Here is a 1,153,433-nt window from a genome sequence, read left to right as displayed (position 1 = left end):
GCCGCCATTTGCATTCATGTTTTTGGCCGTGATAGTCTATGTAAATATTTACGTAGCCTATCACGGTAAAAGAACAGGAACACAAATGGCGGCAGTTACAGCAGCCGCCATTTGTGTTCCCTTTTTTGCCATGATAGGCCATGTAAATATTTACGTAGCCTATCACGGCCTCCGCAGGGACGCAAAGGGCGTCCCTGCGTTAGCCGTGATAGGCTACGTAAGTAGTTATGTAGCCTACTACGGCCTAAATGGCCAAGTGAATGGCAGCTGCAGACGCCATTCACAACGCAGTGCAAACGGCACCAAGTAAGTGCTCCGTTTCACACGCCTTTCGTGTGGTGGGGGGCTTCGTTCCTCCACGGATTTCGGGGGCCCGAATGCACTGGCATTCAGCCTCACTGAGATCCATGGCAGAATTCTCTGACATCCCTAGTATATTTATGTGGAGTGGGACCTCACAGGGTGAGATCTGGTATTGACAATTTTGGTTTGCCTAGTGGTGGTTAATATCAGGAGCCCCAAAAAGCTCAGTATAGTGGTTGAAAGAACAAGCTGTGAAATTCCTGGTTTAGTTCTCACTTCAGCACAAACTCACTTGGTAAACCAGGGTCATTGAGCCCTCAGACCTGGTGGCCAAGTCCAGCCCCCTGGCTCTCCAGAGCCCCCCCGAATGGCCACACCCACTTTCCCTGGCCAAACCCCTTTCCCCCCAACTGCCAATTGTTTGGTGGCTTCCCAGCTTCCCCTATTCCAAAAGGTCAAAATACCTCTCTTAAGGCAAATTTACTGGCAGAAGAGCTTTCAGCTAAAACAAAGATGGTATTTTGGTCCCACCCCTTTCACTTTGGGCCCTGCCCCTTTTTCTTTGGCCCCTCTCACCACTGGCATGTGGCTCCCAGGAGCTTAGAACATAAGAACATCAATCAGAAGAGACATGTTGGATCACACCAAGGGTCCATCTAATCCAGCATTCTGTTCACACGGTGTCCAATCAGCTGTCAACCAGGAACCAACAAGCAGGACATGAGCGCAACAGCACCTTCCCACCCCTGTTCCCCAGCAACTGATGTACACAGGCTCACTGCCTCTGGTACTGGAGGTAGCACATAGTGTATTTGACCTCAACAGCCTTGGAGTAAACGTAGGCAAGCTGCTTTCTTTCAACCCCCCATATTGGCCTACTTGGGTGTTTGTAAGATAATGTAGGTGACGTACTTTGAACACTTAGGAAGAGTGCTACCTAATCAGAATCCTCAGTGCATATATTCCAGCCCATGCAAGCAATCCACCCCTTTTTGTCCATGTGTTGGGATATATACCCATAAACATCAAATCAAACAGCACATTCTGTGTTCAGTGAGTGTGTGGGGCGGGGAGGGACATGCAAACCTGAGATTGTTCCAATGTCCCACTGTATATACAATCTATACACCAGGCCAGTGTGAGAACCAACGAGTCTTGGGAATGCTCAGGTTAAGGTTATGATAAACCTCGAGATGGAGGGAGTTCCAAACCCTGGGGAAAGACCTGAAGGGTATCTCTGTTTGTGCATCATCCTGTTTCCTTTTTGTAGCATAGAGGGTGCTTCCAAGAGTCTGTACTTGGCTGACTGCAGGACGCATTGATATAGCGTGTGTGACAAGCCCATCCGAGGCAAGGGGCAGAGAACAATTATAACTCAATGTAGATCTGTTGTGGTTTATAGTGAACAGATAAGTGAGGGGGAGAAAAAAAAAAGACAGCGACGGGATGAAAGATAATTATTGCTTTCAATCCTGACTGTGGTGACTTCTTAATTGCTTCTGTAAAGCAAATTACCCCACCGAAAAACTTATTATAACAATCCATACATCTGTCTCTCCTCCTTGCTGTTTTTTCCCAGTAAGTTTGTTCACAGCAGCACCCGCTGGAGGCAACAATCAGTGACCGAATCTCAGCACTTTCCCATGGAGCTCTGCACAATACTAGCTGATGCGCTAAGCCACACCAATCCCAGTGTGGGTGTTTGTATCATGTAGCAGCCTTTCTCTTCTTCTTTTCTGCCATCCTGAAGTATCACCCAAGAGTATTTAAAACAAAACACCCAAACCCAGTCAAATTTAAGGTAAAAGGTTTTTTTCCCTCTACTTTTAAATGCTTGGGGTACAATCCAGGAAGAAGTTCTCCTGCATAAGTTCTGTTCAAAGAAATGAGAGGTGCACAAAAGTAGTAGTAGTGGATTGTATGGTTTGGGTGGGTTGTTAGTCCTTGCTTCTAAAAAACACCTGGATCTCCATCTCCTCCTCCTCCTCCTCCAACTACATCAATATACTTCACCAAGTTTCATGCACCAAAAACCTCCCACAAACCCCAGGAACTTACAGTGGAGATTTTAATAGGGGTGCATGAAAGCCACTTACCTGGTCTCGCAGCTTGCTTCGCGGTGGGGGGGAGGCGCTTCGCTGCTCCCCCCAAAGTTCAGGCCGGGGGGGGAGGCTTTCCTCCTCGCCCAGCTGAAATTCAGGCCGGGGGAGAGGCTTCCCGCCTCGCCTGGCCGAAATTCAGGCCGGGGAGGAGGCGCCTCGCCTCGCCCGGCCGCGAAATAAAAAGTTTTTTTTAAAAAAACGCCCCCGTGATAGGCTACGTGACGATTAACGTAGCTTATCACGGCTAGATCTGCAAAGTCAGCCGTGATAGGCTACGTTAATCGCCACGTAGCCTATCACGGGTGACTTAAAAAAAAAAAAAGCGCGTACGCAAATGGCGGCCCCCATAGGGAGCCGCCATTCGCGTTCCTTATTTGGTCGCTGTAGTCTACGTAAATCTTTACGTAGACTACGGCGAAAATAAGGGCAACGCAAATAGCCCCAGCGCTCAGTGTGGGTCATAGATAGGCTGAAACCTAAATAGGGTAGCCACTTATGAATTTCTCCACAAGAGGAAATGCAGTCACCAAAAAAAGAGGACAAAAGAGGATGCCAATTTGCATAACATGTGCATATGCTAATTTATAGGTATAGATGCAAATTTAGAAGTAATTGCTGTAATTTAGAAAGAAATACAGGACATTTTGTGGGAGACTGTGACCAGTGACCTATGTGCCTGCCTGTTCAGGCTGCTGTCGAGGTGCTGTTAACTGCTGATAAACAGTTTTTATGGCCCTTCATCTTTCAACTGGAATTGAACAGGACAGCCCTTCAAATAGAGGACATCTTGAAATAGAGGATGGTCCCCTGTAAACAAGGACACATGACCGGCCTAAACCTAAAGAAAGGCAACCTTAGTGACTAGGGATGGATGAACCCACCCCGTCCAGTATTGGCAGGCACCTGCTGCAGTGGTACCCCCACTCAAGGCCCCCCCCAGACCCGTGCTTGAGCCCCCATGAGCCCTCCAAGCCACCTGCACTCACCCTGGATCCCATCTGCAAGCCTGCCATTTTGGTGAGCTTATTTTTACCAAAAAAGAGAGGCCATTAAAATTCACATATTTAAATATGCATAAATTCAGGCTGGGAAAGCTCGATATACACAATATTAGAGGCATAAATGGCCCACTTACAATATTGCATATAGCAAGTTTTCCAAGCACGCATTTGCGCATATTTAAATACGTGCGTTTTTAATGACCTCCTTTCCCCCCCATAAAAATAAGTTTGACAAAATGGTGGGCACTTGCGGACAGGTCCGGGTGAGTGTGGGGAACATCTGGGAGGGCATGACTGGAGGCGAGCAAGGCCAGAGGCTCAGTGGGCCTGGTCCAGGGGTGCAGGTGGTGGGGGGAGCCCGACGGACTCCTGAACCCAGTTCGGCATACACGCCATCCCTATTAGCAATTCACAGTCAGAAAATGTTAAGAAGATGTTTCCAAAGGCAAAAAGAGGGATTGTAATTTACCAGAGACTCGAGCATATGCAACTCAAGGAGCTCACAAGCCCAGGTCTCAGTCTTGTTTCCTGTACCACCGTTGCTCGGTCTGTCAGTGTCATCGCTTATGTAGCCAAAATGGCCCCATCCATGCACAAAAATGAGGCATTGGCAGGGTGGAGGGAACCCCAAGTATGGCAGAAGTTCAAGAAATCTTTAGTGGGGGAACCCCCAAAACAGCCCAATGAGGATTCAGTGTGCTCAGTGGCAATGGAGTACTGACTGATTGTTGGGGATCAGGAAGAAAGTCAAGGATGGTGGAGTCGGGGAAGGAATGCAGTGCCTGGGACCCTAAGCAAAATCACTCCACAATAGTGGAGACTGTGGCTGCAGTTTCAGTGGGGCTGTGAATCCATTCTGGGTTTTTGTCAGAATCAGACAGAACTCTAAAGGAGCTATCCAAAATGCAGAACCCATTTGGGGGACCGGGTCCAGCACCTTGGATCGCTTCTTTAGAGTTCTGGCTGGTTCTGGCTAAACACCAGAATGGATTTACAGTCCCACTGGACCTGCAGTCACTAGCCGCACTGCTCCATGCTGCAACATTTTGAATGTGTTGTCAGTTTCCCTGTTTCGAGGCCCGGAGTTCCTTCAAAATCCGGGTGTTTGTGTGGGCAGTGAGACATGATGCTCACTTGTACACAGAAATGTTCAGTTTTGTTTATTTCTTGTTCCTGTCTCATTATGTTTTGTTTTGCTTGTTTTTTGGTGGGCTCATGAAGTGTTGAGTAGGAAAAAGGTACACAAATGCCATTTTAAGGCCATTTTGGCTGCTTAAAAACAAAACAAACCCAAACCAAATCACCACCCAAACCCCGTGACTGTGGGCTGTAAGAATTCTATCTCCATGGGGCTTCCCTGTGAGCAAGGCTATGATGAGCATCGGACTGGGAAGACTAACCAGCTGAACGTGGAAGTCTTGTGTGTTGTGTTGCTATGTGAGATTGGGGTATAATTTTGCCAGCTGACAGGAGTGAGGCATCTCCTCAATATCTGTATTTGGCAGAAGAGATGAATGCATACATCAGGAAACAATGTTTAAGTGTTCTATTTCTTTATGCCAGCCTGACAACCTGTCAGCGTAGTTAATGGCCACCAAGAGAGAGGGAGTGATGAGCGGGTGGGAAAAGAAGCAGAGGGAATCAAAGGTACAGATTTCTTTCTTTTTTGAAAAGGCAGGAGTGGGAAGAAAATATTTGTGGGGTGCTGAAACTTAATGGAGACTTAGGCTGCAATCCTGTTCTTAGGTGACGAACTTGGCAGGGTGGGTGGGTGCTGTTTTGATTATTTTCCAAGGGAGTGTGGGGGAGGGAACCAGTGCCTGCTCCATGTTTTTGAGGGCCCTTGGGTAAGACGTCAATGGGCCCCCCACCCTCAGCACGTCTTCCTTCTCACCGCCGTTATCACCAGCTGCTATTGCTCCTCGTCCTCTGTATCATACCACTTGCATGCTTGACAGGCAAAGAGCCAGTGAGAATGCCGTGGCATCTTCTGCACCTCTATTTTCTGGGCCAGAGCGAGAGGGAGGTGAACAAGCAGGATGAAATGGTGCATTGCACTTTAGGCTATGCAGTCCCTAAAGTAGCACACTGTTTTATTGTTTTAGGCTTTTAATTGGTATTAGCCTGCTTAGTGGTTTAATATGTTCTTAGGTGTTTCCATTATTTATTGTTTTATACTGCTTAAATTGATTTTATCTGTATGCTGCCCTGAGATCTTAATGATATAGGGCAGGATGCAAATGTTTTAAATAAATAAATGAAAATAAGTGGTGAAGAGGAGGAACAAGTCGAGGGAGCTCTCATAAGTGGGCCCCTGCTGGAGTGTAGGCCCTCAGCAGGTGCCCAGCCATACCTACCCTGCATATACCCACTACCTGGGAATAAGCCTCATTGCATTCAATGTATAGGATTGCAGTGTTAGGAAACTAGCAAGCTGTCTTACAGTGACTCAGACTATTGGTCCATCTAGCTCAGTATTAGGGGTGTATGAATTCCACTCACCTGGGTCCGCTGGGGGTCTGTGGGGGGGGAGGCAATCTGTTCCTCCCCCCGGAATCTTCCCCAGCCAGCTCCATTCTGTGGCAAGTCTGCGGAGCCGCTGGCTGGGTCCGTCCCCTGCTGGACTTCCGTCTGCTGCCGGTCTGCGGATGCAAATGGCGTCTGGCATGGCGGATGCCATTTGCATCCCTGCTCTTTGCCATGATAGGCTACCTAAAGATTTCCGTAGCCTATCACGGCAAAGAGCAGGGGCGCAAATGGTGTCCACCACGCTGGATGCCATTTTCGTCCACAGACCGGCAGCGGACCGACCCGGACCTAGCCAGCAGCAGGTAGGATCCGGCCGGCACGAACTTTGCAGAGTGGCGGGGGTGAGTGGTCCGTTCCACCTCATTGGAGTCCATGGCGGAATTCTCCACCATCCCTACTCAGTATTGTCTACACTGACTGGCAGTTGCTGGGGTGGGGAGGGGAATCTGTCAAGCTGTATCTCACTCAGGTTCTAAGTTTTCCACCACATTTGTGTGTGCGCATTTTTCAAATGGCTGCATTTTTGTATGTGTCTACTCATTGACTAAAGTAGGTTTGTGCACATCATAGAAAGGAATGCATTTTCCAAATGTGTGCCTCTTTTCAAATGCATTTTTGTTTTGTTTTGTGAAATACATCATGAACTCAGAGATGTATGGATTTCTGACCACAAATTCCAGTCTATGTTTGGTTCTGGGACATGCAAATTTAGTAATCTCGCATTAATGTTGAACCCAGTGAATTTCTTACCCAGCCCTTTTGGCAGCATCCCTTCCGGGTTTCAGGCAAGAGTCTTTCCCAGACCTACTTGGAGGCATTGGAGATTGAACCTGGGATCTTCTGTGTGCAAAGCATATGGACAATGAGTGTTTGTACGCCTTTATTGTGACTTGTGGGGGAGGGTGAGAGAAGTCCACCAAAGGCTCCAACCTCAGCCTTGTGTGCCTTCCTCCTCGCATGAAGAGGACACTTGAACTGGGTCATGGCATGTTTTCCTGTACATAGCATCTCCCTGATCCCACAACCTGTTTCCCCCCATTTCATTTTGTGGAATCAGGGAAGTGCTATGTACAGGAAAACATCCCACAGCCTCATTCAAGTGTCCACTTCATGGGAGGAGGAAGGCAACACACAAGGCTGAGATTGGGGCCTTTTGTTGACTTCTCTCAACAAAAGACCCCAAAGTCACAACAAAGGAGTATTTCATTTCCTTTTGGGGACAGATTGTGGAGCCTGGGTGGATCCCATGTACAGATATGCAGCTTAACTCAGGTCAAACAATATTTTGTAGACAAGATGGTTGAGAGCACCATCTCTACTTCACCTGGAGATTTTAACTGTAATGGAAGAATTGGGATATAGTCACCATCCAATGGTCTAATTAGACCATTTACACCTGCAATTTTCCATAAATCATGCTATTACGGCTGCCATTTTGCACAAAATGGTGATTTCCATGAATTCGTTGCTGGTGATTTTGCACAAAATGGCAGTTTGTGGGCAAGTGTGACACCACCAGCTCTTGCTGGGCACCCACAGAGCATCTGGCAGCTTGTCCTACACACCTGCCAGGGTCAGTCCAGTGGTGGAAGTCCAGCAAGTGGCACATGAGGTGGGCATAGGGCCCATCCCTAAAATCCGTTAAAAATCAACCCTGAGGCAATTTTCTCATCCATCCCTAGGGAGAAGCCACAGGGAGATGTGAAATGGGTTGAGTCCAACAACCAGGAACTGTTGTGTGCATAATTGGCCACACACCACAAGCATGAGCTCAGCTTGAAAATTATGCTGCTGATGTTGGCTGAAAACATTCCTGCTTTACTCAGTCAAAAGAACTGGCTAAGCTAGGTGGTTTTTTGTTGTTGTTGTTTACCCCCTGGTTGGTAGGCAACCCTATCTGATTTTACCAGCTGTGATAAGAATGTTAAAGTAAAAAAATGTAAAAGGTATGATGGCAAATGATTAGCACAGAATTCCTTCCCAATATATGAGCACCTTCTGAAGGTGGCATTTCAAAGAACTGTATGTAGAGAAGAATTGTCATAATTGTTAGGATTATATCTACCACTGAGAGTTCAATAAGATTGGTCCAGAGTAAGACTTTCTCACAGAAGTCTTGCCAAGAAATTTCACGGACACAGAACAGTAAGGACATCTTTTAAAAACACACACATGCATCAAAGGACATTTGGTTATAGAACAAATCAGGGAGGATAATATGTACTATTGTTTTTCTTATCAAAGACATTGTGTTTCCAGTCCTTTATTAAACACCTTGGCTGGGAAGGTAGTGTTATTAAAAGTTCTTTCTTGGATGGTGGATGTTGTCTGGGCACATTTGCACAAATAAATTTGTTCAGCAAAGATAGGGAGGCCAGATAACACCACTCCAGGACTGGATGTATGTCCAAGAGCAAAGCTCCTGAAATGTGAACTCTCTTCTCTCAAAGAAGGCAACCTTACCTCACATAATCATAAGTCAGATAGTACCTTGGAAATTTTCTAGTCCAACTAGGGATGTCAGAGAATTCTGCCACGGATTCCAGTGAGGCCGGATTCATTAGAATCTGGCCCCCCGGAATCCATGGCAGAACGGCCTCCCACCCCCCCTGTGAAATCCCCCTGCGACGGAACTTACCTGGGGTGGATGAGGCAGTGGGGGCAGCTGGTCTCCCAGCCAGCTGCAGCCGGGCTGCTGCAGCTGCCATTTGCATCCTTGCAGCCGTGATAGGCTACATATTTACGTACTTATGCAAAGGTAGCCATTCAAATGGCGGCCACTATGTCAGCCACCATTTGCGGCTGCAGCAGCCCGAATGCGGCCAGAACTCCGGCTGAGAACGGCCCTGGCCGGCAGCTCTGCGGAGCTGCCACAGAGCGGAGCCTGCCAGGGAGGATTCCAGGGGGAGGGACGGAGCACCTCCCCCCCACCACGGATGCCCCTGTGCGGAGCCAGGTAAGGGATTCGTACATCCCTAAGTCCAACCCCCCTGCTCAATGCATGATCTGCAGTGTAGTATGTAACTACAGCATCCCTGACAGATGACTGTCTTCTTAAATACTTCCAGAGGAGTCCAAAGGCAGAGACTGGATTCACACATTTATTTTTCTCCAACAAGCCACCTTGAGAACCCATGGTTTGTTGTTGGGTTGTTCAGGATGGTTAACAAGCCACCCTGCAGAAAATGTCCTGAGTGCTAACCCATACCTCAACGAGCAAGCCACGGTTCATCAACAACCCACACTCCAACCACTGAGTGTGGGTTAGTGTGTTGTGTGAACAGCCCCTAGTTCTATTGTCAAATAGCTCTCAGCATTAGGAAGTTTCTCTTGATGTTTAGCTGAAATCTGCTTCCCTGCAATTTCCACCCATCTGTTCTATTCGCCCCCTCTGGAGCAACAGTCTGCTCCGTCTTCTGCATGACAGCCCATCAGATATTTGAAGAACATACACTCAGGCTAAACCCAATTCAACCTCTACACCCCACTGGTTCTCAAATACAATTAGATGTCCCTTTCCAAGTGGTGTTTGAGGAGGAGGAAAACCCTGTCCCAGGTGATCAGCTCATGAAACTGGCGTAGCTCTTTTTGTCTCCACTGAGTTGACCTTAGAAGAACAGTTGTTCCCTAGAATAAAACAGCAATAGCCACTAAGACACTATCTTCGAGGGCAGCTCTTTTTATCTAAAATTCCCGAACATACTCAGTTTGTCAATATGAGCCAAAAAAAAAGAAGGGGAATATGAGGGGTAAAAGAGAAATCTCAATGGCCTGCAGTTTAGTTGAACCATCAATGAGCAGCCAGCCATTCCCAAAGGCTTTCTCTCATCTCCGAATCTCCAGCAGCTGCTCTTATGGACACATTTCTGTGCAATTGGACAACTGAGGAGGTTGGAAAGTGAGGCAGTGAACTCTTCATTTCTAATGCAATACAAGATTCACCTGCTCCACGTCAGATCAAACCAAGTGCCATTAATTCTTAAAAACCTGTTGGCTGTGGCAATAAGACATCCAAATATTGAAACATCCTCAAACGTTAAGGACAGAGTTTTGAGAAGAAACATTGTTATTTTAATTTCAAAGCCCGCTGCAAGATAAATAAATCAACCCTCAACACCTGTATATTAATATCTGAGAAAAGGAGTTTGAGCTAGGCCTGTCAGCCTGTTAAAAACACTGAGGGTGCAATCCTACGTGGCTTGCTGGCAGCCTCCAAAGTCAGAGGGTGTCCAGTATCCAGTGCAGGGTGGGAGGGAGCCCCAGCTGCCCTGCGTTTCTGCTAGATGTGCAATTTTGCCCTTCTAGCAGTGGCGCCTCAGAGAGGGAGGGACAGAGGCTGGGGCAGCCATAGGATAGGTTATGGCGCATCTGCCCCAGTCTCCTCCCCTCCCTGCCCCCATGAACACCCCCTTTCTCCTGTCTCTGTGATCCATTTTCCAAGCACAGAGAGGTAGTTGGCGCAGTTCTCTCTGCACTGGCTAGTGGGGGGCAGGGACAGGGAGCATAGTTTCCCAGCTCCCAGGTTGGAGCCGTGTCTCCAGTCTCGGAGCCAGGAAACTGAACTATCCTATGGCATTGGATTGGTCCCTCTGTTAATAAACCATCTGCCATTTTCCAGGATCCATCTGAGCTTAGAGCCCAAATGAGATGAGAACTCCTTTTTCAGAGGAAGAGGAAAAGTCAGCCTCTGCACTGAGCAGGGGGTTGGACTTGATGGGTTTATAGGCCCCTTCCAACCATACTATTCTATGATTCAAGCCCAGGGGTAGGGAACTTGTGACTCACCAGATATCCTGGTTAGGGCTGATGGGAGTTGTAGGCCAGAACATTTTGCAGACCACAACTTTCCCGTCCTGGTTAGCCCCAGCACAGACTGGACCAAGAAGCATTGAGTGACACCTCAAGGCTGCTTCCTGGAAGAATCCCAATCAAGTGAGGCTGAAGAACTGGAAGAGACAGTTTCCCTCTGAATGAACAAATGCCAACGCTTCAGATATGCTATCACCACCATCCTGATGAGGATGATTGTGGGGCGAGCCCAAGCTTAAGCCCAGATCCAAAGACACAATGTAAATCTGGTGGTATGGGTCCTCCTATCTCTCAGCCCTACTCTGAAGGAGGCAAGAAGTAGAACTAATGCATGCACTGGATTAGGGCTCTGCTGATGCTTCCATAAGAGGTAGGGCAGCAGGGCTGACTATCAAATGGTTCAATTGCTGCTGGTGCAACATCTTGTGATACCCACCTCCTTCACTGGATTCCTTGGCTGGACAGCTTCCCTGCTGATCCAGGCTTCCTTGCCTCGGACCTGCTTTTTCTGTGAGATAACGGGAATCATTGGATCCAGTCCCCTTTATATATACTTTTTAAAAAGAAAGAAACCCAAACAAACTAGATTTTATATAGAACAAGCCAAGAAAAGAGCATTGCTTAAGAGCAGGTGCGTGCGCGCATGCATGCATGTGCGTGCGTGCATGTGTTAATTTTCTTATATAGGAGTTCAGAACAAAAGGTGATGAGGAAAGTCCTCAGATTCTTGAGGCTGTCTTTGCATAACTGGAGTGCTACATAGTAAATCAGAATATTAAATAGCCTTTGTTTTGAACATTCAAGGTGGTTGCGTCAATTTGAGGTGACTTGAGTTATTATCCCAAATAACGTCTTGAAAGGCTCTTGGTAAATAGATGTGCCAATGAAACCATCTGCACGGGCACAGATCCTGGGAGTGATGAAGGGGTTAAGCAATTTCTATCATCTGGTTCACCCACATAGAACAGCAGAATGGCTTCTCTAGAAGGAAGCACATGGAGGTAGAAAAATATCGGATGGAGTATATGCTCTCTGCGGATAATAAAAAATTGCCCACTTTCTCACAGATGTCAATTCTGGCAATTTTCCACTGAAAATTTTGGACCGCATATCAACTATCCAAATTATTTTAGTGTCTGTTCAAGAGTGTGCTTGGCTGGGTTTCCAGCAGGAAAAATAGGAAGTGGATTTGAAAACATTAATACCGTTTTAATACAACTGCTAATGATGATCGTCCCTTGGAAGTACTGCTGGAGAACACGTTCTATCAAGCACGGCTTTAAGAAAACCCCAGTTGGAGGAAGTTTATATGGCAGAGGAGATGAGCTCCAAGAAGGAAGGAATCTTTTTTAAGAAGTAGGATCCCCCCCACTATTATTGGCCTTTCCCCCCTTTCCCTTTTGACTTTATATGATATTTATTCTAAATTCACATCTATGCATATAAATTAGATTATTATTATTATTATTATTATTATTAACATTTTTATACCACCCCATAGCCGAAGCTCTCTGGGCAGTTTATGAAGATTGAGCATATGCATTTTTTGTTTTGTTTTGCAAATTGATATTCTATTTTGTCCTCTTTGGGGTGATACATGTCACCTTTGGGAGCAATTCACAAGTGGCCACCATACTGATGAATGGGCACAATCCTCGCTAGGCAGTTTTTTTTTAAAAAACACAAAGCTGAAATTCTCCAAATGCAGAGTTTTAATACAAAATTGGCAATTTGCACTGTAGTGTTGAACCGACAAATGCCCAGATATCCATGGTTCTGCTGTGGACAGGAGAAGATTATGCAACTCAGTGACAATGCATTTGGCGCAGACGGTCCCAAGCGGATTTGTGCTATGAAAGTACAACACAGAGAATGTTTTTGCAACAATTCAGTACACCGATTACAGGAGGTGTCAGCTTGCTAAAACACCAGCTTAAACTGTTTGAGCATGTAACTAGATGAGTAATTTAGGTCAGGGGAAAGGGCACTTTTTATAGTCTCTAAGTGAGACCTGCAAGGAAGTGTTGCAGAGTTTCCTGTTCCCGCCATCTAGCCACTCAGCCATCCATGCCGTTTTGCACATGACTCTATTCCATTTCCTGTCTCACCTTAAGAAACACAACTCACAGCCTGAACACTGGAAATTGAGTGAATTATGCTCATCTCTCAAACCTGTTTTTTTTTTTTTTTGTAAAACACCATCAACTTAGATTGCATTGTTCTTGTTGTGTAAATCTCCCTCTTTCTCTCTCTCCATCCAAGAGAAAGGTGGGAAGAAAACACATTGTGCTTCCAGACCATATTCTCCAGCGATGCCACAAACTATACTCTGACTTAGCTTTAGCTGGCTTATAATCAGGATGCCTGTGTTTGGGAAACATAGGGAGGGGCCATAGCATGGTGGTAGAGCACCCGCTTTGCATGGAGAAGATCCTAAAATCAATCCCAGGCATCTCCAGGCAGGACTGGAAAAATTCCTGCCAGAAACCCCGGAGAGCTGCTGCCAGTCAGTGTCAACAATATCAGGTGGGATAGACCAATCCCAGGCATCTCCAGGCAGGACTGGAAAAATTCCTGCCAGAAACCCCGGAGAGCTGCTGCCAGTCAGTGTCAACAATATCAGGTGGGATGGACCAATCCCAGGCATCTCCAGGCAGGACTGGAAAAATTCCTGCCAGAAACCCCGGAGAGCTGCTGCCAGTCAGTGTCAACAATATCAGGTGGGATGGACCAATGGTTTGACTCAGTATGAGGCAACTTCCCAAATCCTATGTAAATTTTCAGCCCCTACCTTGTGCTTTTATATCTCATAGCTATGGTGACCCATAGCAATCAACTGTTCGTTGATAAGGCACAGAGCCTTGTATTCTGGTGACACTGAAAGACAAGATGGACCATACCTCCATCTGGAAATGAAGCAGCAACGCCTATTTTCTATTGGGCTGAAAAACACATTGCAGATTTATTGTGTGGACCTCTTGCTAACATAAACCCACCATCCTTCCAAACACTGCTGGAGGTGAAGTCTAGGCCATGGAGTCCCTTGCATTCTGGGGGAAGGAGACATAGGACTAGTTCTTAGTGACGTTGTAAAGCTGCACCTGAGCTGTGCCACATGGCATCATATTCCTTCACTGTTAAAATTCCCTTCATGAATAGAGAGAAGGGCTAGGTTGAAATCCTTCTTCCTGACATCTAGCGCAGTGGGAGAGCACCCACTTTGCATTTGGAAGGACCCAGGTTTGAGACCTGGCTTCTCTAGGTAGGGCTGGAAAAACTCCTGCATGAAACCCTTGGGAGTCCCTGCCAGTCAGTGTTGACAGTACTAGGCTAGATGGACCAAGGGTCCAACTCAGTACAAGGTGCCTTCTTCTATGGTTTATATGTAGAGGGTTCCCCACCCTCATTTTTTTAAAAAAATATTTTTGTATGGAGGATCTAGCCCAGACACTGGTTGACCAGCTCACTCAGAATTAGGCTGTGCCAGGGGCAAGTTTGGTTTTGCATTCCAAAACAACTGAATTTGCCTTTGGACACCAAACTAGAATGATCTGTAGTATCTCTATTGATACTGCAGTTTTATGTGGGCACTAGTTCTTGTTTTGAGGGGGAGCATTTGGGGTGGGAAGGCTCCTGCCATTCCCCCTCCCATTCTCCTCCTACCACCAACCCACTTCTTTTAGTTCAGTCCATCTTCCTCTCTCCTTCAGTATTACCATTCTCCAATTTCTCCATCCCTACTCTCCCTGTAGTGCATGACTTTCTTCCCCCTCCCAAAGAAATGAATGGCAGAAATACATTATTTCCCTTTCCACTCCACCTCCCAAAGTTAGGTCCCAGATCAAGGGGAGACTATTAGTTTCTTTTAACATCCTCTGTATGACCAAAGAAACTGTGTGTGTGCGCGCAAGCACATAATTTATATAGATATGTATTGTTTACTCTTCTAGATATTATAAGAAAAGTGGTACACAAATACATTTCTATTATTTCTTTTAGCCATAACTTCCTCATCAGCACGCACACAAACATTGACAATAAGAACTGCATGGCATCCAGAAATGTAACCAGTGGGCCTCATAACAAGTTCTAGCCTGTGGAAGGAAGTCTGTAAAAAGGAAAACTATTCTTCAGAGGGAAAATAGAGTGGGTTCCTGCTTCTTTTGACACTTTTAGTAGGCATCCAGCATTCCACTTGTGTTTTAACCTGCTCTCTAGAGCTCTTCTTTCTGAAGAGTGAATTTCGATCGCTAGACATCCATCAAATATGGACAAGCTTTGAGATACCAAATTAAGGATCCTGTCCTGATTTGGAAGTGGAATTGCTCATTTGAAGGTATCTGTTTTTTGACTCCCAGTTAGTAAAGCATGGCTAGGAATGAACAAAAGTAGTGGAGTCTTTCTTCCCATGTGGGTGACCACTTTCCTAAGTGGATACATAAGAATGATATGCATTTAAACACTTTGGTAAGGCTCTCATATGTAATAGTCACCAAGCGCAGAGAAGAACTTTACCAGCTTGTTTGCAATTGGTCCAAAAATGGATCTTCTCTAGAAATCACTCAGTTTGAAGACATTAATACTTGATCCCAGTTGCCAGGCATGGATGGCTGCACATTTTCTCACACTTCTACATCTTACCATCACATGCTGGATGATTTAGGGCACAGTCCTATGCATGTTTAGATGGGAAAGAAGTTCTACAACTGCCAGCACTCAACTGGGAGTTGTAGGACTTTTTTCTGTTTAAACTGGCATAGGCTTGCACCCTTAGAGCCCTCCCTGACCATTTTACCTCCAACCATGCCTAAGTTGTATTTAAATACAAAATGAAATGTTTTTATCATTCATTGGGATGATACTGAGAACTATCTGGAGCAGTTCGGTCATGTGTTTGGGCTTATCAGGAACCACAAGGTGTGCTGGTTTCATGAACATTGTGAGAAGTGTTTGTCTGTATCCACCCAATGACTGAAGGTAGTCAGGGTTTAACTTAGAGCACAATCCCATGCATGTTTAGACAGAAAAATGTCTTACAGCTCTTAGCATTTCCCAGCCTGAGAAAACAATAAAACCCAATAAAAACCCTAAAAGCAAAAGAAAGAAACAGCAGAAAATAAACCAGTAATAATGTCATTTGAAATTAATGAAGAAGGTTTCAATCAAGCCACTAAAAACTAAAGTTGTTCCTAAAAAGGAAGACTTTTGTGAAGGAACACCATTAGGGAAAGGGTAAGGTGCCACTCTCTGCATAGACTGGGTGCTGCCACCAAAAAGGCTATCTCTCCCTCAGCCTAGTCAGCCTTGATTATGAGACACAAAAGAGAGTATCTATTGATGATCTTAATATTCAGGTAGCTCATCTAGGGGAAGACAGTCGTGTGGGTAACCAGGTCCCAAACCATTATAGGACCTTGAACATGATATGCAATATTTTGACTGTGACCTGGAAACAGATTTTGTTTCCAAATCTGTCCCATGCAGTGGGCCCTTTTCAACAGGATTTTTTTCTTCCTGCCATGAACGTACGGATTAAAATATGAATACAGATGACCCTTGACCTCATGGATAAGGTATTTGTCCAGTTGTGGCTGGGTCAGCCACAGTGCTAGGGCAAGTCAAGGGGAAAATCCAATGGCAAGTCAATTAGGTGGGGAAATAGTCAAGCACAAAAATATCGGTCCAGCATGGAATCGGTTTAAGGCAGGAGTAGTCAGATACAGGCAGTGGACAAAGTGCTGTATTACCAAGCAAGTAGGTGGTTTCCAGAAGAAAGGCCTGCGGCAGAGCCAAGGTCCAAACATGAGAAAACAGTCAAACGGAAATGTAGTCCAAAAAGCGAAGTCAAGCAACATGGGGCCTCGATCCCAATGAAAGGCCAGGCAAACAGGAAACGAGGCACTAGGAGCTGAGGTGAGGTGTTTTTCCAACAGCTAGTTGGCACCAGCTGAGAGCTTATATGCTGGACCCCCTAGAGCCATACCCAGGACTCAGATGTATCACATCAGAGGCTTGTATAACAAACCCTCATCATAAGGAGCCCCTTACTCATTTATTTATTTATTTATTTATTTATTTATTTTATTACATTTATATCCCACCTTTTTTCTTCTTTGAGGAACCCAAGGCGGTGTACATAATCCTCCTCCTCTCCATTTTAGCCTCACAACAACAACCCTGTGAGGTGGGTTGGGCTGAGAGTCTGTGACTGGCCCAGAGTCACCCAGTGAGCTTCCATGGCCGAGTGGGGACTAGAACCCGGATCTCCCAACTCCTAGTCCAACACTCTCGCCACTACACCACACTGGCCCTTCCCAGCAAGCAGGCACTCCTTGGCCTGTCCACTGTCCTAGCCTGAATCTCAAGGCGCTGGCATTCTAGGTGATTGCTTGGCATCCCCTTCAGCATCAGAAGCTGAGCTCTCTTCCTCTCAAGGGGGCAGATCTGACAGCATCACCCCTGAGGGCCCAGGACCACCTTGTGTAGTGCCAGGGTCCTCTGAGGTGACCTGTTCTGCCGGGCATGTAGAACATACGGCTGACTAAATTATTTATGTATTTATTTATTTACTTGAAATATTTTTAACATGCCTTTCAGGGTGTACTGTCTTCACAAGGCACCTCATAATATCATAAAAAAAATGAATGTACAAGTTGCAGTTACAGAGGGAAGGAGAGAGAAAGAGAGAGAGAGTGCACAGCAGCAGCTGCTGCTGCTAATTTTTAAGCACCAAGTGCAGACTTGAATAAATGTGTTTTCAGGCTGTTGTTTTTTCAAAAAAGCCAGCCGTGATGAGGCAATATGTATCTCACAGGGGAGGGAGTTCCAATGGTGTGGGATAGAATTTTATATAGCCATTGGCCATGCTGGCTGAGTGTGTTGTAGTCCAACACATCTGGAGGGCACCAGGACAGAGAGGCTGTTGTATACACACTATTTTGTGTACTTGCTTTCCCATTATAATGCACACTCACACCCCAACTGAAAAAGTTACAGCCAGAACATACCTACAGAAACTTAAGTTTCATTTTGATCTTACAGTTTCCTCCCTTTGTTGTTGTATTTAGCAAATCATTTTTTACTGGTTAATCTAAATCTTTACTGGAAATAACTCAATTATTGTATCTAGAGCAACACTCTTTAATGAGAGTAATTTCTACTAGCTTTGACAAGTTAGAGCAGATTTTTTTCCCCTAAGAGGACAAGTGAACAATGAACCCAAAATTAGAAATAATGTACTTTTAGTAAACTATCAGAGGATCTCTCTCTCTCTCTCTCTCTCTCTCAGTGTGTGTGTGTGTGTGTGTGTGTGAGAGAGAGAGAGAGAGAGAGAGAGAGAGAATTTTGTTCATGCACAAGTGGAATTAGTCTTAACCTGCCAAGTAAAAGGAAAAAAAAATACAACACCTTTCAAAGATGCAAATTGACAATTAACAAAACAATGGAATCCTTCAGCCTTCCTTTACAGAGGTGCAAATTGATAATCAGGCAGCAATGAAAAACTGGTTAAATTTGAGATGAAGATTCCTAAAGAAAGAAGTCAGGGAAAGAAAGAAAGAAAGAAAGAGAATAATAATCATCTCTAAGAGAGATGATTCTTTCATGAATAAATCTCAGTGTTCTGTGGCTAGCAGCTTGATCCAGAGTTCATGGACCTCAGCACATGGGTAGGCTGACCAATTCCCTTCAATAAAGAGGTCAGTGCTTTGTGAACATTATTCTATGCATCTGCAGCTTCTCCTCGGTTTAAATTAGGGATGGGGGAGAATTTCTCCCCGAAACTTCGGGGGGCCGAGTGCCAACGCATTCGGTCCTCCGAAGGTTATTCGGAGAGAAATTATCCGCCCCCCCGCCCCCCCGGGATGGGACTTATCTTTCACGAATGTCCCTCCTGGTGGCGGGTCCTGGCGGCGGTTCGGCAGGTCTTCGTCAGGGGCGGGGGCGGCAGCCGGTCTTTTGACCGGCTGCCGCCGCCATTACAAGAAAAGTAAAAAAAACCACAACGCCCCTGTGATAGGCTACGTAACGATTAACGTAGCCTATCATGGCTAGATTTGCAAAGTCAACCGTGATAGGCTACATTAATCATCACGTAGCCTATCACGGGTGACTTAAAAAAAAAAAAGCGTGTACGGCTAATGGCGGCCCCCATAGGGAGCCGCCATTCGCGTTCCTTATTTGGTCCCTGTAGTCTACGTAAAGATTTACGTAGACTACGGCGAAAATAATTTTTTTATTTCTTATTTCTTATTTTTGCTGTAGTCTACGTAAATCTTTATGTAGACTACAGGGACAAAATAAGGAACGTGAATGGCGGCTCCCTATGGGGGCCGCCATTTGCGTACACGCTTTTTTTTTTTTCAAAGTCACCCGTGATAGGCTACGTGACGATTAACGTAGCCTATCACGGCTGACTTTGCAGATCTAGCTGTGATAGGCTACGTAAATCGTTACGTAGCCTATCACGGGGCTTTTTTTTTTTTTTTTACTTTTCTTTTGAAGTTCACGGCCGGGGAGACGGGGCACTTCTCCCCGGCCTGAATTTCGGCCGGGCGAGGTGGGAAGCCTCCCCCCCCCAGGCCTGAACTTCAGGGGGAGAAGCGAAGCGCCTCCCCCCCACCGTGAAGCAAGCTGCGAGACCAAGTAAGTGACTTTCGTACATCCCTAGTTTAAATGAATTGAAAAGTCCTTGGATGAGATCTTGCTGCCTTCTCCCCATTTTGGGAATTGTCTGACTGAAATGGGGAGGAAAAAAACAAAACATAAGAGCAGGGGTAGTCTGAGTCTCTTCCAGAAGTTTTGGACTACAGCTCCCATTAGCCCCAGCCAGCATGGGCAATGGTCCGGGTTTGATGGAGTTGTAAGTCCAAAACATCTGACGGGGGTGGGGGGCAGGTACCAGAAACCACATAAGCCAAGACTAGAATTTGGCCTGGTGAGCCTCCTAATTAGGGCAGGGAAGAAATTCATTCTGTTTGCACTTTAATGCAAACTTACATAATTTCACACTTTTGAACCAAAGTGTGAACCGAAACTCAGTTTTCCTTTGAAATGTGCACTTTTCTGAATTTTGCAATGGAGTTCGTAGAATCATAGAATCATAGAGTAGTAGGGTTGGAAGGGGCTTACAAGGCCATTGGGTCCGACCCTCAAATCGAGTTCTCCAAACAAAAACAATGTTTAGATCAGGGGAAATGTGTTGACAAAACTGCATATATTTTTGAAAACAACATTCATATGTGCTTGCAAAAAAGAAGTGCATATTAGGCAAAAATACATGTATTAGGAGAAATGCACACAAAAATGCATATGAATATTCATGCAAACTTAGAAAAAAATCTCAAAGCTTGAAACAAACCAAACTTAAGTCTGGAAAAATGAGAAATGGAGAGAAAACAAAATCGACAAATTCTGCCATTCCTTCATCCGAGGTCTGGGTGCTCAAACCTCAAACTCTCTTCAGTCATTGAAGGGGTGTGCAGTATCAACACCTACAATTGGCAAGCTCTATGAAGTCTTTGGAATAGCTAGGCCTGGTGTAAATGCTAGACACCTTGTCCTCTATCCTTCTCTGTTCACCCAAGCCTTATCTTCTACCTAGGGATGGGTGAGAAATTCTAGGGATAAGAATTTAATTTCAGTTCATAAATCATTCAAAAATAACTCATTTCCAACCCCAAATGTGAACACGAATGGGAGGGCATTTTCTCCAAAAGTATTTGCAAATTCCCAAACTTGCATTCATGTTCACAAAATGTGTACTTGAAAAATGCACAGTTTTCTCAAGATGCACAACTTTTGAAAAATGCACAGCTTCTAAATCATCCACATTTTAGTCTATGGGAAAAATTTGCACAAATTTGGGATTTTTTTGCACAGCTTTCATGTTACATAGCTTTTCATTTTGCATAAGTTTCCAGCTGGTGCAAAACAAACAGTAAAAACAAACATGAGCACGTATTGAGGAGAGATGAGCAATGAATTGATGCTCAGTTAATGGTGACCAGCTTGAACATTGCTCATTCACCTGTCCCTAAAAAAATCCATTCAGTTTTCATTTAAATACGAACCTAACCAGATTCACACTTCCCAATTTAAACCCAAATCAGAACATTCTTAGACATCGAAATCTATTAGGGATGTCAGAGAATTCCGCCATGGATCTCAGTGAGGCCAAATGCCAGTGCATTCGGCCCCCCGAAATCTGTGGCGGAACAAAGCCCTCTGCCCCCCCCCCATGAAATGGGCCCGGAACAGAGCACCTACCTGCTGCCGTCTGCGCTGCATTGCGAATGGTGGCCGCATCTACGGCCGCCATTCGCTTCTTACATATAGCCATGATAGGCTATGTAAATACTTACATAGCCTATCACAGCTAATGCAGGGATGCCATTTGCATCCCTGCAGAAGCCGTGATAGGCTACGTAAGTACTTACGTAGCCTATCATGGCAAAACTAAGGGAACGCAAATGGCGGTGGCTATGGTGGCCGCCATTTGCGTTCCCTTTTTTTTGCCGTGTGATAGGCGACGTAAATATTTACATAGCCTATTACGACAAAAAAGAGGGGCACAAATGGCGTAGTGGCCGCCATTTGCGTTCCTTTTTTTTTGCCGTAATAGGCTACACAAATATTTACATAGCCTATCACAGCAAAAAAAAAAGGGAATGCAAATGGCGGATACTGTAGCTGCCGCCATTTGTGTTCGCTGTTTTGTTTTGTTTTTTGCCATGATAGGCTATGTAAATATTTACATAGCCTATCATGGCAAAATTCAAGGATGCAAATAGCGGCGGCTACGGCAGCCACCATTTGCATCCCTGTGCAGGCTGCCCAGCAGCCGGATGTCCGGCTGCGGGCGGCCCTGGCTGGCGGCTCCGCAGAATCTCTGCGGAGCGGAGCCGGCTGGAGAGAATTTCGGGGGGAGGGACGGAGCGCCTCCCCCCCCACTGCGAATGTCACCCTTCGAAAAGGTAAGTTACTTTTGTACATCCCTAAAATCTATAGTTTTCCAAAATGTACAATGCAGTTTGCACCCAAAAATGCTAACCAAAAATGCACACTTCGGAAAAAGTGTGCTGAAAAATGCATATATTTGAAAAACAACAACAAAAACAGATACAAAAATGTGTATATTTTGAAACAAATGTACATAGTTTGATGTACACATTGGCATGCAGATTAAAAAAAATCACAATCTGATGCAGAAATAGGATGTAACAAACTTAGTAATTGAAAAATGAAAACCTGAGTGAAATTGAGTTTGACATATTCACCCCTCCCCAGTTCTACCTGGTCTAGGGGTGTCTTAAGAAGTCAAAGCAGAGGTGCCTGAATTCTTATGAGCATATTTGGGGTGAGCTGAGCCCTGAGAGTGCTGTCTTCCCTCATCCTTTCCCAAGGTGAAATAAAAAAATAAAATAAATAAAAACTTTCCTTAGGGAAGTGGTAGTTGTGTGAAGCACTCCATAAAGGCACAGAGTGTCTCTTCCCAAAGGGGACTCAGATTTGTTATTGCTGGCAGGAAGTGATGTTCCACACATCTATGGGACTACACACTAGGGATGTATGAGAAGTTTTGCTCACAAAACATGTGAATATGCTCCTTTCAAAGCCCTGAATGCAAATTCAAGGACGTGTCCAATGAAAATATTTGCAGACTGTCAAACCCATGCTCACATTCCTCTTGTTCCCAGTTTGATTTGTGCCATATTCCTAATTTGTGCAAATTTCCTCTATCGACAGAATCAGACCGCCTTGAGCCTATGGAAGAAATTTGTGCAAATTAGTACGTTGGTGCAAATTTGGGGAGATTTGTGCAAATCTCTCATTTGATCGCTGCTCAATTTGTGTAAGGTTCCCATTCACCCAGAGTGAACAGTGATCACAATCTAGGGATGTACGAAAGTCACTTACCTTTTCATGGAATCTTTCACGGTGGGGGGAAGGCGCTCTGTCCCTCCCCGCGGAATCCTCGACGGGGGGGAGGCGATCCGGTCCTCCCCCCTGTAATCCTCGACAGCTGGCTCCACTCCGCAGCCAGGCTGCGGCTGTCCGCAGCTGTCTGCGGCTGTCTGCAGCCGGATTTCTGGCCATGGATGGGTTGCTGCAGACACAAATGGCGGCCGCTGCAGCGTCCACCATTTGCATCCAGCCAGGCAGCTGTGATAGGCTACGTAAGAATTTGCATAGCCTATCACGGCTAGCCTCCCCCAAAAATAATAACCCCCCCTATCATGGCTAACCCCCCCCCCAGCATACGCAAATGGAGGTGACTATGGCGGCCACCATTTGCGTTCTCTATTTTTCGCCGTTCTAGCCTATGTGAATATTTACGTAGGCAATTATGGCGAAAAAAAGGGAACCTCAAATAGCGCCCACTACGCTATTTGTGGTTCCCTTCTTTTTTCACCGTAATTGCTTACGTAAATATTTACGTAGGCTAGAACAGTGAAAAATAGAGAACGCAAATGGCGGCTGCCATAGCCGCTGCCATTTGCATATGCTGGTATTGCTTTGGGGGAGGGTTAGCCATGATAGGCTATGTAAATAGTTAAGTAGCCTATCACAGCTCGAAGGACAGCAATGGCGGCTGCAGCAGCCTGGCCACGGCCAGCCAGGAGACCAGCCGCCGCCGCATCCACCACCGGTGGAACCACCCCAGGTAAGTGCCATCCTAGGGGATTCCACGGGGGGGCGCGGGGGGGCAGGAGGCTGTTCCGCCACGAATTCCGAGGGGCCGGATTCTGCAGAATCCGGCCTCACTGGAATCCGTGGCGGAATTCTGTGCCATCCCTATCACAATCAGCGATTGGGCACAAGACGAGTGGTGAGACAATGTCCGGAGAGTCCTGGCGATCTCAAACATCGCTCATGCGCCCGTCCCTTGTGCTCATTGCTGCTGCATCTACTGTCACCTCCTGCTTCTCCACTAAAGGAAGCTTGGTTGACTCAAATATCTAAAAAGCTCCAAGTGCTCTTGCGGTAAGCAGAAAAGTAATCACTCATCTCTAGTCCATGTTTTCTGCGGCCAGCTCAAACCCACAGCTTTAGTTACAGAAAGCAGAAACTCTGGGCTGTAGGACATGTGGGGGGGATTCAGATCAGGGGAGGCGGGTAGATCCGATTTCAGGAGGGCGGAGATTCCATTCTGGGGATCCTTTCCCCAAAATAGGTCGAGCACCTTGGACAGCTCCTTTAGACTTCTGTCTGGTTGTAACTAAAACCCAGAATGGAATATCCACCCACCGAAATCAGATCTACCAACTTCCCCTTGTTCAGCTGAACCCCCTCAGTTGTTTAAAGCATGCACAAGGGGGTTGTATGCCTCCTTTGGTTAGCCTCTGCCCCCACCATTAATGCTCCTGCTGACCATATCTCCCAATCAGAATGCCCCTCCTCTGGCAGAGCTCTATGTGCATACCTCAGTATACATATGGGATCCCTTCCCAGCATCACAAAAAACATGGCTGGGAGGGGGTGCAGCTGGCAGCTTTGCCGCAGAGGTAGGGCTAACCTGCATAGGGGTGGGCTAGCCCAACTGCAACTACCCTTGTGTGTATTTTAAACACAGGAGAGGGTTCATCTGATACCCCTTTTCCATACCACATGGCCCTGGGCTGACGCTGAAAAATACACCCAACACCTGAAAAATCAGATTGGGCATTCTTTGCCAACAGCTTGGAGTTTGCAAATACATATTTTCTTTGTCAAGTCATCTGAGCCAGATTTTTCTTTTTAATGCTTTTGCTGGTACGTTGCTCATTTCCCTGCATTCATTCATTCATTCATTCATTTCCTCCCTCTGTTTTCCAACACATCTCAGAGCACCCTCCAATCAAATTTTCCCCAATCCATCAGTAATCATGTCTCCCCCCTCCCTGTGGAATATACAGTCAGGGCCAGAAATATTGGAACAAGGATAACTGTTTTAGCAGTTGGCCTCTGTACACCACCACATTGAAGTTGAAAGGAAACACACCCAGATGGGAGAGAAGTCAGGACTTTCAGCTGTAATTCAAGGGGTGTGACAAAAGTGGGGCACTAACCCTTCAGGAAGTACAGCCAGTGGCATACGCACACACCCATCGTTGGTGGCTCATAAGTAATAGAATGAATGGCTGACAAGCAGCTGCATGGCCAGGTGTGGCCTGTTTCCTGGGTACCCCATGACCAATCAAGCAGATAAAAGGCCTGGAGGTAGTTCTGAGTGTTACATTTTCATTTGGTAGCTGTTCACTGGAACCCCCAACATGAGGTCCAAAGAGGTGTCCATGCGAGTGAAGGAGGCCATCATTAGGCTGAAGAAACAAAATAAACCCATCAGGAAGATCGCAAAAACAGTGGGAGTGGCCAATAAAACAATTTGGAACATCCTGAAAAAGAAGGAATTAACTGGCAAGCTCAGCAACAGCAAAAGGCCTGGCAGACCACGGAAGACAAAGTGGACGACCGCAGAATTCCGCTCATGGTGAAGAGGAACCTTTTCACAACATCTAGCTAGGTCAAGAACGCTCTTGCAGAGTCAGGTATGTCATTGTCAACATCTATAGTCAAGAGACGGCTTTATGAATGTAAATACAGAGGCATCACAACAAGGTGCAAACCACTGGTAACGCTCAAGAACAGACAGGCCAGATTAGCCTTTGCCAGCAAATACTCCTAAAAAAGCCTTCCCAGTTCTGAAATAAGATTCTTTGGACTGATGAAACCAAGATTAACTTGTACCAGAATGATGGGAAGAGAAAAGTATGGAGAAGGAAAAGAACAGCTCATGATTAGGGGTGGCGAAGAATTCCGCCATGGATTTCAGTGAGGCCGAATGCACTGGTATTCGGCCCCCTGAAATCCATGGCGGAATGGCCTGCCCCCCTGCCCCCCCATGGATCTCCCCAGGACGAGATTTACCTGGGGCGGATGTTCCAGACGGTGGCAGCTCCAGCGGTGGCTTTGGTGGCAGCGGCGGCTGGTCTTTCGACTGGCTGCCACGGCCGCCATTTGCAGACTGGTCTTTTTTTGTTTTTTTTACCCAGCACCAGCCAGTCTGCAGCCAGAAATCCGGCTGCGGACGGCCCTGGCCTGGCTGGCTGCTCCGCGGAGCCGCCACGGAGCAGAGCCGGCCATCGAGGATTCCAGGGGGGGGAGGACCAGATCATCTCCCCCCCTGTTGAGGATTCCGGGGGGAGGGACGGAGCGCCTCCCCTCCTCCAGCGGACGCTGCCACCTGAACAAGGTAAGGGATTCGTACATCCCTACTCGTGATCCAAAGCATACCACATCATCTGTCAAACATAGTGGAGGCAGTGTTATGGTGTGGACATGTATGGCTGCCAATAGAACCAGGTCACTGGTGTTTATTGGTGACCTGGCTGCTGTTAAAAGCAGCAGGACGAATTCTGAAGTGTATAGGGCTATACTTTCTGCTCAGATTCATAGGGATGTACGAAAGTGACTTACCTTTTTGTGGATTCTGTTCATGGTGAGGGGGAGGCGTTCTGTTCCTCCCCCCGGAATCCTCGACAGGGGGGAGGCAATCCATTCCTCCCCCCCGGAATCCTCGACAGCCGGCTGTGCTCCGCGACGGCTCTGCAGAGCAGCCGGCCAGGCCCAGGCCAGGGCTGTCCGCAGCCAGATTTCTGGCTGCGGAGGTCTGTGGGTAACAACAACAACAACAAAACACGTACGCAAATGGCAGTGGCTATGGCTGCCGCCATTCGTGTTCCTTATTTTTCGCCATCTTAGTCTACATCAATATTTACGTAGACTAAGACGAAGAAAAGAAAGGGGAATGCAAATAGCACCCGCTATGCTATTTGCATTCCCCTTTCTTTTCTTCATCTTAGTCTACATAAATATTGACGTAGACTAAGACGGCGAAAAATAAGGAATGCAAATGGCGGCGGCCATAGCCTCTGCCATTTGCATACGTGTTTTTTTTTTTAAACCCAGACATGATAGGCTACGCAAGTCTTTACATAGCCTATCACGTCTATGGGGGGGGAAGAGACACAGACTGCAAATGGCGGTGGCGGCAGCCGTTCGGAAGACCAGCCGCTGCCCCCGCCACTGCTGAAGCTGCCACCGTCTGGAACATCCGCCCCAGGTAAGCCTCGTCCTGGAGGGGATCTGCGGGGGGCGGGGGTGGCAGGCCATTCTGCGATGGATTTTGGGGGACTGAATACACTGGCATTTGGCCTCACCAAGATCCATCGCGGAATTCTCTGACATTCCTACAGATTCAGCCGAATGCTGCCAAACTGATAGGACGCCGCTTCATACTGCAGATGGATAATGACCCAAAACATACAGCAAAAGCTACCCAAGAGTTTCTGAAGGCAAAGAAGTAGGATGTTCTTCAATGGCCAAGTCAGTCACCTGATCTCAACCCAATAGAGCATGCTTCTCACTTACTGAAGACAAGACTGAAGGCAGAAAGACCCACAGACAAGCAGCAGCTGAAGGCAGCTGCAGTAAAGGCCTGGCAAAGCATCTCGAGGGAGGAAACTCAGCATTTGGTCATGTCCATGGGTTCCAGATTTCAGGCAGTCATTGACTGCAAAGGATTTTCATCCAGGTATTAAAGGTGATCCTTTAGTTTGAAATGATGTTGATCTGTTCCATTGCTTATGAGCCACCAACGATGGGTGTGTGTGTATGCCACTGGCTGTCCTTCCTGAATGGTTAGTGCCCCACTTTTGTCGAACCCCTTGAATTACAGCTGAAAGTCCTGACTTTGCTCCCTTCTGGGTGTTTCCTTTCAACTTCAATGTGGTATGGAGGCCAACTGCCAAAACAGTTATCCTTGTTTCAATCAGCATTTTTATTCCTCCCCTCTGAGCAGTTGCTACCCCGGGTATTTTGACATATAATGGCTTTAGATATGTCCTATCATAGAATGTTGACTCCTATATCTTGTTTATTGTTAATTTCTAGAGACAGGTTTCAGGGTTCAGCTAATTCTTTCCTTCAGGGTTCCAAGTTAAATATCCACTGGAAACTATCTTTTTATGCCTTGAATATTAAATAAGCCTTCCAGCATTGCTGGGGAAACTATGGTATTCTGGCATGGATACGTTATAATTAGAATGGAAGCAATTTGGGTGGATATAAAACTAAAATTTGAAACTTAGTTTATTACATTTATGCTTTTGGTAGCAATGGAATTTTTAAGTTTCAAGTGTCTGCAGCTTTAGCATTTTCTTCTTACATTTTTTTAAACAAGTCATTTCTCAAGGACAGGCAATGCCACACCACGCAATTAGTGACACCCCCAGCCCCACTCAAATCTCTTGAAACATCACAGATGATATCAAGGCATGACAGCTTCATGTGACCTGTGTGTTCCACTTAGGGACATCCAGCATGGGGAAATCCAGCCCACTTGGGACTCAACAGATTTCCCCAGAACCCCCGGCTTGGCTCCCTTCCCAGTGAGGTGAGAGTGGCACCCCCCTTGATATGTTCCACAGGCAGGCAAAAACTCTTTTGTTCTGGCAGACCTTTGGGAATAGATAATCTGGACCTGTGAGAATATGATGGATTGGTACGATTGTTTATATTGTTGTTGTCATTTTAAATTTTGATATTTTATACAATTTTTAGCATTACTGATGATTTAATTATATTTTTAACTTTTGTATATTTTTATTTATATGTTTTAACTGTGCACGTTTTTAAGGCTGTAAAGCTGCTTTGAGTCTCAGTATTGGGGAAAAGGCAGGATACAAATATAATAATAATAATAATAATAATACTCCTTGCCCAGACTCGCGGACTCTCTGGTTGTTGTGCGCAAATCTCCCTTCTCCCTGCTGGGGTACCAGCAGGGAAGGGGAGACTTGCACACAACGGCCTCTGGTGGGCAATTCCAGCACCAGTCATTGCACACAAAAGTCTTCCTTCTTCCTGCTGGGGCTACAGCAGGGAGAAGGGAGACTTGTGCATAACAACAGGTGGCAGCCAGTTCCAGTGCTGGTTGTTGTGCGCAGAAGTTTCCCTTCTCCATGCAGGGTGCCAGCGGAGAGAAGAGAGACTTCTGCACATGATGGCCGGCACTGCAGTTGTCTGCCATTGCCGCTGCTGCCATCACCCACTGGCCACTCTGCGCAACTCTCTTGAGCAAAGGAGTTGTGCAGGGTGGCCAGCAATGGCTAGGGATGTACAAAAGGGACTCACCTGGTCCCAGAGCTTGCTTCGCAGTGGGGGGGAGGCGCTTCGTTTCTCCCCCCAAAATTCAGGCCGGGGGGGGAGGCGCCCCACCTCGCCCGGCCAAAATTCAGGCCGGAGAGAAGCGCCCCGTCTCCCCGGCCACGAAAGAAAAAGTGTAAAAAAACAAACAAAACCGTGATAGGCTACATAATGATTAACGTAGCCTATCACGGCTAGATTTCCAAAGTCAGCCGTGATAGGCTATGTAAATCGTCATGTAGCCTATCACGGGTGACTTTGGAAAAAAAAAGCACGTACGCAAATGGCGGTGCCCATGGGGCGCCGCCATTAGCGTACGCGCTTTTTTTTCCCCCCAAAGTCACCCGTGATAGGCTACGTGATGATTTACGTAGCCTATCACGGGTGACTTTGGAAATCTAGCCATGATAGGCTACGTAAATCGTCACGTAGCCTTATCACGGGTGTGTGTTGTTGTTTTTTTACTTTTGTATTTTGTAATGGTGGCGGCAGCCAGTCGGGAGACCGGCTGCCACCCCCACCCTCTCTGAAACGCTGCCAAACCGCCGCCGGGACCCGTCACCAGGAGGGACATTCGCCGAAGGTAAGTCCCATCCCAGGGGGGGGCGGGGGGCCGGAGGAGAATTTCCCCAACACTTTCAGGGGGCCGAATGCGTCGGCACTCAGCCTCCCGAAAATTCAGGGAGAAATTCTCTGCCATCCCTACAGGTAGGCAAAAACCTGCAATCTTATGTATATGGCGATTTATGACCCCATTTTGCGAATAGGCAAATATGCATATTTTCACAATCGCCATTTTATTTTTCAAAAAGTGGCGATTGCAGAGCTCAATGAGCTCACCCAGGTGAGTGTGGACAGCTTGACAAGCAGCAGGGAGCTTGAGTACTGGTCCGGGTGCATGCGAGCGGGAGCAGGGGCTGGGCAGGCAACTGGAGAACCTGGACCGGGGGGCACCCACCCATCCCTAGTCCAACACTCTAACTACTAAACCATAATGGCTCTTGACCAATGCTGAATGAAATGTTCCCCAACCTTTGTTTTTGGCTCAAAAAAGGTTTTTTCATGGACAGTGGGGGGGATCCTTCCCCTGAAAAAGCAGTTAAACCTCCCCCTAGCAGCCTTTGTTTCATTCTTTCTCAAGTGATGCCGGGCAATTAGGGATCACATAATGGATGTGATGACATCATGATTAGGGATGTACGAAAGTCACTTACCGTTTCGCGAATCTGCTTCGCAGTAGGGGCGGGAGGCGCTCTGTCCCTCCCCCAGAATCCTGCCCGGCTGGTTCTGCTCCATGGGGATTCCGCGGAGCCACCAGCTGGCTCCACCTGCAGCTGGACATCCGGCCGCTGGGCAGCAGGGACACAAATGGCGGCAGCTGTAGTCGCCGCCGTTTGCATCCCTATACTTAACCGTGATAGGCTATGTAAATATTTACGTAGCCTATCACGGCAAAGTTAAAAAAAACGCGTATGCAAATGGCAGCGGCTATGGCGGCCACCATTTGCGTTTGATATTTTTTGGCGTTCAAGCCTACGTAAATATTTACGTAGGCTAGAGCGGCTAAAAATAGCAAACACAAATGGAAGCCGCCGTAGCCGCTGCCATTTGCGTAAGCTGCACTCAGCCAGGACACCAGCCGCCCCCACCGCTGCCGCAACTGCCGCCCCTGCTGCCGCTCCCTTCCGCCGCACCTGCTGCCCCCACCGCTGCACCTTCTGCCGCACCCACCGCCGCACCTGCTGCCCCCGCCACCACATCCACTGCCACTGCATCTACCGCAGCCGTGCTGCCGCCGCTGCCACACCTTCTGCCACTGCACCTTCCGCCACCCTCGCACCTTCCACTGCTGAAGTCACTGCCACATCTGCCGAATACGCCCCAGGTAAGTGCCGTCCTGGGGGGGTCCGCGGGGCGGGTGGGGCGCAGGAGGCTGTTCTGCCATGGATTCTGGGGGGCCGAATGCCACTGCATTAGGCCTCACTGGAATCCGTGGCGGAATTCTCCACCATCCCTAATCATGATGCTGCATATAGGGATGGAGGAGAATTTCTCCCCGAAACTTCGGGGGGCCGAGCGCCAACGTGTTCGGCCCCCCGAACAAGTTTCGGGGAGAAATCCTCCGCCCCCCCCACCCCCCGCCCCCCCCGGGACGGGACTTACCTTCCCTGAATGTCCCTCCCGGCGGCGGGTCCGGCTGGCGGTTCGTCCGGTGTTCGAGCGGGGCGGGAGCGGCAGCCGGTCTTTCGACCGGCTGCCGCCCCCGCCATTGCAATGAAAGAAAAAAAAAAACACGTCCCCTGATAGGCTACGTGAGGATTCACGTAGCCTATCACGGCAAGATTTGCAAAGTCAGCCGTGATAGGCTACGTGAATCGTCACGTAGCCTATCACGGGTGACTTAAAAAAAAAAAAAAAAAGTATGTACGGATAATGTACGCTATTTGCGTTGCCCTTATTTTCGCCGTAGTCTACGTAAACATTTACGTAGACTACAGCAACTAAATAAGGAACGCGAATGGCGGCTCCCTATGGGGGCTGCCATTCGCGTACGCGCTTTTTTTTTTTTTTAAGTTACCCGTGATAGGCTACGTGACGATTCACGTAGCGTATCATGGCTGACTTTCCAGATCTAGCCATGATAGGCTACGTGAATCGTCACGTAGCCTATCAGGGGACTTTTTTTTTTTTTTACTTTCGTGTTCGCGGCCAGGCGAGGCGGGAAGCCTCCTCCCCGGCCTGAATTTCGGCCGGGCGAGGCGGGAAGCCTCCCCCCCCGGCCTGAATTTCGGCCGGGCGAGGTGGGAAGCCTCCCTCCCCGGCCTGAACTTCGCGGGGGGAGCAGCGAAGCGCTCCCCCCCACCGCGAACAAGCTGCGAGAAAAGGTAAGTGACTTTCGTCCACCCCTAGCTGCATAGCTTATCAGTTTTAGCTCTAGGCTGATTCCACTACTAATAAATGAAACACATTAGAATGAGGACACAATGATCACTCTAGCAACTGAAGTTTCTCAGCCTGATCTCAATGTTCCCCCCTAAAAATGTCTGAAAAACCTTTTTGATTCCCAAGGAAGTTGGCCCTTTCGATTTTTATGAAGCTTTTCATGCAATGGGCATCCCATTTCAGCTCAGTCCTAGTTGTGATCAACTAAAGCCTATCAGTGTTACCACCATACCAGTATAAAGTACTGATCATGATTTAATACCTTTGGAATGACTCTGTACATTTAATGGAGTAGTTTAGCCTCATGCAGTCACATAAATAAAGTAAATGAACATAATAATGTAACGGTATACATGGCAGGGTATGATAAAACATATTTGCTACCTTGCTTTCTCATTTATAATCTAGGATGCTTGTTTACAGCTTGGGGTGTTCAGTAAATCCAATTGTAATCCATGGAGATTCATCGGCACTTTAGCAGACTAAGCCAAAAAAATAGTGCTTAATTGTAATAAGAATAGGCCCACGTTATGAAAAGAGGACATTAAATCCTGATTTGTCTCAAGTCTTTATTGAGTTACAAACTGAAAAACAATATCACACTATTCTAGTGAATAGTTAGTTGAAACTTTCTTTTTCTAGCACTGTCTAGTAGACATCTCTTTCCATGTATTTTAATGGGGTGGGGGGAGAGTGGCACAATGCATACATCAACTTAGACACACACACACACATGCATGCAGACGCGCACACACACACACACATATAAGCAAATGGAACTCGCTTTCCATGGGTTGGAAAGAGCCCTTAGTTTGATAAAAAGAAGTCTTACACACCTGTCAGAATTGGAGACATTGTTCCTGCCCCATCTGAGTGAAGCTATGCAGCTGCGGCGGCGGCGGGGTGGTGGCGGGTGCGGCAGCGTCGGGGTGGTGGCGGGTGCTGCAGATGCGGTGGTGGCAGGTGCGGTGGGTGCAGCAGCAGGTGCAAAGGCGGGGCAGCGGGTGCAGCGGGGTGGTGGCGGGGGTGGCGAGTGCGGCGGCTGCAGGTGTGGGGGCAGTGGGGGCAGCAGCTGGTCTTCTGGCCAGCCACGGCCGGGTGCAGCATACGCAAATGGCAGCAGCTACGGCGGCCACCATTTGCATTTGCTATTTTTTGCTGTTCCAGCCTATGTAAATATTTACGTAGGCTAGAACGGCGAAAAATAGCGAATGCAAATGGCGGCCGCCGTAGCCGCTGCCATTTGCGTACTCGTTTTTTTTTACTTTGCCATGATAGGCTACATAAATATTTATGTAGCCTATCACAGTTAAGTACAGGGACGCAAATGGCGGCAGCTATGGCCGCCGCCATTTGCGTCCCTGCTGCCCAGCGTCTGGATGTCTGGCTGCGGGCTTAGCCGGCCGGCGGCTCCGCAGAATCCCCATGGAGCGGAGCCGGCTGGGCAGGACTCCGGGGAGAGGGATGGAGCACCTCCCCCCCATCGAGGTTTCCGGGGGAGGGACGGGGCACCTCCCCCTCCACTGCGAAGCAGATCCGTGAAACGGCAAGTGACTTTCGTACATCCCTAGTTTTGTGGAATAAGCCCCACATGCTGGCTACTTGGTCTGTGCTACCAAAAAAGAAGAAAGCAGCTCTAAAAAGGTTACTGGTGGCACCAGTTGAGAGAGTGGTGAAGCATCACAATACACCAACATAGGGTTGTGGGTGAGAGCCTAAAGGTGGCAGTGTGAGGAGAGACACTGACCAAAGCACCTGACCTGGTGACTAGGAAAGGCAGACCCCGTGGCAAGGAGTTCTGTAGTCATCCAGGGGTGTGTGGAAAAGAGGGATTTGGGGGAGAAACTTGCCAGTGCAAGAGCATAGGTACTGGTTGGAAGAAGGGAGGGAGAGGGAACCCTCCCCACCTCAGTTAAAGGGAACCCCACAAGTGGTGACTAGAAGTGGGGTTGTGAGATAGTCAAAAAGGGCCTCAGGATCTTACACTGCCCACCCCACCCCCTGCATCTTTGGAAGCCAAAATATTATCATAGAATCATAGAATAGTAGGGTTGGAAGGGGCCTACAAGGCCATCGAGTCCAACCCCCTGCTCAATGCAGGAATCCAAGTCAGAGCATCCCTGACAGATGGCTGCCCAGCCTTGTCTTGAACGCTTCCAGTGTGGGAGAGCCCACCACCTCCCTAAGGAACTGGTTCCGTTGTCGTATTGCTCTAACATTCAGGACGTTTTTCCTGATGTTCAGCCGGAATCTGGCTTCCTGTAACTTGAGCCCATTATTCCGTGTCCTGCACTCTGGGATGATCAAGTAGAGATCCTGGCCTTCTTCTCTGTATGATCATCCATCATAAAACATGCCCATTTTTGTTTTTTTTAACTAAGCACTGTATCAGCACAGAGGGTCTGATAAAAAACAACAAAGCAATTGGGCATGGCTGTCCACTCTGTGAAGGAACAGAAGTCCCCTCCGCAACACCCAAGGGAGTTCCCTAGAAGAAAAGGAGGGTCCCAGTTGTATCCTCAGGGTGGCATGGCCAACGAGGTGCCCCCAGCCCGTAGACCCAGCCCTCTGAGGACAATGGAAGCAGCTGCTCTTGAGGGAGCTTCTCACTCAAAAGGACATAAACTGCATAGGGGGAGGAGGGCTGCATGCAGTGCCCCACTAGGGATGTACGAAAGTCCCTTACCTGAACCCAAAGCTTGATTCGCGGTGGGGGGAGGCACCCCATCCCTCCCCCCAAAATTCTGGCTGGGGGGGAGGTGCCCCGTCCCTCCCCCCGAAATTCTGGCTGGGGGGGGAGGTGCCCTGTCCCTCCTGCCCAAAATTCTGGCCAGGGGGGAGGCGCCCCGTTCCTCCGGCCGCGAATCCTCCTGTCATGCTGGGACGCAAATGGCGGCGGCCGTAGCCATTTGCGTCCCTGCAGTCAGCCGTGATAGGCTACGTAAATGTTTACGTAGCCTATCACGGCTGAGTGGAAAAAAAAAACCCCGCACGTACACAAATGGAGGCGCCCATGGCTGCCGCCATTTGCGTAAGCACGGTTTCCCCCCCGACACTCAGCCGTGATAGTCTACGTAAACATTTACGTAGCCTGTCACGGTGTTTTTTAAAAATCTAGCCATGATAGGCTACGTAAATCTTTACGTAGCCTATCACGTTTGTTTGTTTGTTTTTTAACTTGGAAATGGCAGTGGCAGCCGGTCGGAAGACCGGCCGCCGCAGCTGCCACCGCCAAACCGCCGCTGGAGCCGCCGCTGCCAGGGACATTCGCACAAGGTAAGCCCCGTCCCGGGGTGGTGGTGGGAGGGCAGACCGTTTCTCCACCAATTTCGGGGGGCCGAATGCACTGGCATTCGGCCTCCCCGAGATTCATGGAGAAATTCTCTGACATCCCTAGCCCCCACCCTAGTGTTCTCCTTAGGGATGCTGGAGAAATTCGAGATGGTTATTGACCATCTCAAATGAGCTTGAATTTCTAAGAATCCAACCTGCAGAATCTACCGCAGAGCGACCCCCTCAGGCTGCGTGGAGTCTCTGGACTTTTGGATGATTTTTTTTTTAACTTCCCCGAAATTTGCACACATGAATTCGTAGAAAAATATGCATGTTTCTGCTGAGGAAATATTGAATGGAATGAGGGACAATATCCTAAATATACTGAGGTAAATTATGTAAATACCTATGTGCTGCTGCCTTCTCAGCTGCTGCGCTGCTACTGCCACCTCTGCTTCTGTGCCACCGCTGCACCACCACCGTCTCTGCTGCCTCTACCACTGCGCCGTCACGTTCTGGTGCCCAAACATGCAGCGACTGGTCTACTTCCAGGGAGTCGCCATTTTTAAAATGGCAACTCCCTGCACGAAGAGTCGCTGCACATCCAGGCCTCAGAAGATGGTGGTGGGTGGAGGCAGGCGCCTGTGGGCTGCTTCTGCTTTCGTCTCTGCTGCCGCCACCAGCACTGCCATCTCCTGAGGCCTGGACGCACATCAACTGTTCTTGAAGGGAGTTGCCATTTTTAAAATGGCAACCTCCTGGAACTTACCAGAGGCTGCCATTTTAAAGATGGTGACTCCCTGCAAGAAGAATCGTGAAGTGGCTTCAAAGTTGGATCGGGGGGTCCCTGCACAGTCCTACTTAGAATCCCCCTCCAGGGGATTCCTTTGCAGCCAATACACAAAGTTCTCCAGCTGAGAGGGGGACACTTGGGACAGAGCTTGCAAGTGTGATCCTGTTGCCAAATTCAGGTGTTTGACTTGAACACATGAAGAGGGCTTCTGCAATGGCCCTTCCCCATGTAGTAACATTGTGTGCATGCAGTTCCAGATTCAGATTTTGGAGGGCCATTGGTCAAGACTCCCTTGGTGAGTCTACCTTCCTACCAGTATTGATGCTAGCTGCTGGTCCTTCTCCTCCTCTTCCTCATCCTTCCTACCACCTGCTTGCTTGCCAGGTGGAGAGCCAGTGAGCAAATAGGCAGTGACATCTACTGCTCCTCCTTCCTTCACATCATCACTATTGGCTGGGCCAGAGTGACAGGAGGGTGAACAAGCAGCTCCAGAGGGCTCTTGTCAGTGGGCCCTTTGCTGAGGTGTGGGCCATAACAGTTGCTCACCCATGCTGACTATTAAGGCTGGCACTGTGTGCATGGACCAAACAAAAGGAAATGTATCCCAGCCATGAACTAAGTGATAAACCAGCTGAGATGGGCTAAATGGTGATGATAGAAAATGCACAAAAATATCTGGTAATATTATTTTATTTATGCAGGATAAAACATACATTATGCTTTTTTAGCCTGTGTAGATAAAACAATATTATGACATATTTTTGTATATTTTCTATAATCACCAGTTAGTCCATCCCTGTGTGCATGGGACCAGTTGGCATGCTGGTAGCTGGGTGGTGAGGAGACTGAGGATCATGCTGCCACACATCTGCACCAGTTGTGTGGTAAATCCCTCTTTACTAACTGGCAAGATGATGCAAAGGACTGAGGTACTCCAAGGTGAAAGAGCTCACCCCAGGATAGGTGGCTCACCTGTATGGGCTCACTTTAATATGCTGTCCATTGCAAAGTATAATTTAACCACATGTCTTCACTCACACAGCAAACCAGGAACACGGGGAAAGTGATGAATCCTCCACACCATCTGTCTGGATAATACAGACCTGAGGTAGTGTTATATAGTGGTTAGAGCTGCCTTTACCACCCTGATGCCCTCCAGATGTGTTGGACTACAATTCCCATCCTTCCCAGGCAGCATGGTCATTGGTAGGGAAGGATGGGAGTTGTGGTCTAACACATCTGGGAGGGACGCCGAGTTGGGGAAGCCTGAGTTACACGATTGGACTAAGACCTGATTCAAATCCCTACTCTGCCATGAAGCTCATTGGGTAGGGATTTGCAAATTCACCCCCATCTGGGGTTCTCCAGTCACCCGCCGAACCCCTGCCCATGCTTGCCAGTCCCTGGACTGTGCTCGAGCCCCCCCCCCCCCCCAGCAAGCAGACTGCACTCACTCCGGCAGCCTTGTCAAGCTCCAAGGTTGCCATTTTTTGAAAAATAAAATGGTGATCATGAAAATGCATATATTTGCATGAGCACAAAAATGCACATTGTGCTAATCTCACATTTGTGTATGTGCAGAAATGTGCATTTTCGCAAATGTGCATATTTTCCTACGTGTGAATATGTGCATTTGCAAAAATGTGAATTTTTGTGCACATTGAAAAATGTGCATTTTTGTGATCCCCACTCTATTTTTCCAAAAAATGGAAACCGCGGAGCTCGGCGGGTCCACCAAGGTGAGTGTGGGCTGCTCACCAAGCGTGGGCAGGGGGCAAGTGAGGGCAGGGGCTCAGCGAGTGGGGCTTAGGGGTGCGGGCAGGGGGGTTCCATCAGATTCTCAGATGGGGTCAGGCACCCATGCCATCCCTATCATTGGGTGACTGTGGGACAGTCACTATCTCTCAGTATAATCCACTTCAAAGGCTTTCTTACATCGGTTGTGGAAATGCTTTAAAAAACACTGGCTTGTGTTTTCTCGCCTCGTTTCCCTTCTTCTTTGACAAAACGTTCCCTCTCATTGAAGGGGCAATTTTCAACAGGAACATAAATCCAACCCTACCCTTCTGCTGACCTACTCAAAGCCCCCAGAACCAGTGTGCAAACGCACGCAGCAATGTGATGACATTAACCTCACTCTCACCCTGTGAGAAGGATCAGCCAAGAAAATAAAAGGACAAAACGTAACAACCGATTCCGGGGTGTGTTAGGCGTTGCTAAGTTTAGCAGTTGGATGCTCAGTCAGACCCTGTTGCATGCTGATATTATGGGCCATATTTCAGAAATGGAATTTGCTTCTATGCTTGTTTGGATTGAGGCTGGGGAGTTAATTTGAACCTGGACACTTTCATCAACAGCGGCTTGGAGGTGTTCAGATTTCCTTATGAAATAGTCCTGGATTGGCTAAGCTAAGGAGATGGAAATGAGGCATTTAAAAGCTTTCACTGGGGGAGGGGGGGGCTCTCCCTGTTTCCCAGTTTCCCAGTTTCCCAGCTCAGAATATAACAGTTGATATTAATGTTAAGGACTCAGGCAAAAGTCATCAGGGGGACATGGAAGAGACAGAAATGTAGCACTAGTAATTTTCTTAGGTTCTTACCTCAGGATGCTATTTTGAGGGTTTTACAATGAAGGGGGAGGGGATAATGCGTCTTCCTGATGAAACGAGGTTCAGCAATGCAAGCATACATATTGTTGATGCATGCAAACGGGTGGATACGTTTCGCAGGGCTTTACTTGAGCCACGTATCCCCAGACCACCTGCAAATTCCCATTGAGGGTTTGCTTCTCTGGAGTCCAGCCTTTAACAATTATCCTCCCCAAGGGTGGCTGTAGAAACCCTGTCCAAGTGTCTGGAGTCGGTGAGTGGCTGGATGGGAAGGAATCAGCTGAAACCGAGCTCTGACAAAACTGAAGAACATTTGGTGGGAGACAAGGAGAGGTTGGGGGATGCTGACTTGGTGTTCAGTGCGGTGCGGCTGCCCCTGAAGGACCAGATCCACAGTCTGGGGGTCATTTCAGGCTCCCAGCTGTCCATGGAGGCTCAGGTGTCGGCCATGAGCTGGGTGGCACTGTACCAACTCCATCTGATACGGCAGCTGCACCCCTACCTCCCTAACCATCTGCTCCCAATAGTAGTTCATGCCCTGGTCTCCTCTCGCCTAGACTACTGTAATGCGCTCTATATGGGGTTACCCTTGAAGATGGTTCGGAAGTTGCAGCTAGGGGTGTGCGAAACACTTATCCCGTTCCGGCTGGCAGTCTGCGGTGGGAGGGGAAGGGATGCGTCCCTCCCCCCGGAATCCCCTCCAGCCGGCTCCACACTGCGGCAAGGCCGCCATTTGCATCCCTGCCTTTTGCCGTGGTAGGCTACATAGATGCTTACGTAGCCTATCACGGCTTGGCAGGGATGCAAATGGCAGCCAGTGTAGCAGCTGCCATTTGTGGCCGCAGCCCGGCAAAGCCAGAAGATGACCCAGAGATGCCGCCGCAGCCGGAGCCACCGCTGCAGGAGCCGCTGCTAGAGCTGCCGCCGCCAGGTAAATCCATTCTGGGGGGGATTTCAGGGGGTGGCAGGGGGGTAGTCCGTTCCACCATGGACTCCCAGGGGCCAGATTCTAAAGAATCCAGCCTCACTGGAGTCCATGGCGGAATTCTCCAACATCCCTAGTTGCAGCTGGTGCAGAACATGGCGGCCTGCCTGAGTAAAGGCAGCCATTGGCGAGATCACATCACTCCAGTGCTGAAGGAGTTGTACTGGTTACCAGTTCTTTTCCAGGCCCAATTCAAGGTGTCAGTGTTGACCTTTAAAACGCTGTATGATTCTGGTCCAGTCTATCTTAAGGAGTGCCTCCAGCAACACCAGGGACGCTGCTCAATGAGATTGGCCTTGGAAGGCCTTCTGTCTGTCCCATCAGTCAGGACAGCTAGGCTGGTAAGAACGAGGGAGAGAGCCTTTTCTGTAGTGACCCCCATTTTGTGGCATTCCCTCTCTAGTAACCTCTGCCATGCCCCATCTTTGATGAGCTTCCACCGGGCTTTCAAAACCTGGCTGTTCAGGTGGGCATTTGGGATGGGTTTGGATTTGTTTAGAGCAATGTTGCTTTGTTGATTATGTTGCAGTTTGTGTTATTTGTACTGTATATAGGGATGTCAGAGAAATCCACCACGGACCCCAATGAGGCCAGATAGGCTAGCCTATCAAGGGAAAAACCGCATGTGCAAATGGCGTAGCGCATGCGATTTGAGGCCATAAAGACCTTAGTTTAAGCTAAATGCAGCCATTTACAGCTGCATTTAGTTTAATTTAAGAGCTTTACGGCCACAAATGGTGTAGTGGACTCCATTTGCATCTCGAATAATCTCTCAGCCTAGGGATGTATGGAACACCTACCTGGTTCCGCACTGGGGCATCCATGGGGGGGGGGAGGCACTCCATCCCTCCCCCCGGAATCCTCCCCGGCTGGCTCTGCTCTGTGGCAGGTCCGTGGAGCCGCCGGCCAGGGCCAGCTGCAGCTGGAGTTCCAGACGCAGCTAGGCTGCTGCAGCCGCAAATGGCGGCCATCATAGCAGCCACCATTTGCATCCTTCCAGGCTGCCATGATAGGCTGCGTAAGTATTTACGTAGCCTATCATGGCAAAGAGCAGGGACTCAAACAGCAGCTGCTATGCCATTTGGACCCCTGCTCTTTGCCATGATAGGCTACATAAATACTTACATAGCCTATCACAGCAGCTTGGAAGGACATAAATGGTGGCCGCTGGGACAGCTGCCATTTGTGGCTGCAGCAGCTGGCTGAGAGACCAGCCGGAGCCACCGCTGCCTCCGCCGCCTCCACCCCAGGTAAGCTTCATCCCAGGGGGATTCCGTGGGGTGGCGGGGGGTGGGATGTCATTCTGCCACGGGTTTCAGGGGGCCGAATGCCAGTGCATTCGGCCTCACTGAAATCCGTGGCGGAATTCTCCGCCATCCCTACCTCAGCCAGCTATATGGCATGGCAATGGCGGCTGTATCGCTGGCGCTACAGAGCCAGCCGGCGGCTCTGCGGAATCACCACAGAGCGAAGCCAGCCGAAGAGGATTCTGGGGGGAGGACCAGATTGCCTCCCTGATTGGGCGGATTCCCCCCAGAGCAGCAGGTAGGGAATCCGCCAATCCCTAATTGTACTCCACCTAGAGTGGCCGGGTAGCTGGCCAGATGGGCAGCTAATAAATCAAATAAACAAACAAACCAAATAAGCAAGGCTACAGACCTGTGCATAGTTACTTGGGAGTAGGGATGCTGGAGAAATTCGAGATGGACTAAAATGAGTTCAAATTTCTAAGAATCCACCCTGCAGAATCCACTGCAGAGCGACCCGCTCAGGCTGCATGGAGTCCGTAGACTTTTAGGTAGTTTCTTTTTTTACTTTCCCCAAATTTATGCATATATATTCATAGGAAAATACACAAGTGTCTGCTGAGGAAAAGTTGAATGGAATGGGGGACAATACACTAAATGTACTGAGGTAAATTATGTAAATACTAAATGTTACCTACTAAAGTAAATTATGTAAATGGTTATGAAACCTCTTCTGTGGTGAGCCACTGTGGTGTAGTGGCTAGAGTGTTGGACTGAGAGCCAGGAGATCTGGGTTCTAGTCCCCACTCGGCCATGGAAGCTCACTGGGTGACTTTGGTCCAGTCACAGACTCTCAGCCCAACCCACCTCACAGGGTTGTTGTTGTGAGGATAAAATGGAGAGGAGGAGGATTATGTACGCCACCTTGGGTTTCTTACAGAGGAAAAATGGTGGGCTATAAATGTAATAAATAAATAAAATAATTATTTATTTGTTCATTTTTCCACATGATGAAAAATATTCGCATCCATCTGTGAACGGACGACAGAACAAAAGGTGCTTGATGATCTGCAAAGCACAGACGGGGCAGATTTTACACAGGCCGTATATCCCTATTTGGAAGCAAGCCTTATCGCACATAGCTGAAAACAATTCTAATTCAAAGATTCAATAGCAGAGCTGTTCAAGACAGCTGACATAAGTGCTCCATCATATGCAATTAAATGCCTGGGCATAGAGGGAACTCTTAACCTGGCGACAAAAAGATGGTAGTATTAGTGCCAGGTGGGCCTCAGTGGGGAGCTCATTCCATAATTTAGAATTAATTATTATAATTGAAATAGCAATGCAGTAAATCCCACCATAGTGCAGAACACTGTGACCAGGTGACTTGTGTGTATGGATGGTGGAGAATTCTGCCACGGATTTCAGTGAGGCCAAATGCACTCGCATTCAGCCCCCCACCCCGAAACCCGTAGCGGAATGGCCTCCCACCCCCCGCCACCCTGCGGAATCCCCCCAGGACGAAGCTTACTTGGGGTGGTGGTGGCTCCTGCGGCAGCGGCGGCTCCGGCGGTTGCTCCGGCGGCAGTGGCAGCAGCTGGTCTCTCAGCCGGCTGCTGTGGCTGCAAATGGCGGCCATCGTAGCAGCTGCCATTTGCATCCTGCCAGGCTGCCATGATAGGCTACATAAGTAATTATGTAGCCTATCACAGCAAAGAGCAGGGACGCAAACGGCGGCCGCTACGCCGTTTGCGCCGCTGCTGTTTCCATGATAGGCTACATAAGTATTTACATAGCCTATCACGGTAAAGGCAGACATGCAAATATGGCGGCCACTACGCCACTTGTGTGGCTGCCTTTACCATGATAGGCTACGTAAATACTTATGTAGCCTATCACAGAAACAGCAGCGGCGCAAATGGCGTAGAGGCCGCCGTTTGCGTTACTGCTCTTTGCTGTGATAGGCTACATAAATACTTATGTAGCCTATCACAGCAGCCTGGCAGGATGCAAATGGCGGCCGCTATGATGGCCGCCATTTGTGGCCGCAGCAGCCCGGCCGCAGCCGGAACTCCAGCTGCGGATGGCCCTGGCCGGCGGCTCCACGGAGCTGCTGTGGAACGGAGCCAGCCAGAGAGGATTCCGGGGGGAGGGACGGAGCGCCTACTCCCCACCGTGGATCCCCCACTGCAGAGCCAGGTAATGGATTCATACATCCCTATTTGTGTGCCTCCCTGCTCAGTCTGCTATCCAGGTAGGGATTTACGGACTGTGTAAAATCTGCTCCGTCTGTGTTTTGCGGATTGTCAGATGGATGCGAATATTTTTTTTCATCATGTAGAAAAATATGGAAATACTTATGTAAATATTTATGTAAGTACTTACAAAATTTACCTCAGTACGTAAAATTTAGCGTATTGTCCCCCCATTCCATTCAACATTTCCTCAGGTGAAACTTATGTATTTTCCTATGAATTTATATGTGTACATTTCAGGAAGGTGAAAAAATCATCCGAAAGTTCACAGACTCCGCATGGCCTGAGAGTGTCACTCCACAGTGGATTCCACAGGTCAGATTCTTAGAAACCGGAGCTAATTTTAATCCGTCACAAATTTCTCCAGCATCCCTAAATCCAGGTGCAAACTGTTGATGGGCAGCAGTTCTTATGGCTCTGTCTTTAAACTGGAATTGGACTGGGGCAGTCCTCCAAATAGGGGACAGCCCTCTTGCAGCTCTTCAAGTGGTGGACTATCCTTTGTAAGGGAGACACATGGCCACCCTATAATAGGGACAACTGAAGCATATGTCCCACCTCCTTGCACTCAGAACTGAGCTGTGTGGTTCTTTACACTGCTTTCTGTGTCAGGTTTGGCACCAGGACAAGCCACAGGTGGGGACAAGCCTGACTCTGTCAAAAGCAGCCAAGGGTGAAAGGGCCAGAGACAGAAGTCAGGGTCAAAGTCAGAATGGGCCAGAGAGGCACAAACGTAGTCAAAGAGAACAAGGCCACTCTTAGAAATAAAGTTGTTCAGACCAACAAGCTGGCTTGGCCACAAGGGTTTTACAGGGCCTGCTATGCCCTGCTTGGTTTGCGGAGTCGGCTGACAGTGTGAAGAGTGGGACGTGTGTGTCAGATGACACCTTTGGGTCTGGAACTGCAGTCCTGGATCTATAAGGCTTAGTCTGCCTGGTTTTCTGAGGCACCTGAGTGCTGATGGCAAGGTGCCAGAGACTAGCTGCTGGAGGCCTTGCTTTGAGACACAACCTGCTACCTCCCAATTACAGCCTGCTGAGAACAAAACAGATAAACGGCCTTAAAGCACCATTTGGGCAGAAAAAGTGGAAAAGTGGGGTATCAATCAATCAAAAAAAAAAAATAAATTTAAGCTACAAACTGAAACTCCGCCTTTCCCTTCTAAGGGCACGCCCTTCCTTTCCTCATAGCATTAGTTGTTCCTTCCAGCGTACATCTTCTTAGCCCTTACAGTAACGAGTAGGCTTGGTATCTTAGCGAAGCCTCCATCTTTAATAATGTCCATTAGCTGATTGCTATGTTACTGGAGAGGTGTGGTTACTGTTCCCATATGATCACCATTCCAAGCAAAACATGGTTATTCTTCACAATGCTTCTGAACTTCCCAGGGGCATCCAATTGGCCATTGTTGATGACAGAGTGTGGACTAGATGGACCTTGGTCTGATCTTGCATGGGTAGTTCTTATCTTCTTACATGCTTAGCTGTGGACTCATTGAGAGAACGTGTTGTTCCTTTCTGCCTGTTGTGCTGTGATTTAATCTCCTGGCACAACACGAAACACCTTCACATAGGACACACATTCTGATCTGTCAACTGATTCTTAAAACTGGCACAGGAACTTAGCTGGTGCTAGCATAGATGCTGTAATTCCCCCTGCCCCATGCCATTGTTTCGTCTATGATTGTGTAGGCATGTGCGAACTCACCCCTGTCTGGGTTCTCCAGACTCCTGCCCAGCCCCTGCCCCCACTTGCCTGTCCCCGGACTGCTCCCGAGTCTCTCCTACTCTCGGCGAGCTGCCCACGCTCACCCTTGTCGAGCTCCGCAGTCATCATTTCTAAAAAATAAAATAAAAATGGTGATCTCAAAAATGCGCATGTTTTTGTATGCGCAAAATGTGCATTTTTGTGAATGCACATATTCTCATGTGTGAAATGTGCATTTTTGCGAAGGCACACATTAGTGTGTGCCATTTGCTGAGTGCAGACAGGGGGCGAGCAGGGGCAGGGGCTCGGTGAGCAGGGCTTGGGGGTGCTGGCAGGAGCAGGTCGTCTGGATTTCTGGACTGAATCGGGCGCCTGTGCCATCCCTATGGTTGTGTCAGCTTGTATCAAGCAGAAGTGCCCAAAGTGGTTCTCAGAGGTTCACCAAGGGGTTTTGATATGTGAATAACATTGACGAAATGGGGAATCATATATCCATTTGTTTCAGCTCTGAGAGTTAAACTTTGTTGCAACATGGCACAGCCATCGTGTTGTGGAAGCCAACCAGGAAAGATTCAATTGTCTTGGAAGTCAATCATGCAAATGTGCCAGCATCTGCATTATCAATTATTTGTCAGAGGTTTTTCTCCCCCTCCCCTTGTGTGTGGCATATAAAACTACCTAAACACTGTATTTAGACTCTCTATCAGTGACAGCTCTGTCAGTCTGCTGTAGGATTACTGCTTCAAATGATAATCGCTCTGAAGGCTGGAATCAGGGAAGAAATAAGATACTTTTATCTGGAAGTCTTAACTCTTAAGATGGCTTTGTGTGTGTGGTTGTTTTAAAAGAAAAAAAAGTGGGGGTGGGAAACTCCAACACACACTGACATTTAAAAACATGCTGGAATGAAATGTAGGGTTGTTCAGCAACTTCTAAAAACAGGTTTCTTTTGAACTATTACCCACAAATATGGTATGGCATTGAAATTGGAGGCTAGGAGAAAAGATAACAATATGGAGCATTGTGTTCCTATCTTGCCTCCTGAATTACATTCAGTTTTGCCCCCAAACTGCTTCTGTACAAGTTTTCAGTGTCAAAAAAGAAACAAAACATCCTCTGTACACCTTTTTCTCTTCAGGTTTTAGCTTGAAGGCAAAATCTTGACTGTTTGCATGGGTAACATAACAAAAGACATTCCCTGGTAAGATCAAATTGCTTGCTGGCTAGGGAATGCTGGCAGTAGGGATGGATGGGTGCCCTCCCCACATCCAGGTGTTCTGGGTGCCCACCCAGCCCCTGCCCCACTCATGTGTCCCTGGACCCATGCTTGAGCCCCACGCCTGCCTCCGAGCTGCCCTCACTTACCTGGCCCCATCCGTCTCCACCGCGATCACTGTGTTTTGAAAAAAATATGGCAATCACAATATTGTGCACATAGATGTATATGCAAAATGGTGCTGTGAATCGCCTGTATATGCAAGATTCACTGTGCCATTTTGCATATATGTCTATATGCATCATATGGAGATAACCATGTTTTTTCAAAACATGGAGATCAAGGCAGAGGCAGACGGGGCCCGGGTAAGTTGTGGGCAGCTCGGCAAGCATGGGAGGGGGTCGAGTGGGGGCAGGGGCTCATCAGGAGTGGCTCAGGGGGTACAGGTGCAGGCAGTCCTCCAGAATCCTGGACCAAGATGGGTGCCCACCGCATCCCTATCTGGGAGTTGTAGGACTTTTCCCCCCATCTAAGCATGCATAGGATTGTAACTTTAATTTCTGCATGTGCAAATGGCGTTTTGAATTTCTCCATCTTATTTGTGGCCAGAGAAATTGGCCAGAACATTTTGATGAATTTCTGCAGGAGGAGAGAATTTCTCCAGCAGTTTCTCAGGGGTGGGGCTCACCATTGGCAGTGGCAGTAGCACAGGTTCTTCCTTCTTCTTTTCTTAAGGGTATGTTGTTGTTTATTCTTTCATTTTTGGCTACAGCTTCAAATGCCAGTGGCAATGACTGCGTTGGCAGCCTCGACCCCATTTTGCCTTGCCACAATGGCCCAGATCTAGCATTGTTCCTGGGTATGGTGTGGAGTGGGGGAATACTTGGAGAAAGTTCTGTCAACTGGGTGAGGAAAAAAAAGAAAAAACCTCAAGACATTTTCAAAAAAAAAAAAAAAAGTCTTCTGGAGAAATGTTGACTCAGATCTAGTTTTAACACTTTCTAATGCTGGTGTGATTCATTCCAAAGTTGGGTGCAAACAAGATAAGCATTAGCCAATCAATTTGCATCTCTTCATTTCAATGCAGTACCAATGTTGCTTACCGTGAACTCATAATTCCCCTCCTGTTACAGGGATTCTAACTGTGCTAAATGAAGTTAGAGCAGCTGCAGGAACATCCGTGAGAGTTGTGACATTCAGACAATTTGCACACTGTCTCTTTAGCATAGTAGTCCATTCTGGTTTTTTTTTTGTTCTGATTGACCTTGGGAGACCTTTGTATTTTTTGATCAAATATATATTTTAACAAAACACTGTATTAAACCTGAAAGCTGCATTAACCCTCTGGAATGTTTCAGAGGCATGCCACCATAAGAAATGGGCAATAGCTTTATCCAGTTTATACTCGGGTAATCCAATCTTACTATCCTCAAGCTTCTTCTTTAAAAACCGAAAGATATAGAAACAGAGCTTTGCTTTAGACTCAGTATTTGGCTGTGTGTGATTTCTAATTATGATTTATTTCTTTATCTAGCACCTTCACAGTGTGTGGCACTTACATAGTAGACTGAGCAAAAAAATGAGTTTATGCCCTAAGGACTAACAACGTGTTACAGCACAATCCTCTGGCCGTTAGTCAGTGGCTAGGCATCCATAGGATAGGTCGGTTCCTGGGAACCAACCTTGGAGCCCATGCTCCAAGGTCGCTTCCCTGAGAACTGACCTCCAGCCCCTCCCACACTGCCCCATAGGCAGTGTGGATCAGCCCCGCTCTCTATGCTCATAAGAGGAGTGCAGAGCCAGGAAAATGGGGCATTCCTGGGGGTGGGGCGGGGAGGGCGGACATGTCATTCCAACACTTCCTATGTGTCGTCCAGCATCTGACCCCCCCCCCCACCGTTCTGACTTCCCTGGGCTAGACAGCTGAAATTGACTGTCTAGCCACGAATGCAGGATGGCTGAAGCATGGAGGGGAAGATCCCCTCTGTGCTGCTCCTGCCCTGCATTGGATAGGCGGTTGCCCCCGAGTTCATAGGTGGCCTACTATCCCGATAGGATTGTGCCCTTAGCTATTTTTATTTGAGTGGAATAGAAAGATTTTCTGAAAAAAAAACAACCTGATTTGGCAAGTCATTTTACCTCATCCCATGTCACTGTTTTGCTGTCTGTTGTTACACCTTTTCCCCACAATGTTGCTGTCACTTTGTTTTGCTGAATTAGATGCAGGGCTGATGCCAGCCAGTCAGGGATCAAGTAGTGGACAGAAGAATGTTGTGTTCTTACATAGCCAATCAGGGACCATGCAGTGAATGGGATGATGTCAAAATGTTCTGTACTCAATCAAATGGGGCTATGCGATGATACCTCTGAGAGCTAATTAAGGAAATTGAGAGAGTAAATGAGGGAAATGTAAATAAGTAGGCAAATATTTTGTAAGACGTACCATTCCCCCCCCCAAGAAGTAGTGTTTTTCAACACTGTTGAAAATTGTGGGAAAATGGTGAGTACTTCTAACTCATCCCATTTACTCCTATCTTGATCTGTGTAGGGATTGAGCTTTAGTTTACCGAAGTTCTCCAAATTCAAGCCCAATGTTTGTTCTGACTTGACTCGGTTTCAAATTGCAAGCTTTGGAGGGTTTTTTTCTTCTTCTTTTCACATGAAAATCCATGCATATTTTCATGTGTATTTTTTTCAGATGCATGCATCAGCTATGCGCATCTTGAATTGTATGGATTCTCCTCCCATTGATTAAAGCATATTTGCGTGCATGTTTCAAAATCATGCATTTTTTCATGCAAAGTTTTCAAATGTATGCATGCTGTCAAAACACTTTTTTGTGTGTGTCTGTGAATCACATTGCAAAGTCAGTAATGTACAGGCTTTGACCACAGATGGTGTACGAGCAGGGTCCAGGAGGGCGGTCTAGAGGGAGTCTATTGAACTCCACACACACCCCTCATGGAATCTCATGACATCCCTATCAGGGTCTATGGATACTTTGGGAGTCTATGTTGTCCAAAAGGCAGAATATTGGACTTGGAGATTTAAGAGAAGGAGGGAGCAATCCTATGGCCGCTAGACAGCAGCTAGACGGCCATAGGATATGGTGTTATCTGGGAACTGACCTCACAAGAGGAGTGCAGAGCAGCCAAAAGGGGGCGTTCTGGGGTGGGGAGTGTGGAACTGCCTGTACAACAAATCCAGTATGTCATATAGCAGCGTCCTTTCCTGCTCAGCCCTCCTCCCCTTAACATTCCTAGTGCTTGGATATATTATCTTAATTAATAAAGACATTTATTAGGTTTCATTTAAGGAAGATCTGACCAGAAGAGAAGTAAATAGAGGAGGCAATGTCTTGGTGTGTGAAAGGGAAGGAATCAGCCTTCAAATCTTGGGCCGGCTAGCAACATCTTCTACTCAAAGATGCAGAAGAGCAGGATTAAAATACAGTGTATTGAGAAAGCTTTCTCAGTGTTACTTTTTAATACACTGAATCTTGATTAATGTTAGTGATAAGTGAAATCAGAAAGAGAAACCCAGCCTTCTGATTGTTGTGGGTGGCTTTCTGGAGAATTTCCTATCTTGATTCTGGCCAGATTATTTTATACTGAATAAGATATATTGTGGCAGAAATATTTATGAGGTGTAATCTACAAAACATATCTTGCAGGAAGCCCATAGGTGTTAAGCTGCCACAGCACTCCTTGGCCATTTTGCAGTAAGAGACTAATGTGGCTAACTTTTCAGAATCCAGAAAGTTCTCGCAGCACCTGGGTGCTTGGTTAGACCCCTCTGCAAATTCCTCAGTGATGTAGGATTCTCTGAAACCAACCAGGTGGAAACCATGGTGGATTTTAGGGATGGCGGAGAATTTCTCCCCGAAACTTCGGGGGGCCGAGCGCCAATGTGTTCGGCCCCCTGAAGAAGTTTCGGGGAGAAATTCTCCACCCCCCCCGCACTCCGCACCCCCCCGGGACGGGACTTACCTTTCCCAAATGTCGCTCCCAGCGGCGGGTCCCGGCGGCGGTTTGTCGGGTCTTCGTCAGGGGTGGGGGCGGCAGCCTGTCTTTCGACCGGCTGCCGCCGCCGCCATTCCAATAAAAGTAAAAAAAAAAAACAACGCCCCCGTGATAGGCTACGTGACGATTAACGTAGCCTATCACGGCTAGATTTGCAAAGTCAGCTGTGATAGGCTACGTCAATCGTCACATAGCCTATCACGGGTGACTTTAAAAAAAAAAAGCGCGTACGGCTAATGGCGGCCCCCATAGGGAGCCGCCATTCACGTTCCTTATTTGGTCGCTGTAGTCTACGTAAAGATTACGTAGACTACGGCGAAAATAAGGGCAACGCTATTTGCGTTGCCCTTATTTTCGCCGTAGTCTACGTAAAGATTTATGTAGACTACAGCGACTAAATAAGGAACGCGAATGGCGGCTCCCTATGGGGGCCACCATTTGCGTACATTTTTTTTTTAATTCTTTACTTTAATTCTTTACAAGGCAAAAGTAAACAGGCAAGGCGCCTCCTCCCTGGCCTGAATTTCGGCTGGGCGAGGCAGGAAGCCTCCCCCCCGGCCTGAATTTCGGCCGGGCGAGGCGGGAAGCCTCCCCCCCCGGCCTGAACTTTGGGGGGAGAGCAGCGAAGCACTTTCCCCCCACCGCGAAAAGCTACGAGACCAGGTAAGTGGCTTTCGTGCACTCCTAGTGGATTTCAATAATTCTGTGGCAGGTTCTCTGTAAAATAATAATTTTTTAAAAATGGCCTTGGGTGAATTTTTCTTGCAACACTGACCTGTAAAACCTTATTCCACAATAAATCTATTAGTCTCTAAGGTGCCACAAGACACCTTTCTCAGTCTTCTAAAGTAAAGAATTAATTTAACTGGATTTTCTGTCTGGGGTCCCTGCTTATGCCATTGCCTTTTGCTGCTACAAGAGAGTCTGTCTTGCCAGAGTCATAAAATCTGATAGTTCTTTAAAGAGAATCTAAACAGGAGTACGATAAAATTGGACTGTGTGTGCAGAATATATTGGCAATGTTGCATGATCCAAAATAATGTTGTTGTCAGGGATGAGTTCAAGCACCTTGAGATGTCTGACAGCTCTGATTCTGAGTTAGAGTTGGAGCACCTAGATCAGGGGCTGGGAGAGGGACCCCTCCTAGCGAGCCAAGATGCTGGGAGGGATTCCTCCGAGGGCCTTGACAAACAAATGGCCGAGGCTCAGTCCCTGCCTCCTCCCTCCACCATGAGAACACAAGTTTCTGAGAAGGAGGAGGAAGAGGGGGGTGACTTGAGAGATGCTAGGATGCATCACAAAGCAAAGCAGAAAAAGTTAGTGACAGGGCTCAGATGCTCCTCCAGAATAGCCACTCTTGGAAGCCAACATACGAGGGAGCCACCCTAAGGGAGGGGCATCACTGTGAAGCAAGTCTGGCTGTGAGGTTCATGCTCAAACTGTCACTGCCCTCCTGGTCGTCTCCTCTAATTAGAGATTACAGATTAGTTGTTTAGGGGTCTGAGGCAGCCTGAGAGCTTCCTGGAATCTGCATTTGTACAGAGGCTAGTCTCTAGCAAAGTAAAGTGGCATTAGCCTGAAGCTTTCTCTCCTTGTGGTGTTGATTGCAAATGGGACGGGCTGTCCATTTCTGACAGTATGTACCGTCTGATTCAAATAATGTAGTTGCAAGATCATGTGGTATAAATTAAATAATTTTGAATACCATGGCTTTCAAGTTTCAACTAAACTGATGCATCACTCATTACCTATAACTTGAGTTGGTTTACCTGGGTATAAGACTGCTATATAAGCCCTGTGCGGGCAACAAGGGAGAGAGCCTTCTCAGTGGTGGACCCCAAATTATGGAATGATCTCCCCAGTGAGGCCCACCTGGTGCCAACATTGTTATCTTTTCGGTGCCAGGTTAAGACCTTTCTCTTCTCCCAGGCATTTGGCAGCATATGATATGTTTGTGCAATTTGTGCACATTTTGAAGCAGTTTGTGCAAATTATGAAAAAGTGTGTGCAAATTCAGCCATAATTTCCACAAATTGCTCCAGAATTTGCACAAACTGCAGAACCTACAGGAAAAATGCCAAAGAAGTTCCTGGAATTCCAGGGAAAGCCCACAGCTCAGCTCACAAATCCAAATTGTGTTGTACATGCTGCAGAACTCTGTTGAGTAAAAAAAAAATTGGATTTCCTGGCAATTGACATCCTACTCTGAGCCCCAACCACAACATTCCTGGATGCCAGTTAGACCTTTTCTCATTGAGTTTGAAGGTCTGAAAAGGGTACTGTTAGTTCATTCAGTTGAATGTGCTTACCGAGCTCCCACAGTCGGAAACCCTGATAAGGTGTAAAGGTCTAACTGGCAACCAGGCATGTGGGGATGTTTCATAGTGCTTTAGAGTAAATCAATGTTATGAAGTTCAGTACTTTTCCAGACTGTGACTTTCTTATACTGAGGTATGTTTAGGGATTGTGCGGGCACCCGATTGGGTTCGGGAGTCTGTCAGGCTCCCACCTGCCCATGCCCCTGGGCTGCACCTGCCGAACCTCTGGCCTCGCTTGCCCCCATTCACCCCCACTCACCCCCTCCCGGACATTCCCTGCACTCACCCGGACCCATCCATGAGCACCCACCATTTTCCCAAGCTTGTTTTTTATGGGAAAAAGCTGGTCTTGAAAATGTGTATCTTTAAATATGTGCAAATTCTGGGTGGTAAAGGCTGATCTGTATATTAGAGGCATGAATTGCCAATTTATTTATGTATTTATTTTTTATTACATCTATATCCCACCTTTCTTCCATCATGGAACTCAAGGTGGCTACATGTGGTTCCCAGGTGATCTCCCCTCTAAGCACTGACCAGACCCAGACCTGCTTAGCTTCTGCACGGTGGCTGCCTCATGTACCTTCAGACTATGCCCTGGATTTATGCTTCTAATATTACATATATCAACCCAGCCCACATTTGTGCATATGTAAATATGCACATTTTTAAAGACCCCCTTTTTTCCATAAAGACAAGTTCAGGGAAATGGTGGGGGCTTGCGGATGGGATCCAGGGTGAGTGCGGGTGGTTTGGCAAGCTTGTGGGGGCTCGAGCGCAGATCGGGGGGGGGAGTGGGGGCAGTGTTTCAGTGGGTGCCTGCCAAAACCAGACAATGGTGGGACCATCCATCCTTTAGTATGTTTAAAAATAAAACACAGAAGGTCGAATGGATCTGTAAAAAACTCCCCAAGTAAAGAAACAGGAGAAAACTGTGAATTACCTTCAAAATTCTGAATATGTCTCTACCCTTTTCTTCACCTGCCTCTTCCGTGTGCGTGTGTGTGTGCTCTTTGGTGCTTTGCTTACCTAGCTTGTGTGTATTTTCTACTTTCTCCATTTGATGTCTGTTTTAACACCAGCCTGTCTGTTACCATTTCAAGAGTATTTTAGCCATTTTGGTATTTCTTTTTCTCCTGAAATAGGTATAAAATGTGGAGGATGCATATGCAATATTTTCCCCTTTAATTTTTCTTTTCACTTTTTTGTTTCTTTCCCCCCTTTCAAACAAGTTTCTTGCCATTTACCTTTGCATTAGCATTTCTATTGATTACCATTTCAGAAAAAAAAATCTGTTTATTGTGCTCTTTTGTTTGGCTGCTCAAGAGCTAAAACAAAAGCCACCGAGCCCTACGAGGGATACATTTGCATGCGGTGAGCGTTGCCCAAGGAAAAAGTAATTGCTAATGCATATTTATGTGGCACAAATTTGCCATTTGTTTATGCATAAAATTATCAATAGTGCAGGGCAGCCCAGCCGTAGAAAATGGTGACCTTTTTAGCTTAATAAATAGAAATCAGCTGTTATTGTGAAGAGATCAGCCATTTATACTGTGTTGTGGGATGCTGCTGGAAAAAAATGTAGATTGTTGCTGGCAATATCATTAAATGGAAGGCCACTGACCCTTTTGGTAGAGTCTATTATACTTTTATCTAATAGGGGATAAATGACTCAGGTTGGAAAAATAGATTGCAGTCTCCCCACACACATTGGACAGAGAAGAAACCTATTGCTAAACATTTTGGCAATCCAGTGGATGGTCTCTATTTATACTTCTAACTTTTACTTTTATGTATGAAATGTATTATGGCATGATGCAGTCCCCTGCAGGTGCACTATCTGAACATGGAACATTTTCTTTTAGGGTGCAATAAAGAGCTGTCTCTTCCCTAGGCATATGCACAAGATGCACACCAGACTTCTACATGGATCAGGAAGTCTGGATGTACCCCTGTAACCCCTGCCAAGCTGTCCCTTTCTATGGGATTGACATCAACTGAGCTCTGAGCTTGAGTACCTTGTATACTATAAAGGGGGAAGGTTGGTTTGGGATATGGGGAACTGCTGTTCCATTTAATGCCCAGATAGGTGAGGGAGGAAAACAAAGCTCTGTTCAGCCCTGTGGCTGTTCAGCCCTCCATGCACTGACACTATACCCACAAGGAAATGAATTGTGCCCATAATAAATAATCTGCAACATTTCCCCTATGAGCCAAAAAGTGGTTATAATTTAAAATTCACACAATGAAAATGCAGAAGTAAAAAAATAAAACATCAAAATCTTTTTTTTAAAGATTGTTCAGGACTATCTATAGTAATAAAAGATATTTGTCTGAATGTCCATTATTGCTATAGTGCCAAGATGGTGAAATCTAGACCCCTGAAACTTGGTATGCACAATAAAGGTACCCTTGGGATGTGCCCCTCTGTGTTTCTTTTTTTGTTTTGTTTTGTTTTAAAAACACATTAATTCATTAATCATCCATGTGGTTGAAGACTGCAGTAACATGTTCAGCCACTAGTGGTAGACTTCCCTAACCAGCACATAGCTTTGAAGTCCACATGGTTTGAAGCCAGGGGAGATTGGTAGGCTGAGGGACAGTATTATATACTTCCCCCTCCCGCTGCTGTGTGGCATCCCCCCTTCAGGGCAATGGAGTTGACAGACCACTCCCTCGGGAGGCTGTTGGAGTACACTGTGGCCCAGGGAGGTGAGGAAGGAAAACAGCCTAGGGGTGGCAGCCTAGGGGTGGCAGCAGGCATGGCTTCACCAGGGGTGTTGAACATCAGGTAGCAGATTCTGCAGGTTGCATTTTTAGAAATCCAAACTCATTTTAGTCCATCTCAGACCTCTCCAGTGTCCCTAGTGGTGGACACCATTTGCTGCTTTGCCTCAGGCAGCAAAATGTCTTGGTCCACCACCACCCCACCCCGCAAATGGTCTTAATCATTTCATAACCTCACCCTGTTTAGAGGTTCATTTGAAATGCCTCCCCCCCCCAATACAAGTAAAGCCTGAAACAGGGTCAAAGGAGGCCGGCTCTTAGATGTATACAGAACACAAATCTTTATTAAAAACTGCAAATGGGTGGCCTAGCACCATCTGAAGAGGAAGATGCCTCCTTCTCTCAGGACAAAATGCCTCTGCAAGATGATGCCTTCTACATCGCATGAAGACCCTATCTAAAACAAAGGGGTTTTGTTTTGCTTTTTGCTTCCAAACAAACCATTGCTTTTACTCCAATGCAAATTGATTGTATTAATTGATTAAACTCAGCAAACTCTCTTTAACTGGATGGCAGCCCTAGGATGCCATAGATGGTATATGTCAACTGGTAACAGTTGTTTTGGCTTTATTTTTTTAGCTCTTTCCTTGCTGATGACAGCATTCCTGTCCCTCTGCTTTCAGATCCTGGAGAGAGACAACAGCCACCGCCCAGCATTTTTGGGAAGGACAAACACAAACATACCCATTGCACGTACAGTGGAGGGTGAGCATCACGGAGGTGTCGGGATGTGAAAATGCAAAAGAGAAAAATAGAAAAGGTGATCCTGTTTGAGCAATGCAGATATAACAAGATACAACAATAGACTGTGTTTTCCACTCTACTTAGGGATGGACGGACTCACCACAGCCCACCTCGCACACCACTCACCAGTCCCTTGCCAAGCCGCCATTTTACGCAAAATGGCTGCTCGGCCTTTTTCATAGAGGGCCATTTTATGCAAATGGTGGCTCTAAAGTGGCCCATTTATACAAGATTACAGGTGTAAATAATCTATTTAGACCATTTATGCCTGTACTTTTGCATAAAATGGCCCTTTATGAAAGAGGCCCCAAATGTACTTTACTGTGCAAAATTTACACAGAAGTAGACCTTCAACATAGTCCTCCCATGACGTTGTTTTCTGTCACCAGCATAAACTTACTGTTTTCTTTCTGGAAACAAGCACACACGAGGCATAAGATATCCCCAGAATCTATAGATTTTGCCATTGTGGTGTCTTTTATGTTCCCCAAACCACACAACATATTGGGGTATAAAATGTTCTATGAGTTTTTCCAAAGGCAAGTGCTCTAGGGAAGCAGGCTTAAGAAATCCACAAGCCCCACCCTGATCCCCCTCCCAGTTTTAGACAAATCACCCCCACCCCCACACCCCCCATAGCCTTCTAAAAACAGAAGCTAAAGGGAGAGGCCTTGTCCCCTCTTGCCCCTTGTAAATTGAGAAGCCAGACTGGGTAACAGTGATACAATTATATAATTATATATAATAATAATTATATAATAACTAAAGCAACCTTGATCCCATTGCAACCCTCCAAAAAGAGAATATTCTACCACTGAGGAGCAAGAATGAAGAACACCTTTCTGTGCATGGTTTGTGTTGCTCATTTGATGGTTAGATGGCAAGCTTGGTTGATCTAAGAGTTCACAAAGGAACAATGGAGTGGAGGAAAGGGCTGGAATATAAGGCATGAGCTAATGGGGCTTCAGCCCAGAGCCCAATGTCTTTGGGACTCATCAACACCTCCCAAATGTTGTGTATGCATCAGTCCTCACTGCATAATACTTTGTTTTTGCAATGAGCCTTCCCCCTCTCCTCTCTTCATTTACTGCTCATGTGCACAAAGACACATGACACAAAGAGAGAGGTGGTCCACAATTTCCATTCGGAGAGCTCACAGCCAGAGATGGGCTGGGTAACCTTCCAGATCCTTTTAAATAAACAATCCATTTTTTAAATAAAAGCTCTGTCTTTGGTTAATAAAAAATAGTGTGTGTGGGGTGCTTATATGTCGGCTTCCCCTTTGCAGACAGAAGAACCAAATGCCTATGTAGCCCACCATCCATTTTACTTGGGCGAGAATTTTTTTAAAATATACCCCCCACACATGCAACCTGAAGTGGTTAAGACCATTCTACCACCTCAGGACTCTACCACTTCATGATGCATTGCAGATCGAGCCTTATGCATTGCACTTAAAAGAGAAGACCAATTTTGCTATTACATAATCCAAAGTGTTTGGCTTGTGCTCTGAAGGACACTGCCCCCCCCACACACACACACTTTGCTGACAATCACAGAGCGGCCTTTTACATCAGTATATATTTGAACGTGCCATTGTATATAAATGGTTTCTTTTTATGTCCAGCAGCTCTCTGAGTCACCTTTGACCCCTAACTGCAATTAATCAGCCTTCACTTCTAAGTGAGTTTATCAAACAAGAAATCACTTTTAGCCATCAGTGGGGTCACGAATCTAGACAGCAAGATGTCTACTTTATAGGGAGGATAAAATATTTTCTGCAAGTGCCTGAACTCTTTCTGAATAATTAAGGGTCACAGAAAAATGACTGACTTCTAGTTTGACGTTAAGGCCTTTGGTGTGACAAGAGGTTACGAGCCTTTGAGAACAAACCATTTCGTGTTTGTTTTTTGATGTACTGACTGTCTAAACTGAACGTTGTTAATTAGAGCTGATGCCTTGATTTCTATGGATGAGCGGTGATACCAGCCAAGAATACTTAGGGATGTCAGAGAATTCCGCCACGAATCCGTGGCGGAACAAAGCCCCCCACCCCCCCACACACAAAAGGCATGCGAAACGGAGCACTTACCTGCTGCCGTCTGCGCTGACTTGCGAATGGCGGCCGCATGTGCAGCCGCCATTCGCTTTCTCATTATAGCTGTGATAGGCTACGTAAATAATTACGTAGCCTATCACGGCTAATGCAGGGATGCCATTTGCATCCCTGCGGAGGCCGTGGTAGGCTACGTAAGTATTTACATAGCCTATCACGGCAAAAACAACAACAACAGCAGACGCAAATGGCGGTATGCTACTACACCACTATGCCAGTTGCATTCTCTTCCCCCCCCCCCGCCGTAATAGCCTACGTAAATATTTATGTAGGCTAAAACAGCAAAAAAAAGGGAACGTAAATGGCGGCCACTACGCCATATGCGTTCCCTTTTTTTTCCCGCCGTAATAGCCTATGTAAATATTTACATAGGCTAAAACGGCAAAAAAAAGGGAACGCAAATGGCGGCCGCCATAGCTGCCACCATTTGCGTCCGCTGGTTTTTTTTGCTGTGATAGGCTACGTAAATATTTACGTAGCCTATCATGGCAAAATACAGGGATGCAAATGGCGGCGGCTATGGCTGACCCCGATTTGCGTCCCTGCAGGCTGCCCAGGGGCCGGATGTCTGGCTGTGGGCAGCCCCGGCCAGCGGCTCTGCAGAATCTCCATGGAGCGGAGCTGGCCGGAGAGAATTTTGAGGGGAGGGATGGAGTGCCTCTCCCCCACCGCGAATGTCACCCTTCAAAAAGGTAAGTGCCTTTTGTACATCCCTAGAATATATGTGTGAGTGCTAGCCTTCAGCCTTGAAAATGATTGTGTAGAAACAATAATGTTTACTTTCAGGTGGCAAATCTTTTTAAATTGTCATATATCACACACACAGAGAGACACAAACACATGCAGACATAGTACACAGATGTAACTCAGACACACATAATGAAGTAAGTTGGGGAATACTGTCATTTAGTGGTCACACACACACACACACACACACACTGCATCATTAGGGCCAAAAGAGATGTGGTGACCACCACAGGTGAACTTTCCATGTGAGCCCTGTGATTTAAGAATGAATTTTCCACATGCATCAACTCAGTTGCATCCAGAGTTAGCACATGAGTGATCAGTGGCCTGGACAGGGGCACTGCTGGCATCCTAACTACATCTGTGAATTGGCCCGGCCATGTGGAAAGTGCCTTTCTATGTGATGGTGCACACATGACATGCTTAAACTACCAGGTGCTTTATGAATGGCTTCTATCACATCTGTTTTGGCCCTTAGTCCATTTTCCAGCTACAGGTAGGGATGTCAGAGAATTTCGCCACGAATCACGGGGAGGCCGAATGCCAGTGCATTTGCCCCCCCGAAATTGGTGGCGAAATGGTCTGCCACCGCCCCACCCTCCCCAGGACAGGACTTACCTTGGGCAAATCTCCCTGGCGGCGGCGGTTTGGTGGCAGTTTGGCGGCGGCGGCGGCCGGTCTTCCGACTGGCTGCTGCCGCTGCCATTTCCAGTTAAAAAACCCCAATGTGATAGGCTACGTAAAGATTTACGTAGCCTATCATGGCTAGATTGTTAAAAAATACCGTGATAGGCTACGTAAATGTTTACGTAGCCTATCATGGCTGAGTAAAACAACAACAACAACAACAACCCGCGCATATGCAAATGGCGGCGCCCATGGGTGCCTCCATTTGCGTTCCTTATTTTGGCGTGCCTGGTCTATGTAAACATTTACGTAGACTACGGCGAAAATAAGGGGAATGCAAATAGCGTAGCGTCTACGCTATTTGCGCCCTCCGTATTTTCGCCGTAGTCTACGTAAATGTTTACGTAGACTAGGCGTGCCAAAATAAGGAACGCAAATGGCAGCGCCCATGGGCGCCGCCATTTGCATACGCGCAGTTTTTTGTTTTTGTTTTACTCAGCCGTGATAGGCTACGTAAGCATTTACGTAGCCTATCATGGCTGACTGCAGGGACGCAAATGGCGGTGGCTACGGCCGCCGCCATTTGCAGGCCCGGCTGGCCAGGATTCGTGGTGGGACAGATGGGGCGCCTCCCCCCCCGGCCAGAATTTCGGAGGGGAGGGACGGGATGCCCCCCCGGCCAGAATTTCGGGGGAGGGATGGGGAGGATTATGTATGCCACCTTGGGTTCCTCAAAGAGGAAAAAAGGCAGGATATAAATATAATAAATAATAATAAATAATAATAATAAAGAAGACTAAGGCTGAGAGCAGTGGAGCCTGGTAGCTCCGATTCTAGTAGGACTGTAAATCCATTCTGGGTTTCAGCCAGAACCAGCCAGAACTCCAAAGGAGATATCCAGGGTGCTGAACCTATTTTGAAAATGTAGGTCAGCACCTTGGATAGCTCCTTTAGAATTCTCACTGGTTGTGACTGAAATGCAGAATAGATTCACAGCCCCATTGAAATCAGAGCCACAAGCCTCCACTGGCCGAGAGATATGCATGGAAACCTGTGAATCTCATTTTTCACCTTTCAGACCCTGGAAAGACACCACAAGCCACAATAGCCGATTCCACATTAGATGGCCCAGTAGCCTGAAACACTATAAGGGAGCTGCATATGTAAGTCCAATACTCTACAGAAATCTTCTCTAGCCTGGAGCCCTCCAGATGTGTTGGACTACACCTCCTATCATATCCAGCCATGCTGCCTGGGGATGATGGGAGTTGTGGTCTGACACCATCCAGAAAGCTGCTGTACAAAATATGTAGAATTTTTTAAAAAAATCTGCACAACTGTACCCAGAGCAACTTAATGTGCTTGCGAGGGTGAATCATGGGGAACAAAACAGATTTTAGCTTCAGGGTTTCCATAGAGTTATTTGTAGATAGGATGGGGGTTGGGGTTGGGGAAGGAAGCAAAAAAAAAAAGGTCATTGGAAAAATTATGAAAAATACTTTGATGGTCCTTTAAAGTCAGTCGGTTGAGACTGAGTACCAAACTGCAAGACATGGAAAGCATGGGAGGTTAAATCCCACTGCTGTTTGTAGGAAGGTATCTGTTTTGTTTTTTACCCAAAGCAGAGGAACAGTACAAAGATACAGAAAATGGGATGGCATGGAACACCAAGGGAGTGAGGAAGCAGCTATTTTAGCTAATCTGATGTAATGTAATAGAAGACCCAAACTGTCACAGCAGAACTTGCTGCATAATTAGATTGTAAATCTTATCAGCTGAGGAACTTTTGCCTGGGGTCAAGTTGTCCAAGTAATAATCCATTCTACATAAATTAGAAGATTTGAATTGCTTAGCTGCATTGTTACAATTCCCTTTGTTTTCTTTCTCCATAAAAATTTATCTTCTATCTGTGATGGAAGAGATCCATGTTGCAATCCGCAAATTTGGGAATACCCATTTAAATGTGAATGTTCTGGGATTTCTTCCCATTTAAATCCTTCAGAGAAGCTCAAGATGGCATAAATGAGTCTCTTCCCCCTTTATTTTGAATTTGAGATTTTGGATCTCCTTGTGGTAGCTTTTGGTAGGTGGCAGCAGGATTTGTCCAATGCAAGAGATACTCCACCTATGGCATAGGAGAAGTATATAGAATTGGTCTAAGATGTTTTAAGAGGATTTTGAATATACTGAAGCCCCCTTCACACTTTAATTGCACAAAGGGATTGGCATGTGATCATGGGGTAGTGGGAGTGGCCCACCCCCAATGTCTATGCACTGAGGATGCACATCTGGAAGAGGGAAGCCTACATGTGTATGTGTAGAGGTCTACCCACATAGGCTTCCCTCTTGCAGATGCCCATGCTCAGGACATGGCTCTCAGCAATGGAAGCAGGGAAGCCTGTATGGGGTGGAGTTTGTAGTGCTGCTATGATCGCATAGAGACCCCTTCATATGATTAGCACATGAAGTGGGATTTAGGAAGTCAAGCATCCTTGGCAGCAGAGAAGAACAGTGTGAGGAAGGCAGGGGAGTGGCGGTCAGGGTGGACAAATCCAAATAAAATTGGGAGCTTCTTTTTCCCAATTCAAACAACCTGCTCTTATTCCCACTTTTGTAACTTTAATAACCATCTCTCTATTCAGCATTGAGGTTCCTTTCACCTTTAAACTGTTCTGCATTATTACTCAACAGCAAGGAATGTTGCCTTTTGTGTAAGAACTCGAAAAATAAAAAAGAAATCAGACCTCAAGACTACTTGTGAGGCAGAAATAATCCAACCATTATTTCTGGTGTAAAAGGTTTGTGACTAGCATCATTTGCCTGGAAGCTGTTTTCCAACCTAATAACTCCCTGGAATAATGACCTAAAATGGTTCTTGAGAAAGAATTTTGTCCCACATTTGGAGGGAGAGGAAAACCCTCTGTTGTTCTGATTGGTTGTTGGGTTAAGATGTATCAGCTTTCTTAGTGGAATCAAAACTGTTCTTATTCTTATCAGTCAATAAAGTAAAGTATCAAAGTAAACCTCTAGAGGGTGAGTGACTGAGGGAGCAATCCTGTCAAGATTGACGGTTGCCTCCAACTAGGGATGGCGGAGAATTCCACCACGGATTCCAGTGAGGCCGAATGCACTGGCATTCCCCCCCCCCGGAATCTGTGGCGGAATGGCCTCCTGCCCCCCGCCTGCCCTGCAGAACCCCCCAGGAGGGCACTTACCTGGGGCGGGTGCGGCGGCGGCACAGCAGCAGCGGTGGAAGGTGCGGGGGCGGCAGAAGGTGCGGTGGCGACGGAAGTTGCGGCGGTGGTGGCGGGGGCGGCAGCGGGGGCGGTGGCAGGGGTGGCAGGGGTGGCAGGTACGGCAGCGGAAGGTGCGGTGGCGGCGGAAGGTGTGGCGGTAGCGGGTGCGGCAGCGGGGGCAGCGGGAGTGGTGGTGGCAGAGGCAGAAGGTGCGGCGGGGCAGGAGCGGCAGGGTGGCAGGTGCAGCAGCAGTGTGGTGGCGGCGGTGGCGGCAGGGGCGGCAGCGGGGGTGGCTGCGTCTGGTCTCCTGGCCGGCCACAGCTGGGGGCAGCGTACGCAAATGGCAGCGGCTACGGCGGCTGCCATTTGCATTCACTATTTTTCGCCGTTCTACCCTACGTAAATATTTACGTAGGCTAGAACGGCGAAAAATAGCGAATGCAAATGGCAGCCGCTGTAGCCGCCGCCATTTGCGTAGGCGTTTTTTTTTTTACTTTGCCGTGATAGGCTACGTAAATATTTACGTAGTCTATCATGGTTAAGTACAGGGACGCAAACAGTGGTGGCTACGGCCGCCACCATTTGCATCCCTGCTGCCCAGTGGCTGGATGTCCGGCTGCCAGCGGAGCCGGCCGGCGGCTCCGCAGAATCCCCATGGAGCGGAGCCGGCTGGGCAGGATTCTGGGGGGAGGGATGGAGCACCTCCCCCCTGTCAAGGATTCCGGGGGGAGGGACGGAGTGCCTCCCCCCCCACTGTGAAGCAGATCCGCGAAATGGTAAGTGACTTTCGTACATCCCTACTTCCAACTCCAGGGGCAACCACCTATCCAGTGCAGGGCAGGGGTAGTGGTGAGGAGCGGATCTCCTCCTCACCCCCCCCAGCCCTTCTTTCGTAGCTAGACAGACGATTTCATCTGTCTAGCTGCAGGAGCTTGGAGTGTGGGAAGTGGTGGCCAGACGACACATAGGATGTGCCATACTAGATTTCTGACTTCCCTGCCCCTGGGAGTGTCCCGTTTTCACCACCTCACACTGCTCTTGCGAGAGCAGAGCACAGGGCTGATCTGTGCTGCCTATGAGGTGGTATGGGAGGGTGTGGTGGTCGGTTCTTCGGGAGCCAACCTCGGAGTGCGGGCTGCAAGGTTGGTTCCCAGGAACCGACCTATCCTATGGCTGTCTAGCCGCTGACTAGTGGCCATAGGATTGTGCCCTGAGTTAATTTTTATTTTATTTATTTTTTACTTCTTGCTATGACGACCTCCACAATGGTCATTTATCTAGCTTTTCAGTACCTTTGGGGAAAGATTTCTTTCTTTTTAACAATCCTTTTCTTAATCTGTCTTGGAAAGAATTCATCCATACAAAACTAGAAAAACAAAAGTAGCAGAACATTTAAACATCAGTTATGCTTGAGTAGCCTTCATTGCAGAGAGTAGGAAAAAGGGCAGCATTGTTCTTGCTGCTCTTGTTGTGATGATGATGTTAAGTCTGTCAGAGATAACAGTAAAATGTCAGGATTCTCTTTAAAAAAAAAAACTCAACGTCTTGATCCTGAACATGTTTATTGAGAGAGAAGTTCTACTGAATGACATCTAGCTAAGTATGTTTAGGAGTTCACTTTATTTCCCATCGATTGACAAGGCTGAGATAAGTATAAAAGGCCAGCTAAAGTTTCACATCTAGAGTGGCCACTCACATGTTGCCAAGAAAGAAGGAATACATTTCCAAAGAAGAGAAAACAGCAGCATAGAAAGTGTAAATGCAAATGTAGAAAGAATTGCTAACACTGAAATAGAAATACTACCCATCTCACCATAGTGGGGAAGACTCAGCCTGTTGTCCTCACTGTGGATGGGCAACTTCAAGGCCCTGATTGCTCTCTCTTCTTCTGGACCTCCATCTTTAAACTGGACTTGGACTGGACAGTCCTCCAAATAGAGGACACCGTCATCAGACTCTTCTGACAGCCCTTTGAATAGAGATCTCTGTAAACTAGGGCACATGGACACCATATTCACATTATAAAAAGAATGTAAGCAATGTTTTGCTCAATTATATCAGACTCAATTATAGTTAGGGGTGTACAGATTCCTGGGGATGTCCAAGAATTCTGCCACGGATTCCATTGAGGATGGATTCTTTTGAATCTGGCCTCTGGAGTCCATGGCAGAATGGGTCCACCTACCTCCTCCTCCTGCTGGACCCGCGTGGAGCTGGATCCTCCTCGCTGGCCGGCTCTGTACAGCGAGCAATACAGCCGCCATTGCTGTGCCATATCGCTGAGCACTCACTGCAGGAAGGGATCCGGATGCAAATGGCATCCACTACGCCATTTGCAGCCATAAAGGTCTTAGATTAAGCTAAATGCAGCCATAAATGGCTGCATTTAGGTCAATCTAACAGCTTTACACTGTGTCCACTACGCCATTTGCATCCCTGTTTTTTCACACGATAGGCTACACAAATATCTATGTAAATACAAATGCATAGCCTATTGTGTGAAAAAACAGGGATGCAAGTGGCGTAGCAGATGACATTTGCATCCGGATCCCTTCCTGCAGTGAGTGCAATACGGCACAGCAATGGAGGCTATATTGCTTGCTGTACGGAGCCGGCCAGTGGCTCTGTGGAGTTCCTGCAGAGTGGAGTCAGCTGTTGAGGATTCTGGGGGGAGGAACGGATCGCCTTCCCGCCCACAGACCCCCCCCCCCGGACTGTCAGGTAGGGGATTCGTACATCCCTAATGGATTCCCTACCATCTGTTCCGCTGGGGAATCTGGGGAGGGGGCTATCCGTTCCTCCCCCCCCCTGGAATACTCCAGAGCAGCTCCACTCCATGAGGATTCCATGGAACCGCACCAGCTATAGGGCCACTTACCTCACTGGCCAGAGCCACTCACCTCCTCCGTGCCGATCGCCATTTCTTTAAAAAGAAAACAAAATGGTGATCGGCAGGATGTGCCCATAGACTTATATGCAAATAAGCTCTTATTATCAGCTTAGGCTGGTGTACCAACTACGTCCTTATCTGGACAGAGATAGCCTAGCTACAGTTATCTATGCTCTGACAACTTCTCATCTGGATTACTGTAATGTGTTATATGTGGGGCTGCCTTTGAAAATGGTCCGGAAACTTTAGCTGGTCCAAAACAGGGCAGCAAGATTAACAGGGACTGACCAATGAGCTCATATTATGCCAGTACTTTTCCAGCTGCACTGGCTGCCAGTCCATTTACGGGCCTGATTCAAAGTGCTGGTATTCAAAGCCCTTAACGGCTTGGGGCCAGGTTATCTGAAGGATCGCCTCGTCCCATATGTGCCTGCCCAGACCTTAAGATCATCCTCAGAGGCCCTTGTCCATGAGCCCCTGCCAAAGGAAGTGAGGCAGGTGGCTACTAGGAGGATGGCTTTTTCTGCTGTGCCACCCGGGCTGTGGAATGAGCTCCCTAGTGAGGTTCGCCTGGCACCTACATTGTATTCTTTCAGAAAAACTTTCTATTTTCCTAGGCATTTTAGCATTTAGCTTTCTAGACATTTAGCTTTGCTGTTTTAAATCTGTATTTTAAATTACTGCACCGCTGCTAGGTTTTATTCTGGTTTTAGTCTGGTTGTATTGTTATACTGTGGTTTTAATGTTTTATATATTTTATATTGTTTTATTGTGCACTCCTTGGTTTTAATTTTTGTGAACCGCCTAGAAACCTTTGTCTATTGGGCGGTAGAGGAAATAAATAAATAAATAAATAAATAAAGCAAGCTGTGAATCTTGCATATAAGTCTATGTGTCCATAGGCTTGTACGCAAGATTCACAGCTCTATTTTGCATATAAGTGTATGGGTACATCCTGCTGATCACCATTTTTTGACAATCACAGTTTGCAAAAATGGCACCCACAGGCTGTTGGAGATCCTGGGGAAATGGTGGTTTGGGGGAGGGGGGGAACAATTGCATTCCCACATTTCAAGAAATAGCCCATGGCTCAGCTCTAAAATGCAAGCTGAGCCAGGGGCTCTGTTGAAATCTGATGAGCCCCAAAAGGGCCAGATTTCCCCACGACAGTCATCCCTAAGTATTCCATGTCATGTACATATGAAGGTTGCATTGCAAGTTGCTATGGCAAGGGAGGACTGATAGGCCTTCATTTTATGAATTGATTAGCATCATTTTCAAACCATTTTTTCTGTGAGGTCCATTAATGGAAGGAAAGCAGCTGGATATTCAGACTGTATGCTTCCAAGCAATTCTAAGCAAAAGAGGGACAAGCTAGAAGACTGGCCAGAAGACCAGTCACACCTTCAGGGAAGCCTTTTGTCAACAATAGTGCAGAGTGAGTCAGATGACACCTGCTGATTCCTATAGAGCAGGGGTGGGCCACTTGTAGCCCTCCAGATGTTTTGGACTACAGCTCCCACCAACCCTGGTCAGCATAGCCAATGATGAGGTATAATGGGAGTTGTGGGCCATCTTAAGTTTTGGTCTTGCTGTTCCTTGTGCTGGCAACAAACAAGAATTGCCCCTACTTGACAACAGCAGAGTCTTGAACTATGCCAGGGGCCATCACATTTTCCTGCTATCTATACTGGAAGATCATTGCATGTTCAGTATTCTTTAAATTTATGCTGAGCCACTCAAGAAAGATCCAAGACATTTCCAATAATCAGCCTGTGTGCAGAATCCCATATAGACTAAACAATACTGAGATGTGGTTTTAATTCTAGGGATGTACGACTGTGTAAAATCCACTCCGTCTGTGTTTCGTGGATTGTCAGGCACCTTTCGTTTCATCATCCACCCACAGATGGATGCATTTTTTTTCCGTCATGTGGAAAAATACACAAATAATTACATAAACATTTACATAAGTATTTACATAATTTACCTCAGTACGTAACATTTAGTGTATTGTCCCCCATTCCATTCAACGTTTCTTTGGCAGAAACTTATGTATTTTTCTACGGATTTATATGCATAAATTTTGGGAAAGTAAAAAAAAAAAATCATCTGAAATTCCATGGACTCCATGTGGCCTGAGGGGGGCGCTCCTCAGCAGATTCCGCAGGTCAGATTCTTAGAAATACGATCTCATTTTAATCCGTCTCAAATTTCTCCAGCATCCCTATTTAATTCTCAAACAGAAGGTGGTGGTGGTGGGGTTCCTCTCTTTGAATTGTATAGTTATGAATGCAAGCTATTTACGTGCCCACCCTCATGTGCTGTAGAGCATGTCCTCAGATACACCAGTTGCACTGTGACACTTGCAATGTAGCCCCGACATTAGTGTAAATCAGGGGTGGGCAACTTGTAGCCCTCCAGATGTTATTGGACCACAACTCCCATAATCCATCACTATTGGCTGTGCTGCCTAGGGCTGATGGGAGTTGATGTCCAGCAACTACTGAAGGGACAGAAGTTGCCTATCCCTGGTGTAAATGCCCTAGTACTCGGAGATATGCAGCAAACAGCTTGTGTGGAGGGAGTGTGAGGAAGTACAGAGGAAGAGTTGTCTTGTGAATCCTTCAGCTATTTTTTTTTCTTTATAATAATAATGATTTCAAAGTGCAAGGAACTTTGGAGGGGACAGTGTCAAAATCCCATCACTTGGCTGGAACTCTTTAGCCTTCTTGTTGTTATGCTTCCTGAAAGATCAGCTTTGCATCAGGTGTACCAAATTTTCAGCTGATGGGCTGCTGAGGGAGGCCTCCAAGACATTCTTAATGTGTGACTCTCCATTCCTGCTCTTATTAAAGTTGCCAAGTGACCAGACAAATTAACTGACCTTCTCCTAGGCCTTAAACAAGTAGCAAAGAAATCTAGTACAACCTAACATCTGCAGATCTTGGTACTGTTGAAGACCCAGAAGCAGGTCTTGATAACACAGTTGGCAACTCTACCGGGGATGCCTTCATGAAACCCTGACTGACCAACCTGGAGAACTGGAATTTTTGCCTGGAGTTCTTTTCTGTGGAGTGCTGGAGTTTCTATGATATTATCCTGCAAAAATGATCAGAATGACCAGGAACTCTAGGGGATGCTGTCTTGCTTTCAGCTTCATTCCCAGGACTGGCTGCATCCCGTGGCTCTGGCAGAGAGTGCTGGGCAGAAAAGCAGAGATGGAATCTCATCAGTGCACCACAATAAAAGTGTAATGGCCCAACACTTTTTCAAAATATCTTCCTCAAGGGCACTTAAATGCACATCAGTAGCCCTATTCAGGCATTCAAAACCCCCATGCAATGAGGGAGAGTGGAGAGAAGTGTGCTAGCTCCGCCCTCTGTTGCCCCCCATGAGTTGGAGGAGGACTTCTCAACAGCAGAGAGCTTGCTGTACTTATGCAGGCTGTCCACTTGATTTAGAACCTTAATGGGTCTCTAAATCACACAGGGCTACCACATGAGTAGAGGGTGAGGAGGATGGAGGCATCCCTCATCCCGCTGTCCCTCACAGAACTCTAATCAGAGTAGAGCTACTGTGGCTCAGCCATGCTCCATGACAAAGTGTAGATGTGCATTTTTAGGACTCATCTCTCTTTTTCTCCCTTCCATTATTGGTCCCGTCTGCAATTCTTTCTTGCATTTGATTGGCTGCCCTGCCAGCATGCTCCTGACAGGGACAGAAGCCTAGTCTCCACAGGCAGCAGGAGGCAGCGGTAAAGTTTGGGTGTAGAAGAATGGACTGCATCACTTTAAACCATAGTGGCGGGGGAGGATTTAAAACAAAACTTACCTCAGCAAGGAAGGTGGATACCCAGACCATTCCTCACTGTGCTAGTCTTCTATTTGCTATTCATTGGGGGGGGCAGTCAACTATCCCCTCTGCATCTCGAAATGGCACAGTCCATTTTTTTCCCCACTGCAGGCTTCCAGAACCCCTTTCCAGCCACATGCTGGTGCAGGTGTCAACTAGATCTTAATCCAGTATTGGATTTTCAGAAATCCTTTTGTCCCCTTGGTGGACAGAGTCCTCCACTGGGGACTATAAAGTATAGGGAGAAGAAGCCCCTGGCTCCTTGATTTGGTGGAACACGCTGAATGGCCCCTTTCCTGAGGAGTGATTCCATCTCAAGAAAGGTGGATACCCAGACCATTCCGCACTGTGCTAGTCTTCTATTTGCTATTCATTGGGGGGTGGGGGGAGTCAACTATCCCCTCTGCATCTCAAAATGGCACAGTCCATTTTTCCCCTCACTGCAGGCTTCTAGAACCTCTTTCCCACCACATGTTGGTGCAGGTGTCAACTAGATCTTACTCCAGTACTGTGTTTTCAGAAATCCTTTTGTCCCCTTGGTGGACAGAATCCTCCATTGGGGACTATAAAGTATAGGGAGAAGAAGCCCCTGGCTCCTTGATTTGGTGGAACACGCTGAATGGCCCCTTTCCTGAGGAGTGAATGATTCCATCTCTAGGTGTAATGGCTCTGAAGCGGAAGTCACTTGAACAGTACCCACCCATCTTTGCACTGCTCTTTTGAGAAGAGTCAGACAGGGGTTGGTCCTTTGGGGCCTTCCAAATGCTTTGGACTACAACTCTCATCAACCAGCATAGGCAGTGATGAGGCATGATGGGAGTTGTAGGGTGAAACATCTGGAGGGACACAAGTGGCTTGCCCCTGCAGTCAGGACTCAATCACTTGCCCAAAGGACCGGCCCCAAAGGGAACCGCAACGCAGCGGGCATATCCCTTCCTTGCTTCTCTTCACAAGGGCTAAGTCTAAGGTATCTCTGTTGTGTTAGTGACAGTTGTCTCTCATAACAAAGCCTACTGGGCTCCTTCCAGGGGCCTCTTCAAACAATAAGTGCGGCGAGGCTGTTCTGTCTAATTACTCCAAGACAGGGATGCTAAAGAGGAATTAATGACAGTTGACAAGTGCAATTAATAATTATAGCAGAGCTGGGAGTCATTCAGCAGGCAGATCACAATAATAGAGTAACCGTACATGTCAGCTCTTATCCATTCTTCAACTGCCTCTTCTTCCCCCACTCTGTTTTCCTCCTCTTGTGTGTTTTACATGAGCTGAGGCCCACATGAAATGCTGACAGCAGGGTGTCATAGGATGGAATTGTATCTGACCCCTGAAACCCGCAAACTCCTTCCTTCCTGGAGATGACGACCAACATCACAAGCACCAGAAAGTTACTCTGTGCCACGTTCTCGCTAGCTCTTCCTATCAAGTGTTCGCAAGACTGCTTAACATTCATCTGGAAAGGGAGGAAGGGAAAGAGGACAGCCATGGCAGCAGCCACAGACCCAGAGTTGAAGTGGTATTTCCATATCAAAGGCCAGGCAGTTGGCGCGGAATGGTAATTAAAGTACCCAGATTTCATCTCCTTGGTCAGCTCATGAAAGAAGAGATGGGGAGGAGGGGAGGGGGAGAGAAATTAAAGAGAAGGATTTTTTCCCCCATCTCCTTTAGTCTCCAATATAGCAAGCAGAGAATTAAATGCAAGCTGGCCTAAAAGGTAACTCAGCATTTCAATTTTTGAAGTCTAATAGAATCTATGATTCCACCCCCCCGCCACCTAAAAGGAATGCATTTATTGATATGTTAATTCCACATGAAGGAATACACAGATATTGTATTTGTTTGGGTCGACCAGGCACACATCCCCTGTGTCTCAAAGTGATGACTGAGATCAGGCAAGGAAGACTTTCTTGGTGAGGCTCTTCATGTGCCACAGGCTCATGAGCTGGGGAAGGGTTCACACACAGTACAGAAAGGGGAAATGGACTGAGCTTTTGCTCAGCCGGTTTTGGGTGGCTGCCTCAAGCATCGTTCTTTGGGACTAGCTCCAGGAGCACACAGCTCCCCTGTTGTCTTGGTGTGGCCATTTCCATGAGCATGTCCCAGTGGGCTAACTTAGAGATTGCCCAGCTCCCAGGTAGGGTTGGCGGAGAATTTCTCCACGAATCTTCGGGAGGCCGAGCGCCGACGCATTCGGCCCCCCGAAAGTGTTGGGGAAATTCTCTGCTGGCCCCCCGCCCCCCCCAGGATGGGACTTACCTTCGGCGAATGTCCCTCTTGGTGGCGGGTCCTGGTGGCGGTTCGGCGGCATTTCGTCGGGGGCGGGGGCAGCGGCTGGTCTCCCGACCGGCTGCTGCCGCCGCCATTGCAAAAAAAAAAGTAAAGTAAAAAAAACAAACACACACCCGTGATAGGCTACGTAACGATGTACGTAGCCTATCACGGCTAGATTTCCAAAGTCAGCCGTGATAGGCTACGTAAATCGTCACGTAGCCTATCACGGGTGACTTTGAAAAAAAAAAGTGCGTACGCAAACGCTATTTGCGTTGCCCTTATTTTCGCCGTAGTCTATGTAAATCTTTATGTAGACTAGATGTGCCAAAATAAGGAACGCAAATGGCAGTCCCCATGGGAGCCGCCATTTGCATACGCGCTTTTTTTTTTTCCAAAGTCACCCGTGATAGGCTACGTGACGATTTACATAGCCTATCACGGCTGACTTTGGAAATCTAGCCGTGATAGGCTACATAAATCGTTACGTAGCCTATCACGGGTGTGTGTGTGTGTGTGTGTTTTACTTTTTTTTCGCGGCCGGGTAGACGGGGCGCTCCTACCCGGCCTGAATTTTGCTGGTGAGGGATGGGGTGCCTCCCCCCCCTCGCCTGAACTTTGGGGGGAGAACCGAAGCGCCTCCCCCCCACCGTGAAGCAAGCTGCGGGACAAGGTAAGTCCCTTTCGTCCATCCCTACTCCCAGGAGCCTTAACAAATTAAACAAATTCAGCTGTGCTAGTCCATAAGAAGAATCCTAAAATCCACAATTGGGCAACACTTTTAATAGGATGAACCAAATACGGGCAAAAGCTTTCAAGATCTCCAGATCTCTTCATCAGGCAAAAGCAGGTTGTGGGCAGGAATGGGAGAGAGGATTTCAACATCGCCAGCCTCCCCCTCCCCCTACGCCTCTGAAGTTCTTGAAAGCTTGCCCACAATTTTGTGCAAATTTGGTTGTTCCTGATAGAGGTATTTCCTATCCATGAATTTCAGGATTGAAACATTATAAAGCATGGCCTTCAGGGACTGCCTACACGACCCCCTGTGAATACTGTGTTGTCTCCAGGATCTGGGTGACAAATAGAGAAACAGTTTCAATTCGTGTGAGATTTGCATACCTGCTCTCTGGGGGAGTGGGGGAAATCTCTTGCCAAATATGCAAATTTTGGCATGAAAGTCGAAACTGATGACAATTCAGCCCAGTTCTATTTTAGATGAGGACCTCTCCCCTCCAGATTGTTGATTCTAAGTATTTTGAAAGGACCCAAGCCAGATTTTACTTTACATACCCTTGACATAAGGCATATGCATCTTGTTTCCTTCAAAATATCAGCCTAAGAGCCAGTATTAGCAATGGGATTTCATGTAGCAAAACTTTTGCCTAAATAGAACTGAATGCTCAACCCAAGTTGAACCACTACGCCCCTTTTCAAGGCAGCCAGAAGTATGTAAATATATGATGGTTCAATTGAGGGCTGAGATACTGGAATTAGTGATGGGTGAACTCCTCGGATAATAACAAACTCAACCATGTAAGCTCAGATGAGAGTTCTCCCTTAAAATAAACTCTCGTTCTGTATAAACAAGCTTCTGTGCATGTGCAATACAAAAATGTATCTTGGGAGCTATAGTTTGGAAATGTGTAGCATGTCATGACATTATGTGCCCTTGATTGGTTGATTTCATGTGGCCTCTCACAGAAACACTCTACTCACCAGCAATAGTAAGTAAAGTACATGTTTACTTACCAAACAAAATAAAAGAAAGTATTGTACAAACAACAAGCCAAATCTACTCCAATGAGAGAGAGGGAGGGAGGGAGGGAGTTGAGTCTGACCACCAGAACAGAAAACCCAGCCACATGTGAGAATGAAATGGAGAAAAGGGGTGTGTATAGACTTACCTGGCTGTTTCTTAGAACCTGATTGGCTGTGGGGTAAAGTAACATTATCACAATTTACTGTAAGAAAAGGGTTATTCTAACCATCTGAACACATGCACTGGGGGGGTGCACAGGAAAGGGGGAGGCCAGAAACTCCATTCCATTCCATGAATTATGTCATATTAGGGGATAGTCCTATCTGGGTGCCCCTCCCCCTCCAAGTTTGGAGATGGAGGGGCATCCTATGCAGAGCAGGAGTGTGGAGGCAATCTTCACCTTTGCGCTTCTCCCACTCTGCATTTTTGCTAGACAGGCATTTTTGCCCATCTAGCTAGGACCTGCTCCCCCAGTCCCCTCCCTCCCCACCCACAAAACTGCCCCCTTTCCTTCCTGTCCAAGGTTGCCTTTGCAACCTCAAAGAGCCAGTGTGATTCTCTCCTCGCCAACTGTGAGGGTGGGTGGGGGGAGCTCAGTCTCCTGAGTCCATGGTTGGAGACAGGAATCCGAACTATATTATAGCTCCCCAAATGCTGTCTAGGGACCATAGGATTGCTCTCTATGCCAATTTTTTCATGAAAGGAATCGCTTAGCCCTATGAGGAGAGACTGAAAGAACTGGGCATGTTTAGCCTTGAGAAGAGAAGACTGAGGGGAGATAGGCTAGCGCTCTTCAAGTACTTGAAAGGCTGTCATGGAGAGGAAGGCCAGGATCTCTTCTCGATCATCCCAGAATGCAGGACACAGATGAATGGGCTCAAGTTACAGGAATCCAAATTCCGGCTGAACATCAGGAAAAATGTGCTGACTGTGAGAGCAATACGACAATGGAACCAATGACCTAGGGAGGTGGTGGGCTCTCCAACACTGGAGGCATTCAAGGTGAGGCTGGACAGCCACTTGTCAGGGATGCTTTGACTTGGATACCTGCATTGAGCTGGAAGTTGGACTCGATGGTCTTATAGGCTCCTTATATTGGGTTAACAAAATACTGGGATGAATATGTCTCTAGAACCTTTAACATGTGTCTTGATAAGACCTGCATATAAAAGATGATGTAAAGTACTATCTTGTGTAACAACACCTGCCAGGGAAAGAGAAATACATTCTACTGATAAATGGGAACACAAATTACAGGAATACTCAGCCATGCCTAAACTTACATAAGCTGAAAGAACAAAAGGAAGGGAAGAAAACATTTTAAAATTCAAAATTCCAACTGTTCATTAAGTACAGGAACAAGGAAGTGCATACTTAGATGAATATTAATCATTTATTCATCCTATTTTAACATATTAGCAGTACTCTCTGTAGCCACCAGGGATGTAAAAGGAATCCATTTGTGGGGTGGAGGTCAACAGGTTTTCATCAGTTCAGCTCCCACAGATTTCAGTTCGTTTTTCACTAACTGGCCCAACTCGGTCTGCAGCAAGTCAGGGCCAGTTAGCATATTTTCTGTGTTGTTGTTTTTTAAAAAAATGCACAAATCACGACTGAAGTTTGCACAGTTTTGCACAATTTGTGCAAATCATGCAAAGCACAGCTGCAATTTTCTGCAAATTGCACAAATTTCAGCCACAATTTGTGCAAATCTCTATTGGTGCAAATTGTGGCTGACACAGAAAACAAATATGCAAAAAGTCCCTGGACTTTTTGTCTCACTCTAGAACACATTGATTAAGGACTCACAAACTCATGCCTCCTTTGCAGCAGTCCCAATGAAGTTGGAAACCAAAGGCTCAAGTTGGTTGTGCCTAAGATGGACTTGGAAGAAGAATGTATATTTGAAATCCATTGGGGTCAAGAGAGATATTTCTGCCCTGCTGGCGTCTTCCTTTCTTCTTTTTCCTGTATTCAGCACCTTCCTGTTTGTTTGTTTTTTTGGTGGGGATTGTAGAACAGGTTTTTTCCTTTCTTCCTAAGGGGTTTTCTTTTTGTAGACTGCTCTGCTTCTGTAGGTGGCAACAGTGTTGAAGCTTCATCTTTCTTGAGGCAGAATTTTGAAGTTCTTTTGGCTTTTGAGCTTGGCTAATCACTCTGAGGTGGCTGAGGGTGCAGTGTGTGTTGTCTCTCTGTATTACCCATCTTTCCATTGGTCTGCAGCCTCCCAGGCCACCTGCAGTTCTTGAACCCCATGGGAGGAATTGCCTCATGAAGGCTTCCTCAAGATGGCTCTCACTGAAGTGTGGGAAGCCGAGGAGGCCACAGGCTTCCACAGAGATTTTTGTACAACGGCAGACAGGACACTCATGCACACTCCTCAGCCACCTCATAAGTAAAGGAAGCACAAGAACCCCAATCCCAACCCATGAACATTTCTCTGAAATTTCTCCTCCTTTGCATTTCTTTTTAAAAGCAATTTCTTTTCTATCAAAATGAATGAGAATGGTCAAAAAAATGAGGGAGAAATTTTCAGCACAGCATTACTCTACAGTGAAAATTGAGGCAAGATTGCAAGTTCATGCAAAACATCTGGAGGCTGTTTGAGGGAAACCAAAATAAATTAAGTAACATTGGTGAAATTTCTCACATTAGGAGAGCATTCTGAGCCTGGTGTCAGCATTCGGCATGGTGGGGCAGATACCTAGGCCTCAGAGGGCCCATTGGGGCTGACACCATCGTTAGCTTTGGGGGATTATTTGTGTTGTTGTAAAACTTTGTGTTGTTTTGGCCCAGGGCCCAGCAAATAAGTGCAAGGTAAAGTGCCTGCAGCCACCATCTTTAATACCCCAGAATGGGCTCCAGAGACATTCTGGGGGAATGAAGATGGTGGTGGCTACAGCCACTTCACCTAGAACTTTTCTTCTCAGCTCTGGGTGGAGAACCAGGGCCCATCCCCACGGTTGCAGCCTTTACCCCCACCTTCATTTCCTTGGTCACTGCCACAGGGCTGGGGGGGATAGAAGGGCCCCCTGCTCAAGGTCCCCTCAAGCCAGAGCCAGGCCCTGGCCCTGGCCCTGGAGTAGTGGTTCCACAACTCTAGAGTCAGCTTTGAATTCTGCTGAAAGCAAATCCTTGGTGACATTTAGAGAGTCCTGGTCTGGTGAAACCTCTATAGGAATGCTGAAGGTACAGAAGAATTTATAACTGCACCAACCATTAGGCAGGGCTAATTGGCCTGCCCCAGGCAACAGATACTTCAGTGCCATTGCAGGGTAGCAAATTGTCAGTTATTTGGCTTATTAGAATATTTTCCCCACCACTGGGGCTACCATCAAATGTTCTGCCTCAGGTATGAAATATCTGTGTCTGTCTCGGTAATAAGATTAGCAAAAATTCTCAGGGCCTGGGAAGGAGGGTGGTTGCTCATCTCTACCTTACTTTTGTTGTTGTTTATTTGTTCAGTCACTTCTGACTCTTTGTGACTTCATGGACCAGCCCACGCCAGAGCTTCCTGTCAGCCGTCGCCACCCCCAACTCCTCCAAGGTCGAGTCCGTCACCTCCAGAATATCATCCATCCATCTTGCCCTTGGTCAGCCCCTCTTCCTTTTGCCTTCCACTTTCCCTAGCATCAGCATCTTCTCCAGGGTATCCTGTCTTCTCATTATGTGGCCAAAGTACTTCAGTTTTTCCTTTAATATCATTCCCTCAAGTGAGCAGTCTGGCTTGATTTCCTGGAATATGGACTGGTTGGATCTTCTTGCAGTCCAAGGCACTCTCAGAATTTTCCTCCAGCACCACAGTTCAAAAGCATCTATCTTCCTTCCCTCAGCCTTCCTTATGGTCCAGCTCTTGCAGCCATAGGTTACTATGGGGAATACCATTTTTTTAGCTATGCAGACCTTTGTTGTCAGTGTGATGTCTCTGCTCTTCACTATTTTATCAAGATTTGTCATTGCTCTCCTCCCAAGTTTACTTACCCACCCCTTTAGTGGTGTTCCACACCTCAGTGGTGGTAGAAATCGTGTCCTATTTGAGAAATACTTCCATGATGCATGTGGAATGTGCAGGGCATTTGCATTTTGATTCCTCCCATGCATCTCAGCTGCCTTGGAGGTCTGTAGCTCAAGTGGATTTACGGCTGGCCATAGTTCTCTGGGTCAAACTCCATGTTACTTTGCAGTCACGGGCTGCAACTATATCTTATTTTTAAGCTTCTTATACTGAGAGGGTGTCCAATCTGTATTAAGAACCCCCCAAAACACACTCATACACATACACACACACACACACACACACACAGGAGAGGTTTAGTCCTTGCCTCCCCAGCTGCAATTTTACTGATAATCACCCCTTGTATGTGCATGGGCCTTCAAAAAAAGAGTTCCCATTGGGCAGAGAAAGCCTTCCCCATAATTGGCTACCTGATCCTTTTAACTGGAGATGCCAGGCATTGAACCTGGGACATTCTGTATGCACCAAGCTCTACCACAAAACAATGGACCCTCCCTGAAGCCCAAGACCCTAACATTTGGAGGGTTTATTAAAAACAACTACGCAAATCTGGTTAGGGATGTCTGTCACTGGGAAATTCAGTGCTTTTTTTGACACAGCGGAGTTCTGCGGCATGTATGACTTAATTTTCTTGGTGAGCCAAGTTGCAGGCTTTTCCTTAAGCTCCAGGAACAACTTCTTTTTTTGCCACATTTCTTTTGCAGGTTCTGCATTTTGTGCAAATGTCTGAGCAATTCATACAAATTTCTGAACAATTTGTGCAAATGTCTGAGCAATTTGTGCAAATTATGGCTGACTTTGCACAAAAGCAACCATAATTTGCACAAATTGCAGAACCTGCACAGAAAAAAACATATGCAAAATGTCCAGAACATCCATGAACTGGCCCGACCCACTTCAGGTAGGGTCAGGCACCACAGCAGGAACCAGAACAAAGTCCGGGCAGCCAAACTTAGGAAAACCCGTCAAACTCCACCCCCAAACAGATTTCTCTGACACCCCTAAATCTGATCAAACATCTTTCTTTGGCAAGCCAACAGCTTTGCTGGATAAAGGAAATGCTACAGATGTCCTGTATCTTTATTTCAGTAATACGCTTACCATAGTTCTAGAGAAATGTAAGGATGGACGAAAGTCCATTACCTGGTCCCGCAGTTTGCTTCGTGGTGGGGGGGAGGCGCTTCGGTTCTCCCCCCAAAGTTCTTGGCCGGGGGGGAGGCGCCCCATCCCTCGCCGCTGAAATTCAGGCCGGGGGGGAACGCCCCGTCTCCCCGGCCGCGAAATAAAAAAAGTATTTTTTTTTTAAAAAAAACACGTGATAGGCTACGTAACGATTTACGTAGCCTATTACGGCTAGATTTTCAAAGTCAGCCGTGATAGGCTACGTAAATCTTTATGTAGCCTATCACTGGTGACTTGAAAGAAAGAAAGAAAGAAAGAAAGAAAGAGCACGTACGCAAATGGCAGCACCCATGGGCGCCACCATTTGCATTCCTTGTTTGGGCAGGGGTAGTCTACGTAAAGATTTACGTAGACTACGGCGAAAATAATGGCAACGCAGCGTTGCCCTTATTTTCGCCGTAGTCTACATAAATCTTTACGTAGACTACCCATGCCAAATAAGGAATGCAAATGGCGGCGCCCATGGGTGCCGCCATTTGCGTACGCGCTTTCTCCCCCCCAAAATCACCTGTGATAGGCTATGTAAAGATTTACGTAGCCTATCACGGCTGACTTTGAAAATCCAGCCATGATAGGCTACGTAAATCATTACGTAGCCTATCACATGTTTGTTTGTTTTTTTTACTTTACTTTGAAATGGCGGTGGCGGCGGCAGCCAGTCAGAAGACCAGCCGCCGCCCCCACCGAAACGCCGCCGAAACGCCGCTGGGACCCGCCGCCGAGAGGAACATTCGAAGGAGGTAAGTCCCATCCCGGGGGGGTGGGGGGGCGGAGAATTTCACCACCAATTTCGGGGGGCCGAATGCGTTGGCATTCGGCCTCCTGGAGATTCGTGGAGAAATTCTCCGCCATCCCTAGAGAAATGTTAAAGTCAGATGATAACATCATCAGACACACATCAAATTGATTGGACATTTCTTATGTAGGGATGATTGAGCTTGTCTTGGCTCACTTCATCATTTGCTTGGAAAAAAATGGCCCTTCTTGGAGAAATCTTGGGGAAAGCTGTGCATTTTTGTTTGTTTGTTTTTTCTCCTCTTCTTGGACAGAAAGAAGATTTTTTCTCTAATAATACTAGTTGCATTGGATCACCTAACAGAGTTGAATGGTGGGAGATTCAGGACAATGGGAAGAGGTACCTCTGCACACACCACCTGGTTCAGGGACAGGGAGCCTATAGCCTTCAAGATGTGGTTGGACTCCAGCTCCTATGAGCATCAGCCAGCATGGCCAATGTCAGAGATGATGGGAGTTGTAATCAAAGAACATCTGCAGGGCAACAGATTCCCCTCCCCTGGCCTATTTAAACCATGAAATTCACTACGACAGGATACAGCGATGTTTGCCAACTTGGCAAACACCAGTGCCACCACCAGTGGAGGCTGGTGGAGCTACGAATCCAATCTCAGTTTCAGTCAGAACCAGCCAGAACTCTAAAGAAGCTATCCAAGGTGTGGAACCCCATCCCCCAAATAGGTTCAGCATCTTGAATTGCTCCATTAGAGTTCTGGCTGGTTCTGACTAAAACCCAGAATGGATTCGCAGCCCCACTGAAATCAGAGCCATGAGCCTCCACTGGTGACTTCAGAAGTGGGTTAGACAACCTCACAGAGGATAAGGCTATCAATAGCTACCAGTCATGATAGCTATATATTACCTCCAGTATTAGAGGACGCATGACTGTTAATACCATTTGCTGGCAAACATGGGCGGGAGGGTGCTACTGCACTCATGTCCTACTTCTGGGATTCCCACAGGCATCTGGTTGGCCGCTGTATGAACAGAATGCTAGACTAGATGGACCCTTGGCCTGATCCACCATGGCTCTTCTGATGTTCTTATGGGGCCTTTTATGTTATGTTATTAATTTGGACATGTTCTCAAGAAAGAGATGTGTGACTAAATCCAATGAGAAAATCTGTGAAATTCAATATATTTCTGGAGTATATTTAACTGTCTGACTTGCTATGAATAATGTTCAATATGTTATTTTTTAAAGTGCTCCTTACATATCCAACTTTATGGACCCCCCCAGTTTAATTTTGCATTTAATTTGCAGATTACTTTAAATCAATATCAGTGATTAACCTCCACACTCTGCCCAAATATAATAAGATATGCAGCATTAGCTGGATTTGAGATCTCTTTCCTTTTCATATCCCAGCCTTCTGTCCTTTCTTTTGTCTTGTGCTTCTCTCTCTGTCTTTTGTAAGCTCAAGTGCATCATTCTCTGCCTCTGTGTGTGCATGTATGTGTGCGTCGTCTTCTTTTTAAATACACTGCTGCAGGGGCTCTGAAATGAATAAAAAATGTAATCCTCAATGTGACCATTGTGTTCCTCTCATTTGTTTTTGCGGTATCGATTTATCAGCGGAGAGAAATTACTCCCTGGAAGAGAGGATGGCAGTTGGAATGACATTTACTTCATCGTGCAGGGAGGCGCTCCACCGTGTTTCCATGTAACCCAGATATTGGAGCTGTAAAAGGCCTTGTAACAAGGTTTAGTGCTCTGATTTGATCGTGTGGAGCACCTTTGCTTTCATAATAACAGCCACTCGGCTGGAACCAAGGGCCTCGGGTTATGGTCAACTCTCTCTCCCCGCCCCGACCTTTTCTTCTTCTACACAGGCACAGAATTCAGCTCGTTTACATGCTCTCTTTTTGCTCTTCCCCACCATGCTCCAAAGTATTTTTGGAACAAAAGCAGAATCACAGAAGCCTAGAAAATCATATTCTGATTTTTAAAAATACAGATGGGCTTTCATGTCATCAAATTGTATTTTATTTTTTAGAAAAAGAGGCAGATGCACACTTATTTATCTTCTGAGTGTCATTGCGTGTTCTTTTTCTAGTGAAATCACTCCTATGTTGTTGTTGTTTTTAATTCACCAAAGCAAATCTACTCCACCACTGACTGTAAGTTACATTTGCCTAAGGCTACAATTACCTGCAAAGTGAAACATATTCTTTTTTCCCCCTTAATGGCATGGGGTTAATATTTTTATACATGCCACACATTAAAATGTAGTTGTTCAGACAGTGTGAAGCTTGTAGACACTTCTGGCTGATGTCTTTAAATGGCTGTCAGGTGTGTAGATGTCACTGCGGATTAGGTCTATGGACCTAGTCCTAACCTGAAGGTTTCCTTCAGATCATGACCATGCAAGTTGCTTTGGAAGAGTAAGAATACGAGGCAGGATTATTTTGTATGGCTTTGATCCAATTGAATCCACTGATCAAGGATTAGTTGATTAGTTACCTATCTTTTAACCCAGGGTTCTCCTACAGGTGCCATGGTGTCCACAAAGCTCTCCAAGCCCTGCCTTCTTCAAACAAACAAATAAATAAATACAAAAATCTTGGGAAACGTTACAGTGATTTTCTTTCTCTCCCTTTGTAGCCTCTAGCCTTGCCCTTTCTCTACCATTTTCCCCTTCTGTTTCCCCCTCCCTCCCAGCCTCTAGCTTCACTATTTCTCTTCCCCCACCTCTTTCCCTTGATGTTTCTTCCCCTCCCAGCCTCTAGCCTTGCTGTCCCCACTTCTCTTTAGCACACTTTTGACTAGCTAGGCCTTCACAGCAGCCATTATGTGACTAGCCACATCCTCCATAGGGGCCATTTTGTGGTGGTGCCCACAGAAGTTTCTCAAATTCCCAAATGTGTCCACGGGTCCTAAAAAGTTGGGGACCCCTGTTTTAACCAATTACATGATTACATGAGCCAGTGTGGTGTAGTGATTAGAGTGCTGGACTGGGACTCAGGGGATCTGGGTTCTAGTCCCCATTCATCCATGAAGCTCACTGGGTGACTTTAGGTCAATCATTGACTCTCAGCCTAACCTACTTCACAGGTTGTTGTGAGGATAAATGGAAAGAAGTATCATGCATGCCACTTTGGGTTCCTTAGAGGAAAAGACAGGACAGAAATATAACTTGAATGAATGAATGAATGAATGTCAATGTATGTGCCTTTGGAACAACCATAAAGGGAAGTGTGAGGATGTTATGCTGCCTGGGGGATTCTGGGAGCTGTAGTCCATGTTGGCAATACTGAGCTATTTGGTCCAGTGGTCTGACTCTGTATAAGGCAGATTCTTATGTTCCTAAAAGCATAGAAGACATTATTTCTATAGTGCCCTTGGTGTTGCTGGCACTTTGGAACATACCATCAGCAAACTACTGCTCCCACAGAGCTTACATGTCAAATTTAAGACAGTGGGGCAGAGGAAGAGGGAGGAGAGGAAGGGCTAAGTGAAGAGGAACAAATTGCAAATGTGTCTACATGTATATCATCCTCAGCATTAAGTTCCCTTCACTGAAAAGTTTAAAAACTTTCCTTAGATATTGATGTTGACTAATGGATGAGCGTTGTCTGGAACAAAACAAACACATTTGAAAAACAAGAAGTACAGATGCTTACAAAGTCCCCCCTCCCCTGCATCTGAATTTCTGCCATTGTGCATGACCTGCTCTTGGTTGTGGAGTGCAACCAATACATTAGTAATCTGTTATCCTTCCTCCTTTGATTTCCAGACTATGTACAGGCCACTGTGCAGGAACAGTTTGCCACACTTTCCTCTTTTATTCATTCATGCATCCCTCTCACCGATGCACACCACAGCCTGTGCAAAAGACAGTGCAAAAGGGCATCTTAATCCCATCGTGAGTAGAATCACATAGGGAAGCTGGATAAATTTGAGATGGACTAAATTGAGCTCGGATTTCTAAGAATCAGACCTATGGAATCTGCTGCAGAGTAGCCCCCCTCAGGCCATGTGGAGTCCATGGACTTTGGGTATGTGTGTGCGTTTAAACTTTCCAGAAATGTGCACATATTTATTTGTAGGAAAATACGCAGGTTTCTGCTGAAGAAAAGTTGAATGGAATGAGGGACAATATGCGGAGGGAGCAATCCTATCTGGATCGACAGTTGCCTCCAACCCCGGGGGTGACCACCTATCCAGTGCAGGGTGGGAGGAGTGGTGAGGAGCAGATCTCCTCCCCGCTCCCACTGCCCTGCTTTCACAGCTAGTCAGCCAATTTTGGCTGTCTAGACACAGGACCTCGGAGCGCAAGAAGCGGTGGCCAGACGACACATAGGATGTGTCATACCAGTATTTCCAACCTCCCCGGCCCTCCCCCAGGAATGCCCCATTTTCCCTGCTCTGCACTGCTCTTAGGAGCAAGGAGCACGGGGCCAATCCACGCTGCCTATGAGCTGGCATGGGAGGGGATGGAGGTTGGTTACTGGGACCTGACCAATCCTTTGGCCATCTAGCCACTGACTAGTGGCCATAGGATTGTTCCCTAAATGTTACATACTGAGCTAAATTATGTAAATTGTTATGAAACTTCTTACGTAATTATTTGCACATTTTTCCTCACGATGGAAAAAAAGATCACTTCCGTCTGTGAGCGGACGACAGAACAAAAGGCGCCTGACAATCTATGAAACACAGACGGAGCAGATTGTACAAAGTCTGTACATCCCTAGAATCACATCATGCTTCCTTTCTGTTCTGTTCTGTGTTTCATCAATGCACACAGATATTTATGGTCATCAGTACGTTAGAGCGGGAGACATGAATGGGAGGAAGGGACTGCAAAGTGCAGCAAAACTGTGCATATGTCAATTGTGGGACTGATTCTAAAAGCTCTCCATGCTGAATTGGACAGAAGGTTCAGTTCGAATGTCCAGTGTGCCGGGAAAGCCCTCTGTGCAGTGGGCAGTGGTCCTTTGCATTGGGAAGGCGCACTCTTGCAACCATGCGAATGATGTTGAATACAAGACAGACATCCACATATGGCTTGTAGAATCATAGAGTAGAATCATAGAGGAGTAGGGCTGGAAGGGGCCTATAAGACTATTGAGTCCAACCCCCTGCTCAGTGCAGGAATCCAAGTCAGAATATCCCTGACAGATTGCTGTCCAGCCTCATCTTGAATGCCTCCAGTGTGGGAGAGCCCACCACCTCCCTAGGTCATTGGTTCCATTGTCATATTGCTCTCACAGTCAAGATGTTTTTCCTGATGTTCAGCCAGAATCTGGCTTCCTGTAACTTGAGCCCATTATTCCATGTCCTACATTCTGGGATGATGGAGAAGAGATCCTGGTCTTCCTTTCTGTGACAACCTTTCAAGCACTTCTCAAGGCTAAACATGCCCAGTTCTTTCAGTCTCTCTTCATAGGGCTTTGTTTCCAGTCCCCTGCTCATCCTTGCTGCCCTCCTCTGAACCCTCTCCAGCTTGTCTGCATCCTTCTTAAAGTGTGGTGCCCAGAACTGAACACAGTACTCCAGATGAGGTCTAACCAGTATCCATGATCCTTCCCGTTCCAAGGGTTTAGGAGCCAGAGCATGGTTGCCTAACTGTCAGGGTTGTAGCTGAGCCCACAGAGTCCCAAAGCAGCTCTGATTCTGAGGAGATAGAATTTGTGGGGGAGGAACTCTCTCAGACTTCAGAGGCACAGCTGGAGGGGGAGCCCCCCCCGCTCACATCCCAGGGAGCGACAGTGAACCAGGAGTGGAAAGGGAGGTACAACCTGAGCTTATAGATGCGAGGCACAGACACAGGCACAAGCGAGAGATTGCAGGGGCCGAGCTTTGGTGCTCAGCCCAATTGGCTTGACGTCAACAGCTGCGCCCAGAAGCATCATGGGAGAGGGGGAGATCTTCCCCTCCCACCCCTTAAGTTCAGAGAGTTGCCGCGTTTTTCCTAAACAGAGATCAACTGACATCATATACCCTTAGAAACCCCTAGATGGCTGTTCCTTTGTAGTTCCTCTGAGTCTCAAGCAATTAGCATCTGTATGCCTCATTAGGATAAATGGAATTAAAGCCTTGGAAAGCAGCCCTTTTGTCTGAGTGTTGATTCTGGCTATTAGAGAAGTCAGGGGGCAAGAGGGGCACCCTGACACTAGCTCCATCATAACTGCATTGGCACAGCGGAGATTGCATGTGATCCCAAGGTTCGGGCTAGGGATATAAGAACTCACCCTAGTTTGGTTTTTCGTGCACTCGCCGAAGCAGCATCCCTACTCGCTTCCCCCCCGAACCTGTGCTTGAGCCACCCATACATTCGGTGAATTCCCCAGCACTCACCGTGAACCCGTTCGGTGAGCGCCACCATTTTCACGCCTTTGCTTTCTAGGAAAAACAGGAAGTTAAAAAAAATGTGCATATTCAAATATGCACACTTTGGAGCTGGGAAAGCTAAATAAGTGCAATATTAGAGGTATAATCCTTCTATTGGAGCTGGGAAAGCTAAATAAGTGCCATATTAGAGCGATTATACCTCTAATATTGCACTTATTTAGCTTTCCCAGCTCCAAACTGCGCATATTTGAATATGCACATTTTTAAAGAACTTCCTGTTTTTCCTAGAAAGCAAAGGCACGAAAATGGCAGCGTTCACCAAACTGGTTCGCAGTGAGTACTTTGGAGTGGGAGGTGGCACGAGCGGGGGTGAATAAGGACAGTATCTAGGCAGGTGCAGTTCAGGAGTCACAGGCGGGGGTTGCTCGATGAATTCCCAAACCCCAAACTGCACTCACAACATCCCTAGTTCGGGCCCACCTTCTACCTTGCAAAGCACTTTCTTGGTGCACCAGGACTGAGACTTGACTCCATCCACTACTGGAGTAATATATTCAATCTCTCCATATCTCTGGATCTCCCGATAATATTTGACTTATGGATCACCTGGATCACATGAGTAATACTTAAGGCAGCATCCCCCCTAATCTGGGCCTGTGTTACTGGCATGGGTATTACCTATGTGATTCCAGTGGCCCCAAGTTATTCCATCATCCAAATACTATCAAAGTGGTGTGGGATCCCTTCATGGGAAGCAGCAACTAAACTTCTATAGTAACTTATGAATGGGGCCTCACCATAGGGCAAGAACCAATAGAAAAAGAATGGCAATGTGTTATCAAACTCTACCTGTTAATGATAATTTGTTTTTTTCCAAGTGCAGAATTGGCTTCATGACATTTTTGCCAAGTCTTTAGGGATGTCAGAGAAATCCACTGCGGATTCAAATGAGGCCGGATTCTTTGGAATCCAGCTGCAGGAATCTGCAGCGGATGGGGACCACTTACCTCTGCTCCAGGAGGACTGGAGAAAGAACCTCACTCGGCTGCTTCTTCCATCCAGAGCAGTTCGCCTCCTCCCTGTCCCTGCTAATTGCCTTTAAAAAAACGGTCTTTTTTTTTTTAAGGTGATCGGGAGGGGGGGGGATGTGCCCATAGACTTATATGCAAACAGAGTCATGAATCTTGCGTATAAGTCTATGTCTCCATAAGCTTATATGCAAGATTCACGGCTCTATTTTGTGTATAAGTCTATGGGCACATGCGATCAGCAGGATGTGCCCATGGACTTATATGCAAATAAAGTCATGAATCTTGCATATAAGCCTATGGACACATAGATTTATATGCAAGATTCATGACTCTATTTGCGTATAAGTCTATGGGCACATCCCCCCCAATCACCTTTTTTTAAACAAGACTTTTTAAAAGGCAATCGGCAGGGACAGGGAGGAGGCGAACGGGTCTGGCTGGCAGGAGGGAAGGTAAGCGCCCCGAAGCCAGTTTGCCCACCCCCCGGAATCCTAGCAGAGCGGAACCGCTCTGGAGGATTCCGATGGGGAGGAACGGATCACCTCCCCCCCACGGATTCCCCACCAGAACAGACGGTGGGGAATCTGTACACTCCTACAAGTCTTCATGGCACATTTACATATACTCTTTATTAGTTATCATAATCTATTATTATTATTATTATTATTATTATTATTATTTCAGATAAGAGAAGGGGTCAGATATGGATAACTACTTGGGAATTTGTATGTTGTGATAATTTCTCCTTTTGTCTGTCCCTAAATGTTGCTCTAACTTTCATGTGAGAACTGGCAGATTATTCCTTGAAAGCCTCTTTTGCAGGTGATTTCGGTTTAATGCTACCAGATAATTGTGGCTCTGGGGCTTGACTAGGTTATACAAACTGGTAATCCAGACAATATTATCCGACCATAAGATGTATTTATACTAGAGACTTCTGCTTTAATGGTCTCTCAGATGTGTTTCCCTGGTTTGGTTGCCCTATTAAACAACAGTTGTACAATTTACAACTGTAATTCCTGTTTGGGATGAAATTCTGTGCCGAAATCAAAGACTGGCTTCCAAACTCAGGGTTGAAGCACCCGTTGCCATGTCCCTGTCAAAACCATCACAGCCTTCAGCTAGATTGTAGACTGGAACTTCCACTGGGAGAGAGGAAGAGGATATGTTGCTCCTGGCTGACTTGGAGACAGCCTGGATTACCTGGTGCAGATCAGGGCTGGGAGAGTCATCTGCTAGGACACACTGAGTAAATGGCCCATTTGTGATTACAGAGACTTAACCCATGTTGCTGCATTTTCATTTGATTTTTGTAAGAAATGTAGGAAAGTACTTGGCTGCACTGTGGGGCAGATATGGATTTTGGTTTGGTTAGTGGCCATATGCTACTGTCAGTTACCCCTCAACCATGCCAACTTTGGGCCTGTGAATCCTCCCCACTTACTCTGTGGGGAGTCTTGGCTCTTAGGTCTCGTTGCCACTGCTCTTTTCTCCATCTTGCCACCACTGAAAGAGGCGTCTCATTCAGGGAGGCAGCAGGGGGCAGCAGCTGGCAATGGCAAGAAGGGGGTGGAATCACAATAAGCCCTAATTTATGCTTATTTGGCTTAGACTCAACCCTTCATGAATGTCATAGCACCGTCATAGCGTTGCTCCTTTCTTGGAGCCAGGCAAAACCCACGACAACTGGCTGAGGTGAAACTGAAGCTTTAATGCCAGACACTGGAGCATGGGTCTGAGATCACTTTGGATGGGACTAGAGATGTACACGTTGTGTAAAATCCATCCTGTCTGTGTTTCATGGATTGTGAGGTGGCTTTTGTACCATCGTCCTCCCATCAACAGAACTGGATTTTTTTCTTTCCAAAGTTGAGCAAATTCACACATGCAAAAATGTGCAAATTCCCCCCAAATGCACATTTTCACACTTTAGCCTATAGGGGAAAAGCACATTTTTGTCCGGGGGTGGGGGGTTGTCCATTTTTAATGATGTAATTTGTACAAATTTGGGGAAAGTTAGAAAAAACAGTCAGTGAGTCCACAGAATCTGCCTGACATGGGGAAAGCTGGCCGGCTGAGGAATCTGTGGGAATCTGAGAGATCACTTTGGGTGGGACTGGAGATGTACGGGTTGTGTAAAATCCATCCTGTCTGTGTTTCATGGATTGTCAGGTGTCTTTTGTACCATCGTCCTCCCATCAACGGAATTGGATTTTTTTCTTTCCAAATTTGAGCAAATTCACACATGCAAAAATGTGCAAATTCCCCCCAAATGCACATTTTCACACTTTAGCCTATGGGGGGCAAGCACATTTTTGTCTGGGGGTGGGGTTGCACATTTTTACTGACAAAATTTGCACAAATTTTGGGAAAGTTAGAAAAAACAGTCGGCAAGTCCACAGAGTCTGCCCGACATGGGGAAAGCCGGCCCGCTGAGGAACCCGTGGGTTGGATTCATGAAAATCCAAACTCATTTGGTTCCATTTCAGATGTCTGTGACATCCCTAGGTGGAACACTCTAGGACCAGTGTCAGCATCCATCCTGCTCAGGCAGCTGCTGAGGTCCATGTGCCCCTGAAGCCCCCACCCTGAGGAATGATGCTTAACCTGCATGCCTTCCCGCTGCCATCAAGTCCCCATACAGCAGCAACCACCAACCTGGTCTCCCCTCCCAGATCCCCCTCCCAGCTCAGGAGGGGAATCCCCAGAACCCCCTCCCAAGCTGGGAGTTGTAGCCCAACACATCTGGGGGGAACCAGTTTGGGGAAGGTTACCATACAGCATTGCCTACTCACCACCAACACTTGCCTCTCCCCCAGCAACACTGCAGCTGCCAGCCAGTCCCCCATGCCCCCCAAATGTGCTCACCCAGTGACAACTTTTGGATGGGAGATAAGCACCAAGGCTCTGGATGCCACCAACGTATACCTCCCAGTGATGATGTCTGCCACTCAACTCCCAATCAAAAGCACTGCTTCCAGGTGGGCAGGTCTGGGGCAGGGATGGGGAGGGTTGCAGTGAGTGACTGGCAGTTGAAGTGCTGCTGGGCAGGGAGAAATGTCCACTGACCCAAATGCTCTGGCCAGACAGTTGACTGGGGCTGGTTACAGAGAGAGTATGACTCTCTTGTTACAGCAGCTTCACTGGCTACTGGTTTGTTTCCAGGCAGAATTCAGAGTGCTGGTTATGGCCTATAAAGCCCTATGCAGCTTGGGACCAGGCTACCAGAAAGACTGCCATACAAGCCTGCCTGGTCCTTCAGATCTTCTGGAGAGGGCCTTCTTTCGAGAAGGCGACTATATCAGAGGCACATTTGGTGGTGACATTAGAAAGGGCCCCTTGTCTTCTTTTACGGATGACAGACCTCTATCTGAAGATAAAGTTGCAGCAAAGATCCATTCTCCCCATCCATTGAGTTGAGTTGGAACTTCTGCTGTTGGCACTGGATTGGTGCTGGCACAGATGACCCCAATAAGAATAATATGCATAATATGCATGTGTTAATAATGTGCATAATATGCATGTGTTCATTATTGTCTGGAGAGGCTCCTGTGGATGCCATTTTATGAGATCTAGAGTAGCCAGGTGTTCTACTTTCCAGAGAACAGTCCTCGGTTTGAAGGTGCCTGCAATCTGAAGGGCTGTCCAGTCCAAATTCAGTTTAAAGATAAAGAACCATAAGATCAGCCTCGGAGGGCCTTCTCTCTGTCCCATCAGCCAGGACAGCTAGGCTGGTGAGGATGAGGGACAGGGCCTTCTCTGTGGTGGCCCCCACTTTGTGGAACTCCCTGCCTACGGAACTCCGCTATGTCCCCTCTTTAATGAGCTTCCACCACGCATTGAAAAACGTGGTTGTTCAGGCAGGCATTTGGGGTGGGTTAGGGTGTTTTTAGAACTACGATGTTTTAATGTGTAATTTTACAGTTTTAAACTGTTTGTACTGTAGTGCATCTCCCAGAGTGGCTGGATGGCCGTCCAGATGAGCGATTAAGGAATTTAATAAATAAGTAAGTAAGTAAGTAAGAAGGGAGAGCAATCAGAGCCTTGAAGTTACCCATCCACAGTGAGCACCTTGACAGAAGACTGAACAGCCACACAGATCACCTAATTAGTCTTCTCCACTATGGTGGGATGTCTTGTATTTCTATTTAAATTATACTCCTTATTTCTAAATTTTCATCCATACATACAAATTAGCACATGCAAATGTGATGCAAAGTGCTGTCCTCTTTTGTCCTCTTTTCTTGGCGATGCATTTCCTCTTTGGGGGCAATGTGGAAGTGGCCGCCCTAAGGAGACCCCAGCGGCTTATTTTAGCAACAACTGCCCAGGATGAGGGAGCATAGTAGATCCTGGAACTTTCTAGTAGATAAGTGGTCTGGCATTGGCCCCCACAGATCATCTGATTTCCAAGAAGAGGAGGATTCGAGTATCAGTGTCTTGGCTTGACCCGTCTGCAGTTCCTTCCCCCAATCAGCAGCCCCAGAAGAACAGGAACAAAGAAATTCTGTATCTGATGTGCAAGACCCCCAGTGCCTGACAGACTTCTGTAAATGTTTGCACATTTGTGCTCTTCCTCAGTTCTCATAGAACAAGTACTGTGAAGTAGGACCTATGTAACCATAGTGGCCACCATGAGTAGGCCTCAGTTGTGTAACGTGTGCACATGAAAAATAAGCAGGTATGATTGCTTGGGTCAGGGGATTGCTACCACACCCCACCTCATGTATGGTTTCCCTGACAGGGGGCTATGAAGCAGACCTCTGAGCTGATTCACTTGACCCAAAACTGGCTATGTATCACAGGCTGGGGAACTGATTTTCAGTCCACAATGAAATGAGTCATGTTTTCCTCACCCCACATGTCATCGTGGCTTCAAGCCAATCTGGACATGCTGTGGAACAAATGGGCAGCTGCTTGTTGAGGTGCACATTTCACTCCAAAACGTGACCAGGGCCTGTGTGAAATGGCCCCATTTTCATGGGGAAAGAAAGCTGACTGAAGTCGCAGAAATTGTAATCTACAGCTGCAACGATGTGGGGCGCTTTGCCTAACATGTCTTCTTACGTCTGAAAACCTGTTTCCTTGCCAGGGGGGTTGTGGGTGTGGGTGGGGGATGCATGTTTCCAAAGAGGAATGGGTCTCTAAGAGGGAAAGATCACTGTGACCTTTGGGTCTTTTCCTTCCATTCCTTTCCCAAAGAAAACATCTCTCCCTCCTCAGCTACTGATCTCCTTCCCTCCCCCGCCCTTGCCGGCTTTGTTATTCTGCCTAGGACGAAACAGTAGATGTGGCATTAACACTGCACTTCCAACACAATGCATTTTGAAAATGCTTGGTGCGCAGGTCCCTGGCAGCCATAAATTAATTAAAAGTAGACAGGAACCATCGGAGGAGCAAGCTTCTTTTTCCCCTCCCTCCCTGCCAATCCTTGTCCCGGCTTCTCTTTCATTCTCTGTGGGTAAATAGCTAATTCTTTTGTTCCCTTGCTGCACCATTTCATTTCTGCCATCATTGTCCTTATTGTTCTTGGGAACAGGAGGGGTCTGGGCCAGGAGCAGCCAAGGTCTTGGCTAATGACGGGAAGTCTTTAAAGTTTGCGCTGCATTTCATCTTCTCTGTGGGAGTTTTAGGACGCATCCAGTGTTTGATCCCCACCGTGCAACTTTGCTTCTAGTTAATTAACAGATCCCCATTACACTCTCTCATCTGCAAGCACATGGGAGGCCTATCAGGAGGTAATTCAAGGCCAGTCTGAGTGATGGCAGGAATTAGAGAAATCACTTGTTTCGGGGGTTAATGTACGGGAAGAAAGCCTTCCCCTTTGCTGAGGTCTAATTGAAATGTTGTATTCTGCTGAAGCCCATTTTGGTTCTATTCTTTTTCTCCTTCCACCCTCGGTTTCTTGCTTCCCATTGTGACAACTGGAAAAGGGGGTGGGAGTGTGCTGAGAGGACAGTGAGATATTTAGATATATATGTTTTTATTTACATACTGATTTTTAGCGAGGACGCGGCCTAACCAGTGATGAGTCTGGTGTGACATTAGCGGCTAGGTTAGAAATGGATGTTGAGGATGAAAAATATCATGTGACAGATGCGGCTCCCCTAATACTTATGACATAATATCGCAACAGTTTACTAATATGTCTCAAAAGTAAAATTCTAAAAGCAGTACTATGGCCCACAGATTGTTTCACTCATCTCCATGCTTCCATATCCCTTTAGCTTTTCTCTAAAAGTGTATTTTCCCCCTCTCCTCCCCTGCTTTAACTTGTGTGTATTTACATCAGTGTGCTTCTTTTTGTTTTGTTAATATTCTTTATTGTGTAGTTGTTTGCTGTGGAGATTCTGAACTTTGAGAAGGTCAGTTAGTGTAGCGGGGGTCAAAATCCACACACACACACACACACACACACACTTTATAAAATAAAAACAGTGGATCCAGACCTAGTCATACTTAGAGTTGTTGTTGTTATTGTTGTTTATTCGGTCAGTCGCTTCCAACTCTTCCTGACTTCATGCACCAGCCCACACCAGAGCTTCCTGTCGGCCGTCGCCATCCCCAGCTCCCCCAAGGTCGAGTCCATCACCTCCAGAATATCATCCATCCATCTTGCCTTTGGTCGGCCCCTCTTCCTTTTGCCTTCCACTTTCCCTAGCATCAGCATCTTCTCCAGGGTATCCTGTCTTCTCATTATGTGGCCAAAGTACTTCAGTTTTTCCTTTAATATCATTCCCTCAAGTGAGCAGTCTGGCTTTATTTCCTGGAGTATGGACTGGTTTGATCTTCTTGTAGTCCAAGGCACTCTCAGGATTTTCCTCCAGCACCACAGTTCAAAAGCATCTATCTATCTTCCTTCGCTCAGCCTTCCTTATGGTCCAGCTCTCGATTGAAATCATTGGGTTTTAGGTTCATCATGACTGAGTCAAGTCTTACTTAGAGTAGACCCATTGAAATCATTGGGTTTTAAGTTCATCATGAGTAACTCAAGTCCTACTGATTTCAGTGGGTCCACTCTAAGTATGATTAAGGCTGGAACTAACCCATTAAGTAAAAACATGGTGCATATTCGAAACAGACTTTAATATCCCCTCCTTCCCACCTAGTCTCTTATCTGGGCTGCAGATCAGCTGGCATCAGTGTGTGGAAAATACATTGCCTCTTTCCCACCTGTGGAGGGGCATGGCTAAATACAGCATACCAAAGGAGCCCAACCTTGTTCTGACTTTGAGTTTCTCTGAGTTTCCTGCTATTTCCCCCCTTCTCCCCCCCACCCCATGAGCAATGACCCCCTTTAACTAATGAATTAGGAACCGCTCCTGCAATTGCAATTCTCAGTTCGACACTTGGCATTGAGAAGCAAACTGGGGCTACTTAGCTCAGCGTTAAATGGTCTGCCACATTAACCCCCTGGCACGCTAAGCTATTAGGTTGTTTTACTGTTGTTAAAGTTACATTTGTTAGGTGGAGCCGCTTCCCTTCTTAGTGATGTGGGAGAGCTGTGTGCCGCCGTGTATATGTATACTGTAGGATGTGTAGGTGAACTGCCGTGTGTGTTTCTGCTTGCAAGCATATAGAAACCTCATTGTCCAACTTCCCAGTTTTGTTGTCACCAACTTGATCAAGAGTAGGGATGTTTGAATCCTCTTACTTTGAGTCTGCAAGGGGGATCCGCAGGGTGGGGAGGCGATCTGTTCCTCCCCCCCTCGGAATCCAGGCTAGCTGGCTCCGCTCCACCGTGAGTCTGTGGAGCCGCCGGCTGGCTCCATTCCGCAAGCGATACAGCCACCATTGCCATGCCGTATCACTGCTGAGCAGAAACAGGAAGCTATTTACGTCCCTGTTTCTTCTCGCGATAGGCCACGCGTCTGTATTTACATAGATATTTACGTAGCCTATTGCAAGGAAAACTGGGACACAAACGGCATAGCAGACGCCATTTGCGTCTGGATCACTTCCTGTTTCTGCTCAGCAGTAATACGGACAGCAATGGCAGCCATATCGCTTGCAGAATGGAGCCGCCGGTGAGGAGGATTCAGCTCCATGATGGTCCAGCAGGAGGTGGAGGTGAGTGGGATTGCTCCGCCACGGACTCCAGAGGCCGAATTCCAGGGAAGTCATTGGAGTCCGTGGCGGAATTCTCGGACATCCCTAATCAAGAGGGCAATTATGATGTGACAGGAATGGATGAACTCACCTGGATCTGCCGTGTGCACCGCTTGACGGGCCCCCACTGGCTGCCCGACCCTGTTTGCCATGCCGCGCTACCTGCAGGCTGGTCTGTACGTGCCTGTCAAATGGTGCATGGCTGCCCATACCCTTGCTGAGACATCATTTCATGCAAAATGGCATCTCGTTCTATTTAGGTAAAGGGGCTTTTTACACAAATCATGGCTGTAAAGGGGGCATTTATGCAAAATTACCGGCATAAATGACCATTTCCACCTGTAAGTTTGCATAAATGGCTCCTTTATGGCCACCATTTGTGTAAAAAGCCCCTTTACATAAAAAGAATGAGATGCTGTTTTGCACAAAATGGTGGCTTGTTGAGGGAGTCAACTGCTGCGCTTGTCTGACTCTGTGAGCACTGAGTTGGGCAAGTGCAGTGTCTGGGAGGCCGAATGGGGGGAAGTCTGCTGGGCTCCACCCCCCTCTCGGCATCCCGTGAGATCCCTAGTGTTGTTGTTGTTCAGTCGTTCAGTCATGTCCGACTCTTCGTGACCCCATGGACCACAGCACGCCAGGCCTTCCTGTCCTGCACTCTCTCCCGGAGCGTGCTCAAGTCTATATTCATTGCATCGGTGATGCTATCTAGCCATCTCATCCTCTGCCGTCCCCTTCTCCTTTTGCCTTCAGTCTTTCCCAGCATCAGGGTCTTTTCCAGAGAGTTTTTTCTTCGCATTAGGTGGCCAAAATATTGGAGCTTCAGCTTCAGTATCTGTCCTTCCAATGAGCACTCAGGGTTGATTTCCTTTAGGATGGACTGATTGGACCTCCTTGCAGTCCAGGGGACTCATAAGAGTCTTCTCCAGCACCACAGTTCGAAAGCATCGATTCTTCGGCACTCAGCCTTCCTTATAGTCCAGCGCTCACACCCATATGTTACTACTGGGAAAACTATAGCTTTGATTAGATGGACCTTTGTCGGCAAGGTGATGTCTCTGCTTCTGACTATGCTGTCTATGTTTGCCATAGCTTTCCTCCCAAGGAGCAAGCATCTTTTAATTTCATGGCTACAGTCACCGTCTAATCCCTAGTATGATGTGCGCTAATCCAGGGATGAACAAGATGAAGCCCAGAGTTTGCGTGTGACTCCCCCGCAGGCCACTTTTGCATTGTCTGCACACTCCTGAGCTGACAAAATCCTCTGGACCATCTGAGCATTCATTCTGCCTCCCAAAAAATTCATCTGTAGACTTCATGCACTGTTGGTTCCAGGTTTGGGGCAGCCCTCTCAAGGGGGCTTCCTCCCTGGGTGGGATCATCTCCTTGTCCTTCCTGCTGCCCCATTGCCCATTCACTTTCCTCTCCCTCTTGGAACAATTGGCACCATCTCCCAGAGAGGGGGGTGGGGACAAGGCAATGCTGTCAGTCTGCCAGCAGAAGAGAAACCATTGGTGGAATGGATTTCCCCTTCCCCCTGTAGCCACCTCCTACCCTCTGGAGCAGATTTGGGGGGCACATGGGGACTTCAGAGGGGAGGAGAGCAAGGGGAAGTCCTGTTGCATGAGTGGAAGTCTGTTCGCAAAATGTTGAATTGAATCCACACTGGAGGCATTCAAGATGAAGCTGGACAGCCACCTGTCAGGGATGCTCTGACTTGGATGCCTGCATTGAGCAGGGGGTTGGACTCGATGGTCTTGCAGGCCCCTTCCAACCCTCCTGTTCTATGATTCTATGAGTCTATGAACCCAAGGTGTGCAGAGGTTACTGCTCCTTTTCCTACTGCTCATCAAGAAAGGGCAGGCGAATAGGCAACAGCAGCAAGGAGCAACAGCGATAGGGGACTCCAAGAACTGGGCCCCCAAGTGCTGTATGGGCCTTGGCAGATTTCCAACAATGCTGGCCCTTGATGCCAGACCTGACTTCATGGTTGTACAGGTGAATTTGAAGATCTGTGTGGGAGAGAGGGTGGGGGAAGAGAAAGACTGGGAGGGAGAAGTGAAAACAGGCCAAAATTGAGTGGTTTGCAGACATTTAAAATTTTAGAGTCTGTTTTGTCAAGTGAGTCAACACATTATTTTCTCACATTTAGATATTCACCTTTACTGCCTTTCAACAAAGGCTAGAAACATCCTTAAAAAAATGACAGCAGAAATTCTTCAAATGCAGACTTCTATACCAAATTCTAAGTTTCTGTGCATGTTTTGCCCTTGTGTGGAACTGCAAAATACCCTACTCATTTTTTGGGTGCTTTTTTCAGAAACTGCAAGACAAGACACATGTAACGTTACTGTGACATCTATATGGAATGCACATTATTTAAATTTCTGTCCTAGCATGAGCAGAGTTATGAAACACATATTTTACTTTTTTATGAAGGCCCTCCCAACTATTGCCCTAAGGGCAGTTTTTAAATGTCAGCATATTGGCCTTTTGAAATTTCCTGCTCATTAATAACTGAAAGCTATTTGCATGCACACAGCATTATGGACTGATAGCCGCTTGGTCAATTTTGCAGAGTTTTTTTACAGGTGATGGCAGAGGGAAAAGAGAATGCAATTTAGTTGCAACTTCAAAGTAGGGATGTCAGAGAATTCCGCCACGGATCTAGGGATGGCGGAGAATTTCTCCACGAATCTTCGGGAGGCTGAGCGCAGAGGCATTCGGCCCCCCGAAAGTGTTGGGGAAATTCTCCGCCGGCCCCCCACCCCCCCCGGGATGGGACTTACCTTCAGCAAATGTCCCTCTCGGCGGCGGGTCCCGGCGGCAGGTCCCGGCGGCGGTTCGGCGGCAGTTCAGCGGGGGCGGGGGTGGCGGCCGGTCTCCTGACCAGCTGACGCCGCCGCCATTACAAAATAAAAAAGTAAAAACAAACAAACACATACCCGTGATAGGCTACATGATGATTTACGTAGCCTATCATGGCTAGATTTCCAAAGTCAGCCGTGATAGGCTACGCAAATCGTCACGTAGCCTATCACGGGTAACTTTGGGGGAAAAAAAAGCGCGTACGCAAATGGCGGCGGCCCATGGGCGCCGCCATTTGCGTTCCTTATTTTGGCACGTCTAGTCTACGTAAAGATTTACGTAGACTACAGCAAAAATAAGGGCAACGCAAATAGCGTTTCCTTATTTTCGCCGTAGTCTACGTAAATCTTTACGTAGACTAGACGTGCCAAAATAAGGAACACAAATGGCGGCTCCCATGGGCCGCCGCCATTTGCGTACATGCTTTTTTTTTTTTCCAAAGTCACCCGTGATAGGCTATATGACGATTAACGTAGCCTATCACGGCTGACTTTGGAAATCTAGCGTTACGTAGCCTATCACGGGATTTTTTTTTTTTTTTACTTTTTCTTTTGCGGCCGGGGAGATGGGGCACTTCTCCCTGGCCTGAATTTCGGCCAGGTGAGGCGGGGCGCCTCCCCCCCTGGCCTGAATTTCGGCCAGGCGAGGCGGGACGCCTCCCCCCCCTCGCCTGAACTTCAGGGGGAGAAGCAAAGCACCTCCCCCCCACCGCGAAAAAAGCTGTGGGACAAGGTAAGTCCCTTTCGTACATCCCTACACGGATCTCGGTGAGGCCGAATGCCAGTGCATTCGGCCCCCTGAACTCCGTGGCGGAACGGCCTGCCACCCACCCGTGGATCCCCCCCAGGATGAGACTTACCTGGGGCGGATCTTCCAAGCGGCGGCGGTGGCGGTGGCGGCAGCGGCGGTGGTGGCTAATCTTCCAGCCGGCTGCCACCACCGCCATTTCCAGGCTTGTAAAAAAAAAAAAGAAGACATGATAGGCTACGTAAAGATTTACGTAGCCTATCATGGCTAGGTTTAAAAAAAAAAAAAACACGACGTGATAGGCTACATAAATCTTTACGTAGCCTATCATGGTTGGGTGGTTTTTTTTAAAAAAAACAAACCGCATACGCAAATGGCGGCGGCTATGGCCGCCGCCATTTGCGTTCCGTATTTTTGCCGTCTTAATCTGCGTAAATATTTACGTAGACTATGACGGCGAAAATAAAGGGGAATTTATTTCTGGGGGGAGGGACGGAACTCCTCCCCTTCCCACCATCAACATAATCCACGAAAGGTAAGTGACTTTCGTACATTCCTACTTCAAAGCCATCTTTTGTTATCCTTCAAGCCAGGACTTTTTTGTATGCTTCCACCCTAGTGTGGCTTTTAAAGTGGATGCGAACTGTTTGTTCATTTGTGCATGCTCTGTCATCTGGCAAGGGTGCCCTGGATAATACGGTGGTAAGCATTTTCCATTATTTTTGCCGTGATCTCACAGAATGCCTGGAAGCTTATCAGGGGCCATCAATGGTCCCCTAACTACAGCTTTAAGCAGCCTTCTCCCATCTTGTGCCCTGTAAGGATGGGAGAACATCCAACATTTGAGCTCATTGAAGTTCTCTGAATTCAACCACAAAGCTTGACCTGCCTTGCTCTCATTCCTGATGCAACGGTCTTTTTTCAGCTGGGAAAAACATTTTAGATTGGGAAACATTTGCGTTTTTAAAAGTGTGAACCCAAAATGCACACTTTCCCCCCATTTGTTGAAGTGTGGAAATGTGTCTGTTGTGAAAAACACACATTTTTAAATGCACATTTTTTAACAGACTTGCAATTTTGGAAACATGCAAACATCCCCCCCCCCCAATGTGTCCATGTTCACTTTTGTACTCTGAGTTGCGAATGGGGGCTTTTTATTTGAATGTTTTGCAAACAGAAACAAAATTCATGTACATCCCTAGTGCCCTCCAGATATGTTGGACTAAAACTAGCAGCATCCCCCAGCCAGCCCCTTTTATGAGCATGTAAAAAGAACAACCCACACATAAGATCAGCCCCCAATGAAAGGACAATCCCCATAGAGATTGTTGAATCTCACCCTTCAGGCTTTTCATTGTGAAAAAGTCAGGCAGGAATTTTTCATGCCTTAGGGCAGTATGTTGAATGACAGAATTGGCCCCTAACCTAGACCCAAAGTCCATCTTTAGCCCCAACTTGTACTTTGACTATACCTATCTAGAACTAAATATATATGTCTTCTCCATCTCTCTCATACTGTTTTCTCCTCTTCTTTCCCTCTCTTGTTTTTCATCTTCCTTTTGTCTTCTCTTTCTGGAAGATGTTCATGGCTTTGCTAGTACAACCCACCTTTCCATAGGGCAAGTCATGACCTTGTTGTGGGTCATGACCCACCAGGCACCAGCTGAAGATCCATGGCCTAGAGGATCCAGTATTTGATGTTTTGCAACTCTACAAATGCCCACATATATCAGTTCTCTGTAAAGAAATTATATTTAAAAGGGGGGAAGTGGCAGTGCAGGGAGAAAGATGTGTTTTGGCTTCCGAATCCTTCTAAATGAAGGCTTAGCTCTGAGTAATCAAAATTGCTTTGGTTATGCATGGAAGCATTAAAAGCCTTGTCCACTAATTGAGAGGAGCAGTTCCAGCAATGCTGCTTTGCCCTCTCGTTATGCAATCTTGCAAGTTCTATTTGTCATCATCGCTTGCCGGCCTTAATCTAAGTTTACTGCTGGTGCAAATTAATGGTAATTTGTTATGACACACTGTGTCCTTCGAGTGGAACAACAATATGGAACTAATACTGTTCTTCACATAGCCCCTCGCTGGCTTCCTCCTTTTCCCCCTCCCAGATCTTGTCCAGCATCGAAGACATCCTGGCTCAACCTTGGAGCTGCTCTCTGCTAAAAGGGGTGTCAGGATCTGTTATAGCTTGACTGACAGAACCTATCCAGTGCACATCCATGGACACATTCTAAAGGGATGTGTGTCTAACTATAGGGCTAGTCTTTTCCAGTGTCTTGATGCTTTACTGATGAAAAAGTATATGTTCATTTATGAACAGCTTTCTTTCTTTTGTTTCTTTTTCTGCTTAAAGGAAGCTATTTTGCTGCCCTTGCATTGGGCTTTCAGAACTCACCTAATATTGGCAGATCATTGTAGGGATGTGCAAACTCACCCCCGTCTGGGTTCTTCGGACTCCTGCCTAGCCACTGCCCCTGCTTGCCAGTCCCCAGACTGCACTTGGGCCCCTCCCACTCTTGGCAAGCAGCCTGCACTTACCCCAGTGGCTTCATTGAGCTCCGCAGTCGCCATTTCAAAAAAAGAAAAGGCAACCGCAAAAATGCACGTTTTGTATGCACAAAAATGCACATTTTTGCAAAGGCACACATTAGTGTGTATACGAAAATGTGCATTTTTAATAAAATATGCACTTTTGCGCATATGCAAATATGCACATTCGCAAAATGCACATTTTCCCATGTGCACAAATTTGCACATTTTTGTGATCACCATTTTATTTCTCAGAAAATGGTGACCATGAAGCTCGACGAGGCTGCAGGGGTGAGTGCAAGCCATTTGCTGAGTGTGGGCCTGGGGTGAGCAGGGGCTTGGCAAGCGGGGCTCGGGGGTATGGGCAGGAGCAGGTTCTCCAGATTCCCAGACTGAATTGGGTGCCTGCACCTTCCCTAGATCATTGGCTATTGTTTGAAATAGTAGTTAATAAGCACTAGGCAGGTATGAGTATTTCATGTTTGCTGGCAAAACATGCAAGCCTGCGCTCTTCAAAGACTTGGATGCAAGCACGAGGATGAGCACATGTCTGCCAAAAATGTTTGCAGATTGCCAGACACATGCTCACATTCGATTTGCACAACTATCCCAGTTTTAATTCCCTAATTTGCATAAGTTTCCTCCTGCAGACTGAAAGCCCCACATTAATCTATGGAGGAAAGCTGAACAAATTAGGAAAATTGTGCAAATTTAATGTTCAGTCGGTGCTCAATTTGCACAATTTTCCCATTTGTTCAGTGCAAGCATCGATTGCAAATGCTAAGAGGAATGGGGCACGCAATGAGTGGCAAGGTGACATTTAGAGAACCCTGGTGACCTCAGACATTGCTTGTTTGCCCATCCCTAATAAGCACATTGGGTGCTCATGGAATTTTCTGGAGAGAATGCCATAAATGTGAAGGAAGCTGGGATAAAGGTGTTGTTCCAGCAGCCAGCAAGTCTCAACTGAGAGCTTATGAGCTGGAGCTTCCAGACACCCATCCAGGACCAAGCTGCAGTACACCAGAGGCTTCTGGAAGAAGTCCTACCTGTGAGGAGGTCTCTACTCAAAAGGAGCCTATTACTCCTAAGTAGCCTAGTTTCTGTGGTTCTTGAGGTGCATGCTTTGCCTCTCAGTGCTGGCCTCTGCCTCCACCTTCTGGGGCCATCACGGTCTCGAGCTGAGTAGATGCTCAGCCTCCTCTTCTAACTGCACAGGTGAGGTATGGTCCTCAGGGGTACTATCTGGGGGTTCTTCATGATCCACCACTGTTTAAGGGCCCAGTGTAGCTTCCCCAATGATGCCAGAGGTGCCTGGAATATCATAAGGGTCAGGGGGTCCCACAAGATCTTCAGGGTCTGTAATGTCAGGGTTTTCATCTGAAGAGCCACCCTGGCCTGGGCCAGGATTAGACATGACAAGAACTATCCTTCTGGAATAGATTGTACATAATTGGGAAATTGTGTTCTTAATTTCCATGCTTGGATGGATCTCTCTAACTCTGTATTTCCAGTCTGTGTTACTTTTGCATGTGTTCATCCACGAGTACCTGTTTCCATACACACAGAGAGAGGGAGAGGGGGAGAGAGAGGGAGAGAGTTCCAGAATCTGATGGATAGCTATGTTCTGGTCTGCACATTAATCTGGGAGCTGGTGATTAACAGGTCAGTTGGAGAATTTGCAATGGTCGAATTCTCACACATGCATACTTGGTGGTTCAAATGTCTGCTTCTTGGGTCCTGAAAAAATACTTTTGTTTTTTAGCCGGGATAATCTATAAATAATAATACTTAACCAGTGGAGGCTGGTGGCTCTGATATCAGTGGGGCTGTGAATCTGCTCTGGGTTTTAATCGGAACCAGCCAGACCTCTAAAGAAGCTGTCCAAGGTGCTGCACCCATTTTGGGGATAGGGTTCAGCATCTTGGATAGCCCCTTTAGAGTTCTGACTGGTTCTGACAAAACCCCAGAGCAAATTCACAGCCCCACTGACATTGGAGTCAGCAGCTGTCAGGGTTGGAACTGAGCCCATAGAGCCCCAAAGCAGCTCTGATTCTGAGGAAGAGCTACAACCCATGGGAGAGGAGCCCGCTCATCTCTCAGAGGCACAGCTGCAGGGAGAGGCCCCTGCAGTTCACATTCTTGAGAGAGTTAGTGACCCTGGCAGCAAAAGAGCGGGAGAGTGGTTGTTGCTAGATGCTAGGTGCCAGTGCAGAGAGAGGTGCGAGGTGGAGGGTGCCAAGAGGAGGTGCTCAACCCACTTGGTGCTACAGGAACAGTTGTGTCCCAATGCCCCATGGGTATGGGGGGGAGCCTCCTAGGGTTGGCAGAGAATTTCTCCCCGAACAAGTTTCGGGGAGAAATTCTCCGCACCCCGCACCCCCCTGGGACGGGACTTACCTTTGGCGAATGTCCCTCCCGGCGGCGGGTCCGGCCGGCGGTTCGTCAAGTCTTCGTCCGGGGCGGGAGCGGCAGCCGGTCTTTCGACCGGCTGCCGCCGCCACCATTCCAATCAAAGAAAAAAAAACGCCCCCGTGATAGGCTACGTGATGATTAACGTAGCCTATCACGGCTAGATTTGCAAAGTCAGCCGTGATAGGCTACGTTAATCGTCACGTAGCCTATCACGGGTGACTTAAAAAAAAAAAAAGTGCGTACAAATAATGGCGGCCCCCATAGGGAGCCGCCATTCGCGTTCCTTATTTGGTCGCTGTAGTCTACGTAAAGATTTACGTAGACGACGGCGAAAATAAGGGCAACGCTATTTGCGTTACCCTTATTTTCGCCGTAGTCTACATAAAGATTTACGTAGACTACAGCGACCAAATAAGGAACGCGAATGGCGGCTCCCTATGGGGGCCGCCATTTGCGTACACGCCTTTTTTTTTTTTAAGTCACCCGTGATAGGCTACGTGACGATTAACGTAGCCTATCACGGCTGACTTTGCAGATTTAGCCATGATAGGCTATATTAATCATCACGTAGCCTATCACGGGGGCGTTTTTTTTTTTTTTTTAACTTTTTAGTTCGCGGCCGGGTGAGGCAAGGCACCTCCTCCCCGGCCTGAATTTCGGCCGGGCGAGGCGGGAAGCCTCCCCCCCGGCCTGAACTTCGCGGGGGGAGCAGCGAAGCGCCTCTCCCCCACCGCGAAAAGCTTCGAGGACAGGTAAGTGACTTTCGTCCATCCCTAGAGCCTCCCCTCCTAGCCCATAGGTTTCAGAGCTTTTCTTGCCCTTCTCCAAACGGGGACCAACTGCGTACATGGAGCTTAGGTTACTCTGCTAAGATATCCATTGCAGTTCCTCGCTTAGTCGCTGGCAATTAGTATCTGAAAGAGTCATTAGGTTGTAAAGGAATAAAGCCTTGGAAAGAATCCCTTTTGTCTGCATCTTGTTTTGGCAACTGGAGGGGACTTTAAGAGGCAGCTAGGGCGCTTCTGACAGCAGCCTCCACTGTATTTAACGTTCATACAGCAGCTTCAAGTGTTCACAGTGCTTCACATGCCTTAATCATCATGACAGCACTGTAAGGAAGGTCACTATTACCAGGGCCAGCATCAAGGGGCAACATGGTTGGGGACCCGGTGACGGCCCCCACCCCAGCAGGGTACCTACTTCAAGAGCCCCCTGGACATTCTCTTCCTCTTCACCATTGCAACCTACTTATTCACCATCCTCTTGCTATGGCCCATCCAAATATGTTGGTGTGGAGCAAGGAGGAGCAGTAAATGCCACTGCCTATTTGCTCATTGGCTGTCTGCTTGTCAAGCACACGTGTGGCAACACCAGCGAGGAGGAGGTCAGAAGGTAGACTTGCTGAGGAGGAGGAGCTGGTGACAATGCTGGTCAGAAAGTAGACTTGCTGGGGAGGAGGGTCACTGGAAGGTCTGTCCAAGGACCTTCCAAAACCTTTAACTGGCACTGAGTACTACTCCCACCCGCTGCCCCCCATATCCGATGAAGAGACAGAGTCTGGGAGATAGTGCCTTGCCTACGTCCATCTAGTGAATGTATGGCAGGGGCAAAATTATGGATATTGGAGAAGTCCATTTGGGGCCTGGTGTTTGATGAGTTTTCCTAGGCTCAGACCCCCGCCCCCCCGGGCTTCATTTTGGTTCCCGCTGTGGTGCCTGAGTTGATCTGCAGCATGTTGGGCTAGTCTGTGGATTTTCTGGGAATTTTGCACATTTGTGAAGGTTCTGAAATATCTGCAAATGTCTGAACAATTCACGCAAATTACAGCTGGACATGTGCACATTACGGCTGATTTTGCACAAATTGCGCAGAAAAATTGCGGGACCTTCCAAAAATGCATAAAATGTTCCTGGAGGTCAGGGAACAGCCGGCAGCTTGGCTTGCAGATGCAAAGCGAGTCATCTACACTGCTGAACTCTGTCAAGCCATAAAAGAAATGGATTTCCCAGCAGCGGACATCCTTAGGCAAAAGTTGAGCCAGGATCTTCCTAATTTGTAGCTTGGTCTCTTCGCCGCTATGCTACGTCAGTTGATTTTATCTATGTGAACAACTGCTTCCCTGTTAATCCTGTTTTTGATCTGCATTAGATCCCTGTGCTCCATCATTTAGCCTTTGAGATTGTTTCACATTCTTGCTTTGTGTGGACTTCCTTTGACTTGGTTGTTGGCCTCTGCTCCTATCACATGCTTCACTTTATACTGAAGCACATGATAGGAGCTCCCTTTATACTGAGACAGCCTGATTGATGGAGGTATCAAAAGCCTCTCCCGACACCTCAGTGATTATTCCAAAGCACCTGAACTTTGTTGAACTTGGGTAAACACATCTTTAATTTATATTGCATGCAATTATTTTTTTTTATTACAGCTGGAGTGCTAAGTGTAATCAGGTGGCTATTGTATAATTTAAACTCCAGGTGATTTTTATTTAATAATAATAGCTTGCGTTCCTATAGTGCCTCACATCCCCAAAGGGATCTCCACAGCACTTTGCCAACGTAACAATCAAAGACGCAGAAAGTAAAACACTGATTATAATTAACACAATTGAAGTAAGCCAGGGCCTGTTGCTGCTGCTGCTAATATTCAAAGGGACTCCATTGAACTGAATGGAGGATTGGGCCTCTCCTCATCTGGGGGCTGTTGAAAAGGAATGGAGAAGAGTTGCAGAGTTGCCAGGGGAGTTGCAGTTGCAGAGGAGACAAAGGAGACAAAGGCAAAGAGGTAAGGGGGCTGGAGGAAGCCCAGAGGGCTGTCCTTTTCCTGCTGAGGGGCTGTGAGCTCACCAGATGCTCCTGAGAGCTCCAACTGATTTGGGTGTGTGTGGCCTGAGTACTCCCAGCAGCTGTGTGGGCAGGAAGGTTCAGTCTGTTTCCCACCTCCCAGCTAAGCAGAGCAGAACAGAGGAAGCTGCTCCACCTGGTCCAGGGAATACAGAAGCAAGCAAGCTCCCAGAGAGTGAGCAATCAGAGTGAGCAGACAGTGGGAGCAAACAGGAGTTGGCCAGGGGAGTTCATCAGGGGAGGTCAAGAGGGAGGCCCCTAACATTTCTTTAAAATTTCTTTTATTTTATTTTAACATTTTTTTGCTTTTTTAAAAATATTTGTCTTGTTACACACACTTCCATACCAGTGGGACTCTGTTTTTAACCTGCAGTGAGTAGAGGACCAGGCACAGGCTACTCTAGAACAACCAGAAAGCTAGACACAAAAAGGGAAAAGAGGCGATGGAAGGACAAGACTCTCCAGTGGTGGTGACCTGCAAGGTGTGTGCCATGTTTGTTTTCTTGCCTGAAAATAGCATGGCTGTCAGGGTGGAAACTGAGCCAATAGAGCCCCAGAGAAGTTCTGATTCTGAGGTGGAACAGCAATCTGTGGGAGAGGAGCTCGCTCATCTCTCACAAGCACAGCAGCTGGCAGAGATTACTCCTGCCAGCATTCCTGGGATAGATAGTGACCCTGGCAGTGAGAGAGCACTGGAGGGGGGCTTGCTGGATGCTTGGCATAGATGCAGGGAGCAGCAACAGAAGGAGGGCGCGGAAAGGAGGCGTAGCGCTCATTTGGCGCGCAAACAACGGTTGCGTACCGAGGGCCCAAGGGAAAGAGGGAGGATCTCTCCCTAGCCCATAAGTTCAGGGTCTTCCCGTGATTCTCCTTCAAACGGGGACCAACTGCCTTACCTGGAGCTTAGGCTACTCAGCTATCTTTCCCCAGTGCTGTTCCTTGCTTTGGCGCTAGCAACTAGTATTCTGAAAGAGTCATAATGGAATAAAGGAATATAGTCTCGGAAAGAATTCCTCGTCGTCTGTGTCCTGAGTTGGCTATTGGTGGGGACTGCAAGAGGCAACTAGGGCACTGCTGACAATGGCCTACACATGCAACAAGTGCAAGTTGATCACACTGCTGGAAGAAAAAGTAAGAGGACTGGAGCAGCGAGTGTCGACCCTCCAGGGAATAAGAGAACATGAAGAGTTCTTGGACAGAACAGTCGAACTACAGCAGCAAAGTGAAGTACAGGATTTAGAAGAGCAGCAGAAAGCTGAGGCAGAAGAGGGAAATGCTGAGGTGAGGAAAAATGAAGTAGAAGATACTCCTTGGAAAAGGGTGACAGTTAGGAGCAGAAGAACTGGAAGCCATTCTGCACCAGTGGAGGCAGTGGAACTAGGGAACCATTTCCAGGTACTTGAGGATGAGACTGGAGGACAGCCTGCAGAGGAAAAATTACAGGGGAACCTGCATGAGAGCAAGCAAGAGGATGAAGGTCAGCCAAGCAGAGGTGCTGAAAGCAAGGCCTACAACAACAAGAAGAGAAGAGTAGTAGTAGTGGGATCAACCTTGCTGCATGGGATCAAAACCCAAGTATGTCATGAAGACCTGTGGACTCACCAGGTATGCTGTCTCCTGGGAGGATGGATTAGAGATGTGACTGAAGGGTTGCCTGCACTCATAAAGCCCACTGACAGATATCCCTTTCTTCTCATCCATGTGGGAACAAATGATACCACCAAGAAGTATCTTTCCCCCCCCCTTTTTTTCCTTTAAAAAAGGAAATTCTCAAGGCGCAATTACAAACAATTTCAACAAGAAAAAAAGGTGGAAGACAACAGAAGAAGCCAATATGGCTTCACAAAAAGTGTAGAGATGACATGAAAACAAAAAAGGACACATACAGGGAGTGTAAGGAATAGGGATGTACGAAAGTCACTTACCTGGTATCGCATCTATTAAATTTAAATCTATTAAATTTAATAGGGACAAATGCCAAGTTCTGCACCTAGGAAAAAGAAACGAAGTGCACAGTTACAAGATGGGGGATATGTGGCTTAACAATACTACAAGCGAGAAGGATCTTGGAATTGTTGTCGATCACAAGCTCAATATGAGCCAACAATATGATGTGGCTGCAAAAAAGGCAAATGCTGTTTTGCGCTGCATTAATAGAAGCATAGCTTCCAAATCCCGGAAAGTTCAGCACTGGTTAAGCCTCATCTGGGGTATTGTGTCCAGTTCTGGGCACCTCAATTTAAGGGTTCAGAGAAGGGCAACAAAGATTATCAGGGGACTGGTAGGGGTGTACGAAACCCCGCTTACCTGGCTCTGCCGGGTTCCGCTGGGGGGGGAGGCACTCTGTCCCTCCCCCGGAATCCTCGCCGGCTGGCTCTGCTCCGCGGGGATTCCGCAGAGCCACTGGCTGGCTCCGCCAGCAGCCGGACATCCGGCTGCTGGCTAGCAGGGACTCAAATGGCGGCAGCTGTAGCCGCCGCCGTTTGTGTCCCTGAATTCAGCCGTGATAGGCTACGTAAAGACTTACGTAGCCTATCACGTCTGGGTTAAAAAAAAAAGTGTACACAAATGGCGTTCCTTATTTTTGTGTTCCCTATTTTTTGCCGTCTTAGTCTACGTAGATATTTATGTAGACTAAGACGAAGACAAGTAAGGGGAACGCAAATAGCGTAGCGGAGGCTATTTGCGTTCACCTTTATTTTCACCGTCTTACTCTACGTAAATATTTACGTAGGCTAAGACGGTGAAAATAAGGGGGAACACAAATAGCATCCGCTACGCTATTTGCGTTCCCCTTTCTTGTCTTCGTCTTAGTCTACGTAAATATTTAGGTAGACTAAGACGGCCAAAAATAAGGAACGCAAATGGCGGTGGCTGTAGCCGCCATTTGCGTACGTGATAGGCTATGTAAGTCTTTACGTAGCCTATCACGAATGGGGGGGGGGAACAGACTGTAAATGGCGGCGGCAGCCAGTCGGAAGACCAGCCGCTGCCGCTGCCGCCAAAAACCGCCACTGGAGCCGCTGCCATCCGGAACATCCACCCCAGGTAAGTCTCATCCCGGGGGGGATCCGCAGGGGGGCGGGGGGGGTGGCAGGCCATTCTGCCACGGAGTTCGGGGAGCCAAATGCACTGGCATTCGGCCTGACCAAGATCCGTGGCGGAATTCTCTGACATCCCTAGGGACTGGAAACAAAGCCCTATGAGGAGACACGGAAAGCATGTTTAGCCTTGAGAAGAGAAGACTGAGGGGAGATATGAAAGCATTCTTCAAGTGTGTTAAGGGCTCCTTGGTGGCCTCTTTCAGTCCAATCCAGTAGCCAAGTCCAGACACAGACAAAGGGATTCTTTTCAAAGCTTTATTCCTTTTTTACAACTTAACAACTCTACTATCAGCGACCAGCTTTGAGCAGCAGAGTACCTATGCCCTAAGTTGGAACAGTTGGTCCCCATTTGAAGGAGAATCACTGGCAGACCCTGAACTTATGGGCTAGGGAGAGTCCCTCCCCTTTTCCCTTGGATACTCTGGGCGCAACCGTTGTTTGCACGCCAACCGGGCACTACGCCTTCCATTTGGCGCCGCTCCCTGCGTCGGCGTTGCGTGTCCAGCAAGTCTTCTTCCTGCGCTTTCTCACTTCCAGAACCGCTATCTATGTCAGGAATGCCGGTGGGAGGAATCTCTGCCAGCTGTTGGCCCTGGAAAGGATGAGTGTGCTCCTCTCCCAGGAGTGGCTGCTCCACCTCAGAATCAGAACTACTCTGGGATTCTATGGGCTCAGTTTCCACCCTGACAAAGTGCTTGAAAGGTTGTCACAGAAAGGAAGTCCAGGATCTTTTCTCGATCATCCCAAAATGCAGGACACGGAATCATGAGCTCAAGTTACAGGAATCCAGATTCCGGCTGAACATCAGGAGAAATGTCCTGACTGTGAGAGCAATACGACAATGGAACCATTTACCAAGGGAGGTAATGGGCTCTCCCACACTAGAGGCATTCAAGATGATGCGGGACAGCCATCTGTCGGGAATGCTCTGATTCCTCATTGAGCAGGGGGCTGGATACGATGGTCTTGTAGGCGCCTTCCAACTATACTATTCTATGATTCTAAGAATCCCAACACCCTGCCAAGAAACTTCACTAGTTCCATTGGGATTTTTGTTGTCATTGTTGCTTCCCTCTGAACGCCTTATATGTTTCTTCTCAGATGGAACCTCCAAAATCACCTCCAAATGATGTAGATGAAATGAGGTGGTAACTCAAGTCATATCAGCATGACCAAATCTGTAGAACAGCCTTCCCCAACTGAGGCAGCCTTGACTGAGTGCCCAAATGTTTTGGACTACCAACCCCATCATCCTTGACAATTTGCCATGCTGGCAGGGCCTGGTAGGAGTTGTGGTCCAAAACATCTGGAGAGCACCAGGTTGGAAAAGGCTGACACAGAGAGTTTTTTACCAGCTCCCAGTTCCTAACAGAACACCGAGTGCAGGGGGTGAGGTGCAGATGGTATATGCAGAATAACTTAACTATCGACCTGCATCGTTGTATTCCATGGGTCCAGTACTGACTAGGGATGCTGGAGAAATCCGAGGTGGACTAAAATGAGCTCAGATTGCTAAGAATATGACCTGCAGAATCTGTTGTGGAGCATCCCCCTCAGGCCACATGGAGTCTGTGGACTTTCAGAACTTTTTTTTTAAAAAAAACTTTCCCGAAATGTACATGTATTTATTCGTAGGAGAATATGCAAGTTTCAGCAGAGGAATGGTTGAATAGAATGGGGGACAATATGTTAAAGGTTATGTACTAAAGTAAATTATGTAAATTGTTACAACAAAACCTCTGACATAATGTTTTGTGTATTTTTCCATATGATAAAAAATAAATAAATCACATCTCTGAACAGTCGATGGAACAAAAGGTGCCTGACAATCCACGAAACACGAAACAGACGGAGCAGATTTTACATCCTTAGTGCTGACCCAAAACATCTTGCTACCTGAGGCATAGGGATGTATCAGAAATACATTTCAGCTCCTTTTTTAAATCAGGATTTACCCATTTCAAGTATGGGATTGCCCTGTTAACCTGGGAATAAGTCATATGGAACTCAGTGGGACTTATTTCTGAGTAACATGCATATAGGGATGTACGAAAGTCACTTACCATTTTGTGGATCTGCTTCGTGGTGGTGGGGGAGGCGCTCCGTCCCTTCCCCTGGAATCCTGCCCTGCTGGATCCGCTCTGCGGAGATTTTGCGGAGCTGCTGGCCGGCTCCGCTGGCAGCCGGACATCCGGCTGCTGGGCAGCACGGACGCAAATGGCAGCGGCTGTAGCCACCGCCTTTTGCATCCCTGTACTTAACTGTGATAGGCTACGTAAATATTTACATAGCCTATCACGGCAAAGTAAAAAGAAACTGCCGAAATGCTGCCGAAACGCTGCCGGGACCTGCTGCCGAGAGGGACATTCGCATGAGGTAAGTCCCATCCCGGGGGGGGGGGGGGGTGGCGGAGAATTTCACCGCCAATTTAGGGGGGCCAAATGCGTTGGCATTCGGTCTCCCCGAGATTCGTGGAGAAATTCTCCGCCATCCCTAAGTGAGTCCTGAATCATTTCACTAGGGGAGGGAGGAGAAGTACCATCACCAAGCTGAGATGGAGGGTAAAGTAACAGATTGTGTTGTGGGGACTTCTGACCTTCTACCTGGGAGCCGCTTAGAGCAACTGTCTCATAGAGTTAAGGCCTGCGTATTCAAACTACCGCACAATTGCGCTCATTTCACATGCCAGCAAGGTGATGCTCAAAATCCTACAAGCTAGGCTTCAGCAGTATGCAAACCGAGAACTACCGGAAGTACAAGCTGAGTTTCGAAGAGGCAGAGGAACTAGAGATCAAATCGCCAACATCGCTACATCATGGAGAAAGCAAGAGAATTCCATAAAAACGTCTATTTCTGCTTCATTGACTATGCTAAAGCCTTTGATTGTGTGGATCACAACAAACTGTGGCAAATTCTTAAAGTGATTGGAGTACCAGACCACTTTACCTGTCTCCTGAGAAACCTGTACGAGGGTCAAGAAGCAACAGTAAGAACCGGACATGGAACAACTGAGTGGTGCAAAATTGGGAAAGGAGTACGACAAGGCTGCATATTGTCACCCTGCTTATTTAACTTATATGCAGAGTACATCATGAGAAACGCCGGGTTGGATGAATCAGAGGTCGGAATTAAGATTGCTGGGAGAATTATCAACAACCTCCGATATGCAGACGATACCACCCTAATGGCAGAAAGCGAAGAGGATCTAAAGAGCCTCTTGTTGAGGGTGAAAGAGGAGAGTGCAAAAGCTGGTTTGAAACTCAACATTAAAAAAATGAAGATCATGGCATCTGGCCCTATCACTTCCTGGCATATAGAAGGGGAAGAAATGGAAGCTGTAACAGATTTTACTTTCTTGGGCTCCAAGATCACCGCAGACGGTGACTGTAGCCATGAAATTAAAAGACGCTTGCTCCTTGGGAGGAAAGCTATGGCAAACCTAGACAGCATAGTAAGAAGCAGAGACATCACCTTGCCAACAAAGGTCTGTCTAATCAAAGCTATGGTTTTCCCAGTAGTAATGTGTGGCTGTGAGAGCTGGACTATAAGGAAAGCTGAGCGCCAAAGAATTGATGCTTTCGAACTGTGGTGCTGGAGAAGACTCTTACGAGTCCCCTGGACTGCAAGGAGGTCCAATCAGTCAATCCTAAAGGAAATCAACCCTGAGTGCTCATTGGAAGGACAGATACTGAAGCTGAAGCTCCGATATTTTGGCCACCTAATGCGAAGAGAAAACTCTCTGGAAAAGACCCTGATGCTGGGAAAGACTGAAGGCAAAAGGAGAAGGGGACGGCAGAGGATGAGATGGCTAGATAGCATCACCGATGCAATGAATATGAACTTGAGCACGCTCCGGGAGAGTGCGCAGGACAGGAAGGCCTGGCGTGCTATGGTCCATGGGGTCACGAAGAGTCGGACATGACTGAACAACTGAACAACAACAAAATAAAATGGCAAGTTGGGGCTTACTTCTGATTTCAAACATACTCCCTGTTTACTAGTAAATTCAGAGAAGTGAGGTCCACCACAAAATATTGCACTGTACACCGTTTAGTGTTGATCACTGAAAGGAATGATTCTGTTCAGGATTCCTTCCACTCATTCCATCCAAGCAGGGCATTCCATTCCTCTTCATCCCTCTGCTCCCCCCCCCCATCATCTTTCTTTTTTAACTGTGACTCTACATTCCATGGCTACTGAGCATGCTCATTAACTACTGAGCATCCTCAGTCCTCAGTGGAAAGAGGGGTTTTTTGTTTGTTTTTTGGTCCTGTTAGTGTGTGTGTGTGTGTGTTTATAACCTCAACATTCTCCCAAGAATACTGTTACCACTGTCTTGTTCTTTCATGGCCCCATTCTGGCTACAGTCAGATAGTACTCACCACGTAAGTTCAGTATTAGGAGTTACAGTGGGGCCTGCAAGAAAATGTTGCAGTTTGGAGTGGACCTGTTCTTGCTTTCAGCCAGCTGGCCACAATCTTTTACAGTCTATTCCATTCCATTTCTCTCCCCTCCTGTTCCCCCTCTTCTTTTTTTCGGGTCCCTCCCTCCCTCAATAGTCGGTCACCATTCTGCATCCAAGCCCTTAGTTTTGGTTTTGGTTTTTTTTTAAAAAAAAATACTTCACAAACCTTGGGGCATAGGGATGGATGAAAGTCCCTTACCCTATCCCGCAGCTTGCTTTGCGGTGGGGGGAGGCGCTCCGTCCCTTCCCCCGAAATTCTGGGTGGGGGGGAGGTGCCCCATCCCTCCCCGCTGAAATTCTGGCCGGGGGGGAGGTGCCCCGTCCGGCTGGCCAAAATTCTGGCCGGGCGGGAGGCACCCCATCCGGCCGGCCGTGAATCTTCTAGTCCTGCCAGGACGCAAATGGCGGCGGCTGTAGCCACCGCTGTTTGCGTCCCTGCAGTCAGCCGTGATAGGCTATGTAAATCCTTACGTAGCCTATCATGGCTGACTTTGGGGGGGAAAAAAAGTGTGTATTCCTTATTTGGGCACGTGTAGTCTACGTAAACATTTACCTAGACTATGGCAAAAATAAGGGCGCCGCCATTTGCGTACGCGCTTTTTCTTTTTTTCTCCCAAAGTCAGCCGTGATAGGCTACGTAAGGATTTACGTAGCCTATCACGGTGTTTTTCGAAAATCTAGCCATGATAGGCTACATAAATCTTTATGCAGCCTATCATGTTGGTTTTTTTTTTTTACTGGGAAATGGTGGTGGCAGCCGGTCGGAAGACCGGCCACCGCCGCCACCGCCGCAACGCCGCCGAACCGCCACCGGGAGCCGCCAGGGACATTTGCCAAAGGTAAGTCCCATCCCGGGGGTTGGCGGGGGGGGGGGTGGCGGACCGTTTCTCCACCAATTTTGGGGGGCCGAATGCGTTGGCATTCGGCCTCCCGGAGATTCGTGGAGAAATTCCCTGACATCCCTATTGGGGCTCTTCCCAGGCCTCCTGATATATCTGTCTCTTGTATGTAGATACTGCTGTTATGGCTACATAAGATCGGCCCTCAAATAATGATTTCTGTATTAGTATACATGAGCAGGGGTTCCACAACAAAATGGTGCAGTGAACTCCTGGCCTGTGTGTTTGCTGCAGCTGTGACTGAGATGGTTGAAAAAAGAAAAGGTAGCATGAGAGACAGGAGACCCACTCTAACTTAGATTTTACTTCATGTATCCATCTTGCTTTTTGAACATGTGTGCAAAATCCTATTCACTCTAATAATATGTGGAAAGTGCTACTGTGTTCGTTTTTTTTTTTTTTAAATGCATTTTCTTTTAGAAAGTCAAGGAAAATACATGATATCCAATGACAGTAATGATGACAATGCATTAGAAAAAAAACTCCTTAAGAAAATAAAAGAGGATTTATCTCCTCTTTGTTTATTAAAGTGTGGAACTTTTATAAAGAAACTGCTAGTTTCACACTGTCATCCACAAAACTCATAATGTGCCTACAAGCATAGCGTAAAGAAAGTCTCAATTGTTCAACCATGAAAAAATAATAGTACATGGTCTATAGTATAAAGGGTGCTGATTTAACTCTTTAGTGTTTTTGTTCTCATCTTTGAAAGTCCTAGAGGAGGAAGAGGGAATTAAAAATCTCCCACTACTGAGAATATATTGAGATGGGATATCAGTTCTGTTTGTCTGTCTGTCTATCTGTTATTGCTCCCCTGCCTCATTTCACCTTCCCATAAAATGTTCAAGGCCATTTACTGTTATCCTGGAATATCAACCACTGCACATTCAAGGGGTGGACACGAAGTTGTTGTTTTTCAAAATCTCCCATCTTTCATCTTTGCTTCTTCTCAACCTCTCTTGGATGATCTGAGAGAGCCATTTTCTTCCATCGTTGACCAGATTATCAGCTTGGAAGCCTGGATGAAGGGCGTCAACATTCCTGAATGTTGTTCAGAATTATCGGGGGCTGGGGAAGAGAGAGAAATATCAATTGTTGCCTCCTTCTGCACCCTTCCCCTTTCTCTCACAGCATTACTATAGTAGTGTGTGGGTGTGTGTCAGGGGGTGTCCCATATTTTAGAACACAAGGGGCATGTGTAATTTACCTTCCTGAACCACTTCTAGGATCTTTCTCCTCAGCTGGACTCTGACATCAGGACTGAGTTTGCCTGGATGAAAAGCATTTGTTGGGAGGGGGTAAGCCATGGGCTCAGAGAGGCACCAACTATTCTTTGCTCTAAAATCCAGATTTCCTGCCATTTTATTTGTGATTGGGCCATACCCACATTCAAACAAAAAGGTTTGCTACCATGAAAGATAATTCTGAGCCTCCATTCCAGAATTATCAGCTGTCCCTTACACCTCACAAAGGGAGTGTAGGGTTCTCCTGTACCTCTACCAGATCCTTGGTCCACATCCTACCACTAGTGGAAGTGCAGTTGGTGGGTATGCAGGACAGGATCTTCTCAGTCGTCACACCCAGGCTCTGGAACTCCTTGTCCCAAGAGGCCTGGCTCTCCCTTTCCTTGCTGGTGTTCCACAACGTGTTTCCTCATGTTTGTTGTCCAGCCAAGACAATTGAATGTTCTTTACTTCCTGCTGTCATTTCATCACCTTTTCACTGTGCTGCTCCATTATTTTTTCGGCATAGTTCTGTTGTATTGCTCACAGTTTACATGTAGGACTTTTATTGCTGTTGTATCAATGAGAGCCATTTTGAAGGATCCTCAGAATGGAAACTGCATGTGTGGGAGGTCGGATGTAGCTGTGGCTCACATCCAGTCTGGGCCTCAGCTGCCCCAACCAGATAAATTAAAGGTCAGAACAGAAGTGGCTTGGGGGGGGGGTGGCATGGTGTTCCCACACCCTCCTCACTGTGTCAAAAGGTGCAGTGACAGTTGAAGAGAGGAGGTGGAGGTCAGAGGGAGAGACATGGGAGCAGATGTGGATGAAAACAAAAGGAGAATCAGAGCTACATCCCAAACCCAAACCCCGGCACTGAGATGAAACCAGGTCTTGATAGGCCTCCTTCTTCTGAACCAATATAGCCCAGTGGTGAGCCAAAATCCATTTGAGAAGTGATGTAATGTGTGCTGGAGAGTGAACATTATGGAAAGCAAAGCAGCTACATTCATCCCTGGTCTGAAGAAGAGAAGACAGTCCAGCGGCTGCAGCTTCGGCCAACAATTCAACCTGCAGCAAGACCACTGCCCTAGTAAAAATGTTTTGAAAAAGGAAAAGGGACATGGTATGTGGGGGGAGCACAAGGGAGGCCCTGTCTATGTTCTCCTCAAACTAGGTAATGACCCTATTTTACATCATGGGGAAGCATTCAAATATGCAACTTGCCACCTGCTGACTGAAGTGGTACAGTCCAAAGCCTGGACATTGTACTAGTGCTGTGCCAAAAATTTCTTCCACATTTTTTTGGCTATTCACATTCAATTTGATAGAAGAGAAATTGCTTCTGAAAAGAAATTTGATGGTGAAGAAATTTCAGAGAAATTCTTATGGCTTGGGTTTGGGTTTCTTGGGCTTACCTTACTTAGGAAGTGTCTGAGGACTGGGTGCAAATAATGTCCTGTTTTTCATTGTACAGTTATCTCTCTGGCAGCCCGTAGCCTCCTCAGCTTCCTACACTTCAAATAAAGCCTAGTTTAAGGCACCATGAGGTAATTCTTCCCATAGGGCTTTTTTCAGATCAAGATGTGCAGGCAGCCTGGGACAGTAGCTGTTATTAGGCAAGCTCAAAAGCACCACAAAAATAAATTATAAAACATCCTGAATGAGGCAGAACAATGGAAGCCTCTTTCATGAAGGGAGAAAACTTTCAGGAACTTGGAGGACAAGTTTTGGCTGAGCGCCAACTCCACTGCTGGAAATTTCTCCTCCCCCTGGAGAAATTCAGTGAAATTGTCTCCCTGATTTCTTTGCCCATAAGTAAGGTGGAGAATTTCAAGAGGCCATTTTTGCACTGCTCTGGATTGTACACATTGGCTTGCAACTTGCATTCTCTGATTGCCTCAAAAAAGAAAAGGAAAAAGAAAAAGAAAAAAGACAGTAGTATGGATTAGATAAGCCCAAGGAAGAAATGAACCCTTGATGGTATTTGTCAACTAATAAGGAAAGCATAAAACTAGAGCTGAGCCACATTGTGACCAGTTGCCACGTTTATGTTGAAATTTGCATGTTCTGTGAGAGTAAACCTTTCTCAGCAAATAGGACAAAAACCAGAACTGTTTTCTTTGCTTTTTGACCAAGCTCTAGACAATAATCCCATGTCACACAGAGCTGTGCAAAAGTCCCTAAAGGCTGTTTTTTACGCCTCTGGGGAATGGTGCAGCCCCAGTGCAGGGCACAGATTATAAACCAGAGCCTTAAAAACTAACCTAGAGTGTTAAAGAACAACCTCATAAGATTTCCCACACTTTTTTTTTAATGATATAGTTAATGTCTATAACTTCTCATAACCAGAACTTTGAGGGGGCAATTGGAAATAAACACCAAACAGGTGCTTTTGGACATTAACAAAAGCAAAAATGAAACTAAAGGCAACGTTTCAGGAAAACCTAACAAGCAATAAGTTTCATGAGGTGATAGTGAGACCGACGCCTCCTATTAGTGGTAATTGTATGTGCTGAAGAGGCGTGACCGGACTTCTTTCCTCAATGCTGCATAGTGAGCCGTGCAGGGTAATTAGGCTGCAAAGAATTGAGCTCTGTTGCGAAGTCCAGATTAGACAGCCAATGGGAGTGCTCCAGGACTGGCCCTACCATTAGGCAGAGTGATCTGGGGTGTCATGAAAAGGCAAGCCATTTGTTATTTGTACTACTGGTGGCAGTTATAGTGATTGTATTTTTACTGCCAGGAAGAGACACTTGTGGGATTTTCTGCCTCAGGTGACAAAATAATTTGGTCAGCCTTGGGTAACACTGGAGAGAGCACCATTTGTTGTTCTGCCTCAGGCAGGCAAATGTCTTGGGCTAGCCCTGGCTTGCTCCATGGTGTATGTTGACTTGGCCGTATTAACTTACATCTCAGTGTGTGTGGATGTCTTTGGTAGAAGAGGAGAAGTGTCTCTTACGGGTTAGAGGTACCTGGAGCCTTATTTTCTGTGAGGAGGTCTTTAATCCAACTCTGATGATCATGTGATGGAAACTTCTGGTCTTCTAAAGCCAGATATGCAGGGGGCTTGGAAGATATATTGAGCCTAGATAAAGGCTGCCCTGCAGATTTCCTCACTGAACTTGAGTGTAGGGTGGCCATCAGTGCATGATCAATAAAGAGGAAATGCATCTCCGAAAAAGAGGATATTCATGTGCATAACGTTTGAATATATGTAAAGATGCAAATTTTGAAAGAATTGCTCTAATTTTAAGCCAGACCTAGACGGAGCATCTGTTGAAATAGAGGATGCCTTCATAAAGAGGACTGTCCTCTATAAAGTTGGAGACATGGGCCCCTACGAGATGGCCTTTGAGAAGAGGAAAAGTATCCATTCACTCTCTTTTGTGACCTTGAACAATGATGGGAGCATGTGTGTGCGTGCAACCACCATAGGGTTAGGCTGGGTGGGGGAGCAGTGTCTCCTGGCTATCCTAAAAGTATGCCTTGGCTTGAAATGCAGGAACAAGCAGCAGAAGCAGTGCCACTGCAGTGAGGTGAAGAGGCCATCGGATTGTGAAGCTAGTGTGCATATGCACTGGCAGATGAGTCTTGGATAAAATATTCTGCCTCTCCATTCTTTCCATCTCTCTGTAGATGAGCTGACCTTAACGAGGTCCTTTCTTGCGTTCGTAAGATATTGCGAGAGATCATTTGATTTGCTTTCATAGACAAGTGGCCATTCAGCTCTAACATGGTTCCTTTCTGTGTTTTTGTTTTGTTTTGTTTTTTTCCCTCAGTGTCAGACGCAAAGGAGGATATAAAAGACAGGAGTGGTGGAGTTATTAAGAGAGAGTGGTTAAGCTGGGAAACTCAACAGGTAAGTCTCTTACACAATGAACAATCCACTGTGTTCTGAGATGTGTTTCCAACTCGAAGAGGGCTTGGGCCTAGTAGGAACATCTAAATAAGGGCACCCTCTCTCAAAGGAGAGGAAACTCTGCCATTTTAAATCCCATGTTCACATTGAAACAAATGGGAAACTGTCGATTGCCTAGCAATGAAGATGAGGAAAAATGCAAACAGTCAAGGTAACAAGAAAACTAATGATGCCAATTTAAAATGGCCGAATGACAGAAATATTGACAAAAATGAATGGAGCAAGGATGAATGAATCACAGATCTCGAGTATGGCTTCATTGTGCAGGTTTTGAATATAATGCTGTTTTTTATCACAAAGAGAAATCACAAATGCTTGGGCATATTGGTGGTGAATTTTGTTGAGATATTGTTGTCTGGGATGATTGTGTCATTCATAGGAACTTTTCTTGATGTTACACATTTTCTCTGAAATTCTTTTAAACAGATGAGGCATGATGGCTTTTGCAGGGCAGAAAATTATGTTTAACTCTATTGACTTACATTTCAACACATTGGCTTAACTTCCCATCTGTTGTCTATGCTCGTGTGCCTCCTTAAAACATTAACTGGATGTAATTGTAGTGTGCTACCAGGTGTGTGGTGGTAGTTTGATGACCTGATACCGAAAGAGCATGCTGCACAAAGTAACCAGTTTGGTGTGTGTATTAAGTATAATGGAAACTCAATCGACTACTGTATGGGAGAAATATGGCCTTATAAAGCAATAGAATAAAATATGTGGTATATTTTTTATTTACTTATTCAATTGTTCCATTGAATGCCTCATAAAATAAAAAATGTCTATGTGCTTTACACTTTAAATAACAATAATCATACAAATAAAATCCCAATAAAAACAATTAGCGATATAAAACTAATAAATATGCCAAATGCAGCATAAAATAGAATATCAGGGATAAGAGGAAAAATGACATTGCAGGGACTAAAATAATAAAGTACTAAAATGCTAAAATACTTTAAAAATACTTTAAAGGCCTTTAAAGGCCTGGGAGAACAGGAAAGTCTTAGCCTGGTGCCAAAAAGATAGTAGCTTGGGTGCTTCCCTTGGGAGAGCATTCCAGAGCTGGATTGCCACCACCAAAAAAGTCCTCTCTGTTGCTGCCCTCTGAGAATCAGAACACAGGAGCATGTGAAGAAGGGCTTTTCTGGATGACCTTAGAGTATGGGCAAGGGCAGGCATTACCTTATTCAGATCTCTGTGTACCAGTGTTCATTAATAGTTATGAGCACACCAGTACACATACAAGATTCTGTTTTGCTCATGGTACCCTTGATAAGCATATTTATCAAATCTGGTCCTTAATTGCAGTCAGCAAGAACCAGCATCAGCATCTGGGATACTGGGGGATTTTCTATACCTGATGGGACCACTGATGTAGACACCTTAGCTGGCTTCAGCCCCAGTGCTCATCACCTCTTGGGCCCTCTGGTGGTGTGTTCCTGCAGTCACGAGTTTCTCCTTCACTTGCTTGTGAGTAGGCTTACCTGAGGGCAGCCCATGACAGAGCTACTGCTTGGTAAGCCTGCTCTTGAGCATGAGGCTGGTGGATCATCCATCTCTACATCTAGCATTTATGAATGGACTACCTGGTGGCACTGTAACAGGCTACCGCTGTTGCCAGGTAAGCCCACCCATGGGTCCATCAGGGGGAGGCTGATGGCTGCAGCAGTGACACCTCTGGGGGGTGGGGCTGGATGCTGGGGGCAGCACTAGGTGCTGGGGGCCCACCAAGGACAGCCTGCCACCCCCCACCCCCTGTGTGCAGACTTGTTAATTAGGATCATAGAATCACAGAATCATAGAACCATAGAATCATAGAATAGTAGGGTTGGAAGGGGCCTACAAGACCATTGAGTCCAACCCCCTGCTCAATGCAGGAATCCAAGTCAAAGCATCCCTGACAGATGGCTGTCCAGCCTCGTCTTGGATGCCTCCAGTGTAGGAGGGCCCACCACCTCCCTAGGTAATTGGTTCCATTGTCGTATTGCTCTAACAGTCAGGAAGTTTTTCCTGATGTTCAACCGGAATCTGGTTTCCTGTAACTTGAGCCTGTTCTTCCGTGTCCTGCACTCTGGGATGATCGAGAAGAGATCCTGTCCTTCCACTCTGTGATTACATTTAATAATGATTGCACTAACTGGAAGGTTATGTCTTTTTTTTAAGAGTAAGGAGATATGTTGCTGCTGGATCTGTCTTGTTCACATCATTCAGTACGTGTAATGAAATCACCCCTGAAACACCTAGTCTATTGCAACAACAACAACAAAGAAAAAAATAAACTTGTGGCATTTAAAAGATGAATGACTTTAATATGCAGATGCTTTCATGGACTAGAGTTCACTTGGTGGACTCCAGTCCATGAAAGCTTACGCCACAGGAATCTAGTTGATGACAGCTTATGCCATAATAAATGTATTAGAGCTTTTCTACACAAGGCGTTTATTGTGCACTTGTCATTCTCTACTCACAGTTGTTTATGGGTTATTTAGGTGATGAAGTGACTCTCCAGTTTCACTTCTATTTTTAAAGAGCACTTTCCACAAGGTTTTTCTAGAACAGGGAAAATACAGTATTACTTGTGAAAGCAAAAGAAAACACTTTTTTCAGTTTGTGTATTTATTATTCTACTATACCGCAATGCCACCTGGAGGTTATGAATCAGGAAATCAGGGGAAAATGATCTTTGTATAGTGCTTGGATCTCTCCAATGAAACTGAAAAGCGGATACACCGGATTAACAGCCTTGTGTAGAAAAGGGGCGATAGGACTCTGCTGTTTTTCCAGTGACTCTTACTGCAGAGAATAGGTTATTCTATGTGACTGGTGGCATATTGAAAGGCAGATTGTTGACAATCCACTCTAGCAGCACCAGCAGACCTTTTCAAAACGAGTTGTACAAAATTTAAAATTTCCATGAAGGCTATTTTCCAATGACAGCTGAAATCATAGCAGTTACCCATCCATTCTGCAATCTGCATGCAGCACTAACTCTGTGTGTGTGTGTGTGTGTGTGTGCGCGCGTGTGTGCACGACGCAAACTGTGGAGAATACTCTCAAATGTATATAAATTCCATATAATCCTGTATAACTGCAATTTAGCTTCTTCTTCTTTTTGTAGTATTAAACAGAAACAGTGGTTTATTTTTTTAATGACATAAAAAAAAAAAAAGGTTTTCTCTCCAGGGGTTTTTGACCCATGTGGCAGAAAGAGCTTGTGTTTCTTTTTCATCAACAAGACAAAGACTGAATTCTTTCTTTAAAAAAACAAAACAAAAACAAATGGACGTGATTAAAGAGGAGAGTGATTTCCCCCAGATAAGGTACTCTCTTTGGTTTTCCCTCTTTCTTTTTCTTCTTTTTCTCATCTGTATGTCATTGCCCATTGCCCCCACCCCCCGCATTTGGGCTCCATTTTAGGATGCTTGCTCTGCTTTTAAATATATGAGTGATGTATCCAATTCATGCACAGAACATGTAGAATGGTCAAAAATTAGTAGTAATTTTAGCTTATTTGCCATGCAGAGTCACAGGAACTCAAAAAGAGAATGAATTCTGAGATGTACACAGGATGTGAACAGGGATTTACCTATTGGGCTTTTATTGTTCAATCACCATGCTTCATTCACAAAATTTGAGGGGTGGTGGTCAGACAATGCATTCTATTCTGCCTCTGTTGTGGTGAGGGCTTAACATCGTTGAGTTCCACAGTTCCACTCTGGACTGGGTTTTACCAGAGTTTGTGGCAAGTTACATTTTCCAGGAAGGTAGGATTGGGAATGGGACAACAACATGGAGAGCTCCGAGTGATGCCAGACAAGCACTCCAATATGTCACTCCAACAAGCAGCAGATTGTGACTGAGCCTTAAGTAGAGGTCCAGCTTCCTTTAGGCTTGTTATCCACACCTTCACACCGACTAAGACCTTTTCTCTTAAAGCAGCCAGGTCTCTTTTAGGAACCTGCAGTGACATGGGGATGGCTGTGGCATGCTGGTGTATTCATGATTGTCCTCAGATAGGGATAGCACGGGTGCCTGATTCTGTCCAGGAATTGAGTGGAACTGGCCCTGCCTGCACCCCCCGAGCCTTGCTTGCTGAGCCCCTGCATCTGCTTGCCTGCTGCCTGTGCTTGGTGAACGGCTTGCACTCACCCTGGCGGTTTCATTGAGCTTTGTGGTCACCATCATTTGAGAAGTAAAATAGCAATTGCAACAATATGCATATTTGCGTATGTGAAAATGTGGATTTTTGCTCAGTGAGCGTGGGAGGGGCTCGAGCATGGTCCAGGGACTGGCGAGTGGGGGCAGGGGCTGGGTGGGAACCCAGAGAACCCAGACGGGCATGGGTTCGCACATCCCTATCCTTGGAGACCGAGGATGGCAATGCAACCTCCTCTGGATAGAATCATAGAATAGTAGGGTTGGAAGGGGCCTATAAGGATGAAGGTGCCTGGGGTCTTCCTGGAGAACTGGGTCCTGAAGAGATGAAAGCCTTTCTATAATTGAGTCCTCTCCCTGAAGAGTTAACTCGGGAGTCGCCTCTTCTGAGGATGAGAGGTTGGGGTCCTGGTCCATGACACAACTTCATCTTCCATTGCTAGCCTTCCCATATTTTCCCACTGTGTCTTCAATCTCGTTTCTTGTGACTCAGACTGAGGCCCTGCTCTTGGCTGAACTATTCAGTGTCATAGAAGACAGGAGAACAACCACTGTCATGGAAGGGCCTAAAACCAACTCACTCCTTTTCAATGGCTATAAAACCATCATGGGACACTATACAGAACAGGGGGCACACCAGTATTGTGAAAAGTCACTTGACCCAGGCCAGAGCTGTTTTTGGAGCTCAGAGAGGCAGTAGGCAGGCACTGCAGAGAAGGAAAGGGCCTTGGGTAGACAGCTTCTTCTTCCTTCAAGGCTGAAGCTTAACAGGGCCTGGGGCTTCAATTGTTGTGGGGAGAAGGAGCTGTTTTTGCGAGTTCCAGGACACACACAGAATGCCCACTCTGCAAAGGGGAAGATTCTTTTCAGATCACTGGACAAGGGATCAGAATAGGATGACACACACAAAAGAAACATGGTCATAAACAATCAGCTGCACACGGATGCCCTGCTTAGGTGTTCTCACTGTGTGTATACTTTGCATGCAAGGAGGGGGAGTGAGGGGGAGCTTCCTTGTTCTGCCCCTCCCTAGAAATTGTCATTGCCCTGTCTGTCTGTCTGTCTGTCTGTCTGTCTGTCTAGCTATCTAGCTATCTATACACACACACACTATATGTGTGTGTGTGTGTGTATTTCAAAGTTGGAAGTTAGTTGGTCATCCCTTTTTGATTGCCTTCCCATTGACCAATTCTCATGAAAGTAGGGATGGCATGGGCATCCATTTGGGGTTCAAAGCCCAGTGATTTCTTGCCAGCTTGGCCCCCCAAATGCCAGTTTGCAGCTGCCCACACTTGCCCGATTCAGCTCATGCCCAGTCAGGCAAGCGGTTGGCCACCCACTTCCTCCCAGAGCTTCTTGTCCCTGCTGCAGCTGCAGTAATGGGGAGAGGAGGAGGAGAGAGAAAACACCTTTCCTTTCCTCTCCTCCATCCCTGCTACTGCATGTAAATTTAGTCATCAAACAGCGAACCACGAGTTGGGATGTCTGAAACCGCCATAGACTGTGCCTGCCCTGTGCTTTGCCCACCAAACCAACTTTGCCCATCATTTTAATCCATCTCGAATTTCTCCAGCATCCCTACCTCTACCCATGGAGGGTGACTATCTGACAGGGGAGCTTCTTCTATCCATTCCTTGGAGGTTCTCCCCGAGATTTTAGAATCTTGATTTTCCAGGGTTCTAAAATCTTGAGGAGAGCCTCCCTGGATATAGGAAGGTCTCCTCTGAAGACAATCATGCATAGAGGGAGATTAGCGTGGTGTGAGAGAGGGAGAGAATCATGTCCTAGTCCCCACTTTTCCTCCTCATGTGTACAGCTTACATGGGAGAAGAATACCTGAATGGGGCTAGCAAGATACATGAAATAGAAGCTGAAAATGACAATTGCTCCAATAGCAAACACCTTTTATTGCCCAAACAGCACCAAGTCTGATCAGATGCTAGGCTGCCCCTCCACTGCACGTTTTTAGACCAGCAGATAATATAAAACATTTGTCCCAATCTCTTGCCTTCCAGTTGTGTTGGACTGCAACTTCCATCATTCGCGGCCAGCATGGCCATTGGGAATTGTAGTCCACTGCATTGTCACTATCTCTTAAGATCCAGGGACCTGATAATCAGCAAGATCACAACACTCATATGCATTGTTTGTTAGAGGAAGTGATGCTGTTTCTGTGCAACGTTTACTTGGTGTACTTTTCTGAATTTCGTGGGCCCTGCTATGCATCAGTGATTAAAAAAAATGCACTGGCTTCTGTACTAGAAATATGTAGTAGAACCATATCAAAAGTAGAGGATTACCTCAGCTGAACACTCTGTGTCAAGATGCTGTTGTGAGGATCAGAAGCAGCTGGTTCTTAGCGGATGATAGTTTTATCCATAGCTACTTTAAGCCTTACCCAAGGGTTTACCATATGGCTGAGCCTATGCTATAGCAAACTTTGCATAATGGTTAATCCACCCACTTTTTCTTTTACAACAAGAAATACTTTGCTCATTTATTTCTGCTGGTAGACCAGTCTATCATGTTTTTCCTCCTCTTCTCTGACTCTAGGGTTTTAATTCTGCTTCTCCTTCCTGATTTTGGAAGGAAGGGAAAACCCTCCTTCTCTTGTATTGTCCAAGAAGCAGGAACTCATGGGCCCTGCTCATATACTCTACCCCCCTGCCCCGGAAATGCACACAAACACACTACACACAACATATATGCTCACATTTTAATACAAACCAACCTAATTTGCACTTCCAGAACTAATGCGTGAACGCAGAATGCAATTTTTCTTCAGTTTCCACACTTCTCCAGAAATTGCCACACTTCTCCAAATTTGGTGATGCTGTTCTCCAATGTATGCAAAATTTCCGTGTGGATTTTTTGTACCAAAATATTTGCAAACTCATGGGGAAACGAGATGGAATCAACTTGTGCTTCAAAAGAAGCTGTATGCTGTAGACATCATATACCACAACTTCAGCAAAGCTTTCGACAAAGTGCCCCATGATAACCTGATGAGCAAACTAGTTCAAAGTGGGCTAGATGAAACAACGATCCGGTGGATCCACAGTTGGCTACAGAATCGGACTCAAAGAGTGCTTATCAATGGGACCTTCTCAAACTGGGGAGAGGTAACGAGTGGGGTACCGCAGGGCTTAGTCCTAGGCCCAGTGCTCTTCAACATTTCTATTAATGACTTGGAGGAGGAGGTGCAGGGAATGCTGATCAAATTTGCAGATGACACAAAATTGGGCGGGATAGCTAATACTTTGGAAGACAGAAACAAAATTCAAAGTGATCTGGATAGACTGGCGCGCTGGGCCGGAAACAACAGAATGACATTTAATAGGGATAAATGCCAAGTTCTGCATGTAGGAAAAAGAAACCAAATGCACAGGTACAAGATGGGGGATACATGGCTCAACCACACTACAAGCGAGAAAGATCTTGGAATTGTTGTCGATCACAAGCTGAATATGAGCCAACAATGTGATGTGGCTGCAAAAAAGGCAAATGCTATTTTGGGCTGCATTAATAGAAGCATAGCTTCCAAATCCTGGGAAGTACTAGTTCCCCTCTACTCAGCACTGGTTAGGCCTCATCTGGAGTACTGTGTCCAGTTCTGGGCACCACACTTTAAGAAAGATGCAGACAAACTGGAGAGGGTTCAGAGGAGGGCAACAAAGATGATCAGAGGACTGGAAACAAAGCCCTATGAAGAGAGACTGAAAGAACTGGGCATGTTTAGCCTTGAGAAGAGAAGACTGAGGGGAGATATGATAGCACTCTTCAAGTACTTGAAAGGTTGTCACAGAGAAGAAGGACAGGATCTCTTCTTAATCATCCCAGAATGCAGGACATGGAATAATGGGCTCAAGTTACAGGAAGCCAGATTCCAGCTGAACATCAGGAAAAACTTCCTGACTGTTAGAGCAATACGACAATGGAACCAATTTCCTAGGGAGGTGGTGGGCTCTCCCACACTGGAGACCTTCAAGACGAGACTGGACAGCCATCTGTCAGGGATGCTCTGACTTGGATTCCTACATTGAGCAGGGGGTTGGACTCGATGGCCTTGTAGGCCCCTTCCAACCCTACTATTCTATGATTCTATGAACCAATCAACCTAAGCTTCTTCAGCCCCAGTGGTTGAGGCATAGACTTGAATTACTATGATGCTGAATGGTTTGCCTTGGATTTGTACTGAGATCATTCTATCGTTTTTGAGATTGTACCCCAGTATTGCTTTTCCCACGCTTTTATTGACTATGAATGCTACTCCATTTCTTCTAAGGGATTCTTGCCCACAGTAGTAGATATGTTGGTCACCTGAAGTAGTAGATATGATGGTCACATTAAATTCGCCCATGCTTATCCCTTTTAGTTCGCTGATTCCCAAGATGTCGATGTTCAATCTTGCCATCTCATGTTTGACCACCTCCAGCTTACCTTGATTCATTGATCTTACATTCCAGGTTCCTAAACAATATTGTTCTTTACAGCATCGGACTTTCTTTTCAGCACCAGACACATCCACAGCTGAGTGTCCTTTTGGCTTTGGCCCAGCCGCTTCACTCTTTCTGGTGCTACTTGGAAATTCCCTCTGCTCTTCCCCAGTAGTATTGGACACGTTCCGACCTGAGGGGCTCATCTTCCGGCGTCATCTCTTTTAGCCTTGTGATACGTTCCATGGGGTTTTCTTGGCAAGAATACTGGAGTGGGTTGCCATTTCCTTCTCCAGTGGACCACATTTTGTCAGAACTCTCTGCCATGACCTGTCCGTCTTGGATGGCCCTGCATGGCATAGCTTATGGCTTCACTGAGTTACGCAAGCCCCTTTGCCACAACAAGAAAGTGATCCATGAAGGGGCCATATGGCCATGGAGACATGTTATCTTCACATTTTTTTTGTGTGCATATGGGGATTTTTTGGCATATGGCACATCAGACCACAGAATATTCCTTTTCCTTTTGGGTGGTCAGGAGAAAGTATAAATATTAGGGGCTTTGATATCTCCAAAGGGCAAAATATTGAGGTTCTGGTAAGATGCAAATGCATTTGCATTTTATAATTAACTAATTATAAACTATTATTAACTAATCCTGCCAACCTAGCAGTTCGAAAGCAAGAAATTGCAAGTAGATAAATAGGTACCGCTTCAGCGGGAAAGGTAACAGCGTTCCGTGCACCTTGGTGTTCAGTCATGCCGGCCACATGACCACGGAAGCGTCTTCGGACAGCGCTGGCTCTTCGGCTTAGAAATGGAGATGAGCACCACACCCTAGAGTCAGATACGACTGGTTGGGGACACCTTTACCTTACCTTAATTATAAAACATAAATACATTTGCATCTTACCAAAGCCTCAATATTTTGCCCTTTTGAGATACTGAAGGTATCTCAGAATTCAGTTCAAATAAAAGCAGCCACTCATTTTCAGAAGGAATGGCCATTTTTAATATCTCTCCCATTTCTCTTTACAATAGCAGGGCCAGGGAGGAGAAATTGGCCAAACCTACTGGTGGGGGCAGCATTCCCTGCAGTCCCAGCAGTTGATGGCCACCATTTTTTTTAATCCATCAGTCCCTTAGAGCATGGGTGGGCAGCCCCCAGCCCATGGGCCACACACAGTCCCCAGAGGGTTTCCCCAGTGGCTTGCAGGTGCCCTAGCTGCCCCCCCCCATGCTAAATTCCTCTGCCAGCCCCTCTCCTACTGTACCTTCTTCCATTTGGGGCCTAAAACTTATTTTTTCCTACTCTAGCCAACCAAACTTTATGGTTTTTCTTGGAAGACTAATGATTATTGAGAGGGAAACCAGAGTGTATGGAGTGCTAGAGCATCATTTGCCCTAGGACTGGCATGGTCATTTTAAAAGGTTTTTTCTTTCCTTAAAACAGAGTTGCTTTAAACAAATAGTTTATTGCTTAGGCACACCAAGACAGCCTTCTTTTGGGAAGCCCCTAGGAAGAGGAAGTGTTTTGGCTGAAAGTAAATGGAGACGGAGGATTTCAATTTAAAAAGAACACCCACAAACAAGGTGGTGAGCACAATTCATGTTTTTTATATATTATCAGAATATACTACACTGCGTTTTTATTTATGAAAATTTTGTGACTCTTTGTAGACGACGAAAAAAAAGCCACATGACTGCTGGCTCCACAGGACTTCATGGTGCCGTTCTGCAGAGGATTCCATGGCATGGACTGAAGGGAATTCGATCCCATTTCAGTCCGTGGTGGAATTCTCTGACATCCCTAGCTGCAAATTCTGGGGACTCTTGTCAGTGAGGTGTGGGCCCTTGGCAGATACGTGACCATGCCTTCACTTGACACCAGCCCTGCATGGGGCCATATAAGTTGCCCACGCCTGCCTTAGAGGAAAGGCAGGAAACAGTGCCATCACTCTTATTAACTTCATAATGATGATACGTGATGACACCATTGTTCTGTAACTAATTGGAATGAAGGCCATGCTTCCTGCCCTTACTCCAAAGCAGGGGTAGGTAACCTGGTGCCCTCCAGATGTTTTCAACTGCAATCACATTTCTCCTTTTCATCTTCTTCAGCTGAGGCCATGGATGTGCTAAATTGCTGCGACAATGGACCGGATGAGGGCTAATAAACTGAAACTCAGTCCAGACAAGACTGAGATGCTGTTAGTGGGTGGTTTTCCTGATCAGATGGAGAGTGCTCATCCTGTTCTGGATGGGGTTGCACTCCCCCTGAAAGAGCAGGTTCGTAGCCTGGGGGGTCTTCCTGGAGTCATATTTGTCACTTGAGGCTCGAGTAGCCTCAGTAGCATGGAGTGCCTTCTACTGACTCCAGTTGATAACCTGGCTTCAGTTGTCTATGCTCTGGTAACCTCCAAGTTAGATTACCTCAATGCGCTCTGTGTGGGACTGACTTTGAAGATGGTTCAGAAGCTGCAGCTCCTGCAAAATTCAGCAGCCAGACTGATAATGGGGACCAGAAGGTCCAAACATATAATTCTGGCCTGCTTGCACTGGCTGCCTATATGCTTCTGAGCCCAGTACAAAGTGCTGTTTTTGACCTATAAAGCCTTACAGGGGTCAGGACCACAGTACCTGATAGAATGCCTCTCCTGGCATAAACCAACCCATACGCTACGCTCTGCATCTAAGGCCCTCTTTTGGGAGCCTCCTCCAAGGGAGGATCAGAGGGTGGCAACAAGGAAGAGGGCCTTTTCGGTGGTGGCTCCCCATTTATGGAATAATCTCCCTGACGAGACCTGCCTGGTGCCAACATGGTCATCTTTTCAGTGCCAGGTTAAAACTGCTCTCTCCTCTCAGGCATTTTACAGCATATAATGAGTCTGTTTGATTGTCTCTGGCTGATGGTTTTAAATTGTTTTATATCTATGTTGTTGTTGTTGTTGTGTGTGCTATTTGTTCTATGTCATTACATGAATGGTTTTATACTTTATATAATGGATTTTAATAGGATTTTTTTTTTTTTACTGTGAACCGCCCAGAAAATTTCGGCGATGGGGCAGTCTAGAACTATAATAAATGAAATGCAAATGAAACCCACATCACCCATTGCCTGCATATCCAATGGCGAGGGACTGTGGGAGGTGTAGTCCAAACCATCTGTAGAGGATTGGTTTACATGTGCCTGCTCTAGAAGAGCACCCACTGCCACCATCAGGACCATAAAACAGGTGGCAGCAACATAAGATAAACTGGAGGGTGGTTTAGGGGAAGTGTAGTGAATCTTCTCTGGGTTTCAATCAGAATAAGTCAGAACTCTAAAGGAGCTATCCGCAGTGCTGAACCCAATCCCTCAAATAGGTTCAGCAGTTTGAAACTCAGAGCGGATTTACATCTCCACTGACATCAGAGCCACAAGCCTCCACTGGGGAAATGTTAAAACCTCCCTCCATAAGCCAAAATGTCTATAAAGAGAACATTTAGCTCAGACATGCTCTATGCAGACTTTCCCTGTGGCCGTAGTCTGCTCAGCCACAAGGAGAAGCTGCACATCCCATCCTATCAGAAGCATAGACAGTAGGATGGAATGTTATCGCACAGACCTCCCCATTTTTGAAAGAAACTTGGAATAACGTTCTCCTTCAGTTGAATATTATAGCCCCATTGGTGATAATCTCACTTTCCATTCAAATAACGAGAGAGCAAAATTTCTATAAGTTATATTTTTCCTTTGAAGTTAAGGTCAAGCTGTTCCTGTCCTTTTTCCCTCTGGCAAATTTTTGCCTGCTTAGAGGATGATCCTTCATATTATTAATAACTTCTGATAGATCTCTGTGTGTGTGTGTGTGTGTGTGTGTGTGTGTCAACTTGAGAGATCAGCTTACTCTTTGGCCATAGGGGGTGGGGAATCCTCCACTATTTCTTATTCCACTCCCCATCCCAATATGGGTATCCCCAATGTTAGAAGGACCATTCCTCCCCTCCCCCCACTGCCCCATCTGAAATCCAGATCATGAAATTTATGCATTACATGTTTTGCTTTGTAAGTTATTTTTTTAGAAGTTGGTTGGGGCTTAAATTTATCCAGAGTGCATCAGAGCTTGTATAGCTCAAGGTCATTGCCAAGTTTCTTGGACAAGTTTGTGTGACTATTTCCACATTGGATCCTTGCTCTTCATGGCTTATTAAATCTGGAAGGAAGGGGACAGCTGGCTTGACCAGGGAGGTGATCAATGCCTGGTGAGGGAGTGGTCGAGGCAACCCAAAAGGGAACTTGGAGGATCCTAGCAACTTTAGGCTAGTGACAAATGTTCCTTTTCTGGGGAAGGTCTTTGAGCAGGTAGTTGCTGACCAGCTCCAGATGCCCTTGGATGAGACAGATTATCGGGATCCACTTCATTTGGGAACTTGTTGGGGGACTTCAACGTACATTTGGAGGCCATCCTCACAGGAGCACCTCGGGACTTCATGGAGACCATGGCCTCCTGGGAGCTGCACCATATTCTAACTGGGCCCACCCATGTAGCCGGTCATGCACTAGACCTTGTGTTTGTTTCTGGAGAAGCGGGGAGTGATCTGGAAGTCGGGGGTATATCCACCACCCCCTTGTCATGGTCAGATCACTATCTGGTGATGTTGGACTTCTCGGTTCCACAACCCCTCCGCAGGGGTGGAGGACCCATTAAAATGGTCCGCCCCAGGCGTCTTATGGATCCAAATGGATTCCTGAACGCGCTTGGGGATTCTCTGGGGCATGCCAACGGCCACTCGGTCGAGACCCTGGTGGGTGGCTGGAATGCCGCAATCACTGGGGCATTAGATCAGGTGGCTCCGAAACGCCCTCTCCCCCTGAACAGGGCTCGGACTGCACCATGGTTCAATCCGCGGTTACGAGCTCTGAAACAGGAGGTGAGACGGCTAGAGCGCCGGTGGCGGAAGTCTCGCTCCAAAGACGATCAGACACGGGCTAGAGCTATATCTTCAGCCTATCACGTGGCGGTGAAGGCAGCAAAAAAGGAATATTATGCTGCCTCCATCGCGTCTGCAGAGTGCTGCCCCAGGAGGCTGTTCCAAGTGGTCCGGAGCCTGGTCGGTCCTGTGGCTCTGGAACCACTGGAGCATTCTAAGGCCTCCTGTGAGGCTTTGGCAAGGCACTTTGCAGATAAAATTGATCAGATTAGGTGTGTTACTCTGCACACTGTGGATACAGTTAGTGAGCAAGAGGCGGCCTGTGGCAAACCGGTTTTGTGGGATCGGTTCCAGCTTCTTCCTCCTGATGAAGTGGACAAGGTGCTTTCATCTGTAAGGCCAACCACCTGCTTACTTGATCCTTGCCCATCTTGGTTCATTATGAGCTGCAGAGACAGACTGGGTGAGGGGATCAAGGCGGTGGTGAACGCCTCCCTTGAGGAGGGAGTGATGCCATCAGCCCTCAAGGAGGCAGTGATAAGACCGCTCTTAAAGAAGCCCTCCTTGGATCCTCAAGTTCTGAACAACTTTCGCCCAGTCTCAAATCTGCCATTTTTGGGCAAGGTGATTGAGCGGGTGGTGGCGGTGCAGTTGAAGGCACACTTGGAAGAAACTGATTATCTAGACCCATTTCAATCGGGCTTCAGGCCTGGGCATGGGACAGAAACGGCCTTGGTCGCCTTGGTGGATGATATGAGGAGGGCTCTGGATAGGGGTGAATGCTCCTTCCTTGTTCTCCTCGACCTCTCAGCGGCTTTTGATACCGTTGACCACGGTATCCTCCTGGACCGTCTGGAGGGGTTGGGCATTGGAAACACTGTATTGCGGTGGTTCCAGTCCTTCCTCTCTGGCAGGTACCAGAGGGTAGCACTGGGAGAGGAGGTTTCGGACCTGTGGCCACTTACTTGTGGGGTGCCACAGGGTTCCATCCTCTCCCCGATGCTATTTAACATCTATGTGAAGCCACTGGGGGCTATCATCAGGAGGTTTGGGGTGCAGTGTCATCAATATGCGGATGACACTCAGCTCTACCTCTCATTCAAATCTTCACCAAGGTTGGCCGTAGAATCCCTGTCCAAATGTCTGGAGACGGTGAGTGGCTGGATGGGGAGGAATAAGCTGAAGCTGAACCCTGACAAGACCGAGGTACTTTTGGTGGGAGACAAGAGGAGGCTGGGGGATGTTGACCTGGTGTTGAATGGGGTACAGCTACCCTTGAAAGACCAGGTCCGCAGCCTGGGGTTCATTTTGGACTCCCAGCTGTCCATGGAGGCTCAGGTGTCAGCTGTGAGCCGGACAGCGCTGTATCAACTCCATCTGATACGGCGGCTGCACCCCTACCTTCCCGACCATCTGCTCCCATTGGTAGTACATGCCCTGGTCTCCTCTCGTTTAGACTACTGTAATGCGCTCTACGTGGGGTTACCCTTGAAGACGGTTCGGAAACTGCAGCTGGTACAGAACGCGGCGGCTCGCCTGATTAAAGGCAGCCGCCGGCGAGATCACATCACTCCAGTGCTGAAGGAGTTGCACTGGTTACCAGTTGTTTTCCGGGCCAAATTCAAGGTGTTGGTTTTGACCTTTAAAACCCTATATGGTTCCGGCCCAGCCTATCTTAAGGAGCGCCTCCAGCAACACCAGACAGGCCGCTTAACAAGATCAGCCTCGGATGGCCTTCTCTCTGTCCCATCAGCCAGGACAGCTAGACTGGTGGGGACGAGGGAGAGGGCCTTCTCTGTGGTGGCCCCCACTCTGTGGAACTCCCTCCCTAGGGAACTCCGTCATGCCCCCTCTTTAATGAGCTTCCGTCGTGCATTAAAAACGTGGTTGTTCAGGCAGGCATTTGGGGTGGGTTAGGGTATTTTTTTAAAAAAAAAATTATGGTGAAATTTTATTGTTTTAAATTGTTTATGGTGGGTTGTACATCGCCCAGAGTGGCTGGGTGACCAGTCAGATGGGCGATTAATAAATTTAATAAATAAATAAATAAATTTGGGGTATAGGTTGAATTTTAGTACAGAAACTAGGGATGGACTGAATCACCCAAGTTTGCCTTGCGTGCCGCTTGCTGGACCCAATGGGTTGGACTTGATGGTCTTATAGGTCCCTTTCAATCCTACTATTCTATGATTCTATGACCCCTGCTGCCTGCCTGCCCCTTCTTGCTGCATGTGGTAAGCTCCTGGGTGGTCCATGGGTGCCTGGTTAGTGGTGCGCAGCCCTTGATCCCTCAGTGAGCTGCCATTTTGCATAAAAATGGTGGCTCATCCTTTTCCATAAAGGGTTTTCTATGTAAATGCTGGGTGTAAAGCGGCCATTTACTCAAGATTACAGGTGTATATGGTCCATTTATGCCTGTAATCTTGCATAAATGGCTGTTTTACGGCTGCCATTTGTGTAAAAGGCCCTTTACATTAAAGAATGAGCCACTGTTTTTATGCAAAATGGCAGCTTGGTGCACACCAAGTTGGGTAAGCATGGCAATCTGCAGACTGGAATCTGGGAGGCTGAGCGGGGGGGAGTCCATTGGACTCCACCCCCCTCTCGGACTCCTGCAACATCCCAAATGGAAACAGCCTTGGTTACCCTGTATAATGACCTGTGTCAGGAGAAAGACAGGGGGAGTGTGACCTTGTTGATTGTCCTTGATCTCTTGGTGGTTTTCAGTACCGTTAACCATGTCTGAGCTGGGAGTGGCATGTACTGCATTACAGTGTCATTGTTTTTATCTTATTTGATGGCCGGCTCTGGAAAGTGGTGCTTGGGAGATATGGCTTGGCCCCATGGATTCTCTAGCATAAGTTCTGCAGGGGTCAGCTCTATTCCTGGTGCTATATAATAACTATAGGGAACCATTGAGTGTGGTCATCTGGAGAGATATTGTGTTGCCCTGGCCGTGGGCGGCTGGGCGCTGAACTCTTAGGTTAAAGGTGCCAAGATAGTGAGAAATCAGACTGAAAGGTTTGCTTACAAGGAGACTTTATTGAGTAACTTACAGCACACAGGCATACCCAATGGTTGGATCAGACAGCTTCGCTGAACCCCGAGCCACTGGGTACAATGGGTCTTATATTCTACAGGTTAGCAATAAGCAGCGTTTCAGCAGCAGAAGTAAGCTCTAATGTATACAATAGAGGCCTAAGATGCATCTTTAGACAGAAAAAATGTCCTACATCTCCCAGCATTCCCCATGCAGCCATACAGGCTGGAGAATTTTGGGAATTGTAAGACTTTTTTTCTGGCTAAACATGCATTGGATTGAACTCTTCATCCTTAGGATTGAAGCCCTACTGTGCACTCTGATGCATGCTTACTCATTGGGGAGTGGTGACAAAGTGTTGGCCCTACCCTCGATTGCATCTTCATCACCTTCCATGCATTGGGAAAGGAATTTCTGCTGCAGGGAGCTTTCTTTAGTTGTGTAGGCTTCCCACACGATTTAGAATGCTGGAAGATCAGAGCTCTAAATCTCGTGGGGCACCTACACAATAGAGGAAGGTCCCCACTGCAAATGTATATCCTTCCCAATGCATGGAGGGTGACAAAAATAACAATGTGAAAGAGGGGGTGGGGCCAGGGATCACACCCATGCTCTCCCCACTCAAGCGATTGGTCTCACATGAGCAGGGAATGCCTGAACAGGGCTAGAGTCTTGACATAGTAAGAGTTGAACAGTGCACAGTTCCATCCTTCTATGTCAGGCATGCACAAACTTTTTGACCCAAAGGTGATGCTCAGGGGATCACGTGCATGCATGCACACATATGCAGAGTAGGGATGTACGGATTTTATAAAATCTGTTCCATCTGCATTTCACGCATTGTCAAGTGCCTTTCATTTCATTGTCCGCTCATTGAGAGAATTGGATTTTTTTTCCAGTTTCCCAGATTTGCACAAATTCCCATTTCCACAAATTTGTTTATGCAAAAATGCACGAATTGTGCTTTAGCCTATGGGAGAAATGTGCATTTTTGGCTGGAGTTGTTTTATTTTTTCTACACTTAAATTTGCATAGAATACCAGAAAGAAAGAAAGAGCGAGAGAGAGAGAGAGAGAGAGAGAGAGAAACAGTCTTTAAATCCATAGAATCCATGTGACTTGGGAAAAGCTAGTCCGCTGAGAAATCCAAATTTATTTCATTCTGTTACAAATGCATTTCATTCTGTTGTGGATTTCTCCAACATCCCTAAGACACAGACACACATCCCAGCATTTTGGATACAGATAGTTCTTTCCTCACTGTTAGCAATGGCAGGAAAAGAAGGATCTATGTGACAATCTCTGATATAGGGAGAAATCGGAGTGTAGGGGGTGGGGGTGGGGCATTGCTTCCATGGGTGGCCCATAGTTAAGGCCTTGGGGGGGCGTGCATGCAGTCCCTGGGTTGAGTACCCCTGTCCTCTGATTATTACACCACTGTTCCTTGCTAACTTAGTGTGTGGCACCAATTCATTCCAGGCCACAGGGGAGGGAGGGAAAGAGGGTGTTCATACTGAACTGGAGCTGGCAGTATAATTCTCAAGTCATAAGGCTTAGTGTGAACAGAAGAGATTTCAGTATTTTTTTTAAAAAAGAAAGCATCTATTGTGAACACAATTATAAGCTTTCCTGCTTAAATCTGACCCATCAGAAAGAAAGGCTGCCACCAGTATTATTAGCAAGTAAAGTGTTGATAACACCAGTCAAATGCACAGCAGACTCCTGGCTCTTAAGTGTCTGGACTAGCTCCCAATATTAGGAATAGGAGTCAAACTGCCATCACTTCCCCTGTTCTAACATACGCCCTGCCATTAGCAGTCTGAAGGCAATTTTAATAAAATACATAGCCCTGGCAAGCCAGGCTCGGAAGATAAATAAGCAATGCTGGAAGAGAAGCTTTTGTTTAAAAGTAATTATTTAAACTATGTATTACAGGTAATTTCCCTCTACCAGTAAAGCAAAATGCTATCAGAATTTCAATAATGGTTTTGTGTTGCTTATCTAGATAACATGATATTGTCATTTCGAGGAGCTTAAAATGGCTGTTTTATTTTCATTTATGTCAAATGTAAGGCTAAATAGGAGCTGAATACACATTTAAACATCGTTTGGGTGTTAAATTCTGGTGAGGACCTTTCTGTTTCCTGATCTTTTTATGGTAATATAATGACGCTTGTTTCATAAACCTTAGCGTTGATTTATGAGGCCAGGGGGAAAGTGTTGGCCAAAGAGCATCTTTTTATTTTTCATGTTGTGCAAACATAACACCTTTCAGCTTTAATAAAAATAACATTAAATAATTTTATTTTCTAGTAAAGTCCAGTCAGGGGAGAACTTTAAAGGGTGAGTTTATACATTGGGAGGCCAACGAGACAATAATGTATCTGGATTGTGTTCCTCTTCCCTTCCCCCCCCCCGCCCCCCAAGCCAAAATAATACTTGGCCTTATGTCCCCCTTTCTGGTTTCTATCTATGTTCTGTCCATGATCCCAATCCCTCCCTGCACCTCCTGCTCTGGATGCTATGATAAGGTCAAAATTACACATTATATTAGTCACACTTCTTACAAGGTTGGACTTAAATTGGTCACTTTTATTTTGAAGGAAAAAATAGCCATGAAGAGCCCCAATCCAGAACATGCTTGACTATATGCTACCTTCAGTATCAAGGGCAGTATGCCTAGGTACACCAGTGGCAGGAAACATGGGTTGGAGAGTGCCATTGTGCTCATACCCTGCTTGTGGGTTTCCTGCAGGCAACTGGTTGGCCACTGTGTGAACAGAATGCTGGACGAGATGGACCTTGATCTCATCCAGCAGGGCTCTTCTTATTGTCTCATGTTTCCAGTCCCAGCTGGGGCCTATGCTAGTTTTCTATTCCCCACCCCCAAGGCCATATTTTCCCCTGAAGGTACTGTAAAATCATTTCACACAGGGGAACGCAAGAAACGGATGTGGTTGGTTGATTTAGAACAGCCTCCCCCAACCTGGCACCCTCCAGATGTGCTGGATTGCAACTCCCATCATTCCCAGCCAGCATGCTGGCTGGGAATGATGGGAGTTGCCATCCAGAACATCTGGAGGGCGCCAGGTTGGGGGAGGCTGTTTTAGAGTTACACCGAGTTACAACTACTGCTGAGCTGAACAGTCTCACTTGAAAACATTTGTTTCAAAATTCAGGGTAGATGGGAATTCAGAGGGATGAAATTGGAGTCCATTTCAGCTCTGCACTACACTTTGATTACCAAATGAAAAGTAGATCAGTTGTATCGTTCAGAAGCTAGAGGCTTCAGGCTTCAGCTCAAAGGCTCAGTGCTCTAGGACAATGGTAGGCAATCTGTGGTCCTCCAGATGTTGTTGTACTACAGCACCCACCATCCCTGACCATACCATAGCAATATGGTTCTCACTCTGGGTGGAAGGGTTCACTTTCCAGATAATTGTATGCCATGCCATCAGGAAAGAGGGACTATACCTTTGGGATGAGGCCACAGCTCAGTGGCTGAACATGTTCTTTGCCTGCAGGAGGACCCAAGCTCATTCCTAGGAATCTGCCATTAAAGGATCTCAGACGGCAGTGCAGGACAGTCCTCTGCCTGTGTTACATTTCCAGAGGCAAAGCCTAACAGTTGCAGGTCCAAGGATCCAAGAGTTCCAAGATGGTCAGCACAAACATGGATCAGGCAAAAGGCAAGATCACAACAGTCCAGGCCATAGGCAAACAAGTTCCAACTTCCAAGCAACACAGCAAACAAGGAGCGGGCAGAAGGATAGTCAGAGTTCAGAAGTACTCATACCAGGAATATCAGTCAAGGGAAGGGAGGCTGGGATTCAGGAAAGTTTGGTCAACATGGTTTCCAGCCACTCTCTTAACCTTACCCTGCTGTTTTTATGCAGAAGCTGTCAGAGCCAAACACAAGCTTCAGCTTTAGGGATGTCGCAGGAGTCCAGTTTGGACTCAAGCTCGACAACTGCTTGCCAGCCTGGCCACCTGGACGCAGATCCCCATGCTTTCCTGATGTGGGGATCCCTGCTTGTCCATGAACCACCATTTTGCATAAAATGGAAGCTCAGCTATTTACAGAAATTGCCATTTGCATAAAATGGTGGACATTACAGGCGTAAAGTTTTTGCATAAATGGAGCTATTTCATGCAAAATGGAAGCTTGTGGGATGGGGGGTGCCACACGCCAGTCACCAGGCACCCACGGAGTGGCAGGTGAGGTGTGCTCTGGTGAGTTTGCCCATCCCTAGCTGTTAGTGACTGCAGCTGAAAAGATCCTCCTTGTTAGCAAGCCTCCTACATGTGAGTAGACCTTTTCTCACAAGGAGGCCATGGGCTCAGTCTAGCACTCCTTCTGAGCTCCTTTCTTTTCAGGTGGCATCCCTCCCAAGGGCTTGGCAGTTTCCCTTCCTTCACCTCTGAGGCCACCTTGTTCTTCACAGGAGGTATCTTCATGGTAGTCACCATTGAGGACGTGGGCTCCTCCTGGTCTACCGGCAGATCCTGAACATTGCTGGTGGTGGGTGGTTCCTGGTCCTCCAGCTCATTCTCCAAGGAGGAGTCTTCCAATGAGGGCATATGAGCCTGGGACACTGGAGAGATGCTCCCTGCCATGGTGGACTAGACAGAGCAGTGCTCTGCATTATGTGTACAAGGCGGAAAGGTTTAGAGTCCAATGCAGAGGGAAGAGGGTCAACTTGCTTAGCTTTATCTTTGATTGTCTCTCTCATTGCAACTCATTTCCCCTAATGGTTGGGACAGGGGACTAAAGAGTAAGTCCTTAATGCAAAACATACATTGATTATGCTGTATAAATATCAACATAAACAGCATAAAACACCCAGGAATACAGAATCTCCTAAATAAAAATGTAGATTTGGGGCTATTTTCTTGAGTTATTTTATCCGATGTGCATGTAGGGATGGATTCAGCAGAGTTTGTGCTCGGCGGGCGCTCAAGCAGCTGCTGCTGCCGCTCACCCACACGAGCCCCTGAAGGGCTTGGAGAGCTAGGGATGTGCAAACTCATCCACATTCAGGTTCTCCGGATGCCTGCCCAGCTCCTGCCCCTGCTTGCCAGTCCCTGGACCACACTCAAGCTCCTCCCATGCTCAGCGAGCAGCCAGCACTCACCCCAGCAGCCTCTTCAAGTTCCACGGCCACCATTTTCTTTGGAAAATGAAATGGCTGTTGGAAAAACATGCATGTCTTGGAATGCGTGAAAATGTGCATTCTGCAAATGCACATATTCTCATGTGTGAAATGAGCATTTTTGTGAAGGTGCACATTTGCGTGTGTGCAAAAATGCATATTTTTTAAAATGCTCATTTTTGCGCATACGCTAATATGCACATTCACAAATGTGCATTTTTGCATATGCAAATATGCACATTCACAAGAATGTGCATTTTTGCACTTGTGCAAATATGCACATTTTTGCAATTGCCATTCTGTTTCTCAAAAAATGGTGACCACGATGCTCAACGAGGCCACCAGGGTGAGTGCAGGCCATTCGTCGAGCACAGGCAAGGAGCTAGCAGGGGCAGGGGCTCGACAAGCAGGGCTTGGTGGTGCGGGGCAGGGGTGGTTCCGTCAGATTCCCAGATTGAATCAGGCGTCCATGCCATCCCTACAGAGAGCTGCCTGGGAGTGTGCTGAAGCTGCCCACTCCTCCTTGCGAGCTGCCATATTTTATGCAAGATGGGGCCCCTGTCATGTTCCTTTGTCCTCTCCCTTAGCAGTCAACGCACTCTGAGCTACCAGGCTTCAAGCTCACTACTTTATCAGTTAACGATCAGGTTCTTGAAAAATGCAAATCCTAGGAGACTCCCAGGCTACGCAGGAAACAGCTACTTCACACAATTACGAATACCAATAGAGGAGCCAAAATGGAAGTTAGAGAAGTTGCCATCAGTTTGAATAAGAATTTCCCAGGCAGATTAGCTTAGGGGGGATTCCCCCCCCCTTACAAGTGTGCCCTCCTACGTAGGCTATCGCACATAACCAACCGGGTGGAGTGCCTAAGCTCCGCCTCTAAGTTTTCCTGCTTGCCCTGTGCCGGACCCTAGCATCCCTCAAGTCATGCCCCTCACTCTCCTCCTCCCCCAAGAACTGAGTTCTCATGGAGGAGGAGGAAGGTGGGCTCCAGGTCGAGCCACCTGTGTGCCAAGGTCTTGAGAAGAATGCCTTTCCGTATCTGAGCTCACTAGGGAGGGAGCCTCCCCCTGTTCTGGCTGTTCCCATTCTGAGTCAGAGCTGCTAACTATCTCCACATGCTCAGATTCATTCTTGACAGCTCTATAGTTTCGCCTATTTACTGTTACGCACAACGGTGGCTGTACAGGGCCATTTCCACAACAGCAGAGGCCTCTAACGTTGTGGAAATGGCCCTTTACGGCTGCCATGGTGCGAAGCAGGAAATAGATGAAAATATTGAGCCCCATCTTGTGTAAAAGTTGAAAATATTGAGCCCCATCTCGTGTAAAAGATGAAAATATTGAGCTCCATCTTATGTACAAGATGGCTGCTTGAAAGGAGGATGGGCAGCTGCTGGGTGGGAGTGGACAGGTTCAGTAAGTCCCGGAAACTCACGCAGCTCAGCAGGCCAGGGCGGCAACTTGTCAAGCTGGGGGGGGGGAGTAGAGGGGCTGATGGCCCCAACCCATTGGAATGTTGTCCCCTCAGGCTGAAAGCTGTTCCCTACCTCTCTCATAGTGCACCTTCCTTATTTATTTATTTTCCCTGTATAAGCAAATTGTCCTTTAAAAAAAAATGCTTTACTTGGGGATAAGATTGTGGTAGGGACAAAACTCACCACCATCTCTTTAATGTAGAAACACCCCCCCCCCCGCCGTTCACTCACACACAGAGACAGACAGACACACGCAGAGAGAGACACACACCCCAGCCCTAATGATGGGCATTTTGCTAGTAAATAATGATACACTCACCAGCTCAACGGTTGTTTGTGTACTGATGGAGGAGGACTTTGCCTGGAGCCCTCGACATGTAACTTATTTTACATAATTTTTATTGTTCTTGTAACAAGGCCAATGAATACAAATTTGACGTCTCCTCTTTTTTTTACAATGACAGTGCTGAACACTCAATTACATATCACATATATACCCCGCTTAGAAACCTCTTTGCGACTAATAACCTAGTTTCCCTGTGGGAGATATTGCCAATGCGCATTGTATTAAATTTAATACAATCCTGCAGCACACATTACAGTTTACACTGTTACTTAAATTTAATTTGTATTAGAATGATTCATGGTTGCAACAATGCGGAGGAAGAATACAAATGGGAAGTTTAGTACAGTTTAGCACCGAGCGCTACTTAGAGAATAAATAAAGTGTCGCTTTTTGGACAAATTCCCTGGGTGTAATCAGGGACCAAAAGGAGTGTGACCTGGAACAGACAATCTGAAAAGGCTGGTGTTTATCATCTCTCTCAAAGGTCATGTTTTCCCATCTCTACTACAGTCCATATTAGCTTCAAGCACGTGCTTTGATGACGGATAAGCTCCTGGCATGGAGGGGGGGGGCGGTTCTTATTTGCAACTCTGAATATGTTTAGCCGCATGAGGCCGTCAATCAGCGATTGTGCCTGTAAGTGGCCAATTTCAACTCAGCCCCCACCTCTCCTCCACCCCAATCAAGGGCAGCTGAAAGGTCATGATTAAAACAGTGATTTGCCTTCAGTTGAACGTACCGGTTAGTCACTGTTTTATGCCAAGATGTCAAAACTCTATATTTTTGTGTGTGCATGAAAAAGGGAGGAAAATTATAAGTTCTTGAAAAATGTTGGCAATCTTCCCAATGGCAGTGTTGAAATTTATTTTAATTATTGTACTTGTCTCAGTTCATAAGGAGGAGGGGAAAGGAGGGTGGGGAGAATGCTTTGGTACAGTATTATGTAGCTAAGGATTAAACAATTAATGGTGAGACCCTGTGTCCTATTAATACATTTGGATTAATTATTTCAACCGTTCGCTTCATAAGACAGAGACAGGGGATTGCAGCCATTCTCGTGAAAACAAAAACGACGACACTGCTGGTATATCACAGATGTCGGAAATATAGAGGTGGGCGAGTGCCAGGGGGCCCTCAGGTCCGAGCCCCTGAAACGGGAGTGCCCAACCTTTTCAGCAAATGCTCCATAAAGTTGTCCAGAGCTTTCTTCTTTACATTTTGATTCCACCTTTCCTCCAAGTCAGTCAGGTTCTCCCTCTCTCACATTTTATCCTCAAAATAAGCTTGCACATGAGCTTAGGTTGGGGTCAGCCTGGAAACAGTGAGCTACATGGCTTATCCAGTAGAGGCTAGTAGCTCCGATGTCAGTGGTGTGGTGAATCCGCTCTGGGTTTCAGACATCACTTTAGCATTCTGACTGGTTCCGATTGAAACCTGGAGCAGATTCACCAGCCTCCACTGACATTGGAACCACCAGCCTCCAGTGGCTAGTCCAAGACCATTGCTTAGTACTAGAGCTTTGCATACTTCGCGTGCTTTGCATACAGAAGAATCCTAGGTTCAATCCCTGGCAATTCTAGTTCTTGGTGTGTGTGTGTGTGTGTTGTGTGTGTGTTTAAAGGGTCAAGTAGCAGGTGATAGGAAAGACCTCTGCCTGTGACCCTAAAGAGCCAGTGCCAGTCCGAATAGAAAATATGGGGCTAAATGACCAAAGAGCCTGGCCTGGTAAAAGACAGCTTCCTTTGTGATGCTGTAACCCAGGGGCGGCCAACTTGTGGCCCTCCAGACATCCCCCATCATCTCTCTCCATTGGCTAGGCTGGCTAGGGCTGATGGAAGTTGTAGGCCAAAAACCTGGACAGACACAAATTGTCCACCCCTGTTCAATAGTATGAAATAACACCAGACTAGTATCCACTGCACTATATGTGCAGCTGCCATGATTCTTGGGATGGTTCTATTAGGGATGGCGGAGAATTCCGCCATGGACCTCAGTGAGGCCAGATTCTTTAGAATCCAGCCCCCCAGAGTCCATGGCAGAATGGAACAATCCCCCCCCCCGTGAAACCTCCCTGGGATGGAACCTACCTTTTGTCGGCCGTCCACAGGTGCGAATGGTGGCCCCAGTCTGCTGTCGCCATTTCCCTTGCTCCGTTAGCCATGATAGGCTATGTAAGTATTTACGTAGCCTATCACAGCAAAGAGCAGGGATGCAAATAGCATCCGCTACGCCATTTGCGTCCCTGCTGTTTTCATGATAGGCTACGTATATATATACATAGCCTATCATGGCTAATGCAGGGCCGCAAATGGCGGCCACTATGCCATTTACATCCCTGCTCTTTGCCATGATAGGCTACGTAAATATATACGTAACCTATCATGGCAACACAGGGGTGTAAATGGCGGCTGTTACAGCAGCCGCCATTTGCGGCCACAGCCCAGCAGCAGATGGAGGTCCAGCTGTGGGCGGCCACAGCTGGTGGCTCCGCGGACTCGCCGTGGAGCGGAGCTGGCTGGGAAGGATTCCAGGGGGAGGGACAGATCGCCTCTCCCCCACCGTGGATCCCCAGAACGGAGCCAGGTAGGTGATCCACCCGCCCCTAGGTTATGACCGCAGTCATAATCAAAACCAGGGGCAGTCAACCAAATTTCTGGCAAATGTACCTCAAGTTCAGACCAGTGCCGGCACAAGGTTTTTGAGGGCCCTCGGGGAAGACACACTCAATGGGCCTCCTCCCTCAATCAGTCGACCTCCTCACTACTAGTACTGCTGCCGAATTTCATAATCTGTGCCCACATAGACTTATATGCAAAAGGTGCTGTGGATCACCCATATACCCTAGTTTTACAGCACTATTTTGCATATTAGTCTATGGGCAAGCGCTGCCCATCACCATGTTTTTTTTTCCAAAAAAAACATGGCTATCGGGACAGAGATGAATAGGCCAGGGTAAGTTGCAGGCTGCTTACCGAGCATGGAGGGGGGGCTTGACTGCAGCCCCCCCTCCCCCCATGGGTGCCAGCAGTCTGAAAGATTTGCAGACCGAAACGGGTGCCTGCACCATCCCTAATCCCACGTACTGCTAGCAAACTCATGATCAAAGGATAGATCATTACGTAGCCACTCACACACAAGAGGGATGTAGCAGCAGGATCCACACTTTGGATCCCCAAAGTGTGCAGAAGTATGTGTCTGTCTGTCTGTCTGTCTGTCTGTCTATCCACACTTTAGAAAACACGAAACAACAGGACGAAAGAGCCCCCAAAGCCTAATGAGGACTGAGCATGCTCAGTGAACACAGAATCCTGGCTGACCATTGGAAAGGAGAGTGGGGAGGGAATGGAGTATCCTGAAAGGGAGCATACTTGGCTGGCTGGAATCCAGGACAGGAGCATTGTATACTGCAACATTTTGTTGCAGGTTCCAATGGTTCTGCCCAAATCAGATTTTTTTTTTCCCCTTCATAGAAGCACCATTCAAGAAAGAGAAACCATTCAGCACTAGGCCAGCAAATGCTTCTGAGTTCTTCGATCTTTGCTATAATTCTCTGAAAGCAAGCTAATAAAAGTTCCTATTGACTTGCACTTGTGTGTACTTTAAGCATTTATTTATAGTCTACCATCAGCAGATTAAAAATCAATTAAGACCCACAGAAACAGTCCAACTTACATATTTCTTCTTTCTTTCTTTTTTTGTTTTTCTTGTAAAGATTTTTTTTACCCCCTCAAAGATTTTACATTAAATCTTGTGGCTAAGCATTATTGAGGATAATGAGGCAAATGCACTCAAACTCTATGTGTCTCTAATGCCACAGAAGCCCATTAACGTATTGAATAGGGATACTTTCTTCAGTGGAGTCCCTAATGGTATCAACAGTCCCACTGAGTGGAGTTGCTCATAGGGGGAGGAAATGAGTGCATCCATCTGAAGGACTACTGGAAGCTTCATTTTCAGTGATTCGCTTTGCAAGTTTCCCAACCATTAGATATTTTACCTGTACATTATATTTAGCCAGGATGGTTTTGTCCCAGAATTGCTATCAGGTATTTGTAGATGGCTTCCGATAAGTTCATGGGGAATGGTGGCTATTAGCTAAATGAAAACTGCATGTATAGAAGCAGTATATCTTTGAATACAAGTCCCCTTTGTGTCCTTCTAGAACCATCTGATTGGCCACTGTGGAAAAGAAGATAGTAGACTAGATGAACTTTTGATCTTCTCATATGTTCTTTGTTGAACATTTATTTATTTTATTTATTTAAAGAATTTTAATCGCATTCCTCAGCCAAAAAGGCTCTCAGAGTCAGGCTTACTGTGATAGATTTGTCCTTCTCTTGGAATATTATGATATGGGATTTGGGTGTTCAGATGATCTTGGATCAGCAGCTAACCATCTTATGTCATATTCCAGGTACAAAGGTGTCACCTAGGAATTGTTAAGTTTACAATATTCCTGGTATTCAGAGAGATTTTAGAAATAAAGGACTCAGATCAGGCATGTCATTGTATCTTTTACTGTAAAACTTCAAGCAGTTTTTAAATTTCATGATACAAGAGCATTGACATATGACAAAAAAACAAAGTGGTTGCAAGCAAAACACTATTTTAAACAGTTCAACTTTAGTTCTTGTCTTCCTGTGGACAGACGTAGCATCCCATGAGAACCTGTGTTTGGTTCTGTGAGTACAGGTGGAATATCCTGTAGTTCCTATATTTTCTTGTCATATTTAGGGATGTACAAAAATCACTTACCTTTCGGGGATTATGCTGATGGTGCGGGGGGAGGCGTTCCGTCCCTCCCCCTGGAATCCTCACCGGGGGGGGAGGCGCTCCGTTCCTCCCCCCCCCGGAAACCTGGCTGGCCAGCTGTGCTCCACAGCGATTCTGCGGAGCTGCCAGCCGGCTCCACCAGCAGCCGGACATCCGGCCGCTGGCTAGCAGGGATGCAAATGGCGGCGGCTGTAGCCGCCGCTGACTGCGTCCCTGTAGTCAGCCGTGATAGGCTACATAAAAGTTTACGTAGCCTATCACAGCTGATTAAAAAAACAAAAACAAAATGCGCGTATGCAAATGGCGGCGCCCATGGGCGCCGCCATTTGCGTTCCTTATTTTGGCACGTCTTAGTCTACGTAAACATTTACGTAGACTAAGACAGCGAAAATAAGGGGAACGCAAATAGCGTAGCGTCTATGCTATTTGCGTTCCCCTTATTTTCGCCGTCTTAGTCTACGTAAATGTTTACATAGACTAAGATGTGCCAAAATAAGGAACACAAATGGCGGCGCCCATGGGCACCGCCATTTGCGTACGCACGTTTTGTTTTTTTAAATCAGCCGTGATAGGCTATGTAAACATTTACGTAGCCTATCATGGTGTTTTTTTTTAATCTAGCCGTGATAGGCTACGTAAATCTTTACGTAGCCTATCATGTTTTTTTGTTTTTGTTTTTTTTTACCTGGCAATGGCGGCGGTGGCAGCCGGTCGGAAGACCACTGCCAAACCGCCGCCGCTGGAGCCGCCGTGGCCAGGAAGATCCGCCTAAGGAAAGTCCCATCCTGGGAGGGGCGGGGGGTGGGGGGCTGTTCCGCTACTGATTTTGGGGGGCCGAATGCACTGGCATTTGGCCTCCCCGAGATCCGTGGCGGAACTTTCGTACATCCCACAATGTCATATTTAAATGATTTCTCAGGAAGTCCTGACATATTTATCCCACAAAACAGGAATTTCTTTCACAATTAGTTACTACTTTTTTTTCTAAGTTCTCAGCTATGGTTTGGGGAAGTAATATATTTACTTCATTACTTGTCAGCTTTTCTGAATGACATTTCCTTAAGTTTCTTAAACAGGATGCTACCTGCTTCTCTTTCATAAGTCCCATTTTCTTAAAATCATGACTCTACTTCTGTTTACTTCCCACGATCTTTTATGTGCACTTATTTGCATCATAACCTGAACATATATGAAAAAATAGTCCACTAGCTTTCTGATCTGAAGCACATTTTGTTTTTTCCTGAGTTTAGCTGGGAAAATCTCGTCTTTCTCATAGCAGGTTCCTAGGTCAGTAAAAAGTCTCAGCATGCCAGCACAAATGCTTCTCTTAGAATGCTTCTGTTAGAATCAAACTGATTCAGCCTTCATATGATAATGCATTTTAATGTAACATTTGTTTCTGTATGATAATTATAAACCTATGAGAGAAGTGCAGTAATGAAAAGTATGTGGAAGACCAAATAACTCTAATTTGGATAAACATTTGAGAGATACCCTATAATGCAGGTTGGTACAGGGGTTGCAGGGGTGGTGGTGGCTTAGTGGTTAAGACGCTGAACTGCAGACTGGAAGGTCGGCAGGTCAGCAGTTTGAGACCCGAGTGCTGCGTGACGGAGTGAGCTCCTGTCTTCAGTCCCAGCTTCTGCCAACCTAGCAGTTCGAAAGCAAGAAATTGCAAGTAGATAAATAGGTACCGCCTCAGCGGGAAAGGTAACAGCGTCCCGTGCACCTCGGTGTTCAGTCATGCCGGCCACATGACCACGGAAGCGTCTTCGGACAGCACTGGCTCTTCAGCTTAGAAACGGGGATGAGCACCGCACCCTAGAGTAGGACACGACTGGTTGGGGACACCTTTACCTTTTACAGGGGTTGCGCACAATGCTTCTGGGGCAATTATTTGTCACATTATGTATAATCAGTAAAACAAGACAGTCTCTGTCCACAGGTGTACAATGTAAAAAGACACATCACGCAAGGAAAAAGGAATGGAGAGGGAAGAGGAAATAATTATGTAGTCTTTCAACAGGACTGGTGGAATGTTGTTGCTTTCCTTCTCATCTCCTTCTATATAGTGTGCTGGAATGGCTGCTGTGGGTGGGAGCTGAGGGTGGAGAAGCCTTCATGGGGGAGGGTGGTCTTTCAGCAGGGTCAATCAAGTATTTGGAACTGCTGTGTGTGTTATTATTTTTTCTATTGACTCTACACTGGGTCCAACTAGGCTCTCCCTACCGATATACCAGTATCTGGGCTAGTCACCTGCAACTCCAGAAACTTATGAGGCTCCACCTACAGACTAGTTAAAAGCTGCCCATGACTCCATTGGTAATTTTGACATGTTAGGTTGGGAACCCAGTTATCATATCCTTTGTTCAGAGCTTAGGTTTTCTAACAATCCCAATTTTTCAAGCTCTGCAGACAGGATTGAAAGCAGCCGAAGAGCCATAGGGTCCTGGAGCATCTCTGACAGCATGGAAGTCCATATTTTGGTGGCAGGGATGGAATTCAGTTTCTGTGAAGTTTCTTCACAGTTTCTGTGAAGACAAAATTCACAGCAGAGTTGAAGACCTGTCCTTGGATATATTCAAAATTGCATTAAAAAAACAGTATGTTAAAAGCATTTATAATTATTATTTGTTTTAAAAAATAACTTATACTAACTATAGCAGTGTTATCAACATTATGGGTTTTAATCAAACATTCCCTCCCCCACACAAACCATCCCACAATCAGTGAGTGTGTGTGTGTGTGTGTGTGTGAACAGTGCCAAAAATATTCACAGAATAGTTTATTCCCTGTCATCCATCAGAATAAGGGCTCTGACATCTCCCGCTCACTCTAAATTGGCTCCATGTCATCACTGTTTAGCTAAATCATACTGGTTATGTGGTAGCATCACAAAGTCAACTCAGACTGAAGGCAGGAATCATTAGCCTCACTCTGAATGGGCTATCTGACATCAGCTCTTACTGGGTTCAGGATGTCATTTTGGCTTCATGATCTCATTATAGGATTAATGATGAGGTCTTTTGATTGGCTGTGTGATGACAGCCAAGAGTGTAAATGGTGCAACATTATCACACTGTCTATGGGATCCCTGACTGGCTGGAGTCATATAGACAACAATAAGAGTTTGTCTGGGGAAAAAAAGAAAAACAAAGACTTTGAATCAGCAATTGATCAGGGCTGCAAAGAGAAGGAGGAAGGGGAAGGATCGGGAAACATTAGTCTCACAGTTGACGGGCGACTCCTGCCCTCGTGCCTATCAAATCTGCACAGTCTCCTTCCATGCAAGGAAGGAGGCTGTGCAGGCTTGACAGGTGGCCAATGCCTTACACCAATCACCTGTTCTTCCCTCCTTGCAAAAAGGGCAGAACAGGCAATTGGTGGGCTGTGACAGGCTCACTAGTGAAGGCAGGGGGCCACACAGCTTTGTGGGGCATTTGCCGAGTTGTCGAGAAGATCATATGGTGCTGCAAGCAGGGGTGGATGGTGGTAGCAGCTCGGTGAGCACCTAAGGAAGCTGGACATGGGTGCATTTGTCCATCCCTACTTCTGCCGATAAATCCTGTAGACCCCACCTACCCAGGCCTCTCTTTATCCCAGCACACCGCCCTTGGTGCAAGCTCTGCAAACATTCCATACCAGTTTCAGAATACAATGTACAAAAGGAGCAGTTACGTACATAATTTTATAGATTTGCATCATCGCCATCAAATATTCAACTGATCTTGGGAAAGTTAGAAGCTTGAAATTATAAGAAGACTGGGATTATCAGCATCCTAACAAGACTTTGCAGGCAGATCAAAAAAGCTTTGCTCCCATTGCAAATCGCAGGCACAGGTAAGGCCCGATTCCAATTAGGGATGTATGGACTGTGTAAGATCAGCTCCGTCTGTGTTTCGCAGATAGTCAGTTGCCTTTTGCTCCATCATCTGCCCACAGACTAGGGATGGGGGAGAATTTCTCCCCGAAACTTCGGGGGGCCGGGTGCCAACGTATTCGGCCCCCTGAAGTAGTTTCGGGGAGAAATTCTCCGCCCCCCGCCCCCCGCCCCCCCCCCCGGGATGGGACTTACCTTTCCCGAATGTCCCTCCCGGCGGCGGGTCCCGGCGGCGGTTCGGCAGGTCTTCGTCAGGGGTGGGGGCGGCAGCTGGTCTTTTGCCCTGCTGCCACCGCTGCCATTCCAAGAAAAGTTAAAAAAAAAAAAAACACCCCCGTGATAGGCTACATGACGATTAACGTAGCCTATCACGGCTAGATTTGCAAAGTCTGCCATGGTAGGCTATGTAAATCGTCACATAGCCTATCATGGGTGACTTAAAAAAAAAAAAAAAAAGCGCGTACGGCTAATGGCGGCCCCCATAGGGAGCCGCCATTCCCGTTCCTTATTTGGTTGCTGTAGTCTACGTAAAGATTTGTGTTGCCCTTATTTTCGCCGTAGTCTACGTAAATCTTTATGTAGACTACAGCGACCAAATAAGGAACGCGAATAGCGGCTCCCTATGGGGGCCGCCATTTGCGTACGTGCTTTTTTTTTTTTTTCCAAAGTCACCCGTGATAGGCTACGTGACGATTAACGTAGCCTATCACGGCTGACTTTGCAGATCTAGCCGTGATAGGCTACGTAAATCGTCACGTAGCCTATCACGAAGGCGTGTTTTTTTAAAAAAAAACTTCTTATTTCGCGGCCGGTCGAGGCGAGGCACCTCCTCCCCGGCCTGAATTTCGGCCGGGGTGAGGCGGGAAGCCTCCCCCCCGGCCTGAATTTTGGCCGGGCGAGGAGGGAAGCCTCCCCCCCCGGCCTGAACTTCGCGGGGGGAGCAGCGAAGCGCCTCCCCCCCACCGCGAAGCAAGCTGCGAGACCAGGTAAGTGACTTTCGTGCACCCCTACCACAGACAGATGCAAACATTTTCTTTTTGTCATGCGCCGCCATTTGCATCCCTGCTAGCCAGCGGCCAGATGTCCGGCTGCTGGTGGAGTCGGCTGGCGGCTCTGCAGAATCGCTGTGGAGCACAGCCGGCCAGCCAGGATTCCGGGGGGGGGAGGGATGGAACGCCTACCCCCGCACCATCAGCATAATCCCCGAAAGGTAAGTACCTTTCATACATCCCTACCTCCATGAGGGCTAGAAACTTACTTTGAAAAACAGTGAAAGGAAGCTGGATTCTATGGCATATTTTGCCCCCATTTCTACACCTCTCCCCCCCGCCAAGCGTGGTGTGGCAATCTGACAGTTTATCATATCCTCTTCTCTATGTACATTTTCTATGCTTCTCTTTTAGTACGACAGCCCTGAAAGCAGGGAGCACAGGAAGTTCTTCTAAAGAGACGTGGTTTGTCTTTGGCCATTTCCTCCCCGGTTTTAATTTTGGTAATTCAAATTCATGGGACTCTACATCTGTTTCCTTTAATATTCAAGATAAATCATAATTATGGAGAAACCAACTTGTGAAATGAAGAAAAAAAAAGTTTCCATTTTCTTTTCTTTTGGCTACAGCCACCCAAAGAAATCATCATTTGGGCAACTAATATGCCTAAGTATCCTCTGAAAGGACCTGTGATATATTGGAGCTGTTCAAACGTCTTCACAAATCATTTTGCTTTACAGCTTTGATCCTGAAATATGTGAAATGATGTCTGATTTATGCTGCTGATCCTTCTTTTAGATAGTTAAGTGTTCTTGCTTAATGTTATTAAATAAGTTCAAAGCTTCAAATAGGCCATCCCGATCTGAGGCCATTTGAAAAATGGTCTTCCCGGCAAGCTGTACTCGGTGTACATGTTTTAGCCAGTCCTGCTGCTTTGTCTTGAGAATTACAGAATTCTTTCCCCCCGTGCCATTTCTTTCTATGGTTTTCTCTTGGCCTTGATGTGCTTTCTCTTTAAAGTTGTCCTTTCATAGGTCAGCTTTGAGAAATCTTCTGCAGATCTCCAGTATTCTCAAAGTGGATACGGAAGCAGTATTTGAGGTGGGCTGTCAGGACTGTGAGTGGGGTGCTTTCAATCCCAGCCTCCCTCATGGCCATTTGTCAGGAGCTGCTGGGATCTCTGGTCTGCTGCCATGTACAAGTGAGTCAATGAACTGCAGGTGGCAGCTTCACCATGAAGCACCTACAGGTCATGGACTGACTACACCCTTTTCTGGACTCTGGGGATGGGGAATGTGTGGCCCTCCAGATGTTGTTGGACTGCAGCTTCCATCATCCCTCACCATTGGCTGTGCTGCCTGGGGCTGGTGGGAGCTGCAGTCCACCAATGGCTGGAGAGCTGAAGGCATGGTCTCAAGTGCCCCCAGGCCTTTGTAGTTTACTAAGCGAGGTCCCAGTTAGGGATGGTCAAATCAATCTATTTCCAGTCTGTGTCACTTTTGCAGGCGTTTATTATTTTATTATTTTATTTACAATATTTATCTACTGCTCCACATCAAAAGATTTCAGAGCATCGAACAACAAAGATGTGTTGTTCACCCGTGAGTCTGTTCCATATTTGTGTGTGGATTATTTTGTTACAGAATCCACTCAAATTTAAATGCAGATTTAGTGCATGAGTTCCAGCATAAGGATGCCCTGTTCATAATGAAAATGAGTATTATCAATGGCAAAAATTCATATGATCAGCCCATTCATTTCAAGCTTCATTGTCATCACCAGTAGTAGATAATTTAGACCAGTGTTTCTGAACCGGGTGCCCTTCAGTTACATTGGACTGTAACTCCATCAGAAGAAAAGAAGATAAGAACATAAGAAAAGCCATGCTGGATCAGACCAAGGGTCCAGTCCAGCATTCTGTTCACACAATGGCCACAGCAAACTCACAAGCAGGACATGAGTGCAACAGCACCCTCCTGCCCATGTTCCCTGGAATCTGGTGTACATAGGCATACTGCTTCAGATACTGGGGTTAGCATATAGCCAATTTTTTTAGCCATCAGGACTAGAAGCCATTGATAGCCTTCTCCTCCAGGAATTTATCTAACCACCTTTTAAAGTCATCGAAATTGGTGGCCATCACTATAGCTTGTGGTAGGGAATTCCATAGTTTGACTATGCACTGTGTGAAGAAGGACTGCCTTTTATCTGTCCCGAATCTCCCACCAATAAGCTTCATGGGATGACCCTGGGTTCTAGTATTTTGAGAGAAGGAGAAAAAATGTCTCCCTATCCACATTCTCCACACCCTGCATTATTTTGTACACCTCTGTCATGTCTCCTAGTCCTCTTACTTGCCTTTTCCCCAGGCTAAACAATTACAGCTGTTGTAACCTTCGCTCATAGGGGAGATGCTCCAGCCCCTTGATCATTTTAGTTGCCCTTTTCTGCACTTTTTCCAGCTCTACAATATCTTTTTTTAGCTGTGGTGACCAGAGCTGTGCACAGTATTTTATGTTTGGTCACACCATAGATTTATTTAAGTGCAGTCTGATATTGGCAGTTTTATTCTCAATTCCTTTCCTAATTATGCCTGCTATGAAGTCTGCCTTTTGTTTTACAGCAGCTCCACACTAGGGTGACATTGTCATCAAGCTGTCCACCACAACCCCAAAATATCTTCCTTGGTTAGTCACTGTAGGGATGTACAAATCCCTTTACCTGCTGTCCGCGGGGGGTCCGCTGGGGGGTCGGTGATCTGTTCCTCCCCCAGGAATCCTCAACAGGGCAGGGGAGGTGATCCATTCCTCCCCCCTGGAACCCATCCAGGCCGGCTCCGCACCAAACCTGCAGAGCCAGCTGCCAGCTCCACAGGGCTGGAGAAAGTTGATACGGCTGGCAGGCATTGCCGTGCCGTATCTCTGTCTAAGTCAGTCCCCTGGATGCAAATGGCGTAGTGGGCGCCATTTGCAGCTGTAAAGCTGGTCAATTAGACTAAACGCAGCCATTTATGGATGCATTTAGGCTAATCAACCAGCTTTACGGCTGCAAATGGCGTCCACTACGCCATTTGCATCCCTGTTTTTGGCCGTGATAGGCTACACAAATATTTGCGTAGGCTATCACGGCTGCATTTAGGCATCATTTAGACAATGCATTTAGACCCTGCATTTAGACAATGGCATATTTGCGTTCCTGTTCACACGATAGGCTATGCAAATATTTGCGTTACCTATCACATCAACAGGGACGGAAATGGCGTATTTGCATCCCTGTTCATGTGATAGGCTACACAGATATTTGCGTAGCCTATCACGGCTGCATTTAGACACTGCATTAGGGATGGCGGAGAATTTCTCCACGAATCTTCGGGAGGCCGAGCGCCGAGGCATTCGGCCCCCCGAAAGTGTTGGGGAAATTCTCCGCCGGCCCCCTGCCTCCCCGGGATGGGACTTAATGTGGCCGAATGTCCCTCCCGGTGGCGGGTCCTGGAGGTGGTTCAGCGGCGTTTCGTCGGGGGCGGGGGTGGCGGCCGGTCTCCCAACCGGCTGCCGCTGCTGCCATTACAAAATAAAAAAGTAAAAAAAACACACACACACACACCCATGATAGGCTACGTGATGATTTACGTAGCCTATCACGGCTAGATTTCCAAAGTCAGCCGTGATAGACTACGTAAATCGTCACGTAGCCTATCACGGGTGACTTTGGGAAAAAAAAAAAGCGCGTACGCAAATGGCAGCGGCCCATGGGCACCGCCATTTGCGTTCCTTATTTTGGCATGTCTAGTCTACGTAAAGATTTACGTAGACTACGGCGAAAATAAGGGCAACGCAAATAGTGTTCCCTTATTTTCGCCGTAGTCTACGTAAATCTTTACGTAGACTAGACGTGCCAAAATAAGGAACGCAAATGTTGGGGCCTATGGGCAGCCGCCATTTGCGTACGTGGTTTTTTTTTTTTTTTCCAAAGTCACCGTGATAGGCTACGTGACGATTAACGTAGCCTATCACGGCTGACGTTGGAAATCTAGCCCTGATAGGCTACGTTAATCGTAACGTAGCCTATCACGGTTTTTTTTCCCCCACTTTTTCTTTCGCGGCCGGGGAGATGGGGCACTTCTCCCCAGCCTGAATTTCGGCCGGGCGAGGCAGGGCGCCTCCCCCCCCCGGCCTGAATTTTGGCCAGGTGAGGCGGGGCGCCTCCCCCCCGTCGCCTGAACTTTGGGGGGAGAAGCGAGATGCCTCCCCCCCACCGCGAAGCAAGCTGCGGGACAAGGTAAGTCCCTTTCGTACATCCCTAGCATTTAGACAATGGCGTATTTGTGTCCCCGTTCACGCGATAGGCTACGCAAATATTTGTGTAGCCTATCAAGGCCAAAAACAGGGACGCAAATGGCGTAGCAGATGTCATTTGCGGCTTTAAAGCTGGTCGATTAGCCTAAATGCAGCCGTAAATGGCTGTATTTAGACTAATTGACCAGCTTTACAGCCGCAAATGGCACCCACTATGCCATTTGCGTCCAGGGGACTGACTTAGACAGAGATACAGCACAGCAATGGCTGCTGGCCGTATCGACTTTCTCCAGCCCTGCGGAGCTGGCGGCCAGCTCCGCACGTTCAACATGGACAGGGATCCGACCCGGACAGATCCTGCGAGGAGGCGGAGGTGAGTGGTCTGTGAATCTGGCCTCATTCGAGTCCGTGGCAGAATTCTCCACCATCACTAAGTCACTACTAGCTCAGATCCCATCAGGTTGTACTTGAAGTTGGGATTTTTTGCCCCCACATTGCTGACATGCATCACTTTACACTTGCTTACATTGAACCACATTGGCCATTTAGATGGCCATTCTCTTAGTCTGAACAGATCCTTTTGGAGCTCCTCACAATCCCTTTTTTTTGTTTGTTTTAACCACCCTAAATAATTTGGTGTCATCGGCATGGCCAGGGATGCTGGGAGTTGTAGTCCAACACATCTGGAGGGTGCCAGATGGGGGAAGGCTCTGTTAGACATTAATGCAGTGTCTTGGGATGGATCTATGGAAAAGCAGTTGCCATACCAAAGTCTGAGGGGTGCCACATGCAAACTGATGGCAGGCACTTCCCATACAATTAGATAATGAAGGGTCAGGCTGCCTCTGTGATAAATCCCAGTTGCACGATGAACAACTGCTGCTATACAATGCCCTTTTATTGATGTCCAAAGTCAATCGGTAGTTTTTTTTCTGAAGCTTTGCGGCAGATCTCCTTGCAATCCTTTGCTACCCGAACAGCCCCTTTAAATGCACTCTTTAAACTATAAAAGACAGCAGCAACTGTACCAAATGTGGATTGTGAAGGCCATTGCTTTTTTTTTTGTCATTTGATTTCTATGGGAGCACTCTCACTTAAAACACACCCACACACCCACATTGTTCCATCGTTGACTACCCAGCTGAACACCTGGTTTTAGCAGTGGAGAACCTTCTCTGGGGAGATGGGAGGTGTTAAGATGACAGATTTTGTTGCTCCCCTACCTCAGTGTGAAGACAGCCTTGAAGACATAGCTAAAGTAAGCACTAGAGGGGAGTGAAAGTTTGCCTCAGCGTGTCCTAAAAGGCATATTTTTGAAATCAAAACAGCCTCCAAGGATGGAGTGCATGGAGCAGACCATAACATTCAAGGATGTGCTTTTCAGAGTGGATTTTCAATCCCGCCCCATTATTTTTAATAAAACTTTACAAGAGTTACATCCAATGACTAATTCGGTGTACATTATCTTGGGTCTTTCAGTACGTTGATATTGCATCTTGTTATTACAGCTTGTAACAGCTTTGCAAATAATTGCAGAAGCATTACAAGCCCTCCTGTTTGTACAACACTTATGTGACAGCGCGGTCTTATGCATGTCTTCTCAGAAGTAAGCCTCGCTGAGTTTGCGCACACACAAACAGAGAGACAGAGACAGTCACACACACACACACACAGATGTCTGTTTAAAGGCAAGACATTTGACCCTTGTTTGGTAGAGTAACCTGATTATAAGAGGGTGGGGTGACTTGAGAGACTGAGAGGAAAGGGGAAAAAAAGAGTCCTGTGACTAAGTCTATTCTGGAGCGGCCACATTAATCTAGCTAGTTAAGTGACTGGAGGGGAGAAGCATTGGCTGGAAACTGGTCCCTGATTTGTTCAAGGTCAGCAGCAATAGTTTCAAGACATCCTCTTTGTGGACACCTCTTTCAGGGTGTTAGTTGACTGACTTTGTAAGATTTATAGCCTAAAGCTTGTGCATGTGAGAATGAAGTAGTAGTGGGGCTGGTTCAGTGGGTACTAATGGGGTATGTGTGTGTATGTGGCGGGGAGAGCGAGGCATACTGAAAAAGAGAGAGAAAAAGATTACTTCTAGTTGTGATCAAGCTTTTAAATCCTGCCCTAATCAGCTCTTTTTTAGGTGGGGGGGGGGATACCATGCTTACGGGACAAATATGAGCAGTACATGAACAAAACATGTGAAAATGGTTGACTATTTTGGAGAATGAAGCAGAAGAGAATGGAAGTTACACAATTTAGGTCAACATGCATACACACACACACATGCATGCACGCGCACACACATTGCTAGAGTTTAATGCAGATGGAAAATAGTTGTTCATCGAACTTCTCTTCAAAATCATGCACTGTAATTTTTTTGATGATATAGACACTACCTTTTTTTCAACAACATCTATTTATTTAAGAGTTTTCTTATCCACACTTCATTATAAAATAATCTCAGTGTGGGGTTCAAGCAATAAAATACTGTAAAATGAAACAACATTGATAAAAACAAGCATAAGCAACATATATATATATATATATATATATATATATGTATGTATGTATGTATGTATGTGTGTGTGTGTGTGTATAGAGAGAGAAAGAGAGAGAGAGGTTCCCATATAGTCTCCCATCCAGGTATCAAACCAACCACATCCAGAGTTTTGCTCAGCAAGGGTGGTATACCTTCATACCATAGCTGTAGCCCTTGCCAGATATTCTCTGTATAGCCAAATATTTGCTGAACATTTCACATTAGCATTTGAATCCCAGTTCTATTTGTTATTCAATGTGCATGCAATGACCTTCTGTATGAGACAGTGTTTGATCATTGACATGCAATGATATTTAGTATCTGACAATATTTGAAACTGGCAAGCAATAGTTTGGGGCTTGATGACATACCATGGCCTTTGGTACTGATAATATTTAAACGTTGGCAGCTTCTAAGATTTCATAGTTGTCAAAATCAAAACAATCAAAAGATGTGAACAAGTTTAAAGCACTCTAATTCCAATAAAATTTCATTTTCAAACTTTGGTAAAATTAGAATTTTTGTGAGATTTCATTTCCTGTTCAAAGGGTCTAGAGGCCCTTCCATGGACTATCGGATTGCAGCCTAATAGGGTTATCTTCTTCCAAAAGAACATTATAAATGAGAAATCAGTGTTGCTGGTTTGCATGATGAGATTGTTAACCCCAGTGGAAGATAAAGCCAATTTAGAACACAGTTAAGCCACTAGGGTAAAATTTACTTCTGGGATCCAATGGACCCTTGCAGTGCTTTCTAGGTTATTTATTTTAGTTTTTTGTACACACAGGAATGTAGACGGGGTGGGGGGGTGGGGATTGTTGTTGTTCAGTCGTTAAGTCATGTCCGACTCTTCGTGACCCCATAGACCATAGCACGCCAGGCCTTCCTGCCCTCCGCTGTCTCCCGGAGCGTGCTCAAGTCCATATTCATTGCATCGGTGATGCTGTCTAGCCATCTCATTCTCTGCTGTCCCCTTCTCCTTTTGCCTTCAATCTTTCCCAACATCAGGGTCTTTTCCAGTGACTTTTCTCTTTGCATTAAGTGGCCAAAATATTTGAGCTTCAGCTTCAGTATCTGTCCTTCCAATGAGCACTCAGGGTTGATTTCCTTTAGGATTGACTGATTGGACCTCCTTGCAGTCCAGGGGACTCGTAAGAGTCTTCTCCAGCATCACTGTTCGAAAGCATCAATTCTTCGGCGCTCACCCTTCCTTATAGTCCAGCTCTCACAGCCATACGTTGCTACTGGGAAAACCATAGCTTTGATTAGACGCACGTTTGTCGGCAAGGTGATGTCTCTGCTCCTTACTATGCTGTCTAGGTTTGCCATAGCTTTCCTCCCAAGGAGCAAGCGTCTTTTAATTTCATGGCTACAGTCACCGTCTGCAGTGATCTTGGAGCCCAAGAAAATAAAATCTGTCACTACTTCCATTTCTACCCCTTCTATATGCCAGGAAGTGATGGGGCCAGATGCCATGATCTTACTTTTTTAATGTTGAGTTTCAAACCAGCTTTTGCACTCTCCTCTTTCACTCTCAACAAGAGGCTCTTTAGATCCTCTTCACTTTCTGCCATAAGGGTGGTATCGTCTGTGTATCTGAGGTTGTTGATAATTCTCCCGGCAATCTTAATTCCGACCTGTGATTCATCCAACTTGACGTTTCTCATGATGTACTCTGCATATAAATTAAATAAGCAGGGTGACAATATATAGCCTTGTCGTACTTTCCCAATTTTGAACCAATCAGTTGTTCCATGTCCGGTTCTTACTGTTGCTTCTTGACCCTCGTACAGGTTTCTCAGGAGACAGGTAAGGTGGTCTGGTACTCCCATCTCTTTAAGAATTTGCCAGAGTTTGTTGTGATCCACACAATCAAAGGCTTTAGTGTAGTCAATGAAGCAGAAATAGATGTTTTTCTGGAATTCTCTTGCTTTCTCCATGATGCAGCGAATGTTGGCGATTTGATCTCTAGTTCTTCTGCCTCTTTGAAACCCAGCTTGTACTTCCGGTAGTTCTCAGTTCACATACTGCTGAAGCCTAGCTTGTAGGAGTTTGAGCATAACCTTGCTGGCATGTGAAATGAGGGCAATTGTACGGTAGTTTGAACACTCTTTGGCATTGCCCTTCTTTGGAATTGGAATGTAAACTGACCTTTTCCAGTCTTGTGGCCAGTGTTGAGTGTTCCAAATTCGTTGGCATATTGAGTGCAGCACTTTAACAGCATCATGACCTTTTAGGATCTTAAATAGCCCAGCTGGAATACTGTCATCTCGCTAGCTTTGTTGTTAGTAATGCTTCCTAAGGCCCACTTGACTTCACTCTCGAGGATGTCCGGCTCAAGTTCAGTGACCGCACTATCATGGCTATCAGGGACATTAAGATCTTTCCTGTATAGTTCTTCTGTGTATTCTTTCCACCTTTACTTAATCTCATCTGCTTCTGAAGTTCTGTTACATCCCTGCCTTCTTTGTCCTTTATCATGCCCATCTTTGCACAAAACATTCCCTTGAGATCTCCGATTTTCTTGAAGAGATCTCTAGTCTTTCCCATTCTATTGTTTTCCTCCATTTCTTTGCATTGTTCATTTAAGAAGGCCTTCTTGTCTCTCCTTGCTATTCTCTGGAAATCCACATTCAGTTGGATATATCTTTCCCTTTCTCCCTTGCTTTTCGCTTCCCTTCTTTCCTCAGCTATTTGTAAAGCCTCATCAAACAGCCACTGTGCTTTCTTGCATTTCTTTTTCTTTGGGATGGACTTAGTTGCTGCCTCCTGAACAATATTACGGACTTCTGTCCATAGTTCCTCAGGCACTCTATCAGGTCTAATCCCTTAAATCTATTCATCACCTCTACTGTATATTCATAAGGGATATGATTTAGGTCATACCTGAATGGTTTAGTGGTTTTCCCTCCGTTCTTCAATTTAAGCCAAAATTTTGCAACAATCAGCTCATGATCTGAGCCACAGTCAGCTCCAGGTCTTGTTTTTACTGACTGTATGGAGCTTCTCCATCTTTGGCTGCAAAGGACATAATCAATCTGATTTCGATATTGACCATCTGGTGATGTCCATGTGTAGAGTCGCCTCTTGTGCTGTTGGAAAAGAGTGTTTGCTATGATCAGCATGTTCTCTTGGCAAAACTCTATTAGCCTTTGTCCTGCTTCATTTTGTACACCAAGGCCATGCTTGCCTGTTATCCTGGTGATTTCTTGACTTCCTACTTTAGCATTCCAATCCCCTATGATGAAGAGGACTTCTTTTTTTGGTGTTAGTTCTAGAAGGTGTTGTAGGTTTTCATAGAACCGATCAACCTCAGTTTCTTCGGCCTCAGTGGTTGGGGCATAGACATGAATTACTGTGATGTTGAATGGTTTGCCTTGGATTCATATTGAGATCATTCTGTCATTTTTGAGATTGTACCCCAGTACTGCTTTTCCCATCCTTTTGTTGAATATGAGTGCGACTCCATTTCTTCTAAGGGATTCTTGCCCACAATAGTAGATATGATGATCACCTGAATTAAATTCGCCCATGCCTGTCCATTTTAGTTCACTGATTCCCAAGATGTCGATGTTCAGTCTTTCCATCTCATGTTTGACCATCTCCAGCTTACCTTGATTCATGGATCTTACATTCCAGGTTCCTAAACAATATTGTTCTTTACAGCATCGGATTTTCTTTTCACCACCAGACACATCCACAGCTGAGTGTCCTTTCAGCTTTGGCCCAGCCGCTACTTGGAAATTCCCTCTGCTCTTCCCCAGTAGTATATTGGACACCTTCCGACCTGAGGGGCTCATCTTCCAGCATCATCTCTTTTAGCCTTGTGATATGTTCCATGGGGTTTTCTTGGCAGGAATACTGGAGTGGGTTGCCATTTCCTTCTCCAGTGGACCACATTTTGTCAGAACTCTCTGCCATGACCTGTCCGTCTTGGGTGGCTCTGCATGGCATAGCTTATGGCTTCACTGAGTCACGCAAGCCCCTTTGCCACAACAAGGCAGTGATCCATGAAGGGGGTGGGGATTACCAAAGCTGAAAGAATTCTACCCGTGTGCTCTTGAAATGGTATAACCACAAAAGCAGAAAGTATGATACTGGCAAAATGCTAAGCTATTTTCTCTAACATATTTTGAGAAGTTGGTAGAGATAGAATGCATTCCCATTAGCATAGGCATTTACTAATTATACTTCCTCATTCATTTCTAGGGATGCACGAGAATTTTGTTTTTGCTCACAAAACATATGAGCATGTCCTGTTCGCAACTCCAAATGCAATTCATGAGCATGTATCCACCAAAAATTTTCGTAAATTGCCATATGTGTGCTCATTCAATTTGCACAACTTTCCCTGTTCTATTTGTGCAAAGTTCCAAATTTATTCAAATTTCCCCCCTTAGACAGAATCAGCCCAGCTTTAGCCTATGGAGGAAATTTGCACAAATTTTAAGTTCAATCACTGCTTGATTTGCACAATTTTCCTGTTCAGGTGGAGTGAGCAGTAATCATAGGTGTGAACAAGAATTGGGCATAAGCAGAGTGGAGACTTGATGTTCAGAGAATCCTGGGGATCTTAAATATTGCTCATTCGTCCATCCCAATTTATTTCTGTAGGAGTTCATCTGATAACTTAGTAACTGGAGGGAGCAATCCTATGGCTGCTAGTCAGCAGCTAGATGGCCATAAGACATGTCGGTTTCTGGGAACTGACCTCGGAGCCCATGCTCCAAGGTCCGTTCCTAGAGAACCGACTTTCCCCTGCTACTGCGCTGCCTTGCAGGCAGCTCAGAATGGCCCTGCACTCCGTGCTTGGAAGAGGAATGCAGAGTGGCAAAAACGGGGTGCTCCGGGGGAAGTTCCGGGGCATGGAAGACGGAAATGCTGATATGACACATCCTATGCATCATCCAGCAGCCGCCTCTCCCACTCCGCCTTCCAGCTGCTAGACAGCCAAAATCAGCTGTCTAGACAGAAATGCAGGGTAGGAGAAGCACAGAGGGTATGATCCCCTCCATGCTTCTCCTGCCCTGCATTGGATAGGCGGCTGCCTATTCCACCCTAAACTATTTATTAAAAAAATAATCAAAAAGGGATGGATGAGATGAAAAACCATGGGGCAAATGACACCCATAATCATTGAGGAGTACATGGAGTATGAAGTGCTTCTAATTTGCCTAAAAAAAAAGAAGAAAAAAAAGTTTGCAGATAGTTCAAAAGACTTCTGGGATCCACAGCAAACCCACTGGCTTAGGAGGGTTAAATGTTTGGGAAGGATGCAAACTTGATGTTTTGTTTTCGTTTAAACCTCTTAACCTTTCAGCATGGATCCTTGCAGCTGGGATGGGGATAAATAATGATGTTTGTTTAACAGTGATAAATATTTTAAAGAGAATAGTACTTCCGGATGCCATGGATCCAGAATGGGAAATGTTCACTCAGGGAGTACTTTTCCTGCTCAGTTTGGGCAACTTTTGAAAGCCATCTTGTTTGCTGAAATGGCTGATGGGCCTTAGTTTCTTTCACCTCCGTTTGAATTGTCCTTATAGCTTTTTGCATTTTTCCAACCCACACTTAGGTGAAATTAAGAACCTTGAATGTTGGCTATTACCTCCTTAGACCCGCGGAAATAGCTCTTCCTGCTTGCATCCTTATGGTCTCATTAAGGGAATGTTCACAGCATGCCTGACACTGGTGAATATTTTCAGAGCTCATTTGCTTACATTAAAAAGGTGGGAGGGAACCCTGAAAAATACTCCTTTAGCTGTAGGAGGTCGAGGGTGGTGATTCCCATTATCTGGGTTAGTCAGTCCTTGGAGAGGTAAGCGACCAGTCTCACCATTTTGGAAGAAGCAAATCTTTATGGTGTACACAGTGATCAAAGCACCCTCATATTGAAGAAAAAAACAAGTTCAGTGGAGGGTTTCTTGTGGACAAGTTGTTGGAAAGCTGGAAGGCAGTGAAACAACAAAAATGAGTTTTTAGGGCATAGTCCTATGCATGTATAGACAGAAAAATGTCCTACAACTCCCAGAATTCCCCAGCCAGCCAGGCAGATGATTGCCCCAAACAAACCTCACAGCTGCATTTTTTCTCTGATCTGCTTAGTTCCTCAATTCAAATATTACTGAAGCAGTGTGGGAATGGACCAAAGGGAAGCTGCTTCCATGCCAGTCTAGTAACATGTTAGATATTACATTTCTTGGGTGTGACAGATACCTTTAGTGTTAATCTGAAGATGAGTGGTTTGCATCACATGCCTACAAGTATGATTACCAGGTCTCCATAGGGATGGCGGAGAATTTCTCCCCGAAACTTCGGGGGGCCGAGCGCCAACGTGTTTGGCCCCCCGAACAAGTTTTGGGGAGAAATCCTCCGCACCCCCCCACCCCCCGCACCTCCCCTGGGACGGGACTTACCTTCGCCGAATGTCCCTCCCGGCGGCGGGTCCGGCCGGCGGTTCGGCGGGTGTTCGAGTGGGGCGGGAGCGGCAGCCGGTCTTTTGACCGGCTGCCGCCGCCGCCATTGCAATGAAAGAAAAAAAAATGCCCCCTGATAGGCTACGTGATGGTTCACGTAGCCTATCACGGCTAGATTTGCAAAGTCAGCCGTGATAGGCTACGTCAATCGTCACGTAGCCTATCACGGGTGACTTTTTTTTTAAAAAAAAGCGCGTACGGCTAATGGCGGCCCCCATAGGGAGCCGCCATTCGCGTTCCTTATTTGGTCGCTGTAGTCTGCGTAAACATTTACGTAGGCTACAGCGACTAAATAAGGAACGCGAATGGCGGCTCCCTATGGGGGCCGCCATTAGCGTACGCGCTTTTTTTCTTTTTTTAAGTCACCCGTGATAGGCTACGTGACGATTGACGTAGCCTGTCACGGCTGACTTTGCAGATCTAGCCGTGATAGGCTATGTGAATCGTCACGTAGCCTATCAGGGGGAGTTTTTTTTTTTTTTAAACTTTCGCGTTCGTGGCCGGGCGAAGCGGGAAGCCTCCTCCCCGGCCTGAATTTCGGCCGGGCGAGGCAGGAAGCCTCCCCCCCAGCCTGAATTTCGGCCGGGCCGAGGCAGGAAGCCTCCCCCCCCGGCCTGAACTTCGCGGGGGGACCAGCGAAGCGCCTCCCCCCCACCATGAACATCCTTCGAGGACAGGTAAGTGACTTTCGTCCACCCCTAGGTCTCCAGCACCCCAAACCCTAAGACACATGGAAAGGGGCATAGCGGTGACCCATCTTTTTCCGAACGATGGGTGAAATCTGTTTAATGTAGTGTTTTAAAATAATATTGTTATTGTTATAAACCATTATGCTGCTGCAAAACTCCTAGACCCAAGATTCAAAGGTAGTAATTTGAGACTAGCTATCAGCCCTTCGATTCAAACATGCTGCCCTGGATGGATCCCCCAAACCTGTCATCTCTGAAATCATGAGAATGGACCCCCAAACCTGAGTCTCCGGCCAAAGCCTGAAGGGACATGTCAAGGCTGGTGCATACTTTACATGCACCATGGAAGTTCATCACAGCTCCAAGAGAGGCGGATGCATGCCCCAGACATAACTTGATCCCCCTGGTTCCTCAGTTCAAATATTACTGAAGTGGTGTGGGACTGGACCAAAGGGAAGCATGCCACTCTACTAACATGTTAGAGGTTACGTTTCTCGGGTATGACAGGTCACACCAGAAACAGGAAAGCAAGGGAGAATACCACAGATATGGTAGCCACCTTAGCAGGTGGAATGGGGCAATACATTCATCAGGGCCAATAAAAATTCCACAAAAATGTGCAACCTTTTGAGTTTTCCAGAATTTTTAATCAGACTAGGTCAGAGTTGGAGAACCTCTTTCAGCCCAAGGGGTGGAGCAAAAATGCAAAGGCTACAAATATGTCAACATGTTGTAGAATAAAGCTCTTCCTTAACTAAGCCTCAGGAAACATTTCAACCTCCGAAGGTTCAGGACCTCCGGCTTGTATAGAATGCGGCCACCCAAGTATTGGTGGGGGCGAGGCGATTCGATCATATACCACCTATACTGCACCAGCTGCACTGGTTACCGGCGTGTTTCTGAGCCCAATTCAAAGTGCTGGTTTTGACCTCTAAAGCCTTAAACAGTTTGGGACCAAGTTACTTGAAGGACCACCTTCACCCATATCAGCCTGCCCACACTTTAAGATCAGAAAGGGAGGCCCTTCTCATTTGCCCACCCATGAGAGCAGTCAGGTGGGTGACCACACGTGAGAGGGCCTTCTCTGCAGTGGCCCCACACTTTTGGAGCAAGCTGCCATTGGAGGTCCACCATGCTCCATCATTGCAGGCTTTTAAGAAGGCCTTGAAAACATATTATTTTACCCTGGCCTGATATGACTGCTATTGATATGACTGCTTGATATGACTGCTATTGTCACTGTTGTTGCTGTTAATATCATGGTTGCTTTCATTGTTTTTATTTTATATTATCACTTTTAATATTTTAATGGTTTTGTGTATTTTATTTTTGTCAGCTGCTTTGGTAGGGCTTCTGCCCTGAAAGGAGGTCAAGAAATATTTTAAATTAAATAAACAAACAAACAAACCTTTTAAGATGGGGGGGAGGAAACTGCACAAAAGCTGGGAAACCATGAAATGGCCAATGATCAGGGGGGCCAGAAAGGAGGTGGGGCCTTCTGGAGAACCCCCAGAGAGCTAGATTGGGACCCCAGGCCTGAAGTTTGCTACCTCAGGGCTAGGTGGCACAAAAGCCAGGGGATGGGGGAAGAAACAGCCAAGTCCAAAAATCGGGCCAGATGTTGTAGCCATGAGGTCTGCAGTTAGAAAGACCCAGTCTCAAAGTGAGTCTTTCTAAAGATTTGCAGTCTTAATGACTCACTCATGGGTGAGTAGACATGCACAGATTCTGTAAAATCTGTTCCGTCTGCATTTCCCCGATTGTCAGGTGCCTTCCATTTGATTGTCCGCTCATTGATGGAATCGGATTTTTCTGAATTTGGGCAAATTCACATTTGCGCAAATTTACACTTGCAAAGATGTGCAAATCCCCCCCCCAAATGTGCACATCTCTTCCCCCCCAATGCACACATTTCCCCAAAGTTTGTGTTTCCATGCTTTAGTCTATAGGGGAAATGCACATTTTGGCTGTTTTTGTTTTGTTTTGTTTAAAATTTTACATATTTTTCTATGACTAAATGTGCATAAAATTCTGGAAAGTAAAACAAAAAACAAAAACTGGTCCTCAAGTCCACAGAATCTGTGCAACTGGGACAAGCCAGTCCACTGTGGAATCTGTGGGTCAGATTAATAGAAATCCAAAATCGTTTGATCCCATTGTGGATTTCTTCAACATCCCTAGTGGCAGGTGTTGCAAGTATTGGATTACACCTAGCAATGCATTTAGGGACAGAGAAGCAATGGCTGTTTCCCATGGATAAAGCAGAAATGGCTAAGTGCAGATACAAGCTGCAAGGTTAAAAATGAACAGATATCTGCTCCCCATTCCCTCCCCATTCATACCCGAAGTCTAGCTTGGGCCAGAGGATTCCCCAGATGGTATTGCAATTGTTCTGCATTGCTTGTGGATTTCTCCCCTCCCATGTGACAGTTTCTTACATTAACCAACCAAGGGAGGAACTGAGCTGACCAGTTCCTTTTCATGTTGTATCCCTGATGCCCAGTCCAAGCCAACACGAACAGGTGTTTGAATGATGATGTTGGAACATGCCATGAGCTGCCCACCGGGGGATTCTAATTGGTTTGCAAAAGGTGCATTTTGCTGTCTTCCCCATTTTCTTTCTCAGTAGAAATGTGACTTCTGCAATATGCCCAGTCAAGCAATTTCCAAGACATTTAAAAACAAAATAAAAGGTTATTTCAAACATTAAATAAAATCCTAGGTAATTTATGTCAACATTCATAACCAGAGGTCAACACATTTCAGTTCTTCATAAGGGGAGACAATTTGCAAGAATATCTCATGTAAATTCACATGGTCTCCTGTGAAAATATGTTTAAGAATCTGAAACAGGAAATCAAATACAGCCCATCAGCCTTGTATTGTAGGTTGACTGGATCTGGCCAGCTCCAGGAATGAGGGCTCTCTTAGTAATGTGCCATATGGTGGGCCCCTTCTGATTCTCCTGGCAGAGCAGCAGTGCTCTGATCAGCATTGGGCAGCTAGGACTGAGAACTGCCATTTTTATTTCCCACAATGCTCCTGACATAGCATCACTCCAAGGCACTGTGGGAAATTTAAATGGTGGTTTCTGGGCCTAGTGGCTTTTTAAAAGGGGTGTCTTGGGCTGACATCAGTTGTAGGCTGTGCACTATGCTGCCCAAGGAGATTGGGTGCTGATGGGGGGCATGCAACAGGAGCATAGGGGTACCCCTCATGTTTTTCTCCAGTTCCAAAGAGGCAGCAAAATAGAAGGCTTATTGAGACTTTGGTGGGCCACCATAGATGGGTGCTGGGCTGTGTTCAGCTTGGCACACTGTCAATTGTGCAGGTCAACCATTGGAGCAGTGGGCTGGGAGTTCCTCAGTTCAAAGTTTTCTGCCATGTACTCATGAGGTGTCCCTTGCTAAGTTCATCTACAATATGGGTATAATAATCCCTAGTCTACCTAACAGGGTAGTTATAGGAATTATTGTGATAATGCATGTGAAGTGTTTTATATGCTATAAAGTACTGTCAAAACACTACATATTATTGTTGGGCTCCATTTACATATCACCATTCACACCAATGAATTATAATTGACTTTATGAGTCCAAACGAAATATACACTAATCACGTGTGTCCAGTTTTGTAGATGTCACAGTAAATGTCCATGATGTTAATCACCTATTATTGTTGGCATTCATTGATATATCTATCTCAAAAGAGGGTAAATATATCTATACAAGCAAGAACTGCCCCTCTTCCAGAATACTCTGTTCCATTCCACTCTCACCCAGTTTTCTTCCCCCATTCTGGGCAACTGCCAGTTAGTATTTCATAGCCACTGATAGGGATGTGCAGAGAAGCAAAACCTGAGTTTGTTAAAGTTCTCCAAATTGCAACTGAAATTCTGTTGAAGCTCGTTCTGTCTCATGCCTGTATCATATTGCATTTTTTTTGCATGAAAATCCTGCATGCTTCCAAATGTATGCATCCATTGTGCACATCTTTGAAATATACACATTCTTTTCTCATTGATTAAACCATATTTGTGCACTCCGGGGACTGGTGAGCAGGGCAGAGGGAGAGCTCAGCGGGTGCAGCTCAGGGGGCGCAGGCACCGGCGGTCCAACTAGGGATGGGGGAGAATTTCTCCCTGAAACTTCGGGGGGCTGAGTGCCAACGTGTTCGGCCCCCCGAAGTAGTTTCGGGGAGAAATTCTCCGCACCCCCCCGCACCACGCATCCCCCCCAGGACGGGACTTACCTTTCCGGAATGTCCCTCCCAGCGGCGGGTCCCGGCGGCAGTTCGTCAGGTCTTCGACAGGGGCAGAAGCGGCAGCCGGTCTTTCGACCGGCTGCCGCCGCCGCCATTCCAATAAAAGTAAAAAAAAACAACACACCCCCGTGATAGGCTACGTGACGATTAACGTAGCCTATCACGGCTAGATTTGCAAAGTCAGCCATGATAGGCTACGTAAATCGTCACGTAGCCTATCACGGGTGACTTTTTTTTTAAAAAAAAGCGCGTACGGCTAATGGCGGCCCCCATAGGGAGCCGCCATTCGCGTTCCTTATTTGGTCACTGTAGTCTACGTAAAGGTTACGTAGACTACGGCGAAAATAAGGGCAATGTTATTTGCGTTGCCCTTATTTTCGCCGTAGTCTACGTAAAGATTTATGTAGACTACAGGGACCAAATAAGGAACGCGAATGGCAGCTCCCTATGGGGGCCGCCATTTGTGTACGCGCTTTTTTTTTTTAAGTCAACCGTGATAGGCTACGTAACGATTAATGTAGCCCATCACGGCTGACTTTGCAGATCTAGCTGTGATAGGCTACATTAATCGTCATGTAGCCTATCACGGGGGTGTTTTTTTTTTTTACTTTTTATTTCGCGGCCGGGCGAGGCGAGGTGCCTCCTCCCCGGCCTGAATTTCGGCTGGGCGAGGCGGGAAGCCACCCCCCCGGCCTGAATTTCGGCCGGGCGAGGAGGGAAGCCTCCCCCCCTGGCCTGAACTTCGGGGGGAGCAGCAAAGTGTCCCCCCCCACCGTGAAGCAAGCTGCGAGACCAGGTAAGTGGCTTTCGTGCACCCCTAGGTCCAACAGATGTGCAGATGGAAATGGGCTCCTGCGCCATCCCTATTCACACATCCCTACTGAGTAGATCTTTCTTTGTAAGTAAACTTCAGGGGAAAGGGTCTTCTGGTGGCCAGGCAGGTGCTCCAACGATGATTCTGAGTCTTCCAGCAGGCCTGCCACCTGTGCTCCAAAGGGAGAGGGTCACCCTAGCTCCAAGCAGTGAAGGCAGGGACAAACAATTATGAGCATGGGCTGCCGCCACCCCTGATGTCCACCTCAGCCTGAGCCAAGGGACTCTCAGGCCTGACAGGACAACCCTAAGGCTTAAAAATATAGGGGCTCAAGCCAGCCCCTGTATTTCAAGCCGCAGGCCTGACACTTTAAACAGTAGCAATTAATCAATCAGAAGACTGCATTTAGTAGCAAGGCTGACTTGGAAGAAAGCACATACAGCACTTGAAATAGGTGTTAAGTTTATTTACAGTGGGCAAGATGGGGAGGTAACAGAAGGCACACATGGACCAGAATACATTTGGAAACAATACCTCAGGCCAAAAAAATAACAAAGGTTATCTCCACAGAGCCACAGATAAAGGAGGAGAGTTGGGAAGCCAAGTAGGGCTTGGAATGGGGTTGAAGGGGGTCCGTTGGGACCCCACCAGGTGAGGCATCCCTGTGGTGGGATTCCTCAGGCTACCCCACATCTTCTGTGGGAGGGGGGTATGCTGTGGCATCCCAGTCCTTCTCCTCTGAAGAGGTTTACCCTGAGTTCCGATCTGCCAGGGAACTTACAGTCCCTGCAGAGCAGCAGACCAAGCTGGCACATAGGTTGCCTGGTCACAGCCTTCACCACTGTGGTGAGATGCAGTGGAGTTGCAAGCACCTTGGAGAGCTCCGTTAGAGTTCTGACTGGTTCTGACTGAAACCAGGAGCGGATTCACCGCCCCACTGACATCAGAGCCACCAGCCTCCACTGGTGAGATGTGCTTTATTCCTATTTAAATCAGAGTGATTATTTCTAAATTGGCGTGCATACATCTCAATTAGCATAAATTATGCAATTTTTATGCAGATCTGTGTCCTCTTCCATCCTCGTTTTTGGGGGTGATGCATTTCTTCTTCTTTTTGCTGAGGCATAATTGGGCCACCCTAGATACGTAACACATTTTCTTCTTCCCCCCTCCCCTCAAATGCAGATGAATCCTGGTGTGTGGATCCCTAGTGGATCAAAGCCTTTTGCTCTGTTTTGAAATGATTTCATTGCTTGATTGTCTTAGTCGCCAGAGAGAGCATTCACAGCCTCCATATGTGACAATTTTTGAATGACCTCCATATTAATTAGTTTAAGCAAAAAACCTTTAAAACTGTCCAGCTATCCAAATGTTGTGTGCTTTGTTTTTCATCATCATCACCATCATCATCTTGACCTGTGGTAGAAATGCTCTTTTTTTAAAATCCCAACTCTCCTTTTCACCTTTAACACCACATACATGCCAATTTGGTCATAAATGATGGTGACTTTTCAGAAAGAAAATCTTGGGGTCAATGAATACATCAACAACTTTCACTGTGGTGTTGAAAGAGAGAGAGAGAGAGAGAGAGAAATTTGATGATGGGAAAGGGATTGAAAACGAAATGCAAGCATCATTATGCCATTAAAAATTCTTTGCTTGCAGCTACATGTTGGGTGCTGTGTACAGTGTTGGTTGCCCTATCACAAAATGGATGTCTAAGAGCTGGAAAAAATACCCCCCCCCAAAAGAGAGGTTGGAGCACCCTCCCTATGAGTAAAGGCTAAAGGTACATTGTGCCTCTATAGTTAGATAAAAAGAAAACTAAGGGAACAATCCTATAGAGATGGGCAAACAAGAGATGTTCAAGTTCGCTAGGATTCTCCGAACATCGTTTTGCTGCTTGTCTCATCCCTGATTCCTGTTTGGGTTTGTGATCGCTGCTCACTCTGTGTGAATGGGGAAATTGCACCAAGCAAGCAGTGATCAAATGTGAAATTTGCACAACTTTCCCCCATAAACTAAAGTGGGGCTTTCAGTATGCAGGGGGAAGTGGGTGTCAATTAGGAAATTTGTGCAAAATCAAACTGGGGAAGTTGCACAAATCAAATGCGAGCACATGCGAGGCGATTTGTGAACATTTTAGACAGATGTGCTTGCAAACACATTGGTGAACATTTTAGATGGACATGTGGTGGCAATCGCGATTGCATTTAGGGCTTCAAACAGGGCATGCTCATGTGGTTTGTGAGCAAAAACAAAGTTCTCATACATTCCTACAATCCTATGCATTTTTAGAAAGAAAACAAGTCCTACAACTCTCAGCATTTCTGTCTAAACATTTATAGGATTGCACCCTATGGGGGACATCTAGGTGGCTCCTTATGTATCACCCACAATGAGGAAATGTACCAATAAAACATAGGTCAAAGAAGGACACAGGTGTGCATAAAACTTGCATATGCTAATTGATATGTATACATCCAGATTTAGACGTTATTACTATAATTTAAAGCTAATACAATACATCTCACCATAGTGAGGAAGGCCTCTGTGCCCACTCAGTGTGCTGCCAAGGTGCTGTTGATGAGCAACTTCAAGGGAGTGTGTCTCTAAAACATTTGACCTCTAATACATATGAAATAATAATAATAATAATAATAATAATAATAATAATAATAATAATAATACATGGATTAAAGCTGAATAAACATGGGCCCATATTTTGGTAGCAAGCCAAAATGTGTAGTCACCACTGACCCTGACCCTCCTTGGCAGGGGGAAGGGTCTTGCATGATGTCATCATGAGCACTGGGGATCCTCAGAAGCAGGAAGTGGTCACTGCTTCTGGACATTGGCTCCGGGTGGCTGTTGTGGGGAAATCTGCCCTTTTTAGTAGGGATGTATGAATTCCTTACCTGGTTCTAGGGATGTCAGAGAATTCTGCCAACGATCTCGGGGAGGCTGAATGCCAGCGCATTCGGCCCCCTGAAATCGGTGGCAGAAAGGTCTGCCCCCCCCCCGGGATGAGACTTACCTGGGGTGGATCTTCCTGGCGGCAGCAGCTCCGGCGACGGCTCCAGCGGCGGTGCAGCAGTGGCAGCAGCTGGTCTTCCGACTGGCTGCTGCCGCCGCCATTTCCAGTTAAAAAAAAAAAGATGTGATAGGCTACGTAAAGATTTACGTAGCCTATCACGGCTAGGTTTAAAAAAAAATGTGATAGGCTACGTAAATGTTTACATAGCCTATCACGGCTGACTTAAAAAAACAACAACAACACGCGTACGCAAATGGGGGCGGCCACAGCTGCCGCCATTAGCGTTCCTTATTTTGGCACGTCTTAGTCTACGTCAAGATTTACGTAGACTAAGACGGCGAAAATAAGGGGAACGCAAATAGCGTAGCGTCTGCTACGTAAATCTTGATGTAGACTAAGACGTGCCAAAATAAGGAATGCAAATGGAGGCGGCCGTGGCTGCTGCCATTTGCATACGCGCATTGTTTTTTTTTTTTTTTTAAGTCAGCCGTGATAGGCTACGTAAACATTTATGTAGCCTATCACAGCTGACTGCAGGGATGCAAACGGCGGCGGCTACGGCTGCCGCCATTTGTGTCCCTGCTAGCCAGCGGCTGGATGTCCGGCTGCTGGCGGAGCCGGCCGGCGGCTCCGCAGAATCCCTGTGGAGCACAGCCGGCCAGCCAGGATTCCGGAGGGGGGGAGGAACGGAGTGCCTCCCCCCCATCCAGGATTCTGGGGGGAGGGATGGAGCGCTTTCCCCCCCCATCAACATAATCCACGAAAGGTGAGTGACTTTCATACATTCCTACCTGGTTCCGTTCGGGGCATCCACTGTGGGGGGGAGGCTCTCCGTCCCTCCCCCTGGAATCCTCGATGGGGGGGAGGTGATCCGGTCCTCCCCCCTGGAATCCTGCCCGGCTGGCTCTGCACCGCGGCAGCTCCATGGAGCAGCCGGCCAGGGCCGGCCACAGCCAGACTTCTGGCCGCCGATGGGCTGCTACGGACGCAAATTGAGGCCGCCATAGTGGCCGCCATTTGCGTTCTTCCAGGCTGCCATGATAGGCTACGTAAGTATTTATGTAGCCTATCACGGCATGCCCCCCCCCAAAAAAACAAAAACCGGCGTACGCAAATGGCGATGGCTACGGTGGCCGCCATTTGCGTTCCCTATTTTTCGCTGTTCTAGCCTACATAAATATTTATGTAGGCAATTACGGCAGAAAAAAAAGGGAACCGTAAATAGCGTAGTGGAACACTATTTGCATTCTTCCCCCCCCCCCACTGCTTTATCCTACGTAAATATTTATGTATGCTTTTACAGCGAAAAAAAAAGAAACGCAAGTAGCGCCCACTACACTATTTGCGGTTCCCTTTTCCCCCCCGCCATAATTGCCTATGTAAATAATTACGTAGGCTAGAACGGCAAAAAATGGGAACGCAAATGGCGGCTGCCATAGCCGCCGCCATTTGCGTATGCTCAGGTTTTTTGGGGGGGTAGCCATGATAGGCTACGTAAATTCTTACGTAGCCTATCACAGCTACAAGGACGGCAATGGCGGCTGCAGCAGCCCGGCCACAGCTGGCCAGGAGACCAGCCGCCGCCGCTGCCACCGCTGGAGCCGCCACTGAAACTGCCGCATCTGCCCCAGGTAAGTTCCATCCTGGGGGATTCCACAGGGGGGGTGGGGGGCAGGAGGCCGTTCTGCCATGGATTCCAGGGGGCCGGATTCTAAAGTGCCTAAAGAATCCGGCCTCACTGGAATCCGTGGCTGAATTCTCTGCCATCACTACTTGGCTCACCAGATTTCTGTGGAGCCCCCAGTTCACCTTGCATTTGCAAGTCATGCCGTGGGCTTTTTCCTGAACTCTGGGAACTCTTCTTCGGTCCCCCCCCTTAAATTGACATTTATGCAAATCATGGCTGCAATTTGCATAACTTGCACAAATTTTGTCCATGATGTGCTTTATTTGTGCAAACTGCACCTGCAATTTGCACAAATTAAGCAAATTACAGCCGCAATTTATACAAATTACACAAATTATGACCCAAATTTGCACAGTTTATGCAAATTACAGCTGCAATTTGTGTATATGTCAATTTAAAGGGTGGGAGGGAAACTAAATCCACAAGCTGTCCTGACTCCAACTGTAAGTAAGAGAGCCAAAGTCAAGGGGGGCGAGCTGACAAAAGCTTGGCAAACGTCACCCCCCCCCCCAGACAGATTCCTTTGACATCTCTAACCTCAGCAGAACTGCAAATGTGAAGTTTGGAGGCGATTCCAGTTCACCTCCCCCATCCCCACTCTAAAAATGTTACATCTGCCTTCATAGACAGAGGAGTACACAACTGCCTTGAGAAATTTGACTAGCCAAATTTCCAGGGCATCGTCTGAAGGCACATGAGGCAGCCACCTTGCTGAAGCTAAGCAGGTCTGGATCTGGTCAGTGCTTGGAGGGGAGACCACTTGGGAACCTCAGGTAGCCACCATGAGTTCCACGATGGAAGAAAGGTGGGATATAAATGTAATAAACAAATAGATAAATAATAGATGCATTTAAATTCTTTTGGGCTCTCCCAACATTCGTGCAGAGATTTTGCCTCAGCAGGGACTTCCAAAGCTGTCAGTTTAGGTTGGCAAAATTTGCCATTAGCTTGGATGGGCAGACCTCACTGCCACCACTGTGAGAAATTCTGCCAATCATATCAGAAATTCTTTTAATGCTGCCAGAAGTTCCTGCAGTTGTCTCAGCTGATCAGGTCCTCCCAAACTCACATCAGATACTGCTTGGGGAGGGGGGGGAATAGGCAGAATGTTTCATTTTGATGAGGTTTGGGTAGGGATGGGAGAATCAATGAGACTTAAGCTTGTCGAGGTTCTGAAAGTCCATCTCGAAGCTCGGTGTGCCTCGTTCTCATTCCTGAATGTGAGCTTTTGTTGTTGTGTTTCCAATGGAAAATATGCCTATTTGGGTGCACTTCTTCTCCTTTCTTTTTTTAAAGCATGCAGTCAAATGTGTCCTTTTGACTCAGCATGTTTTTTTTCAAAAGGCACATTTTAAAGTGCACATTTCCCCCCAATGAAGGCATTTTGCAGTTGTGAACACAAGCTCGGGAACATGCAAGCTTTGCCTGTAAAATGCACTTGAGTTTGCAATTAGGGGATGAGAACGGGACAAGATCTGGTCAAAAATGAAACAAACATGAATTCTTGGACTTCTCTAGACCTGGGCTAGGTCTTCTCAGTTCGTGACTGAGGGGTCAGGCCCTGCAACAGTTTACCCAGCTTTCTGTGTGTGTGTGTGGGGGGGGGGATACCATAGTAGCATCTTTCTTCATCCCCCGCTCTTTTTTCAATCTTTTAAAAGCTGTGAAAGTGGTAAGGATGGTGAGGGCAACCTCCCTCTGCCCTGCATTTAACATGAAAACTGTGAGTTGTCCCACATCCACGTACTCCTAGAATCAGTTTTCAATGGGGAGGGGGAGAGGGAGCTTGCCATTCCTACAGTAAGTACTCCAGCCAAAGGAAGGGGTTTGGTCCCCTTCAGGGCTAGGATGAATGGTAGGCATGGTCAGGCACCTTCTGAGGGCCTACACCCCATCATGGGTCTACTCACTGACAAGAACCCCCTGGAGTTGCTCCTCCTCTTCACTACTGCAGCCTCCTTGTTCATCTGCCTCTCACTCTGGCCCAGACAACAGTGGTGGTGAGAAGGAGATGCAGGAGATGCCACGGCCAACTTGCTCCCTGGCTCTCTGCCTGTCAAGCAAGCAAGTGGTAGCAATGAGGAGAAAAACGACAAGAAGCAATAGCAGCTGGTGATAGTGGTGGTGAGAAAGTAGACTCACTTAGGGGCAAGGTCCATTGAGTCTGTCTTGCCCTAGAACCCTCCAAAACCTGGTGAAGGTTCTGCTCCCCCCTCACTCCTTCTGAAAATAATCAAAATATCCCTCCTCCCCTTCAGAACAGGATGGCAAATTTGGGGAGCTGTTTCATCTCACCCACAATATACATGCCACTGTTGTGGTCCACAGTTGGATGGAAGCAGGAGAACAGCCGGTACTGGAGAAAAGAAACACTGACATACTGAAAATGTGTGAAAAGAGCCATGGAATAAATCAACTCTCCCCACCCCCACCCCCACGCGTACAAACTTCTAGATATTTTAACACCTTGACCTTTCTTTTAAAAAATGAACATATTCTCCAAAGCTTAGAATACGTTTAGTCAGCAGCAGGAGACGGGGGGGGGGGAGCAGATTGTGATGTAATCTTCAAGAAAACCGTATTTGTAATAAGGTTAATTAAATTGTGCTGCAAGCTTCTGACAAGCTGGCTGTATGTTTGCCAGTAAATCTGGTCTCTTATTTTATCAAACTGAAGGGCAAAAAAAAAAAGGAATAATAAAAACAAAAAGTGGGGGGGAGGAGAGATACAAACCACCCCCCTCCTCCCAAACCAGTAATGTGCCTTGCCAGAGGACATGCGGCCTGGCAACAATAGCTAATATGTTATGAGAGGTTGAGCAAGTTTAAATGAGATTTGTCTCTGAACTCAGAGGCATATTGTAGGGAACTTCTTTTGTCTCCTTATGATGCTGTTAAATTGAAAGCCCGATGGGAGGCTTCGATGGAAGCAACAAAGGTTGAAACGCCGGCCTGCTGTTTTGCAGCGAACATCATGGATTGGCTGATAGACCCGGGCATCTGGTAAGATGCCCACTCCTGACAGCCACTCCTTGTCAGGTTTTCGCCCACACACTGGGTGCCTGAGAACTTTACACCGCTTAACGTATCCCGAATCCTTGCGCATACTGTGCTCTGTGTCAAAAATGTTTATGTAATAAAACACAGCTAATTAAAGATTTCAAAGGGAAACATTATTTTAACTCTAATTAGATATGATTACAGTTCTCCTTCCTTATGCCTGTGTGAAATTGCACAGGACAAAAAAAAGAAGAAGAGCCTCTTGATTGGTTTCTCAGCTGAAATTGTTTCAAAGTGTTTTTGCCTTCTCTGTGTTAATAATAGGTCCTCTTCATTTTTCTTCTCTCTCTCTCTCTCTCTCTCTGTGTGTGTGTGTGTGTGTAAATAAACTGAAGGTTGGGGGTAGGGTGGGGTGGGGGCAGGGAGATCCTTAATCAAATATCAAATGTATTAGAATCCCCGATAGTCAGTATTTCCCTTTTGGGGGGAAAAAGCAGAAGCCCTATCACTTGGGTAAAGCCACATGAAAGGAAATTGGATAAGTAACAAGTGTGGATGCTGGATTCTCAGACTTTATCATTGGGATTCCCCAACTGGGTACTGATTGAATCCAGAAGGGTGTACCCAGGTGGAACTGAAGTGTTCCACAAAAAAGTCAATCATTGGATTCATCCATCAGAATGTGCCCTTTGGAGCATATAGATCATGTGCAACATTGATCACCCCATTTTTCTGCCAATATTGGATTGATTGATTGATTGATTACATTTATATCCCACCTTTTCTTCCTGCAGGAACCCAAGGTGTGGTGCGTAATCCTCCTCCTTTCTACTTTATCCTCACAACAACCATGTGAGGTGGGCTGGGCTGAGAGTCTGTGACTGACCCAGAGTCACCCAGTGAGCTTCCATGGCCGAGTGGGGACTAGAACCCAGATCTTCCCACTCCCAGTCCAACACTCTAACCACTCCACAACACTGGCATAGTGGGCCCTAACATCCTCTCAATGGTGGGAGGATGCACTAGGTTCCTTTGATGTAGCGTACAAAAAAGTCGAGTGGAATAGCGTCAATCTAGATGCATCACTGTCACCGAGAAAGCACAGTGCCATCCCTGACTGACCTGGGAAAAAGGGGAGGCTGGAGTAGTGGCCAGCAATTCTAACTAAGTGACCCTGGAATTGCAAGGAAGATCCCTGCCCAATGTTTGGAGAGCTGTTTAAGAAAATCCATATTTACTGGATGTATCCTTCTGCCTGTGCCACTTGGTGAATATAGATCAGCCTTCCCCACCCTGGTCCCCTCCAGGTGTTTGAGACTACATCTCCCAGAATTCCTGAACATTGCCCCTGCTGGCTGGAGTTGATGGAAGGTTGGCATAATCTAATAACTAGTCCAGTTGTGACTGGTGGGTAGGGTGGAAGGGATATTAAAATCCCAAGAAAGCTCTCTTTCTGACTGGTTATTTGCAGTTCTAATTTAAGAAGCCTTCAATGAGAAGCTCCAGCTCAAGCTGAAGGGCATTGTTTTAGCTGGAGAGCAAGTTATGTTCATTTTGTTGTTTGAGCGGCTTGTTGAAGAAGCTGTCTTTTAAAATGACTACTCAGATGCCTCGGGAGTTTGCTGTCACATCAAAGCTCCTCTGTTCTACATGCTGTCTGCATTATACATGCTGCAAAATGATCAGGCAGCTAAAACCATGTCTAGCTTTTCCATATCCCCAAAATGTATTGCATCAGAAGTGCTTTGCGGGTGTGGATTAGTCCATAAGTGCACACACATACAATTTCTGGCCATTTCTCTAGTCAGAAATGGGCACTTGGTAGCTTTGGGGCCAGATCTGGCTCCAAAAGACATGTTATACGGCCCCAAGATTAGGAATGGACAAACAAGCAATGTTCAAGATTGGCAAGATTCTCCAAACATTGGCTTGCCACTGGTCCTGATTCCTGCTTGCATTTGCAATTGCTGCTCACTCTGTGCAAACGGTAAAATTGTGCAAGCGACTGAATGTGAATTTTTTGCAGTTTTCCCGTTTGATTTGTGCACATTTCCTAACTGTGCACAAATTTCCTAAATTTACCCAATTTCCTAAATTTCCTCTATGGATGAAATCATGGCTGATTCAGTGTGCCCAGGAAATTTGCGTAAATTTGGGAAGTTTGCACAAACTGAATGCTAGCATGTTTTCAGCAATTTACAAACGTTTTGGATGGACATGTGCTCGTGTCCAAGGTTGTGAACAGAGCATGCTCACATATTTTGTGAGCAAAACTGAAATTCTCATACATCCCTATCCAAGTTCCTATGAGATTTTAATCAAGGTGTGATAAAATGTCTGCCCACAATTACACTTGTAAGGAAAAGGGAACTCCCCCCCCCCAGTGTTGGCCATCTTAGGAACAGATTGAAGGGTGGGGTATCAATCCATCACTGCTGGGGGAGGGCTATTATCTACATGTGCTTCGTCTCAGAAACATCCGGTCAGCTATTTTTGAAATAGGATGTGAGATGAGCTGGGCCTTTGTTTTGATCCAGCAGGGCTATTCTGATATTCATATTGTTCCCAGGGAATGAAAAGAAAATATACTCTCTTCCTTATTTTGTGTCTTGTATAAGGTAGGGATGTGTGATCCATAGGATTTCCACCTCACTGAAAAGTGAACATTTATATTTGGGATATGGATGCTCAAGAAATTCAATCTTTGTAATTTGAATATGAAATGATGTTATTTGCACCTCTTAGACCAGGGGTCCCCAACCTTTTCACATCAATAGGCATATTTGTGAGTGTTGTGAGCGCTCTCACTAAATGGCTGTCATAGGGTGTCTAGCCCATGTATACAATGGCTGCCACGGTAGGCATGGCCAGTAACAAAACACTCATTTCCAAGAAGGCAAAGTGGTGAGACTGGGAGACATGCTTCTTGTCCAATAACCTAATTCAAGATTAGGGAAAGCCAATTTTAATACATTCAGAACAATGGTCAGTAAGGTCCCATGGCAAGCAACTCTAATGAGAAAAGGAGTCCAGGATGGATGGGAGTTTTTTAAAAAGGAAATTCTAAAGGCCCAATTACAAGCAATTCCAATAAGAAAAAAAGGCTCAAGACAACAGAAGACAACAATATGGCTTCACAAAAAGCTTAGAGATGGCCTGAAAACAACATAAAAAGGACACATATAGAAAGTAGAAGGAAGGCCAAGCTACAAAGGAAGAGTACAGGCAGGCAGCACAGAATTGCAGGGATGGCGTCAGGAAGGCTAAAGCTGAGAATGAGCTGAGGTTAGAGAGGGATGCTAAAAGCCACAAACAGACTTTCTTCAGATACATGCATAGTAAAAGACAGAGGGAAAAATGGTGGTTCAAGTACTAAATCAGGATGGCAAAATGATAACAGATGACAAAGAAAAGTCAGAAGTGCTCAATTCCTTCTTCGGCTCAGTCTTCTCGTGAAAGAGGGTCTAAGACCCCTCTGGCAAAGGCGAAGTACAGGCTGAAGGGTCAGATTGCAACTTGAGATCGATAGGCATATGGTCAAGGAACACCTAATTACTTTGAATGAGTTCAGATCTCCAGGGCCAGATGAACTGCATCTGAGAGTAATAAAGGAACTGGCAGAAGATCCCTAAGAACCACTGTCTATTCTCTTTGAGAAATCATGGAGGATGGGGGAAGTGCCAGATGAATGGAGTAGGACTAATGTTGTCCCTATCTTCAAAAAGGGCAAAAAGGAGGAACCTGGGAACTACAGACCAATCAGTCTGACATCAATCCCTGGGAAAATTCTGGAGCAGATTATAAAGCAATCCATCTGTAAGCACCTTGAAAACAATGCAGTGATTACTCGAAGCCGACAAGGATTTGTCAAGAACAACTTCTGCCACACGAATCTGATCTCATTTTTTGATCAAGTAACCTCCCTTGTGGACTGTGGGAATGCTGTAGACATAATATACCTCGACTTCAGCAAAGCTTTCAACAAAGTGCCCCATGATATCCTGATGAGCAAACTAGCTCAAAATGGGCTAGATGAAACAACTATCAGGTGGTTCCACAGTTGGCTACAGAATCAAACTCAAAGAGTGCTTCTCAATGGGATTTTCTCAAACTGGGGAGAGGTAATGAGAGGGGTACTGCAGGGCTCAGTCCTGGGCCCAGTGCTCTTCAATATTTTTATTAATGACTTGGATGAGGAGGTGCAGCGAATGCTGATAAATTTCGCAGATGACACAAAATTCGGTGGGATAGCTAATACCCTGGAAGACAGAAACAAAATTCAAAGTGTTCTTGATAGGCTGGAGTGCTGGGCTGAAAACAACAGATTGAAATTTAATAGGTATACATGCCAAGTTCTTCACCTAGGAAAAACAAACCAAAGGCACAGTTACAAGATGGAGGATGTGGCTCAACAATACTACAAGCGAGAAGGATCTTGGAATTGTTGTAGATCACAAGCTGAATATGAGCCAGCAATGTGATGTGGCTGCAAAAAAGGCAAATGTTATTTTGGGCTGCATTCATAGAAGGATAGCTAGCTTCCAAATCCCAGGAAGTACTAGTTCCCCTCTACTCAGCACTGGTTAGGCCTCATCTGGAGTACTGTGTCCAGTTCTGGGTACTGCACTTTAAGAAGGATGCAGACAAGCTGGAGATGGTTCAGAGGAGGGCAACGAAGATGAGCAGGGGACTAGAAACAAAGCCCTATGAGGATTAGGGATGGCAGAGAATTCTGCCACGGACTCCAATGAGGCTGGATTCTAAAGAATCCGGCCCCATGGAGTCCTTGGTGGAACGGACCACTTACCTCCGCCACCTCGCAAAGTTCGCGCCGGCTGGATCCTACCTGCTGCCGGCCAGGTCCAGGTCCATCCGCTCACTCCGCTGCCGTCCACTGCTGGTCTGCGGATGCAAATGGCGTCCGGCATAGCAGATGCCATTTGCGTCCCTGCTCTTTGCCGTGATAGGCTACGTAAAGATTTATGTAGCTTATCACAGCAAAGAGCAGGGACACAAATGGCGTCCGCTATGCTGGATGCCATTTGCGTCCACAGATCAGCAGTGGATGGAAGTCTGGCAGCGGATGGACCTTGCCGGTGGCTCTGTGGATACGCCGCAGACCGGAGCCAGCCTGGGAGGATTCCAGGGGGAGAAACGTATTGCCTCCCCCCCCATGGACCCCCCAGTGGACTTGGTGAGTGGGGTTCATACACCCCTAATGAGGAGAGACTGAAAGAACTGGGCATGTTTAGTCTTGAGAAGAGAAGACTGAGGGGAGATAGGATAGAGCTCTTCAAGTACTTAGAAGGTTGTCACAGAGAGGAAGGCTAGGATTTCTTCTCTATCATCCCACAATGGAGGACATGGAATAATGGGCTCACGTTACAGGAAGGCAGATTCCAGCTGAACATCAGGAAAAAATTCCTGACCGTTAGAGCAATATGACAATGGAACCAATTACCTAGGGAGGTGGTGGGCTCTCCCACACTGGAGGCATTCAAGACGAGGCTGGACAGCCATCTGTCAGGGAATCTCTGACTTGGATACCTGCATTGAGCAGGGGGTTGGACTCGTTGGTCTTGCAGGCCCCTTCCAACCCTACTATTCTATGATTCTATGAACCCACCCCTGTTGCTTCTCCGGTCATCTGCCCAGCCATGACCCCACTGACTCACAGGGCTCCAGAACATGCTCAAGCCACTCCCATACTCGGCGAATAGCTCGCACTCACCCCAGCAGCCTCGTCGAGCTCCACAGTCACCATTTTTTGAAAAACAAAATGATGATAGCAAAAAACATATACCAATAAAGATGGCACTGAAGGCTGGCCCTTTGCTTTGCAGCATGCCATCATCCCACGTTTTAAAAAGTGTAGTTAAAAAAAAATCTGAAGAAATAAAATAAAACTCGGATGGGCCATGAAGGCAGCCCGGCAGACACCTAGAGCGGTGCCTGAGAGCACATTGCTGCCCACGGGGATGATGTTGGTGACCCCAGAACTAGGCCTTAGGAGAGGCAACCTTTTGGAATGAGGAAATAACTGCATGAAAGCTGGGAAGCCAGCAAACAATTGTGGTGAAAGGGGGTGGGGCCAGGGGAAAGGGGGAGGGGCTGGGGAGGGGCCATCTGGGGATCCAGATTGGCCCCCGTGCCTGAGGTTCTGTGCCTCTGCTCTACAGCAAGCCACCACTATTTATTTTTTCCCCAACCCCCATAGATGTGCAACAACTGTTCAGAATGTGTTGCTTTATGAATGGGGACACTTCTCTGTATCCGCAAGTAAGCAATTTTCTTTTCACAAACAGAAAGAAAAGAGATGAGTTATGGAGATGAGTTTCTGCTTTCCTGCTTTGAAGGCCCAGCGCTTCCTCTGTGGTCATGGGTAAAAGTATATACACGAGGGAACTGAGGAGGATCAGCTCTTTGTCTCCTGCCAAACCCCCTCCCCCTTTTAAAGAGCTTCTATCACATTCTAGAGCAAAAGAGTTTGGATCACAGCAACAGCACTGCAGCAAACCCAAAGCTGATGAAGTTGTCATTTTATGCCTCAAAGGACAACTCTTCTTGGAATCCTTTGTAAGCTTTCTTCTGTGGCTCGCTGACATATTTAAAAAACTACTGCCACACTTTGGCAAAGGATGCAAACTTCAGCCCGACTCCTGTGAATTCATTGCATTAGAAGCCGTTCCTAGCATTTTTCATCCGGGGCTTTGTTGTATATTGAGATTATGCAATTATATGCCTAAAGTGGCAGCGGGCAAACAGAAAGTGGTAATTCGTAGTTCACAAAGCAGGAACTATGGTTGTGAATGGCAGTTCTAATCTCCCAGGCCTTCTTCTGTCAGAGTTCCAAGACAGAGTGGTGTTCCTAAAGCCGATGGTGACTGGATGTTGCCAGGTTATTGTACAAAGGGCTGTCGTGCTGAACCATAGTAGGGCTCCCTGTACCTTTTTGTCCCGATTGCGACACGCTGTTCTTTATTCTAAAGCCGCCTTATACTATTGGTCTGTCTAGCTCAGTCTTGTCTATGCCAGGGGTCCCCAAACATTTTGGATCAGTGGAAGCATTTGGAATCTTGAGAGAGTGTTGTGGGTGCTCTCGCAAAATGGCTGTCATGGAGATTGCTTGTCCATTCATAACAAATGTCCAAAATGGGCATGGCAACTGGTGAGACTAAAACAAAACAAAACAAAACAAGACACCTCACCCAAGAACCTAATTACAGGGCAGAGGTGGAATTTAAGCACATTGCTGTGCAGGGTAGGGAGGGATGGACAAACCCACCCCCATCCAGTATCAGCAGGCGCCCACTGAAGCGTTGGCCCCACTCAAGCCCCCTCCCCCAGACCTGTGCTCTAGCTCCCACAAGCTCACTGAGACACCTGCACTCACCCTGGATCCCATCTGCGAGCACCCACCATTTTGCTGAGCTTATTTTTATGGAAAAAAGGTCAGTAAAAATGTGCATATTTCGATATGCACAAATTCTGTTTTATTTTTTGCTTGCTGTTAGATGTAGGGATGTACAAAAGTCTTGCCTGGCTCCGTGCCGGGCAATCCGCAGTGGGGGGGCGGCGCTCCATCCTCCCAAGCCGGCTCCTCTCCACGGTGGCTCCACAGAGCCGCCAGCTGGGACTGGCCGCAGCCAGAGTTCCAGCCGCAGCCAGGCTGCTGTGGCCGCAAATGGCAGCCATCGTAGCGGCCACCATTTGCATCCTTGCAGTCAGCCATGATAGGCTACGTAAGCATTTACATAGCCTATCATGGCAAAGAGCAGTGATGCAAATGGTGGCTGGTACGCCATTTGTGCTGCTGCTCTTTCCATGATAGGCTACGTAAGTATTTATGTAGACTATCATGGTAAAGGCAGTTATGCAAATGGCGGCCACTACACTATTTGCATGGCTGCCTTTACCGTGATAGGCTATGTAAATACTTACGTAGCCTATCACAGCAAAGAGCAGGGGTGCAAATGGTGTAGTGGCTGCCATTTGCGTCCCTGCTCTTTGCTGTGATAGGCTACGTAAATACTTATGTAGCCTATCACGGCTGACTGCAAGGACGCAAATGGTGGCCGCTATGATGGCCACCATTTGCAGCCACAGCAGCCCGGCAGCAGCCAGGCAGGAGACCAGCTGGAGTCGCCACTGCCGATGCATCTGCTGCCGGAGCTGCCGCCATCGCCGCCGCTTCCACCACCAGGTAAGCTCCGTCCCGGGGGGATTCCGCGGGGTGGCGTGGGGGGAGGCTGTTCCGCCACAGATTCCAGGAGTCCGTGACGGAATTCTCTGACATCCCTAGTTAGATATCAGGAATGTAGTTGTAAAGCGCAGAATGCCCATGGTGGTGAGAAATGTTAGTTGTGTACTTCATAACTGAAGTAATGTTCATGGCCTTCTAAATGGGGTCCCCACAAGACCAGTAAGTCCAGGACCTAAAATTACTCAGCTGCACCGCACTGGTTGCCCTTTGGTAAACATCCCCTCCTCCCCACAACAATGTTTTGGGACCTAATCGTGCCCTTCTGAAAGTTAACAAAATGGCCACCCCAAGCTGTCACCTGCATAGTGAATTAGGGAAGGCATTTGGATTTGGCCCTAATCTCTCGTCTTCTAGCTCCCCTCTCTCCTAACCTCCCATTGCATGGACAATTGTTGTGGCTCCATCTCCTCCAAATGCCTTCTGGTTGGGCCAGACCCTCACATAAGGCCTGTGACTCTTCTTCTCCACCAGTCAACGCAAGGCCAAGCTTTTCACTTGCCTCTATGCCTTCAGCATCAAAACCTCCTACGTCCAACACCTTGTACAGTGTCATGAGTGTGTGCTAACCAGAGAAGCAGGTTCTAAATACGTTAAAATATTTTATCCCATTATTTGTTTTGACCAATTGACCACAATATTAAAAATTCAATCATGGAGCAGCTGACAAGTGCGGTTGCCTAATTTTATTTAAGAGTCCCCCCCCCCCCCCGCACCCAACCCTGGTTTTCCCATTTTTCCATCCTGTTAACGCGGCTGCCTTTGCCCAGGCAGTAATGGGCCGCTCGTATGCCTACGACTGTTATGATCATGTAAATTTATTGGTGCTTAGAAGAAGCGAGCTATTAAAACATTACAACAGCCATTACAGCCGGGCGCGTGTTGGCTTTCGCTCCCAATGAACATATGCTTCCGAGTGAATGCCTAAACTCTTATTTATGGATTTAATTTAATATGCGGAAAGAATTCAAAATTAAATTTTGTGTCTGCCTCCAGAGAGTGTCAGTGTATAATAACATGGTAATTTTTACACATCTTTATGAGAAATGGGAAAATTAATTCTTTCTGACAAGTTGTAATTATTCGACTTGGAGCAGTTGCAGCTGAGCAGTTCACACGCCTGTTGTCTCATTGCTTGCGTGGTGTGAAGGGAGAGAGGAGGAAGCGTGGAAGGACTGCTGAGATGGACATATATTGTGTGGCTGAGAGTTCCTAATAGCTTCTGACATTTTAGCCTTGTGTATTATCAGGGTGTTCTTTAAGGGAATGGGGAGCATAATCTCTTCTATGCCATGGAAACTGTGATGTACTGTAGACAGGGGCTTCATGACGGAAGAGGATTATATTTCCATGCATTTGAAGCTAGAGAGGAGATTGCCTGGAACCTTTTGGAAATTAATAAATTTACGTCACGCTTTTGTGGTAGGCTTTGCACCTAGTGCTACTAACTGTCAAACACACATATACAAGTGGGGTGGCAATCTGGAAGCAAAGTGTCTGGAGCTGTCTGGACTTGAACTCAGAACCTTTGCATGTGTGTGTGGCTGCCCTGTGTGGGTTGCAGTGACTGTCTAGGCAGTAAAGAACCCTCAGGCCCTGAAGTCATTCCACCAGGGCCAGCCCTACCATTAGTCAGAGTGATGCAGATGCTTCAGGTGGCAGATGCTGGGAGGTGTCAGGCTCAGGAAAGTGTCAGAGGAGAGAGGTGTGGGTCACATGTCTTGCCCTGCACCCCCTAAGCTAACCAGCCTTCAGATCCAGTGGAGGAAGATGTTCCATCCCCAGTATCGAAGTAATATTCATCTGCTAGTCAAGCTGGCCTTTGTACATGGACTGGGAGTGGGTGTCATCTTGTTCTTCATCTCAGCAGCAAAATTTAATTAATTAATTTATTTAAAACATTTGTATCCCGCCCTATATCATTAAGATCTCAGGGCAGCATACAGATAAAATAAATTTAAACAATATAAAACAATAAATAATTTAAACACTTAAAAACATATTAAACTATTAAACAAGCTAAAACCAGTTAAAATCTAAAATGATAAAATAATTAAAACAATGTGCTAGGGATAATTTCATTGTTATCCATAGAGATAACAATGTGCTAATTCATTTAGCCCTCAAAGGCTTTGGTAAAAAGCCATGTTTTTACTTGATGCTGAAACAGGACCAATGTCTGCGCCAATTGGACCTCCAAGGGGAGGGCATTCCACAACCGGGGTGCCACAGCATAGAAGGCCCTGTCTTGGCCCAGCCCTGAGTTCTGTCCATGCAAGGTACCCATTGGAACTTCCCAGACAGGAAGGAGTACAAGAGGGCTTTCTGTTTGAATTTGACCTTGCATGAACAACATGGACAATTGTACATCCTGGTGTGTTCTTTGGCCCTTTGGACCTGACTACCTGCTTGCCCTTGGCTTCCTCGTTTATTCCCAGCTCCTGGCTCATCCTGGATATTTGCATATCGCTCCACCCTGACACAAAGTAAGTGCGGAGCAGGAAAGCAGGTATGAAGAGCCTGGAAGTGGATTGGTTTTCACTTCAACAAGGAGCCAGGCAAGAGTCTGAGGGTTCACTGGGCCAAGTAGAAACCTATTGGTAGGGATGGCACGAACGTTGGGGCTCAAAGCCTGGCAAGAAGTTGCTGGTTCGGCCCCCCCGGACACCAGCTCACAGACCTGAGCTCTTGCCCAACTTGCAGTGTGCTGAGTCGGGCAAGAGCTCGGGCGCCCGCTCCCTCAGCAAGGAGAGGGGAAGAAGGCAGCGCCTCTCCTCCTTCCCCCATCCTTGCTACAGCAGCAGTGGCATGGGAGAGGCTAGTCATTTCCCATAAGTTTTCCTGGCCTTGCGGAAAATGACCAGCTTGTCCCTTGCTGCCGCTGATGTAGCAGGTGGGGACAGAGGGAATAAGGAGGCACCTATCCTCTTTTCCCCTGCCCCCGCAGCTGGAGGCCAGGGCCCAGGCCTTTTTTTCCCTGAGCCAGCCCTTGACAGGAAGAGGGGTGACAGCAGCACCCCAGTGCTCTTGCCCTGGTCTCTTCTAGAGAAGGCCAGGGCAAGAGGCCGGGGGGCTGGTCGCTGAGGCCCTCCTTCCCCACATTGGCCCTAGACAGCCAGTGTGAACAAGAGGAGTGATGGCAGGGCGAGAGAGGATGCTCTCGCCCTGGCCTCCTCTAGAGAAGGTTGGGGCAAGAGGCTGGAGGCTGGCTGCCCAGGCCCTTTTTCCCGCACTGGGCACTGGCCCTTGACAGCCAGTGTGAGGAAGAGGGGCGACAGCGGCACCCCAGTGCTTTTGCCCTGGCCTCCATTAGAAAAGGCCAGAGCGAGAGGCTGGGGTCTGGCCGCTGTCGCCCTCCTTCCCTGCGCCAGCCCTTGACAGCTGGTGCAAGGAAGAGGGGTGGCTTGTGCAGCTCGCAGGCAGGTGGGGCGAGCAAGGAAGCTCGCCAAGCAGGCTTGGGCTGTGCAAGCTGCGGGGGGCTGCTTGTCGAGCTTCTCCCACCCCAAACAGAGATGGGCTTGTCCATCCCTACCTATTGGTCCCATTGTGCCATCTGATCATGGCTAGGGATGTTAGAGAAATCCGCCGTGGATTGAAATGAGGCCAGATTCTTTGGAATCCAGCCTCCGGAATGTGCAGCGGGATGGCCCCACTTACCTCTGCTCCAGGAGGATTCCCCGCAGTACAGCTCTGGGCTGCTTGCTTAGCCGGAGCCATTCTCCTCCACGCTGATTGCCATTAAAAAAAAAAAAAAAAGGCGATCGTCAGGATGTAGACTTATACGCAAAATAGAGCTGTGAATCTTGCATATAGGTCTATGTGTCCATAGACTTATGTGTCCATAGACTTATACGCAAAATTTAGATGTATGTGTCCATAGACTTAAACACAAGATTCTTTCATCTATTTTGTGTATAAGTCTATGGGCACATCCTGCTGATCGCCATTTTTTTAAGCAACGTGGTGATCGGCACGGAGGTGAATGGGTCAGGTAAGCGGCCCTCAAGCCAGGCAGCTCCGCGGAATCCTCGTGGAGTGGATCCACTCCAGAGGATTCCGGGGGGGGGAGGAACAGATCACCTGCCCCCTGGGTAGATTCCCCACCAGAATGAATGGTGAGGAATCCATACATCCCTAAACCATGGCTGGATTACAAACCTCCAGTACCTCCCACTAGCTGCTGATAGTGCTGGCACCAAAGTACAATGGAGGGTAGGACAGAAGCTTCTTCTGGAAAACTACAGTGGTGCTAAAGAGGATAAGTTAGAGAATAAAGTGCGTCCAGCAGCACCAGGCAGGCCGCTTAACAAGATCAGCCTCGGATGGCCTTCTCTCTGTCCCATCAGCCAGAACAGCTAGACTGGTGGGGACGAGGGAGAGGGCCTTCTATGTGGTGGCCCCTACTCTGTGGAACTCCCTCCCTAGGGAACTCCGCCATGCCCCCTCTTTAATGAGCTTCCGTCGTGCATTAAAAACGTGGTTGTTCAGGCAGGCATTTGGGGTGGGTTAGGGTATTTTAGAAAATGTTTTTACTGTAGAATTTTATTGTTTTAAACTGTTTTATTGTACGCTGTACATCGCCCAGAGTGGCTGGGTGTCCAGCCAGATGAGCGATTAATAAATTTAATAATTAATAAATAAATAAAAATAGAGTGTCAGTGCCTTCCAGGGGATTCATCGGACATTCTGGTCTGAATTCTATAGGACCAAATGTGTGAATTCAGGAGCAGGTGACATACCTGACTTATTTACTGCCTCCATCTGAGGCCAGAAGAGAGCCTCCAGCTTAGCCATGCTTGTTACACATGCGTGCTTCATCACTTGATTACCTTACATTTGATGGTGAATTTGTGGAATGCCTCCATTGGAAAGTATTGTGTTTCAGTTAGGGATGGCGGAGAATTCCACCATGGACTCCAATGAGTCTGTGGCAGAACGGACCACTCACCTCCGCCTCCCCGCGGAATCCGTCTGGGTCGGACCCCTCTTGACGTTGATCCTGCGGAGCCGGCCTCCTCCTCCGCATCACTGGCAAAAGTTGATACGGCCAGCAGCCATTGCCATGCCATATCTCTGGCTGCAATTGGGCTAATCTACCAGCTTTATGGCCGCAAATGGTGCCCACTACACCATTTGCGTCCGGAGACTTACTCATACAGAGATACGGCATGGCAGTGGCTGCCGGCCGCCCATATCGATGAGATTCGCCAGCGATGCAGAGCTGGTGACTGGCTCCACAGGATTGACATGGAGCGGACCCAGCCTGGACAGATTCTGGGGGGAGGGACAAATCGCCTCCCCCCGCAGGCGGATTCCCCTGTGGAATGACATGTAGGGAATCTACCCATCCCTAGTTTCAGTGAACGGTGGGTTCCATAAACATTCTGTTTGGAGTAACTAACCCACGATGGCTGAATCACACACATGTTATCACTGGTATGACAGCTAAGGAGTGATGCAATATGCATGAAGGAACAGGCCCAGAGCTCTTTGGTATCAATTGACTTCTGCCAGCCAATTGTACCATTTCAGGCCATGCATTCAGATGATGATATGTGATATAGCCTGGGTTGCAGGGTTCTGCTATGGTCCAGTCTTTAGCAGGGATCAGGTTAGGTTCCTCACGGAAGGAAGTCAGGAAGGGATCAGCACCATGGAAAGCTTCAAGTTGTGCTGGGGCTGGAAGCCAGACAGAGTTGTCTGTATGTTGCTCCAACAAGGACTAAATCAAGCTTGATCCTTAAGTAAGTAGTTGTCTACAGTTATGTTGCTTGGCTCTGCCTTTACATCAGGAGTGCAGAACTTCAGGCCCAGGGATGAAATCCAGCTGTCCTGGAATTTGAGGCCAGCCCTGTGGAGTTCCCTATATGGCCACACCCTCTTTCCCTGGCCCCACCTCATTTAACCACTGATTATTGGGTGGGTCTATGGGTTTTTTGTAGTTATTTTTTCCCATTCCAAAAGGTTGAATTCCCTCTCCTAAGGCTTAGTTACTAGCAGTAAGAGTGTTACTCTAAAATATGCTGGTATATTTGAGTGTGTGTGTGTGTGTGTGTGTGTGGCCCCACCCCCTTTGCTTCCAACCTCACCCACCCCTGGAATGTGCCCCCCCCCCAGATCTTCCATGAAATGGAATTCGGACCTCAGGTTGGAAGAGTTCTGCATCCCTGCTCTACATTGACTGAGGCTTTGTCTCTTGAAGGGGGCTGGCCTGTTTTAGCAGCCTCATGGTTTGACAGTGTGAGAGTGATTGTGGCATGCAAGTCTCCTCATGGCCAAAGTCCATGAGCAAATCCTCTTCTTGAGCTCTTAACACTGGAACCCCCTCAGAGCACCAGGGTTCGAGACCCTGTGAGGATGAGGGTTCAGTGTCCTGGTCCATGATACCAATTGTTCCACAGCGCAATGTGTATCCCTTCCTCTTCCTCACTGTCTTCTTGACTTGCTGGTTTATCAGAGTGTTCCCTTGGCCTTCCTCCCTATTCTAGATCCTTGTTTTTAAAGACCTGATCATTGAACAGCGCTACTTCTGTTTACTGTACCCTATAATTCAGTACAGGTCATGCTGTACAGCAAGGGTGGGCAGCTTGGGGTCCTCCAGATGTTTTGGCCTACAACTCCCATCATCCCTCAGCATTGCCTTTGCAGGCTAGGGCTGATAGGAGTTGCAGGCCAAACGATCTATAGGGCCACAGGTTGCCAACCCATGCTGTTATTTTGTAAAGAGATTAAGGAACATAGGAAACTGCCTTGCATTGAGTCAGAACATGAGTTCATTTTGCCCAGTATCATTGACTGGCAGGGGCTTTTCCTGCACTAACTGGGGATGCTGGGGATCAAACCTGGGACCTTCTGCATGCAAAGGATGTGCTTCTACCACTGAGCTATGGCCCCTCCCCAACAAAGATATGGGAGCAGGTGTGAGTAGATGTAAGGGTGTGTGGCTGCCCTTCCTGAAACAGAGAACTCAACTAGATAGTCCTGTTCTTTTCTAAAAGAGGGACTCTCGTCATATTCCAATTTGGGTGGAAGTAAGTTCTTCTTTGGGCCAAACACATAGTTTGCATAAGAACATAAGAAGAGCCATGCTGGATCAGACCAAAGGCCTATCTTGAACAGCATCCTGTTTTCACAGAGGTCAAACAGATGCCCATAGAAAGCCCACAAGGAAGAGATGAGTGCAATAGCACCCCTCACTCATGCTCCTGAGGAACTGGTATTCAGAGGCCTCATTGGAGTCCGTGGCAGAATTCTCCGCCATCCCTAATGGCCAGTGATAGCCTTATCCGCCATGAATTTGTCTAAGCCTCTTTTGAAGCCAACCAATTGGTGGCCATCACACTACCTCTTGTGTTAGGAAATTCTGTAGTATAACTCTGCACTGCAGAAGATCCCATGAGAAGTCCTTGACATCTCTAATCAAAAGGACTTCATCAATGGGAATGTCCTCTTCCTGCAACATTGGACATACTTCTGCCAGTCTGTGCTGGGGTAGATGGACCAACGGTCTGACTCGGTATGAGGCAATGTCATGTTTTGGTCCCACTCTTGTCATTTTCAAATGGATCCTAAAAACCATTTAAAACAAAAAACAAAAAAACCTCCATCAAGATCTTCATTGTTTAATCTGATACAATTTTATGGATTTGTTTTCAGAATTATTGTATCATAATGCATTAATCCCATTATTTTTATTATTTTGTAGGATTCCTTGTGAGGGCATGGCCCTAATATGTAAGATAAAAGTAGCTTAATAATAAATGTTTTCATGTATTTTCTTCTATCTGCTTTGCCCTTTCCTGTTGTTGTTGTTCAGTCGTTCAGTCGTGTCCGACTCTTCGTGACCCCATGGACCATAGCACGCCAGGCCTTCCTGTCCTGCGCTCTCTCCCGGAGCGTGCTCAAGTTCATATTCATTGCATCGGTGATGCTATCTAGCCATCTCATCCTCTGCCGTCCCCTTCTCCTTTTGCCTTCAGTCTTTCCCAGCATCAGGGTCTTTTCCAGAGAGTTTTCTCGTCGCATTAGGTGGCCAAAATATTGGAGCTTCAGCTTCAGTATCTGTCCTTCCAATGAGCACTCAGGGTTGATTTCCTTTAGGATGGACTGATTTGACCTCCTTGCAGTCCAGGGCACTCGTAACAGTCTTCTCCAGCACCACAGTTCGAAGGCATCAATTCTTCGGCGCTCAGCCTTCCTTATAGTCCAGCTCTCACAGCCATACATTACTACTGGGAAAACCATAGCTTTGATTAGACGGACCTTTGTCGGCAAGGTGATGTCTCTGCTTCTTACTATGCTGTCTAGGTTGGCCATAGCTTTCCTCCCAAGGAGCAAGCGTCTTTTAATTTCATGGCTACAGTCACCGTCTGCGGTGATCTTGGAGCCCAAGAAAGTAAAATCTGTCACTGCTTCCATTTCTTCCCCTTCTATATGCCAGGAAGTGATGGGGTCAGATGCCATGATCTTAGTTTTTTTAATGTTGAGTTTCAAACCAGCTTTTGCACTCTCCTCTTTCACCCTCAACAAGAGGCTCTTTAGATCCTCTTCGCTTTCTGCCATTAGGGTGGTATCGTCTGCATATCGGAGGTTGTTGATAGCCCTTTCCTGAGTCAACCCTAAAAAGGGATCACACTTCTGAGCGCCCACCAAAAAGCAGGGATGCATGAATCAGCAGAATTTGAGCTTGCTGAAGTTCTCTAAATACCATCTCAAAGCTTGTTCCAACTTGAACCCGTATCAGATTGCAAGCTTTGTTTTATTATTTTCCCATGAATATCCATGCGTATTTTCATGCATATTTTTCCAAATGTACAGTATGTGCCGGTTGTGCGCATCTTTGAAATGTACACATTCTTCTCTCATTGATTAACGTGTGCTTGTGCACATTCACCAAAAGTATAGATTTTTTCATGTACATTTTTCAAATGTATGCATGCTGTTGAATGCATTTCTTTTGGTCCATGAATCACATTGCAAGTTCAGAAATGTACAGACTTTGGTCCCAGATTGTGTTCACATCCGTATTTGGTTTGGAAAGTGCAAACTGGGTAAATCCTAATCCAAAATGAACTGAAATGAATTTCTCATATATCCCTACTAAAAAGTCAACAACAAATACATGGGTGGAATGAGTCTGAGGCACTTATAAACCCAAAGATGGTTCTAAGCTGAGTTGGTAAGGCCTCACATGCACTAAACCACATCCACTTCACACATCACTCTCTTTTAGGGATTTCGGAGGAATCCAGTTGTGGGGTGGAGCTCAACGAGCTTCCATTGTCTCGGCCCCCAGGACTCCGGTCTGTCTTCCACCAGCTGGCCTGTCTTGGTCTGCAGCAAATCGGGCCAGCTGGTGGATTTGGGGGGTCCTTTTTTTTACCATTATGGGTGGAAATAAACATTTGTGCACTTTGCAGCCACAATTTGTGTAATTTGCGCAAATTTTGGGTGCAATTTGAATAATTCACACAATTTGCAGCTGCAATTTGTGCAAATTATACAAATTGTGGCTGTGATATGTGCAAATGTCTGTTTCCACAAATAATAATGTTAATAATAATAATTTTAAAAGTCCCTGGAATTCAGGGAAAATGTGTGTCTTGGCTCGCAAATGCAAGCCAAGCCGGGTGTGCCACTGAAGTCTGGCAAGCCCAAAAAAGGCTGGATTTCCCAGCAACGGACATCCCTACCCTCTTTACAGAATTATTTTACACTACACCATACCATGACCTGCACTTTTGTTGCTAGTTTCTAAATCATTTATAAAGGGCCTAAAATTGTCTAAGCCTTGTACAGAGATTAAAAGATAAAACAGCCCTGCCGACAGACTCACACTCTAAATGGGGGAAACAAAAGGAATGGGGAAGGAAGAGGAAAAGAAGAAAACTGAGTTGCCATTTCTTGAAGTTACATAATCTCAACAGATGCTGCAAGACTTCAAGTGTGTATGTGTGTAGGGTGGGTGAGTGGGACTGAGATGCAAACTTCCCTGCTCAGAAAAAACTGGATGGGATGGGCTCATGTTGGATTGGGTACAGACCCATTCATGTTGTGACAAACTTAAAATAGGGTATATCATTTTATTTATTTATTTTGAAAATGGATACCCCACCGCTTGATCACAAGATACTCAAGGAAACTTACAAGAATCACCCCCCAGACCTATAAACACACAACCCAGCAATCCTTAATCCCATGGCCAATGGTCCAGCCCGTGCTTCCTTTGGTTCTTCAGTTCCAGGGCTCGGTGGTTGGAGCCAACTTGGTGGTTGGAGGCGAGTGTTATTTTGGCCGGTGTGAGTGGGAAAAGCAAAGCTCCCTTTAGCTGCTCGTTCTGTTGGTCCTGCTCTGTTGATCACAGGGACTAGTTCCCTGCAACAGTGATGCTCAGTTGTTTGGTCTGTAGAATCACTGCCTATACTTAAGGGTGTTGAAGACCCCAACATACCCAGTGGCTTCAGAGTCCTTTGGTTAAGCAAATAAGCCTACTGAACTGGACACACCTCTGAAGTGTGACCCAGAACTGGGACCAGATAAATGAAGAGTGGGTAGCCAAGAGACTTGCCAAACATCCCACATCTTTCTTGAACACCTGTGGGATTTGGGCACTTGTGTGGAGAGTGGATGCTGTACCCATTGCTATCCCTAGCTAAGTTCATATAAAAGAAATGCAGCTCACTTGAATGACCCAGTCACAACAACATTCTGATTTTTTTTGCAAACTCCACAAGTGACTTTGCTATGGCCATTTACCAAAAGACAAAGGGCTGTGATCCAGATCCCTGCCTGAACGTGAGTCAGTCTCTGACTGCCAGTACAGCAGATGGAGTTCGTTGAGCGCATGCTTCTCTTTCCTTTTCCATAGCTGGCAGGGGCTGCGTCCCAGGTTGCCTGCATAGGGATGCCTTGCTGGATCATGGCCACAGTTTAAAATTAGAAAACAGAAAGGAAGAAAAATCCTGACTGCTATTTTGATTAAAGTTCTGTTTCCATTCCATCTCCCTCTCAAAGGTGACATTGCACCATATATGGGTTTTAGTAATGACTGGTCAAAATGCATAGCTGCGCCGAACCATGATTTGTGTTCCAGTCTCCATGATTGGAGTGTGCATGTTTGTTTGCTTCTATATGGCCCAACAGCCAAAGTTCTCTGGGTGGTTCACAAAAATGTTTATTTGACCAAGCAGTCCTCTCCGGACTGTACCATTTGACACTGTGGTTGGGGAGTCCCATGCTCCCCAGAAAAAGGACACGATGTACATGGAAAGCTACCTAATTGTTGCAATCTAGCATTCTCCCTGAAGCTTTTTATTAGGGCTGGGCATCGCTTCGGCCCAAGGCCTGACCCCAAGTTGAAATGGGACACTTCAGGCCATTTGGGGCCCCTTCTGAGGCAGAGGGGGCACGAAGCGACCCAAAGCGGATTGGGGGCTCTCTGAAGCACTCAGTGCGCTTCAGAGCTTCAGCACCCTGGCCCATCCACGCCGGCGCCTCCAGCGCCTTGTCTGAGGTGACTCACAGGAGTCACCACTGCCACTGTCACCACCATTGCCGCCATTGCTGCCTGCCGCTGCGAGTTCCTGAGCCCTGGACATGCGCCGGCTGTTCTTGGCAGGAGCCGCCATTTTAAAAAGTGGCATGAAAATGACAAAATGGCTTCCAAGTCAGATTGGGGGGTCCCTGCACAGCCCTACTTTTTATCAGACTTGGGAACCAAGGGCCCCCCTAGGGGATGTTGAGCTATCCTTGACTAGAGTTGTGCCTCTCAAAATTCTCCACCCTGCTTATCGGGGAAGATGTTGGGGAGACCATTTCACCAAGTTTCTCCAGAGAGAGGAGAAATTCCATTACAGGTTCTCAGGTGGCGGTCGGGGTGGGGGTGCACCAGAAGCACTGAGAGCAGCACCGCTTATTTCTTTTTTTCCTAAGAGGGTTTGCTGTTGGCGGCCTGCCCACTACTTTTCCATCCTCCATGATACCCAGGACTGGTGAGATGGCAGCCACCGCAGACATACACATGCATGGTGAAGAATATTCAGAGACATTTCGGCCAAGTGGATTTCTTTTTCTAAGAGGGCAAGAAGAAAAAAAATACTGGACATTTTCTCAGAAAGGCAGGGGGAAGTCTCCTTAAAAATTTTGGCTCAGTGGTATACGTTGGCCATGCTGGTTGTGGAAGATGGGAGATGGAGTCCAACAACATCTGTTCTAGAGTATATACTTGGTTCATGCAGAGCCCTGGCCTGGCTGGACCACTATTTTTTTACATCAAAGTTGGCCAGCATAGACAGACCCATCCAGCATAGCAGCATATCGAAAACCAATGCTCACTAAGCCCTTATCTGTAACTTGCCCTCTGTTTTCTTTATAATGAAGTTATCAAACGGTTTGTTACCACCACGTGGTCCTCTTTTTTTGTCGTTATTATTTTTGTCCCAGTGGGTCCAAGCTGTTTGTTCTCCCTAAGGCCAGAGGAGGGGGCTAGGTTGCCTTTCTTTATTTACTGCAGGGTGAAGGTCAGAAATAAAAAGCCCCCCCTTCTGTTCTTCTTCTGCTGCTTTCTTTTGTGACCTATCTTGCATTGTTTGCCCCCCCCTCCCACCTCCTCCCTTGCGCTTTGAAGTGCCTCACTCCAGGTGTTCCTGTTCTGAATTACACATGAAAGGAGCACATCCCCGGACTAATTAACTAGTAAACTGCACTCGCCTCCCTTGGGTTTAATTGATGCTGTTCTTTAAAAGTGGGGAGGAAACCAGTTCCTGATTCCTCCTGATTTGACACCATCGTGGCTGCCTCCTTCCACGTCGCAGGGGTGGGGGATGGAAACAATCTTGAACCAGTAGCTAGAGGGTCGTCCACCAGATAATGTTTCTTTGAGCCCCCCCCATTGTGCAATTAATAAAACAATTGTTCTTTATTAAAATAAGATATAGGGGGGGGGAACAACCACCACCTGCCCTTCCTTCCCAACCGCATACTTAGGTCGCAAGGTTTCCTTTTCTTTCCTTCTTCCCGCACCCCAAACCCCATTTTATTTGATAGTTTTAGATTCTCCCTAGGGAGCTGAGCGGAGAGAGTGATCCGTTTCCTCGGAGCGGCAAGGCCCAGCGCCAGAGTGCTAATTACTTCACACAATTGTCCTGACCCAACAAAAGCATCTGCGTAGCTGAGTGTGTTCCCTGGCGCTCCGTTCCTTTTCCTAGAGCAACACGTCCTGTGGTTGCAACGAGATGAAAGTTCCAGTTTGTTCCCTATTCTTTAGGCTGTTTTTAGATAAGGACGGCTGCATGGGATTTTGCCATGGGTGCTGCCTCCCTGAATTGGGGGGGGGCAGGGGGAGAGGAAGGGAGAAATGCTTTGAGTTTTCTAAACTGAAAATGATACAAATGTGGATACGCTTATTTTATTATACATCCATTTTTTAAGTAAATACATACATACATACATAGGAGGTGGAAGTAAGTTCATTCTTCTTTCTTTTCTAAAAGGTTTCCAGAGAAAGATCAGGTCCCAATGGGGCTATTGATGTGCATGGGATTTATTGTGCAAAAGTGCCATGGCTGTTACATTTCCAAAACCTGGGGTAGTATCATGGTCCTGTGTAGAGTAGGGTGATGGAAATGAATGAGAGTTAGTCACAACTAACTTAGGCTCCATTCATTGCAGTCAATCTCTACTCTACGCAGGACTAACATTGGATACTAGCCAGGAGACACACACCCAGAGCCATAGCACAACCTGCTATGGTCAAGGGCAGCTTGGGTGTTTTTTGTAGCAATGGGGAGATTTGGGGACTGTGGAAGGTCAGTGTCAGCAGCTATTCGGGCTAGAGTTAGAAACCCACATTTCTGCATGCTGCTCCCTCTTATGCTTGGGACAGGCCTGGTGCCAGCAGGCAAACGGGAAGCCCGCTGCTGCTGCTGCTGTGCTACAGGAATGCCACCACAGTTGATGCAGCTTGCCCTCATGACAGTGGCGCCCAGGGGACCTCTGGGATTGCACGGCGCATGTGTATTGTAGGGATGGATAACTCTGTCAATTTCCGTTTCCCATTCTTACAATCTTGGGTCCAGTTCTTCTTGAACACTGAGGATTTGTTTTTCAAAGTTTGCATGGCAGTTCATAGGCATTTCTGTGCACGTTTCTCCTAACACATGCATTTTTGTACACATTTTTGCCTAAAATGCACATTTTTTTGCAGGCAATTTTCCTAAAATGTGCGTGCTTTTACTGTTATTTCCCCTCATATGTGCATTGCAAAATTTGGAGAAGTGTGAATTTTGAAGAATAATTGAGTTTGGTTCACGTAGTGGTTCAAAAATGTGAAACTGTGTACGTTCACATTAAAACGCAAACCAAATTTATTTCTCTCCCATCCCTAGCGTACTGACTGGCCTGTGCTTCCATGCTTATGGAACAAGACCCAAAATATGAGGCCAGTATCATTAATATGGTGGCAGTGGCAAGTACATGTATATGTGTCAGGAGCTCTGCAACCTCTCCTCCAACTAGTAAGTGGCAGGTTCTCTGCAGTTGGGCTTGGTGTAGGACCTCCTTTTCCTGTGTATACTCTGTTCAATTTCTGAAATCTTCTCTGTGTACCTCCTCCAGCTGTATTGAGTATGAAATATTTCCTGCTTTGCAAAGTTTGTGCTAATTATATTCTTCTGATTTGACAACTTCTTCCCCACCCCCTTCTGTCTCTGCTGATGTGTGATCTCAATTTTGATTGTTTCATTAAAAAAAGAGAGAGAGAAAATATGTTGTGATCTTGTGAACCAATGACCTAGGGAGGTGGTGGGTTCTCCCACACTGGAGGCATTCAAGATGAGGCTGGACACCATCTGTCAGGGATGCTCTGACTTGGATTCCTGCATTGAGCAGGGGGTTGGACTCTATGGTCTTGTGGGCCCCTTCCAACCCTACTCTTCTATGATGCTATGATCCTGTTATTCATCTATTCTTCTCCCACGCACAACTGCACACATTGTAGTGCTTAAAGCACCTTGCTGGTCCTGCTTGCAATTTACTATATTTTGAAGATAAAAGTGCTTTTGAAACCTGATTTTGCTTATTTATGTTTCCCCCCAGAATACTTTATAGCAATTTTTTTCTCTCTCTTTTGAGCACACACACACACTATATATATATATGTGTGTGTGTGTGTGTGTGTGTGTATGTGTGTGTGTGTGTGTATATATATATATATATATATATATATATATTACAATAATAAATTTTATTGCCTAAAAATACTGCTATAGTTCAGAAACTCAACTGACTAAATTATCTGTGAGTGTCCCATCAAAAGTACAGCATGTAATTTTGTTACTGCGTGTGTAGCTTTGGAGAACAGTTCTTTGCATCCGTACCCAGAACTAAAGAGGCAACACAGAGACATTGGGTAAACAAGGGTCACAACTTAATTTGTGTTGACACAAAGATCTACAAGAGTGGGGCACGGTGTGAACTAAAGTTATTAGTTCAATTAAACAAAAATGATGACAAATTGCAAAATCATCTTGGTTTTTTAGCTGAGTTTGGACTTTCTTTCAGCAGCAAACCAGCTTTTTTTTGGACACCATCATGCTGTCAAATTTGATAATGGTGGCAGGAGTGCATCCTGCGTGTGTATAGAGTGTACGAGGACTGGAAATGAGCTCCTGGATCACCTGAAGTTGCCCATCCCTGTCTTAAAAGCAATGCTTCTTAATTTTCCTACATCAGTGCTTGGTGCAGCAATGGACTGGATCAAGGCCAATAAACTGAAACTCAGTCTAGACAAGATGGAGGTCCAATTGGTGGATAGTTATCTGCCCAGGTTAGTGGTGTTCACTCTGACCCAGGTCTCATGAAATGGCAATCAGGGGTTAATTAACTCAGAAATGGCTGAAATCTAATGTGAGTGAATGAGCATGCTCTCTCTGGAGTGATTGCTGCTTCTGCTTTCAGTTCACAACCCATGACTGCCCTGCTTGTTGGTTGTTAGAGTTACATCTGAACCCAGACACTGTTTAGGCATTACACATCCATAGAATCATAGAACAGTAGGGTTGGAAGGAGCCTACAAGACCATCGAGTCCAACACCGAGCTCAATGCAGGAATCCAGGTCAAAGCATCCCTGACAGATGGCTGTCCAGCTTCATCTTGAATGCCTCCAGTGTGGGAGAGCCCACCACCTCCCAAGGTAATTGGTTTCATTGCCGTATTGCTCTAACAGTCAGGAAGTTTTTCCTGATGTTCAGCTGGAATCTGGCTTCCTGTAACTTGAGCCCATTCTTCTGTGTTCTGCATTCTGGGATGACCGAGATCCTGGCCTTCCTTTCTGTGACAGCCTTTCAAGTACTTGTAGTAGAGCGCTATCCTGTCTCCCCTCAGTCTTCTCTTCTCAAGGCTAAACATGCCCAGTTCTTTCAGTCTCTCCTCATAGGGCTTTGTTTCCAGTCCCCTGATCATCTTAGTTGACCTCCTGTGAAACCTCTCCAGTTTGTCTGCATCCTTCTTAAAGTGTGGTATCCGGAACTGGAGATAGTACTCAAGATGAGGCCTAACCAGTGCTGAGTAGAGGGGAACTAGTACTTCATGTGATTTGGAAGCTATAGTTATATTAATGCAGCCCAAAATAAGCATTTGCCTATTTTGCAGCCACATCACATTGTTGGCTCATATTCAGCTTTCAAATGTTAGCTAGTTTGTTAATCAGGGAATCATGAGGCACTTTGTCAAAGCTTTGCTGAAGTCGAGGCGTATTATATCCACAGCATTCCCACAGTCCACAAGGGAAGTTACCTGATCAAAAAATGAGATCAGATTAGTCTGGCAGGATTTGTTCTTGACAAATCCATGTTGGCTTCGAATAATCACTGCATTGTTTTCGAGGTGCTTACGACTGATTGCTTTATAATCCATTTCAGGATTTTCCCAGGGACTGATGTCAGACTGACTGCTCTACAGTTCCCAGATTCCTCCTTTTCACCCTTTTTGAAGATAGGGACAACATTAGCCCTCCTCCAGTCATCTGGCACTTCATCCATCCTCCATGATTTCTCAAAGATAATAGACAGTGGTTCTGAGTAGGGATGGTGGACAATTTCTCCCCGAAACTTCGGGGGGCCGAGCGCCAACATGTTCGGCCCCCCGAACAAGTTTCGGGGAGAAATTCTCTGCACCCCCCCGCACCCCGCACCCCCCTCCCGGGATGGGACTTACCTTTGGCAAAGGTCCCTCCCGGCGGCAGGTCTGGCCGGCGGTTCGTCGGGTCTTCGTCCGGGGCGGGAGCGGCAGCCGGTCTTTTGACCGGCTGCCGCCGCCGCCATTCCAATAAAAGAAAAAAAAAATCACCCCCGTGATAGGCTACGTGACGATTAACGTAGCCTATCACGGCTAGATTTGCAAAGTCAGCCGTGATAGGCTACGTAAATCGTCATGTAGCCTATCACGGGTGACTTTAAAAAAAAAAAAAAGCGCGTACGGATAATGGCAGCCCCCATAGGGAGCCGCCATTCCCGTTCCTTATTTGGTCGCTGTAGTCTACGTAAAGATTACGTAGACTATGGCAAAAATAAGGGCAACGCTATTTGCGTTGCCCTTATTTTCGCCGTAGTCTACGTAAATCTTTACGTAAACTACCGGGACCAAATAAGGAACGCGAATGGCAGCGCCCATGGGCGCCGCCATTTGCGTATGTGCTTTTTTTTTTTTTTCAAAGTCACCCGTGATAGGCTACGTAACGATTTACGTAGCTTATCACAGCTGACTTTGGAAATCTAGCCGTGATAGGGTACGTAAATCGTTACGTAGCCTATCACGGGTGTTTTGTTTTGTTTTTACTTTATTTTGTAATGGTGGCGGTGGCAGCCGGTCGGAAGACCGGCCGCCGCCCCCACCCCCGACGAACCGGCACCAAATTCCCGCCGGGACCCGCTGCCAAGAGGGACATTCAAGGGAGGTAAGTCCCATCCCAGAGGGGGGGCAGGGGGGGCGGAGAATTTCACCAAGAATTTTGGGGGGCTGAATGCATTGGAATTCGGCCTCCCGGAGATTCGTGGAGAAATTCTCTGCCATCCCTAGGAATTTCTTGGATGGGCCATGCTTTGCCAAATTTGTATCCCAACAAATATTGGGAAAATTGAAGTCCCCCATTACTACTACATCATGCTTCCTTGAAACATTGGCTATTTGCTTTTCAGAAGTTCCATCCTCATCTTCTCCTTGATTGGGCAGACGGTAGTAGACCAACCACCATGTTCCCATTATTCTTTGCTCTTATTTATTTTAACCCAGATGCTCTCGATGGGGCTACCAAGCTCATCCTCCTGTATTTCTGTGCAGAGATATGTATTTTTCACATATAGTGCAACCCCACCTCCCTTTCTGTTCCTCCTATTCTTTTTGAAGAAGTTGTATGCTTCAATTGCTGTATTCCAGTCATGAGAGTTATCTCACCAAATTTCAGTTAAACTTATCAAGTCTTACTTTCCCTCCTGTATTAAGAATTCAAGTTTGTTCCATTTGTTTCCCGTACTCTGGGCATTAGTATATAGAGATCGAAGACCATGTGCTTCATGGTCTGGTTTTCTTCCCACATGTTGGTGAAGACTATTGTGGGGTGCTATTAGAGCTGTTCTCTTCATTGCGTGTGCATGAGCCTTCGTCCATTGTTACCCCCAACTTTATGTCTCCCTCCCCAATAGGATTCAGTTTAAAGCCCTCCTGATAAAGTTCTTCATGCTGTGGCCAAACACATTCTTCCCAGCCCTTGTGAGGTGCAGCCCATCCCTTACCAGCATTCCATCTTCCAGGAAGTATAGCCCATGGCCCCAGAATCCAAATCTCTCACATCAGCACCACCTTCATAGCAGTCATTAACCCAGAGTATTTCCCTTTCCCTTTCTATCCCTCTTCTAACTACCGGAAGGGTTGATGAGAAAACGATCTGAGCCCCAAAGTTCTTGAGTTTCATTCCCAAAGCTTCAAAGTCTGACGTGATTCCTTCGTAGCTCCGTTTGGTGGTATCATTTGTTCCCACATGGATGAGAAGAAGGCATTAGCCCAGACTTAACCCAACAACAATCCATGGGTTGTGTGGGTTATTTAACTCCAAAGCAACTCAGGGTGTTCACGTTCAGATTTCACTCTAAAATATTATTAACTGAAAGCAGAAGTGATGACCACACTGGAGTGCACTGCTCACTCCCACTAGATATCAGCAGTTCATGGGTTAATTAACCCTTGATTCCCATTATGTATAAACTGGGTCTCTGTGTCAGGTGTAGGGATGGATGGACCCATTTCTGTCTGGGGAGGGGGAGCTCGATGAGCAGCCCCCCCAGCTTATGTAGCTTGGACCCCTCAGCGAGCCTCCCTGCTCACCTTGCCCACCAGCCGAAATGCACAAGCTGCCCATCCTCTCTGCTCCAAGGACTCCATCAAGCCCTTGTGCTTTCTGTGACAAAAAGCTTGGCTGCCAAGTCCTTGGCGTGGCCAGCTGTATTGCCCCTGCAGTAGGCCTCTTAATTTAGAGATGCCAAGATAGTGATAAATCAGATCCATAGGTTTACTTACAAGGAGTACTTTACTGAGTAACTTACAGCACACAGGCATACCTAGTGGTTGGATCAGACAGCTTCTCTGGACCCAGAGCCATGGGGTACAATGGGTTTTATACCATACATGTCAGCAGTGAGGCAGCATGACAGCAGCAAGTGTTAATTAGCATTCAGTCCCAGCATAGACTAACAGTGCTTGTTCAGAAGGAAAACAATCAGAACTTTCCCAGCACAGCCACCTGTAGCTCGGCATAAACATAGCTTCACTTCTCAGGCACATCCTAGGCCCTGATAAGATACTAGCCTTTGTTAGCATGGAATGTGCTGATTCCAAACTATCGACCTTTGACTCATCTCACATGCTCAGGGGCCCAGTAGCAAGGGAATTGCACCAATAATGAACCTAAGCAAAGCATTATGGATCTCTAGGCCCCTCTAAATCTACAGGTGACTTGGTTACAGGCCTGGGGCCAATACACCAGCCCTCAGGGTAAGATTGCTGAGGTGCCACCAAGGCCCTTCGTCCTCACTATGGCCATCAAGGGCTTCCCTAACAGCCAGCATGGGGAGGATGGATCCCAATGTATCCAGCCCCCAGCACTCTCACCCCAGCCTCTCCCAAATAGGACAGGGTGAGAATGCTACAGTGCCAGGGCACTCAGCAGTCAGGACCATCAGCACCTCAGGGCTAGGCAAGCAGGGTCCTGGAGGCTGGATGGGGGCAGGGGAGTCTGTTGGACTCCACCACGTTTTCGGACTCCTGCACCATCCCTAGTCAGACGGGTTTCAACCTCTCTTGAAGGAACAAGTTTATAATGTCAGGGTGTTTACTGATCCATCTTTGTCACTGGAAGTGGCAGTTTCATCCATGGCATGGAGTGCCTTCCACCAGCTTTAGGGATGGTGCAGGTGCCTGGTTGGGGCTCAAAGTTCAGTGATTTCTTGCTGGATCAGCCTCCTGGACACTAATTCACAGATCCCCGCAGTTGCCCAACTCAGCACGCACCAAGCCAGGCAAGCATGCAGCCGCCCGTTCCCTCACTGAGCCGCCATTTTGTGGAAAAATGGCGGCTCAGCCTTTTTGGTAAAAGGCCATTTATGCAACTGGCAGCCATCAAGCAACCATTTAGGCAACAGTATGGGCTGTCTAGCTGCTAGATATGGATTTAATGTAATGTCTGTTTTGGCCTCAAGCTGGGTCTTCAAGCAATTACATCTTTCTTTGCCTGCCCTAGCAGCTGCCGCCTCACATCCTAAGCATGCATTTTTTAGGATATGGGTTCAATCCTATATGCTAATATCATACTCATTGTAGAATGTGGATCCTACATAGCTAAAACAGCACCACCCAGGCATGAGAGGAAGGAATCAACTGGCCTAGGGGAATCCCAAGTCTTGCAGAAGCACAACAAAATCTTAGGGCAAAAATGAACAGGGAGGGGATGCAAAAAACCGTCCAATGCAGTAGAGGCTGGCGGCTCTGACTGTGGTTGTGCTGTGAATCCATTCTGGGTTTCAGTCAGAACCAGCCAGAACTCTAAAGGAGCTATGCAAGGTGCCGAACCCTATCCCCAAAATGGGTTCAGCACCTCAGATAGCTCCTTTAGAGTTCTGGCTGGTTCTGACTATAACCCACAATGGATTCACAGCTCCACTGAAATCAGAACCACCTGCCTCCACTAGTCCAATGAGGACTGAATATGCTCAGTGTCCATAGAATGAGGGCTGACTGCTGGGAGGAGAGAAAATAAAATGACAGGAAAACTGGGTTGTGAGAGAGGAAATGGAATGGAGTAACCTGGAGAAGGGCATGGCTGAGTGTCTAGAACCCTGAACTCCACACTGCAACATTCTATTACAGGTCTCCCTTGACTTTATTTGTTGTTGTTGTTCAGTTGTTCAGTCGTGTCTGACTCTTCGTGACCCCATGGACCATAGCACGCCAGGCCTTCCTGCCCTGCGCTCTCTCCTGGAGCGTGCTCAAGTCCATATTCATTGCATCGGTGATGCTATCTAGCCATCTCATCATCTGTCGTCCCCTTCTCCTTTTGCCTTCAGTCTTTCCCAGCATCAGGGTCTTTTCCAGAGAGTTTTCTCTTCACATTAGGTGGCCAAAATATTTGAGCTTCAGCTTCAGTATCTGTCCTTCCAGTGAGCACTCAGGGTTGATTTCCTTTAGGATTGACTGATTTGACCTCTTTGCAGTCCAGGGGACTCGTAAGAGTCTTCTCCAGCACCACAGTTCAAAAGCATCAATTCATCAGTGCTCAGCCTTCCTTATAGTCCAGCTCTCACAGCCATACATTACTACTGGGAATACCATAGCTTTGATTAGACGGACCTTTGTCAGCAAGGTGATGTCTCTACTTCTTACTATGTTCTATAAAGTGAAGTGTTTAAACTGGAAGGTAGAAGGCCTTGCTTCCTTTTGGAGCCCCCCCCCCCCCCGCAATTCCATGTGATTGCCAGTGCAACACACATAATTCTCTGTTCCCGCTGGAAATGAAAAGACCTTAATTGATGATTTAATTGATCTTTAAGAGAAAACCTAAATTAAATATTATCTTAATCAGCAATAAAATGTACTCTCTCAATTACGTTGTGTTTTTTTTTTCCCCGAGTCTTATTAAAATAAGTAAATAGTTGCAGTGAGTATTGTTGTAATTGTTTCCTCCTTTGATTTTTCATTTCCTTTCTTGTCATCATCTCCCGGCAGCGGCAGCAGCTGTAAAACAGATCTTTCAACAGCCTCGTTAATTGCGTGGAAATTAATCTGATTTTTAAAAACCTCCTTGATATACAGAAACTCCCATGCTTTAATGCGTAGAGGCGTATGCTTGCTCTTTGCCTGGAGAGACTTCATTGTGCCTGACCTTCCATCAGCGTGATGCGGTGGGAGAGGTCAGGACCACCTGAGAAGTCTCCAGAGGGTCAGATCTTGCTCCTGTCTTCCCACTGAGCATGTCTCACTTCTCAAAGGAAATGGAAGAATGTGCTGTGGGCCTCGTCTGTGCTAACTGCTGTCTGTCCACCAGTGCACATTTCCATAGCTGACTGCTTCTGACCGCCCCCCCCCCCAGTTAATCTCTTCCCCCTAATGTTAATGACTTTACCTTCTTTCTCACTATAGCTTGGATACATATAAGAAATTGGTTTCAGTTCATTTTTTATCAGCGTTTTACCAAATTTGCACCTTCCAGACTGAATACGGACTCTGATGCAATCTGCAGTTGAAGTCCATGCATTTCTGAGCTTGCAATGTGATTCACGGACCAAAAAATAAAACATAAAAATGTGCTTGACAGCATGCATACATTTCAAAAATGTGTACATTTCAAAATGAGTAGATTTCAAAAATGTGCACAAGTGATGTGTACATTTGGAAAAATATGCATGGAAATATACACAGATTTTCATAGGTAAGGGGAAAAGACAAAGCTTGCAATCTGATACAGACTCAAGTTGGAACAAACTTTGAGATGGAATTTGGAGAACTTTGGCAAGCTCCAGTTTTGCTAATTTGCACATTAAGTACTATACCTTTGTCCTAGATGGGAGGAAAGAGAAGACATATTTTAAACTAGCCTTCCTGAACCTGAAACCCTGATGGTCTGTTGGACTACATCTCCCATCATGCCCAGCCAGCCTGCCCATTGGAGGGAGCACACTTGGAGGGCACCAGGTTCGGGTACAGCTGTTCTATGCTGTTTTCTTAGTATCTTACTCCGACTTGGGAGGAAGCCCCATTGGACTCTGGGATTTACATCTCATTAAGCATGCATAGGAATGCCCTGCACATTACACATCTTCAGATGAGAATTTGTTCACATCATTGTGTGGTTTATCATAGAACTTTTTAAGGCGGTCAAAGAGCTTTGCACCCACTGGACATGATCTAACCAAAGTGACTAGCTCTGAACCTGAATTCAGGGTGAATGGAGGTTCCAGTAACTTTGGCTGGATCATGTCATGGGGCTCTGTGGCTACCGACATCCAGTTGCTGTGTGTCTGTGTGTGTGTGCGCGTGGTCATTAGCACAAGGATCAACAGTCTGGGTGAGTGAGAGCCCCATAGCGTGTCTGGCTGGCTGGCAGCCAAGTGACCTTACTTGGAGGAGGTGGTGGTAGCCTAGAGGGCAGCAGGCACAGTGCTTAATGCCCAGGAATTGGGGGAGGCTGGGCCGAAAACCCTTTCCATCATTTTGAGGGTGGTCTGGCTCAATATGCCCTCCTGAGGATTTAAGGAAGGACAATAGCTCAGTGATAGAGCACCTGCTTTGCATGCAGAAGGTTGCCTGGTGTCTCCAGATAGTGCAAGGAAAAATGTCCTGCCTGAAACTCTGGAGAGCTCCTGCCAGTCAGTGCTGACAATATTGGGCTAAGATGGACTGACTAAGGATAAGACAGCTTCCTATCCTATCCTGTCCTATCCTATCCTAAAGAGGGACGGAGAGTGCATGTGTGAAGAGCAGGGGAAACAGAAATGGTCACAGAGGAGACTGTGCCTGTGACATGCAAGCACAATAGTACCTATTTCCCAGTTTTAGATAGATAGATAGATAGATAGATAGATAGATAGATAGATAGATAGATAAGATGTGATATAGATATAGTTATAGATGTATCACCTTTGCTCGACTAATTCAGAAGATCATGCACTTCAGTGTACTTCGGGGTGCCCCAAAGTAGGCCGCATCTCTGTTATGACTGCAAGTGGCCCCATTCTGCCTCCAAAGCAATCAGCACAGGGCCACCCAAGTTCGCTGTTAGCAGGAATGATGCAAGCTACTGTGGCAGGGATGGTGGCAGGGAAGCAAGAGTGAGGGAGGGCTGAAATACTTTCCAGAAGTATTTCTTAAATGGATGTCCTGTTTTCTTCCATCATTAAACTCAAAGCTGGGTCTGTGGGAAGACTGAGGTGGTCTCCCATCCAGACTCTAGCCAAGTGCACCCCTCCTTAGCTTTAGGCCTAGAGGCCCAGGACCTATTGGTTTGGCCACTATGGGAAACAGGATGCTGGACTAGATAGGCCTTTGCTCAGATCCAGCACAGATCTTCTTAGTGGCAAAGCACACATTACTTCAGAGCTCAGGGACCTGACAGGGTGAGTATGGGGAACATCCTGGAGGGCATCAGCAGGGTCGAGCTAGGCCAGAGGCTCTGCAGGAGTGGTCTGGAGGTGCAGGCAGGGGAGGAACCTGATGATCTCCCGGACCCAGTTGGGCATCCATGCCATCCCTAAGTGTAAACACAGGGGGCTGGATATGGATCAGGACCTTAGTGTGAGACCCCTCTCGGGATTAAATTTCAGTCCTGATCAAGATCAGGGTCTCCACGATGGCTATTGCCAAACTGTGACCCTTTTGCTTTAATAGATCAGTATTTGGCAATATAAATTACAGGCATGGGGGACAAGGGATGCGGATCAGGTTCACCATGGGGGAAAGAGTTAAAGGCCTCCTACATCCTTCTAGGGTCCTGAACTGGATCAGGATCCCTGTGCTTAACTCTAGAGTAAAACAAAAAAGCCATAACTGCTGGCTACATCTTTGAAGTAACATGGGCTTTGGGTCTAATTTTATATGTTTTAAGCCTCGTATATGGAAGATTTCAGATAGGGATGTCCGGATTGTGTAAAATCTGCTCCGTCTCTGTTTCATGGATTGTCAGGCGCCTTTTGTTCCATCATCTGCCCATAGACAGATGCAAATATTTTTTTTTTTCTGTCATGCAGAAAAATTCGCAAATAATTACATAAGTATTTATGGAAGTATTTCAATAATTTACCTCAGTACATAAAATCTAGCGTATTGTCCCCCATTCCATTCAACGTTACCTCAGCAGAAACTTATGTATTTTCCTGATATGTGTAAATTGGGGTGGGGGGAATCATCTGAAAGTCCACAGAATCCATGCTGCCTGAGGGGGTCGCTCTGCAGCAGATTCCACAGGTTGGAGTCTTAGAAATCTGAGCTCATTTTAGTCCATCTCAAATTTCTCCAGCATACCTAATTTCAGAGTGTTTAACTCTCCTGTTAAAGTTAATGGGAGTGAGAAGCACCTAACACTGGTGGGATCATGAACATTTATCTCAGCAATCTTTATAGCAACAACATCAAGAGGAGACCACAATAATAAGGAGGCAGAGTGGGTGTAGTTTTTCCTCAACAGCATTTCCCTTCTGGTTGCTTCCACCACCCCTGCAGCCTCTGAGGGTAGATTATCTGGGCACATGAGGAAAAGCATTCATGGGGAGGGTTCACCTGGGTGTGTGTACACATAAGGAGAAATGCACTGGGCAGGTGGGCTGTTCCTCAGCTTGATCCCTGCAGCATTGTTTTGTATGCTTGTTGACTCCCAGTTATACTTAACTCCGCACCAGAGGCTCAGGATAAATATGATGGGTTATGAATATGAAGCCAGTAAGCCATATAGCTAGCAGAAAACTAGAGCTGAGCCGAAAGTACTCTAGTCGTTAGTTCTGCTACTTCTGTTTCTACATCTTTTTTTCTTTTTTTGGAAAAAAAAAAAAAAGGTGTGCACTGATGTTCAAGTTTCTATTAACTTTTTAAATGTATTCCCTCACCCTCTCTCTGAGTACACACACACACACACACACACACACACACTGAAATTTAATTAATTAATTGCTGCTATAGATTTGTGGCTGATTGTGTGTTCTTAAAACCCTGATCCCTGTCTTAGAGAGAGAGAGAGAGAGAGAGAGAGAGAGAGAATATTAATATATGTGCTTTGATCGTGCCTTGTTGCAGGTTGCCTCTCAGCCTGCCTTTGATAAGATTATGGAAGTGCCCAGGAGGAATTCGCCATATCTCGTTCATCCATATCCCTTTTGGAGAGTTCACATTAAATTGTCTCCATCTAGTGGTCCAATTTCCATGGGAAGTATGACATGAGATGAAGCATTGCCATAAGGATATTTATGGTGCAGTATATAAGTATCTGTTGCAATCCCGGAATGAGATCCAGAGCAAGCAGGGGGTGTGCTGGGGAAATACGGGAATCCTTTCCTGCATCTACAAGGCCAAAGGGAAGAGAGACTGGGAGTAGCTGGGCAGATGGATGAGGCATCTTCCCTCTTTTCCTCTTCTCCAGTGGGTATGGCCAGTGGGAAAGATTACACACTGGCAGCATTGAATGTTAGCTCTTTCGAAGCTGAAAAGAATGGGAATTAGGACTAATCTTACTATGATGCAACAAGAGAAGCCGCTGGGATGCAGGAAGATGCTTTATACTGAATTAGACCATTGATCCGTTGAGCTCAATATAGGGATATGCAAATGTGCAAAACTTGAGCTCACCAAAAAATTTCTGGATACCATCTTGAAGGTCGTCCCAACTTGAGTCTATGTCAGATTGACAACTTTGTTGCTGTTTTCTTCTTTCACAAACATCTGTGCATATTGTAACGTGTATTTTTCTAAATGTACACCTCAGTTTTGCACATCTTTGAAATGTATGCATTCTTCTCCCATGGATTAAAGCTTCATTGGGCACATTTTTCAAAAGGACACATTTTATTTTACACATCTTTTAAGTGGATGCATGCTGTCAAATGCTTTTTCTCTGCGTCCACAAATCACATTTTGGGCTCAGAAATGTAAAACACTTTGACCACAGATTGGGTCTGAGTCTGTGTTCAGTCCAGAAGGTGCAAAGTGGGTAAATTCCTATAAAAAATGAAGTCAAAGGCATTTCTCATACATCTCTAAGTCAGTATTTCCTACACTGCCTGGGAGAAGCTTCCCAGGATTTCAGACAGGACTTTTCCCCCCGCCCTATCTGGAGGTGCCGGGGTTTGAAGTGGGGGCTTTTGCATGCAAAACATATTGTCTGCTACTGAGCTGCAGCCCTTCCTTTGCCAGGGGAGGAAAACAGTGTTGAAACACCTTTTTGTGTGTGGGAGACATGGAATGGGCTTCCATTTCCTTCAGAACTGCTTTGGCATACATTGATGGTCCAAAGGCACATGAGGCAGCCACCTTGCGGAAGCTAAGCAGCTCTGGGTCTGGTCAGCACTTGGAGGGGAAACCACCTGGGAACCACATGTAGCCCCCTTCAGTTCCACAGTGGAAGAAAGGTGGGATATAAATGTAATAGATAGATAGATAGATGATAGATAGATGATAGATAGATAGATAGATAGATAGATAGATAGATAGATAGATAGATAGATAGATAGATTTAGGGGTGGGCAACTTGTCGCTCACCACATGTTTTGGCCTACCATTCCCATCATCCCTCACCATTGTCTATGTGGGCCAGGACTGGTGAGAGTTGTAGATCAAAACATCTGGAGGGCCACTTGAACAGAAGAAGGCAGAGGAAGGATGGACAACCTGAAACACATGAGTTCATTTTCAGGAGCTGCCTACAGTGTCTGGAAGCTTGGCAGAGCTGTGTTCATTGAGGAAGGAATCCAGGAAGCCTTGATGGGGCAAAGCAAGCAAAGTGGGGAAGAGTTGCTTCTCCCTTTCTCTGCACTCAGCAAGGAGAAGTTCTTATCTTCATCTGCTGCTGATCAGAGATAAGAGCTCTTCCTTGGGGGAGGGTACGGGGCTGTGGAGGAAGCTGCTGAGTGATTCAGTCCTATTTCCTGCTGCAGCTTGCCCTGAGTAGGTCTGAAAAGACATGCAGAGGCTTGGTATTTGGGATGCTATTTCAAAGTGCTACTCCACGATTCAGTCCTGCTATCATCTGAGTAGATATGCAGAGGATTGCCTGGGGATGCTGGAGAAAGTCGAGATGGACTAAAATGAGCTCAGCTTTCTAAGAACCTGTCCTGCAGATAGGGATGGCGGAGAATTTCTCCCCAAAACTTTGGGGGGCTGAGCTCCAACGTGTTCGGCCCCCCGAACAAGTTTCAGGGAGAAATCCTCCGCACCCCCCCCTGCACCCCGCACCCCCCCGGGACGGGACTCACCTTCGCCAAATGTCCCTCCCGGTGGCGGGTCCGGCCGACGGTTCGTTGGGTGTTCGTGCGGGGCAGGAGCGGCAGCCGGTCATTCGACCGGCTGCCGCTGCCGCCATTCCAATAAAAGAAAAAAACGAACAAACGCCCCCTGATAGGCTACATGATGATTAACGTAGCCTATCACGGCTAGATTTGCAAAGTCAGCCATGATAGGCTACGTCAATCGTCACGTAGCCTATCACGGGTGACTTTAAAAAAAAAAAAAAGCGCGTACGGATAATGGCAGCCCCCATAGGGAGCCGCCATTCCCATTCCTTATTTGGTCGCTGTAGACTACGTAAAGGTTTACGGCGAAAATAAGGGCAACGCAAATAGTGGTGCCCTTATTTTCGCCATAGTCTATGTAAATCTTTACGTAGACTACAGCGACCAAATAAGGAACGCGAATGGCGGCTCCCTATGGGGGCCGCCATTAGCTTACGCGCTTTTTTTTTTTTTTTAAGTCACCTGTGATAGGCTACGTGACGATTTACGTAGCCTATCACGGCTGACTTTGCAGATCTAGCCGTGATAGGCTACGTTAATCGTCACGTAGCCTATCAGGGGGCGTTTTTTTTTTTTTTAACTTTCGAGTTCGCGGCCGGGCGAGGCGGGGAGCCTCCCCCCTGGCCTGAATTTCAGCCAGGGTGAGGCGGGAAGCCTCCCCCCCCGGCCTGAACTTCACGGGGGGAGCAGCGAAGTGCCTCCCCCCCACCGCGAACAACCTTCGAGGACAGGTAAGGGACTTTCGTCCACCCCTACCTGCAGACTGACCTCCTCAGGCCACATGGAGTCTGTGGACTTTCAGATTTTTTTTTTTTTAACTTTCCTGAAATTCACACGTATTTATTCATAGGAAAATATGAACATTTCTGCTGAGGAAAAGTTGGATGGAATGAGGGACAATACACTAACGTTTATGTACTAAGGTAAATTATATGGCTGTACACTCCCTCAGTATGAAGCCTGAATAAAGAGGTGAAGCGGGCTGATTCGGAGGTGCCTCATCATGATACAAAGCAGATCAGACCAGCATCGAGACACCCCAAAGCGAAGCGGCTCTTCCACAAAGTGCCTCGTCTGCCTTGTATATTCAGAGCTCTTCTTACGCCTTCTGAGCAGCCTAGACAAGCCGTCTCCAAAAATTATCAACTTCTAAAAGATCACATGGATGGGCAGGAGCGGGAGGAGGGGGAGTAGAAGGTGAGAGGATGCGGAGGCACCCGATATATCAATTTGAGAGAGATCGGACCACTGGGAGAGGTGGGGGAAGGGGAGGGGAGAGGAGAAGGAGGAGGAAGAGGAAGAGGAGTGAGTGAGTGAGCTTTGCCATGAGTCAGCCTCCGTTTGCTCATTGTGAGAGAGGCGGTGTTACTGGAGATGAGAGGAGTATCTGAATGTTATTTGGCTAGAGCAGTGGTCTCCAAAGTGGGGTACATGCACCCCGGGGCAGTGCAAGATGGTCCATTGGGGTGCACGAGCCGCCTGATAATTGAGCAGCCTCCCGCTGCCCTGACAAGCAGCCGTTGTGTGCAATGGTGGTGGTGGCAACAGCAGCGTTTCTCTCTCTGCTGTTGTCTTAGCCCCTGGGAGCAACTGCCCCAGTCTCTGCCAGGCATGACAGAGGAAGCCTTAACCCTCTCCTTTGGCAGAACAAAGCTGAGAAGAAAGTGTGTGCTATGGGGACTTCTCCCTTACTAATCTGCCCATCTCTGAGGTCATCAGAAGGCATGCTCCTGGTGGTTCCACATGGGCCTATAGAGTCCACCCAGAGAAGAGCCTTGTGGTGGCTCCCATCCTATGGAACTCCCTGACTCTGGAGGTCTGGCAGGCACCAACATTGGGTTGTTTTGGCACCTCTTGAAAACAGCTCTTTTCCAGGAAACCCTGCTTGATTGACCAGCCTCAGTTTTATTGGCACTCTGTTTTTGTTTTGTTTTGTTTTTTAAAGAATAATCTTAATATCGTGTTTCTACTTTTTATCTTTTGTTCATTTTATCTCTTGTTGTTCATCACTCCAGAATCTGTTCAGATGTGTAAGTAAATAAACAATCTCATGATCTCAGAGAGTCATAGTATGTATGTGGATACTGGATCAACATGGGGGAGGACAGTCAGGTGTATCTTTCCCATCGGTTCATCTCTCTTTCTTTTGGGAGGGGAGGGTATCAATTAGTTGTGAATGACCCATGTGGTTATCTTCACCTATACATCTACACCTGTGAGGCCTAGTAGGATTGAAAAACGCAGATCCTGTGAGGGGTCTCAAGCTGATGGTAAAAACAGTCACTATGGAGGAAGGAACATCTATCCTAGGATCAGGAAACACAGATTGGTTCCTGAACTTGGGTAGTTCTGCATGGACCTTCATGGACCTTCTGTTTGGTGAAGACTACAAAATGGCCAGTCATCTTTTTGGCCATGGGGATCAATTTATTTGTTTGTTTGTTTACAATATTTATATACCACTCCACATCAAAGATTTTGGAGTGGTGAACGACAAGATAAAAGAATAAATCCCCATAATTAAAACAAGTAAAACATTTTAAAAGAACAGATTAGAGGCCCCTCCTTTCCACACACCGGCGATTGTCTCAATCAGTGTAGCGGTGGCCACCATCTGTTTGGAGGGGGTGCAAGCAGTGATGTCCTTGCATGCAGTGCACAGCTACGTACAGGGTCTTCCACGTCGGCACTGGAGAAAGGATAGCTTTTATTTGAAACACACAAACAAATTACCTCTAAGGCAATAAACCATCACCTGTCAAGCAGAAGACTAGCATAATCTTTGATAAAGATAAGGAAGCCAAAATACGTAGGCAAATTATTTGCTGCTTCTGCATTAAATGCAACCCCCCCCCCATTACAAATACTTTATTCAGGACAGGACTTACCAAGAGCAGCTGAAGTCGATATAATCTTGTGCCCTGCATATAGCACCTGTCAAGGGCTCCTTGGAGGCCTCTCTCAGTCTAATCCAGTAGCCAAGTCCAGACACAGACAAATGGATTCTTTTCAAAGCTTTATTCCTCTTTTACAACTTAGCAACTCTACAGTTAGCATCTAGATATGAGCAGCAGAGTACCTATGCCCTACGTTGGAACTGTTTGCCCCCGTTTGAAAGGGAATTACTGGCAGACCCCTGAACTTAAGGACTAGGGAGAGTCCCTCCCCTTTTCCCTTGGATGCTCTGGGCGCAGCTGTTGTTTGCGCACCAACCGGGCACTACACCTCCTTTCTGCGCCCTCCATTTAGCGCCGCTCTCTGCGTCAGCGTCGCACGTCCATCAAGTCTGCTTCCCACGCTCTGTCACTCCCAGGACTGCCATCTAAGCTAGGAATGCTGGTGGGAGGAATCTCCGTCAGCTGTTGGCCCTGGGAAAGAGGAGCGCGCTCTTCTCCCAGGAGCGACTCCTCTTCCTCAGAATCAGAAGTACTCTGGGATTCTATGGGCTCAGTGTCCACCCTGACAGCACCTTAGTGATCGTGAAAAATGCTCAAGAACTAAAGAATAACCTTCAGGGACAACAAGGCTGCCAAATTATATAAAATGAGTCAGAGATTCCTTTTTCTAATAGGCATGCTGGAGAACCGTTGTTCCAGGGCTCCCCTTCATCCTCTGGTCTCCATTGGAGACTAATGGAATACTTTGGACTAAAAAGCGTTCAAAAGTCGCCACCATGCCTCTCATAAAGTAAAAGGGGTTACAGTGCTACTGTTCTAATTCTGTCACTGAATACAGTAAAAGTGAAGAATACATTCTCTTCTAAATGGGTGTGGCTTTCTGATTTTCTGTGTGAAATGCTTGAGGAACGTCATGAGTTGTGACATTGATATCCTTTGCACAGTGTGTTGGGTTGGGGGTGGGTTAAAATTCAGATTCCCACCTCTTGAAAAGATGTACTCCATTTCAACTCAACTCCAGACCCCTTTTAGTCTGACTAGAAATGGGGTAAGCACCCTCCATTTGCCAGCAAAAATCCCAAGGGGCATTGGGTAATCAATATCAGAAAGGACTTGAGAACTGCCTTCCCTGCTGGGACCATGTATGGTTTGCAAGTTGTCCCCTTCTGGATTCTCTTCAGCCATCTGGGGGTTTTCTGTTCATCTTTTTGAATGCTTGAGGGTTGGAACACAATCAAATCCTTCCAGGACTAGGGTCTCCCACATGGTAACAATGTGCCTTCAGAAACCTCTCCAGCTGCCTGCCAGGCTCCCTACCTCTCCTGATTTTTATTTTAAGGGTGAGTGTTTTTTAATTGGGTGGCTGGCATAGGGATGGTGTAGGGGCCTGCTTCCATCCAGGAATCCAGGGGAAACACCCCAGCCCGCACCCCCAAGCCCCACTTCCCGAGCCTCTGCCCCTGCTCGCCCCCTGCCCATGCCTGGTGAGCAGCCCACACTCACCCTTATGGCCTCATTGAGCTCCATGGTTGCCATTTTTGTAAAAATAAATTGGCAGTTGCAAAAATGTGCATATTTGCGCATATGCGAAATGCTCATTTTTGCAAAAGTATGCATTTTTGCACATGCATAGATTTGTGCATTTGCAAAAATGCACATTTTCATGCATATGCAAATATGTGCATTCATAAAAAGATTCTTTCTCATGCATACATACGCAGATGTTCACACTTTGAGATCATAGTTTTATTTTTCAAAAAATGGAGACCACAGAGCTTGAGAAGGCTGCTGGGACAAGTGCAGGCTGCTCACCAAGCATGGGAGGGGCTCGAGCACAGTCCAGGGACTGGCGAGCAGGGGCAGGGACTGGACAGGAACCCGGAGAACCCACACATCCCTAGGCTGGCAGTCTGAAAAGCTAAGTGCCACCATCCAGTGCCATCTTTATCTGAGTTCAAAAGAGTGTTTTAGTGTTGTGGAGCTCAGTCCCCCCTCTGCCTAGTATTATGTCCTTGGGCAAGTTACATTTCTCTTAGTCTCACCAGCTTACTTTCTGAGGAATGAGTATTTTGTGACTGACCATGCCCACAATGGTAGCCATTTTATGAATGAGCAAGCCACCCAATGGCAGCCATTTTGTGAGAGTGCCCACAGCACTCTTTCAAAATTCCAAATGAGCCCACTGACAGAAACAGGTTGGGAACCCCTCTTAGGTGAAAGCAGCAGAAAACAAAGGACTTTTTAGGGCTCTTATAAAGGTTTGTGGTGAAGAGGACAGACATTCCCCTATTGACAGAGCATTTCACAAACATGGGGCCACTACCAAAATGCCCTCTCCTCTCCCTCATGCCCACCAGCCTAGTTGTACCTTAGAGACAGTTGCCTCTTCTAACCCTATATGTAACCCACTTGATGTGTTGCTCACAATTTCACATCAATATCAGGCTGGATTTTACACTCCCACTTAAACTGGCAGAAGACAGCATGGACTTCGGGATCATTTTCATAACTAGTAAATTAAACAATCAAAGTTCAATAAAATCCACCCATTCTCTCCTCTGCTCCGGCTACTTGACCACTTGCCAGACCACCACACCAGTTCAGTCAGCTGTCTGACTGACGGTCCCAACTCCTATTCCAGGATCCCATGCTCACATTCCCCTCTCCCACTCAAAAACAATGTTCATAGGCAGGGCTTACATTAAAGGAGCATGAGCTGCCCCTATGCATTTATTTTATTTATTATTTATTTATTACATTTCTATGCCGCCCAATAGCCAAAGCTGTCTGGGCAGTGCACAACAATTTAGTTCATAAAATACAACATGACGAAATACAGAATGCAAGTTTCAGAGTTTAAAACAACAACAACCAAGGAGAAGCTAGCAGCAGTGCAAATATTTAAAATGCATACCAGATTTAAAACAGGAACTGAAATACTAAAATGCCTGGGAAAATAAAAAGGTCTTCGCTGGCACTGAAAAGAGCATAATGTAGGGTCCAGGCAATCCTCTTTGGGAAGCTCATTCCACAACTGGGGTGCCACAGCAGAAAAAGGCCCTCTTATTAGTAGTCACCTACCCCACTTCCTTTGGTGGGGGCTCAAGGAGAAGCACCACTGAAGATGATCTTAGGGTCCAGGCAGGTATATATGGGAAGAGACAATCCTTCAGGTAAAATGCATCTATGAAGATGGTCCCATAAGGGAACATTGAAGGAACTGGATTTGTTTAGCCTGAAGAAGAGAAGAGTGAAGGAGGACATGATAGCACTCTTCAGATGCCCAAAGGGCCATCACACAGAAGAGGGAAAAGACTTCTTCTCTGCTGTCCCAGAGGGCAGGACTAGATGGAATGGGCTTAAGTGAGAGGAGGGTAGATTTCAGCTGAGCAATAGGAGAAATGTCTTGATGGCATGAGCAGTTTGACAATGGAACCAATTACCTGGGTGGGCTCTCCCTCACTGGAGACATTCAAGCAGAGGTTGGACAGCCATCTACTGGGGAGCTTCTAGCACTGGTTTCCTGCATCAAGCAGAGAGTTGGACTAGATTGTCCACAAGATCCCCTCCTACAGTCCTTTGACATGCACACATTTATGATGTATATGTATTCCCTTCTACACTTATGGTGTATATGTATTCCCTTCTACATTTGTCAGCATATGTTTGGGAAATTCAACTGTATTATCTGGAATTAGAGGCACAAATCCTATTGGATTTCAGCAGGAATTAGATTTCAGCAGGAATTAATAAGCTTGCCTTATTAATGGGAGAGGTGCTATTTTATCACCCAGTCCTTATCGTTCATGTAAGTGATCAGGGCTTCAACCGTGATCATTTTTCAGGGTGTAAGAAAACATGTTTACTGAAGTTTTATTCAATGCTATGTTGCAACAGGCATCCCCTTTGAGGGCAAGGGAGCCTCAAACACAATATGGCATATGCAGCTTGCAAGATAAAAGGTTTATTCCAATGCTTGGAAGTGTTACAATTCCAGCAGCTGAGAAATGTGAACTAATCGGCGGATTAGATGAAAGAGGTTGCAGGGATGAATGGGCAGGAGGAGACCAAAAGGAGTTTTAAGCAAGGAGAGGTCAGGTACAAGTTTAAAGTCAATCATTAAAACGTGGATATGAATAGGACATGTTAGTGCTTGCCTGAACATCTCAATTTTCCTTTGGACCTCAAAGTGAAATGGCACATGAACCATTGAATCCATAGAAAAGGGTTCCCTTCCATGAGGTCAGAGAAGTACATGTTCTCTGGCATATGGAACTTGTCTGCTAATATTAATGCAAATTGTGCTAATCTTATGGGAGCACAAATTATCTGTAGTCCTCTACAAAAGGGAGTGCATGCCCATGTAGAAGAAGCCCAGCCAAAGCAACTGATCACAGATCATACAGGATCAAACAGGTCAATTGGTTGCTGAAATTTATGTTTTAAAATCATGCAGACTGGATGATTTTAAATCATCTCTCTGTACCTACGTTACAGACAAGGTGTATCCACAATCACTCCTCAGAAATTTCATTTGGAAGATCCTGGGGAAGGTGCTGAACCCTAAAGAATGGCAACTAGAGTTGAGCCAAAATTTCTCAGAAGATAGTTTTCTCAGAAATGGTCTGTGATTTTTTTCTATTCTTACCCCACTAGAAATAAAAGGCCATTTTTTCAGCTTTTCCCCTACTTTTCTTCCTCATTTTGGGGGTGGGTTTCACCTCCGCTCTCCTCCACACCCAATACCCTGGGACAATAGGTGTAGGGTATTGTGGAAGATCCAAAATGAGGGCCAGGCTGCCAGCACAGTTGCTGCTGTTGCCACTTACAGTGGCAGTGCACACACACCCCTTACAAAAGAAGAAACAAGCTGTGCTACAACCCTTGCCAATATTGAGCCCTACCTGAGAGAAATAGTTGGAGAATTTCTTCTTCCACTGGAGAAATTCAGTGAAATTGTCTCCCTGATTTCTCTCCCCACAAACAGTGTGGAGAATTTAAAGAGGTTATTTGTGCACAGCTGTAGTTCAGGATCAAGGGTCACAATGGAACTCTGCAAGCTTTAAGTGAAAGCTGCTAGGGTCTGGTGTTCACTGGTTGTTTCAGAACACGGTACTGGTTAGTCACCTGAAAAAGCAGACTTATCGGTTGGACCACTAGGATACCGGCATGTTAGCAACTCTCTCACAAGCTCCGAGCATCATAACAGTAGCAGTGGGCAGTCAGCAAAAAGACCGGTGATGGGGGGGGGGGTCATCCAGGAATGCATTGGAAGGCATGTGGTGTACCACTATGGAACATCATTCACTGTTGCAAATTGCACTGTTGGACGATAAAGATGTCAAGTTTATTATCCAGGATAATTTAGCAAGATCAGTTCTTTGGACAACTTACACCATTTGAGCTTATAACAGACTGTTTGGACTGTGAGTGTGCTGTTATCATTGTTGATATATTTCCATATGGCCTTTTAATACTTTATGAAAGGTAATTCTTTTTTTGTGGGGGGAGGGATGACTCCTTTTTGGTGTCTTGGTAGCACGGTCATGATAGCTGGATGGAGCATCCACGTTCATCTACTTCTGATTACTAAAGGCTGGAGATGGTCAATGAATAAACAGCTGTCAATTTCATGAACTTCATGTGGCATCCAGGGAAGACCCAAGGATCTGGATACATATTTGCTTTAGCCCTGCACCTAATTCTCCTAGAATGTTAAACTTGTGTCTCAACTGTACCACTTCAGATTGTGGAGAGGTGGTGGTGGTCTTGTATGAACAAATACTCCTCCATTAAAACAAAATAAATTAATTAAAATTTCTTGCACATAGAAACCTAGATGTCAGAGAGAGAAGTTCTACCCTAGCATCCTCCCTGGAATGCTACTTTTCTACATGTAGGGAGCTTTTTTCTTTCTTTTTGGAGGAGTATTTCACCATGTGAGGTCTTCCTGCAGCTTAAAATTACACAGCTGAGAATCAGGTTTACCACCTTATCTGCTGCTTGTGAGATCTTAAACTATAATTTTGACTTTTGCTTAATGGATAATGCTGATTGTGGCATCCATCATCCACCAAGCAGACAGGTTCACCTGCCAGGGCATAATTTAGTGGTAATTATGTATATTTCCATTTGTACTCCCTTGCTGATGTCCACAGCATGGGGCATTCTGGGACATATAAGCCACCATCTATGTGGGAGCAGGCAGTATTGTGAATGAATCACATTCGCATATTGAGCGCATTGCAACTACAAATGGAAAACACACACCAAAAACCCATGATGAATAAATAATTACCAAGGGACAAGGGGGTGGAGGAAGAAAAAGAAACAACAAAAGACCTACCTCTTCCTATGGGTAGAATCCCCATGATGATAATGCTGACAACGCAAAAAAAATAATAAAAAAGTAATTTGAGAGGAAGCAGGAAGCAGAGGAAGACAGGGGCAGGGAAAGCTGCAATTAACTCGGAGAATAAATAGCATGGCTTATTATTAGAATGAGTGGGAAATGAATTAGTGGGGGGGGGCACTGATATATATATATATATATATATATATATATATATATATATATATATATATATATATTGAATAGCATCTCAAGACATCACTTGTAGGCACAGCTCCCAGATTTCTGATGATCAAAGGAAGTTGGCACCCAAGGAAAGCAAGCACTGTGGAAATCTATCAGAAACATGGTTTAATTTAATCTCTTGTCTCCTTGTTCCATCTTCATCCTGACATGACACCTCTCTGATTCTAATTCCTGGAATTTTCCTCTTAAAACACACACACTATGGGGTAAGTGTTCTATATGTTAGGGCACAGAATAGGACACAAGGACGCCATTTGCATCAGCAGCTCTGTCTTAGGGATGCTCAAGCATTTTGTTCAGTCTTTTTAAGTGAACTGACCTGATTCGCACTTCAAACTGTGAGCTTCTCCATATTTTGCAATACAGTCCTTGGCTAAAAAAGGTACCAAAATGCTTACAAAAACGTGTACTTTTAAAGGAAAAAAATGGTAGTTTTCCGTACAATCCATACATAAACATATTTCGGGATAAGATGCATGCAAAGATGCATATTTAAATATGTATTTAAATCTATGCATTTTTTTTTTTCATTAAAGAAATCACAGATTGATGTGGAAATGGTATGAGATGGATTTAGGAATGAGCGTCTGTGAAAATGATACAGACCAGAGGTAGAGTGATCCAGCCATTCTCACTCTCTGTTGGGTATAGCTCCATTCATTGTGATTGGCACAAGATTATCTGATGAGCTTTGTGCCTGAGTAGGAATCTGAATCCAATTTAAGTACAACATTCTAACCACTACACCACACTGTTGAGGAACACTAAAGATGATTTGCTTTCTTCTAGTTGTAGTTTATAAAGGAAGGAACACCTTTATGTCATACTTTCCTTAATGTTTGATGAGCTTTGGCAAACCTCTTTTGAATGTTTGCCAATTTTTGCGGCACTGTCAATCTCCAGTGGTACTGAAAGGGCAGCTAGTCTGGGTTGCACAATATGTAAATGTTGCCATAGTGATGAGTAGTGGACACAGCTTCTCTCCCCCCTGCTCTTTAAATTAAAGAACAGATGCTGAAAAGGTTGATCTTGCTGTGACCTCCTTTAAGCTGACATCAACGTACTAATTGTTTTCCATTCTTTTCTTGACTCACCAGCCTTTGCTTTGCACTTCTATCCTATCTTGGCCCATTTTAGATTAATTAAAGAGGCAGCAACTCCTTTCAATGCTTCCCTTTGTGATTTGCAAGATGAGGCTACTTCTCAGAACACTCTCAATTCCTTCCTCCCATTTAGTTAAATAAATAAATACAGATAGCATGAACTGAAAAGGAGCCACAAAACATGGTGAAACAACATATAAAATATGGATATTTCAAAAACTACAAGTGGGACATCTCAGTGGACAGGGCCAGAGATGGAGAAGATGGACATTTGTTTTGAGTACATACAGCCTTGATTCATGCCTTCCTGATAATTAAGATCAGCTAAGAGCACCTCTGCCGAATGGGTTTCAAGTTAGAAATACTTGAGGACATGTGAAACTTTTCCTATTATTTCCATGGCTATTTTGACCCTGCTGAAAATATAACTTCTATGCTCCGGACATTTATCTGCAAAAGCAGATCTATAATTTTCACAAGGATAGAGTTGTTTTTCCAACAATTTTTAGTTCACATGCCAACAGAACTGTGAATTGTTCTTTTTTCAAAGCATTGACTAGCTTCTATTGTATTTGATGTCAGGCTGTTGCTTAGCTTTGTTCCATCTAAATTCCCATCAGCTTACTATTGCTTGTCCTTGTTCCCCATCCAAGTTCTGTCTTGCTTGCTCAAAGTGCTCAGGCCTTGCTGTTGCACAGGGCTCCAGTCTTCTGCTCGGAAGACAGACTATTGCAAATCATTTTTCATGCTATGCACTTAGCTTAATACCACAACCTCTTGCACAGTGTTGCAGCTTCTGCACGCATGCATGCATGCGTGCGCACACACACACACATCGAGAGTGCCATGATAACTATTTGGGATACTTGAACCTATGAGTATGAAACTGTCATTTCAGAAACTGAAAACCACACTGACTTGTTGCTTCCCTCCTAATTCTCTTCTTCCAGAGTAATTCACAACCTTTTAAAAGACACTATTCAGGACCAGCTAAAGATTTGAGATGTTCCTCAGCAAAGTGCTCTCTGTGGATGAGTCCTGGTGTGCTTACCTGGTGGTGGGGGTGTTCGGCAACCAGGAGCAGCAGTGCTCTGATCAATGTGGTGCAAGTGGGAGCCACCATCTTAATTTTCCAGAACACCCCAAGTAGCTTCATTCCTGGGCATTCAACAGACTGATGACTTCTACACCCAACAGCCTAGTACTGATCAGAGCACAGGAGAAAAACATTTTTAAAGGTTGACCAAAGGCAATGGCCAATATCACGGGCACTGTTGCTATGTACACCAGTTCCCACCAGAACATGGGTGGGAGGGTGCTGTTGCCCTTGTGTCCTGCTTGTGGGTTTCCCATGGGCAGCTGGTTGGCCACTGTGTGAACAGAATGCTGGACTAGATGCACCCTTGGTATGATCCAGCAGGGCTCTTCTTATGATCTTATAGTCTCATGTCAGCTGTAGGCTCTATGATGCCTCACCCTGAGGAAGTGAGAGGTTTAACCTGGTATTACCAGCCGGTTGCCATTACTTGTGTTATTTTTATGCCATTATTCTGTACTCTCAAGAATACCAGGAGAACTATGTTGCTGCTGTATAAACTGCCAGTTCATGTGGGTATTGACCTCCACTTAAGCCACACTGGATAAATAACGATGCTTTTATGTTCTAATTAACTAATAGTAACAGTTCACATTCTCCAAAGCCAAGTAAAATAATAAAATCACCACACATAAAGATGTCTAATTCCTTCCTCTCTCTCAGTCCCCAGCTTCCAACTCCACTCCCTTAACTGCTCTTGGAACCTCTCAGAACCCCAATTCAGCAAAGAAACCCAGTCACCAAGATGTCATCTCAGCATTACTGCTAATCATAGCAATAAATATGATCTGCTGAATGATAATAAAAACAACAGCTCCCTGTTTCACCACAGGCTCTACCAGGGTGCTGGGACAGGACCCCAGCAACTCCCTCAGGATGCCACATGCTGACATGGGGCCTGCTGCTGTGGGTGTCATGAGGTTTGGGATGTATAGCTGCTCACTCAAAATGAGACAAAAATTAAACAAGTGGGGATGGGAAAAATGTCAGGGCAGCTGAACATATGGGAGGGGGTCCTTGAGGCAGGGAATATGCTTGCATACAGAGGACTCCCAGCTCAAGCACTGGCACAGTGCTGGCATCAAGGGTAGGCATGGATGGGCAGCTGCTGAGGTGCCCCATCCCAGCAGGGGGGCCCGTTGACAAGAGCCCCCTGGACTTGCTTCTCCTCTTCACCACTGCAACCCACTTCTTCACCTCCCTCTCATTGTGGCCCAGGCAATAATGGTGGTGAGAAGGAAGAGTGGTAGTTGCCACTGGCACTGCCTACTTGCTCCATGGCACTCTTGCCTGTCAACCAAGGCAGTGATAGTAAGAGGCAAAGGAATAATAGCAGCTGGTGACAATGGCAGTGAGAAGATGGATTCACTGAGAGAGCAGCCACCATAGTGTCAATCAGAGAGTGAGGTGTGTGGCACCCCCAACTCTCCCCCCCAAAACAGGTAAACAACAGAGGAGCATCTCACCTGGATTATTTGGATGCAGAGTAACACCACTCACTGGCTGCTGGACCGTTGCTGCACTGCCACTGTGGGATCAGGAAAGAACTTCTGGTCCAGGTCCACATCAGTTTGGCTACCGTGCATATGAACTCTGTCAGACATGTGCTGAATCTTTCCCCTGCATGCAGAAAGGCTTTCTGGAGGATGCACTCTCCCTCCCTCCTTCCAGCCATTTTTTAAAAATACAAATGAGTCCTCTTCAAAGGTTACCAACAGAGCAACTAACAACCCCTTGTTTCTCAAGGGAAGAAGTTGTGTTGGGTGCAGGAAGGGTCCCAGCTCGGGTTCTCTGGGCGCCCACAGAAGAGCGGCCCCTGCTCGCCCCCCCCCACGTGTGCTCAGGAGGCCCACAAGCTCAGCGAGTTGCCCGGATTCACTGCGATCCCATTCGGTGAGCACCTGCCATTTTCCCGCCTTTGTTGGGTGCTCAAAAAGGAAGTTTTAAAAATGTGCATATTTAATATATGCAAAGTCCTGTGGCTAGACAGCTGAAATTGGCTGTCCAGCCACAAAAGCTGGGCAGGGGCAGTGAGGAGGAGATCCGCTTCTCACCACTCCTCCCACCCAGCACTGGATAGGTGGTCATCCCCAGGCTCAGAGGCGACCATCAATCCAGATAGGATTGCTCCCTAAGTAGTTGAAGTCCAAGACATGGTTTGCCACTTACACTGTATAAACAGGCCTTTGGTTACTGTGGAGTAGGTTTGCTTCCTTACCAATTTGATACATGTTTACTCAGAAGTAAATCTTATGGATTCAGTGGGGCTTACTCCCAGTCCCAGATAAGAAAGGACTGCAGCCTTGCTTGCTTAATTTTTTTTTTTTAAGCAGCAGGTGTGTCTTCTTATGCTACACATACGTAATACTCCTGAGGCTTACTACCAAATTAGTTTATTTAGGATTATAGCCTCAAAATATTGTAACAAATGAATTGGGGTAAATTAATTGAACACTACTGTTTTGTATTGTAAGCTGCCTTGGGAAGACAACACCCTTGAAAGTTGGCTAAGAAATATATTAAATAAATAAAAGAGAAATTGATGAAGGGTGATCTAAGGGGTGGGGTGCAAATTAATTGAAGAATGTTTTTGTTTGTTTTTTAAAGGGATGATTTTGATGGGAAATTGTCTTGCCTTCTCTAAAATTTAAATTATAGCAATTTCTAAATGGGCATATCCTCCTCTCTTTCTTTCTTTCCTTCCTTTTTATTTATTGCTTTTTTTGTCAGTGCATAAGTGGCCACTCCAAATCCTCCCCCAAATGCTCCCCATCCAGGCAAAATCAATGCAATTCTGTCTGCTTTGAAAGTTATCTGAGAGGGGGATTCTAGAGGGGGGGGGGTGTTTGTGTGTGTGTGTGTGTGTGTTTGTTTGAGATGGGGATATCTTTGTCTGTGGGTTACAGCACAATGATATGTCTTAGAAAAATAAACTCCTATGCTGGATGGATGCCCGACTTTTAAAGACATGAACTGTAGATGATCAGAACTTGCTGGCCATGGTTATTCCTAAATAATCCAGTCCTTCTTGCTTAAGAGAAGAATTTTATAAGATGGATTTTTGTACTGTGCTGTTTCTTTTTGCTATTACTTCTGAGGAGTTTGGGAAAACTTGCCAACAGTGCTTATAAGCATTTGGGATGGTTTTCTGGTGTTGTTTTTACCTCTCTTTTGGCAATGGGCTGCTCCTGGGTTCCAAGGACCACTTTTCTGTGTGCCTCTGAGGATGATGTCTTCTCCTTCTCCTCCTCGCATGACTGTGTGTATTCTCCCCCACTGTTTTGCACTCATGATATTAGTCACTTGATTATCTGTGCAATGGGAGTTGTTGCTGGAATAGGAGAATGTGGGTCCAAATAAGTACTTTTGTGTGGCTATGTGAATTCTCCCTTGTGTCACCCCAGCCATGGGCGTTGAACTCTTAGGTTAGAGGTGCCAAGATAGTGATAGATCAGACTCAAAGGTTTACTTACAAGTAGTACTTTATTGGGTAACTTACAGAACACAGGAATACCCAATGGTTGGATCAGACAGTTTCTCTGAACCATGAGCCATTGGGTCAAATGGGTTTTATACAATACATGTTAGCCATGACCATGAGGCAGCACGACACTAGCAAGCACCTCTAGTGTTCATTCTCAGCATAGGCTTAGAAGTGTTTGGTTCTCAAGCACAGCCACCTGTAAAGAGACTTTGCTTCCCAGGCACATCAGAGATAAAGACTCTCCTCATTATCAAGGAATGCACCGAGAAGGCTGTTATCGGCCTTTTGACTCATCTGCACATGCCCAGAGGCTTACTAGCATGGGAATCACACCAATAATGAACTTAAGCAAGCGTTATGGATCTCGAGGCCCTTCTAACACTATAAATGACTTGGTTATGCTCCTTGGGCCAATACATCCCCCTCCCCCCCAGCCATTTTGTAGTCATGATCTTAAAGTGGTGGGGATGCTTGTGTAGAAAGGTGGATTTTGGATGCTGTGGAGCAGGATAACTTGGACTCAAGGAATGTTTTTGGTATTAGTCTATGGGTCAGAGACACACACACACACCCTAGCCCTTACACTCCTGGGGTTAAAGTTAACTTGCCTGCCGTGGTTTCTGATTCCTGTGGGATGTGTTGCTGTTGTACCAGACAAATGTGAGAGAAAAGGAGTGCTTTAGTGTGTTATTGGAATCAGACCCAAATTCTCCCTTGTTGCCTTCATGATCTCCACTAGAATGTTTTGCAAACCTATGCATTTTGCTCAGCACTAAGTCCAACTGTGTTCAAACAATGAGAATTACTGAGATGTGAATGTGCATAGGATTGCAATGTTGCAGAAGAGTGTGGGTAAACTCTTCATTTTCTCCTTTCCCCTTTTCCACAGCTGAAAGTTCTGGGGCCAGACTCCTTGTTCCAGGAGTAGTGTGCCTATCTGGAGGATTGGATTGGCTGAAAGGGGTGGTGAAGGCCACACCCCTTTCTCCCTAGTACAGAATCAAGTGTGATGGCACCCAGCCTTACTGAACCAAGATAAAATATGATGTTTCTGTTCAGTTAAGTGTACTTCATAGCTTAAGGGTACTTAGGAGTACCCTTAGAAGTGTAAGGGAGGAGGCTGGATAACAAACTAGATATGGATGGCTCTGTCTCTTCTGACCCCTTGGCTGTGTCTCTCATGACCCCTTTGCTCCACCTCTCAAGTCCCACCTTTTGCCCTACCACCTGCCAATGCAGAGGGAGTCCATTGAGAGTAGGGATGTCTGGCACGGGGAAATCCAGCCCACTTGAGGCTTGACAGATTTCCCCGGAGCCCCCGGCTTGGCTTGTGTTCATGAGCCGAGCCACAGGCTTCCTCCTCGAACTCATGAACTTCCATCCGCAGCAGTATCTGTGTGCAAGTTAGGGATGTTGGAGAATTCTGCCACCGACTCCAGTGAGGCTGGATTCTTTAGAATCCATGAATCCATGGTGGAACAGCCTCGCCCCCTCCACTCCCCCCGCAATCCCCCCCGGAACAGACCTACCTGGTGGCGGATGCGGCGGCAGTGGCAGCAGCGGCTCTGGCAGTGGCTCCGGGTCATCTTCTGGGCTGCTGCAGCCGCAAATGGTGGCCGTCGTGGCAGCTGCCATTTGTGTCCCTGCTGTTGCCATGATAGGCTACATAAGTATCTATGCAGCCTATCATGGCAAAAGACAGGAACACAAATGACATAGTGGCTGCATTTGCATCCCCGCTTTAGCCGTGATAGGCTACGTAAATATTTACGTAGCCTATCACGGCTACAGCAGGGACGCAAATGGCGTAGGGGACACCATTTGCATCCCTGCTTTAGCCATGATAGGCTACGTAAATATATATGTAGCCTATCATGGCCTAGCGTAGGGACGCAAATGGTGTCCCCTACGCAGGATGCCATTTGCGTCTGCAGCTGCCCGGCAGCAGATGGGGCCGCCGCTGTGGATTGGCCTGGCCGGCAGCTCCGGAGACTGGCCGTGGAGCGGAGCTGGCTGGGCAGGATTCTGTGGGGAGGACCGGATCGCCTCCCCCCCTCAAGGATTCTGGGGGGAGGACCGGATCACCTCCCCCCCCCCGCGGAACCCAGCGGAGCCAGGTAAGTGTGGTTTCGTACACCCCTAGTGCAAGTATCTCCTTCCCCCTGATGGGCCTTGGCAGGGAGAAGGAGAGACTTGCACACAATGGCTGGTGGCAGCAAGAAGGGCAGCGCCACAGCTCCCTCTCTCCCTGCCGCTGCCATTATCTCCTGCTGGCCACTCTGTACAACTCCCTCAAGTGGGAGAGTTGTGCAGAGTGGCAGGCAATGGCAATGGTGGTGGTGGAAGTCCACAAGCTGGCCCAACTGGACACAGGTCAAGTCAGGCCTGCTTGTGGACAAGTGAGCCAGAGTCTGGGGGGCTGAGCTGCTAGAAGCTCAGTGGACTTGACGCCCCAGACAGATTCCTCCAACATCCCTAATTGAGGGTGAGTTGCCCAAGGGCAAACCCAGAGCTGGTACTTTTTTGGCATCTCCATGTAAAAGGATCTCAGGTAGCAGGGCAATGAAAGACCTCTACCTTGAAGTGTCACCACCAGACAAAGTAATAGGAAAGATGGATTATTGTTATTGTTATTATTATTATTATTGTTATTGTTAATTACATTTCTATACCACCCCATAGTTGAAGCTCTCCGGGGTTTAAAAAGTTAAAACATTAAATACAATATATACATTTTAAAAGCCATTTACATAAAAAGCACACAGACGATATACACAAACATCATATAACTAAAAACAACTTTGAACTGTTAATCATAACTAAAGACACAACCAGGACCGATTCAAGCTCATCATGGGCTGCCAAATGCCAGGGAAAAAAGATAGGTCTTAACCTGGCACTGAAAAGATAATAATGTTAGCCCCAGGCTGACCTCATTGAGGAGCTTGTTCCACAGATTGGGGGCCACCACTGAGAAGGCCCTCTCCCTCATTGCTGCCTTCCAAGCTTCCCTTGGAGGAGGCACACGGAGGAGGACCTTAGATGCTGAACATAGTGTAAGGGTAGGTTCATTTTGGGAGATGCATGCTGTCAGATATTGCAGTCCCAAGCCATGTAGGGCTTTATAGGTTAAAACCAGCACCTTGAATTGAGCTTGGAAGCATATAGGCAGCCAATGCAAGTGGGCCGGAGTCGGTCTTATATGTTTGGGCCTTCTGGTCCCTGTTATCTATCTGGCTGCTGCATTTTGCACAAGCTGCAGCTTCCAAACTATCTTCAGAGGCAGCCCCACATAGAGTGCATTGCAGTAATCTAACTTGGATGTTACCAGAGCATAGACAACTGAAGCCAGGTAATCCCTGTCCAAATAGGGGCATAGCTAGGCCTCCAAGCAAAGTTGGTAGAAGGCATTCCATGCCACTGAGGCCACCTAAGCCTCAAGTGACAAAGATGGTTCCAGGAGGACCCCCAAGCTATGGACCTGCTACTTCAGGGGGAGCACAACCCCATCCAGAACGCATTGAACACTCTCCATCCAGTCAGCAGAACCACCCACCAACAGCATCAGGCTGACTTGCTATTTGTTGTAGTGTCTATGACAACATTCACTCCTAGAAATGTCTCTTGTTACTTGGCCCATTATGTGTTCACAGTTGGAATAGGCCAATCAGCAAAAGGCTGGCTCAAAGGGGCAGTTTCATTGGCTGAGTGATTTCTCCTTATTGATAACTGAATGCTTGTGACTGAGAGTGTGAATGGACTCCACTGAGCAGCCTTCTGTTCTGATGTGCTGTGGAAGTTCTGTCTGTGGCTCTTGGCCTGTGGTGGCCTATTTCACCCGTACATGCTGCAGTCATCAAGTGATTAGCAGTGCAGATGTGAAATTGCCTGATGTGGACTGGCACAACCTCGAGTGTTGGAATGCCTTTGGCCATTTTTCATTTCAGTCCTGCAAACACGTTTTCATAGGCCCAACTTCAAGCGCCAAGTAGATGACAAATGAAATAGGGATGGACTAGGGATGTACGAAAGTTCCACCACGGATCTTGGGGAGGCCGAAGGCCAGCACATTCGGCCCCCCGAAATCGGTGGTGGAACGGTCTGCCACCCCCCCCAGGACGGGACTTACCTGGGGCGGATCTTCCTGGTGGTGGTGGTGGCGGCGGCGGCGGCAGCCGGTCTTCTGACCGCCTGCCGCCGCCGCCATTTCCAGGTTTAAAAACAACAACAACAACAACAATGTGATAGGCTACGTAAAGATTTACATAGCCTATCACGGCTAGATTTAAAAAAAACACCGTGATAGGCTACGTAAATCTTTACGTAGCCTATCACGGCTGACTTTTTTTTTAAAAAAAAAAAAGCATGTACGCATCTACGCTATTTGCGTTCCCCTTATTTTCACCGTCTTAGTCTACGTAAATGTTTACGTAGACTAAGACATGCCAAAATAAGGAACGCAAATGGCGGCGGCCATGGCCCCCTCCATTTGCGTACGCGCGTTGTTGTTGTTGTTTTTAATCAGCCGTGATAGGCTATGTAAAGTTTTACGTAGCCTATCACAGCTGACTGCAGGGACACAAACGGCAGCGGCTATGGCCGCCACCCTTTGCGTCCCTGCTAGCCAGCGGCCGGATGTCTGGCTGCTGGCGGAGCCGGCCGGCGGCTCCACAAAATCGCTGCAGAGCACAGCCGGCCGGCGAGGATTCCAGGGGGGGGGGAGGAACGGAGCGCCTCCCCCTCCGGCGAGGATTCCAGGGGGAGGGACGGAACGCCTCCCCCCGCACCTTCAGCATAATCCCCGAAAGGTAAGTACCTTTCGTACATCCCTAGAACGGACACCACAATAAAACATTTATCTGCCAATGGTAGGCAAGTTTTGATATTCCTTTGACAACAGGTTGTGAATTGCAGTTCAGGTCTCTCAGCTTTTAAATTGCAGATAATCAGAGAGCAAAGGGTTTTGAGTTTTTTCTCTTTATAAAAATCTGTTTTTCTCTCTAACAATTATAATAATATAGTCAAGCTCTAATGGGATTAAATACGTTAAAACAATGCCATGTGTGACTTAATTTATGGCATGAACAAGCTCCCATGCAGAAACGCTGTGTGTTGTATTAAAATGAGGAATGTGAGACCCAACTGCTGGGTTGGGACTCGATACTCAAGATGGGCCTGCATGCACTGACTTAATCTGAGCTCATCCAGGCTAAGCCTCTTTAGAGGATGCGCATCTCAAAGGCCATGGCTTCCCTGCACCATGGCCAGCAGTCTCTTCCCCAGCTGTTAGCTAGGATTTTTTATTCCCCCATGGAAAATAATTTGATCCAGGATGTTTTACATCATGGTGTTCTGGGAATTTGATGAGAAGCGGGAGTGAGGCTGAACCCAGAAGGCAAAGCCATCTAGTCCGTAAACTGTCTCTTTTAGTTCTTCGGTAGCTGAACGTAGTGTACAGAACGTAGACATACCCAGCTGCGAGCACAACGGCCCTGACATGTCATGCCTGTAAAATGAATAGTGATTTTTCTTTTAGTCTGTATGGGCAGCTCCTTGGGGCTGGGGTGGGATTCCAAGAGCTCCAAGCTAAATGGGAAAATCCTAGGGGAACCCCCTCCCCCCTAGACCTTTGGAACAGCATGGTCTTGGGGTGTGGGGCCACTTGCGCCCCTGTCCCATTCTCCCAGTTGTCCCTCCCCCCTTACATTATTCCATACAGCTGAAACTTACCTTTCAGAAAATAGTCAGAGGGCTAGAACACCCTCCCCCAACCAGGTGCCCACCGGATGTGTTGGAGCAGAACTCCCAGCTGCCCAGCCAGCATGGCCAGTGCTACCTTTATTGTCCTCTTCTGGGTCTTCCTTTCTTTCACTGAATGACCAGTTTGGCATTCCTAGGGCAGCTTATGCAGGATTTTTTTAAAAAATAAAGATGTTACAAAACAAGTAAAACAAGAGAACAGTACAGAATAACAACTCACAACCACATAAAAGAATTGAAAAAAACCCTTAAAACCAGCAATGTTCAATAGTGTGGGAACATAAAAAAACCTTCTGCCTGGTGCTGTAATGATAGCAAAGTAGGCATCGGACAAGCCTCAGTGGAGACCACCTCTGATGAGTCTCTCTCCCTGGTTGCCCCCTGCCTTACTTTTAGGTAGGGATGGTGTGGGTGCCCAATTTCATCTGGGAATAAGCAGAACCCACCCCACCTGCACCCCAGAGCCCTGCTCCCTGAGCCCCTGCCCATGCTCACCTCCGCCCATGCTTGGCAAGTGGCCCACACTCACCCCAGTGGCCTCGGTGAGCTCTGCGGTCACCATTTTTTGAAAAATAAAATGGTGATCGCAAAAATGTGTGTATTTGCGTATGTGTGAAAATTTGCATATTTGCAAATGCACACATTTGTGAATGTCCATATTTGCATATGCGTGAAAATGTGTGCTTTGCTAATGCACATATTTGCATCTGCGCAAAATGCACATTTTGTGAAATGCACATTTTCACACATACACAAATGTGCATATTAGCAAAATGCACATTTTTACATGTGCAAATATGCAAATTCATAAAATGCGCATTTTCACGCATACATAAATATGCACATTTTTGTGATCACCATTTTATTTTTCAAAAAATGGCGACCACAGAGCACGACGAGGCTGCTGGGGTACGTTTGGGATGCTCACCGAGCACAGGAGGGCCTAAGCACAGTCCAGGGAGTGGCGAGTGGGGGCAGGGGCAGGGGCTGGGTGGGTGCCTGGAGAACCCAGACAGAGGTGGGTTTGCACATTGCTACTTATGAGAAATTTCTTTCAGGTTTTTTTTTTAAAATCAGGGTTTACCTAATTCACACCTTCCAGACTGAACACTTACTTGGATGCAATCTGTAGTCAAGGTTTACACATTTCCAAGCATGCAATGTGGTTTGTGGACCAAAATAATACATTCAACCGCAAGTGTATATTTGAAAAAAAACGAGGAAAAAATGTACTTTTGAAAAATACACACAAGTATGCTTCAATATATGGGAGGAGAATGTGTACATTTTAAAGATGCACACAGTTGATCTGTACATTTGGGAAAATAATACACACAAAAATATTCATGGATTTTCATGCAAAAAGAAAAAGAAAAGCTTACAGTCTTGATATGGACTCAAGTCTGATTGAGGTTCAAGATGGAGTTGAAGAACTTTGGCAAGCTCACATTTTGCTGATTCGCACACCCCTACTTACTTTAAATGGCATGAACACACCCAGAGAAAAGCCTCAGATGTCCAACTCAGTGTATGGGCAGATTGATATAGGACCAGTCCAGCAGATACCTGGGCCCTCAGCCATGCAGGACTTTAGAGATAACCACCAGCACTTTAAATTGAGCCAAGATGTGAACAGGGAGCCAATGAAGATGTTTTGAAATGGATGTGATGTGATGATCCCACCTTCTGGTCCCGGATAGCAATCTGAGGGCATAACCACACATTGCATTATTCGGATGATGCCTGTGTGTGAAACATGGCTATCTTCCATCATCGCACAATTGGTTGTCAAGGATCCTTGCCTGTTATCATGTGACCTTACAAAGAGACCTCCTGGATTGTGCCAAAGGTCTGTCTAGTTCAATATTCTGTTTTGGAACAGTAGCCAGTCTAGATGTTACAAGTTGGGCATGAAGGTAACAGGCAATTACTCAACAATGGGGGTGATAAGTCCACCACGAGACGGCCATCAGCTACCACATTATGGATATGGTTTAATCAGAATGTGTGAATTCACCCATGGAACCAATAAACAAGGCCCTTCAAAGACCTTCTGAATACAGCTAGCATTAGCTCAAGCAAGTGGCTTGCTCTTATCACCCAACCTATGTTTTCTGGGCACATTTGTCAGATACTTCATTTCATTACATCACAATCTATCCAGACAACCTTGTCATTGCAATTTCCACGCCCATGCAATTCCTTTGTTCTCTTTGATGCTGAAATCTTATCTCAGTAGTCACCCGGCTTAGGTTAATAGCCTGGAACAAACCTCATTTAAGATCCTTTGCATAATGAAAAGGAAGGAGAGAAGCAGAGGAAAAGAAGAGTTGGTGGCAATGGTCCCAGGTATGGGATCACACAGATTCACATGATCTCTGCAGCACTAGATGAGAGAAGGGTTCATGGTACTTTCACAAGCAGAGTGTCAACTTGCCAACATTTGTGCAGAGAATGACAGCTAGAAGTGGACAAACTCAGACAACAGGGCATGTGTGTGTGATTGTAGTTCATAAAGTTGCAGGGTACACTTGGTGCCATCAATTTTAATTGAATTTGTTTCATCCATCTACCTCCACCCCCCACCCCCAAATACCATCACACTGATCTCATCATGGTCCTGATAGATAAAACATGGCTTAAGGAAGGGGATTGATTACCAGGGGGGAGAATGCAATTCCCCCACCCCACCCCCAGTGTTTAAATTTCAGTTAAAAGTGAACAGGCCCAGCAAAGTCTGTACCTTTTTGTCAAATTCAGCTGAATGGAAGGATCCAAATGAAGAGGCAAGTCCACTCTGCTTTTGTGAGTTTTGTAAGATACATCTTCCTGGGAATAGAGGCCTGATAAACTGAGTAACTGTATATAAGTCACACGATGGGATTTTGTTGTTGTTCAGTCGTTAAGTCGTGTCCGACTCTTCATGACCCCATGGACCATAGCACGCCAGGCCTTCCTGTCCTCTGCTCTCTCCCGGGGTGTGCTCAAATTCATATTCAGTGCATCGATGATGCTATCTAGCCATCTCATCCTCTGCCATCCCCTTCTCCTTTTGCCTTCAACCATTCCCAGCATCAGGGTCTTTTCCAGTGAGTATGATGGGATTTACCAGAGTACAGTCTCAGAGCTTTGATGTTGTCGTGGTCATGAGGCAAAATCGTATTCAGTCACAACCAAGGAGGGGCAAGCGTGGCACCACTTAAGACAATTAGAATGCAGAAACAGGTTTCAAGGAAGTCCTTGAAGAATTTGAAACCATCCATTTCCTTTACCAGTGACTACAGTTGCCAGAAGGAAAGGTTGGATGTGATGCACCTTGTCAATTTGTGAAAAGGAGGGAATTTCAGCTGATGCAACTGTTCTTGCCTTTGGGAGTGGACAGTGTGTTGAACTTGGACCTGGGAGATTTGGATTAAAAAACCCAGTTGTCCATGAACGCATGAAGTTGCCTTGCATTGGGGGATCGTGTAGGATCTTGACATGGAACATACACAACACATGGCTCAGTGGCAGAGTTTATGGTCCACATACCCAGTGAGTGGTTTGCATACAAGGGGTTCGATTCAGATTTATGCTGGATTAACTGTGCTGATGAAAGTGGACTTCCCTGCCAAGAACCTTAACCTTCAAAGCCAGTTCACACATGCTGTGCATCACTTGATTTCTCTTTACGCAGCACTTGATGACTTGAGAATATTCTATCTGTGATGTTTTGTCTATGATGGCATATTCACACATGGAAGTCACCACTTGATACTGCAGCAATCAAGTGAAGAACTAGATTTTCTTGGACTCACTTCACTGCTTCGTATCAGTAGATGTTATATTTCTGGTCAGCTCTTAAGGTTTCGATTCTTGATTTCCTAACATTGTGTAATTTATTCTCTTTCTAAGTGTCAGTTTCCTAACTTCTCATGATTTGCTATCAGATGTGATGCCTGAAGCAAAAATATCAGCTGTTCTGAAAGCATGTGACACTTTTTCTTTCTCCCTCTCTCTTTTTCTTTAATTCCCTTTCCATATCGCATGAACTCATTGTGGCTGTAAAAAAAAAAAAAAAAGGATCAGAGGGAGAGAAAACCAAAAAGCTTCTCATAAAATCCCAAAATATAGCAAATGCATATGAGTATTTTTATATTTATGTCCCATTTGCATTCATAAATGCACTACTTCTTGAATTTTCTCCAGGGGGGAATCACATAAATTTATTTTGTTTTTTTCTTCAAAAGTGAAACCCTGGAGACATAATTCTTGGAAATGTAAAAAGTTCTCCAGAAATTCCTTGGCTGACACTAAAAGATGAAGATAAGTAAAACTAAATTGCAATGGGGAGGTTGTTGGTCTGTATTTCTGTATGTTGTTCTCTCCTGGGGCAACCGTGAGATTTGTGGATCCCTGTTGCTGAAGCAGCCCTACCAGTTTTGAAGCCTCATGCTTATGTGTGGAGCACCCAGGTGAGGGCAGGCAGATGAATAATACTAGGTAGCATGCTTGGAGCCCCTACTGACCAGTTGGTGTCAATTACAGGGCAGGAATGGACGAATTTGCCGATTTCAGTTTCTCCCGGTGTCTCATTTTTTCCTCCAATCTTAAATGCATTTGGTCCAGTGCTTGGAGAATATTTCCAACTATATGTTTGGTTCATCTTGAACTGAACTCTCTCTCTCTCTCTCTGTATGATTTCACATGAACATTCGTATGCATTTTTGTGGACATTTTTAATGCATGCTGTTTTGTATATAATATTGCCTAATATACATAGGGATGGCAGAGAATTCCGCCACAGACTCCAATGAGTCAATGATTCTAAAGAATCTGCCCCCCCCCCCAGAGTCCATGGCGGAATGGAAGATTTACCCTACGTAAATATTTACGTAGGCCAGAACGGCGAAAAATAAAGGAACGCAAATAGCGTCCACTACGCTATTTGCTTCCCCCTTTTTTTCACCGTTTTATCTTACGTAAATATTTACGTAAGATAAGTCAGCGAAAAATAGGCCACGCAAATGGCAGCCGCCGTAGCCGCTGCCATTTGTGTATGCTGCGTTTTGTTTTGTTTTTTACGTTAGCCATGATAGGCTACGTAAATTCTTACGTAGCCTATCACGGTGCAAGGATGACAATGGCGGTGGCAGCAGCCCTGCCACGGCCGGCCAGGAGACCAGCTGCCACCGCCGAATCCGCCACCGCTGCTGCTGAATCCGCCCCAGGTAAGTGCCATCCCGGGGGGATTCTGCGGGGGGGGGGGCGGGGGGGCAGGAGGCCGTGAATCTGGCCTCACTGGAATCCGTGGCAGAATTCTCTGCCATCCCTACTCCGGATTGCCAGCAGTACAGCCGCCATGCCGTATCGCTGGTTGAAGGGGAATGACTACAGATGCAAATGGCATCTGGGATGTCATTTGCGGCCATAAAGGCCTTAGTTTAAGGTAAATGCAGCCATTTATCACTGGTGGCCATATCGCTGGCACTTTGGAGCTGGCCGGTGGCTCCACAGAATCACCGCAGAGCAGAGCCGGCTGAAGAGGATTCTGGGGGGAGGAACAGATCGCCTCCCCCTGCGCAGACCCTCCCCCCCAGACTGGCAGGCAGGGGATTTGTACATCCCTAAATATACACCTTTTTTTTTGCAAGCAGTGTTCCTAATATAATGGGATTTTTGAATGTTACTTTCACCAATATACATACTTCTATGCACATTTTTGGATTGGAGAACTCCACTGCAAAATTTGGAAAAGGGTTAATTTTGAAGGATAACTAAGTTTTGGTCCATATATTGGTTTGAAAGTGAGGGATTAGGTAAGTTCACATTAACAGGCAAACTGAACAAATTTCTCCCTCAGATGCTGCAGGGTCAAGTGGGAATGTCAGGGTTCCTTATGACGTGGAGCGCCTGAGCAAGTTCTTAAGGATCTCTTGCCTCCATAAGAGTCCCACCTTCCTTCTTTTCCCTTTCCCTTTCCAATAACATGGGGTTTAGGCTGTTGGTGTGGACACTCTAGATTGACACTCTAGACACAGGATTTAACCACACCAGTTTACGGGTAAATTAAGGCAAACAAATTACAGTGAAAGGGATTTACACAATAGAACTGAGTGATACAAAAGGCATTAATAGAAAACAAAACTTGCAAAACGCAAGTTCCTTTACCCTAGCAGTACTTAGACTTCTCCAGGCTGCTTCTTCCTGCTTCCTCTTCATGCTCTGGTCTTCTGAATTTGCTCTTACTAGCTCTCTCACTCCCTTTATAATACCCTCTTCCCTCAAAACCAGAAGTACTGCTTCAAACCTGAAGAAATAAAACTTAACTGGGGAAATGAAACTGAAACTGAACCAGGGAAAAGAAACCACTCCTCTCAGGGATACTCCCTCCCAGCAAAACCCCAGGCATCTAGGCCTGACCTTTTCCCTTTCCTTGCCTGTGTAGGCCTGAAACCTTCAGAGGGTAACATCGCTGGGATGTGACCAGCAGCTAGGGATGTACAGAAGTCACTTACCATTTCACGGATCTGCTTCACGGTGGGGGGGGAGGTGCTCCGTCCCTCCCCCCAGAATCCTCGATGGGGGGAGGCGCTCTGTACCTCCCCCTGGAGTCCTGCCCAGCCGACTCCACTCCGCGGGGATTCTGTGGAGCTGCCGGCCGGCTTCTCCTGCAGCTGGACATCCGGCCGCTGGGCAGCAGGGACACAAATGGCGGCAGATGTAGCCGCCGCTGTTTGCGTCCTGGAATTGAACTGTGATAGGCTACGTAAATATTTATCACGGCAAAGCAAAAAGAAAAAAAACGCATATGCAAATGGCGGCGGCTATGGCGGCCGCCATTTGCATTCGCTATTTTTCGCCGTTCTAGCCTACATAAATATTTAAGTAGGCTAGAACAGCAGCCGCCGTAGCCGCCGCCATTTGTGTATGCTGCGCCCGGCCATGGCCGGCCAGGAGACCAACCATCGCCGCACCCGCCACACTGCCGCCGCACCCGCTGCTGCCACACCCGCCGCCACTGCACCTGCTGCGCCACCGCCGCACCCGCCGCCACCGCACCCTCCACCGCCGCTGCACCAGCTGCCGCTGCACCCACTGCTGCCGCACCTGCCGCCGCCCCCGCCGCCCCCGCCACCACAGCTGCCGGAGCCGCTGCCACCGCTGCATCCACCGCAGGTAAGTGCCATCCCGGGGGATTCCGCGGGGGGGCGGGGGCAGGAGGCCATTCCACCATTGATTCCAGGGGAATCAATGATTCTCACTGGATCATTGATTCATTGATTCTCACTGGAATCCGTGGTGGAATTCTCCACCATCCCTACCAGCAGCTCCTTACAGAACGCTAAATTTGGCTACAGATGTATTTCCAGGCTGAATTCAAAGTGCTAATCACTTTAAAGACCTGAAGAATTTACGGCAGGATATGTAAAGGACCTTCTCTTACCATGTGATCCTACACACCCCTTTTTGTCAATGGGGGGAGGGTGTCTTTTACACCACCCACATTTATGCATTAATGTTACATCAATTACATTAGGGATGGGGGAGAATTTCTCCCCGAAACTTCGGGGGGCCGAGTGCCAACACATTCGGTCCTCTGAAGGTTGTTCGGGGAGAAATTCTCCGCCCCCCTGCCCCCCGCCCCCCCCCGGGATGGGACTTACCTTTCACGAATGTCCCTCCCAGTGGCGGGTCCCGGCGGCGGTTCGGCAGGTCTTCGTCAGGGGCGGGGGCGGCAGCCGGTCTTTCGACAGGCTGCCGCCGCCGCCATTACAAGAAAAGTAAAAAAAAAAAACAACGCCCCTGTGATAGGCTACGTAACGATTAATGTAGCCTATCACGGCTAGATTTGCAAAGTCAGCCATGATAGGCTACGTTAATCGTTACATAGCCTATCACAGGGGTGTTTTTTTTTCTTTTTTTTCTTTTGAAGTTCGCGGCCGGGGAGACGGGGTGCTTCTCCCCATCCTGAATTTCGGCTGGGCAAGGTGGGAAGCCTCCCCCCCCAGCCTGAATTTCGGCCAGGCGAGGAGGGAAGCCTCCCCCCCAGCCTGTACTTTGGGGGGAACAGTGAAGCGCCTCCCCCCCACCGCGAATCAAGCTGCGAGACCAGGTAAGTGACTTTCGTGCATCCCTAAATTACATGGATGATGCTCATATATGTAAGAACATCTCTTGCTGACTCAGTCTGACTGATTGACTGACTCACTCATTAAGGACACAGTCCTGTGGGTTGCACCCTGGGTACTCATATGTCTGCAAATGTGGAGGCTTGAGAGTATCCTATGGAGGGTGGGAGGCTCTTCATCCCTCCCTCTCTGCATTTTAGCTAGATGGGCCATTTTGCCCATCTAGTGGAGGCTTCAGGAAGGGGGAGGGAAGGAGACTGGGACAGCAATAGGAGAAGGAGTAAGCCAGCCCCCAGGAACACCCCCTTTCCCACATCTCTGCACTCCATTTACCAAGTGCAGAGTGGCAGCCAGCGCAGTTTCCACACTAGCTGGAGCGGGGGGAGGTGCAGTTTCCTGGCTCTGAGCCCTGGCTTTGAGCTTGGATCCAGGGAACCAAAAAACCCTGTGTCCCACAGAAGCTGTCCAAGTGGCATAGGATAGCTCCCTAAATGGTCAAACTTTTCACATGACAAAAAGTCTTAAGATTTAGGACACAGTATGGATGTTGGAGAAATCTGCCACTGAACCAAATGAGTGTAGATTTTGATAAATTTGACCAGTGGATTCTGCAGTGGACCAGCTTTCCCCCTGTCAGGCAGATTCCACTGATTTGTACATCATTTTTCCAACTGTCCTGATTTTTCACAAATGTCACCATCAAAAAATACACAAATATTTTTTTAAAAAACCCAGCCAAAATGAGCATCTCCCCTTAGGTTAAAGAGTGAAAATGCACATTTGGGGGGATTTTGTATATTTTGGAGAAATGTGCATTTTCACACATGCACATTTGCACAAATGCACATTTGCGCAAGTTCAGGAACAAAAAAAAATCTGATTCCATCAGTGGGTGGACTGCAGAACGAAAGGTGCCTGACAATCTGTGAAACACAGATGGGATGGATTTTATACAATCCAGACATCCCTAGTACACACATATGCAAAGATGTTCTCATTACTACAACATCCTGAAACGTGAGACAAAACGATGGATTCAGGTATACCACCGGAAGGTTAAGGTTCTTCCACACTTGCTAGAGAGAAGAAATTATGTACATGAAGAAACAGAAAAGTCTGAAGATGTGATATGTGTACATGTCTCTTTTTCTCTCAAGGAATGGTGCTAGTGTAGCCTATGATTCAGGTTTGTGTCTCAAATCCTGGAATGGGTGACCAGGGTGTAGAACTACTTTATTGTCATGCTCCATTTCTCTGGGCCAAGCAATAAAACTCATCATGATGCTTGTAAAAGCCTCAGTGGGAATTTGTAAGAAGCTCTGCCCTCTTTCCACAATGAATTGTCATGCAGTGCAAAGGACAGAGTGTCCCACTGAAATGGTTTGGGTCTCAGTACTGTTGCAATGACCACAGAACCAGGAATCTCCACAGGCCACAGTCACCATAACTGTGGGGAACATCTTTGGGTTGAAAGGCCATTATGTGATACCTGGGTTATACACCAGCCAGCCATAGTATGGATCTCTGCTCTTTTATTAACAGTTGTGATTATTAAAATTTCGGCTCTCTGTGTATTAGGGTGTGTTAGTCATTGCCATCTTCATTATCCCAAAATGCCTCTGAGCCCCAGCTTAGTGTACATTGGGGCCAAGAGGTAATCTGAAGTAGGGATGCCAGAGAAATCCACAATGGAACTAAATGAGTTCAAATTTTTATGAATCTGGCACATGGATTCCACAGTGGAGCAGCTGTTGGGCGGATTCTGCAGACTTGCAGACTATTTTTCTAAACTTTCAGAATTTCACACAAATTTTGTCATAGAAAAATACATTAACCCCCCCCCCCAATGAGTGTTGCCCCTATAGGCTAAAGTGTGGAAATGCATATTTGGAGGCAAATTGCGCATTTTTGCATGTGCAACTTACTTTGCGCAAATTTGGAAACTAAAAAGAAAAAAAATCCACTTCCGTCAATGGGTGGACAATGGAGCAAAGGGCACCTGACACTCCACAAAACACAGATGGAACAGACTGTATGCAATCCATACATCCCTGCTCTAGAGCAAGGAAGATGGTGGCAGTGGCGGGAACCACTGTTGGAGGGACACCAGGGTGGCACTGGTAGGGGGACAGAGGGGACCTTGCTCAGGACCCCCTTAAGGCTGGCATCGGACCTCCTTTCAACATGTGGCACCCCACATGTGGGATAGCTCAGAGACCATGAAGAAGGGCTGATTTTTTTCTTCTTCCAGAAGCTCTGGGAGGGAATCTGACGTCATGCACTTGATACATACAGACCCATGCAAGTGGCAACACATCTCCATTCATTTTCCAAGGCACGATTATCTAGTGCCTTTTATTGGTTAGCTAAGAGCCCTGCTGGATGAAAACAAGGGTCCATCTAGTCCAGCATTCTGTTCACACAGTGGCCAGTGAGCTGCCCACAGGAAACCCACAACCCAGACATGAGTGCAACAGCACCCTCCTGCCCATGTTCCCCAGCAACTAGTGTACATAGGCATACTGCTTCTGATACTGGAGGTAGCATAGAGGCATCGGGACTAGAAGCCATTGACAGACTTCTCCTGCAGGATCTGTTTTGTATTAAACAAAGCACAGTTCACCCTGGTCTGTGACACCATGGTCCTCCCTCCTCTTCTCGCTCTTGTCTCCATCTGTGGGGGGAGGGTATAGATAATACTACTTTTGTAAGGCCAGCGCCAAATGTGTACTAAATTGATTTTCCTTTTCATTGGTAGCTGACACTGCTAATAGCTTCCAAGCAACCCCAAAGCTCGCATCATGGCAAGGACTTCCATGCATTATTGTTTGGGGAAACAATAAATTTTATAACATTGTTAACAGCAGATGAGGGATAACAGCCCCCGTTTTACTATTTGTCTCGATATCATTCTTACGTTGTATGGTCAGTCATGCATATGTCGCTTGTAATATGGCATATATAGCCTTGTGTTCCGTACGTTTTTCTAGCTTTTTAGGTAACTAATCGCAGGAAGTACGTGCTCAAAGAGCACTTTGTTGAAGCCCAAGCAACATTTCAATAACTGTAGTGGTGGGAAAATCTATCCAGGGTTCATTCTTCTTCCCCCCTCCCGTTTTTTTTTAAAAATAAAATAAAATGGAGAATTGGCAAACCAGAAAGAATAGTCTTTGTCATGTGCAAATATGGTGCCCATAAATGGTGCTGGAGGCTTTTTTCCATTGTCCGATGACTTTGCCACAGGAGAAAAGCGAGAAGGGGAAAAGAAAGGCGCACTTGATAGAGTCGTGAAGAATGTTTGAATGGCTATTGGGTGTTGGGCATTGTCTTGGAGTGACCTCAATTCGGTACAGTACAGACCCTTGAAAGCACTGTCTGAAGTCACAATACCACTATTCTCTTCCATTTAGCAAAAGGGATTAGTTAAAAGGGTGACGTTTCGTGCAGAGAGTTCCAAGTATTCCGTGAAACAAAAGGACCCTGAAATGTTTTTGAAGTTATTTTTAATTGAGTTGAACTAATTTAATAAAGGGCCTAAGAAAGGGGGGAGGGGGAATAAAGGAATGTGATTGTTTTATGATTCCTCACAGATGGAATGGACGTTTATAGCACACTTCTTTGGTCTCCGAGAGAACAGTAGCCCCATTTACAGCTACTGTTAGCAATTTAAGACTGCTCCAAAATGAAGTCTTTTCAAGAAGCTGACAGCTTATAAATAAATCTGTCTGATAAAATTGAGCATAAACTGCATCTGCGGTTAGTTTGCCAAAATTAATTCGACATTTAATTAGAAATAGCAGTCAAACATATTTAATAAAAGAAAAACAGCCCCGGAAAGTAAATCAAATGAAGTCAGGTTTTTAGCAGACGTATGGCTTTTTTTTTTTTCCAACAGGGAGAAGTGATGCTCTGGCCTAACCTCTATGATCCTCAAATCTATGGGGGCTGAGGCTGAAAGAGTTCAGGGGAAGCTGATGAGATTATTGGAGAGAAGTGGTTAATTAATTGGCTCAGAGTTCCCGGTGGAAACTATTGTGCAGTAATTTTTTGTTGTTTCTGTAATTAGGATTTTCAGTGGTGCAGCCGAAAATTTGTTGTAAACACTGACATGAATCAATATGGTCTTTATTAGCAGAGCTGCAGAGTTCAGATCCTGAACTGCATTTCTAGCACCTTAGTAGTTTTAGATACGTTAAGGTTGTAAATGAAAAAGAAAGAAAGAAAGAAAGAAAGAAAGAAAGAGATGTCCACCCACTGCTGTGATGATTTCAATAGCATGGAAGGCTTACATCTCCAGAATGTTGAGGGAGAATCACAGTTGCCCAGCCCAGCCTCCAGAGGCAGAATGTGATAGTCCCCTATTAGCTGAAAATGGCATCAGACAGAAATGCCTGTGGAAGAGGTCTGTCTGCAGTGTTCGTGTTCAGTCCTAAAAGTGTGAACTGAGTTGTTCCTGATTTTATAAAAAAAAACCAAAGCCGAAAATTTCTCCCACTTTTTTTCCGACCATTCTCATTCCATTTGATAGAAAAGAAATTGCTTTTGAAAAGCAATTCGAAGGAGGAGAAATTTTGGAGAAACTCTCATGGGCTGGGTTTGGGGTTCTTGTGCTTACTTTCCTCGCGAGGTGGCTGAGGAGTGTGCATGAGTGGCCTGTCTGTCATCGTACAATGATCTCTGTGACAGCCTGCAGCCTCCTCGGCTTCCCTCACTTCAGTTAAAGCCATCATGAGCAAGAAAGACATAGGCAATTGCTCCCATGGGGCTTAAGAAGCGCAGGTGGCCTGGGAGGCTGCAGAGCAGTGGAGAGATGCTCCAAGAGCACTTTGTTGAAGTCCAAGCAACATTTCAACAACTGTAGTGGTGGGAACTACAGCACCCTCGGCCACTTCACAGTGATTAGGTTACCTCGAAAGGACCACCAAAATAAATTCACGTTTCTGCCTCAGAAGAGCAGAAGCCTCAACACTACAGAAGCAGTGCAGTAAACCAAAAACCCTGAGGAAAAAAAAGAAGAAGCTGTGCTACTACAACCCCTGCCAATAGTGAGCCCTATCTGTGAGAAACTGTGGGAGAATTTCTCCTCCCCTAGGAGAAATGCGATGAAATTGTCCCCCCAATTTCTCTGTCCACAAATAGGCTGGAGAATTCTGAGAGGCCCATTGTGCACAGCTCTTAAAAAACAAACTGAAACAAATTTCATATGCATCCCTCATTTGAACGGAGCATTCTGGACAAGGACAAACCTTCTGACCGGTTCTGTCAAAAGCATTTTGACAGCTGCTCCAGAGCCCCGTTCAGGTGTTATCTCTGAACAGAAATAATCAGCTTGTATTAGATGAGATGTGGGGCTGCTGGCGCTGCTCCCAACATGCCTGTGTGTCCTCCCCCAAGGCCCCCAACCTTCAGGCTTGAGCTGGAAGAACAGCAGGGAGGTGCTATGCATGTTCGCTTGAATGCAATAAAAGCCTCTGTGCTGTCAGGAGGCCTGATAAAGCCAAGTTTTTGATCATGTGGAGGGTTCTATGTGTTCAAGCCAAGGAGTAGGGTGGCCAGATTTCCTACTTTACAGAGGACAGTCCTCTATTTTGCAGAGCTCACAGGGAACGGTTCTCTGTTTGAAAGTGACCTCCATCTGATGGGCTCTCCAGTCTGGTTTGAAGTCAGAGAACCATAAGGAGGCTGAGCTGGGGCATTTAAGTTGCCCGTCAACAGTTAGAACTAGACTGAGCAGGCACACAGGTCATCCATGACCGTGGTGAGATGTATTGCATCTCTGTTAAATTGACAGTCATTATTTCTAAATTTGCACCTCAACATATACATTTGCATATACAAATGTTATGCAAACTAGCACCCTCATTTGTGCTCCTTCTTGGCAATGTGTAAGTTGCCACCCTAAAGGGCACACAGAACTCCCCTGGAGACCTTCCAGAAAAGGGCACACAGAACCCCCCTGGAAACCTTCCAGATCAACGTGGGAAGGTTGGAGGGGGGTTGGGGGTGAGTTTTGTTGTTACACATGCCGGTGTTTCCTGTTCAGGCACAAGGCCTGAACAGGTCTAAGTCTGGTTAAGCAATCAATGGGTCGGATAAAGCTAGTGACCTGTGTGAACAGAACAGCTTCACCCATGTGCCTGGGAGACAAAGTAGACATTGCACCATACACACAATTAGCTACTGCAAGAATGGTTTTTCAAACATCATTTGCAGGTGCAGTGAAGGAATCCAGATTGGAAACCTTGTGGGTAGGGTAAGAGGCTTTAATCTTCCCCCCCCCTCCCATGTGGTCCTGATCCAATTCAGGCCCCATGCCAGTTATTTGCATCAAGAACAAAGCTCCCATTGGCACCAATGAGAACTTTCCTCCTGATGCAAATGCTAGGTGTGTGGTGATCTACAAGTGGACAATAGTATGGGAGGGGGCAGAGTGTTAAAGCCCCCTACCTACTACCAGGGTCACAACTGAGATGGGGCCTATCTCTGCACTTCACACTTAAAAAAAATCTATTCACACAATTGCTAATAGCACAAATGGTAACGTGTCCATTTTGAATCTCATATTGACACTTCTCCTTGTTGACAAAATAGAAGTATATCCTTTTAAAATGGAAGCTGGTCATGTCAGGCAGGCCAGACTTTAGAAATCTTGGCAAATACAAGGCAGGTTCCTCATGCTTAGAGTCTTGTTTAGGGTTGCCAGGGCTCCTGAGCTTTGGAAGCAGAGACGAAGGTGGTGAGAGCCGGGAACTCCTAACACCTATTGACCCATGGTTCCACAACCAGCAGCATTTGATGGTTATTAAAGAGATCACAAGCACCTGCTGATCTCCAGTGCAGCATTAATATCACTGCCGCCTGCATCTATGCCCACGTATTGGCCACTCTCTCCCACAGAAAGGGCCACTAAAACCTCAAGAACATGCTGAAAAGGGTATGGCTTAAACTTGAGAATGGGGGACGAATGCTGGGATGACCATCTGTAGAAAGTAGCTATCCCCGTTGTTTCTGGCTCTGTTCCCTGCAATTTAACCCCTTCCCCTGGAGACCTCTAGAAGGAAACGAAAACCCTGAAACTTTGGGTAGGATCATAAGACCTGGCAACCCTCTCTTCCCAGCTCCACACGAGGGTACATAGGGTCTTCCACCACGCCACTTAGGCACTCTTTCATGGAGGTAGCCCATTTCTCCAACCTAGCAATTTGAAAATTGCTGTGTGACAAGGCCAAAACAATGTGCTGTATTGTCATGTGGCAGGGAAGCAAAACTACGAATGAAAGCAGATGGTATTATCACTGTGTACAGAGCCCTGTTTGGATTTTGTGATAATTATCTGATTGATTTTTTTTAGAAATGATTAGGAGGATAGCTAATACCAAGTGTGAATATGAGAGCATTCTGCATGTGCCAGAATTATTGTGATTTTCTTTTTTAAAAAAATGCACTGCGCTTGCAACAGCTTGGAGATAGCAGGGAGATCAAGGCTACCTGTAGGGTTTTGGTTAACAACTTGTCACAGTTTGCCTTTACTGTCTTAGACCAAGTGGCGCCTGAATGATAGTTTTGTTTGTTTGTTTGTTTTTTAAGTGTCCATAAAATGGGTTCATAGGCCCAACGCTTATTCACATGTTACGTTGATGTAGCCAGACTTATATCTGTTAGGCAGAGTGTAGAAGACTACAAGTAGGGATGGACAGACTCGCTTCCATCCGGGGATGCCAGTAGCTCACCAATCTGCTGACACTGCCCACACCTGCTTGATGCAAGGCCCTAGACAGCTCTGCGAGAAACCAGCGAGTGCTGTGGGGCCGCCCACTTCTTCCCCGAGCCACTCTTATACAAAATAGTGTCTCGGGTCTTTCCGGAGAACTAATGTTGCATAGATTGGAAAACTAATGTTGCATATGCCTGTAATGTTGGGTAGATGGCCCCTTTATGGGTGCAATCTATGCAACATTGCATAACAATGGCAGCTCAGGGAAGAACTGGGCAGCCAACCCCCATTCGCAGACCACATGACAAACTGGTCTGGTAAGTGATGATCAGGGGACTGAAAGAACTGGGCATGTTTAGCCTTGAGAAGAGAAGACTGACAGGAGATAGAATAGCGCTCTTCAAGTACTTAAAAGGCTGTCACAGAAAGGAAGGTCAGGATCTCTTCTCGATCATCTCAGAATGCAGGACACGGAAGAATGGGCTCAAGTGACAGGAAGCCAGATTCCAGCTGAACATCAGGAAAAACTTCCTGACTGTCAGAGCAACATGACAATGGAACCCATTCCCTAGGGAGGTGGTGGGCTCTCCCACACTGGAGGCATTCAATATGAAGCTGGACAGCCATCTGTCAGCGATGCTTTGACTTGGATTCCTGCATTGAGCAGGGGGTCGGACTCGATGGTCTTATTCTAAGATTCTATGATTCTAAGTGCTGTGCAGTCCATGAATAGGAGTCCAGGGGGCCAAGCGGGAGGGGGGGAGTCCATCAGAATCCATCCCTGTATCGGGCGCTCATCCCATCCCTAACTACAAGCTCGCTATAGGGAGATATCTGCAATTGATTCAAGTCACTTCATATTTTCGTGAATTTGACCCACAGATTCTGCAGTGAACTGCCTTTTTCCAAGTTGTGTGGATTCCACGGCCTTGCGGACCATATTCTTTTTAAACTTTCTGGAATTATACAGAGGTTTAGTCATGCTCAGCCCTGCTATAAAGCTCAGAGTTGGGCCTGGCCCCTTGGGCTGAGCAGTTTGTTGCTTGAGTCAACTCTGAGCTGCTTTCAGATTCTGCTTTCTAACCCACCCAACTGTGGCTGCTAAGATGCACATCGGACAGTTCAAGTGAATGGTGTTTTAGACTGAGTGCAAAAATGTAATGGAAATGGTAAATGTTATGGAGGGTGAAATGTTAGCCATAAACACACACTCCTAACATCAAGTTGTCTAATGTACTACTTCAGGGGAGGGCAGACTTGGTCTGTTTTGTTTTTTACTGGAAACTTGTGGTCCACTACCTGGAGTGGAACCAGATGCAAAATGATGGCTCAGGAGTAGAGTCAATTACCTACTGAACTCCATGGGCCACACACTGGTAAGACCTGCATACACAAGTACAAATCTACATTTCCGTTAGTACAGATCAAGGGACAGTCTAATAGAGACCGAAAAATGGATACTGTTGGCCAATTGGGAGTTGGACACCCTTGCTGATCTACTGCAATGCATCCAGAGTTTGACCAGTCGATTGTAGACTACCTTATGCTTACCCCCGTCCTACTTACCTGAGTTTTGTCCCCTCCTTTTGCTCTCAGAATATCCCTGCCAAGCCTGTTAGGATTTTCAAATAAGCATCAATATAGTGACAGGAGGAAGAATGTGGTCATTTAAATTAAGACCTATTTAGTCCCCAGGAAAGTGTTGCTCACTCTACCAGAGATGAAAGATGACCTCTTTCCCTCTGTTTGTCCTCAAGAGGAATTTTCCTGACATAATGACGTGAAAACTTGGCAGGCTTCATGTGTTAAATGGCATTGTAAATTGATGAAGAACATTTCCAGTAGGGATGTGCTTTGGATTCGGCTAAAACCTGAGCTGAATTGGGCCCCCTCAGACCATTTCAGATACTTCCTGGGGTGAATTGGGCTTACCTCTATAGGGCAGAACTGAAGCTGGAACCTACATGAGGCTTTGTTTACAATTCAGCTAGGGATGTACGAAAGTGACTTACCTTTTCGCGCATTCTGTTCATGGTGGGGGGGGAGGCATTCCGTCCCTCCCCCCGGAATCCTCGACGGGGGGGGAAGCGATCCGGTCCTCCCCGCCGGAATCCTCAACAGCCGGCTGTGCTCCGCAGCGGCTCCACGGAGCAGCCGGCCAGGCCCAGGCCAGGGCCGTCCGCAGCCGGATTTCCGGCCGCGGAGGGCTCTGGGTAACCAAAAAAAAAAAAAAAGCATATGCAAATGGCGGCGGCTATGGCCGCCACCATTTGCATTCCTTATTTTTCGCCATTCAATATTTACGTAGACTAAGACGAAGAAAAGAAAGGGGAATGCAAATAGCGTAGTGGGTGCCGAAGCCGCTGCTGGAGCCGCCGCCGCCCGGAACATCCGCCCCAGGTAAGTCTCATCCTGGGGGGGATCCACGGGGGCGGGGGGGTGGCAGGCCATTGGGGGCTGGCCCACTGGGGGCTGGCCATGCTGAGGACTCACACTCAAGGGCTTGACTGCCGGAGTCCTTGACACCAGAGTCCTTGGCATCCTGGGGGGGATCCACTTTTTTAAAGTGCATTTTTTTCTGATTGAACATGCACATTTCCCCCAATAGGCTAAAGTGTGAAAATGCAGATATGGGGAGGGCCTTGATCTGACCCCACTTCTCTCACCCAGGCCTCCTCCCGAGGAGGTCAGGGTGAGAGCACTGGGGGCTGGCCATGCTGAGGACTCACACACAAGGGTTTGACTGCCGGAGTCCTTGGCACTGATAGGGGGGCAGCTCGCATGGCTCAGCAGGTGGGTGGGGCGAGCAGGGAGGCTTGTCGAGTGGGTCTGGGCTGCATGAGCCGGGGAGGCAGCTCATCGAGCTCCCCCCACCCTGGACGGGGTGGGAGGAGCGATAATAACTTCAACATCTACAAAACAAGAATTAATGTTGACATCCATGGCACATTTTGGTTCTTAGTTCTCTTCTTCGGGAAAGCAGGTTTTAAAGTTTTTGTGGGCTGTGGTCTTGGTATCATGGCTTCGCCATTATTCTCAGCAAGCATTTGTCTATGACATGCTTTCATTTTAACATCCATTTGCAACAATATGGACTTTTCGTAGGGAGCACCTGCTAGAAAGCAAACAGAGAGAGATGTTGTTTTCCGCACCTCCCCCCGATGTATCCTAACTGGGGTACTTATAATGAAGGGCAGTGGAGCCCTGGGTTCAACATATGTGGTGGCCAATGTATCTGAAGGGGGAGCAAGATCAGGGGGCTTTCCCTTCCATTCTTTTAGTAGGCATGTTTGGGCATTCACCATGGCACAGGAAAGGTTTTAGCGCTCACTCACAGGAATCATTGTCTGCTTCCCTGTTGGGCCGCCAACTTCTGTTTTTTTAGGGATGTACGAAAGTGACTTACCTTCCGTAGATTATGTTGATGGTGGGGGGGGAGGCGTTCCGTCCCTCCCCCCAGAATTCTGGCCAGGGGGGGAGGCGCTCCGTTCCTCCCACTGGAATCCTCGAATGGCTGGCTGTGCTCTGCGGCAGCTCCACTGGGCCAGGCCCAGACCAGAGCCGTCCGCAGCCAGATTTCCGGCCATGGAGGGCTCTGGGTAAAAAAAACAACAACAACCGCGTACGCAAATGGCGGCGACTACGGCTGCCACCATTTTCATTCCTTCTTTTTACCGTCTTAATCTACGTAAATATTTACGTAGACTATGACGGCGAAAATCAAGGGGAACGCAAATAGCGTAGCGGGCGCTATTTGCGTCCCTTTTGATTCCCCATTTTAGCCTACGTACATCTTTATGTAGGCTAAAACGGCGAATCAATAGGGGACGCAAATAGCACCTGCTACGCTATTTGGTCCCCCTTGATTTTCGCCGTCATAGTCTACGTAAATATTTATGTAGATTAAGACGGTAAAAAGAAGGAATGCAAATGGCGGCGGCTGTAGCCACCGCCATTTGCGTAAGCATTTTTTTTTAAACGCACCCCCAACCATGATAGGCTACATAAAGATTTACATAGCCTATCACGTCTTTTTTTCTTTTGTTTTAAACCTAGCCATGATAGGCTACGTAAATCTTTACGTAGCCTATCACGTCTTTTTTTTTTTTTCACAAGCCTGGAAATGGCAGTGGTGGCAACCAGTCAGAAGACCGGCCGCCACCGCCGCCGGAGCCGCCGCTGGCCGGATGATCCACCCCAGGTAAGTCTCATCCCAGGGGGGATCCGCGGGGGGGCGGGGGGCAGGCCGTTCCACCACAGATTTCAGGGGGGCGAATGCACTGGCATTCAGCCTCACCGAGATCCGTGGCGGAATTCTCTGACATCCCTATGTTTTTTTCTTCTTGTTTCTCTTGGTGCTTTGACTGGTGTACCACGTGGCCGTGGCCCTCTTGTGCTCTACCAAAGGCTAGCCAGTGTCTGTAGCTATTGGGAGCTACTGCCGTGCAAACTTTTTTAAAAAATTCTGAATCTGGGGACTGCATGTAGGATTCTTTGCCAGCTGCTGCTTGCACTTGAACTCTTGGATCTTCTTCCTGTAATGTATGGGAATTTGAACTTGGGACTCCAAATACAGCATTAGAAGGAAAAGAAGTTGTTAATTCAATTGACTGTTGCTTTTTCTTGCTCTGGATTTTCGTTACTGTGTATTTGAAATAAAGGAATGTTAATAGCGTGGGTACTTAGTAATTCAATAACACTTTTACTGCCTGTTCTGCAGTGGCAGGGAGTTCCATGGGTGAGCATTCTGTTTGTGAACAGATTGCTCTGGATTCTTTTTCAGCTGTGCTGTTGGGAGACAAAAACATTAGTGTTTGTACACCTATGTCATGGGCGCACTTTAGTTTAGCACTTTGCTGATTGGTCCTGGCATCTAAAAGGAAAAGTTCAGAGTTGGCAACATTTGGGTTCACACAGACAGATTGTGCAGGACTGGGCTTCCAGATCTTTGTCTACTCTCTTGTGAATGTCATCTGAGACTACTTGCTGGTTTAGGGAGAAAACACTGTTATTTTTCAAACTTAATTCTGGTTTCATGAAACCACTTCTTGCAGCTGGAGGCTCTACATCTGGAATTTTTCTTGTATTAAAAAAACAGTCTGTTAGCAAGCAAAAGAAACTGTTCATTGGCAGTTTGGAGAACTTGCTTGTTACATAATAGGCACAAGTGAGACAATAAAGTTACTATTTTCTTTTCTTGGATTCAGAGGTGTAGATTTTAAAATCACACAGAGTTTTTGATCTTTGTTTCTAGTAGAGTCTTCTACATGCAATGACATTATTTGGCTATTAGACACAGAACTTGCTTCTGTATTTGCACATGCAGGTTCTTGTTTACTCACTGAGTTTTTACTCTGAACTTGAAAGGCAAGTTCATTCTTAGGCTCAACATTGAGATCACAAACTAACTGTCTAAGGAAGGTTTTCTTTTTGTTGTTTCTATCTGTGAATGCGAGTTTTGTACGAGGGACATTTGTATTGGGCTGGCTCGGTTTCTCTTCCAAAACCCAATTTGAACTTAAACTCTTGATCAGTGCATTTGTTTCTTTGGTTAATTGGGCTAGGTTCTCCAGATCTCCCACTTTAGCCCTCAAAGTGGATCTTCCCAAAATACCATGGTTAGGAACCCTTAGGAAAGATCCAAAGGAAACCTGGCATCCCTAACTAGGCTGTTCATCATGTTCTTGCTCTGAAGAAGGATTCCTAACTGCCATCACAGGAACTGGAGCCTCAGGGCACAATCCTAACTAGATAGGCGGCCTCCTCTGACCTCGGAGGCGGCCACCTGTCCAAAGCTAGGCAGGAGAGGCACAGGGGAGATCATTCCCTCCGCGCCTCTCCTGCCTTCCTATTTTTTGCTAGACAGCCATTTTCGGCTGTCTAGCGGCGGCGGCGGGGGGGGGGGGGACTGGGAGAGGAATCTGCTGTGTGACACATAGGATATGCCATTCACGCAGTTTCACTCTCCCAGCCCCAGAACCCCCCACTCCGGAATGCCCCTTTTCCGAGCATGGAGGATGGGGCTTCACTACTCTGCCTCAGAGGCAGCATGGACAAGGGGGGAGGTCAGTTTTCCCGGAACTGTCCTCGGAGCATGGGCTCTGAGGTCGGTTCCTGGAAATGAGCATATCTTATGGCCCCCTAGACAGTGTCTAGTGGCCATAGGATTGCTTCCTTAAGGGCTTGTCTTCTCTGTCATTTTGCTAGTGCACTCATGTGTTGGCTGTAAATAGTATTTATCCATGTTTTCCTCCACATTATGTAGTTCCTGCCAAACATGATTCCTTAAGGGATCCACACTGGGTCTGCTAGAGGGCTCGGGTGCAGAATTTTGTGCAGGGTTGGGGTGGCTGATGTTTCTTATCCCATTTCTATTGTTTCCCTGGTGACCTTGGCAGTTTCTGTTAGGCAGGGGGTGTTGGTGGTTATTGCAGGCATCATATCTAGGCAAAAGTTTTGGATGGGGGCCATTGTTTGTGTAAGTAATGGCTTGTACTGGCTCTAGCTGGGAATGCTTGGGAGTGGGTTTCTTTAAAGCTCCAGGCTCCCTAAATAAATCAGCTGTTTGGCGTACAGCAATGAAAAGATCTTGCGAAGTCATCCCTTGAAGATCAATGTGTCCCATAGCCAATCTAGCTTGTGCATTAAGTCCTGCATAAATTGCGTTCATGAAATTCTGGTGGTTAAAATTTCCTCAATTGTTCACCAGAGGAACAGTATCAGACAATATTCCCAGGAATGTTTTTCCTAATTAAATACACTCCAGAGTTTTCTGAAGAATTTTGATTTTCTGAAAAGAACAATCTTTGCAAACTTTGTCCAGGATGAAAAAGTTTCACTATGTTTTTCATCCATTCTTTTGCATTAACAGTCTGCAAATTCATCATACTTATTCCTGACTCTTAAGTGTGCAGAGTCAGAAGGTGAAGTTGCTGCAGGGGCTAGCTGAGTTAAATCTATGGCATCTGCAGAAGGGTGTGATTGGTGGACTCTTGCCAGCCAAGAAATTACAGTACCTTTGTTCAGGGGTCCCATCTGATCTGCTATTAACTTGCCTGAGCAGGGGTCCATCTTATGGTCTCTCTAATGTCTCCCCTTTCAGTTCCTGCTTCATCTCCTGGCCTTCTATTAACTGTTCTTTCCAGTACTGGAGCTACAGTGTTGACTTCCTGTGTTAGTGGGTCTCACCACTCTGGGTTAAATGGAGTCTGGGGGATGGCGTCTATGGGCATATGGTATTCACTGTGGGATTGGGGAAAGGCTGGAGGTTCAGTTAAGTCCTCCATCCTTACTGCTGCTATGATTTCTCTGTGGAGGCTGAGCTGTTTCTGTAGCTCTTGAATGGTGGCCTGACATTTCTCATGGCTTGTGGAAACTTTTGTAAGGTGGTTTTGATCTGCTAAAAACCTTGCTGCCATTTGGGCTTCCTCTAAACATTTTTTAACCATAGTCCATATGGTTAACCATATTCACTCTCTGCTAGGATGGCCTCCCGTTTAGCCAGTTCTCTTTCTGCTTGCATGTCACTCACCCAAGAAGCCCACTTGCATTTCTCAGAGGTAAAATCAAGTCTATCCCTCTCCCATTCAGTCCCCTTTTTCTTCCATGCATCTACCTCTGCTTCTAATGCACACACTCTTTCTTTACAGACTTGCAACTCAATCTTACATTCCTCTTCACATTCTTTAAGTCTCTTTTCATATTGTTCCCTGCATTCTTGCAACTCATGTTCATGCTCATATAGTATCTTTGGTATCTACCAAGGCACATGAAATTGTCCTCATTGCTCCATTTAATGTTCTAGATTTTTTAGGCCTGAATTTTCCACAATTTTTTTTTACAGAATTGTACATAATGTCCTTTTGCAGCAGCTACTGGATCTCGAGTCTTAAATGATCCAGCTACCCAAGGACATTCTCCATGTTTTCTTACAAATTTGTCTAGCTTAGAAAGTCCATTTTTTTGGTTTTAAAGCAGCTTCAATTGAAACAAATGTAGAAGCCATTCTTTTCTTTTCTTTGTGAGGGAACCTGTTCACTTGAACTTAATACTTCTCCCCAGCCACTATTAGGGGGCGAGAACTAGGACTAACTTAGCTACTAAAGCCAAAGGATGGGGAAGGGGGATGCAGGAAAAAGGGACTTTTTAAAATGAGATTTGTCTGTGTTTTGCTAGAAAAGGGGTGGTGATGAGGGTCAACTAGACAAATCATTTCATGAGGCAAATCAACCTTAAATGCAATAATGCAAAGTATAAGACACTTACACAACCAAGGTTTCAGAACACTGGAATGCCTTCAAGAGAACTAACCACAACATCAACATGAAGCCGGGGAATTCAAAATTAATTTAGTCTCTTGGTGTTGCTCTGCTCTGCAACACTGAAATACCATTTAATGCCCTGTTAGCTCACTTTAAACCAACTATTCAAGCACAAATTCCAATGCTAGAATGCTCAAAACACACAGTAACCAAAGATGCCATGTTGGTTCGCCTTCAGCAAAAACCAACCAAGCATAGATTCCAAAACAATGGAGAAAAGGGGGGTGCAAAACTCAGGAGGCCCACTCTACCACCTGGGCATTAAAACCTAAATGCAGCCACAAATTCCCATCCCAGAACAGACTCCTTTCCTTCAGAACTGCCCAGTATGGTTGGCACTGAAGCCAGAACTTTGGAAGCCACAAATGGGGACAGGGAAGAATTAAAGGAGACCCCTCACTACCTATTCCACACGAAGGTCCTGGGGTGCAAAACCCAACTGCTATGCCAGACCTCACCCCAGAATAACTTCTAATGCTATCCAGTGCAGTTTTATTTAGGTCTCAGAGTAACGGAGGGTGAGGAATTAGCAAAGCACCAAAAGGGAATGGCCTACACATTTTTCTTCAAGCAAGTAACAAGTTATTGAGCATTCCCTGTCACCACACAATTCAAACCATCCCCAAAATGACTTGTCATCATAACCAAAGATAACCAAGCAGTAGCCCCAATTTTCAGCAATCTTTTAAACATTTCAACAGTTCCCAACCACAGCTATTTCCTATACACAAAACACCTAGACACCAGACACGAGACAAAGAGCAACATAAAACATACAAACCTGTAACATGTAAAGAACAGAGGAAGAATTTGGGGTTTTGATTTTTCCAGAGCTACCCAGGTTTAATGCCTCAATATTTTCTTCAAGCCATGCCTGCCCACATCATTCTCCACCAGTCTGTTACGAGATATGCTTTAATTTACATGGGCATGCATACATGTAAACCAAAGACATACCTGAGGGATCTTTTGGCGTTGAATTCTGGGCACTTAGGAAAACCTGATACTCCCTAAAGTTGAGAGAGTAAGAGACCACAACAAGGCCTTTGAAAGCAATTCTTTGATTTGTTAAAGAAGAATTTAAAATGAATTAAAACCAAGGAAATTAGAACTATACATACATTTGGGGAATTAGAATCATATATTAACACTCAGAAGGTTAAAGATAAGTATTTAAAGTCAATAGTGAAGTACAATGGAATGCATAGAAAAGTGTGTGTGTGTGTGTGTGTGTGTGTTTGTATGTGTAGCTGATCGTGGAGGAAGAGAAAGTGTGGGGGGGACTTTCAGCTTGATATTTTTGAATGGGAAAGTAACAAGACTGTTTTGGGGGATTATGATAGCATTTTAGAACAAATGTGGGAGTTTGGAAAAAAAAGGTGGATGGAGAGGAATAAAGAGCAATAGGGAGCTTTAAAACCAAGGGGTTTTGGAATTTGGTATGCGGTGGAATATTAGGAAAAGGGAGGCAAAGAGAGAAGGAAATAGAAGATGATGTAAAATTTTACCTCTCCTTATCTGCTGACTTATGAAGTGATGGGAAGCTCTGTTGAATTCCTTCTCTGGGAAAGAAGGGGAAAAAGAAGGGAGGAAGGAGGGGATTGCTCTTCTGAGCAGCAAGGATGGAAGGAATCCTCCTTCCTTCTCTCCCTCAGTGCATGTTCTGTGAATTTTGGGTTGCTGTTTTTTATAGTAATCAGCTTCCAAGATTACTCAGGAATGTTGGAAAATGGATTTTTAGCTGTCAGACATTAAGGGAAAAAATAAGACAATGGGATTCTCTCTCTTTCTTGATGTGTGGAAAAGATGGGAGTTGATGGGTGCATATTTCTGTGCAGTGCAGTGCCTGACTGTGTCCATGTGGCAGATAAAAGGAACAAACCACAGGCACCAACTTAAATGGGTTATTAAATTGGCCACAACTTTATTGATTTGAATAGGATTGGCATAGGTGTAGGACATGGATCCCCTGTCAGGCAGCCCACCTGCTGCCTGATTTTCCTTCCTGGCCCACCTGCCAGCAGCGTTGGTGAGAAGTGGAAGGGTCAGAGGCCCACCACGGTGCAGACCTCAAACGTGAACCCTTTCCCTCCACCCTCGATGTGGCATGCTTGAAGCCACCACACTGGCCTGGTCTTGGTGCCACACCCACCCAGATCCCATAAAGGGGTCCCACCACAGGGAAGCGGGAGCCCACTCCCGCTCTCCCTTCCAAGCTGATCCAGCCCAATGCCTATCACACAAATTGATCCAGCCCAATGCCTATCATGCCCCACAAAGCTGTGACATAAACAATTAGGGATGTATGAAAATTCCGCCACGATTCTCGGGGAGGCTGAATGCCAGTGCATTCAGCCCCCCGAAATCGGTAGCAGAATGGCCTTCCACCCCCCCGCCCCCCCCGGGACAAGACTTACCTTGGGCGGATCTTCCTGGCGGCGGCGGCTGTGGCAGCGGCTCCGGCGGCGATTCGGCAGCGGTGGCTGCGGCGGCCAGTCTTCTGACCAGCTGCCACCGCCGCCATTTCCAGTAAAAAAAAAAAATGTTATTGGCTACGTAAAGATTTACGTAGCCTATCACGGCTAGATTTAAAAAAAAATGTGATAGGTTACGTAAATGTTTACGTAGCCTATCACGGCTGACTTAAAAACAACAACAACAACAACGCGCATACGCAAATGGCGGCAGCCATGGCTACCACCATTTGCGTTCCTTATTTTGGCACGTCTTAGTCTACGTAAACATTTATGTAGACTAAGGCGGCGAAAATAAGGGGAACGCAAATAGTGTAGTGTACGCTACGCTATTTACGTTCCCCTTATTTTCGCCATCTTAGTCTACGTAAATGTTTGCGTAGACTAAGATGTTCCAAAATAAGGAACGGAAATGGCGGCGGCCATGGCCGCCGCCATTTGCATATACGTGTTGTTTTTTTTTTAAGTCAGCCGTGATAGGCCACGTAAACATTTACATAGCCTATCACGGCTGACTGCAGGGACGCAAACGGCGGCGGCTATGGCCACTGCCATTTGCATCCCTGCTAGCCAGCGGCCGGATGTCCGGCTGCTGGCGGAGCCGGCCGGCAGCTCCGCAGAATCCCTGCAGAGCACAGCCAGCCAGCCAGGATTCCGGGGGGGAGGAATGGAGTGCCTCCCCCCCGGCGAGGATTCCAGGGGGAGGGACGGAACGCCTCCCCCCCAACCATAAACATAATCCACGAAAGGTGCCTTTCGTACATCCCTATAAACAATACAATTCTACCAAGAGGGCACGCAAATAGTTCTGCTTATTTAAACACAGACTACTCTTGCAATGAGGAAGATGAAAACCCTGCCCCCCACTTTCTTGCCATGTAGAAGGCAGGTAAAATTCCTTCCCAGCCCCATTACTGGCGACTGACTTCTGTCCATTGTGAGATCTACTATTATTACCAGGTAGAGGTGGGTGGGGAAGCCGGCAACAGCAAAGGTGCCAGCCAACATACAAGTTCTCGCTCTTTAATGAGTCCCAGGCGGATGAGAGAGGGAACTGCCTGCCCCTGTTCTTGCCAGTGGAGACAACCAGCCTTTTGATTGGCTCGGTGCTCATGCCGCGGGGAGCTGCCCCCGCCACTGCTGCCCAAGCTCTTGCCAGATCCCTTCCTTTCCCACCACAGGACCTGTGCGCGCTTACAGTGGCGGCTCCCCAGTAAGCGGGGAACTGGATTTTTCACAGGTCCAGGTGAGCAAGATAGCCAGGGGTATTTTGGTGATGGTCTTAAGCAAAGGTGACAAAAGAGTCATGTAGGCATGCTTGCTTACACAATATTGGGTTTTCTGGGCTTTACAGCTTTAAAAGACATTGAACTCTTAAACAGGAAGGCTAGAAATCAGCATAAAATATTTTCATGGTGGGGGCTTCTGTAGTTGTTGTCCTGAGCAAGATCTGAAATTTGCGAGTGTTAACTCAGAGGAATTAAGGCAATCAGAGCACAGTGGCTGGCCAGAAAGCATATGCAAGAAGTCTGCATCTCCTCTTGGGTTGTGCAAGGCCTTAACATCCTATGGGACCTGCTTTTCTGCCCTTCTCCAAGACCAAAAAACACTAGTCCCCGTCCAGATACAGGCCACATTTTCCCAGATCAGCAGAATTTTCGAGTACTTTGTAACAGTGTCATTTTAGACTGTAAGCCTGAGGACAGGGGGCTTTTGTTTAACTGATTGTATGTAAGGCACACTCCTTTTTGGCTGAGGAATGGGACTAAAACACTGTTACATACATACATACAACCTCTGAACTCAGAGAAGGATTATAGCCATCATGGCTAATGGCCACTGATAGACCTATCCACCAAGGATTTGTCTAATCTCCCTTTAAAGCCATCTAAACTAGTAGCCGTCAAATTACGTGCTCTGTGAAGAAGTATGCTCTTTTGTCTGTCCTGAATCAAGATCCAAACATAGGGAGCCTTGATTCATCGTGTCTTGGCGATTATGCTACACCAGCTGTTGTGGCAGGGGTAGACAACCTGGTGCCCTCCAATTGTTTTAAAATACAAGTCCCATAGACCCTGGGCAGACCCTGGGACTTGTAGCCCTAAAGATCTGAAGGATGCCATGTTTCCTACTGCTGTGTTATGGCTTTGTGGCTCATATTTGTTAGTTATTTTTAAGTGTAGAGTCCCATCCAATGGATCCCAGCCTTTCTCTTTCCAGTGCCTAGAAGGCCTTTCCAGCAGTTCTGAATTCTGTGCCTGTGCTTGCATTATGAAATTGTGACATGGGGAGAGGGGGAGGGAAAGTGGGGGGTCAGGATAGACGTGTGCGAGAGATGTTAGTTCTGTCAAAGCATTAGGATGCTTACCTCCTCCTTAATCACCAAGGAATTGTCAAGGAGTTTCAGTTTGCTGAATTAACACGTAACATGACGGGCAAGCCCCTGCCGGGCTGTCTAAATCAGGGCTTTTCCCTCCGCGCACACCTTAATCTGCAACAGGATACTCACCACTATCTCCGCTCAGCAACGTTCCTTTCTATGCCAAGTCACAGCTTGCAATGTTAACGGAATACTTTCTTCAGTAATTTGCACTTTGATGGAATTGTAATGGCACTTGTGGGGGAGGGAGGGGTGGGTGAAGGGGGGCTGGAGTAGCAGATCTTTACAACTATCCTGGTACTGAACATGCGAAGTGGACATGTTGTCAGTACAGGAAATAAGCATTTATCTTTGTCATATCAACATTTCTGTTCTAATGATGCAATTGTTATTTAACATCACACCGACTTGGAATTGCTAGAAAGAAGGTATCGGCAAATACCCTGAATATAATTTGGGACTGTGTTGACAGAGTTTCGCTTAACTAAAAGCAGTGCTAAACATAACATCTCTTAATTATTTGTGGGAGGTAGAGATTTCAGATTTTAGGACCAAAAAAGCAGCTTCCTTTAGCAGAAAAATGAAGACTTTATTTCATTCTGTATCTTCAGGTCTCACTAGATGTGCTCACCAGCACATTTGGTAATAATGCAGTACTTTTTTTCGGTCAGCAAAGAATCATCCTCTCTGACAATGTTGGTCAGAATGTGATCTAGGGCTGAGCAAAAATGGCTTTCCCTCCACACACACATTCCTGGTCCCATTCTCAAAATGGGGGATTCCAGCTATTGGGGGGGATGGGGTCAAATGTTAATGGCAGGGTACTCCTTTGGGTTCATTGCTGCTCTCAATCTCTGTTTTGGTTTCCTCACAAGGCCCAGGGAGGGATCATAGGTGGGAGGGGCCATGGCACCTGCTTTCCATTCAGGAAGTCCCCAGATTGATCTCTGGCATCTCTAGGCAGAGCTGGAAAAATTCCTGCCTGAAGCCCTGGAGAGCAACTGCTGTCAGTGTGGACAATACTGGGCTAGATAGACCCATGGTCTGACTCAGTATAAGGCAGCTTCCTATGTTACTCTGCATTGTCATGAACATTTCTCCAAATGTATGCCTTTTTGTACACAATGTTGCCTAATCTGCACATTTTTTACAAGTAATTGGCCCAAATAGAATGCATTTGCATAGGTTACTTTCACCAACATTCGCCATCATGCACATTAAACTGTTAGCTCACCAGACAAAAAGGAGCATTCAGTATCATGCTCTTAAGCTAAAGTATTAGGTAACTTTGACAAAAGAGGGATCTGGGGTCTCTGGACTGTCCGGAACTACATTGGGAAGGACTGTTGCTCAGTGGTAAAGCACCTGCTTTGCATTCAGAAAGTCCCCAGTTCAATCCCTGGTATTTCCAGGTAGGGCTGGAAAAACTCCTGCCTGAAACCCTGGAGAGGCACTGCCAGCCAGTGTTGACAATATTGGGCTAGATGTACCAACAGTCTGACTCAGTATAAGTCAGTTTCCTATGCTCCTAAAGGCAGTGGAACTCAATTTCAAACCTTGCCACACAACACGACAGGTCGGGGACTGAGGGGGTGGAGGCTACCATACACAGGGATATAGAGGATGGATCCTGCATGCACAGCCCTCAGACCCTTCACATTTTGATCTCTCATTTGAGATTGCCTACACAGGGCTTACATGTGCATGTTGATGGGTGCAGAGAGTGATCCAACAGGGCCTTAATACCTTCAGTGTGATAGCAGGAACATACTATGTCTCTACTTGCCCAAGGCTAGAGATGTGAGATTGCTCCTTGGGAGGAAAGCTGTGGCAAACCTAGACAGCATACTAAGAAGCAGAGACATCACCTTGCCGACAAAGGTCCGCATAATCAAAGCTATGGTTTTCCCAGTAGCAACGTATGGCTGTGAGAGCTGGAGTATAAGGAAGGCTGAGCGCCGAAGAATCGATGCTTTTGAACTGTGGTGCTGGAGAAGACTCTTACGAGTCCCCTGGACTGCAAGGAGGTCAAATCTAGGGATGTACGAAAGTCACTTACCTTTTCGAAGGGTGACATTCATGGTGGGGGGGGGAGGTTCTCTGTCCCTCCCCCTGAAATTCTCTCCAGCCGGCTCTGCTCCGTGGAGATTCCTCAGAGACGCCGGCCAGGGACGCCTGCAGCCAAACATCTGGCCGCTGGGCAGCCTGCAGGGATGCAAATGATGGTGGCTGTAGCCACCACCATTTGTGTCCCTGTATTTTGCTGTGATAGGCTATGTAAATATTTACGTAGCCTATCACGGCAAAAAAAAAAAAAAGCAGCGGATGCAAATGGTGGCGGCTATGGCAGCTGCCATTTGCATTCCCTTTTCTTTGCTGTTTTAGCCTATGTAAATATTTCTATAGGCTATTACAGCGAAAAAAAGGGAACGCAAATGGCGGCCACCACGCCATTTGCGTTCCCCTTTTTTTTCCACTGTAATAGCCTACGTAAATATTTACGTAGACTAAAACGGCAAAAAAAGGGAATGCAAATGGTGGCCGCCATAGCCGCCGCCATTTGCGTCCACTGTTTCATTTTGTTTTTGCCGTGATAGCATCCCTGCATTAGCCATGATAGGCTACATAATTATTTATGTAGCCTATCACAGCTATAATGAGAAAGGAAATGGCGGCCGCAGACGCAGCTGCCATTTGCAAGTCAGTGCGGATGGCAGCAGGTAAGTGCTCCATTTCGCGTTCCTTTCATGGGGTGGGGGGGCGGGGGGCTTCATTCCTCCATGGATTTCAGGGGGCCGAATGCACTGGCATTCGGCCTCACCGAGAGCCGTGGTGGAATTCTCTGACATCCCTAGTCAAATCAGTCAATCCTAAAGGAAACCAACCCTGACTGCTCGTTGGAAGGACAGATACTGAAGCTGAAGCTCAAATATTTTGGCCACCTAATGCGAAGAGAAAACTCTCTGGAAAAGACCCTGATGCTGGGAAAGACTGAAGGCAAAAGGAGAAGGGGATGGCAGAGGATGAGATGGCTAGATAGCATCACCAATGCGATGAATATGGACTTGAGCACACTCCGGGAGAGAGCGGAGGACAGGAAGGCCTGGCGTGCTATGGTCCATGGGGTCACGAAGAGTCGGACACGACTGAACAACTGAACAACAACAACAAGAGATGTGGGAGACAGCAAATCCTGAGCTGGCCAAAGTTCTCCAAATTCCATCTCAAAGCTTGTTCTAACTCAAGTCTGTCTCATATTGAAAGCTTTGGTTTTGTCCCTTTTCACATGAAGATCCGTGCGGATTTCCATGCGGATTTTCCAAAGTGGACACATCAGTTGTGCACATCTTCGAAATGTACACATTCTTCTCCCATTGATTAAAGCATATTTCTGTGCATTTTTCAGAAGTACAGTTTTTCATGCAGATTTGGCAAATGTATTCACGCTGTTGAATGCATCTTGGGGGGGTCCGTGAATTACACTGTAAGCTCAGAACTGTGCAGACTTCAACTGCTGATCGCATCTGAGTCCACATTCGGTCCAGAAGATAAATCCCGGATAAATCCTGATCAGAAACGAACTGAAACAAATTTCTCATACATCTCTAGCCAGGGCCAGATTTGTGAATACAAGCCCCCATGCATATATGTGGTAGATTTTTATTTTATTTTTTTACTATCTTCGTGCCTCCATTTCCCATCTATAAGTTAGGGATAATAAACAATGTCCTATGAAGATAAACAAAGTAAGGTTCTTTAACAGCTGTGTACATTTAGCCTTGTGTAGAAGGCAGTGGTTAGCAAGTAGAGACCCATAGGGCATATGCAGTCCATACAAATTCACAAAGTGGCATAATACTGAGACAGCTCATTAGTCTACTCTGAGGATGGCTGTCCAAGTCGTTAGGTAGGAGCTTTTCCCAGCCAAGCTATCTGCATTCTTGAACACACACACACGCCATTTTTGCAGTCTGAGGCAAATAGCAAATATGGGAGGTTAACCAAGCTGTTTGTGGCTAGGGATGTACGAAAGTGACTTACCTTTCACGGATTATGTTGATGGTGGGGGGGGAGGCACTCCATCCCTCACCCCGGAATCCTGGCTGGCCAGCTGTGCTCTGCAGGGATTCTGCAGAGCCACCGGCCAGCTCTGCCAGCAGCCGGACATCCGGCCGCTGGCTAGCAGGGACGCAAATGGCAGCGGCTGTAGCCGCCGCCGTTTGCGTCCCTGTAGTCAGCCGTGATAGGCTACGTAAAACTTTATGTAGCCTATCACATCTGACTTAAAAAAAAAAAAACAGGCGCGTATGCAAATGGCAGTGGCTACGGCCGCCACCATTTGCATTCTTTATTTTGGCCCATCTTAGTCTACGTAAAGATTTACGTAGACTAAGATGGCAAAAATAAGCAGAACGCAAATAGCGTAGCGGATGCAATTTGCGTTCCCCTTATTTTCACCGTCTTAGTCTACATAAATATTTACGTAGACTAAGACGGGCCAAAATAACGAACTCAAATGGCGGCAGCCGTAGCCGCCGCCATTTGCATACGCGCGTGTGTGTTTTTTAAAGTCAGACGTGATAGGCTACGTAAAGATTTACGTAGCCTATCATGTTTTTTTTTTTTTAACCTAGCCATGATAGGCTACGTAAATCTTTACGTAGCCTATCACGTCTTGTTTTTGTTTTTGTTTTTTGCTTTTACACGGGAAATGGCGGCGGCGGCAGCCGGTCGGAAGACCGGCCGCCGCTGCCGGAGCCGCCACCGGAGGCGCCGCCACCCGGAAGATCTGCCCCAGGTAAGTCTCGTCCCGGGGGGATCCGCGGGGGTGGTGGGGGGTGGCATGCCATTCCGCCACAGATTTCGGGGGGGCGAATGCGCTGGCATTTGGCCTCCCCAAGATCCGTGGCGGAATTCTCTGACATCCCTGTTTGTTGCTGCCATAACCAGCAGGGTGGGATATGTTCACCTAAATTATACAGGCCTGATTTAGGGATGTACGAAAGTCACTTACCTTGTCCCGCAGCATTTTCGTGGTGGGGGGGAGGCACTTCGCTTCTCCCCCCGAAGTTCATGTGAGGGGGGGGTGTCTTCCTGCCTCACCTGGCCGAAATTCAGGCCGGGGGAGAGGCTTCCTGCCTCACCCGGCCGAAATTCAGGCTGGGGAGAAGCACCCCGTCTCCCCGGCCGCGAACTTCAAAAGAAAAGTAAAAAAAAAAAAAAAAAGCCCCGTGATAGGCTACATAACGATTTACGTAGCCTATCACGGCTAGATCTGCAAAGTCAGCCGTGATAGGCTACGTTAATCGTCACATAGCCTATCACAGGTGACTTTAAAAAAAAAAGCGCGTACGCTAATGGCGGCCCCCATAGGGAGCCACCATTCACGTTCCTTATTTGGTCCCTGTAGTCTACGTAAAGATTTACGTAGACTATGGCGAAAATAAGGGAACGCTATTTGCATTGCCCTTATTTTCGCCGTAGTCTATGTAAATCTTTTTCTATCGTGTTTTTTCTATCGTGTTTGTTTGTTTTTACTTTTCTTGTAATGGCGGCAGCGGCAGCCGGTCAAAAGACCGGCTGCCGCCCCCGCCCCTGACGAAGACCTGCCGAACCGCCGCTGGGACCCGCCACCAGGAGCAACATTCGTAAGAGGTAAGTCCCATCCCAGGGGGGGTGGGGGGGCGGGGGAGAATTTGTCCCCGAATCTTTGGAGGACCGAATGTGTTAGTACTCGCCCCCCGAAGTTTCGGGGAGAAATTCTCCCCCATCCCTAGCCTGGTTTAGCACTAGTGATGGGTAAAGTTACCTTGAGCAAATTTGTTACTTACTCAGAAAGTAACATAGTATCTATGTGAGCTCTGACCAGAGTTCTCCTTTAACACGAAATCTCATTCCACATATATGAGGTTTTGGCACGCACAGTATCAAGGTGCAGCTTGGGAGCTGTAGTTTGGAATCACATAGTGCAACATGGCATAATACATTGCCATGTCATGTGGCCCCTTTCTGATTGCCTGTTTTCATGTGGTGTGCCTGCATGACAATGTCATGTGATGTTTACTTTGCATCTCTGCTATGATGATGGACCTGCAGAGTCTCCGCCTCCTCAGAGACAGAGTTGTGGTGGCAATTACAATGAGGGAACCAGCTAATGTGACTGCTTCAAGCCAGCTTGGGGGGGGGGGGGGTTAAGTGAAAGGAAGATGAAAATTCAGGGAGGGGGGAATCTGTGTACGAAGGTGAGCATTATGAAAGGACAAGTTTCGACCAAGAAGGCAACTAATTACGAATTTCAGCAGCAGCAGTATTTATGTCAAGAGATGTTCACCCAGTTTTTTCATTTGTGAATGAGCATTTATTTTCATTATATTTCCCTCGATATCTCATGTGTGTACATGCATGCGCACACGTGTACATACACACGCACGCGCACACACACACACACACACACAGAGCTTTCTCTCTCTCTTTTTAACCTGTTGTTGATGGTGAATCTGTTCATCTCAGTTCCTCTAGGGGTCACTAATGTTTACAGGTCCCTTTAAAAAGGCATCATATCTTCTCCTAGATTCCTTGTAGCAGTTTAGTCACCTGGGCAGGTACTATTTATAGATGCCTGTGTGACATGGCTGTGATTCCCTGCACTTCAGTATGGCAACAAAGATGATCTGAACTGAGATAACTGTATACTTAAGAGGTGACCCCTTTCCTCTAAGACAAATAGTTACAAGTGTTATAATACTATAGTAACAAAACTAGTTCAGGGTGGAAAAAGTTAGTTAGGCTTTTTGTTTGTGCTTGTTGTTGTTACTCAGTTAGGTGGGATTGTAGTGAGGATAGTAGGGTTTTTTTGCTTTTCGCTAGATTTGCACTACAATTCTAATTGCACTAAATTAGCAATTCTAATTTAAGGCAGTTTAATGGCAAAATCTTCTCCCAAAAGGAGCACTGCAATTTGTAGTTGTGGGAGAATATTCTAACAGCTAGAACTCTTCTACACATCACAGAGGACAAGGTGGGTTGAATTTTGGACTTGAGCACTTCAGACTTTGGATGGTGTTTCCTGCCATCACTTTGAATGCTCTGCCACTCTCCCACTGTATGAGACAATTGTGAATCTTTCTCCCTGATGTGCTAGGTAGTTTTTTTAAGTGTGTGTGTGTGTGTGTGTGTGTGTGAGATTTTCCTTGAGATCGCAGAATGCAGGGTTACCTCCCCCACCCTTGGTCCCAACAAAATTGCATCCCACCCCCTTGCTGCTATTATTGCTGGAAGGGAAGCTCTGTATGTTATTTCCTCCGATATATGCATTTTGTGCCTGCTTTCCCCCCCTAATATGTGCATTTTTGTATACATTTTTTGTTTGGAGAATTCATAAAATACTGAGAAATGCGAGTACTGATGGATAACTATGTTCTGGTTTGCATGTTGAATTGGTAAGTGCGAATTTGGTAAGTTCATATCAAAATGTAAAATTCTCCCCCTATCCCAAGTTGGGGTAACTGTGTTTTGGGGGCAATTGTATGGCTGTGTTAAATGGGACACCACATGATAGTGTGTTATCACCATATGATAGTGTTATCCCACGAGGGATAACTTAAAATGCCTTCCCAATGGCAGATGTAGCATGTACACCAGGGGTAGAAAATGTGGCAGTCATCAGCACCCGGGTGCCCTTTCTTGGTGCCTGCTGATGCCATAACCCTCCTTCTTTTTCCTTCTTTTTTAAATAACAAAATTTCATATTGGCAGCTGGGATTGCTTCAAAGCAAAGTGAGGGCCTCTAATTGCTGCCCTTTTCTTATTCCATGAATGCCTCTGGGCCACACTTGGGGCTCAGAGACATTCTTAGGAAATGAAGGTGGTAGATGGCTGCAGACTGATATGCAATGCAACCATTTTGTGGTGGTGCCCCACACATTTTCTTATATTGCCAGATATGCCCACAGGCCCCAAAAGGTAGCCTATCCCTGATATAGGCCAACTTTTGTAACCCTCTCAAAACTATATTTCCAAGTGCAAAAACAGGAGAGCGGGGGGGGGGGAGGAAATTTATTCAGTTTTTTGTGCTTTCGGGCCAATACATGAACCAAAATTCATTTAGCACTGGAATTGTGCACGTCTCCAAATCTTGCAGTAGAGTTCTAAAACCAAATGCATAGCAAAATATGTATTTTAAGGGAATGTGCACACACAAATGTGTGTATTAGTGAAAATAACGTTAAAATCTATTAAATTAGGCAAAATTGCATAGAAGAATGTAGTTATTAGGAGATACGTGCACAAAAATGCACAAAAATTTTCATGCAAACTTAAAATCCAAAAACTCAAAAGTTTGTGATGAACCAAATCTAAGATTCGGGGGGGGAAGAGAAATGGAGAGAAACTTAAATTGATGGATTTGTCCAACCCTTGGAAACAGAAGGTTTTTGTTTGCTGGTTTGACTAATTGTGTTTAGATCTTTGTTCTGCCCTTTCTCCATGGAGCATGGAGTGGTATACATACTTCTCCCCCTTGTTATCCCCCTTGTGCTTCACCTTATCCCCAAAATGCATTAAGCACCTCGGATAGCACCTTTAGGGCTTTGGCTGGTTGTAACGAAAACCCAGAATGGAATCACAGCCCCTCTGGAACTGGAGTCACCAGCCACTACTGGTCCAACCACTAAAGCACATTGGCTCTGATTAAAGCAAGAGCAGCCGGGCTAAATAATCCAGGTCAACAATCCTGGATTTTTTCCTGGTTTCAACACAACTCCCAATATTGCCCTGAGAATCAATGTACATTCTGTACAGTACTCTAAAATTGATCATAGTAGGAGCCAGGCCTTCGTAGTATATCACATTTTTTAATTCCCTGTGAATGGGAGCATTCTCAAAAGGTCTTTAAAAAAATACAGAAATACAGATCAACATTGTGCACATTGCTTTAAAACAAATTGACGCCTGGGAGCACGTGTGTTCACTGTGCCCAGCGTGTCACAGAGCAGCTCTGTTTGCCCATGCAAATAAGCACAAAGGCAGGGATATTGTCAGCCTGCTGCAAAATTAAGAGGTAGGTCAGATTTAATGGAAACATCTGTCATTAACCCTTTTGCGGAGGCTGCCTGAGGGGAATCCTGGTGGATAAAAGCTGCACTATGCTGTATCTTACCTTTACTGTGGCAGAGTTGCAAAGCAGCATAATGCACTTCTCCTGTATGGCAGCATTTACTCTGGAGCACTGAGGGCTGCATGGATCAAGGAGAAACAAAAACAAAAACATAACACACGGCTGTTCCACTTCTTTCCCCTTCATGGTTTGTCTGCCTTTAGGGATGTACAAAAGTCACTTACCTTTTCGACGGGGTGATTCTAGGGATGTCAGAGAATTCCGCGACAGATCTCAGTGAGGCTGAATGCCACTGCATTCGGCCCCCCGAAATCCATCACAGAACGAAGCCCTCACCCCCCCAACCCACGAAAGGCACGCGGGACGAAGTCCCCGCCGCCCCCAACCCACAAAAGGCATGCAAAACGGAGCACATACCTGCTCCCGTCCGCGCTGCTTTGCGAATGGTGGCCATCCTGTGGCCGCCATTCACTTCGTCTTCATAGCCGTGATAGGCTACATAAATATTTATGTAGCCTATCACAGCTAATACAGGGACACCATTTGCATCCCTGCGGAGGCCGTGATAGGCTACATAAGTATTTACGTAACCTATCACGGCAGGAGGGGAAAAAACCCAGCTTACGCAAATGGCGGCTACCGCCATTTGTGTACACTGGTTTTTTTTCCCCCTGCCGTGATAGGCTACATAAGTATTTACATAGCCTATCACAGCAGGGGGGGAAAACCCAGCGTACGCAAATGGTGGCGGCTACTGCCATTTCCCCCCCCCGCCGGTTTTTCCCCCTGCCGTGATAGGCTACATAAATATTTACGTAACCTATCACAGCTCAATACAGGGACGCAAATGGCAGCGACTATGACAGTCACCATTTGCGTCCCTGCAGGGCTGCCCAGCGGCCGGATGTCCGGCAAATAGCCCACTATGCTATTTGCATTCCCCTTTTTTCGCCGTAATAGCTTACGTAAATATTTATGTGGGCTAAAACAATGAAAAATAGGGAACGCAAATGGTGGCCGCCGTAGCTACCGCCATTTGCTTACGCTGTTTTTTGTTGTTGTTTTGTTTTTTTGCTTGCCATGATAGGCTATGTAAGTATTTACATAGCCTATCACGGCAAAGGCCGTTACACAAATGGCGTGGTGGCTGCCATTTGAGTCCATAGCAGCCGGCCGAGAGACCAGCTGCCACTGCCGCCACCAGAGCCATCGCCGGTGCTGCCACCACCGGAACATCCGCCCCAGGTAAGCTTTTGTCCCGGGGGGATTCCGTGGGGGGGCGGGGGGTTGGAGGCTGTTCCGCCACGGGTTTCGGGGGGCTGAATGCCAGTGCACTTGGCCTCACTGAAATCCATGGCGGAATTCTCTGCCATCCCTATCTGCCTTTGCAAAAGCAATCCTGAGCATGCGGATGACCCAGAGGCTGTTTCTTACAGCTTTTCATGCTATCCTCTCTAGCCCTGCCAATGACTTAGAATTGTACTTGGGTGTGCCCGTGTGGGGGAGAGAAAGATGCACACACATGCGCGTGCGCGCACACATGCACACACACACACACACACACACAGACCGAGAGAGAGCTAGTGGAAATCCCAGGACTGTTTCCCCCCACCCCATTTTCCAAGGCCTCCCCGGAATGTACGAGATGAGATGAGATGGGTTTGGCTGCCCGTACCACACAGCAGTCTACGTGGGAAGGGTGGGGCATTTGCATCACTTACTCCATTGCACTTGTGAAATTTTCCTAATCTGGAAAGACCACAGCTAATTTTTCTTTTCTTTCTTTTTTTTGACCTAGAAGAATTTGGAATAAGCCAGAAAATGTTTAAAACATGAGTTGAAGTGCTTATAAGAAATATTGATCATGGCCATTGTTCACTGATCAAAAAATCTGGTGTACCTTTGAAGATACATTTTTTTAAGCAAAAGATATTCCAAGTCTAATGAAGGGTTAGCAGACTACATACACTTTCCTAGCCTTTCAGTAGAACTCTAGGTAGGTTACGGTGGCTTAAAAGAGAAACAAAACACAATAATGAGTGTGAATATTAAAAAATACAGCCAAGATTTTGAATCACTATGTGATATTCAGCTATCTTTCTGTCTCTGCATCTTTTCCAGCCTATAACATGAATCCTTCCTATCCTTAGATCTTGTGTGATATTTTCTCTATCTCCCTTTTCTGTACCTCACCCTTCCAAGTAGGGATGGGCAGATTCCCTACCTGTCGTTCCGCAGGGGAATCCGCCCGCAAAGGGAGGTGATCCGTCCCTCCCCCCATAATCCATCCAGGCTGGCACCTCTCCACGTCGATCCTGCGGAGCCAGCTGCCAGCTGTATTATGACCCTCTACATTTCCCTTGAATTGGAAAAGAAATTCTGAGGCAAGGATGACAAATACTTTCCAAGAAGCTCAGATTCAGGGTGTGTTTCTTGTTGTCGGCTTTCACATTTCTCCCAATTTGGCTATGTGATGGAATTCCTGTGATGACCTACCAAAGTTCACGACACTTCCAGCGAATCTGGGGCACAAAGAGCTATGTAGGCCATCAGCCACTGCCAGTTTTGGGATTGTGTGTGTGTGTGGGGGGGCTTGGGCAGAGCTCCTTCAGTGACTCCTGCCCCCCCCCCATTACCTGGAAGCACAGGAAGGCACACATTGCAAGTTATCTCTGCCTCTGAAATACTTATTTATTCATTTTATTACATTTATTCATTGCATGTCTTTTGCTGAAGGTGGAACCTAAGCAAATGCCCAACCTTGCCAGCTCCTGGAGCCACCTGAACTCTCAACCTTGGGCAACCACGACTGTAAAGTCTCTAAACTTGCCCCCAGCTCAGAGCCCATATGTTGGAGTTGGAAGTCTCTGATTAGACCAACTTGATGGATGGTGCTGTGTCCTTAAGAACTTCCTCAGAAATCCATTCCTGGTGGTGGTGGTTTTTCTGGGCTGGGGGCTGCTACCTTTTAATAGACAAAGGCTTGTGTCAGCATAGCCAGCAAAAATCAGCAGGTGATGTTTTCCCTCTCAAAATCCACCAGCTGGAGCTTTTTCTCATCACTTTATTTCCGCTTCGAGGAAAAAATGCCACGTGTTTATTTCTGCCTGTTATGCAGTTGTTAATGTCACAGAGCATCCATTGATCCAACAGGTGGAAAACATACTGTAAGAACAGACAGTGCAAAAAGGATTAAAGTGCAATATAAATTGTTGTTGTTGTTGTTAGTAGTAGTAGTATTCATTTGGGATGTATAAGAAATTTATTTTTGTTTTTGATCAGGGTTTACCCAGTTCACACTTTCTGGATCAAGCATGGACTCGAACATAATCTGCAACCGAAGTCTGCACATTGCTTGTCTTGCAATGTGATTCACAGACAAAAATAAAAAATAAATGAGTACATTTGAAAAATGTGCACAAGGCGTTTTAATCAATGGGAGAAGAATGTGTATGTTTCAAAGACGTGCACAATGGATATGTACATTTGGAAAAATTATGCACGAAAATTAGGAATGTACGGATTCCCCACCGTCTGTTCCAGTGGGGAATCTGGGGGGGGAGGTGATCTGTTCCTCCGCCCCACCCCCGGAATCCTCCAGAGCAGCTTCGCTCTGTAAGGATTCCGCGGAGCCGCCCTGCTTGAGGGCCGCTTTCCTGGAGCTGTTCTCCTCCGTTGGAGATTCACAGCTCTATTTTGCGTATTAGTCTATGGGCACATCCTGCCGATCACCATTAAAAAAAAAAAGTGATGGCTCCGGTTAAGGAAGCAGCCAAACGCTATTCCCCAGACAATCCTCTGGATGCGGAGGTGAGTGCAGCCATTCTGCTGCAGATTCCGTGGTGGATTTCTCTAACATCACTAACAAAAATACGCCTGGATTTTCCTGTGAAAAAGCAAAAAAAAAAAAAAGAGTTCCCAATTTGATACAGACTCAAGTCAGAATGAGCTTTGAGGTGGGATTTGGAGAAGTTCAGCAAGCTCGAGTTTTGCTGATTTGCACATCCCTAGTATTAGTAATAGTATTATTCCAAGGATCTGTTCCTGAAACATGTAAACAAATCCACTGTCAAAGTGATGTAAGGTGTGCTTTTATCATTTCAGCAGGTCACAAATTCATTACATACCTCTTAAGTATTTTCTATTATCAAACTGTGTTGTTGCCATCTCATATGACTCATTGTGGATGAAGCTTTCTCTCTCTCTCTCTCTCTCTCTGTGATATTTCCGAGTGACATTTAACAGTGTGGGAGCTTACATTTGGATCCTTCTCTCTTGGCTCAGTGCTCATCCTTCCACTCACATTTTTCCAAGAGTAATTTCATATTTTCTTCTGCATGGCTCTGGTTGCCAATATGGAGGAGAGCCATTGTTGGAAGTGGGGAAGTAGCCGACCTGGCATCGAATGAAGTATTGGCAGAGGGAAGGGAAACCCTTCTGTGTCAAGAGGGCCTGGGCATGGCAAGGTTTTGCAGCCTCTTCCACTTTCCAGCTCCTGCCAACATTTTCTGTTTGCCCTTATGCCAAGGCTTATTGGGGGAGGGGGGCTGTGTGGCGTGTGTCATCTTCATGGCTGTTTAATTAATAACCCAGCTGACAGTTTTCATAATAATTACCTTACCTAAAGTGAAGGGGGGAAAAACAGAACAAAATCCCTGTGTGTGTGTATTTAAATGAGATATGTTAACAGCACTCGGCCCTTCCCCCAGCCACCCCAGTCATAATCATATGCTCATTTTCAATAGCAATCAGAACTACAAGTGCCTTTTTTTTCGGCCAGGAGGGGGGTGTATTTTTTTTGCTTGCAGAACTGACACAGCAGTTTTCTTCCAAATGAGTGTAGCCTCGGCCTTTTTGCAATAAAACTCTGGTCTACGGAGGATGGCTGGAAAGAAATGGGACACGGGAAACGAAGCAATAAAGTCACGTTCACCGTTCACCATTCAGGTTCCCTTTGGGCAGACTTCATACGTGTAAGAATGCCAATTCCATAAGGGTTTTTTTTAATGGTAAAGGCTGTACATCCAATGGAACAGGAATGTTCTGAAAAACTAAGAAGGACACATTTCCTCAGGGCTGGATTAATAACAAAATCCAGGCTCAAAAACTCCTGCTCAGTGGAAGTTCCATCTAAATCCTTCCCTATAGAGTTTATTTCCTTAGACTAATAGAACCTTTAAACTGCCTATATATATTTATATTCTTATGCTATAGCACTTAATGTGGGGAGGGGCATTTTTAGTGAGCAGTATATGTTTGGTCTCCCAGAGAGCAAATTTAATGTTACTGATAAAATATTGAACTTAGACTGAGAGGAGCTGGGTTCAAATCCCTGCTCAACCATGAAGCTCACTGGGTGATTTGTCTCTCAGTCTAACTAACCTTACAAGCTTGTTTTGAAGCTAAAACAAGGAAAACCTCATATATGCTACTAGAGGTGTGTGAACTCACCCCCATCTGGGTTCTCTGGGTGCCCGCCCAGCCCCTGCCCGCCAGTCCCCAGACCGTGCTTGAGCTCCTCCCATGCTTGGGGAGCAGCCCACGCTCACCCCAGTGGCTCCATCAAGCTCCATGGTCACCATTTTTTGAGAAATAAAATGGCTATCACAAAAAATGCATGTTTTCATATGCATGAAAATGTGCATTTTTGTGAATGTGCATCTTCACATGTGTGAAAGTGTACATTTTTTGCAAATGCACATATTTGTGTACATGCAAAATGCTTTTTTTGCAAAATGTGCATTTTCGCACATATGTGAATATGCACATTTGCAAAAATGTGCATTGCGTGCATGTGCAAATATGCACATTTTTGCGATCACCATTTTATTTCTTCAAAAATGGCAACTGCAAAGCTCAATGAGGCCACCAGGGTGAATCCAGGCCATTCGCTGAGTGCGGGCAGCAGGTGAGCATGGGCAAGGGATCGGGGAGTGGGGCTCAGGGGTGTGGGCAGAGGAGGTTCCACTGGATTCTTGGACTGAATTGGGCACCCGCGCCATCCCTATATGTTACCCTGAACTCTTAGAGGAAAGGTTGGGATAAAAATGCAATGGTGGTGATTTTCTAACATGCCGTGACATTTTTATCAACTGTGCACTGCTAGAAATCCTAGATGCTAGATTGTACATAAAAGTATAAGAACATAAGAAGAGTTGTGCTAGATAAGGATGGCCGGATGCCCCCCCCATCTGGGTCCTCTGGGCACCTGCCAATCTGCTACCCCTGCCCTTGCCAAGTCTCCCTCACCTACCCTGAGCCATCCTTCAGTACACGTCGTCTACTCACTTTTATTTAAAACATTTCTTGGCTGTCTTTCAGGGCAGAAGCCCTCCCAAGGCAGCTTACTGCAATCAAATAAATTAAAACAGTTTCAATATTAAAAGTGATAAAAATATAAAAACAATAGAAACAACAATAAAAGCCAACAATAAAACCAGCAACAATAAAACCAGCAACAATTTTAACAGCAGTAATGGCAACAACAGCGGTCATATCAAGAGAAGGCCAAGGTAAAAGAATATGTCCTCAAGGCCTTCTTAAAAGTCTGCAGTGACGGAGCATGGCAGACCTCCGATGGCAGCTTGTTCCAAAGGTGTGGGGCCACTGCAGAGAAGGCCCTCTCATGTGTGATCACCCACCTGATTGCTCTCATGGGTGGGCAAATGAGAAAGGCCTCCATTTCTGGTCTTAAAGTGCAAGCAGGCTACTTTGGGTGAAGGCGGTCCTTCAAGTAACTTGGTCCCAAACCGTTTAAGGCTTCAAAGGTCAAAATTAGCACTTTGGATTGGACTCGGAAGCACCCCAGTAACCAGTGCAGCTGGCGCAATATAGGCATTATGTGATCAAATTGCCTCGCCCCCACCAATACATAAATGGCCCATTTATGCCTGTAATATTGCATAGATAGGGACTTTAGGGCTGCTACGTGCGCGATTTACGGAAGTTCCCGAGGTGTCACTTCTTTGCAAAATGGCAATGTGGGAATGACAGGAGCTCGAGAGGGGCTCAGGGTAAGTGAGGGCGGCTTGGCAAGCACAGGGGGGTGAGCAGGGGCAGCAGCTCAGAGGCGTGATCAGGGGAGAGTCTGTCGGACTCCCAGACTGAGTCGGGCACCTGCGCCATTCCTAGTGCTGGTCAGACCAAAGTCCTATCTAGTCCCGCTTTCTGTTCCCACAGTGGCCCACGATGTGCCCCGATGAGAAGTTCACAAGGAGAGCATGAGTGCAATAGCTCCCTACTGCTCATGTTCCCCAGCAACTGTTATTCAGAGGCATACTGCTTGTGTCACTGGAGGTAATATGTAGCCATCATGACTAGTCATCATCACTGATAGCCTTATCCTTCTTGAATTTGTCTAACCTCCTTTAAACCCATCCAAGTTGTAGGCCATCCTTACATCTTCTCATAGTAAATTCAAGATGCCAGGGACAAACAAAGAACAGACTGCCTTTGGAGGTGATGGATTCATATTTGTTATAGGTTGTGTTGTGTTGGTTTGTTTTTGTTGTTGTTCAGTCGTGTCCAACTCTTCGTGACCCCATGGACCATAGCACTCCAGGCCTTCCTGTCCTGCGCTCTCTCCCGGAGCATGCTCAAGTTCATATTCATTGCATCGGTGATGCTATCTAGCCATCTCATCCTCTGCCGTCCCCTTCTCCTTTTGCCTTCAGTCTTTCCCAGCATCAGGGTCTTTTCCAGAGAGTTTTCTCTTTGCATTAGGTGGCCAAAATATTTGAGCTTCAGCTTCAGTATCTGTCCTTCCAATGAGCACTCAGGGTTGATTTCCTTTAGGATTGACTGATTTGACCTCCTTGCAGTCCAGGGGACTCGTAAGAGTCTTCTCCAGCACCACAGTTCGAAAGCATCAATTCTTCGGCGCTCAGCCTTCCTTATAGTCCAGCTCTCACAGCCATACATTACTACTGGGAAAACCATAGCTTTGATTAGACGGACCTTTGTTGGCAAGGTGATGTCTCTGCTTCTTACTATGCTGTCTAGGTTTGCCATAGCTTTCCTCCCAAGGAGCAAGCGTCTTTTAATTTCATGGCTACAGTCACTGTCTGCGGTGATCTTGGAGCCCAAGAAAATAAAATCTGTCACTGCTTCCATTTCTTCCCCTTCTATATGCCAGGAAGTGATAGGGCCAGATGCCATGATCTTATGGTCACCTATCAGGAATGGTCTAGAAGTGGATTTCCTGGACTGGCAGTGTGTTGGACTAGATGATCTTTGAGATCCCTTCCAACTCTATGCTTCTGAGGGATGGTGACTGCCATTATTTTTGATGATGCTTTTTGAGTTCCCCAGAGGCACCTGGGTGTGGTCTAGGGATGTACGAAACCCCTACCTGGCTCCGCGCAGGGGCATCCGTGGTGGGGGGGGAGGTGCTCCATCCCTCCCCCCAGAATCCTCGAAGGGGAGGAGGCACTCCGTCCTTCCCCCCGGAATCCTGCCCAGCCGGCTCCGCTCCACGGCCAAGCCGCGGAGCCGCCGGCCAGCTCCGGCCGCCTGCAGCCAGACATCCGGCCACTGGGCAGCCCTGCAGGGACGCAAATGGCGGCTGTCATAGCCGCCGCCATTTGCATCCCTGTAGTGAGCCATGATAGGCTACGTAAATATTTACGTAGCCTATCACGGCAGGGGGAAAAACCCCAGCGTACGCAAATGGTGGTAGCTGCTGCCATTTGCGTACACTGGGATTTTTTCCCCCCACCGTGACAGGCTACATTAAGTACTTACGTAGCCTATCATGGCCTCCGCAGGGACGCAAATGGTGTCCCTGCGTTAGCCGTGATAGGCTACGTAAGTATTTACGTAGCCTATCACAGCTATTGAGACAAGGAAGCGAATGGCAGCTGCAGGACGGTCGCCATTCGCAAAGCAGCACAGACGGGAGCAGGTAAGTGCTCCGTTTTGCGTGCCCCTCATGGGGTGGTGGTGGTGGGGACTTCGTCCTGCACGCCTTTTGTTGGTTGGAGGGTGGGCTTCATTCCACGATGGATTTCAGGGGGCTGAATGCACTGGCATTCGGCCTCACCAAGATCTGTCGCAGAATTCTCTGACATCCCTAGTGTGGTCGCTGGAAACAAGACAGGCCTTTAGTCTGATCCAGTCAATCTGTTCTTATGTACCTATAGAATGTAGCCAGACTTGAGAGACTTTCACTGCTTGCTGGGTTCCTGAGGCTCAAACGAAACATTCTTCTACTCATGCATAGTGAAGTGATGCATGATAGGTTTGTTTACTACAGTGTAAGCATGCGTGGTCCAATTTAGATCAGGACCATGGCATTCCAGGAAGGGGGGGGGGGTTAAATCTTCCCCACTATTTTTTGTCCCAAAATTCCAGTCCCACCTCCTGGGGGGGGGGGGATAAAAAGAACTAAAGTCTCCATTGGGGTCAATGGAGGCTCCCCCCCACTTTTTTAACCCTCACCCTCACAAGGGGTGTTGGAATTCTGAGATGAAAATGGTGGGGGAGATTTAACACCCCAGTCTCAGAGCACTATGGTCTCAATCCAAATTGGGGCTGCACACGCTTACACTGGTGTAAACGGACCTCTAATGCGTAGCTTCACTGTGTGTGATTAGAAGAACATTTAGCTTGACCCTCAGTGATCTTTGTAGCCTTTAGACAAGACATTGTTGGAAATCTGGAAGAAAAGGAAGAAATGGTGAGGGACAGTGAGAGAAATGGCAAAGAAGATAAGGGAAAGCTTTAAGAAGCAACTTCTATCCAGGGTGTTTTAGGAAACACAAGAAGCTGCCTTATACTAAGTCAGATCATTGGTCCATCAAGCCCAGTTATCAACACTGATTGGCAGCAACAGCTCTCCAGTGTTTCAAGCAGGTCTTTTTTTCCAGCCCTGCCTGGAGATGCTGAGACTTGGGAACTTCTGCATGCAAAGCAGATGCTCTGCCACTGAGCTACGGCCCTTCAGGCTATTCTGAGCTCAGCAGGAACAAGGACAAAGACTTATCACCTACCAACAGGTGGCATGGTAAGGCACTAGGGGTTCCTTATCAGAGACCTTGGCAGAAGGACCCACTTCTTTGCACCTCCGTGCAGGGAGCTGCTGATCTGCTCTCTGCTTCACTTGAGCACCACCACTAGGGAGAAGTGGACATTGCAGCTTCACTATTTGACTGGCAATGACAAGGACCACTAGGAGCTAGGGTGGCCATGTGTCCTCTTTTCAGAGAGCAGTCCTCTGTTTCAAGGGCTGCACACTCCAAGTCCAATTTAACGATAAATAACCATTAGAAGGAAGAGCTGAGCCTTGAAGTTGCCCATCAACAGTGCCTGGTCAGCCGACTGAGCAAGGCACACAGGTCACCTAGTCACAATCTTCCACATTATGGTGAGATGTCCTGAATATCTATTTAAATCATAATAAGACTATATTCATTTGCATCTATGCACACACATGATCATAAGCTGACTTTATGTAAATCACTGTCCTATTATGTCATTTCTTTTTGGCAATGCATTTCCTCTTTTTTGGTGGTCGCCCTAGCAGGAACTCTACTCGTTCCTATCAAGTAGGGGTGGGGAACATGTGGCCCTCCAGATATTGGTGGACTGCAGCTCCCATCAGCCTTAGCTAGAAGAGCCAAACGGGAGGAATGATGGGCGTTGTAGACCAACAACATCTGGAGGACCACGTGTTCCCCATCCCTGCTATGAAGTTAGTGTCACACTAACTAACCTCCTTAGTTTTACCTCTTGTTCCTCACATACAAACTGCCCTGCTCTCAAACTAGGGATAGATAAGTGTCTCTATTTTCAGTCCATGCCATTTTTGCATATCTTCAGTCATATGTTTGTTCTATCCTGTTTCTGCATTTTTTTAAAAAAAATACGCACAAAAATTAACATTAATGCATATTTAAATACATATTTCTGAACATGGTTTATGTCAATATACACATTTCAAAGCATATTTTGTATGGATTTTGAGCTAAGAACTGTGTTGCAAGTGTGACATCCAATGGATAGCTTCTTTCCCGTCAGCACATTAGTCCGGGAGGTACAGATCAGCTCAGTTTGCACTGGAATCCTCTAAATTCAGATACCTTAAGCCTCCTTGTCTTGAACTTCCTCTTGCCATTTCTTTGCCTCCCTGTCCCAGAGTGCCTGCCCAGTTTAATGAGCAGTCCTGTCCACAAACCTGAGCCAGATGTGGATGCATTTGCTTGAACTGCTTAAATATGTGATGGCCGTAGTTCTACACCACAGAATAATATCTGTCAGCTGGCTACCTTGAATTTTATAATCCTGTTTTAAACACCTGTGGTCTACTCTGGGTTTCTTCTTCCCATGTCCTATTCTCCAACCCACATTCCTTGTCTCTAGATAAACAGCATGCAAATGCACTGACATAAAAATATGAATCTTAAACTGTAAACATACCTGACTACCATCTGGCAACGATCCTAGCAGCCTAGTGATCCCTTTGGCTGTCCAGTGTGTTTTTAACGAGGGGGGGGGAGAGAAAGAAAGAAAGAAAAACAAGGGTCCTATGCAAATTTGCATGTTGCCAGATGGCTCTTAGTAAAACATGGGCAAATTGCACTGGCACGGCTTCCATCATGACAAACCACAACAGACAGTCTGGGATGCTGCAGTCTAGCTGTTTTTCCTCCCTATGCTCAGAAAACGCAGAGAATGATGTTTGGCAATTGCGGAGTAAATAAACACGGGGTGGACATTTGAATCTCAAAAGGTTGGTGGCTAAATTAGGAAGTGCACTATTAGGGTTCAGATGAAGGAATGTTACAGGAAGGCCTAGGGAACCGTGTCATATTTTGCAGATAGGGGAAGCAAGATTCTCAAACAGATTTAAAGATCTACTCTTGGGTATATTCAAAGTTGTGTTGCATTTTTTTTTTTTTTAAGTTCAGTGTATTTTAAGTAAGACTGTGTGGAATATGGTTGGTTCAAATATGGAGGCACTGGTGGCAAACAGTGGTATAATTTCAGAGGAGCAGCATGCGGAGGGGGGTCAATATTTGGTTCAGCAGCAGCTTTTCTTCTCTTCCTTTTAACTGTATTTCCACCAGTGTGTGTGGGGGCAGAGCTCCAGGAGGTGGCTCCCCAGTAACATAGCATAGACACTGGGGGTGCAAGGAGGAGATAATGGCAGCCACTGGCTGGCATCCACCATCAGAAGGTTCAAAAACCACGGCAATCGATGGTAAGTTCCCCCAGACGCTGTAGAAAATTTTCACTCCCTCTTGAAAAATCACCAAAATCCCCCCAACACACACACACACACACACACACACACTTTTTTTACTTCCTGCAAATGTTGCAGTGAAAGTGTTTCATGTTTAGTGGGGACATGAGAGAGGACTTTCTTGGTGGCTGAATGTGCCCAATCTCATCTGATCTCGGAAGCCAAACAGGTTCAGCCCTGGTTAGTACTAGGATGGGAGACCGCCTAGGAATCAGGCTTCCTGCATTGGACTCGATGGTCTTGTAGGCCCCTTCCAACCCTATGATTCTATGATTTTAAATGGGATCAAATTCTGACAAATCTGGTCTGTGGAATCCTCCTCGGAACAGGGCGGCCCGGTCAACCCGGACCTGAGCTCACAAGGACCCTTTTTTTTTTTTGTCCGCCAAATGGCAGATTTTAAAAAATAATCACGAAAATAAATCCATAAATCAGAAATGGAAGAAGAACGCGTAAAAAGGGCTTTACCCTTTTTACGATAGGCATTTTCCCTGTGACCCGAGGCTTACGGAGACTGACGGCGGGCACGCGAAAAGGATTTTTCGGCGGTACTTATGGAATAATTTACATAAGTTTGGGGAGCCAAGAAAAAAAATGGGGGAATCTGGGGCATGAGGATGGCAGAACAGGGCGGCCCTTGGCTCTGCGGAATCCGAGCGGAGCGGAGCCGCTCCGCAAGGATCCTGGGGGAAGGAACGAATTGCCTCCCCCCCCACACGGATTCCCCACTGGAATGGATGGTGGGGAATCTGTACATCCTTGCTAGTCCCAGACTCTGGACCTCTCTGCTCAGAGAAGTTAGACCAGGCCCTTCTATGTTGTCATTCCACCAGCAGGCAAAGACATTTTTATTCAGGCAGGCCTTTGGCATAAAAGTTAGTCTGTTGCTGAAGGTTTTTTTAAAAAATTGGTTGGTGCTACTTATTTCTTTGTGGCTGTTGTGTTTTTAATTGTTTTTAATGTATTTTTTATGCTATGTTTAATTCAAGCTTGGTTTTAATTTAGATTTTACTTTTAGCTGCCTTGAGCACTTTTTTTTTTTTTTTTTTTAGCAGAAAGGTAGGATATAAACTCTAGAAGAAGAAAAATAAGGAGCATCTTCCCCAAACAAAAAGCAAGCAAGAAAACCAACAAACCCAAAACATGCAGAGGGGAAGGGATCTTAACAAGTATTAGGAAACCGTGTATTGAAATTAGTCCAACAGTGCAGCTACAGGGATCAGATGTCCTACTTTACAGAGAACAGTCCTCTATTTTTGGAGAGCTGGCAGAGGACAATCCTTTATTTGAAGGTATCTTCTATTTGATGGGGCCTCAAAGTTGCCCATCTATATGTAACACCTGGAGAGCAGACTGAACAGGCACATAGGTCACCTGCTAAGGTGAGATCTCTTGTATTTCTATTAAAATTGTAGTTATTATTTCTAAATGTGCATCTATTAGGGATGTCAGAGAATTTCGCCACGGATCTCGGGGAGGCCGAATGCCAGTGCATTCGGCCCCCCGAAATCAGTGGCGGAATGGCCTGCCCCCCCGCCCCCCCCAGGATGAGACTTACCTGGGGCGGATCTTCCGGGCGTCAGCAGCTCCAGCAGCGGTTCAGTGGCGGGTCTTCCGACCGGCTGCCGCCACCGCCATTTCCAGTTAAAAAGAAAAAAAAGATGTGATAGGCTACGTAAAGATTTACATAGCCTATCATGGCTAGGTTTAAAAAAAACACACATGATAAGCTACGTAAATGTTTACGTAGCCTATCACATCTGACTTTTTTTTAAAAAAAACACCATGCGTATGCAAATGGCGGCGGCTATGGCCGCCGCCATTTGCATTCCTTATTTTGGCACATCTTAGTCTACGTCACGATTTACATAGACTAAGACAGCGAAAATAGGGGGAACGCAAATAGCGTAGCGTCCGTGGACGCTGCCATTTGCGTATGCGCGTTGTTGTTTTTTAAGTCAAACGTGATAGGCTATGTAAACATTTACCTAGCCTATCACGGCTGACTGCAGGGACGCAAACGGTGGCGGCTACGGCCGCCGCCATTTGCGTCCCTGCTAGCCAGCGGCCGGATGTCCAGCTGCTGGCAGAGCCGGCTGGCAGCTCCACAGAATCCCTGAGGAGCGGAGCTGGCCAGCAAGGATTCCGGGGGGAGGGACAGAATGCCTCCCCCCCACCATCAACATAATCCACGAACAGGTAAGTGACTTTCGTACATCCCTAGCATCTATACATATAAAATAGCATACAAAAATGCTATGCAAATTGCTGTTCACTTTGTTCCTCTTTTTTTGGTGATGCATTTCCTCTTCTTGGGTGATGTGTAAGTGGCCACCCTATTTACTAGTTAGAGCACAGGTGAGCAACCTGAGGCCTGCAGTCTAGGGATGTACGGGAGAATTTCTCCCCGTAAAATCTGCTCTGTCTGTGTTTCTCAGATAGTCAGGTACCTTTTGTTCCATCATCCATCTACAGAGGGATGTGAATATTATCTTTTTGTCATACAGAAAAATACGCAAATAATTACGTAAATATTTATGTAAGTATTACCTTAATACGTAACATTTAGTATATTGTCTCCCATTCCGTTCAGTGTTTCCACAGCAGAAACGTATGTATTTTCCTATAGATTTATATGTGTAAATTTTGGGAAAGTAAAAAAAAAAAAAATCATCTTGAAGTCCATGGACTCTGCGCGGCCTGAAGGGGTCACTCCACAATGGATTCCGCAGGTCAGATTCTTAGAAATCTGAGCTCATTTTAGTCCATCTTGAATTTCTCCAGCATCCCTACTGCAGGCCACATGGGGTCTTTGGCAGCTCTCTGTGTGATCCAAAGAGCCCTGCCCACTTTCCCCCCACTTCCCAGATGATTAGCATTCAGCTGGGTGGCAGGAAAAAAAGTGGCTCTGGAGCTGCTATTAGCAGCCACTGGGACAGCAGTCTTCATTGGGATCGCTAGTGGGAGGCTTTAAACCTGCCCCCCCAATGACCCTGATGCAATTGAGATTACCCTTTCCTCACTGCTTGTGTATGTTTCTGTGTGCGTGAATGAGTGTCTGTTTGAGGTGTGGAGAGGAAAGGGATGCGTGTTCACTTGTGCACGATGTCAGGGTGGAAACTGAGAGCAGGTCTGATTCTGAGGAGGAACAGCAATCTGTGGGAGAGGAGCTCACTCATCTCTCACAAGCACAGCAGCTGGCAGAGATTCCTCCTGCCAGCATTCCTGGGATAGATAGTGACCCTGGCAGTGAGAGAGCGCTGGAGGGGGGCTTGCTGGATGCTCGGCGCAGACACAGGGAGCTGTCAAGGGCTCCTTGGAGGCCTCTCTCAGTCTAATCCAGTAGCCAAGTCCAGACACAGACAAAGGGATTCTTTTCAAAGCTTTATTCCTCTTTTACAACTTAACAGCTCTACTGTTAGCAACTAGATATGAGCAGCAGAGTACCTATGCCCTATGTTGGAACAGTTGGTCCCCGTTTGAAAGGGAATTACTGGCAGACCCCTGAACTTAAGGACTAGGGAGAGTCCCTCCCCTTTTCCCTTGGATCCTCTGGGCGCAGCCATTGTTTGCGCACCAACTGGGCACTACGCCTCCTTTCTGCGCCCTCCATTTGACGCCACTCTCTGCGTCAGCGTCGCGCGTCCACCAAGTCTGCTATCCGCGCTCTGTCACTCCCTGGACTGCTATCTAAGTTAGGAATGCTGGTGGGAGGAATCTCCGTCAGCTGTTGGCCCTAGGAAAGAGGAGTGCGCTCCTCTCCCAGGAGCGACTGCTCTTCCTCAGAATCAGAACTACTCTGGGATTCTATGGGCTCAGTGTCCACCCTGACAGGAGCGACGACAGATGGAGGGCACGGAAAGGAGGCGTCACTCTCACTTGGCGCACAAACAACGGTTGCGTCCGGAGGACCCAAGGGAAAAAGGGGGGATCTCTCTCTAGCCCATAAGTTCAGGGTCTTCCCATGATTCTCCTTCAAACGGGGACCAACTGCCTTACCTTGAGCTTAGGCTACTCTGCTGTCTTTCCCCAGTGCAGTTCCTTGCTTAGTCGCTAGTGATTAGTATCTGAAAAAGTCATAAAGGAATAAAGGAATAAAGCCTTGGAAAGAATCCTCATCGTCTGTGTCCTGAGTTGGCTATTGGAGGGGGATGCAAGAGGCAGCTAGGGTGCTCCTGACACACATGTATGTGCATGTTTGTGTGTAGCCCTGATCCCCTGCCCATCACCACATGCTGCTGTCAAGGGGGGGGGATTGTTGCCTTCCCCTGGGTAAGAGTGTTCAACTGGAGAGCCCCAGATTCAAATCCCCACTCAGGCATGCAGCTGAGTGTGGGACACTGGGCCAGTCAGATTGTCTCTTGGGCTAACCTACATGCCAGGGTTGTTGTGAGAATAAAGTGGGAGAGGGCAAAGTATTCCTCTTTGAGCAACTTGGTGGAGTAGCGGAAGGTCCCAGGGCATGGTTTGAAGGCATGTGCAGCAGTCATCTTGCTGAAACTAATCAGGGCTGGGTCTATTGAGTGCTCAAAGGGGAGAGGCTTAGGGATGGCGGAGAAATTCTCCCCGAAAAAAGCGTGTACGCTAATGGCGGCCCCCATAGGGAGCCGCCATTCGCGTTCCTTATTTGGTCGCTGTAGTCTACGTAAAGATTTACGTAGACTACGGCGAAAATCAGGGCAACGCTATTTGCGTTGCCCTTATTTTCGCCGTAGTCTACGTAAAGATTTACGTAGACTACAGCGACCAAATAAGGAACGCGAATGGCAGCTCCCTATGGGGGCCGCCATTAGCATACGTGCTTTTTTTTTTTTTTAAGTCACCCGTGATAGGCTACGTGATGATTGACGTAGCCTATCACGGCTGACTTTGCAGATCTAGCCGTGATAGGCTACGTTAATCGTCACGTAGCCTATCGGGGGCGTTTAAAAAAAAAAAACTTTCGCGTTCGCGGCCGGGCGAGGCGGGAAGCCTCCTCCCCGGCCTGAACTTCGTGGGGGGAGCAGCGAATCGCCTCCCCCCCACCGCGAACATCCTTCGAGGACAGGTAAGGGACTTTCGTCCACCCCTAGAGAGGCTGCCACAGCACCGCATGCAGCCTTGAGTTCCACATTGGAAGGAAGGTGGGATATAAGTGTAATAAATAAAGGCGGCGGGGGGGATAAAGATAGATAAGTGACAATTTCTCAACTCGCCATTATATACTTTAAAAACAAAATAGTGCTTCCTGACTTTTTCCCCCGGGGCAAAAAAAAAGGATCAGAGTTTGGATAGTTGTTCCTGAATACAGTTGATATACCCAAACCATGCTGGGTTCATTTCAAAAGCTGTTTTGTAGCACCTGTTGAGGCTTCATCCTCCCTCTCCCCTACCCTCTTTGGGTCAAACGGCACCTTATATTAATTATGTAGCATGCAACTCCCTTTCTTTCCCCTTTCCCCTTTATTTTAAAGTGAGCGTGCAGGGCCCTGGTCTGGATCAGGACCACCATGTGCTGGGGCGGGGGGAGAGTTTTCATCCTTCCCTCCCCAGTCACTTCCCTGCCAAAATTCACCCCGCCACACACACACACACACACACACACGGTAGGTAAAGAAAGGGGGAACCCTCCATCAGCATGCATGGCCTTTTTTGTCTTTAAATCCTGCATGGGGTGGGGGTGAATTCTGGCAGGGAAGTAGCTGGGGATGGAAGGATTAAACCTCCCTCTTCTTAGGCATGGTGATCCCAGTCTGGATCAGTTCATTTTTTATCAGGATTTACCCAGTTCACACCTTGCTGGGGTCTGCGGGGGGTGGGGGGAGGCGATCCGGTCCTGGCTGGCCGGCTCCGCTCCACAGTGGGGCCTCCATCCACTGCCGGGCTGTTGCGGATGCAAATGGCATCCTGCGTAGGGGACGCCATTTGCGTCCCTACGCTGGGCCATGATAGGCTATGTATATATTTACGTAGCCTATCACGGCTAAAGTAGGGACGCAAATGGCCATTTGCGCCCGCAGCAGCCTGGAAAACAACCCTGACCTGCCACCAGAGCCGCCGGAGCCACCGCCAGGTAGGTCCATTCCGGGGATTTCGGGGGGTGGCAGGGGGTAGTCTGTTTCACCACGGACTCCGGGGGGGGGGCAGATTCTAAAGAATCCGGCCTCACTGGAGTCTGTGGTGGAATTCTCCAACATCCCTTGCATGCACGCATTTAAAAAATGTGCATGAAAAAATGTGTACTTTCGAAAAATGCACACAAGTACGCTCTAATCAATGAGAGAAGAAGGAGTACATTTCAAAGGTGCACACACCTGAAGCTTGCAATTGGAAAAGTACGCATGAAAATATGCACCGATTTTCATACAAAAAGAAAAAAAAAAGAAAACTCACAATGTGATACAGCCCAGGCTTGAGCTGAAATGAGCTTCAAGATAGAATTTGGAGAACTCTGAATTTTGCACATCCCTGGGGGGAAAAACAACAACAAGAAAGAGAGTGTTCTGCCTAATTGACACAATGTGTAGAGAGACTCCCCCTCTCTTTTTTTAAACCTAGCATTCTGCAGTCCCATACACAATTAATTTGGAGTGTTCCCCTAGTAAACATGTCTAGGATCGAACTGTCAAAACTACTAAGTCATATTTTTTCTGGCCACGGCAACTTTCTGTCAGCAAGAGAAGGTTCTTTAATCACATCTTCGCTACTCTCCGCCTCTCCTTCCTCCGTGCTCCCATTGCTTTCTCTTCTCTTAGCCCCCACTGCTCTTAAATACGCCTATTACCCTCAGGCTTTGACCTTAGGCGGGCCATGAGCACCAAGTCATGTTATCCAGAGTGAAGTAACACCAGTAGTCAGGAAGGAACAATGTAGTTCAGGCCAGATAAAATAAATCTCGCATTTCCTGTTAGGAGACTGGGCCAAAAGCAATGATGAGATGCAGGGAATGCGCCACGGCAGTCGAAAAAACAGAGAGACACATGGGATAGACATGACCACAACCCATGCTTGAAAACACAAAATGAAAACAAACCTACTGTAGTGACAGGGAAGAAGTCAGGAGGAGAAACCAAAAATTCATAACACAAGGAGCGTTGCCAGGCTGGAAACTCAGAGCATGACACGTGCCGGGTAATTTTTTTCTGGCTTTCCTCCCGTTGAAGAACATTGCTGTTTGTAAGCTTGTCTACAAAAATAAGGTAGAGTGGAAAGGCTTGTATTTTTGCGTGAATGCTACCACGGTGTTAAAGATTGTCTTTTTGACTGTAAGGCAGAGATGGACAACTGGTAGCCTGCAAGCCAGATGTGACCCCCCCAAAGCAATTTTATTTGGCTCCTGGGTGGCAATGCCGAATTTTAGTGAAAGTGCACAATTTCACTGGGAATGAAAAGGGGAGGAGGTGGTGGAGGAGGAATATTCCATTGTTTAAAGATATATCTCTCTTTCTTGATTTTGTATGCATGTTGTAAATCTATATATTTCCATGTAATGCTCTGCCTGAACGCCTCTTTCATGATTTGGAAACCTTCACTACTATTGTCTTTTATTTATTTCAGGAATAGAATTATAGCCTGCCTCTACAAAGAAATGTTCAAAGCAAATTACAGAAACTTCAAAATGTAAAATACATATTGAAATAAAATCAAACAGGAACTGAAACATCATAGCAGCAGATAAAAGTCAGATTAGAAGTCCAATTAGGGCTAAATTCAGAGCAGCACTGAAGATGCGATACACTATGCTCAAATACTACCATATTGCAACAACAGTAGGCCTTGGGAGAAATACATCTTCCTTGGGCCTCTGGGCCTTATATCCCAGCATGCTGCAATGCTGTGCATCAGGGTGACTGAGAGTGGGGAAGGGATAGACTTCCTCCCTGTCTTCTTCCCATAACCCACCACTGTTGCTCCTGCCACCAACATTCGAGTAAGTAAAGGGAAGGAAAATGGTGTTTTGGGTCATTGTTAGTGGGGGTGGGCAATTTGGGGGTGGAGAGAGGGGAACTGGGGGTTCTTCTCCAGTTTGGATTTTGACCTGGCCTAGAGAAGGATCTGGGGATTCATAGAGCTTGCCTTTTGTTTGAGGTGGGTTTTTACGTGCCCCCATCCCCAAAGTTCTTTTCTGTGTCTGCCATTGGGAGAATTTCACGGCTATCTCCCCCTGTATATGTTTAGGTTAGCCACTAGGATCACCCAGAAAAGTTGTACATGTGTCCATTTCACAGTGAAAATGTCCATGCTATCAACTAGGGATGGCACGGGTGGCCGATTCTGTCCAGGTATCCAGCAGAACCACCCATGGCCCGCAACCCCGAGCCCCGCTCGCCGAGCCCCTGCCCCTCCTTGCCCCTTACCCATGCTTAGTGAATGGTCTGGACTCACCCTGGTGGCCTCGTCAAGCTTTGCAGTTGCCATTTTTGAGAAATAAAATGCCGGCAATCGCAAAAATGCACATATTTGTGCACACGTGAAAATGCGCATTTTGCCAATGCACATATTCGCGTATGTAAAAATGCACATTAAAAAAAAATACTCATTTTTGAACACACACACAAATATGCACCTTCACAAAAATGTCCATTTCACACATGAGAATATGCATATTGGGAAAATGCACATTTTTGCGCATACAAAAACGCACATTTTTGCGATTGGCGTTTTATTTTATTTTTTAAAATGGTGACTGCAAATCTTGATGAGACCACTGGGGTGAGTGTGGGATGCTCACCGAGCATGGGAAGAATTTGAGTGTGGTCCGGGAACCGGCGAGCAGGGGCGGGGGCTAGGCAGGCGTCGCCGTCCGGAGAACCCGGACAGGGGTGAGTTTGCACATCCCTACTATCAACTGCAAAGAAGGCACTCCTGTAACTCTAAGCTTCCTCACCTTTGATTTCTTTTCTCCTCTTTGTTTTGTTTGTTTGTTTTAACAGCACCAATGACTAGAAAAATAGTGGGCAACGCTTTTGTCATGGAGATAAGTGGGTAGATGGGGACAGGGGAGACTTTACCTGCTCAACTTCTAATAATCAAGGTTGGTGTTAAAGTCGCAAGAGTAGCGCTAGCAAAAAACAAAACAAAAATAACAACAAAAAAGGTTTCATTCCAATATATGACATTTTAAAAAAGAAAAAAATAATACAGTCTAGAACAGGTTTCAGAGTATAGTCCTAAATGCATTTATTAAGGACTCAGTCCTATGATATCCTGCAAAAAAGTCCTACATGCTGGCTACGAATGCTGGAACTGTAGGGCTTCTTTCTGTCTAAACATGCATAGGACTGCCCCCTTAGGTCTTCTTAAACTCAGTGGGACTTACTCCCAAGTAACCATGGCTAGGATTGGGCTGCTAGTGGGACTGATCTGAGCAGAACTAAAGTTCCAAGCTTCGTAAAGCATTCAAAAAAATATTTTGTTGTTGCTGTTGATGTCAAAATGCTCACCCTTTTGCCTGAAATTCCAGCAAAATAGAATCATGTGCTAGAGAGTGCTCACAAGAAGTGGGTCGAAAGGTATCACACTTGGAAAAGTGTAAAATCTTTCCGATTTAGACGGGGAATGGCAACTGAAGTCCCAGGGGCTTAATCCAGAATCTGTGGAGACTTTCCACCTGCCCAGATTGAAAGGAGACCTCCCTATTGTTAGCTACGTTCTCCCACGCAGGCCAAGTCATGAGCAAAGGGCTCATAAGCCTCTCCTCCAGAGTCTGAAGAGCAGCAGCAAGAGCCCTCTGCCACCATTCATCCCTTCATGTCCTTCTTCTTAGGGTGCTCATGTGTCCTGAGGCCAGTCCTCTATTTGAAGGGCAATCAGATCTTCTGTTTGAAGGCATCCTCTGTTTGAAGGACTGTCTGGTTTAAAGATAAAGAACCCTGTGATGGAAGAGCAGGCTGTGGCCTTGAAATTGCCCACCAAGTTAAATAAACTAGTGCTGTGCTGAACATTTCTCCCACATTTTTTTTGACCATTCTCATTCAATTTGATAGAAAAGAAGTTGCTTTCAAAAAGAAATTCAAATTTTGGAGAAATTCTCATGGGTTGGGTTTGGGGTTCTTGTGCTTACCTTCCTTGTGAGGTGGCTGGGGAGTGTGCATGAGTGTCCTGTTTGTCATTGTAGTGTAATCTCTGTGGCAGCCTGTAGCCGCCTCAGCTTCTTGCACTTCAGTTAAGGCCATCATGGGGAAGACATCATGAGGCAATTCCTCCCATGGGGCTTTTTCACTTCAAGAATGGCAGGTGGTCTGGGAGGCTGCAGAGCGATGGAAAGGTGTGTAATAGAGAGAACACACAGCAGCTTTGGCCACCTTGCTGTGATTAGGTAAGCTCGAAAATACCACTCAAAGAAATTCAAAATACTGCCTCGGAAAAGCGGAAGCCTCAACACACTTGATGCTGTTGCTACTTACAGGAGCAGTGCAAAAAAACAAAAACCCTGAGGGAAAACAGAAAGAAGCTGTGCTACAAGCCCTGCCAGCAGTGAGCCCTACCTGTGAGAAACGGTTGGAGAATTTCTCCTCCCCTGGGAGAAATGCAGTGAAATTGTCCCCCAATTTCTCTGCCCACAAATTGGCTGGAGAATTTTGAGAGGCCGATTTCTGCAAAGCTCTAAAATAAACACCGAGAGAGCAAACTGAGCAACAAGGTCACAGTCCTTCTTTGCCACCATGGTGAGACGTATTATATATTGAGTGAGTGATTGACTATACATTTAAACCGCCTCATAACCCAAGTACTTTGGGCAGTGTACAATACATTAAAAACATATAAAGCAAACACTAAAACCATGAATTTCTATTTGCATTAGATTAAATATTTATATTTAAATCATAACGATGATTTCTAATGTGCGTATATATAGGGAAAAATGGCATATGCCAATTTTATGCCAAAAGACACCCTCTTTTGTTCTCAGTTCTGCTGTTGTATTTCATCTTTTAGGGGGAAGGAGCCACCCTAGAGATTCTGTTATTTCTCTTTTGCATCAGGTGGGAGTTACATCCCTCTACCTGTGCCTTGAAATGAGTATCTGATCTACATTTTCCTCTCTACTCAGCACTGGTTAGGCCTCATCTGGAGTACTGTGTCCAATTCTGGGCACTGCACTTTAAGAAGGATGCAAACAAGCTGGAGAGAGAGAGTTCAGAGGAGGGCAACAAAAATGATCAGGGGACTGGAAACAAAGCCCTATGAAGAGAGACTGAAAGAACTGGGCATGTTTAGCCTTGAGAAGGGAAGACTGAGGGGAGGTAGGATAGCGCTCTACAAGTACTTGAAAGGTTGTCACAGAAAGGAGGGAAGGATCTCTTCTCAATCATCCCAGAGTGCAGGACATGGAAGAATGGGCTCAAGTTACAGGAAGCCAGATTCCAGCTGAACATCAGGAAAAACTTCCTGAGTGTCAGAGCAAAACAACAATGGAACCAATTACCTAGGGAGGTGGTGGGCTCTCCCACACTGGATACATCCAAGATGAGGCTGGACAGCCATCTGTCAGCGATGCTCTGACTTGGATTCCTGCATTGAGCAGGGGGTTGGACTCGATGGCCTTGTAGGCCCCTCCCAACCCTACTATTCTGTGATTCTATGATGAGGGGAGGGGGCCACCAAAGCTTCTGCTGATATTCAATGTGGAGAGGTGGAGGTGAGAGAGCCCATTCCCTTTGTCTCAGTTCTCATGGGAGTGATACAGTTGGCAAAGCCAGTGCTGATTCTTCAACAGTGCAGCAAGGATTGGACCCAGGGCTGAAGTCCAGGGCCTTGCAGCTCAGGGGGAGGGGCAGGCAAATGGTCAGCCAGTGAGTGACAAGTCATGGGGACATGACTTCAGCACCTGGGCATGCCATGGCCCACTGTATCTGACACTGTTTTCCACAGCATCCTTTCTTTCTTATTTTAAGAAACATTTTATTGTTATATGTTAGAGGGTAGCTAGATGGGCATGTACATGGATACAGATCCTCATTTTGTTTTGTTCTTTACATTAAATATATATTATCTAGGGGTTTACAGATTCCCCACTGTCTGTTCCAGTGGCGAATCCATGGAGGGGGGTGATCTGTTCCTCCCCCCACCCTGGAATCCTCCAGAGTGGCTCCACTCCGCTCGGTTTCTGGCGGGGGGAACTGGCTTGGGGGCTGCTTACCTTCCCTCCTGCCAGCTAGAGCCATTTGCCTCCTCCCTGTCCCTGCCGATTGCCATGTCTTTAAAAAAGAAAAAGAAAAATGGCGATCGGGAGGATGTGCCCATAGACTTAGATGCACATAGAGTCATGAAACTTGCATCTAAGTCTATGTGTCCATAGGCTTATATGCAAGGTTCATGGCTCTATTTGCATCTAAGTCTATGGGCACATCCTGCCGATCGCCTTTTCTTTTTCTTTTTTTAAGAGCATGGTGATTGGCAGGGACAGGGAGGAGGCGAAAGGCTCTGGCTGGCAAGAAGCAGCCGAGTGCCATTCTGCCTCCAGTCCTCCTGGAGCGGAGGTAAGTGGTCCCGATCCGCTGCAGATTCCTGAGGCTGGGTTCCAAAGAATCCGGCTTCATTTGAATCCACAGTGGATTTCTCTGACATCCCTAATTATTATCCTTTGCTGCAGCAAAATCGTGCTTACTCCCAAGTAAGTGTGTTTAGCATCAGGGCAACAGAAACAATGCTGCTTGTATTTCTCCAGTCATGAGAGCGCTGTGGTTGGAGTGAGTTTAAAATGTGAAACAGCACATGCGCAGAGCCTTCTGTTTTAATCAGGATTGGCGCACAGTTTTCATTTCATTTCATGTCAGGAATGTAGAAGCAGTTGCAAAGCGTGGAACGGTACTTGGTGGGTAGTGAGAGGGGAAATGTTAGTTGTGTGCTTCGCAGTTGAAATAATACAGGCGGCTGTCCAAAGGGGGTGTAAAACATTAAGGAGAAATCCTGTGGTCCCTAGGCATTGTCTGAGGGGCCACAGGATACTGGTGATTCCCCCTGTGGTCAGAGAGAGCACCCCCACCTTGGAATGGGGAGTCAGAGAACTGACCCCATTCTCCCTCCCCCACACACACAGCTGACATGTAAAGAACCCTGCCAGCTGCCCTCCAAGGTTGGAAAATGGACCTCGGAGAGGGGGAGAAGGGGGGCATTCCGGTGAGCAGGGAGGGGAGGAGACTGGAGAGGCCAGGATATGAATTATCCTTAGGGAGATGCGAACCCACCCCCATCCAGGTTCTCCAAGCACCCGCCCAGCCCCTGCCCCCTCTCACTGGTCCCCAGACCACTCTTGAGCCCCTCCCATGCTCGGTGAGCAGCCCGCACTCACCCCAGCAGCCTTGTCGAGCTCTGTGGTCACCATTTTTTTGAAAAATAAAACGGTGATTGCAAAAATGTGCACATTTGTGTGTGTACGAAAATGTGCATTTTGCAAATGTTCATATTTGTGTACATGTGAAAATACGCATTTTCGCAAAAACACACATTTTTGCATGTATGCAAATATGCGCATTCGCAAAGTGCACATTTTCACATATGCAAATATGTGCATTTTTGCAGTCGCCATTTTATTTTTCAAAAAATGGTGACCATGGAGCTTGACAAGGTTGCTGGGGTGAGTGTGGGCTGCTCAGCGAGTGAGGGCAGGGGGCAAGCAGGGGCAGGGGCTCGGCGAGTAGGGCTCGTTGGTGCAGGCGGGGGCGTTCTGCCAGATTCCCAAACAGAATTGGGCACACGTACCATCCCTAGTTATGCTGAACCTCTACCAGCCTCCTTCCCTTCCCCTCTGAAGTGCTGTTGCTTGATGCTCTAAAAAGCCCAACAAGCAAAATATGCAGGGCAGGAGGACGAGCAAGTGAAAATGCCTCCGTTCCTCCTCCCACCCTCCATTGGATGATCAGAAGCCTCCAAGTTCAAGGGCTTCTGATCCTCAAGGGTGCAATCCTATGCATGTTTAGACAGAAAAAACATCCTACAACTCCCAGCTTTCCCCAGCCAGCCAGGGCCTAGAATTACCTACTTGTACCACAGGTCTTCAATATGGCCCCTGTTAAAAATGAGTTGTGAACCAGATTTTGGGGCGAGAAGCGATGCTTGCTTATTTGCACACTGGCATACCCAAGTGGCTTCCTGACAATGTAGAGGTAGTAACTGGGATTCCCTGTGCTGCTGGCTCCTGCTGTTGGATCATGTTCAGTTTTCTAAGAAGCCAATTGAAGATGACGCTCCAGGCATCACAATAATAATACTCAAACACAGTAGCGCGTTTCATCTTCAAAGCACTGTACAAACACCAACTAATTAGAATTGTTGTTTTTGTTGTTTTGTTTTTCTTCTTCTTCTTAGAAAGACATAGCAAAATAGTGTGGGGGGGATGCAGATTAGTGCTGGCTGTGATTTATTTAGATGTCGAAAATGCTTTGTGTTAAGTCCTTTTGCAGGAGGTTGTTTAGGAAACCTGGTAACCCCAGAGCGGGAGGCAGAGTCTTGTTGTGATTTGAAAACTGGCCAAGGGACGACAATAGAAATGAGAAAATGCAGAGGCAGCCAACTCGAGTGCAAGATGAGTTGCCAGGTAGATTATGGGGGGAGGCTCCAGTCCTTAAGTACACACATTTGATAACGAGGAGCAATTCATAGAGTGAGTCAGTAGAATCAAGGAGTGAAACTCTTGCTAGACTGGATAAACGCTGAGCCCAGATCCGCCTGCACACCTGTGTTTCATTGACCCAGTTGCAGGAGGCATTTAGGTGATTTTCAGCTGGGCCAAATGGGAACAAAGAGCTGGCTGAACTTGCCACCAGTGGCATTTCCCACAGCCTGGACAGCGTGTTTATTTATTTAAAACATTTGTATCCCGCCCTATATCATTAAAATCTCAGGGCGGCATACAGATAAAATCAATTTCAACTGTATAAACCAATAAGTAGTTTAAACAGCTAAACACATTAAACCATTAAACCAATTAAAATCTAAAACAACAACACCATTAAAACAATGTTCTACTTTAGGGAATGCATTCAGCCCACAAGAACTTTGGTAAACACCATGTTTTTACTTGGTGAAGAAATGAAATCAATGTCTGTGCCAATCGGGCCTCCAAGAGGAGGGCATTCCACAACCGGGGTGCCACAGCAGAGAAGGCCCTCTCCCACGTCCCACCATAGTGTATGTCTCACACTGGTGAGACGCAGAGGAGGGCCCCTCCAACAGATCTCAGTCCTCGGGCAGGCATATAATGGCAGCTTGTGACTGCCATTTCTTTTCTTTTTTTTTACCAAGTGGTTTCCCAGGTAATTGAGAAATCACCCCCTGAGCTGCTAGGCCAAGGCTGCTGTAACCACTGAAATGGTGCTTTTAATGCAATGCACATAACGACCCGAGTGGGCTCTCCCACACTGGAGGCATCCAAGATGAAGCTGGACAGCCATCTGCCAGGGATGCTTTGAGTTGACTTAGATTCCTACATGGAGCAGGGGGTTGGACTCAAAGGTCTTATAGGCCCCTTCCAATCCTACTATTCTATGATTCTATTAATGTTATGCATTAATGTACTTGTAATTAATGTACTTAATGTACTTAATTACTTAATGTACTTAATTAATGTACTTGTAATTAATGCGCTTAATGCATTCAAGGCGAGGCTGGACAGCCATCTGTCAGGGATGCTTTGACTTGGATTCCTGCATTGAGGAATGAAGACCCTAGTGGGCTCTCCCACACGGGACGGGAGGCATTCAAGATGAAGCTGGACAGCCATCTGTCAGGGATGCTTTGACCTGGATTCCTGCATTGAGCAGGGGGCTGGACTTCATGGTCTTATAGGCCCCTTCCAACCCTACTACTCTATGATTCTGTTCTATGATTCTATGATTCTACAAGCTTTCAACCTCACGCTCACCATATTTATGGAAGCTAGGTCCCATTGATTGCTCTCAAGGAGATTTGTTTCTGATTTATTATTCTGCAATAAATTTGTAGGCCACTTTCCAGCCATATGAAAAACAAGGCAGCCTACAATGGATTAAACATAAAACAACCAATCACATCTGTCAGAAAGATATTCCCGTAGGAACATAATCAAACATTCTCTGGTAAACACAGCATAGCAACTATTCAGATTTATAACAACAACAAAAACTGTAGCTAACAGAGCAATCCTCTACGTGTCTACTGAGAAGTAAGCCAAATTGCACTCAAGGAGACTTCCTCCCAGGTAAGCATTTATAGTGTTTATAGGACAATGGAACCAATTACCTAGGGAGGTGGTGGGCTCTCCCACACTGGAGGCATTCAAGATGAAGCTGGACAGCCATCTGTCAGGGATGCTCTGACTTGGACCCTTGCACTGAGCAGGGGGTTGGACTTGATGGTCTTGTAGGCCCCTTGCAACCCTGCTATTCTATGATTCTATGACCCTACTTATTGTAGGCTGGTGGTTCCAATTTCAGTGGGGCTGTGATTCCATTCTGGATTTTAGTCAAAAACACCCAGGATTCTCAAGCAGCTATCCAAAGTGGTGAACCCTATCCCCCAAAATAGGTTCAGTACCTTGGAGATCTCCTTTAGAGTCCTAGCTGCTTCTGACTGAAACCCAGAATTGAATTTTAGCCCCGGCAACATCGGAGCCGCCAGCCTTCACTGACCATACTAAGTAATTGAATTCTAAAGGTGTCACTACTCATTTGCTCTGCAAAAAAATCCCTCAACGATCTCTTTGGCAACCATATAGGCCCTTAGACAAGAAGCTCTCAGGCAAGGGTGTCGGATCTCTTTCAGCTGGAGGGCCAAATTGAATTTTAGAGAAGTTCTCAGAGGCCGTATTCTAATGGTGATTGGGGGTGAATGCAAAAGTGGGGCTGGCTCAAAGATAAAAGGGGTGGGCCAAAATGCCAGCATATTTTAGCTTAAAGCTGTCTTACTACCAGCAACTCAGCCTTAGGAGAGGCATTTCAACCTTTCAGAATGAGGGGGAAACTGTCCCAAAGTCAGGAAACCAGCGAACGATTGGTGGCATGGGCATGGCCAGGGAAGGGGGAAGGAGCCTTCCACGGAACCCCAGAGAGCCATATTGGGACCTAGCCAGGCTTGTGGATTGACAGCCCTGCTCTAAGGACTTTCTGGGTAAGGAAAAATGGCAGCAACCAGCCACCTGTGGACGGTAGTGAGCAATGCTGCAACTGTGAAAGAGGTGGCAGTCAAAAATAGTTCTCTGGGGATGGTAAATCACCTCCACGAGGTGCTAGGCTAGGGCCAACATAACCATTGGGATGCTGGTTCCAACTTGGGATCAGGATATCTGAGAGAGCACCTTCTTCTTTATCAACCTGCCCAGTGATTGAAGTAATTGGAGGGCTTGCTCCTGGTGGTTCCACATGGACCTATGGCCCGGTTGGAGTCCACCAGGAAAAGAGCCATCAACGTTGTGGCCCCCTTCCTGTGGAAATCCCTGCCTTTGGAGGTCAGGCAGGAGCCAACATTGTGTTGCTTTCGGCGCCTCCTGAAGATGTTGTTATTTCGAGAGGCCTTCCCTGAGTGACCAGCCGCAGTTTATTAAGTTTGGAATCTGTTAGTTTAAAATGTTTGAATTGTTTTAATTATGGGGTTTTATTCTTTTATCATGTTCGCTGTTCTGAAATCTTTGATGTGGGGCAGTATATAAATATTGTAACTCAATAAATAAAACATTCAAATGCTGGCTTTAATGTAGTGCACATAAAGACCCCACTAAGTAATGGCATTCTAAAGCCGAAACTAATTTGTTCTGCAAGAATTCCCTCAAAATTATCTTTTGCACATGTATAGGCCTCTCTCTGTCACACTGTCCAGCAGACCCAGCGGTCAGCTGGACGACATGACCTAGGAGAGCTCCATAACTTGTGTGAAGATATGGGCCCTGAGAGCATCTGAGCCTGGCGTGCGACTTGCGAGAACACTCTGTAGGCCTTGGTGCTATCCCCAGTTGATGCAGGTCTTGGTGGGAGGTAGTCCTTTGGGTGGATGCACCTCATTCCAAGAGAGTGATGCTAACTTGCTCGGTTGGTGGCCCTTGGAACAGTTCTGGGCCCCAGGACACCATTCTGACCCTGCTGCCTTCTCATGCCAGCCACTGATTGGGGTCACCATCCCTGCACAGAAAGTATGATGTCCAAGGAAACCCGAGCTTCAGGATTTCTCTCTCTCTCTTTTAGGCAGTTGGGGTTTATTTAACATAATAATAATGACAATCCAATTAGTAGTACCCTATCAGTGTTTGTTTAGTGATAACATTATCGATTCATTTCTAATAAAGTACATGCATTACGGGGAGAAATGTTACCCGCTTACTGACTTGCTACATTTTCCAGGGATTATCATTTTGTCAAAAAAAACACTTTATGGATATCAGTGACTCATGAAGGCTAGCTACAGAACCTCAGAATTTCCACGTAAGAAGAGTGTTCCCCCACCCCTACCCCCGGATCTTCTGACATTTGCATTTGTCATTACAATTTGTCATTGTCATACACTAGGGGTGTACAAAACCCCGCTTACCTGGCTCCGCTGGGTTCCACTGGGGGGGAGGCGCTCCATTCCCCCCCCCCAGAATCCTTGCCAGGGGGGAGGCGCTCCGCACCTCCCCCCGGAATCCTCGCTGGCCAGCTCCGCTCCACCCGGATTCCACGGAGCCGCCGGCCGGCTCCGCCAGCATCCGGACATCCGGCCGCTGGCTAGCAGGGATGCAAATGGCGGCGGCTGTAGCCACCACCGTTTGCGTCCTTGAATTCAGCTGTGATAGGCTACGTAAAGACTTACGTAGCCTATCACGTCTGGGTTAAAAAAAAAAAAGCATATGCAAATGGCGGTGGCTACGGCCGCCGCCATTGCGTTCCTTATTTTTGGCCGTCTTAGTCTACGTAAATATTTACGTAGACTAAGATGAAGACAAGAAAGGGGAATGCAAATAGCGTAGTGGACGCTATTTGCGTTCCCCTTTATTTTCACCATCTTAGTCTACTTAAATATTTACGTAGACTAAGACGGCGAAAATAAGGGGGAACGCAAATATCGCCCACTACGCTATTTGCATTCCCCCTTATTTTCGCCGTCTTAATCTACGTAAATATTTACGTAGACTAAGACGGCCAAAAATAAGGAATGGAAATGGCGGCGGCCATAGCCGCCACCATTTGCATACGCATTTTTTTTTTTTAAACCAGACGTGATAGGCTACATAAGTCTTTATGTAGCCTATCACGAATGGGGAAGAAAAACAAAGACTGCAAATGGCAGCGGCGGCCGGTCGGAAGACCAGCTGCCGCCGCCGCTGCTGGAGCCACCACCATCCAGAACATCCTCCCCAGGTAAGTCTCGTCCCAGGGGGATCCGCGGGGGGGGGGGTGGTAGGCCGTTCCGCCACGGAGTTCGGGGGGCCGAATGCACTGGCATTCAGCCTCACCGAGATCCGTGGTGGAATTCTCTGACATCCTTATTATACACAAAGGAAATAGATGTGCAATCTTTATAATGTTTCCTGATCCTAAATAGAACACCTCTTTTGTAGACAAGTGTCAAGTGAGCTCTCTCTCTCAAGGAAATCTAATAGATGCACTTTTAACATCCATAACGTGTGGTGTAATTTTCGAACATCATGGCCAATGACGTGTTTGCGTTATGCTGAGTAAGACTCTCCAGTTCCTGTTGCAGAGGGACCCAGAAATTCCAATGAAATCTGTGCTCATCATCTCTCTCTCTCTCTTCCCCCACCCCATGTTGATCTTAATTTCCAACCAAAAATCATGATGAAATACTACTTGGGCCGCAATAGCTAAAGAGCATCAAATCAAATGCCAAACAAAAAATGCATTTATTTCAATGTTTCCTCTGTAAAAACCAGCAGAAAAACAGCATGCAGTTGGGACTCAGTTCCTCCCCTCCCACTTCTGAATTGATATGATCTGGCATCAAATCAGGATTGCCTCCCATGTTACATTTTCCCCCACAACGAGGGTCCTCTCCACCTCCCAGCCCAGATTACTCCCTCCAGTGACATTATTATTGCTAATAACAGGATTTCCAACCAGCTGGTTTTTTGTTTTTGTTTTTTACTAGTCAGACCACTAATACTGTATTATATCTAGGACTATCCACTTAAAGACATTTTAATTCATTAGTCATAGGAGTTTTAGTTGAAAGATTAATTAAATTTGAATCAAGGTGCATGTAAAGAAACAGAGTAGATTTGAAACAAAAGGCATACTTTACACATGTGTCACAGCACACATCATCTTAAAAGAAGTGTTTCTCCTGCTTGAAGGAGAAGGAAGCATGGCTCTTTAGGATGGTTCCAGTAGGGCAATAACTATATTAGCACCTCCAACTGGATGTGTTTTCAAGTAACTGTTGGATTTTATATTCTCAAAAATGGAGAATCAGCCATGGTGTGACTTTCTTTGTTCCAGAATCCCCAAGTATAACCTTAAATCTACATAGCATGTAGGAGAGCCTAATCTGACTAAAGCTGCAATCCTATGCACACTTACTTGGGAGGAAGTCCCATTCAACTCCATGGGCCTTACTTCTGAGTAAACATGCATTGAATTGCGCTGTAAGACTGCCATCTCTTCCTACACTCCATTTTACGACTGTGACTAATGCAGACTATTAGCGCTAAGCCGGCTTCCCCACCCCACTTTTTTGGCCTACCATCCAGCCCTGGTGAAATGTTCTGATTCTGAAGAACTCAAAAGCTTGCTCATTATTTTGTGACATTTTGGTTGCTCCTAGTAAATGTATTGCTCAACTGTGGATTTTGGATTTTTTTTTCTTCCAGTGCTCAGTGGTACAGCTCATAGGGATGTCAGAGAATTCCGCCATGGATCAGTGAGGCCGAATGCCAGTGCATTCGGCCCCCTGAAATCCGTTGCGGAACGAAGCACTCTGCCCCCCCACCCAGCAAAATGGGCCCAGAACGGAGCACCTACCTGCTGCCATCAGCGCTGCATTGTGAATGGCGGCCGCATCTGCGGCTGCCATTCGCTTCTTCCATGTAGCCATGATAGGCTATGTAAATACTTATGCATCCCTATGGAAGCCATGATAGGCTACGTAACTATTTACGTAGTCTATCACGGCAACACTAAGGGAACGCAAATGGCGACGGCCACAGCGGCCGCCATTTGCTTTCCCTTTTTTTTTGCCGTGTGATAGGCTACGTAAATATTTACGTAGCCTATTACGACAAAAGAGAGGGGTGCAAATGGCGTAGTGGCTGCCATTTGCATTCCCTTTTTTTTTTGCTGTAATAGGCTACATAAATATTTACGTAGCCTATCACGGTCAAAAAAAAAAGGAACGCAAATGGCGGCCGCCATAGCCGCTGCCATTTGCGTTTGCTGTTGTTGGGTTTTTTTGCCATGATAGGCTACGTAAATATTTATGTAGCCTATCACTGCAAAATACAGGGACGCAAATGGCGGTGGCTATGGCAGCTGCCATTTGCGTCCCTATGCAGGCTGCCCAGCAGATGGATGTCCGGCTGTGGGCAGCCCCGGCCGGCGGCTCCGTGGAATGTCCAAGGAGCGGAGCTGGCCAGAGAGAATTTCAGGGGGAGGGATGGAGCACCTCCCCCCCACCGCAAATGTCCCCCTTCAAAAAGGTAAGTGACTTTCCTATATCCCTAAATGTCCCCAATTAAATCACTGGCCTTTCCAGTTAAAGTATCAGGTAACAGTTGATGTGAAAGTAGGGATGTTAGAGAATTCTGCCACGGATCCCAGGGGGGACAAATTCCAGTGAATTCGGCCCCTTGGAATCCGTGGTGGAACGGAGCCCCCTGCCCCACCACCCCGCGAAAGCCCCACGAAACAGAGCCTATCTGGCTGCAGCTCCGGCGGCAGCGGCTCCGGCCACTGCTGGGCTGCTGCAGTTGCCATTTGCATCCCTACGCCGGCCTCTGATAGCCTACATATATATTTATGTAACCTATCACGGCTAAAGCAGGGACGCAAATGGTGTCCCCTACGCCATTTGCATCCCTGCTTTAGCCGTGATAGGCTACATAAATATTTATGTAGCCTATCATGGGCTTATGTAGGGACGCAAATGGCGTCCCCTATGCAGGATGCCATTTGCGTCCATAGCAGTCCGGCAGCAGCTGGAGGCCCCGCTGCAGGTTGGCCAGGCCATGGAGCGGAGCTGGCCAGGTAGGATTCCGGGGGGGAGGAATGGATCACTTCCCCCCCATCGAGGATTCTGGGGGGAGGAACGGATCACTTTCCCCCACCTGCAGAACCCGGCGGAGTCAGGTAAGCGGGGTTCCGTACACCCCTATGTGAAAGACGTCCACCTGGGACCCTAGAGAGCTACTACCAGTGAGAGTAGACAATACTGGACTAGATGAACAACACAGTTTACCCAGGTATAAGTCAGCTCTCTATCCTCCCTGTGGGTTGAGAACTTACAGGTTAGGAAATGAGGACAAAAGTTGGACAGGAACATCAGAACTAGAGCTGCATGCAAGTGGCCTCTTGAAATTCTCCACCTGTTGCAGGCAGATAAATTGGGGAGACAATTTCACTGAATTTATCCTGTGGGAGGAGAAATTCTCAACAGTTTCTCCCAGGTGGGGCTCCCCATTGGCAGGACTTTTAGCACAGCTTCCTTCTCTTTTGTTAATGTTTTTTTGTTTGGGGGAGTTTTGTGCTGCAACAGCATCAACAGTCTTCGCAGGCCACCCCCAGTTTGCATCCACTCAGTGAAGGTGTGGGCAGTGTGGTATCTAGTTCCAGGGATGAGGTGGAGTTAATGCTCTGCCAAAATCTGTCCTCCAATTTCCTGAATTTTTCTCCTCCCAGGAAAGAGGCTTCCATTGTTCTGCCTCACTCAGGATGTTTTATAATGTAGTTTTTGTGGTGTTTTTGAGCATACCTAATCACAGCTAGCCTCCCAGGCTGCCTGCACATCCTGATCTGAAAAAGCCCTATGGGAGGAATTACTTCATGGTGCCTTCCACTGGGCTTTAATTGAAGTGTAGGAAACTGAGGTGGCTACAGGCTGCTGGAGAGATGATTGTAGAGTGAAAAACAGGACATTTGCACTCACTCCTCAGCCACCTCCTAAGTAAGGTAAGCCCAAGAAATCCAAACCCAGCCCACGAGAATTTCTCCAAAATTTCTTCACCACTGAATGTCTTTTTGGAAACAATATTTCTTCTGGCAAATTGAATTAGAATGGCTGAAAAAAAATGTGAGAGAAATTTTCAGCACAACACTAATCACAACATAGGCAGCTGCCTTACGTTGACTGAGAACATTGGTCCATCTAGCCCAGTATTGTCAATACTGACCATCAGCAGCTCTCCAGGGTTACAAGCAGGAGTTTTCCCAGCCCTACCTGGAGATGCCAGGACTGAAACTGGATCCTTCTGCATGCAATGTAGGTGTTCTACCAGTGAGCTGCAGCACTCTCCCCTCTAGGGATCCCTAAGGAAAGGAAAGCCCCCATAATCTATGGCAGCCTTCCCCAACCTGGTGCTCTCGAGATGTTATGGACTTCAACTCTTATCAGCCCCAGTCAGCATGGCCAATGGTTGGGGATGCTGGAACTCATTGCTGAAAACATTTGGGGGGCACCTGATGGCTGTGGCAGCCCAAGACCTTTTGCTGTCTGAGGTGAAGGACAAGATGGCGCCCCCTCCCTTTCCACATATAAGAGCCAACTGGACTGGCAGATGGATCTATCTTCAACACTGATAATGGGACTGGTATCCTCCACTGCCTTTGAAGGCTGCAGGCTAACTTAGGGGTGCACAGCAAGTCTCATGGCCCACAGTCCTCTCCTCCAACACCTTGATGCCGCCTCCCAGCATCTACCACCTGAGGCGACTGCATCACCCTGGCCAATGATAGGGCCGGCCCTGCCAGATTGAGGAAGGTTGATCTATGGTATTGTGGTATAGAGATCTTCAAATAAGCCCGAGATAAGACTGTTCTTCAAGACAGCAACCCCTGCAACTATCTATGTCCCCTTAGAATTGCTAGCAGGTTGGAGATGGTGACAGCTTTGCTTGCTGGATACAAAAGCCCGTGGAGTTCACTGTTCACTAGCCAGGGCCCCAGATGTATTGTGTGTGCTTTATCTTGTTCTCTAGTTATGTAAACCCTGCTTGAAAAACACAAAGCAAAATTGGGGTTGAAGTCCCAATTGTGTCAATACGCTCCAATGATGTGGCAATGTTGGGTTGCAAAATTTGATTTGTTACAGAGAAGAAAAGGACAGGCCCTGGGGTTAGCAGGGCCTTGGCTTGACAAGGGAAGCAGCTACTGCCTGTCTGTGGAGAGAGCATACTCTGTGTGGGATTTCCGTCAATCTCACTTGCTTTTCTCGGGCTGCTCATGCCACTGCTGTTGTCTCCTGTGACAGATCAGAACAAAGCGGTGAGAAGCATCTTTGCGCAGAGTGGGACTCCTCACTAGTCATTCCATCAGCGCTGGTAAAAAGAAAAACCACACAGGTAATGTTGTGGTTTTGTTCGAGTGATGGCTTAGCAAAAATATTACTTGGCATGGCTGTAAGGTGTGGGTGATGGGAAAGGAAAGTCTGTTACATATTTCTATAATTTCATAATGCATGCAAGAGGGTGTTTTTTTTCCTCCTCTTAGGCAGAAAGTGTGACGCTATGTCTACTGCTTGGTAATAGTGCTTTTGAATGTTCAAAGCTCTTCATGTACATTATATTGTTACAGTCTTCACAACAACCCTGTAAGGTAGAAGAGTATAATTATCAACATATTGTGAATGGGGGACTGAGGAGGGATGGACAGACTTGCCAGGGTCCATGCTCGGCGGGTGCTTGAGCAGCCGCCGCTGCCGCTCGCCCACACGAGCCAGGCTGCGCAAGCCGCAGCTGCCCACTCCTCCATGCAAGCCTCCATCTTTTACACAAGATGGGGCTCTGTATTTTCACATATTTACTGTTCCACACAATGGTGGCCGTACAGAGCCATTTTCACAACATTAGAGACCTCTAAAGTTGTGGAAATGGCCCTTTTTGGCTGATATTCTGCGCAACAGTAAATATACAAAAACAGAGAGCCTCAACTTGCATAAAAGAGGGTGGCTTGAGAGGAGGATGGGCGGCTGCCAGGCATGAGTGGACAGGTCCAGTAAGTCCTGGCCACTCATGCAGCTTGGCGGGCAAGGGTGGCAGCTTACTGAGCTGGATTGAGGGGGGCAGTGGGGGCGGTCTGATGGACTCCCGGACCCAGCTGGGCACCCTCACCATTCCCAGGACTGAGGCTTCATGGCAGAGGCAAGGTTTGAACCTGGGCCTTACCAAGTTGTAGCTCTCTCTCTTAGCTGGTATGCCACACCACCAGTCTTGGTGAATATGGATGGCTGTTTCAGCAACCACTAACTTACAAAGGTAAAGCACTTAGTAAGCATTGTCAAAGTGGGTAGAAGTGACTTTAAGAAAAACAAAAAACCTACACATTGCCCACCGAATGTGTAGTAAAATTCTCCTTGCTTCTTAGCAGAATGATATGCACGATAAGCCCCGTAAAAAGTGGTCTGTCTGAAAGTCTCTGTCGAACGGCATGGATATTTTATTTATTTATTATTTGTTACATGTATATCCCAACTTTTTTTCCTTTTTCAAGGAACACAAGGCGGACTAAATAGCTTTCCTCCTCTCCATTTTATTCTCACCTTGTGAGGTAGGTTAGGCTGAGAGTAAGTGACTGGCCCAAAGTTGCTCAGTGAGCTTCATGGCTGAGTGGGGACTAGAATTAGATCTCCTGAGTCCAGCATTCTAACTACTATACCACACTGGCTCTCACACTGGCTTTACAAGTCCTCTCCTGAGATTCTCAGCATTTGCTGCAGGATCATAAGAGATAGCTGGGATAACAAGGGGTCACTGCACGTGGTTGCAAGTTAAAAAGTGGCCGCCATTCACTCCATGTCAGGCGTAATACATGTGTATTCTTAGAAAGGTGGGGTATACATTGTATATAAATCAAATAAAAATAATAAATGTTGATAAGAATTCTCCTTACCCTTGGCAGGATAGTGGTATATTTCATCTCGATGAGCCTGTACACTCTTAGACCAGTACTTACGATGCCATTGGTCCTGGTTTTGGATTGTGATCAAAGATGCTCTGTTCACTTTGAGGGCAGTCATAATCAGTTGATTATGATGAGCAAAAGACAGATTTGCCAAATCCAACGGGCTCTTGTGCTGTCAACAAAACCATGGAGGATCAGTCAGCTGGGCGTCAGGCTGGTGTCGTGGTGCTTGGGTCATTCCAGCACTGGCATCTGATTCCAGAAACTCTGCTCTAATGGGCATTTGCAGATGGGGCTGTGGAGCAGATGTGGCCTTGGGTGTATCATCATCTTGGCTTCTGGAAGGATGCAAATAGGACAGGAAAGTTGGCACTACCAGTTTCCTGATGCTGAAGGCCAAGGCTGTGTGTGTGTGTGCGCGCACATGCGCTTGTGTGCTGAAGATACACTGCTCTGTTAGTGAGTACGTTGCATTATTTCTTAAGAACATTTTAATCACATCCTTCCTCCTATCATCTCATGGTTCCCCTCTTTTTATTTCATCTTCACAAAAGCCCTGCAAGATAGATTAGGCTGAGTGATAGCGACTGGTCCAAGATCACCCAGTAAGCTTCATGGATGAGTGAGGGTTTGAACCTTGAGCTCTCCAGTCCTAGTCCAACACTCTAACCACTTAGTTATTTTATTTATTTGTCTCATTTATATCCCACCTTTCCTCCAACGAGCCCAAGGTGGCGCTCATGTTCTTTCTCCTCCTCGCCATTTATCATCACAACAACCCTGTGAGGTAGGTTAGGCTGAGAGTCAATGACTGGCTCAAAGTCACCCAGTGAGCTGCATGGCTGAGTGGGATGAGAACCCAGATCTCCTGAGTCCCAGACCAACACTCTAACCCCTACACCACCCTGGCTCTATGCGATGATGATGCTTGGGAGCTGTTTCCTGGGCTGTATTGGTGCAAGGTGCCACTTTGGTTTCTGTTCCTTTGGTGTGCTGCTAGAATATGACAGAATCTGCAGTTGCAAGGGCCTGGCCCTGCAGGTGGATACCGGTAACTAGCAATTTATATACAGATTGTGATGATGACGGCTTCATTGGGATCCATGAGGTTTTTTGTAGTCTCTGGTTCTGAGGTACTCCTCCCAACCGCCGCCTTCCTCCTTACATATATTCACACAAAGTGTGGCATTCTGATAGCCCTTTTGTGGACATTGTGCATTTCACCTACCCAGCAATTCTGCTCAGCCTCTCAGTCGATAAGCATGGAATGTGGAGGGGCTTGCATGGGGCTGGTATTATGCATCTGTTCAGCTTGTAAAAAAAAGAAAGAGGGGGAACAATCCTTCAGTTACCAATGAGAAAAGAGCGTGGTGTGTCAGCTCCTGAAATATAACCCAACAGACTGGAGCAGAAATGAAAGAGTCAGTAACTTTTAAAGAACTGTTGATTGCCGACTTCTCATTTGAATTCAGAGGATTTCTTTCCACCGCTGCGTTCCCACCCCCTAACCCCCACCCCCAACACATGACATGCACATGTTGTTTAACGTTCCAGTCCAAACTAGGTTGCTGATTCCTGCCTTTGGTAGGCAGTCGGAAGGTACGCTAATTTAGAGCAATCCCACCAATTCACAAAGAGGTCATTAGGCTGGCGGAAGTCCCTTGCAGGTTATGAACCAGACAGTCTCTATGAAGGAAGGTCAGAGGGTGAGCTTACTGTTTACAGAGTCTGTAAACGGTGATCGCCTTGCTCAGTCTATGGTCATCATCCTCCGTGAGACCCACATTCTCAGCCATATGTGCCCATTCGGAACCCCCAGAAAAACTATGTCAATATAATCTCCCCCCCTTCCCCCCCCCCGTTCTGTCTCTGCACTTTGAAATGAATTGGCTATCCCTTTAAAATACTGGAGAATTTTACTGCTGGAAGCTGTTTAACAGGCATAGTGCCGGGTGCTTAATTGTGTCAACAATTATTCACACATTAGCACCAGCTCTTCCTTCAGGTTTGTACAGCAATGACTCGTGAAAGTAAGTTGATCATACTCGTCATAAATAAAATTAGCTTTGGGCAAAGTTAGTATTTGACAGGGGGGGAAAATGAAATTAAATCCTTCGACTGTTATGTACTTTGTTCACTTTTGAAATCTGTTAAATGAAAAAATGTGTGAGTGTATGGAAGCAAATTGGGATGTGCCTCTGTGTGTTTGTTTCTGAGAGAAGGGCACGTTCATGCCAAATGCAACTCCATTTGCAAAATAATATAATAATAACCATAATGTGGTAAAGAATAATTACTTTGAAAATCACTTTCCCTGTTTGTCTTTCAGTGGCTACATTTGCAGCTTTTCTCTTACTTCAGTTTAACTTGAGCTGTAATGTAGTCCAGTTCTGCATTGCCAATTTGGTTTACTCCAAGGATGGACAAATCTGTCTGTTTTGTTTTCTAAAGTGTTCACATTTTTTTCAAGCACAACTGCATTCTATCCTGTTTCTGCATCAACTTGCAATTTTTTTTAATAAAGTCTGCATGAAAATGTGTATGCTTTTTCATGTGCATTTTTTGTACACATGAAGATTCATAGAGATTTTGTACGTATTTGTCCCCAATATGCATTTTTTCACAAGCAAGTTTCCCTAACGTACACTTTTTGTATGCATTAAAAAAAAATATCAAAGAACAGCATTAAAAAAACTCATAGATGTGTGAAAAATGAAGGATAATTGCATCCTGGTTTGCATATTAGTTCAGGAGGCACAAATTAATTCGGTTTCTATTAAAGTGAGAACCAAACTTCTCCCCATCCCTAGTTTGCTCCTCACTGAATTGGCAGGGAAGATAGTCCAAAAGTGAAGCATATCACAGCTGGCTGGGGAATGCTGGGAGTCGTAGGACTTTTTACAGTCTAAACATGCATAGGATTGCACTCTTAGGACGCAGTCCTATGGACTGTTCCCACACTGCTCAGAAGCTCTTGAACTCAGAGGCTTCTGAGATTCCTCTGCCCTGCTGGGCTGAAGCCAGCAAGGTTGGAGGATTGGCAGAGGTGACCTTCACCTCCCCATCCTCTGTCTTTGGTGATTTTCTTTTCAGCCAATCTAGCGGAGGGGGAGGGAAGGAGGCTGGAGGAGGGTCAGGATATCTCTCCAGTCTCCTCCTCTCCACGCCCACCGGAACACCCCCTTTCCTCCTGTAAGGTTGCTTTTCTGACCTCGGAGAGGCAGCCGGTGCGATTCTCCCTGCACTGGGTGCAAGGGGGCAGAGTCTGGGGACAGAACTCTGACTCCCCCTTCTAAGGTTAGAGCGCTGTCTTCAATTCGGGGGGGGGGGTGCTGAGCCATCCTATCGTCCCTGGGATGCTTGCCCAAGGACCACAGAATTGCTCTCTAATTTGCATTGCAGTGGGTTCCCACTGAGATCAATGTAAAAAGTTAATAATGACTCGGGTCCCATGATTTCAGTGGGAACTGAGGGCAACTAACTTAGCTTGGATCTAGCTCTCTGTGTTTGCAAGTGCAGATGTGAATAGGCCTGTTGTGCGTGTTTTCCCAGAGTAATCCCAAAAGGTATAGATGGTGTGCATACAACATCCAATATTGACCACATACATACCCGACATACACAAGGCAAGCTGGTCCATTTTTACTAACCTACTGAAATGTGATAATGTGAGGCTTGCACAATTGGGAACATCAAAAGAGTCCTGTTGGGTCAGACAAAAGGCCCATTTAGTCCAGCATCCTGCTTCTCACAATGGCCAACCAAGGGCCTTCTTGGAAGCCCACAAGTAGGGCATGAAGGCAATCACCCTCTCTCATTATGGCTCCCTGACTACCGCAGTCCAGTAACCTAATGCCTCTGAAGATGGAAGCTCCATTGAACAATCATGGCCAGCGCCCATCAATAGACTTATCCTGTATGAGCGTATCCTTTATGAATTTATCTAATCCCCTTTGTTGTATGAGCTTGGAAGGATGGCAATGGTCATACATCAGCTTAATCATGATCTTAAGCATGATGACGATTAAATTTTATTCTTCACTCTGCATATTATCCCATATCTCATGGACATCATTAGGAAAGGTACATATGTGCTTACATATTCAAAAATTATAAGTCCTTTCTTCTTCTTCTTCTTTTTAATAAACATCATTTTTCTGGTATGCTTTCCAACTCACCCTTTCTTCAAGTTGGCTGTACTCGCATACTAGTAGAAGGGTCATGCCTATTTCTTTTAATACAAATAAGCCATAATTTGTGCAAAATATGATGTATTCAGATATTATCGCTTCTTCACTAATTACCCAGAGTATTTGTTTAGTGGAAATATGCTTTCTAGTGGGGGCTGAGTTGGTAGCAGTCACATTGTGGTATAAGTAAGAGTTATAACAGGAAGAAAAATATGTCAAGTCTCTTACTGTGAAAATTGAAGTTGAGCTGAGAATATGTACTCAGGGCAATATATTATGAATTTTTATGCTAAGGAGGCCTGATATCGGAAGGAAATGGAAGACAGAACATGAAGATGTGTGCTGAGGTTTTCAGGAGAGTTGCATGTTAAGCCTGTTTTTCATCTGGAAGTCTAAAAATGGACTTGAAACTGCCTCTAGTACATGCTTCAGAATGTCCCCATCCTTCAGTCTTTATAGTCAGAAGTGTGACCTCCTTAGAGCTGATCTGAATTTTCTCTAGAAACATTTATGGTGAATTAGGGATGGGGGGGGTACTATTCAGTTTGCATTTTAATGTGAACTTACCCAATTTCAAACTACTATGTGAACCAAAACTCAGTCATCCTTTGAAATTGGCACTTCTCGGAGCTTTCCAATCAAATGATGCTTAAAAATGTGTATATTAGGGGAGATAATGTTAAAATGTATTATATATTTTTAAAACAGTCTTGTAAAAATGTGTATATTATTTTTAAAATGCACGTATTGGTAGAAATGCGCACAAGAATGTTTATGAATTTTCATGCAGTTTTGTGTGTTTTTTACAAAAAATTCTCAATGTTCAGGACACACAAAATGAAGACTGGAAAAATTCTCCAAGTTGGTGAACTGAACTTAAGATTGGAAAAATGGAGAACTGAGATACCAAAACTGATAGATTCATTTATCACTACAATAAATGTGGGGGAAGCTTGAGGGTCGGTGCAAGGGGAGGAGAAACATTTGTCTTGGGGAAATAGGAGAAAACTGAGATATTAGGGGGTGAGTGGTTTACGAGTAAAAATGGCAATTCAAAGTGATCTTGATAGGCTGGAGTGCTGGGCTGAAAACAGCAGAATGAAATTTAATAGGGATAAATGCCAAGTTCTGCACCTAGGAAAAAGAAACCAAATACACCGTTGCACGATGGGGGATACTTGGCTCAACAATATTACAAGTGAGAAGGATCTTGGAATTGTGGTAGATCACAAGCTGAATATGAGCCAACAATGTGATGTGGCTGCAAAAAAGGCAAATGCTATTTTGGGCTGCATTAATAGAAGTATAGCTTCCAGATCCTGGGAAGTACTAGTTCCCCTCTACTCAGCACTGGTTAGGCCTCATCTGGAGTACTGTGTCCAGTTCTGGGCACCACACTTTAAGAAGGATGCAGACAAGCTGGGGAGGGTTCAGAGAAGGGCAACAAAGTTGATCAGGGGACTGGAAACAAAGCCCTATGAGGAGAGACTGAAAGAACTGGGCATGTTTAGCCTTCAGAAGAGAAGACTGAGGGGAGATAGGATAACGCTCCTCAAATACTTGAAAGGTTGTCACAGAGAGGAAGGCCAGGATCTCTTCTTAATCATCCCAGAGTGCAGGACATGGAAGAATGGGCTCAAGTTACAGGAAGCCAGATTCCAGCTGAACATCAGGAAAAACATCCTGATTGCTAGAACAATATGACAATGGAACCCATTACCTAGGGAGGTGGTGGGCTCCCCCACACTGGAGGCATTCAAGATGAAGCTGGACAGCCATCTGTCAGGGATGCTTTTACTTAGACTCCTGCATTGATCAGGGGGTTGGACTCGATGGTCTTGTAGGCCCCTTCCAACCCTACGATTCTATGATTCTACTATTCTATGATTCGTCCTGTGCTTAAACAACATTTTCCCAGGCCTTCAAATGGTGAGGAATTGCTGCAATCCACAGTCAGGTGGTCCGCCATGTTTCCCCACAATGCCTTGGTTGGAATGGCGATAGCTGAGACATTTTGAAGGAATATGGCAGCCTCCTTAGCTGCTGATTGCAGCAGCTCCAGCACTGGAAAATGACTTCTTAATGTTCAAAAGAGGGCTGGTTCACTGTTGGAAAATTGATAGTGCAATTTTCCATTGTACTATCACTATCAGAAAAACTAACTCATCACAGAAGAGTAGTAGGAAGGACTGCAAAATATGACTGTTTCATGGAAATCTGGTTTCCCATTATCACTTTCATAAATAAAGGAACAGTGGACTGTAAACTTCCAGGAGTCCCAAGATTTAGTAAAATAGCGGAAGACAGAGGCTAATAAGGACTAAGATGGACACACCATCTTAACAAACATGAAATGCAGACCAAGATGGGAACATGTTTGTTTGTTTGTTAAATGTTTGTATTGTTGATCTTTTTATGTTTGATGTTCTTAATGATATTGTATTATTCATGAGTCCATAAAAGTATAAAAAAGGGGGAAAAAGAAAGAGAAGAAGAAAGGGAGAAAAAACTGCTGCCGCCGCCACCACTGTTAACAATGAAGGCCCCACTCCCCACCCCCATGTCTTACTTTCTCATGCTCCCCGCTGATAAAGTCACAAAAAAATGTCCTCACACTTTTGCAGCCTGCAGATCGGGCTATGAAAGAGGGAGACACTGTTTGTTTGATTCCAGTACTCTTCATTAGCAGCATCGGCATCAGCATGTAGCACCATCATTGTACATGTTGCTTTGCAGAGTAACATAAAGGGTTGGGGGAAGCCCCTACCTGGAGTAACCCACAATCTAAATTTCAAGAACTTGTGAGACTACAGAGGGTGAGAAAGTTCGGGCCTCCTGGATGGATGGATGGATGGATGAATAAATGGCACCATGATAATAACTGAGAAAAGTATTTTACTGGCTGGGAAGGATCAGGGGTCTTTCATACTGCAGCTGCATGTGAGGCAGGGTCTCCAATCCAGGCTGCTGCTTCTCCACTTCAAGATGCCATTGGGAGGAGGCAGTTTTGCAGAAGAGATGAGGCAGGTGGAAGGAGGGATGTTTTGCCCCTCCTTACCTACTACTTTACCCCAGCAGTTCCCTCTGTCCCACATTTCCAGAGCTGCTTTTCCCACAGCTGCAGTTCTAAGGTTTATCAGGGGGAAATAAGTGGATGTCAGAATGGTTAAGAACCCATCCTGCCACTTCTCCCCTGAAAATAGCCATCCCTGATCCTCAGTTTGGACACATAATGAGTTGTACTGGCTCATTTCCTGGGTGGCATGGGGTGTGTGGATTATCCAACCAGAGTTTGAGCACAATCCTATGCATGTTTAGACAGAAAAAAAGGCCTACAACTCCCAGCATATCCTGGCTGGCTGGCTGGGGCAGGCTTGGAGTTGTAGGCCTTTTTTCTGTCTAAACATGCATAGAATTGTGCCCTTAAACACTTTTTAAATCTAATTGGTTTAAATATGAGAATTTTAAGAACATGGCCAGGTCTCCCATTGCAATAAATGAGACTAAAAATAATAATAAATGAGAGCCAGTGTGGTGTAGTGGCAAGAGTGTTGGACTGGGAGCTGGGAGATCCAGGTTCTAGTCCCCACTCGGCCATGGAAGCTCACTGGGTGACTTTGGGCCAGTCACACACTCTCAGCCCAACCTACCTCACAGGGTTGTTGTTGTGAGGATAAAATGGAGAGGAGGAGGATAATGTAAGCCGCCTTGGGTTCCTTGCAAGAGAAAAAAAGGCGGGGTATAAATGCAATAATAAATAAATAAATAAATAAAAACTTTTTGTTTGGCTGGGTTGCGCCGTAAATGGTTTGGCTGGGGTTTTTTGGTCATGTGGTTTGCCCCCACTCTGAGCTTTTAGGGACTGAGCAGGTTGAAAGTTCAGATAAGTAGTAAAAGAAATGGTGTTTGTTGTCGACATTTCAAACAGCTCTAGAAGGAGCTTGATCTGATGAGCGGAGAAATGGCCAAAGATAAATAAAAATGTGTGGTCCTTCAAGGGAGTCATAATTGTGTACAGTCTGCATCCTTTCTCTGTACAGTTTATTCTGATAATTTTGATGGCTCCCTTCCCCATGTTACAGAGAGAGAGGGAGGGAGGGAGAGAGAGAGAGATTCGCTCACTTGATCTGCTGGAGTAGATAAAACGACTATGTGTCTAATATTATCAGGCAAAGGGCAGGGTGGTGGTGGTGGGGATATGGACATCTGTTTAACAATTCCCTTTTGTTGGGAGGATCATAGAGACACTGTTGCCTGCCTGTTGCACTCAATCAAAATGAATAAAATGCTGATTTATTTTTTTTAATCGGGGGGAGGGGAGAAAACCAGGCGGAAGAGAGCCTCAAAGTATTTACTTGCACTTTTCTGTTTTAATTTCAGCAGCGTGATGATGAGGGAGAATCCCAAGGGCTTCTCGGGGTGCAGCGGGGGGGGAGAGATTTCAGTAACGGTAAAGGAAAGGTTTTGTTTTATTTCCTCGCTACGGCCCGGGAGAGCTAAACAGCAGTCGGAACTAATTGTAGCTCACTTAGGAAAGTCTTCATTAGCGCTTGCCACACATGGTCACCAGATGTGTTGGACAGGAGGGAGGGAGAAAGGGGGGGGCATGTGTAGAACAGGCTAACATACTTAAACCTAATAATCTGCCTTTTGTTTCCTGAGCTATTGTGTTGGGGAGGGCAGGAATGGAGGGGGAAACCCTGGCTGCTTTTTTGATGCACTCAGTCCCCTGTTGGCTGAATGGAATGCCTTGTTTTCTGTTCCTTCCTAGGGAAAAGCACAAAAAAACCCAGTCCCAGTGAAAGGATATTTTTATAGCTATCAGTGACCTATTCTTCTGCCGAACAAGGGCAAAATTATCTGGGGCTTGGAAACTAGCAAAGTGCTGCCCCTGCCGGTTGCTTCAAGGTGACGATCCTGCTTTCAGCAAACATGTCGACTCGCAAATCGACATGGCTTGGGTGCTGGAGCCAGGAAAACCTTTCCACTGTCTTGACCAAATGAGGGCTGGAGGATGACAGCCAGTGTGGTGTGGTGGTTAGAGTGGTAGGCGGCAGTATTGCAACCGAAACTCTCCCCACGACCTGAGTTCGATCCCAGCGGAAGCCGGGTCTCGGGCAGCCGGCTCAGGTCAACTCAGCCTTCCATCCCTCCGAGGTCAGTAAAATGAGGACCCAGCTTGCTTGGGGGAAAGGTAGTCACGACTGGGGAAGGCAATGGCAAACCACCCTGCTATACTCTGCCATGAAAACGCCAGCATAAGCGGCATCCCTCTGGGGGTCAGCAATGACCCGGTGCTTGCACAGGAGGAACCTTTCCTTTCCTGGGACTCGGGAGACCTGGGTTCTAGTCCCCACTCACCCATGCAGTTCATTGGGTGACTTTGGGCCAGTCACTGACTCTCAACCCAACCCACGTCACAGGGTAGTTGTGAGGATAAAATGAAGAGCAGGAGGTTCATGCATGCCACCTTGTGTTCTTTGTAGGAAAGATGGCATATAAATAGATAAACCACCACTGTGACCATTTTCAAACATAAGTTAAATACCCTGTTTACACATACATCCTGATTTGCTAGTGTTGGTGTTTCTAGGTCAGATCACTGTTGTGGTATTTTCTTTGTTTTGGGGCGCACTCCTATTCGGAGGCTGACAGGCATCCTATGTAAAGTGGGTGGAGCACAGAGGCAATAGTTGCATCTGCTGTTCTCCAACCCTGCATTTTTGCTAGGTGGGCATCTTTGCCTTTCTAGTTAGGGCTCTGCGGAGCTGGGGGCAAGGAGGCTGGGGGGGGGGGCGGCTGGGATAGCTCATATCATTGCTTCCCCAGTCCCCTCCCCTCCCTGCCCACAGAACCACCCCCTTTCCCTCCTCTCCAAGATCGCTTTTGGGAGCTCAGAGAGGTGGTTTGCATGGTTCTCTCCACACTGGCTGTGAGGGGAAGCGGTGTGGGGAGCGCATAGTTCTGGGTCTGAGGTCAGAGCACTGTCTCTGAGACCTCAGATCCAGGAATCCGAACTATCCTAGAATCATCAGCATCAGCTTCTTTGCCATCTTTTTTTTTTTTTTTTTTTTGGTAAACAAATGTTTTATTTTTGAAATACAAGATAACAATGATATAAAAACCCAAACATCAACCATGCACAACACGTTCAGCCTGTTTTTCATCATTCATCATAGGTTCTGAACACATTTTTGAATGGTTGTCCCTGAACATACACTTGTTGCATAATCTCTCTGTTACAGCCACAAAATGATAAGTTTTCGACTGTTAGCCTTGCTAGTTTTTATTCCTCAGATCCAGGTATCCGAAATAACCTGGAATTATTATTAGTAGTAGCATTGTTATTGGTATTATTATTATTATTAAGACAACTTTGCCATCTTAAACCTTTTTTGAATTTTGTTTTTAAAGCAAAATCCCACCTTTCTTTAATTGAATGAAGATGGGCTTAAAGCAGTCGTAAAATACATAGACACACAACATCACCTCTACAGACACGAGTGAGAAATTTTTGGTAGTCGTACTGTAACTCAGTTAGCTACCTCAACATACCTTGGAAGTGTTCTCCAAAGCAGGACTCTCCCAATTTGTTTTGATATTTGTTTCAGGGAAAATTCAGTGATGATTTATAGATTTGTGGATCTTCCCACCACCCCAAGGCTCCTGCCCCCACCCCCCACCCCACTATTTCTGGTGTTCAATTGGCTTCATTCAAAATTCCTCAGATGTTTTGCTTTGAATTCCCTTTGAATTCTGGCTCAGATGAAATGTGATGGCTACTCTACTATTAATAATAGAAAAGCCTTGAGCTATATAAGAATAGAACAGGTGCAAAACCACCCACATCATCATCATCATGTAAAGTCATAGAAATAAAACTGACATTGCGAGTGGACAGGGGAGAAATGACGAGACGACACCAATCAATTTGGGATAAACAGGGCCACATTTATTGATAGATTACAATCTGCGAAGAAAGCACCGGCGGGCACACCACAACAAGACCAACATGACAGGTGTGGAGTGAGGCATTCGTTGTCTGTGGCGAGGCGTCCGCCCTCGCCCACCAATCGGACATACCCAGTTCTGGGCTGGGAGACCTTCCCCTGTCACCCCCCCTCGAGCCACAGAACCCGAGTGGGTGAGGAGGGTTGGCCTCAAAGGTAAGCCGTATCTCCCAACTGGGGCCACAAAACCCTGAGCCGGAAGCCTTGGGCCTTACCAGTCACCTGAAACGGTGCCTACGAATGCTTACCTGGCCACTCCCCCAGTGGAGAGCCCGCCCGTAGCCGCCGGTGCAGCTATGTGACCGGAAGTTCATACTGTTGAGTGCTAGCTTAACGTATGCAGCTCAATGTCGGAACTGCAGTGTGAAGTAGGCAAAAAAAACCCAAAGCCTGACCAATGCGGCTAGGAGCCAAAATTCCTACTCGGCCCCCAAAATAGGACGACCAGTAAACAACCCACACTGCAGAAAGGGCGGGAGGGAGGGAGGGAGCTGGAATAGCCGGAATGAGGAGGCTGCGGGGCAGCGCGGCCTAAATAGTGGCCGGCTAGACCCGCCCCTTGGAGACCCCAGGGGCGAAGGCCAATGGCCTTCGCCCTTGTCCTGTCCTCCCCCCGCCACCCGCAACAGCCCCCCCGCAGCCAGGCAAGCCGGGCACGGGGTGAGGGCACATCTCATAAATGCCAGTTGGATTCATATTCTCACATTTTGCTGCCTACATGGAAGGGGAGGGATTTGGTCACCTTAGAAGAAGCCCATACATGTTGCAGGTGGAGCATAGGGCAACCAGGCATCCTGATTTACAGAGGACAGCTGTCTATCTGGAGGTGTCCTCTATTTGAAGAGGTCTGCAGTTCAAGCCCAATTTAAAGTCAATGGCTAAGAAGGGAGAGGAGACACGGGCCTTGAAGTAGCCCATCAACAGTGAGCACCTGGGCTGCAGACAGAACAGGCACACAGGCCACCTGGTCACAGTCTTCCCCACTATGGTGAGGGCGTTAAATTATAGCTATTCTTTTTAAATTTGCACCTACACATATACATTTGCAATATGCAAATATTATGCAAGTTGGCACCCTCTTTTGGCCTCTTTTTTGGCAGTCCTTTAGTGGCCACCATAGTGGAGAAGGAGGTCAAAGTGCAGCTGAGAAGGGTCAGAAGCTGCTTGCTGACTTGGAGCAATGGAGGCCTCTGAGCATGCTCAAAAACACCATTGTCCATTGGACAATTCCTCCTGGTAAATGAATCAGAAGAAATAAAAAAACAATTCAGGGTCAGCGATACAGACTCCAAACATTGTCAGATGTCTTCGGTGCACAGTGAGCGATTGCTTGGAAGAAACAGCTCTCGGCCTACTTTAGTAACTGTGCAGTAAAGTAATAGTTACTTTAGTAACTGAAGTTCACCCAGTCAATGGATGAAGAGGAATAAAACACTACACTTTCCAAAGTTCCTGACCATGCTTAATAGAAATCTTTGGCTTTAGCATTTGCTGATATTTTCTCTTCTATTACCACCACCACCACTCCCGCACCAAAGCATACGTTTGTGAAAGTTGGGAATAGGGAAGGGAAAGCTGGGAACTGAAGATAGGATCTATGAGGATTTTGTTTTTGCTCACAAAACATACAAGCATGCCCCGTTTGAAGCTCCGCCATGAGCACGAGTGCATGTCCGCTAAAAATATTTGCAAGTTGTTGCACACGTGCTCATGTTCATCTCGGTCCCAATTCCCAGTGTGTTTTGCTCAAATTTCCTAATTTGCACAAATTTCCTCAGTGAACTGAATCATCCCTGCTTTAGCCTATGGAGGCATTTTGCTCAAATTCCTAAAGTTTCACAAATTGGGGGAATTTTGTCCAAATTTGGGAAAACGTGCACACATCTTCTGTTCAATCGCTGCTTGCTTTGTGCAAGTTCCCCATTTGCACAAAGCAAGCAGCAAACACGAATGGGAATCAGGCATGAGATGAGTGGCAAGACGAAGTTAGGAGAAGCCTGGTGATTTTGAACATTGCTCCTTGGCCCGTCCCTACTGGCAGATGAGTCGACACATCGGTGATGGGTATTATGAGCTGAGGCAAAATCCAAAGGGGAGTTGGGTTCATCTAATAACGTCTTGGTGATTTTTAAGCTGGGGGAGCTTGTTTCCAGCCTTCCGCATTATAAAACCCTGTCCCTTCCCTACTCTAGAATGACTGTGAGAATTGGTTTTCTGTCAAAGAAGAGTAAGTAGGAGGAAAATCTTCTTCTCTCAAGCTAGCATATACTTTCCAATGGTTTGAAAGTTCCTTAACTCCTGAACTGGGAGCATCCTTCTGTGGAATTGACCTTGAGGCCTCAGATGAAGCAGATATTAACTTAAAGGAAATTTGTCAGTCTAATGAAGTCAATTTAATCCTTGTGATTTCAAATATCAGGCTTATTTCCTTTTTAGCAGGGAAGGAACATACGCTCACCAGACAATGAAAGCCGTTTTAAACTTGCTAAACTCTATGAAATAGATGTGTACTGCTAATTAATGTATGTGTTGAATTGTAATTATGTCATCCTGAGGGATTTACAAAATAGAATCTAGTTAAAATTTGATTCGATCTTCAATCATTCACAGGAGGTGCACAAATTATCATTTGTTTAGTGCTCTCTGATTTCAGTTCTAAAGGTAATCCGGAAAAAGGGGAAAGGGTAGGTAGGGGGGTTGTACTCTTCAGCATTGTTTAAACACTAATATCCCCTAATTATTGTTTTGTACCACTAAAGTAGCTTCAATCAGGGCAGAGTTAAACGTTCAGCATTGAACAAGGGATTCCTGATCCTATGGTTGCCTCTGTGGTGTGTAAAGCAGAAGAGGGAGGGGGCATTTGAAGGGCAAGGGGGGTTGTGGGGGGCAGTGGGTGTCCTTTTCCTCCACAACTGCTCCCCAGTTGTTTTGCTAGTTAAGCAGCCCTTGTCTGCCACTTCTCCCCAGATCTTCCCTTCCTCCATGCTTTCCACATAGGAGGCAAACACAGGTTTGGGAATTTTGTGTTTGCTGTCAAATTCTAGAACTGCCCTTTGAGCTTATCTGCATAGGTTCCCCCTCCCCACGGTTGAATGCACAGCATGTACCCCAAGCTGTGTCCACATTCGTCCCTTGCCCAGCTGCACAGTAAACAGTGATAAAAGCCAAGTTGGTGGAGACCATCCTGATCACCTGATTCAAGACACAATATCAGCACAGGAGAGAGCAAAAATGGGTCAGTGGATAGGGTACTAGATTTGGACCAAGGAAACCTGGGTTCAGGTTCTGGTGAGCCATGAAAGTCACTGGATGACCTTGTGCCAGTACCTCTCTCCCACTCTCTCTGCATAATGCTTCTCAGAATTTTACCTTAGAAGGGCCTTTCACATGGGAAGAACTCAACCCATGTCAAACTGACATGGATGGATTAGGGATGTTAGAGGAATCCATCCGGGGGTCACGTTTGCCAAGCTTTCTGCAGCTTGGCCCCCGGGGCTCCGGTTCGCTTGCCTGTGAGCTGACCTGACTCGATCTGTGTTGAGTTGGGCCAGCTCACAGATTTCTGTGTGTGTGTGTGTGTGTGTGTGTGTGCGCGCGCGCGCGGGGGGAGGTTACATAAAAATCATCATTTATGCAGCAAGTTGCATAAGTTACACAAATTGCAACTGTCATTTGTGTACTCTGAACAAATTGTGGTTGTAAATGTGCCTATCTTGCACAACTTGCCAGGCATATTTATGGCCACAATTTGCACAAATTACAGCCAAAATTTGTGTACATAAATTGTGACCACAATTTGTGTAAATGACATTTTTATGAGAGACAGAGAGAGAGAGAGAGAGAGAGAGAGAGAGAGAGAGAGAAAAGACATGAAAGTCCCCCTATTTGGGGAACAGGCCCCTGGCTCGCAAGCATGAGCTGAGCCAGAGGGCTCGTAGAAATCCAGCAAGGCAAAAAAGGGGCAAATTTCCCCATGACAGCTATCTCTAGTATGGATCCTGAGCTGCTAAATCCCATAAAGTCCTCCCACTTAATTATATTTCAGTGAGGTGTTGGTCCGAGTGTACCATGCACATCAAAGGTTTCCTTCCATGTTTTCCTTCCTTTATTATCAAGCATAGTTGACACACAATGCAGAGCATATGTCCTCTCCATTGTAATGAATACTCAATAAAGTCCATAAACCCATAAAGCTGATTACATTGATTGCACCCAAAGTTAGAATCCATGCTCTGGATACCGCTAGGGATGTTGGAGAAATCTGAATACCTTCAAATGAGTTCAGATTTCTATGACTGGCTTTTTCCAAGTTGTGCCGTTTGTGGGCCGTTTAAAAAAAAAAAAACACTTGGGGGTGGGGATTTGTGCAAATGCACACTTGTGCATGTGTGCATTGACACTAATGTGCATTTGCAAGCAAACCAAATTCTCATACAAAAAATCCAGTTCCATCAATGAGCAGATGATGGAATGAAAGATGTCTGACAATCTGCAAAATACAGATGGAACAGATTTAACAAAAACCTGTACATCCCTAGATACCACAAATGCATCTTTTGCACTCATATCCTTCATCACCTCCATGATGCCCACCTCTATACTAGCATCTCATAGCAGTGTAATCCTAGGAATTCTTAAAGAATTCATTCTTTGTGAATTCTGACCTGGATCCACACCTTACACACTGATGTGCAGATTGGGGCTCAGTTATCCTTTTGTACTTCTCTGAATGTTGCAATGCAGTTCCTGGTTCAAGAAATATATACCAAAATGTGTATAAAAATGCATATTTAGAATAAACTACATCTAGAAATATGTACTTCGAGATAAAACAAATGTTTATGTAGTATTTAAATATGAATTTTCATACAGATTTATATAGAAATGGGATGGAACACACTTGTGAATGAACACATGCAAAAGTCTCATGGGTTGGAAATAGACTGATTAGTCCCTCCCAATGTACCCCATTATAATCCTTCACCACTCATCTGGCAAACACCCGCCTCAAATATGGTGATTGTGTTTATATTCTCAGGGAATAAGCCAAGCTTCTGTATAGTTTCCGCTACAAAATGTCCCTATATTATATTTTCATGGCGACAAACACACCAGAATACATTTCCAGACTGGAACGTTTAACTTCTGAATTGGCCCTATGAGTGCATTGTTTAAAGACTTATCTAAAATAACATATTTCAAGAGACAGAGACAGACAGAGAGAGAGAGAGAGAGAGTGATGTTTGCAACAGATGCCAACTACATGTTGGGATGACCTTTCCAGGGGAGAGGTCCCCAGCAGGAAGTTGCACAGAAGTTGAAGATGGGAATGCAAACTTCTAAGTAAGCTCAACACATCCCCACAATTTCAGTTCTGTATCCTGGTGCAGCTGCTTTATTCCTATTAGAATTGCCGATGAACTACTCTTTAGTGTGAAATTCAGAGTGAATTTGAGGGCTCTTCCTCTGATGAAACTATTTGGGAATTTCTAGGGAAGCCAAAACAATTTCAATAAGACTAGCACAATTGTGGTTTTAATGTTCTATATATTTTAAATTGTTTTATTGTGTGTTGTTTGGTTTTAATTTTTGTGAACCGCCCAGAGAGCTTCGGCTATTGGGCAGTATAGAAATGAAATGAAATGAATGAATGAATAAATAAATAAATAAATTTTCAAATGGGTTTTAGGCAATCTCTATTCTCACTCAGTCCCTAGTGCCAGCCAGATATAATCATGACCAAGTTTTCTATCTTGTATAATTGGTGTGGCTCAGAAGAAAGTTGGCTGCTCCCCAGCATATTTTTTTTTCTTCTGAGTAAGATCCAATTTCAAGTCAGATGTATTTAAAAGCACGGATGCTTTTAAAGCATCGTGGTGGGTAGGCATGGCCAGCATCACGGGTAGGCATGGCTGGGCACCCGCTGAAGGCCCATATCCCAGCAGGAGCCCACTGACAAGAGCCACCTGGAGTGACTCCTCCTCTTCATTATTGCAACCTGTTTGTTCACGCATCTCTCGCTCTGGCACAGACAATGGAGCTGATGAGAAAGAGCACTGCCTACTTGCTCCCTACCTCCCTGCCTTTCAGCAAGCAAATGGTGAGAAAGAGCATGAGGAACAAGAGCAGCTGGTGACAGTGGCAGTGAGAAGATAGGCTCACTAAGGGTGGGGGCCCATTGAGGGTGCCTTGCCCAAAGGCCCTCAAAAAACTGGAGTTGGCACTGTGTCCAATTCCAGGGTGTTGCTCCTGTAGAACAGGGGTGGGCAAAAGGTAGATCTCCAGATGTTTTGTATTTCAACTTCCATAAGCCCCTGCAAACATAGCCAGTGTTCAGGAATGATGGAGTTGAAGTGCAAAGTATCTGAAGATCTACCTTCTGCCCAACCCTTGTATAGAGGGGATCATACAACTAATTACAAATGGTCTTTCCCTTTATACAGGCTGGCCAGTCAGGCTCAAGGGGTACTACCTCACAGGTCACATTCTCTCTCACCATCCAAACTGGGTCATAGTTTCTAATTCCCACTGGCAATTGTTCCATTTTGGTGGGAATCAGTTTGGAAGGAGGGCATTTTGAGGTTCCCTATCTGCGTGGCCATGTGGAGCAAGCTTTCTTGGTGATGATGGTAGACTTCCTGGGCAAACTCACATATTTCTAGCTCCCAAAACTTTAGGAAATAAGATGTACATGGTCTGCTAAGTTTCTAATTGAGGCTTTGATTGATGCTTCTCCAGACTGACTTCTTGAATGGTTTGTTGTGCATGTTTTTTGTTCTTTGCCATGGATTCACTGATTGTCCTGGGGAGTGGTTCACCCTAGTCATCCCTAACTTTGAATTAGGGATGTGTGAATCAGCACAACTCGAGCTCACTGAGGTTCTCCGGATTCCATCTCAAAGTTTGTTCCAACTCAAGCCTGTATCAGGTTGTGAGCTTTGTTTGTTTGTTTTTTGCATGAAAATCTGTGCTGATTTTGTGTGTGTATTTTTCAAAATGTATGCATCAGATGTGTGCATCTTTAAAATGTACACATTCTTCTCCCATTGATTAAAGTGTGTTTGTGCACATTTTTCAAAAGCGCACATTTTTTTCCCCTGTCCATTCTTCAAATGTATTCATGCTGTCGAACACAATTTTTTTGGTCCGCAAATCACATTGCAAGCTTGGAAATGTACAGACTCCAGAAGAAGGTGCAAACTGGGTAAATCCTGATCAAAAATGAACTGAAATGAATATCTCATACATCCCTACCTAGAATTAGGGATGCTGGAGAAATTAAAGATGGATTAAAATCAGCTCGGATTTCTAAGAATCCGACCTGAGGAATCTACTGCGGAGTGCCCCCCTCAGGTCGTGTAGAATCTGTGGACTTCTGGATGATTACTTTGCTTTCCCCAAATTTACGCATATAAATTTGTAGGAAAATACTAGGGATGGCGGAGAATTTCTCCACGAATCTTCGGGAGGCCGAGCGCCGAGGCATTCGGTCCCCCGAAAGTGTTGGGGAAATTCTCCACTGGCCCCCCGCCCCCCCCGGGATGGGACTTACCGCGGCCGAATGTCCCTCTCGGCGGCGGGTCCCGGCGGCGGTTCGGCGGGGGCAGGGGCAGGGGCAGCAGCCAGTCCCCTGAACGGCTGCCACCACCGCCATTACAAAATAAAAAAGTAAACACACACACACACACACACCTGTGATAGGCTACGCGACGATTTACGTAGCCTATCATGGCTAGATTTCCAAAGTCAGCCGTGATAGGCTACGTAAATCGTCACGTAGCCTATCACAGGTGACTTTTGGAGGAAAAAAAAGCGCGTACGCAAATGGCGGCGGCCCATGGGCGCCGCCATTTGCATTCCTTATTTTGGCACGTCTAGTCTACGTAAAGATTTACGTAGACTACGGCGAAAATAAGGGCAATGCAAATAGCCCTACAGCGACCAAATAAGGAACGCGAATGGCGGCTCCCTATGGGGGCCGCCATTAGCGTATGTGCTTTTTTTTTTTTAAAGTCACCCGTGATAGGCTACGTGACGATTAACGTAGCCTATCACGGCTGACTTTGCAGATCTAGCCGTGATAGGCTACGTTAATCGTCACGTAGCCTATCACGGGGGCGTTTAAAAAAAAAAACTTTCGAGTTCGTGGCTGGGCGAGGCGGGAAGTCTCCTCCCCGGCCTGAATTTCAGCCGGGCGAGGCGGGAAGCCTCCCCCCCGGCCTGAATTTCGGCCGGGGCGAGGCGGGAAGCCTCCCCCCCCGGCCTGAACTTCGCGGGGGGAGCAGCGAAGCGCCTCCCCCCCCCACGAACAAGCTTCGACGAAAGGTAAGTGACTTTCGTCCACCCCTACCTTCTATATGCTTAATAATATCATTAATGATATATTTAACCAATTTTCCTAGAACAGACATTGCACTAACCATTCTTTAATTTCCTGGATCCTCCCTAGACCACTAATATTAATTATTAAATTAATAATAATAATATTAATTAATATTAATTAATTAATACTAATATTAATTATTAAATTAATAATTTAATTAATTATTATAATTAAATAATAAATTTAATTATTTACATATAAATAATTATATTTATTATAAGAAATAAATTCTTATTTATTTATTTATTATTTCATTTCTATACCGCCCAATAGCTGAAGCTCTCTGGGCGGTTCACAAAAATTAAAACCAAACAACACACAATAAAACAATTTAAAATATATAGAACATTAAAACCACAATATAACAATACAACCACAATAAAACCTAGCAGCAGTGCAGGAGTTTAAAATACAGATTTAAAACAGCAAAGATAAAAATTTAGAAAGCTAAAATGCTAAAATGCCTGGGAAAATAAAAAGGTCTTCACCTGGCGACGAAAGAAATACAATGTAGGCGCCAGGCGAACCTCACTAGGGAGCTCATTCCAGAGCCGGGGTGCCACAGCAGAAAAAGCCCTCCTCCTAGTAGCCACCCGCCTCACTTCCTTTGGCAGGGGCTCACGGAGAAGGGCTGCTGATGATGACCTTTAGGTCCGGGCAGGCACATATGGGAGGAGGCGATCCTTCAGGTAACCTGGCCCCAAGCCGTTAAGGGCTTTGAATGTTAACACCAGCACTTTGAATCGGGCCCGGAAATGGACTGGCAGCCAGTGCAGCTGGAAAAGTACTGGCGTAATATGAGCTCACAGGCCAGTCCCTGTTAAAAATCTTGCTGCCCTATTTTGGACCAGCTGAAGTTTCCGGACCGTTTTCAAAGGCAGCCCCACGTATAATGCATTGCAGTAATCCAGACGAGAAGTTATCAGAGCATGGATAACTGTAGCTAGGCTATCTCTGTCCAGATAAGGGCATAGTTGGTATACCAGCCGAAGCTGATAAAAAGTGCTCCGTGCCACTGAGTTCACCTGTGCCTCAAGTGACAGTTCTGGATCAAAGAGCACCCCCAAACTATGAACCTGATCCTTTAGGGGGAGTGCAACCCCCTCCAGAACAGGTTGAATATCACCCAGCCGGGCAGATGAACCACCCACTAACAGTACCTCCGTCTTGTCTGGATTGAGTTTCAGTTTATTAGCCCTCATCCACTCCATTACCGTGCCCAGGCACTGATTCAGAACAGCCACTGCCTCACCTGGGTTTGATGAGAAAGAGAGGTAGAGCTGGGTGTCATCTGCATATTGATGGCACCTCAGCCCACACCTCCGGATAACCTCCCCCAGCGGTTTCATGTAGATGTTAAACAGCATGGGGGATAAAATAGAGCCCTGTGGAACCCCATGGCACAATTGCCATGGCACAGAGCAATAATCCCCCAGCACCACCTTCTGGAATCGGCCATCCAAGTAGGAGCGGAACCACTGTAGTGCAGTGCCTCCTACTCCCAACCCAGACAACCTATCCAGAAGGATACCATGGTCGATGGTATCGAAAGCCGCTGAGAGGTCCAGGAGAATCAACAGGGTCGCACTCCCCCTGTCCCTCTCCCGGCAGAGGTCATCCCACAGGGCGACCAAGGCAGTTTCCGTTCCAAAACCAGGCCTGAAGCCCGATTGAAATGGATCTAGATAATCCGTTTCATTCAACAGTGCCTGGAGCTGTCCTACAACCACCCGCTCAAGCACCTTGCCCAGGAAGGGGATGTTGGTCACTGGCCTATAACTGTTAACATCCTCTGGGTCCAGGTTAGGCTTTTTCAGGAGTGGTCTAATTACTGCCTCTTTTAAAGCGGCAGGCACCACTCCCTCTCTGAAGGAGGAATTTACAACCTCCTGGACCCAGCCGGACAACCCCTCCTTGTTTGATTTAATAAGCCATGAAGGGCAAGGGTCAAGCACACAAGTGGTCGATCGGACTTGGCCAAGCACCTTGTCCGCATCCTCAGGCCTCAGTAACTGAAACTCATCCAATAAAACTGGACCAGACGGTGCTCTGAATGCCTCTACCAATGGAATTGCATTAATGGTGGTGTCCAATTCATGACGAATCTGAGCGACTTTATCCTCAAAGTGGCGCGCAAACTTGTTGAGGGTTCCACCATCTCTCTCCCTGGCCCAGAATGTAACAGGCTGCGAACCACTCAGAAAAGCTCCGCTGGATGACACTGAGAAGATGCAATGCTGGTGGAAAAGAACTGCCTCTTTGCCACCCTCACCGCCACAGAGTAGGCTCGATAGTGGGCTCTTACCTGTGTTCGGTCAGACTCAGCACGAGTTTTCCTCCACCTGCGTTCTAGCCGTCTCCCCTCTTGCTTCATTGCCCTCAGCTCAGGTGTATACCAAGGAGCTGGCCGGGCTCTGCTCAGAGGGAGAGGGTGCTTGGGCGCGATCGTGTCAATCACCCAAGTCATCTCTGCATTCCACAGAGCGACCTGGGCTTCGACAGGAGCACCAGCCATACCAGCAGGAAAATCCCCCAGAGCCCTCTGGAATCCATCGGAATCCATTAATCTCCGGGGGCGGACCATTTTAATAGGTCCCCCACCCTTGCAGAGGGGAAAGGCCGCCAGGAGTCTAAACCTCAGCAGGAAGTGATCTGACCATGACAAAGGGACAGATGTTAATTCCTCCACTTTCAGATCACCATCCTCCTGCCCAGTCGAGAAAACCAGATCAAGCGTGTGTCCTTTTATATGTGTTGGGCTGATGACATGTTGGGACAGCCCCATGGTTGTCATGGCGGCCATGAAGTCCTGAGCCGCCCCGGGTACAGTGGCCTCAGCATGGAAGTTGAGATCCCCCAGGACCATCATCCTAGGGGTCCTCAACACCAAGTCCGAGACCACCTCCGTCAGCTCAGGCAGGGAGTCTGATGGGCAGCGGGGTGGGCGGTACACCAACAGAATCCCTAATCTCTCCCGGGTACCCAACACAAGGTACAAACACTCAAGATTTGCGCTCGAATGAGCAGGAAGCCTGGAGAGGGAGATTGAATTCCTATAGACCACGGCAACCCCCCCTCCCCGACCCTCAAGTCGGTGTTGGTGCTGCACCAAGTACCCAGGTGGGCACAGCTGGGAGAGAGTGACCCCTCCCAGTTCCCCCACCCAGGTCTCAGTAATACATGCCACGTCAGCCCCCTCATCCACAATCAAATCATGGATGAGGGAGATTTTATTTTGGGCCGACCTGGCATTCAGCAGCAGCACCACCAGACCACTCTTTTACAAAGCTGGTGTTACATGGGCCACTTTCCAGTCCTCAGATATAAAGGCCAATCTTAGAGACATGGTGATAGTTTTGTTGAGAGATCAGGAATTTTACATCTGAGTTCTTTAGAATGCTTGGGTATATATCATCTGGACCTAGTAATTTGTTAATTTTAAATCTGTTGATAAGGTCTAGAATGTCATCTCTTGTCCAATATTTGCCTCAGCTTTTTTCAGATTCCCTTCCTGAAAATGTTGGTTCAGGCAGAGGTATCTGCTAGGGATGGTGGAGAATTCCAGCACGGACTGCAATGAGGCCAGATTCTTAGAATCCACCCCCCCCCCGAAGTCCGTGGCGGAACGGACCACTCACCTCCGCCACCCCATGAAGTTCGTGCTGGCCAGATCCTACCTGCTGCCGCCGCCGGGTCCGTCCGCTACCAGACTGCGGATGCAAATGGCGTCCGGCATAGCGGACGCCATTTGCGCCCTTGCTCTTTGCCGTGATAGGCTACGTAAATCTTTATGTAGCCTATTGCATGAAGGAACAGGGACGCAAATGGCATATTTGTGTCCCTGATCCTTCACGCGATAGGCTACATAAAGATTTTCATAGCCTATCAGAGCAAAGAGCAGGGGCGCAAATGGCATCCGCTATGCCGGACGCCATTTGCATCCGCAATCTGGCAGTCTGGCAGCGGACAGACCCAGCCGGTGGCTCTGCGGACTCGCCGCGGAGCGGAGCTGGCCAGGGAGGATTCCAGGGTGGAGGAATGGATCACCTCCCCCCCACAGACTCCCCAGCAGACTCACGTAGGTGGGGTTCGTACACCCCTAGTATCTGCCCTCTATCCTCCTCAGTAAAAACAGATTGAAAGCATTATCAGAAGGAACCCCTCATATCTGTGGAAATTCCTCCAGAATATGTTTCATTAGGTGCCATGGTGACTATTCTCAAACATAAGTGAAATACCTTTCTATTTACACAAACTTTTTGCTCCTGATTCAGTTATTTGCTGCAGGTTTTGGTGTTTGGGCAGATTACTGTTGTGGCATTTTCATGGTTTTAGGGCGCAGTCCTATTCAGATGCCCATCAGCTTCTGAACTCAGAGGCTGATGGGCATCCTAGTATGCAGAGTGGGAGGAGCACAGAGGCAATAATTGCATTCATGCTTCTCCCTCTGCATTTTTTGCTAGATGTTTTTGCCCATCTAGCTAGGGCTCTGAGGAGAAAGAGAGAGAGAGAAGGAGGCTGGGGAGGGGTGAGGATAGGTTTTATTCCCACTTCCCCAGTCCCCTCCTTGCCCACAGACACCCCCCCCCCTTTCCCTCCTCTCCAAGGTTGCTTTTGCAAGTTCAGAGAGGCCGTCTCTGTAGTGCTCTCCGTGCTGGCTGCAAGGGGGAAGGTGGTGGGGAGCTCAGACTCCTGGGTCCAAGGCTGGAGCACTGTCCCTGACCTCAGATCCAGGAATCCAAACTATCCTATCAGGTGGGGTCTCCATATACCTAGGTTGCCCCCGGACTTTATCCAAAGTGGAATGTTGAGGTTCTACTGCAGGTAAAACATCTGAGGAGTTTTGATGCAAGCTGTTTTGATAAGATTGTGACATTTCATGGTGGGGAGCATCCCAGATACAGTAAAACTATATCCCCTAAAGTAAGGAGAATAATATTATCAGATTTCTAACTGCATGTCATGGACCCAGGGTGAACCACAAACACGATTTAGTGTTTCTTAACAACCCAGTGCTGGTCTGGATTTTAGATGAGAGATGTTCCCCAGGCAAGGCAATTAAAGCATTTCAGAACCCATTTCAATGCACCCTTGGAGAAGGGTCGTTCCATGTTAGAGGTGGGGGAGAAAAATGTGGTGATCTGCATGCCTAATCAGGCCTGAATAAATACTCTTGCAACGTTTTAATGGCCCTGAGAATGCATCTTTATTTCCCTAGCCATTGCTGTGTGTGCATGCGTGCGTTTTATCAGTTTATCGTTGAGGAAATAATGCTCAGGGAATCATTGACACCACCACCCCTGCCTTCTCCCTATTGGCCGAGGAAGGATAGGGAAGAACTCTCCATGGCACCTCGGCCCCAGTAAACTCCTACCAACGTCAGGTTGCACATCAGGACCTTGCATTAGAAGTCAGGCAATGCAGCAGTTCTTCTCAACCTGTCCTTCCCACTTTGTCTCCCCGCAGTGCAATGCCCGTGGGGGAGTCACAGGCGGCCACACAATCCCTTTATCTTGACAGTATTTCGCCTCTGCTGAGAGAGAAGCACCCCATCAGAATGAGGGGCAGCCCCCATGCAGCTGCGTCAGGAGGGAGAGGCGGGGGGAGCATGATTCCATGGGCCAGCAACCACAAAGACCGCTTTCTCTTGTGTGGGAGTCTTATCCCACAGCCATTAGCCCATAATTAGGGTGTTTTTTGTCTTTTCTAGATAAAAGAGGGATGCAGGGGTTGTGCGGGCGGGGGAGAGAAGGCAAAAGATTGGGAATAGTTGGGATTATCACTGTTCAGTCTCCCAGGTCCAGTGACAATGCAGCTACAATGGGCAGCGTTGAGAACTGCATATGGTCTTCCTTCCGAGGGAGTTGATTAAGCGAGTCCGGATGAAATTGAAATCCTGTGATTTGACCTTTGTCTGGCCTGGGAGGGCTGCAATTCGCATAACAATTTCCTTTTGTTCTTTGTTTGGCGTTATTAATCCAACATGAGCCTCGAATTAATCAGGGATACTGTGTTGTTGCATTCCCCCCCTTTTCTTTCTTCTAATTCACGGCTCCACCGCTTGTGTCTTTTTTAATTAAGGCCGACCGATAGCAGGCCACAGCCCTCTGATTGCAGCACTTACCAACCACACATTGAGGGATGAAGAGGCTAAATAAGCAGTATAAGATTACTTCGAGGTTTCATTTAATTGTTTTCTTCTTCCTTTTAAGTAAAAAAGAGCATTGGACGAACGTCGCGAATCCCAGGACTGGGGGAGTATTTCCTTTATTACGCGTGTGTTTGTCTTGGTCTCAGCCTGGCGCGGGGTGGTGGGGAGCGTGAAGAGGGCTACAATGTGGATTTTAAGCCCTAATAGCTTAAGGGTTTACAAAACTGACAGCCTCAAGTCCCTGATTTAAACCATACTTCCTCCATCACAGAAGTGTGGCGTTGGCAGAACAGGATGCAAGAGGGAAGAAAACAAATGGTTGGACATTTAAACTTTGTTTAGCTACATGGGTTTGTTTGCAGTAGGATTGACACACGGACTTGCAGCCCTTTTGCCTTAGTTTGGGTTGCTTCTTTAATTGCTGAATTGCTAATGGTTGGAACATAAAAGGATACAAGGACAAATATTCATGAAGAACTGGTGGTTCTGGGCCTGCATGCAAGGGCACTTTGGAGCATGGCATCTGAAGGAAAATACTGCATGTAGCCAGCTAGTCATGCATCATGAGGGATAGCGCAGGAGTCTGAGGAGGGAGTGGAGTCTGACAGACTCCCCCACCCTCATCTGGCCTCCCAGACCCTGCTCGCCAGGCTGCAAGGGGCTCGCTTCCCTGCTTGGCGACCAGCAGGAAGCGCTGCAGAGCCATCCACCCCCTTACCAAGCTGCGATTGTGCGCGCAATTGTGACTCGGTTACTTCTGCATATCTAAAACTGAGTCTATGGCTGCCTTAAAGGGGCAGTGACTCAAGATTACAGTGTAAAGGGCCCTTTACGCCTGTAATCTTGAGTCATTGCCCCTTTAAGGCAGCCATAGACTCAACTCGACATATGCAGAACTAACCTGAGCTGCGATTTCTGCACACAATCATGCCTCGATAAGAGGACGGATGGCCCCAAAGCACTTTTCAAGCGATTGCCAAGCCATCTTGCATGTCCCACCACATAGGTCGAATTGGCAGCAAGGACAGCTCATTGACTGCCCAATGGGAGTGGACAGGGAGGTTTGTCCGCCCATCCCTATGTGTCATGCATTGACAGTGCAGGAGCCAGGTATGGCAAATGCTTAAAAAGTGATGTTTGCTCTGAAGTGCCAAAATAAGAGGTACCTTGTTCATGGCAACACATGCACAGCAATGGCCCTGAGAAAGGACCATTGCTCCGTGGTAGAGCACATGGTTTGTATGCAAAAGGTCCTAGGTTTAATCCCTGGCCCCTCAAGTTAGAGCTGAGAAAATACCCTGCCTGAGACCTTGGAGAGCCACTGCCAGTCAGTGTGGACACAGCTGAGCTACCTGGGCCAGACGATCTGACCTAGTGTAATCCATTTTCCAATATGCATTATATAATGTTGTATGTAGACATGGCTGGGCACTCTTCCCCCATCCCTGTTTGGGTCCTCTGGGCAGCTGCCTAGCCCCTGCCCTTGCTTGTGCATCCCCAAGCCTGCATTCGACACCTCCCCCCCTCCGCACTCACTGAGCCACCCGCACTTACCCGGGCCCCATCCTCCTCCTCCACGACTGCCATGTTTTGAAAAAAACATGGCAATCACAATACTGTGCACATAGACCCAACCTCTGTAAACTGCCCAAAGAGCTTTGGCTATGAGGCAGTATAGAAATGTAATAAAACAGACTTATACGCAAAATGGCACCATGAGTCTTGCATATATGGGTGATTCATGGCGCCATTTTGCATATAAGTCTATGTGCACAGTATTGCAATTGCCATGTTTTTTCAAAATATGGTGATCGTGGCAGAGGCGGATGGGGCCCTGGTAAGTGCAGGTGGCTCGGTGAGCGGGCAGGGGGAGGTGAGCAGGGGCAGGGGATCAGTGGGAGAAGCTCGGGGGGTGCAGGTGGTCCACCGGAATCCGAGACCAAGATGGGTGCCTGCACCATCGGTAGTTGTATGGATATGGCCTCAGGTGTGGACATTTAGAATCAAGCATCATTTTACACCCCTTCATCCCTCCTTTGAGACATCAGAAGCTGCCACATCTAGAGAAGGGATGTTGGGCCATTTAGAACTGTGAAACAATAAGATTTCACTAGGAGAATTTATGCGGATGAGTTTTTCTCATGCTCAGGTTACGACTATTGGGAAAAGGATGTTCCCCCCCCCCCAGACTGGTTTGTCTAGCAACTGTGGATATTGTTTGCCTTCTCCTATAGCCTTGAACCTGCTTCTCTTGCTTAAGCCTTGTGCAGCTATTGTTCTGTGGTACATGTGTTCTCTGCTATTGACAGGCTTGGTCTGCATGGTGGTTGACAAGGGGATGCTGAGTAGCCGAGCCTAGGGAGTTGGACTGAGGGGAGATATGATAGTGCTCTTCAAGTACTTGCAAGGTTGTCACAGAGAGGAAGGCCAAGATCTCTTCTCAATCATCCCAGAGTGCAGGGCACAGAAGAATGGGCCCAAGTTACAGGAATCCAGATTCCAGCTGAACATCAGGAGAAACTTCCTGACTGTTAGAGCAATACGACAATGGAACCAATTACCTGGGGAGGTGGTGGGCTCTCCCACACTGGAGGCATTCAAGATGAAGCTGGCCAGCCATCTGTCAGGGATGCTGTGTCCTGGATTCCTGCATTGAGCAGGGGGTTGAACTCAGTGGTCTTATAGGCCCCTTCCAACCCTACTATTCTATGATTCATTTTGATGACTTCCAACTCTACAACTATATGATCCTTTTTTAAAAAATTTCATCAGGTGCCATCCTTATGGCACTCCCACTTGTGGTAGCTGAGATCCATTTGTAAGAAACTCATATGTGTGATCCCTATACTTATACCTGGCAAATATTTTCAAAAACTTAATGCTGTGTTTCATAAATTCTTTTGGGGTTCCTTTCCATTAGGAAGTTAGGAACATGTTTGAAAAGGATGCAACATCTAGTTAACAAAGGCAGGTTCGGTTTTCCAGATCATCTAGCCTCGTACCATCAGGTGTATTTGCTGACCTGTACTAAATTTTGGTGTTTTCCACTCAGATTTGATTTTCCATCATGGGCAGTGTTAGAATCTTCTTGTCTGGAGCATCTCTTTAAGTGGATGGCATTAAATTCTCAGTACATTAAAGTAGACAGAGCTCCTCCCACAATTATGGCAGTCAGAGATGCGTGGTGTATAATGTCACTCCAATTATACTTTGATCCATTTTGATCCATGGATCAATTAGTGGGTGTTGATGATGACTTTTTGCTATTTACAACTTTGCAAGTTACATTTGGTTTGCCTGCTAGAGCAGAATGGCAGTATTTGCAGCTGAAACATTTGTTAGTATCTAGATTCAGTCCTGCTGCTTTTAGTGCTTCAGAGTCTCCTTCATTACTGGAAATACTTATTGAAGCTGACCAGATACATCGACCTAAGATTCATGTTTATAAATACTTATTACCAATGAACAAATAGGATAGATGTAGTTTACGGCAGGAATGAAATAGGGAATTGGAATGTCCTATTTTGTTTGGACCACCATTTTGTGTCTGTATCAGATATCTGTATGGATCTTTGGTTACGTCTTATTCAGCAAGAACTTTTGTTTCAAGTCTATTGGATGCCACAACATCTCTTTAATAAAGGCTTGTCAGATTTGGCTAATTGTTGGAGGTGTAATGTAGTCAATGTTTCTCTTATTCATATGTTTTGGAACATATGAATAAGAGATATGTTATCTCTTATTCATATGTTCCAAAACATATGAATAAGAGAAACATTGGGAGGAAGTTATTATATGGATTACGGATTCCTCCCATCCTTTTGGGAGGAAGTTATTATACAGATAAATTTTGTATTGGAGAGCTCTTGAATATTTATTTATGTAAATGTTCTCTTCAGTTACTTACCTGTTTTTTGGAAGATGATGCATGGTCAGCATAAATTGATTTTTCCTGCCCTTGTGGTTGCTAAAAGACTGATATTACAATACTGGAAGGATAAAAGCTCACCTCCTGTAATGCAGTGGATTGGAAACTTAACAATGCTAGCAACATTTGAAAGAGTGGTATATAGGCGTAACTTGCAAATGGACTTATATTTGGTTATCTGGTCTGCTTTTACTGAAGTTTATGTGTAACCTATTTTTTCCTCTTTTTTTCTCCTTAGAATATTGGAATATTTGAAATTGAGGATTTCAGAATATGTTGTTATATTTTTAATTTTGGGGGTATGTTTTTTGTTTGTTTCTGTGTTTTGTCTGGTTAAAATTAACAATGGAAAATTGATTTAAAATGTATTATAAGGATCTAATACATGAAACCGAAAACCGACCTGTTCCAAAACTAGTACAATTTATTTCATCGTTGTGATTTTCCCAAATAAAACATATAGGGCTGTATCCAATGGGTTGTATCCAATATTAGTGTCAGGGTGGAAACTGAGCCGATAGAACCCCAGAGCAGTTCTGATTCTGAGGAGGATCAGCAATCCATGGGAGAGGAGCCAGCTCATCCCTCACAGGCACAGCAGCTGGCAGAGATTCCTCCTGCCAGCATTCCTGGGATAGATAGTGATCCTAGCAGTGAGAAAGTGCGGGAGGGGGGCTTGCTAGATGCTTGATGCAGATGCAGGGAGCAACGAGTGAAGGAGGCGTAACGCCCATTTGGCATGCAAGCAACGGCCACCTCCCGTGGACCCAAGGGAAAGAGGGAGGATCTCTCCCTAGCCCGTAAGTTCAGGGTCTTCAAGTGATTCTCCTTCAAATGGGGATCAACTGCCTACTCGGAGCATAGGCTACTCTGCTGTTCATTGCTTAGTTGCTGGTGAATAGCATATGAAAGAGTCATTAAGTTGTAAAAGGATTAAAGCCTTGAAAAGAATCCTTTCGTCTGTGTCTTGAGTTGGCTATTGGAGTGTACTGAAAGAGGCCACCAGGGCGCTCCTGACACTTAGTCTAACCTAGCTCTCATTCATTTTAGTGGGCAGTACGGAACCCAGCATTGCCAGCTTGCTTACACTATTGACATACAGCTGGTGTAAGTGACCTCTAATGGTAATCCGTGCTGATGCAACGCATTTCTCCAGAAAACCCATTGCACCAGTTTACACTCTTGGTGTACCACTAAAAGTCGCCTACACTAGAGGTAGGCATAAATGGATTGCCATTGTTGGATACTGCCCAATATATTAGGATACTACCCAATACTTGCAGTATAGCGAACCACTCTTTTCAAGTGAGTTCTCCATAATATCCATTGCTCTTTAAAAATCATTCCTTTGTGTGTGTGTGATCATTTTCGAAGAAATGTCTGGCTTTAATGTAGCCATTTGCAGAAGGATCCAAATACAATGGGGTGGTGATAGATCTGTGTGTTTTAAAACATGGATCTGCCCCAGTTGCATACAAAGGAGGAGTGGGAGCCATTTTTAACAGCAAACAAAAAGAGTAGGTTGGCCACTTAGGCATCACAAAAAAGAGGAAATGCATCATGAAAAAGGAGGACAAATATATGCATAAAATTTGAATACGCTAATTTATGTGTATAGCTGCAAATGAATCTGAAAAGAACTGCTATGATACAAATCTTGCTCAGTCTGCTGCCCACAAGCTAACTGTTGATGTGCAACTCCAAGGCCCCTGTCTTCCTTCTTATGGTGCTTTTATCTTTAAATTGGTCTTAGACAGGACAGCTGTTCAAACAGAAGATGCATTCAAATAGAGAACTGGCCTCTGGCAGCCCTTCAAATAAAGGACTGCACTCTTAAAGTAGGAGACATACTCACCCTACCAAAGAAGCACATGGGGAGTGGTGCAGTATCCTCTCCTTCCCACCAGTTTATGTTTCCCCAGGCATTTTTTCTCAGGCTGGGATGATGGTGGTCTGCACTGCTGACCCATCCAACATTTTGTTAAAAAGACTTCCCCATCCTCTGCTTTCAATATTGTGGTGGGAGAGCCATATTTAAATGCACAGCCTGACTGCTGGCTTGCCAAGTTTGGCCCAAACCACCGTGTAGTGTAGTGCAGTGCAGTGACTAAGAGCATGTCTTGTCGGAGAGGGAGCTGCTCATTCAAATCTTGATTCAGCCTTGGACTCACAAAGTGGTGCTAGGTAGGCCACTGTCCCTCAGTCACAGTCACCCACCTGTAATATGGGGGAAATAATACTGACTGACCTCACAGGGTTGCTGTGAGGATTATCACAATATCCTGTGAGAAGCACTTTGAACACTCTAGACCAGTGGTCCCCAACCTTTTTGGCACCAGGGACCGGTTTAGTGGAAGACAATTTTTCCATGGACCGGGGGGGTCCATTTGCATCTGTGTTCTTTGCAGTAATAGGCTACATAAAGATTTACATAGCCTATTACTTGAAGAACAGGGACACAAATGGCGTCCGCTATGCGGACGCCATTTGCATCCCAGCAGCCAGAAGTCCGCCAGCAGCTGGAGCCGGCTGGCAGCTCCGTGGACTCACTGTGGAGCCAGCCGGGGCCAGCGAGGATTCAGGGGGGACGGATTGCCTCCCCCCCTGCAGACCCCCACAGACCCAAGGTAAGGGGTTTTTGCACACTCCTACGCTCACCTCCTGCTCTATGGCCTGGTTCCTAACAGGCCATGGACCAGTACCAGTCCGTGGCCCAGGGGTTGGGGGCCCCTGCTCTAGAGGGTGGTGGTGGTGATTCATTATTTTAAATCAAGACTTAAGTCCAAGAAAATGAAATGTAAAATGCCCTACTTTGCCATACTTTCTATGAGGGCCTGTGGACAATTTTGGTTCCTCAGCTAGGGATGGATAGAACGGATTTCATCCATTTTGTATCTATTTTGTTTGTATTCACCACTGGGTCTGTTCCGTCCTATTTCCATACAGATTATAAGGAAAAATCCTAAAATGTCTTCACAGTTGACCCCAAATTGTATGAAAGGTACCCTCTCTGTCTCTCTGTCTGTCTCTCTCTCTCTCTCTCTCTGTCTGTCTTCCTGTCTCTTATAGTTTCAGGCTGCATGAGTCAGCTAGCAAGTGCAGCATATGCTATATCAGCTGAAAATACTTGTGGAAATATTTTCCAGGAAGTGGCTGCACAAGTGGGCCCAGTTCCTTCCTGGGGCATTGTATGGGGTGGGGGGAGGATGGCTGCCTCTGTCTTCTCATAATGACCCAGGAAGGGACAGCACATAAGGACATTAGGGATGTCCCAAGCTCCCAATACAGGGGTGGAGTCCAACAGAGTCCCCCACACACACATTTGGCCCCCTGACTCCTGTTTGCAGACCACACCACACTTACCCGACCCATTCACAGCCTGCCACATGGTCCGCGAACAGGGCTTGGCTGCCTGCTCCTTCCTGGAGCCACCGTTGTTATGCAAAGTGAGTATTGGTCTGCCAGGTGCAAATCAACCGAGTTCATTTCAAATTCAGAGTGAACAAAACGTTCATGCATCCCTACGCTCAGCTTAAAGTCAGGCCGGCAGTGGGTTACATGTTTGCATAACTTGTAACCCACTGCCTACCTGTCCATATTGACAGGCTGAATTTAATGTTCAGTGGGTTCCCCCCTGCCCCCTTCTATCCCATTCCTCAGTTTTCCTGTGGATTCACTCTACCCCATATTCTGCTTCCCCTGAGAATTCAATATGAGCCCTGTTCAGGTGTTTGCCTGAATGAATGAGGACTCAGACTGGGTAGTGGGTGGTAACAGCACACACTCGGGTTGTCCCTGTCATCCCCCAAGCAGAGAGGGGCCAAACACAGAGCAGCAGTATTACCTAGGTCTAGGGGGTCTCTTCAGGTGTAACTGATACTTGTTTGGAAAAGGCAGCTCAACCTGGCAGTAGGATGAATGAGTTGCAGCTGGGTGGTGATGGTAGGAAGGTGGAGATAAGAACTCAGCACTTCCTTTAAAAATGCCAAGTGAGTGAACTAGAGAGGGCAGTTTCAAAGAACCTCTACAGAGAACTGGGAAAGCTACAGCCCTCAAATGCTACAAGGAATACAAACAACTCCAAATAAGGTGGAGACTGGTGGAAAGAGAGGCCTTCAGAACCAACAGGGAGGAGGAGACCTGAAAGCCACCCTGAATACAGACAAAAAACCTCACCTGTTTTTGGGCAAACTAGGTACTGGTGAAGACCTTAGAGAGCCATTTCAATCTGTTCTTCTTTGGGGAGGAAGAGGAGGGGGAGGCAGGAGAGTGTAAAAGGGCTTGGCTGGGAGAATGGGTAACAGAAGAGCAACTGAGCAAGGGTCTGAACTCTGTTCCTGTAAAGACTTACTTGTCTACTTTGGGAGAGGGCTCCAGTCCTGAGCACACTCATGCTTGCTTGTCTCAAGGGGAAATAAAGAGAACCCATATCAACTGCTGGGAGGGGACCATCTCTGCCCTAAGATACAGTATTTCCTTATTACCTCACCAGTAAGTTGCATTATAATATTCTCTGTATCATTTGCTTAAAGCTGAAGTTAAGCATCATTTTTGTTGAAATAAGTCTACTTGCATTTCATTCATAACAGAACCAATGGAGGCAGGCAGGTTTGATGAAACTTTGCCACCTTGATAGCCCCCTCTATCTCTGAGTGCACCAGCTCCCTCTGACCCTGACGTTGCTGTGTTGAGTAATAAGTTTTGAAGGGGCCTTCTACTCATGTTTGCTTAAATGCAAGTAGAACTTGCTGTGTGACTGATTAGGGACTCTCTACCCCCTGTAGGCCTGCCCGCTAAACATTCAGGCAAACATCAGAACAGGGCTTAGGAGAATGTCTATAATTATTTTCTGAACTGGAGGATGCAACTTTCACCTGCACTTTTAATTATTTCAGTTCATTTCCGTCTTTATCTTCCTTACAGTACAAACGTGCGCTGTGATAAAACATGGCAAAAGAGGAATGTTAGTGTGATCGTACATATGATTGTATCAGGATTCTTTTTATGTGGTGCCCTACTGATGCTCACATGTGATCTTGGGCATGGGTGTGGGGAGGAGAAACTGTATCTAGTCATATGTAAAATTACATTGATGTTGCTTTTTGCAGTGTTGTATTAAGTGTATATATGAATTGGTAAAACAGAATATACACAAAATCATCGATGCCATCATACCTATAAGCCATGAAGTTTACTTCTTCTTGTCCTTTCTTTTCTTCCTTTTGGGGGTGGGGGGGAGTAGCAGCATTTCAATCAATGCGCACACAGAAGGGTGAAAGGTGAACCAGAATGGAAGGAACCTGAAAGCTCTGACAAACTCTGTGTGCACAGCACTCTGAATACAAGTCAGAAATAAAAATAGAACAATGGAGGATTCCTAAGGTGCTGGTTTCCTTTTTGGAAAAAAAGACTCGGTAATTTGTAACTCCAAAATCTGGAAAAACATTCAGATGTGGAGAATTTCAGATGCATTCCTAACTGTATCTCAGCCTGACAGTAGTAAGGTCACCCATGGAAGACTTGCTGTGGGTTTGAATCCTGACAGGTAGTTGGTACATCATGATAACTAATTCTTGGTTATACTACGTGATGAAAGAGTACTTTTCGTCTTATGTGTAGGCATGGCTCCCATTGATTTCAACCTATGCTGGGTTATTGTTATACGAAGACTGCAAGTATATAACTCTGTAGCAGCAATCATACTGAATAATGTCTTGCTGGAACAAAGAGTAGGTGGAATGATTTTCTAAGAGATAGATAATATTCTTGGGGTGTGTGTGTGTGTGTGTGTGTGTGTTTAAGCGGGAGACAAAAGCATGCCAGAATTGATTGCAGAAATGCATAAATAGCAGTCTAGACATACCATATAAATAGAATAGTATTTTCCCCTAAAACACTGATCTTTCTATGGAGAGTTATGTACAAAAACAAGAGCGCCTTAAAACAGGTGAAGCAAGGTTGAGCATGAATTCAGACAAAATGCATAAAGGTTTCTCTCTTGAAATCATTTTTTGTAAGTTCCAATATGAAAGGACCTGATCCATGCCACCCAGACTAGAGTGAAGATTGATACTTAGTCTTTAAACTTCTGGAATGTTCCACTGCACTTCTTGACTCAAAATGCAGGAGAATGCATTTAAATCTATGTATTTTAAGAGAAAATACATTTAAAAATGTATTTAAGTGTGAATGCGGATTTTAAAAAAAGAAATCACAGATAATATAGAAATTATTTTATTATTATTTAACATTTATATACAGTCTTATTTGCTAAAATGGCACCAAGATGCTATTGTGGAACCTGTAGAGGTCAGAAAGATGCCAACATTGTGTTCCTTCCGGCGTCTCCTAAAGACGGTGTTATTTCGAGAGGCCTTCCTTGCATGACCAGCCACAGTTTATTAAATTCCACCTTGTTGGCATTTGTCTTAAAAAAAAAATGTTTTAACTCTTTTAGGGTGCAATCCTAACTAGATACGTGGCCGCCCCCGACCTTGGAGGCGAACACCTATCCAAAGCAAAGCAGGACAGGCACCGGGGGTGGGGGATCGTTCCCCCCCATGCCTCTCCTGCCTTGCTATTTTTTTCCTAGACAGCCCTTTTCAGCTATCTAGCGGGGGGAGGGGGCGACCAGGAGAGGAAACTGCCGTACGACACATTGAATGTGTCGTATGCACAGCTCTGCTCTCCCCGGCCGGAACGCCCCCTGGAATGCCCCTTTTCAGTCTCTCTGTGCTCCTCTTCCGAGTGCAAAGGACAGGGCTTCTCTGTGCTGGCCTCCAAGGTAGTGTGGATGAGGCGGGTGGTTGGTTTTCTGGGAACCGACCGACCTCAGAGAGGAGGCACCGAGGTGGGTTCCCGGAAATGAGCATAGGATAGTGGCCATAGGATTGCTCCCTTAACCTGGTGTTTTATTATTTTTACCTTGTTGTTCACTGCTCTGAAATCTTCTGATGTGGAGTGGTATATAAATATTGTAAATAAAGTAAACTGACCTGTGAGTGAACACAGGCGAAAGTGGCACAAATCAGAAACAGACTGATTCAATCATCCAGGTGCAATATCAGAGGTAGGCACTGGTGGGTGACTGCTAAGTCCTGCACCTTTGCAGGGGGCTCACTACCAACTCTCATAGCCTCCTGGCCCTGTTCTCCTTTCTGCTTGCTGTCACTGCTTGTTCATCTACCCTCTCCAAGCATGCAAGCACAGTGAGAAGATACAGCAGCACCTTTCGTTGGCCTTGCACTTTTCCTCTGGGCAGTTGTACAAATTGGGTCAGAGGGCAAAGGACAGCAGAAACAGAAGCAAGGAGAAGTTCCCCCTACTCAGGTAGGGGGATCATTGAGGTCATCTGACCCAAGCCCCCTGTAGCCGGTTCTGCATCCATCTCTAATGGATAACCCTAGCTAAGTCTGGTTCTCCAAATACTGGAATAATAGTGATCCACCATCCAAGGTTGCTATGAACCTGAGTGGGAGTGGCTTTGGATTATATGGAGAAGTACTCCTAGGCTACCTGAATCTAGAAATGGTGGCACTTATGCATAATGGGAAATGTGCTATGCGGGAAGCCACCTTTAAAACAGGTACAGTATGTTGTAGGAAACCACTTGTGTAACAGGCACAGGGTGGTGAGAATGTAGTGAGTCTTGTGGAAGTTGTTCTGGGCCCAGTTCAGGATGCTGGTAATCCTGGCCTCATTTGCATGCAAGGGTAAAAAACAGAATACTAGAGGAACATGTCTTACTGTGAGCTAGCTGTGTGCTGGCTGGTGCATCTAGCTGTTCCATCCCTGCTTGGCTCCTCTCACCAGCAGGAGCAGCTAAACTAACTTGGAACTGAAAGCTTAGCGTGTCATCTGAACTGGGTCTCATTCCGAGTTTTTTTCCATTTGTAGGAATAATTCCTAACGATGATAAATGTATAGTTCTTTAGCAATAGATTGTTTGTCTGGCTCTGATAATATTGCAACCTTGCTACTGATAGTTTTGTTTTAATTCCAGGGGAAGTAACTTGTGACCCTGCAGATGTTTTGGCCTATAACTCCCATCAGCCCTAGCCAGCATAGCCAGAGTTGAGGGAGGATGGGAGCTGTAGTGCAAAACATCTGGCGGGCCCATTGCTCACTTCATTTTAATTAGATAGATAGATTAACAACAGAGTATTAAAATATATATTTTAAGCTAAACATTTCAGTTTCTGCCCTCATCAGTAGCTGTGCTCTTATATATGAAAGTATACTGTATTTGTGCCAAAATTGTAAATATCTACACCTTAAAATCAAAATACATGCAAGACAAAAATAAGAGCAGACATCTGCAAATATTGTCTTAAATTATATGTCCTTATTCACAACATTTCTTTAATTATTTTACATTTATTTCCTGCTTTTCCTCCTAGGAGGTTAAGGCAATGTATATGGTTTTCTTCTTTTACTGTTTCATGCATCTTTCCCTCCCCATTTCATCCTCATAATAGCCCTTTGATTAGGTAGGTTAAGCTGAGAAACAGTAACTAGCTCAAGGTCATCTGTGTCGGGTCTTGAACCTGGGTCTCTCCAGCCCCAGTCCAATACTCCAACCACTGTGCCACACTGGCATCTCATTAATTTCCAAAGTAAAGAAGACATGAATCAGAAATATCACTTATTTATTTACCAGAAGGATTTTTATCCCAGATTTCAGTCAAACTGGAGTGTTCAAGGTGGGATGTAGAGATCTTATTAAATATTTTCCAACTGTCTTCCTGTGGATTGTCAGGTGTCTTTGTTCTATCATTCACTCATTGATGAAGTCAGATTTATTTTAGGGATGTATGGGAATTCCATTCCATTTGCACGAGTGTGCATTAGCACGACTGTGAATTTGCATAAAGCCTTCCAAAAGTAAAACGATCGGTCTGCAAGCATGTAGCATCCATGCAACACAGAAAAGGCCAGTCCACTATGGAATCCACAGGTCAGATTCATGAAAATACAAACTCATTTGAATCCATTACAAATTTCTCAGACATCCCTACTTAAATGCATCTAACAACCAACATGCTAAAACAAGAATGGGAAGTTCAAAATCGAGTAAGACTATAGGAACTAGTCCAAAACAAATATATCAGCTGAAAGATCTTTCATAAGACTGCCAACCAACAACCGGTCACATCAAAAGCATCCCCAAAAGCCCTCCTAAAAGGCCAGGTTTGGGGCCCTACACTGGAAAGCAGGCAGAGATTAAGCCAGGTGGAATTCCCTGGGGATGGCATTCTACAGCTGAGATGGAGTTAGGGATGGATGGACTCAGCTTCCATCCATGCCGCACACCACTTGCTGAACCCCCGCCGGCCACCCACCCCTATTCACCACACCAGCCATGGGCACTGTTGGGCAGTGCATGGCTGCCCGATCCCCTGCCAACCTGCTATTTTGTGAAAAAATGGCAGATCTCCCCCCCCCATAAATGTAATGTAATGTTGCAGAAATGGCAGCCGTAAAGGGGACATTTATGCAACATTACAGGTGTAAATGACCCATTTACGCCTGGCATGTTGTGTAAAGGGCCCCTTTAAGGCCACCATTTATGCAACATTACATTTACGAAAAAACCTGGCCTGCTGTTTTTCGCAAAATGGCAGCTAGGCAGACCAGCGGGGACCGCTGCACTTGCCTGAAGAGGTATGTGGTGACTTGGGCAAGCGTAGTGATCCGCAGGCTGGAGTCTGTGAGGCCGAGTGAGAGGGAAGTCCCCCGGACTCCACCTGCTTCCTGGACTCCCGCAACATCCCTAGGTGTAGTGATCGAGAATCACTATCTGGGGTGCCCATCTGCTGAACTTCAGATGGTGGAGGGACACGGATCGTGACATTTAGGGATGTCAGAGAATTCCACAACGGATCTCGGTGAGGCCGAATGCCAGTGCGTTTGGCCCCCCGAAATCCATCACAGAACGGCCTGCTACCCCCACGCCCCCCGCAGATCCCCTCCCGGGACGAGACTTACCTGGGGCAGATGTTTCAGATGGCAGCGGCTCCAGCGGCGGCTTCGGCGGTGGCGGCTGGTCTTCCGACTGGCTGCCGTTGTCGCCACCATTTGTAGTCTGTGTCCCCCCCCCCATAGACGTGATAGGCTACGTAAAGACTTACATAGCCTATCACGTCTGGGTAAAAAAAAAATGCGTACGCAAAATGCGTACGAATTTGCGCTCCTTATTTTTCGCCGTCTTAGTCTACGTAAATATTTACGTAGACTAACACGAAGACAAGAAAGGGGAACGCAAATAGCGCCCATTATGCTATTTGCGTCCCCCTTTCTTTTCTTTGTCTTAGTCTACGTAAATATTTACGTAGACTAAGACAGCAAAAAATAAGGAACGCAAATGGCGGTGGCCGCAGCCACCGCCATTTGCGTATGCGGTTTTTTTTTACCCAGAGCCCTCCGCGGCCGGAAATCCGGCTGCGGACGGCCCTGGCCAGCTGCTCCACGGAGCTGACGCAGACCACAGCCGGCTGTCGAGGATTCCGGGGGGGAGGACTGGATCGCCTCCCCCCCCCGTCAAGGATTCCGAGGGGAGGGACGGAACGCCTCCCCTCCCACCATAAACAGAATCCGTGAAAAGGTAAGTGACTTTCATACATCCCTAATGGCATTCACTGTTGTATGAAGCATGTGGGTAGGTACATATAGGGAATACATAAATAATTCCTTTTTACTACTTTGGGTTAGGAATATGTTTCTTACAATTCTCAAGTCAAGGAATTAGGGGTAGGGATGTACAAAAGTCACCGTTTCGCGGATCTGCTTTGCGGTGGGGGGGAGGCGCTCCGTCCGTCCCCCCAGAATCCTCGACGGGGCGGGAGGCGCTCCGTCCCTCCCTCGGAATCCTGCCCGGCCGGCTCCGCTCCACGCTATCCATCCCTAGCTGAGGAACCGTAGCTGCCGCCATTTGCGTACGCTGTGCCCAGCCGCGGCTGGCGAGGAGACCAGCCACCCCCACCCCCTCCGCTGCCGCCCCCACCACCGCCCCAGCCGCATCCGCCCCAGGTAGGTGCCGTCCCGGGGGGTTCCGCGGGGTGGGCGGGGGGGCAGGAGGTCGTTCCACCACAGATTCTGGGGGGGGGGGAATGCCAGTGCATTCGGCCACACTGGAATCCGTGGCGGAATTCTCCGCCATCCCTAATTAGGGGTCCTTCTCTCTGCATCCAGTCAGTGTGCTTCTAGAAGCCTGGAAATCAAATTTATTTTCACCTAGAGCATACAAATCAAAGTTGACAAGCTGGATCAGACTGACTGTCTATCTTGCTGAGAATTATATCTGACCATCTTGATGTCATCGTGAAGTTCACAAATAGGGTGTGTTTGTGACATTTATTCCTTATTGTTAAAGCCACGCTACATGGTATCAGTGGACTCTCATGACATATCCGTTGCTGGATGGCACCACTTCAAGTTGCAAGTGAGGGATAATTGTTTGAATGGTACCCTATCTAAAACTCCTTGCAAACAGAAAGCTAGCATGTCAGGGAGAAAGGTTCTAGGCTAGCAGGAACAGCATGGGAATGGGAAGGCCATCATCATGCCTAAACAGCAGCAATAGTTTATGGTGTCCACATCAGGAAGTATGTATTTAATGAGTACTTTCTGGTCAGGGGGATGGGCTTGGGGGGCTACCTTTCTACTAGACAGTCCTAGTAGCATCTAGAGGTAGCACCCTCAGATGTAGCATTAGGATGGAGATGTCTTGATGATGAAATATACATCCACTGGTAGTGATTTTAGCTTCTCAGGATGCTGATGTGGATTTGGCCCTTGACTATGGACTGGTTCACATATGCATGTACATCACTGTAAAGACAAGTGTTGATTTCTAGGTGTGAATAAGCCATCATTTCTACAGCTTAGGGATGTGCAAACTCACCCCCATCCGAGTTCTCTGGATGCCCGCCCAGCCCCTGCCCACACTCGATGGTTCCTGGACTGCACTCGAGCCCCTGCCACACTCTGTGAGCAGCCTGCACTCACCCCAGATGGCCTTGTAGGCCCCTTCCAACCCTACTACTCTATGACTCTATGACCCCAGCAGCATCGTTGAGCTGTGCGGTTGCCATTTAAAAATAAAATAAAATGGTGATTGCAAAAATGTGCATGTTTTTGTATGTGCGAAGTTGTGCATTTCTGCAAATGTGCATATTTTCATGTGTGAAATGCACATTTTGCAAAGGCTTGTATGCGCATTTGCAAAATGCACGTTTTTACATACGCGGATATGTGCATTCGCAAAATGCACATTTGTATGTGTGTACAAATATGCGCATTTTGCAATCGCCATTTTATTTCTCAAAACATGGTGATGGCGAAGCTGGACGAGCCTGCCAGGGTGAGCGCAGGGCATTTGCTGAGTGCAGGCAGGGGGGCAAGCAGGGGCAGGGGCTCGGCAAGCGGGGCTCGGGGGTGCAGGCAGGGGCAGTTCCACAGTATTCCCAAACTGAATTGGGCACCCATGCTGTTCCTAATACAGCATCACAGAGTCCCATATCACATGCTTGTCAGCAGTTGAGTCACACTCCTAAACAAGTGTAGAGGGATCAAGTGATATGCAGGAATGTTTGTTTGAACCAGACCTGTTATTCCTTTGTCTGTTCTCTCCCTCTCCTCCGTCACTTACACACACACACACACACACACACACTGGACATAAGATAGAGATGACTATTGATGCTTCTTCCAATGATTCATAGCTCGAGTGGCCAGCTTTCCGACTTTACAGAGGACAGTCCTCTCTTGGTTGGAAGGCCTGCCAGAGGACAGCCTGTTGGAAGATGCCCTCTGTTTGAAGGACTATCCAGTCCAAGTCCAGATTAATGATAAAGAACCATAAGAAGGGAGAACAATCAGGGCCTTGAAGTTGCCCATCCACAGTGAGCACCTGGGCAGAAGACCGAGCAGGCACAGGCCACCTGGTCACTCTTCCCCACTGTGGTGAGATGCCTTGTGTTTCTCTTTAAACGGTGGTTATTCTAACTGTGCATCTATACACGTACATTAGCATATGTAAATATTATGCAAACTGCTGTCCTCTTTTATTCTCCTTTTTTGGTGATGCATTTCCTCTTTTGGGGTGATGCAAAAGTGGCCACCCTCTTCCTTCCTATTTGTATTGGTTCCCTACGATTCCCTCCCCCCTTCAATTCACCTACCACCTTTCCCGTCTTCTCCTTCCTCCTTACTTGAATGGTGCTCTTTGATGTCACACAAGAGAATTCTGTTGGCTAACAACCTGGAGGGCGGCTTCGTTGGAGCTAACCACCACAGGACAAGAAATGCAATCCATCATATTTCATTAACTAGCTGCTCTCCTGTACAGCTGCCCTTTTTTGATGTCCGTGCTGCATCCTGACAGGAATCACAAAGATACGTGTGATTAAGATCCTGTAATAATACCCCCCCCCCCACCACCTTCATTGTATTGCATTGTAAATAACCTTTCTGGGCCCTGCTTCTTTATAAGCCCCACTGGTTTTGGCTTGGGTACATTTTTTTTTACTACTCTGTATATACAGTGTATTAGCGCAATGGAGATCATTATGTGGCCTGTATTTGAGTCATTTTTATTTAAGATGCCAAACAATAAGCTGTTGATTGGGAGAACAAGAGGCGAACAATAATGTTCTGTGTCACATAATACACCACCATTTTCCAGCTTTGCTTTAGAAGGGCCCTCTTTATTGTTTTTGTATAAAAATGGTTCTTAGGAGGAGGAATATTTTGCTGAGGTATGTCATTATTTTGCAAATTTCTATTATCTCATCATGTTGTCTTCATTGTAAATTGCAGCTAATTAGGAACCTAGTTAGAGCCCCAGCTTTGAGGCTGGCTTTTTGTGAAAAGAGAACCCACCGATTACCGCACTACAAGAGAGGAAGGGAGAGAAAAAGGAGATTAATCTGGTTACCTAGGCGACTCTCGGTTCCATCTGCGAGGAACAATACATTTTTGTTTCCTTGGCTCAGTTCAGATCTGTTTTGTTTAGGGGAGAGAGGAAAAAAAGGAGAGCGAGAGAGGGGGAACCTAGCCCCATAACAATGCTGAATTCTGTCTAGCCCCAGCTTACCGGCTTCGATTCCTCTGCAAGTTTGGGGTCTCAGGGGACTGGAAAGATGAAAGAGATAAGCTCCAAAGTTGTCAAAGGTTGTGACCTTGCCACACAAAGCCAGCAGTTTTACTTCTAAATCCCCTTCTCCCGAAAAGCACTTAATGAAATAATATACTGTGCTTCTCAACACCCCGTAGTCTTTATTAAGCAGCAAGGCCCCCAAGATAGTGAATTTAAAGAGTCATTTAAAACTTCTGACATGAACGTTCAGTGACTTGAGGTCTGGACAGGTAACTCCACCCCCACCCCTCCCCAAACAAGTGACTGCAACTTTAGCCTCCCGTAAGTGGCAGGAACTTCTTCATTTTGACAACTTTTCACCCCAAATAGGGAGAAAGCTTGTCAGGAGCTCATGCACGCATATTGCTTTAAACCCTGCTCTCTGTTGCCCATGGCTGCAGATTTTATTTTCATTGGGAAAATGTCACTCAAGTTTGCTCTTGTGCATCAAAGTTTTGAGCTGTTCCAAAGTGTGGGTTGTAGAGAGTGCACACTGACCATTTCCCAATCCTTATTTATGTAGCTTTCCACTGAGAAAAAGGGTAGAGGTAGTAATCAAAGTTGACCAAGCCTAGCTAAAAGGCTCAGAAGGGCTTCTGAGTTCACCAAAGGAACTGACTAATCCGCATTCTCCCGATAAGCATAGTGATTTCTCCAGGTGTTATGCCATTGTGGATAACGGATTCCTATCTGGTACTGCTATGAATGGTGACGTAAAGTCACAAAAATATAGGCGTTACTGAGGCTTGCTTATCTGAGCTCTCTCAACAAGGACTGCACTGATCAAATCAGAACATTAATGGCCTTTACTACCTTTTGCTTTCTGTGGCATCTAAACCACTGGTTTTCTATTTTTTTTTTTTTTCCTCATGGTACCAAGCTCTTAAGGGCTGCCTTGGTGACAGAGCATGGTTGAGTGTGACAGAGAACCAAAAAGTTTGCATTTTTAACATGCACACACACGTTTTTGGTTGCATAGCTAATGAAAAAGGTCCAGATAGTTGGCAAAGGGCATGGACAAATCATCCAATAAATGTGAGGCAAAGGGCATTTCCACACATTGTTGTTTTTCTGGGGAAGCTGCCAACTGTCTTAGGAAGTACCCCAGAGAATCCTTATGCACTGAACCTGAGATCACTCAAATATACCAAACAGACTGCCCGTTATGGATGCCCTTCAGTATCCTGTGTATGCACTGTCACGCTGCATCATGGGGCCTGTAGTTAAGCCAGCTATGGTTCCTGATTGTGGGGATGGGGGAGTACTGGTGCAGGATAGCCTTAACCCTGCACTGCTCCTTAAAAGAAAAAGGGAAAAAAGCATAGGGTCCCACACAGCTGCCCTATCTTTTCTTTCACCTTGTGATAAAAGTTAAGTGTTGAGTTGAAGATAAATTTAACTTTTCTTTATGGTAAGTTCTCTCTCTCTCTCTCTCTTATTTAAATCATGAATTTCAGAGTTTCAGTTTCAAAATTCATGGCTTACTTTTTTGTCGTTTTGCCATCTGTTAGGTGCTTTAGGTTCTTCATAATATTAATAAAAATTACTGTGTTTTTAAATGTTTGTTTATTTGCATGCTGTATGGTATTTACTTTTACTTTCATGTGTTTGTTTTCTATTCTTCATTTCTTACTTTTTATATGTTGCTTATATGTATAGGCAGTGGGAGGTGCAGAAAAAAACTTAAGACAGCAGCTGGCAACTTGTGACCTTCCAGGTGTTTTGGCCTACAACTCCCATGTTCCCCCTACCATTGGCTATGCTGGCTAGAGCTGATGGGAGATACAGGCCAAAACATTTGGAGGGCCACAAGTTGCCCACTCCTGCCTTAAGACAGCAATCCTGTGGCCGCTACTCAGCGGCTAGATGGCCATAGGATATCTGGTTTTCCAGGAACTGACCTTGGAGCCCGCACTCCGAGGTCGGTTCCTGAAGAACCGACCTCACCCCGCTCCGCACTGCCTCTCAGGCAGTGTGGAATAGCCCCGTACTCCACGCTCGCAAGAGGAGTGTGGAGTGGCCAAAATGAGGCTTTCCGGGGGGGTGTTCTGGGGGGTGGAGGGAGGAAATGCTGGAATGATGCATCCAATGTGTCATCCGGCAGCCTCCTCTCCTGTTCCGCCCTCACGCAGCTTGATGGCTGAAATCAGCTGTCTAGCTGAAAATGCAGGGCAGGAGAAGCACGGAGGGAATCCCCTCCGTGCTTCTCCTGCCTTGCAATGGATAGGCGGTCACCTCTGAGTTAGGGTGCAATCCTATGATTGTCCAAAGAGGACAAAAGCATAATCCTAAAAATGTTATGTTGAAGTAAGCCAGACTGATCTCCATGAATGTATGCTGACAAACACCATTGTAATAATTTTCACTTGGGCATCAACTTCATGTTTATCATGTATGAGCAACATGCTCAAATGCACTGCCGCATCACATGTGCTGCAAGAAGGAATAGGGATGTCCATCACTGGAAAATCCGACCGTTTGGGGGCTTGCTGGACTTCTGTGGTGTACCCAACTCAATTTGCTTTTGCTAGCCAAGCTGTGCGTTTTCCCCCAAATTCCGGGGACATTTTATGTTTTTCTTTTTTCCCCCGTCTTGGCTGCAATTTGCACAAATAGAGATTTGCACACATTACAACTGCAAATTTGCGTAATTTACACAATTGTAAATTGTAAATGACTGTAAGTTGTGCACATTCAAAAACACTAAAAATCCACTAGCTGGCTCAACTCTCTGCAGGTCAAGTTGGGCGAGCTAGCCGAAGATGGAACTAAGTCTGGGGGGCTGAGCTAATGAAAGCTTATCTACCACCACCACCACCCCAGCGGGATTCCTCTAGGGATGTCAGAGAATTTTGCCACGAATCTCAGGGAGGCCGAATGCCAGCACATTCGGCCCCCTGAAATCGGTGGCGGAACGGCCTGCCCCCCCGGGACGGGACTTACCTTGGGCGGATCTTCCTGGCGGCGGCGGTTCGGCAGCGGTAGCTGCGACAGCCGGTCTTCTGACCGGCTGCCGCCGCCGCCATTTCCAGTTAAAAAAACAAACAAACAAACAATGTGATGGGCTATGTAAAGATTTACGTAGCCTATCACAGCTAGATTTTTAAAAAACACCATGATAGGCAATGTAAATGTTTGTTTACGTAGCCTATCACGGCTGATGTAAAAGAAAAAAAAACGCACGTACGCAAATGGCGGCGCCCATGGGCGCCACCATTTGTGTTCCTTATTTTGGCACGTCTTAGTCTACGTAAACATTTACGTAGACTAAGACGGCGAAAATAAGGGGAACGCAAATAGCGTAGCGTCTACGCTATTTGCGTTCCCCTTATTTTCGCTGTCTTAGTCTACATAAATGTTTACGTAGACTAAGACGTGCCAAAATAAGGAATGCAAATGGCGGCGCCCATGGGCGCCGCCATTTGCATACGTGTGTTTTTTTTTCTTTTAAATCAGCCGTGATAGGCTACATAAACATTTACGTAGCCTATCACGGCTGACTGCAGGGACGCAAATGGCGGCGGCTACGGCTACGGCCGCCACCACTTGCATCCCTGCTAGCCAGCGGCTGGATGTCTGGCCACTGGAGGAGCTGGCCAGTGGCTCCGCAGAATCCCTGCGGAGCGGAGCCGGCTGGCCAGAATTTCAGGGGGGAGGGACAGAGCGCCTCCCCCCTACCACGAATGTCACCCTTTGAAAAGGTAAGTGACTTTCGTACATTCCTAGATTCCTCTGACATCCCTAAGCAGTTCGTTTAGTGTTTAGTCCAGACTCTGTCACCCATTTGCACCATTAGCTGACCCTTCCTTCCTTTCATTCAGTGTAAGTCCTTTGCAGAGCAGAGATTCAATGTCAAATATGAAGACTGTATTCCACCACTCAATTGCACAGTGAGAAACTAACCCCTTAACCCCACCCCACCTACCCACCCTTTTTTTTTTTGTAGCCTACAACAGAAGTCACAGCTTAGACTGACATGTGTGCAATCCTTACGGCCCTCTTTGGGCACAAGAGAGGGTGGGGTGATGTGACATTCACCCCTGCAGTTGGCAGGTAATATGTTGCCTTTGGATTGGTCAGGCGGGCCTGGTATAGATAGAAGGAGCTTGGATGTTTGCCGTTGACTGGTCAACAAAGGAGTACTTTCTACCTGATGCAGTCCAGGTACTGCTGAAGTTCAAGAAACGCTGGCTTGAACAACTGCCCTTGCCTGACCTCAAGGGTTACCAAACATGCACTCCAGATCTGGAATCCAGTCATTGCTTCCCAGCCAGTTTCACTCACTACCCCTGCGAGCTGCTGTGTGACCTGAACACAGCACAGACTTTCTCCACAGTAGCCATGCAGATTAGGGTGACTGGATGTTCTGAAAGATGACATCAGAACTCAGCGTGAGGAGTACCCATATGCAATCATGCTCTGGTTGACAAAGTTGCCTCATGGGCCCTCTTGATGAAGCATTCTGGGCTCTCTCTGTGTTCAGGCAGCTGACAACAACTTGGTGCAGCAAATGTTTAGCATCCTTTAATTTTATTCTGACTGCAGTGGTGTGAAGAAGAGAGTAGTTAATACTGAGCTCTCTCTTTAGCACCACTCAGAAGGATTCCCCCCTTATGTGCTCACTTGCACACATACACGTATGCACAAAGCCATCTGTTGCGAGCTCGCTAGCAAATGCAGAGCAGGAGACACCTGTGCGCCAAATATGCACCAGCTGTGTGTTCTAATCCCTCACTAGACCAAAACACATGTCAGTGGATTGGCAAACGGAAGAGTCTAGTTAAACCTACAAAGCACAATATTATCATTATTTTTCTTCCTTGCATGTTTGCTCCATTTCTGTCCATTGTTTTCACCTCCTTTTTTTCAGGCATATTTCCCAATTCCTCTTTGATTTTTGCATTCTTGTGTGAACACACACGTTTCTAATGCTGTATTTCTAAATGCAAGGAAGCCCCCATGAGAACAGCATGCTTTGGATTGAAGTTTTACCCCTCAAGAGCACTAGCTCAACCTTTAGTCTATATGCTACTTTCGTCACTGGAATCAGAAGCCCCATGTTGAGTTTCTCAACCCCCAACTACATTATTAAGCAGAAGGTGCCATGTGAATCAAGCCATCACATAGTAAGGGCCAATCTACACTTACGGGGTTTTTTTTGCTTCCAATGAGGTTTTACTGCCCGTCTTTCACACTACACAGTACCTGCCTCGAATTGGAACTGGAATTTCCCGCTTCCGTGCTCCCGCTTTCAATACGCTGATATCCCAGTATTTCCCCTTACTGTACTCTGATTTTCTGCCTTCACTACCGTATCTGGTTGTAGTCCCCTCCCCTGCTTGTCCATATATACCAGTGTTTGTATTTCCCTCCTGTCCAATCCCAGCTCTCAATGGCCCCATGTCGTCTTCCAGCTACTGATTGCATAGCTTCCTCAACACTCAATGTTTCCTCAGCAACAAGCAAAGGGCTGGATGTGCGCGCACTTGTCTGATCTCGGAAGCTAAGCAAGGTCGGCCCCGGTCAGTAGTTGGATGGGCGACGGCCTGGGAGTCAGGCTTTCTGCACTGAGCAGGGGGTTGTTCTATCCCTTCAAATGAGACTAAGTTTTACCCCCTCCTATCCCCCGTTTTGGATTTTTTAAAAAAATGAAGGCGTTATCTTTGAAGAATTGTGGCTTCTCGGTGATTTTTTTTCTAATTCAGGCATAATATTTGAAAATTTGAAGATTGACCTTTCAAATCTTCAAAGATTCAAAGATCTGAAGCTTCAAATCTTTGAATTTTCGAATCTTCGAAGATCATGCCTGAATTAAAAAAAAAATTGCGGAGAAGCCACGATTCTTCGAAGATAACGCCTTAATTAAAAAAAAAACCTGAAGTGGGGGATAGGAAGGGGTAAAACTTAGTCTCATTTGAAGGGATAGAGCAACCCCCTGCTCAGTGCAGGAAGCCTGATTCCCAGCCGGTCGCCCATCCGGGATGACCTGACCGAGGCTGACCTTGCTTAGCTTCCGAGATCAGACAAGTGCTCGCACATCCAGCCCTTTGCTTGTTGCTGAGGAAACATTGAGTGCTGAGGAAGCTATGCGATCAGTAGCCGGAAGACAACATGGGGCCATCGAGAGCTGTGAGTGTGGTGGGCATGGAATCAGCAGAAACAGGAAGAGTTTCTGATCCTCCAATGAGAGCCTCCATCTTTAAGAGCAGGAAAACAGCACAGCACTCAAGTGTGAACCGAGCTTGCGCATTCGATGAAGCACCGCAATGGGGAAAATGGATGAGTGTGGATAATCATGCTTTAATGCTAGAGCGTTTAACCCAACAGGACACCAAATTCATTACAATGGCAGGCGCAATGTAGATCGGCCCTAAGACTCCTGAGTCCCAGTGTGGGAGCCATTGATAGCTATATGATGGAGCTGATGATTTCTGCTTTGTGATAAATGTAGGGAATGGGAAACTCAACATGGGGGTGCCAATCCATGTGGAGAAAGTAAAGTGTTACCGAGGTCTATAGTATGAAGTGACCAAACAGTGCATATTTGAATATCCCCTCATGTACTTGTGCTATGGTTGGTAAAATTTCACAAGGTGTGATAAATCAAGCAACCCCAAATGCTGCTTATCAAAACACTGCCTACTAATCAGCAGTGTGGTCTTGTGTGGGGCTGCCCAACTGATCTACTGCAATAGTTTTCCATGGAAAATCCAGTCACCCAGGGTCAGAAAAGAATAACATAAGAGCCATGCTATATCAGACCAAGTGTCCATCTAGTCCAGCATTCTGTTCACAACCAGTTGTTGACGAGGAACCCACAAACAGGGCATGAGCCAACAGCACCCTCCCACCAATGTTCCCCAGCAACTGGTATACATAGGCTCACTGCCTCTGGTACTGGAGGTAGCACATCAAGACTAGTAGCCATTGATAGCCTTTTCCTCCAGGAATTTGTTCAAGCCCCTTTTAAAGCCACCCAAATGGGTGGCCATCATTATATCCTGTGGTAGCAAATTCCATCATTTGACTATGTGCTGTGTGAAGAAGGACTTCCTTTGATCTGTCCTGAATCTCCCACCAATCAGCTTCATAGGAGGACCCCGGGTTCTAGTATTTTGAGAGAGGGAGAAAAATGTCTCCCTATCCACATTCTCCACACCATGAATAATTTTGTACACCTCTGTCATGTCTCCCCTTACCCTCCTTTTTTCCAAGCTAAACAAGCCCAGCTGTTGCAACCTTCTCCCATAAGGGAGATGTTCCATCTCCTTGATGATTTTAGATGCCCTTTTCTGCACTTTTTCCAGCTCTACAATATCTTTTTTTTTAGGTGTGGTGAATGGGAATGTACAAAAGTCACTTACCTTTTCGCAGATGTGATTCGCGGTGGGGGGGGAGGTGATCCGGTCCCCCCCCCCAGAATCCTGCCCGGCTGGCTCCGCTCTGCGGCGGCTCTGCGGAGCAGCCGGCCAGGGCCATCTGCAGCCGGAGTTCCAGCTGCGGACGGGCTGCTGCAGGTGCAAATGGCGGCCGCCATTTGTGTCCAGCCAGGCTGCCGTGATAGGCTATGTAAGTATTTACATAGCCTATCACGGCAAGCAAAAAAACAACAACAAACCAGCGTACGCAAATGGCGGCGGCTACAGTGGCCGCCATTTGTGTTCCCTATTTTTCGCCGTTTTATCCTACGTAAATATTTACATAGGCTATTATGGCGAAAAAAAAGGGAATGCAAATAGCCTAGTGGGCGCCATTTGCATTCCGTTTTTTTCCCACTGTTTTAGGCTACGTAAATATTTACGTAGGATAAAACGGCGAAAAATAGGGAACGCAAATGGCGGCCGCTGTAGGCGCCGCCATTTGCGTATGCTGGTGGTTTTTTTTGCTTGCTGTGATAGGCTACGTAAATACTTATGTAGCCTATCATGGCAAACAGCAGACACAAATGGTGGCCGCAGCAGCCGGTTGAAAGACCAGCCACCTAGGGGTGTCAGAGAATTTCTCGCCGAAACTTCGGGGGGCCGAGTGCCAACGTATTCGGCCCCCCGAAGTAGTTTCGGGGAGAAATTCTCTGCCCCCCCGCACCCACCCCCGGGATGGGACTTACCTTTCCCGAATGTCGCTCCCGGTGGCGGGTCGCAGCGGCGGTTCGGCAGGGCTTCGACAGGGGCGGGGGCGGCAGCCGATCTTTCGACTGGCTGCCGCCACCGCCATTCCAAGAAAAGTAAAAAAAAACAAACGCCCCCGTGATAGGCTACGTGACGATTAACGTAGCCTATCACGGCTAGATTTGCAAAGTCAGCCGTGATAGGCTACGTAAATCGTCACGTAGCCTATCACGGGTGACTTTAAAAAAAAAAGCATGTACGGCTAATGGCGGCCCCCATAGGGAGCCGCCATTCGCGTTCCTTATTTGGTCGCTGTAGTCTACGTAAATCTTTACGTAGACTACGGCGAAAATAAGGGCAACGCTATTTGCATTGCCCTTATTTTCGCCATAGTCTACGTAAAGATTTACGTAGACTACAGCGACCAAATAAGGAACGCGAATGGCGGCTCCCTATGGGGGCCGCCATTTGCGTACACGCTTTTTTTTTTAAGTCACCCGTGATAGGCTACGTGACAATTAACGTAGCCTATCATGGCTGACTTTGCAGATCTAGCCGTGATAGGCTACGTAAATCGTCACGTAGCCTATCACGGGGGCGTGTTTTTTTTACCTTTTTATTTCGCTGACGGGCAAGGTGCCTCCTCCCCTGCCTGAATTTCGGCCGGGCGAGGCAGGAAGCCTGCCCCCCGGCCTGAATTTCGGCCGGGCAAGGCGGGAAGCCTCCCCCCCCCGGCCTGAACATCGGGGGGAACAGCGAAGCTCCTCCCCCCCACTGCGAAGCATGCTGCGAGACCAAGTAAGTGACTTTCGTACACTCCTACAGTCACCGCCAGAACATCCGCCCCAGGTAAGCTTCATCCCGGGGGGAATCCGCGGGGGGAGCGGGGGGTGGGAGGCGGTTCCGCTACAGGTTTCTGGGGGCTGAATGCCAGTGCATTCGGCCTCACTGAAATCTGTGGCGGAATTCTCCGCCATCCCTAGTGGTGACCAGAACTGTACATGATATTCCAAGTGTGGCTGCTCCATAGATTTGTATAGGGGCAGTATGCCATTGACAGTTTTATTCTCAATTCCTTTTCTAATTATGCCCAACATGGAGTTTGCCTTTTTACTAATGATGTTAGAGAATTCTGCCACGGACTCCAATGAGGCTGGATTCTTTAGAATCCGGCCCCCTGGAGTCAGTGGCGGAATGGAGCCATGTCACCCATGTCACCCCGCGACATTTTCCCGGGATGGACCCTACCTTGCATCAGCTGGTCTGGTCTGTCCACTGCCCTGGTCTGCAGCTGCAAATGGCTGCCCCGGTCTGCAGCTGCCATTTGCCTCCCTGCATTAGCTGTGATAGGCTATGTATATATTAATGTAGCCTATCATGAAAAGAGGAGGGACACAAATGGCGTAGCGGGCGCCATTTGCATCCCTGCTCTTTGCCGTGATAGGCTACGTAAATACACGTAGCCTATCGCACCTAATGCAGGGATGCAAGTGGTGCCTGATATGCCAGACAGCATTTGCAGCCACAGCCCTGCAGCGGACGGAAGTCTGGCTGCGGGCGGGCCCGGCCGGCAGCTCCGTGGTGTTGCCATGGAGCAGAGCCAGCCGGGGAGGATTCTGGGGGGAGGATGAGATCACCTCCCCCCCCCAGTGGACACCCCCACCCAGAACGGGGTAAGTAATCTGTCCATCCCTACTTTTTACAGTGGCTGCACATTGGGTTGACATCCATTGAGCTGTCCACCACAACCCCAAGATCTATTTCCTGGTCGGTCACTGCTAGCTCAGATCCCATCAGGTAGGGATGTCAGAGAATTCCGCCATGGATCCCAGGGAGGCTCAATTCCAGTGAATTCGGCCCCCTGGAAACTGTGGCAGAACGAAGCAACCCCCCCTCCATCCCACGAAATGGTCCCAGAACGGAGCCTACCTTGTGTCGGCCGTCCAGTGCTCTGTGAATGGCAGCTGTGTCTGCGGCCACCATTTGCATTCCATTGAATGGCTGTGATAGGCTACGTAAGTATTTACGTAGCCTATCACAGCTAACGCAGGGACGCCATTTTTGTCCCTGCGGAGGCCCTGATCGGCTATGTAAATATATACGTAGCCTATCACAGCAATAGGTAGGAACGCAAATGGCGGCCACCATAGCCGCTGCCATTTGCATCCCTGTCTTTTGCCGTGATAGGCTACGTATATATTTATGTAGCCTATCACGGCAAAAGACAATGACATAGAGGCGTCCATTTGCGCCCCTGTCTTTTGCCATGATAGGCTATGTAAATATATACGTAGCCTATCACGGCAAAAGACAGGGACGCAAATGGCGGCGGCTACGGCGGCTGCCATTTGCATCCCTGCGCAGCCCGGCGGCCAGATGTCCGCGGAGTCACCATGGAGCGGAGCTGGCCGGGGAGAATTTTGGGGGGAGGAACGCGAATGACCCCACGCGGAACGAGGTAAGGGATTCGTACATCCCTACCATCAGGCTATACTTGAAGTTGGGATTTCCCCCCCCCCCCAACATGTATCACTTTACACTTGCTTACATTCAACCACATTTGCCATTTAGATACCCATTCTCCCAATTTGGAGAGATGAGATCCTTTGGACCTCCTCACAATCCCTTTTTGTTTTAACCACCCTAAATAATTTGTACCATCAGCAAACTTGGCCACTGCACTGCTCACTCCTAATTCCAGATCATTTATGAACAGGTTAAAAGCATTGGTCCTAATAGGAGGGAGGGATGGCCTGTCCTCTATCTCTGCAGGGTTCTGTCAGTGCCAGACAGGTAATGCCTTCCCACCATATGCCTTCTTGAAAGGATCAGTAGAGATAACCCAATCCCGAAGGAGCACGGGAGTTGGGACAACTCTCTGAGTGCTTTGATGCCCCTGCACACGCTCACTGGCATTGAAATATAGGAACTGTAGTTCCAATGCTCAGGAACATCCAGCATTACAGTGCCAGCTGTAGTTTCTGTGGGGTTAACTGGGTCTACCTTTCCTCCAAGGCCCCTAACCAACAACTAATGGTAGGGGTGGGACAACCAGGGTTGCTCATGCTTGCTGAGATTGTCTGAACTCCAATTTGAAGTTAGGTTCACCTCACTCCCATTTTTGTTTGTGACTTGTTTTTCATTTTGTTCAGATGAGGAAAGTCTGCATTTCAAATGGGGAAAGTGCACATTTCCATACACGTTTTTCAGAAGTGCACACTTTCCCTCCATTGACTAAAGCGTGAAAATGTGTATTTTTTTAAAGTGCATTTTAATGGGCACATTTTTCAAAAATGCACATTTTTTGAATGCAGTCACAAGTTTGGGAAAGTGTGAGCTTTTTCCAAAAGCAAAAACGGAGTGTGCTCCTGTTCACATTGGGGGATTTGAATGGGGCAAGTTCTGATGATTTGTGAATTGGAACATGATTCTTGTACAGCCCTAGCTGATGGGAGGGGCTTGCACAAAGGATTTGTGAATCCAAGCTGATGGGAGGGGCTTGCACAAAGCTTGCATCTAGCTGATGGGAGGGGCTTGCACAAAGGATTTGTGAATTGGAACATAATTCTTGTACAGCCCTAGCTGATGGGAGGGGCTTGCACAAAGGATTTGTGAATCCAAACTGATGGGAGGGGCTTGCACAAATGATCATGACGTGCTTCTGTTGCTGCACACAGACCTGCTTCCTCCATTGAAATGATTGGAGAAATCTCCTGAATGTAGCAGAAATCCTTGTGCGTGCATCAGAATTCCTGTGCCTCTGGCGTGGTATATTTTTAGCTCCTCTCCTTGCATGATAATCCCTATTATTTATGAAAACAATGAGTAAGGGACCAGAGGGGCTGTAGGTTTGACAAGCTTTAAAATGTATCATACTGAAATAGGAAATAAAAGAGCATCCTGTTTCACGTTAAGATCTGTCATATATACACACACACACACCAGTGCAAAGTTACCCAAAGATGATACTCTTGCATATTGAATGACACAAATCTTGGCAGTCCATTGTAGGTCACTATACATTTCCTCGACCAAAAAAAAAAGAGCGGAAAAGCCCCTGCATTTTCCCATCTCAGGTGTACTTCTGCCTTTAAGAACACGCTTTCTTTGGAGAAAGTGCTTTGTACTACCTAAATGTTTCAACAGCCTTGTGGTGCCTTTGGTCAGTAAAGTCAATAAAATGCCCTGTGTGAAGGTCTGTTGCATTCAACTTTTATGCATCTAGAATAAAAACGATTAAGTTTTTAAAAGTTTGGAGGGCTTGACTCTAAGCATTGTTGACAGCTTCAAGAAGCATTGGGCAGACTGGCATAATGCTCCTCTTAATGATAAAGCTGTCAACGTGGATCATGGATGGGAAGCAGGAAATAAAGCAAAATGACATTTTACTTTGTGGGGACTTGTGCCACAAAACTTGTGCTAATCTTAAGTGTTTTGCAGTTAAAGCCCCAGTGCACCATACTGAGAGAATTTGGAATCCATGCCCTTTGATATGGCTTGAATTACTGTGATGTCAGCTCTAACTGGGACATGTCACATCAGCTCTGAGAGGTAGATCTGTCCCATTTTCCTTCAGGTAATGATAGTATAGAAACACTGAGAATCACATTGATTGTGGTAAGAGATATTTTTAGAAATGAATGCATAAAAGCAGGAGCCCCAGCAAACCAATTCCTCCGTTACATGATTTTGCTTGACCCAACCCAGCTGCTTTAGTATTTTCACTGTCTTATAATAACCACTTGCCACCGTCTTGGATATGCTTTCTTTAATGCCATTGCCTCTGCCAAACTCAATGAATTTGGGGCCCCAAGGAAGCATAGATTGGACAAAGAGTTGTATCCAGTGGGTTGTATCCAATGTTCATCTAACTTAAGGCCTACTCATTTCAATGGGTCTGTTCTAATTATACATTGGCTACAACTCGTTAATTTGTCCAGAATGGGCATAATTTAAGATTGGTACAAACAAATTCAAAGCATGATCGAAAAGCTCCAGTCTACCTCAAGATGGGGTCAATCATCTCTATGAAACCATGTGTGTCTGTGTGTTCCTGTCAGAAGCCATCAGATGCAGAATGGAGAACGTGTGGATCGTTGCACTGCTCTCCATCTGGTGAACCACTGTGGTCAGAAGGTCTGGATGCAAAATATAGGCTCTGGGGTGACTCCTCCCATCCAGGCATACCCTTGGCTTCCCCTGATCTGGAAGGGACTATAAAGGGTACCTTGTCCCACGGGGACCTTTGTCTTGACCACGGCAGTCTTCATTGGGCCTGCCTGGCTCCTCACTGTGCAGCTACTTAAGTCCTAGCACTGGCAGGTTCTGATCAAACTCTTGCCCTGAACTCTGCAAGTACTTCCCATATTCTTTCTTCCTGGTTTCATTTGGCTGTGTCCACTCATGGAAAGTGCTGGGCAAGATGGGCTGTTTGACTGATTTATCAAGGCTGTTCTTACATTCTCTGAAAGCTGTTGAGTAGAAGTATTGGTGAGCCATCACCTGGGCCCTGGTTGGTAAAATCAGACTGCTGTATCACTATGGATTCCATACTTGCTGCCCATTCCATAATTCACATACTGGGATATTGAAATGGTTAGGTGCATCATCTGTAAGAGGCCATGGAACTGAAATGATGCTCACAATGAAGCACTTTAGTTGTTTCCTGCATACTTATAAATCATACAATTTATTTGTACTTTATTAATGTACAGTTCATGACTGACTAGTGATTTCACTGAATTAGATACCTTCCTGATTTGGAATATGGATATGCCCCAGTAGTAATGCTTGGTTGTATTACAGACTGAGTACAATCCCCCTCAAAACTATTCTCCATCTTCAATTATAGTCTGAACTGGTGCAACTTTCTTTTTCTACTGCCTAGAGCAGAGGTTCCCAACCTTGTTGCGTCAGTGAGCACATTTGCAATTTTGAAGAGTGCCATGGGTGCTCTCATAAAATGGCTGCCATGGGGGTGGCTTGCCCATTCATAAAATGGCTGCCATTTTGGGCATGGCCAATCACAAAACACTCATGTCCCAGAAGGCAAACTGGTGAGACTAAAAGACAAGTAACTTCCCCAAGAATCTAATCTAAGGTAGATCTAACCTAAGGCAGAGGTGGGGGCTGAATAGGGTTGGCGGAGAATTCCTCCCCGAAACTTTGGGGGGCCGAGTGCCAACGTGTTCGGCCCCCCGAAGAGGTTTCGGGGAGAAATTCTCTGCACGCCCCCGCCCCCTGCACCCCCCCCCGGGACAGGACTTACCTTTCCCGAATGTCCCTCCCGGCGGCGGGTCCCGGCGGCAGTTCGTCGGGTCTTTGTCAAGGGCAGGGGTGGCAGCCGATCTTTCTACCGGCTGCCGCCGCCGCCATTCCAATAAAACTAAAAAAAAACAACGCCCCCGTGATAGGCTACGTGATGATTAACGTAGCCTATCACGGCTAGATTTGCAAAGTCAGCCGTGATAGGCTACGTAAATCGTCACGTAGCCTATCACGGGTGACTTTAAAAAAAAAAAGCACGTATGGCTAATGGCGGCCCCCATAGGGAGCCGCCATTCACGTTCCTTATTTGGTCGCTGTAGTCTACGTAAAAATTACATAGACTACGGCGAAAATAAGGGCAACGCTATTTGCATTGCCCTTATTTTCGCTGTAGTCTACCTAAAGATTTACGTAGACTACAGCGACCAAATAAGGAACGCGAATGGCGGCTCCCTATGGGGGCCGCCATTAGCCATACGTGCTTTTTTTTTTTAAAGTCACCCGTGATAGGCTACGTGACGATTTACGTAGCCCATAACAGCTGACTTTGCAGATCTAGCCGTGATAGGCTACGTTAATCGTCACGTAGCCTATCACGGGGGCGCTTTTTTTTAAAAAAAAACTTTTTATTTCGTGGCCGGGCGAGGCGAGGCGCCTCCTCCCCAGCCTGAATTTCGGCCGGGCGAGGCGGGAAGCCTCCCCCCCCCGGCCTGAACTTCGGGGGGAGAGCAGCGAAGCGCCTCCCCCCCACCGCGAAAAGCTGGGAGACCAGGTAAGTGACTTTCATGCACCCCTAGGGCTGAACAACAAAATGGAAAAGTATTCTTTTGAACCCAAATGAAGATGACACTGGAAGGTGGCCCTTTGCATTGCAGCATGCCAATCTACCATTTAAAAACAAAACCTTAAATAAAATAAAAATAAGGAGAGGTATGGAGCCTAGCAGACACCAAAAGAGGTCTCTGCATGCACATTTGTGCTCACGGGCACCATGTTGGAGGCCCAGGCCTAGAGTGGTGCCCTGCCAGCATCTAGGGATGTCAGAGAATTTCGCCACGAATCTCGGGGAGGCCAAATGCCAGCGCATTGGACCCCCCGAAATTGGTGGCGAAACGGTCTGCCCCCCCGCCCCCCCGGGATGGGACTTACCTTGGGCAAATCTCCCTGGCAGTGGCGGCTCCGGCGGCGGTTTGGCGGCAGTTCAGTGGCGGCGGGTGCGGCGGCCGGTCTTCCGACCGGCTGCCACCACCACCATTTCCAGTAAAAAAAAAAAACCTGATAGGCTACGTAAAGATTTACGTAGCCCATCACAGCTAGATTTTTAAAAAATACAGTGATAGGCTATGTAAATGTTTACATAGCCTATCATGGCTGAGTAAAAAAACAAAAAAAACCCCGCGCGTAGCATCTATGCTATTTGCATTCCCCTTATTTTCGCCTTAGTCTACGTAAATGTTTACGTAGACTACACGTGCCAAAATAAGGAACGCAAATGGTGGTGCCCATGGGCGCCGCCATTTGCGTACGCGCGGTTGTGTTTTTTTTTTACTCAGCCGTGATAGGCTACATAAACATTTACGTAGCCTATCACGGCTGACTGCAGGGACGCAAACGGTGGCAGCTACAGCCGCCGCCATTTGCAGGCCCGGCCGGCCAGGATTCGCAGCGGGAGGGACGGGCACCTCCCCCCCAGGCCAGAATTTCGGGGGGAGGGACAGAGCGCCTCCCCCCCACCTCGAATCACATTTTGTCAAAAGGTAAGTGACTTTCGTACATCCCTACCAGCATCCCAGAAAGGGAGGTCCATGGACAGAAATGTCCAGTAAGACCCCTCAATTGCAGCTACTACTGACATTCTACCACATATCAGTTTGGAGGACAGGAAGGTCAGCAGGGTTTGGGGGATTACAAGGGGTTAGGGATGCTGGAGAAATTTGAGACGGACTAAAATGAGCTCAGATTTCTAAGAATCCAGCCTGTGGAATCTGTTGTGCAGTGACCCCCTCAGGCCACGCGGAGTCCATGGACTTTTGGATGATTTTTTAATTATTTTTTTTTACTTTCCTGAAATTTACACACATAAATTTGCTGGAAAATACGTACGTTTCTGCTGAGGAAGTGTTGAATGGAATGGGAGATGATACGGTAAATGTTATGTGCTGAGGTAAATTATGTAAATACTTCCGTAAATACTTCCATAATTATTTACGTATTTTTTCTGCATGACAAAAAAAAAAAACCGCATCCATCTGTGGGCGGACGGTGGAACAAAAGGCGCCTGACAATCCATGAAACAGAGACGGAGCGGATTTTACACTGTCCGTACATCCCTACAAGGGGTTGGAGGAGGAGCAGGCCCGGTGTCAGGGGTCAGCATGAGAGGGCAGCTGCCAAGAGCCCAGAGACTCAAAGGGGCCCAGCCTGCCCTGAGCCAGCGCTGCAGCTGCTGCCTGGGCTGGATTGCTGCAGAGGCTGCTGTGGATGCTCTGGCAGCTCCTACTCACCCTCTTCTTCCTACTGCAGTGCCCATCCTCCCCCTCGCTCGGCTGGCCTCGCTAGCGAATGGAAGTGCGGCAGCAGCCAACTGGAAAGTGAGTAACATAGGGACGGTCTCTTCACTGCTCCTGTGCTCTCATTGGCTGCCACCCCCACCCCCCAAGGCAGCATCTGATTGGTTCAGATCGCTGCTACTCAAAGCATGAGGTTGAGGCTCACCTGGCACCTGATCTCGTCTCTATCTCGGAAGTTAAGCAGGATCAGCCCTGGTTAGTCCTTGGGTGGGAGGCTGTCTGGGAATCAGGCTTGCTGCACTGAGCAGGGGTTGATGGTCTTGTAGGCCCCTTCCAACCCTACGATTCTATGAAAACAAGTGGTGTTAGTGGAGCGGTGCGGGCCCTCCAAGTCTGTCCAGCTGGCTGCTGCAGCAGCATTCCCTTTTCCCAGTGGGGATGGCCAGGCTAGGAAGAGGAGGAGACCCTGCTGCCGGGTAAAACAAAATAAAGAAAGGAGGAAGGGCTGGCAGCAATAGCAGGCAGTGGCTCGGGTGGTGTGCAAGTGAGTGTCCCATGGTAGCAGTGTGTCAGTGGGTAACTGGAGGCTGGCCCTGGCCCTGGGGAGGTGTTCAGACCCCATCTGTCTTCCAGTGTTCTTGGGAACATGACTGCAGGACTGCTCGGGATGGGTGGGGGGGACTGGATTAATTTGCTCTGGGCCTCTACAAAGTAGGAGTTCCCCTTCCTCAGTTCCTGTGCAGAATGTTGCCCCTGCCCAAACCTTGCCAGAGCCCCACACACTCATGGGTCCTTGTAGGGGGCAGTAGCAAGGACCCGAACATCACAGCTGCTCCAGGTCAAATAAACCCACTGGTTGGTCCTTTATGACTGGGTCTGAATTTGGAATGGGGATAAAAACAAGTGATTTCACAATGTGGGGCAGGGATAGCTTGGTTCTACACACTTAATTTCATATCAAGTCCAGGGGAGTTCACCCATCATTGGTGATGGTACCAACATGAGAAACACAACTCTCCCTCCCCTCTCCCTCTCCCTCACACACACACACACACACACACACACACCAATTTAAATATCTCATGTGTAAATAAACCACTATAGTGTTTTGAAGCTGCAGCTTGAACTTTTTTTCCCCATACCCAAGTACTTCCATTTACACCTAAGCAGTTTTGGATGACAGCTCTCCTTTTCTTACAGTAGTTACTTTCTCCCCAGTGAGAGAAGCTTCAGCTTCACTGAGATATTAAATTTTGCCACTAATCACCTACTAAATTAATAAATTACTAAATAAGATTTTATCATGATAAGAAGAAAAAAAACCTACAGAATTTGCTTTCCCTACTCAGTTTGCAACCCCCTCCCCTCGCCCACATACATTTGCACACACTACAACGTTACATCCACAGTTGCCTGGGATTTTGATAGGAAAACACACTGAAAGATCTCAGTTGGCTACTGTGGATATACTGCAGGGTATGTGAGTGTGTGCGTGTGCATCTGTATTTGTTTTGTTCTTTAGGGACATATATCACTTTGTGGTCCAATTGCTCTGGACATTTTGTCCATCAAACTAGGAGCCTAAACACAGAGCGATAAAATAACAGCATGTCCCCTTGGATCTCAAACAAACAAACCCAAATGGCTTTTGATCCTTCAAGCTTTTCCATATCTATAATACTTTTTAAGGTTTTAACTATTATTATTATTATTATTATTATTATTAGACTTAACTCAGTGGATTTGTGTACGTTCTTGACCAAAAATGAACACAAGTACCCCCCACCATCTCATTGTACCTTATGAAAACACCTCTAGCTACAGGTGGCAGTATTAAGATGGTTTCTTTCTTTTCTCCAAGCATGCACACTCCTGGGGTGGGTTGGTGAGTTAACAAGGATTGACTGTTGGAGGCTATGGATTTAACGAAAAGGCAAACCCGTAGAAGGCAGGAGTCTGAGCCACAGCTCTTTGAAAACAGCCCAGCGCTTGTAGCAAATGATGGTCCTGGAGAGAGCATCAGGCCTTGTATAGTGCTTCCTTTAGGGGACAATCTACCACAATTGACAACTGATTGATGGCACTTCCTCTCTCGCCCTGTGGAGAAGGCTTTTCCAAGAAAAAAATGAGCAATAGCAGCATATCTTAAGGCTCCATATTTACAGATGCCAACATTAGCAACAGCACCATAAGGACCCCAAAGAACAAATATTAAAGCATAATCCTCAAGTCACGTTGCCACTTCAGCTTGCACATCAGTCATGGCATCCTCATCCAGTCCTCCCTCCCCAACCCCAAACTCCAGCCAGCTGGGAGATTTAAGTACATCCCAAAGTGGGCCCTCCCTGGACTGGAGAAGGAGGTCTGGATGAGGGAGTGGATCAGCCTTTACCTGTGCCCTGAGGACAGTGAGGGAGGCCACCAGTGGGCCCTGCGGAAATCTCTCTCTGCATGTATAGCTTCAGGTATATGTAAAAACCACAAATTTGAGGAACTCCCCCGTATAATCCCTCAGTATTCTAATTGTAGAGTCATTCTCTAGCAATTCTCTGAGCAGCATTGAGAAACTAGCTCCAAATGCAGGATAGGTAGATACAGGGCTTTTGCACATGAAGCATTTATCGTGTGCTCATTATTTGCTGCTCATGGTTGTTTACAGATTATTTAGATTATGTCGTGACCCTCCAATTTTGTTTCTGTGACTAACCAGCACTTTTGGCGAGTTTTTTTTAGGGCAGGGAAAATGCAGCATTTAATTGTGAAAATGAAAGAAAGCATGATTTCCTCTTGTGTATTTGCACTATTCCTCTACACCACAGTGCCACCTAGAGGTTATGTAGTAGAACAGCAGGAAAGGAGACACTCCTTGTGTAGTGCTCAGAACTCAATTCTGTGACAAAATGGAAAGTAAATATAGCATATTAACAACTGATTATCAACTTTGTGTAGAAAAGCTCATACATATCCTTTCCTCACTAACACAAAACACTTGGTCCTAACAGTAGCTGGTTACTTACAATAACGATGACCACTCAATCTCTTTGTTAAGTCCTTCAGATGTAAACATATACACTGTCACTCTCCATCTAGCATTCAAAAGAAGGGAGTTGCACCTTATTGTTTCTGTTAGATCTTTCTTCATTTGACTTGGACTCCTGCACTGAGCAGGGGGTTGGACTCGATGGTTTATAGGCCCCTTCCAACCCTGCTATTCTATGATACTATTATTCTCTGGTGTAATGATACAATGGTAGCCCCTGGCAGATGTTCTTAAGAGCTGCCCTTTTATATCTGCATATTTGGGGTATCTGTCTCACTATCAACAAGTTAGAAAGGAGGACATCTTCTGGTCACTTCTCGAAAAATGGCTTAAGAATCCATATCTGGAAAGTTGGGTGAGAGGCAGCCCTCAAATTCCTTGACTAGGGATGTCCGTCATGGGCAAATCTGTTTCTTTTTTGGCTTGACAGAATTCTGCAGTGTACCCAACCCAGTTTGCATTTGTGGGCCAAGCCTGCTGCTTTCCCCCTGAACTCTGGGAACTTCTTGCGTATTTTTTGTCTCAAGCCGCAATTTGCACAAATATAGATCTGTGCAAATTACAGCTAAAAGTTGCACAACTTTGCATTAATTCATGCAGATTGTGGCCTAAATTTGAGCAAATTTTGGCTGTAATGTGTGCAAATTAAGAAGCACAGGAAGTCCACAAGCTGACCTGACTTGCTGCAGACCAAGTCAGGTTCTAAACTGAAGTCCAGGGGGCCAAACCAAGGAAAGCTCATTGAGCTCTACCCTCCACATGGATTCCTCTGATATCCCTATCTTTGAGAAGCCGAAGTAAATATTTTAGCCTGCAGACCTAAAGGGAGTTACCTAGCCTGCTTCTGTAGACGTCAAGTTTCTTACATTAATCTCCCTTTAATATAGTGTTCCTTTTATTTTCTTCCTTCCTTCCTTTCTTTGCTTGCTCTCTCTGTCTCTCTGTCTGTCTGTCTCTGTCTCTGTCTCTGTCTCTGTCTCTCTCTCTCTCTCTCTCTCTCTCAATCTTTCTCTCTCTGTCTTGGTACTGGCTCTATGAAATAGATTCTGTGGAATTCTTGGTCCACAGAAGTTCAGGTGTATGTGTCTCTGAGGATATTTCAGAGACTGTTAAAACCCCATTTTCTTTAGAAAGGCATTCGGTTGTTTTAGTCACAGTGGACATTTTACAATGTTTATGCTGATTTATATTCATATTTTAATGTTTTGAACTCCTTTCGTTGTAATTCAGGAAAAACAGTAAAAAATTAAAATATGCCTCTCTTTTTCCTTTCTCGTTTCGGGAACTCTCTTTCTGAGGTGTATGTGGGAGGGGGGTGGGCGGGATTCAAAGACCTGCTCTTGCATATATTTTTAGATGAAATTTCCAAAAGCACAGCACTCTAAGCATTTGTTATGGCTGCTTCTATAATACCTCAGAATAACCAGAGATATTCTGGTGCTCTTGAGAGTAAGCATGTGTGGTCTGAGGTAGAGGGAAAACTCCCCTCCGTAAATGTCAGTGTTGTTGACTCTAACCATCTTTAAAAGTGTTTTTAGCCCACCTTTAAGGGAGGAACTCTTCCTTCCTGTCGTTCCATTCTTTTCTTTCTTCCTCATTCCATTCTGTTTCTTTTTCCTCTCCCGTTTTCTCTGAGGAACAATTAGTCCGTGTGTGTGTGTGCGTGCGTGTGCGTGTGCGTGCACGTGCACGTGCATGCGTGCATTAATTTAGTACTCAGAAGCAGCTGCTTAGGCTGACCAAGTATGCTCTGGCTACTGAGGGCTGGGAGTGTGCGCAGTGCAGCAGGAGTGTGGAGGGGGAGAAGCATTGAGTCTGACCCTCAGAGGTATCTAGGAGAAATACTTGGTGTGTTGACATTCTGAGATGAAGCTGTCACTGTGGCAGTTGGAACCCTGTCTGATCTGACAGTATTTACCTTCCTGGCGGTTTTGCTTGAGAAAAGGAAAAAGGAAAAAGAAAGAACTCTGTATCAAGGGAGTACATCTACTACTTTTAGCTTGGGCCTGATGCACTTAAAACAAATGGGTTATTTCCAAGATGGATATTGAAATGGTTGCTGCTGTCATAAAGGAAAACAAGTTCTTCACTGATTCCAGATTGTTTCCTCTTGGGGGTTTTGAGCTCTGGCCGCATGGCAAATCACATCCACTTGCTAGGTCTGAAAACAGCTGACAATTTTATCCTGCCTCTGACTTACTCAGAAATCTGGGAGGCTCTTTAATTCACATGTTTTAATCATTAGTAGAGTCCTCCTGATATCTGTAGTTAGAAACTGAGGGCAATCTGATTCTAGAAAAATCTGATTCTGATCAAATTAACAATATTCTGAGTACCCTGACGCTAACCTTATTGCTTCGATGTTCACTCAAACTCCCTTCCCTGTCCTTCAAATTCCTTTCCTCTCATGTTGGGCATTAAGAAGGCCTAAAGAAGCTTCTGTCAAATACCTCTCCAGACTGGAAGAATGGGCATAAGCATCTTGGACTTTAAAGTGGTCATATTGTATAGATCAATCCAAGATGGCAGCCCCCATGCAAATGTTTTTGATTTGGCCTCCTTAAAGCTCACTGTTTAATCTAGGAATTTAAATGAATGTGCTTTGGAGTCTAAACCACCAGTGAAATTCACAGTACTAATTCAGTGAGGCATTATCATTCTTTATCCAGACGTTATAGGGGAAACTTCAAATTACGTACCAATAATTAAATATAACCCGTCCTGTGCTACATGTTTGTAAACACACCAAAGAAATTACTTCTGTAGGTGTGGAGATTATCTACATTTGGGGAAGTTCTGGTTGCATGGCAATTCAGTTAATTTAATGTAATGGCTGGGGCTGTTTTCATGCATATTGTTTTGCTTGCATTTGCACTGCCTCATGAGTTTCATAGTTATTAAGGATTCATAAAGAGCCATTCCCACACAGGCATGTTTTTCCTGTGAAATTCTTAAAATATCATTAAAGTAAAGATGTTCTGGTGTATATGATTAAAATATCATGAGAATACTGATGTTTAAAGTGGCTTTTAAACTTTATTTCATTTATCTTTATTAATTTATTATTGTCACTATATAGCCGCACAAGTTCTCTGGGAACTAGTTACAGGGAATCCTCAGGGTTGTTCAATGAAAAGAGCAGTAATAGAAGACACATTTCCCCCAAAGACAACTTGTCCACCGCTACTGAAATTCCGCTTTAATAGTCAGTCACAGGCAAGTGTTCCATTCTTTGTGTGGCAACAGAGAAGGCCAACATCATGCCAGATGCATCATTGGTGTGAACTGACTATGTCTGCTAGAATATGCCTCAGGATCCTTTTCAATGTGTAGGTGTTCCTTGGCAGACCAATTGATGTAGAAAGAGTTCTCTGAAGGTACAAGGTCTGACAATTGCTGCTTTACAAGAAATATAGATGTCTCTGTTGAATTGCACAAAGGGATTTAGAGAGGCTGCTGTTCTGAAAACTACTGTTGGGGAGACACCCCCCCTCCACTGAAGACTCTCTTGTTTCCTGGAGGAGAAGGTTATAGATGGCTGCTAGTCCTGATGGCTATGTGCTACCTCCACTATCAGAGGCAGTATGTCTATGTACACCCATTGCTGGGAAATATGGGTGGGAAGGTGCTGTTGCACTCATGTCCTGCTTGTGGGTTTCCCATGGATAGCTAGTTGGCCACTGTGTGAACAGAATCCTGGACTAGATGGACCCTTGGTCAGATCTAGCATGGCTCTTCTAGTGTTCTTATGTCCCAAGGGTCTTCTGCAGGAGGTGAGTTTCTTCCCCACTAGGGGTTTTGGGGGCTTTCTATTTAGTCCCCTGAAGTACATAGGGTTTCTTTGTTGTCCAAGATAAGGCCCATGATCAGATCTCAGTTCATATAGCAGTCCCTTAGGGTGGCCACTTATGAATAACCAAAACATAGGAAATGCATCACCAAAAAAGCGAACAAAGATTTGCCTAAAATTTGCATATGCTCATGTATATGTATAGATGCAAATTTAGAAATATTTATCATAATTTAAATAGGAATAGACCATAGTGTGGAATACTGTGACCTGTGTGCCTGCCTGTTCCATCTGCTATCCAGGCACAAATGGTTGACGGGCAACAGTTCTTATAGCTCTTTGTCTTTAAACTGCACTTGCCCTTCAAAGAGAGGATACCTTGAACAAGAGGAGAGTCTTCTGGCACACTTTCAAATAGAGGATTGTTCCTGTGAAAGAGGACTCATGGCCACCCTACAGTCCCTGCCAGGGCTCCCTTGAGCTTCTCTGGGCCATTCCATTCTTACATTCTGGAACCTGGATTTCTGACCAGAATTCAAATAGATCAGAACCTCCCAGATTGTAGAACCCTGGAACATTATGGAATGGAGGTATTCCATTCTGCTCTTCCCTATTTGTAAGTAAGTTAATCAAAATGATGATGGGTTGTGCTAGAATTTTCAAACCAAGATTCAGAAGAGATTTCAGAATTACCATGTTCAGCCTGTTCATTTGCAAGTCTAGTTATGACTGAATCACGCAAAAACGTAAACTGAAAAAAGAAGGAAATCCAAAGCAGGACAGGTGTGTAGTGAAAGCGAAATGACAGCTAAGAACTGCAGTGAGACATTTTCTTAGCCTTATTAAAACACCATGTGCCTCTGAAAATCCTGTTTCCAATGTAGCTTTTGCCTAAGCAGGAACCTCCCAATTCCAGTTTAGGCCAAATTGAGTAGCCATTTTGGAATATACAGAAGCTCCTTGAGAAATCTTGTTTGTCTTATTAAAACTCTTTGTTGCCTTCCTCAAAATTTGTTGGCTGTTTTGCCAGAGTTGGAATCATCAAATTCATCTTGAAATTTTACTGTAGGCCTCACTAGTACATTAGCCTTCATTTTCACGCAATGCCTTCGGTATGTGCTCCTCTCATTTTGTAGTATTAAACAGCCAAACTATCATACATACGCCACTGTTCTTGCCATCAATCAGCAAAAATGCCTTGGTGCCCATTCTGTGCACTTGTGTTTTCTCCCAGTGTGCTGACAATGAAATGTGTTTAGCAATGCACTGTTGATCAACCAATTAAACAGACCCATCTCTTACGTACTGATAATTTTTATGTTATTCTTTGAACATAATGTGTGGCCTCTGGTTTTGTGTCTAGTGTTGCGTGATCCCTGATCTTGGTTTTGTTTAGTTTTGGTATCATATTCTGTGTAATATTTGTGGTGTTTTCCATTCTATTTTGGGACCTCTGACCATCATTTCTACAATACAACAGCTCAGTGTAACTTTTGATAATGTTGGGTTAGTGCCAAACTGGATTCATCTATCATTATCTTGATGGCTCTTTAAAAAAAGAAAGAAAAAAAAGATGAATATCTCCTTCTAGAGAGATGATAATGAGCAAAGTGCTTGGGGGCATTGCGAGCAATTCAGAGAAGCACTGCCATGGTCGTTGTCCTCCTCTTCCTCTGGTAGTAAGCCTGCTCCCATGTTGGGGCAGAAATATGTGGAAGGAAGGGGCAACTGCCTGTCAGGAATGAATCTGAATGTGTGGAGATGTCTGGCAACTCAGATTCAGAATCAGAATGAGAACAGCAAAAACAGAGGGGGGCACCCTCCCTAGTGAGCCCAGGTATGGTGATACTTTCTTCCCAAGACCTTGACACACAGATGGCCCAAGCTGAATGGCTCCCCCATTTCTCCACCATGAGAACTCAGGGTTCGGAGGAAGAGGAGGGTGAGAAGCATGACTTGAGGGACACTAGAGTCCATTGCAGAGCGAAGCAGGAAAAGTTAGGGGCAGGGCTCGGATGCTCTGCCAGGTTGGCCACTCATGAAAGCCAATGTAGGAGGGAGCCACCCTAATGGAGGGTCATCCCTGCCAAGCTAGTCTGGCCGAGAAGTTCATGCCCAGACTGCTGGCAACCTCTGTAACTTCCATTTTGTCTCCTCTATTGATATTCATAGATGTGTGGATTTATTAGCTGTTTCATTGCAATCTGAGAGTTTCCTAGAATCTGCATTTGTAAAGAAGCTCATCTTTTTACTAATATAGTAGAGTTGGCTTGCAGCTTTGTTTCCTAGAGTGTGTTGATTATGAAGGGAGTGGATGAAGGAACATAACACTTCCCACCAATATGGGGGAGGATGCTGATGTGGGGGCACACCGATATAGGAAGGCCACCAAAGGGCCCCATGCCAAAGGCTCCCTCAAGCCTGGATCTACTGATCTCCTTACTGCAGAGGTGCAGACACTTAGGCTTGGGGGCACAATCCGCTGCTCTTGGGGTCCCAGTCTGGTCCTCCATGGCCCCCCAGAGATCCATTCTCCCCTAGCCCCACTCACTTTTCCCCAACCACTGATTGTTTGGTGGTTTCCTGGCGTTTCCACCATTCTAAATGGTTGAATGAGGACCGCGGTGGCTTAGTGGTTAAGACGCTGAACTGCAGACTGGAAGGTCGGCAGGTCAGCAGTTCGAGACCCAAGTGCTGTGTGACGGAGTGAGCTCCCGTCTTCAGTCCCAGCTTCTGTCAACCTAGCAGTTCGAAAGCAAGACATTGCAAGTAGATAAATAGGTACCGCCTCGGCGGGAAAGGTAACAGCGTTCCGTGCACCTCGGTGTTCAGTCATGCCGGCCACATGACCACGGAAGCGTCTTCGGACAGTGCTGGCTCTTCGGCTTAGAAACGGGGACGAGCACCGCACCCTAGAGTCGGACACGACTGATTGGGGACACCTTTACCTTTACCTTTTAAATGGTTGAAATGCCTCTCCTAAGGCTTCGTTACTGGCAGTAAGAGTGTTACTCTAAAACATGCTGATATGTGTGTGTTTGTGTCTTTTGGCCCCACCCTTTTTGCCTTCAGCCCTGCCAACCACTGCAATGTGGCCCCAGAGAGCTTCTCTGAGATTGAATTCAGCTCTTGGGCTGAAAGAGGTTCTGCACTCCTACCTGAGCTCAACCAGCTCAACCTTGGATGTCAATGCTCATCCACACAGTAAAGCTCCTCCAATCTAGGGATGTAAATCTCTGGGAAATCCAATCCCTTTTGGGCTCACCGGACTTCCATGGCATGCACGACTTGGCTTGCATTTGCGAGCCGAGCCACGGGTTTTCCCCAAACTCCAGGGACTTTTTGCATATTGTGTGTGTGTGTGTGTGTGTGTGTGTCAGCTGTAATTTGTGCAAGTAGAGATTTATGCAATTATGGTTGCAATTTGTGCAAATTTGCACATGTTGTAGCCATAATTTGTGCAAATTGAAAAACACCGAAAGTCTACTAGGTGGCCTGACTCACTGCCAGCTGAGCTGGCGGAAGACAAACAGAAGGCTGGGGAATCAGCGCTGAGCCAATGAAAGCATGTTGAGCTCCATTCCCCAACCAGATTCCTCCAACGCTCCTAATTCAAACTCTATTTGAAAGGAGGGGCTCACTATTCAAAGGTGTGCATGCATGCATGCATGCATGCGTGGGGCGGGGAGTTGCACAATGCTTTTACAACAGCCTTGCATTTCAGTGCTTGCCAGATAGCCATAGCTGACAAGGACTTGCGTGCAAGTGAGTGTGTGGAATCCCAGGTAACTGGGTGAGCAGGCTGGGAGAGGAGGGAAGGAGTGCTCCAACCCTCCTCTGCACCCATCATAGAAACCAAACAGACTGCCAGAGGAACAAAAACAAACAAACAAACAAAACACTCTTCCAGACGTAGCATAGAAATGCAGCATGGAAAGGAGGAAGATAGGGGGAAAAGGAGCTGGTCAGTTGACTGCCTTTACCCTCACTTACTTTCCCCCCCTTTCCTCCTGATGAAGAGCTTGTAAGACGACGTCAGGAGCAGCGCTTGCGCTCTGTGTAAATCAATCCCCGAAGCCTTGGCTTGGCTGTTTGCGAGTACATGTAATCATCCATTTTTAATAAGAATTCCGAGATTAGCAAGCTGCAACAAGAGCTTCATTTATGCTGTTGCAAGAATTAGTGGCACTGTAAAGTCGCTTGGCCTGCATTAAATCGCCATCTAGAGTTACAGAGTGACCCGCGTGCCTTGCCTTGCCTTGTGGTGTGGAGAAAATCTACCTTGAAGTATTAGATGTCTCGAGCATGTGGAAAATGCGCTACGCTTGTAGGGAAGAGTGTTCACAACACTTATGTGCAGCAAGTGGGATTTAATCTCCTCCCCCCACCCCCTTCCCTTCATTCAATATCTTACTAATTTGCTCTCTGTGTTCTTCTGTAGTGTCTTTGAGAGGCTGGTGCTTTGAGACACAGCTGATGTGCTGAAAAGACATCGCTGTATATAGGGAACATATTTTTGTGAACTGCCCAGAGAGCTTCAGCTATTGGGCGGTATAGAAATGAAATAAATAAATCAGTCAGTCAGTCAGTCAGTCAGTCACATTTTCTCAAGGGATGTCGCTTCTAATCTTCGTAGACCCAGGGGTCGATCAGCAGCACTAGCTTGCTCCTGTGAGATGCCGAAGGTTTTGAACCTGGAACTTTGGCATTGAGACCCATGGTATGGCACCCAGGCTGCTTGTGAGGAAAGAGAATTGCTGTCCTGACCTTTCTCACACTGCAGCACCACCACTGCATCAGGCCAGATGGGGTACTGCAGCTTTCAGCCTGGCAGGCATCAGGTGACTTGAGGATAGGGATGGATGGGTCACTTCCATCCATGCTGTGAGCTGAACCCTTGCTGGCCGGCTGAACCACCTCATGGTCAGCGCACAGCCACCTGATCTCTTGCCGAGCTGCCATTTTGCGAAAAAAAAAGGAGGCTTGGTTTTTTTTGTAAATGTAATGTTGCATATATGGTGGCCATAAAGGGGCCATTTATGAAATATGGCAGGAATAAATGGACCATTTGCACCTGTAATATTGTGTAAATGGCTTCTTTACGACTGCCATTTACACAACATTACATTTACCCCCCCAAATGAGCTGCCATTTTTACAAAATGGTAGCTCAGCAGACCAGCGGGGATGGCCACACTGGCTGGACTGGGCATGTGCTGAGTTGGACAAGTGCAGTGGTCCACAGACTGGAGTCCAGGAGGGCTGAGTGGCAGGGAGTCCACCAGACTCCATCCCCTTCTCAGACTCCCCCACAGCATCCCTAATTGAGGACCAAGTAGAATCCTTAGTAGCCTTAGAACTAATGAAAGCACGATGGCCAAGCTAGATGTTACATGAAGTTCCATTGAATCAAGGCCAGCCCAAGACATTTTGCTGCCTGAGGTGAAAAACAAAATGGCACCCTCTCCCCATTCCATATACATGGCAGCTCAATCCTACTTCAACGCTGGTGATGGGATAATGTCCTCCGCTACACCTGAGGCAGCAGGTTAGTTTAAGGGGTCCAGGACAGGCTCAGTGGCATACACAGCTCTGTCCTCTAACAGAGGGCAACAACTGGGGAGACTAGCCAGAATGGCTTGGAGGCTGCCCCCCCCCCCCCAAGCATCTCTTGCCTGAGGTGGCCACTTCACTCTGCCTAAGGTTAGGGCTGGCCCTTTATTTAATACAGTACTTTTATTTAAAATTTAAAAAGCCTCAGGAGGCAGGGATCAGGAACAGAAGAGTGAAAGAGGGAAGGGCTTAACATTTTCATTGCCAGCTATTTTTCTTTTTCTCAGCATCCCTCTGAAGCTGTACAGAGATAGGAATGGACACTAGTACTTCAAAGTAAGATTAGATTACAAAGACCAGCAGCAGTAGTAAGCCATGTGTCCGGGGGATAGTGTGTGTGTATATAACTATATATCTATATATCTATATCTATATCTATATCTATATCTATATCTATATCTATATCTATATCTATATATCTATATCTATATCTAGGTGGTCTGACTGGGATGGATAACAGAATTAGTTGATACTCACCACTGATATCCATCTTTCTGATAATAATATATTTAAATAGCTTGTTAAAGGCAGCACGCATTAAGGAAGGAAACATGGGGTTAGGGAGAAGAAATGTGAAAAGAGTGTGTGTGTGTGTATCTGTATATAATACACACACATTGAAAGGTGAGATAAAAATATTTTAATAATAATAACAACAACACATTTGTTTTATTTATTTTGAGCTCCTCCCTCCCCCCCCCCCATGGATCATATAGGAACAGTTTTCATTAATTGAAAAGTGGGGGAGGCCTTTCCCAATATAATGATTAAACAAAATATTAGCCAAGATCCAAAGCACCATATGAGTCATTGCTCTCAGGCTGGAACTAGGCCTAAGGGGAGTTCATATATTTGCCCACCATGTGTATATCCTACATATGGAGTGGTGAGTAGGACTGTCCCTGCTGGCCTTGCCCCCAATGTCTGTGCACCCTCCAACTGACCGTTCCCCTCAGTGTCTGCATATGTAGTATAACGTCAGAAAAGAGAGCTCCCATGCATGCAGCTGTATCCATGTTCCGCTGAACCCATGTACGTAGGGCAGTGTATGCAGATTTGGGGGATGGAGATGGTGCCCTGCCCCCTCCCTCCACACGTTGGTGCTACACATGGAAGAGGCTCTTGTGAACTCCCCTACAATGGGATGCTACTGAAAAGAGCAGCCCCATATCTACTCCTTGCCTTCTAATAACATCTAGTACTACTCCTCATGTCACTGAGCTCTGAGTTTCCCTGCTCCATCGTCACTTCATTGGGAGCTGATGGTTTCAGTGGCTCTCTGCCTGGTGACATGGCATCACGTATTTTGTAGAATTAGATATTATTGGCAGAAAAAGAAGAGGAGGAGGAGGCAGCGGCAGCGATGTGGGACTGCTGTTTTGGGTTCCATCATATGTCTAATCCCAGCCCCAACTTGTTATCCCTGGATGGCTTTGAGCAAGTCACTAGCTTCCAGCCTTGCCTACCTCACTTTGGAGCAATGGTGACATTAGAAACATAGGAAGCTGTCTTAAATGAGACAGACCATTGGTCCATATAGCCCAGTATTGTCAACATTGACTGGCAGCAGCTCTCCAGGGTTTCAGGCAGGACATTTCCCAGCCCTACCTGGCTGGAGGTGCTGGGGATTGAACCTGGGACCATGGGATGTGTTGGCATCCCTCGGTGAGATTTTTCTAGTCTTGTCAAAGCTTTATCAACTTCATTCAGAAATCCTTAGATGTTCAGTTTTGCTCCAGATTTTCCTTTATGCAAAATTTCAGTGGTGACTTTGGCCAAGAAACAAATTTGGTAAATACATTAAGGGCAAATAAACTTTATTGTGAGTACCTGCAATACAATTTCTGTTCCATGTTCTAGGATGGGGCCTTCTGCTTCTATCAGTTCTGTTAGCCAAGTCACCTGCCAGGTGGTCCAGGGACGACTGCTACAGGCTGAAGTTGCATGGCAGATGACAAGGTTGTGGCACTGAGCATGTTGTCCTGTGCTTCAGCATTTTGTTTTTAATTGGCCAGGGTCATTTTGTACATGATTGGGTTCATTATTGACTCTGTTTGCAGTGAATCAAAATCCTCCACTTGCTCAGGAGACTCAGCCTTTCTTTGGCATGATGTCACTAATGACTTTGACAAAACCCTGAAATAACAACAAAGGGAAAATGCATCAACAAAGAGCGAGAATGAGGAAGAAATTGAGCTTTTGAAAGAATCAGAAATAGGAATAGTCTCTCTTAGAGGAAGGAAAATGGAGAGAAGAATTGGAACGAAAACTGTGTTCAGGTTTTGGATTAACTACAATCCTTCGTTGCAGGAAAAACAAAAAGGTTCAGAGCTGTCATAGCAGGATGCTTGCTTGCTTTGAAGGTTGGGACATATTCTAATCTTGTCGCTTGTTCACATTACAAATTCTGTACAATGGGCTCACGTGGCTTGCTGGCTAGAGAAAAGCAGCCCCAAAATGCCAAAGACATTTTGGTGGTTCCTGCTTGGTTGAAATCATCCAAAACACAGTGATGCACGCTGGGGCAAAAAATCCCAAGTATAACCTGATGGGATCTGGGCTAGTGGTGACCAACCAAGAAAGAGATCTTGGGGTTGTGGTGGACAGCTCGATGAAAATGTCAACCCAGTGTGCGGCCACTGTAAAAAAGGCCAACTCCATGTTAGGCATAATTAAAAAATGGAATTGAGAATAAAACTGCCAGTGTCATAATACCCTTATACAAATCTATGGTGTGACCACACTTGGAATACTCTGTAAAGTTCTGGTCACCACACCTAAAAAAGAAATATCGTAGAGCTGGAAAAAGTGCAGAAAAGGGCAACTAAAATAATCAAGAGCCTGAAGCATCTTCCCTGTGAGGGAAGGTTAGAACAACTGGGCTTGTTTAGCTTGGAAAAAAGGAGAATAAGGGGAGACATGATAGAGGAATACAAAATTATGCATGGTGTGGAGAATGTGGATAGTGAGACACTTTTCTCCCTCTCTCATAATACTAAAATGTGGAGTCATCCCATGAAACTGATTGGTGGGAGATTTAGGACAAATAAAAGGAAAGACTTCTTCACACAGCATGTAGTTAAACTATGGAATTCACTACCACAGGAAGCCATTTGGATGCCTTTAAAAAGGAATTAGACAAATCCCTGGAGGAAAAGACTATCAATGGCTACTAGCCTTGATGGCTTTGTGCTACCTTCAATACCAGAGGCAGTGAGCCTATGTATACCAGTTGCTGGGGGACATGGGTGGGAGGGTGCTGTTGCACTCATGCCTTGCTTGGGGGTTCCTGGTCAACAGCTGGTTGGCCACTGTGTGAACAGAATGCTGGACTAGATGGACTCTCCGTCTGATCCAGCATGGCTCTAATTATGTTCTTATGTAATATGTTCTTAAAGTATTTTGAGGGAAGTAAAGAAAAAGATTTTGATTTAAAAGAAAAAGAAATACATTGTGCAATGGTGGATGATTCCATAATGTACAACCCCCAAAGTATAGTCAGGAATTCCTGTCCACATGATCCCAACCACATGGAGAAAGAGAGTGGGGCTGTGCCTCTTGGCCTTGCTCCCCCTTCTCCCCCACCCCCCTTTGCATCTCCCTGGCCCAACTCCCCTGCTGTTACTGTGTTGGAGGGAAGATCTGAAGAGAGGAGCCTGTTCTGTGGATGATTTAGAAACCTGTGGGGACAGGGCAGTGGGCCCCACCCCATTATTTTCCTTCATGAGAATGAGATAGATAGATTACGACTGCATGGAGGAGAAGGCCTGCAGGCAGTGGAGGCTGGTGGCTCCAATTAGGTGGGGCTGTGAGTCCATTCTGGGTTTTAGCCAGAATCATCCAAGGTGCTGGACCTATTTTGGGGATAGGTTTCGGCACTTTGGATAACTCCTTTAGAGTTCTGGCTGGTTCTGACTAAAACCCAGAATGGATTCACAGCTCCACTGAAATCATAGCCACCAGCCTGAACTGCCCCAAGGGGATTTCTGCTTCTTCACCATCTGAATTACAGAGGATGCAACCCCAAATTCAATTACTCAGGAGTAAACTCCATTGAACATAATGGGACTTACATCAGAGTAAACATGGATAGGATTTCACTGACAGTTGTTAAGGAAGATGCTATTCTGGGGCCAAGTTTCAAGTAGTGGCAAAAGTATGCATTGCTGCAAATTGGGGAGAAATATCACAGCTCCACCAAGTTACGGATTAGTTCATTTTTTCACTTTTATCACAAAATCATCGTGTTTTATTAGAATGCAGTGGTAAATACTGAAAACGTTTTGACAAAAGGTGAATCTGTTACGTTGTTACTTTCTTTAGCTATATAGATAATAACTTTAAAACATATTTTGATAAGTCTAAAATAATTTCTTGGTCGGGGGGTATCCCTACACTACAGAGGAGTCATAGAATAGTAGGGTTGGAAGGGACCTATAAGATCATTGAGTCCAACCCCCTGCTCAACTCCAAGTGAAAGCATCCCTGACAGATGGCTGTCCAGCTTCATCTTGAATGCCTCCAGCGTGGGAGAGCCCACCACCTCCCTAGGTCATTGGTTCCATCATTGTATTGCTCTCACAGTCAGGAATTTTTTCCTGAGGTTCAGCTGGAATCTGGGTTCCTGTAATTTGAGCCCATTAGTCCATGTCCTGCACTATGGGATGATCGAGAAGAGATCCTGTCCTTCCTCCCTGTGATAGCCTTTCATGTACTTGAAAGTCACTATCATACCTCCCCTCAGTCTTCTCTTCTCAAGGCTAAACATGCCCAGTTCTTTCAGTCTTTCCTCAGAGAGGAGTCTCTCTCTCTTCAGTTTCCTCCTCCGCCTTCAGTCTCTCCTTCAGAGTTATCTACATGACGTGGGCCAGTATCAGGAAACACCCTCTTATGTGGGTGCACATCCCATATATTTATGTATGCATCATTTATTTTTATTTTTTCCGTTTCTGAATCGCCTTATAGCCAAAGCTCCCAGGACAACACGCATAATAAAAACGAACACACTACAAGCAAACCGATAACAAACCAATAACACCACTTAAAAACAAGCAAATAATAAAAACAGCAGCAATGACATTTTAAAAGCAGAAGATAAATAGCAAGGCAGAATGGAGAAGGGCAGTTTTAAAACACAGCTTTCAAATGTATAATTCAGAATCAAAACAAGTAGCAAGTTAAAAAAAAATAAAGGTGTGAGAGAATCAAGAGTCCTCACTTGGCATCAGAAAGTATATTAAGTTGGCAGTAAGCAGCCCTCTCTAGGGAGGGAATTCTACAATTTGGGGGCCACCACAGAAAAGGTCCATTCACAAGCAGCCGTCTACAGAATCTCAGGGTCCTGGGGTACTTGAAGCAGGGCCTCATATAATGATCTCAGGGCATAGGCAGAGGCTTATGGGATGAGGCAGTCCTTCAGATATTGTGGACCCAGGCTGGAAAGGGTTGAAACCGGCACTTTGAACTGAGCCTGGAAATCAATTGGAAGCTGGTGGAGATGATACCAGTGTGGTGTAGTGGTTACAGTGTTGGGCTGGGACTTGGGAGATCCAGGTTCTAGTCCCCACTTGGCCACAAAGCTCACTGGGTGACTTTAGGCTAGTCACTGGCTCTAACTTACCTCACAGGGTTGTTGTGAAGATAAAATGGAGAGGAGGAGGAAGACCATATAAGCCACCTTGGGTTCCTTGGAGGGAAAAAAAGGTAGGATATAAATGTGGTGGTGGTCGTGGTGGTGATGATATAAATAAAATTAAAATTATACAACACTGGTATAATTTGATCATAGAATCCAGTTCCGGTTAGTACTCATACCACCTTATTCTGTACTAACTGAAGTTTCCAGACTGTCTTCAAATGCAGCCCCACATGCAACACATGACAGTAATTTAGAAGGGAGGTTACCAGAGCATGGATCACATGCATCAATGCATTTATTTTTCAGCATGTACTTTCCAGGGACTGCTTCTCCAAAACCTCAAAGTGCTCTTTAAACACCTCCAAGGAAGCTGGTACTGAAATAAGTTATGTTTGCATCAGCCTTCCTCCACCTGGTGTTCGCCAAACCCCATCATCCCCAGCTATGACCTTCACTAATAATGTTCTGCATCTTGTATAAATGAAAGCAATCCTCACCTCCAGTGTGTGTATGGGGGGGGGGAAATCTGTCCTCCCATGGGTTCTCAGACCATAAGATTATTCCTCAGGAACAGCTATAATAATAAATGCAACAAAGAAATAGATGAGTGCCCAGTTTTAATTGCCCATTCATGGTCCAGCCCACCTCAAAATACTTGTATCACAACAGGGAATGCCACATTTATTGCAGCTAAGCTCAGTGGAAATATGGAATTCTGGGGTGGTGGTGGGTGGTGGATGATATCATCATCCCTGCTAATTCCAATCCAATCCGATTAGGGATGGCAGAGAATTCCGCCATGGGCTCCAATGAGGTTGGATTCTAAAGAATCCGGCCCCCTGGAGTCCGTGGCGGAACGGACCACTCACCTCTGCCACCCCGCGAAGTTCATGCTGGCTGGATCCTACTTGCCGCCAGCCGGGTCCGGGTTCGTCCACTCACTCCACTGCCATCCGTTGCTGGTCTGAAGACGCAAATGGCATCCGGCGTAGCGAATGCCATTTGTGTCCCTGCTCTTTGCCCTGATAGGCTACATAAATCTTTACATAGCCTATCACAGCAAAGAGCAGGGATGCAAATGGCATCCGCTATGCCATTTGTATCCACAGACTGGCAGCGGACGGAAGTCCGGCTGCGGACAGGCCGGGCCGGTGGCTCTGCGGACTCACCGCAGAGTGGAGCTGGCTGGAGAGGATTCTGGGGGGAGGAACGGATCACCTCCCCCCCTGCGGACCCCCCAGCGAACTCAGGTGAGTGGGGTTCATACACCCCCCTAAATCCAATGAAATGTATTGCTTTTGGCCAATGGCCTTTGCACATCCCTGCTAATTAAAATGCCCCAATACTTAAGCCTTGTGAGCCCTGGATCTATTGCACCACTGCCTGGCTTTCACCAAAGCAGTCACGCTGTGAAGATGAATAACTCCGGCTTTGGGCATACTTTGGCCCTTCTCTAGGGATATCAGTTGATAACAGTGGGGTCTGGTGGCTCTGATGTCAATGGGGCAGTGAATCTGCTCTGGGTTTCAGTCAGAACCTGTCAGAACTCTAGAGGACTGGTTCTGATTGAAACCAGGAGCAGACCCACCACCCCACTGGCATCAGAGCCACCAGCCCCCACTGGCTGATAACTTATCCCTCCTGTAAGGTCTATCCATGGCTATTCTATTAGCCAGCCCAGCTTTAGCAGGATGCAGCATATCGTTGAATGCCAGCTGCTGGGGCGGCGGGGGGGGGGGTATTGTGAGGGACTGAGCAGGACTCTTACCTTGATGTTTAATATATATTACAGTGAAATGCCCATCATCATGATGGATGAGGTGTATTCATGGGGGAGGGCCTGCAAGAGCTGTTGTGTATGAGTCACCAAATGTCTAGCGTGATGAGCAGGTATAGGCGCCGCTTCAGTGCTTGTCCATGAATGCAGTCTTCTGCTTTCACCCATAGGACTGAATGGCAGCCATTTATTTATGTGAGGGTCCCCCCTATTCAGCACTGGTTAGGCCTCATCTGGAGTACTGTGTCCAGTTCTGGGCACCGCACTTTAAGAGTGATGCAGACAAGCTGGAGTGGGTTCAGAGGAGGGCAACAAAGATGATCCAGAGACTGGAAACAAAGCCCTCTGAGGCGAGACTGAAAGAACTGGGCATGTTTAGCCTTGAGAAGAGAAGACTGAGGGGAGATATGATAGCGCTCTTCAAGTACTTGAAAGGTTGTCACAGAGAGGAAGGCCAGGCTCTCTTCTCGATCATCCCAGAGTGCAGGACACGGAATAATGGGCTCAAGTGACAGGAAGCCAGATTCCGGCTGAACAGAAACTACCTGACTGTTAGAGCAATACGACAATGGAAACAATTACCTAGGGAGGTGGTGGGCTCTCCCACACTGGAGGCATTCAAGATGAGGCTGGACAGCCATCTGTCGGGGATGCTTTGACTTGGATTCCTGCACTGAGCAGGGGGTTGGACTCAATGGTCTTGTAGGCCCCTGCCAACTAGGGATGGCGGAGAATTTCTCCCCGAAACTTCGGGGGGCCGAGCGCCAACGTGTTCGGCCCCCCGAACAAGTTTCGGGGAGAAATCCTCCGCACCCCCCCGCCCTCCGCACCCCCCCCGGGACGGGACTTACCTTCGCCGAATGTCCCTCCCGGCGGCGGGTCCGGCTGGCGGTTCAGCGGGTGTTCGTGCAGGGCGGGAGCGGCAGCCGGTCTTTCGACCGGCTGCCGCCATTCCAATAAAAGAGAAAAAAAAAACGCCCCCGTGATAGGCTACGTGACGATTAACGTAGCCTATCACGGCTAGATTTGCAAAGTCAGCCGTGATAGGCTACGTAAATCGTCACGTAGCCTATCACGGGTGACTTAAAAAAAAAAAAAAAGCGCATACGGACAATGGCGGCCCCCATAGGGAGCCGCCATTCCCGTTCCTTATTTGGTCGCCGTAGTCTACGTAAAGATTTACGTAGACTACAGCGACCAAATAAGGAACGCGAATGGCGGCTCCCTATGGGGGCCGCCATTAGCGTACGCGCTTTTTTTTTTTTTAAAGTCACCCGTGATAGGCTACGTGATGATTAATGTAGCCTATCACGGCTGACTTTGCAGATCTAGCCGTGATAGGCTACGTTAATCGTCACGTAGCCTATCACGGGGGCGTTTTTAAAAAAAAAAAAACTTTCGAGTTCGCGGCTGGGCGAGGCGGAAAGCCTCCTCCCCGGCCTGAATTTCAGCCAGGGTGAGGCGGGAAGCCTCCCCCCCGGCCTGAATTTCGGCCGGGACGAGGCGGGAAGCCTCCCCCCCGGCCTGAACTTCATGGGGGGAGCAGCGAAGCGCCTCCCCCCCACCGCGAACAAGCTTCGACGAAAGGTAAGTGACTTTCATCCACCCCTACTGCCAACCCTACTATTCTATGATTCTATTCAATAGGGTATAGAACCAGCCAGTTCAAATTACAAGAGAAGGGATTTTGACTAAACCTTAGGAAGAATGTTCTGAAGGTATGAGCTGTTCAGCCGTGGAATACAGCTCTCCTTCGTCAGGAGTTTTTAAGCAGAGGCTGGGTGCTAGAGCAGGAGATGTCTTGCATTCACAGAGGTTTGGACTAGATGATCTCTGAGACCCCTTCCAGCTCTATGATTATATAAAGCCTGCACCCTGCCATGATGTCTAACGGGAGGAACAAGTTTAATTTCCTCTCGTCTGAGTCCTAGATTGCAGCCACAGAACGTAATGGGAGCCACCGAGAATCAAGCATGCTCCTATGCACAAAGCCCCATTCCTTCATCTGCACAGATCAACTCCTTTACATTTGTAGGCCCATCCTGGTTTTGCCACCTGTCATGCTGAAATGTATAATGCTTTCCACAGGTGGAATTGGGCTACTGGGACAAACCCCTGCTGGCTGAGCTCCTCTCCACCAGCAGGAGGGCAACTTCACCTCATTTTACCCCCCTCCCACCCCCCGATAGAGGTAATGTAATGGGTCAAATGTTAGACTGCACAAACCTGGGTTTAGATCTTTGCTCAGCCATGAAATGTATTGGGTGACCTCGGCCCAGCCACTATTTCTCTGCTTAGCCTTCTTTGTGGGGTTATTGTGAAGATAAAATTAGAGGGCAGAAAATATGTGCGGGGGGGGGGAAGAGCGGGAGCAAGCAACACAAACAGGATGGGAAGTGCAAAACAACAACAACAGCAGCGAAGTCTAGGAGAAAGATGAGGCTTCAGAATGTGTTGTGAAGAATGTTATGTTATTTTATGATGCAAATATTGATTTATTCAAGGCATTTTATCCCGCTTTTCAGCCAAGATTCTCAGAGCAGCTCACAAGAATCAGAAATAAACAGCCTGTGGCCACACAGGCTTATAATCTGAGACATAAGACAAAAGGGAATGGGGATTGAAAGGGAGGAGGAAACAAGCAAAATTAGGATGCAACCCTATTGGGATGGCCATAAGCTTTCTAACTCAGAGACTGATGGGCATCCAGTGCAGAGCCGGAGGAGCATGGAGGCAATCTTCACCTCTTGCTCCTCCTACTCTGCATTTTTGCTAGACGGGCTTTTTTGCCCATCTAGCTGGGACTCTGCGGAGTAAGTGTCAGGATGAGTCCAAGCCCCTTGAGATGTCTGACAGCTCCAATTCTAAATCAGAGTTGGAACAGCTAGATCAGAGCCTGGGGGAGGGACTTTCCCTAGAGCCCCAAGACACTGGGAGAGATTCTTCTGAAGGCCTTGACAAACAGATGGCCCAGGCTTAGTCCCTGCCTCCTCCCTCCAACATGAGAACTGAAGTTTCCAAGGAGGAGGAGGAGGAAGAGGGGTATGACTTGAGAGATGCTAGGGTGCATCACAAAGCTAAATGGGAAAAGCTAGGGATGGGGCTCAGACGTTCCACCAGGACAGCCGCTCTTAGAATCCAACGTATGAGGAAGCTGACCTAAGGTGGGGACATCACTACGAAGCAACTTTGGCCATGAGGTTCGTGGGCAAACTCTCTGCAACTTCATTATCCTCCGGTTCATCTTCTCTGGTTAGAGATCACAGATGAGTTGTTTAGGGCCCAGGGCCATCTGTGAGCTTCCTTGAATCTGTATTTGTAGAAAGGATAGTCTGAACAAAATAAAGTTGTAATAGCCTGAGGCTTTGACTCTCTGTGGTGTTGATTGTGAAGGGGGAGGATGATCTATTCCAGGCAGTGGGAGGGAAGGAAGCTGGGGAGGCCAGAAGATTCTTCATAAACCAGCCTCCCCAGTCCCCTCCCCTCCCTGCCCACAGAACTGCCCCCTTTCTCCCCTCTCCAAGGTGGCCTTTGTGACCTCAGAGAGGCAACTGGAGCATTTTTCTCTGTGCCAGTTGCGAGGGGTAGGGGTAGGGGTGGGGTGGGGTGCTCAGATTCCTGGCTCTGAAATCAGAGCACTGGTTCCAACCTCTGATCCAGGAATCTGAACTTTCCTATGGCCCCCCAGACTCTATCTAGGTGCCATAGGATTGCTCCCTCTGGCACTATATTCTGGCACTATATTCTCTGGCACTATATTCTCTGGCACTATTGCAAAGTTTAGAAAATATGAACCAACATATTATTGTATCCCATCTTCTTCAAGAACATAACTAAAAGAAAATGCTTCGTACTTACAAAAGCTCTTATTCCACCTCTGGTAGGAATTAACTTAGAGCAAGTTGCTTCAAACAAACACAAAATGGTGTTGGACATACTGTATTACATGGTAAATCCGCCCCCCCCCCCACACACACAACCCTGTCAGCATCCCAAGCATCCTGGGGAACCATAAACCCTGAGTCACTTGGGGAGGAAAGGTGGAATGATGATGATAGATAGATATTTTATACCACCTTTTGAGAAAAAGCATCCTTCAGGCCATTTTACAACATAACATAATAAAGCAATTAAATCAATAAAATGTAGAATACAATTATTAACTAAAACAGCAGCATAAAATATTTCTTAAAAGCGACAGTTGAAACTCCAATTTATACAACAAATATCAGCATCCATTCATTTAAAATTTGGCTGGAACATCCAGGTTTTTAAGGCCCATTTAAAAACAGGTGTGTGTGTGTGTGGGGGGGGAGCCAATCATCATGTTTCTATCCCTGCATTCCTTGAAGAACCCAGAGTGGTTCGTCACTCTGAGTGGCACACACAGGACCATCCCTTGTCACTCTCACAGCCACCCTTAGAATTCGGTAGGTCTGAGCCATCAGCCCTATTCAGAAGTGTAACTCATGAGTTGGATCAATGAGCGAACAGGGAGTTGTGCTGAACCATCTCGCACTGCACTGATGATGCATGTACCAACTGACCACACCTAGGGTTCGGTGGACAATGGTCAAGACTGCTAGGATTCTCCAGACATCATCTTGCTCCTCGTCTCGTGTCTGATTTCCATTCACATTTGCAATTGCTGCTTGCTTTGCGCAAACAGGAAACTTGCACAAATCTATCAGTGATCATACAGGAGATTTGTGCAAATCTCCCCAAATGTGTTCAAATTTCCTAATTTGTATGATTTTCTTCCATAGACTAAAGCAGGGCTGTTTCAATCTACTTGGGAAATTTGTGCAAATTGGGAAATTTGTGCAAACTGAACTGGAAATTTGGAATGAGATGAATGTGAGGACGTGTTCGGCAATTTCTGAATATTTTTGGCAGACACATGCTCGTACTTGCATTTGGAGCTTTGAACGGGGTACGCAAAACTGAAATTCTCATACATCCCTAGCCACACCCTTAGCATCCACACATACATCACAAATATCTGCAGCGAGGGGGCTTTTCCATGACTTCCACCTCATCTGGAAACCAGAGTGGTCAAGGTTCCTGATAGTTGGCTCTTGTTGGAATAATTTCTGCATAGGGCTATGACTGGTCAAAGTTTGCTTTATGGCTAAGCAGGGATTTTAGCACACTGCCTTGCCCCAAGTCCAATATTTTACCAACTGTAGCACTGTGCTCTCTCTAGAAGCAGGACTAATCACCTTTAACCTATCCCTAACTGCTTTTAATTTCACGTGTGTGTGTGTGTGTGTGTGTGTGTGTGTGTTTTGGGGGGTCATCCTGATTCTGGCAGCAGCAACAGAGCCATTCTCAGTTCTATGTTCCCCCGTTGTCAGATGATTCTAATTGTTGGTGAAAATTCTTGATATTTAACCTTCCACTTTCTTCCTGCAATAAGATCCCATTACCTCCTGTCTTCCATGGAGAACAATTGGTTTCTATCCTCTTCGTAACTGCATTATATGAATGTAGGTGCAATGAATCAAATCTTTCCAGAGCAAGCATTCTCTTTCTGTCATACAATGCACAATTATGTGTTCACTCTGTGTACACTGGGTCCCATTTATCATAGGATCAGCATTTTACTGCCATTTTAGATTTCATGGAGAGTGAGCAAAAATGCCAGTTAAACAATGATTCTAATTTCGGTAAAGCAATTGTTCTTCATCTATATGTAACGAGCCATATGAAGACTAGTTATACTGCTACTACTTAGCATTGTGTTGCAAAGGATGGGATTCAGCCAGAGTTGAGCAGATTTAAATCCTGCTCATTTCAATGGAAAATGTGTCAGCTGTTTGATTCTTCATTCATTCATTCATTCATAAATTTATTATATTTCTATACCGCCCCATAGCTGGAGATTTCTGGGCGGTTCACAAAAATTAAAAACCATTAAAATATATTATATAAAATATAAAAACCATTCCCATAATTACATAAAACAAATAACACATACAACAACAACATAGATCTAAAACAATTTAAAACTATCAGCCAGAGACAATCAGAGACTCATTATATGCTGCCAAATGCCTGAGAGGAGAGGGCAGTTTTAACCCTTTTTTAACAAAAAGATTACAATGTTGGTGCCAAGCAGGCCTTGTCAGAGAGATTATTCCATGAATGGGGAGCCACCACTGAAAAGGCCCTCTCCCTGGTTGCCACCCACCAAGCCTCCCTTGGAGGAGGTTCCTGGAGGAGGCTCCTGGAGGAGGGCCTTAGATGCAGAGCGTAGTGTATGGGTCGGTTCATGCCAGGAGAGGTGTTCTGTCAGGTACTGTGGTCCTGAGCTGTGTAGGGCTTTATACTTCAAAACCAGCACTTTGAATTGGGCTCTGAAGCATATAGGCAGCCAGTGCAAGTGGGCCAGAATCAGTCGTATATGTTCAGACTTTCAACTGAAATTTGATGGGATTTATTAAAACTGCTACCTTTGGCTGGATCACACTACTTTAGACCTTACATGTGAGCTTATATAGCATAATACGATGTATTCTGTGATGCATTAGAATTAGGACTGCACTGAATACTCTGTTTTAGTTTTCAGGCCAAAAACAACAGTTTGGTAGTGGGTGGAAGTATTTCCTGAAAATCACTTTGATTGTGAGAGTATTCACACACGCACACACACTAAACCTTCTACTTTTGTTTCCCTCTACTGCTGCTTCAGTGCCGTTTTGTCATCTAGTTACTGTTGCTTCTTCCTGAAATAGTCAAATGAAGAATTCCCAGCCAATCAGTGGTCACATAGTGAACTAGATGATGTCATAACAGTATGTAGCCAATCAGATTTGGCTACACAGTGAGATCATTGAGGAGAGGACAAAGTCAACTGAGGGCAATGCTTTCTAAATTAATCACACGGGCGTTTCCAGACAATCAGGGATCACACCGTGAACAGGATGAGTTCACCACACTATGCAGCCAGTCAGAATTGGCTTGAGACTGGCACCACTGATGGGAAGTGATTGCTGAGGGAGACCTTAAGAAAAGACAGTAATGAATAAAACATCTTTGGTAGCTTTGCTGAAAAAATTGGCAAAAGCAGGGGGTGTGGTTTTTTTTGGCAGCGCCAGAAATGTTCCCAAAGAACAGGGAGCAGTTTCCGCTTAGTCCAAATTAGCATGCATATAGCAAATGCTAGCATCTTTTAAGTTACCAATTACAGTTAAGACTAGAATTTAATTTTAAAAACTTGAGTCCATTAAAAAATAGTCAACCCACCACGTGATGCTTTCCTTTTACCAGTTCTCTGATTTTTGCTGTCTTGCAATTCAGCTTCTTCAGTGCCGCGTAAACACCTTGTATTTATATATTTCAGAAAGCGTAAATCAGTTGTATTACTAAAAAATAACATCTCAAACTTGACACACGTACTAAATTCCCATTAATGAAAATGACAGCACAGCATGCCACTTCCAGGGGGAAAAATAGGTTCCTAAATATACCTTCCAAACTATATCATACCCAACTGTTTCCAGGCTTCTAAATGGAGCCGTTGCTACTCACAACAAATCCCCATGAGAAAATACATCAGTTGTACCCCAATCTCACTTTTCCTGCTTGTAGTCCTAAAAAAAAGAAAAGAAAAACTTGAAAAACAAAGCTGTAGCTGTGCTTCAATACAGAAAAGAAAACATGTTTAAATCCTCTATACAAATAGCGAACTCATTATGAGAGTACGGTTCCTCCTATTATTATATTGTTGTTGTTGTTATTTACATTTCTATACTGCCCCATAGCTGAAGCTCTCTGGGCAGTTTACAAAAGTTCAAAACATTAAAATACAATATCCAAAGTTTAAAAACCATTTATGGTCACAGTGACACCATCCCCACCCACAAAGGAGGTATCAGCAAGGTTTTGTTGTTGTTGTTGTTCTGTCGTTCAGTCGTGTCCAACTCTTCGTGACCCCATGGGCCATAGCACGCCAGGCCTTCCTGTCCTGCACTCTCTCCCGGAGCGTGCTCAAGTTCATATTCATTGCATCGGTGATACTATCTAGCCATCTCATCCTCTTACACAAATGCAAAAAAATATGTTTAGAGAGATGTCAGGGGGCAAAAACAAACACAAATCAACAAAACAGCCCAATGAAGACTGAACACCCTCAGTGGCCATAAAATGCTGAGTGTCTATTGGGGGGAAAATGGAAAACTCCTTGGGGAGTTGGGGGATGCAATGGAGCATTCTGGAATTGGTCATGGCTGGCTGGCTGGCTGGAATCCTGAACAGGAGCACTCCACATGGCAGCACTTTGTTGCATATCTCACTTCTAGGCTTCTATATTCCAACAGAGCATTTCATGGAACATCTTACATCCCTTTTTGATAATTCTTAATTACAGGTTAACAGTGGATACAGTAAGTCCTTACAGGATGCCATCACCACAGACGCACTCTTATTTCTGTTCTTGAAATGACTGCATAGAAAAACTATTGACTGAAATTTTTAGAAATACTTTTCTTTCTAGAGATGTGTAAAAACCATTCTAAAAAAGGAAAGAAAACCTTTTTGATCATCTCAGATTTCTTTTCACTTAATCTTCTGGAGAAAACAACAACAACAACGACAACTTTCATACTACATGCAGACTTTTTCTTGAGCAGCACTCATCAGATATAATAAATATTTTCTTTATGTATCTATCTATTGAAAGTATTTTTATCTTCCTCCCCATGGGGCAGATGATGGCAGTTACCTTCAGGGGAAGGCAGTCCAACTGGAGTGGGCCCTGATGTTCCTTTTACCTGCTTCTGTCCTGTCTCCCATTCACACAGTCTTCTTCCCGACAGTACTTTATTTAGAATTTTCTTTATTTAGTGCATTTGTATTCCACTTCCACCCCAGAACTCAAGGCAAAATTTATGTTCTAATATAGCCTCCCATCTAGATATCAACCAGCCCCAAACCACCTTAGCTTCAGTAAGGTAATTGTATCATGTGGCCTCAGGCTATAGTCTGGAACTCAAATTTACCTCATTTATCACTTTTGGTGAAATTCAGTGGTAACCCTAAACACATTCCAGAAATGTTGCTGCTTTTAGTGAAATCCTTTAAAATTCTCTTGACATTCCTAATAATGTTTTGCCTGTGTAGAGACCTTGAAATTCTCCCTCAATTTTGCTTTAAGTAAAACAACCCTCCCTTCCTTCCTTCCTTCCTTCCTTCCTTCCTTAAGAACATACGAAGAGCCACAATGGGTCCATCAGACCAAGGGTCCATCTACTAGTTCAGCATTCTGTTCACACAGTGGCCAACCAGCTGGCCATGGGAACCCTCAGCAGGAGATGAGCACAATAGCACCCTCCCACCCATGTCCCCCAGCAACTGGTGTAGATAGGCTTACTGCCTCTGATACTGGAGGTAGCACATGGCCATCAAGGCTAGTAGCATTGATAGCCTTCTCTTCCAGGAATTGGTCTAGCCCCCATTCTAAAGCCATCCAAACTGGTGGCCATCACTACATCCTGTGGTAGTGAATTCCATAGTTTAACTATGCGCTGTGTGAAGAAGTACTTCCTTTTATCTGTCCCGAATCTCCCACCAATAAGCTTCATGAGATGACTCTAGGTTGTAATATTGTGTGAGAGGGAGAAAAATGTCTCCCTATCCACTTTCTCTACACCATGCATAACTTTGTACACCTCTGTCATTTCTCCCCTTACTCACCTAAACAATTAGGCTCCAGGCTAAACAATTCTAGCTGTTGTAACCTTCCCTCACAGGGGAGTTGTTCCAGCCCCTTGGTTATTTCAGTTGCCATTTCTGCACTTTTTCCAACTCTTCAAGATAGTTTTGTAGGTGTGGTGACCAGAACTGTATCCAGTATTCTAAGAGTGGTAACACCATAGATTTGTATGAAGGCAATATGATATTGGCAGTTTCATTCTCAATTCCTTTCCTAATTATGCCTAATGTGGAGTTTGTCTTATTCACAGTAGCCACACACTGTGTTGACATTTTAATTGAGCTGTCCACCACAACCCGAAGATATCTTCCTTTCGAAGATATCATTGCTAGCTCAGATCCCATCAGCTTATACTTGAAGTTGGGATCTTTTTGCCCCTACATGCATCACTTTACACTTGCTTACATTGAACCACGTTTGCCATTTGGATACCTTTTCTCCCAGTTTGGAGAGGTCCTTTTGGAGCTCCTTACAATCCCTTTTCTTGTTTTAACCACTCTAAATAATTTTGCATCATCAGCAAACTTGGCCACTTCACTATTCCCTTCTAATTTCAGATCATTTATGAACAAGTTGTAAAGCATTGGTGCCAATACAGATCCCTGTGGGACCCCACTGTTTACATCCCCGCATTGGGAGAACTGTCATTTATTTCTACTCTCTGCTTTCTGTTCTTTAACCAGTTACTGATCCATAGGAGGACCTCTCCTCTTCCTTCCCTCCTGCCTTCCATCCTTCCTTCCCTCCCTTCCCTTCCCTTCCTTCCTATGCATACTTGCAGCTTAAATATATATCCTATCTTTCAGCCCACCAGATGCCCTAGAAATTTTGCAGTAATGAGTAGTGATCACATCATGTTTTGTATTATGTTTGGACAGCCATGTTAGTCTTAGGTGACGGTATTTAAAGTATGAATTTATTAGCACCTTTTCAGATGAACATTAAAAAAAACACACAGCATAAACTTTCATAGGTTGGAACTTACTTCTTCAGATGCAGGAGTGAAATAGTTGGCAACAAGCAGTACCTTTCAGTAGCAAGTATCATTTTTGCCAGATGTTCACAACCAAATATGCTCACAGGAAGAACAGAATAGGTCACAAGTTGACATTAGTAGTGTGTAGCGATGGGATGGGGGAATAAAAAAAAAACACATTTATATCCTGCCTTTTTTAATATTTATTATTATTTCTTACTATATCGATACACTGCCTTATCTGGGGGGGGGGGAAGCCATCCAAGCGGTCTACAAAAAATTATTCATTTATAACGTTTATATACTGCTCTACATCTAAACAGATTCTGGAACAGTGAACAATAAAAGATAAAAAAGAGATAAAAATGTAAAACAATAAACCTTGCGAAAATAAACACAAGAATATTAACAACAGTATAATCATTAAACCATTTAAAAAGGATGTACTTTTAAAAGGCTACATTGGAAAAAATGCATCATTAGGGAGTGCATTCCATAGTTTGGGGGCAACATACAGAACCCAAGGTGGCTCCCATGGTCTTCCTCCTCTCCAAGTTATCCTCACAACAACTCTGTGCGGTGGGTCAGGCTGAGAGTCAGTGCCTGGCCCAAAGTCACCCAGTTGAGCTTCATGGCCAAGTGTGGACTAGAACCCAGGTCCCCCCAAGTCCCAGCCCAACACTCTAACCACAACACCACACCAGCTTTCACTTTCCCCATTTTTTAAGCAATGGAAGTTAGCAGTGGTGGTAGGGGGTGCCCCAGCCTGCACCACCCTGAGCCAATTTGCCCTCTCCCCCTGCCCCCTGCACTTGGCCCTTAGAGACCAAGATCACAGGTCAGAAAACTGAGTACCAAGAGAGAAGCACATGCTTTTGCCCCAGTTCAGCGGTGCACCCCCACCATCTAGCAGCTGGGGCTGTATTCACATAGCCAAGCCAAACAATCTGCAGTTTCACTGATTAGTTGTTTGTGGAGGAATTTGGGAAATCCAGCTCCATTCTGCCTGCCCTCCAGAACAGCTGCAGAGTGCTGCTATCATGGATTTTCTAACAGAGCTAAGTGCATGCAGGCCCTGACAGCTGGATTGGATGAGGAACACACACCCCCATCAACACCCCTGGTAGCACCTATTTTCATGCCAGTTCCTCCTTTAGCTAGGGTATCGCATGCCAGAATATGCCCCGTAGCTGAATTGGAGTGTTTATATTTAGCATTCCAAAAGAATACAAATAAGGGCCACTGATTACCAATGTTACCATGCCCTCACTTTTCTTAAAATAACATTGCAAGTCACTGCCAGCATGCTTTCCTCGATCCAGTAAGAAATAGACCCAGGCAGAAGCGGCAGGTCTCTGCCGGAAGGGATACCCTGCCGCAAGCACAGCTCTGTGGTGGTGGGTAGAGAATGCAGCAGCTCAGGATCCGGGGCTGGCCCTACCATGAGGCAAAGTGAGGCAGTTGCCTCAGGCTGCAGATGCTGGGAGGTGGCTGCAAGGTGTTGGAGGAGAGAGATGTGTGCCATATGGCCTGCCTTGTGTCCCCTGAGCTAGCCTGCTGTCTTCAGGTTTGGTTGAGACTGTTGTGCCATTGCCAGTGTTGGAGAAAGATTAAACTGCCAGAATCAGGTGTTGTCCATGGAATGGGAGGGGGCACCATCCGGTACTTCACCTCAGGTAGCAAAATGCCTTGGGCCAGCCCTGTCAGGATGGATACGCTGTGCTTCTCATCCATGTGCATACTGTACAACAGAGGATGGGTGACAGTGTCATTCACTTCTTAGTGGAGGGAGGAATTGTGGACTTATTTTGGGGGCTCCCCTAATCTTTAATTTTATTTATTTATTTTTTATTTATTACATTTATATCCCGCCTTTTTTCCTCCAAGGAACTCAAGGCGGCTTACATTATCCTCCTCCTCTCCATTTTATCCTCACAACAACAACCCTGTGAGGTAGGTTGGGCTGAGAGTCTGTGACTGGCCCAAAGTCACCCAGTGAGCTTCCATGACCGAGTGGGGACTAGAACCCGGATCTCCCGACTCCCAGTCCAGCACTCTAGCCACTACACCATGCTGGCTCTCAAAGGGTCATCAGAGTGGTCAGTATTGATTATCTGTTTGGTGGAATGAGAGACTCAAGAGTAAGGATGACTGAGAATTTTGTTTCATTTTCATTTTGATAAAATGTTACCATAATGTATGTATTCAGTGGAAACCTTTACGTAGACTACAGGGACCAAATAAGGAACGCGAATGGCGGTTCCCTATGGGGGACGCCATTTGCGTACGCGCTTTTTTTTTTTTTTAAGTCACCCGTGAGAGGCTACGTGATGATTGACGTAGCCTATCACGGCTGACTTTGCAAATCTAGCCATGATAGGCTACGTTAATCGTTACGTAGCCTATCACAGGGGCGTTTTTTTTTTTTTTCTTTTGAAGTTCGTGGCCAGGGAGATGGGGCGCTTCTCCCCGGCCTGAATTTCGGCCGGGCGAGGCAGGAAGCCTCCCCCCCGGCCTGAATTTCGGGGGGAGCAGCGAAGCGCCTCCCCCCCACCGCGAAGCAAGCTGCGAGACCAGGTAAGTGACTTTCGTGCATCCCTACCTGGATCAGGGCCATTAATTCTAATCCATAATTGATACAGCAAGTCTTTCCTTCTCAGCATTGCTGTCTTCTCCCCAGCTTTTTGCAATTAAAACTTTTGCTAATATTAATGCTATCTTCCTCATTCATTTTGATGCTTGTAGTCAGGTCTTTTAACCCAACAATACCGAGTTTATGGTTGCCACCTCTTCTTTCTGACAGGGCCCTCACCTTTAACAGCTACATCATGCTGGGAATAGCTGTACCTATTGAATTTGTCTGGTGTGGATGTGTGAGAATTTCGCTTCAGTTCATTTTTGATAAGAATTTACCCAAATTTGCTAAGTTCTTCATATTCAGGGGAGAAGGAACTAGCGATTTAAAGATAACAATAAAAATAGAATGTGAGATAAACCAAAACTGACAGATTCTCCCCATCTCTAGGTATTTTTTGTAGACTTGCCCAAGAAATAATACCTGAATGATGCATTTCAGAGCCATATGCTAAATGTGCCCCAACACTTTTCTGCCCTTTATCCATCAAAGATTTGGAAACACCCCCCCCCAACAGCATAATTTATCAGTGACAGAACAAACATTTTTCTTACCAAAAGCATTAACATTTGTATATGCAAGTCTCTCTCTCTTTTCCCTTTTAACCTTGAGGTAGAGTGAAGGGTAGGGTAGGGTAGTCTCTGGACTGTATGGTGTGTGTTTCAGTATTGCACAGAAGAGAGAATTTAGGAATCTAAGAATGTAATCCGTTGGGGGCTACTCACCTTCTCTGCTCTCTCTAGTGGCTTTTTTCTAACTGGAACTTGTTGCAAACGTGTTCTGACAGCTTTCAAGTTACAAGGCCTTACCATTGTGGCAAAAGACACTTCAAGAAAAGGGCTTTGTGTCAGTGAAGGCCCACCCAATCTCGGCTCTAAGGCCTGCTCTGCTAATCCCAAAGTTCAGCTATGGAATGTGTAAAACCAGTGGTAGGCAACTTGGTGCCCTCCAGAGGTTTTGGGGTACAACTCCCATAATCCCTGACCATTAGTCATTCTAGCTGGGGCTCATGACCCTTTTCTTCCTAAACAATTTTCTGCTCAAAATCTCCCCCGGCTCCACTCCAGCTGATTTTTTCTCCAGTACAGGATCCCCTCTCTTTTATCTCCTCGATGCCAGAGCACACTGATGGAAGGAAGCACTGCCCCCCCCCTGTGTTTTTGTGTGTGTGAGATGGAGGCCTGACCTTTGGTACAGTCTTCCAATGTGTATGTTGGGCAGGAAGGTAAGTCATGACCAAGTTATGCCTCCTTCAGGCACTCAGAATGAACATGTGTAGCAGAACAGGGCCACCGCATAGGGCCTGTAGGAACGAGGGAGCTTCAATAGGGATGGCGGAGAATTCCGCCATGGATTCCAGTGAGGCCGGATTCTTTAGGATCCAGCTCCCCAGAATCCGTGGCGGAACGGCCTCCTGCCCCCCCGCCCCCCCGCAGAATCACCCCGGGACGGCACTTACCTGGGGTGGATGCGGCGGCGGCGGCGGATTCAGCGGCGGCGGAGGCTCCGGCGGCTCGTCTCCTGGCCGGCCACAGCAGGCCTGCTGCTGCCGCCATTGCCGTCCTTGGACCGTGATAGGCTATGTAAGAATTTACCTAGCCTATCACGGCTAACGTCAAAACAAAAATGAAAACCATGCAGCGTATGCAAATGGCGGCGGCTACGGCGGCCGCCATTTGCGTTTCCTATTTTTCACCGACTTATCTTACATAAAGATTTATGTAAGATAAAATGGCGAAAAAAAAGGGGAACGCAAATAGCATAGTGGACGCTATTTGTGTTCCTTTATTTTTCGCCGTTCTAGCCTACGTAAATATTTATGTAGGCCAGAATGGCGAAAAATAAAGGAACGCAAATAGCGTCTACTATGCTATTTGCGTCCCCCTTTTTTTCGCCGTTTTATCTTACTTAAATATTTACATAAGATAAGTCGGCGAAAAACAGGGAACGCAAATGGCGGCTGCCGTAGTCGCCGCCATTTGCGTACACTGCGTGGTTTCTGTGTTTTTTGACAATAGCCGTGATAGGCTATGTAAATTCTTACGTAGCCTATCATGGCTGTCTAGCTGGACCCAAATGGCGGCCGCTATGGCGGCCGCCATTTGCATCTGCACCAGGCTGTCCGCGGCCAGAAATCCAGCTGCGAACGGCCCTGGCCAGCTGCTCCGTGGCCTGGCTGCGGAGCGGAGCCGGCCATCGAGGATTCCAGGGGGGAGGACCGGATTGCCTCCCCCCCATCGAGGATTCTGCGGGGAGGGACGGAGCAAAGGTAAGTGAGTTTCATACATCCTTACATTTGCATCCCTGCGTTAGCTGTGATAGGCTACATATATATTTACATAGCCTATCACGAAAAGAGCAGGGACGCAAATGGCATAGCGGGTGCCATTTGCGGCCCTGCTCTTTGCTGTGATAGGCTACATAAATATTTATGTAGCCTATCACAGCTAATGCAGGGACTCAAATGGCGCCCACTATGCCAGACGCCATTTGCAGCCACAGCCTGGCAGGCTATGTAAAGTCCATACGGAAGTCTGGCTGTGGGTGGGCCTGGCCGGCGGCTCCGTGGACTCGCCATGGAGTGAAGCCGGCCAGGGAGGATTCCGGGGGGAGGGACAGATTGCCTCCCCCCCCACCATGGATGCCCCGGACCAGAACAGGGTAAATAATCCACCCATCCCTAGTCCATATCAGATTATGAGCTTTGTTTTTCCTTTTTTGCATGAAAATCTGTGCGCATTTTCATGCATAATTTTTTCCCCCAAACAAACTTACACATCCATTGTTTGCATCTTTCTTCTCCCATTGATTAAAGCATATGTGTATGCATTCTTCAAAAGTGCACATTTTAATGCATATTAAAATTATTACATTTACGGTCAAATGATTGGGGGGGGCAGGGTCTGGAAATTACATTGCAAGCCTAGAAATGTACGATCTTTGGCCATATATCGCATCCAAGTGCATGTTCTATTCAGAAGGTGCAATCTGGGTAAATCCTGATAAAAAATGAAGAGAAACAAATTCCTCATACATCCCTAGCTGTGGCACACATAGCTTTATGGGACTGAGCAGGCAAGTGAGGCAATTGTGGACATTCCCTATAGGTAGGGATGTACGGATTGTGTAAAATCCACTTTCTCTGTGTTTTGTGGATTGTCAGGAGCTTTTTGTTCCATCATCTGCCCATTGCCAGAATCAGATTTTTTGTTTTGTTTCTGAATTTGTGCAAGTTTGCATTTGTGCATATGCACAAATGCAGAATTTTGTACTGTGAAAATCTGCAAATTCACCCAAAATGCACATTTTCATACTTTAGCCTTTGGGTGAAATGCACTTTTGACTGTTTAAAAAAAAATCTTATTTTTCAATGGCAAAATTTGTACAACATTTGGGAAAGTTAGAAAATCAGTCCACGACTCAGTAGAATCTGCTCAATAGCAGAAAAGCTGGTCTGCTGCGGAATCCTCTGGTCGATTCATAAAAATCCAAACTCATTTGGTTCCATTTGGGATTTCTCCAAGATCCCTATGTGTAGGGTCTTAGGCCTTTTCAACACTTTCATAGGGATGTATGAAACTCACTTACCTTTGCTCCGTTCCTCCTCGCGGAATCCTCAACGGGGGGGAGAGGCAATGCGGTCCTCCCCCCCGGAATCCTCGATGGCCAGCTCTGCTCCACGACCAGGGCCTTCCACAGCTGGATTTCCAGCCGTGGACAGCCTGGTGCGGACACAAATGGTGGCCACCGTAGCGGCCGCCATTTGCGTCCAGCCAGACAGCTGTGATAGGCTACGTAAGAATTTACGTAGCCTATCACAGCTAACCTCAAAAAAACAAAAAAAACAACGCAGCGTACGCAAATGACAGCAGCTATGGCAGCCGCCATTTGCGTTCCCTATTTTTCTCCGATTTATCTTACATAAATATTTACGTAGGCTAGAACAGCGAAAAATAAAGGAACGCAAATAGGAACGCTTTTCGCTCACTATGCTATTTGCATTCTCCCTTTCTTTCCCGCCATTTTATCTTATGTAAATATTTACGTAAGATAAATTGGCGAAAAATAGGGAACGCAAATGGCGGCTGCTGTAGCTGCTGCCATTTGCATACGCTGCGGTTTGGGGGGGGTTGAGGTTAGCCCTGATAGGCTACGTAAATTCTTACTTAGCCTATCACGGTCCAAAGATGGCAATGGCGGCGGCAGCAGCCCTGCTGCGGCCGGCCAGGAGACCAGCTGCTGCCGCTGCCAGAGCCGCCGCCAGAGCCGCCGCATCCACCCCAGGTAAGTGGCGTGGGGAGGCGGGGGGGGGGGGCAGGAGGCCATTTCGCTCACTGGAATCCGTGGCAGAATTCTCCGCCATCCCTACAAGGGATGGGTGAGAAATTTGCTACGACAATATTTTTTAATGGATCGGGGCAGTCTCCACCTCCAAGAACCCAATGTGGAAACAGATGGAATTTGCAGGTGGTAATCTGTACATTTTCTGTGTGGCTTACAAACAATAAAATACTAGAATAGGATAATAATCACAGAACAATAAAAGATAAACAAATTCCAGCATAACAAATCAGAATCAAAATTTCAGCAGCAAAGAGTACAACAGGAGAGAAAAATATCAGGCATTACTAAAAGTATACAACAAGCCATCTATGCTTTAATCTCTTGGCTTGTTTTTCTAAACTAGGGATGGACAGAACACTTACCTTCTGTTCCATTCTGTTTCCGCTGGGGGGGAGGCGATCCGGTCCTCCCCCCCAGAATCCTGCCTGGCCGGCTCCGCTCCACGGCCAAGCCGCGGAGCCACCGGCCGGCTCCGGCCGCCCACAGCCAGACATCCGGCCGCTGGGCAGTCCTGCAGGGACGCAAATGGCGGGTGTCGTAGCCGCTGCCATTTGCATCCCTGTATTTAGCTGTGATAGGTTATGTTGATATTTATGTAGCCTATCATGGCAGGGGGGAAAAAATCCAGCGTACGCAAATGGCGGTAGCCGCCGCCATTTGCGTACGCTGGGGTTTTTTCCCCCCTGCCGTGATAGGTTACGTAAATACTTACATAGCCTATCATGGCCTCTGCAGGGACGCAAATGGTGTCCCTGCGTTAGCCGTGATAGGCTACATAAGTATTTACGTAGCCTATCACGGCTATGAAGAGGAAGCGAATGGCGGCCGCCATTCGCAAAGCAGCGTGGATGGGAGCAGGTAAGTGCTCCATTTTGCACACCTTTTGTGGGTTGGGGGCAGCAGGGACTTCGTCCCACTCACCTTTCATGGATTGGGGGGGTGGGGGCTTTGTTCCGCGATGGATTTTGCGGGGCTGAATGCACTGGCTTTCGGCCTCACCGAGATCCATCACGGAATTCTCTGACATCCCTACTCTGAGTCTAAACTAAACCCCGGTGACCACCAGATGTGTTGGACCACAAATCTCCTCATCCCCTGAGGTTTGTAGTCAAACACATCTGGAATGCAGTGGGTTGGGGAAGGTTGCCCTAAGTGATGGGTGGGCTACTTGTGTGGCCCTTCAGGTGTTTTGGCATCCAACCCCTAAAATCCCTCGCTATTGGCTAGGGCTGATAGGAGTTGTAGGCCAAAACTTCTGGAGGGCCACAAGTTACCCACCCCTGCCCTAAACTATGGTTAAAATAAACCACGGCTTTGGTTCAGACATAACAATAAATCACAGTTAATTGAAAATAGAAGCAAAGGTTTCCCATTCCTTCCATGCAACTGCCCCAGAGGAAAGAAAGGAAGGAACTAGGCAAAGATAGAAAGCAAATTCTTGGCTAAGAGTAAAGAGGATAGTGAAAATCAAGGCACAGGGATGTGACTGTACACACACACACACACACACACACACATATAATGTAGAGAGTTTTGGTTATTGGGCAGCATAGAAATGCATGCATACATACATACATACATACAAGAATCAAACATCTCAGAGGCACTGGCTTATTTCTAATTTAATATTTTGAGGAAACTCCCATTCCAGCTCTGCTATGGCAAGCACCCTCCCCCAGCCTGGTGCCGTTTCAAACTACAACTTCAACTGGGCACCATGCTGCAACCTTTTGTGTGTGTGCTGGTGATTAAACCCTTCCAGTAGGTTTGGATAATGGAGTTCTCTCCCTCTTTCTGACCTGGTTGTGAATGTTTGTGACCAATGTGGTGAAAGCCTTTAGACAGCTGTGTGCATTGGGGCAACATACACCCTGACACAGCGCTGTCTTGGCCCCTTGAGAGCTCCCATGCACATCACATTTAGGGATCTATGGACTGTGTAAAATCTGCTGCATCTGTTTTTCATGGATTATCAGGCACCTTTTGTTCCACAGATGGATGCGGACTTTTTTCCCCTGTCATGCGAAAAAATAGCACAAATAAGTACATAAGTGCTTTCATAACACTATACATAATTTACCTTAGTACATAACATTTAGCATATTATTCCCCATTACGTTCAACTTTTCCTCAGCAGAAATTTGCATATTTTCCTATGAATAAATATTCGTAAATTTCGTAAAAGTTTTTTTTAATCCAAAAGTCCACGGACTCTGTGTGGCCTGAGGGGGTCTCCCTGTAGCAGATTCCACAGGTTGGATTCTTAGAAATCCAAGCTCATTTTAGTCCATTTTGAATCTCTCCAGCATCCCTAATTACATTATGGGTCAAGTTGTCTAGAAGCAGCCAGGGGCAAGGGTGTCCTGGCAAGAGCCATTACCTGATTATCTTCATAGTCTACTAGACTGTTGTATGAAGTATTGTGAGCAGCTATGGAGACTAGGAGAATGCGGTAGGCATATATTACCATACCGCAATTCTGGCCCACTTGCATTGGCTGCCTGTATGTTTCTAGGGATGGATGAAAGGCCCTTACATGTTCTCGAAGCTTGCTTTGTGGTGGGGGGGAGGCGCTTCGGTTCTCCCCCCGAAGTTCAGGAGAGGGGGGGAGGCGCCCTGCCTCGCCTGGCCAAAATTCAGGCCGGGGGGGAGGCGCCCCATCCCTTGCCGGCGAAATTCAGGCCGGGTAGAAGCGCCCCGTCTACCTGGCCGCGAAAAAAAAAGTAAAAACACACACACACACACACACCCGTGATAGGCTACGTGACGATTTATGTAGCCTATCATGGCTGACTTTGGAAATCTAGCCATGATAGGCAACATAAATCGTTATGTAGCTTATCACGGGTGTGTTTTTTTTTTTTACTTCACTTTTTTTTTTTTGCAATGGCGGCGGTGGCAGCAGCAGCCGGTCAGGAGACCGGCCGCTGCCCCCGCCCCTGTCGAAACCCTGCCGAAACGCCGCCGGGACCTGCCGCCGAGAGGGACATTCGGCCACGGTAAGTCCCATCCCGGGGGGGTCGGGGGGCTGGCGGAGAATTTCCCCACCAATTTCGGGGGGCCGAATGCGTTGGCATTCGGCCTCCCGAAGATTCGGGGAGAAATTCTCTGCCATCCCTATTAATGTTTCTGAGCCCAGCTTATGGTGTCAGTTTTAACCTATAAAGTCTTCCACAGCTCAGGAACACAATACCTGATTGAATGCCTCTCCTGATCTGAACTCCCTCTCTCATAATACTAGAACTCAGGGCCATCCCATGAAGCTGATTGGTGGGAGATTCAGGACAGATAAAAGGAAGGACTTCTTCACACAGAGCATAGTTAAACTATGGGACTCGCTACCACAGGATGTGGTGATGGCCACCAATTTGGATGGCTTTAAAAGGGGGTTGGACAAATTCCTGGAGGAGAAGGCTATCAGTGGCTACTAGTCTTGATGGCTATGTGCTACCTCTAGTACCAGAGGCAGTGAGTATACCAGTTGCTGGGGAACATGGGTGGGAGGGTGCTGTTGCGCTCGTTTCCTGCTTGTGGGTTCCTGGTCAACAGCTGGTTGGCCACTGTGTGAACACAATGCTGGACTCAATGGACCCTTGGTCTGATCCAGCATGGCTCTTCTTATGTTCTTAAATACTGCAATCAATGTCTGGGGCCTTCCTCTGAGTGCCACCTCCAAGGGAGGCTCGGAAGGTGGCCACAAGGGAGAGGGCCTTTTCAGTCGTGGGCCCCTGATTATGGAATGATCTCCCCACTGAAGCCCACCTGGTGCCAATACTGTCATCTTTTTGATGCCAGGTTAAGACCATCCTCTACTCTGAGGCATTTAATGGCATATGATGGAGCATTTATACCAGCTGTCTAAATATGTCTAATATTTCATTGAAATTGTTTTTAGCTGTTTAAATTGTTTTTTAAATTTTGTATATTTACATTTTTAGGCTGGGGTAGAAATAGTAGTAGTAATGAGGATGACAACAACAACAACAACAACAACAACAACAACAATGGCAATAATCAGAACTACTGTGTTGTGTTAGGGCTTTATGAAAAGAGATCCACATCCACAGGCCTGTGGAAAGAGAAAGCAGGCAGGAAAACTGCACAGTCACCTACAACCTGAATGATGGAGGCTGTATATGTGTGTGGTGGTTTAGCTGGCTCAGTGATGATTCCAGCACCTCCCCCTCTCGAAAAACACCCCTCTATTTGGCTTCCCATTCCATGAAATCCATTTATTTTGATTGAGTTTGGGACTTGGGAAACTTTTTAAGGGATCTGGGGAGGGGGGCACTAAGGATTATTTCCGCCGCCACCACCCCCTGTTGTTTGTGGCAATGGTGGTGGTGTTGCCAAGCTGCTTCGTAGCACTTTGCGGGCAACGCAGTGAAACCGACAGAGTGAGTGACAAGTTGTTTACAGGTTTCCTTGAAGGGGCCTCTGGTATATTTCAATCTGTCAAAGTTGCTTTTCTTTCCTCAGAACAATGCTTGATTGTTGTGTAGGGTGTGTGTGTGTTTTTTCTTTTCTCTCTCTCTCTTCCCCCTGCACCGAGTGAGAGTCTTTTTTCTTTTTCTTTTTTTTTTTTAAATGAAGACAAGGTAGGGAGGGGGGAAATAATGCTCATATGTGAAAATGTGAAATACATGTACATATAGACATAAACTGGATGCCTTTTAGAATTCAGTTGCCTTTTGGAAAATTATTCTTAGGTGTTCCTTTTTCTGCCCTCCCCCTTTCTAACTCCTCTGAGTGAGTTGCTAAGTGCTTGCTATTTTAACTAGGCAACCCTTGTTTAAGTTCCTTTTGGCCACTGATTCCCCCCCCCATTGTCCTCCCCCCTCTGGCCTCTCCTAAAGAAAGGGTGAAGTGATGGGTGTGTATGGCCCATGTGTTAGATAACAGTGGTTAACAGCATCTGGTAGGGAGATTATATATGTGTGTGTGTGTATGTGGCAAGCACACACCTGTGCATTCTGCGTGCACTAACAGGCATATAGACCTTCAAATATAAAAGTGTTTTAATACAATCTATACACACCAGTCTAGTCCTCCTTGCTTCTTTCCCACATCGTATTACTGAAAGCAAGTGTTGCAGTGGATTTCTAACTAGAAATTGTAGTTAGTAGAATTTGCTAACACCCTTTAAAGAAATGGTTATGTCATGCAGGTATGAGTTTGTGCAAACTCTCTACCTTTGATACACACACACACACAGAGACACACAGACGGTCTTTTGCCACCAGTATTCCCCCTCCTTAAAAAATAAAGAGGACCAAGGCATGAACCTGATTGGCAGAATAAGATTGACATATTTAAACGTTGTGTGTGTGTGTGTGTGTGTGTGTGAGAGAGAGAGAGAGACAGAGAAAGAAAGAGAGAGAGAGAGAGATGTGTCTATACAGTGATATAGAAAAAAAATGTATAGATTTATCCATATATTTGGCCACATACCCCAGAAAATGTTAGGGAAGAGGTTGATCCCAGGCAGGAAAGCCACTCAGGATTAAAAAGAGTGAAAGAGAAAAGATTAAAGATGTAACACGTGTATTCTGTTTATTCCGCATTTGTGTGGCAATAAATCTTAGATACAAATGTACACATTTAGCTACTGATTTCTCCCCTTCCCTCCCTCCCTCCCTCCTTGTCCTGAGCACATCTGAGAAAGTGAGGCTGGGGTTTGTTTACGTGCATATATATATATATAGGGGATTTTGGCAGGGATCTTAAAACTGCCTCCCGCCGCCCTGGGTGAGCTTTCGGAATGATCTTTAGATGTGTTTGTGTGTGTGTGCGTGCGCGCGCGCGCGCGCGCGTGTCACAGTTGTGGTGGTGCTGATGATGGCGATGAGGACTGGGGGGGCGATGAAAGGAGCTGACTTTGCAAGGGTTTGTTTGGGGGGAGAGGGACCGTGCAGGCAAGGCGGACGGCAGGCACCCTGAGGTTGGCGGCGGCGGCGGCGGCGGCGGCTGCTTGGCAGACCGCAGCCATGTGGCGCAGCTGTGGGGGGAGCTTGCTAAACACGGTCTACTCCAGCTAAAGTGTGCTGCCCCTTTAAGAGACTGGTCAAGGAGTCCTGGCTCAGAGAGGGAGCGGGCGAGCGCACGGGAGGAGAGAGCGAGCGAGCGAGCGAGCGCGAGAGCGAAAAATCAATCGGTGTAGGAGGGTTGGATTCTCTTGACAGGTTCAGTTGGAGGCGATCATAGGTGGCTACTGTGACAAAGGGAAAAACGCTGCTTTTTTCCAGCATGCTAACTGACCCTGATTTACCTCAGGAGTTTGAAAGGTGAGTACAGGAGAGCAGAGCAGAGCATATGCACGCGATTCTCTGGGCTGCGTGCGCGTGTTCTTACATTTTGCGCCGGTGGTTTTTAAATCTTTCCATGGCTACGCCGTGTTTAGAAAGTGCAACTTTCCTTTCTACGCGTCTCTCTCTCTCTCTCTTTCTCTCTCTCTCTCTCTCAAAGAACGGTAGTAATAAAGAAACACTTTATCTCCCTCTTTCCCTCCCAGCATGCAATAATGTCAGATTACTCCGGATCTGGGTTTGCTGTTTGTTATTTCTCTCTCCAACCCCCCCCCCCTCCCAAATTCCCTAAACTAGATTGAAAGGGATCACCCAAAGTCCTGTAACCTACTTCGACAGTGGTGCCTTTTGGATTTTGCTTAGCTCCCTGCTAGAGATTTGACTGAACATCAACGTGACCGTATCTATCTTTTATCCCCCCCGCCCGCCCCCCCCAACAATCTCTTTCTGTTCCCCGTTCATTTGTCTCCCCTCCCCTCTCCCGGCTTCTTCTCTGAATTAATCTGCTCCATAATGAGAAGCAACAACGTCTTAGACAGATTTTGTCTGAATTTTTTCTCTCTCCTTCTCTTTTAAAACGAGCGTTTCTCGCCTTATGAAGGGAAGCGCTTCCTGGAATGAATGGGAGAGCAGGCGAAGCGATGCCTTTAAACTATTTGATCCCTCCATAAAAAGTTTCTAGTAGGAAGCACATGACGCTCCCCCCCCCCCACCGCCGCCTTTCCCCCCCTTGATCTAATAGGAGTAATTAATTTTGGGACAAGTTAACATCAGTCCTTGAGCAGGCGAAATAACAACAACAACAACAACAAAGCAGAGAGGGAGTTAAAGTGGAATTGGGAAGAAAAAGTGCAACTCTTCATTCTGAATTTATCAGGGCTGCCTCTTTGACCATGTGTCAAAAACTGCTGTGTTGATTTACGACTTATTTGGTTTATCATCTTCTTCCCCACGAGTTCTATCCTAAGCGTACACTTGCCAAAGTTTATCTGTTACCAAGGACTGAATTCTATCGCTCCTTCTGTGGACTGTTTATTTCATATAAATCTTGACTTTCTCTAAATATGTTTGAGGACTCCTCTCAGCCACTTGTGCCCAGTTTCCTTTTGAGAGCCAGGATCCTCCCCTCACCAGCTGCATATTTTCCTCTTTTCTGCATTTTAATCTTGCAAATAGCCCTTGTATGGCTGTAATGAGGAAGTCCAATTTTGCATTTGTAAGTGGGTCTTTATTTAAAAAAGAAAGAAAGAAAGCTTAAAAATGGCCAGGAGGATGGATGTTTCTTAGCTTTCCCTCCCCAAGTTTCATGAAAACTACCTTCTGCATAAACATTTGGTTGCATCTGACTATGTAATGCAAGCTAGGTGATAGACAGCTGATAAAAAAATATGCTAAGTCAAGCTGTTCAGCATTCAGAATCCTGAATTTGATAGTAAATGGGGGGGGGGGGCGATATCCATCAAACATCTTAAGAAGGCTGAAGAGTTACAGGAAGACAGTGAAAGAATGCACAGATTAATAGACAACAAACTAGCTAGGGATGTGTGTCTATACGTATGTATGTGTGTGAGAGAGTGTATATCCAGATATCTATATATTTGTATTACTGTAAGGCAATTGTAACCAGCAAGAGTGTTTTGTTTTTTGTTTTTAAAAAATCCCAAAACAAAACTCTTGCTGTATTTTGTAACTCTGCCTCAGCCGAAATCACCTTGGACTGGAGTTTCTGAACTCCTTCCAAAGTTTTATTTGATCCAATTAACTTCTCTCCTTTGTTTAAGATCACTGACATTTTCCCCTTTTCCATAATACTGTGATACAGCCATACCTGGAAGAACTTAATTGTTTATCTTATTACACTCTAAGTTAACTTGGCAATCACCAGTTTCTTCCAAAAAAAAAAAGAGGAGCCATCCAGAGGCTTAAAAGTATGCTGTTGACCATGCCGAAAAGCATACATACAAATGTATAATTAAGCATGCTGGTGTGTGTGTGTGTGTGTGTGTGTGTACGCACGTGTGTGTGTTTTAAAACTTTTCCTATGAGTTGAATAGATGCGGAAGACAAGAGTGTGAACGGCGCTTTCTGTCTTACCACTGAACCCCTTGTGCAGGTTTTAAAGAATGAGGTTTCATTTTCATTATGAAACAAAGTTTTCAGCTGACAAACGAACTAGATGGCTCTCTTTTAATATTTATCTGATGAGATGTGTGTTTGGGGTTTTACTATTATTATTATTTTAAGAAAAAAAGGTGCTGGTTAAACAATCCATATGTTTCACGGACATGTGGCTATTAAGTTATATAAATATAAATGATAACATGAAAAAAGAAGAAACCTTGTCGTCTAATTCTTTTTATTTACCATTTTCCATCTGTGGTTTTAGTTGGTAATACAAACCAATATCTCTGTTAATCATTACCATTTGTTTACATTCTCTGTGTTTGAGTGTAGTTACACATACACACATGGAGAACTGTACAGGTTGTGGATTTTATTTACACCAGAACATGTACAATTCACATGGAAATCCATATTGCATAGATAGGTAGATGCTGCTGCAATCCTTCCCTCACACAATCCTAATTTGTGTGTGTGTGCATTTTGCTGAAATTACAGAGCTACCACCTGTCAGACCCTAACTGCACTGTTCCTAAGGTGTACAAGGCCCATTTTGTATAGAGTGCACAGCGGATTAGAGGAAGTCATAGATTTATATTCTAGGGAATTTTGGAGGTGGTTCAGTTTTCAGTCACTAAGTTCTTCCCATACACTCAGGAAGAGGTATGTCTCATGGCTTTTTCTATTGCCTTGATTTATTCTAAAACTTTCAGAACTTCACCTTAACTTTGTTAGGAAGCAAATGGCTTTTGTAGAAATGGAACTGATCCTGCTTTTGTTTTGGTTTCTGTGCCCATTTCCTCCCCACCCCTCGCTTTTAACTTTGGTGATACAGAAGCCTGGAAAACTGTCCACAGCATCCGGTGGAAAAGCAGGAATGAATCAGTAGCAATATTAACATCTGAGAGATTCTGTGAATTAGCATGTACAGTTTGTCGATCCAAACTCAGGACAGGTTTAGCATGTCTAGAGAAGTTATTAATTTCTTCTTCTTTTTTGTTTTAAAATCATGATGGGTTCTATCAAATAATTGAAAGAAGCGCCAGACAGCACAAATTGTGAGTGCCGGACTTTGAAATTAATTATTCTGAAAGATTGTTGCTAGCTTCCCATTTCTCTAGAATTATTGTAGTGGGTTTCAATGAGGTACTTGAGATGGTCAGATTTCATGCTAGGGTGCTCTTAAAAAGGCGGGGGTAGAATTCTAAATGCACTTACTATGGAGTAAGCCTTATCAAATACAGAGAGATGTCCTTCTGAGTAAAGATCCATAGGATTGTGCTTTTAATTACTTGTTTTTTTCAGAACAGAGACATAACCTATATTAGTCAGATATGGAAAGCAAGTCAAGGTGAAGTTTTGTCTTTTGCAAGCAATTGATGGGAGGAACCTGTAACTGCAGCATCACAAACTTTGCTGTGAAATTTACAAAAACAGTTAAGAGCTTCAGAAATGCCTCGCATGTACCTTGAATGTCTTCATAAAATCTTGTAAATGAAAAATAGATCAAGGGGCTGCTTAACAGTGTTCCTGGTGTGTGGGGTTCTTTTAAATCTGAAGTAACTAGCCCAGATTGATACAATTTTTCTCTGCAGACCCACAGAATAAATGCTGTAGGTATCAGAAGACAGAGCTGTCTATATGAATTCATATGGCATCAAGGTGGAGGGTGGATTGTTCTCTTAGTAAAGAATAGAGGAGAGAGGAAAGGAAGGGGCACTTCATATGGAGCAACGTTAATATTTGATTCACTTTCTCTCTCTAAAAAAAGGGGGGATAGTCAATCAGCAGTAGACGAGGAAGGTTCAAGGTGTTAAGAAAGGGTCTTAGTTGGGGTGACAGTGATAAGATGAATTGTGTAATGTTGCTCTTGTAATCTCGGCCTTCCCCTGAATTTATTTTGGGGTTCTTCCAGTACCACAAGATGTCAAAATTGTTCTCCTGTACTGCAATTTTACCTAAAGTTTCTCAGAAGAGAAAAAGAGTAACTCAACTCTATCCCCCCACCCCCACCCATGCCTTGTGATTGTTTTGAACATGGGGAAAAATGACACTCTTCTATCAGTGGGCCAGGTTGGAATGTCTCCCGCAATGTTCTTCTAAAGCAAATGTACTATGGCAGCTGCCCTCAACCTGGTGTCTTCCAGAGGTGTTGGACTATAATTTCCACCATCCCCAGCTGGCTCAGCCATTGGCCATACTGGCTCAGGATACTGGCAGTTGTAGTCCATCATATCTGGAGTCCATCACATCTGGCTGTACTCTAGGGTGTGTGTGTGTGTATATTTAAAAGCCAAAGTATGAAATGGTATTGACACTTGGTGTCATTTAATCTACTGCCACCTCTCCTGTTTTCTAGATCGGAACATTGCTTTGTACCCATGACCTGGGAATCGCTACAAACATCCCTTTTGGCCAAACAAAATTTAGCCCATTGATGTCTCCCTGTGCTAAGGCAGAACGATTAATGAGTTTTCAGTGTGTTTGTTCGGCACTATTTTGGAAGTGATTTAGCATACTTGGTTTTTAAGATCTCTAGGAAATGTATTGGCTACAACTTCTGTGACAGTTTTTCGCTTCACAGCCTGTATAGATTTGAATGAAGACTTCAATAAATTTATCTGCTGCTAGAATTGCAGAGCAGGGCTGAAAACAACTCTGCGAGGGAGTTGAGGAGTCATTGATCCCATGGAAGTAGCCTTGTGGTGCTTGGACAAAATGTAAAAATTAATACGGCCAGATTCTGGGTGGTTTGCTCGTCATCGGGACTCAAGGGGTTAATTTGAGAGTGACAGGGAGAGGGGTGGGGGTGGGGGTGGGGGCCCCCCATCAAGCCATGCGACTTTAAAATGTTTGCTGTGTGTACGGTGTGCATGCCTGCTACCTTGAAAAGCCGAGAAAGCTTGTTTCCTTCTTTCCCCTGTTGTCCAGAGACATTAAGCATAATGAATGCATGAGGTATTTACAGCTTCTTAGGGAGCTTTTAACTAGCAGCCATATCTGTGTCAGAGCCTTATTAAAAATGTGACAACCTGTCTTGTTGTTTTAGCCATGGTGCTTTTTGATAGGGATTGAATAAGTTTCTCTTGGCTCCCTGGGAAATCTATATTTTGCTTTTGATCAGGCTGCATTTATTTAGCTGGAAAATGTGCATATACATACCAACAGATGAAAAAAAAAAGTAAATCCTTGATGAGAAAATACCACTTCGAGTGATTTTTACATTAGTTACTTTGAATCTTATTGCAATCCCCCCTCAAATCCACCCTTTTATGAAGTTGAGTAAGTATTACTGATATTTGCTTATTCCCCCTGCCCCCCGCCCCAGTATGGTTTGTTTGTTCATAATTTCATCACAATTGTAAGTCTCCGAAGGAACCTCTGCCCCAAAATGCCGGTCGCGCTGTCTTTTGATGACATGATAATTCTAAGAGAATATTGTCAATAGTTCTACCGCTTCTACTCCCTTGCTAAGTGTTTCAGTTTTAAAAAAACTGAATATATATAACATACATTTTGTATCATCTGTTTGGGACAAACCTACATTCCTGATATCGAGAATGAGAATAAAATCGGCATGCGTTTAAAAACGTATTATTGCAAAGGTGAATACAATCAGCTTGGAGCAATTATTTATAGAGGAACTCGGTTAAACTCCTCCCCACCCCCCTTTCTCTGAAAATGTGCTCTTTAATTAACATGGTCTAAATTAGCTCCTTTCCGAACACTCTGGATTAAGTGGGTTGTGGACCAGGCTGTAGCAAATAATGCAATGAGCTGTCCTGCTAGACATTAAAAACAAACAGACTGTTCTTGGATATCAGGTAATCTGAGTGATTTGACTGAGACATTTGCGTCTTATACAGGCATGAGATCAGTTCATAGTTTAGTTCATTTTTAGGTCAATTTTTATCTGTTCCTCTGTTGTATGATTCTGCCTGTTGCAAAGCCCGTTTCATCTGCCTTGCTTCTCCTCTGTAGCTCATGCAATGTTTAATCAAAGGCCACCACTAGGGGGGTATTTGAGAGTTGAGTAGAGAGTACCTTCCATTCCAGCGAATAACCGTCCCACCTCAGCAATACTCTGTTCCAAACCTTTGCCAGGTTGGGCAGCTCTTGCTGCTGAAAAATTGTGTCCAAATTGACACATCTTTGCTGCACCATAAATTTGTTCGTGGAGAGGAAGAGATGAGAGAGAAAGCTGATTTCATAGGTTTTCAATGCTGAGTTTTTCTTTGCAAAGGACAGGCTAAATTTAAAAGTCTATAAAGTGTGTGTGGGGGGGATTGTGGCATTAACATGGGGCAAGTACATGGAAGTGTGCTTCTCCTTTAGGGGCAGTGGATTAACATGTCATGAAATGAACCAAACTCAGACTTCCGCAAGCATTGAAGCTTAATCGATTGGGATTTGGTTGCAAAACTTGTTGACAGTTTTTTGTCTCTTTGTTTGTTATTTGAGTGTGACCTTTCTCTCTACCATGTCCTTTGGCCTCCATACTTGTTAACTAATTTATAGGGGTGGGTGGCTATAATAATTATCAAAGTCCAAAGAATGGTGCAAGGGCATTGCATTAGCGGTGGCTAGTAATTTTACACTTTGGAAATCAGCATTGCACCTGCTTGAGAGAGAGATGTTCTTGGCTTTCCGTCTAATAGATATGTGTAGCTGTGATGATGTGGTGACAGAGGGATTGCAGCAGCTTCTACCAGGCAAAGCCGAACAAGTCCATCTTGCTGTTCCATCAGCTGCAATCCCATGATTTATTTATTTACTCAAGGTAATTGTAAGCCATTTTTAGGGTCAAACCCTTACACAGCTAGGCACACAAAACGAATGAACCCTAGTACGTTATATTTTTAAATGCTTTCAGAATTGTTTTCATTCATTATTACATGCCAAAAGCCAACTCCAAAATGTTGCAAAGAAAAATATGAAACATTTGTGATACCCACTATTAAGGGCAGAACTCCAGTCAAAACAAAACACTTTTAAGTCCAGTTGATTTCAGTGTGAGAGTTAATCATATGCTTAGTTTTTCCCCACATTGAAATTGCTGGGCCATTAATTTTGACTGGTTTGTTCCCTGTGTTGTAGTAAATTAGAAATAATCTCAGTTTAAACCATATTCAAAATATTCAAAAGGTCCCAATTGCTCTGGGAGATAGTTTGTCAAAGGTCTCCATTGTCCTTTCATATACTGACATCTTAAATACAAATATCAGTTTTATTACATTCTACATTTTTTCCCCAAAGCCATTCTTCTTTAATTGAAATGTGTTGTGTCTGGCAAACACTGTCTTTGCAGTTACAATCATATTAAATAATTCATCTTGGAGTGTGTTTTATTTAAGGGAAGAGGTCTTTCCCATAATTTCAGAGGGAAGTCAACGGATTAAGTGGCAGTCTTGGACCCACGGTTTTCTCAGTTATGTTAACAAGCATGCCCCAAAAGGTTCTTAATCTTTCTGAAGTATGGAATCCCATTCAAAAAGGTTATTTAATTTTAGGTGCATAGAGACCTGGACTGGTGCATATGAACTTATCAGCCCAAAATACCTCTAATATACAGCACTGTTGAATCATTCCCAGTCCTGGCCATGTCGCACACTGATTCTGTGTTGTAAATCAGCTTTGTGCAGAGCCTCTGTACCTGTGGACAGGAACTGGTCCTTTTGCCAGTATAGTAGCACCAATCCATGGCATTGTAATAGTGTGAAATCTTCACATGGCTTCCAACACCCTTGTGCTGGTGGTCACTGTGCCTCATCCATTTGGTGGAATGGGTCATTCAGAGAATTAAGTTCATTTCCATAGATCTTTCAAACATGAGATGATATGTAAAGGTGCTGGGTATTGGTATTTGTTTATTGTAACACATATATCGGAATCCACCATGCTTCTTTCCCCCCACCCACAACAACCATCACATTTATACATCCTTTATTCTTTTCCTGAAGGGGTCTTGCATTTTCAGATTCATGGGATAGGTTGGGTTTACACATTTACATTCTGTCTGTGTGTTGTCGGTGCCCTTGTGTTTTAAAACAATGTGATTTAACTCTTCATGTTATTGTGAAATGCTACATAGCTCTGTATTTTTATTTTTACTACATCCATTCCATTAATTTTGGAGGGTTGCATTTTATCCTATCTTTAACAGAACTCTTTTAATTCTGATCTCTTGCAAAGTGTCCTGATACTGCGTATCAGAATTCTGAAAGTGTTTGGTTTGTTTGGGCTGATAAAGCTTCTCTGTGCATTTGAATGGCGGGCAGCTTGATTCACAGTTTGAATTAATGTTCTTCAAAACAAATCTAGTATAGTAGGTAATCTGTCTGGTTTAGAACTGGAAGTTGGGTTCAGCTCCTACTTCTGCCATAGATTCATTCTGTGGTCTTTGTCCAAATCACTCATTTTCAGCCACAAATAAAGAACACAGCGATGAGCAAAACTATCTGTTTCTGGTCTTTGTGAGTTTCACATCTCCATAAGAATCTGTGATTTTCCTTTAAACAATTCTCTTTAAATATTTATTTTAATACTTATCTAAAAGAGTATTTTCTCACAAAATATGGATTTAAATGTGTCCTTTTTGGTGTACATGTTCTTCAAAACCAGTCTACTGTAGTAGCTAGACTGTCTGTCTTAGAACTGGGCTTCAGGTTCAAGTCCTACCTCTGCCATTGATTCATCCTGTGATCTTTCTTCTGTGGTCACATATTTTCACCAAGAATTCTGTTACATGTCAATATTAAACTGTATTTTTCTTTTAAATGATCCACTATATATATATATATATATATATATATATATATTTAATACTTCTCTCAATGTGAGTTTTTGCTGAAATTGTAGCAGATTTCATGTAGCAGATTCACAATGTTCAGACTTCTCAAACATCCTTGGATGATGCTAGGGTAATTATTCACTGCCATCAGATCCAGGCTACTGCTGAAGCCAGTAGCTTGGATTGCTTTAAAAAGGGATCAGACAAATTTATGGAGGATATAGGTCAACCAATAGTTATTTGCTATGATATCTCAATGGAATCTCTGAATTGAGAGTCTGTGAGCTTCTGAATCCCAGATTCGAAGAGGGAAGGTCTCGTGTCTTTGTGCTTGCTTGTGCGCTTTGCAGAAAATCTGGCTGGCCACAGCTGGCAACAGAAATGCTGGACTGGGTCGACCCTCGTTCTGATCCAGCTGGGGGGGTTTTATGCTCTCGTTGTAAAGCGCTTTGCACCTTTTATAGTGTGAGATAACATGCCAGATAATCTCACTGTACTATAAGCTGATGGCAGTTTCAAGCTGGTGATTCCAATGGGACTACATCCAAGTGGTTTGACATAACTAGGCTTTAGTGGGATTTTCTAGGCTGTAGGATCATCATCTCTAATATAATTGTTGAAACTTTTGTTTCCTTGGCTAAGAGTTAAACTACCAAGGGTAAAGCAGGATGTGTGAGATTTCTCTTTGCTCCTTGTAACCACTTCAGCACCCAGTGTGGCTGCAAGCATCAAAGGGGATAGGGAGAGGTTAGTGAGGCTGCATACCGTCCTGCCGTCGCAAGCAGAAAAAGGGCCTCTCTCACTGTAGGGCAGGGAAATATGGCTACTGGTAAATGGGGGCTAATTGTCAGTAGCGCATCAGGAGCACGGCTACTACAAAGTTGTAAGCTTCACGTTAGTGATGTAAATGGAATGCATGCTTCAAAGAAGACACTCCGTGACAGTGTTAAACTGAAGTGTGTTGCTTATTAACTGCTTCAGAATAATTCTTTTTCTTTCCAGTTTTAGAGATCAGAGATTCCCACTAGGGATGTACGAAAGTCACTTACCTTTTTGAAGGGTGACATTCGCGGTGGGGGGGAGGCACTCCATCCCTCCCTCCGAAATTCTCTCCGGCTGGCTCCGCTCCGCAGCGATTTCGCGGAGCCGCCGGCCAGGGCCGCCCGCAGCCGGACATCCGGCCACTGGGCAGCCTGCACAGGGACGCAAATGGCGGCTGCCATAGCCACCGCCATTTGCGTCCCTGTATTTTGTCATGATAGGCTACGTAAATATTTACGTAGCCTATCACGGCAAAAAAACACAAAAAACAGCAAATGAAAATGGCGGTGGCTACGGCGCCACCATTTGCGTTTCTTTTTCTTTTTCTTTGGCTGTGATAGGCTACGTAAATATTTACGTAGCCTATTACGGCAAAAGAGATGGGTGCAAATGGTGGCCACTATGCCATTTGCGCCCCCCTCTTTTGCTGTAATAGGCTACGTAAATATTTACGCAGCCTATCACGGCCAAAAAAAAAGGGAACGCAAATGGTGGCTGCCGTAGCCGCCGCCATTTGCGTCCCCTTTTTTTTGCCATGATAGGCTATGTAAATACGCAGCCTATCACGGCTTCCGCAGGGACGCAAATGGCGTCCCTGCATTAGCCGTGATAGGCTACGTAAGTATTTATGTAGCCTATCAGGGCTATAATGAAGAAGCAAATGGCAGCTGCGGCCACCATTTGCAAAGCAGTGCGAACGGCAGCAGGTAGGTGTCCCGTTTCGTGCGCCTTTCGTGGGGTGGGGGGGCAGGGGGCGGAGGGGCTTCGTTCCACCATGGATTTCGGGGGGCCGAATGCACTGGCATTCGGCCTCACCGAGATCCATGGTGGAATTCTCTGACATCCCTAATCCCACATAGAAAGGAGTCTTATACCTGGTCAGAGCTAGGATGGACAAATCTTTCTATTTCCTACCTGTGCCACTTTTTATCCACCCTTCTGTTCTGTTTCTGCATTAGTTTGGAAATTAACCCCCCCCTCAGAAATCATATTTCAGCATGCATTTAAATGCATATTTTCTCTCAAGTGATAAATTTAAAGCTGCATCTTGATATGTTTAAACTGCCAAGGACCACACTGCAAAATTCAGAAAAGTGCAAAATCTGTCGGAGAGCTAAGTTCCAGTATGTACAATAACTTGAGAAGTGCAGGTAGGGACATTGCCTGCTCCAGCCTTCCTCAATGTGGTGCCTTTGAGATGTTTTGGATAAGAACTCCCATTATCCCTGGCCATTGGCTGTGCTGGCTGGGGTTGATGGGAGTTGCAATCCAACCTGTCTGGAGGGGCCCACATTGGGGAAGGTGGTTCAGCACTGAGGAATAGCAGCTGTCCTGGGTGTCAGGTAGAGTCAGATTTTTCACATCATCGGCTACCTTTCAACTAGAGATGCCAGGGATAAAAGCTGAGAAAAGTGTGTGTGGTAACACTGACCTACAGTCTCTAGGACTGAGATGGAGGGTTGAATAAGCTGGATTTATCTTAAAGTGTCAAAAGGTTTTTGTCTCAGAGTTTTGTGGCATGCCCAGGGTCTAACTATCATATTTTGGGATCCAGAAGACCCTTTCCATCTGTGAGCCTAGTTGCGAGCTGTTCCCCAAATGTCAGGAACTTTTTTGTGCCTTTTTTTTTTTTCCTTTTGAAGGTTCTGCAATTTGCACACATTTCTGGGCAGTTTTCGCAGATTACAGTCAAATGTATGCAAAATTGGCTGTAATTTGTGCAAATTGCTCAGAAATTTAGCCAGTTGGGGAACCTTAAAAATGTGCAAAATTCCTGGAAAATCCACAAACTGATTGAGTCAGATGCCTCAGCAGAAAATGAAATGAAGTCCAGGGGCCAAGCCTAGGAAAACTCATTGAACTCCCCCACCCCCAAACAGATTTTTCTAGCATCCTTAGTGTGTGTGTTGTATTTCATCTACACATGTTGTATGGCTTGGCTCATTAGACTGAGACATCTGGAATGATGAAATAAACTTTTCTTTGGTTAGCAATGCCCTAGACAGGACCCTATCATGAGGTGTGTTCTATCTCTCACTTCTTCCCAAGACAACAAAGACATTGTTGTTTTTCAGGTAAAAACAGCACACCTAATTGAATACACGCATGCACGTTTCTTACTGTTAAAATTACCCCACATCTGCTTAAGAAGGAAGTGTTACTGCACTTTCAGAAGGTCTACAGGGTTAGGCTTTGGCTCTGTGGGTAGACAGATCTGTCAGTCTTGGTCTCACTGAGATGGTCAGTTTTTTGAGGTCCTGCCTGTTCCATCCCATTTCTACATGACTTCGTAATTATTCTTTTTGGGGAAAAAATCTGTACAGAAACTCATATGCATTGTTGTAGCATATGCATCAATGTATACATTTTTATGCACATCTTGAAACATATACATTTCTGGATGCATACCCCAACTGATTATAGTGAAGAGATGGGCAACGTCTGGCCTTCTGGGTATTTTGGCCTACTACTTTCATCACCACTGGCTATGCTGCCTAGGGCTGTGGGGAGTTGCAGGCCAAAACGTTTGAAACATTTTTCAAAGGTGTACATTTTGTCAAACTCACTTTAAACAAATAAACTGTGCCATGCATCCCAAACACAAAAATGTATGTATTTATTTCTGGAAGTTGTGTTTGGGTCCATGTTCAGGTCCGGGAGTCAGGGGGAGGGGCGAATTGAGTAAATTTTTAAGAATACCTCTACAATGCAAATTTCTCATACATCTCGATATGCAGATGAACATCTAGGGAATCTCGGGACTCCTTCCCTCCCATCTCATAGCCTGGCAGCACTGGGAGAGGACCATAACCCAAGAGGTAGAGAACATATTTTGGATGCAAATGGTCCCAGGTTCAATCCCCGATATCTCCAGGTAGGGCTGGGAAATACTCCTATCTGAAACCCTGGAGAGCTTCTGCCAGTCAGCGTCAGCAATTCTGGGCTAGATGATCCAATCGTCTCACTCGGTGCAACTCAGCTTCCTATGCTCCACTCATACAAAGGCACCATTTGTGAGAACCAGCACCTACATTTTGGAGTTTATCATGTAGCTATTTATTTATTAAATTTTTATACCGCCCAATAGCCAAAGCTCTCTGGGCGGTTCACAACAATTAAAATGATAAAATGCAAAACAATAAAATATCCATAAAATACAATATAAAAGTTTAAAACTGCCTGTCTGTCCACCCACCCACCCACCCACCCACCCATCTATCTATGATCAAACAGAACCTAGCAGAGAGAAATGTAAAACATAGCACCAGATAAAAGCAAACTAAAAAACTAAAATGCTTGGGAGAATAAAAAGGCCTTCACCTGGCCCCGAAGCAAGCACCAAGTAGGACTCAGGGGTTGGGCGACTGGGGCTCAAGGGCGCGGGCTGGGGGCATTCCCGGATGGAATCACGCACCTGCGCCATCCCTACTTCTAGCCTTGCTCCTTGTTTCCCCTCTACCCCATTGCCTGTAATTTCCCCTCCCTCCCAGTCTCTAGCCTCACTATTTCTCTCCTCCACCCTTCTTTAGCTCACTTTTTTGACTAACCAGGCCCCCATGGCATTATGTGACTAGCCACATCCTTCATGGAAGCCATTTTGTGGTGATACCCACAGAAGTTTCTCAAATCCCCAAACATGTCCATGGGTCCAAAAAGGTTGTGGACCCTTGCTCTAGAGCAATGGGACATCTACAACTGAGGGGCAACTACCAAGAATACTTCTCAAAGTACAACACAGCATTAAGTGGATCATCATAATTGTTAGCTCATGAGGGCTAGCTCAGCCTTTCCCAATCTTGTGCTTTCTGGATGTTTTGGACTACAATTCCTGTCAGCCCCAGTCAGCGTGGCCATTGGCCATGGCTGGTGGATCTTGTCATCCAAAACAACTGGAAGATACCAGTTCGAGGATAGGCCGAGGTAGCTATTTGCTCAAGTTACTGGTTTCTGCTGTCTCTTCTGTCATATTATAATCTGAATAATATGGGTTAATCTCTAGAAGGGTTAATTTGTGGAATATCTCAGGTGATTGCCAGATGAAATGGCTGCCTGTTTCAAATCACCTCCAGGTCTATGAGTCTAAAATAGGGGCAGAGGAACAGATGGGGTAAAAAGTTACAAGTACCCTCTCACCCCGACCGCAGATACTTTTCTCTCTGTCTTTATACAGCATGGAAAAACAATGTAGTGGGCAAGTTTGCTTTTCAGCAATCTTGGCCGTTACATATATTTCCTATCCCACATCATACAACGTTACTGCTTTCAAAGTTGTTGGACAAAAGGACCATAATAATGCTCTTCAAAAATAATGTGTGCACATTCTTTTCCAATGGAACCTCTTATTAGATTGTCTTAATATTTTCAGGTTGCTTTATAATCCGAAAAGGGTTCAGTTGCATTTCTCTGGCTACTTAAATTTCTGGAGCAGACTTCAGTATGGTTACTCCAGAGTCCACAGCCAGAAGATTACGACGTTAATTCATTTTACAGCCACCAGTGAAAAAATCACCAAGAGCTTTGCCATCCACCGATCCTTTACTAGGTTCAAGCTGTTTCTGTGGATAGACGTAAAGTAGTTATCTTTTCTAAGATTCTGTGCTTTGATTAGACATGATAAGGTCATGTGCATCATAAGGTTTTTTTTTCTTTCTTTCCCCCGTTCATTGGTTTGAACTTATACTCTGTCTGTGGATTGTTTTACTTTAGAAAAAGCATTGAAACAGAAAGATAATGAGAGAGAGAGAGAGAGAGAATACAAAATATTAAGCATGATTGCTATTTACTTCATTTGTTTCCCTATCAGTCGATAGCCTCTTTGGCCATATGGGATTCTTCACACCTATTTAATTTTTAAAATGTTAGGTTTTTTTTTTAATCACAGCTTTGAGGTGAATATAGAAGACATAAGGGGTGTGTGTGTGTGTGTGTGTGTGTGTGGTATGTGTGTACATACACACATGGATCATATACCACCCACATATACACATTTAGTTAGAATCTTGCTAGTTTCACTGACAAGAGTCTGTTTCTATAGTTCTGTTCTTCACACAATGGAAAAAGTTTATATATAGCTCCAGAGATGGCTCCAATTTGGCCCAAGGTGTTTCTACGCCTTCCTTTTTCTGCTTTTATATTGTTATGTAATTGTAAGCATATTACATAATTTTGTACAGCATTAAAATATGTGTGGGTGTGAGATGGCATATACAACAAAGAGGGCAAAGCTCGGTTCTTATATGTTTATTATGACTCCTCTGTGCATAATTTGGATTTGATTTATTGTGGCAATGATTATAATTATTGTGAGGCTTCAGAGTTTGGGCTCTGAATTCAGTTCTTAGTTAGCCCAAATGTGTGTGTTGTTAATATGTTTGAGTTCTGAAGTTAAATTCAGAGTATATGAAACATTTCTGAATGTTTAACTGTTTGCTAGTTTGTTTTTAAAAAAGCTACAAACTTGAAAAATGATTGATCAACTAATGCTTTACTTGGGGCCTCAAATTATTTTGTTTTTCTGAGTGCTTAAAAAAAACATGCACCCCAATTACACATGGGGAAACTGAGGAATAAACTCTTCAAAGTTTGCAGCTGGGAATGAACCTCACATCTCCTGGCATCCAGTTCTGTGTCTTTTATCTTGAAGACTGCCCTTTGCCATATTCCCCATTTTAAGTTTCTAGGAACTGCAAATTACAGATTTCTAGCAGTAGTCCAATTACAACCTCTAAAGGTCTCGCTCTGGCAGGATGAAATATAATACTTAAATTACTTAAATATGTAAAGTAGGGGGCTTTAGAATATCATTAATAATGATAGGCTCAGGGATATTTACAGCTTCTGATACTCCTTCCCCCCCTCCTGCCGCTTTGATGGAGGTGGAAATGTAGCCTCTGCTGTTGCCAATGATCTGAGCATGTGACAAATACATTTGGACTTAAAACAGTTGAATAGCTAGTCTCTTAAGCAGTATGCCTGAAGTGATATACTCAGGGCATCTCTGCTAGTGATGGCATGAATATCTGATTTCCAATTCCAGAAGTAAAAATCACGTATTTAGAGTTTGCAGATGAGTGACCCAAATAAGACAGCAGGTTTCTGAACAGTTCTCATGGATCTGTGGGGTGAAAGGGGAGGGGGAACCCCAGGGTAACTTGTGCCCTGAAGGCTGCAATCCTATACACATTTACATGGGAGTAAACGATTGAACTCATTAGGCATGTGTAGGCTTGCAATGGAATTCTATTATTAAAAATGGGAAAGTTGAACAATGGCAGGCTTGCAGGGGGGTGATGAGCTAAGGATAGGCTGGGGAAAGTAGCAGCTGCTTCATCTTACTTGATGAAAATGAGCAAGAGAGCCTCCGAGAGTGCAACCACCCCCTCCACCAAAAGAAAGGTAGAGAACTTGAGGGGTTCGTAGTTAGTTGGCTATAGAATATGCTCAGAATATGTACAGAATATGAGTCTGCTGCAGAATATGTTAGTGGGACCAAAGATATGTTGCATGTGTCTATGTGTCAGAGAGAGAGAGAGAGAGAGATTTGTTGGGGGGGTATGGGGGGGCTCTGCTTTCTTATAGGGTCTATCTAGGGATGTACAGACTGTTTAAAATCCACTCTGTTTCCTGGATTGTCACCCGCCTTTTGTTCCAATGTCCGCTCACAGATGGATGTGAATTATGTTTTCTCATCATGCAGAAAAATATAATAAGTAGGTAAGAAGTTTCTTAACCATTTAGATAATTTACCTTAGTACGTAACATTTAGCATATTGTCCCCCATTCTGTTCAACTTTTCTTCAGCAGAGACTCACGTATGTGCCTATGAATAAATATGCATACATTTCGGGAAAGTAAAAACAAACATCCAAACATCCATGGGCACAGTGCAGCTTGAGGGGGTCGGATTCCTCAGGTCGGATTCTGAGAAATCCGAGCTCATTATTTCCTACATCTTTAATTTCTCCAGCATTCTTAGGTCTATCCCAGCAGCGGTGCACACAGGTATTCTTAGGATCTGGACTTCATGGTTTTATAGGGGTCTTTTGATAGTGATGGGTCTTATTTCACTTCTTTCAAAGTGTGGTGTGCCAGCCCTGCTGCATTTGGGGGCTCTCCAGCTCATTTTGCTGAGTGGAGCCCTGCACTTCGGCCTCAGAGTCCTGCCCTGAGTAGGGATGCTGGAGAAATTTGGGACACAGACTAAAATGAGCTCAGATTTCTAATAATCTGACCTGTGGAATCCACTGCAGAGTGACTGAGCCCTTTAGGCCGTGCAGAGTCTGTGGACTTTCAGATGATTTTTTAACTTTCCCAAAATTTACGCATATTCATTTGTAGGAAAATATGAAAGTTTCTGCTGAGGAAATGTTGAATGGAATGGGGGACAATCCGCGAAATATTACAGACTGAAGTAAATTATATAAATACTTCCGTAAATACTAACATAATTATTTGTGGATTTTTCTGCATGATGAAAAAAAAAAAAATCACCTGCATCCATCTGTGGGCGGACGATGGAACGAAAGGCACCTGACAATCCGCGAAACACAGACAGAGTGTATTTTACACAGCCCGTACATCCCTAGCCCTGAATGCACCACAGTATCCCAGTACTTGAATTCTGGGATGGTAGAGTGGAGGGTGCTTAATGAAACCCAGCAGCTGCCCCATCCCTGAATTCTCCCTCGTGGGGAGCAGCTGAGGGCCACATGTGGCCAGGGGTGACCCACCTGTGCTTTAGACTGAGCACAGGAGATATACCACTCCCTGCCAATCAATTAGCAATGTCTGTCAGCAGCAGTCACTGAGGAAGAGGCTTCTCCTTCTCAAGGCTGCAGTTCTTTGAAGAGGGGAGTGAGCTTTATTAAATGCTGCATCTTCCCCTGCCCCATTCCCCTGGCAGTGCTTGCTGGAACACATTGTCAGAAGAAGGTGTTGTTTCAAGTGTTTTGTTGAAGACCTGATAAGGGGACCATCCTGCCAGGGTAACCATTTGTTGGGATGTTCTTGTTCTGTTTTGGCTCGAAGGCCCCTGGAGTAGGGAATATGTTTAGCAGGAAGTTCAAGAGAAAAATGGGTTGCTGATAAAGTGGCCATTTACACATTGCCAAAACAGAGGAAATGCATCACCAAGAAAGGGGATACCATTTTGCATAACCACCTCCCCTATATACACCAAATCAACTCCTGAGAAGGTCTTACTGGTTGTTTCATGACCAACAGTGGGCCTTTTCAGCAGTAGCACCCACACTCTGGAATACTCTGCCACATGTGGTTCGAGAGCAGAAACTGTGGCAAGCTTCACACACCTCTTGAAAATACATTTGTTCACTCAGCCTTTCCCTAGCTTGTAATCGATCATGACACAACTCTGCTTTACTGTTTTTATTGTAGTGTTTTTAAGGTATTTATTGTTTTATACTGTTTTCACATTGTATTGTATGTGTTCGTATGTAAACCACTTGGAAATCCTGGGATGTGAAATAGTATAGAAGCAGCATAAATAAAAATAATTAAAAAAATGAATAGGTGTAAATTTAGAAGAAGGAAAAACAACCCCTGTTATTTAAATAAGAATACAGAAGATCTCACCATAGTGAAGAAAAGTGATTAGGTGACCTGTGTGCCTGTTCAGTCTGCTGCCAGGTGCTCACTGTTGATGGGCAACTTCAAGGCTCCTGTTCGCCCCTTCTTACGGTGCTTTTGACTGTAAACCAGAGTTGCACTTGACAGTCCATGACACAGAGGAGACTTTCAAACAGAGGATTGTCCTCTTCCAGCTGTACACAATAGAGAACTATCCTCTGTAACGTAGGACAGCAGGCCAACCGAGAACTTGCCGATTGCTTCAGTGTGTATCCTCTTATCACAAGGAAAGGACTTTGACTGTCATGGGAGCAAAGAAGAATCTCTTGGCCTCCAGCTACTCTAGCTATAGAGCACGGATTCCGCCTGTAGACCATGTAAACTTAGATTGCCAAAGTGAGAGATGGAAATATTTCTTCAAATTGGAATTTGACGTTGTTACTCTAAGTGCTTCCTTATGAGATGCATCGAACAAATAATAATAGGGGCAGAACTACATGTTACACATCGGTTCCTTAATTCTTTGGGGGACACTGTTTTAATACAATAGAGCCAGCTGCAGAGGGAGCGGGCTTCTTAATCCTTTTCCCTTTTTCTGCTGAAAATCACCACCTGGCAGCTTTTAAGAGAACAATATCTTTCCTTCTGGTTATTATTGCAGAAGCTCCTGGTGGCATGGCAGTTCTCAGCAGAAAAAATGGCATCAGGGGAAAGCGTTACAGGATTCTCCCCCTCTTCACCTGATTTTCCTCTGTGATGTGTATTGTGTGTGTGTGTGTTATATAAATAAATAAATAAATCACGGAACTGCCGTGTCTTTCTATTGTTGAAATGAATAAGCACAACTGCAAGAGTTTAAAACACATATGCAAAGTATAATTTGCATTAATAAAATAAACACACACAATTGCATTAGTACAGTACAGGGTAAGGCGGGATTGACTGTGGCTCACTGTTGAGCATATGCTCTGTGGCAAACCTGGGTTTGTGGCTGTGTAATGTGTGAACCGGGTCTTTGATGAAGCACATTTCGCTATTTGCAATTTTCTTTTTCTACCTTAATTATACATCTGGGGGAAATTAGTGGAATATTTTCTGGGAGCTGTGAATGCCTTCATCATTTAGCTTCAAATGCTAAACGATTGCCTCAATGCTTGTGTTTAAAGGCTAAAATTTAGGCGCCTTGTCTGAATACAAGGAGCCTGTTTTGCGATGCACACGCACACTCTCACAATTTATACATACGAGATTCCATCCATTTTCTTGGTGCTTGGTTTGAGCAGTTCATAGAGGCTCTGTGTATATGAAAGGGAGCACTGTCCAAGTTTATGAATGGTATCACTTTTGTTGGTACCTTTAGGGAGAAAAAAAAAAGTGTGTGTGTGTGTGTGTATGTGTGTGTTAATAAAACCTTGGATAGCCAATGATTTTTCTTCAACTGAATAATGAAAACAGCTACCAGCGCCAAAATCCTCTTCCTCCTTCGATGGCGGTCTCTTTCCCCCCGCCAAAAAATTGGGATTTTTTTTCCTGCAATGAAGAAAAGTTTCTTAGTTCTCTGTTTTAAAAATGGCCAAGTGTATTAAGCTACTCCAGGCAAGTGGCCCTTACCACCCCAGATGGTTTATGGAAACAAAACACTGTTTGCTTAGGAATAAGTTGTATAGCGGTGTCTGTTGCCCGAGCACTATGGAGCGTGTTAAATCAGGATGGAAGTTAATGGACCAAAGACACGCTGAGATTTTAACACTTTTCCATTTGAGCTAAATATACAGCTTTAAATCAGGACAGCTGTCTTCCTTTAATATCACAACGAGGGGAACAAAAGATGGATGGTAGATATACATTCCACACAAACTGCAGTCGTTTTGACCAAGAGCTGCTTCAGACTTTTCTGACAATTGTGTTTGCCATGGCTCTGGTGTTCCACCTCATAAACTCATCTGCTCGGTTAGCACATTACACTAAACTGTGTTTCAGCATTATGAGGATGAGCTTCAGAGAGCCTCAGACTGGTGCGCTCGCCCCCTTCCCTCTCCTCCAGCACAGCCACGAGGAGGAGTTGGGACGCTTTTGTATAAGATTAAGCACATTTAGTGTGATGTCGGTACACTAAATGGTGGTTAATCTTAACAATGGTTTGTTGAAATAAGCCAGCTTCTTAAACTATGATTTGAAGTTGGTTTGTTTCAACAAACTATAGTTCAAATTAACCACAGATGGTTGGCTTTGGATGGCATGGCAAGCTGTAGCGAATCTCAAACAGAAGCAAAAGCTTCTGAACTCTTCCTTGCAGCTATGCCGGAGGAGAAATGGGGAGTGCACAAGTTTTGGGCTTGCTGCCGCCCACCTTCATAATGCGAAGCTATTCTAATCCATGCTCCAAAACTCTCAGAGACATGTTCCAGGGAGCCCTGATTGGCTGAAGCTCCCCCATGCATGTCCATCATGTGTTTAGTTCCCTGGTCAGTATCTGCATTTTTACAGGGGCTCTATTGTTGATTGAGTGATGGCTGAAAGGTTGTCAACGCTGATTCCACCCTGTGATTCATATCTGTGCACACTGCGATGCAGGGAAAAAAGCTCGACAAAGCCCTCCTCATACTAGACACTTCCGCTGCACTCTCAGATTTTACTTGTCTTGACTTGTGGACAGGAGCGAGCAGCTGATGTGCATAAGGAGAGGACTCGGCCAAAGCCTCTGTCACTATTCACACTGATCTGAGAGAGAGAGAGAGAGAGAGAGTTCAGGAGCCCTTTGCCCCATGACTTCGCTTGGGAGAAAGTAGCCAGGATGCATAATAAAGGGATTGTGTCCTTGTGATCAGAAGCTATGTTGGGTGCTAAATGGGCAGCCCCTGTGGTAGGATAACCATCTGTCTTCTTTTACAGGGGACTATCCTCTCTTTGAGCTGTCCTGTCCAATTTCATTTTAAAAGATAATGAACCATAATAACAGTTGCCCAACAACAGCTCACACCTGGAAAGCAGACCGAACAGGCAGGCACACAGGTCACCTGATCACAGCCTTCCACACTATGGTGAGATTTATTGTATTTCTAAATACAATATAAGCGCACTCCTCTCCCAGGAGCGACTCCTCTTCCTCAGAATCAGAAGTACTCTGGGATTCTATGGGCTCAGTGTCCACCCTGACATACATACATACATACATATATATATATATATATTAGCACATGCAAAATTTATACAAATTTATACAAAAATTTATACTTCTTTCCCCTCTTTTTTGATGATGCATTTCCTCCTTTTTGGCAATTCACAAGTAGCCACCCTACCTGTGAGCCAGATACGGCCCATAGACTGCCTGCAGCCTATCTCCTCTTTGCGAATATCAGTCCATCCATCACACTTTTATATGTTTCAGTGTGATAACACTATCACTAACATGATTACCATCTGAAATGTGAAGCAAGTCTCAGTCTGTTTTAAGAGGAGACATGATAGAGGTCTACAAAATTATGCATCGTGTGGAGAATGTGGATAGGGAGATGTTTTTCTCCCTCTCTCAAGATACTACAACCTGGGGTCATCCTATGAAGCTGATTGGTGGGAGATTCAGGACAGAAAAGGAAGTCCTTCTTCACACAGCGCATAGTTAAACTATGGAATTCGCTACCACAGGATGTGGTGATGGCCACCAATTTGGATGGCTTTAAAAGGGGGGTGGACGAATTCCTGGAGGAAAAGGCTATCAATGGCTACTAGCCCTGACGGCTATGTGCTACCTCCAGTACTAGAGGCAGTGAGCCTATGTATACCAGTTGCTGGGGAACATGGTTAGGAGGGTGCTGTTACGCTCATGCCTTGCTTGGGGGTTCCTAGTCGACAGCTGGTTGGCCACTGTGTGAACTGAATGCTGGGCTAGATGGACCCTTGGTCTGATCCAGCAGGGCTCTTCTGATGCTCTTATGTTCTTAAGGTTCAATGATGTGGAGACAGTGGCTAATGTTGAATGAACTGGAAACCTATGAACTTGTGCCCAAGGCTACCGAAGTGCCTTACTGCCTGAGGTGAAGAACAACATAGCATCCCTCCTCCTCCCATGTACAGAAACCAACCAGACTGGCAGCTGAATGTTACTTCAGTGCTAGCAACAGGACAGCATCCTCCACTGCACCAGAGGGCCACAGGATAGCTTAGGTAGGGCAAGGCAGGCATGCACAGCGCACTCCCCTGAGACATATGCTGCTTGAGGCAGCTGCCTCACTTTGCCTAATGATAGGACCAGCCCTGCTTGAGCATCATTGCTAGTTCATACAGTCCTTTTCTTTCTTTCTTTCTTTCTTTCTTTCTTTCTTTCATGAAGTCAGTCTGACCTGTTTTACAAACCAGTTTTATGATTGTTTTATGAACTAGTTTTATTATTGTTTCAGTGCTTTCACTAAATTAGTCAAACCTTTGTCGCCTCTCTCTGCAGGCTTTGAACAGGGACATGCTGACTTCAAGCTTGCTCACTTGCCATTGGGTTCACTTTGTCAAAAATGAGTCAGAAATGATAGTGTTAATTGGCCCTTCATCAAAAGCAACACACCTTTGTTTAATCCTTAAAGATGTGAGGGGCTGTGGCTCAGTGGTAGAGCCCCTAGTTTGCATGCAGAAAGTCCCTGGTTCAATCCCCAGCATGTCCAAGTAGGAGGGCTAGAAAAATTCCTGCCTAAAACCCTGGAGAGCCACTGCCAGTCAGTGTCAACACTACTGGGCTGAATCTATACATAGCAGTTATGCCATTATCATACCGTTACCCTAACTATTGGTATGCATGACATCAGTGGGTACCAATAGTTACGATAACGGTATGATAACAGTATAACTGCCATGTGTAGATCCAGCCCTGGGCTAAATGTACCAATTGTCTGACTCAGAATAAGGCAGTTTCCTAAGTTCCTCTCATCAGCAGAAGAGGACGTGGTTTGCGTGGTGATGGTCCATTGCATGTTCAATCCATTGCATGGGCTGGAAGCAACTGTAGACCTTTTGGATTCTATCATCATTTTTAAGCTCAGCTCTGTGACTTTTTTCTGCACATTTTAACTCATATCGTGGTTTGCAAATGTAGAGTCAGTACTGATACGATGTCAGAGATCCATGGTCAGATCTCCCAATGTTTTTTTAAGCACTAATGCAGCTCTGTGTTTTGGGATGGGAGTGATTTATTTTTAGTGGTGCAGCAGCAAAGCCAGCAATGAGGGGGGGATACTGAGTCTTTCCCCCTGTAATATTTTCCACCCCCCCTCCCAAAACAAAGGAAACGATCCAATGATATATGGCCACTAGCACTACCGATGTTGCACTAGCAGAATCCAATGCTTGTGCAACATCAGCAACGCTTGCAACTGTTATTGATGTTGCACCAGCATTTGCTTCTGCTAGTACAATGGCAATAAGACTATTGGCCAGACGCTGCTGGATCCTTCCCAAACAAACCTAGCTACTAGCTCTGCTAGGTGGTGAAAGACAGGCATGATGCAGATACCTGTGTTTTTCCTTCCCAGTACCAGTAGGCTAGTTGTTTGAAAGATAGAGAGGATTTCAATGGGGAAATGGCATGGGAGAAAAAGGTAAAGGCTGCAGTGCCATTGCTCTATCAAAATCAGAGCCACCCATGCACCCCAGGCTACCCTAAAGTTTTGTTTTGTTAACTCAGGAGATCGATCAAAGATCTCCTGCTGTGTTTGGCTCGTAGTCTTGGTGACCTGAACTTTGGAAAGCAAGCTAGATTAAACAGAGATCGTGTAAACTAGAAACTCATTCTTTGTAAAATTGGAAGTTGCACTGGAGGCTGTGCTGGATGAAAAATGCTGTCACTCTTGGGGCACTGCCACAGTCTGTCTGTCTGTCTGTCTGTCTGTCTGTCTATTTAGTTTATATCCTGCTCTTCCTTTAGAAAGTTCAGAGTGGTTAAAGTCAAGCTCCCAGTTGCCTCCCATCTGGTCTCCAATCAGGGCCACATCTCCTTAACGTTACATTTTCTAGAAGATTTAAGTTTTTCCAATTGGTAGATCCTAGTTTTATCCCTAACTAATATAACGCTTTTCTGTGCTGCGTTTCTTCCTTCCCACAAAAATCAAGTGAAATTGATTTCGGGTTCACTTGGAATGTCCAGAGGCTGTGACGTAAATTTACTGACTTGATTTATGAAAATTCTGATCCCAGATAAATGGTGATTCTAATGGACTGAGGTGGGGTGGGGGTTTGAGCGCAAGAGTGCTAGTTTATTCATCCAACACCTTGCCATGCCTTCCCCTAGCAACTGAGCTGATATCATTTAACCAGCTTATTGGCAGAACCATTCTTCATGTTCCATAGGATGAACGGAGTTTTCTTCATGAGCATGAAATAACAGCTTTTTTGCCTGCCAGTAAAATAAATGCATAGGAATCAGCTGCTCTGTCTGAGGAGGAAAGATCTGAAGAGTTCAAAGGCCAATCTAAATTGCTTTGGCTATGATGTTCTTGTAAACTTTTTGAGAGAAAAGTATACTTAATCAGTGTCAACATTTTGCACGCGCGCACACACACCATGCATTCTGTGCATTATAGGTAATATTAATTGTACACTTTCTTGGTAAAGGCCTCCAGGCCACTGTGGCTTGAGTGGGATTTCAAAGCAAGCGCATGACAGGTTAAACTTGAGAAGGCTGCTGGTGGCGTCAATGCGGGAAGGGTGGTGGTAGGATGAAGGGAAACATGGAAATGTGGAGTGAGGGAGTGTGTAGTTGAAACAACCTGCCAATTGTCTCCTCTCTGTCTCTCACTCTCTCTTAAGTAAAGGCTTAAGGTTCTAGCCAGGTCCTTGGGCTGTTTGATTTGATTTACACTGCTAAGTCTTAGCTGCCTAACACCATTGATGAAGTGGAAACAAACAGCCATCTCTCCCTCATGCCATATACACACCCACCACAAAATGTCTAAATGCATCAATCTCCTGAAACAGGCCACCACATTGTGCTGTCCAAACTCCATTAAACGCTGGCTGGCTTTTGAGAGTTACCATTTTAAGAAAAGGGGGGAGAGGGAAAAAAACAGGAAAGAGAGAAATGAATAGAGGACACTCTGATATAGGTGTGGTGCCACAAAAGTGTGGTGATGGCAGGCATGTACAAAGATTTTGTTCAGGCTGCATTTTTAAGCAAACCAACCTGAATCGCACTTCCTGGATGAACATGCTGATCAGAACATAATTATACTTTGGTTTTCATACTTCTCTGAATTGCGCAATACAGTTCTTGGCTGAAAGAACTTAACATGTATTAATTAATTTACTTATTATGTTTAGCTGAAGCTCTGTTGCATGCTTACTAAAATTAATATTTTTATTAAAATGCATACAAAAATGCTTATTTTGGGGTAGAATGCATACAAAAATACATATTTTGTGAAAAAATACATTAAAATAATGGACATTTGTATTTGTTTTTTAATTGCAGATTGATTAAATCCCCACCCTCACCCCTTTGGCTCCAGGTTACCAATACACAAAAGCACATACATACACGGATTAAATCACAGTGAAAAAAGAATTTGGATATGATCATGTGATTGCATTGGCATTCCTTATTGGGTGGCATTTTAATCAATGTGTGTATGTGCTTGTATGCATCAGTAACCTAAAGAGATGGGGGGGGGGACCAAGAATGTGCCAATTCTGATGTTAATATTAGAAATCTCTAAGTTGAAGCAGATGGAGTAGAGCACGAGGCAGAGCCAACCCAGGGAACTATAATGAAATGGAACAGGGGACATCCACTCATGCTTCAGATCAGAAGATTTTGAGTAGCGATGGTGTGATAATTTGAACCCAGGGAGTTTGGAGGACCAGAATCCAAACTGGATGTGAGCCTTCAAACCCCAAACTTTCTCTCCAGAGCTGTCAAACTCAAAGTGCTCAGAAGAGGAAAGAGGAAAAAAAAGTTTTCCCCTCTACTCCCTAAGTACCAATACTCCCTCTCTTACCTGCTAGGAGCAGTGGTATTAGCTGAGACAAGAGGCAATGGGAAGACTTCCATCTGCCCTTGCAAGTGCTGGAGTTTTTTAAAAGATTACCTTCCCAGGATCTACCATGCTTACTCTTTCTAATGGTGGAGCAATGGTGGAAGGAACAGGGAAAACAGAAAAAAAAAGAGGTGAAAGAATGGGGCAATCATGAGTTTTTCTCCCTCTGTCAAAATACTACAACCCAGGGTCATCCCCTGAAGCTGATTGGTAGGAGGTTCAGGACAGATAAAAGGAAGTATTTCTTCACACAGCACATAGTTGAACTATGGAATTCTCTACCACAGGATGGAGTGATGGCCACCAATATGGATGGCTTCAAAAAGGTGTTAGACAAAGTCCTGGAGGAAAAGGCTATCAATGGCTACTAGTCTTGATGGCTATGTGCAACCTCTAGTACCAGAGGCAGTGAGCCTATGCACAGCAGTTGCTGGGGAACATGGGTGTGTGGGGAGGTGCTGTTGTGCTCATGTCCTGCTTGTGGGTTCCTGGTCGACGGTTGGCCACTGTGTGAACACAATGCTAGACTAGATGGGCCCTTGGTCTGATCCAACTTGGCTTTTCTTATGTTCTTATGCATTATAATATATGTTCCCTATACCAAATGAAACATTTAAAAAAATCCATACTGCTAAACACATTTGTTTTTTTGCTTCTGAATGCATTCTCGCTATCTCTCCCCACCACCACCACCCATTTTAAGGAAAGGTTTGATCACACCTCTCAGTTTTCATGTATAATTGTGGGGGGTTAGGAGATTGGAAAGTTGAGAGGCATTCGTGTTTAGTTGGCTATGCCATCCAAGGCCAACCCAGAATTGACAGGAGTGTGTGTTAAAGTTGTGAGCACTGGCAAGCCTGCAGTTGTTAAAAAGTGATATTTTTAAAAAGCAGAAGTTATCCAAACTAGACATATGGAGGACTGGAAGTGTGATCTTGCGAGACTCAGTTTTTCTTCTTCTTTTCCTGGAGAGCAGCTTCAGTTGCAAAATGCAGACCGTGTCTCTTGTGGTTTAGATTACCACATGCAAGTGTTGGCCAACAGTCAACTGAAGACATATAATATATTCCAGAATCTGTGAATGTCTAATCACAGGTAAACTGGATATTCGGTAATGCTTTTCCTAAATGCATTCAGACAAATGGCTCAGATACACTGAAAGACAATCATAGCATACAATCAGGAAGTTTCAAGAGTGGCAAAAGGATGTATGTTCCTCTTGGCTCTTTCAATACATGCAAGGGATTTATGGAACTATATTTTTATCCTGTCCTTCCTTTCTCCAAGGAGCTTAGATGGCATACATGGTTTCTCCCCTTCCATTGTTTCCCTCACAACAGCCTTGCAGGGTAGGTTAACCTGAGGTAGAGAGTTGAGGATTTTAACCTGGGTCTCCCAGGTCTGCTTCACCATCCTGACATTCCTCAATCTCATAGCTTTCAATAAAAAAAGAAACTTTTGAGGAACATAGTTCATATCGACTGGCCTTGACTTGAGGACCTTCAATTATTTGTATGCTGCTGAAGATTTTGAGGTTTGTTTCAGGGGGTTGTATGCAGTGTTAGACCTACTTAGAGTCAAAGCATTGAAATGAATGGGACGTATGAAAAACTGACACTGGGTATAATGCAGGATGCCCAGTTATTCATGTAAGGTCAGTTGGGCATGACTGTTGCTAAGTTTGGATTAAGAGTGCAACCTGGAAAAGACGGAGGCCCTGTTCAGATGTCAAGCTAAGCCATGGTGGTTAGGCCTTTTTTTCTAACCATGGTGGCTTAGCGTGTTGTGTGGGGGAGAAGACTATGCTTATTGTGGTTACTAAGCCAGCCTGGTTAACCACCCCATGAAAAAGGGTTAAGGGCACCTGGGATGGCTTGCTATGTCATCTGGTGGGCTCCCTGGTGGCTTAAAGGGGCTCCAGAGGACTTCCAGGCAGCGACCAGTCCGCCATCAACAATCAGAGATCAGCAGTGTTGAGCAAGCTGTCTTTCAGGAAAGATTGCCTATCTTTTAGGGATGAACAGATCAGTCTCTTTTGGGCCTGTATCACATTCACACATATTCATTCATAAATCTATTTGTTCCCAGTTCCACATTAATCCACTTTTTAAAAAAAGTCCACAGGAAAATGTATATTTTACTGTGTATTTCACACATTTTAATGCATTTTCCCACAAAATATGTATAGATTAATGTATTTTATCCCTAAGTAATTCAGTTTTAAGTGCACGTTGGCATGTTGTTTGAGCTGAAGTGCAGACTTTTTGAAGGAAAACTACATTACACTTCATGTACCAGTCTGGAAGGGAGGTATGGATCACTTCATTTTAGATTAGAATTACTGTGGAAAAGACATTCTTGTATTATTATTTTAAAATACGTTCCACATTAGGAATGGGGGAGAAATCCTCCATGGACCCCAGTGAGACCGGATTCAAAAGAATCTGCCCCCCCCCCCCGGAGCCCGTGGCGGATCGGAAGACTTACCTCTGCCTCCAGGAGAAATCCTTGCTGGCCAGATCCTCCCTGCCGGCCGGCTCCGGAGTGCCAGCGATATGGCCACCATTGCCGTATCGCTGGCTGGGCGGATTGACTGCGGATGCAAATGGCGTCCACTACGCCATTTGCAGCCGTGAAGGTCTTAGTTCAAGCTAAATGCAGCCATAAATGGTGAAACACATTCTCAAATCCTAAACTACATGGAGAGTTGTTTCCACTGTTTGGGCTATAATGCAAAAACAGTGCATGAGGTAGTTGCTGCAGTGGGTGGTGGCGTTAGGAAAACATTGTTTTCAGTTGCTGAAAAACAACCATGTATTATATTTTATTAGCCACATGGAAAATACATTGCTACATGAACTTTTCCAGAGGAGGAATTCATGCATTTGGAATTTGCTAGGTAATCTGATATTATAATTTAGCAGGGGAGCCCAGGGATGATTCGCACCACCTACAAGGCAGCGGGGGCGGGGAAGCAGTTCTTCGGGAACCAACCTCGGAGCATGGGTTCCTGGCAGAAACCAACCAATCCCATGGCCATCTAGCCACTGACTTGCAGCCAAAGGATTGTGCCCTTCCAGTGTAATCCTATGCAGGTCTACTCAGAATGAAGTCCCACTGAGATCAGTGGGATATTATCTCACTTAAGTATGCATAGTATTGCAGACTTAATGTCATACTGGTCTTGCTCCATGAAGGGAGACATTAAGTCAAGAAGTGGCAACACCAAGTCTGCCTGGCTTGGGATCCCAATCCATCTCGCTGGCTCCCCAGGTAGCCAAGCCCCTTTCTTCTGGCCCAAACCCCTTTCTTCCAACCACTGATAGTTTTTCCCAGCTTTTTCATGGTTTCTCCCCATTCTAAAAGGAGGAAGTGCCTCTCCTAAGACTTAGTGGCAGGAAGAGCTTGAAGCTAAAACATGCTGGTGTTTTGGGCTCCACCCTTGTTGCCTTTGGCCTTGCCCACCACTGGAACGTAGACCCCAAGAACTGCTCCAAACTTCAGGTCAGTCCACAGGCTGAAAAAGGTTCAACACCCCTGCATTAGACGCAGGTTTTAGTATAATGTGACTTTCTCTCTTACACTTGCAGGAATGCCAAGTGAAGACTTAGGCTGCAATTCCATGCTCACTTACCTGGGAGTAAGTCCCATTGAACTCAATTGGGCTTACTTATGAGTAGATATGGACCCAGTAAACATCGTGTCTGAGCAGGGATTTGAACTTGGATTTCAAATGTCCAAGTCCAGCATGGTAGCACAACCACAATTGTTGTGCTAGTCTAGGGGGTCCCCATCCTGTTTGCATCAGTGGGCACATTTGGAATTTTGAGAGAATGTTGTGGGGGCTCTCGCAAAATGCCTGCCATGGGGCCATTCATAAAATGTCTGCCATGGTCAATCACAAAACACTCATTCCCCAGAAGGCAAACTGGTGAGACTATGAGAAATGTAACTTGCCCAAGAATTGGGGTCTGACTGAGCTCCAAAACACAAAACCAATAAGCATTCAAATACAGATGGTGCTGGAGGGCAGAGCTTTGCGCCAGCCCCCATCTCTTTCTCTCTCTCTCTCCCTGCCTTTCCCCCAGTACTGGGACAGAAGGAGGCTTACAAAAATTAAAACATATACAATTAAAACATATGAAAATATACAAAAGTTAAAATATAATTAAACAACAATACAGTTAAAATTATATTAAAACAGCATTTTAAAACAGTATTTTAGCAGCTTACCCCCAGGTTCCAACTATGTCCCAAAGGCCTGCTGGAGCAAGAATGTTTTAGCCTGCCTCCAGAAACACATCAAGGAGGGAGCCATCCTAGCCTCCCTGGGAAGGGTGTTCCACAGCTGTGGGACAGCCACCGAGAAGTAGGGGTGTATGAAACCCACTCACCAGTCTTCCTGGGGGTCCACGGGGGGGGGGCGATCTGTTCCTCCCCCTGGAATCCTCCCCAGCTGGCTCTGCCTGCAGCCGGACTTCTGCCCTCTGCTGGTCTGGGGATGCAAATGTTGTCCAGCGTAGAAAAAGATTTACATAGCCTATCACGAAAACAGCAAGGACGCAAATGGCGTCCACTACACTGGATGCCATTTGTGTCCGCAGACTGGCAGCAGACGGCTGCGGACTCAGTGGACGGACTCAGACCCAGCCGGCGGCAGGTAGGGTCCATCCGGGCGAACTTTGCAGGGTGGCGGATGGGGGTTGGTCCATTCCACCACGGACTCCAGGGGGGGGGGTGGATTCTAAAGAATCCAGCCTCATTGGAGTCCGTTGTGAAATTCTCCGCCATCCCTACCGAGAAGGCCTTCTCCCTGGTTCCCACCAAATGTGCCAGTGACAACGGTGGGACTGAGAGAAGGGCCTCCCCAGAAGATCTCAGAACATGGGCAGGTTCATAAGGGAGGATACGGTCTTTCACATAACCTGGACCAGAGCCGTATGGGGCTTTATAGATCATAGCCAGCACTTTGAATTGTGCCCGGAAACAGACTGGAAGCCAGTGAATAGGGATGGCGGAGAATTCTGCCATGGATTTCAGTGAGCCCCCCCGAAACCCATGGCGGAACAGCCTCCCACTCCCCACCACCCCACGGAATCCCCCCGGGATAAAGCTTACCTGGGGCGAATGTTCTGGCGGCGGCCGCCGCAAATGGTCTCTCAGCCGGCTGCTGCGGTCGTAGCGGCCGCCATTTGCGTTCTGCCAGGCTGCCATAATAGGCTATGTAAATACTTATGTAGCCTATCACGGCAGCCTGGCAGGACGCAAATGGTGGCCGCTACGACGGCCGCCATTTACGGCCACAGCAGCCCGGCCGTGGCCGGAACTCCGGCTGTGGATGGCCCTGGCCGGCGGCTCCGCAGAGCTGCCATGGAACGGAGCCAGCCAGGGAGGATTCTGGGGGGAAGGATGGAGCACCTCCCCCCCACTGCAGATCCCCCACTGCGGAGCCAGGTAAGGGATTTGTACATCCCTACCAGTGAAGCTGTTCTAACAAGGGAGTTGTATGCTCCCTGTAGCCAGCCCCAGTCAACAGTCTGGCAGCAGCTCTTTGAACCAACTGCAGTTTCCGAACACTCTTCATTAGGGATGGCAGAGAATTCTGCCACAGATCTCGGTGAGGTCGAATGCCAGTGCATTTGGCCCCCCGAAATCTGTGGCGGAACGGCCTGCCCCCCTGCCCCCCCGTGGATCCCCCCCAGGATGAGACTTACCTGGGGTTGATCTTCCAGGGGGCAGCGGCTGCGGCGGCTGGTCTTCCGACCAGCTGCCGCCGCCGCCATTTGCAGTCTTGTCGGGGTGTTTTTTTTTTTTTACAAGACGTGATAGGCTACATAAAGACTTACATAGCCTATCATGTCTGGCTTAAAAAAAAAAACGCATACGCAAATGGCGGCAGCTACGGCCGCCGCCATTTGCGTTCCTTATTTTTGGCCGTCTTAGTCTACATAAATATTTATGTAGACTAAGACGGCGAAAATAAGGGGAACGCAAATAACGTAGCGGACTATCACGGCTGACGACAGGGACGCAAATGGCGGCGGCTACGACCGCCGCCATTTGCATCCCTGCTAGCCAGTGGCCGGATGTCCAGCTGCTGGCAGAGCCAGCTGGCAGCTCTGCAGAATCCCCACAGAGCGGAGCCGGCCGGCCAGGATTCCGGGGGGGAGGTGCAGAGCGCCTCCCCCCCCAGCGAGGATTCCAGGGGGAGGGACGGAGTGCCTCCCCGCCCCAGCCGAACCCGGCGGAGCCAGGTAAGGGGAGTTTCGTACATCCCTACTCTTCATAGGCAGCCCCACGTAGAGCACGTTGCAGTAATCCAAACAGGATCTATGTAAGGCATGTGTCACCGTGGCCTTATTAGACATCTATATATGTATATTTAAATAGTTTTAAATTTAATTTTAATATTTAATATTTAAAATAATGTAAATATATAAATATATAATTTAAATATTATACACATATATTTATATATATATATATACACACACACACACATACACACACACACACACACATATATATATATATATACACACACACACACACACACAAATTTTTAAAAACATTAAGAAATAAAATTAAAATAAGGAGCTGCAGGGAGCAGGGCAGGATGTTTGGGAATGCATTGGTGCCCATGGGTACTACATTGGAGATCCCAGTGCTAGTTTTTGACTATGCCAAGGATTTACTCTTTTTTTCTTATGCTGCTGAAAAAGGCTTCAAGACCTGGCTGCATCATATTACAAAGCCTCCATCTTTGTTCTGTGTCATGGATGGAAGAAGTTTTAAGAAGAACCCAGAGTATGGAACCTTTACTTCTGGGTGGTTAGATTTTTTTCCACAAAAGCCAAAGATGTTGAAGGAAACTGTTTTTTTTTTGGGGGGGGGGATTCTAAGCCATGTCATTTTGAGGCCGTTGATCTGCATAAAGTCAAGTTTCTTTTCCTGGATGAAAGTAACATCTTCAGAAAGGGCAAGAGCAGGAAAGTCCTAATTAATCCCTTCTTACCATGAGTGGCTGTAACAGTAAGTTATGTTCTGTTTAATCCATTGCCTTCCTGTGGATAAGGACAAGATGAGCCAAAAGAATTCTGGAATAAGGGAAAGGGAGTTAGGTATTGATTGCACTTTCACTTGCTATGGCTCCATATTAATGGCATGTTTATATATAATCTAGATCTACAATCTACCTATATTGTATTACACATGCATGGCTTATCTAACCCTTGAAGAGTTTTTAATGTACAATGGCTGTTGTGAGCAACACATTTTCCCAGGTCCCCGTTTCTCTCCCCTAAGCAAAGAAGACACATGCTGAGAAACTTTAGTTTCATGTTCAACTCATTTCTACATGATGCGCTGACCCTGGACTCTTCTAAGTACCAGATGCTTGAAAAAATTGCAAGGGATGGTGATACCCATCACATCTTGAATGTGTGAGGAATGATGATTAGCTGGGCCTTTGGCCTGATTCAGCAAGCCATCTCTCACATTCTTTACACAACATAACTGAATAGGAATGCAGTGGTGACATGACAGTCTTTCTTTCAATATTGCTTTCTCACACTGATAATGGACTCATTTTCCAAGGGCAATATCCAACTGTATCATTCTACTAGTGTAAATGACGTTGTGCTAACAGAAACTAGGCTCTGAGCTATGCGCAAGAGGAGAATCCAACAAAGTTACATTTGCACAATCGCAGTTGCGCAACAGGCTGTGCAATTGGCTGTGTAATATACTTGCACAACCACTTGTGCAAGTGTAATGTGAAACTGCTTGTGCAACGGAAATATTTGGTGGACCTCCACTGACATTATTTGAATTTGTGGAACGACAAAGTTGGATATTGCCCCAAGTGTGCACCTTCATGTACCCAAAATGTCACCTCCAAACACAAGAGGCAAGCATCAGCAGGCGTGGGGGAACTCCAAGTTTTTCAGAAGCATAAAGCACCTTTGGAAGAAGAAAATAATCTAAGGTGAGGAAACCCCTAAAACAATTCAATGAGGACTAAGCAGACTCAATAGGCAAAGAATGCTGACAGTTGAAGGCGGAATGGAAAAATGTGTTGTTGGGGGTGCAGATGGATTGGAGTATCCTGGAAAAGGGCAGAGTTGGTTGACAGGAACAGCACTTCAAACTTGCAGTCCCTACTTTTAATGAAAAATATTGAAAATAATGTTGTTGAATCTTCACTGTGTCTACAGAGCTATGAGCATTCTATATTGGGGTTATATGTGAGTTAATTTATTTTAGTTATTTATTTTGATTATGAATCTATCCAGTCTTTAGTGATTAGAACAGTTTTTATATAAAAATAGTTCCGTACTAAGAGAGGAGGAAGGTAACAGATAAATACATACCTAAAATTCTGCCTTATCTTTTATTTGTTTGAAGTCAAGCTAATTATTATTATTTGAAGACCTCTTCTAAAGTAGTTGTAGATTCCAGTGGCTCAGTTAGTGTGAAAGCATATCACTGGCAATACTTAAATAGGGACATATGAGAATTTCATTTTGGCTCCTAAAAGCCTTGAACATGAGCATAACTGTGTGTGCACCGAAAATAGTCTCAAATTGTTGAACATGTGCTTACCTTCATCTCATTCCCAATTCCCAGTTCTATTTGCACAAATTTCCCCATTTGTGCAAATTACCTCAGTAGACTGAAGTAGCCCAGCTTTAGTCTATGGGGGAAATTTGCGCAAATTTGGTGAGATTTGCACAAACCTCCTGTTCGATCTCTGCTTGATTTGTGCAAATTCCCTGTTCATGCAGATCAGCGATTGCAAATGGGAATGGGAATTGGGGCCGAGACAAGCAGCAGATTAATGCTTGGAGAATCCTAGCGATCTTGAACATCAGTTGTTCACCCACCCCAATACTTAGGGTGCGATCCTATCAGTACAGTTGTCCACCTCTGAAGTCAGAGAGGATCCCCTCTGTGCTGCACCCAACCTGCTTTTGTGGCTAGATGGCTGATTTTGGCTGTCTAGCTGGGGCGCATTGGAGCAGAATGGGGGGAGGCTGTGCAGTGTATAGGACACCATATAAGCAGCTTCCACAGTCTCTTCCCCTTCCTGCCCCCAGGAATGCCCCCTCTTTGCCCTCTCCCCACTCTGTTTCCAAGCATGGAGACTGGTGAGAACTGAGCTCCCAATGAGGTGGCAGGGGAGGGAGAGGGGACCATGGTTCCTGGCAACTGTGGTCGGAGCGCTGGTTCGGAGCTCAGTTCCCAGGCAGGCCAGGAACCGAGAAATCCTATGGCCCTGCAGACAGTCTAGTGACCGTAGGTTTGCTCTCTTAATGCGTGTGTTTCACTTATTTTTTGGAACCTCAGTATTGGCATTCTCAACTGAAAACGGGCAAGGCACTTTTTTTTTATAGAAGGAGAAGATGACAGGCAGGCACACTAGGTAGGTAGGCATTCCAAGCAAAACAGCAGCAGACATACAAATGATCTGAGGAACAAAAGTTAGCATGTCGACGTTTCTACATGGTTATTCAGAAAAGGGGAGCAGTTCTACCATTAGGCAGAGTGAGGTGGCTGACTTTGGGTGTCATGAAAGGGCAGCAAATGGTTACTTAATTTATTTTTGTTGCTGCTGCTGCTGCTGTTTTACTGTCTGGGAGAGTTGCTTGTTCTTTCAGACTTTCAGTCAGAAAGAATTTTCTGTCTCAGGTGCCAATATGTCTTCACCTGGTTCACCAGCTTTTGGTACTAAATTCCTTGACTTAGAGGTGTGTGGGGTGGCATCCTGTGCTATTCTCCCTCAGGCAGCAAAATGTCTTGGGCCAGTGCTGGTGGAACGTACAGCCCTAAGATGATCTGGCAGGAGGCATGGTGGTGATTCCACCTGGCTCTTAACTTCCTCTAATATCAATAATCACAAAGCATCTTACCTACTTGATCTTGTTTTGTCTCATAGCAAGCATGTGAGTTCATTAATTGTAATTAGCATTTTACAGACAGGGATCTTTCAGAGCCAGTCTTCCTGTTGCATGGACTAAGGTGATATTGAGGGCAACGTTCTGGATCGCACCCTTCCAGACTGTACATGGGGAGGTTGTAGTTTTCAATGTTTCTCAACGTAAAACAAAACAAGACAAAACCTCCCCTGCACATAACCAGAGCCTTTCCATACTAGTGCAGTGCTGTCCAGGTGTTTTTGACTTCAGCTCCCATCAGTCCCAGCCAGCATGGCCAATAGTTAGGAATGATGGAAGCTGTAGCCCCAAACATCTGGCAGGTACCAGATTAGGGAAGGCTGCTGTAATTAAAGAATGTTTTTACTACACAAAGAGAAATGGTATTTGTTTTCTTTTGTAGAGGATTATCCATAAAGCAACCTCTTACTGGCAGTTCATAGTGGTACAGTCCAGAACTCTGCCACCTATTATGCTGCTTATGTTACATTTGAATTCGATCTGAGACACAGCACATCATTGGGCTTCTCTTATACTATCTATTCCCTGCACCATCCTCACTCTTAACTGATAACACTGTAAATGTTTTATTATTTGCGTTTCTAACTTACACAGTGTATTTTGTTTGGGAAATTTTAAAAAGGAACTAAGGAGGCAATCAAATTAGGTTGGCCACTTATGAATCACGCCCCCCCCCTGCCCAAAAGGAAGAAATGCATCACCCAAAAAGAGGATGACAATTTGTATAATATATGCACATGTTAATTTATATGTATAGGTGCAAATTTAGAAATATCTATTATAATTTAAATAGAAACACAGTACGTGTCACTGTGGCCAGGTAACCTGTGTGCCTGCCTGTTCAGTCTGTTGTTCAAGTCTTAACTGGTAGACCTGGTTCGCATTACACATCAACCCAGAGTGGCTTGTTTGTTTCAAGGTGGCTTGTTGTCATGTCTGAACCTGGTGTAGTCTCCTCAGCATGGTTTATTAACCAGGCACAGGCCACCCTGAGAACCCATGGCTTGTTGTTGAGCTGGTTGGCTCACCACAATAAGCCACACTGAAAATAACCCGTGATGGGTTGGTTGTTCGCTCACTAACCCACATTACTCCTAACAGATGACTGGGTCCTCTGCGGCTTGCCATGGCTTGTTCCCCCCTTAGTCCTCCAAGCCGCACCTGGTATGTATCCCAGGGCCCTTCAGCTCCATCCTGGGAGTCTTTGTGAAGATGGCAGGTGACGTTTTGGTGAAGGCCTTCATGCCTTTGGTCCTCTCAGTGTCCCTGCCATGTTTTGTTTTGTCAGCTTATGCTGGCTTAAATGGGAATTTGTCAGAGTTAGTTGGTGTAAATATTTTTTCCTCTGATGCTTTTCCCAGCACTTCTCTGCCCCCGCCTTCAGCTGTTCTTTTCTCTCTGCTCACCGCCCCGTCCACTCGAAAAGCAGCAATCCTTCACCCTTCCTATGCACCTTCCACACAACCTCAGGCTCCTCCAGTTTCTCCATACGCCATAGAGTAACTCTTACATCCAATCCGGAAATATTATTAATGTTGCAGTCTTATTTAAAGTATCTGCACAATTTATGATCAAAAGCAAGGATCCTTCACTCTCCTTCTCCACTTGCCCTAGCCGGTTACTTTTACTCCCAAGTATCCCCCCACCTGCTTTCACAGACAGCACTTGCTTTAAGGAGTGACTTTTACTCCCTTGGTATTCTTGAACCACTGCCCCATCCTGTGAATCTTCCTCTCCCTGCTTCTTTCAGGGATGCTGCTTGCCTCAGTGGATCACTTTGAAGCACAAAGTATGTGCTTCAAAGCAAAATGTGCTTTGAAGCACATACAAAAATGCATATATTGGGCGGGGGGTGCACCCCCAAATGTGTGCATTCAGAAATGCATTATATTGGGCAAGATTGAATACATAAATGCATGTATTGGAAGAAATGCACACACAAATATATAAACATTTCATGCAATCGTAAAAAAAAAATAAAAAAATCTCAGAGTTCAGGATGAACCAAATTTAAGACTGGAAAAATGAGAAACTGCGAGAAACTGAAACTGACAGATCCATCCATCCCTAGTCATGTGAGTTCCTTTCGTTTTTTCTGAACTGCTTCAAAATCTATTCTGTTGGGCTACCTCTAGTTCTAGTACTGTGAGAGAGATTGCACAATGATCTTCTGTGACACTGAAATATATCCAGGGGTGGGGGGGATTGTGCACCAGTTGGGTTATGTATTGTTTCACAGGGGTTGCTGTTGCAGCCAAACCCACATGCTGCACCTTTCATACTTGATGAGATCATAATGGGTCCAGGGAGTCCGTCCAGAATTGCACTCTGCATCCACATCCCACAATCAACTGGCCAAGTGTTGTCCTTAAAAACAGCCCAACATTTAAATACTTATGTACTTGGACTATCCTTGACCATATTTCTCCCTGATTATGTTGTAGACACAGTGAAGGATGCTAGAGATCTCCAACCTTAGAGTCAAAGTGGTTCAGGTTAAATTTCCAAATAATGGATTTCTGCTGTTCCAGTTCTGGGGAAATAAAAGTCCCCCATCTGAATCTTGCTTCCTATAAACTCCCTAGGTGGCTTTCAGCAAGCCATTCTCTCTCAGCCTCAGTCCTTCCATCTGCAATATGGGGGATAATAATACTGATTCACCTTAAAACAGTTGTTTTCAGGATTACAACTAGATAATATATGTGAAATGCTTTGGATGCTTGAAAGCGCAACACACTGGTGGCAGGCAGGCACCCAGATGAACGTCCAGCTGACCCTGAAAGCAAACTGAGAAGTAGGGATGTATGGATTGTGTAAAATCCGTTCCAGACATGTTTCCTTCCATTGTTCACCAATTGATGGAATTGCATTTTTGTGTGTGTCCAAATTTGTGCAAATTTGTATGTGCAAAAATGCACAAATTCATGGAAAATGCCCCAATCCCCCCAAATATTCATTTTCATGTGTTCACCTATGGGTGAAATGTGCAATTTTTGCCATGCTTTTGCATATTTTTCTATGACAAACTTTGCACAAAATTCCCAAAGGTTAGAAAAATGGTCCGCAAGTCTGAAGAATCTGCTTGACAGGGAAAAAGCCGGTCCTCTGTGGGTCAGACTCATAAAAATCCAATCTCATTTAGTTCCATTGCAGATTTCTCCAACATCCCTACTGAGAAGTGGATCAAACTTCTCTTTTCCCCAAACCTGACCCTACCAAACTACTGAGCTATGACAGTTTGTGGGAGGCCATGGCACTTAGGAAGAACATAGGAAGTTGCCTTACACCAGGTCAGTCTGGAGGGCCTTCTAGCCCAGTAGGTCTACTCTTCACTGGCAGCAACTGTCCAGCTTAGGCAAAAACATTTCCCATTACCTACCACCCAGTCTGTTTAACTGGAGATGCCAGAGCAGCCTTCCTCAACCTGGTGCCCTCCCAATGGGTTGGAACACAACTGTCATGATTCCTAGTCATTGACCATGTTGGCTAAGAATCACAGGAGTTGCAGGCCAACACATCTGAAGGCCCCCAGATTTGGGAAGGCTGTGGTAGAAGTTGAACCTAGGACTTTTGAAAAGCTGTTACAGTGTAATGGTTGAGCTACAAATCAGGAAGTCCCCCATTTGAATCTTGCTTCCTATGAACTCACTATGTGGCTTTTCGCAAGCCTCTCTCTCACTCAGCATCAGTCCTTCCATCTGCACTATGGGGAATAATAATATTAATTTACCTTACACAGTTGTTTTCAGGATTACAACTAGATAATGCACATGAAATGCTTTGGATACTTGAAAGCACAACACACTGGTGGCAGCCACCCAGAAGACCCAAGCCCAGGGGAGACCCGTTCAGAGGAAGAGGGTTGGGATTCTGCAGCAGTCCCCACTCTCACATACAGTGTGGGGCAGCCCGAGGAATCCTATCACTGGGATGCCTCACCTGGGACCCCAAAGAACCCCTCCGATCCCATCCCAAGCTCTGCCTTGGTTCTTGACTCACCACGTTCAACCCACAGCTCTCCAGAGCATGGATGGTGGTGGACCAGGTGGGAAACGCAGAGTCACCATTAGAGTGCCCAAAAGAAGACCCTTTTTGCCCAGTGTCTACTCCGTAGCAAGGGTCTACTCAGGAGGACGGAAAGATCGAGCAGCAGACAATGAGGAAGCAGAGCCAGCCACAACTGCTGAATCCTGAAGAGGTAGCTGACAGCATGCCCGCCGTCTCCTCCCAGACCTTTACTGGTTTAACAGGTCCCTGCTAATGAACGATGTGTTAAGTGTTCTTCCATGCACAGCCTATGCTCTACTACTCAGCCTTGGCCCCTCCCCACATACCAGTTTTATACCAGTTGATATGTGTGTAGTATTGATGTGTCCCTCTGGACTGCAATAGTTAGGCAGAGTACTCTTTTCGAAGGCCTCCATTCCCCCACTCTGTTCCTTAATGCTTGGGAATATGGAGCAGCCACTGCTCTTTTCAGCTTGGGGATAATGAGGAGAGGACCAGAATCGTTTTGTCCCCACTGACAGTCGCAGTGCATACCGTAATGAGGGGGAGAAGCACTTTACTTAATTGCGAAGTCAACGTCAGCTATTGAAAAGGCAGGTGTAAACTTGTAGCACGGAATCCACATTATCACTGTTGGCTGATTTACAATGCAGGCTTGCAATTGATGTGGTACAGAATAAATTAAACTTGCGCGGCTGTCAATAACAGCAAAGTGTCTTGTGGCACCTTAAAGACGATCAGATTTATTGAGGTATATGCTTCTGTAGGCCATAACCCTCTTGATCAGATGCATCTGGTCCACATAAGGTTATGACTCAATAAATTTGTTAGTCAAGACTATTGTTTTTCTTCAACTAACATGGCTGCCCCTTTGGAATTTGTCACTATGGAAGACTACTATCAAAAAGAGCTGATAATGGATGGTTGCACTGGGAGCTTTTCACTCATAAACACTTTACTGAGGTTGTCTTTTAGAAATTATTTGGATACTCTGAAATTGGGTATTTCGGATGTTAAAAATGACTTTCCACTGGCTTAGATTTTATTTTCCTAACCAAACAAAAACAGACAATGACTACATTCAGACAATTAAATATTAGCTTAATAAGCTGATATATGCATGAGGTTCAGGCACCCACATGCAGCCTCTTTGCTCCTCCCTCCATGTGAGTGGGGAAACAAGCCAAGAAGCTTCTGTTAACCATACTTACCCATTCTGGACAAACTGCAAATTATTGTGAATTGCTTTCAAGCAAGCCAGGATCTGGAAGCCAACTTTTAATCATGGGTTCATATTTTGGTTTGTTTGGAAGACATTAACCATAGTTTCCTGATTTAGACATAACAGGAAGCTCTGGTCAACTGCATCTTCTTGGCTTGTTGGTTCACTTACAGGAAGGGAGAAGCAAAGAAGGTGTGTGCAGATGCATCACACCTGTGAATATCATGGCTAATGGAGCTGAGGTTCAACATCCAAATGTTGACCAATGTGTTTGATGAACTCCAAGGTGGACTTTCTGGATTGTCTTGTGAAAGTTTTCCCTGAACAGCTGTGGTTGTTTCAGGCCAAAGTAGCTGTAGAAAGCTGTAATCTGGACATAAGTAGAGCCTTGCTAGAGCAGACCAAATAGTGATCTAGTCTGTATTTGTGTGCATTTGTCAAATGTTGTTGATGAAGTTTGGTGGAAGGGATGATGAGGGTTTGCATTAATACACATAAGAAAGCCAATGTCTGGCACTTTAGAAGGGAGAGGCATAATCCCATGGTAGCGAGGAAAGGTGTTTTGATAATGTACTCTTAAAATGTCAACTACAAAGCCGAACTTGGCGCTTTCTTTTTCTTTGGAATTGGGCCTAAATTGTCTCTTCCTGCCACTTGCCCATCTGCACAAGGCATTTGCTCTTCAGAAAGAAGTTTGGGAGAAGATTGAGAGTGATGCATACATGGTTCAAGGGAAATATTGTACATAACATGAAGCTATCGAGAAAGAATAATTCTGCACCAAGTCCAAACTGTGTGGGTGAGGAAGGAGAGAGGACTGTGGTAACTCTGCTATTGAATGGCTTTCCAGTCCTTCTACTTAACTCTACACACACACACACACACACACACACACACCTACCTTCATTTTTTTTTCCTGGAGTCTCTTTAATATAAGGATTCCTATAATCTTGAAGCTGTCATCCTAAAGTGGTCTGCAGAGACCCCCTGCTATAAATCTCCATATTTCTGTCTGCCTCACAGATAGATTTACACAACCGGAATTGCATGGCAATGCTGAAAGCACTCCACTAGGGAATCCTCCTAAATATTTAAGACTTTAGATTATGGTATATATATATCTATTATCTATATATTGGGGGGGGGGATTCTTGCCATTCAGAAATGGTGGTATTGATACACTGGAAAAAAATCAAGAAACCGGAGGTGGGGCGGGGGTAGGGGGAAGAGAAAAAAGAAAATAAAATGTGGTTATATGCATTGCTGGACTGGACTTATGCCGTCAGGAATAAGTGATTTGTACCTCAAGAGGTAGCATTTTCAATGAAATGTGTCTTAAAATGAACCAGAGGCTACTGCTTTTAACAATCCACCAGAGTTATTGGTAACTGAGGTAGGTTGAAGATTCGTACATAATAGACTCCTTTCACACTGTCAGATTAGTTTCCCAAAGAAAGGTTTGGCACAGAGCTGTTTTCCAATCCAACTTTCCATCACTTTCTTCAATGCCGCATTTCACTGGCTCGGGCATTTCTCGATCTGGTAGGTAAGGCCATATGGCATGCCAAACAAGGAAGGGATTTAAACAGAGGTGTAACAGAAAGGGGAAGGCAGACTGTCTAACTTCTTTCCATAACTTTCACCCCATTTTGTGCTGCCAACTCTTAAAAGCATAATTTTAAAACTCCAGACTCAGAGGGGTTATACTGTCTGGTCTAACTCTGAGATACAATGCACGACTGGTGTGGCAACGTTTACCCAATAAAGGGACCCAACAAATTCAGTGGATCAATTTCTTTCCATAAATCAAGATATGCTGTTCCCCCCAAAAATTTAAAAATCCAGGATAGAGTCTTGATAAAAACTTCTTCTTCTTCTTCTTCTTCTTCTTCTTCTTCTTCTTCTTCTTCTTCTTCTTCTTCTTCATCACACTATAAAAAACCTACAAAAAAAACAGTTTGTTTTTGGCGAGAATTTACCAAAGTACACACACTTCTTGATTTCCAGGACAGAAAGAACTTGAGATTATTATTATTATTTTTTAATGATTTGGGGGAGAAACCAAAACTGACAGATTCATCCAAACAGGCCCAGGCCTTTGATTGCACCGCTCTTTAAAGTCTGGGCTTGAATCCCTTTGTATTCAACCATGTTAGTGCTCAGTTAGGGTTACCACCTCGTTTTTGTGACAGGTTCCTCATCTTTCACAGCTATATGGCAGGCATCACAGTCTTCTCTGTGTACCTATTGAATTTAACTTGTGCAGATAGGTGAGAATTTCATTTCAGTTTTGATAAGAATTTACCCCAAATCACAAATTTCTTCATCTTTGAGATGGGGAGAACTTAAGATTTAAAATATTTGAATGTAGGCGAAAGAGAAACTGATAGATTTGTCCATCCCTTCATGGGTTCTGTTATTCTGAGAGAAGGAGAAAAAAAATTCCTATCCTCCTTTCCACATCATGAACAGCTGGATAAACCTGTGGCTTCCATGTCATATGGTCACATGTGTAGACATTTTGTGTGAGTGGCTTTGTAGCACCAGCAGCAAGAACCAAGTCAGAAATCTTTGCTGGATTATCTCAGGATTTATTCCTTTGTTCTTTTTAGATGACAGCCATTCTATTATGGATGACAGCCGAACTATGATAGGGATATCATTTCCGAGTTTGGCTCCTATTTGTTGAATGATTGCCTGAATTGACAAAAGGAAGTATTCTGTGATCGCTCACCATGTGCCATGATGGAGAGCAGCAGTTTCACACATCCAGGTTACAAGGATAACTGCAGCCATTATGATGGGAATAGGAGAATGTGAGGATCATTCACTCTTGGTGCATTCTTGCAATTTTTCTCATTGGTGTTCTTCTGGCCACAGAGTCTGCAATTCCAGTTTTGCAAAATGGTACCTTTTCAGGAAAATAGTGACAACAAATGAGTTCCATCTACGTGGGTTTCTTCTTCTCCATCTCCTCCTCCTCCTTCTTGAGTATCAACTATTCTTGAAAATTAGAATGGGTTTTCTGCTTGTAGACATGTGCAAATCCCACCACCACACTCCATGAAATTTTGCTAGCCTTACTGAAACTCCTCTGACTTTCTAGGAGATACCATAGAGGTTTTGCCTGGATTTGATCTGAATTTTCCTCTAGGCAAAATTTGGAATGCAATTTCACAATTGCTTGCTTGCTTGCTTGCTTGCTTGAGGATGATGTTGCAGAGTGTGCCGCAACTGGCAAGAAGAGAAGAAGCATTTCATTAATAAATGGCCAAGATGAGTTAAACCTGTTGGTCAGCATGGGGGAGGTTGATGTTATGCACAGAATGGTATTTGGTGGGTACGTGGTGACTCCTGCTCCTTCCTCTCCAGTTTTTGATATTTCAAAAGGGAATGACTACCCATTTGGGACTCTGTCTTTGCAGCCTTAGGATAAGAAACTTAGCTTAATACAAAAGAAAGAGGTATGCTGAGATTTTTGTGATGTCTGTCCAAAACCAGAATGGTAGACAGTTGCAGAACCGTAGAATGTGTACAGCTCCTCCTAGATAGGTTTGGCACTAAGGTCCAAAGGTGTGTTCTTCCTGTAGGTACTTGTTTGCCTGTCAGGCATCGGTGTCCTTCATTGGCACTGGAGCTATGTGATCATTCTAGGGTCCCTCTTACATCAGCCAAGTCAACCCTATTACCATGAGCAACATTAGCTACTGGACGTAATAGAGAAAAAAGAGCCTTAGTGAGAATTATCTATGTTGAAAACTGCCCTACCATGTGTATGTTTTTTTTTTTTTTTTTATGACAGATGGGTGTCTAAAAAAAAGTATAACACTGCCTTATGATGTTTTCCAGATATATGCTCCTATATTTGCTAGGCCACATGTGGTTTAAAAATTAATTGCCTTGTTTTCTTATTACTACTAATAAGTTAAATAGGGATGTTAAGTGGCAAATTTCTTTTCATTCTTTGGTTTGCTTGTCTACACACACATGCATGCCCCCACCCACAAAATGTGGTGAGTGAGATCACAGTTATTACCATTTTACATAGAGGGATCTGAGGCTGGAGGACCATTATTTGCCTCCAAATAACCTGTGAATTCTGAGCTGAACAACAATTCAAATCTACAAGGATCCTACCCATTCAACCTCAGGATCATACTGAGGATAGATTAAAACATCCCAATGTCCCCTCCCCACAACTAAAGTATCGCTATTTCTAATAGCAAGCTGAAGTAGTGAGTGCCAACACAATCAACATGCTTGAGAGAACCCCAAGTTTTACAGAAGTAAAAAATAAACAAACAAAAACTTAACAAAAAACTTCCAAACCTAAGGGACACTCAAACAGCCCAAATAGGATTGAACATGCTCAGTAGCCATAGAATGTTGTTGGTTGGGAGAAATAACTGGAAAAGGAGAATGGAAGACTTCAGCCTGCTGGCGGCATTCAGCAATGTGCTAAAAGTTGATATGTTCTGCACATGCCAGCAGCCTGCCTCCATGTGCACCACAAGCAGACAGAACACAGTGTGATGAGCAGTTGCTTACACTGCCATTGGTACTTGGTGTCAGCCCTCACACAGTACAGGATGTGTGTTTAAAAATGGAATAGGTGTTCAGGCTGAGTATGTCAGAATAGTGACATCACTAAGTGATGCCTTTATCAGGCAATCCGATCCTGATTCTTCCATGTCTGCTCACATTTTGCCAACACCACCAGCAATCCGCTATTGGAGATTGTTGTCATGGCTTGTATAATTAGGGGAGCAGCATTTACCTTTGAAGGAAATGTGGATAGAGACCTGGGGACAAGTGACCCGCAGTGACAAAGACCTCAAGGACAGACAGTGCAGCCAAATCCCAGAGGGGTTAGACCCTTTGGCAAGCACAGCTCTTGATAGCAAGGCTCACTTGGTTTAGTTCGAGGATGGAGGAGTAACCAACTGATGTATCTTTGCCCAGTCACTGCCACTCTGTGCAGGCAATCAAGCAGCGCACCAGAGAAAGCCATGACCTGTGATGTGTTTGCAGGTAGGGTAGGTTCCCTGCTTGGTGTTGGGTGTGTGCTGGAAAGGAAAAGAGCTTTGCGAGTCCTCTGAGAGCATTGATGTTTTTATAAGCCCTTGGATCTTGTCTCCTGTATGACTATCTCATCTCCCCATGTCAGGGTCATGGTTTCCTGTGTGAGTGGCAGGAGAATGGCATAGGGGGTCTTAGGAATGCAATCCAGAGAGGTAGGGACATAGGAAGTTGCCTTATACTGAGTCAGATCATTGTCCATCTGACTGGAAGGGTTTCATGCTGACTGGAAGGGTTTCAGATAGGGCTTTTTTTCCTAGCCAGGGATTGGCAAACTCACAATTTCTTGCCCTGTGACTGAGCCGCTTGCTGGACCCCTGTCGGCTGCCTGACTCTGCTCACCATGTGCAGTGAGCCCCTGGGCAGTCCGTGCGTGCCTGGCCAGTAGCACATGGCCCCCCACTCCCTCGGCAAGCTGCCATTTTGTGTAAAAATGGCAGCTCGTACTTTTTTGCAAATAACCGTTTACACAAATGGCGGCCATAAAGCAGCCATTTACACAATATTACAGGCATAAATGGCATGCTGAGTTGGGCAAGTGAGGGGATCTCCGGACTGGTGTCGGGGGGGCTGAGGCAGCAAGAAATCACCGAGCTTTGAGCCTTGACCAGATGCCCGTGCCATTCCTGTTCCCAGCCTTATCTGGTGATGTGTCCAATGATGTGCCCAGTTAGGTGAGATCTGTCCGATTTCAACCAGCAGGGCACACAATTCCCCTGAGCAAGAGGGCTCTTGGTCTGTTTCCCAAATTGTCTGCTGCAGCTGGTCCCTTATATTTCTAAATCACATATAAGAGAAACAGGTTCTCAGGATGCAAAAACACACACCCTCTATTGTAGGAAGTCCAACGCATTTCGCCCTTTTTTATTTTTAGGCCTTCTTCAGGAGGTAGAGAAAAAAGTCTGCAGAATTTTTTTCACAAAAGATTGTCTCCTGTGTCAATCTACTGGTGACAATCTACTGGCAAACCTGTTTTCCTTCTTTGTGATTTACTTTGGATAGTCATCTCCTTCTGTTTCCTTGATATTTCTATCCATCCCACTCCCTCCTTGGGCTTGTCAGTAGTGAGGGAAGGAGCTGTATTCTTCTAGCTTGGTAAAATGGGGATAGGGGTGGGGTGTCTCTTGAAAATTTAGGATCTGGGGTTCATGGTGATGATGAACTAAACACACAACCACATCATCGTGTGACCACGTCCAGCTCCTGCCCTGCCTATCAAATTTTCATGTTGATATGCATCCAGGACTGAGTAAAAGGTCAATTGATTCAACTCTTCTTTTCCATCCATAGCGACTTTCATTTTGTTAGCCCAAATTAAGGTGGGTGCAGGGAAGTCCAGATCCCAGCTCAGCTGTTGGCAAATGCTTCAAAACAGATTGGATGTTGTGAAGCACTACATTGGGTCCTGAGCCAGTGGTGGAACAATCTGTTCAGGAACAAACAAAAGGAAGTATTTCTTCAGTCAATGCGTAATCAGCCTAGGAAATTAATTTCTATAAGATAAAGTGATAGCCACTACCTGGAAATGATTTTTGAAAGCATTTAGCCCAGCTTTGCCCAACCTGGTAACTTCCAGACGTTTTGGACTATAAACAGCCAGACTTCCTGACCATTGGCCATGCTGGCCGGGCCTGATGGGAGTTGTCCAAAACTTCTGGAGATGTTCCCCAAGGATGGAGAAGGCTACGTTAGAAAAATCCATGGAGAACTGATCTATGAATAGCTACTGCCAGTGATAATGAAACAGAAGCTGGCATATCCCAAGATGCACTAAACTTCTGATAATCACATCCTGGAAATAAACCACAGGGGATTCCTTTCCCACCATCCCTTTTTTGTCAGCCACCCAGGAACATCTGACAGTTGGCCATTTGCTGTGGAAAAAGTAATGGACTAGGTGGAACTTTGATCTGATACAGCAAGGCAGTTCTGTGGGTGACTTTTACAGATGGGAAAGACGCATCAAAACTGGCCAATTGAAATTGCCCTGAATCAGCCACAAGTATAGTTAAACCAAACACAATGAGAAATGGCCTTCTCTGCCACCATGCTTTGAAGTTGCAAAAATCAAGGCTGCTGAAACTATGGCCTAGTTCACAAAGGCCATCATCTCCTCTACATGTCGGATGTGACATGTGATGCATACAAATGCTCATACATGTGTACAGCCCTTATGAGTGATCTATTGATTACCAAAACAAGAGTAGATGGCGTGCATGGATGGGTGTTTGCCCAGGGTCACATGTGACACTCTCCATGCAGTGTGTGGTGGGTTCATGTATTTGTAGAAATGTGAAGCCCCCCCCCCCCAAAAAAAAACACACTGGAAAACAACAGAAAAAAAAAACCATGGCTTTTCCCCATTTCTTTCTGGGACCATTCCCCCCCCCCCAAACGATTGGAAAAATTGAACAGCTTTCAATTATGAAATATTTTCTTTTAGAGTTTAAGACAAACTATTTGTATGTTGTTACCCAGCCTTCACTCCCCCAAATCAGTTTCTAAAAACTATGTAATAAGAGCACTTTTATAGAAAGACTAGAGATGTAACATATCTGGAAATAATGAAGCAATGGTGAATTTTTTTAAAAAATCTTACCTGTAAGATTCCCAGCATAGTTATTTCTTTCATTCCTTATTAAAATTATTGATCTAAAATATATTGTATTGATAGACCCTTATGCTCAGTTTCCCAACTTGTGAGTAGAGTCATCATTGTGCATCCTTGACAGTAAGTGCGCATTCTTGACATTTTGGGTTTTGTTCTATAGAGTCCTGTGTTTCTGATGCTGTAGCAGTCATTTAATGTAGTTCTAATCTATTCAGACAATAATTACAAATTTACTAACTGAGTTTACTTTTTAAAGTTTTAGAATATAATCATGATAATTTTATGAGCAAACTAAGTTATACATAAAATAACTTTAGGAACAGAAAGGCTCCTTTATATTCCTAAAGCAGCCCTCCTCAACCTGGTGTCCTCCGGATGTTTTAGACTATAGTGCTCAGCACTCCTGGCCACCGGCCATGCTGCCTGAGGCTGATGGGAGCTGAAGTCCAAAGTATCTGGAGGGCACCAGGTCAGGAAAGGCTGTTTTAAAGCAACAAAGTGACTTTAGACCTGTAAAGTGCTATAAAAAATAAGAATTGCTTATTTTTAACTTTCCCCCCAAATTTCCATTTCTTTCCCAAGAAACCTGTAAAAAATGTTGTTGTTGTTGTTGTTTTCCCATGGCCTCAATTATTTTCAGAAATTTTACATCTCTATGTATGTGACCCTGAAACTCTTGCCCATTTCCCACCACATGGGCTTGTGTGACCTGGCCCACAGATGGCAGTAATGCAGGGGCAGGAAAGCCCTTTCAGCTGGAGGGCTGAATTCATTTCAGAGAAGCACTTGGGTAGGGATGTCATGGATGCCTGACCGGGCTCCCCTCTGCCCACACCCTCAGACCATGCCTGCCAAGTCACTGGTCTCACTCACACCCCACTCATGCTATCCTGGACATTCCCGACACTCACCCAGACCCGTCCGGCAAGTGCGCTCCATTTTGCTGACTTGTTTTTTTTATGGGAAAAGGGAGCTCAAAACACTGTTCAGGTCGGGAAAGCTTGATCTACATAAAATTAGAGGCATAATGCTTCTAATATTGCATAGGTGAAGCTTTCCTGGTCCAAATGTGTGCATATTTTAATATGCACAGTTTTTTGAGCTCCCCTTTTCCATAAAAAAACAAGTCAGCAAAGTGGCGGGCACTTTCCGAATGGGGCCCGGGGTGACCGTAGGTGGCTTGCCAAGCTTTTGGAGTCTCGAGCTCAGGTCTGGGGGAGCTCAAGCAGGGGTGGCACTTCTGCAGATGGGGGTGGGTTTGCACATCCCTAACTTGGCGGCCATGTTCATGTAGCGGGCAGGGTCAAAAGAAAAGGGGGCAGACCAAAGGCAAAAGGTGAAGGGATTCTAAACAAAATACCAGCATATTGTAGCTTAAAGCTCTTACTGCCTTAGGAGAGGTGTTTCAATCTTTCAGAACAGGGGGAAAAAACTGCACAGCAGCCAGGAAACCACCAAGCAATACACGGTTGTGGGAAAGAGGGTGGGGCCAGGGGAAGGTGTCATGGCCATATAAGGAACCCTAGAGGGCCGGATTGGGACCAGGAGGGCCACTGCAGACCTAACACCACAAATAGGACTTTCACATCACCTGCAACACAACACTTATCAATGGAGTCCATATGTAACTTCAGCAGCCGATCACGCTTTTTCTAGTATTCAAGGGTAGAGAAACCAAGTGTATGCATCTACGAACCAGGTATCAATAACTGCAGAGGTCTTCTGTCAGTGGGGAAAACGCCAGTGGTCTGATTTCACTGACACTCATCGTTTGTCTCCTGTCTGCAGGATTTTTTAAAAAATATTTTAAGAGAAGTGTTTTGGATTTCAAATAGTGGACAGTGTGATGCTCTGAGAGGTGCCAAGTGGTTATTTTAAGACATGTCATGGATCTCTCTGTAAAATCGCTAGTGTTAAGGAACAGGGGGGTGCAGCTGCTTTTTAGATCACAAAGGTCTCTCAGTGGGGGAACATTGAACGGGTGGGGTGGGGAGAAGCGAGCGAGCAAAAAAAAAAGGGGCGGGAGTTTCCAGGCTGTGGTAGAAGAGTTAAAATAAACAAACAGCAATGGGTGATTATTTTTCTGTATCAAGGCTCCTTTATCCTAGTATGCTCAGTCAGTGGTCAACACGTTAGGCGCCCCTCCCTGGTTTATCCATTCCTCCTTTGACAGCCTCGGTTTATACAGCTGGGTCTTTGTGGAGCTTTATGGGAATTGCTGTAGAACAACAGACGTGAAGGTAGACAAAGTACCTTTTGCAGTGAGGACTGGCAGGCATTCCCTGGAGTGAGAAATAGATGTGGTCACCCCACCTACACACACATACACACTTAACCCTTTCCTTTACGCCCTATGGCTTACACGCAACAGGCTTTTCTAACAATGTGTACTGGTCTGTGTTGTTTTTTACCAGAGGAAGAGAATTTCACTGAGAGCTTGAGGTAAGTGGCAAGGAGTGTGTCCCAACAGTAAAATGGTTTATAGTTTAGAAGTTTATTTCTCTATATGTGGACATTTTGTGTGAGAGTTATATGATGGGCAATTTGCTTGTTTTAGATGAAATCACTTCCAGCAGCTTGGTAACATCTGCACCTCCTTTCCTCAGAGAATAAGATTGGCCAAGCTTCTTTCTTTTCTTCCCCTTCCCCTTCTTTCTTCTTTCTTCTCTCTCTCTCCCTCTCCTCCTCTCTCTCTCTCTCTCTCTCACTCTCTCTCTCACACACACACACACACACTTACTCACTGGCATGCCTACACACCCATACACACTAGTTACGTTTCCCTCAGTGATACACAAGAGTTTGTACTTGAAGAGTAAAATGTGTGCCGTGTCTGTGTGCATGTGTGTATTGGGGGGGTTGTAGCTCAGTGGCAGAGCACATGCTTTCCACGCAGAAGGTTCCAGGTTCAACCCCTGCCATCTCCAGCTAGGGAAAGAGCCCTGCGAGAATCCCTGGAGAGTCATGGCCATCCAGTGTAGACATTACAGAACTAGATGCACCAGTAGTCTGATTCAGTATAAGGCAGGTTCTTCTTTTCCTTTTTCTCTTTCTGAGGCCTCCTCTTGTGCCATCCCTTCTTTTTCTCCTCCTCCTGAAGCCTCCTCCCCACAACATCTGCCCTATGGGGTTCCCCAAATCTATAGAGCAGATTTTGGAGGGGCACAGGAAGCTGCTGACGGAAGCCTTCCATCAATGGAGGGACACTGCTTCGGCTGAATCTACACATAGCAGTTATGCAGTTATCATACCGTTATCATAACTACTGGTACACATGACACCAATGGGCAGCAGTAGTTATGATAACAGTATAACTGCTGTGAGCAGGTTCAGCCTTGGAGTCCATCCATATGCAATACAAATCCCACCGTGCAAACTTCCACCTATGCTCTCCGTTGCTTCCATGACACAACACTCATGTTGGCAGAGTGACGCAAACAGGAGACCACCCTGTATGCTTTACTGTCCTGTTATGTGACTGGGACACATGAAAACTGAAAAGAAACCCCGCTTTGGTTTTAGATACCTTTCCCCTGAGATGCCAGCAATGCGATCTGTGATGGATGAGGTGCAGGGACTCCAGAACAGCTGCAGTGCTACTCTTCATTAGATCAAGAAAATGGATAGAAATCAATGTGGAGACTACTAGAGCACGTGTGTGCTGTAGAACCATAATAACAATGATAATAGCATTTGTATACTACCTTGGGATGTTGAAAGCCCTTCGAATGAATTACCTTGTCATCCTTACAACAACCCTGCAACAGAGAGGAGTATTATTGCCCCAGTATTGCACATGGGGGATGCTGCAGCAAGACGGCGTGCCCAAAGCCGCTTGGGCACCATCTACATGGCACCGACTGGGTCTATTGCATCACTGAAGCTGTGCAGCTCCTGTGCTGTGGATGCTCAATGACCTAGATATACGGGGGTGAGTTACTGCGCAGTTTTGCTGTGGCGGAGGAGCCCGGCGAGTGCTGTCACCACTGCTGTGAGCAACTGCTCATGGCTGCAGTGGCATGAAGCACCACTTCCCTCTCCCATTGCAGCTGCATCCGTCTCTGCTGAGCAGAGCCCCGGCAGAGAGGGACACAGTTGCTCTCTCGGCTGCAGCACAAAGCGCCGCTGCCCTCTCCCATCCCCTCTCCCATCGCAACTGCGGGCAGGATGGGAAGCGATTGGGAAGAGAGAGAGGGAAGAGAGGGGAGGAGGAAAAAGGTGTCACACTGTCACTCACCACCCACCCCACACCCACCGCAAACCGCGCTTTCCCTCCGAGGGATGGCTCAACAGCGCACCCTGCCGCGTTGAAGCCACAGCAGCTGAAAAATTTGGAGGAAAACTACACCTTGGAAATCAGCATTTTCCAGGCAGAAACCACAGAAGACTGTGAGGCGGCGACTGCGTGCGTCATCTAATCAAAAGGATCTCCACTTGCACCTGCCCAGGAGTAAGAGACATGTCTAGATGCGCCCCTAGTGAGTTGAGAGAAGGGGTGAGATTTAAACCAGGGGCTTCCTGGTTTGTAGCTAATTCTTTTAGCTACTGCTCTTCTGTCCCCTTCTCCACATCCCTTGTAGCAATTGCAGGCTGGGAAAAAAGGGGCCTGGGAAGTGAAGGAATATTGAGGAAGAGACAGAATAAATGTGTTTTGTAAGTTAGAGGTCCTCACAGGTTGTGGGCTGGCCTGTAATGGGGGAGATAGGAGAATGGTTGTCTGGGTTGTAGCTAAGGATAGACAAACTTTGGTTTCTCTCAGTTTCTCATTTTCCAGTCTTTAGTTCAGATTGTCTCGAACTTTGAGAACTTCAATTAATTCTGAGCACATTTCTCCAAATATGCACATTTTGTATGCATTTTTGCCTAAAGTATAGTTTTCTCATAGTTTTCCTGATACAATGTATATCTGAACATTGTTTTCCCTAATGTACACATTTTTTGTATGCATTTATTTTAATTGGAGAACTCCATTGGAAAATTTGGAAACGTGCGAATTTTGAAGGATAACTGAGTTTTAGTTTGCGTAGTGGTTTGAAAGTACAAAGTTAGGTAAGTTCAACATAAAATGTGAAACTGAATGAATTTCTCTCCCATCCTTAGTTGTAGCTGGGATAAAGTGATGCTGCAAAAGGAGCAGCGAAGGAACCTGTCATCATTTAAGATCAGGTTAATGGGTTTCAGGGACAAGGGCTTCTTGCTGGTGGTGCCACAATCACTGAACTCTCTCTCTTTAGGGAAATCTGGCAAGAGTTATTTCTGTCCTATCTTTATACCTGCTTTGAACATCTTTTTACTCCATCGGGCTATTTATGATTGCATGTATTCTTCTTGTTGTGTCTTCAATTAGATGGTTTGATATCACGCTTATTGTTTCATAGCAGCCTTCCCCAATAGATGTTTTGGACTACAACCTCCAGCATTCCTGACAATTGGCCAGTCTGTCTGTGGCTGATGGGAATTGGCTGTTTAATGGTGTATCATTTTTAATTGTCATTTTATTGTATATTTTGCTTTCTCCTTTCATGAGGCACTTGGAAAGAGAGAGAGAGAGAGAGAGAGAGAGATTTGCAATGGGATGAGAGGAAATGTAGAAATTAAAAACGAAACAGTAGTAGCAGTGGTTAGGGGGACATGCTGAGAGATGGAGGTAGAAATAGGATGATATCACTGGAGAGCCAGTGTGGTGTAGGAGAGCCAGTGTGATGTAGTGGTGAAAGTGTTGGACTGGGAGCCAGGAGATCCGGGTTCTAGTCATCGTTCACTCTGCCATGGAAGCTCACTGGGTGACTTTGGGCCAGTCACAGACTGTCAGCCCAACCTACCTCACAGAGTTGCTGTTGTGAGGATAAAATAGAGAGGATGAAGAGGATTATGTATGTAGCCTTGGGCTCTTTAGGAGGAAAAAAGGCAGGATATAAATCAAATAAATAAATATCTGCTATGAGTCAGTGCTAACTCATTGACCCTAACCCTGGTGTGTCAGTCTGCCTGTGGCAACAGTGCTATAATATCCTGGCAGTGACAGTTGTGCAAATGCTATCTTTCCTCATGGCCCAGAAGCTGCCCACACGTACAACTCAGCTCATATCCCACTTTGGGAATCCAGGTAATAATGCATATAATAAGATGATGGACTCAGTCTCCATTTACACATAATATGCCCGTTGTTAGAAAGAAGATGTAGCTTTGTGTAAATAATCTTAACCCCAAGCAAGACCAGTAGAGAAAAACTGTAAACATTTTGCGTTCCAGAATGTGCATATGTGAAAATAGGGCTGAACAACTTATTCAGCTATTGAACTTGTTCATTATTACACTTTCCTTGCCTTTAGAATTGCACCAATACATTTTGCAAATGTATTTTTGCTGTTTAGTCATTTCTCCGTGTTATTTGGTCACTTGTATTTAGTCATTCTGGGGATTTGCTTTTAGGTCTAAACTATTCCTCCCCCCTCCCCCTTTTCAGATTTTTGATAGGGAGAAAAATCACATTTTAAAAGTGCTCTTTTTTTTCTTCAATTGAGAAAAAATTGCACTTTTAAAAATGCACACGTTTCCTGATCCAAAAAAGGAAAAGAAAAGACACATGCATTTGGCATTGCAAACAAGGTGAATGCAGCTTCAGGGAAGAACTGAGAAAACTCAGCAAGCTTGAATATCATATGTTTGTCCACAACTCCACCCCCAGTTTTAAGGCAGATTCACAGAGCTACCCTACTGAAAGCCAATGTGGTGTAGCTGTAAGAGTGCTGGCCTGGGACTCAGGAGATTTGAGTTCTATTCCCGACTCAGCCATGAAACTCACTGAATGACTTTGGGTCAGTCACAGACTCATAGCCTAATCACTGGGTTGATGTGAGGATAAAATTGGAGGCTAGGAGGACCATGTAGGCTGCTTTGAGTTCACTGGAACAGGAAAAGGGCAAGATATAAATACTATGTGCATTTTATTGAATAGTAAATTAAGGCTGCATTCCTATGCCCACTTACCTGGGACTTTAATGAGACTTACATCTGGCAATTACACTGCAATTGTAAGTATATTTACTCAGAAGTCCCTCTAAGTTGAATGTAACTTACTTTCTAGTAAGTGTGTTTAGAATGGGAGCCTTTATTGACTAACAGTGCAATTCTGCACGTCTGCTTAGAAGTAAGTCTCAATGAGATTTACTCTTAAGTAAGTATTATAGGATTGCAGCCTAGGATTTTTTCATTCAAGTGGGGGTCCTATCTATCTAGCTATCTATCTGGTATCCGTAAATGCACTAAACAATAGGACACTGAGACAGAATTAAATATTCTCTCTTGTTTTTGAGTATTGATGTTTTTTGAGTTGATATTTTGCTGTCTATATATTTAATTCTCCAAAATAGATGCATGTAAATGCATACACAAATGTTGTCCCCATGACATATGTAGAGATGTACACATTACTAAAATATGCACTAAAATATGTCACTCTTCTCTATTTCTCTAAAATAAGCATATCGACACCTTTAAAACGTGCCTAAATGTTAAACAGTGTTGTGTAATACAGAATAAGATGTCAGGATGGAATTTGTATATGTTGTTAGATGTTCATGTTGATGATTATACTATATACACAGAGAGAGAGAGAGAGAGGGAGAGAGACAGACAGACAGACAGACAGACATTCTTCAGTTAAAACACATATTCTGGACTTTAACATTGTGAAATTTCACATAGGGTTTAATTTGTGGTTGGGGTCCAAACTTCAGAACTGCTTCAGAATTTATTTTTATTTTTGTTTAAATGAACTGGCTGCTTTTTTAAAAAGAAGTATTATTATTTCTGCCTGCAAAGAACCCCTCTTTAGGGAAGAAAAAAAATCACTTTCAAATAACAATTTAAAATCCTGTTGTGTTTCTTTTTTTGAGAGGAGTGGAAGGGGTGGAATGAAAGCTAAGGAACCACATTTGATGAAAGTGATAGTAGTAAGTGATGTATTCTGGAAAAAAAACGGGAGGCTAAGGCGTCTGCCTGTTCTAGCCTACTTGCATCGGGGGTAAAAAAAAAAATGGCTCATTGCACCCAAATCAAATCTTCTGTTTGGAAGAAACTATTGCTGTGGTTGTTAACAGGACCTGAAATTATTGTTGTGTTTGCCGAGGAGTTGCTTGCAGCAAGCAATAAGCATAGAGTGACGTGCGGGCAGCTTACCGGGGTTGTGCGGGCAGGGGGAACCTCTCCATGGTGAAAAGTTTTTGCTGCAATTTGGCTACAATTCAGTCCTGCTGCAGTTTACAGCTATAAACATTTATGAGTGTTTTCGTTAATATGGGGAGCGGCATTTGAGACACATAGTAACTAGGACATTTACTGGGAGAGGTGGACTAAATGGTTGGATTTAGGAATTAATTTATTTTGCCCAAAGTCAGTCTCAGTCAGACCACCCCCCTCTCCAGTTGTTTCCCTCTTAAACAAGAAACATACACAACGGTTCAATATAACATGATTGTTCATAAATAATGTTTAATTTCTTGTTTAGAAAACGATCGGATGTTGTAATGTTAAATATTTCTTTAACTAAGACTAGGGGTGGACGAAAGTCACTTACCTGTCCTCGAAGCTTGTTCGTGGTGGGGGGGAGGCGCTTCGCTGCTCCCCCCGCGAAGTTCAGGCTGCGGGGGGGAGGCTTCCCGCCTCGCCCGGCCGAAATTCAGGCCGGGGGGGAGGCTTCCCGCCTCACCCGGCCGAAATTCAGGCCGGGGGGAGGCTTCCCGCCTCGCCCGGCCGAAATTCAGGCCGCGGAGGAGGCTTCCCGCCTCGCCCGGCCGCGAACTCAAAAGTTTTTTTTAAAAAAACAAAAACGCCCCCATGATAGGCTATGTGTCGATTAATGTAGCCTATCACGGCTAGATCTGCAAAGTCAGACGTGATAGGCTACGTAAATCGTCACGTAGCCTATCACGGGTGACTTTAAAAAAAAAAAAAGCGCGGACACAAATGGCGGCCCCCATAGGGAGCCGCCATTCACGTTCCTTATTTGGTCGCTGTAGTCTACGTAAATCTTTACGTAGACTACAGCGACCAAATATGGAACGGGAATGGCGGCTCCCTATGGGGGCTGCCATTATCCATACGCGCTTTTTTTTTTTTTTAAAGTCACCCGTGATAGGCTACGTGATGATTTACATAGCCTATCACGGCTGACTTTGCAAATCTAGCCATGATAGGCTATGTTAATCGTCACGCAGCCTATCACGGGGTTTTGTTTTTTTTTCTTTGATTGCAATGGTGGCGGCGGCAGCCGGTAAAAATACCGGCTGCCGCTCCTGCCCAGGACGAACACCCGCCGAACCGCTGGCCGGACCCGCCACCAGGAGGGACATTCGCCAAAGGTAAGTCCCGTCCCGGGGGGGGGGGTGCAGGGGCGGGGGGGTGCAGAGAATTTCTCCCCGAAACTTGTTCGGGGGGCCGAATACGTTGGCGCTCGTCCCCCCAAAGTTTCGGGGAGAAATTCTCTGCCATCCCTAAAGACAAGCAGAGATTAACACTGAAAGGGGAGGTCTAAAATGCATTTCATTTCTACAGAACAATAACATACAGCAGGAGGTTACTGCCCTTCCTTGATCCCTCCACCAAATGCCTGCTATGAGCTTGTTGTATTTCAAAGTAACATTAGTGGTAGATCAGTTGCCAGATGTCTCTTATTTTAAAGGACTGTCCTCTGTTGCACAACCTGACAGCCATGTTTAGGATCTAACAGATGTCCTATATTTTCAGAGGCTTTGGTTCCACTCTGAGCCTTAACTCTGTTAATCTGGCAGTCTCCAAACAAGTATTTGCGAAGTGGAGCGATTTAAGAGTCATTTTTTGGCAATCGGGATCTTGATTCTCCTTTGCATGGTGAGAATCTGGAGACTAACAGACAAGACCTAGTCACTTGGTTTGTCATTGCTCAGACCTCTGACTGTTTGTCGTGTTGAGAGCTAAGCAGTGTGGGATCAAGTGAGTGAAGTGTACACATCCAGATTAAAATTATTACAAACTAGGGCAGAATGTTACCAGGATTTAACCCACTTAGGGAGCAATCCTATGCATGTTTAGAAAGAATTTGTTGTTTATTCGGTCAGTTGCTTCCGACTCTTCATGACTTCATGGACCAGCCCATGCCAGAGCTTCCTGTCAGCCGTCGCCACCCCCAGCTCCCCCAAGGTCGAGTCCATCGCCTCCAGAATATCATCCATCCATCTTGCCCTTGGTCAGCCCCTCTTCCTTTTGCCTTCCACTTTCCCTAGCATCAGCATCTTCTCCAGGGTATCCTGTCTTCTCATGATGTGGCCAAAGTACTTCAGTTTTGCCTTTAATATCATTCCCTCAAGTGAGCAGTCTGGCTTTATTTCCTGGAGTATGGACTGGTTGGATCTTCTTGCAGTCCAAGGCACTCTCAGAATTTCCCTCCAGCACCACAGTTCAAAAGCATCTATCTTCCTTCGCTCAGCCTTCCTTATGGTCCAGCTCTCGCAGCCATAGGTTACTACAGGGAATACCATTGCTTTCACTATGCGGACCTTTGTTGTCAGTGTGATGTCTCTGCTCTTCACTATTTTATCAAGATTTGTCATTGCTCTCCTCCCAAGAAGTAAAGGACTTCTGATTTCCTGGCTGCAGTCAGCATCTGCAGTAATCTTTGCGCCTAGAAAGACAAAGTCTGCCACTGCCTCCACATTTCCTCCCTCTATTTGCCAGTTATCAATCAAGCTGGACTTTAAAGTTGTAGGACTTTATTCTTAGAAAGAATAAAGTCCTACAACTCCCAGCACTCCACAGCCAGCTATGTGGAATGCTGGGAGTTGTAGGACTTGTACCGTTAGTTATATCAACTGCCCTAGAAGCCTTGCTCCTTAATCCTAAAATCTGCTAGGACAGGCTGTGGTTATTGTGTGAGGAAAACACTCTGTATATGCTCAGATGCACATGACTGAGTGTCTCACCAAGATGCTGCCCCCCACACACACATGTTCATTGTACATGCTAGTAGTATGTAGGAAAGGCTTAAGTACTAAGTTTTTCGAGAGCCCATGGCTCAGGAGTAGAACACATAGTTTGCATGCAAAAGGTTCCAGGTTTAATCCGTAGCATCTCCAGTTGAAAAGATCAGGTACCAGGTGATGGTGAAGAACCTTCTCTCTATATCATGGTCCTCTCCATGCTGGAAATCACTGGACCTATTGAATTTGTCTGGTGCAGATGGGCGGGGATTTTGTTTCAGTTTGTTTTATGTAAGAATTCATCAACGTTAGCAAAGTTCATATTCGGGATAGAGAGAACTTGAGTTTGTTTTATTTTTAATGAAAGCAGGAGAAAAGGGGAAAGTGACAGATTCTCCCATCCCTATTTCAGAGTCATGAGAGCAGAAACACTAGAGACAGAGGGAATGAAAATAAATATTCCTAATCTTTTAGATACAGTTGATAATGTTCTGATAATATATCATAAACTAATTGCAATAAGCTAAAGAAAGTTTACTGGTTCTATGTCAGTACCAAACATTCCCCAGTGTGGTGTAGTGGTTAGAGTGTTGGAGACTTGGGGTTCTAGGCCCCACTTGGCCATGAAGCTCACTGGGTGACTTTGGCCAGTCTCTGACTCTTGCCCTAACCTACCTCACAAGGTTGTTGTGAGGATAAAAATTGAGAGGAGGAGGTGCCTTGGGTTCCTTGTAAGAGGGGGGGAAAGTGAGATATAAATATAACAATAAATGTAATAATAAATAGATCTTTCTAGGGGGGAAATATTAATAAATATAAGTGAAACTTACCCTGAATGTAAAGCTGGTGTGAAGAAATCTCTGGTAGTGGAAACCTTAGTAAAGAACAGAATCATTCCATGGAGCTGCTATAGCAGGTTCAGTAGTAGCCAGATAAATATGTGAAAGGGGCAAACTTAGAGAAGAGTTTCTTAGCAAATAAATGAGCTTGAAGAGTTAATTCCAGCCCAGTCAAGCAGAGGCCTCATGCATGAGAGAAGGCACCGATCAGGCTCAGCTTCCTCAAAACATCAACCATGGCCATGTCCTGCTGTTTCCAAATTTGTGCTGATAGATGCCCATTGTGTTTGACATGGCATCCTTCTGCTGGAATGTTCCGTTGGGCTGCAGCCACTGTTGTATGCACTGGTGTGCCCTCTTGCTTTCTAGGTCTTTATGTGGCTGGCAGGAGCTGGATGGGTCACCTTCCCAGCACATGGGCCGCAGTGCAAATACATTATGAGCCAGAATTCCTTGTTCATTGCCCGGTGTCGAAATGCTTGCCCAAACTAGCTTAGTGGAGGCCAGTTTTGAGCAGTGCACTGCACACACAAAAGCTCTCATATAACTCTGTTTTGTGATGACTCAGCTGTGAGGCTGCGTGTTGAATAGTTGCAGTGCATTTAGAGCTGAGATAAATATTTGAAATTGGCCAGAATTTCCAAATATGCCACTCAAATGTCAAAAAAGTAGAATTTTGACTTCGGGATCCCAATGTGCATTTTGAATGCAAATGTTTACTTCGAAACATAAAGATCAAATGTTTTGGACTTGGTTGGCAGCTCTAGGTAGGGATTCTGGAGAAACTCAAGATGGACTAAAGTGAGCTCGGATTTCTAAGAATCCGACCTGCAGAATCTGCTGCAGAGCGACCCCCTCAGGCAGCTCGGAGTCCGTGGACTTTCGGATATTTTTTTTTTACTTTCCCAAAATGCACGCATCTTAATTCGTAGAAAAATACGTAAGTTTCAGCTGAGGAAATGTTGAATGGAATGGGGGACAATACACTAAATGTTATGTACTAAGGTAAATTCTTACGTAAATACTTTGCTTAATTATTTGCATATTTTTCTGCATGATGGAAAAAAATATTTGCATCCGTCTGTGGGTGGACGACAGAACAAAAGGCACCTGACAATCCATGAAACACAGAGGGAGCGGATTTTACACAGTCCGTACATCCCTAGCTCTAGGTAGTTTTGCCAGTAATTACATGAATTCCCTTATGCTATCAGCTAACAAATACTAATTGCCATTGCATGTCATCTATCAAATATTGTCACATTCAAAATAGTATTACAGGTAAACTATAAAATATTAGTCGTGTTGCATGTCAGCTGTCACAATGTTGAGTGCCAGCCATCAAAAATGGAATTTATTATTTGTTAACTACATGTACATCTCTGCCCCCAGTTTCATTTGCTCAAGGTAGTGAACAGGTATTTGCTGCATAATGTGCCTTCAAACCATGTGAAATATCACAGCATGTTGGCTATCAATGCCTGTGAAATATTAAATGAAATCTCATGTCACCTATCAAATACTGTCAAAAACATGAACCATCATCATATCAAATATTAAAATTAAATATCATTGGATGTCACATACACATTTCAAATATGTGAAGAGTATTTGGCAAGTATTTATCAGGAATATCTGGAGAATATTCAGCATCAAACTTCAGAATGGAGAATTGTATGCAGAATTTTTAGAAGCAAATTTGTTTTAGGTCTGATGATTGTCTGACTGTGAATTGTATATTGCTTTAAAGAGGAAAAGGATCTTCTGACCTTTAAGAAATTATTTTTTCTAATTATCTCCCATTTGTGGGTGTGTGGGGATGACATCTTTTTTCCTGGCCAATAAATATCCAATTACCGTTTACTTGGTGGCCACTTTTGTCCATAGCACTGTTTGACTACAGAAAAGGAATTCTTATTATGTTGCATGCATATTGCCCCTCATTACAGTATTAACAATAAAATTTGAATTTCTTGTGGGGCTAAAACCAAGGTCTTCTGGGTCTGGAGGCATAGACAATTAGCAATCCTAGTGAACGGTGCTCTTGGCCTACCTTGCTTGGCCCCAGTTGTCCTCCACCACAGCCTTCTGATTGGCTAGGAGGCATATAAAATCTGTTGTATTATTGATCAGACCCCAGTGTTGAATATTTTGTTGCTTACCATAGGGAGAAAACCAGAGAACTACTCCATGGCTCTCCATGTAACTTATTTTCCTTAGTCCTCGTCCTCTCTTTAGTGGCTATCTCCTTCCTGTCTCTTTGAATTTTGATTTCAGCCACGCTCTCTGTGACCCATACATTGCCTTTATAGTAATTAAGGGTGCACGAAAGTCCCTTACCTGTCCTCGAAGCTTTTCGCGGTGGGGGGGAGGCGCTTCGCTGCTCCCCCCGCGAAGTTCAGGCCGGGGGGGGGAGGCTTCCCGCCTCGCCCGGCCGAAATTCAGGCCCGGGGGGGAGGCTTCCCGCCTCGCCCGGCCGAAATTCAGGCCGGGGAGGAGGCGCCTCGCCTCGCCCGGCCGCGAACTAAAAAGTTAAAAAAAAAGGCCCCGTGATAGGCTACATGACGATTAACGTAGCCTATCAAGGCTAGATCTGCAAAGTCAGCCGTGATAGGCTACGTTAATCGTCACGTAGCCTATCACGGGTGACTTAAAAAAAAAAAAAAGTGCGTACGCAAATGGCGGCCCCCATAGGGAGCTGCCATTCGCGTTCCTTATTTGGTCGCTGTAGTCTACGTAAATCTGTAGTCTACGTAAAATAGCGTTGCCCTTATTTTTGCCGTAGTCTACGTAAAGATTTACGTAGACTACAGCGACCAAATAAGGAACGCGAATGGCAGCTCCCTATGGGGGCCGCCATTATCCGTACGCGCTTTTTTTTTTTAAAGTCACCCGTGATAGGCTACGTGACGATTTACGTAGCCTATCACGGCTGACTTTGCAAATCTAGCCATGATAGGCTACGTTAATCGTCACGTAGCCTATCACGGGGGCGTTTTTTTTTTCTTTTATTGGAATGGCGGCGGTGGCAGCTGGTCGAAAGACCGGCTGCCGCTCCCACCCCAGACGAAGACCCACCGAACCGCCGGCCGGACCCGCCGCCGGGAGGGACATTCGCCAAAGGTAAGTCCCATCCCGGGGGGGCGGGGGCGGGGGGGGCGTAGAATTTCTCCCCGAAACTTGTTCAGGGGGCCGAACATGTTGGCGCTCGGCCCCCTGAAGTTTCGGGGAGAAATTCTCCGCCAACCCTAATAGTAATGCACTGAAAATGTCTGGTTGAGATGAAAAGTTGGCTTAACCTTAGACTATACTCTGACAGGAACTATGGGGCATAAACCCAGAATTTCATGAATTTCAACTGAGCTACCTCGGTTTGTGTGTTAGGGATGTACGAATCCCTTACCTGGCTCCACGCTGGGGCATCCCTCTCCCCAGAATCCTCCCTGGCCACCTCCGCTCCATGGCGGCTCCGCAGAGCCACCAGCCGGGGCCAGTCGCAGCCAGAGTTCCGACTGCGGCCGGGCTGCTGAGGCCGCAAATGGCAGCCGATGTAGCAGCCACCATTTGCATCCTTGCAAGCAGCCGTGATAGGCTACATAAGTATTTACATAGCTTATCACGGTAAAGGCAGCCATGCAAATGGCGGCCGCTACTCCATTTGCCTGGCTGCCTTTACTGTGATAGGCTATGTAAATACTTACGTAGCCTATCATGGCTGCAAGAACGCAAATGGCGGCTGCAGCAGCCCAGCCGCAGCCGGCCGGGAGACCAGCTGGAGCCACCGCCACCACTGCCGGAGCTGCTGCCAGAGCCACCGCCACCCCAGGTAAGTTCCGTCCCCGGGGGGATTCCGCGGGGGGGTGGGAGGCCATTCCGCCAAGGATTCTGGGGGGCCAGATTCTAAAGATTCTCACTGGAATCAGTGGAGGAATTCTCTGACATCCCTAGACGGCCTCCCACCCCCCACCACCCCGCGGAATCCCCCTGGGATGGAACTTACCTGGGGTGGCTCTGGCGGTGGCTCCGGCGGCGGAGGTGGCGGCTGGTCTCCCAGCCAGCCGCGGCCGGGCTGCTGCGGCCACCATTTGCAGCCTTGCAGCTGTGATAGGGTACGTAAGTATTTATGTAGCCTATCACGGCAAAGAGCAGGGACGCAAATGGCAGCCGGTACACCATTCGCGTCCCTGCTCTTTGCCGTGATAGGCTACGTAAATACTTACGTAAATACTTACGTAGCCTATCACGACTGCTTGCAAGGACGCAAATGGCAGCCACTACGACGGCCGCCATGTGAGGCCACAGCAGCCCGGCCACGGCCAGAACTCCAGCTGCGGCCAGCCCCAGCCGGTGGCTCTGCAGAGCCACCGTAGAGCGGAGCCGGCCAGGAGGATTCCAGGGGGAGGGCCGGAGCACTTCCCCCCCACCGCGGATGCCCCTGCGCAGAGCCAGGTAAGGGATTTGTACATCCCTAAGGTTTTGCTACCTTCTTCAGGAAGAAAAGGGATGTACAACATCAGTTAGTGTCAAAAGGAAGCCTCTGGATTCAGTGCCATCTCCAGGTTTCAGAGGGACTTTGCGCAAGACACCCCCCATTGAGCCCCTCCCTCAGTGAGTCCACCTTCTCGCTGCCATTCTCACCAGTTGGCATTGCTTGCTCCTCATCTTCTTTCTAATTATTGCCACCACTTGCTTGCTTGACAGAGAACCAGGGCAGGTCTACACCTTGTGTCATAGCATTACGATCCCATCATGGCAATGCCATATCCCTCTTGCACATTCATACCTCATAGGACACACAGTGACATTTGCTGCCGTATATTGGATAATGTGGAATAAAAAGCAGGAAATAACACCACAAAAGCGGTATATCGAGTGTGCGATGTGCCCCAACAGTTATCAGTGCACTTCAATACCGCTATAAAGCAGTAGAGTAGATCTAGCCCCAGTGACCAAGTAGGCAGTGGCATCTACTGCTCCTCTGTTTTACCACCACTGATGTCTGGACTAGAGGAAGAGGCAGATAAACAAACAGGGTTGCAATGGTGAAGAGGAAGAGCAAGTTCAAGGGGCTCTTGTCAGTGGGCCCCTGCTGGGGTATGTGCCCTCAGCAGGAGCCCAGTCATGCCTACCCTTGACGCCAGTTCTGTCTGTATTGTGTAAATAAGCTCTGACTTTGCCTGGCCATTAGAGGAGGGGCTTCTGCCTGACCAGCTTCAGGTCCAGGTTTCCCCAGTTTCTAGATACAGCTTAAGCTGCCAGCTCTTGATTCTGGCAGCTGACCAAAGATACCTTAGGCTGGACAACACTGACTCTCGCAACCTGACTTCAGGTATAGCTGCCCATCACCCTGCCCTGGCCCTGACACATGCCATCAACCCACATCCCCCTTTGCTTTTAAATTTTGCACATACTGAGCATCTGTTAATATCGATTCATTTTTCTGTCATGTGGTATGCACTTCAGCTTCTTCTAAGCAATGTTTTGGCAATTCCTGTCAATGTGCAGAACAATCACAACATAATTCACGTTGCTTTTCATTTGCTGGGGCTTGAGCACTGAACACATTCACTCAAGACTAAATTGCCTAAAGGCGTGTTTAAGGTGTCTGCTGTTGGGGTGACTGTTGGCAAAGAGTTTGCTCACTCACAATGTGTTAACCATTGTTTCTCTCTGCCTGTTATTTTTTTCCTTCCTTCCTTTTTTATAACATACATGGATATGAAAAAAGGTGGGTGATTGATGTGTTCCTAGAAACTAATAATTAACAGATTATTATGTCCCAGAATGATTGACAGCTGAGACACAATTTTTATTTATTTAGTATTATGATTTTATTTTTTAAAAAATTTAATGATTAGCTAGTTAGTTGTTTTTTAAAAAAAAATATGTTTCTCTTTTGATAAAAGAAACACATCACAGATAACCTGAATGACTGGAAAAAGTTCACCCCAGAAGGTAGTGAGTGATGACTATTTGTTCTCCAGAGATCTCCATGATTATTTTTGACATGGAGGCTGGGGTTACAGCTCAATTCCACATGTCCACTCAGGCTCAGTTCTTGATCCTCTGCTCATCATATTTTATTACGATCTCTGGGTAATCTCATAAATTGCCATGGACACTACTATCACTTTTAAACTGACCTAAGTCTACTTCTATTCCACTGACTATCACTTCCTATTCTGTTCCATGTTCCTTTGGGCTGCTTTACACATATCCATCATTCAATATCAAGTTATTACTTGCATGTGCGGAATGAGCCTTCAAAGATAACACGTGCAAAGCTTTCAGTCATGTATGTATGCGTCTGTGAAACAACTTTGTGTGCCTGGGACTAAAGACAGAAGTCTTGTCTTTTCCATCCAAATGATCCTCCTTCCCACAACCTTGGCATCATATGACTCCACTCTAATCATCTCCTACATTCAAGTTGGTTGTGATAACTATGTACGAAAGTCACTTACATTTAATGAAATTTGATTTGCGGTGAGGGGGAGGCGCTCCATCCCTCCCCCCGAAATTCTGGCCGGGGGAGAGGCACTCCGTCCCTCCCCCCCAAAAATTCTGGCTGGCAGGGAGGCGCTCCGTCCCTCCCCCCCTGAAATTCTGGCCGGGGGGGAGGCACTCCATCCCTCCACCCCCGAATCCTGGCCGGCCGGGCCCACAAATGGCGGCGGCCATAGCCGCCACCATTTCCGTCCCTGCAGTCAGCCGTGATAGGCTATGTAAATGTTTACGTAGCCTATCACAGTGTTTTTCAAAATTTAGCCGTGATAGGCTACGTAAATCTATCGTAGCCTATCACTTTTTTTGTTTTTGTTTTTTTTAAAAACTTGGAAATGGCAGCGGTGGCAGCCAGTCAGAAGACCGGCCGCCGCAGCCGCCACCACCGCACCGCCACCGGAGCCGCTGCCACCGCCTCCGCTGCCACCAGGAAGATTCGCTGAAGTCCCATCCCGGGGGGCGGGGGGGCAGACCGTGTCGCCACCGATTTTGGGGGGCCGAATGTGCTGGCATTCGGCCTCCCTGAGATTCGTGGCGAAATTCTCTGACATCCCTACTCTTTTCAGAAGCTATGAGTAGGGATGGCAGAGAATTCCACCACGGATGTCGATGAGGCCGAATGCCAGTGCATTCGGCCCCCCGAACTCCATGGCAGAACCCCCCTGCCCCCCCCACAGATCCCCCCTGGGACGAGACCTGAGGCGGATCTTCCGGGCGGCAGCGGCTCTGGCGGTGGCGGTGGCAGCCGGTCTTCCAACCGGCTGCCGCTGCCACCATTTCCAGTGTTAAAAAAAAAAAAAGACGTGATAGGCTACGTAAAGATTTACGTAGCCTATCATGGCTAGGTTTAAAAAAAAGAAGAAAACCACGTGATAGGCTACGTAAATCTTTACGTAGCCTATCACGTCTGACTTTAAAAAAAAAAAATGCGTGTAGGCAAATGCCGGCGGCTATGGCCGCCGCCATTTCCATTCCTTATTTTGGGTTGTCTTAGTCTACGTAAATATTTATGTAGACTAAGACGGTGAAAATAAGGGGGGACGCAAATAGCTAAGACGGCCCAAAATAAGGAACGCAAATGGCAGTTGGCATAGCCATCGCCATTTGCGTACGCGCATTTTTGTTTTTGTTTTAAAGTCAGACGTGATAGGCTACGTAAAGATTTACGTAGCCTATCATGGCTGACTAGAGGGACGCAAACAGTGGTGGCTATGGCTGCTGCCATTTGCGTCCCTGCTAGCCAGCAGCCGGATGTCCGGCTGCTTGCGGAGCCGGCCGGCAGCTCCGTGGAATCCCCCCGGATTCCAGAGCGTCTCCCCCCCGGCGAGGATTCCGGGGGGAGGGATGGAGCGCACCCCCCCCAGAGGAACCCGGCGGAGCCAGGTAAGGCCAATTTCATACATCCCTAGCTATGAGTAGGGATGTACGAAAGTGACTTACCTTTCCGTGGATTATGTTGATGGTGGGGGGGAGGCGTTCCGTCCCTCCCCCCGGAATCCTGGCCGGCCATCTGTGCTCCGCAGTGATTCTGCGGACATCTGGCCGCTGGCTAGCAGGGACGCAAATGCCTCCGTTTGCATCCCTGCAGTCAGCCGTGATAGGCTACGTAAATGTTTATGTAGCCTATCACAGCTGACTTAAAAAAAAAAAAAAAAAGCACGTACGCCATGGCCGCCGCCATTTGTGTTCCTTATTTTGGCACGTCTTAGTGTATGTAAACATTTTCGTAGGCTAAGACGGGGAAAATAAGGGGAACGCAAATAGCGTACCATCTAAGAAAATAAGGAATGCAAATGGTGGCGGCCATTAAGGATGGACGAAAGTCCCTTACCTGGTCCCGCAGCTTGCTTTGCGGTGGGGGGGAGGAGCTTCGGTTCTCCCCCCGAAGTTCTTGGCAGGGGGAGGCACCCCACCCTCCCGGCCGAAGTTCAGACCAGGGGGGAGCACCCCGTCTCCCTGGCTGCGAACTAAAAAAGGTAAAGTAAAAAAAAACACCACAACAACACGTGATAGGTTATGTAACGATTTACGTAGCCTATCATGGCTAGATTTTCAAAGTCAGCTGTGATAGGCTACGTAAATCTTTATGTAGCCTATCACGGGTGACCTTGAAAAAAAAAAGCGCATACGCAAATGGCGGCACCCATGGACGCCGCCATTTGCGTTCCTTGTTTGGGCAGGGGTAGTCTACATAAAGATTTACATAGACTACGGCGAAAATAAGGGCAACGCAAATAGCGTTGGGCAGCAACTGTTTGTCAAACCAGATTTTTAAAATCAGGGCAGGTGCCAATTTTGCATGTTAAACTCAATTAAATCATAACACTATCATGACTCCTGGAATAAAATGGAGTTGCCCAGATACAGGGCCTCTGCTGTCCTGATGCCTTCATTACTTACCTGCTGCTCTCTGGGTGGTCATTGGGGAGCCCCCTGGGCTGTGAGGCCCTGGACCTCAGCCCCAAAGATCAGCCCTAGCTGCATCATTGCTGGGAGAGTGGGGTGTGTGTGGAAGTACAGATGTATGAGAAGTTCATTTTTCCTTGCAAATTATGCCACCATGTCCCATTCAAAGCCCTGAATGAGAGTGTGAGCACTTGTCCACTGAAAATATTCACCAATTGTCAAACATGTACTCTCATTCATCTCATTCCCAATTCCCAGTTCTATTGCACACATTCTGGGAGATCTGTGCAAATTTCTGGAGCTTTGCACATATTTCCTGTTTGACCACTGCTGCATTTGTGCACATCTCCCATTCACGCAACGTGAACAGTGATTGCCAACGGGAACAGGAATCAGACACATGAGACGAGTAGCAAGACAATGTTCGGAAAATCCTAGTGATCTCAAACATCGGTCGTTCAGCCATCCTTATGTGGAAGACACCTTGTTCTTGGTCACCTGAAACTGGTGGCACCTCTGCCTGTAAGGATGGAGTTGGAATAACTGAAACAATCAAGCTTTTCCAATGCAGTCTTTTTCATTTGCCTTATTTGGCACACATCTTGGCGGGAGCAACTTTTATTCAAGTAGAAGCAACTCTTCTCAATATCTTAAAATCCTTGTCAAAAAGCAAATAAAAATAAAGAAGTGAACAAATAAATAAAATCTATCTTTTGACAAACTGCTCAACTAGTACATTTTTAGCAGATCAGCAAGGTGTTTTTCTTTTCTTTTTCTAATACTTTGTGTCAGTGACAGCTAATGTGGAAGATCCTCACCCAAACCACAATAGCAGAAACATAGGTTATTTTAGCTAATCTGCTATCAAGCAGTGGCGATGGCACTGACACCTAGCAAGAATAGGGCTTTTTCCCATCTTTCCCAGGTCCAAATAGGTGGGAGAAACAGTGTGCCCACTTCCAGAGAGGGTGGAACACATGCAGACTCATGTAGTGTCGGCATGTTCAAGGGGTGGCCTGCACCCACCATTCCCCATATTTTTCAGCTCCCATCCTAAGTGAGTAGGTCTGCTGGTCACCTGTTCAAAGTCTGAGTAGGAGTTTTTTACTTGCTCACCTGACTGGCACAGATATTTTCACCTGCTCTGCACTGATCCAGTGTGTGTGTGTGTCTGGTGTGTGTGTGGGTGTGCTGAATTCAGGATCAGTGGGGGGGGAGAAGATGGCCACAGTCTGTCCCCACTGCCACTCACTTGCCCTTTCTCTCATTCCTTGAAATGGAATTGCCTCCCTCAACCTGGAGGTGGTGGGTTGGGCAGAAACAGTAAGTTTCTGCTAGCACCTGGGCCAGATTATGCTTGTCCTGAAATATACAGCGAGCAGAAGGGGTCAACAACATCACTCCTTCTTCAACTGAGTCCTGCATGGCTGTTAGGTTTTGCTGCAGAACCTCAGTGTAAATTTTAATTTTTTTGGCCCAAGTTCAGCCAGTTTACATTTGTCCCTCTTTTGCCGGGTTGTGGGTGTAATAAGCTTCTTCCTAAAATGGCACATATCAATTTTAAATAAACAGTCCTCTAGACCCGGAATACAATATACAAAGGGGATGTTCTAAATCTAGAGCCAATCAATGGCACTGGGTCACCCCAAGTTCTAAATATTATTAGAGGTGTAGGAAAATCTCTCTCTGTCTCCCCCTCTCTCTCTCTGCTGTAGGTATAAGGCAGGTCATGTATGTAGATGGAACCTGGCTACTAACTCATTAGAAAGACTGGACTTCAAACAGCTAGTGGAAAACTGAGGAACCAACCAACCAACCATTTTTCTCCCTGTTCCCAAAGCTGGTTGTTTGGCTATAGTCATGCCTCATAAGACTTGGTGAGAATCCAGTTTTTCTCTTACAGGGAGATAAAAGGGTCTAGTACAGTGTGTGTTTTTTAACACACATGCGCGCGCGCGCACACACACACACACCACCACCACCACCACCATACAGTTTAAACCATCTTGTGATATCTTATGGACTTGGAACTAGGGATGGGCAGATTCCCTACCTGCTTCTCCACTGGGGAATCTGCCCTTGGGGGGAGGTGATCCGTCCCTCCCCCCGGAATCCTCCCCAGCCGGCTCTGCTCTGTGGTGATTCCACAGAGCTGCCAGCTGATTCCGGAGTGCCAGCAATATGGCTGCCATTGCCGTGCCATGTCACTGGCTGAGGCTGACTCCGGACACAAATGGCATCCACTATGCCATTTGCGGCTGTAAAGCTCTTAGATTAAGCTAAATGCAGCCGTAAATGGCTGCATTTAGCTTAAACTAACGGCTTTATGGCCACAAATGGTGTCTGCTACGCCATTTGCATCTGTGGTGTTTCACGCGATAGGCTAACCACAGACGCAAATAGTGTAGCAGACACCATTTGTGGCCATAAAGCCCTTAGTTTAAGCTAAATGCAGCCATTTACGGCTGCATTTAGCTTAATCTAAAGCTTTATGGCCACAAATGGCATAGTGGACGCCATTTTCATCTGCAGTCAGCCTCAGCCAGTGTGAGACAGCATGGCAATGGCGGCTGTATCGCTGGTGCTCCGGAGCCGCCAGCAGGGAGGATCCGGCCGGGGAGAATTCTGCAGGGAGGCAGAGGTAAGGGATCCTTTCCACCACGGATTCCAGAGGCTGGATTCTATTGAATCCAGACTCATTGGGGTCCGTGGCAGATTTCTGTGACATCCCTACTTGGAACTGTCAAAAAGGCAAAGCCGGTGTTTTAACGAAAATGCTTTCTATTTCTGTTGGGATTTTTCTGCTCCAAAGTGTACCAACTATAATTATCCATAACTATGCAGGCCTGTTTTTAATGCTGTTTTATAATTATAGGTCTTAATGCTAGATTATACAAAGTCATTTATAAATAGTCAGAAGAGAGGGACTTTGGGAGTTGTGAACCTGTGGATTGCTGTAAGGTTGTGGCAGTTGATGGGATTGTAGCTGTATATATGTATAGATGTGGTGTTAGCTGCATAATGATTGATGAATCGTTTAATTAATTCTCCAGCAAGTTCTGATTTATAGCCCCATATCTTTTTTCTCCTGACACATTGGTGTTTGTCACTTTTAAAGACACGGATAAGCTATTTTTTCCCGCTATCCCTTGCAAGTGCCTTTGTGGATCTCTTGAAATATTTCTGGAGCATTTTGCTGAATGTAACAAGATTAGAGTTCCATAATTTTATGGTATAAGCAGTTGAGTTGGGATTTAAGTTGGCTTAGGGATGTCAGAGAATTCCACCACGGATCTCAGCGAGGCTGAATGCCAGTGCATTCGGCCCACTGAAATCCATGGAGGAATGAAGCCCCCCCCATCCCCCCACTCTGCGAAAGGCGCGCGAAATGGAGCACCTACCTGCTGTCATCCGTGCTGACTTACGAATGGCGGCCGCGTCTGCGGCCGCCATTCGCTTCCTCCATATAGCCGTGATAGGCTACGTAAAGACTTACGTAGCCTATCACGGCTTAACTAAGGGAACACAAATGGCGGCAGCTACGGCGGCCGCCATTTGCATTCCCTTTTTTTTTGCCGTTTTAGCCTACGTAAATATTTATGTAGGCAATTACGGCGGGAAAAAAAAGGGAACGTAAATGGCAGGCACTACGCCACCATTAAAATTAAAATAAAAATGCTGCTATCCTCCTTGGTGTGATGACAAAACAGGGTAGGAAATGGAAATGCTTGGGGTGAAATGACTTACAGATAACTGGTAAGGAAGATTCAGTCTTCTCTTTGATCCTTTCCCCCAACCTAATTTTTGGGTGTGACTGGGATGGATCACTCTATTTTCGGCCAGGGTCACTTTGAGTTGGGGTCATTCATATTTTCATTTCGTCCTATTTCTGCATTCAAGTGCGATTTGTTAAATCTGCACAGCTATTCATATTTAACTATGTATTTAAATAGTACTTTTGAAAATATTTTATCTCACAACACACATTCCTAAACATATTTTATCTCAACGTGCAAACCTCTAAATATATTTTGATACATTTGTAGAAATGCAACATTAGTCCAGGAGGTGGGATCAAGTCAGTTTGTATCAGAATCTGCAAAACTCAAACACTTTAATGGTGCAATCCTATGCAGATAGGCAGCTGCCTCGGAACTGAGAGGCAACCACCTATCCAATGCAGGGCAGGAGAAGCATGGAAGGGCTTGTTTCCTCCATGGTTCTCCTGCCCTGCATTTGCAGCTAGACAGTCGATTTCGGCTGTCTAGCTGTCGGAGGGCGGAGCAGGGAAGGAGGCTGCTGGATGACACATAGGATGTGTCGTACCAGCATTTCTGCCCTCCCTGCCCCGGAACACCCCCCCGGAGCGTTTTGGCCGCTCCACACTCCTCTTGCAAGCGCGGAGCATGGGGCTGTTCCGTGTTGCCTGCGAGGCAGCATGGAAGGTGGGGAAGATCCATTCTCCGACCTTGGAACATGGGCTCCAAGGCCAGTTCCCCGAAAACCAGATATCCTATGGCCGTCTAGCCACTCACTAGTGGCCATAGGATTGCTCCTTCCATGTACTTAGGCATGACTCGATTGAGCCTGGAGATATGATTGGAACAGAGTAGGATGAATAAGACGTAGTTAAAATTGGGCATCTCCATGAAATTGTCATGGAGGCATTTACCTCTGAGTAAATTTATTTTAACCCATGGTATTCATGTTATGCTACTAGACAAAATCAGTTATCCCCTTAGTAACTTACAGTCTGGGAGTTTGGATTCGCAAACAAATCATTAATGTATGTATATATGCATGTTCAGTATTTTTACCTTGCCCTTCAATAGCCACCTTATAAATTACAAGATACAATAAAATGTAATCAACAGAGTGTAATCCCATTGAAGGTAGTGCTGCAAGTCCCACTGATTTTTGGAGCACTGGATTGCATCCTTAGAGTGCAGTCCACAAATATACTTCACTGTGCTGGCACTACTCTTCCTCAAAGAGCTGAAAACTTAAACTACTCATCCAGGCTGTATAATGACTGTTTTTTTGTTTGCTTGTTTGTTTTCTGCTCACTTCCTGGCCAAGAAGATTTTCTAGTGCTGTGGCTATGAAGTCTGAATTTTATGTAGTTGATTAAAAATGCTGCATTTCTAATTATGCACCTCCCCCCGTTAAGGATCAGATATTTATTGTGTTGAATCAGCACTGTTCATACTGCATGTAGGGATGCTGGAGAAATATCAGGTAGACTAAAATGAGCTCAGAGTTTGAAGAATCCGACCTGTAGAATCCACTGCGGAGCGACCCCCTCAAGCTGCCCAGAGGACTTTTGGTTGATTTTTTTTTTAACTTTCCCAAAATTTACACATATTTATTTGCAAGAAAATACCTAAATTTCTGCTGAGGAAATGTTGAATGGAATGGGGGACAATACACTAAATGTTTGAACTGTGGTGCTGGAGAAGACTCTTACGAGTCCCCTGGACTGCAAGGAGGTCCAATCAGTGAATCCTAAAGGAAATCAACCCCGACTGCTCATTGGAAGGACAGATACTGAAGCTGAAGCCCAAATATTTTAGCCACCTAATGCGAAGAGAAAAGTCACTGGAAAAGACCCTGAATGCTGGGAAAGATTGAAGGCCAAAGGAGAAGGGGAGGGCAGAGGATGAGATGGCTAGATAGCATCACCGATGCAATGAATATGAACTTGAGCACACTCTGGGAGAGAGCGGAGGACAGAAAGGCCTGGCGTGCTATGGTCCATGGGGTCACGAAGAGTCAGACATGACTTAACGACTGAACAACAACACACTAGATGCTACTTATTGAGATAAATTATGTAAATACTTATGTAAATAGTTATGTAATTATTTGTAGGGCTGTGCAGGGACCCCCCGATCCGGATCAGAAGCCGCTTTGCAGCTTCTGAGGCAGGCCTGATCTGGCTTGGGCAGATTCAGGGGGCCCACGATCCGCCTCATCCCCAAACCCAAAGCGGGTCCCACCCAACCCCCAGCTCCTTACCTGGACCGCCACCTCCTCTGCCACCACCGCCGCCACCTTCTTTGTTGCGCCGCATTCACCGCCACCCGCTGCTGCTGTCTTTGCCACCTCCACCACCTCCAGAGGCCTGGATGCGCGGTGACTATTCTTCCAGGGAGTTGCCATTTTTAAATAGTCGCCGTGCGTCCAGACCACAGGAGATGGCATGGTGGTAGAATGGTTGGCGTTTCAGCAGCAAGGGCGGTGGCAGTGAGGAGAAGGCAGCTCAGGTAAGGACCTGGAGGTGCCGGGGGGGCTGGGCTGGGGGCCAAAGTGCATCGAGCCCTCGACCCGCTCCGGGCCTCTTCATGCCCCCTCTGCTTCACCTCGGAGGGGGCACAAAGTGGCCTGAAGCAGCCCGCTTTGACTCAGGGCTTGGGCCTCAGGCCAAAGTGGTGCACAGCCCTAATTATTTGCCATTTTTTTCTGCATGATGGAAAAAAAATCTCATCTGTCTGTGGGCAGATGATGGAACAAAAGGTGCCTGACAATCCACGAAACACAGATGGCGTGGATTTTACACAGTCCAGACATCCCAAACTGCATGGCCCTGGAAGCCGTGTTATACATATGATTCACTTGCAGTCACGCTGCATCATAGGTTTTGAAGGCTGCACAGCAATTTTGTTGCAGAACTGGCCCTACCATTAGGCAGAGTGAGGCAGTCACCTCAAGCAGCAGATGTTGAGAGGAGGCAGCATGGTGTTGTAGGAGAGAGTGTGGGTCATGTGGCCTGCCGTGCCCCCTAAGCCATCCTGCTCCCTTCAGGTGTGGTGTAGGATGTTGTCCCATTGCCTGTGTTGAAGAAAGATTCAGCTACCAGTCCAGTCAGCTTTGGTAGATGGAATGAAAGGGGGCACCATCTAATATCTCACTTCAGGCAGCAAAATGTTTTGGGCTGGCCGGCCCTGGTTGCATGCTTGTGTCCACTGTGATAGATTGGAATGAAGGGATGAAAAAGGCAGTGGGTTTTATTCTTGTACATGTGTTAGGCATGGGGGAGTGGAGATGATTTGATGAAATGACTGAAATGAAAGCTGTCTACCAGTTTATTTACTTGATCTTCCTTTAAATGATTGATTATTTATTTGATCAAATTTAAATACATTTGCATGTCACCAAACATGCCTTTTTGAGACATTAAAGGAAATATGAGATAATTTACAACTGAATAAGCAAAAGCGACCATTCATTGTTATAAGGAAAGGGCATCTTTTAATAGATGGTTTCATTCCTTATTACACTAGGACACCAAAATCAAAATAGCCTCTAAAATAATTGGGAGTGCCCTTAAATCTCCATTTCATCAATTAAAATTTGCCCACATCAATTAAAATTGGCTCCCAGAAAAGCATGGGCTGATTAATCTATACAACTTCCCCCAGCCGGGAAGTTGTTGTGTTGGACGGCAACTCCAATTATCCCTTTCCAGTTGTCTGGGAATGGTGGGAGTTGTAGTCCAACACATCTGGACAGTGCCAGGTTGGGGAGCTCTTTCTCACAGAAATAGAATAAATCCTGCCACACCAGTTAAAAGGTGAAACTTCAAAAAGTGGACACATCGCAGGAAAGCATACACTGTATTAAAGAGAATTTGTTGACACTGTATTTGATTTTGGCTTGCGGGTGGGGGTGGGGGGAGAAAAGGACTGAACTATACTATTCAGTGTAAATTCTGCTGTCCCCCACACCCAATTTTATTAACACATCTCACATTTAGCCACTGGACAATGAACTCTCACATAATCAGCTGTTTGGATATGTTCGTTGCTAAGGAGGCAGACAGCCAAGGGAGTTTCTGGGGGAAAATAATATCCTTTGCCCATTCTCCCTTTCTGCCTGGCATTATTGGAACTCTCTCCCAGAACACCTGCATTGGAAGGATTTCCTTTCCAATCCATCCTCAAAACCCACTTTCTCTGTGAAGCTTTTGGCTTAACTGCTTAGTTTCATCCCATCCCAAACACAGCCTAAGTTCCTGTAACTGCATTTGTTCATATTCTTCACTTTGATTCTCCTCTTCCCTTCCCTTTGTCTCCCCCTCAATCCAAGTTCCATCTCTAAGCTCTTTGGGCAGGGGCCTTATATTTAGAAAGTATTATTCCATAATAAGTATTCATATTCTTCCCTTATAATTATAATAATTATCCTTATTCTTCCCTTTGATTCTCTTCTCCCCCTCCCTCTGTCTCCCCCTCTATCGAAGTTTTGTCTCTAAGCTCTTTGGGCAAGGGGCTTGAATTTAGAAAGTATTATTCTGTAATGCACCATGTACATTCGCTGCACAATGTCATCCTTCCCTGATCTGGTGTCCTCCAGATGTACTGGACTCCAGCACCCAGCAATCCCAACCAGCATGGGAATGCTGGGAATTGCAGTCAAACACATGGGAGGCTCTGAAGGTGGCAGCAAGGGAGAGGGCCTTCTCAGCACACCCTCCCCACCCCCCAATTATGGAATGCTTTCCCCACTGAGGTCCACCTGGCACCAACACTATCATCCTTTGTGTGCCATGTTAAGACTGGCCTCTACTCCCAGGCATTTGATGGCATAAGGACATAAGAACATAAGACGAGCCCTGCTGGATCAGACCAAGGGTCCATCTAGTCCAGCGTTCCATTCACATAGTGGCCAATCAGCTGTCAACCAGGAACTCACAAGCAGGGCATGAGCACAACAGCACCCTCCCACCCATGTTCCCCAGCAGCAACTGGTAAACATAGGCTCACTTCCTCTGGTACTGGAGGTGGCACATAGCCATCAGGACTAGTAGCCAGTGATAGCCTTTTCCTCCAGGAATTCGTCCACCCCCCTTTTAAAGCCATCCAAATTGGTGGCCATCACCATATCCTGTGGTAGCGAATTCCATAGTTTAACTATGCGCTGTGTGAAGAAGGACTTCCTTTTATCTGTCCTGAATCTCCCACCAATCAGCTTCATGGGATGACCCCAGGTTCTACTATTACGAGAGAGAGAGAGAAATGTCTTGCTATCCACATTCTCCACACCATGCATAATTTTGTACATGCCATATGATGGGGGGGGGGGCATTTATGTCAGTTGCTTTTGTAAAATCAGGGCTGATATCTTATTGTAACTCTCAGCTGTTTAAATTGTTTTGCATTGTATATGTTAGAGATTTTATATTATGCTTTTATGATCTTGCATTGTGGTGCCTAATTTTTGTGAACCACACAGAGAACTTCACCTATTGGTATAAAATTAACTAACTAACTAACTAACTAACTAACTAAGTAACGTACTACATAAATATCTTCAGGGCACCAGGTTGGGGAAGGCTGTGCTATATGAAAATGATAATCAACCCTTCCTCTTCCCTTCCCTTCCCTTCCCTTCCCTTCCCTTCCCTTCCCTTCCCTTCCCTTCCCTGCAAAGGCAAGGCTTGCCATTTTCACACACTTTTCATCTTTTAGACAATGGCCAGTACCCAACGTGCTTAATTACATTGTACTAGCATAAGGGACTTCTAGCACAATGCCAAGAGCATTCGCCGGCACAATGGGATTCCCCAGAACATGCCGATAGTATTAAGTGGTGTGATGGGATTCCTTGGAAAACTTGTAGTGCCAGCTAACACCCTTGCTGTTGCACTGGATCTCCCTTATACTAGCACAGTGTAACTTACATCAGTGCTTCTGTTGCGTTGGATGCTGCCCAACGCTATTTGCGTTGCCCTTATTTTCGCCATAGTCTATGTAAATCTTTACGTAGACTACCCGGGCCCAAATAAGGAATGCAAATGGCGGCGCCCATGGGCGCCGTTTGCGTACGCGCTTTTTTTTTTTTTCAGAGTCACCCATGATAGGCTATGTAACAATTTACGTAGCCTATCACGGCTGACTTTGGAAATCTAGCCGTGATAGGCTACGTAAATCATTACGTAGCCTATCACGTGTGTGTTTTTCTTTTTTTTTACATTTACTTTTGTATTTCGCGGCCGGGGAGACGTGGCGCTTCTCCCCGGCCTGAATTTCGGCGGGGCGAGGTGGGGCGCCTCCCCCCCCCGGCCTGAACTTCAGGGGGAGAACCAAAGCGCCTCCCCCCCATCGCGAAGCAAGCTGCGGGACCAGGTAAGTGACTTTCGTACATCCCTATTCTCCAGCCACCTGCCTAGCCCTTGACCCTGTTCACCAGTCCCTGGACTGCGCTCAAACTCCTCCTGCACACAGTGGACAGCATGCACTCATCCCAGCGGGCTCGTCGAGCTCCATGGTCACCATTTTTTGGAAAATAGAACGGTGATCACAAAAGTGCTCATATTTGCATACAAGCGAAAATGCACATTTTCACAAATGTGCATATTAGTATATGTGTTAATGTGTGTATTTGCAAAAATGCACATTTCCACACCTATGCCAATATGCACATTTTTGCGATCGCCATTTTATTTTTCCAAAAATGGTGACTGCGGAGCTTGACAAGGCCGACGGGCAGGCCACTTACTGAGTGTGGGCAGGGGGGAGTTGTGGCAGGGGTTCGGCAAGCAGGGTTCGGGGGTGCAGGCGGGGGGGCTTCTGCCAGATTCACAGATGGAATTGGGCACCTGCACCATCCCTAGCTCCAGATCGCCTTATCGCTCCCAGCACCCTTCCCAGGTGGTTCAAGAGGGTACTGATATATGAGATTGCACTTTTAAACTGTGAAATAGAAAATTAAATTTGTTGTAATAAGTATTTTTTTAATACTATATTTTATTTTATTTTTCTTATTTCTCCAATAATTGATACCCATTTGTAGCAACGTTATATGCAGCAAACCCTGGAATAAGCAACCATCAGAAATAACTGGTGTTTTCAACACCCTTGGATCACTTGCTCTGAAGTTGCTTCATTGAAGCCAGATAATTTTATTGCAGTATTAACCATCAAAGGGTTTAACTCAGGATGGATGGATCTGTCTGTTTCAGTTTCTACAATGTTCAAACCTTTTGAAGCAAAGGTTCATTGCATCCCATTCCTGCATCAGTTTGCTCTTTTTTCTTTTCTTTTTGGTAAAAACTCTGCATGAACATTCATATGTATTTGTGTATGCATTGTTGTACACATATCTCCTAATGTATACATTAACAAAAATACATAAATTAGGAGAAAGATGTATAATAATGCATACTTTGAAAATGTGTACAAAAATGCACAGATTTACTATACATTTCTCAGAATGTATGCAATTTTCTATGCATTCCCTACTATCATATGCATTTTTGTGTAAAGTATTCCCTAATATACTCATTTTTGTACAATTTTTTTGATCACACAAAATTTGGAGAAGGGGAAAAACTGAATGAAATTGTATTTTTTGGTTCATATTGAAATGTGAACCGAAGCTCTTTCTCACCCATCCCTAATTTTAATCTCAGTGTCTTGTCTATATATGTATTAGGGATGTGCATTGGATTTGAAATAAAGCCTAAATTCTGAGCAGAATTGGGTCCCTTCGGACCATTTCTGGTGCTTCCCAAGGTGAAGCAGGCTACTTTCAAGAGCCACCAGAACTGAAGCCAGGCAAGAACGAGGCTTCATTACTGGTTCATGCTCAGAGTCACTAACGTGGTGTCTTTTCTCCAAATAGCATCTTTTGGTTTTGTTTCTCTAAAATGCTGATAAGAAGGAGGAGGAGGAGGGAGGGAGGGCAGTTCACCTTCTAATCTTGGGGCATATTTTACCAGGGGATCCAATCACAGTGTTTGGGGGGCAGGCAAGGATGGGGCCATGCTATAGACATTTTTTCAACACCACCAGGCTTCACAATACAGAAAACGTAAACTCATTTCCAGTCATCATAACTCCCTAGCTACTGCACCTATCTTTCGGAAGCATTGCAGATTTCTTGCCTGAGGACATCTCTATGATGTGTGCCATTTTCATAGAAATTGCCCCCCAAAAATCAGGGGAGAGGAAGTGAATCATTTCCCCTCCCCCACCCCACCCCCCAAATTCCCTTTCCACATGAACCACTGCACCTATTTTTTTTCTGAAACACTTACTTAGGGACACCTCTAGGCTGTCTGCCATTTTCATAAGAAGGGTCCACAAGGAATCTGGGGGACATAAGTGTGCCCTATTTGGGATACCCTCAAAATGTCAAGGCTGCTCTCACATAACCCCGCTGTGCCTATTCATCTCAAACTTGTCAGTGTTGATCCCCTTACAAGCAGCAACGATCCCTGCAGTTTTCACCCAATTCTGCCAAGAAATAGAAAGATTATTAGCAGTTCTTTTCAAGAAATGTGTGGCGCATATATATATATATATATATATATGCCACACAACTCCCGCTGCAACTATTTTCATCCATTCATCCATCTATCCATTCATCCGTCCATCCATTCATTGTATTTCTATACCGCCCCATAGCCGAAGCTCTCTGGGTGGTTCACAAAAATTACAAACCATTAAAATAAATTACATAAAATATAACAACCATTCACATAATGACATAAAACAAATAATGTGTACAACAACAATATATATCTAAAACAATTTAAAACAGGCAGCCAGAGATAATCAAGAGACGCATTATATGCTGCCAAATGCCTGAGAGGAGAGGGCAGTTTTAACCTGGCACTGAAAAGATGACAATGTTGGTGCCAGGCGGGCCTCACCAGGGAGATTATTCTATAAATGGGGAGCCACCACTGAAAAGGCCCTCTCCCTTGTTGCTGCCCTCTGAGCCTTCCTCAGAGGAGGCTCCCAGAAGAGGCTCTTAGATGCAGAGAGTAGTGTACAGGTCAGTTATTTTCCTTAAAATAAAAGGTGTAATCCCCTCTTAAGGGGCTACTAGGCTTGCAAATATCCAGTTATTACCAAGATAAATAAAAGGTAATAGCCTTTAAAAAAAAATCACATGATAGTCAGTTGGAAGTATGATGCCTCAGATTTCTGAATCTCCACATGGGTTTAGAGAGGATGGCCTCTGACTGTCCGAGCAGAGTCAGGCTGTTTTCCAAAGTGCCAAACTGCAGTCCAGGCCAAAACTGGGAGTCGGTGCGCATCTCTGCTATCTATGTATCTATCCTATTTCCCTTCAACAAGCCCACAATGACATCTAAAACACTAACACTGATCTATAAAACCCTAAATAGTCTGGGGCTAAAGGATCTAAAGGATATATCTGCTCCCATATGAAGCTCCCCGTCAGCTAAGATCAGCATTAAAGGCTCTCCTTCAAATGCCCCCCATCTTCTGAGATTAGAGTATAGGTGAGGCCTTCTCTGTGGTGGTGCCGTAATTGTAGAACTCCCTCTCTAAGCACATTCACCTGGGGGTGTCCTTATTACCTTTCAAACACCTAGCTCAGTCTGTCCTGTCTGCTTTCATCATTAAAGACAAATTAATATGCATCTACCCTTAGCTACTTTATTTTATTTATTTATTTGTATGCTGTATTCTTTTATTTGGTCACTTGTTGGTTTATTTTCTTTCATAATCATCAGCGCTTTATATTGTATTGATTCATGTTTGTAAGCCACCTCAAAGAGTTAAATGGAAGGAAGTTGGGGAACAAATTTTTTAAATCCATTTAGGTCACACATCTACCCTGTTCAGTCACTTATATGGAGGTCACGTAAGCCATACAGACCACCATTTTACCAGCCCTTGGCACCAGCGGTCTCTTTGGAGCATGGGCCTTGTGGCATGGTACTCCTGGGTGGTTGAAACACAGTCCCGGGCCATGTTGACATAAATAGGGTTGTGTCAAATGGCTTGCATATCACTTGATCGCTCAACACTTTGAAGCGTCCCAACTGAATGGGTGACTGTGACCTCTCTCGACTGAAACATGTGTTTAAGCTGACCTTGGGTGATATGGAAGTTCTCCCTGCAATAGCTGATTCACATGTGCAAGTCATTGAGTGATGCTACAGTCAATGGACATTGAAGTGTGAACGGCCTTTTAGTGTTCATTGTAATCAGTGAGATTCATGTGCGCACGCGCACACACGTGTGTGTGTGTGTGTGTGCATTAGGGGTGTATGGACTGTGTAAAATCCACTCTGTCTGTGTTTCGCGGATTGCCAGGTGTCTTTTGTTCCGTCATCCACAGACGGATGCAGATTATTTTTTTTCATTGTGCAGAAAAATCTGCAAATAATTATGTAAGTATTTATGTAAGCATTTACATAATTTACTTCGGTACATAACATTTAGCGTATTGTTCCCCCATTCCATTCAACGTTTCCTCAGCAGAAACTTACATATTTTCCTTCAAATATATATGCATAAATTTTGGGAAAGTAAAAAAAAAAAAATCATCCGAAAGTCCACAGACTCCACGCGGCCTGAGGGGGCCGCTCTGAAGAGGATTCCTAAGGTTGGATGCTTAGAAATTCAAGCTCGTTTTAGTCCGTCTCGAATTTCTCCAGCATCCCTAGTGTGCATAGAATGGCAAGCGATGCTGGGACAAGCTTTCAGCAACACAAAAGTTTGAGCTGCACAGTATTATGTTTTCCTTTCACATCCACACCAAAAATGTGCTGATTTCCCTCCCACCCCCACCCCAGGAGTGGGTAAGGAGCAAGTCAGTGGCCATGTACACTGGACAAATGTTCTGTATTTTGCAAGCTCTTCCAAAGTGTTAAAAATGAGAAAAGAACCTACTTTTCTCTCCCTGCCTACCCACCCCACATATAAAATAAAATGGAGCCACATTTCATTATGTTGTGCTCTTAGGTAATTTCCCCCCACCCCTTGTGAATGTGTTTAAGAAGCCAGCATACAAGAGAGGGCTATATTAGTGTATTATTCTCACAACAAACAGTCACTGTTCTGTTGCTACCTGCTTGGCAATTGTTCCTGATTGTGTACGCTTTGCAGTGGTATTTGGATGGTTTCCTGCTCTCCGCCAGCACAAAAAAGGCATTTCTGTTACAATGGCCCCTAACCACACAATGACGGCATTAAGGATTTATGTGGAGGTTTCATTATTTTCTCCTCTTTTGTTCCTTGTAGGATGTCTTCCAAGCGACCAGCCTCTCCGTATGGGGAAGCAGATGGAGAGGTAGCCATGGTGACAAGCAGACAGAAAGTGGAAGAAGAGGAGAGTGACGGGCTCCCACCCTTTCACCTTCCTTTGCATGTGAGTTTTCCCAACAAGCCTCATTCTGAGGAATTTCAGCCGGTTTCTCTGCTGACGCAAGAGCTTTGCGGCCATAGGACTCCCACCTCTCAGCAAAACACAATGGTAGGTCTCCTCCAAGCTCTATTGTGCTTTCTCTTTGCCTCCACAATAGCTTGGCATCTAAAGACCTCTCCTTTTGTACAGCACGCAGTTTTGCCATCACATGTACGGAACACATCACAATAATGGGAAAACTTTGACCTAAATGGACCGCTTTCCTTCTGGCGCCCCTTCTTCAAACAGCAAATCATTCCATCAAGGACCAAAACATCATCCTTATCAGTCCTCCAGTTTATCTCCAGCTTTCTTGTTACGTCCTACTCAGTTGAAAAGCAGTTTAATAAACCCTCAAATAAGTCAATCAACATTTTTTTAAAAAACACTTCCACACACAGACTTTCTGGGTGGTGGCCAAAATGACTTGCACCTTGGCATGCCCATCAAAACAGATATAATGTGTGAATCGCTAACACTCAGATCTCACCTGTGGGCAGATCTAAAAGAAAATGAATCAGTGGCAGCAGCAGGGGAGGGGGGACGGAGTTCTGAATGCAATTTACATATTAGCGACTTGCAGATGAGATATTTCTGGAGGTTTGCAGAGGTACAACTGATTCTTGCATTTTTCCTACCAACTTACATATACTAATTGTGAACTCATTCTCAGAGTGGGTATCCTAATGTAGCCAAAACAGCAACACCGTCACCTTCACACAAAAAGGGAGATGTCAGCAGGCTTGGGGGGAGCCTCAATCTCAAATGATCTTCAGGGGGAACCAACCTAAGTGGGGAACAAACCCCACAAACAGCTCAATTAGAACTGAGGATGCTCATTGAATACAGAATGCTGATTGACTCTTGAGGTAGCGGCAGAGGGAGGGGGAGAGACAGGAGAAAACTGGGGTGATGGGGAAGGATGGAATGAGGAATCCTGGAAAGGGCATGGCTGGCTTATTAATCATGAACAGGAGCGCGGCACATGGAAGCATTCTTTTGCAGGTCCCACTTGTACCTTCAAAAAGGCAATGAACAAATTGACCATTTTGGAGGCTGGCAACGCTAAAGGCCTATCCAAGAGCATCCACACTTTTCACTAATCCTCCTTCCTTGTCTACTCACCTTGGGGGGAGTGCGGGCGCCTGATTCCATCCAGGAATCCAGCAAAAAAAACCCTGCCTGCAGCCCGGAGCCCCTCTCACTGAGCCCCTGCCCCCTCTCACCCCCTGCCCACACTCAGTGAGTGGCTCATACTTACCCAGGCAGCCTCGTTGTCACTGAGCTCTGTGGTCGCCATTCCTTGAAAAATAAAATAGTGATGGCAAAGATGTGCATACTTGCTCATGCACAAAAATGTGCATTTTGTGAAAATGCGCATTTTCGCGCAACTCAAATATGCACGCTTTTGCAATCGCCATTTTATTTTTCAAAAAATGGTGACCACAGAGCTCGATGAGGCCACCGGGGTGAGTGCAGACTGCCCTCCGAACATGGGAGGGGCCTGAGCGCGGTCTGGGAATGGGAAGCGAGGACAGGGGCTGGACGGGTGCCCGGAGAACCCAGACGGGGGTGGGTTTGCACATCCCTAACTCCCCTATTAATCTAGATCTTGAGGTGCTGTGTTTCTTTTCCACATATTATCTGGGTTTTGGGAATTTTGTTCTTATTTACTCATTATCACATTTGCATCCTGCCGTTTCCCCTCTTCCAAGGAACTCAAGGCAACTTATATGGTCCTTCAGCTCTCCATTTTATCCTCACAACATCCTTGTGAGGTAGCTTAGGCTGAGAGTCAGTGACTGGCCCAAACTCACCCAGTGAGCTTCATGGCCGAGTGGGAACGGGAACCCAGATCTCCCAAGTCCCAGTATAATATACTAAGCACTACACCACACTGGCTCCTTTATAACAGGTGGCAGCAATCGATGTCAACCTTTTAAGAGAACCATAAAATAATGTGTTGAGCTGGCTAACCTCATTTTGAAGTGTTGTTGTTGGGTTGCAGCAGACTAGAAGCAAACAAACTCTATCTTGGAGAAGAAGCTTTTCATGGCATGGAGCTAAGCATCATTGTCTCTTAATTCCTGCAGATAAAACTGTTGTCAAAGTCACAGCTGCAGGGGCTGGTTCAAAATTAGGCAACTCTATCTGCTGCCAACAGTGTCCAGACCTGGTAGCTTCAGATAGTTTACTTCTTTAAAACAATAAATATTTTGTTTCAAATTATTTTTGGGCCACCTTTCAAGGTAAAACCTTCCCAAGGTGGCATACAAGATGAAAAAATAGCACAAATAGAAATGCAATTAACGTTCAATACAATAGTATAAAGAACCACTATAACATCTGATAACAGCAAAAAAAACACTACTGCCCACAGATTATGGAAAGGCCAGCGAAAAGAAGTAGGTCTTCAGAGCCTTCCTGAAGACCTGCATAGAAGGGGACTGACAAATCCCTGATGGAAACTGAATCCAGAGGTGCGGGGCCACCACTGAAAAGGCCCTCTCCATTGTACTTCCTAGCCTAACTGCCTTTTGCTGCAGGCAGGTGAGAAAGGCCTTAAAAATGCAAGCTATGGGGAATGCTGGGGGGGGGGGTGTCCAATTTTAATTGGATCAGTATTACTGGGGCATAGGTAAGCAACCTGGTGCCCTCCAGATATTTTTAGACTACAACTCCCATAATACCTGACCACTGGCCATGCTGGCTGAGGGCAGATTAAAACACCCAACATATGTGCAGAAGCACCCAGCATCTTTGCAGAAGCACCCAATATTTGGGGGATGGTTCTTTTTTAAAATAACGAACTGTGTTGCTGATTTATTTATTTTCAGGAGACACACACACATACACACACAATTCTGGCAGGAAAAAATATTGGAACATTTTACAATATGGGGCTTCCCCCTCTTTTCTGCATGCAAACCAAGGGTTAAACCAAACTGTTTACCACTTCAGAGCAAATATGGAGTGCTGATAATCTTCTTTCTTGGGTGAAGTACCTTTTGAGAAGAATAACGTGCCAGGTGGCTGTGTGTGTGTGTGTGTGTGTGAGAGAGAGAGAGAGAGAGCATCTCTGCATGTGAAGTCATCTTATAACGAAGAGGATGCATAGAATCAATGAGAATGAAAGAGAAAGCAATATCCTATTATCTACTTTGCTAGCTTATGTTCTGTGAGCAAAGATACCTATTGGTGGCTGCGATCAGAAATTCCCCCACTCCAAGTTGTGGCACACCAAAAATATAATGGAGGGGGGGCAGAGCAGGGAGAGTGCATTTCTGAATGGGGGCAAGATTTGTTCCCAATGTTAAGATGTCTGAAATAAAGGAAGGAAGGAAGGAAGGAAGGAAGGAAGGAAGGAAGGAAGGAGTTGGGAGAGGAAGACAAGCTACTTCCTCTGGGACACTTACCCCACTCCCTCCCTCTGGTATCCCCTGCGCTCTTCCCAGTCCGAGCCTGAGTTTACCCATTTATGTGGTATAGATTTACTAGCTCGACTGCTACTGAGGAATCTAGCTAATAGGCAAAGTTACCTTAACTATTTGGGGGCACATTGCATGCCATTCCTTTCCAGGGAAGCATACATCTCTTTTTCAGGTGTCTTTAGTAAATGTGGGGTGTCTTGGACTATGTTTGCACCATATTTTCTTGCTTCTGCCAAATAAGGATGTGGGAATCAGCAAAACCTGAACTCGAAGCTCATTCACTGGACTCCATATCAGAGTGTGAGCTTTGGGAGAGGGGATTCTGCATGAAAACCCCTGTGTATTTTCGTGTGTATTTTTCCAAATGTACACATCAGTTGTGCACCTCTTTGAAATGTACACATTCTTCTCCCATTGAATACAGTGCATTTCTGCGTGTTTTTCAGAAGTATACTTTTATCTATGCACATTTATTTTTTCAAATGTATGCATGCTGTTGCCCATCACATAGCAAGCCCGGAAATGTATGGACTTAGACTGCAGATTGTGTCTGAGTCCATGTTCGGTCCAGAAGGTGTGACCTGGATAAATCCTGATCAAAAATGAACTGAAACACATTTCTTATGTATCTCTAGTGCCAAAGAACTGAACTATGCTGATAATCCTATGAATAAATGAATGGGGTGAGCTGGGGTTGGGGTGAGCTGTGGTTGAGGTGGGCAGCTCAATGAAGATGTCAACCCAGCGTGTGGCTGCTGTAAAAAAAGGCAAACTCCATGTTAGGCATAATTAGGAAAGGAATTGAGAATAAAACTGCCCAAACCGTACTGCCCTTATACAAATCTATGGTGTGACCACACTTGGAATACTGTGTACAGTTCTGGTCACCACACCTAAAAAAAAGATATTGTAGAGCTGGAAGAAGTGCAGAAAAGGGCAACTAAAAATGATCAAGGGGCTGGAGCATCTCCCCTATGAGCGAAGGTTACAACAGCTGGGATTGTTTCGTTAGGAAAAAAGGAGGGTAAGGGGAGACATGATAGAGGTCTACAAAATTATGCATGGTGTGGAGAATGTGGATAGGGAGATATTTTTCTTCCTCTCTTAAGATACTAGAACCCAATGTGGTCCTACCATGAAACTGATTGGTGGGAGATTCAGGACAGATAAATGGAAGTACTTCTTCACACATAGGGATGTATGAAATGACTTACCTGTTTCGTTTCATGACATCTGCGGTGGGGGGAAGATGCTCCGTCCCTCCCCCCGAAATCCTCGCCGGCTGGCTCCGCTCCACGGCAACTCCATGGAGCTGCCAGCCAGGGTCACCTGCAGCGACATCCGGCTGCTGGGCTGCACAGGGACGCAAATGGCGGCTGCCATAGCTGCCGCCATTTGCATCCCTTTTTTCGCCATGATAGGCTACGCAAATATTTACAAAGCCTATCACGGTGGAAAAAAAGGGAACGGAAATGGCAGCAGCTACGGTGGCCACCATTTGTGTTCCCTTTTTTTCCCCGTGATAAGCTACATAAATATTTACATAGCCTACGGCTTCCGCAGGGACGCAAATGACGTCCCTGCATTAGCCGTGATAGGCTATGTTAAGCATTTACATAGCCTATCATGGTGAAAAATTGTGAAGCGAATGGCGGCCGCAGATGTGGCTGCCATTCACAAAGCAGCGCGAACAGCACCAGGTAGGTGCTCCGTTTTGTGCACCTTTCACAGGGGTTGGTGGGGGGGGGGCTTCATTCCGCTACAGATTTCAGGAGGCTGTGGTGGAATTCTCTGCCATCCCTATTCACACAGTGGAGAATTAAACTATGGGATTTACTACCACAGGATATAGTGATGGCCACCTAGGGATGGCGGAGAATTTTGCCACGGATCTCAGTGAGGCCGAATGCCAGTGCATTCGGCCCCCCAAAATCCGTGGCAGAACGAAGCCCCCCCTCACCACCCCGTGAAAGGCACGTGAAACGGAGCACCTACTTGGTGCCGTTCGCCATTCACTTCACGATTTTTCCCATGATAGGCTACATAAATACTTACGTAGCCTATCACAGCTAACTCAGGGACACCATTTGTGTCCCTGCGCAGCCCAGCAGTGTCCAGATGTCACTGTGGGCTGCCCCAGCTGGTGGCTCTGCAGCATCACCGCAGAGCAGAGCCGGCCAGCAAGGATTTCGGGGGGAGGGACGGAGCGCCTCCCCCCCATTGCGGATGTCACGAAACGAAACAGATAAGTCATTTCGTACATCCCTATGGCCACCCATTTGGATGGCATTAAAAGTGGGCTGGACAAATTCATGGAGGAGAAGGCTATTGATGGCTACTAGTCCTGATGGTTATGTGCTACCAGTACCAGAGGCAGTGAGCCTATGTACACCAGTTGCTTGGGAACATGGGTGGGATAGTGCTGTTGCACTCATGCCTTGCTTGTGGGTTCCTGGTCAACAACTGGTTGGCCATGGTGTGAACAGAATGCTGGACTACATAGACCCTGATCCAGCATGGTTCTTCTGATTTTTTTTATGTTCTTATGTAAAGTATCCCCCTCTCCGCTCTCTCTTTATCTCTCTCTCTCTCTCTCTCTCTCTTTCTTTCTCTCTCTCTCTCTCTCTTTCTCTCTCCCCTCTCTTAGTTCAGTCTTGTTAAACTTTATACCTTTCCCTGTATGTTAGGCTCAAGATGACCTAGGACACAATCCCATGCACCCATACTGGAGACTGAGTCCTGTTGACCTCAATGGGGCTTAACATCTGAGTAGACATATATAAAACCAAAAAGTGTTGGGGCTTGACAAATCTCAACTGGGAGGACTTTCCAAAGGGTGGGTACCACCACCTAAAAGGCCCTACTCCTTGCTGCCTCCCACCTGGCCTCAGACCACCATGGAATCTGAAGCAGGTGGTGGATGGGGCATGTGGGGAAAAGTATATGGAAGGGACTTTGGTCCCAGAAATACCTTACAGGATTGTTGTGAAGATAAAATGGGAAAAGCAAGAGCCTTTTATGCCACCCTGAGCTTCTTGAAAGGTGAGCAGGATTTTTTTTTTTTGTTGATTTAAGTAAATTAGGGATGAGGGTGAAGTTTGTTCAATTTGCCTTTGGGTAAGAACTTACCAGATCTGCACTTTTCGAATCAACAAGAGAAATGAAACACAACTGCCCTTCATTATTTGCAATGCAATTCTCCAAAGGACAATTGTGTTCACAACTGCATATATATAAAAGGAAAGTACATGCAAAGAGACATACATCAGTGGAAAGAAATGTACAAAGAAGCATTACATAAGGCAAAGCTGCTTGTAAAAAATAATAGGCAAGATTGCAAACAGAAGTGCTTATATTAGAAGTATGCATGCAATTCATATGAATTTTCATGCAGACTTTTTTAAAAAAGTTGTAAACTGGTGCAGAACCAGGATGAAACAAATTGAAGATTTGGGCCAGTCTGTGGCTTAGGAGCATTCTACCTGAAGGAGTGCCTTCTCCCATATGTTTCTGGCCAGTTGATAAGATCATCTTCAGAGGTTCTTGTCTGGGTGCCACCAGCTACAACAGTGTGATGGGTGGCTCCCAGGGAAACAGCCTTCTTTGTAGTGGCCCCCCGTCTGTGGAACAACCTTTCCAGGGAGATCTGCCTGTCGTTTTCACTGTATATATTTAGATGCCAGGTTAAGACCTCCCTCTTCCAGTAGGCATTTTATATTTAATCTCTTTCTCCGATTGTTAAGTTTACTGCTGGTTCCTTGATTTTGTTTTTAATTGAATGGTTTTTTATGTTCAATATTGTATTACTTTGATACTGTTATTGTTTCATGTTTTATTTGGTTATTTTGTTGGTTTGTTGGTTTGGTTTGATTATTTTAAACTGCCGATTGGACAACATACAAATCTAACAAATAAATAAGATTGGAAAACTGAGAGACCCCAAAACTGACACATTAGTCCATCTGTAACCATAACCCTATAAGGTAGACCAAAATTATTACCCCTATACTGAAGATGGGGGCTGAGGCTGAGAGAAAGGGGGTTACCAAAATCCACATTGCTAGTTCATAGCACAGGCAAGGTTGAAATTTGGAGGGTGGCATTTCTGTGTTAGCCACCCTGCTACATTGGCTCTATGCATATATAATAGAGCTCCCCCCCCCCGCTTTGTTTTTGCTTTTTTAATACAGAGCAGTTGTGGGGGAGGAATGTAAATTTCCAGTGTACCTTTTGTGCACCTAGCTTAGGATAGATTTTTTTCTTTTTCTTCTTCTTCTTCTGTAATTGTGATGGGACAATGCAGAGTGTTGTGAACACCAGTATAGTTATTGTGCCAGCTCTAATAATGAGAATTTTCATTGTTTGGGGAAAGCCGTCTCCTACACTCTAGACAAAAGTGTAATTACTTTTGAACGATGTGGAATGTGCTCTGCTTAAATAGCACGGTGAATAGATTTGCAAAGATTCAGATACAGCTTGCTTAGATGCCATATGTGCAGCATGGCAAGAAGGCATAGTTAGGACGCAGCATAATTATGCACTTCTGCGTACACTCGACGCACACACACAATTTCACAGTTTAAGCTTTACGCTGTTGTTTCTACAAGAGGCGGATCAGGTTCCTGAACAAGGCCAGTTCCATCAAAATGAAGCAAATAATGGCGATAAAAGTTTGCAATTGTCTTGTTTCAATGTCTATTTTTCCCCCATGCTAAATTGATATTTATCTTATGATGGAATTACATTGTTGCAAACATTGTTGCACTAAATGTCATCACTAAAGTAGCACTTGAAAGCTGTTTCCATACATATAATTTCAGGCTTACAAACGGGAGTTTGATACTTCTACCTTTCAGTATATGCACTTACATTGTCTTACAAAATTACCGCTGGGGCTGCCTGAATAAACAAGGCACTGAGCAAGAGCAGAAATGATGTAGCACACCTTCATTGCTCGTACTGTAATTTCATTTTGGCATGAGGCTGCCTCACACTGTTTTATTGCATGCATATCCTACCTTCCTGCAGGGAGCAGAAATCCTCACAGCACCCCTGTCAGGTAGGTTAGGCTAAGAGGGAGAGGCTGACCCAAGGTCACACAGAGAAGATCATGGCTAAGTGTGGATTTTTTAATCTGGAACTGGAACTCCCCAGTTCTAGTCTGATACTCTAACCACTATACAACACTGTCTCTATTCCAACTGGCTGTGACTTTCTGAGAGCCTTTCTCTGTCCTGGTACCAGAGGTCCTTTTCATTTAAGGTACCAGATGGCCAACCTGGGACCTTTTACACACAAGGCATATACTCTGCCACTGTGTATTTTCCCTTCTGAGGAAAAATATGCAGCAGCCTTATTTTAGAGCTGCTCACAAAACCAGCCAGAGGGACTCCCTTCTTGATTGGGCTGTGGTGCAAGGAAAGTGCCCCCCCCCAGCCCCAATAAGATCCTCTCCCTGAGCTACTATTAGCTAGGGATGGATGAATCGGTCAATTTCAGTCTCTCTCCTTTTCTCATTTTTCCAGTCTTAAATTCAGTTCATCCCAAACGTTGAGGAGTTTTTTTGTTGTTAAGTTCACATTTTTGTGCTTATTTATCCTAATACATGCTAGTTGTGCGCAGTTCTTCCTAACATAAACATTATTTTGTACCAGTGAAGGCTAAAGCAGACCACTATTTTCTTATAGAAATTGCAGGTGCACCCCTTGTGATCTAGATTGAGCCCATAATGCATAGTTAAAGACCTCCTCCTACCTGTGGTCACTAGGGTCCCCAATCCATATCAGGCTCCCTGCGCTTACTCTATAGTAAAAACAAGGTGGGGAGGGAGATGTAGCTGCTAGAAACCTCTTTGAAGTAATATCTGTTTCGGCCCTAATTTCCATCATTTAATCAAATCGATAATTTGGGTTGCCCTTTTCTGGGCCTAGTGGGCACAGGTAGGAGGTCTTTACACCAGAAAGAGGTGTAAAAGAATTTCATTCCTAATCACAAATCATGCAAGTATTACCCACTCACACAACCGTAAATGTGAACAGGAGTATACTGTTTGGGAATTTTTTTTGCAATTCTCTGAATTTTCATTCACATCTGAAAGTGCACTCTTGTCCAAGTGCACATTTCTGAAAGTGCATCCCCCCCCCCCATGCATGTTCATGCTTTAACCTATGGTGGAAAAGTTGGCATTTTGGTTGCATGCTTGGGAAAGTGCACATTTTTCAGGGTTTTTTTCTGAACTTTTCTTGTTTGGGGTGGGGAAGACATTCATATTTGGGAGTGAGAATGAAGTGAGAATCAAGGTAGAAAACAGAGATCCTCAGTGATCTTGAACATTGCTCATTCTCCCATCTCCCCCTTTTTGCACCTTTCGCAATTCTACAGTATCCATTTTGAATTGCACTGACTAAAACCCCTCATGCCACAGCCTGGATCCAATTACAAAATCACAAGAAGTTGGCTATTTGGAGACACATTTCCAGGGCCAGGCCAAGATGGTTGACATCTTTACCCAAGACGATAGACATCTTCACCCCAGATGGTGGACATCTTTACCCAAGATGGTGGACAGTTTTATCCAAGATGGTGGACATTTTTACCCAAGATGGTGGATGTTTTTATCAAACTCTAGACCTACAAGTCGCATTCTCCACTTCAACAGCCTGGAGGTCAATGGCTTGAACTGGATGTGAGAAACTTACAAAAGGGAAGGTGAAACATACTGTGAAACCTAGTGGAAGGTGAAACCTAGTGGGAACTGTGGGCCTGTGGGCCTTAGAACCTTTTTCAGGCAAAGGAAACAGGAGTATAATTGCCCCAAGGATGGGTGAATCATTCTATTTCAGGTCTGTGTCACTTTGTCATAGGTGCCTCCCCATGAACCTGTTCCTTCTCATTTCCACATTAACCCACACCACCATTTACATTTAAAATGCATTTTAAATGTATTCTCTCTCAAAGCATGCATTTTAAAAGCATGTGGACACTTTCTTTTAGCCTGGAATTGTGTCAGAACATTTAGGAGGGGTGAAAGCCAGTGGATACTTAAGGGCAAACTACACATCATGTTTAATACGTAGCCTGCAGCTACATCTCCAGCTTTTCTTTAACAAATTAGAGGCACAGGGTGGGAACAGTTCTTCTCAAGATCACAGCATATAGGGAGGGGAAATTTATCCCTCCCCTCCCTAACCATGGACTCCCATGAATGTCACCCTTACACACACACACACACACACACACACACACAAATCTCCCAGAGCAGAGAGGCAGATGCAGTCTATATCTTAAATCCCATGTGTTATTTGTCCCAAGTTCTGATCTGCACATTTGTCTGGAAGGTGAATATCAGGCAGTTCATATCACAATTTGCAAATATCAAATCCCTCGTGCATCCCTACAGTGGCCCCTGTAGGCAGGCTGTATGGGATGATATACTAGACCTTGGCCTGGTCAGTACTGGACAGGGCTGGCTTTACGTTTTGGGGGTCCCTCAGGTGAGATGCCCTCAGTGGGTCTCTGCCTGAGTGGGTCCACCTTCTCCTCATTGTTGTCCCTGTTGCCCATTCACTTGCGCTCTTCCTCTGGACCCAGTCTGTACAACTGCTCAGGGAGAGTGCAAGGCCAATGAAAGGCGTTGCTCTGTCTCCTTGCTCTGGTAACTGCATGCTTGGAGAGTGTGGGTCAACAAGCCTTAACAGCAAGGAGGAGGAGCAGCAACAGCAGCTGGGCCAGGAGGCTCCCAAGGTTAACAACGGGCCCTCTTAAGGGATGCGGGCCTTGGCAGGTGCCCAGTGATGCCTGCCCCTGATCCCAGCCCTGATACTAGACTACATTTTCTTATTGCTACATTTCAGGTTCCCATATCCAGTTCAAGCCATTGTTGAACTCCACATCCAGGCTGTTGAAGTGGAGAATGTGCCTTCTAGGACTAGAGTTGTGTAAAGACGTCCACCATCTTGGCCTGGCTCTGGAAATGTCTCTCCAAACCAAATCACCAACCTCTTATTAATTTGTGATGATAGACAGACAGACAGACAGAAGAAGGTCACAATGTGATATGTTCACCACTGGTCTTCAAAGTTGTCTGTGTTACAACGCGGGGTAGTGGTGGGGAATATAATGATGGACTTAAAACAATACCATGCAGTGCCTTAGACTAGCCACAGCAAGCACCCGCAGTACCATGTTATGGGTGACTGAAAAGTTCAGAGCCCACAAGGGCAAACCAGTTGGTGAGCAAGGGTGGGGTTGGTTGGCAGCGTGTTGCTGAGGAGCAACTCTGTATGCAGCTCTGGTGTTTTTTAAGGGAGTCATTTGGAATCAGTTAAGCAGAAAATAATCACCTGCAAAGCAAACACCTTGTTTTATAAATGTGTTGGGAACCATATCTTTTCCATTGTTTCCAGCCATGCAGGTGCACACCTGAGGGGAGGGGGGGACAATTGAATGACTTCATGCCAGAAAATATTTGTGTTTGAACCTCTCGTGTCAACAAGAGCAAACGCCCGATTCACTTGGGGCAGGTGAACAACTGTGTACAAACCAACGAGGTGGAAACGTGCATCTTGAAATCCATTGGAGTATTTTAATCTCTTAATTTGTGGTAGATCTTTTTCTTTTTCCTGACCCGTGAAAGTCAGTGAGAATAGGCTGAATGGGCCACAGGTAGGGGTGCACGAAAGCCACTTACCTGGTCTTGCAGCTTGCTTCGCGGTGGGGGGGAGGCGCTTCGCTGCTCCCCCCGAAGTTCAGGCCGGGGGGGAGGCTTCCTGCCTCGCCTGGCCGAAATTCAGGCCGGGGAGGAGGCGCCTCGCCTCGCCCGGCCGCGAAATAAAAAGTAAAAAAAAAAACGCCCCCGTGATAGGCTACGTGACGATTTACGTAGCCTATCACGGCTGACTTTGCAAATCTAGCCGTGATAGGCTATGTTAATCATCACGTAGCCTATCACGGGGGTGGTTGTTTTTTTTTTACTTTTATTGGAATGGCGGCAGCGGCAGCTGGTCGAAAGACCGGCTGCCACCCCTGCCCCTGACGAAGACCTGCCGAACCGCCGCCGGGACCTGCTGCCGGGAGGGACATTCGGGAAAGGTAAGTCCCATCCTGGGGGGGGGGGCGGAGGGCGGGGGGCGGAGAATTTCTCCCCGAAACTACTTTGGGGTGCCGAATACGTTGGCACTCGGCCCCCCGAAGTTTCGAGGAGAAATTCTCCCCCATCCCTAGCCACAGGACAGAGAGAGTATGTCCTTGCCCACATTGTGGATGTGACTACAGTCCTTTGTAGAGATGGCGGAGAATTTCTCCACGAATTTTCGGGAGGCCGAGTGCCGACACATTCGGCCCCCTGAAAGTGTTGGGGAAATTCTCCGCCGGCCCCCCCGCCCCCTCCCGGGATGGGACTTAGCTTCGGCGAATGTCCCTCTCGGCGGTGGGTCCCGGCGGCGTTTCGGCGGCGTTTCGGCAGGGGTGGGGGCAGGGGCGGCGGCCAGTCTCTCGACCGGCTGCCGCTGCCGCAATTACAAAATAAAGAAGTACAGTAAACACACACACACACACACACACCCGTGATAGGCTACGTGATGATTTACGTAGCCTATCACGGCTAGATTTCCAAAGTCAGCCGTGATAGGCTACGTAAATCGTCACGTAGCCTATCACGGGTGACTTTGGGGGGGAAAAAAAAGCGCGTATGCAAATGGCGGCGCCCCATTTTTTTTTACTTTTTTTTCGTGGCCGGGGAGACGGGGCGCTCCTCCCTGGCCTGAATTTCGCTGGCGAGGGATGGGGCGCCTCCCCCCCTTGCCTGAACTTCCAGGGGAGAACCGAAGTGCCTCCCCCCCACCGCGAAGCAAGCTGCGGGACAAGGTAAGTCCCTTTCATCCATCCCTAGTCCTTTGAGACAATGTGTCTGTTAGTCCATCTAGATCACAGGTGACAAACCTCAGTCTCACGAGCCAAATCCACTCCCTCCCCAGGGGGTCCCAGTCTAGCCCTCTGGGGTTCCCCTGATGGCCACACCTTCTTTCCATTTCCCCACCCCCTTTTGGCTGACCACCAATTGTTTAGTGCTTTCCCAGCGTGAGTTCAGTTGTCACCCTCCCCCAAACTACACCTCCTCTAAGGCTCAGGGCCAAACTATACTATACAGTAGTACACTAATCATGTAGCATGGAGCTGAGACGTACCTCTTTTTTTTTTTACTCTCGTGTAAGTGTGTGCAGCCCCAATTCAGATTGGGACCACCACACACTGGGAGGGGGTCAGGAATGAATCTGAGCCTGGGGAGATGCCTGGCAGCTCAGATCCAGAATCTGAATGGGAACAGCAAGAACAGAGGGAGGCACCCTCCCTGGGGAGCCCGGATATGACATGACTTTCTTCCCAAGACCTTGACACACAGATGGCCCAGCTGGAATGGCTCCCCCTTTCTTCCACCATAAGAACATAAGTTTCAGAAGGAAAGGAGGAGGAGGGTGAGGGGGATGACTTGTGGGACACTCGTGTCCATCACAGAGCAAAGCAGGAAAAGTTAGGGGTGGGGTTCAAACACTCTGCCAGGTTGGCCCCTCATGGAAGTAGGGATGTGTGGATTCCGTAACTGTCATTCTGGCCGGGAATCTGCCCGTGCAGGGAGGCAATCCCTCCCTCCCCCCAGAATCGTCTTCGGCCAGCTCCACTCTGCAGTGATTCCATGGAGCCAGCCATCAGCTCCGTATTGCCAGCGATACGGCCGCAACTGCCGTCATGCCACATTGCTGGCTGAGGGCTCACTCCGAATGCAAATGGCATAGCGGATGCCATTTGCAGCAGTAAAGCTCTTAGATTAAGCTAAATGCAGCCATAAATGGCTGCATTTAGCTTAATCTAAGAGCTTTATGGCTGCAAATGGCGTCCGCTACGCCATTTGCATCTGGAGTGAGCCCTCAGCCAGTGATGTGGAACAGCAATGGTGGCCGTATCCCTGGTGATACGGAGCCGGCCAGGGAAGATCTGGCCAAAGAGGATTCTGAAGGGAGGCGGAGCGGAGGCAAGTGCTCCATTCCACCACAGACTCCGGAGGCTGGATTCTTTTGAATCTGGCCTCATTGGGGTCCATGGTGGAATTCTCCGCCATCCCTACATGGAAGCCAACACAGGAGGGAGTCACCCTAAGGGAGGGCCATCCCTGCAAAGCAAGTCTGGCTGAGAAGTTCTTGCCCAGACTGCTGGCAACGTCTCTAACTTCCACTTCGTATCTTCTTTTGATATTCATAGATGTGTGGATTAGCTAGTTCTACGCAGACTGAGAGTTTCCTGGAATCTGCATTTGTAAAGAAGCTAGTTGTTGACTAATAAAGTAGTGTTGGCCTGAAGCTTTTTTTCCTGGAGTGTTTGCGAAAGGAGAGGACAAAGGAGTGTGATAGAGGGGAGGATTAAACCTTCCCTCCAACCCCTCCCCCCAATTCCAAGCCTTGGAGGGAGGGGGTGTTAACCCCATGAGGAGGGAGGAGCCCTTCTTTCCACCACTCCTCATGGGGTGGAACACTGGGAAATATAAGTGGGGGGAAGTTTAATCCTCCTGTCACAGAGCGAGGGCCACATAAACCTATAAAAGAGTAAGTAAAACTACCAAGCTCACCTACACACTATGTGGTTAGCATAATGTGTAGTCTGACCCCCTATTACTGGCAGCAACATCTTTAAGCTAAAATGCATTGGTATTTTGTCATTGCCCCTTTGCCTTTGGTGATGCTCCCTTTGCCTTTGGCCCTACCCACCCCACCCCCCATTGGAATGATAGAGCTTCTCTGAAATGGAATTTGGCTGTGTTGATATCATGCTCAATTTGAGGTTGCCGCTGAAAATGGCAGTCCTGTGTCAAGCTCTCTCCCCCTCTCTGTGTAACATTCAGGCACAATTCCATCACATTGTGCATTCCCTTCTCCCTGCTCCGCACCACGGGGTGCCCTGGTCAGGGAATAATTGGGGTAACTGGGTGACTATACTTCAACATCATGAGGAGATTTGTGGGTTTGACATGGGGCTGTCATTTTCAGCAGCACATGCACCATATCTGCGCCATAGCCAACGATGTTGTCATGATGGGACATAAAGCGTGTGTGGAATCATTGCAGAACAGACAGCACACAAATACAGGTAGCCCGAAATGTTTAAATTAATTTAATCGTATTGCATCTTAGTGAAACATTGTGTAGAATACGGCATGTATATGTTTCCTTACATCTTCACAAGTAAACTTTGTACAGACTTACTTAAAAATATAATGAAAGGAAGCTGACATTCCAGGAGGGCCCTGGAATATCTCTAAGAGGGGTGAGGACTTCACAGCTAGGCTGCCCATGTCCTCTGAGGACAATCCCCTGTGTGAAGGGCTGCCCAGTCCAAGTCTGGTTTAAAGATAAAGAACCATCAGGAGGGAGAGCTGGGCCTTGAAGGTGCCCATCAACAGGTCACACCTCGACAGCAGACTGAGCAGGCACATGGGTCACCTGGTCACAGCCTTCCACACAAGGTTAAGATAGATATAGATACACACACACACACACACACACATTATGCAAATCAGTATCCTCTTTGGCCCTCTTTTGGATGGTACATTTCCTCTCTTTTCACAATTCATACATGATCACTGTTTGCAGAGCTCTCCCCCATAGCTATAACCCAGCAGACATTACATCTGTTGTGGCAAGTTCCTTCTGTTTCCTGGGTAATGTCTTCAGAACAGCTAATCCTAAATACATAGATTACATGAACACCATGATAAGTTAACATCTGGTAAAGATGCTTTGAGGTCCAGATGAAGATCTCTAATCCCTGTTTTGATTCAGCACATATTGTATGCTGAGCAGGGCTGGGATGGGCAACGTCTTAACTTGCTGTCATTCCTCATTAAAGCCATGCAGCCATGGACTTCTTCAGCAAACCACGTGACCTTGACCAGGGGGAACTTTCCACAGAGGATTTCCTGGTGGGCTTCTCTGCCTCCTGAGTGGACTTTTTAACTAGCATTTGCAATGGTGAGTCACATAGTGAAGGTTATTTCCCATCTGGAGTAAAAGGGTGAGATCTCCAAATCCTGACACATTGGCTGTGCACCCAGGGGCTGTGCACATTGGCTGCACATCCTGTACCCAAACACCCCCAAAACACACCGCCATCACCACATTTTGGGCCAATTTCAACATCTAACTGATTGCCCCTTTCCTGTGCTAACAAGATCTTTGGGAGAGGAAGAGAAAACAACCACAGGGCAGTTCTGTGCGGCCAATGAAGAGTTTTCAGAAATGGTTCCTTTTCTCTTTTCTCCCTCTTACATCCAAATCACTGCGAAGTTCAGTGCCGTCTTTCCATTTGCCAATACTGTGCTGTGTACATGTGAGTGGATGAGGCATCCCCTCATGTTAAGTAAGGCTAACAATCTCTGTGAACCTTGTGAAGCTAACATCACAAGATAAAGCAATTGACTAGAGTTTGTGTCTAAATTAACTGGGGATGACTTTGCCACAGATCCCCAAACAATGCTATCATTATCTGTGGGAGGAGGGCTTTGCTTCAGCATCCCTTCCCTGTGCTCTGAAAAGCTCAAGCCAGCCCTGGGGGCGGGGGGGAGAGAGCTCTGGAAACAGGATTATCTGTTTGCAAGCTGCAGATAGGATATAGGCGAAAGTCGCCGTGGATGCTTGCTGATAATTTGGAACAAGGGCCAATTAAAAAGCTTTGCATCCAATAATTGTTTCTATTACTCCAGCAACATGATATCCTTTTGATTATTCAGCGTCATCATCCTGTTAATAATTAATTGTATCTTTGGAAATATAATGAAGGTGCACAACAAGGTTCACCAAGAAGAGCCTGCTCTACAGCCCAGGTAAATGGAAGTATTTGGATTGAAGCCAGTGCCCAGGGTTACTTCCACAAACACCCTTTTCCCTTGAATTGCTGTCCTTTTGTTGACTCACTTTTTGGAGCATTCTCATTAGGGATGTCAGAGAACTCTGCCACAGATCTCAGTGAGGCCAAATGCCAGTGCATTCGGCCCCCCGAAATCCATGGCAGAATGAAGCCCCCAACCCCCCCACCCCACGAAAGGCACGCGAAACAGAGCACTTACCTGCTGCCGTCCGTGCTGACTTGCGAATGGCGGCCGTGTCTGTGGCCGCCATTCGCTTCCTCATTATAGCCATGATAGGCTACATAAATAATTATGTAGCTTATCACAGCTAACGCAGGGACGCCATTTACGTCCCTGCAGAGGCCATGATAGGCTACATAAATACTTATGTATCACGGCAAACAAAAAACAAAAAACAGCGGACGCAAATGGCAGCGGCTTCAGAGGCTGCCATTTGCGTCCCCTTTTTGCCATTTTATTATTTGCGTTCCCTTTTTTCTTTTTGTAGTAATAGGCTACGTAAATATTTATGTAGACTAAAACGGCAAAAAAAGGGGGACACAAATGGCGGCCGCCATAGCCACCGCCATTTGCATCTGCTGTTTTGTTTTGTTTTTTGCCGTGATAGGCCACGTAAATATTTACATAGCCTATCACAGCAAAATACAGGGACACAAATGGCGGAGGCTACAGCCGCCGCCATTTGTGTCCCTGCAGGCTGCCCAGTGGCTGGATGTCCGGCTGCATGCAGCCCCGGCTGGCAGCTCCACATAATCTCTGTGGAGCGGAGCCGGCCGGAGAAAATTTCGGGGGGAGGGATGGAGCACCTCTCCCCCACCGCGAATATCACCCTTTGAAAAGGTAAGTGACTTTCGTACATTCCTAATTCTCATGGTGTTTTGTTAGCCAGTTCCACTATTTCCTGAGTAATACTCTAGTGTGTGTGTGTGTGTGTGTGTGTTTTCCCCAGAGCTGATTATTGTGATTTATTTATTTATTTATTTATCTATTTATTTATTTATTTATTTACTGGGGGGTGATAAAATTTAGTTGCAGAACCACCTTGTCCACCGTGGTCAAGCACAGCTTTTCAGAGTTCCTGTGTCTTTAAATTAGGGGCGTACAAAACCCACTTACCATTCTGGTTGGGGGCGTCCACGGTGGGGGTGAGGCAATCCATCCCTCCCCCCAGAATCCTGCCCGGCCTGCTCTGCTCTGCAGCAAGTCCACGGAGCTGCCAGCTGGGCCCTTCCGCAGCCGGACTTCGTCTGCTGCCGGGCTGCGGCCGCAAATGCTGTCCAGCGTAGGGGACGCCATTTGCGTCCCTGCTTTTGTTGGTGATAGGCTACGTAAATATTTACATAGCCTATCATGGCAAAGAGCAGGGGTGCAAATGGCATAGCAGATGGCATATTACTCTTTGCCGTAATAGGCTACGTAAATATTTGCATAGCCTATCAAGATCTTTGCCATTATAGGCTATGTAAATATTTACGTAGCCTATCACCGACAAGAGCAAGGACGCAAATGGTGTCCCCTACGCCGGACGCCATTTGCGGCCGCAGTCTGGGGCAGCAGATGGATGGCAGCAGCGGACGGACCCAGACCAGCCAGCAACAGGTAGGGTCCGTCTGGGGAGGATTTCGACGGGGGGAGTAGTCTGTTCCGCCATGGACTCCAGGGGGCCGGATTCTTTAGAACTGGAGTCTGTGGCAGATTTCTCCGCCATCCCTACTTTGAATCAAACACTTCTTTTTTGCAGGTTCAGCCCATTTTATTGATTCCTGTTGATCCAGGCTGAGCTTGACACTGGAGCTGGGGCAGGGGCGGGTGTGGGGGGTTAGAGATGGATAGCCCTTCTGAATTACTCCTTGAATAGCCTCCCTAAATTGTCCCCAATGCCATCTCCTATGGGAAGATTGAATGACTTACTTACTCTAATTTTTTTCTTTCTTTTTTTAAAAAAATAATGAAATGGCAAAAGAAATGAAAAAAAAGAGATGACAACAGTAATTAAAGCCCCCCCTTCTCTCCTCCACCCCCCCCAAGCTTGGAAAGTGTGTGTGTGTGTGTTATGATATTGAAGGAACTCATTTTGCAAGATGTTGTGTCCTAATTCTGAGTACAGTGTATGGCACTGCTACCCCACTGCAGGGCACAAGGGATCTTTCCAGCATCCCACTCCTTCTTCTGGGACCAAGTCCTGTTCTACCCCAGTACCAGCAAAATGCTCTACGTGCCTCATACATAATTTCACAAACTGATCTCTACCTTCCTTTCCACCCCAACTTTATCTCATTGCAATATCGCTGCTAGAAACATTTACTTGGAAACAAATGACAGGTTTTGTAGCATGTGACTCTGAAATCTACATCAGGTATGTCTTCATCTGTATATGTATGTCTGCAAGTCCATTATTATTATTATTATTATTATTAATAATAATAATAATAATAATTTATATCTCATCTTTCTCCCAATACTGGGACTCAAGGTGGCTTTACAACATTAAAAAGTTGTACAATTAAAACATATCAATAGCAATATAAAGAAGTTAAAAATATAATTAAATCATCAATAATATTAAAATTTTATAAAATATCAGAATTTAAAAGGACAACTCTCTCCACACACACACACACACACACACGTACGCACAGGGCGGACTCTAAATCAAGCTGTCATACTTAAGTCACACAGTCAGTTCTCTTGCTTTAATTCCAGCTTACTTCCTCATCTGTGTTTAATCCAAACATGCAGGCTGTCTGCATGCATATCTGCTTCACGTCTTGGCCCAGCGTGTTGTTTCAATGGTTTACCTTTTGGCATGTTGCTCTGTGTGTTTTATCATCAGCCATGGACCGTAAGGAAAAAGATGCAAACAAGAGTAGACATGGAGAACAAGTATTGTTTAAACTGGGCATGTGCAAATCGGTAAAACCTGAGCTCCCAAAGGTCCTCCGATTTCCAATTTCCACCTTGAAGGTCCATATCAGATTACGAGCTTTGGGTTTCCCTTTTTGCACAAAAATCTGTATTATATTCATGTGCATTTTTTTTCAAATGTATGCACCTTTTTCATGCACCTTTAAAAAATGTATGCATTTGTAATGCATTTTTGTTGTGCGAATTGCAATATAACCTTGGGAATGCACAGGCTTTGACCACAGATTGTGTTTGGATCCATGTTTGGTTCTGGGATGTGTGAATTGGCTAAATTCTCATCAGAAACAAACTGAAACACATTTCCTATACACCCCTAATTTAAACCTGGAATAAATGTACTACAGCATATCTTACCTACCAACTATTGTGTTGAGAGCTGACTCACTGTAATGACTACATTTTTCTTGTAGCCTTTCTACTGGTGAATGAAGCTGTGAGAGTGGTGAAGTCCTTGATTTAGGTCTCAACTCAACCTGCTATCTCTTTACTAACAACCCTCATCTATGATCCACCTTACAATGTTTTTATAAGGCATACTGAAGTTGGAATTGCACATTTTAAAGAAGGGGGCCTCTGCTCAGTGACAGAGTACATGCTTTGCTTGCAGAAGGGTTGGGTTCAATTAGGGATGGCAGAGAATTCTGCCACGGACCCCAATGAGACCAGACTCCAAAGAATCTGGCCTCTGGAGTCCATAGTGGAATGGAGCACTTACCTCCGCCTCCCTCCGGAATCCGGACTGAGCCGGCTCCTCTGCGCAGCGATCCCATGGAGCTGGCCACCCGCCAATGCTGTGCCATATCACTGGCTGACTGAGTGAGGGCTAACTCCGGACACAGATGGCATAGTGGATGCCATTTGAGGCCGTAAAGCTGTTAGCAGCCATTTACAGCTGCATTTAGGTTAATCTAACAGCTTTACGGCTGCAAATGGCGTCCACTACGCCATTTGCATCTGGACTCAGCCCTCACTCAGTCAGCCAGCAATACAGCATGGCATTGGCGGGCGGCCATATCGCCAGCGATGTGGAGCTGGTGGCCAGCGCTGCGGGGTTGTCATGGAGCAGAGCCAGCTCCTGAGGATTCTGGGGGGAGGGACGGATCGCCTCCCCCCATGGGTGGATTCGCACCCGGACCAGCAGGAAGGGAATCCACCCATCCCAAGGTTCAATTCTTGTTTTCTCCAGTTTAAACAAGAAAGAATCAGAGAGCTGGTGCTGCAGAATACCTTTCTCCATGAGTGACCTTGAAAAGATGCTGCCAGTCAATACAGACAATACTAAGCTAGATGGACCAGGAATCTAACTCAATATGTGTTCTAGAAAGATTCAAGACTGCAGCTGAAAATGGAAGCCCAATGTCCTTGTTTTCTGTAACAGATTATCTCCTGGTCATCTGTTGCAATGTTGAGTGTTTCCATGCCTGCAGCAGCCAAAGATATGGAGCAAAAGTAGGAAATACACACAGTGTAATCATATGTGACCTGTGTTATTACATATTATGGAAGGGAAGTCCTTGACATGGGGCTGCCATTTTTTGTGGCAGCCCTGAACTTATTATCAATTCTACCTTAGATGATATTTATGAAGTGCTTGATGAACACACTATAAATGCCATGGTTGCAATCCTTCCGATGCATACTTAGGAGTCCTTTTTAACTCAGTGGGACTTACTTGAGTAAACATGCTTAGTATATATAATGATCTTTTGTTGTCTTGCTGAAAATGTAATCATGTTGTATTGGTGCTTGATGCATATGCTTCCTTTCTGTGATCTTTCATGTCTATTCTGTGATTCTGCTATTATTTGTATTATTTTATATAGGCAAAAACATTTCCACTCATATATGTGTGTGTGTGTGTGTGTGTGTATTTATATATATATATATATATATATATATATATATATATATATATATATCTTCATGCTGAAAAGACTACACAGCTGACAGTTTAACCCCCTCCCCCCAACACTCAGAATTCTATCCAGCTTTAAACTCTTATGTTTATAACCCTGAATATCTCTAAAATGTCTTTACCTAAAACACTTTACAGTTTTTATTACCAGGTTTATGCCAGTAATAATATTCACATCAGCTTTCTTAGGGATAATCTTTCGGCAGAACCCTTGCAAGAAAGGCTTTTGAAAGCTATCGTTGCTGGGAACGCAAAACATGTTTCGAAACATGAAACATCGGTATAATCGCCCCTTCTGACAACTTAACATGACAGATTGAAAAATACAAGCCGATACGGAAGTGGGATCAATGGATTATCAAAGTCCTAAAACATCTCCGGTGGGGTTGGGGGGGCATTTGGGGGCCCATTGGCATGCGTAAGACACTAAGTTTGCATAGCTTATAATAATGCCGATCTGCTGCTGTCTGACGGGCAAGGAAGTTGAGGAGCGAGAGGGAGAGATTTACATGAGAGAACTCAGGGGGCTTTGTCACGGCAATTGTATAAAGTGATATACAGTACAAATCGACTCGAGCATGTCCCTGGATAGCAGGCGGTTTACAGCCTCTTCGGGCAGAGATTACTGCTTTATCTTGTCATACTAAATTAATGTGGCAGCACACTGTTAAACAGTGGTGACCTCTTCATCTGTGGAAATTGCTGCCTAGAGGGAAGATAGTATTTAAGTCTCTCTCTCTCTCCCTCCCTCCTTCCCTCCCTCCCTCTCTCTCTCTCTCTCTTCTCCTTTCCCCCTCCTCTTCAGAGTTCCAGAGTCTTTGGGGGGTAGGGTTGGTGTAGCATTCCAGGGGAGAAAGGGGAGGCAAATGAAAAAGAGGTGGAAGACGATGCTTTTACCATTGAGGTGAAAAGAGCTAGGTGCTAATTGGGGCTTTGTTTAATTAATAAGTGTGCTGGGCAGGACATTAAGTTTTTGTTTGGCCCATATTTATGGAGATGATGTGCCCTGTGTATTTGAAAACAAGAATATAGTTCTTTCTTTCTTTTGCTTTCTTCCTTTTTTGTAGTCTTTACTCTGGCATTTAAATACTGGTATATCAGCCACAATTAGGCTGGGCTCTCTGTGATTTCCCTAACAGAGCACACAGCACTTTGGGGGATGACTTCCACTGGGGAAACAGTGCACTGGGGATAAATATAAATGCCCTCCTTCACCCAGCACCATGGTCCCAATCCTGATTGATGCATCTACTGGCCAGCTGCTAGGGATGTCCGTTGCTAGGAAATCCAGTTTTTTTTTTTTTTGGCTTGATGGAGTTCCAGGGTGTGTAAAACCTGCTTTGCATCAGCAAGCCAAGCTGCAGGCTGTTCCCTGAATTCTGGAAACTTCTTTGCACATTTTTTAAAGGTTCCACAATTTGCACAAATTCCCCAGCGATTTGTGCAAATTCAGTTGCATTTGCACAAATTTGGCTGTAATTTGCACAAATTGCTCTGAAATGTGTGCAAATTTCAGACCCCCCCCCCCAAAGTGCAAAATTCCCAGAAAATCCTTGAACTGGTCCAACTCACTACAGATCAAGTCAGGCTCCATAGTGGGTACCAAAGCAAAGTCAGGGGGGGAGCCTAGGAAAACCCATCGAACTCCACCCCTCCAAACAGATTTCTCCAACAGAATATATATGTATCTAAAGGAGAACATCCTGATCTGATGTTTGGATTTGAGACAGTTTGGGATTTTATAAATTTGGATCCTACTGGCAGGGACAGGATGCTAGGGATGGCACGGGAGGCTGATTCATTCTGGAAATACGGCGGACCTGCTCCTGCCCGCACCCCTGAGCCCTGCTCGCTGAGCCCCTGCCCCTGCTTGCCCCCGTCCATGCTCAGCAATTGGCCTGCACTCACCCCAGCAGCCTTGTCGCACTTCACGGTCACCATTTTCTGAGAAATAAAATGGTGATTGCAAAAATGCGCAAACTTGCACACACATGAAAATGCACATTTTGTGAAAAGTGCATATTTGTGTATGCACAAAAATGTGTATTTTATGAAAAAATTCACATTTTCGTACACACACTAATGTGTGCCTTTGCAAAAGCATGCATTTCACATGCGAGGATATGTGCATTCACAAAATGCACATTTTCACACATACAAAACATGCACATTTCTGTGATCACCATTTTATTTTTTTTAGAAATGGTGACTACGGTGCTTGACAAGGCCTCTGGGGTGAGTGCAGGCTGCTCACCAAGAGTGGGAGGGACTCAAGCACAGTCCAAGAACCAGTGAGTGGGAGCAGGGGCTGGGCAGGAGTCCGGAGAACCTGGACAAGGGTGAGTTCGCACATCCCTACAGGACACCATCCCCAGTCTCCACCTGCTTCATCTTAGTATTATCAATTCTGGCTAGCAGGGGCTCTCCAAAGGCTCTGGAAATAATCTGTTTCCCAACTCTACCACCTCCACCTGACATTCTTTTAACTGGAGACATCAGATGCGTGGACTTCCTGGACTGATACACCGATGCCACACCATTCTGATTTGTGCAATACAGTTCTTGGCTCAAAAAAACCAAAACCCCAAATGTATAAAAATGTGTCTTTTAGAATAAAATGTGTACCAAAATACATAGGATCAAATGCATACAGAAATGTCTATTTTATGGCAAAACACAAACAAAAGAAGTGTATTTTGTGAAGAAATATTTTCAAAAATAATGTGGATTTTCATAAGTTCTTAAAAATAAGGAAATTGCAGATTGGTGCAGAAACAGGATGGAATGGGCTTACAAATTAACACATGTCGAACTGATACAGACTGATCCATCCATCCATCGCTATCACTGACTTATGGTCCCTCCCTATGTTTTCCTATGCTCAGCTGATACATGCATTTTATTTATTTATTTAAAATGGTTTTAGGTCACCTTTTAGGCTGCAACCCTCTCAAGGTGATTCAAAAGATAAAAATAATATAGCAGCACAGTTTGGAAGAAATAAAACCCAGTGACAATAATACAACAGACATCACACCACAAAAATAATGAAAACCAAATAACCAGATTGCAGTTTAAACCATCAGCAGTCCTGAGCGCCAGTGTGGTGTAGTGGTCAGAGTGTTGGACTGGGAGTTGAGAGACCCGGGTTCTAGTCCCTACTCGGCCATGAAGTTCACTGGGTGACTTTAGGTCAGTCACTGATTCTCAGCCTAATCTATCTCACAGGATTGTTGTGAGGATGAAATGGAGAGGAGGAGGATCATGTATGCCATTCTGGAGGAAAAGCAGGATATAAATGTAACAAATAAAAAGCAAAACTCAACTCAAGAAAAGGCAATGGAAAATAAATTAGTCTTCAGGGCTTTCCTGAAGGCTTGTGGTGATGGGGCTTGGCAGTAATGCATTACTCAGTTGGTAATGCATTGCAGAGACATGGGCCCACTGCGGAAAAGGCCCTCTCCCTGGTATCCACCAAACCTGGCTGCTCTTAGTGATGGGGAAGGGAGAAGGGCCTCTTTGCTGATCTTAAACATGTAGAAGCAATGGGTAGCCTTTCCTGCCCTGGTTGGATGTTTTCCTCTCAGTGCATATGACCCCACAAATCAGAAAGCTGACCTGGCTAAAGAATAGTCCCTGAGAAATCTCTTTCGCATTTCGCACATGGGTAGCTCTGTTGTGAAGCCACTTTTAGGGAATAGGGAGCATGGTAGAACAAGTACAATATGTTGGTGGCCAAATCAATTATACGTAATCAAAATATGCTAATTATGTATGGCTCTCTCAATCTGCTTTCGGTGTCTTTTAAATGCTTTATTTTCTATTTGCTAAAAAACAACAACACCTCAGTCCTTGTCTTATGATGAAGAGTTAGTTATCCATAAATTCTTTTTCTTTTTTTCCCTGGAGTTATAGCACACAAGAACCTGATAGATCAATTCTAGGTGGAAAGTAAAATACATGTGGTCGCAATTATGCAATAACAACAACAACAACAACAACAGTATGATGTGGTGGTAGATGAGGTGGTGATGATGGTGATGGTGATGATGATGATAATAATTATAAGAAGAAGAATATGTGGTGGTAGATGAGGTGGTGATGATGGTGATGATGATACAGATACAGCAATAGTACCAACAATAAAAGAAACCAACTTATAGTGGGGAACTACTGCTTTTTATATGAAACCAAATTGTTCTGTAATGAGAGGGTTGAGGACTGAAATATGAATTGTCAGTTAATGGTGTTGGGATTGAATGGGGTAGTGTTGAAGCCTGGAATACACAGTGGTGACAGTTATAGTCTCATAAGTACATAAGAAGAGCCCTACTGGATCAAACCAAGGATCCATCTAGTCCAGCATTCTGTTCACACAGTGGCCAACCAGCTGTTGATTGAGAACCCACAAGCAGGACACAAGTGCAATGTACCCTCCCACCCATGTTCCCCAGCAACTGGTGTACACAGGCTCACTGCCTCTGGTACTGGAGGTAGCACATAGCCATCAGGACTAGTAGCCATAATCTCCCTCTTCCACAAGCAGTGAAAAGTCCAGGAGAACAGCTAAAGGGTTTATTTTCCTTCAGATGAGAGAGCCCTGGAGCTTTATCATGTCCTTGCAAGATCTGTTTTATATACAAATAAACAAGCAGTACATAGCGGAAGTAGGCATGGGCAGCTTCTCTTTCCCCCACATTCATTTTTTAGAAATAAATAAATAAATCTCAAGTTCTTTCTCTTCTGAATATGAAGAACTTTGTGAATGTCGAATTTACGTAAACCGTACCGAAACAAAAATTTCACTGTCTTGTCCACAGCAACCAAAGTCAAAAGATACAGCTATTCCCAGCATGGAGAGTAGGGATGTCATGACCAGCCAGCATGGGGGTGGAGTCTGATGGACTCCCCGCCCCCAGCCCCTGGACCCAGCTTGCTAAGCTGCCACAACTTTCCAGACCCCAGAAATCTTCCTTCTCCTCCTCCCATCCTGGCTACAGTGGCAGCAGTTGTGCCAGCAGGCAAGGAGGAGGACAAGATGGGCTTCCTTCTCATTTCCCTCCTGTCAAGCCTCTGCCTGTAATGTTGTGGAAATGGCCCTTTCACAGACGCCATTTTACACAACATTAAATTTACGGAAATATCTGAGCTGCCATTGTTACGCAATATGGTGGCTCAAGGAGGAAGGGGGCAGCCGCCGGCCCCGCTCATCTGGCGTGCAGGTGCTTGATGTGCAGGCTGGGCTGAGCACGGAGACTCAACGAGTGGATCCGGGGTACACAAGCATGGGTGGCAGCTCATTGGGTACCCGAGCATCCCAAATGGAGGTGAGTCCATCCATCCCTACTGGAGAGGACCTGCCTGCCTTCCATATAGCTGTTAAACATGACAATCCTGTCAGGAAAAAGAGGGGGCAGCCCCAATAGCTCCCTTGCTATAAGTCGGATGATATGATACTGAAATGTAAGGTTGATTATCTATGCTATACTGAATTGTAATACTGGCAATGTTATAGGTACAACTTTTAAGTAGAATGATATTTGAAGTTTGTGTGTAATGGAGTTTAAATTTAATCCTTTTAAGTAACCTTTTTAATATATTTTTCTTTTTCTTGCTTGCTTTCTTCTTCCTTTTCCTTCTTCTATTTTTTTTTCTTTTAATCTTTTTAAGTAACTTCTTTATATATATATATTTGTTTCTTTTTTCTTTCTTGCTTTCTTCTTCCTTTTCCTCCTTCTGTTTTTTTTTTTTTTTTCCGTTATTGCTGTGTCCTCCTAAGAATACTGTATTGTTGGAAACTGTAAATAATGACTAGGTTGTTGGTACTGTTTATTTCATTTATAAAGATAAAAAATAGAATAAAAAGTATTTCCAAAATACATACATAGGATACATAGGGCTTCAAACCCAAACTTGTAAAAGCACTCAAAGTCCTGGGCCCAGATGGATGAATCCATCAGTTTCGGTCTCTCCCACATTCAGATGTTTATCATATCAAGTTCTTTTTGTCCTGAACATGGAGAACTTTGTGAATTTTTGTAAAGTCATATCCCACCCAAGCTAAAATCAAATTCTCACTTATCCCTAAGTGGAACCAAATCAGGTTCTTTGAGTCAGTACAGAACTGATCCTGCTTCCAAACAACCAGAAAGCAATAGCTGAAGCCCCACCATTGGCTGATTCCAACTAAAAGCAGTCTCTTTCAGTATTTGAATTGCCCAACTGGTTCCAAACTGTTTCTCTGTCTCTCCCTGTAGCTACAGTGTGTCACCTTCCAGGGGCTGGTCAAAGATTCCATTCCAGGACATCAGGAAAGCATCTATTGTCATTTAGGGATGGATGAGAAATTAGTTGGGTTTGCATTGTTATTCAAGATTACCCAATTTGCACCTCCCAGACCACAGCATTGACCTGAGTACAATTTGTGGTCAGAAATCTGTATATGTCTGAGTTTGCTATGTGTTTCTGCGGGGAAAAAATCCACATGGAAACATGTGCACATTTGAACACTGTGCTGGGAAAAATGTGTATAGTTAATAAATGCATAAACACAGGCTTTAGTCCACGGACACATGCATACAAAAATGTATACATTTGAAAAAATAACACAGGAAAATGTACAAATTTCAAGTGGGGAGAATCGCAGTCCGATGGAGACCTGAGTCAGAATGATCTTGGGGAGGTAGAAAAAAAAGAACTTCAGCAAGAATGAGCTTGACAGATTGACCCGTCCTTATTTTCATTAAAGAACATTAATGTCCTTTTGCTAAAGTCTCTAGTGGTGACACATCCATTGCTGATGCATAGTGGTAGGCGAAACTCATAACAGTGACCATCAGCTGATTTTTTTCAGGAGAGATGCCCATGAGAAGGAAGCCAGCTCCTATGTTCCTAAAAAAAACACCAGCCAAACAGCACCATAAGTCCTTACTCCCCTCTCCATGCATTCAATCTATGCATGGAAGGGAGTGGGGTCACCTTGGCTGTACCATGATGTTAGTTTTGCTTGCAAGACATGTGAGCATGATCCATTTGAAGGCCTGGACGCGAGCATGAGCATGTTTGCCGAGTTTGCTGAAAATGTTCACAAGTCATCGAACATGTCCTCATTTTCTTTTCATTCCTGTTTCCATGTTCAATTTGCACAAACTTCCTAATTTATGCAAATTTCCCCAGTATATCAGATCAGCCCTGCTTTAATCTATGGAGGAAATTTGTGCAAATTAGGAATGTTCTGCGAATTTCTGGGCATTTGCACAAATTTTGGGGGATTTGCACAAATCTCCTGTTCGATCACTGCTTGATTTGCACAACTCTCCCATTTGTGCAAAGCAAGCAGTGATTGCAAACCAGAATGGGAATCAAGCATGAGATGAGTGGTGAGATGATGTTTGGAGAATCCTAGCAATCTCAAATGTCACTCGTTCACACATGCCTAGTCCTGATGGCATGTGCAGGCCCTATGCACATCATAGAGCCCATTCTTATGTTTTGAAGCGATGGAAGTTGCGGGTGGAACCAGTTTTTGTACTGAGACCACTGAGCTTCTTTTGGAGGGGGCACATAGAGAAAGGCCTCTGAAGCTGATTTCAAGGACAGAGTAGGTTCATAAAGGGAGAGGTGGTCTTTGAGGTTTTGGGGTCCTGAGCCATGTAGGGCTTTATAGGTTAAAACACATTGGATTTGGTCTGGAAATAAATTGGCAACCAGTGCAGGTTCAGGACTGAGCTTATATGTTCACATCACCTAGTCCCAATCAACAGTGTGGCCATCAAATTCCACACTTGCTGCAGTTTCCAAACTGTACAGTATTTTGCAGCAGTCTAACCTAGAGGATACCAGACCAGAGTGTAGACCACTGATTCTAGGCTATCCCTATCCAGATAGGGTTACAACTGGGCTATCAACCAAAGCTGGTACAAGGCACTCTGCACCATGGACACCCTCTGAGCCTCCAATGACAATGATGGATCCTGGAGTGCCCCCAAGCTGCGCACCTGCTCCTTTGGGGGAGTGTGTGACCCCATCCAGAGCTGACTGCACTTCTCCCATCTGGACAGAGGAACCACCAGAGGAACCATAAGTCTTGTCTGGATTGGGCTCAATTTATTGGCTGTCATCCTGAAACAGACATAGATTCAGCACCTCCACTGCCACACCTGCCTGAGATGAAAAGGAGAAGTAGAGTTGTGTGTCATCAGTACAGTGATGATGACGACACACTGCAAAACTCTGGATGACCCCACACAGTGGTTTCATTTAGATGCTAAACAACATGGGGATAGAATCAAACCCTGCAGAACGCCACACTGGAGGCGCCATGGAGCCGAGCAATTCCAAGCTCCACTCTCTGGAAATGATCATCCAGGTAGGAGCGGAACCACCGCAAAGCAGTGCCCCCAGCTCCCAACTCAGACAGCCAATCCAGAAGGATGCCATGATTGCTGATATGGAATGTTGCAGAGAGATCACTCTCCCTGCCTCTCTCATGTCACAGATCACATTACAGGTCACTTTAGCTAAAGGACTTCCAATCATGCAAGGGTTGGATCCAACCCATTATGATTTAGTGTCATTCTGAGTGGTATTCTGGGAGAAAATAGCAGCCCCTACTTGTGGGTGCCGTTAAATGGGACATTATTGGACAATAAAAATAGCGTGGCTGCCCATTGAAGCAGTGGTAACCCAAATTCACCAAATGTGGAAGGGTGGAGGCAGTTTCACCCCCTCTTTCACAATCACCCCCTCCCAATTCAGCCTATGTTCTGTTTGAGAATGTTTGGCCCAGCACCACCCCCAGATCACTGTCTCCACCCCCAGACCCTGCCAAGAAATGTTGGCAGTTACCCGAAATTTTGTTTTCTAGAGTTGGCAACCCTGTTAGGCAGAATTTTGCAGCTCTTGGCTGATGCTGGAATTGTTGCTGCTGAGGGCTGGTCTTAATGAATTGCTTTGTGCAATTTTGTGTTTAGGTCATTTTATAAATTGTGTGTGCGTTTAATTTCTTCTTTTTTCTTTTTGTAAGCTACATTGGGGATCTGTTTCCATGCTATAGGGTGGGATATAAATTTTAAAGTAAGCAGATCTTATTCTTAGAAGCGAGTTAAAGTCTTTACATACAATAATAGAGGCACGTAGGCAAGGAATTGCAGGAAGGTTTGCCCTGATAGTTTAGCTATTCCCTGTCTTGATATGATATTTTGTTACTAAAGCTGTCAGGCACTGTATTTACTGTTCTTAACTGTTTTTTGTGTTTTTTTTACACATGCACACACATACACTTAAAAAAATGATATTTAAAATATCAATCTTTTGGCAGAGGACTTCCAGATGGTTGGGGGGGGTTGTTTGTTTTTTTTAGTTTTGGGGTTTTTTTAAGCCAAGATTCTCTCTTTTCAAACATAAAAAAGGAATCTGTGAGGGAGGAGGAAAAGGAAATTATTATTTTTTAACTGCCTCCTACTGTGTGGAACTATATTGCTTGAAATTAAGCAAGGAATCATCTGGGTCTCATGCAGTCTCATCCCAAAAAATCAAATTACACAGCATTGCTCCCCCCGCCCCGAAAAAAAAATCCACCTACCTAATTCTTAGCAGATTTCAGTTTTCAGCCTGATTTGGTTTTTTATAGAATCATAGAGTTGGAAGATTATCTAGTCCAACCCAGTGTAGGCTGGTGACTTCAGTGTCAGTGGGGTGGTGAATCCGCTCTAGGATTCGGTCAGAACCAGTCGGTCAGAACCACAATGAAGCACCTTGTACAGCTTCTGGGAGGAGGTGGGCTCTCCCACACTAGAGGCATTCAAGACAAGGCTGGACAGCCATCTGTCAGGGATGCTCTGACCTGGATTCCTGCACTGAGCAGGGGGTTGGACTCGATGGCCTTGTAGGCCTCTTCCAACCCTACTATTCTATGATTCTTTAGAGTTCTGGTTCTGACTGAAACCCGGCATGGATTCACTGCCCCACTGATAATGGAACCATGAGCCTACACTGGACCAAGCCCTGCCAGTTGTCAAAGAACTAATTCCCATGATCATCCAGATGCTCCAAACACCAATTTGAAGCTCATCTCACCTTATTTCCTTCATTTGAATTGTGCTATTTTTAAATTTCATTTGAATGGGGAAAGTGCACATTCCAAACAGGGAAAATATGCACTCCCCTGCCCCCCAATAGAGTAAAGTGTGAAAATGTACATTTTAAAAAATGTGATTTATTTCAAGTGTGGACACGAGTTCAGTCATTTGCGAACATTTTTGGAGAACATGTTCTGCTCACATTTGTGTTCCATATTGAGAAAGGGACAAGTTTGCATGATTTGCAGACATGAGCAAAAATCTCATCCATCCCTACTGCCAATGAAGACAATCCGCCACTACAACATCTCTGCTTAAAGAAATGCTAACAAAGGAGAGCCCGCCCGCTTCGGCACCAGTCTGTTCCACTCTTGAACAGCTCATACCATCAGTAAGTTATTTCTCACATTCGACGTCAATCTTTTTTCTTGTAATTTGAACCTGCTCGCTTGGATCCTACCCTCTGTTTCAACAGAAAACAAACATTCTCCATGATCTATGTGACAGCCATTCAAATATTTGAAGATGGTGATCGTATCACCTCTTAATCTTCTCTTCTCCATGCTAAATATGCCCAGTTCCTTCAACATTCCTCATAGGACTTGGTCTTCAAGCCCATCACCAACTTTGTTGCCCTCCTCTGTTCATATTCCAGTTCCTTCCTAAAACACAGTGCCCAGAATTAGGCAAAGAACTCCAGATCAGTTTTGATCAAAGCAGAACAGAATGATGTAATTACTTCTTGCTATCTTTTAATTAAGGCTGTGTGAAAACCATTTGATCCAGTTTTGATGTGGCATAGGACCAACATTATGTGAAGTTGTTGCCCTTTGGGGTTTTCTCAGCAATGGTAAATTTGGGGGGGGGGCTGGTTGGTGGGGTGTGTGCATGTCGCCCCTGATGCTTGTAAGTTGGCCACCCTTGCTTTAGATCTTGCTGGGATACAATAGCAGTGTTTATCATCGATGGAGAGATTATTTGTATCTAAAATACGTTGCTCACTGGGCTCATTATTTTAAGAGAGAATCACCTTTATGCTTAGAAGGGGTCACCTGGCTGAACGTTGGCAAGCAATGTTGTTTGCAACTCAGGAGGTCTTGCCTTGTTGCAGGAGGAACGCAGAGGAGTGAATGCAGAGGAATGTGTCTGGGCATCACCAATGCCACTCCGTTAGTGTGTGAGGTCTGGCACCTCTTTGTTGGTCATGTATATGTGTTCAGACTGAACTCTCGAACAACCCCCCTCAAGCCTTTTCAAGTGATCAGTATGAACACTTGAAAATCCCAATTTGTGCTTCGGGCAATCAGGATGGCTGAACTGCATCTCTACATCACAGGGGTTCCAGTTACAAGGGCTAATGTTACATACCTCTTTTTCATTTTTGACCTACAGGGTTGTTGTTGTTTTTAGTCTGGGCATATGCAATCCACAGCAGTTTATTAGGCTGATGCTGATACTATTCCCAGAGTGTCCACAGGGGCTGTGAGATTGCTCTCTGCTTTGCAGGAAGCAGCAGTATACATGCATGAATATGAACGCCCCTTTTTAATGTGTTCTGGCTCAGTTTGAGCCCTGCTTTCTTTTGTAACAATGCATGGTAAATAGTGGGGGGGGGGCTTCATTGTGCAACATGGTTTAGGCACCATGCTGGCTGGGGATGACGGTTTCTGTATTCCAACACATCTGGTGGGCCCCGGTTGGGAAAGCCTGCTTTACGGACATGTACTGGAACTGGGACAGTTATTAGGAAGTTGAATACAATCCTAGCTTGCTGAGAAGAATGGCTTTGTTTTATTGTACTTAAATGGCTTCCCATTCTAAGATTCATATGTCCCCCTTGCAGGGGAATCCATTTTATGTTTTGATAAATAACTGTCATTGTGAAGGTTAATGGAGTGTCACGACTCTTTATTTACTCTCATGTCAGAAGCATGGAGCTCATTCTTCATGACCAATTGACCTCAACACTTAACGGGTGGATATTGTCAGAACAATTATGGCAAATATGCCCTTATAGGGCCATATGGATAGGGTCAGGCCAAATATGCTCACATCAAAGAAGGATCTCACACATACACATGCTTAATTGTCTCTGTTTGCAGACTTCATCTAGTCTCTGAAAATTAAGCTGTGCCTCTTCCCCTCTCACCCACCTCCCTACATTTTAGATAAGCCCCAGAAGGAAGGAAGAAAATGCCAGACACAGCAGGAATCAAGGGCCAGACACACGAGACAGGATACTGCATGGTGGATGGACAGGACTGATGATATGACAAAGAGGCAGAAGCCTGGAATGTGTGTGTGTGTGTGTGTGTGTGCGCGCGCGCGCGCGCGCACGTGTGTAGGCTTGCCACCATGGCCTGCCTGTAAGCATCTTGTGTGATGAGGTAGCTGGCCACTGAGGATGACTGCAAAGCTGGCAGACGTCTGTCTTGGGCTCTGCCTCTCATGGGTTGGCGCCACAGTTGGCTAGCTCAGCTTGGCTATAATCTGTGCAGAGAGACATATGGAGACCAGAACATGCATGCAGGAACACAGCACAATGAAAAATGGCATCCACCTCCATGCATGCCTCTTTCAATGAATGATCAGGATATGGAAATGTAGTGGGCAGCTACCTACTTAAAAATGGGAGCACACTTTTCTAAGTGGGGGGTTACAAATCCGTTTCCACTTCTTTTGCTATAAAAAGACCTATCATTATCAGAAAGCTGGCCATGTGCTATGTGTGCTTTGGCCTCCCTTATATAGGAGGCTATTACCTTGGTCATCCATATTGGCTGATGCAGTATCACTCCAAGCCTGGGTTGCACGGAGGAGGGAGCAGAGGGGAGCCAAATGCCAGTGCAGATCCATGACTGACTTTTACTTCTCTAACTGCTCCAGTTTCTCCCACGGATTAAACCCCCTTCACTGAAGATCCAAGAGGTTAGTGGATGGAACTGTTGATCCCAAACAGACTGGGGAATCTCGTTATTACTCCAGTGCAAAGGTGAAGTTGCAATGCCCACCTCCATTGGGTGTGACTCATCCCTTTGTGAAGGGATTAGGATCACTGCCAGCTCCAAGTTTTTGAGGGCCCTTGGGCAACACACCTCCAAAGTTCCCCCTCCCTCAGTGAGTCTACCTCCTCACCGCCTTTGTAATCATCTCCTGTTGCTCCTCCCCCTTTCCTTATCATTGCTACCAGCTGCTTAAGAGCCCTGCTGGATCAGCCCAAGGGTCCATCTAGTCCAACATTCTGTTCACGCAGTGGCCAACTAGCTGTTGACCAGGAACCCACAAGCAGGGCATGAGCACAACAGCAGCCTCCCACCCATGTTCCCCAGCAACTGCTGTAGATAGGTTCACTGCCTGTGGTCCTGGAGGTAGCACATAGCCATCTGGACTAGTAGCCATTGATAGCCTTCCCCTCCAGGACTTTGCCCGAGCCCCTTTTAAAGCCATCCAAATTGGTGGCCACCACTACATCCTGCATAGCAAATTCCATAGTTTAAGTGCTGTGTGAAGAAGCCCTTCCTTTCATCTGTCCTGAATCTCCCACCACTCAGCTTCAGGGGATGATCCCATTTGTAACTGCAAAGACATTTCCTTCCTTCCTTCCTTAATTGGGGTGCAGTCCTATCCGGGTTCCCGATGGCCTCCAAACTCAGAGGCTGATGGGACTTCTATGCAGAGTGACAGCAGCATGGAGGTGATCTTCAGCTCTGTGCTGCTCATAAGAAGACCCATGCAGGATCAGACCAAGGGTCCATCCAGTCCAGCATTCTGTTCACACAGTGGCTGGCCAGCTGTCGACCAGGAACCCCCAAGCAGGGCATGAGTGCAATAGCACCCTCCTGCCCATGTTCCCCAGCAACTGGTATACATAGGCTCACTGCCCTGTTTGCTCTGAGGGGAGATATGATAGCACTCTTCAGGTACTTGAAAGGTTGTCACAGAGAGGAAGGCCAGGATCTCCTCGATCACCCCAGAGTGCAGGACACGGAATTATGGGCTCAAGTTACAGGATGCCAGATTCCAGCTGAACATCAGGAAAAACTTCCTGACTGTTAGAGCAATACGACAATGGAACCAATTACCTAGGGAGGTGGTGGGCTCTCTGGAGGCCTTCAAGACCAGGCTGGACAGCCATCTGTCAGGGATGCTCTGACCTGGATTCCTGCATTGAGCAGGGGGCTGGACTCGATGGCCTTGTAGGCCCCTTCCAACCCTACTATTCTATGATTCTATGAGTAGCAGCTCCTGCTTATCCTTCTCACCATCACTTTTGACTGAGCCAGAAGGAGAGGCAGATGAGCATGTAGGCTGCAATGGTGAAGAGGAGGAGCAAGTCCAGGGAGCCCTTGTCAGTGCACCCCTACTGGGATGTGGGCCCTCGACAGAAGCTCAGCTATGCCTACCCATGACACCAGCCCTGATTAAGGATCCCACCAGAAAGAGACTCTTGGATAATAATATCATTTGTCTGTGCATAACCTGGTTATACTGTTGTTAGCATATTATTTTATACCGCTCCTTTGGATAATTTATTTTTTCAGCATTATTATTATTATTATTATTATTATTATTATTATTATTATTAAAAATGAGCATCCACACTCGGACACATCTCTCAAATGGTTAGTTGTCTTTAAGTCCACCTATACCTACTCTTTACATGTGCACACATCATGCATGTTCAGCGCATAGTCATTAAAAATGAAAGAGAGGAGGGGGGTGTAAATCCCTGACAGACCACCAAATCTGCCATAAAAAAAAATAATTAAAAAGATGAAGTGCGACTCTTGTAACCAAATACCCTGCCTTTGTGTTCACCCCCTATCTGTGCTCAAGGTCTCTAGGTGCTCGCTGGGAGCTTTTTAATTATTTTTCTCTGTTTGATGTTGCTAAGTATAATGAATGGATTTCAGAGGGGTTTTTGTAGAACCCTCGATGCGTATCAGTTCAGTGCTGTTAGGCACAGCGATGCCTGGCTGGATCGGACCCTCAGATTTGCTCTTTGTAGATCTGAAGTCCAGAAACACCAGATTGTTTAAAGCCAGGGTCTATTAGTCAAACGATACATCCCTGTCACAGCAGTGTGCTTTAATGTGTTCTTTGGGATAAGGAAACCCGTACAGGCCATTTTGAATTTGGCTTGGTTGGTCCTGCAAGGCTTTATTCCAACATGTTGGTGTCATGCCTACAATAATAATAAAGAAGGCTGCAACAAAACATTGCAATGTGGACTGCTCCTAGTCAGGGGTCCTCCCAGCCTGCCAGCCAATTAGCTATGCCTTCTTTCAGGCTACTCCATCACACACACACGCACAAATGCGCACGCACAGAGTTTTCACTAATTTTCTCCAACTATCAACACTCAGCTTAATCGTGTGTCATGAAGAGGTGGTGGTTGTTTTAGTTAGATGTACAAGAATTTCGTTTCAGTTTGCAAATTATCAAAACTTGCTTTGTTTGAAACCCCGAACGCAGAAGGAAGCACTGTTTTTGTTTTTGTTCTTTCTTTTTTGGAAAAAGCTCACACATTCCTGAACTTGCTACTATGTTCAAAAATGTTTTGTTTTTTTGTTTTGTTTTTAATGGGCACTTTAAGATGCACTTTTTAAAATGCATGGTTTTGTCACTGGGGGAAGAGTGTGCACTTGTGACAAATGTGCATGAAATACACACTTTTCCTGTTGCAATGAACAGAAAAGAAAAAAAAAACAGGAACGATGCAAAGTGGAATTCAGAGCATCTCGGCAAGCTCAGACCACCCTGGTTCTGCAACCCCAGTTTCGTTTTTTTGTTGTCGTTGCTTGCATTAGCCCCCCTGCTCGCCCACCCTGTCCCCACCCCCTACCCCTCACCCCACTGCTTCTGCAAAAAGTAACCCCAAGGCATGATGATACTTCCCCTTAGTTTCTGAAGAGCCACATTTTGGCTACAAAATATCTACACAATTTGCTACAGTTCCTACAGCTGAGTTGCTGTTAGATGGAATGAATGTAATGATGATGATGCTCTCCTTCTTCTCCTTCTCCTTCTTCTCCTTCTCCTTCTCCTTCTTCTCCTTCTTCTCCTTCTCCTTCTTCTCCTTCTCCTTCTCCTTCTTCTCCTTCTCCTTCTTCTCCTTCTCCTTCTCCTTCTCCTCCTTCTCCTTCTCCTTCTTCTCCTTCTCCTTCTTCTCCTTCTCCTCTTGCCCAAACCCACCACACAGATGACCAAGTTTCATGAAAGGAGTGGTGGAAAAAAATGTGTAGGCTCAGTGAGGTGTGGGGATGCTTGAGGAATTCAGTCTTGAGCAATTCCAGTACGACTGACCTGATCCACACCTCAAGGGTGAATGTGTGGATCGAAACGTAGTTATCCACTGGCTTTCACACTTTCTGAATATTCTGATGCTGTTATTCTTGGTCTGAAAATGTTTAAAAAAGCATATCTGGAGAGAAAATTCATTTAAAAATGCATATTTAGATCCATCTTAAAATGCAGAAGTGGGACAGAAGAGATGAATGAGCAAGCATATACAAAAGTGATGCAGATGCATTCACCCGTCCCTAGTGGGGCGGGAGGAGCTGTGTGGGAAGCAGGCATCCCCAGGTATCTGGGTCCCATGAGGGAAGCTACCTTGAGGGAAGATCTCTCCATATCAACTCAACTCCCACTTTTGAAGAAATTGAATGGTAGAATGGAAACTGAATGGCGGATTGGCTCTTCAGCAGCGGAATTGGCTCTTCAGCAGCAGAATTGGCTCTTCTGCAGCAGAACTGGCTCTTCAGCAGCAGAACTGGCTCTTCAGCAGCGGAATTGGCTCTTCAGCAGCGGAATTGGCTCTTCATCAGTGGAATTGGCTCTTCAGCAGCGGAACTGGCTCTTCAGCAGAGGAACTGGCTCTTCAGCAGCGGAACTGGCTCTTCAGCAGCGGAACTGGCTCTTCAGCTGTGGAATTGGCTCTTCAGCTGCGGAATTGGCTCCTCAGCAGCAGAATTGGCTCCTCAGCAGCAGGAGCTGTGGTGGTGAAATCTAAGAAATCTCAGGCTCTGTGTAGATTCCTTCCGTTGTTTGTAAATGACATCTTTGGAATGTGGCCATGGTCTTAATATTTATTCTATAATTTCTAGCTAATGTTTTATCAGGGAGCTTTGAATGTCTCAATCATACTATGTATTTATCTGGGATGACATGAATATAGGGATGCCTGAGAATTCAGTCTTTGTGAATTCCGACGTGCACCCCCTAGACTAATGTGCAGATCAGAACCTAGTTGCCCACTGACTTTCTCACTTCCCAAATGTTCTGATGCAATTCTCAGCTATTTTTTTAAAAAAATGAAAATGTGTTTTAAAATGCATACTTCAAGTTAAAATAAATTAGAAGGGTTTATTTTTGGGCAAAAAAATATGTTTAAAATATATAAATATGTATTCAAATTTGACTGTTAATCAAAAAATAATTTAAAACAGTGCAGATTAATGCAGAAAGAGGATGAAAATGGTTTATTTACGAGTGAACATGTACAAAAGTGGCATGGGCCAGAAATGGACTATTTGGTCCATCTGCAAGTGGGTATAAACATTCTATAGGATTTCAGCCCTGCACTATGCATTCATGAAGTGACAACAATTTCTCTTCACTGATGCTTTTGGGGAGGAATAAAATTTTCTATGGAGAAAGAGTGGGTGCTTTAAAAAAATGTTTAGAATAGATACTCTGGCCATTGAATGGGTGACTGCCGGCTTTCCTTTTTTTTCTGTTTCTTTTTGGAAAGAAATGAGTACAAAAGGGATTAGTTACATTTCGAATTCATCACCAGTCAAGAGAGAGAAATAATAGAAGAGAGGTTAAAAATATGTTATCGGTGGGAATTATGAAATGAGGCTGTGCTTGTAAAATTACAGTTTAATGCAGATAGGGAAAGAAAATAATGCGAAACCCAGATAATCAAGGGGAGGAAATCACTTGGAAAAGGAGTAATGGTGAAAAAAAGGTTTAGGTGTGACAGAGCAAATTAGATTTGAGCTTCCTCTGAGGCATGGAAGGGAGAAAAGGAGGTAACAAGGAGGTAATTGTCCCACTCTTCATAGCTTCTGGTCAGATTACATGTAAAATATTGTGTTCAATCCCAGGCACCTCAAAAGATGTCAACAAATTGGAGGGATTTCAGATGCGAGCAAAAGAAATGATGAAAGGGCTTCAGGAACTCATTAGTGGGGAAAGATTGAGAGAGCTAAATATGTATACAGAAGGGCTAAATGTGGCAGGATAACTGCCTGAAAGGATGTCAACTCGTACAGACACCAAGGAGGGAGAAGAGGGTGGATGCGGGTGGTGAAAGGGAACATTAAGAGAGTAACGGCATCAAATTAAGTCAAGGAAAATTCACCATGAAGAGGGGAGATGAATAGTTCAATTTGTTTAGTCTGAATAGCACTGGCCCTGGTTGCATTGGATGTGAGACTCTTCCTTAACCCTGTGGACCCAAACAGACTAGACATGCCATGGATGCTGCCTGTCTTAAAGGTTGTGCTTGGAGCCCTTGTTTGCACCCCCCCCCCCTTTTCCTGTTCTTCTTTTAGGAATATGACATTCTCGCAGGAGGAGGCTTTCTGGTGTTGAGATTGAACAGCCAATAGGATTAGGAAACTAAAGGAAGGCTTGTGTAGTGAATGACACCTGGTAACCCCTTGTGAGCAAAAAGGCGTGATTGTAAGGTGGAATGGGAGGCTGGGTAACAGTGGGACTCAAGGGACATTGTATAGGGTGCGGGTGGGAGGAGGGGTTGGCTTTCATCTAAAGTATTTTGGACATTGCTACAGCTTTAATGTTTGTTTTGTGCATTTCATGTTTTATACATAAGATCTTGCAGAGGAATAGAATAAACGTTGCAGTGATCATAACCTGCCCTGCCCTCGGTCTTGACCTGCACACATTTTCTGTTCCACTCCTATTTAGGAGGGCTGCAACAGGACTGAACAAAATAAATAAGGAATAATTGGTTAGTCTTATGAGCTGTAGGCTGCAGTCATGAACACACTTTATTTTATTTATGTATTACACTTATATCCCACCTTTTTTCCACTGTGGAACTCAAGGTGGCTACATGTGGTTTCCACGTGGTCTCCCCTCCATGCACTGGCCAGACTCTTAGCTTCAGCACTTGCTTAGCTTCAGCACGGTGGCTGCCTCATGTGCCTTCAGGCCATATCTTACTAGGGAGTGGACTCCATTGGGAAGATGTGGGAGTGACCTCTGAGTAAATAGGGTAAAGTTTGTACTGCACATTGATTTAAATACGCATGTGGGTAAAAGCAATCGTTCTGAAATAAAGCATTCTTTGTTTTCAGATGGAATATAGGAATCTTCCTTATACTAAGTCAGTTTAATGGTCTGTCTAATCAGTGTTGTCGACATCGACTGGCAGTGGCTTCTCCAGAGTTTTAAGCAGGATTCTATTCTAGCCCTACCTAGAGAGGAAGGGGATCAAACCTGGAACCTTCTGCATGCAAAGCATGTGCTCTTGCTTTGATCACAAGTGTCATAGTGAGGTCTCTTAGTGGCAGAGGCATTCCTCCTGTTCAAGAGAGAAGTGAGAGAATACCTCGTTTAAGGTGGTGCGTACCATATGCAATTTTTATAAAAACTTGTATTGATAGTATTGGTTAAAAGATATGTTGCCTGCTTCTTTTAATTGTTTTATCAAATTGTTTAACCATTTAAATGTTGCAGCTAGGGATGTACGAAAGTCACTTACCTTTTCAAAGGGTGACATTCACAGTGGGGGGGAGGTGCTCTGTCCCTCCCCCCAAAATTCTCTCCGGCCGGCTCCGCTCCGCGGAGATTCCATGGAGCCGCCAGCCGGGGCTGCCCGCAGCTGGATATCCAGCCGCTGGGCAGCCTGCAGGGACGCAAATGGCGGTGGCCGTAGCCGCCGCCATTTGCGTCCCTGTATTTTGCCATGATAGGCTACGTAAATATTTACATAGCCTATCACGGCAAAAACAAAAAACAAAACGGCAGACGCAAATGGCAAAATTTACGTAGGCTATTATAATATATTTATAAATATATTTAAGTAGGTTATTACAGCGAAAAAAAAAGGGAACACAAATGGCGGCCGCCGTAGCCGCTGCCATTTGTGTCCGCTGTTGTTGTTTTTTACCGTGATAGGCTACGTAAATATTTATGTAGCCTATCACAGCAAAAAAAAAAAAATGGGACGCAAATGGCGTAGTGGCCGCCATTTGCATTCCTTTTCCCCCCCGCCATAATAGCCGACATAAATATTTATGTAGGCTAAAATGGCAAAAAAAAAGGGAACGCATTAGCCACCGCCATTTGCATTCCCTTAGTTAAGCTGTGATAGGCTACGTAAGTATTTACGTAGCCTATCACGGCTATATGGAGGAAGCGAATGGCAGCTGCAGATGCGGCCGCCATTCGCAAGTCAGCACGGACAGCAGCAGGTAGGTGCTCCGTTCCGGGCCCATTTCATGGGGTGGGGGGGTGGGGGGCTTCGTTCCGCCATGGATTTGGGGGGGGGCGAATGCACTGGCATTCGGCCTCACTGAGATCTGTGGCGGAATTCTCTGACATCCCTAGTTGCAGCCCAATTTTTAGATGTGCGGCCGTTCAAAGGCTTGGACAGACCTTCCCAATTCTGTTCCATAAGTCTTCTATGGACTGGCTGTGCCTGGTGTTCCACTCCACTTGTATTAATGGAGGATTTATTAGGGGTGTACGGATTACTTACCCTGTTCCGCTGGGGCCATCTGCTGGGGGGAGGGCGATCTGTCCGTCCCCCCAGAATCCTCCACAGCCAGCTTCGCTCCATCTTCTGTCTGCTGCTGGGCTGCGGCTGCCATAGCAGCCGCCATTTGCGTCCCTGTGGTAGCTGTGATAGGCTATGTATATATCTACATAGCCTATCATGGCAAAAGGCAGGAACGCAAATGGCAGCCGCTATGCCATTTGCGTCCCTGCGGTAGCCGTGATAGGCTACATATATATTTACGTAGCCTATCACAGCTACTGCAGGGACGCAAATGGCATACCTGCATTAGCCGTGATAGGCTACGTAAATATTTACGTAGCCTATCACAGCTAAAGTAGAATGGAAATGGCGGCCGCAGACTGGGGCAGCCATTCACGGGGCAGTGGACAGCCAACAAAGGTAGGCTCCATCCCGGGGGGATTCCACTGGATGGCAGGGGGGACTGCCCCATTCCAGCACGGACTCTGGGGGGCCAGATTCTAAGAATCCGGCCTCACTGGAGTCCATGGTGGAATTCTCCAACATCCCTAGGATTTATAGAGAATTGTAATTAATTTCAGAATGGGCATGTGCATAGTTTGCTCCCACTATGGTTTTCCATTCCTTTGTCCCATTTGTATGAGTGAGTTTTGTTTCTCTTCCTGGTAAGATGTGTTTCACATCTGTGTCATGTAACGCACATCCTGGTTAAAAGAAAAGCATCCTGATTCCAGGTTATATGTACAAAGCAAAACCGAGAAAGGTACACTAAAACCTCCCTAAACCTGGGATAGGGTTGTTTTTTTAAAAAATCTTCAAAAGGGCATGACTGCCCAGAAGTGCTGGAAGGAAGGAGCACCTGCATGCCTTTTAAGCAAGGAACTGACAGACCTGAAACTGACCATGAGGGATTGAACCTCACAGTGCTTCAGTCCTATGCACATGCTTATTTTGGAGTGAGCTGTAAGCAGCTTCCTACTAAGCAGACTGAAACTGACCAGGACGTTTACCATTGATTTCATTATTGTATATCTATAGGCAAAAAGGAGTACATCACTAAGGGAGCAACCCTATGTCCCGTGGACAGCATCCGGGGGACAAAGGATTGTTTGGTTTCCTGGATCCACACTTGAAGACAGGGCTCTGTGTTTGGAGCCAGGAAACCATGCTCGCCTCCCCCTTGTAGCTGGCGCAGAGAGAACTGTGCCGGCCACCTCTCTGCACTCGGTGAATGGAGCACAGAGACAGGAGAAAGGGGGTATTCCTGGGGGCAGGGAGGGGAAGAAGCTGGGGTGGCTGGCTTATGCCTTTTCCTATGGCTGCCCCAGCTTCCCTCCCCCTCCCCAAAGCGAAATCACCCATCTAGCCGAAATGCAGTGTGGGAGGTGCGAAGTGCCTCTCGCTCTGCATTGGATGCACAGAAGCCACTGAGTGGAGAGGCTTACATGTACCCAGGGTGCAGCCCATAGGACTGTGCCCTAAGAGAGCAATCCTGTGGTCCCTGGAGAGTGTCCCATGGATCATAGGACTTTTTGGATTCTGCCTCCTGAAGCCATAGACACTGCTAAGACCCTAGGAGGGGGACTTAAAGATCTGATCTCTTCTCCCACCTCCACCCCTGCTCTCTCACAGATGCTGTAGAGAACCTCACAAAAGCAGCCTACTAGAGGTAAAAAGGGGGGGGGCATTCTGGTGGGTGGGGAGAGGAGGGGAGATGCCAGGTATGAATAATCCTATGGCCTCTCCAGCCCCATCCCTGCCCCTGCCAGCGCAGCTTCTCTAGATGGGCTCAGAGGCCGGTCTAGAGGAAAACCAACACAAAGGAGGATGGTTGTAGCCCAGCAGGGCACTGGATAGTCTGAAGCCCAATAGGGTTGCACCTTCACTCATTTACCTGATCATTTTCAGGCTGCTGCTGCTTCTTTTTACAAAAAGAAGTATCACCAGAGAGGCAGCATCGCCACTTCTCCAGCCAGCAGTTAGTTAAGGCAAAGGGTCATTCATTGCTGTTGTTGTTGTTGAAAAGACACTGGTCTACACAGTAATACTTTTCACATGGATGGAGCTTTCAAGGATAGTGAAGGAGCCTTTTTGTTTGGGGGGGGTGCGTTGAAGCACTCCGACCACATATGCACACTGCATCCCAAAATTCTGGAACTGGAACTGCTAAATCAGGGGGGAAATTTGGATGGGGGATCCAAAAGCATCCTTTTCTGCTATACTTAGGCTTCCATCTATAGATACTTACCCGGGAGTAAGTCTCTTTGAACTCAGACTTGCTTCTGAGGCTATGTATAAGATTGCACTGTTACATGAGCAATTGTCATGCTTTTGTGGCATTATGCTCAGTACTCTGCAACCTTTTCAGGCCTTGGACTCAACTTTAACCTTAACCTGCAAGATGCATCCCATTCTTTTTAAATCCTATGTGCCAGCCTCCTAAAGCTCATTTGCTTGTATTCTTTTTTAAAGGACATGCTTGGCTCATGAAAGAAGAGTATTCTTTCCTTTCCCTCTCCATTTTCCCCATAAACTCTTTGTCTTCTCTTTAAAAAAAATTAAAAGAAAGAAAATTGAGGTGTGACTTACTTGTGGGTTCCAATCCACCAGTTGAAGACTACTGACCTAAATAAAGAAGGAAGTCATCATTTTGGCTTGTCAAGTAATAGTAATGTTCACTCCCCCTCCATTTCTGAACTTATCCTTATCTCTTTCAGGGATGGAGCCCAAGGGGATTTTTTTCCACCAGGCCATGACATTGTGAACATTGGTGGTACTATATGGTGGGCAACTATACACATAGGGACTGTCTTGCCATGTACATCCACCTCTTGCCATGTGCACCCACCTCTGTGCATCCACAGTAGGATTTCGAGCAGCCATCATGCTGCTGCTTGGCTGTATATGAATTGGCTCAAAGACAGCTAACTAAACAATAGATGAAACAATTCAGGTTTGAAACACAGAGCAGATCATTAAACACAACCTCACTGGTCGTCATAACTGGAAAACTCATTCTAAGATTTATTTATTTTTTTCTCCAGCGGAGACCTCCAAGAAGACTGCATCCGCAAACTTGCTTATCCATTCATTACTGTCCTCAGATGGGCAGTTATGTTCATAGTTTTCTGGCTTGTAATTACCCAAATACAGGCAGCTGGATTAGCTCAGGTCAATGAACAATTCAGGGCTCAGTCTGCTTGTGGGAGAGTGATGGGGGGACAGCAAAGGGAGGAGAAAGCTTTTACTAGAGTCAGTGGTGGCTCTCAGTCTATAATTTGTGGTCTGTAACGTGTTTGCTGGTGGTCTTCAGAGAGGAAGTTAGCAACCTTCATTCATTTACTTGTTGCTTCCATTTTACATCTAGAGATGCAATATTCGATGATGTTGGATGATGTCAGGTTTGAGTTTCAGAGTTTTCCCGCAATTTTTGCTTATTGTACAACATGACACACAAAAATGCAGACTGAGAAAATGAGAACAGCAGTTGTATTGCACAATGTACTCAACTCTGTTGCTTGATGGTTCAGAGAATTGAAGGTGGCGTGACAGTACCACCATTGGGAATGGTCTGTACGCTCCTTACTTTTCTCCATTCAAACAAGGTTTTGTTGGTTTTTGAAATGCTGCAAAGCCAGGTTGATCAGCAGAAATGATCAATGGGACACTAGTGAGACAGAGCTTGAGGGGGGGGGGAGTGTACACACCACAGACACCTCTATCATAGTACCTAAGTTCTCTGAAAAAACTCCCATCTGTCTCTAGCCTATGTTCCACAAGACAAAAATCATGCACAGCATGAGTAAGAGCCAAGTGTTATATGCTCTAATATTATTTTTTCCAAATAAACCATTACTGCGGTTGACATAAACTGGGAGGTGTGATGTGATCATGAATGGGAAAGGAAATGTCTATGAGACAATCTGTCTATTAGTCTACAGTCCTCGCCATGGAAATACAAACACTTGAGGCATCACTAGTCAAGAACTAGTCTTTGAGTTAAATCCCATGTTGTTACAAAATAACAAAACTCCAAAAGACTCAAAAGGCTGCCTTCATCATCTTGAGAATCCTAGGTGAAATATCAAGATGTATTCTTTTAACCCTGTGCTGGAGAACCTAGTTCTGGAACAACTTTCTCTTACGTTTGTAGTTATGCTGTGGCTTATTTTGGTTTGAATGGGTCTTCCTCTAACGGCTTTCACGATGTTCCTATGGTGACAGTAGCAAGCTGTTACTTGTGGTTTCCCTGACCTCTGTCTCTTCCTCCACTCTTTATAAATGTTGGATACTGACCTACCTGCATCATGAATGTGGATGTGTGATGGGGTGGATCAACATCCCTCAGCTGCTGGCTGACACACAGGACCCTCCACATTTCATCCAAACATAGGTTCCATTCCTGAGAATGAGGGAACCATGCCATCTCTCTGCCAGCCCCAAAGTAGAAAGACTGGGAAATTCTCAAGCCTCTGGGAAGCAGTGTCTGAGCTATCCCATAGTTTGGAATTAGGGATGGGGGAAAATTATTTTGGTTCACATTTTAATGTGAACTTGCTTAATTTCAGAGCAATACAGAAATGGATATGCAGTTATCCTTTGAGATTTGCACTTCTCCAATTTTGCAATGGAGTTCTCGAACAAAAAACAACAACTTAAGACTGGAAAAATTATCCAAGTTGAGGACAAACAAAACTTAAGATTGGAAAAATGAGAAATGGAGAGAAACTGAAATTGACAGACTTGTCCATCCCTATTTGGAATGGATTGTCAGACTTGTCCCCAATGCTGGAGGGACCACTGTTCACTTCTCTGGTCTCAGTCCACAGTTCTCCTTTCCTACAATGCGGCAATGCCTACTGAGATCCACTGCTGTGAACTTCCCCTTTCTTGATTCCCATTGGAATCAGTAGCTCTTCTCTTTCTTTAACCCCACTTATTCCAGTAAGCAGAAACACAGTGCTAAGAAGTCACTCCCCCCACCCCAGCCCAAAACTGCATGGAGTGGAAAGACCGCTGGGGATCAGGACGAGGCAGCAAGTTTGTCTTGCTACAAGCAAAGCTTTGGTAGTGGATCACCTAAAGTTTTGTGAGACCCAGGATTTGGCCCAAGGTCTCATGAGACTCAGAATGAGAGGCAGGAGCCAGACTTAATCCTGTTCCTGCCTGACCAACTATCAATCATGCCAACCAGAAAGCAGAACCCAACCATTTGGGAAGAAGGGCAGAATAGGCTTTGGTCAGTTGCTTTTTATGGGGCTGGGAAGGCATTTTTAGGTTCGTCCTGATTGGCTGTTGAGCAGGCATGTTTTGCAGTCCTTGGGGTGTTCCTTCTCCCATGGGGGGCTTGTGTGTCTTTTGTTCTTCAGTTTGGCTGTTGCTAATTGATTGGTTTTCTCTTTCATCCCAACTTGGGCAGAAGGACCAGTATGGGCATTGAAAATGCTGCCAATGTAGTGAGAGTGGGAAGGTGCCTGGGTAGCCCATCTTGGCTGAGGTGTTGGATAGCAGGACACTCACAAGGCTGGGAAGGTACAAGAGTAAGACCGTTGTCTAGGGTAGCGAAAGCATGCTACCAGCAGCAGAGTCATTCCATATGAGGGACCAGCAGGGCTGGTATCAGAGGTGGGCATGACTGGGCAACTGCTGAGGGCTCACACCCCAGGAGGAGCCCACTGACAAGACCGCCCTGGCCTTGTTGCTCCTCTTTACTGTAGCAACCTGCTTATTCATCTCCCCTTGTCCTGCTCCAGAGGACTGCGATGGTGAGGAGGAGGAGCAGCAGATGCCAATGCCTACTGGCTCACTGGCTGGCTGCCTGTCAAGCAAGCAAGTGGTAGCAATGACGATGAAAATGGGGGTGAGAATGTGACCTTGCTGAGGAAGGGGGTCCACTGAGGTTGTCTTGCCCAAGGGCCCTCAAAACCTCAGAGCTGCACTGAGTGGGAACCAACCTCATACCTGCCTGCCTGCATAAGTGGAACGAGATACAGTTCACCAGGAATAAGCTGAGTGATGTTAGGAGGACATCACTGCTATGCTGGCTATCCATAGCAGTCTGCTTGAGCAGAAATAGGGCATAGTTCTGTCGCAGATAAAGACAGTAGCAACAACAACAACAACAACAACAACTCCTTTTATTTTAAGGGGTTTTACATTGTATCTGTTGTTTCTATCTACCTGAAGAGCCTCGTGTGGCGCAGAGTGGTAGGTGGCAGTACTGCAACCGAAACTCTCTCCACGACTTGAGTTCGATCCCAGTGGAAGCTGGGTCTCGGGTAGCCGGCTCAGGTCGACCCAGCCTTCCATCCTTCTGAGGTCAGTAAAATGAGTACCCAGCTTGCTGGGGGAAAAGTATTCACGACTGGGGAAGGCAATGGCAAACTACCCCGCTGTAGTCTGCCATGAAAACGCCAGCATAAGCAGCATCCCTCTAGAGTCTAGGGGTCAGTAATGACCCGGTGCATGCACAGGAGGAACCTTTCCTTTCCTTTCTATCTACCTGAGTTTACTTTTTGGCTTATGAGCAGTGGTTGAGGGATGATGTTGCTGTGAGGCAATGTATGATACGAAGTTCTAGGTAAAATAATAGGGGAAACCCTATAGAAATCTTTCTGAGTAATATCCAACACAATCCTGAGAAATGATATTATCTTCCAATTATCTTCCAAAGATAAATATGGTAGACCTTTTTTAAAAACAACAGCAAAAAGCAGCAATGCACAACTGGAATAAAGATCTCTCACAAAATGATTTTACTCTTTAGGATAGAAATGGGACTGCTAACTAATCTAGACAAGAGAGAGAGAAAGAGAGAGAATGTCTTGGACGAGGATAAAGTCCATTGTCTGGTGACATGACTTTACCTGTCAATCACAAAGGTGACAAGGGGGCTAGATTAAGCAAAGCTTCATCAAGATTAACAAAGGAAGATTATTGACCTCATCACAAAAGGGCAGGAGCCTGTTTTATCATTAAACCTTGGAAGAGGGATGTACTGTCGGTCACTGGTGGGAAACCTCTTTGGCAATTAGAATAGCAACGTCTGTGATTAGCTTTGGGTGGATTCAGAACACACAATTCTTGGGTCAATCTTTTTTATTCTTAGTGTGTGGGGGGGAGAAGCAGAAGGTGGGGGAAAGGGAAGTGTTGTTACCTCAACTACAGGTTCCAAGGGACTTCCTTGCTGCCCTTTGAAGTGAGGAAACAGAAGTCTGTTTCAGGTATCATGGCAAATACAGTGGCAGTTCACAAGAGAGGCCAGGCGTTTGGAGGTTGTTTCTTGGTTGCAGTTTTGTTTTCAGAAGAAAGTCTTTTCTTGAGTTGGATGTTGTTGTAGCACCCATTAGCATGGAATTCACAGCATAGAAGAACAAGCCCAGGTCTCCATGCCTGGAGACAGCTGCTAAGCTCATAAAACTGTTAGAAGGATAAACATAGCCAGGGGCTGAAATTGAATCAAACTTGAACAGGGGAATGGATCCCTGGTAAAGAGTGAATGTTCCTGATGTGGTGGCCATAGGGAAGACTGCCATACCAGATTTCAGCAGTTCCTAAGTATCGTAAGAAGTAATCCCACTTTTTTTCATAGATGCCCCTGTACAAATTATGGCTGTAGTTTGGGGTGCTTTACCTCCCCCACCCTAAATCTGATGCACTTTTTCTTTTAATAAATGCTACCAAGTTCACAATACTTGTGTCTTCATCAAATGCTTCCTAGAAACACTTGTTTGGATTGTGACCTGTGTCTCTTTGGATAAATGTTAGAAAGCTTCGGAAGAATGTTTCAGTGAGTTGGTTACTCTGACTAAATCATCCAGAATAACCATAACCATCCTGGTTCCCACATACAGCCCTCAGACCAGAATTAGAGCTCCTGGGCTAATGATAAGCACTCAGTGCAAGAGTTGAGAACAATTGTTGTTGCTGTTGCTGTTGTTGTTGTTGCTGCTGTTGTTGTTGTTGTGATTTAACTACCCTGATTGCAGGTCCAAAGGTTGGCTGCATTTAAAGTGTCAAAGAGAAGCTAATGTGTTAAATAATCCCAATTTGTGCTCAGAGACAGGGAAGCAAAGGTCCCTGCTTTTCCCACTGTTTCAGGCATTCCTCCTGCAAACATACCATTTCAGTTTTAGCTTCAGCCTTCTGTCAAGCACTTGTTTAAGAGAGAGAAACTAGCAAATACACTCCCTTTTACGCTGATGTAGCACATGCATTTTTTGTTCAGTTTACGACAAATCTACGGGTAGTATGGCAAGGTTGTGAAGACCCAAACTACATTTTTGGGGGAACTACCACGTGGTGTAAGATCAAATATCTGAACACTTCCTTATGTCCAAAGGTGCCTTGCCTTTAGAAAAGTAGAATGCGAGGCGAAAGGTGTCTACCCTCAAAAGCAAATGGATCACTATTTGACAATATAAATTGTAGGTATGTGGGGGTGGGGTGGGGGGTTGATCTGGATTTGGACCACAGTGGGGGAAGAAAGGATCAAAGCCCCATCCCACTAGGGTCTCGATCCAAATTACTCACTTTAGAGTAAAGGGGGGGGGAGATACATCACTGTTTGCTATGCCTTTAAAGTGGTGTGTGCTTTTGTTCTGATATGCTAACTTTCTGGGTGCAGGGTTTTTCTTTTGTCTTTATTTCATATGGTGGAGATACTGTGAGATCCCCCCCTATATGAATTCTGAAGTGTTCTGATCCAATAAGCCATATGCTCATTTCTGGATGTGTAGTGCAGTACTCTGCCCACCTATGACAATGTGTAACCTGAAAGCTTGCATACCAGGATATATGGAAATCAATGAAATCACATCAAAATCTTAATCTTGTTCAATTCCAAAAATCTTCTGGTCTAGTTTGGCAATAATGCTCTTTGGCAGATCAGGAACTGTGGCCTGACTTGTCAAAGATCACTCACTGAAATCATAACTACGATATGAACTTCAGCTTTTGCAAGATTTCTTCCTTTACAAATGTCTAGACCCTGGGCATCTGAACCTAGAAACAGCAGAATTCTTTACTTCACTCTGATTTCTGTCTCGTGGGATGCATTGGCTTTTTGTTTGCAAGAACAGCTTTACAACCCATGGGATTTCCCTACCCATGTAATCACAAAGGGAAGACAATGAAATGGCATAAAGTGACCACAGTCAAACAAATACAAAGGCTGATGTTTTTGTTTTAATGTTGCTCTAAATTATGATATGAAAGGGTCAGAAAATCCTGAGCAGCCTGGGTCCATTGGAAGGTCTATTTTCTCATTTTGATGTGCCAAAGTTTATTAATGTTACTCTCATGCACTACAATGCTACAACTTTGTCTGTTGGGGCTGGTTAAGAGACTGCATAGTTACCTCATCCCCACAGAAGTAGTGTGAGTTTGGACATAAGTTGCAGATTCCATTGGGTCAGCCAACTGTTAAGCCTCACTGATATACCCCACCAAAAACCCAAGTTCCAAGTAGAAATCTGCCTTATAGATAGGGAAATGGGTGAGAAATTCATTCTGTTTGCATTTCAGTGTAATGAATTTGCACTTCCTGAACCAGAATGCAAACTGGAATGTAGTGTAGGTAGCCATTGAAATCCATACTTTTCTGAAGCTGACCATACAGTTTGCAAAGGTGTGTGAGAAAGGTTTGAAACACCACGTACAAAAACTGCATATATTGGGGGAAATGTACTCAAAAGTGCTTTATTCAATAGGAGAATTACTTGGAAGAAAACATACATTTGGAAAAGCATGCACGAAAATGCATACATGTAGGGGGAAATGCATACAAAAGGCATATATTTTGAAAAATGCTCCTGAAAATATGTATGAATTTCCATGTGGAGTTAAAAAAGAATCACAATCCAATGCGGAAAGGAGATGGAATGAACTTGGCAATGGAAAAATGAGAACCTGAGTGGAACTGAATGAAATTGGGCTTGACAGATTATTTACAGCTATAGATAGGTAAGCAGAAGGAGCCCCTTCAGGTGAGTTCCCAACATATTTAGAAGCCTCATGTTCAAAAATGCTGCACCTCTAAATACCAGATGCTGAAGGCAAGCAACAGGAGAAGGGGGGGGGTCCTTTTCTGCTCTGATTCTGCCCTACCCAGAGGAATCTGGCTGGCAATTATCAGAAGCAGATGTGAGATTAGATGGCTGTTTGATTTGATCCAACAGTGATGGTGAAATCAAATCCACATGGTGATACTGCCATGTGTGAAAGGAGGAGGCCATAATGTTGGAGGTCACAAGCAATCCTGTGGGGAGAGTTGGCCGCTTCCAAACTCGGAGGTGGATGACTATCCAATGTAGGGTGGGCAGAGCATGGAGGGGACCCTCTCATCCATCCATCCATCCATCCATCCGTCTATTTATTTCTATACTACCCAATAGCCGAAGCTGTCTGGGCGGTTCACAGAAATTAAAACCATAAAGCACAGCACAAAACAATATTACATATAAAATCTTAAAACCACAAAATAACAGTACAACCAGAATAAAACCTAGCAGCACTGCAGAGATTTCAAATACAGATTTAAAACACCAGCGCTAAAAGACTAGGAAGCTAAAATGCTAAAATACTGCGAGAATAAAATGGTATTCGCCTGGTGCTGGAAGGAGTACAATGTAGGCGAACATCTCTAGGGAGCTCATTCCACAACCGGGGTGCCACAGCAGAAAGGGCCCTCTTCCTGGTAGCCACCCACCTCCCTTCCTTTGTCAGGGGCTCATGGAGAACGACCCCTGAAGATGTTCTTAGGGTCCAGGCAGGCACATATGGCACATTCTGGCCATCCTGCATTTGCAGCTAGACAGCAGATTTTGACTGCCTAGCCAGGGCACGTCATGGGCGGAGGGAGGCCAGCGGAGCATAGGAAGTGTTGTAATGATACTTCCATGGTCTCCTCCCCTCCCTGCCCCTGGGAATGCCGCCTTTCTGCTCCCTCCACACTGTTCTTATGAGCATAGAGATGGGGATATACTGTGCTGCCTACAAAGCGGGGGGGGGGGGAGTAAGGTTCCCAGAAACTGAAAAGTCCTATTGCCATCTAGACACTGTCTAGTGGCCATAGGATTATGCCCTAAATCAGCCATTAAAATCAGCCAGAAATGGTTGAACCTAAATGAGGACGCTGCCATGTGTGAGTTTATAAAGTTGTGCAGACATTAAAGCAACAAAGATTCTCCCAGCAAGTTAAAACTGTAAACATATTGTGTGGCATAGCTTTTGTAGGCAAAAGCTTACTGGCTCAGATCCATGTGAAGACTGTCAACACAATTATAGATCAGCAACAGAAGAGACAGTTCAAGATACACAGTCATCAAGAAATGAAAAGAGAATTTCCAAAGGAGTTGTGTGTGTGTGTGTGGGGGGGGGAGTAAATAAAGAGCCAAAGGTAAGGGAGGGAGGGAAATACATTTGAAATATCAGAAGGTGTGAAGAAGGCCCGTCTGATCAGGACAGACCAGAATGTGGCTATTAAGAGTCAAATCCATTAAAATAGGTGAGAATATTCTTGGTGACTTTAATGAGAGCCAGATCTCACCTTTGTGGGAGGAAAGTGTATCCTTGTGTCATTGGGTTTGCCATTTGCAAGCATCATTAGGACTACCTTTGTGCAGGAAGCCTCGTCTTTAAAAGAGTCTTTAAAAAGAAAAGAAAAAGAGAGATGGAAGCAGGGAGGGGAGGGAAGAGAATAATTTAGGAATATCTAAATGAACTTATCCATAGGGAAACAATAGTTACTTAATATGTAATGTGGGGGGCAATGACACCATTGTGGTATGGGGTATTTACTATCTGATTATTCTTTCATTTTCAAGAGCAACTCACTGTCCTAATATTATTAAGCATTTTAAAAAAGAGGATACAGGAAATTAATGGTTCTTAGGCAAAAACAAAAACAAAAAAGTCCTCAAAGATTGAACATAAAGAGCTGTAAAGGAGCAAACAATTAAAGGTAATCCATACCATTGTTATTGGAAAACCTGTGAACATTAACAGTTCTCATTTGGGAGAAAATATGTGTAATGTTTCTCTCCTGAATGCTAATCTTTTCTCACTTCAGCCTGTAATCTTAGTTTATCCTTGATGGAAAGGCTTTGTTCTCTGTGTTTTTGAAGCAATATTTCTTTTCTTCCTCTTCTTTCACCCCCCCCCCCATAAAGGTTTTGACAGAGGAACAAACAGCAGTGGACTCAAGAGAACAAAGGATTGTTATTTTTGTTCTTTTCTTTGCATGCAGGCACACGATTGCTTTTCTTTCTTTTTTCAAGCAAGGTGTTTCATCGGCTCTCATTTCCCTTTCAGGAAGTTGATGGCAATAAAGCGATGTCTTCGTTTGCCCCGCACAACTCATCTACCTCACCCTCAAAGGCGGAAGAAGGTGGGCGTCAAAGCGGAGAGTCCTTCTCCAGCACAGCCCTTGGAACCCCCGAAAGGCGTAAAGGCAGCCTAGCAGATGTTGTGGACACTCTAAAACAGCGTAAAATGGAGGAGCTTATCAAGAATGAACCGGAAGGTAAGGCTTAGTCAAAGGTGGATGTTTTCTGTTATTTCTGGGGTTCCCCAAGTCTGAGAGAGACTAAGCTGCTGTGAGCATTGAAGCACCTTCCTGGTTTTCCCCCACCTCACGTAGTGTCTAAACCAGCCTCACCCAACCTGATGCACTCCAGATATCATAGAATAGTAGAACAGCAGGGTTGGAAGGGGCCTACAAGACCATCGAGTCTTATTCCCTGGAGGGTCGACAGTCACTGCTCCAGTCCTCTTACTTTTTTTTCCCAACCCAATATTTTGGACTACAACTCCCAGCAATCCTGACCATTGGCCATGCTGGCTGGTGCTGATGGGAGCTGAAATCCAAAACATCAGGAGGGTGATCTAAACTATGTATGTTTTAATGTTACAAGCATGAGCCACAGTGATCCTCAGGCTCATGTGCTTCCCTTCCCCTTTCCTCCTTCGGCAGAGCTGTGAGAAGATTGGAAGCATCCTCTTCCATTTTAGACTAACTTCAGTTAATGTAGATTGGCACACAGTTATGTGCATGTCATCTGAATCCTAAACTGTGGTTAATCTTGTTTGTTGAAACAAGCCAGCTTCATAATCTGTGGTTTAAAGCTGCCTTGTTTCAACAGACCAACCATTGCTAAGATTAACTGCGGTTTGTTCAGGTTTGGATATTGTGAATAAACTGTGATTAAGTGTTCTATCCTTAAAGGCAGCCTGAAAATCATTTTACGTAAACATATACAAATAATCTAAAACTTTCAACCCCCTCCTCATAGGCCGTTCTGGAGGAAGACGAGGAAGGGGGAACATTTGAGCCTGAGGCTCTTGGTAACTCACCCTCATCTGCAAAATAGTCCATAGTCTATTTCAGGGTTCCCATCCTGGTGCCCTCCAGATGTTTTGGACTTCAACTCCCATCAGCCCCAGCCAACATGGGCCAATGGTCAGGAAATCTGGGAACTGCCATCCAAAACATCTGGAGAGCACCTGCTTTGTCTTCCAAATACAGAAACAAACATATCTCTATTCATCATACAAGTCTGTCTCCTTTTCTCATCACACTAACGTTATGGATCATGAGACACGTGTTCACTGAGCTTCAGAAAACCATGCATTTGTTGTTTTAGTGCACTGTTGGTATAGCTTAAGAAGGTTTAGCCCAATCATATTCCTGTTGTTCCTGATTCTGATGTCAGGTTGTTTTGGGTACTGAAATATAATTTTATTTTCAAATGATTTGTATTCTTCTTAGTTTTTAATGCTTTATATCACCATGCATGCCTTTGAGGAGAGTGGCAACTTACCAGTACCATAAATAAATGGATAAAGATTTATTAATATCACCTCCTAGCACATTTACATGTTTTGAAGCTAACTGCAGCACAGCTCTCCGCACAAACACAGAGGCACCTCAACCCGAGCACCTGTACTGCTTCTAGTGTTGCTCCTAACCTGGAAGCAAAATTACTGCAACTTGCTCTACATGGGGTTGTGTCAGGGTGGACACTGAGCCCATAGAATCCCAGAGTACTTCTGATTCTGAGGAAGAGCAGTCACTCCTGGGAGAGGAGCGCGCTCCTCTTTCCCAGGGCCAACAGCTGACGGAGATTCCCCCCACCGGTATTCCTAGCTTAGATAGCAGTCCTGGGAGTGAGAGAGCACGGGAAGAAGACTTGATGGACGCGTGACGCCAACGCAGGGAGTGGCGCCAAATGGAGGGCGCAGAAAGGAGGCGTAGTGCCCGGTTGGCGCGCAAACAACGGCTGCGCCCAGAGGATCCAAGGGAAAAGGGGAGGGACTCTCCCTAGCCCTTAAGTTCAGGGGTCTGCCAGTAATTCCCTTTCAAACGGGGACCAACTGTTCCAACTTAGGGCATAGGTACTGTGCTGCTCAGATCTAGTTGCTAACGGTAGCGTTGTTAAGTTGTAAAAGAGGAATAAAGCTTTGAAAAGAATCCATTTGTCTGTGTCTGGACTTAGCTACTGGATTAGACTGAGAGAGGCCTCCAAGGAGCCCTTGACAGGTTGCCCTTGATGACAGTCCAGAGACTGCAGCTAGTGCAGAATGCAGCAGCCAGAACATTAATGGTTGTGTGTGTGTAAAGGAACCTATTGCACCAGCCCTTAAAGACCTGCGCTAGCTGCCTGTTAGTCACGGGGCCCAATTTGAGAGGAAAGTGTTAACATACAAAGCTCAAAATGGCTGTGGGCCCGGATACCTGAAGGAACGCCTTTCCCCATTTCATCCTGCCCAGGCTTTGAGGTCAGCCAAGGAGGAGGCCCTTCTGAAGATGCCATCAGTGGCAGCAAAGGTTTTAAAAAACACATCTGTAACTGCTCAGAAGGCCTTCTCAGTAGTGCCACCCTGTTTCCTTCTCTGCTATATACCTTTTGGCACCATCTGAAGGCCCTTAAATTTCAGCAGGCCTTTGGGTGATGGCTGTTCAACATCTCTGTTTTTAAATTGCACCTGTTTTTATTTGATTATTGTGCCCTCTCCCTCCCCCCGAGATCATGTGATGAGGGGTGGGTTATAAATTGTATAAATAAATGCATAAATGATAAAACATGAGTGGTGCACTGGTGCTTGAGTTCTAAGTTCTGCGTCCAGCCACGCTTCATGTTGGGTCACAATGGCGGCAGCATCAGCATCACCACCGCAAGATCTGGCTTCCAGATATCACTTGTGTGTGCCATAGAGCATTCACCAGGTTTTTGTGCAGTGATCCTGTCCCTTCCTCCTCCTTCCCCAACTCACTGGGTTTACAGTAGAAATCTTCCGAGGTTCTCTGTATTTTACTCTTTTAAATACTATATTGTATTGTATATTGTTAACTATTTGTATTTTATTCTTTTAATTGTTGTAATCCTCCTAGAGGACACTGGTTATTGGGCAGATTAAAAATATAATAAATATAAAAAAAATATGCAATAGTTTATTGCAGACCCAGTTGCATGGGTAACCCTTCCAGCTATTAAGATTTATTTAACTGAAAAGTGCCTTGGACTGCAAGATCAAACCAGTCCATACTCCAGGAAATAACACCAGACTGCTCACTTGAGGGAATGATATTAAAGGCAAAACTGAAGTACTTTGGCCACATCATGAGAAGACAGTTTACCCTGGAGAAGATGCTGATGCTAGGGCAAGTGGAAGGCAAAAGGAAGAGGGGCCAACCAAAGGCAAGGTGGATGGATGATATTCTGGAGGTGACGGGCTCGACCTTGGGGGAGCTGGGGGTGGTGACAGCTGATAGGAAGCTCTGGCGTGGACTGGTCCATGAAGTCACGAAGAGTCGGAAGCGACTGACCGAATAAACAAGAAGTGCTGGATCCAGGTTTTTGAGGGCCCGCAGGCAGGACACCCTCCATGGGGCCCCTCTCTCAGTGTGTCTACCTTCTCCCCACCATTATCACCAGCTGCTATCACTCCTCATCCCCTTTCTCGCCATTGCTATTATTTTCTTGACAGAAGGAGCAGGTCCAGGGGGTTCTTTTCAGTGAGCCCCTGCTGGTCTGTGGGCCTTCAGCAAGTGTTCAATCATGCCTGCCCTTGATGTCCGCCCTGTAAATAACTTACCTTCTCTTTGACTCCTCTTGCAAAACTTATTTTTTATTTGTTTGTTTGTTTGTTTGTTTGTTTCTATACCACCCCATAGCCAAAGCTCTCTGAGCGGTTTACACAAGTTAAAACATTAAAATACAATGCACAAAGTTTAAAAACCATTTACATAAAAACATATGGACAATATATACAGACCACAAGTAACTACAAACAACCTTGAACTAAAAACAATTTTTAAAAATCCAACAATAAAACACAGATAAAACAACTCTGCTTAAAACAGTATACAAAAGTCAGCAAAAGGAACGAGAGTGCTAAAACGGGAAGGCCTGCCGGAATAATAGTGTCTTTAATGCCTGCTTAAAAACCTTCAACGAGGTCAGCAGGCGCATTTCAACCGGCAGGTCATTCCACAACGGAGGGGCGGCAAAGGAAAAGGTCCTCTTGCATGTGGCTGCCAGTCCCACATTAAGCAGCTGCAGCAGAGAGCCCTCAGAGGACCTTAGCTGGCAGACTGGGACGTAGGGGAGAAGGTGCTCCCGAAGGTACCTTGGGCTTTGATCATGTAAGGCTTTAAAGGTAAAAACCAGCACATTATATTTTGCTTGGAAACGAATTGGCAGCCAGTGTAAAGATTTTAAAACTGAAGCTTATCTCTCTCAGATGTTTCAGTTTTCTGTAGAGTACTGCATTCTTCAAACTTCTGCTTCACGATTTTGCAGCTTGCCTTCTCAGCTTATTGTATTCATAGAATCATAGGGTTGGAAGGGGCCTTCAAGACCACCGAGTCCAATCCCCTGCTCAATGCAGGAAGCCAGGTGGTCTCCCATCCAAGTACTAACCAGGAATGACCCTGCTTAGCTTCGGAGATCAGATGAGATCAGGCAAACCACATTATGGGAGGGGTATCATTTATTTAAAACATTTATATCCTGCCCTAAATCATTAGGATCTCAGGGCAGCATACAGATAAAATCAATTTAGACAGTATAAAAAGCTCCCTCAGTTCTTGAACGGCCTGCAGATGTTCTGTCTCTGCATTTCCCTGCATTCTTCACATTGGTCTTGCTTTGAATCAGACTTTCCTTTGACACCCCACTCCTGGTACCATGTTATGTTTAGCTAAATTCTAAATGATTAAATTGGAAGCTGTCTTCAAATTAAACTTTTTCTTTAATTTTTAATTACAAATGCAAGATAGTTATCTGCCATAAACCAGCCTAGCTTTCAGATAGCTCTGCCATCTAGGACCACCTGGAACCAAGTTTTTGTAGTAATCAACTGTTATCCTGCAAAGGGACAGCTTACTTTTCCCAGCACTGGGCAAGATCCTAGGAGACCGGACTTTGATCAGAGGGCAACCAGCAGCAGGCCACAGGTTGTATCAGCAAGGAGCAGAAAACAGAGCCCAGCAGAAGCAGCTGGTCAGATCAAAGTATTTCAGATCTTTGGAGGGCTCCAAGGGAGAATAGGAGCTGATTCAATGAACTGCAAAGCTCAACAGCATTCTTATATTATTTATTTATTTATTTATTACATTTCTAATCTGCCCAATAACTTGACACAAGGCTGGCGTCAAGAGTGGGCATGGTTGGGCACCTGCTGAGGACCCACACCCAGCATGGGCCCACTGACATGAGCCCCCTGGACTTGCTCCTCCTCTTCACCATTTCAATCTGCTTATTTGCCTGATTCTTGCTCTGGCCCAGGCAATGGTGGTGGTGAGAAGGAGGAGCTGTAGCTGCACCATGGCCTACCTGCTCACTGCCTGTCTGCCTGTCGAGGCAGTGGCAGCGATGATGAGAAAGAGGGTGAGGAGCAATAGCAGCTGGTGACAATAGCGGTGAGAAGGTAGACTCACTACGGGAGGGGGTCCATTGAGGGCATCCTGCCCAAGGACCCTCACAAACATGGAGCTGGCACTGGCCAGAGGCCCAGCTCTCAAGAGAAGGTACAAGGATCTGAGAGGGGGAGGTACTCTGGAGCGATGCCTTATAGCATAACTGAAGAATTTATCTTTGGCCTTCTCCTGCTGGAGGCCTTGGGGAGACTAACCATCTTTGGATGTGCAGACTGCTTGAACCTGCCACTCTCAAGTTGGGAGGCCAGCAACTTCTTGTCATTGCCACCCCCCTTGTTTGAGAGGCCTATATGGTATTTCCCTTCAGACAGATTCAGGGATTGTGGAATTCCTAGAGCAGGGGCGGGCAACCCTTTTGACCCCAAAAGCTACATGTGGTGCTTGATGGTGGGTTGGGGATGCACATGCATGTATGCATGAGCGTGCGCGCACACACACACACACACACACTTCTTTGCCACATCTCACCATGCAGGGGTGGGGAAGTTGAAACCACCAAGCGTGAGCGAGATCACTATTTCCATGCTGGTATTATGAATGGGGAAACGGTGATCTCTTCGTTGGATTGCTGGGAGGAGGGAGGTTAAAGCCCCCCTCAGTGATCCTGATCAAGACCTCTGTCTTAGCTCTGCTAATAGCACTGCCAGAATAGTGGTCTTTCTCTGGCTGCCCAGCTGATGGCTGATCAGCTGGGGAAAGAGGATGGAGCTCTGGTGGGTCACATGGAGAGTGGCCAGCTGTGGCATGTAGGCCATGGGATGCCCATGTAGAGAGTTGAATTTGGCTCAGGGTAAGTGATATGAGAGGTCACAGCAGACTCTCCATGTGTCTGAGATGAGGTGTGGACAGTTAGGTGTTTGGGGGTCTTGGTTTGTCTTGGTTTTGCTTTGAGGAGGACTGGGTTTGCCTTGAGAAATGTTGATGACCTCTCTGCATTTGAATAGGAAGGTGCTGTTTTGGTATTGTTCATCCAGTCATATCCTTATTCTTGATTCATCTAGGCATTGGTATATGGAAAATAAGGCAAGATTGTCAGAGGAACAAACATTTGAGTGCATGGCAGTTGTGAGAAAATGAGAAACTGTAGCTCTGTTACAATAGATGATGGATTGTGAATTAAACAAAAATAGTCCCTGAACTACTTTAGAATTTTCACACCATTGTTAACACCAGTCCAGCTTTGTCCCTTGTAGGGTTTGGCTGGAATCCAACTGTATTTGTCAGCTGTTCGGACCATCTAAATTTGTTAGGAGAAAACTGATCTCCATGGTGACTGGAGCAGTGGAGATTGCTTCCTGCCCACATCTTCTTGGGTTATTAAAGTAGTTGAAATGGAGGGGGGGGGATATTGGTATGAATGATTTAGCCAGTTCTGGAGAAAGGGGAGGTCAAATGATCTAGACGAACGTCGGAACCCTAGCTATCTACATGAATAGCTGTGTGATGGGACAGTAAACCAATCCATGTCAAGTTCTACATTGACTGCCTTCATATACTATGTTATGAAAAGCTGAATCTCTGTTCTTGTGTGAGCAAGAATGGATAGAGTTTGAAGGTGAAATCCATCATGTCATCAAAAGTGCCACTGCTGGAGTGATGTATTGAAGTAAAATGGGATTTCATAATTTCCCCTACAAAATACTTACTTATGATAATTTGCCCTCTAATGCAGGCATCTCTTTTAACTACAAGCTAATATGAGGCAAATGCAAAGTAGATTTCATGTACATAGTGCCAAGTCAACTTGGCTCTAGGTTTCATGTCCAGCCTGGCCATGATATGACATGCCAGGGTGAAAATAAGTATTTGGGAAATATTTCCTGCTTTCAGTCCTGTTTGGTACCATTATCTGCTGGAGGCATTTTCCCCCTTTTAGTCACTGCTTCTTTCTTCTTGTTGGATTTAGAACATAATGGCTTGGATCCAAGTGTGTTTCCAGCTTAGTGGAAGAATGCTGAGTGAGAAAAGTAACCTCAAATTCAGAGAACTTCTTCTCTTTGCAGAAGCCCTTTCTCATGATCTTTTTAATGGTCAACTAGAGTTTATAGATGATGGTGGTAGGTAGGTAGGTAGGTAGGTAGGTAGATAGATAGATAGATATTTACAGTCTGTATCCTTGTTATTCACCATATTTCTCATATTTGTCATACTATAACACAGCTTTGCCTAACCCCCCAGATGTTTTGAACGTCAGTTCCCATCAGCTCCAGTCATCATGGCAAATGGCTGGGGATTCTGGGAGTTGTAGTCTAAAACATCTGGTTGGCGCCAAGTTCAGGAAGGCTGCTATAACACATCCTGTGATGCATCATGGCACAGAGCTGGGAGATACTTTCCAGTAGTGCCAAAGATTCCTTAGATCCAAGTTAATGTTCTTCTTATGCTCATTTCTCCCTCTCTCCAAGGCTCCTCAGCTTTTGTCTCATTTTCAAAGGAATGTGAGCCTACAGGCAGGCATCTCTGTGTGTTTTTTTATTCATGTACAGCCCCTTACATAATTTCAGTGCTTTTATAAATAATAATGGGCAGTATCCAATGCTGCCCACTAGAGATGTTGGAGATATCTGCAATGGAATCAAATGAGTTGAGATTTCTATAAATCTGACCCATGGATTCTGCAGTGGACCAGCTTTCCCCATGTTGTACTGATTCTGTGGACTTGCAGACCATTTTTTTTTACTTTCTGTAATTTTATGCTAATTTAATCAGAAAAAATATGTAAAAAACAAAATAAAACACCAGCTGAAAATGTGCATTTCCCTCATAGGCTAAAACATGTGTGTGTGGGGGGGGGATTTGCACTTTTGGGGGGGTTGCACATTTGTGCAAGTGCACAAATGCAAATTTACACAAATGTGGGAAATTGGAGGGAAAATCCAATTCCATTAATGAGCAGATGACAGAACAAAAGGGACCTAACAATCCACGAAATACCGACATAATGGATTTTACAAAATCCATATATCCGTCCTGTCCCCATGCTAGAAGGACCCACCTATAGCACAACAGGATGAAACTAGGGCTTTGTAAGGCAACCAGGAAGAGTGGGAACACTCGTTTCCAGAATGGGGCAGGTCAGCGGAGCTCCCTTCTGTGAGCTCTACTGAGCTGTCCTGTTCCAGAAACAAGTGTCTTTGCTAGTTTCTGAGGTTGCTTTCAGAAGTGATAGTTCCTGTTGTATCAGCAGTAGGCACAGCAGAACTAGCAGAGGTGCAGTGGCAGTATTGGATTGTTGTTGTTCAGTCGTTCAGTCGTGTCCGACTCTTCGTGACCCCATGGACCATAGCACGCCAGGCCTTCCTGTCCTGCGCACTCTCCCGGAGCGTGCTCAAGTTCATATTCATTGCATCCGTGATGCTATCTAGCCATCTCATCCTCTGCCGTCCCCTTCTCCTTTTGCCTTCAGTCTTTCCCAGCATCAGGGTCTTTTCCAGGGAGTTTTCTCTTTGCATTAGGTGGCCAAAATATTTGAGCTTCAGCTTCAGTATCTGTCCTTCCAGTGAGCACTCAGGGTTGATTTCCTTTAGGATTGACTGATTTGACCTCCTTGCAGTCCAGGGGACTCGTAAGAGTCTTCTCCAGCATCACAGTTCGAAAGCATCAATTCTTCGGCGCTCAGCCTTCCTTATAGTCCAGCTCTCACAGCCATATATTACTACTGGGAAAACCATAGCTTTGATTAGACGGACCTTTGTCGGCAAGGTGATGTCTCTGCTTCTTACTATGCTGTCTAGGTTTGCCATAGCTTTCCTCCCAAGGAGCAAGCATCTTTTAATTTCATGGCTACAGTCACCGTCTGCGGTGATCTTGGAGCCCAAGAAAATAAAATCTGTCACAGCTTCCATTTCTTCCCCTTCTATACGCCAGGAAGTGATGGGGCCAGATGCCATGATCTTCGGTTTTTTAATGTTGAGTTTCAAACCAGCTTTTGCACTCTCCTCTTTCACCCTCAACAAGAGACTCTTTGGATCGTCTTCGCTTTCTGCCATTAGGGTGGTATCATCTGCATATCTGAGGTTGTTGATAATTCTCCCAGCAATCTTATTTCTGATCTGTGATTCATCCAACCCGGCGTTTCTCATGATGTACTCTGCATATAAGTTAAATAAGCAGGGTGACAATATGCAGCCTTGTCGTACTCCTTTCCCAATTTTGAACCAATCGGTTGTTCCATGTCTGGTTTTTACTGTTGCTTCTTGACCCTCGTACAGGTTTCTCAGGAGACAGGTAAGGTGGTCTGGTATTCCCATCACTTTAAGAATTTTCCACAGTTTGTTGTGATCCACACTATCAAAGGCTTTAGCATAGTCAATGAAGCAGAAATAGACATTTTTCTGGAATTCTCTTGCTTTCTCCATGATCCAGCGAACGTTGGCGATTTGATTAGGGATGGGCGAAAGTCCCTTACCTGTTCTCAAAGCTTGCATCGCAGTGGGGGGGAGGTGCTTTGGTTCTCCCCCCGAAGTTCAGGCGAGGGGGGGAGGCGCCCCGCCTCGCCTGGCCGAAATTCAGGCCAGGGGGGAGGCGCCCCATCCCTCGCCACCGAAATTCAGGCCGGGTAGAAGCGCGTCGTCTACCCGGCCGCGAAAAAAAAAGTAAAACACACACACACACACACACACCCATGATAGGCTACGTAACGATTTACGTAGCCTATCACGGCTAGATTTCCAAAGTCAGCCGTGATAGGCTATGTAAATCGTCATGTAGCCTATCACGGGTGTGTATTTATTTTTTTTACCGCACTTTTTTTTTTGCAATGGCGGCGGCGGCCGAAATGCTGAGAGGGACATTCGGCCACGGTAAGTCCCATCCCGGGAGCGGGGGGAGAATTTCCACACCAATTTCGGGGGGCCGAATGCGTTGGCATTCGGCCTCCCGAAGATTCATGGAGAAATTCTCCGCAATCCTTAGATTTGATCTCTAGTTCCTCTGCCTCTTCGAAACCCAGCTTGTACTTCCGGTAGTTCTCGGTTCGCATGCTGCTGAAGCCTAGCTTGTAGGATTTTGAGCATCACCTTGCTGGCATGTGAAATGAGCGCAATTGTGCGGTAGTTTGAACACTCTTTGGCGTTGCCCTTCTTTGGAATTGGAATGTAAACTGACCTTTTCCAGTCTTGCGGCCACTGTTGAGTGTTCCAAATTTGTTGGCATATTGAGTGCAGCACTTTAACAGCATCATCTTTTACAATTTTAAATAGCTCAGCTGGAATACTGTCATCTCCGCTAGCTTTGTTGTTACTAATGCTTCCTAAGGCCCACTTGACTTCACTCTCGAGGATGTCCGGCTCAAGTTCAGTGACCGCACTATCATGGCTATCAGGGACATTCAGATCTTTCCTGTATAGTTCTTCTGTGTATTCTCTTCTTAATCTCATCTGCTTCTGTTAGGTCCCTGCCTTCTTTGTCCTTTATCATGCCCGTCTTTGCACAAAATGTTCCCTTGAGATCGCCAATTTTCTTGAAGAGATCTCTAGTCTTTCCCATTCTGTTGTTTTCCTCGATTTCTTTGCATTGTTCATTTAAGAAGGCCTTCTTGTCTCTCCTTGCTATTCTCTGGAACTCTGCATTCAGTTGGGTATATCTTCCTCTTTCTCCCTTGCTTTTTGCTTCCCTTCTTTCCTCGGCTACTTGTAAAGCCTCCTCAGACAGCAACTTGGCTTTCTTGCATTTCTTTTTCTTTGGGATGGATTGAGTTGCTGCCTCCTGAACAATGTTACGGACCTGTGTCCATAGTTCCTCAGGCACTCTGTCTATCAGGTCTAATCCCTGAAATCTATTCCTCACCTCCACTGTATATTCATAAGGGATATGATTTAGGTCATACCTGAATGGTTTAGTGGTTTTTCCTACGGTCTTCAATTTAAGCCGAAATTTTGCAAGAAGCAGCTCATGATCTGAGCCACAGTCAGCTCCAGGTCTTGTTTTGACTGACTGTATAGAGCTTCTCCATCTTTGGCTGCAAAGGACATAATCAATCTGATTTCGATATTGACCATCTGGTGACGTCCATGTGTAGAGTCGCCTCTTGTGCTGTTGGAAAAGAGTGTTTGCTATGATCAGCATGTTCTCTTGGCAAAACTCTATTAGCTTTTGTCCTGCTTCATTTTGTACACCAAGGCCATGCTTGCCTCTTATCCCAGTGATTTCTTGACTTCCTACTTTAGCATTCCAATCCCCTATGATGAAGAGGACATCTTTTTTTGGTGTTAGTTCTAGAAGGTGTTGTAGGTCTTCATAGAACCGATCAACCTCAGCTTCTTCGGCATCAGTGGTTGGGGCATAGACTTGAATTACTGTGATGTTGAATGGTTTGCCTTGGATTCATACTGAGATCATTCTATCGTTTTTGAGATTGTACCCCAGTACTGCTTTTCCCACCCTTTTGTTGACTATGAGTGCTACTCCATTTCTTCTAAGGGATTCTTGCCCACAGTAGTAGATATGATGGTCACCTGAATTAAATTCGCCCATGCCTGTCCATTTTAGTTCACTGATTCCCAAGATGTCAATGTTCAATCTTGCCATCTCATGTTTGACCACCTCCAGCTTACCTTGATTCATTGATCTGACATTCCAGGTTCCCAAACAATATTGTTCTTTACAGCATCAGATTTTCTTTTCACCACCAGACACATCCACAGCTGAGTGTCCTTTCGGCTTTGGCCCAGCTGCTTCACTCTTTCTGGCGCTACTTGGAAATACCCTCTGCTCTTCCCCAGTAGTATATTGGACACCTTCCGACCTGAGGGGCTCATCTTCCGGCGTCATCTCTTTTAGCCTTGTGATACGTTCCATGGGGTTTTCTTGGCAAGAATACTGGAGTGGGTTGCCATTTCCTTCTCCTGTGGACCACATTTTGTCAGAACTCTCCGCTATGACCTGTCCATCTTGGGTGGCCCTGCACGGCATAGCTTATGGCTTCACTGAGTTACACAAGCCCCTTCGCCACAACAAGGCAGTGATCCATGAAGGGGCAGTATTGGATACTGCCCAATAAATGATTACCAGGAGTAAGGTGAGGCCAGGTGAATCCAAACTGAGCCAGAGTTTGGAAGCTGGTCCACCATTTGTTCTTTTAGGCACTACATTATAGCAGTATAGATGGGATTGTGTGGAGCAAAGAGTACAAAATAAGGTAGGAAACATAACCTATTTCCACCAGTCTGATGGCTGCTTAGTTAAGGACCTGAAAACACCTCAAATACCCAGGCATCTTTTGCTTTTTATTGGTGGCCTCGCTTCCTAGAGAGGTTAAGCTTGTCACTGCTTGGTAAACTTGGCTTTAGAAGTAATCCAAGCCTCAGTAACAGGAAGGCTATGTTCTCCTTTTTCCATTTGAGAGCAAATTTGAGGCATGCCAAAGTTTGCGGATAAGCTGGTTGACAGGGACCTGCAAATAAAGTGCTCCCGTCCTTGTACCCTCATGCATGTGTGAGATGATTGTAAATTAGCCTGTTGCTATTGAATGAGGCCCACGATAAGAGTCTGCTGGAAAATAACTGCTTTGTTTAATGGCCATTTATCCTCAGTCCCCTCCTTCTTCCCTGCCCCCCCCCATAAAGGGACATATTAAAAACTTTGGGATAAGCTTGTTTGCATTTACACGTATATTACAGCCTCAGCCTTAAGACTTGTTTCATAGCTTTGACTGGGAAGGGATCTTCTGGAGAGGAGGACCATGTTATGTCTCTAGAGTAGAGGATGGGGTGGGTGGGTAGCAGGTTGTGAAAATATTGTGTTGAGTGGGAGGCCACGTATGTGCCAGAGACTCCATTAAGCAAAGGTTACAGTTAGATATAAGAATGGTAACAGAGCTTATGCATTATCCCAGCTCCGCTAAAATGAAAATGTATAGCACAAACAAAAGACCTACAGCTTTGTGAGGAGATGAGAGAAGAGGTGTGTAGTCAGGGGCGGGGGAGAAGAGAGGGAACCACAGAACATTGGGGCTTTTAAAGAAATGTATGCAGCAGAAAATCTTTTCTTCCCTCCAGCCATTGTTCTATTGTCTTTCAAAGGCCATTAAAATGAACAGCAGGTTGTGATGAAAATTTCATTAAGCTCTAGTTAAATCATTATGAGGGTGCCATATTCATGCTTCGGCTCTTTCCCCATCGAGGAGACAAAAAAAATAAAAAAATGAATGAATAGAAAATTATGTGGATTTTATCCCACCTTCATCCTCCCCCCAAATTTAAAAGAAAACCTAATAATGAAAGTTGGAAAGTTGGAAAAGTGAGGCATGTTATAAAAGAAGACCTTATTGGTGCACCTGCTCAGGAGGGGGAAAAGGAGACAATTAAAACGTGGTAAAAGAGGAGGCGTATTAGCATTATAAAATGCTTTCCCCTCCTTTTTTTAGAGTGATTTTTTTTCCCTCGTAGAAAATGGCTAATTAAAAATTCACCCTTGCATGTGAGGGAAGCAGAAAACAGTTGCGACTTTGCAAATGGCATCTTAGGAGAGTGGGGGGACTCCCTGAAAATAAGTTGTTCACAATGGCTCCTGAGGTTTCCTTTTTTTTGAACTCAAAGGATCCCTCCCCTCAAAAAGTGGGGTAATGGTTTATGAAAAATCGCAATATTTCTCAGTGTAAAAATTACAGCAGCTGTAGAAAAGATTCAGTCCTCAGTGGCATCAACCTCTTAGCATAAATGGAAAGTCAAAAATCCATCCAGCTTGTATAAGGGCATCACAGGAAGATCTGACTCATAGCATTTCTGTTCTGTGTAGCTAAAGTTAGAGAAATCAAAAGGCTGATAGTGAAATGATAGCACTCTGGTTCAATGGACCCAGTTTGCACATCATGAATACTGATAGATTGTTTAAACCCTGGGTAGTCATGAATGAGTGGGAGCAAATGAGCATGCTAGGGGAGGAACAGCGTAGACTTGTAACACATGGTTTGTTCTTAGGTTACCCGTGTGGGTTGTTCCTCTCCCAGCGATTCTGTATTTGGACATCACTCTAAACAACCCAGGGATGGAGCATCCCTGGGCTATTTAGTTCAGTGGGAGTGGTCAGCCAAGAGCCAGTATGCTTGCTCACTCCCATTTGTTCATGGCTCCCCAAGGTTTAAACAAACCCTGGGGAGCCATGATGTACAAACCAGGTTGCAGAATATGCACAGATATCAGCCTGGTTTGCACGTAATGATAAGTCAGGGTCCAGCTGCTTGATCACTCCCACTGCAAGTGGGAGCAGATAAATAAGCCACAGACTTCCCGTCTGTGTTTTGTTTATTGTTATGGGTGAACTAGGAACTCTGGCTTGTCTCTCCCCCAACAAGCCAGAGTCATAAACAACAACAAACCATGGCGAGAAAAGCCAGAGCTTGTCGGTGGAGAGACAAGCCAGAGTTCCCGGTTCACACATAACAATAAACAAATCACAGATGGAAGGTCACTGGTTTGTTTAGCAATTCCTGCTTGCAGCAGGAGCAGTTGGGCAGCATGCAAAGCAGGCCATCATATCATTATGTGCATTACATATTGTTACATGTTAACTGGGCTATCGTATGTCACTAAAATTAATACAGTAAAATGTATCAGCAAGAATGCTGGTCCAAACCCCCATTTTAGTCCCTGCTCAATCGTAGATCCCATCTAGACCACCAAACAACCTTGCAGTGAATTCTCTCTCTCTGGACTAGCTTTAGTTGTCTGTGTCATCCTGCCATCTGGTAAATACATTTTCCCCCACAAATCAGGTGCAGATATGTAGCATAATGCGTGGTAGAATGGTTGTCTGTTTCCACTACTTCCTCTGCTAGAGAATTAGCCTCTAAGTCCTACTTAGAGTAGACCCATTGAACTGAATGGGACTTAAGTTAATCATAACTAACTGAAGTTCCATTCATTTCAATAGTCTACTCTAAGTAGGAGTTATGTTGGATTGTACCCTAAGTCTTCAGTGTCTACTGAAATTGGGAAGTGTCAATTCAAGTTATATGAAAGAGTACTTCCTCACTGTATAATCAGGGAAAAGCAACTTAGGGCTCAATCCTGTGGGGATAGGCAGCTGCCTCTGAACCTGGAGGCGACCGCCTATCCAATGCAGGGCAGGAGAAGCACAGAGGGGATCATTCCCTCCGTGCTTCTCCTGCCCCACATTTGTGGCTAGGCAGCAGATTTCAGCTGAATAGCCGTCGGAAGGCCGCACAGGGGAGGAGGTTGCTGGATGACACATAGGATGTGTTGTACAGACATTTCCACCTTCCCTGCCCCAGAACACCCCATGGAACACCCTGTTTTGGGCGCTCTGCATTCCTCTTCTGAGCACGAAGTGCGGGGCCATTCTGCGCTGCCTGCGAGGCAGTGCAGAAGGGGGGAAGGTCAGTTCTCTGGGAACTGACCTCGGAGCGTGGGATCCGAGGTCTGTTACGGAAACCCACTTATCCTATGGCTGTCTAGCCACTGACTAGTGGCCATAGGATTGCTCCCTAAGTGACCTCCAGATGGGGGGGGGATGCTATGACCACATTATCCCAAACCAGCATGGCTGATTGTCAGGGATTATGGGAGTTGTACTCCAAAATATCTGGGGAGCAGTAAGCTATGAAAGCAAACCATTTCCATCAAGTGTGGAACGAGATGTGAAGTAGATGATGGGGGTTGCCATAAAAAATGGCTGCCTCTCCCAGTAACATCTAGATAGAGAAAAGTGTGATGTCATAGGGATGCTTGATATCTTTGTGAATTCTGGTTCGATTGGCCTGGTGCACACTGTCCTGGATGAATGTGTATCAGAATGTATTAATCTACTGGTTAACTTTGTTATTCACAGTTCTCAGCTCAGAAAACATAAACATTTTGAAATGTGTATTTTCAGAAAAAATAAGTAGGCTGCAATCCTATACACACTTACTTGGGAGTAAGTCCCATTAAAGGTAATAGGACTTACTTCTGTGTAGACATGCATAAGATTGCACAGTTTGACATGCAAATTTGGAAAGAAAGTATGTTCAGAGCACAATCCCATGCATGATTAGACAGAAAAAAGTTCTGGAACTCCCAGCATGCCCCAACCAGCATGGAGCATGCTGGGTGTTGTAGAGCTTTTTTTCTGTCTAAACATGCATAGGATTGCACCAGAAATAATTAGGGATGGCAGAGAATTCCGCCACGGACTCCAGTGAGGCTGGACTGTAAAGATCCAGCCCCTCAGAGTCCATGGCAGAATGGACCACCCACCTCCACCACCCCGCGAAGTTTCCCTAGAAGGGATCCTACCTGCCACCAGCTGGGTCTAGTCCATCCGCTGCCATCTGCTGCTGGTCTGCGGAAGCAAATGGTGTCCAGCGTAGCGGAAATGCAAAATAAAATGATCCCTATCACATATTTCCATAACTAAACATTATGATAGCAGGAAAGGAAATCTGGGTTTGCCCTTTTCTATAGCAACCCTATGATCTGCATCACATCTAGTTCTGTCGTAAAGCTGTACATTAAAATTTAAATTCCTTTGCCATGCCAGAAACCACACATTTGTACATTTAGCTACTTATACTTCAGGATATATATGTATATGTATGTATGTATGTATATTTTCCAATGTGTCTCAACTACCAAATACTATAATTTTCAGTATTTCAAAGCTCAGAATATACCATCAAAGTTGTGCCCAATTAAGAAAGTAGTAGTTTACCAACCAAAGAGGTATGATGACAAGATGTGCTCCAGTATTAGGTACAAAATACAGACAAAACACTAATGCATACACTTTCACTTGGTGAGAAAATTGGTCCAGCTGGAGATGATGAGGCTCTCTGATTACTAATATTTGGACCAAGGAGATATGGATTCTTATCCTGGCTCAGCCATAAATTTATATGAACATACAAAGCTGCCTTATGCTGATTCAGACCATTAGTCTACCTAGCCCACTTTTAACTTTGACAGGCAGGGTCTAATGCAGGGATTTTCTGCATAACCTGACATTTAATGGAAAATGTAGGGGTGTATGAAACCCCGCTTACCTGGCTCCTCCGGGTTCCGCTGGGGATCCTCGCTGGGGGGGAGGCGATCCGGTGCTCCCCCCCGGAATCCTCGAAAGCCAGCTGTGCTCCGCGGCAACTCCGCGGAGCAGCCGGCCAGGGCCAGGCCAGGGCCTTCCGCAGCCGGATTTCCGGCCGCAGAGGGCTCTGGGTAAGGGAAAAAAAAACGTGTACGCAAATATTTATGTAGACTAAAACGAAGAAAAATAAGGAATGCAAATGGCGGCAGCTGTAGCCACCGCCATTTGCGTACGCCTTTCTTTTTTTTCTTACCCAGACATTTTAGGCTATGTAAAAACTTACGTCGCCTATCACGTCTGGGTAAAAAAAGAAAAACTACGGCCGCCGCCATTTGCGTTCCTTATTTTTCTTCGGGGTTTTTTTTTTTTTTTTACAGAGACGTGATAGGCTACATAAAAACTTACGTACCCTATCACGTCTCTGTAAAAAAAAAAAAAGACAAGACTGCGAATGGCGGTGGCAGCAGCTGGTCAGAAGACCAGCCGCCGCAGATGCCGCCACTGCAGCTGCCGCCGGAGCCGCCACCAGAGCTGCTGCCACCTGGAACATCTGCCCCAGGTAAGTCTCATCCTGGGGGGGATCCGCGGGGAGGCGAGGGGGTGGCAGGCCATTCTGCCATGGAGTTCGGGGCTGAATTCACTGGCATTCGGCCTCACCGAGATCCGTGGCAGAATTCTCTGATATCCCTAGGAAAATGCAGGTATTGAACGGGGAACCTTTTGCATCCAAAGTTCATTCACTGCTCTATGGCCCTTCCCACAGTTCACTTGATGGCTTTGGGCAAGTCATGACTTTTCATGCTTGGTCTCCTTTATACTGGCCTACGTTCCAGGGATGCTGGAAAGGCAAGCATGGCAAATATTAGGGATGGTGGAGAATTCCGCCACGGATCTCAGTGAGGCCGAATGCCAGTGCATTCAGCCCCCCGAAATCCATGGCAGAATGGCCTGCCACCTCCCCGCCCTCCCCGCGGATCCCCCCCGGGATGAGACTTCCCTGGGGTGGATGTTCCAGGCGGTGGCGGCTCCAGCAGCGACTCCGGTGTTGGCGGCAGCGGCTGGTCTTTCGACCGGCTGCCACTGCCGCCATTTGTAGTCTGGTCATTTGGTTGTGTGTGTTTTTTACAGAGATGTGATAGGCTACATAAAGACTTACGTAGCCTATCACGTCCTGGTTAAAAAAAAACGCATACGCAAATGACGGCAGCTACAGCCGCCGCCATTTGCGTTCCTTATTTATTGCCGTCTTGGTCTACGTAAATATTTATGTAGAGTATTACAGCGAAAATAAAGGGGAACGCAAATAGTGTAGCATAGTAAATATTTACATAGGCTAAAACGGCAAATCAAAAAGGGACGCAAATAGCTCCCACTACACTATTTGCGTTCCCCTTTATTTTCGCCGTAATAGTCTACGTAAATATTTACGTAGACTAAGTCGGCGAAAAATAAGGAACGCAAATGGCGGCGGCCATAGCTGCCACCATTTGCATACGCCGTTTTGTTTTTGTTTTTTACCCAGCAGCCAGTCCGCCACCGGATATCCGGCTGCGGACGGCCGTGGCCTGGCCAGCTGCTCCACAGAGCCACCGCAGAGCAGAGCCGGCCATCAAGGATTCCGGGGGGGAGGACCGGATCACTTCCCCCCCTGTCAAGGATCCTGCGGGGAGGGACGGAGCACCTCCCCCCCTCCAGTGGATGCTGCCACCGGAACAAGGTAAGGGATTCGTACATCCCTAGCAAATATCCTAAAGTATTTCTTCTTTTTTGATCCCTCTTGTCCCAGTGCAAATTAGGGATGGGCAGATGAGCAATGTTCAAGATCTCTAGGATTCTCCAAACATTGTTTTGCCACTCTTCTCATGCTTGATTCCCATTTGCATCGGCGATCACTGCATTCGAATGGGGGATATGCACAAATCTCCCCAAATTTGCACAGATGTACTGATTTGCATGAATTTCCTCCATAGAACAAAGCAGGGCTGATTGAGTCTATGGAGGAAATCTGCACGAATCAAACTAGGAATTAGGAACAAAGTGGACTTCAGCACATGTTCGACAATTTGGGAATAGTTTTGGTGGATGCACGTTTGCGCTCATGTTCTAAGCTTTGACCAGGGCAGGCTCACATGTTTTGCAAGCAAAACCAAAATTCTCATACATCCTCAATGTAAACTAAAGATCACGAAGACATAGGGTAAGGGGTATAGCTAGCAGAGCCTGTAATACAAGACCTTGCATATGTCGGTGGCTGCCTCAGTTGGAAAGTTTCCCAGAATTTTGTCAGACAAACCCAGGCGCTGCACAGCTTCTTCCCCTCGAAGTGTAGGAGTGTCAGTAGACTTGCCCACCAGTACCTGGAACCTCCAAACCCTCCCTTTGCAGTTTTTATTAAGCTAGGTTTGAACATAGCGTCCTGGATCTGATGAATGACAGACTTAAGTAAAAATGCAATGCCCGTGCATGACCTACAGAAGACTATTTAAGAAAATTAGTTTTCAATTCATATTGCATCTGAGCATTACAAGCTAGGCAAATTCATCTTCCAAACCAGGTAGATACGAATTTGGGCAACAAAGCTATGTGTACATTCAGACATAACACCAAGATATGCCACGCAGTGGTATAGTAGTCAGCTTTCAAGTGCTCTGCAGCTCTTGATGACAGTCCCCATAGTGGGGATGTCTGTTGCTTGGAAATCTGGTCCTTTGGGGGCTCGACAGACATCCACTGCCCGCCTGACTCGGCTAGCATTCATGAGCCTAGCCGCAGGGGTTTTTTCCTGCACTCCAGGGACGTTTTGCAGATTTCTTTTTGCTGTGCCATAATTTGTGCAAACAGAGATTTGCACAAATTGTGGCTTTAATTTGCAAAAATTGCAGCTGTAATTCAGGCAGCTGTGTTGATCCATATCAACAAAACAGTTCCAGGAGTTGCCATCTCCACTAGAATCAGGTCTTTTGTAAAGTGAATGGGCCTTAACTGTCCATTCAAGACCAAGTCACCCTAAAACACTTTGCATTGCAACAGGGAACCCAATGTTGTTGCTGGGATAAATTAATTTTCCTCAGCTATTGTGAGGATTCCAGCTAAGCTCACAGGGAAAATGGAAGCCTGAAGGGGGTGGCAAATGATGTCAGTATCCCCGCTAATAAATAATTTTTAAAAGTGCCAGCATGGAATCCCCATGAGCCCTGTCTCCACGAACCCACTGATGCCAACTGATGCTGAGGCAAAGCAGAGGCTCCAGCTCACAGATTCCCTTCTCTGTATTCTCCTCCTTTTGTGCACCATGATTTCTAAACTTCCAGCATCTTAGTAAACCCTTAGTTTGCTCTTGAGTCTGAATATAGCAAAGTATGGTTTAAACTAGGGATGGGCAGATTCCCTACCTGTCGTTCTGGCCAGGAATCTGTCCTTGGGGGGAGGCGATCTGTTCCTCCCCCTGGAATCCTGGCCAGCCAGCTCCACTCCACAGCAATTTGATGGAGCCGCAGGCCAGCTCCAAAGCACCAGCAATACGGCCACCATTGCTGTGTTGCTGGCTGAGAGGGATTGACTGTGGACGCAAATGGCATCCAGTGCACCATTTGCGTCCGGAGACAGTCTCCCTCAGCCAACGATATGGTAATGGCAGCCATATCGCTGGCGCTCCAGAGCTGGCCAGCAGCTCTGCAGGATCACCGCAAGCAGGATCCGGCCAAAGAGGATTCTGGAGGGAGGCAGAGGTAAGTGCTCCATTCCGCCATGGACTCCGGGGGGGGGGTGGATTCTTTAGAATCCAGCCTCATTGGGGTCCGTGGTGGAATTCCGCCATCCCTAGTTAAACAAACCATAGTTGGCCTTAAACCAGATCAAACTGTACTTTGGGGTTGTGATTTAAGGGAAAACTATATTTTGTCTTGTTCATATGCAACTACAAACTAGGGTTTGCTGAAAATCCAGAAGTACGTTTAGAAATCCTGTCCACATAATGGCAAACCATGGTTTGGCTTTACACATAAATGCAATCCATGGCTGCATTCAAACCATCCTCCAGACCATGGTTTGGAGGATCATGAATATACACTGTGCTCACACCCTTCCTCCTTCTGTTTCATTTGTAGGGATGTGTGAACTCATCCCTGTCCACATTCTTTGGATGCCCACCCAGCCCCTGCCCCTGGTCGCTGGTCCCCAGACAACACTTGAGCTCCTCCCACACTTGGCGAGCAGCCTGCACTCACCCCAGTGGCCTTGTCAGGCTCCAAGATCACCATTTTTTTTTAAAATAAAATGGCGATTGCAAAAATGTGCATGTCTTTGTGTGCACAAAATTGCGCATATTCTCATGTGTGAAATGTGCATTTTTGTGAAGGTGCATATTTGTGTGTGTGCAAAAATGTGTATTTCTTGAAAAATGTGCATTTTCACACATATCCAAATATGTGCATTCGCAAAATGCTCATTTTTGCATACGTGAATATGCGCATTCACAAAATGCATATTTTCATTCGTGCGCAAATATGCACATTTTGTGATCACCATTTTATTTCTCAAAAAATGGTGACCATGGAGCTAGAAGAGGCTACCAGGGTGAGTGCAGGCCATTCACTGAGCACGGGGGGCAGGGGGCGAGCCAGGGCAGGGGCTTGGGGAGTGAGCCTCGGGGGCACAGACAGGGCCAGTTCCATTGGATTCCTGGACTGAAGTGGGTACCTGCACCATCCCTACTCATTTGGGACTTAATTCGTTACTTATTTTTGACGTCTTAATCTACATAAATATTTACGTAGACTAAGACAGCGAAAATAAGGGGAACGCAAATAGTGTAGTGGACGCTATTTGCGTTCCCCTTATTTTCGCCATCTTAGTCTACATAATTATTTACATAGACTAAGATGGCCCAAAATAAGGAATGCAAATGGCAGCGGCCATAGCCGCCGCCATTTGCGTATGCCTTTTTTTTTTTTTTTACCCAGACATTTTAGGCTACGTAAAAACTTACGTAGCCTATCACGTTTGTGTAAAAAAAAAAAAAAAAACTGCAAATGGCGGTGGCGGCAGCTGGTCGGAAGACAAGCCACCACAGCTGCCGCTGCCGAACCCGCTGCCGGAGCTGCTGCTGCCTGGAAGATCCACCCCAGGTAAGTCTCGTCCCGGGGGGATCTGCGGGGGGGGGGGAAGGCCATTCCGCCACAGATTTCGGGGGTCAGGATGCACTGGCATTCGGCCTCCCCAAGATCCGTGGCAGAATTCTCTGCCATCCCTACTTAAGTCATTACATCTGAACTAGCAAACTATGGCTTGAGTGATCTTTTCAAACTGGGGTTGTAAGCCACTGTTTGATCCTGGTTTGCAATCCTGGTTTGGAAGGATCAGTTGAACTATAATTTTTTTGATATATTGGCAAACTATAGCTTGATTAAAACAAGAAGCAATGACTTCAGCCCCTGCTGTGTGAGGAAGGGGAAATGGAGCATGCATGAACACAGGTCTCATTCATGATATTCCAAGCTATAATTTGAAGGATTATTTGAGTGGGGCTTATTTGTCTCTTTTGCAACAAAAAGTTATTTTGCAACAAAAGTTAAGTTATTCACATAACTTGTGAATCAAGCTTTACACTTCGGACAGATAAAGCCACCAGAGAGTTTATGGGGCCTGTGGCAGATGTGATGTTGGGGGCCCTGGCACTGCCTGCTAGGACCCATGCATGTGTAATGTGTGGGTCCTGTAGCAGGAGCAATGGCGAGCAGTGTGGCAGAGCATTGTGACGGGACTGGGGCAGGGGCCATGGCATGCTCAGGAGTTCAGTCAGGGCCCCTTGCTTTGTGGGAGCCTGTGGAAAACTCCCCTACCCCCACTGTTTTCTGGGAAGCCCTGAGGACAGAATCAAATCTTCCCCTTGGAAAGTCACATCTCAATTCCTTGCAGATTTTTAAAGATGCTCTCTTTCATCCCCCTTCATGCTTTTTGAATGTCTTCTTGCTATTTTGTGATTTCTCTTGAGGCATTAGCCCTATATCTGTTGCTGCATCCCCCTCCCCTACTTTATCTTTATCTTTTTCTTTCATTGTTTGGTTTCTACTTAATGTGAGTAGATGGTACAAATCTGAGCCGTTTCAGCCAAGTGTTTTTTGTGGATATAGAATCTGGGGAGTTTGACTTATCACTGATGCATTGTACATCAAGCTACTTTACCATTCATACCCCCAAAGGCATAAATCTATTACCGAAGTCACCCAACGTTATTGTACATGAAACATTCTCTCCTTTCTAGCTTAGATTTCAGGAGAAGATGAGTCAGCCCCCTTCTATTTCTGGTGTACAATAATGAAGATAATAGAGCGGGTTTGGAGAAATCTTATAGGCTGTGACAGACCTCCAGCCCTTATGCTGAGGGGTGCCTGTTGACTGTGGCATTTCTCTTGCAGCTAAAATCATTAGTGGGATGAGATACAAGCCGGTTTTCCCTCCCACTGTTTTCTTAGGATATCAGAGGCTGGCACAGGCCTTCTGTATCCTCTCCAGCCCTAGAAGGATGCTGAAAACATAGAGCGTGACACACATTCACAGAAGCAAGGACCCCAAACAGCCACTTGGTGTTATTTTCTTTGTTAATTTCTCCTTAGACTAATAAGTTCAGTTGGAGGGCAGGATGTTACTGAATAGCCCCTGATCTTTTTACAAACAGAGTGAAATTTGTTCAGTAGGAATGCTGTAAATTCATAGTTTAACTTTTGCAAATATTTCTTTTTAAAGCTTTGTAAAATAAATCATATACTCAGTATTATTACACTTCCTAACTGTAGGATTAAGTTGGGTGTCTGTTTGCTTTTAACGTCCCGAGTATTATTCTCTGCTTGGGGTTTGTCTCTGTGTGTGTGTGTGTGTGTGTGTGTAACTGGTGCTGTGCCAAATCCTCTTTCGCAGGGTGGGAGAGAATTTCAGAGAATTTTCTCCTTGGGGAGGGGGCAGGGGTTCCACATCCATTTTGTAAGTATAAGCTATTCTTGAGGGCTCTTCTTTCTATTAAAAAAAAAACACCTTGCAGGAGCCCAGGACTCTTCTCCAGTTGGGAGTTCTTCCTAAATGCCTATTGGAGTGGGAGAGGTCACATGGTCTCCTGGGAGTTCAGGAAAAACAACAACCTTCCAGGCTGGAGAAGACTCCATACAACCCCTCCAGAATTCCCTATATTTAAAAAGGTATATGGGAACTCTGTCCCACAGCCCAAGGAGAAAATTATCCCAAATGCTCACCTCTCCCAGCCTCTCTTGCCAGAGTCCCCCCCTCCCCGAAAATGGAAGAAACAAAAATTTTAGCACAGCACTATGTGTAACCATTCCTCAGGCTATTGCTAAACAGGACTTTTACCATTGTAGAAGGAATTTCACAGTATGACACTTATATTTGGCATCTTACATCTATTTTAGGGAGGCATTCACAAGATTATGCCGTGTTATTGCGAATTAATTAATCTGGGGCAGGGGAAAATGTCCTCCATAGATACAGACATTCGCTGTTTGTGTCACTGAGCTTGATCCTACCTAACATTTTTCTCTGTGATGCTAAAGATGTACAGGAATTTTTGTTTCTGTTCACAACCCATGGGAACATCTCCTGTTTGTAAACCTGAATGCAAGCAGGGACAGTTTTTGTTTATTGAGAAATATTTTTAAATTCCCAAATTTGTAACTGTGTTTGAAGGATGTATACTGTACAAAAATGCAAACTTCAAAATGCACATTTTTCAGATAAATACACATTGCACACTTTAGTCAATGGGAGAGAAGTGCACACTTTAAGAACAACAAACACAGAGACTTTTCCCATCAAAAATGCACACTTTTCCCATTTAAACAAGCCAAAAAACAGGTAAAAATGGAAATGGAAGTAGGGATGTACAAAAGTCACTTACCATTTCGCGGATCTGCTTCACAGTGGGGGGGGGAGGTGCTCCCAGAATCCTCAATGGGGGGAAGGCGCTCCGTCCTTCCCCTTGGAATCCTGCCCGGCTGGCTCCACTCTGCAGGGATTCTGCAGAGCCGCCGGCTGGCTCCGCCAGCATCTGGATATCCGGCCACTGGGCAGCAGGGACGCAGATGGCAGCAGCCGTAGCCACCGCTGTTTGCGTCCCTGTACTTAACTGTGATAGGCTTAGGGGTGGAAGAAAGTCACTTACCTGTCCTCGAAGCTTGTTCGCGGTGGGGGGGAGGCGCTTCGCTGCTCCCCCCGTGAAGTTCAGGCCAGGGGGGAGGCTTCCCGCCTCGCCCGGCTGAAATTCAGGCCGGGGGGGGAGGCTTCCCGCCTCGCCCGGCCGAAATTCAGGCCGGGGAGGAGGCGCCTCGCCTCACCTGGCCGCGAACTCAAAAGTTTAAAAAAACAAAACAAAAACGCCCCCGTGATAGGCTACGTGATGATTAACGTAGCCTATCACGGCTAGATCTGCAAAGTCAGCCATGATAGGCTACGTAAATCGTCACGTAGCCTATCACGGGTGACTTTAAAAAAAAAAAAGCGCGTACGCAAATGGCGGCCCCCATAGGGAGCCGCCATTCCCGTTCCTTATTTGGTCGCTGTAGTCTATGTAAATCTTTACGTAGACTACAGCGACCAAATAAGGAACGCGAATGGCGGCTCCCTAGGGGGGCCGCCATTTGCGTACGCGCTTTTTTTTTTTTTTTAAAGTCACCCGTGATAGGCTACGTGACGATATTACGTAGCCTATCACGGCTGACTTTGCAGATCTAGCCATGATAGGCTATGTTAATCGTCACGTAGCCTATCACGGGGGCATTTTTTTTTCTTTTATTGCAATGGCGGTGGCGGCAGCTGGTCAAAAGCCGCTCCCGCCCCGCACGAACACCCGCCGAACCGCCGGCCGGACCCGCCGCCGGGAGGGACATTCGGCAAAGGTAAGTCCTGTTCCGGGGGGGGGGGTGCGGGGTGCGGGGGTGTGTGGAGAATTTCTCCCTGAAACTTGTTCGGGGGGCCGAACACGTTGGCGCTCGGCCCCCCGAAGTTTCAGGGAGAAATTCTCCGCCATCCCTAGATAGGCTACATAAATATTTATGTAGCCTATCATGGCAAAGTAAAAAAAAAAATGTGTACACAAATGGCGGTGGCTACGGTGGCCGCCATTTGCGTTCGCTGCGCCCAGCCGAGGCCGGCCAGGAGACCAGCCACCCACACCGCCGCCCCCGCCACTGCCGCCCCCAGACACATAGACTTATACGCAAGATTCATGACTCTATTTGCATATAAGTCTATGGGCACATCTTCCCAATCGCTTAAAAAAAAAAAGACATGGCAATTGGCAGGGACAGGGAGGAGGAGAACACCTCTGGCTGGCAGGAGGGAAGGTAAGTGCGCCCAAGCCAGTTCCCACCCCCCCTTGGAATCTGAGTGGAGCGGAACTGCTCTGGAGGATTCCGGCGGGGGAGGAACAGATCACCTCCACTCCCGCCATGGATTCCCCACCGGAACAGACGGTGGGGAATCCGTACACCCCTAATGTGATGCTAGGCGATCAGCTCATCCCCCTTCCATCTTGCAATGTAAAGTTATGGGTATGTCCACCTTAGGGATCGGTGAGTAGGGATGTCAGAGAATTTCGCCGCGAATCTCGGGGAGGCTGAATGCCAGCGCATTCGGCCCCCCGAAATCAGTGGCGAAACGGTCTGCCACCCCCCTGCCCACCCCCCAGGATGGGATTTACCTTGGTCGAATCTTCCTGGCGGCGGCGGCTCCGGTGGCCGTGCGGCGGCGGCGGCCGGTCTTCCAACCGGCTGCTGCCGCCGCCATTTCCAGTAAAAAAAAAAAAAAAGTGATAGGCTACGTAAAGATTTACGTAGCCTATCACGGCTGGATTTTTTAAAAATACCGTGATAGGCTACATAAATGTTTACGTAGCCTATCACGGCTGAGTAAATCAAAAAGCAAAAAAACGCGCGTACGCAAATGGTGGCGCCCATGGGCGCCGCCATTCGCGTTCCTTATTTTGGCACGTCTAGTCTACGTAAACATTTACGTAGACTACGGCGAAAATAAGGGGAACGCAAATAGCATAGCTATTTGCGTTCCCCTTATTTTCGCCGTAGTCTACGTAAATGTTTACGTAGACTAGATGTGCCAAAATAAGGACTGCAAATGGCGGCACCCATGGGCACCGCCGTTTGCATATGCACGGTTTTTTGGGGTTTTTTTTTACTCAGCCGTGATAGGCTACATAAACATTTACGTAGCCTATCACGGCTGACTGCAGGGACGCAAACGGCGGCGGCTATAGCCGCCGCCATTTGCAGACCCAGCCAGCCAGAATTTCGGGGGGAGGGACAGAGTGGCTCCCCCCCACCTCAAATCACATTTCGTTAAAAGGTAAGTGACTTTCGTACATCCCTATCGGTGAGAACGTTTTACTGTGTGCTTAACCACATGTGCACTTCCTAAACCTGCACATTGGGGCTGGACTCGATGGCCTTGTAGTCCCCTTCCAACCCTACTATTCCATTCTATGAAATGATACACAAGTTATCCAGTGGTATTCACAATCTTGTGATGCAGTTTGCACATCAAAAAATGTGCACAAAAATGTGTATAACAGGGAAAAAGTGCATCAAATACATATATTAGGGAAACAGTGCTCAAAAATACCTTATATTGTTTGTTTGTTTGTTTGTTTATTTCTATACCGTCCAGTAGCCAAAGCTCTCTGGTAAGGATGTACGAAAGTCACTTACCTGGTCTCGCAGCTTGCTTCGCGGTGGTGGGGAGGCGCTTCGCTTCTTCCCCCGAAGTTCAGGCCGGGGGGGGGGAGGCTTCCCGCCTCGCCCGGCCGAAATTCAGGCTGGGGGGGAGGCTTCCCGCCTTGCCCGGCCGAAATTCAGGCCAGGGAGAAGCGCCCCATCTCCCCGGCCGCGAACTTCAAAAGAAAAGTAAAAAACAAAACAAAACACCCCGTGATAGGCTACGTAACGATTTACGTAGCCTGTCACGGCTAGATCTGCAAAGTCAGCCATGACAGGCTACGTTAATCGTCACGTAGCCTATCACGGGTGACTTTAAAAAAAAAAAAAGCACGTACGCAAATGGCGGCCCCCATAGGGAGCCGCCATTCGCGTTCCTTATTTGTTCCCTGTAGTCTACGTAAAGATTTACGTAGACTACGGCGAAAATAAGGGCAACGCTATTTGCGTTGCCCTTATTTTCGCCGTAGTCTGTGTAAATCTTTACGTAGACTACCCCTGCCTAAATAAGGAACGCGAATGGCGGCTCCGTATGGGGGCCGCCACTTGCGTACGCGCTTTTTTTTTTTAAGTCACCCGTGATAGGCTACGTGACGATTAACATAGCCTATCACAGCTGACTTTGCAAATCTAGCCGTGATAGGCAACGTTAATCGTTACGTAGGCTATCACAGGGGCGTGGTTTTTTTTTTTAACTTTTCTTGTAATGGCGGTGGCGGCAGCCGGTCGAAAGACCGGCTGCCACCCCTGCCCCTGACAAAGACCTGCCGAACCGCCGCCGGGACCCGCCGCCAGGAGCGACATTCGTGAAAGGTAAGTCCCATCCCGGGGGGGGGCGGGGGGCAGAGAATTTCTCCCCGAACAACCTTCGGAGGACTGAATGCGTTGGCACTCGGCACCCCGAAGTTTCGGGGAGAAATTCTCCCCCATCCCTACTCTCTGGGCAGTTCACATTAGGAGAAAATGCTTGTGGACAATGCATATATTTGGAAAAATGCATTAAAATGTGTTTGTTTGTTTTTGGAAAATATATATTTTGAGAATTGCACACAAACATTTTTGTGGACTTTTTTGAGGGGGGTCATGAACTGATGCAGATATAGGATGGAATCAATGCAAAGTTGGAAAAATGAGGAACTGAGCAGAATTAAGCTTGACAGATTTTTTCAACTTTAGTACACCTCTATATATTTTGGGGTACAGTCTTCAGTAAACCAGTAACCTGGTGCATATACTTCAGTGGTGCAAGGTAATCCAATACAGTACAAATTTGGGGTGCACTGGGTCTGTGCTGGATAAATGTGCTGATTTTTCACAATTTTTGAACCTGTAGCATTATGTAGGCCTGAGGTTATGAGGACACAGCAGCACCTGCCTTATTGGTGAGCACACTGGGGCTCAACACTCGCAGCTGGTATTAGCAAAACAAAAATCTACACACAAGCCTAGAAACAACATCTGGACCCACACCCTCGATTTTTCGCACTGTGAGTTAACCTGCAGGTGGTCAGGCACAACCTGAGTTGGCCATTGCTGCTGCAACTCATCCTGGTAGAGTTTCTCATCCTGGTGGAGAGAAGCCTCTGCTTCTCTCCACCAGGTAGGAGACAGGGTACCAGGAGCTGCCAAGACTAAAACCAGGAGCCCATAGCTCTGTGCATGACTACCCTATGGGTTAAGCCACCAACGCTACAGGTTGGAACATCTCCTTGGGTTGTGATGGGTTTCCAGATACCGATCTGGCTTCATCTTCCTAGGTTGTCCATTGGCTCTCCTCAGTAGGAACTAGGAAGTCCTATAATGTCTTCCTGTTCAGGTCAGGACATTGATGGGGCAATGATAGTCTTTTCTGGTGATGGCTCTCAGCTTATTCTGACTTGTGGCTTGTTCCCTGGCTTGGCTTCCTAGCTTTCCCATCCTAGCTCTGACTCCTGACCCCTGACTCCCAACTCCTGGGTGCTATTCAACAGCTGTGTATAGCCCAGCTCTGACACAGGATGAGGAGCAGAGGAGTTTCAGCAGAGGTCTCTGAAGAGAGCTTTTAGCACTGGCTTCTCTTTGCCAGTAACCTTTGTCTCCTCCTCCTCCCAGTGAAATTATTTTTATCCAGGAAAACTGGAATGCTAAAGGTGTCAAAATTCATGATCAGCCCATACCTCCAATCACTCCTATTCCCAATGGATAGTCCTGATTTTCAGATAGCTGGGACAGATTTCCAGATAGCTGTCTCTAGTACTGACTACCACCCCATTCCCTAAATGGTTCTCTGCCTTGGGTTCCCAAGATATGGATTCCTGCCTTGTAGGGCCAAGCACTCTCCTGAAGAGGCTGCTGGTATAGGTTAGAATTCCCCTTTTGATTCTGATATGTATCTTCCTTGCTTACTAATCTGCTCACAAGCATGAAGCATATCATGAACAAAGGAATCCTGCAGAAGCACAGACTTCATTCAGACAGAACTTGGTATGTCTTTCATAAGTGCAGCAAATATTCTACTTCTCTGTTAGACGAAGCTGTGGGTGTATAATTATTTTATGGAGAAAGAAAAAAGTCATGCTTAAGGTCCCAAACACACCATCTTCCTCTTATTCATATCCACAAAGTATATTTCTGTTTAAGTTCACATCGTAAATCAGAACATTTGCAGAAGTTTCCATATCTGTTGTGGGGTGGGGGACGGGGGAGAGAACCCTACCTAATAAAGAACCATATTGGATTTGGACACTCTCCATTGAAATGTGAACTGTACATTTCCCCTAATACTATCAAACTTTTTAATCACCATCTCTTGTTAGGGAATCAAGAGGTCTACCTCTTCCATAAGCCATCAGTGTTCCAAAGGAGATCATTAATGGACACGACAAGAGAAGACCCTTTGAAACAGCAGGGTCTTTTCTCCCTTTCTTTTTTTAAAGCACATCTGATGAGGTGAAGAAGAAGGGAAAAGGGGGAGGGAAAAAAAATGAAGTGATCAGAACCTGCGGAAAAGCCTCAGGGTACTCTAATTGGCTGAGGTTTGAGTCTCATTTGTTTGGTTCCTCACCATCCACTTTGACAAAGTCTACACTAAAGAGGCTTTGTAATGTTTCCTCTACTGAAGGGCAAACAAGGGTATTTTGCAGTCGAGGGCTTTCAAGTCTGGTTCCCCCCACTCTTCCACTGCTGGGAAGGAGGCTTCCAGTGTGCCACGGCAACATGTTCCTCTGTTCGGCTTATCCCCAGGACAGAAAAACACCAACAACAGCAAAGCCCACGCCTCTCCTTGTACAGCAAGCCGGCATGTCACCTCAGAGCACCTTTTTCAAAAGCGCCACCATATGGAGATGCACAAACACGCAACTGATGATTAAAAAGGAGGGCTCGGTGGGGGAGAAGAAAAAGGAAGAAGCAGGACGTGAAGGACGGCTGTGTGAAAGGAAGCCCTTAAATGCTGCGGTGGCGGAAATCTTTGTTATCGAGAATTCCAACGTTGTAATAGACGGCGTATAGTTTGAAGCCATGCCAGTTCTCCCTCCTTCAAAGTGGTTTGCTCATTTGTCACCTTCAGGAGTTCTCCCCCCTCCTCCCAATAATTTAATACTAATAGTCAAAAGTTGATTTCAGTTGATGGTGGTTTTCTCCTCCCCGCCCTCCTACTTACACTGTTTCTTAGAATCCTTTCCAAATCTCTCTTGCTTTACATCCTCAAAGGTTTGGAGCTTTGTAGGTTTTCATTTTTGGTTGATAAAAGACATCTGAGATGTTGATACTATGTCTTAAAATGCAGAAGAAACCGAAGGGGTCAAGGGAGAGAGTTTGTAGTAAAACTTCGCTTTTTGCTGGAAAACTGCTGTTTTCCTCCCCCTCTTTCCTCCGTGTGATAGAATGAAAGTGGTTTCTTATCATTCAGCTATTAATTATTACGGCTGTTGCCCAGTTAAAGAAATCTGGGCCAGATGATTGTAAAAGTTTAAGCTATTCATGGATTAATCAATTAAATTTACATCTAAGTAAAAACAATGGGTTAGAAGCAGACTAATTTAGCAGCACCTAGATCCTGCTGGAAGCGACAAAACTTAAGTCATGACTAACTTTTTCACATTAATTTGAGTGGCACCCAAGTTCAACTAATGTAGTCTGGCTCCAACCAATTAGTTGTGAAGCAAAAAATACACTTTTTCTCCCTCACCCCCCCCCTTTAAAAATAATGTGCACATTTTTTTATGGGAGGCATCATCTTAGAAGTTGTATTCTCTTCTGTGTATGACAGAAATGCCTCTTCTGAAAGGGTGGCTGCTGTCTGAAGTTTTTTGTAAGTCTTGAATTAAATAGACAGTGTGTGTGTGCATGTGTGTGTGTGTGTGTGTGTGTATGTGTATACACACACACACACACATATAGTCTTCTACCTGATTCATTGGGGAAAATGTCATAGTTGCAATTGGCACGTTAATTGATCTATCACATTGATGTTACAGCCTTATTTATTATAATATTTTATTTATTTTATTTTATTTATTTACAATATTTATACACCACTCCTCATCAGAAGATTTCGGAGCGGTGAACAACATAAGAATAAAACAATGGTTAAAAGAGTTAAAAAAGTTAAAACATTTTTAAAAAGACAAATCCCAACAAAGTGGATATATCACAATGTTAATGAGAGATGGTGTTGTTGTCTAGCAAGTTTGATTTCTAGTGTAGATTTCTTAGTTCTGCTGGTGCAGACAAATGTATGGAACCCTCCTTTTGTTCGATTCTATCTAGTTTATATTCTGTCCAGGAAAATAAAAATATCAGTGCACAAACTCCTATGAATAGGAAAATGTGCACAAACTGTAGCGCACATTTTCCTGTTCAAAATGTGCATCTGAATTTGGATCCCATTGAAAGCAATGCACATGATCTCCATTTGGGTTTGCAAACTCTGTGGAGGTTCCATATAAATCTGACACTTGTGGTGGGGTGCGGGGGGGGGGAATTAGAAAACTCCCATGGAAATAAAGAGGCAGGTCTTGGACAACTCATTTATTAACACACTTATTCATTGCCTGTAGGTACCCTTCATGGCTTGGTAGCTGCATTCCCTCAGAGATTACTTGTCCCTGTTGTGCCATCTGACCAGTTAAGATCTTCTTCTGATGCCCGGACTGCCTTCTGAGCGATGAGTGTTGTAGTCTAGGATTGGCTCAGTGAAAAGTAACTTTCTTACTGCTGGCTCCAGGGTTATAGAACCGCCTCCCAGGGGTAGTTTCCACAGCATATCTCTGATGGCTTTCAGAAGTGGTTGCAAGGTTTTCCTCTTCGGTAAACCATTTGCGAGCTTTAATTGCCGGATTTGTATTAGAAATTGCATTGCCATTGGTGATTTGGTTGTTTTCTTTGTTGACATTTTTACTGCTGTCTGTTGCATTCGATAAGGAAGAGGCAGTCTTAGGTTAAAACTTGGCCACGACTTGTAGGGTGCAATCCTATACATGTTTAGTGTCTAAACATGCATAGGACTGTGCCATTATTTAATTACAGTCAAAATAAATACATTGAGGGGGGTTGTATTGAAATGCCGATAACCTTTTACTGTATCTTGCTTAGGGAACTGGCCGGGCTCTCCATGTTTCATTCCCAACCCTCACGCCCCAGAACAGTCGGCTTTTATTCTTATGTAGCCCTATATAGGACCTCCATTGATTTTCAGCATGGTTCCTATTCCCAATAGTTGCCCAAAATCTGCTGGATGTGCCCCGCTGGCCCTAAAGCTCTTCATTATGAAATTTTGACTCATCCACTGTTGCACTCAGTGCAGCTAAGGATGGTGCCCACCTCTCATCATCATAACCACCACCACCCCTGCACAGGTAAATGAGGTTGGGGGACCCTTCTGGAGTCATCTTTGGTAAGGAGATGTTCACCCCTTGCTTGTCTTCTGCTTGGGAGCTTCCCATGGACATCAGGTTGACCACTGTGAGAAGAGATGTGGGAGTAGATAGGCCTTTTGTCTTCTTATGTTTGGGGTTTATAGCATCCTGTAATCTAGATTATACAGGTTGGCTTGGAGGGCAGGGTAGGATAGGGTTGATGCATGGAGACTCCTGTTCAGAGGCGACACTGTTAGACTGGACAATTTTCTAGTCCCTCAGTTCCTCGGGTTCTATCAGAAACATCTAACAGATGCCTCTGCTCTTTCCTTCCAAATGTCCATGCCAAGTGAACATCTTTCTAAATTCCCAGCAGCAACCTGGTGTGGGCGGGGTTCCCCACATTGGCTTGTTTCACATCGAGTGTCTTTTCACAGAAGCTTTGTTAGCCTCATTTCCAGGTTGTCTTCCGAGGCGCCTCTGACCCAGCATGTTAATATCCAAATATACTCCGCAGATGGTGCCAGTCTTTTCTGCCCCTGCTGCAGCGTTTAGGGGACACCATTTATGCAGGAGTGAAGAGCTAGCCACCTGTTTCCCAGGCATTTTGTCCTGCCTATTTAAAGGTTGAGACCCTTGGTGAACAGTAACCCTCTAATCTGGCCGATGTTTATCTGTCAGCAAGCAGGAAGGATTCTCTCCCCCCACCCACCACCACCCCAAACACACACACACACACACAGCCTCTTCTTTCTCTCTCTTCCACCCGAGGCAATTGTCATGACCGTGCATATTAAAATTAATCAGACCTCCTAGGCCTGTGTGGCTGTGTGTTTTCAACATGAAGAAGTGGATATCAAGCGCTTGCCCTAATTAAATAGGCCTGCTTAGCTTAACTCTAGTGGGTGCTTGGTCTCTTTTCTCCCTAATAGGAGATGCTTACGGGGGAGGCACGGACGGCACTACAGCAAGCAGAGGGCTCACTTGAAAGTTTTCCATGCCACCTGTGCCCAGAATGCCGAGAGCTGGAGAGCTCCCCGGATTCTTTCCTAGCTGCCCTGTTTGAGGAGGGAATAAGCGATGGGAAATTTCAGCCAAAGAAGTGCGAGGAGCAATGGGCAGGGGCTAAGAGCTACAAGTAGCATTTGGACTGGTTTGTTTGAAGTTGATTAAGATGCCCTATCACTAAGTCTGTTCCAACTAGGCTGCTGCCCTCCCTTTGCTGAAAATGCATGAATAGCAATAGGGAGAAAGTCATATGGTTTACATTTTAATGCAAACATACCCAACGTCGCGCTTTGGGACCAATACGCAAACCAAAACTCAGCTATTCTTCAAAATTCACACTTCTCTGAATTTTACAACCGAGTTCTCAATCAAAAAATGCAGACAAAAATGCATATATTAGGGGAAAGTACACACAAAAAATGCATACATTAGGAAAACAGCTTGCAAAAAATGATGATATTAGGCAAATTGCATTTTGAGGATTCCAGTCACTCCAGCTACTATGCGAGTAATACTACACAATTTGGCATCAATTAACTTTTTGTTTTTGTTGTCCAACACTCAAATTTAAACTCCAGCTTTGCTAATATAAAGACTGTCATGTTTCCCTTTACTGCTGTTCTCCACCTAACCTGGAGCCTGTGTTTTCCTTAACGCTAGAGAAATATCTGGGTAACAGTTGGGCTGTAGGTTTTCAAAACTGGGGGTCAAACATTGCTTCTTCTTCCCGGAATCCTAGGTGTACCCCGATACCTGCCAAGACAAATTCAATCAGTCTGCAATTTCCACCTTGACACTGGGTCTAAATTCAGATCCCATGGCTATAATATTTACCCTATTTGGGGTACAATTTCATTTTTCCTCTTTCGCCCCCCTCCCCCCACTTTTATACCCTCCGGCTTGATTAAAGGCTCTAGAGAATTCAGAAGCTTCTTCATTCTTTTGTGACATTGCGGTTGGTCCTAAGAAAGGTATTGCCTCACTACAGATTTTGTAGCTTCTTCTGGTCACTCTTAGGGATGGATGAACCCTCCCACACCCGCCCCACACGCCGCTTGCCAAGCCCCCTCCTTTTACCCGACCCCAGCAAGTGCATGGGGCGAGCTGCCTGGCAGTCTGCAGGAACTCAGCAGCAGCTCACGGTTGCTCGCAGGCCTGCCCCTGCCACCTGTTGGTCAGCCCCTTTTGCTCTCCTTGCAAGGAACAGCACAAGGGACCACTGGCACCAGGCAACCACACCTCCCTCTGTCAGTGCCCAGCAGAGAGAGGGGAAGTTGCTCAGCAGCAGCGAAGGCAGCGGCAGCAGGATGGGAACCCCTCAGCTCTGCTACTGCAAGCAAACACACCTCTCTCTACCAGGCACCAGAAGAGGGAGGTTCAGTTTCCTGATGGTGGCACCCACCCCCTTGTTTTGTGCAAGTGTTTCCTTCTCCCTGAAGGGCCCCCTTCAGGGAGAAGGAAACCCTTACGCTACACATCCAGCACTCAATTGGCCGCAGTAGTGGGTATGGGAGGGGGAGAAGAGTGTGATGCTCCCCTCTCCTCCCCTCCTCCGGCCAGAAACTTACATAAAACAACCTGGGCCTATCACTGCTGCTTCCTCTCTCCTCCTCCTGTCCCCATTACTGCAGTAGCAGTGGCAGGGACAGGCGGCTTGGGGAGGAACCAGGTGGCAGCGTGCTTGCCCAACTGGGTGCGAGCTGCATCAAGCAAGCATGGGCGGCCGCCAACTGGAATCTAGAGGGCCGAGCCAGCAAGAAATCACCGGGCTTTGAGCCCCAAATGGATGCCCGCACCATCTCTTGTCACTGTTCTGGATTTGTTGTGAGTGACCAGCCCACGGTCTGTAAATCAGTGCATCTGAGATCTGGGTTGAGAGGAAGCCAATATTGGCAAGATCGAGCGGCCCTGCTGAACCCCCTCCATTGTTTCACCCAGGTTGCTTTTTGTTATTTTTTTAATATCACAACACAAACTTTGCACTAGGGATTCCTGTGAAAAGAAGAAAAGGGACAGAGGGAAAGGGGATGAAACGGGAAGGGGGAAGTATATGCGGGGAAAACCTTTACAAGTCAACATAGCTTTCATCGTACCCATTGTTTGGTTTGTTTACTAGGTGCTATTCAATATTTGGTTCACAAAAAGAGAGAGGGGGGGGAGACTTTGCATGTTCCTCAGAGCGAGAGGGACCTTTTCATGAACTTCCATCCTTCTGCTTTTGTCCTGGAACAAAAACAACAACAACCAACAAAAGTTTTCTGTTTGCCGTTTCCCTTTTGTCACTACCTGTCTCTCCCAGAAGGGTTCCCCTCCCCCCTCCTCCATTGTTATTACTGTCATTCATCAGAGCTGGTTTGACATGTGCACATATTTATGAAATGCTATTGACAAGTGTCCCTTTTGTCAGATAAAACAGCATCGAGGGATCTAATGGAGAAGGTTAACTGTGTGATGCTTCCACACCAGTTGCTGTGCCACCGCAGAGATTTTGTTTTGTTTTGTTCTATTTTCATACCCGCTTTTTTGCCTCCCCCCCCAATTCCTTCCTCCCTCCCCTCCCCAGTTCGTTTTATTTAATCAGAGAGGGAAAGCAGTGGCCGCTAGAACAGAGAGAAGGGGGGGGGGAAACCCCTCTGTGCCTCCTTCTAAATAATGTGCTGTTAGCGCTTGTGCGACACAGTGCATGGCTTTCTGAAATGTTTAGCCTTGATTTAATTCGTATTTAAGGTCTCCCCTCCCAGCGCATTAATATAATGTCAGTGTAGAATGCATTGCGTGCCGTAATTACTGAAGAGAGCAGTAGTTGGGGAAAACAGACGGTAATTGAACACATGGCTGTTTATTACAACAGGACAGTGCTCCTTCGCTGGTATTTAGGGCATTAATAGGGAAGAATTGATTTGTTGTTTTAAGATGAATTCAATCACTGTTACTTAGGCCTTTGTTTCCTGTGGCCGAGTTATGCTTTGTTTGTATAATGTGCCCGAGAGGTTTTATCCACCGCAGTGTGGCATTAGTCATGTGGAGGGTTTGAGTGCAGAAAGCCTTTTACATGAACAAAAGAGATTTTTCTTTGGGGTTCTATTTATCTTCCTCTCTAGTTTTGTTGCCCTCTAATCTCATGCTTTCGCCCCCACCCCTCTCTTTTCCTTCCGGAACATTTTTTCTTAAATCAGTGCAACAATTCTATCTTGCCTCCCTCCCCTCCCCAACTAATTTCCCCTCCTTCTGTCTTTTCTAACTTAGGAATGGAACTTTGAGTGACAAGGGGCAAGGTTGGGCACAGCAAAGTGTAAAGAGGAGTGGTTGTGCTGCTGTCTGTACAAGCAAGGGGGAATGAAATCCAACCCTGTTCTATATTGGGGGGGGGGTGCAGCGGGGGGAGAATGTTTAATGCTAAAGAAAACAAAACCAGTCTGGGTTCTGCCAATGCATGTCTCAAAGCAGCTAAGATAGCACCTTTTGCCATCCTTAAGAACATAGGGCGAGCGCACTGCTCGATGAACCCAATGGTCCATCTATGCCCGCATCCTGTTTCCAATGGTGGCCACCCAGATGCCTCTGGGAAGCCTGCAAGCAGGGTGTGAAGGCCGGATCTTTCCCCTGTTGTTTATCCGCAGCATATTCAGAGGTGCACTGCTTCTGAATATGGGAGTTCCACTCAGCATGGCTAATGGCCATTAGCAGACATACCTTCGTGCTGTGCGTATTTTAAAATAAACTCATGTATTTGATTGTGCTTCAGCCTCTCTAGAACAAGTGCATAGTTTGGCCTAGGAGAAAGAGGACAAAGAGGAGGAGGAAGCCAGAGATACACACATACACATACACACACACACACACACACACACACCAAGAGAGAAGCCGTGGCAGGCTATGCATGAGAGAGAGAGGGACATACAGGGGGCACACCCAGAAGAGGCAGGTGGCAAGCACACAAAACAGAGGTAAGGCAGAAGGTGGGGGAGAGAAAGAAACTGTGCATCAGGGATGTTGGAAGTTACCAGCCACAGTGCTGTTGCTGCCCCCTAACCCTTTTCAAAAACAATTTATGCTAGCGGCCATCACCATATTATTTTGGCTGCGAATTTCGTAAGTTAATTATGCATTCTGTGAGGAATGCATAATTGCCTGACTCAGACCTTCCTTCAGACCATTCCATTGCACGGACTCAGAATTCTAGCGTTACGATGGGGGGGGGGTACCAATTCTTGCTGGGTTTTGCTATAGGGCAGTGGGATGTGGGTGGAGTGATTTAGTAAAATGGGTCTCGAGAAACTCTCTCCCTTCAGAGTTAGACTGCCCATGTCAGAGGAGCAGTACCCTGCCACTTTTAAGACTAATCTGTTTTCTGGTCATTTGCTTCCTTGGGGGGCAATTTACACTACCATATGGCTGAAATACAGGGGAAGCAGCCCTGACGCACTGCCAAGGGAGATGGGTTTTTCCAGCCTAACTTTGACCCCTCCTACTTTTCAATGCTATCTTGCTGGTGTGCTTGCTGTAGCTCCCAGATTGGACAAAGAATTTCTAAAACCTATATAACCCATTCTTTGTCCAGTGATTAGGAATGTGTGTACAAGCCAAACTCAAGCTTGGTGAAGTTCTCCAAATTCCAGCTTGAAGCATGTTCTGTCTTGTCTCCATATTAGATTTTGATCGGGGGGGGGGGATCTTTTTCTTTTTGCAAGAGAAATCATGCATATTCTGTGCATATTTTTCCAAATGTATGCATCAATTGTGCACACCTCTGAAATGTATGCATTCTTCCCCCATTGATTAAAGTGTATTTGTGTGCATTTTTCAAAAGTACACTTCTTTCATGCACATTTTTCAAATGTATGCATGCTGTCAAATGTGTTTTGTTTTGTTTTTTGTCCCATGAATCACATTGCAAGCTCAGAAACGTATGGACTTTGAATCCAGATAGCGTTCAGGTCCATGTTCAGTCTGGAAGGTGCAAACTGTGTAAATCCTGATCAAAAACAAATTGAAAGAATTTTTAATACATCCCCATGGTTGTACCTGTATCATTGTTAGGGATGCTGGAAAAATTCGAAATGGACTAAAATGAGCTCAGAGTTCTAAGAATCCAACCTGCGGAAGCTGCTGCAGAGTGATCCCCTCAGGCGGCATGGAGTCCGTGGACTTCCAGATCTTTGTTTTTTTACTTTCCCAAAATTTATGCATATTTATTTGTAGGAAAAGATGCAAGTTTTGGCTGAGACTGGTAGATATACATGGGGAAAAGTTGAATGGAATGGGGGACAATACGCTAAATGTTACATACTAAGGTGAATTATGTAAATTGTTGTGAACCCTCCTACTGAATTATTTGCATATTTTTCTGCTCAGTGGGAAAAAATGAATCCGTTTGTAAATGGATGATGGAACAGGAGGTGCCCAACAATCTGCAAAACACAGATGGAGCAGATTTTAACCATGGTTAGCAGTCAAGTAGGCAATCCCTGACCACCTTGGAAGGTACATCACCTACATAGTTGCTGGTACCCATGATGTAGCATCAACCCTTGTGGTCGAAAGAGTTTACACATTCTCTAGAATTCATGGAGGAGTGTTGGGGGAGGAACAACAGCCATTTTGGTAACAGAACAACTGACTGGGGTCTTTGACACAGCTTAAGTGAGGTTTTACCAAATGGATCTGAGAGAATCCTCCTTAGGTATCTATAGCCTGGCTAGTAACATTAAAAACTGGTGATCCTAAGGTGGGGATAGCATTGTGTCAGGAAAAATACACTGTCTAGCTCTTGGCAAAAGCCTCTCATACTGTCGTATTTCAGGTCCATCAGGTGACACATCTGTAATATTTGTAGGGATGGGCGAATTCAACCATTTTGGTTTCTCTTTGTTTCTCATTTTTCCAATCTTACGTTTGGTTCATCACAAACTTAGTTTTTGTTTTTTTGGTTTTTTAAGTTCATTTGAAAATGTGTATGCATTTTGTGTGCATTTCATGCATTGTTGTATGCCATTTTGCCTAATACCCACATTCCTTGAAAGTAATTTTCCTAACACAATGCATTTTTTCCCCACTAACACACATTTTTGTGTGCACCTTTCCCCTTTTATATACTCCTTTTGATTGGAGAACTCCATTGCATATTCGGAGAAATGCGAATGTTGAAGGATAACTCAGTTTTGGTTTGCGAATTGGGTAGAATCCAACTAAAGTCCTACTTAGAGTGGTTCTACTCTAAGTAGGACTTTAGTTGGATTCTACCCATTGTTTTGAAAGTGTTAAATTAGTTACAGCTGCATTAAAATTTCTCTGCCTTACCTAAATCTTTCTTGTGGATGGTTAACAATATTGATCTGCCACTTCCTACATTCATGATTGTTCTGGACCTGTAGAAGTATTTTCTTGTCATGATTGTAACATCACAAAGAATGTGATGTTGACCTCCCACTTGTTGATGTCAAAAATGTGTTTGCATTGCAAATCACACAGACAAATCTCCTTATCTCAGTGCCTTGGGTGATCTCTGGGTTCCTTATAGTCTGGGTTTCCTTAGATATGTATTCATCTTGCATCTTGTGCCTGTGCCAGCATTGACTCCATGAGAACCCTTGGAAGTTTGGACTTGGCACTAGTAACTAAATTCATGAGCTTGTTCTTGCTAGGAAATGCCAAAGATGGTAACACCAGTAGTTAAGATGGAAGCTGTGGATTTCTTCTCTCAGATCGCCACTGCCTTACAACAAAGCATTTACATGCTGAAAATGCATGCCTAGTAGCCCAGCATCTTGACAGTTAGGGCTGGATCATACACAGCATCAGCCATGTCCTACTGTACAAGGTTGTTGGTAGGCCTACACATGAGCCTTGGTCTACACATGCAGCAGAGAATGAGGTGGCAGAATTCTCATAGATGTTAAAATGCATTGTGCCACTCCAGACTGCGGGTGGTGGGTGGAATCACCTTTCTGAATACTCTCCTACCTAAACAACTCCTTGCAAGTAGAAAACTAGCCCAACAGGAATGGGCTGGGCTTGAACCTTGGCCTCTGATGTGCTACTTTTCTTCTTGCAGGAATGCTTTTTATGCAAGGGAGTGATCAAAAGTAGTATCCCCCTTCTACAGTCTGAAATGACATTCTACCATGTCAAAATTCTACCGTGTCGTCCTTCTGCATGTGTACAAGCCCTGAGATAATGTCGATGCAACACTTTGATCATTCCATAAGAGCCATAGACATATTGTGTATTATGATAGAGGAGTGAGTGCATGGTTGACCCTGCTACCCCACTCGTAGGGGCTGTAGCTCAGTGGTACAGCACATGCTTTGCATGCAGAAGATCCCAGCTTCAATCCCCAGGTTCTTCAGGCAGGGCTAGGAAAGAATCCTGCCTAAAACTCAGTGAACCCTATGTTGACTGCATGTAGGGGATTACCGGGTTGGTTAGTGACTCTTGGGTAGGCTAGGGGTGTCACAGGAGTCTGAGAGAGGGGTGGAGTCTGGCGGAGTTCCCCTGCTCGCCCCCCCCAGACCCTGCTCACCAAGCCACCACCACTTACTGGACCCATTTGCCAGATGCTCGCGTGGTCTGTGGGCTCCCAGTGGCTGCCTGTCCGCTTAGTGAGCTGCCATTTTGTGTAGAAATGGCTCAGATTTCTGTGTAAAAGTAATGTTGCATAAACGGTGGCTGTAAAGGGCCATTTACACAACATTACTAGCGTAAATGCCCCCTTTACAGCTGCCATTTGCGCAACACTGCTATTAAGGAGAAAGCTGAGCCACCATTTTTACGCAAAATGGTGGCTCACTAAGGGGGTGGGCAGCTGCGTGGTGCTCGCTGGGCACTTGCTGAGCCTTCCAGGGCCTTGCGCGTGGCAGCAGTCAGCGAGCACCTGGCAACCGCAGAAGGGGGAGAGTCCATCCATCCCTACCTTAAGCTGCAATCCTTTACCCACTTCCTTTGGAGCAAGTCCCACTAAGCTCAATGGGGCTTAATTCTGAGTAACTGTTGGTATGGTGTTCTTTTAGGCATAAGGAGTCAGCGTGAGCTTTTAGGAAGACATGGCTATTGAGCTTCTCCTGTGTATTTAACTACCTAAAACACATAATTCCTGAGTATCCTTTTCTTTTTACATCTGGTGTTGGAGGTGTCAATCTTTGCCATTTTGTTATGCTTTGTTACGTCCACCAAAAGTGATGGCTGTTTTCCCAATGCGAGTGATCAGTTCTGCCTCAAATGACAGGTTATATGACACTGTCGAGCCAAGGTAACAGACTATAACTACCACCAAAGGAGTGTTGGGTAGGAAGATCATAGGCTTTTGTGTGACCCATGGTTTTCTTATTGCTAATCATGATGGAGAATATGGAGTCCACATCTGAGTCCATCAAGTTTTCTGCCAGGCCGTTCCTGAATCACTATAGACTTCACTCTTAGCCTAGGTGAACAAGATTGCAAGCTTATTATCTGACCTGGTGTGCAAATAAATCCCCTTGGTAGCAGCACTGAAAATATGGCTCAGGAACACTGAGAGAAATACATGACAGAGTTAGGGATGGTGGAGAATTCCACCACGGATTCAGGGGGGGCCGGATTCGAAGAATCTGTCCCCCCGGAGTCCGTGGCGGAACAGACCACCCCACCCCGCCACCCCAGGAAGTCTGACCCAGCTGGATCCTGCCTGGCAGGCTGGCACTGCCGGCTCTGGATCCGGCCGGGTCCATCCATGGCCAGTTTTCAGACACGAATGGCGTCTGCCCTAGCAGACGCCATTTGCATCCCTTCCCCTTCTTTGATAGGCTACATAAAGCTTTACGTAGCCTATCATGGTAAGGGGAAGGGACGCAAATGGCGTGTGCTACCCCATTTGCATCCCTTCCCAAGATAGGCTATGTAAAGCTTTATGTAGCCTATCACGGAAGGCTAAGGGACACAAATGGCATCTGCTAGGCTGGACGCCATTTGCATCCAGAGACCAGCCGTATCCAGAAGTCGGGCAGAGGCCAGCCCCGGCCGGCAGCTCCGCGGACTCACTGCGGAGAGGAGCTGGCTGAGGAGTATTCTGCGGGGGGGGGGGAGACCGGATCACCTCCCCCCCCAAAAAAGACCCCAGCGGATGCAAGGTAAGGGGGTTTTGTACACCCCTAGACAGAGACTGATGAAGCTTTGCTTCATTTGTCTCTTAACTGCAAAAGCTATCATGTGTGGATCCATCCAACTACTTAGTATGATGCATATTGTTATTGAAGGATCCAGATTTGACTAAGAAGCTTTGGGAGACAATTGATCTTCTCTGGGATCTAGCCAGGAAGCTTCAGGGCAGGGGTGGGGGGGAAGCTGCACTGTGCCTGGAAGCTGTGTAATGTGGCTTCTGTGGTCTCTACCTAGGGATGTACGAAACCCCTACCTTCCGTTCCGGGGGGGGGCTGCAGGGGGGGAGGCGATCCGTTCTTCTCCTCCCCCGGAATCCTCTGGAGCAGCTCCACGTCCAGAGGCTTTTGAGGAGCCGCACTCCGGCTCCGCAGCACTGGCAATACAATAATGGCGTTCGCCATTACCATTTCGCTGGAAGAAATACAGCCGCAAATGGCATATTGGACTCCACTTGCGGCCATAAAGCACTGGGGTTTTTTACCTAAATAGAGCTGTAAATGGCTGCGTTTAGGTTAAACTCAGGGCTTTACAGCTGCAAGTGGCGTCCACTATGCCATTTGCGGCTGTATTTCTCCAAGGAATATGGTAATGGCGGCCGCCATTACTGTATCGCAAAGGATCCGGAGCTGGAGTGCCAGTCCGTGGGGAATCCTCGGGAAGTGGAAGTGAGTGGTGCCATTCCACTGGGGATTCTGGAGGCCAGATTCCAAAGAATCCAGCCTCATTTGAGTCCATGGCAGAATTTTCCGCCATCCCTACCTCTACCCTCCCTGTCCCGTCCCCTTTTCCCCATCTCCATGCTCCATTTCTGAGCACAGAGACATAGCCACAGTGGAGAGAACTATGTGGGCTATGAGGGGGGTGGGGGAAGGACTGTGGAGCATGGCTTCCAAGGTCAGAGCCCTGGTTCCCACCTCGGATGCCAGACACTGAAACATCCTATGGCCCTCTTGACAGTGTCTACTGGCCATAGGATTCCCCCCTAATTGCTTGGGTGGGGAGCCCTGCTGGGGAGAGAAGGCCTAACCCTCCCACCCTAAACTCTAGGGTGTTCCTTGGTTGCTGTCTGGAAGATAGCTCTCTTGGGTTGTTCTCTGGCAGCTGGTGAAGCAAACTCATGTCTGCTGATGATCTCCCCACTCTGAAGCTGCCCTATGAACTAAACCAGACATGACATAGGAATTCTGTGAATTGACTGAGCTCCTGGTATCTTTTCTTTTCTTTTCTTTTCTTTTCTTGTTGAAACAGGAGCCAGATGTTTGAGGAGTTACATTTTACTAACATCTCCAAATATAGACAGTTATGAAATAATGATTAAAAAATCCACACACACCCACAAACAAACCACACAACCACTCATCCTACAAAAAGAATTAAAGCATTATTAACAACAACAAAAAGCTGAGATGATTCCTACAGCAGATGTTGGCAAAGATAAATTCTTAGCTGTCTTTGTTAACAGGTGGGGGAAATACCATGCATCCCTTTCAAAGGAGGAGACAGTTCCGTCATTACAAAAGAAAACTCACATTATCTACTTAATGGGGAAGACCTGTACAAAAGAGCAAGAAGGATTAGATTCTAGAAGGACTAGATTCTAGAAGAATTAGATTCAAAGAGCAAGAAGGACTAGATTCAGTCAGGAAGATGGTATTCACAAATCCTATTTCTCCCTCCCCTCCCAGATCAAATATTTGAGAACCCAGAAAAATGTTTTAGTGACTCTGTAGAAATCCTTTAGCCATGGGGTGTGTGAAAATGAATTGGGAGGGGAAATTGTTTCTTGCTCTTGTATTTTGACTCTCCTCCAATGAGCGTGGACCAGTGTACACTGAGTGATGACATTTCATTCTTACTGTAGTCCTTCAAATGACAATTAAGTTCGAGAGATGGCCCACCAGCACACAATGTTTTTCATGGTTGAGCCATGATTTGAATTCAGGTATTGAATCTGAAGCCTCACTGATTTCAATGTGTCTACTCTGAGTATGATTAAATCTGGATCTAACCCATGGGATTTGCCTTGATGACCAGCTGTTGTGTATCAGAGAATCATAGAACAGTAGGGTTGGAAGGGGTCTATAAGACCATCAAGTCCAACCCCCTGCTCAATGCAGGAATCCAAGTCAAACCATCCCTGACAGATGGCTGTCCAGCTTCATCTTGAATGCCTCAGTGTGGGAGAGCCCACCACCTCCCAAGGAAATTGGTTCCATTGTCATATTGCTCTAACAGTCATATTGCTTGATACCAGGAGTATCAACAATATTGTCATATTCCTCGATACCAGGAGCTCAACTGTTGTTCCTGAGGGTTAGCCAGAATCTGGCTTCCTGTAACTTGAGCCCATTATTCTGTGTCCTGCACTATGGGATGATCGAGAAGAGATGCTGGCCTTCCCCTCTTTCAAGTACTTGAAGAATGCTATCCTATCTCCCCTCAGTTTTATCTTCTTAAGGCTAAACATGCCCAGTTCTTTCAGTCTCTCCTCATAGGGCTTTGTTTCCAGTCCCCTGATCATCTTCGTTGCCCTCCTCTGAACCCTCTTCACTTTGTCTGCATCCTTCTTAAAGTGTGGCACCCAGAACTGGACACAGTACTCCAGATGAGGCCTAACCAGTGCTGAGTAGAGGAGAATTAGTACTTGACATGATTTGGAAGCTATACTTCTATTAATGCAGCCCCAAATAGCATTTGCCTTTTTTGCATCCACATCACACTGTTGGCTCATATTCAGCTTGTGATCTACAACAATTCCAAGATCCTTCTCACATGTAGTGCTGTTGAGCCAAGTATCCCATTTGCTTTCTTTTTCCTAGGTGCAGAACTTGGCATTTCTCCTTATTAAATGTTATTCTGTTTTCTGCCCAGCACTCCAGCCTATCAAGATCACTTTGAATTTTGTTTCTGTCTTCTAAAGTATTAGCTGTCCCACCCAATTTTGTGTCATCTGCAAATTTGATCTGCATTCCCTGCACCTCCTCCTCCAAGTCATTAATACAAATGTTGAAGAGCATCATATTGTGGGATTGATTGCTATAGTGTCAGGAACTGAGGCTGCTGCAGGTCTTGAACGGGCTGCCTAAGGGATGACAGACAGGGATTCAACTTGTGCACCCCCAGCCAGCTATGGTGAAGGGAGGGATCTGCACGAAGTTCAGCTACACCAGCTAAGGCAGCTTTCTTAGACCAACAGATCAGATCAGGCCAGGTGATACTCCCTGACTCTTATAAATAGGGATGTACGAAAGTGACTTACCTTTTCGTGGATTCTGTTCATGGTGGGGGGGAGGCGTTCTGTGCCCCCCCTCGGAATCCTCAATGGGGGGGGAGGTGATCTGGTCCTCCCCCCCAGAAGCCTTGACGGCCGGCTGTGCTCCGCAGCAGCTCTGCGGAGCAGCCGGCCAGGCCCAGGCCAGGGCCGTCCGCAGCCGGATTTCCGGCCGCAGAGGGCTCTGGGTAAAAAAAAAACAAACGCGTACACAAATAGCGGCGTCTACAGCCGCCGCCATTTGCGTTCCTTATTTTTCACTGTCTTAGTCTACGTCAATATTTACATAGACTAAGACGAAGAAAAGAAAGAGGAACGCAAATAGCGTAGTGGGTGCTATTTGCATTCCCTTTTCTTTTCTTCATCTTAGTCTACGTAAATATTGACATAGACTAAGATGGCAAAAAATAAAGAACGCAAATGGAGGCGGCTGTAGCCGCCGCCATTTGCGTACGCGTTTTTTGTGTTTTTTTAAAACCCAGACATGATAGGCTACGTAAGTCTTTACGTAGCCTATCACATCTATGGGGGGGGGGGAGAAAAAGACACAGACTGCAAATGGCAACGGTGGCAGCCGGTCGGAAGACCAGCCGCCGCCACCGCCGAAGCCACCGCTGGAGCCGCCGCCATCTGGAACATCCACCCCAGGTAAGTCTCGTACCGGGGGGGATCTGCTGGGGGCGGGGGAGGGGGTTGCAGGCCATTTCACAATGGATTTCGGGGGGCCGAATGCACTGGCATTCGGCCTCACCGAGATCCGTCGTGGAATTCTCTGACATCCCTACTTATAAAAGCCTCCAGGCCAATTGGTTCTCTCACTGCTCCTTGCTAGATACGGTCATCTTTCTAGTCAACTTCCTTTGGTATAGGATTACATTATAGTATTGTACGCAGCCCTAGCAAATGCAGCAGCAAGATCTGGAAAGCTAATGCAGCGCGTATCCCTGATTGTCCCAAGCAAGCCTAAGCACACTAGGCAGGAGTGATTTCCCCATATATATTATATTTAAACAAGATCAGGCAAAGAAGATCTTCAAGCAAAATTCCAGGTAGAGTTTCCTGCCAAGCCAGTTGCATCCAATAAAGCTGCCAGTTCTTGGGCTTAATACTGAGTCTTAGTGAATTAATTTGAGGCTCACGGTGATCTAGGACATGACATATGCCAGCAGTCGGAACTAAAATTAGAGGCAGAGTTTTGGCTGTGAGATCTGCTTCAGGCGATGCAGGGCAAGTGATGGGGAGGAACTTGGATGTCACTAACAGGCTTCAGCGCTGCTGTATGGGTCGATCATCCCCACAAGCTGGGCATTTCTCGGTGCCTGAGATGCATAATGACCCTTCTTTTTTATATTACATCCCCCATGCTGAAGCAGCAAGATCCCACTGTTTCCCTGTTTAAAGCAATCAAATCAGAGTTCTCTACATAATGAGAGTGGTGCCATCTTCTGAGAGGAGCTTCACATTGGTGCTTGCTGTGGTAAAAGAAAGCACCCTTCTCCAAATGCACAGTGGAAATGCATTAAAGAGCCTTCTTAATACTAAGGATGCTGGAGACAGATTAAAATGAGCTTGGATTTCTAAGAATCTGACCTGCATCATCTACTGCGGAGCTCCCCACTCACGCTGTGCGGAGTCTGTGGATTTTCAGATGATTTTTTTACTTTCCCGAAATTTTTGCATATAAATCCGTAGAAAAATACATAAGTTTCTGCTGAGGAAACATTGAATGGAAAGGCGGACAATACACTAAATGTTATGTACTGAGGAAAGCTATGTAAATATGAACTTGAGCACACTCCGGGAGAGAGTGGAGGACAGGAAGGCCTGGCGTGCTATGGTCCATGGGGTCACGAAGAGTCGGACACGACTTAACGACTGAACAACAACAACAAACTATGTAAATACTTATGTAAATACTTATATAATTATTTCCATATTTTTCCACATGACAAAATATATATATATATATATATTTGCATCCGTCTGTGGGCAGATGATGGAACAAAAGGCACCTGACAATCCTCAGAACACATGATAGAGCGGATTTTACACAGTCCGTACATCCCTACTTCTTACATCTCCCCTTCCAATTGTAAGCTTTCTCCACAGCAAACTCGGGTCAAACACGATGTTGCATACATTATGAAGAGGCTCATAGTTTGACTTCTTTTCTCCCAGGAGAAGGCAAACTTAAAATGAACCAGTCAACCTTGTTTCAAGAGACATGTTTCAAGAAGTTTCAGGATATTTTGCTTTTAAAATTGCCCTTGTTCAAGGCTGGCCCAAGACACTTTTCTGCCCAAGCTGATGCTCCTCTCTGTTCCATGTACAGAAACTGACTGGAGTGGCCACTGATTTTTACCTCAACGCTAGCAACAGGATTGCATCACCCCATCTGAGGGTAGCAGAGTAGTTGAGGGAGTGCACACAGCTCTATCCCCACCCCCAGCCTCTGCCACCTGAGGTGGTCGCCTCACTCTGCCTAATGGTGGGGCCAGACCTGCCCTTGTTTGTTCTGGACTCTGGGAGGTGCCACTGTGCAGTGGTAGAACCCATGCTGAGAAAGTCTTGGGTACCAAGTAGCATCTCCAAGGAAAAATTATCTTGGACACCAGATACTGACCCCTGCCTGAGACCCCGAAGAGCTACTGGTAGGCACAGTACACAATTCTCAGCAAAATGAACCAATCGTTTGACTTTGTATGAAGACAATTCGATTGTCCATATGTTTGTATATCATGGCTCTTACCTCATGCATTAGAAGCCTGCTTCTGGGATTTCCCATGGTTTATTTTAGGATATCACAAAATCTTTTAACCTCCTTTCATATATGAAAGGTAAAATTGTACTGAACAATATCTGTTTTTGTAAAATACTGGATTATGTAAACACGTGTGTTTAGGCAGAGATTGTGCAAAAGGTGAAGAGTTACTCCATGCACTAGAGGATGCAAGAAGCACATTTGCATCAGGTCACAGACCCTGGGAGCTTTCTAGCAGTCCAGGAAAGGACAGAGATGCCGAAGTGAATGTATGGAGGGAGGATTAAAGCACAGGAGTCATGTAAGAGACAGGAGGAGGTGGAGAAATATGTGTTTCTAAAAATACAGATGCATTTGACATCAGATACAAGTTCCATTTTCATTAGCATTAGTCAGACTTGAGAAAAGACTGGTGAACATGACAACCCCCGTTCAAATATTTAAAGGTGGGGTATGGCAAGAAGATGGAATTCAGTTGTTACTCATGATTATGGTGGATTGGACAGCAGGGGGTAAATTAAATTTAGGTAAGTTATATAATGAACCAAGTTAGGTCATGAGTGAGAGAGAAAGCACTCAGCTTTGAAGGTCATCACAAAAGTTACATAAATGACGTTTTCAGTTTAAATAGCTCCACTGCCTACCTCTACATAAGGTCCTATGATTCTTTTGATACAGCCATAAGGGATACTGGTGAGTTAAGCACCTGTTTAAGGAAAAGGTACATGCTATTTAATGTATTTGATCATCATTTCATTTTCAGTCATTTGCCAGAGCTGAAAGGAGGACACAGCAAAGGGTACTGCAGGCCAGGAGCTAAATCCCAGAAGGGTGACCCTTTAGAAACTTACAGTTCCTGAGCTAAATTCCAGGGGAGAAAATCCTGTAGAAACTTACCATTCTTGCAGCTCTGCTCTAGCAGAGAAGCCTTGGGTGGCTGCAGTAAACCTCAACCACATACCTAGACTATACCCAAGTTTGGAAAGGATATGAAAAACCTAATATATATAGCTCTAGGAAGTAGGGATGTTGGAGAATTCCACCACGGACTCCAGTGAGGCCGGATTCTTTAGAATCTGCCCCCCCCCGGAGTCCATGGCGGAACAGTGCAATCCCCTCTGCCACCCCGCAGAATCACCCTGGGACGGAGCCTACCTGGAGGTGGCGGCAGCTCCAGTGGTGGCTCCGGCGGCAGCTCTGGGTGGTCTTCTGGCTGCTGCCAGGCTGTGGCTGCAAATGGCAGCCACTATGCCAGCCGCCATTTGCATCCCTGCCAAGCCGTGATAGGCTACATAAATATATACATAGCCTATCACGGCTAATGCAGGGATGCAAATGGCGTAGTGGCCGCCATTTGCAGCCGCAGCCCAGCAGGGGATGGAGGTCCGGCTGCAGGCGGCCCCAGCTGGAGGCTCCGCAGAGTCACCGCAGAGCGAAGCCAGCCAGGGAGGATTCGGGGGGGGGGGATGGAGCACCTCCCCCCACCGCAGATGGCTCCAGTGGAACCAGGTAAGTGTTTCGTACACCCCTACTAGAAAGGGCTATAGTGCAGATCTAACTAGCAGAAAGTCTGCTTACCAAAAAAAAAAAAAATGCAGTTCATGTTCGGCGTAGGCTCCGTTCTTAGGCCTTTAAGTGCAGCTCATAAGCTAAAGGATTGGTGTAGATCTCTCTTCAGTTTAAGAATTCAGCATTTTGTTCAGTTTAAAAAACAAAACAAAAACAATAAGTCTACAAAAGTGCACATTGAACCAGATTCATGGTAATCAGACCCTCGCCATTCTCAAAGGGGCTCAGACTACATACCCTCACAGAGTGCAATACACTGGATAAGACTGGACAGAAATCATGGTGCAGTGTTGGCTCTAGGGCCCGCTGACCTGTTAGCAGGGTGGTATTCAGTCTGAGAATTCTCTTAGGCTGCATCTGATCTTCTTGGATACTCTGCACAAGTGGAAATGGTAGGATGGTGTTGGGTCCTTGGGTGGTCTTGGGGACCCTGGCAGAAGCCTAACCAACATGATCAAGGAGCTGGAGCAACTCCCCAATGAGGAATTGTTAGAAAGCTTGGAGCCTTTTTGCCTAGGGGAAAGGCAGGTATGGGGGGTGGGGGACACATGATAGAGGTATATAAAGCTAAATATGATGTGGAATGGGGGCGGTATTTCTCCCTCACTCATAATACTAGAACCCAGTGAAGTTGAATAGTGAGAAATTCAGGACAGACAAAAGGAAGTACTTCTACAAGCAGAATATGGTTAAATTTTGGGATTTAGTACCACCAGATGTAGTGCCGACCATCAACATGGATGGCTTTAAATTTTAAAAGATTAGATTTATTTATTTTGTATTTATTAAATTTCTTAATCACCCATCTGGCCAGTCACCCAGCCATTTTGGGCAATGTACAACAGTACAAACAATCTAAAACTGTAAATTAAACATTAAAACATCATATTATAAAAATACCCTAACCCACCCCAAATGCTTGCCTGAACAACCAAGTTTTTAATGCATGGCAGAAACTCATTAAAGAGGGGGCATAGCAGAGTTCCCTAGGGAGGGAGTTCCGTAGAGTGGGGGCTACCTACCACAGAGAAGGCCCTCTCCCTCGTCCTCACCTGTCCTGGCTGATGGGACAGAGAGAAGGCCATCTGAGGCTGGTCTTGTTGAGCAGCCTGTCTGGTGTTGCTGGAGGCGCTCCTTGAGATAGGCTGGGCCGGAACCATATAGGGTTTTAGTGGTCAAAACCAACACCTTGAATTTGGCCCGGAAAACAACTGGTAGCCAGTGCAACTCCTTCAGCACCAGAGTGATGTGATCACGCCGGCGGCTGCCTTTAATCAGATGGATTCATGGAGGATAAGGCTATCAATGACTATTTTTTATTTTATTTTATTTATTAAATTTCTGAATCGCCTATCTGGCCAGTCACCCACCCACTCTGGGTGATGTACAACAATACAAACAGTTTAAAACAATAAAATAACACATTAAAATATCATATTTCTAAAATTACCCTAACCCACCCCAAATGCCTGCCTGAACAACCATGTTTTCAATGCATGGCAGAAGCTCATTAAAACTCATATGATGACCATATGTTATCTCCAGTATCACATACAGTATTCTGAACACTATTTATTGGGGAAACAAATAGGGAAAGGGCTATTGCCCTCCTGTCCTGCTTATGGACTTCCTGCAGGTATCTGTTTGTCCTCTAAGAACAGAATGCTGGACTAGATAGGCTTTTGGTCTGATCCCGCAGGGCTCTTCTTCTATTCTTAGGCAGTTGCTGGATAAGGCTAGGTGTAATCACCTCCCCAGCTCCTCCCATTTCAGTTTTTCGTCATGTCTTGTGACAGCTTGATTAACAGTGTGGGAGCTTAATAGGAAAACCATATTTTTATTTATTTATTTATTTATTTATTGCATTTATACCCCACCTTTCTCCCTCTCGCAAGGAACTCAAGGCGGCTTACATTATCCTCCCCCTCACCGTTGTATCCTCACAACAACAACCCTGTGAGGTAGGTTGGACTGAGAGTCTGTGACTGGCCCAAAGTCACCCAGTGAGCTTCCATGGCCGAGTGGGGACTAGAACCCGGATCTCCCGGCTCCCAGTCCGTCACTCTCACCACTACACTACACTACACATTTGTTTTTTTAAAATAAATGGCCAGGTGGGAAGGTCAAACCAGAAGTCAAGCAAATAAAAAATTAGTACACACGAGAATGAAGTTCTACCTAGGTATAGTCCCTGCTCGAACAGGTGGCCGTTTATATTTTTTCCTGCTTAGGACAACCCAATGGACAACCCCGGGGTGGGCAGGGCCAGTCCAGAACTTGAAAACCATTGATTGCCCAGGAAGATGTTCCAAACCACAGTAATAATCACAGACAGAGCTGAGGTTGTAGCTCTAGTGGGATGTAACACATGGGAAACTATGTGTGGGGTGGCATTTGCACATTTTTAATTCAGATACATGCTATGCTAAACTCAGTCCAGCCTTTTCTGTCTCTGTAAATATTCGCTCATGTTATAGTGTGGGATAATATTCCACTGCTCTCCTGATTTGGGATAATATTCTGATATGGGCATTTCTGCTCCTGGAATGGAACACAAGTGTGTGTGTGTGTATAGTGAGGTACTTACTATATATAAATATATAATTCTAAATTATTCCACATGGAATCAGGAAAATAATTTTGGCCAGCCCCAGGACATACAAAGGACTGTTGATGTATGATCTTCAGGCTAAATTCTCCCCGTATAGCTGCACAGTCTGCTCTCTTTGATGACCATAGGAGTCCTGAGCTCACAGGGAGAGGAGAATATTGGAATCAAGACTGTTGAGTGGAGGAAAGATCCTTGCCTTCGGTTTTCTGAAAGCTCATCAGAGAAAAAAATTAACATTAAAAATACCAGGGTTCGCTTTTCCAGTTTCCACTTCAAAAGTCAAGTCTCTACTTCAACAAAAGTTATAAATAAAGACTTAAGTATGGTAGTTTTGTCTTTTAAAAATGAAGCTGTAAATCCTCTCAATAAGGGAAAGAGCTGGTCGAGGGGGGGAGGGGTAAGATCATAGTTATTTGTAAGATTGCCATCTTTTTTTTTTCTTCTCTTTTTTTTTTCTGGCAGTGCTCCTGTGTCTTGAATTGCAACCTGAACCCAGTGGAATGAAGCAGATGATGCTTTCACTGACATGGAAATGAGTGATGGGGAAGCTTCAGCTAGTTCATCTCTACTTGTCACACTGCCTTTAAAGACACAGGAGCAGGGCCAGTAAAAAGAACAGAAAAGTGGCAGCAACTGCTATTTGTAACCTGGAACAGATTTGCCACTTTGCCACACAGAGGCCACCAGAAATAGCATTTTATTTTCATTTTCATTTAAAATGTATACAAATATTGAAAATTGTGTATTAACTCATTAGTATAACCATACAACAATTATCAGAGTAGAAACAAAACAAAAGAAACAAACAAAAACCCAACCCAGTTACAGCACTATCCTATCCCCACTTTCCTGGGAGTAAAAACCCGTTGAACTCAATGACACTTAACTTCTGAGGAGACAGGCATATGATGGTGTCTTGGAGCACAATCCTATCAGTTGCACCCTTGGAGATCAGAGGCCTGAGATCAGGTGCCCAGTCATCCAATGCAGGGTGGGAAGGGCAGCAGAGGTGATCTTTGCCCCCCCATCCTCCTGCCCTGCCGATTCTGCTAGACTGGCCTTGTAGCCCATCTAGCAAGGGTGCTTTGGAGCAGAAGGGAAGGAGGCTGGAAGAGACTCAAGATAACTTGTATTCTGGTGTCTCCGGTCTCCTCCCCTCCCTGCCCACCAGAACACCCCCTGTCCCCCCTCTCCAAGGTCGCTTTTCCAACCTTGGAGAGGCAGCCAGCATGGTTCTCTCTGTGTCAGCTATGAGGGGGTGGGGGTGGGATCTCCAACTCCCTCTTCTGGGGTTGGAGCATTGTCTCTGACCTCAGAAGGATTTTTTTGAGCAATCCTATGGTTCCTGGGATGCTCTCCCAGGGACCATAGGAATGCTCTCTTAATCGTCTTTACATTTCCTGCTAAGGCAGCACAATATGCGGTTGTTGTTCTTCCTATCCATTTTCTTTGTGGTCCTGATTCCTTCCCTCACCTTCACCTGCTGTGGCAGGGTGGACTCCAGGTGTTCCTCATGAACAGTGTGGGACAGAGGTGAATGATAGGATTGCAAAGGGAATAGGCAGGAGAAGCGATGCCAACTTGCCTCCCACTTTAACGGGAGATGTAGAGATGCCCATGTTGGAAAGTATCATCTGTCAGCAGCCCTAACATCTGGGTGGGGAACCAGTGGCCTTCCAGCTGATCTTGGGCAATGACTTCCATCATCCCTGACCATTGCCTATGCTTGTTGAAGCTGATAGGAGTTGGAGACCAAGAACATCTGGAAGGTTACAGGTTCTCCACCCTGACTATTAGGGTGGAGAGGAGACACTAAGTAGATACTACAGTTTTGTTTTTTGTTTTTTTAAAGTAATATGTGCATCATCTAGTGTGAAACAATGCCATCATTGTAGGGAGCTTCATCTCCAATGGTTGAAAGGGAAATAGGGATGGGAATGGCTTCATGACCCCTTCCCTGTTGGGGAGCCTACAAGTCACCTCTATCCGGGTCATGAGCAGCTCACTAGACCCTCACCAGTCTCCTGACCCTGCTTGCCATGCATGGCGAGCTGCCCAGTGGTCCACAGCTGCCCAACAAGTGGCACATGGCTGCTGGCTTCCTCGATGAGTCACCATTTTGTGTAAAAACAGCCTTTTTTGTAAATAACTGTGTATGCAAATGGCAGCCATAAAGGGACTATCTATGCAACATTACAAATGTAAATAGACCTCAGCGCATGCCAAAGCAGGCAAGTGTGGGGTGCCATGGAATGATGTCCGGGGGAGCGAACCAACGAGAATTCACCGGGCTTTTGATCCCTGACCGGATGCCTGCACCATCCCTACATACAAGTCAGCACAACTCTGGTAAGGCCTGTGCTACACCAGAACAAAGTGGTAGAATTCTGAGAGGCGATAAAATGGACTGTATCACTTAAGAAGATAGGAAGCTGCCTTAAACCAAGTCAGACCCTTGGTCCACCTAGCCCAGTAGAGTCAAACTGACTGGCAGTGGCTTTCCAGAGTTTCAGACAGGAACCTTTCCCAGCCCTACCTGGAGATGCCAGAGATTGGACATGGGACTTTCTGCATGTAAAGCAGGTGTTCACCTACTGAACCACAGTCCTTCGTGTCCCACTTCATTCTAGACTTCAAGTGGTGGGTCACAGTTAGGAATTCTTCCCTACCTAAACAACTCATTAAAAATAGAAAATTAGCTGGGCCCAAAACTTTCTCCTTGATGGGGTTAAAAGAATCTTTACTTTTAGGGAAGTCTGAGAGCCGCACTGAGAGTTCCCACAGGGAGAGCCACTGTGGTGTAGTGGTTAGAGCAGGGGTGTTGAACTTCTTTCAGCTGGAAGGTTTGGCCAGTTCACAGATTGTCCAGGAATTTTTTTGCGGCCGGAGGGGGGGAGGTTCTGCAATCTGCACAAATTGCAGCTGAAATTGCACAAATTATGGCCAGATTTGTGCAAATCCTGGCAAAATTTTCATAATGTATGCAGACATGGCTGTAATTTGCACAATTTTGGCTGTAATTTGCAGAAATTGCTCAGAAATTTGTGCAAAGTGCAGACCCTTCCCAAAAAACTGCAAAAAAAAGTTCCCAAACTTTGAGGAACAGCCTATAGCTCAGCTCGCAGGTGCAAAGTGAGTTGTGTACGCCAAAGAACTCCATTGAGCCAAAAAAGAACTGGATTTCCCAGCGACAGTCATCCCTAGATGGGAGGGGGAGGCTGCCCCCAAACTAGAAAATCACCAAATGATCAGTGGGTGGGGGAGAAGGGGGCATCTGGAGAACCCCGAAGCATTGGATTAGGACCCCAGAAGGGCTGCATTTGACCCTGGGCCTGAGTTTCTGCAACCCTGGGCTAGAGTATTGGACTAGGGCTGGGGAAGACCCAGGTTCAAATCCTTGCTCAGCCATGAAGCTTTCTAGATGATGTTGGGCCAGTTCCTACCCCTCAGAGTTGTGTGAGTATAAACTGGTAGGGAGAGGACCTTGTATGCTGCCTTGAGTTCCCCGGGCATAACTTAAAGCCATGGTGTGGCTAGGAATGGTTGTTTCTGACTCTATGGACTTAACAAAAGCTTATTCATTCTTACAGCCAAGGGACATCTGTCTATTCATACATTTCTCTTGTGGATGGATGGATGGATGGATGGAGAGAGAGAGAGAGAGAGAGAGAGAGAGGATACTTTTGGGGATAAGGTAACTTTCTGGGTTGGGGTGCAGCTTTTGCATGAGTTGAGTGGGGGCAGATCGCTCTTCACCTTTACAAGTGAAAGCTAGGATCTCAACCCACAATCCCACGGCATTTAGCCAAATTTATACCACTGGACTGACTGGGAGGAATGTTTTACAGATCCTTGGCAGTATTTCAGAAAGGGGAGGGGGAGAGAGAGAGAGAATGAACCATGTTGCACTGTATTGAATAAAAAAAAAAGGTGGGTGGCAAGAAGAACATTGTCTTGAAATGGCCAGAGAGGAGAATTAAAATTGATGGCAAAGAGATGCTTGAAACTCTCTTAAGAGAGAGAGAGATTTAGACATTACCAGGTGTTAGCCGCTTTGAACACACATATGCATGCACAAAATATTCTTGTAGTGCCCACACTGGCTGTATGGAAAATGTTTTTAAGTATATAAGAATTTATGTCAGAAGACAAACGCTTTAGCATCCAATTCCACCCTTGATTGTCACTGAGCACTCCGAAGCGGAGACAGATGGCTGCTGGTTTAGTTGTGTGCGTGGGAGAGAGGAACTTCCACATGTGATTTTTATTTTTTTTTACCATTTGGTAGTAATTAGTTTGTTGTATAAATTAACATTAACTGATCCATTCTTCAGGCATTGTTTGTAATTATCTTCTTTGAGCCTCTGAGTTGTGTAAAGATTTTTTTTTTTAAGCAGGGAACAAACTGCCTCTTATTTTTATCCATGGAGAGGAATCTATCATTAAGCAAAACTGTGCCACAATTATTGTTGTAAGCTCTGTTGACTAAGAACATTGAAATAGCAGCTTTATTTTTCTTTTTTTCTTAAGAGTTAAATAAAAAAGCATAACTTTTCACAGAAGAGGTGGTTTTAAAATGCAGTTCAATGACATTCAGCTCTTTATAACAAAATATAAATAGAATTGGAGGAATGTCATTATGATTAATTTTGGGGCACTGGTATATCTCTTGGAGTTGTAGGTTCAAGGCTGTCTTTGGTCTGATTCATGCGACCTTTTCTTACACAGCGAAGCCAACCCAAGCTGACTTTTGGGGTGGATTTTTACTCATCTGTCTTGTGGCTGTTCCGAAATATTGTGCAAAGCATGTTGTGTCTCGTTCAATGTAATTTTGGAACATTTTTCAGGATTTGGTGAGTCACAATTGGATTGTGTGTTGGAGTGTTAACAACACTGGTTCAGCACATCAAAATAAGGGAAAATCAAGATACATTGATTCACTGTGTTAAGCACATCCATGTGAATTGCCCTTTGATCCCATCCCAGAAGGCCACTTCTAGCTCAGCCAGCTGTGAATTTTATCTATTTATTTATTTATTTATTATTGCATTTATATCCCTCCTTTTTTCCTCTTGCAAGGAACCCAAGGCAGCTTACATTATCCTCCTCCTCTCCGTTGTATCCTCACAACAACAACCCTGTGAGGTAGGTTGGGCTGAGAGTCTGTGACTGGCCCAAAGTCACCCAGTGACCTTCCATGGTCAAATGGGGACTAGAACCCAGATCTCCCGGCTCCCAGTCCGTCACTCTCACCACTACACTACACTGGCTCTCAGAATGTATGCCTACACCAGGATGAAATAATAATAGAGCCTCACTACCTGAGGCTTTTGACACAGAGAGGGAGCATCCCAGAAGAATGTTACTTTACCAATATTTGCAGGTGGCTATTGCCCATTGAAAGGGTGGTTGTAGAGAGCTTGGGGGAATGTTGCTTGGTCCATTTGAAATCTCGCATGCCATAGTGAGTGCAGGAAGCTGAGCTTGTGAAAAACTGATTGGGGCATTTCATTTTAAAACACACTTCCTACATTGCACGCAAATGAAGAGCAATCCAAATGAATTGCCCCACATTTGGGGCAATTAGTGAAATCAGGAAAAGCAGGAACTCTAGATTGCACCTCTCAGAGATATTCTGGCAGCATTCAGGAACCATGTTAGTAGCCTTCCCCAACTAGATGTTTCTAGCTACAATGCCTAGAATTTCTAATTATTGGCTATGCTGGCTGCGGTTGATGGGACCTGAAGTCCAAAACATCTGGAAAGCACCAGATTGGGCAAGGCTGCACTATAGAGTTATTTAAGATGGATAGGCAAGCATTTATTTATCCATTTGATTATTTAAGATTTAAATGTATAGGCTGATTTTCTGCCGCTAGCACCCCCAAAGCTACTTATGCGATGGAAATAAATAATCATGAAAAGCAATTTGTATAAACATCTATTGATTGCCATTAGAGGGGTGCCCAGAGGGACACAGACTGGAGAGGAACAAAAGCTCAGTTTCTAGATAAGAAATCATGATTCATAAAAGAAAGGACAGGGAAGTTATTGTTAATAGAATATATTCAAGCATACATAATCAACACTCCATCTTGTTATCTGTCACAAGCCCTATTCAGGTGTTCTAAATCTTACTTACACTAACATGCAAAGAGGGAAAATGATAATGAGCATGCCAGCTTTGCCACCCCCCACCCTCCATTGCCCTTCCTGTGCCCAAGATGGCATCCCTCCCATTCCATGTACAAAAGCCAACTGGACTTGCAGAAGGATCTGTCTTCAACACTGATAATGGACCAGTATCCTCCGCTGCCCCTGAAGGCTGCAGGCTAATTTAGGGAGCGCAGAGCAGGCCACATAGCTCACAGCTCTCTCTCCTCCAACACCTTGCTGCTGTCTCCCACAACATGTTTCCTGAGGCAACTACTTCACTCTAGCTAATGGAAGGGCGTGCCCAGATTTTGTCACTTGAATGTATTCTGTTAATAATAACCTGCCTGTGGGGTTTTTTATGAATGTGTAAGATTCATAAGAATAGTGTAAGTTTTAGAACACCTGAATAGTCCTATACAGGCAACCAGCTTTCCTGACTGGAAGCAGCACTCAGCAAGCATTCTATTGGCTATATACACAGGCAGGCAGGCACGCGCACGTGCACGCGAGCACGCGTGCGCACACACACACACATATAGTGCACTCACTACTGAGAGCGCTATCTCGCTTGAAACAACAGAATTCATGAATTTAGTGGGCTATTTTGCCTTTACAGACCGGTAGACCACTGAACGACTTCAGTCACTCAGGAAAGCAAAACTACTTCCCAACATTATCAGTCTCTGTAAACTGCCATTAGGATGTGTTACATCTACACCCAAGGAAGAGTTTTTATAGTCAAAACGGGATCACAGCGGGAGTCCATAGACTACTGGATATAACTTTTCCGTAAAATTGACAGCCAGATATAACTGATTTTGTTGTGTCTGAAAAATTGACTGACTGTCTATAATTGATAGGGCTGTTTTGAAAAACCATTTTGCATCATTGTACCATCAAAGATTATAAACTTTGCAACCCCCCCCCCAAAAAAAAACTGGTCCAGTGCAGTGTTGTCGGGTTTCTTACACTTGGAGTGTTTGTTTTGAATATATATATGTGTGTGTGTGTGTGCGCGCGCACACACACACACACAAACAGTGAGTAATGCACGCAATCACTCACTACTGAGAGGGCTATCTCACTAGAAACAATGGTGCTTGCTATATCTGTCTGCACATCCAATGAACAGCACTGCAAACATTGGTGTAACAACATGATTCCCCAGCTGCCAAGGTCATGTACTACACCTTGCTCAATGATTCATTTAAATGAACCAGTGAGTCCAAACAGAGGGGTATGCTTTCTGAACTTGAAGTATACCATCCCCATTTGGTGATTAAGTGGGGTCTGCAGAATAGGAAACAAACAATAGGTAGTTCCAAGTGAGGGCAACACTTCCTTCCCTCACTCTGATTCATCTTTGTGTTGGGAAAGTGTGCATTCACAAACATCCAAACCCACACTTTTGCCTTAAACAGTTTTGTGGGCCAAAATTTGGCATAGCCCTAGCCCAAATTGGATGAGAGTGCAGGGATTTAATCCAACCAATGGCCAAATCTATATTCTGGGGTCAGCCAAAAATGACATGGGATGGGTTGTGGGAGAAAGGGGCTAAGTATTTTCTCAGTGGCATTTGGATGCATGGTTTAATATTGGTTTATATACAGAGTGGCCCAAAAGTAGGTATACAGTATTTTCATCTGCCCAATACACACAGTTATGCCTGTTCACATGGCTTGACAACTTGAAAGAAGCCTCATCTGACCAGATGATCTTATCAAGAAAGTCTGGTTCGTTAGAGATTTGGTTACGCATCATCTCACAGAATTGCAACCGATGGTCTGGGTCGTCCTCCAGAAGACCATGTAACAGTCTTGAACGGTATGGCTTCCATTTCAATTTACGTATTAAGCGTTGCAAGGACGTTCTAGGTATGGATAGCTGCTTACTGTATACCTGCTTAAGGGCCTTCCTCCCCTCACTCTCTACACTTAACTGATTTAACTGTCACTCACTCTTCCCAACTGTCATTCTGACTCTACCCACACATCTTCTACTCACACATTCTCTCCCTCTCCCATCAACATTCTAAACAATTGTATGCCTACCTTTGGGCCACCTGGTATATTATTATATTCAAGCCTCATTATAGATGCCATGAAGGCCAGTGCTGATGTCACCTTCCACTGCAGTTGAAGTGGGAGAGGCTATTCAGTCTGGGAACTTGGAGACCTGTGAGGCAGGACATGTGATGCCATTGCCCAGTCTTGACGTCTCAACTGCCAATAATCTTATATCTAGATTGATTGTCTGCTCTTCTGCCACAAGGGCCCTCAAATCAGCTTGCAGTACAAATATACATCATTAAAATCAAACCATTACAAATAATTTACATGGATTATGGATCACCTGTGGAAGGTGCTACTAGCTATTGATCGCTGTTCAGAGATATGGTCTTAACATCGGTATCGGCCTACAGTGATCCTGAGATTTCAGGAAGGCTGCACTGCTCTTCAAACTTCCTGGGAATAAATGTGTCAAAATGTCAGGCCTGGATGGTTTATGTATGTGGCAATGTATGATGGGAATGAAGTGGAAGAATGGGCTATACCACTTCAGACTGCTGCTGGTAGATACCACCTTTGAATGTTGCCCTGTAATAGGGATGTCAGAGTATTCCGCCATGGATCTCGGTGAGGCTGAATGCCAGTGCACTCAGCCCCCCGAAATCCGTGGCGGAACGAAGCCCCCTGCCCCGCCACCCCACAAAAGGCACGTGAAACAGAGCACTTACCTGCTGCCATTCGCGCTGCTTTGCGAATGGCGGCCATGTCTGCGGCCACCATTCGCTTCTTCATTATAGCCGTGATAGGCTACATAAATACTTACGTAGCCTATCACGGCTAATGCAGGGATGCCATTTGCATCCCTGCAGAGGCTGTGATAGGCTATGACCTCCCTGCAAATAGAAAACTACCACAGAAGGGAGTATCCTGGGTTAGAACACTTATCTTGGATATGCTCATTTTCTATCAGCAGGGATTTTATTTAATTTTTTTGCTTTTGTTTCTTTTACCAGAGAAGCATTTAAAAATGGCACCCTGCTTGCAGTCCAAAGTGGAAAAACCCACTCTACTGCCTCAGTCTTCTAATTCATCCTCCTGCATGTATAGATCAGGCTTCAATAGGCTTACTTCTGTGTAAACCTGCATAGGATTATACTGTCAAGAACCTAATATTCCCAGGAGAGAGATACAAAAAAATATCTGTTCACCCAAAGGACTTGTTTCACCTTACATCATGCAGTTCTGGCCAGTAACAACATGGCAGTGAAATGAAGCCAATTGAATATCAATCATTTCATTTTGGAATTGCAATTAGAAGCTGCATTCAATGGGTTACAGACTGCGACTTCAATAGTTCAAGCCATTCTATGACATTTAATATCTGTAAAAATATCTAAAACCTTTATCTCAGAAGATATACATGGCAAGGCATTGATTCTGCTACGTATTTATTCTCTAAGGCCAGCTATTGATAGTGGCATAAAAATCACAGTAAATAATACCATCCCTGTAGTAAAATAAAAAGGGAAAGGAAAATATCTCTAGAAGACAATAATCTTCATCTCTCTTGTGCGGTATCTTAAAACTTGCACATAACAGCCAACAGAGTAGCTATGTTGCTTGGGCTGAAGATATAATCCTGCAATTTTCCAAACAGGCTGCTTAAACTCCTTTGACAGAAATGGACATCTAAACAGCCTAGATGTGCACACAGTTGTAGCCATAGAATGTGGTCCAGCCAAAGTTACGTACTGAGATCCCGTTGATTTGTCTACACGGAAGTGTTTAACTCTCCCAGTTAAACCAAATGGGACCTCAGAGTGCTTCACTTTGTCTGGATTGTGCCCTTAGTCAAGCAAAATGTGAGACCCACCATGTGCAAATACTTAGTCACCTAAATACTTAGTCACCAGTATAGGAAATGGCTTTTCTAGCATGCAGTAGCCATCTGTTCATGCCTTATAGGCAAGGTTTTGGGGGGATTTTTTTTTTGAAATTTGGACATTCAAAGCTAGAAGCTTTATCATTTAAGCACATAAATTAATCATACTTCAGATGCATCTAGACTGCTGTTTATATCAAATCAGGTTTCCTGTCTTCCTCTGTCCTTCTGATCATACAAAAAGTTTGCATTGCAGTAAATAAAAAATAAAAAAGTCAACTAGCTATCACCAAAGTTGCTGGGGGGGGGGTGTTCTTTTTCCTTTTAGTCATTGTTTGTTGTGATCCAGTGGACAGGGCACAGGTAGCTTTGCTAGGTTGGGATCAGGAATCACCAAATGGTCAAGTATTGCAGAAGTCTGGCTTTGTTTTTTTTTTCCCTTTTTTTTAAAAAAAGTACAGCTATACTTATATCCTGTTTGTTCTTCAGAAAGCTCAGAGCAACTTTCAGAACAGTGGTCTCCCATCCAAACACTGATTTGGTCCATACCTGCTTAGCTTCAAGAGCCAGTTCTCCAGTTAAGTGGGGCTTTGCGTCATCTTTAGCTCTAATAGGGACAGGGACCCAAACGACTGTTGTGTAACGTCTTTGGAGGGCTACTACAGCCCCCACCACTTCAATTAGGGTTTTTTTTAAAAAAATAGTCAGTTGATATTTTACATTCAGCCACGTTCTTCATTCACAGGAGATACCTACAAGCCATATTCTGTGAATTGGGAGTCGGGATGTTGTGGGCATCCGATATGGGGGTAGAGTCCGATGGACCCCCCCACACACATCTCGGCCTGCCAGACTGAGGTCCATGGACCCTGCTGGCCATGTGTATGAGCATGTTGGACAGCCTGGTGAGTGCCTGGCAAGCTCCGCAGGGCTGCCTGATCCCCTAGCGAGCCACCATTTTGAATAAACATGGCTACACATCATACTGTATAAAAGGTCTTTTATGCAAACAATGGCTGTAAAGCCACCATTTATGTAAGGGTAGAGGCATGAATGGTCCATTATGGTCCATTTACGAATGGTCATAAATGGTGAGCTGTCCAGGGGCTTGTGCAGTGAGTGTGGTGGTGAGGGTTCAGTGAGCACCCAGTGAGCACAGACAGAGGTGAGTCCATCCATCCCCCACTGGGAGCACCCTGGTCTCAGACATGGCAGCTTCTGAGATGTCAAAGGAGCTTCTTGGTGTTTCAGGCATTGCAGGAAGTGTTTCTGATGAGAGCTTTGAGGTCTTGGCAGGGCTCTTGGCAGGGCCAGCATCACTGGGCATCTACTGATGCCCACAACCCAGCTGGGGTCCTACTGCTGGCCCTTAGAAGCCCCCTGATCTCGCTTCTTCACGCTACCCCTGCGCATTCTCCTGCCCTCTGCAAGTGTATGAAGAGCAAGGAGAAGCAGCCTCCAGTTGCTGTGCCCTCTCCTTCTGGGCTGCAGTGCCGATTGAACCTAGAGCAGCGGGGCAAGCAAATGAGCACTGGTGCAAGTGGGGAGGAGGTGGGATCACTCAGGGAGGGGAGCTCCATAAGACAGTCTTCCCCAACCTGCCACCATCTAATTGTTTTGGACTTCAATGCCCATCAGGCCCAGCCAGCATGGCTGATGGTAGATGTCATCCAAGACTTCTGGGGGTCACCAGGTTGGGGAAGGCTGCAGTAGAATGTACTGGGCTAGATGGCTGATCAGTACACAGGAGCTCTGTAAGTATGATAGGATGTGCTGCTTTAACCAGGGGAGTACAAACTACTGCACTGATTTCTCATATGCGGCATGCTGCTCACACCTTATGCTTTGCTTGAAGTGACCTGCATTGGCCTTTGACCTTTGATCTCCAAAGTAGATGCACCAGATGCCAAGGGTTGATGACCCAGACGGTTCAGCTTTCCAGCCTCTTGCACACTCTTGCACCATCCTCGCTAAAACCTAGCAATGCCTACCCCAAATGTGCAAAATGGACAAATAGTCTGGCCTCGTATAAGGCAGCTTCCTAGGGTCAAAGAAGATTGGAACCAGAAGATACTTAACTGAAGGCCCTCTAAAGCAGTCCCTTGAATTGAGGCATAAATACGCAATCTAAAAACCAGTTGCTTGTAGCATTCAAATTCCAATATGCCACAAGTCTTTTAGATCATGGGGGTGCCCCCTCCTCAACTTTATTAAATCAAAATTTTGAAATAAATTCAGTAAAGGCTTAGGAACATGCAGCTAACACATTTCTAAAAGACAATGCACCTAACTACTAGGAGTGAGAGAGAACCATGACTGCCACCAGCATACCTAACCTTTACCCCTTGACAGTCACTCCCCGCAAAAAAAAAACGTAGGCAGTGCACCAGTTTGCCAAGAGCCTGGGGGCGGGGTGGGAGGGTTAAAACTACACTTCCTGCCATAGTTAAACCTCAAAAGGAAGGGAAAACACACACATGCACACACCAAGATCTGGAAGACATAAGAACGTAGGAAGACCCTGCTGGATCAGACCAAAGGCCTATCTATTCCAGCATCCTGCATCCTACCAGATGCCTCTAGAAAGGTAACAAATAGGACAGTACTGCAATATAGCCTCCCATTGTTGCTACCCATCCATTGTTACTACCCATTATACTCACTCTGCCTCTGAATCTGGAGGTTGCATATAGTCATCACAGTAGAGGATGATGATGGCTCCGATGTCACTGGGTGGTGAATCCACTCCAGGTTTCAGTCAGAACCAGTCAGAACTCTAAAGATGCTATCCAAGGTGTGGAGCTCCTTTAGAGTTCTGACTGAAACTAAGAGCGGATTCACCACCCAAAGACATTGAAACCATCAGACTCCACTGAGCCATCATACCAGCAGCCATTGGTAGCCTTGTCCTCCTCCATGAGTACGCATAACCTTTTAAAGAAGGGTTGTTGGACCTCAGGCCCGTGACCTAAATCCAGCCTGCCGGGGCTCCCAATCCAGCTCTCTGGGGTTCCACAGATGGCCACACACCCCTTTCCCTCGTCCCACCCCCTTTCCCCTGATCACAGCTATTTCTGTGGTTTCCTGGCTTTTTCCACAGTTGTCCCCCCACCCATTCTAAAAAGTTGAAATACCTCTACTAAGGCTCAGTTTCTGGGAATGAGAGCTTTGAGCTAAAATATACTGGCATTTTTGGCCCTACCCCTTTTGTCTTTGGCCCCACCCCCACTAGAATGCGGCCCTCGAAAGGCTCTCTGAAATGGCCCTTTGGCCCTTGGGCTGAAAGAGGTTTGGCAGTAGGGATGTGCAAACCCCAGACTGTGGTTGAGCCCCTTCCTCACTCAGCGAGCAGCCTGCACTCACCCTGGCAGCATCATCGAGCTCTGCAGTTGCCATTTTTTGAAAAATACAATAGCTCTAGGAAGGATCACATATTTGTGTATGCGCAAAAATGTGCATTTTCTCATACGCAAATGTGCGCATTTTCACGATCACCATTTTATTTTTCAAAAAATGGCGACTGCGGAGCTCAACGAGTTCGCCGGGGTAAGTGGAGGCCACTCCCCAAGCGCGAGCAGGGGGCGAGTGGGGACAGGGGCTCGGCGAGCAGGGCTTAGGGGGGGGCAGGGGGGATTCCCTGATGGAATCGGGTGCCTCCGCCAGCCCTATTTGGCAGGCCTGCTTTAATGCTAGCTACTGTAGTGGGCATTTCCATATCTTGTGGCAGCAAATTCCATAAACATGCATTATTTGAAGTAGTTCTTTCTTTCATCCTAAATACAGGCTGTGTCTATGTGTCTCTGTGTGTGAAAGGTGAACAAGGTATCTCCCCAAAGCACAGCAGTCGACCCAAACAAGTCTACGAAGCATCATTTTTGGAGCCTGAGACTATGGGGGTGGGCAGTAGTTTCTCTCACACACTATGTTTCATACCATGCTTAATTAACACCTTTATCTCTGGCCAACTCACTAAGTACCCACTGAGTGACTATTGTTATGAACAATTCAAAGAGCTTAAGTATGAGGTAAGCATGCCAAAAGCACGATCCCTTTGCTTAATTTTTTTATAAAAAGAGGGTGACTGGACCTGTGTTGATAAGAGTGCTATGGTCAAAGGCTCTTAAAATAAATACACTGGTTTGGTTTTGTGTGTGTGTGTTTTAAAAAAATCAACGTGGTTTCGAATATATCAAAGATCAGGCCTTTGACCTGTTATGAATCTCATCCCCTTTCTGGAATCTGAAAGAGCAAGGATTTTTGTTTGTTTGTTTGTTTGTTTTTAGATCCTCCTTAATCAATAGAGAACTAATATTCTCTACTGATATAGAGAATATCATATATTCTATATCGATGGCCTTGTAGACCCCTTCCTACCCTACTATTCTATGATTCTACTATTCTACGATTAATATGTTATATTCCCTTGCTGTAAATAAAAGCTTATTTACCGTTATTACTATTAATGTTTTATATCCCACCTTCTTATTCCGTAAAGGAAACATCAAATAAAGATTTGACTTGCCTTCATTTTTAATGAAGGTATTAAAGATCATTGCAACATCACTGAAAGAAATTTGTCCTGAGAGATAGTCTTATAGTTCATTAGTGGTGGGAGATACACACAAACACACACACATACACACACATTACTACGGCGTGAGGTATGCAAGGTATTTGTCTTTTCCCACAAACTAAAGATTGTGGGCCACTTCTTATTTTACTTTCCTTTAGCTTTGGGGATGGGGGAGAGAGAGAAAGGAGTGAGTGAATGTGGAACAGGAGACCTTGAACGCAGTAAAGCTCAAAGAGAATACATTAATTAACCCAAGAGGATTGCAGCAATGCTCGAGTGAGAAATCGTGGCTTTGAAATCCATTGATCTCTAGCCATTCTTGGGTTTGGGTCAAAGACCTTGGACAAGGTGGGATGGGAAAAGGGGAGGAGCACAATAGGAACCAGATGTTCAAAGCCGATGGAGGTAAGTGGCTTTGTTATTCTGCAACATCCCCTCACTAGCCTTTTTCCTTTCCTGGATCTATGGCATTTTTTTTTTCTGAAGTCCCCCTGTCCTTCGAAAATGTGCACATGCATACACAGAATATTCTGGCTCCATTACTCTCCCTCCAGCCCCTTTGGCCTACCTTGTCGAATGGCCCTGGAAGACTAAACAGGTGTTATCTACTTTTGATTTCAGTGCATTTAAATTAATCCTGTCAGCTCAGCTGTTAAAACAACTGTCATCTCCAGCTGTTAGTAATTTTCGACTGGGCACTTTTACAGGTTGCCAAGTTTTCTGAGGCTGCATTGTGGATCTCTCTGTAAGCGCTACAGTAACTGCTGTGTGTGTGTTTAAAGGGGAATATGCATTCCTAACTCTTTTAAAATCCATTTCTAGTTACCATGCCTTTTGACACAATAAACCCAGCATACTCCAGATTTTGAAGTAAAGGACTTGTGTTTAATATTGTGTATGGCAGTCTGCTTTTGTATTTATTTTTTAAGATGTGAATGAAATGAGTTAACAGGGGAGCATACAGGATAGAAGAAAGGTTAACAGTGTGTGTGCCTGAAATACCACATGTGCCTTCTAATTATTTCCCTTCTATTTTGTCCCACTGAAATCAATTTTTAAAGTTCTTTATCTACATTTACATCTCACCTTTCCTCTGAGGAGGAATACAGATGTGGTCCCTCCCACCTTTTCCTCACAACAACCCTGTAAGGTAATGACCACCCAGTGAGCTTTGCGGCTGAACAGGGATTTGATCCGGGTTCTGCTCAGTCCTACTGCAGCACTCTAGTAGCTGCACAACACGGTCTCACAAATATTTGATGTTGGCAGGAAAAGCCCTGTGTTACTCCCATCTTTTCTACCCATTCTCTTCCTTTCTTTTATTTTCTCCTGACTGTCAACCTTTAAACTGTACGTTCTCTAAAGCAGGGACAATGTTCATTCAGATGTGTGTTTCATGTTTTACAGTATCTCCAGATTTTCCTCTACCTTGTTTTGGGGGGGGGGGGTCTTTTCTTTTAAGTCCCAGTTAACCTCAAAACAAGTGACCTGGAACTAGGCCACAGGGAATATTCAGATCACTACTTGCATACACTCCTGCTGGGGGAAATTGGCAGTTTTGTGCAGTATTGCCACAGAGCTTGCGGTAACCCCCAACTTTTCCTCTGGCCTCTTAAGTGAGTTCATAAGCTTAAAAATAACCCGCTGGAGCATGCAGTGGGTGACGCTAGAGGTGTGTCACACAGCCCTAGGGAATTTGATGGTTCTCTATGGTGTCTCCATAGAGCTTGAAGCAATCACTGAATTGGTTATCCTATCTTATGGCAGTAAGGATCCAACCCTGTCACACTGACTTAGGAGTAGGGATGTTGGAGAAATCTGCAATGGAACCAAATGAATTTGTTTTTTTATGAATCCGACCTACTTGAGTCCTCAGCAGACTGGGTTTTCCCCGGTCAGGTGGATTCCGCAGACATCCAGATTATTATTCTGATCTTCTGGAATTTTGCAGAAATTTCATCATAGAAAAATGCCCAAACATTTTAAAAACCTGGCCAAAAATGCACATTTCCCCCCAGTATCACCTATTGATAGGTGGCCCCTTACACATCACCCCAAAAGGCAATGTATACTTTTTTCACAAAATGTGCATTTTCTAATTTATATGTATAGATGCAAATTTAGAAATAATTACTATAGCAGAGAGCACTGTGACCCATGTGGCTATTTAAGTCTGCTGTCCGGGTGCTAACTGTTGATCAGCAATTTCATGTTTCCCTTCTTTTCCCTGCTTTCCCTTCTTTGGGTTTTTGTCTTTAAACCTGGCTTAGATTGGACAGCCCTTCATATAGAGAGCTGTCCTTTGTAAAGGACACATGGTCACCCTGCCTATTGAACTCAGGCAGAATAATTGCTAAATGTAGTTCATATTAGGGATGTCCATCACTAGGGAAATCCCATTCTTTTTGTGTTTCATGGAGTTCCACAGTGTGTACAATTCATTTTGTGTCTGTGGGCTGAGCTGCAGGCTGTTCCCTGAACTCCAGGAACTTTTTGGTGCATTTTTTAAGGTTCTGCATTTCATGTAAATGATGGCTGAATTTGCGCAAATTCTTCAAACTATGTCATAATTTGTGCAAGTTGCTCAGAAATTTGTGCAAATTGCAGAACCTTCAAAAATGTGCAAAATTCCCAGAGAATCCATGAGTTGGCTCAGCTTACTGCAGATTGAGTCAGGCGTGGCAGCAGGAATGGAAACAAAGTCCGGGGTGGAGGCGTGGGCTAGGAAAACTCATCCAACTACATCCTCAGATGGATTTCTCCAACTTCCCTAGTTAATATGAGATAAAGGGTGGAGGAAAGGCATGCTTAAATAGAATGTAGTTTTTGCCACGGTGGGTTGTCCATCTTTATTACACATCCAGGTGTAAGCTTTCTTTTCTTGCTCTGTCTCTTTCTGACCTGCTTCCTTTGTAAAAAGAAGCCACTGTAGGTTAATTTTCCTGTGAGGCTTCTCATTGTGGAGGCCACAATTTTGAATATTCAAGCTATGGAGGGGCCATGCTGTAGGTTGTTGTTATATGTGAACCTGAGGGCGGTTTGTTGAGGTAGTTGACAAGCCACCCAGAATCTATAGGCTGATTTAGGTTTGCAGGTGGCTTCTTAACCACCCCAACAATCCACCCTCACCAGGTTCACACGTAGTGACAAGCTACAGTGTGCCCCTGCCACAGGTCAAATATTTAAAATAGTGGTGGCTTTTGTATTTTTACTTTGAAAAAAACAACAACTACAGTACAGCACTGGAACGGTCATCGTTGTTTTTTGTTGGTGATTTGTTTCATGCTGAACTGGATATTCCCCTCCATGCCTGCAGGGCAATTTATCCCTCACCGAAGTGGGCGGGATATTCAATTACTTTTGGGACTGGGGGTGAATTTTAAGATGGCAGTCATCTTTGGGGTTTGATGAATTCCTAGCATTTTCGGAGGGGGGGGGGACTTATCATTCCAGGTGAGATGGCTGAGGACAGGAATTCAGTCCAATGAGGAAGGAGGGAGGAGAAAATGAGCCATTGGCCTAACCTTATCTTTAAGACTGGCCCCTTAATTATGCCAGCTTCAGGTCAGAGTCTCCAGATATCTGGAAAGTCTTACAGAATTTTGTTTTATTAAGAACCTCTGTAAATCATCATCATCATCATCAATCATCATCCCATTATTTTCCTTTATGGTTAGGGGGTTGGCCAATGAGCATCCCTGTCCTTAATATATGTACTTTTTGAAGCAGGTCTTGCGGATTTTAGTGGAGCTTTCTTTTAAATAAGTTTGCTTAGTCTTGTAGCTTTAACCAGTTGGGAGTGATGGAATTACTCTCTTAAAATGGTAATTTGATTCATTTCTTTTCCTTTATAGGCCTCTTAAATCTAACTAGAATGGCTTGTTAAGACTGATTAAGTTAGCTCTCTCATGTGAAATTTGTTTCCTTTGTTTGAGAGGCAGACATTTGTTGCCAATTGGGTTCCAGAGTCTATGCAATACAAAAGCCATTCAGTAGTATCTGATATTGTGCAAATTGTTGTTGTAAAGGGATTTGAGAGAAGAGTTCTGTGTACCTTGCTTGTGTAGCTCTGATGCTCTTTGATCTTTTAAAAAATCACCCAGAAGATCTGCCCCAGGTAAGTCTCGTCCTGGGGGGGATCCCCAGGGGGGCGGGGGGGCAGAACATTCCGCCACGGAGTTCGGGGGGGTGAATGCACTGGCATTCGGCCTCACCAAGATCTGTGGCGGAATTATCTGACATCCCTACCCTAAAGTAAAATTCAAGCAAATTGATGTGGGCAGGGAGGGGAGAAAGTGGAGGTCCTCAGGCAAAATATTAGAGGGGTTTTGATGAAAGCCTAAGAAGTTTCCATAAGATGTGTCATGAGTGGATTTCTCCTAAAATGAATGTTGAGCCAAACTTGGAAGTTCCTCCTTAGGTGAGTTTTGATATGTCTAGCCCCATTTCCCAAGGAGGCATTGCATATTTCTAATGTCATTTAGATAGGACAGTTGGAGGCAGTGTCCCCATTCCATCTTTCAGATCATGTGTAAGAAGAATATTTCTATCTTTGGCCTACATGCTGATTCCATAGACTGTGGTTGAATGTTCTCTTCCCACCCGCCTGCTAACCCATAAATGACACTTCTGCAAGAACAGAAGGTTACAGTAACATGCTCTACATGGGGCTGCTCTTGAAAAGTGTTTGGAAACTATAGTTACTTACTGCAAAATGGGGCAGTCAGACTTTTGTCAGGACTGTGCTTTATAGCTCATATAGCACCGGTCTTGGATTAAATCGACTGGCTTCCGGTTTGTTTCCAGACACCATTCAAGGTTCTGAATTTGACTTACAAAGCTCAAAATGGTTTGGAGCCAGAATATCTGAAAGACCACCTCCTCCCATATGATCCTACCCATCATTTGCAATCTTCATCAGAGGCCTTCTTATATGACCCACCACCTTGGGATAGGAATGTCCATCATCAGGAAATGTGGCCCTTTTGAGGCTCACCAAACCTCTGTAGTGCACCTGACTCAGCTTGTGTTTGTGAGCCAAGCTGCACATTTCCCCTGATTTCCAAGGACTTTTATTTTTTAAAAAAATTGTGGAAATAGACATTTGCACAAATTACAACTGTGATTTACACTAATTACACTAATTTCAGCTGAAGTTTGTGCAAATTAAGCAAATTGTGGCTGCAATTTATACAAATGTCTATTTCCACATTTTATTTTATTTTAAAAAAGGAAAATCCACCAGCTGGCCCAGCTCAGGCCAGTTGGTGGAAGACAGAACAGAGTTGGGAAGGGCAGCCAATGAAAGCTCATCGAGCTTCAATCCCCCCAACCGGATTCCTCTGACATTTTTAGGGAGGCTAGCTTGGTGCGTACTGAAGACATGGCCTTTTCTGTAGCAGACCCCAAATTCTGGAACTCCCTCTCTATTATGCTCTAGGTGTGCAGAGAACTATCCTGTTCCATTGAGCTTTTAATGGTATTTAATGTTTTATGTCACTCTTTGTTGTCACTCTATCATTATTCTATTGCATTTGTTTGTTTTTGTTTTTAATGATGGAAAGATTTTTATTCTAATTTTATTGCATATTGCCTTGGGCACCTGGTAGGCAGAGGGTGCAATTCATAAATCTATTAAATAAATGGATCATGAATAAATATTGACAACAATAAAAAATAAGTAAATTACGAACTTCTATAAAGGCAGGAAGGGAGTTGTTACTTATTACTATAGATGCCGCTGGCATTATTCAGTAGATAAACCATGAGACTGGCAAACCATCTTCCATAAAGTAGTCTTAGTTGCAATGGATGTGCTAACTGAAGGAAAGAACCACACTTTCCAAATGACAAAATTTTGCTGTCAAGAGTGCTAGGACAATGTAGTATCCCAGCATCAGAATTGAACCCTTGGAGAAAGAAGTTTGTGCCATGTGCAATAAATGACCAGAGAGCCACTGAGTTGGAGCTAGGAGTTGAGCTGGAAACATAATTAGGGATGTCAGAGAATTCCACCATGGTCTCCAGTGAGGCTGGATTCCTTAGAATCCTTAGAATCCGCCCCCCCCAGAATCCGTGGCAGAACGGCCTCCCCCCCCCGCCACCCCGAGGAATCCCTCCAGGACGGAGCTTACCTGGCAGTGGATGTGGCAGCGGCGGCGGCTCCAGCGGCTCCGGCTGGTCTCCCAGCCGCTGCCAGGTTGCTGCAGCCGCAAATGGCGGCCATCGTAGCGGCTGCCATTTGCGTGGCTGCCTTTTGCCATGATAGGCTACGTAAATACTTATGTAGCCTCCCACGGCTTGACAGCCAAGCAAATGGCAGCTGGCATAGTGGCTGCCATTTGCAGCCACAGCAGCCCAGCCGTGGCTGGAATTCTGGCTGTGGCCAGCCCCAGTTGGCAGCTCTACGGAGCTACCGTGGAGCAGGCTGGGGAGGATTCCAGGGGGGAGGGACGGAGCACCTCCCCCCTACCACCGATGCCCTGGAATGGATTGATGAGTGGGATTCGTACTTCCCTAAACATAATCAAAAGACCAAGTCAAATGTGGCTATCGTTGCCCAGACAAAGTCCTGGCTTGAACAGGAAGCACTGATAGCCCTTCCTGTTGAGAATAGCCTATGGCCAGCCTGGGTGGATGGAGTCTCTTCAGTACCTGGGAACTTTTTTTATTATCTAGGGCAGGCATGGCCAACATGGGGGCTGCATGCAGCCTCCTACATGGAGTTTTGTGGCCCCCACTCAGACCCCAGCCACCGTCTTGTGAAGCAAAAGAACCATTACCCTCTTGGTGTTTAAATCAGGGGAGAATGAGGCTAACACAGAGTGAACTAATGCAGCAGGCAGTGAAAATGTTCCAAGAATGTGTGATAGGGAAGTGGGTGGTGTTCTCAAAATGATCCTTAGTGTGAGCATAGGGGCATTATAAGTATCTCTTTCTTTTAACCCATGAAATTGTAGAGGGCATGGGAGATCAACTTCCCACACTGGTTATATATGCTGAAGCCCACTGACTTCGTTGGGTCCAAACCTGTGAAATATAGTTGCAGAATTGTAAGCTAATGTGATCAGTAAGATTCAGAATTCTTGTACGTTTGCCTTTCAAAGGTTTTTTTTTTTTCCCCCTGCCAAGATATAAACCTATGAAATAAATGCCAGTCCTTAACCAGGCAAGAGCTGACACAAAAGCAGTTTGGGTAAAATGGCGGTGTGCGATTTGAGTAACTTGTAAACAGCATGGATTAATTGTGGCTTTCAAATAATTTTGGCTGAAATGAGTAGTAGTTAAAAGGATCTGGTGGACCGTTGGATTCTCTTAGGTAGCACTTTGGGGTTTCCAAGTTTCCTTTTCATGTGGCTGCTTGCAAGACAGCTACAGACTATTAAATTACATCCTCCCACCCTTGCTGTCCTGCCATGACTCCAGAGTAGAGTTTTCTGTGTCTTCTTGTGCACCATTGCCACAATGCAATGCATAGTTAGGCACATTGTAACCCTTAAACACACTTAGTTGGATTGTGGCCTATTTCTCCAGGGGAACCATTTTGTCTTTCAGAAGGGGGAGGTGCCATCCAGCCACTTGATATATGGCAGTGGGTTTCAGTTTTTCTAATTTCAGGAATCACTTTCCACATTGACTTGCTGAGATTTCCAGTACTTGGTAATCATGGGATTATCCGATACCAAAGTTTCACAGTCAGATTCCAAACTTTATGCTGTACCCAGTTCTTTAATTCTTTAATGTAGAGAACAGTTCAACCATTGGGTTAACCAGTAACTGATTCCTTGTCATTTCAAGAATCAATGTTGAAACTTCTTTCTTTCTACTACTTTGTAATGTTTGGGCATATTTACCATCTAGCCACTGCCTAGCAGCTACGTATCTATCTAGTACAGATAGTGTGGGATGTCTCCACTTCTAGAACACATGCTTTGCATGCAAAAGGTTCAGTCCATGACATCTCCAGTAGGCGTGTACAGACCATGTACTATCCACTCCATCTGTGTTTCGTGGATTGTCAAGTGCTTTTTGTTCTGTCGTCCATTCATGGATGGATTTTTGTTTTCATTATGTGGAAAAATATGCAAAGAATTCTGTGAGAGGGCTTGCACCAATTTACATAATTTATTTTCTTGTGAATAAATTTGCATAAATTTCAGGGAAGTAAAAAAGAAAAGAAAAAAGAGTTCCAAAAGTCCACGAACTCTGTGTGAGGAGGTCAGTCCACAGCAGATTCCGCAGGTCAGATTTTTAGAAATCTGAGCTCATTTTAGTCTGCTCGTTTAGCATCCCTAATATCCATTAATGGTGGGGAAAACCCATGGAAAATTGCTGTCAGTCACTGTAGACAACACTGAGCTAGATGGACCAATGGTCTCACTTGGTATAAGGCAGCTTTCTCTTTTCCTATGTTCTGACTATAGATTAGGTGGCAGAACAACTGTTTGAGATTGTTAGGATTCTCTGAACAGTGCCTTGCCACTCAACTTGTGCCTGATCCCTGTTCTCATATATGATCACTGCTTACTTTGGGTGAACGGGGAACTTGCATGAATCAAGCAGCAATTGAACAGATTTGTGCGAATCTCCCCACATGTGCACAAATCCCCTGAAATTTGTGCCAATTTCAAATTTGCTCAAATTTCCTTCCTAGACGAAAACGTGTCTGATTCAGTCTACTGGGGAAATTAGCGCAAATTAGGAACTTGGTGCAAATTAGGAAATCCACCTGGGAATCGGGAATAAGACAAATGTGAGCATATGTTTGACGGTTTGCGGATATTTGAGGGGTCGCACTCACATTTGAAGCTTTTAATGGGGCATGCTCACATGTTTTGCAAGCAAAAATGAACATCTCATATGTCTCTAATGCTCTCTCATGTGATAAAAGCTCCCTGCATGTGGAAAGCTACCTTGTCCAGAAGACTTGGCTTCCAAATGGTCTGCCTATGGCAGTGATTTCAACCCAGGCTCTATAATATCTACAAGTACTCTCCAAGGTGTCTCTCTCCCTGCAAGATATAGGTTTATTTATTTGAAATTATTTTTAGGCTGCCTTTTAAGGTAAAAACCTCTCAGTGTAGAAAATTCCCCCCTGTCCCCACCCAATAGGAACTGGGAGCATGAACTGGGGGAGTGAAGAGAGTCTCAATATGATAGAAGTGAGTTCCACTGTGGCTGCTTAGAAGCATTTCAACACATGGTGATTATCATAGATGCTCCAGCCCCAGAAATCATGCTTTAAAATAAACAAATAAATAAATAAATAAATAAATAAATAAAGTAAGTTAGTTTCTGGGTTCTAAAACCCAGTTGAGAATGCACTGCTGTTAAATCTTACCTCTCCTTCATAATGTCTTACTCGATCTTACACAGCTTCCCCAAATGAATTATCATCCAATAAATCTGGAGATGCCTGCATCAGTGTGAGGACTTGGCATTCACAGGCCCATTTCTAATTAAGTTCTAATGTGGCACAGTGAGCTGTTGTGTGGGCGAATATTGTCACATGTACACTAAGGCCATCACTCAATGCGATACTAATTAACCAAGTTTTCATGAGAGGTGACAAAAGGGAAAAAAAAACACACTCTTCCAACTATGTTCTGGTATTTTTATCTTTGCTGAAAATATTATAAATAGGAAAAGTGAGAAATCTTGACATGCTTATTATTTAGTAAAAGCAAACTCTCTTTCCCCCCCCCTTCTAACTTTGCCCTATATCTTATCTTCCATTCCTGTCCAAAGATGCGGGGACATGGGAAACGTGACACTGTTGTAGTGACTTGGAACCTCATGTGCACACAGGAACTTCCCATGGTCCTCCATGAAAGGGAAGTATCTCCCAAGCCACAGATCCTCATGGGCAGCTGGGGATTGCAGACGAGGCTGTCTTGGCTGAATGGTCCCCCTACCTGAACAGATAGTGCCATCTGGGGAAGATTGGGCCCTGGATTCAGTGTGACTCCACCATCCCACACACACAAAGATGAGAGCCAGTGTGGCATAGTGGTTAGAGTCTTGACTGGCACTCAGGGGACCTGGGTTCTAGTCCCTACTCAGCCATGACGCTCACTGGGTGAATTTGGGCCAGTCACTGACTCTTAGCCTAACCAACCTTGCAGAGTTGTTGTGAGGATAAAATGGAGAGGAGGAGGATCATGTAAGCTTCTTTGGGTTCCTTGCAAGAGGAAAAAAAAGTGGGAGATAAATGCAACAACAACAACAGCAACAGCAACAACAACAACAACAAATCTACTCTTTGTTAGTCCCAATGTTTATCCATTTCACTGGTATAATTTAGGGCAGGGAAGGGAGAGGGAGTTATTTCATTACTGCTGTTGTGAAATTACTTAGTTAGAAATTCTTGACCAACCTACTGCAAAATCCTCAGAGATTTACCAGTAGATCCAGATCTGCATTGTTCCCAGCCATGAGCTAGCCTATGGATCCAGGGGGGCAGGTAGGTCTAGACATCAGGGCCAAAGTCCCAGGCCCCACAGGCCAGCCTTCCCCCATGACTATCCAGAAAGCAGCAAGTGCAGAAGTAAACTCCATTTTATTTCTGTAGCCATGATAGTGGTATTATTTAAGTGAACCTGAAATACAAAATTGCACATTTTGTTTTATCAGTATGGCAAACAGTTTTGTTGTTTTTCTAATATATCAGGAATTAGAAATAGGTAAGGGCAAACATGCAATGTTCAAATTTGTGGAGGTTCTCTGAATTCTTCCTCAAACCTCATTTTGCCTCATTTGCATCCCCCCAAACGAGCATCTTTTTTCCCAGTCTGGAAAAAGATATGCATTTTTCAATTGAACAGAATGCATACTTTTCTTGTTGTTTATTCGGTCAGTCCCTTCCGACTCTTCGTGACTTCATGGACCAGCCCATGCCAGAGCTTCCTGTCAGCCACCCCCAGCTCCCCCAAGGTCAAGTCTGTCACCTCCAGAATATCATCCATCCACCTTGCCCTTGGTCGGCCCCTCTTCCTTTTGTCTTCCACTTTCCCTAGCATCAGCATCTTCTCCAGGGTATCCTGTCTTCTCATGATGTGGCCAAAGTACTTCAGTTTCGCCTTTAATATCATTCCCTCAAGTGAGCAGTCTGGCTTGATTTCCTGGAGTATGGACTGGTTGGATCTTCTTGCAGTCCAAGGCACTCTCAGAATTTTCCTCCAGCACCACAGTTCAAAAACATCTATCTTCCTTCGCTCAGCCTTCCTTATGGTCCAGCTCTTGCAGCCATAGGTTACTACGGAGAATACCATTGCTTGAACTATGCGGACCTTTGTTGTCAGTGTGATGTCTCTGCTCTTAACTATTTTATCAAGATTTGTCATTGCTGTCCTCCCAAGAAGTAAACATCTTCTGATTTCCTGGCTGCAGTCAGCTTCTATCTTTCTACCTGGCTTCTATTTTTGCACCTAGAAAGACAAAGTCTGTCACTGCCTCCACATTTTCTCCCTCTATTTGCCAGTTATCAATCAAGCTGGTTGCCATAATCTTGATTTTTTTGAGGTTTAACTGCAACCCAGCTTTTGCACTTTCTTCTTTCACCTTTGTCATGAGGTTCCTCAGCTCCTCCTCACTTTCAGCCATCAAAGGGGTATCATCTGCATATCTGAGATTGTTAATGTTTCTTCCAGTGATTTTAACTCCAGCCTTGGCTTCATCAAGCCCAGCACGTCGCATGATGTGTTCTGCGTACAGGTTGAATAGGTAGGGTGAGAGGATACAACCCTGCCGTACTCCTTTCCCAATCTTAAACCAGTCCGTTGTTCCGTGGTCTGTTCTTACCGTTGCTACTTGGTCGTTATACAGATTCCTCAGGAGGCAGACAAGATGACTTGGTATCCCCATACCCCCAAGAACTTGCCACATTTTGTTATGATCCACACAGTCAAAGGCTTTAGAATAGTCAATAAAACAGAAATAGAAGTTTTTCTGAAACTCCCTGGCTTTCTCCATTATCCAGTGGATATTGGCAATTTGGTGTCTAGTTCCTCTGCCTTTTCTAAACCCAGCTTGTACATCTGGCAATTCTCGTTCCATGAATTGCTGGAGTCTACCTTGCAAGATCTTGAGCGTTACCTTACTGGCATGTGAAATAAGTGCCACTGCTCGATAGTTTGAACATTTTTTGGTGCTTCCCTTTTTTGGTATGGGGATATAAGTTGATCTTTTCCAATCTGTTGGCCATTCTTGTGTTTTCCAAATTTGCTGGCATATGGCATGCATCACCTTGACAGCATCATCTTGCAAGATTTTAAACAGTTCAGCTGGGATATCGTCATCTCCTGCTGCCTTGTTATTAGCAATGCTTCTTAAGGCCCATTCAACTTCACTCTTCAGGATGTCTGGCTCTAGCTCACTGACCACACCGTCAAATCTATCCCCAACATTATTTTCCTTCCTATACAGATCTTCCGTATATTCTTGCCACCTTTTCTTGATCTCTTCTGCTTCTGTTAGGTCCTTGCCATCTTTGTTTTTGACACATTTTACAGTCCACAATTTTTCCCAATTGAAACAAAAGTAGCTATTTTGAAAAAATCCACATTTCCCCTGCCCCAAAATGTGCATTTCCTCCCATAGACTTAATAAAAGCTTGAAAATGTGGATTTGGGGGGATTTACGCAAATGCGCATTTTGGGGCAGAAGTTCAGGCACAAGTTAAGAATTGCATTCTTGCTTGCATTTGGGGTAATGAATGGGGCATGTTCACATCATATGTGAACAGGAACAAAATGCTTATGCATCTCTATGTAGAAATAGTTTTAAACAATACAGTGGTGGTTGGAGAGGGGAAAGAGATATGTTAGTTGTGTCCTCCCCAACTGAAATAAAGCACCAACTGGGCAAAACACAGTTCAATCCTCTTGATGTCTACTCAGAAATAGGGCTTATTCCCTGGTATTTGCATATAGGATTTCAGACACACACTCCCCCATCCGCACAGCCAATGTCAGAGATGTAATGCCTCATATATATACATTTTCCCTTCAGCTATGACATGCAGGTGGAGTAATCTAAACACTTTTTAAAATCGTTATTAACATTGCTCCAAACTATGGTAATACATTAAATGATTTTTATCTGGGCTTCTGTGTATGTAGTTTTATCTTCTCCTTATTTTCATTCTCATACATATCTATGGCACTGTTTGGATCTCAGATTTGATTTGTTGGATGTGTTCAAAGAATGGGAGGGGGGAGCGATTTCACATTTTATTATATCTCCACCCTGCAATCTTCTTGTAGACCTTGAAATTGAACCTGGCATATTTGTAAATATGATTTTCTTCCTTGGATTTTTGGAAAGTTGATGGTCTCTGTAGCTAAATTAACCTATGATTTTCAGCAGTGAGAAAAGATTTTCATGGTATGGAATCATTGTATGTATACTTCAGAGCTCTGGGTGAATGATTATTCCATTGTAAACATTCCTTACAAATCTTTCTAGGTGTTAATTGTTTACAAAATGACACCTTACACTATAATACAGATATAAAGGACTCTTGATAAAGGACCCGATGCTGATCAAAAAGGCAACCAGATTTAAACCCCATATGGGTTTCAGTGGAACTAAATGCATGTGTGTGTATATTCATTGTATAAAAACAAAAGTGTAGGGATGTGCAAAGCAGCAAAACAAGCTTGTTGAGGCTCTCCAAATTCCACCTTGAAACTGATTAAAATGTGTCTTTGTACACTTTTTTCAAAAGTACGCATTTTCCCTACGCATTTTTTTCAAATGTACACATTTGTGGTGTATTTTTGTTGCTCTTTCTGGGAATTGCATCACAAACTCAGAAATGTTTGGTTCCAGGAGGTGCCAATTCAGTAAATTGGGGTCAAGAATGAACTGAAAAGAATTTCTTATACGAAATATAAGAAATTCTACAAATATATGAGTGTGTATATGCTTGGGTACATATAAATGCATGTATGTTGTGATTTTTGTGAGATCAGTGGAGAATGTGTATAAACACAAAGGACCATGCACATTCACAGAAAAGTGTATAGACAGTGCACAGTCAGAATGAACTGGGTATTTCCTGTTACTAGGTCAATAGTATATTCATATGTGTCAGGGTGGACACTGAGCCCATAGAATCCCAGAGTAGTTCTGATTCTGAGGAAGAGCAGTCGCTCCTGGGAGAGGAGCGCGCTCCTCTTTCCCAGGGCCCACAGCTGATGGAGATTCCTCCCACCAGCATTCCTAGCTTAAATAGCAGTCCAGGGAGTGACAGAGCACAGGAAGCAGACTTGATGGACGCACGACACCAATGCAGAGAGTGGCGCCAGATGGAGGGCGCGGAAAGGAGGCGCAGTGCCCGGTTGGCACGCAAACAACAGCTGCACCCCGAAAATTCAAGGGAAAAGGGGAGGGACTCTCCCTAGTCCTTAAGTTCAGGGGTCTGCCAGTAATTCCCTTTCAAACGGGGACCAACTGTTTCAACTTAGGGCATAGGTACTCTGCTGCTCAGATCTAGTTGCTACCTGTAAAGTTGTTAAGTTGTAAAAGAAGAATAAAGCTTTGAAAGGAATCCCTTTGTCTGTGTCTAGACTTGGCTACTGGATTAGACTGAGAGAGGCCTCCAAGGAGCCCTTGACAATATGCTCTTATGCATGGTCAGATCAGTCTATTTCTTGACTCTATCACTTTCACAAGTGTTTACTCATAAATCTGTTCCATCTCGTTTCTGTATTGATATACAAATTTCTTTTTAAAAATTCTGCATGAACATTTGCATTCATATATGTATTTAAATATATATTTTCTCTCAAAATATGTGTTACTACATTTTTTTTCTCAAAACACACACAAACGTGTCGAGCAATGCACACAGACAGACAGTTTTTTTAAATTCAGAAATCCACTGCAAAATTTGGGGAAAACTTTAATCCAAAGGATAACTACTTTCTGATCCACACATTCAAAAGGGAGGTGTGCATCATGCCAGCTTGTATCAGAAATTGTGAAGATTGAATTCCTTGAGCATCCCTAAAAGCTCCATGTCATGTTGGAGAATATGCAACACTGGACCATGTTAATCACTTAGTGTTCATAATTGTCCAGTTGAGGTATGGGCTCCCCACTTGTGCGATTATGCAGATTGACTGGGCAGTGTATGAAACTGATGTGGAGGGTTGATAAATATTAATTTGCATACCCCGGACACCTTCAAAATCTGCTCCAGAGTGCTGGGGGACTCTCTGGAGCAGATTGGGAGCGGGCGCTGAAGAGAGGAGGAGAAACTCCCATTGTTGGCGCAACATTGGTTTCTGCCTGTTGAGCCCAAGGCACATACACCCAAGGGGACAGGGTTTGATAGAGTGGTCTTTTTCTGATCCATGTCAATTTTGCTTAGATACAGAGATGTGGACTATAGTGTGACCAATATGCAGACAACACCCACCTCTTGCGTTCTCCCTCCTTTCTCTCTCCCCTTTTCCATCAAAACTTCCATCAAGTTCAGAACAGTGAGTGCTCTCTGAATAACTGCCTGGGTGTGGTAATGGACTGGATGAGGGCCAATAAACTGAGACTCAGCCCAAATAAGATGGATGCAGTGTGACTGGGTGGGTCTTCTGACTAGCTCAGTGATATTCAACCTCTCTGGATGTTGCTCTCTCTCAGCACAGGGGGCCTCAGAGGCATGGAGTGCTTTGTATCAGCTTAGGCTGATATAACAACTATGACCCTGTCTTGACAGAGAGAGCCTTGCGACAGTTAGCCTGGCCATGCTCTGGTAACCTCACATTTGGATGACTGCAATGTATCATACGCAGAGCTGTCTTTGAATACAGTCTGGAATCTTCTGCCAAGTCCAAAATTTTGCCTGTCCAAAATACGGCAGCAACATGGTTAACAGGGACTGGCCAATTTGATCTTATTACACCAATGCTTTATGATCTGCACTGGCTGCCAGTCTATTTCAGGGCCCAGTTCAAAGTGCTGGTACTAACCTACAACCCCTTCATGGATCACTGCCTTGTTGTGGTGAAGGGGCTTGCGTAACTCAGTGAACCCATAAGCTATGCCGTGCAGGGCCACCCAAGATGGACAGGCCATGGCAGAGAGTTCTGACAAAATGTGGTCCACTGGAGAAGGAAATGGCAACCCACTCCAGTATTCTTGCCAAGAAAACCCCATGGAACGTATCACAAGGCTAAAAGAGATGACGCCGGAAGATGAGCCCCTCAGGTCGGAAGGTGTCCAATATACTACTGGGGAAGAGCAGAGGGTATTTCCAAGTAGCACCAGAAAGAGTGAAGCGGCTGGGCCAAAGCCGAAAGGACACTCAGCTGTGGATGTGTCTGGTGATGAAAAGAAAATCCGATGCTGTAAAGAACAATATTGTTTAGGAACCTGGAATGTAAGATCAATGAATCAACGTAAGCTGGAGGTGGTCAAACATGAGATGGCAAGATTGAACATCGACATCTTGGGAATCAGTGAACTAAAATGGACAGGCATGGGTGAATTTAATTCAGGTGATCATCATATCTACTATTGTGGGCAAGAATCCCTTAGAAGAAATGGAGTAGCACTCATAGTCAACAAAAGGGTGGGAAAAGCAGTACTGGGGTACAATCTTAAACATGATAGAATGATCTCAGTACGAATCCAAGGCAAACCATTCAACATCACAGTAATTCAAGTCTATGCCCCAACCACTGACGCCGAAGAAGCTGAGGTTGATCGGTTCTATGAAGACCTACAACACCTTCTAGAACTAACACCAAAAAAAGATGTCCTCTTCATCATACGGGATTGGAATGCTAAAGTAGGAAGTCAAGAAATCACTGGGATAACAGGCAGGCATGGCCTTGGTGTACAAAATGAAGCAGGACAAAAGCTAATAGAGTTTTGCCAAGAGAAACTTGATCATAGCAAACACTCTTTTCCAACAGCACAAGAGACGACTCTACACATGGACATCACCAGATGGTCAATATCGAAATCAGATTGATTATGTCCTTTGCAGCCAAAGATGGAGAAGCTCTATACAGTCAGTCAAAACAAGACCTGGAGCTGACTGTGGCTCAGATCAAGAGCTGCTTCTTGCAAAATATTTCGGCTTAAATTGAAGACCGTAGGGAAAACCACTAAACCATTCAGGTATGACCTAAATCATATCCCTTATGAATATACAGTGGAGGTGAGGAATAGATTTCAGGGATTAGACCTGATAGATAGAGTGCCTGAGGAACTATGGACACAGGTCCGTAACATTGTTCAGGAAGCAGCAATGAAATCCATCCCAAAGAAAAAGAAATGCAAGAAAGCCAAGTGGCTGTCTGATGAGGCTTTACAAGTAGCTGAGGAAAGAAGGGAAGCGAAAAGCAAGGGAGAAAGGGGAAGATATATCCAACTGAATGCAGAGTTCCAGAGAATAGCAAGGAGAGACAAGAAGGCCTTCTTAAATGAACAATGCAAAGAAATCGAGGAAAACAACAGAATAGGAAAGACTAGAGATCTCTTCAAGAAAATCGGAGATCTCAAGGGAATGTTTTGTGCAAAGACGGGCATGATAAAGGACAAAGAAGGCAGGGACCTAACAGATGCAGATGAGATTAAGAAGAGGTGGCAAGAATACACAGAAGAACTATACAGGAAAGGTCTGAATGTCCCTGATAGCCATGATAGTGAGGTCACTGAACTTGAGCCGGACATCCTCGAGAGTGAAGTCAAGTGGGCCTTAGGAAGCATTACTAACAACAAATCTAGTGGAGCTGACACTATTCCAGCTGAGATATTTAAAATCCTAAAAGATGATGCTGTTCAAGTGCTGCATTCAATATGCCAACAAATTTGGAACACTCAACAATGGCCGCAAGACTGGAAAAGGTCAGTTTACATTCCAATTCCAAAGAAGGGCAATGCCAAAGAGTGTCAAACTACCGCATAATTGCACTCATTTCACATGCCAGCAAGGTGATGCTCAAAATCCTACAAGCTAGGCTTCAGCAGTATGCGAACCAAGAACTACCGGAAGTACAAGCTGGCTTTCAAAGAGACAGAGGAACGAGAGATCAAATCGCCAACATTCGCTGCATCATGGAGAAAGCAAGAGAATTCCAGAAAAGCGTCTATTTCTGCTTCACTGACTACGCTAAAGCCTTTGATTGTGTGGATCACAACAAACTGTGGCAAATTCTGAAAGAGATGGGAGTACCAGACCACCTTACCTGTCTCCTGAGAAACCTGTACGAGGGTCAAGAAGCAACAGTAAGAACCAGACATGGAACAACCGAGTGGTTCAAAATTGGGAAAGGAGTACGACAAGGCTGCATATTGTCACCCTGCTTATTTAACTTATATGCAGAGTACATCATGAGAAATGCCGGGTTGGATGAATCAGAGGTCGGAATTAAGATTGCTGGGAGAATTATCAACAACCTCCGATATGCAGATGATACCACCCTAATGGCAGAAAGTGAAGAGGATCTAAAGAGCCTCTTGTTGAGGGTGAAAGAGGAGAGTGCAAAAGCTGGTTTGAAACTCAACATTAAAAAAACTAAGATCATGGCATCCGGCCCCATCACTTCCTGGCATATAGAAGGGGAAGAAATGGAAGCAGTGACAGATTTTACTTTCTTGGGCTCCAAGATCACCGCAGACGGTGACTGTAGCCATGAAATAAAAAGACGCTTGCTCCTTGGGAGGAAAGCTATGGCCAACCTAGACAGCATAGTAAGAAGCAGAGACATCACCTTGCCGACAAAGGTCCATCTAATCAAAGCTATGGTTTTCCCAGTAGTAATGTATGGCTGTGAGGGCTGGAATATAAGGAAGGCTGAGCGCTGAAGAATTGATGCTTTCGAACTGTGGTGCTGGAGAAGACTCTTATGAGTCCCCTGGACTGCAAGGAGGTCAAATCAGTCAATCCTCAAGGAAATCAACCCTGAGTGCTCATTGGAAGGACAGATACTGAAACTGAAGCTCAAATATTTTGGCCACCTAATGCGAAGAGAAAACTCTCTGGAAAAGACCCTGAATCGCTGGGAAAGACTGAAGGCAAAAGGAGAAGGGGACGGCAGAGGATGATATGGCTAGATAGCATCACCGATGCAATGAATATGAACTTGAGCACGCTCCGGGAGAGAGCACAGGACAGGAAGGCCTGGCGTGCTATGGTCCATGGGGTCACGTAGAGTCGGACACGACTGAACGACTGAACAACAACAACAACAACTAACCTACAAAGCCCTAAATGGCTTGGGGCCAGGTTATCTGAAGGATAGTCTCCTCCCATATATACCTGCCCAGAAACCAAGATAATCTTCAGAGACCAGTCTCCAGGTATCCCTTCTGAATGAGGTGAGGTGGGTGCCTATTAAGGGGAGGGCCTTTTCAGTGATGGCTCTCCAGTTATGGAATGTCCAAAGAGGCTCGCCTGCCACCTACATTGTGGTCTTTTAGGCACTGGGTGAAAACCTGTTTTTTATTATTTTCCCAAGTTTTCCAGTCTTAAAATCTTTTAGTGCACTCTATATTCTTTGTGCTATTATCTCATCACCTTGAGTTTATTTTGGTTTTATGTGGTTGCCAGTTATATCCTGCTTTAGAGTTCATTTTGAATTTTTTGTTTTGAATTTTTACTTCTTTGTATTTTACTACTAACACAGAGAGAGAAAGATTAAGTAAATAAATTACTATTATAAATACAAACGAAATCGTAGAGTGTGTGCTTGATTTCTATTGGAGTCTAGAGGCTTTACAATGGGGTGTGTGTGTGGTGGGGGGGATCATTTATATTTCATGTGTGTGCTTTGGAGCATAGAATCTGGAACCTTCCTGATAATCATTGCTTTCATTTATTTGAGAGGTATAATCACCACCAGGGCCGCGGTGGCTTAGTGGTCAAGACGCTGAACTGCAGACTGGAAGGTCGGCAGGTCAGCAGTTCGAGACCCGAGTGCTGCGTGACGGAGTGAGCTCCCGTCTTCAGTCCCAGCTCCTGCCAACCTAGCAGTTCGAAAGCAAGAAATTGCAAGTAGATAAATAGGTACTGCTTCAGCGGGAAAGGTGACAGCGTTCCGTGCACCTCGGTGTTCAGTCATGCCGGCCACATGACCACGGAAGCGTCTTCGGACAGCGCTGGCTCTTCGGCTTAGAAACGGGGATGAGCACCGCACCCTAGAGTCGGACACGACTGGTTGGGGACACCTTTACCTTTTTTATAATCACCACCACCACCACCACCAAAGGAGTACTCTAGTCCTCAGGGTTTACAGAATCCTCCTATAACCGTGACGACTTCAGCATGATCAAAAAATTGGAATTTGTTGAATGGTTCATCCAAGCAGGAATTCCCAAATGTAGCCAAATGTTTCAGTTCTGGTGAAAGTCACTGCCAGGTCTCGTCCCAGATCTTTTCAGTGCTGGCTTCTGGTGAAATGCTGTTCCTCACCAGCTCTGGATTCCAGTAACACAACATCCAGTAATAGGAACCACTATTGGGAAGCCTCTTTAGTGCCTGCTGCATCATTAAAACGAGTGGGGGAGACACATTTCATGCCTGCAAACAGCTCTTTTCCACACGAGAACTGTTATCAGGGTAAGATCAACGCTGTGCATCAGACGCTGGCCAGTTCTAAGACTGGAATCTGAAAAAGCTGCCCTAGAAGAGGCTGTTGACTGCTGATTCTCAATGGGATTTTCTTCCTCTCTTTCTGAGAAGCAGAACCCCCCTCCCCTCCCCATGCCAAACCATTTTTGAAACTCTGCACAGCCTTACCATCTTGCAAGGGGGACTGCTGTGCAAAACATAGAAATAAAGTGTGTGTCCCCCACCCCTTGGGTGAGCAGAACTAATTGTGTGATTTATTTAAATCCTGGCCAAAAAACAAACAAAAACGTTTTAGGGTTTTTTTGTTTTTGTTTTTTGATAGCACTTCATAGTAATACAAAATATTATTTTTAAATGTGTAGTAGAGGATATTCTGTTCACTGCCTCCTGCTGCCACTCTTTGGAATTTAGGAATACGTTAAGCATTTAGGTGCATGCCCTGAACGCATTATTTATTGTCACTGTTATTGTCATTATTTAATAGATTTAGATACCGCTTACAATATTTTTTTAAAAAATGTTTATAGGGAGATTAAAATACATCATAATATACATGAAAATGCATATTAACAAATGCAAAACCATTCATATAAAAATTGATAAAAAATATTAAAAATGATGCTCTCGGCACCGTAATTAGCAAATGAACCAAGCAGCACCATCACTCAAGAAAGGATTTGGTAAAGCGATTATCTCTAATTGGTGCTTAAAATATGCCACAGTTAGCACCTCCCAAATACCAGGGGGGAAGGCATTCCATAAGGTTGGTGCTACCACAAAGAAGGCCCGCTTCTGAGTTGCCACAAGACGGCAGTCTGCAGGTCATGGTACAGCCAGCAGGGCCTCCTCCAATGATCTTAATGATTTGTTGTTGTTGTTGTTGTTGTTGTTGTTGTTCAGTCGTTAAGTCATGTCCAACTCTTCGTGACCCTATGGACCATAGCATGCCAGGCCTTCCTGTCCTCTGCTCTCTCCCGGAGTGTGCTCAAGATCTTAATGATTACACAGGTCTATATCCGGGAAGGTGATCTACCTGTCAGAAACACCCTTGCTGACTTCTGAAATCCTCTAGTAGCCAGTATCAACACGCAGCCGAAAGGGCTCTTTTCCTGTTTCCAAGCCTTTATTTCTATTCAACCTAATGACTCTTACAGATGCTAATTGCCTTTGACTAAGTGGAAAACTCAAAAGAGCAGCCTACCAGGGGAGTCTAAGCTTCAGAAAGTCAGTTGGTCTCCATTTGGGAGAAAAGCGCAGCAAGTCTCTGTACTTAAGGAGTAGGAGGGGAGACTCCCCCCTTTCCCATTGGGCATCAGGGCACAGCTGTTGTCATCACGCCAAGCAGGCTGAGTGCCTCCTCTCGGCACCTGCAACCTCCCGCTTGTCTCTCACTTCTAGAAGCTCAAGTTGTCCCTCCCTCTCCCTGCCAGGGTCACTGTCGCTCCCAGGAATGTGAGCGGGGGGAGGCTCTCCCTCCAGCTGCGCCTCTGAAAGATGAGCGGGTTCCTCTTCTTTCAGAGACTGTAACTTTTCCTCAGAGTCAGAGCTGCTGTGGACTCTATGGGCTCAAATTCAACCTTGACACTACCCAGTAACCTGGTCCCAAGCTGTGCCAACAGCATAGGAATGTACGAAAGTCACTTACCTCTTCGCAGGGGTGATTCGCGGTGGGGGGGAGGCGCTTCGCTTCTCCCCCTGAAGTTCAGGCGAGGGGGGGGAGGCATCCCGCCTCGCCCAGCCGAAATTCAGGCCGGGGGGGGGAGGCTCCCCGCCTCGCCTGGCCGAAATTCAGGCCGGGGAGAAGCACCCCGTCTCCCCGGCCACAAAAGAAAAAGTAAAAAAACAAACAAACCCCGTGATAGGCTACGTAACGATTAACGTAGCCTATCACGGGTGACTTTGGGGGGGAAAAAAAAAGCACGTACGCAAATGGCGGCAGCCCATGGGCAGCGCCATTTGCATTCCTTTTTTTGGCACGTCTAGTCTACGTAAAGATTTACGTAGACTATGGCGAAAATAAGGGAACGCTATTTGCGTTGCCCTTATTTTCGCCGTAGTCTACGTAAATCTTTACATAGACTAGACATGCCAAAATAAGGAACGTAAATGGCGGCGCCCATGGGCCGCCGCCATTTGCATACGCGCTTTTTTTTTTCCCCCAAAGTCACCCATGATAGGCTACATGACGATTTACATAGCCTATCATGGCTGACTTTGGAAATCTAGCCGTGATAGGCTACGTAAATCGTCACGTAGCCTATCACGGGTGTTTGTGTGTTTGTTTTTACTTCTTTATTTTGTAATGGCGGCGGCGGCAGCTGGTCAGGAGACCGGCCACTGCCCCCGACGAAACTCTGCCGAAACGCCGCCGGGACCTGCCACCAGGAGGGACATTCACTGAAGGTAAGTCCCATCCCGGGGGGTGGCGGGGGGCCGGCGGAGAATTTCCCCAACACTTTCGGGGGGCCGAATGCCTCGGCGCTCGGCCTCCCGAAGATTCGTGGGGAAATTCTCCACCATCCCTACAACAGCAAGCTGCCAGCTCCGGACCTTAGTTTAACCTAATTGTTTAACCAAATTGCAGCTTACGGCCATTTACGGCTGCATTTAGGTTACACTAAGCGCTTTATAGCTGTAAGTGGCGTCTACACCATTTGTGTACACCATTTGTGTACACCACTACACCATTTGTGGCTGTATTCCTCAGAGCAATGGTGGCCGCCATTACCATATTGCAAGTGGTCCGGATCCGGCGTGCCATTCCAGAGGGTATCCTCGGGAGGCAGAGGTAAGGGATCCATTCCGCTGCGGATTCCGGAGGCCAGATTCAAAAGAATCCGGCCTCATTTGGGTCCACGGCAGAATTCTCAGTCATCCCTAGTTGCAGCAGACAAGAGTGGGCCAGTGGTATGAATGTAAAGCAGCTTCCGCCACTCAACCAGGCCCGCAGAGATGACTGCGTGCCCAATGTCAAATTTTAGAGTTCTCTTACTCTGTGCTATGCGGTTCCTTTTTGGACATGTATCCAGGAAACAAAACATCCAGGTCAAGGTGATGGCCTCTTTTTGATAGGGATGGCGGAGAATTCTGCCACAGACTCCAATGAGGCCGGATTCTAAAGAATCTGGCCCGCCGGAGTCCATGGCAGAATGGAAGACTTACCCCCGACTCCACGCGGAATCCTCTTCGGCCAGAACCTCCGGCTCCGGATTGCCAACAATATGGCTGCCATGCCATATTGCTGGCTGAAGGGGACTGACTGCAGACGCAGATGGCATCCGGGATGCTATTTGCAGCCATAAAGGCCTTAGTTTAAGGTAAAAGCAGCCATTTATGGCTGCCTTTGCCTTAAACTAAGGCCTTTACGTCCACAAATGGCATCCCAGATGCCATTTGCGTCCGCAATCAGTAGTCCCCTTCAGCCAGCGATACGGCATGACGGCTCTGCAGAGCAGAGCCAGCCGAAGAGTATTCCAGGGAGAGGAACGGATTGTCGACCCCCCCTGCGGACCACCCTCCCCCAGACTGGCAGGTTGGCTTTTTGATGACTAATTACAGAACATCCCACAGGACTGTGACTTTCTAAGATCAACAGACAGCCACTGAACACTAGGGATGCTGGAGAAATTCAAGACAGACTAAAATGAGGTCAGATTTCTAAGAATCAGACCTGCAGAATCCGCTGCAGAGCCACCCCTCAGGCCGCACGGGGTCCATGGACTTCCAGATAGGGATGTAGGGATGGCAGAGAATTCCGCCATGGATTCCAGCCCACTATGCTATTTGTGGTTCCTTTTTTTTCACCGTAATTGCCTACATAAATATTTATGTAGGCTAGAACGGCGAAAAATAGGGAACGCAAATGGTGGCCGCCGTAGCTACCGCCATTTGCGTATGCCATTTTTTTTTGGGGGGGGGGGTTAGCCATGATAGGCTACATAAATTCTTACGTAGCCTATCACGGCAGCCTGGAAGGACACAAAGGCCATCGCTATGGCGGCCACCATTTGCGTCCGCAGCAGCCCGTTTGTGGCTGGAAGTCCGGCTGCGGATGAACCTGGCCGGCTGCTCTGCGGAGCCGCCGCAGAGCAGAGCCAGCCGGGCAGGATCCTGGCGGGGGGAGGACCAGATCACCTCCCCCCTATTGAGGATTCCGGGGGGAGGGACAGAGCACCTCTCCCCCCCAGCGGATGCCCCAATCAGAACAGGTAAGGGATTCGTACATCCTTATAGGGATGTTAGAGAATTCCGCCACGGATCCCAGGGGGGCCAAATTCCAGTGAATTTGGCCCCCCAGAATCCATGGCAGAATGAAGCCCCCCACCCCATCTCCCTGCAAAAGCCCTGCGAAACGGAGCCCAACCTGGCTGTGGCTCTGGCGGCGGCAGCTCTGGCCACTGCCGGGCTGCTGCAGCTGCAAATGGCGGCCGTCATAGCGGCCCCCATTTACATCCTTACGCCGGCCCATAATAGGCTATGTAAATATTTACGTAGCTTATCACGGCTAAAGCGGGGACGCAAATGGCGTAAGGGACGCCGTTTGCATCCCTGCTTTAGCCGTGATAGGCTACGTAAATATGTACATAGTATATCACGGGTTTGCGTAGGGACGCAAATGGCATCCCCTACGCAGGACGCCATTTGCGTCCAAAGCAGCCCAGCAGCGGCTGGAGGCCCTACTGCGGGTTGGCCTGGCCGGCGGCTCTGCAGCCTGGCCGTGGAGCGGAGCCAGCCAGGCAGGATTCTGGCGGGAGGAACAGATCGCCTCCCCCCACCTGTGGAACCCGGCACAGCCAGGTAAGCGGGGTTTCGTACACCCCTACTTCCGGGTGATTTTTTTTTTTACTTTCCTGAAATTTACGTATATAAAATTCATAGGAAAAGCTTCTTCTGAGGAAACGTTGAATGGAATGCGGGACTATGCGCTAAATGTTAGGTGCTAAGGTAAATTATGTAAATACTTATGTAAATACTTACATAATTATTTGCATATTTTTCCGCAAGACAAAAAAAAATGCATCTGTCTGTGAACGGACGGTGGAACAAAAGGCACCTGACAATCTGCGAAACACAGATGGAGCGGATTTTACACAGTTTTACTAACCACTCTAGCAATAGTGACATATTTGATTATTGATGACAGCATTGCTTTTAATAAATAGCTCTAAATGGCTTTTGCTGTTGAGAAATATTGTTTTGTGCAATTGTGCTGTGTTCAGGTAGCACTGTTTTGTTAATTGGATTAGGGGGGAAAGGCTCACTGAATTGAATATAGATCGATTGTTGCTTTATTTGCAAGTGCAACTCTTTCAGGTCCCCATTCATTACCGGAGTCTTAGATTAGGAGGGCTGGTCCCAGGGCGTAGTCTGAAGGCACATGAGGCAGCCACCTTGCTGAAGCTAAGCAGGTTTGGGTCTGGTCAATACTTGGAGGGGAGACCCCCTGGGAACCACATGTAGCCACCTTGAGTTCTATAATGGAAGAAAGGTGGAAATGGGATATAAATGTAACAGTTAAAAAATGTGTATCCGAGACTACTGAGAGCTATGGGAAATGCTATCTCCATGGTTTCCAACCTCCCTGAATGATGTTGTCCTCTCTTACCATGGCCATTATGGGAAGGTAAGGAGGGCAGTAAAGAATGGGTGTCAGGGTAAAAAAATGGATCCATTTCAGATCTGCCTGGACATATGGCCCCTATCCAAAATAGGTCTGGGTTGGATCCATGAAATTAGGTGCCCAGACGATCAAATGTGGATTCCACCCTGTCACAAACTGCTAGATTTAAAAGTGCTTGATATGACCAGGGTGGATGGGGTATGGTTGTCTTTTAATGGTTTCCCACCCCCACCCCCTACCCTCTGGGCTGCATCATTCCCTTTTTTAGCTTGATCTTAGTGCTAGTTAAGCATAAATCCACATGCCTTTAAATTAATCTTTGCCTATATATACACATCAGCCTTGCAGGAAGGTCTGAAAAGTTGCTGGCACACAGCATTCCTCGTACCATTCATTCATTCATTATATTTCTGCACCACCCCATAGGTGAAGCTCTCTGAGCAGTTCACAAAAAATTAAAAACCATTGAAATGCATTATATAAAATATAAACCCATTCACATAATGACACAGAACAAATAGCACATACAACAACAACATAGATCTAAAACACTTTAAAACTATCAGCCAGAGACAGTCACAGAGACTCGTCATACACTGCCAAATGCCTGAGAGAAGAGGGCAGTTTTAACCTGGCGCCAAAAAGATGACCATGTTGGTGCCAGGCGGGTCTCATTGGTATTCCATAAATGGGGGGCCACCCACTATCCTGACTGAAATGAAAACAACCACAAACTTTTCCAAAGTTGCCCTGCTTTGTTGTTGAGAAGAGAATCTTGCTTGCTGTCAGTAATCAGAGAAGTAATAAAGGACAAAGATTGATGCAACCTAGAGCACACAAGTGAGACCATATTGTGGCTGCTTTCCTCAGCCTTTGGGACACTTCTTCTCATGTAGGGCTGTTTGAGAAATTCATTTCAGTTTGTTTTGTTTTTTAAAATCAGGATTTACCCAGCTCACACCTCCCAGACCGAACACAGACTCAAACGCAACCTGTGCTCCAAGTCTGTACATTTCTGAGCTTGCTATGTAATTCCCCCCCCCCCAGTGTTTCTCATGGCATGCATACATTTGAAAACTGTGCATAAAAATCCATACATTTGGGAAATGTACACGAACACAATGTAATCAATGGGAGAAGAATGCATACATTTCAAAGATGTGCACAATTGATGCATACATTTGGGGGAATACTCTCAAAAATATGCAAGAATTTTCACACAAAACAAAAACAAGACCACAGTCTTTAGAGACACAAGGTGGATTGAGCTTGAAGGTGAATTTGGAGAGCATTGAACTTGAGTTTTGTGTGTATGCACATCCCTATTTTCATGTGATAGAGCAATGTGGGAAGATGTGACACTGCAGCAGTTTCCACATTGCTGAGGTAACCTAAGAAATGTGCCTGAGAGAAATAAATTCTGGGGGAGGATTCTTGGTGCCTTTTGGATCCAAGATTCCATTTATAAATCACTTAGAGCAGAAGCTGTGAGTCACAGCCTGCTGGCAAGACAAGAGGGAAAGATTGCAGCTTCTCTGTGGTGCAAAGGAAAAATAGCTTTCTTGAAACTGGATAGTACAGGACTTCCGCTTTATGAAGCACAGTGAAATGGCCGCTAATGGCGGCAGTTGGAGAAGGGGAGGAGCCAAAGGGCAGTTAGTCCCAGGTAGGCCAAAGGAGGGGTTCTTGCTGCCTTATTTCACACACCGATGCAGCCAGGAGGAATAGCTGGGAGGGTAGGCAGTTCTGGGTGAGGAGAAATGCTCCCAACTTCCCAGCCTTGATATGAGCCATGGCTTTATTAGGGATGTCCAAACCCACCCCCATGTGAGAAAATGTACATTTTTCCAAAATGTGCATTTGTGTGCTTACGCAAATACAAGCACTCGTAAAATGTGCATTTTGCATACCAAAAATGTGCATTCGCAAAAATGTGCATTTTCATGCATATGCAAATATGTGTGTTTTGCCATCACCATTTCATTTTTCAAAAAATGGTGACCGCGGAGCTTGATGAGGCTACTGGGATGAGTGTGGGCCACTCGCCAAGCACAGGCAAGGGGCTAGCCGTGCAAGGGGCGAGCAGGGGCTTGGCAAGCAGGGCTCAGGGGTGCAGGCAGGGGGGTTCCGCCGGATTCCCGGATGGAATCAGGCACCCATGCCAACCCTAGGCTTTATTTTGCTATTTCTTCATTCCATTTTCTGAAGTCTAATTTTTATGGGTTGGATCCAAACTGACTCATACTTTAGTCCTATTGGTAATCAATGGGACTTAAGTTAGTTATGACTAACTTAAGTCCCATATTGATTTCAGTGAAACTAAAGCATGGTTAGGTTCATCTGGATCCAACTCCATATGATATCTAGCCCTAGTCCCTAAATACGAGATCTATTGCGTACATATGCATTCCTCCCTGCCTACCATTTATTAAATGCACTTGAGCTATATAAAACTGTGCCTCATTTGATTTGATGTCCTGGAGGGAGGGCTAGTAAATATGAGCCACCCCTTTATTCTCATCGTTTTACCTCATAGTTTTAGGCGAATCTCAAGTGGAGGCACCATGCCAGTTGTTAGAACCAGGTCAACTTGTCCCCTCTTCTTTCCCTCATGGGGGCCAGATCATGCATCTCCCCAGTTTAGCTGATGAAAAGGGGAGTTAACATTTTATTTCCCTGGACACAGCAAGATAAGTAGTTGGCTTAAACTCAAACTAGTGCCTCAAACTAGTTTGTCCATCTAGCCCAGTGCTATCTATAGGGATGTATGAGGTCTTTGTTTATCTTTGCAAGTCATCTGCAAATGTCATGTTCTCAATCCTGAGCATGAGCAGCGGAATTTTTTTCAAGAAATTTTCACAAATTCACAAAAATTGCAACCATGTTTTGTTTTTGTTTTTTAAAAAAGTACATTGTTATCCTTTAGTCAATATGGGAAAGTGCACACTTTGGAAAAATATGTACAGAGATGCACATTTCTCCAGTTTGAAATGCAGACTTTTCCCATCCAAGCAAGCCTAAAAAGAGACAAAGAATGGGGGCGAGATGAAACGAGCTTGTAACTACATTTCAGAGAATTTTGGCAAGCTTGAAAATCACTGGTTCTTCTTTCCCTACTTGTGAACTCTGACTAACAGCAGCTCTGCAGGGTTTCAGGTGGAGCAAGGCCTTTTCCATCACCTCCTGCCTGATCCTTTTACACTCAAACGTTCATGTGACTCATGTATGTGCCAAATATTACTAGCCAAGCCGGTTTGACTAACACCAACTCGAGTCATATCGTATATACTAATGTGTCCCCCCACTCCACACCAAAAGACAACAGAGTTAAAGGAGGACTAGTCTTCATTGGGCTTTCTGGGGATTCCCCCCAAGTTTTCTTCCCCCTAAAGGTTTTTTGTACTTCTGCAAAGTTTGTGGCTCCCCAGAGCCTGCCAATACCCCCTTCTTCTTGTGCATGATTGGTGCTGTTTGGGCCACAGAAGGATTCACACTTGGAAGATGAGTTTGCAGTTTGCATATCTGAATGAATAATGCGCCACTACAGAGAAATATGAAAAGCTGACCGCTGCTTCTGCCTTCCTCCTCTCAGGTAAGAAACAGGTGCAGCTATTTCTGACTGTCAGCCCTTTCTGTGTGTGTGTATTTCCCTTCCTCCCATGTTGTTTCACAGTTATCTGTTAGTAATAGCAGTATTATTACCCACAGATTAAAAGCTGGGAGGCTTTTAGGCTCCCTGACAGTTGGCCAGAGCAGAGATTAGAGATAAAAGTTAATCCCATGAGGTAATAACAACAAAAGAAAAGTACAAAGACAGAAGATGAGCTGATAATGATTTGTTTAGGTAAGGCGGCTTCCCTTCTGAGGGTGTTTGGCTCTTGCTCCGTACAGGCCACCACTGGGTGATCTCTTTCCAAATCCTTTAAGGTTTATAACATCTAGCTGAGAAATGGAGGAAGCAATGGGGCAAGAAATAGGGTCACTAACATGGATGGACATAAATAAATAAGGATATTAAATCGGTACAGCCGTGAACAGAAGGTGGCGGACCGTTTATGGTGTGTTTGCTTGTGTAACTGCAGGATTGCCAATCAGTTAACACCTTGAATCAGAAAAGATTAGAACAGTTTCCCTCAGCTTGGACTAAAAGTATCAGGAGAGGAAGAGAGGGAAAAGAGAGAAAGCATGTTTCTGTGTTGCAAAATCACAGTAAATCGTGATTACTGTGACTTTTGATACAGATTATTTGAGGTATATTAGAAATAGAATCTGCTTCGACTTCAGCCAGTGCTTTTCCTAAATGAACGGCAAGAACCGTTTAAGGTATTGTTATCCGCATATTATATATCGGGGGCTGATTTGGACTAGAAGCATCCACCTCAGAGCACTTGCTTTTAACCGCATCACTTTGTAAAGAATAAAATATACCAAAGCAGAGAGCAGTACCTGTCATTCGCCCATTAAATACTAGCTTCAGAAATAAACCAGATACAGAAAGTTCTGGAATAAGGGTCAATAGAATCAGCTCATCCCCCCTCCACCCCATTCCTCTTCCTGCTGTGGAACTGGACAACAGCAGTTGGAAGAGGTGACACTGATCTCCAGAGCAGCACTTTCTCCCAAGCAATGCATGCACCTGACTTTTCTACCCAGGGAAATTCAGTAACTGGAGGGATAGGGAATCTATCTGATATATTCTTGTTATCCTTCCCCTCTCAATGGGAGAAGACAGAATAGAGACAGGGGAAACCAAGTCCATGCATTCAAGTCAGATTCTCTCTGCAATCTAAGTTCAGCAAACAATGAGTATCATAAATCTCAGGGTTACCCATCATTTGCTTTATCTCCATTTTTTTTAAAAAAAAATATTCTACCTAAGAAAATTTGAGAAAAAATATTTAATTTGCTACATGCTTTTTCAGAGGGTTTGCTTGTTTACTGTTGTGTCTCCTCTTCAGGACCTGTCAGCTTATGGGGTAGGGTGGAGGGAAAGGAAAACAAGGAGTGTGTGTGTGTGTGTGTGTGTGTGTATGTTTTTCCCCCAAACCATTGTATCCCTTACAGTACATACTCTCTGACTTCTGTCTTTTCCTGGCAGTCTTGTCTGGAGGGCAACAATACAACTTCCATGCCAAAAGCATCATGATGAATGGTATTTTTATAGAGTGATCATAAAGATTTGTTCCATTCAGACACCTCTTTCTGTAATCTCACAATCCCTTTAATCCTAAAGCGGTGTGGCAAGAATCCATTCCAGGTGGCCACAGAAAATCCAGACCTGTTTTTCTGTCAGGATGACTTGCTCGGGGCAGGTGTGTGTGTGTGTGTGTGTATGTGTGTGTGTGTGTGTGTGTGAGAGAGAGAGAGAGAGAGAGACTGTTCTATAGAATGAGAGAATCTGCTCAGACGAATGGTATTGTTTGATGCTAAACCAACTTTCTTGTTTTACACTTTTAAACATCTGGCTCTCTAAAAGGTCTTTTCAGAATTGTTCTGTTGCCCCAGTAGCCCAGAATGAAGACACAGGGTATTTTTGATTATTGCCTTCGTGCATTTGATTTTTTTTTTTTAAGTCCAGAATGATCCCATCTCAACTCCACCTGCTTTCCTAATCTTGAAGCTAAAGGATCCTTCTCCTAGAGATGGGCAAGAAAATAATGTTCCTAATCACCCAGATGATCTGAACATCACTTTGACACTCTCCTCTTCTTGTTTTCTGCTTTCATTTGTGTTCTTTTCTCATTTTGCTTGAGTGGGAAAAGTGTGCATTTTGAATGGGAAAAAATGCACGGTGTTTTTTTTAAGGGCATCAAAATATGCACTTTTCTCCCATTGAGCATGAAAATATGCATTTTAAAAAATGTGCACTTCTAAAAATGTATTTTCTAAAAATGTGCACATTTGCAAAGAATTTGCAAAGAAAATCAGAGAAAGTGTTCTCCTGCTCATGCTCATGTTCAGGGTTGTGAATAGGTCATGCTTGCGTGATTTGTGGACATAAACAAAATTCTTCTACCTCCCTACCTTCCCTTAACCAAATTCTACTCCTGGCAACTACCACCCTCCAAAGAAGGAACCATTGGCATTCTAATCCCCCATCCTACTGTAGCTAACTCCAAACTCCTGGTTTGTCACTGAACTAGCCTCTTACATTTATCTTCTGTTATAAGTGAAGTAGCCTTTTTAATTTTTGAATCTAAAATGGCGCACCCTGTGTTTCCACCAGTTTGGAAACCCCAGACTGGAGAAGCTGTTGTTTGTTTATCTATTTCTCTAGCCAATTAACAATACCCTCTGGCCTGTTAACAATAACAGTTAAAAACGATTTTAAAAAACCACAGTTTTTTAAAGCCTTAAAAATCAAACACAAGAAAACTAGCCAGAGTACAAACTAATTAAATAAAATGCACAACAGGAAAGCATTAACACAGTATCAGGGTGGAAACTGAGCCCATAGAGCCCCAGAGCAGTTCTGATTCTGAGGAGGATTAGCAATCCGTGGGAGAGGAGCTCGCTCATCTCTCACAAGCACAGCAGCTGGCAGAGATTCCTCCTGCCAGCATTCCTGGGATAGATAGTGACCCTGGCAGTGAGAGAGCACTGGAGGGGGGCTTGCTGGATGCTCGGCACAGACGCAGGGAGCAGCGACAGATGGAGGGCGCCGAAAGGAGGCATAGCGCTTGTTTGGCGCTCAAACAACGGTCACGTCCCGAGGACCCAAGGGAAAGAGGGAGGATCTCTCCCTAGCCCATAAGTTCAGGGTCTTCCCATGGTTCCCCTTCAAACGGGGACCAACTGCCTTACCTGGAGCTTAGGCTACTCTGCTGTCTTTCCCCAGTGCTGCTCCTTGCTTAGTCGCTAGTGATTAGTATCTGGAAGAATCATAAAGGAATAAAGGAATAAAGCCTTGGAAAGAATCCTCGTCGTCTGTATCCTGAGTTGGCTATTGGAGGGGGCTGCAAGAGGCAGCTAGGGCGCTCCTGACACACAGCAAAGCTAAGACAAAATTTATTTTGTTTAAATTATCTTAAAACATCTGGGAAAATAAAAAGGTCTTCACCTGACATTGAAAAAGCCATGACGTAGGTGTCGAGCCTCTCTGAAAATGGTATTCCACAATTGGGGTGCCACCGTCAGAAAGGCCCTTTCTGTAGTAGCCACCAGCTGTACCTCATTTGTCAAAGACACCCTGAGAAGGGCCTCTGAAGATTATGTTAGAGTCTGGGAAGGTAAATATGGGAAGAAGGGATACTTCGGGCTAAAAACAGTACTTGGAATTGGCCCCATGGCCTGCTTGCATGATAATTTCATGGGATGTTCACTTGCTGGTGCCAACAGCCAGTATGAAGATGGACCCCACAGAGTCCTCCTCCTCCTGGATAGGGATGTACGAAACACCTACCTGGCTCCGCACCGGGCAATCTGTGGGGGGGGGAGCTCCATCCCTCCCTCTGGAATCCTGCCTGGCCGGCTCCAAGCTGCGGAGCTGCCGGCCGGCTCCAGCCGCCCGCAGCCAGACATCTGGCCACTGGGCAGCCCTGCAGGGACGCAAATGGCAGCTGTCGTAGCCGCTGCCATTTGCGTCCCTGTATTGAGCCGTGATAGGCTACGTAAATGGTAGCCACCGCCATTTGCATACGCTGGGTTTTTCCCCCCCTGCCGTGATAGGCTATGTAAATGCTTACGTAGCCTATCACGGCCTCTGCAGGGATGCAAATGGCGTCCCTGCGTTAGCCATGATAGGCTACGTAAGGATTTACGTAGCCTATCACAGCTATGAAGACGAAGCGAATGGCAGCCGCAGGACAGCCGCCATTCGCAAAGCAGCGCGGATGGGAGCAAGTAAGTGCTCCATTTCGCGCGCCTTTCATGGGTTGGGGGTGGCGGGGACTTCGTCCCGTGCGCCTTTCGTGGGGTGGGGGGACGGGGCTTCATTCCGCGATGGATTTCGGGGGGCTGAATGCACTGGCATTCAGCCTCACCGAGATCCGTCGCGGAATTCTCTGACATCCCTACTCTTGGAGCCAGAGCTGGGGCAGTGGTGGTGACAATGAGGGAAGCAGCTAAGGAGACTGCTTCAACTACATTTCAGGGGAGCTCTAGGTGATTGGATGACTGAAAGTGCGATTCACAGAAGTAGGAACTATTTTTCCTTTGAATGTGGTGTGATTGTCTTTATGTGTAAGAGTGAGAGTCCCAGATATTTTTCATGTCCTTTCTACTTTTGGCTTCATCATTTTTCTGCCTTTTCCTCTTTCTAGTCTGGTTATGGCATGACAGAAGGTAAATGGTAGCAGCCCACTGCCTCAGTTGCATTGAGACATCAGCTTCCTCTCGTATTTGAGATACTCCATTAATCCTCTCCCTTAGCATTAGAAGAAAGTGATGTGGTTTTATTGGTACATGTTTTGTTTGTGCGGAAAGAATGTGGGAGTTTCATGATCTAAGTAGGGATGAGAAGTAATTCTAGAATGTGAAGCTTTTCATATCTGTCATATAAACATTGCCTCTGCTGACTGGGGAGAATAGGGGCGGCACTGAATTTGTAGATCAGCACATGGGCATCATTCTTCCAATAGTTTCATGAGGATGGGTGCAGAGGTAAATGCTTTCTAGACTGCACAGCTTGAGATTTGCCACAAAATTCTAGTTGTGAGTTGGTTTTCATGTGGGCAATGACAAATTTGGCAGGTCTGAAAGCAGTCTTGGATAGAGATGGACAAACCCACCCCCGGCCGGTATCGGCAGGTACTGTCAGGAGTGCCCTAGCTGCCTCTTGCAGCCCCCTCCAATAGCCAACTCAGGACACAGATGACGAGGATTCTTTCCAAGGCTTTATTGCTTTATTACTTTATGACTCTTTCAGATACTAATCACTAGCGACTAAGCAAGGAACTGCACTGGGGAAAGATAGCAGAGTAGCCTAAGCTCCAGGTAAGGCAGTTGGTCCCCATTTGAAGGAGAACCACGGGAAGACTCTGAATTTATGGGCTATGGAGAGAACCTCCCTCTTTCCCTTGGGTCCTCGGGACGCGACCGTTGTTTGAACGCCAAATCAGCGGAGCACTTCCTTTCAGTGCCCTCCATCTGGCACCGCTCCCTACGTCTGCGCCGAGCATCCAGCAAGCCCCCCTCCAGCGCTTTCTCACTGCCAGGGTCACTATCTCTCCCAGAAATGCTGGCAGGAGGGATCTCTGCCAGCTGCTGTGTGTGTGAGAGATGAGCGAGCTCCTCTCCCATGGATTGCTGATCCTCCTCAGAATCAGAACTGCTCTGAGGCTCTATGGGCTCAGTTTCCACCCTGACAGGTACCTGCTGAAGCACTGCCCCTTCTCTAGCCCCCCCCCCAGCCCATGCTCAAGCCCCCACAAGCTCGCTGAGCCACCCACACTCACTCCGGATCCCATCCGCATGTGCCCACCATTTTGCCAAGCTTATTTTTTACGGAAAAAGGAGGTCATTAAAAATGTGTATATTCAAATATGCAAAAATTCCGGCTGGGACAGGTTGATCTATGCACTATTAGAGCCACAAATGAGACATTTGTGCCTCTAATATTGCATAGATCAGCCTTTCCCATCCGAATTTGTGCATATTTAAATATGCACATTTTTAATGACCTTTTTTCTGTAGAAATAAGCTTGGCAAAATGGCGGGCACTTGTGGACGGGTCCCAGTGAGCATGGGGAACGTCTGGGAGGGTGAAAGCAAGGGCGAGAGAGGCCAAATGCTTGGTGGGCATGGTCCAGGGATGCAGCCAGAGGGGGGAGCCTGATGGACTCCCAGACCCAGTCAGGTGTCCACACCATCCCTAGTTTTGGATGCCCCATAGCCAGGGTTGGTGTGACTTTCTATCAGTTGCACTCATTTCAATCAGAGGTGGTCTGAATGTCTATTAGAGTGTCCATGGGTACAGGGGAAAGAAGGAAGTGTAGCCATGTTAGCCATTAAAAAAAATCCAAAATCAATATTAGTGTGATATTTGTATTAGGACACCCAAAATATCAAACAAATTATGCAAGCTTTTGAGGTCTCCAGATCTCTTCATCAGGATAGTACAAAAAGCAGGTTGCACATTTGGGGTGATCTTTTGATGGACCTAATAAAAGTTGACATAATGAAGTTATTGCACTATGGACGTAGGAGCAAGGGTCCTTTCTGCCTTAAGAAAGCAGGCTCCTTGAGAATACTCACTGGTCACCCCCTTCCAATCCAAGGAGGGAGTTCATCATATACCTAGTGAAACAGGTTCTCACTCTGTCACGTATGGGAAGGACTTGCATCATCCTTCCCCCTCCCCCCAAAGTGGGCAGATCACATGGGTGTGTATATCTACAGCCCACCTCACATTTTATATTATGCATATATTTGGACAATATCCAACAGGGCTGCTTTGCTGGTTTTGTGGCACTCGTGGCATCCACCTTCTGCACTTCTAAAAATAATCATCCAGATGTTTTGGATGATGACCTGACCATTGGCCATGCTGGCTTGGGCTTATGGGAGTGGTAGTCCATCTGGACAGCACAAGTTATCCACCCCTGGAAGGCATGGAAGTGATGCAAACCAAGCTGAATGTAGCCCACCTGCCTGGTGTGGCAGCCCCCTATACCTGGGACACCTGTTTTTACTGCCTGTCTGGGACTGGGGGCGGGGGGAATGGGCAGGGAGAGGAAAGGCCATGCTTCTGGACTACCATTTGAACTACCATAGCATGCTCTACATGGGGTTGCCTTTGAAAACTCTTCAGAAACTTCAGCTGGTCCAGAATGCTGCAGCCAGACTGTTGCCTGGGGCCAGTTACAGAGAGTAACTCCCTTGTTACAACTGCTTCACTGTCTCCTGGTCTGTTTCCAGGAATAATTCAAAGTGCCAGTTATGAGCTATAAAGGCTTGGGACCAGGTTCCCCAAAATAGCACCTTCTCCCATATGACCCTGCTGGGTCTTAAGATCTTCAGGAGAGGCCCGCCTCTTGAGACTGCCACCTTCAGAGGCAGCGCAGAAGAGGGCCTTCTCAGGGGCTGCTCCGACACTGTGGAACTCCCTGCCAAAGGAGGCTAGCTTTGCTCCCTCTCTGCTGTCTTTCCACTGGCAGGCAAAGACTGCTTCATTCAAGCGGGACTTTGGTGTGTAAGCAGGTCTGTTGAGCTGGATGCTGTTTTTACTCTGCTGTTATTGTGTTTTAGGTTGTGTTTTACTGTATTTGCTTATTGTTTTTAGCAGTGATTAGAAGCCACTCTGAGTGCCATTTTTCGTAGAAAGTCCAGGTACAAATTAAATAAATTAATAAGCTTCTGGCAGGCTGCAACGTGGGGCTTAACAAGTCACAGGTTGCATAGGCCTGACTTGAACATGTGTAAAAAACAAAAAATGTTAATGTGTCTTGACATAATGTCAGCAAAGGGTTTCAAGCTTATATATGGGTGCTGTTTAAAATCTCAAAACTTGATAAAAATCTAATTTATCCCTCGGCTACATCATTTCCCCACTTTTAGAACTATGATAATCTTAAAATCGTCCTTGAGGGTTGGAATGGTTGCCACCAGATTTTTATTTATGTTTTGGTCCTTGATCTCCACTGGACTTGCCAGATCTGCACTCTACCTCCCGTTCCAACTGAGCATGTATTCAGACTGTAAGACTTAACTTTTGGGACTTCCAACATCTGGCCTTTTGAGATCTGGCTACCTGTCCTGCACATGTTCACAAATTTGAGTTGCTCATTTATTTTAACTCTCCAGATTTCATTTTCTATCTGGAGGAGTTTGTAGAGCTCCCTACATTCTTGTTAGGAACACATTTCACATTGCTGTACTAAATAATCTGTGTAGATATGTAGGGGTGTGTGTGTGTGTGTGTGTGTGTGTGTGTGTGACAGAGCGAGAGACAGAGAGAGAAAGAGAGAGAGAGAGAGGTGCCTGTACGAATTGCACCAGCCAGGAGTATGGATGCTGAATAGCATCATTTAGGCACTCACTGTGACATTGTATTAACCTTTTTTAATGGATGTATGTAATAAAATGACATGTAAATGGAGCACAAGGGGAGATATGACACTATATCTGGAAAAGGATAAAACAGCCAGTTGAATACTGGGCTATTATAGCAGTTTGCAAACCTTGGATAAACTCAGTCAGCGGTTGTATAATTGGTTATTCAATCCCGACCCTTGTTCACAGCTCAAAGCCAGGAACACTGAGACCTGTTGCCAATTTGAGTGAATGCGGTGACTGTGCTCGGCCGGGGCCTAACACTGGAGCCAGGCCTTTTCCTGTGGGCTGGTTTCCACCATGTCTGGGACTGGCGGAGTGACAGTAGCTCTTTTGTTGTCAAAGCCTGGCTGGTACTCCCCTCCTTTGCAAAATGTCTAACAGCTACACAAATATAAGAAAATAGGAGGGTGGGGGGAGAGGGGAAAAAAAGAGGCTTAGTGTAGCTTTTCTCTTACACTGTGGAGGTATTGAAAAAGGAGGTAGTGGTCGAAGGAGAAAGGCGAGCTGGGTGTGATATGAAAAGTTACAGTGAACGATAAGCAAAAGCGCCATGATGTCCCAGTGTACGGTGGAAGCAACGAGGGAGAGATCGAGGGCTCTCTTGAAAACACAGATTGTTCTCCCAGACTAAAGCCATTGTTTTAGGGCTTCCTCTCTCTCAAACGTTGGCGTAGTGAATGGATTCTGTCGAAAGTAGCAATGAATGGCTTCTAATTTATGCTTTCGGTGGAGGTTGTCTCCCAGGGCCAGCCCAAAAGTTATGTTTTTGCAGACGCGGGACTAGAGATGTGTGACAACCCCTGTCCCCCTCTGAGAAATGCTATGAGCCTTTCCAAGCTCCTTCTAACTGTTGGTGAAATGCCTAGATTACAATGCTATGTTTTACTGGATGTGAATAATACTCTTTAATTTAAACAATAACATTATCTGTTGTTGTTTTTGTTGTTGCTGTTGCTGTAGTTGTTAATGGTATAATACACCATTTTGGGTGCCTTTGAGTAGATCAGAAAGAAATGGCTTGCCTCAGCAGGACCCTTGCAATTCAACTCAATTTGGCTTTAGGTGAAATTCATTGCTAACTCCAAAAACATGCAAAACCTCACTCCTGACCATGTTTTACTATTCTTATCAACATTTTTTTAAATTCCCTCAAATTTGTATTTATTTCTTTCATTTCTATACTGCCCAATAGCCAAACATCTCTGGGCGGTTCACAAAAATTAAAACCAAAAAGCATACAGTAAAACAATACAAAAATATAAAAGCATTAAAACCACATTATAACAATACAACCAGAATAAAACCAGAATAAAACCGAGCAGCAATGCAGAAATTTAAAATACAGATTTAAATCAGCAAAGCTAAAAGACTAGAAAGCTAAGACGATAAAATGCCTGGGAAAATAAAAAGTTCTTCACCTGGATCTGGAAGGAATACAATGTAGGTGACAGGCAAACCTCACTAGGGAGCTCATTCCTAGGGATGGCGGAGAATTTCTCCACAAATCTTCGGGAGGCCGAGTGCCAATGCATTCGGCCCCCTGAAAGTGTTGGGGAAATTCTCCGCCAGCCCCCCGCCCCCCCCGGGATGGGATTTACCATGGCCGAATGTCCCTCTCGGCGGCGGGTCCCGGCGGCGTTTCGGCGGCGTTTCGGCGGGGGTGGCGGCCGGTCTCCCAACCGGCTGCCGCCGCCATTACAAAATAAAAAAGTAAAAAACCCCCACACACACACCCGTGATAGGCTACGTGACGATTTACGTAGCCTATCACGGCTAGATTTCCAAAGTCAGCCGTGATAGGCTACGTAAATCGTCACGTAGCCTATCACGGGTGACTTTGGAAAAAAAAAAGCACGTACGCAAATGGCGGCAGCCAATGGGCGCCGCCATTTACGTTCCTTATTTTGGCACGTCTAGTCTACATAAAGATTTACGTAGACTACGGCGAAAATAAGGGCAACACAAGTAGCATTCCCTTATTTTCGCCGTAGTCTACGTAAATCTTCACATAGACTAGACGGGCCAAAATAAGGAACGCAAATGGTGGCGCCCATGGGCTGCCGCCATTTGCGTACGTGCTTTTCTTTTCTTTTTTCCAAAGTCACCCATGATAGGCTACATGACGATTTACGTAGCCTATCACGGCTGACTTTGGAAATCTAGCCGTGATAGGCTACGTTAATCATTACGTAGCCTATCACAGGTTTTTTTTTCCCCCACTTTTTCTTTTGCGGCCGGGCGAGGCGGGGCGCCTCCCCCCCCCCGGCCTGAACTTTGGGCGGAGAAGCGAAGCGCCTCCCCCCCACTGCGAAGCAAGCTGCGGGACAAGGTAAGTCCCTTTCATCCATCCCTACTCATTCCACAGCTGGAGTGCCACAGCAGAAAAGGCTCTCCTCCTAGTGGCCACCCTCCCTTTGGCAGGGGCTCACAGAGAAGGGCCGCTGAGGATGATCTTAAGGTCTGGGCAGGCACATATGGGAGGAGGCATTCCTTCAGATAACCTGGCCCCAAGCCATTCAGGGCTTTGAATGTTAATACCAGCGCTTTGAATTGGGCCCAGAAATCCCTACATTCAACACACTTTGGCAAGACCACAAAATTAAACTCAAATGTCACCTTACACAGGACTCTTTCCAGGGTCTTACATACCCAGGGTTGTATCCATTATTAGTCCTATTTAGAGTAGATCTATTGAAATGAATAGTAGTTCAGTTAGACAAATATTGGATACAATCCACAGAAGACAAAAGTCTAATACACAAGCCTGAAGACCAATTCACATAATCAATCCCTTAGATTTGGTTGGGATGATAAGCAAGTTGTTGTGTTTGAATATTTTCAAGTGTGCACTGTAACATGTGAATGTGACTAACGGGTATTTGAAAATGTGTATTGTGCAGGTACTTCTGTTAGAGAGTGGGAAGTGGCCAAGGTTCCCTGTCATGCAAACACTTTAGAATTTATCCTGAAAGGCAGCCTAAAACTCCATTAAATAAACAGAAATGAAATAAGAAATGTTGCTTTGGAGTGGGAGACATGACCCAAGGAGAGCTAAAGGGAAAACGGAAGGCTTCACGTTCTGAGCCAAGGCCATGGTGTGAAGCTTAGCATATGTGGCATGTTTATTTGTGGTTCAGGTCTGTGATATGCTGATTTGGAAATAGATAAGAACATAAGACCATAAGAAGAGCCCTGCTGGATCAAAACAAAGGTCCATCTAGTCATAGAATCATAGAATAGTAGGGTTGGAAGGGGCCTACAAGGCCATCGAGTCCAACCCCCTGCTCAAGGCAGGAATCAAAGTCAGAGCATCCCTGACAGATGGCTGTCCAGCCTCAACTTGAATGCCTTCTGTGTGGGAGAGCCCGCTACCTGCCTAGGTAATGGGTTCCATTGTTTGTTCCAATTGGTAGTCCAGCATTCTGTTCACACAGTCGCCAAGCAGCTGTCGACCAGGAACCCACAAGCAGGGCATGAGCACAACAGCATCCCCCCACCCATGTTCCCCAGCAACTGCTGTAGATAGGCTCACTGCCTCTGGTACTGGTGGTAGCACCTAGCCATCAGGACTAGCAGCCATTGATACATTGTGACGGCTGTTTCTGTACATGCAAATAATGGCTTGAGGCTGCTGTAATTGAGTGAATGACATGCATGTCTGAACTCTACCAAACTAGACGTGACTCTAAATTAGGGGTGGACGAAAGTCACTTACCTGTCCTCGAAGATTTCCCGCGGTGGGGGGCAGGCGCTTCGTTGCTCCCCCCGTGAAGTTCAGGCTGGGGGGGAGGCTTCCCGCCTCACCCGGCCGAAATTCAGGCCAGGGGGGAGGCTTCCCGCCTCGCCAGGCCGAAATTCAGGCCGGGGAGGAGGCGTCTCACCTCGCCCGGCCACGAACTAAACAGTTAAAAAAAAAAAAAAACGCCCCCGTGATAGGCTACGTGACGATTAACGTAGCCTATCACGGCTAGATCTGCAAAGTCAGCCATGATAGGCTACGTAAATCGCCACGTAGCCTATCATGGGTGACTTTTAAAAAAAAAAAGCGCGTACGCAAATGGTGGCCCCCATAGGGAACCGCCATTCCCGTTCCTTATTTGGTCACTGTAGTCTACGTAAATGTTTACGTAGACTACGGTGAAAATAAGGGCAACGCAAATAGCCGGACCCGCCGCCGGGAGGGACATTCGGCAAAGGTAAGTCCCGTCCCGGGGGGGGGGGTGCGGGGGGAGGGGGGGCGGAGAATTTCTCCCCAAAACTTGTTCGGGGGGCCGAACACGTTGGCGCTCGGCCCCCCAAAGTTTCGGAGAGAAATTCTCCGCCATCCCTACTCTAAATGCATCACTTGAGGTACCATGGTAGTTTTCTAATTGTTAACAGCCACTGTGTGTAGGTAGTGGGGATGATCAGGACTGCAGTGTATGTGTGGGGGGCGTAGCCCTTTCCTCTCTTGTTGTGGTCCATGAAAATTACATCCCTGCAGTGGCTATTAGCCCCAGAAGGAAAGCTGCCATAGCTGCCATGGAGGGCAAAACAGCAGGGGAGAAGAGGTTTAACCCCCTCCCCCCTATTGTACACCGTGGACCTGATGAAACTTCCCCTCCTCCATTGGAGCTGTTAACAATTAAAGAAGCACTTCAGGTTTAGCATTGCAATCTGCTGGTTGCTTGAACTCCATGAACTGTAATGCTTGTGCCTAGAAATTAGAGATAATTTTTATTTATAATTTTACCCAAGCACTACCTAGGCTCTTGGTCTTTATTCCTTGTATTCTGGACTATAAATCTTCATTGAATGGCAATGTCATTCCACATCAGATAGTTGTATAGCATAAGGATGTGTCAACTGGAAAAGAAAAATGGGGGGGGGGGTAGGGGAGTGGAATGGGCTCCTAACAGTGTGCAAATGCATGGCTTGCTAGCTGGAACCCTGAACAGAACTCTTCCTGTTATAAAGGAGCAAGCTTAATGCAAAGTTATCTAATTTGCACTTTCGAACTAATATGTGAACCAGAAACTCTGTTATCCTTTGAAATTTACACACGTCTCTGAATTTTGCAATAGGGTTCTGCAATCCAAAAATGACCACAGAAATGCATGGGTTAGAGAAAAGTGTACACACAAATGCAAAAATAATGGTCAAATGCATTCTATTCAGAAAATTGCTTGCAAAAATGTATAGATGAGGCAAAAGTGTATACAAAAATGCATGTAGTGGGAGAATGCACAGAGAATTCATACACATTCTCATGTAAACTTTTAAAAAAAAACCCTCAACATTCAGGTTGAATCGAACTTTAGTTCAGAAAAATGAGAAACCGAGAGAAATGGAAATTGAGAGATTTGTCCATCCCTATTAGAAGGTGGAGATATACTGTAGCATTTTAACATGCTCTGTGTGTAACAGGCTGTTGGGCAAGGATGTTCACATCTCTTACATCTTTCTGACAATTACTCTCCTGGCCATACCTGTTGAGCAGTTCTGGAGGAGGTGGCATATTTGTATGCTCACAGATATCTGGAACATTATTATAGAGATGAAAGTTGCCCTTTCCAGTTTCTGATTTTGTATCTAGTCTAAGTCTACATTAGCTTTTTACATCTGCCTGTGTCCTGATATTTGACTACTGACACATCTGTGTGTACAGATCTACAGCACTTCAGCTTACAAGGACTGGTGAATGGACAGGAGCAATCTTTTTGCCATCCCAGTGCTAAAAATACAGCCAACTAGCTGATTAAATGAATGGCTGCAATTCAATTAAGAATGTTGCAGTGGGTTCATATAATATAAATGGATCTAGCACCTTTTTGCCTGAGTTACAGCTTTGATCATTCAGGGCTTGCTCTGTGGTTATTTACGAGGGCAACTTCTTGAAGCAATCTGCATAGCTCCTGCCATAAACCACAGTGGAAACATTTCACCGTGATGTCATGGCAGACGTTTTTCTTTTCTTTCCATTTCATCCCATCACCTTGCTTCCCAGAGTAAAATAAAAATGATTGGCGGCGGGCGGGGGGACCTGGTGGATTTGGAGATGGAAGAACACATTGTTTTAGAATAAACATGAATCAGTTGTTACTGGACTGGTAATGACAAAGCAATTGTGGAAAGAATATTGAACTTGCAATAGACAGGGGGAGGAAAAGACATGAAGCTTTATTGAAAGTCTCGAAGGGAAGGTACATTCTGCTGTCTCATTTCTGCATTACATACTGTGATCCTTAAAAATACTTATGTGAAGGACATCGGGAGAACAATCTGATACTCCCTTTACCCTTGGTCTACAGATTTGCTGCAGTTATCCCAGCAAAGTTTTACACCAGGGTACTCTGGCATAAATGCCATGGTAGTGGTGTAACTCGCTGCATCTATCACAGCAAAACAGGGCTCACATCAGTTCTCTGTGCCCCTCAGACAGCAGATCTGGAATATAGGATTGCATCCTAAATGTTCTATATAGTTATAACACGTTTGAGTGTGTGTTCATTAAAAACAACAACCAGCAACTATAAGCAGTGAGAGATATAGATAGGGAGGCATGGTAAATGCTCGTCTGTAGTAATGCTGCAAAACACCAATCGGAAAAACAGCAACATCAACCAGCATGCATGTCTATATAACTATTTATCTATTTATTTACATTACAATGCGATATTGTATTCCAGAGTCATGTACCGTTGCCGTCCTTAGGTCTGGGTTTCCAATTTAGTCTGGCTGGAGAGAAGACACGGGGGGGGGGGGGCAGCTGAAGACCGAATTTTTAGGATACCTCATTAATTTAATGTAGCTACAAGGCTCGTGGGGCTTAAGGGATTTCATAATAGTCCCATTGAGAAAGATCCGAACGTGATTCTAATGAGTTAAAGAAAACTCTCTTCCACACACACCCCTTCTCCTCCATGTTTTTTTTTTTTCTTTTCTCTTCTGAGTTGTGCAATCTCACTGCATTCTCAGTTCTTGAGAAGATGCACCAACCCATGTGTCTCATCCTGGGCAAGGGGGAGACTTCTATTACTCTATTGTGATAAATGTTTAAAAATAGCTGAGCTGTATTTAGGGAGGTATGCTGCATAAATTCAAGACAGACTAAAATCAGCTCAGATTTCTGAGAATCCAACCTGCAGAATCCGCTGCAGAGCGACCCCCTCAGGCCGCACGAAGTCCATGGAATTCCGGGTGATTTTTCTTTTTTACTTTCCCAAAATGTATGCATATAAATTCGTAGGAAAATATGTAAGTTTCTACTGAGGAAACACTGAATGGAATGGGGGACAATACACTAAATGTTACATACTAAGGTAAATTATGTAAATAATTACATACACACTAACGTAATTATTTGCGTACTTTTCCGCTTGACGGAAAAAAATATTCACATCCATCTGTGGGCAGATGACAGAACAAAAGGCACCCGACAATCCATGAAACACAGATGGAGAGGATTTTACACAGTCCATACATCCAGAACTGCATTGTAATAAAAGTTTAAATGACATAATTCCGCACCACCACACACACACACAGCACCACTGCTCTTACATACTTAATATTTTTACTCAAGATACCTAAACAAATCCATATGGAGGTCTCATGGCAGATAACTAACAAAATAAACGTATCCGCACTATCTATCCAGTGCATTGTGGGTTTGGTGTAGTGCTTAGAGTATTGGACTCAGACTGGGTTGAAATCCCAACTCACCCATGAAACTCACTGTGTAGTCTCTGCTTTTATGGTGGTTCAGGTGTGTTTTGCCTGTTCAGGTTTTTTTAGCTCTCTGTGATCAGGTTATTTTCTCTGTTCTGGTTTTGGCTTTGGTATTATTTGATACAGATAGTGTATTGTGATTGCACTTTATGGATTCTCTCTCTTAATTGTTTTAAATGGTTCAGTTATACATTGCCCAGATAATCCAGGTTATTAGGTGACTCACAAACAAAGTGAATGAATGAATGAATGAATGAATGAATGAATGCTAAACAAACTGGGTGACTTTGAGCATGTCACTATGTCTCCACCACACATACCCCACAGGGATGTTTGTGAGGATAAAATTGGGAGGGAGACTATGTACATCATGTTTGTTTATTATTTTAAATATTTATGTACCACTCTTCATTAACACATTCCGTGACGATGTACTAAATTGGTTAAAACAATGATGTGATTGAAATAAAAATCCACAATAAAAACAAGAAGTCCCACTAAGCTACACTCAGCAAATGCTTGGTTAAACAAATATGTTCTTAACACCACTGAAACATCATCAGGATTGGCACCTATTATACTGGGGGAGGGAGAGAATGCCAAAGAGGGGATACCACAACCAAAAAGGCCCTCCTGGTTGCCATCAAATGTACTTGTGCAGGTGATGGAACAACCTGGTGGGCCTGAACTGTAGATCTCAATGAATGGTCAGGTTGAAATCCCAGACACAACAAAGCTGGGTTCCTTGGTGAAGCACCAGGTGGACGCTCTGGTTGCCCAGTGCCATTTGGGGACCAAATGACATCGGGGGTGTGGCTCCGCCCCTGACATCATGCAGCTTAATTTTTTGTTGTTGTTATGATTCCTGTTCTGTGAAATGTGGTTTACTGGATTTGAATTTCAGTTTTGTTTAACTGCTTTGTTTGTTTGTGTGATTCCTTGTTCATTGCGTGATGCCTTGTTTGTTTGTGTGATGCCTTGTTCATTGTGTGATGCCTTGTTTCTGTTTTGGAGGAAGCAGGAGAAAGGTTTCAAAATGAAAATAACAATAAAAGCAATACACCGTTAACATTTTCTCTTTGAAATCGACACTGACTGTGTAACTTCTACTAGATTTGCCATAGGGTTCCAAATAAAGTACATGTTTGCTCAATATTTCCGTTTCTGATGGGTCAGACTTTGGGGCCTTGTGCTTTTGAGGTGGCTCCTGGCATTGCATGATTCCTTCATTCCCAGGGAGTATCTGTGCCCCAAATGCAGGGTGTAGGTTGCATTCAGTGGAAACCAAGAATAGGGATGGACGGACGCCACTGTGTTGTGTCTGTCTGTGGGTGGAGTACAGAACAGAAGGCACTTGACACTCCACAAAACACAGACAGAGCGCATTTTACACAGTCCATACATCCCTAACTGGGCCCTGGGTTGGTTTCTAAAATCCCTACCATTGGTGCCACTAGAGCACAGGGTGCTGCTCAGTAGGTGGGGTGGGGGATCCTGCAACCATCACACAGTTCCTTTCTCTACTTCACACCCTCCTCACCCTCCCTGAGCTGTCCTGTTTCAATGCAATCCAAAAAAATGTGTCCTTGATAAACTCTTCCAGTTGTCTTGGTTTCAGCCTTCATGGTTATTCAGAGGGTGGAAGGGGAGGGAGAGAGAGATGGTTCCAATATAATATTCCCCAGCTCTAGGGGGAAAAAAAGACAGATTCTCAAAAGCCAAGATGCCATGATGCAACTAAAACTATGTATAGCCAGTGAATTCTGCACCTGTTTGATGCAAAGTTCTGATGCTGTGGTCCTGTGATCACTGATTAGGAACTCTTAGGGAACTCTTGTGACTGACCAAATAGAGGATGAAAGAGGGCACCAATTTGAATGAAATCTGCAGATTCTGATTTATATGTATTGATGCAAATTTAGAAGTAATTATTATACTTTAAATAGAAATACGGTTTTGTTGTTCAGTCGTTCAGTCATGTCCGACTCTTCGTGACCCCATGGACCATAGCACGCCAGGCCTTCCTGTCCTGCGCTCTCTCCCGGAGCATGTTCAAGTTCATATTCATTGCATTGGTGAGGCTATCTAGCCATCTCATCCTCTGTCGTCCCCTTCTCCTTTTGCCTTCACTCTTTCCCAGCATCAGGGTCTTTTCCAGAGAGTTTTCTCTTCGCATTAGGTATTAGGAAATACGGTACCACTCACCATAGTATGGAAGACTGTGACCAGGTGACCTGTGTGCCTTGCTCACTCTGCTATCCAGGGGCTAATGGTTGATGGGCAACTTCAAGGCCCAGCTTTTCCTTCTGATGGTTCTTTATTAGAGATGTGCAAACCCATCCTGATCCAGGTTCTCCGGGCGCCCGCCCAGCCCCTGCCCCCACTTGCTGGTCCCCAGACCGCGCTCAAGCCCGTCTCATGCTCAGCGAGTGTCCCACACTAACCCTGGTGGCCTCATTGAACTCTGTGGTCGCCATTTTTGAAAAATAAAATGGCAGTCGCAAAAATCTGCATTTCTGCGCATAGGCAAATATGTGTGTTTGCAAAAATGCGCATTTTCGCAACCACCATTTTATTTTTCAATGATTGGTGACTGTTGAGCTCAATGAGGCCACTGGGGTGAGTGTGGGTCCCCCATCGAGTGTGGGCAGCGGGTGAGCGGAGGCAAGGGCTCGGCAAGCAGGGCTCAGGTGTGCGGGCAGGGATCGGGCGTCTGTGCCATCCCTATTCTTTATAGGGACTTTGGGCTGCACAGCCCTTTAAATAGAGGATGTTTTCAAAATAATGGGCAATCTTCTGACAGCCCTTCAAATAGAAGCCTGCACAAGGAGAGAAACTAGATGTTCACCTCCTGGCACCCTTTCTCTCCACCCTTCGTCTTTCCCCTTACCTGGTCCCACCACATCTCTCAATGAACATGTTTGGGAAGCAACACTGTTTCCAGTTCTCTGATGCCCTCTGCTGATGTGGCACCATCTCCAGACTAGCAGGCAGTGGAACCAGACCAGCATCTTTAGGTACCAGCATCAGACCAGGTAGCTTGACGTTCTTCCATCCCTGACATTTAGCCTCCGCAGGAAGGATCCTGGAATGGTGCTCACCTCTGAATAGGGATGTACGAGAATTTCATTTCAGTTTGCCAAATCATCTGAACTTGCCCTGTTCACAACCTCGATTGCAAACAGGAGCACTTCTTTTTCTTTCAAAAGAATATTCACACTCCCAAACTTGCAATCATGTTCGAAAAATATGTTTAGGGCTTTGGTTTGTTTTGGTTTTGGTTTTTAAGAATGTGCAGTTTGAAATGCACATTTTAAAAAAAATTACACATGCTCACGCGTTAGTCAATGTGGGAAAGTGTGCACTTTGAAAAACTGTGTACAGAAATGTGCACTTCTTCTATTCGGATGAAATGAAAAACATGCTGCAAACAAGTGAGCCAAGGCAAGCTTCAGAGTGACTTTTGGAGAACTTTACTGGGCTCAAACATCTCTGGTTCTCCCATCCCTGCCTCTGAATGCACATTAAAGTCTCTTGTCCAAACAGATCATCCACCCATGTTGCTTGTAGATCAGGGTTGCACAACCTTTTCAGATTTGGGGGTCATTTGCGATGTGGGATCAGGAGCAACATGTGCACACATAAACACAAGCATGCACTCATATCCTGGCAATCGTGTTACAGGGTGCTCTTTCCTCACTGCTGGGAGAGTTGTTTGCATGAGGATCTCTGGGGGAGGAAATCCAGCAGCATTGGCGGGGGTATCTGGACACCTTTGGGGGCTGCAAGTAAGGCCTGGGGGGGCTGCATGCAACCTCTGAGCCAGAGGTTATGCACCCCTCTTGGAGACAGTCCTGTGTGCAAAGTCTTGAGTCTTGGCTAATACAAGGTTATCAATGAGCAAACACAGTAAAGTGCTAATGTGAGTGAACCCTTGAGAAGACTTTACATGAAACAGGTTTCCAAGCGTAGTGAAAAGCTCTGCTCTTTGTCCTTTCACTTCCTTGATCTTTTGTCTTCCTACTCTGCTTGTCTCTCTGGGGCACATTCTGCTATATACTTTCCTTTATGCAGATCCACACTGATGGCTCAGAGACTGAGCTGGAAACCAAGGAGTTCTGTGTTCGGATCTTGCTTCACAAATGAGCTTATACAAGCTATGAATTCTCAACCCACTGATGAAGTGGGGAAAGCATTTTGTTGTTCCTTGTTTGGTTGGTTTCGGAGGGGCGGGAATTGAATGTCAGGTTTGGGGTGAACTTCCCCCACTGGTGGCTGCCATTTCCCCCCAGAATGATCTCCTCTGAATGATGTTATACAGTCATGTAGCATGACCGACAGAGCCATCATAGAAGAAACAAAATGCACGCAAACTGGGAGCCAGCAGTTCTGAGAGAGCTGTAATCTGGCCAGGAGGAACTCTCCTGTCTCTGCTCATACCATGGAACAGGCAGTTGCAGCAGACACATGTATAAGTTTGTCCACCCTTTCACCCCCAAGAACACCACCATTTGGGCTGAAATGTTTCCAAACGTTTTTGAATGTTTGAACTCTTGGTCCAGGCTTAACAAAAAACACTTTGTCCAGTCTTAAAATAACAAGGGTGCAATCCAGTCCTGTCCAGATGCTCATCAGCTTCTGAACTCAGAGGTTGACAGGCATCGTATGCAAAGCAGGAGGGGCACAGAGGTGATATTTAGCTCCGTGCTTCCCCCGCTCTGCATTTTTGTCTATCTAGCTAGAGCTCTGCAGAGTGGGAGGGAAGGAGGCTGGGGAGGGCTGGGGATAGCTCATATCCCCACTTCCCCAGTCCCCTCCCCTCCCACAGAACTGACCCCTTTCCCTCCTTTCTGAGGTCACTTTTGCAAACTCAGAGAGGCAGCCAGCGTGGTACTCTGTGCACTGCCTGTGAGGTGAAGGGAGTAGGGGTGTATGAAACCCCACTTACCTGGCTCCGCTGGGTTCCATGGCGGGGGGGAGGCGATCCGGTCTTCCCCCCCGGAATCCTGCCTGGCCGGCTCCGCTCCACAGCCAGTCCATGGAGCCGCCGGCTGGGCCAATCCACAGCGGGGCCTCCATCCGCTGCCGGGCTGCTGTGGACACAAATAGCATCCTGCGTGGGGGACGCCATTTGCGTCCCTATGCTGGGCCATGATAGGCTATGTAAATATTTATGTAGCCTATCACAGCTAAAGCAGGGACGCAAATGGTGGCCGCTACGCCATTTCCGTCCCTGTCTTTTGCCGTGATAGGCTACATAGATACTTACGTAGCCTATCACGGCAAAAGCAGGGATGCAAATGGCATAGCAGCCGCCATTTGTGTCCCCACTTTAGCCGTGATAGGCTATGTAAATATTTACGTAGCCTATCACAGCCCAGTGTAGGGATGCAAATGGTGTCCCCTATGCAGGTAGGAGCTGCCACCAGGTAGGTCCGTTCCGGGGATTTCAGGGGGTGGGGGGGGGGAGTCTGTTCCGCCATGGACTCCGGGGGGCCAGATTCTGTGGTGGAATTCTCCAACATCCCTAGAAGGGGGCAGGGTGGGGAGCCTGGACTCAGGATCTGGGGTCGGAGTGCTGTCTCCACCCTCAGATCCAGGAATCTGAACTATCGTATGGCCACTCAGATGCTGCGTAGGGGCCAGAGGATTGCTCTCCCCATCAATGCTAAGTAATGACTATTATGTATGACAGGGGTGGGAAACTCCAAGGTGCTTGAGGGTGTACCCCCCTCCCCCACTGCTGAATTCACTGATGTGCCAGCCAAAATTGTGGCAATTTCGAAGGGAAGCAAGCTTTACCCTTTGGATAAAATCCAACACAAGACCTACTTAAAATCCAACACAAGACCTACTTAGACTGGACCCATTAATATGAATGAAACTTAAGTTAGTCATGACTAACTTAAGCCCCATTCATCACAATGGATCTACTCTAAGTAGGACTTGCATTGGAGTTCGCCCTTTATTTCCAAGTAGAAGTATGCTCCCTGCATGCCTTATTTCCCTGCAAAATCACCTTGAGTTTTGCTGCAAATTTTGCCAGCAGCATAATTTTGGTGGCTGCGGTGGTGGCAGCAGCAGCAGGGGAATACAGTGGAGGTTGCAAAAACAGCCATGGGGTCACATGTGGCCCATTTGTGGCCCACCCCTGGTATATGGGGATGGTTGCAACCATGTTGCGTTACGGGAATGGCTCAGCCTGTTATCTAGGTAGTGCAATTCCTGAGACAGATATACAGATGAAAAACCGGGCAAACACACTGGTGTAGCAATCATGGCATTATACTTCTTGAGTGTTGCCAAAAGCAAACATTCTTGGCACATTTTAAAGAGTCTACACTGTCCAAATATCTCAGAGAAGTCCTAAGGAAGACAAAATAGTTTCAATAGTATGAGTGTAACCACATGTTCCCAGTGAATTTTCTCATTAAGTAAAGTTCGAAGCCAATTTCGAGGTCCATTTTAAGGCGAAACATCGGAGGAATGTTGGGGGAAGCCCAGCAACTTTCAATAGGACTCGAAAAATGCATTGGAAGCAGGGGAAATGTAGCCACCTTGAGTTCCATGATGGAAGAAAGGCGGAATATCAATGTAATAAATAAATAAAATTAACCTTCCCCCTTCCTTCTTCTCTTTCACACTCCTTTTAGCACAAATCCCACATTTATGACAGCATTCCTAATTATTTCTGTTCATTTGCTCAGTGACAACTCGTTACAATGATTTGGGGGTTGCCCTGCTCACCTATTTTTTGCCATTTCCTTACTCATCATGCTCTCTCAAAGAAGATAGGAACTATATTTTCACTCTTTATCTACACCAGAAATAATGCTGCCCCCCCCCGTGTGTGTGTGTGTGTGTGTGTATGTATGTATGTGTATGTGTGTATATATATATATATATATATATATATATTCTAATAAATATGAATGGCAACAAGTGCAAACGAATGGATGGAACAAGTTGCCAAAGCAGATGGAACACTGTACTTTGTGGAGAAGCTCATGAGCAAATCTTGCAAGATTTTTTCCCCCCACTCAAGCAAATTCAAAGCTGACATTTGCTTTAATAATTTCTACTTAATTTGACATTATGATTTCATGCAAATACCATCTACATTTAAAACACACACACACATCCTGATTTACTGTGAAACTACCTTGCTCTTCACTAGGTCTGATTTATGGAGGATGTGTTGTTGTTTTTAATTGTTCATCTCTTCCGGCATCTGGCACAATAAAGATTGCGATTTTGTTTTCACATATGTTATGCAAGAGGAGTTCAGGATGTGGAGTTGTTTAGCATCAGGCGTGTGTGGTTTAATTCTCACTTCCAGTGGCAAAACATTCTGTCATATTTTCAAGACGGCTAGAAAGCATTTCATCCTGGTGTGTATTTCTTGATTATGATTTTAACCTTCTGTTCTTGGCTTTAAATCACACACACACACACACACACACACCACCACCACCACCACCACCAAAACCCTCTGCGTTTTCAAAATCAACTTTATTAACTGATCCAATAACCCCCCTCACATTATTTCGGTAATTTTATTATTGCATTTGACTGCCAACAGACACAGTAATACACAATCGAGTATAGCTTCTCTAATAACTTGAGTTATATAGTGCCAGACTGTTTCATTTTATGGATCTGCATATCCCAGGGGAAATGCAAATATAAGAGTTTGGACCTGATAGCCCGGCCTCCTTGAAGGTGAAGAATTGCAGCTGTGCGGTGGAGCACATGCTCTAGATGCAGAAGGTCCCGGGTTCATCTGTGGGTACAGTTGGGCATAATGGCTGTATGAAACTCTGGAAAGCCGCTGCCAGTCAGTGTAGAATACAGGCAGGACTGAGCTAGTTGACCAGTGTGGTCTGACTCACTGGTGGCTCCAGGTTTTTGACGGCCTAAGATACCCACAATGGGCCCCCTCCCTCAGTAGGTTGACCTTCTCACTGCCATTGTCAGCAGCTGCTGTTGCTCCTCATCTTCTTTCCCATCATTGCTACCACTTGCTTGCCTGATGGGCAGAGAACCAGTGAGGAAGTAGGCAGTGGAATCTACTGCTTCTCCTTCTCGTCCCCACTGTTGTCCAGGCCAGAGACAGAGGCAAGTGGACAAGTAAGTTGCAATGGTGAAGAGGAGGAGACATTCCAGGGGGCTCTTGTCAGTGGGCCCCTGCTGGGGTGTGAGCCCTCGGCAGATGCCTGACCAAGCCTGCCCTTGACGCTGGCCCTGGTCTGACTCTATATAAGGCAGCTTTTTATATTCTTTTTATGAGAAAAACATTAGCTCCCTTCCCCACACATCATGTTTGCCCCAAAGGCCTATTATAAAACACATCAAACCACATGTCACCTGAGCTACTTTCTCATGATGCTATTCCACATGGCTTTGGTGAATGCGACTCTGGGAGCCTTTTTTGGCTGAAGAGTGGGGTAAAAATGCTGTAAATAAACAAATACAAATACAAATAAATGCCATGCCACATGGGAGGGGGTAATTGCATGGGTCTTTTCTTCTCCCTTCTGGGAGAGCATTTGTCTGTTAGTTCATTTAGAAAGGCATTCCCGGAGCTGTGATTTCAGACCGTGCCCTCTCAACCTCTAGAGGGACACTATCATAACTTACCAATAGAACAGCGTCTGTGTATATGTGGTGCTCAGGTAGTAGAAGGTCTTTATCATTATGTATTATATTGTTCTCTTTATTCTGAACCAAGGGTGAATTTTATTTTGAATTTGGTGAAGGATATGTCTGGGGATGACCAAGCTAAGATTGTATATTTGTTGTCTGATTCGGATAAGTTTGTGACAGATAGAGTTGCGAGGTTTGCAGTGGCTGCCCAAAAACTGAGAGGAGTTTTGCCGAATCTAATGTAATGAATTGTAAAGAAGTTGCTTAATTTTTATTAATGATTACCTATTGTATTATTGATCATATTTTTAAGATACACTAATTTAATGTATGTCTTAAAAAAATTATGTATATATCTAAAATGTATTTTATATGTCAAGTTGATACGACCATAACGGCTGAAGAGTGGGGTAAAAATGCTTTCAGTAAACAAATAAAAATACAAATAAATGCCATGCATTTGCTGATGAGGAGGGAAAGATCCATGCAACTGCCCCCTACCATGTGATTGTAGGATTCATACACATTAGAGAGAGATGTGGGATAACATCTTGGAGAAGCAGCTCCCATGCCCTCTGGTGTCTCCTGAAATAAGCCCAAATCTGTGATATTAGATCAGTAACACATGCAGATCTTTCTTACTTCCAATAGATTTATTCTCCTTCCAAGATCCGTGTGTGTGTGTGTGTGTGTGTGTGTGTGTATTTAAATGGGGCATGATGCAGCCAAAGTTAAGAATAGGGGTGGATGAACTTACTGGGTCCCGCACTGCTGCCACTCTCTAGACCCCTGCCAGCTGGCCGCCTCTGCTCACCATGTGTGGCAAGCCACCAGGAGATCTGCAGGCACTCAGTTGCCCAATCCCTCGCCAAGCCACCATTTTACATGAAAGTGCCGGACCGGCCTTTTTCATAAATCTTCATTTACACAAATGGCAGCTGTAAAGGAGCCATTTACACAAGATTACGGAAGTTAAGAATATTGAAATGTGCACCCCAAACTAGAACACTTCTCACAGATCTCTGCAACGCACAGGGATTCCTTTGCAAACACTCTGATGTGGAACAGTAGAAAGTTTGACCATCTCCATGGTCAAATCTTGCATTATCTTTCAAAACTGCCCTAATCAATCTCTCTCTCTCTCTCTCTCTCTCTCTCCCCTACCATTCTTTTCACTCACTTTCTCCTCCCCACTTTGTTCTTTCAGTGCTTGCCATGCAACTAATGCTTAGGTTCTGGTTCCAACTCCCCTCCTCTCCCACACTCTGCTGACATCATAAATTATCCAGATCTAAATGGACAACCTTCATTAGCCAGGCACTTTACCGAAGAGCTTGCTCAGGAGCTGTGCACGCTCTACCCTTTTTATTAAAAGTTAAAATGCTCCTGGCTGTCACAGAATGAAGGGAGGGGGAGGGGGTGAAGGCAGGTTAGAGGACAGTGCCGCAGAACTAATAAATAAAAATAATAGCGATTACCGTTGGCTGAGTGACCCGGGGAGAAGAGCAGCGCCGGGCCATTTGTTGTTTCCTTTTCACTTGTCAACAGCCAGTGGCTTAAAAGCCTTAGCCTTTGTTTGGGGCCTAATAGCACCTGTTGGGATGATGGGAAGACAGCTGTCAAAGAGAGGGAGGGAGGGAGGGAGGGAGGGAGGGAGGGAGGGAGAAAGGGAAAGAGAGAGAAAGAGGGAGAGAGAGAGGTATGAATGGGTGGCGGCAGGGGGATGACCGGCAAGGAAGAACAGGCCCCTGATTAGTCAAAATAGTATATGCCTTGGAACAACAGCAAGTGGAGATTCCATCTCATGAGGGAAATAAGGTGAGACTTCTCTTTCTCTGCACATGCCTTGTCTCATTCCCTTCTTTTTCCTCCCAAGAAATGGGGGCACTCATTGGAAACTGCTGACAAGAGGCAACACGGTCTAGAGCAGGGGTGGACCATTTGTGTAGGGATGGCGCGGGTGCCCAATTCATTCTGGGAATCTGTCAGAATTGCCCCTGCCCACACCCCAAGCCCTGCTCGCCGAGCCCCTGCCCCTGCTCGACCCCTGCCCGCACTCAGCTAATGGCCTGCACTCACCCCAGCAGCCTCGTTGAGTTTCACAGTCACCATTTTTTGAGAAAGAAAATGGTGATCGCAAAAATGCACATATTAGTGCGTGCATGAAATGTGCAAATGTGCACATTAGTGTATGCAAAAATGCACATTTTTGCAAATGTCTATATTTGCGTATGCACAAAATGCACAATTTTGCATATGCGAATGTGCACGTTCATAAAATGAGCATTTTCGCACATTCAAAAACATGTGCATTGTTGTGATCACCATTTTATCTCTCAAAAAAGTGGTCTCTGTGGAGCTCAATGAGGCCGCTGGGGTGAGTGCGGGCTGCTCGCCAAACCTGGGAGGGGACCAGCAAGCAGGGGCAGGGGCTGGGCGGGTGTCCAGAGAACCCAGGGGGTGAGTTCGCACATCCCTACATTTGCAGCCCTCCAAACATTTTGGTCTACAACTGCCATCATTCCTTACCTTTGGCCAGTGGTGCAGCTAGGGCTGGACCATGGGGCCGAAGTCCAAGACCTTACAGCTCAGGGTTGTTCCAAATGTGGTGGATTGCACCTTATAGAATCAAATAGACTCTGCTTTCTAAACAGACTTTGATGTTATATTTAAGCAAAGGGTTTTCCACCAAGCTCTGTCAACCTATGGCCTCTAGGGATGTTGGAGGAAGGAATCCATCTGGGTGGTGCAGCTTGCTGAGCTTTCATCACCCCCCCCCCGGGACTTCGGCTCGCTTCTCCATGAGCTGGCCAGCTCAATCTGCATTAAGTTGGGCCAGCTCGCAGATTTTTTGGTATGTTTTCCATACGTAGGAATGTGTACAAATTCACATTCACGAATTGCAGCTGCGATTTGTGTAGTTTGTGCATGTTTCGACCATAATTTGGTGAATTTGAGGAAATCATGGCCAAATTTTGTACAAATTACAACCGGAATTTGCACAAATTATGCCGTTGCAGCTGCAATTTGCATAAATTTATATTTATGCAGGTGGGGGGACAGAAAAAGTTCCTGGGTTTTCGGAAAAACCTAGGGATGTTAGAGAAATCTGCCGCAGATTCGGATGAGGCAGATTCCAAAGAATCCACCCTCCGGAATCCGCAGCAGGATGGCCCCACTTACCTCCACTCCAGGAGGATTCTGCGTGGAACGAATCTCAGCTGCTTGCTTAACTGGAGCTGTTCACCTCTGTGCCAATCGCCTTTTTTTTTTTTTAAGGCAATCGGCAGGATGTGTCCATAGACTTATACGCAAGATTTACAGCTCTATTTTGCATACAAGTCTATGGGCACATCCTGCCGATTGCCATCTTTTAAAGCAATATGGCAATCAACGTGGAAGCAAACGGATCCAGGACAGACCAGGTAAGCGGCCCTCAAGCTGGGTAGCTCTGCGGAATCCTCCCAGAGCAGAGCCGCTCTGGAGGATTCTGGGGGGGGAGGGAGGAACGGATCCCCCCCCCGGGTGGATTCCCCACCGGAACAGATGGTGGGGAATCCGTACATCCCTAGAAAAACCTGTGGCTTGGCTTGTGAATACAGTGGGAATCCGTTGAGCTGAAAAAGGGCCAGATGTGCAAACAATGGACAGTGGCTTCTGTCTCCTCATGCCAGAAAAAGTAGATGTTGCCTTTAACTACTTCTTTGCTCCTCCCAGGAAGCACAACCCCTTTAAGCTGAATCTAATAGTTCTTTCACGTCGTTACAAGCCCCCCCCCCCCCAATGACCACCAGGCAGTGGCAAGTGCAGAAACAAACTCAGTTTTATCCCTGTAGCTATTGTGGTGCTATTATTTAAGTGAGTTTGAAATGCAAAGATGCACATACCCAAATAATTCCTTTTTTGGTCAGGGCTGGCAAACAGTTTTGTTGTTGTTCTAACATATCTGGAATGTGGAAGCAGTTTAAAGCAGGGGAGGGGAGAGAAATGTGTGTTATGTGCTTCATGACTGAAATAATACACGTGACCATCTAAAGGGGGGGGGATATAAGACCATTACATCCAGGGTCTAAAATTACCTAACCATTAGTTATGCTGACTAGGGATGATGGAAGTTGTAGGCCAAAACATCTGGAGGGCCCCAAGTTGCCCATCCCTGGTCTAGGGGTTGAGAGACAGTGTGGCATAGTGATTAGAACTACTGAACATGTAGTTCTACATGTTTAGAGATCCCCAGTCAACCATGAAGGTGGTTGGGTGACCTTGGGCCAATCATACACTCTGTCATCCTAACCTATCTCACAGGATTGTTGTGATGATAAAATGCAGTGTGTGTGGGGGGGGGGGACCATGTACACTGCCTTGGAGGAAGGGCAGGATAAAAATGTAGTCAATCAATACAAAGCACATGCTGTGTTCATGGCCAGGGACTCATCTCATAATCTCAGAGCCAGCATGGTACAGTGATCGGAGGGCTGGATTTGGAGTAGGTAGCTCTGGATTCAGTTCTGTGCTCTGCAATGCAACTCAGAGCCAAAGCGGATGTAACATAGGAGTTCCATGTGCATATCGTTGACTTGTCCTCCTTGCTTGAAAGCAGTGTTGCGATTTGGATCAGGGCTGTGGTTCTCTGGGAGAACTACTCATTAAAACTTTCCCCTGTTCCCTTCCCACAACTTAAATCCTCCCTGAAGCTATTCTTACCTTTATTGTACCTGTCTCTCTCTCCCCCCGCCTTCCATAACTAGTATAAGCTCACAAGTCAGTGAAATAGAGTGGGGGGAAGGGCGAAAACCTCTCCCCCAGTGCAGCAGTCTTTAGCCACCCTCCACCCCACCCCCATGCATTACAGCTGCCTTTGATCAAAGAAAAAGATGGCTGGAGATCTGATCATGGACCTCCCGTATTACCTCCAGTGCTCTTGAGCAAGTCACAGTGTTTTAGCCTGACATCTGCCAGGAATGTGCTCCACAAAACTCACGTGGTACCCACTGCTCTTCTCTTCCTTCAAATCCCTCCTCCTCAAAGCACAGATTCCTGTGCCTTAGATCTCTGAGTTTTCACCCTCAGCCAGGGTCAGCAGCCTCAGATTTTTTTTTTTCTGATTGAGATAAAGGACAAGATGGCACACACACACCCTCCATTTTATATACAGAAGGTGACCAGACTGCCAGATTAATCTTACCTCGACATTAGTCATTGACCAGCATCCTCCCCTGCACATGAGGACACCAGACCAGCTTAGGTTCTACCACGTAGGCTGCATGGCACAGACAGCCCCATCTTCCAACACCTTGCCACCACTCCTCACCCTCCAACATCTGCTGCTTTAGGTGGTCACTCTTCCGCTAAACTGAAGCCAAATAGAAGTGACCACATTTGCTCAGATTCCTGTCTCATTGTCCTTTCTCCCAGCTTTTCCTCCCTTCCCTTTAGTTTGTATGTTCCTCCATTCAGAGTAGCGTTGCGCCAAAAATTCATCCCACATTGTTTTCGACCATTCTCGTTCAATTTGATAGAAAAGAAATTGCTTTTGAAAAGAAATTCAAAGGAGGAGAAATTTTAGAGAAATTCTTATGAGTCTGGTTTGGAGTTCTTGTCCTTTCCTTTCTTATGAGGTGGCTGAGGAGTGTGCATGAGTGTCCTGTCTGTCATTGTACAGTAATCTCTGTGGCAGCCTGTAGTCTCCTTGGCTTCCCACACTTCAATTAAAGCCATTATGAGGAAGATATCATGAGGCAATTCCTCCCATGGAGCTTTTTCAGTTCAGCAGGTGGCCTGGGAGGCTACAGAGCAATGGAAAGATGTGTAATAGAGACAGAAAACACACACAGCACCCTCGGCCAACTCACAGTGATTAGGTGAGCTCAAAAATCAAAAGAAATTCAAAATTCTGCCTCAGATACATGGAAGCCTCAACATAGTTGATGTTAGGGATGTACGGAAGTGACTTACCTTTCGCGGATTATGTTGATGGTGGGGGGGGGAGGCGCTCCGTCCCTCCACCTGGAATCCTGGCCAGCCGGCTGTACTCTGCAGGCATTCTGTGGAGCCGCCGGCCGGCTCTGCCAGCAGCCGAACATCCAGCCGCTGGCTAGCAGGGACGCAAATGGTGGCGGCCATAGCCGCCGCCGTTTGCGTCCCTGTAGTCAGCCATGATAGGCTACGTAAATCTTTACGTAGCCTATCACGTCTGACTTTTTAAAAAAAACACGCGTGTATGCAAATGGCGGCGGCTACGGCCACCGCCATTTGCGTAAACGCATGTGGTTTTTTAAAAGTCAGACGTGATAGGCTACGTAAAGATTTACGTAGCCTATCACTTTTCTTGTTTTACCTAGCCAAGATAGGCTACGTAAATCTTTACATAGCCTATCACGTCATTTTTTTTTTTACACGGGAAATGGCGGCGGCAGCAGCCGGTTGGAAGACCGGCTGCCGCCGCCGCCGCTGAACCGCCGCCGCAGCCACCACCACCCGGAAGATCCGCCCCAGGTAAGTCTCGTCCCGGGGGGATCCGCGGGGGGGCGGGAGGGCAGGCCGTTCCACCACAGATTTCGAGGGGCCAAATGTGCTGGCATTCAGCCTCCCCGAGATCCGTGGCAGAATTCTCTGACATCCCTAGTTGATGTTGTTGCCACTTACAGAAGCAGTGCAATAAACCAAAAACCCTATCTGTGAGAAACTGTTGGAGAATTTCAGTGAAATTGTCCCCCCCAATTTCTCTGCTCACAAATAGGCTGAGGAATTTTGAGAGGCTCTTTGCACACAGCTCTAGTTCCTTTGCTTATGTTGATCTGTAAAGTGCCTTGTTGTTCACTTCTAACGGGGCTGCAGAACGTCTTTCAGACCACGGACAAAATTCTGTTTCCGAGAATGTCTTCGGGGTGGGGGTGGGGATTCTGGCTGTCGTGGATAGTGTCAAAGACAAAAAGGGGTGGAGCCAAAGTCAAAGGGGTGGAGCGAAACTACCAGCATATTTGAACTTAACTAAGCCTTCAGAGAGGCTTAGCTAGAAGGGGGGGTGGATAGGACTACACAAGTGATTGGTGGTGTAGGGAAGCTTTCACACTCTTTTCTGGCATTTTGGTTGGTCCTAGTATACGTATTAGTGCCATGCCCAAAATTTCTCCCACAGTTTTTTCAACCATTCTCATTCAATTTGATAGAAGAGAAATTGCTTTGGAAAAGAAATTCAATACTGAAGAAATTTCGACGAAATTCTCAAGGGTTGGGTTTGGGTGTCTTGGGCTTACCTTCTTTAGAGGTGGCCAAGGAATGAGCACAAGTGTCCTGTATTTCATTGTACAGTCATATCTCTGGCAGCCCATAGCCTCCTCAGCTTCCTACACTTCAGCTGAAGCCCAGCGGCATCATGAGCTATTTCCTCCCTTAGGGTTTTTTCAGATCAGGAAGTGCAGGCAGCCTGGGAGGCTAGCTGCAATTAGGTACACTCAAAAACACCACCAAAAGAAATTCAACATAAATTATAGACTGTCCTGAGAATGAGGCAGAACAATGAAAGCCCCCTTCATGGGAAGAAAACTTTCTGGAAATTGGAAGACCGATTTTGGCGAAGCATTAACTCCATCTCATCCTTGGAGCTTGATACAACACTGCCCCCACCCCCAACACACACACACACCTGCATAGTGGTGGATGCAAAATGGGGGCCAGCCTGCCAACGCAGTTGATGCTGTTGCAGCACGAAGACCCCCAAAACCCTTAGGGAAAAAGAAAGAAGCTGTGCTACAAGCCCTGCCAATGGGGAGCCCCACCTGGGAGGAACTGTGGAGAATTTCTCCTTCCCCTGGAGAAATTCAGTGAAATTATCTCCCAGATTTCTTTGCCCACAAATAAGGGGGAGAATTTTGAGAGGCCATCTGTTCACAGCTCTAGTATGTATTGCTGAGCTTCAGATAATGAATAGCAAAGTTTGTGAATCATTGTCAGCACACGCACGCCCCCTAGGAATTTTGAATTTGCTCAGACCAGTCAAATAGAGATGTTGTTGTAGGTTCTGATGTTCTTTTATACCTTTCAAGGCAAACCCTGGCCTACATCTGTTGATGTCCCAACCCAGGCTACTGTTGCTTTAACAGTGCAAGTTACACAGAAGTCTTCTGTTTCTTTAGGAGCGCACTAGGGTGAATATTTTGTCTAGCTGCAGGGGAAAAGCTTTGTCATGGACTTTGCTGACAATAGACTGAGAAGTGAAATGGTCTACGTTTGGTGCCTGGAGGTTCTGTAGTCTATTGTTTGTTCACAACAGATTTCTATTGCTGCATTCCTGCTTTGCAAAGGTTTGTTAGCTTTTAATGACTGACAGTCTTCTACTGCAAATACCATGGTATTCTGGCCTGTTTACTTACTACTCAATGATTTTGTTGTTGTTGTTAAGGAACAGCAGAAAGGGAGGGGGAAAGAAAATTGCAACATTTATGTAACCTATGCAAGTTTTTTTTTTTAGTTTTAATGATGACATATTCACTAAGAAAATACTAACGTTGAGTGTATTTGTTAGTGAGGCAATGGGAATCTTCACTGATATATATGTACCGAATGCTTAGATCAACTCTGGTGGCTTTTGGCCAAGTCCATCCCTACACTCCCATCTGAGGCATGGTGAGTTGCCACCCAAGAGGGGTTTTCCTCAGTCATGGCATTGCAGATCAGGAATGCCCCCCGAAAGGAGGCCTCCCTGACTCCATTATTTTCGGCCTTTCGTCATGCAGTAAAACCAGGGAGGGCAGACTTTAGGTTTGCAGGATCTACGTTGTTGTTGATAATGATGTTGGTGTTTTACTAGAAGCCTGAGATCAACCAACCAGAGCCTTGTTCAAAAGACATACATCTGGAATTAAATAATTTTGAGGCCAGGAATTTGTTTTGAATAACAGAACTGAATGGACACACATCTGGAGCGCTGGGCAAAAAACAACAGAAAGAAATTTAATAGGGATAAATGACAAGTTCTGCACCTAGGAAAAAGAAACCAAATGCACAGTTACAAGATGGGACATACGTGGCTCAACAACAATACAAGCGAGAAGGATCTTGGAATTGTTGTCGATCACAAGCTGAATATGAGCCAACAATGTGATGTGGCTGCAAAAAAGTAGGGATGTATGAAAGTGACTTACCTTTCCACGGATTATGTTGATGCTCTGTCCCTCCCCCTGGAATCCTGGATGGGGGGGAGGCACTCCATTCCTCCCCCCCGGAATCCTGGCCGGACGGCCGTCCTCCACAGCGATTCTGTGGAGCCGCTGGCCGGCTCCGCCAGCAGCCGGACATCCGGCCGCTGGCTAGCAGGGACGCAAATGGCGGCGGCCGTAGCCGCTGCAGTTTGCGTCCCTGCAGTCAGCCGTGATAGGCTATGTAAATGTTTACGTAGCCTATCACGGCTGATTTAAAAACAAAAACGCGCGTACACAAATGGCGGCAGCCATGGCTGCCGCCATTTGCATTCTTGATATTGGCACATCTTAGTCTACGTAAACATTTATGTAAACTAAGACAGAGAAAATAAGGGGAACGCAAATAGCGTAGCGTCTACGCTATTTGCGTTCCCCTTATTTTCGCCGTCTTAGTCTACGTAAATGTTTACGTAGACTAAGACGTGCCAAAATAAGGAACGCCGCCATTTGCATACGTGCGTGTGTGTGTGTGGGGGGGGTTAAGTCAGTCATGATAGGCTACGTAAACATTTACGTAGCCTATCACGGTGTTTTTTTTAAATCTAGCCGTGATAGGCTACGTAAATCTTTACGTAGCCTATCACGTTTTTTTGTTTTTTTAACTGGAAATGGTGGCGACGGCAGCCGGTTGGAAGACTGGCCGCCGCCACAGCCGCCGCAGCTGCCGCCAGGAAGATCCGCCCAAGGTAAGTCCCATCCCGGGGGTGGCAGGGGGGTGGCGGGCCGTTCCGCCACTGATTTCAGGGGGCCGAATGCACTGACATTCAGCCTCCCCGAGATTCGTGGCGGAACTTTCATACATCCCTACAAAAAAGGCAAATGCTCTTTTGGGCTGCATTAATAGAAGCATAGCTTCCAAATCCCGGGAAGTACTAGTTCCCCTCTACTCGGCACTGGTTAGGCCTCATCTGGAGTACTGTGTCCAGTTCTGTGCATGACATTTTAAGAAGGATGCAGACAAACTAGAGAGGGTTCAGAGGAGGGCGACAAAGATGATCAGGGGACTGGAAACAAAGTCCTATGAAGAGAGACTGAAAGAACTGGGCATGTTTCGCCTTGAGAAGAGGAGACTGAGGGGAGATAGGATAGCGCTCCTCAAGTACTTGAAAGGTTGTCACAGAGAGGAAGGCTGGGATGTCTTCTTGATCATCCCAGAATGCAGGACACAGAATCATGGGCTCAAGTTACAGGAAGCCAGATTCTGGCTGAACCTCAGGAACAACTTCCTGCCTGTTAGAGCAATATGACAATGGAACCAATTTCCTTGGGAGGTGGTGGGCTCCCACTGGAGGCATTCAAGATGCGGCTGGACAGCCATGTGTCAGGGATGCTCTGACTTGGATTCCTGCACTGAGCAGGGGGTTGGACTCGATGGCCTTGTAGGCCCCTTCCAACCCTACTATTCTATGATTCTATGATTCTATGGTTACTGCACTAATTAACTAATTATATCTTATATAAGAACATAGGAAGCTGTCTTATACCAACTCAGGTCATTGATTTGTCTAGCTCACTACACCTTCTCCAACCTGGTGCCCTCCAGATGTTTTGAACTTCAACTCCCATCAAGCCCAGCCAGCATGGCCAATGGTCAGGAATTCTGGAAGTTGTCATCTACAGCAGCTGGAGGTTGGGGAAGGCATTGCTTGTCTGCATTGACAAGCTGGAGGTTGAGGAAGGCACATCTGCACTGACAAGCAGCGGCCTTCCAGGTTTTCAGACCCAGGGCTTCTCCAGTCCTACCTGCAGATGCCAGGGGTTGAATCTGGGACCTTCTGCATGCAAAGCAGGTACTCTACCACAGAGTTATGTCTCTCTTCAGTTCTTTTCCAGTTCATTTCCATCATGTCAAAAGCAGAAAGCTTATATTTCCTAGTTGCTGTCATCTGTTCTTAACTTTGTAAATAGCTAACAGGTGGATCAAACCTATTTATGGCAAAGTGCAGTACCCTACACTTATGTGATTATTAAAAAGTTCTGTAGGAATTTTCAAAAGTGTTATAGATTTTATATGAAAGTTGTGCCTGGTGCTAAGGACACTTAGGACTAGGGACGTACAGACTGTGTAAATTCCATTCCATCTGTGTTTCATAGATTGTCAAGCACCTTTCATTCTGTTGGCCACCCATAAATGGAATTGGATTTATTTATTTATTTTAGTTTCTGAACTTGTGCAAATGTGCATTTGCACCAATGTGCGTGAGAGAAAATGCGTAAATTCACCCAAAATTCATAAAATTCCCCAAAATGTGCATTTTCATGCTTTAGCCTATGGAGAAAAGTGCATTTTTGACCATTTTATAATTTTCTGCATATTTTTCTATGAGGAAATTTTAGGGATGTCAGAGAATTCCGCCATGGATCTCGGTGAGGCCGAATGCCAGTGCATTAGGCCCCCCCGAAATCCATGGCAGAACAAAGCCCCCCGCCCCCCCACCCCACAAAAGGCGTGCAAAACGGAGCACTTACCTGCTGCTGTCCGCGCTGACTTGCAAATGGCGGCCGCGTCTGTGGCCGCCATTCGTTTCCTCATTATAGCCATGATAGGCTACGTAATTATTTACGTAGCCTATCACGGCTAATGCAGGGACGCCATTTGCATCCCTGCGGAGGCCGTGATAGGCTACATAAGTATTTTTACGTATACTATGTAAGTATTTTGCCTATCATGCCAAAAAAGAAACAAACATTGGACGCAAATGGCGGCAGCTATGGCGACCGCCATTTGCGTTCCCTTTTTTTGGCCATTTTAGCCTACATAAATATTTGCATAGGCTATTACGGTGAAGAAAAAGGGGAACACAAATGGCGTAGTGGCTGCCATTTGCATTCTCTTTTTTTTCGCCGTAATAGCCTACATAAATATTTACGTAGGCTAAAACAGTGGGAAAAAAAGGGAACGCAAATGGCGGCTGCCGTAGTCACTGCCATTTGCGTCTGCTGTTGTTGTTGTTTTTTTGCCATGATATATTTATGTAGCCTATCACGGCAAGATACAGGGATGCAAATGGCGGCGGCTACGGCAACCGCCATTTCCATCCCTGCAGACTGCCCAGCGGCCGGATGTCCAGGTAAGGGTGGCCCCAGCCAGCGGCTCTGCAGAATCTCCGTGGAGTTGAGCTGGCTGGACAAAATTTCAGGGGGAGGGATGGAGCACCTCCCCCCCACCGCAAATGTCACCCTTCAAAAAGGTAAGTGACTTTCGTACATCCCTAGGAAATTTGCACACAAAATCAAGAAAGTTTGAAAAAATGGTCCGCAAGCTGGCAGAATCCACCTGACAGGGTCCGCTGCGGAATCTGCCAGCCGGATTCATCAAAATCCAACCTCATTTGGTTCCATTGTGGATTTCTCTGACATCCTTACTTAGTACTCCATGTCCGTTTAACCACTTGTGTCCTGGTAGATGCATTTAGTATGAGGGCACTAATGTGATGCAGGTTAGGGTGTAATAGTTTATCCAAGGATATTCAGTGTGTGTTGCAGTAGAGTACTTAAATCTGGATCTCCCACATCCATAGCCAACATTCCAATGCATCACAATGGCTAGAGATGAACACTTTAAAATGCATTCAGACCAGCTCCTTAGGCAAAATCTGCCAAAAAGCACAATTTGATTTGACTATTTTTGGTTCTAAAAAGGACATAGGACTTAACTGCTGGGAGCTGTTTATTTCTCATCTGTGATTTTAATAGATCTGTTTTATGTTTTGATTAACCTTTTGCATTTTGTGTCATAGGTTACTATCGTTAGCCACTTTGAGCACTATTTTGTGCAGCCAACCCCAACCTGGGTCCCCACTCCCAACATCCCTCCCAAAAGCCATGCACATATCCAGAGGGCACCAGGTTGGGGAAGGCTGATTTAGGGGGAAAGGTGGGAAATAAATAAATAATACATTTAGAGAAAAATTGAATACTCTAATGGTGTTACTGAGTCAGAGGGTTGTCAGACACCCAAGTATTTCCATCAGAAGTAGGTAGAATACACACACACACACACAGTCAGACAGACAGACAGACAGACAGACTGACAGACATGGTTTTCAGGCGGTGATTCTTATGTGACTGCCTAGTCTTGTGAAATGTAAATCACATACTGGTTCTTATCAGTGGTATCTCCCCACCCCACCCCAAGCACTGACAATAGTGGGAAAGGATCCCCCTCTAAATAGATTTTTGCCTCATGAATATGTCACCTGAAATCACTTTGGGTTGCCAATTGTGCTATCAGTCTTCCAGTTCGAGATGCTGGAGAAATCTGAGATGGACTAAAATAAGCTCAGATTTCTAAGAATCCTAGGGATGGCGGAGAATTCCACCATAAATTTCAGTGAGGCCGAATGCACTGGCATTCAGCCCCCTGAAATCTGTGGCAGAATGGCCTGCCCCCCCGCGGATTCCCCCCGGGACGAAGCTTACCTGGGGCAGACGTTCCGGACGGTGGCAGCTCCAGTGGCGGTGGCGGCGGCGGCAGCGGCTGGTCTTTTGACCGGCTGCCGCAGCCGCCATTTGCATTTTGGTCTTTGCCATGATAGGCTACGTAAGTATTTATGTAGCGTATCACGGCAGGCCAAGAAAAAAAAAGCAGCGTACGCAAATGGCAGCGGCTACAGCGGCCGCCATTTGCGTTCCCTATTTTTCGCCATTTTATCCTACATAAATATTTACGTAGGCTTTTATGGTGAAAAAAAAAAGAATCACAAACAGCACCCACTACGCTATTTGAAGTTCCCTTTTTTTTCGCTGTAATTGCCTACATAAATATTTACGTAGGATAAAACGGTGAAAAATAGGGAACACAAATGGCGGCCGCCATAGCTGCCGCCATTTGCGTACGCTGTTTTTTTTAATTTCGGGGGGGGGCATGCCGTGATAGGCTACGTAAATACTTACATAGCCTATCATGGCAGCCTGGAAGGATGCAAATGTCTTAGACTGGCCCTGGTCCAACCCAGCAGTTTCATATGCTCAAGCTATCACCCTACCAGCTTGGGTGATCCCTCTGTTAGACCCGATATGGCAAAGAAGAGGTGCACACACAAATGAACTCTGCGGATCACAAGTTGCTCCCATATATTTTACACCCACACATTGTGTCCCTGACTCCTGAATGCATTTAGCAGGCATGGAGTGGGGTGTGGGCTGGGGGGGGGTGGCATGCAAAAACTCCAGTGAGTCAAGGTAATGAAAGCTCCTTGTAATGCATTTTTATTTCTGCAGAGGAAATTAACCAGTTGCTAATAACTGTATGGTCTCTAGGCCAGACGGTCCCTTTGAAAAGTTAACATGTACTCTCTTTCAGTTCCTAGTAGGGGGTAAACAAATGCCAGAGCAAATACACATAAGCACAAAAGTGGAGAATAGCAGTTCTATGTCTTAGATTGAGATAGTAAGTATGGCCATTGTTATTTAGATGGAACATACTGGAGCACTTATCTTTTAGTACACTCCATTTCCAAACTGAATGCAGCCCTAATCGCAGGATTGAAAGCTATTGTAATTGTGCACCCTTCTAAATGCTGACAAGAATATACAATTACATTGTTTGGAACCGAGTTTAATGTCCCCTGGGTTGTATTAGCATTTGTATTTTACTTATGCATTAAAAAAATCTGCACAAAAAACAAGGTCAGAGTGTAAGAGTTATAAATATTGAACAAATATACACACACACACACACACACGTTCTCTCTCTCTCTCTCTCTCTCTATATATATATATATATATGTATGTATATATGTATATATATATATTCCCTAAAAATCCTGAATATGATATGGATATGAAATAAACAAATAGTGGGTTTCCATATACTGTTTGTGGGTATCTGTGAGGCTGTGGATAGTAGGAATCCTGGACTAGAGGGTCACTTGGTCTGCTCTAGCAGAGTTCTTCTTCTATGGGGCTGGTGCACCATCTAGTCATGTTTAGAGATGTTGGAGAAATCCTCCACGGACCCCAATATTCGATTCTATTGAATCCAGTCCCCCAAAGTCCGTTGAGGATCGGATCTCCTACCTCCTCCTCTATCGAGAAGTCCTCGCCGGCGGATCCTGTCTGCCGCCAGCTCGAAAGCCCCAGCGATACAACCACCATTGCTGTATCGCTGGCTGGACTGACTAACTGCGGATGCAAATGGTGTCCAGCGTAGCAGATGCCATTTGCGTCCCTATTCTTTGCTGTGATAGGCTACATAAAGTTTTACGTAGCCTATCACAGCAAAGAGCAGGGACGCAAATGGCGTATTTGGCTACACCATTTGCATCCCTGCTTTTTGACGTGATAGGCTACGTAAATCTTTACATAGCCTATCACGCATAGGGATGTATGGACCCCTTACCTGGTTCTGGTCGGGGCATGCTCTGGGGGGGAGGCGCTCTGTCCCTCCCCCCAGAATCCTCGACAGGGGGGAGGCGATCCGGTCCTCCCCCCTGGAATCCTGCCCGGAGCAGCCGGCCAGGGCTGTCCACAGCCGGACTTCCGGCCACGGATGGGCTACTGCGGACGCAAATGGCGGCCGCCATAGCGGCCACCATTTGCATCCTTCCAGGCTGCCATGATGGGCTACGTAAGCATTTACGTAGCCTATCATGGCATGCCCCCCCAAAAAACAAAAAAAAACCAGTGTACACAAATGGCGGCGGCTACGGAAGCCGCCATTTGCAGTCCCTATTTTTTGCCGTTCTAGCCTACATAAATATTTACATAGGCAATTAGGGCAAAAAAAAGGGAACCACAAATAGTGTAGTGGGTGCTATTTGCATTCTTTTTTTTCGCCGTAAAAGCCTACGTAAATATTTATGTAGGCTAAAACGGCGGGAAAAAAAGGAACGCAAATAATGCCTACTATGCTATTTGCGTTCCCCTTTTTTCGCCGTAATAGCCTACATAAATATTTACCTAGGCTAGAACGGCGAAAAATAGGGAATGCAAATGGCGGCCGCTGTAGCCGCCGCCATTTGCATACACTGTTTTTTTTTGGGGGGTAGCCGTGATAGGCTACGTAAATTCTTACATAGCCTATCACAGCTGCAAAGACACCAATGGCGGCCGCAGCAGTCCGGCTGTGGCCGGCCAGGAGACCAGCCGCCGGAACCGCCGCCGCCGCATCCGCCCTAGGTAAGTGCCATCCCAGGGGATTCCACAAGGGGGGTGGAGGGGCAGGTGACCATTCTGCCACAGATTGCGGGGCAGAATCTCATTGCAGATTCCATGGCGGAATTCTGTGCCATCCCTAATTCACATGAGGGAACAGGGGCACAAATGGTGTATTTGCATCCCTGTTCCTTTGCACGATAGGCAATGTAAAGATTTACATAGCCTATCAAAGCAAAGAGCAGGGACGCAAATAACATGTATCTGCAGTTAGTCCAGCCAGCGATAGGGCAATGGCGGCCGTATCGCTGGGGCTTTGGAGCCAGCCAGCGGCTTTGCGGAATCGCTGCAGAGCAGAGCCGGCTGGTGAGGATTCTGAGGGGGGGGAGGAATGGATTGCCTCCCCCCGCCGGCAGACCCCCCGCGGATGGCAAGGTAAGGGATTAGTACATCCCTAGTCATGTTATGGATACCTTTCGGCTTGTGCAACCTGAGGATGTGGACAAACTGCTTGGAGGACTGAGGCCTACTACTTGCCCTTTAGATCCTTGCCCATCCTGGCTTGTGAAATCTGCCAGAGCTGGACTGGATATCTGGACCTCAGAGGTGGTAAATGCCTCTTTGAGGGATGGCAAGGTCCCCGCAGCTTTGAAAGAAGCTGTGGTGAGGCCCTTGCTGAAGAAACCAAATGTAGATCCCATGGTTTCAGATATTTACCACCCTGTGTCAAATTTGCCATTCTTGGGCAAGGTGCTGGAGAGTGTGGTGGCCTCACAACTCCAAGCAGTTTTGGATGAAACTGATTATTTAGATCCATTCCAATCAGGTTTCAGGCCTGGTTATGGGAGGAAAACAGCCTTGGTTGCCTTGGTTGATGACTTACGTTGGGGAATGGATGGGGAGAATGCTACGCTATTGGTTCTTCTGGACCTCTCAGCAGCTTTCAGTACCATCAACCATGGCATCCTTCTGGATTGTTGATCTGGTTTGGGAGGCACAGTTTTAAAGTGGTCTGGTCCTTTCTGGAGAAGCAGTCTCAGAAGGTGGTGCTGGGGGACTTCTGTTCTACCCCATGGCCATTAGTCTTTGGGGTGCTGCAAGATTCTGTCTTCTCCCTCATGCTTTTTAACATCTACATGAAAATGCTGGGGGAAGTCATCAGGAGGTTTAGGCTGAAATGTCTTCAGTATGCGGATGATACTCAGCTCTACCTCTCGTTTCCATCCGCACATCCCAGGAAGGCTGTGGAACATTTGGGATGGATGAGGGGGAATAAGCTGAATAGTGATGTATGAAAGTCACTTACCTGGTCCTGCAGCTTGCTTCGCAGTGGGGGGGAGGCGCTTTGGTTCTCCCCCCGAAGTTCAGGCCGGGGGGGAGGCGCCCTGCCTCGCCCGGCCAAAATTCAGGCCGGGGGGGGAGGCGCCCCACCTCGCCCGGCCGAAATTCAGGCCGGGGAGAAGCGCCCTGTCTCCCCGGCCACGAAATAAAAAAGTGAATGGGGAAAAAAAAACACACCCATGATAGGCTACGTAGGGATGTATGAAAGGGACTTACCTAGTCCTGCAGCTTGCTTCGCGGTGGGGGGGAGGCGCTTCGGTTCTCCCCCCGAAGTTCAGGCCGGGGGGGGAGGCGCCCCGCCTCGCCCAGCTGAAATTCAGGCTGGGGAGAAGCGCCCCGTCTCCCCGGCCGCGAAATACAAAAGTAAAAAACAACAATACACACCCGTGATAGGCTACGTAATGATTAACGTAGCCTATCATGTCTAGATTTCCAATGTCAGCCATGATAGGCTACATAAATTGTTACGTAGCCTATCACGGGTGACTTTGAAAAAAAAATGGTGCCCCATGGGCGCCGCCATTTGCGTACGTGCTTTTTTTTTTTTCCAAAGTCCCCCGTGATAGGCTACGTAATGATTAACGTAGCCTATCATGGCTGACTTTGGAAATCTAGCCATGATAGGCTACGTTAATCGTTACGTAGCCTATCACGGGTGTGGTTTGTTTGTTTTTTTCATTCACCTTGTAATGGTGGCAGCGGCAGCCGGTCGGAAGACTGGCCACCGCCCCCGCCCCTGCCCCCACCGAAACGCCGCCGGGACCCGCCGCCGAGAGGGACATTCGAGGGAGGTAAGTCCCATCCCGGGGGGGTGGCGGGGGGTTGGCAGAGAATTTCATCAACAATTTCAGGGGGCCAAATGCCGAGATTCTCCCGAGATTCATGGAAAAATTCATGGCCATCCCTAAAGCTGAAACCTAATCCAGACAAGACGGAGGTACTGTGGGTTGGGAAACCAACTACTTTGGATGGAGCTTTACAACTGGTCTTAGATGGGGATGCATCTCCCTGAAAGACCAAGTGCGCAGTTTGGGAGTCCTCCTGTACTCTGAGATAACTGGGGAAGCCCAGGTGGCTGTGGTGTCCAGGAGTGCTTTTTCCCAGCTTAGGCTGGTACGCAAGTGTGGCCCTATCTGGAGAGGAGGGACCTTGCCTCAGTTATCCACACACTAGTCATATCCAGGCTGGACTACTCTAATGTGCTATACGTGGGGCTGCCTTTGAAGACAGTTCAGAAACTCCAGCTTGTGCAGAATGCGGCTGCCTGAATATTGGTGGGGGCCATTCAGTTTGATCATATAATGCCTATACTGCACCAGCTGCTCTGGTTACTGATGCATTTCCAAGCCCAATTCAAAGTGCTGGTTTTGACCTTTAAAGCCTCAAATGGTTTGGGACCAAGTTACTTGAAGGACTGCCTACACCCACATCAGCCTGCCCACACTATAAGATCAGAAAGAGAGGCCCTTCTGATTTGCCCACCCATGAGAGCAGTCAGCTAGGTGACCACACATGAGAGGGCCTTCTCTGCAGTGGCCCCACACCTTTGGAACAAGCTGCCGTCGGAGGTCCGCCATGCCCATGCCCTGTCACTGCAGACTTTTAAGAATGCCTTGAAAACATATTATTTTACCTTGGTCTTCTATTGATATGACTGCTACTGTTGCTGTTGCTGCTGTTAACATCATTGTTGGTGTTATTGTTGGTTTTAATTGTGGTTTTAATTGTTTTTATGTTTTTATCACTTTTAATATTTTAACTGTTTTTATGTATGTTATTGTTGTAAGCCGCCTTGGGAGGGCTTCTGCCCTGAAAGGCGGCCAAGAAATATTATAAATAAATAAATAAATAACATACTGACAGAACATACCCTTAATTTATGCGGTTCACTGCCACAAGATGCGGCAATAAACATGAGCTTATATGGCTTTTAAATGGGATTAGGGATCACCAACCTATTTGGGTTGGTCGGCACGTTTGGAATGTAGAGAGAGAGTGTTGTGGGTAGGGATGGTGGAGAAATCCGTTGCAGACTCAAATCAGGCTGGATTCTCAAGAATCCAGCCTGCGGAGTCCGCAGCAGACTGGGCCCACTTGCCTCTGCCATATTTCCCGTGGGGTGGCTCTCAGGGCTGTCAGTGCCACTGGCACTGAAAGCACCGGCTGTCAAGGTCTTCCTTAACATCCAGAACAGAGAACAGGGTCCTCGGTGCAGCACCCAGTACTCTCTCCCTGGCTTCCTCAAGATAGAGCACTGGGGTGCCGCACCGAGGCCCTTGCTCTCTACAACGCCTGGGTTTCCTTAACAGAGAACAAGGGCCTCAGTGCGGCTAGCACTCTCACCCTGGCCTCCCCTCCGAGAGACCAGGAAGAGAGAGCTGGGGTGCCACCGAGGCCTTTCTTTCCCACACCGGCTGTCAAGGGCTTCCTTAACCGCCAGCGTGGGGAAGAAGGGTCACAGTGCGGCAAGGACGAGAGCCACCCTGAGAAATCCAGTGGATGTGGTAAGACTCTAGGGACATCTGTGGGGCCCCAAGCTGCCTGGATTTCCTTGCCGCAGACCCCACCTGGACTGGAAGTCACGGGGTTCATACACCTCTAGGTGTGGGTGCTCTCACAAAATGGCTCCCATGGGGAGACTTGCCCATTCACAAAATGGCTGCCATGGTAGATGTGGCCAGTCACAAAATACTCCTTTCCCAGAAGGCAAACTGGCGATAATAAAAGAAAAGTATCTTGCCTAAGAACCTAAGTCCAAAAGCCAGAGCTGCCTGGAGTTTGAGCTGTAAAGTGCAAAACCACACTTTTGAACCCAAGCAAAGATGGTGCTGGAGAGCAGTGCTTTGCTTTCCAGCATGTCAGCCTCCCTGTTCATTTTTTAAAAAAACAACTTAAGGAATGAAATAAAAAAAGCAGGTGGGGCAGCGAGCCTGGTGAGCGCCAGCAGAGGTGTCCATGAGGACCTTGGTGCCCACAATCACTATGTTGGAGACCCCAGGATTAGATGTATTCAGAGGATAGATCAGTAAAGAGGTATTCACCATGATGGCTAAATGGAGTCTCCAGGTTCAAAGAGGTATTCACCATATTCTAAATGGAGTCTCCAGGTTCAAAGAGAAAATATGCCTCTGAATTCAAGTTGCTGGGGAAGAATCCTGCTGTCCTGTCCTGCTTTTGAGTTTCTTGGTGGCATTTGATTAGCCACTGCAAGAAGCAGGATGCTGGAAGACCAGATGGACCCTTGATCTGATGCAGGAGGGTTCGTCTGCAATTCCTATACCTGGTGGTAGGGCTTCCTTCACTCTTCTCCCAAGATTTTGCTATCTTTGCAAAGCATTTATCATCCCGAACTTTTCCCATTATTTTTATTATTATTTGTTTGCAATGTCTGTGTTACTGGGAGGGGGGGGGGATCTTGCCACAGCATGCTTACCACCACACTATGTTTAAACACATTGTAAAGTGGATGTAATTGTAAACACACCGAGGGATATAATTACATGTAGCAGATTTAGGAGCTAATTCTTTGCCTTTTATTTTGTTTTATTTTTCTCCCCCACTCTGCATTTTATCAACATAATTATATATTTTTTTTGACTGCAGACTAACACCCTGAAATTGACAAGCATCCATTATAAGCAGAAACTTGTTCTCTAAATTGAAAAACAATACGCGCCAGGTTTCAATGTGCCCATTGTCATATGGAATGGCTTTGTTCAGTAAGAGGGAAAAGCTAATGATTTTGAAACAGCAGGTGACAAAACACATTCTTTTTTCACACTCTCCCCTCTTATCAGTTTGTTGATGAAGTCATTATGAACTGGGGTCCATGATGGGGTAGCTCTTATTTTTAGCAGATAGACTTTTAATGAGTTCTATTGTGCCGTCAGTCATGTTGATTCGCTTACATCTCTCTCTCTCTCTCTCTCCTTTTTTTTCCTCTTCATTCAGAAACCCCCAGTATTGAAAAGCTACTATCAAAAGATTGGAAAGACAAGCTTCTTGCCATGGGATCAGGGAACTTTGGAGAAATAAAAGGTAAACCTCATTTCTATCGATTGAAGGGATGTAACAAAAAAAAATTAAAAATAAAAAGCAATAAATGTGATTTCAATTAGCACGGATGAAGCTCTCAATCTTTTGTTCTTTCCATTTTGCACTTCTTCACCAGAGAGGGGAATGATGACTTTGGGGCCAATCCTGCTCCCTGAGCATGCTAACACTAAGCAGGGCCTTTATATTGAAGGGAGATATACCTGAGAGAGTGCCTTCTCCCTTACCAAACTGCCAGTTCACTGAGGGCTTGCTCCTGGTGGTTCCACATAGACCTATGGCCTAAAGAGCCTTCAGTGTGGTGGCTCCCTTCCTGTGGAACTCCCTGCCTCTGGAGGTCAGGCAGGCACCAACAGTGGGCTGTTTCCAGCGCCTCCTGAAAACAGCTCTTTTCCAGGAAGCCTTTCTTGGTTAACCAGCCCCGGATTTATTGGCACTCTGTTTTTTAAAGAATAATTTTAATATCATGTTTCATTCTTCTTCTGTTCTTTTTACCTCTTGTTGTTCACCACTCTGGAATCTGTTTAGATATGGAGCAGTATACAAATGTTGTGAATAAATCAATAAATATTGCAGCTGGGACTGCCTGCATCTTACTGTCAGTGTCCAGAAGCTCATTCTTCTTCAGGGACCCAGGCGGTGCATGCTAACCCTGCTAAGCGTTGGCATGCACCTGGGAAAGAGCCCTCAACAGGATGCTAGATGCAGCAGGGCCTTGGCTGCATTGGAATGGCAAATGTACAGGGCAGTCTGAAGAACAGTGCCACCTGGCTGGTGATGGGAGGTTAGGATAGGGCCCTGTGGGAGCGGCTGCACCCACCGTGAGCACTGGGTGTAGGACTGCCCCTTGATGCTTCTCTGACCTAGAAGATGGTGTTGCATTCGCTACTGCACGGAGTGATGACATGCTCCAGGGCCAAAGCCGCAAGCTTTCTGTTCCTCTGAATGAGAGAACACTACAGATGCATGGCGCCTTTGTTTTGTTTACAAGTAACATAGGAAGCTGCCTTACACGGAGTCAGGCTATTGGCCCATTTAGCTCAGTATTGTCTGCACTGATTGGAAGCAGCTCTAGGGTTAAACAGAAAAGATGAAATAGTGTGAGCAATGTGCGATATACAGGGTGCTTGTGTACATATGCTTGTTTGCTTTTCCACATACCTTTTATATACTAGACCATGTCCTTTGTACTAGACCACTGAGGAAGACTGCATGTCGAAACGCATTTGGTTCATTTGGTATTGGTTATTTTTGGCATGGTTAGGGTTATACGGCACAACAACGTTATATCCTTTCCTATTGTTTTGATGTATACTTCTTTTACAGCATCATAGCAGTGTATTTTCTGTTATTGCTTTGATGTCTCATTTTAAACTATATAGATTTTTAAAAAATATATCGCTAGATTTTGCTCCATACATATTTATCATCACCAGTAAGTCCAACCCAGTTGTTCTGAATCAGCTCTAGGGTTTCAGGTCTTTCCTAGCCCTACCTGGAGATGCTGGGGTTGAACCTGAGAACTGCCACATGCAAAGCATGTGCTCCAACACTAAGCAAGAGCACTGCCCTCAAAGTGCAAGCAGGGTGCTTTCAGGAGCAGAAAAAGCAAGAGCAGACAGCACATCTGCTAAACCTGCAGCAGACATGGGATGGGGGAGAAATGCATTTGGTATGCGTTTTAATGCCGAGGTACCTAATTTTGCACTGCACATCTATGTGTAAACCGAAACTCAGTTATCCTCTGAAATTTACACATCTCAATTTTTTTTATTATTATTACACTTCTATACCACCCCATATTCATTGCATCAGTGATGCTGTCTAGCCATCTCAAAATACCACCCCATAGCCAAAACTCTCTGGGTAGTTTACAAAAGTTGGAATGGAATTCTCCCATCAAAAAATGTGTACAAAATGTGTATATTGGGGAAGGTACATGTGTGCACACACATACTTTTGTTCGTTTGTTTAAGATTTGGCAAACTTGTTTTACTTTTCAAATTGCCTAAATATTAGGGATGGGCAAACTCACCAGAGCCCAGCATCCCCCCTTTCTGCGAGCTGCTATTTTGCATAAAAATGGTGGCTCAGCTATTTACAGAAATCACCATTTGCTAAAATGGCAGCTGTAAATACTTCCATTTATGCAAGATTAGACCATTTACACATGTAATTTTGCATAAATGGAGCTATTTATTGCCACCATTTTATGGACAAGTGGGGAACCCTGTCCTTGCTTGACTTTGCATGCACTGAGTTGGGCAAGCATGGGAATCCACAGACTGGTCTCTGGGAGGACCGAGTCGGCAAGAAATCGGTGAGCATAAGCCCCAACTGGACTCCCACAACGTCCCTACTAAATATGCCAATTGCATTGAGAGCAGGCTATTGGTCGCCAGAGCTGGTCTCAGAACCTGGCATCCTCGAGCAATTGACAGGTCCCCAGGCCCACCTTGCTGGGCTCACTGCTGACTTGTGCCCATCTCTGAAAGAAACAAAACAAAACAAAAAAAAAGCACAATCTGGGTAGTGTTCCAATTGATGTTGGATGGCTGGGTCTAGCCACCATCTAAAGTGTGCATCAGGAGCATTGTAGGAAATTTAAGTGGTGGCTTGACGTAGCTGCCCAGTGTTTCTTAGAGGGTTGTTGCCACTGCCAGATAAACCCCCCAGGGCCCACAGATGGACAAGGGAGTCCACCACAGGGCACTTTGCTCAGGGACCCATCAATCCTGGAACCAGCCTTGATCACTGATCATATTATTATATAGAAATACATGAAGGAAGTGACCCGATAGCTTTCATTGAGCAGACTGGAAGACAGCTTTCCAATGGCACACTCTTCTTCATGCTTAGGTGTTAGGGTGTGATTAAAAATAATAATTAATTAAAAAGGAGATGTTGCAGGTGCTGGTTGTTGGCAACTGGATTGTATCTGTTGCCGAAGAGAAGGTAATCTATTCAGACTCCCTGTGATCTCATGCTGTTGGAGGGCAATCATTTCTCCCTGTCCCCCTTCATTGGCTCTTTCCCTTTCCTGGATTAAACTTGGCAGTGGTTGCTGCTGTGAGCTGCTAACATGAAAGAAATTTCTTGGGGCTTTTGGCCTTGCCTGAGGGATGCTGGGAAGGCAAAACCACAGCCTCAAAGAAGAATCTACTGCCTGGCATTGTAATGTTAAAGAAGAGGCACTTGACAGGCATAATGCTATTTTTTTCTTGTGTTTTGTGTTTAAATCTTGTATCGTTGAACACAACCTGAGTTACTTGTTGAAAAGACCCAATCTGATGGATTGTAGGGAAGCTATAAATCCTGTCAGGGTGCCTGGGTGTTACAATGGATGAATCTGTCAATTTTGGTTTCTCTCAGTTCCTCATTTTTTCAATCTTAAATTCAGTTCATCCCAAACTCTGAGATATTTTTTTTCCCTGTCTTAAATTCAGCTTGTCATGAACTTTGAGATTTTCTTTTAAAGTTTGTATAGAAATCAGTATGTATATTTTGTGCACATTTCTCCTGATTATATTATTTTTTGTATGCAATTTTGCCTAAAATAACACATATTTTGCAAGTACTTTTCCTAGTATAATACACTTTTAAGATTATTTTCTCTAATATACATATTTTTGTATGCATTTTTAAATTATTATTGGAGAACTCCATTGCAAAATTCAGAGAAGTGCAGATTTCAAAGAATAAGTGAGTTTCAGTTCATGTATCAGTTCTACAGTGCAAAACTGCGAACCTAACGAATTTCTCCCCTGGGCGTCTCTGAATCAGGTCTGCTGGCAATCTGTGAAAGCAGAAAACCAGAGTGGGGGGGTGGTCAGGAATCAACATTTTGTCAGGGATCAGTATCTTTTGGGCACTTGCTGAGGCCCATGCCCCAGCAGGGGAGGAGGGTGGCCATGTGTCCTAATAGAGTTGGCACGGGACAGCGCTCTATTGGAAGGTGTCCCCTATTTGAAGGACTCTACAATCCAGGTCTGGTTTAAAGATCAAGAATCGTAAGAAGGGAGAGCAGGGGACAAGAAGTTGCCCATCAATCATTTGCATCAGGGTCTTCTCCACTGTAGTGAGATCTATTGTATTTCTGTTTAAATGATAACAATCATTTCTAAATGTTCACCTACACATATTCTTATTACATGCAAATTCTATGCAAATTTATGCACATTGTAATGTGAGTTTTGATGCAAATCTGTGCCTTCTTTTGCCCTCTTTATTTGGTGATGTGTTTCTTATTTTGTGGCAATGTGTACATGGCCACCCTAGCATGGTGCCCACTGCCCACCCATGGAGCCCCCTGGGCCTGCTGCTGCTCTTCCTCCCTGCTCCTCCTTGCTTCTCTCAGCTTGTCCCCTCTTAGCAAGTGATCAGTGATGGGAGCAAGGAACAGCAGCCTCCTCTTTCCAGGTGGGTGGCCACATGGATTGGGTTCAAAGGGAGAAGGCAGAAGAATGGACACAGGTGACAGTAGAGAGGTGAAGGGAGGTGCTGAAAACATCTTGCCCAACCCCAACCCCCAAACCTGGAGTTGGTATTGCCCTTCCCAAATGACTGTCATGGCAGTTGGAATTGTTGTTCATTGAAGGCAGAAGGAAGTGAAGGACAACAGAGCAAGGGTGGACAGAAAGTAGATCTCCAGATGTTTTGGACTTCAGTTCCCAGTATTCCTGACCATTAGTCATGCTGGCAGGGGCTTCTGGGAGTTGAATTCCATTTCCAAAACACCTGGAGATCTACCTTCCACCAACCCCTGCCGTAGAGCACTAGTTTGAGGGGGATACATGGCTTTGGCCTGTGCGTTCTTTTTGAGAAGAGAAGGGAGGTAGCCAGGCCAGCTGTCCAGGGCCCTGGCATGTGGCAATTATGCCACCTCCAAGAGCAAGGGGGTAAAGAACAAGAGCTCGAGCTGTGCTGCAGCTGTATTTGTTGAAACAACATGGAGGGTGTGTGGAGCGCTGGCACAGGCTCGACGACGCATTGGAAATAAGGCCTGCTTCATTCTTTCTCCTTGAATATGAGGTTATTAGTAAGGGTTTTCCAGCTCTGAAGTTTTAATTAATTCCTTGATGTATTTGTCTTGGCAGCAGCCGTTTTGGAAAAACAGGCACCAGGCACCTTGTGCCTTGCTATTTCCTTGCCCTGGAATGTGCCTAGTACTAGAGTTCAAAAGTATTTTGTAGAGATGGGTATGTATACATACCCCCCAGCATTAAAAAGAAAGGGGAAAAAAACTGCACTCACCCCCCACCCAGCCTCCTAATCTACCTCCAAGTAGTTACAAGAGTGAGTCAGAGAGAAAAGGGGTGCGCGATTCAGAGGCCTCTGCTAAGGCTTCTGATTGACACATCCCCCCTGGGTAAGTTAGGAGGGGAGTCTCCTCGTTGTCACCCTTCACCGGTTCTCCTTTTCCCACATTTTCAGAGAGCCCTATAATGAGAGTAACCCTGTGTCTTACGCACATGCATATAATCAAAATAGGCCTCTGCCAGGGTTCCTCTTATGACCTGGACCCCCGGAGCAACACCTTAGGGATCTCTTGCCTTCTTAAGACCTTCCTTCTTTTACCTTCCCCTTTCCAATAAGGTGGGGTTCAGGCTGTGGATGTGGGGTGACTGGCACTTCAGACACTGGGTTTAACCACAACAGTTGAGTTTACTGGTAAATTAAGCAAGCAAATTACAAGTAAAAGTATTTACAAAATAGAGCTGAGTTATACAGAAGGCATTAAGAGAAACTAAAAGTTGAAAAAAAAAAAAAGCAAGTTCCTTTACCCTAGCTGTACTTCGACTTCTCCAGGCAGCTTCTTCCTGCTGCTTCTTCAGGCTCTGGTCTCCCTGACTCTGCTCTTACTGGTTCTTTCACTCTCTTTATATACTGTCCTCCCTCAAAACCAAAAGTAGGGGATGCCATTTGCGTTCCCGTTTTAGCCGTGTTAGGCTATGTAAATATTTACGTAGCCTATCACAGATAAAACGGGAACGCAAACGGCATAGGGGATGCCATTTGCATCCCTGCTTTATTAGGGTTGGCGGAGAATTTCTCCCCGAAACTTCGGGGGGCCGAGCACCAACATGTTCGGCCCCCCGAACAGGTTTCGGGGAGAAATTCTCTGCACCCCCCCGCCCCCCGCACCCCCCCGGGACGGGACTTACCTTTCCCGAATGTCCCACCTGGCAGCGGGTCCCGGCGGCAGTTCGTCGGGTCTTCGTCAGGGGCGGGGGCGGCAGCCAATCTTTCGACCGGCTGCCGCCACTGCCATTCCAATAAAAGTAAAAAAAAAAAAAAACGCCCCCGTGATAGGCTACGTGACGATTAACGTAGCCTATCACGGCTAGATTTGCAAAGTCAGCCGTGATAGGCACGGGTGACTTTAAAAAAAAAAAAGCACGTACGGCTAATGGCGGCCCCCATAGGGAGCCGCCATTCACGTTCCTTATTTGGTCGCTGTAGTCTACGTAAAGATTACATAGACTATGGGGAAAATAAGGGCAACGCTATTTGCGTTGCCCTTATTTTCGCCGTAGTCTACGTAAAGATTTACATAGACTACAGCGACCAAATAAGGAATGCGAATGGTGGCTCCCTATGGGGGCCTCCATTTTCGTACGCGCTTTTTTTTTTTAAGTCACCCGTGATAGGCTATGTGACGATTAACGTAGCCTATCACGGCTGACTTTGCAGATCTAGCCATGATAGGCTACGTTAATCGTCACGTAGCCTATCATGGGGGCATTTTTTTTTTTTTTTTACTTTTTATTTTGCAGCCGGGCGAGGCGAGGCACCTCCTCCCCGGCCTGAATTTCGGCCGGGCGAGGCGGGAAGCCTCCCCCCCGGCCTGAATTTCGGCCGGGCGAGGCGGGAAGCCTCCCCCCCCGGCCTGAACTTCAGGGGGAGAGCAGCGAAGCACCTCCCCCCCCCACCGCAAAAAGCTGCGAGACCAGGTAAGTGACTTTCGTGCACCCCTAGCCATGATAGGCTACGTAAATATTTACGTAGCCTATCACAGGCTACCATAGGGAAGCAAATGGCGTCCCCTACTCAGGACGCCATTTGCGTCCGCACCAGCCCAGAAGCGGCTGGAGGCCCCACTGCGGGTTGGCCCGGCTGGTGGCTCCGCGGCCTGGCAGTAGAGCGGAGCCAACCGGGCAGGATTCCAGGGGGGAGGAACGGATCGCCTCCCCCCACCTGCGGAACCTGGCGGAGCCAGGTAAGCGGGTATTCATATACTGGGGGGTCTGCAGAGGGGGAGGCAATCCAGTCCTCCCCCTGGAATCCTCCTCAGCTGGCTGTGCTCTGCGGCGAGTCCGCAGAGCCACCAGCCATGGCCGGCCACTGCTGGACTTCCGGCCACGGCCGGTCTGCGTCCGCAAATGGCATCTCATGTAGCAGATGCCATTTGCGTCCCTGCACTTTACCTTGATAGGCTATGTAAAGGTTTATGTAGCCTATCATGGTAAAGTGCAGGGACGCAAATGGCGTAGCTGACGCCATTTGCATCCGTAGTCCGGCGATATGGCCATGGCGGCCGTATCGCTGGGTCTTCAGAGCTGGCAGCAGGGAGGATCCGCCTGCGAGGACTTCGCACTGGAAGACAAGGTAGGAGATCCAATCCTCCACGGACTTCGGGGGGCCAGATTCAATAGAATCCGGCCTCATTGGGGTCCGTGGAAGATTTCTCCAACATCCCTACTTGCACCTAATTGTGTCACTCCTGTTTTAAACTTTTAGGTCTTAAGTTCTGTGGGTTGAATCATTTAAAATTTGTATTGTACTGTATACCACCCTGAGAGTCTTTGACTAAAAGGTAGTATAGAAATGGCCAATAGCCAAATAATTATAATTAGTTAGGAATGCCCCATCACCACCAATGTTGGAAATGCCTTCACACCCTGTCATTTCTGTGGGTGGTAACAGCTGTGATCTCTTGCTCACCCTGCCTATTCCATTCTGCATACAATACCAAGGGAGGAGGGAGGAGAGAGAGAGAATGAGGACCTGCTAATCCTAGAAGGTGGATTCATCTCCATGTGGGCGCAGCCAAACAAACCTATGCTGGAAACAATGCATTTCTGGAGTTACCAGAGGATGATACGATTTGGTTGACCCAGCATTTCTAGAAATACCAATTCAAATGTCTCTGAATACCAGTTGCTAGGGGACATGACCAGGAGGGTGCTGTTGCACTCATGTCCTGCATGTTGGATTTCCATAGGCATCTGGCTGGCCACTGTGGCAACAGAATAGTGGATAGGATAGGGCTTTGCTCTGATCTGGCAAGACTCTCCTTATGTCCTTAGAATCTACCATGTCAGCTGATTCTTCACTTCAGTATTATCTGTAGTTCATCATCATCATACTTGGATGTGTTCAGAGATGTCTACATCTGCTGAAAGCTGACCCTCATGGAGACGGATAAATGCTTGTGGATACATGTGTGTGTACATTTCTTTTGTGTAGGGTTGAGCAAAACCTCTTTGATACCTGCTTTCTAGAAGAGTTTCTCTGTACAACATTAATTCATAAAACGTATTGACCACTTTTCCTTTAAAGAGAGAGAGCCTAAAATGGTTTCACGAAGTATTTTTTTATGATAAAATCACAATTAGGTTCATAATTGAGTTCATGGAAACAGAAATAAGAAACACAACCCAGGCTTGTCTAAAATGGAACACTCATCAAGGTTCCTCATGCTTTGAAGAGAAAATAAAACATCCTGCCCTGGACCTCAAAATGTTCAGGGAATAGATAAATGGGTCTGTAGCTTTTAGCCTCACCATGGATGTTCATGCAAACCAGGATTAGCCTGTAAGCCACCATTCCCCAACCCTCCACCCAGATGTGTTGGACTACAACTCCCAGAATCCCCCCAAGTAGCTTTGTTGTAATCCAACATATCTATGAATTCTATGCTGTCTGGAGGGATTCTGAGAGTTGTAGTCCAACCCATCTGGGGGGCACCTGGTTGGGGAAGGTTGCCATAAACTGTATGCAAGTAGAGCTGTTCAATGAAAGTGGGAGCCCTGGATGGCTCAAGCTGCAAGAGGGTTGCAGGAGGGGTGTGGTCAGAGTGGGTGCATCAGGGGAGGAGCTAGTGGATGTCGCCCCTATTCCCTTTGCTCATTCATTGAACATGTGAGGGGTTTTCATCTGAACAACCCCTCAGAGCTAACTTCATTCCTTAGCAGCATGGCAATCTCAAGCCAGGACAGCAGAACTCTACACAGAGTTGCCACCAAAATTTCACTGAAGCAACATTGACAGTGAATTTGGAGGTTCCTCAGGTGAGCCATCTGGGAGGTCTTCGAGGGAAGCCAAAATTAGTTTTTTTTTTTTCAGGGGAGTTCTGCACATTCCTCACTGTTCAGCTTCAGCTGCCGAGAAAGGGGGGGAAAGGGTCTCCTTCACCATCCTGCTGGGTTGTGTGTGTCCGGGGCTTGGAAGGAAAGAGGGCAGATTTAGAAGGGTTTTTAGAAATGCTTTTTCAGGCTTCAGTGCCATATAGAAAAAGCTGTGTTTATATTGAATATATATTGAGAGTGAGCTGGAAGTTCTCAGAGTAGAACCTTTGGCTCAAAGTTGTGTGCAGTTTAGGGGAGAAAATGGAAGTGAAAGAGCTCCCCTCTCCATGCTATTTTCACTGACGCTGCACCCAGTTTTGTGGCAGCAAGGACAGCAGCTACCCATTGGTGGACACCATTCACACTACCAGAATCCATGTGGTGATAACGCTACATGATGTAGTAACAACTTTCCCAGGGGAGTTATTGGGGGGAAATTATGTCTACCTGTGAATGTCGCAGCAAAATGAACTATCGGACTTCTCATCCTCTAGAGGAGTCTAGCATGTTTTCTTGTTTCTGTGATATGCTATTTGCGTTGCCCTTATTTTCGCGGTAGTCTATGTAAATCTATACATAGACTACCCGTGCCAAAATAAGGAACGCAAATGGCGGCGCCCATGGGCGCCGCCATTTGCGTACGCACTTTTTTTTTTTTTTCAAAGTCAGCCATGATAGGCTACGTAAAGATTTACGTAGCCTATCACGGTGTTTTTTGAAAATCTAGCCATGATAGGCTACGCAAATCTTTACGTAGCCTATCATGTTTTTTTGTGTGTTTTTTACTTTACTTTTTTCTTTCGCGGCCGGAGAGGCGGGGCGTTCTCCCCTGGCCAGAATTTCGGCGGGGAGGGATGGGGCGCCTCCTCCCCGGCCAGAATTTCGGCGGGGAGGGACGGGGCGCCTCCCCACCCGCCAAGAATTTCGGGTGGAGAAACAGAGTGCCTCCCTCCCCCGAAAAAAGCTGCGGGACCAGGTAAGGGACTTTCGTCCATCCCTAGTCTGGGGGCACGGGGGGAGCCCAGTGGGCTCCCGGACCCAGTCAGGCATGCACACCATCCCTAGTAAGGTGGACGCTGCCAAGTATTTCTGGGGAAAAAATTCTGAACTTGTTTCTGTTCCTAAGACTACTACTGGCACACAGTACACTGCTTGGCACCAAGACATCTGCAAGGGAATACTACGACTGGAATGGGGAAAACCATGTTGTGGGAATGGATTCTCCCCTGTGCAGAATTATTAGGGAACACTTACAGTAATATTGATTGATTGATTGCATTTATATCCCACCTTTTTTCCTCTTGCAAGGAACCCAAGGCAGCTTACATTCTCCTCCTCCGTCTCTCCATTTTATCCTCACAACAACAACCCTGTGAGGTAAGTTGGGCTGAGAGTCTGTGACTGCCCTGAAGTCACCCAGTGAGCTGAGTGGGGACTAGAACCCGGATCTCCCAGCTCCCAGTCCAACACTCTAGCCACTACACCACACTGTCTCTCTAATGTTGCCTGGTTGTTGTTGTTTTGTCTTCATCACTGAATTATATTGTATGACGTTAAAACACACACACACACAATTTTAAATGCAAATTTGAAATCCAAATCCAAATTTGAAACGCATTACATTTTTTAAATTATTATTTCAGTTGCCACTATACTAAACATCATGCAGCCCAATCCCTATGCAGGTTTCCCCAAACAGTAAATCCTGCCATAAATCCTGTGCATTAAAAATTGCATTACGTGTTCGTTGAGGATTGCTGTCTTAATTGCTCACAAAAGGAATGAAATGCTAACTATGGTGAAAGCAAAATGAAATGTCTGTTCTGTTGGGATTCTTTTCTTCCAACAGCAGCTCTGGATTTGTGCATGAAAGAGTCAAACCGGGGGGAGGGGGGATCACAGTAAACATCATATGTGATGAATTTCTCAGATCGGTAAAGTGAGAATTCATATTCAGGAACTTTTTTCCAAATGTATTAGAGCAGCAGCCCTGGTATTTCAGATCTGCCAGGCATCAGAATGTACTTTTTGTGTCTTGTGTACTCCCTAGTCACTGCATCTACATATCTGTGGCCTGTCCAGAGATCATTGCCTCACTTTTGCTCCACAGTGCTGGAAAATCAATGAAGCTGGTTCTAGTTTGGGCTGTGCCAGTAATAATGGACATATAAACCTATCACGCCGCTGTGTTGGTTCCCCCATTGCCAGATGGAGTACTGCCAATATTCTATATTCCTGTGGAACAGAAGTAGCAATATGTAGGGAGGGTGGTTAGCAATGGGTTTATCGGTGATCTTTCTTTAGCAGGCAGTATCCATGCAGATGCATTAATATCCAATTGCACAATATGTCAGGGCTGACTCTGAAACTGTGGCACCACAATGGTGGCACTCCCTTCCCCTAAGAGGTGCAGCAGCTGAGTCACTTTTTGAGCACCACTTTCAAAAGGCTGTTGGAGCCATGAGACACGGTTGGTTGCTGTTTCTATTTTGTTGGCTGCGTCTTATTGTGTTTAGGGCCAAGACAAAATGGGGGCGAGGCAATTTTCACAAACATTTTCAGCTTTAGGAAAACAGCGTTCCCCATTTTAGCTATTTTGGGGGACTGTGAAACAGAGGGCAACATTCCTAACAATGCAGTGTGGAGAGGGATGGACGAATCTGTCTGTTTCACTTCCTACAACTTTTGAATGGTTTGAAGCACAAGTTGGTTCCATCCTGTTTCAGCATCAGTTTGCTTCCCGACCCCCTCCCTGACCCCCCTGGGCAGGGAGAAGTCTGCATGAACATTCATGCACATTTTCATAGTAATTTCTCCTAATATATGCACCTTTGTATGCTACCGACTGTAATATACACATTTTTGCAAGCCATTTCCCCTAATATCTGCCTTTATGTATGCCATTTCCCGCAATGTATGCATCTTTGTATGCAATTTCCCCTAATGTATAAATTCTTGTGCACACTTCTTGATAATAGAACTGCACTGCAAAATTCAGAGAAGTGTGAAAACTGAAGGATAATTGCATTCTTGTTCACATATTAGCTCAGGAAGTACAAATTAGGTCAGTTCATGTTAAAGATGTGAACCCAAAGAATTTCAGCTCCATCCCTAAATGTGACAGTGGTATAACACACATAAACAACAGGCATTCTGCTGGTATTCCCCTCCTCAGTACCTGCCGTTAAAGTAGCCATGTTCCAAAATTAGCCTTTGCACTTCCCCAGCCACCTGCTGTTTCAGCAACATTTCTTTTCTTTTCTTTTCTTTTTTTGTTGCAGTTCAGTCTTTCTTGGAACAGTAGTCCATTACATCTTACTGTTCTTAGGAAGAAGAAACCAAGCCGGGGGGGGGGGGGAGGGATGGTACAAAACCAGCAGCCAATTGGTGCAGCAAAAAGGCACACAGATAAGGTTACTAGGTTAGTGGGATGGTGGTGGTGGTCTGTAGGACATTTCACCCCAACAAAAGCCCTCCTTTCAAGCCAAAAATGCACTCGCAAACCTTGATACTGTCTGGATTATTTTCTGTTTCTGTGTTGTTTGCCACTTTGAGTTCTCCCAGTGGAAGAAAAGTGGGAGGGACCTTTAAAAAAATAAATGCAATCAGATTATGTGGAAGACCTACCATCAGATCTCCCAATTAAATGCCTCCATTGTTCCTCCACCCTTAGGGTGGCCCCCTGAATCACCCCCAAACAGGACATGCATCATGAAAAAAGAGGACACCAATCTGCATATTCTAATCCATTGGTGCAAATTTAGAAGTAATTATTATAATTTAAATAGAAATACAGGACATCTCATCATAGTGGGGAAGACTGTGACCAGGTGACCTGTGTGTCTTGCTCAGCCTGCTGTCCAGGTGCTGTTGATGAGCAGCTTCAAGGCCCAGCTCTTCCTTCGGATGGTTCTTTGTCTTTAAGCCAGACTTGGACTGGGTGGCCCTTCAAATAGTGGACATCTTCAAAATAGAGGACAGTCCTCTGACAGCCCTTCAAATAGAGGAGTGTCCTCTGTAAACAGGGCAAATGATTACCCTTCCTATCCTGCCAGCGGGGCACAATTTATTTATTTATTTATTTATTTCTATACCGCCCAATAGCCGAAGCAATCTGGGCGGTTCACAAAAATTAAAACCAAACAACACACAATAAAACAATTTAAAATATATAGAACATTAAAACCACAATATAACAATACAACCACAATAAAACCTAGCAGCAGTACAGGAGTTTAAAATACAGATTTAAAACAGCAAAGATAAAAATTTAGAAAGCTAAAATGCTAAAATGCCTGGGAAAATAAAAAGGTCTTCACCTGGCGCCGAAAGGAGTACAATGTAGGCGCCAGGCGAACCTCACTAGGGAGCTCATTCCAGAGCCGGGGTGCCACAACAGAAAAAGCCCTCCTCCTAGTAGCCACCCGCCTCACTTCCTTTGGCAGGGGCTCACGGAGAAGGGCGGCTGATGATGATCTTAAGGTCCAGGCAGGCACATATAGGAGGAGGCGATCCTTCAGGTAACCTGGCCCCAAGCCGTTAAGGGCTTTAAATGTTAACACCAGCACTTTGAATAGGGCCCGGAAATGGACTGGCAGCCAGTGCAGCTGGAAAAGTACTGGCGTAATATGAGCTCGCAGGCCAGTCCCTGTAAACAATCTTGCTGCCCTATTTTGGACCAGCTGAAGTTTCCGGACCATTTTCAAAGGCAGCCCCACGTATAATGCATTGCAGTAATCCAGACAAGAAGTTATCACAGCATGGATAACTGTAGCTAGGCTATCTTTGTCCAGATAAGGGCGTAGTTGGTATACCAGCCTAAGCTGATAAAAAGTGCTCCGTGCCACTGAGTTCACCTGTGCCTCAAGTGACAGTTCTGGATCCAAGAGCACCCCCAAACTACAGACCTGATCCTTTAGGGGGAGTGCAACCCCCTCCAGAACAGGTTGAATATCACCTAGCCGGGCAGACGAACCACCCACTAACAGTACCTCCATCTTGTCTGGATTGAGTTTCAGTTTATTAGCCCTCATCCAGTCCATTACTGTGCCCAGGCACTGGTTCAGAACAGCCACTGCCTCACCTGGTTTTGATGAGAAAGAGAGGTAGAGCTGGGTGTCATCCGCATATTGATGGCACCTCAGCCCACACCTCCGCATAACCTCCCCCAGCGGTTTCATGTTAGATGTTAAACAGCATGGGGGATAAAATAGAGCCCTGTGGAAGCCCATGGCACAATTGCCATGGCACAGAGCAATAATCCCCCAGCACCACCTTCTGGAATCGGCCATCCAAGTAGGAGCGGAACCACTGTAGTGCAGTGCCTCCAACTCCTAACCCAGACAACCTATCCAGAAGGATACCATGGTCGATGGTATCGAAAGCCGCTGAGAGGTCCAGGAGAATCAACAGGGTCGCACTCCCCCTGTCCCTCTCCCGGCAGAGGTCATCCCACAGGGCGGCCAAGGCAGTTTCCGTTCCAAAACCAGGCCTGAAGCCCGATTGAAATGGATCTAGATAATCCGTTTCATTCAACAGTGCCTGGAGCTGTCCTACAACCACCCGCTCAAGCACCTTGCCCAGGAAGGGGATGTTGGCCACTGGCCTATAATTGTTAACATCCTCTGGGTCCAGGTTAGGCTTTTTCAGGAGTGGTCTAATTACTGCCTCTTTTAAAGTGGCAGGCACCACTCCCTCTCTCAAGGAGGAATTTACAACCTCCTGGACCCAGCCGGACAACCCCTCCTTGTTTGATTTAATAAGCCATGAAGGGCAAGGATCAAGCACACAAGTGGTCGATCGGACTTGGCCAAGCACCTTGTCCGCATCCTCAGGCCTCAGTAACTGAAACTCATCCAATAAAACTGGACCAGACGGTGCTCTGAACGCCTCTACCAATGGAACTGAATTAATGGTGGTGTCCAATTCATGACGAATCTGAGCGACTTTATCCTCAAAGTGCCGCGCAAACTTGTCACAGCGTGCTACCGAGGGTTCCACCGTCTCTCTCCCTGGCCCAGAATGTAACAGGCTGCGAACCACTCAGAAAAGCTCCGCTGGACAACACTGAGAAGATGCAATGCTGGTGGAAAAGAACTGCCTCTTTGCCACCCTCACCGCCACAGAGTAGGCTCGATAGTGGGCTCTTACCTGTGTTCGGTCAGACTCAGCACGAGTTTTCCTCCACCTGCGTTCTATCTGTCTCCCCTCTTGCTTCATTGCCCTCAGCTCAGGTGTATACCAAGGAGCTGGCCAGGCTGTGCTCAGAGGGAGAGGGCGCTTGGGCGCGATCGTGTCAACCGCCCGAGTCATCTCTGCATTCCACAGAGCAACCTGGGTTTCGACAGGAGCACCAGCCATACCAGCAGGAAAATCCCCCAGAGCCCTCTGGAATCCATCGGAATCCATTAATCTCCGGGGGCGGACCATTTTAATAGGTCCCCCACCCTTGCAGAGGGGAAAGGCCACCAGAAGTCTAAACCTCAGCAGGAAGTGATCTGACCATGACAAAGGGACAGATGTTAATTCCTCCACTTTCAGATCACCATCCACCTGCCCAGTCGAGAAAACCAGATCAAGCGTGTGTCCTTTTATATGCGTTGGGCCGATGACATGTCGGGACAGCCCCATGGTTGTCATGGCGGCCATGAAGTCCTGAGCCGCCCCGGATACAGCAGCCTCGGCATGGAAGTTGAGATCCCCCAGGACCATCATCCTGGGGGTCCTCAACACCAAATCCTGGGGGTCCTCAAGATGAACAGAGGCCTCCAACCTCAGAGGCCTTTGTCCTTTGGGCATCTAGCCCATAAGGTCATGCTCTAAATGTACCTTTGCTTCCAGGTCCTAAAAAGCAACAAAGTGAGGAACACTATATGACACTAGGGCAACATTTGTCATCTCACCCACTTCTAATCAGTTTTGACATGGGTAATGTCACTGTAGTAACTCCAGATTTAAAGGAACACAACTGAAAGCAGAAATTGTGCCCTCAGTGGGCACAATCAGAGTTTATGAAATCCCCCGTCAGCCTGAAATAGACATTTATTGGAAAGACGTAGCTCAGTATCATGGAGCATAGAGGACATCAGTAACAGTACTTATGTCAAACTGTGTCTGACATATGACAGGACTCTGTTTGCTGAAAACTCAAGCCCTGTACACATGTGTCGCCAAGATGAGGCATGGGGATCTCTTCGGAGAACACCCTTACTGTTGCCAACACTGGATTAAGAGAAATAATCCATTCAGTGATACTATAGCTCATCAGCGCCCATGAATTAAAGACATACGTTATGCAGATTCAGTGTATGGATTAAAAAGGATAATCTGTGAGGTGACATCCAGAATCTTGAGATAAGTGTGCTAGGCAGATTCTGTATATGGATTGTGGTGGATAATTCCATTTACGTAACACTGGACAAGTTGGAAGACAAGGAAGGGGGAGCAGCATTCCAGTTAGGAAGGTTAATCCACTGTGTGACACTTGGGATCTTGTAATCAGGAAATTGGAGACAAGAAAGCTAGAGTGCAGCCCATTTTACTTTGGAGGAGGAGGAGGAAGGAATAGTAAGGAGATTATGCAATTGGACAAATATTGGTTTTAAACCTTTAGTTAATACAGCACAGAGTCTCTAGGAGGTGTTGTAAAGCAGCATGCCCTCTTAATAGCTCTGTGAATTTATTTTATTTATTGTTGCACATTTTTGCCAGATGCGTCAGAACTACTGGGCTCTCTTTTTAATGATAGCTTTGTTTCTCAAGTGGGAGAGAGGAGGAGGGGAAGAGAGATTCTTAAACAAAGGAGAGAAGATGCATGTGATTATTTGTCACTCCTTATGATGCATTCAGTGTTTACTGCAGCCCATGCTGTTTCTTCTCTTTTGGCTTCTTTTTAATGTAGTTGGAATTGGTAATAGCAGACATCTGCTGTTGGTGGGCTCTGGCCTTACGAAGATTTACAGAGTGTCAGGAGGGTGAGGGTGTATGGAGGGACTTCCTCAACAGCACACAAGGGGATCTATTCTTTAAGAATGGGACTCTACAGATACTGGAGAAGTCAGAGGTGGAGCCAGGACCAGCCCAAGACTTTTGCTGCCTAAGGCAAAGGACAAGATGGCACCCCTCCCATTCCATGTACAGAGGCAGGTTAGGCTGGCTATTATTATCATCATAATCATAATCATTATTATTATTATCATCATTATTATTGATTTCATTTCTATACCGCCCCATAGCTGAAGCTCTCTGGGCGGTTGACAAAGATTAAACAAAAAAAACCAAAAAAAACCCCACAAAACCACACATTAAAATACAGTATACAAAGTTTAAAAACCATTTACATAAAACACACAAACAGCATACACAGAGACAACATATCTAAAAACAGCTTTGAGCAGTCAACCATAAGCATATAAGTAGGGATGTACGAAAGTTCCGCCACAGATCTCGGGGAGGCCAAATGCCAGTGCATTCGGCCCCCCGAAATCGGTGGCGGAACAGCCCGCCACCCCCCCCACCCCCGGGACGGGACTTACCTTGGGCGGATCTTCCTGGCAGCAGTGGCTCCGGCAGCGGTTCGGCGGCGGCGGCTGTGGCGGCCGGTCTTCCGACCGGCTACCGTCACCACCATTTCCAGGTTAAAAAAACCAAACCTGATAGGCTACGTAAAGATTTACGTAGCCTATCATGGCTAGATTTTAAAAAGACACCGTGATAGGCTACGTAAATGTTTACGTAGCCTATCACGGCTGACTTAAAACAAAAAACAAAAAAAAGTGTGTACGCAAATAGCGGCGGCCATGGCCGCCGCCATTTGCGTTCCTTATTTTGGCACGTCTTAGTCTACGTAAACATTTACGTAGACTAAGACGGCGAAAATAAGGAGAACGCAAATAGCGTAGACGCTATGCTATTTGCATTCCCCTTATTTTCGCCGTCTTAGTCTACGTAAATGTTTACGTAGACTAAGATGTGCCAAAATAAGGAACGCAAATGGCAGCGGCCACGGCCGCCGCCATTTGCGTACGCGCATTTTTGTTTTTGTTTTAAATCAGCTGTGATAGGCTACGTAAACATTTACGTAGCCTATCACGGCTGACTGCAGGGATGCAAACGGTGGCAGCTACGGCTACCGTCATTTGCGTCCCTGCTAGCCAGCGGCCGGATGTCCGGCTGCTGGTGGAGCCAGCCGGCGGCTCCGCAGAATCGCTGCGGGGCACAGCCGGCTGGCCAGGATTCCGAGGGGGGAGGAACGGAGCGCCTCCCCCCCCGGCGAAGATTCTGGGGGGAGGGACGGAATGCTTCCCCCCCACCACCAGCATAATCCCCGAAAGGTAAATGATTTTCGTACATCCCTACATATAAGACAGATCCAGGATGGATTAAAAATTCATCATATGCTGCCAAATGCCTGAGAAAAAAGATAGGTCTTAACCTGGCACCGAAAAGATAGCAATGTTCAGGCAGATATTGACAGGGCAATCATTCCACAGTTGAGGGGTGGGGAGGCACCACTGAGAAGGCTCTCTCCCTTGTTGTGACCTTCTGGAGGAGGCTCCAGGAGAAGGACCTTAGATGCCGTATGCCCCGGCTGTGGGCTGCTAAGGTCTGGAGTAGGGATGGACGAAAGTCCCTTACCTGTCCTCGAAGCTTGCTTCGCGGTGGGGGGGAGGCACTTCGCTTCTCCCCCCGAAGTTCATGCGAGGGGGGAGAGGCGCCCCGCCTCGCCCGGCCGAAATTCAGGCCGGGCGGGAGGCGCCCCATCCCTCGCCGGCAAAATTCAGGCTGGGTAGAAGCGCCCCATCTACCCGGCTGCGAAAAAAACAACAACCCACCCCCATGATAGGCTACGTAACGATTAACATAGCCTATCACAGCTAGATTTCCAAAGTTTAGATGATTCACACATCCCTAAGTGAGGGCAAGCAAGGCTGAGAACATTAGAACATAAGAAGAGTTCTCCTGGATCAAACCAAACACCTATCTAGTCCAGGATCTGTTTTTCCACAGTGGCCAACGTGATACCTCTGGGAAGCCCACAAGCAGAACATGAGGACACAAGCACCCTCTGTCGCTATTTCTCACTGTCACCTGGTTTTCGGAGAAATGTTGCCTCTAATCCTGGAGGTAGCATATGGTCATCACGAGTAGGAGTTACGGATAGCCTTATTGTCCATAAATTTGTCTATAAGGACATGTGAGGCCAGGGAGAACATAAAAAAAAGATTTAAAAATAATGGAGTAGTGAAGAACCAGCATCCAGGGAAACAAAACCATAAAAACAACTTGACTGTTCAGCAAAGTAACTATTTTATTTAAATTTATTGATTGTTTGGCTGTGTTGAATGTGCTAGTTTTGAAATGGATATCAAAATTAGAGAATAGTTTGCACAGAGCCGTACTGAGGGACCAGACTGAAATTTATCTAAGTTGCTTTTTATAAATGCATCTTGCTTGAATTTCATCCAGTGTTTTCGTAGGATATCTTGGGGCGGGGGGAGGAGAGATGAGCAAATGGTCCTGAATGTACTCCTCTTAAAACAAACAAAGGCCCACCATATTTCATGTCACGACTTTAATACAACGTTATTGCATCTGTCTAGGTTTATAATCGTGCACTGTATTTATCTGATGTTTCTTTGAAAGATCGACAATAACAATTCAAAAACCATTTGGTTCATTACTTCGACAGTGAAGTGACTCGGAAGCGGGTTTAACTGTTTTTTTCTGTGTATATTCAGAATAACTGATTGATATTGTTCCTGGGAAAGGACACCATCCAGCCAAAGCTAAGCTCTTTCAAAGTTTCAAGTCCCAGTGACTTCAGTGTTTAGGGAATGGTTGGGACTGAAGTAGCAGATGATGCAGTAAGTATTACTAAAGCTAAACTTGTTTAGTCCCTTAGAATGGAAGACACTGGGAGCCCCATGGAAATTGGAGACTCATATATATATATTTCAAGGGGAGAGAATTAGGGATGTTTAACCTCCTCGCAGAAATCAGTAAGACTTAATAGTGCTCTATTTTGGTTGGATACTGTCCCTAGCTATTAAACCTGGCAATATAACAGCGATAACAAGACCCTACTCTGGTGCTGTATAGCTCAACCCAGAATAATATGACTGGAAGGTTACTTTGAAGCATCCCTAGGAGGACTTGCAACTTCTTGTGTCAAATGTCCCATGTTGTGCAAAATGTTGTCCCATGCAGTGCCAAAACAAAAAAACAAAAAAACTTTGGGGTAGGAATATTTGAGCTCAGTTTCGCTTAGGTTCTCAGTTCTCCACTGGTAAGTTCGTTCTGTCTCAGTTCTGCATTGGACTGTTGTCGTGGGGTATTTTTAGCCTGCATGAACATTTGCATGTATTTTGTGTGCATTTTTCAAAACATACGCATTTTTGTACACATTTTGTGTGCACGCTTTTAAAAATGTATGCTTTTTTTGTATGCTGTGGGGGGTAAACTGCATTACACATTTTAGAAAAGTACAGATTTCAGTAATTAACTGCGTTCTGGTTCGTGTTTAGGTTTGGGAAGTGGTCACTGGGTAAGCTCACATTGAAATGCGAACCAAACTAATTTCTCAACCATCCCTGCTTTTGGGATGCTGCAGAAATCTATCAGGTTCTGTTTCAAAAGTGGAGATGGTTTTCTGCTGAAGCAGAAAGTTATATCTGGCCTTCCTTAGGTTGTATTCCAGCTGGATTCCAGTTCCACAGCTGAATGTGCAAACTCTTGCGCAAGCTAGGCACAGAGGGGGGAGAACCAAGGCTAAATGTGCACCCAGCAGCAGTAGCCTGCCAGCACTGCGTTCTCGGCAATGGGTTCTGCTTTCCAATGTGCATTCCCATCCTCAAGTAGCACAACTAGTCATATATAAGCATACTTTACTTAGAAGCATTGTGGGGGAACCCAAAATATGCTTAGGATCTGAGTGTTAGGCATGTTTAATTCAGAAAGATGGGGAAAACAGAACATTTTTAATCCCCCAAGACTGTAAACCTAGCAACTGTCTTCTCTAGCAAAACAATTCTTTATCCTAAAATAACAAAGTCTAAATGCAAAATAATGTTGTTGAAATCTAGCAATAGGGGGTTGAATGAGCAGTGAATATATAAATATAGATGTATTTCATTGGGTTTTTTTCTGGTTTTATTCTTAGCATCGTTTTTTTTTCCCCTCCAAGATTTTACTAACAAGCAGTATGTCTGTTGGGATGGCCATGTGTTCTCTTTTACAGAGGACAGTCCTCTATTTGAAGGGCAGCCAGAGGACTCTCATCTTTTTAGAAGGTCTCCTCTACTTGAAGGACTGTCCTGTCCAAGTCTCCTTTAAAGATAAAGAACCATAAAAAGGGAGAGTGGAGGCCTTGAAGTTGCCCATCCACAGCTAGCACCTGGATAGCAGACTGGGGCACTGGTCACCCACCATGGTGAGATGTAATGTATTTCTATTTAAATTCTAGTGATTATGTCTAAATCTGCATCTGTACACCTCCATTAGCTAATGCACATTTTATGAAAGCTGTGAGCTCTTTTGACCTCTTTTTTTGGCGATGCAGAAATGGCCACCCTAATCTCTATAATGTCCATTCAGATCAGGGAGGCATGGAAGCCTCTTGCCTAAAACAGAGTCTGAATTAAATGCCCTTCTGAGGTTGGTAAAATGAGTACCCAGATGGTAGGGATGGACGAAAGTCCCTTACCTGATCCTGACGCTTGCTTCGCGGTGGGGGGGAGGCGCTCCGTCCCTCCCCCCGAAATTCTGGCCAGGGGGGAGGCGCCCTGTCCCTCCCCGCCAAAATTCGGGCCGGGGGGGAGGCGCCCCTTCCCTCCGGCCGCGAAACCTCGTCTCCTGCCGGGACACAAATGGCGGCGGCCATAGCCGCCACCGTTTGCATCCCTGCAGTCAGCCATGATAGGCTACATAAATGTTTACGTAGCCTATCACGGCTGACTTAAAAAAAAAAACGCATACGCAAATGGCGGCGCCCATGGGCGCCGCCATTTGCGTTCCTTTTTTTGGCACGTGTAGTCTACGTAAACATTTACGTAGACTACGGTGAAAATAAGGGCAATGCTATTTGCGTTGCCCTTAAATGTTTACGTAGACTACACGTGCCAAAATAAGGAATGCAAATGGCGGCGCCCATGGGCGCCGCCATTTGCGTATGCGTTGTTTTTTTTTTTTAAGTAGCCTATCACGGTGTTTTTTTAAAATCTAGCCGTAATAGGCTACATAAATCTTTATGTAGCCTTCACGTTTGTTTGTTTGTTTGTTTTACTTGGAAATGGTGGCAGCGGCAGCCGGTCAGAAGACCGGCCGCCGCCACTGCCACACCACCGCCGGAGCTGCCGCTGCCAGGGACATTCGAGCAAGGTAAGTCCCATCCCGGGGGGGGGGGGCAGACCGTTTCTCCAGCAATTTCGGGGGGCCGAATGCGCTGGCATTCGGCCTCCCCGAGATTCGTGGAGAAATTCTGACATCCCTATCAGATTGCTGGGGGAAAGGTAGTCACAACTGGGGAATGCAATGGCAAACCACTCCGCTATAGTCTGCCATGAAAACGCCAGCATAAGCAGGCGTCCCTCTAGGGGTCAGTAATGACCCAGTGCTTGCACAGGAGGAACCTATCCTTTCCTTTTCCTTCCATCCACGGACAATAAATTAGGTGTGTAGAGCTTGTGTTCTACCAGCTATTTGTGGCAACCCATCATGGGCTCAACTCATCTTGCCTTTTTGCTACCTGCCTAGGGCTTCAACCACTGTGGAGCTGCAAAACTATATACGGTTGGTGGGATTTGTTAGGCTTGGTGGGTTACATGCCATCAGGACTCCTGTTAGAGCATTGCTTTGCATGCCAAATGTTCCAAGTTCATCACCTGACATTTCCAGGTAAGAGGACCTCAGGTGAGGTGGCAGGACTGGGAAAGACTGAGTCGGAGTGGGCAATACTGGATGAGATGGATCAGAGGTGTGACTTCATATGCCAAACCAGGATGTTGTGAAATGGGTAAGGTGGCCACTTACACATTGCCAAAAAAGAGAAAACATATCACCAAAAGGTAGTGCGCAGCTTTGCATAACATTTGCATTTGCTAATTTATACGTGCACATGAAAACTTAAAAATAATTACAGTCGCTTTAGTAGAAATGTGCATCTCACTATAGCGGAGAAGATTGTGATACTGATGTCTAGGTGCTCTCTGCTGATGGGCAACTCCAGTGCCCTGCCTCTTGCTTCTTACAGTTCTTTAAACCAGACGTAGACTGGAAAGTCCTTCAAGATACCTTCCCATAGAAGACTGTCCTCTGTAAACTAGGACACATAGCCACCCTAGATGTGTTTTTTGAAATGGACCCAGAATAGGGTATCGTGAGTTGCCTGAAACAGTTTACAGTGTGTGATTATGATCTCTCTAATACCAATAAGAGTTCAAATTTATATGACATTTCACGTTTAAGGCATTTCACAAATATTGCTTCATTAATGCTTAGAACAACCCCGTACGTTATTTCGGCACTATTATAGCCCCCATATTTGCTTTACATCTCAATCTTCCTCACAAAGAGCCCAGGTTGGATAGTAACGTATAGTTAAAGCAATGGTATTCCCCGTAGTAACCTATGGCTGCGAGAGCTGGACCATAAGGAAGGCTGAGCGAAGGAAGATCAATGCTTTTGAACTGTGGTGCTGGAGGAAAATTCTGAGAGTGCCTTGGACTGCAAGAAGATCCAACCAGTCCATACTCCAGGAAATAAAGCCGGACTGCTCACTTGAGGGAATGATCTTAAAGGCAAAACTGAAGTACTTTGGCCACATAATGAGAAGACAGGATACCCTGGAGAAGATGCTGATGCTAGGGAAAGTGGAAGGCAAAAGGAAGCGGGGCCGACCAAGGGCAAGATGGATGGATGATATTCTGGAGGTGATGGACTTGACCTTGGGGGAGCTGGGGGTGGCGATGGCTGACAGGAAGCTCTGGCATGGGCTGGTCCATGAAGTCACAAAGAGTCGGAAGAGACTGAATGAATAAACAACAACATACCACATACACAACTTCATGACTGTAAATCACAAATATATAATAAAATACAATAAAACCATCAACACCATCAGTCACTCAAAAAACAAAAGAGAGTGTTTGCCAATGGTCACAAAGCCTGCACAAATAAATAGGTCTTTAACTGGTGCCTAAATAACAACAGTGTGTGGGACAGCCAAATCTCTACTGGAAAGGCCCTGCTATATGTGGCAGCCCCAAGGGCCGCATTCCTCAAGCACACAACAAGCAAAGCCTTCCCAGCTGATCTGAAGTCCACGGATGGTAAGTATTGGGGAAGGAGTCCTTCAAGTAAGATCAGGGCCCATATTGCCGCATCAGGGGCAGTGGGACTGAGAGAGTAATGTCTTCTCCTGGAATAGTAAATCATCTAGTGCAGGGGTTCTCAAGCTCTGATCTGTGGATCACTGATAGTCTGTGACTTCCATTCAGTTGACCTGCAGAAAGTTTGTAGAACAGCTGGGAATAACTGTGGTTGGCCCCACACTTCTGATGATGGAGATCAAAGCTGCTTTGACCTGGTCCAGATTATCAAACAGAGTGTCAAACAATACTATGGTCTCGGGCCCATGATTTTCATAACATGGCACTAGTTTTGATTATGATGCTGGCACTGAAGGGGGGAAAAAAGCTGTATGCTTTGATTTGTAGAACAAAAAGGTTCATTAAGTGGCCTGCCATGGCCCTCAGCAAGTTTCAAGTGGCCTGCAGGGGAACAAAAAGATTGAGAAATGCTGACCTAGTACATTCATGGCAGACACCTGACTTGAACCAGGAGCTTCTCCCTCTGTGGAGTCCTGAAGAGCTGTTGCTGGCGCATGCAGAAGAAAAGGAACCTGTGGTGAAAAATCAGGGGGTATTGCAAGGATAATGAGGGATGGAGGGACAGCTTAAAAGCTTAGGTTCAAACCAGGGACGTCCCTGTCAATTAGAGTAACTTGAGGGGTATGTTCGAAGGCATTATGTTTGAGCTCATCAAGCCTGCCTCCGACGTCTTCTTCAGCCTTGAGACAAGAGGGAAAGAAAAGCAGCAAACCTCAGTTTTCTTCTGTTGGCAACGTGATCAGACTCAGGCATTTCATACTGTGACAACCTGCCAATCATAGGGCTGGCTGCAAATACATTAAGCCCGCGCATTTCCTTCTTGTTTCTCTTAAAATTACAGTCTAATTTTGGTAGTTACTCATACTAGATGGGTGTGTGTGTATGTGATTGCATATACACCGTTTGGGTGCCTTCTTCTGACTTTCAAACTTGGATGTGCATCTTCATTTCACTCATTTTTTCCCCCTCATTCTTCAAACTGCATATTCAGCAAAAGGATGGTCTTGATTTTTCTGATACAAACATTTTTTTCTGAAAAATGTCCCCCAATTAATATTTGTTTATTTGTTTATATGACGTATTTTTATCTCACTCCTCAGTCCAAAAGGTTCCCTGAGCGGTGTACAGATAATCAGTAAAGCAAGTCAGTCTCTCTGCTTACAATCGAAGAAGAAGGTTGTTGTTGGACTCAATGGTCTTAAAGGCCCCTTCTAACCCTACTATTCTATGATTCTAAGGGCTCCTTCACATTGAACATTTATCCTGCGATTGAGATTGCTCCTTCATGGAAGTTTGCGGGCTCTTTACATGATGCTGTGAACATTCAAGGCATCTCCTGCACTATATGCCCTTTGTCCCATTTTTAAATACATCACAGATAATGAGCTATCAAATTACCCCGTTGTGTTCCACTTCAGTTTCCTCCATGAAAAGGGTTAAAGCAGCAAGAAGAGGAGCAAGATCAATGAAAGATAATGGAAGGCTCAGATACGGGGTGAAGGAGAGGGGAAAGGAAGCACGTGAAAAGGGGAGTCGTGATTCTGTATTTAAAATGGAAGCAGAAAGCCCTGTTTTAAATGCAGGATTTTGGGCTGGTATAGAGATGCCATACGACACAACACAAGGAAAAAGGAATGGGGAAGGGAGAGGGGGAAAATTCAGTTGTCTTTCAGCAGGGTTGCTGGAATGGCCCCACTTTCCCCTCTGATCTCCCTCAGTACAGCCAGAGTACAAATATCTGCTTGTTCAGCCCTTACTTTCTTTAGGATGTAGGCCTATGAGCAGGGACCATGCTCACTGAAGATGGTGGGAGGCTTCAAGCAGGGAGGAGTTTGAAATTAGACCCTGCCCCACTTGAAATGTCCAGCCCCATTTCTAGCTGGGTCCACCTCCCTTCATGCTGAGCCCAACCTGAAATGGGGTTTACACCTCACATTCTGCTATCTACTCCTGCTGTTACCTTTCCTGCCAGTCCCCCCTCTCCCCCCTCAAACCTTCCCTTGGGGAAGGGGAAGGGGTAAGCATGGTGGTGGGTGGGGGGCTCACAACCACAGAGGCTTTGCCAGTCCTCTCCTTAGGTGGAAATGGCACTTGAAGTCACAATCCCTCTAGAGTAATCTTTTGAGGGTTGCATGTCAAGAGGTGGGTGAGGCCAGAGTAAAAAAAAGACATCCTCTCTCTCTCTCTCTCTCTCTCTGTCTCATATTCCCCCCCCCCTTTCTCCCTGCCCTCCCTGCTCATCAGGCTGCCAGTAGAGGGGAAGATTGAGGTTAGAACTGATCACTTGCAGAGGGTTTTTAAAATTAGGCCGTGGGCCACAGGTTGCCCACCCCCACTATATAGTGTTGTAGGGTGGCCTGGAAAGTGGGGAAAGGAAAATGCGCCTCCTTATATGTCAGGGAGAGGGGAGATAATTAACTTGATGCTATGCATCCTGCTAGCCCTAATCCCCCACTCCAGGATACTATACAGTGTTTAGAGCGTGAGGAGACTAATTATTCCCCTCCTTTACTGTGTCCACCCCACCACCACAAATGCTCTTCTGCCTTCAACATTTTGTGGCTCCTGGAGTGCAAGGAGAAAGCTCGGTCCTTGTCAGGCCACCACCACCACCCCTTTTAATTTACAAACTGTTATTTTCTACATACCTGGAAAGTCCTTCCACGTATGCATCGGTATCCAGCTGCTCACCCCCCTGCAGGCTCCTGGAGCGCAGGCGACTCTCAGTGAAAGCAGGAGAGTGGGTGCCTGCAAAATAGCCCTCAGCGGACTGCTGATGGTAAGATGCGAGAGGGCTTTGGTTGTACTTGAGTGGCCAAGCTGTAGCACGCTCAGAAGAGCAGTGCCGCCTCACACAGAGTGGAAACTGGTTCACGAAGGGAGGTTAGAACTGGGGTTAGAAGGGAGGTTAGCTTTGAACCCTGCCCTCTGTGAGCACTGGCTGGAGGATTTCCACACACACACACACACACACACACACCAATGATTTTCTTCCCTAGACAATGGTGTTGCCTTTTCTACTGCCCAGAGTTATGAGATGCTCCAGGGACAAAGCCGCAGGGTTTACTTTCCTCTGAATGCGAGAGCACTCCAGAGGTATGGTGCCTTTGTAAAAATGCTTTGTTTGCAAGGAACAGAGGAAGCGGCCTTATACAGAGTGAGACCACTGCATTTAGCTCAGTATTATCTGCACTGACTGGCTGTGGCTCTCCAGGGTTTCAGGCAGGATTCTTTCCTCGCCCTACCTGGAGAAGCCAGGGATTGAACCTGGGACTTTCTGCATGCAAAATATGTGCTTTGCCTGTGTAAAAACTGAGTAAAATCCGCTCCGTCTGCATTTTGCGGATTGTCAGATGCCTTTCGTTCCATCATCCACCCACAAACGGATGCGAATTTTTTTTTTCATTATGCGGAAAAATATGGAAATAGTTACGTAAATATTTACGCAAGTATTCACATAATTTACCCCAGTACATAACGTTTAGTGTATTGTCCCCTATTCCATTCTACGTTTCCTCAGCAGAAACTTACATATTTTTCTATGGATCTATATGCGTAAATTTTGGGAAAGTAAAAAAAATCATCCGAAAGTCCACGGAAAGTCCAGGGCCTGAGGGGGTCGCTCTGCAGCGGATTCCGCAAGTCATATTCTTAGAAATCCAAGCTCATTTTAATCCATCTCGAATTTCTCCAGCATCCCTAGAATTTCTACCCCTAAGCTACAGGTCTTTCCACAAAATACAAGCAGGGCACTTTCAGGAGCAGAAACTTATATACCTCTGCATACCTAGGGAGTCTCCTGAGTAAGTAGAAACCGCTGTCTTATTTTTAGGTGGCCCCATTTTGCTTCCAAATTAATAGGCACATAACCACCCTAGTTTGCTATTAGAGGGACTGATGATTATTCCATTTTAGCTCCACTCTGACTAAACCAATTTCGTGATTTCCCCCATATAATAGATCATCTTTTCTCAATAATGTTCCAGATAGATTAAGGAGACTACAAATATTTTCACAAGGTCAAAATTGATTCCAGATCACACAGCTGAAATGCCAGTTCTGAGCAGATATTGTGGTGTATGCATATTTTCCAAGAGCACACGGCTATTACTTGCTAAGAAAGGAATTGGTTGATTGTTTGGGGGAAAAAACCTCTCCTGCATAGCTGCAAAGTGAATTGCGTTGGGTCTATCAGCAAGTGTTATCTTGACATATGGCTTGAATTCCACATTTCCTTGCTCTGCAAATAGAGACATTCTATATAGTGTTACTTATCTGCTTGCCCAAGCACTTATATAAAATCAAACACTTTTTTATTACACGATAACCAAAGGTGTAAAATGCTTCTGTCTAGCTGATCTTGCAATTGAGGAATTGCCTTTTAGGAGAATTGCAACTGTACCTTTTTTGGGGGTAGGAAATTGCTAATTCCTTTTTTGAAACAACTCTTTGGATGCAAATACTTGTAACAGACACTTCTGACAAATTGCATGTCCAGGTGGCAAACATTATTGCAAAAATGCCTTGGTCTCTGATGGTGTTTGAAGTGAAAACTGTAAAATTAGAAGGGTTTCCTCCCTAACTCTTACTATTTTACCATACATTTCTGTTCTCTCACACAAAAAGAGCTTGGCAATTTTTTTTAAAAAGTGCTATAGTTTTATTAGACCGATCACATTTGTAGCAGGCTTCACCAAAGTGAGACATCATGTGGGCTGCTATTAGAAGGCAAGATGAATTTCTACCACAGAAGTGGCTTCCATGCGGGAAATTCCATGATTTCCGTGTGTCAGCATTTTTTCATGGGATGAAAGAGGGATGCTGAAGAAATACGCTGTGGACCCAAATCAGGCTGAATTCCAGGAATCCGACCTCTGGATTCTGCAGTAGACTGGCATCCCCTCACCTGGCACATCTGCCATAGTTTTCAGGGTGGCTCTCCTGTTGTCTAAAATGCCTATCACAGGAAAATTATGGCTGTAAATTGCATAGTTTACGACATTTGCAGCCGTAAAGCACTTCCTTCTATGTAAATTGTGGCATAAAAGGCCACAACTTACTTAGAAGGAAGTGCTTTACGGCGGCAAATGTCATAAACTATGCAATTTACAGCCAGAATTTTCCCACGATAGGCTAATGGTGGCTGCCATTAGCCCATCATACCTTTCAGACAGCCCTGTGAACTATGGCAGATGTACCAAGGCTCCGGGAAATCCGCAGGGCCCTAAGCAGCCCACGTTTCCCTGTGGCACACCACCCCCGGATGTCAGGGGGGTTTACCCATCCCTAAATATAGGCATGTGTGTCTGACACATTTACTTCTTTGTTTTTAAGAAATTAAACCCCACCTTCCTTGTGTGCAGAAATATTTGGGGTAGCTTATATAGACTATAACAGGGGTGGGGAACCTCAGGTCTGGTGGCCAAATCCAAACTGCCTCAGGTCCCAATCCAGCTCTCTAGGGTTCCCTAGATGAGCCCAACCCCTTTCCCCCAACCACTGATTGTGGAGTGGTTTTCTGGCTTTTGTGCATTTTTCCCCATTCTAAAATTTGAAAGGCCTTTTCTAAAGCTTAGGTACTGGCAGTATAAGAACACAAGAAGAGCCATGCTGGATCAGACCAAGGGTCCATCTAGTCCAGTATTCTGTTCACACAGTGGCCAACCAACTGTCGAGCAGGGACGGACCCACAAGCAGGACATGAGTGCAACAACATCCTCCTTCCCATGTTCCCCAGCAACTGGTGTACCTAGGCTCACTGCCCCTGGTACTGGAGGTAGCACATAGCCATCAGGATTAGTAACTATTGATAGCCTTCCCCTCCAGGAATTTTTCTAACCCCCTTTTAAAGCCATCTAAATGGGTGGCCGTTACTACATCTTGTGCAAGTGAGTTCCATAGTTTATATGCTGTGTGAAGAAGTCCTTCTTTTTATCTGTCCCGACTGGCCCACTAATCAGCTTCATGGGATGTCCCCGGGTTCTAGTATTATGAGAAAGGGAGAAAAATGTCTCCCTGTCCACTTTCTCCACACCATGCATAATTTTGTACACCTCTATCATGTCTCCCCTTCCAGAAAGCAACGACCCAATGAAACTGCAAGAAAAATAGCACTGAAAACCTGTCTCCATTAAAAGATCAAGTAAAATATTGACACATTCCTGACGACTATGGGCCAAAATAGACATTACTTTAAATTATTATTATTATTACATTTATATCCCACATTTTTCCTCCTTAAGGAACCCAAGGCAGTGTACATAATCCTCCTCCTCTCTATTTTATCCTCACAACAACAATCCTGTGAGGTAAGTTGGGCTGAGAGTCTGTGACTGGCCCAAAGTCACCCAGTGAGCTTCCATGGCCGAGTGGGGACTAGAACCTGGATCTCCCAACTCCCAGTCCAACAGTCTAGCTACTACACCGCACTGGCTGTGTGTGTGTGTCTGTGTGTGTGTGTGTGTCTTCCAGCAATGTCTTCTTTTCATCTTTACTCCAGAGTAGGCATGATCCAGACCTTGATCCATGCTAGAATCCCATTCTATATCTGGGCCCTGTGCCTACTTTAGAGTTGTTGTTGTTGTTGTTGCTGCTGCTGCTGCTGCTGTTGTTTTTAAATACATAGCTGCTGGACATACATTTAAAGTCATGTCTGTTTTGGCCCTACAAGTTGCCAAAGAGAATGCATCTGGAGAATGTCTGACAGGAGCGAGTTGCACAATTGGGGCACCAGCATGGAAAAGCCCCTACCCCTAGACAGGTGGGAACACCTGGAGAAAGGTTTCTGTGTTGATGATTTCAGTTGCTCGACAGGTTCACATGGGAGAAGGAGGCCCTTTAAGTGCTTTGGTCCCAGACCACTTAGAGTTTTCTGTGCCAAAACCATCACTTTGCATTGTGCCTAGAAGCAAACTAGAAGCCAGAGGAGATCTGAAATATGCTCTGGTCACTGTATTTTTGAACCAGCTGAAGTTTCTAAAGCCTTTCCAAAGACAGCTCCACATATATCACATGCTGGCAAGCAAGCTTTACATATTGCATGTGTAGTTGGCATGTGTCACGTAGACAATTGCCTTCTTTTATGTAGTTAACTACAGGCCTGCCCGGGGGGTGGGGGGCAGAGCAGTTTGTCCCAGGGCCCTCTGCAGTGGACGGCCCCCTGACAAATGTTTTTTGTTTGTTTTGTTTAATAAAATGTGAGTTGTTCACATGAGCAGAGGCAAGGAGACCATTTAAAAAAAAAACCCTGAGGATTTCTTCATTATAATTTTTGTGTGTGACATCACCCCCCCCCCGCAATTTCATTGCCCTGGCCCCCAGATTACCCTGGTGAACTGTGGGTAAGCATTTGCTGATTTCTGTTGAGTTTCTCCATAAACACATCCTGCCCATCTTTTGCACCGATTGGATGAGTCCTGTTTCTTTAACAAGGAAGTTTTGCCAACACTTTCTTTCTTCTTTTAAATCTCAAGAGGCGGAATTACTTGCTCCATGACATTTTTTTGCAAATCTGTCTGTCTGTCTGTCTGTCTGTCTGTCTGTCTGTCTATCTATCTATATCAATGGAAAATTGTTGTTGTTTAGTTGTTCAGTCGTGTCCGACTCTTCGTGACCCCATGGACCATAGCACGCCAGGCCTTCCTGTCCTGCACTCTCTCCCGGAGCATGCTCAAGTCCATATTCATTGCATCAGTGATACTATCTAGCCATCTCATCCTCTGCCGTCCCCTTCTCCGTTTGCCTTCAGTCTTTCCCAGCATCAGGGTCTTTTCCAGAGAGTTTACTCTTTGCATTAGGTGGCCAAAATATTTGAGCTTCAGCTTCAGTATCTGTCCTTCCAATGAGTAGTCAGGGTTGATTTTCTTTAGGATTGACTGATTTGACCTCCTTGCAGTCCAGGGGACATAGCACAGCTATTGCAGGAAATGGGGGGGGGGAATGTGAATCAGCATTATCCCCCTAGTGTAATCAGGATGTTTTCTGGGGCACGAAAGAGGGTTGATTGCCTGATGGTGAGCACTTGGCAACACAGTCTGAAACCCACTGATTTTAATGTCTTAAATACCTTCTCCTCTCTGATTTTATTTATTTATTTATTTATTTATTTATTAAATTTATTAAATTTATTAATCGCCCATGTGGCTGGTCACCCAGCCACTCTGGGTGATATACAACACACCATAAAACAATTTAAAACAATAAAATTCTACCATAATTTTTTTTAAAAAAAATACCCTAACCCACCCCAAATGCCTGCCTGAACAACCACGTTTTTAATGCACGACGGAAGCTCATAAAAGAGGGGGCATGACGGAGTTCCCTAGGGAGGGAGTTCCACAGAGTGGGGGCCACCACAGAAAACCAACACAAAAACACAAAAACCAAGCAAACCTCTCCCTCGACCCCACCAGTCTAGCTCTCCTGGCTGATGGGACAGAGAGAAGGCCATCCGAGGCTGATCTTGTTAAGCGGCCTGTCTGGTGTTGCTGGAGGCGCTCCTTAAGATAGGCTGGGCCGGAACCATATAGGGTTTTAAAGGTCAAAACCAACACCTTTAATTTGGCCCGGAAAACAACTGGTAACCAGTGCAACTCCTTCAGCACTGGAGTGATGTGATCTCGCCGGCGGCTGCCTTTAATCAGGCGAGCCGCCATGTTCTGTACCAGCTGCAGCTTCCGAACCGTCTTCAAGGGTAACCCCACGTAGAGCGCATTACAGTAGTCTAAACGAGAGGAGACCAGGGCATGTACTACCAATGGGAGCAGATGGTCGGGAAGGTAGGGGCGCAGCCGCCGTATCAGATGGAGTTGATGAACCTGCTTGTGCACTCAGGTCCACCTGGGATGCCCTGCTCTGTGACCCACCACTGTCAGAGGTACAGCAGGTGGGCCCATCAGACAGGACTTTCTCAGTTGTGGCACCTAAACTTAGGAATGCTCTCCCCTGAGAGATCCATTTGGCCTCCTTTCTGCTCCATTTTCATTAAGCAGCAAAGACTTGTTACTTCCAACAAGCCTTCAGGATGATTTTGAAAAGGGTTTGGGGTTGTCACTGTTATTGTTTGACTGCTGAACTGTTGATAACTGTGTTTTCCTGTTTCTAGATTTGTGGTTTTAGCTTGTTTTAATTTTATGATTGCCTTTATTGTTACTTTTATATTGCTTCCTGCCTTGGGGATCCTACTTGACTAAAAGGCAGGGTAGAAGTATTTGGGGGGAAAGACCTTGTTCAAGGTATTTCTGGAGTATGCATGCAAACCTGCCCAACGCGCTTGCTTCCCTAAATACATGCTGTGTGACCCAGTAATCTATTGCTGCTCCCTCCTCTTCCTCCCCCTCCCCTCTCCCCCTGTGTCTGCTCAAATGCAGAGACATCCAGCATCATTTGTCTTCATACCTGGCTGACTGGGTTGCATTTGAAAGGCCAGCGACCAATGAGAGCAGCATCAAAAAGATGTCGCTGCAAAGAACAGGGCAGGAATTAGCAAAGACGTCTAGGCCAAATGTTGTGTGACATGTGTGGTGGACAGGGATACCTCTTACGCTGTAGAGAATTTGTTCCCAGGGTAGCAAGAGACACCTCCTTGTGTGAGCAGGCATTGAATTCCAACCTAGAATAGCTTTAGCAAATATATTATAGGAAACTCTCCCATCCTGGCAAGAAAGGATGATTAAAGGAGCTATTATTACGCATAGATCTTTCCCCCATGCCTGACTGAGAGTTGGCTATAAGCTTTCCACCAGGTTTTTTCTTTCTTTTTTTTTCCTTTTTAAACTTGGAGAACCCAATGGATGTTGGCAGAAGGACATTGCTCTTTTAGGAGTGGAGTTTTGTGTACTTGGTCTGTCGGAGTGCAGACTATTTTAAGACAGCAGGCACAATCCTATTGGGATGGGTGGTCACAATGCAGGGCAGGTGACGCACAGAGGGGATCGTCCCCTCCACATTTCAGCCGCCCTACATTCGTGGCTAGACAGCCGATTTCGCCTGTCTAGCTGTGGAAAGAGCGGGGGGTGGTGGTGGAACCAAACGACGCATAGGAAGCATCGCAACGGCACTTCCGCCCTCCCCACTCCAGCACGCCTCCAGGAACACCCCATTTTCATCGCTCTGCATGCCTCTTCCGAGCATGGAGCACACAGCCGTTCTGTGCTGCCTAGGAGGCAGCACAGGAGGGGGTGGAGGTCAGCTCTCTGGGAACCGACCTCAGAGCACAGGCTCCAAGGTTGGTTCCTGGGAACCGACCTCTCCTGTGGCTGTATAGCCACTGACTAGCAGCCATAGTATTGTGCCCTTATTTATTAATTTTTTTGATATCAGTATAGGCTGCTTTTCTACATGGTCTGCGTATTCAGAGCAGAATCCAACTAATCAAAAGCGGAAATGCTTAACAGCACATTAATTAAAACCACAATGCTGCAGCCACTAAAAATGATACCCAAAGACAGAGCAAGAGATAACAAAAAGGCAAGGAGAGAAAATGAGTTAAAGTCCTATCTAAATAAAAAGTGTCTTGACAAGGGGCAGGAAGAAAAAGTGACCTGCTGGATCTCTCTGGGAAGGAATCCCATAACAGTGGAGTCACCATCAAAAAGGCCCTGGTACTTGCCAGTTGTATGGCCAATGGAAGTGGCCCCAAGAGCAGGGCCTCTGAAGCTGATAGAATGGCTTGAGCAAGTTCATATGGGAGAAGGCAGTCCTTCAGTTGCCAGGATCCAAACAGATGCTTTAGTGATGCACTGGTCCTGTGGAAGTTTTAGGAACATCAGAAGAGCTGTGCTGGATCAGACCAAGGGTCCATGTAGTCCAGCATTTTGTTTCCACAGTAGCCAAACAGCTGCCCACGGGAAACCCACAAGCAGGACATGAGTGCAACAGCACCCTCCCACCCATGTTCTCCAGCAACTGGTGTACATAGGCTCACCGTTTCTGGTACTGGAGGTAGATGTTCTCCTGCCAAGCTCTACTGAAAGGAGAGCAGGTTTATATGTTACATTCACCCATGTATCCCTGTGATGAGTTCCCCTCCCTCCAGCCGTGTTGTTTGGTGCATCTTACTACATGAAGCTCATACTGATTTTCCCTATTGATGATCCTGTGATGGGGCTGGGGTAACTCAGTACATATTGCCCGAACTCATACAGTCGGAAGGGGAGGATTCATCACAAGTATTCTGATGTCCAGAGTGTAAAGTACAGATCAGCTCTCAATGTCCAAGAACATGGAGGGGGAAAGGAAGGGCTTGGCTTCAAGGAAGACTATTATTGGGGGTTGGCACCTTTGGGCAACTGCTCAGCTTCTGATGTCCCAGGAAAGCCCACTGCTGATCCCTGGGCCTTCCACCACCCAGCAATAGTTGCCAACTACTGTTGTGCAATAGCTGTCCTCTGTCAACTAGACAGTGGTTTTCTGTCTCTTGGCACCAGTAGGCTTGGGTCCTCTCTTGCCCCTTTGCACCTTAAGGCCAAGTGGGGTGGAACCAGACAGCACCTTGCTGGACCCTCTTGTCCAACCCCAGGAGCCAGCCCTGAATTCAGGACCCCCATTGATCCCATCCAGGTGATCAGCGCTGTCAAAGTAGCCCAAACATTCTGCTGAGTGGCCTGATTCTGGAAGATTCTTGCCCTCTGCATCATGTGCTGTTGCTATGCGTGTATCTCCCTAGATCAGAACCCTTGGATATACACCAAAGGTGGGAGGGAAAAAAAATTGAGCGAGCAAGTAAGTAAGTAATTAAGTTGTTTTAGGGCACTGTACTGCAATATGCATTTTTTTGCTCTGCTTTGTAGGGACTGTTCGATTGGAACTGTACCCAGTTCTCATTTTTCATTCTCTCTCTCTGCTCTCTCCCTTTCCCTTTTGTCACCGTATGATGCTCAGGGACTCCAGAGAGCCTAGCTGAGAAAGAGAGGCAGCTTATGGGCATGATCAATCAGCTGACCAGTTTGCGGGAGCAGCTGCTAGCTGCTCACGACGAGCAGAAGAAACTGGCAGCCTCACAAATCGAGAAGCAACGCCAACAAATGGAACTGGCCAAGCAGCAACAGGAACAGGTGAGCAACTGTTCAAAGGAGCTTTTAATCTAGTCCTGCTCTTTTGTTTGGGAGTAAGATATTAACACTCCATTAACATAGATTTATTTTAGGAGGCGTGAAATATTTCAGGATCTGATCCCAGAACCCATTTTTTTGTTGGGGGGGGGGGTTGAAGAGGGGTACAATCCACTGAATAAAATACATAGACAGTAGACACACATATTATTTTTAGTGAGCAGGAGGAGCAGGGGCATGTCTGATTTCAAGGATTTCTCATAAGTAGACTGCTCAAATAGTAGGGGGAAATCCACAAGTCGCAGCCCCCTGACTTCTCCCCCTCGCTGTTGCTCAAATTGTGCCCCTCCTGTATCCTTCTAAAAACAGAAGGTAAGGGGACAGGACAAGAGACAAGGGGACCTGGCCTCCCCCTCCCCGCACCCCGCTTCCAAATTTAAACACAGCATAATTTGGCCCAGTTGTGGAGTGGTTCAAATGCTCAACACCCATCCATTGTTTTAAATTTGCCATGCTGTAATGAATAACAACACCAACAAAAGTAGATGGCTAAAAGGCAACGCTTTGGCCAGTTATTTCAAATAAATCTGTGAAATTCAGTCTCTCTCACTCTAGCCCACGTAGTCTTCATTCTTTTCTACCTCCTTTGTCACTTCCCCCCATCATTGCGCCAGGACTCCAGATCCTCGCCTGTTCTTAGGCCATTTGTGAATATTTTCCACTGCTTACCCCCGCCTCCCTGGCCCATGTTTCCTGAACAGCCCCTCTCTTCACTTGCCTCTTCTCCCAGTTTTAAGAGGAGGATCTGTGTGATTAAACCCCTGTTAAGTTACGTTGTTTGAATATTGACCCTGCAGATTGCAAGACAACAGCAGCAGCTCCTGCAGCAGCAACACAAAATCAACCTTCTTCAGCAACAGATCCAGGTCAGAGATTGTGAATCTATCTGTTAATGATTTCCATCTTTCTTCATGCCCTTTCCATGCCCTCCAGTTCAATGAATTGTGGTCATTCATAGATAGACAAATGTGTCCGAGTATATGCAGAGTTACATTAATTTCAAATCTGTGGTTGTGGCTGTAGGTACTGGTGTGCTTGTTTGTACTGAGTTGGAATATGAGCCAACAATGTGATGTGGCTGCAAAAAAGGCAAATGCTATTTCAGGCTGCATTCATAGAAGCATAGTTTCCAAATTCCATGAAATACTAGTTCCTCTCTCCCCAACACTGGTTAGGCCTCAACTTGAGTACTGTGTCCAGTTCTGGGCGCTACACTTTAAGAAGGATGCAGACAAACTGGAGAGGGTTCAGAGGAGGGCAACAAAGATGATCAGGGGACTGGAAACAAAGCCCTATGAGGAGAGACTGAAAGAAGTGGGCATGTTTAGCCTTGAGATGAGAAGACTGAGGGGAGATAGGATAGCACTCTTCGAGTACCTGAAAAGTTGTCACAGAGAGGAAGGCCAGGATCTCTTCTCAATCATCCCAGAGTGCAGGACATGGAATAATGAGCACAAGGTACAGGAAGCCAGATTCTGCCTGAACTTCAGGAAAAACTTCCTGACTGTCAGAGCAGTATGGCAATGGAACCTATTACCTAGGGAGGTGGTGGACTCTCCCACACTGGAGGCATTCAGGATGAAGCTGGACAGCCATCTGCCAGGGATGCTTTGACTTAGATTCTTGCATTGAGCTGGGGTCAGGGGATTGGACTTGATGGTCTTATAGGCCCTTCCAACCTTACTATTCTATGATTGTATGGATCCAAACTAAGTCATACTTATTGTAGACCCATTGAAATCAACTGGATTGAAGTAATTAATTACTTTAATCTGTATCCAACCCATTGCTGGCCATGCAAGACAGCCCATTGTCTGCAGAAGAAAGAAAGAAAGAAAGAAAGAAAGAAAGAAAGAAAGAAAGAAAGAAAGAAAGAAAGAAAGAGGTCTGGATTCAACCCATTGTCTGCAATGAAAGCTCATATCTGCTGCAGAGATGGCATCCTAATCCTAGGTTGCTTTCCTAAAATGTTTTCCTAGTCCTCATGAATCCAGAGGTGAGTCTTTCAGTTGTAACCCCAGTCTCCATGCACTTCTAAGATTATAAGAATGAATTCATTCCCACCTGTTTGCTTGCTTGCTTGTTTGTTAGGGAAGTCCTGTTATTATCCTAACCCGTTTTTTATGTAGTAGAAAAAGGGTGGAGAATTGGTTTAAAAAGTTTTCTTGAGCAGCCTCTTATAAAAGAGTTTTGTTTTTAATGAAAAGAAAATGCAAGAAATCATGTAGAGGGATCCAGAAAAATGTATATCGGTAAATATGTTCATTCACTTTAAGCACGTCATTTTATACAGAAGTGGAAATTGGCCTGTTTATGTAGAAGTTGGTATGTTAGAACAGTGGAGGCTGGTGGCTCCTATGTCAATGGGGCCATGAATCCGCGCTGGGTTTCATTTCATTTGAACCCTCAAATGGGTTCAGCACCTTGGGTAGCTCCTTTAGAGTTCTCACTGGTTCTGACTGAAACCTAGAGCGGATTCATTCCCCCTCCGACACAGGAACCACCAACCTCTACTATGTTAGAACAAAGTATGTCTACAAAAAGGAATGTCCCTGATGATTAGACACAAGGCCAGTGAGCTAACAGCAGCTAGGGCTCTACAGGCATAGCCCCAGTCAAGCAATCAGCAACAGCACTTTTCGGTGGACATCAGATAGCAACAAGGATGTACCCCCCCCCCCGCCGCCGCCGCTTCCCTTTCTGAACAGTGGCTCAGCATTATTTGAGTGATTCTTCTTATTTCTTATTTATTTATTTAAAACATTTCTATCCCACCCTATATCATTAAGATCTCAGTTCTTCCAGTTAGTACATGCTGCTAACTGGATTGGAGCAAAGCCTCTAAGATCTGATTTATACCTGAGCTGAACCAGGTAGCAGATACTATCGCTGTTGCTTTCATCTTAACCTTTCTGATGTTTTGTGAAAATACACTTTTCTTTTTTTGTGGTGGTGGAGGGGGAGAACCCTTTCAAAAGAACAGATTCATACATACCGTATTTTTTACAGAGAGAAAATAGTTTCTCTGATTTGAGAAAATAGGCAAATCAGTCCACAACCAATATAATTTCTGGGTCAAAATTGGCATCATACCTTGTATTCCAGAAAAGAACAGAGGCTATACAGAACCTAATACAAGGACCATTTTTTTCCATAACTGTGTGCAGTGAGCCCTTTTGAACCATCAATACAACTTTCCCAAACCTGGCTTAACCATTATTCTATCAAGAAGTACTTTGACTATTTCTCATTCTTGTTGTTTTATATTGCTTTAGCAGTAATGATCATGGTCCATACTAATGTTAATTTGTGTGTGTGTGTAAAAAGCAAACTTGTTTCTGTCCATATTTTATTTGGACATGGCATATCATTCTGTTTATTGGGTTAGCTGAGAATGGGCAACTCTATTTCTGGACCATGTCACTTTGGTATATTTTTACCCATAATTCCATTCCATTTCCATTTTAATCTACATTTTAAAAATGCATATTTAAATGCATATTTTTGATACATTTGAACTACTGGGACACGTGTCACAGTATTTGGAAGTGTGAAATCTGGTGGATAGCTAAGTTCCGATTTACACGCAAGTCCAAGAGGTGTGGATCAGGTAATTTTGGACTGGAATTTGCAAAGATGGAATTAGGGTGCAATCCTATGGTCGCTAGTCAGTGGCTTGATGGCCATAGGATATGTTGGTTTCCAGGAACCAACCTCGGAGCCCGTGCTTCAAGTTCAGTTCCCTGAGAACCGATCTCTCCCCCGCCCTGTGCTGCCTCGTAGGTAACACGGAACAGCCCTGTGCTGTGCGCTTGGAATAGGAGCATGGAGCGGCAAAAACAGGGCATTCCTGGGGGCATTTCGTGGTGGGGAAGGCGGAAATGCCGGTATGACACATCCAACATGTCATCCAGCAGCCGCTTCCCCCACTCCGCCTTCCCGCAGCTTGACAGCTGAAAATGGCTGTCCAGCCGCAAATGCAGGGTGCCTGAAGTGTGGAGGGGATGATCCCCTCTGCAGTTCTCCTTCCCTGCATTGGATTGGTGGTTGCCTCCAAGTTTGGAGGCGGCCGCCTGTCCTGGTAGGATTGCTCCCTTAGGGTGCAATCCTAACTAGATAGGTGGCCACCTCCGACCTTGGAGATGACCTCCTATCCAAAGTGAAGCAGGAGAGGCATGGGGGATCATTCCTTCCACACCTCTCCTGCCTTGCTATTTTTTGCTAGACAGCCGTTTTTGCCCCCAGCCGCCCCACCCCTTTTCAGTCACTCTGTGCTCCTCTTGCAAGCGCGGAGGACGGGGCTTCTCCGTGCTGCCTCCGAGGCAGCGTGGATGATAGGGGCGGTCAGTTTTCTGGGAACAGACCTTGGAGCACGGGCTCCGAGGTCGGTTCCTGGAAATTAGCATATCCTATGGCCCACTAAACAGTGTCTACCAGCCATAGGATTGCTCTCTTAATGCCTTAAGCATTGCAAGATGAGTGTTGCCAGTCAGCTTTGGGGAGGGGGGTGCTGAGTAGGAATTTTTCTGCCATGGACAAATCGACTTTTATAATTAGGGTTCTGTCACTCATTCATTCATTCATTCATTCAATACTTTTATACCACTTGATATATTATTTCCCACCTATTCCACACTGCAGTGCTGGAGTAACGTTTTGTGTGATGGGTCAAAGTTGCTTTAGTCAAATCTACCAAATCTGATCACTCTACAATTGCTCAGACAAGTCAATCAGAACCATGCAGGCCAGAGGAACTGGAGCAGGCCCCCCTTGGGGCATGACTGACTTTTCTATCAAAAGCTCCATGGGGCTGTGACTCAGCCACGCCTCCTGTGATAACATGGGCTAGGACTCAGGAGACCCGGATTCTAGTCCTGGGTCAGATTAGTCCCGGGCCATAAAGCTCACTGGGTGACTTTGGGTCAGTCACTGACTCTCAGCCTAACCTACCTCACAGGGTTGTCGTGAGGATAAGATGGAGAGGAGGACATCCACGGGAGCCACCTTGGGTTCCTTGCAAGAAGAAAAAAAGGCAGGATATAAATATAATAAATAAATTATTTCCTCTAGCATCCCTAGTGTTAGCTTTGGTGCTTCTGGTGTCTGAATTGCTATGGGTAGCCAGAACAAATAAACAATTAAATCATGTTTTCTAGGAAATCTACACCACAGTTATATTGTGGGGACAATATACCAGCCAGGACAGCTAGACTGGTGGGGACAAGGGAGAGGGCCTTTTCTGTGGTGGCCCCCACTCTGTGGAACTCCCTCCCTAGGGAACTCCTCCATGCCCCCTCTTTAATGAGCTTCTGCTGTGCATTAAAAACGTGGTTGTTCAGGCAGGCATTTGGGGTGGGTTAGGGTATTTTAGAAAATGTTTTTATTGTAGAATTTTATTGTTTTAAACTGTTTTATTATATATTTTGTACATTACCCAGAGTGGCTGGGTGACCAGCCAGATGGGCGATTAATAAAGTTAATAAATAAATATTGGGGTAGAAGGGTGACTTTGAGGAGCTGCTTAACTGCAGCCTCTTTAACCCATGTTGCCACCTCTAAAAGACCCACACAACTACCCATGCGAATGGGTCATGATGCAGTCATCAACCACCATCTTACTCACCACCATGGATCCTGGGTCTGTTGGACATAAAGATTTATGCATCTCAATTTGCTGGCTCCTGGGTGGGTGGGGTGCCACATTGGTTTCTAAACTGCAGTGACAGCAGATCACTTTTCCCCTCATGGAATTCTTATTAATTGATATAAACACAGTTCGAAGTGATGTGATGTCCGTTGTTGCAGGCTAGCATCCAGAGAGTGAGTTCAGGCACCTCCCAACATGACATATCACAAAGAGCTTTTGAAAATCCCCTTAGCAGTTTCCCATGGGGCATATGGGGTGTATGTATTAGAGGAATACAAGCCCAAGGTCCCCTTGACAACACAAGAGTGGATCGAAATGGGAACTGCTTTTTGCTATTATTTTCAGCCATGTCAAAAAGCCCTTTGTTGATCTGCTGCAACAAGGTTCAAATGCTAGTATTGCCCTCACTCACAACTGGCTTCAGTTTGCCTTAGTCCTGTTATCACGTGGGCAAATTTGTTTTGCTATATAGTGTTCTGATGTCATTCCATTCACTATAGAAGGGTCCAGGTGAGCCCCTCCACATGTTGAAAGAACATCTGAGGGGGTTCCAGGGCCATGGAGCCTAGTCCGGCCTCCCCCCACCAGCACTTGCCACCCGCACCCACACCCCTCATCCACACATTCAGCTGGTGTGGGAATGGGCTTTACACTAATGGACCACATAGAGCTCCTCCATGGACTAGAGCAACCTAGTCCAATCAAAGTGCCCCCCCCCCGCCTGCCCACATGGATGAGTTCTATCTGCATACATTAATATGTGTGTAGAGCCCTTTCCCATGCTGGCCATGCATGTGGACAGTGGGGAAGCAATTCTGCTGGTAACATCAGTGTGGTCACAGCATGGATCAGCTGCAGGGGTGGCACTAGCCTACACAGCCACATAACCCCCCTCACACATTCTTTGAACACATGTGGGCGGTCATGTGAACCTTCCTGCTGTGCTCCTACACAGAGATCCAGTGTGGTGTTGTGGTTATTGTATTGGACTGGGCCTCGGGAGATCTGGGTTCTAATCCCCACTCAGCCATGAAGCTCACTGGGTGACTTTGGGCCAGTCACTGACTCTCAGCCTAAACTACCTCACGGGGTTGTTGTGAGGATAAAACGGAGGAGGATCATGTAAGCCACTTTGGGTTCCTTGCAAGAGGAAAAAAAGGTGGGATAAATCAAATGTCATTATCATCATCAACCTAGATTGGTTGTGATTGCCTGTGTGCTGAAGGAAACATGAGAAAATTGCACTGAAGCTTCAGCAAACTGGGAGACTACGGCAGCAAACAGGATCAACAAGGTGAACATTGACCCAATTTAGGGCATTTTCAGGAAATACTCCTACTCCTGCAAGTAACTACTTTACATCTAATAATCAAAACAGGTGAAGATTTAGTGCTGCCCTTTGCAGAATCAGTTGCTCTATTTTTGGATATCAGATCATGGCTGGTTCTCTGTACCTATCCAGTCTTGCTCATTCTTAGTCCTGCTTCTGGCCTAGAAAGTCGCCTGATGAGGAGGAAGTGATTCTAGAAGAGCAGACTTGATATTAACTCGTCATGCATTTGAATGATTCAGAAGCAGTAACAAATACAACTTATTTTGTTCACTGACAAAAGATTCCAGTTACTGGAGCCAATTTTCTGTAAAGCCTGCTAAAGTCACAGTAATTCTGGATGAATTATTGCACAGGGAGGGGGAAGCTTTCGTTGATATATTTCACCAGAAATATCATAATTCTTTTTTTTTTTTAATCCAGTATGATTTATGTCTCCCCTCCCCAAGCACAACAACACAGAGAGCTTCAGTTTTTGAGCAGTCTAGAAAAGTAATAAATAAATAAGTCTTATACAAATAAATAAATCTACTCAGAAGTAAGCCCCATTGAGTTAACAAAAATGGTGGCTGCCTGTGGAGACGCATTATTCTTCCCCCGCCCCTTGAATTACTCTCAGAGCAGCACTGTAAGAGGATGTGTAGTGTCTTTCCAGGCATTCTGGGGACATAAAAAAGATGGCCACCAGCCAAGGAGGAGCACCAGCGAGTCTTGCACCAGGACCCCCAAAATATAAAGAAGGGAGGCAGTTTCACCCCCCTCTTTTTCTTCAGCACCTCCTCTCTTCCATTTTAGGCTGAGATTTCTCAGTTGTGAAGTTTCAGGCTAACACAAGTAAAAACACAACTGCTTCTCACTGTGCTGTTGCCCCTTCCAGGAGCTGGGCTGAGAATGGTGTCGAATTCACCACATTGCTGACTTCTCTCACATGAGCTCAGGAGTTCTACATTACTGGATCAGGCTGGAAACTGGCCAGTCATGCTGCTGTAGCTCCAGAACTACTGAGGCCCTGGCAGAAATGGCCCTTAGTTGGGTCATCTGTATGGATTCATCAGAGGTGATCTCCACTGTTACAGGATATGTGCACTGGGGTTCGGTATAGAAGAGGATGATTTGTCCCGGATTATCACCCTGTGTCAGGAGCAAATGCCAGTTTCCATGGGACTTCAAAACATAGACATACCAGATACACTGAGACAGGCCCAAGGAAGAGCCTCATCAGAACAGTTTCCCATGACTTTGCAACCTTTTCTCAAACAACAGGGCTAACAAGCTAAACAATTGTTTTTCACAGGAGTCTCTGGAGCTCATTTCCTTTCCATTAGTAGCAGAGAACTCTATTATTAATTTAGAACTGGGCCAAAGTTCAGCCTGCATTTTGGGGAGGGGAGCATGATAAAAAGGGAATAAAAAGAAAAAAGAAAGAACTCCCCTGTTTTGCATTTTAATTTAAAGCTCTGCCGAACTGCAGAACTTTCAAAAGTTTGGCTGGAAGTTTACTCCAACAGTGTGATAAGTCTTCATCTTCTCTTTTATATTGAGAATAAATCCCCATTTGAGGGTGGTGATTTTCCAAACTCCCTCAGATGTCAATCTCAAATATCACCAGAAGTAGGGATGCTGGAGAAATTCAAGTCAGACTAAAATGAGCTTGGATTTCTAAGAATCTGACCTGCAGAATCTGCCGCAGAGCATCCCCCTCAGTCCATGCAGAGTCTGTGGACTTTTGTGTTTTTCTAAAATATATTTTTATTTATTTTATATGAATGAAATAAACAGTACCAAAATTACCAACAACCTCATCAATGCTTCAATTTCCCAGCAATACAATATTCTGATGAGGACACCACAGTAACAAAAAGAGAAGAAAAAAGAAAGAGAAAAAAATAAAGGGAAAAGGGAGGAGGAAAGGAAGTGAAGAAAAAAGAAGAAAATTCCTTCCCCCTTGCTCCTCCCCTCCTTCTCCCTCCCCCCTAATGAATTGAATTTAAGCTCCAACACCCCCCAGTCACCAATGTCATTCTGTTTTAAAGACTATATCTATATCCTTAACAATCTTACAATTTAGTATACAACCTTACATTTCTATATCATATCATCAATCTTATATCAAAGAAGAGGTCTAGAATTCATCCCCAAAAGCCTAGTATTATTAGTAATTATATATATATATATATATATATATATATATATATATATAATATAACAATAAAACTTAATATAAACCTTCAACATTCAGTAATATATTTTATGCTAGATATATTATCTATTTTAAAATAAAAGCCAGAAAAAACAAGAAAAAGTAAGAAATGAAAGAAAGTAAACAAATATATATATAATCATTTATCTTCTGAGTTAGCCTAGATCAAATAGACTAAATAGAAACAATTAACAAAGCTTCTTTAAGATTCCAATTCATGGGGTTGTAACAAAGTTCTCATGCTTTTTTACATTCAGCCAAGCCTCCTCCATTTCATGATTTTGAAACTTCTTCATCTGACGTTCAGACACAATACAGAGAGCAGCAGGATATTTTAAGTAGTATTGTAAATTCATTTGTTTTGCCAAGATCTTTGCTTTGATAAATTGCCTTCTTTTATTCGCCACTTCTTTAATGTAGTCTGGAAATAGCATAACTTTATCTTCTTTCCAGGAAAGGCTTTGTGCCTCTCTAGCCAAGCGCAAGATAAAATTCTTTGTGGAGACTTGCAAATTGAGCTATGAAGGTGTAATCAATCCCTTTAGCATTTAGCACACGAAATGCCTGCTCAATATCAAGTAAATAATCAGATGGAAAAGGGAGTATTTCATGCAAAAGTTTATCCACAAAAATAAGCAATTTTACATCATTAGGCAAATTTTTAATCCCCAAAATACGTACATTGGATCTCTTCATGAAGGCCTCCAGTTGAGAAATTCTATCAGAGGTGTTTTTAAAATAAATTTGTGTCGTGCTTTCATTTCCAGCCACATGGTCTTCAAGCACATTAATTTTTGGCTCCGTTTTTTGCCGTGACGCATTCATCAAATTTACAGCTCCTTGCAGGGAGGTGATGGAATTTTGGATTAAATCCAGCCTCTTGAGTTGCTCTGTAAATTGTGAAGATAAGGTCTTTATCAGTGTAAATAATTCACCTATATCTTCTCTTCTTGACATTTTTGACACAGAAGGTTCGGGGGAGTAGATGCGAACTCCTTTCTTCTCCTCGGCACAGACATGTTTCTCACAAGCAGGCCTTACAGGTCCTCAGATGTTCTCAAATATTGTTAAAATCATCCCTCAAAGGTTGTTGGTATTTCTTAAAGCATATATTATATGGGACACATCAGCCCTGTTTTCTCCAATAAAATAGGAGTCTCAGTACAGCTTTTTGTGTTGGTAAAGCTCTGGGGAGATAATCCTGGCATCCAGCCCCCCCCCCCCCACTATCACATGGAAGTTACCTTCTCCAAGATGTTGTCCAAAGCTTGATTGCCTTGCCCCCCCCCCTTTCCATCCAGGGGGAAGATGAAAAGGTTTTTCAACCTTTTAAAAAGCTGTTTGAGAAAGCTCCCACAGAGCCCTGTGGGAAACTACCAGAGCAACATTGGTCCCAACCGGAAGTGGGAGTCTGTGGACTTTTGGATGATTTTTTTACTTTCCCAAAATTTACACATATAAATCCGTAGAGAAATATGTACATTTCTGCTGAGGAAACATAGAATGGAATAGGGGGCAATACACTAAATGTTACATGCTGACGTAAATTATGTAAATACTTACGTAAATATTTATGTAATTATTTGCGTATTTTTCTGCATGATGAAAACAGAAATATTCGCATCTGTCTGTGGGTGGATGATGGAACGAAAGGCGCCCGACAATCTGCGAAACACAGACAGAGCAGATTTTACACAGTCTGTACATCCATAACCAGAAGTGCTCAAAGGGAATGGCTCACAAAGACCACCAGAAGTGCTCCAATGTCAGTGGGCCAGTGAATCTGCTCCTGGTTTCAGTCAGAACCAGTCAGAACTGTCCCACTGACATCAAGCCACCAGCCTCCGCTGGTGCCTACAGTTTTAATGTTGACACTTAATGGGCTTGGTCCAGAGTACCACCTGGGTAGGAGACCAGCTGGGAACTATATGCAGCCTGCTCTGAGCTTACACATGCAACAAATGATGTAACAACAAAAGAAATATTCTTAAGGAAACTATCCATATCAGCATTTGTGATAATGCTGTGGAGTTTCCCAGGTAGCAGAGGGCCATGACTGGCTCTCTTGGATCACCTGATTTCCACAAGCTGTAGGCTTTGTTTTCTGACTTGAACCACCTGCAGTTCCCTCCTCCAACCAGTAGCATGAGTGGTAAATGGGAGTACGAACAGGTCTCTGAACTCCCAGCTCACCCTTTCAGTGCCCAGCTGCCATCACTGCATTTATATCTCCATTCTTTCCACAAGTCGCTTATGAACATATGAAGAGCTATGTTGAATCAGACCAATCAATGGCCTACCTTGTCTAGGAGTAGCCAGCCAGCTGTCTGTGAGAGAGCCACAAATAGGACATGAGCACAACAGCACTCATAGCTCATGGTTTCCCCCTCCACATTTTGTGTATGTGTGTGTGTTTGTGGAGGGGGTCTTCTTGGGGTTTCTGTCCTCAATGTTCACATGCTTAGTTGGTGTGTGTAGGGCAAGGGTTAATTCTACCTTTGGGACAAAGTGTCAAGGGCTCCTTGGAGGGCTCTCAGTCTAATCCAGTAGCCAAGTCCAGACACAGACAAAGGGATTCTTTTCAAAGCTTTATTCTTCTTTTACAACTTAACAGCTCTACAGGTAGGAACTAGAACTGAGCAGCAGCATCCCTATGCCCTGAGTTAGAACAGTTGGTCCCCTTTTGAAAAGCAATTACTGGCAGACCCCTGAATATAAGGACTAGGGAGAATCCCTCCCCTTTTCCCTTGGATCCTCTGGGCGCAACCGTTCTTTGAGCGCCAACCGGGCGCTACGCCTCCTTTCCGCGCTCTCCATTTGGCGCCGCTCTCTGCGTCTGCGCCACGCATCCAACCAGTCTGCTATCGGTGCTGGGTCACTCCCTGGACTGCTTTCTAATCTAGGAATGTGGGTGGGAGGAAACTCTGTCAGCTGCGGGCCCTGGGAAAAAGGGGCGCGCTCCTCTCCCAGGAGAGACTGCTCTTCCTCCGAATCAGAACTACTCTGGGATTCTATGGGCTCAGTGTCCACCCTGACACAAAGGGATTATTTGATTGATTGATTGATTGATTGATTGCATTTCTATACCACCCCATAACCGAAGATCTCTGGGTGGTTTACAGAAGTTAAAACATTAAATACAGTATAAAAAGTTGAAAAGCCATTTAGAAAAAAAGCACATAAAAGCACACAGACAATATACACAAACAAAAACAACATTGAACTATCAGTCATAACTAAACACATATCCAGGACCGATTAAAACTCATCATGTGTTACCAAATGCCTGGGAAAAGAGATTGGTTTTAACCTGGTGCCAAAAAGATTTATTTTATTATTTATTTATTTATTTATTTATTTATTTCATTTCTATACTGCCCAATAGCTGAACGCTGTCTGGGTGATTCACAAAAATCAAAACCAAAGAGCACACAATAAAACAATACAAACTACATAAAACATTAAAACCACAGTAAACAATACAAGCAGAATAAAACCAGAATAAAACTTAGCAGCAGTGCAAGGGTTTAAAATACAGATTTTAAACAGCAAAGCTAAAAGTCTAAAGAGCTAAAATGCCTGGGAAAATAAAAAGGTCTTCACCTGGCACCGGAAAGAATACAATGTCGGTGCCAGGCGAACCTCACTAGGGAGCTCATTCCACAGCTGGGGTGCCACAGCAGAAAAAGCAAAAAGGTAATAATGTTGGCGCAAGGCAGACCTCATTGGGGAGCTTGTTCCACAGATAGGGGGCCACCACTGAGAAGGCCATCTCCCTCATTGCTGCCTTCCAAGCCGCCCTTGGAAGAAGCAGTCAGAGGAGGTCCTTAGATGCTGAACGTAATGTACAGGTAGGTTCGTTTCAGGAGAGACGTTCCATCAGGCATTGCAGTCCTAAGCCATCTAGAGCTTTACAGGTAAAACTAGCACCTTGAATTGAGCTCAGAAACATATAGGCCACCAGTGCAGGCGGGCCAGAGTTGCTCTTATATGTTTGGACCTTCTGGTCCCTGTTAGCAATCTGGCTGCTGCATTTTGCACGAGCTGCAGCTTCCAAACTGTTTTGTTTTAATGTTTTAAACATTAAACCAGATTCTCTTTTAATTCCCAGCTCTGTAATTTTATGAAAAAGTGTGGTATTTACTTCTTCCACCCTCTCTCTCTCTCTCTCTTTTTTTTTTTTTTGCAGCATAGTTGATGTGATTGGCTGTAGAGGAGCTCTTATATTTCTCTCTCTCTCTCTCTCTCTCTCTCTCTCTCTCTCTCTCTCTCTCTCTCTGTCCCCCCCTCTCTGTGTGTGTGTGTGTTTGTGAGAGAGAGAGAGAGACAGACAGACAGACAGACAGACAGAGACAGAGGTGTTTTTAAGAATGCCCTTTTTTTTTGCAACCATGTGCTTGTACATATGGAAAGGCGCAGCATGAAGCCAAGGATGCCAAAGGGAGAAAGAAAAGCGTCCTTGTCCATTGAACTGACCTACTAAGGGGAACATTAGTACACCATATGATCACCGTCTCATCCATGTGGAGAATGTGGAGTCATGAGCACTTTGGTTTGGCAGCCAAAAAAGGCGGCTTCTGCTGAGGGAAGGTAAAAAAAAAAAAAGAAAGAAAGAAAGACGATGATTCAGGCGAGATAACAATAAATTTTTTTACTGCTGGCTGGTGGAGGTGTTTAGGATGTGTTTTCTTTATATCTCCGTCCGCCCCTAATTGACGATGCTTTAAAATTGAATGACTAGCAGTCAAAACGTGTTTGCTTCAAGCTGAGAAGAAAAATGCCGGTGTCTGTGCTTCCAAACTGATTGCGCTTTGTACACAACTGACAGCCGCAGTCACTTTGAGTGACTGATAAGTGGGGAGCTTTGCCACTTATCAAGGAATGTGCACTGAAAAGAAAAGGACTCTGAGCCATTCAGATGCGTTGGCATGTTCAAAATAACATCTCACATCAGTCAGGCTCATGAGGCACTAGGAGACGTTTCAAAATAAACTTTGTATCCATCTATCTCGCTATCTGGAGGCAAAGATTCAATTTAACAGACAAATCGCCGTGTTGCATCGCAGCATTTCCCGAAAAGGAGAACATCATTATAACGGTCATGGGTTTAGACACAATTACTGGGATTTCTACAGCATTGGAGGGCCTTTGTCAGGTCATAGCTACCCCCTCTGTGAATTTAATTTTGAAAATTCTTCACTCAAGATCTGGGGTAGGTACCCTTGGGCCTCCAGGCTGCATGCACTGTCCTCTTTGAGGCCCACCAAACCGGGGGGGAGCCCCACCCTATTTTCTTTGCAGTCAGCTGATCAGGTGGGCTGCAGGGAAAAGATGGTTTTTCTGGCACTGCGCAGCACAACAACAGTGTTCCCCACAGCGCTGAGGTGGGGAAAGAAGCTTTATCTCCCCTGTCCCCGTTCCCCCCACACACACACCAGGAAACCTGATGCGGCTGGTTGCTGGAACCACTGTTTCCCTGCTGCTAATAGTGGTGTGAAAACAGCTTTCTCAGAAGGTATTGCTGGGGGTTGGAGGAGACTTTGGCCACCTCTTCAGTGGTCCCAGAGGAGAGTGCTGGGTGAGTGGCTTTAACCTTTCACCACCACCACCACCACCACTGCCCTGGAGATACTAGCACTGCTGAGATGGTTGTTTCCCTGCTGCAAATAGTGGTGGGAGAACAGAAATCCTGGAGGGGATAATGGGGGAGGGGGAGACTTTCGCCTCCCCACCCTGTAGCAATCCTGACACTGCCAAGATTCCTGTTTTCGTGCTGCTAACGGAAGGGGAACCGAGATCTCAGTCATGATCACTGGGAGGTGGGAAGTTAACACCACTTCCACACCCCAGCGGTCCTGGCGCTGCTATGATAGAAGTTGTAACAGTAACCTTGGAAAGGATCTCTGGGGTGGGAAAGGCCTTAACCTCCTTGCAGCCCAGGGATCCTATTGCAGTGGGTAGAAAGGGGAGATTTAAACTTTCCCATCCCTGCCAGCTGAGTTGTGGGCAAGTGGTGAGGGGAGTGTGTGTCCATGTGTCCATCCTCCAACCTTCCACCCATATGGCCTCTGGGGCCAAAACAGCCACCCACCATGCTCTAGGTCATGGTTGTGTTGCTCCGTGGTAGAGCCTGTGCTTTGCAAGGAGAAGGTCTCCTCTTCTGTCTGTGACATCTCCAATTGCAAGGACCAAGTAGAAGGTAGGGATGTTGCGAGCGTTCATTGGGGGGCTTGAACTCGGCGGAGGAGTCTCGTCAATCGTCACGTAGCCTATCACGGGTGACTTTAAAAAAAAAAAAGCACGTACGCTAATGGCGGCCCCCATAGGGAGCCGCCATTCGCGTTCCTTATTTAGTCGCTGTAGTCTACGTAAATGTTTACGTAGACTACAGCGACCAAATAAGGAATGGGAATGGCGGCTCCCTATGGGGGCCGCCATTATCCGTACGCGCTTTTTTTTTTTTTTAAGTCACCCGTGATAGGCTACGTGACGACTGACGTAGCCTATCATGGCTGACTTTGCAAATCTAGCCATGATAGGCTACGTGAATCGTCACGTAGCCTATCAGGGGGCATTTTTTTTTTTCTTTGATTGCAATGGCAGCGGCGGCAGCCGGTCGAAAGACCGGCTGCCGCTCCCGCCCCGCTCGAACACCCGCCGAACCGCCGGCCGGACCCGCCACCGGGAGGTACATTCGGTGAAGGTAAGTCCCGTCCCGGGGGGGGTGCGGGGGGCGGGGGGGTTCGGAGGATTTCTCCCCGAAACTTGTTCGGGGGGCCGAACACATTGGCACTTGGCCCCCCAAAGTTTCGGGGAGAAATTCTCCGCCATCCCTACGCCAGTTTGGCCCCTCCGATGGCAGTCCGCAACCCCCTGCTCTTGCCCGACTCAGCGCATGCTGAGTCGGGCAAGCATGGTGTCTCCCGCTCCTTGCCCAAGTGTTCCTCTTGGTGGCAGCGGTGACAGGATGGGAGCCGAGAGGGAAGCGCCATGGTGCTTCCCTCTCGGCTCCCATCCTGCTGGCTCCATTGCTGTTGATGGGAAGAACTGTGCCCCTCTTTGCTGAGCACCGGCAGTGGTGGTGCTCGCCGGGCTCCTGCAAGGCTGCGAGCCACTCCTGCAAACCTGAAAGGCAGCCAAGAACTATTTTTAAGAAAAAATACAAATCAAAAGCCAGTTTGCATCCCAGCGCTAGCAGGGGCAAGCAGTGGGCAGGGATCCGGCGAGCTGGTCGCACGGCAGACTCCAGTGAGTTCACCTATCTGTAGCAGAAGGTGATGTGAAAGACCTCTGCCTGAGACCCAGCAGAGCCGCTGCCAGTCAGAGTAGGTAACACAGAGCTGGGTGGACAAATAGTCTGACCTGGTAGAAGGCAGGTTTGACACGGATGTATGAAGGCATAGACTCCCTCCTCATAATACTAGAACCCGGCATCATCCCATGAAATGGATTGGTGGGAGATTCAGAACATATAAAAGAAAGTCCTTCTTCACACAGACTATGTTAAACTATGGAATTCGCTACCACAAGAGGCAGTGATGGCCACCAACTTGAATGGCTTTAAAGGGGGATTGGACAAAGTCCTGGAGAAGTCTGTTAATGGCTTGATGGCTATATGCTACCTCCAGTACCAGAGGCGGTATGCCTATGTACACTAGTTGCTGGGGAACATGGGTGGGAGCGTGCTGTTGCACTCATGTCCTTCTTGTGGGTTTCCTGTGGGCAGCTGGTCGGCCACTGTGTGAACAGAATGCTGCACAGACTAGGTGGACCCTTGGTCTGATCCAGCAGGGCTCTTCTTCTGCTCTTATAGACAGCAAGGGGCTTTGTGGCATTCCTGGCACAGGCAGATCCATCAACCTGCCTGTGGTTCTCCCATGCTGTACTGCTGGCTGCTCACCTCTTCAGTAGATATGGGGCAGTGCTACTGTAAGACACAAGAGAAGCTTGATGCACATGATAGTTGTTACTGCACCCTTCCCCGAGGCTGCTCAGGACACTTTACATCCCCACCTCCTGTTATCTTCATTATAATTCTGTGAGGTAGATGACACTGAGAGAGATTGGCCCAAGATTACCCAGCAAGTGTTGTGGCTGAGCAGGGATTTAAACCTGAGTCCTTCCAGTCTTAGTCCAATACTCCAGTCCAGGCGTGGGCAACTTGTGGGCCTCTAGATGATTTGACCTACAACTCCCAACATCTCTCACTATTGGCTATGCTGGTAGGTGTCGTAGGCCAACTCATTTGGGGGACCACAAGTTGCCCATCCATCTTGGTCCTGTATGGTCACTGGTCCATATAGACTAGAGTGACACTGACTATAGTACTGAATTGAGTTAAGGCACACCTGCCAAAAAGGTTGACCACAAAACTTTAGGGTTGTATTTCCGAAATTGTGGTTAAGCATGATTTTGGATAGGGGACAGAGGTGACCCCAAATGCATCACCAGTGACAGGACTGGCCATATTCTTCTGCCGAGGGTGGGTGGGTCAGGTTGTCCTTTGCATTCAGGGTCAGGACTGTCCTCTAGTGATGACACCCCCACCCCATATTGTAATATTACAATAATGTTTATATTAATGCCACTTCAATCAGGGCAAAAAAGAGACCTTCATTCTAAGTGATGCTGACTTCTTTATGCAGCATGTGTGGAACTCAGTTCATGTTAAAGAATAAATTTCTGGCCAGTAAATTACTGCCTGGAGAATAAAGTGGCCCCTAAAAATAGAGAAGTTGGCCGTCCCTGCTACAGACAATGCCTTACTTTCTTCCAGCTGTTGGTCTGGGCAATCAGTTTTGACATCTCATTCAGACCTCATTGCTAACCAAGATGCTTAGAGATGTTCTGCAGAATGACTCACCGGAAATGTATTGGTACCACCTACTGAGTCACCAGCCCTGTTGACTGCATCATTGTGGGTTTCCCCTTGCAACACATCATCCCTCTAAAGATGGGCTGTCCCCATTGCTGCTCTATTTATGAGATGTAACTGGATTACCAGTTAAGGAGGTACAATCTGGAGTCTACATGGAGGTTGATTGAAATAATGTGACAGTTAGGTTTCTTTTTCCTATTAGATGTGTTGGGTTTTATTGTGCATTTGGCAGATGTGTCTGACATCCTTTAAACTTTGCAGCAATAGTAACAATAAAGAATTATAATGGATTGGCTGCTTGAAATAGTGATCTCATTGTTGCCTGAAAAGGATTCTATGTCTTTTCATGCATCCTTTTCAACAGTTGTCCTGGCTCAGATAGTCAACACAGCCCCCATGTGACCACCTGTGGGATTGTGTGTAGGGATGTTGGAGAAATCTGCAATGGAACCAAATGAGTTTGGACTTTCATGAATCTGACCTGTGGATTCCACAATGGATCAGCTTTTCCCCTGTCAGGTGGATTCTGTGGACTTGCGGACTGTTTTTCTAACCTTGGGGAATTTTATGTGAATTTCACCATGGAGAAATATGCAAAAATAAAATTTTAAAAAACATGGCCAGAAATGTACATTTCCCCATAGGCTAAAGCATGAAAATGCACATTTGGGGGGAATTTGCACATTTGGGGGGAATTTGTACATATTTTGCATATGCGAATGGTGCAAATTCAGAAACCAAAAAGAATCCAATTCCGTCAAGGGGCAGACAATGGAATGAAAGGCACCTGACAATCCATGAAACTCAGACAGAACAGATTTTACACAACCTGTACATCCCTAATAGAGTGGGGGTCCCAGCAGAGACTTTCTGAGTTCACATGAAGGCACCTATTATAAGCATCAGAGCTTCTATGCTTGGGGTGGGGAAATAAATGATATTATGTTTGTGATCATGGACAATCAGAAAAGATTTGTGGCTGTATGTGTGTCCCATACACATCTGCAACTGTTCTTACAATTGTCTGAATGTCTAAACCAGGGGTGGCCTCCCTGTCCATCTTTTCAGGGGTCCCTGCCTCCACTGCCCCCTGCTGAATGTGTTGTGTCAGCAAGACAAGTGGTGATTTTGGAAGAAAACAAGGCGCACACACACACACACACACACACACACACACAGAGAGAGAGAGAGAGACAGAGACAGAGACAGAGGGACTTGTCTGCAAGCAAAATTGTGCTCCCAGAAGTCTCCAGGGAGTACAATTCTGCTTATAAGACAAGGTGCATACTCCCCACGTTCCATATTTCCTTCTGGAATCATGGGAGCGGGGCAGTTTTGCTACTGCCATCACAAGAAACTTGGCACTGGGGGCTCTTTCAGTGGGGGCGGACCTGATGGGTTCTAGGGGGACAATACACACCTCCACCCCTGCCCTAAACCATTGTCAATCTTTACATAGCCCATCAGGTGCAATATCAGGTTATATTTCTGGAACACCTTGTGTGTCCAAGGCTACTCCATATACTCCTGATATTCCAGCCAGGCTTGATTTTTTTTTTAAAAAAAAAATGGTTCTAATCCTTATAGCTGCATCTTGCATTTTCAAAATCCCTGCAACCATGTTTGAAAATATGGCTCTCAAAGAATGGGGCCCTCCAAATTGTGAAAAGTGAGAAGGCATTAGCATTTCATCAGCCATTCGGAGTGACTGAGTGGCAATTGTTTCTGCCTCTGGACTGGGTTTTGGAACCTCAGTATCATTTCCAACACATTACAGTATCACTAAGGTTTCCCCACAAATATTATACTCCTATATTTTCCCTCATGTTTATTTGCTAGAAGACAGGAATGATTTACTCTTAAGTAATTCTATTCAAATCCATGGAAATACTCCAGAGTAAGTGAAGTGGGTTGTGGATTGCACCTTAGGGGGAGAGAGAAAGTGACCATCCTGGTTCTCATTGTTCCTTGCAGGTTTTTCTTCTCTACCTATTGTCTGCCTTTCTTTTTGTTGCGCATAGCAGGTGTTTCTTTCACTACACCAAGGCTGGCAGCACAAGGGTTTCCTTTGTGGTGGTTCCTTGGAGACTTTTGATTAAACTCTTCTTTGTGGTAATGATGCCAAGTTGCACATGGAATTTGTGTGTACACAAATGCCTCCAGTTTCTTCATTCAGGCCCATTGCTGAAGTCTTTCATTCTCTCTTCCCTGTATTATCATTGTTTCTTACTAGCTAAAATCTAAAAGCAAGCCATATTGCCTACAGACCTTATCCTGGCCATGAGTCTATTTCCTCCCTTAACAATTCTTATGGTTTTAGCCATCTTGGTTGTTGTTGTTGTTGTTGTTGTTGTTTTTAATACATTTCTAAATTAAAATCTTTTAAATAAAAGCTAAAACTTACAACTGGTCGTAGATCAGTGGTAGAGCTCATGCTTTGCATACATTAGGTCCCAGATGATGTCAGTATCCCTGCTAATCAAAAGGTGCCATCACTGCATCCCTATGAGGCCTAGCTCCGCTACAGTACTGATTGTAGGGTTGAGCCGGAAAGGCAGACATTTTTTGCAGAAATGGTTTTCAGTGTGAAAAGATGTCCCTGTTTTGATGAATTTTTGAGGATGGCTGTGGAAGGCTGTGGAAGGTGAAATTATTCACAGTATACAGGAAGTATTGGCCTGGATGGGCTTTGCATTCAGTGCAATTCACTATGTGATCACTGATTAGCTAGGTCCATCCATGTGACCTGTTCAGGAAGCATTGTTCTCCTTTTAATTTGGCTTCATTTCCCCTCAGTGATCTTTGCACATAGTGAAATCTGAGTAGTACATAGCATTGTGATGTCATCCCAATTGCTATGTGATCCCTGATTAGCTGGGATCACTCTCGGGAGGAGAAAGAGGTCCTAGCCAGAAAAAAGGGCATCCAAGCAGCAGCAGATGGGGGGGGGGGGTGCGAAAGGCAGAAAACAGGGTTGAAAAAAATACACATATCAGGTACTTTGGGAAAACATTTCAGTGTGCTGAATCATGTCTCCTTTGCTTCGTATAGGCAGAGCTAAAGATGCTATAGTTGTGAAAATGGCTGGTGCAAGGCAAAAATAAATCCATCGCTCTCTTGGTGCAAGGATCTTCCAGGATGGATTGTTTTCTGCCTCTCACCAGCCATTTCCACACCTATTAACTTTCCCTATTCAAATCAATGGAGACCAGCGATAAAAATGCTTCAGCTCTGAAAACGGCTGGAGCAGGGCAAATATCAACCCAATGCTTGGGCCAAGAGGACTTCTATCAGTGGGTTGATTTTGGCTCCACTTCAGCCACTTTTGGAGCTGCAGTGTCATTAGTGCTCCTGATCACAGGCTGCAAAAGGCAGCCAGCACCATGCAGCCACAGAGGAAAGGGGAGGGAGGACTGGACAAGGGAGGGGTATGAGCAGAATCAAAGCTAAGGCCTGCTCCGGCTCAGTGGCGTCCACCTTCGTTCTGCTCATGGTCATTCAAATAGGGGTCCTCACATGTTTGGGCACCCTAGCTGTGCTCATGGGAATACTAGTGCATGGTATCTGTGTTCAGGCTGCTTCACATGATCCTCTATGTGAAGAGGAGTTGTGGGGACATAAATAAATAACCAGATGGTTTGCAGTGCTTCGTATCACCCTGACAGCAGTGGGAGCTGTGCTTCCACCAGTTAAGAAGCCAGCGGATTTTTCATGACGCCATCTTTAATGCCTCAGATGTCCCTCCACTCTTCTTCTGCTCTACCTCCCACAGTCATGTTATTGGCACGCACCTCATGTGGTGTAGGGATTTGCCGTCTTTGGGGAAGAAGGGGAGGCTGATGCTGGCGGAGAATGAGATGCTCATCCTGACTATACATAGGTTTGGCGAGGCGGGGAAGCTACATGAGTGACACCCAAAGCCCATCTGCCCTTAACAGTCAGCTTCACGACTGTGTGTCAGTGTGAGGAGGGGTTGGGGGGGGGGTTTGCATTTGAAAGTCTGATTTTCTTCATATTGGGGCTGTCTCTCAATGGAAATGTCAAAAGTAACTAAGGAACGACAAATGCCTGGTAAGGGTAAAACCAGAAAAGAAAACACTCTGAATTTATCTGTCAGGTTCCATGTCTTCCAAGCTTTTGCATTAGCAGGGGGCAAAGTCACGGTGTGTTGATATGTACTAATGTATAATGACATAATACCTGGAAAATGGAGACAGCAAAGACACACAAACTTAACTGAGTTTTTTACAGGAAAAGGAAAGGATTTAACTTTAATGGTTTTCTACCCCACCCCCCCTTAACTCACATTTGATTGAGATAAACCTACTCAGATCTAATTCTCTCCAGGCCTTGTGAGAAGTGGACCTTAAGATACTGAGCTTATTTGCCCAAATCCCTCCCCTACTTTTCCCTGTAGAAATACAGATTAGGGGAGGAAATTTGTTCCTTATCTCTAAGGTTCTTACAGCTCCAGAAGTCAAGTGAAATGCTTATATGAAGGACACTTCCTTGAACTTCTTACAGGTCTTCACTTAGATTATGGAAGAAAGCTTCAGCTGTATAGATTTCCCACAATGCACCAGTCTCTTCATTTTACATATCTCAGTGTGGCTAAAGGAACTTAATCTTTTTATTCCCCTAAACTGTCAGTTAAGTTGTAGGAAACTCAATCCCACCTCCACCCCTCCATGATTACAGACTTATGATTCGGCTGTCAACTCAAATGTATTGCCCCGTGCTGTTTCTCAGCCTGTGTAGTAGCCTGACTTCGCACAGCCTGTAACATTATATAAACTGTCTCATCCTATAAAATAAGAACAGAGCTGATTACAAATATATATATTATATTATATTATATTATATTATACATACACACACACACACGCTATACAGAATCAGTAGCACTTTGCACTTGTTGCCTCAGGAGTGGCCGTCACAGGTCTAGCCCCTACCATGGGGTAGTGTGAGGCAGCCGCCTTAGGGAGATGACTTCGGTGTCACGAAAGGGCAACACATTGTTCATTATTTACTTTATTGTTGTTGTATTTTTTATTGCCAGGGATGGAGAGAGGTGCTTGTAGGGTTTGTTTGTTGTTTTTACCACAGGTGTGTGTTCGTTACTTCTCCTGCTTTTTCCTCCAAGGAGCCTAAAGTGCTCCATTTTATCCTCACAACAACCCTGTGGGGTAGGTTAGACTGAGAGTCGGTGACTGGCTCGAAGTCAGCCACTGAGCTTCATGGCCGAGGGGAGATTAAAACCCAGATCTCCCAAGTCCCAGCCCAATGCTCCAGCCTCTACACCACACTGGCTCTCAGGTGCCAGGAATCCAGGATACCTTGATCAGCCATGGATACGATGTCCCTTGAATCGGCTGTGGGGGCAGTGTCATTTGACACTCTGCCTCACAGAGCAAAATGTCTTGGGCCAGCCATGGGCCTTCAGATTAAGCTCCCCTCCCCATGCTTTCCATCAGGGCAATTTATTTTGGCCTACAACTCCCATCAGTCATAGCTACCATAGCCAATGGTGAAGAATGAGGGGATGAGCTGTAGGCCAAAACATTTGGAAAGCCACAAGTTGCCCACCCCTGTTTTGCATACTTGACTCAGTCTGGGCAATCCTTTTCCCCACTCTCCAGTCATTCCCCTCCACATCTTCTGCATAGCTTCACCTTCATGGGGGCTTGTGGGAGGAAGCAAGTGGTAAGGTCACTTGGTTCTGTTCAATCATCCAAACTTCCAGCTGAGGCTTGGCCAAAATCTGCCCCAGATGGACAAATTGTTCAGTTTCTGTTTCTTTCACATTTTTTTTTTTTTTACAACTCAGGTTCTTTGGGCCTGAATATGGAGAACTTTGTGGATCTTGGTAGATTAGTGGGCAGAATCCAACGGGGCGCTTGCACCCCCTCTGATTTTTTATTTATTATTTTATTTATTGCATTTATACCCCGCCTTTTTTTCCTCTTGCAAGGAACCCAAGGCGGCTTACATTCTCCTCCTCCTCTCCATTTTATCCTCGCAACAACCCTGTGAGGTGGGTTGGGCTGAGAGTGTGTGACTGGCCCAAAGTCACCCAGTGAGCTTCCATGGCTGAGTGGGGACTAGAACCCAGATCTCCCAGCTCCTAGTCAAACACTCTTGCCACTACACCACACTGGCTCTTACACCCCACCAATTCCGTTGCACAAGCAGCCCCCACCACTTGCACAACAGTGATTTAGCACTTCCGGGGCGACCTGAAATGAGTGGAAACTCTCGTTTCTGTAAGGAGGCAGGTCAGTGGAACTCACATAAGGGAACTCCGCTGCCCTGCCTCCTTCCAGAAACAAGTGTTTCTGCTCCCTTCGGGGCTTCCCCTAGGAAATGCTAAATCTCCCTTGCATAAGTAGTGGGTCCCACCCTGTTGGATTCAGTACATAATGAAAACCCAAACTGAAATGAAGTTCTCACTCATCCCTGTTTTTTGGCAAGTGTTTGGGTCTCTAGCCAAGGGACCATGCCAGCCCTGGAGAACTCTGCAATTATGCTGCTCTTAGGGTTGTACGAAACCCACTTACCATTCCAGTTGGGGGCGTCTGCGGTGGGGGGGGAGGCAATCCGTCCCTCCCCCAGGAATCCTGCCTGGCCGGCTACACTCCACGGCCAGTAGGGATGTCAGAGAATTCCACCATGGGTCCCAGGGAGGCCAAATTCCAGTGAATTTGGCCCCCTGGAATCTGTGGCGGAACGGAGCGACCTGCCCCACCACCTCGCAGAAGCCCCCCGGAATGGAGCCTACCTGGCGGCGGCAGCTCTGGCAGCGGCACCGGTGGTGGCTCCGGTGGCAGCAGCAGTTTTGGCTGCTGCCAGGCTGCGGCTGCAAATGGCGGCCGCTACACCGGCCGCCATTTGCGTCCCTTCGCTGAGCCATGATAGGCTATGTAAATATTTACATAGCCTATCACGGCAAAGAGCAGGGACTAGGGATGTCGGAGAATTTCTCCACGAATCTCTGGGAGGCCGAATGCCAACGCATTTGGCCCCCCGAAATTGGTGAGGAAATTCTCTGACAACCCCCCGCCCCCCCGGGATGGGACTTAACTCGTGTGAATGTCCCTCTCGGCGGCGGGTCCCGGCGGCGTTTCGGCAGGGGCGGCAGCCGGTCTTCCGACCGGCTCCCGTCACCACCATTTCCCAGTGAAGTAAAAAAAAAAAGTGATAGGCTACGTAACAATTTACGTAGCCTATCATGGCTAGATTTTCAAAGTCAGCCGTGATAGGCTACGTAAAGATTTGTGTAGCCTATCACGGCTGACTTTGAAAATCTAGCCATGATAGGCTACGTAAATCGTTACGTAGCCTATCACGTGTTTTTTTTTTTTTTTACAATTTACTTTTTTATTTCATGGCCTGGGAGACGGGGCGCTCCCCCCGCGGCCAGAATTTCGGCGGAGAGGGATGGGGCGCCTCCCCGCCGGCCAGGAATTTCAGGGGGAGAAACGGAGCGCCTCCTCCCCCCACCGAAAACAGCTGCGGGACCAGGTAAGGGACTTTTGTCCATCCTTAGCAGGGACGCAAATGGCGTCCACTACGCCATTTGTGTCCCCGCTCTTTGCCATGATAGGCTATGTAAATATTTATGTGGCCTACGACAGCTCAGCGAAGGGACGTAAATGGTGGCCACTATGCTGGCCGCTATTTGCGTCTGCAGACCTGCCGCAGCCAGATGTCCTGTGCAGCCAGGGAGGATTCTGGGGGGAGGAATGGAGCGCCTCCCCCCCCCCACGGATGCCACTTACGAAACAGGTAAGTGGTTTCGTACATCCCTAGCAGCGAGTCCGCGGAGCCGCCGGCTGGGCCTGTCCGCAGCCGGACTTCTGTCGACTGCCAGGCTGCGGCCACAAATGGTGTCCGGCGTAGGGAATGCCATTTGTGTCCCTGCTCTTTGCCGTGATAGGCTACATAAATATTTACGTAGCCTATCACCAACAAGAGCAGGGATGCAAATGGCGTCCCCTATGCCGGACGCCATTTGCGGCCGCAGTCCGGGGCAGCAGATGGACGGCAGCAGAGGACAGACCCGGACCAGCCGGCAGCAGGTAAGGTCCGTCTGGGGTAGGGATGGATGAAAGTCACTTACCTGATCCCGAAGCTTGCTTCGCGGTGGGGGGGAGGTGCTCCGTCCCTCCCCCCGAAATTCTGGCGGGGGTGAGGCACCCCGTCCCTCCCCGCCGAAATTCTGGCCGGTAGGGAGGCGCCCCGTCCCTCCCCGCCGAAATTCTGGCTGGGGGGGAGGCACCCCATCCCTCCCCGCCGAAATTCTGGCCGGGGGGGAGGCGCACCATCCCTCCGGCCGCAAATCCTCTAGTCCTGCTGGGACGCAAATGACGGTGGCCGTAGCTGCTGTCGTTTGCGTCCCTGCAGTCAGCCGTGATAGGTTACGTAAATGTTTACGTAGCCTATCATGGCTGACTTAAAAAAAAAAAATATTGCGTACGCAAATGGCGGCGCCCATAGGCGCCGCCACTTGCGTTCCTTATTTTGGCACGTGTAGTCTATGTAAACATTTACGTAGACTACGGCGAAAATAAGGGAACGCTATTTGCGTTGCCCTTATTTTCGCCGTAGTCTACGTAAATGTTTACGTAGACTACACGTGCCAAAATAAGGAACGCAAGTGGCGGCGCCCATGGGCGCCGCCATTTGCGTACGTGCTTTTTTTTTTTTATGTCAGCCGTGATAGGCTATGTAAACATTTATGTAGCCTGTCACGGTGTTTTTTGAAAATCTAGCCGTGATAGGCTACGTAAATATTTACGTAGCCTATCACGTTTTTGTTTGTTTGTTTGTTTGTTTTTACTTGGAAATGGCGGTGGCGGCAGCCGGTCAGAAGACCAGCCGCTGCCGCCGAACTGCCGCCGGAGCCACCGGAGCCAGGGACATTCGACCAAGGTAAGTCCCGTCCCGGGGGGGGGGGCTGGGGGGCAGACTGTTTCTCCGCCAATTTCAGGGAGCCGAATGCGCTGGCATTCGGCCTCCCCGAGATTCATGGAGAAATTCTCTGACATCCCTAGTCTGGGGAGGATTTCGGCGGGGGGAGTAGTCTGTTCCGCCATGGACTCCGGTGGGGGGGCGGATTCTAAAGAATCTGGCCCCATTGGAGTCCGTGGTGGATTTCGCCGCCATTCCTAGCTCCTCTTCACTTTTGCACACACTGCCAAAAGTGGTTAGAGGGATGATCTTTCTGTCTCATACATGTTTGTGCATACACACCAAAGAATGCCAAACAAACAAGCAGTCCCTGAATCAAACGAGAACAGAAAAATACATTTAAAAAAAAACAGTACACAAATACAAGATGAACAAAAATGTGCTACAAGAATAAACATATGCAAATACAATATACAAAGTACTGTTGACAGAGTGCCAGCTGTGCTGTTATCTCTCTTTCAGAATCTTCCTCAGTAAGAAAAGGCTGACAAAACAAAAGTAGCCAACAGGATTCAGCAGGGGGAAAAAATGTAGATAACCGAAAACATGTGCAATAGTAAATATTATATAATAAAACACACTCACGTACTGTATTGGCCAGAAATGTTCATACAAATGGTCTGGATTATATGTAATCAAAAGGTCCTATAACAGATGTAGCACAAGAATCAAAAATGTTTTTTTTTTACATAACCCAGACCCAGTATACAAACACATACACCCATTACTGAACAAGGGTTTATCATTTACTTACCTCAGTATCCCAAGCGCAAACCTCATGTGAGTTGGCAATACCCAAGGCCAAAGAATGGAGAGGAATACTAAATTTCCCTGCAATGAGGGAAAGCAAGCGTGGGCAACTTTGGGAGGTCTGGGGGCCATGTTCACCCCACAGACCCACCCCCACAGGCCACACCTCCTGGGTGCCAAAAACAGGAGGCTGATTTAAAAAAGAAAAAGAAAAAAAGAAACAAGATGGCGTCTGGAGCCTCTATGGAGTGCCAAAAGGATCAAAATTAGCTTGTTTTCATCCGAATTTTGACTATTTGGGCACCCTGTAGCAGCTACAAATGTTGTTTTGTTTGTTATTATATATACATACATACATCATACATACATACATACATATTTGCTCCTCCTACATTGCGGGGGGCTTCATGTGGCCCACCGCTGGTATTGAGGATATAGTCATATACCAAAAATATTAGCGTGTACAAACCACTTCTAGTCCTTGGCAGCAAGTTGTGCATAGTGGGTATGTAATGTTGGAAAACACTAACAGCTAGTTCAACAGCACCTGGAAGTCTGTCATGATTTGAATAGGGCCTGGGGTTTCCACCGCCATTAGCCTTTCTTGCCATTGCCTCACATTGTCAGGGGAAAAGTGCTAATGACAGCGGCAGCCCCCTCAGGCACAGGTGAGGTGACGGAACTGATTCCAATCAGGCACAAGCAAGCTTAAACAGGTTAATTGCAGGCCAATTCAAATCAACCCACATGAACTAATTTGAGCTCAGCACCTTCTGAGACCCATCAGTATAAATGAGGTGGAGTAAGATACAACTAAGATGCAACTAACCTACCTACCTTGTTGTGAGGGTAAAATGGAGAGGAGGGGGACCATGTAAGCTACCTTGGGTTCCTTGCAAGAGGAAAAAAAGGGGGATATAAATGTAATATTAAATAAATAAATAAATAAATAAATGGGGCCTCAGTGGTACAGGGCAAGAAGAAGCACATAAGCAGGCCTCAGTGCTACAGCACATGAAGAAGATCCCAGGTTCAAGCCCTGGCATCTCCATTTAAAAGAATCAGGTAGAAGGTAGCAAGTGATGGGGTAAAGCCTCACGTTGCCTAAGACCTTACAATGCTGCTGCCCATAAAAACAGACAATACTGGGCTAGAGGGACAAACATGAGATGGGAGAGAAATTTCTGCTGTTGAGTTTGTGCTGTTGAATTTTTATCGTGAATTTAGCAAATTCGCACCTTCCAACTTCCAAGCCAATCTGCAAGCCAGGTCAGGATGGCATCCTGAAATCTGCACTTTCCTGAGCTTGCCGACACAGTTCATTGGATATACTTGAGAAAAGATGCATACCATACGTTAGAAAAATGTGCAGAAAAAGTATGCATTTCTATCTCTGTTCTATTTCTATTCTATTTGAAAACACACACTCACAAAACTTTACAAACTTATGCGGAAATGGGACAGAACAAGTTCAATCCTCAACAACCATCTCTACGAGAATGAGACAAACAGTCCCTAGGAGAAATAGTCTGAGCTGGTCTAAGAAGTTTCCTATGATAGTGCAGTTTCTAAAGGTTTATTTCTGATTCACTGGTACTATTTTACTCAGGATATAATTCCAAATTGGTGTACTATTAGGTATCATAGAATAGTAGGGTTGGAAGGGTCCTATAAGACCATCAAGTCCAACCCTCTGCTCAATGCAAGAGTCCAAGTCAAAGCATTCCTGACAGATGGCTGTCCAGCCTCCTCTTGAATGCCTCCAGTGTAGGAGAGCCCACCACCTCCCTAGGTAATGGGTTCCATTGTCGTATTGCTCTAACAGTCAGGAAGTTTTTTCCTGATGTTCAGCCGGAATCTGGCTTCCTGTAACTTGAGCCCATTCTTCTGTGTCCTGCACTCTGAGATGATTGAGAAGAGATCCTGGCCTTCCTCTCTGTGCCAACCTTTCAAGTACTTGAAGAGCGCTACCCTATCTCCCCTCAGTCTTCTCAAGGCCCACTCATCACCACATCATCACCACTCATATCCTCCTGCACCCAGCTTTTATAAAGATGATTTTCCCACATTCATTATTTAGATATTTCTCATGTATAAAGCCATGTCAGTGAGTCTTTGATAAGGAAAACTCAAGGATGTGATTGCATGTTTGTGTTGTATGTATTCTCTCTGTGTGTAGTTATAGATATATGGAGGGCATAGGTTGCAGAAGGCTGATATAGTGGATTGGATTCCAGACTGAGTCATACTTAAAGTAGACCCACTAAAATCAGTGGGATTTAAGTTAATCATGTCTAATCAAGTCCCATTGATTTCAGGGCCTCTAGTCTTAAGTATGACTAAGTCTAGATCCATCCCAGTATGTTTGTATATATAATACACTGACCATGTTTGACTTGGACCCGAAGTGTATCTTCTTTGATTTGTATTCCGAACCTCAGGCTTTGTGCCTCCCATTGACTTTCATGGGGAAAAAAACAACCAGGTATATATGTGTGTGTGTTTATTGGAAGTGGATGAACTTTGCCTGCCTGGTAGCCCCTTAGGAGGAGATTTTGCCTGCCAAATCTCTGAAAAATAGGTGTGGTGAATTTTGTACTATGCACCTTTATATTTTGGTTATTTTTAAATGGAACTGCCAATACCTTTATTTCTGGGCAGAACTGGATAGCATTTGCCAGGATAGATGCCCCCTCTGAGAGGATGGAGCTTGTAAAATTGCAGATGAATCAGTGCAGGAAGCTTTGTTCAAGAGCAGTGTTCACATTCTGAAGGTCTCCAAGAAAGGACACACTTGTTCCCCTATGTTCCTTGTGGAAGATTCTTCTGAAAATGGCAGCCTAGAGGTGTCCCTAAGAAAACTGCAATGTTTCAGAAGGATAGGTGCAGCAGTTTATGTGGGAGGGGAGCCCTCAAATTTCAGGAGTGGGAGTGATTCTCTTCCCCTTCCCTCCACCCTGGATTTTTGTGCAATTTGCATGAAAATGGCACACATCCTAGAGGAGTCTCCAGGCAAGAAACCTGCAAAGTTTCCGAAATGTAGGTGCAGGGGATATGAGGGGGTGAGGAGAAACAGTTTAAGGCTTTGTTTCATAGTGAAGTCTGTTAGTAGTGGAGACTAGTGGAGACCTTGGATAGCTCTGTTAGTGTTCTGGCTGATTCTGACTGAAACCCAGAGCGGATTCATACCCCCACTGACATTAGAGCCAGCAGCTTCCACTACATGTTAGTGATGGAAGAACGGCCATCACATGGTCCCATCCTTGCCTTCCTCCAAAGTACAGTGATTGGAGAGCCCTTGGTAAACATAGTCTATGATTAGAAGGTGGACCTGTCAGTCACTCTATCACACTTCCTCCCTCTGGGCTTCATCACTGTTTAGAGAAATGAAAGCAAAAGATGCTATCTTTGAAGACACACTGTCTGCCTTTCCAAAACCAAATTGTGAACAAAGCCTTGTGTAGAGTCCAGCTTCAGTTCTGGTCACTTTGGAACGAAGCCTGCTTCACCCCGGAAAGCACCAGAAGCAGCCCAAAGAGGCCTGATTCAGGTTGGGTTTTGGCCACATCCAATGCACATCCCTAATATTATATTTGTATATACTAATAGCGAACTCAGTTTTCAGAGTGTTGTTCTTTATATAGCCAAACTGACACCATACACACACATGAGGGAGATATAGCAGGCTTGAAGCAACCCCAAATTTTGCAGAAGTACCCCCCCACACACCGCCACCAGAAAAAACCTTTAGAAAAAGATCCCTCTGACAGTGCAATCCTGTACATGTCTACTTGGATGTAAGGCTCAATTATTTCAATGGGGCTTACTTCCACTGACTTAAGTTGATATAAGATTTCGGCCAAAGGGGTAACGCCCCAAACAGCCCAGTATGCTCCGTGGGCATGGAATACTGGATGACTGTGATAGCTTACCCCTACACTATGCTCCACATCTAAGGTCCTCCTCTGGGCGCCTCCTCCAAAGGAGACTTGGAAGGCGGCAACAAGGGAAGGGAAAGAGCCTCTCAGTGGTGGCCCACCAATTATGGAATGATCTTCTCAATGAGGCCCTCCTGGTGCCAACATTGTTACTTTTTCAGCTCCAGGTTAGACCTTTCTCTTTTCTCAAGGTGTTTGGCAGCATATGATTAGTTTTAATCAAGTCCTGGATTTGTTTTATGGTTAAGTTGATTGCTCAAAGTTGTTTTTAGATATATGTTGTCTCTCTGTATACTGTCTGTGTGTTTTTATGTAAATAGCTTTTAAACGTTGTATACTGTATTTTTAATGTTTTTTTAATCTTTGTAAACCACCCAGAGAGCTTTGGCTATGGAGTGGTACAGAAATGTTTAATGATGATGATGATTGGGGAGGGGGACTAGAATGGAGTATTTGAGACAACATCAGGGCTTTGCTCCATTTGGACTCCCCCCCACACACACACACAGGGCTAAATAACTGGCATCAACTGCCCTGTGGGGAAGAAGAAAGAGTGAGGGAGACAGGAGCAAGCTGAGGGAACATCAGGGGCCAGGGCCTGCTCCAGTTGGACTTCCCCCACCAGGAGATAAGAGGCAAAACAGGGCCATTCTACCAGCCCTGCTGAATTATTTTTTCCCCCTTTTCCCTCCGCATCCCCTTTTCCTTGTTTGTCATGTCTTTTTAGATTGTAAGCCTGAGGGTAGGGACTGAGTGACTGTAATCTGCTCCAGCAGCCATTTTGGGGGGCTGAGGAGCAGCATAAAAAAATCATTTCAATAAATCAGTCCTGGAAAAGGGCATGGCTGGACAGGAGCATTCCACACTGTAACATTTATTGTTGCAGATCACACTCGTATAATACATGGTTTAAAAATTCTTCATTAACTTTTTAAGCCAATCTCACTCAACGTTGTTTTCCTGACTCATGGATAATAGACACTAAGGGTTGGCAATACCAAACAAGAACGTTGGCATTAAAATAATTTGCAGCCCGTGGAATTACATCACTAGATAATTTGGCTTAATCTGTGTGACAGGAACAGAAAGTAAACAACCAGCAAAAACAATTTTTAAAAAGAGGAAGAAACCACATTCTGCCATTAGAACACCAGTATACAGAAGAAAGAAACATATTTTGCATGTTTTGTGTTCTTTATTTACCCTTTTACCATTTCCTGTTTTATTTTTATTTTACTTCTGTGCTTTAATGCACTTATTTAAAATATTTTTACAGTGCAACCTTATGAACGTTTTCAGAAGGAAATCCCACTGTGTTCAGTAAAATTCTTCAATAAAATTCAACAAAAACTCTTTTGCTAAAATATTTTCATATTGTTCATTTACGGCATAATCCAGAAGGAAGTTTCCCCTGCTGTTGTGAAATTCCCATTAATTTCAATTAATCCCCTTACACAGGAGATCTTCTTGCTACATGATGCCCTTAGTCTTGAACATTAATTTTATATAATAAATGTACCAGGTAGCTGAATTGATTGTATTCTCAGCAAGGTATAACACAACCAACCTGTGTACACCATAGATGGGATAGTGGAGTCATTGTGGCAAACCTCACCCCTGGCCTATGCACATTCAGACAAAGCGTACATGTACAGGCTTGTTAGCATGACTTTGTTTTTTTGCAGGGTTTGCCAAATGTGTATTCTGGGAGTATTTGTATATAGTTTTTTTTTCTTTTTTGTTTCAGAAAGGAGACTGAATGTGAATAGGTCTTGGGTGGGGCTTGCTGCCACAGTCTTTCTCTCCCTGGCCCATGCCCTCACATGTGTGCAATCTACACAGATTGTTCACATGAACAGTGTTGTTGAGATTTAATAATAAAGCCCCAATGCCTTCCCACCCCTGCCCCCCAGATTAGCTGAAACATAGCTGCTAATTCTGCTGTGCATAAAATAAAAAGGGAGCGCAAAGTCTCATTTTGTCATTTCAGCGATGAACCATGTGTACACAATGGGGCTATTCGCACGACAACGCTCTAACCAACAATCAGTGTCTATTCCTTGTAGGAAAGGAAACATACTTGACAAGACCACTTAGTAGGAATGGACAAATCAGTGTATTTCCAGCCTATGTCATTTTTGCATGAGTTCACTTCCACACTGTTTCCACATTAATCTATGTGTTCTTTAATAAAAAGGCACAGAAATGTATATTTAAATATGTGTTTTAATTGTATTTTTTCTCAAAATATCCATTCCTAACTCTGTTTTCTCTCATAATATACATTTCTAAATATGTGGGGTTGGATCGAGATTTAAGCTGGATCAAATGCACTGCTGGAAGTGGACTTTCCCATGCTCCCCTTCCCACAGCAGTCCCTCTGGCCCTCTGAAAATGCTACACAGAGTCATAGGAACATAGGAAGTTTCCTTACACTGCGTCAGACCTGTGATGGATTTGAACATGTCTAGGGATTTATGATAAGGGATTTGTGTATTTTGCTTGATCATGGATCAGCAGGTAACATATCCCATGCCGTATTCCAGGAAACAAGTGTCACCAAGGAACTCTGGTTTACAAATTCCTGATAGTAACACAGAGAGATTTTTTTAAAAAAAATTACTGTACATAAAATAAAAAGGGAGCACAAAGTCTCATTTTGTCATTTCAACAATGAACCAGGTCTACACAGTGAGGCTGTTCATACATCATGCTAACCCACATTCAGGCTGAATCTACACATAGTAATTTTATCATACTGCAGTGATACGTATTGGTTCACATGACACCAATGGGTACCAATAGTTATCATTGCAGTATGATAATGGTAAAACTGTTGTGTGTAGATTCGGCCTCAGTGGTTGATTGTGGGTTGTTTTGAATCATTGGTGGTTTGTTGAACCATGAGTTAGCATGTTTGTAATACAGCACGTTTTCCACAAGGTGAGTTATTCTGTTGTCTGAATGCAGCCAGAGTGGCTTGTTAACTATGCAGTGAGGCTAGTAAACCACCTTGAACAACCCAACAACAAACGATGGGTTCTCAAGGTGGCTTAAGAACATAAGAAGAGCCATGCTGGATCAGACCAAGGGTCCATCTAGTCCTGCATTCTGTTCATACAGTGGCCAGCCACCTGTTGACCAGGAACCCACAAGCAGGGCATGAGTGCAACAGCACCGTCCCACTCATGTTCCCCAGAAACTGGTGTACATAGGTTCACTGCCTCTGGAACTGGAAGCAGCACATAGCCATCAAGACTAGTAGCTATTGATAGCCTTTTCCTCCAGGAATTTGTCTAACCCACTTTTAAAGCCATCTGAACTGGTGGCCATCGCTACTTCCTGTGGTAGCAAATTTCATAGTTTAACTATGTGCTGTGTGGAAAAAGTACTTCCTTTTATCTGTCCTGAATCTCCCACCAATCAGCTTCATAGGATGGCCCCGGGTTCTAGTATTTTGAGAGAGGGAGAAAAATGTCTCCCTATCCACATTTTCCACACCATGCATAATTTTGTAGACCTCTATCATATCTTGTTCATGAAAATAACCCACACTGCATGGTTAACAAGCCACCCTGGCTGTGTTCAGACAACACGCTAACCCACAGTTCAACAAACAACCTGCAGTTCAAAACAACCCACACTCCACCACTGAGTGTGGATTAGCATGCTGTGTGAATAGCTCCACAATGTGGCCCATTAGCATAAGTAATGTCTGTGTTTTTTGTGTGGCCAGTATCCATGTTAGTTCTGGAATTGCCTGCGTTGCAAACAAACCAAAAAGTGCACTTCAGAAAGTTCTACATCCCAATCTTTTGGGGCAATTGAGGCACAAGTCCAGTCCAAAGTAACATTCTAGTGCATGCTACAGTACATATGCATCCTCCATGCCTCAGTTAGGGATGTACATGAATTTTATTTCAGTTCACAAATCACCCAAAGGTGATTTTTTTTTCTCTTTAACTTGCAATCATGTTTGAAAAATTTGTATTTTTAGAAAAAAAACTGTGTACTTTGAAATGTGCATTTTAAAAGAAAATGCACATTTCCATACTTTAGTCAGTGGGGGTGGGGAAGGGCACAGAAATGCATACATTCCCATTCGAATGAGCCAAAAAACATGTTGCAAATGGAAATGGGAGGGAGCTGAACTGAGTTAGGAGAATGTTGGTGAGCTCCAACATCCCTGGTTCTTCCAACCCTACCCTTCATGTGGTTCTGCTTCTATTCTTTGGTGGGGAGCAAACAGCTAAATATCCGAGGAGGGGTTTGTACCTCCTAACAGTCTGTGTTCCAGTTTCTCCAACAAAGCTTGTGAAGGGTGCTTCCAAACAGAGGGCTCCCAGAGCTACTAAATGGAAGGCATTGTACAGCAATTCTGTCTTGTTTTTTTCTTTAACAGATTTTCTGTGATAAGGAAAAAGACAGAGGAAGTGGTGAAAAACCATGGAAGGGTTATGAGTGGCACATGATGTCATCTGGACATATACATCCCCATAAATTTCCGTGAATGAGATGAGACAGGGTGGTGGCACTGTAAAAGCCTCATCTGGAAATGCCCATGTTGAATGTTTTAGGAACACAGAAAGCTGACTTATACTGAGTCGTACCATTGTCCCATCTAGCCCAGTATTGTCAACGCTCACTGGCAGCAGTTCTTCATGGTTTCAGGCCAGATTCTTTCCGAGGTTTACTTGGAAATAGGGATATCCGGGTTTGTGAAATCTGTCCCGTGTGTGTTTCATGGAGTGTGTGGTGTCATTTGTTCCAGCACCTGTTCACAGACAAGATTCGATTTTTTTGTCATTATGCAGAAAAATATGCAACTATTTCCATCATCAAGGTGCCACCACGGAAAACGCCCTGTCACCAGTCACCATGAGCAATGTCAGGATTTTATCAAACCCATCCCATGTGTGTTTCGTGCATTGTGCCATGTCATTAGTTTCAGCGTCCATTCACAGATGGATTAAATTGTGTTTGTTATGTGGAAAAATATGCAAATAATTCCATGAGAGGGTTCACAACAATTTATGTAATTTATGTTCACATGAAACATTTAGTGTATTATCCCCCATCCCATTCAACTTTTCCCCGTGTATATTTACCACTCTCTGCAGAAACTTGCCTATTTTCCTCTGAATAAATTTGGCTAACTTTCAGGAAAGTAATTTTTTTTAAAAGGTCCGAAAGTCCACAGAGTCTGTGCAGCCCTGAAGAGACCACTCTGCAGTGGATTCTGCAGGTTGGATTCTTAGAAATCCGAATTCATTTTCATCTGTCTCGAATTTCTCCAGCATCCCTACATTAGAAATGCCAGGAATTGAACCTGGGACCTTTTCCATGAAAAGCATGAGCAGTGAGCTAACGACTGGGTTTTATCCATCCCCCCACCCCCGGGAATACAAGTTTCTTTCTCAGTGAAAAGGTGTTCTTGTTGTTGGTTTTTTGCTCCTTTTTATTTAGTTTGCCATGGATGTCTCCTTCCTTTCCTCTGAGAAACATGCTCATGGAGTGCCCTGTTCGATTCATTATCTCCTGCCCTCAGCTCACCTTGACCATTGTTCCGCTTTCATTCAGTGCCGGCTGCGTTAAGCCCTGCTAAATGTCAGCAGGGGACCAACCCACACTGTTGATCCAGATTGATCTGCTCCAGCACTGAGAGCCTCATTCACAGAGTTGCTTTCTATTGCATTCTAGAAACTCACTTACCTACTTTCATGAAAATGGAAGCGGGGGGCGGGGAGGGGAGAAAAAACCCTCAATACTCTGCTTATGTAAGCTCAGCACATCCTTAACAAATATACACAGATGTGCCTCGGTCATGTCCATTCTTCTGCCTTTTTCGTTCTTCCATTTTTCATCGAATAGCTTGATAAAAAGGAGACAGCAAAGGCAGAAGCACATGCTCGCCTAGACAACAACTACCAGTAGTGTGTTGTTGTTGATGCTGCTGCTGTTGTTTACTTAAGGCACCCATGTATGATGGCTAGAAAGAGTGCTGGGCATGTTGTTTTCTTAATCAGAGACTTGGGGCAACGTCTGATTTTCTAACTGCTTTTGCATGCTCAGAAAAGCTGCTCCACATAAGCAACCCTGCATTGGGTACTGCTAGCATGAGTAAAAAAAGGCAGATCCAAAGATACCTGTTCAGCAACGGATGGCACTGCTCACATATAAGGCAACCTGTGGATATAGATGGATGCAAACAGAATGTGCGTGCACATCCAGATGTGCAAATGAAGATGTATTGTTTATAGCAGCTTTCCCCAACCTGGTGCCCCCAAGATGTTTTGGACTACAACTTCCAGCATTTTTCACCATTGGTCATGCTGGCTGGAGCTGATTGCAATTGGTCCAAAATGTCTGGTTGGGTAAGGCTGGTTTATAGGGATGTGGGTATCAGCAAATTCAAGCTTGTTGAGGTACGCTGATCCACACCTCGGAGCTGGTTCCGACTTGTGTCCATATCAGATTGCGAGCTTTGGTGGTGGTGTTGCTGTTGTTTTTTGCATGAAAATTTGTGTGTATTGTTGTGCACATTGTTCCAAATGTATGCATTTTCTCCAATTGGTTAAAGTGTGTTTAGACACATTTTTCAAAAGAGCCCATTTTTCAAACAGATTTTTGTTATTGCGCCAATTGCATTGCAAGGTCAGAAATGTATGAACTTCGGCCACAGATTGCATTAGGATCTGCATTCAGTTCTGGGACGTGCACGTTGGGTAAATTATATTCCAAAGTACACTGAAATGAACTTCTCATGTATCTCCAATTGTTCAGAAGTAGCCTTTTTTTCAGAAACAGGGACACCTTTAAACCTCAGTCTGCAACATGGGAACTATTTTACATTTTTGATCCTATATGTCCATCTCTCACTGATGAATCTACAAGTCACGATGGCTGTAGCCACACCCTTCATGTTCAGAGGCAGTATGCCCCTCAATACCAACTGCTAGGAAGCAACAGTGGGAGAGGGCTATTGCCTTGTGGACTTCCTAGAAGCAACTACCTGGCCACTGCAAGAAACAAGATGCTGGACAAGATGGACCATGGGTCTGTTTTAATATTATCTTTGCATCTTTCTTCCTGCTTTAATTTCTCCTTCTCTTTCTCTCTCCTCTCCACATTTCTTCTTCTCTTAAACAAGAAAGCCTAAATAAACAACAACAGAAGGGAAATTGTGGTACCATTGGTGTCAGTCCCAGCTCCACATTGGGGTGTGTGTGTCTCAGTGGGTCCCCTCAGGACATGGGCCCCTCAATAGCAACTGCACTGCTGCAGACACCGTCCTCACTCTTTCCCTCACGATCGCTTTTGCAGTGAGCTGGCATACTTGGTCCTGATGGCATCGTAATGGCCTGGGAGTTGAGCAGCCACTCAGCTGGCTCACAGCCCATTACATTACTACTGCCGCTCTGGATAAGCTTGCTCAAAGGTTGCAGGTATGGGTCCCATGGCAATAGGAGCAGCTTCCCTGGCCATGTACATGGCTGTCTGTGCATAGGTATCATCATGGCACTTCTTCTTCTTGAGGACCAGAGAGGTGAAGTGGTGATGAAAAATGTTAAACCCTGCCTCCTCTTTCCCTTCACCCTCCCCAAGAGTCTAGACATCAGCCTGCTGGCCACACTCCTACTCCTGAGCCCCCAACTCAAGTGTGAACCATGATGCTGTGGCCAGTGTAAGACAAGCTGAAGTGAGGTGGGCAGATCCCGGCCAAGAAGGAGGAGATGGTGGAGGCAGCAGTGGACAGTGGAGCTGGGTTGATCACAGATGAAAGGAAGGGAGGGAGACAACAGGGCAGGCACATCACCACCTTCAGGTTGTCAGCATGAGAGTGAAAGTAACAGCAAACTCAGGAGTGGGCAGACAGCAGCCTTCACATTCCAGATGTGGGGGGGCTGAAGCGGTGGCAAGCACTAGGGGACACCCAGGCAAGAGAAGGGAAGGCATCAGACTCATTGGGACCTACCAGGGTACATGGTCCCCAGCAAATGTCCCAATATGCCAGGTCCTGTTGCCAGGCCTGGTTGGTATGAACTACTTAGCTCAGGGCTAATGTAAGGCCAGTGGCCAAATACAGCCATCCCCAACCTGTTGCCGTCCAGATGTGTAGCACTACAACTCCCATCATCCCCGGCCAGCATCGCTAATGGCATGTTGGTGGGTCTTCATGCAGAAAAATGCATTTTTTGACAGTATTAACTCTGGTGATAGTATGTATGTCATGTAAGTCTGGATTACGTATGTTTCTGAGGCTCAGAGTTTGGTGGCATTGCTCAGTGGCAGAGCTAGGGATGTTCATCACTGGGAAATCTGGCCCTTTTTGCTCTCGCTGGATTTCTGCACACCTCCAACGCAGCCTGTATTTGCGAGCTAGGCCATGGGTTTCTTCCTGAAATCCAAGAACTTCTTTGGATTTTTGTTTGTTTTATTTGCATAAATAGCAATTCATGAAAATTACACAAATTATGGGCACAATTTGTACAAATTACACAAATTGCAGCTGGAATTTGTGCAACTTGCTATTTACGCAACTAAAAAAGAAAAACCAAAATCTGTGAACTAGCCCGAATCTATGCAGATTGAGTGAAGCCAACTCACGGGGGAATGAACTGAAGTTTGGGGAGCGAAGCTGATGAAAGCATGGAGACCTGCACCCCCTAGAACAGTTCTTCCAACTTCCCTAGGCAGAGCACATGCTTCACATGCAGAAGGTTCCAGGTTCAATTGCCAGCATCTCCACACAGGTCTGGAAAAATCCTTCTGAAACTTTAGAGAGCTTCTGCTAGAGATGCTGGAGAAATTTGAGACAGACTAAAATTAGCTCGGATTTCTATGAATCTGACCTGCAGAATCCACTGTGGAGCGAGCGACCCCTTTAGGCCACGTGGAATCTGGACTTTCAGATTATTCTTTTTACTTTCCCCAAATTTACGCATATATATTCATAGGAAATGCACACATTTCTGCTGAGGAAATGTTGAATGGAATGGCAGACAATACGCCAAATGTTACATACCAAGGTAAATTATGTAAATACTTATGTAATTATTTGCATGTTTTAATGCATGACAAAAAAAAAAAAAATCACATCCGTCTGTGGGCAGACAATGGAACAAAAGGCTCCTGAAAATCTGCAAAATGCAGACGGAGTGGATTTTATACAGTCTGTACACCCCTAGCTGCTGCCAGTCAGTGTCAACAATACTGGGCTAGATGGACCAAGGGTCTTACTGTATATAAGACCAGCTTGCTGTGTTCCTACGATGGTTCTCCCACCATCACTTTTGAAAGACTTCTTTTGAGAATCTATACTCCTATAACTCTGTGTGTGATCATTCTCTACATTTTGCAATTAGTAACTTGCTTTTTTATATACCATACATTCTCAATCTGCAAGTGCAATAGCGTTCAGATACTTTTCTTCTCACCCTCCTTCAGGCTAAACACTGAAACTGCCACTATGAGTTAATTAAACACCTATCTGAAGATAGGCTGTTGAAAGGCAATAAAATAAAATACGTGTCATGTTTCTAGGAAACAAGAGAGGCTCTGTAGAGGAGAACCCAGAGAATTACAGTTTTACCATATATAGTTTCTTTCCACAATCCAGCAAGGATGATCCACAAGCAGAAACCGATTTCTGATCATGAATTTCCCCTACCATTCCCCACCCTCTGCACCTGCCTAATATGTGATCAATGCTGATCATCTAGTAGATGGCAAAGGTTGGATCTTTGATCTCAATAGGTTGAAATCCTACAAAACTTCAAGATTGGGGCCACTACTGTGTAGGAATGAACAAATGAGTTCACTTCCATGCTGTTTCCACATTAATCTGTATGTTCTTTAGAAAGGCACAGAAATTTATATTTAAATATGTATTTTAATTGTATTTTTCACAAAATATCTATTCCTAATTCTGTTCTCTTTCATAATACACATTTCTAAATATGTGGGGTTGGATCGAGATTTAATCCGGATAAAATGCCCTGGTGGAAATGGACTTTCCCACGGCAGCCCCCCTGGCCCTCTGAAAATGATACACAGAGTCATAGGAACATAGGAAGTTGCTTTACACTGAATTGGACCTGTAATGGATTTGAGCATGTCTAGGGATTTATGATACGGGATTTTTGTATTTAGCTTGAGCATGAATCAGCAGGTAACATATCCCATGTCATATTCCAGGAACCAAGGGTCACCAAGGAACTGTAGTTTAAAAAATTCCTGATATCAACACAGAGTTTTGTGTTGTTCTTTGTTTTTTATTGTTGTTGTTTTTAAATAGAGGACTCTGGGATCAGGCATGTCTTTTCACCTTTTACTTCAAAATCTTAAGCAGTTTCTTACATTTTATGATATAAAAGCATTGATATAAGACAAAATACAAAGTCAAAATACAAAGCAAAACACAATTTAAAACAATCTAAGTTTAGTTCTAGGAGCATTGCCTTTAAAGATTAAAATATCTCACCCAATAATATTTCTGAGCTGAACCAAAAAGGAGCAGAGAAGTCAACAAGACAGCTGTTTTGGTCTTCTATGAAGACAAAACAGTATGTCCTGGTGAGAACCGCTGTTTGGTTCTGAAGTCCCTGTATTTCCCCCCTCATATTTATATGATTCCTAATCAATTTGCTTATGTATGTTTTCCACAAAACATTTCCCACAAACAATTGTTTCTCTAACAATTAGTTATTATTATTTTCCAAAGTTCCCTGCTATGATTTGGGGTGATATATTTATTTCATATCTTGTCAGCTTTCCCGAGCCACACTTCCCTTCAAAACAGGATAACATCTGCTTCTCTTCACAGATTTTTTTTTTCATTATTGTAAATCTAAAGTGTTTTCTAGTTTACTTTGCACAACATTTTATGTCCATATATTTGCTTTGTAACTACACATACGCCAGACATGAGGACAACTGTCTACTATCCAGTTATCCTTTACCCAACTTTCTTATCTGAAGCACCTGTTGGTGTTTCCTGAGTTTGGCTGGGGAAATTTTGTCTTTCTTATATCAGACTCCTAGGTCAATGAAAAGTTCAGTCAAATGTCACGGCATGTCAGCACAAATGCTTCTGTTAGAGTGCCTCTGTTAGAATTAAAATGATTTAACCTTAATACAGGAATATATCTTACTATTTGTTTCTTTATAAAAATTGTAGCAGGAGAGTTATCACTTCTGAGAAATATGAGGAAGACCAAATAACTCTTTATTTTGGATAAATATTTTCAAGATAGCCCTATTATGCAGGTTGGGGCAGAAGTCTTGCAAGATGCAAAGGCTTCTGGGACAAACATGTATCACAGACTATTGGTCCTTCTAGCCCTGTATTGTTGACACTGACTGGCAGCAGTGGCTCTCCAGGGTTGGTTAGCTTAGTTCCAATCATCATACTAACCTAGGAGGTATGGATTAGGTCACTTCATATTGGAATTCTCAAATATCAAATTCCTCAAGCACTCCTACTCTTGACAGGAAAGATCATTTGCACTATGCAATGTTTTTGAGAAGGGAGAGAGAGAGAAGGATTCTTCATAAGGGGAACACATGATGCAATGTGCATTTTCCCCACCCCTGTTCCTCATTTTTGGCTGCCACAGGGAGAGGGCAGGGAAATGCATGATGTGATGACATCATGTCATGTTTTGCTCTTACTAAACACTACAAGGAGAGAAATGAGAACTGGATATGGGGTTGTTATTTTCAGTAGCAACCCCGTGATCGACATCACATTTAGTCCCCCCACCCCCTGCAAAGCAAATATTGTTGGAAACCAAGAGAAAATATTGTTTAGTGGGGATTGGCACCCAAAATGATTCACAGTCATGTTTAGTTCTGCTGTTTCTCTTAAGCTGCTTTGAGATTTGTTTGTTGGTTTAAAAATACAAATAGCCAAACTCTTTAATTCTCACTGTGTCTCAATAGCACGCTGCAACCCCCAGCAGACCCTCAGCCCCCTCTGGTTGCTCAATTACTCAATGAGATTTAGATTTAAACCAAATGGGGTGAGATAACAGTTCAGGTCTTCGCCCATGTGTGATCAAAGCAAGGCTTCACAGTATAAAAAATTATATAGGTGAGGGTTTATCAGGATTTTGACAAGAAGACCTTCCTTGCTGAGACTGAGAGATGCCCTTGAATGACAATTTCATGTCAGCCTCTTCATAGAAGATAGACATATGGGACTACATATGTACCCCCATGACCTGCATCAATAAAAGCAATGATCAGATACTGTTGTGATTTGTGTGCCTTAACCTCTGGCTAAGATAATGCTTGACAAAAGGCGCCAACCTCAGTTGAACCCCTTATCTTTCCTATCAACCCCTCACTGCTTCTCACATTCTTCATTACTATGGCAACAACCATCTCATAGAACTTCTAAGGCCTCAAATGAACTGACACAGTGTATATGCACAACCATCTCAACTCTTTGGCCACCAAGAGCCCTCTACAGGGACATCTTGTTTTCAGATAATTTGATATCCAGAGCCATTTCTGTCATGGGCCCACAAATCCACAATTGTAGCACCCTTGCAGAAAAGGATTTGTGGAAAAAAGAGAGAGAACCCCACCCCACCCCAGTGTTTTGTCTGCCCCTGGCTGGTATCTTGTCAACAGTGGTCTGTCTTGGATGATTATTGGCAGGTTCTTGGCATTAAGGAGATGAATGAAGTGGGTGAATAGATGTAGTGTGAATGTTTATATGAGGTGAGTGGATGTGGTCAGTGTGGTGGAAGTGGGAGTGAGGATTATTGTGTCAGGTCTGAATGTGAATTATGGTTGTGTGAAATGGATTGAGGTGTGTGTGTGTTTCAGTAGAGAATCAAGTGTCTTGGTGAATAAATGGGGTGGGGGGAGGATGAGAGGGACGCCCCTATAGAAGTGGTCATGGGCCAAGGGTGATAGGGCATTGGTGGGTGGGAGGATCATCTGGGAAGAAACAGGGACAGTTACCTACGCTGTCCAGCTTTCTGGCACTCCCACCATCCCTTGGGATTCTGGTAGATCTCTGTGCCTTCCAGCTTGGCTGCTGTTGGATGCCAAGTCAGTTCATAAAAAGACCTCACTCACTTATCCATCATTTAATCATGGATGGGGGAGCTGACCTGGTGTGTATTACAGAGACATTAGTATGGTTTGCATTAATTCACAGCTGCTGGTTTTATTGTATAGTGATTGTTTTAGCCTAATTTATATTTGCATTGTCATTTTAGTATTGTAAGCCACCTGGATATGTTGTACATGATGGGCAGTATAAAAATATTAATTAAGTAAGTAATACATTAATTAAGTAATACATAAATATTTAAAGGATCATTAGACCCAATTTTTGACATATTTTGAAAAAAAAAAAACTATGAAGATCTCTCATTCTCTCCCATTCTCTCTCTCTTTTTTAAATGCATTTGAAGCAAGCTATTACATTTTAATCTGCATTTCCATGATACCATTTCCGTAGAATTATCCATTAAAAAAATGAATTCTTATTTAAGTTGCAATCCACCTCAGGTTAATGATGTGTAGAGAAACAGGAAGAGAATCACGTAAATAGACAGTAGGTACTTCTTGAAAGTTTTCCTAAAGACTTTTCCAGAGCCCTGAAATATAAAGAAACTGTAGCTCTGTGGCAGAGGACATACCTTAAATGTAGAGTATTAGGATCAGTCTCTGGCATGTCCAGTAAAAAGAAATATCTCATGCAGCTAGGCTAGGTAAGACTTCTGCCCAAGACCTTGAAGGCTGCTGCTGGTACACCGCATTTATTGGGGTAGATGGATGGACCAATGATCTCTTACAGTATAGAAGAGATTCATATCTAGATGTTTGTTGATTTTTAAATGACCCAGTTCTGCATCCCACACCTTGCCTTTAGATTGTGTAGAATAGTCATACACATTCCTTGAACCCCATATTTTACAGTATCCAGAGTTTATAGCAGGCATTGCCCATTGTCAGGACCATATCAGCAACAACCAGGAAGCAAGCTGACTTCCAGTTATTCACACTTGACAAGTTTCCTCCCTTTCCCTTCCCCTCACTCATTCACAACTTGTGCTGTTCCTCCATGTTTACTTATGTCACTAGTTTCTGCTCTAAACATAGCTTCGTCAGTCCTGCCATCCTTCACTTTTCTACATCCACTTTTTCAACATTCGCATCTTCGCACATTCCCCCATGTTAGGCAGGCATAGAATTACAAGAGGCTTCTTTTCCAACTACGAATTTGCATCTATCTTGGTTGAGATACTGTCAAGAAGGAAGCTGGGAAATGAAATATGGATGATAGAGTGTCCATCAGCTGACTCATTTCCACCTTTATCTTAATATATTGCATTCTCCTGCTCAGATTTTGTCTTAACAACACTGTAAACTCTTCTGTGATAGGTTAAGTCACAGAGCACGTGCAAACAACACAAGCTATAGAGAGAATGTCATAGGGGGTATTCAGAAAGCTACTTTTTACTCTCATAAAGTGGCATTTTGTATGGTGAGATCCATCTGTACATTGGTCTTAGGAATGCTTCCACGTGAATCAGAAGCCTAGTTTGCATGTTACCTCTGCAAAAAAATGCCTCCCTACAATTGGCCAACATTCACATCGATAATGTTTGAAACCGCTAATCAGGTGAATATGTTCCATGCCACCACCATAACTCCATTAGAGCTAGCACGATGGGAAATACTGAGGTGTTGTGGTTAACCTCTGTGATTGGTGCTTTTACACAATTTCAGGATGATATGTGAGGCTACCAAAAGGAAACAGTTTTGCAAAAGCAGCTGAGACCAACAGAAAATGTGTAACATGAGCCTTAAAGTCATAAAGTTGAGAGGTATCAAAAGCCATCTAATTCTGGCGCCTGCCCAGAGTCAAGATCACAGTTATCCATGCTCTGGTATCGTCCAGGTTAGACTGCATAAACAGATTGCACATGGGCCTGCCTTTGAACATTATCCAGCAACTACAGTTAGTTCAGAATGCGGTTGTTTGATTTCTAACTGGGACCATACATTAGGAGTGTATCTTGCCAGTCTAGGGATGTATGTGAAATCTGCTTCAGTTCATTTTTGATCAGGATTTGCCCAGTTTGCACCTTTCAGACTGAATGTGGACTCAGACTAGTGCTGTGTTGAAAATTTCTCCCACATTTTTTTTTCAACCATTCTCATTCAATTTGACAGAAGAGCAATTGCTTTCAAAAAGAAATTCAAAGGAGACGAATTTTGGAGAAATTCTTATGGGTTGGACTTGGGTTTCTTGGGCTTACCTTACTTAGGAGGTGACCGAGGAGTGTGCATGATACTGTCATCATACAATAATCCCTGTGGCAAACAGTAGCCTCCTCGGCTTCCTGTACTTCAGTTAAAGCCATCATAAGGAAGAGATCATGAGGCAATTCCTCCCATGGGGTGGTGGTGGTTCAGGACAGGAAGTGCAGGTGGCCTGGGAGGCTGCAGAACAATGGAACAATGGAAAGATGGGTAATAGAGAGAGACAACACACACAGCACCCTCGGCCACCTCACAGTGATTAGGTAAGCTCAAAAATACCACAAAAAGAAATTCAAAACTCTGCCTCAGAAAAGTGGAAGCTTCAACACAGTGGATGTTGTTGCCATTTACAGAAGCAGTGCAATAAACTCAAAACCCTATGGGGAAAAAAAAGAAATAACTTGTGCAAAGAACCCTGCCAATAGCCCAATAGTGAGCCCCATCTGTGAGAAACTGTTGGAGAATTTCTCCTCCCCTAGGAGTAATTTGGTGAAATTGTCTCCCCAATTTCTCTGCCCACAAATAGGCCGGAGAATTTTGAGAGGCCATTTGTGCACAGCTCTAACTCAGACACAGTCTGCAGTTGAAGTCTTTGCTTTCCTGAGTTAGCAATGTGATTTGTGGACCCACCCCCCAAATGTGCTCAACAGCATGCGTACATGTAAAAAATGCTCATGAAAAATGAGTACTTTTGAAAAATGCGCACAAATATGCTTCAATCAGTAGGAAAATACTGCATACATTTCAAAGATGCGCACAATTGATGTGTACACGTGGAAAATATGCACAAAAATATGGACCGATTTTTGTGTAAGAAGCGAAAAAAAACAAAGCTCTCCAACTGATATGGACTCGAGTTGGAATGAGCTTCCAGGTGGAATTTGGAGAACTTTGCAAGGTTGAGTTTTACTGATTTGCACATCCCTATGTGAGTCTTTAAACACCTACACTGGCTCCCAGTCCGTTTTGGGGCACAGTTTGAAGTGCTGGTATTGAGCCCAGGGTGCCTGAAGGACCACCTATCTCCACCTCAGCTGACTGCTGTATTACAATAAACTTGACTTGACTGAACATCAGCTTGCCTGTGCAGTGTCATTGGTGGAAGCTTGCCTGTACACTGATGTACTTCCATTGACGTACTTCCATTGATGGAAGCTTGCCTGCCTGTACACTGTCATTGATGGAAGCCCTTCTCCATAGTCCTAACCATCTATGATGTGATGGGTAGCAATCAGGGAGTGAATCTACTTGGTAGTCACACCCCACTTGTGGGATGCTATCCCCATGGAGGTTCACCTGGCACCACAGTTATCATTTTGGTGCTAGGTCAAGGCCTTTTTTTATCTTCCAAGGCCTTTTAAAGAATGTTTAATTCTGAATTGAGTGGTTTTGCGCTGCCATTATCTACAGCTTTCAATTTCCCTGCTGCTATATCTTATGTCAATCATTTTGATGTGAATTTTCATGTAAGCTGACCTAAATGCAGGACATAAAAGTATTAACAACTAAAATAATATAAAACATTTAAGGCACAATCCTATGCATGTTTAGAATGAAACAGTCCTGCGATTTCTGGCATCCCCCAGTCAGCATGGGAGTTGTAGGACTTTTTCTGTTTAAACATGGGCTCAATGCCAGCACTTCAAACTGTGCCCCCAAAACCCTCAGTTAGTTACAGAGCAAAAAGCCTTATATTGTGCCTTGACCCAATATTTTGTTAGAAGGTAAGGCAGCCCTTCCTCTTACTCCCTGCCACCATCACCTGAGAGAAAATTCCTTCCCAATTCCCCAACTTAGCAATCACTCAGTCAGACCTTAAGGATGGCAGTATGCCCCAGGCAGGGGGGTTTCAAGCCATCTGCCTTCAGCAGTAGTTGGGTTGTTTGGGTCCAAGACTAAAGGCAGCACAGTGCTTTGCATAGATTAAAACTGGAATGGCAAGCACAGCCCAAATCTATATCACTGAATTCCCCCAAAAGTGTCAGAATAGTGGCAAGGTGAAAGGGGTGTGTGTGTGTGTGTGTGTGTGTGTGCGTGTTTTAAATAGTTTACAAGAATGATGTGTTTGGAGACAGGGATGGGAGGGATACTTTTATCTGCATTGGTCTACACCTTTTTCAGGGGGCCCTTATAGTTTTTAATATGTTTCTGAGCAATAAGGGGGAAAGCAAGGTAGCAGTGGGCATGTTATGGAAGAAAGACACCTGCAGGGTGGAGTATAAAAGAGGTTACATTCTCATTGTCCCTTCTGCAATTAAACAGAAAATCATTTAACACAAAAGAACAAAACAAAAACCCTATCCTGTCATCTTCCTTTTGATTCATCTCTTTTTTCTTAGGCAAACTTACCAATAGTTACATTCATAAGATGATCTAGAAGGTTGCTTTGCTGTAACCGGGGCTATTGATAAGGCCTTCCTTTGGGAAAGCGTAAAGATACCAGGTAGAAAAATGTCTTTGCACACATAGAAGAGTGCATCTCATATCTGTCTATATCTATATCTATATCTATATCTATATCTATATTTGTACCTGTATCTGTACCTACACACACACACACACACACACACACTTTCAGGTTCTCCCATGAGAAGATTAATTGCAGGCAGCCTTCTCCTGGCTTCCCTTCTCTTCTCCCCCTAACATTAGACAAGATAAAGGAAGAGGGGGTGGTGATAGCAAAAGGGAGGGGGTGATTACTGTGTGCAGACACTTTGATCAAACAAGTACTGAGGATTGTGGCAGCAGGTTCAAATGCTTTCTGGATCACTGGAGCTGACAGGGAGATCACACAAAGCCTTAAATTGATGTTTAGTGCAAAGATGAATGGTTGAGGTCTCTTAAACCTTTGCCTATTACAGCTTTTGGAGCTTTCACTAAAAAAAGCTTGTTGTTTTAAAACACACACACACACACACACACACACCTTGGAGAAACAAAAAGTATTAGCAAGATTTTTTTTTTAAAAAAAAAGGGTTCTTGATTTTTATTTTTTAAATCAGATTCAATATTTCACCATATGTAACAGTGTTGATGACGCTTATGTTACAGGCAAGCTTCGCTTCCTACCCTGCTGGTGCAGTGCATGGGATATGGTACCCCGCTACAAAACAGGTATACAATCCCATGAGGTGGATCATGCCAACAATGCCAGGACCATGTTCTGAAAGAGAAAAAGAAATGGAAAGAGGAGAAGGAGGGAGGGAGAGAGAGAGAGAGAGAGAGAGAGAGAGATTAGATGTAGATGGGGCATGTGCAGCCAAATAGTCATACATGATCGAAGGGGTGTACAAACCCCACCTACCTGGCTCCGCTGGGGGTCCGTGGGGGGGGAGGCGATCTGGTCCTCCCCCACGGAATCCTCCCCAGCCGGATCCGCTCCGCAGCGAGTCTGCAGAGCCGCTGGCCAGGGCCGGCCGCTGCCGGACTTCTGGCTGCAGCCGATCTTCGGACACAAATGGCATCCGGCGTAGCAGATGCCATTTGCGTCCCTTTGCCTTACCATGATAGGCTATGTAAAGATTTACATAGCCTATCACGGTTAGGGATGGCAGAGAATTTCGCCACGGACTCCGAGGGAGGGGGTGGATTCTTAATCCGCCCCCCCTGAGTCCATGGCAGAACGAACCACCCCACCCCGCCACCCTGCGAAGTCAGACCTGGCCAGATCCTACCTGGCACCGCCGGGTCCGGGTCCATCCGGGTCCATCCGCGGTGGTCTTCAGATGCAAATGGCGTCTGGCGTAGTGGATGCCATTTGTGTCCCTGTGTGCCAAGGACACAGTGAACCTCTTGTTTTGTGGCCTGCCTGGCTTTGCAAAAACAGGGAGGTTGGTAAGCATCAGGCAGGCCACAGTATACAACAGTTGGGTTGATTTTAGTTTGGTTGGCCACAAGCAGTGATGCTGCCGAATTTCATAATTAGTTGGCTCATTGTTCAAAACTTGTCCATTCGTAACGCCCAGCTTTGTAGCGAGCCTGGATTGATATATTACTAATTTGGCATTCAGTTTGGAATTGATTGCGTGCTATGGAGCTTGCGTAGTAAAGTACTACACAGATTCGGCCCCCTCCACTAAATGTTGTGGATGTCTACCACCTAGACATCCCCCAAAACTTGCTTGAGGCAGTCTCACTAGCTGCTTCCCTCATTGTCATCACCACAACAGCTCTGAGGAGGAGGAGGAGGACAACGACAACTCTGTGAGTCCTTCTTCATACCAGTGATGGGTGATGGCAAGTAAGCATCACATGGCATCATCAAGCAGGCCGGCCATGTAAAAACAACCAACTCAAAAAGGGGCCATGTCATGAGGTGATGCATGATGTTATGCCGCACTATATGATTCCAAACTACAGTTCCCAAGATGCACCTTGGTATTGGGCATGCGCAAAAACTCATATATACAGAACAAGATTCCCTTTTAAAGGAGAACTCTCATCTGAGCTCACACAGACAAATTCATTACTTTGACGTAAATAATGAACTCACTCAGGGTAAGTTTACCAATCACTAACCACAAGTTGTACAGTCTTGGTTTAAATAGGTCTACCCACACATAAAGGAAAATAAATGCTAATGCAAAATAAAAAGTGGATCTCATGATGTAGGCTGATGTTAAAGATAGACTCTGGGTCCAGAGAAGTTGGATGAATATAATCTGGTCTTTGGGGCTAGGGATGCTGAATAACGATCAATGTGGCATCTTCTGGGTGCTTGCTTGCCATCCCCTGCTAGGTAATTCTGTGAAGTGCATGAGGAGATGAGCAGGCAAATGTCATCCATGCTGCCTGTTCAAAATCTCAGTAGTGAGTTATGGCATATGCATCTCAATTGCATATGCCATAACTCAATTTCTGGCATCAATTTCTGGCATCTCTAGGTAGGGCTGGAAAACACCTGCCTGCCTGAACCCCTGGAGAGCCACTGCTGGTCATTGTTGACAATTCTAGGTTAGATGGACCAATGGTATAAGGTAGCTTCCTATATTCCTATAAGAGACCAGTTGTGAACTTTGTGGGGATATTTGTTTTCCTCAGTCAGACTTTGGCAGTCAAGCACTGCGTCACAACTGAACAACGGGGAGGATGGGGTTTGTTACCGCAACTCTCTTGGAGCTCCTGGGGATTTCTGTCCAGGATAGTATAGAATCATAGAATCATAAAATAGTAGGGTTGGAAGGGGCCTACAAACCCATCGAGTGCAACCCCCTGCTCAATGCAGGACTCCAAGTCAGAGCATCCCTGACAGATGGCTATCCAGCCTCATCTTGAATGCCTCCAGTGTGGGAGAACTCAGATTCATGAAGGTCAAAGGGAGGGTTCTATGGAGCATCACCCTATGATAAATTCTATATCCTATGTAGACCCCACAATTCCTTCAATTTGCTGTGTGGAGTAACCTGGATCAGCACAGCTTCTGTGCATATTGCAGGGAATTGAAGAGTTGAACTGGAGCAACAAACACCTTACAAAAATCCAAGGTACACATGTCCTTAGAGCCAGCTTTGATCCAACAATTGGCACATTATTATTTTTTATCATAGCAATATCCATAGGACAGTTTCTGAATCATTCCAGTAGTAGGATAGAGGAATACACCTGAAAATGTTTATCCAAACATGGCCTATCTATATGCATCTTTGGGGGTATGGAAAGCCTGGACCTTCAGAAAATGAAGATGCTTCAGTCCAGCCAAAAGGTATATGCAGGAAAGTTGGAGATGGACCTGCTGAAAAAGGAAGTCAGGTGACCCATAGGTAACAATAATATGTCAGTCTCCTCTATAATTAATTCCTGGGTACATTTATCTTTCCAGTCTTGAGCATCTTGTTGCAAGGAATTTCCTTGAATATCCCAGATATGACAGTTAAATAACAAATCTCAGCTCAATATTAGATTCTGCTGGAGCATTTTCCGTTGTTCCACAGTTCCTGTACTGCCTGCCTTCTGGTCTGCCGCAGTGCCCTTCTCTCATTCATTCATTATCCTTGGACTACGTACTTGACTTTCCCCACCTGGCTGGCTACCCAACCTCTGCCCTTGTAGAGTTTTCACCATCACATTGCCTGTCACCATGATCCTTACTGGTATGAAGTTGACTGAGATTGACTATTCTAGCTCAAGATTATGGACCTGATCTTGAAGACCTTGCATCATCTTAACCCTGCATCCCCGAATCTCTAAAAAGCTTGCTTCTAGATATCTCACTAAGAACTAAAGTTATAAAGAAAATCTTAGCTTAAATAAATAAATAAATAATACAATCTTAGCTTACACAGTCATTTAAGCATAGGGATGGATGAACCCATCCCCATCTGGTATCGGTAGGCACCCACAGAAGTGCTTCCCCCACTCGAGCCCCCCAGAACCATGCTCAAGCCCCCACAAGCTCGCCAAGCCACCTGAACTCACCCTGGATCCTGTCCATGAGCTCCCATCAGTTTGCTAAGCTTATTTTTATGGAAAAAGGAGGTCATTAAAGTGTGCATATGTGATGATGATGACGATGACGATGATGACGGTGATGATGATATTATCCGTTCAGTCATGTCTGACTTTTGGCGATTCTATGGATCATCTCTCGCCACTTATCCCGATCTTGTACTATTTCTTTGAGCTGTTCCATGCTCTGGTTGGTATCAATTTTGATGGTATCTAGCCATCTTGTTCTTTGGCAGCCAGGTTTCCTTTTTCTGCTAACTAATCCGAGCATAATTGCTTTTTCTGTTGAGTTCCCCTGCATAACATGGCCAAAATAAGACAATCACAATTTCATGATTTTTCCATCCAATAACATGTCTGGGTGTATACGTTCCAGACCAGTACTTCCTTATTTGTTATCTTAGTTGTCCAAGGAATGCACAGGAGCCTGTGTATATATGCACAAATTTGGGCTGGGAAATCTTGATATTAGGGATCTGCAGATTCCCCACCGTCCATTCCACTGGGGAATCCGCCCAAGGGGGTAGGCGATCCATTCCTCCCCCGCCCCCCGGAATCCTCTAGAGTGGCTCCTTGAGGACCACTTACCTGGATGGCCGGAGCCATTCTCCTCCACACCAATTGCCTTAAAAAAAAAAAAAGTGATCGGCATGATGTGCCCATAGACTTATATGCAAATAGAGATGTGAATTTTGCGTATAAGTCTATGTGTCCATTTAAAAAAATGGCGATCAGCAGGATGTGCCCATAGAGTCTAGACTTATACGCAAAATAGAGCCGTGAATCTTGCGTATAAGCCTATGGACACATAGACTTATATGCAAGATTCATGGCTGTATTTGTATATAGGTCTATGGGCACAACCTGCTGATCACCATTTTTTTTAAAAAAAAATGGCGATTGGCGTGGGGGAGAACGGCTCTAGCTGAGCAAGCAGCCGAGTGCCATCCCGCATGGAATCCTTGCAGAGCGGAGGTAAGTGGGGCCGATCCACTGCAGATTCCAGAGGGCAGGTTCCAAAGAATCCGGCCTCATTTGAATCCGCAGCTGATTTCTCCAACATCCCTACTTGATGTACACAATGTTAGAGTGGTAAATGAGCCCTTTATGCCTCTAATATTGCATAGATCAGCCTTTTCCAGCCTGAATTTGCACATATTTAAATACGCACATTTTAATGACCTCCTTTTTTCTTTAAAAATAAGCTTGGCAAAATGGTGGGCACTCGTGGATGGGTCCGGGTAAGTGCGGGGAATGTCTCGGAGGGCATGAGCAGGAGCAAGAGAGGCCAGAGGCTCAGCGGTCGTGGTCTGGGGGCATGGATGGGGGGAGCCTGGCAGACTCCCGGACCCAATCAGGTGTTCATGCCATCCCTATCTAGGTGTTGTCATGTTCTTGGAATATTATCAAGAGTTTACATCCCACGAGAATAAGTATGGGAGCTATCCCATACATGCTAGTTATTCCTCCTAGATATTCCTCTTGAACTGGCTCTTCTGCTCCAAAAACACAATGGGAAATGTGTTCTTCATTAATCTCCAGTGTTTATTGATTTTATTTTTTTTTCATTTAGAACATTAATTTAAAACAATTGGGGAAGCTACATGTGGATAGGCTGCAAGATATTCTCATTTTTGGAAATGCCAAATAAGTCTTCCTTATTCTGTGAATTCAGACCGTCATGCAAAAATGCTGATACGTTAATTTATGTTGCCCTTGTGTATCTGGTCTTTCTCTTACTCACAGTTGACTTCACTTGCCCTCTGTGATATCATCACATAGACAAATATGATTGGCTATGTAATAATCTGTCATTGTCGCAATCATCATGTGGTCACTGATTGACTGCAATCACCACAGTGACTAGTCCAAGGAGGTGAGATAAAAAGCAGCAACCAGTTAAAAAAAAATGAAGCAGCATCAGAAACAGCAAAGGGAAGCAATGGTGCTGAACAGGATGGGGAAAGGGTGAATATTTGCACTATCAAAGTGTTTTCAGGAGAAATGTTAGCCCCACCAAAATCACTGTTTTTGACCCAAACATTGGAGCTTGAAAATATTTGACCGCTCCCCAAATCAATGAATGCTGCTAGGAAATGAGCTAAGTTCATACCTACCTATTAAGAAAATCAAGTAGGGAAATTAATACTACTCAGGATATTAATTCAGCAAAATCCTCAGGAACTCCAGATCTTTTTACTCCCAATTTCCTAAAGATCTGAAATGCTGAGTTGCTTTATGTATGGTAGATTATATAGAGACCCCCACAAATGGAAAACTTTGCTACAGAAAGAATCACTTTCTTCTGGATCCTAAGTGGCTGCAGATACAATGACCTTTCACTGGGGAAATTGGTCATCTGAATCCCATCCTGAACCGACCACTGTTTGACAATAGTAGCAGGAGGTGAAGCCATTCTTAGATAAAAGTATTTTACTCCTCCCTTAACCTTTATGAGATTTGTCCATCTCTCCTAGGGATGTACGAAAGTCACTTACCTTTTCGCAGGGGTGATTCGCGGTGTGGGGGAGGCGCTTCGATTCTCCCCCTGAAGTTCAGGCGAGGGGGGGGAGGCGCCCCGCCTCGCCCGGTCGAAATTCAGGCTGGGGGGGGAGGCACCCTGCCTCGCCCAGCCGAAATTCAGGCTGGGGGGGTAGGCGCCCCGCCTCGCCCAGCTGAAATTCAGGCTGGGGAGAAGCGCCCCGTCTCCCCGGCCACGAAAGAAAAAGTGAAAAAAAAAGTGATAGGCTATGTAACGATTAACGTAGCGTATCACGGCTAGATTTCCAAAGTCAGCCGTGATAGGCTACTTTAATTGTCACGTAGCCTATCACGGGTGACTTTGGGGGGGAACAAAAGCGCGTATGCAAATGGTGGTGGCCCATGGGCGCCGCCATTTGCGTTCCTTATTTTGGCACGTCTAGTCTACGTAAAGATTTACGTAGACTACGGCGAAAATAAGGGAACGCTATTTGCGTTGCCCTTATTTTCGCCGTAGTCTACGTAAATCTTTATGTAGACTAGACGTGCCAAAATAAGGAACGCAAATGGCGGCGCCCATGGGCCGCCGCCATTTGAGATGCGTACGCGCTTTTTTTTTTTTTTCCAAAGTCATCCGTGATAGCCTACGTGACGATTTACATAGCCTATCACAGCTGACTTTGGAAATCTAGCCGTGATAGGCTACGTAAATCGTCATGTAGACAATCACGGTTGTGTGTTTTTTGTTTTTTTTTTACTTTTTTATTTTGTAATGGCGGCGGCAGCAGCCGGTCAGGAGACCGGCCGCCGCCCCCGCCGAACCGCCGTCGGGACCCGCCGCCGAGAAGGACATTCGGCCATGGTAAGTCCCATCCCGGGGGGGGCGGGGGGCCGGCGGAGAATTTCCCCAACACTTTCGGGGGGCCGAATGCCTCGGCGCTTGGCCTCCCGAAGATTCATGGAGAAATTCTCCGCCATCCCTAATCTCTCCTAATTTTGTTTGTGTTCCATCTGTAGCCTATAGAAGAAAGACTGGCCTTCCTTTTATCCATTATAGCATTTTAAATCAAATGAAGCTTTATAGTATTAATTACTCAGTGCAATTAATGTGTTCATTAATAAAGTGCAAGTTAAAATTTGGATTTTAAATTGGATTCTAGTTGAACTCTGCACCTTTTGAAAGTGTTGCATTACTGCAGTCAATGTCTATACAAGCAACAGCTCCCCACCCCCAACCCCTTAATCCTGGCAATGCATTTTAAAAATAAATAAATAAATAAATAAAAATATTATGTTGTATATTCTAGTGAAACATTAATTTTTATTAAACACTCTTCTCAGAATGATCTGGCCATATTTATTTTAATTGGCTAATTAATCAACTAATTGGCTAGATAAGACTTTTTTTTTCCTTTATGCCTTTTGCCCTGTCATTTAGTTAGCCTGGAATCACCTCTCCCTCACCATCCGTCAAGCCAGTTTGGGCTTAGCCTTTAAACTACCTCTTCCATTAAGCCTTTCCTGGACAACCGTGGCCTCAAGATTTAGTGCTTTCTGCTTCCAATTAACCTCCCAGATCCTCGCTACTCTTTCATCAAGACTTTATTTATTAGTTATTTACAAAAGTTATATCCTATCTTTTGGCTTGGAATCTGGCCCTTAGGGAGCTTACACTATCTAGAATAAAATGCCTTCAGATCAGAGCAATACATAAGACAATAAAATCAAATATAAAATCTGTATCATAAGAATGATTAAAATTAGACAATTCTTGTTTTGAAAAATATAGAAACAATTCTACTCTGTGCCTAAAAGCAAGTGAGCCTGGCCAGTTTCCCTGAATAAGAAGTTCCAAAGCATGAGGTGCCACCACCAAAAAAGCCCTACTCAATCTCTGTCTTACCAATTTACCATAGGGACAATTAACACAGCCTTGGTTTTTCTAGACTTGAAAATGATCATGAGATCTACAGTTTTAGAGCCCTACATAGACATTTGATCACCCTGATCCTCAATATGTCCTTCCTTCTGCTGGTTCAGAAGTAATAAACTAGGTCCATATTACATCTGAACTAGCCTTCCTTCCTTCTTTTCTAGTTTTATTTAGGGTTTTAGCCCACTATTAAGTCTACCTTCTCCCATTATATTCAGAATTCATCTTGATTTTAGCATGGATTTACCAAACACACAGCCAATTTACACAACATAAAGAGAATGAGATGACACCTTTCAACTGCTGTTCAATGGGATCCATGTATATTCAGTAGGGTACATGTACAATCAATGGGGCTTAGTTCTGAGTACAAATGGCAAGAGGTCAGGGAGTAAAATGAAAATTGTCCGATCATTGTTACTATCAGTATTTTCAGGAGGAAGGATATTAATGGGGACCCCCAAGGACATTCATGGGTGGGGAGGTCCATCTAACTCAGTATTGTCTCTACAAAATGGCAGCAGCTCTCAAAAGTTTTTCCCAGCCTTACTTGGAGGTGACAGGGATTGAACATGCAGCTTTCTACATGCAACATATATATTCTCTCACTGAGCTACAGCCCTTGGTAATACCAGTAGAGGACCTGAGCCTTCTAGTATCAACACATTGTACAAAATATGGTAGTAGAATTCTGCACTGTTCCACTCCAGACTGTAAGGGGTTGGGTGGGGTGGAGGGGGGTTACACTTCCTAAGTAAAAAGGAACTACTAAAAACGCTGTTTGTTCTGAGTTCCATATTGTAAGCAATCTCTGCATTTTATACTGCATCAAGCCAGAGATGTTGGAGAAATCTACAACAGATTCAAATGAGTTTGGATTTCTATGAATGTGACCTACGTATTCCACAGCAGACTTTTTCTGAGTCACATGGATTCTGCAGACACGTAGACCAGGGCTTGTTTGTTTGTTTGTTTGTTCACTTGGGGTGGGGGGATTTTCGCTGATTCGCACTAAGGGTGCAAGTGTGCATTAGCACAAGTAGCATGAAATTCTAGTTTTAAAAAATCTAATTCTCTCAGTGACTGGGCAATGGAATGAAAGATGGTGATGATGGTGGTGATGGTGGTGATGGTGGTGGTAGGTGGTGGTGATGATTTTTTTAAATATTTCTATATTGCCCCATAGCCAAAGCTCTCTGTGCAGTTTACAAAGATTAAAAAATGTTAAAATATAGTATACACACTTTAAAAAGCATTTACATAAAACACAGAAACAAACTGTATACATGTAGGGAAGGATGGACTTGCATCCGTCTGCCCTGCGCTGCTCGCCAGTCCCCCACCGGCTGCTTGATCCTGCTTGCACTGGGGTGTGAGCTGCCTGGCAGTCCACAGACAGTTGGTGAGCAGCACATGGCTGCCTGCTCCCCGCGAGCAGCCATTTTGCAAAAAGAAGTGTAGCTCGGAGGTTACTGTAAAAGTAATGTTACATAAATGGCAACTGTAAAGGGGCCATTCACGCAACATTGCAGGCATAAATGGGCCATTTGGGCCTATAACGTTGCGTGAATGGCCCCTTTGCAGCCATCATTTACATAACATTACATTTATGGAAAAACTCGAGCCACCATTTTTTCACAAAGTGGCAGCTCGCTGAGGGTCGGACAGCGGCCAGACACTCTCAGACTGTGCGGCAGCTTGGCGAGTAGGATCTGGTAGGTGCAGAGGCTCAGCAAATGAGGTCCGGGAGGCTGAGTGGGGAGGAGTCCGCCAACATCACCCCCCTCCCGGATTCCCTCGTCATCCCTGTATCCCTATAGGTTGTCTCATGGAGACAACCTATATCTAAAAACAACTTTGATCGATCAACCATAACCATAAGACAAATCCTGGACCAATTAAAAACTCATCATATGCTGCCAAATGCCTAAGAAAAGAGATAGGTTATAGAATCATAGACTCATATAATAGTAGAGTTGGAAGGGGCCTGTAAGACCATCAAGGCCAACCCCCTGCTCAATGCAGGAATCTAGATCAAAGCCTCCGAGACAGGTGGCTGTCCAGACCACGTCTTAAACTGACACTGAAAAGATAACAAAGTTGGCACCAGGCAGGATTGCAATCTGTGAAAACACAAAATATAGTCAGAATGAATTTATCAAAATCCATGCATTCCTACATTGAGCATGCATTTAATAACATTTATAATTATTATTAATTAATATTATTAATACATTACTGTGGCAGCAGCAGTAGAAAATTAAGCCAAAAATGCCATTAGCCCCTGCTCAAATGTTATACTGTTATAATTGTTATCTTAAATTGCCCTTCCGATCTCTTGATTAAAACACAGGAGGAAAAGACACAGGTATTTGCACGTAAAGTTTAAAATTATTCCTTGCCGTGCAGGGCTGCCTGTTTGAATGTTTCCAAGAAAGTATTGTTCTTATGTGACAACAGGTCAGGAAGACTCTGCATTAATTACACTAACATATGGTTATTAACAGATTCTAGCTCAGGGAGCAATACTTTACAATGTTATCTTCCAGATAGTCAGATGTTAGCCATATTGTCAGTGCTGGCAGCTATTGTTTCACTCATTTACTTCACAGAGCTAATTACTCCCTAATAATAACTTTACCTTGGAGTTTTTCACTTGCTTGTGCCAGCAAACCTGTTCACACTACATATGCTAATTATTGGCACTTATTCATTATGTTAAGATAGCTTTAAGTTCAAGCTGTGCAGCCTGGCTTTCGGTATAGAACCAGCTGGCTCCAAAGTTCCACCTTTTTTTTTCCCTTCCTCTTTTTTTTTTCCCTAACTAAAGTCATTAAAACTTTTACTATAGGATCATCTTATTATCTTAACAAGATTAGGTTTTCGAGAAGCTGAATGTATGTTCAGTAACCACCCTGCCCCCCCCAAAAAAAAACAAGGGCATAGCTGTCATAAGATGTGCCTTATTTTTTATAATAGCTTCCCCTTAATCATCTATATGACACTATTAATCTATTCCATTAATCTTTGGGTAGTATCCAATACTGCCACTGCACTTCTGCTCATTCCGCTGTGACAACAGGACCCACCACTAACACAACGAGGAGTCAGCACTGCCTAAAACAAGCCTGGAAATGAGTGGAAACTTGTTTTGGGATTGGGACAGATTATGGGAGCTCCGCTGACCTGCCCCATACCAGAAATGAGCATTTCCACTCATTTCCAGTTGGTTTAAGAAGCTCCCCATTTCACTAGTGGTGGACTCCACCAGCATGCAGGCAGAATAGGATACTGCCCATTATTTTAGGGCTGTGCCATCTGTGGCAGAGATGCAAGGAATTCACTTCCTCACCCCCAATATTTTTTTGTAGCCCCAGCAAATTCACTACACATTCACAAGCAACAAATTTGGAGTGGCCATTTTGGGGAGGGGGATTCTTGAAATAATTCATGAGGCAGGTGGGCTCACCGTTGCCAGTGTGGTGAAGTGGCAGCTGTAACGACAATGAAGAGAGGCTTCTCTCAGTGGCCATTTCCCCTCAGAATTGCCCTACTGGTGATCACCATTTTTTTCTGGAAGCTATTCTCCCTCCCTCCACTCCCAGAATGCACTGGAATGATGCTGTGCTCAGGACATTCCAGGGGGCAGATGGTAGCTGCTAACTGGTAGCCACTGAGAGGCCACCTCATTGTCATTTTCATATTATTATTTTTTAAAGAAGATTTTTTAAAAAGCTTCTACTAACCTACTGCCACCCCACAAGCAATGGCAAGCCTGCCCACCCCTTTAGAAAATGCACCTTCCTTAGAAAAATGGCCACCAATTTCAGAGACCCATCCACCCACCTCCCCTCACTCTGGAAAAGTCTGGCTCAGGGCTATTTTTAGTTTTATTTGAGATTTCTCCCTTTCTTATATTTTTCTTGAAATCCAAAATCAATCAGACAGTTGTTCTGTCTGAACAGGACACTCTTAATTTACCTCAGGTTTCACTATAGGCCTTTTTGTTACCTCCGATTTTATTATAGGCAAAATTTGGTGCCAACTTTAGAAATGATATTCATATTTAAATGGGTGCAGTTGGTCATTTGGGTGGGGGATATAAAATAAAAATTTGCCTAAAATAAAATGTGAGGTTATTTAGGGTTCATGATCAAATGACGCTTCTGGGGAATTTCAAGGGTAGCTGAAAGACTTTTGATTAAAATACAGAGCTTCCCAGAGGTTTTTGTTTTTATTTTATTCCAAAGCCTTAGGTTGCCAAGGAGCTCTTCCTAAGACAGACACAACGTCTGATGAGTTTGGAAGGAGACTTTAAAAAGCATTTTGATGAACTAGTGAAGTTTCTCAGCTTGCTTTTGCACATCCCTAGAACAAGAAATATATACAAGCTAAATTTAACATTTGTAGTGCTCTGTAGCACTATGGAGGTGATTTTTCTTCCTTTAAAAAACTTTTTCAGGGGGTGCCCGACAGACTGTGCAGACACCAAGCATGGCCCAAAGTTACCCATCCCTTCTCCACAAAGTCAGAACTCCAACCTTCTAGACAATGGAAAAAGGGTTTGAGGGCAAGGTGGTGGGTGTGGAGGGAGAGTTCGTGCATCAAAAGGATCCACACCTCTCTCAGCCCCTGCCCACACCCCTAACCTGTGAAAACATTGAGGTCGGCTCAAGGCCTAGTAAAAATATATTCTCCCCCATTGCAAGCAATGAGAGGGAATGATAGTTCTTCCGTCCATGGATGGAGAAAAAATACAAGAAGCCCTGTCTCCTTTCACAAGTCCGGACTCCATCCTGCTGGTTCCGATATCAGAGGTTGCACTAAAAGAGCATAGGACTGCTCTCTTAGGTTCTATTTGATAGCCACTTACATGAGAATAAGTCCCATTGAACTCACTGGGACTTACTTCTGAGTAGACACATATAAGTTAAAGATGTTTTAAAAGCTTTTTCTCAGATTTCTAGTGTCATCCTGAAAGTTGCTAAGTCTCAGTTCTATCTAATTCCCTGCCTTGGGCGTTTTTCCTTGTTTCCTCCAAACCCTCTTAAGGAATTATTTGCGTGGGGTTTTTTTTTTTGCATAGTGAAAAAAAATATTGAATCCGTCTGTGAACGGATGCTGGAACGAACGACCCCACGCAATCCGTGAAAAACACAAAGGATGGATTTCACAAAATCTGGACATCCCTACATGTCTTTCCACCCTATTTTATCCTGTCAGGAATTTATGAGGTAGGTTAGACTGAAAGATAATGACAGGCCAAACATCACACAGGGTGGGGAGTTGACCCCGTGCCTTGTCCAACAGTCCTATCATGAAATTGGCTCCAGCTATATATGGTAAGGAACGGTGTTTTGTGGTTCTATTTTTAATATGGTCAGGAAACATTCCACCTATTTCCATGTCCATCTGTTCTGCCTCTCAAACAATTTCATAGAATAGATCATTTGCACTGTGTGATATTTAAGTTAATTGAGATATTTAAGCCACTTCTCTATACCCCCAAACCTGTTATGAGCTTGACATTTTATTTTTTTTAAAGTAAGGTTATAGCCCTTATAGTTACAGAGATAACCCTGAATATGTAAAGACCCAACATTTCCACCGTGGCTCTCTGTTTTAAATAGGTTGCCCGCTTCTCCTTTACGTTTCAATGCATTGTTTAGTTCATTTATTAATACAACTTTGTACATTTTAGCCCCAACAAAAGACTTTCGCAGGCATGAAATGGGAATACGCAGCCTCAGCATAATTGTAGCCAACGGTTTTCCACAAAAATACTTTTCTGTGTGTAGAGAATCCACAATGTCCAGCTGTTCCTAGAAGGATTACCAAGGTTTAATGGAGAACACAGATGGGACCAATGCTATTGTCCAGAGAGTATTCTGGGGCAGAGGCTAAAATGTGAAGGATCATCGGCAAAGCTCTGATTGGAAAGAGAATAGGAAAGAAGCAGAGAAAGAAAACAATCCTGTTGTTCTTCCCCCTCCCAAAGGGATAGGATGGGGAGGGGGAGAAAAAAAATTCCAGTAGTGACTATGCAGAGGAAATTGTTTCCCTAAAGCTCCCTTTCATTGTCAACAGGCATTTAGAGATATCCCAGATCATCTGTGGTGGGCTGCAGCTGTTTTAGGGTTTCTTCCTGTTATGTTAGAGACCATGTTCTGGTTCTCAGTGAAGTAGTAAATTTGAGTTAGGACTGTACCATGTCAGACCACAAGTGAGGCCTCATGTGACTAAATGCTGCTCCACATAGTACATTCCCTCCACACATAGAAAATGTGCAAGGCAGGATAGAACTTCCAGCTAGAGGCTAGAATGGGCAGGGAGGCTAGAACTTCTGACATCTAGTTCTCTACATGTGGGGAATTTTTGTGTGGTGGGGGAACAGTCAGTCATGAGAGCCCCCATTAATGGCAACTAGGAATGTCAAGATTTTGTGAAATATGTCCTGTGTGTATTTCATGGATTGTGTGATGGCATTCATTCTGGCATCCGTTCACAGACAGATTTGATTTTATTTTTTTATTTTTTTTTTGGCTATGCGGGAAAACGCTCAAATAATTCCATTTCACAACAATTTACAGAATTTACGTTAACACATAACATTTATTGTATTCTCCCTCCTTCCATTCAATTTTTCCCCACATATATTTTCCAGGATGGCATATGTTTCTGCAGAAATTCGAGTATTTTCCTACAAATAAATTTGTGGAAAAGTAAAATAAATAAACAAACAAACAAATAAATAAATAAATAAATATCTGAAAGTCCACAGACTCCGCACGGTCTGAAGAGGCTGGTCCACAGCAGATTCTGCAGGTCGGATTCTTAGAAATCCAAACTTATTTTAGTCCATCACAAATTTCTCCAGCATTCCTAGTAGCAATCAATGGTGAGCACAGATGAGGAAGCCAAAACAGTCAGGGGGCTGGAGTTATTTCCCTATGAGGAAAGGCTAAAGCAGGTGTGTGGGTGACCTGTGGCCCTACAGATGTTGTTAGACTACCAACTCCCATCAGCCCCAACCACCATGGTCAATGGCCAGGGATGATTTGATCTTGAATCCAACAACATCTGGAGTTTACAGCTTTTCTGCCCCTGTGCTAAAGTATTTGGAGCTCTTTTGTTTAGGAGAAAAATCAGCTACTGGGCCATGCATGATAATGGTTTGTAAGTAAGATTTTCTCCTCTCATAACACTAGAACTCAGTGTCATCCAATGAAGTTGATTGGCGGTAGATTTAGGACAGTCAAAAGGACATACTGCTTCACACAACACATAGTTAATTCATGAAATTTGCAGCCATATGACACAATGATGGCCACCAATGTAGATGATGGGGAGGCTATTGCCTTCAAAGCCTGTCTGTGGATTTTCCAGAGCATCTCTTTGATCAGTGGGGGAGGCAGGATGATGGACTAGATGGATTTAGTTTGATCCAACAAAGCTCTTCTTACATTCTCTTGCCTGAGTCAGCTGCCTCACCCTGCCTAATGGTAGGGCCGGCCCTGCTAGCTAATCTATCTATGTGATGTAGCATAGTAACGAAGACTTGTGCACACCTGGTGTAGGATTGCCACACTGCTCAACAATGGTTGGATATGGTAGTTCCCTCAGAGGTGGTACCCTTTGTGTGGGCAGATGGAAAAAAAGTCAGCCAAGGTAATCCTGTTTTTGTTACTTGACCCATGAAGCCAAGGGTTGGTGCAAGTTATAAAACTTTTTTATAGTCTGGGAAAAAAAACACTGGTTATGCAAAATGGTCCCCCTCCCCCTCATTTTTGTATAGCCTGGATCTTGGTAGTGGAGTGGCTCAGTGGGAGAGCACCTGTTTTGCATGAAGAAGGTCTCAGGTTCCATCCCTGGCATCTCCTTGTGGGGCAGGAAGAGCTGGAGAGCTGCTGCCAGTCAGTGTTGACAGTACTGGGCTAGATGGACCAATTTCCTGACTCGGTATAAGGCAGCTTCCTATGTTTCTCTGTCAATAGGGCCCTGATTAATGGCATTTGATGGCTGGTGATTCCTCCATGCCATTGAAAAGTGTGTCACCCTGTGCCTTCCTGGATGGGGCCTGAAATAAATAGGTTATGTGCAGAGGGGAGAGAAAGAAAAAATACTTTGAATGAGGAGAGTGCTGGCAGAAGTAGCTCCTAGGATATTGGGATACTGAATTGCTGCTCCTTAAGGGTTTGTGCTACCTGCATATATGTTTGCTTCCATCTGATCAACCTGTAGAGCATGGTGTAGTGGTTAGAGTGTCATATTAAGACTGAGAAAAACTGACCTGAAATCCGTGAATATCACTGGGTGACCTTGGGCCAGTAATCAACATTCAGCCTAACCAACTTCACAGGGTTGTTGTGAGGATAAACTGAGGGGACGAACCATGTACACTGCCTTGGATTCCCGGTAGAAAAGTCAGGATGTAAATGTAAGAACTTAGCTAAAGGAATGAACAGTTTACAAAAAGCAGTTTGCCATCAGCACCATCTGCTCACAAGTAGATTGACCCTGGAACTTCCTACTGTCTGTGGGAATGTGAGGCTTGAAACAATGTAAGAAAACACACACACACACTGCAATCCTTTGTTTCAGAAGAGATGTTGTACATGTGGGTACAAGTGGCTGGAAAAACAGGCTGATGTTTTAATAAATATTTCTCTTTCCAAAATCAAGCTGTCAGATAGAAAAGTGAGAAATGTTAACCTCCTCCTCCTCCTCTAATCCTTTGTCCTAGCTCACTTTTAATAGAAGTTGAAGGCATCGACTGCAAAATTCTTGCACACATAACAAGTAGCACTGCTTGGAAGGAAGGAAGTCAATTAGGTAAATATAGCTTCCTCCCCACCCCACCCCACCCCCAAGCCCGGCAGCCAAAGACCCCTTTAATTGTTTTAGTCAAAATCGTGTGCCTCTAGCACAGCTGTTTTTCATTAACTACGGCCACACACAGGCACGACTTGCGGGCTAGGTAACATTGCTGCAAGTTTGCTTTCCTGCATTCTAGAAGGGGAAAAATGGTAATGGCACTGATGTCTGTAAAGCAGCTGCACCGTGGTTTAATGCAGTCATCTTCAGGAAAGAAAAAAAAAGAGCCCTTATGTGATAATTCTTAAAGCAGAGGCGGACTGCTTATGGCTGTGTGGGCTACCTGTGGTTTTTCAGCCCCTTTTTTGTGGGTTAGGATGGAGGCGGGACCAGGTGACAGGGATCATTACTGGTGGTCTGTTGCGTCTTCTGGTGTGGTCCACAGAGGATTCTTCAGCCATGTTCACTGCCTTAATTCCATGATTTAGAGGACACAGGACCTGCTGTGTCCTGAGCAGCATCAACAACAGGGCACAGCTCTGCCTTGCAAGAGGAAGATAGAAACCTGCCGTATACAAAGTCAGGCCACTGGCCCATCTAACCTTGTATGGCTTACTGTGACTGCTGGTGGCTCTCCAAGGACATTCTCAACTCTACTGCCTGAGAGCCTGTAACTGGAGATGCCAGCATTAGGATGTGGGACCATTTGCCAATTGCCAGCCAAACTTTGGTTCCTCTCTAAAGAGGCAGGGCAGGAACTGTTAATGACTGCTTAACTTGACCTCCTGTTCCAGGAGCCAAGAGCTGCAGCGTATCCCCATACCCCTGTTCCTGTACAATAGGTGAACATATTTTGGAGTTTGCAGTCTGACAGGGCTAATGGGTGTCGAGAGGTCACCACTGCCACCTTCTGAAATCCTCAGGTAGCCAGAATCAACACACAGACAATAGGGCTCTTTTCCAAGGCTTTATTCCCATTCAACCTTGACGCTTACAGATGCTAATTGCTTGATCCTACAAGTGAGACTTAAGACTCTAACCTTAGGAATCAGTTGATTTCCATTTGGAGGAGAAGGTGGGAAACCTCTGTACTTATGAGCTAGGAGGAGAGAGTCCACCCCTTTCCCGTAGGGCATTGGGGCGCCGCTGTTGTGGTCGCGCCAACCGGGCTGAGCACCTCCTCTCAGCGCCCGCCATCTCCCGCTTGAGGCTGTGCTGGTGCCTAGCGTCCAGAAACTGCTGTTGCACCTCCCTCTCCCTGCCAGGGTCACTATCACTCTCCGGAATGTGTACCCGGAGGGGCTCTCCCACTGGCTACTCCTCTGAACAGCACGTGGGTTCCTCTCCCGCGGTTTCTGTCTCTTCCTCAGAATCAGAACTGCTTTGGGGATCTCTGGGCTCTGATCCAACCCTGACAATGGGCAGAGGCAAGACAGTTATTGAGCTTGAGGGAGGTAGACCAGGCTACACACCCTGCAAGCATCACAGTCTCTAGCTTTGGAGCAAGGGTGTTGAACTTTGGGCCCATGGGTCAAATCTGTCCCACCTGGGGTCCCAAACTGGCCCTCTGGGATTCCCCAGAAGGCCACATCCCCTCCCTCTTTCCCCCAGTGGCTGATCATTCAGTGATGTCCTGGCTTTTTGCAGTCCTCCCCACCCATTCTGAAAGGTTGAAATGCCTCTCCTGAGGCATAGTTAGAGTAAGAGCTTTAAGCTAAAATATGCTGGTAGTTTTGGCCCTGCCCCTTCTGTCTTCGGCCCCACCCACCACTGCAATGCTGCCCCCAACAGCGTCTCCAAAATGGAATTCTACCCAAAGGCTGAAAGACGTTCAACACCCTTGCTTTAGAAGATAAAGAGGTTCCATTTTTGGTAGGGATGTACGAAAGTCACTTACCTTTTTGCAGGGGTGCTTCGTGGTGGGGGGGAGGCGCTTCGCTTCTCCCACCGAAGTTCAGGCGAGGGGGGGAGGCGTCCCGCCTCGCCCGGCCAAAATTCAGGCTGGGGGGGGAGGCGCCCCACCTCGCCCAGCTGAAATTCAGGCCGGGGAGAAGCGCCCCGTCTCCCCGGCCGCGAAACAAAAAGTGTAAAAAAAAAAAAAAACGTGATAGGCTACGTAACGATTAACGTAGCCTATCACGGCTAGATTTCCAAAGTCAGCGGTGATAGGCTACGTAAATCGTTACGTAGCCTATCACGGGTGACTTTGAAAAAAAAAAAGTGCGTACGCAAATGGCGGCGCCCTATGGGCGCCGCCATTTGCGTTCCTTATTTGGTCCCGGTAGTCTACGTAAATCTTTACGTAGACTACTGGGACCAAATAAGGAATGCAAATGGCGGCGCCCATAGGGCGTTGCCATTTGCCTACGCACTTTTTTTTTTCCAAAGTCACCCGTGATAGGCTACGTAATGATTTACGTAGCCTATCACGGCTGACTTTGGAAATCTAGCCGTGATAGGCTACGTTAATCGTTACGTAGCCTATCACGGGGTTTTGGGTTTTTTTACACTTTACTTTGTAATGGCGGCAGCGGCAGCCGGTCTGAAGACCGGCTGCCGCCCCCGCCCCCGATGAAAGGCCGATGAACCGCCGCCGGGACCCGCCACCGGGAGGGACATTCGCCAAAGGTAAGTCCCATCCCGGGGGCGGGCGGGGGGGGTGGAGAATTTCACCGCTGATTTCAGGGGGGCGAATGCGTTGGCGCTCGGCCCCCCGAAGATTCGGGGAGAAATTCTCGGCCATCCCTAATTTTTGGACCCTTGTATCGCTTAATCACTGCTGCACCAGTAGCTGTAATACCACACTTTGGCCATTCACAGTGATGGCACTGAAATTCAGAGACTCAGCCAGCTGCTTCCTTCTCTGGCAAACTACCATGGCAGCAAGGAGAATATGGCTTTAGGGCTTCAGCTGATACTGTACCTCGGCTGAAACCTTTTGTCACGTTTCCTTCAGCCAGCTCATTCCTGATGCACTCTCACACACAAATAGAGAGGCTTCCGTCTCAGGCCCTTAATTCATTATCAACAGGTTCATGACAGATGCAAATTCTTGAAGCCTCTCAGGCTACAAAGGAATGCCTCCGGGGGGTTCAAATGGGAACAGCAACGTTGCCTGCAGTTTGAAGGGAGGCTTGCTGGCTAGACTCACTTAGGGAGGGATGTCCCGCCCTTCCAGGGATGCTTTCCTACATTGCCTCTCACACATCTCTAACCGGGTTGACTGTCTGAGCTCCGCCCCTGACGTTTCTCTCTTAGACCTGTGCCACAGACTAGCATCTCTTAGGTCACAGCCCCCACTCTCCTCCTCCTCCTCCTGGCTTCTCACAGAGGGGGGCAAGGGGGGGGCTTCAGGCTCGGCCATCTGGGAGTTAGTAACCTGAGAAGCACACCTACCCATATCTCAACTGGCTTGGGAAAATGCATCCCCTGGTTCTGGTTGTTCCTCTTCTGAATCTGAGCTGCTAACTATCCCCCTGTGCTCAGAATCAGTCCTGACACCTTTCATGCCTTACATACATAATCTAAAGGTAGAGTGGAAGTGGTGAGGAACACAAAAGAGGAAGGGAACAGATGGAGAAGCACAGTAAAACAGGAGTGAATGCAGGTATAATGCAGCCACATGTCATTCCAATAGTTCCCATGTAATATGCTCCTGGTTAATGATGGTGTTTACAACGATCCCATACACTACGCTCTGCATCCAAGGCCCTCCTCCGGGATCTTCCTCCAAGAGAGGCTCGGAGGGTGGCAATAAGGGAGAGGGCCTTTTCAGGGATGGCTCCCCATTTATGGAATAATCTCCCTGTCGAGGCCTGCCTGGTGCCAACACCATAGGGATGTACGAAAGTAACTTACCTGTTCGTGGATTCTGTTCACGGTGGGGGGGTGCTCCATCCCTCCCCCCGGGATCCTCGATGGCCAGCTTCGCTCCACAGCCAGGCCACGGAGCAGCCAGCCACGGCCGTCCACAGCGAGATTTCTGGCCGCAGACAGGCTGCTGTGGATGCAAATGGCGGCCGCCATAGCGGCCGCCATTTGCATCCAGCCAGGCAGCCGTGATAGGCTACGTAAGAATTTACGTAGCCTATCACAGCTAACCCCCCCCAAAAAAAACAGCGTATGCAAATGGTGGCGGCTACAGCGGCCGCCATTTGCATTCTCTATTTTTCACCTTTCTAGCCTACGTAAATATTTACGTAGGAAATTACGACGAAAAAAAGGGAACCACAAATAGCGTAGTGGGCGCTATTTGCATTTCTTTCTTTTTTTGCCATAAAAGCCTACGTAAATATTTACGTAGGCTAGAATGGCGAAAAATAGGGAACGCAAATAGCGCCCACTACGCTATTTGCAGTTCCCTTTTTTTCGCTGTAATTGCCTACGTAAATATTTACGTAGGCTAGAATGGTGAAAAATAGAGAACACAAATTGCGGCCGCTGTAGCTGCCGCCATTTGCATACGCTGGGGGTTTTTTTGTTTTTTTTAGGGGTTAGCCATGATAGGCTACATAAATTCTTACGTAGCCTATCACAGCTTGAAGGACGGCAGTGGCGGCCGCAGCAGCCTGGCCGCAGCCGGTCAGGAGACCAGCCGCCGCCGGAACCGCTGCCGCTGCATCCGCCCCAGGTAAGTTCCATCCCGGGGGATTCCACGCGGGGGGGGGCAGGAGGCCGTTCCGCCACGGATTCTGGGGGGCTGAATCCTAAAGAATCTGGCCTCACTGGAATCCATGGCGGAATTCTCTGCCACCCCTACAACATTGTCATCTATTCAGCACCAGGTTAAAACTGTCCTCTTCTCCCAGGCATTTGGCAGTGTATAATAAGTCTCTGATTGTCTCTGGCTGGTTGTTTTAAATTGTTTTAGATCTATATTGTTGTTGTGTGTGTTATTTGTTTTATGTCATTATGTGAATAGTTTTTATATTTAATATAATGTATTTTAATGATTTTTAATTTTTGTGAACCGCCCAGAGAGCTTCAGCTATGGGGCGGTATAGAAATATAATAAATGAAATGAAATGAAAAGATCCATCAGCCAATGATTACCTCAAAACTGGATACGTATTATATAATGTGTGTGCATGTTTAAATTATTTTTGTATCTGGCCCACCCCAAGCCATTCAGAAGGGGTAGGTTATTAATGTAAATTAACAAAGTTCCCCTACACATGTTCTTAACTTAAATGTAATGGATGAAGAACATCCACGTAACTTCTGAATAGGCAGGTAGGTTCCCCATGAGGCATTCTATGAACTTCCTGCAGGGTAGTTTGGAAATGTGTCTATGAGATATGCATCTGTCTGCATTTTCAGAAGTTGCTGAAGTATGTGACTTCCTTGAGTGTCAGATAAAAAAAATAATAATTTGAGAAATATCTCCAAGTTACTAGGAAAGAAAATTTACTGTGATGAAATGAACTCACATTTGTTCCAGAACATCAGTGTTCCTAGCAAGCATGAAACTTCAAGCTTGCAATCTGTCGTGGCACCACACTTCTGGACCTCCTTTCCTTAGGAGGTCCTTCTGGTGCCTTCACTGATATCATTTAGATGCCAGGCAAATGCCTTATTATTTGTTGCATGCTTTGTTTTGTCTGTTTTGGTTGTTTGCCTAATACATAGCTGTTGTACTGTGGGTTTGGTGTGACAGCAGAATGTGGTGGTGTGAATTCTGAGGTTATTTGGTTGGTTTGGTTTTATTGTGTGTGCTTGTATGTGTATGTTTAATTGTAAGGCGGTTTGGTCATTTATCTGGGTAGGGGAGTGGGATATTAATATTTCAATAAATAAATAATAAGATCCAAAGTGCACTTGCTAAGTTTCATGGGACTGAATGGGGCTTACTTCTGAGTAAAGATGTTTGACTAGAAACAGCTGAGCTACAATTCATCAAGTGGTTCAACTGTACTTCCTGTGGCTTTTAAACAGGGACAAAAGTTGTTGTTGTTGTTGTTGTTGTTATCACACTACATGTGTTAGTCAGCTCACCAATGCAAGGATATCTATGTTATAACCCAATAATTGTTTTGTGAATGGCTACTGTTAAGGTAATTATCAGAGTCTCTACTTTTTGCATTTTACTTCCCTCTGATCTCACTGTGTACACCCCCATCCCACTCCCGCTGTCACCATGTGTGTTTACACATACAGTTGGAACTCACGATAACACTTCATGCATCTGATGAAGTGGACTGTAGTCCACAAAAGCTGGTGCAATAATAAATGTGTTAGTTTTTAAAGTCCCACAAGATTCTTTGTTGTTCATTCTGAAATAGGACTGCAGATCTATCTAGACCTGTATCTGTGTTGTGAACTAGCACTTCTAAATTTCACAGATAGGAAAAGCCCAGCTCCTCTTCCCTTATCCGGGGGTCGGGGGGACCGGGTGGCACTGAATTTTGTATTTCCTTGACTTAGGCTGAAGACGGAGGGTTAAAATAATTTTAGACATTTTCACTTGCTTCTCAGACGCGTACACGGAAAACCTTTCTCTTGATAAGCAAATTAGTAATTAAAAGTGCTCAGCGGATAGAGATGAATAAGCTAATAAAGCAAGCTTTGCAGTCATTCATTTTCATTAGCCAGGGAGAACATGGAAGTCCCCCTAAAGAGCTGACTGACGCAGGAAGTTGGAGCAGATAAGAATCAAGGGTAACTGCACCTTTGTGTAGGACAATAGCTCTCGTGAATAAGTGGCTTCCTCTCCAGGCTGCAAGCTCATACGGTTAACCAAAATTGTTGAGTAATTGTTCTGTGGTTGAGAACAAAATGCTGAATTAAACTGTTCCCAGCACAATAATTGTGTGATTACAGCATTTATGTTGCTGGCCAAAAGGAACAGTCATTAGGTTTGGAAGACTTACCAAAACCACAGGCACAAAAAAAAAAAAAAATGCAAATTGCATGTAAATTATCCTCTAATACCTATAGCGGCTTAGAAATGGAGCTAGAACTGCAATCGCTGTGTATTTAAAGACCAGCAATCTGGATGATGATGATGAAGAAGAAGAAGAAGGGTGTGGGGGGGAGAATAGATGTACATTCCAAGAACTATTTCAGTTTTTGGAAGAAAATATCAATATCAAAAGAGACTTAACTTTAATTGTGTTGCATTTTATCAGATTTTGCCTATACTGTTAACAGCCGAGGGGGTGGGGGGAGACACAGAATTCCTACCCCCCTCTGTTCCCCCCTCCACTGCATACCAATCAGATATTGTCTGAGAGTTCTAAAGCGGAATTCACTCCCACTCACAAACTCGATTCTGAACTAAACCAAATGCAGAGTGAACTACTGGAAGAAGGATGCAGGCTGCAAATGTTTGAAGAGATTGCACAAATCCCATGGTAAATAATGGGGAAAAAAGATGAATGATGACAATGCCCCTTGTTAGAAAGATGATGTCCGAGTCCGACTCCTTTATAAGCGTGCTAGTCCTACTTGAAAAAGGCCAGCGAAGCACACTTTTTTTATTGTTGACTTCATGCTTTTGTTCTACTGACATTGCCAGCCGGAGAAGGAGGAAGAAGCTCTGAGAATGATGAGCCAAATCGTGTTTGAGGCAGACCTCAAACACTATTTGGCCCATTATAATTAATTTGGGGCTTATAATGAAAAGCAGTCATGACTAAATAAGATTTTTATGGTTAATAATCTGATTTTCACTGGGGCGGGGCAGGGGGTGGGGGAGCAGGTAGCCAGATACCTAAAACCTATAATTTGCACCTGCAATTAATTGCATCTGAAGTTGTCTGCCATTATTATTATTTTTACAGAATCACCACATTTCTTGGCAGGTGCCTGCTTAAAAATGTGGCCCAAATGCCTGTGTATAGCTGTCAGGACAGCTATTCCAGAGCAACTTTCAGGGACATTGCATTTTTCTATTCCTGTGTCTGAAGATATTGAGTATATATACAACATTTGTTTAGAACTCAGAGACCCATTATATCCATGATCTTTCTGTAATCTTTTATGTTTTAATTATAACTTTGTTGTCCAATCTGTATTTTACTGTTAGTTGCCTTGAGCACTATTTTTAGTAGGAAAGGTGGGATATAAATTTAATAAACAAACAACCCCATAAGGGAGGTTAGTATTAGTATCCCCACGTTGCAGATGAGAGACACTGATGCTAACAGGCAATCTCTTACCCAGGTGAGTTCATTGCACATGCAAGATATTAATTGTAGGTGCACCTGTTCATACTCATAGCCACTGTGATATTCCACACAACTTGCCATAGGAATTATGATTACACATAACCAGGCTATAAGATGCCAAAGGTAGTGGCAGGGTAGGATGAACAGATCTGAGTCTGCTTCACTTTCTGTCTTATTCACATCTTTTCTGCATGAGTTCGTGCATGTTTTCTTCCCCCCTTAATGTCTATACCAAAAAATCATACATATTTTCATGCACATGACAATTTCTATGCATTTGTATATGCAATTTTCCCTAATGTAGACATTGTATATGCCTTTTTAATCATAGAGCTGCATTGCAACGCGTGGAAGAGTGTAAAAATTGAAGGATAATTGCATTCTGGTTCACGTTTATTTAGGAAAGTGCAGATTAGGTTGGTTCATATTAAAATGTGAATGAAACTAATTTCTCCCCTATGCCTATTGGCAGACTTCTCCTAAGAGGCTCAGGGTGATCATACCTTTCTCAGTTTCTCTAGCACTTTTATAAGTGGTTTGTTTGTTTTTAACCCTTCCCATGTTCCATTTTCAGGCATAGAAAGTTTCCTTGTACCAGGCCAGACTCTTTGTCCATGTAGCCAACTATTGGCTAATCTTGACCAGTAGCAGCTCTCTAGCATTTCAGGGCAGGCAGGGGTCTTTCCTAGCCCTACCTGGAGAGGTTACATTTCCTAGCCAGGGCCTGAACCTGGGAGATTCTGTATACAAAGCCTGTACTTTACCACTTAGCTCCTCTCCTCTCCAGTGAGATGGTTTAAAGTAAAAAAACAGCTCTCAGCGAGAAAGACTGTGGGCTCATTCACATGCCCTGGTTATTGTGGATTATTTTGTTTGTTTGAAGTATTAGAAATCTGCTTTTCATTTTTAATTTTTTTAAAAACCCTAACATCATCATCACTGTCATCATAACATCAGTCTTTGCAGGGCAACTACAGCAAGGGGAAGGGGGAGGAGAAAGGCATGGGAGAATAAAATTCCTAAAAGTCAGCAGATTAAGGGCCAGGAGGGTGTCTTTGGACATCATCAAGGTGCCACCACAGAAAAGGCCCTGTCACTAGTCACCATGAAGGATGTCCAGATTTTATGAAATCCATCCCATGTGTGTTTTGTGGATTGTGCTGTGTCATTTGTTCCAGTGTCCGTTCACAGACAGATTCAATTTTTTTCGTTATGTGGAAAAATATGCAAATAATTCTGTAAGAGGGTTCGCAACAATTTACGTAATTTATGTTCGTATGTAACATTTAATGTATTGTCCCCCATTCCATTCAACTTTTCTCCACGTATGTTTACCAGTCTTGGCAGAAACGTGCATATTTTCCTTTGAATAAATTTGCATAAATTTCCAAAAAGAAAGAAATAAGCTCCCAAAGTCTACAGACTCTGCGTGGCCCTGAGGAGGCCGGTCCACAGTGGATTTTGCAGGTCAGATTCTTAGAAATCTGAACTCATTTTAGTCTGTCTCAAATTTCTCCAGCATCCCTAGTCACCACCTGTCCCAGCTCTGAAGGAGAGAGCACCCAGATTAAGAAAACTAAGAAAGACCTCAGGAAATGAGCACATTCATATGGGATCAAGCGTTCCTTCAGATACCCTGGTCCCCCAAGCCATATCGAACTATCTAGATTACAACCAGCACTTTGAATGCTTCCTGGAAACAAACTGGGAGACTAAATGCAAAGCAAAGACATATGCTTGAGATCCTCATGACCTGCTGTGAGCAGGGATAGATGGCACTGGCCACTAGGGATGATTGCTATGACCAACTCAAGGAAAGCTCCAGATATCATGAGGATTTAAGGTGGAGAGTTGACATTTTGGGCATCTCTACACCAGCCTAAAATCCTGCATTTAAAATGGGGCTTTCCACTTCCATTTTAAATGCAGAATCACGACGACTCCCTTTTTCACATGCTTCCTTTTTCCCCTCCCCTTTCCCCATCTTTCTCCCCATATCTGAGCCTTCCATTATCTTTCACGGATCTTGCTCCTCCTCATGCCGCTTTTACTCTTTTCACAGAGGGAACTCAAGTGGAACACAGTGGAGTAATTTGGTAGCATATTATCTGCGATCTATTTAAAAATGGGACAAAGGGCATTTAGTGCAGGAAATGCCTTGAATGATCACGGCATCATGTAAAGAGCCTGCAAACGTCTGTGAAGGAGCAATCTCAATCACAGGATAAAAGCTCAGTGTGAAGGAGCCCTTTCACAGTAACCCTCCCGCAATTGTTCTCTGTTTTGCTGTTCAAAACTGAATACTTACCTGTGAAATGCAACTCTATTAATGCACATTTCCCTTAGCAGAGGTGGCAATCGGATAGAAACCTGAACAGCTGAAAGAAAGAAAAAAGATGTGCTTATTGTGCAAGTCCCTGGACAGCTATTAGAAGCTTTTTCGTACTGGGAATATATTATTCCTATTAAAACTACCTTGGATTTTATTACCACTGATTTTGCTTTCCCTTTCTGTTTGTCCATTGTAGTTAACTCTGGATTATTATTCTTTTTAAAAATCATATTGCACAATAATACTCAGTATGAAATAATTACAAAATGTGTCATCTTGAGGAAAGGATGGCATTAAACTGTTGTAGCAACTAAAGCTCTGAAAGCCGATGTCATTGCACGCCAACCATACATTTGGTCATGTCTGATTTGATTAGATTGCGCTATGACTAGAATTAAGACACTTGCCACAATCCAGAAAACTCTTTCAGGCACACCCAGTGGGATTTTAATGCATATTATTTTCCTTTGAGTAACAGCCCACTATGCAAAATAGTCTTGACACTCCACTGAGTTTCAAAGGTGGCTTCCCATATTGTATCAGGAAGTGGGTGCTGTTATTTAGGGAGGGAAAATTGGTCAGAATTGGTGATGGTCTATAGCTCGGGGGTAAAGCACATGATTTGCATGCAAAAAGTTCCAGGTGCAATCCCCAGTATTTCCAGGTAGACTAGGAAGGGCTCCTGTCTGAAAAAGTCAATACTGAGCTAGATGGGCCAAGGGTCTGACTTGGTTTATGTTCCCTGCTTGACACATGGATATAGATGCTAGGTAGTTGAACATATGGAACTGCCTTATACTGACTCTGAACATTGGTCCCTCTAGCCCAGCATTGTCTACTCCAGCATGAGGCACCTGTGTAGGATCTTAGGCAGAGATCTTTCCCATCACCTAATATAATATGGCCTTAGATATTTGTAAGTTCACAAAAATTAAGGAGGTTCACGACAGATATAAGGAAGTCCTTCACACAGCACGTACTTAAACTATGGTATTCACTTCCACAAGACATAGTGATGGCCATCACTTTGGATGGCTTTAAAAGGGGACTGGACAAATTCAGGGAAGAGAAGGGTATTAAGCGCTGCTATTCCTGATGGCTGAATGCTGGGCAACATGGGCGGGAGGGTGCTGTTGCACTCATGTCCTGCTTGTGAATTTCCCCTGGGCAGCTGGTTGGGCACTGTGTGATCAGAAGGCTGGACTAGATGGACCCTTGGTCTGATCTATCTAGCACAGCTCTTCTTATGTTCTTATATTCTTGTGAATGGACCTGATTGTGCCAAAATCAAGCTTGATCACCTCACTTTTCCCCCCTTTCCTGCACTGCATTAGAGGTAGGGATGTACGAAAGTCGCTTACCTTTTCGCGGATTGTGTTCGTGCGGGGGGGAGGCACTCTGTCCCTCCCCCCGGAATCCTCAACGGGGAGGGAGGCAATCCGGTCCTCCCCCTCAGAATCCTCAACGGCTGGCTCTGCTCTGCGGCAGCCCTGCGGAGCAGCCAGCCAGGCCAGGGCCGTCCGCAGCCAGATTTCCGGCCGTGGACTGCCTGGTGCAGACGCAAATGGCGGCTGCCGTAGCAGCCGCCATTTGTGTCCAGCCAGGGAGCCATGATAGGCTATGTAAGTCTTTACATAGCCTATCACGTCTGGATTAAAAAAAAAATATCGGCGTACGCAAATGGCGGCGGCTATGGCAGCCGCCATTTGCGTTCCTTATTTTTCGCAGTTTTTGTTTACGTAAATATTTATGTAGACTATTATGGCAAAAAAAAAGGGGGAATGCATATAGCGTAGTGGGCGCTATTTGTGTTCCTTTTTTATTTGCCGTTTTAGCCTACATAAATATTTACGTAGGCTAAAACAGCAAATAAAAAAGGAACGCAAATAGCGCCAACTATGCTATTTGCGTTCCCCTTTTTTTTGCCGTAATAGTCTACGTAAATATTTACGTAGACTAAAACGGCGAAAAATAAGCAACGCAAATGGCAGCCGCTGTAGCTACCGCCATTTGCATACACCTTTTTTTGTTTTTGTTTTTTGATTGGCTTGCCGTGATAGGCTACGTAAAGATAGGCTACGTAGCCTATCACGGCAAAGGCCGGAATGCAAATGGCAGCTGCAGCAGCCGGTCAAAAGACCAGCCGCCGCTTCCGCCGCCGCTGGAGCCACTGCCATCCGGAACATCCGCCCCAGGTAAGTCTCGTCCCGGGGGGGAATCCGTGGGGGGGCGGGGGGGCAGGCTGTTCCACCATGGATTTCGGGGGGCCAAATGCCAGTGCATTCGGCCTCACTGAAATCCGTGGCGGAATTCTCCGCTATCCCTAGTTAGATCTGATTCATAGTTTCTATTTTGAACTCAGGTACAAAAGAGTTCCCGTGTTTAATTGGCAGAAGGCACAGGTGGCATTGTCAGTTGTGAAAGGTGCACACATTTTTTTCCCCCCTGGTAATAAAGACAGAAGCAGCAGTCTGGAAAGAATCAAATGTTTATTGTGGAGAGACTCAGTCACTGAAAATCACATGCACCCTGCACAAGGGATGGTACCATGGGTCAATTTTGCCATTTAAACTTGGGGATTTTGCAGTTCTCTACTGATCATGTGGATTGGAGAATTTTCTCCACTCTGATTTAAGAGTTTCATAGGAGCACCATTAATGGGTGAACCATCACCATCATCCATTTATTTGTACACTGCTTTTCCCACAAGATTGTGCCCAAAGCTGCTCACAACATAGTAAACAAACAGCAGTAAATATAAAACATTTCAAAAAACACAGTAAGAACATTGACAGATAACTGTAGCCTCAAGAGGTTAAGACATAATAACTATATCAACCCAACTGACCTAATCCAACAACTTAGCATTAAATCGGAGAGAGAAACCCATGCTGCTAATTTTTGTTGTTATTGTAAGCTTTTGTAAGAGAAGGAGTAAGACAGGGAAATTCAAAGAGGGAAGGAGAAAAAGAGAGAGAAGGAGAGAAGCCAACCAGATGCAGAGGAGGACAACACTCTTTTACCTTTAAGAAGGGTGTAGGAGAGAACATTTCAAAAGGGGCAGATTCTCTTACCCTGGCAAAATTTCTTCTCTACAGCAATGAATGCAAGAGGAGATATATTTGCATGTGGTTACTCTAACCTTCCCAACATGGTGTCCTCCAAAAGTTTTGGACAACAATTCCCATCAGCCCAGCCAGTGTGGCCAATCATCAGGGATGATGGAAGTTGTAGTCAAAAACATCTGGAGGGCACCACAGCGTACTCCAGTCTAGAGAGAAAACATTAGACATATATAGTCCATGTTTGGAAGCAATATGCCGCTGAATACCATGTCTTAGGGATAACAGTGGGCAAGGACTATTGCCTTCATGGCCATATTTCTGGCTTTCACAGGGGTGTCCAGCTGGTTACTGTGGCATACAGGATGCTGGAGCAGATGGATGTTGGTTTGATCCATATGGGCCCTTCTTAAGTTCAGAAGAAGAAGAAGAAGAAACAGCAGTGGGTCTCATGTTGCATTTTGAGATTAGAAGTGGAGTCTAAGAGCATCTCTACACCAGCCTAAAATCTAGGGGTGGATGAAAGTCCCTTACCTTTCGTCGAAGGTTGTTCACGGTGGGGGGGAGGCACTTCGCTGCTCCCCCCACAAAGTTCAGGCCGAGGGGGGAGGCTTCCCGCCTCGCCCCGGCCGAAATTCAGGCCGGGTGGAGGCTTCTCGCCTCGCCCCAGCCGAAATTCAGGCTGGGGAGGAGGCTTCCCGCCTCGCCCGGCCGCGAACTCGAAAGTTTTTTTTTTTTAACGCCCCCGTGATAGGCTACGTGACGATTAACGTAGCCTATCACGGCTGACTTTGCAAATCTAGACGTGATAGGCTACGTTAATCATCACGTAGCCTATCACGGGGGCGTTTTTTTTTTCTTTGATTGGAATGGCGGGGGCGGCAGCCGGTCGAAAGACCGGCTGCCGCTCCCGCCCCGCTCGAACACCCGCTGAACCGCCGGCCGGACCCGCCGCCGGGAGGGACATTCGGCGAAGGTAAGTCCCGTCCCGGGGGGGGTGCGGGGGACGGGGGGGGTGCGGAGGATTTCTCCCCGAAACTTGTTCGGGGGGCCGAACACGTTGGCACTCGGCCCCCCGAAGTTTCGGGGAGAAATTCTCCGCCATCCCTAGTCCCTTGGCAGCTTCTATTCTATACAAACGCCAACCCTAAAAACTGGTGACAGGTGAAGGCTGGAGTCGAACTATACACTTTTGGCATGTATGAGGACTTGTGTATGCCCTATGGGGGTTGATGTGTTTTCTTTGAAGCACCAAACTCCCATGCAGTTTCACAAACTGCTTTTGAAACTCCCTCACTTTCAAAAGCAGTTTGACGTGTGGGGCTTGTTTATGTTTGTGTGTGTGTGGGGGGGGGTCTACTTTTTAAGAAACACAAAAGCAAATGTCGCTGGGGAACATGGACCTAGTTGTGTGGTTCTTTGGCTCCTAGCCCAGCTACAGAACTCAAGTCTCTGTGTTTCATAAAAAATAATAATTCTGCTCTGCCTCCAAACTAAAGCCCTTTTTTTCTCAATAGATGGATGGATATCACTTAAAGTGAGTGACTTGCCTCAGACTTTTCTTTGCATTTGTGCCAATATATGGTGCAAAAACTGTGCTGGCTTTGAATTGCTTCCCACTGAATACTATTAGATAACCTCTCATTCTTGCCCACCCGCCTACATGTTAATTAAAGCAAACATTGCTATCTTAACAAGATAACTACTTGTCAAAAAAAAAACCACTGAAAGAAAAGAAAAACATATTTAAACAGAAAAAAATGCTAAAAAAACAAAACAAAAACAGAACAACAATATTAGGATCCTTTCCAAACCATCTAATAATGTTATTGGCCAAAAATGAGGAAAGAATAAGAGTTGTTGTTTTAAGTGGAAAATCAACCAAAAGCTAAATGAAAGGTGCAAAGCAAGAAACATGAAATGATAATTTGCAGGGTAACGTTTGGATCATTCTGCTGTGCAAACCGTCTGTATCAATTAAATCACTGGGATGAGCAGGTGCAGTGGTGAGTGGATGGAGGAGCAAATTTGATTCAATTCCAAGTATTATTAATTATTATTATTATTATTATTATTATTGGCGCTGTGTATAGAAGTTCACTGACTGCCAATCTGTTTGCAGACTGAGTTCGAGGAAAATTAGCCTTTCAGGCTCTACATGACCTGGAAGAATCACCTCCTCCCATAGGAACCTGCTGAAGAACTTTGCGTAGCTTCTGAAGCCTTTCTTTTTGACCCATCGGACAGGAGTTTGGTTGGTGGAGACAAGGGAAAGGAGCTTTTCTGTCATTCCCCTGCCCCCCCAGAATTATGGAATACTCTCCCCATGGAGATTTGGCTCCCTCATTGCCTGCTATTTAAGCAAGCATTGAAAACTGAATGATTTCAACAGACATTTTGTACAGTGCAATCCAATGCATGTCTACTGAGATGCACAGATACTCCCACTATAGATACATGTGTAGACTCATAGTGCAATCATATACCCATTGACGGTACAATCCTGTGCATGTTTAGACAGAAAAAAGTCCTAAAACTCCCAGCATCCCTTCAGACAGCCATTGTAGGACTTTTTTTTTCTGTCTAAGCATGCATAGGATTGCACCTTTAACTAGGTGGACTAATGGTCGAACTTGGTCTAAAGCATCTTCCTACCTGGGAGTAAATCCCATGTAATAAAATGGGGCTTCCTTCTGAGTAGGCATGTATAGGACTGCACCATTAGTTAATTTCTCACAGATTGGCTTTGAGCTCTTCTGCTTCTGCTGTTTTTATTGTTTGTTGGTGTGTTTTTGATGATGTTTTGTTTTGTGATATCATTTATATGAACATATTGTAAGCCATCTTGAGTGGGCATTTTGCCTAGAAAGGTGGGATATAAATTTTAATATAAATAAATAAGGCTGCAACCCTAGGATCTATTGAACTCAATGGGACTTCTGAGTAGACATACATAAGACTGTGCTGCAGATAAATATGCTTCTCTTAATATTGGTGTCCCCCTGGCTTCTCCTTATAATGGTGTCTTGTTTGGGCCCTTGAGCGCCAAAGTATCAGTCCCATACTTGATCAGCTGGTTCCTATGGAGGGGTTATGATGTTTAGCTTTCTCTTTAAAAAGTTAGTCTCTAGTCCTTTTACTTGTGAAGATATTAGGACAAATCTGCAAGCAGTATTCTACCCAATGGCTCACTAGAAAGTATAGCAATTACATAGGGGTGATGGATCAATCTATTTCCGGACTGGATCAGACTATTTCTGGACTGTGTCAATTTTGCATGTGTTCAGTCATAAGCCTATTCCATCATATTTCTCCATTAATTTCCAATCTTTCTTTTTTCCCTCTCTCTTTAAATCTGCACAACAATCCATATTCTTAAATAAGTGTTTTTTTGAACATATTTCTCTCAGTGCAGAGATGGCAGTGATTAAGCAGGAATGCGATTTTGGGGTTGTGCCAACCCTGTGAAGCTGATTGGTGGGGGAGGGGATTCAGGACAGATAAAAGAGGGTGTATAGTTAAACTATTAAATTTGCTACCACAAGATGTAATGATGGCCACCTATTTGGATGGCTTTAAAAGGGGTTAGACAAATTCCTGGAAGAGAAGGCTATCAATGGTTACTAGTCCTCAGGACTAGTAACTGTTGCACTTCTTTCCTGCTTGTGGGTTTCCCCTGAGCAGCTGGTTGGCTACTATGTGAACAGAATGCTGGACAAGATGGACCCTTGGTCTGATCCCGCATAGCTCTTCTTATGTTCTTATATTGGTGTGTGGCTACTGTGAAAAAAGGCAAATGCCATGTTGGGGATCATTAGGAAAGGAACAAAAATAAAACTGCCAATATTATAATGCCTTTATACAAATCTGTGGTGCGATTTGGAATGCTGTGTACAGTTCTAGTCACTGCAGTCACCTCAAAAAGGATATTGTAGAGCACAAATGGTCAACCAAAATGATCAAGGGGCTGGAACAACTCTCCTATTTATTTTATTTATTTATTTATTTATTGCATTTATACCCCGCCTTTCTCCCTCTCGCAAGGAACTCAAGGCGGCTTACATTATCCTCCTCCTCACCATTGTATCCTCACAACAACAACCCTGTGAGGTAGGTTGGGCTGAGAGTCTGTGACTGGCCCAAAGTCACCCAGTGAGCTTCCATGGCCAAGTGGGGACTAGAACCCGGATCTCCCGGCTTCCAGTCCGTCACTCTCACCACTACACTACACTGGCTCCTGTAATGAAAGGTGAAAATGTTTGGGGCTTTTTATCTTAGAAAAAAAGGTGAATAGCAGGGAGACATGATAGAGATATACAGAATAATGCATGGTATGGAGAAAGTGGAGAGGGATGCATTTCCCCACCTCTCTCATGTAACTAGGACCTGGGGTCATCCCATGAAGCTGAATGGTGGGAGATTCAGAACAGCTAAAAGGAGGTGCTTCTTCTTCATACCAAAGGAAGTTTAAGTTGGAATTTGCTACCACGAGATGTAGTGATGGTGTCCAAATTGCACAGCTTTAAATGGGATTTGACACATTCAAGGAGGATAAGGCTATCAGTGTCTACTAGTCTTGATGGCTATATCACTTCCAGCATCAGTGGCGCTACGCCTCTGTTACATCAGTTGTGGAGAACATGAGCAGGAGGGTTCTATTGTGCTCATGTCCTGTTTGCAGGTTTCCGAGAGGCAACTGGTTGGCCACTGCAGAAACGGAATGTTGGACAAGATAGTCCTTCAGGACACAATCCTCTGAAGATAGTCAGAAGCCTCCGAACTCGGAGGCTGCCAAATGTCCAATGCAGGGCAGCTGGAGAGTGGAGGCAATCTTCACCTCCACTCTTCAGCCACCCTGCATTTGGCGTCTGGCATTGGCTCTTCGGAGGAGGAGGAAGGAGGCTGGGGCAGACATAGGAGGCTGGGGCAGACATAGGAAATGTCATATGGCTGATGCCCCAGTTTCCTCCCATCCCTGCCCCTGGGAATGCCTCCTTTACCCATCTCCATGCTACATTTCCAAGTGTGGAGACATAGCCAGAGTGGCACTGGCTACAAGAGGGAGCAGGCAAGGAGCACGGTTCCTGGGCCCTGAGGTTGGAGCCCTTTTTCCAACCTTGGAGCCCAGAAATCGAACGATCCTATGTGTTGTCCCCCACCCCGACACTGCCTAGGGGCCATAAGATTGCTCTTCCCATCTTGTGTTCTTATCTCAATGTTACTTCTATGGGAAAGAAATTAAGCCAACCTTTCAAACTGATGCGGATTCCTATATTTGCAAATGTAATAGAAGAGAGTCTGCCAGTTTAAAAATAAAACTATTGTATTTCTCTCCACTGATGTGAGAGAGTTTCCTGATTTCAGCAGTTATATATAAATATGTTTTCTCCCATGTAAATAATATATTTATCACATCAATGCCAAATTCTTCCCAGCATCTTAAGAACTGAAACAATGTTTTGCAGAGCATTAGCCTGCCTTTCCAGCTTGAGAAATTATCTGACATGTTCATTGAAAACCAAAAGCGCCCACCATCAAGCAATCTCACACCTGTTTTCCTTTCACTGACAAATGTTTCATTGAGACACTCACCGCTGTGGTGCTCCGCGAAGGGCTGCAGCTTATCAGTCGCTGCATTAAACAAGCATCTGGAAGCTGTATGTTCCATCATCTGCTGTGTGGAAACATCAGTTATTAATGAAAAGATCATAGATTTCTCCCCCCGCCCAACTCCCCTGAAGGAGGGACAGCGCACAGTTACTCTTTTGCTGTATCAACAGCTAGATTTGGGAGCAAATTCTTGTTACATGCCTCTACGCTAAACTGCATAGACATGCATTTTTCTTTTAAAGTAATAAGGCCCTTCACATCTACAGGAAGGGCTAGCATCAGGAACTGGAATGGTCAGGCACCTGCCTAGGCACATTCCCAGCTGGGGGCCCACTTCCAAGACCCCACACACACACCGATGCTCCTGCCGGCTCTGTTGTGCTCTTAGCTTTTGCTGCTAGGGATGGTATGAGTCAGTTTTGCATGTGTTTGCCCAAAAGTCAGTTCTATCCCAGTACCATTAACCTGCAAGTTAAAAAACAACAACAACATTTCATGAACATTTGTATTTATATACACATTTCTAAACATATGTTTCTCTCAAAATATGTGCCTCTAAATGGATTGTGAAACTTTTTTTGAGCCAAAGACCATCTCTAAACATTCGTGAAGTGCAAAGCGCAAAGGGAGGGGGATGGGATGGGTAGACAAGATGGATTCTGCTGCCACAAAGAGCCAGCTGGAGGATCGAGGGGGAAGGAGGGAGAGAACAACTCACAGTAAGCCTGATCGTCTGTTGGGCTCACTGTGGATTGTTCTGTGAACAACCCACACCATGTGGCTTGTTTGTGAGGGTGGGTTGTCATGTTGTGCAAACTCTCCCCCCAGAGAGAGAGAAGCTGGGTTCGGATGATCATGGGCGTAAAAGAAGCCATCATGGCTTCTCTCCCCACCCCAAGTGTGCTGCGCACGTGACTGTGATTTACATAATTTACATAATTATCAGCCATGCAGTGCAGGTTGCCGTGTTATTTGGTGCGCGGCACAGTGGGAATGGCTTCTTACCCACTACTGCCCACAACTTGCAGTAGGGGTTGTGTGGTGGGTGCAAAGCCAGCCACGCCATATGCCAGGTTTGGATGACGTGGCAACCCATGCTGCATTGCAGGTAATTATGAAAATCGCAGATATGTGCGCAGCACATATGGGAGTGGGGGGAGAAGCCCTGTGATTGTCCAAACACCCTCAGAGAGATAAAATAGGGGGAAGAAAGAGACAGAAACGGGGTGGCCTTAGCCACCACTGGCTTCTGCTCTGCCCACTGCTGGCATGCAGTTCCCATCCCAACAGATTACCTCCAGGGAACGCAGCTCTCAACAAAACGGTTCCTTGCCCATGCTATATAATGAGCTGCAGGCCTGTTGTTGAGCCAGTAGGCAGTTTGTTTTTACCTTCAGCCAATTCACTTGGCCCTGAGGAAGGCCTCATCATGAGGAAAGGGCAGGCCAATTGCTAAGTCTGGTGAAGGAGGTAGGAAACGATCAGGCCTGGAGAGTGATGAACACACAGCAGGCACAGGAGGAGACCAGGAAGAAAGCAGCACTATCTCTCTTCCTGATCAGGGACAGGGAGCCAGGAATCTTGGAGAAGAAGGAACAGGTGATATATAAGCCAGCTTGCAAGATTTTGTCACATTGTAGCATGACCAAGAAATACAGTCCAGGGAGAGGAAACAAAGCCCGCCCCATAACATGTGAAGTCATCCAGGGCTGGGAGCACATTTAGTTCCTGTCCCAATAACATGCCTGAGTACACATCTCTACTTTATTCTAGAGATGGGTGAGCCCTTTCCTGCTCACCTCAGATTAATCCAGAAATGGCCTGAGTCCTTTCCCACCCCCAAAATTGGAAAGACAATTTTCGGTGTCAATCTAAGGTCTCCGAAAATGGCCCCCAGCTCTCAACAGGAAGCAATTGTCTCCATCCATTTATACATGGGCTGTTTTCTCAGGATGAAGAGAAATGTCTGTTTGCAGGGAAGGGGGGGTTAAAAGCCACCCCCACTGCACAGGACCCTAAAGGCAATAGATTTTAAATTAGACCCTGAGCCAGAGAAGTATTTGGAGGGCTTCTAATGCTCCCTCTGCCTTTGACATGAGCATTATCAAGACCCCAAAGCTCATTTCTGAGCCTGAGCCTAGTGAACTTTGGCAGCATCCCTGCTAGTGTCCATATACATCAGAGATGCAGAACCTCAAACTCAGGTAAAAAAAAGGTAAAGGTGTCCCCAACCAGTCGTGTCCAACTCTAGGGTGCGGTGCTCATCCCCGTTTCTAAGCCGAAGAGCCAGCGCTGTCCGAAGATGCTTCCGTGGTCATGTGGCCGGCATGACTGAACACCGAGGTGCATGGAACGCTGTTACCTTTCCCGCCGAAGCGGTACCTATTTATCTACTTGCAATTTCTTGCTTTCGAACTGCTAGGTTGGCAGAAGCTGGGACTGAAGACGGGAGCTCACTCCGTCACGCAGCACTCGGGTCTCGAACTGCTGTCCTGCCGACCTTCCAGTCTGCAGTTCAGCGTCTTAACCACTAAGCCACCACGGCCCCAGTTCAAACTCAGGGGGTGGGGCTAAATTTGGCCCTCCTGGGTCTAAGTCTGGCCCTCTGGAATTCCCCAGATGGCTATGTGCCTTTCGCCCAACCACCAACCAGTTGATGGTTTCCAGGCTTTTGTGCAGTCCCCCCTCCCCTTCAAAAAGGTTGAAATGTCTCTCCTAAGGCTTAGTTACTGTCGGTAAGAGCTTTAAGCTACAATGTGCTGCTATTTTTGCCCCCACCTCTTTACCTTCAAATAGAGGACTGCTCTATGTAAAGTAGGACACATGGCCACCCACAGACCAATAAATAGGCACTTCTAGCTACACTTTGGAATCATGCTGCCATTGGACTGGCTGGGGGGAGTTCTGCATCATAGGGGTCTATGTTCTCACCTTCCCACAGAGGCCACCAAACCAAACTCCAGATTTCTGGAATAACGCTTTATTGTTGTCAAGTTCCTTTGTCCTCTCTAGGGGTGTACGAAATACTCAGCCCATTCCACTTTGTGGTGTCCACTGAGGAGGGAGGCAATCCGTCCCTCCCCCCCGGAATCCTGACTGCCTGGCTCCGCTCCACAGCAATTCCGTGGAGCCGCCAGCCAGCTCCGAAGCCCCAGCAATACGGCCATATCGCTGGCTGGACTGACATGCTGCGGACACAAATGGCGTCCGGTGTAGCGGACGCCATTTGCGTCCCCGCTCTTTGACGTGATAGGCTATGTAAATCTTCACGCAGCCTATCGCACGAAGGAAAGGAACGCAAATACCCCATTTGCATCCCTTTTTTTTTTTCATGCACTAGGCTTCATAAAGATTTACGTAGCCTATCATGTCAAAGAGCAGGGACACAAATGGCGTAGCAGATGCCATTTGCGTCCGCCATCCATCAGTCCAGCCAGCGATACGGCAATGGTGGCCATATCGCTGGGGCTTCGGAGCCGGTGGCAAGCAGGATCTGGCTGGGGAGGACTTTGGAGGCAGGAGATCCGATCCTCCACAGACTTCGGGGGGGCTGGATTCAGTAGAATCTGGCCTCATTGGGGTCCGTGGAGGATTTCTCCAACATCCCTAGATTTCGCACCCCTGACGTACATGAGCCATCACCATTTGCTCCTACCGTGAAAAGTAAAGGTTTGCACTTGAGGTGCTGTTGCAATGAGCGGAGGAGCCATCTTTGCCACTGGTGAGTTGATTGTCATGGACAGAGATCAAGCGGGGGCGGGGGCAGGAACCCCAGAAGTGTTTCTAAGTTCGGGGAATCTACGTGGTCTAATATTCAATTAAAAATTAAATTAAAAGGGGATCTCAACTGTACTAAAAGGACACAGTCCTCAATATTATGGAATAGCGTAATTAGAAGCTCACTGTTTAGGGAAGCGGTGCAGCATCTCAGGACTGGGCCTCCAGTCTGGCTGTCCAGGGCTCCCCATAGGGCCATCCCCCTTCCCATTTCCCACTCACCCATGAGCCACCAGTCTTTTGGTGTCCTGGGTTCTTTGCACAGTTTCCCCCTGCCCCATTCTAGAAGGTTGAAATGCCTTTCGTAAAGCTTAGTTACTTGCAGTAAGAACTGTAAGCTAAATATGCTGTTTGGGGCAGGTGGGGCAGCCCTTTTGCTTTAGCCCTCCCTCCATAGATAAGCTCTCCTTCCAACAAGACAGGGCCAAGCATGATGCTGCATCCATTTTTTTCTGGATTCTGGAGCTGCACCTTTTTCCATCTATTTTATTTTATTTATTTAATTACAATATTTATATACCACTCCATATCTAGAACAGATTTCAGAGCGGTGAACACAAAAAAACAAAACAACAGAATAAAAAGATTAAAACACCACATTAAAATTAGACTTGTCTAAAAAGAAAATGCCAATAAAAACTGTGGCTGGTCAGTTAAGGAATGCCTCCTGGAACAGTGCTGTTTTCAGGAGGCACCAAGAAACAACGCAGTCTTGATGCTAGGGGTGTACGAACCCCACTCACCTGAGTCCGCTGGGGGGTCTGCGGGGGGGGGAGGCGATCCGTTCCTCCCCCCAGAATCCTCCCCGGCTCGCTCCACTCCGCGGTGAGTCCATGGAGCCGCTGGCCGGGTCCGTCCTCTGCCAGACTTCCATCCGCTGCCGGTCTGCAGACGCAAATGGCGTCCATAGTAGTGGACACCATTTGCGTCCCTGCTCTTTGCTGTAATCGGCTATGTAAATCTTTACACAGCCGATCACAGCAAAGAGCAGGGACGCAAATGGCATAGCGGATGCCATTTGCGTCTCTGCCCCTTCACGCGATAGGTACATAGCCGATCACGGCAAAGAGCAGGGACGCAAATGGCGTCTGCTACGCCAGACACCATTTGTGTCTGCAGACTGGCAGCGGACGGCAGTGGAGCGAGCGGATGGACCCAGACCCGGCCGGTGGCAGGTAGGATCCGGCCGTTGCGAACTTTGTGGGGTGGCGGAGGTGAGTGGTCCGTGCCGCCACAGCTTCCAGGGGGGCGGATTCTTTAGAACCCGGTCTCATTGGAGTCTGTGGCGGAATTCTCTGCCATCCCTAGTTGATGCCTGCCTGACCTCCAGGGACAGGAAATTCCAAAGAAAAGGGGCCGCCACACTGAAGACTCTTCTCCTGGTGGACTCCAGTCAGGCCTTAGGTCCATGTGGAGTGGGTAATTTTATCAATTACCCTTGACTACAAGAAGTTCTTGTTTTTGCCTGATCATGGGGGCGGGGGGAGATAGAAGGAAGGACTTCTTCACACAGCGCATAGTTAAACTATGGAATTCGCTACCACAGGAAGTAGTGATGGCCACCAGTTTGGATGGCTTTAAAAGGGTGTAGACAAATTCCTGGAGGAAAAGGCTATCAATGGCTAGTAGTCTTGATGGCTATGTGCCATCAAGCTATGTGCCTCCAGTACCAGAGGCAGTGAGCCTATGTACACCAGTTGCTGGGGAACATGGGTGAGAGGGTGCTGTTGTGCTCATGCCCTGCTTGTGGGTTCCTCGTCAACAGCTGGTTGGCCACTGTGTGAACAGAATGCTGGACTAGATGGACCCTTGGTCTGATCCAGCAGGGCCCTTCTTATGTTCGTATGGCGTGTGTGTGCGCGCGTGCGCGCGTGTGTGTGTGCATGCGAGAGGGGGAGAGAGAGAGAGAGAGCACCCAGGCAATCTTTGGGAGAGCTGTAACCTCCTCTTCCTCCTCTGTTCTGGGGTCCCCAAGCAGGATTAAGTATGTGCATACTGTGTTTGTGGAGACACTACAGCTCTGCCCCAAGAAATCATATTGACAATAAAAATCCTCAAATATAGACACTGTTTATATCTTTGTACACAGATCTGTTGCACAAATAGAACATATGGCAAGGTCTGCAACTAGCCCCGATTAAAAGTTCTTAGCAGTCCTAAACACTCTTCAATCTAGGATCAAGAAGTTACCCGGTGGGGGGAAGAGATATTGCAGGAGTGCATAGATGGGGAATTGTGTGTCAATGTAATTCCTTATAAACCTGGTTTTGTTTTGTTTTGTTTTGTTCCATTTTTTTTTAATGACATCCCAGCTGAAAGGGGTTGGGGGTTCACATCTGTAACCTAGCAACAAGTCTGGGTAAACAAATCTTGCTAGAAGTCGTCCCCCCCACTAAAAATAAATACAGCATTTAGGGGGGAAAACCCAGCCATTGTGTGCATTCTGTCCACATTTCATCCTCCTGTAATATTTTGATAACAATGAAATTACCTGAGCACTTATTTACTTTGGAAAGGAAATGGAATGCAAGTATTAACGCTCCCCCCTTGCCTTCATTCTAGCTTGGTATAAAAATTACATTGTTTTGTCTGAGTTATTTCGGTCTCCATGCAAACCCGTCCTCACCTTTCTGCTTTTCTTACCTCCATTACTCAGCTGAGTTTTGTCATCTGAAGCCTAAAGTTTGTTTGTTTTGTTTTTTAAAAATTAAAATCCTCTTTGTATTTGTACAGGAGGTAGAGAACTTGTGTGAGAAAATGTGACAAAGCATTTTTGTTTCTTGTTTTGTTTTTTAAGGTTGTTTTCCTAGTGGCTCCATTCCCAAATGGGGACACTTTAGTACAATGCATTACCGAGTGAATCCAGAAGTCACTTGAAATCAAGTGCAGACTTTTGCTACCTTGTGGGCTTGGCAGACACTGCACTGGAGAGTGTGTGTGTGTGTGTGTGTGTGTGTGTGTGTGTTGCTTTAGTTTATATGAGCCCTGGAGGCAGAGTTAACACTTGAAATGGGACAAGAGTATTTGCAGTCATCAGAGAACTTTCCAGTCAGCTTCAATAACATCACTCTGATTTTTTTTGTGTGTGTATATAATATATTTTTTTTTTGGCAGCAAATCCTTCAGTGGAACCATCTGTCTCTCTATTAGTGTTTTGAGTTCTGTTTTGAAGCTTCTTTGCTTGGCAAAGTCACTTTCATCTTTGGAACCCTTTTTTTTTTTTAAGTTCCGTGGCTCTCTGCCGAAGAATACGATGCAAAAATTCCACTCGGCTGTTCATTTTTGTTCTAAAAGGAGAATGGAGTTTCTTTGTCATTTAAAAAAGAAAAGTAAAAGAACAGACAAGAACATCAAATCGAGGCAGAAATGGGATTTGTGTGTGTGTGTGTGGTTGTTAAAATAGCAGTCCTATAACTCACTTACCCAGGAATAAGTTCCACTGAGTTCTCCTCCTTACCAGACATCCATAGGATTCCACTGTAAGTGGGGAACTGGGAGTGCAGGGTTAGTTAACTGGGTTAGAAAAATAGCAAGGATATAAAGTGGAAAAGCAGATGGCAATTGTGTTAGGAACAGGGGTGGCTGCTTATGCATCCCTTTAAAAAAAAGGCAAAAGAGGGCACAGGTCTGTATAACATTTGCATATGCTGATTTTTATGTATAGATGAAGATTTAGAAATATTTACTGTTATTTAAATAAAAATGCAATACATCTCACGGGGGGGGGGGGAGGCTGTGACCAGGTGGCATGTGTGGATTCCTCAATCTGCTGTCCAGGTGTTAATTGTAGATGAGCAACTCAGGGCCGCTGCTCCCCCTGTGTCTGGTGCTTTACCTTTGAGCCAGAGTTGCACAGGGCAGCCCTTCAAATAGACAGCAATCCTTCAACAGCCCTTCAGACAGAGGACTGTCCTTTGTTAAGCCAGATATGAGACTACCATAGTTAGAAAGCTGAAAGTGGAATCCTGCTTTCTCTGTGCATGCAGAACAGAGCATGGACAATTCTTGGAGTCCATTATAGTGCTTCTCTCCCAGATCATGCTGTACAGACATCCAGTCACCACTGCTCTGTGCTCGTGGGACATCATCACCCACCTCCCCAAGCTCTTGCACACGATGCTGCATCTGCTTCCCAAAATGTGGCCCATACACCAGGGGCCTGAGGAGGAGAGGGATCCAGAATATTTCAGGGTGAAATGGGTCCCTCTTTTCACGTCAGTTGTGGTTATGTACATGCAGCAATTGTGTACCTTGGCATTTGGGTACCTAGGCAGCATGGTGGGGCGGGGAGACTTCATAGAATCATAGAATAGTGGGGTTGGAAGGGGCCTACAAGATGATCAAGTCCAACCCCCTGCTCAGTGCAGGAGTCCAAGTCAAAACATCCCTGACAAGTAGCTGTCCAGCTTCATCTTGCATGCCTCCAGTGTGGGAGAGCCCACCACCTCCCTTGGTAGTTGGTTCCATTGTCGTATTGCTCTAACAGTCAGGAAGTTTTCCAGAGGTTCAGCCAGAATTCTTCCATGTCCTGTGCTCTGGGATGATCGAGAAGACATCCTGGCCTTCCTCTCTGTGACAGCCTTTCAAGTAATTGAAGAGCGCTATCATATCTCCCCTCAGTCTTCTCTTCTCAAGGCTAAACATGCCCAGTTCTTTCAGTCTCTCCTCATAGGGCTTTGTTTCCAGTCCCCTGATCATCTTCATTGCCCTCCTCTGAACCCTCTCCAGTTTGTCTGCATCCTTCTTAAATTGTGGTGCCCAGAAATTGACATTCCATACATGGAGCAAGCAAGATTGTAGTTCTGATTCTATGGAATGCACTAGTTCTTTGGTCTGCTTTAATAATTTCTAGATGCCTCAGAGGCTGAAATATTTTGAGCAAGCCAGATTCTAGTCATCCATAAAATGCAAATCTTGCAAGCACAAATAATCTAGTTAATAAAGATTTACATGAGCACGTAAAACTGGCCTCTTTTTTTTAATGCGTATGATCCTTTAAAAAATGTAATGGGGGAAAAAACAGATTTGCTACCAAAATTGATTAAGTACAGGCCTGTGCAATGTTAGCATTGTCAATGTTTATTTCATATATTACCTGAATGTGCATCTGTGCACCTGTGTGAATGCCAGTCACTGAGAGCCATACCTCCTGATTAATTGGGGATTGTGTAACTGACCTGTTCATTGATATTTAATGCATCAACTGCAATGTCAGTAGCCCTTGGGGAAACTCCATTTCCCAGAGGGTAGTTAAGGTTTGGCACAGCACATAGCAACAGGCCAGGCACTGGAGGAGATGGGAAGGGGAGAGAGATTTCCCTCTTTTAGAATCATAGAATCATAAAATCATAGAATATTAGGGTTGGAAGGGGCCTACAAGACCATCGAGTCCAACCCCCTGCTCAATGCAGGAATACAGGTCAAAGCATCCCTGACAGATGGCTGTCCAGCCTCGTCTTGAAGGCCTCCAGTGTGGGAGAGCCCACCACCTCCCTAGGCAATTGGTTCCATTGTCGTATTGCTCTGACACTGACAGTCAGGACGTTTTTCCTGATGTTGAGCCAGAATCTGGCTTCCTGTAACTTGAGCCCATTATTCTGTGTTCTGCACTCTGGGATGATGGAGAAGAGATCCTGGCTTTCCTCTCTGTGACAACCTTTCAAGCACTTGAAAAGCACTATCCTATCTCCCCTCTTCTTCTCAAGGCTAAACATGCCCAATTATTTCAGTCTCTCCTCATAGGACTTTGTTTCCAGTCCCCTGATCATCTTTGTTGCCCTCGTTTTCCCTGCCATGGCTCACTGCTTCCACCAAGGAGGGGAAGAGAGTATGGTGGCTCATGGGGGAAGCTGCTTATTTCCAGATTTGGAGAACTTCATCATTCATTGCAATCGAAGGGCAGCCACATACAAAGAAAAATGTGTGTGTGTATGTGTGTGTGTGTGTGTTCCCTTGCAGAGAAATGGATAGGGATATGAGTGTGTGTATAATATGTATAGGAATTCCAGGTACATAAACAATACAAGGCTGTGGATTGGAAGGGTAACACAGAAATACAATGTAGTCGTGTCCAATGTGAATATCCCCCCATGGTCCTATACAAGCATACTGTTACAAAGGAACCATGATATCTGGTTTGATTTTCACCTTCTCCTGTCCAGCAGGTCCAAGGTCAGCTGCCGCCATTAATGATTCCAGTATTCCCTCCAGACCAGCGGACTCTAGCAGCAGCAGCCCAGCAAGGATTCCTCCTTCCACCTGGTTTCAGCTACAAGGCAGGCTGCAGTAAGTCTAGTTGATATTTTCCCCAGCTGGGGTATGAGCAGAGGACAATTTTTTCCAACTGGGCTGGGCAAGAGTTGGTGTTGCCTAGTGGTCACAAATGTCTTCCTCTGAGCCAGGAAGCTTCTGGTTCAAATGTCACCTCAGGCATAGAAATGAATGCACAAGGGAGAGGGAAGGACATCAGAATTGCCCTGACCCCCAACCTGCATGCATTAAGAACATAAGGACATAAGAAGAGCTATGCTGCATCAGACCATCTAGTCCAGCATTCTGTTCACACAGTGGCCAACCAGCTATCAACTAGGAACCCACAAGCAGGCATGTGCATAACAGCACCCTCCCACCCATGTTCCCCAGCAACTGGTGGACATAAGCCCACCGCCTCTGGTACTGGAGGTAGTACATAGCCATCAGGGCTAGTAGCCATTGGTAGCCATTTCCTCCAGGAATTTGTCCAACTCCTTTTTAAAGCCATCCAAGTTGGCGGCCATCACTACATCTTGTGGAAGTGAATTCCATAGTTTAACTATGCGCTGTATGAAGAAATCCTTCCTTTTGTCTGTCCTGAATCTCCCAGTAAGCAGCTTCATACGATGACCCCGGGATCTAGTATTTTGAGAAAGGGAGAAAAATGTCTCCCCATCCACATTCAGCATGGGTCTGGGTGGATACACCCATGCAGTCATAGATTTCCCTGCGCATGACCATACCCTCCATTTTTGCAAGGTACACAGTCAGAGTTTGTGTGGGTCTCTTTACAAGTGAGATCTTAAATGAGGTCAGGGATGGGGCTGGCAGATGTGATCTTGCATGCAATGAGCATTTTCACATGGCTTAGATGTCTTCGGTATGGGGTTCGATAATAAGAAGACTAGCCAACCTTACAGAGCTGTTGTAACAATGATTGAAATAATATATGTAATGCCTTCTGAACACTTGAAATGCATTTCATGAATGCCGAGTGTGTTATTACTGTTATGGTAGTATTTAGACATCAAGAATGTTTGTTTTCCTGGAAGTCCAAAAAACCAAAATTCCAGAACCTGTGAAGACACGTTCTCTGTTGTGAGTGGAGGGGCTACAGTCTGTACACGGGGCTCCCCTACCTGCAGTAGCTTCTTGTATTCTTTCCAATGGAGGAAGAACGTCTGAGGTTCATATTCCTTTGTGTACATGGATCTTTTCCCTTCATCCGAATGGATGGGCAAGCACATACATCACTGCACACATAGGTCTGTAGACCAGTGCAAAATGGTCCAATTTCACTTTGAGCACAATAAGTTATGGAAGTTATGCAACTGCAGAGTCTGGAGCACAATGACATTCTTATTAGTATTATTATTATCATCATCTAGGGATGTCCATGGCCAGGAAATCCAGTCCTTTGGGGCTTTGCCAGATTTCCATGGTGCACTCAATTCTGCTTGCGTTTGTGAGCCAAGTCGTGGATTTTCCTCAAATTCCAGGGACGTTTTCCGTCTTTTTTTTTAACTTGTGGAAATAGACATTTGTGAAAATTGCAGCTGCAATTTGCATAATTTGCACAAATTTCAGCCACAGTTTGTGCAAATGTCTTTTTCCGCCAAAAAATAAAAAATAAAAAAGGACCATCTGCCAGCTGGCCCAACTTGCTGTAGTCTGGAAAGAGTTGGGCTGGCTGGTGGAAAGTGGAATGGAGTCCAGGGGGCCCAACTGACAAAAGCCCATCGAGTTCCGGATTCCTCTGACATCCCTGTCTTCGTCGACAACAACATTTCCATGTACCTCCACTCAATATTTTTTGCAATGACCTTATAAAGGAGAGCAGTAATATTATCCCTACAAGAGGGACCTCTGATAAAATATGAGAATGCAATGTTTCTGCTCAGTGAGCCAGCCAACTAGCCAGCCTAAAAGAAACTCAGCATTCAATGGACACTGAGATACCCAGTCTTCATTGGGCTGGTTTCTTGTTGGGGGTGGGGGTTGCCCCTTTGGTGTATTTTCCCCCAGAAAAAAACATTGTGCTTCTCGGGGCTCTCGTCTTGCTTCTCAGTGGCTGTTTTGCCTACAGTCCTGTTGGCTGAGTTTGTTATTCGAGGGAGTGATTGCAGATGGGGCTGAAAGAGCAGCTTGCCTGAGGCAGTGTTTATGGCAGAAGTGAGATTTGATCCAGGGATTTCCTGGTTTGTAGTGCCTGGAACCAGAGAAAAGAGGTATGTGCCCCCAAATCCTCAGTCACTCTTGTGAATTTAGAGGCGACCAATTAAGCTGATTAGCAGTCCTAAGACTCTAGTGAATGTTTCCATGTTGTTCTTGTTGTGTTGTTGTTGTTGTTGTTTTTAATGGCTATCCATTTTTCGAGGGCCGGGAGCCTCAGCGCTTCTTGGGGCAATGATGCATGACCCCTCTGGTGACAGTGCCATGAGCAAAAAGACCCCAGGCCAGACATATCAAGGCAGGACTCCTCCTCAGCACCCTTCTCTTCTCCTCGGCCCACTCCATTTCCAGGCCCTTTTTACATGGTGATTACTCCTGCTGGGATTAGCCTGGGGCATGTGATTCAGGAGTGTGTGATTCAGGCTAATCACACGCTCCTGGGGTGGTTAGCCTGAACATGGCCACCTGGGGGAGAATGGGATGCCAGTTCCCCCAGGAGGAGGTGCAGAACATAACTGTAGCTGGCCTGGTGGGTTGCGCTGCTGCACCCACCAGGAAGGCCAAATGGTGGGGTTGTGCATGGGAATGAAAAAAATCTTCACCCTCACCAGACTACACAAAGAGGATGGTTTTGTTATTACAATTTATTTTATTTCTTCTGTGTGTGTGTATAAACACACATGGATGCGCGCACGCCTTCCGTATCAGCATAAAACCCAAACGTATAGATCAGATACCTTTGAAACACATGCCTCTCATAATGCCACTAAAGCAGCCATTGTTTGAAATGCCTCTTTTCCCCTCCCACCCCAGAAATAAAAAAAAAAAACTGTTGTAGGGGAAATAAGATTTCCTTCTAAAACAGCCTGTTCCCTATTTAATGAAGAGGTTTAATTTGCCCTTTTTGCAAGCAACTTCCAAACAACATGCAAGTCCCATTAATCTCAACGGGAGTTCTGTGCATAGATCAAGGGTAGCATATGCCTCTCAATTTATAGGCTAACACAAAGCATGAGTATCTTTATAACAGTCTAAGGTTGAAAACTGCAGATTAATCCTTGAAGGCTTTGTTTTCAAAGGAGTGTGTGTGTGTGTGTGTGTATTTGGGAAATTTTATTTAAGCTTTATATAGTGTATTCCTGTCACCAAGACATGGGCTATTTAAAAAAAAAAAAACACATTGCAGGGGAGGGGGAAGTTCTAAAATGCCTTCATTTCAGCAAACAGATTTATCTTCATCATGAATTTCATAAAACTGGTTTCATTCATTTCCGCTTATCTAACTCTTCTGACATCAGTTTCCTATCTAGCTATCTGAGGCCCTCTTGTTCTGGGAGCTTCTGTGTTTGGTTCTTCTGTTTGGCTTTATTATGTTCGCATCAGTGTATCATTGACCAACTCATGAATTCATCAATTGTTTTTTGTTAACACCGTATTCACTAAAGGAGCAGATGAATTCATTTCCATGGCAAAAGGGCTAAGCTGGTGATAAGTCTATTCCAAAGTGTTAATTTTCAAGGTTGATTTTTTTTTTCTTAAAGAAAACTGAACTTCATAAATGTAATACGTAGGGCTTTAGGGTATTTCCATAGAAATCTCCAGGCTGAAAGGTAAATGAAAAAGATCACCTGGGGACATAATAATTATTAATTTGATTTATAACCTGCCTTTCCACCAAGAAAATGGCACTCAAGGAGGCCAACAACAATAAGAACCAAAATGATAAAATAAAAATGTGGTTAAAATAATCATAAAACAAATATATTTTAAAAAAGTTAAAAACAAAGCAAAAATCAAAGAATAAAAGAATAAAAACAGCACCCAGCCCAACAGACCAGCTTACATGCCAAAGGCCTGCCTGAATGAAAATGTATCTGCCTGTCAAGGGAAGGAGACCAGACAGGAAGCCAACCTATCATCCCTTGACAGGGAGTTCCAGAGCCTGGGAGCAGCCACCAAAAAGGCCCTTTAATAAAAACTAGAGCTGTTCTGAATATTCTCCTATTTTGGATCTTAGGGGTAAAAACCAAAATAATTTAAGTATGGCATGATTTCACCCCCCGCCGCCAAGTGGGTTGTGAGAATACCATTTGGTGCCATTGCTTTACATGACTTCTGCTGCTGCTTCAGCGTCCTTGTTTTTTCCTAATGGCTGCTGCTTCTTCCTTGCTGTAGTAGTTACATGGGTCATTCCATACAATTAGGGATCATTCACTTAAAATAAAACCACATTACCAACCAGGGAAGTGAAGGCAATTGAGAGTGAGGATAAGTGTGGGCAAAGTACACGACTAAGTGGATTTATGCAAGGAATACAGAAAAGGTTAGGGTTATCTCCCCCCCCCCTCTTTTGGCATTTCCAAAAATGTTTGTGCAAAACATTTCACAAAGGAGGGGTAGTTTTTGGTGCAGCTTTGAGTTATCATCATGCAGTACTCTAGTCTCCCACAGTGTGTGCAGAGAGTAAGTAAGGGCAGTCATTTACTAAATGATAACCTTCCATGGAGGATATGTAACCACTTCATAAGCCAGGGTGCAGTTTGTGTCAGGTTGTCCCCAGGCTCTTGAGTAGCTTGTCCTGGCTGCAGCCTTTTATGGATACATATGTAACTGACCACAGTGAACAGTTCTCCTTTCCTTCAGATTGGTGTCGACTGAGAAATCAAAGTTCTTTTGGCTCACCCAATAGCCACACCTCCCATAGCGTGGATATCTAGGGTTCTCACAGGTTTTCTTCCCCAAATGGGAGACACAGAGATTCACGTCACTAAATGAGTAACTTAAAGCTGTGCTGAATATCATTGCAGCTATATTTGTAGGCCTGCAAAAGGTCAGGAATGCATCCCATTAAACATATCTGGCAGATTCAGTTAATCCCATGTTTAACATAGTGTGACGCTGCGTATGTGTGTTTGCTTTTCAACTGCTAGTATATTAATGGCATGGCAGCTGTGTGGGACCTCACATCCATGAGGCTGACATGACATCACACATTTTTGTCACCATGGAAATGAAAAAGAAAACTGAACCAGGTCTTGCCTTATATGCCCAAGTGATGCCTTTCATAGCTGCATGGCAGGGACATGTTCCTAGAGGTCCTGCGTCATCTATCAATAAAGCTGCCTTCGCTAAATTTCTCCCAGGCATGCAACCATCAAAGCCACAGGGAGCCTCAGATGTTCCGCTGCATAGGTGGAGCTCCACATATGCTCTAAGCTGTTTCCCCTTTAACAGCTCTCTCCCATCAGCAATATCACAGATGGCTTCTGAAACCGCCCTCAGCTCCAAAAGGAGACTGGGATGTGATGGAGGAAACCGTAAAATATCTGGGACAGTGCCCAAGTCTGCCTGCACACCAGCAGGACCCACCACTAGTGCAAAGAAGAGCTAGTGGTTAAAAAAAGCAACCGGAAATGAGCGGAAGGAAGCTCTGCCGACCTGTCCTGATCCAGAAACAAGCGCTTCTGCTTGTTTCTGGGGTTAGTTTTTGAACTGGTTTTCTGTGGCACTAGCAATGGGTCCCACTTGCACAACAGAACATGTGGGAGCACAGTGGCAGGACTGGATACTGTCCTTTGTTTTCTAACGCAAAGGGTGCACTGAATCTTCAAGGTGTTTGGTGTCCCAAGTGCTTTCTGATATAGCAGTGGTTATACAGGAACAGAGACATTTTTGATATCATTTGTCTTTATTTTGGCTGTGGGGGTACTTGGGTGATAGACTTATTTATTTTGAATTCCTAGAAGATGCGCTACAATAGCCACCAAAAACCTAGTTCAAATAGAATGGTCTTAGACCTGTTCAGAAAGGTGCTCAGGCTGAGTCTGTGTTGTATCTCTACTGTTCTAGGGCAGCTACCAAAGGAGAGCTATGGGGGAGCCCCACGCCCAACTCGCCTTATAATTAGCTTGTTTTTTTCTGACCTTTCTGCTAAGAAACAGTTCTAAGATGCAGGTTGGGTTCTTCCTAGGGATGTATGGTCTGTGTAAAATCCACTCTGTGTTTCGTGGATTGTCAGGTGCCTTTTGTTCCATTGTCTGCCCACAGATGGATGCAATTTTTTTTTTTTCATCATGTGGAAAAATACGCAAATAATTATGTAAGTATTTACATACGTAAGTATTTACATAATTTACCTTAGTACGTAATATTTTGTGGATAGTCCCCCATTCCATTCAATGCTTCCTCAGCAGAAACTTATGTATTTTCCTATGAATTTATATGTGTACATTTCAGGAAAGTGAAAAAAAAATCATCCGGAAGTCCATGGACTCCGCACAGCCTGAGGGGGTCACTCCGCAGCAGATTCCGCAGGTCGGATTCTTAGAAATTTGAGCTCATTTTAGACCGTCTCAAATTTCTCCAGCATCCCTAGTTCTCCTGAGCCATTTTTTTTTTAAAAAAAGAAAGCTTGGAAAGACTAAACCAGGCTGAACTTGCTCCCAATACTCCCTGCTGGTCCCTTCCATTCCTAAAACTTTACCTGCTCAGGATGGTGGTGGGCAAGTAGGCCTTGCATGGAAGGCCACATCTTTTATGGCCCTATTGGTCCTGGGTTCTTTCTGAGCATGCTCAGAAGAGCCCTTTGGTACTGAGGATGCTGGAAAATGGTCTTTCTAATCTCCCCCTGCTTAATAGATTGAGCCAGGAAGCATTGAAGACTCCATTCTTATGCTTCCTGGAGGTCATGGACATGCTTACAAGAATCCACTGCCTCAGGAGTTCCCAGTCCCCCATCATGTAGAAAGGTACTTAATTTCTGCTTGTAGAACTTCAGAAGAATCCAGAAGTGATTGGGCCTTAAAGGTGAGGCCTATGTGGCCACTGAAGCTCCCTGAACTAGCTCTCTTTGCCATCACCCCCTATTTGCCAGACCAAGGGAGCAATCTTATGGCCACTAGACACTGTCTAGAGGGCCTCTGACCTCAGTTCCCAGAAATCGTGCTCCCCGCCCTCTCATAGCCAGTGCAGTTCCCTCTGTGCCAGCCACATGCCCATGCTCAGAAATGAACCGTGGAGACGGGGAAAACGGGGCAGTCCCGGGGGAGGGGAGAAGACTGTGGAAGCTGCATTACGCAGCTTCCTATGCACTGTATGGCCTCCCCCACTCCCACTCTGAAGGTCCCTGGCTAGACCGGCGAAATCGCCTGTCTAGTCAGAAATGCAGGGTGGCCAGAGCATGGAGGCGAGGATTGTCATCAACCTCCATGTTCGTAGGCTGATGCCTATCTCCATAGGACTGTGCCCTAGTTTTGGGGAAAAGAGAAGTGGGGCCAGAAGAGGAGAGGGCTGCCAGTAGCAGAAAACGCTGCCCCTGGAGCATGCCATTATGAGCTGGGCCTCAAAGTCATCCAGTAATGGCTTATTATTCTCTTAACTGGGGAAATTAATTTCCAAGACCTCTCCTCTAAATTTTTGCCCAAACTCTACTTAAAAACCCACTCTACATGACTTTTCTGAATGTGGTGTGCAGATGGTGAATGCAAGAGTATGACTTAGGCTTTCTTCACTTGGAGCTTTTATCCTGCGATTGAGATTGGTCCTTCACAGAAGTTTGCGGTCTCTTTACATGATGTTGTAAACCCTCAGGGCATCTCCCGCACTTACCTTTATTCCATTTTTTAAAATAGATCACAGATAATGAACTATCAAATTACCCCATTGTGTTCTGCTTGAGTTCTCTCCATGAAAAGAGGAAAAGCGGCAAGAGGAGTGAGATCAATGAAAGATAATGGAAGACTCAGATACAGGGAGAAGGAGGGGGAAAGGGGAGGGGGGAAAGGAAGCGGGTGAAAAAGGAAGTCGTGATCCTGCATTTAAAACGGAAGCAGAAAGCCCCATTTTAAATGCAGGATTTAAGGCTGGTGTAGAGATGCCCCTAGATTCATTACAGACATACTGGCAGGATATAGGTGAATAGAATTGTTGTAGGTCTGCACTGCAGGAATTCCCATTTCCTCCCTTTCTGAGAAGTATTTGTCCACTCTTTTGGTAACTGATCTTTACTGGGTTGGGGGGGGGGGAGTATGGCCACAAATGACTTTGGGCACCATCTAGGCAATGTGATGCTCCTTTAAACCCCACTGATTTCAGTGGGAGAATTAAGCATTTGCTGCTAATGCCCATTATATGCCGAGTCAGATGTCATCAGCCTGGGCTTGGATTTTTCATCCCTGTTTCAGCCAATTCCAATTTGGGGGAAGGGGGAAATTGACTATACAATAGGTACATTGTATATTTCTTACACATCAGCTCAGTGCAGATAGAAACCTTAAAAAAAATCAAATGTACAAAAAGCCCAAACACAGTTATTGATGAAATATCTAATTACTCTTTAAACTTGGCACAAACAGCTACGAGAGTGGACAAGCCAAGGCTAATAAAATTAAAATATGCTGAATTTACCATTCGACGGTTTTCTGAACAATATCCCCTACATCCAATTAAAAAAAAAATTATGAAACTCTGAGTTAATTGGTTTCTCATACAGGACAATAAAATTAATGTTTAGGATTTAAATACCATAAACTTCCCCAGGCAGATTTGCTGATGTATCTCTGTTTTTTAGTTCATCACATGTTTCATTGTTTAATGGAGTATCATGTGGGCTGTATTATAATGCTTCTTGTACACAAGGTCCATAGGGCTGGCTTTGAAAATGGTCCTGGCTAATTTCTGATTTAAGTGCTGTCAGCTGATGTCCAAGTCATTAACAATTGCTAAGCCCTGAGGAGGAGAAGACAAAATATTGATGTAGACTTTAAAAACAAACATGCAATGTAGTTGACAAAAATATCAAAGCCAACTAAGATATGGTCAGCCTCGGCAGAGAGAGGACATGTTCAGGATCTGGCATACAGGCAGAAGGTTCTATAATGTCAGGTCTGGATAGACCCATCTTAAGAAAACACAATTGGAGGGGGAACGCAGGGAACTACGAAACACAGAGGAGGGACAATATTGAGTCAAGGCCAGAAACACTGCATGTGATGGGGCACGCAGGGGATGGGTTCAGACACACGTGTTTTCCATACAATATATTATGTTATTTTTGGAACAATTTTTCATGTTTTCCCACCCTGTGTTTCAATATTGTTATTACCATTGTTATTTATAGCCTGCTTTTCAGACAAGATTACCTCCCCAAGCAGCTTATTGTTAACACACACACACACACACCAAAAGTCCTATACATTAGGGATAGGTGGAGTGTCTGTGGTAGTCTCTTCAGGTCATTGGCAGTTGATGGCATTGTACAGGTTCCAGGCTCTTCAGTCTAAAGGGAGAGGGCAGATGGACTGACGGTCAAGATCCTAGACCACTGAAACAGTTGTTCACAGTTGACCTAGTCCATAGAGGCACAAGGACAGTGCTGGCTCCAGGTTTATGAGGGCCCTTGGGTAAGACACCTTCAGTGGGCCCCCTTCCTCGCTGAGCCTACATTCTCACCACCATTTTCACCAGCTGCTATTACTTCTCATCCTCTTTTGCATCCTTGCTGACACTTAACTGCTTGACAGGCAGAGAGCCAGTGAGCAAGTAGTCAGGGCATCTACTGCTCCTCCTCCTCCTCACCACTTCAGTTGTCTGGGCTACAACGAGAGGCAGGTGAGCAAGCAGGTCACAATGGTGAAAAGGATGAGCAACTCCAGGGGGCTCTTGTCAGCAGACCCCTGCTGGGGGTGTTGTCCCCTAGCAGGTACCAGTGCCTACTGTTGACACAGGCCCTGCTCAATGATCATATCAAGAACATCTGGCAGCCCACCAAACTCTGCTGTTTCTAGCTCCCATCAATATTATGCTGTCATCTGTTCCTGCTGTTCTTTGGGACTGCTGATGCTCCAGTCTCACCCACCATATTGTCAGGGATGAATCCAAGTACCTTGAAATGTCTGACAGCTCCGATTCTGAATCAGAGTTGGAGCAGCTAGATCAGAGGCCAGAGGAGAGACCCTCCTTAGTGAGCCAAGACACTGGGAGAGATTCCTCCAAAGACCTTGACAAACAGATGGCCCAGCCTGAGTCCTTGCCCCTCCCTCCACCATGAGAACTCAAGTTGAGGAGGAGGAGGGGGGAGGAGGAGGAAGAGGGGTGTCACTTGAGAGACCCTAGGGCACATTGCAAAGCAAAATGGGAAAAGTTAGGGGCAGGGCTCAGACGCTCTGCCAGGATAGCCACTCTTGGAAGCCAACGGTGGAGGGAGCCACCCTAAGGGAGGAGCATCACTACAAAGCAAGGCTGGCTTTGGGGTTCACACCCAAACTGTCAGCAACTTCACTACCCTCCAGTTCATCTCCTCTAATTAGGGATCACAGATTAGTTGTTCAGGGGCCTGAAGCAGTCTGAGAGTTTCCTGGAATCTGCATTTGTAAAGAGGCTAGTCTGTATCAAAATAAAGTAGCATTAGCCTGAAACTTTGTCTCCCTGTGGTGTTGATTGCGAAGGGGGAAGGAGGATCCATTTCTGACACATATTTCCTTTGAATACTGTGCATACATACATGCAAATATGTATGCAGTGTCATAAAGAAATATGTCTGGGAATGGGGTGCCAGCTACCATTGTGGGGAGCACAAGTAACTCAAGTAAGCTTCTTCTAGCAAATTTTTAGTGATTCCCCCCTATCATTGCAGCCTTCTGCACCACTTGGTGAGTTCATAATAGAGGAGGTGACATTCAAACCAAGGGCTTCCTGTTTCTTACATCATCCTCTTAGCTTTTACGTTACACCAGCTCATAGAATAACATGGTGTTTCTTTTTATCAACACGTGGTAACATTTGTTAATTAAATTGTGAGAGTTGGTGATATGCAAATTTATTTAAATTTAATCAATGTATTGACTCAAACCCTGGCATTTAATCAAAATTCTTTAATCAGTCGACAGCCCTAAAAAGTATTAACAGTGATAAGATCACTGGGTTTAAGACTGTGTCGCTTAATCCATGGCGTTCCTCCCCTCTCTGAGAAAAGTCAGTATGAGAAGCCATCCAAATGATCCTGTGCGTGTGGGATGCGACTCGCATGCGCACAGGATCATTTGGATGGCTTCTCATGACGGCCTGCTTCACACATGCAAATACATGACTTGAGTTTGCTATACTTGATTATTGGCAGCTGAATGCAGGGCTGGCAATAATGACTGATATTTGGGGGCAGCTGCTAAGGCTTATACTCCCTGCCCCTGTTGCTGCTGTTCTGTAGGAAGCTGTCTTGTACTGAGTTGGACCGTCGATCCATCTAGCCCAGTGCTGTCGACACTGACTGGCAGTGGCTCGCCAGGATTTCAGGCAGGAATCTTTCCTCACCCTACCTGGAGATTCCGGGGATCGAACCTGGGACCTTCTGCATGCAAAGCAGGTGTTCTACTGCTGAACTACAGCCCCTCCTATTCACCTCCCCTATCTAGAGATGTACGAAACACTTACCTGGTTTCGTCCAGGGACATCCGCGGTGTGGGGGAGGCGCTCCGTCCCTCTCCCCAAAATCCTCGACGGGGGTGGAGGCGATCCGTTCCTCCCCCCCAGAATCTTGCCCGGCCAGCTTCGCTCCGCAGCCAAGCCAACCCGCAGCGGGGCCTCCAGCCGCTGCCTGGCTGTTGCGGACGCAAATGGCATCCTGAATAGGGGACGCTATTTGCGTCCCTATGGTAGCCCATGATATTTATGTAAATATTTACGTAGCCTATCACGGCTAAAGCGGGGATGCAAATGGCATCCCCTACGCCATTTGTGTTCCCGCTTTAGCTGTCATAGGCTACGTAAATATTTACGTAGCCTATCATGGAGAAAACAGGAACTCAAATGGCATAGGGGACGCCATTTGCGTCCTCGCTTTAGCCGTGATAGGCTACGTAAATATTTACGTAGCCTATCATGGACTACCATAGAGACGCAAATGGCGTCCCCTACTCAGGACACCATTTGTGTCTGCAGCAGCCCGGCAGCGGCTGGAGCTGCCGCCACCGCCGCTGCTGCTGGAGCCACCACTGCAGCCACAGCCGCAGCCGCTGCCAAGTAGGCTCCATTCCAGGGGGCTTTCACGGGGTGGTGGGGCGGGTTGCTCCATTCCGCCACAGATTCCGGGGGGGGTGAATTCACTGGAATTCGGCCCCCCTGGGATCCGTGGCAGAATTCTCTAACATCCCTACCCCTATCTATGAAAGTGAGCAGTAGGGATGGTTGAGAAATTCACTCCATCAAGTATTTATTTTTTTTACAGATTTTTTACAGATATCTGTACCTCCCAGAACCAAATCTGGATCATAACACAATTTGCAGTTGGAAATCCGTACATTTCTGAGTTTGCAATGCATTCTTTGAAACAAAAAATGTGTTTGTTAACCTATGTACATTTGGAAAATGTGCAAAGGAAATTGCGTTCTTTTCTGAAATGTGCACAAATATGCTTTAGTCCAGGGAATGGCAACTGATGGCCCTCCAGAGGTTTTGGCCTACAACTCCCATCATCCCTCACTATTGGCTCTGCTGCCTAGGGCTGATGGTAGTTGTAGGCCAAAACATCTACAGGGTCACAGGTTCCCACCCCTGCTTTAGTGATGTACACATACAAAAAAATGTATATATTTGAAATATGCGCACACAAAAATATGCACATATGAAAAACTGTGCACAAAAATGCATGCAAATTTCTTTGTGGAAAAACAACAACAACAACCCCATATGGAACTTGGGTAGAACAAACCTGGTGGTAGAAAAATGAGAACCTCAATGAGATCGAGCTTGACAGATCTGCAGCTCCCATTCCCTAGTGAGCACTGACAGGGAAAAGGAGAAGGAGAAGCAGCTTCCTTTCACTTTGCCCTCTCCCTCTGAGCAGCTGTTTGGATTGGGCCCAAAGGGAGAGTGCAAACACATGGGCAGCTGTGACAGCTAGGGATGTTGCAGGAAGCCATTTGGGGGAGTGGAGCTCCATGAGTTTTTGCCAGCTCGGCCCCCTGGATTTCAGCTCAATCATCCATGATTTGGCCTGACTTCAAATGCAATGAGTCAGGACAACACCTGGTTGGGGGGGGGGGTTGCGCAAAACCCAGAAACTTTACCTGGGGGTGTTGCACAAAATTGTGGCTGATTTGTGCAAGGTTGCGGCCACAAATAGCGCAATTTGCACAGAATCGCACCCATAAATGGTCTAATTTGCAATTTTGCACAAATTGCACTATTTGCACCCATGATTTTGCACAAATCAGCCTGCGATTTTGCGCAACCCCCCCCCCGGTAAATTTCCTGGGTTTGGGGAACTGCCATGTGGCTCAGCTTGCAAATGCAAGCCGAGCTGGGTCCATTGTGGAGACCCGTCAGGCCCCCAAAGGGCTGGATTTCCCCACAACAGACAACCCTAGTGACAGCAGTGAGGAGGAGAGGTAGACCCACTCTAGGTGGTAGTCCCCTGAAGACGTCTTGCCCAAGGGCCCCCCAAATCCTAGAGCTGGCACTGAGGTGAATGTATGAAACACCCCAAACCTGGGGTCTTCTTTGAAAAGCATTGAACAAGAGGTTATATGCCATTTTGTCTGTGGGCTGGCTGGGCTCTTATCTGTCATCGCCCACTCACATCCGCAAGGCACCACTTCATGCTGCCTGCTATCATTAAGTGATGAGCATACATTTGTGAACCAGAGTGTAGGAGAACTGAGAAGTCTGTCATGAAAGCAAAACTGCAGTCTCATTTAAAGTGATGTTATTTTATTTATTTATGTATTTATGTATTGAATCAATTTATATAGTGCTTACCAGATTGATCAATTTGATTTATACCCCACCTTTCTACCTCCAAAAGGCACTCAAGGCAGCCAGATATAACTCTAAGCAGTTTACAAGGATATTAAAATACATTGTGATATACATTAAAATAAATAGTAAATGCAAAAACATGTTATGTTTCTTTCAGCACAAGATCATGGCAAACTTACACTGATAACTAGCAACAATGCAATATGTTCTTGTGATGTAGCCTTTAAAAAAATACTTTCCCTCTATTCGCAAGAAAAAAGCAGAATCTAGAAGAGAGACTTATTAGTTATTACTCCCGTTTAATCAAATGTACCATGACCTTGTGTTGCACCTTCCTAATGAATGTGTACCATTGTAAGTCTTGTTTCCTAAGACTTTGCTGGGCCAATAATTTCTGTTAGCACATCATTGGGCCATGCGCAAATACTCAAGTGATCTTTATTAATGGTGTGGAAAGCTTTTTAAACATTTTGTCATTTAGAGAGGCCAGGAATATATAAAGGCACAGCACATCTGTGTTAACTACAAGTCTAGATGTTAACAATTCATTCCTTTTTCTATGCAAGAACGGAAAGGGATATTAGGATCAGCATTTCATGTTGAGAGGGGGAGCAAGATTTAGTAAGATTCAAGGCTTTTTCTTGTATATATTCAAAAGTTAAAGTGGGTGATGGGGGGAGAGCTAGTGTTTTTTAAGAGCATTTGTTGCAAATATTTCCTTTTTTATATTGTACAGTAATTATAGCAATGTTATCAAGAGAGGACAAACAGTCACTTTCTAAACTAAAGCAAAGGGATTTGTGCCTTTGACATGCACATCTAAGGCATAGGTCCATTTGCCTATGGGCAAGCTGAGCTCCTACGTCCTGAGCTTTTTCAGAGAAAAAGCTTTTGTCCCTCTACCTGCACCCCCATGTTCTGTGAAATGTATGCATTTATTTCTTTAAAGTACTTTTGAATCACCCCTCCACTCATGAGTGTTTGAGGCAATTTACAATAAAACCATAAAATGCAAAAATCACAAAAAAGTAACAAGGCTGCTAAACATACAAACATTACAGTAAAACAGAAGTACCCTCTAAAAGCAAGGAGAAGCTTTAATCGTTGAGAGCTTGGCAGAACAGTTGCTAGCCATCTAAAGGCCAACAGAGAGGGAGCCAATCTAACAGAGAAAAAAAAAAACCTTGTCCAGAGTCCCCATCAGTCTCATCTCACTAGGAAGGGGAACACACAGAAGATGAACAAACATGCTAAGTAGGTTCATATGAGAGGAGCTTGTCTTTCAGATACCCTGGCTCCAGGCACTCACTCACTCACTCACTCACTTATTTCATTTCTATACTGCCCAATAGCCGAAGCTCTCTGGGCAGTTCACAAAAATTAAAACCAAATGGCACACAATAAAACAATTTAAAATATATAGAACATTAAAACCACAATATGACAATACAACCACAATAAAACCTAGCAGCAGTGCAGGAATGTAAAATACAGATTTAAAACAGCAAAGCTAAAAGTCTAGAAAGCTAAAATGCTAAAATGCCTGGGAAAATAAAAAGTTCTTCACCTGGTGCCAGAAGGAATACAATGTAGGTGCCAGGCGAACCTCACTAGGGAGCTCATTCCAAAGCCGGGGTGCCACAGCAGAAAAAGCCCTCCTCCTAGTAGCCACCCACCTCACTTCCTTTGTTAGGGCTTTACAGATAAACAGCACCCTGAACTGGGCTCATAAACAAATAAGAAGCCAGTGGGGCTGCTTCAAGACTGGAGTTGCATAGGGATGTATGAGAATTGTATTCCTATTTGCAAATCATGTGAACATGTCCTGTTCGCAGCCCCGAACATGAGCAGGAGCACAATTCTTGGGAAATGTGCATGATTTTGCAAACTTGTGTTCAGGTTCGGAATTGCATGAGTGCACACTCCTGCCCAAATCCACATTTTTATGCTTTAGCCTATGGGAGAGAAGTGTGCATTTTGAGTGTGCACGCTTAAAAATGTGCATTTGCCCGATAGGGAAAAACAACAAAACACCTTTGTTCGGGTATGCAAACAAGGTGAACTGAGTTCTGAGAAGGAATTCAGAGAACTTCAGCAAGCTCGAACATGTTGAATGCGTGTTCAACCATCCCTAGTGTTATGTGGTCTATATAATGTGCACCACAGAAGAGTCCAGCTGCTGTCCTTTGCACTAGCGGTAGTTTCCAAACACTCTTCAAGGGCAGCCCCACTGACTGCGTGTTACAAACAATAACACCTCTACACTGAGGTGATTATGGCCTTCCCTACCGCAGCTGGCTCAGCAGTGGAAGCTGGGCAAAAGGTGCTCCTGGACACCGCTGCTACCAGAGCATCCCTGAGCAGGTTTTAGAAACACCTGGCCCATTCCAAATACCTGGGCCACTTCCCCACCAGCTCTCCATTGTCCTTAGTCATCCCTGCAGTGGTCTTCCTCCTCCTCCCCTTGCAAATTGCCCAGCCCATTTACCCTTCCCCCAAATGTACCTTTCAACAGCAGTGATGAGAGTGGGATGAAAGGGAAGGGATGCTCCTCAGAACTTCCATGGACCCCAAAGCCTTACCAACAGGAAGTCCTCGGTGCAAAGATGCCTGAGTACTAGGCTGTGTCAGTGTATATGTGTGCGTGGGGTATTTTCTACAGAGTCAGGGGTGGTCTGGAGAAATTCAGAAGAAGGACTCTTGGGGGTGGGGGGACTATGATTTTTAGGAGTCAGAGATGTAGTGTGAGTAGGAACTAAATGCTATAGAAATGGTTGGAATCTGTTCTGGGTGAAACCAGCAGAGAAAGGAAGCTAAGGAGTATTTGACTACTTTCTGTTTTGTATATAGCTGGGTAGCAGCCCACTGCTATGTCAAGTTTGTTCCTTATAATTCAGTCTCTGTGATTCACTTTATAATCCTGCAGATACAACATGGTGTCAGAAGACAAACTGAAAATCAGGCAGTGAAAAATACTACAAGAGCGAATAGCAGTCTGAGACTTCTCTTTTTCTACCTCCTTCCTTTTATACAGAGTTTGCCAGTGTGAGCAGCAGCAGCAGCCCTTTCTCCATGTGGGGCCATGCCACCCACGATCACAAACTATCTAGGAAGGACATTAGGTCGTGACCTAGTGTCCTTCCTCTGGTGCATTCTGAGACAAGATGGCCCCGGATTTATTATTTATTTATTGTGACATTTATATCCTGCTTCCCTCACACCTCTTTCATGGTCCTCCTCCTCTCCATTTGTATCCCCCAAACAACCCTGTGAGGTAGGTTTGGCTGAAAGTCAGTGACTGGCCCCAAACCACCCAGTGAGCATCTTGGCTGAATGGGGACTAGAACCTGGGCCTCCCCAGCCACAGTCCAGCATTCTAACCACTACACCGCACTGGCTGGGTGGAGGAGAGCCCCCACCAGTTTCTCACAACGGCAAAAAATGTTTAAAAGGGAGAAAGGAACAAAGTTTAAAAAAGGAGACACATCTGACTGCTTTTATCTGGCTGCTTCAAATGTAACCCCCCCCACCTCTCCAAATTTCATCAGAAGTTCTCCACCCCACTTGTTTTTCACCACACACACGTACTGAAATATTTCCTCTGAGAATGAATGTTCAGCAAAGTCCTTCAGTTTAGAATCCTTACTAAGGGCCAGGAAGACCTGGCAAACTACAATTCCCTGGGATTTGCACTTGGAACTTCTTGTTGGTAACGCTTTTGGGCCTAACGAAGACCCAAGGAATTGCCCTCCACTTTGCCCCATCCCTAGTGCTGCTGGAAGGTAAATTCTGGGATAAGAGAAGAGGGTGATGAACCTGAAAATGCAACTAATTTATTTATGAGCTCAGCTGAAATCCAAAGGGATTTTGGTTTAGATCATTAAAAGCTTGTGTTTTTTCAAAACCAAAGGCAGGGGATCATTTCTGGTCCATCCACTCCTATTCCACAACTCAGCAACATCACTGCTGAAAAGGACCTCCCAACTCTAGAAACCATCTAATACCTGATCAAGGTAGCCCTGTAACCAAGCATAGGGATGCTTGAGGAAGATGTTCTTTGTGAATTCTAATGCTAACCTCCCAAAGTAACATTTGGATGGGAACATAATTATGTTTCGGATTTCATACTTCACCAAATTTTACAATGTAGTTCTCTGCTCAAAAAACACACCACAACGCATTTAAAAAGCGTATTTTAGGTAAGATAACATACACTTAGAAATGTGTACTTTGAGATGAAATACATTTATAAATATAAATATATACTTTGTGATTCAACATTATGTATTTAGATACAGATTTTAAATGTGATCAATGTACTGACTAAAATACATATTTTCATATGGATTTTTAAAAAATTGCATATAATTGCAGAAGAGAGATGGACCAGAATTATGAATGACCACATGCAAAATTGATTCAGATTCAAAATAGACTGATCCGTCTATTTCTAACCAAGTATAATCTACATGATCTACTCTGAAATTTAATATTTGTAAGACATTGTGTATGCGTGTGCATTTTAAGCAAATTGTTATGTTTACATTGTTACTAACACACTTTATTCAGAAGCCAACAGACAAGAAATTGCATATCAAATCAGCACACTGGCAGGTCAACGCTTGTCTAAAAACAGAAGTCTTGATCACCCATCTAAATGGGCTGAACTTTAGGACCCCATGTATCTCTGCTGGCAATTAATTCCATAGATGTGGGTCCACTACGAAAAAAGCCCCTGCTAACGGTAGAAGCTAATATCTGATCATGGTGGCACCTGTAACCAAGTACAACAGGTTCCATTGTGAATTTAAACATTCTTAAATTGGGTTTTTTAAAAAAAGCAAATGATAATGGTGGTTTTACTGACACACTTTCTTCACTAGCCAGTGCAGGACACCCTATTGTAGATTAAATGAATACATTATATGATGGGCAAAGATGTTGGAGGGGAGGACTTAGGTACTGATCATTGGTGTGAATTACAGGCAATATTGTAAGTATAGGACACAAGTGCGCAAGCACATCCCTAGTTACATGTATGAAATGGTGGCGAATATGTGGTAAGTGTCTTTGGCTTTCCTCGAAGTGTGCTCCCCATGCAATGCAGTGATCTTATCAAGGTTGTACTGTTTTCCTTCCTCCCACCCTTTTCTTTCTCCCTCATAGTTGTGTGTGTTCCCCCCCCACCCCGAAGCTCAGCCCTCTGATCAATGTGCACTTCCACCCCCCTCACCATTTCCCTAAATACATCATGAAAAAGGATGAGGTTTCCGCCTTAATTGCTTGTGCCTTTTATTCACATTCCTCTCTCAGCCAGAATTGTGAAGAGTGTTAGTAAAAAGGCTTCACAATAGAGCTTTTCATTAGGCCTCAGCAAGGCACACAAAAGAAGGCTTTTGGAAAGAGTGAATGCAGGAGTTTAATTTGCAGGTGGAGAGTAGATAAAAGGTGCTGACGCCTCTATTATTCTCTTACTTAGGTGACCCTTACCCTGTTCAGCTGATCCCAACAACCATGGCAGCTGCTGCCGCAGCAACGCCAGGCCTAGGCCCTCTTCAACTGCAGGTAAGTCTGGATACAATGCCGGAAGAGGCAGAGGTTAAATAAATATGGAAAACAGTTTTCTCTCCCATTCGAACCCCATGAAATCTACAATAGCCTTTCTTCTCCCCCACCCTGTCCTTTGTGGGTTGGGATTTGTTTATTTTTTTTGGCAACCCCCCTTTTCATTTACAAATCTACATCTGGAACTGGAAGCGGCTTTCTTTTCACCTGGAAGAGGGAGGATTTTGAAAAGGTTGTTTCCATGCCAATGTTAATTGTGAAGCTTTTGTCTTAGTGGGCAAATATATTGTTCGTTGTTGTTGTTGTTGTTGTTGTTGTTAACAACCACACACACACACACACACATCCTTCTTTCCCTCCCATGATTCCAAGTAAAGACTGACGTCTTCGAGCAATTGCAACGTTTTGGTGAGAGGAGAGAATAGAGAAAAATGATTAACTCCCTCTCAAAATACTAGAACTCAAAGCCATTCAGTGACGCTGATGGGCAGTTGGCTTAGGAGGGGCAAAAAGATGTCCCTCTTCCCATGATGCATAATTAGTTCAGGAAATCTATTGCCACCAAGTGAGGTGATGTCCATGGTTTCATGAGAGACTGGAAGAGTTATGGAAGATAGGCCTATCAATAGCTCCTTATTTTATTTGTTACATTGATATTCTACCTTCCTTCCATGTTTGACCTCAAGGTGATATACATGGAGTTCCCAGGTGGTCTCTCACCCAGGCACCAACCAGATCCAGACCTGCTTAGCTTCAGCAAGGTAGCTTCATCATATCCCTGAGACCATGTCCAGGACCCAGAGAAGACCATGATAGCCGAGGATGATGAGGCCTCCATGTTAAAGGCAGTATAATGTGCCTTTGATTGCCAGATACTTGGCATGAATTACATTGGATAGGTATCATCACCTCATTCAGTTCATACATTTAGCCAGAGGCAGCAGTGAACTCTTGTGGTGAAACAGCATGAGCCCCTCCATTCCAACAAGCAGACAGCTTGCTGGGTTAACTGAGTCCTCTGCATGAACACCTGGTCATGTGGAGGGCCAGTTAGGATGATCTTCCTCTGCTTTTTTTTTTTTTTTTTAAGGGGGAAGAAATGCTTGATCCAGGCATCAGTGCAATTGGCCATTGGTTCACTTGGTTCATACTGCAAGTGTCTCAGTGGTGGAAGGGGAAGAATGCTCCACAAGGCAATTTCAGTGTTATGGTTGGCTAAATGCATGAACTGGAGCTTTCTTAACTTCATGGGAGAACCTGGCTGTCTACTCCTGGAGATACTGAGATGGATGTCAGTCTGGACCCATGGCAATTGTTTTGGTCTTATTAGTGCAGGAAAAAATTCCTACATTGCCTACAGCTAAGAGTGTCCTCCTGGAGGAACATAGGAAGTTTGCTTCCTAAAAGATCAGACCATTTGTCTGTCTAGCCCAGTATTGTATACTCTGATTGACAGCAGCTCTGTAAGGTCTCCAGCAGAGATTTTTCCCATTACCTGCTAGTTGAGACTTTAAATTGAGATGTTGCAGATGGAAAGGGCTAGATGTGCCCGATCCCATCTGATCTCAGAAGCTAAGCAGCGTCAGCCCTGGTTAGTACTTGGATGGGAGACCGCCTAGGAATCAGGCCTCCTGCACTGAGCAGGGGGTTGGACTCTAAGGTCTTGTAGGCACCTTCCAACCCTATGATTCTATGATGTCGAGCAAAGGGCTGGATGTGCCCGATTTCGTCTGATCTGAGAAGCTAAGTAGCAGGGTCAGCCCTGGTTAGTTCTTGGATGGGAGACCGCCTGGGAATCAGGCTTCCTGCACTGAGCAGGGGGTTGGACTCGATGGTCTTCTAGGCCCTTTCCAACCCTATGATTCTATGATTCTATGAACCTGGGACCTTCTGCATGCAAAGCACGTGCTTTACAACGAATTATGGACCTTTCCCAAATCAGTTCTGAGAAGCTGACCTGATAGTATAGTGGGGCTTGGCAGGCAGAGGTGTTACAGTTTTGCCAGTTTGTCATTGGTTGAACTGATTTGATGTCACAGAGTGACAGGGCAACCTAACTTTAAGCAGCTGAGTTCTAAAGGCGACTCGTAGCCCTTAGTCCTGCAATACTAAGGTCAAAGAGCAACTTTTGTTAAATTAGCTAATAGTTCCATGCCAAAGGCTTTTGAAAGACGATGTTTTTGTGCAGATCACAAGAGCAGTTTGAGGCCTTTTGAAATACACCAACAGATTATTCTTGCTTCTTTTAGTTTCTAATTAGCTGAATTAGCTTGGTCCGTAGCAAATAGTAGCACCAGTTCACAAATCTTCAGTTGCATTGTAGAGCATACCACATCCTCCATCCCCAGCTCTCTTCTACCATCCTCCCCATGAAAACCATCTATTGTTTGGAGTCAATATGACTTGACCTTTTTGGAAAATGTTGGTGCAGTGAACCATTCTTATGAATGTATACACATTTCCTAATCACAGCTTGCAACATCCTGGACAATATTTCAAGAGATTAATAAAAGATCAGCAGAGCCAAGGTTTGCTAGCTAATGATTTGAGTATGTCAGAGATTTCACAAGACCAATTCACCTTGACTAAATCGCCATGTTAAAAGATCAGTTGTGCAAATGGGATCTGCCCTACCAGCAGCTGGTTGGTAGATTTTTCCTGCTGTCGTGGTACCTGGGGCAGAAACCTTTTCAATACAATGGATGGGATAGCCCATTCATTGTGAGTGAATCTCAGAATCCCAGTGCTTGCTGTGAGCAGTGCATGACACAATATCACCATAATAAGTCACTCTCTTAATGAGCTGGGGAGTGGATGGGAGATTAAGATAGATCTCTTCTGCAGTTGAGTCAGCTGAGTGCCAGAAAAAGCACGGTCAGTGTGTAAGCTTGCAGAGGTTAATATATTCGCCCCTATTGTGCCTTTATATGAAAAGCGATACTGTGGTTTAGCCTCGGATTGTATGGGATACAAATGCCATGGGCAGTATGAGAGTTGTTGGGAACATAAAAAGCAATGCTGTGCATGTCTGTCTTCCTTCTGAAATGATTTCTTGGGGATAACTTCAGTCCTCATAAAATGCTACAAATAGCCGCACCAAACACAAAGACTGAAAAGGCAGAAATGAATGCAAAAAGAGGAGCATCGGCCAGAGCTATATTACAAGCAATCGTCAAAAGTTTGGAGATCGAAAGGGGCTTGGTTTCTGTAGTCACTTTGTGAAAGGAAAAAAGTAGTCAGTGATCAAAGACGTGGCTGTTTTCAGGATCTGGCTTTGTCATTCAAGGGCCTATGAGTTCTGATAAAATGAAAGGATTGTAGTGGCTAGTGGAAAAGGAGGAATTTGGGCATTTTGCCAATGCTCTTGATTTTACAGAAAGCAACATGAGTGGCGTAACGATTTAAAGCTGCAATCCCAGCAGGGTTCCACATATGAAAATAGGGACAACCGATGTGCATGAGTACCTGGGTGGTTCCAGGGGCATGGTCTAGTGAGCACCAGTGGGTCATGGGGCAGAGCCCAGCAAGTCATGGGGCGCACACACAAAGAAGAAACATGGAACAACAATTCATCCATTAACCACTATGACACAGAAAATCTGACATGGTAGATAATGTTGTGGAGTAATTCTTCTATTTTGGGCTTGAGGAAAAGAGGGGGTATTTTAATTCTCCCAGGTCTTTTAAGTTAGTACCCCTTGTATATTTTAATAGGCTGTTGTGACCTGTTGCTGTGTTGACTGCTGCTTTAACTATTGTTTATTGCATTTGATTTTTCTAAATGTGTGTAGTATTTCATCACCTTAATATGGTGTAAATTGCCCTGGAATCAATGACAAAGGGCAGCATATAATCGTCTAAATTAAATAATACAGTGTGGAGACATTCCATGGCAAGTGTGCAAAGTTTTCTCAATGGACAATTCAATGACAAAAAAGTTACCTGAAGGGTGGAAATTTGATAACCTGTGATTTTAGAGGGTCTGAACAGGAAAGCACTAAAAAGATCGGAGTTTCTGTGTCAGGGAGCTTAAAAAGGAGTTAAGAATGGAATTAAGAGTTGTTACATCTTGTAGGAGGAGGCCTCAAGAAACAATCCAGATCAGGTCAAGCCCACTGAAGTCCAATTGAAATAAGTGGGTCATGAGCAAGTCAGTTCCTCTGACTGGAGGCACCCAGAGTGAAATCCAGGTGAACAGGAACAAGACCTTACATAGAGATGGCCAACTGGAAGCCCGGGGACCAAATCTACCCACCAAGGTGATTTTATCTAGTTCTTGATGGTCCTGCTGAATTTTAATCAAGATGTGGTAAAAAGTTTCCTGGCCATTCCATTTCCATAAGAAAAGTAAAGAATGAAGTAGAGACATCTGACATCACTCTATTTTTAACGTGACATCTTGCTTTTGGATTTTATCTGTAATGGCTGTGAAGCAGACTGTAGCAACTGAACAGAGGCGCCAAGGTTCGAATGCCAATTCATCCATGGTTGACATTGGATTAGATTACTGTCTTGTGACACTGGTCCCCGAGAATACAGAAATTGGCTCTTCCTGCTGTGAGCCATGCCCATTCTATGGTATGGCTGAGAAGGAAAGGTGGTGGTGGTAGTGGTGATGTTGTAGATAACTACATTTCTCCCCTTTGGACTTCCTGCAAGAGACATTTACTCAACTGTGCAGGTTCTAGTCCTTGTTGCCTTCCCCTCTGTTGGGCTGTAAAAGAGTAAACAGACAATCTATTCACTGTGCCCATGCAGCTTGTGACTTTATAGATTTCAATCATGTTCTCTTCTCCGTTGTCTCCTGGTTTCTACCTGCCCACTTTTCTCTCTCCCTTTATTTTATCCCACCTCCCCCGGTGTTGCTCTTTAATCCTTTCCAAATTTTTGTGCACTGACAACAGTTTCAACGCAGGTTTTTGTGGGAAGGGGATGAAAAGGAGAAATGACAAAGTTGCTGCTTCTGTGCAGAGGCTGACACACGCTCTCTGTGCTGAAAGACCCCTGGCAAACCCGCTTTGAGAGGACATGTGTTTTGAAGCCCTTCCTCTCCTTCTTCTCTCTGGGAGTCCCCCACTGCGCTGTCCTACCTGTCACAGCACTAATTGGTTGCTCTCCTTGGCATTACCTGCCGAGAGGCTAATGACTGCATGAACAGGACACAGGTACATTAAACTGCCCTCCTTGTTTTTGTAACAGTGGATACTCCACGCTGAATGTAACTTGCTATGTTAGAGGAGTTGGCATTCATACCATCTATGTTTGAACTTCCTTTTGTGTGGAGGAAAGCAGGGATGTCGCTGTCTTTCTTTGTGGCTATGGAACCAGAAGATCTGTGTCTCCAACGGTGCTTTTCTTAGGTGCTGTTTGCCCTAACTCACATTGGCAGGGAGATGGCAGGCTGGGTGGAATTGATGCATTATTTTTCCTGAAGTGATATTTTGAGGCAAAAGTAGAGACTCCTGCCCGAGTGAAATATCCAAGGCCTTTGGAGAGGAGTGTCATTGATATGGCTGGCAAACTTCCACAGGAATTAGATGGGTTCACATGTCCCTACCAGGGACCCACAGAACACATGAATGCAAGTTGTTAGTCAAGCTGTATGGCAGGTGTGCTCTGCACTGAGCAGGGGGTTGGACTCGAGGGCCTTGTAGGCCCCTTCCAACCCTAGTATTCTATGATTTTCCTCTTGGGAGTCTAAAGGCAGTGAAGAACTCTCTATGCTGTGGGCAAAGTTGATAAGACAGATCTGGGATGAAAGTTGCTACTTGTGGGTTTCTGCTCAAGTGACGCATCTCAGGAGTTGAAAGAAAGGCAAAAAGAGTTTCACCACATGCTCTTCCTGCTAATTTTGTATGCTGATCCCAGCTACTGCTTCTCTGTTGAAAATCAGCACCAAGAGGGAAGACATTGGTAGGTGAAAGGGGGGTTGCTTAACCTACCAACTGCTTCCCTTCCTCCCCCAGCTGCTTGTGCTTCAGTCAAGGTTCCAGACCTGCATTTGTTTTTCCAGCTTGGGGCAGAGGAGTTGCAGTGAAAAGGATGAAACAAACAACCCTCCTCACAGCTGCTGTTCCTCCTCAGCAAATTAGCCTTTCTGGTAACCACCTCACAGTGAAGCAGCAGTGCATATGATCTACATGTATTAGTAACAGTTAGAATACTTAGCTCTATGCTCTGCTACCACACTTCTCATGCTGGTTCTGTGCACCCTTAGCATTGGCTGTATGGCCAACCAACACAACCTACATGCGATCTAGGGTGATCAGTGTCTTGGGAAGGCAGCATTTCAGAAGTGGTGTTTGCCTTGGGTTATCTAGCAAAGCAGAGCCAGAGCGCCCTGCTTTGCCAGCTCCATATAACTGGCTCCCTCCTCACTGCTGCTCAGCTCTTTCTGGGGATGGAGATCACGGGGTGAGATGGAGCAGGCTTCCCATTGAGAAAGGAAAGGCTCAATGGAAACCTTTGGAAACGAACCATTGCTTAAGCCTGGAGGCAACATCTCCTGATGGAGCCACCTTCCTTCACCCCTCACGAGAGGAGGGGCTTCAGGGAGGGGAGGGGCCTCAGCCAGGGTCTTGGCAAGCTGGTTGAAGAAGTCTGATGGGTCAGATCTGGTCCATGGGCTGGAGGTTCTCCAGTATTTGATCCATCATGACTCAGTATAAGGCAGCTTGCTATGTAACTATGTGGTGTCAGCTCCAGGCCATAGCATAGCCAATGCACTTTTGATGTAACAGATAGTTGGATTCCATGACTTCCTTTGGATATGAATAAATCCAATAACTAGGGGTGGGCAAACTCACCTCCATCCGCACTGTGAGCTGCTCGTCATCACCTCTCTGGCCACTTGACCCTGTTCACTGTGTGTGGCAAGCCGCCACGTGGTCTGTGAGTGCCCAACAAGCAGCGTGTGGCCACCTGCCCCCTTGCCGAGCCACCATTTTGTGTAGAAATGGCTCAGCCTTTTTCATAAATCCTCATTTATGGAAATGGGAGCTATAAAACAGCCAGTTATGCGAGATTACAGGTGTACCTGGTCAATTTATGCCTGTAATCTTGTGTAAATGGCTGCTTTACAGCCACCATTTCTGTAAATGGGGATGTACGAAAGAGGCCGGGCCACCATCCTTACACAAAATGGCAGCTTGGCAGACCAGCAGGGACTGCTGCATTTGCCCAGCTCAGTGTGCACTGAGTTGGACAAATGTGGGGGTCCATGGACTGGCATCTTGGGGGTGGGGGAGAAATCACAAAGTCTCGAGCCCCAACCGGATGCCCGCAACATCCCTACCAATACCATTTCCTGCAACATTAGGAATGCCCTATTATAGTTGGTTTGCTTCTTGTCTACAGTAGCTAGAACACAGCTTTAAATATCAGCTAAGGCTTGTATTTTCAGTCACTGGGGCTGCCAATCCATTCCCCATTTTCTACTGCTTTACCTGCTTTCTGCAAACATCTTAATTTTCAGGAGGACAAATCATTAATGCACTGTTTAATCGCTATATTAGACAACCAACACAGTCCACTTGTGCATGGGGAAAAAACAAAACAAAAACTGGGTTTCCAGTCTGAGAACAAACATCTGGGCAAAATAAACTGAAAATAAGAGCTAAATACTCATATTGCAGTGTTTCGGATTAGCATTGCCAAAAGATGGCAGGCATCCATCAGCCATTAGCTCACTAGATTCCTTTAATATTAATATGCACATTTCTTGATGGACATCACAAATGCTGAAGATGATAATGACAGTGAGCTAATAAGGCAGCATAGTATGAATATTTCCTATTGGCTAGCCCTAAAATTGGTCTCAAATGTATAATATTAACCTAGATTGGGCATTGCACTCCCCATTTATTGCTGATGCTATATTTAGGTGCATTGGCTGCAAGATACTCACCACCTGTTCTGCCCAAGGGGTAGCCAAAATGCCCATTTTATAAGAGATTGGTGGAGATCAAGGGCCAGTTCCCCAGCTGTAGGGAATAGATGCACTTCCATTGGTGCTAATGGATCGATGCCCATAAACAGCAGCTGAGGATTTAGACCTAGCGTTGGTAAAAAAAAATTCTACTGGCATGCTCCACTTTTAGGTGTTGTTAAATAAAGCACTATTAATGCTTAAAATTGGTTGTTTTCACCTCTTGACACTGCAGCTGCAAGCACAGGACTCTGTCCTCTCTTCTAGAGTCCAGGAATTCCCATTAGTTCATATGGAGGGATGTAGGTACAACGGCTCACTTCATATATGTTTGAAAGGGTCATATGCTCCTGGATAGATTCCTGTGGATTAGTGATCACTGGCCAAGTATCATCTGCACCACTGGGGGCATAAACACATATGGGGAGATGGGAGAGATGAATTTCCCTCCATCTTAGACTAGGGATGGCAGAGAATTCCGCCACGGATCACGGTGAGGCCGAATGCCAGTGCATTCGGCCCCCCGAAATCTGTGGCGGAACGGCCAGGACGAGACTTACCTGGGGCGGATCTTCCGGGCTGCGGCGGCTGCAGCGGCTGGTCTTCGGACCGGCTGCCGCCGCCGCCATTTGCAGTCTTGTCGCTTTGTTTGTTTGTTTTTTTACAAGATGTGATAGGCTACGTAAAGACTTACGTAGCCTATCACGTCTGGCTTTAAAAAAAAACAAAAAAAGCACGTACGCAAATGCGTTCCTTATTTTTGTTCGCCTTAGTCTACATAAATATTTACGTAGACTAAGACGGCGAAAATAAGGGGGAACGCAAAAAGCGTCCGCTACGCTATTTGTGTTCCCCTTATTTTTGCCATCTTAGTCTACGTAAATATTTACGTAGACTAAGGCGGACAAAAATAAGGAACACAAATGGCGGCGGCCGTAGCCGCCGCCATTTGCGTACGCGCATTGTTGTTTTTTTAAGCCAGACGTGATAGGCTACGTAAGTCTTTATGTAGCCTATCACAGCTGACTACAGGGACGCAAACGGCGGCGACTACAGCCTCCGCCATTTGCGTCTCTGCTAGCCAGCGGCCAGATGTCAGGCTGCTGGCGGAGCTGGCTGGCGGCTCTGTGGAATCCCCGTGGAGCGGAGCCAGCCGGCGAGGATTCCGGGGGGAGGGACGGAGCTCCTCCCCCCCCCCAGCGGAACCCGGCGGAGCCAGGTAAGGGGACTTTCGTACATCCCTATCTTAGACATGGCGGTGATACTATTGGCTCCATCTTTATGAGAGTTGTCACAGGGAATTCATAAATGTTACTTAGGGATGAAAGAAACCTGTGGGCTACCAAGAGCTTTCTCTGATTTAATGTGGCCCACTGGCCCATCAAGGTTAGTGGGAAGAGAGATATGGTGGCCGCTGTCTGACTCAGCTGATTGAACAGAATGCACACCCAGCCATACTGGGTAGGGATGTACAAATCCCCTTACCTCGCGTCCGTGGGGGGGTGTCTGCAGGGCGGGGAGGCGATCCGTTCCTCCCCCCAGAATTCTCAATGGGGGGGCGATCCTCCCCCCTGGAATCCGAGCTGGCCGGCTCCGTCCCAGCCCCCATCTGTGCAGAACAGTGCTCTCTGGATGCAAATGGCATCAGCTATGCCATTTGCATCCCCGTTTCTTCTTGCGATAGGCTACGCATCTCTGTTTACATAGATATTTACATAGCCTATCGTGTGAAAAACCAGGGATGCAAATGGCGTCCACTATGCCGTTTGCGTCCCTGTTTTTTCACGCAATAAGCTACGTAAGTATCTACGTAAAGTCGTAGACAGAGACGAGTAGCCTATCATGAGGAAAAATGGGGACACAAACAGCATAGCGGACGCCCTTTGCATCCGATCACTTACTTCTGGGTTCCGCACAGACGGCTATTGGGCGTTGGCTATTGGGCGGTATAGAATTGAAATAAATAAAAATAAAATAAATAAAAAGGTGATCATGAAAATGCGTATATTTGCGTATACGCAAAACGGTGCCGTGAAAAGCCCATATAGTCAAGATTACAGGCATTTGCTTGCCTGCAATCTTCTGGCCAATATGGGCTATTCACAGCCCCATTTTGTGTGTATGCAAAAATGCACTTTTCGTGATCACCATTTTTTCCCAAGAAATGTCTATCGCGGAGCTTGGCACTGCCACCCAAGTGAGTGTGGGCAGCGCAGCGAGCACAGGCAAGGGCAAGCAGGGGCAGGGGCTCAGTGAGCACAGCTCAGGGGTGTGGGCAGGGGGGAGCTCCACCAGATTCCTAGATGGAATCAGGCACCCGCACTATCCCTCCTCTACAAATGACAAGCTCAGACCTTCAGCAAGAGCCATTAGTCCCTCTCTTGCAGCCTGCCTGCTGGACTGGGAGGAAGACAGGAGAGAGAAGGGGGGTGGTGCAGAAGAGAGAGGGAAAAGGGGGTGACCTCACTCACATTTGGCCCTGGTCCTATATGCACCCCTTGACAGATCACCCCTGAAGGAACATGGCCCTTGACAGGGGGGGGGGGAAGGTTACCTTCCCCTGCTTTACAGATTTGTAGACTGAAGACAATCCTGCTCTCCATGAGCAGAGAATTGAGACTTCTGCTGTTCGGGGGATTCAGCATTCCCCAAAATTGCAGCACTACAACCCTCTGCCCTCTGTTCCTCCCACTAGGGTAGGGATAGGTCAAGGAGGAGATAGTGAGAGTGGTTGGGGCACACGCAGCAACGACAACTCTGGGCTGCTCCTGGCTGCTCGCTGAGCTCCAGGACTCTCTGCAACCGGGTCTGTCAGTGCTCCACTGCTCAGTGAGTGGGGGGCCAGTGGGCCGGGCATGGGGGAGTGCCTAATAGATATGTGGTGGCAATGCTTTACAGCAGTTAGAATGTTAGGCTAGGACTGTGGTGGCTGAGATTAAAATTAAGGCTCCTTAAGTGTCCTTGGGACAGTCACCGTCTCCCAGGCCAGCCTACCCCACGGGAAGTTGTGTGTTGTGACTTGTGAGGGTAAAATGAGAGGGGTGGCAGAGAACCACATTTCATATTGAGTTCCTTCCTTGGAGGAAAGGTGGGGTATAAATGTGCCAAGTGAATCATCCAGATGACACAATTGCACAGGTGACACAATTGCCAGGAGCAGGGTAAAGCATCATGTGTGATTGAGCTTGGGCCACCCGCTGACATGAGAGGGGGAGTAACCACCACAAAGCTGAATAGGGGTGGCATCAGGATCAGGTCCAGACTCCCTGCAGTGACCGTGGAAGTGGATTCACGGTCACAGGAGAAGGGGGAGGAATCAAGGAGCTCAAGGAGACAGGGAACAATCTTCCCAAGGGCAAGCTGAATCAGTTGGATGAAAGCTCAACCACAACATCTTCTGTGGGAACTCAGCAACTCTTGTGGGGGGGCGGGGAGGTGAGCATGGTAGATGCATGGATCAGATGTAGAGTCAAGAGGGAGGAGCAGCATAAGGAAGTAAGGTGTTCATCCAGGTTCACAGGAGGTCTCTGGGGGAAGACCCTCCCTGAGGGCTGACTGATAAAGGTTTCCAGGGTCTGTGCTGTAGACTAGGGTCAGAATTGCCACAACTTTCCCTTCTACTATTGTGCATCTTTGATAAGCTATTAGTGTTGTGTCAGCTTAATCAGGGATGTTTGCATTGGGTTATCAGAAGATGACCAAGTCTCTGTAACTTGAATTGCTGATGGACTGATTGCTTAGCATAATAAAACCTATTTACTTGGAGAATTACTTCTTTGTTTGACCACACACACACACACACACACACACACACACATCGGGGAGGGCTCCGACCTGACATGGGTGAATATGTTGGGCTATCCTTCTCCTCATCCCCGGTGCCTCCCAACCCCTTCCCTTCCCTTGCATAACTGTGGTGAGAGATCAACCCTACCATGCTCCCTCCTCCACGCCCACTTTCTCACCCTCTCATTTAAGGATGTACGAAAGTCACTTACCATTTCGCGGATTCATTCGTGGCGGGGGGAGAGGTGCTCCGTCCTTCCCCCTGGAATCCTCGATGGGGGGGAGGTGCTCCCGTCGCCCCCCCCTGGAATCCTGCCTGGCTGGCTCCGCTCCGCAGTGATTCCACGGAGCCGCCGGCCGGCTCCAGCCACGGCCGGACATCCGGCCACTGGGCAGCAGGGATGCAAATGGTGGCAGCCATTTCCCCTGTAGTGAGCCGTGATAGTACATTCGTGTACTATTCGTGAGCCATGGTAGTACATTCGCGTACGCAAATGGCGGCGGCTACGGCGGCTGCCATTTGCGTTCTGTATTTTTCACCGTTTTAGCCTACGTAAATATTTACGTAGGCTATTATGGCGAAATAAAGGGGAACACAAATGACATAGTGGGCGCCATTTGTGTTCCCCTTTTTTTGGCCGTAATAGCCTATGTAAATATTTACGTAGGCTAAAGCGGCGAAAAGTACAGAACGCATATGGTGGCGGCTGTAGCCACTGCCATTTGCGTATGCTTTTTTTTTTTTTTAAGCCTGCTGTGACAGGCTACATAAATACTTACGTAGCCTACATAAATACTTACAAAAGGCGTCCCTGCGTTAGCCGTGATAGGCTACATATGTATTTACATAGCCTATCACTGCCGTGAAGAAGAAGCGAATGGTGGTCGCAGGGCGGCTGCCATTCAAAAGTCGGCGCCGATGGGAGCAGGTAAGTGCTCCGTTTCGCACGACTTTCATGGGTTGGGAGGGCGGGGGCTTCGTTCAGCGATGGATTTCGGGGGGCCGAATGCACTTGCATTCAGCCTCACCGAGATCCGTTGCGGAATTCTCTGACATCCCTACTCTCATGTAGCCTCTGTGCCTTGCCCTTCACAGCCAGACAGCAGGATTGTGCCAGAGATGATTTTATATCTTTATATATAGATATATACACGCACACACACACACACACAGAGAGAGAGAGAGAGAGAGATGGAGACCCTCTCTACAGGCACATGAGTTCTAGTCAGCTGCCATTTGTAAAAAGGAAATAAATAAATAAACAAACAAACAAACAAAACAAAACATAAAATCCCCGGATCTATCCCTTCTAAGAAAAGGATGTTGACATCCTTTTATGTATGATGAAAACACCTGCTGGGAGCTTGTGACATGATAAATTGTGTGAATGAATGATTTACCAAACATATATCAGCTGCAACAAATGTCTCTCCCCCCCCCCGCCCTACCACACACACATACCTTTTTATGGTGGATAAACATTTTTACAAGTAGACCCAGCATATCCTCAAAAACAGAGAGAAATGAGGGAGAGGGGAGAATTTAAACAATGTCCTACTGCCACTTTGTCACTATGTGGAAATCATTTATTGAAAGGAAAAGAAAACACAATGTGCCTAGCAGCATGTACATGACAGTGGTGATAGGTGGTGAAATAAGAACATGTACACTCCATGGATGTGGTGGTAGACAATTTTGCTACGTAGAATATGATCACTACCTTGGAAGTGACAGGGGGAAGAACGACTGAGGACACATCTGGCTTGACAAGGAAAAGTTGCAGGTGATAGACTTGCCAAAACTGGGAAGAGGCACTTCTGGCTACTTGACCATTCAGGAGTAGGGCTGGATAGTGTCTGAATCCAGTCTAAGAGGGGAAAAGTGGCATGTCTCATGAAAGTCACAGCTTTTAGACCTTGGCAGTAATATGTGAGAACTCATAGATGTCAGTCATATTGGAACTGTTGCCTGGGGATTTTGGATGCTAGGAGCATCCACTTATTAGGTCTTTTTGTTAAAGATCAAGTAGAGGAGCTGGACTGCCATGGAGCAATGCAATGAAACAGGGACATAGAGGTGAAAAATTAAAATATGGCACAAACTGACCAAGGTTTTGTAGAGAACTGTGTGAAGATCAATAATTCACACAGAAAATGGTTGTTTGTGAAGTGCTACATCCTTAACAAGACTGGTCCTGGTGGTCATACTGCGTGCATCAATGGGATGGCATGGGGTAAGGCACATTTAACTGTTACACCTAGTGATGGACAAAATGACCAGGTTCTGGTATTCTGAAAGGGGAGGGGGGAATCCCTCTCCCTATCCATTTTCTCCATACCAAACATAATTTTATACACTTTCATCATGCCCCCTTACTCACCTTTTTTCAAAGCAAAAGAGCCCCAGACATTCTAACCTTTGCTCATAGGGGAGATGCTCCAGCCCTTTGATCATTTTTATTGCCCTTCTCTGCACCTTTTGCAGCTGTACAACATCCTTTTGAAATGCAGTGAGCAGAACTGTACCCAGCATTTCAAGCACGGTCACACCATAGATTTGAATAAGGGCAGTATGATATTGGCAGTTTTGTTCTCCATTCCTTTCCCAGTGACTTCCAGTATTGAATCTGCCTTTTTCACAGCAGCCGCACATTTTCATCAGGCTTTCCACCACTACCCCAAGATCCTTTTCTAGAGTCATATGGCAGCCCACCATTAGAAACATGGGGTAGTATCCATTGCTAGTCCTACATAGAGTAGACCCACTGCATTGAATGGGACTTAAGTTAGTTGTGAGACTAACTCAAGTCTCATTCATTTCATTGGGTGTACCCTATGCAGGGCTAACACTGGATATTACCCATAATGCTGAACTAGATTGACCCTTGGTCTGAAGCAGCAATGCTTTTCTCCTGTTTCCTCCTGATCATCACTTCCATTTATGAAGGGGACATGCACCGAATTTTACACATGTGTCCCCGCCCCCCCCCCCGAACCCGATGTTGCATATTTTGCATATTTTATACTTGGTTACCAGCACTTGAGCCTAAAACAGAAAGTGGGAAATGGCAGTTAAACAAATGGCTCTTTCTGCATAATCCATCCACTCCAACAGTATGTACACATACTTGGGACGGAATAAGGGGGGGAACCGAGCATCCTCATCCCTGCCTTTGCTGTGGCCTGGCTGGCCTACTGTGTGCTAGCAGCCCTCTGTCTTCATGAGCGAGCTTCCTTGTAGGTTAAAGAGCCTGTGTTCCCTCTCCTTCCCCCTCCTCTTTCTGACCCTGAACCTGCGGGGCAGACAGACAGAAGCACACATATGATTAATACAGCACAGCTGCAGCACTGGCTCATTTGCATATGTATTAATAGAGGCAGAAACAACAATTCAATTACATCAAGAGACATTTGGAATACTAAAGAACGTATGCAAATAGGCCCCAAGACCATGCCGTTTTCCCAAAGTCTTTACCAAATCCTGGCAAGCAGGAACCTTAGGACCCAGCCATTTCTTCTCCTTGCCACCCTACCCCCCGCCTCACTAAAAATCCCCTTTAGGAAGAACCAGTGAGGAGAAGCTTACACAGCTATTGCCACCCCAGGCTTCCCAGGAGCAATTTGACATTTGGACAATAGGAACAGCCCAAGCAAAAGCCTTTCCTCTGTGCTGTTTTATATTGACAAGCCTTCAGCTTGAATGGGATGCCTCTCATTCCATGCTAAAATAGCCTCCAAGCATAGCCATCTCCATCTTCTGGTCTTGCAGACTAATTCTTTCCTGGTTTGTGTTTGTCCCATTTCTCTTGTTGTTTTGAACAATTTCTTTCTTTCTTTCTTTCTTTCTTTCTTTCTTTCTTTCTTTCTTTCTTTCTTTCTTTCTTTCTTTTTCTGCCAAGAGGCTTAATTGCTAGGATTGCCAACAGGGCCAGCATCAAGGGTAGGCATGACTGAGCACCTTTGGAGGGCCCACACCTCAGCAGAGGCCCACTGACAAGAGCCCCCTGGACTTGCCCCTCCTCTTCACCTCTTCACCACTGCAAACTGCTTATTCATCTGCCTCTCACTCTGGCCCAAACAACGGTGGTGGTGAGAAGGAGGAGCATTAGATGCTGCTGCCCACTTGTTCACGGCTCCCCGTCCACCAAGCAAGTGGTAGCAATGATGAGAAAGAGTAGCAGGAGGAGGTGGTGACCATGGTGGTGAGAAGGTAGACTCACTGAGGTAGGGGGGCCATTGATGGTGCTCTTGCCCAAGGGCCCTCCAGAACCTGGAGCCAGATTGGTTGCTAACTTCAGATTTCGAAGAGTCTGGTACTTTGACAGGGCTAAGGGGTGGATCCTGGAGTAGGCCAGGGGTGGAGCTGGATGGGGAAGGTGGCAGAATGTGTGTTTTGCTAGACATTCCCATGTTCAGTTTCCTGCATCTTTGCTTTTGAAGGAGCTCAGGGAGCAGGACTGGAAAGGATTCCTTTCTGAATCCTTGGGTAGCTGATGTCAGCCAGGGTAGGCAATAGTGGGCAAGATAGACCAGTGGTGTTACTCAGTGTTCAGACAAACCCTCCCCGATACACACACGTTCCAAGAATTTGTGATGTGGGTCACGGGGGCTCAGAATGCATGAGAAATTTGTTTCAGTTCATTTTTGACCAGAATTCACCCAGTTCGCACCTCCCAGAATGGAATGCAATCTGCGGTCAAAGTCCATTCAATAAAAACAAAACCTTCCTGGCCATTCTTTCTTTTTTCTAGGCAAATAACAACCCTGCAGGCTGCAGACAACTTTAGCAGGAAGCTAGGTAATCAGACAGAAGGATTGATTATGGTTGCAGCTGAAGTAGTATTTGTCTGTAGGATATCCAGAACTCAGGGCTACCTCAGGGCAGTCCTCAGAACCTAAGCTGCCACAGGGACCATTTATTATGGTTTCCACCTGGTATACTAGCTAATGCTTAGTTGAAAGTCTGAAAATTTACACTCACTATCCCTCAAATGCCCTGAATGTAGCATCATGCCAAGGCATTCTGGGGGAAATGCAAGCTGGGGTTGCCGTTTCCCCCCAAATTCTCCAAAACAGCACTATATATGGTAGCCAGATGCCACCAAACATAGCACAAGGTGGCTGGGGGCATGTTCACTCCCATCCCGTGCTTGAAATTCAGCCTCCCCTCCACTGAAAAATCACACACACACACCCTGATTCAACCACGCATGAATAAGGCAGAAAAATGGGGGTGGGTCATTTTGGTTTGGTCCTAGCACCAGAAAGATGAGTAATTCTGGGGCTGAAATGGGGTGACTACTTGTGCATCACTAAAAAGAGGAAATGCATCACCAAAAGAGAGGATAAAAGAGGACACAGATCTGCATAACATTTGCATACGTATAGGTAAAAAGGTAAAGGTGTCCCCAACCAGTCGTGTCCGACTCTAGGGTGCGGTGCTCATCTCCATTTCTAAGCCGAAGAGCCAGCACTGTCCGAAGACGCTTCCGTGGTCATGTGGCCGGCATGACTGAACACTGAGGTGCACGGAACGCTGTTACCTTTCCCGCCGAAGCGGTACCTATTTATCTACTTGCAATTTCTTGCTTTCGAACTGCTAGGTTGGCAGAAGCTGGGACTGAAGACGGGAGCTCACTCCGTCACGCGGCACTCGGGTCTCGAACTGCTGTCCTGCCGACCTTCCGGTCTGCAGTTCAGCGTCTTAACCACTAAGCCACCGCGGCCCCTTGTACGTATAATTTGTACGTATAGGTACAGATGTACAAATAATTACTAGAATTTAAATATTCATATAGTGCATCTCACCATAGAGGAGAAAACTGTAACCACCGGACTTGTGTGCCTTGCTCAGTTTGCTGTTCACCTGCTAACCACTGATGGCTAACTTCAGGGCCCCTGCTCTCCCTTCTTATGGTTATTTAAACTGGACATGGACTGGGCAGCCCTTCAAATAGAGGATACCTTCTCTGACAGCTCTTCAAACACAGAAGTGTCTTCTACCAAATAGGACACATGACCACCCTGGGCTGGATGTAGGAACTCAGTTTCAGAGCCCTTTTTAGGCACAGAAGGAAGCAGGCTGGCCAGTCCTGGTGTAAGTGCCAGGGATGATGCCTTCTGCCCTTCCTTGGCCACCAGAGCAGCAACGTCTGCTTCTTGCACTTCTCACCCCAGCTCTGGTTCCCAGTTCCAGCAACGGATAGCAGAGACCCTGGGATGGAAAGCTTCTGTCCCAGGTCTGCACTTGGATATGGCCGCCCACAGCCCTGGCCTGGCCCTGATGCCAGCTCTGAGTCAGCACCCATTTTATTATTATTATTATTATTATTGCATTTATATCCCGCCTTTATTCCTCTTGCAAGGAACCCAAGGCGGCTTACATTATCCTCCTCCTCTCCATTTTATCCTCACAACAACAACCCTGTGAGGTAGGTTGGGCTGAGAGTGTGTGACTGGCCCAAAGTCACCCAGTGAGCTTCCATGGCCGAGTGGGGACTAGAACCCGGATCTCCCAGCTCCCAGTCCAACGCTCTTGCCACTACACCACACTGGCTCACTGGCCCATTTGGAACAACTCTGGAAGATGAGAAGGCGAAAAGCGGTTATGCAAGCAAGAGCACGTAACTGCCTGGCAAGCATCGGTGGAGAGGTCAGGCCATCTTTAATTTCTTTCATCATGTAAGAGAGAGAGAGAAAAGGGAGAGAGAGAAAGTGTTGCACTTTTTTTTCTTTTCATTTTGAGGTTAAGGAGACAGAATGCTCCTTGATTATTTATAAGACATTAATTTTAGATGAATATATCGTAAGTGGTTGATATCAGTAGTTGTGGCAACCAGCAGAAGACTCTGTCCATCTGGATTGTGCCGGTTTTGGTGTCCTTCAGATGACCCATTGCAGCGGAAAGGGTTTCATCCATTGAGAAAAATTGGGAAGAGCAATTTATTGATTTATTTAAATATGTTAAGACATACTAGCTTATATATGTAGCTTATGAAAAAACGTATTTAGTTGCCTTTTATTCTATGGGGTCAGTGGTACAGCTAGATAAATTTAGGTGGGGGGCAGCTTTGGAGGTTTGGGGAGGCCACATTGCCCCCTCTCCCCCACAGAACCATCTGGGCGCCAGTCCCCTCCCCTGCTACAGCTGCAGCCAAAAACGGACATGGCTGTGTGGCTGTATTCCCAGGGCATCTGGGGAGTGTACACCTTATTTCCTAGCAGAATTGTGCACCCCCTATCATGCCAAAAAGCTGGGGAGGGGAATTCTGCAGAGAATCAAGGCATACTCTCCCCATACACCCTGTTTCTCTGCAGAACTGGGAAGCAGGATGCATGGCGAGCACTCACTTTATTTCCCAACAGAATTGCTAGGAATCCAGTGCTGTGGCTGCCATGGGGGGGCTGTGCTTTGGAGGCAGGTGACCAGGTGAGGGTGGAAAACTCACTTGGGGGGCCACATATGGCCCCCCAGGGGAGTTTTATAATCTAATAAAGCAGATTAGAGGATCCAAAGCACTAAAAACAGTGCTGTGGGTATGCTAATCATGCCAGATCATGCCAGATAACCACTCATGACCTACACATACCTCTGTTCTGTAGCTCTAAAAAGTTAGATGCAGACATAGTCATGCTTAGAGTAGACCCATTGAAATCAATGAGGTTTAACTTACTCATGTCTAGCTAGTTCTATTGACTTCAGTGGGTCTGGTGTATGCATGACTAAGTTTGGATCTAACCCAATGTCTTCAGGGCTTTGATCTAGCAAATCTTAAACCATGGAGTGTCTGTCTGTCTGCCATTCTATCTTTCCGTCAGTGTGTGTGTTGCATATACAGATACAGATGTATGCCATAGGTTTTTCACATCTGCTTTGGTAATCAGTTATAGCATCCATTCCCTCTAGGGGAATCTCCAAGGCTGGTTTTATTTTGAGATGTAGGCCAAAGTGTGTGGGATCTTGAAGAATTTAGAGCTTGACTATTTCCTCCTTCCAGAATCCTAGGAAAAACCAGCACAGGCTTTTCTTTGCACTGTTTGAATCTTCTGGCCTAGTGTTTCCCCAGTCCTCTAAATAGCCGAGGTCAGGGATGTCACAAGCATTCAAACAGGGATACTCAAAGAAGTGAGCACAGCCTGCCTTGCCTCAGTCTTGTGAGCCTCAATAACACTATATGCTGGATTGCTCTGTAACTCTTCTCTGAACCTTCAGTTCCATGAGCTTAAACACTGAGACTCTAACATTGCTTCTAAGCAGGTGTTCTATAGCAAGGGGAGGGGTTCATTCCACCCTAGCACACCTGCTCAGGAAGATGAGCATCTGGCCCTGGGTTTTCAAAAGCAAGCACTTTCCAAGATTTAATTTTAGGCACAGTTTAGGCTAAAATAACCTTTTCTCATCTGTCTTCTCTTATCTTCCCTCCTCCTCCTCCTCCTCCTCCTCTTCTTCATTTCTTTTCATTTCATGTTTTTCTCTCCCTTCCTGCTATGTTGACACTGGAGAGGACAGCTTAAGAAACTGGGGATGCATTAAAAAGGTGGAATTTGAAGCCCAAAGCCTCTTAGGACACAAAATTGAGGAATTATGTGAAAACACGTGACATGTCACATGATCCAGCTATAGTTAAATTCCTTTAACAGAGCAATCCTATACATCTCTACTCCAAATTATTTATTTATGTTTAGGATTATTTATTAAAAGTATTTCTATGCCACCTTTTAGTCAGACTCACACTACAAAATTTAAAACACTTCAGCAAACAGAGCTTAAAAAATTTAAAGCTTAAGAGCTTTCCAACTCATAAATAATCACAGAAACCTAACCAAATAGAAATGTTTTGCTGCTCACTAAAATGCATGCAGTGAGAGGGAGCCAATCTAATCCCCCCAAAGAAGTGAGTTCCACAAATGAGGTGCCACCACAGAAAAAGCCCCTGTCCTGTATTCCCAGCAAACTGATCTCATTTGGTGGTGGCACATAAGGCAGGGCCTTTGAGCTCGATGAGACTTACTCTGAGGTAAGGTGATATAGAATTGCAACCTAAATTGCTTTGATTTTAGTAAAGGAAAGTGGAGAGTGCACTTAATTCTGCCATTAAAATCAATGTCTTAAAAGTGCATAGTATCAGTTCGATAGCCTCCATCCATGTTCAGTTACTGAGCATATAATGTCCCTGCACAAATCCCTTATATTTCAGTGCCAGAGGGGTAGCCCTGTTAATCTGTTGCTGCTGCAAAAAGAACAAAACGGGATTTGTGGCACCTTGGAGACTTATCAGATTTAGGGGGCATCCCTAAGATCATCCTCAGGGGTCCTTCTCCAGGAGTCCCTGCCTTCTTCTACCAGGAAGAGGGCCTTCTCTGCTGTGGCCCCCCAGCTGTGGAATGAGATCCCTAGAGAGGTTTGCCTGGCACCTACGTTGCAGTCCTTCCAGCGCCAGGTAAAGACCTTTTTATTCTCCCAGGCATTTTACCTTCCTAGTCTTTTAGCTCTGGTGTTTTAAATCTGTATTTTAAAGCTCTGCATTGCTGCTAGCTAGATTTTATTCTGGTTGTACTGTTATATTGTGGCTTTAAGCTTTCATCTTTTATATTGTCTTATGCTGCACTCTGTGGTTTTATTTTTTGTGAACCGCCCAGAGAGCTTCAGCTATTGGGCAATATAGAAATGAAATAAATAAATAAATAAAATCCGATGGGATCTGCCCTGGATACTCCTAAGCCTCTAAACTCGAAGGCTTATGAGTATCTAATGCAGAGCAGGAGTGCACCTCCCACTCTGCATTTTAGGTAGATGGGCATTTTTGCCCATCTAGTTGAGGCTTCGGGGAGAGGGGGAGGAGGCTGGGGAGAGCTCGTATCCCCCCCATCCCCGGTTTCCTCCCCTCCCCGCCCACCAGCACACTCCCTTTTACCCCTCCACGAGGTCGCATTTGTGAGCTTGTAGCACAGCCATCACAGTTCTCCCTGCACCTGCTGCAAGGGGGAGGAGCAGGGAGCTCAGTTTCCTGCCTCCGAGGTCAGAGCCAGGACACTGAACAATCCTATGCCCCCAGATGCTGTCTAGGGGCCATAGGATTGCTCTCTTATGGTGGCAAACACTTTCATGGGACAGAGCCCACTTTATCAGAGTCACAAGCAGCACCCTCCCGGCCAAACCACACAAAAGGTAACATGATACAACTGTACATACATAGAAGAAGAAGAAATACAAAGTTAGCATCACATTTTCATCACTGACCAAATTGCACTGGCAACATTTATGCCAGTATTGGGACCATTTTATACCAAGTATGAAACGGATATTGGAACTGCTTACAGATTGCTGAAGATTTATCAGCATGGACAAATATATTTGATCATATGTCTCTTAACATTGCTACATATCAGTTAATCATCAAACGTCATTGTTTCAGTTTAATAAACATTCTGAATGTTTATTTCTTGGATTCTAATGGCCACATCTGCCCATAATAATAAACCAGGATTCCTGGCTTATCCTGACTTACTGTGAAGGGGCAGTGTGCTAGTGCACACAGCCCATTCACTCTCACTTCACTCTTTATGCTGTGTCAGTGGGTTAAACAAACCAGGAAGGGACAGCTTATCACGCTGTCCAAACCTGGAATCCTAGTTTGTTGCTCCCAGGCAAGCCAGAAGTGTAAGCTAGTATTGGATAAGCCAGGAATCCTTAATGTGGCCAATGTGTAATTGGGAAAACAGCTGCAGATGATATGTTTAAACCTTTTAGGTTTTACAAGTGGTGAACTGCAACAAAAAGTTGCAGAGTGGAATACTCCTGTTCAGTGTTGTTGTTGTTGTTGTTGTTGTTGTTGTTTACATTTCTATACTGCCCCATAGCCGAAGCTCTCTGGGCGGTTCACAAAAGCTTACAAAAGTTGCTGAGGGGCATACTCCTGTTCAGGGTTGTTGTTGTTGTTGTTTACATTTCTGTACCGCCCCATAGCCAAAGCTCTCTGGGTGGTTTACCAAAGTTAAAACACTAAAATATAATATGCAAAGTTTAAAAACCATTTACATAAAAACATATGGACAATATAAACAGACAACAAGTAACTAAAAACAACCTTGAACTAAAAATATTTTTTTAAAAAATGCAACAATAAAACACGACTTAAAACAACACTGCTTAAAATAGTATACAAAAGTCAGCAAAGGAACGAGAGTGCTAAAACGGGAAGGCCTGCCGGAATAATAGTGTCTTTAATGCCTGCTTAAAAACCTTCAACGAGGTCAGCAGGCGCATTTCAACCGGCAGGTCATTCCACAACGGAGGGGCGGCAAAGGAAAAGGTCCTCTTGCATATGGCTGCCAGTCCCACATTAGGCAGCCGCAGCACAGAGCCCTCAGAGGACCTTAGCTGGTGGACTGGGACGTAGGGGGGAAGACGCTCCCTAAGGGTCTCAGTCACTCCATTCCATCCATTCTCCCTCTTGATGCCTCAAGGTGCCATTCTGTGGTTTCATTACCCATGTTCCAAAAGAACCGTATACCTAGTTCAGTGAATTCAAGGGGCTTCTGTTTATTAAACACTCTGCTACATATCACATGGCAAACCACTTTTGAAAACGAGGGGCTTTCAGAAGCAGCTAGTGATATGGTAGGAGCTAGCAGGGAGCCTGCAGTCTAAAGAAAAAACTCAAAGTTCCATTGGACACATCCAAGCCCGTGGGAACACCTAAAGTAGTCCTTTAGGTCCCAGCCACTATAATGCTCATGGACATGTCATAGAAGTGGGGCAATTGCAAGCACAGAGAAATGTTCAATTTAAAAAAGAGAGAGAGAGAGCAAGAGAGAGAGAAACAATAGCTGATTCATCATTTCATTCATGGATTATGAAGAGAGCATAGTTCCAGCCCTTAAAATACTTCCAACCTCCTCCCTCTTTTATTGCCTGGGATCGTAAGAGCTTTATCATTTGCAGTCATAAAATGAAAATATACACCAAACCCTCAAAGGGCAAGTATGAAATTAAATTATATTTGGGCATCTGTAACCTTTTAAAACGATCAGATTCCAGTTAATGTATTTCTTCCTGTTCCGAGGGCTGCCATGGTGTTTGATGGTGGGAAGCAGTCCAAAGGGCATTGGGAGATAATAAATTCACTGGAAGTTTCACCCCGAGGCAGTCCTCTATACACCATAGCTTCCATTTAGTAGGCCTGACCAAAAATCTTGTCACATTCAAAGGTCACTGAGGTTGGGGTTGGCATGGCCCATCGATCTCTCCCCGGTGGAAAAGAGTGACAGCTGAGCTCATAAGCAGCCTTCAGGATTTGGAAGGGAAGCTAGCGTGGATGGAGGCTGGTTGGCAGAGGAGGGAATAGGGTAACCTGTAAAGGCCTTTGATGTCCTGTAAGCTAATGATAGCAGAGAATATCCTTGAAGACTTCTTTTAAAGTCAATACTGCAGGACTCCCCATTTTGGCTTCCTCTGTTTGTGTCTTTGCAAAGATAGTTTCTATCCTTGCTGTTTTCCAGGGCCATATTCAGCCCAAGTTCAGTACTCCAATTTGAACCAAAATGTCTTAGAAATGCTAAACTTTGGCTCTATTGGGCCTTTACTTTGTAATTACATTTTATAAGCATTCCATATATATTTGTGTGTGTGTGTGTGTGTGTGTGTGTATTCTCAGCTTCAGTACATTGATATTACATTTGTAGTCCATAACTTCCCTCCTTTTTCTCCATCTTCCTCTTCTCCATCCTATACTACCACCACCACCACCACTAACCATCACCTTTTTTATTTATTTCTGTAGTGTATACCCCAACCTTGAAAGGCCAGTCAGGACTCCTAGGGCAACTTGCAAAATGTGTGTGTGTGTGTGTGTGTGTGTCACATACATACACACACACACACACACATATATATATATATATATATATATATATATATATATATAAAACAAAGCATCAAAAACAATAATAAAACAACAGCATAGTTCTATATAAAACACAGTATAGAACTCCAGTCAATTAAAACTGAAAGCAGCTTAATGTAATTGAGAAAACATTAAAAGTTAGCACTGTTTAAAATCTGGGGAAATAAAAAGGTAATTGTCTGGCACCAAAATGAAATGCCAGACAAGCCTCCCACAGACAGGAGGCCATGACCAAAAAGGCTCTCTCCTTTGTTACCACCGACCCACCTGATGGTGTGGGCACCCGGAGATGGACACAAAAAGAGCATGGGTTTATATAAAGAGTTTTGTTTACATAAAGTCTGAAACACTTTGAAGTATTTCACATGGATTAAATTAGTAGTCCCAAGAAGAACCCTGTACAGTATGACCATGTATTAACACACCTTTCAAACCCAGTGTTGACACAATGTTATCTATAATTTTCTGTGTTGTTCTTTTCTCAGTGTAAAAGCACTTCCACGTATCCCAGATACAACAGACGTGGACCCGTATGTCCCCAAAAGCCTGTAGGTCATGATGGTGGGCTCACATGATTGTAGGCTCCACCATACAAAAATCCCATATCCCTCCACAAAGAAAGCTAAATATCAGGGAGAAGGATTCTAAGCTAGTTTTCTCCCTGACTTGCTAGTTTTCAATGCAAATCTTGCTAGTTTTCAATGAAGATTTGGGAGGAGACATGGAGGAGCATTCACTTCAATTAAGCATTTAGGAGTCATTCTTGAAAACATTTACCCATTTTATATATGGAAGCACTGAGGCAAAGACTAGTCTCGGAGAGAACTGAAAATAGATGCAGAACAGACAACTGCAGAATGTGACACAGGCTACTTCCCATCTCAAGTGGGCCTGAAATGGTGGGGGCTGCCACAGTCATATGCTCCTATATAACAACAACACAATGTGATGCACATGGAAAACTAGTATGTCAGGAGAAGTTTAGGCTACTGATCACACTGGCTTCTCCATTCCCCCCCCCCCTTGAAGGTATTAATTGACTGATAACCTGGAAAAAAGAGAAATCTTTATTTTATTTTTTGAAGCTCTCCAGAAGATAAAGATATGCAGTGCATATAAAGATGAAGTGAAGCAGACTGAATGTCATATGGGGAGTCAGCTGTTTCAACATCTTGCACGGGAATGCTGTGTGCAGTACGTGAAGAGGGCTTACAGGGAATAAGGAAAGCAGTGGCAGCTTCTCTCCCTCTCCCCATCCTTTTATCAGCCAGCATTGTCTTCAAACAATAGGTGACACCTGTGACTTTTAAGGCACCCGCACAAAATGTTGTGGTTATGGTCTGCTGTGTTGTGCATGGTGGGGAAGTGTCAAGGAAAGTGGCTGCTTAGGTAATGCCAATTTCATCCTAGATATGGCAAGCATAGCATTATTCTGTAAGAAGTGGAACTGCAATAAAGTATTGCTTCCTCCTAACATGAATGCTCTTGTTCAAGGTACCAACCAGCCCAACCCCTGTTTTTCCATTATGCTTTTCTGACTGACAGCATTCTGTAGTTACTTGCTCACTCCCCATTGGGCTGGTTTTTCCCTCTCAGGTTTTGTTAAAGGATTTTTCCATACTTCTACAATCCTCTGGTTCTTCCCAGCATGCGGATATCTCCCTCTTGTTTCTCAGTGTCCCCATTTTGGCTCCAGTCCTGTCGGCACGGAGCCATCTGGGTTTGCTTGTAAAGGGATATCCATCCATCCATCCATCATCTGTCTGTCTGTCTGTCTGTCTGTCTGTCTATCTATCTATCTATCTATCTATCTATCGATCTATCTATCATCTATCTATCGAGAGATGATTATAAACAAGGGATCTGTGGAGGAAAAATAACCCCGAGAAACTTCTCTAGTCTTCTTGACACACTTTTGGCCTCATCTAAAATTCTATAGGAATGTCCAGATTTGAGTGAAATTTCATGGCAGTCATAAATAATGTACTTGGCACAGTAATGTCTACCTGTTCTCTAAAGCACAGGAGTATTAGGTAAGAATCATAATAGCAATAATGAAAAAGTCCTGTAGTGCCTTAGTGCCATGTATTGTCATACGCAAGGCCCTACATTCAGGGCTTCCAAGTGGGTTCAGGAGCCCCTGAACAAACATAAGATGGCCTCTGAAATCACCTACAGGGACACCAATACCCCAACTAACTTATTTCAGACCACGCTGGACCTGCCTGGTAAACACAGAAACACACACAGTACACCTCCTAGCCCAGAAGCCAGCCATATGGGAGAAGGTATATGATGTACTGGATAGGTTGTTACAGTTGGACTCACGCAGGAAGAGCTGGGGCTGAATTCTCCCTCAAATTTATTATTTATTTATTACATTTTTATCCCATCCCTCCTCCAAGGAGTTCAGGCTGACTTGTAAGGTTCCCCACACATATTTTTTTTCCTCACATCCCATCTGTGAGGTAGGCTAGGCTGAGTAAGAGTGACTGACCTGAGGTCACCCAGTGAACTTGATAACCAAGTGAGGATTTGAACTTGGATCTGCCTGGTCTTCGTCTGGCTCTCTAACCACTAGGCAACACTGACTCACCATTTCCATCTTTATAAATAGGCACCTCTATGAAGGTTTGTTTAATATGCAGATATATATCAACATAATCAAATCAACATATTTAATTGAGGAACAGTCAATTGGTCAATCAACAAACAATATTTAATCAGTTGACGACCCAATCAGTTGGATACTTTCCATGCTGCTTAAACTAGTCTGCTATACCAACTTTCCTTTGTTTGGCATTCTTCATTAACATCCTCTTTAATGCATTCCTTCTTCATTAGTCTTGTTATCAGACCCAAAGAGCTGATGGGAAATATATGTAGCTCATGGTGATGTAACTATAAATGAATGTTCAAGGTTTTATCAGCTGGAAATTTCCCCTCTTCCCTTTTCATAGATCATAGAATCATAAAGTTCGAAGGTGTCTCGGAGAGCATCTAGTCCAGCCCTCTGCTCAATGCAGGCTCTGCACTGTAGGGTACAGCTACAGCATCCCTGATAGATGGCTGTCCAGCCTCTGCTTAAGTATCTCCACTGAAGCAGAACCCACCACCTCCCGAGGCAATTTATTCCACTGCTGAACAACTCTCACTGTTGGGAAGTTTCCCTAATGTTAAGCAAAAATCTTCTTTCCTGAAATTTCTAGCCATTGGTTCTAATCCTGCCCAACAGAGAATAACGGCATTTCTACATGAGGCTAAACTCCTTCACACTTATCAGGGCTTCTGTTCCAGGTTCCTTGCAGGATTAAGATCAGCTCCTTTTCACATAGTTTCATCTGGTTTATTCCCTTCTGGGCAAGTTCTATATGTTTCATTATACAGCCACTAGATGGGGCTGTGGTATAGTTGTGATATAGTGGGATTTTGGAAATTCACCAGAAATTTCTTGCGCTTCAAAGTGTGATAAAATCTCTTATAGCATTTTTCCCATTGAGAATAAAGCTGCTGTAATGGCCAGAAAGTATGGGAGGGGCCCTGGAGGTTGATGACGTTGTGTAAAGGACCTGCAAAAAGCTGTGAGTGACCAATCACAAGTGCACAATAAAAGCCTCATGCAGAGAAGCCCCAATTCTGCTCCATCTCCTGCATGACAGCCTTGCAGATATTTGAAGACTGCTGTCATGTCTCCCTGTAATCTTCTGTTCTCTGGGCAAAACATATCCAGCTCTTTCAACCACTCCTCATAAGACCTGGTTTCCAGACCATTCATCATTGTGGTTGTTCTTCTCTGGACACACCAATGTCCTTAAAATGAGGGACCCAGAAATGAGGCACAGGAGGCCAAATGAGGCCTGACTAATGCAGAATAGAGAGGAACTATTGCTTCCTGTGATCTGGCCACTGTGCTTCTGTTAATGCAGCCCAAGACTGCATTAGCTTTCTTAGCTCCCGCATCACACTGCTGGCTCATATTCAGCTTGTGATCCACTAAGAAACTTCTCACATGTACTGCTGCTAAGCCAGGTCTCCCCCATTCCTATATTTGTGTCTTTAATTTTTTTGTAACTAAATGCAAGACTTCTTTTGTAGTTTTTTGTAACTAAATGCAAGACTTCTAAATGCAATCTTTGTTGAATCTCATCCTGTTAGATTTGGCCCAGTGTTCCAGCATGTCTAGATCTTTTTGAATCTTGATCCTCTCTTCTATGGTGTTGGCTATCCCTCTTAGCTTTGTGTCATCTGCAGATTTGATAAGCAACCCCTCTACATCCTCATCCAAGTCATTCACAAAAACATTGAACAGCACAGGGCCTAGGACAGAACCCTGCAGCACTCCACTTGAGATCTCCCTCCAAGAGGATGCCAAGCCATTAATTAGCACTCACCATGTATGATTGCTTAAACAGCTGTGGATCCATCTAATGGTAGTATTGTCTAACCCACCTTTTATCATCTTGTCAGTAAGGATATCATGAGAAATCTTGTCAAATGCTTTGCTGAAATCAAGATATACTATGTCCACAGCATTCCCATGATCTACAAAATTAGTAAATCTATCAAAAAAGGAGATAAGTTTGGTCTGGCATGACTTACTCTTGAAACCCATGTTGATTCCTAGTAACCAATGCATTATTTTCTAAATGCTCACAAACTGACTGCCGAATCATCTGTTCACGCTTTTTGCCCAGTACTGATGTCACCCTGAGTGGTTTGTAGTTTCCTCAATCTACCTTTCCCCCCTTCTTGAAGATGGGGACAACATTTCTCCATCCCTAATATTCCAGCACCTCAGTCATGTAATCAACCAGAAGCTTGGGTTCGTGGTGTGTGTGTGTGTGTGTGTGTGTCTGTATTTATGGTAAATGATCAGTTTTATACCTCCTTTTGATGCAAGAAGGATATGAAATGAAAAAGATTACCATATTAAAAAATTTCTACTTCCTCCCCTCCTGTTAAGTGTAAATTGGTAGATGATTAATTTTTAACATGTGGATTAGGGTCTTTCTTAATTAATCTTATTGTTAGCAATTGAAAACTCTTGTACATATGGACAGTAATTTCAGTTTATAATGATTTGGGAGTGAAGTTGTAATAACTAGGGAGATGCAAAACATTTCCTTTCCTATTTTTTTTTTCTTTAAATGCTCTGCTTGGCTCTGTTAGATCAGGGAGTAGCAGAGTCGTTCTGCCTGACAAATTTGAATGCAGCACAGATCGTTGCGGGCAGAAAGTCTGGGCTGATTTTGGATAGTCCTTTTCCATAAATAGAAATCCAAGCCAGTATACATAAAGTTGTTTGTTTGTTTATTCATTTATTTAGCTGCTTTAAAAATACCGCTTTTCAGGCAAAGATTGTCTCCCAAAGTGTCTCGCATCAGTAAAAGAGAGAGGCAGGCCCCGCCATCAGGCTTACAAATTAAAAAGATGAGAGGGGAAGGGAGAAAGTAGAGGAGGGAGATCAGTTCTTCCAAGCCAGAACAAAGTTGTGAGCTATGCATAGGGATGTATATGGATTGTGTGTGTTTCACAGAAATGTCAGGCTCCTTTCATTCCATCATCTGCCCATCAGCAGATTGGATTTTTTTTGTTTCCAAATTTGCACAAATGAGTGCCACAAGTCCATGGAATCCGCCTCACAGGAGAAAAGCTGACCCATTGTGGAATCCATGGGCTGGATTCATGAAAATTCAAATCCGTTTGGGTCCATTGCGGATTTCTCCGACATCCCTCTCTATTCATGCAGAGGCATTTATATCCATTTGGGGCCAGGCTGGTTGTCCCTTGCTGGTGTTTTTGCACCAAATAGCAACTGGTGGCTCTTGTTTCTTAGGTTGATGGATGGAGTGAGGTTGTCCTTTGCCTCTTGCTTCTACAGACCCAGGGCAATGGGCAGTTGAAAGAGGTGAGAGTTATTTCTGGCAGGGAGTGGGAGAAGTGAACTTTCTGCAGCTGCTCTTTCTCTGGCTGATGGAGGGACCAGATCGATCTCCCCCTTGCCTTGATGTCATTCCTCAGAAGTAGTGCAGACTCGCAGTGGCCCTAAGGCTCCTGGCTGATGGCGGAAGTCAGAATGTGCCTCCATTCTGTTCTCCAGTCCTAGGGCTAGTAACTTAAGAATTGCAACTACATTTGTAGTTCGGCTTTTGCTATTTATTTTTATTTATTTTATTTATTTACTATATTTATGTACTGCTCCACATCAAAGGTTACAAAGCAGTGAACAACAAGATAAAAGAATAAAACCCCATAATTAACACAAATCATTTTAAAAGAACAGATTCTGAACTTAATGGCCACAGCTGGTCACTCAGGGAAGGCCTCTCGAAATAATGTCTTCAGGAGTTGCTGACAGCAATACACGGCGCCTGCCTGACCTCCAAAGGCAGGGAATTCCACAGGAAGGGCACCACTATGCTGAAGGCTCTTTTCCTGGTGGACTCCAGCCGGGCCATAGGTCCATGTGGAACCACCAGGAGCAAGCCCTCAGTTGACCTCAGTGACTGGGCAGGTTGGTAAAGAAAGAAAAAGAAAAGAAAAAAAGGTGCTCTCTCAGGTATCCTGGTCCCAAGTTGTTGAGGGCTATTTATTTACTGGTATCAGTGTGGATATTGCTGGAATTGGAGAAGGGGACTTGAGCTGGAGCTGGTGGTAAGGACAGAGGTCCATCTTTGTGAGAGTTTTCCATTGTTAATAATGAGCTCAAAGTGCAATGAACTGATGGTACACAGCAAGGGCAGAAGTCCAGTTCTTGCGTTTTTGCCAAGCCTGGCCAATCCAGACACTTCATGTTGCCTGCCAGCCTGAGAGGCCAATGTCTTTTCACTTCATCTGTCACAGAAAAAAAAAGTGATGACTGCAACTAGATGAATGGAAAACTGGCTAGTGCATAGGGTAAAGTCACCACGCTTTTCAGTGTTGTGACACATTTAGATGTAGTAGGTTTTGCTAGTCAGGGAAAGTGTGTGTGCCTCTATAGATGCCCTCTGTGTGAGAACAAGGAGAGGAGAATATGCCCCACATGGCTCATGAAATCACAGCATCACTTAACATGGTTCCTTGCTTGTGTCATTTAATATATGTTGAGAGGCAAGAGGGGTGTGCTGATTTTCTTTCAGAACCCTTTGGAATAGTTTTCTCTGCATGGGACCATACCATGTGCAGATATCTGACAGAGAGAGAAAGGTGTGTATGTGGAGGAAGGAATCAAATGTAAAATCCTTCTGTTGTGACAAAATACAGGTTTGTCATTTGGGGGCTATTAAGCCCATGATTTATAGCCACAAATTGGTAGTTAAATGGTAATTGCAAATGCCATTTAAGAAAATGGGTCTCACCTTCAATTTTTTTTTTATTTTGGGATTTTTTTAATGACAATCAAGACTGATCCTAAAGAAAAACCAATCATCCCTCACAGTTGAAAATTAACCTGTTCCTTGGTCAGCCAAGGACGGGCTGGGACTTTATTTATTTATTTATTTCTATATGAAATAATATATTTGTTCTAATAAATATATTCTAATAAATAAATATGCAATATATTCTAATATATTGGGATCTCCTCAGCTGGTTTGAAAAAGCTTAATTTGCTCTGTGAACTGCATTCTGTTTTCAGTTCTCCATTACTGTCAGTCAACTGACCTGTCCAAAGGCACAAGCGACAGTGATGGTGACAATGGCAGACACTCAGTTCTCAGCACATGGCGTTTGGGGGAGGAGCATGCACTAAAAAAGCAGTTGCCCTCTTCCAGTTCAGGCAGAGATGAAATATCTTGACAAGTATGCCTTGTGGGTTAGCCAGGAGAGCTCACTGCCACACACAAGGCGGCAGAGGGAGGGGACACACGCACACCACACACACTAAAAGAGTATCTGAATTCTGAGAAGAAATTGTGTGGTCGGGAGAGAGAGGAGGACATTGAAGTTGTTGTAGTAAACATGTATGTCTTCCCTTAAAGTTATGCCGTAGGGTGTCTTCATTTCCAAGGATGGTTCTAAGGGTTTTGTTTTCTGCCTTTTGTCCTAGCATGGAGCACTTAACGGAATGTGACAGCCAGATATCTCAGCCCCTTTATTCTGCACAAGACATTTATTTAAGGTGCAATCCTATGCACGTTTAGACAGAAAAAAGGCATACAACTCCCAGCATGCCCCAGCCAGCATAGCTGGGAACTATAGACCTTTTTTCTGTCTGCACTTGCATAGGATTGCTCCCTTACTATATTTTATTGGGGAGTGGCAAGTGGGACAGGAATGGCAGGCCAACTGGAGCATTATCTTCATTTCTGCTTCTTTATAACTCAGGATGGGTGAGTGAGAAAGTTCTGATTCTACAACCATTTACTTGGAAGTCTGGGTTCATAATGCCTGCTTAGAGTTACAGTTACAACATGGCCCCAGAGAAGCCACTGTCTCTAAGGCCCCATTCCCCATCCATAAAACTGGAACACTTAATGACCACCATCACAAAAGTGTAAGTAAACTCTCCCCAGTCTAATACAAAATCAACATGAACATCCTCTGGACAGGAAATTCCGGCTGAACCTCAGGAAAAACTTCCTGACTGTTAGAGCAGTATGACAATGGAACCCATTACCTAGGGAGGTGGTGGGCTCTCCCACACTGGAGGCATTCAAGACGAGGCTGGACAGCCATCTGTCAGGGATACTCTGACTTGGATTCCTGCATTGAGCAGGGGGTTGGACTCGTTGGTCTTGTAGGCCCCTTCCAACCCTACCATTCTATGATTCTATGGTCATCTAAGCATTTATTAGATCTCTGGGATTAATTCTGGATTAGGTCCCTGGTTTGGAGGCCTCTAGGCTCTGATGTTTACTTGATGATGCATCATGCTATTGACTATGCGTTGGAACCTAGAACAATCTGAATCTTGTACACCCGTCCTGGGAAGGATTTGCATTCTGCAGCAAAATGTTGCACTGTAATCTGGTGGTCGGATGGCCTACACCACTTGAGGTTGCAAATGGGAGTTGCCATTTTTAAATGCTCCTGCATGTATTTAAAAAAAAATACCTCTTTGCATGAAATAAAGAAAAAACCTTACACATCAAGGGGTTCAGTCTGGGTTTTGTTTTTAGTTATTACTTTCAGGGAGCATTCAAAAATGTTGTTCCACTCCCTTCAGTCTGAACTGGAAAAGGCCATTCTACCACCTGATGATGCTACCACCTAATTCCCTCTTTGCTTTATCGCAGGCATAGAGTAATCCAGGGTCACCGGTAGGGCTTTGCCTTCCGCTACCAGTATGGGTGCAGCTGGTATGAAGACTTTAAGGAAAGGAAAATCAGCAGTCCTCCTGTCCTGGAAACTTACTTCTTCTGCACCACATGCTATATAAAGCTAGGGTTCTCAAATTTGGTCATTACAAGCCACTGCAACCCAGGAAACATATTGATTGAGCTTCCCGCAAGATAATGTTGGATTCTTCTTCCATTGTCCACCAGCATTGCTGGTCAAATGGGACGTTGGCAAGGCAGATCTACCTGTGCACATTGAGTTGTATCCAATGGTGTCTGCCAAATGACAGCCCCCCACTTAACCTGAAAACTCCATTGTGTTACTGACAAAAAAGGAGAGGGTGTTCTCTGCTTCTTGATCCAGGAAAGACATGCCGCAAATAGGTCTGTTGGTTGTCTGGGAAGAACATGAAATTCTTCACTATTCCAAAGAGACCTGAGCACACCATAAGAAGGCCATTTCTCTCTCTTTGTGAACACATAAGAACATAACAAGAGCCGTGCTGGATCAGACCAGTTGTCCATCTAGTCCAGCATCCTGTTTCTCACAGTGGTCAGGTAGTTGCCTCTGGGAAGCCCACAAGCAAGGCATGATGGCAAGAGCCATCACCTGCTGTTGTTTCTCAGGAACTGGTATTCAGCACTGTACAGCCTCTGAACCTGGAGGGTGTGCATGTAGTCATCAAGTAGCCATTGATAGATGCATTCTCTGTGAGTTTCTCTAATCATGGGCCATACGTCTTGGGCAACAGTAGAGGCCATTTTGAAATGTATGAATTGTTATCATATCCCTGTTCTGCCTCCAAGGGCTCAGAGCAGCTTGCATGTGGTTGCTTTCCAGGCCAGGGCTGCCATTAGGACCTGGGATTCTTGGGTAGCTGCCCAAGCCCCAACACCATGACAAGACCCACTGCTGATGGCTGCCTTCTATCCCCTTTATATATTTTATTTCAAGGACCACATGTGCTTCCCACAATGCCCCCAATGTAGCATAGCTTCCGGGCATTATAGAAAATCACTATGGCAGGTCTTGGCTACCTGGTGAGGCAAGAAGATCCACCAAGAGGCAAGATCCACCAACAGAGATGGGGGGGCACGAGTGTGCCCTTTGCCCAGGGCCCCCTTAAACATGAACCAGCCCTGATCCAGGTCTTGCTCAGCTTAAGAGTAGAAGTGCTTCAGAACATTTCATCATTTGTTTCCAGCTACTGACAAACGTAGGAGTATGTTGTGTCATTTAGTTGATACCTGTTAATAACTCTGTCAAAAGGATTCCCTTTCTCTGGTTCCAGAAGACACTTCAAGTTAATTTCATTGGGTCTTCCTGTAAACTTCTATTATGCAAAACAGCTGTTTCTCATTCAGTTCCTGACCACCACCCAAGAATGATACATGCTTATGTGTGCCTTCTCCTTCTTAACTGTTTCTTTAGAAAATGCAACAGGGCTCAACTGTATCACAACTTCAGGCCACTAGATAAGGCGTACAGATAAGTTGATGGTAGATGTCTTTATTCGCCTGGAGCATTTACACTGCTTACATCGGACAACACATTCATATGGAACGTATCAGCCAACAGTGTTTACATGGATGACCCTATGAAATTTCCTTTCTGGACAGCTTTCAAGTCTTTTCACTCCATTTCAATTACTGTCACATGGCGTGAACATTGTTATGTACAAATATGTGACTTATTTGGGCAGCCTTCCAGGTCGCTATTCTTAATTTGCAAAGGGAGAGACAATCTGGTCCGCTAACTTCACAGTGCTGCATTATTATTATTATCACAGAAGCAAATTTTTATAAGCTGATGATAGGAAGTGCCTAGTGATAAGTTCCTTCATGTGAACAATGCCAAAGAAGATCATACCATCAGCACAGAAGGGAGTTGGAGCCACATGGTCTGGGCTTTAGATTCAGAATCCACATTCCACACTAGCGCCTGATATAGTCAACTGCCTCAAAAGCCCCTTTCAGACATTTGGCTCATGTGTTGTAATCAGTGTGCAAGCAGGGAGTGTAGAGTTCTGCACATGTAGACTGGAACCCTATATGCTCATGCATGGAACCCTATACTCATGGACTCTATCTGTGTAGGCTTTTGTTCTTCACATGTCAATGCTCATCATGTGGACATCAGGGGCAAAGCCAGCAGGATGCATGATGTTGAGGGTGGAGGTAGTCAGCATGGCCCCATTCCCTGCTCACACATTGACTGCAGAGCATGAGCCAGATGTCTGAAAGCCACTTTTGCCAACCCCAGTGCCCTCTGGATGTGTTGGGCTACAACTCCCAGTAACTCCAGCAAGGTTGAGGATGGCTGGGCTAAAGAAATCATGATAACTGAACTGCATTGGGCAAGCTATACAGTGAACGAATGAATCGAACAACCACAACTGTCCCAGGATGTGGTCTGAAGGCACATGGTACAACAGCCTTGCTAAAGCCTGAAGCTCTAGACCAGGCCAGTGACTGGATGGGCAACTGCCTGTGAATCCTTCGTATGCCACCTTGAGATCCACAATGGAAGAAAGGTGGCATATATGTAAATAATAATTAAGTTAAATATTATCTGACATACATTCCATGTTGCCGCCTCCATTCTCTCCTGTTTCCTCCACTGTTGAAATGTTGATTGTAATCTCCTTGGAAGAGGAACCTGCATTGCGTTGCTCTGTAAGGTGCTTTGTGCAGAACCTGTGTAGACTGAATTTCAGCGATGCAAGGAGACAATAGAGGCATGGGAGAAGCAAAGATCACATGGGGGGATGGTGAGCAAAGGCAGGTCCATCTTCTTAAGCTTTGTATTGGCAGAGGATGAAGTTCTGGAGATTTTCTGATGGCATCACAGAAAAAGTGGCCTTTAAGTAGACATTTTGGAGGAAGATAAAGAGGTGGACTGATGTAAGCCTTCTGGGAAGGACAGAGCGTGTTTGGGGATGTATTAGGAGATCTGCTTAGTTTTGTATTGTAACTTAATGTTTGCAAAGCTGATGGTTCTGTACATATGCTCCCATGGAAGAAAGCATCGTCAGAACCAGCTCTCAGGGCAGAATGAAACATTTAAGAAACATGTCGCCCTTGAGAAGAGCAGCCCCTCATGCTTTCTTCCCTGTCAGGTAGAGATGGGAACCTCTGGTCCCTGTCCTTATCCCCTATCAGAGATGGGGATAAGAGGAACTTCTGGGAGATGGGGGACCTCTGGTCCCTGCCCTTGTCCCCTATCAGAGATAGGGATAAGGGGAACCTCAGCGAGATGGGGAACCTCTGCTCCTTGCCCTTGTCCCCTTCCTCCCTCCTGCACTGCAAGGGAGGCTTTAAAAAAGCTTCCATTGGTGACAACTGGAGGCTCTTTAGAGACTAAAGCAGTGTGAAGGGCATTTGAGGGGGTTACTGCTGGGAGGAAGGGCTACAGTGCAAGGTAAGTGCAAGTCTAGTAAGGAAAAGGGTGTGGCATGGCATCAACATATCATGTGTTTCCCTGTGCCTGCTCCCATTCATTGGCTGCTGTTACCGGGAGTGGAGATACTCAAAAGTCTGATTGTGTGACATTGTGTGTTTGAGGGGGAGAAAGTGGTGCAGAGCTGCTGTCTTGCAAGGTCTACTACCACCTAAGAAGAGATCCTTATGGTGCGTGTTCACTTTTATGCTATTTTTGACTAATGTCTTCATTTCTTTTGGAAAACATGCTTTTCTGGTGGTGTGACTAGCCCAGTAGCTTTCTGTACAAAAACACCCAAATGGGAGAAGATTACATTAATACACTTGACTCAGGGAGAGTCCAGTTCCATAAAATCTCTATTCAGTGATGGAAACAAATCAAAACTATGCAGCATGGGCATGCATACCGGCAAATCAGAACAAGACCCATTCGTGTGTACGTTTTTAATGATGGATCTATGAATGATGTATGAACTTGCGCACGCTCCGGGAGAGAGCGGAGGACAGGAAGGCCTGGCATGCTATGGTCCATGGAGCCACGAAGAGTCGGACACGACTTAACAACTGAACAACAGTGAATGATGTGGAATATGAATGTTGGTTGGCACAATTCATAGATTCAGATACTTAAATGCACTGACTCTGATTCATCCATGGCTCCATACAGAACATCCATTAGAAACAATGCTTTTACACCTGGGATGAAGCTTAGCCCCTCAAATAATTTGGTTTCCATTCCTGTGTTTAATTTTAATTTGATTTTATTTTCCTCTTTGTCTCCCAACTACAAATTTGAAACCTATTGGTTCTTGAAGCGATTTTAATAATATGGTTGTGCCATGAAACACATACATCTACTTAATGCTAAAATAGCTAATATTATTTTTTCACAAATAATTTAAAAATAGCGATTATGCCACATTCTCGTTTTCTTTATTAATAGAACAAGAATTCATTTTTAGTGTGGCCTCAGAGCTGTAATGAGCATTGTTAACATATAATAACAATGCCCCAGGGGAAAGATTTCAAAGGCAGTCTAACCTCACAGCTGAACTTCTGATGTACTGCAGTGCCATCGAGCCAAGAGCTTGTTTCACAATCTTTTGGAGAGTTTAGCAGAATATTGCTGTTTAATATGCAGGTAAGGATTATTGGGGGCTGCGGTGGCTTAGTGGTTAAGACACTGAACTGCAGACTGGAAGGTCGGCAGGTCAGCAGTTCGAGACCCGAGTGCTGCGTGACGGAGTGAGCTCCCGTCTTCAGTCCCAGCTCCTGCCAACCTAGCAGTTTGAAAGCAAGAAATTGCAAGTAGATAAATAGGTACCGCCTCGGCGGGAAAGGTAACAGCGTTCCGTGCGCCTCGGTGTTCAGTCATGCCGGCCACATGACCACGGAAGCGTCTTCGGACAGCGCTGGCTCTTCGGCTTAGAAACAGGGATGAGCACCGCACCCTAGAGTCGGACACGACTGGTTGGGGACACCTTTTTACCTTTAAGGATTATTGATGCTTTAAGGTGTTGGCTCAGGACTGACAGCATTTTCTTAAGAACTTAAGAACACAAGATGAACTTTCTAATAATAGTTCTAGAATTATAGATGTGGGACATGAGGATGCCTGTGGAAGGCACCCAATCCAAGCCCTTGAAGTAGGTGAGGAGGGAATCCTCAAGTCCCACCACCCCATTAGGTTATCCTATATCATTCAAGTAATCAGATGTTCAGGAGTGAGCAAAGTGTGCCACGCCAGAATTGCCTCTGAGGAAACCTCTTTGTTTAGTTAAAAAAAAAGTATCAAAATACCCCACTAATCTATTTCCACCCTCCTCTGTTCTATCCCCAAGCATGTGGAAGCCCATGAGATGTAGTAGGTAAGAAGAGAGATGTAGTAGGTAAGAAGAGTGTTGGCCTTGCACTTCGGAGGAATGGGTTCCATTCCTTAAAGTTCACTACCTCTTGGCCTAGCCTACCTCACAAGGTTGTCATGTGGATAAGAAGGAATAATGGTAACCCCATGATTGTTGCCATGAATTCCTTGGCAGAATGGCAAGATACAAATGTGGTAAGTAATAGCGTAGTCCTATACATGTCTGCTCAGAACAAGGCCTCATTGAGTACAATGTGACTTACTCCCACAAAGGTATGTATAGGATTGCATCGTAAATTATTATGAAGCCACAAGTCCCATTTTGGACAAGATGGGAATTCCCAATGAAGCAGGGGTTCGGTCTGATCAAGTAGGCCTTTGGTCCGATCAAGCAGGCCCTTGGTCTGATCAAGCAGGCCTTTGGTCCGATCAAGCAGGGCTCTAGTCTGATCAAGCAGTGCTTTGCTTGATCAAGCAGGCATTTGGTCCAATCAAGCAGGGCTCTGGTCTGATCAAGCAGCGCTTTGCTTGATCAAGCAGGCATTTGGTCTGACCAAGCAGGTCCTTGGTCTGATCAAGCAGGCCTTTTGGTCCGATCAAGCAGGCCTTTTGATCCAATCAAGCAGGCCTTTGGTCTGATCAAGCAGGCCCTTGGTCCGATTAAGCAGGGTTCTTCATATGTTCTTATGATCTGGAGTATATTGCTCGAAAAAAATATTGAGTCCTTCATCTCAGTTGGTCCTCTTACAAATCAGTGGAATGGTACTGGCTCCCATGTTTTTTAAAAAGTGTATCATATGCACGTGAGTTTGTAACTAGGACAGAAAACCTTCAGTGACTAGGAAAAGATGGGTTGTCTTCAGCCTTGCTTTTTTTTTTTTCCTCACTAGCATCTTGATGGTCCATCAATGTGTAATTAACAAAGACAGAGGAGATACTCAGACTGTCTTAACAGTTAAGACATAACTAATCTGTGGGAAGTGATCCTGAGCCTGAACTCTAGCTTAAGAATATTAAAAGTGCCTTGCAAAGAATCCCAGCAACCAGCAAACACAACATGTTTACCTTCTCCCAGGGTAATAGCCTGACCATCAATTGAATATCGGTTGAGCCACAATTCAGGCAGACATCCTACCATTGTTGTGTGTACTGATATCATGTGATCTATGGACACAAACAGGTCAGACATCAGAAAGGTTTTATGTGACCACATGATCCACACTTACTCTACTGGGGGAAGGTATACATTACCACAATGGGAGCAGCCACAGAGAAGATGGCAACCACACCTCTCCCAACTAATTTATAAACCAGGTCTAAGTCTTTGAAGATTTAAGATACCCACTGAAAAGACTATAAAGACTTGGCTTAGCAGCTGATTTTCCAATGTATTTTAGCAGAATGCCCTACAACATTATGAAATAGACAGGCTCTTCTTTTTTTAAAATCTTTTCCCCCCTACCAGTCACATGAAACACATGACACAAATTAAATTGGCTCCAGATCCACTTATTTAGATACTCCAAATTCTGCCTTGGCCATTATGAAAGGCACCCAAGACATGGTGAATGTACACTTATGGGAAGATGGCAAAATACAGATTGTGTTTCACTGCACTGCTCTGCCATAGAGACTGTTGGCAGCATCCCTAGAGCATAAAATTAATCCAAATTTTGGAGCTCTCAGTTATAGACCTTTGAGTAGACACGGTCCTTTGTTTGATTGCTTGAGGGTGCCATAACTTTTCATTCTCTAAAATGTTGTCAGTTAACCATCTTGATGCACAGCATGCGGTCATTGCAGTGTCCTTTTCCCTGGTCTTGAGCCAGACGTTGTCCTGCCCTGGAATGATTAAATTTGAACAGACAGATTCAATAATGTCAAAGTTCAATCTTGTCTAAAAATATTAACATGCTGCACCCCATCCTGCATATTGTACATTTCATTCTCTGTTACAAGGCATGGCAGGTCTGTAAGAAGAATGTCATTGACTAAACAAGGGAGGAATAAAACCCAGGCAATTCTATCCATGTAATGTCACATCATGGGACTGTTTCATCCATGGTGGCCTTAGGCCATGGAAGTTGGTTTGCCAACTGACCATTTTTAAAGATGTCTTCTTTAAAGAAACAGACAGCCCTGTTTTGTGACCTTTGGGCCAGTTGCCAGATTTTTTGTGTGTGTGAAAGCCAGACATTTGGTTTGGCTGCCAAAATATTTGAAGTAAAAATCGACAGAACCATTTTCACTGAATGTGCATGCTTAAACTGTGTAGGCAGTGCTTGTGGAGTAGAGCAGTAGCTAGTTGAACGCAGCCCTCATGCACCACTTTACATGCTGCTAGATGTGAGATTGGACATTGCACATCCCTATATACTTTGAGGAGTGGAGGGAAGCAGAGCAGATGGTGTCAGACCAAGGGCAGCCAGCTACTTTGGGCAAAAGAGCCAAAGGCAGGCTGCAGAGTGGGGACAGATTGGTGGGAAGCGGGGAAGCAGAAAGTGTGGTTGGTGTGAGGTCAGCCATCTGGAGGTGCAGAGGATGGAACAGGAGCCTCTGCAGCAACAAGTCTAGTGTCTCATAATACTAGAACCTGGGAGCATCCCATGAAGCTGGGAGAAGGTAGGAGATTCAGGACAGATAAAAGGAAGGACTTCTTCACACAGCACATAAACTGTGGAATTCATGTCCACAAGATGTAGTGATGACCACCCATTTGGATGGCTTTAAAAGGGGGTTGGACAAATTCCTGGAGGAGAAGGCTCTCAATAGCTACTAGTCCTGATGGCTCTATGCTAACCTCCAGTATCAGAGGCAGTATACCTAGGACACCAGTTGCTGGGGATTATGGGAGGGAGGATGCCATTGCACTCATGTCCTGCTTGTGAGTTTCCTCTGGGCAGCTGGTTGGCCACCGTGTGAACAGAATGCTGGACTAGAGGGACCCTTGGTCTGATCCAGCAGGGCTCATGTTCTTAAATTGCCCAGACCAAGAGGTCAGCAGACTGCAACACTTTATATCCTTCTGTAGTACCTGATTAGCCTGCCAACACCACCTGATTTTCAAGAGCAGGAGGATCATGGGCTACTATGTCAAGATCCTGTCTGGAATTGCATATAGTCCCTTCCTTATCAAGCAGCTCCAGTGACAAAGAAGGAACTAGTGTCTGATACCCAGGGCTCGCAGTTGGAGCCCGACAATGCCTGGCAGGTGGCAATGGAGCAGCAGGGTGATGTGGCTTTGGAAGATGAGGAGAGGGTTCTCACACTGTGTGGCTCCACACACTGAGCCCAAAATGACAAAGGGTCTTGTGGTACCATAAAGACTTAATAATTTCTAATGGGCATGCGTTTTCATTGATTAGAGTCCATCCACATCATCAGATCTCATGTGGACTCTAGCATAGGAAAACTCATGCTATAATAAATGTGTTGGTCTTTCAAGTGCCATAAGACTCTTCATTGTTTTTGCTGCAACAGAGTAAAAGGGCTACTCATCTAGGCCATCCTTCCCCAACCTGGTGCCCTCCAGATGTGTTTGCTGGCTAAGGATTGAGGGAGTTGTAGTCCAGCACATCTGGAGGGCACCAGGTTGGGAAGACTAGGTATTAGTACCACCTAGATACCGGCATTTTTAAAACCACACACTGATAACTACTGGAGGCTGGTGGCTCCAATTTTGGTGGGGCAGTGATTTCATTCTGTGTTTTACCTAGAACCAGCCAGAACTCTCAAGGAGCTATCTAAGCTGCTGAACCCAATTCCCCAAAATGAGTTCAGCACCTTGGATAGCTCGTTTAGAGTTCTGGCTGGTTCTGACTGAAACCCAGAATGGAAGCACAGCCCCACCGAAATCAGAACCACCAGCCTCTGCTGCTGATTACCCTACTTGCAAGGTCTTATTGACAGAGGACACACAGGCAGGGTGTAGTACTTCTATCATAGCATCTTGAGTAGAGTTACTACCGAAACTGTGCCGAAAATCTTAGGTGAGTAATGGGAAAGGCACTTTCTCTCATTCACCAGAAACTCCGGTTAATGTGGCTTCTTTCTTGCTTTCTACTGAGCAGCGAAGTCATTAAAAAGTTGCACATCTGATCTGGTGCTTAAGGAATAGGGGACTGAGAAGTAGCAACACTGAGGAAGGGGATCATCCTTACAGACGTTATATCTGCTGGATTGGTAGATTTGTATTTTTTGTGGACCGTCCTTGCATAGATTTCAAACATCAGCATAGTGGACAGTAAAAGAGTGATAAGCTGCATGGTTATAGTAGGTGGAAATTGCGTTTGTCTTTTAACATTTCTGTTGTTGGTTGGAAGCTCAAATAATTTTCTGGATCAGACCAAAGCCATCTCTAGTCCAAGAATCAGTTCCCATAGTGACCAACCAGCTGCCCACAGGAATCCCACGACTAGGACATGAGTGCAATAGCACCCTCCTGGGTATTGAGAGGCATATTGCCTCCTATATTGGAGGTAATAGATAGCCATTAAAATTAGTAGCCATTGCTAGATTTATCTTTTATAAATTTGTCTAGACCCCTTTTAAAGCCATCCAAGTTGGTGGCCGTCACTACATCTTGTAGTAGCAAATTCCATGTTTTAACTATGCACTGAACATAAGAAGAGCCCTGCTGGATCAGACCAAAGGTCCATCTAGTCCAGCATTCTGTTCACACAGTGGCTGACCAGCTGCCCATGAGTGAAACAGTGCCCTTCCACCCATGCTCCCCAGCAACTGGTGCACATAGGCACAGTGCCTCTGATACTGGAGGTCGCACATAGCTATCAAGCGCCTAGTGGCCATTGATAGACTTCTCCTCCAGGAATTTGTTTAACCCCCTTTTAAAGCCATCTAAATGGGTGGGCTTCACTTGTGATAGCGAATTCCATAGTTTAACTATATGCTGTGTGAAGAAATCCTTCCTTATATCTGTCCTGAATCTCCCACCAATCAGTTTCATGGGATGACCCTGGGTTCTAATATTATGAGAGAGGGAGAAGAATGTATCTCTGTCCGCATTCTCCACACCATGCATAATTTTGTACATCTCTGTCATGTCTCCCCTTCCTTGCTTTTTTTTCCCAAGCTAAACTATCCCCACTGTTGCAACCTTCCCTCATTGGGGATATGCTCCAGCCCCTTTATCATTTTAGTGTGAAGAAGTTCCTCCCTTTGTCTTGAATTTCCCACCACTCCACTTCATTGGATGACTCTGGGTTCTAGTATTATGAGAGATGGAGAAAAATGTATATCTCCCCACTTATTCCACATTTTATATACCTCTTTTATGTGTCCACCCCGCCTCTTCCTCACCATTTTTTCCTAAGGAAGAAAGACCCAAACATGATATTTCCTTTTAAAGGAGTTGTTCCAGTCCCTTGATCACTTTAGTTGCCCTTTTCTGAACCTTCTCCAGCTCTGCATAAATATCCTCCTTGAGGTTCAGTTATAAGAACTGTATACAGTATTTCCAGGGTAGACACACCATAGATTTCTATTAAGGGACAGGCTGTTGCTCAGTGAGAGAGTGCATTCCTTGCTTGCAGAAGGTCCCACTTTCAATCCCCAGCATCTCCAGGTAGGGCTTGAAAAATTCTAGGGATGTACGAAAGTTCTGCCACGCATCTCGGGGAGACCAAATGCCAGCGCATTCGGCCCCCCGAAATCGGTGGTGGAACGGCCCGCCACCCCCCCAGGACGGGACTTACCTTGGGCGGATCTTTCTGGCGGCGGCTCTGGCGGTGGTTCGGCAGCGGCGGCGGCCAGTCTTCCGACCAGCTGCCGCCGCCGCCATTTCCAGTTAAAACAAAAACAAAAACAAAAAAAGTGATAGGCTACGTAAAGATTTACGTAGCCTATCACGGCTAGATTTTTAAAAAGCACCGTGATAGGCTACGTAAATGTTTACGTGATAGGCTACGTAAATGACTGACTTAAACAACAAAACAAAACGCGCATACACAAATGGCGGCGGCCATGGCCGCCGCCATTTGTGTTCCTTATTTTTGCACGTCTTAGTCTACGTAAACATTTACGTAGACTAAGACGGCGAAAATAAGGGGAACGCAAATAGCGTAGACACTACGCTATTTGCGTTCCCCTTATTTTCGCCGTCTTAGTCTACGTAAATGTTTACGTAGACTAAGACATGCCAAAATAAAGAATGCAAATGGCGGCGGCCATGGCCACCGCCATTTGCGTATGCGCGTTGTTGTTGTTTTTTAAAATCAGCCGTGATAGGCTACGTAAACATTTACGTACCCTATCACAGCTAACTGCAGGGACGCAAACGGCAGTGGCTACGGCTGCCGCCATTTGCGTCCGTGCTAGCCAGTGGCCAGATGTCCGGCTGCTGGCGGAGCCGGCCGGCAGCTCCGCAGAATCGCTGCGGAGCACAGCCGGCCGGCCAGGATTCCGTGGGGGAGGAACGGAGCGCCTCCCCCCCGGCCAGGATTCCAGGGAGAGGGACGGAACGCCTCCCCCCAGCGTCAACATAATCCGCGGAAAGGTAAGTCACTTTTGTACATCCCTAAAAAAGTCTGCCTTAAATTGTGGAAAGCTGCTTCCGGTCAATACTGGCAGTGTTGACAATACTGGGCTAGATGGACCAATAGTCTGACTCAGTATAAGTAGGGATGTACGGACTGAGTGAAATCCGCTCTCTCTTTCGCAGATTGTCAGGCTCCTTTTGTTCTGTCATCCGCCCACAGACGGATGCGAATATGTTTTTTTGATCATGCAGAAAAATATGGAAATATTTACATAAGTATTTACGTAAGCATTTACATAATTTACCTCAGTACGTAACATTTAGTATATTATCCCCCATTCCATTCAATGTTTCCTCAGCATGTTTTTCTACGGATTTATATGCGTAAATTTGGGGAAAGTAAAAAAACAATCCGAAAGTCCATGGTCTCCGCATGGCCTGAGGGGGGTGCTCCACAGTAGATTCCGCAGGTCGGATTCTTAGAAATCTGAGTTAATTTTAATCCGTCTCGAATTTCTCCAGCATCACTAAGTATAAGGCAGCTTCCTTAGGGATGGGGGAGAATTTCTCCCCGAAACTTCGGGGGGCCGAGTGCCAACGCATTCGGTCCCCCGAAGGTTCAGGGAGAAATTCTCCGCCACCCCCCCTCCACCCCCCGCCACCCCCCCAGGATGGGACTTACCTTTTACGAATGTCGCTCCCGGCAGCGGGTCCCGGCGGCGGTTCGGCAGGTCTTCGTCAGGGGCGGGGGCGGCAGCCGGTCTTTCGACCGGCTGCCACCACCGCCATTACAAGAAAAGTAAAAAAAAAAAAAACGCCCCTGTCATAGGCTACGTAACGATTAACGTAGCCTATCACGGCTAGATTTGCAAAGTCAGCCGTGATAGGCTACGTTAATCGTCACGTAGCCTATCACGGGTGACTTTAAAAAAAACAAAAAAAAACAAGCGCATACGCTAATGGTGGCCCCCATAGGGAGCCGCCATTCGCATTCCTTATTTGGTCCCTGTAGTCTACGTGAAGATTTACGTAGACTACAGCGAAAATAAGGGCAACACAAATAGCGTTGCCCTTGTTTTCGCCGTAGTCTACGTAAATCTTTACGTAGACTAGACATGCCAAAATAAGGAATGCAAATGGCGGCACCCATGGGCTGCCGCCATTTGCGTACGCGCTTTTTTTTTTTCCAAAGTCACCCATGATAGGCTACATGACGACTTACGAAGCCTATCATGGCTGACTTTGGAAATCTAGCCGTGATAGGCTACGTAAATCGGCATGTAGCCTATCACGGGTGTGTGTGTGTTGTTGTTTTTTTACTTTTTTATTTTGTAATGGCGGCGGCAGCAGCCGGTCAGGAGACCAGCCCCTGCCCCCGACGAAACGCCACCGAACCGCCGCCGGGACCCACCGCCGAGAGGGACATTCGGCCACGGTAAGTCCCTTCCCGGGGGGGCCGGGGGGGGCCGGCGGAGAATTTCCCCAACACTTTCGGGGGGCCGAATGCCTTGGCACTCGGCCTCCTGAAGATTCGTGGAGAAATTCTCCACCATCCCTAATTACTGGCAGACCCCTGAACTTAAGGACTAGGGAGAGTCCCTCCCCTTTTCCCTTGGATCCTCTGGGCGCAGCCGTTGTTTGCGCGCCAACCGGGCACTACGCCTCCTTTCCACGCCCTCCATCTGGCGCCGCTTTCTGCATCTGCGTCACGCGTCCACCAAGTCTGCTATCCATGCTCTGTCACTCCCTGGACTGCTATCTAAGCTAGGAATGCTGGTGGGAGGAATCTCCGTCAGCTGTTGGCCCTGGGAAAGAGGAGCGCGCTCCCCTCCCAGGAGCGACTGCTCTTCCTCAGAATCAGAACTACTCTGGGATTCTATGGGCTCACTGTCCACCCTGACATTTACTTCTACTTGGATTGCTGATTAAGGAATGAAACACCTTGACCTTTTCAACCTGGAGACTTAGGGCTAGAGATGGCGGAGAATTTCTCCCCGAAACTTCGGGGGGCCGAGCGCCAACGTGTTCGGCCCCCCGAACAAGTTTCGGGGAGAAATTCTCCTCACCCTCCCTGCCCCCCGCACCCCCCCCCGGGTCGGGACTTACCTTTGGCAAATGTCCCTCCCGGTGGCCGGTCCGGCCGGCGGTTCGGCGGGTGTTTGTCCGGGGCGGGAGTGGCAGCCGGTCTTTCGACCGGCTGCCGCCGCCGCCATTGCAATAAAAGAAAAAAAAAAAAAACGCCCCCGTGATAGGCTACGTGACGATTAACGTAGCCTATCACGGCTAGATCTGCAAAGTCATGATAGGCTACGTAAATCGTCACGTAGCCTATCACGGGTGACTTTAAAAAAAAAAAAAAGCGTGTAAGGATAATGGCGGCCCCCATAGGGTGCCACCATTCCCGTTCCTTATTTGGTCGCTGTAGTCTATGTAAAGATTTACGTAGACTACAGCGACCAAATAAGGAACACGAATGGCAGCTCCCTATGGGGGCTGCCATTTGCGTACGCGCTTTTTTTTTTTTTAAGTCACCTGTGATAGGCTACGTGACGATTAACGTAGCCTATCATGGCTGACTTTGCAGATCTAGCCGTGATAGGCTACGTTAATCGTCACGTAGCCTATCACGGGGGCGTTTTTTTTAAAAAAAAAAAACTTTTGAGTTCGCGGCCGGGCGAGGCGAGGCGCCTCCTCCCTGGCCTGAATTTCGGCCGGGCGAGGCGGGAAGCCTCCCCCCCGGCCTGAATTTTGGCCGGGCAAGGCGGGAAGCCTCCCCCCCGGCCTGAACTTCGCGGGGGGAGCAGCGAAGCGCCTCCCCCCCACCGCGAACAAGCTTCAAGGACAGGTAAGTGACTTTTGTCCACCCGTACTTAGGGCTGGGTCCAATGTAGGTTGTTTATACAATATCATGGTTCTGCTTCTGAAGCTAAACATTTCTAACCTAATTTGTCTGGACAAGAGACCAGGTGGGCATCATATGTGAGCTGCTCTGAGTTCTTCAAAGGAAGAGCGAGGTATAAGTGTAATGATGGAATGGGATGAAATTAATGGAATTTCCTATGGGGATATCATAAAAAATTGCCTCCCTCCCTGTGGGGACTAATCCCCTCTCCTCAGTCCCCACATTCATAACTGGGCAGAACTGATGCAAATGTTTTGAGTCTAGGTCTTTGCCTTCACCAGTGAGATCACACAACAAGATATAACACTATTGAAAAACTGGGACTGCTCTCTCTTCGTATGGACACTAATGCACAAATAAGATATAAAGAGCTCCTGACTTTTTTTTTTTGGACAGCAGCCAGGTTGGTCATAGCTGCTACAGTAACTGGAAATCAGCAAGCGAATGTTCTCTTATCGTATGGAAACAGAAAATTTCGGACCTTGCACTAAACATCTTCAGATATAGAGGCCAGGTAGAAACTGGCTTTTTCTAATGGAATATGGTATCTGTTTATTGAATTCGTTAATAAGGAGAAGAATACTCGACAACCTTCTAAGACACATAGAACCCTATGGCATGATTTATTAGGATGATGAGTGATAACTTTATCAGATAATCTTGCCAAATAGAAATCCTGAGTGATCAGGAAGACTGTAAAGAAATGGATCCATAGATGGTGTACTTAAATTTGTTACTGTTCATTATTACTTTGAAAAAAGCAATTAAAAAAAGTAACTGGGCATATGGGCTACATAGATTGGGTCCATTCAGTGTGAGTCTTCATGATCTTACGGTGCCAGGAACATGGACTTTAGCCTGTTTGGGAAACTGAACCAAGAGCATTCAGATGGAAATATTCTGCGTGCTAGTCTCAAACACCTTGAATTAGTCAAAGAGGGAGAGAAGTATAGAAGCACACATACACAATATCTTCTTGCATCTTTGGAAAGTACTGTGGAATCTATGAGTGTTTCCCATCCTACCTAATCACCTTGAAAGACTCCTTCAGACTCATCCTCAGAAATCACATACTTCTTTAGCATTCCACAGTCTGGTGTGCAACCTTCATTGCCCTGCTAATGTAAACAGTCAATGTTAAAAGAAGATCACCCAACAACAACATGCTTGATCGTAACATTGGTCACCGTGTCGCTGCATGTTTGTCCTTGCTCCGATTGTTATCATACCCAGCCTAGTTATACTTAGCATTATGGTGGAAAGCATCTTCAGCAGAGGTGCTTTCTTTTGTTGGCTTCCTTGTCCTTGAAATAATGGCCTAATACACATTGTAGATACATATCCCCACATGTCTGTACATTCATATGTCAGCCATTGTACAGCCTTTCCATTACCTTGGCCTACGCATGCTCCAAGCAGCTGGGAATTAGCATGTGAATCGATTCGGTGCTATGTGTTTATCCTGCACAAGCTGATCCTTCTCACAGAAAGCAGCGTGGCTCAGCTAAGGTGGCCACTCTTAACTTCTACTGGTAACTCAACCCCATTGAATGGGTTTCTGCCACTATAAGCATTGCTTTAGCACCCTACCATTTGTGGGACTTATAAACTACTATGTAGTCTGGTGGTTTTTTCTGAGCAGGTTCAGCTTAGGGTTAGGTCACACATTAGACTTTTAAAAATGCTTGTCAGTGTACTTTTACAAATACAACGCATAGACTCAGAGCTGGCCCAAAACATGTTGCTGCCTGAGGCAAAGGACAAGATGGTGGCCCCCAGTTCCATGGACAAAAGCCAACAGGAACTGCATTTACATCAACACCAGCAACGGGATAGCATCCTCCTCCACACCCCAGGGCAGCAGGCTAGCTGTGTCCTACAAGAGAGCAGAATGGTGGTGGGGGGGTTGCTACCACAGTTCCTCAATATCTTCCACCTGAAGCAGTTGCCTCACTCTGCCTAATGGTAGGGCTGGCCCTCCATGGATCATACAGGAGGGGGACTAGCTTTGTTTACAGAAAGCCTCGGGTTAAATCCCTGAATTCTAAAGAACTCTTTAGAACTCTAAAGGAGCTATCCAAGGTGATGAACCTATTTCGGGGATATAGTTCAGCACCTTGGATAGCTCCTTCAGAGTTCTGACTGGGTCTCACTGAAATCCGGAGTGGATTCACTGTCCCACCGACATTAGAGCCACCAGCCCCACTGCAGCTCTGCCTGAAATCCTGGAGGGTCATCGCTGGTCAGAATAGACAATACTGGGTTATATGGAACATTGTTCTGATTCAGTACAAGGCAGCTTTATGTATTCCTATGACTGATTAGAGCATAGGTGTGGAATCATTTTGCGCCTGAGGACCAAAGTTGCGCTGGGCTGGGCCCACTGGTGGCCACATGCCAACAGAGGGCAGATCACTTCTCAAAGTGGGTGGCACCACTGACGGCATCCTCCCTCCCATTTTCACACACAAAGACAAAGACACATTCACACAGAGAGAGGCTTGGTTGTGGTGTGACTCATTCACATGTGCACACACACATATCCCTGCACCACTGAGAGAGGCCTGGTTGTGGTGTGACCCAATTGTGTGACCAGATTGCCCTGTACCCTTAATAGCTGGGCAGAAGACAAAAGGTCTTTGCCTTGGTTGTTCAGGCTCTGGGAAGATCCAGACTAGATGATTGTAGTGTGTTCTGTGTGAGGCTGCCTTTGAACAGTGCTCAGAAAATGCAACCAGTCCAGAATGTAACTGCTTGGATCATATTGCTCTGATTCTGTAGCACCTTCACTGGCTTCCAGGTTTGGGACTTTAAAACACTAAATGGCTTGGGGTTGGGGACAGGATATCTAAAGGACCACCGTCTCCCATATAGGTCTCTCTTTACACTGAAATTGCCTTTGGAGGCCTTGCTTCATGTTCTCTTCGTGTTCCTGCACCCACTATTCTAATTGTGGCAGTGATGCTGTGGAATTCCTTCATTCTCAAAAGGATTCCTTTGGTGTGCTGTATCGCTGTGGGCTTCTAGATGCCACCTTAACACAGTTAGGGATGGCGGAGAATTCCGCCATGGATTCCGTGGCGGAACAGCCTCCTGCCCCCCCGCCCCCCCGCGGAATCCGCCCGGAACGGCACTTACCTGGGGCGGATGCGGCGGCAGCAGTTGTGGCGGCAGCGGCTAGTCTCCTGGCCGGCTGCGGCAGGGCTGCTGCCACCACCATTGCCATCCTTGGACCGTGATAGGCTACGCTAGGGATGTCAGAGAATTCTGCGACGGATCTCGGTGAAGCCGAATGCCAGTGCATTCAGCTCCCTGAAATCCATCGCAGAGCGAAGCCCCCGCCGCCCCCCCAAACCACGAAAGGCACACGGGATGAAGTCCCCACCACCCCCACCCCACGAAAGGCGTGTGAAATGGAGCACTTACCTGCTCCCATCCGCGCTGTTTTGCGAATGGCGGCTGTCCTGTGGCCGCCACTCGCTTCCTCCTCTTCATAGCCATGATAGGCTACGTAAATACTTACGTAGCCTATCACAGCTAATGCAGGGATGCTATTTGCATCCCTGCGGAGGCCGTGATAGGTTACATAAGTATTTACATAGCCTATCACGGCTCAATACAGGGACGCAAAAGGCGGCGGCTACGACAGCCACCGTGTGCGACCCTGCAGGGCGGCCCAGCGGCCGGATGTCCAGCTGCGGGCGGGCAGAGGTGGCTGGCGGCTCCGTGGCTTGGCCGTGGAGCGGAGCCGGCTGGGCATGATTCTGGGGGGAGGGACGGAGTGCCTCCCCACCTGTCGAGGATTCCGGGGGGAGGGACAGAGCGCCTCCCCCCCACCGCGGATTGCCCGGCATGGAGCCAGGTAGGTGTTTCGTACATCCCTAGGCTACGTTAGAATTTACGTAGCCTATTCACGGCTAACGTCAAAAAAAAAAAAAATGCAGCATACGCAAATGGTGGCGGCTACAGCGGCCGCCATTTGCATTCCTTATTTTTTTCCAATTTATCTTACATAAATATTTACGTAAGATAAAATGGCGGAAAAAAAGGGGAATGCAAATAGCGTAGTGGACGCTATTTGCCTTCCTTTATTTTTCGCCATTCTAGCCTACGTAAATATTTCAATATATTTAAAATATTTTAAAAAATAGCCTACGTAGGCTAAAACGGTGAAAAATAAAGGAATGCAAATAGCGTCCACTACGCTATTTGCGTTCCCCTTTTTTTCCTGCCATTTTATCTTACGTAAATATTTACGTAAGATAAATTGGCGAAAAATAGGGAACGCAAATGGCAGCCGCTGTAGCCGCCGCCATTTGAATACGCTGCAGTTGTTGTTTTTTTATGATAGCCATGATAGGCTACGTAAATTCTTACATAGCCTATCACGGCTGTCTAGCTGGATGCAAATGGCGGCCGCTACGGCGGCTGCCATTTGCGTTTGCACCAGGCCGTCCGTAGCCGGAAATCCAGCTGCGGATGGCTCTGGCCAGCTGCTCTGCGGCCTGGCCGCGTAGCAAAGCCGGCCATCCAGGATTCCAGGGGGAGGACCGGATCGCCTCCCCCCCATCGAGGATTTATCGGGGAGGGACGGAGCAAAGGTAAGTGAGTTTTGTACATCCCAAAACAGAGATATTGTGTATCCCTTTCAGAGACCTTTTGAGCTTAACCACTTGAAAAGGGCTGTGATTTGAATATTGGAGCTGAAGGTCTTTGCTGGTTCTATTGGTTTTTATCAACTGTTGCTCATTCACATTGTGTGTGTGTGTGTGTGTGTGCGCTGTTATTTTTTTCTTATTTTGTTTTTATTGTGCTTTTATGTTACCATCAGCCACCTCGTAGATGCGTATGAGTGAAAAGTTGGGGTATGCATATCTGAAATGATTAAATAAGTATCAGTAAGTGCATCTTTTTCCATCCCTGCCTGATAGGGAATGCCTCCAATGTTCCCCTGCTCCTACACAGTTTATTACTAAAGATGTAGGTTTTACTTATCATTTGGCGATGTAAGGAGCAGAAGAAGCTGCCTTATACTGAGACACACCATCTAGCCCAGTATTCTCAACACTGACTGGCAGTGGCTCTCCAGGGTTTCCGGCCAGAGTTTGTTTTGTTTTCTGCCCTACCTGGAGCTGCCATGGATTGAACCGGGGACCTTGGACCTCCTACATGCAAAATATGTGCTCTACTACTGAGTGATGCCCTCTTCCTCATAGGGATGGCGGAGAATTTCTGAGAATTTCTCCACGAATCTCAGTGAGGCCGAATGCCAATGCATTCGGCCCCCCGAAATTGGCAGTGAAATCTCCGCCACCCCCCCCCCTGGGATGGGACTTACCTCCTGCGAATGTCCCTCTCGGCGGCGGGTCCCGGCGGCGATTCGGTGGCGGTTCGGTGAAGGGCGGGGGCAGCGGCTGGTCTTCCGACCGCCTGCCGCCGCCGCCATTACAAAATAAAGTAAAAACAAAACCTCATGATAGACTATGTAACAATTAACGTAGCCTATCACGGCTAGATTTCCAAAGTCAGCCGTGATAGGCTACGTTAATCATCACGTAGCCTATCACGGGTGACTTTGGGGGAAAAAAAAAAAGCGCGTACGCAAATGGCGGCAGCCCATGGGCGCCGCCACTTGCGTTCCTTATTTTGGCACGTCTAGTCTACGTAAAGATTTATGTAGACTAAGGCGAAAATAAGGGCATGCTATTTGCGTTGCCCTTATTTTCGCCGTAGTCTACGTAAATCTTTACGTAGACTAGACGTGCCAAAATAAGGAACGCAAGTGGCGGTGCCCATGGGCCGCCGCCATTTGCGTACGCGCTTTTTTTCCCCCAAAGTCACCCGTGATAGGCTACGTGACGATTAACGTAGCCTATCACGGCTGACTTTGGAAATCTAGCCGTGATAGGCTACGTTAATCGTTACGTAGCCTATCACGGGTTTTTTTTTTTACTTTTTCTTTTGTGGCCGGGGAGACGGGGCACTTCTCCCCAGCCTGAATTTCAGCCGGGCGAGGCGGGGCGCCTCCCCACCTGCCCTGAATTTCGGCCAGGCGAGGCGGGACGCCTCCCCCCCTCGCCTGAACTTCGGGGGGAGAAGCAAAGCGCCTCCCCCCCACCGCGAAGCCAAGCTGCGAAAAGGTAAGTGACTTTTGTACATCCCTACTTCCTCATCATCTGAGCTACAGCTCCTTCCTCTTGGCACATGCCCTCACTGGCACAGACATCTCTGAAAGTGCATCTTTAGAGGGGGTAATGTTGGCCCGTGGGGGCTTCTTCTACTAAGGCTGATACTTTACCTAATGGGCTCTTTTTCTTTACCACTCTTTCTGTCTCTGATTAAAATTGCAGCAGTTGTATGCTGCCCAGCTTGCTGCGATGCAAGTATCCCCAGGTGGAAAAATGCCCGGCATTCCCCAAAGCAACATCAGTGCAGCAGTATCACCTACCAGCATCCACACCGACAAGAGCACAACCAGCCCTCCGCCCAAAAGCAAGGTACTGCTTTAAGATTTGTCTGTCTGGTTTTTCTCATATATGTTGTTTGTTAATAAGATTTCTGCATGTTGTATATGTGACTGTAGTATACTGCAGGCTCTTCTGCAATTAATAAAGGATAATTGTAAGCACTTTTTTGTGCCACTTCTGTGTTCTGTATGCTGCTTATTAGTGTACCAGCAATTATTCCAAGTCAACAAAGCATCCGATGTTGTGCCTAGCAACTAATTGTGTATGGATTCCATCAAATCATAGAGTAGGAGGCTCTTAGTGGTCATTTTTTCATGCACATTTTTCAAATGTACTCACACTGGTGGATGCTTTTTTTGGGGGGGGGGGTGCCTGTGAATCACATTGCAAGCTTAGAAATGTATGGACTTTGACTGCAGATTGCGTCCAAGTCTTTGTTCAGTCTGGAAGGTGTGAACTAGATAAATCCTGATAAAAATGAACTGAAATGAATTTCTCATACATCCATATATGAGGATAGGAGGAGGATCATGTACGCCGCCTTGAGCTCATTGGAGGAAAGGCGGGATATAAATGTAACAATAAAATAAATACATACATGCATGCATACATACATGCATACATAAATGTTTTTAGTCTGTTCATGCCAAGCTTAAAAGTTTCACAGGGATGTTATTTTTCTGAGTAGCCATGCTTAGTTGTGGAAAATAAATCCTTCTCCTGTGGGAATGGCGAAGCATATATTTTATTGCTATTGTTTCTGTGCTGCTTTTCAAGTAAATAATATGTAAAGTGACTTACAAAAACAAAACAATAAAGTACATAAAACCAACAGCAGATGTAATATCTTTAAAATTTAAAAGAGAGAGATCAATTAAACTCAGATAAAATCAGTACAGAAGCAGAAGTATACCCTAACCAGAAAAATAACTGAAAGTCACTAAAGCCACTAAAGGCCTTGGTGAGGAGAACACTCATGTTTTAACTTGTTTCCTAACAATAAAAGCACTGGTGTCTCTCTTGCCTCTTGGATCCAGCACTGATCTGAGATGCTCAGGTGCTGACTGTGGCCAGGACAGGAGTGAGGACTTCCCTGAAAAGGTCCCGAGCCTCTCACCAGTTGTCACTTGCCTGATGTCTCTCGGCAGGGTCTACAGGTGTTTGTGCAACTTCAGTACGATGGCCACGCTCCTTGGTTTAGCAAAAAGCACATGAATAGGAATGAGTTGTTGCAAGCTTTAGACTCATGTGCTTCCCCTCCCCTCTCACTTTCCCACATGGCCACAAGAAGGAATTCAGAAGCTTCTAGTTAACCAGGCTTTGCTCTGAGCCTCTGACATCCAGACCCACCAACTATAGTTAACATGGACTATGGTTACTTCAAATCAAACCAACATCAAACTGTGGTTTCTGAAGCTGGCTTGTTTAACCTTACCCTAGTTAATATTCACCCAGTTTCCAGTTCAGACAACATGGGAAGCCTTGGTTAAATAAAGTGGAAGCTGAAGTTTCCAAAACTCCTCCTCTCTGCTGTGTGGGTGGAGAAGTGTGAAGGGGAGCATCTGAGCCCAGGAAGAGGCTAGGCTTATTCATGCTGCAGTAAACCACATTTTTAGCATGATGTCTGGACATGGCCTATGACTCCTAAACCTATGATTCAGTGTGATGTGTGAAAATTCCAGGGCCTGTAATTGAAGTAAGCAATTCATAACATCAAAATGATAGCATGTCAGATAGAAGCAGCAGCTGCAGTTCGAAAGGGTAGAGGGTTTTCTTCAGCTTTTCATTGCTTAAAGTTAGGGCACCAGTTTCAAAAGCAGGGATGAATGAATATCTCAAGAGCAAATCTGTTCAGTTGTTCATTTTTCCAACAATTAAATTTGTTCTGTCCTGTTTCCACATCAGTTTGCCATTGAAAAAGAAAAGAAAAAGGAAGCATACATATTTTTGTGCATATTTCTCAAAGGTACTCATTTATTTATTTATTTATTTATTTCAATAAAGCTGATTAAAACAATAATAAAACATATGCATTAAGACACAATTAAAAGCACAATAACAGAATAATAATAATAACAACAACAACAATAATAATAATACAGTATCCAGCCCTACAGACCTGCTTACAGGCCCAAAGTCTGCTTAAATAAAAAGGTCTTTGCCTGCTTGCGGAAAGACAACACGGGGTTGGACTCGATGGTTTTATAGGCCCCCAACCCTACTATTCTATGAACAGAGAGGAAGAAAACCTAGTGTCCTTTGGGAGGGAGTTCCAGAGCCTGGGAACAGCCACTGAGAAGGCCTCCTGTTGCGTCACCACCAAACATACCTCTGAATGCAGTGGTCTCGAAAAAGGGCCTCTTTTGAAGGTCAAGACCCAGGCAAGCTTGTATGGGAGAAGGTCGTGTTTCCGGTAGCCTGGCCCCAAGCTGTATAGGTTTTTGTAGCTCAAAACCAGCAGTTTAAATTCTTCCTGGAAACAGGTAGCCCATGAATCTGTTGTTACAAGGAATATGGAATACATTTTCCAAATATATTCATTTTTGCAAGCAGTTCTCCCTAATATAATGTACACCTAATATAATGTGCACACTTTCCCCTATTATATAAATTTTGTGCGTATTTCCCCTCTATCATACATATGTTTGTGCACATTTTTTAATTTGGAAACTGCATCACAAAATTTGGGAAAATGTGAATATCACTGCATTGGTGCAAAGGTTTGGGAAATGCAAATTTGTCAAGTTCTCATTAACATGCAGGCCCATTGAATTTTCACCCATCCCTATTCAGAAGGAGAATTCCTTCCACTGGTGTTCTACGTCCCTACTGAACACACCTGTAATTTCAGATTTAGGAGATGCTAATATACTTTCCTATACAAGTCTCTACAGCTTTCAGAACCTAAGCCAGAGATGCAGTATATTAGATCTATTGTTGTTGTTGTTGTTGTTGTTATTAACACTTCTATATCGCCCCATAGCCCAAGCTCTCTGAGCAGTTTACAGAAGTTCTAGCCACTAAGGGCTTCTTTCCTGACACAACCAAAGCTTTATCCCAAGTCATTCCATCCCAGACTTTTTTTTTTGGGGGGGGGCTTCTACAGGAGCATCCTTTCCCCCAGTCACAGTAGAATCCCTAATCCGTGACCTTGAATAGCATCAGGAACCTATGCACTCCCTAACTCTAGAGACTAGGTCCCCCCCTCCCTCAATATTTTAATGGTATAAGTGGGAGCAATGTGTGAAAGAGACACCTGTGGCAGCCAATTTGGGAGGAGAAAATGCCCTTCACCTCCTCTTCACTTCCATAATTGAGGGGGTTGTGTTTCCTCCTTTTTTCCCAACCCCCTGGGGCTCAAACTAAACCAGGACCCAATAGGTCTTGGTTCTGCTTTCTTGACTCATTAATTAATTAATTAAGACTAAAGTACCTTTGAGCATGTGCAGAGTGAATGACCATAGCTAGCTAACACATCTGGAGTTACAATATCCAGAGAGATCCAGATACCAGCACCCCTCATTTTAGGACTGAACCACTGTCCACTTCTCTTTTGCCACACCTGTGCTCAAATGTTCATTTCATTCCAAGGACGGAGACTGGCTTTCATGCAACTGTACTTGGGAAGCAAGGAAGAAATGCTCTTGTTTGATGCATGACAAAAAGCTTGATGAAAAACACTATCTTCCCTTCATTCAGAGTCCTCTGGCCTCCTGTCCACATTCTTTAATCACATCACAGTGGATTCCTTGAACTGCGAGTAGTGTCCCAGTGTTTTTAGCCTAACAGCATTACAGCAAAGAGGCCCAGATTAAAAATAGCCAGGCAAATAAATAGCATCATTGAATGTTCAATCGCCTATATGATCCTAGGACAATAAGTGACTGAGGAGAGGCCGGATGTGGTTGTGTTAACTGACCAAGTTTAAAGTGGACATTAAAAAGTATTCACGGGACCATTTGTGTGCCTGCCATACCAGGGCTGCCGAATGTTTTCAGCTAGTAGGTGGATGGAATCTCTTCAGCCAAATGGCTCTGGAACTTGTGTTCCCTCCGCATCCACGATGACATCCCTGTACTATTGTGTGCTTTACCTGAGGAGGGTCTTCCCCACACACACACCCTGGCTGGCACCCTGCCAGTGCAAAATGAGAGGATTCCCAAGAGACTTGTGAACCTTAGAAACCTTTGGCATGGTTTGTTGTTGTTGTTGCTGCTGCTGCTGCTGTTGTTGTTGTTGTTCATTTTTTGTTGGGCCATCTGGGACGATGTTTCTAACCTGGGAAGCCACTCAAACAGTGGAGCTGGCTATGCTCTCAGCTGCTTCCAACCTGGTCTGGGGTGGAGATGGGTGGGGAGGGACAGGGGCTGTGCAGAAGTGCAGTGGAGGCAGGGTTGAGATCAGTGCAGAGCAGCAGTTACTCACCCTGTACTAAACCCTGTAATACTGAGATGCACCTTGGCTGTAGCTCAGTGGGGGAGCACCTGCTTTATTGTGTGCAGTAGACCCTGCTTTACCATTAGGCCAGGGGTGCCAAATGTGTGGTCCGCCGGGCCATTTCTGAAGCCCCTGCACTTGCTACCACCACGGCATTTCCTATCCTTTGCTTAGCTTCGATGTCTCATCAGAGATACATAATGATCCCTTTGGGGGTGCTGGCATGGGGAGGAGGCTGCAGCCTTCTCCCTTCCCCAGTGACTCCGAAGCCTAATGATTAGGCAGACTGGGGCAGCAGCCTCAGGCAGCATGAAAGGGCACCAAATGGTTAGCTAATTTATTTATTATGGTTGTATCTTTACTGCCACCTAGGGATGGACAGATTCACCTCCGTCCAGTTTTGCTGGGCACTCACCAAGCTGCTGCCCAAGCCCCTGGAGCGCTCAACAAGAACCTGGCAAGCACTGCAGGGCTGCCCGTCCCCTTAGTGAGCCGCCATTTTGCATAAAAATGGCGGCTTGGGGTTTTCCGGATATGTAATGTTATGTAAATGGTGGCCAAATGGTGAGCAGGTCCATTAAGTCGCAGCAGCTTGGCAAATGGGTTCTGGGAGGCCAAACGGAGGGGGGGGAGTCTGTTATAGTCCACCCCCTTCTCGGGCTCCCACAACATCCCTACTCCACCAAGGCAGAGAGGCAGTTATGAGATTTTCTTCCTGAGGTGCCCAAATAGCTGCCAGTCAATTTCAACTGGATGATGCCGAGTTCTAGTGTTATGAGAAAGGGAGAAGAAGGTATCTCTGTCCACTTTCTCTGCACCATGCATAAACAGTGTGCTGGACTCTAATGGTCCTAACTCAGTATAAGGAAGTTCCCTATGTTCATTTGTACATAGTCATCTCTGGGGAGAAAGACACGTGTGTGAAACTTTATATAGTTCCACCATTTCTCTGTACATTACTTTATAGAGTTCCTTACTTACTTCAGGAGTAAGCACAAAAGCTATCAATTATATGCATGCAGCCAGCAACACACACACACACACACACACACACACACACACCTTGACCTTCTGTTACTTGTATTAATAACAAGACAGTACTTTTTCCCAGTGTGTAGTTTACGGTGGGTTTCCTTCATGACTTCAGCAGCTTATTTAAAGGGATTCCACTCCCCTCACATCCCACAGCATAGGGTCAAACTTGACATGATGTTGCACTTTTAAAAATATAAAAGAGAGTTTTGGCTATTGGGCAGTATAGAAATGGAATGGAATGGAATGAATGAATGAATTAATTAATAAAATAAACATATATATATTTTAAATAGTATTGGGGGCTGGGCAGCTGGATCAGAATAGTGGTGTGCGGGGGGGGGTATTATCCCTTTGCCCCCATTGTGGTCCTTATCAAAATCTGATGGGAACTTTTCTTTCATTATGAATAGCTGGCAATGGGAGCGGGGGAGAGGCATTCTGATCAGGACCATGGTGGGAGCAAAGTGTTAAATACTCTCTCTGTACCATGGTCCTGATCCAGCTCTCCCCCTCACCGCAGCTATTTTTTAAAAAAAAACTTCCATGCCAGGGCTAACCACATGACCACGCCTAACCACATGACCATGCCTAACCACATGACAGATATCAGCTCTAGTTAGGCCCTTATTTTTCGGTGCAATCCAATGTTAACAGAATGCCTATTGGGGGGGGGGGGTTATAGTATTTACTAAGTAGTACTCACAGGAACTCAAAAGCCTACTTGTCAGTAAAACAAAAAAGATGAAAAATTCCACTGGCAGCTACCAGAATTCTGTTGTATTCGTCCTTCCTTCTCTACTTCCGTTTTGTTTTTGTTTTTTGTACTTTTCTTAGGTATTACTGTGCCTTTGGCTTACAGTTCTGTCAAAAGGAACAAACAGAATTTATCCACAAATTGAAAGGGGGGGAGTGGTCGTGTGTGTGTGTGTGTGTATATATATATGGATGGGCCCTCCAAAAGGCTGTAAAATTGTGCAGCATGATCCCTCTGAATCATGCTGCTTTCAATCTGCTGTGTGCCAGTTGGAGGCTCACAGAGAGAAGAGGTGGGGTGAAGGGAAGGGATAATGCTGAGAAATGATAGAGTGGATGTGACCTCCATGCTCATGCTGGAAATCCAAGACATTGATTTCACTTAGCATTCCTGCTGAGAAATCCGGCAGAGTTCAGTTGTAATAAAAGAACAAGATTCTGTTCTAATGGTAATGGCATATGACAGACATATCACTTTGTCTGCCCTCCACAACACACAGAGATGGAAAGGGGCAGAAAGAGAGGGTGGGGTGGGGGAGAGGGGAGGGAGGTGAATTGGAGAAAGGTCAGCTGATCCACCTGTGGAGTGTGGTGAATGTCACCTGAGCTTTGAACTGAAGCATGGCAACACATATTATTTATAAAAAGTGATCTAAAAGGGACCTTTTCTGGGGCCTCTGACGGTAATTAAAAGAAAGCTTCTCAAAGGGCCCAGAAGAAAATGGTGGTTGTGGCTGAGGGGTGCAGGGGGATCGCTGCAGAAACAAAGGAGGGATGGTAAAATCAGCTTACAGCAATGGTTCTCAATGTGTGTCTGGGTTGGTGAACTATCCTTAAGGAGAGAGGGACATGGTCAGGAAAATCCACCCTTCCTGACCCCCACCCCCATTCAGGCCTAGTGCTCACTGAGGTAGGAAACCTGTGTCTTGACTAGGGATGGGGGAGAAATTCACTCAGTTCACACTTTAATGCACTGATATACCTATTTTTGCACTTTCAAACCTCTATGTGAACCAAAAATCAGTTATTTGCACTTTTGCACCTTGGGAATTCACATGTCTCTGAATTTTGCAGTGGAGTTCTCCAGTCAAAAACTGCACACAAAAATGCACATATTAGGGAAAATATTTTTAAAAATGCATTATATTAGGGAAAATTGCAAGTATGTCTATATTAGGCAAAAATGCATGTATTTAGAGAATCGTGCACAAAAGCATAGGAATTTTCAGGTCAATTTTGTTTTGAAAATCAGGAAGTCTAGGATTAACCACATTTAAGACTAGAAAAATGCTCAGTGTTTGAGACAAACAGAACTGAAGATTGGTAAAATGAGAAACTGAGAGAAACCAAAATGGACAGATTTGTCTGTCTCTATTCTTGGCTATACCACGTCAGACTATATGGGTGGGGGCTCATGTGATTGACAGCTCCTCCATACAAAAGAATTCCCTGCACACAGAAAACTAATATATCAGAGACCTCAGGGACTTAAGCTGGAAAATATAGGTTTGCATGTAGCCACCCATGGCCTCAGCCTGGCCCTGACAGCGATAAGGAGTTTCATGAGGGTCAAAGAAGAGACATTGGGATTTGGAATCAGGTAAATCGTGTCGCTTGTCGTGCTATGAAAAACTTAATACAATAAAGTTTGAAAATATATTGCAGCATTTTAACATACCGAGCTTTTTCTCCTCTCTAAGAACATTGATGCACAAGGGGATTCCCTTCTCTGCAAACCAGGGAAGAAAATAAATGTGTGTGAAATGTAATGTGTGCAATACAGGATTTTACAGCGTTAAAGTGCACTTCAGGTCACTGGTTTATTTTAGCTGTTCTCCACCAAAGACCAATCTGGAGTTTTAAAGCCCTTTTTTCTGTCGTATCGTAAATTTGTCAGGAAATCTTTGTGTTTCTTTGAGATGGAGGAGTTTTCATAAAACCATAAGCCAAATTTCCATCTGGGAAGAGTTTAGGGCTTCTCCCTCGCCCCTCAAATGACCTCCATGAAGCTGTTGTTTTGCTGAATCCCCATCTGTAGTCTCTTTATGCTGGCATAGCATGAGAAAAATATGTCCAAGTCTTCTTAGAGATGGTAGAGGTTTCACCTGAGGCTATAGCAAGGTGTGGGCAAATGGGTCTCGAAGGAAAAAGAGGGGCATTACTCTTCCATACAGCAGGACTTCAAGAGTTACCACTCCACTGCTGTTCTGCAAGGATTGTTCAAAGTCAGCCTCAGGAACAGATGGCACAATTGCTGGTCCTAAAAGTGCTGAGAAGCATTGGTGGGAACCTGCCAAGGATCAGCCTCTAAATCTATGTAAGACTTGAGCACATCACTGGAACCTCTTAAGACCTTGGCAGTCGCCATGTTGGCAAACTGTTTATCAGCAGTCCTCACCAGTTGTTTGAACACTGGACTGGGCAGGACTGCTTGGCATCTTCCACTGTTGCTGTCGTTGGTGTTGTGCCGCTTTTTTCTTGCAGCATCCAGCTTAACTTACCCTCACCTTGAATCACAGCTCTCAGGATACCAGATAGTACAGGTATGTCTCAACGTTGTGTTCATGGGGGCCACTCAATTCTCCACTGTTGTTCATCATATAACCTGTCCCCTGCCCACTCTTGACAGGTCAGGGATTACAAGAAATGAAGCTTCAATCCTATGCTCACTAATACTAAGTCCCACCGAATTCAGCAGGACTTATTCATTCATTTCGTTTCATTTATTACATTTCTATACCACCCAATAGCCACAGCTCTTGATTTACAAAGGTTAAAACCTTAAAAATACAATATTATTAAGCATAGTATTGAAACTGTTGACATACAAACATATAAACAGACAGAGTGCGCGCACACACACACACACACACACACACATAAAACAATCAACTATAAGAAATCCCAGGACCCAATTAAAAACCTTCTCATATACTGCAGAAAGCCTGAGAGTAGAGGAAGGTCATAACCTGGCACCAAAAAGATAACAATGTTGGTGCCAGGCGGGCCTCATTGGAGAGATTGTTCTACAATTGGGGGGCCACCACTGAGAAGGCCCACTCCCTTGTTGTTACCTTCCGAGCCTCCTTCAGAGGAGGCACCTGGAGGAGGGCCTTAGATTATGAGTATAGTACATCGGTAGGTTCATACTGCTGAGTCGACATGCTTAAAAATGTGTCGTAAGTCGGGACGGGGAGCCTTTTTTTGGCCCAAGGGCTGAACCAGTAACGAGAAAGCACATTTGGGGCTGTATGCCAGGAGTGGGCGGGGCCACATCCAAAAGTGGACAGGGCTGCTACATTTCTGGCATGTGGCCACGTGACATGACTGCCCAGACCCCATTCACACACTCATACATGCACATGTTGCCCTCCCCAATGCAATCAAGCCTTTAAAAAGTTTCCATCAGAACCAATGGGAGATTTTTGAAAGTCTGGTTCCAGTGAGGGAGCGTCAATTTTTCAAGGGGTGCTGGCAGCATTGTATTCCCTCCCCAGCAGCCATTTTCCCCAAAACATGCCCACACACACTGCAGTTAGGCTTTTAAAAAGCCTCAGTTGGCATCAGTGATCTGAGATAAGGCAAGGAAACTGATGCGCTGGATGGAGACCTCCAGTGGACCATGTTGGGGACCTCCCATGGACTTCCCATCCCTACTGTAAGTGGATATCAGCTGGACCATTCTGTATATTGTTAAGGAATTTATTAAAATATTTTTAGGCTGCCTTTTGGCCCAAAAGGTCTGTAAAGTGGCTTACAATTTTAATTACCAGAGAACCTTTTCTTAATGGGTGGTACAGAAGTGTTGTAAATAAAATAAAATAAACAAATAGGCTGCCATTTCAGATTTCCTCAAAAAACCTCTTCCAAGGGACATTTGGGAAAATGGTAGTCTCTCCCTCTCCCCCCAACCCCCGCAGTGTTGAAGGCCTGCCATTCTTTGTTGCAGTTGCCACAAAATGGATAGGGCATTTCAAGAAATCTACAATGGCAGCTGTCAGCCCTACTCCAGTGAATTTTCCTCTTGCTCCAATATTTGCCCGTCTCCAAAAGTAGCTAAAATCATGCACGTACACACGCACGCACGCACACACACCCCTTTATGGCCTGTGAACGGGGCCACAATATTGGTCAAGTGTATTTCCATTCAGACATATACAAACCTGTCTGAGGAGAATATTGCATAGACTGGGCAACATGACTGAAAAGCCCCTCCCTTCCTATGTCTAACCTCAGACAGTGGGGGCTCCCAGCTTAGGGGCTCCAAAGAAGACCCTAAATATCAGGCTGGTCCCTAAGAGAGAAGGTGGTTCTTCAAGCATACAGGTCCCTAGCCATGTCAACAACAGCATCTTGAATTGTACCTGGAAGCACACTAACCAGCGGAAACCAAAGTCTTCGCACTCAAGGGTGCCAGCTGTTGTTTATTCTGCAGCAGTGGAAGATGAGTTCAGAGGAAGGGGGAATACACTTTTAGCTCTGTGCATTACCTCCCATGGACATCGATAGGTTTTGAGTCATGCCATGTAACACAGAGCAAGGGGAAAATGTACCAGTTGTGGTCTCCTGCATGCTGCAAAATCTTCCCTCTTTATATTTTAACCTCACACAAATGAAGGCAGCATTTATCCACCTGTAACATGTCACGATTAAGCCCTTTACAGTTCCCTCTCTCAAGGTGCCTCTGGTCTCCCATGAATTTTCAGCGCAGCTTGTGATGTTAGCTAAATATCTCTTGATACTTGACAAGGCACGGTGCATTGTCTGAAGCCTCTGCAAAAACAAGGGCCAATTCAGTGTGAAATGTAGCAAGGCCACCAATTCGCGGCTGCTTTGCTTTTAACCTTATTATGACCCCAGTCTTTTGCCCAAGTCACAGTGTGTCCCCATCAATGGCAACAGCACACAGATTGTCCAAATCAATTTTTTTTTGTTCTTTTCAACTGCTCCTGGGTAGCGATGTCACTATTTGCTCAGCGGTAGCACCTGGGAGTTGCAATGAGGAAAAGAAATTGTGATTCAGGCGAGCTGCAAACATTGCTAACCAGCTGGACATGCCAAGTCTTTTTTTCCTAGTGTAATAGCTTCTCAAACATTGGTTTGAAATTATCCTTAAGCAAAAAGTGGGACTTTGTTCTGTCATTATCTCAACTTCCCTAATTACCAGACTCAGCTGTGGATGGTAAAAGAGACACTAGCCTTTTAACTAGACACAGAATCAGCCCAGAATGGGTTCTGTTCTTCAGATGCTGTAAACGAGCAAGAGAGAAAGAGATTTTCAATGGTGGATTACTGTTGTGCAGAGAGGATCTTGTTGGCAGTATAGTACTTTAAAAAGGCCAAAGTGATAGCGTTTAGAGACACCATTTAAGCCTTTGGAAGAGTGGGAGCGTTTGGTGTGGAATTGTCAGGGTCCAGTGGGGTCCAAAAGTGTTATTTGTGAGTGCAAAAGGGCCAGAGGCACATGACATGAGAAAGTAGACAGGAAGTAGGGATGGCACGGGCGCCCAGTTCAGTCCGGGAATCCCGCAGACCCACTCCTGCACGCACCCCCAAGCCTCGCTTGCCGCACCCCTGCTCACCCCGCCCCCTGCCTGCACTCGGCAAATGGCCTGCACTCACCCCGGTGGCCTTGTTAAGCTTCGCGGTCGCCATTTTTGGAGAAATACAATGACGATTGCAAAAATGCACAAATTTGCACACACGTGGAAATGTGCATTTTTGCAAATGTGCATATTCGTGTGTGCGCAAAAAGCGCATTTTCTGAAAAAACACACATTTTGCGCATATTTGTGTGTGCGCAAAATGCACACACACTAATGTGTGCCTTTGCAAAACTGCACTTTCGCGCATGAGAATATGTGCATTCGCAAAAACACACTTTTTGCGCATACAAAAACCTGCACATTTTTGCTGTTGCCATTTTATTTATTTTTTAAATGTCAACTGTGGAGCTCGACGAGGCTGCTGGGGTGAGTGCAGGCTGCTCATCGAGCATGGGAGGGGCTTGAGTGCAGTCCGGGGACCGGCGAGTGGGAGCAGGGGCTGGGCAGGCGTCCGGAGAACCCGAACGGGAGTGAGTTTGCACATCCCTAACAGGAAGACATTTTTCTCCCTCTCACATAATACTAGAACCCAGGGTCATCCTATGAAGCTGAATGGTGGGAGATTCAGGACAGATCAAAGGAAGGACTTCTTCACACAGCACATGGTTAAACGATGGAATTTGCTACCACAAGACGTAGTGATGGCCACCAATGTAAAAGGTGATTAGACAAATTCATGGAGGATAAGGCAATCAATGGCTACTAGTCCTGATGGCTATATGCTGCCTCCAGTATCAGAGGCAGTATGCCTATGTACACCTGCTGGGGAACATGGGCAGGAGAGTGCTGTTGCACTCAATTCCTGCTTGTGGGTTTCCCGTGAGCAGCTGGTTGGCCACTCTGGGAACAGAATACTGGGCTAGATGGACCCTTGGTCTGATCCATAGTGGCTCTTCTTATGTTCTTATGACATGGTTCAAGACAGGCAGGTGATCAGCAACACACCACACAGGATCCTGTGTGGCTGCTTTCAGCAGAATGTTGCTCAGATTGAGGAGTCAAGGCTGGGTCAGTTGTTAAGGGAGGTGGGGTCCTGATTGGCTCCCCTTGATATCTGATCCATTTGGGCTGACCAGCTGCAGTATCTCTTCCTGCTACTGTTAGAGTGGCACTGTGGAGCAGCAAGTCTTAGGTCTTCTCTTTTGTTCACCCATGAGCTAGTCCCTGCTGCCAGATTCTCCCATTGAAACCTGCTGGCACCTTAGGGAGAGATGCAAGGTTCACAGCCAGATTTAAAGGCCTATGTCATGGCTGATGGTCTGGAGTAGGGCAGAATGGAAAGAGTGATGTAATCCAAAATTTATAAAACTGACCCAATTAATTAAAGAAAAATGTTTTTTTGAAATACACACACACACACACACACACACACTTTGTTTCTCCAAAACATTTTGCTGATTCTTCACCACGTTTGCTTGGGAATAAGTCCCTTGAACTCACTGGGGCTTACTTGTCATTATATATGCACAGGATTGCGCTCTTAGGGCACAATCCTGTGCACGTTTAGACAAACAAAGGTCCTACAGCTCCCAGCATTCCCCAGCCATCCATGCTGGCTGTAGGAGTTTCCCCCCCTTTAAACATGCATAGCATTGCATCCTTAATCTCTGATTCCCTCCATCCTCCTCCCCACCCCTCCCCCAACGACATGGGATGACTTGTAAAACTCTGGCTCTGCTTTCAAATAAAGGATATTTGGGGCTTTTGCAAGACGTTCCTTCAAAATATTGAAGGTATATCTTGCAGATAGATAGATGGATAGATAGATAGATAGATAGATAGATAGATAGATAGATAGACAGACAGACAGACAGACAGACAGACAGACAGACAGACTAACAACAGAGTAATTCATTTATGAATTACTCTGTTGTTAGTCTGTCTGCCTTTCTTATATGTTTTAACTGAAGACTGACTGCATCCATAGTGGATCCAGAGCTTACACCATATATGTGTGTGTGTGTGTGTGTTGTTTAAAAATAAGGTTGCATGGAATGACACATGGTGACTGCATTTTTAACAAGCCTCCTTCAGGCACTGCCCTTTCTTTGGAGGGGTATTTCAGACTCAAATAAAAATGAACTCCTGAAAGAATGATCTGCCCACTCTGTAAAAGTGTCTGTATTTTTATGCTACAGTGGTGGCTCCTGTGAATGGCAAAGGAGGCAACCTTTTATATATATATATATATATATATATATATATATATAGTGGCCGCCATTTTGAGTGGGTATGGGTGGGTAAAACAAACTATTCCAGCCTTCCACAACCTGTTGCCCACCAGATATGTTGGACTACAACTCCCAGTCTCCCCAGCCAGCATGGCTTTGCTGGCTGGAGATGATGGAAGTTGTAGTGCAACAAATGTGGAGGACAGCAGGTTGAGGAAGGCTGCTTTATTCCAATCCAGGGTTTCTGTTTCTACAGAGATTCTGGATACCAGAATCCAGGTTTTAGTCTGAGAGAGAAAGAGCGAGAGTGAGAGAGACAGTGTGTTTGGGCATCAAAGCACTGTTTTGTGCATAAAGCAAGCAGAGGAAGAATATCATTTTATAGCATATATATTGGACAACAAGCCAAACCCTCACAATTTTTATAGCCATTAGGATAGCAAATAGTGTTGCTGCATCCAGCTGGCCAGAAATTCCTAACTGGGTCATAAAAGTGTAACTGTAGGGTAGCATGAAATCTGAAACAAAACTGATGGGGTTGTTGTTGTTTGTCCTTTGCCAGCAATTTTAATTCTTTGTAGAGTGGAAATGAAACTGGGGTCAAAAGAAATTTCAAGCAAATGTTACCACCTCCCTTTTGCCTGCAAGTATGTGCTCCTAATTTTGAATTTTCTCCAACATTTCCAAGTATGAATGCAGTTGGATGTTGGTATTATAAAAGAAAGTGCTAAAAGACCAATCCTATGTCCCTAGACAGCATCTGGGAGAGAGAGAATTCTTCAGTTGCCCAGCTATGAGCTCATTGACAGCACTATGACCTCATAGCTGGGAAACTGTGCTCCCCGCCCCCTCATAGCCGGGGCAGAGAGAACTGCACCGCTGCCACCTCCATTCTCATAACACGGAGCACGGAGGCGTGAGAATGGGACGTTCCTGGGTGTGGGGATAGGAGGAGACCACGGAAACTGTTTTAGACAGCTTCTTATGTGGTCTCCAGCCCTGTTCCTACCCCCTCCCCAAAGCCACACTTACACATCTAAGGCAAAGTGCAGGGTGGCTGCAGCATGGAGGGAATCCTGTCCCCTGTGCTCCTTCCACCCTGTATTGGATAGGGGGTCACCTCCAACTTCAGTGGAGGTCGGAGGCATCCATCTATCTCTATAGGATTGTGCCCTAAACCTGTTCAATTTTTAAAAAAACTTTATTTTTATATCATTTTTTCAGTACAAGGAACATGGGCTAAACATAGTTTGAAAAAGTTAAAGAAAACAATCAAGTACAGTCCAATTCAGTTAGGAAGCATAGAGTACAGAACTGCAAAACCTTGAAGCTGAAATTATTTTTTCTTGAGTAGGTTAGCAAAATCCTCTAATGGTTTGAAGGGGCTTGGACCTGGGATATATGATCAACATACCACAATAATGGGTAGCATGTTGCATACAATGTTTCAGGTATCACATAGCCTTTAACAGCTTTCATATGGTGGTTAAGCTTGTCCATTAATAAATGATCCCAAAGCCTCTGAAACCAAGCTTGGATAGAAAAGCCCACTGAACTTTTCCAGTGGCTTGCAATTGTTGCTGTTGCTGGTGCTAAGAGTGTAATGTAATGGCTTTATGCAGGGTAGACTGTGAATCCTTTGGAAAGACACCCAGAATTTCAAGTACCAGAGTCTTGGTGATGTTTTGTTTTGTCATTTATCCTGCAGGAACTTACTTTTACTTTCCTTTAAAATTCATCAGCAGAGAATTCAGATTTAGGCTCTTTAAAAGTATCCCTCAAAATCAAATTCAAAAGCCAACCTTGAAAATGTTTGAAATTTTCAAAACTTGATTTGGGATTCTGATGTTTTGCTTAATTTCAAATTGGTGCTACTTTTCATTTCAGCCCAAACCTCTAGCCATGGATGGCCTGAGACATTTTGGTGGAGCAGGCAGAAAAACAAAATGGTGCCCTTCATGGTGTTAAAAATGTTTTTAAAATAATAATTTTCCATTTGTTGCCTTTTAATGGTCCATATCTGCTAATTAGTGAGTGTGAGAGAGAACGTTGCCAGTGGAGTGCCTGAGAAAGAGTGTGTGAGAGAGGTGAGATGATCTAGCCTGGAACTTGATTCAGAGGAGTTGTGAGGATTTACCTTGGGAAATTAGAATGGAAAGATATTAGAATTGAGAAGTGTACCAGGTACCTGTGGAATGGGTTACATGCTGGAGAGGGAGTTGCATTGAGATAATATTATTACTTATACAGGGCTGTAAGTATATACACACTGCTTTACAGAATAACTCATGCAAGAACTTTACGTGGCTTAAGGTAAAATAGTTAGAGGAAGGAAGGATACATGCAGTGATATATCTGAATATGGGAACTAGTGCTGTTGTGAAAATTCATAAGGCTTTTTTTCAGCCATTCCTGAGGAATTTTGGGGCAAATTGAAGCCCAAAATCATGGTAGGGAGAATGATTATTTCCCGAATTCTATGCAGGACCACTTACCGTAACTGTATAAGGTGGCTGAGTTTTGTTTTGTTTTTTTGCTTTAAAACAAAGGTACCACGCTGCTATTAGTGTCATGGAAGTCTCTCTGCTGTTTCTAACCACCTGCACTTCCTAGAATGGCTTCAGAGCAAAGTAACAAAATATGATGTCACATCACTTCCAAGCTACTCCAGGAAGAGGAACTGGCAGGAAGCCGCTGGCCATGCTTCCTGGAGTGGCTTGGGAGGGATATGACATCATGTTTTGTTGTGTCACTCTGAAGCCATTCTAGGAAGTGGGGCGAGGGACAGGAAGCAGCAGAGTGGGTCCCATGCCTTTGTTTTGAAGTAAAAATAAGCACAAAAACACCTTCACCACCTTGTATGATTAAGGTAAGCAGCAACCCACCCCAGCAAGATTTGACCTGGGAGTGATATCATGGGGAAACTTAAAATTTTGCCCCAGCACTAATGTGAACAGAAAAATGAAGAGGCAAGGCCAGATAAAGTTTCAAAGGAAAGGAACAAGGCATTTTTGCTGGATGCAAGAGGAGATGAGAAGCCAATGTGGGGCTATGAAGAAGGGAGTTGCTTGGGCAGTGAGATAGGTGAATGATTTTGGCAGCAGAGTTCTTGATAGATGCAAGGAGAGAACAGATATGTAACAAATGGGTTTCTACAGCCTTCCAGCTGACGTGCTGCAAAATGACGAGCCACATCACACATCTGTCAATCCTGTTGCCTTACATGATTTTGTGCAAACATGACACCACTGGAATTGTAGTGACAGATCAGACTCAACATGACATATCCATGGGGAAATTAGCACAAAAGGCTCCCTAAAGTATTTGTGAAGGTTCCCTACCCCACACTACATACATACAAATATTTCACACAGAAAGAAAGAAAAAAATATATGTCAAAAGTGGGATGGATTGAGCAAAGAGGTATCATAAATTCATTGTGTGTTCTGCAGGGAAGGATTCTGCAGGAATGATAACTTCTGTTTAACTTTATACCAAACATCACCTATTCTACAGGTAAATCACATACTGTATCTGTGGTCATTTTCTTTCTTTCTTTCTTTCTTTCTTTCTTTCTCTCTCTCTGTCTCTCTCTCTCTCTCTCTCTCTCACACACACACACACACACACAGTTTGCATGGCATTTTATGTTGAAATAAAGTTAAAAATGCAGGCAACATGAAGGAAGAATACACATAGCAATACACGATCACTAAATTATCAAGGGGAAAGGGAAACTCACCAATTACATTCTTATTATATCATGGGTAAGCTTGTAAGACAATTGGTATAGAAAAACCTAAGGAGGAACTCCCTAACTATTGAGAGATGTTGGAGGCTGTGTGAGTTATGTAGCCAAATCATAGCCAGAACAAAATATGCATCTGTATTCCATTGGCATGAGATCAAATGCCTGAAGAGCTTCTGCACAGGAGATAAATGGAATAATGGTGTCATAATGTCTTTTTAAAAACTGAGGTTCGTTCCATGCTTGTTGCACTTGCTAAGTACGTTTGTACATAATCTCTCAAATTTTATCAATCCACTGTGGTTTAGAAGGGTAATTTCTTGTTTTGCCTGCTTCTCCCATCCCACAGTGAGGGGATTACAACGAGGCTTAAACCTGGCCAGTTGTTGCATGAAGTAGTGCCAGATGCAACCTGACAAGGACCTGCAGCTCATCATTGGAATAACAAAATTGTGTGTTAGTCTGGAGGATGACATCACACTCCTCATTCCCTTTAGCAAAGGCAATGAAAAATTATTCGGATTAGCATCTGAAGACATCGGCAGAGAACAAAGAGCTCGATGTCCCCCAGTTCAGATATCAACTCATCCATGACAACCCCAGCTGGCCTTAAGCAACTATCTCCCAGCTCATCCCCATTGATAAATGGCTATAGCTAAGTGGTTGACAGAATACTGTGGACAGAATCCAATGGGGCATTTATGACCCTGCCGATTCTCTTGTGGCCCACAGATTCTGTTGCACAAGAGGCGGGTCCCACCAATTCCATCGCGTGAGTGGGATCACCACTTGTACAACAGAGATTTAGCCCTTCCCAGAGGAAGCCCTGAAATGAGTGAAAATGCTCATATCTCGATTGGAATAGGTCAGGGGAGCTCCCTTATATGACCTCTGCCAACCTGCCCCATTCCAGAAATGAGTATTTTCACTCTTTTCCAGCTGCCCTGGCTGGAAGTGCTAAATCTTCATGCCACAACCAAATGCAAACCTGCCATTTGAGGATAAGAATTGGTGGGGCATAAGAGAATCTGCGGGGGTGTAAGTACCAGATTGTATTTTGCCCTATGGGTATTCAAGTGCCATTGCAGGGTGCTCCAGTGGGGAGGCAAGGAATTCCCCTTGTACAAGATGCCTTGTCCTAGCCATGAAATGGAATCCCCAGCTGGATGAGTAGACGTCTGCTTGCATAACTTTGGATACAGCCTATTATTGTTAAAAAGTTGTAAACACAAAAGTATCTAGTAGGTGATTTTCCCTAATAGAAGGCAGTATTCAGGGGAAGGTCCTTGGCAAACTCTAAGCAGCTCTCTCTTCTTTGAATGCATAAGAAGAGTGCCCTACATCTCCTGTTAAAGAAATTCAGGTAGCATGACTAGGTGTAGATCTCTACACTGAGATGCTACCAGTCAGGATTAGCAACTGGGCTAGGTGAATGATCGGTTTAACATGGTATATGAAGGTTCATCATACGGTCTTGAACGATGTTCCTCTCCCAAAGATTTTAAGACCTAGGCAGGCTTGTATAGGAGAGCAATGGACTGTAAAGTCCAGGAGGCACTAATGAGCTATGTTCTTGCTCTATGTTTACCAGTTGAAATGACATAACAATATGCATTGTTAAACTGTGGTTACAACAAGCCCATTAATGCCCCACTACTCATTTTGCCCCTCTGAGTGGTCAGGTTGTTTGTATATGTGTTCACTACCAACTTATTTTGGTTTCATACCAGTTTAACTACCAGTGTTCCTTCCCCAAAGAACCCAGAGAAGTGTAGTTGGGTGAAGGTGTTAAGACCTTTCTTAGATATCTCTAACCTCCCTTGCTGAACTACAGTTCCCAGACTTTCTTGGGGAGAAGAAAGTACTATTAAACTAGTTCAAGCCTGTCAGGTAGATACACCCTCCATAATTAGCCAAGTCAGAAGGTGATCATCCTAGAATCTATCTGAAATCACAAAGACTTCAGTCTCAAAGAGATGAAAGATCTCAGTTATTTTACGTGGCATCAAAATGTTATTAAGTGGCACTGTATAACACAAGTCAGACAACTTTATGGATACGTGTGTGTGTTTTCCAAAACACATCAGTCAGTGCAGTCACCCTTAAGATATTGCTGGTAAAACAATGGCAACTTTAATATTTGCACTGCGGTTATCATTAAAATAAAAGGCAATCCATAGACGTCAGCTATAAACCATCAAAAAATAGCTGAGAGCTAGCTTTCGACACAGTTCAGCCTACTTGAAGTGGGCCAAGGCTGGACTGGCGGCCCTTTGGCCAAGCCACAAGGAGGATTAAAGGTCACTCCTCCTAAAGGTCTCTCTTATCTTCCCTTCCACTTTCCGTATACAGCTTTCTTCCATTGGTTTCTGGGAGGTAGATGTGATCTGTCTGAGTGATGGCAATGCTTTTGGAAGTGTTCTCAAGTCAACATTTGTTTTATTTCTGAAAAGAATAGATGGACTGTTAAGCACACAATGCTGTGGTTTTTAGAGACAAATGCTGTCTTTTGGGAATAAATTAAAAAAAGACGAATTGTTATGTGTATATAGGGAGAATCAACAAGGTTCAAGCTTGTTGAGGTTCTCAAAGTTCTGCTCCATCCTCCTCACTCCACCTCACTCTCGTTTTTTATTATGGTCTTTTTTTCTTTTTCTTTGAATGGGGAAAGCATCCATTTCAGAACACATTTTTGAAAGCACGCACTCAAATGTGCATTTTCCCCCCATACACCAAAGCATGAAAAGGCCTAGTTTTTAAAACAAAAAACAAAAAACAAAACACTGTGATTTTTGTTTTGTTTTTAAAGCACATTTTTAAAAAAAAATACATGTTTTCAAATACAAAAGCCAGTTCTGGAACATGCAAGCTTTTCCTGGAAAAAATGCACTCAGATTTGTAGTCACGTTCGGTGGTGCACACAGGCAAATTCAAGTCAAAAATAAAGCCAAACGACATTATTGGACATCCTCCTGTGTGTGTTCTAGAATATTGAGAGCACATTGCATGAGTCTCTCTGGGACTGGGACGCTCCACGCAGCCCTGCAGAGTGCAGATGTGCTGCCTGGCAAACACTTAGCCCATATTAGTTGGGTTTAGGTCTTGCAATACATGTGAAGAAGGGATTGTGTGACTGCTGTTGCTGCACATTGAGCTATGTTCATATTGGCTTTCTGAATATGACCACAACCACATAGAATCGGGACATTGCGGAGGCATGGCAAAATCTGATTCAATGTGTGCTGACAGCAGTTGCCACGGTCCTCTCAGGGTTCACGGTCAGAGCTAGAGCTCAGCATGGCTTGAGTGTTCTCTGTTGATTGTCATGTGACTTGGCCCTTTAAAAAACGGAAGAGTGATGCGACCGCTCATCTCGTTGCTTCACTCCTTTTTTGAACATGCTCTCCTTTGCGCTGAATGTCGTGAGTTCAAAATTGTTCATACTGAAAAGCAGGGCTGTTCCAACAACTGAAGAAGAGGTAGTATCATGTATATATTGCCGCTATCAAATATAGGGATGGGTGGATCACTCACCCCGGTCTGGTTGGTGGGGTTCGCGGCGGGCGAGGCGATCCATCCCTCCGCCTGGAATCTGTCTGGAATCTGTTTGATCCTGCAAAGCCGGCCACCGGCTCTGCATCGCTGGCAGTATGGCCAGCCACCATTGCCGTGCCGTATCGGTGTGCTCAGTCCGGACGCAAATAGCATCCACTACGCCATTTGCATCCCTGTTTTCACAGAATAGGCTATGCAAATTATATTTACGTAGATATTTCTGTAGCCTATCACGTGAAAAAACAGGGACTCAAATGGCATAGTGGGCACCGTTTGCGGCCGTAAAGCTGTTAGATTAACCTAAATGCAGCCTTAAATGGCTGCATTTAGGCTAATCTAACAGCTTTACGGTCGCAAAGGGTGCCCACTATGCCATTTGCGTCCGGACTGAGCACAGCGATACGGCACAACAATGGCGGCCAGCCATGTTGCCAGTGATGCTGAGCCAGTGGCCGGCTCCGCAGGATCAGCGTGGCAAAGGAGCTGGCCTGGACAGATTCCGAAGGGACATGGAGGTGAGTGCTCTGTTCCTCCACGGACCCCAGTGGGGCCGGATTCTTGACATCCCTAATAAAATATTAATTCTGTGACTGAGCTCCATCCAGTTGACTTTCCTTTCAGTGTTCAGACATTGCCTTCCACAGCTAGGGATGGGGGGTGGGGAATCATTTGGGTTGCATTTTAAATGCGAACTCACCTAATCTTGCACTTTTGAACCAATACGAGAACTGTTATCCTTCAATATTCGGACTTCTCTGAATTTTACAACAGAGTTCTTGAAATATATATATTTTTAAGTACAAAATGTGTGTATAATGAATACGTGCACATAAAATATATATGTTTGTGAAAATAATGTTAAAAATGACTTACATTAGGAAAGGTACTAAAGGTCCTTAAAACTGAAGTACTTGGATTTAAGATTATATACTTGCTCCAGAAGTCAGCTTTCTTTATTTTTGACAGCTTTACTTCGAAATAAGCACACTTAGCATCTGGGGATATGAAATGTCCACAAAGTCTTCAGCCCTAATCTCACTTACTAGTAGGAAGGAAGTGAGTTCCATTGAACGCAATAGGTCTTACTTCAGTAAAGATGTGTGGGAGCACTGGGAACTGGCTTCAACCTGAGTGGGTTGCAGCTTGCAGGGCAGGGAAGGAATATAAAACCCGTATGTTCCACCCCAAATGCACAAAAGCTGTGGCGGTGATAAAAGTTTATATAGACAACATAGGTGGCAGGATACAATATCAGAAGAAGTTCAGGTGGGTTTTGAAATGGAATCTCTCTGTCCTCTGTAGGTTGTCCAAGGTGTTTGATTTTTTTGTTTCTTTAAAACTCTTTTGACTCATCTGTAGCGCTCTCTCTCTCTCTCTCTCTCATTTTTTTACCTCTCGAATTCAGGGCTGTGTGTATCTTTTTTCCTCCTCCTCCTCTCCTTCTCCTTCTCCTTCTCCTTCTCCTTCTCCTTCTCCTTCTCCTTCTCCTTCTCCTTCTTCTATTTTATATGACCGCAGCAGGATGAGGGGTCTGGCTAATTTGTTTTGATACTGATACACTTTGGTCTGACTTCTTTTTGAAATTAATGCCTTTCTGTAGGAGTGGGGTTGGGGTGGTGGGATGCTTCCAGCATAGGTGTCATCCACAGCAGAGAGAGGTGGTAGACTTTGATTAGCATGGCTTCTGTTTTCTTGTTGTTCATTTAAAATGTAGTAACGTGCAGTGCTCTGTGGCTTCTTGGGTCCTTGCTTGGTTTCTTCCCAGGCTCCTTCCTAATATTTTGAGGACATACTTCCCCATTTCTGGTCCCTGGCCCTTTCCCAAGTCAGCGTTCTCTCTCTGTCTCTGTGTGTGTGTGCGCGCGCGCAAAACTTACTTCAGGAAGTAGCTCAGTTTTAATTATACACCCTTTAGCTTGAAAGATGCCCAGGTCATTATAATGTAAGAAGACCCATAGCTCATTGGTAGAGCTAGTGGATTGCAGTGGCTCCGATTTTGGTGGGGTTGTGAATCCATTCTGGGTTTCAGTCAGAACCAACCAGAACTCTAAAGGAGCTATCCAAGGTGCTGAAAGTTCTATCCACACTAGGTTCAGCACCTTGGATAGCTGCACCTTTATTGTTCTGGCTGGTTCTAACTGAAACCCAGAGTGGATTCGCAGTCCCACCAAAATCGGAGCCACCAGCCTCAACAGGGTAGAGCTCTTGCTTTGAAAGCAGAAAGCCCCAGGTTCAATCCCTGGTAGCTCCTTTTCAAAGGATGAAGTAGCAGGTGATGAGAAAGACGTGGAGAACCACAGCCAGTCAAAGTGGATGATCCTGGGCTAGATGGACCAATATTCTGATTTGGTGTAAGGCAGCTTCTTATGATCCTAAGAAACTTGCCATTTATATGCTGCTCTTCCTAATTGCCCAGAACACATCATGTACTTTGGCTGAGTATTTGGGGCAGGGGGGCGGGAGAAACAAGACAGGCTCCCATTCTTGTCCCTGTGCTTCACATCAGTAGGGTGGAAGAGGATTGAGGCTCAAAGAGAGTAATTTGCCTATAGCTATGATGAAGATGAGATTTAAACTAGAGAAGTTTCAGCTCACAGATCACTCCCTTAACCAGTACACTATGCTAACATTTAAGGGATCAGATGTGCTGTCTCAAGAGTATTCGATCTCCATGGAGCACATTTTATTGATTTATAATAGGGATGTTGGAGGAATCCATCTGAGGGGTGAAGCTCACCAAGCTTTCATCAGCTTGGACCCCAAGGCATCACCTCGCTTCCCTAGAAGCTGGCCCAACTCAATCCACATCGAGTCATGCCAGTTCTCAGATATGGGTTTATTTTTAAAAAAATGATGCATAAATAGCAATGTGCACAAATTGTAGCCATAATTTGTGTAATTTGCACACACTGTGATTGCACTTTGTGCAAATTATGCAAATTTCTATTTACACAATTTAAAAAACCCCCAAAAGGTTCCCAGATTTCAAGAAAAAATGGGCTTCCCCAATTTATAATAATTGCTTTCTGCTTTTCCTTTAGAAAGCACAGAGCGGCTTAGGTGGTGCTCTCTGTGGTGGACAAAATGTATAAAATGACTTAATCCACACTTGTAGTACGTTAAACACCATCCCATTCAGTGGTTAGTTTAGGCTCACAGGGAAAGCTGGTAGTGCCTGATAGAGCCAGATCAAGGCAGGTAAGTGCTGATCTAGTAAGAAGAATCAAGTCACAGTAGGCAAGGCCAGGTTAAGCAAATGTAGTCCAGTCAAGGTAGAAGGTCAGGGCACAACAGGCAACATCAAAACAGAAGCCCTCTTGAGCAGAGGGTGGATGAAAACAGGACCTTGGATGGCTACACGTGGTTCCACCTTGGTGGAGTTCTCTCCTAGTGGAACAATAATTGGATGTTGTCTCAGCAGAGAGCTAAAAACAACTGAAGCCTTATGTTAGTTCTGAAGGTCTGTAGTACAGTCAGCTCTGCAACTCCTGGAGCAGCTGCCTAGACTATTAGCTTGTTTTTACAGTTTGAGACTTCTGCAAGGTTGGGGAGATGGAGCTTCTGCTGGGGACTCATCCTTTGAGTCAGACAACAATGACAGGGCTATATCCTCTTTCTGGTAGGGCTCTAAATAAGGTATTTATTTATTATATTTATATCCCACCTTTCCTCCAAGGCAGCATATACAATCTTCCTCCTCTTCATTTTATTCTCACAACACTCCTGTGTGGTAGGTTAGGCTGAGAGTCAGTGATTGACCCAAAGTCACCCAGTGAGCTTCTTAGCCAAGTGGGGACTAGAACCTGGGTTTGAGTCCCAGTCCAACACTCTAACCACTACACCACACTGGCTTTCCTACCATATGTCCACATCAGAATTTTCGGCTGCACACTGGAAGGTCCATGGGCCAGGGCTCTTAACAAACGTGTGTTCAGGACTGTCAGGATGTGAGCCCTCCCGACGTGTAGTTACCAAAGACTCGATCTCCAAATCAATAGGCTTTGTTGTTGTTCAGTCGTTCAGTCGTGTCCGACTCTTCGTGACCCCATGGACCATAACACGCCAGGCCTTCCCTGTCCTGCGCTCTCTCCCGGAGCGTGCTCAAGTTCATATTCATTGCATCCGTGATGCTGTCTAGCCATCTCATCCTCTGCCGTCCCCTTCTCCTTTTGCCTTTGGTCTTTCCCAGCATCAGGGTCTTTTCCAGAGAGTTTTCTTTTCGCATTAGGTGGCCAAAATATTTCAGCTTCAGCTTCAGGATCTGTCCTTCCAATGAGCACTCAGGGTTGATTTCCTTTAGGATTGACTGATTGGACCTCCTTGCAGTCCAGGGGACTCGTAAGAGTCTTCTCCAGCACCACAGTTCCAAAGCATCAATTCTTTGGCGCTCAGCCTTCCTTATAGTCCAGCTCTCACAGCCATACATTACTACTGGGAAAACCATAGCTTTGATTAGACGGACCTTTGTCAGCAAGGTGATGTCTCTGCTTCTTACTATGCTGTCTAGGTTTGCCATAGCTTTCCTCCCAAGGAGCAAGCGTCTTTGAATTTCATGGCTACAGTCACCGTCTGCGGTGATCTTGGAGCCCAAGAAAGTAAAATCTGTCACAGCTTCCACTTCTTCCCTTTCTATATGCCAGGAAGTGATGGGGCCAGATGCCATGATCTTAGTTTTTTTAATGCTGAGTTTCAAACCAGCTTTTGCACTCTCCTCTTTCACCCTCAACAAGAGGCTCTTTAGATCCTCTTCGCTTTCTGCCATTAGGGTGGTATCGTCTGCATATCGGAGGTTGTTGATAATTCTCCCGGCAGTCTTAATTCCAACCTGTGATTCATCCAACCCAGCGTTTCTCATGATGTACTCTGCATATAAGTTAAATAAGCAGGGTGACAATATGCAGCCTTGTCGTACTCCTTTCCCAATTTTGAACCAATCAGTTGTTCCATGTCTGGTTCTTACTGTTGCTTCTTGACCCTCAGGAGACAGGTAAGGTGGTCTGGTACTCCCATCACTTTCAGAATTTGCCACAGTTTGTTGTGATCCACACAATCAAAGGCTTTAGCATAGTCAATGAAGCAGAAATAGACATTTTTCTGGAATTCTCTTGCTTTCTCCATGATCCAGCGAAAGTTGGCAATTTGATCTCTAGTTCCTCTGCCTCTTCAAAACCCAGCTTGTACTTCCGGTAGTTCTCGGTTCACATACTGCTGAAGCCTAGCTTGTAGGATTTTGAGCATAACCTTGCTGGCATGTGAAATAAGCACAATTGTGTGATAGTTTGAACACTCTTTGGCATTGCCCTTCTTTGGAATTGGAATGTAGACTGACCTTTTCCAGTCTTGCGGCCACTGTTGAGTGTTCCAAATTTGTTGGCATATTGAGTGCAGCACTTTAACAGCATCATCTTTTAGGATTTTAAATAGCTCAGCTGGACGACTGTCATCTCCACTAGCTTTGTTGTTACTAATGCTTCCTAAGGCCCACTTGACTTCACTCTCTAGGATGTCCGGCTCAAGTTCAGTGACCGCACTATCATGGCTATCAGGGACATTCAGATCTTTCCTGTATAGTTCTTCTGTGTATTCTTGCCACCTCTTCTTAATCTCATCTGCTTCTGTTAGGTCCCTGCCTTCTTTGTCCTTTATCATGCCCATCTTTGCACAAAATGTTCCCTTGAGATCTCCAATTTTCTTGAAGAGATTTCTAGTCTTTCCCATTCTGTTGTTTTCCTCGATTTCTTTGAATTGTTCATTTAAGAAGGCCTTCTTGTCTCTCCTTGCTATTCTCTGGAACTCTGCATTCAGTTGGATATATCTTCCCCTTTCTCCCTTGCTTTTCACTTCCCTTCTTTCCTCAGCTACTTGTAAAGCCTCATCAGACAGCCACTTGGCTTTCTTGCATTTCTTTTTCTTTGAGATGGATTGAGTTGCTGCCTCCTGATCAATATTACGGACCTCCGTCCATAGTTCCTCAGGCACTCTGTCTATCAGGTCTAATCCCTTAAATCTATTCCTCACGTCCACTGTATATTCATCAGGGATATGATTGAGGTCATACCTGAATGGTTTAGTGGTTTTTCCTACGGTCTTCAATTTAAGCCGAAATTTTGCAAGAAGCAGCTCATGATCTGAGCCACAGTCAGCTCCAGGTCTTGTTTTTACTGACTGTATGGAGCTTCTCCATCTTTGGCTGCAAAGGACATAATCAATCTGATTTCGATATTGACCATCTGGTGATGTCCATGTGTAGAGTCGCCTCTTGTGCTATTGGAAAAGAGTGTTTGCTATGATCAGCGTGTTCTCTTGGCAAAACTCTATTAGCCTTTGTTCTGCTTCATTTTGTACACCAAGGCCATGCTTGCCTGTTATCCCGGTGATTTCTTGACTTCCTACTTTAGCATTCCAATCCCCTATGATGAAGAGGACATCTTTTTTTGGTGTTAGTTCTAGAAGGTGTTGTAGGTCTTCATAGAACTGATCAACCTCAGCTTCTTTGGCCTCAGTGGTTGGGGCATAGACTTTAATTACTGTAATGTTGAATGGTTTGCCTTGGATTCGTACTATCATTCTATCATTTTTAAGATTGTACCCCAGTACTGCTTTTCCCACCCTTTTGTTGACTATGAGTGCTACTCCATTTCTTCTAAGGGATTCTTGCCCACAGTAGTAGATATGATGGTCACCTGAATTAAATTCGTCCATGCCTGTCCATTTTAGTTTGCTGATTCCCAAGATGTCAATGTTCAGTCTTGCCGTCTCATGTTTGACCACCTCCAGCTTACCTTGATTCATTGATCTTACATTCCAGGTTCCTAGACAATATTGTTCTTTACAGCATCGGATTTTCTTTTCACCACCAGACACATCCACAGCTGAGTGTCCTTTCGGCTTTGGCCCAGCCGCTTCACTCTTTCTGGTGCTACTTGGAAATACCCTCTGCTCTTCCCCAGTAGTATATTGGACACCTTCCGACCTGAGAGGCTCATCTTCTGGCGTCATCTCTTTTAGCCTTGTGATCCGTTCCATGGGGTTTTCTTGGCAAGAATACTGGAGTTGGTTGCCATTTCCTTCTCCAGTGGACCACATTTTGTCAGAACTCTCTGCCATGACCTGTCCATCTTGGGTGGCCCTGCATGGCATAGCTTATGGCTTCACTGAGTTACGCAAGCCCCTTCACCACAACAAGGCAGTGATCCATGAAGGGGAAATAGGCTTTATTGTGCAGAAACAGTCAGTCTTTCAACAGTTCAAATCTTGGTTCTTTGACTAAGCTGCCCTAACTTACTTACTTGAAGATCTCTTTGAGAGATGCACTATGTTAAGATAGAAAGTTGTGGCAAATTTAACATTACACAGTCCACACAGAACTTGAAGGGCTTTCTCAAACCTGCCCTCAGGGAGGATCTTCCCCTAAAGACCTCTTGTGACGGGCTAACCTTGTAGACCACCTTAATTCCTTCATTTGCTCCACTCGCTTAGATCAACGTCTGGCCTGCGCATCTGCTGTGCTCTCCTCCTCCACTTCTGCAAGTTGTTGCATTCCCACAGAAGGAGAAGTGTATCTTTGCCTGGCTCTAACCGATTGGTGTGCCCTTGAGAAGAGTCTTCTCAGTTTCCTGGAGCCCTTTGAGGAATTTCCTCCCCCGCCTCCTGGCCCATCTCATCTTCTGGCTCTGATTCCACAGGGACGTAGTAGCAATCTACCTGATTTTGCACTACTCCAAATGTTGTGACACAGTTCTTGGCAGTTTAAACATGTCAGAATACACATTTAAATTAGTATTGTGAGAGATTTTTTTGAGGAACTTTTAAATATAGCAGACTGATGCAGCAATAGAACAGAATTACAGATACAATAGGTGAATGTGCCAAGGGCTGGAAATAAACATTTTTGCTCATTCCTCAATGGAATCTCCATGTCCAGAGGCGGCTTTCATGGAATACCCGTTGCTGGGGAAGACAACAGCAGAGGAGTTCTTTATGTTCTGCTTATGGGCTTTCCAGATCCACCGGCTGACCATTATGGGAAACAGGATGCTTGACTACTTGCATTCATTTGGATCTGTTATATTTTAAATATAAAACAATAAAAAGAAAGGAATCGAGATAATGGGTTGGATCCAAATTTAGTCAGAGTAGACCCAATGAAATCAGTGGGACTTAAATCGAGTCATGTCTAATGGGTCTCCTATAAGTAGGACAATGTATCTAACACAGTGCTTTCTTGTCCCACTACATATGTTAATTTACTCAGCAATGCTATGATTGTGTTACCACCAATTACTGCTGCTGTGAATGGTCATTTTGCATACATTTAAGTTCTGTTTGAATTCTCACAGACTGTACGTTTTGCATTTCATTGCCACATAACACCTCCTTTTTACATGTTTTTCTCCTTTATATCCACCAGACAACTGTTGATCACACTCCATACATCTGCTGAAGTGGGTTAGTCCAGAAAAGCTTATGCCGGAATAAAATGTGTTAGTCTTTAAGGTGCTACAAGGTTCTTTGTTGTTTTTGTTGCAACAGAGTAATGTGGCTTCCCTTACGATACTTACCGAAGGCAGGAAGGTGGAAGGGGGATACTAGACAGCCCTGACTGTCAGTTAAGGCTGATTTCCTGGTCTAGGTGCCACCTTTGGAGTTGTGGTGGCTATCTGCAGGGACAGAGCCTTTTCTGTTGTGGCACCCCAGTTGTGGAATAGCCAGCCCACACCAGTTCACCTTGGTACCTCCTTTCACTTTTCTGAGGCATCCAGTGAAAAGGATTCTTTTTTCCTAAGCCTTTGGTGCATCTTAATTATCGCTGGTGTTAGTTTGTGTGCTGTGATGCTGCTTGTCTCTTTTGTATTGGAGTGGTTAATATTTATTTTTTGATGATGTTATTTTTGCCATAGTTTCATGTAGATTTCATATAAGCCACCTGGGGCATTAATTTGATGGAAACATTAGATGTGTGTGTGTGTGTGTGTGTGTGTGTGTGCACGTGTGAAATAAATATCTACATTACATTTAAAAGATGCTGTGGGGAGAAAAAAAAAACCCACCATGTAGATTAGTCTCAGATTTCTAATATATATTAAGAGTAGTGTTGTGCCGAAAATTTCTCCCACATTTTTTTCAACTAATTCTCATCCAGTTTGATTGAAAAGAAATTCAAAGGAGAAGAAATTTCAGAGTAGTTCTTATGGGTTGGGTTTGGGGTGCTTGTGCTTACCTTACTTATGAGGTGGCTGAGGAGTGTGTGTGATCGTCCTGTCTGTCATCGTACAATAATCTCTGTGGGAGCCTTTAGCCTCCTCGGCTTTCGGCACTTCAGTTAAAGCCATCATGAGGAAGATGTCATGAGGCAATTCCTCCCATGGGGCTTTTTCAGCTCAGGAAATGCAAGTGGCCTGGGAGGCTGCAGAGCGATGGGAAGATGTGTAATAGAGGGAGAAAACACACACAGCACCCACTGCCACCTCACAGTGATTAGGTAAGCTCAAAAACCAAAAGAAATTCAAACTTTTGCCTCTGAAAAGTGGAAGCCTCAATGCAGCTGATGCTGTTGCCACCTACAGAAATAGTGCAATAAGCCAAAACCCCTTAGGAAAACAGAAAGAAGCTGTGCTACAGCCCCTGCCAGTAGTGAGCCCTATCTGTGAGAAACTGTTGGATACTTTTTCCTCCCTTAGGAGAAATTCTGTGAAATTGTCCCCCCATTTCTCTGTCCACAAATAGGCTGGAGAATTTTGAGAGGCCATTTGCGCACAGCTCTAATTAAGAGTGTGTCCTTCAGTAGGGCTAGATTAACAGTCAACGCCAGTGACAAAACCTTGATTTCATGTATTCAGATGAAGATCTATATGATCCAAACCCCCTTCTTCCTCTCCTCCTTGGTCACTGCCTTCTCAAGACATGTACTGAGAAGGAAGATATCCCTCAGAGGCAAACTATGCAACCCTCCACTGAAAGTTTCTTGAGAATATGTTCCCAGTGATCACTGTGCGTTTGTATTCCATGTACCGTAGTTGCACCTGTCTTGTTCCATCTGTTGGCCCCAATATTATCTCATGTTGCCTGCCTCACTTCACCATTTATTTCTTTTGTAGCAATGGAGAAACTCACTCAGTGAGCTGAGCACCTGGGTCAACTTTATTTGCAGCGGAGGAATGATGATGTTGCATTGAGTGTTAATTTAATGAGTGTTGATAAAGAGCTTTGTCAATTACCATTATTCATTTTGAATGCTGCCCATTCAACAGGGTATGTTGAGAAGAAGCATTTCTTGTGATGAGCAGGGAATTTCCCTTTGGTTCCTCTGTGATCTGTCTGTCTGTCTGTCTGTCTGTCTGTCTGTCTCACTTACCTCTCATGAAATGTTGTGTATTGTTTGAAGCGAAGTAAGAAATTGGCTCCTGGCGTCCCCTAGAGATTTGCAGATGCTGTGTTGATCGGAGCTTAAGACACTCATTTCCTGTTTAGCAGCTAGCCTGAACTTATTTATGGAGACAGGGGGTTGCAGGGGGACTGCCTAGCATTGAAACAAAGCAGCTGTGGTGTGGGGAACCCAGATGAACAATGCTGTAATTATTATGGGTTACATCCTATCTGGAGGGTCCATATATACCACAAAGTCAGTGATGTTCAGTTCAGTTCCTAAAAGGAGAGGTGCTGCTATTTGCTTAAGGCAGAGCCAACAGTACTGACCTTTTATTTTTCATGAGGGTTGAAAAGCAGCTCCTCTTCTGGCCAGTCATGGACAATTGCAAGCATATTTGCATTCCTTCAGTGCTGCACTTCATGGCACCATGTTCCTTCTTGCACTTTGCACTAATTGTGCTTGGCCTCATTTCCCAACACTGTGGCTTAATGCACTTGTTGTCCCTGGTGATTCTACATCATTTTGCTGCTGTTAGGTTGACAGTGTCGGGATGCTAATGTGACTGCTCCCATTATGGATGCTTGTAAAGAAAAGAAAACCGTATGACTCACCACAGCAAATCACAAGGGAGAAGGTGCGACTTCTGGTAGGTCTCAATCTTCAGCACCTCTCCTGTGAAGAACGAAATTGTAATTTCATTGATTATGAATCATGCTGGTAAACTGGTGGACATCGTAAGGACTAAGGCAACAACTCTGCCTTGTTCTAACTAAGGCATGGGATGGGGAGGTGTCTTGGGCTACACTTCAGCACACTTGGATCAGGTCTGCTCTACACATGCAACACAATGAAGTGGCAAAGTCCTGATCGGAGTGGACTGCGCTACTTCAGAGGAGAAGTGGAGGTACAGTTCTTCAGGTCTTTTGTCTGAAATGGTGCCCATGGGTAGTTCCTACCCTTATCCTTAGAGTGAGCAGGGAGGTTTCCCACTTTCTTTTTCCTCTTGCAAGAAACCCGAAGCTAGGGATGTACGAATGTCACTTACCTTTTCGCGGATTCTGTTCATGGTGGGGGGGAGGCATTCCATCCCTCCCCTCGGAATCCTCGACGGCCAGCTGTGCTCCGCAGCGGCTCCACGGAACAGCCGGCCAGGCCCAGGCCAGGGCCATCCGCAGCCGGATTTCTGGCCACGGAGGGCTCTGGGTAACAAAAAAAAAAAACGCATATGCAAATGGCGGTGGCTACGGCCGCCACCATTTGCGTTCCTTATTTTTCGCCATCTTAGTCTACATCAATATTTACGTAGACTAAAACGAAGAAAAGAAAGGGGAACGCAAATAGCGTACTGGGTGCTATTTGCATTCCCCTTTCTTGTCTTCGTTTTAGTCTACGTAAATATTTACATAGACTAAGACGGTGAAAAATAAGGAACGCAAATGGCGGCGGCCATAGCCGCCGCCATTTGCGTACGTGTTTTTTTTTTTTTTACCCAGACATGATAGGCTACGTAAGTCTTTATGTAGCCTATTACGTCTATGGGGAAAAAGAAAAAGAAAAAAACACAGACTGCAAATGGCGGCGGTGGCAGCCAGTCGGAAGACCAGCTGCCGCTGCCACTGGAGCCGCCGCCGTCCGAAACATCCGCCCCAGGTAAGTCTCGTCCCGGGGGGGATCCACGGCGGGCGGAGGGGTGGCAGGCCATTCCGTGATGGATTTTGGGGGCCCAAATGCACTGGCATTTGGCCTCACTGAGATCCATTGCGGAATTCTCTGACATCCCTACCCGAAGCAGCTGACATGGTCCTCTTGCTCTGTTCTGCTGTGCAGCAGGTTAAGATGAGAGCCAGTGACTGGCCCAAAGCCACCCTGTGGGCTTCATGGCCAAGTGGAGACCTGAACCTAGATCTCCTGAGTCTCAGTCCAACACTTGAACCGCTACCCCACAGTAGCTTACTGAGACCCTGGTAGGTTGCATCGGGTTGGTGAGCCCCTTAGACATGCCACCAGTCCGCTATTTCAATGAATAGTTCCTTATTTAGTATTACTAAATGATCACCCTAAATAAAGAGCCGTTACTTGAAAAGATGGACAGGTGGCATAGCTATGGTTCCTGGTGGGTCACTAGCACCCCTGGGTGTGTAGGTCCAGGAGGTTTCCATAGAGCCAGGTTTTGAGATTACCTGGATGCCACACTGTGCAAAAACACTGGAATTGTAGCAGTCAAGGAAGCTTTTGCCCTATTCTCTGTCTTCACCCTTTTACTCTATTGACAAACTGTATATACAACATGAAGAAACCACGGTGCCAAAGATATTGGAAAAACAACATGCTGACTCGCTATCTCAGCAAAACAGCATATGGAATAGACGAACATAAAAGCTGAGGGTTTCTGGGCAGGCAAACAGGTCATTGTAACCGGATACCATATTTTCATTGAAGCAGCAAGGCATCATGGTAAGGAAACAAAAGATGATGAGAAGGGAGGGGAGCAGGGAAGGGGGAGGTGACCTGAAACAGAAAATTAAAAGTAGCATTTGTTGTTTGTCTGACAGCCAGCTGCAGACTATAAAAGGGGGTGAGGGTAGGGGATGAAATCTATGCAGAAGCAGAATGATTAAGCCATATTTCTAGAGGTGGCAGAACTGCAAACAGCTCAATACATTTAGGAACTACAGCTCCCAACCTCCAGCAACACACAAAGCAAAGTTATAGAATGACAAGACGGGAAACCTAAATAAGACACAGAAATATCCTCCCACTAAAGGATGGAGAAGTGCTATCAGGTGGCAATCAAGGATACTTAAAATGTATTACTATTGCAAGAGAAACTGGCCAATACATTGTTTTTTGGGATGTACCCATTGAACACCTCCAGGCTGATTCATACAATATAGCAAATTGCAAACACTAAATATTATGTCTTGCTTTTATGTCTTGCATTTTTCTCCAAGGAGCCCAAAGCAGTGTATACACGATTCTCCCCCTTCTATTTTACCCTCACAACAATCCTGTGAGATGGGTTAGACTGAGAGATAGCGGCCAGCCCAAAGCCACCCAGTGAGCTTCATGGGCACTTGAACCTTGGTCATTCCAGCCCTGGTCCAACATTCTAACACAGGGGTGTTGAACCTCTTTTGGCAAGGAATTCAAGGCCAAATTTGGAGAAGGTTACAGGAGGCACATTCCAATGGTAGGCAGTGCTAAAGGAAAGGGGGAGCAGAGCCAAGGGCAAAAGGAGTGTAGCCCAAGTACTAAAAATTAGTGCTATGCCAAAAAAAATGATTCTTCCATTTTTGGCATTTCATGTGTGTATGGGTGGGGGGGAATAAAAACTCTGATTAAAGAGGCTGGGAGAAGTGAGAATTTCAGAGAATTTTCTCCTTGAGGAGGGGAACAGGCTTTTCACATACCTTTTTAAGTGCAGGCAATTCTTGAGTGGTCTTCTTCCTTTTTTATTTTTTTAAAAAGCACCCCCTGCATTTGCAGGAGCCCAGGACTCTTCTCCAACCTGGCACTTCTTTCTGAACTCCCAGGAGACCATGTGACCTCACCCTCTCCAATAGACATTCAGGAAGAACTCCTGGCTGGAGAAGAGAGAGTCCTGGGATCCTGCAAGTGCAGAGTTTGTTTGTTTTAAAACACACACACACACACACCACACAATAAAAAAAAAATAGAAAGAAGACCACGCAAGAATTGCCTACACTTAAAAAAGGTATGTGGAAACCTTGTCCCCCTTCCCAAGGAGAAAATTCTCCAAAATTCTCCCCCTCCCTCCGAAAGAGGCAGAAAAAACAATGCCTCTTTTGCAGGGACAGAAAAAGTTCCCGAAAATAGAGGGCAGGATTTGGCACAGCACTACTAAAAATGCCAGCATGTTTTAGTTTAAAGCTCTCACCGCCAGTAGCTAAGCCTTAGGAGAGGCATTTCAGCCTCTTAGAATCGGGAAGAAAACTCACAAAAGCTAGGAAACCATGAAATTATAGGCAGTCAGGGAAGCAGGGAGAGTGAGAACTACCAGGTGACATGGGAAAGGGTGTGTGGCCATCTTGGGAACCCCAGAGGACTGAAATTGGCCCCCAGCCTGAGGTTAAGCACTCCTGTTCTAACAGTTTCTTCATGCTGGCTCTCAGAATATGCAACGGGGCAGCCAGCGGAGGCTGGTGGCTCTGATTTTGGTGGGGCTGTGGATCAATCCTGGGTTTCAGTCAGAACAAGTGAGAACTCTAAAGGAGCTCTCCAAGGTTCTGAATCCCACCCACAGAATAGGTTCAGCACCTCAGATAGTTCCTTTAGACTTCTGGCTGGTTCTGACTAAAATGCAGAATGGATTCACAGCCCCATTGGAATCAGAGCCACCAACCTCCACTGGGGCAGCCCCCATATACTGGTTAAATGCAAGGTGCCCATGTACATTCTAATGCCTTTTTCCTTTTAGTCATGAAACCCTTCTTCCCCCCTGCCCCAAATTTCAGGAATAAAGATAGTGTATTACCAGGTATACCTGTGGCAACGCACACATATATGGACATAGACATAGATTCATAGGGTTGGAAGGGGCCTACAAGACCATCAAGTCCAACCCCCTGCTCCATGCAGGAAGCCTGATCCCCAGGCAGTCTCCCTTCCAAGTACGAACCAGGGCTGACCCTGCTTAGCTTCCGAGATCAGCTGAGATCAGGCAAGCAGCATTACTGGAGAGGTATCGTAGAATCATAGGGTTGGAAGTGGCCTGCAAGACCATCGAGTCCAACCCCCTGCTCAGTGCAGGAAGCCTGATTCCCAGGCGGTCTCCCATCCAAGTACGAACCAGGGCTGACCCTGCTTTGCCTCCGAGATCAGCCAAGATCGGGCGCATCCAGCCACTTAGACATAAGACATTGCAGCAGTAAGATTCATCGCTAGAGAGGCCAGACTTAGAAATTTCCCCCATCTCAAAAAAGATATCATAGAGGCTGGGCAGGAATAGGTACAGAACAGTGCAATCAAAACGATTAAGGGGGCATTATCTTGAGAATTTAATAGACTGGGTAGTGGTGGGGACTGGGGAGCTTTTTTGCTTAGAGAAAAAAAGGTAATGAGGAGGAACGTGATAGGAATTATGGACAGTGATGTACTGATAAATTTTGAACTGCAGGTGCTCATCATGACTTTCCCCATAGGCACACCCCCCAAGGAGAGTCCAAAAATGGAGGCAGCTGTGCTGATCCATATCAGCAAACCAGTTCTAGCAGGGAAGGGAGGTTCCTCCACCAGGAACAGGGGGGTTGTAATGGGACTTAACTGCCCATTCAAGAAGACCAAGCCACCCCAAAATACTTTACATTGTTGCTGGGAAAATTAATTTGCCCTCAGCTACTGTGAGGATTGCAGCTATGCTCAGAGGGAACAGGGAATTTTCAAGGAGTACAGATGACGTCTGCAGAAGCACCTTGGATATCTCCCTCAGAGTTCTGACTGGTTCTGACTGAAACCCGGAGTGGATTTACTGCCCCAGTGACATCAGAGCCACCAGCCTCCACTGCCTGAGTCCTTGCTAATGAGAAAGTGCTGGTAATGTGTCTCGGCACACCCTGGTTCCACTACACAGTGATCAGGGAGAGTGAATAGAGAGAGGCATCCCACATGCACAGCATGTGGTCACCACGAGACCCCTTCGATGCGGTACATTTTGATAGAACCTCCCACCTTCTGACCAAAGGAAATGCATGTTTATAATTTACATACGGGATTCATGATCAAAAGATATAGCAGTAGTTGCTGGGTTAATGGATTTTTAGAAGTGTCATTAGAATAATTCACAGAGGATGTGTCAACCCCTGGCTATTAGCCATGACAGCTGTGAATAGAGCGTCTGCATTCAGAAGCAGTATATCTCTGATTAGGGATGCTCCATGATTTTGCTCGGTCTACATTGAGGCCATCCACACTTCCCAGACTAATGTGTGGTATGGAACACTGTTATCCTTTGAACTGTGCATTTCTCTCTAATGTCATGATGTAAGTTTGCAGTACCAAAATGCATATAAATGTGTATTTTAGCTTAAAAAGCATATAAAATGTGTATTTAGGGTAAAATGTATATGAAAAGTGAATTCTGTGGAAAATACATTCAAAATGTGTATTTAAATTTGTATTTAGACATGTTTTTTGTGAGGATTAAAAATGTACACATTAATTTGGACATAGGAGAGAATGTACTTACGAATGAATAGATACGAAACAGACATGGATTGGAAGCAGACTGCGTTGCCAGTCCCTACCCCTGGCTGTTGGATGCTGGAGGCAAACAGGGGATAGCTAACACAATTCTACCTTGCTTGCAAGCTTTCTAGAGGCATCCAATTGGCCTGGATACCCTTTTTGATCTCATCCAGCAAGCAACTCAGTTCATAGGTTCTAATTCTCTGCCATCATCTGTTCCTTCACATGGAAGATGGAAAAGGATACTTTACCTAGGACACAATCCTATGGAGATAGACATCAGCCTCCGAACTTGGGGGCTGGCAACTATCTTGGGGGCTGGCAACTATCTTGGGGGCTATCAACTATCCTCTCCTCCGTGCTTCGGCTGCCCTGCATTTTTGGCCAGACGCAACAATTTCATGTGTCTAGCCAGGGACGTTGGAGTGGGAGGCAGGAGGCTGCATAGTGCATAGGAAGTGTATTATTATTATTATTATTATTATTATTATTATTATTATTATTATTTATTACATTTATATCCCACCTTTTTTCCTTCTTGAGGAACCCAAGGCGGCATACATAGTCCTCCTCCATTTTATCCTCACAACAACAACCCTGTGAGGTGGATTGGGCTGAGAGTCTGTGACTGGCCCAAAGTCATCCAGTGAGCTTTCATGGCCGAGTGGGGACTAGAACCTGGATCTCCCGACTCCCAGCCCAACACTCTGGCCGCTACACCACGCCGGCTCATAAAGAGGCTTCCACAGTCTCCTCCCCTCCCTGCTCCTGGGACCACCCCCTTTTTGTCCTGTCTGTGCTCCGTGTCCAAGTACAGATACAGGGAAGAACAATGGCATCTACAGGGGGGGAGGGGGGAGCATGGTTTCTGGGAACTTAGCACAGAGCCAGGGCTCCATCCTTGGTTCCCAGAAACCAAAAAATCCTGTGGCCCTCTAAACAGCATCTAGTGGCCATAGATTTGCTCCCGTAGTTGCCTTGAGGGTGATCAATATCAAAAAGTGTTCTTCCAATTAACATGCTATAGAAACAATCATAGTTTGAAGGGCAATCCTGTACCTGTCTAGGATTTTTTTTAAAAGATGATTTACCTTTCTTCATTCTATCTTAGCTAAAACATAGATGCCTTTCTGTCTCCACCTCCCTCCGCCTTTTTTTTGCCTTTCTGTAGTGTCTCTGCAGATGCATAAATTTCCTCATTGAGAGAAAGAGATGCATTATTCTTAATCAGAACTTGAGAAAGGCAAGGGGGAGGCAAGCAGGGAGTAGGCACGTGCGTGCGCGCGCACGCGCCTATTTGAGAGGAGAGATGCTGGTGCTGTGGAGGAGAATTATCTGATTCCACCATCCTGTCATGTGAACATCCCTGCTTAATTTAATACAATTATTCCATCAGAGAGGATAATATCAGCAGCATAATTCATTTACACAACATATTTCACAACTGCCGTTACCTCTCCGCTTCTTATTTTCATGGCTGGTAATTTCAGGACTGCTTATGGGATAACAGGAAGAGAGCAAGGGAAGAAAACTGCCAGTGTGTGTGTACAGTTTTCTTTTGCGGGGAGACAACTGCAGCCTCTTGAGGATGTGATGGGGAAGGCTTTACTTTTTGTGTGCCAGTTGCCACTGGATGTCCATTATTATTGATATATTTACTGGTCAGACGTTTTTGGGATAAGCTAGCAACTCAGTAGATAAGCCAGTGACTGGCAGTATTGTTCAGCAAACGACAATGGCACAATTGTCTATGGCCCCAGATGTGCCAGGAAATGCACCATATTGTGCATTTATGATGAAATGAAGATCTCTGTGAAAAGGGGGGGAGGAGGGAGGGGTGGGTCTGGGGCTTTGTTTCCAAAGCGGTTGGGGTGCATTATTATTTCCTTTTTTAAACTTTCCCTCTGTGGCTCCTTGTATCTGTCTGGCTTTGGCTGTAATTTCTTACCATCAAGGTCATTTAAACAGGCTGCAATGTGTGATGGATGTGTTCCCAGAGGTCAAGGAAAGCCTCTTTAGCAGAACAGCCACAGCTGAGTTTGTGCCAGGTCATTTCAGCATTGCTCCCAGTCAGACAATAAACACAATGCGAAGTCCCCATTTTTTGCAAGCCTCTGCTTAAGTTGCGCCTTCCATTTGCAGCACTGTAGCGCATAGCTCCCTCGAAGGCTTTTTGTAACAGCGTCGGCGGGTTATACATTTGACAAAAGAAATAAAAATAAAGTTAATAATATGATTTAAGGCCAGCGGGCCTCAAAGTCTTTCATCTTACACAAAGCCGTGGCTCGGGGAAATAAAATTTATTGATGGAAGTTGAAGTAGAGGTTCTCAAACCTCTCCTGATATAAGGTTCAACCTTCTCACTTTAGGAGGGAGTGCACATGGATACCCATCACTTAATGACTCTGCATCAACCAATGTAAATCTGAAGGTGCCATTGCTAATCTCACACCACAGTTACTGTTTTCATATCACCCAATGTCAGCTCAACAAGAATTGTTGTTGTTCAGTCGTTCAGTCGTGTCCGACTCTTCGTGACCCCATGGACCATAGCACGCCAGGCCTTCCTGTCCTGCGCTCTCACAACAAGAATACATTTTTAAAAATATTTTTCCCCTGCCCTTCCTCCAAGGAACTCAGGATAGAATCACAGAATCATAGGGTTGGAAGGGGCCTACAAGACCATCGAGTCCAACCCCCTGCTCAATGCAGGAAGCCTGATTCCCAGGCGGTCTCCCATCCAAGTACAAACCAGGGCTGACCCTGCTTAGCTTCCAAGATCAGATGAGATCAGGCACATCCAGCAGTTTTCTTTTCCCCTCCTTCAGTTTGATTCTCACAACTACCCTGTGAAGTAGGTTAAGCTGTGCAAGAGGGCAATTGGCCCGAGATCATCCAGTGAGCTTCAGGTGGAGTTGGGATTCGAAGGCACAGGAGAGGAGAGGAGTGGCTGACACATATTTCTCTTACATATGCATGAAAATGTCTGGGGAGGTCTCCTTTATGTATACTTTATGAGACGACAAGACATAATGAGATTTGTTTGTATTTAACATTTATAAATCACCTTTCCTCTTACCCAAATGCCCAGGGCTATACACAGAGGATTTAAAAAATATGCAGTACACAATTAAAACAGTCCATCATCTTTAACAAAAAGAAGAAGTTCAGAGCTCCTTTTAAACCCAGCATCAGACTAAGATACTAAGGACACAATCCTATGCATGCTTAGGCAGCAAAAAGCCCTACCATTCCCAGCATGTCCCAGCCAGACTTGGTGGCTGGGGCATGCTGGGAGTAAGGATGTCTGGCATCTGACCCTCTTGGGACTGGATGGATTTCCCCCGAGCCATCAAGGGTGCTGTGCATCAATGGCTCCTTTTCCCCCTCATTTGTGCATGGCAGCAGCAGTGCTGGTGGGCGGCAGCAGGGGGACTCCTGCTGCCGCCACCCACTCCTGCCGCCATGTGCAAACCCCTTGCCAACACTGGCAAGGAGAGCCTGAGGGGTTTTCATGTGGCAGCAGCATGTGCCCCCCCCATTGTGTGTGTGTGTGTGTGTGTGTGTGTGTGTTCAAATATACCATTTTTCAAAGAAAACAATTTGGAAACGTTGCCCATGATCACATTGTGTTTTCATCACATGCATCCATATTTATATTAATTATACTATATTATATTATATTATATTATATTATATTATATTATATTATATTAATTATATTATATTAAAAACATTCTGGCTTTTAAAGTTACATCTTCTGCTCACTAAGTGTTTATCGTTAGTCCTGAGCCAGATGGACCACTGTTCTAACTCGGTATAGGGCAGATTCCTGTATCCTGTTTATTTATTTTATTTATTTAAAATATTTCTTGGCCGCCTTTCAGGGCAGAAGCCTTCCCAAGATGGCTTACGACAATAAAATACATAAAAACGGTTAAAATATTAAAAGTGATAAGAGCATAAAAAAATAGGAACAACAATGAAAGCCAACAATAAAACCAGCAACAATGTTAACTGTGGTAACAGCAATGATAGCAGTCATATCAAGAGAAGGCCAAGGTAAAATAATATGTTTTCAAGGCCTTCTTAAAAGTCTGCAATGACGGAGCATGGTGAACCTCCAATGGCAGCTTGTTCCAAAGATGTGGGGCCACTGTAGAGAAGGCCCTCTCATGTGTGATCACCCACCTGACTGCTCTCAAGGATGGGCAAATGAGAAGGGCCTCCCTTTCTGGTCTTAAAGTGCAGGCAGGCTGATATGAGTAAAGGTGGTCCTTCAAATAACTTGGTCCCAAACCGTTTAAGGCTTTAAAGGTCAAAACCAGCACTTTGAATTAGGCTCGGAAACACACCGATAACAAGTGCAGCTGGTGCAGTATAGGCGTTATGTGATCAAATTGCCTTGCCCCCACCAATCGGGTGGCCCCATTCTGCACAAACTGGAGTTTCCGAACCGTCTTCAAAGGCAGCCCCGCATATAGCGCATTACAGTAGTCCAGCCTGCATGTCACGGGTAGGTGGATAACTGAGGCAAGGTCCATCCTCTCCAGATAGGGCCGCAGTTGGCGTACCAGCCTAAGTTGGGAAAAAGCACTCCAGGACACTGCAGCCGCCTGGGCTTCCCCAGTTAGCTCAGAGTCCAGGAGGACTCCCAGACTGTGCACTTGGTCTGTCAGAGGGAGTGCAACCCCATGTAAGACCAGTTGTAAACCTCCTGTTCCTTGCAGCAGCACCCACAGTACCAGGCATTACATGATCTTATGTACCAGTACCAGGCATTACATGATCTTATGTAATTCCTCTGTGGAAAAGCTCAAACCAATACCCAGTTGATTGCAAGAGGTGTTTGCAGCCCATTGAAAGTTACAGAAAACTTGACATCAGCCCTGCCAAGAAGTGTGGTAGGATAGGAGTGATGTGATTCAATGTGATGTGGCATTGCTTCCAAAACATCTGCTCCCCTGAACACCCCCCCAAATGAGGACCACCACCCCAATCTTTGGGGCAGGATTGTTTCACCCCTACCCATCCAACAAATCATGAAAAATAAATGTTCAAAAATTTTAGCTCAGTTTTGGTAGGCCAAAACCATCACTAGGAGAAAGGTTTGGATGGTATTAACTTGCCAGCACATCAGTAGGTCTCTATTCTCTATTGAAATGGTACTTTCATGATAATTGGCTTTGTTTTTACATTGATTAAATGGTCTAAAAGGGACCTTAGTGTTAAGCAAATATTAAGCCTGCTATTTTTTTTTTTATTTTACATCTATGTATCTGTTGCGTTCATAATGTTAGATAGGAAGGATAACAGAATAACAGGAAGGATAACAGAATAATGAACGTGGTGTTCATCCTAGGTGAACTCAGTTTGAAAGTCACTACAGTTCTTCCAGATTCTGCGCTCAGATTGGGAAAATTTGAACTCAAAGAAAATACTGGGGAAACTGCTACTTGGGGAAACAGCAAGAAATTAAAAGCTGGTGTTAGATTTGTATGTTGGAGGACCAGATTCAAATCTTGCATATCCTAGGTTAAATTACTAGGTTTAATCATAATCTGCCTTGCAGGACTGCTGTGACCATAAATGAAATAATGTTTGTAAAAGCTTGTCCTGTCTCCAATGCTACTGGGTGTAACATTTGAATCGAATGTGTGTAAAATCCAAGGCACACAGGCCTAAATATCCTATCAATATCCCATATAAAATCCAGGAATCAGACACACAAACTAGGCCTGCACACATTGGATGTCATGATTGCACAAGCTATTAAAACACGGCACCAATATATGGATGTCTAGTAGAATTGATGGTGGAACAGGCATGATGAGAGGACTCCCCCACTAGGGGTGTGCAAATCAGCGAAACCTGAGTTTGCTGAAGTTCTCCAGATTCCATCTTGAAGCTCGTTCCGACTCAAGTCCATATCAGATTGTGAGTTTTGTTTTGTTTTCGTATGACAATCCATGCGGATTTTCATGCCTGTTTTTCCAGCTGTATGTTTCAAATGTGCACATCTTTGAAACGTACACATTCTTCTCCCATTGATTAAAGTCTGTCTGTGCACATTTTTCAAAAGTATGCATTTTTTCATGAGCATTTTTCAAGTGTACACATGCTCTCGAACACATTTTTGTGGTCCGTCAATCACATTGCATTCTCAGAAATGTACGGACTTCAGCCTCAGATTGTGTCCATGTTTGGTCCGGAAGGTGTGAACAGAGTAAATCCTGATCAGAGCAAACCAAAATGAATTTCTCATATATCCCTATCCCCCACCAGCCACAGAAGAGCAGTGGCAGGGGGAGTACTGTCCAAGCTGGGCCATTGATCTTGGCAAATTGTGTAGGAATATGTATGCCATTTGCTCTGTCTCTCCTTTTTTAAAAAAAAAAAAAATATTTATTTATGAGCAGTGAGTTATGACTTTCTATGCTGCCCCATAACCAAAGTTCTCTGGGTGGTGTAGAGGGCCAAATTAGGATCCCAGGTGGGCCAGGTTTGGCCCCGAAGCCTGAGGTTCAACAATCCTGCAGTACAGGGATGGATCTGACTCAGTAGAAGACAGTTCCTTACATCCTTTTGTAAAACTGACTCTTGCCAAGGAGGCACATTTGGAATATTCTGTTATTCTGCTAGACTTTTCTGATGGCATTTGCCAGATTTAGATGAACTGGCACCACTGCATGGTCTAGGAATGGAATCCAGGTTACATGAGCTTAGTATGGATGGATGTGCAGACTTTGGAGGACTTCCCCAGCAACCCATCTCCTCCGGTGTGGTCCTGGGAAGTCTCTGAGAACCAGAAAAGATAAACAGTTATGAGACCTAAGTGAAGTAATATTGCATTGTGATGGCTTTGAATTGTTTGTTTAAGTCGACGAGATGAAGAGCAAGCGCATGTGAACCTCCATTAATTTACAGTTAGCTTTAGAGCATAATCCTATGGCCGCTAGACACCAGGTAGATGGCCATAGGATTATTCAGTTCTCAGAAAACTGCCTCCCCACCTACACCCCCACCACTTTGTAAGAGGTGCAGTTTGCCCCTGGCCCCATGCTCATAAGAGCAGCATGGAGTGGGGGAAAGAGGGCATTCCTGGGGGCAGGAAGGGGTGGGGATGGTGGAAGGGTCATTACAACGCTTCCTATGCACCATTCAGCCTCCCCTCCACATGCCGACCCGGTCTGGCTAGACAGCTGAAATTAGCCATCTAGCTGCTAATGCAGGGTGGACGGAGCACAGAGGAGAAGATCCCCTCCATGTTCTACCTGCCCTGCATTGGATAGCTGGTCACCTCCGAGTTCAGAGGGGGCCGACTACCCCCATAGGATTGTGCCCTTCAACACACAATGGTAGTGAATGAAGGAGCAAGCTGGGGTGATATTTGTCCTCTTCAGAACTCTTTGTTTCGCATGCCTCTTGCCTCTACGGAAAATGGTGTTGATAAATGAATGAAAAAGTGTATGCACACTACTTGGAGAAGCTACATCACAATAACTTTGGTTCTGGATGACATAAGAAAGGGAGACCACCATCACTGACGGTATTCCCATCAATGTTGCTTCCATCATGGAAAAAAACAACAAAGTTGTATCATGTAAGCTACAACAAGAAATAACCCCCACCCCTGCATATACACACACATTGAGAGCCAGTGTGCTGTAGTGGTTAGAGGGTTGGACTGGGACTCAGGAGATCTGGGTTCTAGTCCCTGCTCGGCCATGAAGCTCACTGGGTGACTTTGGGCCAGTCACTGACTGTCCGTCTGAACTACCTGACAGGGTTGTTGTGAGGATAAAATGGAGAGGAGGGGGACCACGTAAGCCACCTTGGGTTCCTTGGAGGAATAAAGGCAGGATGATGGTGATGATGATAGTAGTCATCTACCAGTTAAAAGAAAGCCACAGAATAATCAAAACTAATGCTGAATCTAATCCTCGGGATCCTTAACAAGAAAATATAAGGGACAAACTAGCCATGATGTTACATTTAATTGGCATGCATGTGCTTTTCAAAATGCAAATAGCAGCTGCTGGATAATGGATAATTATCTAGATTGCGGCAGATGGAAGGTTGAGGTGCCCAAGGATGCAGAGCCTCTGTCAGCCCAGGGCCAAATTCCATTTCAAAGAAGCTTGCAGGGGCTGCATTGCAGTGGTGGATGGGGCCAGAGGCCTGCATATTTGAGTGGAAAGCTCTTGCTGCCAGGATCTAAGCTTTGGGAGAGGCACTTCAGCTTTTTGGAATGGGGAAAAATCTGCACACAAGCTGGGAAATCACCAGACTGTTAGTGCCTGGGCTGGGAGAGGAGAAGAGGGCATGGCCATCTGGGAATCTCGAGAGCTCTCGATTGGGACCCAAGGCGGGCTGGATTTGCCTCTCCCCACATCCGCAGGCCTGAGGTTCTGCATCCCTGGTTTAACCCTTCACATACACACCCCTGCTGTGGTCATGAGCAAAATCACTCCCTTGAAGCTATTATTTGGATTGGGAAGAAATCCCCCATTGGCTTATGTCCCTTTAAAAGTAAATCAGTTGAGCTGGGTGCCAAAATTATGTATATTTCCGAGGACGTGCACTTGAGATATATTCTTTGACATTTAGCTGTCGCTTGCTGCATTTCCCATTAAAAAAAATGTGTAGACATCCAACAGGGCATTAGGGTAAACCCCAGTCCTTTTTGTAACAGGGCTGATGTGATTTGACTCAGATGTAATTGCCCGTGATCAGCCATTTCGTTCAGTGCTCAAAGCACATGTTCCATTGGAGTTCCATTAGAGTCCCATTAAGACCTCATTGAAGTCAATGGGACTACTCTCAACGTCACTCCTGAGGAAGCTTTTTAAGGAATGCAGCTTTAATAGGTGGATGAATGAATGAAAGAAAAAACCTTACTGTTTCCTCTGCTTTATTATGAGGGTTATTATTTTGCACCAGCTGTGTCTCAGGAAGCTAAACCATCATTTTTAACATGATGTCTTTTTTGTCTACAGCTTTCTTAATTGTGGTGTTTATTCAGTATTAAATTCAGATTTAACTATGACAATTGCGGAAAAATAAAAGAGTAATCAGGTGCCCGGTTCAGAAGTTTGCTTGCTCAGGATAATTGAAAGGAAGCAGAATTGTGAAACACACACAGAGACACAGACACACCTATAAGCTGGTTCCTAAAAGAAGACATTAAGCTGCATGGCTCCCTATGTGGTGTGATCCTCCTTAATTTCAGAATGCTGCACTTTGCAGAACATATTCAGTTGTGGAAATGCCACCAATGGCAGGAAATCATCCTATGTATTTACATTTGCAGTGATCCGTTGTAGGCCTGAGTTTGTTGTCCCTCTGCAATCATAAGTCCAGAGCAATGGTAGGAAAAAAAATGGAGCAAGAATTTGTTGCAAGGCAAGATCAGATTCAAGCCATGTACTTACTAGGGCTCAATCCAGTCGAGGATGGGCACAACACCCATCCAAGGAGGACTCCAAGGACAAGGAGGCTCAAAAGAGTTCTGTTTTCCCCTCCCCCCCCCCAACATGAGTACACAGGTACATGTTCAGGTAGCACAAGAGGGCATTGTAGTAAGTGGTAGGACTATGTGTGCCTCTTATTTTGTATTGTTTTCTTTTATTTATTACATTTCTATACTGCCCAATAGCTCTCTGGGCGGTTCACAACAATTATATCTCCATCCAGGCCAGCCCTCCATCTCTTTGTCATGCTGGAGGCTTGGATGGGAGGCAAACACGGACCTTACATTCCCTGCAACGGACACTCATGCTGCCTGCGCATGTGGCCATGCGCTTAGGTGGACAGCAGATTCCGTTGTGCCCCGTATGAGTGCTTTGTGTGTGGAGTTATATGTCACCCTATCTGAAGGTTCATGCAGATCCAGGCCTCCTAAAGCGCTTCTCTCTCCTGTCAATAGACAAATCAAATTAAGCTAGAGGAGAGAGAAAAGAAGGGGAGAAGAGGGGGAATATGGAGAAAAACAGAGTTTTAAAATGGAAGACTAAAAAAAAACAACCCACCCCACCCTGAACTGGTGTGATGATCTCTGGAAATTTTTGGGATAAAGTGATTCTGGTCTGCCCAAACTTTGGCCTACATTGCAGAATCTGGAAGGCTTTTGCATTTCAGTCTCACCTTTTCTCTCCTGTACTCTGTACTCAACAGAGTACAGGATGGCATCTGTGCATAGATGGTCTGAGGCTACCCCCCAGCTGACATAGTGGTGCTCAGTAGATCTCTGGGCATGCATGGCAAAGCCTTGCACAGTTCAGGGATGTTCTCGGCCCATGTTCAGAAGCCCCTCAAGTGCAACCTCAGATTCATGATATCATCACCTGAAGAGAGGGAGATCAAGCTTTGCAGTGAAGTTGAATATATGTGTATTTTCACTGCTAAGATTCAAGGAATAGTCTTTAAATGAAGCTCTGAGATGAAGGCTAAAAGATTAGCATGATAACCCTCTATGATGAATGGCCTCTTTGGGAAAATGAAGAGATTTGTGCATATCTATTGTTAACCATTCCATACAATGCACACTATAGATAGATAGATATTTCCCATGGCTCTGCTATATCGTCTTTGAAAATTAGATCCATATCTTGAAATATATTCAACAGAACAGATTAGGGAATATGAAAAGTCCTATTCAGCCATTACTGACAACAAAGGTCCGCATAGTTAAGCAATGGTATTCTCCGTAGTAACCTATGGCTGCGAGAGCTGGACCATAAGGAAGGCTGAGCGAAGGAAGATAGATGCTTTTGAACTGTGGTGCTGGAGGAGAATTCTGAGAGTGCCTTGGACTGCAAGAAGATCCAACCAGTCCATACTCCAGGAAATAAAGCCAGACTGCTCACTTGAGGGAATGATATTAAAGGCAAAACTGAAGTACTTGGGCCACATCATGAGAAGACAGGATACCTTGGAGAAGATGCTGATGCTAGGGAAAGTGGAAGGCAAAAGGAAGAGGGGCCGACCAAGAGCAAGATGGATGGATGATATTCTGGAGGTGATGGACTCAACCTTGGGGGAGCTGGGGGTGGCAACGGCTGACAGGAAGCTCTGGTGTGGGCTGGTCCATGAAGTCACGAAGAGTCGGAAGCGACTGAACAAATAAACAACAACAACAAATTCAGGCATTATCCTAACTGGATACACTCACCAGGGGAGCTGGGACAGGGCTGTGCTGAGTAGCCCTGCCCATAACATGTGCCACAACGTAGCTCTGCCCATTGGCATCTAGTACAAACACAGTGGGAAGGCCTTCACGCATATACTTGTACACATGGAGGCTTCAACGCTATTCAAAACCCTGTACGATTGGGGTTCTGAGTCATGTGGAACTCCTTGCATGTACAGGTAAACACACAAATGCCTCCCTACTACAGGCATTTGCCCTGTCCATGTGATGCCTCTGGACAAAGCTATGTTGTGACATGATGTCAGAAGCAGGGCTACTCAGCCCAGCCCCAGCCCCATCCCAACTCAGGTGGTAAATGTAACCAGTTAAGATAACGCCTGAATAGGGCTAAAGTTCAGCTAATATGACACCATCATCTTTTTGGTGCCAGGTTAAGACTTCCCTCTTCTCCCAGGCATGTAATGACATATGATGGGGCATGGATGTCTGCTGTATGTCTGTATGTTTGAATGGGTCTATTAAAAATTGTTTATGGATATTGTTTTTAGCTGTTGAAATGGTTTTGAAATTTTGTATGTTAAAAAAAAGCTAGACTGTACTTTTATCATAAGGTTGTATTGTTGTATAATCTTGTTCTTACAGTTGTAGACAGGTATAGATGCATATTATATATAGGATAGGTGTTGGCACAAACACACACACACACACCCCACCTCCAGGTTTCATCTTTCTGTCACAGTCTAGCATAGACAAGAAATTGAAGTTGAATAAAGGATGAGGCTAGACAATGATTAGGGATGGATTGGTAGAGCAGTCTATTTCTGGTTTGTGTCAGTTTTGCATGGGTTCATTCATAAGTTTGTTCCATCCCAAGTCAGCATTAATCTGCAAAACATACACACACACAAATATTCATATTTAGATATACCTTTAAACATTCATTTAAATACATATATTTGATACGACACCCCGCAACTGAGACAAATGTTAGCAATTTGGTGTAACATATCTTTTCATGGCTAGCAAAGGTTAATAGATCTTGAATTCAGTCAGTGGAAGCTGGTGGCTCCAATGTCGGAGAGGTACTGAATCTGCTTCAGGTTTCAGTCAGAACTCTAAAGGAGGTATCCAAGCTGTTTTGCAGGTTGGATAGCTCCTTTAGAGTTCTGACTGGTTCTGACTGTAACCCGGAGCAGGTGCACCACCCCACTGACATTGGAGCCACCAGCCTCTACTGAATTCAGTGGTGTATGTTTGGGGTTTTAATTGTTTTCCAATGTGGTAGAATAATACCCGTAGCTGTCAGCATGGCCTTACTAAACCATGCAGCACATTTACCTCCTTAACAGGGCCTTCTCTCCCCTCATCAAGAGAAGCGCAGTAGCATTGCACCCAGCACTGTATGATGTATTTTAAAAACCGTATTGAATATCTGAAGGGCTCTATTTTGTCTCTGGTGATGTGACAGAAATAGCATCATCCAATTTGTCTCACCTACTTGGTCTTCTTGTGCCCATTTTAGGATGACGTGGCCCAGCCACTGAACCTCTCAGCAAAACCCAAGACAACTGACAGCAAGTCTCCCACGTCGCCCACCTCCCCTCACATGCCAGCACTGAGAATAAACAGTGGGAGCAGCTCACTTAAATCTTCTGTGCCGGCAACGTTAGCTAATCCTTCAGCCAGAGTCAACACAATAGGTAAGTCCTCTTCCTATTAGTTTTTGGCAGAGGAGCCCTGTTGTCAGGGCCTGATGAGTAGAGATGTGCAACTAAGCAAAACTCAAGCTTGATGGAATTCTGTGAATTCCATCTTGAAGGTCATTCCAAGTCAAGTCTGTATCAGATTGCAAGGTTTGGGTTTTTGTTTTGTTTTTCTTATCGCACAAAAATCAGTGTGTATTTTAATGTGTATTTTTACAAACCTACATATCAGTTTTGCACATCTTTGGAATGCATGCATTCTTCTGCCATTGATTAAAGCGAATTTGTTCACATTTTTCAAAAGTATGCATTTCTATGCATATTTTTCAAATATGCGCATGCTGTCGAACACATTTTTGGGGATCTGCAAATCACATTGCAAGCTCGGAAATGTATGGGCTTCCACCACAGACTGCATCCGAGTCCATGTTCTGTCCAGAAGATGGGTAAATCCTAGAGCTGTGCACAAATGGCTTCTCAACATTCCCCAGCCTATTTGTGGGCAGAGAAAAGTGTGTGGGGGGACAATTTCACTGAATTTCACCTAAGGGAGGGGTAATTCTGCAACAGTCTCTCACAGATAGGGCTCGCTTTTGGCAGGGGTTGAAGCACAGTCCCCCCCCCCAGGGTTTTAGTTTATTTCACTGCACCTGCAAGTGGCCACAGCATCAACTATGTTAAGGCTTCCATTTTTTTGAGGCAGAATTTTGCGTTTCTTTTGGTTTTTGAGCTTACCTAATCACTGGAAGGTGGCCGAGGGTGCTGTGTGTGTTTTCTCTCTCTATTACCCACATTTCCATTGCTCTGCAGCCTCCCAGGCCATCTGCCGTTCCTGAATGAAAAAGCCCCATGGGAGGAATTGCCTCATGATGTCTTCCTCATGATGGCTGTAACTGAAGTGCGGGAGGCCAAGGAGGCTACAGGCTGCCACAGAGATTATTGTACAGTGAATCACTGTACATTCCATGGCCACCTCATAAGTATATTAAGCTCCATGGCCACCTCATAAGTAAAGTAAGCACAAAATCCCCAAACGCAGTCCATGAGACTTTCTCCAAAATGTCTTCTCCTTTGAATTTCTTTTTGAAAGCAATTTCTTTTCCATCAAATTGAATGAGAATGGTAAAAAAAAAAAAATTGTGGGAGAAATTTTTGGCACAGCACTAGTAAATCCTGTTCAAAAGTGAACTGAAACAACTTTCCCATACATCTTTACTGATCAGGCCCTTCCTTTGACAAGGAAGCCTGCAACAGCCTGCCCTCCTCAAGGACTGATGTAGGCCCCTGCCTTGAAGTTTTCACATTTCATTTAGAAAAGAAAGTTTGTCTCCAGAACTGAGCCAAATGTCCATTGTGGAAAATAGTTGGCTTAAAAAGTGGGGGGGGGGAGTGAAAACAAGTATCCCAAAACTGAGGGCTGATGTGGGACAGCCAACTTCTCCACATGTTTCAGCATTGACAGTGTTTCCTTTTATTTTATTTTACTTTTTGTAACTTTTCTTTAGCTATGTGGAGATGTTCACTGCCTCCTTCATCAGCCCTATGTTTTGGGACACACATTTTCACTCACCCACCCACCCCACACACACCCATTTTGAAGCCAAGTGTTTTCCATGGATAGTTTTTATAGCCTCCCTCCCAAAATGGATCAAAAGTGCCTCCTCCATTTTCACCACACAAAAATGGTGGGTAGCACATTTTGGGTTGCCATTTCACATCAGCACTCATTTATGTAGTGCTTTTTGAACTTTCAAAGCACTCTAAATTAGAACAACCCAGCATTTTGGCTATGGAAGCAGGCAGTTCCCAAGTCATCCTGGTCCTAGACTGTTTCAGGCCCCCAAGGCCCAGAAGCGAATGGCTATTAGGTGTAGATAAAATTGTAAGATAAAAATAATATAATCAGAACACTGCATATGATATGATCCTTGGTCTGCTGCATTCTGAACCACATGAAGCTTCCAAAGATTTTTCAGAGGCAGTCCCACAATATCCCAAATAAAATATACCTAATTTTGTAAAAAAAAAAAAAAAAAAAAAATGGTCCAAGGTTCTCTATAATGCTAGCTCCCAACTTTTCCCCAACTCTGCATCTGGTGGATATTTACTCTGGTGCAAGGGGCCTTGGATGTGCACAGGTATCATTGGGAACTCCTGGATGCACAAAAGGGTTCCAGGGAGCTGTTGGGGTAAACCTACAAACATACCCCAGATTTACTCCTCTACAACAGGCTTAAGCACTCTAAGCAGGTTTGGTCAGCCTCAGAATAGCTGCACACTCTCCTTAATTTTTCAGATAAAAACTTTTCTTTCCCATTTTCTGTTATCTTTCCTATTTGGAATCCTTGCCATTTCTCCCCCTCCCTTTCGGGGAAATGTAGATTTTGAAAGGCTGTACCTGTAATGAGTGATAATGTAATTGGATAAAAGCTGTGAGGATGACTGGAGTTGTAAAGGTCACTCTTGTAAGGAGAATTAATGTGTTATACCATTAATAAACCATGGGAAACTGTGGACCAAAAGATAACATACTTAAGTTATTGTTAATGACATAGACTTCACGGCCATATATCTTTGCAGGACAGATATAGAAAGGGACTTTTTGAGGTTACAAAATGGTATCTCTGTGCATGCTGTCTAGGATAACAGAGCCTAGTGATTTCCCTCTTTCCTATAAGGAGGGGGGATTTTTTGCTGGTAGTTACCTGTTGAGTTACAGTTAGTGGAAGGTAGAAGACCAAATTGTGCTATGTGCTATTGACCCAGGGTGGCCATGTAGGCATACACCTCCTCCCCGCAAAAAGGGGGAGAGGAAACGCATCACCAAAAAAGAGGACAAAAGGACACTGATTTTCATGGGCCAATTTAGATGTACAGATGCACATTTAGAAATGATGACTATATATTTAAATAGAAATGCAACACAAGTCGTGATTAAGGTGACTGGACGACATGTGTGCTTTGCTCAGCCTGCTGTCAAAGTGCTAACTGCTGATGGGCAACTTCAAGGCCAGCTGGGCAGCTCTTCAAATAGAGGACTGTCATCTGTAAAGTCAGACACAGGCAGACCCATACCCAGCCTGAAAGTTCTTGGGGGGCTGCCAAAAAATGATCATCTGGTTTACAGGCCTTTTAATGACAAATCTGTAACTTAGGGATGGCACGGGCACCTGATTCCATCCAGGAATCTGGCGGAAACCCCCTGCCTGTACCCCAGAACCCCACTTGCCTACCCCTGCCCCTACTCTCCCCTGCCCAAACTCAGCGAGCGGCCAATACTCATCCCAGTGCCCCCATTGAGCTCTGTGGTCGACATTTTTGGGAAAATAAAATGGCAAACACAAAAATGTGCATATCTCCATATGTGTGAAAATGCGCATGTTTGCAAAGGTGCATATTTGTGTATGCACAAAAATATTTGCAAATAGCACATTTTTGCGATTGCCATTTTATTTTTCAAAAATGGTGACCACAGAGCTTGATGAGGCCACTGAGGTGAGTGCGGGCCACTCATTGCATGCAGGAGGGGCTCGAGCATGGTCTGGGGACTGGTGAGTGGGGGCAGGAGCTGGGCAGGTGCCCAGACAACCCAGGCGGGGGTGGGTTCGCACATCCCTCCTGTAAACTGTTTTTTAAAATAGTTTGTTCATTAAAAAAATTAGGGGGGCAGAGAAAATTTAGGGGGGCAGGCTCTAGCCCACCTCTAGTTACAGGCCTACACATTAGCACCCTGCCTTGGCCATTTGCAATGTCAGCAACCTATACACACATCTAAAATATAACACTGAATTCAATTGTCAGCCACTTCCTTGGTAAATCCCAGCCACCAGGACAGAAATATCTGATGCTGCTTCTGAACTATTTTATTGTGTCTACTTTTATTTAGCAAATTTATACCCCACTCTTTGGACAATAGTCTCCTAGGGCAGATAATATAAGGTTAACACAGTAAAACAAAAATGATACAATAATCTATCCCACAAACAGGAGTGGAAAGCAATATTAGCCAGCAGTGGGGGTCAAAGTCCAGGGCCCCACAGCCCCAAGGACCCCCCAGCTGACCATCAAGAGAACAGCAGGTGATGGGGGAAGCAGCAAACAAACCCACAGTCAGCACCTGGACCTGCATGAGTATACAGTCACCACAGCACCCATTATCATCATCATCATCTTTTTATAATGGAGAACCAGTGTGGTGTAGTGGCTGGAGTGTTGGACTGGGAGCCAGGAGATTCGGGTTCTAGTCCCCACTCGGCCATGGAAGCTCACTGGGTGACTTTGGGCCAGTCACACACTCTCAGCCCAACCTACCTCACAGGGTTGTTGTTGTGAGGATAAAATGGAGAGGAGGAAGATAATGTATATCCCACCTTGGGTTCCTTGCAAGAGGGGGAAAAAGGTGGGATATAAATGCAATAATGCAATAAATAAATAAATAAATAAATAAATAAATAAATAATCACAAAGTAGTAGGGATGTCGCAGATTAAGGTGGAGAATTTCAAGAAGCTACTTGCAAACAGCTCTAAAAATAACAGTAACGCACTGCCTCTCATCTTTTTCAGTTATGTTCCTCAACTATAAAATTGCAACTTGGCAATCCCCACCGCTAAACGCATTTTGTGTAATGCAGTTCCCTTTTCCTGTCAATGATTTGCCACCAACCCTAAGGGTGGGGGGGACATATTCTACTGGCATCTATATTAATTATTTTTCCTGCACACCAGCATCTTGGCAGCTCCTGGAAAACATAAGGGATGCTTGCCTCCCCCACCCCCTTTCGTTCGCTGCCTGGTGCCAAAAGTTCTCAAAGATAGCAGTGCTTAGACTGGGGAGGGGAACACACCCATATAATCTGGAGGAGGGTGAGGCATCTTGTTCTTAAGCAAACTCTTCTGGAAAGAGAGGATAATACCGCTTATAAGCACCATACCTGCTTTAATCAAGACCACCAGGGTACTTGTGGGCAACTCTTTGTCAGGTTTGCTGCTTGACAAAGACAGTGATAATGCCACTGTGGATGTTTGTTAACTTGTTTCCAGGTGTGAGAATTAATCCCACCATGTCTGCATTCAGTGGGAAACATACTGCGTAGTTTGCCTGATATATCTGCAGACTTGTGCAAGTGCTGGAACACATGATCAGAAAAGTCACTGGGGTGTACCATTTTAACCTGCAGCGGTAGAGTCACATATTTGAATACTGCCCAACATCATCATCAAAAATTTACTTTCAATAGAAAGTTAGCCATGTCAAGGAGAAGGCTAGGCTAAAATGGTTCTCTGTGACTGGCTACCTTTCTGTGTGCAAAGAGGTATGGGTGTTTTTACTGCAAACAAACATTCAGACATGTGATCTCTTGCCTGCAGTCTGAAATGGTAGAGCCCAGTATTCTCTTGATCACATTATTCAGTTCTGATAATGAGCCCATTTGCAAGTTTGAACAGGGAATCAAACTCATGAAACTAAACTGGCTTGAACCGTTTGTCAGGATTGGGCCCAGGCTCCCTGATTTGCTTTCTGACTTGGATTCAGATTTGGAATTGGAGCAAGAAGAAGCCCAGCTAGGACAGGGAGTGGTGGAGGAAATTCCCCAAGACTCTCCAGGAGTCAGTGAAATACCTTCCCAGGGGTTTATTGACCAGGAGGGCCAGGCTCAGAGACCATCTTCCCCAGTCCTCATGGAAACTTGGTCTCTGCCAGAGGGGGAAGAAGGACCAGCATCATCAGAGGCTAGAGCTCACCACTGGGTTAAGCAGGCGGAGCTGAGAGGAGGTGGGAGGCTTTCCACCAGAGTGGCAGCCAGTCAGAAGTTGAGGCAAGAGAACCCTCCCTGAAGGGAGGAGCCCAGAAAAGCTTGTGGAGCATGGTGAAAGATCTGTTCAGTAGTTGAAAGGCAAGTGGCCTGTTTCAGGAGTTCTCTTAACAAGGGCTCTGTTCTATTAATGAGGCCCAGAGGGCAGCTCCCAGGCTGTATAGTCACTTTAGCTGTGAAGAGTGCCTATTAACTGAATAAAGAGCTTGTGGGTTGCTAAACAAGTCTCTGTTGCTTCGCTACTCCATGGGAAGGCTTGGAATCCCGGACACCTTGCATGGGAGCCTCACCATTCTTCCCCAGTATTCCATCATGATCTTGAAGTTTGATCTAGTATCATTCTGTTAAATAGATCCCCCTTCTCTCTGCACATGCTGTGCAAGAATTTGGGAGGGGGGTCCAAGATTGTCAATTATGAGCTTTAATAAAGGATGAAGGCTTGAGCAACCATCTTCTTTAAATTTCAAGTATACCTTCCAGTTGATAATATGCAATGCGTCTCTTCCAATGTCAGGCTTCAAAAGCCATTCTGTGCATTATGCAAAATGAGAACATAGACTTGGGATCCCTTCTTACATTACCATTTGTATGTTCCCAAATGTGGCATTTGCCATAAGTAAGAGACACATCATAGACTGGTAACAAGGATGCTGAGGAAGCCAGATCATGGCTTGTATCACATTAGATTGTGGGTGGGGAGCATTCATATTTTTGAATATTCAAAAATATGAATATATTTGAATATATTTTGAACATTCTCCCCACATTTTTTTTTCTTTAAAAACCTCCATGTAGTTAGGGTAGGGATGTTGGAGAAATCCACAACATAAAAAAAATGGGTCTGGATTTTCATGAATCTGACCCATGGATTCTGCAGCAGGCCGGCCTTTCCCCCATTGTGGCAGATTCTGCGGACATGAGGACAGGTTTTCTAACGTTCCCAAATTTTGCCCAAATTTCATTGTAGAAAAGTATGCACAGTGTTTTAAAAAACAGCCCGAAGTGTGCATTTCCCCTATAGGCTAAAGCATGAAAATGTGCATTTGTGGGGTAAATTTGAGCATTTTCGCATGTGCGAAATTGCACAAATGCATATCTGCACAAATGTGAATTCGCACAAATTTTGAAACACAAAAAAATCCAATTCTGCCGATGGGGAGATGATGGAGTGAAAGGTGCCTGAAAATCCACAAAACACAGATGGAATGATTTTTACACAATCCGTACATCCCTACATGTAGTATACTTTTGCCTAGTCCTCTCGTTGATATGCTAATTTATTACATGCAGGGAACTTTTCACGTGACTGAGGGAATTTTAAAATAAGATGCCCACCCTCCTGGAGTGGTACCATCCTGAACATCTCAGGCCTGCATCAACAAATGCAGGACAATGAGGAGGTACAGTAGGCTGCACAATTTGAAACGGTGGCGGGGGGGTCATATTTTTGAATGCCAAGAATGAATATAAGTGCCAGTAGAAACTAGCACAGCAGGGAAAAGGCTGAGCTCAAACTTTTCTCTCTGATGTGTTTGTCTTCTATTTTTCAGGGAGGGATGTATGTATTTCTTTTTAAAGCTAAGGGGGCATTCACAGAAGGCATCCCTCACATGCAGGATGAAGTCTGCTGTCCCACCTCATGTTGCTGCAGGTTTAGGCCAAGCTATGGTCCATGACTAGGGATACTGGAGAAATTCAAGACAGACTAAAATGAGCTTGGATTTCTAAGAATCCGACCTGCGGAATCCTCTGCAGAGTGTCTCCCTCAGGCCATGGCAGAGTCCATGGACTTTTGGATTTATTTATTTTTTTACTTTCCCTAAATTTATGCATATAAATTTGTAGAAAAATCCGTAAGTTTCTGCTGAGGAAACATTGAATGGAATGGGGGACAATACGCCAAATGTTACGTACTAAAGTAAAATATGTAAATACTTACGTAAATGCTTACATAATTATTTACGTATTTTTTCGCATGACGAAAAAAAAATATTTTTTCATCCATCTGTGGGCAGACGGCAGAACAAAGGGCACCTGACAATCTGTGAAACACAGACAGGGCAAATTTTACACAGTCTGTACATCCCTATCTATGACAGGGGCAGGGAACATGTGTCCCTCTAGATGTTGCTGGGATGATGGGAATTGCAGCCCAATAACACTCGGAGGACTGCATCCCCATCCTCATCCATGACCTTATTCTCTGTTATGCATAGAACAGCTCTCACCAAGGCTGCTCCGCCCACACGAATTGGAAGCTTCCCAAACTCCTAGGTTTCAGTTTCTAAAAGAAGCAAGAATTGCCAACTCCAGTTCTTTCGAAATGATTTTTAAAAGCATTAAAAAAAAACACCACCACACACACAAAAGCAACAGCCAAAACCTTCCAGCCGTGCTAGTCTGAACTAATCTGACACCAGCTTCTCTCCCCTGTAATGTTTCAAAGCGGAGCGCAAGGAGACAATGTTGTACATTCTTTGGCAATCAGCAGATTAGATAGAAGGCGCAAGCAATACAGCAAGGATGTGTAATCTGACATGATTAGACAAGGCTCTTTAGGAACAGAACATTCATAATTGAGACAAAAGAAAAGAGTATTAATAACACTTTCCTAACACGGCAGTTAGCCATTTTATATTTCCTTTCTTTAATCTTAGTGTTTTTCAACAAATCATGGGATTTAATAGCGTGTTTTGGCAGATTAGAGGATTTATGGCCCAGATGTTTTTTGTTCTAAAAATGGATTAGGGTGTAAAGTTTGCTGGAATCCATGGAACATGTTGAGGCAAGCCGGTCATTTTGCGTATGATTAGTGCCAGCCTTCTGTCTCACAGCCCCTCCATCTGTTCCAATTCACCAATGGATCTGGTTAGATTTAGCCTCATGTCACAAACAGAAGCCCCTTTTCTGGGCAATTTCATATTACAGTTTTCAGGGCTTTAATTTATTTATTTTTTATGTTGTGTTGATGCCCTAGTTTAAAAGATATGGAGAAAGTGACCAAGAATGTGGGAAGGAGCAAAATGGCAGCAAAATGCTTGATATTAGTTACTCCCCCCCACACACACACATATACACACACACATCTAGACCCAGGATCTTGAGTCTTTATACCTATCCGCCTTGCAAGCTGCAAAACACAATCTTAACGTAGATCTTAATGAGTATAATTTATGACAGGCTAGAGCAGTGTGGTGGGTGGGGGTGGAAGGGGGGGGTAGCATAGGAAGGCAGAAAAAAAGAAATCCAAGTGATACATTTAGAGTTAAAGAATATGAGTGAATGTTTGTAATGTTTTAAAGGGGAATTGTTTCAGCCGCTACTGCAGCTAGGCTGCGTGTGTGTGTGTGTGTGTGTGTGTGTGAACTGCAGCCAAAGAATGGAGCATCGAACCCAGCATTAGTGAATTGAGAATCAATCTAATGTACGCTGCCCTGTAGTTCCTTACGTGTTTTTTAATGACAGGTAGTGCATTGAGGGGGGGTGGGGGTGCGCACGCTTGATGGGATCACATTCTATAGCAGAGTTTTATCTGCTCAGCCATCATATCTCATAGCATCATCACATGTGCTTTATTAAGGTATTTGTTGTGAGGGTTCAGGAAGCAAAGTAAGATATTTTAATTCCCTCCCCCCCCCCCGCCGCCCATCCACATACATGCTGCAATTAATAAGCCTGCCCTATCTGCTCAGGCAGATGGAATTATTTTTTCAGAATTTACTGTCCAACATTTTATTTTAATACAGTGTGGCAATAGTACAAATGTGCAGTGTTGGGTGCTGTGCAGGACAGACCTAGTTCCTACCCAGTGGACACATTGTCTGAGTGCCACACATAGGTAAGGGGGACAAATGCCACAAAGGGTCATTTCCCGCAGGCAGAGGTTAGGTGGGCAGCAACCAGGGAAAGGGCCTTTTCCATGGTGGCACTTCAACTCTGGAATGTTCTTCCCCAGGCTGCTCACTTCACACCCAGTTTAATGAGCTAACACTTTTCTATTGGCCCAGGCTTTTATTGTTGAACTTGCTGCTGCCTTTGAGTTTTTATCTATGGCTTTGCTAACTGATTTTAAAGAACATAAAAATGCTTTTGCTGGCCCATGTAGCCCAGTATAAGGTCCATGTAGTCAGGTATACTCTCTTTGCAAATGGAAGTTCCATTCAGGTACTATGGTATGCATTGTTAGCTCTGCTCTCTATGAATTTTCCTTCTTTCCTTTTCTTACTAGTGGCCCTTACCATAACTTTGGTAGTAGATTTATTCAGTTATTTACTTGTTGTGTAAAGAAATATGTTGTTTTTTTTACTGAACGTTACTCCCAGTTACTTACAACACAATCCCATCCAAACTTGCTTGAAAACTCAGTGGGGCTTACTTCTGAGTAAACATGCACAGGGTAGGGATGTCCATCATGGGGAAATCTGGCCCTTTTTAGACTTGCCAGATTTCCCCAAAGCCCCCAGTTTGACTTACATTTGCGAGTCAAGCCACAGGTGTTTCCCCGAAATCTGGGAGGTTTTCTCAGGTTTTTTTTTCTTCAATCAACATTTGCACAAATTACAGCTGCAGTTTGCATAATTTGCACAGATTTTGGCCATAATTTGTGTAATTTGCGCAATTGCATCCATAATTTACTTGATTTGCGTAAATTGCAGCTGCGATTTGCACAAATTAAGGCCACAATTTGAGTTAATTAAGCAAAGTACAGTTGGAATTAGCTTAATTTGTGCAAATTGCAGCTGCAGTTTGCCCAAATGTCAATTTAAGGGGGACAAAACCAAAAAATCTGCGAGCTGGCCTGATCTGATGCGGATCGAGTCAGGCCAGCTTGTGGGTAGGCAAGCCGAAGTCCGGGGAGCTGAGCTCATGAAAGCTCAGCAACCTTCATCCCCTGGATGGATTCCTGTTCTGTTAGCTTGATTGGGTGCACTGTCTCCTAACTCTTTGGGGCAAGAGATTGTATATATTACTTCAGGTTTAGGTGGTCCAGGAAAGATTTTGTGGAATATACACTACCCATGCATTGAGCAGGGGGTTGGACTCAATGGTCTTATAGGCCCCTTCCAACCCTACTATTCTATGATTCTTTGCAACAGAATGAGATGGTAAAGTCCTGAGGTGATAAGATGGATTGTGGGAGCCTTAGAAAAATGACCCCCCCACACACACTCTCAAATGGTACAGTCAACTCTACCACCTCAGGATTCTGTCACCTCATGTTCTTCTTCAGACATAGGGCTAGCTGCACAGAGGGTAATGTCTAAAGAGGGCTATTCTGTGCAGCATATGTAGACTAGGCCCCAAGGAGGAGCCCATGGGGCAAGGAAGGCTAAACATCACAGCACCAAGAAAAGCTCCCAGTGCACAATTTGCTTGGACGAGCTCTGGAGGCAAAGTGAAGCCTTGTATGCCTTGACATCCAAAACACCCTCTCGGACTTCACCCACTCCTTGATGAGTTGAAGGCCTAAAAGGGGCAGGCCTCTGGCCTTTAGCCTAGCCCTCCTTCATGTCTCCAAGAGTTCAGACTGGGTGTGCTGCCTGTGTTGGCACACCTGCCTTTGGGAGGCCTGAGGTCACACACACCTGCCAATGGAGGTCAACACTTAATGCATCTGATGAAGTGGACTTCATCCACTTCATAATACATTTGTTAGTCTTTAAGATGTTACTGCTAAAAATGAAGGAAATTAAATACCTAACATGGTAGATCGTGTGTGTGTGTGTGTGTGTGTGTGTGTGTGAAGCAATAAATGATCTGCTTAATCAAGGGGGGTGGGACATGGTTCTTTATGTAAACTTTCAGTAGCCTCACAGTAACACTCAGACACTATAATATGTATTTCTGGATTTTGATTGAAGAATGGATTAAAAATGCAACAGTTCATGCCCCAAGAGGAGCCACCCCTAATAATTTCCAAGGCACCACCAGCTGATGAGTTTGCTTGTCCAACATCCATTAGAGAAGGCATCATTTAAATGTCTTGATGGTAATAGCTCACTATGTTCCCTGGTAACCTTGCTTCTGTTTGTGTCCCCTGTCCCTTCCCAATCCTTTTCTAGATATCCTTTCCTCTATCACGTCATCAGGTTACTTAAATGATCATGATGCTGTTACCAAGGCAATCCAGGAGGCCCGGCAGATGAAGGAGCAGCTACGGCGGGAGCAACAGGTGCTTGATGGGAAGGTCGCTGTTGCAAACAACCTTGGCCTAAATAACTGCAGGACAGACAAGGTCAGTTTCCATTTGGGTCTCTATTGGCAGTTCAACTGCAGCGGTGATGTTTCCGCTCCCTGCTCTCTGTTCCAGCTTTTCTCTTTCGAAGTGTGGAAGCACTGGAGGAAACTGCACCTTACTGACCTCTTTCACAGTTCAGGATAAGCCGTTACATTAATACTCCACAACGTAGGCCCTAACTGAACTGTGTAATATGTAGGTGTAATAATTGACGAGTTTCTCTGGCATTCCCATAGGGCCATCTTGTACATTATGCACTAGCAAAGCTGCCTGGGCTTGCCAACAAGTGTGCACTCAAGCAGGAGGGTCATATTGGGTCATATAGGTGGGTCATATTGACATACTACACCTCTAGGTGTACGCTGACCTCAACTCAGATGGACACCTTAAAAATATAATGTATGTGTAGTGGCCCATACCCTCTGCACTAGATTCCATTAAAGTTGTATGTAATGCAGGACATGGTAGATGTTAACCCCATCAACTGGTAGCCTGGCAACATGAATCATTTCCAGACACCTCAGAAATTTTCAGGGGGTGAAAGGATGGGGTAGATGAAGGATTTGTGTAGGACAGCATTGTGAAACCTTTTTTGAAGGGCTGCACTGCTGGCTGCAGAAGCCTTCAGGGGTTGAATGGATGGGTTGAGCTGGCAGTAGGTGGGTCTATGGCACCCATTTACTTACACACACCCATACACACACACAGACACACACAAAAAACTTGCCTGCAGGAGGTAATAGCAGCAGGGAAACAGCTATCTTGGTCCCAGCCACCCATATGAAGGCTGATCAGCTGGGCAAAAGGGAAACATGGGTGGCGCTGCCTAGGGCTCCACAGGGGCACTGAGAGTGGCTGAGGGCTTCATGTGGCCCATGGCCCACTGGCCACACAGGTAGCCAACCTGTGGTGTAGCACCATTTGTCCAAACTCCCCCTTGTGGATACTATCAAAGGAGGAAAAGTGTCTTATGGCTGCAAGACAGAGGACCCCAGAACACGTTTTAGCATAGGTTTTCTTCACTTTCACCCTGTGTTTAGACTCCATGATCCTGGCTAATACTGAGCCTGGAGTTACTGAAAGGGCTGGATGTGCCTGATCTCAGCTGATCTCGGCTGCTAAGCAGGGTCAGCCCTGGTTAGTACTCGGATGGGAGACTGCCTGGGAATCAGGCTTCCTGCACTGAGCAGGGGGTTGGACTCAATGGTCTTGTAGGCCCCTTCCAACCCTATGGTTCTATGAACCTGTGTGGTTGAGTGCCTGTCTGTTTGGATGTGAAGCAGGGCCACCAAAAATAAAATACTGGTTTCTACATACTCAACAGACTCACTAGGTATGCAGAGGTATATATGTTTGCAGATTAAAAGAGATGATGATGGTGGTGGTGGTGGTGGTGGTGGTGGTGATGATGATGATATTAAATGGCCTGCCTGGGACCTGTGAGCTTCCAGGATGTGTGAGTTGAGGGAAGAAAGTAGAAGTATATGGGAGGCAGTGGCAGAGAACATGTAATTATTCTGCTCAAGCCCATAACAGCTTAAGCATCAAGGGGTGGGGTTTGGGTTTGAGGCGTGAGGTCTGTGAGGTTAAAAAGCTTCCATTCCTGATCTATACAGGAAGAAGGAAAGAAAAATGACACCTTCTTCCCTTCCCTTCCCTTCCCTTCCCTTCCCTAGACTCCAAAACACCCCAGTGCTATATCGCTATGAAATGCTCAAAGAAGCAGTAAGGAGGTCAGCAGTAGTCATGGCTGTAGTAATAACAGTAACATCAACATCAACAGTAGGGCTTGTATCAGCAGGAGGAGGAGTCATAGCAGCAGCAGTATTGTAGAAGTAGCAGTAACGGTAGTAGGAACAACAGTAGTAACAGTGTTGCAAGATTATGACCTGCATTCTACAACCTCTGCAGTCCTAGGGTAATGACTTCAGCACTAACAGATATGGACATTGGAGGAATCCATCCAGGAGCTAAAGTTTGCCAAGCTTTTAGCAGCTCAGCCCTCCGGACTTTGACTCATTTACCCGTGAGCTCTCGCAACTCGATGCAGATTGAGTCAGGCCAGTTTGCAGATTTGGGGTTGTTGATTTTTTTTTTCTCCTTAAAGCAACATGTACATAAACTGCAGCCGCAATTTGCATAACTTGCACAAATTTCTACCATAATATGCTTAATTTGCATGGCATGCGGGGCGCAATTTGCACACATTGAGCATTTTATGGCCTCAAATTGTGCCAATTATGGCTGAAATTCATGCAAGTTATGGAAACTGCAGCTGCGATTTGCATAAATGTCACTTGAAGAAAAAGGTTCTCGGATTCCGGGGAAAAACCCACAGCTCCGGGAAAATCTGGTGGGCTTAAAAAGGGCTGGATTTTCCCACGCTGGCCATACTTACTAACTAAGCAATCCCACTGTTTGCTGTGGAAACACATGGCACTGGAACCTCCAAAGAATCCAAAGTCCTGCCAGGCTCATGCTGGCAGGGCAGATGAAAGGGAGGAGCTGCTTTTAAAAACTTCCTTTTCTGGTTTTCTGTTGGTGTCTTCCTTAAACTGTTTCCCTCCCACTTATGTCAATGAGAGGAAAATGAACTACGCAAGCTTCAAGGCTGACATAGTTCTCCCTGCATTTGGGAGTGGGGCATTGGAGGAATCCACAAGCTCTCCTGGCATGCCCAGAAACATCCTTGAATTTGCCCCTTATGCATTTCCCAGTGTCAAGCCTCTTAACTGGCGATGGGCAAATGAGCCATGTTCATGATCACTACAATTCTCTGAACAACAGCTTGCTACTCATCATGTGCCCAATTCCGGTTTGCATTTGTGATTGTGGCTTGCTGTGCGCAAATAGAAAAAAATGGCACAAATCAAGCAGCAATCAAATATGAAATGTGTGCAACTTCCCCCTGTTTGATTTGTGTAGATTTCCTAAATTTGTGCAAGTCTCTTAAATTTATGCAAATTGTCTAAATTTCCTCCATAGACTAACGCATTTGGCCTATGGGGGAATTTGCACAAATTGGGGGATTTGTGCAAGATTGCAAAGTCTGCATAAATTTGGGAAATTTGCACAAATTGGACATCATGAGCACATGTTTGTCAGTTTATGAACATTTTCAATGAACATGCTCTTGCGCTTGCATGCAAAGATGCATGCAGGGCATGTTCATATGTTTTGCAAGCAAACCCAAAATTCTCATACATCCCTACTCTTAACCAAGCATGGCTGGCCCTAGGGATATGTCTCCATCCCCTACCCTGAAGCTCACCCGATGACCATGGTCTGATTACTATGTCTCACCCTTATTTACCTCACAGGGTTGTTGTCAGAGAAACATGCATGCTGTTCTGAACGCACAGGAGGAAGGTTTGGATAAACCAAATAATAGAATAATTGGTGTAAACCAATAATAGAAGGGCAGGTTGAGTTGCTGATATGGAACTTAATGTGATATTTGGGATCCTCTGATTTTTCTTTCTTCTGCAATATTCAGCTCTGCCTCTTTCTTTCTTTCTTTCTAAATCTATCCACTGACTTAAAGGTGGTAAAGAATATAGACCTATTAAGCCCTTGGCCAAGGGGCCAAGGGGGCAGAAAGAAACTAACGAAAAGTTTGTTTAATTCTCTGTGCCGGGCTGTCAATACCCATTATGCCTGGGTGATCCTTGATGTATCTGGATCCAAGTGAGAAATTGGGCTTTTGGGGGGAATATTTACATGTGTTGGGGAGATGAGCTGGATTGAAAATATTATTCAAGCTTTTATTTATTTATTTATATAGCGCCCAATAGCCAAAGCTCTCTGGGCGGTTCACAAAAACAAAAAAAGCTTCTCTGGGACCAAAAGTTTTGCTAAGCTTCTGGCAATGGGGCCTCATGAGACTGTCACACATGTATTCCGACTGTGGCAGACTTTCTTGGTCAAGTCATATGAGATGACTCAGCAAAAACAGAAATAGGCCGGATAAAATTAGTACTGTGCTAAAAATGTCTCCCCCATTTTTTTTTGACCATTTTCATTCAATTTGATAGAAAATAAATTGCTTTCAAAAAGAAATTCAAAGGAGGAAACATTTGCATGGGTTGGGTTTGGGGTACTTGTGCTTACCTTACTTACGAGGTGGCTGAGGAGTGTGTACAAGTGTCCTGTCTGTCACTGTACAATAATCTCTGTGGCAGCCTGTAGCCTCCTCAGCTCCCCACACTTCAGTTAAAGCCATCATGAGGAAGACATCAGGAGACAATTCCTCCCATGGGACTTTTTCAGTTCAGGAAGTGCAGGTGGCCCGGGAGGCTGCAGAGCAATGGAAAGGTGTGTAATAGAGGGAGAAAACACACACAGCACCCTTGGCCACCTCACAGTGGTGGTTGTTGTTGTTCGGTCGTTAAGTCGTGTCCGACTCTTCGTGACCCCATAGACCATAACACGCCAGGCCTTCCTGTCCTCCGCTCTCTCCCGGAGCGTGCTCAAGTTCATATTCATTGCATCGGTGATGCTATCTAGCCATCTCATCCTCTGCCGTCCCCTTCTCCTTTTGCCTTCAGTCTTTCCCAGCATCACGGTCTTTTCCAGGGAGTTTTCTCTTCACATTAGGTGGCCAAAATATTTGAGCTTCAGCTTCAGTATCTCACAATGGTTAGGTAAGCTCAAAAATACCACCCAAAGAAATTCAAAATTCTGTCTCAGAAAAGTGGAAGCCATTTACAGAAGCAGTGCAATAAGCCCAAAACCCTTAGGAAAAAAGAAAGAACCTGTGCAAAAAACCCTGCCAATAGTGAGCCCTATCTGTGAGAAACTGTTGAGAATTTCTCCTCCCCTAGGAGAAATTTGGTGAAATTGTCCCCCCAATTTCCCTGCCCACAAATAGGCTGGAGAATTTTGAGAGGCCATTTGTGCACATCTCTAGATAAAATAATTCATGGCATTTGCTGCCATGGGATGTGGTGATGGCCAGTTATTTAGGTGGCTTTAAAACAGTTTGGTCACATTCCTAAGGCTAATTCTATCTGAGGCTAGTAGTCATGGTGTCTATCTATGTGAGACCTGCAGATCAAGAAGTGGTGTGCCACTGAATATAATTTGCTGGGGAGCAAAAGTGGGAGAACGCTTTAAAATGAGTTTCGGCAAATTCATGAAGGATACGTTTATCAATGGCTATTTGTCCTTATGGTTATGTTTTATCACCATTACCAAAAGCAATATGCCAGGGGTGCAGAACCACTTTCAGCCCAGGATCTGAATTCCATTTTGGAGAAAGCTCTTATGGGCCGCATTCCAGTGGTGGGTGGGTCTTAAGGCAAAAGGGGTGGGGCCAGAGGCAAAGCAGTGGGGCCCAAAATACACACACACACAACAACAACAACAACAACAACAACAACAGCCCTAGCATATTGTAACTGAAAGCTCTTACCGCCAGTAAACAAGCCTTAGGAGAAGCATTTCTGTCTTTCAGAATGAGGAAAAACTGCACAAAACCCAGGAAACCACCACACGGTTGGTGGATGGGGGAAGGGGTGGGGCTAAGGGAGGAGGTGTGGCCTTCTTGGCACACCTGGAGGGCTAGATTGGGACACCCCAAGGGCCAGGTTTGACTCTTGCGCTTGAGGTTTTGCACCCCTGCAGTGTGGCTATGTGTAGCAGTTGCTTGTGGGCTTCCAGAGACATCTAATTGGCCACTGTGGTGACAGAATGCTGGACTAGATAGGCCTTTAGTCTGATCCGGCAGTTCTCTTTTATAGTCTTGTGCTCTAAGATTAGTAGAGGTTCTTGTGCTCCTAAGACTAGTAGCCATTGATAGCTTTTGTTGGGATATACAAGGGGAGTGTAGACAGAGTGCTTGGCTCTTCTTTAACTGTAATCAAAGGATCAGGGGCAGGCTGTACAATTGGACTCTCCTATACTTTCAACTGCAGAGCCAGTGTGGGTGAAGCAGTTAGTGTTGGGCTAAGATTGGGGTGACCCAGGTTCAAATCCCCACTTAGCTGTGAAGCTGACTGGGTGACCTTGGGCCAGTCTCCATGGCTCAGCCCAAACACAGACATTTTGCAGGGTTGTAGTAAGGATAGAGTGATAAGGGTGAGATGACCAGGAGCTCCTTGGAGGAAGGGTGGAATAGAAATGTAAGAAAACTGTCAGCTGGGATGTGTGATCTTACAGCTGCCTCCCTTTATAACGCCAGTCAGCATTATCTCTGTATTGGTCCTTGCAGAGGTTGCAGTGACTGAACTGACATAAGAACATAAGAAATGCCCTCCTGGATGAGACCAAACTCCTGTTTCTCATAGTGGCCAACAAGATGCCTATAGGATGGCCAACCCACAAGCTTAAATGAAAGCAAAGATCATGGAGTCCTGACTTAAAGTAGTCCTCATTTTGCAAAAACAAGACAAAAAACAAGATATGGTCACTCACCCAGGACTGCCTGTGTGCTTCATGGACAAGAAAGAATTTGAACTCAGGTCTGAAGTAATAAGGAAATCCCAACAAAGCCATAATTCTATGTCTTCCACAACACGCAATAGACTGTCATTTCCTTGAGTTTTCTTGTATTTTCTTTTTCCGCTGAGACTCCCCTGTGAATTTTCACAATACCACCTTTTCCTGCCCCTTGCTGAGTGTGCGAATAGACTTACTGCTGCCTTTCTCTGCCACTTTCATAACACTGGAAATGGAGGTCTGTCAGCCAAGTTGTGGGCAGTGGCGGAGGGGGGGTGGGGAGAATCCTGAAAGTGCTCTTACAATAAAATATCGTATAAACATACAGTTGGGAAGAACTCAGGTCTTGGGGCTCATACGTGCAATGTGATCCTGTCTCAGTGTTCCATGTTTGCATATCAGTGTGACCAAACAGGATAGAAAATATGCAGATGATGGGGGGAGCCAGATGAGGGAAGCCCCCAATCCCCATATATTCATCAGCTCAGTGTAGAAGCATGAATGGAGGTCCAGAGCACTTTCCTTGCCATTCACTCGGCATGTATGTATATGTATGTATTTGTTACATTTATATCCAGCCTTTTCCTCCAAGGAGCCCAAGGAGGTATATATGATCATCCTCCTCTCCATTTCTTCACACCCACCCTGTGAGGTTAGGCTGAGAGTCAGTGACTGGCCCAAAGTCACCCAGTGAGCTTTAGGGCCAAATGGGGACTTGAACCTGGGTCTTTGCAGTCCCAATTGAACACTCTAAACACTACACCACACTGGCTCTCAGCATCCCCTGTATGGTCCCTATTCAGGCATTCTATCTGCCCCCATTCAGGTGTTCTTTTATCCAGGTAGGTCAAACACACTAGGAGGTAGGGCACTGCAGCATTCCGACTCACATGGAAAGCCTCCACGGATACAGGAGTCTCTCCTCTTCAGACGTTGCCCTCCATGAATACGGGCCATCAGATGTGATGAGGGAGAGGAGTGGGGCTGTAGCACTCCCCCTCCTCAGGTGTTTGATCTTCCCAGGTAAGAGAACACCTGAGTAGGGCTTCTATCTATTTTCAGAGAAAGTGCTGGAATGGGACTGGGCCTAGATGGCCAGTAGCATTCAAGAGGGCCAGAAATATTAGCTTGGTAAAAAGTGATAAGCTTTGAAAAGCATTTAGGCCACACCCATGATCACGGTCACTTTTGCCCATACCCTCTCTACTTTGGTCTCAAAGCCCTTGACATTATCATTATCAATTTCTCAGTCCACAGAATTATATTCTCAGGACAACATTGCGAAGTAAGTTAGGCTGAGACCAGACATTAACAGAGAGCTTCTTTGACTTCAGTGGCTGAAAACAGCAGGTCTGCATCTTTCTGTCCTCCAGTAATGTCCAGCAAAATATATATTTCTGAAAAATACAATGCACAAGAAGATATCAATCCACACTGAATTTCCCTAAGAGGCAGCCAGTGGGGAAGTTCAGAACACACTTTCACTGCATGTTACTGGGACAGGAGGATCGGGGATAGAATCATAGAAGAATCCTAGGGTTGGAATTAGGGATGGCGGAGAATTTCTCCCCGAAACTTCGGGGGGCCGAGCGCCAACGTGTTCGGCCCCCCGAACAAGTTTCGGGGAGAAATCCTCCGCACCCCCCCCCCGCCCCCGCACCCCCCCGGGACGGGACTTACCTTCCCTGAATGTCCCTCCCGGCGGCGGGTCCGGCTGGCGGTTCGTCCGGTGTTCGAGCGGGGCGGGAGCGGCAGCCGGTCTTTCGACCGGCTGCCGCCCCCGCCATTGCAATGAAAGAAAAAAAAAAAAACGTCCCCTGATAGGCTACGTGACGATTCACGTAGCCTATCACGGCAAGATTTGCAAAGTCAGCCGTGATAGGCTACGTGAATCGTCACGTAGCCTATCACGGGTGACTTTAAAAAAAAAAAAAAAGCGCGTACGCGAATGGCGGCCCCCATAGGGAGCCGCCATTCCCCTTCCTTATTTGGTCGCTGTAGTCTATGTCAATGTTTACGTAGACTACGGCGAAAATAAGGGCAACGCAAATAGCGTTGCCCTTATTTTCGCCGTAGTCTATGTAAACATTTACGTAGACTACAGCAGCTAAATAAGGAACGCGAATGGCGGCTCCCTATGGGGGCCGCCATTCGCGTACGCGCTTTTTTTTTTTAAGTCACCCGTGATAGGCTACGTGACGATTCACGTAGCCTATCACGGCTGACTTTCCAGATCTAGCCGTGATAGGCTACGTGAATCGTCACGTAGCCTATCAGGGGACGTTGTTTTTGTTTTTGTTTTACTTTCGTGTTCGCGGCCGGGCGAGGCGGGAAGCCTCCTCCCCGGCCTGAATTTCGGCCGGGCGAGGCAGGAAGCCTCCCCCCCGGCCTGAATTTCGGCCGGGCGAGGCGGGAAGCCTCCCCCCCCCGGCCTGAACTTCGCGGGGGGAGCAGCGAAGCGCTCCCCCCCACCGCAAACAAGCTGCGAGAAAAGGTAAGTGACTTTCGTCCACCCCTAGTTGGAATAGGCCTACAAGACCATCAAGGCCAACCCCCTGCTCAATGCAGGAAGCCTGATTCCCAGGCAGTCTCCCATCCAAGTACTAACCAGGGCTGACCCTGCTTAGCTTCCGAGATCAGATGAGATTGAGAAAGAGAAGCAGCAGGCACATGTCTCCAGCTATCCTGCAAACATCGTGACCATACAAAGGTTTCAACTGGACTGTCCCAGATCCAAAATAGCTCCACCCTCAACTAGTGTGCACCACTGACTTTCTAGAACCTGGCTGCTTGGGTGGCCATGTCCTGCTTTACTGAGGATCCGTCCTCTATTTGAAGGTCTCCTCTGTTTGAAGAGCTCTCTGCTCCACGTTCAGTTTGAAGATAAATAACCATAAGATGGGTGAGCAGTAGGGGTGCACGAAAGTCACTTACCTGGTCTCGCAGCTTTTTGCGGTGGGGGGGAGGCGCTTCGCTGCTCCCCCCGTGAACTTCAGGCCGGGGGGGGAGGCTTCCCGCCTCACCCGGCCGAAATTCAGGCCGGGGGGGAGGCTTCCCGCCTCGTCCGGCCGAAATTCAGGCCGGGGAGGAGGCGCCTCACCTTGCCCGGCTGCGAAATTAAAAGTTAAAAAAAAAAACACGCCCCCGTGATAGGCTACGTGACGATTAACGTAGCCTATCACGGCTAGATCTGCAAAGTCAGCCGTGATAGGCTACGTAAATCGTCACGTAGCCTACCACGGGTGACTTAAAAAAAAAAAAAAAGCGCATACACAAATGGCGGCCCCCATAGGGAGCCGCCATTCGCGTTCCTTATTTGGTTGCTGTAGTCTACGTAAATCTTTACGTAGACTACAGCGACCAAATAAGGAACGGGAATGGCAGCTCCCTATGGGGGCCGCCATTATCCGTATGCGCTTTTTTTTTTAAAGGCACCCGTGATAGGCTACGTGACGATTTACGTAGCCTATCACGGCTGACTTTGCAAATCTAGCCGTGATAGGCTACGTTAATCGTCATGTAGCCTATCAGGGGGGCGTTTGCTTTTTTTTCTTTTATTGGAATGGCGGCGGCGGCAGCCAGTCGAAAGACCGGCTGCCGCTCCCGCCCCGGACGAAGACCCGACGAACCGCCGGCCGGACCCACCGCCGGGAGAGACATTCGCCAAAGGTAAGTCCTGTCCCGGGGGGGGGGCAGGGGGGTGCAGAGAATTTCTCCCCGAAACGTGTTCGGGGGGCCGAACACGTTGGCGCTCGGCCCCCGGAAGTTTCGGGGAGAAATTCTCCGCCATCCCTAGTGAGCAGAGGCCTTAGAGTTGCCCATCAACAGTTAGCTCTTGGGCAGCAGACTGAGCAGGAACACAGGTCACCTGGTCACTGTCTTCCCCACTATGATGAGATGTATTGTATTTCTATTGAAATTATAGTGATTATTTCTACGTCTACATTTATACATATAAATTAGCATATGCAAGTTTGGGGCAAATCTTTGCCCTCTTTTGGTCATCTTGTTTGGTGAGGATTTTCCTCCATTTTTTTAGCAATGCTCAAGTAGCCCCCCTACTGGCTATCCATATTTATTATGTTATCCTTTCTGTGCAATCAGAAGGACTAGCCACTTGTTTGTCATGTGCTTTTAATGGAAGCTACCTTGCAAGTTGCACCTTCAGTACAGGCAGGCTGTGAACACTCCCTGTGAAGACTCAGGCTCCCAGTTTGGGAGGATTTCTGGACTCAGCCCTGAGACTGGATTTACAGGTTTTGGCAGTCGCCAGGAGTTGCACAGCTTTTTGGCAGTTGCCAACAGTCGCACAGCTGAGGCTAGTGCACCAACTGCACCCATTTCTAGAGATGTCTGATCTGGCCAAAGTCATGCTTGCCTTAGATACCTCCTGTTTGGACTACTGTAACATGCTGTACATGGGGCTCCCTTTGAAAGCTGTTCAGAAACTTCAGCTGATCCAGCATGCTGTGGCCAGACTGTTGACCAGGGCCAGTTCCAGGGAGCACATGACTCCCTTGTTGCAACCGCTTCACTAGCTACCAGTCTGTTTCAGGGCACAACTCAAAGTGGTGGTTATTATTATTTAAAATAAGTTTCCCCCAGTCACCATAAAATATGGTTATGGACTATAAAGCCCTATATGACTTGGAACCAGATTACCCAAAAGACCACCTTCTCCCATGCAAGCCTGCCCAGTCCTTAAGACCTTCTGAAGAGGCCCTTCTTTTGAGAATGCCACCTTCAGAGGCATGTTTGGAAGTGAGAGAGCCTTCTCGGTGGTCGCTCCCAGGCTGTGGAACTCCCTGCTGAGGGAGGCTAGGTTTGCTCCCTCTCTACTCTCCTTCTGCCAGCAGGCAAAGACAGTTTCATTCAAGGCTGAAAAAAAGGCAAATGCTATTTTGGGCTGCATTAATAGAAGTATAGCTTCCAAATCTTTCCCAGTAGCAACATATGGCTGTGAGAGCTAGACTATAAGGAAGGCTGAGCGCCGAAGAATCGATGCTTTAGAACTGTGGTGCTGGAGAAGACTCCTATGAGTCCCCTGGACTGCAAGGAGGTCCAATCAGTCAGTCCTAAAGGAAATCAACCCTGACTGCTCATTGGAAGGACAGATACTGAAGCTGAAGCTCAAATATTTTGGCCACCTAATGCGAAGAGAAAAGTCACTGGAAAAGACCCTGATGCTGGGAAAGATTGAAGGCAAAAGGAGAAGGGGACGGCAGCGGATGAGATGGCTAGATAGCATCACCGATGCAATGAATATGGACTTGAGCATGCTCCGGGAGAGAGCGGAGGACAGGAAGACCTGGCGTGCTATGGTCCATGGGGTCACAAAGAGTCGGACACGACTGAACGACTGAACAACAACAAGCTTCCAAATCCTGTGAACTATTAGTTCCCCTCTACACAGCACTGGTTAGGCCTCATCTTGAGTACTGTGTCCAGTTCTGGGCACCACACCTTAAGAAGGATGCAGACAAAGTAGAGAGGGTTCAGAGGAGGGCAACGAAGATGATCAGGGGACTGGAACTGGAAACAAAGCCCTATGAGGGGAGATGGAAAGAACTGGGCATGTTTAGAAGAGCATGCTTGAGAAGAGAAGACTGAGGGGAGATAGGATAGCGCTCTTCAGTACTTGAAAGTTTGTCACAGAGAGGAAGGTGAGGATCTCTTCTCCATCATCCCAGAGTGCAAGTAGGGATGTTGGAGAAATCTGCCACAGACTCCATTAAGGACGGATTCTTTGGAACCCCCGGAGTCCGTAATGGAACAGCCTCCCCCCCGCCACCCCTCGAAAACCCCCCCCAGGACAGACCTACCTGGTGGCAGATGCGGCAGCGGTGGATGCAGCAGCGGCTCCAGCTTGTCTTCCGGCTGCCGCCAGGCTGCTGCAGCTGCTAATGGCGGCTGTCGTAGCGGCTGCCATTTGCGTGCCTGCATTAGGCCATGATAGGCTACGTAAATACTTACGTAAATACTTATGTAGCCTATCATGACAAAGCAGGGGCGCCCATGGCAGCCGCTACTCCATTTGCGCCCCTGCTCTTTGCCGTAATACATAGCCTATTACGGCAAAAGGCAGGCACGCAAATAGCATAGCAGCCACCATTTGCATCCCTGCCTTTTGCCATGATAGGCTACGTAAATACTTACCACCATTTGCATCCCTGCCATTTGCAGCCACAGCAGCCCAGCAACGGCCGAAAGTCTGGCTGTGGCTGACCCTGGCCGGCGGCTCCGCAGAGTCGCCGCAGAGCGGGGCCAGCCAGGGAGGATTCCTGGGGGAGGGACGGATCACCTCCCCCCCCCCGCGGACCCCTGCGAATACCCAGTAAGGGGGTTTCGTACACCCCTAAGTGCAAGACACGGAATAATGGGCTCAAGTTACAGGAAGCCAGATTCCGTCTGAACATCAGGAAAAACGTCCTGACTGTTAGAGCAATACAACAATGGAACCAATTACCTAGGGAGGTGGTGGGCTCTCCCACACTGGAGGCATTCAAGATGAAGCTGGACAGCCATCTGTCAGGGATGCTTTGACTTAGGTTCCTGCATTGAGCAGGGGGTTGAACTCAATGGTCTTATAGGCCCCTTCCAACCCAACTATTCTATGATTCTATGATTCTAAGGAGGAATTTGGCATGTAAGTGAGTCTGTTGGGTTGGGAGCTGTTTTTATTCTGTTGTTGCTATGTTTTTATTGTATTTCAATGCATTGCTTTCTTATTGTTTTAATCAAGTTTTAAGCCACCTCATTCCCATTTTTCTTGGTAGAAAGGCAGGGAACAAAATAAATAAATGAGGCACCTTCCTCTTCACTGCTGCCTTTAACTGAGACCATAATTTGTTTGTGGGTCAGAGCAGCTTTCTCAAAGCAATCTGCACATTTGTCTGAAGTGGCTACTATATCCTTGTATCTTGTCTTATTTTTGTATCTTGCTGCATGAAGACGTACCCATAAAAAGCGGCTTAAACATTATTCAAATAAATACATTCTCAGGATGCCAAATACTGTGCAAATTCGGGGATTCTGAACTCTCGCATCATGCTATGCTCAGCTCTGCTTATGCCTCTTTGGAGCACTAGGCAGTAATAGCCACTTACTTAGGAATAACCTGAAAGCAAGTAACCCACCCCACATACATTATAAGACAAATAGTATTATTCAGAATGAACAGGTGACTAGTCTGAATAGCTTCCCTGCTTTCCTACTTATACCTACATAGACTTTGATCAATTAGGAGTGCAAAGCCAGGGGAAAATATGCATTTATCGGCATCTCCCATTAATATTTTATTTAAGTATAGTTTTATTTTATTCATTTTTGTAATTAATTTGTTTAGTTTTTAGTGTTAGTTTGCTTTTGTAAGCCACATTAAAAATGTTCAGCTGAAAGTCAGGACATAACTGATTCAAATAAAGAAAGGGACAGAGTTATCCAGAGAGTTTGATGGTTGACCGAGATTTAAACTTGTGTCTCCCTGATCAAAGTCATATGTCTTTACCACTGGCCTAGGTGGTGGACTAAACATTTGACTTAGGGTCAAACTGCACTTTACATAATTATGTAGTGTACAGCTGCTTTGTGTGTGTGTGTGTGTGTGTGTGCGTGCATGCATCCACACGCACATGTGAGCTGCTTATCCAAATCAAGACCACCATGTGTGGGGAGGGGAGGTTTAATCCTTCCCTCCTCAGCTCCTTCCTTCCCCAAATCCACCCTCCCTGTGCAGGAGATAAAGGGAGAAAAGCCCAGTGGAGTCTGAACCTTATCCACAAAATGGGTTCAGTGCCTTGGATAGCTCCTTTAGAGTTCTGCCAGTTCTGACTGAAACCCAGAATGGAATCACAGCCCCACCGAAATGGGAGCTGCCAATCTCCACTGGAAAAGCCTCAGTTGACGCTTTCTTTCTTTAACTACCACATGCATGCCCTCTGGGGGCGGGGGGTGGATTTGGGAGGGAGGTGACAGGGGCTGGAAGGATTAAACCTCCCCTACCTATGCATGGTTGTCCCAGTCCAGATGCAGGGCCTCCATGCTACTTTAGAATAAAGACAACATCTAGTTACTTTCATAAGTAACATAGCATGTAATAAACACTGCATATAAGGCAGTTTTGTATATGTTGGACTTAAGGGACTGGAGGAAGATGTCCTGATTCGCCAAGTGAATCATTTTGGGAATTTATAAGCACACACACACACAAACAACCACCATACCAAACACACCTTGGACTGGGAACGTGGTGGGGTGGGGGCAGCTTTTAAATTAGAGAGTGTAACTTCCAAACAAACTTCCTGGAATGTCCTATAGAAATCGAGCAATAACTGTGATTTCGATGGACCTTGGTCTGACAAGCATGACTCGTCTTACATTCCTTCTCATATGGCCCATTTTAGGAAGGACACAGTAATCCCCTCTTGATTTTACAGGAGGAAGCCCTCCCTTCCCTCCCAAGGTTCCCCCTTTTTTCGCTCCTAGCAAGCTCAGCAATGACCTCCCCATGCGCCCACCCACAGGTGAAGTGTGCTATGTGAGCAACCCCCAACTGCAAAATGAAGAGAAATTGCTGCAATTTCAGGCATTTTCCAGAGGGGATGGCCAAAGATGGGGGGGGGGATGAAAAAGAAAAGGGGGTGGCATAATAGGTGTCTATCACTACGTAAGATCTGTTTTAGAGGAATAAAGGGAAGCTTTGCTGGTGGGGGAGGGCAAGAGTGGGGAGCAGGAAGGGAGGGGAATGAAGAGTGGATGTTGATGGTGTTACAGATTGAAGAGCACCAGAAAGGAATTGGGGAGGGAGAGAATGGTACCGCATGGGGAGAAAGTGGAGTGTCAGATATAAGATGAAGTGATCACAAGCACAAAGGAATTTATATTCAAATATTTAAGCATTCTTGAAAGGATGCTCAGAGCAGAAATTCCTTTTCTCTGCTCCCCATGTAGAAATGACTTTAACACTCAGCCAGATGCTAATGCAAAGTGACTCAAGCTATTCCTCGCAAGCATAGCTAAATTGCCGTTATTTGTTAAGCGCATTGAATTCAGCTGTGGATACAGCAGTTGGTTGCATTCAGAAAGCATCTGTACTCTTCTCTCTCTTTTTTTAATCCTCCAAACCAGAGACAAGTCTACCGATCTCTCCTCTACTGTCTCCCCCACCCCTCCCCTCCTCTGTGCTAGCTGGGAATTGTCAAGTGACAACCGACCAAATCCTTTTGGACAGGAAGCCTTCATCCCAAGCTCTCTGTGCTTGCAAAGCAGGGCCTTTTGGTTGGATCAGGGAGCCCATTAAAAGCGCTTTGATGGTATGGAAATTCATCTTCATGAGGCAGGCCAGACCCCTAAGCAGCCTGCTGTTTAGCTGTGGTTACAGATCAGTCATTCACTTCGGAGGGCAGTAATTGTGCTGACGGCTTGTATGGCAGGGGAAGTACATAAAATAATCCAGGGCCCTCCGCCGTGGCACTGCAAGTTAATCTTCTTTAATACAGATCAGCTGTTGTTCTAACACATGACTTTGTGCTGGCCCTGGTGACTCTGCTTCAGCCTTTTTGATTAAGTAACGGGAGCCACAGCCTTCATCTGCATCTACTTTAGTCTGCCACTTTTCGATTGTCGAGACTCCGTCTCCCCTTGTCTCCCTTGCTCGTTTTGTTCCTTCGTCTCAAAGGGGGAGCAGGAGATCCCCTTTCAGGGTTGCGCGCCGAGAGAAGGGAAGCTGCCACCGAGGCCCCCTCCCATCAGCAAACGTCTGAGATGAATTTGGGGGCTAATGCTCAGTCAGTCACAAACGTCACTCAGGAGGAATTTTGAGGGAAGCTGACAGACTTTTGATAAAGCCAGCAAAACTTTGCAAGGGGGAGTAAGATGTCTACAAATCCTGACCTGGAACAACAGAAAATATGAATGCAGGTTGGGTAGGCTGAGTTGTGAGCACAAAGGTGGGCCAAACGTTCTCCAAAGAGAACTTTGGGCCAAATTTGGGGGGCCAGTTCAGAGAGAAAAGGGGGGACTGTATCTGTTCATGGGTCAGTGGCTGTAGGTCAGTGGTAGAACACATCCAGAAGGTCCCAGGGTCTTTCCTCAGATTGTGGGTAGCCATGTGGGGAAAGGCCTACTCACCCCATTTCACCTTACTTGACCAACAGCTATGCTTTTCTGTAGTGGTGGAAGAAGCATTAACAATGGCGGTCTTCTCCTCCACCCCCCACCCCAAGCTGTCTCCTTAGGAGAGGGTCTGTAGCTCAGTGGTAGAGCACCTGCTGTGCATCCAGAATATCCCAAGTTCAATCCCCGGCATCTCCATGTCAGGCTAGGAAAGTGTCTTACTTAACCCTAGGGATCTGCTACCAGTCAGTGTCAACAGTACTGGGCTAGATGGACTAACTGCATGACTCGGTATAAGGCAGCTCCCTGTGTTCCTCTGTTCTCTGTGTGCTGCTCTGTTGTGACATGATAGTCAGATGGGCTTCCAGGGAAATATTGGCAGCCACCCGCTGCTAGTGGTTTCTGAGAGCTGTGCTGTTGCCACCTGAGGGAGCTTTTGCATGCCCCATAGACCCCAATTTCACCCCCACCCCAAATGCAAATGGGGTAGATTAAATGGAAGGGGGCATTTAGGCTCAGCTTTAGTTGGGTGTCACCTTCATGTCACTAGCACCAGATGTCCTGTTGGGAGTTTAGGCCCAGGGCAAAAGACCCCAGATTAGAGTACCTGCCAAATTTAGATTGGGTGTGAAATTTCGAATTCAAAGTTTCCTGCACAGAAGAAACTTCAAATTAATTTCAAGGGAAGCAAACATGAAATGTTAACAAGACTGGCAAAACTTCTCAGGGGCATTCAGCAGAATTATAATTAAAACTACAGATTTCATTCTATCATAGTACAGGCTGGTAGTGATAGATCTAGGCAGATTTCTCCTCAAGGTTGCTGACACCTCCCATCACTTCTGGCTGGAGTAAGACAATAGTGGTGATGGTAGCTGATAGAGTCACTGTCGCTCCTGGTCTGGACACTTATTCCATAAGGATGTGTTTGAGTTCCACCCCACCTGAAATATGGGATGGAGGTATTTCCAGAGCAGGCCCAGAAATATATGAAAAGTGGAGGCAGTGTGGCCCAATATGGATGGGGACTTCAGCTCCATCATTCTCAACCATGAGCCATGATGGCTTGGGCTGGTGGGACAACACATGGAGGGCTGCACAGGTTTCTCACCCCTGCACTACATCCACATTCCATGTCTTGGAGCCACTGATGCACCAAGCAATTGGCAATATGCTGTTCCCATGGTGTGCCGGAGGTCTTGCAGGCAGCAGATGAGAGGAAGCCTACTGTGTCCATCATAGAATCATAGAATCATAGAATAGTAGGGTTGTAAAGGGCCTACAAGGCCATCGAGTCCAACCCCCTGCTCAATGCAGGAATCCAAGTCAGAGCATCCCTGACAAATGGCTGTCCAGCCTCATCTTGAAGTGTGGGAAAGCCCATCACCTCCATTTCTTTTACTGCCACCAATTATTGGTGGTAATTGGTTCCATTGTTGTATTGCTCTTACAGTCAGGAAGTTTTTCCTGATGTTCAGCCAGAATCTGGCTTCCTGTAACTTGAGCCCATTATTCCGTGTCCTGCACTCTGGGATGATCAAGAAGAGATCCTGGCCTTCTTCTCTGTGACAACCTTTCAAGTACTTGAAGAATGCTATCATATCTCCCCTCAGTCTTCTCTTCTCAAGGCTAAACATTACCAGTTCTTTCAGTCTCTCTTCATAGGGCTTTGTTTCCAGTCCCCTGATCATCTTTGTTACCCTCCTCTGAACCCTCTCCAGTTTGTCTGCATCCTTCTTAAAGTGTGGTGCCCAGAACTGGACACAGTACTCCAGTGCTGAGTAGAGGGGAACTAGTACTTCCCAGGATTTGGAAGTGATGCTTCTATTAATGCAGCCCAAAAGAGCATTTGCCTTTTTTTCAGCCACATCACATTGTTGGCTCATATTCAGCTTGTGATCGACAACACTTCCAAGATCCTTCTTGCTTGTAGTGTGGTTGAGCCACGTATCCCCCGTCTTGTAACTGTGCATTTGGTTTCTTTTTCTTAGGTGCAGAACTTGGCATTTCTCCCTATTAAATGTCATTCTGTTGTTTTCTGCCCAGCGCTCCAGTCTATCCAGATCACTTTGAATTTTGTTTCTGTCTTCCAAAGTATTAGCTATCCCGCCCAATTTTGTGTCATCTGCAAATTTGATCGGCATTTCCTGCACCTCCTCCTCCAAGTAATTAATAAAAATGTTGAAGAGCTCTGGGCCCAGGACTGAGCCCTGCGGTACCCCACTCGTTACCTCTCTCCAGCTTGAGAAGGTCCCATTGATAAGCACTCTTTGAGTCCGATTCTGTAGCCAACTGTGGATCCACTGGATTGTTGTTTCATCTAGCCCACTTTGAGCTAGTTTGCTCATCAGGATACCATGGGGCACTTTGTCGAAAGCTTTGCTGAAGTCGGGGTATATGATGTCTACAGCATTCCCACGGTTTACAAGGGAGGTTACTTGATCAAAAAATGAGATCAGATTTGTCTGGCAGGACTTGTTTTTGACAAATTTTGTTTTTGTCCAAGGTTATTCTAGACCTCCTCTCATCTGCCATAGGGCCTCTGGTATGACAGAGGTCTTGGAAAGGAGGCCTCAGAAAGTCCAGGCTGGATCATGCATTTTTCTTGGACTCTACCAGGCCTCCTCTTATTTGCTGCAAAGCCTTTGACCATGATTACTGCCTCTTTGATACACCAGAAGCCTCAGAGCATGTGGAGAAAGGCCGAGCTACGATAAAACTCTCTGGCATCCAGTTGGGATGCCAGAATCCACTCTGGAATTTATCTGGAGCAGAATGGGTTCATTCTAGGGATGTTGCAGGCACCTGACTGGGTCCAGGAGTCCGTCGCCTCCCCCCCGCCTGTGACTCCCAGACTGTGCCCACCAAGGTGGTGCCCTCAATCGCCCACCGCTCACACCCTGCTCATGCCCAGCTCACGTTCTCCAGGACTCACTGCGATTCCATCCAGTGAGTGCCCACCATTTTCCCACCTTTGTTGTGAGCACAAAAAGGACGTAAAAATATATATATGCATATTTAAATATGCGCATTTTGGGGCCAGGAAAGCTTAATGTGCACAGTATTAGAGGTATAATGCCTCCATTTAAATATGCACTTTTTTAACTTCCTTCTTGCCCAAACAACAAAGGCAGGAAAATGCGGGCACTCACCCGACAGGATCGCAGTGAGTCCGGGCAACTTGCCGAGCTCATGGGCAGCCCGAGTGCAGGTCTGGGGGGGCATGCAGGGGCCGCGCTTCTGTGGGCACCCAGAGAACCCGAGCTGGGATGGGTTCTCACATCCCTAGTTCATTCCACACTCTGCTAGAACTCTTCAGAGCAAAGGCTAATCGTTATGTCTACTCCTAGCCAAGGTTAGATAGGTTCTGCAGGTGTTGATAGTTCCAAAATCTGCCAAACCTGTTTGATCAGTGATGATAGTGGGACAAACAAAATGTGTGTGTACAATACCAAGAGTAACAATGCCTCTGTGGTGCTAGCTTATGCTCTCTTAAAAACTATCATATTCAGCCTCAGTCTATTCCCAGATCCCTGGGGGAGGTACCTTGACTATATCCTGCAAGGTGATTTGGGCGCCTTTGAGTGTTCACTCCCACCTCTTCTCTCTCCTCCAGGGCAGGATAGAAAGGGTAGCAGGATCAAGGCAAGTATAGCAGAAGCCGAGGGAAAGTTGATGACGAAGCAGCAAGCAGTTCTCAGGTGGCGTGCCATGGGGAAGGGCCATAGCTCAGTAGTAGAACACATGCTTGGCATGCAAGAGGCCCCATGTTCAATCCATGGCATCTCCAGGTAGGACTGGGAAGAATCCCTGTCTGGAACCCTGGAGAGCTGCTGCCAGTCAGTGCAGGCAGTACTGAGCTAGATGGATAAATGGCCTGAAGGCACCCTTCTATGACTCTGGCCCAGCCCGAAGAGGAAAGTTAATATGGGACACTGTAGCCAATTGAAGACAGCTAGATGGGAACCAATCAGAGCCGTAGAATGGTCAGATTCCACAGGGTGCCACCTTGATAGCTAAGAGGGTGGTGAAGCTTGCATGGTCACCTGAGATGGTTTCTGGCTGGAATCAGATGCCCATAGGCCCATTTGGTGTTGGTAGCTGGAAGACTAACCTGCAGGTCACAACTGGAGGCTGTTTTGTGTTTTGGACTCTCCGTTTTTAAGTTGTTCAGAAATTAACTTAGTTTTGATAGAGGGTTTAAATCCCTCAGCAAAATGCATCTTTTCTGTTAATTGATTCCTTAATCCCTACATAGAACACCCTAAGAACTTACCACTGTATGTGCTCACATTCCCTCGTGACCCTTGTCTCTCCTTCCTCTCCCTTTCTCTTGTCTTCCTTGGAGTTGAAATTTAGACTCTCTAGGTGCAGGGACTTGGACATGTTCACTTACAAAGCTCCATAAACTCCCATCTACGTTGATGTCACTGTATAAATCAACAACACCAACAACACACTAGCATCATCAGCATCACATTATCTCGAAAAGACACATGGCTAAGGTATTCTGTTGAGAACATTATTTCTGGTATGCCTCCCATGGTAAATGACCAAACCAGAAATATAATTCCTTTTCAGAAGAGAACTGTAAATAAGATTTTTCTACCTTGCCTTGAGCTGGATCCTTGTAACGGCTAGCCCTACTTCAGGGGGGCGGGGGGAGAGAGAAATCTTGTCATTTTATATACATGCGCATAATGAATGCTGCTTGGATTGAAACGTATTTTAATTGAGGAGGCAATAAAGCATATTTTTAAAATGTCTCTACTTTTCTTGGAAGAGTTTCAACCAAAGAGAGAAACATGTGCATGGCTTGTGTTTTTCTGGTTTCTTGGTAACCTGGGGACACAGTTGCATTTATAATTGTCACCTCCAGTTAATTATAACTTGATACTTGCTGTATCTAAACAAAAATAACTTTTTCCGAAAAAAAATGCCTGCTTCCAATAGTGCAGATTAACACCCGGAAAGAATAATGCTTGGGCACCATTAGAAAGATGTCACCTTGCCCTCTATAGAGCTGGGAATTATCTACTTTGCCATGTTGCCTTATGTAGAATTCAGTGCAATTCAAGGAGTCGGTATATGGTCAACATTGTGTATGCTCTCTGTGTATTTCAAACATAAAAATCAAAATTACACATCAGGAAAAACAGAATTCTGTGATCTGTAGAAACATTTGTTCCCTTAATTTGAATGATTCATTACATTTCTTTTAGTCATTGGGAGGAAGCTGCTAAAGCCCTACCTTCTGAAGACTAATAATCCTACTGATTTTCACCTCCCCACACCTCAGCTTCTGAAATGTCACCAGGGCAGGCTTAGTCCACATACATTCAGCCCTATCTTTGCACCCATAAGTTGCTTTTCTTTTTAAACAAAAAATACCTCAAAGCTGGGATTTTCAGAATTCTGAATTGTGTCTCTTTCTGAATGCTGACATAGAACACAAGCGAAGTAAGCCCAGGCAACCCTAACCCTAACCCTGTTGATCCCAGGTGCAAGCACAAGGGCATATCATGTGAACAAGTAAGTTATCTGTTTCTCTTTCACGAACACCCATACACACAATATCCATTCCGGTACATTAGAACTAATGTTATTTTCACTGCCACCAAAATGGCACCCTGTGTGAAATTTCCCCCTTCTCTCCCATAATGTGTAGGATAACTTCCCCTCTGTCACAAAATCATCTTATGTATGTTTCTGGGTCCCCAGCAGCAGTGGCTGATAAGGTGGAATGGGGTGTGGAAATTTAGGATTCTTCCATCATGCCATGGAGTAAGTGATTCTGAATGTTACAGGGAGAACTCAACCCAGGGATGTTTTTGGTAGCGGCATTATGTTGAATGAAAAGTGAATTTCTTCCACCTTCATAGAATGCTGCCACAGAAAGGAATGCACCTTGTTTATTTCTGAATGGTTCTTTGCTCTTCACCCTGGTCATTGTTTTTATCTGCATCACTGTTCTCTTTCTTGCACCCCTTTTCTAAAAAGATTTGCACCTTAGCTTGTGGCTAGGAGTATCGCAACAAAAGATCCCTATGTGACAACAATTCATACCAGCACAGAAGCCAGGTTTTATTTCTGGGAACTTAAGGAGAACAAGATCCAGATTGCTTTTCCCTCTCAATTCCACCCCCACCTCTCATTCTGCACTTCATCCTCCCCAGAATCCCACTTTCCCCTTAAATAGTGCACCAGACTTGAAATGACAGTGACCAATGTTGACTTAATGTGGATGTTTAATAATGAAAAAAAGCATGTCAGTTCCAGCGCAAGTTACAAATGGCAGAAAGTGTATCAGGTGGCAGCCCTGTGATAATTTTGCATCCATCATGCTCTCCTGATGACTCTCTGGCTGTCTGATGGATGGGAATAAGCAGCGTAACCCTTTAAGATGCTGGAGCAGTGTCTTCTTGAGCAAAAAAGGCAATTAAGTCTTTGAGAAGCGAGTAAAACAATATTAAGAGCCCTGGTTTTACAAGAGCTTCCTTTCTGTCAGGGATGCTCTGACTTGAATTCCTGCATTGAGCAGGGGGTTGGACTCAGTGGTCTTGTATGCCCCTTCCAACCCTACCATTCTATGATTCTATGATTCTCTGAGGCCTATTCTCATGGGTTATTTTTGGAGCTTGGTCATGGCATGCTCTTCTGCCAGAAGCAGAATAAAATATGTGAAAACATGTTAATTTGCTTAATGCATACAGGTTGCAGAATTCAATTCTGCTTGAACAGAATTTTCATTTTGTTTAGCACAGAGGAACCACATCTCAACCTATGTGCCATTCTGCCCCAGCTTGACTGTTCCACTAACACAACTGCTATATGGTGAAGATATCCAAAGCCAGAGAAGAGGGGATGGTGTGCTTGTAGGAACCGTCTACTATACTATGGGAACAGATGGCAGCTAATTCCATCTTACCATTATTTCATCAACTGCTCTCACTTATGGTGCAATCTTATGGGCGTTTTCACTTGCAATCATTACATTTATTTATGTTTAAGTCAGTCCGAAATATGAATGCAAAATGTACGGTGACTAGAACGTAGATTTGATTTCGCCTCCATGGTCTGTCCTCCATCTACAGCATTCCCTCCTGGCACAAGAAGCCCTGAGAATTTTCTTTCTGGGACTCCCTTCAAACTGTTGAAGAATTTTTGGGGCCCTGGGAAATATTCAGTGAAATTCCCTCACCACCACCACCACCACTTTTGCAACTTGCAAATAGGGTGCACCTAGGGATCCAAACCAATATATTTTAATATTATGGAAGGCAGGAATGGGCCCTACCAAAAAATATGATTCACCACTGAGCTATTGCCCCTCCCTACCCAAAGATGGGAGGATCTCTCCCCTGCCCTGAGAAATTCTGCTGGTCTTACTGAAATGCCTTGAGTTTCCCTCAAAATCCTTCTGATGCTGACACCCAAAATTGCCATACAATTTCACTTTGGACAAAATTCAATGGCCTACATACACAAAGGTCTTACTGGATTGAGATTTTGCCTCAGCAAGTAATGTCTGAACAGGCCTTGGAATCTGAATAGGGGTAGAGGGTGGCAGTGAAGTGTACAATCTGCTTCACATTAATGCTATCAACAGTGACCAGACAGCTTGCAACAACACGTCAACAGGGCGTGTGGGTATTATGTCATCACCCATCCATCAGACTGAACGTCAGCCATTCAGTACATCCAGTCAGCGGCCTTCACGGGATTGTTCACATCAAAAGGGCAGTTTATTTGAAGAGCTACTGTACAGAGAGAGTTTCGTTCATCCCCCCATCTCTCATTGCATCGTAGTGTTTTCCTTTACAAAAAAGAAAAAAAAGAAGAAGAATGAAAATAGATGTCAGGTTGATATAGTACCAAGATCGGACTTGTTTTTTCCTCAGCCTTAAACATTTTGATTTGTTTTGAGCTTAGAGCTTACTCCCTCTTCCCCCCCCCCTTTCTCTCTTTCTTTTTTTGCCATTTGGTTCTTAGCATTTGAGCGTATTTATGGCCTCTGCATTTAATGGCCACATGCCTTGTTTTCACAGATGGTCAGTGAAAGATTTTTTTTCTCTCCTTTTCATTGTAGCTTGCTTTTTGGTTTTGCTATATTTGTCACACTGCCACTGCTTGCAGCTAGCGAGTGCCCACACATGGTAGGGACTGATTATCAGATGAATTTGGGTATATGTATATTTTTCTCTCCTCTCAATTTTTACATAGATGAATTCATTGCAAACTTTTCTCTCTCTCTCTCGTTTTTAAAGGGAGGGATTTCCCTCCCCCACTGGTTTTCTGAAAACTGATATTTATTTATTTCTCCCTTTGTTTGTTTGTTTGCTTGTTTATTTAAAATAACCCATCACCGAGGCACCCAAGGCAGCTAACAATTTAAATAGAAATAAATAGAAAGAGCAGAAAAAAAGCACATAAAAGTAAGCCAGGAAAGAAGATGAAGACAAAGACTGTTGATCAGTTGGGTTGGTGGTTTTAGAAATTTATATCCCATCTGTCCATTTTAATAAAACACCCAAGACAGCACACACAATTTAAGGCCTTTTTAAAAACACTCTTAAAAATGAAAACAGAGAAACAAGAAGCAGCAGGTAAAACACAATGTCCTATACCGGGGTGGGGAACTTCTTTCAGCCCTCGGGCTGCATTCCAATTTGGAGACGCTCTCGTGGGGGGGGGCATTCCAGTGGTGGGGAGGGCTAAAGGTGAAAGGAACATGGCCAAAAGCGAAAAGGGTAAGCGGGGGAGATACTAAAAATACCAGCATATTTTAGCTTAAAGCTCTTACTGCCAGTATCTAACCTTTAGGAGAGGCATTTCAATCTTTTAGAATGGTGTGGGGGGAATGTTCAAAAGGTGGAAAGCCACCCAATCATCAGTGGTCAGGGGAAAGGGCAGTGGAGGCTGGTGGCTCTGATGTTGGTGCGGCAGTGAATATGCTCTGGGTTTCATTCAGAACTAGAGCTGTGCACAAATGGCCTCTTGAAATTCTCCACCTTACTTCTGGGCAGAGAAATCTGGGAGACAATTTCACCAAATTTCTCCAGGGGAAGGAGAAATTCTCAACAGTTTCTCCCAGGCAGGGCTTGTAGCACAGCTTCTTTCTTTTTCGGTCAGGGTTTTGGGGGTCTTCGTGCTGTAACAGCATCAACTATCTTGGCAGGCCAGCCTCTAGTTTGCATTCACCACAACGAAGGTGGGGGCAGTGTGGTGTCTAGCTCCAGGGATGAGACGGAGTTAGTGCTCTGCCAAAATCTGTCCTCCAATTTCCTGAAAGTTTTCTCCCTCCATGAAAAAGGCTTCCATTGTTCTCCCTCATTCAGGATGAATATCTTTTTGTGGTGTTTTTGAGCATACCTAATCACAGCTAGCTTCCCAGGCTGCCTGCACATCCTGATCTGAAAAAGCCCTGTGGGAAGAATTAATTCATGGTTCCTTAAACTGGGCTTTAACTGAAGTGTAAGAAGCTGAGGAGGCTACAGGCTGCCAGAGAGATGATTGCACAATGATAAACAGGACACTTGTGCTCACTTCTCAGCCACCTCCTAAGTAAGGTAATCCCAAGAAACTCAAACCCAACCTATGAGAATTTCTCCAAAATTTCTTCACCATCGAATTTATTTTTGGAAGAAATTTCTCTTCTATGAAATTGAATGAGAATGGTCGAAAAACATATGGGAGAAACTTTAGGCACAGCACTAGTCAGAGCCAGTCAGAACTTTAAAGGAGCTATCCAAGGAGCAGAGCTATCCAAGTTTCCCCACTCCTGTCATATACCGAGCAAGAAAATAGTCTGGCAGGAGGCAGCCAGCCTTGGAGGGAGGCACTTAGCCTGATCTCCAAGGTTTTCCACCACATGGGCACCACAGTAGAGAAAGTCCTCTCATCAGTGCCCACCAGATGTACCCCTGCCACTGGTGAGACAGAGCTGGGCCTCTCCATCCATTTCAGTGAGAAATCAGGATCATGTAGGAGTAGATGGATTTTTAAGAACCGTGGCCTCAGTCCATTTGTGGCTTTAAAGGTAATTCAATTTGGACTTGAGCCCATGAAGCAGATAGAATAGTGGAGTCATGTGCTGTGAAAAAAACAGCCATGTGTGTGTGTGCGGGGGGGGGGGGGCAAGTGAAGCCCTTGTGTGCAAGTTTCTCAGCTTCCTGAGAAATCTCAATCTCAATATGCTGTAAAGGCAGCATACTGAAGTCAGGAACAAGGACCCCAAAGTATGGAGTTACACTGACAGTTCCTAAATATTTAAGATGCGGTAGTATAAGCAGCATGAGGCTAAAAGAGCACCTGCCTGCTCAAGGCAGAACCTGAACAGGGGTACCAAATAAGCTGTGAAGTTCATGTATTTATTGGCAACCATCATAAGAATGTTCAGTTCAGTAAGATTTTCTTTTCAGTGTGGAATAATTAACCATGTTTTCATGATGGGAGATGGAAAAATAGATCACTTGCTCAGATGGTCAGTGAAGGCAGAAGTGGCACCATTTCTTTTCATCGACAGTGTGCCTAAAGCCTAACACAGTAAAGCACATTTAGTCATTGGATATTGCTGGTGGGAGAGAGAGTATTGGAGACATGTAAGACTGGACTGTAGCAGCCAAGCAGGGTATTTGCACAGCAGCTTTGAGGAAGAACAGTCTAACTCAACCTTCCCCCAACCTGGGGTTCTTGAGAGGTTTTGTATATCAACTCCCATCAGCCCCAGCCAGCAAGGCTAGTGGTCAGGAATGTTGAGGCTCATAGTCTGAAAAACCTGGAGGGTACCAGGTTGGGAAAACCTATTCTATCTGAACAGTGAGAACTTGACATTTAGCAGCAGTACTCGTGAAGGTCCACAACGGTTCTTCCCCAGTAGTGGTTCCCAGTGGAGTGGGTAGAAGTGGGAGTTTGCCCCAGGCATAGACATTACAGCACTAAAAAGGTAGAAGAAAGCAGAACAATGATTTGCCTTATCTTACAGATAGCTAACCCTCCATGGATAGAAAAAAAATGACCATACCAATGGTTTGGGGTCAAATGTATCCCAAGAAAGCCATACAAATAAAATACTTGGTGGAAGTTCTTAAGCTCCCACACTGGAGGCATTCAAGATGAGGCTGGACAGCCACCTGTAGGGATACTTTGACTTGGACTCCTGCACTAAGCAGGGGGTTGGACTCGATGGTCTTATGGGCCCTTTCCAGCCCTACTATTCTATGATTCTATGAAGCATTACACCATTTCCATTTTTTTTTTAAGTCATGTCTTTATTGAGACATTCCCATTCCATTAAAACAATATATTTGCACATGAGTCATTGAGGTCAATAATACCCCACAATATAAAGTACGAAATGCCCACATAAATGGTATATGGGGTCCAAATGACCCCACGGTTTTTTAAACATTAAAAAAAACTATATTGTACCATTACATAATCATAACAGTTGGACAGGTATAAGAGTACAATAGCCGTGAGTTGTGAATAACGGGTAACCTCAGAGACCTTGCACACACTACCTGAGCAGCCTATGCACGATCTCCACATTTCACAACTGCATCAGTAGGACAGACAAATCGGTTACATGAAGCTCATCATGGCTGGGATTTCCTGTCCTTGTGTCAGCCGTGGAAAGGACACCGCAGTGATAAAGCAGTGGCAGGCTCTACCAGCTCTGAGGCTGCCTCTCTAGACATCCCAGACAAGTTGGCTATGACCCTACATTCAACCTAGAGTTTAATCAACTCTAGACCCAGGTCCATTAGGAAAAGGCATTTTGGGAAGTTCACATCATTGTAGATTGTTTAGCTTTCAAATAATATAGGCATTTAAACAAGCAATTCTCTCTATATTTGAAAAAAACAAAAACCCTCACCATTTGCTGCCATTCATTTTTATATTTACTGCAAGCCCCTCAGAGAACTTTCTGTTATAAGGTGGCAAACAAATGCCATTAATAAACAGTAGATAAATAAATGCATTTGGAACTGAATGGGGATAAGATCATCTGGTCACACCACCTTTAATCTTACTGTAGTAATGTTGTCTGAGATTGCGACATCTTTATGCATTGAAGAAAGGAGAATCACAGTCACTTCTTTGGTACATTACTAACAAGTGTCACATCTTTTTAAAAACCAAAAATGTTGCTCTTCAAATGTCTAGATCTGTAGGCTAGGAATACTGGGGTGGGCAGGGGGTGGGGATTTCTGGTTTCTTTGCTTTTCTGCAATATGCCAAGCAGAGTCAAAGTCTTTGTAGTTCCTGCCCTAGTAAATGGCACACCTGTGGAAGAAGTTATTGGTTATCAGTTCTTGTAGTCCAGCCTATCTCATGCTGGCTGGGGATGATGGGGGTTGTAGTCCAAACCATCTGGAGGGCAATAGGTTGGGGAAACTTCTTATAGTTCATCTGGAACATTAATTGTTCATTGGAACATTTTTACATGGTACGAGTTACTGTGGGGGAGTGCCACAGTTGGGACCAAAATGACCCCCAAAGCCAGATTAAAATATTTGTCGCAAAATGATAGCAAAACAAATGATAGCTTTTGTCGCAAAACGAAAGTTTTGTTGTGTCGTAAAGAAGGTTCAAACTGGGGAACAAATTTTTAAACATTCAGGCTTGTATCCCTTATACTGTTTGTGGTGATGTGAATAGGAGAGCAAGTAGTTTGCTATGAAAACAGAGAAACTGTGTGTTTTTAACCCTCTATGCTCCTTTTTCACACAAAATGGACAGAATAGATTCTGCACCAAGCCTCTGTAGACATGATGAGCAACTAAGGACTTGGAACAGCATTTGGTGGAGTCTAGCACGCTATGTGTGTGGTTTTTCACTTGTCCCAATCATTACAAGAGGGGTAGAACTGAGTTGACCCCAAAAGTTGTAAGAACAAAAACAACTCTTTATGCTCACAAATTCTGACGTTTTTCTAATTGCAATGCAAAAGGGGTTGTGTATGCCATTTTAGGCCCTTGCAGCAAAGAGTATGTGAGTATGACAACAAGAGCCAAAAAGGACAGAGGCTGTGAGCATAAACGCTGTATCAGAAGTCATAAAATGCAAGCCTCTCGTGTTCAGCATGTTCACAATGATGAACATAATTTGAATTATTTAAAGTTCTGCTAGGGATATCTGGCCCTCTTGAGGCTTGGTGGATTTCCCAAGAGCCCCTGGCTTGGCTTGCATTCACGCCCTAAGCCATGGGCTCCTTCCGGAATTCTCAGAATCTCCTGTCATAGTGCATTAGTCTCCCTTGCCCTTGCTGGTGCCCCAGCAGAGAGACTTGTGTGCAATGACTGGCACCAAGCAAGTCCCGTGCCGGTTCTGCTCCCATCCTGCCACCGCCGAGCAGCTACGCCTCCCTCTGCCAGGCACAGGCGCTGGCAGAGGGAGGTGCAGTTGCTCAGTGGCAGCAGCAGCAACAGGATGGGAGTTGGGAGGAAAGCGCCATGGCACTCCCCTCTCAGCTCCCACCCTGCCACCGTCACCAAGCGCAACCCCTCATGCTGTCCATGCTGGTGTCAGCAACATCGGCAACGAGAGCATGAGGGTTTGGCTGGCAGCAGAAGTCCGTGAGCTGGCCTGACTCACACTGGTTGATTTGAGCCAGCCTGAGGAAAAGTGAGCCAGGGGTCCTGGAGTCTCAGCTGCCCAAAGCTCAGCAGGCCTGACCCCCCAGAAAGATCCCTCCGACATCCCTAGTTCCTGCTGCCTGGAAAAGATTAAAGCTCAAGGACCTCAGCTGCACTGTACCATCGTGGTAAACATTGTTGCAATATCTTAGAATGTGTCATTCACCCCACTGCGTTGCATAATGACAGGACTTTCTGACCTATGGCTAAACAACAACCAAGACATTTATGATCATGTAGCCTTTTCCCCTTTGAGGATGGTTTGGTTCTTTGATAGAGAACTGTGTTAGATGGTGCTCACATTCAAGCAGAGCTTGGTCTGTTTTCCCCAATGTATTGTCATGCCATTCAGGCCAATAGAATTGAAATTGGTACAAACTACAGTGAGAGGAGGGTGAGGCTTCCCCTGTTTCTCAAGCTGTCAGTCTGACACCTTCTGCCATCACTTGGATGTAGCTGAATGGCAGGCGACATCTAGCATCCTTGTAAGGAAACCTGCCAGGCCTAGGGCTGTGATCATACCCATCCCTTCACTTTCACAAATCTTTCTGCCTTCCTGCACTCTAGAATCGTGCATTCAACAACACTCGAGCTTGCGAATCAACAAAACTTGAGCTTGCCGAAGTTCTCTGAATTCCACCTCGAAGCTTGTTCTGACTTGAGTCCACATCAGATTGAAAGCTTTGTTTTTTACTTTTCACTTTTGTGAAAATCTGTGCATAATTCCATGCCTATTTTTTCCAAATGTATGCATCAGTTTTACACATCTTGGAAATGTACACATTCTTCTCCCATTTGTGTGCATTTTTCAAAAATATGCATTTTTTCATGTGCATTTTTCAAATGTACACCTGCTGTTTGAATGTATTTTGTTTGGTCCATGAGTCACATTGCAAGCTCAGAAATGTACAGACTGTGACTGCAGTCCGAGTACATGTTTGGTCTGGAAGGAGTATAATCCTGATCAAAAATGAACTGCAACGAATTTCTCCTACATCCCTAATTTGGGTAGGGATGTATGAAAGTCACTTACCTTTTCAACGGGGTGATTCGTGGTGGGGGGAGGCGCTCCACACCTCCCCCCAAAATCCTAATCTGGCCGATTCCGCAGAGCCACCAGCCGGGGCCGCCCGCAGCCAGACATCCAGCCGCTGGGAAGCCTGCACGTAAAAACAAAAAACAGCGTACGGAACAAAAAAAATATTTACGTAGGCTAAAACAGCGGAAAAAAAGGAACGCAAATAGCGCCTACTACACTATTTGCATTCCCCTTTTTTTTCACTGTGATAGCTTACGTAAATATTTACGTAGGCTAAAACAGCAAAAAAAAGGGAACGCAAATAGCACCTACTACGCTATTTGCATTCCCCTTTTTTTTCACTGTGATAGCTTACGTAAATATTTACGTAGGCTAAAACAGCAAAAAAAAGGGAACGCAAATGGCGGCCACCGTAGCCGCCGCCATTTGCGTATGCTGTTTTTTTTCTTTAGCTTGCTGTGATAGGCTACGTAAATACTTACGTAGCCTATCACGGCAAAGAGCAGGATGCAAATGGCGGCCGCAGCAGCCGGTCGAAAGACCAGCTGCCGCTGCCGCCGCCGGCGGAGCCCCAGGTAAGTTTCATTCCAGGGCTATTCCGCGAGGTGGCGGGGGGTGGGATGCCATTCCGCCAAGGGTTTCGGGGGGGCGAATGCCAGTGCATTCGGCCTCACTGAAATCCGTGGCGGAATTCCCCACCATCCCTAAATTTGGGGCATTTGTGCACACAACTAGATGTGCAGTTCTTGCAGTGCAGAACTAGGCAGTGTCATAGATCCTGCAAGTGTCTTAACTGCACACCATATTCCCCATTGAAGAGTTTCTCTGTAAGTCCTGAACCTACTGTTTTTAGAAAGCTATAGGGAGTATGTTTGGGGTACAATCGAGGGGTGGGGGAAGGGGGATAAAGTAGTGTGTTTTGTGAATTTCATTGGCAGGCTGCCCCCTCTTGCACAATGTGATTACTGTCTGATGTCAACATTGTCAAATGTGCTACCTTTGGGGGACCCCTTAAGCACATATTCACTTTTTTGCACTGGGAGAAGGAAACCATAGCTGCTGGCCAAGTCTTGAACTGCAAACTTCATGGTTTAAGGCTGGGACTAGTTGAGTAAACAACCCAGAACTAACCGAAGACCTCTTGTCACTGACTGGCACTGCCACAAGATGTAATGGTGGATCCTGGTTAGATCTGCAGAAAGAATTAGACAAATTCAGAGAGGATAAGTCTGACAGCTATTAGCCATAGCAGTTTAATGAGACCTCCACGTGCAATGACTGTATATCTCCAAATACCAGAACTGGAGGACAAGCAACAGGGGAAAATTGTCAACTCCATGTCCTGCAGGTCAGTTCCCTCCCAGTGGCATCTGGATAGCAACAGTGTTGGACTAGATGGGGCTTGATCTCGCCCAACAAATCTATCCTTACATTCTTACACTAGTGGAATCTCAAACAAGGTCTAAGCTGCTCTGGGGGAAACAAAAAGCAAAACACCACGCACACATCACAAATCCAGTACTCATTAACATACCAGGCCTGGCTGAGAAACTATGGGCCTTTTGAATAGTAGAAATATTACAATAAGGGCATCATGGCATTTGCAGCGTCTTTAATGTTTTCCCAGGAAGGTTGCAGCTGATGGAATGGCTGTTGAGCCATTTCTGACATTTGCCACCGCTGCTAAGTAACTGAGTCACCCTATTGTTTAGTAAACAATTACTAGCAAAGCTCAGCCTGTGTCCTGACTTTCTGTTTACATGGAAGCAGCTACTCCCTATCCTGTATGGGCTGTGATTTTCATCTCTCTTTGTCCTTCTGGCCAGCTACCCCTTAAATGTTAACCTCTTGATGGCAAGTATTTATCTGCATTTTCCATCTGGGTAAGAAGGAAATGAAGAAGGTCAGGTGGACATGTTACATAACGTATGTCTTAAAGAGATGATGGGGGTGGGGGCAGGGTAACATCATTGGAAGCTGCCTTATACCACTGGTCCATCTAGCCCGGTATTGTTGGCACTGTCCAACAGTGGTTCTTTAGGTAGGATTTGTTCCAGCCCTACCTGGAGGTGCCGGGGATTGAACCTGGGACCTTCTGCATGCAGAGCAGGGGCTCTGCCACTGAGCTATGGCCCTCTCGGGATGTACATTACATCCCATTGATTTCAGTGGGACCTAAATACATGGAACTATATGCTGCTCACTTCTTGCATCACATTTTTCTAGCGTAAAATAGCTAGGATATCAATGAGAGCCAGTGTGGTGTAGTGGTCAGACTGTAGGACTGGAACTCAGGAGATCTGGGTTCTAGACCACCACCACCACCACCACCCAGCCCTGAAGTTCATTGGGTGACTTTGGGCCAGTCACTGACTCTCAGCCTAACCTTCCTCACAGGACTGTTGTGAGGATAAAATGGAGAGGAGGAGGATAATGTAAGCCGCCTTGGGTTCCTTGCAATATGAAAAAAGGTGGGATATAGATGTAATAATAAATATAAATAAATAAATAAATAAATACCTGCCATTTATAAAAGGCCAGACAAGTGTGGAGGGAAGATTTGCATATCATTACAAGAACCCCAGGAGGTGCAGTTGCGCACAGACAGACATTTCACTGCCTGCCTTTGAGAACCTTCTCAATCTCAAGGGGGACAGGAGGCTATCCCATGTTGAGGTTTATGGGCAGATTTTGCCCTTACCACAGTGGTCTCCCCAAATGCGGTCGGTGCCTTCTCTTCTATAAAATGAGTATGATGATAATCTACCTCGTAGGGTTGTTGTAAAAGTAAGAAGTGATTGGTATGTTAATAGTATTGTATATATGATAGCTGTGATCAGGCATGAATAAGACCTAAGTTCCATATATTAGCGTTGGCTGTGCTTGGGAGCCAGTCATAGGGAGGAGAAATTGTCCTTTACTGAACACTGAATGGATCTTGGTTTTAAACTAAGCTGAAGGTTTTGCAGCCATGCTTTCATGCCATCCAGTTCTGGTCAAGAGCAGGGCTGGATCACAGTTTAAAACTAAACTGCCATACAATTCCACCCCAAAGAGGGCCTGAAAACAAGATTGGGAATTTTTTTCCCCCTCTTTCTGTTATTTTTGTATAGCCATCAGTGATCTTGCATAAGCAAGGATGAGCTCAAGGGGGTGGAGAAGGCATTGTTGGGTCTTTTTTCATTTTTAACTTCAATACAAACAAAAAAAGCAGAAAAACTCCTGACTGATAAATCTTAGTTACAGTATAAATAATCTTTCGTCTACTTTGGTGGTCCTGGGGAGTTTATATAACTGGAAGGTTAAAGCCCTTCTTTGTTGCTGTTTCCCTGTTCATTAGTACAGAAGAAGACAATAAAACAGGGCAGCCAGAAGGGGAGTTAACAATAACTGAGTCAACATTTGAAACTCTCACTCCATTTTATCATTTCACGCATGAGTTTTATAGCTCTGTAAGCTATATTTAAGCACAGCACAGCACAGCCTGTTGCAACAATGGATTCTGTTTCTGGTTAATAGCATGTTTCCTGTGGTAACATTCACTATCACTATGATGTCCAGAGAGAAGGGATGGGGCAGTCTCTGGGATGCTAGATGTGTCGAGGGGTCCTATCCGTAGCTCTCTTATGGTGTCTGCAGTGAAAGGACCTCAAATTTAAGGAATGGGAACAAAAACATTCAGGGCGGCAGCCCAGCTCAGCATCAACACACAATCCTTTGACAGCTGCTGGGAACCCACTGGTGATTCCTGCCTGCCTGCCCTGTGCCTCCCTTTAATTTTTCCTCCTGTCTCCTCCTTCATCAAGGTCGTCCAATACTCTGGTGCGATGAGCACCTGCAGTTAGGGATGGGAGAGAATTTCTCCCCGAAACTTCGGGGGGGCGAGCGCCAACGCATTTGGTCCTCCGAAGGTTGTTCGGGGAGAACTTCTCCACCCCCCCGCCCCCCCCCGGGATGGGACTTACCTTTCATGAATGTCCCTCCCGGCGGCGGGTCCCGGCGGCGGTTCGGCAGGTCTTCGTCAGGGGCGGGGGCAGCAGCCGGTCTTTTGACTGGCTGCCGCCGCCGCCATTACAGGCAAAGTAAAAAAAAAAAAATGCCCCTGTGATAGGCTACATAACAATTAACGTAGCCTATCACGGCTAGATTTGAAAAGTCAGCCGTGATAGGCTACGTTAATCGTCACGTAGCCTATCACGGGTGACTTTAAAAAAAAAAAAAGCGCATACGGCTAATGGCGGCCCCCATAGGGAGCCGCCATTCGCATTCCTTATTTGGTCCCTGTAGTCTACGTAAAGGTTTACGTAGACTACAGCAAAAATAAGGACAACGCAAATAGCGTTGCCCTTATTTTCGCCGTAGTCTACGTAAATCTTTACGTAGACTACAGGGACCAAATAAGGAACGCGAATGGTGGCTCCCTATGGGGGCCGCCATTTGCGTACGCGCTTTTTTTTTTTCATAGTCACCCGTGATAGGCTATGTGACGATTAACGTAGCCTATCACGGCTGACTTTGCAGATATAGCCATGATAGGCTACGTTAATCGTTACGTAGCCTATCACAGGGGCATTTTTTTTTCTTTTGAAGTTCGCTGCCAGGAAGACGGGGCGCTTCTCCCCGGCCTGAATTTCGGCCAGGCGAGGCGGGAAGCCTCCCCCCCGGCCTGAATTTCGGCCGGGTGAGGAGGGAAGCCTCCCCCCCTGGCCTGAACTTCGGGGGGAGCAGCGAAGCGCCTCCCCCCCACCGCGAAGCAAGCTGCGAGACCAGGTAAGTGACTTTCGTGCACCCCTACCTGCAGTTGAGATGTCAAAGAAATCAGCAACGGAACCAAATGAGTTTGGATTTTCATTAATCCAGCCCATGGATTCCACAGTGGACTGGCTTTCCCCCTGTTAGGCAGATTCCAGGGACTTGCAGACCATTTTTCTAACTTTCCCAGATTTTTCACAAATTTCATTGTAGAAAAATACGCCAAATTTTTTTTAAAAAAAACAAGCTGGCCAAAAATGCACATTCCCCCCATACACTTAAGTATGAAAATGCCTATTTGGTGGGTGCGGGGATTTGTGCAAATGCTCATTTGCGCAGATCAAGTTTGTGTAAATTTGGAAACAAAAAAAAATCTTATTCTGTCGGTGGGCAGACGATGAAACAAGAGCCGCCTGACAATACACAAAACGCAGACGGAACGGATTTTACAAAATCTGTATGTCCCTAGTCTGGAAGAGCCACCATATTAATTCCCACAATGCCCTGGAGTAATGCCACATCAAGGCCATTATGGGATTTAAAATGGCAGCTCTCCCCTTCCCCAGCTCAGCCAGGCATGTACATCAGAGCACTGGCTGCTGCTCCTGCTGCTGGCATCCATCACCACCAGCATTGTTGCCAATAGTTCTAGAAAGACCACCAGGGAGGTCCCATTGGACGGCATTTTGCCTTGGGCCCCTTCAATCCTGGAGCCACCCCTGGTGGCAGTCCTTTTATGTCTCCCTTCTCCTTGCCATCCCCACCTATCTCCCTTTCACCCACATTAAGCCACAGATGCTGTGAAGCATGCACATTTTGAAAGTGAAACTTGATGTGTCAAAAATGAGGCAAGTTAAGCATGTGTTATTTGGAAACATATGGGGAAAGAACCATAGTGCCAATGTACATGGGTGGGTTCAGATTATGGTTTCATAAATGGGGATTTTACCACAATGGTTCATGCAGCGAAAGCTTCAGGACAGATAAAAGGAAGTCCTTCTTCACACAGCGCATAGCTAAACTATGGAAGTCACTACCCCAAGATGTAGTGATGGCCAGCAATTGGGATGGCTTTAAAAAGGGATTGGACAAATTTCTGGATGAGAAGGCTATCAATTTCTACTAGTCCTGATGGCTCTATGCTACCTCCAGTATCAGAGGCAGTATCTCTATGTACAGCAGTTGCTGGGTGGGAGGGTGCTTTTGCACGCATATCCTGCTTGTGGGTTTCCCGTGGGCAGCTGGTTGGCCACTGTGTGAACAGAATGCTGGACTAGACTGACCTTGATCTAATCCATCATGGCTCTTCTTACGTTCTTAATCACTTGCTAAGCTGGCCACCTGTGTCGTTCTGCCAAAGAGAAGTATTGTACTACTACCACCACATCTGATCAGAAAACTGGGGAAATGGGATCTGTATGATTTTCCTCGAAGATGACCAGCTTTCAAGATGGTTTCAGGCACATCATGGTATGTTACAGGACAAAGGGTCACCTGAATTCCTCCATTCTGAACCTTACCAGCAAGATGACAACTCTTTAAGAGCCAGTTGTGCAGTGCACTTTCAGTTGTGCAGATTCGAAGTTAGGTTTTGCCAGATCTCTAGGATCCAACCTCCCCGCCCCTCCGGTCTTCTTAGCTTGGCTTCTAACTGCATTTGGCACAAGGCAGAGCAGAACATGAGGTTGGAGAGCTGTGCCTAAGCTGGCACATCTTGGCACTCTGGGCTGGCTCACATCCCTGCAAGAAAAAATTACTCAGTGAGCAAACAAACGTGAATGAAATGTATGCCTGTCTTTGGGACAGTGGGGTGGGGAGAAGAGGGAGCTCAGTATTGAAGATGTATAGCTGAAATGAAATTTTAACCTTGAATTATGCCATTGGAGAAGAGCTTTTTGGCAAAACCAGTCCAAACCGAGTTCACAACTCTCTGGGATTTTGCCAAGGACACAAGCCAAGAGGATGCCTCAGCAGGAGGGATGCCATTGTCAGCCGAGTCGTGGCTTGGCCCAGCCCCATTGTAGAGGGGTGGCAGAGGGAACCCTGTACTTGAAGCTTGATCTATCACTCAGTTAGATGGAAGTACTAGTGTAAACATCCAGTTAATTCCATGGAAATCTAGGAAGTTAAAGGCCAATTCATCATTGCGGCCTCCACATAGAGGCTGCTGGAAATCACGTCTGCGAGGCACTGCTCCACATGGCGGCTGTATCATTTGGAAGACGCTTTCCATATGGTTCAGCCTAATAGCCTGGAGACTAGGATGGGCGAATCCGTTAATGTTGCTTTCTCCCACATTCTGTTTTTCAAAACTTCAAGTTCTTTTGCTCCCAAATATGAAGGACTTCCAGAATTTTCATAAATTATTATTAAAAATGAATTGAAATGAAATCCTCTCACCATCTGCAGCAGCCAAATTCAATAGATACAGCTATTCCCCTGCATGGAGAAGACCATGTTGTGTGCCTGCCTGCCACATAGCTGTTGAAGACGAAGAGCCTGTCAGAAGATAAAAAGCAAAGGTGGCAACCCTAACATGGTTGAATATGCAGGGATTCAAATCAAACTAAGCACTTCACACTTGTTGCCTGGATGGACAAATCTGTCCGTTTCAGTTTCTCTCACATTCATTTTTTTAAGATGTCAAGTTCTTTTTGTCCTGAATATGGAGAACTAGGGATCTACAAAAATTTGACTCATGTTCATAAATTATCCGAACATACCCCATTTGCAATTCCAAATGTGAATGAGAGCAGCTCTTCCAAAGCTGTTTGCGAAGTCCCAAACATTCCCAAGAATGTGAATTTTGATGCTTTAGAGAGCTATCCTATGACCCCTAGACTGCGTCCAGTGGACAAAGGATTCTTTGGTTTCCTGCATATGAGGTGGGAGACAGGGATCTGACCTCATAGCCAGGAAACCGTGCTCCCTGCCCCCTCCCCCTCGTAGCCGGCGCGGAGAGAACTGTGCCATCTATCTCTTCACATTCCATTTACTGAGTGCGGAGATGGGGGAAAGGGGGCATTCCTGGGAGTGGGGGAGGGGAAGAGACCAGAGCAGCCAGCTTATGCCTTTTCCTATCACCATCCCAGCCTCCTTCCCTCCCCCTCCTGAAAGCCTCCACTAGATAGGTAAAATTGCCCATCTAGCTAAAATGCCACACCGGAGGTGCAAGGTATCTCCCACTCTGCATAGGACACTCATAAGCCTCCAGGTTTGGGGGCTTATGAATACCCAGGATGCAAGCCATAGGATTGTGCCCTTACTCTAAGGGGGGGAGTGCACATTTGAATGCGCTCTTTTGAAAAATGTACATTTTCCTGTTCAAAGTGCGCTCTTTTCCCATTCAAATGAATTGAAAACAAGAGCGTGGTCAAGCACAGGAAACAAGGCAAGGTGAGCTTCAAGGTGGAATTCAGAGAATCTCAGTGTTCACAAAAACTCATTTGTTTGCCCATCCCTATAGAGAACGTTGCAAATTTTTGGTGAATTCTTATCAAAACCAAACTGAAATGAAATTCTTACTCATCCCTAGTGGAGACTCACTTAGGGATGTCGGAGGAATCTGTCTGGGGGGTGAAGCTGAACGAGCTTTCATCGGCTCGGTCTCCCAGACTTTGTTTGGCTTGGTCTGCTGCAAGGTAGGCTAGCTGGCAGATTTTCCGTATGTTTAATGTTGCATAATTTATGATCCCATTTGCACACATTTGTGTAATTTGTGCGCATTGCACAAAGTACAGCCACAACTTGTGCAAATCATGCAAATGTCAGCTGCACTTTGTGCAAATTTCATTTTTTTTAAACCCAAAAAAAGGTCCCTGGAGTTCGGGGAAAACCTGCAGCTTGGCTCACAAATGTAAGCCAAGTTGGGGGTGCTGTGGAAACTCAGCAAGCCCAAAAGGACTAGATTTCCTGGTGACAGAGACATCCCTTGACTCAGTTTCCTGTACCACAATTTCCCTGACACAGAGTCACCTTAGGGAACTGTGAGAAATTAAAAGTAGGTTGGCTGCCCCCAGTGGACTGGTACTACCTGAATGACAACAGTACTGGGATCCATCAACAGAAGAGAAAGCCCACCAAAGGGCAATTTGCCTAGGACTCCTTCAAGCCAGGAGCTGGCCCTGGCCTGCATGAGTGTTCACTCTCCTTGTTTCTTAAATGGAGGGGACAAGACTGAAACCAAGCCCCAGTCATTTTTCAATCTATTACTAACCTACTACGACACAGAGCCAATCAGCTTTTCACAGTAGATTGTGTAACTGCAGCTCCCTAGTGATGCTTACCCTTTTTGTTCTCCATGTCGTACACATTCTACCACCACCCCTTGCCTTTTCCTTCCTTGTTTGGTAACGCATAATTAAAACATTGCCTCGGTTCTCAGCACCCGTATGCACATTTTGTTGGGAAAATTCGATTCCCCTCCGCAGCTTTAGATATCTGTGGGACAGACATGTTCCTGTCTTGTTTGGCCCTTAAGGGCACCATTCCAGACTCCTTTGAGATTAATTTTCCTACCTTATTTCTCGAAATTAAGGATGGACGGAAGTCCCTTACCTGGTCCTGCAGCTTGCTTCGCGGTGAGGGGGAGGTGCTTTGGTTCTCCCTCCAAAGTTCTTGGCGGGGGGGAGGCGCCCCGCCCCTCCCGGCCGAAATTCAGGCCGGGAGGGAGGTGCCCCATCCCTCACCGCCGAAATTCAGGCCAGGGGGGAGCCTCCCGTCTCCCCGGCCGCAAAATAAAAAAAGTAAAGTAAAAACAACAAAAAAAAAACCACATGATAGGCTACGTAACGATTTACGTAGCCTATCACAGCTAGATTTTCAAAGTCAGCCGTGATCACGGGTGACTTTGGGGAAAAAAAAGGCACGTATGCAAATGGCGGCGCCCATGGGCGCCGCCATTTGCGTTCCTTGTTTGAGCAGGGGTAGTTTACGTAAAGATTTACATAGACTACGGCGAAAATAAGGGCAACGCAAATAGCGTTTTTTGTTTTTTTTTTCAAAGTCACCCGTGATAGGCTACGTAAAGATTTACGTAGCCTATCACGGCTGACTTTGAAAATCTAGCCGTGATAGGCTACGTAAATCGTTACGTAGCCTATCACGTGTTTTTTTTTACTTTACTTTGTAATGGCGGCGGCGGTGGCAGCCGGTCGGAAGACTGGCCGCCGCCCTGGCCCCTGCCGAAACACCGCCGGGACCCGCCGCCGAGAGGGACATTCGAAGGAGGTAAGTCCCATCCTGGGGGGGCGGGGGGGGGCGGAGAATTTCACCACCAATTTCGGGCGGCCAAATGCGTTGGCATTCGGCCTCCCAGAGATTCGTGGAGAAATTCTCCACCATCCCTAAATTTGGTATGATTTCAGCTGTAGATGTTTAATTTCTGCTATTGGGGAAGGCACTGCTATGCTATCTTCTTCAGTCTAGGAACAAGCAAACAGAAAGCTGCTTACCCCAAAAAATGAATTAGGGGTACGTCAAGTGGCCTGGTCAAACACCCTATTGTCCCAGTTGGGCTGCTTGAGGAGCCCAGTTCCCTAGCAACCCACCAGCCTGTCCTAGTCCCCAAGGGGAAAAGGGGTACATGGTGCTAAATGGGTACATGGTTCAATAGGGGTATTGAACCTCTTTCAGCTTGAAGGCTGCATTCAATTTCAGAAAAGCTCTCAGGGGCCACATCTAGGGGTAGGCAGGGCTGAAGGGGAAAGGGGCAGAGCCAAAATACTGGACATGCCAGCATATTTTAGCTTAAAGCTCCTACTGCCAGTATGTATGTATGTATGTATGTATGTATTTAACAACTTCCTTGGCCACCTTTCAAGTGGTTCACAGCAATAAAATACATAAAAAACTGTTAAAATATTAAAAGCAATAAAAACATAAACACAATAAAATAGTGATAAAAGCAACAATAAAAGCTGACAATAAAACCAATAACAGCAAAAACAGCAGCAACAACAATCATATTAAGGGGAGGCCATGGTAAAATAATACATTTTCCAGGTCTTCTTAAAAGCCTGCAATGACGGAGCATGGCGGAGCTCCGATGGCAACTTGTTCCAAAGGTATGGGGCCACTGCCAAGAAGGCCCTCTCATGTGTGGTCACCCACCTGACTGCTCTCATGGGTGGGCAGATGAGAAAGGCCTCTCTTTCTGATCTTAAAGTGCAGGCAGGGTGATATGGGTGAAGGCGGTCCTTCAAGTAACTTGGTCCCAAACCGTTCATGGCTTTAAAGGTCAAAACCAGCACTAAGCTTTAGGAGAGGCATTTCAAACTTTTAGAATGGGCGGTGGGAGGGGGGAAGTACACAGATGTCAGGAAACTATGACATTATCAGTGGTCAGAAGAAGGGGATGGCACCAGGGGAAGGATGCATGGCCATCCCGGGAACCCAAGAGGGCAGGATTGGGATCCCAGGTAGGGCAGATTTGTCCCCCAGGCCTGAGTTTCTGCACCCCTGGTGTAATTGCTGGTGGTGGGTCCACTGACAGCTTGGGATGTATGGACTGTGTAAAATCCACTCCGTCCATGTTTCACAGATTGTTAGGCGCCATTTGTTTCATCGTCTGCTCACAGACGGATGCAGAATTTTCTTTTCCATCATCATGCAGAAAAATACACAAATAATTACATAAGAAGTTTTGTAACAATTTACCTTAATATGTAATATCTGACGTACTGTCCCCCATTCCATTCAACTTTTCCTCAGCAGAAACATGTGTATTTTCCTACGAATAAATATGTGTAAATTTCAGGGGTTTAAAAAAAATCTGAAAGTCCACAGACTCCTCGCATCCTGAGGGGGTTGCTCCACAGCAGATTCCGGATACTGGATTCTTGGAAATCCAAGCTCATTTTAGTCCATCTTGAATTTCTCCAGCAGCCCTACTGAAAGCAGCCTGGCTGGGTCTCCTCATTTGCCTGCACTCCTTTGAAAACTGAAGGAGACACTGTTGGTGTCTTGATGCTAAACTACCACTCCCATCAGCCTCAAAGCAGTGGTATTATCTGCCAGGGATAATGGGGATTGTACTTCAGTTCCCAGGATCCCAGACAGAAGGAGACACTGCAGCATCAAGATGCTGACAGTTTTTTCTTCAGTTTCCAAAGGGATGCAGGGGAAGGAGGAGAACCCCGGGCCCAGACAGACCTCTCCCATTCCAAAGTAGACACCGATGAAGCCACTGCCAGCTCACCTGTCCTGGGCCCTCCCCCCAGGTAGGCTCCCCCCCTCAGAGGCTAGGAGAGGGGCAGGGCTGAACAGAAAATTCTCGAGGTCTTCCACACTTTTATCTGGGCTATGACCCACAGAGAACCTGAATAAAGGTTGTTGCTCAAGCTCTCTTGTATGTATCATGTGCCCCTCGCCAGTACAAGGTATCTTGTTGGGAGTCTATGACTAGTGAAAAACTGTCAACACCGCTGATAAGACCCAGGACTAGAATTGTCACCGAATGTTGCCCGAAGTGACATTTCAAGGTGAATTTGGCCTTGAGAAAAATCTAGGGACGGCAGAGAAATCCACCACGGACTCCAAAGAGACCGGATTCATTAGAATCTGGCCCCGCAGAGTCCGTGGCAGAACGGACAACCCCCCACCACCACCCTACCTGGCAGCTGGTCCAGGTTGCCATCTTCGTTCCGCAGCCGTCCGCTGCCGGGCTGTGGAACAAAATGGCATCCAGCGTAGCGGATTCCATTTGCATCCCTGCCCTTGGCTGTGATTGGCTATGTAAATATTTACGTAGCCAATCATGGCAAAGGGTAGGGATGCAAATGGCGTCCCCTACACCAAACGCCATTTGCAGCCGCAGCCTGGCAGTGGATGGAAGTCCGGCTGTGGGTGGCCCCGACTGGCAGCTCCGCGGACGTGCTGCAGAGCGGATCCGGCCGGGGAGGATTCCAGGGGGAGGAATGGATAGCCTCCCCCCCATGGACTCCCTCAGCAGACTGGTATGTTCCGTAAACCCCTAGAAAAACTGAAGCATTTTGAGGGAAGTGTTTCAATATGACTAGAGATTTCCCACCCATCCACCCCCTGGAATTCAGCACACTGTTATTCATGTTAGTGCTACTGTTGTGACAAAATCTGTCCTCCAATTTCCCTCAGGTTTTCTTCCCCCATGAAAGATGCTTCTGCTTTTCTGCCTCCTTCTTGGGGAACTTTTGAACGTCTTTTGGTTTCTGAGCTCACGTTATCACCAGGAGGTGAACTAGAGTGCTAAGTGTGTTTTCTTTCTATTACTAGGGATGTCCCTCACTGTGGAATCCAGCCCGTTTGGGGCTCAGTGGCCTCCTGGGGAGCACTCAGCTCGGCTCGTATTTGTGGGCCAAGCCACAGGGCTTTTCCCAAAATCTGGGAACTTTTTCCATTTTAAAAAAGAAATGTAAATAGAAATGTGCGCTAATTGTGGGGCTCAATTTGCATGGTTTACACAGATTATGGCTGAAATTTGCACAAATCATGCAAATTATGACCCACAATTTGCACACATTTCTATTTATGTAATTTGGGGGAGGACAAACAAAATATGCTAGCTGGCCCAGCTTGATGCAGATCGAGTCAGGCCAGCTTGCAGGGAAATGAGCCAATATCTGGGAGGGGGGGAGCTTATGAAAGCTCATCACACTCCACCTCCCAGAGAGATTCCTCCAACATCCCTATCTATTACACACTTCTCTATCACTCTGCAGCCTCCCTGGCTGCCTGTGCTTCCTGATCAAAAATAAATGTCCCATGGGACAGTAGCTACCTCATGATGTCTTTCCCTGAGCTTTAACTGAAGCATGGGAAGCCAGGGAGGCTGCCAGCTGTTGGAGAGATGACTATCCAATGAAAGGCAAGACACTCACGGACACTCCTTGAACACCTTATAAGTAAGAGAAGCACAAGAACCCTCAACCCTACCCATGAGAATGTCTCCGAAATGTTTTCCTTTGAACATTTTATTAGAAAGCATTTATTTTTTACCAGCTTGAATGAGAATTGTCCAAGAAATGTGAAAGAAATGTTTGGCACTGCATTAATTAGTACAAATCCATGGATCAGTTCTATATTGGATGCCCACTTTGTTGCTATTGGAACTCACCATCCAATGCGCAACTAACCCATTCTCTCTCCCCTACCGGTAGGTGTAATCATAGTGATGAAGCCTGTGCGACATCATCAATGGTTAACGCTTTTACAAAATGTTTCAAAACTATGTTCTATCAAGCCAGCCATGATTAATGGATGCATTTTGATGTGCAAACTTGAAACCTTTGTGCTTTCCCATTTGGAATTGCTAAATGGATTTTGCAAGATGAAGGTGGGTTGTCCCACTATCAGCATGATGCAGTTAATTTGTGAGTGGGCAGAGAAGGGAAAGAATATCCATTTCCTTTGACTGAGTGATGCCATGTACATAAATTGAAATACCGTCTTGGAAAGCACGTGGTCCAGCTGATAGGATATTGCCACCCACCTCTTTCTTCTTCTTCTTCTTCTTCTTCTTCTTCTTCTTCTTCTTCTTCTTCTTCTTCAGTAAACAGCTAAGCTCTTGATTTTGTGATTCACTTTGCCCTGATGCCATTCATTATATGCCTTTTTGATTCATTAGGCTGAAAGAGCACTGAAATCATTTGCTGGACTAGGTGTTCGTGTCAGGAGCCTTTATCAGACTTCCCCAACAGGGAAACACTGAGCTCTTACTGGCAGTGGGAGTGGATAGTGGTAGCATTATCAGATGAATGAAAGAAAGAAAGAAAGAACGAAAGAACGAAAGAAAGAAAGAAAGAAAGAAAGAAAGACAGTATTTATAGGCCACCCTGTAACAGAGTTCTCAGAGTGGCTATCAATAAAAAAAAAAAATACAACTTACAATTCAATGTCAATAAAAACAACAAGAAAGGTGTAAATATAGCACAAGTTGCAGAGAGGGAAAACAGCTTACATTGAAGACAGATTAAAAGGCTTGGGAAAATAAAAAGCTCTGCCGTAATGATAGCAAAATAGGCGCCAGGCAAGCCTCTACAGCTAAGGTGCCTTTCTCAAACCTAACCTAGCCACAGTAGTACATGCGCTGGTAATTTCCCGATTAGACTATTGCAATGCACTTACGTGGGGGCTACCCTTGAAGATGACTCGGAAGTTGCAGCTAGTTCAAAATGCAGCAGCTAGACTGCTGACTGAAACACCTCATAAAAATCATATAATACCAGTTTTGAAGGAATTGCACTGGCTGCTGATACGCTTCCAGTCGGAATTCAAGGTTTTGGTGATAACATTTAAAGCCCTAAGCAGCTTGGGACCTCGATATTTGAGGGAGTGCCTCTCCCTATCGATGCCTGCCTGAGAACTGAGATCTGTTGGAGGGGCCCTCCTCTGCGTCCCATCAGTACAAGACGTATACTATGGTGGGACATGGGGGAGGGCCTTCTCTGCTGTGGCACCCCGGTTGTGGAATGCCCTCCCCTTGGGGGCTCGATTGGTGTGTACATTGATTTCATTTCAGTGCCAAATAAAAACATGGCTTTTTACCAAAGGCTTTAAGGGCTAAATGTATTCCTTAGCACATTGTTTTAACTGTTTTGTTGTTTTAGATATTAACTGGTATTACCTTATAACTAGTTTAATATGTTTTTAGGAGTTTAAATTAGTTATTGTTTTATATTGTTTAAATTGATTTTATCTGTATGCCACCCTGAGATCTTAATGATATAGGGTGGGATAGAAATGCTTTAATAAATAATAAATAAAATAAAATAAAACAGGCCCTCTCCCAAATAATGCACCATCCCTCACTTGATGGGGACTCATGGAGCAGGAAAGAACTCGAGTTCAGGGGTAGGTACATATGGGGAGAGGCAGTCAAGACCATGAAGGGCTTTGGATGGGGAGGGGCCATAGCTCAGTGTGACGGAGCACATGCTTTGCATGGAGAAGGTCCCAGGTTCGATCCCCGGCTTCTCCAGGTAGGGCAAGGAAAGAATCCTGCCTAAAACCTTTGAGAGCCACTGCCAGTCAGTGTTGACAATACTGGAGTAAATGGGCCAATAGTCTGACTCAGTATAACACAGCTTCCTATGTTCCTAAGGATAAAACTAGCACTTTGAAATGGGACCAGATATGAAGATGGTGAAGCATTAGCATGATGCCATATTTCCCTGTCCCAGTTCACTGTCTTACAGCCATATTCTAAATGAACTGACATTCCTGGACTGTTTTCCGAGTCAGCCCCACATACAGCACATTGCAGTAGTCCAAATAGGATGTTACCAGGGCATGGATAACTGAAGGAAAGCTACCCTGTCTAAACTTACCGTGTGTCCTCAATCACACAGACATCAAACATGCATCTCTACCCGTGTCTTCAACTGACAGAAGGCAGACATGGTGCACACACAGCAGATTGTACAATATGCTAGATACAGTGTAGAAATGACTTGGAGGCACAGACCATACCTGAGCCTAAAGAATATGTGTTTGGTTTCACCAAAATAGTTACAGGATTAAAATGATTAGACTGCAACTCTTAGCTATGGACTGACAGCCTATCCCCGTAGGATTCCTAATAGCAGTGACAGAGGGAGAGAAGATGGATGCAGGAAGTTATGCTTTGCCAAATAAGGAGTGGGGGAGGATGATAGGGTAATGGTGGGGTGGTATTTGGAGGCCTTTTCTCAACAGAGAACTCAAATTCCAGTGGCACAGAGTTGGCCATGCATGTGGCCAAATGGATAGATTCAGAAGGGCTTCACTTCTTGGGTGTTCAAATTACTCAGAGGTTCATGGAGGGCAACAGCTGCCCTAACTTCTACAGGATCCTGATTACAAATTAATGATGGGGTGATCACCGTAGTCTCATAGACAATGAGTTAACAATTTGTTGTCTAGTAGAAACACTCTTAAAGAATGGCTTTAAAACCAAGGATGGAGGACTGACAGTAAGCAAAGCCATGTTTATGTACCCTGAAGCCCCACATGATGCAGAATTCAGTAACAAAAATAGAACTTAAGATGGAGGGCAGCAAAACAATGCCTCTCTTAAAATCCTAAGCAACCCAAAGAAAATATCAAACATGGAGAAGAGGCAAGGGAGGCAAGCGGTCTGGGTGGTGGGAGGTGACAGACTGAACCAGCATAGAACAGTCTGTTTGGGCGGGTGCATGAACCAGCCAATCTCCTTGAACAAAACTGAACAAAATGGTGCCAGTGAAAATAACGTTTAAAGGTTCTGATATCTACAGAGTGGAGGACCCTAGGACAAAAGGGCCATGAGGGGTCTAAAGACATTAGTCTTCCTGTGATTGGTTTGGAGATTTTAGTAGTAGGGTTGATCTGAACATTCTTTGTTATTTTTTTGACACATTCTTCTGTTTTCCAAAGTTTCTCAACCTCTTCAGAATGTGCCATCAACTCTCCTTCATCCTTTTGATGTTCACAGGTTTGAAGTCTGTTGTCTGCAGGCAAAGGACCCTGATTAAAGTATTTAGTTCCCATGACAATTTTATTACCTGGCCATAGACATCTTTTGGGAGGGAGGGAGGGAGGGATAAATCTTATATCTAACTACTGAGGGCAACATTTCATGCATTTGTCAATGTGGGCACTTATTATACCACAACCCATTTGTGTGTCTTCTGTCACCTTTTAAAGGCTGGCTTGCTTGCTTGCTTGCTTGCTTGCTTGCTTGCTTGCTTGCTTGCTACTTCACAGCATCATTGTACAGACAAAATGTGAGTGGGAAGGCTGTGTATGTCATCCTGAGTTCCTTGCAGGAAGAGTGGGGTAAAAATAAAATAAATAAATAAGGTGCAATCTTTCACCCTCAGTCAGCACATCAGTGTGAACTAGGGATATATGAGAAATTTGTTCTAGTTCATTTTTCTATCAGGATTTACCCAGTTTACATCTTCCGGACTGAACATGGACTCGGGCACAATCTGTGGTCAAAGCCCATACATTTCTGAGCTTGCAATGTGATTTGCAGACCAAAAAAAAAAAAAAGTGTTCAACAGCATGTGTACATTCGAAAAATGCACATGGAAAACATGCACACTTTTGAAAAATGCACACATACACACTTTAATCAATGGGAGAAGAATGGGTACTTTTCAAAGCTGTGCACAAATGATGCATACATTTGGAAAAATGCACATGAAAATACGCAGTGATTTTCATGTGAAAAACAAACAAACCCAAAGCTCGCAATCTAATACAGACTCAAGTTGGAACAAGCTTCAAGATGGAATTCAAAGAACTTCAGTGAGCTCACATTTTGCTGATTCACACATCCCCAGTGTGGACAACCCATATGTTCCTTCCCCCATATGGCTATTATGCTTATTACTATTCATGGGATTATGGCTCATTGGTTGACTGTATAGTTTGGATGCAGAAGATCCCAGGTTCAATCCCTGTTGTCTCCAGTTAAAGCATCAGGAAGCAAGTGAAGGGAGAGATCTTTTCTGCCTGAGACCCTGGAGAGTCACTGCCAGTCATAGTAGACAATACTGGGATAGTTGGACAAATCATCTGGCTGATATAATGCCAAACTCAATGTGGTGTTATATGTGTCTTTGCATTGAGTATGCATTAGTAGGTTTTTGATCTGTTTTTTTTTTAAGCATTGGGGGTGGGGGGAGCTGATAATTTTGGTGACCACAGCAGGTGGGTAGAGGAGATTTAATCTTTTCCATTCCTGTTGCAGTCCTGAGAAAAATCCCTTCTTTGAAGTTGGGGTTTGCTTTAAGGGAAAGTCTTCCATTGGTTGCAGTAAGGTGTATTACCACATTTTACCATAGTATTACATATCAGGTGGCTTTTGGGTTCCAATAGCTTTATTGGGTGGGCATGCTTTGCCATCTACCTTATTTATTTATTTATTTATTTATTACTATTGCCAATAACCAATAGCACTGGACTTAATACAACATCCCAGAAATACATTGGTGATCCTAGGCTCGAAACACACACCACAGACCCAAAGTATCATCCGTTAATTATGCCTTTTCAAAACTTTTCTGTTTCTTCCCCTCTAACCCCCTACTATGTCCCGGTAGAGCTTTTACTTGAATAGTGCTCCCCTCTTTGATTTAAGTTGCGTAATTTATGGATTATTGGGTCCTTTCTTTTAAACTCAAATAACCTGTTTTGCTCAGACAAGTGTCCCTGCTTTTCCTCTTGTGTGTGCCTGTGTCGGGGTTTCTTAACCATGTTATTTTGCTCCTTGCTTCAGCAGCAGCGATTGGTTAAATGTAACAGCTGGGCCTTCTCGGCCTTGGAGGCTGCTCCGTTATTTTATAATTAAAGCTTTTTGCGAGTCGCATTTCACCTCCCCCGCCCTACCGCCAACTCCCACATGCCATCCCTCTTCCTTCCCTCCACACTGAGATTGACTCAGGGTTCACTTAAGTCATGGCTCAGAGGGGCATAACAAAAGCATTGCTGACTGTTTTGACATCGCTCGGTTTTGGAGTGACAGCCTCTGAGAATTATCTCAACTTTCCTTTTGATGGTGACTAATTGAATTATTTTATTATACTGCATGTTTTAGTAGTGGGAGGTTAGGGGTCGTCTTGTTGCTGAAACAGAGTCTCTGTTTCCCCCCTCTCTTATCGCTTTGGTGTTCTGCAGAGGGAGGCAGCTGAAAGCCAGACAAGTTGAACTGTGCAACTCATGGAAATGGGAAGGCCACTTGCGCTTTCCACATTACATATGGGTAGCGCTGCAGTGCTCCCGTGTCTGAAAACATTTTGCAGCTGCGAAGAACACGGGTATCTTGCTCGGAGAAAGAAACAGGTCCTGCCAAACCTTCTTCCGAGGCCTCACAGTGGATGCACACTTCTCTGAGCCAAATACATGGCATTAATCATTGCTGCCTAATGTTTTCAAACCTAGGAGTGAATCGTAGGACATCCATGTTTGTAAACATACAGGGGACGCATGCCAGAGCTCTGAGTACACAATGGGATGTCTGAGACTCCCCCGCTGCCACATTGTGTACAACCCATTCCCAAAACTCAAGGGAACTCTGAGAGCAGTCTCTGATATAGGCCAAGGAGTAGCTGTTGGAGGGGGGATTGTAAGGGGAGACATGATGAAGGTATAAAAATTATGCATGGTGTGGAGAAAGTGGAGAGGGGGGCATTTTTCTCTCTCCCTCATAATACTAGAACCCAGGATCATCCCATGAAGCTGATTGGTGGGAGATTCAGAACAAATAAAAGGAAATCCTTCTTCACACAGCACATGGTTAAACTATGGAATTCATTCCCACAAGGTGTAGTGATAGCCACCAATTTGGATGGCTTTAAAATGGGGTGAGACAAATTCCTGGAGGAAAAGGCTATCAGTGGCTACTAGTCCTGATGGCTATATGCTATCTCCACTATCAGAGGCAGTAGGCCTAGTAGACTAGTTGCTGGGGAACATGGGTGAGAGGTGCTGTGCACTCATGTCCTGCTTGTGGGTTTCCCCTGGGCAGCTGGTTGGCCACTGTGTGCACAGAATGCTTGGCTAGATGGACCCTTAGTCTGATCCAGCACAGCTCTCTTCTTATGTTCTTATGTTGGGGATGCTCTGGTGTACATCCCCAGAAACAGAAATGTGACTAAGGCATGCTGGCACAGATTGTGCCAATTGTGCTCCAGCTGGCTATCTTTCCTCACCTCTGTGGGGGTTTTACCCATAAAACATTAGAGTGAGGGCAGGAGACCTTGTCCACACTCTCATTTGGCTTCAAATACCATCCTGTAGCCAGATCTCTTTGGCATCATGTGTCGTCATGAAATCGCATCAGAGTCAGAACAATGCTTCTTGTCCTCATCCTCACTTCTTGTGGGCAAATGAAAGAAAAAAAATTGTCCCCAGGAGCAGGGAGCATGATCATAGTAGTGGTGAGTGGGGGTGGAAACTTCACCCATTTTTCAGGGTGCTCTTGAAAAATCACCAAAACAGAGAGGTTGTGTTCACAGGGTAGTTATTTCAGCTCAGCCTTAACATTTGGCTATTTTCTCAATTGCCTGATTTGCATCTTAGCCAAGAATAGGGAAAAATGTATGACAGAAACAGTCCTGGCAGCCTTTTCATCTTCTGTATATTGCACCATTATATATTACAAGTTTACAAACATAAGTAACCAATTGAAACATCAGACATATTAATGCCTTCAGTGGCCCTGTGGGTTGATGAGTAAGAAACGAAACTAAATTCCCCTACAATACAATGAATTTTATCAGAACCACTAAAGCTGTTTGAGAAACATCCTAGTTGAGCACTCTGAGGAGTGTCAAACCAATCTGAATTTCACAAGCTTTTGAGGTTTACTCATCATCGGCTCATAAACTGTATTTTTAAATGGGAAGGGTGAATGTTCAGCCATAATACTTCCTACTTAACACCTCCCCAAAAATGATTGTGTTATTTTTCCCCTTTAATTTACTTTTCCAACTCAACAGTCTTCTTTCTTATTTGCTAATCCTCTTCCCCTGGAGAATCTTGCAAATTACCTATGAACTTTGCGGTTCCATTGCATGTTAATAAAAGGACTGCTTTGTGCCCTCTCTTCTTTCTCCACCCAGGACAAAACGACACTGGAGAACCTGACTCAGCAATTGGCAGTGAAACAGAACGAAGACGGGAAGTTTAGCCACGCTATGATGGATTTCAACATGAGCGGAGACTCTGACGGTCAGTAGCGAAGCAAAGTTGCCTTATTTCCAGCTGTGCCTGTGCATCCACCAGTGGAGAAAGAGCACTGACATCTTTGGTACTTCAACATGGAGAGAAAACACCCACTAAACAAAGCTGGTGAAATTATACCTTCTGTGGTGTTGAAGTGGGCAAATTTTCTTACCCTTGTAAATGGCGTTGCTAAGGCCAGGCCCAGCCAAGAAGCATCTTCCACTCTGGAAAGATGGAAAGAAAGAAGCAAACAGAAATGTCCCCACACTGGAGACACTCAAGACGAGGCTGGACAGCCACCTGTCGGGGATGCTCTGACTTGGATCCCTGCATTGAGCAGGGGATTGGACTCGATGGTCTTGTAGGCCCCTTCGAACCCTACTATTCTAAGATTCTATGAAATGGATTTGCGATAACTGAGATCAGATGGAGAACTGATGAGTTACAGATAGGGTTGTCAGAGAAATCCACTGCAGATTCAAATGAGGCCGGATTCTTTGGAGGGCTGGAGGCGGAACGGCACTAGGCTGCTTCTTGCCAGCCAGATCTGTTTGCCTTCTCCCTGCTGATCACCATGACTTTTTTTTTTAAGCCATCAGTAGGATGTACCTATAGACTTAGATGCAAATAGAGCCATTAATCTTGCGTCTAAGTCTATGTGTCCATAGGCTTATACGCAAGATTCACAGCTCTATTTTGTGTATAAGTCTATGGGCACATCCTGCCAATGGCCTTTTTTTTTTTTTAAGACATGGCGATCGGTAGGAAGGAGGCAAATGGATCTGGCCAGCAGGAGGGAAGGTAAGTGCCCCCCAAGCCGAGCAGGGGAGGAACGGATCGCCTCCTCCCACCCATGGATTGCCCACCGGAATGGACGGATGGCTACCCCTAGTTACAGAGCTAAGTGGCCATGGGACAGGAGCACACTAGGATTATAGGAGCTTCTTTGGGTTGGATGGAGCTTTTATGGCACTTTCTCCCTCTACCATTACAGAGGTGTTAGTGCATGAAAAGGCAGATGATCAAGTACTTATTTCCTTGTTAGGTCTGATTAACACATTACATTTTGTTTAGATGTCCGCCTAAAGGTTTGGGTCCAGGATCTGTCCTCCACTGATAGAAGGGCTCTGCTCACAGAAGATGCCTCATCCTGAATTTCAGAGATCCCCCCTTCACACACACACACAGCCCACCCCACAGTCACCCCATTCAACAGACTGACCCTCTCTATAGCATTTCCAGGGAGCTGGAGGAGCCGCTGTGGTGAACAGGTGGCAGAGAAGTCTGCTTCTACCAGCCCAGTTGCACACAGCTAAATCTGGATCCAACCCAAGGTGTTTTAAAGATATACTTGAAAATGTACAGTGTAAACAACATGGGAAAAAACCCTTGTGTTTGCATACAAGGCAGGTATATCAGACAAGATCAGCCTCCAATGGCCTTCTGTCTGTCTCATCAGCCAGGACAGCTAGGAGAGGGTCTTCTCTGTGGTGGCCCCCACTCTGTGGAACTCCCTCCGTAGGGAACTCCGCCATGCCCCCCTCTTTAATGAGCTTTCACCACACATTGAAAAAGTGGTTGTTCAGGCAGGCATTTGGAGTGAGTTAGGCTATTTTTAGAAATACGATGTTTTAATGTGGAATTTTATTGTTTTAAACTGTTGTACATTGCCCAGAGTGGCCAGGTGACCAGCCAGATGGGCGATTAAGAAAATAAATAAATAAATAAATAAATAAATAAATAAATAAATAAATAAATATCATCTGCATGCATACACTCACTAGGGAGCCAGGAATGGCTGTGGATTCCTGCTGGGTGTGCTCTCAGTGGCAACATCTGAAAAGATACCTTTAGAGTCCACTTGCAAATAGAGAAGGCTCTGACGTCTGTCAGAGGGTATTTATGTTAGTTGGCAGAATGAAAGCTAGGGTTCTTTCAATTAATTTCAAATGATAAGGGAAGAAACTTTTACTGGGCAAGATTGGGTAGTTCTATTAATTAAGCCCTAAAAGGTTTAGGGCCACTGTAAGAATACATGGGGGTATGGGGTGTTATATAGATCATTGTGTTAGATGTAAGTATTGGAAAACATTATAAGAAAGTAGATGTTTTCCCACTTTGAAAACCATGGGTGCAATCTTGAAAGTCCTGTCAGTAGAGCTAGGAGGAATCTGTTCTCTTATCCAAGACATCCAATATTTAAAGCATTCCCAACCGATGCCAAGTGAACGTATCATCATGAAAGCTACCGATGCATGAGATTCCACAGCATCCCTAAATATCAATTCCAGTGAAGTACTTCTCTTACAGTTAGAAAGGCCTCACAATTTGGGCAAAAACTGCAGGGAGGGGATTTCTGCAGATGAATCCTTCTACCCAAATTTGGCTGCAGAATTTCCAGGCCATGAGCCACATTCTGCCCAAATTAAGAGGACATCGGACTTTCCTGATCATGAGCACTACTAGCATGGGCTTATGATGTCACAGGAACTACAGTTAGCATGAAGCAATGCAACTCTAAATGCAGAATGCACAAAAAATGAAAAGAGGGGCTCCCACACAGGCTGCAGCCTTTGTGATGTTGATGAAGCACTACCTGCCATCCTTGCATTTGCAAAATGACTTTCTTTTTTTCTTTTGCTACACAACAGCATACAACTCACACCTCTAGGCCCTAGCATGAGATATTTATTTACTTACTTACTTACTTATAAAAGTTTAAACTTATAAAAGTTTAAAATTACATGATAAAATAAAAGTAAAAAAGCAAACTAAAACCTAGTAGCAATGCTAAGATTTAAAATAGAGTGATAGCTTTAAAACAATGGAACCCATTACACTGGAGGCATTCAAGAAGATGAAGCTGGACAGCCATCTGTCAGGGATGCTTTGACTTAGATTCCTGCATTGAACAGGGGGTTGGACTCCACGGTCTATTAGGCCCCTTCCAACCCTACTATTCTATGATTCTATGAAATGGAAAGACTAAAATGCCTGAGAAAATAAGAAGGTTATTCTTCTTATAATGCCTGGCATCGGAAATAATAGCTGGCTAGCGAACTGATCAGCAAAAATTCAGATAAAATTCAGGTGCCCCAAGGCAAGAACCTATATTGCTATTCTAATATTACATTACTCAGAGACAGTGTAACAACTGAGATGATGCCCATGCACCAGTTTCTTCACTTACCTGGTTGGTGACACTTATCTGGTCACCACACCTAAAAAATGATATGGTAGAGTTGGAAAAAGTGCAGAAAAGGGCAACTAAAATGATCAAAGGGCTGGAGCATCTCTCCCCTATGAGGGAACGTTACAACAGCTGGGATTGTTTAGCTTGGAGAAAAGGCAAGTAAGGGGAGACATGATAGAAGAGGTCTACAAAAGTATGCATGGGGTGGAATAGGGAGACATTTTCCTCCCTCTCACATAATACTAGAACCCAGGATCATCCCATGAAGCTGATTGGTGGGAGATTCAAGACAGATAAAAGGAAGGGCTTCTTCACACAGCACATAGTTAAACTATGGAATTCCTCACTTCAAGATGTAGTGATGGCCACCAACTTGGGTGGCTTTAAAAGGAGGTTAGACAAATTCCTGGAGGAGAGGTCTATCAATGGCTACTAGGCTTGATGGCTATGTGCGACCTCCAGTACCAGAGACAGTGAGCCTGTGTACACCAGTTGCTGGGGAACATGGGTGGGAGGGTGCTGTTGTGCTCATGCCCTGCTTGTGGGTTCCTGGTCAACAGCTGTTTGGCCACTGTATGAACAGAATGCTGGACTAGATGGACCCTTGGTCTCATCCAGCATGACTCTTCTTATGTTCTCATGAGGGGTGGAAGAATGGGCATGTTCACTTCCTCTCTGCTATGCACAAAAGGTAACTTATGAGGAAGGAATTCTATGTGGAGGTTCCAGTTGTGTGGTTCCACAGTGAGGGAGTGGGGGAAGGCATGTGTACGCACTTGGGGCTCTGTGTGGACTGCCATCACACACTGTATTATGAGATGGAGGGAAGGGTACAGATCCATTTCTCCAGTATGCTACAGAACTGCAGACACAGGCCATATATTTCAATAATAGAAGAAGCAGTCCTGAGTAAGGATGGGCGCACGAGTGACATTCAAGAGTGCCAGGATTCTCTGAACGTTGTCTCACCGCACCCCTCTCATGCCCAATTTGCTCTTGCGATGGCTGCTTGCTTTTTGCAAATGGAGAACTTACACGAACTGAGCAGCAACTGAGTGGGAGATTTGCACAGATAGCCCCCAATTTGCAAAACTGTCCTCCATAGACTAAAACAGGGCCAATCCAGTCTACTGAGGAAATGCACGCAAATTAGTTCGTTTGTGCAAACTGAACTGGGAATCACGAATGAGACAAATGTGAGGATATGTTTGGAGATTTGCGAATGTTTTCAGCGGATACATGCTCACACACTCATTTTCAGAGGTTTGAATGGGGCTTGCCCGCATGTTTGGCCATAGCTTGGCCAGGATGGTGCAGGCATTAGTAACCTCAGGACTGGATTACTGCAATGTGCTGTATGTGGGGCTGCCTTAAGGCTGCTCCAGAAGCTGGAGCTAGTGCAGAAAGCAGCAGCTCAGCTGTTGGCAGGAGCTGCTGCTTTTCAGCATGCAGCTCCTTTGCTGAGGGAACTGCACTGGCTGCCTATTCGCTACCAGGCCAGGTTTAAGGTATTAGTAAAACGGCATCCCTCTGGGATTCAGTAATGACTCGGTGCTTGCACAAGAGGAGCCTTTCCTTTACTAGTGTACAAAGCCCTAAACAACTTGGGACCAGGATACCTGAGAGAGCACTTTCTCCCTTACCAACCTGCCTGTTCACTGAGGTAATCAAAGAGCATGTTTCTGGTGGTTCCACATGGACCCATGACCCGATTGGAGTTCACCAGGAAAAGAGCCTTCAGTGTGGTGGCCCCCTTCCTGTGGAATTCCCTGCCTTTAGGGTTAGGGAGGTGCCAACATTGGGTTGCTTTTGGTGCCTCCTGAAAACACTGTTATTCAGGAAGCCTTCCTTGAGTGACTGGCCATGGTTTATTAAATTTGGTTTTATCAGAACTCTGTTTCTTAAAAAAAAAAAAAAGTTTAGCATGGTGTTATTATTCTTTACCCTGTCTACTCCCCTCTGAGGCCTTTGGATGTGGAGTGGTATACAAATACTGTAAATCAATCAATAAATAAAAGGGAGTTGGACTCAATGGTCTTATAGGCCCCTTCTAACCCTACTATTCTATGATTCTATGAAATGTTTTGTGAGCAAAAACAACCCTCTCATACATCCCTAGTCCTGTTTCTTCTCTGATTGCTGCAAGGAGAAGCTGTGCTGAATCTGATTTAAAGTCATAATTCAATTAATGTGCCCTCTCATTGATAAGGTAGCAAACCACAATGAAATTATGCTCTTTGTTCCTTACCTTTACCCCCGCCCCCCTCATATCCCAACTTTTTAGGAAGTGCAGGGGTTTCAGAATCTCGGATTTACCGGGAATCCAGAGGGCGTGGGAGCAACGAGCCGCACATCAAGCGCCCAATGAATGCCTTCATGGTGTGGGCAAAAGACGAACGAAGGAAGATCCTACAGGCCTTCCCTGATATGCACAATTCCAACATCAGCAAAATACTAGGTAAGGAAATGAAGCAGGAGCAGTCGATATCCATCAGGACTGTTGGTTCTGAGTAGGGATGGATGGATCACATTATTTCTGGTCCATGTCAGTTTGACATGCGTTCATTCATAAGTCTGTTCCATCACATTTTGTATTTAAGGACATATTTTATATTATTACAAAATAAGCATCTCTATATGTCTTCTCAAAGTATGCATTTCTAAACATATTTGATCATAAAACACTTAGGAACTGTATCACAAAAGTTGGAGAAGTGAGAAATCCTAAGGATAATTAAGGAATGCTCTCCCCATTGACATTCACCTGGTGCCATCATTGACATCTTTTTGGCACCAGGTTAAGCATTTTATTGTTAGTTGTTTTATCCAATGCTGGTATTATATTGTTAATTGTAGCTCTTTCAAAGTGTTTCAATTTTTTGTATGTTCAAGGTTTTACATTATCTTTTTATTGTGCTGTAATTTTTGTAAACCATCCAGAGAGCTTTGGCTACTGGGCAGTATAGAAATTAAATGAGTATATGAATGAATGAAAAAAGTCCCAATCTGCGCATTAATCTGGGAAGTTTGGATCATGTTAGTTTGCATCTGCGTTCATAACAACTGAATGCCTCAAGCATCTCTATTTTTGAGTGGTGATATTCTGACTTGTCATCCAGTTTCACATAAGTCAGCTGATGTTTTGACACCAATCTAGTTCCACGTAGCCCTTTCTACATGTTACACAAAATATAAGAACCCTGCTGGATCAGACCAGGGGCCTATCTAGTCCATTTGATTGGACGCTGTTTCCCACAGTGGCCAACCAGATGCCTAAGGGAAACTGACGAACAGGACATGAACTCAGAGCATTTTCCCACTCATGCACCCCACCAAGTGGTATTCAGAGATCTCTGATCTTGGAGGTAGCATATAGCCATCATGAACAGTAGCCATTGATAATCTTATCCTCCCTGACTTTAGTTTACTATTTTCAAGGAGTATTTGTTTTGTTTCCTGTATGAGGAATCATTCAAATACGTGACATCCTTCTCACAATCAGAAGTGATGCCATCCAGAATTCTCCATTTCATTCCTCATAATGTGTAGCTTGGCTCAGTCTGACCTGTGAAATTCAGCCACTGCAGAAATGCCCTTAGGAGCAGGATTAGCCACTGCTATTGATTTCCCGTTGAACAGACTCGCAGAGGCCCACATACTAGTTGTTGGTTATAGATGGCAGGTAGGATGGCTTTAACAGGGCGCCTGAATTGATTAGATTAGTCAGAGGAAAGCAAGATAAGGAGTGTACATTTGTTCCAGGGACGATAAAACTTATATATGCCAGCGGAAAGGATTTAAAGCCGGTTACGGCTGTGAGATTAGGCATATGAGTTGGGAGGCAAGCAGTTTGGTCCAGTCTCTGGATTTAAGAGTGGTGCTGATTAAACTTGCCTTTAAGTCATCATCATCAGAAATTGGTCAGATCACTGTGAACGCCCCCCTCCCACTCCACTACTTTTCATATGGAAAGTACAAAGGAAGTTTGATGTTTCCCCATCTTAACTGATTGTTTGGGATAACAAACTCCAACAGCACACTGCTAATTCATTCCACTTAAAATAGGCACTTGAGCTGGGCTGACATTTTACTCAGTCTCTAGGGGATCCGCGTTGACATTTTAAAGGGCTTCTAAGCATTTTATAATACCCTCCAAATCTGGTTTTAATAAGCCATTTCGGCTGAAATTTTTAACATAAGGAATCACCTTTTACTGTTTAGTGCTAGACTGGGCCAGTATGTGTGTGTGGGGAGTGGGGGGAAATGCAGCTAGCATATCGAGAGCATCTTTTTCTGATTAAATATACAGTAGGTGGAGTACAATGTGCAAATCCATTCCAGATTCTCGTCGAGATGACAGTCCTGCTTGGCTCTCAAACTCCTTGCACTGTGAGAACAGTGAGATTTGAAAGAGAGAGAGAGAGAGAGAGATCATGTTCCTTTGAAACATCAGAGGACAAGGGAGAAGGAATCTCTTCCTCCTCTGCAATAAAGAGGGGTGAGACGCTCTCCTCTTTCCTGATGAAAATGTTGCAAAGGTCCTTTCTGGGCTGTCAAAGGCCAGTTTTTGAACTCGGCAGGGAGCTCTCTATTAACTTGGGGAACAAGAGTGACTAGAAGCTCACAGATTAACCAGGTATTCGAATCCCTTCGCAAGAAAGCCACAATTGTTCTAACTCACCTTCATTTTTTCTTTCTTTCTTCCTGGCATTGCACTAGGGTTAGATGTCTGAAGTGTCATTGACAGTGGGCTAGATGAGGTTGTTGCTTAACCAGGTTCTGTAAGTGTGTGCATGAGAGTACAATATCAAAAGCATCCTTTTGGCACTGCCATTCTCAACATACTAGATTTTGGCACTGTGATATTATATTCTGAGCACTAAAAAAAAAGTAATAATATAGACAAAGCATGGATTTGTTAGAAAAGTCATCTACGCACATGTTTGTCACCCATCTGTTCACTGATGCATAAAGATGTGTATCAGATTTTTTTTCAACAAAAAGAAAAATGACTTATGAAGAAACCATGTGATTGTTTTTAAAAGGTACATCAGCCTCTCAGTGTTTCCACTCTTCCTTGTTGAGGTTTTCTTTGTTTCTATTGAAGTTAATTTAAAAAGAGAGATTTTCCATACTCTGAGACTTCTGTAGGAGAGGGGAGAATGTGAACGAGGGGGCTTTTGATAGCTGGGGCCTGTGTATAGTAAGGTTCTCCTCCTCTTGGAGAAATGTGGTACACTGATAACATCATAATCACCAGCATCATTATCATTGTTTATTATTTGTCTATATCAGTGATGTATGTGGGGATTTACAAAGAAAATAAAAAGGTCCTTGCCCCAAGGAACATACAATCTAACTTGCTACAAAGTGAGAAGCACGGGTAACAAAGGATTAACATCAGCTGATGTGGTTGTACATCCTATTCATGTTCAAGCTCGATTTCACTCAGGTTCTCCTTTTTCAACTATTAAATTTGTTCTGTCCTGTTTCTACATTTGATTTTTATTTTTGTTTAGTCCACATCAAAATTCATATGTATTTTTGTGTGAATTTTTCAACATATGTGCATTTTTGTACACACTTCTTCAAATCTACACATTTTTGCAAGTGGTTTTTCCATTGAATAAAGCATTTTGTGCACATTTTCCCAAATATGCACACTTTTGTTACTTACTGTTTCAAATATATATGCATTTTTGTGCACACTTTTTCAAATGTACATATTATATACACAGTTTCTTTTGGTGAACTGCATCGCAAAGTGCAGAAAAGTACAGATTTTGACATCTATGTCTAGGTTTAGGACGTGCAAATCTGATAAGTTTGCATTGAAATGTGTGAACCCAATCAATTTCTCACGCATCTCCAGTCCTTATAGGCTTTGTTTCTGTTAGACATAGGTAGGCTTTGTATCAGTGGAGGATGGGGATGAGAAGGTGAGATTCCTGGCCACACCTGGAGGCACATGAGTCAGCCACTTCACTGAAGCTAAGCAAGTCTGGGCCTGTTCAGAGCCTGGGTGGGGGAGCGCTTGGGAACCCTATGTACCCTACCTTGAATTACATCATGGAAGAAGGATGACATATAAAATGCATTAGGGCCAAATTAGTTGTGACATTTATTGCATGAATGCAATTGACATGCACGTTTGTGTTATGTAGGTAGCAGCAGTGCAGAAACCAGAGCAGCCACATCACCCTGGAGAGGTGATGGATTTAACTCTTTCTCTCCCTACCACAGTCCAGACAAAAATTACCTCCCTGAAGCTGTGACTTACCTTTCAAGGAAAGCTCCCAGTCATGCCAGTGGAGGCTTCCCTTGAAATGCACAGAGCAGCTTTGGCGAGGCGAGTTAAACTCCACGGAGTTAAATTCCATGGTCCCAAGGCTGTTCACACTTCTGCACAGCTACTATCTACATAACAAAAAAAACCATGCATGTTAATTGCATTCACAGAATTAACATCACGATACCTCACAATTAGTTTGCCCCTAATTAATTAAGTCAAAGGCTACATGGAAAACAGTGGGTTTTGAGGAATTGATACAGAGGGGGGCAGTTCCAAATCCCTGCTTTGCCATGGGCAAGTCACTATTTCTTGGACTAGTCTACCTTGAGATAAGAATGAGAAAGCACTTGATGCACTGAAATGTGCTTCAGAAATTATTATGGAAATCAGCAAGTGAATTGCTTGTCACGATGGGCTAAGTGTGGCCAGAACACACTCAACTACTAGGCAACCATTGCTAGGGCACAGGTAGCAGTGAAAGCATATGACTAGAGAGGCTGTCACTGCCATCAGTCAAGGGAGGAGCAGGATTAAGGACATAAGAAGAGCCCTGCTGGATCAGACCAAGGGTCCATCTAGTCCAGCATTCTGTTCGCACAGTGGCCAACCAGCTGTTGACCGGGAACCCACAAGCAGGGCATGAGCTCAACAACACTCTCCCACCCATGTCCCCCAGCAACTTGTGTACATAGGCTCACTTCCTCACTGGATTGTTCTGGGTCCCTTGATGCAGGAACTAAACCTGTCCCCACCCATCTCTTGCCCTGTTGTTAGGGTAGTCTGGCTGTGCTTCCTTGTGATATTCTTCAACTTCCTCATCACCTGCTGGAGGGGAGTCCGTGTGTCTCTCTGTGCTACATTGCCTTCCACTTGTTGGATTCCTGTTTGGTTCCCAGGTCCACATTTGGCCCTCTCAAAAGAGACGGGTGCATAGCATTACACCCACCTAGCATGACAAGTGGAAAAATGGGTTGTTAATAATATAATAATGAGACTAGTTGGTTTTGGTGTTTTTCTTGGAGTGAGGGTGAACAAGGAATGTGTTATAAAAGGGAGGACATTTAAGCTTTTTGTGTATTAAAAACTGTCTAGGGGGTATAATGATCTAAGCATAGTACAAGTAATAGCATGAGCTAAATGTAGCAAGTAGGAAGGACAACACTGTTTCCCAAGTTATAGTTTGATGAGCCCCCGCAATATCCTTGCGACACTTTCCCAATTGGAACAGTCGAATGGAATAATTTCCATCCGACGTTTGTTTTCACAGCCAGACTCATCTCTGTTTTCCCAAAGAGACTGAGTGCTACAAGGCTTGACTGAGTAATATCCCATTGGATCATTTCTTTTCTTTCCCCCCCCAAAACTCCCAACCCAGATTTATGAGTATAATGAGTATTTTTTTAAGAACAAAAATCTCCCCACCCAGCTCCTCTAGGCAAAGCAATCTAGACAGCAAATGAATATTGTTCCTCCAGTTGTAATATTTTTCTTTTCCCAAATGTTTGCAAAGCATTGCTTTAGCCTTGTTTGCTCATGCAGCAAGAAATGCTTTTCCCTTAAGAGGCATAACTTTAATCACTTGTGTCACTCATTCTTTGAGACCAGCACAATCTGCTGATATAGTGTATATGGGTTATATCCAATGTTAATCCTACTTAGAGTAGACCCATTGAAATGAATAAGACTTAAGTTAGACTAACCCTGGGTGCAACCCAATATGTGTTTGTGTGTGTATGTTCGCACTTGTATTTCAAATAACAGCAAGGACCTTGGATTAAACTAAATGACATTGTTTACTACTACCACCACCACCACTACTACTACTATTATTAATTCATCACTGTGCATGGCCCTTTGCAACAGAGGTAGGCAGACATCAGATCTAGTTTGTTGTTTTTAACTAGGAACCCAAGAATTCTGAACCTAGGAATTTGTTTTGAGTACCAAAATTGAAGAGAGATCACAGTTCTTCCACACACAAATCCACTTCTGGTTACCTCGAGCATTCTTCATTTCAGCACTATAATTTAGGGCAGCAGTGGGTAGTTATTTTGTTGTTGCTATTGTTAAAAAATTGGGAATCAGAAATCTCTGCTGATCTACTGCAGATCACCTAGACTTCTACTAATAGATCTAGATCCACCTTCTGCCCGCCCTGGCTTTACCAAGTAGAGGAGGATAGATCCTTGCTCAAAAGGGAGACAATAGAGGAAGAGGTGAGCAATTGAAGCAGGGGTTATAAAAAGGAAGAATATGCATTTATTTCCATCACATGCATTTAGGCTTAGTTACAGTATGGTATGGGGGTTTACCAGTTTATGTCAAATGCTTCCTGGCAAAGATTGGTTTTGAGGAGGGATGTGAAGGAAGAGAAGTGGCATCATGCCGGTGTTCTGGGAAGATGTTCCAGGTATAGGTGGCAGCAAGGGAGAAGGGGCTATTATTAGTTCCTTTCTTAAACACCTTCAGCCCACATGGCCCTTTACGGGAGAACTTAAACAAAATATAAGTTCTGCCCTAAGGAGCTTGAGATCGAAATTTAGACTGGGAGGAGTGGGTGGGACACAGCAAAAGAGAGAACAAGAGGGGAGAAGCCAGGTTCTAATGCAGTTACACATTCTGAGGCCTCATCTACCCATCCCTTGATTGGATTAGTTGCTGGCACCTCCAAGGTTGCTCCCACATCAGTCAGGACTTTGTGCAAAAACTCAGCCTGTATTGTTCCTCTAACACCAATTGTGGCACTTAGAACATCGCACAAGTGATTTACAGCCCACTGATAGCATGGAATTACATACCTAGGAGGGATAACAAGGCTACCAAGTCCCATGGCCTGCCCCACCCCAAAGGATCAAAGCGTAGACCTCAATGGGGCAGGGAGAAGGTGCCCCGAAATAAAGTAACTGCTGGGCAAACACTCCAGGTGACTTTAGCAAGTGAGCAATTAGGAGGCTGCCCTGAGCAGAGAATGGCTAGTTATGGCACTTCCAATGATCTTTGGGAGGTCCCATAGGAGCAGTATAAGTCACCATCTACCTTTCCCCATACCTTGATTGAAATTAAAATACAAGGGTACCACTAGATCAGGGGTAGCAACGTGGTGCCCATGGGCACCAGTGCGCCCCCAGACACTTGTCTTGGAACCCGTCGAGGTCTCCAGCCCTTTCTACTTTGTTTTTTCATTAACACATTTTCTTACGGACAACTTCAAAGCAAGGTGGGGGCTTCCATCTGCAGCCAACTTCATTTCCCATGAAGACCTCTGGGCCACACATGGAGATTCTTAGGAAATGCAGATGGCAGGTGGCTGAAGGTTGCTTTCCCCCACAGTGGTCTCAGCCACCAAGAAAAAGAAGGGGGGAAGCAAAAGGGACTCCTGTAATTTCTGTCTGGTGAGCTGGGGGTGGTGTAAAGAGAGCAGCAGGGGGCTAGGGGAGGAGCAGTGGTAAGCCGCTGGGGATCAGGGAAGCAGCGGGGCTGCGGGAGCCAGCTGGGAGCAAAGGAGCTGTTTGGCGTGTTGGGGCTCAGACCCTGCCTCTGCATTGTAATCAGTTTTGCGGGACAGATGACTTGTCCTTTGCCACATCTCCATGGCAGCCATTTTGTGGCGGTGCCCAGGACTATTCCTCAAATTGCCAAACATGCCCACAGCCCCCCCAAAAAAAGATCCCCTATCCCCAGGCTACTCACAGCTCATGGGTGGCCAGTTGGCTTTGGTGATGGCTTCCACTGCTTTGAACCCTCTCAGAGATGGACAGATCTCCTTTTCATTCTTCCCCCGGCAGGCTCTCGCTGGAAAGCTATGACAAACCTTGAAAAGCAGCCATACTATGAGGAGCAGGCCCGCCTCAGCAAGCAGCACCTGGAGAAGTACCCGGACTACAAGTACAAGCCCAGGCCAAAGCGCACCTGCTTAGTGGACGGGAAGAAGCTGCGGATCGGCGAATATAAGGCAATCATGCGCAATCGGCGTCAAGAGATGAGGCAGTATTTCAATGTTGGGTATGGGCCCTTCGCGGCGTACTACATTTACCTCAGTGGAAAGGGCAATGTGTAGTTTAGCCTTGCAAGCAAAATGCTGCATTAGGCGTTGGCAGGAATCCGGGGTTTTCCTGATGCAAGGTGATGGAATTAAAGGGGCCAAGTTACCTGGATGCCTCTTGCATCTCTTCCCCCTCCTCTCTCCCCCACCCACACTCCGGAGTCTACTCACCCAACCACATCAGCACATGGAATCCATGGGGAAAGCCAGGGCCACCATCCACTTCAGCTGGCAGGGAGCTGGTTGCCCATATCCAGCACCATGCTCATAAGTTGACTTTGGGCACGTCGCAGCAAAACTCAGAAAACGGCATTTCCACTTGCAGATATTGCCACGTTTGGTTCCCAAGGGCTCCTGTTAGATCCTGTGGGATGGAAAGCAGGGCATGTACACAACCACCCCATCCTCCTGTTGATCCCCAAGACCCAGTAATTCAGTGGCATACTGCCTCTGAACTTGAAGAGGCCAGATAGTCATGATGACTTATAGCCATTGATAGGGCTCTCCTCCATGCATGGGTCTGTCCCCCTTTTAAAGACATCTAGCAGCCAGTGATCACACCACATCTTGTAGCAGTGAATTCCATGTGGAGTGCTCCTACTCACTGTTCCACTCAGTTAGTTATGCCCTCTTCCATGATACTCCATTTCATTCCCCACTCCCACCTGATTTTCTCTTCCCCACCCTACCAACAATTGGTCAGCATTCCATGGTCACTGAGCACACTCAGTCTTCATTGGGCTGTGTCGCTCACACACACACACACACATGGGTCCTGTTTTCTAAAGATTTTTTGCACTTCTGCAAACCTTGGGGTTCCCCCAATCCTGCTGATACCTCTTGTGCATGGACGGTGCTGTTTGGGCTGCATAAGCAGCAGTACTCACACCTGAACATCGGAAATAGAATGGTGTGTTCTGTAAAGAAGTATTTTCTTTTGTCTGTCCCGAATCTACTGGAAAGGAAGAGAAAGGACACTGCCCAACTCATGTATGGAATTTGCTGCCACAAGATTTTGTGTTGGCTGCTGGCTTACATGGCATTACTGCTTGATAGCTGAATAAATGCATGACCCATCCAAAGTTAAGCACTTCTGAGTCCCATTTATTTTTTCAGCATGAGAGCTAAATACAGGTTTACATCTCTCCTGTTGAAATCAAGGAGACTTAAAAGTGCTTTACTGTGGCTGGACCGTGCCCAACGTTTTTGGAACGAGAGCCAGCTGTTTGAATCTGGTTAATGGACGTCAGTAACGATGAACGGAGATGAATCTGTCCAGCTACTGCTAAGTGTCACCAGGCAGTTTTTTAAACAGCTACAGTGTGCATTGTAATAATAAGCGGCTCAGCCCAGAAATCTGAGCTGCTTAACCCTGTGGTGTTGGCAAGTCCAGTGATCCCACTGGTAAGCACTGAAACAAACATAGGGAAGAGAGCCAACCCTTGGCATCAGGAGATTAAAAAGAGAGGGAGGGGAGGACCTTTTGGAGAAAAGAATAGGCAGCAACAAAGGCTCCAAAATTCCACTTATCTCACCAGTACTGATGCTTGACGATGTTAGGGGGGAATTAATCTTGCAAGATTTGAAATGTTATTCAACTTTCCTATTGAGCTTGCCAAATTCTGTCTAAGGGGTAGGATGGTGTGGAAATGGAGGCAGTTTTGTCTATGGGTTTACAGAAATGTGCGCCCCAAGTGAGGTCCTTACAACAACAGGACATATAAAGGGAGCAGATTTTGGATTCTCTGAAGGACATAACATTTGTCAAGTTGTGCAGCTAAGGCTGCCTGCAACTACCCCGTGCTAGGTTAGGTGCACTTAGAATGGATTGATTTCAGTGTCTTAAAATAGATTTTCTTCGATACATGTTTTGCTTTGCATAGGATGAGGGTGTCTAAGGCGATGATCCTAATTGGAGGAAATCGGGATTTCTGAGTAAACATGGCAAGGAGGGGACTACAGATAGCTTTTCAGAATCCTAAAGGTGGTATCATAGGAGCTGCTGTTGTCTGCAGCCCACAGTGATCTCTGGAGAGCTGAAACAAGACCCCTGAAGCATGCATTTATTTAATATATTTTTAACCTCCTTTCATCCAGTGGTCTCCAGGGCAGTGTACAAAAGTATACATAAAACTATTCACACAAACATATAGATAAAATATAATAAAAACAACCAATAACCATAAAAGAATGAAATTTCACCTAAAATACCTGGGCGAATAGGAATCTTGCACCAAAAAGCCCTGCTGTAATAATTCTGGGTAGATGTTGGTGTGGCTATTGTGGGTGCCTATTTGATACATACACACACACAAACACACTCCTTCCATCCAGCCCATGCCTGGTGGAAATTATTTGCATCAGTCCATACATGTGCACATCCACAAAGCCCTAATAAAAGACAGACAGACAGACCTTCCTTTTGGAGTGAAATTGACTAGATCAGAAGCTGCTGGTCTAGTCAATTTCACATCACCTTTGAATTCATTGAGACTAGGGTCTAGTTTTCAGAGATGGTGAAGCTGTGCCTGGGCAGTTTCAGTTCAGACTATATGGTGGGGCTTCACAGAACTGGATGCTCCTTTATATGAAAATCCCCTCCATGTAGAAAACTAAATATCAAGGAGAAAGATTCTTGCCTAATCTTCTTGACATGACAGCCCTCTAAGGGGGCTTCAATCCTTTGAGCCCCCGCTTTCACTCTGAAGTGGTACAGATCTTCTCAAACTGGGGAGAGGTAATGAGCAGGGTACCGCAGGGCTTGGTCCTGGGCCCAGTGCTCTTCAACATTTTTATGAATGACTTGGAGGAGGAGGTGCAGGGAATGCTGATCAAATTTGCAGATGACACAAAATTGGGCGGGATAGCTAATACTTTGGAAGACAGAAGCAAAATTCAAAGCGATCTTAATAGACTGGAACGCTGGGAGAAAACAACAGAATTACATTTAATAGGGATAAATGCCAAGTTCTGCACCTAGGAAAAAGAAACCAAATGCACAGTTACAAGATGGGGGATACTTGGCTCAACAACACTACCAGCGAGAAGGATCTTGGAATTGTTGTAGATCACAAGCTGAATATGAGCCAACAATGTGATGTGGCTGCAAAAAAGGCAAATGCTATTCTGGACTGCATTCATAGAAGCATAGCTTTCAAATCCTGGGAAGTACTAGTTCCCCTCTCCTCAGCACTGGTTAGGCCTCATCTGGAGTATTGTGTCCAGTTCTGGGCACGACATTTAAGAAGGATGCAGACAAACTGGAGAGGGTTCAGAGGAGGGCAACGAAGATGATCAGGGGACTGAAAGAACTGGGCATGTTCAGCCTTGAGAAGAGAAGACTGAGGGGAAACAGGATAGCGCCCTTCAAGTACTTGAGGGGTTGTCACAAACAGGAAGGCCAGGATCTCTTCTCGATCATCCCAGAGTTCAGGACACGGAATAATGGGCTCAAGTTACAGGAAGCCAGATTCCAGCTGAACATCAGGAAAAACATCCTGGCTGTGAGAGCAATACAACAATGGAACCAATGACCTAGGGAGGTGGTGGGCTCTCCCACACTGGAGGCATTCAAGACGAGGCTGGACAGCCATCTGTTGGGGATGCTCTGACTTGGATTCCTGCATTGAGCAGGGGGTTGGACTCAATGGCCTTGTAGACCCCTTCCAACCCTACTATTCTATAATTCTATGAGTCCAAACACAGGTTTACCACCTCAGTGAAAACTAGGTGAAGAACAGTGGCCAGAGTTAGGAATCTGGAAAACAAAACAAACAGGCCTTTTCACCCCACAGCAAGGCTCACTGTTCCCCTTCCTTATTACATCAAGCTACCCATGTTGAATCAGGATGAATGCCACAGTAGTGGTAAGAGGGAAGTGGTTTCCAGAGAGAGAAATCGTCTGTACAGAGCCAACATTGTCAACCTTCAGGTAGATAAAGTGACTCTCATTCAGAGATCATTGCACCTTCCTCATGAACAGATAGTCAGCACTGTGTTATTCTGACCAGACTGGAGGAAGGGGTAAGTGATAATCAGTCCCTTGTCCCCAGATAGTTCTGTTTGTCTTGTTATAATGCTTGAAGAACTAGCAAAAGATTTGGAAATGTAGCAAGGAATTCAGAGCCAACCGTACCCCAGAGCCTTTAGAGATCATTCTGGGGCTTATTATACACACAGCATAAAGGACCAGGGCAAGGTTTCACTCTCAATTAAGCCTGCTCCCCTCCAGAGATCCCCCTCTTGCCTCCTGTGGCAAAGCTTTTCCTTGCAGATGGACACACCTTTGATGACATTACAATGTGAAGCATGTTCTGCACAATATTATCACAACTGAATTAGTCCATGCTGCAAGACAACAAAAGGAGCACTGGTGCTAAACCTCTAGGTTTGCAGGGACCCTGGAGCTTTTGGGGGGATATAAACACAGCCGGCGTTCCAAGATTTGGAGAAAGAATTCAGGCCTAAAATAACTTGGCTCTTTAGTACACTTGCATGTGATGTATTTCCAAGCTTTCAGTGTCTGGAAAGGAGGGCTTTAAGCAGCTGCTTGGAGTGGCGCTTCTTCCCACGTTGTTATTATTATTATTATTAATATTATTATTATTATTAAATTTATTAATCGCCCATCTGGCTGGTCACCCAGCCACTCTGGGCGATGCACAACATACCACAAAACAATTTAAAACAATAAAATTCTACCATAAAAAAAAATTTTTAAATACCCTAACCCACCCCAAATGCCTGCCTGAACAACCACGTTTTTAATGCACGACGGAAGCTCATTAAAGAGGGGGCATGACGGAGTTCCCTAGGGAGGGAGTTCCACAGAGTGGGGGCCACCACAGAAAAGGCCCTCTCCCTCGTCCCCACCAGTCTAGCTGTCCTGGCTGATGGGACAGAGAGAAGGCCATCCGAGGCTGATCTTGTTAAGCGGCCTGTCTGGTGCTGCTGGAGGCGCTCCTTAAGATAGGCTGGGCCGGAACCATATAGGGTTTTAAAGGTCAAAACCAACACCTTGAATTTGGCCCGGAAAACAACTGGTAACCAGTGCAACTCCTTCAGCACTGGAGTGATGTGATCTCGCCAGTGGCTGCCTTTAATCAGGCGAGCCGCCACGTTCTGTACCAGCTGCAGCTTCCGAACCGTCTTCAAGGGTAACCCCACGTAGAGCGCATTACAGTAGTCTAAACGAGAGGAGCATAGGAACATTATGATTGCATAGGAACATTGTGACATGAGTTGTCCCCATCTTTTAATATTAGATAGAGTGTAAGATTAAGGAAGCTGCCTTAGGTTTGATATTGACATTACTGGAGCAGCATGGATGCCATTTTGTTGTGGTTGGATGAACATGTATATAGGAAGCTGCTTTATATGTTGAGTCAGACCTGTGGGCCGTTTAGCCCAGTATTGTCTATGCTGCCTGCAGTGGAGGCTGGTGGCTCCAATGTTAGTGGGGCAGTGCATCCGCTCTGGGTTTCAGTCAGAACCAGTCAGAGCTCTAAAGGAGCTATGCAAAGCACCTTGGATAGCTCCTTTAGAGTTCTGACTAGTTCTGATCGAAACCCAAAGCCACCAGCCTCCACTGGCTCAGTGGCAGCAGCCATCCAAGGTCCTGCACAGAGGTCTTTCCTGGTCCTGCTGCCTGAGAGCTATACAATTGGAAATGGAGGCTTCCCTCAAAACACAAATAGCAGCTTTAGAGAGGCAATTTTTGCCAGGACTGTGGTAGGGAGAGAAAGGGTTAAACATCTCCTTCCCCCCACCCACTGTCCCAAGGTTTCTGCACTGCTGCTATTTGCATAACCAAAAACACATCTTAACTGTATTTGCGCTATTGACACCATGTCTAGTTTAGCCCCAGCAGAGGAGAGAGAGAGAACAGGACTCTGTGATGGTCTACAGAGGTCCTGATGTATGCAGGCACCGAGTACACATGGGGATGGAATTGAAATAAATACAGAAACTGAACTGGGGACAACTAGACCCCAGCGAAGCTATACCTAAGCAAACAATGAGTTATATTAACATATAGGATATATCAACTAAATGATGCAGTTACTCCAATTTAATGTAAAAATAAGACATTTCATTAAGCCATATAATAGAGGAATACACCTATTTAGAAATGGTGACTGGAGCCTGTAGTGACTCCCAGGGTTGATGCCTGTGGGGTTTTCTCCTACCCCTAGTCCCATGCTCATACACTTTTTCATACACTCAAAACCTCTTGGGAAGATGAATAAAACAATCATCCTGAATGGTTGGTTAATGCTCCTTATCTTAATTGCTGTGTCCATGCAAAGTTGCTACTGCATTGTTAACTTAGAATGTTCACAACATGGGGGATTCAGACCTCTAATAACTTGAATGTGCAAGGTTTAATTAATTGGATTTCCAGGGAATATGGAGTGACATAGATCCAGTGGGAGTTTTTACATATTTTATCACCTTTGGGGTCACTTATAACTCCAAAACAAACACATACATACATTATATTTCAATATTGCCCAATACCCAAAGCTCTCTGGATGGTACACAAAAGTAAAAAACAGAAGATACAACAAGATGATAAAACATAATATAAAACTTTTAAAAGTTTAAAACTACGATATAAAACCAATGTAAAAGCCAGCAGCGCAAAATAGGTTTATTTTATAAACCTATTTAAATATTTATAAACCTAAATAAATAGGTTTGTTTTATTCTAAAAATACAATAACCTATTTAAAAACAACAAAACCTGAAGAGCTAAAATGCCTGGGAGAATAAAAAGGTCTTGCTTCACCTGGTGCTGAAAAGACCACAACTTAGGTGTCCGGTCGGTGAGCCTCTCTGGGAAGGGTATTCCAGAACTGGGTGCCAGGACTGAAAACGCCCTCTCCTTAGTAGCCACCTGCCTCACTGCATGTGGCAGGAACACCCAGAGGTGGGCCTCTGAAGGTGATCTTAGAGTCTGGATTAATAAACATACTGCCCTTATACAAATCTATGGCACAACTACACTTGGCGTACTGCGTACAGTTCTGGTCACCACACCTAAAAAAAAAGTTAATGTAGAGTTGGAAAAAGTGCAGAAAAGGCCAACTCAGATGATCATGGGGCTGGAGCAATTCCCCTATGAGAGAAGGGTACAACAGCTGGGATTGTTTAGCTTGGACAAAAGGCCAGTAAGGGGAGAGATGATTGTTCAGTCGTTCAGTCGTGTCCGACTCTTTGTGACCCCATGGACCATAGCACGCCAGGTCTTCTTGTCCTGCGCTCTCTCCCGGAGTGTGCTCAAGTCCATATTCATTGCATTGGTGATGCTATCTAGCCATCTCATCCTCTGCCGTCCCCTTCTCCTTTTGCCTTCAATCTTTCCCAGCATTAGGGTCTTTTCCAGGGAGTTTTCTCTTCGCATTCGGTGGCCAAAATATTTGAGCTTCAGCTGTGTCCTTCCAATGAGCAGTCAGGGTTGATTTCCTTTAGGATTCACTGATTGGACCTCCTTGCAGTCCAGGGGACTCGTAAGAGTCTTCTCCAGCACCACAGTTTGAAAGCATTGATTCTTCGGCACTCAGCCTTCCATATAGTCCAGCTCTCACAGCCATACGTTGCTACTGGGAAAACCATAGCTTTGATTATACGAACCTTTGTTGGCAAGGTGATGTCTCTGCTTCTTACTATGCTGTCTAGGTTTGCCATAGCTTTCCTCCCAAGGAGCAAGCATCTTTTAATTTCATGGCTACAGTCACCGTCTGTGGTGATCTTGGAGCCCAAGAAAATAAAATCTGTCACTGCTTCCATTTCTTCCCCTTCTATATGCAGGAAGTGATGGGACCAGATGCCATGTGTACAAATTAAGCATAGTGTGGAGAATGTGGACAGAGAGACATTTTTCCCCTTCTCGCATAATGCTAGAACTCAATGGGGTCATCCTATGAATCTGACTGGTGGGAGATTCAGGACAGATAAAAGGAAGTTCTCCTTCACACAGCGCATAGTTAAACTATGGAATTTGCTGCCACAGGATGTAGTGATGGCCACCAGTTTGGATGGCTTTAAAAGCAGGTTTGACAAATTAACAGAGGATAATGCTATCAGTGCTATTAGTCCTGATGGCTATATGCTACTCCCAGTATCTGCGGCAGTATTCCTATGAACACCAGATGCTGGGGAACATGGGTAGGAGGGTGCTGTTTCACTCACATCCTGCTTGTGGGTTTCCCACGGGCGGATGGTTGGCCACTGTGTGAACAGAATGTTGGACTAGACAGATCCTTGGTCTGATCCAGCATGGATCATCTTATATCCCAGAATGCTCATCTTCATGGCTCATTTTCATCCCAAAATGCAGGACATGGAATAATGGGCTCAAGTGACAGGAAGCCAGATTCCAGCTGAACATCAGGAAAAACTTCCTGACTGTGAGAGCAATATGACAATGGAACCAATGTCCTAGGGAGGTGGAGGGCTCTCTCACACTGGAGGCCTTCAAGTTGAGGCTGGACAGCCATCTGTCGGGGATGCTCTGACTTGGATTCCTGCACTGAGCAGGGAGTTGGACTCGATGGTCTTGTAGGCCCCTTCCAACCCTACTATTCTATGATTTTATGATTCTATATTCTTATGTTATGAGCAGGGATGGATGGACTTACCTCCATCCAGTTTTGGTGGCTGCTTGCCAAGCCACTCCCACGTGCTCCTGCTGGGTGCGCCGCACATGCTGCCGGAGCGCCCGACGAGTGCTGCGGGGCTGCCTGTCCTCTTAGCAAGCCTCCATTTTGCATAAAAATGGCAGTTCAGGGTTTTCTGAATATGTAATGCTATGTAAATGGAAGCTGTAAAGGGACCGTTTATGCACATTATAGGCGTAAATGGCCCATTCACACCTGTAACATTGCGTAAATGGCCCCTTTATGGCCTCCATTTATGTAACATTACACATCCAGAAAACCCTGAGTCACCATTTTTATGCAAAATGGCTGCTCCCTAAGGGGATGGGTGGCTGCTGGGTGTTCATGCAACGCACAGGCGCTTGGCGAGCAGGGCCGGTAAGTGGCAGCGGCTTGGCCAACAGGGTCCAGGAGCCCAAGCAGGGGAGAGTCTGTCGGACTCCACCCCCTTCTCGGATTCTCACGACATCTGCAAAATCAAATGAGCATGTACGAGAGAACACTCTTAACCATGCCTTTTCCCCCATGTGCCGTGTCTTTTTAGATTGTACACCAGTGGGCAGGGACTGTTCTGTTTTACTAAGTATGTGTAAACCACTTCAGGAGATTTTTTGGCTGAGGAACAGGATAAAAAAACACTATATGTAAATACATACGTACATACATACATGCTTATCTCCTTTTCATGTTGTTTTTTCCTTTCCTGCCAACAGACAGCAAGCACAGATTCCCATCGCGACGGCTGGCGTGGTCTACCCAGGGGCCATTGCCATGGCAGGGATGCCCTCCCCACATCTGCCCTCGGAGCACTCGAGCGTGTCTAGCAGCCCAGAGCCTGGGATGCCAGTTATCCAGAGCACTTATGGCATCAAAAACGAGGAGACCTCTCACATCAAAGAGGAGATGCAGACCGATGACATCAATGGCGAAATGTACGATGAATATGACGAAGAGGATGACGATCCTGACGTGGACTACGGCAGTGACAGTGAAAACCACATTGCAGGACAAGCCAACTGATCAGGGGTCCCAATTCTTGGTGTTGACCTTGGAGGACTTCAGTGGAAAGCCTCAGCTGGTTCCTTACCCAGTGGCCAAGCACATGAACTTAATCCTCATACACTGACTGTTACTTAAAACTCTTAGTCTTAGTTGGGACGTCAGCTGATGAGTAGACATCAGCCTGCATCAAAAACTTTTTAAAAGCAAAACAAAAACTTTTTAAAAGCAAAACAAAAATTTTAAAAGAGACAAATGGCTCAGAGGAAGAAACCATGACAAAGAAGACAACTAACGATGACAAAAAAGAATAAAATAATGGACGAAAATAAGCTATGGGTAACATAATGCCAGTAATTCAGCTGCTATACCCAAGCACTGAAGTCTTACCCGTTCAACCTTTTATTATTATTTTTTTTCAAATAAACTTTATGGCTGTTTGTTCTACAATGTTCTAGAAAATTCTCACTCAGGTACACAGTGCCAACAAGTGGCTTGTGAATGTGTTCTGTTGTTTTGTGCTACAGTTTAAAGAAAAAATAAGATTTGGGGGTGGGGGCCGGGGGGGGTAATGCACCTGACAAGGGGGGGGGGGAGATGATACAATTCTTCATACTTCCCCTTCCAACTTTCCCACCTTCTTTTCTTCCTCCTTTCCAGAGTTAGGGTTCAAGGCACTTATGCGTCTGGCTGGAATGTGGAGACCAAACCAGTTTTGGCCCATGCGGCATTGTGCATTCTAATTCATGGTTGTTGCTGTTCAGTGGCACAGAAGAGATCCTAGGGGCACCCTGCGTAGGTGGTTCAATATGTAGGAGCTGTTCGGAGCCCTTTGGTGGCTTACACTCGTGCAAATTGATTGCTGTGCAGGCGGCAATAAACCTTTGCATGGTTGCATCATCCTATAGCCCATGCTTTGTGAATTTATGAAGCTGCTTTATGCCAGGTCCGGACAAGCAGTTGCTCTCCAGTCTCTCAGCCAAGGTTCTGAGTTCAGGAGATGAACCTGGGGCATTCTGTGAACAAAGTATATGCTCTACGACTGAGCTATGTTCACAAAATGTCCCAGGTTCAATCCTTGGCATCTCCTGAACTCAGAACCTTGGCTGAAAGACTGGGGAGCAACTGCTTGTCCAGACCTGGCATAAAGCAGCTTCATAAATTCACAAAGCATGGGCCTTTCTTCCCTGAAAAAGATACAATTTAGTCTTCTGGAAAACACAATCAGTGGGTTCTACATTTGGCCTCCCTTCTTTATTGGTCTATGCCCATCTTTAGATGGGTCCCTCCAGTCATCAGTTGCCACTTGACAAAATCACCTAGGAAGACTCACATGTCTTTCTCCCACCCTGGTCTCTGCTCAACCTTGATGGGCATCAACTGAGCATATCCTGCCGCATGGGCTGCAACTGGGCATACCATATTTCTGTTGCCACCACCCCAACCAATCAGCCTCATCCCTTCCAGACAGGGCCTCCTTTCATCAATTGCACACCGGACGTAGTCTTTGAGCAAGTGCCAAATTCGTACCCACATGCCGAACAATTTCCATTTCATGTTTTTCATTCCCCGTTGGTTGTCTTTTCTTTATTCCTTTCATATCATCTTCAGTCTTAAGTTAGGGCAGTGTTGTGTCTTAGACAATCCCTTGAAGAACCTAATTACCAGCAGCTGGTGAGGTTAGATTTCTTTAATTAATTAAAAAAAAAACTTTAAAGGAAACTGTAGATGCCATTCTCAGGTGAAACAGAGAGAGAGAGAGAGAGAAACTTAAGAGGGTTTTTTTGTTTTTGTTTTTAAGCTCTTGGATTTGTGTATGTGTTGTGTGTGTTTATGGTACTAACAAGAAAACATGTCAGACAATTGTTAGGGAGAAAATAAGTTACTAGATGATATTCCCAAATGACTGAGTCTGTATGGCATCCTTAATTTACACTTCAAATTATTACTACATGTAGAAGTATATTTTCAAGCATTTACAGATAAAGTGTAGTGTTGAGGATTCTGAAGGGTTAATGTCCTAATACAAGCATTGGGATTAAAAGAGGATGGCCAATGTGATGTGTTCAGACTTTCAGGCCCACAGTAACATCCACCATGTGGTGGGAGCTGAGCACGGCCACCAGACCCCATGCAAATTACATCTTGTGTGAGCTGTGAAAACCATGTTTGATGTATGAGTAATTCACCCAATATGTGCAGTCCTTCTCCTTTCCAAAAGTGGGGTGCAGGTAGAGGTCATTAAGAGTGAGCAAGGCAAGCATTTCTCACTAGTTGTCATTCACATGATGATGGGGGCAGACACTGGTCCCATTACCTGGGACCCATGGTGTGAAGTATGCTACCTGTTACAGGGTCTCATGTCTGAACTTGGCCTTTTGAATACTGATCGCTAGCCTAGCCATGTGTTGCAAAATGTGACATTAGCCTAGCACCACTGGGGTATTGTTTGGAACAGTACCAATAGAGTTCGGGGGAAAACACCTGTAAAGCAGGAAACCAAAATTTAAAAAGGAACAGCTGCACCAATTGAATTCCCAACACATTTCGACACAGGTCTTTTTCAAGGGAATTACAAACCCTTAGAAACTTTTCTGGAGGAAGCAAAGGAGAGCAAATCCTCCAGAAAAGTCTTGAGGAATTTTTAATTCCCTTGATAAAGACCCGGGTCGAAACCTTTTGGGAATTCAATTGGTGCAGTTGTTCCTTTTTTGATTTTGGTATTATTTGGGTATTGCAGGAAGATTCCAACAGGTGAAAGAATTTAGGTTTCATTCACAAGCCAAATAAGTCAAAGTATTTCACAAAGTACTTAAGCAGATTCCCCAACCCTATTGACAAGTACATACGGACCGAGGCGCCCCAAGGTACGCACAAAACTTCCAGTGCCTAACATCACCGCATTCATTCTGATACCAGAAAATATTTGGTGTGCACAATCCCATTCCATTGGCCATTCCCCCATTTTGGAGTGAATGAGAAAGAGAGCCCTGCTGTCATAGCATGTCCTGTGTACACTGCACCTTTGTGAGCTTTTGGCTCCCTATCAGGATGAGGAAGTAAGGTGCTTTGGAGTCCATGGGCTTTACTGCCACGTTGTTATTATTTTTAAGACTAGTGTGTTAACCCAAATAAATGCAGTGGGTCTGTGTCGGCTAAATGAAAGAGCTTTGGCATAAGTGGTGTGTGGTTCAGACTGCCAGGTGGCAGTCCGCATCTTATTGCAGTGCAGCCCTATAGGCTTGATGTTGACTCTTTTTGGAGTAAATGACACCTGCTGGATTGCACTTTAGCATTCCTAACCTTTAAAAAAAAATGATTTTCAGCAGCAGCTGTCCGAGTGGCATCCATGTTAACACAACATTGTGGACTCATAGGTGAATCAGGAGAGCTTTATTCTGCTGTTCTCTGTGCCACTATTAATCCCATTCTCAGCAGTTTACTACTGCAGATAGCTACATAGAGAGAGCAATGTACAGTGTACATGTAAACTGTGATTGTGGTACAGTGCAGAATCTAAATGGAGCTTCTTGAGAATCGCAGTATTCATTTGTTTTTTTAAAAAAATCAAGCCTAGTCTAGCCCTTACACTTGCAAAGGCATTTGTGAATGTGTGTGGGCAACACCTGGTAGGATCTCAGAAGCTTAGAGAGGTTGGTGAATAATATTTCTGATGGATGATAGGACAGGGGTTTATGTGCCCTGTATAGCTCCTTTGACCACCCCAATGGCCAGAAGAAATAGACTGAGGCTGCAGTCCTAGACGCACTTACTAGAGAGTAAGCCCCACTGATTGATTTTTGGGTCAACTTGCATAAGATTGTGCTGTGAATGATGAAGGCCGGTTTTTAAAAGCACAAAAGAAATAATGTGGGGAAAGAAAACAAGCAAGAAATGTGCTTATACTGCATTATTTATGATAGTTGCAGAGAGCTTCGGCTATTGGGCGGAATAGAAATGAAATTAAATAAATAAATAAATTTGGGTTGCCTTGAGGCAGAATTCTGGGGTTTCACTTTTAGGATGGTGCATCCCCAAGTCCACCTATGTTCTGTTACCAGCGCACCTCATATCCAGCCATTTCTGCCTTGTGTAAAATGCTTTGCAGCCACACAGCTGAAGGCAATGGCAGCTCTTCCCAAGAAGTGTTGCCAGCCTAAACTTCTGCACCAGCACCTTAAATTCAAAAGGTTAGGACCATGCACTGGCCAAGCAGTCCAAAAAACCCCATCCTACAGCCTTGCTTGTGTGTCCAGTGTTGAGATTAGGTTGTAAATTTAGCTGATAGCTAAATTAGCAAAAACCTCATTGATTCAATGAAACAGTGTACTAAAGGAAGTGGAATGTCCCCATTAAGCACCTACCCACCCCGGGCAGATTGGACAAATATCTCTCTGGGATTCTTCAGTCATTGTATCCCGTCTCAGTATGTGGGAGTGGGTTTGTTGACCGTAGAGGTTTGTTCCATCTCTCTAAGTCTATTGGCTAGTCATACACGCATGTACATCACTTGATTGTTCACCCGGTCATTACTCAATGCTTTCTGACTCTCATGTGAATATGTGTGAAGTGACTCCTTTGAAAAACATTGTATAAAGATTGGTGGGATGGATAGTACCAGAGGAAAATGGAAATCCCATGGACATTGCGGTCTTAAAAAAATCTGCCCATATTCAGTGGCTATAATGTGCTTGCCTGGGTATGTCCATGGTGGTGGCAACCCCTATCTGACTACAGTGCAGCCATCATAAAAAATGAAGGTTACCATCAAATACATTCAGACACATCAAGTTGTTTCCAAGATGGTGGTATTGTTATCAGTAATCACCACTGCCATCTTGGTTAATATTGGGTATGGATAGTCCAACTGTTGTACTTGCCCAGAAATTACAAGGTAGTGGAATCTATGGAACTTCAGGCATTGGGAATGATGCAGAACATGTTACTGAAAAGTTCAGGAGGTGAGGAGGAAGTAGGAGACTCAAAAGAGTAAAAACCCAATTAGGGTGCAATCCTATGGCTGCTGGTTAGCGGCTAGATGGCCATAGGATAGGTCGGTTCCTGGGAACTGACCCCAGAGCCTGTGTTCCAAGGTTGGGTCCCTGAGAACCGACCTCCACCCCCTCCAGCGCTGCCTTGTAGGCAGCACAGAACAGCCCCGTACTCCACGCTCAGAAGAGGAGCACAGAGCGGCAAAAATGGGGCATTCTTGGGGCCATGCCAGGGCATGGAGGGCAGAAGTGCCATCCCAACGCTTCCTATGTGTCAGCCAGCGTCTGCCCCCACGCAGCCCCTCTCCACCTTCCCGTGGCTAGACAGCCAAATTTGGCTATCCAGCCACAAATACAGGGCCACTGAAGCATGGAGGGGATGACCCCCTCCGCGCTTCTCTTGCCCTGCATTGGATAGGCACTTGCCTCCGAGTTCAGAGGCAGCCACCTATCCCGATAGGATTGCACCCTTAGAAATTGACCATTAAGAATTGGTCACACTCTATCCATTCCAATTAACCCTTTGAAGCATTATGGCCTCATTGATTATGAAAACATCATGCTACTGCAAATGTAAGGCGCACTCTGCAGACTTCTAGCAAATAGAGCAGCACCTGATGCCACTGAAGAGTTTTGACAGTACTTCAGTGGATGGTTGAGTCGTGAGATATTATTTATAATCCCATCGTTACAATTGCTCTGTTGTCTCTTATGATTTTCACCTCTATTTCAGCAATCCTTTCTCTCTCTCTCTCTCTCAAAAGACTTGCTCTGGTTCATGTTCATAGTAGTACATCATATCCTTGATGTCACAGATGTCTTGTTTTGTATCAGTTATTGGCTGTATTTGATGACTGTGTGCGTGTTCTTTTTCAGTTGAACTGCCTCTTCATGCTAGTGTTGTAATGGTACTTATTATAATGATAAGAATAATAATGGTCAGCTGTTCCCAGATAGTAAATTATGCATAATTTATTTCCCTCTCTTTTTCTATATTATGTTGTTATTTTAGATTTGGCAGTTACCACAAATGAAAAGTACAGCTGTTAAGGTATTTAAAAATGGTATTTCCTTCCTTTTAATATATACATAGGAAAACAGCTGTAATTCCACCATCCCCCCATCTCTTTTTTAAAAAATATCTTTTTAAAGATTTATTTTGGGCTCACTGTCCCATGAAGTGTGGACGTTTCTTATGATTGGGTGAATTATGAGAGCATTGAGTTCAATTTTAATTAACTTCACTCTCCTCACTCAGCTTGGATTATTTAATGACACTCTAGAGCCATTCAAAGCACTCTGGTTAAAAATAAAACAAACTTTTATAAATATATATATATATATAAATATAAATATCATTATGACAAATGTACAATGTGAAAACTGAACATTTTGCTCTTTTTCTAAAAGGAAAAAAAAAACAGATTGTTCCCTGTCTTTGTGAACAAAATATTTCTGACTCTTGTGGGTTCAACCTCACATATGCTGGCTTGATTTCCACCATCTTATAAAGACGGTCTGGGTTAATTACATGACCTTGGTCAGCATAAATACTTTGTTTTAGCTCCCGGTTAGTTCCACCAAGATAGGCGTGGTTGGAGCAAGTCATAAACATACTACTTACGAGAACGTGTGGTCTTGGATGTGCCTGTGATGCAAGCACTTTCAAATGTGTGTCAGTTGTTCATTGCATGTGGCTCCAACAGCATTGAGGCAAGCTTCAAAAAGTATACTCCATAATATAGAACTGATCACCCCACTGGGGGAAAAAATGCATTGACTTCAGTTATTCAGTTGACTGTTCTACAATGAATCCAGTGTGTCTATGTGTGCATTTAGGTATTTACTGGACAGGGCCCTTGAAAAATGTTGTGTGGTAAGTACCACATCTGTGAGAAACTGGAATAGAATTGGCCCCTATTCCTAATGAGCTGATGGGAGAAAGTTTTCCTTTTTTAATTGGAACGGGAGAGTCTTTCTGCAGTACTCCTCTCCACCGTCTAGTTAGGGTTTGGTCTCAAACTTTCTAACATGATAGCTTCAAGAAGCAGATCTGAAGTAAATGTTAAGCGCTCCCTAATTTTCAGAGATTATCTTGCGCTACACCAAACCCCACCACCCCATTCCAGATAGAGGACATCCCATATTTATAAACGTGAAAGATGGATCCATGCTACCATTCCCACCTTCAGTCTCATGTCAACTTTTCTGTGGTTGGAATCCCCTTAACATTGGCTTGTCTGAATAGGAAAGAAATAGACTTGGTCAGGTATGGAGATTTAATCTGAGGGTGGCAAATTTCAAGTCCAATAGCTCTGAGGTCAGTGTATGGCAGGGGCAGTCAATGTGTGGCCCTCCAGATGTTTTGGCCTACAACCCCCATCCTCCGCCATTGGCTATGCTGGCTAGCACTTGTGGGAGTTGTTGGCCAAAACATCTGGAGGGCAACAAATTGACCACTCGTGGGCAGGATCTCACCAATGTTAAACATGTAGTCTGCAGTGGGAGGGTTAACAAATGTTGGATGCTCCTCCTTGGAAATCAAATTAAGAATGACTTAACTTTGGTTAGATTGTGCTCTGTTCTTGGAGATGTAAGTTCTTCTGTACCCTTCAGCATTCCTCTCCCCAATTATTTTCAAACCTACCTTTTCTTGTTCAGCTGAGAGTTTTGTAAATAATTGTTTTATTGGCACTGTATTTTCATCCCAGTGGCCCTAATTCATGTTAATCATAACTGAGGCTATAATCCTATGCACGCCCACCCAGGAGTAGGGATGTGCAGATTTGTAAAATCTGTTCCATCTGTGTTTCACAGATTGTCAGGTGCCTTTCATTCCATCGTTCACCCATAGCAGGAATCAGATTTTTTGTTTCCAAATTTGTGCAAATACAAATCTGCGCATTTGTGCAATTTTGCACATGTGAAAATGTGCATATTCCCCTAAAATGTGCATTTTCATGCTTTGGCCTATGGGGAAAATGTGCATTTTTGGCTGGGTGTTGTTGTTGTTTGCATATTTTTCTACAAGGAAATTTGTGCAAAATTCAGGAAAGTTAGAAAACCCATCCACAAGTCCGCAGAATCTGCCTGACAGGGGGGAAGCCAGTCTGCTGTGGAATCCACAGGTTGGATTCATGAAAATCCAAACTTATTTGGTTCTGTTGAGGATTTCTCCGACATCCCTACCTGGGAGTTAACCCATGAAGCATAGTTAGACTTACAACTGAATACACACATGTATAAGATTTTACTGCACATCCCATCAAAATCAGTGGAACAAGTAAGTTGTGACTAATTTAACTCCCACTGATTTTAATGGGACATAACCCTATGCATGTCTACTCAGAAGTAAGACCCACTGAGTTCATTGCGCATTACTCCCAAGTAAGTGCATAGGATTAGTTATGATTAATATTAGTTGATCAGGACCATTGCAGTGAGAGATGTTTCTGCTCCCGGCTGCCATATGATTTTATTGCAGAATAATACCAGCATTGGCAAGAATTTGGAAAATATTTCAAACCACCAGCTTCTACATTCAATGAAATATTATATAGTGTGTTCTCTCTACCACCTCCCCTCCCCAAACTTGTTCATGCTTTGTATTGGCAAAATAGGATTGCTAAGTGCATTTAACATCTGTATTTAACTGTTCTGCTGTATTAATCCCAAAAGGGATACTAACTATTATTATTGCAGTATTTAATTAGTTGAGTAACCAAATCCTCTTATTAATGAATGGATGGGGGGGAGAATTCTTTCTTCAGTGACAATGTCTCAGAGATTGGGTTTTGGCAGCAGACTCCCTTCCATTACTTATTTTTTTAACAAAAGAAATTGTCTTTAACCTTCTTACAACACATTTTCAAAGTCTTCTTTTTTGGTAACATAATCCAAATGAGATGAACACTTATTGTCTCTGAAGAAGTCTCTGACATCACGTTTCTTCTAAAGTTGAAAATAATTACACTCAGTACAAACGTAAGCTTCTCTTAGCAAAAACTTATCCCCTAGAATTAATGGCAACTACACAATAGCATCTATTTAAAGACATGGTTTAATAAGGGTGAAATGTTTAGTTTCTCCTTTCTGATTGAGTCTATTCACTAAGCCTGGATTCAAATGTATTCTCAATTCATAAGATGCAGAATGGTTGTAATACTGGCTTAAAACACCTAGGGGGGCAACACTGTATTAGGTTTTGCTCTCTCTCTCTCTCTCTCCCCTCCCCCCGCTCCCCTCCATATCTCACCTACTACCATTCAGGTTGTGATCCACAAAACTTTGGACCTGACCCAGAAAAAGATAGTTCTATTTTAAGTTCCATTGAGTTCAGTGCAACACTTTCCCTGGATTGGGATCATTACTTTTTTAGTCTGACACCATGTGGCTTAACTTAACCCATGTTGCAGATCAGTAAAGCAGCCAACCCATATCTCACCACTTCTAAGAGTCATCTAAGAACTGATGCATGTGATCATTTCTAGGTGGTGAGATGTAGCTTGTGTGGAATATGTTTGGAAATTCCACCACCACCCATCCAGCTGCATGGTAAATTGTTAGCATGATTCACCACATGGCCAGAACCTGATGTGTTGACCAACCACAATATTTTGGAAACTGGATTGAATGTAGAGGTTCAACAACACTTTTGCTAACATTTAAAATTCAGCAACATTTCAGAACTCAGATCTGGACTTTTGAATTTCAAACTTTTGTTTTCATATTCTGCTTTTGAATGTTGGATATTTTTTTAAGCTATAGGAGTGATCCAAATACAACTAACCATTTTGAAATACCATTGATTTCTCTGGGAGAGAGTGTTAAACATGTGCTTCTAGTCCCCCATTATAATCAAAAGCAATTTGAAAGGCTTAACTTTGGCTGGACTTTGCTATTGAATTTTTAAGCTTTGTTAATGCAGCCTTCCCCAACCTGGTGCCCTCCAGATGTTTTGGATGTTTAACTCCCCAGCCAACATGGCTAATGGTCAGGAATTCTGGCCATTGTGGTCCAAAACATCTGGAGGGTGCTAGGTTAGGGAAGCCTGTGTCAATGACTTCCCTTTAATTAGTCTTTTCAGATTGAATAGTTTTAACATCTGCATTTCTTTTGCTTAAGGCCCATACCTGGGGCTCTTAGGGGTGGGGGGAAATCAGGTTAAAAAAATGTAATTTGGGGCACAAAAAATCTGCCTTCAAATCCCACACATGCTCAACCCCAAATTCGTTTCATGTTTATAGCATGGTCATACTGGAAAAGTCTAGTGTGCTTGAGAAGATGTTCCCGATCCCTTCACCACCAGTACAGAGAAGAAAAAGAACATACATCCTACTTCCCCACATTAAAATAATCACACATTTTGACCCTCAGGCCCACAGAAAAGCCATAATGCAAACACAACAGTAGGCACCCTTCCCTCTCTTGCTAATTAATTCCATCTGAAACTCCCATTCCCCAACTTCAAGTCCCGTCAGCCTCAGTCAGATTGGCCAATAGTCAGGAATGCTGGGAGTTGTCCAAAATACCTAGAGGGCACCAGGTTGGGAGATCCTGCTGTGCAAAATACAGAACGTAGCACCACGTCACTGTACCGTTTGGTCCTATTTCCAATTAAAAATGAACTCATCTTGAAACCAATGGAGCTTCAGTGAGTTTTAGATCACTTGCCCCATTGATTTCAATTAGAGGCATTGTTGAAGCTCACCAAGTTCTGGCCTCGGTATGAGTTTTAGGGGCTTGTAATACTTGCCTCAAAGAAAAGGTGAGCATTACGAGGCCCCTGAAAGAAGAACTGAGCATTACAAGATTCCTGAGTTCTCTGGCTCAGAGTAAAATCTGAGCTGAATAAATTTTGCTCATCCACCCACAACCCGTCTCGCTCTCCCCTATAAGCAAGACTCATCTGTCCAGGTCAGCAGTGGAGGCCCTTCACTCGCAGGAAGGAGTCAAAGAGGTAGATCTGATCTCTCCCTTTTTTCTCTATGTGATATGCTGGTAGCACACCAAGAAGAAAGGCCTCAGTTGCCATTGGGAAATGTAGTTTTCTCAAGGACTACTCTCCTTGCAATGGCAGTGAAACAGAGAAGGAAGAGGAGAGATCAGATCTCCTTAATTTCAACCGAATGTAACCACATTTAATTTTACCTTGATAGGAGTCTCAGTGTATAGGCCTCACCCAACCCACAGAGAAACGTAGTGCATGACCTGGTTGATTAAGGCAAATCCCAAGTATGGACAGAAGCAAGTTCTTTGATAGTGCCAGTGTTTTTTCTCCCACCCCACCCAAGGATTAGGAGTGCTGAGAATTTCTGCCAGCCATATCAACAGTCAGCTAGTTCACACTATACTGAGTGTGCACAGGGAAGGTCAGGAATACTTGTGTGTAAACAGCAAACTGTGCAATGAGAACTGGCCTTTAGTCCAGCCTAGCCCAACCTGTTGTCCGCCAGATGTGTTGGACTACATCTCCCAAAACCCCCCAGCCAGCTATGCTATTTCTTTTTCTTAAGGCCCATATCTGGGAGTCTTAGGGGTGGGGAAAAATCAGGTTAGAAAAAATGTAATTTGGGGCACTAAGAATCTGCCTTCAAATCCCACACATTCTCAACCCCAAATTCATTTCAGGTTTAGAGCTATGCTGGCTGGGGGATTCTGGAGTTGTAGTCCAACACATCCGGAGGGCAAGAGGTTTGGCTAGGCTGCTTTTAGTCATTCTGTTATTCACACTAAGCAAGCTAGGGGGACTTTCACCTACCATCTCCTTGTGAACATGATTGGGTTCCCTTGTCATGTGATGAGAGAGCAGCCACCATGTTCTGAACTGTGGGTAACTTCAAAGAACTTCACTGGAAGGGAGAACAGATAGACACCATTCCAGCCATGCACAAATAAGACTATATTGTATGGCAATACTGAGCATCTCGGGCAATCCTGCCCTCTGAGATCTGTGTATGTGCGTGTATGTTCATTTCTATGTATGTTAACTTTCCTCTCAACCTTATTTTCAAGAATGGCTTCTTTTTTTCTACTGATAGTTTTCCACCCACCCACCCCCCACCAGTTAATATAATTGATTACTGGTACAGGGTTCAAGCCCCGCAAGCACTGCAACTTTCCTGTGTTTCATGGCAGGTTCTGTGGGGAAACTCAAAGGCCCCGGTCCAGGTAATTGGCAGCACAGTGATCGCTGCTGAGCTCACAGGACAGATACACAACATGCATGCAGGGCCCTTGTCCTTCCCTTGCAAAATATGTAGCTGTGTAATGTGTTTCACTGGGAGATCATTCACCCAACCCAGAGAACACAGAGTGCAGCAGGAGGCTTCTGTCTGATGCTTCACTCATGGGGTCAACTGACAATACTCAGCACCTGTTTGGCGGTGAGCAGGAGGCAGGGATGGGAGACCCCAAATGGAGGCTTCAATAATATGCATGGTTACCCAGGAGTAAGTCTCACTAAACTGAATGGAACTTTCTTCTGACTAGACATGAATAGGATTGCTCTGCATGCCTGGCACCCTTGCACTCCACACCCTTAACCACAACTGAGAGCACCAATCGCCAGTCTGGCAGTGCATACAGGGTGCATGAGCATTTACATGCACATCTTTTTTTTGCAATGGAGATCAGTGAGGACATAAGCCTGTCTCTGCTCATGGGCAGTGCTTGTTAATCAGGGTGAATGTATTTCCGTAGCTCTGTTGGTTTAAAGCGCTTATTTCTCCAAACAGTTTAAACAAAAAAAAAAATTAAGTGGAAAAGAGAAAAATAAATGCAGAAAAGAGACAATCAAAATGCTTGGAGCTTAAAACAAAGTATGTGTACAACCTACCATCTCACTTGAAATTTAATTAAAAAAAGAAAGAAAAGAAAATAATTATGTAAATATAACATAGAGTTATAGATTTATATTTTGTTCATAACACATAGTGTAATATAAGTTGTATATTTTCATGTTTTGGTTTTATGTTATCATTCACACCACAATAAATAAAAAAAGGAGTTGATGTACTCTTAAAAAAAATGAATACGTGAGTTGCCAGAATCCTGGTTTGAGGGGTGGGGTGGGATGGAGGTTGGTTCTTCTTCTTTTTCATTGCCCTTTTTCAGTATTATTTGCCCTGCAAGGCACCAATAAAAACAGCAAATGTGTTCTTTACCTAGACTGTGTTTCTGTTTCCTAATTCTTCATGCCAAAACATGACATCCAGTTTTCTCAAGAACAAAACATCTGACCTCTAGCTCTGGAAAAGCAGGACATGTCCCTCCTGTTCCATTTCTTTATTGTTCCACTCTGCGCCATGCAGGGACATACGAAGATTGTGTTTTGATTCTTTTTTTACCCACACTTACCCCATTCATACCCCTGAGCAACAGTGCATATTTCAGGCAAAGCTTGCATATTCCTGAAGGTGCAATCGCATTTGCAAAACGCATCCATTAGAAAAAATGTGCACTTAAAAAATGCATGTTTGTTTTAGTTTTTTAAGAAATACACATTTTCATGCTTTAATGAATAGAAGGAATGCATGCATTTGGCTGTGCACACCCAACTGCACACTTTTCTGTTCAAACAAAACACTCTTATTCAGGAACAGGAATGAGGCAGTCCTCTTTAATTCCAGTTTATCAATATGCATTTGTAAAATGAATTGTGGAACTGGAGCATGCACACTTTGCTGCATCTCTCAGTTCCTTCGATATATTTGCATCTTTTTTTACTCTTTATGTTACAGATAAAAAAGGCAAAAAAGCAATCTTGATAGGTTCATACATGCAAGTGAATCACAATTATTTTGTTGGTAGTGTTCAACTGATGTACACGTATGTACTGATAACACTGAACCAAGATTATTTTTGTGTGGTGTTTTATTGCTGCACAAATGTGTGCTGATAACACCCTGCAAAGAAGCAATCTTGATGTGAATCCTACATATGATTACACCAAGTTTCTTTTTGTGCGGTGTTCAACTGATGCACACATATACTCCTGCGCACCAGTAAAATAACATACTAAAACAATCTCAGCACAACCATATGGACACTCACTGCTTTTTTGCAGTGTTCTATTAATGCATATTCAGTAATGTATACATGGGGTGGGGGAAAGATGCAGATGAATTGAAGGAACTGACATTGTGGTGAACTGCACATCTATAGCATTCTGTACAAAATTCAGAATTTAGAGTGGGGGTGGGGGGGCACAGGGCAATTCCTTTTCTTTCTTTCTTTCTTTCTTTCTTTCTTCCACTTCAGAAACAATACCAATAATTCGGAACTCCAAAATCCAGGGAGAAATTCAAAAGACAAGAATTCTAGAAACATCCCTACAGAAGAGTGATGAGAAGGAACAGACCAAAAGAGAAAGAGGGAGTGTGTGTCCCATGCCACCTTTGAGAGTAATAGACTGATAGCATACACCACCCTGGAATCCATAAGGATTAAAAGATGGGTTAGCATTTTTAAAAGGAAATAATAAATAAATAACAAAATAAGCTTTCATCGACTACAGTCCACTGCATCAGATAAATCAAGTGTTATCCTCAGCACTGGGATGGCCCTGCGATGAAGTATTATGAAGGCACATCAGGTAACGCCATGAGAGATAGGTAGATGAAAGCAGAAACCGGTATCTGAATGGTGCAGCAAGACCTTCTAAGGAGCTGGCTCTAGCGCCGGGGTGAGGGTCCATTTGCACAGCAAAATGACTTCAGGCAGCAAAATGGCTTGGCCCAGCATTGGGCCGTCAAATATGTACACACACTGTCAGCACTGGGCCATGAACATAGGTGAGCCAGGAGCCATAGGAAAGACCAGTACTCAGTATCAAAGAGTACATTGGAACCAAGACATAAACTAGGCAGCAAGACTGAGGAGCAAGCCAGAAGTCCAAGTAGGGATGTCGGAGAATTTCTCCACGAATCTCCGGGAGGCCGAATGCCAACGCATTCGGCCCCCTGAAATTGGTGGAGAAACAGTCTGCCACCCCCCCCCGCCACCCCCCCGGGATGGGACTTACCTTGAGCGAATGTCCCTGGCGGTGGCGGTACAGCGGCGGTGCGGCTACTGCCGCTGCCATTTCCAAGTGAAAAAAAAAAAAACACAAGCAAACGTGATAGGCTACATAAAGATTTACATAGCCTATCACGGCTAGATTTTCCAAAAACACCGTGATAGGCTATGTAAATCCTTATGTAGCCTATCACGGCTGACTTGGGGGGGGGGAAGCGTGTACGCAAATGGCGGCGCAGATGGGCGCCGCCATTTGCGTTCCTTATTTGGGCACGGGTAGTCTACGTAAAGATTTACGTAGACTATGGTGAAAAAATTTTGCCATGGTCTATGTAAATGTCTATGTAGACTACACGTGCCCAAATAAGGAATGCAAATGGCAGCGCCCATGGGTGCCGCCATTTGCCTATGCGCTTTTTTTCCCCCCAAAGTCAGCCGTGATAGGCTACATAAAGATTTATGTAGCCTATCACGGCTGACTGCAGGGACGCAAACAGCGGCAGCTACGGCCGCCGCCATTTGCGTCCCAGCAGGAGACGAGATTCCCAGCTGGAGAGACGGGGCGCCTCCCCCCCGGCCAGAATTTTGGCCGGAGGGACGGGGCGCCTCCCCTCCGGCCAGAATTTCAGCTGGAGGGATGGGGCGCCTCCCCCCCGGCCAGAATTTCGGTGGGGAGGAACGGAGCGCCTCCCCCCCACAATGAAGCAAGCTGCGGGACCAGTTAAGTGAATTTCGTCCATCCCTAATTTAGGGATGGCGGAGAATTTCTCCACGAATCTTCAGGAGGCTGAATGCCAACGCATTCAGTCCCCCGAAATTGGTCGGGAAATTCTCCGCCAGCCCCCCGCCTCCCCCGGGATGGGACTTACCGTGGCCGAATGTCCCTCTGAGCGGCGGGTCCCGGCGGCGGTTCGGCAGTGTTTCGTCGGGGGCGGGGGCGGCGGCCGGTCTCCCCACCGGCTGCCACTGCCGCCATTGCAAAAAAAAAAAGTAAAAACAAAACAAAACACACACACGTGATAGGCTACATAACGATTTACGTAGCCTATCACGGCTAGATTTCCAAAGTCAGCTGTGATAGGCTACGTAAATTGTCATGTAGCCTATCATGGGTGACTTTGAAAAGAAAAAAAAGGGAAAAAAGCGTACGCAAATGGCGGCGCCCATGGGCGCCGCCATTTGCGTTCCTTATTTTGGCACGTCTAGTCTACGTAAAGATTTACGTAGACTACGGCGAAAATAAGGGAACGTAGACTAGACGTGTCAAAATAAGGAACGCAAATGGCGGTCCCCATGGGAGCCGTCATTTGCGTACGCGCTTTTTTTTTCCAAAGTCACCCGTGATAGGCTATGTGACGATTTACATAGCCTATCATGGCTGACTTTGGAAATCTAGCCGTGATAGGCTACGTAAATCGTTACGTAGCCTATCATGGGTGTGTGTGTGTGTGTGTGTGTGTGTGTGTTTACTTTTTTTTTTCGCGGCCGGGTAGATGGGGCGCTCCTCCCCAGCCTGAATTTCGCCGGCAAGGGATGGGGCGCCTCCCCCCTGGCCTGAAGTTTGACCGGGCTAGGCGGGGCGCCTCCCCCCCTCACCTGAATTTCGGGGGGAGAACCAAAGAGCCTCCCCCCCACCGCGAAGCAAGCTTCGAGAACAGGTAAGGGACTTTCGTCTATCCCTACCAGGCATGCATGCAGGTCTCTATGCATACACACTAAATTCAATAATATTTGCAAAGCCTGCGGGATCCTTGGATTAAAGGCGCTATAGCTCTGCTAAGTATTACCCAGTTTTGGAATGTTATGGATGAAAAAAATCCTCCAACTGAAATATCCAACCAAACTACACAAGCCTGAGGACATTTGGAATATGTTTGTTTGGTTAACAAAAATGTACCCACAAAAATTTTATAGATACTAAAATGCTAGTAGGCAGCAATCCTATGCTCACTTACCTGGGAGTAAGCACCATTGGACGTAATGAGACTTACTTCTGAGTAGACATGCATAAGATTGCACTGTTAAGAACCTAAGAAAAACCCTGCCGGATCTGACCAATATCCATCCAGTCTAGCATTCTTTCCCCACCACATCGCCTAGCCATATGCAGGGCAAGACAACCAATCACAATATCCATATGCAGGGTAAGACAATAGCCCTCTCTCAGTTTTGTATTGTTCCCCAGCAACTGGTATTACAGAAGGGGGAAGAAATTCATTTGGGTTCGCATTTGTATGTGAACATACCTGTTTTCAAACTTTCCAACCAAAACTCAGTTATCCTTCTAAATTTGCTCATCTCTGAATTTTCTAGTGGAATTCTCCAGTTTAAAAAAAAAGGCAGACAAAAATGCCTTTCTCTGTATTGTCTGGATTAAGTCTCCATGGGCTTGTTAGCCTATGGGCTGCCTATCACTTTGTGCAGACATCCGTTCAGTAACACCATGGGAGGTGGGGTTGGTGACACTGCGGCCCTCCAAATGTTGTTGGACTACAACTCCCAACATCTCTGACCACTGGCTACACTGGGTGACGTTTATGGGACCTGGAGTCCAGCAACATCTAGAAGGCCACAGATCCCCCACCTCTGCTCTATTGCTGGAAAGCAGAGATACATTAAGGAAAAAGTGTACACAAAAAAGGCATATACTAGTGAAAATAAAATTTAAAATGCTTTATATTAGCGAAAATTAGGGATGGATGAACTGTGTAAAATCCGCTCCGTCTGTGTTCCGTGGATTGTCAGGTGCCTTTTGTTCTGTCGTCCATCCACAGACAGATGTGATTTTTTTTTTCATTATGCAGAAAAATGCACAAATAATTACACAAGTATTTACATAAGTATTTACATAATTTACCTTAGTACATAACATTTAGCGTATTGTCCCCTATTCCATTCAATGTTTCCTCAGCTGAAACTTACATATTTTTCTACAGATTTATATGTGTAAATTTTGGGAGAGTAAAACAATCCTCTGAAAGTCCACAGACTCCACACAGCCTGATTCCACAGGTTGGATTTTTAGAAATCAGAGGTCATTTTACTTTGGCTTGAATTTCTCCAGCATCCCTAGCAACTTGCAAAAATTGTGCATTGTGGAAATTGTGTACAAAAACGCAAGTACTGGGAGAAATGAACACAAAATGCATATGAATTTTCATGCAAAATGTAACAAAAATCACAGTTCAAGATGACCCAAATTTAAGACTGGGAAAATGAGAAACTGAGAGAAACGGAATCTGACAACTTCATCCATCCTTAACTGACAGACTGTTCTGCACCAGCTTATATGGCTGTCACAGTATGTTTCTAAATTCAACTCAATTCAATACTAATGTGAGCATAACTGTTCACTCAAAATAGGGGTGTCCAGCATGGGAAAATCTGTCCCCATTGGGGCTCGACGGATTTCCCCCAAGCCCCCAGCTTGCCTTGCCTTTATGAGCCAAGCCACGGGCTCCCCACCAGAACCAACAGATGCTGCAAGTCTCCGTTCTTCCTGTCAGGGCCCCAGCAGAGAGAAGGGAGACATGGGCAATTCCAGTGCTGGTCATTGTGCCTAAAACTCTCCCTTCTTTCTGCTGGGGCGCCAACAGGGAGAAGTGAGATATTTGCACTTGCCCACCAGCTATTCTGCACAACTCTCTAAAGCAAGAAAGTTGTGCAGAACAGCCACTGATGGCAACGGATGCAGTAGAAGTCCATGAGCTGGTCTGATTCAGCAGCACAGGTCAAGTGAGGTAAGCTGATGGGAGTCTGGGGGGGCCAAGCCACTGAAAGCTCAGCAGGTTTGATGGATTCCCACTGCACAGATTCCTCCAACATCCCTAACTCAAAAAAGTTAAGTCTGGGATGGACCGTACCTCAGTGCCACAGTGCTTGCTTGAAGCTCCCAGTTTCAATTTCTGGCATCTCCAGTTAATAGGGATGTGCGAAAGTCACATACCTAACCTTTTCAAAGGGGTGATTCGCGGTGGTGGGGAGGCGCTCCGCACCGCCCCCCCAAAATCCTAACCCGGCCGGCTCCACTCCACGTCAACTCCGCGGAGCCACCGGCCGGGTGCATTTGCAGGCGTGCGGAGCCTGCGGACGCAAATGGCAGCAGCTAAGGCGGCCACCATTTGCGTTCCTGTTTTTTTGCCATGATAGGCTATGTAAATATTTATGTAGCCTATCACGGCCTCCGCTGGGATGCAAATGGTATCCCTGCATTAGCCATGATAGGCTACGTAAGTATTTACGTAGCCTATCACGGCAAAAATGGGGAAGCAAATGGTGGCTGCAGACGCTGAAATGCTATGTCTGCTTTGGAGTATGTCCCATTGAACCCAATAGGATTTGCCTCTGTGTAAGCATGCTTAGGATCAAATCATCAGGAAAATATATAGGCGAAGTGTTATTGTTTTTTCTCCTTTTAAGTTTCTTGTAAAAAGGAGTCTTTATTAAAGAGAGAGAGAGAGAGAACAACTCCCACAGGCAAAAATAAAACGACTTTTTTCACGTGAAGTTCCTAACTCTTGGAGGGTACTGTATTTCACCAACTTTCAGAGTTTGATCGAAAAGGATTCAGTGTCAGAATGAAGTGTGAATGTTCTGCATTCTCACAGACGCTTTGTTAACTCTTCTGCTTGAATGAGACATTCTGTGTAGGAGGTGGGTTGAATAGATAACCTACATTCTTTCAAGTGAATACGAGAGGGCAGTCTGTATTATCATATCAGGGCGGAGCAAATTATACAGGCAACTTCCTGGCAGACAATAAAGACAATTCTGACAGCAGGATCAAAACAGACGTCAAACTTCTCTTTTCTTCCAGGCATATCAATGTTTAAGTGATGGCTGAGGGAAGACTGTGGCGGACTTGCTGCATTCTTCTCCAGGTACCTGCTACTTTGGGCAGGGTGGGTGGGGGGGCAACGCATAAGGTTTCTGTATTCAGTTTGATCAAATCACAAGTCAGTTTGTCAATAAGACAGACAAGAGCAGTCAGTCTGTGAATTCAAGTTTCCTTTACAAATGCTCTATTTGGCTAAAACAGAAACACAATGAAGAAATGTGTTGAGGCTCCTTAAACTTGTTGAAACTGAACATTAAAAAAAATACAAGTCTGTGACGCTTTCAGGCTTCCTAAGCTGGTGGTTATTTTGTTTGCAGCCTGGTTTGATCATTCTGCTGCAAGAAGGACTTGGCTCTCTACTGCTAAGTTTCTAAAATTAAATTAATTTTTAAAAAGCAAGGTGGTATTACTCAAGCAGGGTGGTCACTTAAGCATCACCAAAAAAAAATGACATGCCTCACCAGAAAAGAAGATGTACATTTGCAGAACATTAACATATGTAAATATATATGTATAGAGGCAAAATGATAAATAATTACTACTATTTAAACAGCTGTGGCCTTGAAGTTGCCCATCAACAGCGCCTGGACAGCAGATTGAGCAGGCACAAAGGTCACCTGGTCTCAGTCTTCCACACTCTGGTGAGATGTATTTCTATTTAAATTATAGCAGTTATTTCTAAAGCTGCATTTGTACATATAGGCCAGGTTCACACAACACACTAACCCATACTCAGTGGTTGAATGTGGATTGCTGTTGAACCCGTGGATTATTGTGTTGTCTGAATGCAGCGTGTTTTCTGCAGGGCAGGTTATTGTGTTGTCTGAATGCAGTGCGATTCCCACAGGCTGGCTTGTTAGCCATGTAGTGTGGCTTGTTAACTACCCTCAACAACCCAACAACAAGCTATGGTTCTCAAGGTGGCTTGCTTGAGAAAAATAAGCCACACTGCATGGTTAACAAGCCACACTGAACATACTGCATTCAGACAACATGATAACCCACAGTACAACAACCACCCATGGTTCAACAACCTCACTCAGCCACTGAACCCCATGTGAACCCAGTCACTAAGTAGCAGATGCAAATGTAAAGCAACCCTGTTTTGTCCTTTTTGCTGGTGCATTTCCTTGTTTTTGGTGATGTTTCAGTAGCCACCCTATGCTAGAGTATTTCAAGGGGAAGGTTAGCTATGTTATTACCTAGGGTGGTGGTGGGCTCTCCCACACTGGAGGCGTTCAAGGCGAGGCTGGACAGCCATCTGTCAGGGATGCCCTGACTTGGATTCCTGCATTGAGCAGGGGGTTGGACTCGATGGCCTTGTAGGCCCCTTCCAACCCTACTATTCTATGATTCTATGATTCTTTTCTCAGATCAGAACTGATGCAAGCCTTGAGCACCAGAGGGATAAAACAGCCACTAGCTCAACAACTGGGTGATCAGAAATAAGACCAAGAAATCAGTAATCTGCTCTAAGTGGAAGCCATGAACCAAAGAAAGGGGGGGGGACTATCTGGGTAGTAAGGAAAAGGCTGTGAATAGAGCTGAGCCTAATCAAGGTATTGCTGAAATACAGATTTTGAAAGTTTACCCATGTTTACTCTTAAGCGATTCCAAAATCGGTATTATGGCAATGCCTTTATTACGCCTACAAAACAATTTCTCAAAATTGTTTGTAAACTTTCAGGGTCCCTGAAATTCTTCATCTCGAGCACTTGAAAACTTGCACATGATTTTGTGACACTTTGGTAGGCCAAATTAAGGTATTGCCCTAATATATATTTTGGGTCTTTTCTTATAGCCAACACAGCTGCCTTTGTTTTTCAAGAGTGAGTGGCCTCTTGGGCCTATATATTGGTGTTCATTTTTTTTTCTTGGAGATATAAATATATTAATAGAAGTGGTTAGGAACCAATAACATCGCTTCACATTCTGGATGATGATGATGATAATGGTAGTTTTTCAACATTTGGATATCATGAAATCTCTGCTTTGGCAAGGATCGCAAATGGAACACATTTTCCATGGAAAACTGACCCCTTTTTCAAAAATGCTTGGGAAGCATCAATGCTGATGATTGAGCCCTAGCAATGGCTACACTGGTTCTCTCTCTCTGTTTTGTCATTGCAAATTGAGATGAGAAGCTGTGCATTTTTGCCATTCCTCCAAACCTTTCCATTTTATGTCAAAAATGTTTAATTGCCCGCCGCCGTTCGACAACCCTTCAAGCACAAGATGGCTGGCAAACCCCACTGAATTCTAAAGACTCTGGCATGCGTCTTTGTCGCAGCTAACTAGAGTCACCCCTAGCAATCACTCTTGATGGGGGAGAAATATGCGCAAAATCTCTTCATTCAGCCTAATAGTATGACCTGTCAATCAGATTTAGGGCACTGAAACTAGCCGGCAACAGCCTCATCTCTCTTGATTTAATCACTTTGAATTAGTGTAACTCTCTGTCATTCCTTTGGCATAAGGTCCTTTTCTGACCATCTGAGCAATACATTCGCCATCTTTGGAAGGCGATGCAGTTTCCCATGGATTCATTTAGCTCATGGAGGCTGATTTAGCCTGTCACTCTGGCAAACCTTTTAGTATCATCTATTTTGCAGTTTTTTTTAAAAAAACTAGATAAAAGAAAAATCAAGCTACCAATAAGAGAAGGAACAGGGGAAAAAGAGCAAGTAATGAAAACTAGCTGATTTCTAAAAACATAAGAACAGCCATGCTGGATCAGACCAAAGGTCCATCTAGTCCAGCATTCTGTTGTTCACACAGTAGCCAACCAGATGCCCACAGGAAAACCACAAGCAGGACATGAGTGCAACAGCACCCTCCCACCCATGTTCCCCAGCAACTGGTGTACATAGGCTCACTGCCTCTGATACTGCAGGTGGCATATAGCCATCAGAACTAATAGCCATTGATAGCCTTCTCCTCCATGAATTTGTCCAATCCCCCTTTAAAGCCTTCCAAATTGGTGGCCATCGCTACACCCTTTAGCGAATTCCAGAGTTTAACTGTGCACCGTGTGAAGAAGTCCTTCCTTTTATCTGACCTGAATTGCCCACCAATCAGCTTCATGGGATGACCCCAAGTTCTAGTATTATGAGAGAGGGAGGAAAATGTCTCCCTATCCACTTTCTCCACATCAGGCATAATTTTATACTCCTCTGTCATGTTTCCCCTTACTCATCTTTTTTCGAGGAATGTATGATTCCCTAACCTTGTTCCGTTCCAGGGATCCGCAGTGGGGGGGGGAGGCTATCCATCCCTCACCCTGGAATCCTCCCCAGCTGGCTCCGCTCTGCGGCAAGTAGGGATGTTTGAGAATTCCGCAACGGATCCCATGGGGGCCGAATTCCAGTGAATTTGGCCCCCCGGAATCTGTGGTGGAACAGAGCCCCCCGCCCCTCCACCCCCGAAAGACCCACGAAATGGAGCTGTCAAGGGCTCCTTGGAGGGCTCTCTCAGTCTAATCCAGTAGCCAAGTCCAGACACAGAACAAAGGGATTCTTTTCAAAGCTTTATTCTTCTTTTACAACTTAACAGCTCTACAGGTAGCAACTAGATCTGAGCAGCAGCATCCCTATGCCCTAAGTTAGAACAGTTGGTCCCCGTTTGAAAGGCAATTACTGGCAGACCCCTGAATATAAGGACTAGGGAGAGTCCCTCCCCTTTTCCCTTGGATCCTCTGGGCGCAACCGTTCTTTGAGCGCCAACCGGGCGCTACGCCTCCTTTCCGCGCCCTCCATCTGGCGCCGCTCTCTGCGTCTGCGCCGCGCATCCACTAAGTCTGCTATCTCTGCTCGGTCACTCCCTGGACTGCTTTCAAGTCTAGGAATGCTGGTGGGAGGAATCTCTGCCAGCTGTGGGCCCTGGGAAAGCGTAGCGCGCTCCTCTCCCAGGAGCGACTGCTCTTCCTCAGAATCAGAACTACTCTGGGATTCTATGGGCTCAGTGTCCACCCTGACAGGAGCCTACCTGGCTGCGGCTCTGCCTGCAGCTTCGGCTCCAGCTCCAGCGGTGGCAGCGGCGGCTCCAGCTCCAGCTGCTGCCGGGCTGGTATGGACGCAAATGGTGTCCTGAGTAGGGGACGTCATTTGCGTCCCTATGGTAGCCCATGATAGGCTACGTAAATATTTACATAGCCTATCACGGCTAAAGCAGGGACGAAAATAGCATCCCCTACTCAGGACGCCATTTGCGTCCGCACCAGCCTGGCAGCGGCTGGAGGTCCCGCTGTGGGTTGGCCCGGCCGGCGGCTCTGCGGCCTGGCCGCGGAGCAGAGCCGATTGGGCAGGATTCTGAGGGGGAGAAATGGATCGCCTCCCCCTGCATCGAGGATTCTGGGGGGAGGAATGGATCGCCTCCCCCCACCTGCAGAACCCGGCAGAGCCAGGTAAGCGGGGTTTCATACACCCCTAGTGTCAAGGCTGCGGAGCCGCCAGCCGGGGCTGGCCACAGCCAGACTTCCAGCCGCTGCAGGGCTGCTGCGGCCGCAAATGGTGGCCGTCATAGCGGCCGCCATTTGCATGCCTGCATTAGGCCATGATAGGCTACATAAGTATTTACGTAGCCTATCACGGCAAAAGGCAGGGACTCCTTTGCCATAGCCCGGCAGGGGCCAGAAGACAAGCCGCCGCTGCCACCACATCTGCCACCATGTAGGTCCGTCCCGGGGGGTATTTCAGGGGGGTGGGGGGATTTCGGGGGGGCAGGGGGGAGGCCGTTCTGCCACGGACTCCGGGGGGGGCGGATTCCAAAGAATAAACATTTACGTAGCCTATCACAGTGTTTTTTAAAAAATTAGCCGTGATAGGCTCCGTAAATCTTTACGTAGCCTATCACATTTTTTTTTAAAGCTTGGAAATGGTGGCGGCGGCAGCCGGTCAGAAGACCGGCTGCCACAGCCGCCGCCACCAAACCGCCGCCGCAGCCGCTGCAGCCAGGAAGATCCACCCCAGGTAAGTCCCGTCCCCAGGGGGGCGGGGGGGCGGGCCGTTCCGCCACCGATTTCGGGGGGCCAGCGCATTCGGCCTCCCCAAGATCCGTGGCGGAACTTTCGTACATCCCTAGGAAGAGCTCTGTCTGAGCACTGGAGTTCAAACACCCATAAGGAGCCACTGAAGGAGGGCGATTTTGTATGTAAAGGCAGAACCCCTGAAATGCCTTAAATGGGTAAACCGCAAGTCCATCCAACTTTCTTTCCTAATTTCTGGCATATGATGTCATTCCTTGTTGCACTGATGTCATTTACAGCCTCCCTCAGCGTGCCGACAGAACTTAGTTATGTCATTACCTGCCCTAAACATGTCATCATAATTTATCTTCCCACATCGTAAATAGTTTATTAGATGACATTATTACACCTCCAGATCTCTCTCTTTTTCTTCCATATGAATGGCAATTACTTCAAGTATTTACTGTAATTATGTCACTTGATGAAATTACAGTAATTACATCGAAAAATGATAGCCCGTGACTAATGAATTAAAATAGCATGGAAATTCACATAAAAATGACATTAAAATGTTAAGGATCTGAGGCAAACTCACAAAAGCAAGGAAATTTATAATTAAGAATTTAATCTGCAAAAACATTGCAGGGTGCCACTTTTTTCTCTTTTTTTAAGCGAGATTAAATCATAGGTGCAGGAGGACTGTAACAAAGACGAAGGGGGAAAGGAAGCCAAGGAAATGGCAGAGGAACACAACCTCACGTTCCGCAAGATCTGAGATTTCCACATTTTCACCTGGCAAGTTATGGATCATTGGGCCATTCACTACATCCATTGGGTAAAAGGGGAAAGACATCCAGAGGTTTATTATAGTCATAGCATCATCCTACTTGCAGGCTGTGTGTATGCTGCAGCTCTGCTTCCTGAGAATCTCAGCTTGCATTAAAAAAAAAAAATCAGGTTTCCAGTCCCTCTGACTGCAAAAATGTGTTAGAAAGTGAATGGGCTGTCCCTTGAAGGTTTAAGGGCTGGCTGAATAAGATCCAATCCTGCAGAAACACAGCATTCAACTTGTCCCCTCCACTTAGGGATGGGCAAGAATTTTGTTTCAGTTCAGTTTTGATAAGAATTTACCAAACTTTGCAAAGTTCTTCATCCATGCCGAGGGCTTCGAGTGTGTTGCTCTGGATTTGTCTGGATTTGAGTCCCTGTGTATTCAGTTAGGGTTGCCACCTCTTTTTTTCTGACAAGCGCCTCATCTTTAACAGCTCTATGGCAGGCAGGTACCATCCACAGTATGAATCTGCCTATACTCTACATTCAGCGTTTAAGGTCCTCCTCCAGGTGCCTCCTCCGAGTGAAGCTTGGAAGGCAGCAATGAGGGAGAGGGCCTTCTCAGTGGTATCCCCCCATCTGTGTAAAGAGCTCCCTGATGAGGTCTGCCTGGCACCAACATTGTTATCTTTGGGGCACCAGGTTAAGAACAATCTCTCTTCCCAGGCATCTGGCAGCACATGATGAGTTTTAATCGGTCCAGGATGTGTCTTTAGTTAGGCTGACAGTTCAAAGTTGTTTTTAGTTATATGTTGTCTGTATCTATTGTCTGTGTGCTTTTATGTAAATGTCTTTTAAACTTTGCATATTGTATTTCATAGAGTTGTGCGGGGACCCCCCGATGCGACTCAGAAACCGCTTCATGGCTTCGGAGACAGGCCCAATTAGGGATGGCGGAGAATTTCTCCCCGAAACTTAGGGGGGGCCGAGCGCCAACGTGTTCGGCCCCCCAAAGAAGTTTCAGGGAGAAATTCTCTGCCCCCCCGCCCACCCCCCGGGACGGGACTTACCTTTGGCGAATGTCCCTCCCGGCGGCGGGTCCGGCCGGCGGTTCGTCGGGTCTTCGTCCGGGGCGGGAGCGGCAGCCGGTCTTTCGACCGGCTGCCGCCGCCGCCATTCCAATAAAAGAAAAAAAAACGCCCCCGTGATAGGCTACATGACGATTAACGTAGCCTATCACGGCTAGATTTGCAAAGTCAGCCATGATAGGCTACGTAAATCGTCACGTAGCCTATCACGGCTCACTTTAAAAAAAAAAAAAAGTGCGTATGGATAATGGCAGCCCCCATAGGGAGCCGCCATTCCCGTTCCTTATTTGGTCACTGTAGTCTACGTAAAGATTTACGTAGACTACAGCGACCAAATAAGGAACGCGAATGGCGGCTCCCTATGGGGGCCGCCATTAGCGTACGCACTTTTTTTTTTTTTAAGTCACCCGTGATAGGCTACGTGACGATTTACGTAGCCTATCACGGCTGACTTTGCAGATCTAGCCATGATAGGCTACATTAATCGTCACGTAGCCTATCACGGGGGCGTGTTTTTTTTTTTAAAAAAAAACTTTCGAGTTCGCGGCCGGGCGAGGTGGGAAGCCTTCTCCCCGGCCTGAATTTCAGCCGAGGCGAGGCAGAAAGCCTCCCCCCGGCCTGAATTTCGGCCGGGGCAAGGCGGGAAGCCTCCCCCCCCAGCCTGAACTTCGCGGGGGGAGCAGCGAAGCGCCTCCCCCCCACCGCGAACAAGCTTCGACGACAGGTAAGTGACTTTCGTCCACCCCTAGGTATGATACATTTGTTGGTCTTTAAGTTGTCACAACACTCTTTGTTGTTTCACCTTCCTGAGAATTTGCATTAAAAAAAAATGAATGAAGTTATGACAGGGAAGATGTGGGCAATTTCTGAAGAAATCCCAAAAGTTTAGGGATGGCTGAATAAGATTTCTGGGGAGGGGGGAAGGGGGGAGGGGGGAGGGGTCGTAAGCACCCTGTGAATCTCTCAGTCCATCAGATGACTAAGAAAACAATAATAAGTTACGCAATATTGTCATAAGGGAAATCATGTAATTTTTTCAATTTGCACCATTTCTATACATGCTGGAATTTGGCTTTTCCTGGCGAAGCATTTGGATGGTGTAACAGTTAAATCACTCCCACCTTGAAATGGCAATGATATGGCTGACAGCTGAGGATACCCACAGTTCTGGTTGCAGCCACTGGGGATATCAACATATCCTGTGTTGCAGTGCAGGCTCCAGATTTCCGAGGTCCCTGGGCAAGACACCCTCCATGGGCCCCCACCTCCAGTGAGTCCACCTTCTCACTGCCATTGTCACCAGCTGCGTTTGCTCCTCATCCTTCTTGTCATCATTGCTACCACATGCTTGCTTGGCAGGCAGAGGTCATCAGCAACTAGGCCCTGGCATCTCCTGCTGCTCCTTCTCACCAGTGCTGTTGTCTGGGCCGATGCAACAGGCAAGTAAATTAGCAGGCTGTAATGCTGAAGAGGAGGAGCAAATCAAGAGGGGTTGTTGATGGGCCCCTCTGGGAGGTGGGCCTTTGGCATGTGCCCCGCCATGCCTACCCTTGACACTAGCCTTGCTGTGTTGGTCCTGCCTTTTTCAGGCATTCTAAAACTGGAAAACCGTCAGAAGTGACATTATCTTAAAGCTGTTTTTCTCCTCAAGCTGAGAGACACAGACAACAGAGCCTGTTTCTAGTTAGACTATCCAGAAATCATTTAATTTCTGCTGCCATTTTAGAAAATGTGCTATTCATATTGATGGGGGGGGGAGCTTAATAGACGCAGCTGCATCCTCTAGCAAATTATTACAAGGCCCAGTATGAAATGCATTAAGGGGAAATGCTTAACAGATGATGGTGCAACAAGCTGTTACAAGGCATGTTATAAGGCTCCGATATTATTAAATTGATAGGCTTGCTTAGCACGTGAGTATAAATCATCTTTCAGGCTTGCCGAAAATTGCTCTGCTTTATTAATAATGAAGAATGTATAAATGGGACCTTATTGGGAAGCATGATTAAGCGCGACTAGTCAGGAGGACTCAGCAGCAACGGCAACTGTCATGTTATGCCTCTGCGAACACAGATGGGAGGGACCACCTTGCTCTTTCGGGTATAAATCACATCAGTGTTGGTTCAAACAAGCTGGGCCAAAAGCATTTAGTGCCGAGTCTGCTGTCCAAACACATGGCAAGAGAAGTTGGCACCAAACCCTTCCTATTCCGGTTGCGCTGAGGATGTGTGTAAGGGTGAGCACCGCTCTAATGACCCAATACCATGAGTATATCTATGCAACTCCACTGCGGATCAAATCAGACATGACTTGAAGTCTGTGTCCAGCAGCTGTCTTTTGTTCATTATCACTCTAGAGTAGGTGCAGAGTCCCCAGTCCAAATCTTAAAAGTCCTCCTACCCCTCACTCTAGTGTCCCGATCCAAATTGGACCCCCTGTGCCTACTCTAGGGTAAAAATGAAAACAAAGACTTAGCTGCCAGTAGACACAAATTGCTGCTAGACTAAGATTTAAAGTCATGTCTCTTTTGGCCCATTATATACACTAGTATATATATATATAAAAAGATACCTACGTTGGTGCATGAGTAAAAAATCCAAAATCCAGGAATGGGGGGGGGGATCCAAAACCCACAGTTAGGCAATACCTTTATTAGGACCTTCCAAGAAGCCACAAAAGGTTGTGCAAGCTTTCAAGTTCTCCAGAACTCTTCAGCAGACGAGTTGATATAAGAGGCAGGGGCTGGGGGACAACATGGAGAAGTTGTAAATTTAGGCCGGTTCTGTTGGTCAGGAGGTGCACTCCAGGCTCAGTTTCAAAATGGTGATTGCAGACAGAATGAGCCATGGGCAGGTGTTGCAGATATCAGAGAACACCGAGCATTCTGAGATAAAGAATCAACAGCAGGCCCCCATTTCTGAAAACAGAAAAGCCGGCTGTACCTGAGGGCTAAACTACACACTTTAATAGATGCATAGTGTGTAGCTGATCCTAAGTGAGCATGCGGCAGGGCCCTGATCCAGATTGGCACCAGCGCATATCGATAGGGGGTTAAGCATTTCCATCCAGCAAGGGAGCTACATAGAATGGTGTTAAGAAAACCAGTTAAGATACACAGTTAGCACATGTGTGGAGTTTACATTAGAAACATAGGAAGATGCCTTATACTGAGTCATCTAGCCCAGTACAGTTGGCAGTGATTGGCATCAGCTCTCCAGGGTTCCTGGGCCTACCTGGAGATGCTGGGAATTGAACTTTTGACCTTCTGAATGCCAAGCGGGGGCTCTACCAACTGAGCTATGGCCTATCCCTAGTAAATTCTGTAAGTTCAGCCCAATAGCTTCACCTAAAGAATCCTGGGAATTGTAGCTTACAGAAGTTGATAGGAATTCTCCATTAGAGATCCTTATTCTCCCAACGCACAGTACGAGAGAGAGAGAGAGAGAGAGAGAGAGAAGGATGAGTTGGATTGGAGCAGAAGGATCGATGGTACTTTTGAAAATCTGAGATTTGGCTTTCAAAAATTCAAAGGCCTCGATCCTTTTTTTAATGGTTGGGCAGGGCAATCCTATGAGAGCTGCAACATCAGGGCCTCTGAGAGAGTCAACACCCTGCCAGGCTCATGCAGTCAGGGCGGAAGTGAGGAAGGAGCAGTGTTTGGGGCTCTTTTCCTTCCTCCAAAGCTGGGCTTTGTGTCCCTTTCACCAATTCCCTCCCATTGAAACCAAGGGCAGGCATGGATTTTCATCCAGTTTATGGTCATGTCTGGGGGCCAGGAAAGCTGTAGCTTCGCCAGGTCCACAGCCTCTGCTGGCACTAGGGGTGGTACAAGAGTCTGAGTAGGGGGTGGAGTCCAGCAGACTCCCCCCTGCCGGACCACTCCGACCCCGCTCACTGGGCCATGGGGGCTTGCTTTCCTGCTCTGCTACTGGCGGGAAGTGCTGTGAGGCTGTCCGATGCCTTACTAAGCTGCCATTGTGCGCAGAAAACGTGGCTCAGTTACTTCCGCAAATCTAACGTTGCATCTACAGCTGCCTTAAAGGGGTGATGACTCAACACTACAGGGTTAAAAGGCATTTCTCAGGCAGTCACTGAGCCGTCCTGTAGCTCCCACAGTGTGGCTCATGGAGGTGGGCAGTGAGGGTGGGTTGTCAATCACCCAAAGGGACTGGACAGTGGTGAGTCCATCCATCCCTACCTGGCATGCCCACTGCCACACCCCTGGCACGCCTCTTCCCCCGCCCCCATCTGGTGTCAGAGTCAGGGCCGGCGTCAAGGGTAGGCATGGTTGGGCACCTGCTAAGGGTTCTCACCCCACCACGGAAGCCCCCTGGACCTGTTCCTCCTCTTCACCACTGCAACCTGCTTATTGGGTTCCTCCTCTTCACCACTGCAACACCACCTGCCTCTCACTCTGGCCCAGATAACGGTGGTGATGAGGAGAAGGGACAGTAGAACAGTGGCAGCTGACACCCCATTCCCAGACATATTTCTCTATGGTGCTGCATACCTATTTGCATGCATGTATGCATGGTATTCAAAGGAAATATGGAGGGTGAGATTGGAGCCTTGGCAGCCCCAAAGAACAGCAGGAAGAGATGACAGAGTAATATTGATGGGAGTTAGAAAGGCAGAGTTTGGTGGGATGTTGGAAAGATGATCTTGACATGAGCACTGAACCAGGCCTGTGTCAACGGTAGGCATTGGTACCTGCCGGGGGGGGGGCACCTCCACCAGGGCTCCCCTCAAGTTGCTCATCCTCTTCACCACTGTGACCCAGTTGCTCAGCTGCTTCTCGCTCTGGCCCAGAGAATGGCACTGGTGAGAAGGAGGAGCAGAAGATGATGCTGCCTCCTTGCTCACTGGCTCTCTGTCTCTCAAGCAATTAAGTGTTAGCAATGATGAGAAAGAGAAGGAGGACCAACAGCAGCTGGTGGCAATGAGGGTGGGGACCCATTGAAGGTGTCTTCCCCAAAACCTGGAGCGGGCACTGGTCAGAATTCAAGCATTGGAGAGGGACCAGCTGCAGAGGTATCCATGGGGGCAGGGAAGGGCAATCCCAGGTCAGATCTCCTCCTCCAAGGGCAGACCTCTCATTCTGTTTTCAGAAGGGGAGATCTGATCAACCCTATGGCTCCTAGGACACCATCCCAGGGTCCCTAAGATTGCAGCCAAAAAGGTTTTTAACACTGGAGGCTGGTAGCTCCAATTTCAGTGCGACCATGAATCTATTCTGGGTTTCAATCAGAACCAGCCAGGACTCTAAAGGAGCTATCCAACATTCTGAACCCTAGCCCCCAAATAGGCTTAGCACCTTTGATAGCTCCATTAGAGTTCTGGCTGGTTCAGACTAAACCCAGAATGGATGCACAGCCCCACCGAAATTGGAGCCATCAGCCTCCACTGGTTTTTAATCTAACCAGTGAATGAATGTAACATTGCAAGCCTAACAAATGTGAAAACTTAAAATAAATATCCAAGTGCTTGTATGCAAATTCAAAATTTGAGAATCTCAATGCAGATTTGCCAAAGTCCAACAGTTCTGAATGTACTCATTTTTCCTCTTTACCATAAAAGACATAGGGACGGGGGGTGGGTGTCCTGGCCAGGTTTATTGTTAATTCCACACACTCCTCCCCAATTCATCTTCCAGTTTATTACTTACATCTCAGAAAGATCCAATCTCCATTGCACCCCTGTGGAGCTAAATGCTTGCCCATACTGGCAGAGGAAACTATAGTTTTCCCCTTGGAGAGCTTAAAAGCTGATTAACAAAAAAAAAAAAAGACACAACAAGTGAGGGAAATGAACAATAGAAGAGGAGGGGAAAATGGAAATATTCCTCATGAGATAATGCCATTGGAGGTTTAAAAGGGGGCTGGGCTCTGGCTGCAAGATATTGCAAATGCTTCTTATTTTACTTAAACGTCTGCTGTTTCCTGCTTTTAATAACTCTCCAGCCATTTCTGCTTTTCTTATATTTAACTTCTCCCAGACTTCAAATCATTCCCAAACTTTCTAAAAACTTACTGAAGGCAAATTTCTTCAGATTCCATGCTAAAGAAAAGAGTACTTTGGTATAAATGCAATTCGGTGGTCTTCCTACCCTCCCATAAAGCAGAGATGGGGTCAAGATGGTGGCAGTGATCTAGATATATGTGGACACAGGATTGCCAAGCAGCCAGTGTTTTTACGGTCTGGCCAGTGAAGACATGTTCTGTCAGGTAACCTAGTACAATCCACATTCTTCCAGAGTTCACACCCAACTCATCAGATTCCATCCTGGCTAGAACTGGGAGCTCCTGGTTCTTTGTACATCTGACTGACGTGGTGAGTCACCAAGGCTACAGGCTGGAACATCTCCGTTGGTGTCAGCTCTAGATTTTGCAAGGCCCTTGGGCAAGATGCTCTCCAGGGGGGCCCTTCCCAGAGTGGGCCTCCCAGCTCACCGATGTCATCACTGCCTCACCTTCTGATCTCAATCCACACCTTCGCCCTGAAGGGGAGGGCAAGGAAAATGGAGATTTCTGCTCCTTCTCCTTGCTCTTGTCACTCCTTGCATATTTGGAGAAGGCACGTGGACAGGCAGCAAGAGGGAGCATGGTTAGGGGCCCCTGGGAGTCAGTAGTGGGGCCCGTACTAGAATATTGTCCTTCTCAGGTGCCCAATGAAGCCAACCCCTGACACCGGCTCTGATCCCTCTAAACCAGGGGTGCAGAACCTCAGGCCTGGAGGCCAACACCAGCTCATGAGGGTTCCCCACACCGCTTCTTCTGGCCACCTTCCCCAAACCAGCTCTTGAAAGGTCCCCAGATGGCCACACCATTTTTCTGGCCGCCTTCCCAAAACCAGCTCTCAGGGGTCCCCAGATGGCCACACCACTTCTTCTGGCTGCCTTCCCATGGCCTCAGCCCCTTCCTCCAAACCACTGATCATTTGGTGGTTTCCTGGCATTTGTGCAGTTCCCCCCCCCCTTTCCAAAAGGCCAAAATGCCTCTTCTAAGGCTTAGTTACTGGCAGTAACAGCTTTAAGCTAAAACAGGATGGGATTTGGGGGATTTGGGGCCCCATCCCTTTTGCCTTTGGCCCCACCAATCACAGGAATGTGCCCCTGAGAGCTTCTCTGAAATGAAATTTCACCCTTGGGCTGGTAGAGGTTCTGCATGCCTGACCTAAACAGTAAAAGGAGCCCTGTTATGGAAATCACCAACCCTTGCTGGCCATTGGTTCTTCTTGGTAGGAAGGGGTATAAGGGCATCCTTTTTCTGACTGAGAGTTTGACTGGCTAAAGAGAGTCCTTCTTGGCTTTTTTTTTTTTTTTTGGACTTTTGGCTTGTGTTTTGGCTCTGCCTTCTGGCTCTGGGCACTGGGTTCCCACTTGTATGCCCTATTGCTCAGCTTTGATACTAACCCGCCAATTCTAGCCTTTCTCCAGCTATGACTTGTTGGGATGTGCTTTGTAGGGATGTATGAGAATTTTGTTTCCATTTGCAAATCTTCAGAACCAGCCCTGTTTGCAACTGCGAACAGGAGCACATCTTTTGGGAAAAGTTTGCACATATCCGAACTTGTGAATGTGTTTGAAAAATATGTATCGGCGGGGGGGGGGGGGGGATGTGCACTTTAAAATGTGCATTTAAAAAAGTACACATTTTCATCCTTTAATCAATAGGGAAAAGTGTGCACTTTTGGAAAAGATGCACAGAAATGTGCACTTTTCCCATTCATAATGTGCAATTTTCCTGGTTGAATGAAAAGAAAAACAGGCCAGAAATGAAAACAGGAGGAAGGTGAACTGAGCTTCAGAGTGGAGCTGAGCAAATCTTGGTGATCTAGCAATCCCTTCTTTGTATTTAGTAACTTGTTTTTAAGGGCTGAGTTAGACATTATTACATGGGAGATCTGTGATTTGATCTGGCGTAATTTTCTTCATCTAAATGCAGCAATAGGGGTACAATTTTGATTGGGGCTGTGGCATAGAGGGATCTAGTGCTTCTCTCTGCACCACAGCCTTGATCCCTTCCCCCCTGCCCTGAGAGCTACTATTATGGAGGGGAAAACATAAAACTATTGTGCCTGTATGTGGATTGGGAGTGTGGCACACACTATCCTGAAGTCCCAGTCTGAATTAGGGGCCAGTGTAGCTGTTCTAAAAGAAACAAATTCCTGATGGAATAAGGAAACACACAAAGCTGCTTATCAAGTATGTCTTGGGGACAGGATTTGGTATTAAGTCTCCAACCTCTTGCCTGAACTTTTGATTACCAGTTAGGAGATCTTAAGATCGCCTTAAGATGAAAGCCAAAAGATGGTTTCTGTTTAATAAGCACAGTTGCCTCTTTGAATCAGACCAGGGTTTATCCAGGCCTGCATTTAGTTCCTGCCAGTAGCTAGATAGCTCTGTCTAGGTACTCATATGCAGGTAGGAAAGGGTGAGAAACTGGTTTGGTTCACATTTTAATGCAAACTTACCAAATTCACTATTCCTAGAGCCAGAATGCAGTTATGGTTGAAATAATAATGGCAGGGATCAACATCAAACAAAGGTACAGGCCAAGGGTTAATTTATGCTTGAGGTTTTAAAAGTAGTTAGGTGCAGTTGTCAAGCAGCAAGATGGAGCGAAATAAGTTTCCTATGAGCCTGGATTTCTTTTGTATAGAAAGACTAACATGTTAATTATGTTCTGTAGTAGTGATGGTTTCATTCTGTCAGAAGCCTGGCCTGTTTTACTCTACTTCTTTCATACTTCTCCCTGCCTAGCCAGGGGACCATCTGTTGATGATCCAGTAAATTTTGCCAAGCCTTTCACGTTCTGAATTCGCTCTGCTTTATTCAGCCACTTCTGCTAACACTTATACAGAAATATTCACATATTTTCTCAACTTCACAATGCAGTTCACAAGCTAACAGTGTACACAAAAACGTGTAAAATAGGGGGAAGTGCACACAACAATGTGTGCATTGGGGAAACTGCACACAGAAATGCATTATAATAGGGGCAATCACTTGCAAAAAATTGCTTACATTAGACAAAGTGCATACACAGATGTGTCTATTAGGAGCAATATGTACAAAAATACATACAGATTCCTCCTTGGGCCTTAAGTTCGGCACCCCTGTCTAAATCCCACAGGACAATTAGGGGTCCTCTTATTTTCCTTACAGAAGCTAGGCCAGAGAAATAAGTATTTTTCTCCCTAGTTTTCCATATACTGCATGCCTTCCACCTCATCCGAAATGGAATTCCCCATACATTTTTTTCACCCTTCTGAGCTACCCAGAGAATGTTTGCTTGTTTGTTTTTGTGCTTTTTCCCCCTCCTGTTTCACAGATTTTTATTAAAATATTTCTATAAAACACATTGCTACCCAAAATAAATCAGCAGATACACATGAATACATAAAAACAGATGAATTATGGGGAATATTTACAAACAAGGGGAGGGGAATTTAAGGCTTCTCATAAACAAAGCAGAGATAAACATGTACATACAGATATAAGCGTGACTAAGAAGATAACAATTAACTCAGTTTACATCCCAAAAGCTGGCATCAGAAACATTTGTTGTTCTGAAGGATTACCACCTGGTAGAACTTTTTAATATCCGTTGCCACCACTTTGCCTAGCTGTAATAAACAGCTGATGGTGGCATAACATGGCACTGCTTAAGAGACTGATCTATACATCAGTCCCTGAATCTTGCCAGGTTGAGAGCAATATCATTGGTGCTATGTCATTGCTATATCTTATTCACGAAAGAGGAGAGTGATAGAGCAGGGGTGAACCAACACCAAAACCAGGTAGGCTAAATTTTAGTGCCAGATGTGTGCTTCTAATTTCCTCCCTTCCTAATTAATGGGCAAGGTAGTCCTGTGGGAGAGGAAGAATCCATGGCAGAAGAACCGCCAAAGCTCTTCCATGCTTGCACAAGAAGGGCAGAAAGTGTGTGTAGTGTGTGTGTGTGGGGGGGGGGATTTACTTCTTTTTTGCCCTTCCTTGCTGCTTTGACTTCTTTATTTCCCTCCCATTGGTTCCAGGGCTAGCATACTTTCCCCCTTGCTCTGCAGATGTGTCCAGGGAAGGTTTTGGATCTGTTCTGGTGCAGCCCCAGAAGAACACTGCCCTTTTTGCTCTCTCCACCGTCAGAACACTGATGGCGGAAGAACAACATCAGTGGACCTTTCCACCACACCTTCCCATATCCAAGAGTGGTCTTCCCTTCCAACCTGTGGCAAAGGGACACCTTCCCAGGAGCCATAGGATTGCTGTTTCAAAAGCCTCTACAGCCCTTCAATCATTCACAGGGCAAGTTACAATAAAAACATAAAAATAATGCAAATCCAATAACACACACGAGCACAAACAACAACAAATAAACAGAGTAAAAGTAGCAATAAGATCAGATGGTGAAACTCCACAAGCAGTTAAATATCTGCAAAATGAAAAGCCCTTTGGCACCAAAAGAGACAGTAATGGGAGTACCAGGTGAGTCTCCTTGTGGGGAGAGTCCCATATGTATTAAACTGAGAGTGTTATCTACCTCATGGTCACCAGGTCTTTTTTTCCATTAGATCATGCTGAGCTGTGGAGGGCATCGACAGCTGGTAGAGTAGCAGTTCAGACCATGAGCTGTGAAATGGGAAGTCCCCAGATCATGTCTCATGGCAGGCAGCTACAAACAAACTAGGTGGCCTGTGTCTCAATCTCAGCCCCAGCTTATACAAGTGAATTTGCAATATGGAGAGAATGGATAATGAAAATGGAACCTCCACATAGAGAGGCAGTATACCTTTATATAGCAGATGCTGGAGACAAACAGTAAGGGAAATGCATCATTTCCATGTCCTTGTGAGCACAGAGAGCTGGATCAGAAAAATTGTGTATGTTTGGCCTAAAACCACCACCTTCATATGGAAAATGCTGTTGTATGTTCCATTTTGTGCTGTGCTCTGTGTGTGTGTGTGTGTGTGTGTGTGTTTAGACAAACTCCTGGAGGAAAAGGCTATCAATGGCTACTAGTGTTGATGGCTATGTGCTGCCTCCAGGACCAGAGGCAGTGAACCTGTGTACACCAGTTGCTGGGGAACATGGGTGGGAGGGTGCTGTTGCACTCATGCCCTGCTTGTGGGTTCCTGGTCGACAGCTGGTTGGCCACTGTGTGAACACAATGCTGGACTAGATGGACCCTTGGTCTGATCCAGCAGGGCTCTTCTGATGTTCTTATATCAGTACAGAATCCCCCTGGAAGCTTCAGATGAAACAAACACAACAAACACAACAAATACCACTCGGAAACATTACCAAGTCAACACATTGGTTGATCTACTTCAATATTGTCTGACCAGATTGGCTACGGCTCTCCAGGGCTTTGGACAAGAATCTTCCCCAGCCCTTATAGGGATCGCCTCAATTTATAGCAATGGTAGACAGGATGGGGTGGGGGTAAGGCTTGTATTCTCTCTTCAGCACTGGAGACCACACATGAAATACCCATTGGAAAGGGTTTTCCATAAATTTTTGACAGCGTTGAAAATGTTTGAGGGGAAAAACCTGTATGTAGTTTTGGCTCGGGCCCAATTATGGTGCTACCCTAGAGAGACAGTACTTCGAATCTTAGATGAAAAAGTGTGCAGCAAATAAAGCAGTGCATGGAAGAAACCACATGGCTTAAGACCGTTCAGCTTTCTGAAGTTGTGGAACTGACTAGCCCCCAGCCTAGATGGAGACCTATTAGGCTGAATTATTGCCCCATTGCCACAGTTCTCTCTGGAAGTTAGCCAGAGGGGATTGTACCTGGAAAACCTCATGGAATGCACCATGTTTGCCAGTAGCCAAGAGGAAGATGAAATACAGACTCATAATCCTCCATCATTCAACATAGTGAAATCATTCAGCAAATGATTTCACTATGTGAAAGCTGAAGATGTCAGCTTAGAACAGTACAATTGAGAGGGCTTGGCTTAATTCAGCCTTCCCCAACCTAGCACCCTTCAAATGGGTTGGACCATGGCCATTGAAGCACCCTTCAAAGGTATTGGACTGGTTGCACAACTGGTTGCACAAGTAGAATGCACAACTGGTTGCACAACTGGTTGTGCAATGGGTTGCACAAGCATAATGTAGCACTGGTTGCACAGCGGGTTATGCAATGGATTGTTCAACTGGCAGTGGAGGCTGGTGGATCTAGTTTCAGTGGGGCTGTGATTCAGTCAGAACCTGCCAAAACTCTAAAGGAGCTATCCAAGGTGCTGGATCCATTTGGGGAATAGGGTTCCACACCTTGGATAGCTCCTTTAGAGTTCTGGCTGGTTTGGACTGCAACCCAGAATAGAATAACAGCCCCACCAAAATCGGAACCGCCATCCCCCACTGGCATTGCGTTGTGCCAGCATACTTGTACAAACATAACTTTAGTTGGATTCTTCTCTTGTGCATATTTTGGAATATAGTTTCTGCTAGCACAACATCATTTGAACTAAAGGAATGACACAGTTGGATACTGCCCTGGGTGTCATCTTTGTTGGTGATGCATTTCTTCTTTTTTTGCTGACTCATAAGTGGCCACCCTGAGCCCACGTCTAGTTTAAAGATAAAGAAGTGTAAGAAGGAAGTTCAGTCCTAAAGGAAATCAACCCTGACTTCTCACTGGAAGGACAGATACTGAAGCTGAAGCTCCAATATTTTGGCCACCTAATGCAAAGAGAAAACTCTCTGGAAAAGACCGTGATGCCGGGAAAGACTGAAGGCAAAAGGAGAAGGGGACGGCAGAGGATGAGATGGCTAGATAGCATCACCGATGCAATGAATATGGACTTGAGCACACCCCGGGAAAGAGCACAGGACAGGAAGGCCTGGCGTGCTATGGTCCATGGGGTCACGAAGAGTCGGACACGACTGAACAACTGAACGACAACAAGAAGGAAGAGTAGGGGCCTTGAAGTTGCCCATCAGCAGGTAGCAGCTGGACATCAGGGTAACAGTCTTCCTAAATATGCTGAGGTGCATTGTATTTCTACTTAAATGATAGTAATTGTTTCTCTCCTGCTGTGTTATCCTCCATGACCACATATGCCTTTTATTCTTTTTCCACAGTGGCAAAGGCCTTTACCATCACAAGGTGTTTCTGTAGCCCTGGCAGTTTCAATGTTCTTTTCCAGAAAATATGAATTTGAACAGTTTTTATGAACAGATATATGAACAGTTGTTTGTTTTTTAAAAATAGAAAAAGAGAGATTTTCCATTTTGGCTTTGGACCAATGAGATGGAGAAAACTAAATTAATTTGAGAAGCAAATTGCGTTAAGGGGGAGCTGATAGATCAGCAGTCATGGGAAATCCATCTCGATGGAGGACAAATGCCCAGAACTTGACTTTCCTCTAACCCTTAATCTATTTAGAGGAGGGAGAATTGGGGAATGAAGTACCTCTCAACAGAAGTTTAAGTCAACAGCTAAAATTAATTGCCCTCACTTTCAAACTGTACTGTATGCATGTGCTAGCAGCACAGCGAACGCACCAATAGTGTACGGCTAGACTTCGGGTTAAAAATGTCGACAGAGCAGGCCTTTCTCAAAAACAATGAACCAGCTTTTTATATCCCTAGTTTCAAGTCCCAAGGCAATGTTTGGAAAGCTGTTCTACTGCTTGTTCTCAATGGGCTCCAGATGGGAACGGAGTTCCCTGTGTGGCAGGGGAAAGTGGTGGGAGATGCTCAGTGGTAGAACCCCTGCTTTGCATGCAGAAGGCCCCAGGTTCGATCCCCGGCATCTCCAGGCAGGGCTAGGAAAGAATCCTGCCCGAAACCTTGGAGAGCCGCTGCCAGTCAGTGTTGACAATACTGGGCTAGATGGACCAAGGGTCTGGCTCGGTATAAGGCAGCTTCCTATGTTCCTATGCTGGTGATGGGAGGGCCAAAGATTAAAGGGTTATTTAAGCCTGCTCTGCCTTGAATTGGCCTCTTGATTCTTTTCTGACACCTGTCCCCACCCCACCCCATGGGGATCAAGGTAGGATTATATGGTCCCTTTGGGGGGCCAAGTAGGAATTTTTAATTTATCCACATATTGGCCTGGTCAGACAGGTTTTTCACCTGCTTTGCACTGAGGGCTAGAAGGAGGACAAGTTAAATGGGTGTGCCAGTTGATAAATTGATTAATTTTAAAACTGCAGCCAGTACAAACAACAGCGGGTGGAAAACCTGGCAGCCCAACTACCATCTGGCATGCATTTTTCCGACCATATCATACCAGTCTTGGATTTATCCATTTCCATATATACATACACATTAGCATATGCAAATGTTATGCAAATTCTTGTCCTCTTTTGTCCTCTTCTTTGGTGATTCATAAGTGGGACCCTATCATGCCACCAGGACAGAAGGAAGGGAGGCACGGAATTTATTTGTTTCTTCCCCTGTTCATTTAAAAAAGAAATCATGACTTTCCTCCCATTGGAATGGATGGAAGCAATTCTGGGAGGGGAGTTGGCTCCAGCCAAGACAATAGAGTGGGTTTCTCTGGCCCACCTCTGCTGCAGCTAGTTGGAATGGCTGCTAATAGTTCTGGGAGAGAAGAAGCCAAACTGGGCAACCCATAGGATCATTTTTCCTTTAAGATTTGTGATGCAGTTGGTCTTGGCACCGAGCAGGATGCAGTCACTTGCCGCTATTGCTAAGCAGGGGCTGAGTGGGTGGGACTATTGGGTGGATATACAAGATGGCACCCTAGGCAGGGGGCGGCACTGTCAGCCCTGTGCTGGCACATGGCTGCTAGCAGGCTAGGAGTGCACTGTGCAGGACACTGTTGGCCATTCATCCGCATAATGCTGACAGAGCTGCCTCTTGCCTTGGCTGCCACCTTGCCTTGGCTGCCACCTTGCCTTGGCTGCCACCTTGCCTTGGATGCCACCTTGCCTTGCCTTCTAGTGAGGATTTAGGGACCTCCTCCGCCCCCCCCCCCGGTTTCCTCCCCTTCCTCCCACACCAGGCTTCGCTTGCCATATTGCCAGGCTTAAAGACAAAACAGTTCTGCAAGCTGCCTTATATCCACAGACACATAGAATCAATAAATGTCCTTTACATTGTGAAAATAGAAATAAAAAGCACCTGGTTGCTATAACAGTAGCATTGTCAAGAAATGTGTGGTTCACTTCTTTTATTCCATTCATGGCAGAGCTGGACTGAGTCCCTGATAAATCTGCCCAACCTCAATAAATGCATTAAGGGTGGACTCCTATGCATGTTTAGACAGAGAAAAGGTCTACAACTCCCAGCATGCCCCAGCCAGCCTGGGTGGCTGGGGCATGCTGGCTGGCTGGGGCATGCTGGGAGCTGTAGGCCTATTCTCTGTCTAAACATGCATAGGATTGTGCCCTAAATAAATAAATGGGCTATGCCTCAGGAGAAAATTTTCTCTCTAACCTCCATGTTATTGAGGCTGCAAGACCTTAAAGAGTTATCTGGGAGTAAGTCCCACCTGAGATATTTGCAGGATTATACAATGAACCACAGAGACAGTATTAGAAGGAAAAATTTTACTGAGCAGTGTGCTGCTTCCCAACTACAAAACAAAAACAAAAACTGAAAGTAATCAGATAATCCTTAGCATCTTTTTCCCTGCCGGTCTCACCAAGAATTGATTCCCCCCATACAACCATTTCTAAATCACGTTAGTTCCTACTCATATTACATCTCCCCCTCTTTTTTTAGAACTACTCTCTATATTTAATTGGTTGTCTGATCACCCTGCCTCTTGTCGTGGCCACAGATCCTTTAGAGTCCACAGTCTTCTCTGGCATTTCAACTGCACATTGTGCTACTACAAGTGTTCCACTTCTGTTGTCTTGAGACTCTGATTGGTCTACCTCTGATGGAGGTGCATCGGATGGAAGTCCAGCTGCAGTATCAGTTGTTTCATCCATCATTGGCTCATGTAGGAATGGGCAAACTCACCCCAGTCTGGCTCGTGTGCTGCTCATCAAACCCCCAGCAGCTGGCTGCCCGTGATCACTGTGTGCAGCAACCAGCAAGCCACTGGGTGGTCCACAGGCACCTGGCGAGTGGAGTGCAGTTGCCCAATCCCTCACCAAACTGTCATTTTGCATAAAAATGGCAACTCAGCCTTTTTCATAGAGGTCTATTTCCACAAATGGCAGCCATAAAGCAGCCATTTATGCATAATTACAGGCTCAGGAATGGATCGGGGATCCCCGTACCTGTCCAACTTGGTGCATGCCGAGTTGGGCAAGCACAGGGGTCCATGGACTGGAGTCTGAGGGGCTGAGTGGGGGGATGTCCACCAGACTCCACCACCTTCTTGGACTCCTGCAACATCTCTAGGCTCAAGCCTTGGAGCTTTTTGCAGTTATCTTCTGTTCCTCGTGTAGACAGCTGCATTATCAGTCTGAACCAAATATGATCTTAGGGTCATGTGTTGTCCAATCATTCTCACTGGCTTCGAAACTCCATTTCGATTAATGTTAACTGAATTGCCCACCTGCAAAGGAGGTAAAAGCTTTATACCTCTATCATAATAATATTTCAGTTTTTCTTGTCTTCTTTCCAGGTGTGCCTGTATGTCCCCTTTTACCTGCTGAGGTTGTAACAATGGTATGGAGATAGGCAACCTGGTCCTCAAATGTCTCCCCATTAAAAGTTGTGCAGATGATGCTTTATCTATTTTAGGCATAGTTCTGTAATCTAACAAACTCAGATACAGATCTGTGTTATCCAGGCTATATGTCTTCAGAATCCTCTTTACTGTTGGAGTTGCTTTTTCTGGAATTCCATTGAATTGAGGAAACAATGGACTGGATGTTGTGTGAATAAAGTCCCACTCTTTGGCAAACATTTTAAAGTCTCTAGAGCAAAATTGAGGACCATTATTACAGACAATATATTCAGGTATACCATGTCCTGCAAATATAGATTTGCAATGTAAAATTACTGACTTAGTTATAATGTCCTCAAGCAAAAATATTTGCACATATTTTGAATAATAATCAACCAAAAGTAGGTAGTCTTTTCTTTGCAATTCAAATAAATCCATTCCCAGTTTCTGCCAAGTTCTTCTTGGAAGTTCATGAGGTAACATAAGTTCTTTTTGGTTTTTATTTCTAAGGGTTTGACATGTGGCATATGACAGTACCAATTCTTCAATTCAGCACACATGCCTGGCCAATAAACAGCTTCTTGTGCCCTCTTTTTTCTTAGTTCAACACCCAGATGACTCTCATGTATACTCTCCAATATCTCTTTCCTCACATCTTGTGGTACTATGATTCTGTCACTTTTGAAAATGAGCCCATTACAAACACTTAATTCCTTTCTGTAATTCCAGTAAACACAGATGCACTCTGGAGCTTCCACTCATCTATCTGGTCAAAATAATATTTTTTTCAGGATTTTCAGCATGCTATCATTTTCAGTAGCCATCTGAAATTCTTCCCCTTTTGATTCACAGATTGGTAAATAAGACAACATGAGGTTAACAGCAACCTCAACTTTCTCAGAACTCACTCCTTCTCGTTGTTCAATATATGCTCTGCATAGGGTATCAGCAATTATTATTTCTTTGCCTGGTCTGTAGTTCACTTGTAATTGATATTTCTGTAGCATTAGCTACCATCTTTGGATTCTTGGAGGTGCATTTTACAAAGGTATTCTGAAAACCGCCTCCAATGATTTGTGGCCCATTTTCACAGTCACTTTTTTCCAGAGAGAAATTGATGGAATCTTGTGCAACAAAACACTATTGCTAATATTTCCTTTTCTTTTGAGCATAGTTCTGTTGGGCAGTAGTCATTGCTTTGGAAGCATACTCAACAGGTGCACCTAGAATCATAGAATAGTAGTAGGGTTGGAAGGGGCCTACAAGGCCATCGAGTCCAACCCCCTGCTCATTGCAGGAATCCAGGACACAGCATCCCTGACAGATGACTGTCCAGCCTCATCTTGAATGCCTCCAGTGTGGGAGAGCCCACTACCTCCCTAGGTCATTGGTTCCATTGTTGTCTTGCTCTCACAGTCAGGAAGTTTTTCCTGATGTTCAGCCGGAATCTGGATTCCTGTAACTTGAGCCCATTTTTCCATGTCCTGCACTCTGGGATGATCGAGAAGAGATCCAGGCCTTCCTCTGTGACAACCTTTCAAGTACTTGAAGAGCGCTATCCTATCTCCCCTCAGTCTTCTCTTCTCAAGGCTAAACATGCCCAGTTCTTTCAGTCTCCCTTCATAGGGCTTTGTTTCCAGTCCCCTGATCATCTTTGTTGCCCTCCTCTGAACCCTCTCCAGTTTGTCTGCATCCTTATTAAAAAGTGGTGCCCAGAACTGGACACAGTACTCCAGATGAGGCCTAACCAGTGCTGAGGAGATGGGAACTAGTACTTCCCAGGATTTGGAAGCTATGCTTCTTTGAATGCAGCCCAAAAGAGCATTTGCCTTTTTTGCAGCCACATCACATTGTTGGCTCATATTCAGCTTGTGATCGACAACAATTCCAAGATCCTTCTCACTTGTAGTGTTGTTGAGCCAAGTATCCCCCATCTTGTAAGTGTGCATTTGGTTTCTTCTTCCTAGGTGCAGAACTTGGCATTTATCCCTATTAAATGTCATTCTGTTGCTTTCTGCCCAGCACTCCAGTCTATCAAGATCACTTTGAATTTTGTTTCTGTCTTCCAAGGTATTAGCTATCCTGCCCAATTTTGTGTCATCTGCAAATTTGATCAGCATTCCCTGCACCACCTTCTCCAAGTCATTAATAAAAATGTTGAAGAGCACTGGGCCCAGGACTGAGCCCTGCAGTACCCCACTCATTACCTCTCCCCAGTTTGAGAAGATCCCATTGATAAGCATTCTTTGAGTCCATTTCTGTAGCCAACTGTGGATCCACCAGATCGTTGTTTCATCTAGCCCACTTTGAGCTAGTTTGCTCATCAGGATATCATGGGGCACTTTGTCGAAAGCTTTGCTGAAGTCGTGGTATATTATGTCCACAGCATTCCCACAGTCCACAAGGGTGGTTACTTGATCGAAAAATGAGATCAGATTTGTGTGGCAGAAGTTGTTCTTGACAAATCCATGTCGGCTTTGAGTAATCACTGCATTGTTTTCAAGGTGCTTACAGATGGATTGCTTTATCTTCTGCTCCAGATTGCTTTATCACATTTTTGCAACAGTACAGAACGTAATCCTGTAGAACTAGCACCAACTGACAGAGTTACTGGTTCTTTCACATTGTAATATTTCAGCACAGGAGCTTTTGTTAGCAGCGCCTTCAACTTCGTGAATGCTGTTTCATGAACTGGAATCCAGCAAAGGTCAACATCTTGGGCCAACAGCTGTCTTAAAGCAGTTGTCACTGTCACCAGATTTGGAGTAAACTTTGCTAGATAAGTCACCATTCCTAGAAATCTTTGGAGATCAGCTTTGTTTCTTGGACTAGGCATTTCAGCAATGGCCTCTATTTTAGATAAATCTGGTTTTAGTTCTTCTTTACTTAAGATGTGTTCAGTCATTGCAAATCTGCATTTCACTCTGTTCAATTTCAGGTTCCTCTCTCAGCACCTGTCTAGAACTTGCTTTAGTCTCTCATTATGTTCCTGTTTGGTCTTCCCCCACACCAACATATCATCAGTGTAGCATGTAACCCCATCACTACACTCAAAAGTTTGTTGGCTCATCCTCTGATAGACCTTGGGAGCTGAAGAGATACCAAATGGCACCCTTGTAAACCATAACCTGCCAAAAGGTTGTTAAATGTACATCCCCTGGAATGTTTGTCATCTAGCTGAATTTGCCAGAATCCACTACTGGCATCAAGGACAGTAACCAGTTCTGCTTCTGCTAACTTACTGGTGATTTCTTCTACAGTAAGCAATTGAAAATGTTCTCTTAAAATTGCTCTGTTCATGTATCTTGGATACAAACATATTTTTATCTGGTTTCGGCCAGGCTTGTCTATAACCATGATTGAATTCACCCACTCTGTAGGTTCTTCTACCTTAACTATCACTTTCAGTTGTTGCACATGAGTGAGTTCCTTTTGGAGTTTATCCCTTAGTGCCACTGGAACATTTCAAGGTGTATGAAACCTATGGATTGATTTGGATGGAGTATTTCTCTGGTAAGCAACTTAGGCCTTCAAACACATCTTTGAACTCTGCTGCAATGTCCCATTGATGTCCCCCCGCCGGGGGCTGTTTTCATTAAATTAACTCCTTGCACCAAATTTAAATTAGTCATGGCCCGTAGACCCAGTACAGCTTGTGCATCAAAATCCACAACCTGAAATTCCAACTGAGCTCTTTTATCTTTAAACTTGTAATCTGGGTCATATTTACCAGACACATCATGCACTCTTTCTCCAGAGTAGGTTATTAATCTGGTACTTGAACACTGAAGCAGTTCTGCTTGCAAAGCTTTGTATGTTTTTAAAAACATAGCATTAGCCTGTGCCGCTGTGTCAGTTTTAGAAGTAACATAGTTGTAGTCATTTACGAGAAGATCCACGCACCATTCATGAACCAGGGCTGTAGAATCCAATGTACCAATGAAGAAATCATGAACATCATTAGCTCTTTCTTCTACTGAAAATATCTGTCTCCCTTTAATTTTTCTGTCCTTAGTTTTATACATTTTAGCAAAATGTTAAAGTTTGCCACATCTTCTCCATCCCTTCCCGTATGCTGGACAGAAATTTTGACCATGACTGATGCCACGCTTGTAGCAGGCCTCTGATGCTTCTGCAGACCTCTGTGGCACTTCGTTATTTCTAAGGTTGTTAGTAATACCAGGTCTCCACTTTCTCTGAGGCTGCCTAACTTTTAGCTTCCCAAAGGTACTTTTGCCCTTTAAGGCATCCGTTTGCTTTTCTGTTGCCCCCAAATCTTTCAGCTGTTTTGCAGCCACTCTTGCCTTGCATATATTTACTGGACAAAATGCATGAAAGCTTATGCACCACAACGGGCACAACAACAGCTCTAATAGCACCCAAAAATAGGCTTCAAAAACATGTAGGAAGAAAGCCAGACCATAAAGCACATGGTCTTCAGTGTCTGCATACTAATGCCCAGAGTATGGGAAACAAACAGAACGAATTTGAACTTTTAATATGGGAGGGAAATTATGACTTGATAGGTGTAACTGAGACTTTGTGGGATGACTTCCATGACTGGAATACAGCAATTGGAGGATATAACTTGTTCAGAAAGAACAGAAGGAACAGAAAGGGAGGTGGAGTTGCGCTATATGTTAAAAATACATATCTCTGCACAGAAATACAGGAGGATGAGCTTTGTAGCCCCACTGAGAGCATCTGGGTTAAAATAAATGTAGAACAAAATAAAAGGAACATGGTGGGTCAGAGTCTACTACCAGCTACCCAGTCAAGGAGAAGACAAGGATGAAACTTTTGAAAAGCAAATTGCCAAGGTTTCAAGGAAGCAAGATGTAGTAGTAATGGGGAATTCAATTTCCCTGATATTTGTTGGGAGACAAATTCTGCAAAACATAACCCCTCTGAGAAATTCCTGACTTGTGTTGTGGATAACTTCCTCCTAGAGGAAGTGGAGGAAGGAACTAGGGGATTGGCTATCCTTGACTTGACCCTAACCAACAAAGGTGACTTAGTGGATAAAGTAGCAGTTACGGGAACTCTGTGGGAAAGTGCCCCAGACACAACGGACACAACAAAGAGCTGTTGTTGTGTCCATTGTGGTGCATAAGCTTTCTCATGTTATACTTGAGTTCTTGGTTCTAAAGGAAGCAAAAGTCAAGTGTAGCCAAATGCATGCCCTGGATTTTAGCAAAGCCAATTTTAATAAGCTCAGAACATGATAAGTAAGATCCCATGGCAAGTGACCCTAATGAGAAAAGAAGTCTGGGATGGGAGGGAGTTTTTAAAAAAGGAAATTCTCAAGGCACAATTACAAAGAATTCCAACAAGAAAAAAAGATGGAAGACAACAGAAGAAGCCAACCCTTCTATATATCCTCTCACACCCACACACATCATAGGTACTATTTATCTCCTCACTATCTCTTCCCTATCTAAACTTCACAGACATGGCTCCCTGTTTATATATCGCACACCATTTCATTTCCCCCCACTCACTCAGCTAATCATCTCACATTATGCAAATACACCATACTTCCTGTCACTTATACCACTGGCTGTCTAGATTGGCTTAGCAGAAAATACAGAGTTATAGCATTCATGTGTAACCCACTGGTATATTTTTCTTTAAGAATGCTGAGAGAACATTCTGCACATGCTCAGTAAAGGAGTAAGATAGGGAGTGGCCACCATTTTAGGCAGTTACCAAAATTGCCATTTGAAGAAGCTTGTTTTCTCCTCCCTGTAAGACCATGAACCTTTGAGGCAGGTTAGTAGGGAGGGCTCCTTTTGAATTTTTTTTAAAGAGTTATGATTCCCCCCCAACACTATGAGTTCCTAATTTGTTTATGTTCTTTTATATTGTATAAAGGGCTGTTTAACAAAATTCCCATGTTGCTGGATCCTGATCCATTTTTTGAGAAGATTGCTACAGAGCTGGAGTGAACTGAATGAAGACGGTTATCCATCTTTGGCCAGCAGAATAATGAAGCTTCAGAGAGAGATTAGATAGATAGATAGATAGATAGATAGATAGATAGATAGATAGGACTCTAGCTGAAAAAAAAGATAGAACTTTGGGAGTGCTGTGCTCTATTTTATAGCTTTGGTGATAAATTTATGGTTATGCATGTAAAAGTATTACATGTGCATTATTATTGTTTTTAATGAAGACATTAAAATATATGCCAAATGTCCCTGTACAAAGCCTTTGCTGTGAGTCCCTTTAGACACCCTGAAAAAAAGTGTTACACATGCATACGTACATGTGACATCACAATGCACATTTATTGCCCCTGCCTTTCCACCAGACATTAAATGTATCCCTCAGACCAGCAATACTAGAGACCTGCAATATTTGGTAGAACAAAACATTAACAGAGACGATCAGATTGTGTGCAGCAAGATGAAGAGTTGATGTCTGCCAATCGACCAGGAAAATGGAAACACTCAGAAAGATGGGTATTTGCTGAAATTCCTAACAATTAGAAAAGCAAGTGTGTTCACTCCTTCCTCGGATAAGCATCACAAGCAATCTTTTATCTAGAATGTCTTTCCTATCAGTTTGGTTTTCCATGTCTTAAGCTCTCTAACTATACTTATCTGACGATATTAGATATGCTGAGTTATGTTCCCAGCAGGCATCAGATTGTGGCACGTTCTGAAGTCAAGACGCCTGTATTACACACCAGCCAAAGATCTGGGAAACTTTTTTTTTTTTTTTTTACTGATTACACAAATGTTACAGGATGAATCTGTTTCCAATTCAAAATTATTCTTATAGAAAGAACACTTGGGGGGCCATTTCGACATTTATTTATTTTTTTGAGGTGGAAACCCCTCACCTACAATGGCTTCTACCTCTGTAACTATTACCATACATCAGGGATAGGTAACATGGTGTCCTCCGGATATTTTGAATGACAGTTCCAAAAATTTCTTCCCATTGGCCATGCTGGCTGGGTCTGAAGGGGGTTGTAGTCCAAACATCTGGAGGGCACCAGAGGTTGCGGCAATTTCCATTCTGATTGTGACTGGGGAGTGAAGGGAGAGACCTAATTATTTAGGGTGGTTAAAATAAAAAAGGACTGTGGAGAGCTCCAAATGGATCTCTCCAAACTGGGAGAATGGGCATCCAAATGGCAAATGCAGTTCATGTAACCAAGTGTAAAGTGATGCATGTTGGCAAAAAAAACAACTTCAAGTATAGCCTGCTGGGATCTGACTCTGAGCTAGCAGTGACTGACCAGGAAAGAGATCTTGTGGTTGTGGTGGACAGCTCAATGAAGATGTCAGCCCAGTGTGTGGCCTCTGTAAAAAAGGCAAACACCTTTTTTTAGGCATAATTAGAAAAGGAATTGAGAATAAAACTCCCAATATCATACTGCCCCTATACAAATCTATGGTGCAGCCACACTTGGAATACTGTGTCCAGTTCTGTTCACTACACCTAAAAGAAGATATTGTAGAGCTGGAAAAAAGTGCAGAAAGGGGCAACTAAAATGATCAAGGGGCTGGAGCATCTCCCTATGAGAGAAGGTTACAACAGCTGGGATTGTTTAGCCTGGAAAAAAGAGGGTAAGGGGAGACATGATGGAGGTCTACAGAATTATGCATGAAGTGGAGAATGTGGATAGGGAGACCTTTTTCTCCCTCCCTCAAAATACTAGAACCCGGGGTCATCCTATGAAGTTGATTGGTTGGAGATTCAAGACAGATCAAAGGAAGTTCTTCTTCACACATCGCATAGTTAAACTTTAGACTCCACTTCCACAGGATGTAGTGATGGCCATCAATTTGGATGACTTTAAAAGGGAGATATGGGTGGGTGGGTGCTGTTGTGCTCATGCCCTGCTTGTGGGTTCCTGGTCAACAACTGGTTGGCCACTGTGTGAACAGAATGCTGGACTAGATGGACCCTTGGTCTGATCCAGCATGGCTCTTATGTTCTTAGACCTCCCCTCCCTCTGCACTGTGATCAAAATAACAATACCCATTCCCACACCTGGAATTAATTTAAGAAACATAGACAATGTATTTGCCTGCATGCTACACCCATTTTTTGTAAGGTTGAGGGCTAAAATAGACATTACTTTAAATCTGTATCTATTAACCATTTTTACACTAGAGTAAAAAGCTCCCCTACCCCCATGCTAGGGTCGCAACCCTGTTCACCTCCAGCCTATTATAGAGTAAAAATGAAGAAAAAAGAGGATGTAGCTGCTAGATACAGATTTGAAATACTGTCTCGTTTGGACCTGAGTGAGATTGGAATCCAGATCTCTCCAGCCCAAATCCAACTTTCTTCCCACTACACTGGGGATGGCTCATTATTTCTATATATCCATGGGAAATGCTGTAGGGCAGGGATAGGCAACGTTTGGGGGCCTGTGGGCACATCCGGCAATTTGAGTAACTGTTCCGGGCACCACCACAAAATGGATGCACTGAAAAGGAAAGCATCAGCCTTCAGTCACCTGCCATCTTCATTTCCTAAGAATGTGTCTGATGTGTCTCAGAGATGTTCATGGGAAGAGAAGATAGGAGCAGAGAGAGGCCCTCTCTTTGCTTTGAAGTGATCCCAGCTCCCAGTAAGAAATGTTGCTAATTAAAAAAGAAAAGTGAATGTAGGAGTACAACACCTTTAATGTGGGCACCAGTGTGTCAAAGGGCAAAGGTGCCCACAGGTGAATGTTACCTACTGCTTTTCTAGGGGCTCAGAAGTGTACTTTGCTCCCCAAACTGACCTCCTCTTAGAATGATCAGCCTCTTTAATAAAAATGGCACAATCTCTTCATAAGCGTGGGACATTCGTAGAGGATTTTTTAAAGTCACCAGACCATCTTTCCCTATATTAAAAATGTTGGGAGTAAAACTAGAATGGGCTTAATGCAAGCTGTGTTTACTAATATGAGCTCATAAAGTCCCAGAATGTTACTTCCTATTGGACTAATGGGTATTGCATTATACTTTATTAATGATACTATATATTTTTACAGTGTGTGTGCTGTCTAATGCCGAGTTAGAATATTCAGCGTACAAAAATATGAGGATTTGCTACTCTATTAAAGTAGGAAAAAGCTATAAAAGCAGGAATTTAACTGGAAAGAAAAAAATGCAGAAGGGATATTTTTAATGAAATGGGTTTCTGGGTGTAATTGAATCATGCTTTAACTACATTTAAACACAGGCTGCAGTTTGAAAGAGATGGTGTCTATTTGCCCAAGCTTTAGAAAATATGAATAAAGAAATTTTAATTTTAACAAAACAAGCTGAGCCCCAGAAAGGTTTGCTGGAAGGATATATAATTTTTTAAAAATATATCTTGCACCCAAATCCATATTCAAGAAGGTATTTAACTACCACTAGTTGGATAAGAATATGGAGGGGGATGTGCACTCAAATGCATACCCACCAAAAGCAAGGTAGTACATAGAGATGGCATCCATGCTCAGATACGCATTCTGATGAAGCTGTGAACGTGCATTCCAATGCGACTTCGATGGATGTGCATCAGATGTTTGTCCAGGTTTCTTAGTCTAGCAAAATGTGATACCTGTGCAGACGTGTGCAGTTTTCCAAACCCAAGTTTCATCAGATTTGTAAAACACAAATATCCCAATGACATTTTCTTCTCTCTCAAAACCTCACATTTTGATGCAACCTTCAAAACAGGCAAAAACGTGTCACATCTCTCTTCAGTAGGCCTAGTGCCAGAGGCGTAAACTTTCCCAGAGCCCTTGAAACAAGGTAGGCTATAGAACTAGTCAAATAACAGCACAACTCTATCTATGTCTACTTAGAAGTAAGTCACATTGAGTTTGATGGTGTAATGTGATTAGGAACTAAAGCGATTTAGAAATGGTTGTATGGAGGGAATTAGTTCTGGGTGAGATCACCAGGGAAAGGAAGCTAAGGTGTATTTAACTACTTTCTGTTTTGTATATAGCTGAGTAGCAGCAGCTCACTGTTAAGTAAAGTTTGTTCCTTCTAATTCAGTCTCTGTGGTTAATTTTATAATCTTGCAAATAATACTACATGGTGTCAGAAGACCAACTGAAAAAACGGCAGTGAACATGAACCAGCTGAAGCCTCCAGGAAAGCTTGGTGTTTGAAGGAAATGCTGCAGAGAACTGGAGAAGAGAGAAGCAAGGGTTTGAATTGGGCTGCATTGCAAGTGGAGCACTTAAGAAAGAAGAGAGACTCCGGTGAGCCTCATTTCTGCATGTGGCAGGTGAAGAAGCAGGAGAGGTATTGACTTTCCAGTGTGATGATGGTGAAGATAAGTATAAAATTCAAGTCTTGATGAATGCATTTGAAGTTTACTGTGTACCCAGAATAAATATTACTTATGAAAAGCACAAGTTCTTCACCAGAATTCAGAGCGAAGGAGATTGTGAGCGGAGATGGGTAATAAAGAGACAGACACATGTACTTGGATACAAATTGGGCCACATTCATTGGAATATCTGCAAAGGGGAAACCCAGGACGGGCACTAAACTGTGCCAGCCGCAAGCTGGCACTGCAATGGGTGAAAACACATCCACAGTCTGTGGAGTGGAGTGTCAGCATCACCACCCCACAGGGCTACCCCTTAGGAGGAGGTAGACCTTCCCCTATCACCGCACCCCGGCCCGCGAAACACCGGGTGGGTGAGTTGAGTTGGCCTCACAGGTAACCCTTATCCCCTCGATGGGCCGCACAACCCAGAGTGGAGGCCTCAGGCATCACCTGTCACCAGAAAAGTGCCCCTGAATGCTCACCATCCCTATTCTCGTCCCCATTGCCCATCCTAGCAGCCACCAGGAGTGACAAGCCTATTGCGTAGTCAACCTCCCCCCACCTGTGCTGAAGAACTTCTCGCAGGCCCCTTTGCAGGTCCAACAGAAATATGTCATTGCCAATCGGACAGGTGCACGCCGTCCTGTCTATAAAGCTCTCCCCGCATCCTAATAATTTCCGGATGAGAGATGATCGCCTCACCATTCAAATTTAGCCCTAAGGCCATCTCCCAGTTCACTTTCTGATGGGCCCTTTCCACAGCCCTCTGGTTCCAAACATTCCTCCAATCATTTCGAGGAAGCAAACAAGACCAAGTGATGGTTATCCCTGGCCAACTGTGCCAGATAACCTGGAAATCATCCAAGGCCCACAGGATGAGGCTCTTCTTGCCTTTCACACAACCAAGGTCATTCCCCCCTAGATGCAGCTCCAGAGCCTGTGGGGGGACACGCACCACACCTTGATGGAATAGAGTGGGAAGGAGGTGCTCTTTCCGCATGCCGCATCTGCCAAGCCACTGAGCACAGGCATGCTGGGACAGTCCGAGCTGGGATCTGCAACCTGACCAGCAAGCCCTCCAACTGGCCCAGAACACCATGCTGTGTCCACATATGAGCATACGCACAGGTGCACGTCCATTCCATCCATCTAAAGAAAGTGAACAGTAAGGACAAGAAAAGGAGAGGCTTATCACTGGAGTCCAGTACTCCAGCAATGGACACGGGGCCATAACTGGCTACAACTGCTGCAGCCGGATGTGAGAGCCAGAAAGCCCAGAGGTCTATATCTACCCGGGTGCAGGAGGCCCTTGTACCATGAGCTATGAAGTGCATCATGGCTTACGCTACCTAGGTACACGACTCTTGATAAGAACATCTGGCATGGACTCTGGAAGTGCCGCACACACAACCCGGGGGGGGAACTTTACCATAGCCTTTACATGCTGTTATTCAACAAAGCGATGGCACTGGCATTCTACCAGTCAGTTATATGAGAAACCAGATATTGTGAAACCAGATATTGTGCAGGAGGCCATGCAAATTCAGTACTACTACCAGAGACATAACATTCAAATTGCGGGAGGACAGTGTTTTAATGACATGAGTAGAGGCCTTCCCTTCACACATGGAAGAATTTAAGAATTGGACATTAAGCCTTAAAACTAGGGGTGTACGGATTCCCCACCATCTTTTCCGGTGGGGAATCCATGGGCGGGGGAGGCGATCCGTTCCTTCCCCCCCCCAGAATCCTCCAGAGCAGTCCCGCTTCACTCGGATTCCGGGGGGGGGGGGCTGGCTTGGGGGTGCTTACCTTCCCTCCTGCCAGCCAGAGCCGTTCACTTCCTCCCTGTCCCTGCCAATTGCTATGTCTTAAACAAACAAAAAAGGCGATCAGGAGGATGTGCCCATAGACTTATACTCAAATAGAGTCATGATTCTTGAGTATAAGTCTACATGTCCATAGGCTTATACGCAAGATTCACAGCTCTATTTTGCATATAAGTCTATGGGCACATGTGATCAGCAGGGTATTACTCTGCACCAGCCTTCCTGGCCCCATTTATCGATACCATTATCGATACCATTATTAGCAGGTTTATCGATACCTGTTCCATTAACTTTTATTCACAGGATGGGGGAAGAAGTATATCTACCAACTCACCCCTCCGTAACTCCTTTGGTAGCTGGCACTAGATAATATCAAACAGGTGGTTGAACTAACAATTGGAATTGCATCTTTACGGACTTTAACATGAAGGTCCTCCCTCCCTAAGGTTGAGTGAGATTGTACAATTGGGCCAGGGGACATCCACCCTAGCTATACCACTGCCCCGTGTAATGTGCCTTGGTGGAGAACAGGCCACTTCGGTCCCAGGTCATGCAAGCACATGACTCTTCTCCCTTCAGTCCTGAGTTACTGTGGCAAAGGCATAATAGCCTGGGATGGTTCCGCCACTGCAGACACCAGGAGATGGCTGATGCAGGGGAGAGGGTTGATCCTGCCGCTGCTGACACTGAAGTTGACCCGGCAGGCACTAGGTAAGTATAAAACTTCAAAAGGTTTAATAATACCAAAGTGCCCTGAGTTCGAAATTACTGGCATAGAGGATTGAAAGCCAGCATTGATATCACTGACCGAAATACTATACCAAATGACCACACAGAATGGCTTGGTTCTGTGAGAGCTGCAGAAGGAACTGGGCCCAAGACCTGTGGCAGAGCTGTGCCGGAAGAAGCCTCGATAGCATCCAAACATTCTGAGTCCGGAATTGACAACACAGAAGGCTCAACCGGCCTGGATGTCACTGACCCAGATGCTTGACCTGATGACATGGGATGGCTTGACCCTCCAATGACTGCAGAAGGAGCTGGGCCCATAACCTGTGGCAGAGCCAGGCTGGAAGAAGCTTCAATAGTGACCATGCATGCTGGAACAGAAAGCAATAAACTATGCTGGGTCTGTCTCTGAGTTCGTTCGGGCCAGAGCCTTCTGCCATATTCACAACAACAGGCAAAGGGGTGGGCACGCACAATCCCTTTGTCTTTCACCTCTGCCTCAAATCTAGCCCATAAAGATAAATCTGGCGCAGCCTCCTTGACCAGGAAAAATCATGCCTCCACCAAGGCTGGTTGGCTGGTGGGCGAAGTGCTTTGCCCTCCTCGTTCTTGCCCCCTATCTTTTCTTGTGGGGGATCTGGTTAATATCAATGGGTACCTTGGCCCCAGAGAAACATTTTACCCACTCCATAATTGTATTTATTTATTTATTAAATTTATTAATCGCCCATCTGGCTGGTCACCCAGCCACTCTGGGTGATGTACAACAATAAGAACAGTTCATACAATAAAATTCAACATTAAAAACATCACATTTCTAAATTACCCTAGCCCACCCCAAATGCCTGCCTGAACAACCACATTGTAATAAGGGTAACATCGTTAGGAGCCCCCCTTATACTGAGACTGACCACTACGCCATTTGCGTCCCTGCTCTTTGCCATGATAGGCTACATAAATATTTACGTAGCCAATCATGGCCAAGGGCAGAGACGCAAATGGCATCAGCTACGCCGGACACCATTTTGTTCTGCAGCCCAGCAGCGGATGGCTGCGGAACGAAGATGACAGCCCGGACCAGCCTCCAGGTAGGGTCTGTCCTGGGGGGATTTCAGGGGATAGCGGGGGGGGGGGGTAGTCCATTCTAAAGGATCCAGCCTCATTGGAGTCCATGATTTCTCCGCCATCACTAATGCTCCACCACGCCATCTCCTATAACATGCTGGGAGCTGTCGCACCCACGGCGAGATCCTGGCCAAAAAGCAGCTGCCCAGCAAGGTGCAGCTCACAGGCAGAACACTTCTCCTGCTCAAGGTGCCAAAGCCGCATACATAGCTGCCAAACAGGCCGCCGCCACTCCCTCACCCGCAAGAGCACATGCCACTGCGTTGATCCTTCCTCTGCCAGAAGGGATTGGTCCCGAACTCCAAGCAGGAACAGAGCTGGAAGAAGCTTCAACGGCATCGAAACGCACAGCAAGAGTGAGTAACCATGTACACTGGGTCTGTTGCCTAGTTTATTTAGGCCACGAGCCAGTGCCAGTACTTGATCCAGCAGATGCGGGAGGGGCGGGCGATCCCTTTCCAGGACTGTAGCCAAATTAGGACTCACCTCCTCTGCCGAGGAGGAGTCATGCCTTCCTTGCGGCCTCTTGACTGGAGGGTGAGGAGCCTTACCCTTTCCTTTCTTGCCGCCTTGCCCTTTTTGGGGGAGGCATATTACCTAACAATATTTTGGGCCCAGGACAAATGATTCTGAGGGAGAGCTCACGGAAGCCCACCAGAATAAGGCCAAAAACTCTGACACGATACCACTTGTTACCAAAAAGTCAATCCTGACTATAGGTTAAACTCTCCGGGTATTAGCTAAAGTGCCTGGGATAACTTTCTTAGAATTTCAAAGCGGGAGTGGGAGGCTGCTAGGGAGCTGACTGCGAGATAGATCCCAGGGCCTACACTCCAACTGGCCCATTGCAAAAGACAGGGAAGAGCCCAGGGAGGCGTTTGGGAGGGGCACCGCTGGCAAGATTGCCAATGCGAGTAAGATGCCCGGTCAAAGAAATACTGACAAGTAGAAGGGTAGGACAGAAGACACACAGCCCCCACCAAGCAGAGACAGCCCCCTGATCAGAATTCCACCCCCCTGCTGGTTGAAATCCTGCCAGTCAGGCAATCCCAAAAGGGGGAGGCTGAATGGGAATCCTGGGGGGAGCAGATAAAACTGGATTTTTTAAAGCACTACAGGGGACTTGAACTCCCAGCCTCAGGAGCAGGCTTCTCTTCCCACTGAGCTATACCTGCAGGTCGGGGGGAAGCCCCTCGCGGGAAACCCCCTCCCCATCACCTGAGATCCCTCACCAAACCTCAGGCCGGCAGGCCCCAGAAGATCAGGCGTCAAAATGCCGAAAATGTGAGGCCACCAGTCACGTGGACCCCTCCCCGCTCAGAATGGCCGGAAAAGCCACAGAATGGGTGCAGCCTCCCGTGCCGACCAGCCTCTCCTCAGCTGGTGGCACACCAAGAAGGTGCGCTCCACTGGCCGGAGAATGCTTCCATCAGCCTCGAGGGCTGCCACTTGAGCATGCAGTAGAATCATAGAATCATAAAATAGTAGGGTTGGAAGGGGCTTATAAGACCATCAAGTCCAACCCCCTGCTCAATGCAGGAATCCAGCATCAAAGCATCCCTGACAGATGGCTGTCCAGCCTTTTCTTGAATGCCTCCAGTGCGGGAGAGCCCTAGGGAATGGGTTCCATTGTCATATCACTCTAACAGTCAGGAAGTTTCTCCTGATGTTCAGCCGGAATCTGGCTTCCTGTAACTTGAGCCCATTATTCCGTGTCCTGCATTCTGGGATGATCGAGAAAAGATCCTGGCCTTCCTCTCTGTGACAACCCTTCAATTACTTGAAGTGTATATCTCCCCTCAGTCTTCAATTCTCAAGGCTAAACATGTCCAGTTCTTTTAGTCTTTCCTCATAGGGCTTTGCCCCCAATCATCTCCGTTGCCCTCCTCTGAACCCTCTCCAGTTTGTCTGAATCCTTCTTAAAGTGTGGTGCGCAGAATTGGATGCAGTACTCAAGATGAGGCCTAACCAGCGCTGAGTAGAGGGGAACTAGTACTTCATGTGATTTGGATGCTATACTTCTCTTAATGCAGCCCCAAATAGCATTGGCCTTTTTTGCAGCCACATCACATTGTTGGCATATATTCAGCTTGTGATCTACAACAATTCCAAGATCCTTCTTGCTTGTTGTATTTTTGAGCCAAGTATTCCCCACCTTATAACTGTGCATTTGGTTTATTTTTCCTAGGTGCAGAACTTGGCATTTATCCCTGTTAAATTTCATTCTGTTGTTCTCTGCACAGCACTCCAGTCTATCAAGATCACTTTGAGTTTTGTCTTCCAGGGTATTAGCTATCCCACCCAATTTTGTGTCATCGGCAGATTTGATAAGTTTAATAGTTGAACCACCATTCCTTTCCTCTGTCTTTTACTATGCACGTATCTGAAGAAAGCCATTTTTGTGCTTTTAGCCTCCCTCACTAACCTCAGCTCGTTCTCAGCTTTAGCCTTCCCGATGCCATCTCTGCAATTCTGTGCTACCTGTCTGTACTCTTTCTTGGTAGCTTGGCCTTCCTTCCACTTCCTATATTTAGGGATGGCGGAGAATTTCTCCCCAAAACTTCGGGGGGCCGAGCGCCAACGTGTTCGGCCCCCGGAAGAAGTTTCGGGGAGAAATTCTCCGCACCCCTCCGCCCCCCGCACCCCGCCCGGGATGGGACTTACCTTTCCCGAATGTCCCTCCCGGCGGCGGTTCGTCGGGTCTTCGTCAGGGGCGGGGGCGGCAGCTGATCTTTCGACCGGCTGCCGCCACCGCCATTCCAATAAAAGAAAAAAAAATGCCCCCGTGATAGGCTACGTGACGATTAATGTAGCCTATCACGGCTAGATTTGCAAAGTCAGCCGTGATAGGCTACGTGAATCATCACATAGCATATCACGGCTGACTTTAAAAAAAAAAAAAAGCACGTACGGCTAATGGCGGCCCCCATAGGGAGCCGCCATTCACGTTCCTTGTTTGGTTGCTGTAGTCTACGTAAAGATTACGTAGACTACGGCGAAAATAAGGGCAACACTATTTGTGTTGCCCTTATTTTCGCCGTAGTCTACGTAAAGATTTACGTAGACTACAGCGACCAAATAAGGAACGCGAATGGCGGCTCCCTATGGGGGCCGCCATTTGTGTACGTGCTTTTTTTTTTTAAGTCATCCGTGATAGGCTACGTAACGATTTACGTAGCCTATCACGGCTGACTTTGCAGATCTAGCCATGATAGGCTACGTTAATCGTCACGTAGCCTATCACGGGGGTGTTTTTTTTTTAACTTTTAATTTCGCGGCCGGGCGAGGCGAGGCGCCTCCTCCCCAGCCTGAACTTCGCGGGGAGAGCAGCGAATCGCCTCCCCCCCACCGCGAAAAGCTGCGAGACCAAGTAAGTGACTTTCGTGCACCCCTAATATCTATCCTTTTTTCCATTTTTTTTCAGGACATCTTGAAGCTTTTTGTGAAGCCACATTAGCCTCTTCTGTTGTCTTCCACCTTATTTTCTTGTTGGAATTGTTTGTATTGTGCCTTTAGAATTTCCTTTTTAAAAAACTCCCACCCATCTTGGACCTTTTCTCATTAGGGTCACTTGCCATGGGACCTTACTTATCATTGTTCTGAGCTTATTAAAATTGGCTTTCCTAAAATCCAGGACATGCATTTGGCTACACTCGACTTTTGCTTCCTTTAGAACCAAGAACTCAAGTATAACATGAGCATTTTCCCCCAGAGTTCCCATAATTGCTACTTTATCCACTAAATCATCTCTCTTGGTTAGGGTCAAGTCAAGGATAGCCGATCCTCTAGTTCCTTCCTCCACTTTCGGTAGGTGGAAGTTATCTGCAACACAATTCAGGAATTTCTTGGAGGAGCCATGTTTTGCAGAATTTGTCTCCCAACAAATAACGGGGAAATTGAAGTCAACTCCACCTAACTTTCTGTTCCTTCTGTTCTTTCTGAACAAGTTATATCCTTCAATTGCTGTATTCCAGTCATGGGAGTCATCCCACCAAGTTTCAGTTAGACCTATCAAGTAATAATTTCCCTCCTGTATTAAAAGTTCAAGTTCATTCTGTTTGTTTCCCATACTCTGTGCATTAGTATATAGACATTGAAGACCATATGCTTTATAGTCTGGCTTTCTTCCTACATGTTTTTGAAGACTATTATTGGATGCTATTAGAACTGTTCACTCCATTGCGGTCATTAGCCTTCGTCCATTTTTGCCCCCAACTTTATGGCTCCCTCTCCCATAGGATTCATTTTAAAGCTCTCCTGATTAGGGATGTATGAATGTCACTTACCATTTTGCGGATCTGCTTCGCGGTGGGGGGGAGGCGCTCCGTCCCTCCCCCCGGAATCCTCAATGGGGGGGAGGTGCTCCGTCCCTCCCCCCAGAGTCCTGCCCGGCCGGCTCCACTCTGCAGGGATTCTGCAGAGCCACCGGCTGGCTCCGCCCACAGCCAGACATCTGGCCGCTGGGCAGCAGGGATGCAAATGGCGGCTGCCGTAGCGGCCGCCGTTTGCGTCCCTGTACTTAACTGTGATAGGCTACATAAATATTTACATAGCCTATCATGGCAAAGTAAAAAAAAAACGCATACGCAAATGGTGGTGGCTACGGCGGCCACCATTTGCATTTGCTATTTTTCACCGTTCTAGCCTACGTAAATATTTATGTAGGCTAGAACGGTGAAAAATAGCGAACGCAAATGGCAGCCGCCGTAGCCACCACCATTTGCGTACGCTGCGCTCAGCCAGCCAGGAGACCAGCCACCCCCGCCGCTGCCCCGGCCGCCGGCGCAACTGCAGCCCCGCTGCCCCCACCACCCCCACCCCCGCCGCACCCGCCGCACCCACCGCCCCTTCCACCGCCGCCGCCCCTTCCGCCGCCCCCGCCCCTTCCGCCGCCACTGCCACGCCATGCCACCGCACCCGCCACACCCGCCGCCGAGGCCGCCGAGGCCGCCGCCGTATCCGCCACATCCACCCCAGTAAGTGCCGTCCCGGGGGGTTCTGTGGGGTGAGCGGGGGGTCAGGGGGCCGTTCCGCCACGGATTCCGAGGGGCCGAATGCCAGTGCATTCGGCCTCACTGGAGTCCATAGCAGAATTCTCCGCCATCCCTACTCCTGGTGATGTTCTTCATGCTGTGGCCAAACACATTCTTCCCAGCCTTTGTGAGGTGCAATCCATTCCCTGCTAACAGTCCATCTTCCAGGAAGTTTAGCCCGTGCTCCCAGAAACCAAATCTCTTGTGTTGGCACTACCTTCATAGTCACTCATTCACCTGGAGTATTTTTTTCCCCTTTCTATCCCACTTTTAACTACTGGAAGGATGGATAAGAAAACTATCTGGGCCCCAAAGTTCTTGAGTTTCCTTTCCAAAGCTTCAAAGTCTGATGTGATTTCTTTGGTGGTATCATTTGTTCAAAAATGGATGAGAAGAAAGGGATACCTGTCAGTGGGCTTTATGAGTGTAGGCAACCTCTCAGTCACATCTCTAATCTGTCCTCCTGGGAGGCAGCATACCTGTGGTGAGTCCATGGGTCTTCGCAACATACTTGGGTTTCAATCCCACACAGCAAGGAGTCTCCCACAACAACTTCTGTTCTCTTCTTCTTGTTGTAGGCCTTAGTTTCATCACCTCTGCTTGACTGACCTTCAGCCTCTTGCTCGCTCTCATGTGGGGTCCCCTGTAATTCTTCCTCTGCGGGCTGTCCTCCAGTCTCATCCTCAAGTACCTGGAAATGGTTCCATAGTTCCACTGCTTCGATTGGTGTAGAGTGGCTTCTAGTTCTTCTGCTCCAAACAGTCACCCTTTTCCAAGGAGTATCCTCTACTTCATTTTTCCTCACCTCAGCATTTTCCTTTTCTGCCTTAGCTTGCTGTTGCTCTTCTAGCTTCTGTACTTCACACTGCTGCTGTAGTTCCACCATTCTGTCTAAGAATTCTTCATCTTCTCTTATTCCCTGGAGGGTTGCCACTCCAGTCTTCTTACTTTTTCTTCCAATAGTGTAATCAACTTGCACTTGTTGCATGTGTAGGCCATGTCGCAGGCAAGAAAACAAACATTGCACAGACCTTGCAGGTCACCACCACTGGAGAGGTGTGGTTTTTTTTCCTTCCATAGTCTCTATTCCCTTTATGTTTCTAGCTTTCTGATTGTACTGAGATAGCCTGTGCTTTGTCCTCTATTCACTGGAGGTTAACAACAGAGTCCCACTGGTATGGAAGTGTGTTTTACAAGAAAAAGGAACTTAAAAAATAGTTAGGGGCCTGCCCCTTGACCTCCCCTACCAAACCCCTGTTTGCTCTCCCTGTTTGCTCACTCTGATCGCTTGTGCTCTGGGATCTTGCTTGCTTGTATAGCCCCTAGACCAGCTGGAGCACCTTCCTTTGCTCTGCTCGGCTAGAGAGCCAGCGTGGTGTAGTGGCAAGAGTGTTGGACTGGGAGCTGGGAGATCCGGGTTCTAGTCCCCACTCGGCCATGGAAGCTCACTGGGTGACACTGGGCCAGTCACAGACTGTCAGCCCAACCCACCTCACAGGGTTGTTGCTGTGAGGATAAAATGGAGAGGAGGAGGAGGATAATGTAAGCTGCCTTGGGCTCCTTGCAAGAGGAAAAAAGGCGGGATATAAATGCAATAAATAGATAGATAGATAGATAGATAGATAGATAGATAGATAGGAGACAGGAAACAGACTGAAACTCCCCACCCACACAGCTGCTGGGAGTACTCAGGCCACACCCCTTCAATCCAATTGGAGCTCTCAGGAGCACATGTGCTGTAGTTCCACCATTCTGTCTAAGAATTCTTCATCTTCCCTTATTCCCTGGAGGGTTGCCACTCCAGTCTTCTTACTTTTTCTTCCAACAGACTCAGAATGGAAAGTCCCCTGGGCTTTAAGTTTCTTATTAATGTCACTCAATTATTTATGGGCAGGAGGAGAGTAAAGTGGTTATTTACTGTTTAACACCTTAATTCTGTAAATAAGAAATATTTCTCTGCTTTTCAAAATCCTGCGCCTATGGCTCACGGCTACCAAAGGGTAAAAGTGATAAAGAGAATAATATATGTCAGAATAAGAAGCCAATGTGTGTCCTCACATTTACAAAAGTGAAGGTGCTGGACCTGAGCTAAAAGTCCCGGTGGCAGTGCTACTGTGTGTGTGGTGGAAGGTGTTGCCTGCTGTGGGAAAGGCCGAATAAAAAAGATATTCACACTGGTAAATAGGCAGGAACGCCACATGCATACACACACATGCTGTGGTGGGGGAGGCCCAGGATCACTGGGGTGGGGGCAGGGTAGGGGCTTTAACTCCCTCCATCCCAGAAATCCTGCCTACGTTTTCTGGGGTGGATGTGGGAGAGCTTTTAACCTTGCCTCACCCCAGTGGTCCTGTCTCACATTGCTGTGGTGGGCGAGGAGGCTGCTTCCGGGCCACTAATGGAGGAGGAGGCCCCGCACCCCCAGTCTGGATCACTGCTTCTCTACTGCTAATGGCTAGGGATGTCGCGGGAGTCCAAGAGGGGGGCAGAGTCCGGCAGACCCCCCCCAACCCCCACTTCCCAGACTCCCGTCCTCATGTACTATTGTAATTGATGAATTGGTATACTTCCTTGGTTTTGCCTTGTTGTAATGCAAAAACATGTTTGCACGTTCTGTAGACAAGTGGCGTAGAAATTAAGTGATAATGATGATGAATGGGGGGAAGCTGCACAAAAGCCAGAAAATACCACAAATGATTCATGGTTGGGTTAAAGGGGGTGGGGCTCAGGGGAGAGGGTGGGGCCTTCTGGGCACCCCTGGAGGGACAGATTGGGACCCCTGAAAGGGTTGGATTTGGGCCCAGGCCTTAGGTTCTGCAACTCTGTGCTCTAGCAATAATGATAAACTAAACTTACACCAAAAGAACTTCCCCTGGACTGCAAGGAGGTCAAATCAGTCCATCCTAAAGGAAATCAACCCTGACTGCTCATTGGAAGGACAGATAATGAAGCTGAAGCTCAAATATTTTGGCCACCTAATGTGAAGAGAAAACTCTCTGGAAAAGACCCTGATGCTGGGAAAGATTGAAGGCAAAAGGAGAAGGGGACGACAGAGGATGAGATGGCTAGATAGCATCACCAATGCAATGAATATGGACTTGAGCACGCTCCGGGAGAGAGCGCAGGACAGGAAGGCCTGGCGTGCTATGGTCCATGGGGTCACGAAGAGTCGGACACGACTGAACGACTGAACAACAACAAGTGTTGGCTCCATAATTCTCCAATACAGAATGCTCATGTAAAGGATGTGTCATTCAATTGTTAGGAACCTAGAGTCTTCTTTACTCATATATATACACTTTTTTCCACATCGATGTTGTGCTCTATAATAATGTAATGAAAGGCCAAACAATATTGCTGCAACTATGGGGAAAAGGGGGGATAACAGCAAGACAATGTCAACAAATGTCTGCATAGATGACGCTGTGATTGGAGGAAAGGCAAAAAACTGTGGATGGAAGTCTATATGTTGTGAATGGCATTTCCATACTATGTGAATAAAGGCAAAATGATGTGAAGGCAATATATGCAGAACACTGTGGATGGAATACACACACACGGCAGGCTTTCTATGCAGACTATATATATATATATATATATATATATATATATATATATATTCTGCATAGAAAGCCTGCCATGTAAAGGAGCTACACTGCTTCCCATTCTAAGTGGTGATGGGTTGTTGTTTTGATATCTTATGTCCTTCTCTTTTGTTGTGCTTACCAAGTACCTAGAATTCTAACACTTAAAAAAAGAAAACAAATGAACAAATGCATCTGCAGTTGAACTCCAGAAAGATTACCCTGCATGGTAACTTGTGGGGAGAGGGAAATTAGATATGTGTTTAGTTATTTTAGTTTTTCTTTAAGAGATGCATATGCCTCCCTTCAATAACTTCCCAGGGAGACTTACAAAAAGTTGAAATTCCCATAAAACAAAATTAAATAAAAACACAAATGCAAGTAATGAAGCCCACACAGAGTTTTTCAAAAGCTCAGAGGGAGAATTTTAGCTGGGGGGATAGCATTGGGAAAAGGGCTTAACTCTTTCCCTGCTGGCTGTTACATAAGAACATAAGAGCTGTGCTGGATCAGACCAAGGGTCCATCTAGTCCAACATTCTGTTCCCACAGTGGCCAACCAGCTGCCCACAGGAAACCCACAAGCAGGACATGAGTGCAACAGCACCTTCCCACCCATGTTCCCCATCAACTGGTGTCATAGGCTTACTGCCTCTGATGTTGGAGCTAATTTCATTTTTTAACTATGCACTGTGTGAAGAAGTCCTTCCTTCTATCTGTCTTGTATCTTCTTCCATTCAACTTCATAGGATGACTCCCAGGCTGTAGTATTATGAAAAAGGGAGAAAAACATCTCCCTATCCACTTTCTTGACAGCAGGCATAATTTTTATACGTTTCCATCATGTCTGCCCTTACTTACCCTTTTTCTAAGCTAGACAGTCCCAAATATTTTAATGTTTCCTCATGGGAGAATTGTTTCACCTTCTTGATAATTTGGTTGCCCTTTTCTGCACCTTTTCCAACTTTACAATATCCTTTTTTAGGGACAGTGACCAGAACTGTACATTGGACACATCATAGATTGCATAAGGGCAGCATGATATTGGCAGGTTTATTCTTAGTTCTTTTCCTAATTACGCCTAACGTGGAGTTTGCCTTTTTTAGAGTGGCCGCACACTGAGCTGACATTTTTGTTGAGCTGTCCAACACAACCCAAGATTGTGTCAGTCAACCCAAGATGTCTTGGTCAGTCATCACCACTCAGATCCCATCAGCGTATATGTGAAGCTGGGATTTTTGTCCCAACATGCATCATTTTACACTTGCTTACATTGAACCACATTTGCCATTTAGATGCCCATTCTTCCAGTTTGGAGAGATCCTTTTGGAGCTCTTCACAATCCCCTTTTGTTTTAACCACACTAAATAAGTTGGTGTCATTGGCAAATTTGGCCACTTCACTGCTCACTCCTAATCCCAGATTATTTATGAACAAGTTAAAAAGTGCCAGTCCTAATACAGATCCTTGTGGGACTCCACTGTTTACATCCCTCCACTGCAAAAACATTATCATTTATTCCTACTCTCTGCATTCCTTTCTTTGACCATAAGAGGACCCCTCTTCTTATCCCATGACTGCTAGGTTTACTAAGAATCTTTGGTGAGGGACTTTGTCAAAACAAAAGCTGTTTGGAAGTCCAAGTAAACTCCACTCAAAATTTTGAGTTTGTCCATTCAGAATTGTCCCTCAGGCCTGGAACCCTGCAGGATTTCAGTTTGGGGGAACCAAAAGAAGGGAGAGCAGTCTTGAAGCAGCCTTAAAGTTTCCCATCAACAGTTACCACCTGGACAGCAGACTGTGTCCCAGGACCTACTGGTTGTGCAGTGGCAACCTAGCCATTTGGGGGCAATCCAAAATGAGTGGAAATGCTAATTTCTGAAAGGACACAGATCAGCAGAGCTGGGAGAGGAGAGTACTGCTAATGAGTCCCATTCAGAAATTAGTGTTCCTGCTCATTCCCAGGGTTACTTTTATAACCACTCATTCCCCATTGTGCAAGCAGTAGGTCCTGCAAGCACAACAGAACCAGCAGAGACAGAGTGGCAGTAGCAGTACTGGATACTTCCCACTGTATTTCTATTTAAATTCTAATAATTATTTCTAAGTGTGGATCTACACATCTAAATTAGCATATATAAATGGTATGCAAATTGGTGTCCTCTTTGTTTCCTCTTTTTGCATGGTGCATCAGTGGCTACCCTAGACCAATATGAACAAAAGTGTACTACAGTTCCAGCAGTGCAAATATGTTTTGAAGATCACACCATGGTGTCACTTTCTATGCAATCGAGATGCTTGAAGGATTTGTTCTTTGTAAAGTCTAGTATGATCTGACCTCATTGGCACCTCCTGGGTCAATGTGTGGAGACTGTCATGACCCAGGACTGACAGCCTTTGGAGGCGGAGTCCTCAATCAATAGCACCTCTAAGAAGTCTGACTCACTCCTCAGTCCTTCCGGAGTTGTGTCCCTAGATCTTGCAACTAGGGATGTCTGTTGCTGGGAAATCTGGTTCTTTTTTTTTACTTAATAGAGTTCTGTGGCTTGTACAGTTTGAGTTGTGTTTGTGAGCTGAGCTCCAGGGTTTTTCCCAAACTGCAGGAAGCTTTTTGGGTGGATTTTCCCCCCACAGGTTCCACAATTTGCACAAATTGCTCGGAATTTTGCACAGATTGTGGAACCTACCAAAAAAAAAATCCACAAAATGCCTGAACTGGCCTGACTCAGTGCAGATCAAGTCAGGCACCACAGTTGGAACTGAAACCAAGTCCATTGGGGCTAAACCTAGGAAAACTCATTGAACTCCATCCCCCAAACTGCAACCCATCCACTCAACCCTGAAGAAGTATCTCTGCCATCATACTCTGAGGAGATGCCCGCAAACTCCTCTGTGGAGCAGGATGGCCTTGAGAAGTATTTCCCAACTAAGTTACCACAACTCCAAACCTCACCCCCTAGGATGTTTCCAGATAGAGGGCATTGTGCGCCTATTCCATACTTCCCTCCTTAAGAGATGTTTCTGTGGAAAGAAAAAAAGACAGCAGAAGCCGTGGGAAAACACAGGAAGGTTACGAATGAAAGATGACATCATCTGCACACACACACACACACACACACCCTGCATAAAATTCCAAGAATGAGGCAGGGCGTTTGTATGATAAAGACATCATCTGGAAGCCCAGATGATCATCATCTAGAAGAAGCCAGTGAATGTGTAAAAAGGCACCGACCATTTAAGATGGCCAGATTCAGCACTGGAGGGGTTGGCGTTTTCCGAGTGACTGTCTTGGCCGGACCATCAATCCTTAGCAGTTGCACCAGACCAGCGCTGAGATAACTTGTCTCCTTATTGTAGCAACAGGATTGCTAGCTGTGGTTCTGAAGCCTAGCCACTGGTCTCTCGATCAGCACCACCAGCTCTGTCCAGAGTATTGGCCATGCCTCTGCTTCAGGTCAGCATGAGCTCCTAGCCTTGGTCTTCGCAGGCTCACTTGTACCGTGGCCTTCCTCTGGCAGAAGAATGCCTCATGGAGTACATTGGATGATGGAATATGTTGTTCATAGATGGGGACTTGATGAACCACTGGCTTTCGCAGTTCCTGAATGTTCTGACAAAGTTCTTGGCTGAAATCACAGAAAAATGAGAGCAAAATGGTCGAAATATGCATTTAAATTCAGATAATTGTGCAGATTTGTAAAAGAATGCAAATGAATACAGAAATGGGACAAAATTGATGTATGGGTGAACGCATGCAGAAGTGACAGGGACCAGAAATAGACTGATTCGTCCATCCTTGCTACTCTTCTTAAGGCCTAGCTGTGTATATGTATAAAACAACATACTACTATGGCTAGAGTTTAAACCCGGGAGAATCTCAATTCAGAATTTCTGTTTCTGTTTTTGCCAGTTTGTAGTTCACCCTTCAGATCATTTTGGCCTAGTGTTTCTGCACTGAGCTCACTTCTTCCTTGGCTAACAATAATGGCCTTTTTTTCACTAGCCTCACTGGTTCATTGCAGCACACATTAGACGGCACAAATAAAATGCTTCTCTTCTGCCAGCTAAAATGGAGGCAGGAGGCCAGATCCATTTAAAACCAAAAATGGATAATGGGGAGAGATATTTTTGTTTGGAGATCATATATATATATATATATATATATATATATATATATATATTTCTAATGACCCAATTGCTTTTCTATTCATTGTTTATCTGCTGTGAATTCTATCAAATAGCTCTGCTGATAGCTATCCAATTGCTTTATTTATGCCGAATTGGCGCAAACAAACACAAATAAATGATACCACTTTTATGACACCCAGGTTTTTAACAGTGGCGGCAATGAGAGGAACAGAACGGCCAGGAACCCTCGGTATATACTGCTCATATCCAGCTTTTGCTCTGCACATCAACCCCCGTGCTTTCAAAATTTTACACATAATTATATATCCCTCTTCATAATGTTAAATTGTTATAGGCTCAATATGGCTCCTGTTCAAATTGGCACATGACATCTGCCACTCTTATCGCACCCTCTCCCTCCACCTATTAACAGGCTTCTTCTGATTTCACTGTTTTCCCTCAGAAGAACTGATAAGTTTCTGTGGCACTTAACTTCTAGAATATTCTTGGTAGTTTCAGTATTAGGGCAGGATTGGGGTGGGGAGAGATTTCCGGGGGCCCAGTTAACACAGGAGGGCAAACCAGGGCTTTTTTTAATGGAAGGAGTGGTCCTGAAGGGGTGGGGCTGAAGGGGCGGGGGGCAATGATACTTTGTTGCCCAAAGGCCCACAGAAACCTTGACCCAGCCCTGTGCATTAGCATCTAAAGGGTCTCCGTGTGTGTGTGTGTATAAGGCTAGTAAGTAGTCTAAAATTGCGTAACCACTGGGCATGTTATGTGGGGCCTCATGAGCGTTGCCCCCAAATTTTGCATGAAGTGACATTTGAAGCAAACATAGAAGGTCAAAAAAATATGCACAAGTTCCAAGGGGAAATAAAGAAGTGGGATAAGATAAGCAAACATTTCATGATGGGGTTTTTTTACACACGTTTTGACTCGCTCCTGAAATTCTACCTCAATCAAACATTGAGATGTATGTGAAAGGTTCAGAAGGGATTTAAAAGGAAGAATTTGGGTGGGTGGGTGCTGGGGAATGCATAACTCGGTTCAGAAGTACAGCCCCAATCCAGCAAGACCCTTGTATATACACACAGACTTTTAAGACACTCCCCTCACTCTTGCCACTATCTTTAATCAGAGGCAGGATTAGAGACAAAGGCAAGGGCCTGGACAAGCATGGTTACAAGGAAGTTTGAAAGGAAGGGCCTATGGAGGACCTTGGCTGGACATGAATAGTTTGACCAACTCTCAGCATGCTCGCAACATCACCAGTGGGCTAGTCATGGATAGGAACATAGGATGCTGCCTTATACTGAATCAGACCATGGGTCTATCTAGCCTAGTGTTGTTGACACTGACTGGCAGTGGCTCTCCAGGGTTTCAGGCAGGAGTTTTTCCAGCCCTACCTGGAGATGCCGGGTTAGAACCTGGGACCTTTTGCACGCAAAGCATGTGCTCGACCAGTGAGCCACCAGTTTGACTTACATATGGCCAAAAGAAGAGGATACCAATTTGCATAAAAGTATCATATGCTAATTTATATGTCTAGATGCAAATGTAGAAATAATTACTGCAATTAAAATAGCAGGGAAGAATGTGACCAGGTGTCCTGTGTGCCCACTCAGTCTTCTCTCCAGGTGTTGCTAACCATTAGGGATGGATGGACACACCAGCTTTGCCAGGTGCTTGCCAAGCCGTCACGACCGACCGCCCCTCCTTGCAGGGCTGTGAGAGCTTCTAAATGGCCTGGCAAGCACCCAAGGAAGCTATGGGGCTGCCCGCCCTCACAGCAAGCTGCCATTGTGTGCAACAATGGTGGCTCCAGAACTTTTAAAATGTTGCATAACTGGTGGCTGTAAAGGCGCCATTTCCCCAACATTAAAAATACGTAAGTCCTGGAGCCGCCATTGCTGCACACAGTGGCAGCCACTGGAGTCCCCATTGCCATCTGTTAAGCTGTTGTTCTCCCCTCCTTACAAGTAGGGGAGAACAAGGGGTTAAGGGCAACTCCTGCCTCCACTGCCTCCCAAGGCTTGCCAGAGACAAGCAACTATCCAGTGCAGGGCAGAAGCACAGAGGGGATCATTCGCTCCGCACTTCTCCTGCCCTGCATTTGCAGCTAGACTAGGGATGGGGGAGGATTTCTCCCCAAAACTTCGGGAGGCCGAGCGCCAACGCATTCGGACCCCCGAAATCGGCGGTGAGATTCTCCGCCACCCCCCGCCACCCCCCCACCCCCCCCCGAGATGGGACTTACCTTTCACGAGTGTCCCTCCCGGCGGCGGGCCCCGGTGGCGGTTCGTCGGGTCTTCGCCAGGGGCGGGGGCGGCAGCCGGTCTTTCGACCACCTGCCGCCGCCGCCATTACAAGGAAAGTTAAAAAAAAACGCACACACCCCCGTGATAGGCTACGTAACAATTAACGTAGCCTATCACGGCTAGATCTCCAAAGTCAGCCGTGATAGGCTACGTAAATCGTCACGTAGCCTATCACGGGTGACTTTGAAAAAAAAAACGTGTACGCAAATGGCGGCCCCCATAGGGAGCCGCCATTTACGTTCCTTATTTGGTCCCTGTAGTCTATGTAAAGATTTACGTAGACTACGGCGAAAATAAGGGAACGCTATTTGTGTTGCCCTTATTTTCGCCGTAGTCTATGTAAAGATTTACGTAGACTACAGGGACCAAATAAGGAACGCAAATGGCGGCTCCCTATGGGGGCCGCCTTTTGCGTACGCGCTTTTTTTTTTTTTAAAGTCACCCGTGATAGGCTACGTGACGATTAACGTAGCCTATCACGGCTGACTTTGCAAATCTAGCCGTGATAGGCTACGTTAATCGTTACGTAGCCTATCACAGGGGTGGTTTGTTGTTTTTTTTTCGCAGCCGGATAGACGGGGCGCTTCTACCCGGCCTGACGTTCGCCGGTGAGGGATGGGGCGCCTCCCGCCCGGCCTGAATTTCGGCTGGGCAAGGCGGGAAGCCTCCCCCCCCTCGCATGAACTTCGGGGGGAGGAGCGAAGCGCCTCCCCCTCACCGCGAAAAAACCTGCGGGACAAGGTAAGTCCCTTTCGTACATCCCTAAGCTAGACAACCAATTTCGTAGGTATGTACGAAACTCACTTACCTGTATTGAAATTTGATTCATGGGGGGGGGAGGCACTCCGTCCCTCCCCCCGAAATTCTGGCCAGGGGGGTGGCTCTCCATCCCTCCCCCCCAAAATTCTGGCAGGGGGGGAGGCGCTCCGTCCCTCCACCCCCGAATCCTGGCCAGCCGGGCCACAAAGGGCGGCGGCCATAGCCGCCGCCGTTTGCGTCCCTGCAGTCAGCCGTGATAGGCTACATAAATGTTTACGTAGCCTATCATGGCTGATTTAAAAGAGAAAAAAAAAACGCGCGTATGCAAATGGCGGCGCCCATGGGCGCCGCCATTTGCGTTCCTTATTTTGGCACGTCGTAGTCTACGTAAACATTTACATAGACTAAGACGGTGAAAATAAGGGGAATGCAAATAGCGTAGATGCTACGCTATTTGTGTTCCCCTTATTTTCGCCGTAGTCTACGTAAATGTTTACGTAGACTAGACATGCCAAAATAAGGAACGCAAATGGCGGCTCCCATGGGCACCGCCATTTGTGTACGTGTGGAGGTTTTTTTCTTTTTCACTCAGCCGTGATAGGCTACGTAAACATTTACGTAGCCTATCACGGTATTTTTTAAAAATCTAGCCGTGATAGGCTACGTAAATCTTTACATAGCCTACCACGTTTTTTGTTGTTGTTGTTGTTTTTCGGAAGACCAGCCGCCACAGCCGCCGCCGCCGAACCGCCGCTGAACTGCCGCCAAACCGCCGCTGGAGCTGCTGCCGCCAGGAGGATTTGCCCAAGGTAAGTCCCGTCCTGGGGGGGGTGGGGGGGGGCAGACCGTTTCGCCACCAATTTTGGGGGGCCGAATGCGCTGGCATTCGGCCTCCCTGAGATTCGTGGTGAAATTCTCTGACATCCCTACAATTTCGGCTGCCTAGCCACGAGAGGGTGGAGTGGGGGAGGAGGCTGCCAGATGACACATAGGATGTGTTGTACTGGCATTTCTGCCTTCCCTGCCCTGTAACACCCTCCAGAACACCCCGTTTTGACTGCTCCATCCGTGCTCCTCTTTGGAGCGCGGGGCTGTTCCGCGCTGCCTGTGAGGCAGCTAGGGCTGTACGAAAGTCACTTACCTTTTTGAAGGGTGACATTCGTGGTGCGGGGGAGGTGCTCCGTCCTCCCCCTGAAATTCTCCCTGGCCAGCTCCACTCCGTGGCAACTCCACAGAGCTGCCGGCCAGGGCTGCCCGCAGCTGGATATCCGGCCGCTGGGCAGCCTGCACAGGGACACAAATGGCATCCCTCTATTTTGCCATTTGCATACTTGTATTTTGCCATGATAGGCTACGTAAATATTTACGTAGCCTATCACGGCAAAAAAAAGGGAATGCAAATGGCGGCCGCTGTAGCCGCTGCCATTTGCGTTCCCTTCTATTTTTCCCCCGTATTAGGCTACGTAAATACTTACATAGCCTATAACAGCCTCCGCAAGGACACAAATGGCGTCCCTGTGTTAGCCGTGATAGGCTACGTAAGTATTTACGTAGCCTATCACGGCTATAATGAAGAAGCGAATGGCAGCCACAGATGCGGCCACCATTCACAAAGCAGCGCAAACAGCAGCAGGTAAGTGCTCCGTTTCGCGCACCTTTCACGTGGTGGGGGGCGGGGGGCTTCATTCCACCACGGATTTCGGGGGGCTGAATGCACTAGCATTCGGCCTCACCGAGATCTGTGGCAGAATTCTCTGACATCCCTTGAGGTAGCGCGGAACGGAGGGAAGGTTGGTTCTCCAGGATCCGACCTTGGAGTGTGGGCTCCAAGGTTGGTACCTGGAAAACCAGATATCCTATGGCCATCTAGCTGCTGACTAGCGGCCATAGGATTGTTCCCTAAGTAAATGTCTTTGTGGTTACAAATGGCTTGCCAACCCACCCACCACACCCATTTTCTACCCTTTGTAGCTGCTTGTTCTCCAGACCCCATTTCTCTTTACTCCCATTCTGAGACTCTCCAAAAGGTTCACACATAATATACTAGACTTACAGTCCAAAACATACAGATGAACACAAAACATTGGCAAGACCAGTCAACATCTGCAACTACAAAGACATGATGAACTTCAGAAGGCATCAGGATAATGATCAGTAGAATGATGTAAAAAGCAACTGATGCAAACTGGCTGAGCTTTAAACATGGAGTGGGAGGGGGGTCTTGAGAGAGAAGCCCATATGTGAGCCTAAATTCTATTGTCACCATTCTGGGCACATAGGGTAGAACTAATAAGAGCCTAAAACATAAAAAAGAAGTGTGCCCAGGTTTCTGAGCTGGTCTCTGATATTGGAGCCTAATGTCTGCTCTGAATCTTGAGTCAAGGCAGAGCCTCTTGTTGACAGAGATTGCTACTTGCTGCTTGAAGAAGAATTGTAAGACTAACTTATTTTCTTTCAGTACTTGCACGAGCGAGAGTGTGAATTCTTTTCTCTGCTTCAATAAAGCACATCTCCTTTTAACTTAAGCTTACTGTGGAACTGACTCTCTCTCTCAAAAGCATACAGCTCAAATCCCATGTCCATCTCTGTTCTCATTGCACAGGGTTGTAGGAAACTCAATGGGACTATACAAAACCATCCCAACTAGATTTTGGGGACCAAATTTATTTCCCCCATGTTAGTCATGAAGGCTATATATTGCCTCCAGATTCAGAGGCAGTAGGCCTTTCAGTACCAGTTGCTGGGGAATACGGGGGGTGCTATTGCACTCATGACCTGCTTGTGGGCTTCTCACAGGCATTTGGTTGGTTACTGTGTGAACAGAATGCTGGACTAGATGGGCCTATGGCCTGATCCAGCAGGGCGTTTATGGTCTTATGTTCCAGCTGAGCTTTGCTCAGCCAACAAGGTTTTTCTATGCTCTGGTGTGTTCCTGTATCCTTGCTTGTTCTTCAGTTCTGACCTCTGGTTTGCTCCTCGAGCCTGCCTCCTGAGTAGGGATGTTGGAGAAATTTGAGACAGACTAAAATGAGCTTGGATTTCTAAGAATCTGACCTGATGAAACCGCTGTGGAGCGAGCCCCTCACACCACGTGGAGACCGTGTACTTTCATTTTGTGTTTTGTTTGTTTTTTACTTTCCCCAAATGCATGCATATTTCTTCACAGGAAAATATGCTAGTTTCTGCTGAAGAAAAGTTGGATTGAATGGGGGACTAAACGTTACATACTAAGGTAAATTATGTAAATTGTTATGAAACAGCTTTCGTAATTCTTGGTGTATTTTTTTGCATGACAAAAAAAATTGCACCTGTCTGCGAGCAAAGGACAGAACAAAAGGTGCCTGACAATCTGTGGAACACAGACAGACTGGATTTTACACAGTCTGTACATCCCTACTCCTGAGTCGTCCTTTGGTCTTGACTTGTTCATCACTCTTGACTGTGACTACTGGCTTGTTGTCCCACAGCCCATAATTTCCAGCTCCTGGGTCTCAGACTGCTGCCCAAGGCCCAGTTCTGATAAAAGGGAATGCAAAGGCCATAGCAGCATCAGGAATCAGGCACAGCATTAAGCAATTTATCAAAAAGAAAAAGAAAAGAGGGTGGTAGGAATGGAGGCAAATCTAAGGAAAAGGAACATGGGATGACAAGAGCCTCAGAAAAGCTGGAACACAGAGAAGTCGACAGCCTTCCTTAAAAACCCTGCCCTTGTAGCTAGCAGCCTCCCAAAAATATGATTTCTGCCTTCTTGAAATTTGTTGAAGTGAAGACCACATCAAGCAGAAAAGATATTCCACCCCTTAGGTGGAGAAACTGATGTTGGCATAAGCCACCCTGGATAAAGAGACATCCATTGTGTCACAATCTTTTCCTCATCACTGACATGAGCACATTCCTGTCACAAAAGTGCTGGAGATAATCCTGCAGAATGTAGCCTCCTGGTGACAACAAACATGAACTGACAGACAAGAGGTCCAGCAGCCATAGTCACAAGAACTTTACCCAGGATGGGCACACGCAGGCTGGAACATAATAGTTGACACTTATTGTCTGTGATAACCCAACGTGAGACAATCTTTTGGATTGACTGCAGTGACCTTGGGGTTTTGGTAGAAATAAGTGTTTGTTTATCCCATTTGGGAATGGACGATGGTAGTCTTTTTCAGTGGACAGTCCTCATTATGGGGACTTGGGGGCTTGCCCCATGAGTGTTGGCCTGGCTTGCCGCAACACCGCACTGTGTTATGGGAGGACAGAGGGTTGGCATGACAGCTGTCCTCCCGATATATCTGGCACAAACTGGACTCTGTTTCAATTTAACCAGAGAGACAAAGAGAGACAGACAGAGAGACAGAGAGAGAGAGAGAGAGAGAGAGAAGCAGCATTGAAGGCAGTATGGTGAAGTTAAGCTCCAGTGGTTCAGGAGAAATGGGAGGAGGTCTTAGTCATCACAATAGGGCTCTACTCATGCTCTCTAGGAATGGTCTGTGATTATGACCTGATTCATTGCACTTCTTTTTAGGGATGGTGGAGAAATCCGCCATGGACTCCAGTGAGACCAGATTCTGTAGAATCCGCCCCACCAGAGTCCATGGCGGAATGGACTGCTCCCCCCCCGCCACCCCGTGAAGTCCGGTAGGGACGGACCCTACCTGGCACCGGCCGGTCTGGGTCCATCCGCTGCCGTCTGCAGCCATCCACTGCTGGGCTGCGGATGCAAATGGCGTCCGGCGTAGTGGACGCCATTTTCATCCCTGCCCTTGGCCGTGGTAGGCTATGTAAATATTTACATAGCCTATCATGGCCAAGGGCAGGGACGCAAATGGCATCCACTACACTGGATGCCATTCTTTTCACCTCATAATTGTCATGCCCTGACTGGAGGAATCCACCTCAGAGCAACAGCTAGAGCTCCCAGAGACCCACTTATAAGGAATCTTTAGACATTGGCAAATAGAGCATCTATGGCTAAGAATGTGACGCCCCCCCCCCAAGAGATCCACATACAATCACTGTTGAAGAGGACAATGCTACAGTGGCACATTTCTTGAGGTTTACAGAGATTCGAATGCACAAGGTGATGTTGGGAGAATTAGCTGAGCAAACAGATTTGTTAACACTTGCACCAACTGAGTATGCTCCAGCCTTCACCAAATTATGCCTTGGTGGGGAAATCAGCTACATTCTTGGTAACGCTGAGCTCCAGGCCTAAAGGCAGTTTTCAAGACTGTGGGACTGAGTCTTCCTGAAGCTTGAAGCCTACACACATGTACACAAAGAGGGGAAAGAGGGGTTGGAGGCTAGAATTTGTACCAAGAACCTCCACGAGGAATATACCTTGCCCTGGGCTGAAGCCCTTTCCTGCAAACAGGAACTAGCAAGTGTTACAACTCCTGGTCTCAGGTGAAGAGGAAGCCAAACAGGAAGCCTTGACTATGTGAGGCAAGGCACCCAATGATGGCACCTTGCTCTGGCAAGCAAGGAGTGTAGTGATTTCAGCGTGAAGGAGGCTAGTCCTTCAGTGATTTCAACGTGGAGCCTTTCCTTTGGGAGGAGAGACTTGAGTGATTTCAGCAGCAGCATGGCACCTTACCCTTGGGGCGGTGAGAGACCTAGTGATTTCAGCACCATGGCCCCATGACTCTGGCAAGAGGGGGAGAGGGGACTCTGGCTGCCCAAACCTGAGGGTTCTTATACAATTCAGAGAGAGGCTGTGACATCACAACTTTGATGAACCAGACAAGGCTCATACTATAGGCACTGGAAATAGTGATACTTGCTATGGGATAAAGACTGAGCTGGCCCTTCATCCTGTATAACAACAGAGGGTGCTTGGGAAGATGGATGTACTTGCAGGAAATAAAAGTCCTACTGGGTCCTTCTTGTTCTTACTATCTCCATTCTGTTAACAAAAGATGACCTTAATGACGCAAGTCAAGGCTGGAGTGCAACAACAGGAGCACCTTGCAGATATTTGCCCAAGAACCTTGAGACATCACTGTTGCTCTCCAGCACATTAATGATCTGCTCTATTTTTACTCCCCACCATTGCCTTTGGGGAATGCATTTTAGGAAGGCCATTAGCAAGTGAAGTGCTTGATCTAGACTTACATGATTGCTCTCAACCCCCTTCCTGTGCCTTTCTTCTACCTTTGCTGAACCTGGGGATGAAGACGCTTGGCTTATTGGCTGTGTCTCAAAATTGAGTCAATACTGTTCCCTCAAAAGAGAGCTACTTTATATTGCTAGTTATACACCACACTAGAGCCAGTGTGGTGTAGTGGCTAGAATGCTGGACTGGGAGTCAGGAGATCCGGGTTCTAGTCCCCACTCGGCCATGGAAGCTCAGTGGGTGACTTTGGGCCAGTCACTGACTCTCAGCCCAACCTACCTCACAGAGTTGTTGTTGTGAGGATAAAATGGAGAGGAGGAGGATTAAGTACACCACCTTCCTTAAGCAGGAAAAAAGGAGGGATCTAAATGTAATAAATAAACAAACAAACAAACAAATAAATAACACTATCATCACCAGCCAGCATGGCAAACAGTCAGGAATTTTGGAAGTTGTAGTCCAAAACATCTGGAGGAAACCAGGTTGGGAAAGGCTGCACTAGATCCTGTGGGCCCACTCTGGACCCAGTTCAATGTTTGGATTATTTTGTTGAATGCCCAGTGAGCATTTGAGAAATCAAGCCATTAACTAAATGTTTCCAGAGGGAACAAGTATAGGTCTGACCCTCACTACAGAGAGATGCCAGATCACCCTGGAGCCTGGTCCAAAAGAAGGGGCATAAGGTTAAGAGACTGCCCCAAGAGTATTAATGATGGTTAGTTATGGTCTTGGCAAGCAGAAAGGGACTTTCACTCTGGAGCACACTTTCATGCACAATGTATATGAAGCCAAATCTATAGGATCATCATCATTAGCCGAGTTGTGTTCTGATATAAAAAGCAACCCTATGGAAAATGGGTATTCTGAAGCTAGCAGCATTCCCTTGAAATAAGGGTCCCTCGGCAACCTTATTTAATGACCCAACACATGATGAAGAGGCCACTGGTGGGCGCTTTTCCGAACGAGCAGGGCTCGGGACCCAGAGGTGTCGTCATTCTCTTGGCTATCTCTCAAGAGTAAACTGGTTTGCTGCAATGAAAAATGACAGCCATAAAGGACTAGCCAGAACTGGCTTGGATCTGCATATCTTTATTGGTCAAAAAATAATTCCTATGTCTCCACCATCAGCTTTTCCCTGCTCCCTAATTCCCAGCTAGGTTGTGTCTCCCATCTGTTTGCCTAATTATCCAACAGGCAGCTATTGATGTATCTCTGGTTGCAAACCTAGACAAGAAGGTACAACTGAATGTACAGGGTTAGTCCCTTCCCACCAGTGTGAGTCTGTTTTCTTAACCTGACCATCGCCTCTTTCGGTGAAGGATGAAAAGACAACAGATTGCAAAATCTTTTTCTTTAGAAGAAACTTCAAGACTTTTTTTAAAACACACACACACACACATTTGCATGCACCTCAGCTCCACAAAACTAGAAGGAGAAATTACACATTGCAATTAATACTTGGAGTTGGTAGGCTTTGCTCCAGGAAAATCTAAATTTAATGCTAAGCATATTTAACGGGAGGTACAACTAAACATTAATTATCTAAGCATAATTTCAATTATCTAAGCATATTCCATGCAAATTCTGTGCAAATGGCCTCTCAAAATTCTCTACCCTATTTGTGGGCAGAAACATGATGGGGACAATTTCACCAAATTTCTCCATGGGAAAGAGAAATTTCTCAGAGGTGGAGTTGACCACCTGCAGTACTTGTAGCACCGCTTCTTTCTTTTTTCCTCAAGGTGTTTGGTTTTTGGGCTACAACAACAAGGTGCAACAGCAGCAAATGTGTTGGCAGCCTGGTCACTATTTTACATCCTTAGGGATGTGCAAAGCAGCACAATTCGAGCTCGATGGACTTCTACGAATTCTGTCTCAAAACTCATTCCAACTCGCATCTATATCAGACTACAAGCGTCTTCTTTTGTGTGTGCATGCCAATCCATGTGTATTTTCATGTGTATTTTTCCAAATGTATGCATCAGTTGTGCTCATCTTTGAAATGTATGCATTCTTCTCCCATTGATTGAAGCATATTTCTGCATATTTTTCAAAAGTGCACATTTTTCAAATGTACACGTGCTGTCGAACATATTTTTTTGGTTCTGCAAATCACATTGCAAAGTTGGAAACGCATGAGCTTCAACTGAAGATGTGTCCAAGTCCGTGTTTAGCCCGGAAGATCCGAACTAGGTAAATCCTGATCAAAAACAAATTGAAAAAAATTCCTCATACATCCCTATTCATCATGACCCATACCTACTGTCTTTCCAGGGCATTGTGTGTCAGGGGAGAAGGGGGCCACCACAAGAATAGTGGAGAAAATTTGGAGTGGCCAATAGTGCAGTGTGTGTTTCTTCTTTCTATTATAGATCTCTCCATTGCTTAGCAGCCTCCCAAGTTATCTACACTTCCTGATCCCAAAAAGCGCTGTGGGAAAATTACCTCATGATGTCTTCACCTGGGCTTTAACTGAACTGCAGGAACCCAAGGAGGCTACAGGCTGCCAGAAAGATGAATGTACAGTAGACGATAGAACACTCACAAGCACAAGAACACTGAACCCAACCCGTGGGCATTTCTCTGAAATTTTCTTCTCCTTTGAATTATTTTTTGAAAGCAATTTATTTTCTATGAAATTGAATGACAAGGGTAAAAAAGAAGTGTTTGAAATTTTGGGCACAGCCCTAGCTAGAACTATACATTATGGGCAGCACATGAATGCCACTGCATATGACATCCCCGTGTTGCACTCTCCCTCTGTCCCCCATAATGTGTAGGAATATGACATGGGCTATGTACTCTTAAACATTGTTTTGTGTAGTTACCCCACTCCAATATATTGTGGATTTTCCCACCCCCCCAGCAGCCGCCAATGATGTGAACAGGGCCGAGAAGTACACAACTTGATAGCATCAAGGCCGGGGTATGTGCTCTTTTACTTTATGGAGCAGCGTGGGATGAGCACTCAATACAGAGATGCCATTTTTGGCAGAATCTCTGTGTCAACACTAAGCTGTAGATCTGCCCAGGGAATTAAGTCATAGCTAAGTGGTGATTCAGATCCAGTTCTTCCTGGTCGCAGTTGATCTTCACACCACACACAGCTTCACCTGCAAATTTCTGCAAATCAGGATGCTTGTTAGAAGTGCAAGAGCAGGCAGGATTGGGGCCACCATGCGAGGCACGGTTGGGCAAACTGGAAGTTCTTATTCTTGTGGCCACCATGTTTTTGTGGTGGTGGCCAGATGCCCAGGTAGGAGAGGATCCAGGAGAGTACCACAATGAGGGTTCCAAAAACAGGGAGGCAGTTCCAAGCACAAGCTAGGCTGTGATTTATTTTTGTCAGTTGACTACCCTATGTACAGGTGGGGTTTTGTAGCCATGCATAAACCAGCCGTGTATAAACCTGCTGCCTGGGACTGCAAAAAACAGGAGGCAGGTATCATGAATTTCACAGACCACAATATATGGCTTGCAGGCTGTGCTCAGCTTGGCAGGGAGCCAGCTAAACACGCTTGGTCTACTCAACCTTAAGAGTAAATGTTTAGAAGCAAGATGTAATCTGGATTAAAATGTATGTCATTCTCACATTAATTGGTTTGACGATCTGAGTATCTGTCCTTTTGGTGATGACTGCGCCACAGGAAAGCTACAAAAGAGGGGAAATTTATTCTTCAGCTGACCTCCTTAAATAGTTTAAAGGGATGCATTCTAAATTATGGACCTCAAAATGTCCCAGTCTCTCACCGAATCCATAAACTGAAAATAAGTACTAACTCACCCAGCTATTTAGTTAAAAGGAGGGGTTTTATAGTGAAAGATATCCCTAAGCATCTTTGAATTATTACAGTTACTACTTAGAACTGTTAAACTGTCAATTTAGGATTTGGTATATCAGCCTCATTAGGTTGCTTCCTGCACCCTGCGGTAGGTGAATCTGTTTAGTTAGAATTTCCTATTTCCCCCCATGCTTTATGCATCCTGTAAAATGCCCGAGAACTTTATGAGGGGATGTTACATTTACTTGCGTTATTATAAATATGATTTAAATATTGGAGTTATTACAAAATTATGATTGTCCTATAAGACAGCATGTATAAAAAGGAACCACTGACTACGCTCAACAATGTAATGAATTGTGCAATGGAGTTTGCATGTTATTCATCTCTGTTTCTCCTCGAACTCCAGAGAGGCCTGATATGCAATTCTCTAACAAGGCGATCATAAATTGCTGAAGACGAAGCAGCCCTTGAGATTTTTTAAGATAGTATGTGGATAGCATGTAATCCATCTCAAGGAACTTGATTTAGCAGCAGAGAGGAACATCTTTGACAATACTCAACATTGTTTTTAAACTGCTGCTAAATCAATTACAACATTTGGGAGACAAAACACTCCTTCCCACCCTCAGCTGCTCTATTCTGGCTTGCTTGTCTTTGAGACAGGAGTTTTCAAAAGCCACAGAGCAAAGCTGCTTGGAAATTACTGAAGTTCACAGCCAGAACAAAGGAAAGCACCCAAAGAAATTACAATATAGTCAAGCTTGACTCACACACAGCAATCTAAAAAGTGTTAGGGCATTTAATGTAAGTTAGAATTTTGGTACATACATTATCCAAGATGCTCAGAATACTAGTGGAGTGGGGGAATGAATATGGGGCATTTGTACGTGCCTCCCTCAGAATAAGTGGCATGGTGTGTGCCTTAAATTTGATCGGATAAGATCGGATTTGATCAATAAGAGACTTATTGATGCCTCTGGTTAGAAAGGCAGTTAGCAGAGAAAAACAAAAGGCAGAACAGAATGAGCATTTACCAGTCCCACATACACACAAGGCTAAAAAAGAGACCACACTCTTCTTCTCTGAAGGAATGAAAACAGCTTTACTCACAATATAATCTTTCATATTTATGCAAGTGCAGCGTAGAGTTTTCAAGAAGGAGTTTGTTCAGTCCATTTTGTGTTCAACTACATTAGCAGGAGCAAGACAGCAAACCCATGTGCTCCCAGCAATGCTGCAAGTCAGAGAGAGGGAGGAGGGAGGAAGAGGAGGAACAAAAGGAACAAATCATAGGAAACCACACTGAAGGCTATGGAGATCCTAAGGCTTGCTGATCTCTAACTAACAGCAACACTGCCCCCTTCCAGTAGCTTACAGATGAGGTTTGTTTGTTTGTTTGTTTGGGGGGATGTAAATGAAGACATGAAGGGGGCCGCGGTGGCTTAGTGGTTAAGACGCTGAACTGCAGACTGGAAGGTCGGCAGGTCAGCAGTTCAAGACCTGAGTGCTGCGTGACGGAGTGAGCTCCCGTCTTCATTCCCAGCTTCTGCCAACCTAGCAGTTCGAAAGCAAGAAATTGCAAGGAGATAAATAGGTACCGCCTCGGCAGGAAAGGCACCAGCGTTCCGTGCACCTCGGTGTCCAGTCATGCCAGCCACATGACCACGGAAGCATCTTCGGACAGCGCTGGCTCTTCGGCTTAGAAACGGGGATGAGCACCACACCCTAGAGTCGGACACGACTGGTTGGGGACACCTTTACCTTTACCTTTTAAATGAAGACATGAAGTGATACCAATAATTTTGGCATGCAATACCAAAAAGGTTAAAAAGGGGGGGAGCCATTTTTTTGCCCCAAGGAATTGCATTATTTAATGGATGAATTAATTAATTAATTATCATGGCATACCGACACGGTACCAACATGGCTATGTACTTCATAGCACATGAGTGTGCCCTGGCATATGTTTTAGGGATTGCACCCCATTAAATTGATTGAATGTCCTTAGAACAAGTTTCCATGCAACTTTTGTGGCCTAATAATAAGAGTTACAATTTCACATGAAGGCTTCTCGGCGTTTTAGGGCGCAATCCTATGAATGCATGCCCAGATGAGGCAGTGGCTGTTCTGAATCAGTGTCTGGGCATGGTAATGGACTGGATGAAGGCCAATAAACTGAAACTCAATCCAGACAAATTGGAGGTACTGTTAGTGGGTGGTTTGTCTGCCTGGCTAGGTGATAGTCAACCTGTTCTGTAAGGGGTTGCACTCCCCCTAAAGGATCACATTTGTAGTTTGGGGGTGCTCTTGGACCCAGAACTGTCACTTGAGGCAAGAGGTGAGCTCAGTGGCACGGAGCACTTTTTATCAGCTTAGGCTGGTATACCAACTATGCCCTTATCTGGACAGAGATAGCCTAGCTACAGTTATCCATGTTCTGATAATTTCTTGTATAGATTACTGCAATGAGTCATATGTGGGGCTGCCTTTGAAAATGGTCTGGGAAGTTCAGCTGGTCCAAAATAGGGCAGCAAGATTGTTAACAGGGACTGGCCAATGAGCTCATATTATGACAGTACTTTTCCAGCTGCACTGGCTCCCAGTCCATTTCCAAGCCTGATTCAAAGTGCTGGTATTAACATTCAAAGCCCTTAACGGCTTGGGGCCAGGTTACCTGAAGGATCGCCTCCTCCCATATGTGTCTGCCCGGACCTTAAGATCATCCTCAACGGCCCTTCTCCGTGAGCCCCTGCCAAAGGAAGTGAGGCAGGTGGCTACTAGGAGGAGAGCCTTTTCTGCTGTGGCACCCCGGCTGTGGAATGAGCTCCCTAGTGAGGTTCACCTGGCACCTACATTGTATTCCTTCTGGCACCAGGTGAAGACCTTTTTATTTTCCCAGGCATTTTAGCATTTTAGCTTTCTAGACTTTTAGCTTTGCTGTTTAAAATCTGTATTTTAAATCTCTGCATTGCTGCTAGGCTGTATTATGGTTTTATTCTGGTTGTATAGATTGTGGCTTTAATGTTTTTATATTTTAATGTTTTTATATTTTATATTGTTTTACTGTGCGCTTTTTGGTTTTAATTTTTGTGAACCGCCCAGGAAGCTTCGGCTATTGGGTGGTATAGACATGAAATACATACATACATACATGTTTAGGCAGAAAAAAGTCCTACAACTCCCAGCACAGGAGGTGGCTGGCTAGAGAATGCTGGGAGTTATAGGGCTTTTTTTCTGTCTAAATGTGTGCCCTTGATCACCCTAGGATGGCATCCCATTAGGACTCAACTTTGGGACAGTTATATAACAGGGAATCGAACACTCATTATGAATATAGCATTTGAGAACTTTACAAGTTAATGGGAATATATGTTTTCCCATGTAGTAGGCATAAGACAGATAATCATTAGAAATGATATATTCATTATTAAGGTGTTTTTGAAAAATGAAAGAGGATAGTAGATTGTCCTATCATTTAGTCTTTGAGGTTAACATATATACTGTAGGTCTAGTATATAGTATGATTGCAGTCTAAGGAACAATTCACAGAGTCTGTCGACCCCCAATTCAACACCTTGAGAGCATATGGGGCCACCAGGTGTTCCTGAGCAATTCACAGAAGCACTACCTGTACAAACCAGTACCTCCTCATGGGGCTGTCCTACATAGGCACCATGATTCACACCAGTTTAACTCTTTTTTCAGCCTCCACAACTGTGTAAATCACTTTGAACACGTAAACATTCCTCACATGGAGGCCCCAGTTCATAGAAGCCATGCCTCTGAAGCAAGCATTTCCTGTGAGGCCTCGCAGTGGAGGACTTGAAGATGCCACAAGACTGTGTTGTTTTTCCTCTGGAAATGGTAATTTCTTGATTTCATGGTTTGGATTCCCTTTTGGAAGATTGTACAATAGGCAAGAAACATACATATCTGCCAGCTACTTCTTACAACGACACTATTCATACAGTATGTGTGTATGTGTGTATTAACATGTCTACCCCACCTATGGGATTGGACTTGATGGTCTTATAGGCCCCTTCCAACCCTACTATTCTATGATTCTATTCTATTCATTCAAAAATTCATGAAGTAGCCAATAATCACACACACAAAAATAAAGGGGGAAAATCACACCAGTCTCAGGACCCCAAAAGCCTTGTAAAAGAATGCTGTCTAGGAGACAGCAGCGAAGAAGCAAAGTGCCCAACCCTGGGGAGGGAGTTCCATAACTTTGGTGCCACTGTTGAGATGGCTTTACACACCTAGCTAACCCCTATACTTCAGGTGGCTTTGCATCTTGGAGAGCTCCTTTAGAGTTCGGATTGGTTCTGACTGAAACCCGGAGCAGATTTACCAACCCACTGACATCGGAGCCACCAGCCTCCACTGATTTGGAGGAAGGCCTCTGGGGAGGACCTGAAAGTGCGGATAGGCTTCTATGAGAGAGGGGCTTCAAGTATCCCACATCCAGACCATTAAGAGCTTTAATGCCCCAAAACAGCACTTCGAATTGAACTTGGAAGCCAACTGGGAGACAACATCGTAGCTGTCAAATTGGTATATACACTCCAAGCAGCCAACTCCAGTTAATCATCTGGTACATGTATTTTGCGCTAGTTCTTGTTTCCTTGTACTTTTTAAAGGCAGCCATACGTGCAGCATATTACAGCAGTCCAGTCTGGATATGACTGAGGCATGGATTACTTTGTCCAAGTCATTCCTTTCCAGGAATGGGGGCAGCTGGTATAACAGTCAAAGCTGTCAGAACACACACTCAGCTATTGTTGAGTGCAACCCTGTTCAGTATAGGCTGTATTTCTATTCCTAGGTCAGCCGAAGGCCCAGTCAGATAACTTTTGCCTTATCTGGATTAAGTTTCAGTTTGTTTGACCTCATCCACTCCATCGTTGACTTCAAACACAGGTTTAAAATGTCCACAGTTTTCCCAGGACTCAATGGAAAGGAGAGGCAGTGCTGGGCATCATCAGCATATTGATGCATCTGATCAGCATACATAACTCGACTGTCCTGCTGCCATGGTGCTAAGACAGAGATGCAGTCAGGGTCAAGTCCAAAAGCAAGCTCAAATGCAGCCCAAAGTGAAACATGGGGAGATGAAAAGAAAAGCTGGGGTAGCAGGGAAATATAAGTTGGGAACAGGTACTCAAATGTTCAGGGCCAGCATCAAGGGTAGGAATGGCTGGGCATCTGCCAAGGGCCCACACCCCAGCAGGCACCCACTGACAAGAGACCCCTGTCTCCTCCTCTTCACCTGCCTCTTAATCTGGCCCAGACAGCAGAGCTGGTGAGAAGGAGAAGCAGGAGATGTGACTGCCTATTTGCTCACTGGCTCTCTGCCTGTCAAGCAAGCAAGGAAGTTGTAGCAAGGATGAAAAACAGGAGGAGAAGCAAGAGCAGCAGGTGACAAAGGCTGTGAGAAGGCACTGGGGGCGGGGGCCCATTGAGGGCCCAAGAACCCTCAAAAACCTAGAACCGCCACTGCAAACATTGTTCCAACACCCAGTGCCCGGAACTGAAGGCATTTTTGTGCGCATTTCTCCTAAAACAAACAGTTTTGTACACAGTTTTGCCCAATATACACATCTTGCAAACATTTTTTTCTAATATAAAGCATTTTAAGGCTCTTTTCACTAATGCATGTATTCTTGTGTGCACTTTCTTCAAATATATGGCTCTTTTATGTGTATTTTTGATTGGAGAATTCCATTGCAAAATTCAAAGAAGTGCGAATTTTGAAGGAGAACTGAATTTCGGTACTGGTTTGAAAGTGCGAAATCAGAGAACTTTGCTTTAAAATGCAAACGAAAGGATCCCTAGGCAGAGGAGATGGTCTCCATCCCATTCGCAGGCTGGAAGCAGACCGGACAGATTCTAGATCATTGGTCTTCAACGGCCAGAGAGGGCGACCATCACTTTTCTAATAATGCCCCTGGGGATTGCGTGATGTCAGGACATAGTACCATTCATATGGGGTCATGCTGTGGCAAATGAGGACAGCCACTGGGCTGTTAATTGCAGCTCCAGTGTTCCTTGAAGCAGCTGCAACATTTCTTTTGTAAAAGAAAGGAGTGAAAACCTCTGTGCCCAACTTATACTAGTAAGCCACCCACCCCGACCATCACCTTCATTTAAAATTAGTCACCTTCAGGAATGCAGCCTGAAGACCAGTGAAAATCTCACACATGCACACACTTTTTGTGAGAGACAAATGACCCTGCAAAAGTGGTGGTGGAGATATTTGGCCTGGCATTTGAGGCAAAAGCACCATTGTCCACTAGGAATGTCCATCGCTGGGAAATCCAGCCCTTTGGGGGCTTGCCAGGCTTCCATGGTGAGCCCAACTCATCTTGGCCGAGCCATGGGTTTTTTCCAAAATCTGGGAACTTTTTTCTACTTTTTTATTTGTGCAAATAGATATTTGTGCAAATTGCAGCTTCAATTTGCGCACGTCTCTGTGCAAATTTTAAAAATGTGGAATATCTGCTAGATGGCCCAGCTTGCTGTGGACCAAGTTGAGCCAGTTAGCAAAACACAAGCTGAAGTCCAGGGGGCTGAGGTGATCTAAGCTCGTCGAGCTCCATCCCCTAAATGGATTCTTCTGACATCCCTACCGTCCACCATACGGTCAAAAATTAAGGAGAGAGTCCCCAAATGCTTGTCTGAGCTAAAAGTGATTGTTTCTCAGTCTCAGATGGTTGAAGAGGACCCATCTAGATAATGTCACAGAAGTGCCTTTCAGTTCAAGGGCAATAATTGAGAGCCAACACTAGTGAGAGACACTGCCAGTATGAAATTTGGATTCAAGAATTCTTGATTCAGCTCTATGCTATGTAAGGCTGTTCTGAGTATTGTTCCCATTTCTCCTTCTTCTTTGAAATGTGATGTTTTGAGAAAAGTGGAGAAAATTATTTAAGACATGCCTTTTACATGCCTTTCTTTCCAAGGGCTTAAAAAAAAACCCACCCAAGTCCATCAGTTTTGAAAGATGCTTTTCATTTCATTGTTTCCATCAAAAAGTACACACACACACGCACACTGTTTTCCTTTCGTATGCCTGCTGCCACTTGATTTATTCCTCAAAAAGTTGTCCTGCCAATTTATTACTCCCCCCCCCACGACACACAAATCTCACTTGAAATTTCTCTTCCACCCCCCAGCATATATCTTCCCATCAGACATCTTTTCTTCCTTCTCTTTGCTACCTTTGTCTTCTACCTGTCATTTCCCCGTTGGCAGCACAATTGGTGGAGCAGCAGATTGGTGGGGGGAATCAGGTTTACTGTCATTTTCCTACCCGTGAGAAACAGTGGTAGCAACTAGAAAGTGCTCCCACTCTGCCACAGTCCAACGCTGAACAAAAGAACAAAGGAAGCTGTTGCATACTGCGTCAGAGCACTGCTCCATCTAGCCCAATATTGTTGACACTGACAGGCAGCAGCTCTCCAAGGTTCCAGGCACGAATTTCCCTGCCCTACCTGGAGGTGCTGGAGATCAAACCTGCATGCAAAGCAGGCGCTCTACCACGGAGCTATGGCTCCTCCCCTGATGTTATTGAATGGCATGTGCTGTTACGGATTTAGAGAGGTACTTGAACCTTCTGACCACCACCAGCGGCAGCACCATCTTGAGGCAAGTAAGAAAATGGTGGAGCTAGGGTGGCCTTGTATGCATCATCCAAAAAGAGGACAGAGATTTGCATACCATTTGCATATGCTAATTTATATGTATAGATGTGCATTTAGAAATAATTACAAGAATGTATATAGAGCTACAATACATCTCATCACACTGGGGAAGACGGTGACCAAGTGCCCTGTGCCACAGTCTGCTGTCCAGGTGCAAACTGTTCATTATTTATTGATTTGATTTGTGCTCCACCTTTCTACCACAAAATGGCATTCAAGGGGGTTTACAGAGAAAATTAAAACAATAAGACCATACATTAAAATATGATAAAAACACAACAGTTTCAGAATAAACACAGCACCCAACCCAACAGAGCCACTTACAGGCCAAAGGGCTTCTTGAATGAAGCCGTCTTTGCCTGCTTGTAGAAGGATAGCAGAGAGGGAGCGAACCTAGCCTCCCTCAGAAGGGAGTTCCACAGCCTGGGAGCAGCCACCAAAAAGGCTCTCTCTCACGTCCCCACCAAATGCACCTCTGAAGCTGGTAGTCTCAGAAGATGGGCCTCTTCCAAAGATCCTAAGACCCAGGCAGGCTCATATGGGAGAAGGTGGCTGAACTGTCAATGAGCAACTTCAAGGGCCCTGCCTGCTCTCCCTTCTTTTGGTTCTTTATCTTTCAACCAGAGATGAACTGGGTGGCCCTTCAAACAGAGGATGCTTTCAAAGAGAGGGCAGTACTCTGACAGCTCTTCAAATAGAGGACTGCCCTCTGTAAAGTAGGACACATGGCTATGCTAGGTGGGACTCTGCAAGGTGCGAGTGCAGCCAATTAGAAATCAGTTAAGACTTACATAAACACACCTATTTTATTAAACAAGACAGCTTAACTTCCTCTGCTCTCTGTGCTTCCGGCTCCTGCTCGCGCTCTCGCGCTCTCTCTGCTCTTGTACTGAGTCCCATGCAGGTTGCTGATCTATCAGTCACTGCTGTCTCCCTCTTCTGTGTCTCTGAGTGACAGTGCAACTCTGTGTCATGCCTCTCTTACTTAGCTCTACTAGGCTCCAGCTACATCAGACGGAAGTAGTAGGTAGGCCAGCAGTACTGGATCCCCCCGAGATTCCCGTAGTGGAGCAGGAGCCGGTGCAGTGCGTGTCCTTCCTGTGCCGCTCTAGATCCACCAGAATCTCCAGGGGACGGGGGAGGAGCCCACAAAGGAAATCCTGCCCACAGCAGGGGGCGAGACAGCTGTCGCCCTGCTGGATCCCAAACGGAGACGGCCAAAGATATCGGGAAGATACTGTTTAAGATGTTGAGCCAGGATTGGTTGTCTAACATCCACCCGCCATCGATGTGGCATGCTGTGATTTGCTGAGAAACCAGAGGGCAAAGCCTCCCCCTCCTCCCCCTATCCCATGTAATTTTTTTTTTTTTGATCTTATAAGGGAGGTATGAGGAACCTCTGCCCAGTGGGCCATTAGTGGCTCACAGGGATTCCCCATCCAGATTGCCAGCTTCCCCCCAGTCCCCGGGCCTCTCCTGGCAGGGAAAGGCTCTAACCTCTGGCCAGCTGTAAGAGAGAGTGGGCGGAGCCTGGGGAGGGCGTTGTGGAGGGAGTCACTCCTGCTTGATTCTGAGGCTAGTCGGGTCTAGAGCTGTTCTCTCTCTCTCTCTCTCTCACACACACACACACACAGACACACACACACTTACACTCTCTCACACACACACTCTCCCTCTCTCTCCCTCTCTCTCTCTCTCACACACACACACACCATTCTTCTTCCTTTCTGAATTCTCTACATCATTTCCTGTTCAATGGTGACCCGAATAAGACGCAGCCCAGGTAGCAGGTGCTCACTGTCTGCTGGAGAATCCATCAGCAGAACATGAGCAGTTCGCCTATTTGTATTTTAGATCTCTAATCTGCCTGAGTAGATGAACAAAGACGAGATCCGTGCGGTAGCAGAACCGCCAAATTAGGGGCTGGCTGCTGCAAGTCAAGTTTCCCCTAATTCTTGGCCAGTGTAATGGAACTCATACCGCCTAGGTCTGCGTGGGAGGGGGGGAGGAGGAGGAGGAGGAGAGAAAACTCTGCTGCATCAGCTTGAGTCTGGGACAAAAGGAATTCTGAATTGCAAGTACACATCATTTGTTAAGAGCAATATTTATCAAAGATGAAAGCTATACAATAACAAGAAGGGAGGCATTCAGCGGATGAAAAGCAAGACAAAGGAGGCTGAGAGCCTTGAGATGAGTGTGATGTAAACAAAGATTTCTTCTGTTTCTGAAACGACCAAATACGCATTGTTAGCCCTTGGACTTCACTCACAGCATTTGTTTGATCTTCCTTGCACCATTCACTTGCAATGCTCAAAGCGATATATGCTTGATTCTCAGATCATCCTTGAAATAAATGGCCCAGAAGTTCTCAAAAGAGAACCTTTGACCCGAATTTGGGGGTTAATGGCTGGTGAAACCACCTCCCCTATTTCCTCCTTTTTAGAGAGGGGGGTGAGTGGTTAATTTTGGGGGTGGGGAAATCTATCAGAGCTCTTGATGGGTTGGTGGCTGCAATTTTAGTTTTCCCACAGTGCCCCATTTGGAGGGGCATTTTGAGAGGGGAAATGGCATGTGTCACAATTTCATCATTTGGGGCAGGGGTGAGCAACATGTATCTCTCCATATGTGTTGGCCTACAACTCCCATCAGCCCTAGCCAGCATACCCAATGGTGAAGGATGATGGGAGTTGTAGGCTAAAACACCTGGAGAGTCACAAGTTGCCCACCCTAGATTTAGGACCTGATCCTCCATTTCTGTGGGAAAGAGTTTCCTGGGAAGGAAGGAACATACCCAAAGTTTTGAAGGGCATGTATACGGAAGTAATAATAATGTGTGTTGAAAACTTTTCACCTTATCCAACAGCACCATTTAGGGAGAGAGGATGGGCATGTGCTCTCCCCCCCCCCATTCCCCTGCTTTGTGTTTCAGATTGCATGTGACAGGAACACCTGAATTTGGAGATAGACTTCTCGGTGGTGGCACCCTTCTTATGGAATGCTCTGCCCCAGAAAGGTCAATCTGGAGCCTACTTTGTTGTCCTTTCCTCAGAGCCCTTTTGTTATTTTCCCAGGCCATTTGGCCCTGCTGATGGTTTTTATCTGCTCTTAAGATCTGCCTGCGGGTGGGGGTGGGTGGATGGGGTGTCTTTGGGGTGACACCCTGGGGTGGGGGTGGGGGTCTTTGTTTTATTATTGTTCTAATAACTTTACCTGTCTTTTAATTGTGCCTCTTGGTTATTCCAGTGCCTTTGCCCTCAATGGTCAGAAGAACACTGGAGCAAGTTGACAATGTAGTGTGAGCCACTGGGTTGAATACTTATCTGTGTGCTTTTCCTTCTATCCTCACAAGTAAAAAAAAACAAAAAACCAACACCTAGGGGCTTAAATCAGGGGTGCGGAGCCTCTTCCAGCCAGATGGCCAAATTCCTCTTTGAAGAAGCTCTTGGGGCTGCATTCCAACAGTGGGTGGGGCCAAAAGCAAAAGGGGTGGGGTCAAAAATACCAGCATATGTTAGCTTAAAGCTCGTACTGCCAGTCACTAAGTGTCAGAAATAGATTGTCCTTCCCCTTTGCAATCAACACCACAAGGAGACAAAGCTTCAGGCTAATGCTACTTTATTTTCCTAGAGATGAGCCCCTGTACAAATTCAGATTCCAGGAAGCTCTCGGACTGCCTCAGGCCCCTAAACAACTAATGTGCAATCTCTAATTAGAGGAGACGAACCGGAGGGTAGTGAAATTGCTGACAGTTTGGGTGTGAATCTCATGACCAGACTTGCTTTGCAGTGATGCCCCTCCCTTAGGGTGGCTCCCTCCTACATTGGCTTCTGACAGTGGCTATCTAGGTCGAGCATCTTCTGAGCCTTGCCTGTAACTTTTGTCACTTAGCTTTGTGATGCACCCTAGCATCTCTCAAGTCATGCCCCTCTTCATCCTCCTCCTCCTCAGAAACCTGGCCATCTAGGGAACACTGCAGGGCCAGATTGGGAACACCAGGGAGCTGGATTGGGACCCTAGGCCTGAAGTTCTGTACCCCTCCCTTCAGTGAAAGCTGACAATTCAGGAGGGGGCTTTGAAAATACCTAAGGGGGCAAGGCCCCCTAACATAACCTTTTGTGGCAACAGCTGTTGGCTTGAGCCCCAGAAACAATGGTGTCTCTCCCACCCCATGTAAAAGCGAGTATTCTGATATTAAGTCTGTAGCACTATTGCTATAGCAGGCTTGTAAGTATTTTGCCTTTAATCCCTCGCCATTGTTTCCTCCTCAGTATTAACCCATTAACAGACAATTAGTCACCTCTGAATGTGTTCAAGCTCCCCCCACCCCACCCCGCATCATTATAAGCATTCAAGGACAGAACGTTCAGCCCTGCGTTTGCTGACCTTCCGTATTAGTGTAATATACAGAACCATTCAAATGCCTTTTTAATCTCCATAATCTGAGCAGATGATGCCAACAGCCTCATTGCATTATCTCTTTTTCCAAAAAAAAAAAAGCCACCCGGCTTTTCTGAAAACCAACATATGTCCATTATGAAATGAATTCTTCCTGCCTCTGAGCTTCTTCCTGCCTCCAGCCTTTTAACTGTTTTGAGGCTTCTAATACAGGGACAGGCAGATCTGTCCATTTTGGTTTCTCCCACATTTGAATTTTTTAGATCTCGAGTTTTTTCTCTCCTGAATATGAAGAACTTTACACATTTTAGAGTTTACAGTTGCCTCTATTTCTTCTGATTAATCCACACATACACACAAAATGACAGACACTCACACATGCTCCTTTTATGTGTTTTATAACTTGTATCTTTACTTTCATTAGGTATTGAGCTCCTACTTAAGCCATTTTACTGTAGATGTTCCTTAAGTATGTCAGTTATAGACTAAGATTTATAATGAGTAAATTCCTTTGCTTCTTCAGTTATTTTGATTCATTATTATGTATGTTCTTTTTGTTGCCTTGATTTTGTTAACTTTGTTTCAAAATAAAATAAAATTTCATGATAACAAATTCTGGTCAATTCTTATCAAAAATCAACAAAAATTCACACCCATCTGTACTGACCAAATTCAATAGGTACATTGAGATGACCATGTTATACCTACAGTACCTGCTAGCCTGGAAGACTCCAGGCGGTATCGAAGACAAAACAACCACCAGGCTAGAAAAACTGCTTGACAAATGGCTGTATAAATACCCTTATACTACATAATATTTATACAAAGTATGCACAATAAAAAAACTCTCATAACAAAAATACAAGGCTTCTGCAACTCAAAATTCTCATAGAAAACTTTATATTACACATATTACGCATATTAAAGATTGAGATCGTATTAAGCTTTATGATGCAAATACACAATAAAAAAAAGTCTCACAGTAATTACACAAAGTGTGCATAATAAAGAATGGTCTTGACAGGCTTCCAGGTATCTGCCCGTTTCATACACATATATAAACTATATATTACTAGAATAATCAAAATGTCCAGTCAGGTGCAGAAAACTTGTCCAAAGGGTATCATCAAAATCTTTCCTCTCTTGATAATATCGATTATGATGGCTCGTTTGAGGACCTATTTAAAAGGCATCTTACCTTTTACCTGTTTAAAAGGCACTGAGAGCCAGGGTGAAGTAGTGGTGAGAGTGCTGGACTGGGACTCAGGAGGTTTGGGTTCTATTCCTCACTCAGCCATGAAGCTCACTGGGTGACTTTGGGCCAGTCATGGACTCTCAGCCTAACCTTAAGAGCTTCGGCTATTAGGCGGTATAGAAAGGAAATAAAAATAAATAAATAAATAAATAAATAACCTCACTGGCAGGGTTGTTGTGAGGATAAAATGTAGAGGAGGAGGAGCATGTAAGCTGCTGTAGGTTCCTTGCAAGAGCAAAAAAGGTGTGATACAAATGTGATAGATAAATAAATGAATGAATAAATAACCTTTATTTTTACAAACAAAAAACACCCACCTTCCCCACAGGGTAAATTACCTCTAAGGGAAAGATCCTATGCATGTTTAGATAGAAAAAAGTCCTACAACTCACAGCATTCTCCAGCCAGCCATGCATAGGGCTGCACCTAAGGGTATCAATGCTGCTGCAAAACTGCTGGTCAGAGGCCACATGCCAGCAGTGGGGGGGGGGGACACACTGCCTAATGTGAGGGGAGCCATGCTAGCGTTCACTCCCCAAAAAACATTTTCACACACACTGCTGTAGGGGTAGAAGGAATGACTGCAGAATCAACAGGCCTCAAACACAACTGCCCTTTATTTATCACACACAGAACTGAAGAACTTAGCAGAAGCTCCACCTGCTCTTGCTACTCCCAGCTCTACAGGAGCTGCCAAGGTTCAAAACAATAACTAACACAGGACGCCCCCCACCCACCCCGCGCAGGATACATAGAATCACATAATCACATAGAATCGTAGGGTTGGAAGGGGCCTACAAGACCATCAAGTCCAACCCCCTGCTCAGTGCAGGAAGCCTGATTCCCAGGCGGTCCCCCATCCAAATACTAACCAGGGCTGACCCTGCTTAGCTTCCGAGATCAGACGAGATCAGGCGCATCTAGTCCTTTGCTTAACACGCACAAACACCCCATTCACACACACACATTTCCAGCCGCACCTCCTCAGCTGATAGACATAGATCAACTGAGGGGGGAGGTATGTTTCCTGGTCCAGCACTGAAAGATGAGCCTGGAGTAGATCAGAGAGAAGCTTTTCCCCCAGCCCCATTTTAGGGCAGCTCAAGCTTTTCCCAACCCCATCTTAGGGAGGTGGAGGCCTTGTACACCAGGAAGCATGCGAAGGATGGATGCTGGTATGATTACTCTGGGAAAAGGCCCCATAAACTTGCACACATGAGGAGACAATCCAGCTCTCCTATCTTTACCAAGCTCAGCCAGCAACAAGACTCAGCAGTAAGTTGTCCAAAAGCAAATTCGTATTTTAAAATAATTTATCGCCAGCCATTAAATTTTTATGTGATTTTGTCCTTACTCGCTCACGTTAATTATAATCCAGAGCTTTACCTGAAAGCTGACACCAGCAGCTGCCGAAAACTCTAGGAAACCAACAGTGTCACCGTGTGGCTTGAGATTCAGAGGCTGAGGATACAGAGTTAGTGCTGGTTGTTTTATTTACATGGCATCAGCAGGGCCAACTAGTAGCAACATAATCTAGTTTGCTTGCTTCATTTGGCCAAAACTGGCCCCACAAAGCTCCCTATATGCCAGGGGTGGGCAACTTGTGGCCTACAACTTCCATAATCCCTCAACATTTGCTATGTTGGCTAGGGCTGATGGAGGTTGTAGGCCAAAACATCTACAGGGCCATAGGTTGCCCACCCCTACTATATGCTAATAGCAAACTCATTCACTAAGTGCTTTTTCTCATGTAGCCAAAATGGCACCATCCATGCACAAGAAGGGGGTATCAGCAGGCCTCTCAGCAAGGAAAAGCTCTTATCTCCAATTAGTTGCTGGGTGGAGATGAGAGTTTTTCCTTACCTGGGGAGAGGTGGCAGGACCTGGGGCAGAAGCAGATGGACCAGAAGGAGAACCCCCATGGGCTATATCCAGCTCATGGATCGGAGGTTCCCCATGTGTCTGCTAGAGTATCCAGCCACACACATGCTGCTACCATAATGCTCAGGTAACATCTGTCTCTCACACAAGCATTGTGTGTGAGGTGAGAAGATATGGAAGGATGAGATGTGAGAATCTGCTCACAATCCTGGAGGATGCCCATAGTGGCTGGAGTCCATTGTGACGACATGGACCCCTTCTTGGTTCTTCCTTTGCCACTGTACTCCAGTTGTTGTCTCCCCACTTTCAAACCTTTACATATTGGCTACTTACCTGCCTTGTTCCCTAGATGCTGCTGCCTTCCATTTCCTACAACATCACAAGACTCCTGGCCTGAAACTCTGATGAGATGAAACCCAGAACTCTCACGATGTCACAGCTGAGGGCCAAAGCAGCCATTACTTTTAATGTCTGGTGTTATATATATATATCTACATATATCTATATCTATCTATCTATCTATCTATATATATATATCTCTCTGTGTGTGTGTGTGTGTGTGTATATATATATATATATATATATCTCAAGTGCAGATTTTCACTGGGACCACAGTGAGCAGGGAGGGGAGGTTTAAATCCTTCCCTCCCCATTCATGATCCTGATAAAAATCTCCTCTCAAAGGGGCAATTAGCCTTCAGGGGGAAAGCTCCAGTTGCTACAGAGGGTGGGGGTGGGGGGAGGGGGGGAGAGAGAGAGAGAGAGAGAGAGAGAGAGAGAAACACCGGAAAAACATGTAAAGAATATGTCACATTAAGTAATTGTTTCTTCCTGTTTTTTTTTTTAATTTATAAAACATAATTGTGAAGCAAATGAGTATACACCAGCTCCAGACCAAACCAAAAAGTGTGTGTGTGTGTGTGTGTGTGTGTGTGTGTGTGTGTTAGGGTGCATTCCTATCCAGATGCCTGTCAGTCTCCGAACTCGGAGACTGACAGGCATCTATACAGAATGGGAGGAGCGTGGAAGTGATTGTCGCATCCGTGCTTCCACCGCTCTGCATTTTTGCTAGACGGGCATTTTTGCCCATCCAGCTAAGGCTCTCCACAGGAGGAGGGAAGAAGGCCAGGGAAGGGTGGGGATAGCTCATATCCCCACTTCCACAGTCCCCTCCTCACCCACAGAGCCACCCCCTTTCCCTCCTCTCCAAGATCGCTTTTATGAACTCAGGGAGGCAGCCGGCATGGTTCTCTCTGCACCAGCTGCGAGGGGGAGGGACAGGGAGCTCGGACTCCTGGGTCCAAAGTTGGAGCACTGTTTCTGACCTTGGATCCAGGAATCCAAACTATCCTATGCCCCCACCCCTGCTGTCTAGGGGCCATAGGATTTGTCAGGTTCTGAGAACTGAAGTTGGAGCCAGGGCTCCGAATGCATTTCCCAGAAACCACACTTCCCTCCACCTCCCCCACCTCCTCTTGGCTGGCATAGTTCTCTCCATGCCAGCTACATCTCCATCTCTGCACTCGGAAATGGAGTGCAGAGATGAGGAAAGGAAGGAAGTCCCAGGGGTGAGGAGGAGAGGAGATTGCAGAAGCCACTTTATGCAGCTTTCTATGCACGTGTGGCCTCCTTCCCACCCTCCCTGAAACTGTGGCTAGACAGCCGAAATTGGCCATCTAGCCCAAACTGCAAGATGGCCAGAGCACGGAGGTGAGGATGGCCTCCTAGCTCTGGCCGCCCTGCATTGGATACTCAGCAGTCTACAAGTTCGGAAGCTGCCGACTATCTCAATACGATTGTGCCCTTAGTGGTTTACATATGAAGATATTAGATAACAGGGTGTATTTGTTTTAAGGAGAACAGAATAAAATGAAATGTCAATTAAAATAACATTGCCAGAGTAGTCTAAGATAAAAAGTGATGTTTAAAGAAAACATTGGCAGAAATATTGTATCACAAGTTAAATGATCATTAGGCAGAAACGTTTAACTATTCCCTGATTTAGATTAATCATTATTTAAGAGGCATAATTGTTAACCTTTGTTATAAAACTCTTAGTGGTACAAAATGTTCTTTGCATTCCTTCACTGAAATCTAAAAGGAAGAGTAGGAAAATACCCTTATCAGAACCACCTAAAATGTCATGGAATAGCAAGCAAGCTTTCAACTTCTCCAGAAGTCTTCTTCAGACTAGGTGTCAAGCAAAATGGTAAGGGGTGGAGAAAAAGTTAGGCATGATGTTGAAGCTTCAACGTGTGCAGTTTGCAGCAGTCATAAGATGCGACATAGGAGATGTTCAGCAGACATACGGTGTCATCCTATACATGTCTACTCAAAAGTAAGTCATTTCATTTATTACATTTCTATACCACCCAATAGCCAGAGCTCTCTGGGTGGTTTCCAAGATTAAAACCCTAAAAATACAATATGATAACATATAATATGAAACAGTTAACATACAGAAATAGAAAAACAATGATTAAACATTCAACAGCAGGAACTGCAGGAACCGCAGGATCAGTTAAAAAGCCTTATCGTGTGATGCCAAATGCCCAGAAGTAGAAGAAAGTCTTAACCTGGCACTAAAAAGATGACAATGTTGGCACCAGGACATTGGGAGTAAATCATTGGGATTAACTCCCAAGTAAGTGTATAAGATTGCAGTCTTAATTAGAGTGGCCTCTGCTAGGTGCGAAACATATTTCAGGTTTCCCTGACTGCTGTTGTGACAAAGAAATTATAATGGCCATTCCCCTATATTTTAAAAGTATAAAATCTAGCAGTTACACAGACCTGTGCATAACCCTAACTGGAATGCATGGGCTTATTTTGAGGCAGAGTGCGTAAGTAAAGGAAAACATGGTGTTCTTTATAGTAGCAATGCTGGAGATTAATTCTAGGGATGTCAGAGAAATCAGTTTTGGAGGTGGAATTCGATGAGTTTTCTTAGGCTCTCCCCAACTTCATTTCAGTCCCTGCTGCAGTGCCCAACTCAATCTGCAGTGAGTGGGTCAGTTTATGGACTTTCCAGGAATTTTATACACCTTTCTTGGAAGATTCTGCAATTTATGCAAATTTCTGAGCAATTTGCGCAAATTATGGCTGAATTTGCACAAATTATGCCAATTATGGCAGAATTTGTGTCAGTTGTGCAAATTTGGCCATAATTTGTGGGAAATGCCCAGAAAGTTGCACACATTGCAGAACCTTCCCCCAAAAAAGTGTAAAAACAAAACTTCCTGGACTTAGAGCGTTCAGCTCTGCTCACAGACACAAAGCGAGTTGTACACATCACAGAACTCCACTGGGCCAGGAAAGAACCAGATTTCCCAGCAACAGGCATCTCTAATTTTAGGTGGTGCAACAGAGGAAGGACTCAATAGAAGAAAAATTGGGTAGGATTAGCTAGTGGGTTGAGGGTTTGTAACCCCCAAAGTTAAGGCCCATCTTCAGGTGGTTGAAAATCATCTTCCGTTTTAAGTTACCATCTTGGACAGCTAAATTCAGTATTCTCCACACCATGCAAAAGATGTAGGTAGCCGTGGTGGTCCTGTACCTTACTCAAATTATATGAAGTCTCTCTTATTTTGCATAATTTATTCTATCTTTGCATAATTTATTTTCTTTCCACCAGTCAAAAGGATAGAGATGGAGCTTGATGAGGCAACAAAGCCATGGTATCCTCTGCAGATGTTATTCAGCAAGCCCTCTGACTTGCTTCATCTGGCTTTTGCCCATATACTTTCAGGAATATCTTTGTGCCCACAAAGGCTAGAAACTTTAAAATATATATTTAAAGAACATGATAGCTGAGATGCTTGGGAAACTGAATTCTACAGCAAATACCACATTCTGCAGCTTTTCTGCTCCTGTGTAATTGGGGCAGATGAACAGCCTTGATAACAATGGCTATTGGTAGCAGAGAAAACATAGCTGCACAGCCGCTTGGCTTTCAGCTCAGAAAAATCTAAATGCCATTTCTATTGCCTATTATATGACAATCTGTGATGAGGTTTCCTGTTCTTCAAAGTGTTGCAACTGCAAGAGAGTGGCAGAGTCAAGAGGAGGTATTTCTGCTTGCCAGATTAAAGAAGCAAGCTAATTAGTCTGTGTGACTTCTGAGTGCTTAAAAACAGAAGAAGCGTGTGATAGCTCCCAGTCAGGTTGAGAATCGCAGGTTCGTTGACCTCTTTGATTCTTTCTTTCTCCACTTCTCAAGCTCCCATCTCATTTCACGGGGAAAATGGAGCACTCCAAAGACAAAAGATAAAAACCACGATTTTGCTGTATGGTGTTATCGTTTTGTCTTTTGACAAAGGAGTCATTAGCTTGAAAAGCTTTGTGAAAATAATAGAAGCTCAGAGGAAACATGGAACGAGATCTATCAGAATGGCTAAATGTGATGCCTATCGTGGGGCCTCTCCTCCTGCTGGGCATGAGACCCCCAAGGCCACTTCCACCCTTAATTTGGTTGCCGATCCTGTCAAACTTACTTCTTATGCAAAATGCAAAGGACCGATCCTCCTGTCAGCTAGCTCCCCTGATTCCAAGCAGATCTAGCACTTGTTGAACACAGCTTTCAAAGGAAACTGTTGTGTCTTCCCACACATTCCGACAGTGGTGCTTTATGGCAGAATGTGTTGTGCCAGAACTTCTGAGTCCAAACAGTTTTACAACTCTTGGATTTGGGGAATATACATGCTGCTTTCAGGCAATAGCGAGTTTTCATGTCACTGGGCTGGTTCGCATGATTTCAGGGTGGTTAACAAGCCACAGTGGCTTATTAACCACCCTGTGGGTGCTGGGTGTATGCTGGCTGTATTTACATAATTACCTTCACTGGTGCAGCTCACTGGTGTGACACCTGGTAAGGTAGATGATTGGGTGGTTAACAAACCACCCAGAACAGGTTCATTAACCACCCCAATTAACCACCTATGTGAACCAGGTCTTTCTCTCATAGACACAAGAGTATGCTTG

The 1,153,433-nt window shown here is 45.6% G+C and overlaps 1 protein-coding gene across 3 annotated transcripts; it reads left to right on the top strand.

Annotated features, from left to right (window-relative positions):
- Positions 1-312,003: 312,003 nt before the first annotated feature.
- SOX5 (SRY-box transcription factor 5) lies at positions 312,004-1,050,696 on the top strand. 3 transcript variants are annotated; one of them, XM_084809162.1, is made up of 15 exons: positions 312,004-312,255; positions 503,468-503,594; positions 558,940-559,150; positions 704,273-704,359; positions 740,991-741,163; positions 742,018-742,086; positions 837,010-837,130; positions 856,500-856,585; positions 911,517-911,663; positions 962,186-962,363; positions 974,243-974,415; positions 1,026,966-1,027,074; positions 1,032,546-1,032,719; positions 1,040,339-1,040,555; positions 1,049,969-1,050,696. In XM_084809162.1, the coding sequence occupies exons 2-15, from the start codon at positions 503,469-503,471 to the stop codon at positions 1,050,273-1,050,275; spliced, it is 2,178 nt and encodes a 725-aa protein (XP_084665288.1). In that variant the 5' UTR covers positions 312,004-312,255; position 503,468; the 3' UTR covers positions 1,050,276-1,050,696. The 3 variants fall into 3 exon arrangements, with proteins under 3 accessions (XP_084665288.1, XP_084665287.1, XP_084665290.1); XM_084809161.1 differs by lacking the exon at positions 312,004-312,255 and adding an exon at positions 418,017-418,308 and having other exon boundaries at positions 503,468-503,699; XM_084809164.1 differs by lacking the exons at positions 312,004-312,255; positions 911,517-911,663 and adding an exon at positions 418,017-418,308.
- The last annotated feature ends 102,737 nt before the right edge of the window (positions 1,050,697-1,153,433 follow it).

Source organism: Heloderma suspectum, chromosome 7 (assembly GCF_057233095.1).
Source record: "Heloderma suspectum isolate Gila_16-S chromosome 7, 16-S_ref, whole genome shotgun sequence".
Lineage (NCBI taxonomy): Eukaryota > Metazoa > Chordata > Lepidosauria > Squamata > Helodermatidae > Heloderma > Heloderma suspectum.
Note: the sequence above shows the minus strand (reverse complement) of the source record. Positions and strands in the feature narration are given on the sequence as shown.

Coding starts and splice junctions, on each gene's coding strand:
- SOX5 (XM_084809161.1), top strand. CDS start 418,271: ATGCTAACTGACCCTGATTTACCTCAGGAGTTTGAAAG. Junction 856,586..911,516: donor TAGGCCCTCTTCAACTGCAG/GTAAGTCTGGAT, acceptor TTAAAATTGCAG/CAGTTGTATGCTGCCCAGCT. Junction 1,032,720..1,040,338: donor CAACATCAGCAAAATACTAG/GTAAGGAAATGA, acceptor TTCCCCCGGCAG/GCTCTCGCTGGAAAGCTATG.